Source organism: Lissotriton helveticus, chromosome 3_1 (assembly GCF_964261635.1).
Source record: "Lissotriton helveticus chromosome 3_1, aLisHel1.1, whole genome shotgun sequence".
Lineage (NCBI taxonomy): Eukaryota > Metazoa > Chordata > Amphibia > Caudata > Salamandridae > Lissotriton > Lissotriton helveticus.
Window position 1 is genome coordinate 1,088,129,839 of NC_136061.1, and position 1,153,433 is coordinate 1,089,283,271.

At 43.8% G+C, this 1,153,433-nt stretch overlaps 2 protein-coding genes and 1 long non-coding RNA gene across 4 annotated transcripts; 2 read left to right on the plus strand and 1 right to left on the minus strand.

The window, feature by feature from the left end:
- The first annotated feature begins 233,317 nt into the window (after window positions 1-233,317).
- FAP (fibroblast activation protein alpha) lies at window positions 233,318-896,262 on the plus strand. Its single transcript, XM_078681652.1, has 26 exons — window positions 233,318-233,492; window positions 234,054-234,138; window positions 332,725-332,817; window positions 341,959-342,053; window positions 342,181-342,255; window positions 352,643-352,695; window positions 352,790-352,862; window positions 361,340-361,460; window positions 391,154-391,308; window positions 468,410-468,513; window positions 468,645-468,780; window positions 516,754-516,798; window positions 536,893-536,997; window positions 537,082-537,152; window positions 579,138-579,191; window positions 618,111-618,235; window positions 619,647-619,694; window positions 636,077-636,175; window positions 642,610-642,679; window positions 649,805-649,999; window positions 718,505-718,559; window positions 813,262-813,361; window positions 825,120-825,184; window positions 826,076-826,148; window positions 826,429-826,502; window positions 895,943-896,262. Exons 1-26 carry the CDS (start codon window positions 233,487-233,489, stop codon window positions 896,039-896,041), a joined length of 2,274 nt encoding a protein of 757 aa, XP_078537778.1. The 5' UTR covers window positions 233,318-233,486; the 3' UTR covers window positions 896,042-896,262.
- A 43,204-nt stretch (window positions 896,263-939,466) lies between these two features.
- On the minus strand, window positions 939,467-940,833 carry LOC144824873 (uncharacterized). Its single transcript, XR_013609160.1, has 5 exons — window positions 940,746-940,833; window positions 940,414-940,657; window positions 940,171-940,313; window positions 939,934-940,062; window positions 939,467-939,568 (listed from the first exon to the last, which is right to left on the minus strand). It is a non-coding gene; the product is annotated as an uncharacterized LOC144824873 (long non-coding RNA).
- A 108,135-nt stretch (window positions 940,834-1,048,968) lies between these two features.
- On the plus strand, window positions 1,048,969-1,077,507 carry GCG (glucagon). Of its 2 annotated transcripts, none has more exons than XM_078681653.1 (6): window positions 1,048,969-1,049,082; window positions 1,054,761-1,054,861; window positions 1,060,121-1,060,282; window positions 1,065,600-1,065,734; window positions 1,072,534-1,072,677; window positions 1,076,994-1,077,507. In XM_078681653.1, exons 2-6 carry the CDS (start codon window positions 1,054,764-1,054,766, stop codon window positions 1,077,013-1,077,015), a joined length of 561 nt encoding a protein of 186 aa, XP_078537779.1. In that variant the 5' UTR covers window positions 1,048,969-1,049,082; window positions 1,054,761-1,054,763; the 3' UTR covers window positions 1,077,016-1,077,507. The 2 variants fall into 2 exon arrangements, with proteins under 2 accessions (XP_078537779.1, XP_078537780.1); XM_078681654.1 differs by having other exon boundaries at window positions 1,049,007-1,049,082; window positions 1,054,764-1,054,861.
- The last annotated feature ends 75,926 nt before the right edge of the window (window positions 1,077,508-1,153,433 follow it).

Genomic DNA, 1,153,433 nt, shown 5'->3' on the forward strand with positions numbered 1-1,153,433 from the left:
ATCTGTTCATTAACCTTCACTGCTGGTTTTGCCTCCCCCCGTTCACAGCGCCATGAAACCGTCTGGTGTAAGTGCGCTTTCAAAATAATTTTAACATAACATAACATAACATAACCTGGTCCCCAAAACGGAAATGCAGACGCTCTCTCTCATATCGGAGAACCCAAAGGGAATGGACAGAATGATATACCTGAGCCACCTTTGATCCCCCCTGAAACAGCATTCCAATGTAAAACCCTCACGTTGATTATATCACAAGACTTCCTAGAGGATGTAAAGCGGTCCGTGGCGGACGTGGATGTTCTGGCCTGGAAACAAGAAGACCCTGAACCCCGAACAGAAAACGGGGACCTGCTAAACCATTACCATGCGTTATATATATACCTGATACTGCCTTGAAACTACAAGTACTGGCCTGGGCTCATGATTCGATGTTAGGAAGACATTTGGGGGAATACAAAACCATTTCCTGCATCGAGCGTTCTTTCTGGTGGCCCACGCTACGGAAAGATACCAGGGAGTACCTTAAGAACTGTGCCTTATGTGCGCAAGGGAAATCCAGTCACGCAAGGCCCACCGAGTTGTTATGTCCATTACCCATTCCTCCTCGGCCTTGGCACACTGTGTCTATGGATTTTATTGTGGAAATGCCCCCCAGCGAAGGGAATACTACTATCCTGGTCGTAGTAGACCACTTGACAAAGATGGGACACTTTATTCATTAAAACGTCTGACCACCTCTTCTGAATTGGCTGTTGTCTTCATTCAGCACATAGTAAGGGCTCATGGAATTCCCTGTGTTCTCATCACAGACCGTGGAACTCAGTTTACCTCTCGCTTTTGGAGGGCTCTATGCGAAACCATGAGGTGGAAGCCAGATTGTCCACCAGTTACCATCCTCAGATGGATGGAAAGATTGAACCCCTCAACTAGACGTTGGAACTGTACCTACACTGCTTCACCCTACAGAATGCCACGGATTGGTGCATGTTATTCTGGATGGCAGAGTTCGCCTACAATAACATGGAACATTCTACTTTGGACTGCTCCCCTTTCTTTTGCCTGAATGGACATCATCCATACATGCTTCCTTTCGAATGGGCTATCGTTACCAATCACTCTACCATACATGAACATCATACACATCTCAGAGCAGTGTTAAACGCCAAGCATTTGGCTACAGCACAAGAAGCGCAGAAACGTTTCGCTGATAGGAAGTAGGCTACGGAACCTGTTTTGCAAGTGAGAGTTCAGGTGTGGTTGGCCACCAAGACACTACAGCTCAAGGGGGTAGACAAACTAAAACCTAAGTACGTAGGCCGCTATAGTGCTGTGGAAGTAATCAATCCTGTTGCCATGAAGTTATATTTACCCCGGTCATGGCACATACACCCTGTCTTTCACATATCTCTGCTCCGTCCTTGTCCTATGAGCACGAGAGTGCAGGCGAGACCCCTGTCTTTGGAAATATATGGGCAGGATGAAAATGAGGTACGGGAGCTTCTGGACTACCGACTAGTAATGGGACGAGTGCAGTATCTGGTGGAGTGGAAGGGGTTTGGGGTTGAACATAGAACCTGGGAACCAGTGCACAATCTCCACTGTCCTCTTCTGTTAGAACGCTTTCACACCCTACATTCGAGTAAACCTGGATGACCGCCGAGTTGTCGGTCCTCGAGAGGGGGTTCTGTCGCGATGACTCCGCGGGGGCTGGGAATGAAGGGGTTAAATGCATCCACACATAAGGCTTCCCACCCCTGCGTGCATGATGCTATGTCTGTTGGGAATTGCACCCGGTGATCTACATGTTCCAGAATCCTTTGGAACACATGGCTGGAATGCGGATCAGGCGCCACCTAGAAATCCGTTTCTATAAAGCCCCTCCCTTTCCTGGGGTCGGGGCTTGACAATCTTGCCTATTTTTCAGAGTCCCTGATAGCAGAAGAGTGTTCCCCGCAGGAGTTCGTGCTCACTACAGAGTCTTCCCTGTTGGAGATCACATTTATGAAGGAGTTTTCCCTGCTGGAGTAAATATTCTCGAAGGATTTATTTCCGCTGGATTACATAGTCCTCAAAGCTTCCGACTATCTCTCGAGGTGCCAGCTGTTATTCCAAGCTTGTAGGAGGTCCTTGTTCTTTACTGCGTCAGGACTACCAGGTATCATAGCCCGAAGTCGGGAGTGAAGCGCAGGAGTGCTCCTCCCGCATCCGTTACATTCGTTTGTTTGAACTCTGCTCCGTTACTAAAGTCAGTGGGAGAGGGAGAACAGTTTCCAGGACCTAACACTGTGTTCTTTAACAGCGGACGGGTAAACTTATCGTCTATCGTTACTATCTGTGTTTTTGCTAGAGATGGTCTTTGCATAACCCTGCGAAGGAGTAGGTCATTGCTCATGGTTTTTAAAAGGAATTTTTACAGTATAGTTGGATTGTGACAGTTTAACAAGGGCACTTTATCCTGTGCTTTTACTATGTGCTTCAGTATGTGACATTTGCTCTTGTCTTCATAGCACCTTTTTAGTTCAAGATTAGTCTTAAAAATTATGATCTGCCACATGTCTCTCTAATGTGTGTGGTCTCCAGAAAAGGATTATTGTTTAATGTTCCCATGTCAGAGTGTTGCTGCATCAGTGTATTGTTAGTAATTATAACGGTTGTGTGTTCAGGTATGTGGTATGAGTGCTAATCCCGGTACTACCTCTCATACATCTTTTTTCTCTTTTCGTATGCAGCATTTACTTGTGCGGGTGACTTCTGAAGACGCACCGAAACCCTAGACCAGACTTAGGTATAAGAAGACACTATCCCAGCAGCAGTGTTTATTATTTTATCCACTTCCCTTTTCCCCGGTGTGTTTCCTTGCATAGCAGTGTGTCTCTACTCTGTGTGGGGTTGCGCTTAGGGGAGTAGAGTGGCTTCTCTACACTCCCTTGTCCCCGCTGGTGGCATTAAAGGTTAGTGGCATTACATGTTTTGCGCTGCTGACAGATCCAGACAATATCAGTGTGGAGTGGCTTATGACGTAGCCGCATCATACCAGAACAAATCAATGGATCACATGTACATAGGGGCGTTTTATTAATTCCATAGAGATGTGGAAATGGCATGTGTCTCCAGGTTGTATTTGGAAACACAGAGAGTAACAATGAATCTAGAAGGTGTGAACAAGGTTGAGTGTTAAGTGTGCCCCCGTCAAATCTTAAGCCACACCGAGGCCATCACTTCTGAATTGTAAACTCACCTAAGGTGCAGGGTGTCACAATTCTCAAAGGCGTGTCAATGTTCTAGACTAGTCCAAAGGGATTTCATCATTCAGACCTCATATGTCACTACAAAGTCTGAAGATCCAGCATTGTTCCCTCTCGAAAATAACTGATTTGACGAAGCCCATGGCTTGTGAAAAGCTTGGATTGTCTATAACTAACAATGTTATATCATGCTCCATGTGGGCAAGGTCTAAATACTGCCTGGGGTGTTTAATGTTTGCCTTTTTGCATCTCACAGAGCTACAATGTTCCATTGTTCTAGTCCTAACCTTCTGGGTAGTGATACCTATGTAGTTGAGATTACATGGGCATCTGAGAAGGTATATCACTCCTTCTGTGTTGCAATTGGTGTGTTTCAAAAGTTCCCATGGAGTGTTGAGTCTTAGGTCAACTTGGGATGTAGATTGGGTGTATGGACAAACCGAACAAGAACCACACAGAAAGTGACCTTTCATAGGTGGAAGAGACCGCAAGGTGTTAGGATCTGTCCTCTGAGGATTGGATGGAGGTCTAGTGTGGACCACCATGTCTCCAATATTCTTGCTGCATTTTAAGGCAAATAATGGCTTGGGTAGTGTCTTCTCCCCGTATTCAGGATTGACCAATTTTTATTCACTACTATTTTGACCCTGTTAGTGAGATGACTATATGTGCTCCTACAGGCAAGTCTGTCTGTTTGGCATTTGGGATGTGTCTCTAAAAGGGCTTCTCTATTGTTGTGTCTAGCTCTCTTTGCTGCCTTGTGAATAAGGTTTTGGGATATGACCTCTGGGACAAATTGTTGCTGAGTGTGGCTGAATGTTCTTTAAATTTAGCTACTTTGGTACAATTTCTCCTAATCCTTAAGAATTGACCCACTACTAAATTGTCTCTCAGTGCACAGGAATGGAAACTAATCTAGCAAAATAGAAAATTCTTGTGCCATCGGTTTCTTGTACAATTCAGAGCAGATCCCTCCATTTTTTGTGTATAGTGGTAGGTCCAGGAAAGGTAGGGATACCATACTAAATTCACAGGTGAATTTACGATGGGGGTTTCTCATATTCAGCCAGCTTGAAAAAGTTTGTAAAGACTCAAGGTCAGCCTCCCAAATAACCAAATTGTCATCTATATACCTGTTCCAAACCCTCAGATTCTCAGAATATGGGTTACCAGGAGGATAGATGTGTGTGGATTCAAAGGTGTGCATGTACGTATTAGCTTGCTAGGAGCCAAGGTACTCCCCATGGAAGTCCTGGTGATCTGCCAATATAAATGATCTGAAAACTGGAAAAAAATATTCTTCATGGCAATCGTAGCACATTCCATTGCAAAGGCAGTGGGAGTCGTATCTTCCTATGTACTCTGGTCAAATAATTCTCTGACAGTCTGTAGAGCATAGCTTTCCAAACTTTGCATGTTGGTGACACTTTTTGGAGATGCATCATTTTGGGACACAGTAAGGCAGCGCAGCAAGCGAGCCCAAACCACCTAAGGGAGGTTCGGGGGGGTTCTACCCCTGGAAGAAAATTCTGAAATAAAAGTGGGCAAATGGTACATTTTCAAGCAAAGTTGAGAAAGCAGGAAGGTTACTAAAGCAATTGTGAATCTCTTCTAACAAAGACAGTGACTGGCAAAACTTGGTGTAAGGTTAGGTTTGTGCCTGAAGCAAGAATATATTCATGCACACATTGACACATGCCCCAGTGATTTACAGCACAAAGAGGGCTGGTTGACGCACTGCCAACCCTTTCAACCATGCATAAAGTCCGCCTGCTGGCGAGGGAGCCCAAACCACCCAAGAGGGGTTCGGGGGTTCTCCCCCTGAGAAATGTTTGAAAAAAAAGTAGACATATGGTGCATTTTCAAGCAAATTTGAGACGCAGCAAGGTTAATAAAGCAATTGTGAATCTGTTCTAACAAAGACAGTGACTGGCAAAACTTGGTGTAAGATTAGGTTTGTGCCTGAAGCAAGAATATAATCATCCACACATTGACACATGCCCCAGGGATTTAGGGAACCACCATTAATAAAACAAAATGTACTATTGTTGGGTGCTTTTTCCTGGTGCTTGGTCTTTTGAAGTTGTGCAACCTCAAAGGCTATGTGCCAAGCACATACAAACAGGTAGTAAGAATCGTACTACAAGAGAGGAAATTCCAGCAACTCACAAGTTGTATACTCTGTTAGAATATGTACATTCACAAGTACTTGACAGTTGCAGGAAACGAAATTGAGGCCTGGATGTTGAGTCCCATGTTACCTCTAATATTTACCCGCTGCTACTTTTAGTGATCACTAATCAGATTGTCCTGATTGAAAATTGCAAGCCAAGGAGTTTTGACCTGGGTGGTTGGGACATCTTTTCATTTTTTCTTTTCTTTGCAAGATTAAATGAGGGGCTTATCTTTGAAGACTCTGAGAATGACATTCTAATTACCCTGTGACTAAGGCTTTCATTAAATTATTTACAGCAACCAATTGTAGTTAAGTTAAAGATAAATTCTTAAAGTAAGAGTCATGGTCCTCACGTTTTCGTATTTAGTTGAATTATCTGCTTTGCCCCATTAAGTCAGAAAGGAAGTGTTCATGGCAGTGTGCAAATGTGTTCACTTATAGACTTAAACAGGGTAAACATTCACTGTGCACCTTTCCAGAATGTTCTACACTGTGGCACGTGCTGCGAAAGAGAGGGATTCTTTAGTCTATGCTGGAACCTCTCTTAAAGTGCACAGGTATTTTTCTTTGACTCAGCTCAGCTTCCCCTAGTGGTGCTGAAGGCCGCATTTCCTGCCGATGCTCAGGCTCCCTTTTTCCTGCCAGCGATAAGATCGCTCTTTATTTATCAGTGTTCTACCTTCAACCCTTCCCTCTGTGGTAAACCACCCTCTCCCCGGCGCTGACATTGGCTGGCCAGCCATTGGCCACCATCACTGGTGCAGGCCCGAGCCTCAGCTCGCAGGAGGCCGCAGACAGTGTATTGGCACCCTCCTGTCATCTCCCCATCAGGAACGTAATTGAGAATCTGGATATCAAACCAGCCTTACACGGAAGACGGCTTTCCTAGAAACGGGTGTCACTTCATCACAGCCAGCTGCGAGGTGACGCGTTATTGATGAAGCAAGATTTCGCACATTACGCGACTTGCTGAAATCAAGAACCTCGATTCATGTATAACTCTGTAATCCAATTGTACGTGTTACTAATTTCCTTTATTTTTACTATATACATGTATCTTAGTGATGCTTGCCTATGTGTTTTACTAATACGATTAATTTGTGTCTTTAAAATGGCCGCCGTTTAGAATATTGCTTCTGCGCATGCGTTAGTCACACTCACATGACGTGACGTAGTTGTAATTCTGGAGGGAAAGGGTGCGCATGCGTAATAGCCACAAGATGGCTGCTTGTGTAATAATGTGGTGAAGCTTGTGCAGATGCTCTCGTGTTATTGTGTATTGCACTAATATATAATTGCATAGTATATTTTTATAGTGATAAATCATAAGTACACAATCATGTTATGTAGTTTATTCATTTATTTCTATGTTTTAATTTGTTTTCGCTTACTTTCCATGTATCCTCGGTATGGAGGGGTGATGGGGTGCTTGGGAGTCCATTTTGGAGTGCAGTACTGCGCAGGACCAGAAGTAGCGAGGTGGCATTGACACAGCACCAAGAGAAAGTCGCTGCCAAGACGGGCCTGGGAAGATGCACCTTCACCCAGCCAGAGAAGCTGAAATGTGTTACATTATTAACAATGTATTTCTTCCTATTGTATTCAGTGCGACTTCTCATGGGAACCCCAATCTTGCTAGGCGGTACCCAAGAATGTAAATTTAGGCTTACAGTAGTCTGTTCTGATTGGTGTGTTAACCTAGCCTACTTTGGGACCAATCGAAATTGGGTATTCTGACACTTTGCAACATTTGGGGGTGGTACACTGACCCGAAAACAGTATAACTAGCCTAGGTTTAGCTATAGAATTTGTCCGACTTGTCTGAATAGCTGACCTGTCACTGACCCAACGCACTCAATAGGTGACTGAATTTACAGAGGTGCTGCAGAGCCCTCTGTCCGAAACTGACCATAGACTTTTGAAGGTTTTACTAAACCTTAAGTGCTGGCGGAGCACTTTGCTGGGGAGTTCGCTAACCCAATCGGGGTTCTGACTGATAGCTGCAGAGAGGGTGGAGCGCAGGCGTTGCTTCCGAACTGCGGGTGCTGGTCGTGCCTTGGTGGTCCTGTCCTGATCCTTATCTGGTTTTCCTGTCCTGTCCTGGGGTGTCTATTCTGCACCTGCTGTCCCATTGATGACTGCTATTCCTTGGGGTATTTCCTGTCCTTGACTGATCCGTGGCCAGGGTTGGTTTTCACACCATTCTAGGTAAATATATAGATAGGGCTGACAACTCTATACTGCACCTCTCTATTTTCTGTCTTTGCTTTAATAAAGACATACTTTTGCACATGTTATATTTTCCATGCTTTCCGCAGTCTACCATATGAAAACCTATTGCATTTTATTCTCATAGTATTGTTCCTATGTTACCCTACCTTTTAGAGCACAATTCTTTCCCATACTGTTTAGGAATTAGATGTGTTTTATATTTTTCTCCTGAAACCTACAGTTAACGATATGATGTTAGAATTATAGCGGTTTCCACCTTTACCCTTTCTATAGGTGTATAAGTTTCTAAATTCTCATTCTTCATGAAGTACGTCCAAATAGTATAATTCTAGTACACGCAATAAGCTTGCTCATTTATAAATGTCCATTCTTGAGTTTCAGTTTTAAGTCTACTCAGTGTTCCCTGTCGCACTATTTACAAAAAGTTAAATGATTGCCCTTACACTTTTCTTGTATGGTTATGTTCTTTTTGTTATCATGATTATCGATTGCCTTTTAACTGTAAGCCTAATACTCACAGAAACTGATTTCTAGATAAAACCTTTAAAACTTCTCAGTTGTCCATGGTCATTTTATGAAAATCAAAGGTATTTAAAGTTGGGTTTTGTATTTTGTCTACTTTTCTTCACAGCTAGCTCCCTGATCCATTGTGGTCATAGGTACCCGTAACGGTGGATTGGTAAGTCGGGTACACTAAAATAAAAGGAAGGAATCAGGGTTGCTGATGGTAGATTTGTGAGGTCGCCTGATTAATGTATATGGTGAATTGAAATTTATGGGCCTGTGGTATATAAATAAATAATACCGGATCTATTTTTGTCTAGGCATAGCAATAACAGATAGCTCAATAAATAAGAGTCAAGATTCGAGGTAGTAGGAGTTTTGCAGGTTTATTACAGCATAAAGGACAGGAACAGGACAACCTGCACAGGAGTAGGATGGCAGGGCCTGACAGGGGGGCCCGACAGCTGCCGGGCAGGATCTGGGATGAGCGCGCTAGCATTTAATAACAATACACAAGTATATATAGTAAAACAGTTGCATTACAGTACATATGATAGGCGGAGCAGTGGGTGGAGCAAAGGGTGTGACGCGTAGCAGTCGCGAAAGATAAGGGTGAAAGTGGGTGTAACAGGGCGTATACATAGACATGTGATGCAAACGTAACAGAATATGTCATGAATGGGGCGGAAACATGGAGGGGGCTACCTAAGGAGCCGGGACCTCTAACCTGATGGTGCGCGCAAACTGGCAATGACGTGTTACTAGGAGAAGCTGGGGGCTACGAACTCTGTGCTAGGAGTAGAGACTGAAGTCTGGAGAATCAGGGCGACATGTACCTAAACAGTATCTAGTATCTGATGTTTAGAGAACATGTTGATATAAACTAGAAGTCAGGAGGGGAAAGGCTAACTTGATTCTAAGACTGGAGCATGCATTATTCTACATGTAGTTCGTGATGAAGAATATTAAATGACCATTAAATGCAGTATTTCTCTTACATGGAGACGTAAAGGCTAGACAATGACGGAAACTATTGATGCGATTCAGTAGCTTAGGAATGCAGAGAAGGAGGGCTGGACTGATAACTAGGATCATAACATACTCTTGGCAGACTCAGAGGCAGAGCCAGGCTGAACCGGGCACTGTGAGGCAGGAAGTAAGTGAAGGGTCAGGGATACAGGTGGGGGCTGTATCGCTCCTCAGCGAAGCTCAGGAGACAGGAGCTGAATCTGGTGTCCGGGCCCTTTTGAGGCCTAGAAACGGGGACTTTACAATGGAATAACGTGCACACTGAGAAACGTGGCAACGTAACTTTAAATAGGCCTGATATTCGTAGTATTCACGAGAACTGGAAACTGGCATACTAGAGATGGACACAACTATAATTGCTATTTTGAAAAGCAGGGGACCCCTACGCGAAAATAGATTTGCTATAGGTAGGGCAAAAGCAGTTTTGAAAAAGGAATTATAGCAAACAATATTTGAAAAAATGCCAAGACCTCTCATGCACATACTCGTGTGTATAGCTACGACATTCACACATTCTTATATATCTATGATCACAAAGAGATGTATATTTTTTGTTTTTTAAGAATATTTTATTTTTATTTTATAACAATAGTTGTCTGAGTATTTTTAGTGTCCTATATAGGCTCTTTGGATAGATAATTTCAGTATAAAAATTAATATTATATTTGATCAAGGTATACACAATTACAAAAAAACTTGAAAAATATAGAAACACATATCACATAAACCAACAAAGACAAATCGGTCAGTAGTCTATTATAGTGGGCAAAAGCGGTGAGTATTGGCACTACGCGCGTTTCGGCATTCTGCCTTCATCAGGTGACCGTCATTCACGTGTATACTGTACAGGACAACAAAAACTATAAAGGAATACAAAAACATACATATGATTACATTAAGAAATGTAAAAAGTCGTAGCAAAATAATATTTACAATTTACAGTTCGAGAGGATATAGGTCATTATTTACATACAATTATATACAATATTTATATACAGTAGCTCATGACATGATTGGAATTAGCTCTTACTTATGTTCCAATAGAAGGCATTTTTGTTATCAATTTATACATCTCATTTCAGTTAGGTCTGGTATATATGTGTACCATCAATTCTAACGGACCATTTTAACGTGATGGATATAACATGAATATGATGCCTCAATAGAGGACATCAGGCTGTTGTTATCCATACTATACAGACATGTTGTTCCTACATTTGAATTTAGGTTTGTAAATTGGAAGACTCTCCCATATTGGTCCATCATAGTGTTAGCATAGATATAACCTGTTTTGATTTGGGTATGGACACATCTATTGTCATATTTATCTCAATTTTGCATGCAGCTCACACCATACAGTTGTATAATAAACATTTAGATATAATTCATCATAAACATACATTATGTGTGGCATTCGATCAGGTCTGTCTATTCTAATGAAAAACAACCTGATATATCTTTAGCTTCAATTATCTATATTTTACTATAGATTACAGACACATTTCATATCCGACCATTATAAAGGGCAGTGTTAGCAGATATAGTTCCCTGCATATGGCTGGATTAGATATCTATATTGTAACTCATCAAGGATTTACATGTTGGTCATGTCTACTTCTATTTTAATAGTGAATGATAAATTTCTCAAACTGATAGCATGAATTTAAGGAATGGGACCAATTTTAGGATTATTTAGGGGAGAACACCAACCTTATATTTGATAATGCGATATCGCTATGTGGATAGTAGAAAGATTTGTTTGGAGATCCTCATAGAATAATGCGTCTAAATAAAGAATAAGTTTGGCCATTAATAGCTGATTTGGTCAAAACATGCGAGTAAAATAGAAGCTCCATGTATATTTACCGTTTTAAAAGGTGGTTGTACTGGGAATATAAAATTATGGGACCCAGTCTGTGGTCCAGATGCTTGTTCCAATGTATTTTATTTCCCCTTTCTGTATTCTCTTTCCCAGAAGACCTATGCTCAGAGGTCCCCGAGTTGGAACATTATCTGTATCATGGGGGAAATAGGAATACACATATATAGTATTTGTGTAACTACACACAATATAAATCTCTAGATGTCTGACGTGTAGATAGGAAACAGTACCTTATCTTAGATGTACTGAAAATCTTGAGAACGTCATGATTAGGAGACCGGCAAATCTAGTTTGTTGTTTCTTCTGTTTCTGTTAAAAATAGGAACATATATGTCTATGTATCCCCTTCTAGTGTCAAAAAATCGGTATATGGTACAAAAATATAGCTTTAAAGAGAGTCTGCTTAAGGTATTACCTTATTAGAGATGAAAAAGGATAGTTTCGCCGTATTTTAGATAGAGGATGACGTGCATCAATTAATTATGATGAATTCCCCGTGCTGAAGAAGAAAAAGGGGGGATATACAACAGAGTATTAGACACTAACTCAACATGGGCCAGTGAGCGTCTAAAAGGCACAATCATAGTGCTGGTGAGAGTGATCGCTATAATATCCTTACCTTCGTATTGCCGGGTAGTAAGCTTTGGCCAGATCTCCCCTCGACGTGCCGGTGGTTCAAGAACACAAGTGTTTCTGAGCCAGCAGTATATATAAGCGGACCGGCCCGCCAAAAGGAAGGTGAAATTGATTACACCTGACGCCGGTGAATATCTGGCGCATATTCCGTGACGCATTCATGATGGGACTTAATGTCATGAAAGTAAACAACGGACTATAACAAATTGATCTAAGGGCGAGTTTGAGTTTCGCTACATATTGCAGCAGCCTGTTTATTTAGATTGTTTACAGAGGCGCATGTTTAGAAATGTGGCTATATGTCAACCTGTCATTACAGAAATACAAAAAATAATAATAAAAAGCGGACTTTCATTAGTTTGTCTGCATCTTTGTTATATTCAAGACGGTTAAAAAAAAAACGAACTCATACATGAATACTAATAGGGCAATAATTGAAAAAACTGGATTTAGCACCGCTTACTCTAACGATGTCCGGCGGTTCAATGAGTGAGGTCATGATGTATACAAAAAAGTATACATAGAGAGGACGGAGATGCAATGATGCATATATACCTAATGTCTGAGTACTAGAATGGTATCAATAGCCAAAGTGCCTAAACAGATAAGCAACCAACCAGGGCGCAGAAATATTAGATTTAGCTAGACTAACCATACTGCTGGAGGGCAAATATAATGGCACAAAAACATCTTGTTGTACAGATATCCCAAATATAATTAGAGATAGAGAAAGTCAGTTTCAGGGTATTTATAAAACATAGACTTATTACTGTGTGGATGTGTCTCAGGATAGCTAGTCTGTATATGTCTTATAGCCATTGGTATCTTAAATTTTACAGAATTGCTTGTTCCCATGGAATATCCTGGTTTAAGCCTCGTGTGAATGTATTCAGAGAAAAAATCCAGAATACCTCCCGTTTTTTACGGACTTTGTCTGGACATAGACCTTCACGTGTCTCAATATGTTCTAGAATGATCCAACGTACATCTTCTGGTTTGTGGTTCTGTTCGATATAATGGCTGACCATCGGTGCATTTACTTTCTGAGTTCTAATTGCAGATTTATGTTCTGTAAGCCTTGTGTACAGAGACCTAGAGGATTCCCCGACATAGCCCAACCCACAGGGGCACAAAAGCAAATATACAATATTCTTAGTTTTACAGTTTACCATAGTTGTCAATTGGATAGTAACTCCATTGAATTTCATTTCTTTTGTTTCAATCGCCTGGGGACATACCTTACATGTTCCGCATTTGTAGTTTCCGGTGACTGGATCTAAATTGGTTAAGCTTCTTTGTGTCGATTTTACCAATGGGGGCATGCGTGACCTCACCACTATATCTTTAAGATTTTTGTTTTTGCGATATGCAAAAAGTGGTTTAGGCAGGTTATCGTTGGTATTCTTGTTTGTGTTTAAAATGTGCCAATTAGAATAAATAATCTGGCGTACTTGGTTATTGAGACAGGAATGTCTTGAAACAAACACTAAATTCGAGTTTTGTTTAGGTTTCGTACCTTGCAGAAGATGTTGCCGATCGTAGAACCGTGCCCTTTTGTAGGATTCACGTACTAATCGATGGGGGTACCCTCGTTCCTCAAATTTTTTCCTCATCAAGATCGCTCGTTCATCGAAATCTTTGAGTCTCGAACAGTTCCGTCTCAGCCTGAGGAATTGGCTGAAAGGGATACTGTTTTTCTGATTAGATGGGTGAAAGCTATCATAATGAAGAATTGTATTACGGGCTGTGGGTTTTACATAAAGGTCCGTATATAATTGACCTTGATCATGTTTTATAGTGACATCAAGAAATTCTATTTCATGATTGTTAATTTGTGCAGTAAACTTCAAGTTTGGGTCACATGCATTTAACCAAAGAACAAATTCAGCCAAGGTGTCTTCGGTGTCATCCCAAATAAAGATGACGTCGTCAATATATCGCGACCAATAAAATACGGATTCGAAAAATGGGGCCATTTCGTTAAAAATATTCGTATTTTCGAAGAAAGCGACATAGATATTAGCGATAGTCGGTGCGCAGGCCGCGCCCATACTTACCCCCTTGGTCTGTTTATAAAGGGTGCCTCTGAATTCAAATACGTTGTCATTTAAGACAATGTTTAGACAGTCCAGAATAAATTCGGTATTGCAAGTAATATTGTATGTTTCGATAAACCATTGCGTGGCCTCAATGGCTCCTATACAGGGGATGTTAGAGTATAAACTCTCAACATCAAGGGTTACCATCCATTGTCTGTGGGTGTTAAAAGCTGTTCCTTCCACTTGGTTAATGATCTGTCGAGTATCTTGTATATATCCTGGAATTTTGGAGATATGCGGACGCAGAATGGCGTCTAGATATTTTGATATGGGTTCTGTTATGCTGCCGATGGTGGTGACAATGGGTCTAAAAGGGGGGTCTAATTCGTTTTTGTGAACTTTAGGAGTACCGTACAGACTCGCCATTCTGGGATTGTCTATATTTAGATATTCATACTCCTTTCTGCAAATATCTCCATTTTGTAGAGCTTTGGTGGTCAATTTGTGAATTTTATTTTTAATTTTAGGGGTGGGGTCTCTCAGTATTTTACAATAGAAGTTGTTGTCACTGAGCATCTCTTCGATTTTTTCCGTGTATTTTTGTGTATCAAGAATAGCGATCCCGCCACCCTTGTCACAACTCTTTATGGTGATTTCTGATATATTTTTTAACTGTTGCAACGCATTATATTCCTCTCTGTTCATGTTGTAGGGAGTGTTAGGTATGTATTTGGTTGCTGTCTGTAATTTATGCATGACTATCTGTTCAAAAATTCGTATTTCAGGGGACACTTGGTCTAGTGTGGGTGTAAAAACTGACTTAGGGGCTAGACCTGACTTGTTCTCTTCGGTTGTTATGGGTTCTTTATCTGAAAAGTAATTTTTTAGGCGTATTTTGCGAAAAAAACTCATGACATCATTATAGAGCTCAAATTTATTGAGTCCTGAATGAGGAACAAAGGATAACCCCTTCGATAGAATCGCAATGGTAGCTGCATCTGCCTCAAATTTGCTTAGATTAAATATTGGAATAGTTTTTATTCTCTCCAATATTTGGAGCTCCGTGTTTCACAACTATAATTGCGTCATTAATCGAACATGGGGAATACATATACATATTAATCATGTACAGATAACATATGATGGAGGACGCGTAGGGACACAGAACATGACAAAATTTACTTTTCCACAGGCCCGAGAACTATATGGTGAAATTGTTGGTCGGGTGACCCACGATCTCCGTTATCACAGAGTGCTGCTTGATCATGGCAGGAACACCCCGTCACAACAGCTACACACGTGTGTTGCGTTATAGCATGGGTACTCACAAACTTTCTCTCGGGCCAAATTTACAGAGTGGTTTGTGGCAGAGGGCCGCACAGGTAGGGGCGGGGTCAGTGGGGGAAGGGGTTGGACTAGACCAAAAAAAACCTGTGAACATGAGGTTGAACACAGGTCCCTGCAGTGGGTGCCTTCGTCCATTGGGCCACAAGACCCGGCATGCACACATCTTTCTCTCTCTCTCTCTCTCTCTCTCTCTCTCTCTCTCTCTCTCTCTCTCTCTCCCTCTCTCTCTCTCTCCGTCTCCCTCTCTCTCTCTGACTCTCTCCCTCTCTCTGTCTGTCTCCCTCCCTCTCTCTCCTCTCTCTCTCTCTCTCTCCCTCTCTCTGTCTCCCTCCGTCTCCCTCTGTCTCCCTCTGTCTCCCTCTGTCTCACTCACTCTGTCTGTCTCCCGCTCTCTCTCTCTCTAACTGTCTACCTCCCTCTCTCTCCCTCTCCCTCCCTCTCTCTCCTTCTCCCTCCCTCTCTCTCCCTCTGTCTCCCTCCCTCTCCCTCCCACTGTCTCCCTCTCTCTGTCTGGCTCAGTCTGTCTCCCTCTGTCTGTCTACCTCCTCTGTCTCCCTCCCTCTGTCACCCTCCCCCTCTGTCTGTCTCCACCTGTCTGTCGCCCTTTGTTTCCCGCTCTCTGTCTCCCTCTGTCTGTCTCCCTCTGTTTCCATCCCTCTATCTCCCTCTCTCTGTCTCTGTCCCTCTGTCTCCCTCCCTCTGTCTCCCTCCCTCTCCCTCTCTCTCTCCCTCTGTCTCCCTCTCGCTCTCCCTCTATCTCCCTCTCGCTCTCCCTCTGTCTGTCTCCCTCTGTCTGTCTCCCTCTGTCTCTCTTCTCTGTCTCTTTCCCTCTGTCTCCCTCTCTGTCTCCGTCTCCCTCTCTCTCTCTGTCTCCCTCTCTCTCTGTCTCCCTCGGTCTCTCTCCCTCTGTCTCTCGCACTCTGTCTCCTTCCCTGGGTCTCCTTCCCTCTGTCTCCTTCCCTCTGTCTCCTTCCCTCTGTCTTCCTCTCTCTGTCTCTGTCTCCCTCTCTCTGTCTCCCTCTCTCTCTGTCTCCCTCTCTGTCTCCCTCTCTGTCTCCCTCTCCTTCTCTCTCCCTCTCTCTCTGTCTCCCTCTCTCTCTCTGTCTGTCTCCCTCCCTCCATCTGTCTCCCTCTCCTTCCCTCTGTCTTCCTCTGCCTACCTCCCTCTGTCTCCCTCTCTATATCTCCCTGTCTCCCTCTTTCTCTGTCTCCCTCCCTCTCCCTCTCTCTGTCACCCTTTGTCGCCCTCCCTCTGTCTCCCTTTCTATCTCCCTCTGTTTGTCATCCTCTGTCTCCCTCTCTCTCTGTCTCCCTCCCTCTGTCTCCCTCCCTCTGTCTCCCTCCCTCTGTCTCTCTCCCTCTGTTTGTCTCCCTCTCCTTCCCTCTGTCTCCCCCTGACTCCCTTCCTCTGTCTCCCTCAGCCTCCATCTCTCTGTCTCCCTCTCTCTCTGTCTCCCTCTATCTGCCTCCCTATCCCTCCCTCTACCCCTGACTCCCTCTGTCTCCCTCCCTCTGTCTCCCTCTCTCTCTGTCTCCCACGGTTGCCCTCTGTCTGTCTCCCTCCCTCTGTCTCCCTCCCTCCTCTGTCTCCCTCCCTCCCTCTGTCGCCCTCCTCCCTCTGTCTGTCTCCCTCTGTCTGTCACCCTCTGCCTCCCTCTCTGTCTCCCTCTGTCTGTCACCCTCTGCCTCCCTTTCTGTCTCCCTCTGTCTCCCTCCATTTCTCCATCTCTGTCTCCCTCTCTCTGTCTTCCTCAGTCTCCCTCTCTCTGTCTCCCTCTGTCTGTCTCCGTTTCCCTCCCTCTGTCTTCCTCCCTCTGTTTCCCTCCCTCTGTCGCCCTCCTCCCTCTGTCTATCTCCCTCACTTTGTCGCCCTCCTCCCTCTGTCTGTCTCCCTCTGTCTGTCGCCCTCTGCCCCTCCCTCTGTCTCCCTCCCTCTGTCTCCCTGCCTCTGTTTCTCTCCTTCTGTTTCCCACCCTCTGTCTTCCTCCCTCCGTCTCCCTCTGTCACCTCACCCCAGCTTCTTGGGCACACACACAGCCGCACCCAAGCACTTCACAGGTTTTTAAAAGACCATTTACTTGTTAATGAGGCTTTGTTGTGAATTGCCCGGCCCCCATAGAGCAGAGTGTCTAGGAATGCCTCTTAATTAGCAGCAGTTATGTGTTAAGTGCCCGCAACACACCCACCATTTGCACGCAACACAGTACTGTGTTGGGACACACAGTTTGGAAAGCTCTGCTGTAGAGTGTCATCCTGTGGAATATTTGCATACAATGATTCCCCATCATAAGAGACCAGGAAATGTTGCCCTTGAATGTAAGATAGTATGTTCAGTATGTGTTTTGTATCCTGGAGATAAGATGGCATTTCAGATACTATGGGGCATAGGAACCAATCCACTACCTGGGATAAGGGCTCCAAAAGGGATCCAATTCCAGAAACAATAGGTCTACCCCGAGGTTGGTTTGTGCATTTTGGGTAGAACGTAAACATAGGGAATTTTTGGGAGAGTGGGTTGTAAAAATTCCGATTCACTTTTAGTGATTCATCCAGCTTCTTTCCCTCTTTCTATCAGAGTCTTGATGTTTTGTTGTAATCTCTGGGTGGGGTCCTTCTATATTTGTTTGCAATATTTGGTGTCGGTCAACTGTCAGAGGTATTCTTCTTGGTAGTCTTGCCGGCTCCCGTGCACTTTCAGAGTCATAGCCATCAGCTTTGGAGAAAAAAGTGTGGGGGTGACCATACAATAGAAGCATTTTCCTAGAGTCCCTATCCATTGGATCCCTTGAAAGTGGATGAGATGGACCTAGGCCTTATGCCAATTAATTCCATATCAAGCACAAAAAAAGATTCCAATTACCACGGGCGGATTCACACAAACCCTGTCCCCCAAAGTGAATATTTTTACCTCCATAACTTTATACTGATCAATAAAGACACAAAAGGGCTACAATCAATCAGAGTACTTGTAAAGCGCGCTACTTACCAGTGAGGGTTTCAAGGCGCTATGGGAAGGGGGGGTGGTGCTGCAACTGCTCGAAGAGCCAGGTCTTGAGGAGTCTTTTGAAGGCGAGTAGGTCTTGGGTCTGCCGTATGTGGGTAGGGAGGGTGTTCCAGGTCTTGGCGGCGAGGTAGGAGAAGGATCTGCCGCCGGAGGTCGTTCGTTGGATGCGGGTGACAACGGCGAGGGCGAGGCTGGCAGAGCGGAGCTGGCGGGTGGGAGTGTAGAAGCTGAGTCTGCTGTTCAGGTTGGCTGGTCCGGCGTTGTGGAGTGCTTTGTGTGCTTGGGTGAGGAGCTTGAAGGTGATCCTCTTGTTGACGGGGAGCCAGTGTAGGTCTCTCAGGTGGGGGGTGATGTGGCTGCGGCGTGGGACGTTGACGATCAGTCAGGCGGAGGCGTTTTGGATGCATTGTAGTCATCGTAGGTGTTTGGCTGGGATTCCTGTATAGAGTGCGTTGCCATAGTCCAGTCTTGTGCTGACGAGGGCCTGTGTCACCGTTCTTCTTGTTTCGGTCGGGATCCACTTGTCGATCCTGCGGAGCATGCAGAGGGTGATGTAGAAGGAGGAGGAGGAGACGGCGTTGACCTGCTTAGACATGGAGAGGGAGGAGTTGAGGATGAATCCTAGGTTGCGTGCATGGTTAGTGGGTGTTGGTGCTGTTCCCAGTGTGGTCGGCTACCAGGAGTCATCCCAGGCTGAGGGGGTGGGTCCGAGGATGAGGAACTTTGTCTTGTCCGAGTTGAGCTTCAGACGTCTGCTCCTCATCCAGTCGGCGACGGCCTTCATTCCCTCGTGGAGGTTGGTTTTGGCGGTGTGTGGGTCCTTAGTGAGAGAGAGGAAGAGCTGGGTGTCGTTGGCGTAGCAGATGATGTTGAGGTTGTGATGATGGGTAACTTGTGCAATGGGGGCCATGTAGACGTTGAACAGCGTCGGGCTGAGAGATGAGCCCTGGGGGACGCCGCAGATGATGTCGGTGGCTTCGGATCGGAAGGGTGGGAGGCGGACGCTCTGGGTTCCGCCAGAGAGGAAGGACATGGTCCAGTCAAGGGCCTTCTCTTGGATTCCGGCTTCTAGGAGGCGTGTCTTTAGAGTGCGATGGCAGACCGTGTCGAAGGCGGCTGACAGGTCCAGGAGGATGAGGGCTGATGTTTCGCTGTTGTCTAGTTGGCGCCTGATGGTGTCTGTGGCGGCGATGAGGGCTGTCTCGGTGCTGTAGTTTAGTCTGAATCCGGACTGGGACGGGTCCAAGATTTTGTTGTCTTCCAGGTGGCGGGCCAATTGCATGTTGACGATTTTCTCGATGACCTTTGCCGGGAACAGGAGCAGGGAGATGGGCCGAAAGTTCTTGAGGTCCTTGGGGTCTGCCTTGGGCTTCTTGAGGAGGGCGTTGATTTCGGCGTGCTTCCAGCTTTCCGGGAATGTCGCTGTTTCAAAGGAGATGTTGATGACCTTCCGTAGTTGGGGTGCGATGGCTGCGTCTGCTTTGTTGAATACGTGGTGTGGGCACGGGTCTGACGGAGATCCTGAGTGGATGGAGTTCATGACCTTGCGTGTCTCGTTGTCATTGACGTTGGACCAGGAGGTCAGGCGGTTGGCACTGATAGTGTTCACAGGGGAGGTGGAGTCTGGCATAGTCGGGGTGGTCGTGGTGTTGAAGCTGTCATGGATGTCAGCGATCTTGCGGTGGAAGAAGATAGCTAGTGAGTCGCACAGTTCTTGTGAGGGCGGGATGTCGTTGGCGTTGGCGCTGGGGTTGGAGACAATGTGTGCCTTGATTCTCATAAGGCACAATTTCTACCACAGCCTAAGAAGCACTAGAAGCACAGGATAGAAATGCACCAAGTTAGCAAGGCATTCCAACACTCCACTGTTCCTTTGCAAATACAATATGGAGTACTTATTTATATTCCCTTGCCTAACTTAAAGGGGTAAATGTAAAGCTAAGCATTAAAAGGAACAGGTCTATGCCTGCCATTTCAGCTCCTGTGGGTGAGTTGGGTATGGGGCGAGAGCGTGCTTACACCAGCATGTACTTCACCATGCCCATTTGGCTCATGGCCGCCACTGCAAAACAGAGCATTGGTTGTAGCTGATGTTTTGTTAAGTATTAGTCATTAGGGTGAACACCCATTGCTGTGATGTCACAACAGTCGAAGAGAGAGTAAGAAACGCATGTGACAAAACTGTGCTTCCTCCTCTCCTTCTCTCCATCTACCATCTGGTTTGTAAACAGGGAACTGCGGCTAAATGAAGGGCCTGACAAACAAAGCCATTTTGCATTTGTATAACTTGCAGTTCACAAAATCACAGGGTTTGTGATCCCAAAATGGCTTTTTGTTATTTATTAAACCCATTTTCCAATTCGGTAGCGTTATTGATTCGCAAAATGAGTTTAGAAACCCAAATTGGAAGGGGCATGTTTAGGGCGTCCCATCTAAATTGCAATTATTTAGAGTATGTATCAATGTTTTGCTCTTTAAATCCAGTAACGTATTGAAATGTAACATTTTACCCACACCTCAAATGAGGTGTTAACCCAGTCACAAATATAAAGGGGGTCTCCTTCCCGTTGTGAATGTTAAATGAAAGTTTGTTGTGCGCCACTGCCAATTCTCAAGCAAACAAACAAAGGAAGAACCTTTTTTTTTTTTTGTAAATGCAGTTGTTTCCTTTAAGGAAAACAGACTGCATTACAAAATAGTTACATCACAGAAATGGACTCCTGCAGATCCCAGAAGGCCACCATTCCTATGTTGGCAACCAGTGCTTTAAATGGGCCGGTACTCACCGGTACTGAGTACCGGCACTTCTTCATTTTCTCCCCTTGAGTACCGGCACTTTTTTCTAGAAGAAAGAGAGTACCGGTACTCATGGGGATCTGACTTTAACCGAGGCAGCGCGCTCCATTTATCCCTCAAGTTATACTACGGCAGCACCTTTCATGCACTGAACGGAATCAATCAATGGAGCTCGTCACTAGGACCCAGCGTGAGCTGCTTTGTAAATCAGAGCAGGGGTGTGTCTGCTGAGTCATTTGCTTATCCAAACATCTTTCACAGTGGGCGCTAAGAGGGGGCTGTAAAATCTAATGGGTGGCGGTGGAAGGCACTATTCAGGTCATAACAAAAGAACGTATGGGAAGGCTTTTACAGTCGGCACGCACCTGAATTGCTTTCTTGCAAACTTCCACTTCCACACTCGCTGATTCCTATTTCATCGACCTTGGACAGACCTTAAGACCAATCAAAAATGTGGAGATTGGCACCTGGTTCCCCAGTACAGACGTTGTCAGCTCTGGCCCTAACTCCGGTTTACAAATGTTCCAGGAGAGACTTGTTTATTTATTTTATGTGTTTTTATATAGCGCGGACTTTACCCGATGGTGTCAGAGCGCTTCACAATAGGAACAGTAATGATACATGAGGAGAAAATTACAAGTGAACAAATTACAAAAGCAAATGTTGTTACATGAGGCAAAAGTGACAATTGTGAGCAAACAAAATACAAGAGGTAGCAAACGATACATTACAGGAGGAAAAAGTGATATGTGTGCAGGTTACAAAAGCATACAAAGTACAAGTAGAGGTATAGTACTGCAATAAATGGCAGACACTCCAGCACAAGAACAAACGTTACGTGAGGCAATGGTGGCACTTGCGCAAGTATCTAAAGCAAACAAAATGTAAGAGGTAGCAAAGAGTATGTTACAAGAGAAAAGTGACGTGTGCATGTTACAAAAGAGTACCAGTACTGGACAGATGGTTCAGTGGGCTGTAGGCCACCGGTTCGATTTAAGGCAGGCTGAAGCAGCATGTAATCCTTAGGCGGTTGATAAAATGCATGCAGATTTCGTGCATACAACCTTGGCACGGTCAAAAAGCTAACCCCGCCCCTTGTTCCCCCTTAGCCCCGCCCTAAACTCCGCCCACTGCTCCTTTTGGTGAGTACCTGCACTTATTTTTTTCCATTTAAAGCACTGTTGGCAACCAATCTTAAGTAAGTCACAATTCACAACGTACCTCATCAATATTGATGAGGTAGGTTCAATTGTGACTCACAATAATTCAGAATTTTGGGAATCGGTCTATTTATACACAGTTAGATTCGCAGAATTGCTTTTGATTCACAATAAGTCGGTGTGCAATTTGCAACCACTTTTGCCAATGGAAATATCGCACACCAGGCCCTGCATGCGGCTGCACAAACGTAGAGTCTCCGTTGTTTTCAATTTGGTCCCACGTATCTAGTTCCATGTATGAATTGTGGATTTTCACTGCAGATATTTTCCTAAATGCAGCTCCTTTTTGACTGCACAATAAAGTAATTTGGGCGTGTAGGCTTTTTATATATATTTATTTTTAAAATAAGATTATGTCTGTTGAGCTGGGTAGTTTTTCAGATGCCACCGTTTATAATAGCGGAAACCACGACATTTTTGTTACATAAGCAGAACAGGACAGATCCAGTTTGGATTTAAGTAAAGCTTTACTATTTGTAAATCATGGCAGTTATCCACAAGATGGCGGTGTTGCCTAAAAGAAATTATTAGTTCCCTATCAGTTTTCGATGCTTGTTAAAATGCTGGTTACAAAACATTCCGTCAACTTCTCTTCTTGTGTTTTTTAGGACGGGCAGATGTTCTCAAAAGCGGGGTTGTTAATTGTATAACAACGATAGGCAATATATACCTTTCTACCTCGATTTTCACTCCATTGGCGCTTTAAATAATGTTAATTATTCATTATAACATCCCAATAGTAGTGCCATGTATTTCGTAGAGTCTGTCCCTGCTTCAGGGCACTTCTTGTAAATAATCATGTACATCCAGTAATCTACAGAAATATGCTGACTAGTCATTACTACATGTCACTAAACAACTAGAATTGACAGTCTGTGTCGATATTTAACGTATAAATTCATACTCTAACACAGTTTTGATATTTGAGTGTTCTAAATAATAGGTGTTACTAATGATTACCCAATGTAATGGCTCAAAGGTTATCGAACTCTGATTGATGAAGGGCTGAGCTGGTGTCCATGATTCAAAGTCGTGAGCTGGAGCAGGGCGCACTTAATAAGATTAATTATTTTGCAGCCTTTGTTTATGCCTGATCTTTTCTGTTGCTTGCAGTTGTTATTATTGATTAACTGGTAGAATTTTCTTTTCAGATGTGTCCGATGTTCCCCAAAAAACTGGAGCTTGTAGAAGCTATTTGTTGCTAGTCAGTTTTCCACAAAGGAAAGCAATTTCAAAATAATGGCAATTAAAAGCAGAGTCCCTCTTGTGTAAATTTCAAAGTAAACACATCTGGTGTTTGTGAATGCAGATAACTTAACGATGTATATGGTGTGGCCTTATTCTTTTTTGAGGTTTTCACTATTTGGCGAAAGTTTGACATATGAACTGCTTTCATACCGGCTGTCCTATCATCTTTTGAGGAGTTCCAAATGAGTGAAATACGTACAAGGAACTGCAATCAAAATATGTTGAACTACAATAACCATATTGTACTAACCTGGGCTACTGACTCAAAGGAGTGGGTATAATGAACTCGACGACGCATAGCTTCATTTCCCACAATCTAAAGCATAAGTAGAAATAAAGAAATAAAAAAATAAAGAAGGGCTAAATGAGCCAGGAATTGCACTTGTAGATGAGTTGCTGACCTGATTGGTGTGTGCGTTCTATTCTTTTGTTTTGGGATTTTCTGTATACTATGGGCCTGATTTAGATCTTGAAAGTAGTACCACCGTTGCGGTGGTCCCGAGTACTCCATCAAGATGATGGCAGACCGTCAGCAGGATTTAGATGTATGCAGGCTGACTTGCAGCCGCAATAGATGGAGTGGTTCCCATCGCAGCTCACTACAGCCGACGAGGCAGACTCATACTCTGGCGAATAGTACTCTGTCGCTGTCAGGGCGGTGGGGTAGTCTCGAGCCTATTTAGATAATACAGTTGGTCTTGCAGTCTCATTGCAGCAGTCTACAGTTGGAGTGAGTCTGTCGCAGGATGCGGTGAGCATTACACTGCTTCTGTGGCTGTAGTGGTGATGCTAGCATCACACATCTGATGTCAATTGCACAATTGTGCACACCTGGCTACTACACTATAACACACCCAAAATCAGACCATGATTCTTTGCCATTCCACGGCACCACAACACTGAAGCTGATACCCGGAAGTCAAGCAGGGTTTTTTGGTTGTTGTCCCTGTTTCATCTCTCTCTATCTTAAATTGAATTTGTTCCCTTGTGTTCATTCAGTATCATTTAAGTATATAATTTTCTCCATTATATTTGGCCCCAAGAATCCCTGTTTCAGAGAGGGTGAATTGTCAGTCATGGTGGATAAAATCATAAAAATAGAGCCACAATTGTTTGGAACTCAAGTCAAAAATTTGTGAACTTGTTGGACTTGGCCCTTTTTGCAGGGTCATCCCTGAACTTCCTTCTGTAATTTGTCTGACCTGTGTTTGTTGGTTTTATGACTCTGGGCACTTTACCACTTCTGATCAGTGCTAACGTGCATATGTTCTCCCTATTGTAAATGAATGTATGAATTTGTGATTCCATGATTGGCTGGTTTGGTTTACTTGTCAGACCCTAGTACAGCGCACTGCGTGTGCCCAGGGCTTGTAAATCAAATGCTGCTGGTGGGCTTGCAGCACTGGTTGTGCCATCCACAGTAGCAGCCTGTAAAAGTGTGTCTCAGGTCTGCCATTGCAGAGCCTGTGTGCAGTCTGGTACTGCCATGCTGACTGGGCAAGTGCACCCACTTGCCAGTCCCTATGATGGAGAGCGGTAATTTCTTCTGGTAGTTTCTCAATGCAAAACCCTCATGCTACCTCTATTTTACCGATCAAAAGGTGTTGGGCCCTTCACACCATGTATTACCATCAGGAGATTTTAATAAAGATGAACAGTCAAAATGCAATTATTATTGTAAGCCAATAAAGAGAGTTGTTGATTATTTTAAAGGGTTTTATTTTCTAGTCAAAAAGTTAATTTTTCTCTGACCCTTTATTCATTAGTAAAATATCAATCAGGTTACAGAATTTGGAAAACAGGAAAAATATCAATAATACAGAACACATTACAGTCTGCATATAAGCATTACATGTAGTTATGAAAAATGTGGCGCAAAAGCTTTAAAGAGTTTCTAAGAAAAATAGTCTTGCAAAACTAATCAGTACTTAAATAGTTTGCAAAAATATGCTATTAAGAGAAATAAATGCATAAATCAAATAAATCTTTTCAGACCTAATTAATTAGTCAAAACATATTAGCATCTAATCCTATCCTGATCCACTGCACTCTCTGTCTGTCTGTGTCTAAAGAGGAAAGCAGCCCGCCCTTCACAGGCCTCAAAGGAATGTTGCGTGAAGTGCCAAGATATGATGTGGAAGCAAGAAACCTCCCCCTGACACTCCTCGGACGCAAGCCCGCCCTTCAGCAATCTCCCGGGACGTTTCTCGTACCTAACCCATAGAAGCCAGCTGAGCTGAGAAAAAAGAAGAAGAAGTGGCTCCCATCCAGAGAGGACAGTATTTATACCATAATTATTGGCAGAGTACACAAAGATGTAAAATTTTTCAGGAGAACCTTACGTGATTGGTCAGTCATAAAGGCATGAGGTCACACTTCCCTGACTCATTCTAAAAACCTGACTTCACTAGTCCTAACAAAAGAAGCATACATGAATAAATACATTTATAAACATTTGCAACATTTACTAGGAAAAATGTTTCAATCTAATTCATCCTTCTTCCTTCTCAGCGCAGTAGATGGATACTTTTAACTAACTGGTACATTGGCAGAATGACAAGAATGTGCAGTTCACGCTGTTCTTGTCATGAGGAAAGCTGCCACAGTCTGCGCATGCTCCCTTCTCATTAAATTGAAAGTCAAAGCCTTGATGGATTCACAGGCAGCCATGTTTTGTGTAGGCCCCAAAAATAAACCAAACACAAAGATAATATTAATTTCATGTAAATCAGTCCATTATGTGTCCCAAGTGCATTATTAATTCACACACATTATAAAAAGAGGTGTTATTAACTGAAAATGTTTATCAAAATATGCAACAAGTCAAAGTCTATTAAGACAGGAATAATACATTTAGTTTACATGGATGTGCTGGGAAGAGAGAAACACATTCTATTAAAAATCTTCAAAGGTAAAAAGGCCACTTTTTCTCTACATTGCAAAAAAACACATGTTAATTTAATTCAGCAAAAGCATTTTCAGTCTGAAGTGAATAGGCCTCACTTTTCATGTTTTTCATGTGCCATGTTTTAACCTGCACCAAAATGTGCGTGGCAATTTAAATGCAGCCTGTCTGAAGCACAAAAAATAAAACAATGCATGACTGCAGATGAAATCTGCTCCATCAATCCACCCTCTTGATAATTCAAATCATAATAAAATGATTTATAATTCATCACAAATATTTCATTTCATAAGTGACAATTTCTTTTGATTTTTTTTTTTTTTTTTTTTTTTATTGCAAAAGCTGAGCATATAAGAATGTTACTTCTATTTCTAAGGCAAACACAAGTTTGGTCTGTAATCAGATCATATATAGCCAAGCTCAAATGTTTTAGTGCAGAGATCTGTAAGTAGCTTCTTGGAACAGTTAGTCTTCTTTAAAATAAGTAACTAAAATAATAAAAAAGGAATTCAACAGGACAGTTTCAGCATTTCTTTACTCATTGTCATCAGCTTGTCATCAGTATGGCTCATACTTTCCATGCAAATTGGACTACTTAGGTGCTGAGAAACTCTGACAGAGCACCATCAATCCTTTGCACTTTTTCAACCAAGGCCTTTCACTCTTATTTTCACTTTGATCAGATTCAGATGTTTCACCACAACATCTCTCAGATCAAAACCGTTGCACCATCCATTATGCAGATCTTGTGTAGCAGCTGCAATCTGGTGAGAAACTGCACACTGTACATCAACCAGACCTACACAGCAATGGCTAGTGTTCTCCTCAGTGTTTTCCACAAGTGCATTTGCATATGCATTTTCAAGCCACTTTGGTAATGCTGAAAAACAGTCTTTTGCAAAAGGTAACTCTGTGCTGCCATTGTTTTGCTTTATTATGCGTGACACTTCAGGCAGATAGCTACAATCCATTTCTTGTCCAATCTGTTGTTCTGCACTCATTATCTTTGAGACCACATTATGATCTGATTTCAGAGAAACTGGCAATTTATACCTGGGCATCAGTCTTTGCAATAACACATTTGTCACTTTGCAGTTGTCATTTTTCTCAAAAACAGTTCTGATACAACCCTGTTGTGCTGCTTCAAAAACATTTTCTTGAGCCTCTTTAAACTTAACTGTGAAGATTCCATAGAATGTATATGCTAACAGAACACAATTTTGTGCAACTGAATTAGCATTTCTCTCTCCCATGACAACAGTGACTCCCAATTGAGCAGATATACTGCATGTTATGGTAAGGGCAATCAATTTCGAATTTTGGGCTGGGGTAATTACTAAAAGCCATGAAGCTTTGACAACATCATGTATAAGGAGCACAGCATGTGCTGCTTTTAATGTGTCACCTTTCAAACTTGGGCCATCTACAAAAAGGACATTGTTGGGCTGACTCAGATGTTCATCCTTCAAGTCTGAATTTGGCTTTATGCATATTTTCATGATATTTAGACACTCATTTTCAGTTTCATCACCATCCAATCCATTTGCTGACATTTCTGTGAAGTTAGGGTCAAAGGCCATTGGGCAATACATCACAGACCCTTGAAAACATTCATCTTTTTGAATAAGCAATGAGAGAGCGCAGCCCTCCCTCTCACTGCAAATTAGTGTATTTTCTTTCAAATAAACTTTCATTCCTAGTGCTGGGGCGCGCCATTTTTTCTCTTTCAACTCTAGGAATGCTTTTGTGCAATTGTTGTCCAATGGAAGCGGATCAGACACACCTGAGTGTGTCAGCCTCAGTAAAGGCTTAGCCACTAGGGAACTGTTTATTAACCACTCTCTACAGCAGCTAACCATTCCCAAAAATGTCCTGACTTCTTTCTGAATTTGAGGTGGATTCATCTTGGAAATTATTTCCACCTTCTCTGGTGACACCTTTCTACCCCCCTTTCCAATTTTGTGTCCCAGACATTCATCTTCTTTTTGACAGTACTCCTGACTATTCTCATGCAATGGCACTGTGACATGAACTTGGCAAAAATCAATAAAAATAAGCCATTCTTCACCACATGGAATGTGAAAAAATATATTGGCTGGATTCGGTACCACAGGACAACATGGAAAAAATATGCTTTTAATCTCCTGCACTATTCTGTTCTTTTTATTTGGTTTCTGTGAACCTGTGATCAGAAAGTTACATAAACTTCCAATCAGTTCCATCAAAAATCCTTTTATTGGTAAAATTCCTGCAACTGATTGTGTTCCTGAATACATGTCATCTGGTTCAAATTTTAATAAGACATGTTCTGCACACGTTATTAACCTGGCATCCTTCTCTGTGAACTCTCTTATTTCTGTGTTTATTATTTTTTCCAAAGCAGAAGGTAATTTTTCAACTGTCTTTTCTGAAAACAATGCTACAACTGTCTCTTGTTGGGCCATTTTAAAATGTACATCCTCATCAGGAATCTGAAAAATTACATTATCTAGTGTACAGTAATCTGTGCTGCTTAATTTGTAAAACAATTGTTTTCCTGCTAGGCCTGAGTCACAGACAACAGTTTTGCAATCTTCCTCAAAGGGGCCTAATTTTGGGGCACATTTTTCTAAAACTGGGTTTGTAATTTCTTTGTTTAAAACTCCTGCAACTAAATCTGGACTTTCCACTGCCTTCACAATGGAATTGGTAAATTCAGAATTGTGAGTGTTAAAACTCTCATTTGCAAAAAGAGCAACCTGTTGGACTGGGTTCTGTTTTTGTCTCTGGAAACAATTCACATTTACTCTGGGCAACTTATTTAAATTAATTTTAGCATTTTCCATATTTTGTGGGACCATCTGTGCTTGAAAAATTTCTGCCATTGGTACCTGTTTCTGAACTGACATTTGCATTTGCTTAACTGGCATATTTTGCACCTGCATTTCTCCATGTTTTTGTGCATCATGTTTAAATTTAGTTTTCTTCTTCCAATGCTCAAATCTGTTATAAAGATGGCAAAAGGACACATTTTCCAGCAGTACAACATCCATACCTGAATTTGCACAAACCAAAACACCTTTACTTCCATCCTGTGTTCTTTTAATCTGTACCCAATCAACATCCTTTGCTAGCACTCTGCCCTTCAGGAAATAAATCACTGCTATATTTTCCTCCATAACAACAGAAAATGATGGTGCATTCATGCAAACCCTTTTCATTGTCTCTTCACTTGGCCTTTCCACAACTTTAGATTCAAACCACAATTCCGTTTGCATGGCAATGTAAAAGAACATTTCCAAATGAATGCACAACTCTTTTAAAAATTCATCAAATCCATCAACTTGTGGGTACCACAGCATAAATTTGTCTCTCAATTGTGGGATTGTGTTCAGAAATGCTGCAAGTTCACTTGTATTCTGTGGCATATGCACATACATTTCTCCCACCTTTTCTCTCAATGAGTAAGCAAAAGCCTCTCCCTCATACTGTTTATTATTTTTCTCAACTAAATCTGGTGGCTTCTTTTCCTTATCCAGTTTCCTTGCTAGGTCTGGTCGTTTCTTTTTCTTCTCATGTTTTCGTGCCCATTTGTCTCCTAATTTCTCAAACCCATTGCATTTGAAAATATATTTTATTTCTGCAAGGTGCAATTGCATTTCTGAAGAATACATTTTCTCATTTGCTTCATCATCCATGTGTACCCTGAAACTTTTCTGAAATGGAAAACTTCCTGAAACATCAGTTTTATATTTTTGAGCCAAATCTGTCAGTCCATTATGAGTAATTAATGAACATGTAGCTGTTTCCTTACTCAGGGAAATTAATTCTTTTTCTTGACACTGGTTCACATTTTCATTATTTAAACAGCAGGGACAGTTAATTTCTTCATGTTCACATGTTGAATTTAAAACACTAAGCTGTTTCTCTTTTTCAGGGCCTGTGTTAATATGTTCCCCCATGTTTTCTATATTTTTAATCACTGCTGCTTCCTCAGAGCAGGTTTGAAAAATCCAATTTTCAAATATATTTATTTTATCCTGGGCTGCAGATGTTGTAAATACCATTTTTCTCTCACCTTTCAGTGCTTGGTGTACTTTCTGTTCAATAATCTGTGTGTTCTTAGTTTCTGAAATAAACCCTGGCAAAATCACTGATTCTGCAGCTCTTTGAACCTTTTCAGTAGGGACCATATTAATTGGGACAGTCATAATTTTTCTAGGCATTATCTGCGCATCTGCAGTTTGCAATTCTTGGACTAAATCAGGCACATTTAAAGCAGTAACACCTGGAGGTATCACTGTCAGTACTGAATCAACAGGTAATGGTTCAATACAAAATGTCTGCACATTTCTCTCAGTCTGTATTTCTCTCTGTTCAACAGAAGCAGTAGCCCCTGTAGTATTTACTGGTGCACTATTTTCAGTATTTTTCATGGGAACCACATAAAGTGGTGGACACTCAGTTAACAATGCATCCATTATTTCATCCCCTGAATTATTATTTATTTGAAGCTCTTTTTCAGCATTAATTCCCTTCTCCTGTATATGGTGCTTTACCTTTTCATCCTCACTTGCTTTCTCTCTTGCTGCTTTTCCCCACAGGCTTAAGGCCTCAAATTGTGCAGCTTTAGATGGTGTCTTTATTTCACATAACACTTCCCTTAATTTGTCAATAATTTGCAATTCAAAAGTACCATCTTTTGGAAACCTCAAAGCACCCTCTTTTTCAGTAATCTTGCACCATTGTTGAACCCACATACATGTGTTTTGTCCCAAACTGGTAGACATAAAATGCACAGGTGTTCCTTCAGGAGCATCACCAATAAAAAACGAATTTTTCACTTTACCTCCTAACAGCTTCTTTAAACCTTCAAACAGTTTCATTTTTGCAATAGTTCAATGCAATTTCTTTTCTCCAAAGCTGTCAATCTAAATTTCAGTCAGTTTTACTCCTACCACTGACCCTCCACAAAATCTTACTGCAATATTTCTCTTAATCAATAACTCTGTTAGTAACAACATAAATACATTCGCTACTCTGTCTGTTGTGCTAAATAAAGGATAGATTTATATTCACTGCGAGTAACACATTCCGCTTACCCTTCACAAAGTAAGACTTTCCGTTTACTCTTCAAACACTACAGGTAAATCCCTTCCGCTTACCTTTCACTCAAGCTCAGAAGAACCTGCTACTCCTTTGGACTTATCCTTTAGGATATATCTTAAGCCAAAGTTTCACCAGCGAACCCTTTTGCTGTCAATCAAGCTCAGAAGAACCTGCTACTCCTTTGGACTTATCCTTCAGGATATATCTTAGGCCAAAGTTTCACCAGCGAACCCTTTTGCTATCAATCAAGCTCAGAAGAACCTGCTACTCCTTTGGTGTGACCCTTTCTAGGTGATATCAGACCAAAGTTTCACCAGCGAACTCTTTGCTATTAATCACTCACACAGAAAATAGTCCCTAATTTAACACTGCCAGCCCCACCTAGCTTCTCAGTGCTATTCCAACAGACGAGTAACCTCAGTGCAGTGTGGCTTCCATTTACCACCCGCTATTCCTTCCCGGGATTCCACAGGTGTGCATACCTGCGTGTTCCAGACAACATTGAACAAGACACTAACTTAACATAAAGAGTTAAAACATGTAATCAATAACCAAAAAAGTATGTCCTATGAAATTACCAATATAATCAATAACACCATCAATTCAAAATGAGCAAAATATCACCTACAATAAAAAATCCTTACTATTTTCAACACTTCAAAAAAAACATGCTAGCATATTAACAACATTTCACAACCCTATTGATACTCACACCACTTCTTGCATCACCTGCCAGTACTGCTTTGCCAGTCTTCAGGTTCTGAGCATTGGAGTCAGGAATCAGGACTTGGACATTTATCTAACTTGGGCAATTATTTTATTTCCCTCTTAAGGTCAATGATCCATTAGTTGAAAAGTTGATGGTGAAATCAATAATTACTAATCACCAAACTAATCAATAATGACCATCCTCTGCTTACCAAAAACTGATGGAGAGCGGTAATTTCTTCTGGTAGTTTCTCAATGCAAAACCCTCATGCTACCTCTATTTTACCGATCAAAAGGTGTTGGGCCCTTCACACCATGTATTACCATCAGGAGATTTTAATAAAGATGAACAGTCAAAATGCAATTAATATTGTAAGCCAATAAAGAGAGTTGTTGATTATTTTAAAGGGTTTTATTTTCTAGTCAAAAAGTTAATTTTTCTCTGACCCTTTATTCATTAGTAAAATATCAATCAGGTTACAGAATTTGGAAAACAGGAAAAATATCAATAATACAGAACACATTACAGTCTGCATATAAGCATTACATGTAGTTATGAAAAATGTGGCGCAAAAGCTTTAAAGAGTTTCTAAGAAAAATAGTCTTGCAAAACTAATCAGTACTTAAATAGTTTGCAAAAATATGCTATTAAGAGAAATAAATGCATAAATCAAATAAATCTTTTCAGACCTAATTAATTAGTCAAAACATATTAGCATCTAATCCTATCCTGATCCACTGCACTCTCTGTCTGTCTGTGTCTAAAGAGGAAAGCAGCCCGCCCTTCACAGGCCTCAAAGGAATGTGGCGTGAAGTGCCAAGATATGATGTGGAAGCAAGAAACCTCCCCCTGACACTCCTCGGACGCAAGCCCGCCCTTCAGCAATCTCCCGGGACGTTTCTCGTACCTAACCCATAGAAGCCAGCTGAGCTGAGAAAAAAGAAGAAGAAGTGGCTCCCATCCAGAGAGGACAGTATTTATACCATAATTATTGGCAGAGTACACAAAGATGTAACATTTTTCAGGAGAACCTTACGTGATTGGTCAGTCATAAAGGCATGAGGTCACACTTCCCTGACTCATTCTAAAAACCTGACTTCACTAGTCCTAACAAAAGAAGCATACATGAATAAATACATTTATAAACATTTGCAACATTTACTAGGAAAAATGTTTCAATCTAATTCATCCTTCTTCCTTCTCAGCGCAGTAGATGGATACTTTTAACTAACTGGTACATTGGCAGAATGACAAGAATGTGCAGTTCACGCTGTTCTTGTCATGAGGAAAGCTGCCACAGTCTGCGCATGCTCCCTTCTCATTAAATTGAAAGTCAAAGCCTTGATGGATTCACAGGCAGCCATGTTTTGTGTAGGCCCCAAAAATAAAACAAACACAAAGATAATATTAATTTCATGTAAATCAGTCCATTATGTGTCCCAAGTGCATTATTAATTCACACACATTATAAAAAGAGGTGTTATTAACTGAAAATGTTTATCAAAATATGCAACAAGTCAAAGTCTATTAAGACAGGAATAATACATTTAGTTTACATGGATGTGCTGGGAAGAGAGAAACACATTCTATTAAAAATCTTCAAAGGTAAAAAGGCCACTTTTTCTCTACATTGCAAAAAAACACATGTTAATTTAATTCAGCAAAAGCATTTTCAGTCTGAAGTGAATAGGCCTCACTTTTCATGTTTTTCATGTGCCATGTTTTAACCTGCACCAAAATGTGCGTGGCAATTTAAATGCAGCCTGTCTGAAGCACAACAAATAAAACAATGCATGACTGCAGATGAAATCTGCTCCATCACCTAAACCTTCTCTTTTCTTCATATCAGACACCCCTATGGTAGGCCCAAGGGCAGGGTGCATTGTAAGTATAAGGTAGGACAAGCCCTGATGTGTGTGGCATGTCCTAATAGTGAATTACAGCTATTTTCATTTTTCACTATTTCAAGCCTACCTGTTCTCCATAGGCCAGAATGGGCAGTTAGATTATTTCATTTTATAATCCTAACTGACTCTGGGAACATGGTACACATTCGAGTTTAGTATGCCTGAACTCGGAATGATAAAATACATCTTTTAATGCAGTTGGTTTTAGCATTCTGTGTTTGAAAATACCACTTTCATAAAGTAGATATGTTCTTGTCCAACTATCCAAACCTGCCTCTGCTAGGTTGTGTATTCCTTGTCTGGAGTTTGAGTGACAGGGCTGGGGGATTCCGGGAGACAGGGTGAGTCGGGCCAGTGGTGAAAAGAGAGATCTGCATCTAGCTGGGAGGGAGGAGTTGCACCTGGGACCTGAATAGGACTGTGCCTGCCCCCCACAGTGCTGATTCCACCCCCTGTGGTGCGTCTGATGTCTCTGCCCTGCACTGTGAAAGGAGAGAAGGAATCATATCAACAGAGTGCTCCAGGGCTGTGCCTTTCCTCCACAATGCTGGCTCCACCTCCTGTGGGGCGTCTGATGTCTCTGCCCTGCACTGTGAAAGGAAAGAAGGAGTCATGTCAACAGTGCTCCAGAACTGGTTTGGGCTATGCAAAGGCCCCTCTTCCTTCAGAGGACAAAGGATGTTGGGGTATAAGTATGGGACCCTGATCCCAGGAGTTTAGATCACTTTTGGTCAAACAAGAAGAAACCTTTACTGAGGAGAGGAACCGAAGAAACTGAGGAGAGACTATCTCTAAGTTGAAGTCTTGCTTGGGGGATTGGCCTGCAGTGGTTGCCTGACTACCAAAGAGAGGAGAAAGGGACTTTGTATACTTTCATCAACATGTTAGGATCTCCAAGGGCTTGGAACAGAGCTTGCCTCCTGCTGAAGTCTCAGGGACAACAGACTTCAATCCCCAGCTCCCCAGAGTTCCTTGGGAAGTGCCTGCTGTTGTTTTGGGCCTTCTGAGGGACTGCGTGTTGCTAGGAGCAGGAAGCGCGACTCAAGAGGAAGAAGCGTGTTTCCGTCGCTGCTGCTGCCGTCGCATCCTGGATGTCACCACTGTAGCTGTCGTATTGCACCGCATCGAGAGAAGCGTCTCGCAAAGAGGAAGAAGCGTGTCGCCGTCGCTGCTGCTGCCGTCGCATCGTGGATGTCGCAGCTGTAGCTGTCGTATTGGACCACATAAAGAAAAGCGCCCGCATCCACGGAGAAGCGGGCCACCGTCAGAGCTGCTGCCGTTGCATCTTGGATGTCGCAGCTGTAGTTGTCGCATTGTGCGGTAGCGTCTCACAACGTCGGAAAAGGGTGCCGCTGCCGAGGCTGTTGCCGTCGCATCGCTGAACAAGGGTGTCGCCGCTGCAGTTGACGCATCGAATCGAGACTTCTCGCATCATCAGAGAAGCGTGCCGCATCTGGAAGATCTTCACGTCTTTATTTCTTTGCACCCGAACTTTGCCACATTTCCATCGCTGCAACACTTTTGTTGTGGAAACTTCACGCATCGTAAGGTACATTGACTTAAAGTGTTGCATCTTAAGAACTGAACTTAACAAAGCTAAAACTACCATCTTAAGTATAATATTGTGGATTTTTGTCGTTTGTGTTCTTGTGTTAAGTCTATATAAAGAATACTTATTTTTTAATATACAATTGTGTGGTGTCCATCTGCAGTGTTGTCACTGCGTTACTGTATGTGGTTACAAATGCTTTACACACTGCCTCTGAGATAAGTTTGTCTGCTCGTGCCAAGCTACCAAGGGGGTGAGCAGGGGTTATTTTAGCACTGTACCCCCTTACCCTGACCAGAGGCAAGGGTGCCTATTTGTCACAAGTACCTACCTGTGCCAACTAGAGACCCCCAAATCTAACATTGGTGGCAGTGGTGGGATTCTGGACTTGCATTTGTAACTCATGTACAGTGATTTGTGAACACTACTAGTGAGTGCAAACCAAAATGCGACCACATACTTTTTGGTAGATTTCATTTTGGGATTTTCTATTTTTGAGAACTGCTAAGTTTAACCAGCATGGAGAGAGCAGAATCCATAGCCTCTGTTGATTTTGAGTGAGAACTGGAGAAACTGGAGTGCTACAAAGTAAGGCAGCTGAAGCACTTTTTCAAGAAATTCAATGTTCCCATTATTGGGCTCTCCAGGATTGTGGAGTTCTTCAAGGCGCTGAGGGCCTGGGTGGAAGCAAGAAATGCCCCTGAGAATGAGGAAGGGGGTGAGAATGCAGATGTGCAACTGGAAGGGCCAATGGGTCCAGGAGGAAGGGGAGCACCTTCCCCCGCAGGTAGCAGTGTTTCTGCCCAGCGTCTGTCTCCAGAGGAGCTGGAAGACAGAGAGAGATGCAGAAGGCATGAGATGGAGCTTACAAAGCTTAAGTTAAATGGGCAGTTGAAATTGGAGAAGCAAACCAGGAAATTAGCCCTGGAAGAAAAGAAAATGCAGTTTGACCATGACTTGAGACTGAGAGAGAGCTTGACTTAGAACTCGAGAGGCTTTAGGCCATGAGTGTTGCAGCTCAGCAACAAGAAGTGTGAACTGCTTAGAGATTGAGCTTTGCTGAGTTGGAGGTGGAATCCAGCTCATATGGTGACAGCAACATTGAATTTTCCATTGCTGAGGGAGCAGTACATACAACCAGAGATGTGGCACCTAACTTGAAGGAGGGGGTTAACATACACCAGGAGATTCAAGGACATGAGGTTGCTACAGTAGTGCGCAGCATCCCTGAGGGGAATAGGGTAACTGGTGCAGGGGTTCATGGTCCTAGTGATGGGAGGGACACTCTACTGACTCTAGATGAGAGGTGTAGGGAGAGGGGTTCCCCCAAGGTTAAAGTCCTGGTATGTGAATGTGAAGACCACCCAGAAGAGTGTGGGTTGAATGACAGAGACAGTCAGATACTGTCTTGCCAATTTCAGGAGAGTGTTGTAGAGAACGTGTGCGAGGTTCTGGATGGTGAGGTGAAGGATAGTTTGGTTAACCCTTGTAGGGGAATGTGGGATCCAATTTTGGGAGGGCATGTTGTAAGTCCCTGTTTTTCAGAGCTATGCCAACACCTGTTGGAGAGTGAGTTCTCTGACCCCAGGGATCTCACATTGGATGCAGACCTTTTGGTGGATTCCAGAGGGTCTGGGAGGCATTAGGAAGTGATCCTGTGGGGAGTTGCTCAGGTATCTTCCAACCCAGAGTGGTGGAAGTGGTACAAAGTAGCCTAGCTAGGTTCCATTGTAGAGGGAGGGTTGTAGGGGCTCACGTCCTGTCTCAGTGGAGGAGGAGTGAGTGTGGGGCTGCGTGTCCCAAGGTGCCCAAAACTCAGTCTCAGAGCCTGGATTGGTCCAGCTGCCGGGTACAGGCCTGGGGCTGGTGGGTCAATGTCAGGATGTCATACCTGACATGACAGAGGGAGAATGGACAAATGGTGCCAAGCACATGGGGTGACTGCCCCCCGCTCTCTGACACCACAGAGGTTTGAGAGAAGTGAGAGGCATAAGGCCTGGGTCTCATCACTGACTACTGTCGGTGGCAACTGTGGCTTGCTGTGTGTCTGTTGGGACACACCTGTGAGCAAGTTATGGTTAGATGCTGCACAGGTGGTGTCCACAGGTGAGGAGAAGGGTTCCCCATGGATTAGCATGGTGGGCCCTGAGCGTCTGGACAGAGTAATTGAAATGGGTTCGGATTGGCATAGAACTGAAATATGCCCCTGCAGTTGGGGGCCAGGTACAGGTTCTATCGCCCAAAGCAGGGAAGCCCATCAAGGTAGTGATTGGTCTATCCTGCGTTTTGGCTGGGAGGGGGTGTGTTGGACTTGGCCCTTTTTGCAGGGTCATCCCTGAACTTTTTGCCTTCCTCCTGTATTTTGTATGACCTGTTTTTGTTGGTTTTATGACTCTGGGCACTTTACCACTGCTGATCAGTGCTAAAGTGCATATGCTCTCGCTATTGTAAATTAATGTATGAATTTGTGATTCCATGATTGGCTGGTTTGGTTTACTTGTCAGACCCTAGTACAGTGCACTGCGTGTGCCCATGGCTTGTAAATCAAATGCTGCTGGCGGACTTGCAGCACTGGTTGTGCCACCCACAGAACCAGCCTGTAAAAGTGTGTCTCAGGTCTGCCATTACAGAACCTGTGTGCAGTCTGGTACTGCCATGCTGACTGGGCAAGTGCACCAAGTTGCCAGTCCCTAAACCCTTCCTTTTCTTCATATCAGACACCCCTTTGGTAGGCCCAAGGGCAGGGTGCATTGTAAGTATAAGGTAGGACAAGCCCTGTTATGTGTGGCATGTCCTAATAGTGAATTACAGCCATTTTCGTTTCTCACTATTGCAAGCCTACCTGTACTATAGATGTACCGCACCTGTTGCAAATACCAGTAAAGTTATAAAAAAAAAGATGTGAATGCTGTAGCTAACAATCTGCCCACGCAGGATGAAATTAGGAAGTGGTAGAACGACCTGCGGGGAGAGTGGGTTCCGTGGCCTCCAAGCAGCACATGCTGGCCCAGAGAACTGGTGGTGCTTCTCCCAGCCCCCCATCACATCTCATGCCATGGGAGGAGAAGGTCTTGCCCATCCTACATCCTGAAGGCTTAACAGGAATTCTTGGTGGAGTGGAGTCTGATAAGGTATAGCTTTCAAAGTGTCACTAATCAAAAATCCCCTCTTTGCTTTGACATCAGCAGTTGCTAATGTGTCATGCACAATTATTTGGACATAGAAACCTTAATATATCAGTAATATCTTCTTTGGCCTGTTTGTTCAAATGTATTGAGTTGTATTTAAAACAGCTTTCCATAGCAATCACTTTGCACATGATACTATGGTGCTTGTAAGTGTTTATACTCCAAATAACATATATATATTTCATGTAGTAACTGTCTGTTCTCTTACTACTACATATTTACACAAGGAATGGTCAAGTTACAATTTTGCAAGTGTAGTGAAGAGTGCTTTGAAAAAACTACACCTACCATGATGCCTTGTTTCTGTGTAGGGAAAAAAATATAACCATTTATTTTGCTCATTCTCCCCTTTTTTCAACATATTTTCCCACATGCTAAAGTGTCATTCATTCATCAATCTCTATTTAATGCTTTCTTTTAAAAATAGTTTTTGGTGTTTTTTAGGATTTTGTCATTTTCTTGTCATGTCACGACGTATGTTGACCTTAACAATTTTTATTGTAAAGGGTTGTTCCTACAATGGCCTAACAATTTAATTATGTGTATACATCTATAAATATCACAGGCAGGTGACAAGAAGAGATTAATACTGGACAAGAATTATTCAAAAAAATATATATGATTTTATTTTTATTTTTTTCAATTCATATAAATACTGTTTTAAATCAGAAATTGCATAAAAAATACATCTATTTATATCAAAAGATCAGAGATAACGCAATTAAGTCATAAATATAAACAACAAGAAAAATACCCCTAGGTAACAACCATACCAGTGAACATACTCGCGTGCTAACAGTCATACCACAGTCAAACCTCATACTCAGATGGAAAAAAGGAACTGGGTTACAATTAGCAAGATAACAATGCTAATGTAAGGGCCCCAAGATGTAATATTCGGCCCTTGTAGCAGGTCTACGCGCGTTTCGGCGGCTCTATGCCGCCTTCATCAGGACCTTTTTCATCATAATAGTGCGAATCCCAGGGGATAGTGCAACTCAGGAGAATCCTATCGTCTATGATAAGAAAATTCAAAGGTAGAACAGAAGGCAAGTCACAGCATCAGTATCACCGATCACGGTGGAGTCACAACCCAACGTCAAAACTAAATATCAGCAGTTAACACGCACTCTATCTCTTCAAAGTGGCTTTTTTTTAAAAAGATGTTGATTTTGTGAAGCGCAGATTCACGTGCTGAAGCGATAATTAGATATCTATTTTCACAGCTAGGACCTTTGTGCCTGGTGTTGAATAAGACTTGGAAAGTGCGGTCGACGGGAGAACTGAGTTTCATGACTCCATAATTTAGTTAGGCGTCCAATTTTATAGATAGTAGAAATTTCGAAGTCCAGCGACCCTTGTGGAACGTGATGATACGACGTGGACTCTCCTTAACAATTTATGCCATCTAAAATTTGATGCGGAATACAAGTCATATCTGAAAATTGAACTATGCACCATTCATATGAGGATTAATGCTAAACATCTCTCTGAGTTGTGTGAATGCCAGTCTTTTAGCCTGCTTGGCCTTGGAATGCTGAATTTCACATTACTCCTGTCGACCATATTGTGTTGAATGGTTGCTACATTTCAGGTATACTTACTAATGCTTTTTCGTTCATTTCAAGACATCTTCTTATCTGTTTATTACAAGTATGTTTGTATGAAACATAAACTGTTTATGTACTAAAGACATTTTACACTGAAAGAATCAATCATGATAAGCAATTCATTTTACCTTTTAGGTGTCTACATTATAGTTCCTCAAAACTCATTGGATGTGTAATCCACACTTTTGCTGACACATTTTCTCTTACATTTCTGATAGGTCTAACTGCCACAGCACATGGCCAAACATATGCCACTCCGTATTACTCTGCTCCAGCCCACATGGAAGCCTCCTGGGATGTCTCCAAAAGAGAGCGTTAGAATAAACACAACAAGCCTGCTCCATCACATAAGCTTGGGCAGACAGCTTCAGTGAGTCTCACTTGACCCACAACTGCACCTCCCACTCCAGCTGTAACAACACCATAGCCAGCATATCCCTCGACTTCCTGTGGGCGAAGTGCAAGAAGCACCATCTTGTGCCCCCAGTCCTGGCTGGTGGTGAAACACCACCACGATCACCTTCAGTCCAGCTAGGAACCAGTAGGATGTGGCACACAGTGCAAAGCCACAGGTTAGTGGGGTTAGGGATAGTGGGAGTAGGTTTGTGTTTGCCTGTCTCAAGAACCTCAACCATTCTGAAGTAGAGTGGAGACCCCTCAGACCCCAAATGACTCACCCGTGGGGAAGGCTTTTCCGACTCATGGACCGCAAGAGGGGTCGCCAAGGGGAATGAGAGGGCCGCAGAAAGGAACCAAGTGCACTCTCCCCACTCCGACCGGGGACAACAACTCGGGGACCAGTGCAACCGCCACTGGAAAAATACAGGCCCGCCGCCTCGAAGGGAATCCAAGAATCACCATTTGTTATTGCCAGAGAGAAGCAGTTTATAGCGGGATGGAGAGCAATGGTGGCAGTGTCCGGAAGGTAGGTGATCGTCATGGATCAACACCCAAAGGGTGGTCCCGAACCCTTCTCCTCTAAGCTGCATTAAGCAGCTCAACTGTGCAATCGGTCATTTCACTAGGATTCCGCTGGTGGTGGTTTTTCTTGTTGCTGTGGAAAGCTACCTCTCCTTCGGCGATCACATTGGAAAAACCCAGGAAGATCACCGAATTGTGGCCTTCAAATCCCCGGGGTGGAGATGGTTCGATGGGAGACTGATTTCCAGGATTAATGCCAAAAGGCAATCCCTAGCCCGGTAGCTCCCGGTTGGAGCTTCTTACCTGTCGGCCATCTTGGAGCACAGTAGTTTGCATGATGTCTTACTCCTTCACAAATGTGGATGGAAGCCAGTCTGGTTTCTCAAAAAAATCAGTGAGAGGTATACACATTTAAGAGCAGCACAGACAGCAATGTGTACACATTAGAGACACAGTAACAGAAAGAAAGCCATTAATCATTGTCCTTTCTTGTGTCCAGAAGCTAAAACTATCATGGAGGCAAAGGGAATACTTATTAATCCTCTTGGTGATGGAATGTTCCATCACATGTATATAAGGATTTCCATCTTTGAAAAACAGTACCAGGCCCAAGTTATGACTCACTAGTCAAGTAGACATCTATCAAGGTGTAATATGCTGCATATTGTGTTACATTTGTTTCTTATAAGTGATCATTACATATGTATCAGTGTATATACTAATTACTGTGATGTTGTACCAGTTTCAACCTAAAGTGCTTGCCAAAATTTCTTGTAACACAGTTTTTACACTTGTGAAACTTTTACCACTCATGACTAAAGAGACTCTTGGGTCAAATGTGAAAATGTTTATGTTATATACTGGAGTGTATTAGCAGTGTATCAAGGCCTATGTGTTTACTTGTGCTGTGGAGTTAAAGGACAATCCAGCCTATAGAATGTTACAAATAAATATTCTACAGCATAGGTATCAACATAGTGCGTGAGACATTGATAAGCTATTTCGGTACAGGAATGCATATAGTCATTCAGATATTTGACATATAATTGGGGTAAGTGCCAGCATTGCGAAAGGGCCACACAAAGCAAACAGGCTTTCAGTGCATAGAAATGTTGTTACAACATTGCAGTATTTGTTGACACACATTGATACATGTATATTCTTTTTGTGAATGCTAAAGATGCAGATTTGTCGGGCTCATAAACACAGTGTTCAAAGATATTTTTGGTTGCTATCCTTATGCTGAATTAGGTTAATTATTCTATGCAACAAAGGCCAAACATTCAGAAGTGTTAGACTGTTCCTGTAGAAATGTAATGGATATGTGAGAGACAAGATTATCCATGATATAGGCGCTATCATGTGTAATGACCAACCTATGATCAAATAGTTCCAGGAAATATTGCCTACATGTGTGCGATTATGATAATGTCTAAACAAAGTTGGAGAGCCTGAAGTACGTATAATGCGAAATCTTGTTAGATGTTTTGTGATTTAAGTTCATGATCAGTTCCATTTACACAAATACAATGATCTATTGTATATGTCTTCACAGCATTTTCAGCAGAAGGCGAAGGAGAGCGTGGCCAAGATGGCAGGAAAGCAGCTAGCTACTGTGTTTCCGATCCTGCCAGAACCTTTGTCAACGAGGGACCCAGTCTCATTGAGGGTGAGGGGAGTGCTGTGGAGGTCTCCAGCTCTAATTCAACTTCTTTGGAGGCCTTCAACAGTGAGCATTTCCTAGTGGTTGCGGACCCGCCAGGAAGAGTTACACTTGCATCCTCGTCCACCACCCTAAGTACCATCTCTACCATCCCTGTTGCCCCCTGATCCTATTTGCCCACCCTCGCCCCCCTAAAAAAAAGTGTGGTCTCCCTTGCCCCAGGCACCTCACCCTCTGCTCCTGTCACCCTGGCTGTGCTCAGTGAGGAGACTGTTTGCCTCCTATGCATGATCAATGTAGGACAGACTGCCCTGCTGAATGCCATCCAGGGGCTTAGCTACCAGATGCAGCACATATCAGCTTTCCTGAAAGGCATTCACAGTGGTATGTCTGCCCTACCTCAGTCGTTTCAGGCTCTGGCCTCCTCCCTGACCTTACCCTTGCAACCTGCCCAACCTCCTGCCCAGCTCCCATTCCTTCCTCATCCTCAGTCCTCATGCCCAGCCTTGTTCAAAGCATATGCTAATGCCAAGCCCTGCCCAAAACACATGCAAACATTAGCATGCAGACCTAAGCAGCACACGCTCACAGGTGAAAACAAAACGAGGCACACTGACAAACATGCAGCTGCCACACCCATCACAACAGATAAACTCACCACCCCCTCTACTGATACACCCACAGACAGAAAACCCACAACCACAGATACACTGCCAACCCCTACACTAACAGACCCACTGACAGTGCACCTATCAATACAAATACACTTACCACCTGTTAGAACTTGGGGTCTCTAGTTGGCAGGGGTAGGTACCACTGTCCAAATAGGGACCCTTGCTTCTAGTCAGGGTAAGGAGGAAATCCTCTGAGATAACCCCTGCTCACCCTCTAGGTAGCTTGGCACGAGCAGTCTAGGCTAACCAGAGGCAATGTGTAAAGTATTTGTCCAAACACTCACAGTAACACAGTGAAAACACCACAAACCGACTCCACAACAGTTTAGAAAAATAAAGGTATTTAATCTAAACTACACAAGACCAAAACAACAAAAATCCAACATACACAGTTCAAGAATATGGTTTCAAAAGAGTTCTTAAGGTTTGCGATAAAATTCTTCAGGTTGCGATAAAATAATCCACAGATGCGTGAAAAGTTCACAGTTGCGTCATGTTTACTCACAGTACCTTTTAGTTGCGACAAAGTTCCAAAAGCAGAAGCTGGTGCGGTGGAAAACAAGCGATGCGTTGTTCCTGAGACCCTGGGGAGGCGATACGACAGCCCCGCTGCAGCAGCGGGCGTGTTGCGACGAATCCGGTCTGTATGGGGAGGAAGGCCACTTGTATGGATTCCGGTGTGTAGGTTCCGTAGGAAGTTTTTTTCTCGCAAAGGCACGATATGACGATCTTTGGAGTTGTGACGATCTCCGGGGCGACGATGCGCGGACCAGCGGTGATCTTCTCTCTCGCAGCTCCTCGACGCGATGGTTTCTGCGACGACACTCGCAGCGACGTGATGCGGTCCGCAAGCAAACGGTGCGGCGATCTCACCCAGGGACAACAGGCTCTGCGACGATACTCGCAGCGATGTTAGACTTTCCCGCACTGGTCTGGTGCGTCCCGCAAACGAAGGATGCGACGGCTCTGGCAGCGGCAACAGGCGCTGCGACGATCTCCGCCTTCGTAGCGGCGGGAAGTTCTTCGCACTGTCGGGGATGCGCTCCGCAGCGAGCGATGCGATAACTTTTCAATTGCAAAAAGTCTCTCAAGCTTAGTTTCAAGCTTCCCAGCACAGGTACAGCTTCCAGAGGCTCCACAACTGGATCAAGTACTCTAGGAAGGACAGAACTCTCTCAGCAGAGTTCAGGGAAGCTGGGGGTGAAGTCCTTTTGTTCCTGGGACTTCAGAACAGGGAGCCAGCTCTTCTCATGCCCTTGGAGATTCCTTCAAGGACACAGCACAACAGCAAAGTCCTTCCCCTCTCCTTGGCAGCAAAGCAACAGCAGGTCAGTCCAGCAGAGCAACAGTAGGACAGTCTTCCTTCTTCAGAGTCAGCTTTCTCCTCGGCAGAGGTTCCTTCTTGATTCCAGGATGATCTAATTTTCTGTTGTTAGGGGTCCAGTACTTATACCCCTAAAAGTCTTTGTTCTCTTTGTGCAAGTGGGCCCTGAGCCCGGTCTGAACCAGTTCTGGGTGTTTCCTGAGCCCTTTGTTTCCCTGGCTTCTCCTTTCCTTTCAGAGTGAGGGGCAGGGTCGTCAGCCGCCCAGCAGGAGGTGGAGCCAGCATTGTGGAAGGCTGCACAGCCCTATTCAACCCCAGGTGCTAACTCCTCCCACCACTCAAGTTGCAAATGCAGTCATTCAGCCTAGGGCTGACTCAGCCAGCCTCCTGGGGAATCACCAGCCCCTGTCACTCTCAAACCAGACAGTCAATATACAAACAGGCCAAGGCACACAGAAGGGTCAGACAAGAGAACAGCAACTTTCTAAAAGTGCTGTTCTCAAACACAGGATTTAAAAACAACCTTTCCTAAAAGATGTGTTATTAAATTCTGAGTTCAGGGATACTAGATACTTATGTCCTATCTTGTTCCTATGAGAAGAAATGCTGGTAGCCACTGTAGCCAGCATCCCCCATGTTAATCTATGGAGCAAGATAGCCTTACAATAGTGAAAAACGAAAATGGCTGCCATTGACTACTGGAGCATGTCACCTGCACCAGTACATGCTCTACCTTTCACATACACTGCACCCTGCCCAGGGGAGTACCTTGGGCCTTCCATAGGGGTGACTAATGTGCATGAAAAGGGAAGGGTTATGCCTGGTCAGTGGGGACACTGACCAGGAGGACATGGCAGTTTCTAAACTGCACACAGGCACTGCAGTGGCAGGCCGGAGACACAATTTTAGAGCTACTCCTGTGGGTGGCACAATCAGTGCTGCAGGCCCACTAGTAGGATTTGTCATCACCAGCCCTGACACACCCAGTGCACTTTACTAGGGACTTCATGGTGATACAAATATGCCAATCATGTATATCCAATCATAATAACAATTTACACAGAGAGCATATGCACTTTAGCACTGATCAGCAGTGGTAAAGTGTGCAGAGTCCTATTGCCAACAGCCACGGGTCAGGAAAAATAAGGGAGGAAGAAGCAAAAAGTTTGAGGATGACCCTGCAAGAAGGGCCAGTTCCAACACAACCCCCTTCCAGCCTAAAGCCAGGGTAGACCAAACGATACCTCGATGGGATTCCCTGCTTAAGGCGATAGAACACGGAAACTGGCCCACACAGCAGGGCAGTCCTGTTCTACGCCGTCCTAAACCCAGTTCAATCACTCTATCCATACTCTCAGGGTCCACCATGCCAATCCATGTGGAACCCTTCTCCTCACCTGTGGACACCACCTGTGCAGTACCTAAACTTAACTTGCTCACAGGTGTGTCCCAACAGACAGACAGCAAGCCACAGTGACCACCGCCAGTGATCAGGTATAAGACCCAGGCCTTATGCCTCTCAGGGCCCTCAAACCTCTGTGGCGTCAGCGGATGGGGGGCAGTAGCCCCAGGTGCTTGGCATCCTTTGTCCACTCCCTCTCTTGTCAGGTCAGGTCTGACATCCTGGCACTGACCCACCAGTCCCGAACCTGTATCCGGCGGCTCGACAGGAGGCTGAGGTGGGCTTCTCCACACCCGGTCCCCCTCTTCCTTGGGGCTCTGTACCCTCCAACCTGGAGTGGTACCCCTTCTAGAATAGTCAGGGCACCTGTGTGCAGGTGTCCTGCACCATTCACCCACCAGTTCAGGGGTTCTATCCTGCAACTGGTATTCCAGGTCAGGGGGGACACCCCGGACCTGGCCCTCAAACCTAGGCTCCAAAGCCTCCAGGTCAGACAACACCTGAACCTGGCATCCCCATCCAGGGACCAACCCCTGCGATGGAACACTTGCCTGGCGCACCAGGACTTCACTCACAGAAATGCCCACACTGGTACACAGTACCCACTTGAGGGTGACACACAACTCATGTGTCCCGTGACAGTCTGCCTGGCGCAGGTCTCCCGACCCCTGTCCACCTGACAGCACAGGAAGATCCCCCAGACAGAAGTGAGGTCACCAGGGTCCATCAATGGGGATTCAGCCCTTCTGACTGGTCCCTGACCCACTGGTTCTCCCACTGGGGACTCCTTCCCCCTCTCACCCCTCAGTCTGGACTTCTGTACCCTCCCAAATGGAGCGGCACTGCCAGACACCAGAACTGATGGAGGCCTGGTTACAGGCACTCCCCGTTCACCAGACACTAGGGGATCTTCCTCAAATGGCCTACAAGTACAGTCTAGGTCCCCAACCTGGTGTTCCCTTAAGGAACCCTCCAGGCCCTGAGGCTGGGTTTCGGGCACTGTGAGACACACTGTCCCACACTCATTCCTTCTCCACTGAGACCGGACATGAGCCCCTACACCCCTCCCACTACACTGGGACCTAACTGGGCTACACTGAACCTCTTTCACCTCACAGGTCTGAAAGATATCTGAGCCACTCTTTCTGGGATCACTCCCCAATGCCTCCTCAGACTCTCTATAATCCACCAAGAGGTCTGCCTCAAACGCAAGCTCTCTGGGGTCAGAGAACTCACACTCCACCGGGTGTTGGCATAGCTCTGGAAAACAGGGACTTAAAATATGCTCTCCAACCAATGAATCACACAGCCCCCACAGTTGATAACCAAGCTACCCTTTGCCTCACCCTCCAGTGCCTCACACAAGTACCCCACACCACTCTCCTGAGACTGGCAAGACAGTATCTGACTGTCTCTGACACACAACCCACACTCTTCTGGCTGGTCTTCACACACACACACCAAGGTTTCTACCATGGGGGAACCCCTCTCCCTGTACCTCTCTTCTAGAGTCAATAGAGTGTCCCTCCCACCACTAGGAATATGGTCCCCTGTGCCAGTCCCCAATCTACTTCAGGGACACTGCCCTCCACTGGAACTACATCATAAACCCAAACACCCTGGTGTATGTCGACCCCCTCCCTCAAGTCAGGCGCCACATCTCTGCGTGTTTGTACCTCTCTCTCCACACTAGATATCATAATCATGCCGCCACCATCTGAGCTGGACTCCACCTCCAACTCAGCAAAGCTCCTTCCATGAGCGTCCCATTTTTCTTTCTGGGCTAAGGCCCACCGGATCATACCTTCCTTGCTTAGCCAGTCTAATTCTCTGCACCTTTGCTCAGTAGCAAGGAGCCACTCATCTTTCTCTTCCTCACTGTCAGAGAAGTCCTCCTCCTCAGAATCATCTGCTAATGTTGCTTCCCAAATTCTGTCCTCATGGGAATACAGGCATGCCTCAAGATCCCTCATTGTGGAACCTTTCTCCATGGGCAGCCCCTCTTCTTGCAAAAGGCTTTTATCTCCTCTTCTGTATAGATGCACAGGTGGAAAAAGTTGACTTCCATTTTGGCAGGATTTTACAGGTGCAACACTAGCCAGATTCTCAATATCCCAAAAATACTTTCAGGAGGACACCGGAAAAAACAAACACTATGTGGTGGCGTAGTGGTCTGCACTCACTAGAGCTGTACACCAATCACTGTGGGTCTAGTACAAATACAAGTTCAAATCTCCACTGCTGACCAACAATGTTAGAACTGGGGGTCTCTAGTTGGCAGGGGTAGGTACCACTGTCCAAATAGGGACCCTTGCTTCTAGTCAGGGTAAGGAGGAAACCCTCTGAGATAACCCCTGCTCACCCTCTAGGTAGCTTGGCACGAGCAGTCTAGGCTAACCAGAGGCAATGTGTAAAGTATTTGTACCAACACTCACAGTAACACAGTGAAAACACCACAAACTGACTCCACAACAGTGTAGAAAAATAAAGGTATTTAATCTAAACTACACAAAACCAAAACAACAAAAATCCAACATACACAGTTCAAGAATATGGTTTCAAAAGACTTCTTAAGGTTGCGATAGAAATTCTCTAGGTTGCGATAAAATAATCCACAGTTGCGTGAAAAGTTCACAGTTGCGTCACGTTAGCTCACAGTACCTTTTAGTTGCGACAAAGATCCAAAAGCAGAATCTGGTGCGGTGGAAAACAAGCGATGCATTGCTCCTGAGACCCTGGGGAGGCGGTTGCGACAGCCCCGCTGCAGCAGCGGGCGTGTTGCGACGAATCCGGTCTGTATGGAGAGGAAGGCCACTTGTATGGATTCCGGTGCAGAGGTTCCGTAGGAAGTTTGTTCTCGCAAAGGCACGATGCGACGATCTTTGGAGTTGCGATGATCTCCGGGGCGACGATGCGCGGACCAGCGGTAATCTCTCTCGCAGCTCCTCGACGCGATGGTTTCTGCGATGACACTCACAGCGAAGTGATGCGGTACGCACCAGACCGGTGCGGGAAAGTCTAACCGCTGCGAGTGTCGTCGCAGAGCCTGTCGTCGCCGGGTGAGATCGCCGCACCACTTGATTGCGGACCGCATCACGTCGCTGCGAGTGTCATCGCAGAAACCATCGCATTGAGGAGCTGCGAGAGAGAAGATCACCGCTGGTCCGCGCATCGTCGCCCCGGAGATCGTCGCAACTCCAAAGATCGTCGCATCGTGCCTTTGCAAGAACAAACTTCCTACGGAACCTCCGTACCGGAATCCATACAAGTGGCCTTCCTCCCCATACAGACCGGATTCGTCGCAACACGCCCGCTGCTGCAGCGGGGCTGTCGCAACCGCATCCCCAGGGTCTCAGGAGCAACGCATCGCTTGTTTTCCACCGCACCAGCTTCTGCTTTTGGAACTTTGTCGCAACTAAAAGGTACTGTGAGCTAACGTGACGCAACTGTGAACTTTTCACGCAACTGTGGATTATTTTATCGCAACCTACAGAATTTCTATCGCAACCTTAAGAAGTCTTTTGAAACCATATTCTTGAACTGTGTATGTTGGATTTTTGTCGTTTTGGACTTGTGTACTTTAGATTAAATACCTTTATTTTTCTAAACTGTTGTGGAGTCAGTTTGTGGTGTTTTCACTGTGTTACTGTGAGTGTTGGTACAAATACTTTACAGATTGCCTCAGGTTAGCCTAGACTGCTCATGCCAAGCTACCTAGAGGGTGAGCAGGGGTTATCTCAGAGGGTTTCCTCCTTACCCTGACTAGAAGCAAGGGTCCCTATTTAGACAGTGGTACCTACCCCTGCCAACTAGAGACCCCCAGTTCTAACACCACCCCCTCCACTGACATACCCACAGACAGTACCTCACCAGCACCCCCTCCACTGACACACCCACTGACAGCGCACCCACCATCACAGACATATCCCTCACACCCACCACCAGCACACTGACTTACACTGCAACATACACCCAACATAGATGCACCGCCCCTACACATACACTGCACCGCACCAACACCCTGCACCTCCATACCACACACATTCACACACACATTAGGAAGCACACCTCAGAAAAACAAGGGCGAACACTCACCCACGCAACACACACCTAGCAAACGTCAGATCACAAAACACTCAGCACATACACCAGACCCACAGGCACCTGCACCTCAAACACACACAGCAGACATATCCACTCGCTTCCAAACTTCAATCCCTACCAAACATCCCACTCATTTTACCAGAGAGGATGTCCTGTTTACCTTTGTCCTAATACCCTCTATGTCCCAACCCCGCCTCCCAAAAAAACAGAAACACTCCCTTCAGAAAACTAGGCCCATCCATTCCCCTCCAATACTCAAAGGTTCTGCCAAAAAAAGGAAAAAAACATCCCTGCCAAAACCCAACGCCTCCATCCCCTCCCAAGGCCAAAAATTCAGGAAAAAAAAGAAACAAATACCCAGCCAAAATCCAACACTCTCATTCCCCTCCCAAGACCAAAAGTTCAGATACTAAAAAGGAAAAAAGGCTTCCCTGCCAAACCCCAACCTGCCTTACCTTCCCAAGGCCCAATCCCCCTACCAACCCCATACCCCTCCCCCTCCCATGTAAGATCTAGAATTTCCTGCTCTGCCACTTAGATGCCTCTAGCAATGTTTCTAATGAAAATGTGAAGTACTTCTTTTTCTTTACCATGGTGGCATGTACTCTTGCTGGATTAGTTCATGTGTAGGTGGGAAAGTGAATACACTGGTTACCATAGTATGTGATGGCCATTTGATGTAGGTGCAGACTTTTATCCTAGTAAGGGCCACTTGCACCAACTAATTGATGTTGAACATTTGTTTTTCTAAATGTGTTACTGTAGATGTGTTTGTTCGACCTGGATTACTGCTCAGTCTGAGCACATATGCATTACACCTTACCAAGTATTGTGACTATTAAATTTGGATATGGTACAGGACTTGCAGTAGATAAAGGGTGAAGTTCCATTGATGTATATGTGGGATACTTCCAGATTGGAGCTGACATTGATTTTAGTTCCAATGAATAAGGTAAAGGTTCCAGCTTGTGTAGTACAATTTGTACATCATGTAAGATTGCATGTAAGATTGCACTTCTCGCAATGTGTGTTCAAATGTTTTGGATGTTACAATATGTATTACTTTTTTTTAAAACACACCAATATGTATCATTTTATTTTTAGTTTGCTATCCATTTTTGTGCAAGTGTAAATTTGTTTGAAGGCAACTTGCACCAAATATTTATATCCAATGTGCTGATTAGGGTGTGTTTCTTTACATTTCTTAACTATCAACACTTCAGACATATACATAGAACATTGGTATGCTATTGCTTGTAAGTCTGATTTTCTGAAAAAAGATTAACGCACTTCGGTTGTTTGGCAATTGGAAAGGTAACAGGTAAAGGTGTTGCTTACCCTTGAATCCGTCCATGACAGTGTTGATTTTCTTTGTCCATGATCAGCAGGGTCAGGGGCACTAACTGGTAGATCGGGTTCATGACTGTGAAGGGGAGTAAACACGAGTAAAGGTGAGTTTGTGTCTGATATCCATCCCAAACCACCTACGCAGGTGTGGCGGCTTGACCTCCACAGTCACGTTGGCGGTCCACCCTCTAACAGTCACTTTGGTGTCTTGCACTGTTGACGCAGGCAAACATCTCTCATGGAGTCGGTGGCACCACAACGGTCTTCACTCCATCAAACCGCCAGCATTGTAATAGAGTGGGCAGACTGCCAGGTAGGTGGGTGGGAAGACCGCTAAAAAAGCCCACTATGTTGTGGTCCTACCAAAATCTAAATCAGGCCATATATACTTTTCTTATTGTGTCCATATCCAACTTAACTCCGCAATCCCTCTTGAATGTTACCCGCAGGCACTGTTTTGTCCTCATATGCTGTATTATTTGCTATGTGTAAAATTTCTTCGGCTTCGATTCCAGAATTTCCCTCTCCTCGGTGCACCTCCACAACCCAGCTCATGCTATCTATTGCACCTGCATCCTCTCAGTACATCAACCTCAGCAGGCAGGATTCGACCATAGCCCCCACCCCAAACTCTCAGTCCATCAACCTCAGCAGGCTAGACTCTACCTTAGCCTCCGCCCTGGCTCCAGTGAGCTCCAGCAATCTCCCCTCCCCACAACAGACCAAACCGTCTCCCAACTGATCCCTATAATAGCCAGCCTCCAGGTGACAACCAATTCCTTGATGACCTAACAGACCTAATATCGCTAACCACCCTAAAAGGAAGCCCAGACATTATACAAGAAGACCTAAACCTGCACCTGAATAATCCTGAAGATCCTACAGGACAAGCCCTATCCATCCTCCTGGAAATTAATTAACTTACCCTACACTGCAATAAACAAACTCACAATAAGGGCTTGACCCTTGATGCAATCATCTCTAAGCATAGCACCCTATCCCTCCACTCTATCATACCATCTGACTAGACAGATCACTACCTAATCTTTTTTAAGCTGAATACCTCCCGACCTAAGGTCCTCCCCTAGTTTAGCCATTCTAATCACTGGGTGAGGAACATACATTGTATTACCCAAATAGAGCTAGAAGCACTAGTCAGCTCCTAACTCCTACCCCCACTGGATCTTTCCTCCACCAATTAACTTACCGGACCCTACTACACAAAAATCAAAGAACTAATTGAATCAGTCGCCCCTCTGAAATTCAAGAAATCATAAGCATTCACTCCAGATCCTGGTTCAATAAAGACTTTAACAAAGAAAAGCGACAACTCCGACAAGCTGAAAGAAAGTGGCAACAGCAGCCATCGGTAACCAATCTCCCAATCCTGTAGGCTGAGTGACGTAAATACAAAAAAATATTTTTAGAGAAAAATTCTCCTTTTTCAGAGACCCACTTGACTGGCCCGGGAACAGACCCATAGATCTCTTCAACATCATCAAACAGCAAAACTTTTTCCCCCATATCATTCAATTAATGAATCTACTAAGCAGTGTGAAGAATTTGCAAAATGTTTCTCTGAAAAAATATCTAACATTGAACTCTGTCTTCAAACCACAACTTCCCTGCCCTGTCCTAAGAATGCCGCCCTTCTGCAAAATGTCCACTCGATAACCTACCTCCAAAAGATGGCTGACTCCCCCTTTCAGCAACACAGCTCACTGACCTTAACCCCTTGCAATTGAAAAACGGTGCAACCTGGACTAAATTTAACCGCATCCCTGAAGAAGAAGTCTGCAAACTACTCACTAGCATGAAGACGTCATGGCACATCTCCGACCCCTTACCTGCAGTGCTTGTCAAAAATCTGAGGCACAACTTCACTCCTTTATGGGCCAAAATCATTAACTTCTCCCTAGTGAGTGACTCTATGCCGGCTCCCCTCAAACTTGGTCAAGTCACCGCCTTCATCAAAAAAAGACACCGGCCTGAATGACCTTAACAATTACAGACCTATAGCTAATCTCCCTCTCCTTGCCAATCCATTGAAAAATGTGTGCTTGCACAACTCAACAGCCACATTGAAAATACAACCTGCATGACACCATCCAATCTGGGTTCAGGAAAGGCTGCAACACAGAGACTGCAATTTTGATCATAGACAATCTACACAGATATTAGCATGATGGCCAGCCTGTCTCCTAGCCCTCCTGGACCTCTCGGCTGCCTTTAATACTGTCAACCATGATATCCTCCTAAACACCCTCTTTCAGTGTGCAGGAATCAAAGGAATGGTCCTTCAGTGGTTCGCCTGTTTCCTGAACCAACGCTCCCAGCTAATCAAATTAAACAACTGACCTCAAAAGCAACGCCTGTCTCGGTGGAGTCCCGCAAGGATCAATCCTATCTCCTACCCTGTTCAGCTTCTATACAGAACCCCTTGTAATGGTCTTGAATCAAGCCAACATTGCCTATCATCTCTATGCAGATGACTATCAACTCTATGTGAAAATCTCATTATTAAAAGACACCCAGCACCTAAATAGCACTCTCTCTATGGTTCAATCCTGGTGGACATATAACCATCTTTAGCTCAACCCCAACAAAACCGAACTCCTTTTCATCCAACCCAAAGAAAACACCTTTCACTTAGATGTCTGGCTTGACAACCTCACTGCATTAAACTGCAAACCATCCATATCCAACTCTGTTAAACCATGGTGATTAAATTTGGCAGACACCTGAGTATGAAAGAGTATAATAATGCCAATGCAAAATGTACCTTATACATGCTGAAACAACTTAAAAACATCATTCCCTTCATCACCATCGAAGACCTGTAAATTGCAGTGCAAATATTAGTCCTCCCCAATCTGGACTATGGTAACGCAACGATTACGGGTGCCCCAAAAACATACCTCGCCCCTTTGACTGCCACACTTCACGCAGCAGCTAAACTACTGTTAAGTGAGAACCTGTTTGACCACATTACTCCCACTCCCAAGAAACTCAGCTGGTTACCAATAGACGCAAGAGCTATACTTTAAACTGCTTGCATAAACCACAAAACTCTCTAAATGGAAAAACCAGCCTTCCTTGCTAATAAAAAGCCAACAACAACGGGTCAAGGAAAAATAGGAGGAAGAGGCAAACCGTTTGGTGATAATCCTGCAAAAAGGGCCAAGTCCAACACAATCACCTACCAACCTAAGGCCAGGGTATACCAATCCATACCTTGATGGGATTCTCTGCTTGGTGCAATAGAACATGGAACCTGCCCCACAACAGTTGCGCTCTATTCCCATTCCACTCCTCCCAGAACCCAGTTAGAGACCTCTATCCATACCGTCAAGGCCTACTAAGCTGACCCATGGGGAACCCTTCTCCTTACCTGTGGACTCCATCTGTGCAGCACCTAAACTTATTTTCTCACAGATGTGTCCCAACAGGCAGACAGTACCCATATGGCAAGCACAGTGGTGTTGCACAGTACACCCCCGGGGCATAACCCCTGTTCCCGCTCTGGGGCAACTCTGTCCACCTGGACAGGAAGCCACAGTGGCCACTGACAACTTTCAGTGATGATAGCCAGGCCTCTTGCCTCTCAGGGCTCTCTAACCTCCATGGCATCAGAGAGTGGGGGCGGTAGCCCCAGGAGCCTGGCACCCTTTGTCCACTCTCTCTCCTGCCAAGTCAGGTATGGTATACTGACACTGGCCCACCAGCCCAGCGTCTGTACCCGGTGGCTGGACAGGAGACTGGGGTGGTCTTTCATGCACCTGGTCTTCCTCCCTGGAGCTCTGCACCCTCCACCTGAAGTGGTACCCCCAGACTTTAGCATTGTCAGGGCACCTGTGGCAGGTGTCCTGCACAATTCGCCCAACAATTCAGGGGTGCTATCCTGCAACTGGTACCCCATCATGGGGTCTGTACCCTTTGGCTGGGCAGGGGTTAGGTGCGAGGCTGCCCTCTCCCCGCCACCTCTACTAGGGCCCTGCACCCTCCCACCCAGAGCGGTGCCCCAGAAGACAACTGGTAAGGGCACTTTTAGCAGTCGCCCCTTCCTCCAGTTCAGGGGGGCACCCTGAACCTGGCTTCCAACCTAGGGTCTGCACCTTGCGCCTGGACTTGTGCCTCGCAACCCAGGGCTTCCGGGGGAGTACACCAACCCCCAAGGAAAACACACTCCTCATGAGTTGTGCAAGAGTCTGCCAGTTGCAGGTTTCAGCCTTCTGTCCCTCTGACAGTACATGAAGACCCCCCAGGCCAGAAATGGACTCACCAGGGTCAGTCCTGGGGTGCTCTGACCTCAGAGCCGGCAACCCCTGACCCACTGGTCCTTCCACTTTGGGCTGTGTCCCACCCTTACCCCTTTCTCTGGACTCAGGCACCTTCCCAACTAGAGCAGTGGTGCTAGACATCAGAACTGGTGGGGCACTTGTTACAGCTGTCCCCCCCATTTACCTTAGACTTTGGGACCCCCCTCAGGGGATGTCCTCCCAGTACAGACTAGGCCCCATCCTGGTGTCCACTCATGGATCCAACCAGGCCCTAGGACTGGGTTTTGGGCACCTTGGGACACAGCCCACTCCCACTCCTCCTCTACCACAGAACCCTACCTCACTTGTTTGGGGAAATCCTGAGCCACCCCCTTCAGGATCACTCCCAAAATCTTCTTCAGACCCTCTGGAATCCACCAAAACGTCTGCCTCCAGTGCAAGCACCCTGGGGTCAGAGAACTCACACTCCACCAGGTGTAGGCATAGCTCTGAAACACAGGGACTTAAAATATGCTCTCCAACAATTGGATCACACATACCTACACAAATTTTGACCAAGCTACTCTTTACCTCACCACCCAGTGCCTCACACTAGTACCTCACGTCACCCTCCTGAAACTGGCAAAACAGTGTCTGACTGTTTCTGCACTCAAACAACACTCTTCTGAGCGATCTCCATACTCACATACCAAGGCTTCTCTAATGGGGGAACTCCTCTCCCTGCACTTCTCATCTAGAGTCAGTAGAGTGTCCCTCCTACAACCAGTAATATGATCCCCTGTGCCTGTTCTTCAATCCACCTCAAGGACACTGTGCACCACTGGAGTTTCCTCATAAACCTGAACCTCCTGGTGTATGTCAACCCCCTCCTTTAAGTCATGCGTCACATCTCTGGGTGTGTGTACATTCCCTCAGCACTAAGTCACACCTTTTTGCTGCTAACATCTGAGCTGGTCTCCGCTCTCCTAGCTGTCACCTCCAACTCAGCAGAGCTCACTTCCTGAGCTACATACCTTTCCTTTTTCTTGGCTAAGACACTCATGGCCTCAAGCCTCTTGAGCTCCTCATCAAGCTCTCTTATTTTCAGCTCATGTGCCAAGATCACTTTCTTCTCTTCCAAGGCATAAGCCTTCTCAATCTCCACTGCCATTTCCTCCTTCTCTATGGCAGCTTTTTGGTTCTCCATTTCCAGTTGCTTCATCTGAAACCTCATAACCTCCAATTCATGATCCCTGGCCCTTTGCCTGTCCTCCAATTCCTCTGGAAAAGTATTCCTGGATAAACTTTTGCTGCCAGTCACATAGGCTGCTCTCCCAACAGGTAACATCTGGAATCTGAAGCTGCCCTCTGGCACACCCCATCCACATCTGCATAATCTGTCTCCTAGTTTCTCTGTCCTCCCACCAGACCCCCAAGGTTTTCTGTAGCTCCTTTTATATAGAGTTGCTCCTCATGGGACATTCAAAGGTTTTATCATTTAGAGACATGGTGTGTGGATACTTCAAGGGTCAGATCAAAAATAGAACCAAAAATAAATCACAGTATGTTTTTGCATAGTGGTCTGCACTAAACTGGTGATGTACACCAATCACTGTGGGTCAAGTACAAATACAACTTCAAATCCTCACCGCTGACCACCAGTGTTAGAAATGGGGGTCTCTAGTTCACAGAAGTAGGTACCTTTGTCCAAATAGGGACTCTTGCTTCTAGTCAGTATAAGGGGGATACACACTTTAGGTATCCCCCTGCTCACTCCCTTGGTAGCTTGGCACGAGCAAACAGGCTTATAACAAAGCAATGTTTAAAGTATTTGTACTCAAAACACACAGTAATACAGTGATAACACCACAAATGGACACTACACCAGTTTAGAAAAATAAAGCATGGGGAGAGGAGCTGGTGTAACGCCTAGTGCAGTCTACCTCGAATCTGGGGAACTGGGTTCGAGTTTCGGCAATGACGCTGAATATCCTCTGATTCTGGGAAAATCACTTAATCTCCCTGTGCCTAACAAAAATAATGAATGTGTCCTCATGTGATGCAACTGGTGCTATGTAAAGTGCTCTAATACCCGATTCGGGTTTAAGTTTGCGCTATATAAAACTCTGTAAACAAACAAACAAACATGCTGGCAAGTAAGCTAGACTAGAATAAAAAATAAGAGAGTGGGAGTCATAAAAGATTTCTCTTTATAGCTAAGGAAATGGTAAAGACATAACTATTACCCAACCAGTGATGGAAACAAACAACATTCCGCCCAGACTTGAAAGTAACACTTTGAGCCAATTAGACATTATTAAGTGAAAAGCAACCATCAGCAATAAATCTATTTATTTATGACCTTGAATTAACTGAGACCAATGAGGCGCTTCACTTCCTAAGAAAATATTTGAAAAAAAAAAGACATTAGTAGCCTTAAAAATCTTGTTGATTTGTTGCCATGGCAGTTTCGAAAACTGAAGAATAGAAGAACAATTAAACAAAATATGTTTTAAATCAGCTTTTGAACAAGTATAGGACCAGCAAGATGAGCTTAAATCTGTGTAGAATGATTTTAAGTTCATAGGAGTGACTAATAAATGACGACTGGCAAAATAAAGAGTCTTTAAAGTGTTTGCATACCGTGTAGACTTATGGACTTTTAGCCAAATCTTATTCCATAAAACTACACCAACACTGTAGAACATCTGTTTCCCATGTTAATTCAGTCTTTGATTTAATTCAGCTAGTAGTATGTAGTAGTTTATCAATAGTAGAGGTCATGGGATTCAGAGTTAACAGTGAAAAAATGTATCAGACTTAGGGGAAGGGGAAGATATTAGGGCGAATTTTAGATATAATCAGTTAAGGAGGTGTGAAGGAGGTCATATTGTGTTCTTAAAGTAGAGGGAAATGAAAATTTAGTTTGGCGAGCAAGAAAAGATAAAATCTGATTGTTATTGAAATGCTATGATAACCAACCAATCCTCTATCTCTCCAAGTCTTCCAATATATAGAATGATTTTTAATCCAGATATGTGTATTGCACCAAATGGATTGTTGGTGAAACGATAGGTAGAAGGAAGGAGAGGAGAGGAGTCAACATGTTTCAAGCATGGACAATGACTTGAGAATGTATTCGAGAAATATTTGCCATAGAGGCCAACATTTCTTTGAAAAATGGGTATGGGGAGCAGAAGCCCGATTCAATCAACATCCAGATTGCTTTAAAATTTAAAATAAATGCATAATGATATTTCTTAAAATGTGGAAATGTAAGACCTTCAGATTTATATTTTTTAGGTTGAGAGAGCTATATGGGGAGAGTTCCCTTTCCAATGATATTTAGACAAAGGAGAGTCTATTCTTTTAAAATAGTAATCAGGTATATGAACTGGAACCATCGAAATGATCTAGACTATCACAGGAGTGAGCATCAGTTCAATATCGTACATTCTGCCCCACCAAGAAAGAAATAGTAGGTGCCATCTGATGAGTGTATCGTTTAAAGTCTTAGTAATGTGATTAGAGTTGACTTTAATCTTGTATTTATTCATTTAAGGGTAATATTTTAGATTTATCAACATTTAAATGGTATCCTGATAATTGAAAAATACGTGTTCAAGAAACAAAGGGAGGGATTTGGTAGGCTTGGAACAATATAAAATGACGATGTAATCGGCATAAAATCACATTTTGATTTGTTGTTCACAAATTTGAAATCCTGAAATGTTTGGATCTTGGCTGCTTTTGGTTAAAAAGGGTTCTAGAGCAATAATGAATAAAAGGAGAGACAAAGGACGTACTCCTCTAAACAAAGGAAAATAGTCTGAGATTATACCATTAACAAAAATTGCAGTGGCTAATGTTGTAAAGAGGGTCCAACAATAGTTGTCTTAAAGTTACTTTATTAGCAAGAGTTCAGATAACGATGCCCCCAGCTTGTCGGTGCCGTGGACAGGCAGCAATTCACAACATTCTAACACAGCCTTCGCCTGTCACTGTTGGACCATATCAATTGTAGTGTGAGGGGCGGGGTGAGGGGAGCAGAGGAATAAGCTAACTAAGGTTACAACACATCATCCTCCCTAGGGAAAACAATGAAGGGGAATAAAGCGGGGGAAAAGTGTAGTGTTAGTCACATTAACTCAGGGTCTTGCGCAGAAGACCACTTCCTCCTTGCTGTGGGGTACTTACAAAAGAAACACATCACATCATGCTATACTGTCTGTGCCAGTACGGAGAGCACCTTTGTCTAGTGATTTTCCTATTCTCCCCCTCATGCTTCCCAATGTCCCTTTCCTCTGACCTGTCTTCCCCTGCCTTGGGATCCCCTCCTCTAACAGGTACGACCTGGTCGTGACTCCACATTTTCCCGTCTTCCATGACGACCACATTATTCTTCACTTCCCTGATTTTATCAGGGGCATAGTACTTGTCCCCACTTTTCCCAAGTTTCTCTGGCTTCTTGATGTAGACCTTCTGTCCTTGCTTGAGGACCCTCTCCTTGGCACCCCATTTATTATCGTACCACTCTTTGTATTTCTTTTGTTTACTCTCGATCCTCACCCTTCTCTCCTCCTGGTCAATCTCCACAGCTATCTTTCTTCCCATCCAATTCGTAGATAACTTCGATCCGGCTTTCCTCCCTCTTAGCAAATCAAAAGGAGAATGCCCTGTTGTAGAATTGGGCATTGTATGGTAAGCCCATAACATGTCCCTGATTGGTTCTTCAATATATTTCCCCGCCTTGCTGACCAGTTGTATGCATTCTTTCATCATGCGGTTGGCTCTCTCCACTTTCCCATTAGCTTGGGACAGTATAGTGGTGTACGGACATGGGCAATTGAGCAATTTTTTAGAAATTCGTTCATCTCTTCTGAGACCAATTGTACGCCATTGTCCGTCACCATCGTGGAGGGAATCCCTTCCCTTGAGAACACCTCCTTCAAAAAATTGATGAGGGACTTAGTATTTACATTGTGTACCACCTTGTGTGTTATCCAGTTGGAGTAATAATCGATTAACACCAACAAGTACCAGTCCTGAGGACCTTTACCTTGAATGGGACCTGCATTTCGAGAGGAAATGGCGGAAACACTACCTCGAGACAGAAAGAATTGATTATAAGAACAGTCTTAAGATATACCATGCACTTATTCGAATAACTAAGAAATCCTACTTCTGTACGAGAATCAAAGACGCCGACAATTCCATGAAGGAAATGTTCCTAGTATACAGGGAACTCTCTGATCTCACCTCACTAGCCACCCCCATGACGGGATCAGCTAAAACGTGCAACTTAATAGCCGAGTTCTTTGCAAGCAAAGTGGACAAAATTTACACAGGCTTCCCAGACAAGGCCAGAGTAGGCAGGGAACAGGAATACAACTTCATACAGATACAGGAGGATAAAGGCCTATCAGCATTTATAGTACCGCCTAAGGAAACTATATGCTGTATAGCAAACAGTATTAAATCAGGATCACCGAGCGATCCTGCAACCCCTAAAATACTCCACGGCAGCATTACCACCCTGGAGCCTTATATCAGTCACCTCCTGGCTCTCTCTTTTAGTACAGGACAAGTCCTCATCTCATAGACCCATCTCCCTACTCCCCTACTTTGCAAAAATCGCTGAGAAAGCTGTGAACAAACAGCTCTCAGCATTTGCTGAAACTAATGGACTTCTACATCCCTCACAGTCGGGATTTCGAGCCCTTCACTCGACCGAGTCGGCCCTGCTGTCTTCAACAGAAGCCCTACGAAGATATGCTGATAAGGGCCAGACGGCGGCACTAATTCTCCTCGATCTTAGTGCCGCTTTAGTCACTGTAGCTCACCACACATTGCTACAGTGTCCTGAAAAGGGAGGAGTGAGAGGAAAAGCCTGGGAATGGATGCAATCATTCCTAACAGATCGAACCTTCCAGGTCGCCCAGGGCCAGTTTAAGTCCAAGGAAATAAAACTCAATCAGGGAGTGCCACAGGGCTCCAGTCTCAGCCCCACTCTTTTTAATCTGTATGTGTCCCCCGTAGGAGGAATCACAGACATGTTCGGGGTTGAGATAGTATCGTATGCTGACGATACGCAATTAACTGTAACCCTAACGCAACCAGAGAAGCAAAGCGCCACCAATTTTGCGTCCTGCATGCAGAAGGTTGCACTATGGATGGCAGACAATTGCCTCCGCCTAAATGGTAATAAGACGGAGGTAGTGATCATAGGCAAATCCCCATCAGTATGGACTTCAGCATGGTGGCCGGAAGAACTGGGTGAACTGCCCACACCAAGCCATTTAGTAAAGAACTTAGGGGTCTGGCTAGACAAAAACCTTACGCTCGACCACCAGACCAAACAAGTGGCAGGAACCTGTTTTGGGATATTACGGGTCCTTAGGAAAACGCTCGACCTTATGCCCGTACCAGTACGCCAGACCATAGTCCATAGCCTGATAACATCTAGACTAGACTATGGGAACGTTCTGTATCTAGGAGCCAATGAAAAAAGCCTCTCAAGACTTCAACGAATACAAAACGCAGCGGCCCGCTTGATCCTACAACTACCCAGAAGAGCTTCATCAAAAATAGCTCTGAAAACCCCTCACTGGCTCCCGATCAGGGAACGGGTGACTTTTAAAGCCCTATGTATAGGACATCGTATTCTACATGACAAAGGTCCAAGGTATCTACATGGCCTTTTGAAATGGTACGAACCCACCCGCCAGCTGAGATCGTGCGGCACAGGGCAGGTACATGTCCCGAAGGTCCAAACAGCCAAAATGGGTGGAAAATCCTTCAGAGTCAAGACTGCCAAGAAATGGAACCAGCTGCCAATGGAACTGCGCACAGAACCATCAGAGACACAATTCAGGAAAGACTTGAAAACAATTCTCTTCCCCAAAAACTAAAATTGAAGGAAGCGTGAGCAACGAGAAACTACTATTAGCATTTACAACGCGGGGACACACTTGCTAGTGTAACCAGGCGCTTTACAAAATACTAATAAATAAATAAATAAATAAATAAATAAATGTCGAAACCAAGCTTGTCCCAAGGTGCGTTTGGGACTTCCACCGGGCTCAATGGTGCGTGCCTTGTAACTTTCGACTTGTCGCTAAGGTTGCAGGCATAGCAATCGTGTACTTTGTCCTCCATGTCTCGATCCATTTCCGGAAACCAATATTCTGACCGTAATCTTGCCTTGCTGAGACTGCGACCTAGGTGGCCCTCGTGGGCCAGGTCAATCACTTGATTCCTTAGACCCTCCGGAGGGACCAGCCTGCCCGACTTTAGGATGAATATCTCTTCCACCGAAAGGTCATCTCGCACGTTCCAGAAGGGTTGGATTTCTGTCTCTAATTCTTTGCATTTGTTTGGCCAACCAGATACAATGTACGACCTAACTTTCTTCAATATTTCATCTTGATCCATGTGTGCCTCCCATTGGTCTTTTGCCACTGCTGCTAGGCCAACTTCCAATATGGTGTCCTCGCTCTTCTCTTCCTTCCCTTCACCACAGATGGGAGCTCTTGAAAGAAAATCCGCTACTTTGTTTTGTTGCCCCGGTATGTAGACAGTTCTGAAATTGTAGCCTTGCAATCCTAATGCCCATTTTGCGATGCGGGGAGTCATGCTCTCCATGTCTTTTTTTGCAAACAACGAGACTAACGGTTTATGGTCCGTATGTACTTCCAATGGAACACCCCACACGTAAAACCTCAAGTACCTAATGGCCCAATAGACCGCTAGAGCCTCCTTTTCCACTGTGGAGTAGTTGGCTTCAGGACTTGTGAGCGTTCTAGACGCAAACGCAATCACCTTCACTTTGTTATTCCCTCTCTGTGCCAAAGTTGCACCTATCCCTTTGTTGCTGTCATCCGTTGAGATTATGGTGTCACCTTCCGGATTGAATTTCCCAATGAACGGTGCATCTATGATTGCTCTCTTTATGTTGGTTAGAGCCATTTCTTGTTCTTTTCCCCAGTTAAATACGCTATCCTTCTTGACCAACTCTCTTTGGGGCTGTGACACCGTAGCAAAGTCTTGGATGAATTTCGCCATGTACTCTGCCAATCCTAAAAATGACATGATGTCTTCCTTGTTGGTTGGAGTGGGTGCATCTCTTACCGCATTGACCAGATCACACTTAGGTTTAATGCCCTCTTCGGAAATTGTGTGTCCAAGGTAGTCCACTAAACTCACTCCCAATTTACACTTGCTCACTTTAGTGGTGAATCCTACCTCTTTTAGTTTCTCTAACACACCCTTCGTGTTATCATTGTGCTCCTTCTCGCTCGATCCATATATCAGGATATCATCCTGGAGGCACATCGTTTTGTACAGTCTTTGGGAACATGTTGCATCACATGTTGGAAAGCTGCAGCTGCGGACGCCAGGCCAAATGGCATCCACAGGAATTTAAAATTTCCAAATGGGGTCGTGAAGGCTGTCAGTGGCTGAGACTCAGGATGTAGTTTAATTTGATAATATGCCGAGGAGAGGTCCAGAACGCTAAGATATTTTGCCCCCTGGATTGTGCTCAGCATTTCACTTATCCTCGGGAGTGGATATCTATCCACTAGGATGTTGGCATTTATGTCCCTCAAGTCCACACAGAGCCTTATGTTGTCATGATAACGATTGGAGCCAACCATGCTGAGCTTTCAATCTCCCTGATGACCCCTTGGCTGACGAGCTTATCCGACTCCCGTTTCAATGGCTCTCTCATGCGCAAGGGAATAGACCTGGTTTTGTGTACGACTGGCACTGCCCCCCCTTTAAGGATGATTTTGTGCATGTAATTCTTAAGTTCCCCTAGGTTATCACTAAACACTTCTTTATACTCTGTAGTCAGATCTTCCGCTATCTTGGGAGGTTCCACCAGTAAGACCTGCTCCCTGTTGTTGGGTTCTAGTTTGATTCCTAACTCCTTCTGATGTTTCCACCCCAGAAGACTAGAACCCCTAGTGGAGACATAGACCTTGCCTACTGTGTGCCTGCCCTTAAAAGAAATCCTCATCCTAGCCATACCTTCTAAGGGGATGCGTTCCCTATTGTAACCAGCTGGGCATATATCAGCTTTCTCTAGTTTCACTTGATGTTTAGCAAATTTTTCTTCAAAAATGCTCTTGTAAACCAAAGTAAATGGAGAGCATGAATCGGCATAAACACTGAACTTTTCCCCGTCAAGAGTAATTTCACACTTCGGGTAATTGTTGTCATTCTTAGCATTTTCATCATCAACTTGAAAAATGTACGTTCTCTCACCCTCTTCCTCTCCTTCACAACTTTCTATGGCATGCACCTTTTGGCTAACCGTTTTACACACTTTAGAGTAGTGCCCCCTCCTGTTGCACTTTCTACACAGTACATTCCTAGCTGGGCATTTCCAATTGTTCGCTAAATGATTAGGGCTGCCACACTTGAAACATAGTAGACCTTCTGATTTGCTGCGTTGAATTTCTTTAACCTTTTCCCCTACCTTACATACTGTCTCCACCTCAGAAACAGCCTTGCTCTCATTTTTCTCTCTATTTACACCCTCATTCATTTTCATTTCCTTCATACACATGGCTGTGTGCTCCAAGCCTTTAGCTATGCTTATAGCTTCTTCAAGATCTGGGTTCCTAGTGAGTAGTTCTTCCTGTATCTTAGGGTCATTCGTACACCTCACTAGTTGGTCTCTAATTAATGAGTCAGTGAGTTGCCCGAATTCACAGGTTGCTGATAATCCTCTAAGGACAGCTACATAGGCACTAACTGTTTCCTCTTTCTTTTGCCCTCTCTTAAAAAACTTGTGTCTCTCTAAAACTACATTGAGTTTAACTTTAAAATGTGCTTCCAACTTTCTTAGGGTATATTCATACACATTGGTACCCTCAACCTCTTCATCTTGATCCTCATCCACCAATCTACCTGTAATATCCTCGAATATTTTTCTGCCTTGAATCCCTAGATTGTGAAGTAAAATATGTTGTTTTCTCACATTAGAATAATTTCTTCCTCCAATCACTATAAGATAGGACTTGAAAATGCGTTCCCACCTCTTCCATGGGATATCTGGCTCCCCCAGCTCATTAAGAAAAGGTGCTGGCTGACTCATGCCCGCTCCCGCCATAGCCATGGATGACATCACCCTTCTAAACAACAATAGCCCCTGACACCTAGGAAGGACTAATGGTGCCCCTAAAAGGCTAAAAGAGCCGAAATGAGAGATAAACACCTTATTTTAAGTTTCCACCACACTCATTGCAGTCACACCCCCCACAAGTTCTTTAGAAAGGATATATATATAGACAAGGATTTGTCCAAAGTACAGTGTGATGCAGGGAAAAAGAAATACAAAAAATATATGAAAACTCTGTGGAAACCCTTCTTCAGAAACTGTGCAGCGAGTCCTCTTTTTATTTCTTCTCTATTTTCTCCTCAGAGCCAACCAGAACCGCCAGTCGCCAGCAGGTAGGAACTTCCTGTGAGGAGATGTTCAGTGCACCAAAGAACGAGCAAAGTCCGGGTCACACTTGAAAAAAGGATGCAGTACTTTCTGTACCACATGTTTTCCTGAACCAGCACTGACAGCACAGACAGAAAGGGCTCTGTCGACACCTCAAACAGCCGCCTCACGCCAAGTTTCTCTTCAGTCCCTGAGAAACAGCGCGCTGGACAACTCCCGCTTCCTCTGCGCCACTGCTCCGCCGCCTCTGACACGTTCGTAGGACACTCCACTCGCCACCACGGCGAACACCAGTGAAAACACAGCGCTCCTGAGGGGAAACAGGCACTCCAAGTAACGTCGCCAACTCAGTCCTCCTTTCGAAGCTGCACCCTGCAATGCGCCTCACGTGCCCCGGCAGCGAAGACCTACTCAGCCTCTCCCCTCCGAAGCCAACTACTCAAAATACAGACTCAGTGATGATCTTCCGGGGAAACTGACACCTCCATCCCCATCAACGTCCAACTGAACACCCAACGAATCTCTGTCGGGATGAGGAACAGCCCAGGGGCAGAACGGCTCCACCATTGAAAGGTACAGATTTTAAGATTTATAATGCTTCCCACACAGCAGGAGTCACGGAGTTGGGTGACACAGGGATAGTAGCGCTGATGTCTTAACTCACCAGGCTCCTCTTCTCTTCTTAAATTGCTGTGTCCGACCTCCGCATATGTACTGCTAAATACTTTTGCCCACCAAAGTTTCTGAATTTCTATCCGATCAAGCTCCTCAAAATTTCAGGGGGGGGTTGAACATCCACTGTCCCTGACACAGCCTCCGCTCCTCGTCGCCACAAAGATGTTGTAAAGAGGGTCCAACAATAGTTGTCTTAAAGTTACTTTATTAGCAAGAGTTCAGATAACGATGCCCCCAGCTTGTCGGTGCCGTGGACAGGCAGCAATTCACAACATTCTAACACAGCCTTCGCCTGTCACTGTCGGACCATACCAAGTGTAGTGTGAGGGGCGGGGGTGAGGGGAGCAGAGGAATAAGCTACCCCTTGAGATTACATGGTAGAAGACAAATTAAGGGCCTTGTCATCTAAGAGCACACCAGAATCTGTCCGTGAGGCGGTATGCAGACTTCGTGCCATGTTTAGTTTGCCGATAGACATTTCATGTCTGCACTGCAGCACCCAATTAAACAACACTGCAGTTGGAGGTGGTGTAATGCCAATTGGCAGGACAGTGAGGCAAGTGGGTGGGGGTGTCTGTGTTTTTCCTGCTTTGAAATTTCTGCAGATCCCCCGAGGTAACCACATCTGATGTTTGTGGCATCTCTAGAGACTAAGGGGCCCATAAATGCTGCCAAAAATAAAAAATGTAGTGGAATAAGACTATAATAAAAAATTGCCTACACAGCACTGCTGAAGGAATGGTTCTAGGTTTTTGACTTGCCAGTTAATTAAATAAATACATTGAAATAAATACATAAATATGTATGCGAGTAAATAAGACTAAGGGCCTCATTCTGAGCCCTTCACACATTTGGTGTGGCATTACTGTGCTATCAATTTCTGATAATGCTGTATGCTACATGTACAAGGTACACAATCGCCACAACATTTCAAGTTTTGGACCTCTGTGATAAAGATGACACATAAATGGTGCGTGTTTTCCATTGTTTTGAGGAATACAAAACTGAAATGTGTCGAGTGGCAATTAACATGTAATTTGTAATTCCTATTTGGGTGTAAACCCTCAGTAACACCTGAATGAGGATTTGCTTGGGTCTTAGAATGACTTAATTAAAGTACAAAGTTCTCTGTTGTGCAGTGGAAATGTCTGGATCACAGGTTTTTGCAGACTTTGTATGTGATGAAGGCTAGGACTCAAGTTAGCGTGGAATGTGGCTTATCTCAAGGTGTTTTTCTACTCACAAGTGGATGTTTGCACAGAGTCCCTACCTCAGCTAAGGGGCATAAAAAGAAAGGAAAGGACTCCCCTGGATCCCTTGTAAGTTTGAGTTTGAGTTTAAAACATTTATAGAGTGCACGTTCACCTGGCGGTTTCATGGCGCTGAAGTGTACTGGGCCCAGAGAACAAGAAGTCAGAAGAGAGGCAGAATAGAACAATTATACTGGAAAGGCTTGTGTAAAAAGAAAAGTTTTTAGCGCCTTTCGGAAATAAGAATATTGAGTAGAAGATCTGAGGTGGGCGGGAAGAGAGTTCCAGAAAACGGGGGCAAGCGTGGAAAATTTCGTGCCCCCCCATTTTTTGCGCCTAAAGCGGGGGACTGGCAACAGATATTGGGAGGATGAGCGCAACTCCCTGGCAGGGGCATAAACTTTGATTTCCGAAGAAATGAAGGCAGGGGCTGCACCAGCCCTTGCCTGAAAAGTAATGCAGCCCATCTTGAACTGAGCTCGTTCTCGGATAGGAAGCCAGTGCAAGGACTTAAGAAGAGGAGTGACGTGGTGGGATTTGGCCAAATTGTAAACCAGGCGAGCGGCCTGGTTTTGGACCAACTGTAATCGCCGCAGACTGTAGGCGGGCATGCCACAGTAAAGTGCATTACCATAATCGAGGCGAGATATTACCATCGCCAGGACTATAAGTTTTAAAGTGGAAAATGAGAAGAAGCGGGAGACTTTGCGAATAGTGCACAGTGAAAGGAAGGAGGAGGACACCACTAGGCTGACCTGGGAGTGCAAGGTAAGTTGGTCGTTCAGCTTAATCCCAAGGGTTTTCACAGAAGAGGATGGAGAAGGGGAGGGACCCAGGGAAGGGGGCCAGAAGAGAGAGGTCCAGGGACTGGAGCAACCACCTGTCAGAACCAGCTCAGTTTTGTCTGGGTTTAACTTCAGGTGGTTGTAGTTCATCCAGTCCTGGATAAAAATCATAACGGTCTGGAACTTAAGCATGGAGTCAGGGGATGGGGACAGATTAAAAATAAGCTGAAGGTCATCCGCATAATTGTAGACGGAGACCTCCAGTTGCTGAAGGGCAAAAATAAGAGGGGAAATATACAAATTAAATAAAAAAGGGGAGAGGGAAGAGCCCTGAGGAACCCCGCATTGTACCTTCCGGAAGTCTGCCGAAAAGTCGCCCAGGCGCACTACCTGGGTGCGGTCCTTCAGGAAAGAGGACAGCCAGACCAAGGCCGAACCTCCAACCCCCGCCGCCCAGACACGGGAAAGTAGGATGGAATAGTCAACCGTGTCAAAGGCGGCGGAAAGTTCAAGGAGGACCAGGGCCTGGGGATGATTAGTGTCCATACCCTCCCTGAGGTTGTCAAGGATCGATAACACCACGGACTCCGTAGAGTGTGCGGGGCGAAAACCAGCCTGACGGGGGGCCAAAACGCCGTTCTCCTCCACAAAGGTACTGAGCGCTCTGGTCACGTGGCGCTCAAGTACCTTCCCCAGAAAAGGCAACAAGGAAATGGGGCGGTAGTTGGCAGGAACGGAGGGATCTGCGCCAGGTTTTTTAAGGATGGGGACAATGATGGCCGATTTAAGAGATTGAGTAACAGTGCCCTGAGCTAGTGAGCTGTTAAGAAAATTTAGAGAGGGCTGCACACATACTGAGTAAATGTGCTTAAGAATGTGGGCAGGGCAGATATCTAACAGGGAGCCTGATTTAACCGTAGGAAGGAGGGAAAGAAAAGACTCTTCCGTCAAGAGGGGGAACAAATCAAGACGTGCCCCGACTGATGGACACTGGGGATCAACAAAGGAAAGAGGGGGGAAGGGATATTGGCTTTAATGTTGGAGATTTTGTCCAGAAAGTAAGTGTTGAGGGAGTCACATAGGTCCTGGGAAGGGGAAGGTTTTAGGGTAACTCTGTCAGAAAAGGCGAGAATATGTACAATAGAGAAAATTTCTCTAGGCTGGTTTTCGGCCGCCTCGATTTTTGAGGAGAAATAAGCAGTCTTTGCAGCCAAGATAGATTTTTTATACTGGTTAAGAAGGATGACATATTGGATTTTAAGGTTAGGGCAGTAATCTCGTCTCCAAGCCCGCTCCGCATGGCGCACAGTTAGTTTTGTGGCCTTCAATTCCTCATTGAACCAACGGTTCGCGTCGTTCGCATGCTTGGAGGACACCCTTCTAAGGGGAGCGACCGAGTCGCAGCCTGTTCGAAGCCAGGAATTAATAGAATCAGCTTGTGCGGAGGACGACAGACCGTGGAGATTGGGACTAGATGCAGAAAGTGCGGCGGACAGAGAAGCCACATCCACCCTGTTCCAAGAGCGCGCCCAGATATTTTTAAGAAGGGGCGGCTTGGTGGCTGGACTGAGGTGAAGGGAAAAGGAAATCAAGAAGTGATCAGACCATGTGCAGGGGGAAATGGACAAAGAAGCTACTGGATAATTAAGGGACCAAACCTGATCAAGGGTGTGACCCTGAATGTGAGTAGGGGAGTGAACATGGGAATCAAAATTGAGGGAACGAAGAGTGTCTGAGAATTCTTTAGAAGTCGAGCATTCTGCGGGGTCTGAAGGCCAAAAATTAAAATCTCCTAATACCAAGATAGAAGAGTTGTTGACTGCTAGAGTGGCCAGCAATTCTTGGAAGTCAGGGAGAAAGTTTTGAGAGGGTTGAGGGGGTCGGTACATAAGCAAGCAAGTGAGCGGGACTTTAAAAGACGATGAGCGGACAACTAAAAGGTCTGACGATGCTATAGAAGAGAAAGTTAGAGGCAGGAAGGAAAAGTCTGTACGGGCAATCAAAGCAACGCCGCCACCAGACTTGCCGGAGGGGCGGTCGGTGCGCAGAGCATAATATGAGGCAGGAAGGGCAGCCAAGAGGGAAGGCAGGGAGTTGTCACAAAACCAGGTCTCCGTAAGAAATAGGAGATCCGGCTTGTGCGAGTCCAATAAAACGAAGAGTTCGTGACAGTGCTTTACTGCTGACCTGGTATTGAGATAGTAAATAGAGAGGGCAGCCAGTGAGGGAGAGACAGGGACATTGCGAGACGGAGCAGGGGAGGGAGAAGGAGAGGGGGGAAAGAAAGGGAAGTAGGGGAGTGGGCAAGATGCTGTCAATCCCATTCTACCAATGTGTGAAATCGTGGAGTCGGCTAAAGGCCACAGACCTTGGAGGTTGCAGAGCTGCACAGAGGAAAATTGTACAATCTGGGCATGATGGGCCGCCCCTAGGCCCGACCGGCCGCGGACGGGCACAGACGGGCTTACCTTTGGTGCGCCCGCTGCGCTCGTCCGCAGCGCGTACGAGGATTGCGCATTTTTGTAGGGTGTATGGGGCGTGGTCTTCCGAAAGTGGGCGTGGCCAGTGATCTCGTGGGCAATGGCGGCGAGAGTGTTTGAGTCCCGCAGCAGCGCTAAGATCCGCTGTGCGGGGGAAGCAAACCGAAGGAATTCTGGGGTCAAGAGCTCAAGTGCAAATAAACAAAGGTGAGTGAGCACAGGTTAAAATACAGTTACAGTTCTTTCAAATAAATTGTCACGAGCGTAATCTCCCGGCTTCCGCCTCAGGAGCAAAGTACATCTACGACGCGCTAGGAATCAGCGCGACTTATGTAGGCGCCAGGACCAGGGGGCGTGGTCTTCCGAAAGTGGGCGTGGCCAGTAATCTTGTGGGCAATGGCGGCGAGAGTGTTTGAGTCCCGCAGCAGCGCTAAGATCCGATGCACGGGGGAAGCAAACCGAAGGAATTCTGGGGTCAAGAGCTCAAGTGCAAATAAACAAAGGTGAGTGTGCACAGGTTAAAATACAGCTACAGTTCTTTAAAATAAATTGTCACAAGCGTAATCTCCCGGCTTCCGCCTCAGGAGCAAAGTACATCTACCATGCGCTAGGAATCAGCGCGACTTATGTAGGCGCCAGAACCAGGGGGCGTGGTCTTCCTAAAGTGGGCGTGGCCAGTGATCTCGTGGGCAATGGCGGCGAGAGTGTTTGAGTCCCGCAGCAGCGCTAAGATCCGCTGCGCGGGGGAAGCAAACCGAAGGAATTCTGGGGTCAAGAGCTCAAGTGCAAATAAACAAAGGTGAGTGTGCACAGGTTAAAATACAGTTACAGTTCTTTAAAATAAATTGTCACAAGCGTAATCTCCCGGCTTCCGCCTCAGGAGCAAAGTACATCTACGAGGGTGTTATAAAGTGCTATTGGTCGTGATCACATGACTTTGTAGACTTGAGTAATTGAGTGTTCTAATGATCAGTGAGTACATCTTCACCTTTATGCTGGACAGGGTAGTCCTCCATCATGTACTAAGGTTTATACCATATGGATTTGACATCATTCTGTCTTCACCAGGACACTGTCTCACCAGCGTTTTTGGACACTGGTTCTAAATAAAAGCCTAATGCATATCTCTGATATAAACAGGTGGTTGTAGAAGTATTTACCTAGGCCTTTTTGAGATATATTGATATGACCTTGTATGATCGTCTAGGATAAGCAGAGTAACATTCCGTCGGAGTGGGAATGTACCTCAGGTTATATGTGTGTGTGTGCGTGTGTTACTATGCATCTCATGATGTAAACCAGTGAGTGGATGGGAAATTGTGTGAATGGTTTGGTAAGCAGTCAATTGGATGAGTATGTATCAGTGAATGTGTGGCTCAATGAGAGCGACTCTGTAAGGGATTTGCTGAATGGAAGAGAAAGTAAACAGGTGAAGTGTGGATAATCAATAAGTGGATGAGTGAGTCAACAAAAGAATGTCGGCACGCAAATCTCTTTCACCTTAACTTAAACAGAGCGCACCCACTGCTTGGACCGTGAGCAGGGCCGACTGGCCATTGCGGGCACAGGGCAATCCCCCGGTGCGCCGCACGGGTGGGGGCTGGCTTTGGGCCCCTGGGGGCCGTTTTAGTTACAGGGCCATTTTTTCAGCATAGCTGCAAAATCGGCCCTGTACCAAAATCGGCCAAAACAGGCCCCGACACAGAGCTCGGCGGCACCTCCAACCCCCCTCTCTCCCTCCGAGTGGGGACGGGGGCAGCACAGCACTTTGCCAGGGCCGGTTGTGGTTCCCAGTCCGGCCCTGACCGTGAGCAGAATAGTCCTTGTGGACTTTGGTGCTTCCCGATTCGACCATCCTCTAATTACATGTAAGTCCCAGTAATGAAATAAGACTGTGGCATTCTCAATAAGAATGACAGACTCATGCCAAATTTTTAAGGCTTCATATAGAGAATTATTAAGGAAAAATACACAAAATACATCATCAGTAAGGTTAGCAGCAAAGAATACAAATCATAAGTACAAGGACATCAGTAAAGTTCAATAGTAGATCCAGCATATGGGGTTCCGTTAAACAGAGGAAATGCAGGTCCTTTTTATAGGATTTTAGACAAAGGATTTCACACATTACTGCATAAGTATATGGTTGTCAGGTTATGAACCAATGAGGAACAGACAACAAGAAACATTTGACTATGAAATACATGTGAAGATTCTTTCATAATGCTATTATATTTGATTAATATTTAGGCCCATACGTGGGCCTCAATAAAGTGAAGTATTTACCACACCCTTAAAATTGTGATATCCCCTGAAAATGGTGATATCCCCTGGAAATGGTGATATCCCCTGGAAATGCTGCTTGCACACAGAATCCTGCATTTCTCTGCATTTAACAGACGTGTTTCACACAAACACACACACACCCATGCACACACACACATACACAGTCTGAAAAAACCCAAGGTTAAAGCGATCTTATAGTTTGGTTTGGCAATAATATTTTACCTTCCATTAAAAAAGACCTTAGGAATTCACAGAAAAAAACAATTATTAAAGGGACATTACTGATACTACCTCAAATTACATAATTTATAACAACCCTGGGAATGGTGAGCTACAAATTCTAGTTAGCTCAGGACACTCTAACTTGATATGTATGAGATAAGCATTTATAGCACTCTTCACTTCAAGTAGGAATAAAAGCAATGCAATACATGTATCTTCCAGCAGAGGGAGCAATACCTATTCAGATGAATATGTGAAAACATTTCATTTTAAGATGTTAAACACTCCAGAAACTGAAAGATAAACTTGCTTGTCTTATGGTGTGTCAGACTGTGTTCATGGTGGCACAAGGCAGAAAGGGGCTACTGGGCCCCAACATGTCTTGGCTGAGGACATTTGCTACTAGTGTCAAGGGGTCCATTGCATTATGGCACTGCAAACCCTGCCACATACAGCCCTTTCTACACTTGATTCATATGGTACTGAGGATGAGGATTCACATACTTCGAAGGGAGGTGTGGGGAGCAAGGGCTTAGAACTAGACAGTGAACCAACAGTCACAGTAACCTAATGTTCCGATCAGTGCTTATCTTTGTTGGGAAAAGAAACTACTCAAATTCCACAGCAGTACAAAGCACTATACAATTGTTCGGTGCAATATACAGGGCTTTATTAACCTGCAATTTAACAGTGAGATGTTACACCCTTCCCCACATTCCTGGTACTCACTCTTCGCCTGCTATTGTCAGGGTCCCGCTATTACCATACTCAACCCTCTATGGGCTTAGGCAGGATTAAGCTGAGGTGCAGATGAATCAGAAGTTCTCACAGGCTCAATGAGCAACTCAGGTCATTGCTTTGATTCTCCCTTTTGTAAACATTATCAGACAGATGAATCTGGCTTGCTGGCGAGCTGCAGTCTCTTATACTCGGGTGCAGGATAGGACTTGCTGTTGCCTGCTGGTTGCTTGCTGTAGTCTGGTCTGTGTGGCAGATGCCTACCACCCTCATGACTTGACTGCTCTTTTATGGGGGAACCACAGTGGCAGCCTCACTCAGGAAAAGGTTTCTGAGACAGTCTATAGGAGATGGATGGGCAGCAACGTCTGATCCATTAGAGGCGTGCCTCCTTGGTGGCTGCATTCAGGTGTTCTGCAGTTGTAGTTACGGCATTTGGGAATTTGTGCCAAGTTCCTCAGGTGATGTAGTTGTAGGGCAGTTGCAGCCTCTAGGTAAATCAGGGTTCTCTGCTTCTGCGACAACATGATTTTCCTCTCCTTTTTGGCAATGGCAGCAACACTCTTTCAAGCTTGCAACACACTCACGGGCTACACTCATACAAACTTGATACAGCACTCTTGAACTGCAGAGAGACCAGTCGACCTTTAAGAGCACAGGTCACTCCTGGATCTCTGTCTTTGGTGTCATCTTTCTCTGGGGATCCAGTGCTGAGATCTCACTGGGTTTCTCCTTCTAGACAGTATGTCCTCGTGCAGTGCAAGTCACACTCCTCCAATCTGTCAGCAAACAGGCACACTTCTAGAATCTCTGGACAGGCCCTCCGGTCCACCGGAAAAATATTTTGACTTCAGGTGATGTCCCTCATCTCCGGGAAATTGTCTGATACCAGCCTTGGTTGCAAAGTAGCTCTTAAAGTCTCTATCGAGTATGCCTAACTTGGCCAAGGAAAACTTGAAACTGGAACAAAGTGTGGTTGTGTGGATTCCACTTTTATACACATTTTGCAGACAGGAGATGTGGATCAATTGTCATAAGCTGCAGAACAGGTTTGGGTTGATTTTCCTTCAAATATCATTTTCAGGCTGCTTTATAGACTATAGTGTCTTCCCCAGCCCTGGAGCATGCAGATGAATTACAACAAATGGGAACTGCGGTTAAACATTACTTTATTCTTTAGCATACACTCACGCACTGCTCATTACATTATACTTCACAATTAACCACACCCTAACATCTCCCTGCATATTACGTATTTCCCCTTCAGAGTCCGCCCAAATCCACGAGGGTCCTAGTGCGCAAAGCATCAATATGCTACAGACATGACCTATCTGCAAAATGATAGTTCTCATATCACATAGCAATAGGGCTGGCTGCAAGCAAAAAGATCCACAACATGGAACAATGAAGTGTTATTTCTCTTCACCTTTCTGGCATCAGCCTTCCTTAAGCAAAAGTCAGAGACAGACAAAGGGGCAGACATGCACAGAAACCTCCCCAAAGTGAGTAACAGAAACTGCAGCCTCACCCCCCATGCCTACCATTTATAAAATGGCAATGCTCAGGAAGAACTAATTATCAGTGCCTTACTAACAAGCTCCTTGTGGAATTTCCACAGGGAACTATGCCTCTCATTTTCTCATTGTCTTGGTTTCCACCCTCCATTCACATGAATGTAGGCAATACACTTCCACTGTCTGGGAACAGTTGCCTCATTCTCCATCATTTGCCATGCTAAAATAGGAGAACTCTACTTGTCCCAGTATTCAAACTCCCATATAACACAGAATCCTACTCGTAGACTACCATACACTTGGATTGTAAGACACATGCACTCAAAATGCACACAGAAGTCAAAGCAAGGTTCTTGGTTTAACATTACAAGGGGACTTTACAGAAGTGCAGTCAGTAGACCACACTCACACTGACACAGGAAGAAGGTTTGGTCACACTATAGATCGAAAACACAGTAAGCATCTGCCACAAACTTCATTTAATGTAATACACCTAGGATATGAACAATAGCCCATTGTGCACTATGAGAGCCCAGTCAGGCCGAGGACAGCTCCTGGACCTCACATTGTCATGGAAAGGCCTAGACCTCTGCACACAACAAGATTGGTGTCAAGCCAGCGCTAAAATAATAGTTATGATACCAATTCACTTGCAGTCCGGCACTCAGGTCAGAGGTACACATCCACTTACCATGCAGAGGACATTCCCATCAAAACATATATTGTAAACACATGACACACTAAAATTAAAGATGAAACAATAGTTGACTTACCTTTATGCATACAGATATTTTTGCAAGCAAAAACACTATAAAATGAGGCCTCAGTTTTGCAACCATCCAGCAATGGTTCAGTTTGTTTAAGGGTCTTCTGGAGATCTGCAGTGGTAGCTTGATATCAAAACCTCTATCACAGACTGTGGTTATTATACATAGTGTAATATGTTGCTTGATATGGGATACATTACGGCAAAACTATATTTCTAAATAAAGCTACATTTTTAGAGGGGTAAGATACAAAACATAGTTACCTGCTGGAGGGCACATGCCTTGAGCAACCATATATGGAAGAGCAGCAGTTTAAAGAGGCTTCTGTAGGACATAAATCAACCACTCAAAAGGCACATAAGTGCCCTGCATATCAAATATTCAATTCTCACCAATATTATCAACAAAAATATTGCATCTATTTATCTTCACATCACATTACATAGTTGTTTATTAATAAATGTGAAGAGCTCATAGGGCATCGGCAAAAAATTGGAGTATTAGTTGAAGCAGATGAGAACCTACTTCAAATAATGATTTTTTAATTTAAATAAATATAATGACACCAACATGCCAAAAATTCGATAAGCATTAAAAGATATATGAATTTTTAAAGTTTGAATTAAAAATAGCGCCAAAAAGCACAAAGCACCAACCATGGTTATCTGGCCGTGCTAGACTGGGTCAAAGTCAAAAGTTAAGGCTGACCGCAATGGATCACCGTTCGGACAGAGGAACCTGGTGGAAAGATTAACTTCTGACTTAGAAACCGCTACGGAGTAAAAAAAAGGTTACGACGAGGCGAGGGCAGGGCAAGCTGGATCTGAAGTGGGTCTGAAGAGCAGAGACCCAGCACAGTCATCAACGAAGGCGGGAAAGCTCTGAGTGAACAAAATCCAAAGTTTGTGCCCAGGAAGGCCTCAACATTGCTCGGAGTTGCAGAAGTAAGACCTCTGTCTCAAACAGGATATCTGCCAACTGACAGAGTCACTTCTGGATTAAAGGCAGTCAGCTTCAGGCTTCCTTCGGTTTTTCAGACAGCAGGAAAGTCCGCTTTTTGATTCTTCCTAGGCCCAGGAGTGCTCCAAAGTGAGTTCTGGGGATGCCATTGTTATACCTAGTTCTAGCTTGTGGGTGGGGCAATTCTTCGGACAGAATCTCCTGCTGGGCTTAGAAGCAGCCTGACTAAAACGACAAAAAAGAGGCTGACCTATGTGTGAGCTTCATCTTCTAGGGTAAGTTTAGGCAAGGCTACAGGTCAAACGGGTGAACGGAATTACCCCAATTCGGCAGGGAGAAGGGTCTTGGTATAGAAAGCACGCTTTTTTTTATTTGGTGCAAATTCATTCAGTAGTTTTTGAGAAAATATTGACATTTACAGATATCGATATTTGGGAATTTTGCCATCTGATTGGCTGAGGCGTTACGAGCACGAGCTTGCTGCTTATTGGCTGCAAGCGGTGCGAGCGGTTGAAACTAGGAAGTGTTGGCCGCTATTTTGTGATTCCGTTGAAGCGAGTAAGGGGAAAAAGGGCAGAAAAAAGTGGGAAAGAGGAGGGTAGGAGTGCTGTGAGGTCTGTAGGTTGGTTTGTCATGTATTCCTATAGGTTCTGAATCGATCCCCCTATTCCTGACCCTATTCTGGTTAAACTAACTATCAAGTTAACTAACAGTCAGCCCATGAGGCAAGAAAAGCCCCCATGATGCAGATACCGTTATCTGACGCAGTCACACTACGGCACAGGAACGTGTTATCTGATTAGGTCATAACGCTTGAGATCTAATTAGACAAGCGACATTCCTCCAGCCCCTGATAAGGCATACGACGTTCTCATAACAAATCAAACCTATGACAACCTGGAAAATCCGTGCGGCCATTGTTTTGATTTCACAGAGAACTTTAGTAAAGAATGTGCTAACGAGCAAGTCGTATGACATCTTTATTGACGTATCTATGTCCATCCTTACGTCAATCTCGGCACCTTTAAGGTATAAATATTGCCGATCTTGCCCTATGCAAACACACGCGTGGTGACGAGACGGAGCAGCCATACTTGCCGAAGCCGAGAGCAGAAGCAGACCCCGCTGGCAGCAGCCCCGCCTTCCTGACGCGCTGAGAGACGCGCTGCTATCTCAAGCCGAGAGACCCAGCACCGGCGCTTTCGGGCAGCCCTCGCAGGCAGCCTGGAATATCGAGAGCAGAGAAAGAGATACCATTCCTCATTCATCCTAAATTCCAGGTACAGAACTGAATAACCCCTCACAGAGAATTCTTTAGTTATTCACTTGGCAAAAACAAACTTAACTTAAACTGTAACTTTCTATTCCCGCCCACGCATTAGACTTAGGTCAGGTACACGGGGTAGGCGTATTTAGAAACACCAGTTGAGTACGTTTAGTCAAATGTATATGTGTATGTAAATATATTTTAATCATTTTAAACATCATATGGCTCAGAAACCATATCAATGTTTTTACAGTATTATTTTATACTATTGCTTTTAATGTATGCACTTTACTTAACTATAAGTATTGCAATAATATCGATCCATTTCTCTTGTACGAGAAAGGAGACTGATCAATAAATAACACCTTTTTATTGAACACGCCCGTCTCTTCCTTTTCTCTACAATCTGATGAGACTAAGAATGCACGTACTGACTGAGTAAAATAATTGCCTTGTGCTCACACGACTCTTGAGATTGACTCTTGATTAGGGGAGAGCAAAGTTGTCATGTTCTATGGTTGTCAGAAACTAAATCCCTTCTTGTCTAATCAGGGGAGTTAATTCTTTCCTGAACATTCGAGAAAGTTTCTAGCGAACTCTGAGCTACGCTGGCAAACCCAAAACTTAAGTCTAGTATCGACAGTAGTAGACCTAGTTAACGTCTGGCCTAGGCCTTTACTGCTGTAGGTACTATTCCAATGCGCAGAGCCTATTGGGAAAATAGGAACTACACTACATGGCGCCCAACGCGTTTGGAAAGGGCGATAAAACTAACGTAAGACATTTAGAGTAACTCAGTCGTGCTTTCTCACTCAGACCCCTTTTCCCAAATTCTCCAAAGACGTCTGGAGTGGGTGAAAGGTAATATCCTCCAAAACCGCACAGGAGGGAACTCCTATGTATGGTTCTTGGTACAGTCAACGTTGAAGGATACACTGTTCCAAAATATTGTGCATCTAATCTCTGTTCCATAAGAAACCTGATCTGCAAACAAACAAAATAACCATCCTGACAGTAAAATGTCAGAAAGTGATGAAGAAAGAGAGGCAGTTAGATTAGCAGCTGAAATAGCAGCAGCAGATACTGCACTAAAGGATGCAGACGCAGATATAATACTCATTCCGGTCAGCAAAAGGAGATCTATAACCTTAAAACTTATAGAAAATGGACTGACACCTAGAGGTGGCACAGTCATATTCGTAATTGAGTAAAGTTTAATGGGTTTGTGAGGAGCACTCCGATATGAACAATATATTCAACCTGTATAATCGGTGCTGCAACTAATCAGGTGTGTCACGCCTGGGACTAAATTCTGGTTTAAGTGAGAAAAACTCTCAGCTAGTTGCGCACTGTTCACTCAGTGTTATCCAACACTCATCAATGTAAACACAAAACCAAACTGAAACTTCAGTTATTTTTATTTGGAAAATTCTTGGATTTCTTTTTGCAGCAATTTGTTCAAAATTGGAGATCCTACATTCGGGATACGAGTGATTTTTTATCAAAGATTTCAGAAATTGGAGGTGAAATAGACGAGAACTGGATTCTGTGTACAGTAGATGTAGTCTCTCTCTACACTTCGATTCCACACTCAGAGGGATTAGACTCAGTTGAATGGGCTCTTCTACAAATGGAGGAACTACCCACGGAGAAAGTGTTTCTCTTGCAGCTACTGAAGTTTTGCTTGAACAACAGCTATTTTGAATGGGATAAAAGGTTTTATGCTCAAATGACTGGTACATCAATGGGCTTTGCAGGGGCTCCTGCGTATGCGAACATTTTTATGGCGCAATTTGAGGCTGAACATGTGTTCGACACAGCAGCATGGACATAAATTAAGATGTATTGTCGTTTCATAGACGACATCTTTTTAATTTGGCGAGGCACTGAGAAAGCATTACTTGATACAATACTGTACTTGAATTCTGTAAACCCTAGGATTCAATTTACTTATAAAATTGATTCTAACATAATGGATTTCCTGGATGTGAGAATTCAAAAAAAACCCTCAGGATTTGAAACAGAATTGTTCACCAAGGACACTGACCGAAATAGTGCTTTACATTACGCTAGCTTTCATCCACGAAGATTGATCGAGAATTTACCCTTGTCTCAATTTATTCGAATTAAAAGGATCTGTTCACTGACTACTACAAGTGAAACCAATATTGAGAAGTTTGCACAAAGATATCAAAGTCGTGGATATCCTGATACCATCATACAACGGAGCAGAGAGCGAGTGGCAGAAATGAATAGAGACACATTGTTACAACCAAAACCGAAAACAAACCAGGACAGAGTGGTATTTGTGTCCAAGTTTACCACAGTTTCAACAAAGATTAAACGCATTGTTAACCAACGTTGGGAATTGCTTTCCACAGAGACAGAGTTCAATGGGATATTTGCCCAACCCCCAATGCATGCATATAAAAGAGGACCCAACATACGACAAATCCTGAAAGGGAGAGAAGATGACCAACATGGAGACTACAAAGGAACAACTCGTTGTCTGAACTGCGTGAACTGTAATAATATAATCACCGGTAACGTTTTTTCGCACCCGACATCTGGCCAGGCAATCAAACTCAGACACAGTAGTGATTGTAACACTCTTAATGTAGTCTATGGCATTAAGTGCCCATGTGGCAAGTTATATGTAGGGAAGACAGAGCGCAAGCTTAAAACACGACTAAATGAGCACAAGAGTCGGATACGGAATCAGAATCTTTCATCTCCTTTAGCTACCCACTGGAAAGAGTCCAATCACACAATTTCTCAACTACGATGTTTCATTATTGAGAAGGTAGAGATTAAATCAGGCACTGACAACAGACTCCGTCTTTTGCAACGTGAGTTGTACTGGATTAAATTTCTACAGACAATGCAGCCTAAGGGACTAAATGACAGATATGACCTTTCATGTTATCTATAGTTCCATACATTGGATATTCATATACAACAGTTTTACTTAAGTTTATTATATTTTATCACTCTACACGTTATTTTGAGTTATGTTAAGGTTTCTTTCGCATTATGTTAAATGGCTTACTCCCGCAATACATAGCAACAACATTGACATTGCTATAAGTTTCCCTTATATCATGATGTAAATCCCATTTAATGCATTACCTGTATTCGAATGTATATACTCAAAACAATTATTACTGATTTGTGATTTGATCACAGGCTTAGAACTGTATAATAAGGATGACGATTGCATATTTAGATGAAAGTTTATGCACTGAGAAACAATGGTGACTAATGAATTTGTAACGTTTCATTGAATGTATTGTTTTAAAATAAGAGTAACTGAGGTTCAAATAATTATTAAGCAGAGTGTTCACAAAGTGGGTAAAGTGAGCATGTAACTCTATTTATCACTGGAATAGTGAAAGTGAAAAGACATCCGTACTGTACAACATTACTATGTATCCCCCATTTTTCATTATCTTTACGGAATAGATCACTCTAGGATTATTATTAAGATGTCATATCATGTATTGAACCATTAACACTTTTGTATCTATCACTCATCCGGTATGTATACATTTTGGAGCTTCGTTTTATAACGTTCACCGCCGTCTCGCGCCTGATAATACTTGACACTACTGCATATCACATCGTTTTGTAATTGGGACAGGATCCAAGTAATAATGCAATCCAGATTTTGTACAGGACGTAAAAGAACAGATGATGAGGTGGCAGTTTGTCCTCAGTGTTGGTTAGGTTGGTGAGAGCTTAAAGTGGGCTGACTACGGAGGTGTCAGTCCGTTTTTAGTGTTGCGGATAGAATTGTGAGTGCAGAGCCCACGAGCGTGGTGGGACTGCAGTGAACTTTATTAGCGCGTATATTCAGATGGTGTTTGATCACAGTATGCAACGCACGGCGCTTCTTTCTTTGGGAGATAGCGTTCGGATGATTGTGTTTACTCCCTTTGAAAATGGCTACAGTGGTTACTTTGGTGATCGGTATATTTGTTGATAGAGTCCGTTTTCAGTGTTGGTGATAACTACACACTACAAACGAGGTGGATTCAAGCAATGGCGCGAGACGTCTTGTTTCAAGGCAGTTTGGATTATATCGGGTTACGAGGCTGAGTACTACTGTTTAATACATTGACGACACCATTAGAAGGTAAATGGGTATTTTGGTTATATATGGGATTGAGAGCAACATTAGTTTTACTGTTGTAGAACAGTCGCAGTGAGACACCATGGAGCTAAAAACTACTCGTTTTTGTGTTTTAGGTTAGAACTTAGCGAGTATGAGGTGGGTGATTTGATATTTAGCGGCGTTTATGGACACTTGGAGTCCGTTTTGGATATTTTTCAAAAATATCATATTATATATATTTTCTAGATTGGAAGAGTCAACGCAAATCAGGTAGGACCCAAGTTTCTTTATTATTGAGATTTTACGTTGTGAATACTATGCGAATTAATAGGTGTACATATTGTGGCTGTTACTTGTATTTACAGGGCAACACATTTCAGTTTCATCTAGGTAAGCGGATCTTTTGTTTGTTGAATTGGCATTAATATTTTTGCACGAATGGTACTATTGTTTTTTATCTGGTTTAGGCAATTTTAATACTGGCTTCTTCTTCGGTTTGTTGTTTCATTTTTACAGTGTTATAAGAGGAATTAACGTCCACCAGAGGTATGATGATGCTTCATTTGTATATATACACCCCCATGGAATTCATCACACATAATACACTTACCTGTTCCATTGTTTCTACTTTTATTACAGATCAGCCCCTGATGAAGGCACACCCTTTGTGCCGAAATGCATTGGGCATGAAATGAAAATGTGAAAATCAATTATCAAATGTTTTGCGTTGTGTTGATTTGAAAACAAAAATGTTTTATGAATTGAATTGAAAATCAGAAAATTATATGTTCAATTGAATTATCATTTGCATTTTGTAAAAACGTTCAGATGCTCAGAGAAGCAATAGGTTATGAATTAAAATAACTGAAGTTTCAGTTTGGTTTTGTGTTTACATTGATGAGTGTTGGATAACACTGAGTGAACAGTGCGCAACTAGCTGAGAGTTTTTCTCACTTAAACCAGAATTTAGTCCCAGGCGTGACACACCTGATTAGTTGCAGCACCGATTATACAGGTTGAATATATTGTTCATATCGGAGTGCTCCTCACAAACCCATTAAACTTTACTTTGCTACCAGTCACTAGTGGGGAGGCACCCATCACCAACTATGCAGTTTGATAACATTACAGGAATGACGCATAATAGGGCTAGCACATTGGCCTACACTGCAGAACAGGCTGATAAAATCTATGCTATGATACAGGAAGTCAGGACAATGGACGCACATGGGGGTTTCATTAGTCAACAATTAAGGCAATTAGAATACCTCACGAGACGACAACTAAATCAGAAGATGCACGCATCCACGTTGGTGCAATATCACAAGGCGCAACGAATTCCCCGCGGATTGCGACTATCAATTAAGCCGATGCTGTTCAGATTTAACTTGAACGCGAAATTCATGGAGAAGTGGTACAATATCCTTAACAAATGTTCCCTTGATTTAATTCTGCTAATAGTTGAGGAACTCGCTAAGACCATACGAGACCTTGAAGAGGAAATTTCAATTTTGAAAACTGAACTTGAGTCTAGGATGGAAAATGACTCATGGCAGATAAGCATCGATGGGTTGCAACAGAAATTAGAGAAATATAGTAGAGAACTTCAGGAGGGTAAATTGAGAAAGTACAAACGTGACACCATTGATTACAAACTTAATGAGGTGTACACCTGGGCAGAGATCTATGCTAGACGACAATACCATCCAAAGAAACCACAAACACCGGCACATTCTTCAGAAGAGAGCCTAGTCACAGATAAAGAGACATCGATAACTCGTGGACCAGTCCAACTTACGGATCAAACAGCAGTAACTGTGACTGAAGGTACACAACAGTCGTCCACCAGTGGCAATGTGGCTTTTTTGTCACAAACCCAGAATCAAGGGCTACAACCGACGGACCGCCGCGAAGTTCTAACATCAAGCGGAAAACCAGACGAGGAAGCCACAGGAAAATCGTTAAGGAGCGGGAGGACAGTAGTTTGATTATTAATATATCTTCAACTACTCTTAATCAACAACAAATAAGGGTCCTGAACAAGGGTTTATCTTTCGTACCGACGGCTAGAGCAAATGAAATGGAGTTGGAAGCAGCATTTTATCGCTTCATGCGAACATTGAGATTGAAACATTTTTTTCATAATATTGTACCAGCAACAGACACAATGCAGTCTGAATATAGCTTACGGTTCAAACCAAAAAGTACTTTCCAACCACCTACTTCCCACAAAATGCTTGACACTTTTGAGACAATGGTGAAAAAGGATATACAAAGTCTGGATTACAAGTCACGAACACGTGGCAATCTCACAAGATCAGAAGAACGGACTCTGCATAACTTGGCAAAGAATAGCAACATCCAAATACAACCGGCAGATAAAGGAGGAGCAATGGTGGTGATGGATAAGTATTTTTACACGGCTAAAGTTGAGGAGCATGTTTCAGATACTGGTACCTATCAGATTCTGGACAGAGATCCCACGACAACACTGCAATCAATGCTTAAAACTCTCTTATCAGAAGCACGAGAACAAGAATGGATAGATGAGAAGATCCAAAGATTTTTGACGACAACCAATCCACGCTGTCCAAAACTTTACATGCTCCCCAAGGTGCATAAACACCTAACGAACCCACCCTGCAGACCCATTGTCTCGGGATGTGGGTCTCTTTTTGACCCCCTTGGAAAATTCTTGGATTTCTTTTTGCAGCAATTTGTTCAAAATTGGAGATCCTACATTCGGGATACGAGTGATTTTTTATCAAAGATTTCAGAAATTGGAGGTGAAATAGACGAGAACTGGATTCTGTGTACAGTAGATGTAGTCTCTCTCTACACTTCGATTCCACACTCAGAGGGATTAGACTCAGTTGAATGGGCTCTTCTACAAATGGAGGAACTACCCACGGAGAAAGTGTTTCTCTTGCAGCTACTGAAGTTTTGCTTGAACAACAGCTATTTTGAATGGGATAAAAGGTTTTATGCTCAAATGACTGGTACATCAATGGGCTTTGCAGGGGCTCCTGCGTATGCGAACATTTTTATGGCGCAATTTGAGGCTGAACATGTGTTCGACACAGCAGCATGGACACAAATTAAGATGTATTGTCGTTTCATAGACGACATCTTTTTAATTTGGCGAGGCACTGAGAAAGCATTACTTGATACAATACTGTACTTGAATTCTGTAAACCCTAGGATTCAATTTACTTATAAAATTGATTCTAACATAATGGATTTCCTGGATGTGAGAATTAAAAAAAAACCCTCAGGATTTGAAACAGAATTGTTCACCAAGGACACTGACCGAAATAGTGCTTTACATTACGCTAGCTTTCATCCACGAAGATTGATCGAGAATTTACCCTTGTCTCAATTTATTCGAATTAAAAGGATCTGTTCACTGACTACTACAAGTGAAACCAATATTGAGAAGTTTGCACAAAGATATCAAAGTCGTGGATATCCTGATACCATCATACAACGGAGCAGAGAGCGAGTGGCAGAAATGAATAGAGACACATTGTTACAACCAAAACCGAAAACAAACCAGGACAGAGTGGTATTTGTGTCCAAGTTTACCACAGTTTCAACAAAGATTAAACGCATTGTTAACCAACGTTGGGAATTGCTTTCCACAGAGACAGAGTTCAATGGGATATTTGCCCAACCCCCAATGCATGCATATAAAAGAGGACCCAACATACGACAAATCCTGAAAGGGAGAGAAGATGACCAACATGGAGACTACAAAGGAACAACTCGTTGTCTGAACTGCGTGAACTGTAATAATATAATCACCGGTAACGTTTTTTCGCACCCGACATCTGGCCAGGCAATCAAACTCAGACACAGTAGTGATTGTAACACTCTTAATGTAGTCTATGGCATTAAGTGCCCATGTGGCAAGTTATATGTAGGGAAGACAGAGCGCAAGCTTAAAACACGACTAAATGAGCACAAGAGTCGGATACGGAATCAGAATCTTTCATCTCCTTTAGCTACCCACTGGAAAGAGTCCAATCACACAATTTCTCAACTACGATGTTTCATTATTGAGAAGGTAGAGATTAAATCAGGCACTGACAACAGACTCCGTCTTTTGCAACGTGAGTTGTACTGGATTAAATTTCTACAGACAATGCAGCCTAAGGGACTAAATGACAGATATGACCTTTCATGTTATCTATAGTTCCATACATTGGATATTCATATACAACAGTTTTACTTAAGTTTATTATATTTTATCACTCTACACGTTATTTTGAGTTATGTTAAGGTTTCTTTCGCATTATGTTAAATGGCTTACTCCCGCAATACATAGCAACAACATTGACATTGCTATAAGTTTCCCTTATATCATGATGTAAATCCCATTTAATGCATTACCTGTATTCGAATGTATATACTCAAAACAATTATTACTGATTTGTGATTTGATCACAGGCTTAGAACTGTATAATAAGGATGACGATTGCATATTTAGATGAAAGTTTATGCACTGAGAAACAATGGTGACTAATGAATTTGTAACGTTTCATTGAATGTATTGTTTTAAAATAAGAGTAACTGAGGTTCAAATAATTATTAAGCAGAGTGTTCACAAAGTGGGTAAAGTGAGCATGTAACTCTATTTATCACTGGAATAGTGAAAGTGAAAAGACATCCGTACTGTACAACATTACTATGTATCCCCCATTTTTCATTATCTTTACGGAATAGATCACTCTAGGATTATTATTAAGATGTCATATCATGTATTGAACCATTAACACTTTTGTATCTATCACTCATCCGGTATGTATACATTTTGGAGCTTCGTTTTATAACGTTCACCGCCGTCTCGCGCCTGATAATACTTGACACTACTGCATATCACATCGTTTTGTAATTGGGACAGGATCCAAGTAATAATGCAATCCAGATTTTGTACAGGACGTAAAAGAACAGATGATGAGGTGGCAGTTTGTCCTCAGTGTTGGTTAGGTTGGTGAGAGCTTAAAGTGGGCTGACTACGGAGGTGTCAGTCCGTTTTTAGTGTTGCGGATAGAATTGTGAGTGCAGAGCCCACGAGCGTGGTGGGACTGCAGTGAACTTTATTAGCGCGTATATTCAGATGGTGTTTGATCACAGTATGCAACGCACGGCGCTTCTTTCTTTGGGAGATAGCGTTCGGATGATTGTGTTTACTCCCTTTGAAAATGGCTACAGTGGTTACTTTGGTGATCGGTATATTTGTTGATGGAGTCCGTTTTCAGTGTTGGTGATAACTACACACTACAAACGAGGTGGATTCAAGCAATGGCGCGAGACGTCTTGTTTCAAGGCAGTTTGGATTATATCGGGTTACGAGGCTGAGTACTACTGTTTAATACATTGACGACACCATTAGAAGGTAAATGGGTATTTTGGTTATATATGGGATTGAGAGCAACATTAGTTTTACTGTTGTAGAACAGTCGCAGTGAGACACCATGGAGCTAAAAACTACTCGTTTTTGTGTTTTAGGTTAGAACTTAGCGAGTATGAGGTGGGTGATTTGATATTTAGCGGCGTTTATGGACACTTGGAGTCCGTTTTGGATATTTTTCAAAAATATCATATTATATATATTTTCTAGATTGGAAGAGTCAACGCAAATCAGGTAGGACCCAAGTTTCTTTATTATTGAGATTTTACGTTGTGAATACTATGCGAATTAATAGGTGTACATATTGTGGCTGTTACTTGTATTTACAGGGCAACACATTTCAGTTTCATCTAGGTAAGCGGATCTTTTGTTTGTTGAATTGGCATTAATATTTTTGCACGAATGGTACTATTGTTTTTTATCTGGTTTAGGCAATTTTAATACTGGCTTCTTCTTCGGTTTGTTGTTTCATTTTTACAGTGTTATAAGAGGAATTAACGTCCACCAGAGGTATGATGATGCTTCATTTGTATATATACACCCCCATGGAATTCATCACACATAATACACTTACCTGTTCCATTGTTTCTACTTTTATTACAGATCAGCCCCTGATGAAGGCACACCCTTTGTGCCGAAATGCATTGGGCATGAAATGAAAATGTGAAAATCAATTATCAAATGTTTTGCGTTGTGTTGATTTGAAAACAAAAATGTTTTATGAATTGAATTGAAAATCAGAAAATTATATGTTCAATTGAATTATCATTTGCATTTTGTAAAAACGTTCAGATGCTCAGAGAAGCAATAGGTTATGAATTAAAATAACTGAAGTTTCAGTTTGGTTTTGTGTTTACATTGATGAGTGTTGGATAACACTGAGTGAACAGTGCGCAACTAGCTGAGAGTTTTTCTCACTTAAACCAGATATTCGTAATTGAGGCACACGAATATCGGCAGACAGAGGTATACTATTCATGGATACATTTTCCAGCAGCAAATGCTGTAACAAAGTACTTCCACTATTACAAAATAGAGGTTCCACCCGACATTTACACTCCTTTCGAGGAGGTGGAAGTACCACTCAAATTCCAAGAGCATTTGCTCTTATTTGATGGCGCCCTAATACATAATAATCACATCACCAGGCTCGGTCCTTTAGGTAGACCAGGAGCAACGTGGCCGGTCTTAGCCGGATACACACCACACCCAGACATCGAAGGGATGTCTACTGGAGAGCTGTTAATACAGCTAAAACAATTACTAAAAATTCATAGACAATTAGTTCAGTATGTAATGCGGACTTCAACAATTCAGCCAGCGATTAAACTTCCACAGCTGACCCCTCACCAGGGGAACACAAATAAAATCACACCACAGAACATCCAATCCTGCCTAGGTAAAGTTCCGGCTAAACGGGAACAAATACCATTCTGGTTGGCACAGAAAATCACCCAAATAGAGGCGGTGTTTCCTGACACCACCCCGATAGAAAAACACAGGATTCTGACTATATGTCTCCCAATGGGAATCGCACCACACATAGAGGACTGTGACACTTGGGGTACAGTCTTTGCTTCAATCTACACAAAAACGCACGGTGTTCCATCCATATCGGTAATACCAGATGTGCTAAAACAAATTCAAGATGAATACGGTCCAGAACCAGCTTTAACTCTTGGTATGAAATTACTGAAAGACTTCAAGCAGGTCTCGGCTATATTATTAGCCAATATAAAAGGTGAAGCAGCAAACGTGGCGATCCGCCAGAGGTTAAAAGAGACAGATATAGCAGACCAACCAGCTGAAATTGCCAGAATCATAGAAAAATCCTATGAAGAACTAGGTAGAGACAGTTTAGGTGGAATACCAGTAAAACCGCAACTGACTGAAAGTCCAGAAAAAATGTTTTTTAATAATAATTCACCAAAAAAGAACTGGGATGGAAACAAACAGTCCAATCCAAAAGAAAAGAAATTCCAGTCCCGAGGAAGGTCTCCTAGGCGAAGGGAGAAATCTCCGAACCAGAGACACAGGTCACCCCAGAGTGACCCCTCTGGGAAAAGATATAACCTTAGAAATAGGGATAATATTAAAAAACCTGATAGATATCAAGACATTGATACACGTCCCTCTCAATCTTTTCAGAATTCCTCGCAGAAATCGGAAAGAAGAGGACGATCAGAACAAAGAGAAGAGCACGCCAAGTCCAAAGACAAGGAACCTGCTCAGCTAAAAAAGAAATTACAATTTCCAAAAAAGAAGGTAGCCAGTATCAAGGTAGTTAACAATGCCGAGAATACTGAGGACACAACTGAAAAACGGAGAGTGGGCTCAGGCAATGCTAGACAGCGCAGCAGAAGTGAGCATAGCTCGCAAAGTCCTTATGAATCATCTGGAGACAGTGGACACGAATGAATACCTTCAAGTGGAAACTGCAGACACCAGAGTTAGCAAGCCCCACAAGATATACGAGATAACATTACGTATAGAGGGAGATAAGACTAGGAAAATAAGGGGACTATTTTGGGATAACCTCTCCAAGGGTTATGACATCCTTATAGCTGAAAAAGACTGGCCACCAGAGTTTGTCAGGGAGTGCCCTCATGACGAAGAAGTAATTATGCCTGCCTTCTCGAATCAAATCCCGATTCATAAAAAATATACACTTGCTAGAAAGTGGGCAGTGGCCTTAGCACCTGCTTTATATAAAAATCATGTAGGATGGGATGAGGACTCCCCTCCTCACAAAATCCAGTTAAAATCACAACCTACTGCACAAAGGCAGTACCCAATTAAGCAAGAAGCTAAAAAACAGGTAAATGAAATACTAGATCAGCTAGAATACCAGGGGGTGATTGAAACTTGCACCTCACAAATGAACAATCCTTTGTTTCCGGTCTCCAAACCAGACAATTCATATCGTCTAGTTTTGGATTACCGACACCTTAACACATGTTGCAAAACCTTTGCAGTACAAAACTCACACAGTGCTGCACTAATGAATAACATAGTGCGCAAAAAATACAAAACAACCTTGGACATCTCCAATGGATTCTTTTGTCAAAACATAGCACCAGAGAGCAGATATTTAACTGCATTCTCAGTAAATGGCACTCAAAAGCAATTCTGTCGGTTAGCCCAGGGGTACAAGAATAGCCCGGGAGTATTCTCAGCGAGAGTAACAGAATTACTACAACTATATGATGATGAAGCATTATCTTATGTCGATGACATTTACTTAACAGATGATGACTTGGATACTCACTTGAAAAGAGTGAACACCATAATACTTGGGTTCGCTGCAGAGGGTTACAAATTCAACTTTAAAAAATCCAGAATTGCCCATCTGACAGTCTTGTACGTAGGATATGAATTATCAAGTATAGCATGGTTGACAATTTTCTAAGAACTAGAAGAATTAAAAAATCTAAAATATGAAAAGACGTATCCTCTGCCAATCGACATTCTGCCTCTACGACATTACGCCTGTGTAATCTATACAGACGGACATGCTCAACCCTCCGTTTGGGGAGAACAAGCATACAACCCCACATGTGAGATTACAAAAGAAGTGTGGCGGGGAGGTAAACTAAGACCCCTATTAACAAAATCACACTCAGTAGAAACTAATTCAGAACTACAAACTGAAATAATAGCTTTGAAAATGGCGCTAGATAATGCGGATCGCGAATTCCCGACACTTATAGTGTCAGATTCATATTACTGCGTCAAAGCATATAACAAGGATTTGCAGACATGGATTCAGAACGGTTACAAAGATGACACAGATGCACCAATAAAGCAGAAACTGCTCTGGGAACAAGTAGCTCTTTTGAAAAAAGAACTACCAAAGACTCACGTGACACACTCACTGAGTCATCAGCGTGATGGCGTTCACGTTATAGGGAATTCATTGGCTGAGACAGCCACAGCGGCAGCCACTAAACTGGCTCCCGTAGATCGAAAAAAGCGTACATTAAAATACATTGACGGTGAAACAGTGCTGGCAGTGAAAACGTCATCAAAAGGCGACTGCTCAGCGTTACCGATCAACTATCCACTCAATTATACATACATAATCGATGCAAACTCCGTCCCTTTTGCTCGAATCCCTGGAGTGGGGGATAGAGTGATTCCAAACATGGACAGGAGAAGCTTGTTAATCGCAGACGCACACATGGGCGAGGGTCTCAGACACCATAAAATAAAAGATTCTCTGGAAGAATTACAATCACGGTACTGGTGGCCAGGCATGAGCCTGCATTACACCATGTTTGTAAAAAACTGCCCAAACTGCAACAGAGATCGCAGTGGGGAGAGAAACAGTTTAATACCTCGTCGTATCAAGGCAGATACTATCACCAGTAAAAAGCAGGGCTTGCGATTAACATATACAGGCTAGTTTCCACTTATAATGTAGATCACTAGCACTTGGCTGACGTCCGGACTGTTATACAAAGATTTGCGAGTCTAAATGGCATATACGCTAAGAGCATGCTACGTTCGACCATTGTTTTCACTCAAGCCCTCCGGCCAGGGGGGAAACATGGCCTAATGAGCACAGCCCAGCGGGAATCTTCTCACTTCCTTCCTGAGGGTACTGGATGGTGTAAAGAAAAAACCAAGGCAGAAAGCAATCTATAATGGAAAGGATATTAGGTTCGGGAGCTGGGTGGGTCAAACATCTAATAAGTGTCCAACGTAGTCTAAATAACTTGCCAAGAAATTCTCTGAAGGGATTCAGTCCGTACGAATTATTATTTGGAACTAGAATGATAATCTCTGACCTTGATAGTCAGACTTCAGTGGTTAAAGAAAAAAGCTTTGATGTCAAAGACCGTTTGGCTATTTTGCAGGACTTAAACAAAACAAGAAAAGACCTGAGCAACATACAGTTGAAACAACAGCCAACAACCACTGAAGAATCACCACCTGTCCCAGCAAGACCTGTCTGGATTCCAAAAGTCGGGGATCTAGTCAGGGAGAAGATCGCGGTAAAGAAGGAATTTGGGCCTTCTTACAGAAAAGCAGTTCCTGTCTTGTCTGTCAACGGGACAAGATCAGTTGTACTACCGCCACTTGCTGGTAAAAAGGAGAACCGAGTTGTATCCATCGACCTGGTAAAACCACAACATGTGGCCGATAACAAACAGTAGGCCAAGTGGACTCCCAATAAGTAGCAGAACACCAAGGTTTGCTACCAGTACAGAGGTCCTAACAAAGAGGCTCATCACATTCGAAACGCCTACAGAAGAACAACAAGGACTATGCAACAAAGCAATAGAACTCAGACCTCTGACAACCCAAATAAAAACATTTAGCAGAGACACACCAATCTACAATGAAGTACCAAGTGACAATGCAAGAAACAAAAATCCTGAAGCAATTGGAACAATTGACAGAACTGCATCCGGGTACTTCATCAACTTCGATGATTCCTCTGAAGGCTTCAGTGAATCAAAGACACAGCCATCATCAAAATCCTTTAAAGACAAAGCTAAGGAACTTTTGAAACAACTGAAAGAAACATATCTGATTTCTCCATGGATTGAATTTTGGGCGGGTTTTGGTGCATTTATCCTCATACTTTGGCTCATCATGGTATTTACTTTGGGACGCTTCATTGAGGGAAAATATGCTAAAATGGACACAGCAAGTCAGAACATCAACTTGGTCCTCAAACCACACACATCTTCACACGTCGAGAAAAGAGAACTTTCTTCAGCCAACTTCACAGCCAATCCGATACCTGGTGGGGTAGCCTGGGACAACACTGACTATGAAATTTATGGTCCGCTCGAGATCCTGAAATACCCACACCAAATCAAGATCTCCTTGAGTGACTTTGCAAAACCAAACTCATTTGCTGATGATTGGGACTTCGAAAGCATTAACAACATGATGTCTGATCTAGTAATGTCTGCTAAATTTACAAAACATGATTATTTGCAAGGTTCTACAAATTATGATAGTATGTATTGCTATAACCACTATGGTAATCATTTTTTGCATAAATCTGCACAACCTAGAAATGTTTTAAATTATAATCAATGGGAACATTGTGCAACACCTCCAAAAGGGAGCTCAAGAACCGTTTATGACAAATATTCATATTTTTCAGGTTTTAACACAAGTAATGCTGAAGCATTTTATTTTAAAATGTCAAACAAGACAGGGATGAAAACCATGATAACCAACACAAAATTGATATATTCAGATTCATTCTTCGAAAAAATGAATACCTTTGGATTTGATTATTGGGACAAAAATGTTGATTTGAAAAGTGTTTGGGGTACAAAAGATTGGCAAGTACAAGGTTTAGAAGCTTTGTTTAGAGCCTGCATGATCCCAGAACAAATGATATTTTTAAATGACACTGTTCAACAAACCACCTGTCTTGGCTTAGCCAAAATCAAAGATTTAAATAAACCGTCTATTCCAAAGCCAATAATGTTTAGCAATAACTCTGATACAGATGAAGAGATAGACGTAAACCATATATTAAACCAAAACAGAACACATCCTGATTGGAAACAATGGTTGATCTGGCCCACAGATACAAATAACTGTCAAGATAGATTCCTGAATAAAACACAGGGTTTCAAAATGACCAGGCCAGACCCTAGATATCCCCAAAGACATCACCCAGGGATAATAACAACCTACAGTGTGGGCAAATTATGCCTTCAATGGCTACAAACTTCCACACTGCCTGAAATTAAGCAACACCTAACTTTACTTACTGATGGTGCTGACTTGCGTGATTTCATAATGGGACCACGCAAACAGCGTCAAAAGCGTTTCATAGCAGCCTCTGTATATGCAGCATACAATGAGGCCTGGAAGGTTACTCAAATTGAAACAGCAGAGAGAATACGGGAAATTGACCGTATTAATTTGGGAAAATCACTTTCTGTAGTGGACAATGGGTTAATGACTCTGTCCTCCAGAATTTTTTCTTTGGACAGCATTGTGTCGTCAGCAATCGATATATTATCGCAAGACTTACTGTTATTACAACACGGTCAGTCCCAATTGCGCTCTATTGTACAGCTTGGCTGGACGTTACAAAATCTGCGTTCAGGCTATGTGCCTTGGCGTTTAATCAACACAACGTCACTATTCCAAATCTTTAACCTTACTGATAGACAAATCGGTATGGCGCAAAAGGGTGCTGATTATACAATCTTGAGCATTGAAAAACTAGAAAGATTACCAATGACAATGTCAGAACGACCTGTCAGTGAATGGATAATCCACGGAATCATAAATATTCCAATCTCAACCTTCAGGTTTCAATACTGCCAAAAATATATACAGGCTGGCATGTACGAGAAATTGGGAAAGGGGTACCTTAAAACAACTTGGATCCTGCCCTATTCACATGCATGTGTCAGTAATAAAGGACAGAAAGTGTTTCTTAGTGGCAACAATTGTGCTATGTCACTAAGCGGCACGCTTCTGTGTAACGGAATTAGTTTGCATGGAGCCTGTGAAGGGAATTCATACAACCTTTCATGTCACCAGCAAGGCGCACCTGCAACTGAAATAGAACCATTCTTTCAAAGACTCTATAATGGGAGTTACATTCTTATTGTAGACCGCAGATGTTGTAGTCTTATGCCCGGGACTCCTTACCTAGTCACTACGACGGCGAAGGTCAAGTGCTGTGGACGTTCTTTATTCCCCAGCTCCTTTCCAGACAGGGAGGCAAGGGCATGGCCCAATTTGAAAATTACTTCTATTCGAATAGATACTTTAAGCAGAATGAAAACAGTGCTTCTTCAGACGCCTACAAGGCTCACGTCATCAAAAGAAACGTATGATCTACAAGTCGCAAGGACGACTGCAGAGATACATACATTATTATCAACTAATTCCCCCGTACATTTCGCGGAAATCCTGAGCGAAATCTTAAATATTTCTGATACCACTGGGGTCTCAAAGGTATTTAAGACAGTATTTTCGATGGCATTAACACCATTCAAAGCCATACTGGGTATTTTTCCAGATTTCGTCCATTCGATTTTTGGCGGACTTCCCCTGATCCTGGGACTAATTGCAGGAATCCTATTCTTAGTCCTTATTTTTCGTTATGGCAACCCATGTCACAGATCAAACTCTCGCGACAATGGAAGATACGATCCTAGCCATTGGATACCGGGACCGGATATCAAAAATCCTGGGACTATCCCGGCTTAGAGACCTGAACATGACTTGGTTTCTATCATTTCGACCAATGTGGCAAAGATGTGTTTTACCTGTATTGAGATGTCTGCTATGCGGAGAAGAATGCGTGTTAGACACCTGTCTGACGCTACAATCGGATGCGCCAGTGGATGCAGATACATTGTTGGTTCCTACCAAGGTTCACGCTTTGTGCTGCCCTCAAAGGCTACCAATCCTGATGACGGCATTCCTGGAATCTTCACCACTACGATTGAAGAGTAGTGAAGTTCAAGATGAGAGCAGCATTGAACAGGTACGACCTTCTGTCAGCAATGCGAATCAGAATGTCAATGCAGACAATCATGCGCACGAATGCATGGTTACCCCTATTTCCGACTTAGTGGAACTTTCCCATGAAGCTGTTGACAGTTTTTTCGAAAGCCTTAATGATATGATGTTCTCTCCGGAACAGAAATAGAGACTTTTGAGCAAGCTCGCACACGGCGTTCCCTGAATTCGGCCTTCAACTTTAAAAATAAAGTCACATGAACAATTCTTCCCACCAGTTCACGGACAACAATTTTTTAGCAGCCCCAAATTATTTTTCACAAATTTTTCGGGACACTTATCTTCTGCTTAAAGTAAGAAACTATTCCTAGAGAACTAAGATTTCTATTTTTAGATACTTTATAAACTTTAGTTGCCCGCTGGGATGTTCACATATATTTTATTATGTGATGAAATGGTCTCGAACTTTCTTTCTGTATAGCCATATTAAGAGCCATTTCATGTGTATTTCTCATATACCAAATAAGCAATAATGTCTACAAATGCGTGTTTACTTTAGCGTTTAATTCATAGCTTAAGTGCATACAATATATATGACTGCAATTTTTCAGTATATTTGAAAATTTCAAAATGCATTTATGTATTTTGGGGTGGTAAGGTATACACTATACTCTATAGTATGTTGTACTATGTTATACTATGCATAGATTAGTAAATATGACCATAGTTAGCGTGGAGTGGGTGTCATGTATTCCTATAGGTTCTGAATCGATCCCCCTATTCCTGACCCTATTCTGGTTAAACTAACTATCAAGTTAACTAACAGTCAGCCCATGAGGCAAGAAAAGCCCCCATGATGCAGATACCGTTATCTGACGCAGTCACACTACGGCACAGGAACGTGTTATCTGATTAGGTCATAACGCTTGAGATCTAATTAGACAAGCGACATTCCTCCAGCCCCTGATAAGGCATACGACGTTCTCATAACAAATCAAACCTATGACAACCTGGAAAATCCGTGCGGCCATTGTTTTGATTTCACAGAGAACTTTAGTAAAGAATGTGCTAACGAGCAAGTCGTATGACATCTTTATTGACGTATCTATGTCCATCCTTACGTCAATCTCGGCACCTTTAAGGTATAAATATTGCCGATCTTGCCCTATGCAAAAACACGCGTGGTGACGAGACGGAGCAGCCATACTTGCCGAAGCCGAGAGCAGAAGCAGACCCCGCTGGCAGCAGCCCCGCCTTCCTGACGCGCTGAGAGACGCGCTGCTATCTCAAGCCGAGAGACCCAGCACCGGCGCTTTCGGGCAGCCCTCGCAGGCAGCCTGGAATATCGAGAGCAGAGAAAGAGATACCATTCCTCATTCATCCTAAATTCCAGGTACAGAACTGAATAACCCCTCACAGAGAATTCTTTAGTTATTCACTTGGCAAAAACAAACTTAACTTAAACTGTAACTTTCTGTTCCCGCCCACGCATTAGACTTAGGTCAGGTACACGGGGTAGGCGTATTTAGAAACACCAGTTGAGTACGTTTAGTCAAATGTATATGTGTATGTAAATATATTTTAATCATTTTAAACATCATATGGCTCAGAAACCATATCAATGTTTTTACAGTATTATTTTATACTATTGCTTTTAATGTATGCACTTTACTTAACTATAAGTATTGCAATAATATCGATCCATTTCTCTTGTACGAGAAAGGAGACTGATCAATAAATAACACCTTTTTATTGAACACGCCCGTCTCTTCCTTTTCTCTACAATCTGATGAGACTAAGAATGCACGTACTGACTGAGTAAAATAATTGCCTTGTGCTCACACGACTCTTGAGATTGACTCTTGATTAGGGGAGAGCAAAGTTGTCATGTTCTATGGTTGTCAGAAACTAAATCCCTTCTTGTCTAATCAGGGGAGTTAATTCTTTCCTGAACATTCGAGAAAGTTTCTAGCGAACTCTGAGCTACGCTGGCAAACCCAAAACTTAAGTCTAGTATCGACAGTAGTAGACCTAGTTAACGTCTGGCCTAGGCCTTTACTGCTGTAGGTACTATTCCAATGCGCAGAGCCTATTGGGAAAATAGGAACTACACTACAGGTTAGGGTCTGCTGTAGAGGGAGTGTGAAGCAAAGTATTTACCCCTACCGGTGTGAAAGTGCTGTTTTTCCCACTGTGAGATGGTGCTGAGGTGAGCTGCTGGTACACTCTGGGATGAAAGTGTGCGTGTAAACTGTGAGTTGACTGCTGTAAACTGATGTGCTCTTGGTGCTGTAGCATACTGGCCGAATCAAAGTATTTACCCCTACCGGTGTGAAAGTGCTCTTTTGCCCACTGTGAGATGGTGCGAAGGTAAGGGGCTGGTGAACTCGGCGATGAAAGCGAGTGCCTAAACTGTGCGCTGAGTGCTTTGTAGCATCCTGGCATAAGAGAAGTATTTACCCTTACCGGTGTGAAAGGGCTGTTTTGCCTAGAGTGAGATGGTGTTGAGGTGAGGTATCTGTAAAGTCGGGGATGAAAGCGTGTGCTTAAACTGTGAGCTGAATGCTGTAAACTGATGTGCTGTGGGCGCTGTAGCATACTGGCTGAAGTGAAGTATTTACTCCTACCGGTGTGAAAGTGCTGTTTTGCCCACTGTGGGATGATGGTGAGGTGAGGTGCCGGTACACATGGGAATGAAAACGTATGCCTAAACTGTGAGCTGAGTGGTCTGTAGCATACTGGCAGAACTGAAGTATTTACCATTACCGGTGTGAAAGTGCTGTTTTGTCTAGAGTGAGATGGTGCAGAGGTGAGGTACCGTTAAACTAGGGGATGATACCGTGCGCCTAAACTATGAGCTGAGTGCTGTAAACTGATGTGCTCTGGGCGGTGTAGCATACTGGGCGCTGTAGCATACTGGTGGAAGTGAAGTATTTACTCCTACCGATGTGAAAGTGGTGTTTTGCCCACTGTGAGATGGTGGTGAGGTGAGGTGCTGGTACACCTGGGGATGAAGGCGTATGCCTAAACTGTGAGCTGAGTGGTCTGTAGCATACTGGCAGAACGGACGTATTTACCGTTACCGGTGTGAAAGTGCTGTTTTGTCTAGACTGAGATGGTGCCATTAAACTCGGGGATGAAACCGTGCGCCTAAACTGTGAGCTGACTGCTGTAAACTGATGTGCTCTGGGCGGTGTAGCATACTGGCTGTTGTAGCATATGAGTGCAGGTGGTGTTAGTATGCGGTTAGAGTATAGCGGGAGTGGGAAGCAAAGTACTCACTGGTCCCGGTCTGAAGACTCGGGGATGAGACTGTGAGTGTAAGTCGTGAATTTATTGCTCTAAAGTGATGTGCTGTGGATGCTGTAGGATACTGGCCACTGTAGCATTCCTGTGTAAGTAGTGTTAGTGTGCGTTTATACTATCAATGGTCTGAGGGTTTCTTTAAGAAGACAAAAAATCCTAGAGTATCTCAAGCTTTCTGGTGCAGATGTAATACGTATTCAGGAATCCCACTTAACCAAGGAAGAATGGCTAGAAATAATAAGATACCAACCATGGGTGGATCACTGCATATGTACGTCACAAACGGCTACTATAGAGGGAGTGGCAATTTTGATGAGGAAATCCTCAAATGGCATATTAGAGGAAACACAGGATACTTCATCAGGCAGATGGGTTATTGCAAAGATAAATTTCCAGGGAAGACGGACAGTATTTGCTGCCTACTATGGTCCCAACCTAGATGATCCGGGACCAATAAAAAATGTATTTTTAAATTTAGTTGTATTTAATGCACCGATCATACTGGGGGGGGGGGGGGTAATATACCTTTAAGTTCAACACAAGATTCTACATCTAAGAGGCGAATGACGGCAGTTCCAAAAATGAGGGCAGTGGTAAAGCAATTGATGACTGACTTAGGATTAGTAGATATCTGGTCTATAAAAGGGGTTAAATCTGGAACTGTTGCAGATAGATATACTTTTCATAATAAAAAACATGGTCACAGGTCAATAATAGATTTTTTTTAATATCAGCTTCAATCAGTAATCATATCAGTAAGGTTTGTCACATACCAGAACACCTCTCTGACCACTCAGTGGTAATATTACACCTAGAATTAAGTAGTAATTTAGAGGGGAAAAGATGGACATTAAACAGATCTCTTCTATTGGATAGTACAATATTAGAAAACCTAAAGAAGTCTGTCTCTGAGTTCTTCTCATTTAACCCTAATTCAGTGCCTCTAGATAAAGTCTGGGATACATTTAAAGCATATTTTAGAGGGAGCATGATAGGAATAAGTGCGTTTTCTAACAAAAAAGAGAAGACAGACCTACGGGCTTTAGAAAATGCGATCAGGGAAAATTAGCTTTAGTTCAGAATATAAACAATGAAACAGAGCTAACAAAGGCTAAAAATGATCTAGCGAATTATTTGGAGGTTAAAATAAGGAAAAGATGGGAAACGAGTAAATTTGTGAATCACGAGTACGGGGAAGGCTGCGGTAAAATGTTAGCCTGGAAAACAAGGGCTGACTCTGCAAGGAATATAATCAAAGAATTTAAATGTCATGACACCGGATTGGTTGTTACAGATGAACCAGGGATCAAGTAAGCATTTACGTCTTTTTTCCAAGAGTTATATACTGAAAACCTGAACCCGAGCAAGTAACAAATAGCCGCCTTTTTACAAGACTTAGATCTCCCACATCTTACTGATCAGCTTAAGGAGGAGATATCAGCCCCTTTCACAATAGAAGAGATCCACAAAGTTATCAATAATTTAAAGAAATGGAAAGCCGCAGGCCCTGACGCTCTCCCTAATGAAATGTATTCTGTGCTAGAACAAGAACTAATCTCGATTTTGCTAGATCTGTTGAATTCTATTTATATCGAGTGAAGAGACTTGCCTGAGTCATGACGAGCAGCAACTATAATTGTCTTGTTGAAGCCGAATAAGGATCCAAAGCTTTGTGAATCATATAGGCCGATCTCCCTCCTGAATTCAGATTATAACATTTTCAAACAATTAATTACTAAGCGGTTGGAGAGGGTGATCGGTCTTTTGATCCATGAGGATCAGAAAGGTTTCATTAAGGAAAGGCATTTGCACGACCTCACACATGAATTATTAGGAACAATAGACATGGCTACTACCAATGCTTTACCGTTGACAATAATGACATGTGATGTGGCTAAAGCGTTCGACCGCGTTAATTGGGTTTTCCTTCAAGAAATTATTCTCCGTTTTAATTTAGGTAGTTGTTTTTTGCGGGTAATCAAAGCACTTTATAAGAATCCGGTGGCACTAGTCTTGGTAAATGGCTCCCCTTTGCCAGAGATTATAATTGGGAGGGGTACCAGGCAGGGGTGCCCCCTTTCACCTTTGCTCTTCGATATGTACATCGAGCCATTAGCCATAAAACTGAAGCAATGTCAGGATATTAGCCCCTTTCAATGCAATGGCTGGTGAAAAAACTAGGTTTATATGCGGATGATTTAATGATTTTCACGGGTCATCTGCAAGAATCAATAACTCCCATCTGGGATACCCTAAAAGGTTTTGGGGAGATTTCAGGATATGCAGTTAATCAATCCAAGACAGAAGTGATGCAATGGAATGCACATTATACTTGTGATCAGATCCGACAAAGTATTAGATATTTGGGGATAGAAGTAGTGCAGAACATAGATCTAATTGCGAAAGTAAATTTTGATAAAATAACATCTAAGGTCAAGCCTCAACTTCAAAAATGGGATTCACTGCCCCTGTCCTTTTTAGGTGAATCAAATTTGTTAAAAATGGCAATTCTTCCTAAATATATTTTTATTTTTAATTCTATACCCCTGGAATTCAGGAAAGAATGGATAGCTAAGATCCAAGGCCTGTTTTCAAGTTTCATATGGGCAAAAAAAAAAACGGATAGCCTGGCGAAACCTCAAGGAGAGAAAGGAGGATGGGGGAGTAGCCACACCGGACCTTCTGCAATATCATAGGGCATTCCATTTAAAAATCTTCAGGCAATTGTTAGGGGACTCTATCTCTTATACACCTTTATTTAGAGCTTTGACTATAGGCTTTCAGGATCAAGCCCGGTACTTTTTGTTTAAATTTGGGGACACAAAATTTTTCAAGAAAGTTAAACTAAAGATTTTATTAGCAGCATGCAAAGGATGGTATCAAATAAGAACATCACAACGTATACACTACTACAGTACCCTTGCCCCTATTTGGACTCACCAGGCACACCAAAGTGTCTTCAAGATTCTTTAGCGGTTGCAATTCAAACAAACGGCGTAGCAAGATGGGGCGAGCTGTTGGAAGGGTCGGACATAATTTCTTGGCAGAAACTTCAGGATATCACAAGTGGGACCGTTTCTAAATTCAAATACTACCAGTTAGCAAGTTGGGCCAAATCTCTTAAAAATCTGGGTAAGGGCAATGATCTTTTTGAAAAGAAGGCAGCCACCAGAAACATCGGAGGTAAAGAAATAGCCGTATGGTACAGGATGTTAACTTAGTCTCTGGAAGAATCTCAGCAGTGGTTTGATGCGATCTGGAGGAGAGAGCTGCCAAACTACGACCGGGAAACCATATGGCAAGTATCTTTTGCGGTTCTATGGCAGAATGTTAAGGCTGCTTCGTTAAAAAAAATCATTTATTTACTCTCCACAAAGCGTATTGGATCCCAAGAAGATTATCTAAGATTGGCTCTAAAAATGCGATCTGTCAAAAGTGTGGGGAAGCAGATGCGGATGACGTGCATATGTTCTGGCGATGTCCATCAATACAAGGCTTTTGGAACAAAGTAGATGTAACGATTTCCAGCATTGTGGGGTTTGAAGTTAAGGTGAGTCTTTCTCAAGTAATTTTTGGCATGACCCCGGATGAGGAAGTCACAATTCAGATATCTAAGAATCACAAAATATTAATATTTGTGCTTTTTCTATTGGCGCGTAGGGAATTATGTATCAAATGGATTTCCCCTGTTTCCCCACTAGATTGTGAATGGGTTAATTCAATACATAAATTTGCAAAATTAGATAGAGCGATAAGCGACACGAAGAAAACTGCATTTTGGAGATTTGGGATGAATGGTGTAATAGAGATAATAACATAATTGCTTAAAGATATCCATAAGAGCAAGGGTAGGAGTTAGTTTACTTTCAAGTCTGGTTTGGGCCTCTTTTTCTTTTCCTTTTTTTTTTCTTTTTGGAGTGCTATGATTATGTTGGTAGCCGCACAGGCCAGGAAAAGCCTACCATGGGTTGGACCAAAATTCCTGGGGAGGAGATATCTGCAGGACCTGTAAGAGTGGAGAACACTTGAAAGGGAGCATGCGGAAATGCGAGGCTTGAGCGGAATGAGGACCCGGTGTGTGAAGGTAACTTGCACCTCCTCTGTAAACAGAGTGATCGGGGGTCTCTACCCTGGAGTGCCTGGGGATAGGCAATAAGAAAACTCCGGCCATCGTCGATTGCTTTGCACTGGTCTTACTTCAATAAACTCCTAGTTACAAAAAGGCTAGAAACAAATGAGGACACAAAAAACAAAAAAACAAACAAAAAAAAAGTTCTTTATTTAAGTGCCATAATTGGACCCACTGGTGCAAGAGCTATATGTATTCAAATGTAAGCTCCTGCATCAGTGAATTGCATATTACATGTTACAGTTGCGTGTGACATAAACAATAGCTATTACACTTGAATAACTCTACATACTATAAGGAAAATAAAGGTAGGATACAATTACCACATGTATCCTTTAAGACAAGAAAGAAAGAAAAAAGAAATTGCAAAATGTAGTCATCAAACTTTTTAGGTACCTTGGCAGTGCTTTTTTGTAACACAAAATGATCAACACTAGAATAGTCAGCAATCTGTTGTACATTAGATTCAATGCGGTGCATGTCAGAATTGGTACTAGTTCTACCCACATTGGAACTTTGAGGATGAATACAAACATTGCGCTTCTGAGAAGCACATTCGGTACCTTTGTAGTCAAACCATACATTATTGTCTTCAGCTGTTTCAAAAAAACATTCTTGTGTAGAGAGCTAAGGCATCGAGCTGAGACAAACGCCAACCTCTTCTGCTGTAGTCAAATCGAAGCTCCTGCATCAGTGAATTGAACATTATATGTTACAGTTCTTTGTGACCTACACAATAGCTATTAGACAAGGATAAATCCATTGTATAATAAAAATAAAGGTCGTTTACGATTACCACACTGTGCCAACCAGTTCCTAAACAAAGTCATCTTTTTTTCATTTTTATTGTGAGGTTCTGAGCGGAGGTTGACTTTGAATACATTTGTGTGAAAGGGCTTTGTGAATAACAAGGAGGCAGAGAGGCATGTGCACAAAGAATAGACGTGGTTTCAAAATGAGTGTCGTGTTTAGGCTAATTTAGGAAGTAAATAACGTATTTGAGAAGGCCATACATCACCCATCCCTGGTTAAAGTGGAGACGTAGGGGGCAATAATTAAGATAGAGTTTCAAATGTATGAGTATACTTAGAAAGTTGTTATGTGAAAGTAGTAGGAATGAAGTGTGCTATAAAAAATTTAAAGCAAAAGTAAAAGAAGATGAAAAAAAATCCATTCAAGAATAATATGAGTTTTTAACAAGTCTTGGAGATTCCAGTCCAGAAGTTCTTCAGCAGCTTGAGATGCGTTATGTTCCAAGAGGCTATTGTTGCCATCGTCTGAGAAAAGCAAAGCAATCCAAGTCATATCCTCGAAGGGACAGTAATGTTCCTCGAATGTTGGAGCAGCAATTTGAATTGGCAGGCAATCTGCGATGTTGTGAAAGGTTGCGCGTTGCAGGAGATCTTTTGTGGCTGCGCAGAAATCCCATTCCGCTGCGATTCCTTTTTGCATTGGATTCAACATTGCTCCACTGCCAGAACAATCACGTTCATGGTTTTCAAGATAATGCATTACCTGCTGGATATCGGGAGCGATTGTTGGGATGTTGGCAAGGCATACATCCATTCACCAGTCAAATGGGCAAGTTTTGCAATCAAACGATGGTGTACACATATTGCATAAGTGTAGTTAAATGTTATGTTGTAGCTAGCTCCGATAATAGATAGAGGCAGGTAGCCGAAAAGTTTTACAGTTTTTTTACAGTATTGATGTAGCTTGGCGTAGAGGCGTATTCTGTCGGACATAGTTGTTACCACAGAGAGCGTAGCCATTTCTAGAAGTAGAATTAGTAGTAAGATGGCTGGAAAGAGAGCGAGAATTATGGGCATTGTTCCTGTTATTCCAGAGATGATCGAATTAATGTAGTCTGGTATTAAAAGAAGAACAGTTTGAAAGCGTGTTAGAAGGTTGTAGGAGACAGTGTTAAAAAAGTGTGCCAGAGCTTGTGTGACAAGTGTTGTAAATTGTGTAGCAAATCACAAAGTGTAATTGGCGGTTCATATTTGAAAGGGAGTGTATTTTACTTGAAGTTTGTGGTATCTGCAGTCGATAAATTTCTTTTGCAGATGTGAGGGAGACTACTGTTCTGAACAAAGGCGCTTTTAGTTTGTTTTGTTTCTTGAAATCTGTTTTCAAACTAAGAATTGAAGGCCAAGTTGAACTTTGGGAGTTAGTTTGTTTGGGTGGGAATAGACATTGCCACAGGAAGTTACTGTGTTTGAATAAGTAAGGACATGCGGTGTGCCAGCTCACATTCCGTAGCAGTGCATGTTATTGAGAATGCAGATAACTGCCGTTAGAAAGCTGTGTGAATGTTAGTCGGATTGTGGGAGTTTGCGTGCTTTTAAGAAAGGATGCATGGTTGGGGGCTGTAAGCTTAGAAGCGCTGTGTAGTTGGACATTCTTGGATAGTAATGAATGACTGTCATTGTGTTTACACTTTTCACCTGTGAGAAAAACGTCTGTATGCTCTTTAAGACAGCGATATGTAAATGGGAGAAACCACTGTTCGTGAATAAACGCGCTACCTTATATAATCACATACAACATGAAAAACAACATGTGCACCTAGCAGACACAACAACACTACATACTGTGGGAAACCTGGCTAGCCATGTACACAAACTAAACATGGCATGGCAACTCTGCCTCACAATGCAGAATGCGGGGAGAGATGGAAGCAAAGTATGTGTGAAGGTGGTAAGTAATTATTGATTATAAAAGTATATAATGTAAAGTCTTGAGGGGATGTGCCGGGCACAGTTGAGTATGCAGAGCACAGACATGTACATGTCAGCATACACTGCTGGTCGATTGAGTGAAGTGGACAGTGGACGCAACCATGATAGTACAGTCAGCAGGGAAGATTATGGAATGGTAGCGCATACATGCCCCCCTCTAAATGTTTAGGGTAGTGGGCTGGCTCGGTGTATGCAAGGCTAGCATAGGGGTTTGAAGAAGAGGCACGTTTCTCTGGGTGTGGTTCTCTTCTGGATTGGCGAACATGTCTGCCAGGTCTGCGCAGCTTACACCGCCACGAGGCTGTCGCCACAAGCGAAGGTGGCTGCGTGAATGATGATTTCAGCGTGCTGGTATCTAGAAATCAAAATGGCCATTGCGACGCATATAAGCTCCACAGTTCACCTTTCGACACCGCCGTATGTGAAGGAGGGCCCACCACGTGCCGGCAAAAGCTCCTGGGCCGAGGTCTCCCAGCTCGGAAGGCTCCTGAGATTAATGCTGGGTAGCACGACACAAGCACACAACGTTCAGCTTGAGGCCCAGCACTGTGGAGTGCTCTGTATACTACTAACACAGTAGTCCGACAGGTACCAACAGTGGAATGGTGTTTTTGATACTATAGTGGACGATGTTAGAACTGTATCTGAGAGTGGAGATGAAGGTAGTCCTTTCGACTAGGTGTAAGAAACTCTAGGTCCCAACAGTGGAACGGTGTGTTGATCACACAATGGACGATGTCTGATATTACCTGTTGCTGGTTTTTCACAGAACTCTGTCTGTTGAGGTGCATCAGACTCTTTGCTTCAGTAGTTAAGTGCTGCACATGGCTATTGGGCTTAGTTGACTGCTATCACTGGAATACACCGCGGTACAGCAGGTCCAAACAGTGATGGAGGATGTCAGAAGTTAAAGTTTGTGATGATTTCTGTGTCCCATCTCCAATGAGGTGCAAGCAACTCTATGTCCCAACAGTGGAATGGTGTCATGATCCCACAATGGACGATGTTAGAACTATATCTGAGAGTGGAGATGGAGGTACTCCTTTCGACCAGCTGCAACCAACTCTAGGTCCCAACAGTGGAACGGTGTCTTGATTCCACAATAGATGATGTTAGAACTGTATCTGAGAGTGGAGATGGAGGTACTGCCTTCGACCAGGTGCCACCAGCTGTAGGTCCCAACAGTGGAACGTGTCTTGATCCCACAATGGATGATGTCCGATATTACCTGCTGCTTGCTTTTCTCAGACGTTTGTGTGTTGAGGTGCATCACACTCTGTGCTTCCTTAGCTAACTGCTGCACATGATTATTGGGCTTGCTTGACAGAAGTTGGTGGAGTATACTGTGGTGCAGCAGGTGCGAATAGTGAAATGGGGTCTTGATTGTATGATTGAGGATTCCACAAGTTAAAGTCTGTGATGATTTCTTTGAACTCTCTGTGATCAGATGCAACCAATTCCGTGCTTTTGAATCAAACGGTAGGTGGCTGTGAGGTGTTAATGGCCACTGCATCTGTTCTAGACTGCGGTTTGCAGGGTTCATAATTTAGGTTGAGTGGTGATTCTTTAATTACAGAATCCAGTAGTTAAGTAATTATAATGTCTATTGAAACATACACAATTTTGTTTTATTAGAACATTGGAATGTTGGGAGCTCCATTGAAAACAATGGGGTAGCTCAGTTCTTATAATGTCTTGCATAAGCCTGGAGCTCTGGCTGTGAAAAAATGCTTCAGGGAGCCTGAAGGGATTCTAATCCCCTTGTGCTCTCTAAAGGCTTTGATTTTTTTGTTAGGACATTCTATCCTCTAGTGGCAGAATGTTCAAATAGCCTTATAGCCCTTTTTAGCTGGGCTATAGTGTCTATTAAAGTCCCTCTCCCTTGTTAAAGGCCCTCGCCTTTGGTTTGGGCCTTTAATGCTGGAGAGGGCCTTTAATAGCTGGTATAGCCTGCTACGGCGGGCTATACGGCTATAAGGCTATATTATACTTGCTTGAAGAAGTTTTTAAGATGAGTTATTGGTTTAGTAAAATGACCAAATTCATCTTGCAAGTCGAAAGGAACAGTGAATAGTGTAGACTGTGGACGGATGAAATTCAAATTTGAATTGTTTTGATTTATTTATTGCAGAGTTTTATGTAATTTATGTTGTTGTATTTTGTAAAGAGGGAGTGAGGAAAAGTATTGATGAGTGTGTGTGAGTACCGCCTTCAATTAACAATGCAGACAGTAGTGTTCACAATTCAGATTGAGTCGCTATTGTAGATGATGCCGTCCCGTAAGAGAAGAGATTGCTGTAGTTTGCTCTGTCTGTACTACTTATATGCATCATTGCAGGCTCCGCACACATTTTGTTTGCTTTGTGTATTGCAACCTGTAGAGCTCAAGTCAATGTCACATGGCTGTGGGCCCTTGCTGAATGCTCTCTCTGGCCTGTACTGCAGAATTCAGTATTCACATTTGCAATTGAGTCGCTATTGTAGATGATGCAGTCCTGTAGGAAAAAACATTGCTCCAGTGTGCTCTGTCTGCACCACTCATATGCATCATTGCAGGTTTTGCACACATTTTTTTTGCTTTGCGTTTTGCAAACTGTAGAGCACAAGTCAATGCTATGTGGCTGTGGGCCCTTGCTGACTGCTTTCTGTGGCCTACACTGCAGACAGCAGTGTTCACAATTGAGATCGAGTCGTTATTGTAGATGAGGTAGTCCTGTAGGAAAAGACATTGCTCCAGTGCGTACTGTCTGCACCATTCATACGCATCATTGCAGGCTCTGCACACATTTTTTTTGCTTTGCGTATTGCAAACTGTAGAGCTCAAGTCAATGCCACATGGCTGTGGGCCCTTGCTGAACGCTCACTCTGGCCTATGCTGCAGACTTCAGTGTTCACATTTGACATTGAGTCGCGTATTGTAGATGATGCAGTCCTGTAGGAAAAGACATTGCTCCAGTGCACTCTGTCTGCAGCAGTCATATGCATCATTGCCGGCTCTGTACACTTTTATTTGCTTCGCGTATTGCAAACTGTAGAGCTCAAGTCAATGCCATGTGGCTGTGGGCTCTTGCTGACTGCTCTCTCAGGCCTACACTGCAGATAGCAGTGTTCACAATTGAGATTGAGTTGATATTGTAGATGAGGTAGTCTTGTAGGAAAAGTCATTGCTCCAGTGCGTACTGTCTGCACCACTCATATGCATCATTGCAGGCTCTGTACACATTTTTTTTTGCTTTGCGTATTGCAACCTGTAGAGCTCAAGTAAATGCCACGTGGCTGTGGGCCCTTGCTGAACTCTCTTTCTGGCCATATCCTGCAGACTTCAATGTTCACATTTGACATTAAGTCGGTATTGAAGATGATGTTGCCCTGTAGGAAAAAACATTGCTCCAGTGCGCTCTGTGTGCACCACTCATACGCATCATTGCAGGCTCTGCACAAGTTTTTTTGCTTCGCGTATTGCAAACTGTAGAGCTCAAGTCAATGCCACGTGGCTGTGGGCCCAGCTGACCGCTCACTCTGGCCTACACTGCAGACAGCAGTGTTCATAATTGAGATGGAGTCGCTATTGTAGATGAGGTAGTCCTGTAGGAAAAGACATTGCTGTTGTGCGTACTGTCCGCACCATGTCTTCGTATCATTGCAGGCTCCGCATCCACATTTTTTTGCTTTGCTTGTGACACACTGGGCTGCTCAAGTCACCTTATGTAGGTGTGGGTCGTTGCTGACAGCTCTCTGAGGCCAGCACTGCAGACAGCAGTGTTCACAATTCAGAATGAGTTGCTATTGCAGATGATGCAGTGTTGATGGCAACAGATATTGCTCCTAGTATGGCCTGTCTACAGCATTCATTATTGCTGGCTGTGCACATGCTGAATGCTTTTGATGTGGCTATGTGAGTGCACTAGAACTGATGGGGCGTTTATGATATAATCTTTTTGTGTATTATTCCAGATCTGTTGATTGTGAGTCAGTATACCACAAGTTGTGGTTCATTTACAATAGAATTATTTCTGTATTATTTCACATCTACTGTCTCTACCTTACTGCAGCATAAATTATAGATTCTTTTAATATTGAATCTCTGTGTGTAATGCAATGATTACTGTTGTAGTTGATGCTAGCAGCAACCATACCATGAGGGCTGGTTTACACTCACCCCACAAGCATCCAGCACAGAGTCACTGGATATGTGACCCTGGTAATAGAAAGGAGTCAAGCGCACGTGCCTGTACCCACTTCCACTATCTATCTGTGTCCGTGTGTTCATTATCTATGCATGATACTGTCTGTGAGCCATACTACATTACGTTGTGCTATGGACAGCGTATGCAACCATGTTACCTCTGGTATTGGAGAACATTTCGGTAATGTAACTTTTAGGTGTATGGCTATCACATGTGGAAGGCTACTTTACAGAGCATGAATATTGATGAAAAATATGGTTGCATGTTGTGTGTAGTGTAAGATATTTGCATATTGCAAGAAGTTTAGAACAAAGCTCTCTAAGCAGAAGAGGTGTGTTTCATGAAATGCAGTACAGATATTGACTACAATAGGTGGCGTTTTTGAACTGTTACAATGGGAAATGTTATGAACTAATGAAATGGTTTTTTTTATGGTCACATGGCAATCGCGCAGCCAGTGCGCAATGAGATCGCACCCGATGTGATTTTGAGAAAATACATTTACTATAATATAGGTTTATTACAGTTAGAAATATATAACTATTTATAATATTTTAAATTATCGCTTGATCTCATATACACTTTAAAGTTATTTAGATATAGTTTTGAGACCAAAAAAATAAGGGAATGTCATATGCGGCGCGATATCTTACGTCTATGACGTAACACAGGTCGTGGCAGCGTGCATTCATCGCATTTGGATTTATAAGTAAGGTCACCATCTTCTGGTTGTTAGTCTGTTTTCCCCTGAGGATCATATACTGTCAATATGTATATTATAATATTGTCAGTCGTGATCTCAGAGGAGTTCATGACCCATCGGCGCCAAGAGTAAAGATGTATATGCAACGTCACCAGCTTCTGGTTGTTAGTCTGTTTCCCCATTGGAATCATATACTGTGAATATGTATATTATAATTTTCACAGTCATTATGATCTCAGAGGAGTTTATGACTCGTCGCTACGAAAATTAATCAATGGTCCAAAACAACATTGGAATTTCTTGATCTCAAAGTATTTATTGAAAATAGCAGAATTGAGAGTTGCCTTTATAGAAAGAGCACTGCGGGGAACAGTCTCCTGCACGCTGATAGCTGTCACTCTAATGCACTTATCCAAAGCATACCACTAGGGGAGCTCCTAAGAGCCAAGCGTAATTGCAGTACGATTGAAAAGTTTAAAACAGAATCTAAAGTCATGACAGAACGCTTTCTGCAACGTGGGTACACCAAAAAAAACAGTTAATAAAGCATTGAGAGAAGTATCCAAACGTCCAAGAGAATCTCTGCTTGTTGATAAGACACAAGAGGAAGAGGGAGCAAGCAAAGATGATAGAGACCAAACTGTAAGGTTCATAACCACGTACAGCAAACAAACGCATGCTGTGCGTAAATGTTTGAATACATTTTGGCCGGTCTTAGGAACTGACAAAGATCTGACTGATTGCATAGGGTCAAGCCCGCAGATCACATATAAGAGAGCTAGATCTCTTAGAGACACCTTGTGTAGAGCTGTAGAAACAACTAAGACAGGGATTCCTGGAATTCAAGGGTTCTACACATGCAGAAGCTGCAAAGCTTGTAAAAACAGAGAAAACAGGAAAGAGTGTATCTTGTCCTCAGAAAGTCAGCCTTATGTGATTAAGAAGCATACCTCATGCAATACAGAGTACGCAGTTTATGCGTTATTTTGTCCCTGTGGTTTAGCCTATATTGCAAGTACTATCCGCAAGGCCAAAATACGGATTCTAGAGCATTTACGTGCAATAAAAAACTTAGACAAAGCCTACCCCATAGCCCGCCACTTTCAAAGTCACCACGAACAGAACACAAATTTATTGAGTTTTGTAGTATTGGATTTTGTTAAGGCAGACATACGGGGAGGCAACAGATTGAAAGAACTCCGCAGATTAGAGTCTAAGCTCATTATACAATATAGGACTCTTAAACCTTCAGGCCATAACTGTGATGAGGAGTTAGCCATTCATCTAGGGTAATCAGTCTATTTGTGATAAATGTCAACTCAGCTGTATGTAAGTACCTTCCTGAGAATGCCCAGAACTATGGAATGCCGCAGAGCAAACTGAGATTTTAATTGTTTTGATCGTACTGTATTATTTGTATTGTTTAAATGTAGGTGACACGTTGTTATTTTGTTTATTTTTAGATCTGACTTGCGTAAGTTGAAGAAATGAAATTTAGTAAGAATGGTGCACAGCATGCCGTGAAATTGAAGGTTGATGCTTAGGCCACTGAGGTCTGTCTTGATGATTTATTAGCCCACTGTGGCTCAATCAACAAGCAGCTACACACGGAGATTTGTTGTTTGTGTAACAAAGAACAGTGATGTGCTGCCCACATGGGCATCAATTGTAATTTTGTTGATTAGGTGTCCACATTTACTGAGTTTGGAGACCGTGACATAAAAAGTGATCAGTTACTTTATGCTACACTGTTTCTTTAAGCTACAGCTTTATTGGGTGCAACAAGCATGAACAAACATTGTGTTCAGTTACTAGCGGCAGCACTTGTTAGATTTTTGCAATTCACTTATGCTTGCATTTAAATTTTTCACGTTTCAGACTTAGGCATTTCTGATATTTACACTTTTGTATCGGTATTTAAAATGTATTCTGAAAAGTTTATTCACAAGTAGCTGAGTCTGTTTTCACTCACTATGGTGATAAGGTGTCACGTGTTATACATAAAATGAAAAGCAACGTAGGATCAAACACTCGTGAACAAGGAAGTGATCCTGAAACGCGTCGAGTGTAATTCTTGCCAGACCCGTTTGTTTATAAATTGACGTCTGCTGCACTAAACTCTGCTTCTGTGTCCGTGGCTGTGTTTCGTGTAAGGAGAAAGGAGAACAGCCGTGGTGCATATATATATATATATATATATATATATATATATATATATATATATATATATATATATATATATATATATATATATATACACTTGAAGATGAAGGATCACAAGAAAACAACAGCCAGCCAGGGCAAAAATCTGGATCCCAAAGGATACAATGAGTCACAAAGAAATAAAATATCCAAGAAAGAAGTGACTCAAACAGATATATTCACCAAAGAACAAAAATATATTTCCACTACAACGTTTCAGCTTCCGCCTTCCTCAGGTAGGTTCAAGATGGTAAGCTCAGTGGCTGCACAGATGACACAGCTGAATTTTCAAAAAGCATCATGAGTGAAGATTCCATTTGGAATGTGGAATCAATGCAGTCCTGAGAGTTCTTGAGATATGCAGTAATCAGGATGTATTGTCAGTAATGTTCAGTCCATCTGGATGCAATGATTTTAAACGGTACATCCAGAAGTTTTCCCTGGAGTCCAGTAGTTCTTCCTTTGAGACATGTTCCACGGGGAAAATCTTCAAATCTGATAGTGAATGATCCACAAGGTTAAAATGATTGGCTACAGGCTGGTCAATTTTCTTATTAATTATTGCTGATTTGTGGTTCCTGAATCGTGTGCGGAGGTCATTCATTGTTTGGCCTACATATTGTTTTTTACAGCTTTGCCGTTGGCACTGAATCACATAAATAATGCATGTTGAGCGACATGTAAGATGCTGCCTTATTGCATAGGTCTTTCTGGTAACATAACTAGTAACTGATGATGTTTGTAAAAGGTATTCACACGTGATGCACCTTTTAGAGTCACAGCAATGAACCCCTGCATTTATTACAGCTTGCTTGAGTTCAGCTCTCACAATAAGAGATCGTAAATTTGGAGCTCTGCGGTAAGCAATGACTGGCGGTTTTGGAAAAACCTTTTGCAATTTTTCACAAGTGGACAGTAAGGGAAATGTTTTTTGCATTATATTTCTGTAGTTGGGAGCTGATGGATGATAGTCAACTACAAATGGAGTTCTGTCACTTTTGTTTCTGGCGTTGGTATTCCAAATAAGTGCTTCTCTGGGTAACTGCAAAGACTTGTCAATTTGTTGCTGTATGATATGCAGAGGATAGCCTCGCCTTCTAAATAATGTAGCAAGCTCCTGTAGATCCTGTAGAAAATATGGAATAAAATCATGCACACTGGATTTTATAGCTTTTTTGCTGCATTTCGTTCTGTTGCTCTTACTCTTATTTCCCGGTATTTTCATTAGCATTTTGGGAGGTTACACCTTGTTACAATATGCTACACATTCATGCCAAGACTTATTCTGAGATGCAGCATTTTAATACAAAACTTTCCTGAATCTTTCTAAAGTATGTGCACATAATAATATGGAGCTGAATTCGAGGTTGTTGGTTACCTAATGTCTTCTGATTTATGGAGTAAGTGCTTAATACGGAGTAGTGTTCACAGGAGGGATGTCGTCCATCACTGCAATAGTATGTTGGGAAAAATGGTGCCACATATTCTTATTTCATTATTGTTGATGTGTGATGCCTGGGTGAGGGAGATGAGGGGGGAGTTGTCTGACAAGCTGCCACTTATAAAAGTGTGATAATAAAAGTGTGATATGGTGGAAGGAAATACAAATAACAATTCAAGTTACATCTTCCAAAAACATGGGGCATATTATCAAGGGGGTTTATCTCCGCCTTTTTGGCTTTAAAAGCCAAGAAAGCGGAGATAAAATTATCTCCCTATTACCTAGCTGTCGCTAACACCAGTTAGCGACAGCTAGTAGGAGATAGCGACCATCTTGGGCCCCACTTTGCATGTCAGTGATATTTATCACTAATGACATGCAAAGTGGGCGTGCCAAGATGTTAGCGACTGGAAACAGTCGCTAACATCGCTATCTCCTATTACCAACTTTTGGAGATATTCTCGCTATGCGCGAATATCTCCAAAAGCTAACACCTGCCCTCAGCAGTTCTTAGCCATGTTATCCAATGGGAAATGGATAACATGGCTAAGAGCATTAGCTCGGTAATGCATGAATATCGCTGACCTTTCAGCGATATACATGCATTGCGGCCGTTTTCTATCGCATTCGCGATAAACCTTGGTAATACCAAGGCTTATCTGCGATAAAAATCGCCGCAGCTCAGCGGTAAAATGTTGTCTCTAACCAAGCAATAGCGATAATTATCGCTATTGCTTGGTAATATGCCCCATGTTTCCTTGGAGAAAATGCTTAAAAGAAGCAGTGCCTTTCTACAGTAAATTTTTCATACAATCATTTGTCCACATCCACTGTCATCAGGACATTTTCAGTGCTCTTGATAATCTAACAATCTTTCCACTAGAAAAGGAGCACAAGGCTCTCATTACTTTATATGCAGGAAAACCATGAGTCAACGCTCAACCAGAATTTATTCTAACGCAGGCTAATCTAACTCCAAGGCCTATTATTAGGTTTGAACTCAGACATATAGAAAGGCAATGGTATTAAGTGATTATGCAAAGATTCCTGCATATTTATCTTCTACCCTAGAAATGCCAACAAGTTCTTGTAGAAACTTATTGAATACAAGTAAGTTGGATTCAGAGTGAAATGCAATTTACACAGTTAACCTTAGACAAACAAAGCAGTTCATTCACAAAGATAACTTACACTATTGGGTAGGTATACACTATTGAGTAAGTGCACTACTTTTCGATATTAACAAACTACACTTTGTAGTAACTTACACATTTGTAGTTAGTTCAGCACTACACATGGCCAGCCACTTGTACTGCAACACCCTCCCATTGAAAAGAATGGAGGTGGGAGCTTAAAACTTTATAGAAAATAATGGTAAATTAAATTAAATTGTTTAAATTAGAAAAAAATATAATTACTTTCAAATTAGTATTAAATATTATAAATGTAGTGCTTATTTATTATTTAGTATACAATATTTAATAACCTATTTTGAATTTTAAAATTAATGTAGCAATAAATGTTATTTATTTTTATAGTTGTATATATTTAACTGAGATATATTTATAAGTGTACTTTATTTTTACCATTGAGTTCAAATCATTTAATTTAACTGTAGAGGTTTTGTTTTAAGTTCATACTTCCATTATTTTCTAACTTACTCAAAAATGTAAGCTTGCTGATATTTGCAATTGATATATGTAACCAGCACTGTTATAAGTTCATGATAATAAAAATGTAAAAGTAAATGTAAGCTTGGTCAAAGGTGAAGTTTGTGACTCACGTCCAAAATATTTTCGCACTTGATGTGTCACATGCTCACACTGATTCGATGCGTTTTCCTATGATTTGTCACATCTTTTTTTACTTCTTAAACAGTCCTAAAGGAGTGTGAAGTGACTCCAAACACACACAAATGGTAAGCTAGAAGTAATTTAATGACCATTAGTTCTAACAGCTGCCAGGAAACTGTCAAACCAGAGTTCACAGGGAATATTCCAACATGAACATTCTGTAACCATAGGAGAGGAATGACAACATGGGAGCATGCACCATAATAAACATAGAAGATAGATTACTACAATATCTACCTTCGTTACAACCACAAAAATGATAACAGTTAATGCAAATAAAAACCTAACAGCTATAGACATTTGCATAAAAAGAAGAATAAGAGCAGAAGAGGAAATAAAGAAAAGAGGAACAAAGAAGAAAACAAAAATGAAAGACATGCATTTCATTTAAACTCGGATATTACAAAACAGAAAATAAAAACAGATCGTGAATCCAACCGTTTAGGTCGAACCCAGATCCTACTACTCCTCCTAGGAGGAACATATTCTAACTTACAATTACTGTATGAATTACCTTTGACATCAACTTCATCAATGCCCATCTGTAAAACCACCTTCTGTGGCAATTTGTAAATGCGAGAAAGATTCCACCAATTCTTCCCATTGACCCTAACAGCACACTTGGCCACAGCATCTACTTTCACCGGAGAGCTGAATTTAGATAAACCTTTAGGCACATTATGGGGAGATTTAATTTTGACCCAATCTCCCACTTTGATTTTGGAAGCAAAAGTCTGAACCTTATTTAATTTACACTGATTACCGCCACCAACCACTCCAATTGTTGAATCTCTTGCTACATCCAACACAGGTTGAATAGAAGATTCACTTGATTTCTCATTGAGCTCAACACCCCATTTATTCATCCATGCAGGACATAAATGGAAAGATGCTTCACGCCCTCTCAAAAGTTTGAAAGGGCTTGAACCAATTATATTACTTGGTGTAGTGCGATGTGCTCACAACATACTTTGGATAGCTTCTTTGATGCCAATCTTAGATGAAACAGCCCATTGAATACATTCAACCAGAATACGGTTCGTCCTCTCAATAAAACCATTTGCCTGTGGGTGATAGAGCGCCACCCTCCTATGATTAATTCCTGACTGCAATAAAAAATTCACCATTTCTCTGGAAGTTAATTGAATTCCATTGTCTGATACAATCTCTTTAGAAAAACCCTCCCTTGTGAACAAACTCTGAAAAAATGTAATAACTTCCATCGAGTTAGGATCAGGCATAAAATGTACATCCCACCATTTACTGAAATAATCAGCCACCACCAATGCAAATTTATATTTACTTGGCAAAATGTTGAATGGACCTACAAAATCCACCGCCAATTTCAACCAAGGACCATCTGGCCTGGGAACATGCTGTATAGGAGGAGATACAATTGTCACCACTTTATCACTGGAATTACAAGTTAAACAATCTTCAACTACAGAATTTATTTCTCGATCCATGGATGGCCACCAATACAAATTTCTAATTCTCTTCTTAGTGTTGGTTTGGCCCAAATGACCCTCATGACCAAATCTGATAATACAATTTCTCAATTTCTCAGGTGGGACAAACTTGTCGCCCCTCATAATCATGCCACCTTCCTCCACAGTAAGTTCATCAGCTATCTTTGAAAACGGATGTAAGTCTTTTTCTAGATGTTTCTCTTTAGGCCAACCTTCGACTATTTGATTTTTAACTTGTTTAAGAGTAGAGTCAACTTCCAAGGCTGCAAACCATTCCTGTTCAGTAAAACAACCCACTGAACAAGCATCAGTAGCTGCAATAAGACAGTCCTCATCCATATCTTTGTTTAACTCATGAGCAGAAATAGGAATGGGAAATCTAGACAAAAAATCTGCCTGTGTGTTCTTGCCACCTGATATATGCGCCACTTTAAAACTATATTGCAATAATTTGGCACTAAGCCTAGCAATACGTGGTGTGTGTTCCTTTATCACTTTGCCTTGAAGAATGGGAACCAAAGGCTTATGGTCAGTTAAAAGATTAAAAATTCTCCCCCACAAAAAAAACACTTGAATTTTGCAATTGCCCAGCAACAGGCAAGCAATTCACGCTCTATAACAGAGTAATTATTTTCACTGGGACGTAATGCCCGTGATGCAAAACCCACCATTTGTTCCTTACCAAGTTTAGACTGAGAAATCATACTACCCAACCCATACAAACTCGCATAAACTGAAACGGTACATGTTAAATTTGGATCAAAAGGTGTGAGCATTTTCAATGTTCCCAAATCTTTTTTTCAGCCAATGAACTCTTTTTCACAAATCTCGTCCCATTTGAAAATAGCTCTTTTCTTGAGTAATTGTCTCATATTTACAGACTTCATAGAAAAATTCTGAATGAATTTAGAATAAAATTCACACATTCCAAGAAATGATGAAACCATTTCCTTAGTAGTTGGACTGGGAGCATCAACAATTGCTTGAACCAAACCTTCCCTAGGTATAATACCTTCACCTGAAATCTGATGTCCTAGATATTCAATGGACTGCACCCCAAAAATACATTTCTGTTTGTTTGCCACAATACCATTCACTTCTAACCTTTTCAACACAAGTGACAAATTACGATCATGTATTTCTTCATTGTTGCCTGCTACTAGGATGTCATCTTGGTAAACAACTGTATTGTCAACACCCTCTAGAACCTTTTCCATCACACGTTGGAACACGGACGCAGCCGAGGCCAGTCCAAACGGCATCCTTCTAAACTGAAATGTGCCAATCTGTGAAACAAATGCAGTAACATGTTTAGAAAATACCTTCGCACCTGCAAATTTAGTTAATATATCATCAATACGAGGAAGAGGATGGGAATCCACCCAAATTTCTTTGTTATCACTGTGAAGGTCAATGCAAACCCTAAGACTGCCATTCTGTGTGTGTCTCACCACCAAGGGAGACAACCAAAGAGAAAATTCAATAGGTTCAATCACACCTGAGACACACTTTTTTTAAGTTCCAATGCCAAATCTTCCCTCACACTAAAAGGAACATTGTGTAATTTATGCTTGACGGGGACAGCACTTTCCTTAACCTTAATCAAATGTTTAAAACCAACAATACATCCTAGATTATTCCCAAAGACCTTAGGAAATTTCGTAAACCATGATACAGATGAACACTCCCCCTTTAAATCTTCTACTATAGAAACCTGCTCCTTAGCACCTGGTGTTATTGTCATGCCAAACAACCCTTGGTGATACCAACCTAAAATGTTAAGACCTTTCTTTGCTACGTACACTTTACCTTGAATGTGTTTGTTCTTAAAAACCAATTAAATTTCAAAAACCCCAGATAGCTCAATTTTTCTACCCTCATAAGAGACTGGACTTTTGTCAGATGGACTGAGTGGTTTATCATCCCAAGTTTTCTCAAATAACTCATCTGTAATCATTGTTATGCGTGCCCCTGAATCAGCTAACAAATCAAGTGGTTTATTGTCTACCAAAATCTCCACAATAAGATCAACACAGTCTTCTGTTTCATCTTTCACTACCACCACCAAATCTGATAAAGAGCTCACAATTTCTGACTCACTCTCACTTTGCTCATTACAAACCACACCTACATTGCTCTTGTAATTACACACTCGAGCAAAATGCCCTTGTGGCAGGTGGCATTTTTTGCTGGACAAACATTAGCAAAATGAGCTGCGAACCCACACTTTTTGCACAAATTCTTAGATACAAAGTTCTTTTTCTCGTATATGTTAGGTACAAATTTTGAACTCTTAACTTCATTTTGTGGCTTGTTTTGATTTTGAGATGTTACATTTTTCTCTTAATTTTCTCTCACATTATTAACCAAATTTTTATCTGGTTTCAATTCTCTCTTAGATTTTTGAGAAAGTTCAATACTCCTAACTATAGATATTGTTTCATCCAAAGAAGGATTTTTAAGAGTGAGCAGTTTCTCTTGCACCTTACCATTATTAGTATGAACTACTATCTGATCACAAATTAACTGAGATGTAAATTGTTCAAACTCACACTCAGATGCAAGTATGCGCAAAGCTGCCACATAAGCAACTATGCTCTCTTCTTTCTCTTGTTCTCTAGTGAAAAATCTATGCCTCGCTACCACCAGACTTTTCTCAATATCAAATTGTTTTTGTAGCCTTAAAACAACTTTTTGAAACTCATCAAACTCATCCTCTCCCTCCCCCACAACAATAGGAGGAAGATGTTCAAGAACAGCTTGTCCCTCAAATCCCAAATTATGTTCCAAAATAATTTTTTTCCTTTGTGCACTAAATATGCTACCTCCAATTGCACCCAAATATTTTTCAAAAGCCCGAAACCATACTTTCCAAACCACCGGAGGATCCCCCGGGAGCTGTAAAAAGGGAGGAGGTGCTTGTACATTCTGCATGTTATAAATAAGACAGAATATCGAGCTACAGTAAAATGATAAACTTAAATTTCCTTCCAGAAAGTTAACATGCGCGTAATGTCATGTTACTAATACCTAAAATAATTATGATCTGCTGTCTACTGTCATGCTAATGTAAGAATACATAAAATTCAAATGCTAAAAGTTAGCTACTTCACATTGAAATTATCATAAAAGTAACTCAAACACTCCGTGGTTCTCACTACACAGTTATAGTCTTGTAAGGAATATAAAACCTTAGTGTCACTTTTAACAAAACAACATTTATGTTCAGAATACTTTTGCTTGTAGTCGATTTTGTCGTCGAACCCAAACAAAACACTTTACTTTTCACATTTGTCAGAACTAATAATTATAGTCGATATCTTCGCTGAAAATAAAAACAAGTAATATCACCTCCATGAAAATGTCACTGTTCGTATGTGAAACGCTATGAAACATCGTTGAAAGAGCCAACATGTTTGCCTTAAAATCGAAACTCCGTGAAGAATGGTGATTTCCTGGTAGAAATGAAGGGTGGACTATGATGTGCAACGCACTCCGTATGCTCTATGCACTCCAATCTAGCTGCATGTAGAAATGAAGGTTGGACTATGATGTGCGATGCGCTAGCTCTAAACACTCCAGTTTGTCAGCATATGCACACGCATAGACGGAACGGCTGACGACGACGATAATCACCAATCTCTCTGAGAATTCCTCGACATCATCAGTTGAGCTTGATCAGCCCAAGGGTAAGCGTCTCTGAAAAGCATTGGACTCTCGCTGACGCCGTTAAGCTGAACACCAACAAAACAGTGAGTAAATCTTAAAATGTCAATGACTCACCACAGCGTTTGTAGATATTCCTCTGTGACGCTGGGAAAACTGCTAAAACGATTGTTGAAGTGTAATTAGGCTTTTTTCCTTTTGAACAGACAGCTAAACAGTAATATCCAAGTCTTTTAAAGCCGTTACACAGACAAGTTGGCAAACTTCATTTGATGAATTAGAGTATTTTCACTTGTAAGCGGTTAAGTGCTGTATCGATTAGCAACTCTAGGACCAGTTCCAAATACTTTTCTCGCTGAGATCGACAACCACAAAGTAATTTCCAAGTCCTTTTTAACCGTTACATCAATCAGGTGGCAAACTGACAAATTGATGAACTCCTTTTGATGAAGTAAATCTTCCTTACTTGCTCCTGGTTAGATGCTGGATCGATTAACTATTTTAACACCAGATCCAAATTCTTTATTGCTGAGATCCACGATCCCATCAGCAACAAAATTTCTGAAAATATCAAAAATTATTTCCAGATGTCGTATAACAGCAACACACGTGGGTAAATGGTACTAATGGTCAGTCCTCGTCTCCAATTTGAAGTGACTCCAAACACACACAAATGGTAAGCTAGATGTAATGTAATGACCATTAGTTCCAACAGCTCCCAGGAAACTGTCAAACCAGAGTCCACAGGGAATATTCCAACATGAACATTCTGTAACCATAGGAGAGGAATGACAACATGGGAGCATGCACCATAATAAACATAGAAGATAGATTAATACAAAGTGTTTCTGAAATAATAATGGGTCATAATTGGTCAACACCAGTGGTCTCTCATCTGAAACATCTTAACACAATGTTAATAACTTCACTACATTAATTTACAATTTGTGCGAGTGTTAAGCGATCAAATTTATTCACAATTTTTTATTTGTTTAAACTATCTTTTTATTTTACAAAGATCCCATAGTTGTAAGTTCATAGTTATTGTTGTAGGAACCCACCTTATTATATATTTTTGTGTTATTTGGGGGATTTGATCGCTAGCCTTTTGGACTTGGAGGCTGCTAAACAACACCTCAAGTGCATGTGCTCTGCCTGCATACATCACAACTAATTGTCAAACACCAACTGGTCAATTTGATTTTAAGATATAAGATACATTTGCAATAAAAATGCACAAAACTGTGCAAGTAGCATAAACAGAATTTTACCTATATGGGATGCAATGTGAACTTACACCAACTATATATATGAAACTTTAAAAACATGCCAACAGGAACGCTTTGCTACGCAGGACAACTAGAGTTTAAGCTGCAGTATACCTATGTCATATTAAATCAAAATCTTGACATGTTTAAATCCACCTCCGACATTAAGTAGACCCTTGTGGTACTTTAGGCCTCATTCTATGTTGTCTAGAAAATACACAATCAAGTGCATTAACATGCATTTTTCAACAGTGACAGAGACTAAAAGTGCTATAGTACGGTTTAGGGCGGTTTAGCTTTATCGTTATTCTTATGCTTACGTTTAACCATACACTTGTGTAACTTTAAGGGCAAACTAGAAGATCCATTTATGTGGCATTTTCCTAACTAGAGAAAGTCTAATTAATTTGTGAACTTAGATCTCGGTATAAATACAAATAAATGATGCAGTTAAGATCTCTGTTCCACACAAAGACAAGCATGGTCTTTTGGAATTTTCATCCACATGTCGAAAGACGGTGCATAGTGTGAATCTACCTTGAAGCAGACATTCCCTTAGATCCACGGGCCTCTTTTACCCACTCCAATAGAGAGGGGACCAGTGCAACTTCAAGCTTTTTGCAACTTTTGTGCCAAAACTCAAGGTTTCAGCTGCATTCTAAATTCTAAATTTTAAGCCCATCTAGACAATAACATCCTGCTGAATGTTGTTGACTTTCGTCTCAGAGACTAACTCAGAGGGTAAATCTGTTGACCAGAGCAGGAACCTCAAGGCTTTCTCCAGTGCACACTCCATCGTGATCACCTGAAAAGGGGCATTGTAACTTGTTGCCCCTGCCCCGCCTCCATAGACTCAAATTCACTTTTGAGACTCCATTGTTTTCTTTAGACATTTTTTGCATTTTATTTAAAAATCATAACTTTCAAACCCCTTAAGAAATTAATTTTTAATGATTACATTTAATTCTCTTTTAGTAAATTGGATTGGGAATTTTATGATTTATTTCCCAACCTTAATATTGCTAGGGTTTGCTAAAATGTTTTACATGAAACTTCTTTCTGTCAGGGGAGACTGTTGATTGAACTGCAGCTTTCATACATAAACTCAGTATTCATCATTAAGAAGTGCTTTTTCATTGTAGGCAATAGATCAGTTAAATTTGTGGTAGCTTGTCCATTGCTCTGACCCTATTTAATGACCCAGTTTCCTACATTGTTGGAGAGAATGTGTATGTCCAGCAGCTACCTTTCCATCTTACGACTTATATAGAGGAAAGTGGATTAACTTTTGGGGTGGTCAAGTGTTCACCTTACTGGATAAGGCCACTACATGCTGTGTATCACACAACTTAACCCCTTAGCTGCGGCGGTAATTCCGCTGCAGCGCTAGGGGGAGGGGGGACTGCGTGGCGCTGCCATGCTCGTGATGGAACCACGAGCCTCGGGCGCGCTGTGCTTGTGTCGGAGTGGTTCCATCACGGCCCCGCCCGCTCAATGGAACGCAGGTGTGAAATCGCTGCTGCGCAGGCGTGGCGGCCAGGCCGTGACGGAACCACTCCGTCATTAGCACAGCCCATCCGAGGCTGGTGACGGAGTGATTCCGTCACCAGCACCCAACGGGTTAAATGAAATAAACCTGTGCTCAGTACTTGGTAATGTGATACAAAGCAGTCAAACTTAAATCAAAGGCAGTGTCTAAAGTATTTGAGCCGCCAACAAAACAGTAGAAAATGTCACATAAAACTCAATAACCACAACCGATTTCAAAATAAAGGGAAAGGATTTATGAGTAAAATATGACCAAAATACCATCTCGCCTGAATAGCCGGGTAGGGAATACAAGTACAACACATAATAAGAACTACGGATTGGAAACAGAAAATCTAAAAACACAAATTAAATTTGTCCGCAAAAAAATTGCTAAACTTCATAACTGGAAGGAGGAGAAGTGGTCACTATGATGGAAAAAGTAGCCGAATTACTTCCTGACCTCGATGGTGGACCTCACTGGAGCAGTCAAAAGCCTCCTGGCTTGGTTGGACAGAAAAAATGCTAGTGACTTTGAAGCTTCAAATAGATTACTGCAACGTGATCTGAAGATCAAAGGGTACCAACATCAATACTTCAGAGGATCACCTTTCGCTGCTGTAGCAGATTACTCAGTTACAAGAAATAGTGTTATTCAACTTTGCCTGGAACTGACAACGATTGTGCAACAGGTATTGAATGTGACGTTCTTGGTTGCTGCAAGTGAATGAGATTTCCCCATTGAGACATGAGATGTACAAAGAGGAGGGGGAGGAGCTATCGGAGAAGGTCGGAGGCAGCAGTGCAGCGAGCCGTGAGCGGCTGGAAGCTGAGAGTGGCCAGGAGCGGGGTTGGTTCAGCCAAGCTAAGCTTGGTCTCAAGTGTGCTTCGTGTATTTCAATCCCGTGCAGGCTCCCAATATCCCGCCATAAAATAATAATAATAATAGGCACACTTATAAAGCGCAATGGTTACACTAAAGACAGTTTGTCCCTGCGCTGCGGTAATGTCACCGAGATACTGCTACCCTCCACCACCACCCTACATATCTCGTGGGAAAAGGTAAGTTTTTAAGTTTTTCCTGAAGCAGCTCTCCTGGACCTCCATCCAGAGACCCACCGGGAGCGCATTCCATTGTTTAGGAGCCAGTAAGCGAAAGGACCGTCCACCCATCCTCGCTCTCTTGACAGCGGGTACACACACCAGACCCACTCCACCCGACCTCAGCTGACGAGTGGGGACATAGGGAGTCAATAGCTCGGACAGATATGATGGAGCACTCCCCTGCAAGATCCGGTGACAGACACAAAGGGCCTTGAATATGACTCTTTCCCTTATCGGGAGCGAGTGTAGCGCTGCCCTCGCAGAAGGCCTTCTTGGGCGCCTCAAGATTAAGCGTGCTGCCGCATTCTGTACTCCCTGAAGACGGAACATACTTTTGGTCATCGCACCTAGATAAAGAATGTTGCCGTAATCCAGGCGCGACGTCACCAAGGTCTTCCTGGCCACCGTGGGCAGTAGGTCCAGAGTTTCCCGCAGGACCTTCTGGACCCCAAGACAGGCGCTTGCCACCCGCCTGGTGTGATAGTCAAAAGAGAGGTTCGAGTCTAACCATACTCCCAAATTTTTTGCCTGCACACAGGGCGGAGGTGTTGTCCCTAGATTCTGGGGCCACCATGCCGAGGACCACACTGTCAGAGCCCTACCCACCACCAGTACCTCTGTTTTGTTGCCGTTCAAATTCAGGCAGTTCATTGCCATCCATGCAGCCAGTTCTTGCAGGCATGCCGTGAGGTTGGAGGCGGCCATCTCAGAAGCATCTCCCTCATCTTACCTCAACGTCCGGCAGCAGGACTGGGCCGAGGACGCTGAGAACTGCCGTAGAGAGCAGTTGGTGCCTCAAGAGTAGAACCGAGGCCCGGCCTGAGGACTGAGGACTCAAGGATGCTGAATTTGAAAGTCCGGAGTAGCGCGCATATCCTTTGCGTGGGTGAGTGTATCACCATTAGACGGTGGTAGTGACGAGTGTGTCTCAGGCGGGGGCGGGGGCGGAGATGACCCGGGTGGCGCTTCTGCCTGTAGAGTCTCATGCACTGATTTTTTGCCCTTTTTTGTACACTTTCAGCAACCTGACAAGACGTTTGGTGCTTGTGAATTGTTAGTTGTGAGGAGCGTTCGCCTGCAGCGTTCCACTTAATGTTTTTTGCTCCTTTAAGTTTTGTACACTCTCAACAACCTAGTAAGATGTTTGGTGCCTTGTGAACTATGAGCTGGTATTCATGAGGAGTATCTCCTTGAATCATCTTGTTACTTCTGTAACTGAGAGGGGGCTAGGTTGCAGTAAGCCTGTTAAGAGTGCACTCCTTGCGAGTAATATGACTACCTACAAATTACGCTCTGGCATGTGCTCTCCCCTTGACCAAGTTGGTCATATAAATTAAAGAGATCGGGCAGTGGCACTAGACAACTGCAGCAACTCTGCTATAAAGCCCACCCAGTTAATGCAGGTTTTTTACGTAAAGTGCCCCAAATTGCACCTGAAATGTTAGCAGTAACTCAAGAGGGACAGTTCTCTAATTGCCACTCAACAAAGCCCTCTTCCCGCTTATCTGTGGAGTCACTGGGAGACACTTGCATTCTAGCAGTGGACCCAAACCATTCCTGTGAAGGGGCACAGGCCCAGATGACTGAAGTTTCTGAGGATGGTCAGTTCGGGCAACCCTCTGACACTCTTTCATATGCAAATTTGGGTGTTGTTTCTTGTGCTACCCAACAGAGCCAGCTACAGTCCTCTCCGAATAGGTCAAAGCCAGACTGTATGTCTGTCGCGATACCTGTCACACCTGGCGCTCTTTCGTATGCAAATTTGTGCTCAGACTCTTCAGTTAACCCACAGAGTCAACAATATATCCCTTTGGATGGTCTAAAGTTTGACTGTATGTCTGTTGTTTTACCAGCTGTCTCATCTGTGCAGGGAACTATGTAAGCGAATACGTGGGGAGGGTGTTCCGGATGGTAAATCAGACGACGTTTCTTCTGTGGTTGAGAAGTCAATCGCATGTGAAAGGTTAACCTAGGGGAAGACTTTACACTCCCAGACAGTGATATAGAAGCCCATACAAGGGGCCGGGCATTCATTCACAAGGATGATCATCCGACGAGTGGTCTCTGGGGAAATAATACCCCAATTGTAAGCTCCTGTCCTAGGCGCTTCTCTTTGCCTCATTTGCATTGCAGCACAAGCTATTTGATTGTCACCTCTCTGGAGTCTGCCCATGATGTATTCTTACCCTGTACACAACAGAAGTTGGGAAACGAGAGGGACGTTGTGCCTTCAGAATATCTTCTTTGCATTGAAAACATTTTAAATTCTATTTTGTCTTTACTAGAGAAATCTGTATTAAGTTCTGACTGTATTCTGGAAATGATCTCTGTAATGTTGTCTGAAGTAACTAAGTTCAATTTTATTCAACCTATGTCTACGATACATTCCCACACGGTAGAACTTGTAAATGATAGTCTTCCTTTATATGCCCCCTAGAGAGAGTGGAGAGATGTTTCCGTTCAAGCGGGAATACCACTTTTTCTGTTGCCCCCTATTCACCCCATGTGTAATCTTGAAAAGGAAGAGTTGTGTTTAAGTACACTATTTGGGGAGGATGTATCAGGACCCTCGCCGGGGAAGTCTACAATTAAACCTTTCCCTTTGTTTAAAAGTGGTAAAAAAGGGGGTATTAGAGAAACTGAAAAAACTAGGGGTTCCGAAAAACAGGTGGGTAGGGGAAAGGGGGAAGGGGAGGCTTTAATTACCTCTACCTCTCAGGCTTGTCTCTCAAATCTGTCTAAGAAGGTAGGCCGAAAGCAAGGAAGAGGAGATGCCCCATAACAATCCATAAGGGGGAAAATATGAAAAAGAAACATAAAAAGCTGAGGTGATTTTCTAAACAAAAAAAGTCAACATTGCATTTTACACGGATCCTTGGAAGCCAGAGTGACACTCAAGCATTATTGGAGAAGGATGTCCCCCAAACCCCTCTCTGATGAGGGTGTTCCTAGGGAGCCCTATATAGTGCATATGTCGTCGGATGGGGAAGTGGGGCTTTCTGGAACAGGATAACCTTTTCCAAATTTGATGTCACAGCCCCCTCAGGTTTTTCATACACCCTTGATTAACGAGCTGGGATGGGAAAGGCAAATGGGAGGTGGGGTTTCGAGGCTCCAGACTTCGTCTGGGGTTTCTGGGACTGGTATGGGACTGGGATGGATGATAATCTCTAGGAGGGGCACCAAACTCGGAACATCAAGCAGGTGGGGTGGAATAGAGCTCCTATAGGGAATACATCTCTGCCTTATAGAAGTCCCAATTACCACTACTATGCTGTACTTGAACATTCAGTCCAATGACGGTTCACATATTGTTAGTTGTGGTGATAGGGTCCCTCTATGGATCCCCCAAAGGGAGGCTACAAAGAAATTTAGTGTGGTGCAGAGTGCTCTATCTTCCATGGTGGATTTTACTTGACTATTTGATAATGAATCCTATCCGGTAAATCGAGGATACATTCTTTGCCTATTTTCAGAAATACAGGCACTAAAGTCGATATCAAGTAGGGATATTTTAAATATGAAGATTAATTTACATAACACTTTCTCCTACTCCAGAGTTACCTTTTGCTCTTTGATCATTGCCAACTTGGTTATGCAGAATTGTGAGCATTTCCGAAAACGAGGGCTTGATATAACATCCGCTACCGAATATGAGGAATATTCCCATATGTGTTCCCCAAAGCAGTGCCAGAAAGCTTTTAGGGACGTTAATTCTGTGGCGCTAGATGCGTTAGGCCCCGATTTTGAGTACAAAAATATTGTGGTTTTCCTGAACAGAAGGGGCCGCTCAATAAATCTGGTGTCTGATGTGGTTGCTGTTTCCCAGGCCTTAGATTTAGAGGAAGAATCGGCCCAGTGGAGTTGGGTTGCAAGAGCGTGGAATAACACCTGTCCGGTAGCAGAAAGGAGTGCTCCTTTGAGGTAGAATGGGTGGGTTATTTTTGTCTTGGAATATGGCTGGCTTGGGTCACAGCGAGGCGAAATTGATTTTTCAGAAAACCATTAATCCTTTAATCATCTGTTTGCAAGAAACTTGGTCTTGCAAGGATTTTGACTGTGATGGTTATTGTATTTTTTTCTGCCACGCTAAGAGGTCATGCTAGAGGGGGGTCTCCATTTTGCTTAAGAACTCGATTAACTGGAAACAGAAGGTTTTCCGCCATTCTTCAAATTTTTGTATCTGCTTGAAGTTGGCTTGTTTGGGAGACCATGGTAGGCCCATCTTTTTCCTCATGACAAATCTGTATGTCCCTCCTGGGAGAAATTTTGATTACTTATTGAGTATTCTTTTTTAATATATTCATGATATAGCCATCAGGGAAGAATGCCCCTTAGAGTTAATAGTGGGAGACTTAAATGCCAAAATGTCCACCTCTGTTCTAGAGATTTATGTGAATAATGATAAAGAGGAAACTTGACATATCCCTGGGTTTCTTTTACCGGAAAAAATCAAAACAGATAAATGGGGCTTCTCCTTGTTGGATAGTATCAGAAGTACAGATATGGTTATTTTGAAAAGCAGAGTGCCCGCTTTACTTTTCACTCCCATCACACTCAGAGTCTTTTAGACTACATGGTTGTGTCCTATCAGATGTTTGGGGCTTGCGAAAATCTATTTGTCCTTCCGTCGGTATGGAGTGACCATAGTATAGTGGGTATGACAGTGACTTTTGATTTACCTGCACTGGACCTGGGGAATTTGGACCAGGGCATGGTTGTTTATAATAGAGCAAATGGATGCTCTTTCTGGACGTTTAAAAATATAATTGAAGTGAGTTTAATAGCAAAGAAGGTTCATGCAGAACAGGAGGGTTTTGCAGACGCAAATATAATACAGCACTTCGAGGCCCAAATGGAAGAGATACGGAACTTAAGTTCTAGATCTCCTGGTCCCCGTTTGTCTAAACAGGGTATGTCCTAATTGAAATTGTTAAACCAGGAAATGAATTGACTAGTTCGACTAGTTTGTAATCAATATATCCAATTTTCAATAGGTCAACAGCAGGAAATCAATCGTCTTAAGCGAATAAGAAGGCGTCGTAAACTTAGCGAAAAGAGAAAGGAGTTCGACGCAAAGTGGATTGGGTTGAAGGAAGCTGCAAGGGCCAAAGACTCAAGAAAGTATTGACAATTGATTGCAGAATATTGAGAGTCAAGGCAGAGGGCCTTACCTATACACATTCTAGAAAAGGAGTGGGTGGATTATATTTCTTCAATATATAAAAACAACAGTTCAGTAGTTTTAACAATGATATGTATGGAGGAGCCTTCTCTCCTTGAATATGGTTCCCCGTCAGGGGATGAGGTAGTAGGTTTTATAAAGAATACCAGAACCTCCGGCGCACAAGGGCCGATGGAATTCGAATTACGCTAATAAAAAAGGAGTCAGCTGCAAGGGGAACTCTTTTAGCCCCACTGTTCTAGCACTGTTTTCGAATGAGTAACAACCCGCCCTCTTGGAAGGGGAGTATTATTGTCCCTTTGTATAAAAAGGGTCCGAAAATTACTCCAGCTAGTTTTAGACAGATTGCTCTGTTGGATGCCTCGGGCATGTTACTCACAAAAAGTGTTCTATGTGATCTACAGCAATGGGTCTATGATTAGAACATTTTACCTCCAAAGCAAGCTGGCTCTAGAAGGAGCCATGGTATTTTGGACAACATTGCAGTTGTCCAGACCATTGTTGAGAAATATGTTTTCTTGCGAAGTATGCCACTTTATACAGCATGTATTGATTTCTCCACAGCGTTTGACAAGGTTGATCGCCAAACGCTGTTGAGAAAGCTCGCCCAACTCGGTATACCCAAATACCTCTTGAGCCTTATTATAGAATTACACACAGATACTTGGTGTCAAGTCCTGATGAGAAGTTGCTCTGGGACTATCAGTAGGATTAAAACTCACAATGGGCTAATGCAGGGCTGCTTGTTGGCCCCTCTGTTGTTTTCTTTGTACATATCTGATCTCCCCGCTGCTTTGAATTCAGTACGGGGGATGCCCCTGAGATTAGCATAATGTCCGTTGGATCTTTGTTATATGCAGATTACGTTGCAGTTTTTGATTTAATGCCCATTGGTCTGCAAAGTCACCTGGATGCCCTAACTAAATACTCAGAAGCCCACTTTTTGAAAATCAATATTGCTAATAGCAAATTTCTGGTCTTCCGCAAAAGAGGTCATAGAATAAAGAGATGTTTTAAGTGGTCTCTGGGGTCTGCAGAACTGGAATTAGTTGATTCCTATTTATATCTAGGGAAGGTTTTTTCAAAAACAGGGCGAGATCTACAGCACATTAATCTCTGTGTTAGCAAGGCTATCTCCCAGGCTGGAGTATAAACAGATTCTACAAATTGTGTGGGAAACGCCATTTCAGTCATGTTTTGTCACTTTTTAAGATCCTCCCTCATTAACATACGCTGCTGAGGTACAGGATATGAAATACTGGCTTTCTTTTCACAAAGCAGAAGGCAGAATTCTGCATCGAAGTTGCAATCTATATTCTCAGGTACATGTTGTATGTCTGGAATTTGGTTTAGTTTCCTCATATATTTTATCCTTGGCTGTGGTTTTAAGGTGGGCTCATTCTTTGTGTTGGGGGGATGAGGGCATCCTTAGGGCTGCTTTGAGAATAGACATTTTTGATAAATTGAAAGAATATTCAACATTTTTAGGTCCTTTGCACATGCAAAAGACTCATTTGGGTTTACCTTGAATACTGATTCCCCCATGCCAAAAACTGAATTAAAGCCGTTTATAAAGAAGTTTGCTTCCTCTATCAGCTTGGCTAGAGACTCTGGTTTAAGTCAGACCAAGTCTCGCAATGAGGTAGTCTGTGGGAGCGCTGTGGAGTATAGGCCACAGCTTTATTTAACCTGGAACCTTCCTCACGGTATTAGAAGGCTAATTCTTTTACTAAGAATTAATTTGTTGCCATTAAGAGATGTCACTGGTTTATGGGACAAAATTCCAAGTGAGGAGAGAATCTGTGAAATGTGTCATTCGCAAATTCAAGATTTTAACCATGTGTTATTTGTTTGAACGAAGTTACAAAGGGCCAGGTATATGTTTTTAAGACTTGTATTCATCAAATATAATGTTCATTCCGCCCAGGAGGCCCGCTCATTTGTCCTGTCCCCCCCAAATGAAATGGTGTGTTCTAGGCTTTATCAATTTTTTAAAACTTTTCTGGATATTTATTAGATAATTTTGAAAGCTATTTTTGTATATTGTAATATTTGATGTTTGAATATGGAAGAACTTTGTATTGTACATAAAGTATCTCTTTTTTATCTATTTGTGTACTTTTGTGGGCCTCCGTTGGAGTTCCATATTAAAAGAAAATTGAATTGAATTGACCAAAATAACATAAATCCAACAAGGGGAACCACAGACATGTATTTTAAAAGTGAAAAAGCACTAAGGGGCAGACTTACAATAACTGGCGCATCCCTGCATATCAGCATGGATGCCCCAGTTATTGTGCGCCACGGCTCCGCCGCCATGGATGCGCCATGGATTTACAATGCGGTGCACCATGGGGCAAAAACGGCACAGATGCGTGACGCATCTGTGCTGTGAAGGCGGCGCATTGCTAGAGTTGCGTCGCAAGCGTGACGCAGCTTCAGCAAAACTCTGGGGGTCCCTATCTTTCCAATGCTGCGTCAATCCCTATACATTATTCAAGCAGGCGCAGGGTTTTGACGCAGCATGGGCTCAAAAGTGACTGAGTGAAATCTTGTAGATTTCACTCAGCCACTTTTGGAAGGCGTTTCTGCACCGGAACGCCCTCCCCCCCACCCCCCCTGCGCAGGAACGCCTACTTCTAGTGCAGGGCTTTACAATATGATGCATCTCCCAGATGTGTCACGCTGTAAATACCCCACAGCATGGTGCATCTTTCGCGCCGTTGCTGCGTCACAAAAGTGACGCAACAGCGGCTTAAACGAGGTACAAGGGGCTTGTAATTCTGCCCCTAAGAAAAGTAAATTATTAGTAGGGGGGTTGACCCAGTAAAGGTTACGGGGACCTGGGTAGTTTGAGTAAGTGAAAAGAGAGGGGTCCCAGTAGCAATGCAACATATAACCACACAAATGAAAAATAATCAAAGAAACATAACTTGAATCCACACTGTTTACTTCACAATGGGAAAGCGTATTAAATATGCAGTAGTAGTTTACACAATAGTAAATCAGTAATTTACACGGTGCCCCAGACACAGGAACGGGGGGGGTTGTGGTGGTGGTTGTGGGGAATTGGTGAGGGAAAGAGTGAAAATTCGTAAGTGACAGTAAAATCAGCAATTGTCGATCATTTGACAAGGTTACAAACTATGTACAGAGAAATGAGACCAAAATGTTCATGGGATTATTCAGAGAACGCCATACTCCAAGCAGTTCAATAAATGAAGACAATGGGGAGTAGAGCTGGCGATAGAGAATAAACGTATGTCGACGTTTCGACCCTTTGAGGTGCAGATATCAGTGGTTATCTTGCTGTAGGGTCTTCATCAGGACTGGAGGGGCACACGCCCTATTTAATATATAAAAATATTTCGTGAGTACGGGAAACAAGTCCCTGTCGATAATTGTACATACACAGTGAAGCACATCACCCCATAAGGGGTTGAATTCTAGGCACTAGTTAGGATCCCATACAGATTATTGGGACAATGTCAACATTAAGAATGCAGTAAATTAGATTGGTATCAGATATATTGAATATTGACTAATCATTAGAGCGTGGAGATAAGCCACATCCAACATGGTGGACGGTTACAAGAGATGGTGACTAATCAGTGTTGAGGCCGCGTCAGCGTGGTGCCGAGGCAACACGGGGGCTATAGATTAAATGGCGCCTACATACATCACATCATGCTAGTGGTTGTGAGACTTACCACAGACGTGGTATGGACAGGACCGAGTCTGGTATGGAAATCTTGTCCCGGGAAGATCTGTGGAATAAGTATATCCAGAGTATAAAGAGCGCAATGGCTACTGAATAAAAAGTTAGTCGGGAATGATGGTGAAGACAAACTCACCGTCGTACGCACCAACCCTCGTAGATATGTTGCCAGTTTGGATCAGGGTTGTAATTACCCTCGATGGTCGATTCTAAAAAATTTAAAGCGGAGGCACAATGAGGCAAACTAGAATGACTGGTGTGCTCAGACTTAACCGGGCATAAAGGCTGGAAGGGAACTCACCCGAGTGCCGTCGTATGTACACGTCCGGCTGGGAGTTGGTCCGTGTCGGTCAGGCAAGACTGTGCTCGTTCAATGGTCTGAGGAGCATAGAATACTCGGATTACTAGACAAGCCAAAAGTGGATAACTTACAGACGAAGAGAATCAAAACACGCCAGGCGCCGGCTTACCGATCTCGGATTGAATCCGTGAGAGATCGCGGCTGGCTGTCTCAGTGGCGGCGCCCGGTTCCGGGTATGCTAATGTCTCCATGGCAACAAGGTCACGTGACTATATAGGGCGGGGAAGAGGAGTAGCATGAGGTAGCTTAGCAACGTGGAAACCATGGATATGGTAAACATACTAAGTCAAAGGTAGCGCTGCTGAAGGCGGACAGAGACTGGAATGGTTAGATGTAGTCACAGTAAATGGACAGAGACAGCGTACACAAGAGCAAATTACCAAAGGGAGTAATCAGCAATGATTATTAGAGAACGGGCAGTTATAACAGTAATTGTATTCTTGAAGAGTAAAACAAGGCCAATTATGACAACAGTGTACTAATACATATATATAGCGCCATGGTCATAACATCGCTATCCAAAGAGAGTAAAGGGCCGTGCATGGGCCGGATTACTAGTTGGACACATATATTTAGATGGAAGATTATGCTACACATTTGGGATGTTAAAGCCACTAAAATAGTAGCGTGATGACCAATATACATAAACAAAAAAGGGGGCGTACCTCACTCAAGCGGGTAAAGGCTCTTTACGATTGCAGTGGGACATTGTACAAAACTAAACGATGATGGCGTACCTCGCACATGCGGGTAAAGGCCACTGAGCATCGGAAAGGGACACTATTCAAGTCAGAGTGGCTAATTGCGAGAAAGAACTGTCTTGTTCGTTGAGCCCTGATTCAATCGAGTTGAAAGTAAACATCCATTTGAGTTCACGGGTATTGAGGATGCTGGAGATGCTACCCCCCCGAGGTCCCAGGGAAGCTTTTTCAATGATGACCCACTTCATACTTTCTGGTGCATGGCCTGCGGTGGAGAAATGGTCAACCATGGGTGCGGCTTGGACTTGGCAACGGATTCTGCTCATATGTTGAAGTATCCTGGTTTTGGCCTTTTGCTGGGTCTGTCCAACGTATATCAAATTACACGGACAAAGGATGGCGTAAATGACATTGACCGTGTTGCAGTTGGTGTGACTCTTAAGTGAAATTTTGTGATGCCGGTAGGTAAACTCTTTAGTCTGTATCGTACTGTCACAGGCTTTGCAGCCGCCACATCGAAAGTGTCCCAAGATAGGAGGTAGGTTCCACATAGTGTTGATGGTAGGGGCCTCCGGTGTCCTAAGAAGAGAGCGGACCACATGGTCTTTAACACTCCTTGCTTTCTTGAAAGCATGTAATGGCGGGTCTTTTTGTTGGATATCATCCGAAATCAGATCCCAGTGATTGTTGATGATCCGTTTTATTTTATTGCTTTTTGTGTTGAAAGTTGTCACGCATACGATTCTCTGTTCCGTTTGATCTTTGTCAGTCTTAGGAATGAGCAACTCCTCACGTGGGTAGAACCAGGCTCTCTTCCTTGCTCGCTTGACCAGTTGTTTGGGGTAGCCTCTACTGAGAAGTCTCTGTTTGAGTTCTTCAGATTCAGTGAAGTAATGATCTTTAATGGAGCAATTTCGGCGTAGGCGTAGAATCGACCATCGAGGGTAATTACAACCCTGATCCAAACTAGCAACATATCTACGAGGGTTGGTGCGTACGACGGTGAGTTTGTCTTCACCATCATTCCCGACTAACTTTTTATTCAGTAGCCATTGCGCTCTTTATACTCTGGATATACTTACTCCACAGATCTTCCCGGGACAAGATTTCCATGCCAGACTCGGTCCTGTCCATACCACGTCTGTGGTAAGTCTCACAACCACTAGCATGATGTGATGTATGTAGGCGCCATTTAATCTATAGCCCCCGTGTTGCCTCGGCACCATGCTGACGCGGCCTCAACACTGATTAGTCACCATCTCTTGTAACCGTCCACCATGTTGGATGTGGCTAATCTCCACGCTCTAATGATTAGTCAATATTCAATATATCTGATACCAATCTAATTTACTGCATTCTTAATGTTGACATTGTCCCAATAATCTGTATGGGATCCTAACTAGTGCCTAGAATTCAACCCCTTATGGGGTGATGTGCTTCACTGTGTATGTACAATTATCGACAGGGACTTGTTTCCCGTACTCACGAAATATTTTTATATATTAAATAGGGCGTGTGCCCCTCCAGTCCTGATGAAGACCCTACAGCAAGATAACCAATGATATCTGCACCTCAAAGGGTCGAAACGTCGACATACGTTTATTCTCTATCGCCAGCTCTACTCCCCATTGTCTTCATTTATTGAACTGCTTGGAGTATGGCGTTCTCTGAATAATCCCATGAACATTTTGGTCTCATTTCTCTGTACATAGTTTGTAACCTTGTCAAATGATCGACAATTGCTGATTTTACTGTCATTTACGAATTTTCACTCTTTCCCTCACCAATTCCCCACAACCACCACCACAACCCCCCCCCCCCCGTTCCTGTGTCTGGGGCACCGTGTAAATTACTGATTTACTATTGTGTATACTACTACTGCATATTTAATACGCTTTCCCATTGTGAAGTAAACAGTGTGGATTCAAGTTATGTTTCTTTGATTATTTTTCATTTGTGTGGTTATATGTTGCATTGCTACTGGGACCCCTCTCTTTTCACTTACCTAAGAAAAGTAAAGCGTCCAGTTTAAGTCATTGGTCAAGGTAGACTGGGACCACGGATGATTGACTGAAGGTTCAATTTCAGGCCAAAGGCAAATCAGCTCAGGTACAGTACACCAAGCACATTGGTCCCGGTGAAAGTCTGGAAGTCAAAAGCTTTGTTACCTTATTGGAGAAAAACATTGACATTTCATCTATGTCCATGGCATGCCATCATCATGGATTATATTACTGACCTTCCCAACTCTAATCGCTATATTACCATTTGGGTAGTAGATCCTTTTTCCAAGATGGAGCATTTGGTTGCCCTTAAAAAAATGACCACCGACAAAGCCCTTGCCATGCTGTTCATTCCACAAACCGCACGAATGCGTCGGCTCCTTTCTGTCATTATGTCTGATCAGAGCCTGAAATTAATTTCACCATTTTGGCACTGTCTTTGGACATTGATGCTCAACTCTCGCCTGCCTATCACCCACAAATGGATAGGCAAATAGAGCGGGTAAGTCGGGTTTTGGAACAGGCACTGAGATGTCTTTTGACCTCTTCTCCCAAAGGTAGGAAATCCTTGTTATCTTTTACCAGCTTTGCCTACAATAACACACAGCATTCTGCTACTAGGGTTTCTCCATTCTATTGCTTAATTGGTATACACCAACGTATGTTGCCTGAAAAGGTTGTCATGAACTCTGAAAACGTACCTGCTATGCAAGACTTAGTAAAACATTTAATAGATTCCCAGACAGAAGGAGTCATCACATTTGCATCAGGCCAAACTAGATATGGAAAAGTATGCTAACAGACATCAACAACAACAGCCAGACTACAAGGTTGAAGTCCAAGTTTTGCTGTCCATTAAAAACCTGCAATTACATTGACCGTATAAGTTACAACCCAGATTTGTAGGTCCCTTTCCTATTGAACTAATCATATACACCGTAGCTGTTAACTTACAGTTGCCAGAAGACATGCCCATTCATCCAGTGTTTCATGTGTCTTTGTTGAAGCCTTGTTGTACCCAGACCCATCCTGCTCCCCCTCTCGCACCTATTGCACTGGATGATCATTTTAAGTTTGAGGTTCAGATAATCCTTGATTCTAAACGTGAAAGTGGCAACTTATTTTATTTGATTAATTGGAAATGTTATTGTCTGAGGAGCAGTCTTGTGAATCAGCCAGCAATGTGCATGCCCATCCGCTGGTTTGTTCCTTCCATACTCATCACCCAGGCAAACCTTGACCTGTAGATCTTTCCTTGTGGGCAGAAACTGTCACAACCCCCTCATGTGCCCTCTGTGTGGTATGTTAAACTACCCTTGTGTCACCTTATGGTTTGCTATGATTCCAGCCAGAGTTTCCCCAATCCCCTAGTTCCATTTTGCCTGAGCATGCAAGCATTCCCTACACATGCAAACATATGGTTTGCCATGCTCTCGCTGTTAATAGGGTGCACGTTTAGACTAAATGAAACATTCTTTTCCTGTTGAGTGATTCCATCCGTTAATTTTCATGTACTCTTTCTGTGAGGTTAAAGCCAGTGTACTAACGTGTTTCGTTCAGGAGTCTTGGAGAACTTTCCAGATTGCCATGTGCACCACATGCCACACATAATCCCCCTGTATCTATTGGACTCTGAACATGTTATATAAACCACACCCAAACCCGAGCACCTTGCTTGGCCTACACTCCCTGGGACACAAGCTTCCTGTCTACCCACTCACTTGAAGAATCAACTGGACCTGAGCTGGGCACTTTATTGCGGTATACAACCTTTACAACGAAACTTTTACAACGAACTACCATTACAACGCAACTTTTACAACGCAAACTATTACAACGCATTGCTCTGGGGGGCGCTCTAGGATAGGGAATAGGTTAATTTACTATCCAATAACCTTCCCTACTATCCACGTGGACTGGAGTTGGAATAGTAAATTAAACTATTCACTATCCAGCGCCCAAAAGCATTATGCGTTGTAATGGTATGCGTTGTAAAACGTACGATGTAAAGGTAGGCGTTGTAACGTCATACATCCCTTTATTGCTGAAGTTCAAGCTCCTCCAGTGATTCCCTTGGCTAAGGCTCCCTCTATGCATCCTTTGTCTCTGCCTCCTGCTCAACTACTCCATTTCCTCAGCGACTTCCTGAGTCAAGAACTCAAGACCTTCTGTGAACTTAGGACAAGTTGAAGTACTAGGCTAAGTACTTGATATAAGGTCAGTGCGCACTATCCTTTAATAATAGTAAGCAAGCTGGAATATCGACGTCTTCAAGACTATAGATTTGTCTTCAAGTTTCCTTCCAGTGACTTCCTCCAGTTCACCTTGAATGATCTTGCTCTGAACCCTTTCTACAACCATATTCTTTATAAAAATGTATTTGCCAATCCATTGCTGCCAGAAGCCTTTTTATTAGGTAATGTGCAGATAGCCTCTTTAATTTCCTCAACCGTGATAGGCTGTGCTAGCAATTCTCTGTGTCTGAGAGAGAGCCATGATAAAGCTATGTCATTTAGACATGTGGTCTGTGTATAGACATTCATAGAAATGTACAAAGGATGCAAGTATGCCCAGAGTATCATGACCCGCTGTACCATCCTCAGCCAAGTTCTCCACCATGTGTGACTGTGCCCAGAGTTCTTTTATTTTAGTGGTACGCTTTTGTAAGGTCTGCTCTCCTCACCATGTGTTCTAGAGTTCCAGCACATGGACATGTGTTGAACCTCCTGTTCAGCTCATTGTAATGAGTTAACTGCCTCCATATTGCTACTAGGGTAGCCGGGCTCGGATTAATTTTGTATTCCCTTTCTAGCTTCATGAGCGAGCTTTCTATTATGTTGAATTGTGTGCATATGGATTTCAAAACCCTCGTTTGGAGACCTATGCATAGACCTCTAATGGTCACCTTAAAAGGTTATCACACATAAATGAATGAATGCAATGGTGTTCATTCATTCATTCATTTGTGTTATTTTCTATTTCCTATCCTTTCGATTGTTTGCACCCCAACGTCAAATTGATTAACTAAGTATAATGACATCTAATTACAGTGGCCCCCTGGGGGACATGAAGTTATATTAAACTATGCAGAGAGTCATTTGAGGACATACAAACACTGAATCAACAAATGTAGAGTATTGTTTTTATGTGTAAATTCATATTTCACAAATGCATTTTATTTCATTAGTTTATTTTACATTATTTTTATGTTTCACATTGTTGTTCATTAGTCATTATTTATATATATTTTTTCAAAATAAGCTTTTGTGGGAATGTGATTTGTGAATTTCTTTCATGTTTAGCTTTAGATATGACACTGACGATCACGTGGCTTGGTTAGCCAAATGGATTGCACCTGGGGTATTTTCAATGCATTTAAAATACGGAGTTCACTCTTAGGACATGTTTTGTTGGTTTTAGGAATAGCAGTTAAGCAGCCAGCCGCTGCAATGTGTTTTTCTGCTCTAATCTGGCGTCTTTGAGTCAGTTCTGTACTCATATCAGTTCACAAGGCGTTGGGGAGCAATATATACCCCTTTACAGCAGTGGATGCCAGTCCAATTTCAGGCCCATGGGCGGATTAATAACCCTGGCCAGCAGAGCTGCACTAGAGTGCAGCCATCTAGCCGTGGGCTCTCTAGCTTAAAAGTACATGTCCTCACTTTTAGTTACAGAGCACCCTACCCTTAAGGCTACCAGGCGCCTATGGTAGGGGTGACGTATGTGTAATAATAGGTGAGTTTAAGGCTTGACAAGTGGTTTTAAATGTCAAGTCAAAGTGGCAGTGAACTACGCATACATGCCTTGCAATGGCAGGCCTGAGGCAGGTTTGAAATGCTGCATGTGTGGGTGGCACAACCAGTACTGCATACACACTAGTAGCATTTAGATTGTCGGCCATGGGCATATGGAATACCACTTTACAAGGGACTTATAAGTAAACTAAACATGCCAATCATGTATACACCAATTTCACCATGTTGGGGGAAGAAGCACATACATTTTATCACTGGTCAGCAGTGATAAAGTGCTCAGAGTCCTAAGGCCAACAAAAAGATACAACAAAAAGTTGAGGTAAGCAAGCAAAACGTTTGGGGAAGACCACCCTAAAGTTGACATGTCAAACACAGAGAGCGGAAATTTTCTGTTTTACTGCTGTAAGAGAAAATGCCATACCTATCTTAAAGGAGTGTAATTGAGCCATGGATCATGAGCAATGCATAAAGAAGATGGACCTTGGTGCCAGGCAAGCACCCATGCCCAGTGTTCACGGTGGCATGATGTACAAATGAATCTGGTATTGGTTCATTCTCACACCTAATTTTCTTCTACACTGATTTGATTTGTGATTTCTTCACCACTGATGTTCCTATCTACATTAACCATGAATGGTGTAACTAACATGACCCGGAAATTAGGAAGTGAGTCCCAAACAGATATGATCTCAGCTTCTTCAGTGACCAAACCACAGCAAAAAGCTACTTTTCAATAGTACTCTACCTATGTTCCTGGAGAAATAATCTGCTGCTTTTGAAGGCCTTAGGTTGTTCTAGGTCCTCCTCATTCAACTGTGCTATGCATTGAGTCAATTTATGCCATTGAATATAGAGGAAGGTTTGCTCTTCTTTTGTCCCTGGTTTTTAAGTTTTATTTTGTTGGTTCATCTCTTGTAATTATATAGATGTTTTTTGTCTGGCAGAATACATTGGATCAAACTACATCTATTTTAGTAGGGTTTTAAATGAACAATAATCTTTATCAAATGTTGTTTAGGATAATAATAATTCGAAAAGGCAAAATGCTTAGGAAATTGATTTCTAGAAGCAACAGGTATGCTTAAAGTATTTTAGTACCGAGTGAAAAAATGGAGGGCACTGTTTATGTGACTGAAATCTATAATAAAATTGCATTCAAACTAAGATCATAATGCAATAAAATAATACTTTTTATACAGAAAGTATGTTCATGGGTGTTAGAAATCGGTTTTCTAGTTTGCAGAGGTATGCACCCTGGCCAGGTAGGAACCGTAATTCTAGCCAGGGTAAGTCAGTCCCTCTATTAATCAGCTCATGCTTACCCTCTGGTAGCTTGGCACACAGCAGTCAGGCTTAACATAAAAGGCAATGTGTAAAGCAGTTTTGCATATGATGATACAGTAACACAGTGAAAACAGCACAAAAAAGTCTCCACAATGAGGTATGAAAATAGTATCTCTTTTACTCTTCAAAACAAGATAAAAAAGATAAGAATCCAAATAAAGCATCTCAAGTTATGAAGGTGTCAAGAATGTATGATGCAGAAAGAGCCATTGCACTTTTAGTACGTTCTTTACGGTTACACTGGGGAATCGGGATCAAACTTTCTTCCCGGGTCAGCATGAAGTAATGCTTCTAAAGTTATTGCAGTTAAAATGAAATGTCAATTTTGTGGGAGACTGATCTACTCACTTTGTTTGGAGCTGGCCCTGAGAACGCTGGTTGGCAGCAGGGATCTCATATGTCCTGGAGTGCACAGTACCTTTCTCGGTTGGATTGCAGTGGTGCCATGGGCCTTGTGATCGGGACTCATGTTGTTGGAGTTTCCCCTTCCAGGATACTATGCAGTGATTGGAGTCAAGGAGGGCAAACACCCGTCTTTCACTGATGTGTGCAGAGTGCAGTTGGTCGCGCTGTACTGCCTTCAGGAACTGCGGTTTCAGCAAAGTCGACAAACATGATGGTCTGCATTCGATCAGGCAGACTCAGCAGTTCTTGATTGGTGCACTGCGTGAATGCGTGGGGATGCCCAAAAGTGGCTGCTGACACTCTGCAAAGGCCCAAGACTAGTTGAGGCCAAGTCAGGCAGAGTCAGACTCTGGGTTAGCAAAGCCTAGCCATGGTTGTTTGTGCGAATGAAATCTTTGATGGTCCTGAACAGCGGGCAAGCCAACAAGCTCCTAAAATTACTTAGGTTGCAAAAGGTTTTAGAGAACAGGTCCAGTCCTTCTTACCGCCCAGGTCAGAGGCAGCAGGCCAAAACAGCACAGCAGGTAGCAAAGTGGCAGTCCCTCCTGTAGCCCAGCAATCAGCAGGCAGCAGGCCAATACAGCAAAGCATTTAGCAAAATGGTAGTCCCTCCTATTGCACAGCTCCTCTTCTTGGCTGAGTCGCCTTAGGACCCCAACCTGAACTAGTTAGAGGAGGCCATAGACCAAATACTTATACCCCAATGTGACCTTAAAGTGGAGGTTACTACAAAGCAACGACTTTGTGGTGCACAAGTCTACTTCAGTCCAACTCTCTCTGCCAGCCCATGTGCAGAAAGGGGGGGGGGTAAATTAGTGTTGTGAGTGAGGTCAGCCCACTACCTATTCAGGTGTATGTGTCAGCTCCTCCCTTCCCTCTTGCTCAGGCTGACTTATCAGCTTGCAGATAAATGCTGGTGCAGCTGAGTGTCCTATACTTGTGGCTGTCTTGAGGGAATGTAGCTGTCACCCCACCCCAGACGTGTATTGGAGACAGGCTGTAAGGCATGCAAGAGAGCTAAGAGCAGAGAAATGTCCACTTTCGAAAAGTGGCAATTCTAGATTAGTAATACCAGAGCCAACTTTAACACATAAGAGGATTTGTCATTTTCAATCCAATGGTATAAAACAAAAAGCAGCTACTCCTCTGCAATCAGGAATTATTCTTAAAAAGGGTATTAAAGGAATTCCCAATGTTAACCTATAAGAGGAGCAGTCCTCACAGTAGTGAAAACATACTTGGGTGTTTGTTGTTACCAGGACATGTAATAAAAGAGGAGTTTAAGGCTTGGAAAATAGTTGTAATGCCAAGTCGAGATGGCAGTAAACTGAGCCTACAGGCCCTGCAGTGGCAGGCCTGAGTCAGGTTTGAAAGGCTACTTCTGTGGGGGGCACAATCAGTGCTGCAGGCCTACTAGTAGCATTTGGTTCACAGGCCATGGGTATTTGGTATACCACTTTTCTAGGGAAGTTTAAGTGAACAAAATATACTAATAATGGATAAACAAATCATCATCACATTTTAGAAAAGAGCACATGCAGTTTAGCACGACCAGCAGTGATAAAGTGCTCAGAATCCTAAAGCCAGCAAAAATGAAGTCAAAAACAGAGGAGGAGGAAGGCAAAAAGTTTGGGGTAACCCTGCAAAAAGGGCCATTTCCAACAATGGGGAACACCCTTTGTTTTCTCTGAGATGTTCACACAATTCAGGCTAAATTGTATGGCACACAGATGGGTGCTTTTCACTTAATACTAGTTCAAGACTCACATTTCACATATTGAATCTAGGCTATACAGCATTAAGGGCCACATGCATCAAAGTTTGCATTTGCGATTCCTAAATTGCGATTTTTAGGAAATCGCAATTTAGGAATCGCAAATGCTTATGCAAGTAGGAATCACAAACTAAATTGTGATTCCTACACATTCCTTAATTGCGACTCGCAAAGGAATTGCTTCCCATTCACTCCTATGGGCCTAGAGGCCCATAGGAATCAATGGGAATTGCATGCACAATTTGCGAGAACCAAATAGGCGCTCGCAAATTGCGCAATTTCAAGGGTGCAATGGTGCCAAAAGGACACCCTGATGCCCCTCTGAAATTGGAATGTCAACACATGTTGCACACACACATGCCCCAAGGGCATGTATGTGTGCAACAGAGAACTTTGAAAAATGCACTTTTGCATTTTTCAAAGTCCTCCCAAAATACCATCAACTTTGAATTGATTGTAATTGGCTTTTCTTAATTGCAAAATCACAATTTGCGATTCCCTAAATGCAATCGCAATTTAAGTAATCTCACATTTTTTCGATTACTAAAATTGCAATTTTAGCATTTAGGATGATGCATCCCAAATGCAAACATACTGGTCGCAAAGAGGCAGATTCTGACTCTCCTGTGCAGTTTGAGATGTCTAGTAAATGTTGCAATGTTTCTATTTCCCATTTGATTGCTGCATTTTTTCATTTTGTATCTGTCTCACAAGAATGTACAGCTGCTCAAAGAATTCTTTTTCACGCCTGTCAGATGAACATGCAGATATAAACGTATCCATATGGTTACTTGCAGAAATGATTCAGCAGGTGGTGTGCTGTAAATGAAAGTTTGAGTCGAGTTATATGGCTATTTTGTTCCAGTTAAAGAAGTTGTAAATATAGTAAATTTTCATAATCCATTCTAGGTTTGTCAGACGTTGTAAGAAGTAAGTGGAAGTGGTTAAAATATAATATTTATATGAAAATATATATTTGCAAAATGATCAGTAATTAATTGTTTTTGAATAAAAATGTTTCTAAAGTTTAGCATGACAGCTGAGTGCACACTGGTGTCTCAAACTCTATCTTTCTATTTCTCGAAGTATCACTTTCGAGATTCATAATTGTCCTCCACATTCTCATTTTCAGACATGCTTAATGGATTTGCTCAAGTTGTCATGCTACTGTAAAAGTACTCTAGAATAATAATGTCATATCCGCAATATTTTCCTTTTCGTACAGCAGTTTAAAAAGAAACGTATATTTATTCTAATAGACTTTATCAAAGAACATGTTGACATTTTAATTTCATATTTACTGCTGACATTTATATTTTTAATTTCTAAACAAAAATATACAAAATAGTCTAAAATCATAGGACTTATATTTTAAAATGTGTTTGTGTTATGTTTTTGGCAGTTAAACATTTCACTTCTGATGTTTATCCGATCTCATGAGACATATTTCTTTTAAAATGTTACGTCCATTACCCATGGTTGTTTCATTTTTCTTGGCTGTGTCTCCACGTAAACTGTATGTTTTCTTTAATAAAGCCAACGCTGTTTTCAGCGCAACCCATATCAGTAATTCTTTACATGTTGAAGAAGACGACACATATATACAACACTTCATCCACTCATGATGTCCTCAGCCACACAACTATAAAACGGTATGTTTGCTTGATAGCAAACAAAATTTAGTGTTCCGTCCCAATTCAGAGGCAACGCACCGGTGCAAAACACAGTCAAACCATTTTTCGTGACTTTATTTGATCAGGCTTAGCATAGAATACTAGGGCTGGTTTTTCCTTATGATGAGTTTCACCTGAAGCTGTTCGATTTAGCAGGGCACCACAACAAATATGTAGTGCTTCTCAGAAATCCCACAAGGAAACCAGGGTATTTTCCCCTTTGAAGAAAACAATATCCCCTTATGAAAATTGTTCAATAAAGAAATACGTTTTCACAAAGATGTGATCAAGAGAAGCAACTCATCAAAAATACTAAAAAATTCTACATTTGTTAACGTAGGAACTTGAGTTAATGGTTGGGGGGGGGGTTGAAACTCTACCCAAGCAACAACCACAATTCTTGTCAGGGTGAAAAGCAAGCAAACCTAAATTGACCTATTCTTAACCCTCTGGCAGCATGGCACAAAAGCAGTCAGGCTTAACTTAGAGGCAATGTATAAAATGCATATGCAGCACACAAACAATATTGAAGTGAAAACACAACACAACAAAAATCCCACAGCAATTTAGAAAAATGGACTAGAATTGAATACATTACTTGACACCAAAATGACAAACGTCAAAATAATAGAACCAGGTATATACAGTTTTAAAGGCTTGAGGAGAGTATAGCACCTAAAAGCACAATGCACCATTTGCAGTTATCTGGTTGTGCAAGACCTGGTGAATGTCACAAGTTCAGGCCGACCGTGATGGAGCTCAAGCCTGATGCAGAGATCCAGTTAGTCCAGCTGAATGAGTTACTTTCTAAAGTCCAGGGGAAAGAGTTCTGTTTGCGATGCAAGAGCCCGCGAGGAGTGCGTCGTGGATGGCTGTTGCTTTAGCATGAAGAGAAGGTCGGGTGTCACAGACTGTTGTCACTGTAGCAAGAAGATCCTGTTGGGCTTTGTAGATGATTGTTGCTGGAGATTCACGTTGGTGGCAATGGGGAGCTGTTAATGCTGTAGCGTGAAGAGTCTGGTTCACCAGAGCTTCACATTGGCGGTCAACAAGGGTGACAAGATCTTGATGCGAAGAGGCCCATTTCCAATCACGAAGAATTGAAAATTTCAGGAGTTCTCCTTTTTCTTCAAAGGGCAGTTTAACTGATGCCACATCAAGGGTCCAGGTCCAGAGGGGAATATCTTGGAGATCAGGGCACGCTCCAGCCAAGGCCAGCAGGGCTCAGGCAGGTACTGTTGCCGGTTCAGGCAACAGGTCAGCTGGGCAGAAGCAAGGAGACCTATGGAACTTGTTGTGTCCCTGTAGCTCAGAACAGATCAGTCAGCTGACCCTTGGAGTCACTTCAGCCTGGGATGAATGGTGCAGGTCAGGTCTTTCTTCTCATCTGGCAGATCAGGCCTCAAGCAGCAATGCAGCAGGGTGTCCTTTTTCTATGTTATCCACGGGTCCAGGTGTATACTGAAGAGTGAGTCTGAGGGTCCTATGTTTATACTTGGTGCCTTCTTTGAAGTAAGAGAAGTTTCTAGAGAATTCCCTTTGAAGCGCTAAGAGTTTCCTGCCCACCCTGGCATGGCTGCAGCCTGGCTGCGAGAATAATTAAGTGGTGTGAAGCCCTTTGTGTGAAGGTAGGGCATAGCCTATTGATTTGCAAGTGGGCCTGTGCCCAGCTCTGCATCTCATCCTGCCAGTGATGGCCATCCAGGCACATCTAATCCTTCTATTGTGTGGCTGTTTGAGAGGAATAAGCAAAGTCCAACTGCTAGCTACACACAGGCATGTGGTAAAGGAACAGGCACAAAATAGCTAGGGCAGGAAAATGCCAACTTTCTAAAAGTGCCATTTAATATTGAAACTTAAAATCCGACTTCACCAATAAAGAGGGTTTTAAAGTACAACGTTGAAAATGTAACACCTATCAACTGCAATGAGGCAACCCAAAGTATTCTATGGGAGAGGCATGCCTCATAATAGTGAAAAACGAAATTTATGATTTTTTCATTACCAGGACATTTAAAATGTTAAAGTACATGTCCAACCTTTTAATCACAATGCACCCTGCCCTATGAGCTACCTAGGACCTACCTTAGGGGTCACTTAAATGTAATAAAAATAGAGTTCAATGCTTGGCAGGAGTCAATCAATCTTCATTTGTATAGTTCAGCACTGTCATTCCTAGGGGTATCTGGGTGATGTGAATGTTAAGTCAGAATGAATGTCAGATACGCGCAGAAAGAGGCAAAATAAAGGCCAGGAACGAGCATAAAGAGGCAGAATAAAGGTCAGAATTGAGCATAGAGAGGCAAAATACAGGTCAGAAACTAGCAGAAAGAGGAAAAATAAAGGTCAAAAACGAGCTAAGAGAGGCAGAATAAAGGTCCGAAACTAGCAGAAAGAGGTAGTATAAGGGTCAGAAATGATCAGAAAGAGGCAAAATAAAGGTCAGAAATTAGCAGAAAGAGGCAAAATAATGGGCAGAATGAACAAAAAGAGGCAATATAGATGGCAGGAGCGAGCTGAGAAGAGGCAGAAAAATGAGAATAAAATGAGCAAAAGAAGGACAAAACCGAAGGCACCAGAGCTGGGCATGAGGACCATCGCAGTGGGAGCTGGCATGAGTTTATTCTTTCAAGTCAAATTGGCGGGTTAAAACTGCAGTCAGGCTGCAATGACAGTCCTGGGGAATGTTTTAACAGGCTATATAAATTAGTGGCACAATAAGTGCTGCAGGCCTACTAATTTAATTTACTGTGGCATGACACACTTTCTGAATACACACTCCATCAGCCGCGGTCCGTGCAGGTAACAGCGGTAGGGTGGTGGGGCCGGATGGGGCATGCCGACGGACAATGCAGAGGGAAAATTAAATAAAGAATAAATATACCCTTGGCCCCATCCCTCGATCATCCCCCCTACCCCCACCCCCCCCACCTGGCCCCACTGATGTTACCTGCCCGGACCGCGGCTGCACTCCAGTTATTCTCTGGGGATGATACTCTGATGACATTCAACTATTCTGCCAATGCAAATTGTACCTTCTAAAACAATATATTGCTCATAGGCAATGAACTTTCAATTCACTGCATCCATATCATACAAGCAAGTTAAATGTTTGGACTTTCATTTATTTATCAAGCACACCTAACTTCAACCAAACTACAACGTAAATCAACACCAGCCAGCTCTATAGTTGATCAGAATAGCTTTCACCCACCAACTGCAATCAGGAACATCCCAAATAGAGAACTTCTCAGAGCTCCTCCAAACTGCAGCCATGATAAGGTTTACAAATGAAAAACTCAGGAAATAATTTATAGACTGACAAGCATGGATAAAATACTAAACGAATGCAAGAAACTGCAACAGACAATAAAACAATGAATCCAAATGAATTTTGACATACCAAAATAAACCAAGACCACATTTGGAAAGAATATGACTTATAACAAAATCTCATGAAAGAAATGTTTAATATGGAAGATATTAAACAAACACTAGTATTTTCTATTCCACAACCACTTTTGTTGTCTATTCTATCAACCCCCAACTTGGATTCCAGGAACCTAAAAAATCTCATCTATTGTTCAGAATTCACAGACCTAAGAAAACATCCAAAAACTATTTTCCAAAAACCTTTGGGCTTCTACACCTGTCACAACTACTATGTATGCAGTCTTGGGATCAATAAAAGCATCAAATTCAAATCAGCATTAGCCCCAAATCAGCCCCAAACAAAGTAAACACCACTGGTTAAATTGCATTTTAAACTATGCTATGTATCTAATCAAATGGGAACAGGTATCTATCAGCAGTACCATATTCCCCAGGAACAATCAAATTCAGGAACAATATGGAAGCCTCAACAAAAAAGACTGTACCCCTCTGTTAAATTAGTTTGTCAGCAAAATGAACACATAAGAAACTTTCCTATTTTGCTATAAATCTTGTACTCACATTTTCTTGTAGTGGCGATTAAGAATTACTGCTGCGAAAATTTGTGGTGGCCTCAACGAAAAATCCAAGATGTACAACTGGCTGTATTAACTATCACATCTCTTAAACCTTGATTATCTAAACTGGTTTAGTCTAAGTACCCTAACCTACTGTATCAATTGGTATGCTTACATTCAATTTCTTACCTATTTCCCATACTGCCCTGAACATCACGGTTGATTTTTCTCACAGGACATATCATTATTATAATCCTGTTATCTATGTTATAGTGGTATGACGGTTGAATTTAACTTTGGTTGCTAATGCAATAGTACTTGTGTTTTACCAAAAGCACTTAAACATCTTCGCTATCTAGTGTTTGCAGTTGCAGTTTCTGGCCGGTGTGAATTCACAAGTAAGAGTATGTAATGTTATTACTGTCTGCCTTAACGTATTTACGTACATTAAATCTCTGACGATATCAAAAAATTCCAGACCTGAAAAAGCCCTAGACTCAGTAGCTGCTGAGGGGATAAAGACGTGTTGTCTGAGCAATCCATTCTAAAGACCGAGCAAGCCACGAGAATGAAACATAACATTGTGATTGGAATCTAAAGGTGCATGATAATCATCAAAAATGAAGCAAAACAGTCTAATAAATGTATTTTTATTATCAACATCTTCATATGTGAAACTTATTACAATTTATTATTACTGTTGTTCACCTGTGTTCCAAAACAATTTGACTTACTTTACCAAGACGCTTGGTATTCCCTGCATTCTCTTTCCAAATACAATTATAGCTGTGGGAAGTGGGCCTCGCACATGTAAAGTACCACACACATGTAAAGTACCTGGCACATGTAAAGTACCATACAAATACATTGGACTCCTAACTACTAGGCTATTAATATGTTGATACAAGGTCATTTGGTGGCCCTAGTCACACTCTGTGCATGATTCTCTAAGCAGACTCTCCAGGATTTCGCGATTTCGCGGGTTGCCGCGAAATCGGCACTTTTGTAAAAGTGCCGCGATTTTTACAAAAATGCCCGCGAAATTGGCACTTTTGTAAAAATTCCTTGATTTTTACAAAAGTGCCTGCGAAATTGAAGGGTAGCGGCTGCCAGCCCAGGCTGGAGGAGGGGCGATTACATCCAATTATGTAAGACACCAAAGCTGTTGTGACTTGAGCAATACGAAACGTTTGATGTCAAAAATGTAATTAGCTTTCTAGTTATTTATTGTGACTTACTTTATCGACGGATTTTCACCAAAATGTAACATGGGGTGACCTTGAATTAACTGCCACGCTCACAATTTGATAGGTTTATTTTCTCCAGGTTAACAAAGAGTGGCACAGACGTAAACAGTGAGCCACACAACCAACGCATCTCAGAACCAGCACCTCAAGCGAGGAACAGAGAACTAAGATTTAAGGACACAAACAACTCATTAAAATGTAGTGGTGGCACTGAAGCATTTTCTGTAACCAATCTGTGAAGACAACCAAACTATGATGGAATGACACCTAAAAAAAAGACAGGAATGTATTCAAACAATAAACAGAACGACTACACAAGCCAACAACAAAGGTGTGTGCAGAAGAAATAGCAGATTTTACTGAGAAATAATCGGTTTCTTTTAACTTACTGGAAGATAAACCATAAACGTTGTTAACCTGCATGTGTGAAACTCTTAACGCCGGTGATCTCGCTCTTCCCCGCACAATCACTTAAAAAAATACATCTAAATTGGATAGGAAAGTTAATTGAGCACACAGCACACCACACGCAGTTTTCAGGACGGTGTCCGTTTTCAGAAGCGCTTGCGTTCCTTGATAAAGGCAGTAACAATAAACTTTATTTTTCAGACATAGTTTTGGAGCGGCTAGCAGCAATTGCCTAACTACACAGAAAAAGTAGCTCTCAGTGCTGTAAATGCTCAGGCTATATGGTTTAATGCACAGTATGATCAAATGAACCAGGATATTTAATATGTGAGGAAAGTATCCAATTTATTTATTTAAGTTATCCATGTCACTATTTAAAAAATATATATATCTGTTTTACCTTCCATGCTGGCGACTAGTACCTTTAGTAGTTTGTTATGAGTGTGCAACATAGACAATAATTTAATAAAGTTACTTGCCTGGTTGTAGTTATTTTAACACTTGTTGAAACATATGTAGAATTGTACATTTACATACGTTTTAATTGTGGGATTCACTTTTTAACCTTCATAAAATAAATTATATTTACCTTGACCAGTAACTTGGTCAGCTAGATGCGCAGTGCTGATCCCGAGAGCCAGCATCAAGCACGAGTGCCGCTGTCAGTAGTCATTGTATTACTTCCCTATACAGACCCTCCAGGATTTTGAGATTTCAGGCTGAAAATGAATGATTATGAGTAAAATAAAGTGCCGCAAAAATGCCGCTAAATATCCATATTTGTGCCGCTAAATTTCCATATTTGTGCCGCTAAATTTGCGAATCCATGCCGCTATATCCTGGGGGGGGTCTGTCTAAGTGAACGCTGACCCTTCCAAATCAATTACAAAGCCAGTTTGAGGGTTGGTAACTGATCGGCTGTTTGAAACTGCAATTGCAGTAACAAACTATTGCGGCATAGAATTACCAATAGCAAATAGGAGGAATATGGCTCTTTTGCTCTATCCTTCTAAGTGCACTTTGGAAAGACCACAAAAGAGTTTCATACGTCATGTGTCAGGTCTCAAATTTGGTAGGACCTATACCTCAAATTAATAATCGAGTTTTCCCCAGTGGCTACAATGCAGATCTGAAACTTTTCTTCATCCGATTCCATCAAATAAGCAACTTAAAACACATTTCAGTGACAGTATCTTTAATCTTCAACTGGGCGACATTAGCAGGACTACACTGTAGATCAATTGTCTTTAACACATGTGACCCAAGTGACACACATTACTAGGACAGTGGCGTGTATAGTGGGCACCAGGCAATGCAGACTTTTGTGTAGGTGACAAGTTTGGATAAACAGTAGTTGTGCGGTGGAGGAAATGCAGCTCCCTAAAGCAGAGAGTCACGCCTTTCACAGCATTTATCTATAGGCCAAATATATGCATGTACTGTCAACTTTTGCCTTTAAATTGACTCATGTCAATCTACATTTGCTATCGCAGGCAACAGTTGTACAATTTAAAATCCATCAGAGGTGTAGATGCAGGCAATCCCTTTACTGGACAGGATGCAATTCTGGTCATGTCTGCAGAAAAGATGTGTATGTGAATATTCAACACCATGCTTATCACATTAGACACATCTAATATGACTGGCCTGAAACACACTATACAACTATCCTTCATCCTTTCATTCATTCAAACTCTCAGTGTACTGTATGTAATTAATACAAATATCAGTTTCATCAACTCAGGTGCACATATCCACAGTTAATGTATGACTCAAAGGTTTCACTTAGTGACCATGTCTTTTTTTATTTATGGCAACCATCATATAGGGGCATTTTTTATAGATAAGTCTGGCATTTCATTGATATAACATGCAATGCATCCCGAATGTATACTGGATGACGTCCCTACTCACACTGCTATAAGACCTTGAGGTCTCCCATTTATTCAGTAATCATGCCTCAATTTTTATTATGTTTTCAATGAAACAGACGTATTCTTGAGCATTTTTCATTCATAAAATATGAATTTTATTTACCAAAAGTTTTTAGATTTTCAAAATTTGGCATTAGCTTCATGTCAATTTCATCTTCTCTACTTTGACTAACAATGTAACATTCTAACATGTCATGTTGCGTTTTGAACTAGTCAAGTCCTCAGTTGGGGTCAACTTGAACAACCGTTTAAAACATTGCTAATTCCATTAACAAGGCAACAGAAAACAATTAATCATTGCACTTGTTTTCTATAATATTATATACAGAATCATCATTCACTTTTGTCAGGACTCATTTTTACTCATGTAAGAATTGAGGGCCAGAAGTACGAAATTGCATGTTTGCGATTTCCTAATAGCAAATTTAGCGATTCGCTATTAGGAAATCATAAGCTGCGATGTACAACAGTGCGTTTGACACAGTTAGCAATTCGCAGAGGGTCGCAAATGTACCTGGCTCATCAATATTCTATGCAGGGTGCAATTTGCGACCCATTGTAAATGGCTACAATCACAGGGATGCTGACCTGCTGGAGTCAGCAGAGCACCATGTATGTGATTACCTTACAACAAAGCAATAACATTTTTTTAAATTCAGCCCCTTTTACTTAAAGGAAAATGGGCTGTGTTACAAAACAAAAATGAAAAGTTTTCTTTTAATTTTTTAACAGGAGTAGGGGTCCGTGGGACCACTGCCTGGTTTGAAAAAAATGTTTGAACTACCATTCACAAAGGAGAAGGGGTCCCTTGGGGTTAAACACGAATGTTTTGCGACCTCTTTTCAGTCGCAAAACATTCTTACATACTGCTGTGATTCGGTTTTAGGAAGTGACGTCCTGAACATGCCCCTTCCTGATACCGAATCGCACACCCTATTTATCGCAAATAGGGTTTGGTACAGTAGAAGCAGAATCTTTTGCAAGCAGAAACAATCTTTGTACATCAGGCCCTAAAACACATACAGAGGCAGTAAGATAACATCTACATGGGGCACTGATACACTAATTTGAGATAAGCTGTCTAGTTATTGAAAGAGTACAGTGGTTAATTTGTACCAGTGGATGCTGATAGGCACCATTAGCACTCTTTTTTGGGGACCAAGACTCTTTGCGTAAGCCTCCAGGCAGCAAACCTCAAAACTGAATTTGCCTACGTTCTATCATTATCTTAAGTGCTTTGATGAGATTATTTTGATGACTGTAATACTTTGACATAAACAGAAAGTCCATTGGGCTTTTAATTACTTTCTACCATTTCCTCCACAGTCATCCGTTTTTGCTGACAAATCGGAATGAGGAGTGGCTAGGACTTTGTTTTCCCACTCAAGGCAGGTTAGAAGCGGTGCAACATAGCCCTGCATCTCCAGTTGGACTTAGCCTACTCTGCAGGGTCATGCCCACACTTTTTGCCTTCCTCCTCCTATTTTCGCTGACTTTGTTTTTACTGGTGTTAGGACTCTGTGCAATTTACTGCTACTAAACAATGCTATAGTGCTTCTGCTCTCTCCTCAAACATGGTAGCATGTGCTTATACCTAGAAGTCCCTAGAAAAGCGGCACAGCGTGTGCCCAGGGCCTGTAAAATAAATGCTACTAGTGGATGTTAGAAAAGGGGTAGCCAATTCTACCGGTGGTAGCATGGTGCAGAGCGGGCAGGCCAAACTCCTGAGGACATGTGTGAAGAAGCATCCGCGCAGTACACACTGACGACATACCAGGTACACCACAAAAAGAGACACAACACCAGTTCAGATGGAAAAGAATAACTTTTGTATTGTCTCAAATATGCAAAAGCAAACACAGTAATCACTATACTGCGCCAACTGGCGCCAGGGCAATATTTACAAGGGGGATTATTTACAGGGTAACTGAAAAAGGTAAGTCCATCAGTTTCAGGGCTGAAATAAAAACATAAAGCATTAACCTCAGTCGTAAAAGCACATTATGCATGGCATCAGCATCCCCTGCAAAAAGGAACATTAAGCGTCCCACATTGACATCAGGCATATACCTAAATCATGGGGCAGCAAATACAGTGCGCATAAAAAATGGCATAGAACATCAGCAATATAAGCGTGAGGGGGAGAAACACTAGTCATCAACCTTTGGGCATATCAGCGCATTAGGCAACATACTGGAATAGGTCCCATTAGGCAGGGTCCTCTGGGCATGGGGCCTAAAACATTTCCAGTAGTGCGCGCATTAGGGAAGGCCTTCAACCCACCAGGCGTGACACCATAGGCATAGCCGCACATTCACATCAGACCTTATCCTTTGGCCTAGAACATCAGGCAGGAACACATTAGGTGGGCACCTATCAGGTCTCTAACATTAGGTGCAAAACCAGGAGTGGGGGCCACAACCCCATTAACACAAGAGCAGAGGCCACCTTTCATAAGATCACTTCACTAAACATAACTCTCTGCTCGGGTCAGGCTAGACCACATCACTTCCAAACATAACAAGCATCCTGCCTAGGGAGGCCCTCAAATTGACAATGCCCCCAACGATGGCAACTGCCCTCTGTCCGGCGGGGCAGTCATGTGGAAGCAGTCCTGGTCTGACACTGTCACCGGGGAGCCACTTCTCGGGGACTCCACTTGGCCCAACGTCGCAGGTGCCCGCTGCCAGATGGGGCACCTGTAAATGCAACACTGCCACCGGGGGATGGGCACTGACCCTGTGCCCCGACACACCCCCAACCACCACACAGCTGAGCCCCCCTCACCGGGCTCCTCGAGATGACTCCTCTTCTTCTGCGGCTGGCGGCAGGCGCGGGGCTTCCCTGTTTCCACCTGGGAGCCCCGCTGGCAGCAACAACTTCCGGGCGGCCGGGACTTCACCACGGAGGGGGCAGGCACCGACAATGTGCCTCGAGGCCCCCCTCTGCCCTCACCAGAAAGCCGCGGACACTGCTTCACTAGTGGAGGCGGGAGAGGCTCCTGCCCTCCGTGTGGCCATCTCATGCTGCTTCCCCCGGGGCTGCGGGCGTCTTTGGGGGCTCTGGACTTCTACTGTTTGTCTGCCACGGGGCTCTCCTCAGCGTGAGAGAGCCCCGCCCATGGCAGCGTCTTGCCCGACTTCACCCTACTTCACCCGGGCCCCCTCCTGGGACCTGGGTCTTTGGGCTCGGGCGGCTCCAGACGGCGTTCTCCCGGGCACAAACCAGCAGGGTGGGCTCCCGCTCCCGTTCTTGAACCAGCAAAGGCTCGGGCTCCCACCAGCCTACAGGAGCCCAGCCTACTTCTGGGGCAGCTCCTTCTTCCGGGTCGCCGCAGGCAGAGCGGCAGCCCACAGTGAATCCCTAGGTCGCGTCAGTGATTCCAGCCCGTGTTAAAGCTCGGTCGTATGCGGGGTAGGCACCTGCTTAGTTTTAAGGCTCCAACGCAGGGTAGGCTCCTGTGGCGTTTCAAATTAGCAAAAGGACGCGGCAATCACGCGAGGGTGACATAACGCGGGGTAGGCACCCGCCCGTCTTCATTAGTCCAAGAGCTCCCGAAACGTGGGGTAGGCTCCCGCAGCGCCTTCCAATCAGACAGTTCCTTGTCAGCCACACAGTACTTAACAGGCACAGCGCTTGAAAAGGCTAGCGCTTAGGAGACCACAGTCCTTCCCCTCACACACAGCGCCTGGCAGGCTGCAGTTCTGGACCAAGTAGCGTGTAGGGAACACAGCGCTTCGGGGGCTCAGCACTTCCGGTGGGCAGACAGTCCCAACAGCAAGCCTCTGGGGCCCCCCAGGGTAATGCTCCTCACCTCCTGGGGGGGGGTCCAGTCCAGCCCCAATATAGCACTCTCCTCTGCTTCAGGGGCTTTTAGGTGCAGCACTAGCATGGTGCAAGGTCCCAGCAGCCTCAGGTACCTAGGATGGCGCTGCTCCTTCAGGGGCCAGGGAGCAGAGCAGCAGGCACTGCCGGGCCAGGTCAAGACAGGGCGGTAGGCTTTCACCATCCTCCACTGTAGTGTGGCACTCCTCCTGTAGAGCAGCCTGTACTCCTGCAGTGGGGCTTCCACTAGCCCTGGGGAGCGCAGAGGGGTTTTAGTTTGGTGCGGGGTCCAGCACACAGGCCCAAGTGGCGGTTTCCCCTGGCAGCAGGCCCCCTCACGTTCCTGTCCCTGCTCTCAGCACATGGTGGCACAGCCCCCTTATTTATATGCCCCTCACGCCACCAACCAGGTAGTGCCAGAAGCTTCTAGAATCCTCTGGAGGACTGGTTCAAACTGGCTCATAGGGAGGAGTAGAGCACCCTGGGTGCCAGGCTTTCCTTCCAAAAGCTGGGAAGGCTGTGTACCAAACAACTAGACCGCTAACCTACTGCAATCAGGTGGCATAACACATAGCCATGGCATCCATTTTAAATGCAGCATGCTACCAGGGTACATTTCTACTATGGGAAAAGAAGTGCACACACCATTGCGTCACATTTAACATGGCGTCTCACATCACACATGGCTTATACAGTGTTCTTTACCATGGGGGAGACATCCTAAGCAGGGGGGTGAAAAGTGAAATTTTTGTTGTGGGGAAAATGGGCCAAGTCCAACACAACTCCCCCCCAGCCAGCCAAAAGCCAAGGTAGACCGATAATTACCTTGATGGGCTTCCCTGCTTGGGGCGAGAAAAGTTGGACACAGTACCGCAACTGTAGGGGCATCTGCAGGTTCTTCACCATTCTGGAACCCGATGGTTCCCTCTCTCAACCCTCCCTTCACCAACCAAACCACCCCACTGAAGCTCTCTAGCGGGATGTGGCCAGGACTGGCCACTAGGCCATCCAGATGTGTCTGGCCCTTGCTCTCTCACAGAGTGGGAGGCTTTAGCCTCAGGCCCGTAGTACCCTTTTACCACTCTTCTCCTACCAAACTACCTCTGGTCCCCCCACCTGGAGTCCGAACACCCAGGCTGACCAGCACTCAGGGGCAAGGCTCTCCTCCCCCCTACCTCTCCTTCTGGGGTTCTGCCCTCTCCTCCTCCACTGGGCACCCTCAGAACACCACTCTCCCCCCCAGTCAAGGGCCTGACCCTGCAACTGATTCCCCAACTGATTCCCCAACCCAGAGTGACCACTGACCCTCTGGGCCGGTCACCCCACGCACCGAGCTCGCTCCTCCTGGTGTGAGTAGAGTATGCCCCCACTGCCGCCAAGTGCCGCCACTGCCCGTTGCTGTGCCCCTGGTTCCAGGCGTGTGCGGCTGCTGCCCGCAGCGGTGCCCCTGGTCCCCGGCCGCTGCTCCTGGTTGTGCCCCGCCTGCGCTGCCTGCTCCTTCCGCCCCCTGCTTCTGTGCTCCGCTGTGTCTCCGTGTGTCTCTGCCCTCTCTACCTGTGTTGCCTGTGCCTGTGTTGGCCCGTCGCTGCCAGCTTTTCCTGCCTCTGCCCACCGTTGTCCCCTGGCCCCCTTGCTGAGGCCAGCCCCTGCCGCGTTTTCCCGCCACCTCCACGCCGCTGCCCCCCTGTGGCCCCGCCCACTCCCCTGGGTCGCCCACCCATTCGCCGCCCCGCTCCCGCCTCCCAGCTGCTCCTCCCACGCTCCGCCCCCCCACTCTCCACTTATGGCAGAGTGGCCAACGCGCAGCGTTGACGCGCAGCGGGCGCGCCGAACGTGCGCCGAAGGCGCGCCAAAGTTAAGCCCGTCTGCGCCCGTCCGCGCCTGGACCGCGCCCAGTGCCAGGACCCCTGGCCCCCATCGATGGAAGCCGACCCGACGGACCTACGACGCCTCCGAACTCAACGCACTCAACACCGGCCGAACCCCGGGTTGCTACCGAGCCACACCGAGACGCACCCACGGACCCTTCAGCTGCCACTCCTGCAAGTTCACCTGCAACCGGACCCACGCCACACCAGCACCCACCAAGTCGAACTCCAGCAGCACCCACCTCAAGTGCATCCTGCTCAACACCCGCTCCGTCCACAGACACGCCGTCGAGCTCTGGAACCTGATCGACACCACAGCCCCAGACGTCGCCTTCCTCACGGAAACCTGGATGAACGCCTCCTCAGCGCCCGACATCGCCATCGCCATGCCGGACGGCTACAAGATCATCCGGAGGGACCGCGTCAACCAGACAGGAGGAGGCATCGTCATCATCCACAGGAACTCCATCCGCATCACGACCGACACCGACGATACCCTCGCACCCGCCGAACACTTGCACTTCCAGATCCACGTCAACCCCAAGACCACCCTCAGAGGCACCCTCCTCTACAGACCCCCGGGACCACGCACACAATTCAGCGAAGACATCGCCGACTTCATCAGCCCGCACGCCCTCCCCTCCGCCGACTACATCCTCCTCGGGGACCTCAACTTCCACCTGGAGAACAACAACGACCGCAATACCACCACCCTGCTGGACAACCTCGCCAACCTCGGACTCAAGCAACTGGTGACCACCCCCACCCACTACGCCGGACACACACTCGACCCGGTCTTCTCTTCCAGCAAGGACATCGCCTTCATCCACGCCACGGGACTCCACTGGACGGACCACAGCTGCGTCCACTTCAGCTTCAGAAGGACCACGTTCCACCATCACCAGCAACAGGTTCCCCGCAGAAGCTGGAACAAGATCACTGCAGACCAGCTCGCTACTTCCCTGAGCAAGAACCCTCCCACCAGCTCAGCAAACCCCAGCCAAGCGGCCACCAACCTCACGAAATGGATCAGCGACTGCGCAGACCACCTCTCCCCTCTGAAGACCCCGCCAAGCAGACCCGGCAGCAAGAAAGCCCCATGGTTTAACAACGAACTCAAGAGCTCCAAGAAGAACTGCAGAGCACTCGAGAAAACCTGGCGCAGAGACCCAACACCGGACAACATGACTGCCCTCAAGCTCGCCACCCGAAAACACCACCAACTCATCCACGTCGCCAAGAAAACCGCATTCAAGGAACGACTGGACAACAACGCACACAACAGCAAGGAACTCTTCAACATCGTGAAAGAGCTCTCCAACCCCAACCCCAACGCCGGAAACAACGACATCACCCCTTCGCAAGACCTCTGCAACTCCCTTGCCTCCTACTTCCACAACAAGATCGCGGACATACACAACAGCTTCAGCACTCAACCGACGTACGCCACGACCGAACCACCGCCCCCCACAACCACCCTCCGCGCCAGGACCCCGATCAGCACCGAAGACACCGTCCGCACGATGAACTCCATCCACTCCGGATCTCCTACCGACCCCTGCCCTCACCACGTCTTCAACAAGGCCGACGCTGTCATCGCACCCCACCTGCGGGACATCATCAACACCTCCTTCAACACCGCCACCTTCCCGGAGAGCTGGAAGCACGCCAAACTCAGTGCTCTACTAAAGAAACCATCAGCCGACCCCACCGACCTCAAGAACTACCGCCCCATCTCGCTGCTCCCGTTTCCGGCAAAAGTCATCGAGAAGACCGTCAACAAGCAACTGGCCGCCTTCCTCGAGACTAACGGTTCCCTCGACCTCTCGCAGTCGGGCTTCCGGGCCAACCACAGCACCGAGACCGCCCTGATCGCAGCTACCGATGACATCCGAGCGCTGCTCGACAACGGAGAAACAGCGGCCCTCATCCTCCTGGACCTCTCCGCGGCCTTCGACACTGTCTGCCACCGTACCCTAGTACAGCGCCTCAGCAACGTCGGAATCCAGGAGAAGGCACTGGAGTGGATCATCTCCTTCCTCGCCGGAAGGACACAGAGAGTCCGCCTCCCCCCGTTCAGATCGGAGGCCACCGAAGTCATCTGCGGCGTTCCTCAAGGCTCCTCGCTCAGCCCAACACTCTTCAACGTCTACATGAGCCCCCTCGCCGACATCGCACGCCAGCACAACCTCAACATCATCTCCTACGCCGACGACACCCAGCTGATCCTCTCCCTCACCAACGACCCCGCCACCGCCAGAGCCAACCTGCACGAAGGGATGACAGACGTAGCCAAATGGATGTCGAACAGCCGCCTGAAACTGAACTCGGACAAGACGGAAGTCCTCATCCTGGGATCATCACCCTCCGCCTGGGACGACTCCTGGTGGCCCCCCGCCCTGGGCAGCGCACCCAAACCAACCGACCACGCACGCAACCTGGGCTTCATCCTGGACTTCTCCCTCTCCATGACCAGACAAGTCAACGCCGTCTCCTCGTCGTGCTTCTACATCCTGCGCATGCTACGTAAGATCTTCCGATGGATCCCCATCGAGACCAGGAAGACGGTCACCCAGGCCCTCGTCACCAGCCGTCTGGACTACGGCAACTCCCTCTACGCCGGAACCACCGCCAAACTCCAGAAGAGACTCCAGCGGATCCAGAACACCTCAGCACGACTCATCCTGGACATCCCCCGCCACAGCCACATCTCCGGACACCTGAGAGACCTGCACTGGCTCCCGGTCAACAAGAGAATCACCTTCCGGCTCCTCACTCACGCTCACAAAGCCCTACACAACCAAGGCCCAGGATACCTCAACAGCCGCCTCAACTTCTACGCTCCCAAACGCCAGCTTCGATCGACCAGCCACGCCCTCGCCACCGTCCCCCGCATCCGAAGAGCCACCACAGGAGGAAGGTCCTTCTCCTACCTGGCCGCCAAGACTTGGAACTCCCTTCCGACCCACCTCCGCCTGACCCAAGACCACCTCGCCTTCAGGAAGCAGCTCAAGACCTGGCTGTTCGAGCAGTAGCAGACCCCCCCCCCCAGCGCCTTGAGACCCTCCGGGTGAGTAGTGCGCTATATAAATGCTTTGATTGATTGATTGATTGATTGATTGAGTTTAAACCCTTAGGTTGTACCAGTGACAGGGGCGAGTCCTCCCTCCCCCTGCACCCCCAAACCAGAGTTCCGTACCCTCCTACCTGGAGTAGAACCCCTGGAAGTCAATTCCAGTGGGACACTGTTTACAGACGTCCCTCCCGCCAGGTCAGGCAACCCCGGAACCTGGCACCCCAGCCCAGGATCTAAACCCTGCGACTGAGCCGGTGACAGAGGAGAGACCTTCCTCCCTCTGCACCCCCTTCCAGAGTTCCGCACCCTCCCACCTGTAGAAGTTCCCCTGGAAGTCAATTCCGGGGGGACACTGTTTATAGACGTCTCACCCGCCAGGTCAGGCAACCCCTGAACCTGGCACCCCAGCCCAGGATCTAAACCCTGTGGCTGAGCAGACCCCCGAACCTCTGGAGCTCCGATTACAGATGCTCCGGGTTCTCCTAACAAGAGGGGATCCCTTTCACTGGAAGGCACATCAGGACAGCCTAGGGTCCCAACATGGGGTTCCCTTCTGAAACTCTCCAGGTTGGGGCACCTCGGGACACCTCCCTGTCTCACTCCTTCCTGTAGATAGGATGTGAGGCCCTACACCCTCTCACTTCCCTGGGACCTAGCTGGGCTATTCCGCACCTCTCCCGCCTCGCTCGGTTGGATGGAAGATTCCTGCACCACTCCCTTCTGGATCACTCCCCAATGCCCTCTCAGACTCTCTGGCACTTACCCAAAGGTCTGCCTCCCGTGCAAGTTCCCTGGGGTCTGAGAACCCACACTGCAACAGGGTGTGACGCAACCTTGGGAAACAATTCCTCAGCATGTGGTCCTTGATAACTACATGGCACAGCCATTCCCAATCCTCCACTGCGCTACTCACCACCCAATCCTCCAATGCAGTCCAACACTCCTCTGCAAACTCCCCCCAGGACTGGTGGGACAGTTTTCCCCTGCCCCTGAACTCCAACCCGTCCCCCTCTTCCTGGGAATGAGGCACCATCCCCTGGGCTCTGGGAGTGGGACTCCCTGCACTGGAACCACTATCACTACCACCACTGGATCCCACCCTCACTGGTGAATCCAGACCACGAAAAGAACTCTCAGGGGACAACCTACCCACCTGAGCTAGTCTTTCCCCTAGCAAAGGCCCTCTCCGCCTGCGCCATCCTCTCCTGCGCTAGGACCTTCTCTGTCTCTAGCCTCTTCCCCTCCACCTTCATCTGCACTAACTCTTTGGCATGCTCCAACCGGACCGTCTCCAACGCCAGCTGATGTTCCCTTTCTTCCCTCCTATCAACCCAGTCTTCTGGGGCAGGGAGAGGGATGGGGCAGTGCCCCTGGGAATGGACCCAGTGCGGGACTCCCTATCTATGGTGTCCTCATTAGCTACTGGCATCTCCGCCCTATCAATTTCTTCCTCTTCATCACTATCACCACCCTCCAGGGTTATGGACTGGGAGCCCTCCCTCTGGTCTCTACCAAATCCATCCTTTAAATACGCAGAGGGGTAATCGGACAGGTCCCCACAGGGCTCTAAGGGTTCCCCCTTCTTGAGAGCCTCATAGAGAAACAGCTTCCTGTAAATGTTGCCTACTGGGGGTATCCCTCTCTCTCGGCAGAAATAAAACACGTCCTGCTCGGTGTACTCCATGAGGTAATCCTCATCGTAAACCAACCCCATCCTGGCAAGGTATACCCGGGACACACCACCCACAGTGCAACATGGGGACACAATTCAAAACCACACTTCCAGGAGGAAACAATAATCAGAAAACAATATTCAGAGAGAACACAATAATCTCCACAAAAAAACTGTGATTACTTTTCAATGCTCAATTTGCAGTGCAACCCGTTGCCGCTGCGGTACTGCGCAAACACAAGTCCTATCCCATCGCTCGCCAACAATGTTAGAAATGGGGTAGCCAATTCTACGGGGGGTAGCATGGTGAGGGGGGGGACGGCCAAACTCCTGAGGACATGTGTGAAGCATCCAGTCAATACACAAAGACGACACACCAGGTACACCACAAAAAGAGACACAAAACCAGTTCAGCTGGAAAAGAATAACTTTTGTATTGTCTGAAATATGCAAAAGCAAACACCGTAATCACTATACTGCGCCAACTGGCGCCAGGGCAATATTTACAAGGGGGATTATTTACAGGGTAACTGAAAAAGGTAAGTCCATCAGTTTCAGGGCTGAAATAAAAAAAAAGCATTAACCTCAGTCGTAAAAGCACATTATGCATGGCATCAGCATCCCCTGCAAAAAGGAACATTAGGCATCCCACATTGACATCAGGCATAGACCTAAATCATTGGGCAGGAAATATGGTGCGCATAAAAAATGGCACAGAACATTAGCAATATAAGCGTGAGGGGGAGAAACACTAGTCATCAACCTTTGGGCATATCAGCGCATTAGGCAACATACTGGAATAGGTCCCATTAGGCAGGGTCCTCTGGGCATGGGGCCTAAAACATTTCCAGTAGTGCGCACATTAGGGAAGGCCTTCAACCCACCAGGCGTGACACCATAGGCATAGCCGCACATTCACATCAGACCTTATCCTTTGGCCTAGAACATAAGGCAGGAACACATTAGGTGGGCACCTATCAAGTCTCTAACATTAGGTGCAAAACCAGGAGTGGGGGCCACAACCCCATTAACACAAGAGCAGGGGCCACCTTTCATAAGATCACTTCACTAAACATAACTCTCTGCTCGGGTCAGGCTAGACCACATCACTTCCAAACATAACAGGCATCCTGCCTAGGGAGGCCCTCAAATTGAAAATGCCCCCAACGATGGCGACTGCCCTCTATCCGGCGGGGCAGTCATGTTGAAGCAGTCCTGGTCTGACACTGTCACCGGGGAGCCACTTCTCGGGGACTCCACTTGGCCCAACGTCGCAGGTGCCCGCTGCCAGATGGGGCACCTGTAAATGCAACACTGCCACCGAGGGATGGGCACTGACCCTGTGCCCCGACACACCCCCAACCACCACACGCTGAGCCCCCCTCAACGGGCTCCTCGAGATGGATCCTCTTCTTCTGCGGCTGGTGGCAGGCGCGGGGCTTCCCTGTTTCCACCTGGGAGCCCCGCTGGCAGCAACAACTTCCGGGCGGCCAGGACTTCACCACGGAGGGGGCAGGCGCCGACAATGTGCCTCGAGGCCCCCCTCTGCCATTACCTGATAGCCGCGGACACTGCTTCACTAGTGGAGGCGGCAGAGGCTCCTGCCCTCCGTGTGGCAATCTCACGCTGCTTCCCCCGGGGCTGCGGGCGTCTTTGGGGGCTCTGGACTTCTACTGTTTGTCTGCCTCGAGGCTCTCCTCAGCGCGAGAGAGCCCCGCCCATGGCAGCGTCTCGCCCAACTTCACCCTACTTCACAGGGGCCCCCTCCTGGGACCTGGGTCTTGGGGCTCGGGCGGCTCCAGACGGCGTTCTCCCGGGCACAAACCAGCAGGGTGGGCTCCCGCTCCAGTTCTTGAACCAGCAAAGGTGCCGGCTCCCACCAGCCTACAGGAGCCCTGCCTACTTCTGGGGCAGCTCCTTCTTCCGGGTCGCCGCAGGCAGAGCGGCAGCCCACAGTGAATCCCTAGGTCGCGTCGGTGATTTCAGCCTGTGTTAAAGCTCGGTCGTATGCGGGGTAGGCACCTGCTTAGTTTTAAGGCTCCAAAGCAGGGTAGGCTCCTGTGGCGTTTCGAAATAGCAAAAGGATGCAGCAATCACGCGAGGGTGACATAACGCGGGGTAGGCACCCGCCAGTCTTCATTAGCCCAAGTTCTCCTGAAACGCGGGGTAGGCTCCCGCAGCGCTTTCCAATCAGACAGTTCCTTGTCGGCCACACAGCACTTAACATGCACAGCATTTGAAAAGGCTAGCCCTTAGGAGACCACAGTCCTCCCCATCACACACAGCGCTTGGGAGGCTGCAGTTCTGGACCAAGTAGCGCGTAGGGAACACAGCGCTTCGGGGGCTCAGCACTTCCGGTGGGCAGACAGTCCCAACAGCAAGCCTCTGGGGCCCCCCAGGGTAACGCACCACAACTCCTGGGGGGGGGGTCCAGTCCAGCCCCAATATATCACTCTCCTCCGCTTCAGGGGCTTTTAGGTGCAGCGCTTGCATGGTGCAAGGTCCCAGCAGCCTCAGGTACCTAGGATGGCGCTCCTCCTTCTGGGGCCAGGGAGCAGAGCAGCAGGCACTGCCGGGCCAGGTCAGCAGTCAGTGGGTACTCATCAAGACAGGGTGGTAGGCTTTCACCATCCTCCACTGTAGTGTAGCACTCCTCCTGTAGAGCAGCCTGTACTCCTGCAGTGGGGCTTCCACTAGCCCTGGGGACAGCAGAGGGGTTTTAGTTTGGTGCAGGGTCCAGCACACAGGCCCAAGTGGCGGTTTCCCCTGGCAGCAGGTCCCCTCACGTTCCTGTCCCTGCTCTGTCTCAGCACATTGTGGCACAGCCCCCTTATTTATATGCCCCTCACGCCACCTACCAGGTAGTGCCAGAAGCTTCTAGAATCCTCTGGGGGACTAGTTCAAACTGGCTCATAGGGAGGAGTAGAGCACCCTGGGTGCCAGGCTTTCCTTCCAAAAGCTGGGATGGCTGGGTACCAAACAACTAGACTGCTAACCTACTGCAGTCAGGTGGCATAAAACATAGCCATGGCATCCATTTTAAATGCAGCATGCTACCAGGGTACATTTCTACTATGGGATAATAAGTGCACACACCATTGCGTCACATTTAACATGGCGTCTCACACCACACATGGCTTATACAGTGTTCTTTACCATGGGGGAGACATCCTATGCAGGGGGGTGAAAAGTGAATTTTTTTGTGGGGAAAATGGGCCACGTCCAACACAACTCTCCCCCAGCCAAAAGCCAAGGTAGACCGATCATTACCTTGATGGGCTTCCCTGCTTGGGGCGAAAAAAGGTGGACACAGTACCGCAACTGCAGGGGCATCTGCAGGTTCTTCGCCATTCTGGAACCCGATGGTTCCCTCTCTCAACCCTCCCTTCACCAACCAAACCACCCCACTGAAGCTCTCCAGCGGGATGTGGCCAGGACTGGCCACTAGGCCATCCAGATGTGTCTGGCCCTTGCTTTCTCACAGAGTGGGAGGCTTTAACGTCAGGCCTGTAGTACCCTTTTACCACTCTTCTCCTACCAAACTACCTCTGGTCCTCCCACCTGGGGTCCAAACCCTCAGGCTGACCAGCACTCAGGGGTGAGGCTCTCCTCCCCCTACCTCTCCTTCTGGGGTTCTGCCCTCTCCTCCTCCGCGGGGCACCCTCAGAACACCACTTTCTCCCCAGTCCAGGGCCTTGACCCTGCAACTGATTCCCCAACACAGAGTTTAAACCCTTAGGTTGAACCAGTGACAGGGGCGAGTCCTCCCTCCCCCTGCACCCCCAAACCAGAGTTCCGTACCCTCCTACCTGGAGTAGTACCTCTGGAAGTCAATTCCGGTGGGACACTGTTTATAGACGTCCCACCCGCCAGGTCAGGCATCCCCGGAACCTGGCACCCCAGCCCAGGATCTAAACCCTGCGACTCAGCCGGTGACAGAGGAGAGACCTTCCTCCCACTGCACCCCCTTCCAGAGTTCCGCACCCTCCCACCTGAAGAAGTACCCCTGGAAGTCAATTCCGGGGGGGACACTGTTTATAGATGTCCCACCCGCCAGGTCAGGCAACCCCTGAACCTGGCACCCCAGCCCAGGATCTAAACCCTGTGGCTGAGCAGACCCCCGAACCTCTGGGGCTCCGATTACAGATGCTCCGGGTTCTCCTAACAAGAGGGGATCCCTTTCACTGGAAGGCATATCAGGACAGCCTAGGCTCCCAACCTGGGGTTCCCTTCTGAAACTCTCCAGGCCCTGTGTGACTGTGGTTGGGGCACTTCGGGACACCTCCCTGTCTCACTCCTTCCTGTAGATAGCATGTGAGGCCCTACAACCCTCTCACTTCCCTGGGACCTAGCTGGGCTATTCCGCACCTCTCCCGCCTCGCTCGGTTGGATGGAAGATTCCTGCACCACTCCCTTCTGGATCACTCCCCAATGCCCTCTCAGACTCTCTGGCACTTTCCCAAAGGTCTGCCTCCCGTGCAAGTTCCCTGGGGTCTGAGAACCCACACTGCAACAGGTGGTGCCGCAACCTTGGGAAACAATTCCTCAGCATGTGCTCCTTGATAACTACATGGCACAGCCCTTCCCAATCCTCCACTGCGCTACTCACCACCCAATCCTCCAATGCAGTCCAACACTCCTCTGCAAACTCCCCCAGGACTGGTGGGACAGTTTTCCCCTGCCCCTGAACTCCAACCCGTCCCCCTCTTCCTGGGAATGAGGCACAATCCCCTGGGCTCTGGGAGTGGGACTCCCTGCACTGGAACCACTCTAGCTAGCACCACTGGATCCCACCCTCACTGGTGAATCCAGACCACAAAAACAACTCTCAGGGGACAACCTACCCACCTGAGCTAGTCTTTCCCTAGCAAAGGCCCTCTCCTCCTTCGCCGTCCTCTCCTGCGTTAGGACCGTCTCTGTCTCTAGCCTCTTCCCCTCCACCTTCAGCTACGCTAACTCTTTGGCATGCTCCAACCGGACCTTCTCCAACGCCAGCTGATGTTCCCTTTCTTCCCTCCTATCAACCCACTCTTCTGGGGCAGGGAAAGGGATGGGGCAGTGCCCCCGGGACTGGACCCAGTGCGGGACTCCCTATCTATGGTGTCCTCATTAGCTACTGGCATCTCCGCCCTATCAATTTCTTCCTCCTCATCACTATCACCACCCTCCAGGGTTATGGACTGGGAGCCCTCCCTCTGGTCTCTTCCAAATCCATCCTTTAAATATGCGAAGGGGTAATCGGACAGGTCCCCACAGGGCTCTAAAGGTTCCCCCTTCTTGAGGGCCTCATAGAGAAACAGCTTCCTGTAAATGTCGCCTACTGGGTGTATCCCCTCTCTCAGCAGAAATATAACACGTCCTGCTCGGTGTACTCCATGAGGTAATGCTCATCGTAAGCCAATCCCATCCTGGTAAGGTACACCCGGAACACACCACCCACAGTGCGACAGGGGGGACACAATTCAAAACCACACTTCCAGGAGGAAACAATAATCAGACAACAATAATGAGAGAGAACACAATAATCTCCACAAAAAAAACTGTGATTACTTTTCAATGCTCAATTTGCAGTACAACCCGTTGCCGCTGCAGTACTGCGCAAACACAAGTCCTATCCCACCGCTCGCCAACAATGTTAGAAATGGGGTAGCCAATTCTACGGGGGGTAGCATGGTGCAGAGCGGGCAGGCCAAACTTCTGAGGACATGTGTGAAGCATCCAGTCAGTACACACAGACGACACACCAGGTACACCACAAAAAGAGACACAAAACCAGTTCAGCTGGAAAAGAATAACTTTTGTATTGTCTCAAATATGACAAAGCAAACACAGTAATAACTATACTGTGCCAACTGGCGTCAGGGCAATATTTACAAGGGGGATTATTTACCGGGTAACTGAAAAAGGTAAGTCCATCAGTTTCAGGGCTGAAATAAAAACATAAAGCATTAACCTTAGGCGTAAAAGCACATTATGTATGGCATCAGCATCCCCTGCAAAAAGGAACCTTAAGCGTCCCGCAGTGACATCAGGCATAGACCTAAATCATGGGGCAGGCAACACAGTGCGCATAAAAAATGGCATAGAACATCAGCAATATAAGCATGAGGGGAAGAAACACTAGGCATCAACCTTTGGGCATTTCAGCGCATTAGTCAACATACTGGCAGCGTCTCGCCCAACTTCGCCCGACTTCGCCCGGGCCCCCTCCTCGGACCCGGGTCTTGGATGCGGGGCCCGGGTGGCCCCAGACGGCGTCCTCCCGGGCACGAACCTACGGGGTGGGCTCCCGCTCCGGTTCTTGAACCAGCAAAGGCGCGGGCTCCTACCAGCCTACGGGAGCTCCGCCTACTTCCAGGGCAGCTCCTTCTTCTGGGTCGCCGCAGGCAGAGCGGCATCCCACAGCGAATCCCTGGGTTGCGGTGGTGATTCCGGCCCGTGTTAAAGCTCGGCCATATGCGGGGTAGGCACCCGCTTAGTTTTAAGACACCAACACGGGGAAGGCTCCCACGTCGTTTAAAATTAGCAAAAGGGCGCGGCAATCATGCGCAAGGGCGACATAACGCGGGGTAGGCACCCGTCAGTCTTCTTTAGCCCAAGAGCACCCAAAAACGCGGGGTAGGCTCCTGCAGCGCTTTCCAATCAGACAGTTCCTTGTCGGCCACACAGCGCTTTTTCAGGCACAGCGCTTGAAAAGGCTAGCGCTTAGGAGACCACAGTCCTTCCCACAGCGCTTGGGAGGCAGCAGTTCTGGACCAAGTAGCACGTAAGGAGCACAGCGCTTCGGGGGCTCAGCACTTGCGGTGGGCAGACAGTCCCAACAGCAAGCCTCTGGGGCCCCCTCGGTAACGCTACTCACCTCTTGGGGGGGTCCAGTCCAGCCCCAATATAGCGCTCTCCTCCTCTTCAGGGGCTTTAAGGCGCAGCCCTTGCGTGGCGCAAGGTCCCAGCAGCCTCAGGTACCTAGGATGGTGCTCCTCCTTCAGGGGCGAGGGGGCAGAGCAGCAGGCACTACCGGGCCAGGTCAGCAGTCAGTGGGTACTCATCAAGACAGGGCGGTAGGCTTTCACCATCCTCCACTGTAGCGTGGCACTCCTCCTGTACGGCAGCCTGTACTCCTGCAGTGGGGCTTCCACTAGCCCTGGGGACAGCAGAGGGGTTTTAGTTGGGTGGATGGTCCAGCACACAGGCCCAAGTGGCGGTTTCCCCTGGCAGCACGTTCCTGTACCTGCTCTGTCTCAGCACATGGTGGCACAGCCCCCTTATTTATATGCCCCTCACCCAACCTACCAGGCAGTGCCAGAAGCTTCTAGAATCCTCTGGGGGAGTGGTTCAAACTGGCTCAGAGGGAGGAGTAGAGCACCCTAGGTGCCAGGCTTTCCCTCCGAAAGCTGGGATGGCTGGGTACCAAACAACTACACCGCTAACCTACTGCAGTCAGGTGGCATAACACATAGCCATGGCATCCGTTTTAAATGCAACATGCTACCAGGGTACATTTCTACTATGGGGGTAATAAGTGCACACACCATTGCGTCACATTTAACATGGCGTCTCACACCACACATGGCTTATACAGTGTTCTTTACCATGGGGGAGACATCCTAAGCAGGGGGATGAAAAGCAAAAAAAAATTTGGGGGGGAAAATTGGCCAAGTCCAACAGTGGACCTGCAGCAGTGGTTGTGTCACCCACTTAAGTATCACTTTGAACATGTCTCAGGCCTGCAATTTCAGAGCCTGTGTGTGCAGTTTCAAACTGCCACTTTGACCTGCCAAAAAAAAAAAAAAATTTGCCAGGCCCAAACTATCTATTTTAATACATTTAAGTCACCCCTAAGGTAGGCCCTGGACAGTCCCAAGGGCAGAGTGTGGTGTATTTAAAATGCAAAAAGAACAAATGATGGAATAATGCTGGACACTGTCAAACACTCTCCACCACTACAGAGATCTGTTCGGGCTGGACTGTTCCCATGGGAACCAAGGTCAAGACTAATTTGCATATGGCTCGGTCTGAACTGGGGTGGCATGGTGAGCAAACAAATGATGGATTTAACCCAGGTCTGTGACTGGGGCTGAAAGTTCAGCATTCCGTCCATCATCTTTTTGTGTTACTTTTAAAAAGTTGGCTTTTCCTGCCCATTGCCTTCGGTGCCTATAGTCTGGGTCATATGACTTGTGTAACTCAGAGTTAGACTTTGTGAATTCCTTCCAGACTGTCACACAATAGAGGAATTTGGGGTGCCTGGTGGGCCATCTGGTGGCAGGATGAGGGACAGAGCTGAGCACAGCCCCACTTACACCTGAATACCTTTTGCTCTGCCTTCACCCAAAGGGCCTAACAACCCTGCATTGTCAATATAGCCAGCTTGGAATCAGGCCACGGGAGGCAGGAAATTCAATGCACTTCAAAGCCACTGTCTAGACACTTCTCCCACCTTCCAGAATTAGGGCACCATGGTACAAAAGATGAACTTCAGATACAACTACTTCAGTGCACTTCTGGGCCTGTGGATAATCTGCCAGAAAGAAGGACTGCTGTGCTGCTGAAGAACAGTCACTCTGATGGCTGCTGCTTTGCTGTGCTGACCTGCTGACCAGCTGCCCTCTTGCCTGGTTGAGAAGAACTTGACCTGTATCTCTTAAACCAAGAACTCAGAGTGACTCCAAGGGCTAGTTGGCTGGCCTCCTGATCTGAAGCTTCAGGGAAATAAAATGCTTCCAACCAGCTCGCATTGGCATCTAGACTCTGCTGGCTGTGAGTTTACCCTTCCAAGTGGTGCCACCCAAGTCCTGGACACTTGGAACTGGGCCTAAGGTGCTTTACCAGCCTGTGGATCCAGCGGAAACAACTCATCAATTCTGCTCTATGTTGCAAACCTGTCGCAAAATCTTGCATCGCCGCCACAGCCGATATCTCCTTCGGAACCACTGCTGTACAAAGCATCCTCAGTGCATGCCCACACATTTCACATCAACAGCAGCTGTGAGCCAATGCTGGACTCAGCATTGCAGCCTCTCATCCCTTTGGCCCCGACGCATCACCCTGACTGCACACCACATCCCTCACACCAGACTTCACATCCCAAGCCCTGTCAACGGGATCCTCGACGCAACAGGACCTTGCACCACAGCCTTGTTGCCTTTCGGAACTGATGCATCACTTCCGCTGTTCAACGCATCTTTAATGCAGATCCACTCGATACTCTGCAACCCACGATTCAAGGAACTCTGTTTAGCGGGCCTAACTGGGTCCCTTCAGCCAGCCCACGCTCCATTGCTGTTGGCCTGAACTTGTGAGTTTGGCCCAGTCTAGTGTGACCAGATACCACAGTTGGCGCTTTATGCATTTTGGCACTATTTTCCCTAGAAACTTTAAAAATCAATATCTCTGGTTCTACTAATTTGATTTTTGTCATTGTGATCTTATTGTATTTATTAAAAATGACTATATTTTTCTAATACTGTTGTCGGCTCCTTGTGTCGTGTGTTTCCACTGTTTTACTGTTTGAAGTGTTGTACATATATGTGGGGATGTACTGTTCTATATGCACTGTATCTTTAAGAGCACAGGTTTCTCCACGAGCACCATGACGCTCGTGGAGTCTCCTGTGTTCTCATGCCTGGAACTCCCGGACGGCAGTTGCTGCCGAGAGAGCTGTTGTCTGGACCATAATAAAGGACCGTGCTTTCATGACTATATAGTATCGTCATCCTTTCACTGGCGACGATGGTCCAGTACTTCAACTCTCTCAAGAGTTGTCCGTAACTCATCTAAGGAAAACGGAGCAACCGCGACGTCAAGCGAGAGAGAAAGCAGAAGAAAAGAACTTCAAACGGAACGACGTCAAGCCGGTATCTCCATTGAAACGTGAGTCTTTGACCCTGCTGTGGCAATATTGGGCTGTGCTGTCACCCTCGAATTAATCAATTCAACTAAAGCGCATTACCGCTATTAATTAACTAAAGCGCATTACCGCTGTTAAAAGGATTAGCGCGAGCGCTGCTTTTGAAGCCCAGCGCGAGCGCTGCTTGTGGACATTCTTTAATTGACGCGTTTAAAAAGATAAACGCGAGCGCTGCTTCTAAATGCTCAGCGCGAACATTGCTGCAGGACATTCTCAATTCCATGCGTCTTTACCTTGAAGTGCGCTACCATGGCAACATAAGCGCATTGTGACGTGCACATTGTCATAACAAAGCAAAGCGAACTTCAACTTGTATTACAGCCTGTTTTATGATGTCAATAATTATCAATTAACAAGGGAAAACAAGGAAAAACATTTCTGCAGTTCAAAAAAAAAAAAAAAAAAAAAAGAAGAAAAACACAGCACAGCAAGCATTATCACAAAATAAATAAACAATTGCACAGCAGGCATTCTCACAAACCACTAAATACCTTAAGTATTTAGTACACCTAATAGACTTGAGTTACGTTGTTTGGTTTTGAGGCAGCAGCTCCCCACGCAAATGGAAAAGGTAGCTTCGCCACCTCCCTTTTTGCAATCTCCAGGTCCTCCCCCCATGCCCTGGAAACAGTGGAAAGCTACATTTGACGCATACATTGAAGCCATCGATGGTGATACCTTCACATCAAAAAAGAAGAAAGCCTTATTAGTATATAATTTGGGACCTGAGGGAAGGTCCATTCTGGAAACATTACCTCTTGAAGAAGTGAGAATATCTATTTCAAGTGATGATGGCGATGCGCAAATATTAGACGAATATGCTTCTCTAGTCAAGACATTGGACAAAAGATTCAGTCCTAAACGGAACACTGTGTTGGAACGTCACAAGTTTTTGCAACGTGCACAATTACCCGGAGAGTCCATAGATGATTTCGTTGCAGCCTTAAGGATCCTAGCAGTTAACTGCAACTATAGAGAATTCAGAGATGAAATCATTAGGGATCAACTCATTGAACGCACTCATGATAGAAAAGTGCGTGAAAAACTCTTATCGTCTAGTGACCCTGATCTAGAAACTGCTTTGACTCTGGCCAAATCTGTTGAGCATTCCCAATATTGCTTAAAAGAAATGAGTACTCCTACATCAACTCTGGCAACTCCAACAGAATCTTCTGATATCAATGCCATCAGCACCAAAGCAACAGTCAAAATTCCAGAACGGAGGACATCTAACCCGAATCGTTCTCAAATTCCTTCGTTTTCCAGTTCCAACAAGCCTAGGAATGATGCGCAAGGATTATCCTGTTATCGATGTGGGAGTAGATCTCATTTAGGAAATTTCAAATTTTGTTTCGCAATTAATCAATCCTGTTTTAAATGTGGCAAGAAGGGTCATTTAGCACGTATGTGTAAGGCAACCGGAGTTCAGAAAGGTTCTTCACAAATGGTAAAAAACATTGATGAACGCTTACATGCAGATGAAGAGGATGAGCATTATGAATTGCTAATGTTGTCTTCTTCTCCCATGAATGCTGATGGTGTTGTTGAGATAGCGACTATGGATGGATCTCGAAGACGAAAATCCCCTGTTTGTTCCATTAAAGTGAATGGCGTATTGATCAAATTTCTAGCAGATTCGGGTTCTCCATTTTCCATAGTTAATGTTAAGGATTTAGACATGTTAGATAATATTCTACTATCAAAATCTTTTATCAAAATGTTTGCATATGGGGGAAAAAGGGTAGAAGTATTAGGAAAGTTTAGAGGAGAGATTGATTTCAAAGGAGATTCTACATCCTCCATCATTTATGTTGTAAAAGATGGTACCAATTTATTGGGTTGGCATGAACAGGGTGAGCTTGGTATGATCCTTGATCCCAATCATCAAGACATGGTTTTATCAAGACGTGAGGTCAAGCAGTATTATGCCTCTTTGCCTGATTTAGAGTCAATACATTCCCTAAGTGTTTCTGGTGAAAGTGAATGGGTGCATGAATTTCCAGAAGTTTTCTGCGACAAATTAGGCAAACTCAAAGGTTTCCAGCACCAGATTATTTTAAAAGAAGGAGTTAAAGCAGTTGCACACAAAGTTCGCAAGGTACCCCTAAGTATGCGAAGTGAGTTAAAGGCTGAACTGGAGAGATTGTGTCTCTTAGGTGTAATTGAACCTATAGAGGCATCAGAATGGTTATCTCCTGTAGTTTTGGCGCGCAAGGCTGATAAGTCTCTTAGGATGTGTGTGGACTTGCGCGACTTGAATGCCTGCATTTGGATAGATCGGCAACCACTACCTAATATTAATGAAATGTTATCTACATTGGAGGGTGCCAGCTATTTCACTACCCTAGACATTTTTTCGGCATATCACCAAGTTGTTTTAAGCAAGGATTCAAGACACCTTACGTCTTTTGTAACTCCGGAAGGTGCTTTCCGCTACTTGAGGATGCCGTTCGGTCTGGCGTCGGCTTCCGCAGTTTTTCAACGCCTTATGGGAAATCTGTTCAAGAACACTGCGGGAGTCGTCTTCTTTCAAGACGACATTCTCATTTACGGCAAGTCTGTGAGTGAACACGATAGCAGGGTAAGAACGGCTTTGGGAATTTTAAAAGATTTTGGGTTGACATTAAGAAAAGACAAATGCAGGTTTCTCAGGGATAGTGTAGATTATTTGGGTCATCACATCTCAGCCAAAGGGGTGGAACCCAAAATGAAATTGTTAGATGCCATTCAGAATGCACCAGAACCATCCAACAAGGATCAACTACGTTCCTTTTTAGGGCTGATCGAATATTACGCCAAATTTGTTAGAAATTTTTCTGACAGGACTGTGTCTCTAAGAAATTTATTGAAAAAGAATGTTAAATATGTTTGGTCGCAAGAATGTGCAAATGATTTTACCTTACTGAAAAATGCCATTGTACAAGCACGTCCCCTCAAACTTTTTAATATTAATGATCAGAATATTGTAATTACTGATGCCAGCAATGTGGGCCTGGGTGCAGTTCTTTCTCAGAAAAGAATGGATGGTAAAGTAGAAGTAATTGCTTTTGCCTCCAGAACCTTAAGCGGGGCAGAAGGCACGTATTCCACCATCGAGAAGGAGGCGTTAGCCTTGTGGTGGGGCGTGCAACATTTCAGGAATTTTCTCTGGGGTAATCACATAACACTCAAAACTGACCACAAGCCTCTAGTTGATCTTTTCACTACGAAAGGTGGTGGGAGGGCTTCTCCTCGCATTGCTAAATGGCAATACAGGCTTAGTGAGTTTTTATTATCACCTGGAATATGTTCCTGGAATTAGAAACAATGTGGCTGATTGTCTATCCAGATTGCCTCTTCCCCATGATAAGTTAGAGCAGAGTGATGAAGATTTGGAGATGGTGTGTGCAGTGAGTTCTATATCGGAGGTTGGTATCGCGTTGTCAGAAAGTGAGTGGAAGTCAGCGGTGACTGAGGATAAGAATTTATGTTGTGTAATGAATTACCTGGTCAATGGTTGGCCTAATGACAAGTCCCTTTCTTCAAATGTAATGCCTTTTAGGAGAGTGCGTGATGAATTGTCTTTAATTGATGGCATTTTACGTAGGGCTGGTTTACTGGCGGTTCCAGAAGCTCTTTGTGGAAAGGTTTTGGAGTTGGCTCACGTTGGGCATTTGGGCATTCGTGCTATGAAAAGGAGGGTGCGTGAAGATTTTTGGTGGCCTGGAGTAGACAATGCGATTGAACATTGTGTGCGTGATTGTGGTGCTTGTGTCCTCAGTGATAAGTCTCAAGTTACTATCCCTTCTCCTGTGACTCCAGTACAGGTTAAAGAGCTGCCTTGGCACAAATTGGCGTTTGATGTTGCGGGTCCGTTTTACAATCTAGGAGTAACTCCAAAGTATGCATTAGTTTTAATTGACTACATGTCAAAATGGCCGGAGGTCAAATTTGTTGAGTGCATAAATTCTACAACTGTTATTGAATTCTTCAAAAATGTGTTTTTGCGGGAGGGTGTGCCAGAAGAATTGGTATCTGACAATGGCACTCAGTTGGTGTCGAGTGAGATGCAAAATTTTTTAAAATCATACTTTACACTTTGCCTCTAAATTAAACTTGAGTGCTCTGGGATAAGCTTCCAGGGGTTTGAGCACAGGTTAATTTGGGGTTTGCTTGTGCCTTACCCTCACAAGGATTGTGGTTGCTGCTTGACTAGGGCTCACACCCCAGTCATCCAACAACCCGATTTCTTACATCTCTTATGCAGCACGAAGATTGTTTTCATGGGTGTGGCTCTCAGTTGTCTCCTTGCGAAGCAGTGCAGCCAGCAAATTTAATGCGCACCCTGTTTTCCAATTTAGGTATCTATAAAGAGTATGGCCCACCCTTCCCCTCCACACTGCACCCTCATTGATCCACTTCAGAAAGGGACTTAAGGCCTGGCTCTTCGACTGTGACCTGAAGCAGGTCACCTGGGTACCCCCCAGAGTGAATAGCTGTGCTATACAAATACTACCTGAGTGATTCTCTTCTTTTCGCATCAGACCACCAAATCACACCCAGCTGTCTTTTGTCCTACATCCAAAAGAACCATGTGCATCTCTACAGAGCTGCAGATGCAAAGGGGCCTTTGTAGTTGTGTTATATTTTCTCCACAAGCTGCACCTTAAAGCTGTTCAAATATGCAGACTGCTCAAATGTTATGTGTTAGAAACTGGGTTTCTGTTTGGCAGAGGTATGCAGCCTGTCCAAGCACGACCCACAATCCTAGACAGGGTAAGTCACAACACACTCAAAATTATCCTGTGCTCACCCTCTGGTAGCTTGGCAATCAACAGTCAGGCTTAAACTAAGAGATAATGTGTAAAGTATCTAGCAACACTTCAAACAGTAACATAGTGAAACACAACACAAAAATAATCCACACAGGGTTAGAAAAATAGAACAGATAATAATTATATAATAGCTAGTTGTTTGCTGGACATCAATCCTTGAGGCCAAAGTGACCCCTCCATTTTTGTGAAAGAAGGGGTGACCACAGGAAGACCCTGACACGGCTCAGCATCCTCGAGCAACTTCAGCATGCTGCATCCCTTGCATCAAGCTCACTCCATTGACTTCCATAGCGGTTCACCTATAGACCCTGGAGCTGGACTGGAGACTGTTTTAACTGTGAGGTAATTGTTTAACTGGGCCTGTTTCACTAAAGAGGGGTATGCAGCCCGATGTGTGTGAACAGGACACAACCTATTCCAGTGTAAGTGTGAGGCACTGCCCAGGACCTCTCTCCAATCTCCCAGGATGGCCCTTTAAGTCACTGTCTAGAGTGTCTAGTCAGTGTGTGGCTGTCTAGAGGGAATACATAAAGGCCAGCTATAACCCACCACAGACTAAACAGAGATAGGAGGCAGGCTCAAAATGGCTAATGTAAGAAAATGCCAACTTTCTAAAAGTGGTACAAAAGGTGGTGGTGGTGATGGACGGAGCATCTGAACCAATCAAACACTCACACTCAGTCAAAAGATCTGGGTTTGAACCATCACCGTTCTTTAGCCCACTCTGCCACCCCAGTTCAGACATGGCTATATGCAAATCAGTCTGACCCTGTGCCTCATGGGAACAGTCCAGCCCGAACCACCCCCTTTTGTACAACTTTCTAAAAGTGGCATTTTTAGAACTGCATTTTAAAATCCGACTTTAGCATGATTTTAAATTGTGAGTACGGAGACACCAAACTTGAAAATTCTATCGTTCATGTCCTGCCTTTTATGTTCCACAATTCTATAATGAAAGATTGGGACAAAATAATGGATAGGGTAAGTGGTCGGAAAACATAAGGCTTAACACATGAAGTAATCATACAGTGTGGAGGACACGGTGCAAAATTAAACATAGCACTAGATACATAGCCTATGGTGGCCCCACAAAGCGGGTGCCTCAGAAGTCAAGGAAGAGTAGTACCAAGGATGATGCATGGGGACACAATTGTGCACATGGCGGTCGGCGGGACAGGGGGAGCCATGACAAAAGATGATAAGAGAGGAAAACAGATAGGGAGCTCACACTCACATATACGCGCACAAGGTGTTTGTGGGGGATTGGTGGGATAAAAGGGGAGAAGTGAATAGAAAAATGAGAGGTGAAGGGAAAGGCAGAAGTAGAGAATGCGAAAGCGGAGAGTTGAAAGTGTGTGAGCACCCTCAAGGGTCACGACCAGGGCAGTGTCCCAAGGGCAGTAGGAGTGCTGTATAACATCTGGCATCCCCATAAGGAGTCATGGGCTTTCTCAAGTATTATCTATCATCCCAAAGAAAAAGTGCCCAAGTAGGGAGAAAGGTCTCTGTCTTGTCCTTCAGGTTGTAGATGAGCCACTCATAGGAGGCCACCTGGTACATCATTGAGAGCCATTTGTCATGGTAGAGGTGGGTGATCGCCATTGACGAAGAATGCAAATCTTTGCTGTGGTGAGTGCTGTATGCAATCGACAGCACTGAAGAAGGGAAAGGTACGGGGAGGCCGAGAGGTCATGTAGGAGATTCAAGGGACGGGACAAGGGGGCCATAACTGGTAGGGTCTCGCTCAGTATGGCGCCAACCACCTCCCAAAAAGGTTGTACTATGGGGCAATCACAGGTGATATGAATCAGGTTACATTGGTCGTAGGCACTTTGTCAGCTTTTTGCATGAGGTAACAGGCCTGCTGCCTGTAGTTTTACAAGAATCCAGTGCCAGTCATGTAATGACTAAAAGAGACAAACCTTCATCTGTGCTTCCCAGGTTCTATAATCCAGTGCCTCCAAAAAGGTTTGCCCAGTCTTAGATATTCTGTGTGAAGTCTGGTTTGCCATTTGTTACAGAGGTTATTCAGGAGGGGCACAGAGAAGAAATGCTGACCCAAGAGACTGTAGAAGCCAGACATCCCCCATGGAAGTGACCCCACATCCTATGGTAGGAGACTTCAATAGAGGGTTGGAGGGTCCAGGGCCATCCACTTAGATGAAGGGTGAGGCAATGCTATGGCTGCAAATGCTACCAAGACTGATGAGATGGGAGACTGAGTTCCTCATGGAACGCCACTAAGGATTTAAGGGTGCCCTGCTTGAGAACTTGTTGGAGGCTGTGGATGCCGACATGACACCACACCTCCCAGCTCAAAATCTCACCACCTATGCAAATGGCAGAATTACCCCACAACGGTGTGTGTTCATGGAGACGAGTATCCACTCCAAAGAGGCGGTGGACCTACTGCCACGATTTGACCATTGCTTGTAGGATTGGATTGTTGGAACCCAGCATGTGTGTGCTACTCTTGTGCCAGAGCTCCTGGTCTCTATCCGGGAGGCTGTTGAGACACTCTTTCACTATCGAGAGGTGGCGATTCACTCCCTCCACCCCCTCCACTTTGTCCTGGAAGCCTGCAATGTCAGTCTGGATGGATTTAGTCCCTGTGGTAAGGTCTAACATATTATAGTCCATGCCCTCCAAGCGCTGACCCACCATGGTGATCTCCTGCAAGATGCAGTCCATTGTAGTATCCGGCTGTGGACGGGGGGGGGGGGCACACCAGCCAAAGTGGTGCATGCCGAGTGGGAAGTGACCATATGATGAGGTTGGAAAATGATCTCCATGAAGAGCAGCTGACTGTAAGACTTGCCAGAGGCATCAGCAAGGTGTGAGGTGGAGAAGGAAGAAGCCAGGTCACCAGATGTAATAGTGCAGGATGTATGTGGCCAGCTAACTGCCCCTTCAAAGAAGTAGGTCCCTCTCAGTGGTGCTGATGCAAGGGCAGGCTGCTGCTCAGGGAGGACAGACCAATCGTGGGGAAAGCAATGCTAGCTCATCCAGGTGGGGCTGTCCGAGTAATGAGGCTCACCCCAGATCTGTCCAGGGCCGCTCCAAAGGAAATGGTTCTATTTCTGCCTCCCACGAACTACACGTTGCTCTCAGGACCAAAGGGTGTGCAAAGTGCTGAAGGTCAGCTTCAGGACTTATGAGTCACCATTGGCCATAGGTCACAGAATGTCCAAAGAGCGCAGGGACCCCTTGCTCGGGTACATTGGGAAGCAGGAAGGACAAGGAGGGAGTGCACAGTAAGAGGCTGCATGCTGCAGTCACAGCAATATGGCCACACTTTCCAAGTGTATGAGATGGGGAAGCCCAGATTTCTGGTGTTGCATCTGGTGAGTAGACTGCAGAGGATGTTGGAGGGTGCAGTGACACACTCCCTGGAGGAGCTGTTTCCTACTGCTTGAGCAGTGCACCACTGAGTCATAGATTATTGGTGGAGTTCCCTGGCCGCTCTATCCTTTGGCTCATTTGACCCAAATGAATGTCCAAGGGACAGGGGCATGACATATTAGCAGCGTGGGCCAGGCGGAGAAGGGACCAGTAGTGGACAGGTAGAACCCTAGCAGGTGACCTCAGAAGATGATGTAGTTGTGGAAGAGGTGTGGCGCCGCGGCCAGGGCGACTGACGCTGGAATCTGGGGACCACGGTTCGATCCCCGGCTCCGGCGGCAGGTCAGCCCAGCACCATGTGACTCTGGGCAATAGCTCGCTTAATCTTCCCGACGGCCCCCCAGCGCCTAGAGACCCTTACGGGTGATTGTGCGCTTTACAAATGTGGACTTTACTTTAGGAGGGGAAAACTGGGAACTTCTTCACCCCTGATGGTGGTGTAAGTTCTTTGAGGGGTTCCACTATTGTCAGAGGCTGCGCCATGGCCAATTTGGCCGGTAAGGCCGGAGGGGCTGCTACAAGCCCGCTGTTGTGGCTCAAGGTCTTTGTGGGATCACAGTCTGCTGATTCAGGGCTGAGGCCTTGTGGAAATCCCTAATATGCTGCTGGTGTGGCCGTTGGCTCTAGGTAAAGTAGGAGGGACGAGCTGGGGTGATGCAATGCAAGATGAAATGATGCCGTGCAGCCTGGTCAGAGTCAGTGACGCAGGTCCATGTGCCACAGCACGCGCTAGGAGCCGTCGCAAGCTCTTAGGGGCTCGGTTGATGGTGTAGTGTAGTGAGCTCATGGCAGTCACAGGGAAGTCCAAAAGGGGAAGCGGGCCCCCAATTGTGGTGGGGTGCCTCAATGTAGCCACAGGGGAACAAGCTGGAAAGCAAATGGCACAGGTGCAGCACAGGTGCGGCAAAGCTGCGATGCCCGGCCAGGGTAGAGTGCGCTGTAGGCCCCACACAGCACATCCTCTGGTCCAGTCCAGATGACAGGCTCTCAATTACAGTGGAGGGGGACTGGCAATATTGCATAGATAGGCGAAGGCCAAATAAGTGGTGCGAGCCATGGTGAAACCGTGTGGCCTGGCCAGGATTGAGGGTGCTGCGTGTCACTTTGTGGCCTGGCTCCCACGCATGGCAACAGAGTAGATGGTCAAAGGCATCCGCCTAGTGTCCTGCCAAGGTGACCAAGTCCCCCCAGTGGGGCCGGGGGTGGGTAGTAGGGCAATTGGAGCAGGGTCAGGCTTGGCAGCTTCGGCTGCTAGGACTCCAATACCATCCCCAAGAACACTCCAGTGCGCAGAGCTTTCTCAGTAAGCTGCCATCTTGATCCATGGCCACACCACGGGAAACAGCCTATACAACGAAGTTTAAACAACGACTTACGTTTACAACGAAGTCTTAACAACGATCCACGACTTTTCAACGATGTCCCGAACCACGAAGTCTGGAATCACGAATCTTCACCGAAGTCAGGATCCATGTTGACGTGTTGTTTGTATCCGGAAAGAATGTTAGGTACGTCACTTCTTTCTGCCTAACTACACCTTACCTGCACTTTGATTCGCCAGACTCAGAGTATAACTTCACTTATCTCCGCCCCACAACTCTTATTTATTGAACAGTATTGTAAATGCAAATGCCTCACATTATTTGGACGTGGCACTATTTTTAACATAATATATATTTAACAACATCGATGTATTTTAAAACGCATTGCTGAGAACATTTAGGATGATTGAAAAAAGAGAGTCTTGATGCAGTTTGGATTTTTCATGTTTGGTGGCACGACATGGGAATAGCGTATTTTGGGAATCTAATGGCATTGTCAGGTAGAGGAAGAGGAAGTGAGGCAAACTGGCTGGCAGACAACGAGATATGAAAAGGCATGGAAAAATAAAGATTTCACACTTTCTAGATGCCTTTAAAATGGTGATAGATCGATCAGTCTCAAGCTGTTCATACTGCCATAAGGCATCTGTGGCGTAAGGTGGAAGTTGCAGAGGTGACTTTTATGATGGGGGCTTTTGTGATCTCCTCGGTGCTCCAACAAGGGAGCAGGGGCAGGGCCCCTTAATGAAGTGAATAAGTTGTCTCAATGTTGCCCTCAGCTGATATATATATATATATATATATATATATGTATATATATATATATATATATATATATATATATATATATATATATATATATATATATATATATATATATATATATATATATATATATATATATATATACATATATATATATATATATATATATATATATATATATATATATAGTATATAGTATGTGTATTATATAAAATAATTTGTAGTTCGTCAGGTTTAAAAAAAAAGACAAAAAAATTAAAATATACATAGAATAAAATAACAAAGAAATGGGTAAAGAGCAATGTAAAAATAAACAGTCGAATATTGTTATTACAATACTGCCATCTATTGGCCAGTAAAAAAATGATACTTTTCGTGGTTTAGGAAGTCGTCGTAAAAAAAAGTAGTGGATTAGCATAGCTCGTTGTAAAGCTTTCGTGGATCAGCAAGTCGTGGTTAAGGCTGTAGTTGTTTAGACATACAACCCACACCACGCCTCCCCCCATGTCCTACCTTTTAAATACATTGCACCCTGCCCTGTGGCATATACGGGGGCTACATTAGGAGTGACCTATAGGAAGGTATGGACCTCACAAAAGGGTTGTGTAAACTGTACACACAGGCTCTGCAGTGGCAGGCCTAAGACATGGTTAAAAGGGCTACTTAAGTGGGTGGCAAATCAATGTTGCAGGTCCACTAGTAGCATTTAACTTTCTAAAAGTGGCATTTTCAAAAATGTGACTAAAAATCCGACTTTACCATTAAAGAAGATTTTAAATGACAATTTCTTAGACACCAATCATGAAATCTCACCTTATCCCAATTAAATGTTACCACTTATTAAATGTAATAAGGCAACCTAATGTTATCCTTTGGGAGAGATAGGCCTCCCAATAGTGAAAACGAATTTGCGATTTTTTCACTACCAGGACATGTAAAATTTTAAAGTACATGCCCAATCTTTTAATTACAATGCTCCCTGCCCTAGTGAGTACCTAGGACCCACCTTATGGTGACTTAAATGTAATAAATGAAGAGTTCAGGGCTTGACAGGAGTTTATTGTGCCAAGTCAAATTGGCAAGCTAAAACTGCAGTCAGGCTGCAATGGCAGGCCTGGTGCATGTTTTAACAGACTACATGAGTGGCATAATCCGTGTTGTAGGCCTACTAGTGGCATTTCATTTACAGGCCCTGGGTGCAAGTGGTGCCACTTTACTTGTACTTATAAGTAAATTAAGTATGCCAATTGGAGATGGAATAATATTGTTTACAGGAGAAAAAACAAGCACTTTAGCGCTTGTTAGCAGTGGTAAAGTACACAGACTCCTAAAACCAGCAAAAACGAGGTGAGAAAAGTGGAGGAACGAGGCAAAAAGTTTGGGGGAAGACCTCCCTCAGGCTGTCAGATCTACCCGTATGTACCTCAATATGGTAATGGAAGTTTGAGGTGACTTGCAATTTCCTCCTAATGTAGGGCAGTGGGTATTTTAATCCTCATAATGAATGGAGACATCATCCCATTTTCCATAATTTGCTTAAGGCTTTAGTAACTTGCTCATTCAAATTCATTGCAGAAAAGAAGAATAAAAGCAGAATATGAAAACAAAACAAAAAATGAAAGACACCCAAAAGCAATTAGTAATTTTCGCCAAAAGATTAGAATAGGTTTAATGTAAATCAGGCAAAAAAAATATTCCAATACGTTGCCAAAGAAAGCACAAGCAAGAGGCACTGGATCAAACCTTTTTTGTCATTTTATTTACTGGATCAATATAACAGCTGAAAATAGGCCAACACATTTCCCACTTCATCAGGGCCATTAAGTATATTATTCAATCACTATACTTCAAATAATATATATTTTTTAAACTTTACTTACTGCATGACTCTTAACTTGAACAATCATCAGACAAAGTGAAAATACTAAATTCATAGCAATGGAAAAAACATTTTGAGAACAAAGTCAATTTCCACACAAAGCAATACTGCAGTATCCCACTTAATCCCAACACTTTTCGAAAACATCGGACACTGTTCATAAATTACAAAACGACATAAAGTGTGTGGCAACACCAAGCCGGATGAAATAGATATTGTAAAGGAGACCAATGAAAATCTTTGCAAACTCTGCCCCTCTGAGGCTTCGCCCCATCCCCACACACTGTTGTTTTTTAAGTCGGCAGGTCTGGTGTCCATTGGCCTTAGTGCTGAGGACTTCCACCTCCCCATAAGTAAATTTCATATTTGGGCTTCCTGAGTGCCTGGGCAATCCTGTACGTTTAGTCCTTCTTGTTTAAATATGTAGTGCGGGGTTCTGATTGGAGTTCCTCACAGAGCTAGAATGATGAGTCTGCCAATTGTAGTTCTTAAAATGTCCTTTATCCGAGTCCTCTGAAGCAAGCACCCCTTGCCACTGGAACCCCCCCCCCCCCACACCCACCAAACACAATCATGAACTTCTTCATGCTCTTTTTCTCTCATTTATTGGTAATGTTCAACCTTAGTAAATCACAAAAACAGCTTTCAATGATATAGACTGTTCTACAAAAGTTAACAACCCAGTTATTTCAGGCCAGATTTACAAATGATTCACACAGCACAGTGCAGCAAGTGAGGTAGTTGAGCTGCGTTGCATGAACGGAAGAGAGCAGAACTGCGTCATATCCACTAAGAAGTAGCTCAGTTCTGCAGTCTCCCTGCGCTGGCACAATTTTGGCTGTGCAAAGATGCCTGCATTGTGGTCAGCACTGTTTTTATGCAAGAAGGGGTCGCATAAATAAACTATGCTTTAAGGCATTTTCATCTTTGCAAATGTGCTGTGTGATGCAGCACACATTAGAAGAGGAAACAAGGAAGAGAAATGAAAACAATTCTTCTCATGAAGCCTGCCCCAGGGAAGCGCAGGATTTTGTCACAATTCCATGTCTACAACCCCTTTTTAAAGAAGCGATGTGTGCGAAAACCCATGTGTGGTTGCATCATGGAATGCCCATTGCACCACCTGGGATGCAAAACCTTGATGCAAAGTAAAGCAAGACAGTGTGATGCACTGTTTTGCGCTACTATGGGTTATAATACAGCGCAAATCACGCATTTGATTGTAAATCCTACCAGTAGACTTTGCATCGGGTCTGTGTTAAAAAAGTAGCGTAATCCTACAGTCTTTGTAAAGCTGGCCCATAGTTTAGAAAGACGGTGGCTGATTTTGTGTATTGGTCGAATTTAACATAAAATAAACTGAAATAAAGCTTATTTACCCTTAAAGAGAAATGTACTTCCTAATGTAAAAGATAAGTACTGTCATTGAAAGAAGTGGCTTGCTGCCTTTTATTAAGTAAACATTGTGTAACGTAAGCACGCACCTGTTGCTGAGACACTGCGTACCTTTAACATGGATACATCAAATAAAGTAGCAAATACTAGGAAATGGAATTGGAGCATGTTTCCGTCAGTAAGTAAATTTATATTTGGGTTCTATTTACTCTTTATCAATGCAAAGAGACAGCAGTGAATATTTTGGTCATGATGCTAATCTGGTAATCCATTATCTGGTGCTAGGAAGCATTGTGTGCAGTGCTTTCCCATGTGGAACATCCCAATCCTTTTAAACAAAGTTGGGCAAAATGGACGTAATGTGCATCGAAATACTCTGTATGTATGAATATAATGTGCATTTAAATACAACTATAAAATTAATAGGTGAATCACAAATTGGTAAATATACTTTACATATCTATGTATTGCAATATTTTTTGCAATTATTTTATTTCATTCTAAAAAATGGCTATTTTTTTTTATGTGGCTAGCTTGAACAATGAGGCCCTTATTACCAGTGGGCCGATAAGTGTGACAGAGCCGGCAATGGGAGTTATTACACCGTAGTGTACGGGTGCCTGCGTGGGTGCTAGTCTGCTGAAACTGCACCAGCACAGGGGGAAAGGACAGAAATGGACTGTATTGTCTAAAACAGTGCATTCCTGCCCTTTCACTTTGACGTAGGACAGCACAGCAATGTGACTTTCTACTCTGCCCTGCGCCAGATCCCAATAAATGATTCCCATGGTGTGTAGTGAGGAATTAATTGACAATGGAGCAGAAAACCATAAATACACATGAAAATGCATTCCGTCTTTTTGGGGGTGAGTCAAATGCCATGGGTCTAAACAGCCATTGTCCTCTAGAATATCTTGGAGTAACACCACGTGTTTCGCATTGGCTATGACAATGGATCCAGTAGTATTCGTAATTGAGTTAAAAGTAAGATTGCAGCCCCATGCACCACATAGGGAGAAATGCATTTCTGTTAGCATCCTCAAGATCAAGGATAGGAAAGAGCCTGATAAGTACTTAGGGCCCCATTGCAATCGCGGGTGGATCGCCACCACCGGCGAGCGCTTGTGATCCGCCCACGGCAGTGGCGATCCTCCCTCCATCTAAAGCCCATTTACCCACCGCCACATTAGCATGGCGGTGGGTACTGCGGCAGACGGAAAGTCTGTCCGTCACTTTTCTGTTGGACGGGATTGCTGGCCGGGCGGAAAAGGCACACAACATGGTGGTGGTGCCTTGCAGGCACCGCCATCCATATTATGATATATACGGTGCTCATGCCTTTCCATGGCGGAGACTCCACCATGGAAAACCAAATGGTAAATGACTATGGGGGCCCGTTGCGGGCCCCTGGGTTGATGGGGGGTGGGTGGCTGCTTTTGGGGCATTGGTATGCACAAGGTGGCAGGCAGCCCATGTAGCCTGTCACGTTGTGCATGCAAATGCACAACCTGCAAATTTCATATTGCTGCGGGCGCTGCTTACCGCCCTGCCCGCCTCAATGTAAAAGATGCAGGATGCCACCGCCAGGGTGGCGGTCACAACCGTATTGGCCCCACGGACCCGCCGCACCTCTGGCAGTCGGTCCTGTTTTTCAATACGATGGCGGGCAGACAAAGTCCGTCCGCCATCGTAAAGGGACACTTCTGTCTGCCGCGGGTACCCACCACCATGCAAATGTGGCGGTGGGATCACAACAGCCCAACCTGCGGTGGCGATCCGCCTGCGATTGTAATGGGGCCCTATGTGTGTAGGCCTAAAACCCTACAACCTAGATTTACAAAAATTTGGCGATATTGTAAGGCGATGCAAAGTTATGCAAAGTGGTGTAATGTAATGCAATGGTATTTACTTTCCAGTGCAAAATGCATTATGGGCTAGAAGGGTGCCCTTTTTATCACAAAATGAGCTTTGCAAAAAGGAGGCACTATTGGGGTTGCAGTGCAAACACCCAAAGTTTTCGACGCAAAGACCAGTGTACTCAGATAGCTAGTCCAGGCCTTGCATCAAAAACTAATGCCTTCTTAAACCAGATAATAACAATGAGAAATCTCTTAATTTCGTAAAAAACTCCAGACACTGCACATGTGCTGAGGTTCACAGAATACATCCATTGCCAGTGATTCTTCTATGTTTGTCTAAACATAATAATTTGTACTGGAAATGTATACTTCCAGTACATATCTTTAACTAGACAGCTCACACTCACACACGCTCGAACACACACACACAAACTCACCTGTGCAAGTCTTTGTGCCATGCAAGCAGATTTTTAGCGTTCCATTGCAGTGGACGACAACAGCTGCAGGCTAATCTTAATAGATATGGCTTTTCACTGTGTTTTCCCTCTGGCATAATGCTGCAATGCATTTCAAAGCTTCAAAATTGTAGACTCTTTAGGTTTTCAGGCTCGATTGACAAGAGGTTTTTCTCTGTAGGGGAGAAATGTCCCGTGATTTTGTGATTTTCGTGGCCAAAACTATCAGGTATATTTTTATTTGAAACAGACCATTCAAGAAGATAAAATTCAAAGGTATAGGCAGAATGTGAAGTTTTATGGTGGACAGATACGTATGATGTATGACAAAGCGTGACTATTTTGGAACGAGAGATGATCTGGCAGAGTGAAGCAAAGTCCGAAAGTGGATTATACAATGCCCTACAGCATGGGGGTAGGAGAATCTGATCTTAGAATAGTGTAGGGCACCCTAGGTTTAAGGAACAACAACCAGCCGCACATAATTTTATGGTTGATTCAGGACAATGTGTAGGGGTGGGCAATGGGTTGTGGGATATCGGGGAGAATTGAATGGGAGGCTAGTACAAGGATGTGCGTCCGAGAGAGGCAACTGAAGTTAACACTCTAAATGAACATAAGTCAGGGGGGGGGGTGTTATCATGTGAAACACCTAAAATCAAACCTTTGTTCAAGTGGGATAAGTTTAACAACTCCAACAACGTGCACATCTGTAGCTGGATACCAGGTCAGGAGGCCCCATTGGTTTATTGGGTGAGATCTGAGAATAAACAATGAGTTGCAATTTAGTCCATAGGCTAGAAATGTGTAAGTTAAAAGAAAAACAGTAGAAGTTTAGGTGGCAAAATATTTTGAGTACAATGGTTTTTATGATGGATTCTAGTCATAACCAATGAATAATTAATAATAATGCACCTGAAACAATTGTATTTAAATATTTATAAGTGTGTATATTAACATGATTTGAATTGGCCACATTTTTGTTGAATCACAATTTTTATTCAATTGGATGTTGAGTCAAGTTCTGTTTAAACTGCTCTTGCGCATTCTCACTCAGGGCCTAATTCCAACTTTGGTGGTCCGCCCTGCCACTGCACCGCCAAACCCATGGTCGGGCCGCCTGCTAGAATACTAGTGTTTCTCGTGTCTTGGCAGGCTTTTTTTTACATTCCCGCTCCTAATGCCAAAAAAAGTTCCTGTGCGGCATGAACTGTAAAGTCCATGCCGTGCAGGAACTGGTGTGAATGCACACAGGTGGATACACACAGCGAGGGCAAATGTTGTGCCCCCCTGTGTGCAACCACATGGCGGGAGCCACCATGGGGCCCTGTAGGGCCCCCCTTGTTTCATCACCACCACTGGTATCATGGCCATGGTGGAGAGGAAGCTTGTAATATGCTTGGTGGTACCACATATTTACTGCCTCTACACCGCCGCACCACCGCCAGGGAACGGCGGTTCCTAGGCAGATGTGGGTGGGCAATGACAATTCGACTGTTCTAATTGTAATAGGGAGGTCAGGAGACAGCCACCGCAGCGTCTACGGCGAGTCTGGCAGTCTGTGGACCGCCAATCCCGTAATCTAGCCCTCAATGTCCGTGAGAAGTGTGGCTCACTGGTGTGAGAAGTGTGGCTCACTGGTTAGAGGCGGCAGACCCGTAAGCAGAGAACGGCCCGGGGCCAGGGTTCGATACCCGACGCGGCAGGGTCGTGGACCAGGGTCAGCGGACTCGATAATTCTCGCCTCGGTGCCTACTCTAGTCAGAAACCACACTCGGCAACTCTGGGCATCAGCTTGCCTCATCTTCACAACGGCCCCCCCAGACCGCCGGGGATGCTTGGTTGCACCTTAGAGATACCCATCAGGGACCATCTCTCAGGGTGAGCCAGGACGGGTTCCCCAGCGGTCGAAGCGTGGAGATACTCCTCCGGGAGTCGATTCCTAGCGCTATATAAACCCACAATTAAATTAAATTAAATTAAATGTCATCCTGTGTTTTGTTCTCTCTTATTAAAAAAACCTTGATTCTGGGGGTGAGCCAGAATCTAGATTCTCTTGTAGGGATACTGTCTGTTTCTTTATTGATTTTGCTGTTCATTTGGTATTAGCTCCAAAATAGGCAGTTAAAGGATTACTTTATTACCGATGGAGATGAAGAGAAGTTGGCGAAGGCCCCATGACATTGTCAATCTTTGACTTCAAAGGGACCCTTTGAGTTGGCTCTTTCAATGTACGCTGCTCCATCACCAGATCTGTCCCTGTCAGTTCATCATTCGATGATAGATTCCAGCTGCCCTGTCAGCCCATCACTCGATGATAGATCCAACAGATCATGTTAAGTTTACAAGGAGTCACCTTCTTTATATGATTCAATTCCTGTTACTGAAAATAAAAATGAAAGAAACCATGCCTAGAAAGAGCAAGTAGTCAGCTTCATGATCCCTGCTCATGTCTCGCTGGAGCAGAGTTGTTTGTGCTCCCCTGCCAAGATCGGGTTATAGCAGATGACCCCAGGGACTCTGTGAACACTTTCAGCTCTCTGAGCTCATAACATTCCTAATTTTTACTCAAATTGTGAGGAACATTGGAGTTGGCAGACCCTCTGAAGCATCATGGGCAGTGACTTTCTGAACAAGATATCTACTCCACTGTTCCTGTAAGTGACAGCGTTAGTGATCTCACTGCCGGGTGGCTCCTCACTTCATCTTTATCGTTTTTAATTCACTGTTTCACTTATGTCACGATACGCACTCCACCACTGATGTGAGCACCTGAACGTATATGAACATATATATGCATATGAAATGATTAAAATTTCACATGTTGCCCTACATGGTTTGCTCCCTTACTGATTTAATATCAAATCTAAGTAATCCCTCTCGTTTTCTCAGGACCTATTAAGGCCACCTTTGAACCATTGTTTCCTTTAAATACATTACAACCCCTGGTTCGCTTTACGGGGTACCCTTGTCTTCCTAAACTATCCTTGCTTCAGGCATCAAGAAACCTGCCCATTCAATCACTTTTCACTTTCACAGCTTGAGTTGGGATGGGCGATGTTAAATGACAATAAGGCTATATTTAAATTTGTTGATAAATAGGCAATTGTTTTTTGTACGTTTGATGTTATGTTTCAGTGAGCGTATACACAGATTCATGTCGGCCAATAACGGCATCTGTGTTGTTGACTCAGCAGGGTCACTGAGTAGTGTTTGTGATGATTGAAGCATTGCAGTTGGGACAGTGGCTTCAAAAAGAAAAGTTGAGCTCAGGCAGCACAGATGTTAATCAATAGGTGATCCTGCAAAATGAGAGGTTAGTTGTAATTGCATATAATGTGCCTGGTGTAATGCGGAAAACATGGGTGGGTGGACCTCTTATGTGGTGAGGTTAGATGGGCAAGGACCATGGACATTTACCGTAATGTAATTAAAGGGTTTACTACAAGCCAGAGACTGGGAAATCTCAAAACGCTAACTTGTTCTTTGAACTGGTAATCTAAACATTTAAGCCACACTAATTAACCTCCTGCTCCGGTGACATGAGGACAGTGAGAAATAATGGCATCAATGCGAGAGCCAGAGCTAAACCCAGCAGTGTGACTGCACTACCTGGAGGGGCGACTGCTTTGCATAATATCTACAGCAAGATTAGCCTCATCTCTGAGGCACCGGTCTGAAGTAGGGAGGTCTATAAACATCAAATCTCCCAGAAGCCACCACACCACAAAGGGGGTATTAGGGAGCATACACATGAGGACATTGCAAATACTTAAAAAGCAGGAATTGAGAAAGATAAGACTATGAAAAGTGCGATGTGGCAGGTAGAACTACTTTCCTCATCTCACCCATGCTGCTCAATAGAGTATCCAAAACATGGCTGTCCATGGGCCCTTTAAATTTTGTTAGGTAACCAAGAATTATCTTTATGTCTGTCCTTTAATGCAGCCCCTTTGCTATGATGTCCCTTGCCTGTCCATCTCATTGAGATAGACTCCAGCCTACTATGCCCATGCTCCCTTCAGAGTCAATTCCCATGCCATATCACGGCGACTGGGTAAGACCAGAGGGTTCAGCATCTAATGGGTAGAACAAAATATTTGGCCCATATCTAAGGAAAACGTCTCCAGGTCCCCTGGTTTGTAGAATTCTCTGTCACTGCCATTCAATGTGAACAAAATGGTGACCAGTTCCCTTAAGCCTTATTTGATGTTAATTTTCTGTAGCAGAGGAGAGGGGGCCAGGGACTTTTCCCTTTTAATGATGGTCTCATGGGAGAAGTCAACTGAGATGTAGATGTTATTTTTTCATTGAAGATGGTACAGTTTTTGGATTTGCAGCTACTATATTTTGGCAGGCATGCTGGTGGCAGTGCAAACAAGCCAGTAAAAGGCTTGGAGACCCAGCCTTCAATTGTTGTCTAATGCATTCCCTGTGGGTCTCTTGAAATTCTAGGTGGGCGAGAAGGACATGTCTAGCAGAGAAGAGAGGAGTGTGCCTAGGAAGGCCATGATCTTGTTGCCCTAGGCGTTTTCTATAACACATACAATCCAAATGTTGTCCCACCTACTCCTGCACTCCAAGTCCACAGTATTTCTGTAAAGTGCCCACATGTCTTTAATAAGGGCCTATACACCCAGTTCCAACTAAGGTAGGGGTAGAGCAAAGCGTTATATGTCAACAATGGCATAGTCACATGGTCACCAATAGGTACAGCAGAGGAGTCAGAATGCAGCTTGTCTTTATGTGGCAGCAGAGAGGGTGGCTAAAACCAGGGCAAGAAGAAGTGCCAAGGAGGAGAGGTCAAAAGGCAGAGGCCCACATCACCTGTAGTTATTTGTAAAGCAAGCCCAAGGGATGCTCTGGATTAGCACATGGTAAAGAATGCTTCATCATGACCACTGGATGCTGTGGGAGGTGCATCCTCCCAGACCTCCACATTATTTAAAGTGGAGTTGGCACGTAGTCATGGAACACCAGAGGTTGACAATCAAGCAGCTTACACTGATTGCAGAGGCATAGATCTTCAAAAAAATGTGTTAACTATTTATGCAGAAATTCAGACATAAATAAAGTGAAACACAAAACAAGAAAAATAACACACCAGTAAAGGAAAAAAGAGTAACATTTAATATATTGTTTGACACCAAAATGATAAAAATCCAATCAGTAAAACCTGAGATATACAATTTTACAGTTTTAAGGTAAAATAGTTCCTAAAATAACAAAGCCTTAACTGTGGGTATCTGGTCATGCCAGACCGGGACAAAGTCACAAGTTGAGGCCAGCCATGATGGAGCACAGCTGGATACAGAGGCCAAGTTAGGCCTGCTGAACAAGAGTATCTTAAATCCTGGTTGCAGAGCATTGCAAGACCTCACGCTGAGGATGCATCACACAGCCAAGGAGATGTGAGGTCCTGGTGAGGAGATACATTGCTCACCAGCGGTTCTAGGAAGCTGTGAGGCTGTGATGTGAGGTCCTGCATCAAGGATGCCTTCAGCAAAGTTCTTGCGATGAAAAGTCCTGCGTTGAAGATGTATCGTGCACTGGCTAGCTCCAAAGAAGTTGGGGGGCTTGCGATTCGGAGTGTGGCGTCGTCATCAAGGATGCTGTCGGCAAGTTTTTTGCAATGTGAAGTCCTGCATCAAGGATGCGTTGCACAGTGGCGTTTTTGATGAGCTGCGGGCTGCCATGTAAAGTCCTGTTTCGGAAATGTGTCGTGCAGCAGTTCCGATTTAGAGTTTTGCCAGGCTATGCGCCTCACTGCGTGATTTCTACTGGGACCATATCTGGGCTGGAAGAGCGACATTAGGCCCACTTCCAAGGGTCCAGAACTGGGGTGACAGCACTTGTGAGGGCAGGACTCACAATTAGCAGAGTCCAGATGCTGAATTTATAGGTTGCTGGAGCCTGTTCTGTCCCTGAGGGCTCAGATCAGGAGGCCAACCAACTAGTTCAGTCCATGAATTTCTTTGCGCGTGCTGCATTGCATTTGGCGATGCAGCTCGCGCAACGAAATTCGTTTTATTTATTTGTTTGTGTACTTACCTCTGTGCACCTGTATTCCGGAATTTGCTACCCCCACCCCACGTCAGCGCCCAGCAGCACTCGCACCACGGGTCGCTACTGACTCACAGTCTTAAGGTGAATGCTCCCCCAGAGACAAATCCAGCTCCATACTCATTTAAGCACCCTCCTGAAAATGATAAAAAGAAGTGAATTTCTGCCTGCGCTTCGACTGTACAGGCTATACATACAAAAAGGTACAAAATAACTCCCTCGTTGAGGTCCTATTTAGGGTGCAATCTGTGGACCAGGCAAGTTTAAACATAGTCAGCAGGGCACTAGAGCAATGGAAAGGAAGACTAAGAAAATATTGAAAAAGACAAATACTTAGTGCAACATGGATACACAAGTGGAGAATAGATTCCTGGTCCTCGCAGAGGTGCCCTCAGAGGGTGATCAAGAGGGAGGAGTAAACCCAACATGACAATGAAGCAACAAGGGCAGTGCCCCTGAGCTTGAACCCAGCCCAGGGATAGCACAGAGCAGAGTTGAAGGGACCTCGGTCAATTTTATGGAAGAGATCAGGTAAAAATTTGCCATTTCCTTGAAGAATCAGAAAGGTATCTAGGAAGCGTATGAGGTATTGCAAAGGAAGATAGATAAGCTTACACAAAGGATGAAAGCACTAGAGGGTTCACTAGAGGAGATACGGGCCAAGGTTGAGGTTATTTGTGACGAGATCTGTGTATTGAAACCCAGGCACACTGATATAAGGGAGAAGTTGGACGTTTTGGAAAATATTGCTAGGCGCAATATTTTGAAATTGCTTAATGTTCTGGAGGGGACGGAAGGAGATAATATGATGCCATTTGTTGTCAACCTAATCAAGAAATCTATATTTACCCTAGGCACCATGTTAGACCTTGACTCTGACATACAGAGAGTACATTGGTATCCCTTCAGAAAGAATTCACATAGAGAGAAAGGGTTGGGTAGGTCCAGAGAGGAGTCAGAAGTTTGAAGCACTGGGTAGGGAGCATGAGGGAAAAAAAGAAAAAAAGTGTCCTCAGCTGGTTCAGGCCATGCAAGGGGCAGAGGGAACAAGGTAGGAGGGAGGGCATGGTGATAGCAAAGAATATCCTTTACCTATATTTGCGTGGAATGTGTGAATGGCTTAAGGGTAAGAAGAAGAAACAGTAGAATTTTGCAGGCAATTCGAGGCCCAGATTATAATACTACAAGAAACACACTATCTTAAAAGGGAATATGAGGAGATGTTTGGAACTAGAGGTGGGCGGATTTTGCTGAGTTTGATTAACAATAAAATTCCGCCAGCTTCCAAAAATTCTACCATATGGCGGAGTGGTCATTGAGGCTATTTTTATAGTGCAAAATGCACCCTCGCCCCATAAAATGGATGCAAGGGTGCATTTTGCTCCAACAAAATAACACTGCCAAATACAACATGATGCCCTTGCATACACTGCAGTGATTAAAAGTTTTAATCACTGCAAAATATGTAAGGGTGACCAATGGATATGCAGTGATTTCTAAAGTTTGGAAACCATTGCCCGCACACTTCTTACATACTTTGCAGTGATTAAAAGTTAATGACTGCAGAGTATGCAAGGTCACAAGTGGTATGCAGTGGTTTCTAAACTTCAGAAATCACTGCATAGTTTAATTCCACTGGCATAGGGGCAGTATTTTATTGAATCAGTAGTTCTGCATTACAAGAATAACACAGAATTTCCAAAATTCTTTTGATTCCAACGGTGGAATTGAACCCTCTGCCAGAGCCCATTTGGGACCCAAAGGTGGATTAGAGGTTTTGCCTGTTCGGACCAGACATGTTGAATGAAGGAGGTGGCCATTCTAATTAAAACCTTGAACCAGGCGAGTATGGAGGAGTACATGGCAGATAGAGATGGAAGATGTCTGAAGGTCAAGGTCTTTGTTAATGGTTCTTAGTATGTAATTGCTGATTTTTATGGCCAAAATATAGGCGACTCCAAATCTCCTGGCAGGATGACAACTAAGCCCTCAAAGATGCAGTCAGAGGTCAGGTGCATGATTAAGGAGTTTTTTCTCTGTGATAGATGGAGATTAAAAGCTGCTAGCCCACAGCATTTACATTCCATAATAATAAAATCAGACATTTCTCTCAAATTGCTTACTGTTTAGTGGATGCTAATTTTGCTAGTAAGGTGAAGAAGGGGCCCATCTAACAGAGCATCTTTCTGACCACTCAGCTGTATTGTTTGAGATTTCTCTGAGTATGGGGTTGATTCCCCAACGTGGACACTGGACAAAAAAACTGTTGCTTTATCAGTTAGTGGTTGATAAGTTGAGACAGAATATTGGAGGTGTTTTTTTACATAAATGAAGTATCGGTCCCCCTCCATATAGTCTGGGTCTACTTTATGGCTTCAATAAGGGGCAGAATTATGTGCACTGCAGTCCACTGCTAAAAAGAAGCCAGGAAGAAACTTGGAGAACTAGAGGAGAGAATCTCAAGGCTCGAGTTTGTAGAATGGGAACTTGTAGGAGGAGCTCAGGAGTGGGATTTGCTGTGCAGTGAGCTCCATAAAGCTTGGAAGGAGTTAGGCTGTCATGAGGAGGAAATTTGGCAGAAGAAGGGGAGACAAGGAAGTAAGCTCACTTTGAGTACCAGAAGGGGTGTGGAAAGCTCCTAGCATGGAAATCAGTCCAAGAAATCTGATCAGAGAGGTAAAAGACAGAGCCACTGGGGAAAGGAAAACTGAAGCTAGAGACATGAAGGAAGCGTTTGCTGCCTTTTATCAGGATCTATATACAGAGGATTCTGTACTGAGAGAGGAAGATGTAGAGCAGTGGTTGGGGGTAGATCCATTACCTAAAGCTTGAAACAAAGAAGACAACTCTTCTAAATCAGGAGATAGGGCAGGATTAGGTTCAGGAAGTTTGTGAAAAAGGAAAATGGGTAAAGCACCAGGCCTTGCTTGTCTACCAAGTGAATTGTTTGCTGTCTTAGATGATAAGATTCTTCTGGTGTCTACTAGATTGGTGCAGGTTTTTTCTGTGTGATAATTAGCACCATCTTGAAGCAAAGTAAGGACCCAAAGTTCTGCAAATCCTATAGACTGGTTCTGTTGTTAAGTTGTGACTGTAATATTTTTACACAAATTGTTGTAAAGAAATTAAATAAAGTGATTGGGGACTAGGTACATGAAGAACAGAAGGGCTTAATTAAGGAGCATCAGTTGCACAAGGTAGCACATTGGCTGGTCGGCTCAATTGACGTGGCAACTGCATGTAATCTCCCATTATCTATGTTGACATTTGATGCTGTTCAGGAGCTTGACAGGGTGGATTGGTCTTATCCAAATACAGTGTTCAAGGAAAACAATTTGTGAGAAAAGTTTTACGCAGTGATTCATAGAGATCCTGTCATAGGGGTTGTGGTAAATTGCAGACTGACAAGGAAGATTAGAATAAGAAGAGGAATAAGGCAGGGATGTTCATTGTCTACACATCTTTTTAATTTATAAATGGAGCTATTGGCGAGAAGGATGAGGAAGGAAGTAGGCATTGCCTATTTCCAGTGTAACAGGTGATAAAGGAGGGCCACCCTATACACTGAGGACGTGACGATTTACACATCAGATTCGAAGAAATCATACCCTGCCATACAGCAAAAATAATCAAGGGTTTTGTAAACATAGCTGAGTATTCAGTCAATATTGACCTTACAGAAAGTATAGTGTGGAATGCCCCGCAGGAAGATCCCTAGTTAAAAGAGAGATTAGTTATCTGAGGATTCAGGTGGTTCAAGTATTGCACAAGATAGCACAAGTTAACTTTAACAAGTCGATGATGGAGATAAAACAATTATTAAAAGCTTAAATGAATCTTCCATTGACAATATTTGGGGTTCCCTGACAAAATATTGCCTCTGGAAATATCGAGATACAAAAATATCATGGCATAAATATCGATGTCAAAAATATTGTCACCCTATGCTTATAATGGTATGTACAAAAATATCAACAACAAAAACATAATTCTCAATAATATAGTAGTAAAAAATATTTTTTTAAGGTATATACATTTAAATAGTAGATATTAAATAATAACATTAATATAATAAAACATAGTTAATAATTATTACACAAATATAACATTAAACTGATTTTAAAAAATTTAAACACACACACATATATATATTTCCATATATCTAGTTCAAAAACTATTAAACTAATAATTCTAATTTCTATTATAGTTTAATAACTTTTTCAATATTTTACAAATATAAGAAATATATAAATATATATACAATATCCAATAACATGTTTCTTTTTTTAAAACAAGCCATTTTAATTACAAATAAAAAGCAAACAACATAAAAAATTACAATTTATTAAAATGGTTTTCACATTAAAAGTTTTAACAATTAAAAATATTACACTTTTAAATAAACAAAAATATAATAATATACATTTTAATAATAAAAAAAAACCTGTAATATTGTAAATTTAATACATATACTATTCCCACTACAAATTAAACAAAAGTGCACAAACTATTCAACTAAAGAGAAATAAAATTTACTAGTCCCACTCTATGCAATGCAACAGTAGGAAAAGTATTACATTACACAGGGGTAAAATATACTATTCCCACTCCAGTCAGTGCAACTGTAGAGAAATTCTTGGACTGCGGAGGGATAACATTTATGAGTCCCACTCCAGTTAGTGCAACAGTAGGGAAAGTGTTGGATAGCAGAGGGGTAAAATTTACTATTCCCACTCCAGTCAGTGCAAAAGTAGGGAAAGTGATGTATAGCGAAGGGATAAAATGTACTATTCCCTCTCCAGTCAATGCAACAGTAGGGAAAGTGTTGGATTGAGGAGGGGTAAAATGTATTATTCCCACTCCAGTCAGTGCAACAGTAGGGAAAGTCTTGGACTGCAGAGGGATAACATTTACGATTCCACCTCCAGTCAGTGCAACAGTAGGGAAAGTGTTGGATAGCGGAGGGGTAACATTTACTATTCCCACTCCAGTCAGTGCAACAGTAGCTAAAGTGTTGAATAGGGGAAGGGTCAAATTTACTATTCCCATTCCAGTCAGTGCAACCGTAGGGAAAGTGTTGGATAGCAAAGGGGTAAAATGTACTATTCCCTCTCCTGTCAATGCAACAGTAGGGAAAGTGTTGGGATGGGGAAGGGTAAAATGTATTATTTCCACTCCAGTCAGTGCAAGGAAAGAGTTTGATTGCACAGGAGTAAAATGTACTAATCCCACTCAAGTCAATGCAAGATTAGAAGCAAACTAATTCACTTCAACATAATAAAATAAATTCAGTAACATAATAAACAATTAATATCATAAATTACTACACATATTTTTATCATTTAAATACAAAACCATATTCTCAAAATATAAAAAACGAATAAATACAATATTATTTACATTTAAAAAACACAACACAATTAACAAATACAATAATAAATAACATAATAAAGAAATTACCTATTTTTACATTTGTTATTGCTGAATTAGCTTTCTATCCTACACTTCAAATAAGTACACACCACATATATAAATATAATTAATAAAATAATATTTACACAAGTTACATAATTAAATATTAGTTAAAATAGTCATAATAAATATGTATTCCTTAAATAATTATAGTTAATTACCACCCCACCATTTATCAATAACAATAAAACAACCCACACCAATTATATAAATTAACAAATTATTAAGTCCATCATTTTCATAATTATATTTCAAGTAAACACGTATTATTAATCATTAACTAATAATTAATAATATGTACATATCTTTCACCATCTACTTCTACAAATTCAACAACACACCTAATATATAATATAAATAATACTTTATTTACATATTTTACATAATTATTTATCATTTCTATAAATTATCTTTATTTAATATTTAGTATAATTACTTTCCTACACACCCTTTACATATACAAAAACAAAACACACACAGACATACACACATTTAATATATTTTGCAATTTACATAATTTGTTATCATTTAAATTAATATTATTTCAAATGTAATTATTAGCAACACAGAAATCATTAAATAAATCTAATTTAACTTCTATCCACCCTAAATCACCACAGAACACATTATTCACACCTAAAACCTAATTTTAGAAAATTATACAATTACCATAATTAATTATCTATTAAATAATTAATATGTTTACAGATGTATATTTCATTATTTACAAATAATTCACTTCCCACCCTATGCCCCTACAAAACACACAACCCATATATAAAACTAAATTTTAAAAAAACAATTATACACACACAACTGATTATTAAGTAAATAATCATTGTTAATTAACAAGTAATAATGAATTAATTATAATTAATTTACTTCCCACCCTATTCCCCTACTAAACACACAACCCACATCTAAAACGTATTCGAAATAAACAGATAATTTTAAAATTAACATATTTAATTATCATTTAAATAATTTTATTTTTTAAATTGTAATTAATAATTATTTTTAATTAATTTACCTCCCACTCTATACCCCTACAAAAGACATTCCCTGCACCTGAAACTTGATGAGAAGAAAATAATAATGCAATTAAAATAATTAGGGGGGGCGTGGCCAAGAGCCAACGAAGATGGCTGCCTAGTCGCCGAGCTCTGCCGGGGCGACTGTTGTCCCCAAAAAATCCGCCAGCCTGATCCCTGCAGGGGCGCCTGAACCCAAGCGCACCTGTCCCCTCGGGTGTAGCGCTGCCTTTCTGGGCCTGGAACGGAGTCCGAGCTCCGAATAGTGACGGAACACCGACGCCTCGCTCACAGCGGCTGCTCCGAGATCGCGCCTTGGAGCCCGGGGCCGGCGCCGCCAAAATTGAGGCCCCGGATCGCGGCCTACCTCACGGCCGCCGGACAGACCAGCCCTCGCATCCCAGAGGAGGGCGGCGCCGGGCTGGACAGAAGGGAGAGCCGGTGGACGGATTGCCGGGGCGCCGAGGACCCCCTGCTTCCCTCGCTCGCGGCCGGCGCCCGCACTGAGGTAAGCGCCTGGGCTGCTGCGGGAGCGGGATGTGATCCCTGGGCGCCTGTGCTTCGGCCATAGCGGCTGGCCCGTGATCGCGACTTGGAACCCAGGGCCGGCGCAGCCAAACTTGAGGCCCCGGCTGCGGCCTACCTCGAGGCCGCCTGAGGGACCAGCCTTAGCGTCCCGGAGGAGGGCGACGCCGGGCTGGGCGGGAGTGGTCCCCTGTGCCTGCCGGGACGAGGTGGAGGAGTGCCCGAAAGACTTGGGAGCGGGCACAGACCTGCGGCGAGGCCGGGGACCGACCACCAGGGCTACGAGAGCCCCCTGCAACTCCTTTGCTCGCGGCCGGCGCCCGTGCTGAAGTGCGTGCCTGGGGTGCTGCAGCCCCTGAACACCAAGCGGAGGAGCTGCTGCCTTCGAATATACTGGCCGACCTGTGAGAACCACCGGGGGATTTCCTGAGGAGTGCAGACCGTTGTGGGCGTGCTGTGACTCGCTGAGGTGCGGGCCTGCTCCCGTGACCAGCGGCGCGGGCCCGGCCGGCGAGTGGACACCTACCTGCCCTGAGAACCCTCCGCATCACATGACTGCTAGCCCCCCGGCCTGAGCCGACTTGCCGCAAAGGGGGGTGCGAACTTATCGGCCACAGGACAGTGTTGTGGGACCGCGGGCGTTGGAGCTAACGCCAAAGATGAGGCCCAAGTCGGGGCTACCGTCCCAAACAAACAAACTTGACAAGTACGCGGTGGCGATTGGCCCTGCACAGTCCGGAGCGCAAGGAGGGGGTGCCAAGGGCGTGGAGGAGCCCTCACTGACCTCTATAATGGCCGCCATACAAACACTGGGCACCACGCTCGAATCAAAAATGGACAAAATCACGATAGAGGTAAACCTGCTGCGCACTGACCTCGGTAAGACCACTGAGAGGTCCAAGACCAATGAAGCGGACATCGGGGAACTCCGGGCCTCCTCGAAACGACTGGAATGGAGGGTAAACGAACTTGTCCACCAACACCGCCTCATGACCATGCGGCTCGAAGACCAGAAGGGAAGGGCCAGACGAAGTAATATACGTGTCGTAGGTGTGCCGGAGGATTCAGAGACGCACAGTACAGAGCTATTCCTAGAGGACCTTATCCTCAACCACCTGCGACCCAAGAGACTCTCCAAGTTCTTCACTATTGAGCGGGCCCACCGGGCCCTGGTCCCCAAGCCTAAACCTGGCTGCCCGCCGCGAACAATAACCGCCAAGGTCCTAAACTACTGAGACCGCAACGCCATCCTCCAGGCTGCCAGGCAACAGGGTGACCTGCAGTACGAGGGTACCACGATCCGATTCTTCCCAGACTTTACAATGCAGGTTCAACAAGATCGACGTTCATATATGGGGGTAAAAGCGGCACTCCGAGAACGTGGTATCAAGTACATGATGTTCTACCCCGTGAAACTCAAGGTCATATCCGGGGGCAAGTCAAGATTCTTCACCTCACCGGAGGCGGTCCAGGAATGGATCGACAGTCTGGCGCCTGAAGCGCCAGCAGCACAGAACCGTGGCAACTGGAGGGAACCGGGAGCATCATCCCCAGGGTCAGTGGTGGGAAATCCAGCGGATGCCGAAAGGAGTCAGCGGTCATGGCGCTCCAGATCGAATAGTCCTCGTTGGGACTCCCCTCACGACGACACAGCATGTTGAGGTCTTGCCATGTGGAATCAAGCTGCGTTGACTGGACCTGAATGCATGCCCATCGTGGTAAGACATTGGGCTCCTATGGCGGGCGGCGGGTGGCGGGTGCGTGCCTCCACAATACTGTACCCTTGAACAGCTCCAGGCATGGTGGTCAACCTGAGGGGTTTATACTTTTGGGGACACAGACACGGCGGCTGGATTTGGGTCTGGCACACGTGCTCACCAACAGAGTTTTCCTCGGGGGGGAAGCGGTTTTCTTCTCTCCGGGGTGGGGTCGGGCGACAGGCGCTCTGCTAATTGGGTGTGTGGGTAGTTTGAAACCTACGGAGCAGGGAGCAGGGTGGGGGGATTGTTCAAAAGGTTGGGGGTCTCAAAGGGGTGGGATGGGGACTGTGGGCCGCCGATTTATGAAGAGTGTTAATGTCTGTATTCGACATGATTGTTGGGGGGGTGATTGGGGGGGGATGGGCAACGGGAATGTGGTACGGTCATGTGTAGTTCTCTCAGTAAGCCTCGATTTATACACCAGGGCGCGAACAAATGTTCTTCCACAAGGCAACGGTTATGGCTAAGAGGTGGGAAAAAAGTCTCAAAGTTGTAAGCTGGAACGTTAATGGGCTAGGAGACAGACTCAAACGTACTATAGTCCTCCAGTTCTTCAGGAGATATCAGCCGGATGCAGTATTTTTGCAGGAAACACACCTCTTGGGGAACACGTGTCAGGCACTCAACAGATGTGGATATACACTTGCAGTTCATTCAGGCTTCACTTCCGGTTCCAGGGGAGTGGGGATACTGCTGCGTCGTTCACTACCCATCCACATAGACCATGTCGAGTCGGACCCACTGGGCCGCTTTGCGGTGCTATCAGGTAGATGGGAGGGCCGCCGCCTAAACCTGCTCTCAGTCTACATCCCACCGGGCCTCCAAACCCGAGCATATGCTGACCTAGGCACCACGCTACTCTCCCTCCCTGATGGGCATTTGATATTGGGGGAGACTATAATGCGGTAATATCCGGCGCCCTAGACAGACATCCCCCCAGGGACACACCTACTGGGCAGGCATGGTTGGCTAACTTCCTTGACGCCTTTGGGCTCACTGACGTCTGGAGACTGCTCCACCCGGCGGACAGCCAATTCACTTTCTTCTCTGGCCCACATCGCACATTCTCCCGCCTTGACTACATCCTCACCCTACTGCACCAAGACATGACGGTACACGAAGCCACCCATCTAGCGCGAGGCATATCTGATCACTCACCAATTTTCACGCACTTAACCTTTGGGACCCGACGTGAGGGCTGCATTACACCGATCAGTGCCTGGCACCTTAAGGCCGAGGAGACTAGGAAGGCCCTCACCAAATCCATCACCCAATACTTCCACAATAATGTAGGGTCTGTGGACTCCCCAGTCACCCTATGGGAGGCCTTTAAAACGGTGCTCAGGGGGGAAGCGCTGTCGACCATAGCAGGTCGGCGGAAAGAGCGAGAACGACAAATCACCACAGTTGAAACGGATCTGGCGTTCCTGGAACAGGAGGCTAGCGACAATGGGACACCTGATATACTCCATAGGCTACGGCTTAGAACGGCTGAATACAGGGAACTGGTCACGCAGGAAGCTCAGACGGTCACCAGACACAAGATGGGACGAATATATGATCAGGGGGACAAAGCCGGGAAACTAATAGCCTGGTTCGAAAAGAAGCAACAGGCCAATAGAGTGGTCCCGGAGCTCCTCACGGCCCCAGGGACCGTGGTAACTGAACCCCGGGAAATAGTGGCGGAGTTTGCACGCCACTACAAGCAGGTATATAGCCAGGAATCTGATCGGCCAGAGGAGGACTCCATGGCCCTCTTGAAAGACATCCGTATGCCCTGCCTGTCCGATGAAGACCGAGAAGCCCTCGACCGCCCGTGAAGCATCCGAGCTACAGCGTGCAATTATTGACCTCCGACCGGGTAAAGCCTTAGGACTTAACGGCCTCCCAATAGAACTCTACAAACTGCAGCCAGAAACCCTTAGCAAACACTTAAGGCCTATGTTCGAGGAGAGTCGGCAAAAATGAATCTTGCCCCGGGACCAGCGTCTAGCGACGATAGTGGCTATACCGAAGGAAGGGAAGCCCAGAGAGTCCTGTGCCTCTTACAGGCCGATATCGCTGCTCAACGCGGAGCCCAAAATCCTGGCCAAGACGCTTGCAAATAGACTCTAACCGGTCCTGTTCACCCTGGTCCATCCGGACCAGTCAGGATTCATGCCCCGCCGTAACACGGCGCTCAACATTCGCCGCCTTAATGGGGTACTTGGACAGCGACACAGGCTGCAGGAAGACGCAGTGGTGGTCTCCCTTGACGCCACGATGGCGTTTGACACCCTAGAATGGCCCTACATGATAGCAGTGCTGCGCAAACTGGGCTTTGGACCACACTTAATATCTTGGGTGCGTCTCCTATACACGGAGCCATTGGCCCAGGTGGTGGTAAATGGGAAAGCATCGGAAGTCTTCACCCTTGGGAGAGGAACTAGACAGGGCTGTCCTCTCTCTCCCCTCCTCTTCGCGCTCTCTCTTGAGCCCCTCGCGGCCTGGATACGTCAGGATGTCTACCTCAGGGGTATAGCCTGGACTGAAGGATGGGAGGACAAAATCTCCCTTTACGCGGACAACATCCTTCTGTACCTGTCTAGACCTCGTAGATCTATCATGGCGGCGCTCGACATCTTCATGAGTTTCGGAAGGAACTTAGGGTTTCGGATTAATTGGAATAAATCCCTCCTCTACGTTCTGCGCGGCGAACCCCCGAGGCTCCCCGCCACCTGCCCTCTAGCACTGGCCACCGACGGCTTCCAGTACCTGGGTGTCTTTGTCTCCACAGACAAGGCGTTGCGGTACGAACGTAATCTACTCCCGCCCCTCAAGCGACTCCAGCGCGATGCCAAATCCTGGCAAAAGTTCCCTTTGTCCCTCTTAGGCCGCGCGGCCCTCTTTAAGATGGTGGCGCTGCCGAGGTTTTTATACGCGTTGCAGAATTATCCTGACCTAGTACCCAACTCATATTTCTCTGCAGTAGAAGCCGCGCAGCGGGACCTACTGTGGGCCGGGGCGCCCAGAATCGCACTGCGCAAACTCACCCTGGGATGGTACGACGGAGGGATTGCCCTTCCCGACATCCGTAAATACTATTGGGCAGCACACCTAGCGGCGATTAACCAAGGGACATACGGTGACGGGGGGGACCCCGGGTACGGCATGGATAGATGGCTCCTCCCTGGGGGGAACTACGAGGTTGCATTTTACTCCAAACCGGGTAGACACCGACTTACAGGCCCGACCAAACACTCGGTACAAATATGGCACATTGCACAGAAACAACTAGGCTGGTCGGATACCCTCACCATGTCGACGCCTCTGTGGGCCTCTGAAAAACTCGGTTCCCTGAGACGCACTAAGGGGTTCTGCAGCTGGGACCTGATAGGCATTTCACAAATTAGAGATCTTTGGGGGCCAAAGGGAATACACGAGTTTGCGCACTTGCAAGCAACACACGACCTTTCACACACTGAACATTTCCGGTACCTACAGGTGCGACACTCCCTCCTGGCTAACATTCCACCGGACACTACCTAACCACAGGCCTCACCACTGGAGGACAGGCTGCTCGACGGGCCTCTCCCAGAACATGCCATATCCCTCACATACAAAAAACTGGTTAATAACCCCCCTGACGCTCTCCTCCCCTTGAAAGAGAAATGGGTGGCAGACGGGCTGGAGATAGATGAGGAGGAGTGGTCCAATGCTCTCGCATCACCTAGAGAGGTGGCTATCTCGGCCCGGTTCCGGTTGGTCCAGCTGAAAATCCTACATAGAGTTTACTTTTCATGCACTAGGCTAGCAGCAATAGGGAGGGGAGGTGATGGGCGCTGTAAAAGGGGCTGCGGAGGGGTAGGCACCTTTTTCCACATATTGTGGGAGTGTCCACTGGTGCAAAAATACTGGAGGCGGGTGGTACAGTGTATGCAGGAGGTCTGGGAGGTGGAGATTCGTCCTGAGGCTAAGCGATGTCTCCTGAACATCTGGGAGCCCACGGACCTGTCCTCGAGGGGGAGGACCTGGGTCACCCTGGGGCAGATGGTAGCAAAAAGAAACATAGCAAGACAATGGGGAGCCCCCAATCCACCTACACTGCGGGACTGGCAAAGCGATATGGACTGGTGTATGTTACAAGAAAAAACGGTTTACACTACAAGGGGGTGCCCTCGCAAATGGGGAGACATCTGGTCAGGCTGGAACGAATTTAGGGGTCACATATGCGAGCCTCCCCATGTCCCACAAGCGGGCCCAGAAGACATAGACTGACCTGTTGTCCCTGGTGATGCCGACCGGTCAAAATTTACAAATGGACAATGCATCACTGGTGTTATACCCATCACGAGACTACTGTAGCGTACAGACCACCTTACTACTTGACCAGTACTATTGGGGTTGTTCAGAGGTTGGGGATAGTTAACGAACACAAACCATGTTCTACTGCATTGCATCCTGCATTCTTTCTTCGTCTCATCCCATATGCTGGCTGGCGCTTCTAAACAGACACTGGTTTACGCCGCTGGGCCTCCGGGATGCCGGCGCAAATGGCTGTGTTTCATTGATGAGGTTTGATCATTCAATATACGATGCTGCCGGCCTCCGGGTTGTAGGCACTGGAAGCTGTGTACTTTACCAACTTGTAATAAAGCAGTTTGAACACCCCCAAAAATAAATAAAAAAATAAAAAAATAATTAATTGGCAATTAAATAACTAATACTAATCTTAAATTAATTATTAATTAATTTGATTAATTAACTTCCTACCATATACCCCTACACAACACACAGCTAAATCTTAAGTAAAAAAGTAATAATTTTACAATTAGCATAACTAATAATCCATTAACTTCAAAATATTATTAAAAATAAAATATGAATTAATTATATTTATATTACTTACAACCTTGTCCCGCTATAAACCCTGCCACAACCCGCTACAGTACTAAAAGTGAAAAGAAATTATAAAATTAAATTTCCAAACTCTTAATAATTAAATAACAATATTTAAAAAAAAGATTAGAAATATTTAAACATACACTTTAAAACGTATACAATTAAAATACAATAAAATAATAAAAAAACAATATTATTAACAACTATGCATGAGTAAACTATATTAATGCTTTTGCTATTTTTCTAAACCATATTAGTAACTTTGATATTTTTAACATCGATATTGCTTACCTAAAATCAATATTTTTGACAGCGATATTCTTGCACAAGATATTTCTATATCACAATATTTAAGACTATATTTGTAGGACGAGGATTTTTTCCGTTATTGTGTCTGAATACCAATATTTGGCAGGGCCAATATAGTTAAGATGCTGATACTACCTAAGTTTACTTCCTTAATCAACTCAATCCCACTGTGGAGTGGCTTACCAAACTTCATAGTGTAGTCAGTAGTTTTATTTGGACACCTGAGGGGTATCAGAATCACAGTGAAGAAGCTACACAGGCAAAAGGAAAAGGGAGGCTTAGAAGTACCGGATTTTTAACTGTACTGTTGGGCCTTCCAGTAGAAGTATCGTAGGATGATTTTTTCGGATCCAGCTCAATCCCAAATAGGCCTTATGTTCCGAGCCATGGTTAAGAATTGTCAGCAGGGAGGAACACAGTTTCTGTACAAGTTTGGGAACACTACGTTCTTCAAGAAGGTGAAGCTGAAATCTTGGGCACGGCAGTCAATCCTTCGACTCAAATTAGAACAGTTTTATAGTACCCTGCTACATTGAATTTAACCCTATTGGGAACTTACCAGGCTCCCCGGAGTGCTGGCCGGATCAATTAACTAGGCTGCTGAGGATCTGTAAATTTCAGAGATGGGGACATCTTTTCCAGGATGCTGCTCTTGTGGGAAGATATTTGGGCAAAAACTGACTTTAGACTCTCCAGTTTCAATTAGTATTAGCTGTCTAGTTGGGCCCGGGATGAGGGTCTGGGATATGGCATGAGTGTCTCTCTCAAGTGTCGGCTACTGGAGAGTGTCCCCAAGAAAAAAAGAAGTCACAAGGTGGTGCTGGTTGTTTTTAGAGCCTGCTGATAAGACTTCACACTGCCAGAGGAATTGTGGAAAATTGCCCTGCAGTCAATAGAGATCTTTAAGAAGTAGCAAGTATATATGCGCACTTTGTACGAAACAGTAAAATCTGCATTCTTAAGGAAGAAGTAGCTTTTTGAAACAACAAAGATCATACTGGACACTGAAAAGTCTATCGAAGATGGCGAACCAGACAGAAAAAAGGTATTCAAAATGTGAGCTTCCAAAGGTGGACGATGTGTATATGTTTTTGGGGCGCCCTGGTATCCAGTTCTTCTGACAGGAAGTAGGTAAGGCTCTCTCCAGAATTTGGGGTAGAGAAATTGAGGAAAGCCCTCTATTGGTGTTTTTTGGGATCCCTGAAGAAAGTAGAAACACAGCTTACTTATCAAAAAGACAACTGTCTCTACTATTGTATATGGCCTTACTGATTAGAAGGGAGCTATGTAAGAAATGGGTTTCTTCGGCTCCCCCGGAGTCCATGGAATAGATACAATTGGTTTTGTGGGTCAAAAGGTTGTATCGGAAATGCTTGTTTAGTGAAAATACTGAGATTTAGGAGTGTGTAGAGCATTGGTGGGAAAGGTTGAACACCGCAAGAGCAGATCCGAAGAGGGGACTGTCCAATGAATAGACCACATGTCCAACTTACCGAACCAAGAGGTCCATGGGTACGTGTTGGAGAGACCCCCTCTCGTGTAAGGGTCTGACCCCAGTGGGCTAATGATTCCCTGCCGATGAATGAGGACATTTAAAAAAATCCTTAGAAATACATGTCATCTTTTTACATACACTTACCCTGCCCTCTAGGCTGGCTAGGTCCTACCCTAGAGGTGACTTACAAGTAATAACAAGGGAGGTTTGGGCCTGGCAAGAGGTTTATCTTGCCATGTCAAAATGGCAGTTTTAAAACTGCACACACAGGCTTCAATGGCAGGCCTGAGACATATTTGAAGGTCTACTTGAGTGGGTAGCACAATGAGTGCTGCAGGCATACTAGTAGCATTTAATTTACAGGCCCTGGTACATGTAGCACTCCTTTACTAGGGACTTAGAAGTAAATTAAATGTACCAATTGGGTGTAAACTAATGTTACCATGTTAAAAGGAGAGAGAACAAGCACTTTAGCACCTGTTGCATCTTAGAATCCTACAAAAATGGGTTCTGAAAATAGGAGAGTGAAAGCAAAACGTTTGAGGATGAACCTCCAGAAAGGGCCAAGTCTAAAAGTGTTGTTGCATCAATGATGGCTTAACACCAAAATGCGATTTTGCCTCTTAACATGGTTTACTGATGAAAGTGCTTCCACACTCCTACTTATGTTGAACAAAGGGTGATTTATGCGCCTGCATGGCTTGCTGCATTGCTGCGAAGTTTGAAGCAAGAGGAAATTAGCACCTAAATGTGTTTGTAAACCTAAATATGATTATTGATCCTTTATGAATATTTTGCTGCTACATGTATTTTCACTAGGCCTGGGCCGAATTTCAATTATGTTGGAGTAATTTTGATAATTCCGAGTTACTCTTTGAAGTGTAATCACTGATAATTATGGAATTACTCCTGCTTGCGTAATTAGGAGGAAAAATAGACCCTCTAGAGCACATTCAGTAAGGCAGTGGCTCCTTGTGCTCGTTATTCATGTTCTGCTGCATATTTCATTGTTTCTAACTGCAAAATAGATCCTCGCCCCCGTTTTGGATGTGAGGGTACATTTTGAACATAAAAGTGATTTTGCACTAAAATGTGATGTTGCACATAAATGTGTTTTGTGGTCATAAACATTTTCCACACTGATCCTTATGTTACACCAATGTTGTATTCCATGTCAGTTGGCCGTCAACCAAATGTAATTTCAGACCGAGAGACCTTTCTACATCAAGGGGCCGATTCCGACCCGGTACAATTCCCCACGATTCGGTGTACGGAGCGTTTTTCCAATACAATTCATACACCTACAACGTCCCCGTATGTACAATGAAGTACGATCCTAACACAAAGCATATCTACATACGAATCGTACCAAACACTGTACGACACAAAAACTACATACAATTAATATCCGGGTCACGTAGTACGCGCCGTCCGTACGTAAACAGCCAGCAGTTTACGGCCCAGCAAGTACGATCCGTGTTGACGACACTCCGTACGACACGCTAAGGGAGTTGAAAACAGCCGTAAAAGCCGAGTCCGGCCCGAACCGCACCCCGGTACGCGACAGACACACCATGAACCCCCTCGGCCGTGTCATCCCAGTCCTGTACGCCTATGACCTGGTGCATAGAAATCGACAACGGTGCATACGGTGAGTACAACGTACCTCAATAACGGAAGTGTACTTGTACGGTGTGTCACACGCTCGCAAACAGCATCATTGCAGTAGTGATAAGATCCGCACAGACGTCATTAATGTTGGGGCACGGTGCGTCACACGCTCGAGTACAGCATCATTGCAGTAGTGATAAGAGCCGCACAGATTACATTAATGTAGGGGTACGGTGCGTCACACACTCGCGTAAGGCACCAGTGCAATAGTAACACGAGCCACAGCCGACGACAATATTGTTGGGGTACAGTGTGTAACATCTGAGTGAGTGGTGGATATGACTTTCAGCAGTGCCCAGACATAGGAGGGATGGGTGGATATGACTCCCAGCAGTGCCCAGATCTAAGAGCGGTGGGTTCAGAGGACTCCCAGCAGTGCCCAGACATATGAGGGGTGTGTGAATATGACTCCCAGCAGTGCCCAGACAGAAGAGGGGTGGGTGCAGAGGACTCCCAGCATTGCCCAGACATAGGAGGTGTGGGTGTAGAGGACTCCCAGCAGAGGCCAGACATAGGAGGGGTGGGTGGATATGACTCCCAGCAGTGCCCAGACAGAAGAGGGGTGGCTGCAGAGGACTCCCAGCAGTGCCCAGAAATAGGAGGGGTGGGTGGATATGACTCCCAGCACTGCCCAGACATGAGAGGGGTGGCTGGACATGACTCCCAGCAGTGCCCAGACATAGGAGGGGTGGCTGGATATGACTCCCAGCAGTGCCCAGACATAGGAGGGCTGGGTGGATATTACTCCCAGCAGTACCCAGACAGAAGAGGGGTGGGTGCGGAGGACTCCCAGCAGTGCCCAGACATAGGAGGGGTGGGTGGATATGACTCCCAGCAGTGCCCAGACATAGGAGGGGTGGGTGGATATGACTCCCAGCAGTGCCCAGACAGAAGAGGGGTGGGTGCAGAGGACTCCCAGCAGTGCCCAGACATAGGAGGTGTGGGTGTAGATGACTCCCAGCAGAGGCCAGACATAGGAGGGGTGGTTGGATATGACTCCCAGCAGTGCCCAGACTGAAGAGGGGTGGGTGCAGAGGACTCCCAGCAGTGCCCAGACGTAGGAGGGGAGGGTGGATATGACTCCCAGCAGTGCCCAGACTTGAGAGGGGTGGGTGGATATGACTCCCAGCACTGCCCAGACATAGGAGGGGTGGGTGGATATGACTCCAAGCAGTGCCCAGACAGAAGAGGAGTGGGTGCAGAGGAATACCAGCAGTGCCCAGACATAAGAGGGGTGGGTGGATATGACTCCCAGCAGTGCCCTGACAGAAGAGGGGTGGGTGCAGAGGACTCCCAGCAGTGCCCAGACATCGGAGGTGTGGGCGCAGAGGACTTCCAGCAGAGGCCAGACATAGGAGGGCTGGGTGGATATGACTCAGAGCAGTGCCCAGACATAGGAGGGGTGGATGGATATGACTCCCAGCAGTGCCCAGACAAAAGAGGGTAGGTGCAGAGGACTCCCAGCAGTGCCCAGACATAGGAGGGGTTGGTGGATATGACTCCCAGCAGTGCCCAGACAGAAGAGGGGTGGGTGCAGAGGACTCCCAGCAGTGCCCAGACATAGGAGGTGTGGGTGCAGAGGACTCCCAGCAGAGGCCAGACATAGGAGGGGTGGGTGGATATGACTCCCAGCAGTGCCCAGACATAGAAGGGGTGGATGGATATGACTCCCAACAGACAGAAGAGGGGTGGGTGCAGAGGACTCCCAGCAGTGCCCAGATATAGGAGGGGTGGGTAGATATGACTCCCAGCACTGCCCAGACAGAAGAGGGGTGGGAGCAGAGGACTCCCAGGAGTGCCCAGACATAGGAGGGGTGGGTGGAAATGACTCCCAGCACTGCCCAGACATGAGAGGGGTGGCTGGATATGACTCCCAGCAGTGACCAGACATAGGAGGGGTGGGTGGATATGACTCCCAGCAGTGCCCAGACATGAGAGGGGTGGCTGGATATGACTCCCTTCACTGCCCAGACATGAGAGGGGTGGCTGGATATGACTCCCAGCAGTGCCCAGACATAGGAGGGCAGGGTGGATATGACTCCCAGCAGTGCCCAGACATGAGAGGGGTGGCTGGATATGACTCCCAGCAGTGCCCAGACATAGGAGGGGTGGGTGGATCTGACACCAAGCATTGCCCAGACAGAAGAGGGGTGGGTGCAGAGGAATCCTAGCAGTGCCCAGACATAGGAGGGGTGGGTGGATATGACTCCAAGCAGTGCCCAGACATGAGAGGGTGGCTGGATATGATTCCCATCAGTGCCCAGACATAGGAGGGCTGGGTGGATATGACTCCCAGCAGTGCCCAGACATGAGAGGGGTGGCTGGATATGACTCCCAGCATTGCCCAGACATAGGAGGGGTGGGTGGATATGACAACCAGTATTGCCCAGACAGAAGAGGGGTGGGTGCAGAGGAATCCTAGCAGTGCCCAGACATGAGAGGGGTGGCTGGATATGACTCCCAGCACTGCCCAGACATGAGAGGGGTGTCTGGATATGGCTCCCAGCAGCACCCAGACATAGGAGGGCTGGGTGGATATGACTCCCAGCAGTGCCCAGACATGAGAGGGGTGGCTGGATATGACTCCTAGCAGTGCCCAGACATAGGAGGGGTAGGTGGATATGACTCCCAGCAGTGCCCAGACATGAGAGGGGTGGCTGGATATGACTCCCAGCACTGCCCAGACTTAGAAGGGGTAGGTGGAATTGACTCCCAACAGTGCCCAGACAGAAGAGGGGTGGGTGCAGAGGACTCCCAGAAGTGCCCAGACATATGAGGGGTGGCTGGATATGACTCCCAGAAGTGCCCAGACAGAAGAGCGGTGGGTGCAGAGGACTCCCAGCAGAGGCCAGACATAGGAGGGGTGGGTGGATATGACTCCCAGCAGTGCCCAGACATAGGAGGGGTGGGTGGATATGACTCCCAGCACTGCCCAGACAGAAGAGGGGTGGGTGCAGAGGACTCCCAGCAGTGCCCAAACATAGGAGGGGTGGGTGGATATGATTCCCAGCCGTGCCCAGACAGAAGAGGGGTGGGTGCAGAGGACTCCCAGCAGTGCCCAGACATAGGAGGGGTGGGTGGATATGACTCCCAGCAGTGGCCAGACATAGGAGGGGTGGCTGCATTTGACTCCCAGCAGTGCCCAACAGTATGGGGGTGGGTGGATATGACTCCCAGCAGTGCCCAGACATGAGAGGGGTGGCTGGACATGACTTCCAGCAGTTCTCAGACATGAGAGGGGTGGCTGGATATGACTCCCAGCAGTACCCAGACAAAGGAGGTGTGGGTGGATATGACTCCCAGCAGTGCCCAGACATAGGAGGGGTGGGTGCAGAGGACTCCCAGCAGGGCACAGTGATGGGGGGGGCGCATTGTCATCATCATACCACAACTACATGGGGCTATGTTTACAAACCTAATCTGTGAGAGTCCTGATAGTGCCATAGCAACACATCACTTACAGCAGTGTCACACTACACGGATGATGGATATCTGTCACACACATCGTGACACACCACATAATGCAAGTACGGAGTAAACACACTTTAACTACAACATGCTCTGCATGGGAGACGTCACAATGTACACACCCGGCACTCAGTGCCAAACCACATTGCATGTCTGTTCCACAAATACACAATGCCCGTAGTGCCACTCACACAACAGGTGCACAGTCAAAGCAAGTGCAGTCATCACTCACCTGCTCCCCAGGTCTCCCATACAGCTTGCTGTAGTTTGGTAGGAGGGTATCCAGCAGGGCCTGGTTCTACTCCTCACTGAATGCAGGTGCCCTCTCCATGGCCAGCAAATTCAGAGTCCAGGGATTGCAGAGACAGCAGCAGTGTAGTCCACTCCAATGTTGTGCAGGCAAGTGCTCACTCACAGACACACACAGCCTTAAATCTGTGCTGCTGAGGGGCTTTCTGTTTCTGGAGTACAGTGTGATAGGCCAGAATACTTTGCATCCTATGTTTTATCCAATCCCTTCAAACATAAGGCCCTGACTCACTTTTGCATGCTTTAAAAATTGAGTTTCAGCTCCAAGTACTAATTGCAACATTGTATATTTCTGCCCAACTGACTTTTCAGGACACCTGTAGAACACACTCAAATCTCAGTATCCATTACAACCAGGCTGCATTCAGGGCCCATTATTTGCCCCATAGGTGTACCCTAGCTAGTTTCTGGGATCAACACACGTCTACGGTGCTTTCCACGTCGCGTATGGCACGATTGTAGTAGTGAAACGAGGTACACACACGCACGTCAGGTGGGGGTATGGTTCGCTCGCGTATGGCACGATTGTAGTAGTGAAACGAGGCGCACACACGCACGTCAGGTCGGTGTACGGTTTGCTCGCGTATGGCACGATAGTAGTAGTGAAACGACGCACACACACGCACGTCAGGTCGGAGTTCGATTCGCTCGCGTATGGCACGATTGTAGTAGTGAAACGAGGTGCACACACGCACGTCAGTTCGGGGTATGGTTCGCTTGCGTATGGCAAAATTGTAGTAGTGAAACGAGGCGCACACACGCATGTCAGGTCGGGGCAGGGTTCGCTCGCATATGGCACGTTTGTAGTAGTGAAACGAGGTGCACACACGCATGTCAGGTCGGGGTACAGTGCGTTACACCCGCTGTGGTGAAGGCAGGGGTACGGTGCGTTGCACACGCTCACTTACTGCAACATTACAATAGTGTTACGAGGCGCACAGATGGCACCAATGTTTGTGTACGGTTGAAACTAGGATGTATAACAGGTTTTTGTCATTGCATACTTACATGAGCAGTGCCTAGGTGTAGCAGGCTGTGACATAGCACAGGGCATCTGACCCTTTCCTCAATCAGTGTGACGACCTGTTGACACCTGTCATGTGTGATGGGGCAGTAAGTGTAACACATCACCTTAACACCTTAACACCTGTCCCCTATGTATCAATATGTGCATTCATTCATGCACATCAACATTGGGATGGCACAGTCATCACTATGGGCAGCTGTCTCATTTTGCCAGTGACCGGGGCCCCTTCTCACTTGACATTTTGACGCTCAGCATGACACTATCTGACAATGTCATGTGTGTGTCATGGTAAGAGTTGCAATAGCTGTTTGTGTTGCATTAACTGCATATAATGTTGGTGCATCTCTCATGCGTCTGTGTTGTGATTTACATGGTTGTCCATGTACGCACACCATGCCACATGTGCTTTTCAAAGGATTTTGTGTCTGATGGCATCATACATCATTTATCCACAGGCATACATGTCTGCATCGTGACAATGGCTGTGGTGTTGCTTTAACACATGCACACCTCATTACCAATTTGTCCGATATGAAATGTTGGAGTGCCAGCAAGATGCCATATGTGTCCTGGATGTCTTGCACACACCAGACCCCATAGTGACTTGATGTGTAGTTGCAGTGTTGCATGTGCTATGTACATTGGTATCGTTGTTGGCTGACAGTTTTTCTTAATTCTTCCCAAATATGTCCTGCAGGGCACTACCTCTACTAAGGCCTTTTCCGGACTTGGAGACCATGAGGGAACATGATTGCATCCGACGTTACCGATTCACTCGAGAGTTGATTCAGAACTTGACGGTCAGGCTGGAACCACATCTCCAGCCGCGACACAGGTATCCGACTGCACTGACACCCAAGCTAAAGGTGATGGCAGCACTACATTTCTTTGCTACAGGTACGTTTCAATTTACCACACAAATTTTATCCTGAGCTAACACAAATATCACTTTGCATCCAAATGACAGATTACAAGTCGTTGTTTGTTTTCTTCTTTTTCTTTCTTTATTTCATGTGTAGATTGTTCACAAAACCTCCTAGCCGACACGTGTTTCGTCTGATAGGGAGTTAATCCACAGACTTCTTCAAGGCTCGTATAGATCAGTTCAATCTTGAGTCTCTTTATTCAACACCCCTGCTACAGCGTCATGGGGGTTCAATTCTCCTCTTGTGCTTTTCACGTTAAATCGGCCCGTGGGTAGCAAAAATCAGTCTCTCTCCACTTCATATAGTTAGGGTATTTTCCTCCTTAGGACGATATCTCGTCCTCCATGCATGGGTTTCTGGCGTTTCAATTTACCATAGCTGATGTTGGGGGGATGTCCCAAACTATGTCCTGCCGTGTTCTACGTGATGTGTTAGCTGCTATGTTGCAGCACATTGATGAGTTCATAAAATTTCCAACTGCACAAGAGTTGACAGATGTCAAGGGAGACTTCTATGCCCTGGGAGGGATGCCACATGTCATTGGGTCCATTGATGGTACACATGTGGCTTTGGTGCCACCACAGGCTCAGGAGCAGGCCTTCCGCAACAGGAAACATTACCACTCAATAAATGCCCTGATTGTGTGTCTTGCTAACATGCTGATTTCCCATATTTGTGCACGTTTTCCAGGATCGTGCCATGATGCATTCATCATGAGGCATAGCAGGGTACCACTGATGATGCTGCAGCTGCACAACGAGCAGGCATGTCTTGTTGGTGGGTAAAATCTGTTTGTCCTGTATGTCTCATTTATGTTTTATGTATGACGGCATCTCATTACACACTTTTTTGCATGATGTTTACTTGTAGGAGACGCAGGATATCCCAACATGCCGTGGCTCATGACACCGCTCCGCAATCCCAGAACAGCTGCAGACCAGCGGTACAACAATGCACATGGGCAGACCAGGCGAGTGATAGAGTGGACTTTTGGACTCCTGAAGAGTCGATTCCGGTGCCTTGATAAGACCGGTGGATCCCTCCCATACGCCCCACAAAAGGTGTGTAACATCTTCATCGTGTGCTGCATGCTGCACAACATGGCAGTTGAGGAGGCTGTGCCACTCATCCTGTATCCTGACGAGCTGGAACATCCACCCGTTGAGGATGCCGGCCTTGGCCATGATGAAAGTGATGAGGAGGAGGAGAATGATATCCGGAGTCAGCTCATACGCAACTTCTTCTCTTAATGGTGAGTCACTGTGAATTATTGTGCAAGCTTGTAGCATAGAGCGGCATGTGTTGCAAATTGCGTGTCCAGCTGACTGTATGCAAAGTCACTTTGATGTATGTTGTGATGTGTCACACAAGTGCTGATGTTCAGACACACCCATATGCACAATGAGTGATCTGGAAATGTACATGTGTACTACATTGTTTGTGTATTTTACATGACCATGCCTGTAGGATATTGATTCTCAATGTAAAGCCTTGTGTGCCTGGTATTTGCAGGTTGCTCTGCCTGTTGTCTGTTCGTGTCATCTCAGTCCTCCTGCTATTCCCCATGATGATTGCAACGTGTGCCGAATCAGTGTGCCATGCACAGACATGTGGAAATGTCAGTTCTGGTAAGAAATCAAAACAGGCTGTATTGGGTTGGTACGGTTTTCGAATGTGTGTGAACTGTTCATGTGAATGTTGTTGAACCATACCTACATGTCCCATTCCCATTGATCAAATTGCATGTCGCACCACTCCAATGACAGAACAGTCACCCTTCTTGACAGTCATCTGTTGTGGAATTTTTACTCTGGTGAATGCATCAATGTGTGTATACTTGCCCCAGACACATTGCGGCTGACACCGGTTGACATAGCGTTGGACATCTCAACAACAGGCTCTGTGTGGAATTGCAGCCTCACTGTGTGCAGCTCATCCCCTTTATCCTGTGTGCCAGTACAGTTTGATCTGCAAACAACCATGTTGTGAAGTTGTGGGACAGTGTATGTCCCACATGGTCTGTCAACTGTCCTGTGAGTCTGTTCGTAGGGATGCATTGCCCCTTGTGCCCGTATGTAATGTCACAGTCAGGTCGCTACCCCTGTGCCGGTGGAGAACACTGCTTTGCAAGCCTGCTCTGTAAGTTGATGTTAACTTTCTATTCCCATGATGGCAGGTATGTAGCACTGATGACGTCACAACGTTGTGCTGTTGATAATGTTTACACTTCTGTGGCACCAGTCGGGTGACGTCAATCCCAGGATTCTTTTGTGCTGTACTGCATATCCTGGTCACGGTAGGGGTGGTTTATTTCATTTGTAAATGATTTCTCTCTTTGTAGTTTGTTGTGACATGCTTGTCATATTAGGCATCGGAAGGCACAGTTGGACAAGCCAATGACAGGCTCTTCAGGGCTACCTCGTGTTTAGATAATTCGCTTCCTCGTTGTTTGAGCTTCTTAGGGCTCTTGCAGGTGATGTGTCATTTGCCTTCATGACCGTCACTGATTCCCCGGGATGACTACAGATTGTGGGCTTTGTGTGAGTAGCACTGCCACACATTATATTCACTTTAAGATTGAGCCTCATTTATACACTGTGAATCTATAGATGAGCGCTTGGATCTCATTGCATTGATACTGTCCTGGTGTGCGTTACACCCCCTTCATTTAGGTGGCAAACTCTGCTACCTTTTATGTGTCTGTGTTCAATGTTCTGATCTTATATCATTTCCAAATATGTGTTCACAATTAGGATACAGTGGCAGTGATCATACTTCACATGTGTAAATGTTACAGTATAGGTCCAGAGGTATTCTGTTAATCTGTGACAAGAAGTGTGGAATGCTTATGCTTCTTTACCTTTGTTTCAGATCTCACTCCCTGCTATAACCATCCTCCCCTCGCCTGATCACCCTTTTGTGTCTGCCATTTATACTCAGACCAAGAGGCTATTGGGAGATGGACCCATTTCAGCATCGCACAACTCTGAGGCCCAAAGGTACCGACAGTCCCTGACAGTCTTGTGGCTATTGGTTGAACAGCATTACAGGTAACATCATTGCATGTCTGTTATCTTCATCAGAGCAATGCCACTGACCATGTACATTGTGCAAAGCAGCATGGCCTCATAGCAAACATGATAATTTTTTGTAGTGAATGTGTTACCCACAGTACGTTGTGCATCATTACTGTCACCGCAGATCTTCAGCCAGTTTACATGCGTCATCTATGTTTTTATTTACAATGTTTGTACATATGTGCTTATGTGTAATGTGGCAACATGCATGCTGTTTTTTAAATTGCTAATGGTCCATATAGTGCATGACGTACATGGTTGGGTATGTCTTGTTTAGCTGGCTACCCACAATGGGAAGGCAATACCAGATGACGCTGTGTGTCCTGTGCCCCCTTGTTCTTTTGGTGCCTGATACTGTGTCCATCATAATTTGTGAGTGTTCAACAAGTTTTGTGCAGTGACCCATGAGTAACCACACACTCCTTCCTTTGCATACACATGTTACAGGGTGCCTTGCAATAATCCTTCTCTTTGTGTACTAGTTTTTCATGGCGTGTCAACCCTTCTGCCGTCATGTGTTCAGTCATTCATGCTGCTGCCTCACCAGCAACACCACAACACCGAGTGCCCTGATTCTGCAACACACACGCCTCCAAGATGTCCCTCCAGCCATCCATTCTCAAGGCATTCCACAACTTATCTATGCCACTGTTGCACCAACTACGTGCAAAAGGCAGGACCATCAGCGCATGCAACATGAACGATGCAGGACCCTCTGTGCCATCCATGACGCAGGTTACACAACAGACTCATGCTCCAGCCACCCTCCACACGGTGTAAGCCAGACATTCATCCACCTGTGATCAGGCAACCCCTAGGTGCACACATGACACCTTTGCAGGCTGTGTGTGTGCGACTCATACTGCCAACACCACGCTGCACCACATAACAGTGCATGTCCGTACAACGAGGTCATGTGCCTCATACTGCACACACGCTAAATCCACCACCAGCCCATTGTTATCTGCCAACTCATCAACACCACAGCCCCACACATCGCCTTCATTCATGTGACCTGTTTGTCCACAACCTCGGCACACTACTTCAACATTGCCATCACAGCCAGATAGTGGTACACCCGCAGGGACCAGAACAAGATTCCAGGAGTATGATTTGCCAGACTCTACGAGGTACACCCTCTGAGTCACAAACAACACCAAGGACACACTCTGCATTGTCAAGCTTCTGCACTTGACCTTTCACACCAACACCCGGCCCACCCTCAGTGTAACTATCATCAACAGTTCTCCAAACCTACAACCACATATCTGCTAAGCCATCTAGTATCATATTAATAGTCACGAATTGTGCGCACATTTAACCCGACGGGCTGTTCTAGCCTTTACTCAAGATGGGCAGGAGTAACGGGTGTCTGCAGCCATCCGGATTAGTGGCCAATCTGAGGTACAGGTTACAAATGGTGTACAAATGGTGTTTGGGAATCTTAGCAAGGATGTTGTATTGCTTTGCGGGCTTGCGGTCCATAGGGGAACTGGATTGGCACATCTGCTAATCGAGCAGAGAGGCTTCACCATTAATTGTGTCAAAATCTGAGACTACTGAGCTTGGAATCGACATGAGCTGCACACCAACATCCAGCATTGATACGTCACCGTTTGCATCCAATTCCCCAAGACAACACCATCCCTACCTCATGCTGCAATTCCCTCCACATGCAGGAAATGATCTTCAGATAGATCCACTCCTGGTCAAGACAGACAACCACCCAGGTCCACGACACCAGGCAGCTGTACTACGCCAAAAACATCTACGCAGGAACAAGAGCCATACTCCAGCAGTACTTGTGCATATACAGGGTGCATGCACACACATCATCCTCAACTTCCCCTGCCACAGCCACATGACCGTCCACCTTAGATGCGTACAATAGTCCCACAGTCAACTGCAGGAACACCTTAATACTCCTCTGCCACACTCAGTAGGCACTCCACAACCCAAACCAATAGTAGCTGAAATATGTACGTCTGCCAAACTACACCCCGTTGGCCAAAGTCCGTCCAGCCACCGTTGCCCTGAGGACCATTCATCACATCCACAATACAACTGCATGTGGGTGATAGTTCTACCCAAACAAACAAGACCTGGTACTCCCTCCCTGGACACCTACACATTACACATGACCTCTACACATTCATGGGACTGTTCCGTAACTGTCTGTCATAGCAATATGGCAAGCCACCCCCCCTCAGCAGACAGTAACCATTACAGGTGAGTATTGCACTCCATGTATGTAGTTGATGATACATTGTGACCTATGTGTGTCCTCAACCGGACTCAGACTCCACTGTATGGATGGCTTTAGTTAGTTCTACACTCTGGCATACTTTGACATATCCCCACACGAAGGTTGTTGAATCTTGAAAAAATAATTAGTACATCAATATGTATAGTGGTTGTCAAATTTATTTGACCATCTTGTGCGTGAAATGTGAGTAGGTGGTAGGTGCTGTACAAAAATGTTGGGAATCCAAAGTTCACAAAGGGAGATGTGATGCCTTGCAGTTTGAGTCAACAGAGTCCAGCACACATTGCTTGGCATCATTGGTCACACTGCGACCAGCAAAGCCATGTGGGAGAGTTGGAAAGTCAATAAGGTGATGCTGTTGCACAGAAAGGCAAAATACTAGACCAGGTGACCTGGGATATGCGCATGGCCCACTGCCTCTCAACGACTTCTCTGTGGACGACCCACCTTCCTTGGGGGACCCTCATATGCAGGCCTTGACGATGCCTGGGACGCTCCGTCGGAATGATTTTGCCTCCTCCTCCCTCCCTGTGCCTGTTGTCAGTCTTTGCCTTGATGTTTCTGGCCTGGTGACACAGGGAGGCTGCTGCATGTTGTCAGCGATCCGACGGAGTGAGTGGCTTATGTCCCTCTGCACCGCCAAGAGCTCAGCCAGTCTTGCCTCCATCCGTCCTTGGTGTTGCCGTTGACTGGCGTGTTGCTCGGCCTGCTGCTTTTTTAAGGCAATGAGGGCCCCCACTCCCTGGCTGAACTCCCTGGTGTCCCGCCGGTATACCTCCATGATGTTTCTCAGTTCAGATATACCGGGCCCTGCAGCTTGCTGGTCAGGTTCTCGCCTCCGCCTTGTGCCACTCCCACCACCCCTGCTCACACAAGTCTGGCCTGCTGTAGTGGGCACATCGGGTCGCTGGGACCCCTGAGGGTTGACAGTGGTGGTGTTGTCTGCCACCTCCTGGGTGTCCAGTGAACCTTGTCCCTCATTGTCAGACTGGCTCAGTTGTGGATCATGGGCAGGGCTCCGAGCTGTCTGCTGGGATGTGGCAGGAATGGGTGTGGTGGTTGGCACAGATGGCCCTGATCCAGCTGCTGCACGGGTTTGGGAACCAGAGGTGCAAGGTTGGTCTGTGTCATCCGTGGAGTGGTGAGAGGCGTCGCTGTTGGTGGGATAAGGATCCTGCAGAGCCTGGGACTGTGATCCATCTCCCCCCTGGTTGGGGGTAGATACCGCATGTTGCCCTGTGGGTGTGAGAGACAGCAGATATTAATGCCATGTAATGCAACATCAAATTTCCATATACATTGTCTTTGTCACTGTTCCACCTGCTTTGTTTTTTTCATATTGATCACTTGTGGATGTTAATTTTGTGGGTCAGATTGATCTGTGCTCAGGAATCATTGACAAGTAAGGGTCTATTTACAATGACTGGCAGAGCCAGGCATATCAGCAGTGATTTGGCATTCATCATGCATCACAGCTATGCCAAGATGGATGCAAAACATTAACAATGCGGATCACCATGGTGAAAGAACAGAACAGCTGCGTCACGCATCTGTGCCATGGAAGTGGCACATTGATGTAGTTGTGTAGCTGGCACAAGGAAGATCCTGTTATGCTCTGTGTGGCCCTATCTGCACAATGCTGTGTCAATCCTTACATCTGCTTCAAGCATGCACAGGGTTTTGAGGCAGCATGTGCATAGAAGTGAATGAGTGAAATCTGTAAGATTACGGTGAGCAACTTTTAGGAGGTGTTGCTGCACCATGACAGGCAACCACCGCACACCACAACACAACCAGTACACCGACTTCTGACGCTGGGCTTTAGTACGTGGCACATCTCCAAGGTGCATCACCTTGACATTACCCAGCACCATCCCACAATTTTTTGCATCCACTGCCTCACTGAGGTGAATCTACAGTGTTGTGGTATCAGCGCAAGGGACTTGTGCATCAGCACCGTGCATGTTATGCTTGGATGCTTCATCAGATCTGTATTTGTTTTGTTACATGACGATTGTGACAGTGGGGCACTCCATTGCCTGTCCTAGGTGGCTAAGTATATGTAAGGGGTGTGAGTGACAGGCTGTGCTGGTAGTTTGAGTCAGGTTTGCAACTGGGCGTCCCTCGTGGTATGGCTGTTCCCCCATAGGGCATGCTGCCATCACAGTGGTTGAGAGTTCCTGTTCAAGATATCTGTCCTTGTTGTCCTGGTGTTGGTATTTGCAGTGGTCACAGAAGGGCCTTGTGCTGCCTACACCAGGGACCCGTAATCGGCTATGTTGTCAGTACTTTCACACTCCCTGTACATTGGGCATGGGGAATTGGTGTGTACCTGGGCCATATGGGATGAGTGCAATTGTGCATGGATGTACACAGTATTGTTGATGGGGGTAGCAATTTTTAAGATTATTCACAATCCCCCTTGCACCCTCCTACACTCCCACTTGCACCCTTATCAGTCTTCCCCTTGCAGCCTTCAGGCCCTACCCCTTGCACCCACCCCCATAATGTTGGCCACTGCTGAGAGTCATATCTACTCCCCCCTCCTATGTCTGGCCTCTGCTGGGAGTCATATCCACCCACCCCCATACTGTTGGGCAGTGCTGGGAGCCATATCCACCCACCCCTCCTATGTCTGGGCAGTGCTGGGAGTCCTCTGCACCCACCCCTCATATGTCTGGACACTGGTGGGAGTCCTCTCCACCCACCCCTCTTATATCTGGACACTGCTGGGAGTCCTATCCACCCACCCCCACACTGTTGGCCTATGCTGGGAGTCCTCTGCACCCACCCCTCTTATGTCTGGACACTGGTGGGAGTCCTATCCACCCCCCATACTGTTGGCCTATGCTGGGAGTCCTGTGCACAAACCCCTCATATGTCTGGACACTGCTGGGAGTCCTCCCATGTTACTTGAGTTGTTTGTATACTCACCAGGCTCCACGACTCCTTCCATTCCATGTACTCCCACCGGTGGTAGCAGGGCCATGACCTTCTCCTCCCAGGGATGGTACTGTACTGGTCTGAGGAGACCACCACCTCCAGTGGACTGGCTCTGGGCGTAGTCCCCGTCCATCTTGCGCTTCACCATCCTCTGCAGATCGTACCACCTGGCCTGGCAAACCGACCTGGTGCGCCTGATGGGTGCAACAGCATTGCCCCTATTGACGATCCTCTCCCACAGGCGTGTTTTGTCAGCTATGCTGGTCTGTCTGACCAATGCGCCAAACAGCTGTGGCTAAACTCTGATTACCTCATCTACAAGGATCTCCATCTCCTGGTTTGTGAACTTTGGATTCTTTGGTGCAGACATGTTGTGGGGTGTTTGTGTTTGGGGGGTGATGGTGTGTATGGATGGGGGTGTGTGGGTCTGAGTGTGAAAGGGGTGTGTGGGTCTCAATATGATTGCTGGTATGTGTGAAGGTGGATGTGTGCAGTTGTTGGCGTGTTGTCAGTCTCTGTTGTAAAATGTGTATGTTGCAAAGGATGCTTGTTTGTGTGTGTGGGCTCTTTTTATTGGTCCATTTGCGGATGTGGCTTATTTTGAATTTTTGGTGGGTGTGTTATATAGGGGGTGGGTCTGAGTTGGGCACTCTGTTTGGCAGTTTTGATCTGGACAGGACATTGTTTTGCAATGGTTAGTACTTATGAGACATGTTTTGGAGTGTTGTGCCACTACTTTGCACCTTCCTTGTGCTGTTTTAGGGGTACGCTTGCGCTTTTTTGAGGGGGTTCGTTTCGTGATTTACTGTGTAGCTCTCTCTAACGCGATGTTTTTGCGGGGTATGCGTGCGCTTGGTCGGGGGGGTTCGTTTCGTGATTTACTGTGTGGCTCTCCCTAATGCGATGTTTTTGCGGGGTACACGTGTGCTTGGTTGGGGGGGTTCGTTTCGTGATTTACTGTGTTGCGCTCTCCCTAACGCTACCTTTTTTGCGGGGTACGCGTGCACTTGGTTGGAGGGTTCGTTTCGTGATTTACTGTGTAACTCTCTGAAACGCGACGTTTTTGCGGGTTACGCGTGCGCTTGGTTGGGGGGGTTCGTTTAGTGATTTACTGTGTAGCTCTCTCACAAGCGATGTTTTTGCAGGGTACGCATGCGCTTCGTTGTTGGGCGGTTCGTTTCGTGATTTACTGTGTAGCTCTCTCAAACGCGACGTTTTTGCGGGGTAAGCGTGCCCTCGTTGTTGGGGGGTTTGTTTCGTGATTTACTGTGTAGCTCTCTCAAACGCGACGCTTTTGTGAGGTACGCGTGTGCTTTGTTGTGGGGGGTTTGTCGGAATTGACCCCCTAATGTGACATCTTACTACAATGCGACATGCTAGAACAGCATTTTCTCCCTGTACTTAGTGATTTTGCACTTAAATGTTCACACTCCTTCTTAGTTTGCACTGACAGGAGACGAAGGCGTCTGGCAAATTGCAGATTGAGGATTGCACGTAACCCAAATAGATTGGGGAACAGCGTAATTTGGATGGCTCTTTCCCCTTGAACCCATAATTACATAACAACATTCCCTGGTGGAATGGATGTATCAAAGGGATCATTGTCACAATAAAATATCCCAAGTGCCATTGCACCGCTCTCTGTCTTCTGGAGCCTACGGGCCCAACTACAACGTCAATACCATCCAGTTCAGGGTGGCCCAAGGTGCCCCTTTTTCCGTCCTGAGGAAGACCCCGTCGTAAGGACTAAAAGAGCCTACTTTGTTTCTTGGGGGTCGAAACGTCGACTGTTTTATTGTCATTTGCCAGCTGGATCAACAGTGCTTTTTCACTGTGATATAGTACTCCAGATCATGGCTGTGTATTGCTTATTATTTAATTTTGTGGCTTAAAAGCTGTGTTTCATTTTAAATAATTATGTGATGTGTACAATGTCACTACTTCCCCTCTACTCTTTTACAACCCTCACTTGATGCACCATACCTTCTCTCTTTTCTTTTCTCCCCCCTTTTGTGGGGCACTGTTTTGTCACTACTTTTAGAGTAATTTATGCTGATTCAATTGCTGATTTACAAGCATTCAGAGATGTACAATGTGATTAAATAACATTGTTGCATACATCCATAGTGTTTTAGCGTATTAATGCCTAATATGTTTTAATTTCATCCCTTGTTCTTAAGAATTGTTCCACAGGGACCTTTTCTCGACTTCATAGTTTGCACTAAGAGCACTTGTGCAACTGAATGTGTTTGTCCATCTCAATTAAATTTTGTTTCTGCATGTGTTTTCACAGTGTAGTTGCTGTCACATCAAGGGTAATTTTTCGGCTAATTGTGATTTTGCTTCTAAATATGGTACCACAATCCTGTTCATTTTTTACACGAACAGTGTTTTTGCACTGAAATCTGATTATGAACAAAAATATAATTTGTGCTCCTAGAGGTTTTGCACACTCTTACTGATGCTTCACCAATGCTGATTGTTCGCCTCAATGTGCTGCAGGCCCAAAGTGAGGTAATTTTGTGGTACATATTTTATATCAAATGTGACTTCTTAGTACCAGATTCTCTCAGTAGTGAATAATCCAATCCTCAGATATCAACCTCCACACCTTCACTTTCTTGTTTGATACCCTGAAGACCAAAAGAAGCTTCTATCTTGACTAGGGACATTAACACCCAGAACATACTTACCATCTTTACTGACTATGAAGCCCTCAGCTCAAGCTCCTCACTCCTCCAACTCCCTATTATCAGTCACACATCCCTCAGGAATGGAATTAGACAGCAGAATGTCAGCATAAATCAAGTTAGTCAATTAAACGTGACAGCACGATGCTGACATAAATCAAGTTATCCATGAGCATAAGCTGTAATACAACTATGTACACACTGGCACAGACCAAAATACTGTCAAGGGTCAAACCCATACCTCTTTTGGTAGCCACCACTGTCTATTCATAGAATCATAATGCCTCCTGTCAACAAACCTCCTGGTTCAGTCCCGCTACAGAAACATAACAGCACGTATACTGACTCTCCACAGAAGGACTTGATCACCCATAAGCATGATGATGATACAAAGTCTGTGAACCACATTCCCCATCTTTCTCTCCCAAAAGCACTCACCTGTAAGGCACTGCTGTGCTGGCCTCCACTTATACCTCACTCAATTCACCTCCACTTGTAAAGGCTGATGCCAACGGAACACTTCAAAGCATACCTTCACATATCATGTAACACACCCTATACACCAGAATAGTTGGTGATATCAAAATCTATATCAAATCCGGTTCCCTTAATCTTCAGAGCTAGAAGTCCTATAAAAAAAATCAAAAACTCATCTGCTCTTGCAACCGCAGAAGAATTACCACTGAAACACCTAGTGTTTGATCTCATACACATCACATCAAAACTACCCTCCTGAACTGTAAACCTATGGTCTATATAATGCAAAACCCACATTTGCCTTTTTGTGTCTCAGTTTGGATTAGCAAAACCATGTACTCATTCCTTTCAAGATATTTACCTTTATGCACCCCACTGAACAGCACACAGAAACAGTAAACTAAAGACGCCAAACACATTGACTAAACCTTAGACTTCCTGGTCCACTTTCTAAAACCGCATATATAGCTTCAAATCATTACTTCGAAGATAGAAATCACTAAATGGTGAACTCTACAGTGTTATGGACAAAATCCAACCCACCACATCAAATTGGTACAATAGTGATGTACGAAGGTGCGAAAAACACCTATTGACCTAACCAACATTCATTCTTGTATAGAACCTTTGAGCCATCAAAACATCCATTGAGGCATCTAACCAACACCCTCCATTGTCCATATGTGTTTATATGCATGTGTCTCTGCGTGTTGTCTGTGTGGGAATGTTTGCATTTGGTTCTCACCTATGTGCATATGTGTCCTTCTGTATGTGTGTGCTCTATTTGCATAGTCACACATATCGCACGCTAACATATGTCCAGTGCAACAGAGAGCACATACATCTAAAAAGAAGCCAGATCTACTGGCCTTGCCAATCTTTGTTAATTACAGCAATTAAACATCATAACATTAACACTCCCTTACCTGCTCTAAAATACTTTACATTATTCAAATTATAAACCTTGAAAGTTTTTACTATTAAATTGTCAGTCGGGGTTTTCTGCAGACTGGTGCTTTAAACCTGCAGGTTCTGAAAATACAAAGTGGTTTCCGAGATTTAAAAAAAGATAGAAAATGAAATGCATCTTAACCGTATTGTTGTCATTTTAACTGGAAGTTGGGAGGGATGTAGCAGGTTACATCTTCGATAGTTGGGCGGCTCTGAGACGTTTATTTTAAGTACCACCCACGCCTTCCCAGCCAAGAACTTCCCCTAAAGTCTGTTTCCAATTTTGTGCGGAACCTGAGTGGTCTGCCAGTGTTTCAAGTATGCAAAGAAGTCTGGGGAGGAATCAGCCCTTTGCGGTGAACTCTCAAGCGGGCTGTGCATTTAGCGGCTTCCATTCACTCAACAACAAGTCGTTTACAGAAAGGAAAATTCTTCTTTCTCTGCATCTTAGAAAATGAAGGTCAGTTTTCATCAATTTTCTCAATGTCACTACTTTTAAAGATGTTTGCACTGTGTTTTGTCGGACTGTTTGCCGTTGCTCTTCAGTCCAGTGCTTTTCTGCTAAATTAAGCGAATGCTATTGCTGACGAGTTACAGGACCTGTTCTGGACATTTATATGGACGAGTTTATCCATATTGTTTCAACGCAGTTGCAAATTTCAAAAATGCATTTGCACTCAGGCTGTACTCATTTTGCAATTTAGACAAATCAGAGCATTTCAACGCCTCCTCAGGGGTTTGCAACCCCCATATAGATGCAATTTCAAATCCACTAAAACGCATAAGTTCTTTGTCACTGCATTTCCTCTGGTTGCTTTTGACACGCTTCCGCGCACAATCTGAAGCCATGTCTACTTGCCTGCAGCATGCTGCTAGTAGTAGACGCACGTTCTGTTCCGGTCATAACTGGCCATTTTTAAGCAACCCCCGCAAAGAGCGCATGCGTTACCTAATGTGCACGTGCATCTCGTTTTTGAACAGTTAATACCAACCATGTATTTCCCTTTACAATTTTCTGCAGACACAACAGAAAATCTTACTGGGAGCGATCGCACTCACAGTGGTCGCGATATTATTGGTGTGCATTGGAGTGCTGGTGTCAAGTGGTAAGTTGCATCCGGGTTCCGCGCGGACTGTTATACTTCGAGTACTGTAAAACCTGTGCACAGCTGCAGTTGGGAACTATGAAAGTATAACGTACCATTTTCCTGTTAAATTAAGCACTGTTGAGGTTTGGATTTATCATCTTTTAGGAATGTTGGCTTGGGTTGAGGGTATTACAACAGTCTACTTTCCTGGAAAAACACGCCACGAAGCACAGATGAAAGTTAAATAAAAAAGACGGGCGTTGACCGTACTTATTAAAAAGTCATGGCCTAGGTCACTTTTTGAAATATTTAGTTTCCAAGCCACCACATGTATCTGGGGCACCTATTAAATTGTGGTCTGCACACATCACTTATGCAATCACAAGATGATTTTTCCACTGCTATGTCTCACTTCGGAATGGGGCTGAGAATTATATCTTCATAGATTAGCAAAATGGAGTGCAATGCGCAAACACATTTTTTACATATTTATGACATACCCGTGCTTTGACCTCCGCTAACTCTTCATTGACTTTTTTATAGAATTTTTTATTAATCAGTTATAAATCAGACATTGTAGCATCACAAATTAATATGTCAAATATTTCCACATGGATAACAAAAATATACATTTCAAAAGATTTTCATTGCCTAGGAAGAGGGACTCTTCATTGACTTCCGAGGATTTAACTTCCTGGCATGTTCCCAAAGTCCCATAACAATCAATAAAATACAGTTCAATCCACTGGAAAATCACATCCTTGCAACAAAAATAAATATACTTACAAAGGTAACAGAAATATTTTTTACTGATGGGTTTTGAGTGACTTCAAATAGGTAAGGAGAGGGAAGCTCGAGTTGTCTGTGATGTTGCTCAGAACCCCGAGATAAAAACATCCCTGTCGTTTACTTTTTCTTTATCTACAATGTTATGCTATGTATGATCCGATAATCACCTTCCCCTGCTTTTATCTGCTATAGAGGGGGCAGAAAAGTAATGGGAGAGCAGCTCACAACATGGCCTCTCCTTCCTGTCCCAAATGGAAAAAAATAAAATAAATCTGAGCTCCTGCCCACCCCATCACTCTTTGTGCCTTCCCTTGCCTCCTACCCTCAACAAGTTCCCTTGCCTCCTCGCCTCAACAAGTTGTGATCTCCACTCTCCATCACTCTCATAGAGCCCTGCTTGGACAGTCTAGATTTTTTTTACCTACTACTTTCTTTTTTTAACAACTATGGCATAGCTTTCGTTGACACTATTGTACAATATTGCAGTATTACACTAGATTTAGAATTACTCTTCAGTGTTCTGTGAACAGAAACCAATGTGATGCACTGTAAGTCAAAGTAAACTAGTGTTTTACACACTTTTCACTTAGAAGTTGTTAAAGTACAGTGCAAGTAAGGTGAATATCCATTCAGATTCAGCCCCACCCTTCATAGAGATGCAGTACTCACACTTTAGCTGTACAAGGCAGTTATACTATAGTGCTCTCTGAGCGGCAGTGAAAATATCGAGATAGTTTACTGCTTCTTGACGCTCAGCAAGCCCACTTTAGTTTTACAGAACGGTCTTAAAACACTACTATGGTGTGACAAAGACTGGGGCACAATCTATTGCTTCTAGACTGTAAGTGCAGTGTACAAATATTGGGCCCGAAAAAAACATTTATAGTTCAAAATGTATATTTATGATTGAAAATTACTTCAATTAATCATGCCGGATCTTCAGAAAAGGATGCATTGCAGCTGTAGATCATTTTACTGCTGAGTAATTGTTACACCATGACAAGCTACGAAGAAGCACTACTACCCCAAGGATTGGGCATTGGGTGGTTCAAGACTGTATTTACCTTAAGAGGTTGTGAATGCCTCCAAACTTCTGAGTGCACTAGCATTCAGAAACTCCTCTCTGACCTGTTCCCCTCCTCAAAATGGCCAGAGATCTGCTCCAGTGAATAGTTAAAACAAAAACACCTTCCACAGTGGAAAGGGCAACAGAACATACTTTAAACTCCCCAGAGGAGTAGGAGAAGTGGTTTATCCAGGGGGGAAATGTTTTCCCTGTGGGGAAAACATATTAAAATGTGCATTTACACAACTGTCTACCTTTCCCTAGAGCAGAGTTATACTTAGGCTGTGGGGTTTTAGGTTTAAACCCATAATAACTGATAAAACCCCACTGAAAGATCAATAGCCCTCACCAGTGAAAACATATAAACATAAAAACACCTGCACAACCACAAACTAAATGACATTCAATGAAAGGAAAAAGAGAGTGAAAGAGTCTTTTTTTTCTTCCTGAAGGGGCCACCACAATGGAACTTGGTTATGCAAGCTAGCAGTAAGTAAGACTGGGCTAACATTATTCTGCTTGAGTTTTGTTGTTTAGGGATGCCACTAAAATATTGTTTCTTCTTCCTTTTGCTTTTTACTGTTTTGTGGTCTTTGGTCTAAAGATGCATGGTTTAGAAGCATGTTTTATGTCTCGTTGAATTATTTTATAAACTGTAGAGAATCAAGAAATATCAAAATCATATTTGATATTTGGCTGCATTTGATTCTTTCACTGATAGGTAAAATGGCTGATTTCATAAGAATCTTTCCTAATATGTGTCATCACAGTTACCCACAGAGAATAGGTAAACATCCTTAAAACATCAGCCCACAGTTTCTAGTGAGTCAGTATTGATAGTAGGTGAATTGCCAACACCTCAGGCTTCAAACATTCAATGCAAGGTATAGTGACAAGCAGCCGCGGGCCGTGGAGGGAGTTACGGTGGGGCAGGGAGGCGGGGAGGGGGAGGGGCAGGGTGGAGGGAGCTAAAAACTGGCATATGGATATTTGCAGGTAAGTACACAATTTAATTAATAAAACGAATTTCGTAGCGTGCACTGCATCGCAAAATGCGATGCTGTGCGCGCTACGAATTTCGTTTTATTAATAAAATTGTGTACTTACCTGCAAATATCCATATTCCAGTGTTTAGCTCCCTCCACCCTGCCCCTCCCCCTCCCCGCCTCCCTGCCCCACCGTAACTCCCTCCACGGCCCGCGGCTGGTGACAAGTATATATATAAAGAGTGCTATCACCAAGCATTTGGGATAGTGGTGAATACATGACACCAGACTTTTGGAAAAAAGGAACGCAGTGTCACTTGGAATGCTCTGCAAAAAAAAGTTATTTCAAAGTTCAACAAAGATTGGAGTGATATTGTTTGTATTTGCAGTGATTCAGCTATGTATATGAAAAAGTTGTGTGATGACCTGTCAAAATTGATACTCGAGCTGAAGTGATTCCGTGTAGGAGATCCTTGCTACTTGTTAGATGGTATGCTGAAAGCATATTTAAAATTATTCAGAGTTAATGAGGGATGCTATTGACCTTTTAGTCCATGCTGGTGCACTGTTTTCTTATGCACAGGAAATAAAACGCAAATATTTATAATTTTGTGCTTTGTGTGGCATCAAAGAAAAAGTCATCCAAACTGGGCTATAAATGCTATATTATGCATGTGGCAGCCATTTACAGAATTTTTGCTGAGTGATGATGCCAAAGGCAAGAAATGTGAGGATCTTTGGTCGCATAAAGATAGTGAAGTGAAAAAAGTGCACTCTACTGCATTATTAGATTTTTACAGGAAAACATAATTGCTGTAGTGGACATAATAAAAAAAACAGAGTCTGAAAATCCCCTTGTCTGCCAAGCGTTTAACATAATTGGTGTAGATGTGAAACCTCTCCTTGAGAGTAGGCTGGGCGACACCTTCAGTGACTTTGGCACTGCAACATGTTCCATGTTAGAGTGCTTGAATGTATGAGAAATGGCTTGCAATGATGCATAGAAATGTCCCTTCACTACCAATGGCATTTTAAGTCAATGAAACCTCATGGTGGTACTCTGTACAAGTTCTAGATCCCTTCAGTAAAGGGGATTTTCCTCCCTAGTTTTAAAAGTGCTGCTTCAATTTTGACCGCTTCAATAACTCTGAGGGCATAAGCGCCCAGCTCAATGCAAATGTTGCAGAACCTGTCCTGAGAATTGCAATCTTCAAGTGCACCAGTTTTGGCATGGAAAGCTGTCAGTGGCCAGAGTTAACAAATTGTGTACTGGCTGTTTTGGTGTTGCCCGTCTCAAGTGCCAATGTTGATAGGGCCTTTTCACAGAAGTTTATATGAGAAGGAAAGATCGAGCGCACATGACCAAAGATTCACTAAAGAAGTATTGTGTGATGTACTACAATAAGTTTTATTTGTAAAAATCTATTTGAACCTCATATACACTGTACGCACACTGTCTATATACCATGTTCTATCAGTGCGGAAAGCAGGCAATATTAAAAGCAAAATGTTCCATAAACACCAGAAAAATACCCTTTCTGTTGTTTTTAGTGGCACGAAAATGTGTAACTACTGATAACAACAGTTTTTTTAAGGTACTGAAATCACATGAAAACACTGAAAAAAAACCACCAGAATTTACCAAAAACAGAAACTGAAAACAGGAAAGCCTAGTTATACTGTATGTGAATTCCTAAAATTTGTAATCTAGACCGTTGTATAGTAGAACATGTGTAGTTGCAGATTTGTGTTTTTGTTCTTGTTGGGCCTATTAGTTTTGCAGGGCAGACCTGGAAAACTACTTTTATTATGAAAGAGATAATAAAAGTAAGCCTTCCAGCATATCAGCAGGCCCAATGACCCTGTTTTCGCGTTCCACCTTGTCGCTTTCCGATAGTTGTCTCATACAATAAGCGCACCACACTAGTGGTTCTGAACTTTTTTAACCTTCTCTGGGGCCCCACTAAGTTGTTGTTGAAATCCGGAGACCCTGTCTGAGGCAATTTCAACAATACACAAAATTACACAAACAAGCATTCATCAACTAAATACATAATCAATTAAATATTTTATTTAATTTACAAACATAAAAAACAAAAATGTTAACTTTAATGGGAAGGTTGGAGCTTTTCTAAATTTAATTGAGGCCATCAATCGTCCATACTATATTCTATGTGATGCACTTCCACTGCTCATACAAATCAATCTGAGGATGCCAACCTAATTTTTAGCCTCCAACTTCAAATTCTTTCACATTTATAGACCATGTTAAAATGTTGTTTTTTTATATATGCTTTATTAGTCTGTTAATATTATTTAATGTTATAAGCAGTCACAGACCCCCTGGATAGGCATTGCGGCGCGCAAGGGGTCCTCAGACCACAGGTTAAGAAACACTGCACCACACCATTTCCTCCTATACTATGCCCACCCCGTCATTGGTGTGTGATAGTAGAGCCTGTATTACAAGTATCAGAGCCCCCTCATTTAATGAAAGAACACTTCCCTTGCAGTCACGGCCGCCACAATAAAGAGGTGGTGGTGCAGGTGGAGGGGGCGCAGGGAAGTGCGGGAGAGGGAGCGCGCATGGGGTGTTGTAATAAACAAAAACAAAAAAATAAATGTACCTGGAGCTGCCTCCCACCTACTGCGTCGCACTCAGTACAATCCTTCCTGGTCCCAGCCAGCACTGGGACAACGTCATCAACTCCCTGCAATCCCAGCGCTGCTCTCACGTGAGAGCAGCCCGGATATTGGTCTGAGCAGGCAGGAAAGACACCCTGCTCAGACCAGGGAGTCTGTGGGGTTTCTCCAGCGTGGCTTCTCAATGCAGCTAGCCTGGAGAAAACGTAAGTGCGCATGTTGTGTGTTTTGGTTGGCCTGAGACGGCCAGCCAAAACACATATGCGCACTTAGGGAGTGGAGTGCACGTCGCCTTCCTCCTCCCAATGCCCCGCCCCTCCCTTCATAAGCTGGCTCAGAGCCGAGCCGGAAAATGACAAATTAAATGATGACATTGTTTTATTTTTCACTTACTCACTCTGAACCAGGCAGTGGGGCAACTCTCCTCCACCATTGTAGAGGAGCCGCCACTGTTCTTTGTATTGGCCCCTGCTCATGTCTACACAGATGGCCACCTATTGCCTTTAATGATCTGTGCAACCTATTCAGAAATGTATGACCGAATAACAACCCTGCATGGTAGTTTTTTGTAGAATGTCCAAGTATATTTTAATATGAAATCATTTATTCTGGTAAAATCCCTTTAGACATAGCTGTTATATTGCAGATTCTAACCTCATCTGAGGTGGTCAGTGCAATTTCAGTTTGGGCACTTCAGTGACATTCATTTTCAACCTAGTGCAGGTTCCCAAATATATTCCATCCATGTATTTGATATCAAATAGATGGGTGTAATTCACAGAGTTTTGCTAGGCGGAACTCCGCAAAGAGGCAAAAAAACTCAGCAAAGTGCCGCAAGTAGCGAAGTGCAGTGCGAACTGCCATTCACGCTGATCTTCCTGCCGCTGGGGTAGAAATTCTACCCGAGCAGCAGCTCGTGTTTGCGAACTAACCGTTCATGAGCCTGTGCGAGGAAAAACTCCGCTGTACTACGCGGAGCGGAGTTTTCTGCACTCCGCGAGCTCCGTGGAGCGCGAAGTGCAGAAAACTCAGCAAACTCCGCGAATGGAGCGGAGTTCACTGCCCAGGCCTAAAACATGGAAGGTGTTTCTTCACTATGTTAGAAATAAATGTTCACATATAATTGTTCAGGGGCATCATTTTAGCAGGGACATAGCTTGGTCAGTAGGATTGAGGGTGTGTGAGCTTCAAATTTCCCAACAATCACACAGGTTAAAATACATGATATGAAAAGCAGGACAGGAGGGAGCTTAAGGAACAGTAGGAAGGGAGAGCAGTACAGATTGTGAGGGGTACTTAAACACAATATTTTGTAAAATGAATTTTTTTTTAAGATCAATAAAGTGTGTGTTTTCACATGCATGTGTATGTAAATGCCCCAAGTGAAAGACAAACACCTCAGTATACCTGACTTGAAGCACCTGTACCCAACTATTTATTGCATAATACATTTATTAGAGGGCGGTGTAACACCCTAAATACCCGCCAGAAGCTACGCCCCTGTAGATTAGAAATGTAACCTTCCCTTTTAGTCTATTGCTGATTTAAGAAGACAAATTGAATTTTTTTTTTCTGGTCCAAGTTTTGCATCAAATGCTTTCTCCTCATATGCCTAGAACCTTTTTTGTCAGCTTGCATGATGGGGCAGGAGAAATATTTTTCCATTGCAGTTCTCCTCGAAAGAATGATGTTGTCAGGTTTTAATCTGATCCCTGAACTTGTAGGGACAGCCCAGCAATATCAAAGTTGAGTTGGACTCTAGTCACCACTAACCAGGGCCGGACTGAGAACCAAAACCGGCCCTGGCAAAGTGTTCGGCCGGCCAGCTCGGTCGCACCCTGGGGGTGCGACTGAGCTCATTGCCGGGGCCGGTTTTCGGCCGATTTTGTTACAGGCCCGAGTATGCTACAAAAACGGCCCTGTACAAAAGGGGGTGGTGATGGACGGAGCATCTGAACTAATCAAACACTCACACCCAGTCAACAGAGGCACAGGGTAAGACTGATTTGCATATGGCCATGTCTGAACTGGGGTGGCAGAGTGGGCTAAAGAACGGTGATGGATTAAACCCAGATCTGTTGACTGGGTGTGAGTGTTTGATTGGTTCAGATGCTCCGTCCATCACCACCCCCTTTTGTACCACTTTGTTCGCCATAAGTTGGCAGGGTATGCTCAGACATGAGTCCCTTGCTCATTTTGCCACTGGATTCAAGCAAGCCGGGCTGAAGACGGCTGAAATGCCAAAAACCGGTCTTCGGAAGCTTGTTTCCGGTCCAGGGAAGGCATGGCTTGTCATTTCGGGCTGGACTGTTCCCATGAGGCACAGGGTCAGACTGATTTGCATATGGCCATGTCTGAATTGGGGTGGCAGAGTGGGCTAAAGAACGGTGATGGATTAAACCCAGATCTGTTGACTGGGTGTGAGTGTTTGATTGGTTCAGATGCTCCGTCCATCACCACCCCCTTTTGTACCACTTTGTTTGCCATAAGTTGGCAGGGTATGCTCAGACATGAGTCCCTTGCTCATTTTGCCACTGGATTCAAGCGAGCCGGGCTGAAGACGGCTGAAATGCCAGAAACCGGTCTTCGGAAGCTTGTTTCCGGTCCAGGGAAGGCATGGCTTGTCATTTCGGGCTAGACTGTTCCCATGAGGCACAGGGTCAGACTGATTTGCATATGGCCATGTCTGAATTGGGGTGGCAGAGTGGGCTAAAGAACGGTGATGGATTAAACCCAGATCTGTTGACTGGGTGTGAGTGTTTGATTGGTTCAGATGCTCCGTCCATCACCACCCCCTTTTGTACCTCTTTGTTCGCCATAAGTTGGCAGGGTATGCTCAAACGTGAGTCCCTTGCTCACTTTGCCACTGGATTCAAGGAAGCCGGGCTGAAGACGGCTGAAAAGCCAGAAACCGGTACTCGGAAGCTTGTTTCCGGTCCAGGGAAGGCATGGCTTGGCAGTTCGGGCTGGACTGTTCCCATGAGGCACAGGGTCAAACTGATTTGCATATTGCCATGTCTGAACTGGGTTGGCAGAGTGGGCTAAAGAACGGTGATCTATTAAACCCAGATCTGTTGACTGGGTGTGAGTGTTTGATTGGTTCAGATGCTCCGTCCATCACCACCCCCCTTTTGTACCACTTTGTTTGCCATAAGTTGGCAGGGTATGCTCAGACATGAGTCCCTTGCTCATTTTGCCACTGGATTCAAGCAAGCCGGGCTGAAGACGGCTGGAATGCCAGAAACCGGTCTTCGGAAGCTTGTTTCCGGTCCAGGGAAGGCATGGCTTGTCATTTCGGGCTGGACTGTTCCCATGAGGCACTGGGTCAAACTGATTTGCATATTGCCATGTCTGAACTGGGGTGGCAGAGTGGGCTAAAGAACGGTGATGAATTAAACCCAGATCTGTTGACTGGGTGTGAGTGTTTGATTGGTTCAGATGCTCCGTCCATCACCACCCCCTTTTGTACCTTTTTGTTCGCCATAAGTTGGCAGGGTATGCTCAGACGTGAGTTCCTTGCTCACTTTGCCACTGGATTCAAGCATGCCGGGCTGAAGACGGCTGAAATGCCAGAAACCGGTCCTCGGAAGCTTGTTTCCGGTCCAGGGAAGGCATGGCTTGGCAGTTCGGGCTGGACTGTTCCCATGAGGCACAGGGTCAGACTGATTTGCACATGGCCATGTCTGTACTGGGGTGGCAGAGTGGGCTAAAGAATGGTGATGGATTAAACCCAGATCTGTTGACTGGGTGTGAGTGTTTGATTGGTTCAGATGCTCCGTCCATCACGACCACTTTGTTCGCCATAAGTTGGCAGGGTATGCTCAGACGTGAGTCCCTTGCTCACTTTGCCACTGGATTCAAGCAGGCCGGCTGAAGACTGCTGAAATGCCAGAAACTGGTCCGCGAAAGCTTGTTTCCGGTCCAGGGAAGGCATGGCTTGGCAGTTCGGGCTGGACTGTTCCCATGAGGCACAGGGTCAGACTGATTTGCATATGGCCATGTCTGAACTGGGTAGGCAGAGTGGGCTAAAGAACGGTGATGGATTAAACCAGGGGTCTCCAACCGGTCGATCGCGAGCTACCGGTAGCTCGCCGAACCCCCATGAGTAGCTTGCGCCTTGCATTTAAATTTGTAGCCTGTTAGTGTCATTTATTATTCTTGGGCCTTTTTTTACAGCCGTTGCCTGCCCTCACCAAACCCAACTGCTCAGATTGCCCTAACTGAGCTTAGTTGGGGCGGGGCAGGCCAAACATGATGACGCTATTGCCGATCTCCGCCTCCAGTCCACGTTACTGGCCTCTCACAGCCAGTGACCTCGGAGGCAGTGACAGGGGGGAAGGCGAGCCCGGGCTCAGGGCTGCCCGAGCTTCAGAGGAGGTGGACTGCAGAGGCATCTTCCGACCTGTCTGAGGCGGTGCACTGAGGAAGAGCTGGTGGCCCTCAGGCCAGGCTCTGCCCAGGCTCCAGAGGGGGGGGTGCTGTGGAGATAGAGGCCAGCGCAGGTCCAGCAGAGTTACTCCGCACTCTGGGGTAGTGACGCCGAGGGATGCTGGGCGGCCTTCAGCTCAGGCTCTGCCCAGGCTCCAGAGGAGGCGCCCTGGGTAGATAGCCCGTGCCAGTCCAGCGGGGTAACTCCGCCGTCTAAGCCTCTGAGGTAGTGGCCCTAGAGTAGAAAAGGAGGCCTCGGCCTCTGCGCTGGCTCCAGAGAAGGCGGATTGTAGACTGCCAGGCCCACGCTTTACTATCGTGGCCGCGGAGGCAGACAAGTGATACAATAAGCGGCCCAGGACTCGGCTCTGTCTGGCCTCAGAGGCAGACCCATCAGGACAGAGGCCTTTAACTGCCCGGCCGGAGGGTGGGCAGATGTGAGTGTTGTGATCGCCAGAGGCTGTGAATGCAGGGAATACTCCCTGGGGTACCCGCCCCAAAGGCTGCTGAGATGGAGTCACCCTGCTCCGATTCACCCCATGTCTAGGCTCTGCCCCGGTTCACCCCAAGCCTGCCGGTTATTCTGAGCCTGCCAGTGAGGGGGGCTGGTAACTGCGTGAGCAATATTTACCTTAAACTAAACCCACCCTCAAAAGATTTGCCGATTATTGTTTAAATATGTTAAACATAATCTGTTTCAAAGCGCTCCAAGTTTCGGCAGATGAGGAATGCAAGGCAATGAGCGTTAAACTGTTTTGCCACAGATCACAAGATTTTGGGAAAGCGGTAAAGCCGGGATTAGACCCGAGTATCTTGGTTCTAAAGACCAACAACAGCCACAAGAATACGTGTGCTCCAGTCAGTAAATAAACAGCAGGTGTCTGAGTGGAACCCGGATCTTCTATGTGCTTAAGTGGTGGTGTGGCCTATAGGCCAGAGTGGTTGTGCGGTAGTTGTGCCCTGCAGTGTGTGTGTGCTAGGGGGTCCCCAGGTCGCGCAGTCTGTCTGGTTCTACCCTGCATCCTGGCATAGAGGGAGCACAGCTGCTTTCTCTCAGACGCCCAGGAGGAGCTCTCCCTGGCAGGCCAGTGCCTGCAGGTCTCATCACAGGGGCAGGACACATGGCGCATAGCGCGGTGCGATGGGCCTGCTGACAAAATACACTGTCCGGAGAGGCCAGCAGGGACAGTGAAGCGGTGGGTAGTGCGAGTGGTGAAGGGGTCTAAATACCAGCCGAGGGGAGGGAGAAAACAAAGAAGAATGAGAAGGGTGGTCGAGGCAGGTTGGGCTGCGTGGAAGTTCGAGAAGGAGGTAGCTGTGAGAGGGAAGGGCGGAGGAGGAAGAAAGGCAGATGAGAGTGAGAGACAAGCGAGGAGCAGATCAATCGGTAAGCATTATACCTCATAATGCGCTGTTCTCCAGACTCGAGCTGTGATGTGGGCCTTCGGTACTGTAAACGTAAAAGCTGGTATGCCACGGGTCTTGTTTATAGCGAAGTTTGAGCCTGCCTTGTCCCATCTGCTCCCGAACTATCTATGCTAAATAAATTGTTGCTAATACTAACTACATATCTGGGGATAGAAGAGTGAAAGAGGCCCAAAGGATGACTTCAGCAAAATTGCCTGACAACTAACGGACGGGAAACATCATTTACTACGAAGTCTTTACCACGCATGACTTTTAGTACGATTCACGTACCCCGCAAACGTCTTTTCAACGCGGGTGCATTCCACGATCGTCATCACCACGCAACGTTCTTTCCTTCCAGTCTTCGTTCTCTCGTCCTGCTCCATCATAATTAAGAAAAGGGAACTATATAAAAACAAGGGGGGCTGAGGGGGCTTGGGGTGGCTGGGGGGGGTCTCCCCCCCAAAAAAATAACAAGCGGATTGAAAAAAAAAGAAGAAAACGGACAAATAAAAAGATATTAATTGCCTCTGACGATCAAGAAAAGAGCCTCCCCAGCGACGTGACGTGTACGTCATTATAGTAGTCCTATCTCTATTTTTTCAAAACGTTTTTTGACGCTCGTTTCCGTGAAGGGCAGTGGAGAGGTGAGATAAGGATCCAATGTTTATACATAATACAATAAAAATAAAGCGGATTGTAAATTAAAATTTTTTTAAGAAAAATGTAATTTGTAGTATTGTTTTTTAATAAATATCGATATTTTGCTTTGTTAGGCAGTTTTAAAATAATTTTTAGTAGCCTATCAGTATCATTATGTAAATTTAGAAGGGACGTAAAATTTGCGGAGTAGAATCCTGCGTTATGAATTGCTGCGTGGTAAAGACACATGCGAAACTAAAATCATATATTCCTAACGGACACAATCGAGAATGTATTTTTTTGCTTTCCAGCTCTGGGTTTTATATCAGGAGAAGCAGGGTGTTGCCAAGTTTCAGTTTCCTTTACCAAAGGCACAACATTAAAACAAATAACCCGTCTGCACTCCTAAAAAGAATATAAGTTGTTCCACTCTTCAGAGCTTTGAATTTCTGATCCAGTTTGAACTCTTTCAATCCCCTCTTTGGACAAGCCATTGACAGTGTAGGCACGCTCGTCAAAATTATAAATGGGTTTATATTTAACATTCAGGGATAGTGATGTGTGTTTTAAATGCTTAACACAGCAGCAGCTCACTAACATTACTGCAAATAATCTCTATGCCACCATCACATTTCTAATATATGATGTCCTTTTTCGATCTATTCTAACTGAAATATTTTTAAGGATGTTGCATGAAACATAACACAACATTTCTCTGCAAATACTCTGTAATAGACTCACATATCAGCCACATTCAAAATAAATTAAAGGAAAATTATATATAAATCAATCAGTTTAAAAATTATTAAAGGTCATCCGGGCAAGGCTCTCTGCAGAACAACGCTGGCTACAACTCTGGCTGTATCGGGGTACCTGAATGGGTGGAGCTCTGAGCCAGAGCCCAATTTGCCCATGCCTGGCTTAAAACGTCTCTGTTCCCAGTGCATGTGGCAATCAACACCAACACTGCAGCAGTTTCTTTGGGTAGCACAGTTCCGGATCATGGACAGATCTGGAGTATTCCGAATAAAACCCTTAATGAGTAACACTAGTTAAAAATTATTTGAACCTGAACCAGGATGGAACATTTTAAAACTGTAACAAAAAAGAGTATGTGGTGAAGGGGAAATAATTGACCTTGTTCACAATAAAATGAGTCTCTTTTTTGAAATCTAGTGACTGCCCATCTAAGCTAGACTTTAATAATTCACATTTGGTATGGAAGATATGTTGAGGTTTAATTTTTGCAGTGCGTGAACAATTTAGATCGAGCATATCCAAAGCAGGTCATAGGCTTGTATCTTGCAGTATTTCGTTACACTTTCCAGGAATGCTGCCAAGCAAGACAAGCTTTTGCTTAAGGTAGCACAACTTGCAGCTGTCTGTACCTTCAAAAGAGGTAGAGTGCCCCCTTTTGTTCAAACCACCTAATGGGCGTGGAAGAAATTAGGCTTAAAGTCAATGAAACTGGGCGTGGGAGGGGTCTCTCGAAAAAATGTGCGAGTTTCCTAGCCTTCAGTAGCTCACAACAATTTTCACTGCTCAGAAGTAGCTCTCACTACAGAAAAGGTTGGAGACCCCTGGATTAAACCCAGATCTGTTGACTGGGTGTGAGTGTTTGATTGGTTCAGATGCTCCGTCCATCACCACCCCCTTTTGTACCACCTCATCCTCAACCTCAGCACAATAGCTGAGGGTATCTATCCTTTTGAGACTGCAAAGTGGGGAAAACAAGTGAGAGTTTCCTTAATCTCGTTGAGCTCCAGGGTTGCCTCAAAGGAACAGACATATATTGTTTGCGTGGGTCCCCAGGTTTTAGGGCCCCCTCAAATTAGGCAACAATGGACAACACAGAGAAACCCAAAGATCAAGAGAAAAATGACAGGGTTGATAAAACTACAAGGAATTGTCGGGGAGTGCCATCCGTACAACCTTCCCTGTGCCAACTATAAAAAAAACAGAGAGTGCTCACAAAGACAAAAGAAAATGGCAGCAGGACGATACAATAACACAGAATGGTTAGTGACTTACATCTTTACACCTGACCTCGTTTATAGTGTTTTAAATACTTTAATGATTTAAAAAAACATCAAACATTGCACTATTTGAAAGATACAACAAGTTAGCACAGGCAGCACGAGTGACCTGACCTCGTTTTGGGAGTAAGCAAACATCAGAGGCCATCATCCGATCTACTTTTCTTTAATGGTAGCTTTCTTAATGTGTATCGTTTAGTCTTTTACTTAGTCACTTGTGCCCTCTCCCTGTAGTGCTGAGTCATGTATAGAATGTGCTGTGCGTTTACTGCGATTTCCTAACATCCTGGCAAGCTCAGCAATGTGTGTTCAACTTTTCTGACCACAATGTTTAACTTTTTCCAATGTCTGTAATCATTTTTTAGCTGAAAAAGCTGAGTCCCCACTTTTACCAACTGGAAAAGTTTGTGTTGAAAGTCCCAGTTCAAATGGGTAATGATGAGTAAACCGTGGCTTTGTTTATGCAGGATTGCAATAATCAATTTAGATAAACTTTCAAATTCAAGTTTAATATTAGCACTTTCAGTCACATTAGCATTTCCTGCAAGAAGGCAAAGTAGCACAGTATAAAGCAAGAATGAAAATGAAGGAAAAATGTATAGGCGTTCGGTTACAAAACTTGTTGCCCTCCAAATAGAGGAGTCCAGGACAGAAGTCATATTGCAAGCATCAGGAGAAAGTTTGCTGTGGAGAGATGGGAAACTAAAAACACGAATGAAACTAAAATCAACATAGCGCAGGGTATAATGGGATACTGTAAGTCAAGATATTGTCTCTCTAATAGGTACTAAAAACAGAGGAAAAACAAGAATTAGAACATCGAATATATTTCATTACAGTAACACAACTTATTTAGAATTTCAGATTAAGCTGTCTTCAGCTAATAAAGTTAGATGGAGAAGTGCCGATATATACTGCCTTCATTCATAGACCTGATAACAACTGGCTATGTGAGGTTACGGCTTGTTGGGAACTATTCATCTTACAGTCAGCAACAAGTTTCGGCGTGGACTAAGCACATTGTGCATCAGAAAAATTGAGGGAGATTCCCTGAACTACAGCCATTAATGATGGAGTTTTTGTCAGTCCATCCTGAATTATGAGTTGAGGAAAGACCACCCTTGGCACTACAGAAGCCGTGAACCATAGAATGTTGTTCTTTTGTGCCCCCCACGGTGCCATTTCTGATACATTAGCTATCGCAATGTTCTATTCTTTCAAGATTTAGGATTGTGAGTCTTGATTTAATATTTTCAGTATCCTCTATTTTGGAAGCACACTTCACAGTGGATCTCACATTGATTAAGGTTGGAATGTGGTACTGACTCTTTAACAATCTGTATTCCTAGCTTCTTTCTTCCAGCATCTGCCTCGACTCAGCTTAAGGTTTGCAGGTATTTGCCATGGGGTGCTGTAGAAAATATTCTGGGGTGAGCTTCAGCAGGCCTGCCCTTCTGGGACACTGGCAGAAGCATAGTGAGAGGGGCTGTTTTCCATTCGCAATCATTGTAGTATCTCCATCTTCAACTTGTGCATTGGCTTTACATTTTTCTGTGAATGATTAATATTGTTTGGGTCATAAGATGAGCTGCTCCATTCTTCAGTGCAGATGTTTTAGGATCACACGTTTGTAGTCTCTTTCCCACTGTGGCGCTACATGGAGATCCACTATCATCGTTTTTAGGTCTCGCTAGCGAATGCAACACAGCTGCTTTGCTAACAAGACTCTATTGCTGCTGCTTTGGTGCGCAAAAGGAGACAGGAGGTGGCACGCGCGGTCAGGCGAGCGCACACATATACAGAGTGCACATCTCCTGTCCGAGCGTGCCACCACCTGTCTCCCTTCGCGCACAAAAGCCACAGCAAATCTCCTGTCAGCGCGCATTCACTTTCCCTCCCCCCCCCGTCGGCTCCACTGAGCCAACTTGTTGCTGATTCTTTGAAGTCATCGCAGCTGGTAGAGAGGGGCACATAGAGGGCTCTCCTTGCGGTATGCCCCGTCTCCCCTTGCACAGCTCTTGTTCCCCCTGGCCTGATAGGCAGTAAAGCAAAAACAGACACTGAGCAGGCCCTCAGCCCAGCTCATGTTGTGCAGTTTCAATGCCTGCCCTTTATGTTGTCGCTCAGCTCAGAACAAAATGTTACTTTGCAATTCAGACCATCGCCGGCTCCCTTTGTAAATAGTTATTCCTGACGCCCACCAAGAAGCCAGGCCAACTGAGGTGCCGAGGTGATTTTCGGCACATATAATAGTGCTTAGTGTATGTTTCTGAGTACAGATACAAAGGTACACAAGTACAGATACTGGTCATGGTTGTGTGATCTTGGACACCTTCTCCTGATCGATGTGTTACTGTTTATATTTTAATTGTTAAATAGAACAGGTATAGGGCATTAAAAAAAGGATAACATTAATCGTGTTTTTTGACGCTTAACATCACAACAGTGAATGTGTACATGTGGAGAGGATAATGACTACCAGAGATGAATTCCACCTGCGATGTTCTCACTTTGGGTTAAAGAACATTTTCCGTGATCCAACTTTATCACAAAAAATATATTTTCTGGCAATCAATTCACCCGCCCCCACCCAGCTTTCACGATTGAAGAATACAAGGTTGTTTTAAGGCACCGAAACATATATGGGCAGATTTCATAGCATGAATTGTAACTCCTCATTAAAGAGGGAGAGGCAGCTTCCCCTCAGTGACATCCCTGGGACAGTGTCTGATGATAGATGTGGTAGTGTGATGGTGCCGTAAAGGAGTGTCCTCGGAAATAGCGACAAGGTTGTCATTCAATCTAAATGTTAGCCTAACAAATCTGTGCATTTTTAAAAATAAGTTTAAAAGGCCAGGCTTTCCTTGCACAGTACATAAGTGCACAGCACACCACGTTATGTCAATTCAATTCTGCACGCTACTAGTCGGGCAGGCGTTCGCGTTCTGGTGGTGGAGAATCGGATCACACAACAGTTTTGTCTGGCTCTATTTCAGGTCTTTGGTTGAAAGTGAGTCAGTGCAAATACTCTATTACCATCATATTATGAATGCAGATTACTTGGAGTGGTAATGTGTGACAGAGAATGTGCATTGATATTGTTTATAATTGTATTGCAGTAGTGAAGTATTGTTTTTTTGTGTTGTGGGGTTTTTGTGCTGCATCGTTGCATTGTGGTGTGTTAAGCTCTGGCTGTTGTGTTGTGCTGTTTCGACAGATTTTTGTGCCGTTCCCCTTGTTTGAGATCAGGGGAGAGGATATGTTGTAAGGGCCAGAGCGGTCGACCTCGAAGCTGGGGACCGGGGTTCGAGTCTTGGCATGGTCTCTGTGATTTTGGGCAAGTCACTTAATCTCCCCGTGCCTAACAGAATAAATGTGTCAGTCTGTAATGCAACTGGCGCTCGTGTAAAGGGTTCTGATACATTCCTGTAGAGTTCGTGCTATATGAAACTCACAAAAAAAGTGTTCTGCCGCTGTGTGTACATCATTGTCTTATCGTTCCAAGGATTCCGAAAACTGCCAGTGTGATCCCCCCACAGCTTCAGGCATCCGAGCACGGACCTCCTCGCGTGAAAAGCTGACGAAAGCCGGTTTATTATTGGTCTCTCGGGCAGCGTAGGGAATACATCTCTCGCGGTCCAAGGTTGGTGCGAACCATCATTTGAAACTTTTTTTTTCTTTCGCGTTTATTGAGTGTTTGAGGTGTTAACTACTCCATTTGTTGTCTGTCAGATAAGTAGTCCTTATATACCCCGGAACTTTAACTCTATTTTTATATCAGCTTCTCCTGCTCTCGGGCTCTGTAAGTAACAGTTTAATGATACTCACTTTACTGACCTCAGAAAAGGGGCGTTGCCTTACCAGGGTTCAGTCACTGCTGGTCTGCCCTTCAGAGGTGTGCGGTGAGTGTTATGTCCCTGAGACATCGCACCCCCGCCACCCTCACACACACACACACACATATATTACCAGAATATAAAGAACTAGACAGCCTGGGGTAGAAGCACAACCACTCCTACCTGGGATCTGTAAAATACTGGATCTATGATCTGTGTAATAAAATGTATTTGCTTTGTTCACCTAGTCCTTTGCTTTATCTAGCAGCTGGACTACTATTACAAAAATCAGAAGGTCTGCTAGACTTCCATTTCTGATGGATGTTGTCAAATTACAAATCCCAAAATGCAAAGAAGAGAGAACTTAAGGTTCCATCATGAGTGCCCATAAAAGGCCAGGCACCCCCCACCCCTCTCTCCTAGGAATTAATCAGCAGTATTGCAGCAATTGGTAATTCCTGGTGGTTAAGAAGTACTCCTGATGACATGATTATGGAGAATGCCCTGGGAATCACACACGATTTGTAAATGTTTTTGTTATTTTCCGCTGTTTCACTTGGACACTTCAGAAGAAATGTGTGCCAGAAAACACGCAAAGTGTTTCTGTGGACATAATAACCTATATTATTTATAATGGGGGCCTCAGGGAACTCTTCTACCCTGGGAAGGGAAAGCTGATTATCTCTTTTTTTATTACCTGTCATGTTTGGCACTCCTTGTAGTCTGGTACTGTGATGTCTTTGACTTGGGCCAAGACTACAAATCCCAGAATGCACGCGGCTAAATCACCCCTCGGGACTGTGGAGGAGTTGTGTTCATTGACTAAGCTGCTGATTTTGGCACCTGGGGACCTGGATTCTAATCAGTGATGATAACGAAGGATGTCACCCATGTAGAAGTTGCCCTTCAGCTTTTAGTAGATCAACACATGTCCATCTACATAATATACAATGTACAATGCACTCTGTTTTCAATTTTTAGGTACATCTGTACCATCAACTTTCATGTTTAGCAACAATTGAGAATGTTTTTAAATTTTTGACAAAAAGGTCCAAATTGCTTTGGCACACTATAAAGAACCCTTATTCAGTGCTTAATCTGTAAAAAAAAAAAGTGCCAGTGCCCTCGGCAGGAGACCACTGTTGCTTGCACCACCCACTGCTCCTGCAAGCACTGCCTATGACAGTACCAACACAACTACTAAACCATCACACTCCTACAAGGGTGACAATTCAAGCTATTCCAGGCATTCAACACTATCAGAATTGCCTGGGTGGAAGGTATTACTCATTTTTAATGTATACTGAATTAATAAATTGCTGTAGGTGTGCTCATTTCTAAATTAGACAGCACCACCATATGGTAGACTCTCATAAGTGCAGGTTTAGTCAATTACAGGCCAGTGCCAAGCACCAGAAACCACAGGCTCAAATTAAGCATTGCTCATCATTAATCCACAAAAGACAAATCCGCATCAATGTCCTGACTAGGAGATTTTCTAAAATTATTGTGGGAGTAAACTAAATTTGTGTATCAGGACTTTATTAAACAAGCATTTGCAATGCAACAGGTTTCGCATTGTCATGAGTTTGAGTTATTGGCATTGTAAATGACAATGCCTTTTATTTATATGTTGATTTTTAAAACATAAATGAAAAGCATTGTCATTTACAATTCCAATAGCTTAAACTCTCACAAATGCGAGACTTATTGCATTGCTAATGCTTGTTTATTTATTTCAAAGACGTTTGCTACGTTCTCATATCGAAGAATTGCCCCAAATGGATAGGAGCAGCTGAGGAAGCATTTAGGTTACCCGCTCCTGGTCCTCGTCAGGAGGCCACCGCAGTTTGCGCCACTCATTGCCACTGTACTTACACAACTACTAACCATCACACTGTTATAAGTGTGACAATTTAGTCTGTTCGAGGCCGCTAAAGCTTTACGAATGGCTTGTGTGGCAGGTTTTAGTTGTTTTTAATGTATATTGAATGAACGAACAACTGTTTTCTGCTCGTCTTTAAATTTCACAAACATTGCCACCATATGGCAGCTGTCATAAGTGCAGGTCCCAGCAATTAAGTGCCAGTCGGCAATTAAGTGCTGGTGCTCAGCACTGGAAATCACTGGCTCAAATTAAGCACTGAAGGGAACTGCCTCTGTATTTGTTTGCTGCATCATATGTGGCGAATCCTTCAATGTTTGAGGAGACGTATTGACGGCTGTGATGAAGGAGCCTCATGTGCTCTTTCATCTGGAACTTGAGAGTTTATTAGTAGTTGCACCCTCTCCTCAGGCATTGGCTCTGTGTTGATCAATGCACTCCCACCAGGGCCGGACTGGGAACCAAAACCGGCCCTGGCAAAGTGCTCGGCCGGCCCACCTCCCCTCCCGTCAGGGGGGCCGGCCGCGCTCTTTGCCAGGGCCGGTTTTCGGCCGATTTCGTTACAGGGCCGTTTTTGCAGCTATGCTGCAAAAATGGCCCTGTAACAAAAACGACCCCCAGGAGCCCCCAACCGGCCCCCACCCATGCGGCCGACCGGGGGATTGCCCGGTGCCCGCAACGGCCAGTCCGGGCCTGACTCCCACAATGTCTTAGTGGAGTTTTATTAACACTCTCCCAACTTATTGAAGGTGACGAACCGTCAACCGTTCTTGTTTTCTTTACCTCCCTTTTCAGATCTAACCGTGACTTCTCCTTGTCTGACTCCTCCCTAATATTGATTGGAGTGACTGACCAGACTGAAAACAATTTGTTCTCACTGGAGTCGATGCATGGGATGCAGCTTGTGTTGTTGATGCAGTTAAGGGTGCTTAAGATACCCCGCCCTCCTATAACAGGTGAACATTTTGTTTGTCAGACTGTGGTGTACTCTCTCAGGTGTACACAGCTGATGTTCATTGAAACTATGTAGTTATGCATCTTTCTTTCATTGTGCTGGTCAATAGCCCAACATAAGTGAGCTGAATTTTTGTAAAATGTGGGTAGAAGACCAAAAAAAAAAAGCCACGGCTTTAGGGTGAATTAAGGACAGTTCTCAATGTTTTTGATCCAAGTGTAAAAACTAGAATTAGTTCGAAACCGTCATGACCAAGATTCATAAACTGATTTTGAAAGGGCAGATTTCTGTAAGTTATATTCAGTAATGGAGTGCATAAGAATACAGTCAGTGTTTGTCAAACTTTGGTGTCACATATAATGATGTGCAGGGACTTGAGCATGCAGGAAGTCCAGCACAAGAAAGATACCAGCTCTTAACCCACAGGCCATGAGCCACTTGCCACAACTATGAGTAACTACTAATAGAAGTACGCAAAAGACTAAACCAGGCTGAATTGCAGTGAAAAAAATCCACCCTCCCTCCAGAATGGCCAACAAATCCAACAACAGTCACGGTACAATTCATGCATAACACAGGAAGACTAAAAATAGGAGCAAAGGCATAGCTCAGAACATTGCAGGCAGACCTGCGACACATACCTACCCCTAGAGCTATGTGCATGCTTCTGTTCACACACCTCCCATTTTGGATTATAGGACATTGAAGAGAGGTTTGAGGGAGCCCTTTTCAGATCTGGTTTCATACAGCTTTAGCTTGCCGCCAGAGCTCATGTAATCAACATATATAAATACAATAGCGAGAGGTGCTTTAGGTCCTCTCTCTTCAGCCATTGATTTTGTACAGCATGTTTCATGTTAAGCATCAGCATACAGGTGTATTGTGTGTTTATAACCTGAAGTGTTGTTTGGATGGGGAGGCCCGCCCGCATCACATTCCTGATGTAAAGTGAAACTAGACAGTAATTGTTCAGCGTGTTATGCAAAGGTTGTGCGAAATTCCTAAACATACACAATTGCAGCGAATTTATGCATAATTACACGAAGTGCAAATCCATCATTTTGTGCTATATTTTAGTGCAAAATGCATCCTCATGTACATTTTTGATGCCAGGGCTCATTTTCCGATTAAAAATAGTGGGACAACATAAAAACACTGTGAAACACAGTGAAACACAGACGCTCACATTCTGTCATTTCAGTGCATTCGTTGTAAACCTTTACTGTTAATGGCACATAATAATGCAAAGTAGCATAATGGCTCACTTTCAGGAATTTCATATATGAACCACAATGCAAAGTTCCTGAAATCACATGAATTGCACCAGTGTAAATTAAATTTACCCCGTACGAAACGTAGAGTTCATTTCTCAATATATTTCAAACGTATCGTAGCATTGAGAATTAAAACTACATTGTAAAACCTTTGCCCTGCAAGTCTCACCTTTAAAATGATTTTTAAGAATAAACTACAACTGAAAAGAGGAAAAGAGCCTGACAAGAGGATCTAATGTCAGTGCATTATAAGTGTGAAAAGGAACTCTGGTGTTGCTGATTGCCACACATTGTGGGCCTCATTTTTGGGGATTTAGCATAGGGCAGCACAGCAAGGTTACTTGCTGCGCTGTGCTACTTCAAAGTAAAAGGACAGGAATGCACCTAAGTCAAAGTGAAAGGACAGGAATGCACTGTATGTATCCAATACTGTGCATTACTGTCCTTTCCCCCTGCGTTGACATGCTTTCAGCAGCCTTGCACCAATGCAAGCACCCTTGCACCACGGTGCAAGGGACCCTGCCTTGCAGGCAGGATTGTTTAAGAGGCATCTTCCTGCACAGAAACAATCCATTGAGGAGCGTTCCTCTTTCTATGTGTGCTGCAGAATGTAATAAACGAGGAGAAATAGTTATTTCTCCTTCTTATGCCTCACCAGAGAACACCAGTAAGAATTTGGGGCATCCCCAGGTTTTCATGGTCTTGTAAATCTGGGGAAGCATCAAAGTCTATGGGTGTTGCATGGAAACAACCACGGCAACACCAATGGAACGCCTCCCGATTGCAACGTATGGAAACTCAATGATTTGCGCTGCCTTGCCTTACTCCATATATATGAGACCATTCAAAGCCACGGAAAGTGGCTTTGCGTCGCCTCATCGATACGATTTCAAGGCTTTCCCCACCAAAGTAAAAGTGATGCTACTGTGGTGGTCATAAATATGTCCCTGCATGTTTAAGGGAAGCTTCAGCATACATATCACCAGCATAAGACATCACAAGCAGGTTGTTGCATCTGAATTTAGGTCCTTTGACTGTCACTTTTTATTTTGGAATTCATGTTGAAATCATACATATTGCTTCACACTTACGATGGGAAGTCATTGCACATTGAACATTTAAAAACATAAAGCAGCTATACCTACAAACTCAATTATTAAGCCTTTCGACATAAAAAAAACTAGAAATTCAATATATTGAAAGACCTCTAATATTTCTTAATAACTTCACAGTTACCACACAAAACTCAACTGACTCAAAAAGAAAAACAGTAAACAAGCTATTCTTTTTTGATTATGGGTTGCTCATTAAGATGCTGTTCTAACAGTAACACCATTGCACACACACACTATGAGTGCGATAAATGCTAAAGGTGTTTCCCAGGCTAATGAAATTAACCTGACACACAAGGATTCCTCATTATACTTGCCCCAAGAGGTCTATTTGACAGTCACACTGGGCCTTGCTTGCTCCATAGCCTGTTTCAGGAGCCTACCTGGTCATTTAGTTTGTCTTCTGAAGGTATTGGGCACAAAACACACAACTTATTTTCTTTGTAAGTGTAGTTTCTTGACAAAAGCCTGCCGTAAAATATTATAATATAGGAGGCAGAAATAAAGCACACTGTTATTTCCTGTGGGTTGAAAGGAGGCTTCTGAGTACATACGGCATCTGGCAACCAATTATGGGACTATGCCCTTCTGCTGACTTTAGTGGGACATCAAGTAACTGCCAGGGCCAGACTGGGAACCAAAACCGGCCCTGGCAAAGTGCTTGCCCCCCCCTCACTCGCGGGGGGTTGAGGGTGCCGCCAAGCTCTTTGCCATTGCTGTTTTTCTGCCGATTTTGTTACAAGGACGATTTTGCAGCGATGCTGCAAAAATGGCCCTGTAACAAAAACGGCCCCCAGGGGCCCAAAACCGGCCCCCACCCATGCGGCGCACCGGGGGATTGCCCGTTGCCCGCTACAGCCAGTCCGGCCATGGTAACTGCGCCCATTCTGCTGACCTCAGCAATGTCTCTAGTAATTATCAGGAGTGCTGCATTCATTCTGCAGGATTTAAAAGGACCACTCATAAGCATCTAAGGAACTGCACCCTTTCTACTGACTCTAAAGTGACCTCTAATAATGATGCTTGATACATTGTACTGATATCAAAGTGGCCTCTTGTAACAACCATATTTACTATTTATCATCTAGTAATAACCTATAGAACTGCACTATTTTGTGTCCTGTAGCATAAGGAATAAGGAGCAGATAAAGTTACTGCTGGGGAAGGATGAGCGATGCTGTAGTGTCATCAGCAGATGAACTATGTAATTTACATATAACGTTGGCATGCTACAATGCCAGCAAATCCGTTTTTGTTCATATTTACAAATGGATTGTTGCAGTTTCGCTGAGTGATGGTGAAAATATGGAAATGTATTGTGTTTTAGTCTGTGTTGGTGAAAATGTCAGCATGCATTAATGTTTACTGAGTACATTAGTGCAATAATGTTACTGAGTTTATTGATTGTCAGTGCAAAAACCAAGATTCACTACCATTATTATGTAATGGTTTTATTGGCTTCTTTCAGACAAGCATTATAAATATTGGTGCAAATCTGCCCTAACCGTAACAATTTCCAAGTACAAAACGTAATCAGCATTTGATATGAGTGGGTGTGCACCTGTTCATATTCACTAAGGGTTAGTAAGTGAAGGGTCAAATGTAAACATGCAATAATTACAGAATAATGGGGTCAAATCTGAATTTGCAATTAAGAATAATTATTGATTTTGCACACCTAAAAAAATACATTACTCACAGTGGCGGCTGCCACCAAGTAGTTTGGGTGCGATGGGGGTAGAAAAATAAATAAAAGTGACTTACCTGTCTGCCGGCTGCCACCTCTCCTCCGTCCTCTCCTGTTTGTGCGGTAAGCAGGAAGCACTCACAGGCTCTCCTGACCAATCACAACACTGATGTTACTAGCATCCCTGTAACAAAAAAGAGGAGTATCACCAAAGAGAATCATAGATTCTGAATGGGATGTGTATTTGAGAAAAGGAACTTTGTTCCTTTTATAAAAAACCCTCACTCACCATCCTTGTGGTGACATGCTTCATCATTGGGGTCCACCCTGATGATCGAGTGCCATCAGGGTGTGCTGCGACACCTGTACTACATTGGAGCTGGTTATTGTGAGTGATAAGTGCAAAAAATATGTTAAAAATTGTCCTGGTATGACTTCATTGAAAAAAACTTTATTCACAAGCTACTGGACAATATTAAAAATGGTGTTGGGATACTTAGTAGGTAATTATGACCATGAGTATCTGTGTGAGTGGTCTACATGTTTCAACCTATGTGTGGTAGTTTCCAGGTTTTCATCAGGACCGAAAATCAAGAAAATGGACGGTCTACACCCTCTAACGTGTATACAATCCTAGATTCTTGGTACGAGAATTGCAAAAATCTGCAATCGGTTTATGCTCAAGCTTAGCTAGGCGAGAAAAAGGAAAAAGGACCTGTGGGAGGAAAAACGAAAAAGGCAGTCACAATCAAACTTAATTACGTGCCTGTAACGCAGTGTCGACTCTCACGTGTCTGCATGCTTCATGCGGATCCCATTCTATACATACAACAGACATGATGAATTGTCAGGAAGGTGTAAACATCTCCACGTCTAATATTTAGGAGTGCTAATTTGCCGTGTATAAATTCATATATTGGTACCTCTATTTGAGCTGTCAGCTCACTCAAGCACACAGATCAATAGGTGTGTGGGAGGTGGCAAAATACATTATTCAGTGAGTCACACATAAATCCAAACTTATGGTGGGGTGACTCTCTATGCTCACATTAGAGAACGTGAGCTGGTAAATGATAGCGTGCATTGGTTCCAGTTTAACACTAAGACACAGGCAGACACACGAACACATAACACATATAGTTGTCCAAATGAGACCAATCCAAGAATCTAGGATTGGATACACGTTAGAGGGTGTAGACCGTCCATTTTCTTGATTTTCGGTCCTGATGAAAACCTGGAAACTACCACGCATAGGTTGAAAAATGTAGACCACTCACACAGATACTCATGGTCATAATCACCTACTAAGTATCCCAACACCATTTTTAATATTGTCCAGTAGCTTGCGAATAACGTTTTTTTCAATCAAGTCATACCAGGACAATTTTTAACATATGTTTTGCACTTATCACTCACAATAACCAGCTCCACTGTAGTTCAGGTGTCGCAGCACACCCTGATGGCACTCGGTCATCAGGGTGGACCCCAATGATGAAGCATGTCACCACTAGGATGGTGAGTGAGGGGTTTTTATAAAAGGAAAAATATTCCTTTTCTCAAATACACATCCCATTCAGAATCTATGATCCTCTTTGGTGATACTCCTCTTTTTTAGGGCTCGCCTGCTGTGCGCATGCGCATAGCTGGCGAAGCTCTATAGGGGCTTAAACAGACTTTAAACAGACTTTACCCAACTTGGCGATTTGGTGCTGTGCCCGTGGCTTTTAGGTCAATGCGCTTGCGCATTGACCTAAAATGCGCGTGCACATCACCAAATCGCCGTCTGTTCCCTCAGCCGCATCCTCCCACACCTTTGAAGTGCTCACTTCAAAGGCCCCTGCTGCTTAACACCCTCTCCCCACTCCGCCCCCTCCCCTGCCCGCCATGTCGCATTTCTCCTCCCCCCTCCCCACAGCAATGCCCTCCGTCTGTTAGCAGTGTTAGCGAAAACGAGCATACTTCAGTGGTGTATCGTGTCATGTTTATCTAATCTCTGTAGTTGTGCACCCTAGTCCGGAAGCATCTGCACTGTGGTGCGTGTGTTAAACCTAAACTCTTTTTGTGTTATTGTTGAATATGGATAAAGCTGGGCAGTCGTCACTTCATTAGGCTCCACCGGATGGTATTTTTTTTCTTTTCTTGATTTGGTATTTTTAGCAGCTGTCAACGTCACCTTTAATTAGCACGGTGATTTGTTCAAACTGCACATGCGCCTAGGTATTTACATTATTTAACAGTCACGTCACTGCGTTTGCTGCAATGTTAAGTAAACATGTGAGCAGCAAAATGCTATAATAAATATATTAAATAAAATCACCAATAAGGCACGTGCCACTGGCGTTTCATTACAGAGCTTACCCAGGCATGTGCCATAAAGAGAGCAAGAACGTGAGCAAAGTCCCTCCTCTCTACACAGCAACACTACATGTTGGCATGTGTGTATCTCGCCCCAACAATAATGCGTCAGGTGTAAGATGCGTACTGCTTTCTTTCGGCCCCATTAACAGCGTCGCTGAGACGTGAATGAAGAGTAAGCGTGAGTGGCACCTTCACGGCAGCTCTTCGTTACTTTTCCAAAGTGCGCTGCGGTAATACGGAATCAGAGATGGGGGATTTCCTCTTTACATTGTGGCCGGGTATTGAGAGCATAGGGCTGGTGGGAACCAAACGGAAATACGCAAAATATGATGCGATTGTTATTCAATGTTGTTCCTCATTCATTAGTCCACACTTAAAAGGCAATGATGTTAAAAAAAAAATCTACAAATGTATAGATAAATATGCAGCTGGGTATTAACCGTACAGGCAACTATTGCCACAATATTTCGAAAATGTCTGAACATTTTGGGGAATAACTGGGTGGATACCTCGTTTCTGGCAGATTTTACTGCAGGTTGCCCCTGGCAGTACGAAATAGTCAGAATTTGTTCAATTAATATCTCAAACCTTTCGTTTTATCTGGACCCCCCTGGTATTCGGTAGCTCCTGGCAATTCTCAGGAATTGTTTCAGTGCTCTAACTTACACTGCAGTGTATTTAGCAAAGTTTGACTAATCCAATAAGGGTCTTTTTAAAGGAGGTGCAATATCCCTGTGGGTTTTGTTGGGGCCAAGTTTGGGAACTCATGAAGGGAATCACGAATATTGAGCTACCTCAATTGGCACATATAACACCTTTGGCCCACCTATCTTGAGGAGGATAAATAAGTAGCCCCACTCCACCACCTCATCCACCACCTCATCCACCACCGCCACATCCACCACACCCACCACCATCACTTCCACCACCACATCCACCACCACTTTCACCACATCCACAACCACCACATCCACCACATCCACAACCACCACATCCACCACCACCACATCCACCACATCACCCCCACATCCACCATCACCACCACATCCACCATCACATCCACCACCCCCACCACCACCACATCCACCATCACATCCACCATCACCTCCACCTCCACCATGACATCCACTGCCACATCCACCACCACATCCACCACATCCACCACATCCACCACCACCGCATCTACCACCACCGCATGCACCACCACCACCACACCCACCACCACTACATCCACCACCACATCCACTACAACCACCACCACCGCATCCACCACCGCATCCACCACCGCATCCACCACCACATACACCATCACCACCACATCCACCATCACATCCACCACATCCACCACTTCCACCGCATCCACCACCACCACATCCACCACCACCACATCCACCACCACCACATCCACCACCACCACATTCACCACCGCATCCACCACCACCACATCCACCACCTCATCCACCACCTCATCCACCACCACATCCACCACCACCTCATCCACCACCGCATCCACCACCACTACATCCACCACACCCACCACCATCACTTCCACCACCATCGCATCCACCATCACCACCACATCCACCATCACATCCACCACCACCACCACCACCACATCCACCACCACATCCACCACCACATCCACCATCACCTCCACATCCACCATGAAATCCACCACCACATCCACCACCACATCCACCACCACATCCACCACCACCACCACCACATCCACCACCACCACATCCACCACCACATCCACCACCACATCCACCACCACCACATCCACCACCACATCCACCACCACATCCACCACATCCACCACCGCATCCACCACCACCACATCCACCAGCACATCCACCACCTCATCCACCACCGCATCCACCACCACCACATCCACCACACCCACCACCATCACTTCCACCACCACATCCACCACCACTTTCACCACATCCACAACCACCACATCCACCACCACCACATCCACCACATCACCACCACATCCACTACCTCCACCACATCCACCCCACATCCACCCCACATCCACCCCACATCCACCACCATCACATCCACCACATCACCACCACATCCACCATCACCACCACATCCACCATCACATCCACCACCCCCACCACCACCACATCCACCATCACATCCACCATCACCTCCACCTCCACCATGACATCCACTGCCACATCCACCACATCCACCACCACCGCATCTACCACCACCGCATGCACCACCACCACCACACCCACCACCACTACATCCACCACCACATCCACTACAACCACCACCACCGCATCCACCACCGCATCCACCACCACATACACCATCACCACCACATCCACCATCACATCCACCACATCCACCACTTCCACCGCATCCACCACCACCACATCCACCACCACCACCACATCCACCACCACCACCACATTCACCACCGCATCCACCACCACCACATTCACCACCTCATCCACCACCTCATCCACCACCACATCCACCACCACCTCATCCACCACCGCATCCACCACCACTACATCCACCACACCCACCACCATCACTTCCACCACCACCGCATCCACCATCACCACCACATCCACCATCACATCCACCACCACCACCACCACCACATCCACCACCACATCCACCACCACATCCACCATCACCTCCACATCCACCATGAAATCCACCACCACATCCACCACCACATCCACCACCACCACCACCACATCCACCACCACCACATCCACCACCACATCCACCACCACCACCACATCCACCACCGCATCCACCACCACCACATCCACCAGCACATCCACCACCGCATCCACCACCACCACATCCACCACACCCACCACCATCACTTCCACCACCACATCCACCACCACTTTCACCACATCCACAACCACCACATCCACCACCACCACATCCACCACATCACCACCACATCCACTACCTCCACCACATCCCCCCCACATCCACCCCACATCCACCACCATCACCACCACATCCACCACCACCATATCCCCCAGATCCACCACCACCACATCTATATCTGTGTGGCTCTGTGTGTGTGTAGGTGCAAATGCAATGTTCTTGGATTTTCGTCACAATAAAATACACTGAACATAATCTTCACAAAAGTTATTTACAAACGTTTAAGCTATTGCCATTATAAATTACAATAACTTTTATTTAAGTATGAATTATTTACAAAATTAAAAGCCATTGTTATTTGTAATATCAAGACATCTAAGTCACGTAAATACAACACACATTGCATTACAAATGCTATAGGTGTCACATTTGCAAAAGTTAAAACTATTGACATTGTAACTGACAAAGCTATTAATTTTGCTACTTTCAAAACCAACACATAAATAAAAAAAGTGTCATTTACAATACCAATAGCTCAAACTTTCCTAATGCGAGACCTATTGCATTTCCAATGCTTGTTGTTACATAGATACCTAGCCCAGGCGAATTGGAGTATACTCCCTTCACATACCGTGATCAAATCCCTTACTCTCTCTCTTGTTATCACACATCACTAGCATCCCAACAGCCTCATGATTAGTCTGAGCACCTTGATTCAGCTCAGCCAGGCAGTGGGAGCCTGTGCATGTTTTCCAGCCAGGATGTGCAATACAGGCAGGTGGAGAACATGCTAAGTGCATATGATGGTTTGGCCGGCCCAAGACTGCCGGTCAAACTGTCATGCGTACTTAAGTTCCCCAACCACTCCTCCCCTGCTGGCTGTGATGACAGCCCAGCCCGCCCTTCCCCGTAAACCTGCTTCTGTATGGCAAAATAAAATGCTAATAACAGTGTTATTATCATTTTATTTTCCCTTTTTCCACTGCTCAGAGAGCAGTGGGGCGTTGCTCCTCCGTCTTAGTGGAGGAGCTGCCGCTGATTACTCAGTGATGGGGTAAGTGTGAACATGCAGAATGGTGGTAATTAGTGACCTATTATATGCTTTCTTGGAATAACGGTTCCAAATTCAGTGTAACATATACACTGACTTTATGCCAGCAATTCCTGGCTTATTGTATTGACTCTTGGAACAATGGTACGCAACACTGAGAATTCTGAATCCACGAGACATCTGGTAGTAGATTATGGTACTACATATTTCTGCTGGCTTTAGTGGGGCTTCTAGTAAAAACCAGAGGTACTGCACCCTTTCTGCTGACTTCAGAGGATCTCAAGTAAGTGGTATAACACAGCATTTCCTCTGATAAACTTGAAGCAACCTCTCGTAATGACAGGAGGCACTTCACACTTCCTGTTGGCTGTGGTATCACGAGTAAAGGCCTCAGGTTACTGCATATAAAAATATCATGAATAGGATATGCCAATAGTCAAAATATAGAAAAACACAATATTGACAAATCAATGCCCAAAATGTAACTATACCAAAATATAAAAAAACATAATATTGTAACCCTGAAAATAAACTAAAATGAACATGTATATAACTATATAAATCACACAAAAAGGTAAAGTAAAAAAATATAAACTCTTTAATTAACATTTACTTCACAAGGAAATAGCAGAAAAAAATGAATTAAAGAACACTATTAAAGAAGTGACAAAAGTAAAACATTTGTGCCTGCACCTTCCAAAGAAGACAGAATTGTGCCAGACTGTCCAAATACATCCATACAACTGCCACAAACAGTAGGTACAATTCAGTTTATTTTACTAAGTGCTCAGTTAATTAAAACCTTTGCACCAAGTGCGAATGGTTAGAAAAGAGCCTCTCATGAGAAAAAGATCAAATGGTGGATTCTAAAATAGGCAATACATTAAAGTGGGGAGATGTTAAGTGCTTGCAAGACCTCAAGTAAAAACTTCAGTTTAAAATCAAGTGATATAAAAAATAAAATCATGAGGTGATCAATAGGAATTTGTGAAGCAGATGGCACGTTAAAAGAATACTAAAGTCTAAAAGTCCATATATCCTTTCTGTGGAGATGAGCTGCAGTCTCTTGTGTTTTCTGTAATGGCTGCTGGTCGATGTTGCGTCTGTGGCGCTAGGCAATTGTGCTGAGATGATGCGATCAATGGTGGTCAGGGCCCCCGTAGCACTTAAGATTCTCTGGTCAAGTTTATTCAGGTATTTTGTGAGCCTGCAGCTGAGCTGGATGTCCTTCTCGTTAAAGCAGGCTAAAATTGCTGGCCTGTAGCTGCGAAGCCCTTTCTGATTCCAGATGGGTCGCAGCATTCTTTTTCAGTCTTCCATGTTGTCTTTGCGAATGCATATCTGGTGTATCAATGTATCGGGCTGACCCACAAAGCTGGCACAGCCCAGTCATGTGAGTTTCTTTGGGGGAGATGCAGATGTGTCGGCAGGCACCCCCATCTGGTATTTCATGAAGGATGTTTTAAGTTGCGCTTTGCTGGTTGTGAATAAATATGACTGGGTGCTATATCGGTATAAGAAGCCAAACATGACTTCTTTAAGTAAAGAGCTCCTTGTCTATAAGCAGTGAGTAAATCTTCACTTGTCTGTTCACCATTGTTTGGAATTGTTGAAAAGTAATGAAGGATTTCCATTGGTCAGTTAGAGCGAACAATGCTAGAGAGCTGTTGAGGTATGACCTAGCTAAGGAGCGGTTACCTTTATTTATTTCTGTCCAGAGGAGGGAGTGTACCTAAAAGAGCCTCCTTTAGTTTGTAACAAAGCTTGACGAAATCACCCTCCCTTGCTGTGGATTGTTTGACTAAGCCAAACTCTAGGCGTAGCTGAGCTGGAGACATATATGTCGATAGCGAGAACAGTGATTTAAAGAGCCTAATAATGATTCAGTCTAGATACATACCATCCCTGGCCCTCAAGATTTCACTTCCATATACAATGGTGGGAATTAGTTTTGCTTGAATTATTTTAAACAAGGTTAAATAGGTAGAGCATCCGGTGGAAGATTCAATTTGTTTAAATACAGCTGTGAAGGAGATGAATTTCCACCGTATCTGTTCTAGATGTGGTTTGAATGTGCCTTTGCTGTCCAGAAGCATGCAGGGCCGGACTGGGAACAGAAACCGGCCCTGGCAAACTGCTCAGCCGGCCCTCCCTGGGGTGAGGGGGGAGTGCAACCGAGCAGTTTGCGAGGGCCGGTTTAGGCCGACTTTGTTACAGGGGGCCGATATTGCCGACCCCCGGTAACAAAAACACCCCGAGGGGCCCAATACCGGCCCCCGCCCTAGCGGCCTACCGGGGAAACGCCCGGTGCCCGCTATGGCCAGTCCGGCCCTGGAAGCATGCCCAGGTACTTGTATTCCTGCACATTCACAATTTTGTAGATGCCCAAGTGCCACTATAATGAGTGCCACAAAGTTTTTCTGAGTTACATTGTTTTCCACTTTTTTAAGTTGATGTTCATGGCGTTAGCAGCAGAATATTCATCTGTAGTGTCTAACAGCTTATGAAGCCCAGTTTTTGTTTGGCTAAGCAGAATCAGGTTGTCGGCATACTTCAGGCACGATAGTATGGTGTTATCCAATTTGGGGGTGTGGGAGTTTACTTTTGCTAAGCTGGTGGGTAATTCAGCTAAGACAAGATTAACCCCTTGCGCGCTGCATGAATTATCACCCTGTGCGGGCGAATTAAAGAGCGGGCGGGGTTTGGACGGCACGGCCGGGGGCCGTCCTCCGCACACGCCCACCGTGACGTCAGACGGCCAGAGGCCATCCGCAGCACGCAAGGGGTTAAAAAGAGTTCAGGCTAGTACACACCCATGTTGCAGCCCTTGATAGGTTGGAATCTCTCTTGATAGGTAGGCAAAGGCCCAAGCCTAATTCTCACCCAAGTGTGAGTATGAAGAAGGATTTTGGCTCTAAACAGGTGTTTGGGTATTCGCCAGCTGGCTAGCTTGCTCCATAGTTCCACAAAAGGTAGGTACAATTGCTAAATTATTTGAAACACCTTAACTCTTAAACCAGCAAAATAAGGGAAATTATATTTTTTGTATATCCTATCAAAGCTTCAGTGCTGCAAAAAATAAGAAGACTAATATAAAAGACACTAAAACTTAAACTAGAGACGACACAAACCAGAAAGTAACTAGCATGAAGCAAAGAAAAATGCAAAATGTATCTATGACCACAATTAAGTTGTTTCTGTATATAGTGTAAGTAATAAAGCAATTAATGATTAAGGGCTTAATTACGATGCTGGTCGGACCGACTTCCGCGGGCATTCTGTTCCAACCAACCGCTAAAAGACCACCGACTCCGACAACCTTCCTCCGACCTCTGAGATGGCGGGCAAAGTAAAATAGAGTCCATAGAGCAGTACAGTGAACGCCAACGCCATCCAGATTATGGTGTGGGTTTTCGATGACCCGACCGTGGTGATCCGACCGACTGCCCAGAGTCAGCGATAATGATGGATTTGGAGTGAATACTCACACATATCTGCTTCTCTCCAGCAGTCTCCACCATGGATCCCTTCCTCCAGGTCTCCCTACACCTGAGCACCTGCACCCCGATGACAATGATCCTGTGGGCCCTGTAATCCTGCTAAGTCCTTATGCAGTATGTATCGCCATTGACTGGACAGTGCACATTCCACAACACTCCATATTTTCTGTGATTTGTACGCATTTGCAGAAACATATTCAGGGGTATGTGCTCCGCTGTAGATGCGACCACCATGGTAGCTGTTGTTGCATCGTAATACGGGGGGGAAACTTCCCGGCCTCGGCGGTTGGATAGAGCTCGCATAGACGGCAGTCGGACAGTCGGTCCGACTGACATCTTAATCATTATATTTTAAATTTAAAACAAAAGTCAATACATCCAGTGCAGCGTCCTTCACAGAGTCTAAGAAAGGGAAACCTTTGCTCACATAAATAGGATACACCTACAGCAGAGAACGTGCCACCAAAGAACATAGAACTGGGAATTCAAAAAATATTATTCTAATGGTTGCTATGGATAGTCTACAGCTTTAAATGCCAAGTTGAAAATGCAACTAAGCAATAACCGCCCACTAAACAGGGATGAAGTAGAAGTCTGCAATATATTTGACTCCTCAACGTATTGTCACAGAGCCTATTGGAACAATACCTCTAGGCTAAGGCCAGAGAATAACTACTAACTACCCACTGCATTACACAGTTACCCTCAGTACCACATTTAAAAAAGAACTATATCCAGAAAAAGAAATGTAAAAGCCAACCCAGCACCTAAAATGTTCTGTGAGATAGACATACCAGCAAATCTAACTGTAAGGCACACTATACAGATGTTTTCATCTTATAAGACAACTTCAACAATTTAAAAAAAGTATAATAATTGTTTTCTTCTTCTAAAAATATAGAACCAGTTACACAGTTCCTCAAATGGCTAATGTATGGGGCATTTAAAACATGAATAAGAAAAATGATATGTTATATACACTCCTAATTTGCGATATTGTTATGCAAAGTATTCAGTTTCTGGTTGCGGTACCTCAGTGTGTTCTCTGTCTCAAAATGCACAACTAAAGGGCTTAATATGAATTTGGCGGTCTGACCCTCCATAAACCGCATCTGCAGCCACCAGTAGCCTACAGCACTTATGGCCTTTAGACTGGTGTATTAAGAGTTGACAATAGTGTTGGTGGTGTGGTTGTGGAGATCTTGCTGCGATGGTGAATATTTTTCCACAGATATCGATGCTTGTGTGAGAATTTCGAAGGCATATGGGCCAAATGCACACATATGCATGATTCATGTGGAAAAATACCGCCTACCCATTGCCGGAGTCCGGCCTATATGTGGGCAGTCGAGGCAATGGGTAAAAGAAACAAAAAAGTCTTACCTCTACATCGCTGCAAACAGGGTTGTATTTTTTGGGGTGAAGATGCTGCTGGGAAGGGGGGACCTGATGAAAGGGATCCATGTCAAACTCTGCCTGGAAGAACAGGAGAGGGGTGAGTATGTCCCCAAATACTACGTTACAGCTGACTCATAGCTGGCTGCTGGACTGCCACGGTCGGCTCCTCGGAAAGCCAACTCGTAATACAGATGGCAGTGGAGTACCTCAATACTGCCTTATGTCTGCTGCTTTTCCTCAACCGGCACCCGGCGGTCAACGGTGTGCTGGTGGTGTCAGTGGTTTAATCGCAGTCTTTGGAAAAAAAATTCACCCAACTCATAATACAGCGATCGGACCACCGAGCTCGTCTCTTTTGGACCACTACTGCCGGTATAGCTGTTCAAGGACCGGCAAACTTGTAATAAAGCCCTAAGTGTAGTTTTGCTGTTCCCAACTCCTTGGTAAAAGTCCCAGGGTGCACTGCCTCAAACCTACAAGGCCATTTGAGGACTTGTCTAAAGTAGTTGGGAACAGCAACACCACATTTAAAACATGTGTGCTTCCATTTTACCAACTATATACCATCCATGGCCAAGTACAAGAAAACAGGATACCATTTACATATGAACTTCCACCAAGTAAACAAAACAGCAACCTACAATGAATTATAAAATATAATTAAAGAAAAAAAAACACAAATATTTTCCAAATAAAATAGTGATAGATTTTGTATTTTCTTTGATACCCACAATAGCAAAAGTAGTTTCCAGCATCCAAATGCAGGGTTATTATTTCCACTACAATAGAGTCCGATAGCACCCCGTTAAAAAATTAACCCTAAGCGTTGAATACTCTAGAAACAGCACATTTCAAAATTTTGGAAACTGTTTTTACTGCCCTTTATATTTCGTAAGGAAGTGACCAGATAATTTGACTTATAAATAGACTAAAATCTACGAAGAAAGTGAAGAAAAGTTAACTCCACTCCTAGATTACTTTGAGGACACTTTGATTGGCTGTCTGCACCGCTCAGTACTCAGAAGCCAGGCCAGGTCCCACAGCGATTGGCGGGACATGTATGACAGTACCCTAAACAGACAGTCTAAAACCAACAATACAGCAGAAGACTGGCAGATATCATCCAACAGTACACCAAATCATTAAAATGATACAAAAGAACAAAGCTAACAAGAACTGCAAGGTCAACAATCCTTTTCACAAACACTAAAACCAAAACTGTTAAAACAAATACAACACATGGCCAACATGTTATGCAAAAAAACTATCTGTAGATAAGATTGACACCCCTAGACTATGAAAACTCCATAACAACACCCTACTATAAAATAACCAATAAGTCAAAATGAAAAGCATATAAAGTACATTACATAATAAAAATTCATTCTACAATATTAATTGAGTATGTAAAATCAAACACAGTCAACAAATATTGAAAACATACATATTAGAGCACCCTTCAATTACAAACCCAACTTTTAAAATCACAAAATGATTTATAAAAATATAACTTCAAACAGATCGTATTCAAAAGTATATTCAACACACTTAACATATTTCAGAAACATACATAAACATTCAACATTACAATAAAACATTTATGGAATTACACTGCAAACCAAACATTACAACAAATCATAAAATAACATTCCCATCTACAAAAAATATATAGATTAATACAATTATCTAGCAGTGGGTTATCTTCAGAAATTCTCCACAACATCCATACATCCATTTGAGGTACCCAAAATAAAGATTTATATTAGGTTAAAAAATATAAATGCTTCCAAAGGAAAAGAATAATCACTATATGGATATAACACTTAAAAGCCCTAAACATAAAATGCCACAAAACTGAAAACTAAAAGGAGTGACTTAGGGCCACAGGACTGCTGTACTCGTGGTGGCAGTCCGATCACCGCCACACTACAGGTCCACTCGCAGTATTCAGAGTGTGGTGGTCAAACTGCCACAGACTGCCGGATATGCTGGTAGTGCCACTGCCGGCAGCGCAGAGCATATTAAGGGTTGACTTTTCACTGCCATTTTCATTGCGGTTAGCCCACCATGAAAAGGGTGTTAGAGAGGCAACTAAAGGCGCACTAATAGGGTTCCTGCCAGATTTGGGCCTGGGGGTGCATGCAGGGGGAGTGGCACATGTTTTGCCCCCTGTAATTGCGCCACCGTTCCTGCACTGTGTGGTAACTATTTTTCATTTACATATTATGGAAAAACAAAATATTAAAACATATTACAAATAATAAATAGGCTCTTTATGTTTTTAATAAAATAGGAATTGTCCAAAAAACATTAAAAAAATGTAACAATACCCAATACTATAATTACCTAATCTATCACTAACTCAACCACATTGAGAAAAATATTTAAATCTATGGGGTGAATTTGCTATTCCCACCCTAAATGTAGTCTCTTTGAGAAAAGTGTTATAATCTTGGGGAGATGGGGCAGGGAAGGAATCAAATTTACTATTGCAATAAACTCCAATCTTAGCTATGATGGGGAAAATGTTGTACTATGGTGGGGTCAGATTTACTATTTCCCACTCCAAGATTAGTCACAGTTGACAGAATGCTGGACTCTGGGGGAACAGACTTACTACCCCCCTTGTAAACATAGTTATATTGTGAAAAATGTAGGTCTCTAAATGGGTCAGTTGTACTATTTTCAATGTTGGTTACTGGAGTATTTGGATTTACTATTCGCACTCCAAACATTGCCAAGTTTCAGAAGGTGGGATCAGATTCACTATTCCCATTGCAGAGGTAGCATAATAGAAAAACTGCTAGACATTGGATTTGTTAAATGTACTATTCACACTCCAAACTTAACCATGTTAGGGAAAGTGTTGGACTCGGAGGGGAGTGAAGGGGAGAATATTTACTATTCCCACTCTAAACATAGCCAAATTGGGTTGGTTCAACTTACTATTTCCATTTTGACCTTAGCCACATTGGGGAAAATGTTAGACTCTGGAGGTTTATATATTCTATTCCTACTCCAATCTGAGCGTAGTTGGATCAAGTGTTAGACTTTGGAGGGACACGATTTACTATTCTCAAACAAAACCTAACCACATCAGGGAAAGTTTTGGACTCTGGAGTGGTCAGATTTTCTGATCATTTGCCAAACGTAGCCACATCGGGGTAAATGTTGGTCTTTGGGGGAGTGGGGTCAGAATTTCTCTTCCCATTCTATAGTTAGCCACATTAGAAAAACTGTTGGAGAAAGTCTTGGTCGCTGGGTGTCAGATTTAGGGTGGAGGGTGGTTAGAGGAACTATTTCCACCCCAATTATAACCATATTGGGTAGAATGTAGGACTCTAAAGAGGGTGGGGGTTGTATTTACTATTCCCACTCCAAACACAGTGACATTGTGGGCAACATTGAACTATTTGGGTATGTATAATCTATATTTATAATTTGAAATTATTATTAATGAAAAGTATAAAAAAAAAACTTCAAACCAAAAAATACAAATTTTTAAATATTAATATTCTTTTATTTTTTTAGAAAAAACAAATACTATGAAATCAAACATTAAACCTATTCAATAATTTAAAAACACTTTTTAGCAAATATTTCACAAAAACATCTAAAAAATGCTACAATCCAAGAAAAGTATAACATCTTATTAACATATTACAAAAATTAAAAACTGTTTTAAAAAATGTGACTTCTAAAATAAACACATATTTTAAAAGACAGCCCACTCAAAACCCCTATAAAAGCAAACAGCCTAAAATAAATTACATTTCTATACCCAAAACATACAAATTTTAACATAATGTAATAATGTTTATAAAAATAAAAATACGCACATTTATGAAAACACTACAAAAACACACAAAATCCAAACAGTTCAATTACAGCACAATTTTTTTTAAATACATTTAAAACACTACCGAAAAATGATGCCTATACCACCCCAATTAAAATGATGTTAAACTAATATTTATAACGATGAAAATATAAATTAATTACATCTAAAAAATAAAGAATATTGTTAAAATACTGCCCACCCAAAACCCGGATGAAACCCATAAAATGGAAAAATAACATAGATCTTTAAAATAGAATTTTGGGCGTGGCTTGGGCGCCGATGGGGATGGCGGCGTGAGCCTGTAGCTCCGCGCCTGATCCCGCTATTTCTCCTGGTTATCATGTCTGAGGGCTGTCACAGTGCAGGCGTGCTGTGCGGAACATAGGGAACAGCTGAGGTGTTCACTCTCGGCGACACGGATTGCCAGGCGACGTGAGGAGAGCCGTTTGCAAAGTCAGAGGTGCCAAGGTCCGAGCACAAGATGGCGGCAGCCCCGAACCGTGAAGTACCGATGAGGAGGAGCGGAGCGGCGAGGAAGTGAGGAACGCGGAGAACAAAAGCTCGAAGGGCCAACGGAGTGGAGATCACACCACGAAGGAGCTGAGAGAGGGGGGTCTGAAGAAGGTGGGAACCCCCGCGGCCTCAAGGGGCACTACACGCAGAAGCGGCGTCTGCTCACTCAGATGGCGGCCGCGAGGTGAGAGCCCCGACTCCCGAGTGCAGTCCGAGACGACTGCTGTTGGGGAAGACCCGGCCGCGGATTGCGGAAGAGCAGCTGCGGGGAGAAACACCGGCACCGTGAGGGCACAAGTGCGTGATAGCCTAGGACCGTCACTCCAGGACTGAAGACGATCGACGGTTCCCCCGCCGGGACCTCGACGAGACTTTGCGACCCTGTCGAGAGCAGCGGCTGCAGGTACAACTGGGAGGCTGCCTGGAAGCAAAAGACGGCGTTCTGCCCCGGTACATGCCGCGATATGACCCGGCCACAGATAGAGAGAGTAGCAGTGTGAGCCGTGGCCGGACCGGGAGGGGACACTGCAGGAAGGGAAAGGAGCGACGGAGAGGCGGCATCCTGGGACCGCGCTGAGCAGCTCCCTGGGCGCTAACGGGCATTAAATGGTCCTGACATACCTGAACGGCGCTGTCGTCTCCCATCAGGAATACCTGCCCGGACTTGCAGGGATAGTGTGCGGAGCCCCTATGGACCATCAATATCTCGGGGGTGCCGATCGCCTGTAGAAGGGGTACACCAGAATGAGGAGCGTTCGTACACCGCTGACCCCCTCTTTGAGAGAGGTGAAGAACCCTTAGGGACACCGGAACAGGGGGCGGGCGACAGTGGACGGCCCTTTCAGACGAGGGTGCCGGGCTCAGGATTGGACGCACCTGGAGGGCCGTGGCGACCAACGGCCAGGTCCCGTTGACAGGATATAGCGCTGGTGTAAAGTGGCCAGGGCTAACACGGGGAGATCGACGACAGGAGGAGAATACTGTCTGATCCACGTATATTCTGAAAACCTACTGGGAGGTCACCCTGCTGAGGATAGCGTGGTGGGAGCAACCAAGGTTCGTAGACGACTCAGATACCTGGAGAGGTGCACACGTGCAGAAGAGAGAACAAGGTCGCTGCAGAAAGCTGACAGGAGAGGTACCGACCTGGCACTATATAACTGACTGGCGGGTTCCATGCACCTGTGGCAGAAACAGTGGTTTCGGTGACCGGGACAGCCACGAACAGCCGGGAGATGAAACAGAAACTGGGGCAAGATCAGGCGAAAGGGCCGGAAGACAACCGCAATGCTCAAAACGACCCGGAGGGAACGGCGCAGGAACAGAGACTGAACAAACGTTTGGATGGAATACTAGAGGCCATAACAGCGACCAAGGAGTCCCTACATCAGGATATTGCGCAGGTCGCAACAGGATTGGGTTTCCTGAGAGCTGATCATTCCAAGCTGGCAGACAGGGTGAAGGAAAATGAGCTACTGCTTCAAGATCTCAAGCCTGCGGTGGTGACAGCGGGACATAAGCTGAATGATGTACTGGATCGCTTGGCGACACTGGAAAAGAGGGCAGAAGATTCCGAAAGCCGTAATCGGAGGAACAACGTGCGGGTAGTGGGTCTGCCCAAAAAAACTGAAGGGGATGACATGGTCGCTTACATGGAAAACTGGTTCAAGACGGTAGTGGCCCTAGAGGGCCTTTCCTCCTTTTTCTCCTTGGAACGGGCACATAGGGTTCCAGCCCGACCCCCTTCACCGGGCCACCCACCTCGGCCAGTGGTGTTCAAGGTTCTGCATTTAAAAGACAGAGATTTGCTGATACAGAGAGCGAGATCGGCAGGTCCTTTCCCAGGTGGACAACAGTGCGGTCACGATCTTTCCGGACTATACTCAGGAAGTTCAAAAACGCAGGGCCTCTTACTTTTCTGTGAAGAAAGAACTAAGAGATGAAGGAATACAATATTCTTTGCTCTTCTCAGCTAAATTACGAGTAATTGTGGATGGGTCGACACACTTCTTCCAGACTCCTGATGACGCTTGGACTTGGCTTGAATCGTACAGGGCTGGTACAGACCGCAGAGGTAGGGGGGACCGAGAAAAGCAGAAGCCTATCAAGGTGCGCAAATCGCAACACATCCGCAAGCGCAACAGACTCAAGACGACGACGCAGGGTGCCCAAATGGCGGCGGATAAAAGAGGGGCTCTGGCAGCGACGGCAGTGATCACGGGCTCACAGCAAGAGGGGCAGTCAGTGGGCTCGGAATCTGAAGATGGAGGAGGGAAATCTGTAGCGGACCTCTCGGATACGGATAGTGCTAGAGGACCATTGGTCACCCCCCAAATGGCAGATGGGATTTTTAATGAATGACAACGCCGGGGGTGGACTACTGATAGCTGGCTCTGGTGGAACTGTTGAATCCGGATCACTACAGATCAGCAGGTACTGTGACGGACCATTTTATGGGATCTTGGGCTCAAGGCGGGGGCGTGGTCTGCCCCCTGCTGGCCCTGAACCACCCTCCTATTGCCCTTAAGGCCATCTGTAGTGGCGACTACAGAATAGAAGTATGTATGTAGTGCTGGAAGTTTGGATGGGGCTGATATTGTGTTATTAGGTCCTGTTCTGGGGGGGTGGGATGCGGGAGTTTTCGGGGGAGTTTTGAATGTGGGGTTGTGCTGCAATGATGTGGGCAGTCAGGAGACACTGTGGAGGTGGATGAGGGAGGACTACAATGGGGACGTTACCTAATTTGAAATGTCTTACGTGGAACGTCCGTGGACTTCGTACCATGTCGAGGCGTCATAAGGTGCATGCATATTTGGTGAGGCGTGGCATTCAAATAGCGCTACTGCAAGAAACACATCTCACCAAACAGGAATGTAATGCTCTGCAGAGACGGTGGCGTGGCCAGGTGTTTGGCACGACCTATTCGGCATTTGCCAGGGGGGCGTTGATTTGGGTGAGGGCGGGAATCCCTTTCCAGGCCACGAACCATCTGGTGGACCCTGAAGGTAGATTTGTAGCGGTGGAGGGGAGGTTGTTCGGCCGTGATGTGGTTTTATGTAGTGTGTATGCTCCCAATATGGATCAGGCCCGCTTTTTTGATAGATTAACTGGTTCAATGGCTCACTTTCTGGCAGGACCTGTGATACTGTGTGGGGACTTCAACTCCATTACAGATATATTGTTGGATAGATCACACCCACCATTGACTGACTCCCCGGTGCGCAGGCTTGCTAAGCATAGGAAGCACTGGCAAGAGAGATGGAGCCTCACTGATGTATGGTGAGAGCACCACCCTGATTTCAGGGATTATTCCTTTTTCTCGGCTATACATGATTTACATGTGCGAATAGATTCTATACTATGTAGTGGGCCGATAGCTGCCATGACGACACACACGGAATATTTAACTAGGACCATATCGGATCATAATCCCCTGTTGATTTCTGTTCAGTGGCAGCAAGCGAGGTCGGCTGTCCCCACATGGAGGTTACGGCCTGACACATTAGAGGACCCGGTGTCGTGTATTTCTATAGGTTCTGAATCAGTCCCCCTATTCCTGACCCTATTCTGGTTAAACTAACTATCAAGTTAACTAACAGTCAGCCCATGAGGCAAGAAAACCCCCATGATGCAGATACCGTTATCTGACGCAGTCACACTACGGCACAGGAACGTGTTATCTGATTAGGTCATAACGCTTGAGATCTAATTATACAAGCGACATTCCTCCAGCCCCTGATAAGGCATACGACGTTCTCATAACAAATCAAACCTATGACAACCTGGATAATCCGTGCGGCCATTGTTTTGATTTCACAGAGAACTTTAGTAAAGAATGTGCTAACGAGCAAGTCGTATGACATCTTTATTGACGTATCTATGTCCATCCTTACGTCAATCTCGGCACCTTTAAGGTATAAATGTTGCCGACCTTGCCCTATGCAAAGACACGCGTGGTGACAAGACGGAGCAGCCATACTTGCCGAAGCCGAGAGCAGAAGCAGACCCCGCTGGCAGCAGCCCCGCCTTCCTGACGCGCTGAGAGACGCGCTGCTATCTCAAGCCGAGAGACCCAGCACCGGCGCTTTCGGGCAGCCCTCGCAGGCAGCCTGGAATATCGAGAGCAGAGAAAGAGATACTATTCCTCATCCATCCTAAATTCCAGGTACAGAACTGAATAACCCCTCACAGAGAATTCTTTAGTTATTCACTTGGCAAAAACAAACTTAACTTAAACTGTAACTTTCTATTCCCGCCCACGCATTAGACTTAGGTCAGGTACACGGGGTAGGCGTATTTAGAAACACTAGTTGAGCACGTTTAGTCAAAATGTATATGTGTATGTAAATATATTTTAATCATTTTAAACATCATATGGCTCAGAAACCATATCAATGTTTTTACAGTATTATTTTATACTATTGCTTTTAATGTATGCACTTTACTTAACTATAAGTATTGCAATAATATCGATCCATTTCTCATGTATGAGAAAAGAGACTGATCAATAAATAACACCTTTTTATTGAACACGCCCGTCTCTTCCTTTTCTCTACATTCTGATGAGACTAAGAATGCACGTACTGACTGAGTAAAATAATTGCCTTGTGCTCACACGACTCTCGAGATTGACTCTTGATTAGGGGAGAGCAAAGTTGTCATGTTCTATGGTTGTCAGAAACTAAATCCCTTCTTGTCTAATCAGGGGAGTTAATTCCTTCCTTGAACATTCGAGAAAGTTTCTAGCGAACTCTGAGCTTAGCTGGCAAACCCAAAAATTAAGTCTAGTATCGACAGTAGTAGACCTAGTTAACGTCTGGCCTAGGCCTTTACTGCTGTAGGTACTATTCCAATGCGCAGAGCCTATTGGGAAAATAGGAGCTACACTACATGGCGCCCAACGCGTTTGGAAAGGGCGATAAAACTAACGTAAGACATTTAGAGTAACTCAGTCGTGCTTTCTCACTCAGACCCCTTTTCCCAAAAACTCCAAAGACGTCTGGAGTGGGTGAAAGGTTATATCCTCCAAAACCTCGCAGGAGGGAACTCCTATGTATGGTTCTTGGTCAAGTCAACGTTGAAGGATAAACAGTTCCAAAATATTGTGCATCTAATCTTTGTTCCATAAAGAAACCTGATCTGCAAATAGACATAATACCATCCTGTCTGTAAAATGGGAGACAGTGATGAAGAAAGAGAGGCAGTTAGATTATCTACTGAACTCGCAGATGCTGATGCTACCATGCAAGCAGCAGACCCGAATATAACACTCATTCCGGTCATTAAAAGGAGATCTATAACCTTAAAACTTATAGAAAATGGACTGACACCTAGAGGTGGCACAGTCATATTCGTAATTGAGGCACACGAATATCGGCAGACAGAGGTATACTATTCATGGATACATTTTCCGGCAGCAAATGCTGTAACAAAGTACTTCCACTATTACAAAGTAGAGGAACCTCCTGAAACATACACTCCTTTCGAGGAGGTGGAAGTACCTCTTATTTGATGGCGCCCTAATACATAACAATCACATTACAAGGCTCGGTCCTTTAGGAAGACCAGGAGCAACGTGGCCGGTCTTAGCCGGATACACACCACATCCAGACATCGATAGAATGCCTGCAGCAGAGCTGTTAATACAGCTAAAACAATTACTAAAAATTCATAGACAATTAGTTCAGTATGTAATGCGGACTTCAACAATTCAGCCAGCGATTAAACTTCCACAGCTGACCCCTCACCAGGGGAACACAAATAAAATTACACCACAGAACATCCAATCCTGCCTAGGTAAAGTTCCAGCTAAACGGGAACAGATACCATTCTGGTTGGCACAGAAAATTACCCAAATAGAGGCGGTGTTTCCTGACACCACCCCATTAGAAAAACACAGGATTCTGACTATATGTCTCCCAATGGGAATCGCACCACACATTGAGGACTGTGACACTTGGGGTACAGTCTTTGCTTCCATCTACACAAAAACGCACGGTGTTCCATCCATTTCGGTAATACCAGATGTGCTAAAACAAATTCAAGATGAATACGGTCCAGAACCTGCTTTAACTCTTGGTATGAAATTACTGAAAGACTTCAAGCAGGTCTCGGCTATATTACTAGCCAACATAAAAGGTGAAGCAGCAAACGTGGCGATCCGCCAGAGGTTAAAAGAGACAGATATAGCAGACCAACCAGCTGAAATTGCCAGAATCATAGAAAAATCCTATGAAGAACTAGGCAGAGATAGTCTAGGTGGAATACCAGTAAAACCGCAACTGACTACAAGTCCAGAAAAAATATTTTTTAATAATAATAATTCACCAAAAAAGAACTGGGATGGAAACAAACAATCCAATCCTAAAGAAAAGAAATTCCAGTCCCGAGGAAGGTCTCCTAGGCGAAGAGAGAAATCTCCAAACCAAAGACAGAGGTCACCGCAGAGTGACCCCTCGGGGAATAGATATAACCTTAGAAATAGGGATAATATTAAAAAACCTGATAGATATCAAGACATTGATACACGTCCCTCTCAATCTTTTCAGAATTCCTCGCAGAAATCGGAAAGAAGAGGACGATCAGAAGAGCACGCCAAGTCCAAAGACAAGGAACCTGCTTAGCTAAAAAAGAAATTACAATTTCCAAAAAAGAATGTAGCCAGTATCAAGGTAGTTAACAATGCCGAGAATACTGAGGACACAACTGAAAAACGGAGAGTGGGCTCAGACAATGCTAGACAGCGCAGCAGAGGTGAGCATAGCTCGCAAAGTCCTTATGAATCATCTGGAGACAGTGGACACGAATGAATACCTTCAAGTGGAAACTGCAGACACCAGAGTTAGCAAGCCCCACAAGATATACGAGATAACATTACGTATAGAGGGAGATAAGACTAGGAAAATAAGGGGACTATTTTGGGATAACCTCTCAAAGGGTTATGACATCCTTCTAGCTGAAAAAGACTGGCCACCAGAGTTTGTCAGGGAGTGCCCTCATGGCGAAGAAGTAATTATGCCTGCCTTCTCGAATCAAATACCGATTCATAAAAAATACACACTTGCTAGAAAGTGGGCAGTGGCCTTAGCACCTGCTTTATATAAAAATCATGTAGGATGGGATGAGGATTCTCCTCCTCACAAAATCCAGTTAAAATCACAACCTACTGCACAAAGGCAGTACCCAATTAAGCAAGAAGCTAAAAAACAAGTAAATGAGATACTAGATCAGCTAGAATACCAGGGGGTGATTGAAACTTGCACCTCACAAATGAACAATCCTTTGTTTCCGGTCTCCAAACCAGACAATTCATATCGTCTAGTTTTGGATTACCGACACCTTAACACATGTTGCAAAACCTTTGCAGTGCAAAACTCACACAGTGCTGCACTAATGAATAACATAGTGCGCAAAAAATACAAAACAACCCTGGACATCTCCAATGGATTCTTTTGTCAAAACATAGCACCAGAGAGCAGATATTTAACTGCATTCTCAGTAAATGGCACTCAAAAACAATTCTGTCGGTTAGCCCAGGGGTACAAGAACAGCCCGGGGGTATTCTCAGCGAGAGTAACAGAATTACTACAACTATATGATGATGAAGCATTATCTTATGTCGATGACATTTACTTAACAGATGATGACTTGGAGACTCACTTGAAAAGGGTGAACACCATAATACTTGGGTTCGCTGCAGAGGGTTACAAATTCAACTTTAAAAAATCCAGAATTGCCCATCTGACGGTCCTATTCTTAGGATATGAGTTATCAAGTGAAGGTAAAAGCCTGGCAGACAACTTCCTAGAGAAATGTGCCGTAATCCAAGCTCCTAAAAACACTAAAAAACCTACAGTCAATTCTAGGCTTCCTAAATTTCGGAAGAACATACATTGCAAATTACGCAGAAAGGGTCAAACCCCTTTATGATCTAATTAAACCAGACTTTAAAAGATCCAATTGGACTCAAACACACACAGAAATTTTGAGATCCTTACAAACAGACATGCTAATTAAAACAAAATTAGAAACACGTGATAACACACGCAACCTTGTGATCCGAGTCATCCCAGGGAGATGCGGATTCACATACCTGACTTCTAATGAAGGAGAAAAGGTACCAATTGCATTCAAATCACACTTGTACACAGAAGCTGAACAGAAATTCAGTAATACAGAAAAAATCATTCGTGCAGTTCAAACCGCAATAGCTAGAGAAAAAGACATAGCTGACGGTAGACATATCACAGTCAGAACAGCAGAATCAGCCTTTGAGGCACTAACAACACCTTGTAATTTACCAACAACAACATTGAATCCGGAATGGATACAATGGGTGAATTCAATCACAACGGACAAAGTATACTACTACTTTGATCCAGAACTAGAAGAATTAAAAAATCTAAAATATGAAAAGACGTATCCTCTGCCAATCGACATTCTTCCTCTACGACATTACGCCTGTGTAATCTATACAGACGGACATGCTCAACCCTCCGTTTGGGGAGAACATGCATACAACCCCACATGTGAGATTACAAAAGAAGTGTGGCGCGGAGGTAAACTAAGACCTCTATTAACAAAATCACACTCAGTAGAAACTAATTCAGAACTACAAACTGAAATAATAGCTTTGAAAATGGCGCTAGATAATGCGGATCGCGAATTCCCGACACTTATAGTGTCAGATTCATATTACTGCGTCAAATCATATAACAGCGATTTGCAGACATGGATTCAAAACGGTTACAAAGATGACACAGATGCACAAATAAAACAGAAACTGCTCTGGGAACAAATAGCTCTTTTACAAAAAGAACTACCAAAGACTCACGTGACTCACTCACTGAGTCATCAGCGTGATGGCGTTCACGTTGTAGGGAATTCATTGGCTGAAACAGCCGCAGCGGCAGCCACTAAACCGGCTCCCGTAGATCGAAAAAAGCGTACATTAAAATACATTGACGGTGAAACAATGCTGGCGGTGAAAACGTCATCAAAAGGCGACTGCTCAGCGTTACCGATCAACTATCCACTCAATTATACATACATAATCGATGCAAACTCCGTCCCTTTTGCTCGAATCCCTGGAGTGGGGGATAGAGTGATTCCAAACATGGACAGGAGAAACTTGTTAATCGCAGACGCACACATGGGCGAGGGTCACAGACACCTTAAATTAAAAGATTCTCTGGAAGAATTACAATCACGGTACTGGTGGCCAGGCATGAGCCTGCACTACACCATGTTTGTAAAAAACTGCCCAAACTGCAATAGAGATCGCAGTGGGGAGAGAAGCAGTTTAATACCTCGTCGTATCAAGGCAGATAATATTACCAGCAAAAAGAATGGCTTGCGATTAACATATACAGGCTAGTTTCCACTTATAATGTAGATCACCAGCACTCGGCTGACGTCCGGACTATTATACAAGATTTGCGAGTCTAATTGGCATATACGCTAAGAGCATGTTACGTTTGACCATTGTTTTCACTCAGGCAATCCAGCCTGGGGGGGAAACATGGCCAAATGAGCACAGCCCAGCGGGAATCTTCTCACTTCCTTCCTGAGGGTACGGGATGGTGTAAAGAAAAAACCAAGGCAGAAAGCAATCTATAATAGAAAGGATATTAGGTTCGGGAGCTGGGTGGGTCAAACATCTAATAAGTGTCCAACGTAGTCTAAATAACTTGCCAAGAAATTCTCTGAAGGGATTCAGTCCGTACGAATTATTATTCGGAACTAGGATGTTGATCTCTGACCTTGATAGTCAGACTTCAGTGGTAATAGAAAAAACCTTTGATGTCAAAGACCGTTTGGCTATTTTGCAGGACTTAAACAAAACAAGAAAAGACCTGAGCAACATACAGTTGAAACAACAGCCAACAACCACTGAAGAATCACCACCTGTCCCAGCAAGACCTGTCTGGATTCCAAAAGTCGGGGATCTAGTCAGGGAAAAGATCGCGGTAAAGAAGGAATTTGGGCCTTCCTACAGAAAAGCAGTTCCTGTCTTGTCTGTCAACGGGACAAGATCAGTTGTACTACCGCCACTTGCTGGTAAAAAGGAGAACCGAGTTGTATCCATCGACCTGGTAAAACCACAACATGTGGCCGATAACAAACAGTAGGCCAAGTGAACTCCCAGTAAGTAGCAGAACACCAAGGTTTGCTACCAGCACAGAGGTCCTAACAAAAAGGCTCATCACATTCGAAACGCCTAAAGAAGAACAAGAAGGACTATGCAACAATGCAATGGAACTCAGACCTCTGAAAACCCAAATAAAGACATTTAGCAGAGACACACCAATCTATACTGAAGTACCAAGTGACAGTGCAAGAAACAAAAATCCTGAACCAATTGGAACGATTGACAGAACTGCATCCGGTTACTTCATCAACTTCGATGATTCCTCTGACGGCTTCAGTGAATCAAAGACACAGCCATCATCAAAATCCTTTAAAGACAAAGCTAAGGAACTTTTGAAACAACTGAAAGAAACATATCTGGTTTCTCCATGGATTGAATTTTGGGTGGGTTTTGGCGCATTTATCCTCATACTTTGGCTCATCATGGTATTTACTTTGGGACGCTTCATTGAGGGAAAATATGCTAAAATGGACACAGCAAGTCAGAACATCAACTTGGTCCTCAAACCACACACATCTTCACACGTCAAGAAAAGAGAACTTTCTTCAGAACTTTCTTCAGCCAACTTCACAGCCAATCCTATACCTGGTGGGGTAGCCTGGGACAACACTGACTATGAAATTTATGGTCCGGTCGAGATCCTGAAATATCCACACCAAATCAAGATCTCCTTGAGTGACTTTGCAAAACCAAACTCATTTGCTGATGATTGGGACTTCGAAAGTATTAACAACATGATGTCTGACTTAGTAATGTCTGCTAAATTTACAAAACATGATTATTTGCAAGGTTCTACAAATTATGATAGTATGTATTGCTATAACCATTATGGTAACCATTTTTTGCATAAATCTGCACAACCTAGAAATGTTTTAAATTATAATCAATGGGAACATTGTGCTACACCTCCAAAAGGGAGCTCAAGAACCGTTTATGACAAATATTCATATTTTTCAGGTTTTAACACAAGTAATGCTGAAACATTTTATTTTAAATTGTCAAACAAGACAGGGATGAAAACCATGATAACCAACACAAAATTGATATATTCAGATTCATTCTTTGAAAAAATGAATACTTTTGGATTTGATTATTGGGACAAAAATGTTGATTTGAAAAGTGTTTGGGGTACAAAAGAATGGCAAGTACAGGGTTTAGAAGCTTTGTTTAGAGCCTGCATGATCCCAGAACAAATGATATTTTTAAATGACACTGTTCAACAAACCACCTGTCTTGGTTTTGCCAAAATTAAAGATTTATATAACCCGTCTATTCCGAAGCCAACAATGTTTAGCAATAGCTCTGATACAGATGAAGAGATAGACGTAAACCATATATTAAACCAAAACAGAACACATCCTGATTGGAAACAATGGTTGATCTGGCCCACAAATCACTGTCAAGATAGATTCCTGAATAAAACACAGGGTTTCAAAATGACCAGGCCAGACCCTAGATATCCCCAAAGACATCACCCAGGGATAATAACAACCTACAGTGTGGGCAAATTATGCCTTCAATGGCTACAGACTTCCACACTGCCTGAAATTAAGCAACACCTAACTTTACTTACTGATGGTGCTGACTTGCGTGATTTCATACTGGGACCACGCAAACAGCGTCAAAAGCGTTTCATAGCAGCCTCTGTATATGCAGCATACAATGAGGCCTGGAAGGTTACTCAAATTGAAACAGCAGAAAGAATACGGGAAATTGACCGTATCAATTTGGAAAAATCACTTTCTGTAGTGGACAATGGGTTAATGACTCTGTCCTCCAGAATTTTTTCATTGGACAGCATTGTGTCTTCAGCAATCGATATATTATCGCAAGACTTACTGTTATTACAACATGGTCAGTCACAATTGCGTTCCATTGTACAGCTTGGCTGGACGTTACAAAATCTGCGTTCAGGCTATGTGCCTTGGCGTTTAATCAACACAACGTCACTATTCCAAATCTTTAACCTTACTGATAGACAAATCGGTATGGCGCAAAAGGGTGCTGACTATACAATCTTGAGCATTGAAAAACTAGAAAGATTACCGTTGACAATGTCAGAACGACCTGTCAGTGAATGGATAATCCACGGAATCATAAATATTCCAATCTCAACCTTCAGGTTTCAATACTGCCAAAAATATATACAGGCTGGCATGTACGAGAAATTGGGAAAGGGGTACCTTAAAACAACTTGGAACCTGCCCTATTCACATGCATGTGTCAGTAATAAAGGACAGAAAGTGTTTCTTAGTGGCAACAATTGTGCTATGTCACTAAGCGGCACGCTTCTGTGTAACGGAATTAGTTTGCATGGAGCCTGTGAAGGGAATTCATACAACCTTTCATGTTACCAGCAAGGCGCACCTGCAACTGAAATAGAACCATTCTTTCAAAGACTCTATAATGGGAGTTACATTCTTATTGTAGACCGCAGATGTTGCAGTCTTATGCCCGGGACTCCTTATCTAGTAACTACAACGGCGAAGGTCAAGTGCTGTGGACGCTCTTTATTCCCCAGCTCCTTTCCAGACAGGGAGGCAAGGGCATGGCCCAGTTTGAAAATTACTTCTGTTCGAATAGATACTTTAAGCAGAATGAAAACAGTGCTTCTTCAGACGCCTACAAGGCTCACGTCATCAAAAGAAACATATGATCTACAAGTCGCAAGGACAACTGCAGAGATACATACATTATTATCAACTAATTCCCCCGTACATTTCGCGGAAATCCTAAGCGAAATCTTAAATATTTCTGATACCACTGGGGTCTCAAAGGTATTTAAGACAGTATTTTCGATGGCATTAACACCATTCAAAGCCATACTGGGTATTTTTCCAGATTTCGTCCATTCGATTTTTGGCGGACTTCCCCTGATCCTGGGACTAATTGCAGGAATCCTATTCCTAGTCCTTATTTTCCGTTATGGCAACCCATGTCACAGATCAAACTCTCGCGACAATGGAAGATACGATCCTAGCCATTGGATACCGGGACCGGATATCAAAAATCCTGGGACTCTCCCGGCTTAGAGACCTGAACATGACTTGGTTTCTATCATTTCGACCAATGTGGCAAAGGTGTGTTTTACCTGTACTAAGGTGTCTGCTATGCGGAGAAGAATGCGTGTTAGACACCTGTCTGACGCTACAATCGGATGCGCCAGTGGATGCAGATACACTGTTGGTTCCTACCAAGGTTCACGCTTTGTGCTGCCCTCAAAGGCTGCCAATCCTGATGACGGCATTCCTGGAATCTTCACCACTACGATTGAAGAGTAGTGAAGTTCAAGATGAAAGCAGCATCGAACAGGTACGACCTTCTGTCAGCAATACGAATCAGAATGTCAATGGAGACAATCATGCGCACGAATGCATGGTTACCCCTATTTCCGACTTAGTGGTACTTTCCCATGAAGCTGTTGACAGTTTTTTCGAAAGCCTGAATGATATGATGTTCTCTCCAGAACAGAAATAGAGACTTTTGAGTAAACTCGCACACGGCGTTCCCTGAATTCGGCCTTCAACTTTAAAAATAAAGTCACATGAACAATTTCACTCCAGCTCACGGACAGCAATATTTTTCAGCAAGCCCCTTAAAATATTTTTCTACATATTTTTTTCCGGGACACTGATCTTCTGCTTAAAGTAAGAAACTATTCCTAGAGAACTAAAATTTCTATTTTTAGATACTTTATAGACTTTAGCTGCTCGCTGGGATGTTCACGAATATTTTATTATGTGATGAAATGGTCTCGAACTTCCTTTCTGTATAGCAATATTAAGAGCCATTTCATGTGTATTTCTCATATACCAATAAGCAATAATGCATAAAAATGCGTGTTTACTTTTGCATTTAATTCATAGCTTAAGTGCATACAATATATATGACTGCAATTTTTCAGTATATTTGAAAATTTCGAAATGCATTTATGTATTTTGGGGTGGTAAGGTATACACTATACTCTATAGTATGTTGTACTATGTTATACTATGCATAGATTAGTAGATATGACCATAGTTAGCATGGAGTGGGTGTCGTGTATTTCTATAGGTTCTGAATCAGTCCCCCTATTCCTGACCCTATTCTGGTTAAACTAACTATCAAGTTAACTAACAGTCAGCCCATGAGGCAAGAAAACCCCCATGATGCAGATACCGTTATCTGACGCAGTCACACTACGGCACAGGAACGTGTTATCTGATTAGGTCATAACGCTTGAGATCTAATTAGACAAGCGACATTCCTCCAGCCCCTGATAAGGCATACGACGTTCTCATAACAAATCAAACCTATGACAACCTGGATAATCCGTGCGGCCATTGTTTTGATTTCACAGAGAACTTTAGTAAAGAATGTGCTAACGAGCAAGTCGTATGACATCTTTATTGACGTATCTATGTCCATCCTTACGTCAATCTCGGCACCTTTAAGGTATAAATATTGCCGACCTTGCCCTATGCAAAGACACGCGTGGTGACAAGACGGAGCAGCCATACTTGCCGAAGCCAAGAGCAGAAGCAGACCCCGCTGGCAGCAGCCCCGCCTTCCTGACGCGCTGAGAGACGCGCTGCTATCTCAAGCCGAGAGACCCAGCACCGGCGCTTTCGGGCAGCCCTCGCAGGCAGCCTGGAATATCGAGAGCAGAGAAAGAGATACTATTCCTCATCCATCCTAAATTCCAGGTACAGAACTGAATAACCCCTCACAGAGAATTCTTTAGTTATTCACTTGGCAAAAACAAACTTAACTTAAACTGTAACTTTCTATTCCCGCCCACGCATTAGACTTAGGTCAGGTACACGGGGTAGGCGTATTTAGAAACACTAGTTGAGCACGTTTAGTCAAAATGTATATGTGTATGTAAATATATTTTAATCATTTTAAACATCATATGGCTCAGAAACCATATCAATGTTTTTACAGTATTATTTTATACTATTGCTTTTAATGTATGCACTTTACTTAACTATAAGTATTGCAATAATATCGATCCATTTCTCATGTATGAGAAAAGAGACTGATCAATAAATAACACCTTTTTATTGAACACGCCCGTCTCTTCCTTTTCTCTACATTCTGATGAGACTAAGAATGCACGTACTGACTGAGTAAAATAATTGCCTTGTGCTCACACGACTCTCGAGATTGACTCTTGATTAGGGGAGAGCAAAGTTGTCATGTTCTATGGTTGTCAGAAACTAAATCCCTTCTTGTCTAATCAGGGGAGTTAATTCCTTCCTTGAACATTCGAGAAAGTTTCTAGCGAACTCTGAGCTTAGCTGGCAAACCCAAAAATTAAGTCTAGTATCGACAGTAGTAGACCTAGTTAACGTCTGGCCTAGGCCTTTACTGCTGTAGGTACTATTCCAATGCGCAGAGCCTATTGGGAAAATAGGAGCTACACTACACCGGTGTTCAGTGATACTGTCCGTCAGGGTATTGAGCTTTACTTTGGCGAAAATGGGGGTACGGCCACTACTAGATCAGTGGAATGGGATACCTTGAAGGTAGTGGTGAGGGGCCTCTGCATTGGTAGGTTTTTGAGTGAACGATCGACGGTCCTGGCTGACGTGGGTAAAGCCGAGGATGTACTGAGAGACCTAGAACGGCAAAGGCTAGAGTGACCTGAATTATAGGCTCGGTTGCAGGAAGCTAGGGAACTGGTTGCGACCGAAACGGAACGCTTAAGGAGCTATGACTATAAGTTATACACTACCAAAGTGCATGCAGAGCCCAATTCTGAGCATACGGGAGGTGACGGGAGAAGTGGTCTATTCGCAGGCTGCAGTCTTGTCGCGCTTTTTGAGTTATTATACGACCTTATATGGGAGCCAGCTGGAAGCTGAGGCCTCTGATATAGAGAACTACCTGGCGGGCGTTCAACTCCCGGTGCTAGATGAGGACTGTGCGAAGGAATTGGGCCGTGATATGACTGTCTCGGAGATTAGAGTAGCCATCAAGCAGATGGCTAGGAACAAGACGCCGGGGTTGATGGCCTGCCGGTTGAATTTTATGCGAAATACACCGATGTTTTGGCGCCCAAGTTGCTAGAGGTGTACTCTGAAGCTTTGGAGCTGGGGCGTCTGCCTCAATCGATGAGAGAGGCGCTGATAGTTCCGTTGCTGAAGCCTGGGAGGGAAGCTAACGATGTCACCTCATATAGGCCGCTGTCCATGTTGTCGGTGGACTATAAAATTTTAAGTCGCATTTTGGCCACCAGACTGTTACCACACATGACTACACTGATTCACACAGACCATGCCGGGTTCATTCCCACTAGGAACACCTCAACTAATATCCGTCACCTTGTTCGAGTACTAGAGAGCCAACTGGAGCCAGACCAGATGCCGGCAGTGTTATCTGTGGATGTTGAGAAAGCTTTCGACAGTCTAGAATGGGAGTACCTTGATAAGGTACTGGAGAAGTTCGGCTTAGAAGAACAATTTGGGCGCTGGACGAGGGTTCTCTACTCTTTCGCGACAGCCAGGGTGAGACTGGGGTCTGTGATATCCTCTGACTACCGGGTGCGTAGAGGGACGGGGCAGGGGTACTCGCTTTCACCTTTGCTATTTGCGCTGGCAATAGAACCCCTGGCGGCCCAGGCGCGTTCTGGGGAGGCGTACAATGGGATAGTGAATGACCGGGCGTCGCATTATATCTGATTGTATGCGGATGATCTGCTGCTGTTCCTGGAGGACACAGGGACGGCGTTAGAGGGAGCAGTTACAATGCTGTCAAGTTTTGGGAGACAATCGGGCCTTAAGGTCAATTGGAACAAGACATGTATCTTCCCGCTGCGGGCGGATATGCCCCGTCCATCCCTGACAGTAGATGTCATTTGGGAGGGATCGTGCTTCACTTACTTGGGGGTCCGCATATATCACGAGGCTACAGATATGCTGGAGGGGAACATAGGACACTGTATTAGGGCTTTGAGGGGGTGCATGACCTTTTGGGCATCCCTCCCCCTCTCGGTGCAGGGCCGGGTGGCACTGCTTAAGATGGTGGCTTTGCCCCGATTGCTCTATTACTTTCGCACGTTACCGGTGTGGATCCCCCAGCAGGTTTTTAAGGAGTTGAGAACACTGACGACCGACTTCCTATAGGGCCATGGGAGGCGCAGGGTGGCACTGAATAAGTTGATGAGACCCAAGCTTGAGGGGGGAATGGCGTCCCTGATTTCGAACTATATTATTTGGCGGCGCAACTGCAGATACTAACACAGAATATCGCCAAAGAATTTAGGGGTCCAGACCAAGATAGGGGAACAGGCATTCAGAGACATATCCTATCATATATTATCATGCAACAGAAGCTAGAGTTGTGGAGCTTAACCATGGAGGAGAGGACTTTACGACTATGCTAGCATAGGAGCATAAAGAGAGCGAGGGCTACACGCCCGTACGCACCGGAGATTCCTCTGGGGATGCTGACAGCGCTGCCACATGGGGGATGATTGGTCCCCATTACTGGACTGGGAGGACGTGGGCCTTCAAGTGGTAGGGGACCTGTATATTGATGGGGTGTTGGCGCCCTTCAGGGTGCTCCAAGATCAATTTGGTCTCCCGGATGGGAGTTTCCTGTTACATGCGGTGGTGACCGCGGCGGTGCAGAAGCACTGGAAGGCGGGGTTAACAGAACCCTGCACAACCATGGCCTGCCAATATGTTGTAATGGCTGCGGGAACAATTAAGGCGGTTACCTGCCTTCACTCTAGAATGTTGCACGAGGGACTGGAGCCGCTCATAGCCCTGAAGGCAAAATGGGAAGAGAGTATAGGAAAACCCATACCGGACACGATCTGGGGCCACATCTTGGAGCGAATATGGAAGGGGTGCAGGAATGCACGCTTTCAGCAAGTGCATTTCTTTGTAATACATAGGGTCTACTTGACCCCGGGTAAAATGTGGAAGTATTTCAGGGTGCAGGACGCAGCATGCCCTAGATGCTTAACACCTGAGGTAGAGATGGACCACTTACTTTGGGCCTGCCCAAGACTGGGGACGTATTGGTCTGAGGTGGGGGAGCTTCTCAACGCGGTCACTGACCGACAGGTGGAGTACGACATGGCAGCATGTCTACTGCTTTGGTTCCCTCACACGGCCAAGACGAAAATCACAAGTAAATTCATTGACTTGGGACTTATTTTGGCCCAGAGAGAGATCACTTGGCATTGGAAATCGAGGGAGGGTCCATCAGCCAGGAGATGGATGAGCGAATTGCAGAAATGGGCTCGGAGTGAAAGTGTGATTAGGCTACGACAAGCCACTCGTACAGCTAATGAGAAGGGCTTAGAAATGGCGAGGGCCTGGGAGGCAATAGTGCAGGCCCTGAAGGACTATTTGACTGAAGATGAAGACTAGGGAATAGTCAGTGTGGGAGGTTCCCATGGGACACGACGATACGTATGTATGGATCCCTTAGGTCGCGAGTTCTTTGACTGAGAGTATCTGGATATGGCCCACGTCAGCAGCAGTTGAGGGGGGAGGGATAAGGGGAGGGTTAGTAGGGATCCGATACAGATAGAGGAAGGATTTAAGTGGAAACTAGACTCAGACATGGGCGAGCGGAAGGAATGCCCGTGGAACAGATTCTCAATGAACGTCTAGATTGATTAACTGTGGAAGGTTCAGAGATATCGAACAGGGATGTTACGGAGGATGATTGGTTGTGGTGAGTCGCATTTGCATTGACATTATTCACTGTTTGTGGAATACTGTATTCGGCTGATTGTATTGGGTAGGGGGGTTGGGAGTTATGGAAAAGCGGATACTGAATTGTGTTGCTGACCGGATGCCTCTGTGAGCTGGTTTCTTTGATATCTTTGACAGATCAGTGGTTAACGCAGCCCGGCCTCCGGGATGTGGGCTAAATGGCTGTGTGCAGTTTTATCACTGATCTGGGAATTATGATGGTCAGGGACGGGAAGGTCGAAATAATTCAATGTTTGTTTATGAATCTGCAATAAAAATATGTTTTAAAAAAAAAATCTTTAAAATAGAATTTAAACAAAATATTTTAAAAAGTACATACAAAATATTTTAAAGCACTACCCACCAAAAACACAATAAAAGCCAACAAATAAAAAAAAATATGATATTACTTAAACAATATTAGCAACAACACACCTAAATGGCCATACCCCGATTGGTGGAAGACCGAGGCGCGAATCGCTTTTGCATTTCTTGTAAGTATTAACGCGTAAACGTTTTTCGTTTCTTTGGGCACCGAAATTTGTTCATACATTAGAGTAAAAGTGTTATTTTTAACTCGACGCTTGGAATTAGGTCGACCACGATACCATAGCATGGCCATATGCGAAACTGAGTTCAGACATTCGAACACGGGTTAAATGTGGGTTGACAACTAAGATACAGAGAACCTGAGCGATTTGAATTAGATAGCATTAGCAGTCTTCATTTTTCATTGAATGCACAATTAAGTGATCGGAAACTGAGTTTAAAAGTTCACATTATAAAATAGGAGGTTTTACTGTTTATGTTTTCACTTTAGTCAGCTACATGAAATGGTGATGAAACCTGATACATTATATAGCAGTTTTGACAGCAGTTTTCACTGTGGTTAGATGTCATACACTACAGACTGACTCACAAAAATGTAATAAGATATTACGTTTCTGTATCATGTAATTTTGTAATATATACTCGAATATGTGACTGAATGTCTCAAAATATTTCCTTGTTTTTTCCAAACAGACCCCTGAGGAAGGGTCACAATTGACCCGAAATGCATTGGATAGATGTGGAATTTATAAGCATGAACCTTTTGCAAAGAATGAATTTGCATAAAGGATAAATTGAACGAAATGGAATAAAAGAAGAAATAATAAATCTTTTCGAATTGAAAATTTTATCAATGTCGTAAAAATTATTCACTTAACTGGATTAAGATGGATTAAGACCAAATTGGTCTGAGTATAACTGTGCACACCACCACCTGGAAGTGGAAATTCCACTTTCTCCAAATTTCTTCATATCCATATTCCAGTATCTCCTCACTTGTAAATGAAATTTACTTGTAAATAAGTTTGCAACTGCCATGAATCTCTTGTGAATTCCCAGAAAGAGAACAATGGTAAATTCACTTGTAAACTTATGTTTGCAATAAAATGTACCTTTGTGAAATGGCCCAATGCCATTTACATTTAAAAATAGTGTATTGTAATATGTGTAAGTGTGCTGTGTTTATTGATATGTTCACAAATGGGTTGTGACAGTATTATTCAGTGATGATAAAAATATGGGCACATACTGAGGAGGTATGAGTGAAGGTGAAAATCGATACATGTGTTAATGATTATGGGGCGAAGTGGCAAACCCGAGGATTCATAATGTTGGCAATCCTGGAAATGTGGTGGGCATTCTAGGCACAATAATACCCACTCTTGTGTAATTTTTGCATTGCACTGCTGTGGTTTCTAAAGGCAATAATTCTTGACATATTGTAGTAATGCTTTGAAAAAGGCTGCAAACTTGAGTAATCTGAGTGTACAATGATCTTTTAACTGTTTGTGATGCTACACTACTCTGCTGACTTTGGAGGGACACCCACTTAAGACCTGATGTACTAGTTCCTTTCTGTTAACTTCAAAGGGACCGCTCAACTTAGGATCTGCAGCCTTTTTGCTGAAGTCGTACAAAAGGGGGTGGTGATGGACGGAGCATCTGAACCAATCAAACACTCACACCCAGTCAAAAGATCTGGGTTTGATCCATCACTGTTCTTTAGCCCACTCTGCCACCCCAGTTCAGACATGGCTATATGCAAATCAGTCTGACCCTGTGCCTCATGGGAACAGTCCAGCCCGAACTGCCAAGCCATGCCTTCTCTGGACCGGAAACAAGCTTCCGAGGACCGGTTTCTGGCATTCCAGCCGTCTTCAGCCCGGCTTGCTTGAATCCAGTGGCAAAGTCAGCAAGGGACTCACGTCTGAGCATACCCTGCCACACTTGTGGCGGCCAAAAGCGGTACAAAAGGGGGTGGTGATGGACGGAGCATCTGAACCAATCAAACACTCACACCCAGTCAAAAGATCTGGGTTTGATCCATCACCGTTCTTTAGCCCACTCTGCCACCCCAGTTCAGACATGGCTACATGCAAATCAGTCTGACCCTGTGCCTCATGGGAACAGTCTAGCCCGAACTGCCAAGCCATGCCTTCCCTGGACCGGAAACAAGCTTCCGAGGACCGGTTTCTGGCATTCCAGCCGTCTTCAGCCCGGCTTGCTTGAATCCAGTGGCAAAGTGAGCAAGGGACTCACGTCTGAGCAAACCCTGCCACACATGTGGCGGACAAAAGCGGCACAATTTACTATTTCTGCTGACTTAAAAGGCAATATTAGCAAAATGTGGCATTTTATCTGCTCTATTTTTCAATGAAATGCGATAGCTGAGTGATAGCTCAAATACAGGGATAAATTGGAGATAAGTGACAAATGCTTAATTCTGGACAGGCACTAAATAATACTGAGTGGTTGTGCAAATCTGAAAAGGTATTAGTTTTAATGAGTGAGGGTACAAAATAGCTTATGCAAAGTATTATGTGTAATGGGGCAAATCCGACCTGCCACTTAAGGTTTTTTTGTGCAAATCTTAGCAAATTTAGATTGCACAAACAATTATTGATTGATGGTACAAATCTAAGGCCCCCATTAGGATGGCGGGCGGACTTTGCCCGCCCGCCATCCTCACGGTACCAGGGACCACCCGCCATAAGGGCGGGGGTCCCGTGCCTGGCATTGGGATGCGCCTGCCACAGTGGCGGGCGCATCCTGCATTCCTACCATTGTGGCGGGCGGTGCACTCAGCACCGCCCGCCACAATTGCAGGAAGGCATGCAGTGCACTTCCATGCACAGCATGGCAGGTACCGTGCGGTGCCTGCCATGCTGTGCATGGAACTGCTGGGGGGTACCATAGGTACCCCCCATGTGCACCTCCCACCCCACCGGAGTCCATGGGGGCCCACATCAGGGCCCCCAATGCAGACTCTGCATGCCTTTCCGTGGCAGCATTGCCATCCTAATATGGCTGGCGGTGTCTGATAGACACCGCCACCATAGAAACCCTTTTCCGCCCCGGTCGCATAAGCGGCGGACGCTCTTTCCGTCCGCCACGGACCCCCCAGCCATACTAATATGGTGGGGGGCATTCCGGGACGGATGGCGGGCGGATCGCCCCCGCCAGGCCGGCGGTGGCTACTGCCGGACTGGCGGGGGCGATCCGCCCGCCATCCTAATGGGCCCCTAAATGTTCATTCTTAGTTAGAGTGATTTTGTAAATCTGAAGGTGCAATAAGAACTACTGATGATGGGCCAGATGTGAACATGGATAATGGTGGTAATTCATGACATATTATAGGAGTTCTTGGCACAATAACATAATGCTAGCATAGTTTCAAGGCAAGTCAAGCCAATCTTTATTCACCTATATATAAACATAAAAGTAGAACAAACTAAGAAATATGCATCCTAAACATCACTAAAAGGAGAATTCCAGACAATTTGTAATACAATATTAATGATGAGAACTTGGTAATAAGATCAAAATTCAATAACAAAGTACCAAAGGTAAGCTAAAAGAGATAAAGTGCAATGTGCTCTACTTATAAAATAATGTCCCAATATCTTCCATATCTTAAAATGATGAGAATAGAAACAACAGAATTAAATCATATATGGGCACATGCATCAAAATCAGAAATAGCGACTTCTTATTTGCGGAGAATAAGGAATCTCAATTAAAAAAATCGCTATCTGGATTGCATGAAGCCCCACGCACAGAAATAGCGATTCGCTAAAAATCGCAACAACCACTGCGAGTACACAAATGCAACTCACAAAACCTGACAATCCTAAATAGCGATCTCGCTATTTGTGATCTCGCTGTTAGCGAAAATTGCAAAAAGCGGGTCGCATTGGAAGCAGGCTGATGACATCACAACTAGGAAGTCACACAGACCATGCTTCATTCAGTGCTCTGAGGAGCTCAGAGGAGGAAGCAGAGTACTGTGGCTGACCAGGATCACTGACATTTCAGAATCCAGCTACCCTGTCACACCCAGGATGGCCAAAAATACTTCAGGGAAGGTGCCACGCCCAGGAAGAAAAAAATGAAGTTCTCAGAGAGAGAGCTGTAATACCTAATAGAGGAGGTCAGCAGGGGCCACGATAAACTATTCGGTAAATTGTCCCTGAAGGTTCCTGAGGCAGAAAAACGCAAAATATGGCTGCACATCAAGGCTAAAGTTAATGCTGTGGGAGTCACACCGCAGCATTGATGATCTGAAGAAAAGGTGGTACGACCTCAGGATACGTACCAAGGAGCGCATTGGGGAAAGACTGAGGGATGCAGGTGCCACAGGCGGAGAACCATCAACTGCACCCACAAACACAGCCCTTGAGGACCTTGTTGAGGCAACACTCAAGCCTGAGGTTGTTGTGAGAGTCACACAGCTGGACACATCCGGTGCAGCAAGTACAACACAAGGTAAGATGCATTCAAGCGTTAATCCCTTGTGTAATATATGATCAGGCAAACACAATATGCATATCATACCTCAAGCCATGTTTCCCCTCATACACAAAATGCATCATGGGAGTTGTAGTCATGTCAGAAAATTGTGCATTCAAAAGCAATCAGAAAACACCAACACAGCATGGCAGATAGTGAATTTAGTCAGTGATTTTATCTAAGCAAAGTATGCCATATTTTCAACAATTGTAGGAATAACAAAAATTAACGCTGCACTGTTTCACATCACAGATGCAGCTGAGGCAGACTCGGATGACAGTGACCAACTTCATATCTCTGAGACACCTGCGGAGAGCGATGTTGAGACTCCAGTGGTCCAAGCAAGCCCACCCCCCCCCACCACCACCACCAAAATGCAGGGCAAATGTCCCCTCACTGCTAACAATGGAGCCTGAACTAACTTCAGCACCTACAACAGTCTCCATCCAGCCATGTGTTGCCACACCAACTCCGACAGCAGCACAGGTTCAACCAGGGTGATGGCGCAGGTCCAGGGCACATATTGCAGCACGTGTTGAGCAGCGGACAAATGTCTATGTTGGCGTAGAGTCACAGATGGTACGCATCCAGCGCCAGCAGGGGAGACATATGGGCACAATCACTGTTCAGATTCCCAAGCTGGCAAAGAACATAAGCACAATGGCAGACAGTGTGCGTGAACTAACAATAGTGGTAGCAGAGGGCAATCACCAAACAAACGCAAGCCTACAGGAACTCGCATGGGCGGTGCTTGCAGGACAGGCCACTAAGCTGAGAAGGCATCGCCAGAGCCTGATCTGCACCTCTGCAAATTCAAGGGCCATCAACAAGCTCAGCAACACCATAGCGCATTTGGCATGGCGCTCCGTTGCAATGTAAGTTGACCTCGGCAATGTCTGTGCGGATGTTGCAAGGGCCTTGGGACTAGTGACCACAGCAGTGGAGCACTTACAGTCCGGGACAGTGAGTGCCATCAACTTGGAAGGGGAGGAGGGGAGTGAGGAGGCATGGAGCTTCAGTAGCATGTTGGTGCCAGTGACCCCTGCCAGGAGGCGCAGTTGGCGCAGCCCCACGTCCACACACACACACCCTGTTGATGTTGCAGAGGCACGCAATAGGAGGCTGGGTGTACGTGGCAGGAGGCGCTAGCCATGCATCTCCTAATTTCTGGGCCGTGGTGGTGTAACCATGGTCCTTTACGACATGGTGATTGACAAACAGTGCTTGTAACTATTTTCTGTAGACTTTATGCCTCAATTCAGTTACCCTCACAATTTGTACTATTCTTATTTTAATTTAACATGGGCTCATGTTAATGAAACATTTACGTTCACCATGCAGTTGTTAAGGCTCATTATTACCTGCATCAGAAATATTAGTGGGTGATGTGTGTACGTCTCCTCCATCCTTCTGCTGAGTTTGCCACATGTGCCTGTTGGTGTTGTGCGGGTGGTTGGTCGTCCCCATCAGACTCAGAGTCAGACATCTCAATGTGTATGCCTCTTCTGGTGGCAATGTTGTGCAACATGGCACATGCAGCCACGATCCTGCAGCAGGTCTCTGGGCTGTACTGAAGCGCTCCACCAGTCTTGTGAAGAATGCGAAACGCCTCTTCAGTATCCCGAAGGTGCGTTCTATCACATTCTGTGTGCTTATGTGTGCCGCATTGTACCTCTGCTCCTGTGGTGTGGCTGGGTTGAGGTACGGTGTCAGGATGTAGTCCCACACAGCGTATGTGCTGTCACCTACAGGGTGGTAAGCAAAGGGTTAGCCTCAGTTATACATTTGGTTGATTGATGTTGCAAATAGGTATATGTGTGTACCAAGTAGATGTCCGTTGCCAAATTCACCCCTAAGCAGACGCCTGCGGATGCCACTGTGCCGGAAATATATAGGAGTAATGTGTGCTTCCTGGAAATTGTACCACAATGTCAGTTATAATGTGCTTAGCATTGCACACAACTTGCACATTAACCTCATCGCATGCGAATTCCGCCGCAGTGCTGAGATTCCAATCGCGGGCGTGGTCATGACGGCTCCTGGCCGTCATCAGCACACGCCCACCGTGACTCATGATGGCCTGAAGCCGTCAAGAGCATGGAAGAGGTTAATAGAGTGGTAAGACTTCCTGTTCCTGAAGATGTATTCGTTGGCTGCTGGGGGACAGATGGGCACATGCGTACAGTCTATGCATCCGACCACATGCGGGAATTGGGCCACCTGGTTGAACTCCTGTTTTGTCTGATTTAACTCCTGTGGTGTTGTGGGGAAGGTGATGTGTGTGTGGATCCTTGTCATCATGGCGTCAAATACATTTTTGAAAAAACATGAGAGTGAGCTTTGTGACACCCCTCCGGCTACGGCTACTACCCCCTGGAAACTGCCTGATGCTAGTAGGTGCAGGCAACATAGCACCTGGACATTGCGGGGATTGCATTTGTCCTACGTGTCTGGTGCTGCAATAGGGGTTACAATTCAGCAATTAGGTGCAGGATGATTGCACGGTTCAGGCTGTACTTATCGTATATCTCATCCTCAGTCTGGCCCAGCAATGTAATGCGCACTCAGAAAATCCTCTCCTGTATTCTCCTTCTGCGCTGAGCTGCTGCATTGTTCCTCATCCTCCTCGCACGTAGGGGGCTGCCATTGTGAAAGGCTTCTGGGGTCTCCTGAGTCATTTTTAAAGGGTTTCTGATTAGTGGCACCTGTGCGAATTCTTTTTTTTTTACTTTACCACCTGCTTGTGACTCCCCTTATTCTGCACTTGCTAAATAGCGATTTTCCTGTTAAACGCTAATTGCATAGCATCGCGAGTCTTTGATTGATAATCGCTATTTGCGGTTGCATGTTTCGCTGTTAAGGAATCGCAATTTCGCTTCTTGCAAAATTTGCGGGAGATTTTTTTGCATTTTCAGTATTTTGGTTGTTGCATTGGAAAGTGCTGTTTTGTGGGCGCTAGTGGTCTATTTTTCCAATTCGCAATTTTTGTGAGGATATTTGTGCTTGATGCATGTGCCAGATAGCATAGAAACCATATATTTTCCTAATAACCAGAGGACATCTTAAAAAAATAATAGCAACGTGAGTAACATGCCCTGAGCCAAGTTTTTGCAGGAATATAAGAGCTAACTTATGTTGCCTAATATTGGCTTACCGTACAATTGGGAGTAGGACTTTTTGCAGTGGATAACCATATGGTGGACAAAATAGCATAACATGCCCTGTACTTTGTTTAGAGTCATTATCGTAGGGCCAATTCGGCAATGACAGCAACCAGGATCTCTGCTTTGGAAATGCGACCAAAAAGTGAAAGGCACTGAAGCACAATCTTGTCAAATATAATGTATATTCAGAAAGAAGGCTGTTATGTAAATATAGCTCGGGCCTGAGCTGTTTTTAAAAAGAGTAGCTTATACTAACCTGCCAAACCTGGAAATTCCTAGGGCTTGATTGAGCTCGTCAGTTCTATTTTGGTCAAACTTCTCGCCTCTGGTTTTAGGCCATCTGCGTTTGAAAATAACTTCGAGATTCCCAGGGTATTAAAAACTGATTTTAAGTGGCTAAGCCAGGTGATAGCTGATACATTATCCAAAGAGAGACAATCTAATAAAACCTCCCTAGTGAAATTTGCTTCTGGGGTATTCCACACACTTAACTACAGCAATAATGGTCTTATTATGATAACGTCTGCCCAAAAAATCCAGCCATGTTTCAGAGTGGTTCATAAAGGATGGAGAGGAGTTTGGGACCGTCAGTAGTCTACATAAGATCTTTTCCCACTCTCTGTAACACGTCTACTTCTTTGTATCCTCATACCTCTGTCCCAAAACTTCCTATTGCCACACACTTACTTTTGTACATTTTTGTATTTTCTAGTAAAATTAAAAACAGACACTCTTGATCTCTGAAGTTGTAGAGTACTGGATTGTATTAAAAACTCCCATGGCATTGTTAATACGTGATGGTGTGAACTGGAACATGTAACATGTAGTACTGATTGATGGGTCAACTGCGTAGTGGTGGTAATCGCTGACATAAGATAGGGTTACCTGGCAGTGGTGTTCACTCCTGCATAATGATAGCACTGACATGACTGTAATTCATTACATTTTGTAGGCACTCTTGGAGCAAGATTACCCGTAACTGGTGTAATGCTTGTGGTGACATAATGATGGTATTTCTACATGTATATTGTAGGCATTCTTGGCTCAACAGTGTCCGGCCTAGATGTAACTGTTTCACTGTAATAGTATTGACAAATGATGGTATTTTATCAAATTATTTATTCCTGCAGTCTGAAGCCTCAAGCTTTAAGACTGATGTAACGTGTCTGAATTTATCTATGCACTAACCAATTATTCCATTTTTGCACTTACCACTTCATCCAGCCATACATCCATGCACTTAGTCAATGTATTTTCCATCATTCATAAGTATACATGCACTCAATCATTTACTCATTCATCTAATCATGCACTCATTTATCCATCCATCCATTGACTCATCACATTCACCCATTCTCCTATTCACATAGCCACACAAAAGGGAAACTTTTAGATCATTCATAAATTACTTTCACTGAAATAGCAAAATAGCAATTGCTTGTTTGATATGTATCCCTGCAAATCTGCTACCACGACTATTCAAACTACTTCTAATACTATCACCACTACTAATCATATATCCGCTACTATCACCAGTTATAGCACTGCTCCTGGCAATGCTAGATTGAATTTTTTGCAGCCTTATTCCCTCTCTGAGTCACAACAGAAATATAAGTCCAAATCTATGTGCTGTGCAGTAACACCATATTGAAATATCTGGGTTCTTGATTAGTTTTTTTGTCACAGGGGATATCCAGATCCCAAAACCGATTTCCAAAATCAGATTTCCCTTTCCAAATCTCTAGAGCACTTTATTATTCTTACTGTGAATACTGATTTATAAAGCACATGGCTACCTAAACATGCTTTTCTAGCACTGAGCTTCTCATGCTACATCCAGCAAAATTAACACTGCACACTGAGTCATAACAGACAGGTTTTTAACACATTGCGAAAGACTGAGAAGAGTGACAAGATTTCATACAGGATGGTAACGAGTTCCACAGCTTAGTGCCAGGTAAGGGAAAGCCCGGGCCCCTTGATGGGATCCCCTAACTCTGGAGACTGCGGAAATAATGTAATTGCTGGAACACAGTGCTTTAAATTGAACTCGCCTCTCAATTGGTAGCCAGTAAAGATCATGAAGAAATCTGGCAATGAACATAAATTTAGGGGGATGCAGTAGAAGTCTTGCAGCTGCATTTTGCACTATCTGAAAGCACTTCATTGAAACTTTAAGGATGCCTAGAGAAAGAATGTTGCCGTAGTCCAGCCTGGAAATAATCAAGGCCTGAATTACCATTCTATGAGCTGAGACAGGAAGGCACCCGAAGATTTTCCTTATCCATCTTAAGATTCCAAAACAAGTGGTGCAACCTTTGTGATATGGTGGTTTATTTAGAGCTTATTGTCAAACTAAACACCGAGGGGCATATTACCAACGTTAAGCGATATTTATCGCTAACGATGCTTAGCAACGAATTTCTTACCGCTAAGCATCGGCAGAAATTATCGCAGATAAACCTTGCTATTATCAAGGTTTATCGCAAATGCGATAAAAAACGGCCGCAATGCATGAATATCGCTGAAAAGTCAGCGATATTCATGCATTACCGAGCTAATGCTCTTAGCCATGTTATCCACCTCCCATTGGATAACATGTCTAAGAACTGCTCAGGGCAGGTGTTAGTTTTTGGAGATAATCGCACTTAGCGCGAATATCTCCAAAAGTTGGTAATAGGAGATAGCGATGTTAGCGACTGTTTCCAGTTGCTAACATCTTGGCATGCCCACTTTGCATGTCATTAGTGATAAATATCACTGACATGCAAAGTGGGGCCCAAGATGGTCGCTATCTCCTACTAGCGGTCGCTAACTGGTGTTAGCGACAGCTAGGTAATAGGGAGATAATTTTATCTCCCCTTTCTTGGCTTTTAAAGCCAAAAAAGCGGAGATAAACCCCCTTGATAATATGCCCCCGAGATTCTTGACAACGGGTACCGGAGCTAGAGATGCACTGAGTTTCAGGCCACAAATGGGGTCCACAAAGGGGAGGTGGGCTGCCCACCAACAAAATCTGAGTCTTAAGATGTGGGTTTCTGGAATCTCATGTAACTTTAATAAAGTGAAGACGTACTTTGCATAAAAAAGCAGCGTAAGATACTGGCAGGAGGCAAGTTTGAGCAGGCAATGCCTGTTGGTGAAACATTTTCAATTCAAAGCAGTCTCCCATGGGCAGAACTGTGCGGAAAAAAAGCGTAATAGGAAAATTTGGAGAAGTGTTGCAAATGTTGTGTGATTCCAAATTTAGGAATGTCACTAATGTATCTGGAGTAATTTATATGTTTTTCAGGCCCAGGCAAACCACTTTCCGTTACATTCAACACCCTATCTACCATGTGTCTTTCTCAGAAGGTACATAAATAGATGAGCTCAAAAAGTGAGGCATTCGGACAAGGGGGATCATCCAGTATGTATTTAAGACAGGCAGTATGTATTCGTTACCTATTTCTCTGTGTTCTGTTTCCTGTTGTGCCACTGCCTCATTTTAGTAAAATGGAAACTATAACAGAAAGAAACACTGTTATGATTATGTTTTACTTTACCACATAAATCACAGGTGCTGTAGAAATGGTTAAACACCCATACACATGTGAGAAGTACTCTTTGTCAGTGAGTGGCAACACTGACCCACTCTGCAATGTACATAACAACTGTCAAAGGTCATTGAACATAATTGTTAATGCGTCATCTATGTTCTTCCTGCCTCTGGCATTGGGTGCATCACTGAGCAGAAAATTGCATGTGTTAACATTGTCTGACAGGTTCAAGAAGATCCTGAACTCACCTCCTATACACATTATTGGACTTGGGAACTACTAGATAGTGCAGCATGTGCTCAACACTTCTTTTCTGCTTTATTGAAGAGATTAGCTTTGAAGGCAATAACGGATATAAGAAAATGGAGACATAATTCAAACCTCCAATTTTCTAATTAAATTAGTGGCAGCTCATGATCTTTCAGTAGCGGGGTGTAATACTAACTCCAAAGTGTACCAAGCTGGTGAAACAAGCAGCCCTGACATACTTCAGAGTAGTCCATGTAGGTTTATTCATAAGACCATTTCTTTTTAAATATGGGACTAAATATTGCATTTTACAGAAACATTTTCACATTTTCTTTTTGTGTGCAGCAAATCTATATTTTCTGCATGGTCATCCCAGATTTTTCTCCTTTGCATGGAGCCTTTTTTTGCTGGCTTTGTGCGATGCAGCACTGGCATTTAGTGCCACATTGCAAGTGCACGATCCCAAAAACGGTACTGTAAGATTGGTTTGTACTACGGTCTTTGTAAGTTGCCACAGAAATTGAACTAGGAGCAATACCTTTTGTGGATTGCATTGTGTATTTACCCCAACCACATAGATGACAGAAAGCTAAGGCTTCCCGGAACACCACTGTGCACTGGCTACACTGCAATTTAAAAGCACTTTAGTGATCAATGTTCAAGAGAAGTGCCTTTGCAATGAGAAAAGTTTTGTATATGTTAGAGGCGTAACCTCTAAAGTGTGCCTTGTAAGCTCAAAGGACATGTTGCTTGGTATATTAAAAATCGGCATTCTAGATAACGGGAAAAGTATGCCCTTACAGTGAACAATTCCCAACAGTTGTAGGTAATGCTACATTTTCCAGGAGCAGACCTAGCTTTGAAAACTCTTATATACATCTAAAGGCATTATTATGATGATGGTCAGAAGTACGCTATGTGTGCTGAGGGACTGTAAATTGAATGCTACTAGTGGGCTGGCAGCTCTGGTTGTGCCACTCACTTTGTAGCCCTTTAAAACATGACTCAGGCCTGCCATTGCCGGTCCTGTGTGTACACTTTTAAACTGCCATTTCGGCCTGGCAAGTCAACCTACTTGCCAAGGCAAAACCTTTTCTTTTATTACATATAAGTCACCCCTAAGGCAGGCCCTAGGCAGCACTACGGGCAGGGTGCATTGTATTTAAAATATAGGGCATGCACTTTTGAATTTTGCATGTCCTGATTGTGAAATACTCTTAAATTCATTTTTCACGTCTGCAGTCCTATCTCTGCCATAGGTTAACATTTGGATTGCCATTAACTGCTTTTAGGTCTCCACCTCCCAAGGAAAGGTACTGTGCTTGCAGCAGGGACTGTGAGGGTGCTGGTAGCCTGCCGGTGCTCCTTCCCAGGTGTCTATTCATTACAAAGTTACATCGGTCTGAGTTATTACAGCAAATATTTTGGGCTTCCTGTAAAGAGCACCAAACGGAAGGTGGAGCTGAAAAAGGCACTGAGAGCCTGGTCTTAAGCCCATACTGTGTTAGATGGAACCCCAGAGGAGGGTGAGGCTGAGGAAGAGCTGGATGAGGATGATTTGGATCAAGGTCTAAGATGAGGCCTTGAGCGGTCTGTGGAGGAGAAATTCAACTTACTCCCAGGAATGAGGTCCCTTTCAAGGGCAGGCAGAAGTGTTTCATCCAAAGGCCTGTCTCCAGACAAGCTAGAGGACAGGAGGGAGGAGAGAAAGTTCAAATTGGAGCTGGCTAAGCTCAAATTAGAGAGAGATGGCCTTAGAGGAAAAAGGCTAACTATGGAAATGGGGAAGAGTACAAAAAGGTTGGCTATGAAGGAGGAGTGAAAGAAACCTAGGTTGAGTCTGGAAGAAAAGAAACTAATGTTGGCTCAGGAGTTGAGTCTGAGAGAGTTAGTCTTCAAAGCCAGGCATGTGGAGTCCAGCAGTAATGGTAGCAGCAATTCTTCTGTGCCTTCTGACAGGAGAGTCCATATACTCAAGGGTCTGTTGTCTGATTTTGTGGTGGGAGAAGACATAGACATATTGTTTGAGGTCTATGAAACTGCAGTCCAAAGGCACAAGGTCCCTGGGGCAGATTGGGGGGCTAGTCTTTGGACGCACATCCCTAATGAGGGGAGGGACACTTTACTGGCCCTGGAAGGGAGTGAAAGGATGACAGGTTGAGGTATCTCCCCATGAAAGAGGCCCTAATCAGGAAGTTTGGTCTACCTCCAGAGAAATATTGACAGAAATTCATGGATAGTCAGAATATTTCCCAACAGACCTGGGCAGATTATATGGATTAGTTTTGCAAGGTATTGGATGGTTGGGTGAAGGGCAGGGAGGTAAAAGATTACCAGAGGCTATGTAATTTGTTGACTTTCCAGATCTGCGCCAACAGCTTGTTGATAGTAAGCTCACTGACCCCAGAGAGTTTGCTACGGTGGCGGACCACTGGATTAGCGTTAGGGTCCATAGAAAGGTATATAGTAGTAACCGTAAGAGGGGTGGTTCAGACTTATCCCAGCAGAGAGATGGGGAGGTCAAGGGAGACACATACAGGTCCTAGGGTGTTCAGCACCTTCCACAAACTGGTTTTGAATGGAGTGGGGATTGTAAATGTCACCCCTTTAGTGACCAACACCTTCCACAAAATGGTTCAGATTGGAGTGGGAATAGTAAATGTTGCCCCTTTTGTCAGGGGCGTAGCTCAGTCAGTGAGATTCATGGGCTGTGAATTATCAGTTTCCCAACTAGAAATACTATGTCGGATGACTAAGTTTTGGGATACACTGTTCCCATGATGAGGGAACAGGCTCAATACTGATTTGCATTAGGTGGGCCTCTGTTTATGGGGAGGATTACGATCCGCCCACCATCGTAGCCAGATCGGGACCACCGGCCTGCAATGCGGCGGTCCCGCACCACTAATTATGATGCGATCCCCACCGCGGCGGTCGCATCTGGCAATTTGACATTGCGCCAGGTGCTGCTGGCTGCAGCATTCGCCGCAATGGTAATGGCCATGTTGTGCATTTCCCTGCACAATGTGGCAGGCACCGAGCGGTGCCTGCCACCTTGTGCATGGAAATATAGGAGGGCGCCGCCATGGAAAGGCTGGCTGATGCCACCATTGTGATCTGGCGGAATGTGCCTTCGAGGTACTGCCCCCATATGCCCGGCCTAATCCGCTCCACCAGGTAATCGTCATGATTGCCTATAGCGGAAGCGTGGCAGGCGCCGGTCATGCTTGTGGCATGATTCCCCCTGCCATCCTAATGTGGTGAGGGAAATGGGAGCCAGATGGCGGTGGGACCTCCACTGCCAGGCAGGAGGTGGTGGTCCCTCCGCCATCGTAATGAGCCCCCTAGATCCTAATAAAAAAAATAACAAGTTAAAACCTTTTAGTCAAACAAACACAACGAGAAAAACCAACAAAGGCCTAGAGGACTCAAATCAGGGCCCCAGACCAAATTGTCAAGCCAAGAATGCATTTATTTTGGGCGGGGGCGTCACTGTGCAGAACTGTGCGGCCCGCACGCTGCTCCAGCTTCCTCGCAGGCAATCAGTGAGAGCTGGACTGATCAGCCTGCACTGGTTGCCAGTACGTCAGCGAATCCTCCTCAAGGCCATGTGCATCGCCCATCAGGCCTTCTGGGACACAGGTCCTATGATCACCCGCGATTTAATCACCCACTACCATCCCAGCAGAAACCTCCGCTCAAGCCAGGCGTTTATGGCCTCGGCCCCAAGAATAAAAAAGACTAGGTCTGGCGGCAGGACGTTCACCTACAATGCATCCAAGACCTGGAACACCCTCCCCCTTCATCTCAGAGCTAACCCTAACCTTTCCTCATTCCGCAAGCAGTTAAAAACATTCCTATTTCACTCCCCTCAGTAACTTCTTTTTCTGTTTAGCCTTCCCACCAGGCCACCTCTGTTTGGTTCCTCAGCGCTCGGACGCCCCCGGGCAACAATTCGCACTCTATAAATTTACCAAATACAAATACAAATACATCTCAAATACCCCACCTCCCCCCCAAGCTGCCAACCCCTGCCTTTTGTGTCCAACACCTTCACCAAATTGGTTTAGATTGCTGTAGGCAAATAAATGTTGCACCTTTAGTGTCCAACACCTTCCCCAAATTGGTTTAGATTGGGTTGGGAATAGTAAATGTCACCCCTTTAGTGACTAACATCTACCTCAAAATGGTTTAGATTAACACCTTTCACAAAATAGTTAAAACTAGAGTTAGATTTTTGATTTTTGATGTCTAAGTGTAATGTATATGTATTTTTGGAAATGTAATGTTTTTGCATGTGGGTTTCCTGTTTTATTTTACAAGTTTTGTTTATGAGCATGTCATATGGGCATGCAGATTTACAGTTTTTTTAAGGAAATTTGTTTTGGTTTGTAATAAACCAATATCTTTTACCTTTTTTCTGCTTTTCAGGAGCTTTTATTTTATTAGACTCTTTTTGAGGTTTTTTATGGTTGCTAGATAATTCAGAGTGCTTCGATGGATCTCTATTGAATTGGCTTTATTTGAGGCTTTTTGAAAAATATTTTTCCAGTTTTTACTGGCTTATTCTTTTGACTTCATAGATACAGAGAATGATCTGCACCCAAAGAACAGTAAGTCATATTTAATTTATTTGTTTGGAAATAATATATTTTATTATTTATGCACATTTTATTTGATTTTTATTTGGTATTGTGTATTTTATGTATTGTATGTATTGTACATACTGGATTGAGTTTGCTCTTTGAGGGTTTTGGTTGGTGTTGTTTTGATGTTTTATATAAATTATTTATATAATATTTTATTATATCAGTCTTATTTCAAAATTGAAGTTTTTAAATGTTTAGACTGATGTAGTAAAATATTATCTGTATTATTGATAAAAACTCATTTTGTAATGGTGGTTAAGATTATTCTATGCTTTTGTAGGACTTTTGTAGGTTAGCATTTATTTTATGATATGCTTTTGGCTATTATTGCTAAGTAATCTACTCTTCTGCTAACTTTAGGTGCAATTTGGGTTACAGATTACTTCATTCGTAGTTGTTAGTAGCTTTGTTCTTTTTGTAATGCTTCTATAAATTTATAGAGTATAGGTTGGGTTCTGCCTAGTGTGGATTAGAAGGCATTGTTCCATCCTTCCACTGTGTTGTTAGTTTTGGCTTCCTGTGCCAAGGTGCAGTCATAGACAATCCAACCATGGAATTTGGATTTTGGGTTGGCGTCTGTGTCTAGAGCTATGTAGTCAGCTAACCCAAGTATCTCCCAGACTTTCCATGAGTGGGGTCAGTTAGTGTTTGTTTTGTTGGTAGAAAGAACTTTCTATTTGTAAATGTAAGTAGTTAGCTACCTCTGTGGCAGGGCTAGTGCTGTAATTTGTTTAATTCCATATGAAATTTGACTATTCATTGCACAGTCCACACTTAAGGCCTGAATAAGAGTTTGGCTGGCCAATCTCCCGAACACCGCAAACGCCAGGGTAATGCAGCGACTGTGGTCTTCCTACCACCAAATGACAAGTTTACCAGGTTGTCCGTGGAGATTTTGCAACAGTGGTGATTACTTACCCATCTGTATCGATGCATGTGTGAGCAGTTCAACAGCATAAGTGTCGTATGCATACATATGCATAATACATTTGGAAAACTGGCATCTACCCATTGCCGGAGTATGTCCCATATGAGGGCAGTCCAGGCAATGGGTATATGGTACAAAAAGGACTCCCCTATACAGGCTCACAAAATGGGTCATAATCCTCGGGGTGAAGATGCTGCTGTGAGGGGGGACCTTTAGAAAGGGATCCACGTCGAACTATGACCAAAATTACAGAAAAGGGGTGAGTACGCACCCCAAATCCTTTCTTTTCACTGACTTGAAGCTGGCGGTCCCACCACCATGGTCAGCTTGTGAAAAAGCCAACTCTTAATACGGTCGGCAGTGAAACTCCCCTGTACCGCCCTATGGCAGCTGCTTTACCCCCGACAGTGACTGTCTGTGGTGTGCTGGCGGTGGTGGCAGCAGTTCAGCTGCGGTCGTTCTAAATACAATCCGTACATCTCGTAGTACGGTGGTTGGACAGCCGAATAGAAAGCGTTCAGACCTTGAATGCCGGTACCGCAGTTCAGGGACTGCCAAACTAATAATAAGGCCCTAAGTGCATACTGTTTGAGGTGTCTCCATACTCTTTGATTGAAACGGTAGTGACATCCTTGTATGACGGTGTAAACTTTTCAAATGGTTTGAATCATGGCTTGTGCAAAGTCTCTGATCATTTTTTGTGGCTAGTAGTTGTTTGTTTTATGTTTAATGTGCTTTAAGAGTTCGTAGTAAGAGCTACTTTGTTTATTTGTAGTAAAGAATATATAAAAGGGATATTTGTGTTTTGATATTCACCATGAATGGTATATATCTGAGTGAATGGTTTGAGACCCATTTTGAAGGCCCCATCCATCATCTAGGTTTGTCAGAGGCTTAGTTTTATTAAGGTATCTGCTGTAGAAAATATTTGTATTTATCTATCATTGTTTAAGTTGTCATATAACAGGACGTGTTCCTCAGTATGTGTGACTTTTAAGTGTTCAGGTATTTCTATATCTTGGTATCTTCTAGGGGCAGGAAGATTATAACTGGTGGCTTTTTTAGTTTGTTTAATTAAATGTTTTAAAGTGGGTATAGGTGGTAGTTGGTCTGTGATGTGTTTGAAGACTTTATGAAGTCAATCTTTTAGGGTTTTGGTTGTCGGCTCATGGAAGCTAGGGCTTGTGTCTCTGTTATATCCTGCAGTACCTCCCTTACTTCTACTTCTGTTACATTTGGGGGGTTGTTCGTTCCCTTACATTAATTACAACATCCCACCGATGTACTTTTTTGGTTGTAGGTATATCCCATATGACTTAACAGTTGCTGTCCTTTCATTATATCTGAAAATAGTGCAATTGCATGAAGAATTACACATTTAAAAGTGTATACATTTGTAAATTACATACACAATTATGCATCTACTTGTATGTATATTCTTAGATGGTTCATATTTTTTGCAGCTTTTCTGCAGGAGGTGTTGTAATGTGGAGTAGCTGCTGGAAGAAGAAAAGTGTGTTGTTTTTAAATGTTGGTTGATACTTTAGAGAGTTTGAGGTCGTTAAGTTTTTTTTTTTCAGTTTTAGGGTGAATTTCTATTTCATAATAATTTGTGATCAGTGTTGTTTTTATCAGTTATGTCCTGCCATGGAAAATGCTAATTGATGTTTTATTTATAAAGTTTAATATATAGTTCGATACGTTTGAATATTATTTCATATATATCTATATATATATACATATATATGCAGCATTTATCCTGGTGAGGTGGTTTCTGGGAGTTGCAGTCTACACTACATTGCTTCTGATGTGCGGTCATGTGACAGGGGTTTGCTGGTGCTCTCACCAATAGGAGAGTGCAGGACTATTTGAAAGCGCAGGTGGGGCAGCATCCTGATTACTACAGTGGCATCCAGAGAAGGCTTTATTAGCCGAAATGCATCATGCCTCAAGCTGTGTGAATAAAATGTTTCCGAATCTACTCCCAGTGTGGCCTCCTCCTTTTATTGACTGGAGGAGCTTTGTGCATGTTTTCATGCTGTCCAGTGGCGTGTTGGTTTACATCCTTTACAACGCAACTTTTACCACGCAGTGCCTTTACGACGCAACTTTTGCAACGCAAACCATTACAACGCATTGCGCTGGGGGGCGCTCTAGGATAGGGAATAAGTTTAATTTACTGTCCAACACCTTCCCTAGTGTCCACGGGGACTGGAGTTGGAATAGTAAATTAAACTATTCACTATCCAGCGCCCCAAAGCACTATGCGTTGTAAAGGTATTCATTGTAAATACCGCGTTGTAAAGGCATGCGTGGTAAAAGTATGCGTTGTAAAGTCATACATTCGGCGTGTTAGGAGGCCCCGTCCTGCTTAGTGGCTGGAGTACTGCTGGAGTCTGATGTTGCAGTTTGTTTAGTTTTCAGAGGATTTGGATTACTTCAGCCCACCTTATGAGTGAGAATTTTCAAGGCTGCTGTGCACTACAGTTCGTGACTTCACATAGAGCTGGTTACGGCCTGCTTGATCCTTATTTCATGAGGCTGGGACGTATACGGGGTGATAAGGAAGCGTTTTGGGACACTTTATCATCCAGGATTATTTCATCTAGGACACTCTGCATCAGTCCTGCCCAGCATTTCATTTCATCTGGACAGAATTCATCATGTCCATCCTCGCGCAGCATCTATCCCGGTGAGGTGGTTTCTGGGAGTTGCATTGTACACTACACTGCTTCTGATGTGCGGTCATGTGACAGGGGTTTGCTGGTGCTCTCAGCAATGGGAGAGCGCAGGATTATTTGAAAGCACAGGTGGGGCAGCATCCTGTTTACTACAGTGGCATCCGAAGAAGGCTTTATTAGCCGAAATGCATCATGCCTCAAGCTGTGTGAATAAAACGTTTCCGAATCTACTCCCCATGTGGCCTCGTCCTTTTCATGACTGGAGGGGCTTTGTGCATACTTATATATGTATGTATGTAGGTATATATATATATATGTATATATTTCGATTGTTGTATAAATGTTTGCAGTTTATGTAAATATTTTTTTAGCTCATATCGGTATGTATTTAGCCATATTCTTTTTGGTGTGAATTGTAAATATTTTGGTGATGTCATTTTTCTTTCCGCTCAAACATGTGTATATATTGTTTAATGTTAATTTGAATGTTTTGTTTATTTGAAAAAGTAGTTCTATTTATGTTTATTAATGATAATGTAATTATGTTGGCAATATTATTGTAGTCAATATTGTGTGAGGTGATATTTTTGACAAATTATATTTGGTTCTCATATTTTTGATTTTGAAAATCTATATTTTTAACAATGACATTTGTATTCTTGATATTTGTGGTTTTATTAGGTATGTATAGAAAGGTGGTATTTTTGTTAATTCTTTTTAATTTCTGATATTTTGTATATCAATTTGTTTCGACATTGAGCCAGTTATCCGTATTTGTAATCTAGTTAAGCATACTGAGAATAACAAAAATCACTTCTGACCAAATTTGACTTGACTTAAATGAGAAATATGAGAGGTAGATGTACATACTGCTTCTTCCCCATTCAATGTTTCCGTTTATGTAAGTGAAGGGTTCTAGCAAAGAATGAACCTGAAGAATGATCCTAGATTTGGGTCCAGTGATGCTCCTCGACTATCTATTTGATGATGTAGTGATCTCCTAATATGCCCTATTAATTCATGACATGCCTAATTCTAAAATGAATCATCACAGTCTACCCCAAGTTTAAATCTTCATAATGATGCCCACCATAATATAAACAATGATTCTTGCTGCATTCATCTAATCTATAAGATTTTAGAATGACCCTTAATAATTCTATAAGCCCTTGATCATATTGAACTTGTTATACCATGGCCAAATACCTCCTTTTATTTTGCTCTCAGTATTAAAACATGTGGATCCATACAGGTGCTAATATAGCAAACGGCCAACTAACGTTTGTTTTAGCTGTTTAGCTAAAGCCCATTTTTGCCAATATATTTTATTTTCTTTTTCTTTTCTTAAGTGACAAAAAACTATTTTGTAAGATTCACAAGCATTTCAGACAACCCTAAACATTTTTATTTCTCAGACAACTTAGAGAGTGTTGGAAAATGTTTCTGAATAAGCATTCATTATCAGAAAATAACATATTCTTACCATAGCCTAGCTCTTAAGTAATGTGCTTCTGAAAAAAACTATTTTTCAATGATTCTTTTTAGTATAATCCTTTCATAGTGAAGGTCAATGCTTTACCTGTGTGTTTGTGTGTGTATATACGGAATTACACAAAATTTGACAAAGAGGTAGTCCTCACTTCCGACTTGTGCCTTTTGCTGATATGGTGTCAATCTGTTCAGTAGTTCCTGAGAAAATTACAGTTAAAGTCATTTATATATCTATGGGCACGGTGGATCCGCGGAGTGTGCGAGGATTGTCATTGTACCATAAGCGCACTCTTCCGATCACGCACTGAATGCTAATTGGCTGTCAAGTGGTTGTCACCATTCTAAACCAGGAACTGGTGGCAGCCATTTTGCGCCTCGTTAGAAGCGAGGCTGAGGAAGTCAGTGGAATATGTGTGCAAAACAGAGATAGGGGGCAGGCTAGAAATAATTTTACCCTCTAGACCTGCTTAGGGGGACCCCCAGGGCCCACAATTTTTTCTTTTTTTTAAAACCCGGCAGGTGCGTGGACTGTGCCGTAAAATAAATAAAATAAAACAGAGTTTTTTTATAATTAGTCCCTGGGGGTTAAATACCGGGGAGGAAATGTATTACATTTTATGTGGGGCCCAGAGGCCCCCCCCCAGCCTCGGGGATCGTCACCCCTGGGGCTAAAAAGAAAATAATGGTGGGGGGAGGGGTCGAAGGTCCTCAAAGCTGCGGGTACCACCACCCCCGGGGCTTTATGTGTTGTGGGAGGGGACTGCATGGCCCCCCTCCTGGAGCACTCGAGGGCCCTGTTACCCCCTGGGGCTACAAAACAAAACATGGCTGGGGGGGCTGCAAGGTCTCCAAAGCCCCAGGGACCACCACTCCTCGGGGCTTTATGTATTGTGGGAGGGCCGTCTCCTGCAGTGTCCCGGGGTGTCCATTCCGCCCTCCCCATTTACTTTATAGCTCTGGGGGGTGGCTCTCACTGTTGCATAGCAAACAGCAATGTTGAGAAAATCTTCCGGTAAGATAGCAAAGGATTTTGAAGTCCATTTTTGGCATTTTTGTTGTAGGTTGCAGCCGGTAAAGCAGCGACAATTTTAACGCCGTATTTGTAAATATGCCCTCATGTTTTGTAATGTCGACAATCTTGTCTCCCATTTAAATAGGCACAACGTATTTTTTGAAGTGCAATGTGAATCGTGAAGCAATACTGTCTAACTGTGATCGATAAAGAATTGAAAGAGTTGTGTACTTCTTTTGCTCGTAATGTGCATAGGGGCAGATTTACAACTTCTGTTACTGTTGCATCATTTTTCAGATGGGACTCGCTTTTCTTTCTGTCATGTAGAGGATCCTGGGTAAATATAACGGTTTCTGTAAAGCCAGTACCTTTCAACCCTACCCCAAACTGCTTACTGCCTGTTACCATAGTAACAGTTCATGGAACACTTAAGTGAGCACAGAGGTTAGAAGTTCACCACACTATGTTGCTAATCGAAACAGTTACTGTGCTGGAGTTTTACAAGTGTTCCATAGGAACCGTTAGTCATAGAAGAAGTCAGTGGAAAATATAATAAAAATAATAGTGGGGGTTCTCTGGGGCCCCCACAGTCCCGGGGCTCCACTAATGTTGGGAGGGGGGTGCAATAGGCTGTGTAAATTATATTGGGAAAACAACAATGCGACTTATTGCGGCTTTTCTTTGATATAATGTGGAATAATGTTTATTTATTAGGCAGTGTTCACTTTTGTTACGGATTGAGTCACTTTGTTACAGGAAATGTATTAATATGTAGGACGGCGTGTTCTGTATGTGTGCCTGGAACAAATTTAACAATTAATTGGTTAAGGTGTTCCAACAACAAGCTTAATGTTCATTGGGTGTGAACTATTGAAAGTAGAAGTGTTTTCTGCATTTCACTTCTGCTCCGGAGAGTAGCAAGGACATCTAATTAGCTTACATGTTGTAAGGAGGACTTTCCTGAACTTTATGTTGGTTTGTTGCAAACTATTGAAAGTAGAAGGTTTGCCAGCCATTCACTTCCGCTCTGTGGAGTAGGAGGGACATCTGATTTGCTGACGTGCTCCAAAGAGGACTTTCCCAAGCTTAATGTTGATTGACTGTAATATGTTGAAAGTAGAAGTGTTGTCAGCGATTTCTTCCCTCTTCGCGGAGTATTAGGGACATTTCATTGGGTAACGTGTTCCAAGCGGGACCTTACGAAGCTTAATGTTCATTGGCTATGAAGCATTAAAAGTAGAAGTTTTGGCAGTCGTTCCTTCCTCCTCTGCAGAACAACATGGACATTTTATTGGCTAAAGTGTTTCCAGCACAAGTTTACTCCTTATTGGGTGGGAACGGCTCACTGTTGTCAATGATTTTGTGACGCACTTCCAAAGGAGTATGGGAAAAGAAAGTAGTAGAGGGGAGGTTAGGAAGACTGTTAACTCTGTACAGTGGTAACAAGGTGGTGGACATGGATCATGAAGGTAAAAAATGTTTTTATATGTTTTAAGGGACATTTATATAATTGCCGTGTGCTGTACAAATCACGGCGGAAAAATGACACTGTCAAGTTTGTGGGTGGGATACTTCCCAGGAGCACTATTTACTTATAATGTGGTGTTTACTTTTCTGATGGGAAGGTGTGGTTGGGCAGCAAAAATGTCAGTCTAGGTTTGAAACTGTTTTTATTAAGCAAATACAAATAAACTTTTTTCAGAAACTGACGCTGCATATATATGAAAGGGGTGACAATTAAAAATGCAATTTCAGAAAATATCAATTAAGCGTGGCCATACCCTCCTTTTTTCTGCTATAGTTTGTAAAAGTGTTGCCCATATTCTTGAGAATGTAAGAGGGCATCAGTTACTTTTAGATAAAGTAGAATAGAAGTGCTACAACAAACACTCCCGCACTACATTATCTGAGGTCAGGAGAACAAGTAAAAAACAGTTAAGTGACTTCATATTACATAGAAATGTATGCATTATTATTTTTCAAATTTGTATCCTGTAGAATTCAGGAACGTTCTGTCATACTGCTTAGAGGTCTCACAGTGTTCCACTAACAAATCACATACTCACTTAAAAATATATAGGACGGTACTATTATAATATACATTACTGGGCCTATATATTCTTTAGGGAGAAGGTGAATAGGAACCGCAAATGAGAAGAATAGAAATTAGAAAATAACATTCAGAAATGTAGGGTTTATCAAATATTTAATGTAACAAAGTATATATGAAAGCTATATTTGTTATTCTGCAATTTCATAAAATATGCTCCCTGAAAAAAAATCTGATCAAGTACGTTCTAATGTTTCCTAATCTGTATTACAGATGGCGCCGAAAAATCTCCTATTCCTCTTCTGTAACAATAACACAATCTATTACAATATAATGAATGACCAAAGTTATCTATTTAACAGAACATCCATAACTAAATACTTTCGAACGGTAATTCTTTTCTGAGCTTCTTTTCTCCAGGAGCTCAAACAGTTTGATCTTTGTGGCGATGGGTCATAAACTCCTCTGAGAGCATGACTGTGAAAATTATAATATATATTCATAGTATATATTCAAAAGGGAGGAACAGACTAAAAAGTAGAAGCTGGTGATGTTGCTTATATATCTTTACTCTTTGTGACAACGGGTCATGAACTCAACTGAGATTAGCATAACTGTTAATATTATAATATACATATTAACAGTATATAATCCCTAGTGGAAAACTCACTAACAACTGGAAGGTGGTAACGTTGATTGTAAATGTTTAGAGTCTGAGCCAACGGGTCTCCAACACCGCTGAAGCGAAGTACAGTGTCAATATTATAATATAGAAAGTCACAATATATAGGCTGAAAGGAGTCAGAAACGGAGCAATGTTTGTTGTAATCTATCGTTTCTGAAAACAAGCTGCCGACGTTACAGATAAAAATGGAAAAACATGCAATAACACTTTTTTCTAGATATAAATGTTTAAATATTGACAAATAGCCACAAATTATAACTATCTACTATGCCATAATGAAACAACTTACAACTCCGGAATATGTTTGTTGACGCAAGACAAGAATCCGATGCTAGAAAAGGGAACCTGCATCACAGATTTGCGACGCAGAAATAACTTGCGAAAATGAAACTAATCGCACAATAGGTGTGGTTTATATAGTTTTTGGTTCTTTAGTAGTCTATGGAAGGAAGATTTGACTCCGCCTATGTAGATGACACGTTTTACAGTTTACACGTGCTCATGTTTTAACTGTTTTACTTGTGCACATGTTGGGAAAAGTTACAAAGTGTGAAGCTGTAAAGGTTTCGATCTCCATAGTAACACATATAAGGTCATTATTATCTACATATGTTGGAGAGTTTAAAAAGTTTTAACCGGTAAACTGTGTCCTTTGCATTGTGATGATTAAAAACTTCTAAATAGAAGATATAAAAAATATATAGTTTACAATAGAAGAAAAAAAAGAACGTATTAATATTTGTTATCACTATGCTTTTTAATTTAAAAAATGCAGCATTTGTAAAGCGTGAAGCTACCCCCAGAAAGGTGTGCCGACGTTTGGGACGTTGGGAAGATTAAGCAAGGTGTTACCTACAGTGAGAGCACACTGGAATTAGAGACATGCCCGGAATCCTGGAAAGGATCTATTGTAAGCCCTATCTATAAGCAAGGAGACAGAAGTAATCCTGCCAATTATCGGCTGATAGCCTTACTAGATATAGAGGCCAAATATTACGCTGGCATACTATTAGAAGAACTGACTTCATGGGCAGAGACAATGCACATAATTCCACCGACCCAAACAGGATTCCGCAGAGAACAGGGCACTTCCACAAATATCATGGCTCTATCCCTACTTATAGACGCGGCAAAATTAGGAACAAACTCGCTGTTTCTGTGCTTCATAGACTATAGCTCAGCCTTTGACCACGTGGACCGGGGCAAATTATGGCAAAAGCTTGAAAAATGGGGGATACCCCACCCCCTCTTGAGGCAACTCATCTTACTTCACACCAACACGTGGCTCAAGATCAAGCTGGGAGACGGGACGCACCTTTCAAGGCAAATTAACACGTCCAAAGGCCTGAAACAAGGGTGCGTCCTAGCCCCGACCCTGTTCAACCTCTACCTGGCAGATCTACCAGGGGAACTGGACGGTACCAATTCGCACGCCCCGCGGCTAGGGGACATTACGCTGACCAACCTGCTCTATGCCGATGATCTTGTCCTAATAAGCCGCACTCCAACAGGCCTCCAACATCTTTTGAACACTACTAGTTCATTCTCGAAACGTAACAGCCTAACCATCAATTTGAAAAAAACAAGAATCATGGCTGTGAACTACAAGAAGGCCAGGAAGTACAATTGGCACCTGGATGGACACAAATTGGGCCAAGTAACGTGCTACAAGTACCTGGGTGTCCTATTGGATAGCAGAGGGTCGTTTAAACCTCAATTAGAATCGCTACACCGAAAAAGAACCATGACCTACCTTGCGATGAAACCCTTGAAGAAGCTTCTGCCTGACCACACGCTCGACCCTTTTTTGCAGGTACTGAGAGCTCGTCTCCAACCGACTCTCACATATGGGAGTGAACCAACTTTTGGAAAAGACGCCCTGACAATAGACAAAGTAATCGCCAGAACCTATAGGTCAATCTTTCAGCTTCCTAGTTATGTCTCAGCAGCACAAATCCATCTGGAGTTTGGGGTACAAAAGCAAACAGCGGAAAGAAGGGGCAGCTTCATAAAATGCTGGTACAAGATCAGAAACGCAGAGCCGGGCACCCTAAATTCCCACCTCTGGACAGAACTGCAAAGACGCGAACGATCAAACGCTAGAGAGTACCTGACGGAATCTCTACAAAATCTGGAGCTGACTGGCCTTTGGAACAGCTCAGTTGAACACAAACACTTTAAAAAGCTGATAACAAAAGTAACTAAAATAACATAATTGCTGGAAGACAAAGAAACTCTGGCAAAAAGGGCACACGGATGGATAGTCTTAAACGACTATAAAACTTTAAAGCCTCAAGAGTATTTAGATCAAGGATTCAAACAGAAGATTAAAGAAAAATTCCTAAAGCTGCGGTTAGGCATTCTTCCAATTCTCCCTCATCTGACTCCATGGAAGAGGACTCAGGACGACCAAATTTGTCGACTCTGCAAAACAGGCCCTGAAGATCTAGTCCACACAATATGTATTTGTCCCAGTTTAACGGACCTAAGGAGAACACTATTACGTGCAATATGGAATCAGAAGGGGATTAGATGCTGCCGACAGGTAGTCAAACTGTGCTTCAATCCACAAGAGACCCAATTAAACTTCAGAATTACAAAATACCTTGACGCAGTGGCAAAAAGAATTAATGAAGCACAAAAAGATGTAAATGTGCAATAGCCAGTCACTGCCCTGAGCAACTCTGAGCTCACGATCCAAAAGAAGTATATTAACTGACTCATCGATAATATGAACTACGCAAATAATTTTAAATGTTTGATAACCAATTTTTATGCATTTTAAATTGTGAGTTTTAATTAACTGTGCAATAAAAAAATTTACTATTTAATTTACTACAGTGAGATAGTGGTGGGCTAAGATGGTGATGAACTTTGCAATCGAACTGTGATTGCTGTTCTTGAAAGTCAGGTATTATAGGTGCTGCGTCATACTTTTAGCACACTTATATGTTAATTACTGCTAATTAAGTTGAAAATATTCTTAAATTATAAGTAGGGCTCCTTGATATATTTTTTTAATGATTTTTACAGATAAATACAGACAGAAAAGTATTTTCCTCTCTGTATTTATTTTAAAGTGTGGATAAATACGGAAATTGGGTTATTTTTTGAGCGTTTGTAAATGCTTTCAATGATGAGTAGTAGGCCAATAGGTCTGTCGTTCTAAAAGTAAAAGGGTAAAAATAATAAAAGACTTTTAGTAAAGAGCCTTAAAGAGCAATATATATCCTCGTATAAGAAAACATTCACATTTTAATATGAAGATTGTGTATAGTTTATCATCTAAGAGTGTTTACATGAGTGAAAACGGTCAGTCTTTCAGCCATGAGTGTATATTTATCAGTAAAATAAATGTGGAAATATACTAATTTCAGATTCATTTTTTACAAAACTCGAAATATATATTGGTAAATACACATATAATTATTAGGTTATACTAAGGAATTATCTTTTAAAAAACCTTTGAAATTCACAGAAAAAAACATAAGTTTCAGGCAGGTTATAGTTAGGAATTATCATTTAAAAAACCTTTGAAATTCATTGAAAAAAACATAGGTTTCAGACAGGTTATAGTTAGGAATTATCATTTAAAAAACCTTAGAAATTCACTGAAAAAAACATAGGTTTCAGGGGTGTTATAGTTAGCTGGATATTTCACTCATACAAAACCATTGAAATTTCTCCGTTATAGTTAGTTGTACTAAGTATAACTCGCTTGCCCGCAATCCACTGCTGATGATGTCACATATTACATCATTCATGGCATGGTCATGACATGGTCAGTGACATCACTGATGACATCACTGAATAACACTTATAGCGGGCTTATGAAAAGTTAACACAAACTACTTTGCATCTGCACTCGATCCTTTTGTCCCACATATAAAAAAATAAACAGGAAAGGCACAACATTTGCTGAGCTGAATTTAGAAGGGCCAGTAAGCATGAGACCTGGTTCTGCTGCTATACAAATAAAAAAAAAGTGTATCACCATCTGGCACCTGAGAAATGAATAACACATGAGACTACATGGCAGACTGACCAATTGAGAGTCTGCCGAATCTTAGACCCACACCAAGAGTACCTGACTGGTCCCTTGAGATAAGCACATCAAAAGGTGTGTCAAAACGAGAAAAATATAGGGATTGTCAACACAAAGGAAAATTGCAGGGATGGAACATCCGTACAGATGGTTGTGGGCTTTCATCCAAACACCCCCTCGCTGTGTTTCTTGTATGCTTCCTAATCTTTTTTTTCACATTATTCCATTCATAATTGAGTATTTGCAAAGAATAGTTATTCAGCAGGGACACATAATTATTGAAATAGTGATAACTAACTGGATAATAACCCAAAAAGATCTCTGATTTTTGCAGTAAGTATTTTTATCAGTGCAACATTTTTTATTAAAGTAAAACAAGATTTCTCAACAGAAACCCATAAAGTGTTTATCATAACTGGATGATATAAAACTTGCTAACAATAATTAAGTTTCAAACTGATTCTACTATGAAGAGCTCAAGCTGCAAGACAATACCCATAAAGATGGGGATGGTAACTTAGGGGCCGATTCCGATTTCGGATGGACTCAGGTCCGTTTGACATCGGTCAGGAGCCGTAACCGACCAACCTGCTGTCGACGGTTATGGCCCTTCAGAGCAGAATGCATGCCTGCATTGTGAAAAGCAGGGGTGCAGTTCATCCCTGCACCCTGTGGCCGGCACCCCAAGGTGCCTGCCACCGGGTGCAGGGATCAACAGAGGGGCACCATAGGTCTCGGACCCATGGGGGCCCTACTGGGGGCCCCCAAAGACAGTTTTGACTGCCTTTTCATGCCTGAAACAGCGGCACAAAAAGGCAGTGAGAAACTGCCATCATACTCCCTTGGCCTTTTTCACGCAGCCGGAGGAGTACTGAAGGGTTTCCGGACTGCGGACAGGCTCTCCGAGCCCGTCTGACGCCATCCATAAATCCGAGTCGTATTCCTTTCCGACCGAGCCCATCGGAATGGCTTGGTGGGAAAGGAATCTGGCCATCACATTCCGAGTCAGTCGGAAGGGCTCCAACCATTGTTCAGAGCCCTTCCAGCAGAAATCGAAATCGACCCCTTAAAGGTAATATTTTCTTCCAGCATTGGGCAATAAGGCTTTAAGAACCCCTGCCCGCCAACTCCCACATGACAGCCACTCTCCTGCTGCCATGGGAACCGGCAGCTCGCTTCTTCCCTGCCTTCATCTATGGGCAGGTATTTCCTAGATTGGTAGTGGCTACACGCTCACCCAGATATGGGTACGTGGGGGTTTGGGATTTTGGGCTCTCTTAGCTCTGGGACAGCTAAACACAAGTTCTAGAACCCATCGCTGGGTACCAATGTGAGGATTGTGGTGCATTTTATGGTATGACTGTGCAACCATACCGTGTTAATACATTAGCAAACTTTTCTTGGGTCCAGTCAGGCTTGTTTGTAAAAACATTAGCTTAACCATGGGTAGATGTGGCTTCAAACAGCAAGGCTTAAACAAAGAAACTAGTGTAAAGAATTTAGAAGCACCACACAACCAAATAAGATAGTCACATCACACAAAAGAAATCTGGCACCAATTTATAAAAATAGATTATATTTTTATGAATATTTAGACACCAAGATGAGCAAAAGTGACTAGAGGGTTCCAGAGATACAGATTATTAAGTGAAATTTAAATCGCAGCGTTTTAATCTAAAGGGCAAACAAGCATTGATAACTGTAAAGCTTAGAAACTTTTGAAAAGTTTAAAAGAGTTGTGCTCAGCTACACTGGCCCGAGTGGGGTGACGACTTCTGGCAGGGAGAAGGTTAGGGGCGCCACAAAGAAGTATTTTGATAGTTACCTTGTCACCAAAGCAGTTTCCAGTCCAGTTCCACACTTTATATCAAGACCACCATTTGGTGAAGGCTGATGTGCATCTTAGGTGACCAATGTGGACTCAGACGACTTTCCAGGTCGGGCAGACTCGGGTGCAACATTTGCCTGTGGAGGATGGTCTCTCAGGTTGCCAAGAGGCAATCAGAAGTGATTCAAAGAATGTGGGTACTAACTTGCTGGGATTGGCTACTTTATCTTTGAAGACCCTAGTGCAGGTTCCAGGGAGCAGCTGACTGACCACTGGAGTCAGTTCTTTCGTCTGGGAGCTTGGGAGCTAATTTTCCATAGGCCAGAAGCCAGACACAATCCTCCTTCTCCTAACCCAAGGTGCAGCAGGTGTAGTACAGCAGTCTAAGCATGCTCTCTTACCATGTCCAGGGGTCATCAGGGCAGCCCTTCTTTGGTCCATTCCCCATTTCCATTATGATCTGAGGTTCAGGATGCTAGCAGTGCCATATTTATGCCCAGATAGTGCCCTGGAGGATGATGCAGTCACAAGCCAATGTGCTGCCAGGATCGTTCCTGGCCTATGTTGGATTCCAGTTATGTGTGGCATCTAGCAATTCCAGAGTGCACTATTCTACCCACTCTCAAGATGTCTGAACTCTTCCTTGGATATTAGGAGCTTAATAGGCCATTCTAGAGGTGTGGCTACCTGTGGGCTAAACGCCAATGGGAAAACGTGTTTGGCCAATTGTTTTCCCTCTCTGTTCCCTCTGCCAGCCTGTCTACCTGAACAAAGAACCAGCCCTTCATGCGAGTGATCACCATTTGCCCATCAAAATGTCTTCCCTCTTGAAAGCTCGCCTTTTGGCCAGCACCCTGTGTACCTTCCTGCAAGGTGGCGAGAACACCTCCCACTGTAGCAGACCTCTATTGTCCCTCAGCCTAGGAGACATTCACACTACTCCCCAGGAGGGCAGAAGGCTGTCTGGTGTACAGCAACTGTGCGGGGGCACTGGTCAAACTGCGCAACAGAGTGGCAACTTTCTAAAAGTTGCTTTTCCTATAAAGGGGCATTAAATTTGACTTGGGCATTGTCAGGTTTAATGCCACGATTCATTTGATATCTTGAAGTACCCCTCTTAAAAGTCCTATTCAGAGCTTAACAGGACTAAAGGGTCAGCCAGTAACTCTGTGTTAGCTAATGGGGCTACTTACTTTTCCACAGCTAAACAACAATTTGGAAGTTTTTCTTTTAGGACATATTGAACGTATAGATCCTACCTAATAATATACAGCTCACTTGTGGCCTTAGGAATCTATAGGCCTTCCTTATGGGATAACTCACATATATTGTTAAGGGAAGTCGAACAAGTAGCTTTAAAACTGCTCTTCCAGGCTGCAGTGGCAGCCTTTAAGCCATGTTGTACTTTGTCAAACAAAGTGTGGCACAATCAGTGCTGCATCCCTTGGTGGGCACTCTAACTCAGATGCCCTGGGTACCCTTGGTTGGGGTACTCAATTCAACATACACTTGGTCATGGATTAGAACACTGGCACTGACGTCTGGGTAGCAGGCCTTAGTGCACTCTCAGAGTAAAAAAAAAACAGCAGCATTAGTTAAATGGGCGCAAAATGTGTGTGGTGGGAACCTACCAAAAGTCTGTTTCCTTCGCTCTTCTATTTTTGCAGGGGTTGGAATAAAGAGTTGTTTGAAATTTAATGACCTGTTCTTTACCAGGTGTGATAAAAGTCTTCATTCTTCGTTAAATTTCCGCAGCTCAAACCTGCTGATGGTTAACCAGGATAAAGATTACGATATTTACTGTGATTTGCAGAATTTTATGCAGTAAGCACCACAATTCCACAGAAGAGGTGCACTTTATGTACACCTGATACATTCCTAACCTTGGGGGTGACATTTTTTCGGGCGTGATAATATCTAGTCTTCCAGGGCAATTCTTGTCATTGCCTAAAAATAAATATTTTACTTTAGAGTAAAATAGTTTGTTGGGATAGTGTTAAGTTATCATTATTAAAATAAGATATTTGTAGGTTTACAAACTTCTTAGCTGTATGGTTACTTAGCAGTTCTAAATTTCTTATGTTGTTATCGTTATGATGCACAGTACAATGACGATAATGGCCTTTCTGTAGAGTAGTCATTACTTACTCAAGATTACACACATCAGGGTGGCTGTTGATATTGCTTATTATCTGCATGAATGCAGAAGAAAACTGTCAGGTAAACTGAGTGCGAATGCCAATCAAAGTGTAAAACAAATCCACGCTGAAGCAGTTATTAACATTGGCGAAATAATATCTACAGAGTTTAAGAAGAAGTGAATAACACCTCTATCGGACAGTTTACTAGAATGCATTTGTAATTCTTTGGTTGTGTATAGTGATTTACGATGAAAATCTGTTTTTATTGAATCATAGAAATATTTAAATTAGCAGACAAGTTAAAAATGTGTATTTATTTATCTTCCTCGATTTTATTGACTTTTCTTCGCCATGATTTTCTAGTCTTATTTGTAATTTGATTTTCTGGTGCATATTTACTATGTTCTTGCGCGGCACAGAGCCGTGCTGGACAATGCAGAACAGTTGTAATGGTAGCGTTGATTAACTTTCTCATTAAATAAGTATTTTGTACTGGAACGTTGTTGTGAGTACAGTGCAATTTGGCTATCTGGGGCAGTGTACTGATAGAGTTGACTTTCTCTAATTGCGCCATTGCGCACAATTCAAAAGGTGTGCTGGGTGCAAACAGGGAAAGTGTGCCCTATTACAATGAATGAACTGCCCCTAGGGCATAAGCAATCTTGCGCTGCCCTGGGGCAGTACACTCAGTGCAACTTCTATGTGTGCCTCATTAAGCAGCGCACACAGAAGTTATGAAGCCATTACTGAATGTTTATGTGCAGAAAGGGACACCTTGCAACTCAGGCACCCTTGCACTATGGTACATGGGTGCCAGCATTGGTGCTAGGTAGATAAATTAGCGCCAGTGCAGGGGGAACTCAGGGCTGCACCGTATTCTTGTAAATACATTGCAGCCCTGCATTTCAGAAGTGGTGGAGCGTGACGTTAAGCCAAGGAGGCTTACGCCATGCTCCGTCTCTTCTCTCGTAAATATGTCCCATGATACTGCCCCGATTTTTTACCATTTGTATGATTGCAGCACTACAGATGAAGGTGCAGCACTGCTGTGCTCGACGTGTACTAAATTTGAGCCTCTGTGATTTCTGCAAAGCTATAATGTTCCTGATGCTGCTACCATCTTGCCCATATCAGAGACAGCTATCTCCTTACATGGTGCAAAAGGGATACATGTTTTCAATTCCTTTAAATATGGGCAATAATGTAAAAGAAATAGTAAGCACTAAATACAATTTCCCATTAACTATCAACTCTATGCCATAGATGTTTAAAATGACAACTGGTAAAAGTATGATCCATTGATAGGCAATGTTAAATGCAACAATAAAGGAATACGAAAGGGCCTACCAAATTAAGAGCAATTTAAAGATGTTCCCATATATGGGTATACAATAAAGTACCTGTATACTGTCAAAATGTCAGACAACACTAATACTTTTAGCTTGTACCCTCACGCACAATACACTCGATGACCTTTCTCATGTGTAAAAGAACCGCTCTGTACAAGAAACGAGCCAGTCAAGAATAATGTAAACTCACATAAACATTTTGACCGTGGCATGTTTGTTAATATTTGTTTTTTTGTTTTTAGCATATTTGTACTTTTGTCTCAGAATCCTCACATTGACTCAGAGCCACGGTTGTCGCTATCAATCAATTAATGTTAACTTTATCTGATACTTTTCTGTAACTTAAAAGTATATTACAAAATAGATTGAAAAGCTAAACATTTTAAAATGACTCTCCATCTATACAGTACAATAATTAACATTCAGGAAAATTAACGATTAATAAGAAGAACCAATTTCATCCCCTCAGGTGACAAAAGCAACAATTATCCTATGAGGACCCCACCCCGCATGTTTTTCCTTATTTTGTTGTCGCTGTCAATAAAACTCTTTTTCTGCTTTTCTGGTTCGCTGGTAAAAGGTACCACAGGCTAGAATCAAAAGTATGAAATGCCAAGCAAGGTATCAAAGCACCCAATAAGTGTTTCAGCATAGAACTGGGGGAAATTAAATATGCCAACCAATAGCTGAAACGGCAAAGGCACAAGTCCAGATCTGAAAAATCTAAAACCCATCAAAAAGTATACCACAGAGGATTCTGTAAAGAAAACATGAGAGGCAAAAAGGTCTAGTTTTGCACAAGCATCAATGAAGGTCCCATTTAAACTAGGGAAATAGTCAATATTTACCATGAAAGATCCAAACCTGATGCCTTCCCTCTGTTCAGATCACCTGGATGCGCATGAGCACTTAAGTTTGACCACCAAGTCCAAAGCATCAAACTCACCCGTGATCCACTGCTCATTCACCTCATCAAACAATGTCTTTTTTCCTTTGATGTCAATCACAACTAACAAGACAACTGTCTCCTTCTGCCCTCTGAAACACACCACATTCATATCCTATAAAAATTGACTACTGATTCTAACACCCTGTCAAACCCCTGCCCAATCTACAACCTCGTGTTCCTCCAGAAGCATCAGAGAAAGAGAGGACACAGGACAATTCCAACAGAAAATTGTATCAAATCAGCTCCTACATGAGCCCCAGAGGCACGAAATTAGCATTAGAAAGCACTTAGGGAAAGCAGCACTTGTACGCCTCTGCAGCTCTGTGGCACACTAATCTCTCGACCATACAATGCTTCTGGAACAGCTGGAACAATGGGCATGAATAACTGGATCTATTATATCATTGATTATGTTTGCTCTGTTGAACAGCATCCAAAAGGTTAGATCTATCTGGTCACTTAAGTCACCCACCTCCAAGGATCACGTTTTTCCCTTAGCCCAACCACTTGAATAACAGCAAGCAAAGTTTCAAATGACACTCCCCTTCAATACTTCTCGGTCAATACCACCCACTTTATTGCGTTCGTTATTATCACAATCATGCTCTCCATTGGATTAAAAGGAACACCCTGTGCATCAACGAATACACAACTGGCATATTCACAATGGGGCAAACTGAATCTAGTGCCCAACCTTTGCATTGACTTCAAGTTATGCGAACACCTTAATAGCTTCCCAAAAGCCCTGGAACTGGGGATATACTTTTTCACTATGAACTCTGGTTAGCCCCTGAAGTCTTTGCATTAGTCAGAGGCATTCAATTCCAGCTCTCTATTCTCTGAAATTTCTTTCCATTCTTCCAAACTGATCTCACGTTGGAGCTAACAAGAGCCTTGTTACTTCCTATAAGTACTAAAATAACATTACCCGGAGAAACCTACCTAATAAGCATATAGCCAATCTACAAAGATTCCAAAACCAGTCAGCCACATTGTGTCTAAATCTCTGGAAACTCAATCACATTAAACTTCAAAGCCCTCAACTGACTTTCTGTCTGAATCAAACTCATGGTCTTATAGACCATCCACAATGCTTATAGGGGGAAAGGCAAAGAATATCTACATGCATTGAAAGCCTGCCACACCCCTGCCAAATTAGCATCCACCCACCTCATCCATCAACAATCATTCAATAGGTTGAAACATGAAGCCAAATAATTTGGGGGCATATTACCAAGGCAGGTGAAATGAAATTATCGTCACTTTTGCGACCGTTTTCAGCCGCAGAGCGGCGATAATTTAATCGCCCTATTAGCAAGCTGTCGCTAACACCAGTTAGCGACAGCTTTTAGGTGATAGCGAGAGGTTTGGGGCCTGCTTTACATGTCAGCGATATTTATCGCTAATGACATGCAAAGGTGGCTTACCCAACCTGTTAGCGACATCGCTCTCGGCTAATATCAAAGCAGGCGTAGCAACACAAAAATGTGCGCTAAGCGCAAATATCACTGAAAACTAACGCCTGCTCAGACCAGTTCTTAGCCTGTTTATCCAATGGGAGGTGGATATTCAGGCTAAGTCCCTATTAGCGACAATGCCTGAATATCGCTGGATTTCCAGCGATATTCACGCTTTTCGCCCCTATCGCCGGATATTTTATCGCTTTGGAGATAAACGTTGCTAATAGCACGTTATCTCTGCAATAAAATCCGGCAATGAGCGGCGCTAAAAAAAATGTTGCTTATCTTATTTAGCAATAAATATCGCTAGTTGTTGATAATATGCCTCTTGGAGTGTTTGGCTCTGGACTGCGGGATGCCCACAATCCCTCTCTGAGTCCCCTAAAGACTGAGCTATTCAGACTTGATTTCCAACGCAATTCTTCACTAGTCAAGGTTTGCATGTGAAGAATATTAGATGTGGGGAGTGCCTATTCCATTAGAATCTAACTTCCCTTGCTTTATGTCTCATTATGTAACTGAATATTGCCAGTAATTAAGGTGCTCGAGTGTAACCAAAGCATAACATGTACCCCTATTTAAAATATTTAAAAGTCATAATAAACACATACATAAATAACTAAAACTGAATGTACATCTGGACTTTGAAAGAACTCACAATAAAAACACAAATAAATACATAAATAAATGTCACTTCTGCCGTACCTGACCTTTGTGGGGCTCGACATTTATGAGACAGACTGTACACTCATTTAATGTTAATCACCAGCACTTCTCAAATAATAGCAGGCATTAAATAAGCCTTCAGAATGTGTAATGAATTCTACAGCTCATTTTTTATGATATCTAGGGTTTTTCGACTCAGCGAGAAATTAGGTAATTATGCTGAGAATTAAAAATAATATGTTAAAGGTGTAATGGAGAGGTAGAAATGATTTTCAAGGGAGCAGTGAAAAAATCAAAAGACCACCACTTTGAGCAAAACCTTTAATAGCAAGCAAACCAGCAGCAAGTAATGGTCATGATCCCCAGCAAAAGTTCCTTTCATCTTTCATCCGCCTATAGATTCATCCTTTCACACTTGCATGCATTTATCCATCCAAACCTGTAATTTACTTTTTCACCTTGCCATACTTTCACCATTTTACTAATCCATTAACCATCCATCAATTCTTTTAGCCATTCAGCCTTGTAATGTCCATCAATCCATCCATCCATCCATCTAAGAATCTATCCATCCATCCATCAATCCATCCTTTCGTTGATCTATCCAGTGCTTCGCCTCCAAATACTTTCCTTTTACTTTTTCTTCACTTATCCTTTTGTCCATCCATTCTTTTGCTCAACAGCCCATCTGTCAGTCCGTCCATCCATCCATCCATCCATCTTTTCACATATTAATAATTTTACCTTCTAACCGTCCTTTTCCTCTCCATCTTTCCTTTCTTCCTTCCGTTCATATTTTCAACCTCGCTTCTTTTCACACTTGGTAATGTCAATGTTAAGGGTATTTCTAAAGTGCAAACGGTTACCCAAGGGTGTCCTGGCGCTAACGGCTTTCCTCTGGATGTTGAGGCGGAGGCACAATTAAAGGTTAAAGAGCCAGGTTTTAAATTGTTTCTTGAACGTCAGGAGATTAGTGGAACTTCTAAGTGGAAGGGGAGATCATTCCAGGCCCTCGCAGCACCAGCAATGAAGCTTCTCCCACCCCATGAAACTATTTTTATGGACGGTACTGATACCAACTTAGCCCCCAATGAGCGAAGTATTCTTTTGGGCTGGTACCACTGCAGCTGCTGCTTGAGGTATTCTGGGCGGGTGCCCTGCAGTGCCTTGTACACAGAGCTTTAAAATGTACCCCTTTCTTCACAGGCAGCCAGTGACGTTTTTTGATTTCCTTAGCAATAGGCTTAAATTTGAGTGTGTCGGTGAGCAATCTAGCTGCTATATTTTGCAACAGCTGAAGCTTGTTCTTCCATGTTTTCACCCTCCCTTAACCCTTCTTTCATGTCAGGCTTCCTTTTATCTTTCCATCCTTCCTTCCAAGTTTCCTTCTTTCCTTTTGTCTTTCCCTCCTTTCATCTTTCCCTTATTCCTTTCTTCTCCCCTCAATTTTTTCCCCTTCCTGTCTAACTAGCTTTCTACTTTTTCTCCCAGCCTTATTTTCTCATTCCTAACTTTCACCTCTTTGCTCCTTCCCATCTCTTCCTGCCCTTTTCCCCATTGTCATCCTTTCAGTCTGTCTCCTTCCCTACTCATTTAGTAACGCTAACACTAACAGTGACAGAAAGTTAGTCTAGGAATGCATCCTGTTAAAGCACTGCTGCTAGGTACTAAAATGATGCCAGAAAATTTGGAAATCCCTTCTTGCAAAGCTCTCTATTTACACACCTCTGTATTTTTGTTTCTATGAAGGTCAGAACCCGAAGGATGGCAGACCATTCACTTTGGAAGATGCGTTTAGTTCACATTTCTATTACAAACAATATTATACCTCTTGGATTTCAGGTATGGTGTAGGCCTCTTGAATTTCTAGCTGTTGCATTGTTGTTCGTGCATGCTTTCTGATGTAGATTTAATATCTAAATGAAAATCACAGATACATTGTTAACATAACATATTATTGAAACTGGAATCTTTGGATCAAAATGTTGTTACATTTTAATCTTTGAAGGACAGTTGTTCATACAAATAGTGACAAGGTATATAAGGGTTCTTGAACACCATAGAGATTTCCTTTTGAACACGTAAAGTGTTAATTTTAACTTAATATGTGACATTTGATTTTATTTTAAATTTAACTTGTTTGCCTCAGAGTATCCCAAAAATATGAGAATCATGAAAAATATATAATTGGAAATTAGGGACATATGGGCTAATATAAGCCCACGCAGGTGGCCAACTAGCCTTCCAGGTCATAAAGGCCATGATCTATGTTTCCCAGGTGGCGAAAAGTCCGCCATGTTTAGAGATCCCCACTTACCTGCGGGTGTCTCAAAACCACCACTGATGTGGCTGCTTTGAAGCTTAAGGAGCAGGAACCATGTTTGTTTTTCAAGAATAAAATCCCAAAGTGTCCGTTTATTCCTATAAAACAAAGAAAAAAGAAATTAATGCCCCTGATACACTGGGAACATTTCACCTGTGCTGTGGGACCATTTTCTAGCACGGCACTCCCATGCCTCAAAACGTACATCTAGGAACTGTTGCTTTTGCCATAATAGGGTGGGGTGACCGTGACTGTGACATAGTGGCAGATAGATTGCCAGGTAACATGTTGATGCAGACAGAGCCAGCTGAGGCTCTGTTGGTGTAAGACCCGCAGAAAAACCACAGTTTTGGTGAGGCGGTTTGTAGGAGCTCATTCCTGAAACACACAATTTAGGCATATTATCAAGAAACAGCGCTAAAATTATCGCCGCTATAGCGGCAGAAAACTGCCGCTAAAGCGGCGATAATGGGCTTGATAATATGCCTTTGTGAATTCCCATAGAAGCCCATGCTCTGGTGTGTACATGGGCTTCTATTGGAATTCTCAAGGGCATATTATCAAGCCTATTATCGCCGCTTTAGCAACAGTTTCCTGCAGCTAAAGCAGAGATACTTTTAACGTTGTTCTTGATAATATGCCCCTTAGTGCTTTCTGGATGGATATTCTTGTTGAAAGTATAGTTTGTTATAGGGAACAAATATCTTTTCATGTTTAGGACATCACAGGACATTCAAATAATGAGGGTATGTATATACACATTGAAGTCTTTTCTTTTTGTAAACAGAATTTTATTGCCATATTTGATAAATTAAACATTACCCAAATAAGTAGATCAGGATACAAAGATTACACAAATATCACTACAAATCCTACTGCAAATAACCTATTACACCCTACCATCCCCCAACCCCTTAAAGTGCAGCCCCATCACATCATGCATCACTGTTTTCGAATCATAGTCTAAAAGCCTCTCGCCTGAAAATTCACATTTTCAGTATTTGATACTACATATTCTCCATTCTTGGCGTACATTTTCAGAATATGCTACTACATGCTCTCCATTCCAGAATATTCTGAAATTACTACTACGTGCATTGCTCCCCAGATACATCTAGCATGTCAGGGTCACTAAGACAATCCAATAAGTGATCTCATGCTCGACTACTGCCAATTGATCCTCTTCCTTTCCTCACTACTCTACGTAACACAGTGCTCTCATGGCCCGCCCACCGAATCAAACCTCCACCTTCCATTTTTCAACCCTATGGGCCCTTGCAGCTTTTCAATGCATAGTAATCTCATGTCTAGAAAGCACCAGGGCCAAGTCAATAAGTCCTGAAGTATTTGTGCGCTTGACAGATCTAGGAAATTTCCCCAGAAGGCAAAAACAAGGGAGCACAATCAATCAATGTCTGTGTCACCTCATTAATGCAGTACACTACATCCCTCCAAAAAAAACAACAGTGAACTAGACCACATCATGTGGAACATTTCAACTCTATGTTCACCACATCGAGGACATGCCACATTAGTAGCATGAAAAACCAGAGATATTTTGCCCGGAGTCAGTCAGTCAGTCAGTCAAGAAGGCTTTATTCGATTTTAGTTTAAAATCATAAAAGCATACAGATGAAAAAATACATTGCATTATAAAAGGAAACGTGCATACAAGAATCACAAATTAATTTTAAGTTACACAGTTAAAAGGTTAAAAGGACTTTAGCCCTCCCTTTGAGCATAACAATCTTTGGTAATAACGTACTTTAGACATCATTAGTGGTAACAGTGTTCTAAAAAGTTTGATAGTTACGGTACATAAAACTGTTGTACGACGGTTTGAGGCGGTTAAAAACCACAGGAAAACTACCGCCCTTAGTTAAATGAGTTCCTCTACCCACTAAGTTGTTGTCCATACCCTGGGGTCTGGGGAAAAGCATGTAGGACGTATTTGGGTAGAAGTCATGTAGGTTCCAGGTGCAAATAAGTCCATCACCTTTTTGAGGTAACCAAGTTTGCATATATGGCACGATGTGTCTGCTCCTAAATCGTATCAGGATCAGATCGCCCGAGATGTCTTTTTTCAGGGGACCAAGCCAGCCCACCCTCCGGACGCTTATTATTCTACCATCAAGGTGATGGGGCAGAGGTCTGTTTTTAGCTAACCAGAACTTGACCTTATTCATCAGCTCATATTGTCTCTCAGCTTTACCTTGTGTTAGTTCAGGGACTCCCGAGAGAACAGTTACAAAAGGGGCTGCCTCTGGTGGTAAATGTATGTGGGTGGTGCGCTCAAGTTTGAGAGGAATGTGACGCGCTGTCGTTGGATTGGGGGGGACTTTGGGAATGATTGGAGGCATGGAGGTGGGGACTGATAATTGGGTAAGCACCGCTTCATGAGATGTAATCAGTTTGGGCGGATTTAAAGAAGCAGTTGTCGGAGGGCAGTAAGGAATTACAGCATGTGTGGAAGATTTCAGGTGAGATTTGATTGAATTCTCCAACCCCGTCAGCCTATCCCCCAACGTGGTAATTTTGTCAATCAAAGGATGTAGTAGAGATTTGATCAGATGTTCGATCATGGGCAGTAAGGCCTGCCGGGATGATGGTAATAAGTCGTCCAAATTTTCGACAATTGCCGGGGTAAAAGGAGACTTGATTACGGGTGGTGTGGGACTTAAAGATGGTTTATCTAATTTTTGAGTTTTGGCTAAGCTCCCATTTTGATTGTCCCCATCGTGCTTCCTTTTGGCAGGGATAGCCCTGGGAGGTGTTGTGTTATGGGTGTTAACTTTATGTGTTTCAGGGAAGGGTTCCAGCTCCCTTGGACAAAGTGGTAGGTTGCTGCTTTTTAACGTGGGGGAAGACTCTGCTGGAGCGTACTTTGCCTTACACAGGCTATTTAAATCTTCCAACCAAGAGAGACTAGATGGTAGATGTGCGATTGAATCTTCACAGGGTGAAATAATCGTAGAATGGCAAGGTGCATTTTTACCCACATCTCTAAACAAGGGAAACAGTTGGCTAGTTGTGTACACAGGGGTTATATCACACTCAACCTCTGTTTGGGGCTTAGACATGGCTTGGTTGGGGAATTTCCAAACAAGGGGTTTACCTTCGATTTTTGAGCCAAAGGGGGGTGGCCCGTCCCGTCCTCCTCAGTCCTCTGAGGGCCACAGAGGGCCCGCCCTTTGCCCGGGCTTAGCCCGGCGCACTCCCGCGTGCTCCCGCGCTGCGGGGTTTATGGGCGGGTTATAACACGCCTAGACTGGGGGCGTTTCAGTCAGCCAGGTGAGCGGGGACACAGGGAATCCTAGTGATTGTAGTTCACAAGTACCTAGTATCAGAGCGCTAGGGCGGCAGAGTTCAACAAAGTTCGTAGGTCTCCCTCAGCCACTGGAGGTCCCGTGGCAGCAGAGATAACAAAGGCAGGCTTTCAAATTGTCCCAGTGAAAGATCGACACCAGCCCCAAACGGCTGGTGTCGTATACTCCCTATGTAAATAATAGAAATGAATCAGCCTACATGTAGCACTTCAAGATACAGTATATGAACATGCATGTAATTTTGCCCAATCTGCCAGGGAAATGGGATGTGCAAAATCTTTTTTCCATTACTCTCTTAATTCCACTAGAAGTGTGTTAGAAATGGGGGTCTCTAGTTGGCAATGATTTGCACCTTTGTCCAAGTAGGGACCCTGGCTTCTAGTCAGGGTAATGGAGTTACGGCCTTAGACAACCACGGCTCATCCCCTTGGTAGCTTGGCACTAGCAGTCAGGCTTATCTCAGAAGCAATGTGTAAAGCATTTAGCCACACATACAGTAACACAGTGAAAACACTACAAATGGACACCACACCAGTTTAGAGAAATAGAAAATCTTTATCTAAACCAACAAACAACAAAAATCCACCATACATATGTCAAGATATCATCAAAATAGTTTATTCACAAAAATAAAGTTTTTAGCAACAAATACCTCCACCTGGGGCTATCATAATGTTGTGACCTAAGAAACTCCCAAAGTACAACGCTGACCGCATGGAGCGCAGGCCAGGCACAGAGTCGCACGGACCCCCAAGAATAGTACCTTGGGAAACGATGAAAACAAAGACGGCGCACGGCGTCGGGATGTGATGTGCCATTGGCGCCGGGCAGCGTTGGTTCCTTGCGACCACAGGGAAGGGGAGGTGTTGGTTCCTTATGGCCAAAGGGGAGGTGAGGCATCTGTTCCCTACTGCGAGGCAGGGTACAGGAGGCGTCAGTTCCTTACTGTTGCCGGGGAGGTGAGACATGGTTCCTTACTGTTGCCAGGGAGGTGACGTCGCGTTGGTTGCGAGGAGTTGGTTCCTTATGACGGTGCTGAGTCGATGGATTCGGGAGGTCTCCCACGTCAGGTATCAGCTCGGCGATGATGAGGCACCATTGCGGTGCGAGTCGGGGCGGTGCGTCATGAGCAACACAAGCAGTGCCTTTAGCTCCAGTGCAGGCAGCGGCCTCGGTGACTATGACTGAGTCAAAACAGTGCGGCAGCGGCAGGCGGGGGGGCTACGGTGCAATTCGGGTGGTGCGTTGTGCACTTCATGAGCAGTACCCACAGCTTTGTTGCAGGTCGCTGCACCAATCGCTGGCATCAGGGTTGCTTTTTCCCTCTGTGGCAGCTGAAACAGCAGTTCCAGGGGCAGGAGGACAGAGGAAGCAAAGTCTTTGTGTCCCTGAGATTTCAGAACAGGAGGGAAGCTCTACATCAAGCCCCTGGAGAGCTTCATCAAGCAGGATGCACAGCAGAGTTCAGTCTTTGCCCTCTCCCTGGCGGAAGTAGCCACTGTAGGCCAACCCAGCTAAACATCCACACAGGAATGGGACAGCACTCCTCCTTACAGTTTCTTCAGCCCTTCTCCATGGCAGGAAAGGCAAGACACACCTCAACTTCCAACCCCCACCCAGTGGCTGTTTACAGTGAATGCACATCCCCAGCTCCTGTCACTCCAAAACCAGACAGTCTGTACACAACACAGCAGAGGCACATAGGATGGCTAAGCAAGAAAATGCCACTTTCTAAAAGTAAAAATAACAATTGATGGACAGAATCCAGAACAATGTCATACATTCACCCTCAGTACAGAGATCTGGGCCTAAATCCATCGTTTTTTTTGCTCATCATGCCATTCCAGTTTGAACACAGCCATATGCAAATCAGTCTTGACCCTGTGCCTCATGGGAACAGTCCAGCCCGAACTGCCAGGCCAGGTCCTCCCTAGACTGGAAACAAGCATCCTAGGACCGGTTTCAGGATTTCATCCCTATCAGCCAGGATAGCGTGACTCCAGCCAGGCTGATGAAGGGTGTTACCCAGAAACCGGTCCCAGGATGCTTGTTTCCGGTTGAGGAAAGACCTGACCTGACTTGGCAGTTTGGGCTGGACTGTTCCCATGAGGCACAGGGTCAAGACTGATCTGCATATAGCTGGGTCTGAACTGAGGTGGCGAAGTGAGCTAAAGAATGATGATGGATTCAACTCAGATCTGTGACTGGGGGTGAGTGTCTGAAAAGTGTGAGCCATCATCTCCTTGTGTTCCCTTTCTAAAAGTGGCATTTACAAACCCACAATTGAAAAACCATCTTTCCTAAGAGGAATGTTCTTAAATTTTGAGTTTAGAGAGCCTTAACTCCATTCCTCTATATTTTGATATTTATGGGATTTTGTAAAGCGCGACTATCGCTCCGGAAGGAGCATCTTGGCGCTGAGCGTGCAGAAAAAGAAACGTAGTGATGAGTGAATCAGATGGCTGCGAAGACTGAGGAGTCAGATTGCTGGAATACCCAGGTTTTCAAGAGTTTCCTGAAATGGCTCTCAGTAGCGGCTAGCCTGAGGTTGACGGGAAGGTTGATCCAAGCTCTAGATGCCAGGAAGGAAAAAGTCTTCCCCCCTCGCGTTTTTAACTTAAATCTTGGGATAACGACAAGGTGGGTTCCTGAGGATCTCAGGCAGCGCGTAGGATTGTAGTACATAAAGCGCTTGGTAAAATACAAGGGACCGGTTTTTCTAGTGGCTTTAAATACAGTGAATAGGAGTTTAAACAAAATTCTTTTGTGAAGAGGTAGCCAGTGGAGGGTGTTGAGGGCTGCTGAGGACCTTCTGGGGAGTTTAAGGACGAGTCTGGCAGCCGCATGTTGGACACTTTACAGTTTCCTCAAGGTGGCCTTCTTCACTCCTGCCATTAGTCCGTTGCAATAATCAAGTCGGGAGAGGACTAGGGCAACCACGACTGATTTTCTGGCTGAGATGGGGAGGAAGTCGAAGAATTTCTTCAGTGTTCTAATAAGACTAAAACAGCTCCCGGCAGTGATGCGAACATGGTCATCAAAGCTGAGGGATGCGTCGAATTGGATGCCGAGATTGCGTGCCGAGGAAACAGCATTCGGCGGGGCTTCTGAGTTTTTTGGCCACCAGTCTTTTGGGGAAAAGGACAAGTCTTTCCCTAGGGGTATGATCTCAGTCTTGGCACTGTTACATCTGAGGTGGTTACTATTCAACCATAGAAAGACCTCGGAGAGACAGTTCTTAAATCTAAAGACTGCATCCGTGCATTTTTTATCGATGGTAACGACAAGCTGAGTGTCATCAGCATACGATGTAACGAGGATTCCGTGGGATTCTATCAGTGCAAGGAGGGGGGTCATATAAATGTTAAAAAAAAGAGGGCTAAGTATGGACCCCTGGGGGACTCCTGATGTAATTGGTTTTTCTCTAGAGAGGTAGGGACCTAATGAAACCGTTTGGGATCTATTGTCCCAATGCAAAGTTATACTTGTAAGTTGTTACAAATAAACTCTCATGTTACGCTATGGGACAGATAGCCTTTCAATAGTGAAAAACAAACTACACAGTATTTCACTATTAGGACATATCACACACACCAGTGCATGTCCTACCTTTCACATACACTGCACCCTGCCCATGGGGATACCTTGGGCCTATCTGAGGGGGTGTCTTACATACAAGAAAAGGGCATTAGGGCCTGGCAAGAAGGTGCACTTGCCAGGTCGACATGGCAGTTGAAAACTGTGCTCAGACACTGCAGTGGTAGGTCTGAGATACATTTACAAGGCTACTCATGTGGGTGGCACAATCTGTGCTGCAGGCCCACTAGCAGCATTTGATTTACGGGCCCTGAGCACACACAGTGCACTGTACTAGGGACTTATTAGTAAATCAAATAAGCCAATCATGGAAACACCAATTCACAAACATAATTTTCATGGAGAGCATATACACTTTAAAACTGAATAGCAGTGGTAAAATGCCCGGAGTCCTAAAACCAACAAAAACAAGGTCAAAACCAGGCAGCCAAAAAACAAAACAGTCTGGGGTGAACCTGCTGAAAAAGCCAGGTCTAACAAGGTGTTACTGTATCATTCCATAGTACTTGTTAAAGACATGTCACCACAATAAAATGGCCCGACGTAGTACATAACACCTGGCAAGCACTGTGCTGATGAGGCTCTTATACATCCATGCCCCAATAAAGACCCACACTGGCTACTGCCACCCGATGTAATAAAAATTGCCCTCTCTGGATCTCAAAAGAATCTAAAAAGTTCGCAAACAATAGTACTTCCACATCTCTATACAGGTGTAGACATTAATGTCTGTTTCAGAATACAGACACACAAGACATTCACGCACACTTTTCACACGCACACACACACACACACACACACACACACACATGCACGCACACACACACACACACACACACACACACACACACACACACACACACACACACACTCACAGACACACAGGCCCTGAATCACTAGGGTAAACCTGCACATTTGTGTAAGTTTAGGATTGTTTAGTACTCACAAAGGAATTTACTAGTAGTATCCTTAAGAGTGCGGAGTTTCTGTATCAGGGCTGGACTGGGAACTCAAATCAGCCCTGGCAAATTTGTCAGACAAGGGGAGCACACATAAGTGCGAAGCACTGCTGCTTTTGTTACTGGGGGCCGATATTGCTGCTTTCTTGCAAAACCGGCACCCAATAACAAAACCATCACCCACTGCTGCAAAACTGGCCTCCACCCTCCCAGCCTCCCAGGGAAACGCTTATGCTCCCAAGGACGTCATTTAGGAGTAGTCAGACATCTCATCTGTGACCCCTAGCTTGCTCCTTACTACTTCTGAAACTTCCTTTGCAACCCCAGGCCTCAGAGGAGGCAAAAGGGTTTGCCTCACTGAGGCCAGGGGTCACAGAGGAAGTGCCAGGAGGAGCAGGGTGCAAGCCAGAGGTCACAGCTGCGACACCTGACTACTCCCAAATGACGTCCATGCCTTCTCCGCCCATAAAAAGATAGGCCTGTCCTATCTTTTTATGTGCTGAGGCTCCGCGCTTGTAAAGATACTACTCTTAAATTTCTTTGTAAGTAAACTTACACAAAAGTGTAAGTTTACCTTTGTGAATCGGGCCCACACAAAATTTCACAAAACTCCAAAAACAACATAGTCAGTCATTTCGCTTTATGTTTGCTACATATGTGTATCTATATGTTATGCTTAATTTCTCTCAAATAGTGATATACTTAGTGAAGCAGCTTGCTTGAATATTTAGTTACTTTTAATTGTTTCAGCAATGCTAATTCTTTTTCTTTTTTGTAGAACATGAATATTTGCACAAATCCAGTGAAGGCAATGTTTTAATTCACAATGTTGAAACAGGGGAAAAGAACACCATCTTGGCCAATATAACTTTTGTAAGCATATATTTACACATTTCTAGAGAAATTACAATAAATAAGAACTGGTGCTGCTTCGACTTTATGCAGCACAGATATGAATGTGGTTACTACAGTTGAAAATAATTGATTTTTGAATCTGCAGGACAGTGTCAATGCTTCAAATTATCAACTGTCGGCGGATCGAAAGTATGCATACTTGGAAAGTAATTACTTAAAGGTACAGTTGATCCTTTTTTGACCTGCAAATAATCTTTCTGTGTATCTAATCATGTTGTTTTAATTTCCTTACAATGCAACTTTGATATCAATTGGAACACATAATAAGTGTTGGCGTTACACATAATGGCAAGGTTTCTCTGACCAATTTGGATAGTGGTCCCAAGTTGCAGGTTGCCTGGACCTGCTCCAAAAGGCTTGCTGGAGTCTACTTTATGCCTCTGCCACGAAGATGCTTCTATAGTGAGAATGTACTGTTCTATAGTAGTTGTTATCTAGCACAAATGTGGATTTTACTTTTTATAAGCACTACCGATTAAAATGAATTGAGGCATTATGTTTTATTTCAGAATGCAAATTTCTAGCAGGTGGTGGAAGTAGCTCAGTATCACTCTGCTTTTGTATACTGCCTATATCTGCTGTTCAGTATTTGTCTACTCTTGGCTATTGCATAAAGAATGGAGGCTTCTGAGTTTAACTGTTAAATTATTAAGCAATTTTCAAGAAGCCGAAAGAACAGCAAATTCTGATTTAGGGGCATATTTATGAGACATGCATCACGTTTGCAACTCACAGTGGTGCACGAATGGCTCAAGGCTCTGAGTCAAATTAATGAAGCCACACAAAACCAGCTTGCGAAGTTTTGAGTGACCACATAAATCTTGAGTCAGGCAAAGCAGCGCAAATTGCTGCGTCACCTTACTCTGCGCAAAGTGGGCGTTCCATTGGCATTGTGGTGGGTGTTCCCTCGCAACTTCCATGCTTTTTGCTGCATTTCTAGATTCATAAGAACTTGTAAACCTGGGAATGAGTCAATATCTTGCTCCTCCTAAGGTGAGGCATAACAAGGAGAAATATCTCTACTTCTTCTCATGTTTTTCTCTTTCTATGTGTGCTGCATTATGCAGCACACATAGAAAGAGGAAAACGCCTCTCAGAATGGTTTTTTTGCAGGAAGGTGCCCCTTCCTGCAGAAATAAAATCCTGCCCACAACACAGGCACCCTTGCAAAATGGCGCAAGGGGGCCTGTGTTTGCGCTATGTTGCTAAAACAGCGCCAACACCGGGGGAAAGGACAGGAATGTACCATATTGGACAAATACGGTGCATTCCTCTCCTTTCACTTTAGCGTAGGGCAGCACAGCAAGGTGACTTGCTGCACTGCCCTACACCAAATTGCTATAAATGAGGGCCTTAGGAACATATTTATGAGAGCATTGAGTCACTTTTCCACTACACAAAGCGGTACATGCATGATGCAAGGCTCTAAGTCAGATTTATGAAGCCACACAAAGGCACCTTGTGTGGCTTTGAGTGGCCTCATAAATCTTGAGTAAAGGCAACGCAGATCGCTGCGTCACCTTACTCTGCGCAAGGGAGATGTTTCATGGGTGTTGCAGTGGGTGCTCCTAGGCAAATTCCATGGTTTTTGACCCAGTTCCAGATTTACAAGGACTTGTAATCCTGGGAATGTGTCAAAATCATACACCTCTCAAGGTGATGCGAAATGAGGAGGAATATCTCTATTTCTCCTTGTTTTTCCTCTTTCTATGTGTGCTGCATTCAGCTCTTCAGAGCTGGGTTGGCAGGTTTCAGTTTCAGGAAATGAGGTAATACAGGGCCATCATGAGGTTCTTACAGACAGAAGGGAGTGAAACATGACCTACTAACCACCTGTCTGGAGATTTCTGCTGACCATTGGAAATAATAGATTTTGATGAAATTGAACAACTTCATTGAAGTTAAAAAGCTAATTGTTGGTACAGCTCATAAACCAGCAAGTGTTTATTGCAATAACTACTATTACAGAGTGATCATGTGGACTAAGAGCCAACCAAAACTCACCATCTTTGAGTTGGTAACCATCACAGTGGAATTTCAGTCTGGCAGCGCACCTTCTCAGACTTGCAAAAGGTTTCTTATTTTGAAAGAATTCTGGTGTATTGAAATTAGGAAAAGAGAAATAATTGTAAGGCTGTAATATGAAGACTTCGGACAATGATGACTACTCCACACTATTTGTGCAATGACGGACCGAAAAACATTAACAACACATTGTGTAGTTGGGGAATAACTCACCATTCTCTGAAAGATGTACACTGGCCCAGTATGTCCACATGCTATGGTACTAAGGGGTCGAAGCATTGAGAAAATAATTCTGTGTGGACTGGTTTTAAATCTTGATTGTGTCGACTGACACTCATACTTCCAGTGCTCTTTAAAACAACATATTGTCACAATCAGTCACATGTATATATTTTGCATATAACACAAGCACTCTATTTAGTCACTTTATTCACTTTCCTTGTGCTGACAATCGACAGGAGCACCTTTGTATTTTTTTTTTAAACGCAAAAATGAAACATATTAATGGTGTGCCATTTTGGCCAATAATCCAAATAAACTAATGCACTAACCGTATTGTTGAAATAGAATCTGTTTATACTTTTTTACATTATCATTGCTGTGGAAGTCAAAGGCTACACTTCCCCCACGGGGACCACCTTTTTGTTAATGAGTGTTGGAAATACCTGGCAGACACTGAGCAAAGCCCTGCCCAGATCGCACTGGAAACATGACATGAATTTAGTTCTATATATCTGTGTGCAGTACTCTGGCCTCTGAACCCTCAGAACAGCCAGTAGCAGGGATGACAAGGCACTGGAGCCAGGTCAAAGGTTTCAGCCACTTTGGTGTACCAATACCCCTGAAGACAGACCGAGCTGGACATTTCATTTGGCTACATCTAGCAAACGATGGGTGCAGGAACTGACTGAAGTACCCTTGCTCTCAATACACAATGGGCACAGATTGTGACCGTCTATCATTCATTGCGCCCCAGACACCTGGAATCAGTACCCATGCAATCATTCCTATTGGGCAATAGGCAAGTCTGTGACTTTTCCCAGCAGAAACTGGTTACTTAAATCATGTCTGGGGCACTGAGCACAGGGCGTGATTGCTTTGCTATGACCTGTGACAATACCCCTGCTGTCAGAGCCTGTTAGGTATAACCTGTGAACATGTTAACAGGGCACTTCGAGAATGGGATAGCCTTAGACATGTCTTGTAACGGTACCTCTGTACCCTATGTCAGGCCAAGTGAGTAAAGTATCTGATCTTTGAACATGATCTGAACAAATAATTTTGCTCTTAGAACGAGCTGGATGAGGCATGTGGCTCGGACCACTGTGCACTGTGCACAGGATGCAGATGTTTACCACTCCTTATACACAATACCCATGCCCTGAGCATGTATTGAGACTATACCCACGAGGGACCGGACATAGACTCTGCTCTGTGTTTGCTATACTTAACTTGAGCAGGTGGCTGTGGAAGTGGCAACCGACACTCATTCTTGGTAACTGGCACTTGTTTTTGCTCATCAGACATTTTCCAGTAGCAACAGGAAGAAAACACACAAACAGGAAAGAAGGAGGAGAAAGACGGAAAAACCGTCACAAAATAAGAAAGTACTAGGAACATGCCCAAGTGAAGTACAAGGGGCAGAGAATGTTTGGTAGAGGATTAAAGCGACATGAAATAGATTCAACACCATGCAGCCTTGGTGTTGGCACGCCGGCATTTAATAGCTCCACCCGCAGGCTTCTGAACAGAGCTTTGGGAACCAGCACTTATTCCTTTACAACTTAACCCCTGTTGTACCCATTTCTGCAATTCTCGCTACTTTGTTATGTTTGCGTTTTGTTTATTATTTTTAATGCCCAAACAATTTAGCTGTAAGATGCATAAAAAAATAAGACAACCAACGTAGAAGGGTGTGAATTAAAAAAAACCACACACAACCGTGAAGATAGTGTGAACAATTGCCCGAGGGCTGATTCATGAGAACATGCACAGTTATAAACAGAACGATAGTTACATGTCATTTATTAAATTAATCGGAAATAAAACAAAGAGGAAAAAAAGCATTTCATGAAATAAATTAACAGAAAGTAAACACACGCGATAAAAGACAGGTTAAAAAAGAAAATGTAAAATCTTGCTTCAGTGGCCGTAGTCGTTATTCTTGCATGCAATTATACATGGTGTAGCACTAAGTAAAGGGGAAGGGGTACCATTTCCGAATGGTTACCACCTACTTGAAGTAGGTGGTAATATGCAGATGTTTTGCGACCGCATTCACTGTCACAAAACATTCATACATACAGTTAGGATTCGCTAATTCGAAGGGACGCCCCAAACATGCCCCTTTCAAATAGCGAATTGCAAACCCATTGTGTGATTCGGTAACAGGTTACCGAATTGCAAAATTGGGTTTGCTGCAACAGAAATGCATTTTTTGCGAGAAGCAAAATGCATCATTCATCTGACTCCAAAGCCCTTTGCTTTTCTTGAAAGTGCTGGCTCTCACAATGCTCTTTGCAGCTGAAGTGGAGGAAAGGTGTCAGGAGAGCCTTGGATTTTGTTTGCTCTGTGGGAACAGGTGGCCCTTTAGAACTTTTAAGGTGTGGCCACAGAGAGTTTTGGTGGTGTACCAGAAACCATGTAATCGTCACATACAAAATATACATTGGGTGGGATATCAGTCAGCCCTCTTCAGCAACTATCTTCTCTGGGTCTGCTCAGTAAGCCATTTTGTGTTTTTTACATGCCATACAGATCTTGGATCAGCCCAAAGGAGTGTTACAAAGATTGTCATTGTAACATAACATAACGTGTATTTGTAAAGCGCACGTTCACTCAGAGGTCTCTTGGCGCTGAATAACAGATGTTCATTGTTACCCAACTCAATGGTACTCATTTTATCGACCTCAGATGGATAAAAGGCTGAGTGGACCCGCCGGGATTTGAACCTGTGACCATGAGGTCGAACACAGGCCCCTGCAATGGACGCATTAGTCCACTGAGCCACCAGACCTGGCTTATGCAGGGGTAGTTGGTAAAAGATGGCCTGTTTGTCTCGGTATTGCAGCTGCTATTAGCAGCTGTCGGGAGAGCTCGCACTCAGGCACTGCCCATCATGCACTTCAGGGTAGTGGGCTTGGATACAGAACACCAACCCAGCATTGAAGCAAGGCAGCCTGCCCAGCCCAAGCTCTGCTCCCCTCTAACCCCAAACAGGTAGAAGGAACAATCCTTCTACCATCCTGGTTGTTATCCTCTTAATGGACATGGCTGCTCGGTATTGTATTGTAATTGCTTTACGTTCAGAATATGGCATGTTACAATTAATATTTGCTGTTAAAACTGATTTTATTTTACTAAGAATCACTTCAGAGATGTGTATAATTCTGCATATTTATGGCAACCTCTCAATGTGAAGAACAGAAATAAATTCCTTTCAAAATAGCCACTACCATAGTCATGTTCATGAAAGAAATTATTGGATTGAACGTAGTTATGCATTTGCACAGTGGCTATAAGAACTCCTGTCCATATTGTACCACAGCTGAGTCAGGGCATAGTCAGCTCATATAACACTGAAATAATGTATTTAAACTCATTAATTATCTTGTACTAGTTTTCTCTTTTCATTGTACACCCCCTTCCCTGGATAGACACATACATTTTCTACTAGGCCCTGACCATTCTCCATTGATTCTTGAAGCGAAATCTAATCATATTGGTATCTGTGAACATGGTGGATTGGGCCCCCTACTCAGATTGTGCTGCCGTCCAAAGGCGCTTGAGAGGGATAGGCCTCAGAGTAGTGAAAAACGAATTTGGGGTGTTTGTCACTAACATCACATGTAAAGATTAGACGCACATGTCCTACCTTTTACTTACATGGCACTCTGCCCTTGAGGTTACTTAAGGCCTACTTTAGAGGTGACTTATCTGTAGTAAAAGGGGAGTTAAAGGCTTGGCAGGCCGTTTTAAATGCCAAGTCGAAGTGGCAGTAAACTGCACACAGACACTGCAGTGGCAGGCCTGAGACAGGTCTGAAGGCTACTTCTGTGGGAGGCACAATGAGCCACAGTTTGCGCCACCCATAGAAAGGCAGTTAGTCATGGAAGGAAAACGCATATATTTATGATATATCACAGAACATCTTAACAAGCACAATCAGTGCTGCAGTTCACTGGTAGCATTGAACTTACAGGCCCTGGGTATATGTTATACCCCTTTATAAGGGACTTACAAGCAAATTAAATATGCCAATCAGGTATACACCAATGTCACCATGTTTAGGGGAGAAGCACATGCACTTTAGCACTGGTTATCAGTGGTAAAGTGCTCAGAGTCCTAAGACCAACAAACAGAATCAGCAAAACAGAAGGTATCAGGCAAAAAGTATGGGGAAAGACCATTCTAAGGATAATAGGTCTAACATACCCTATGAGCTTCCTCCCACATTTTAAGGCCCACACCAGGTAAACACCAATCCCGGAAGTCTGGGCAGTGAACAGCATGTAAGATCAGGCAACATCACCAAGCCACAGTCCTGCAATTTATACAGCGCCCTATAAATATTTCCTAATACGTGGATGATATGGTTTTATATGCCTGTGAACTAAAACAAAATCTATCTCCCCTTCTGTGGGAATACATCAAGTTTGGTGGACCTTCGGGCCTCCAAATAAATTGGAGTAAGTCCACCATTATTCCCGTAACTGCTATTACTACACCGCACCCAGTGGACTTTGCTTTGGAGTGGCAGCTAGAAGCCATCAAATACCTTGATATTTGGTATCACAGGGATCCTGCCTTAGTTATCCGAGACAATTATGGAACTGCAATTAATAAACTTGAAGTTAAAATAGAATGTTGGATACCCTTGCCACTCTCCCTGACAGGTAGAATTGCCATAGTAAAAATGGTCATACTGCCCCAGTTTCTCTACCTCTTTAATAACATCCCCATCACCCCACCAAAATCGGTATTTTAAAGCTTGAAAGCGTGCGTTTAACTTGTCTCATCTGGGCTGGTAAGCAAGCACACATTGAACTACACGTGCTAACACTACCTTACGCTTAGGGAGGTTTTAAAGTCCCTGACTTTCTACTCTACTATTTGTGTGCCCAAGCGCAATATGCACACTATTGGTACCACTCAGTTTGATACCTGCCTCGTTTGGCGATAGAAGATGGGGACGCTCATCCAATTGCGCTTCAACACATCCTCGCACACATGTATAGAGACATGAAAATAATACCATTTGCTCTACGAATCTGACATGGCAGAGAATGTGGGAATGAGCACACAAGCTGCCACTTTATGCACCAGCACTGCCACTACCACAGCATCCAGCTATTTCAGTAACTCAAGAAAAAGTGGGCATGACACTACTGCAACAGGTTGGGATACATGTGTAGGTGATTTATACAACTACGTTATCTTTATAGAACCGAAGGATCTCACTTACATTAGTAACCAAAACCTCCTCTTTAAATTCACTTATCATAGATTGCGAGGTGCCATCAGAGTCCTTTACCTGACTTTTCCAGCAGAACCGACAGCACTCCAAGCTTTACAAATGATCATCACTAACCCGCATAACATACACCTTGTGACCAAACTATACTTGCTATTACAGACCGACATAGCGGGTACTACACAAAAGGTGCAAGAGAGATGGTTGGATGTTCTGGATGTGCCCCTGCCTGACGAAGAGTGGGACACTTGCTGCGCGCTAACTGACATGCTTACTCCGAATGGCAACTTGCTCATCCTACATTATAAATACCTACATCAAGTATACCATACACCAGTTAAACTAAAGAAATGCGGGCTTTGATCTGATGCATGCTGTAAAAGATGCGGTAGCGATGATGCTGATTTTATACACTTAGCGTGGTACTGCCCACAGATTAGGGTGTACTGGGAAAATCTAACAGAGATATTGAGTGCTGTTTTGGAAATCAGGGTGGATTGTACAATCCGTGCATGTTTATTGGGTCTTGTGTCAAACTTAAGAACGTTTAAGTGTAAATTCTGTGTAATAGCTCTGCTATTGGCGAAAAGACGGATATCTAGGTCTTGGAATGGCAAAAAATACCCCACATGTAAGCAAAGGTTCCACAAAATGGTATATTGCAGGGACACCCTACAAACTTATGAGGAAGAACTTCTGAGAAGATTTAAACCTAGAGACAATTGGCTACTGCTAATGGCTTATTTAGAAACACATCCTATTGATGTACTACCTTCCACTGTGTAACATGATGTAATCTGATTGTAGATAAAAATAGAGATGTATTTCGTGTTGTGCTAAGCACATTTGACTTGGATACAACTCGTAACTGTAATGTGTATTTTTGCAAGCCTGTCTGTTTTTCTTTTGATGTATGATCTTTTACGTTTACAATAAAACAATTTTTTAAAAGAAAACAAGTCTGGGCGGTGAACTCCGCTCCGTTAGCAGAGTTTTCCCCACTGCACATTATGCAGAGCTCGCGGAGTTCCCGAAAACTTGCAGAGCAGAGGTTTTTTTCCTCACTCGCATATGTCAACGTCAAGTTGGCGAACGCGAGTCAGGAAAATGCACCTCCCGGCGAGATTTTTCCTCGTTCACGATCGGAAACATCAAGTTGGCGAATGTGAGCATGGAAAATCAACCCCCCGGTGAGATTTCTAAACGCGGACGGTCAGATTTCTTATTGCTAGTGGTCGCATATGCTCGCGACCGCTCACATTGAGAAACTGACCATTCACGTTGAGAAAGCTGCCGCTCAAGTAAAAATCTACTTGATCAGCAGAAATGAAGCAGTGCCTGCTTGAGCTGTGCATGGTGCCGTTTGAGATGATTGCACAGTGCGGACAAGCACCTGGCACTAAAAATCACTGCAAACAGCATTTCTCTAATGCACTCCGCCGCTTGTGGACCTCTGCGTAGCCCGATGTTTTTTTTTGCACTTTGCGGAGTTTGTGTACTCCGCCGAGGCTTAAAGGCTATTTGTGTGCAAATACTGGGCTGAGCCAGGTTGTAGTCTAGTACGCTCAACCCACACAGGTGTTCTCGAACGTGTGCTCACATGTTTGTGTCTAACCAGCCCAGAGCCTTTTATTCTACCTGTGCAGTAGTGGCCTTCACTTAAAAGGCAGACACTGGTGGATTGGACAGAATTTATAATGAGTGCGATTCAGGTGGTGAGACACACTCACATCAAAAGTCCAAAACTGAGTAGTCAAAAAGCAAATAGTCTAAGGGGATTAAATGGGAGGAATCTATGTCCTACACTTATGGCAAAATGTGTGCCAGCACAAGCCAAAAGTGATCCTGAAACTTTTGCTGATCTGGACTTTCCAGCCAGTGCTATTTATGTAACGGAATCGGGATGGCATGCCCCAAGAGCAATATTACTGACACTCTGCCCACCACCACCCGCTGCCCATCTTTTTCCCCCTCAAAGATCCCAGTAAATGTTCATCTGCTGATCCTCTCGCCCTTCAAATACTGGGAAGAATATGCTGCTCTTCATTCGTCAGGAGACCTAGGTATGTGTTCAATCAACACTGTGCGCAGGGTTTGGATCTTTTCTTTCCAGCACCATCATTGTATGAGCAGGTATGGAGCACCACAAGCCGGTATTAGGTGGTGTTCTGCAGCCACCGACTTCGCTGAATTACATTTGGGCACTAGAACAGGCCGCTGCTAAGTGGCATTCTGCCACTTCACTGGATTGATTATAACATGTAGTGCCATAGGCACTGCTTACGTGGTGTTCTGTTTGGCAAACCTAGTACATTTCAGGGGCGCAGTAACACTGGCTTTTTACCAGTTAGCTTTCTTTAGTCTGGCTTCATTTCAGTGTTATTGTATAGTACAATAATGCTATGTTGGCAAGACTGTAAATACATACAAATATTATGGAAGATGGGTTGTTTTTGCAAATGTGCTTGATGTCAATTGTACAAACAAGGAACGGAACTGGTGCATTATAGCATATTGTCTTAATGTTGTGCAACGCTCTTGTAAGTTATGGCAGTGTTTGACCTTGTGGAGCTCAAAAAGCTCATGGGTGGCTTATTGAGCTGCACTTCTGTGTAATTGGTTTCACTTGCAAGATGTGTATTTTTTTATTTTATAAAGCTCTGTGATGCTTGTTTCTGAATTAAACAGACGGCGTTAATGTCGGTGAATTTTGTACTGACATTTTCACTTCTTCAGAATAGTTTCAAAAACTTCACTTGCACCAAATGATTAGCATAACAAAACATACCGTGCCAAAGCAAGTCGAGCAGAAATGTCTGTGGAGATATCTAACCTGGAAATGTTGGCACACATCTGCATGAGTGCAATGTATGCACGATAGCCCCAGAGGAGACTTTGGAGGGAAAAAAAACATTTGAAGACGACTTTGGAAAATAACTATTGCCTAATTAAAGTTTCCTAAGTTTAATCATAAGAAGCATTATAATCTCCACCATACTTTTTTTTACATTCTAATCGTTTCTTTTCTGTGCATTTCTTATCGTTACAGCGATGGAGATATTCGTATACAGCTTCCTATCACATTTATGATGTTGAGAATAGGTCAGTGTTTTTATGTATATTTTTTCCATTACAATAATTATTATGTTATGTTATGTGACAATAAAATATATTGACAACATTTCGTTCTGTTTAGCGTTCTGGTAACAACAAATCAACTACCACATAATATCCAGTATATAGCCTGGTCCCCTGTTGGTCATAAACTGGTGAGTTGGTTCATATTGTCATGTAAAATAATGTATACTGGTTAGACAAATGCTAGTCAGTTGTTTTGATATCTCTGAAGGTATCTATTTAGTGAACATTTCATTAGTCTTACACCTTAAATGCAAATAAATCTTCAGCTGCCTCAAGCCTCCCTGAAATAGTAAATGCTGCAATGATAATGTAACGATTCATTGAAAAACTTGAATTTTAATTTTTGAATATGTTCCAGTATATTTCAATTAAGACTCAAATTTGCTGTTCTATGTGCAGCATAAAGTGCATGATATTTTGAAGAATAATGTCCCCTCTTTGAAAGAAAGGATAATTTTCACATTACTTAAATTGTATTTATCTTCAAATAAAGATGAGACAGTTAAATAGTGGCAATACGACAGTTAAAATGTACAGTCGTTAACAATTGTAAAGTGTTGCAACCCCGATAGCGATCATCAGAAGAAAATTAAAATTGTTGTTGTCCATTGAACAAAGTGAATTAGGGACTTGGAGGTTCGAGAAGTATTGGTGTACATTCTTCAGGGATACATACTGCAATATAATGACCTATATACTGCTCAGCAGAAAGAAGAGAAATCCAACTGCCACTGTTTGGGTTTCAAATATTACCAAATTCTCAAAAACGTTTGCTTTTAAATGAACTTATAAACTCTCTTTAAACAAAGTCATGAATGTGGTGAAGGTGAACACATTTTCAAATGCAGTTGAAAGGCAGTTAGTCATGGAAGGAATACGCACTTATTTATGACATACGTCAAAACATCTCAACAAGGAGTGGGATGGGAAGGCCACCCTCTTCCGTGAGCAAACAGTATTAATGCTAAACAAAGCAATGTATGTAAATTGATATCTGCTTCTTCTCAGCTGCGAAAGTACAAAGTACCATTCCTGCTATTCATATTGTGGGTAAATGGCGAGTAGAAAATGAAAGAGCTTAACCACGCAGCCATCTACCTTCTGTTTTTTCTGCGAATAAACAGAAACTGTTTTGTCTTCCAAAATCAATAAATTTCCATGGAAGAAATCATCCCAAACTTCTCCAATCTTCTCAATTGCTTCCTGAACCACAAAAACAGGTATTAAAGGGTGGGCACCAACAGTATGGCGGGATAATGTTTGCCTCTGTGTCTTTAATAAAATTATGATTTTTTTACCCATCCCTCCTGTGGAAAATCAGATTTTTATAAGAAGGCACAGAGGCAAACATTATGCATGTTCAAAGTCTTACCATAATAATCCTTACAGCTCACTCCACAAGTTTAAAATACAATTTCTTAAAAACAGAATCTGTTGACCAATCTGCCCCAGCCAAGATACCACGTAAACTTCTAACTGTCAACAAAGGCTTAGAAGTCCTTTTGCCTCTCGCTGAAATGAGCTCCAAACTTAGAAACATCAATCCCAGCCTTTTTCAATCATCTCCTTAACTCACCTAGCCAGAGTAGGACTGGAAACAGGGCAATGAGGATACCTAAAAGAGATTAATAAATGCGTATCTGCTTGACCCCTTAACTCGCCTTTCTGCTCTCATACCTTTACAAACACCTTACCATACACATTTTCCTGTGTTCCTCCAAACTCAGATAAAAACTTGACAGAGGTACAATCTTAGTTCTTTTCGTAATTTTAAAACACACTCCTTCTGGTAGGTAACTCCGTGACGAAACATCCAAAGGCCTGACATCTGATACTCTCCTAAAAGCATTCAAACAAAGAAGCCTGACAAATTTAAATGGCAAATTCTTTCAATCCAAAAATTTCTTCTCACTTCAATCAGCCAACTCCCTTAACACCAAATCAATATCCCAAAGGAAAGAATACTTTGGCCCCTGGGAATTAATTTTTAAACTCACACTCCTTCCCAATCTTTTCACCACATCATGTTGCCCCACGGGCAAACCATTCACCAATTCATGACCTGCTGAGATATTTAACCTCACAAATTCTCTGCACTATAGGAATTTCCTCCTAAAACACCTCAGTCAAAAAATTAACCACACTTATCACAGCTGCTAAAATGGGATCCAAATCCTGTGTAGAACACCAACATACCCATCTCTTTCATACCAATTTGTATGCCTTTGTTGTTCCTTAAGCCCAGGAATCCTTAAGGAGTTTTGTAGCTTCTGACGCTAAGCCTGACCCCTGCCAAGCTCTTCTGAAATCAATCATCTCATCAACTGCAACTGACCCTGCAGCACGCGTTCGTGACTCTCTCCTACAGGAATAATTACACATTTGAAGCTTCCAGCAGAAGTACTGGATCATCTATTAACAATTCCATGACTTCCAGAAACCACACTTGGGATGGCCAAAAAGGAGCTACCAGCACGAACTCTGTTTACTCTCTTCTCACTTTCAATGCTAACTCTCAATCACTCCAATGGAGGGAAAGCAAAACTGCTATCTACTCCCCATTGTTTCACGAACAAATCTGTTGCATCTGCCTCCAGGACTGGCTTCTACCCGTTAAATCTGCATACTTGTGCATTCAATATATTTGCAAACAAATCCACTGCCAATGGACCCCATCTGCTCTCCAATGACGTGAACACCTCTCTGTTCAACATCCAGTTGCTGGAGACCCTCACCATATTGGAATTGCAGTCTGCCACCGTATTGCTCAGACCCGGTATATGTTGAGCCTGAACCTTAATAGTCTGACCTAGACAAAAATGCCCAAACTCTTTCACAAAATCCACTGCAGCCTTGGACTGAGGACTTCCTAAGTTGTTCATGTACCTTACCACAGACACATTTTCCATCTTCAACAACATGCATCATTTTACCTGATTCTTGACAAACCTCTTCACAGCAAAAACACTGCCAGCAAATCCAGGTAGTTGTTGTGCATTTCCTTCTCCTTAAGTGTCCACTTCCCTCCTGTTGCAGGAGAACCACATCTCGCTCCCCAAACCAGAAGACTGTCATATAACTTTATTACCATGTCCAGAGCCTCCCCAAAAATTGCTCTTCATTGCACGCTTCCAGATTTCCTACCCACCATTCCAGCTCTGCCTTTGTCTCTATATCCATCTGAACTTTCTGAGAATACCTCATTCCTTTGTGCAGATACCTCACCTTCAACCTCTGCAAAGCTGGAAAGTGTATAGGGGCAGGGAAAATTACCAGGATTGACACTGACAACAAATTCAACATCCTCGCTATCTACCAAAATGAGACCCAATTGCACAGCAACATCCTCTTAATCTCTCTGCGAATCTTCTTCCCCTTTCTCCACTGGCAACTTCAACACACACTCCAACATCTGAATCTGAAACTCTTAAAGCAAAATCTCCTGACACATAACTCAACATGACTACTTACTGTTCACTGCAAACCCATGGTCCTCCAATACTGGTATTGTCATCACTGTTTGCAAATCTTTGCTCTCCGACATAATCAGAATGTCGTCCAAATACCCTATCAAACGGACACTTCTTGTCTGAAATCAGGCCATTATTGGTCTCATCACCTTTGTGAAGCACCATGGAGCTGATGTCAGATCCAGCAGAAGACTTTTAAATTTCCACATTGTTCCTTTCCACTGAAATCTCAGAATGTCTCTCTGCTTCCGACAAACTAGGACTGACAAATACCTATCCTTCAAATCCAGACAAAACAGACAATCCCTTTCCCTTAACAGGTCCCTCAACAAATGAATAGCTTCCATCTTGAAATGATTGTACTGTACCCAATTGTTCAACTCTCTCAAATTTACTGGTCTTATTCCCTTGTCCTTTTTCTCCACTAAAAACCAATTTCTTACAAAACCTACTGAATCATATTTTGATATCTCTATTGCTCTGTTTTTGAAAAGTTCATCCACTTCCTGACTTACCATCTTGGTTTCTTCTTTAAAAAACCTTAACACCCTCAGACACTTTACCTGCAATGGTACTCCCACAAAATCTATTTGGCAACCCTGTATTGTTTGCAAAACCCAAGGATCTGCAGTTATGTCCTTCCATCATTCTAAAAAGTGGGCAAGTCCGCCACCCAGCTTTATTGGAGTACACAAAGGGTCTTTTTCTGAGCATACCTTGTTTTACTCTTGTTCTTCTGTCTCTCCTAGATCTTCCTCTCTGAACTTGAGGAAAAAATCCTTGCAATTGATATCCTGAGGGTCTATATCCTCGTGAAAATGAAGCTTGCATGATCCCAAATCCTCCGCAGGGAAATCGACCCGTTATTCTCCTGGCCCCACCAAAAACCTTCCATATATACTTTTGAACCTTTTGTATGGAATTAAAGGCTCCAGAATACCTTACCATCTCCTTCACAAACTCTTCCCCAAAGAGCATACCCTTGGTTTCAAGCCCTGATTCCTTACTCGCAAGTACTGCCTGCTTCGGATTGATTTTCATCAATATACTTTTCCTACTCTCAACAAATAAGGCTGCTTTGCAGTTTTCAATAAACATACAGAGCGCTGTACCAATTGGTGCATCTCCTGAACATCAACAGATGTCTCATGCAAATATGCCTCCTCACACATGTCAATGATTTTGGCCAAGGAACCAAATACATTCAAAACTTTGTCCAGACTTTAAGGGTCAGGCCTTGGCATATTTTAGAAAGCCAAATTTTTGGATCTAATTTGTGAGTATAATCCCCTATGTTCGATAAAGATGGTCTGGTACACTCAGAACATAATCTGGTTCTCCCCTCCTTAGGCATCTCTCGCCTAACCCAAAACTCCAAATACTCCTCTACGTGGTCTGCCGGAACCCACTGTGGAGATAAACAGTGGTGTATTTTGTGAGGATCAAACATGTACCCGCCAAAGAATCCTTTACATGCTTTACTTGTTCCTTGCCTTCCAATAATTTTTTGTACATTTTCCTATCAGTCTAATTATTATTTGTATCCCCATATCAAATGAACAAGTAATTACAAAGTCACCACTGCTTGATGCCCCGCCACAAGCTACTGCTCTGCGACCCCTTTTTGGGGCCTTTATTGCCTTCGCTTCCAACTCCAACTAAGTTGCCCACTGTTTTCTTTCTTTAGGACCGTAATGTCCTTTCAAATTTGAGTTCTTTTCTTTGTATCCCAGTAAATGTTTCCTTTTTTTGGACACTTTACAACCCTCATTCAATCCACACACCTTCACAGCAACCTTCTCAACAGACCAAATCTGTAAATCTTCCTTTTTTATTAATCCTCGTTTCTAACCTCTGCAAGCGATCATCCATTTTTTGCCCCAGTTGACTAGCCAAAGAAGAAACAGCCTTATTCACACATTCCTGTGCCTTGTCATCCAAAGTGTGCTAACCTGTTGTAATTCTTTCCGTAATGACTTTCACTACTTCAATTCACAGGCCTAGAATTGTTTTACTCAAACTTGATACTACTCCTATATAATTTCTGAATCAGCTCTCTTAAAAAAAACTCATTAAATAGCATTCACCGCCAGCACCTCTCCTCAGCTGATGTCATGATGAAACTGACAAGAAAAAATATGTATGTTTCCCCAAAATATAGCCGCCGAACAAACAATAGTGCCACCCATATTTTGCCCAATTCAAAATAGTTGCCTGTGTTAAAAGACGCCTACAGCAACTCCATTTTCGCCACTGTTAAAGAATGGGATTAGGTCCCGAAGAGAGACGCTGCAGACTGTGAGTATCTATTAAACTCTTACTGGCAAGCGCAAGTGCCTACATTGCTATGCACCTGCCAGCTTCAAATCATAGCAAATCAATTGAGCTCAACCCGTCACCTCCCTCATACTGTGCCTGGCATTCTCTCTGGTTACACAAAGGCGCGGTCTAGTTGCTGCTTTGAGTGGCAATAAAGAGGATATGCATAATATTAGCCTCCGTGCCTTCCTATAAAGTTACAATATGCATAAAGCTGAACATGTTTTTTGTATATTATGTGCAAAACATAAAAAATACTGAGATATCATATCTGCTTTTACAAAATATGTGGATTTATATAATAATCAAGATGATGATTACTTTCCCTAAAATTTGATTTGTTTATTCCTATTTTCCTTAGGGAGTTCTCCATGCTCCCATTTTTGTACATCTTTTAACTCATCAGGTATTTCTTCCTCATTCTCCTCATTTGATGAACTTTTTGCATTCAGAGAAATAACCCCATTTTCCTGATATTTGTAACCGGTCTGTTTCAGTACATTTCACAGTCTTTGCTCTTGATTGTTGACCCCCACTTCAATTATGTTTGCAATACTTAGAAAGCCCTATATAGACCCCTATCTGCTGCCCATCTATTCTGTCTTTTCTGCATGTCTTCTGTGCCCATTAATCTCAATAACCATCTGTTTATTTATTTTCTTATGTTCTATTTTCTCATCAATACATCTTTCCTAGCAGTTCCTACCTCTATTTTCCAGATGTATTTGCTTTGTTCTGTCCCCTACAAATATTTGTGTCTTTCTTTGATATGGCCCCTGAATATTGAGCTTTAAATAACATGCTACCTAAGTACTGTAGCCAGAATATGGGCTGCAGAAATATTGGCAAGGTATGCTAGACAGGTAACAATTAAGTAACTAGATTTAAATCCACATATTTATCCCTATTACAATGTACATATATCTCTTCAAGGAACGTAAATGTGGAGTTAAACCTATGTAACCTATTAAACTTAAAAATGTACTATATGTACCTATGTTAACAGTATTTTGGCAATCAATAGTCTGGCTATGACATTTAGGAGCTAAGCAAAAAATGATGGACGGAATGCTGAATAAATCATACATTCAACCCTACTCAAAAGATCTGGGTTAAATCCATTGTTCTTGGGCGCAGGATCAAGACTGATTTGCATATGGCTAGATCTAAACTGGAATGGCATGGTGAGCAAAAAAACTATAGATTTAGGTCCAGATCTCTGTACTGCGGTGAATGTATGACATTGTTTTGCATTCTGTCCATCAATTGTTCTTTTTGCATTTTGGGACGTGTATGCCCAGACGTGGGACCTGTGCTCTCCATGCCACTAGAGTCAAGCAATCCTGGCTGATGAGGGCTGAAAGCCTGAAACCGGTCCTAGGATGCTTGTTTCCAGTACAGGGAGGACCTGGCCTGTTAGTTCGGGCTGGACTGTTCCCATTGGCTGCAGGATCAAGACTGATTTGCATATGGCTGGGTCCAAACTGGAATGGCGAGGAAGAAAACAATGGATTTAGGTCCAGATCTCTGGACTGGGGTGAATGTACGACATTGTTCTGCATTCTGTCCGTCAATTGTTCTTTTTGCATTTGTCACCCCGAGTCCGACGGGTATGCCCAGACATGGGTCCCGTGCTCTACATGCCACTGGAGTCAAGCTATCCTGGCTGATGAGGGCTTAAAGCCCGAAACCGGTCCTAGGATGCTCGCTTCCAGTCCAGGGAGGACCTGGCCTGGCAGTTCGGGCTGGACTGTTCCCATTGGGTGCAGGATCAATAGTGATTTGCATGTGGCTTGGTCCAAACTGGAATGGCATGGTGAGCAAAAAAACAATGGTTTTAGGCCCAGATCTCTGTACTGGGGTGAATGTATGACATTGTTCTGCATTCTGCCCATCAAGTTTTCTTTTTGCATATGACATTTTAGAAGCACAATAATTCTAAGCTCGTATTCTTGTGCTCTATCATAAAATCAGTTTTTCTCCTCTGCTCTTCCTGATTGATTGATTAAATTAAGATTTGTAAAAAACACTGTTCTTTTGGTTGGCCAGTTTCATGGGTTTTATGTACCTTTTTTGACCTAACTGTTCCTGATTCTTCAGCTTGTTTGGTGTAATAGTTGGAAATTAATTAAGCTGTATTTGTATATATTCATCTTGCTCCTACCATCATATCTATTTTTTCCTCTGCGAAAGGTCCTTTTTCATTGGTGCCTCACAGACATTTTTGGCTTGCATTTCATTAAATAAGAATTAGTACCATGCTGATGCTTAGTACCATCCAATTCTTTGAAACACTGGCAGGGACCTTCTTTGTTAATGTAATGTGGATTTTAAAACCATGTTCTTTTGCCTTACTGTTGCTTGTTGCCACTTACTGAGGTAGTTTTCAATTTCGAATTGTCTCAACATTATGTGGGTCATTGGTGTTAGAGAGGTGAGGTTTATCTGCCTGGCACAGGTGCTTCCTTGTTAAAAAAAGAAACTTGCTTTGATAATCAACGTCATTCATATCTTTGACTTTGCAAAAATGTATAATGTTAAAATGGAACATGGTGTTGACCATTCAGTAAAGCCATTTTTGGAGTCTATTGCAACACTTTTTTGCCAATGAGAGTGTGTGATCAACAGAGAGTGGCACGTGCTCATGTTTACTGGATGGATCTTATCTTCTTAAAAGACATGCTATAGATGTTGACAAATGACCATGTAGTCAAACGTTTAAGCTAAGGTATAGTGTTGGCTTTATTAGCAATATAATTTGCTGTAATTTTGGATTACAATTTGATAAGCACTAATAGAATACCCTTCTTTGCTAGGCATATGTGTATGGAAACAATATATATTATAAGCAGAACCCAGATGAACCAGCTATACAAGTTACCTCTAATGGAAAAGAAAATGAAATATTTAATGGAATTCCTGACTGGGTGTATGAAGGTAAACTATTTATTCTAATTCTATAAAATTAAGGCAATGCATGTGAAGGTATGCATTCTTCGAAAATAGTGTGTTCAGTTTTAAAACCATCACCAGGGATTTATTCGATCCACTTTACATTTGACATACACTTGACTCTCAAGATCTCAATAATATTCGACCAATCTTCCTCTTGCAGTATCTTAGCAAACTACTGGAAAAGTTATGATTTATACAACTCCAACAATTTGTAAAAGGTAATAACATCATGGGTACTTTTCAAGTTGAGTTTGGGCCAGGCACCAGCACAGAACTGGTGGTCTTATTCAATCTGAATAATCTCCAGTACCTTCTACATGATAGGTCGGGCTCTTGATGACTTTGACTCAGAACAAGGTGAAAAGTCATTATCCTACTGTCTCACTTTGATGCTCTGGAGGATGGCTTCACACTCCCCGAAGTAGAACCCATCGAGGACTGTGGTATTGCTTACACAAATGCGCCTTTGCCTTGGTTGACAGACTACTGCCACCGTCCATCTCCCACCAAGGCTTTATGCAATTTGGGCATCTATGTGGATACTATAATTTCACTAAAGACCCATATGTACAGTGTCTGGAAATGCTTAGGCATATTATACATTCTCAAGGACCTCCTACTATTCATTGACAGCAACCGGCACTTACCAGTTGTAAACGCCCTGGATAAAACAAGGATGAATTTCTCTAATGCTAGTTGTCTAGCAGCACCTGAAAAATATGTTTTTCATTACGATGGTCCAAAACACTGCAGTCCGACTCATATCTGGAATCTCAAGCCATTACAGTATCATCTAACACTACAAATGGGCTGAAGACTAGCAATCTGTTTGTGCAGAGAACGCAATTACAAGTGATCCAAATTTAGCACACCTGGGCTCCTATTAGAGAGAGGGGCATTTTTTCTGTTAATGCCACGGCGCACCTTTAAGAAGTTGCGCCAGGTGAAAACAGGGAAAGTGAGCTCTATTATGATGAATGCACTACCATCAGAACAGCCACAAACTCGCTTGCCCTCAGGGCTGCACATTCAAGAAAAATATGGAGCATCTTTTTAAAAGCAACTCTGTGTTTCTCTGTACAGGTGTCAACCCGCCTGCACTTTTAAGAGGGATCAGAGATCCCCTTGCAGGTGGGTGCAGCAAGGAGAAGTCTGGGGGGTCCTTGGGACTCCCTTTCATCCCTCTGGAGGGTTGCCTTTAGAGGTGCACCTCCTAAAGGCATACTTGCCTCTAGGCCCACATTGTTAATACAGTGCATGGACAGAGGCACGGATATTCCCTAATTTGCATGAGGCCACACCCCCATGCAAATGAGGGAACGGCCTTAAATGATAGCGTTGTGCGCCAGCGCTATCTGTGTTACAGAAGAGGCCGCACAAGCATTTGTGACCCCTTCTGCAATACCAAAATGCCAAGATGGTGTACAAAGTGGACACAAATGCCCATTGCACCCCTGGGGCATTTCTGTAGTATGGCCCTTGGTATTTATCAGATGCACAATTGCTTGCACCCCTATCATATGTTGGAAGGTCCAACCTGCCAAAATCTACATTCAGAAGAAGGATCAATACATCCAGTGACATGCAGATTTTTGCTAGAGTGAGTTGCGAGGACAAAGGCCAGCTTACTGACTCAATTAACATCAACATTGGAGTTTGCTAAGGGAGCGTGTGGGCACCAACTGTTTTTCCCTTTATCCTAAAAATTTAGTCAAATTCTTGTCTCTCTGTCTTGCGGATGCTCCCATGCTAAGGGGAGAAAAAATGGTTACTCTATTATTTGCAGACAATACCCTGCTAGTATCTAAAACACCAGGGGGTCTTCAGACGTTACTTAATCGGTTTAAGGATTTCTGCGCTTTGCGTGGCCTTGAGAACAACACGTCGAAGACTAAATATATGGCGATCAATCCCCATAAGTCCTATAGGGGGAGGCCCACCCTAGGCATTCTTCTACTAGAGAGGGTAAATACCTTTGATTATCTGGGTATAAAAATATCTGACTGCATGTCAGGGAAACCACCTGTGACGAAGATGTCCTTGAAGCACAAGGAAATAATTTGTGCACTTTTGAAGGAACTTCGCACATTGACCAGTAAACCAATTGTGGCTGCCCTTCAGATTACAATTTGAAAGCTGTAAGCACTGCCCTTTATGGGGCTGAACTGTGGGGGTTCACTAAAATAAATGACCTGTCTAGAACCAAACATAGGTTTTTAAGGAGTATGGTTCTTTTGCCCCCGAGCACCCCAATGCTCCCATTAAAGCTGGACATGGGCAGGAAATCCATTGCCAATAAGGCCACAATACATCCCTTGTTATTCTGGAGGAAAATTAGGTCTTCACCAGAACTGCTCCCCTATGCCTATGCACTAATGGAAGTTAGTACTCTAGATAAGTCTAATAAAATAGCTTGGATAAGCAATGTAAAGAATGTGTTTTCTGCCATTAGGTTGCGAGAAACTTGGGGCATTTCTATCCCTGCCTCATCCCACTCCAAAGATCTGGTGAAATCATGTTACTGGGTGGCACAAACAGAGATTAACAATTCATCCTGTTTGAGGCTTACCAGTGAGTTCTTGGATTTCAAATTGGTTAGCATACTATAACACTATCTAGATATCATACAGGTACCGAACAATAGGAAGCTTTACATCCAGTTTAGGATTGGCACCCTCCCTTTCAACACCTTTACCAGTGGTTGGCACCACAACGTGCTGTCGCCTCGCTTATGCTATGGTTGCAACATTGCTACTTAATCTGTTGCCCATATATTCTTTGCCTGTACAGCATATGCACTTCCTAGAGCCAAGTAGATTAAACCAATGTGTAAACTGCTGGGTACACGCAACCATCGATCAGCTTTACGAATATTAAGATCAGACGCTAGCTCCATATTTGCTTGCTCTGTTGCTAAATTTCTAGAACATATGTGGGGCATTAGGAGGAAAACCCAAAAGTTTTAATGTACTCATTTTAAATTGCAGTTGATCATTGCAAGTATGCGGATTTTCTCATCTTCTAGCTAGTATTTGTACGAGTTTTTTTTGTTTGATCCCAGCTGGAATTCTAGAATTGTTTTTATTGTCATTGTATTACAGAACTTAATTATCTGTGACATGAGAGCAATAGTCTAATGAACTTTGAACATTGTACATGTGTTACTTATTTATTTTATTATTTGTGGCTTTTAATTTATTGCTTGGTTAAATAGTGATGCGGAAACATTAATGCCGAAATAAAGTTATTAAATATCAAAGTATCAGAATAGATTAGCAGATATGGGCTAATTTTGCCACCTAGCAATCCTGTCCATTATTCCACCCACCCACCGTTCAACCATTTTCTTTAATGGAGATCTGGCAATAACCCAAGTTCATTTGTAGAGCTCCCTCAATTAGGCAGCAATATATCCGAGGTTGGCAGTTTGATACTAACTTGTCAGCATTCATGTTAGCCCAATTTTGCATGTATTTGAAGAATTCTCAGGGAATGTTAAGTTTGTCCCGGATTTGTTGAATTTCTGTAGGAATCAAATTTTAACCCATTGGGAAGAGCGAGGAATCTGAATGGTGGGTTTGAGGATGTCCAAGACTAATGTATATCCATGCAACTGAGGAACCTTGAAATACCTAAGTATGTCTTTCCATGCAATAACAAAACACCTTTAAACCTAACAAGTTTGTGGTGATACTTCGAATGAGCATATGCTGATAGCAAACCTGTGTTCTATTCATTAACACCGCAATGAAAACCAGGTGTGTGACTTGATCTCAGTATTTTCTAATCATCACGGTTTGCCTATTACAAAGTGCAGACCAGTAATAAGATTGCAAATTGGGATGGGCCAGTCACCCCTCTGGACTGGTAATTGAAAATACCTTAAAGATCTCCGGGGCTTGCAATGTTCCCAAATAAGTGATGTCATTGCAATGTTTATATGATTAAACAAAGCTGGTAGAGGATATACCGACAGGGCTCTGAACAAATTTAGGGGCATATTAGCAAGGGCAATATTGCCGCTTTAGTGGCAATTTCGTCCGCTAAAGCGGCGATATTATTATCGCCCAATGAACAAGCTGTCTCTAACAGCAATTAGCGACAGCTTACTGGCAATAGCGCCTGTGTCCTTCCCGCTTTGCATGTCAGCGATTATCATAGCTAATGACATGCAAAGTGGGCGTACCTCACCTAATCCTGAATGAAATTCCTCGCCACCACAACATTGCCCTATTAACAACGCGGGTCAAGCGACAACAAAAGCTGCACTGCCCGCAATTATCACAGGAAATTAACACCTGCTCCAGACCTGATTTATCAATGCTAACAATGGGAGGTGGATTGACATTTTAAATCCACACTCCCCTATCAGCTAGGATTACCGTAGCGCACTGCCATTATCGCAGTTTTCCTGCGCAGATACCAGATAACGCCATCTATCGCTGGAATGTACATTGCCATTGTTCAAAGCGTTGATAATACTCCAGCGATAGGCGGCGATAATGCAAATCGCGCTAAGCGCGATTTGCGATAATTAGCACAGGTCCTTGCTGATATGCCCCTGCATAATTTGGGCAGGAGTATTATCTTAATAATATCGGTCCTGCCCAAGATTGAGATCAGTAATCTCTCCTATTCATTAAGAAGGAGGGACATTTCTTGGAGGACTCACTTTCACTTTCAGGAGTTATAATTGTAAGTAAATGTAATGCCCAGATAATTGCTATTTTTTACTGTGTATGGGGTATATGTAGCATGACCCCTACATTTAATATCTCTGTCTTATCATTGATTACAATTATATGCAGATACACTGCAGTTTCAAATGCACCTTCTCTGATTACTAAGAGAGTGGCTGAAGGTCTTGGAGTAGTAATCAATATGTAGGGGTGTGTTTAAGTCTTACTTTTAATCTTGATTCAGTGAAGTATAGCAGGTTTAATATGTGGATGGTATATGTGGTTCCTAGGTTTAATATGTGGATGGTATATGTGGTTCCTAGGTTTATTATGTGGATGGTAGATACGGTTCCTCTGGAAAGGCTCTATGTAGAGAGCATAGTGGCAAGGCGATAGTGGGCATCCTTGTCTAGTCCATCTGGCTATTGAGAATAGGTTGGAGGTGATCCCATTAAGGTAACCACCCCCAACGGACAAACGTATATGGCCTTAAGACATTCAGTTACTACTTGAGGGAACCCATACTGGTCCAGGGGCCGCAATTCTATGGTAGCAAATGCTTTTCCTGATTCCAAATCAATCATAGATAGAATATTAAGTGAGGAATCCAACTAAAATGTTGTTCTGTGAGTTTGATTAAAGTGAGTCATTAAACTGATATGTAAGGCCAATCAATGGTGTATAGCAGGGCAAAATATGTCAAAAGATATTTCTAGTTGTCCATTAAGCAGTGCTTTGTTTGTCTTTCATATTGTGGTGTGTTCATATTTCAACTACTTATCAAAAGTACTTTGTTTCCTTTCAGAGTGTTCACATGTTAAAATGATATCATTTCTGGGCAAGGGAGAGGGCTCAACATCGTAACTGCCCCACTCTGGATTACAGCTCTTGGAAACTGGGATACAGATAGACATTACAAAGCTAGCTCAATTATATAGCATATATCCTCGAAGACAGCAATGCCAAACAACTAATGAACAGATGCAATATGTAAGGATGATGACATAACAGTGCCAGAAAATAGGACGATGCACACATGTGTTTTACCAATACATATTTAATGCCAAAAATAGTTGATTCAGCAACATTTTAAATAAAGTAGTGTCTGCCCAAAGGTTCATTTTATACTGAAGACGTTGATAGTTGATAGGTGGGCCTCTTCTAGGCAAGTAACGTACATTATTGTCCCCTTAGCAGTTGCAACATCCACCATGCATAACTGGTGTTTTCCTCCAGAGAATCTCCAGGAGAAAAATTGGTTATTTATGAGAAATTGAAAGGGAATTGGATGAATAATTACCTATATGGACCCTAAGCGTCATATTCATAATCCCCCTTTAAATCTGCCGCCTAAAGTAACTAGTACCCCCTCCCCCTGAAATCGATTCACAGCAGTGGTCCAATTCTAGAGGCTCTAAAAATGCAATAGTGAAAAAGTGTTGTGGTTTCCATGTACAGATAAAATGTATTGCAGCACTGAAATAGGGATTTTCCTTGCAGCTAAATCTCACAACAATGGGATCAGAAATACACAGACCCATATTATCAAGGGGAGGCCAAGGGGGGACGTATCTTACACTAGCTGTAGGTGAAAGATTGCAGAGGTGCTGGCGTGGGCAGGTGTTCTCCATGAACTACTCCACATATGCTAGGGGCGCACTGGGATGGATCAAGGTGAGCATTGCCTTCACAGTGACTATATTGATTTTAGATCCTGAGGGTTGCTTTGTTCTAGTGGACAGCTCCCTTGATGGACACCGCATGCTTATTGGATCCATCTATGCACCCGACTCTCACCAACAAGGCTTTCTTACCAAGTTGACTGGGGGACTGGAATGTGGTACCATGACTCCTATCTGGAGATTTCAACTGTGTGTTGGACGCTGACATTCTATCCCCCCTCTTCTGCACAGTCACCATGTCTAACGCCCAGGCGCTGGCAGCCTGGTTTGAACACTGGCAACTGTCTTATATATGGAGAGTCTGCATTGCATACACCAGGATCTATTTCTTCTATTCAAGCCCCCATAACCCTACATGTCTGCATAGATCACCTAGTACCTGTACCTAGTACATGGTACCTGGTACATGGATTACCTAGGCTGCACCCAATAAGACCACATTCACCAGCACCTATGCCTGAACTGGAATGCTGGGCCCTCCAACCCAATTCCCACATGGAGGCTGCAGCTGATAATGCTGGAGGACCCACCCTTTTTGGTTCTCACTGGGAGTAGCTATAGAGGAACATTTTGACAATGCTATCATGGCCTCAACCCATTTGCTTGAATGGATTGACTTTAAAGTTGCTATCGGAGGCCACTGTTTGGTGTGAATGATCAGCGTAAAATGGACACTTGACATGGACATCGCCCGTATTGAATAAGATCTGCTGGGCCATGAATGACTAGCTCTCCTAACCCCAGAACACAAGGAGCATCTACTTCTAGTGCATCTGGAGCAGGTTGCACTCCTAGAGCTTCTTCACTGTCTTAATTATGCTGTTCACATGGCCCACACGAAGGCAGAGAAGGCGTGCATACTTTTAGCGTGGCTTATTCGCCAGGAGCACCCAAGACACTCCATACTGGCATTTAAATCAGATACTGGCTCCCTTCTCCACACCCAGAGGGCCATCCATGCCAATATGATACGTTATTACACCTCCATGTAAACTTTGGCCATGCACAGCAGCTCAGATGCCATTGACTCCTTCTTAAGCTCCATAGCCTTACCCAAAACAACCCCTTACCAGGTACTTGAAATAGATGGCGCTATTACCCCATGCAAGATCCAGGAAGCCATACGTGCTACAGGGAAGACCCCAGGTCCGGATGGTCTTCCGACCAAATTTCACAAGGACTGTGCCCCACTTTACCCCCCCCCCGCCTGCAGACGCTGTCCGACAAAGCTCTTCAGGCTGCCTCTTTGCCATCCTCGTTCCGTGAAGCACTGCTCATCTCCAAGCCAGACCGAGACCCCCCATCCTAGGTTCATACCGCCCTCTTGCACTGCTCAACACAGACTACAAAATATTGGCCAAGATTTTAGCTGACCATATGGCCCCTCTGGTGTCTGCGTTTATACACTCTGAGCAGAACTGATTTGTCCCAGCCTAGAACACTTCCCTTAGTTTGCGGACATTCTTTAGGATCCTGGAGCATGCCCCCGCACTTGGTCGTGTTCCAGTTCCGTTGTGCTGGATTGAGCTTGATTTGATTCCTTAGAATAGGACTTCCTGTTCACAATCCATCCCAGTTAGATTACTCTGCACCCACCCTCTAACAAGAGTTAAAACAAGAGCCCTGATCTCTGACCCTATCACGATCCATATAGGAACCCGACAGGAATGCCCATTGTCACCTCTACTCTTTTCCCTGCCCATTGAACCGCTAGCAGCGCGCCCGCCGCACAGATGGACAGGTCTGGGAAGTACTGTTAGGAGATGGTCTGCACTCGGTTTTGCTCTATGCCGACATCTTGCTCCTATACCTACGGGACATACACACAATTACCCTGGACATAGCACACATATTTGCCAGATTTGCCCCAATTTCGGACCTCAGAGTTAACTGGGTGAAATCAAGCATTTACTTCTTTGATGCTGGTTGCCCGGACCCTGCATACTGCCTCAGAGGTAACCGCCTGACCTGCCAACCCATAACATTCCAATACTTAGGTATACGGTTTTACCGCAAACCTTCTGTTATGTTCGATCCTAACCATACTAGAACGGTGTGATAACTAATGGAGATCACCACAATGACAATTCTACTGGTTCAATGACCTTCCTCTATGCACATTTTGTCAAGCACATTTGCTAACTTTTCCCTGATTCTAAAAGGCACATTCCTGAGCTTGTGCTCGACTAGTATCACATCCTCCTGAACCGCTTTTGCTCGACTAGTATCACATCCTCCTGAACCTTAATTTTATGCTGTTAGCCCTTAATTCTACCCAACTTCCCCTCAAAAACGTTGGGAAATTTGTTGATCCATATGTTGTTTACTTCTAAGTATCCCTTGCTAACGAAACTTGGTCCTCCTTACCATTACTCAAAGCCATCCCAAACCTTGATGGTTCCAACCCAAAATGTTGAGCCCTTTCTTCGCAACAAAAACCTTTCCCCAGATAAGTTTCTCCTTAAACTGTAGTGTGGTCTGGATGGAACGGCTGACGTGACCCCACGCACGCCACCGTAGTGCTTCCTGTTCCCGTGTGGCCCCACCCATGAATGCAATGCCGGATTCACGCTCCTCGCTGGAGCGACGCTGGGGGAAAAAACTCCGGGATGATTAAATAAAACACCCGCTGCTGCTGCCTTCAGTGGGGGCTTTGCTGCGCGAGTCATCCCTGCTGCAACGGCGGCTTCGAAGGTAGAAGTCGGACTTTTTGTGAGATTCCGTTTTGCTGGTCTGCTCCCGTGCCGCTCCCGTGCCGTTTGCTGGACTGTTCCCGTATGGCCCCGCCCATGACTGCATCGCTGTGAGATGCTGTTTGCTGGACTTCGAGACTTCGAGAGCTGAGGTACTCTGGTCGTACTCCCACACTCTTGTGCTTATGCCATACTTGCTGCACGTTCCTCTATAACCCACCTAACTCTCCTCCATGTCTGCTTGCCTCGCCGAGTTGCTACAAGCTCTGCACTCAAGTTCTACGCGCTAAGCTGTCCCTCGCCGCGGAGCCTTGTTATCCTTCTATGCTCCAGTGAGCCTACAACTATTGAAGCAAGATCCAAGCAAAGGGGGTAGCAGATACTAGTGTGAGGAGAAGGGAGCTTAGCTTGGGCGGTTTAAAGGGTGGCTGAGCTGAACAAGATTTGGCAGAACTTTTTTTTGGACTTATCACCCCTCTTGCATGTTAAAGAAATTGGATAATAAGCGGGGGGGGGTGTTCTATGATCTGAGAAAACTGAGAGAACCAGCGCATTTTGGTATTCGACAACACCGTGAGCCAAACTCCAACATATTACACGCAGATATGGCAGCAAGATTAAAAGGCAAGCAGACCAAGCCAGAGCTGGGGAGGGAGCTTCTAAAGTCACCGATAGCGACTAGACCGCCACCTGCGGCAGTAGCAGCAGCAGCCAAGGGAGAGAAAAAAAGTAGAAGGAAAACTCAACAGAAAAACGCCCTGAAACAAAAGGCAACGGAGACTGCCGAAATATACAGAAAAAATTAATATAATGTCTTAAGAAAACAAATGGATGAAGATAACGAGAATAACGAAGATGATCAGGAGGAGGGCGAGGAAGACGAAGATGCAGAGAGTTTGACTCTGTCTGAGCTCTCAGCAGAATTGAGTCTACTTGCTGTCGGTGAGAGGGGAGAGGAGGATGGGAAGGACAAGGGAACAACGACAGGCCAGGTGGACAGAGCGGTGGACAAAGTGGTCAAAGCTGTTAACGTGCCTCTGGCTAAAGGTTCTGAGAGTCAATCAACCCCCAAACAATACCCTCTCTTCTCAAAACCCCTTTTCCAACAGGGGCAACTTTCGAGCACTCCCGCACGGGGTGAGATCAGTCAAGAAGGGATGAGTGATATACCGGACCGGGATGCCTCTAACGCTGGAGGGAATACAAACAGCTTTACAACACCTGAGCCACCAGTGACAGCGCAAATGGTCGCGGCAGGCTCAGAAGAAGGCTCAGAAGAAGCAGCCTCGGCAGCTTTAATGGTATCAACCAGAGTTTCCCCCTCCGTTGCACTTCCCAAGACCCTTTCTAATCCTCCAGTCCAGCTGACGACTAGCCCAAGCCGCAAGCTAACTACAAAACCTCAAAGCCATGTCTCAAGTCCACATGCACCTCAGGTTTTCCAAGAGGGCAGTGTGTCTTCTCTTCCGAATGTCATAAAAGCGAATTCTATCGAAGACATGCTTGCAACTATCCTTCAGGAACTAAGAGACTTTAAAAATTCTCAATCTCAGGAAATCTCTCAGCTGCACAGCAGGCTTACGAAAATGGAGGAATATCTTGGCAATCTCCCCCTAAGAGTCTCTGAAGCTGAAGCTCGGATTTCGACCTTGGAGGATTCCCTCACGGCAATGCAGAAAAATCTTCAAGTGTCCAATAAAGAGAAAATTCAACTAACGGAAAAAATGCAGGACCTTGAAAATTACAACAGGAGGTCCAACTTTCGGCTAGTAGGCATACCGGAGGGACTGGAAGATAAAGACGTAGTTAAATGGTCAGAGAGTCCCTCTTGAATAAAGCTATACCTGAGCTTGAAGGTGACCTAACGATCACAAGGGCCCACAGAGTCCCGGCGTATAAACCCAATAACCTGAAATACCCCCGCACAATTTTGCTCAACTTCTCTGATTTTAGGGTAAAAGAGAAAATTCTAAACACTGCATTGTCTAAGAAAACATTCAATGCGGAGGGGGCGAATAACTTCCGGATTTTCTCTGATATGTCGGCGGCATCTGCCCACAGACGCAGGGACTTTGTTAAAATGATTGACTCTTTTAAGACCAAGGGATCTCAAGCCATGATAGTACAGCAATCAAAACTTAAAGTTCTGGTCAAAGGGAAATTCTCTATCTTTACGGATCTCCACGAAGCTCAGTCCCTCCTTGAAAGTCTTGGAGCTTAAGTCACTGTTGAGTTTTCAATTATCTTAAGGGTGGGTCCACGGTGGAGTCAAGCAGCACACAAGGATGCCATGTAATGGCATCCATATAGAAGAAAAATCAGAGAAGGATGGAAGTGGGACACTGGGGGTTTCCGTCCACTCTAGGTGGGGGAGGGAAGGGAGGTGAAGGGGGGTGTTGCAGGGGGAAAAAAGAGAGTTCATATACTGAAATATCATCTGTTTTACTTGTTTTAATACAGACACAGCTAGGGTACGGACAATGTTACATTTAAAAGACTTTTTTTCTGCACAAAAGGACGATTCAATATCTGAAATTCTGCACCAGTCACTTTAATGTTCAACTAACATGTTTTTGCTCTTTTCTTTTTTGCTCTGTTGTTATTTTTATATTTCTCCTTATCTGCGTATTCGCACAAGGAGAGGTCTAGATTAATATGCTCTCCTTCTGTTGTATAACTGTTGTATATCTGTGCTGATTATCTCCTTATCTGTCTATATGCTCATCGGTATAGGGAGTGGTTTAGAACATCATGATGCTTCTCCTTTCTTTCTCTCTTTCTTTTTCCTCTTTTGTGATTTTCTGTTTCTGTTACACATTTAAGCTGTCCATTTGCCTGTTTGCGTATTTGCACAAGGGGTGGTTTACACCAATTCGTCTTGCTGCTATTATATAACTGTGCTGCTTATCTGCATTTTTGCACAAAGAGAGTCTCACCTCTTTTGATCTATTGCACATATATGCTGCTTATTTTGCCTATCCTGTACAAGAGAGGTGTAGAACAAAAAATGTGTTGTAGGTTTCCTATGACTACTTGCTGCTATGATATATCTATGCTTCTTATTGCTTTTTTGCACAGGTTGAGGTTTAGAATCCCCTGGGATTTATTTATCTATCACTTGTTGCTGATAATAGACGTTTTTAATATTCTGAAGAACAAATAGCATGTTGAAGCTTATCTCTTTTAATGTAAACGGTCTGAACAATGTTAAAAAAGAAAACGCCATTGAGTGTTGGTTAAAATATGTTTTACCAGATGTTATCTACTTACAAGAAACCCACCATAGAGATCAGGCTGAGTCAGATAAAATCCTTAAGGGCTGGGTTGGCCACAAGATATCCTCAACAGCTGGGCTGGCGCAGAGAGGAGTATGTATATTAATAGGAAGACATGTTGGTGTTACACTGGAAGGTACACTAATAGACCCTAGAGGTAGATGGGCAGTTGCACATGGTAAATTAAATAATGCAAGTATAATCCTCGCCACAATCTACGCACCAGTTTTTGACGATCCTATGCCAATTTTACAGTAAAAACATTATATAACTGGCCTTCCCGGACCAATAATATGGGGGGGAGATTTTAATTTTTTACAAAATCCTCTATTGGACTCATCCAAAAAAGATCGTCGTCAGAACAAACCTCAAGTTGCTATGGCCATCCAAAGTTGTAAACTAGACCTTGACGTCATTGATAATTGGAGATTCTCTAATCCCCTCAAACAAGAATATTAATGCCATGCCATTCAGCAAAGTATAACTCTGCATCTAGGTTAGATTTTTTTTAACATCGCATGATTTAGAGTTACATAACTATGTCCATCTACCAAATGCCTTCTCAGATCATGCTGGAATCTATATGGAGGTTAAATTGGGGATACATGATGCAAGGCCCATAAGAAGATGGTTCTTCAATAAATTTAACCTTCTAGACCCTCAATAGTGTATAGAAATAGAAGAAAAGATTGAGCAGTTTTTTGCACAGAATAGAGGCACAGCCCCATTAAACACGACATGGGATGCATTCAAGGCCACCTTGCGGGGGCTAATCACGTCTAAAGAGATACCAAAGCAGAAGGCAAGAAGGGAGGAGAGAGTCAATTTACAAACTGAACTCACGCAGGCAACCCATGAACATTACAGGGTTGGATCATCGCTCTCTGGGCAAAAGCTGTCTGAGGCAAAGCGTAGGATGAAGGATTTTTACTATGATCTAGGCGAGACTAATAGCAATCTCTATGCCCAAAAGTTATATGAGGAGAGCGAATATACAGGGAAGCTCTTGGCTTGGCAAGCCAAAGAAAAGCAGGCCCGAAATAGGATAGACCAACTAACTGATCCCATCACTAAATTACATGCTAAGACCACTGCTTCTATTGGTGAATTGTTTTTGAAACACTACGAAGGAGTTTATCAAGCAACTGAAGGGGCTACATCTCATTCCATTAGGGAATTTTTAGAGTCAATCGCAATACCTAAATTAGATGATGAGGGCAAGAATTACCTCATAGAGGACTTTTCAATGTTGGAACTAGATGAGGTGATTGGCTCCTTCCCCAATGGTAAGGCAAATGGCGATGATGGTCTCCCTATTGAATTTTTAAAAAAATTTGAAGGAACCCTGCGTTTAGAACTTCTGCTTTTAGACAACTACTTACTTCAAGGAGGTCCTCCACCAGACTCTTTCCATTCAGCGGTTGTGGTTAGCATTTTAAAAAAGGGAAAGGACAAGGAAAATGTAAATTCATACAGACCCATAAGTCTTTTAAATACAGACTATAACATTTTTACAAAACTTTTAGCCAGCAGATTAAATAAAGAAGTGGGGTCTTTGGTATCTCATGATCAGTGTGGTTGTATTACAGGTAGGCACCTTCCTTCAAATACAAAATTTTTATTGGAGGCACTAGATTATTTTAAGATTAATAAGGTGAAGGCTCAAATCTGGCTTTTAGACACGGAGAAAGCCTTCGATCTAGTGTCATGGGATTGCCTTTTTGCTATTTTGCACAGTTTTAATTTCCCGATTGTTTTTATTTCTCTTTTAAAACAACTTTATAGGAACTCTAGGGCACAGATTATCATTAATAACACCAATATTGGGGCATGTCAGGTCACTAGGGGCACTCGACAAGGTTGCCCCTTGTCGCCAATTTTATTCGCGTTATTGATTGAACCGTTGGCGATTTCAATTAGGAATATAAGGACCGACACTGCCCCAGTAGTTGGAATGACAAATATAAAATTATATGCGGATGATATTGCTCTTTTTTTAGATTCCAAACCCTCAAGCCAATTGAACATTTTAAAAATTTTCTCCGACTTTCAAAAATTAGGGGGCTACAAGATCAATGTTAACAAAACGGAAATTATTTTAGCAAATTGCACTGTCGACACTTTAGTACTGGAATTCAGGCAGATATACAACACATGCCCAAAAAGATATCTGGGAATATTCATATTGGATAACCTGGAAGACCTGCACTCGCTGAATTTTTTACCTCTGTTAAAAAAAGTTGGGTCTCTTTTAGATCATTGCAATTTATTACCCTTGTCTTTAATGGGACGGGCAGCGCCAGTACGTATGTCAATATTATCTATTTTCAATTTCCTTTTTAGCGCCATTCCCTGCGCTTAAAAAAGTAGATGCCCTGATCTCTTCTTTTCTTTGGGCAAAAAAATCTCCTAGGCTTGCACTCAGCACTTTATATCTCCCAGTTGCGCATGGAGGATTATCCCTCCCAAAAATTCGAGAATATTATTTTGCGTCTTTTGCACATCATAGTTTTAGGTTTTTTTTTCAGAAACACACGAGGAGGACAATTTTTTTATGAAGAAGATGTTGTCAGAATTTAAAATCACTGATCCAGTTAGAACTACGAAAGATCCAAAGAAATTTCGTTACAAGTCCCTACGGTGGATTTTTAAACAGAAAACTCAGTTTCTGAATTTTTATAATAATCCCTAAATAGGTAACACAACGGATTTAATCAACCTTAGTATAGGAGAGGAGGGCTGTATGGACAATAATATATTAAATCTCTGGAAGGAGAACGGCTTTGAGAAAATTGAAGACTTCCTTATGGTTAACAGGTGGAAGTCTTGGGATGAAATCTCTAGACAGATACAACACTCCCACACAATTTTGAACTGGTCATTCCTTCTGCTTACTCCAAAAATCAGAGAGCTTGATAGAGGAAATTTATTTCACAAAGAGAATATCTCTTCAGCTCTGAATAAGCAAATACAAAAGAAGATCAGTATCTGGATTAAAATATTAAAAGAAAATAAAGGTCAGAAATCTTCCAGTAAGATCATTGAGAGGTGGAAAAGAAGGGAAGACATTGAAATTGACCAGCAGTTATGGGACAAGATAAATAAATTTAATAAAACCATTTTTCGTGGAGCCAATTTTAAACGTATGCAATTCTATAATAAATGGCTAATCTACAGAACCCCCTCCTTCCTCCACAATATCTTTCCCCAAGTGGCCGATTAATGTTTTCGATGTGAAGAAAAAGGTACCTGGAAACATATTGTCTGGGAGTGCCCAAAAATTCAGCCATTCTGGAAGGAAATTGAAAAGTACCTCTCCATTGAGCTCAAAGCCACTATAATATTTGATGATCTGATACCTGTCCTAGGCTGCTCCTCGAGTTATACTCAGCATGACGAGCCCCTTTTTATTGCTTCTCTAATAGCTAAATCCCTTATTTTGCAGTCCTGGAAAACAGATCTTGTGCCAACTTTTCAGGCATGGAAGGCAAAACTACTACGAATCCAGGGCAGGGAAAGAAAATATGCATTGAGATCAGGGACCCTTAAGAAATATGAAAAGTTTTGGAGTGTATTTGAAACCTAATTTGTTGTCTGTCGATATTCTACTGTAACCTCTTCTTTTATATTTAAGTCTGCCGGATCGTTTATATTTATTCACATTGCACTTTATAAGTAATTTTTTGAATTGATGAATTCTGAATACGTCTTTGTATTTATGAGTCCTGTAGTGTATTAATTCTATCACCAATTGTGTCTTGTAATATAATATCTATTTTTATGAACTCTCAATAAAAATATATTAAAAAAAAAAATGTAGTGTGGTCTCAAAATAACCCAATAACTCAATCCTCTTGTCATCATACGATACTGGGCACATGTCTGGTGACATTAACTCTTTGCTGGTTCAAGTACCCTTAAACAAAGCTTCAGTAATGTTAGTCACCTTCACACCTGAATCAACCAATAACTTTAGAACTTTCCAGTCAATACAAATATCAGTGTAGGGATCTCTACATTCAGATTCTTTGTGGTCTGTAATGACTAGCACCAAATCTTTTATTCTTTCTAATTTTGCATGTAGCATTCTTTGCAGTGCACAGCCGCCCCATGTTTGAATGTTGAGGTAACCCACATCCGAAACATATGCTTTTTTTGTTTAAAAAAACTGATTCTTATCCCCCTTCAGAAATTCACATTTCTTTTTTTGAAAAGTTGATTTAGTGTGACCATTCACACCACTGTCAGACACTGCATGCACACCAACGTCTTCTTTGTTCACTAATTCTCTTGATGCCTTGTGGGAAATCTCAATACTCTTGACAATATCTATTGTTTCCACTAATGATGGACTCCTATGAGTTAGTAACTTTTTTTGCACTTTCTTGTCCCAACACCTGACCACTATTTGACCACTAATGAGTTGACTAGTAGAGTCCTCAAATTCACAGTCCATCACTCATATGCATAACACAGCCACGTACAAATCTACGGACTCCTCCTGGTGCTACTCTCTTGTAAAAAACTTAAGGCTTTTGACAATTTAGCTTGGTTGTACATCAAACTGTTTCTCCAGATTTTGTATTGCCTCCTTATACTCATCTAATTCCTCCTCTCCATCAGATCCTTCATGTACCAGAGGTAAATGTTCATAAATAGCCTACACTCCGAAACCTAAATTATGTTCTAAAAGAAATCTCTTTCTTTTCGGACAATATCTCTTCCCTCATATAGCCCCCAAATATTTAGAAAAAGCCCAAAGCAAGTTATCTATTTAATAGGTGACTCACCTGGGGACTGCGAAAAGGGTGGAGGGTAATATATTGACTGCATTTTGTAAAATAACCAAAAACTTACAAGGAGAAACAAAAACAACGTAGGTGAATAAATAAAAGACGTTTCGCTACCTGACCCAAAAACACTATCAATGTTTAAAAGCACAGTAGTCAGTTTTGAAAAAAAGATTCAATTTGTCACTGTTTTGAAAGCTGTTACTCTGAAGACCACAAATAAATAGTGTGTGTGTGTTACTGATTTTTACAGTTCCAGCTTTGACACTGGCGGCATTCCAAATACGAATGTAAACACAACCAAATTGCTTTAGTGTGTGTGTCACAGCTAACATTTATGATTCAGCAACATCCCGATTCTGGAAAAGTGTGCATGTCACTGACTAGACTCCCTAAGCCTGTTAGTGTGCGTATCACTGTTTATACATGTAGAACAGCAACACGCCAGTCTAGTACTAGTGTGCGTGTCACTGACTAGGATCCCCATCATTAACGTACACCAACACGCCAGTCTAGCATGAGTGTGCGCCGCTGACTAGAATCTCCTTCAATAAAACGCAGTTGTTCATTTTGAATCTTCCCAACCAACAATGGCATCTCCTTTGTGTGGACAAGGCGATGTCACGCTCACATTAATACAACCAATTGCTTTAATCCTGGTTGACTGTTAGAATGACACCCAAAACAAGGTGCCACCGACATTGCGTGAGCTGATGCAACAAGCTGGCGCACCCACAAGCCACATCGAATGCCAACGGGCTGGGTGGAGGCTGCGCGGCATTGATTCCCGAACACGCAGATACGCTGGAAGCGGCCTTTACCGATGTTGCACGAGTGCACAACAGTCTATAGAAATCTGACTGAGAGCATTGAGAGTGGCTTTCTCTAATGTTTGTAGGTGAGTGCCACGGTTTATGCGCTTAACGCAACAGTCAAAATCCTCAAATATTTATCTTAAAATGCTGATAGGACATGCGCTCATACCTGGGAAAAACATATTTTCTGTGAATGTTCGTCACCCTGAGAAATGACAATACAGCTTGTTGTCGCTCCCTCTGGATCCATTAGAGACCTCTGTTCCACTGTACTTGATAACTTGACTTGTAGTGAGGAATGCTAGGTTCTTCCTTTCAACTGCTCATCACTAAATTGCTGAAGTAGATAGTAACAAAGAGAAACATGCAGACTTCGAGGAGCCGTGGGTTTATTAACCATCATCTTAGATGCACCCGATGACAACTGTCCCCAACTTTCAAACATCAACAGTCAACTTGGAACACAAGTTTATGCGCCACTGCACGAGATACAGAGCATGTAACATACGCATGTAGTAAATCACTACAGCAGCCATAGGGGAGACAGGACCCCCTATGCAGGGGGACATGCTGCCAGCCAGGAAGCAGGCTCACACATCCTGGGGGACCTTTACTTTGATGGCTCTCTTATACCATTCGAGACCCTAGTGGCAGACGAGGGACTCCCACCTAGTCATTTTCTACTACATAATTCCACACTCGAGGCACTTGTTGCTGGGGCAGCATGCAACAAGAAAGCCCAATGCACCTCACTGTCCAATATCTTCACATCATATGCACGGGCAGCCATTTTGCGCAGTGGTGTGCTCAATTGCTGTGTACTCACACTGCACTCTTACTGACCCCTCTACACCCTCACTGGGACACAGACCTGGGACGTCCTTGCACTGATAAAGAATGACTCTGCTCTTGTTCCACGCAACATGTTTCTGTCTTATACAATACTCTGTACTCCATAGGACTTATCTTACTCCTGATAAGATAAATCATTATTGCCACCGTACTGACGCTGTGTGTCCCCCCATGCCCCCGCTCCCTACCTGACGATGGCCTGATACAGATGTTCTGGGAATGTCCTTCCCTTCACCAATAATGACTGTGTGTAACCACTAGCTTGGCAAACTGCACAGAGAAAACTGTACCTCACACTTGGGAGGCCTGCTTGTTAGGCCTTAAACATAGGGACAAGTATCATAGAGCCACCACTCAGTTCATGGACCTAGGACTTCTCTTAGTCAAGCGATTGATTACTCATAGATGGAGGTCACTGAGCCACCTCTGATCTCTGCCTGGCGTCTCCCCATGCAGGTCTGGCCCTGAGCTGAGGGTGCTGCCTTACACAGAGTAGACACACAGGGCCAGTGTAATTACCCGTTGGCAGTTAGCTGAGATGCCATCCTGGATGATTTCAAAACTGTCCGGACGCCTGCCGACAAACCACTTGGGACGGCCCCATCTACAGAAATTAAAGACAATCCCTGGCTACTAACCTATCACCAGCAATACCTGTTGCTCTCCCCTAAACACGTTTCCTCCCAATATAAAAACTGTTGTTTCTTTTTTCATTCACACTGTTTCTCTGTAATGGTCCTCTTTTACCCTCTCCTCCTGTTATAATGTGGCTCGTACCTGATGTTGGTGCTCCTTGGTTGGTTGAGATTTTTGTTATTTCTATTTCATATATTGCTTATTGAATCTTCTAATGATTGCATTGATGATCTCTGCTGCTACCACGAGATATTTTATGTGTTACACATATATTACATATGAATGTAATATTTGTACACCAACAAATGCAATAAAAAATTTCAAACAAAAAATTAAGGGACGAACAAAATAGGTGGTGCAAACACCAATTATTTAGGGGTACGTTAAAGGCAAAAAACATTTCTAATGAACACTTGACAGTTTGTAAGGCTAGAAAGTAAGAATACCCAACTAATTGGGATTTTACTAAACTGAAAAGCAATAGTTGTGCTTAGAAGTCGATAACATGATGACTATAAATAACTACTAAAAACAATACGTCTAGACACATAAATTAGTTGTTCTGCTACCACAAATGAGTGTTGAGAAATGAGAACCTAAAATTAGATGCTACCGCTTTAGAAAGAGATTAGAGCTTGAATATTTTCCTGGTGTTCCAGACAAATTTTATGTTTACAAAGAAAGGATGCTTTGCGAATGAATTACTACAGCTTCAGTCAAACTATCAAGGCAATGCTTTCAAAGACATATAAAGAGGAAACTAAATACTGAGGGGCAGATTTACAAACCCCTTGCGCCACCAGTGCGTCATTTTTTGTGTCCTTGTAAATATGCCCCTTTTGCATGCAGCACTTTTCGTTAAAGGGGTCTTACATGGGTGTTGCTGTGGATGTTCCCATGCAACACCCATGGAACCAGACACAATTCCATATTTACGAGGAATCCCTTATTGCACATAAACAATCATTGAAACAATGATGTTTTTCAACTTCTATGTGTGCTAATGCAGCACACATAGAAGTTAAAAAATGGCATTTCAGATTGTTTTTGTGCAGGAAGAGAACCCTTTCTGTATAAAAACAATCTCCCCACAACGCAGGCACCCTTGCACCATGGTGCAAGGTTGCCTGCGCCAGCACATGGCAGCAGTTTGTGTGCCAGGGCAGAGGGAAGCACAGAGATGCGTCATATTTATTTATTTATTTATTTATTTATTTATTTATTTATAGAGTTTTGTATAGCGCGGACAAGACCCGTGGGTATCAGAGCGCTTCACATGTAAGATAGATTACAGACATTATAGTAGCAATTGTAACAACAGACATATATGAAGTATAAGGCGATAGGCTATAAGGGTGATTATGAGTAAGAGTTCTTCAGCCTATGCAATTACTATTAGGAGGTGAGTGAGGTAGGGTTATATAGCATAACAGTGCAAATAACATGTGTAATTAGCATTAGGAATAGAAAGGGTTGACATGTATCCGGGATCCTAGGCAATAACAACCAAGTGAGGTAGAGGGTATATAGTATTGTCTGTGAGTTACAGTTATCATATCACATAGATGTGAGGTAGTAGTAAAGTGTGTGGCCAAGGTTTAAACATGAAATCAGTCAATTGTCAGATAATTGATCTTCAAGATATTCTAGTCGAGGCCGTCGCTCTTTGGCGTAGATGTTCACATCAGTAATCAGTGAGCTTCTCTATGAAAGGTATTTGCTCATCATGTGGTTCTTTAGTTCACGTTTGAATGTTACCGAATTTTGAATCTTCCTGATGTTAGGAGGTATTGAATTCCAGACTCTGGGGGCGGCTCCTGAGAACGCTCGGTCGTAGGTCTTTTTCTTACGGAAAAAGGCTGGCCTCAATAGCAGCTCTTTAGCGCTTCTAGTTGGTCTGTTGCCTCCCGATAGCTTAATTTTCTTGGCAAGGTATCTCGGCGTGTTGTAGTGAACTGCTCTGTGGGTAATACAAGCCATCTTCATTTGAATTCTGGCCTCATAAGGTAGCCAGTTTAGTGTTTTCAGGTGAGGAGACATGTGATCGAATTTCTTCGATCCCGTGATCAGTCTTGCCGCTGCATTGAGACAGGCTTTTAGTGGTGCTGTGGATGTTTTCGGTAGACCCGCTAACGTGGTGCAACCGTATTCGATCCTCGAAATAACTAGGGATTGTACAGCCAGTTTTAGGTCCGCCTCTGAGATGAACGGTTTCAGTTTTCTTAAATAGTTCAGGTGGAAACGGGCGCTCTTGGCCATTAAGTTAATGTGGTTTTTCATGTCCAGGTTCTCATCTAACGTAATTCCAAGTGATTTAGCTGAATTAACTAGGGTCGGGGTGCAGTTCAGCGCGGTCACCAGTTTCGTCCATTCCTTTACCTCGGGTCGGTTCCTTGTCGGTGAAATTAGCAGGAATTCGGTTTTATGGGCATTTAGTTTCAAATGGTTCGTGGTTAACCATTGTAGAGCTCTCTTTAGTGTCTTGTTCATTAGGTCAATGTCATTAAGGGAGGCGATCTTTATGTATATTTGCGTGTCATCTGCATACATGTGATAGGGTATCTGTGATTCCCGAAGGATCTCCGTGAGAGGTTCAACATACAAGTTGAATAGATCTGGGGATAACGTTGAGCCTTGTGGGACCCCGACAGCAGTAGGACGTGGGGAAGAGATTGCTTCATATTGTTGTAAATATGTCACATCCCTGAGCTTTGAAAGTGACTCAGTGCAGCGCAGCCAAATGGCTTCTGGAATGCACTGAGTCACTTTCTTGTAAATCTGCCCCTGAATGATTAACCATCGTCCATGGAATTTGAACTGCAATCATTTATATTGGCTCATAATTAGAAGCTGAAGTACTGTGGGTAGCTCAGCTGACTAGGTTTTACTTTGACAAAAAACGTAAGAACAGAACTGCAAAAGTAATTAGGTGAAAAAAAGGATTTGTGTTAGTGAACAACCACATCAGCAAGTAAGAGAGATAAGGGTTTTCAGAAATGGGTGCATTCTAGTATTTTAACATACCACCTGTTTACCACTAGAGTATTTTTGGAGCTAGTGGCATATATTTATTGTCACTCCACTAGGATTCAAACAATTGACCTCAATCTTTAAGCAAATGTCATCATAGTGAATTCAATAAATCAGTAAGGCCCTGAATATGAGGTGGGATAAATTCTGATCATGGGCAAACACATTTTCCTAGAGAAAATTTCTGCAGGAAACACCCATATTTCCCACAGCACAATTTGTGTAAAATGTGATACAGGCATTATTTGGTGTTACTAATCACAATGCGAAGGTCCCAGGGGTATATTTAAAGACCCTTCCTGTTGAATCCCCTGAACAGAAATGACACCAACATAAGTCAACAGTGAGTCTACACAAACAAAGTACCCAAATATACAATATAATAGGGAAAAGTTTAACAAAAGTTTAACAAAAACGAGTTCCCATCAGTCCACCATCGAGACCGCCCTTCATCATCTGGGATCTCTTTTGACACATATAACTATTGCTGTTAAAGGTGAAAAAACCTGTACTGGCTGTTAACAAAACCATGTACCAGGAAAAACCACAGCAATTATGTAGATGTGAGAAAATGGCGTGTCTAGTGGAGAACTGAATAGCAGTGCATAGAATAAAGTGTGTTGTGAAAAGAATAAGAAAAGGATTCTAAAATTAGGTCGTGATCAGGGACAACAATTTTAATAAACACCCTCACACTCCTAAATCAATAAAAACAGTGCAAATTAGTGGCATAACAAATAACCACTTAATAAAGATGTAAGGTCGACATGTTTCTGCAGTCTAATGGAGTCTCGAGATCTCCTGCTGCTTCCTCAGGACCATTAGTGCTACTGCTAGATAAGATCAAGAAATAAACCATATCACCTGGATAGTGTATGTTACTGTACAATCATCTTCTCATCCTGGATATAAGAAGAAAAGTGTATATGTAAGAAAAATATACGTGGGTACAATGTAAAGCATTAAAAATAACATGCAGTATTATGCATACTATATAATGTAATGCCAGTCATATAAAGTTGTTGACCGACAGCTGGACCGTCTAAATCAGTCACCAATCACCAAATCGTGAGTATGCACATTTGAATTCACTCACCCACTCGATGAGAAGGAAAAGCCCCACCTCACCTGGCGCAAGCTCAGGTAGTGGATGCACCGCACTATGAAGAGAATAACACACAAATCGATGTAAGCTACATCTATATGTATTCCTAGGCAAACCAGTCTCAGCATGCGCCACACATAGCGCCACAATCGCATGCCAATAAACACCACGACCTGGCCGCGTTCATCTCTCGTTTCAGAGAGTATTGACGCATGTTTAGCGAGCTATCAGCTTCAACATCCACTCATCAGTGACCCCAACATGTTTAGCGAGCTATCAGCTTAAACATCCACTCGTCGGTGACCCCAGCGGCTACACACACACTGGTACCATTCTTTGGGGGTAAAGTAAAGTAAAATAAAGCAAAAAGCAGCTCACCTCTCCGTCGGTACACCGGTCGTCCCTCTAAGCTCAATCTTGGGGAGGAGCCGACTCGGTGTACCGGGGGGGAATAAATCCGAAACCTGCTTCCGCGTCAGGCATGGGGCGTGTGCAAACGTGCACAAACGCGCGATGACGTAACACAAAGCGCGAAGGGCGCGCTGTTGCAACAGGGAAATGTAGTTTTCCAGGATCGTTTGCAGGCTAAGTGGTAGGTTCGAATCCCCGACGGGTGATTCGAATCTGCAGCGATGATAAATTAATCATCATACGAGGTAACATTTTTTTATTAAATATAGCTCAAACGTTATGTTGGAGCAATCACCATCACAAAGGAACAGCCTTGATCTTGGCTCAAACTCGCTCTGATATAATGCTGAGAAATTGCCGGGAAAGTGTAATCTTAAGCTCTCACACTCTGATTCGACCAACAGGCACTCCACTCGATAAATTACTCATCACACTATACAAAGTGTCGCTTGTAGGAAGTGTATGCGTGAGTACGCTACATGACATTAACCAACCAGTCATAACAAACAAGCCATTAGCTATGGGGATGTTTAATCATGTTAAAGGGGATCGGAACCATAATGAACCGATGAAATTCATAAAGATTTTTTTTTTATAATTCAGGCAAGGTTGCCTAGTATAGTAATAACATGTAGGAGATATATACCTAATAGTATTTACTAAGACATTGACAATAATAGCGAACATGCCACTTGTTATACAGATGCTATGTCATGTCTGAAACACTTTAATTCATGGAAAAATGTGGTTCATGGGAGGATGCCTAGTGTTTACAACGACATCCAAGGAATTTCGTCGTTTAACCCACATTCATCACTCCGAAGTCTGTAAACCCATTTCTGTTCGCATTTGAACAGAAATTTTGAGATGTCAATTACAGAAGGAGGAATCCAAGGTTGATCCAATACAGTCCAGGAAATATCTGAGGGCTGGTGACCCACTTGTAAGAAGTGATGCGTCAATTTCGTTGCTTGTTTACCACAACAAATTGAACTTTTGTGCTCAGAAATTCTTGTTTTAATTTTTCTGGTGGTCATCCCCACGTAGTTCAATTTGCAGGGGCATGTTATCAGGTAGATTAGGTTTGAGCTGTTACAATTGGTGAATCGTCTAAGTTGCCAAGGTCTGTTGGTACCTATGTCTATAGTGAGTGTTTTCATAGTTTGAGGACAAGCCGCGCAGCTCGCACAAGGATGGTGTCCAGTACCTCAAATTGAGGCCGCAATTTGAGAGACCAGTTGGTTCATACGAGACCTAAAACCTCGATTCCCCGGGCGGTTGGTACTCTATGGGACTTACCCGCGGTTACTGGACACCATCCTTTTGGTAGCTGCGCGGCTTGTCCTCAAACTATGAAAACACTCACTATAGACATAGGTACCAACAGACCTTGGCAACTTAGACGATTCACCAATTGTAACAGCTCGAACCTAATCTACCTGATAACATGCCCCTGCAAATTGAACTACGTGGGGATGACCACCAGAAAAATTAAAACAAGAATTTCTGAGCACAAAAGTTCAATTCGTTGTGGTAAACAAGCAACGAAATTGACGAATCACTTCTTACAAGTGGGTCACCAGCCCTCAGATATTTCCTGGACTGTATTGGATCAACCTTGGATTCCTCCTTCTGTAATTGACATTTCAAAATTTCTGTTCAAATGCGAACAGAAATGGGTTTACAGACTTCGGAGTGATGAATGTGGGTTAAACGACGAAATTCCTTGGATGTCGTTGTAAACACTAGGCATCCTCCCATGAACCACATTTTTCCATGAATTAAAGTGTTTCAGACATGACATAGCATCTGTATAACAAGTGGCATGTTCGCTATTATTGTCAATGTCTTAGTAAATACTATTAGGTATATATCTCCTACATGTTATTACTATACTAGGCAACCTTGCCTGAATTATAAAACATTTTTTTTTATGAATTTCATCGGTTCATTATGGTTCCGATCCCCTTTAACATGATTAAACATCCCCATAGCTAATGGCTTGTTTGTTATGACTAGTTGGTTAATGTCATGTAGCGTACTCACGCATACACTTCCTACAAGCGACACTTTGTATAGTGTGATGAGTAATTTATCGAGTGGAGTGCCTGTTGGTCGAATCAGAGTGTGAGAGCTTAAGATTACACTTTCCCGGCAATTTCTCAGCATTATATCAGAGCGAGTTTGAGCCAAGATCAAGGCTGTTCCTTTGTGATGGTGATTGCTCCAACATAACGTTTGAGCTATATTTAGTAAAACAATTTTTACCTCGTATGATGATTAATTTATCATCGCTGCAGATTCGAATTACCCGTCGGGGATTCGAACCTACCACTTAGCCTGCAAACGATCCTGGAAAACTACATTTCCCTGTTGCAACAGCGCGCCCTTTGCGCTTTGTGTTACGTCATCGCGCGTTTGTGCACGTTTGCACACGCCCCTTGCCTGACGCGGAAGCAGGTTTCGGATTTATTCCCCCCCGGTACACCGAGTCGGCTCCTCCCCAAGATTGAGCTTAGAGGGACGACCGGTGTACCGACGGAGAGGTGAGCTGCTTTTTGCTTTATTTTACTTTACTTTACCCCCAAAGAATGGTACCAGTGTGTGTGTAGCCGCTGGGGTCACCGACGAGTGGATGTTTAAGCTGATAGCTCGCTAAACATGCGTCAATACTCTCTGAAACGAGAGATGAACGCGGCCAGGTCGTGGTGTTTATTGGCATGCGATTGTGGCGCTATGTGTGGCGCATGCTGAGACTGGTTTGCCTAGGAATACATATAGATGTAGCTTACATGGATTTGTGTGTTATTCTCTTCATAGTGCGGTGCATCCACTACCTGAGCTTGCGCCAGGTGAGGTGGGGCTTTTCCTTCTCATCGAGTGGGTGAGTGAATTCAAATGTGCATACTCACGATTTGGTGATTGGTGACTGATTTAGACGGTCCAGCTGTCGGTCAACAACTTTATATGACTGGCATTACATTATATAGTATGCATAATACTGCATGTTATTTTTAATGCTTTACATTGTACCCAAGTATATTTTTCTTACATATACACTTTTCTTCTTATATCCAGGATGAGAAGATGATTGTACAGTAACATACACTATCCAGGTGATATGGTTTATTTCTTGATCTTATCTAGCAGTATCACTAATGGTCCTGAGGAAGCAGCAGGAGATCTCGAGACTCCATTAGACTGCAGAAACATGTCGACCTTACATCTTTATTAAGTGGTTATTTGTTATGCCACTAATTTGCACTGTTTTTATTGATTTAGGAGTGTGAGGGTGTTTATTAAAATTGTTGTCCCTGATCACGACCTAATTTTAGAATCCTTTTCTTATTCTTTTCACAACACACTTTATTCTATGCACTGCTATTCAGTTCTCCACTAGACACGCCATTTTCTCACATCTATATAATTGCTGTGGTTTTTCCTGGTACATGGTTTTGTTAACAGCCAGTACAGGTTTTTTCACCTTTAACAGCAATAGTTATATGTGTCAAAAGAGATCCCAGATGATGAAGGGCGGTCTCGATGGTGGACTGATGGGAACTCGTTTTTGTTAAACTTTTGTTAAACTTTTCCCTATTATATTGTATATTTGGGTACTTTGTTTGTGTAGACTCACTGTTGACTTATGTTGGTGTCATTATTTGGTGTTACTCTACAGTCTGTTTCCCATTTCTAAGGGAACACGTGTAACATTAATTATTTACTAAACCCAGTAAATACCACTCTCCTGCGTACAAGCATTTACCTGGTGCAGTAAATACCTCACCCTTTACTATCCCACAGGTAATCAGGGCCTACGGTTCTCATTACTGGATGGAGAGAACTGTATTGGACTCTGTTTTTTCACTGATGCCTTCCTAAACCCATGCAATGTGTTGTCAGTCTAAATTGTTAGCACTGTCTTGCTGAAATAATCAATGGAAAATGTTCTGACTTTTTTCACTTTCTTTCCTGACTTAAATTGATTTCCATTGATATCTAAGTTCAACAGTGGTGCCTCTGACTTTCCGTGAATATGTTTGCTCTTGTAATTATACTTATCAATTGTGATCCATTGTATTTTCCTGACTTTTAGTGGTAGACATTTGCATTTCTATACACTTGTTTTGGACCATACATTTTTATTCATTAAACCGTGTATATATATATGCAGACCTGAAATTCTTTGGCGGTGCAAACTTCCACGGCAGGTTTCAAACCATTTGAATTCCTATCAGCAGCACGAAGGAATTATCAAGCACAAACCGGGCTCATGTTCTGAGGCCCACTGGAGGGCTTGGAAAATAATTATAATAGCCAGCTGGCAGTCGATGGGAACCCACTGGAGGGAAAGAATTGCTGCAGCGCGCACTACAAATCCCAGGATGCAAAAAATGAGGACATTTACTCATGAGGCTCACCGGAGGGCAATAAAAGGATTATGCAAATCAGTACTAGTGCATGCTGCAGAGACCCGTGAAGGTCAGGCTTCCCTCAGATGAAGGAGCAGGAGCTCTGAAACGCGTAAGGGATTTCCAAAATAATTGGGATGTGAAAGCCGGTTTGAAAATAAAGAGTTCTGTTGAACTTTGCTTTGTGGAGTGGCGTCTTCAAGCTTCAGGGCAAACTTTGTTGATATATATATATATATATATATATATATTCACTGAGAAAGCAAAGATACAGTTTCAGATTTTACACCCACAAAACCACAGAAATTCAGCTGTTATAGCTACCTGCACTAACTATAACGTTCACCCCCAGTAATGCACTGTTTAGGGTTTCACATATTACATTACTCATGACATGGTCAGCAATATCACTCATGACATCACTCATGGTATCTCGAATGACATCACTAATTTATTTAACATTAGTTCCCATGGGGTGCTATGGCAATCCCTTGCCTCTATTCTTCTTCCATGGGAGTGTGTTGTAGTACTAGTAGTTTGCCATATTTGGTGCTTGACTGTAAGATTGGTGTTAGTACATTAGTACATACGGATGTAGCAACCTTAGAAGTTTATTTTGTGAATTGCACTTGTGTTACTCATTTGTGGTTGTGTATTTTGTATTACTCTGTCTGTCTATGATCCCTCCTTAAATACCCCCAAACACCTCCAATTTGATAGCACGTATTCACCATTTTCCCACCACTTCCCCTAGTTCTACCCACATTTATGTCTGCTTCGTATACCTACAGTTGCAGAAAACTTAGGAGTAGTCTCTAGACATATGTTTGTCAATTGCATTTTGTAGTACATGTAGTATGATTAGTACTACCTTAGTTCGATTTTATGTGCTGCAAAATGCAGTTTGCTAATTGTGTCCATTGTTTTTATTGTACCTCACAATTAGAACTGGTTTACCTTTTAGAAAGTTGACGCAGTATATGACATCACAGTTTATTTTATCCCAAGACATTTCAATATTTGCAATGCTTCCACACAAATGATGTCAGACCCCATATATACCTTTCATTTAAAATGCATGTAAAACCTGACTAGCTGTCAACATATCCTTTAGGACCATGATCAATTAATCTTTGCGACCAATAGTGCCATTGATCGCTCACTTGTAATACCTAAGAAGATTACAGGATACCCCCCAGTTTGGAGTGAGTCAGAGAATGTTGTGCTATCATGCAGAAATTAAAAGATAATTTTACTGACCTAATATGAATGAGAACATTCTTCTCTTCTTACAGAGGAAATGCTTGGCACAAAGTTTGCTCTGTGGTGGTCTCCAAATGGAAGATTTGTAGCATATGTGGAGTTTAATGATACTGGGATACCAGTTATTGAATATTCTTTTTATGGAGACGACCAGTATCCAAGGACAATAACAATTCCATACCCAAAGGTGAGTGAATTTTTCATAATTCTATATATGATATGCAATTTTTTGTTAAAATATCATCACATATTAGAAAACAAGACAAATGCATTAAACAACTGGGGTTCAGTTAGGGGTAAGCATTAAAGGGACATTTAGCACACATTCGAAAATATCTCATTCACCCACCCCTTGCATGCTCTGTTTAATTTTACGTGAAAGAGTGCAATTTTCTCAATGGCAGAACAAACATTGTCTCTGTCTCAACGAGGTCCTTTATTTATTTATTTTGCCATTTGTTAAGCGCGACGAATACCCATAGGCGTCTCGGCGCTAGATAATTCACCTAATTCTTTCCCAGGAGGCTCATAAGAGGAGTAGTTAATTATTAATCGAAGAGCCACGTCTTCAATCCCCTGCGAAATTGCAACAGGGAAGAGCAGGTCCTGATGTGCTGCGGCTTTCTGCAGGGCAAATAAGAGCATATATTACATGATTAGGCCATCACTATTTAGATCATGCCCACTGTTTTTCCATTTTTTATTTGTCACTATGCTGGTCACAGACAGGAGAAGTTTTCTAAAAAGATCACCACTGCTGGGAGAAAACATTCACGGCCTGTCTTCGAAACAAAATGCTGACACCTCTGGTATGCTGCTATGCAATGGCTTATCTACACTCAATGGGCCTGATTTAGCATTTGGAAGACGGGTTACTCCATCAGCAACATGAGGTATAGCCTGTATGCCTTATTTCAAGTGCCATAGGATATAATTCACTTGGAATAAGGTGGATGTATATCCGCCATGTATCTGATGGAGTGACCCGTCCACCAATCTCTTAGTCAGACCCTATGTTTGTTTTTCACTTAATGGACTTCTGCCCTTGATTCTGGATCCACTTTCGTGCAAAAACTGAAATGATGCAGGGCCTCCACCAGTCCAACGATTGGTGGATGGCCTGCCAACAGCTAAACGTGACAAGACATTTAAACTCCCCATGTAGACTCAACTTCCTGTGAATACCAAAGATTGCACTGAGGATGATCTTTATCCCTTGAAGTCAAAGTAATAAGTGCTTCTCTATTCATTTCAATTTTGAGTACTCATGGGCCTAGTAAAAAGACAACGGAAAGACAATATATCTGTACACAACTTGCTCTGAGATATTTAAAGTGCTTTTTTCATTTAGAGGGATATTGAAACTTAATAGTAACAAGATTAAATATACTTGATCTTGTTGTGGTCAATAAGGCCATTAAAAATGTGATTGTTTCGTCATGAATAAGGGATATTTTCAGGGTACAAAATGGAAATCTGGATTCGTATAGCTTTTTTCCATGCAACAGAATGCCATAAGTGCCCGAAAGCTATACTTCCCCAAAGGGAAAAATTATGACATGGTGTCTGTCATGCGGATCATCACTTCCTCACTCTCTTCATGACCTCCTCTACATTGTCATTGTGAACCTATAAAGAGCTAGCTTAAATATTACAGATGGTCCCTAAAATGAATTACTTAATTTTACCTAATTTGTACCCCCAAATAACCAATGGATAAATCCAAAACGTGTTGTCCTAATGTCTCTTTGATTAAACCCATGGTCATGCAGACAAGACTGAAAGCCACAAAGTTAGGAAACACCTATCCACATACAAAAGACAGTAAGAAAATAAGAATATGATATGAAAACAGCATACATATTGAGCAGTAAGCAGTAGAGCAGAGGAACAAGAAAGTGATAAGTGTTGTTGTTGGTCTAAGGGTCATGTACATGATATATATACACCTGACTATAAAGACACATTCAAGTTAGATTAAATAAATGAATTAATTTTTAAATTTATACAAGTCAACCCAACAAACAAAGTCCTTCATTATTCCTGTGGACAAACATAACACATCTGACATTTAATTATGCACACCTGACCCTTAGATAACAATATCCAGTTAATCAAATCTTTATGTTTGATTTTGTTCATTCATTTAACATTTATGAATGTATTGGATTTCAGCTGACATCATACGCTGATGACACACAAATAGTGGTGTCACTACACCCCGGACAGGAGGTAGAGAAAGGGAAAAGGTTTGACGACTGCATGAAAGTGGTCAGATCATGGATGACGACCAACTGTTTGAAGTTATACTCCAATAAAACAGAGGTCCTCATTTTTGGCAACAATGCCAACTTTTGGATGCCAGATTGGTGGCCGGAAGAACTAGGGACTCCCCCTGAGCCAACCAGGAAAGCAAAACATCTGGGTGTCATAGTAGACAATAAACTTACCTTTGGGGACCAGGTAAACACTGTAACCTCTGCCAGTTTCCATCTCCTCAGAATGATAAGAAAAATGTAATCTTTCTTACCAGCTGACCGTCAAAGGATAATAATAACATATCTAATCCTGTTGCACGTGGACTATTGTAATAGCCTTTACCTTAATATCCAAAGGAAACACCTAAACAAGCTTCAACTGGTGGAAAATGCAGCAGCCAGAATGCTGACTGGGACACCAAAGTTTGTTTCTATCACAAAAGAAATAAAAAGGCTACATTGGCTCCCAGTGAAACAACGGGTGCAATTCAAATCCCCGTGTACAGTTGTCAAGGCCCTACACGGAATAGGTCCAGACTACCTGAAACGGCGTTTCCAATGGTACATCCCCAGAAGAGCCCTTCACTCCTCCGGAGCCAAAGGGGTGATTACACCTCTAGCTAAAAAAGCTAGCTGTGGTGGTAGAAAACCTGGCTGTTTGCCACATAGACCAATACACATCTGCTATTCGAAGGACAGTAGCCAGCACCAGGACACCCTTGGGTAACCGTGCGCTTAAGGAATGAAATGAACATAACATAACATATTTTGTGTATTTAGAACATTTTATAGTGCTGTATCTAGGAAAAAGTCCACTGCAAAAGAGCAAAGATAGCCAAAGTTATTTGAATATGCGGAAGATTTTCATAGATGTGTGTTTAGGCTCAAATTTGAAGGCCAAACGTTCAGTACCGTTGTAAGATTATACAATTATTTTTTCCAGAGATTTCTGCAAAAAAATGCTAGATTCATCTTTACTTCATTTTCTTCTGCTCATCTCATGATTTCAAAAAGATTTTTTGTGGAAAGAAAAAAGTTCACCAATGGGGTTTGGAACACTTTTGATGGCAAAAGGGAGGAGAATTTAGATGTACAATGTTGTTGATTGTGGTAAGGAGCCTAAAGACAACTAACTGTAGGCACAGTTCGGAGTGCATGTCACTTGGTAAGAATGGAAATCATTGGCACTCGTTTATATGCCTGGATACCAGCTATTTCAGAATAGTTTTAGACTTTCTGTGGACACAAATTCATTTCATTGGTGTATAATGGCTGCTACAATATTCAAGTTTAGCTCCCAGAATTGTGCTGACTGCAGTTGCTTGGCCAGGTAAGATTTAAACTGTAGAAGAAGATACATAACTCCACTGATCAAATCAGTATATTTCAAATCAGGGAAGCAACTTATTTTCAGTTCAGTGAGACAGGTTCTAGCATCATTATGCCAAACCTAAAGAAAGCTGTATAAAACAATTGTTTCTGCGTAAACAGTTTTATTAAAGGCACATTAAAGACAGTTAAAATAGACATTTCTTCTTTTATTTCAATCCAGCAGGCATGTAAATAATGACATATAGATATATAATTATTTATCCGTGCTTATGTATTTATTATGTATAGGAAAACGAATCCCATCGGAGCTAAAGCCCTGGACTTTTTACTTTTAGACCACCTGGTTTTCGTCTTTCACTGTGAGTGACTCTCACTAACTGCGACTCACTAACTCTAAACTCGGTGATAATGGTCAAAGAGTGTTAGCCGCCAATTTCTGCCTTTTAAAATAAGGTCTGCTGCTGCACAAATGGGTTAAGAGGCTTTTGGTTGGATGCACATGAACACATGTGCACGCTTGTAAAGGCTGAGGCTGTTGGACTACCATCCAGCTAAGTCTGGTATGTACATATATATATATCCTGGCACCAAAGGGACCCTTGAAGGTTTCGTGCTGACCTAGTGTAGAACTTAAAATTTTAGTGGGCATTCATAGTGTAGGTCTGTAGTGCTTAACTGAAAAAAATAGTGTGTGATTTACTAAAATATTAATTATTAGTAAAACTGTGCCAAGAACAATTTCACCCTACTTAGGTCTAGAGATTAGTCCTAGGGTAAAAAAGGACCCCAGTGCAAATCTAATGTCACTTTTGTGATATGTGCACTCCTTCTGCCAGTTGAGAATATGTCATATTTCAGTGACCTAGCTCATCATTGGATTACTTGCCATGTTTTGGAGGAACTAGAGCAGGCAGCTTCAGCAATTAAGGGTGAGTCTTGGGCTCTCATAGAAGGTCTTTTCACAGACCACTTCAAGTCACCTTCTTGGAATGTCCCAAAATGCTCTGCTGGAGTGCTGGGACAGTGGTGGAGTGATGATGTGTCACCTTGGGATTGGACAGAGGTGTCTATCTTCTGAAACAGTGCACACCCACTCTGTACATAGGAGAGCTAGGAGAGAGAAGTTGAATTTTTCAAGGAACCTGAAGAAGACCACACCGCTGTCTGGGGTACAGGAGTACCCTGAACTTAACTTGGAGGGAACCCTTTGGATTCAGCTCTCTAGAATTGTGTAGCTAACCCCCTTATACCTCCTGAAGAACAGAAGAGGGATAGGCCTGTCGGCAGACCCTAAAAGCGATAGATTCCCTCAGAACCTATGAGGACTGGACCTGCAGCGGAGTAAACATCATTAGAGGGTCTGTGATAACTGCTATCATATGGGTTTCACAGAGTCTATGGGAACCGAAGATTTCAGCTATGGTATTTATTCTGCCTTGAGGACTGTAGGATGCCACTGGAAGCCACAGCCTACACCAGGTGCTTGACAGAGGACAGGTCCTGAGGAGGGAGGGCAAAGAAAAGATGCTTTCATAAGGATGTAAAAATGTAGCGGTCATGAGGTCTAAAGGGATTCCTCCCGGTGGGTAGAGAGGACCACAAGGAGTGAAAGGCCCCCTCAACCATCTGAATCGACCCAACGGGGCCAGAGAAAGTGGGAAATATCTTTGGTCCACTAGTAGGGGAGTGCAGCTGGAACTGGGCACACATAGCACTCAGCTTGCGAAGCTTTTATAACAGCCCTGGTGAAGGCCAAGCTCCCAGGGGTTGGAGTGCAAAAACAAGCATAGCGACTGGAGGGGGTGTATGTGGAGTCTTTGGGCTGCTCTTAGAAAATTGGGATATTGCATCTCGTGGTTCCACAGAAAGTGCAGGTGAACTACCAATGTACTATTGAGGGTTTTTGCTGCAGTAAGGAGGGCAGCAGTCCCCCCAAGAGTCCCCATCAAAGGTTTCTTAATGTTGTCCTACTTCTCTCCGGTGTTTGAATTCATGAACACAGAGAGGATTTCTAATATTTCAAACACTCCTTGAGTTGGAGCTTTTGTTTCAGACGAAAGCGCTGATCAGGGACGTTCTGTTGGTTGGTTCTAAGACTGCACTTTTAGCATGTTCGATATAGAAGAAAGCCTCATTCCCATATTATATTGAATAGCTTTATTGACAATGACATCATTGATAGTGAATCATAATGCTTTTTTGAAGTTGTTTATTGGCTTTTCATCAATTTTCAACTTAAAATGAACTCATAGTGCACTAGGGAGTAAGAACAATGCATTGTACATTCTGCGTACCAACAATACGTTGTATCTTGGCCAAGGGTCAATAATACTCAAGCAGCAGAAATTGAGGAACATGGCGGCCGTCAGCTAAGCGGCCGCGGCTCGGCTCCCCCGGATGCTGCGATGAGAACGGAGATTCTGGCTGATTAGCGGTCGGTTTTCACTTACTGAGCGGTGGAATGTGCCGCTAGATGAAATGGCTGCATGGGGCGACGCAGTGAAGGTGAAGGTGTTTTCGGCAGTGGCGGCATAGCTCAGCACTCCACTTCTGTTATCGGCTTCAGCCTCTGTGGACTCAGCGAGAACGCCTGGTGTGCGCGGTGGGCGGAGGCAGCCCTTGCATGGAGGAGACGCGTCTCGGCTCTCTACATGCGTGGAGCGCCAAGGCTGGGAGACGGAGGCCTGTACAGCGGGGGAGGCGGAGGGGACGGTGAGAGCAGCAGCCAGCCCGGTGTTTGCAGTGCTGCAGGTGCGAGTATCTGTGTTGTGTTCACCTCATTGAGACTGCCGTCTTTGGTGGGGGAGAGGCCCAGAGTGGCCTCCGTGGAGGGGTTTCAAAGGAGGTGTGTTATAAAGCATCTTTTGGGGGGGATTGGCCAAAACGGAGTGAGTGATTTGAGCGAATTAAGCATACCATCCAAAGAAGGCATTACTATCGCTGCCACACGGCAGGAAAGGACGCTTAGGCAGATGGATGGATGTTGATACAGGTATCCCTGGGGGGACGGAGGCATGGGGTGTGACCGTCCAAGCAAACCCAGTTAAACTCGAGGATACAGCACAGACCCTGACCCAGACGCAAGGAACAAAGGTGAACAGGTATGCTCTTAGGGCTAGACTGACACAGGACTCCCTACAATAAAGCTCGGGGTACCCCACACGAGTATCACCTCCTATCTCTACTGTGAGACCGAGTAGCAAGCGAGGCAGGTGGAAAGTCTGCAGTCCAGGCGAGGATCTGGAGGAGTCCGGGTTAGGCTCAATAACAAAAAAGGATATAGCGATAATTTGAATTTAATTTGAATTTAAAAACATTTGTACAGCGCACTTTTACCCAGCGGTTTCATGGCGCTATGTGTAAGGCAGCGGGTGGCAGCAGAAGGGAGAGGTTTAAGCGGGGTAAGCTTGCGCAAAAAGAAGGGTTTTGAGATCCTTCCGGAACTGAAGGTAGGAAGGCGATGTGCGGAGGGCGAGAGGGACGAGAGTTCCAGAACACTGGGGCGAGGACAGCGAACTTCGCTCCACCCGCCCTCTGTTTTTTAAAACGAGGAGTAGCTAAGAGGGCCATATGAGAGGAGCGAAGCTCTCTGCCTAGAAGGTAGGGCATGACAGCGGAGCATATGAATTCAGGGACAGTACCTGACCTAGCCTGGAAAGTGAGGCTGCCAAGTTTGAAAAGGGCGCGCTCTCTTACCGGCAGCCAGTGTAATGCTTTGAGCAGTGGGCTGGCCCGATGGTATTTAGGTAGGCCGTGAATCAGGCGGGCAGCCTCGTTCTGTACCAGCTGCAGGCGCTGGATCGCATAGGCAGGGGCCCCATTGTAGATTATGTTACCATAATCGATGCGGCATAGTACCATGGCTAACATGATAATTTTTAAAGCAGAGGATGAAAAAAACCGAGAAACTTTCCTAATAATTCTAAGGGAAAAAAAACAAGAGGAGACCACGGAACCAATCTGTGAGTGCACCGAAAGTTGAGAATTTAAGAGAATCCCAAGGGTTTTGACTTTAGGTACGGGAAGTGGAGGGACACCTAGTGACGGGGGCCAGAAAGACGGGGACCACGGACTGCAACCACCTCCGGTCAGGACCAACTCGGTCTTGTCCGGGTTGAGTTTAAGGTGGTTGCAGTTCATCCAATCCTGAATGAACGTCATGACTGTCTGAACATTCTGGGCGGATGAGGGTGCATGGTAAAGGTTAAAGATTAGCTGGAGGTCATCGGCGTAATTAAACACCGTGACCTCCAGCTGCTGTAACATAAAGATGAGGGGGTAAATATATAAATTAAACAAAAGGGGGGAAAGTGATGAGCCTTGAGGGACCCCGCACTCTACCTTGCGGGAGGCCGCGGTGAAGCCAGCCAAATGGACCGCTTGAGCTCTCCCGGCTAGGAAGGACTCAAGCCATGAGAAGGCCAAGCCCTCTATGCCCGCCGCCCTGACACGGTTGAGAAGAATGGGGTGGTCCACCGTGTCAAAAGCGGCAGACAAATCCAGGAGTATCAGGGCTTGCGGGAGGTTGATGTCAATACCTTCACGCAACTTGTCCATTACCGAAATCACCACCTTCTCCTTAGAGTGCAGGGGTCGAAAGCCTGCTTGACGGGGAGAGAGGCAATGATTTGCCTCTACATGAGTGCTCAAGGTAGTCGTGACGTGAGTCTCGAGGACTTTTGCTAGGTAGGGCAAGAGGGAAATGGGGCGGTAGTTGGAAGGGGAAGATGAGTCGACGTCAGGTTTTTTTATAATTGGGACGACGACCGCTGATTTATGTGAGCTGGGGACAGTGCCATGTATCATCGAGTCATTGAGAAGGGTCAGGGGCGGGGTGGGGCAGGCTAAGTAGATTTCCCTAAGGACATAAGCTGGGGCGAAATCCAGGGGGGAACCGGATTTAACCCGACGGAGCAGCGGGGGAAGTGTGTCATTGGTTAGCAACGGGAAGGTGGTCAGTTTAGAAGCTGTGGGGAGGGAGGAATTGACAAATGTGGGGAAGGGCAGGGGAATGTTGAGTTTGATTTTGGCAACTTTGTCAATAAAAAACTCGTTGAGTGAGTTACAGAGGGACTGGGAAGGGGTAGTGGTGGCCGTAGTTCTGCTGGATGATGCCAGTTCGTGGACAGTAGAGAAGATTTCCTTCGACTGAGACTCTGCTGCCATTATCCTGTTCGTATAAAACTCAGTTTTGGCCTCGAGGATGCCCTTTTTGTAGGCTTGTAAAACGGACAGATAGACTGTCTTTTGCTCAGGGCTATAAGTTCTTCTCCAGGCTCGCTCGGCCCTCCGTGCCGCTAATTTCTTATCTTTTAGATCTGAAGTGAACCAGCGATTGGCTGCATGGACTCGCTTGACTGTGAGCCGCCTTAGGGGGGCAAATTCGTCAGCTGCCAAAGTCAGCCAGTTGTTGATAGCGGCCAACTGGGAAGTGTCTGCAAGGTCAGAGAGGTCTGGGCTGGTTTTGGCCAAAGTCGAGCAGAAAGAAGGCATGTCGGTTTTGCCCCATTTCCTAACCCAGGTGTTCTTGGGGAGCTGAGGTTTGGCCATAGGGGCTAAAGCAAGAGAAAAGGTGATGATGGAGTGATCTGACCAGGAACAAGGGGCTATTATAGGAGATGTGGACGGGATATTTAATGTCCAGATTTGGTCTAACATGTGGCCATGTGAGTGAGTGGAGCTATGAACAAGTGATGAAAAGTTTAGGCTGATCATAAGGTTAGTGAACTCCTTGGATTGGGAGCTCTCGGCAGAGTCGTTGGGCCAAAAGTTAAAATCCCCCAGGACTAATACTGATGAGTTGTTGATCACCAGGGTAGCCAAGAGGGTCTGGATGCTCGAAAGAAAAGAAGGAGTAGATTGGGGAAGAAAGGCAAAAGCTAAGAAGAGCGTCCCACTATACACGAAGGTCACTCCCTCACTGAAAACATACTATAAAGTTATGGCCTCTAGTACCTCCCAGACATCATCTAAGTCCTCAAAGCCCTTAAAATCACCGACGCCCTCACCCCCCGCCTCCTGTTACCCAAAGAACAGCAGTAAGCAGGAAACAGTGGGCCAAAAGAAACTCTCCCGACCGGAGGGGGGCCTTGGAATCAAGAGAAAATCTGTGAACGCACCTGCGAAGAATTCCCCTAACGAAGATGCTGGAAAGGCGGCTGGCAGGGCAGGCACGGCGGTCAGGGTGGAAAATGATGTTGAAGAAGATGATGTTGTACTGAGTGTGCACCCGGATGTCAGTCTATCAAATAAATACTCTGCATTGGTAGACAACAACCCTGAGGATGGTGATACCCTTCAAGTATGTCATCCCTCTCTCGGACAGCCCGAGACGCGGAGAAACGCAGTACATATCAGCAAACTCAACCCGGATGTCACATGTTCAACCTTGGCAGATATTCTCTTCACGATGAAAGAGGAGATAACGAACAGGTTCACTGTCTCGGAAAATAACCAAGTGGAGTTGGCAAGCCGCTTTTTAACATCTGAGTCAAATCAGGCAGCTATTCAGGCCTCGTGTGAAGTCTTAGCAAGGTGACTGGACGAGGTCTCCTTAAGAACAGAGGCACTGGAAAAGGAAATGCCATTGATAAGGGAGTCTGTGCAAGCCACAGATGAAGTGGTGGCGAAGTTGAGTGCGCAAAACCGAGAACTAAAAGAAGACATCGAGAGGCTAGAGAATCATTCTAGACGGAATAACTTAAAATTACTCAATGTGCCTGAAGGTTTGGAAGGGGCACACCTGAAGGGGTTTGTGATAATGTTGATAAAGGGAACTGTTCTGAAGGGGGACAACACAGTGGACCTAGCTCAGGAAATCCAGAGGGTGCATCGAGACCCCTTCCAAAGGAACCCGGCGAGGCAGAAACCACAGAAGATTTTAGTCAACTTTTTGACCTATAGAGTGAAAGAGCAGATTCTCTCGTTGGCTCTGAAAGAAAAAATAATCGATTTTAACAGTTCCAACCCCTTCAATTTCCAAATAAGGTCTGATATTTCCCACACGACAGCTACTAGACAGTGGGAGCTTGGGAAAAGGTTGGAGGAGTTAAATCGATTGGGGGCAAGGGCACAGTTAAAGTTTCCTGCACATCTCAGGGCGATGTGGAATAACCACATGCATTTGATAAAATCAGCGGAAGAGGCAGATACTCTAATTTTGAAGATCAGGAAGAAACAGGGGTCGAAGGGCAGCAAGTAGAGTCTCTGTTCTGTCTCTCTTGCTCTTCTTCTTTCTCTCTTCTCTCTTCTTTTTCTCTCTTTCTACCGAATTCTTCTTTCTCTTCTGTTCTTCTTTCTTTTTTGTTTCTTTGTATCCCACTCAGGTGGGCCGATTAGATGCATAAACACCAGGATAGAGTGATAACTTTCAGGTTCTCGTACACTTTAAAAGGAAAAAATGAAAATAAATATTGCATCCGGGTGAGGGAGCAGGGTCAAATAGGCTTAGCCTATTAGAAGGGAGGGTTTCTCAAGGGGGGGTAGGGCACAGGGGGAGATGGCAAGGGGAGGGGTTACAGGGGGAGCACTTGGGGGGGAGCATAGGGAAAAAAAAATACTCATCTCACTAGATTCAAGAATATTAGCCTGCAAGGAAATACAATAAACGATGGGAGAACAAAGTTTGGGGAATAAACAGACCACCTTCACTACTTGGAATGTTAACGGAATGCGGTGCCCCCGTAGGCAGAGACTTATTCTTAAACATTTGGAATTGTCGAGTGCTCAGATCTGCCTACTACAGGAGATGCACCTGAGCTTAATAGAAAGTCGCTCAGTATTTTCAAGGACAAAATGGCTAAAATATTTTGAGATATCTCAGCAGACAGCACACAATAGAGGAGTGGCCATACTAGTGAAACACGGCACAACCTGTATGATTAGAGGGGTCCAAACAGATACCTCTGGGAGATGGATAGTAGTGAAGATAGCTTTGAACAATATATATAGTATATAGTATGTGTCTCCTTTTATGGCCCCAACGTGGATGATCCTTCTTACCTCCTGAAATTACAATCCATACTGATGCTGGAGTCACCACCCTACATTTTGGGAGGGGATTTTAATGTATTATTGGATCCCATAAAAGACAGGTTCAATGTGAGTAACTTTATAGGGGCACCGAAGATACGGCGGGCACTGCTAAATATGATACACGATCTAGACCTGAAGGATGTGTGGAGACCCAAGCAGGGAATGCACCAGGGGTATACATTTTACAGCAAGAAATCCAAACATGCCTCTAGGATTGACTACGTATTCGTAGATAGACATTCCACCGTAGATATTGAGAAGATAGTGGTCAAGCCTAGCCTACTATCAGATCACGCTCCTCTACAGTTCGTGTACTCAAAAAGCAATCTGCAGGCGCAGTCCAGATGGACACTAAAGAGGGCTATGCTTTCAAACCCCGAGATAATTGACTCTATCCAGGCTTTCCCTTCAGAATTCTTTATATTTAATATGGGGTCCACAACCTTGGATTATATCTGGGATGCATACAAGGCTGGGCTGAGAGGGAGGCTCCATGCTATCATATGTTCCAAGAACAGAATGGAGGCAGGGATATTGAAGGAAATCGAGAACTGAATAGGGCAGTTGGAGCTGGAAAGGATTAGGATGCATAGTGCAGACCAGGAACGGCATCTCCAGATCGAACAGGACCTAGATCTGGCAAAACAAACATATAGAGGGAAGTTAGATGCAAAGTGTAAAGCTCAATGGGATGCAAGTAGGATGGGAAAATTTGAATATGGAGAGAAGGCAGGAGCATTATTGGCTTGGAAATCTAGAACCGACCGGGCTAGGAATGATATCAAAGAGCTAATAATCAACAGCAACGGGGAAACATTGAGTAAAATAGAGGATATTCAAAGATGCCTCCTCACACTATTTACAGAGCTATATAGAAAGGGGGTTAATCCGTCCACTGAGGCTATACGTACATGGTTGCTCAGCAAAAATTTGCCAACACTATCTGAAGAGGGTAGGATTAGCTTGGATGCCCCTATCACAGAGGAAGAGATAGTAGCACAAATAAAGAAATCAAAAAACTAAAAAGCTGCCGGCACGGACGAACTCCCAAGCAAAGTTTATAAACATCTGATAGATTTATTTATGGATTTATAATGCGCTAGAATCTACTCTAATAGAGTATCTCTGCGCACAGAAGGAAAAAGAGGAGAGAAGGAAGCAGTGCAACAATTAGGTGTTTAATTCATTGGACATCCAAGAAACACAGACTATATCTGAAATAGGAATGTTTTCAGCCTTTTCCTGAACTTTAAGTGTTCTGGGCATTGCCTGAGATCTAGGGGAAGCCTATTCCACCAAGTGGGTCCGACAACCGACAAAGCATGACCACCTTGTCTAACCTTCTTTGCCGTTGGAACTCTCAGTAAAAGTTGATTGCTGGACCTCAAGGCCCGGGTCGGATTGTATGGGATGAATTTATTTTTCCAATAGGGAGGGCCTCCTCCGTATAGGCTCTTGTGGATCAGACAGCATATCTTAAAGTGGATCCTATTACGGACTGAGAGCCAATGTAATTTGTTCAGAAGGGGTTTAGATGGAGTTCTAGGTGGAGCATTCAATACTAGCCTTGCTGCAGTATTTTGTACCACCTGAAGTTTTGCAAGCACACCTTCATTAGCTGATAACAACAGTCCGTTGCAATAATCAAGGCGGCCCATTATCAATGCCTGCACCAAGGTTTTTCTAGTAGAGTCAGGTAAAATTGGGAAAACTTTACGTAGAAGTCCAATGACATGAAAGCATTGGCCAACCACCTAGTTTCCATGCTGTTTAAAAGAGAGTGCACAATCAAGGCGTACCCCTAGGTTTTTTACAACCAGTTTTGGCTCAGGCATTAGGCCAAGCTCACATGGCCACCAATTTGGTGTCCACAGGGTTTTTGCCTCCCCAAAAAGCAAGATTTCGGTCTTGGTGACATTACATTGGAGATAGTTCCGTGCCATCCATGTAGCCACAGCTTTCATGCCTTCGGAAAAAGCCATCCTCACTTCGTCGGTGAGATTTTTAAAAGGAAACAAGAGCTGGGTATCATCCGTGTAGGAGACGGGGATGAACCCAAATTCTCTCAGAATTCTGGCCAGGGGTGCCACATAGATATTAAAAAGAGTAGGGCTCAAGCAAGAGCCCTGTGGCACCCCCTTGGTGATCTTAATCTCAGCCGACCTAAATGGGCCCATGCTGACAGCTTGGGAGCGGTTGGACATGAAACTTTTTAACCAGGCTAAAGCTGTGCTCTCAATACCGATCGTGGTCAAGCGTTCGATTAAGATCTTATGAGATATCGTGTCGAACGCTGCCGACAGATCTAATAGCACCAAGATGACGGAATATCCCTTATCTTGGTACATGAGGAGGTCATCAGTCACGGACAACAAGGCGGACTCAGTGCCATGTTTTGGTCTAAAGCCAAATTGAGAACAGTCTAGGCTTTCAGTCTGTTCAATGTAGTTGGATACACTTTTGTTGACATGTTTCTCTATGAGCTTCCCCATAAGGGGAAGTAGAGATATAGGCCTAAGATTAGACATGTCAGTCCAAGGAGTGGAAGAATTTTTCCTAATAGGTCTCACCAGTGCTTTCTTCCATTCCCCCTCGGACCCGACCTTCCTTTAATGAAAGATTAACCAGGTTTTGAATCTGTGGGTTCAAAGTGTTCGCTACTACTGGCATGATCCTAGCCGGAATGATATCTAGAGGACTACCACTCTTAATCTGGCCTAGATAGCATTCTACCTCTACCAAAGAGATGGGGGGAAAAGTGTCCAGAGTCATTTGTCATGGTCTTTTTCCTTCATCCAGGTAGGTGGCCATTACTTCTGTGGAGGACAAATTTACTCTGGTGATGTCATTGTGTATCCTATTTACCTTGTTGGTAAAAAAATGAGCAACTTCATTGCACAATTGTTGGGACGCTACTTCCGGGGTTTCACATGCAGCTGGCTTAAAAAATGATTGGAGGGTTTGATAAAGAATTCTGGGGGCATTCCCTGCGGCCGAAAGTAGGGATTCAATATCCGTTTTTCGTGCACATCGAATTTCTTTATGGTAGGTGGTAAGAGCTGCCCAATAGTAGGTCTTATCTGTCTCACAGTGGATGAACTGTGCCCCATTGTTGGCACTATTTTTAATTCTGTTTATTCACCTACAGGCAGTGTCCCTAACTCATGGAAAGAAGCCATTATTGTTCTGATCTTGAAGCCCGGCAAAGACCCCCTAAGGGCAGACTCATATAGACCAATCTCCTTGCTAAACGCCGACTATAAAATCTTTATGGGTATTCTGGCGGGGAGATTGGCTAAAATAACACCTAAGCTAATACATGCAGATCAGAAGGGCTTCGTGGTAGGGAGGCATATCGAAGACCAGACACATCTCCTATTAGGGAACATTGACCTAGCAGTTGGGAAATCTGAACCATTGGCCGTGGTAGCCTTGGACGCGGCCAAGGCATTCGATAAAGTCTGCTGGGATTATCTGTGGGAAGTGCTGGAAATAATGGGGTTTGGGCCAGTATTTATTCATACCTTAAAGAACTGTTATAAAGGTGCCTCTGCAAGGATTCTCCTCAATGGCATATTAACATTCTCTTTTAACATTCAGCAGGGAACCAGACAGGGGTGCCCCATCTCCCCGCTGCTGTTCGGTTTATATATGGAACCCCTGGCCAAGGCAATTAGGCTGGATCCCGCCATAATTCCATTTCAGTCAGGGCAGTATAGCTCTAAGATGGCCCTGTACGCGGACGACCTGATTTTATACACAAGTGACCCAGGTACAGCTATCCCTCGGATCGAGGAACTTACAGCAGAGTTCGGGATATTATCAGGGTACGAGGTGAATAGATCCAAGACCGAAGTTATGTGCTGGAACGTAGATCAATGGCATGGTACTGAGAGTTTGGAGTTCAGGTATCTGGGAATATATATTGTGAGGGATCTGGACCGTATCCCCAAGTTAAACCTGGATATAACAATGAGGGAAATGGACCATATGTTTAGCAGATGGAAGAACCTCCCACTGTCCATCTATGGGAAAGTGAACCTAGTGAAAATGGTCATCCTCCCCAAGTTCTCCTATCTGTTTTCCACAATACCGCTAACATTCCCTAAAAAGATATTAATAAGATACAGAGTAAAATAGGCAGTTTTGTGTGGGGAGACAAAGGGGTGCGCCTGACCTGGAAGAAACTTAGAAGAAGCTATTAAAAGGCGGGTTAGCTGTCCCTGACATCAGCTTATATGTAGTGGCTTTTAAGTTTAAAAGCCTTCGCATGCTACTTACTAAGCCAGATGATTCATCTTGGGGCAGTTTGCTGGGAGAAATGGCAAGAAGAGAAGGGGGTAGCGAGGCCTTTATGTTTAAATTTGGATCTCCAAGATTCTTCAAGAGGGTTCGTTTGAAGATTCTAAAAAGCGCCCTAGAGACATGGTACAGGGTAAGGGTAAGCAGTAGGATTGAGTATTATTCTGACTCTGCCCCAGTTTGGGATTCACCCGGTACCCCGGATTGCCTGAAAGATGCCTTGGCAGCTCCCATAAAAAGGGCAGGGATTTTGAAATGGAAAGAGTTAATGGACGAGGAAGGGGTACACCCATTGGAGTACTTGAGGGCAAAGGTAGGGTCGAATCTATCAAGATTTAAATATCTTCAATTAGTGTCTTGGCATGCGGCGGAACGCGAGGAGATAAAAAGTAATGAGAAAATAGAAAGGCTAAGTCAATCCTCTGCACCTATTAAAAAAGAAATTTCGGTATGGTATCAACATCTACTAAAGGCCGAAGACAACGGGTTAACCCCAGCAGAGGCGGTATGGAATAACTCCTCTATGGTATCTCAGGCCAATGGCATGCTAGAACCATCACTGAAGATATTATACAAATATATAAAGCCTGCCAGTTTGAAAAAGAACAATTTTTTCGTGGTTGCAGGGCTAAGAAACAAACAAAAGCACAGAATTGGGAATGAAAGGTATGCAACAATAGCATCCAATGTCAGTTTCCCATTGTGACAAACTAACTTTGAAGGATTGGCTCATGTTGCATACTCGAGCCTCCCAATTCTGTACTATTGTTTGTTTCTTAGCCCTGAAGAAGTCACTGCGCACAACCGAAAGCGCAACGAAACACGTGTTTACTAAGGTTGTTGTGAATAAATTGAAGCGCATGTTCCAGCAAAGACTCAAGTTTTTGTCACACTGTTATTGAAATAATTGATATACTGTTAGCGTGTTCAGGGGAATGTTGTTCTGTACTTCCATTGCTGATCGGATGGAAGGCTGTAGTTCTGTCTGAGAGTCACAAATGTTTTCCCTGCATCCAGGGCAAGCATTTCATCAGTAGTCACTATCTTCTAATGATCCAAACAGGTTTGTTATGCCAAAAGGGTGCTATAGAGTGGGCAATCTCATGCACCTTCAACATTTTGTGGGACTGATGCCAGTAGCATTTAGAGGAAGCCATGATTAGGTTCAAGGGTGTACTCTTACCTGCACTGGATGTGTATTAGATAACAAGGTCATCTTTTGTGTTTAGAATATGTTGCTCGATGGAGGTCCATACAGTGGTGGGCCTATGAGTCTTCAACATGTAGAAAGTGTGGGTCAATTGAAGGGACAACTAATATGTCTCCATGTGAGGCAAGCAAAGCTCTCCTTTAGCATACAATTTGGAACTTTTCAGTGTGGTTTTCTATACCCACCCAATACAAATTTAAGAATTTCTTTGTCTATATTAATTAAAGTAGTGTGAGGGCAGAGGACCAGCAGCATTCTGAAAAGCTAATTAAATATAGTTGCTACATTCATTTTGATGAATTGGACCTTTTCCCAAAGGGAGAGATTTAACTTTATTCATTGTTGAAAGTCTCCTTTAGTCCTGAATAATGTCTTCAAGATGCAAGTGTTTTAACCTGCCGTACAGCTATTTAAAGGGAAAATCTCTCATAGATACCCCGGTTGTACTGGGGGCTAAGGGTAGTGCCTTGCATTTCATTCAGTTTGTTTTGTACCTGTTAGAAGGTGGCTCTGACCATCTGAGCCGCCGGGATTTTTTTCGCTTTTTTAACACCTATTTGTTGGGCTTTTACTGTGGGAGAGCCTCATAAGTTGAGACTCACCCACAGTGAACTCATGATGAAAGGGACTGCATGTGTATTTTACCGGTGTGCCCCTGGCCAAGTAGGCCACTGCGCTGCAGCCAGAGCAAGGGGCACTGGGCTGGTTACATGCAGACACGTTTGTACATGCTTGTGCACAAGTGTAAGGGTTGCGCTGGGGACATTCCTAGCGTGCGCAGCCCAGGAGCAGCCCAGGAGCAGCTACAAATTAAATAGTGTGGCAGGACGTATGAACACCTGTGTGGTGACATGGAATAGGCTTACTACAATGGGAAGAAACATTTGAGGGAAAGTCAGTGTGCTTTACTGTTTTTATTCCATTATTCTCCTACGAGGATGGGGAGCACATGGGCTAGTTTTACTTTCCTAGGGCCTACAAATTCCAGACACGCACCAAGGTCCGCTGTAACTTATGTGAGGAGAAGTATTCTGCAGAGTCCAAAGTCATATTTGTACTGCTTTTGGGTCATCCAGAAATGTCATATTTCTCTGAGTAAGCTCATAACCAGGACCTGGCTGGGGCTGACCCTGCCAGGCTGAATGAATGACCTTCCTCCCCAAGCCGTAGCCTCAGAGGTCCAACCCTGCACAACAAGCATTCCAAGTGTGAATGCCGCCACTCCAAGGAGAGAAGATGGGTGGAGCTACAGTTTCATCCATCAGCATCTGACACCTGGTGCCAGGCATCAAGCTGCTCTGGAGAGAAGGCTTCCTGAGGGGAAGGGGCTCTCAGAGACCATGTGGCATGAGACCCCTGGACGGCGCCATTTTGAGCATACCCAGAGGCCTGGGCAGGAAGGAGGGAGCAGGGGCAGAGAAGTGATGTGCCGCTGTGTGATAGGGCAAACAGAGACTTCCTGACAGCCTCCTTCCCATTCTTTAAAAAGAGTCTGCACAGGAAGAGGAGCTCTCTTTGGGGAGTGGTCTGCTGAGGGCGACTTGAGCTGAAGCCTGGCACCATGGGCAGCTGGAAGGAAGCACCTCAAGATTGGCCCAGGACCCTGACTTGCGCCTGGAGGGGAGACCAGGACCAGTGAGCAGAAGCCTCGGCCTCTGCGCAAGGAGAAGAAAGGCTCAGGAGGAGAGCCAGGCAAAAGGCTGGTGCAGGGAGCCAGTGAAGACAGTTCCCTGCTGAATTTACCCTCCTTGAGACTAGGAGGGCAAAGGAAAGTGCTCCCAGTGGCTGGGGTGCCACCCAAGGAACGAGAAGAGGGCAAAATCGTGAAGATCAGTCCCAGGGGGACTGAGATATGCCCCCCTGAAGGTAGACAACCTTTGACCTCTGTCCGACCAACAACGAAGCGCGTGGGGTTCTGCTGCCAGTCCGGGATATGCCCCTGGGGCAGGTCAGGTCCGCGGCTGCCCTCAGAAGAAGATAAGTCGGGGAACACTGTTGCTCTCCCTGTGAATCTGCCCACCCTGCCCCCCCGGTGTCATGTGGAGAGGGGGTGCGCCACTGCACCACCCCCTCGAAGAAGCTTCGGGAGCCCGGGATCCCAACTCCGGGCCCCAGTGATGGCACTGAAGAGGAGGGGGATGGGCCATTGCGCAACACCCCTCGCGTGCAAAGCCATGGAGCACTTTTGCGCTCCCTTGAAGGCTCCAGAGGGGCCTGGGACCCCAACTCCGGGCCCAACGTAGAAAACCAGTCGGGGAGCGCCGTCATGTTCCCTGTAAAAAATGGCCCCTGGACCCCATCCCCAGGCCCTGACGTGATGTGGAGGACAGGGGAGTACCGCCGCACTCCCCCGAGGTCTCACCCAACTGGCAGAAGACTCCACGTCTGCCCGATGGAGCGGTCAGACTGAAACTGACTCTCCTGCTCCAACGGCCTCACCTGAGGGTGTGGGCCAGGTGGGGAGCCAGTGGGAGCCACTGGGGGTGGGCTCCCCAGATGGCTCTCCAACGCGGAGGAGCGGGGGGGAGCCCGGGTGGGACCAGGCCCCGTAAGAAAAGGGTGAGGAGCAAGGGACCCGGGTGGGACCGGGCCCCTACAAACAGCCAGAGCAGCCAGTGGTGGGCTCCCCGAGCTGCAGGACTCACCTGGGGGTCCGGATGGGTTCGGACCTCCAACAAAGCCTAGACATAAGTGGAGTAGTGTGGCTCACTGGTTAGAGGCAGCAGACCCGAGAGCAGAAGTCGGCCAGGGACCAGGGTTCGATTCCCGACGCGGCAGGGTCGTGGACCTTGGTCAGCGGACTTGATAATTCTCGCTTCGGTGCTTACTCTAATCAGGGATCACACTCGGCAACTCTGGGCATTAGCTTGCCTAATCTCCACAACGGCCCCACCAATTCCGGGGATGCCTGGCTCCACCTTGGGGACTCCCAGCAGGGACCATCCCACAGGGAAAGCCAGGACGGGTTCCCCAGAGTTATACAGCGCCGGGACGCCCCGTTGCTGGGGCAGCTGTGCGCTTTACAAGTATACTACATTTACATGGCGTGAGGCCCCGGATCACGGGGAGCCGCTACTATAATCGGCACGGCCAGGAACACGGAGCGCCCCATAATGCCTTGCAAGGCATGGGGAAATCTACTGTTTTGGGCGTCTGGCGGCCCCAGAGGAGGGTGTTACCCCCATTTGATGGAAAGGTGCAGGGGTAGCTGCAGAAGCAACGCAGTCTCCCCAGCACAAAGATGAAAAGTCCCTCCCTGAGTCTCTGGGGACTCTGAAGGAATAACCCCTCAAGGGCTCAGCCAGCAGTTGAAGCATCCTCAGGCTGGAACTTTTGTTCTACAGCTGGGGGGGGGTGGGTGCCTAAAGGACTGCACCATGACATGAAGGTTTGAGTTGGAGATGTCTGGATGTGCATACATGGGAGTGGTGGTACTAGACACCACCCCCCGGTGGGATGGGTGGAGACGTTATACAATGTCACAAAGTATTTCCAACATCTTATGTATATTTGTAAATTGGTGCATAGTATTGAGTAGTGTGTGAGTCTAATAAATGTACTCTTACATTTATAAAGCAAAGTACAGACTGGACAATCAATTATTGAGTGTTATTTTTGCGCACCTGTAATGGCGATTACTAGCCCACACCACCTACCATGGGTAAGCCTTCGACCGCTATGCAACGCTAACCTCTGAGAGTCAGGCACTGCACTGGGGTTTTTGGTTCCCAGTGAAGGACAAATGTGACATGTTATTTGTGCAGGCCTCACAGATACTGCCCCGTTTTCCAACAGTACCCCAAAGAGGCAGTGGCAAAATCTATACAGTCCACCAGTGCCAAAGCGGAGGCCATGATGTGAGACAACATTAATAGGATGTTGTCTGTGTAATAAAAACATTTCATCTCACTAGGCGACGCCCTTACTATTGAATTCGGTCAACCCCTTTATCACAAGTACCAGCGGTTCCAAGGCCATGTGAAATAATAATGGGAACAAGGGAAACCCTTGACTGGTTCTCCTGAGTCGTAATACAATTGATAAGCCATAGCCCCATGGTTGACTGAGGCTTTAGCACACTGCTTTAGTCAGTGTCATCAAATTTGGTCTTTTCATCGCTGAAACATGTAGCTCCATCTCACTCTGTTGATTGCCTTCTTGGCATCTTTTTTAAAACAAAGAATTTCTCCTCTAAGTCATCTTTAAGTTGCCAAATGCCTTGAGAAAATGTTCACAAATAGTTAAATGAAGATCACCTCGTGACAAAGCCTACTTGCATTGGGTCCACTAACGCTGGGTTAACACACTTTAAATGGTTCGTTAGGACTTTGAGATTAGTGAAATGGGCCGGTAGATTAAGCATTCCATGTTTAAGAATTACTGATATTTGGCCCCTAGTGACTTTGACAGCCAACTTTAAGGACTTTCTTAAACACTGTAGCCAGTAGTGGTACAATTATAGGTTTTGTTATTTTATTTTCATTATTTATAGAATCTATGGCGTATCAGTCACCTCCTGGAGCCCTGTTGGTGGTCATTCTGTCAATTGCTGAAATTCTTCTTCTTGTGATGGCTCCATCTCTCACAAGAAACCCACATATACATGCTTTACCTACACGCCAGAGGACTTCTGCTGGGGACACTGATTTCTCATTTTCTACACCTTTAAGTTTAGACATTCTGTAGCCTTTGGGTCTCTATATTTCAAGATCGCATGCAACTCCACAGTGAGCTCAAGTTCTAACTGAACATTAATAAGATCATGATCCGAAATCCACTCTTTACTATTGAGACCCCCACCAAGCACAGCATTAGGGGCTATTAAAAAACAGTTCACCCAGGTGCGTAAATTGTAGGGGCAAGAGGTAAAAATGTAGTCCCTCTCACGTGGGTATAGCAATCTCAATGCTCAATAAGGGCAGTTTTTTGTATCAGGCTATGTAGGACGTGCATACCTTTGTTGTGTCTAGTATCCACTGCTTGCGAAACTTGCTAATCCGGAACCAAGGAGTGGCCCGATTATGTGTATCAGAACCGACTCAGGGGACGTGGTCCATTCACCAACGGCAATATTGCAGCGCTTTCAGTCGTATTATACGGGCCTCTATGATACTCAGTTGGAGGCGGGGCCCCCCGAAATAAGTAACTATTTAGACACGGTGCAGCTCCCGGTGCTAGACGAAGGGACGGTGAAGGACTTGGGCGGACCGATCTCCTTAATGGAGATCCGAGGGGCTATTAAGCAGATGGCCAGAAACAAGACGCCAGGGGTAGATGGCCTGCCAATCGAGTTTTATGCGAAGTACGTTGATGTGTTGGCGCCCAGGCTACTGACAGTATATTCGGAGGCGGTAACACTGGGGCGCCTCCCCGTCTCCATGAGGGAGGCGCTGGTGGTGCCGCTTCTGAAGCCAGGTAAGGATGCGCTGGAGGTGACATCATACAGACCCCTCTCTATGCTGACGGTGGACTACAAGATCTTGAGCCGTATTTTGGCCACCAGACTGCTACCTCACATGACCATGCTGGTACACGAAGACCAAGCGGGGTTCATCCCTACTAGAAACACGGCCATTAACACCCGCAGGCTGATCCGTATATTGCAAGATGCCATGAGCTCGGACTATGCATCAGCTGTCTTGTCGGTGGATATTGAGAAGGCTTTTGATAGCCTTGAATGGTGTTACCTAGATGGGGTACTAGAGAAGTACGGGCTAGGTGGAGGGTTTGGACGGTGGACGAAAGTTCTCTATTCCTCTGCCACCGCTAGGGTGCGATTGGGGTCACTCATATCATCCGCTTATCCGGTGCGCAGAGGGACAAGGCAGGGATGCTCGCTCTCTCCCCTTCTGTTCGCTCTCGCGATTGAACCACTGGTGGCGCAGGCCAGGATGGGGGACTCCTTTAACGGAATCCACTATAGAGGGAGTACTCACTACATCTCGTTGTATGCTGACGTCCTACTGCTGTATTTGGAGGACACGGAGGCGGCTTTAAGTGGGGCCATGGGGATGCTCTCCTCCGTCGGCGGATTGTCAGGCCTTAAAGTGAACTGGGCTAAGACTTGTGTTTTCCCGCTGCGAACGGATATCCAGTGCCCTCCTCTTGCCGTAGACGTGGTCTGGGCGGACAGATGCTTTACGTACCTGGGAGTCCGGATCTATCATGTCGCGGCGAGCCTCCTAGAAGGCAATATAGGGAGGTGTATCAGGGATTGCGTGGCAGCATGTCCTTCTGGGCCTCACTCCCTTTGTCGGTGCAGGGTAGAGTGGCATTGTTAAAAATAGTAGCTCTCCCTCGACTGCTGTATTACTTCAGAACATTGCCTATCTGGATCCCACAGCGGATCTTTAGAGACCTGAGGTCGATGGTTATTGAGTTCCTCTGGGGGCATGGCAGACGCAGGGTGGCGCTGCACACCATGACTAGACCCAAACTCGAGGGAGGGATGGCAGTGCCGGATTTCGAATTGTATTACCTAGCAGCCCAGCTCCAGGTTCTGACACAGAATGTCACTAGGGAATTTAGGGGCCCTGATCGGATTCGTGGGACGGGTATCCAGAGGCACGTCCTCTCCTATATAGTTATGCAACAGAGACTGGAATTGAGTGGGCTCACCTTAGAGGAAAAAACCCTCCGGTTGTGCTGGAATAGGAGCCTGAAGCGTGCACGGGCAGTGCGACCTTATGCCCCGGAGATCCCTCTCGGGATGCTGACGGCGCTGCCGCACGGGGGAGATTGGTCGCCGCTGTTGGAATGGGAGGAGCTGGGCCTACAAGTCATAGGTGATCTGTTTGCGGAGGGAGTAATGGCCCCGTTTGCGGTGCTACAGGAGCAGTTTCGCCTCCCGGATGGGGGTTATCTCGTGCATGCGGCGATCTCTGCAGCGATGCAAAAACACTGGAAGGTGGGACTGACGGAGCCGGATACGACCATGGCTTGTCAGTACGTGGTGATGGCCGCGGGTACGATCAAGGCGGTAACCTGTCTCCAATCACGGATGCTGAACGAGGGGCTAGAACCGCTCACGGCGCTGAAGGCCAGATGGGAGGAAAGTATAGGCAAGCCTATTCCGGATGCGGATTGGGGCCACATTATAGCACGAACATGGAAGGGTAGTAGGAATGCTAGGTTCCAACAGGTACATTTTTTCCTTTTGCATAGAGCTTATCTGACCCCGGGGAAGCTCCGCCGGCACTTTCAAGTGCAGGACGCGGCATGCCCGAGGTGTTCGGCGCCGGAGGCTGAACTGGATCATATGATGTGGGACTGCCCTAGGCTGGGCACATACTGGCCTGAGGTGGGTGCACTTCTGAACGCGATCACGGATAGGGAAATGGAATTTGACATGGCTGCATGCCTATTACTTTGGTTTCCTCACACAGCGAAAACGAAAATCACAAGCAAGTTCATTGATCTGGGGCTCATGTTGGCCCAGAGGGAGGTTACATGGCGCTGGAAAACTAAGGAAGGCCCTGAGTTGCGGAGGTGGACGAATGAGTTGTTGAAATGGTCGAGGTGCGAGAGTGTCTTGAGAATGCGGCAGGCCACCAGGACGGGGAATGAGAGGAGCCTGGAGATGGCTAGGGCTTGGGAGACGATTGTGCAGGCATTGTGTGATTATTTGACAGGAGATGAGGAGGAGAGACTTTCGGAGACTGAGGTTCCATGAGACCAGAGGCACGAACACTTAATCATTATAGATGGCGTGCCATCCTGTCCAAAACCCACGATCACAACCCACACCGGCAGCAGTTAGGGGGAGGGGGGGAATAGGGGAGTTCTTTGACCACCCTGGTAGAGATGGAAACGCAGGTGGCAACGGGAAGGAGACATGGAGAGTCGACATAAATGTGTATTAGCGGGGCTCTGCTCCACAGATCCAGTGGGTCCATATGTTGCTCACATGGTAGGAACGGCTCCTCCAGGGGGAATCTAGGGGGAGAGGGGGAGTTGTTGAGGGGAAACTAAAAGCAGATGCATCATTATGTCGTTGACCAAACACCCCTCTGTTACATACTAGGTGACCTTTTGTTGGACTTTGAAGTCACGCCGCCCGGCCTCCGGGTTGTGGGCTGATGGGCTGTGTACAACCCTGAGAATGTATGGTACCTTGTATTGAGGTGGTGATGATGGTTGATTTATCCCGGTGTTTTGTCCATAATTCTGCAATAAAAACAATATTAAAAAAAAAAAAAATAGTATCCAGTGCGCCTGTCTAGGGTCGAGTTTACAGTCTTATTTTTATTCCCTCCCAGTAGGACTTTGGTGTGCCCAAATGAGTGTAGCAGTCTGTTTATAATAGATAAAAAGGGCACCTGATCCTTTGCCAGGGCATATATAGATCTAGTATGTAGAACATTTGTTGACATTTTTGTTTCTCAAAAAGATATTGTACCCCAAGGTCTGTCTTTCTCTGGGAAATTTGAAAAGATAGCAACTTATGAAAAAGGATTGCTACTCCATTTTCTGTGCCGGTCCCAGTGTGTCAAACTCTGTGCTTGTTATGGTTCGCACGCCAGCATGTATAACTTGTCCTACCCATTTTCTACGGAGTTTGTCACTCTCCTCAGTTCAAGTACATGTCTTCGGTGAGTGGTACATCAGTTTGATGCCTGCCTAAGACTGGAAGGATATTTTTGCATTTTATAAAATGTGACAAACCATTGATTTTGAGAGGCACATCTTTTCAGCATTTTATGGATAGCAGAAAACATATTATCTATCGCTACTTTTTCCTAGTCTAGGAAACGTCTGTGTGGTCTAGCACCTATGAAGTCTAGTGGTCCACCTGATTATGAAGAACCCAACGCAAGAGTATGTAATATTGGTATTTGGTGTGTGAGTAGGAGAATAGTGAGGTTACCACAACCTATTTGAACACAGAAGGACCCATTCCTTTTTCCTATGACAGTAGGTTAGAGATGAACCCAAGGTAGTGCTCTCAGAATCAATATGCTTACAAAATCTACAGGAGAGGGGTCTGGTGGGCAAAAGGGGGCTAGAAGGTTGGGGAAATAAACAGTGAAGCAGGTAAGGGAAACTAAAATATGACTCTCCAGGGTTTGCCCGACACCCAGACAATAGGGGTCCATGTGGCTGCGACAATAGGTCTCCACAGGATACCCTACATTTTGTCTTTCTTTGTAGATATTTTACTTATCCCAGACAAGTGTTTCTTTAAGGCTTTTAAAAGAAATGAGATTTAGGCATGCCCGTGTAGCCTTACTGTATTTAAAGCTATTACCCAATGCGTCTACACTTTGTGGTGTCATTATTTTTTAAGATCAGCATTAAGGTCAAGAAACAATAGAGGTGATTGTAGCTGCAGCTGTTTGTATTATCACACTTCTATAGGTGTAATGATCTAATGATGATTCTCACAGACTTTTTTTATGGTATTCACTATATTATGTTTGTGTGGACTCAGCTTGTGTAATATCCACTAAACACAATGTATGGTTAAGGATATTGAATATTTTTAAGTATCTCACAATGGCCAAGAAATTAGGGTTGGTTTTAAGAGAATATTGACATTTTGCTATTTTGCACATTTTATGGATATGATCCTTCTGTTTAATTAATTGTATGTTATTTTACAGTCTGTTCTCCTTTTGTTGCTGTTTTAACCGCCAGACAAATATTATTATTATTATTATTATTATTATTATTATAAGATATGACTCTATTTAAGAACCTGAATATTAACATATTTTATGATATGGCCAATCTCTCTTTATACTGGATGATGGGGTGAACCAATGGTCACAGGATCCAGAGGCTGTTCAACTAGAGTATTTCTCAGTCTACGGGAGGGCAGCATGCTTATCACTCTTAGGAATCGTGTGACAGTGCCCCCTAGGAACTGTCTCTAGCATATCCCTTGAGCAAAGCCTGCTAGAAGTGTCAATTGCTTGAATGGAAAGAGGTGGTTCCTGGAAGACACAATAGTAGTAAGAAAGAAATGAAAAAGGGGGACAAAGGCACCTAAGGGAAACCATGGTGAAGTTCTAGACCACAAGCAAATCCTTCAACAGGTCTTTATAAAAACTCACTAAGGAGAGGCAGAATAGAAGAGATGAGTGAAGATCCATGATGCTTGTCTCCTCCTCTGTAGGTTAAACAAAACCATCCCTCTTCAGCTGCAATCAGCTCTGAGGGCCTCCCTAGCATGTTCAGAAGCCTCTTAGGTGTTTCCTCTATTAGACCGGTGTAGGAAGGCGGGTTATTAGTAGTTGCAGGTAGGTACCTACTGCTTGTAATAATACAATCACTAATAAGGTCCAGTCAAGTCTAAATGAATTAATCTTTGCTCAACCCTTGGTAGCTCGGCTGATGAGCAGTCAGGCTTAACATAGGAGACAGGTGTGAAAAGCATTTAATATCACCAAAACAGTAAATAAATAAAAGACAAAACACAAAAACTCAACAGAGAGAATATTTCTATTTTTAAAATGACACCAAAACATCAAAAATCTAATATAGGGAGCCAGAGATGTGAATTTATAAAGAATAAATTGCAGGATAGCGCCTAAAAGCATGAAGCGCCATTCGTAGCTATCTGGTCTCACTGGACTGGGTTAAAACTGAGTTCAAGCTCACTGCGATGGAGTGCAGGTCGGGTACAGTACCAGGTAATTCTAGCTGAAGCTTTCCCTTCTTAAGAATTGTGTCAAGTGTCCCGTTCATAAGGAAGACGGTCACTGGAAGAAAGGAGAGCGATTATGGCAGTGGTTTGCTGGGTACGAAGAGCCACCAGGCATTGCAGACAGACAGGCTGGAACCTCGCAGTTATGAGTAGGCATACATGCTTTATGAAGATTCGGTCTTGCACCTACTCCCGCTGATCCTTTGTGTGAACGTCTCAGGTTTTGAGCAAACTGGCGAGTTTGCATTTGTGAAAAGCCCAAAAGACTTAATTTAAGAGCTAAGCAAGCACACCAAGGGTTCAGGAACTCATTGCAGATGGTTCCAGGAGTTATAGTTCTATTGTTTCTTGGTTTCTTTGGGGAGATCAGTGTCTTCTAGCGCTGGCCAAGGGTTCCAAAGTTCTGGATTGCTACTTGGGGGCTAGGACTCAATCTGCCACAATACATCTGTGCAGTAAAGAAAAATCCAGGTGGAGCTTGTCAGCTGGAGTAGTCCTCTCTATGGGCTGTTGCAGGTGGCTTCTTCCAGCACCTTTCAAACTGTTGCTGTTCAGGCAGTCCACTCCTCATCCTTTAAGACATGCACAGTCCTTTCTTGTGTGGAGCCTTTAGAGTGTAGCAAGTGTAGCCCTTCTGAGTGCAAGCCTTCTGTGGAGCAGTCCAAGGGTCCATCAGGGCAGTCTTTCTCTTCCAAATGTTGTAGGCAGGGATCTGTGGGGCTCATGCAGATCTCCTATATTAATTCCTCAGTCTGGTCTAGCAAGAGAGTGGGTCACCCAACCAATGGCTTTCTAGTTGCCACCCTCTACTAGGGCCACTTCCTGGGAAGTGTGGCATATTTTTGACCCAGAATGGCCAGTTCTCCCAAAACAAAATGCGGAAATTCTCTCCTTGGAGTGCATGTCTGGCTAACCCAACCCACAAGTGTGGCTAACATTTCCCTACACTCCCCTTTTAGCCCCTCTCCTAATCTAATTGGAAGGGCGCTCATATGGCTAGGGATCAAAGAATCGGGGGCTGGCCTGGTCCTGTGGTGCCTGTGTATCTCCCCAGCTCCCTTCTTGTCTTCTCCAGGAAGCAAATCTCCTCCCACCAAATGGCTGCATTTTTTATGGCCCGGGTCTCTTCACACCTACTCAGGGGGAAATTTGGTTCAGACTGTCAGAGGTTGGCCAATCCGAAGAGGCTGCTGCAGGGCTGTTTTAGGTAGCATCAGGATACTAAGTTTCAAAACTATTTCCTGTAACAGTTATATTAAATCCGACTTTGTGAGTTGTTGGATGTATTGTAACTAATATTTTGATCATTTAAACTATGTTGCGAGCTAACGCCAATAAAAAGTTAGACTTTTTGAAAGTTTATAAAGCCTTCCTATGTTGCCTCAAAAAGGGGGTGGTGATGGACAGAGTATCTGAGTTAATCAGAACACTCCTACCCAGTCAACAGATCAGGGCTTGATCCATCACCGTTTTTTAGCTCACTGCACCATCCCAGTTCAGAACCTGGCTACATGCAAATTAGTCTGTCCCTGGCCCAGTGCATCATGGGAACAGGGCAGACCAAACTACCAAGCCAATTCTTTACTGGAAAGGAAACAAGCTTCCGGGGACCGGTTTCTGGCATTACAGCCGTCTTCGGCCCGGCTTGCTTGAATCCTGATGGTGCAGTGAGCAAGGGACTCACATCTGAGCATACCCTTCTACACTTGTGGTGGCCAAAACGATTCAAAAAGGGGGTGGTGATGGACACTGAATCGTTTTGGCCACTATAGGAGTGGCAGGGTATGCTCAGACATGAGTCCCTTGCTCACTGTACCATCAGGATTCAAGCAAGCCGGGCCGAAGACGGCTGCAATGCCAGAAACCGGTCCCCGGAAGCTTGTTTCCTTTCCAGTAAAGAATTGGCTTGGTAGTTTGGTCTGCCCTGTTCCCATGATGCACTGGGCCAGGGACAGACTAATTTGCATATAGCCAGGTTCTGAACTGGGATGGTGCAGTGAGCTAAAAAACGGTGATGGATCAAGCCCTGATCTTTTGACTGGGTATGAGTGTTCTGTTTAACTCAGATGCTCTGTCCATCACCACCCCCTTTTCTGAATAGTTCTGGCCACTATAGGAGTGGCAGGGTATGCTCAGACATGAGTCCCTTGCTCACTGTACCATCAGGATTCAAGCAAGCCGGGCCGAAGAGGGCTGCAATGCCAGAAACCGGTCCCCGGAAGCTTGTTTCCTTTCCAGTAAAGAATTGGCTTGGTAGTTTGGTCTGCCCTGTTCCCATGATGCACTGGGCCAGGGACAGACTAATTTGCATATAGCCAGGTTCTGAACTGGGATGGTGCAGTGAGCTAAAAAACGGTGATGGATCAAGCCCTGATCTTTTGACTGGGTAGGAGTGTTCTGTTTAACTCAGATGCTCTGTCCATCACCACCCCCTTTTCTGAATCGTTTTGGCCACTATAGGAGTGGCAGGGTATGCTCAGACATGAGTCCCTTGCTCACTGTACCATCAGGATTCAAGCAAGCCGGGCCGAAGACGGCTGCAATGCCAGAAACCGGTCCCCGGAAGCTTGTTTCCTTTCCAGTAAAGAATTGGCTGGGTAGTTTGGTCTGCCCTGTTCCCATGATGCACTGGGCCAGGGACAGACTAAGTTGCATATAGCCAGGTTCTGCACTGGGATGGTGCAGTGAGCTAAAAAATGGTGATGGATCAAGCCCTGATCTTTTGACTGGGTATGAGTGTTCTGTTTAACTCAGATGCCCTGTCCATCACCACCCCCTTTTCTGAATCGTTTTGGCCACTATAGGAGTGGCAGGGTATGCTCAGACATGAGTCCCTTGCTCACTGTACCATCAGGATTCAAGCAAGCCGGGCCGAAGACGGCTGCAATGCCAGAAACCGGTCCCCGGAAGCTTGTTTCCTTTCCAGTAAAGAATTGGCTTGGTAGTTTGGTCTGCCCTGTTCCCATGATGCACTGGGCCAGGGACAGACTAATTTGCATATAGCCAGGTTCTGAACTGGGATGGTGCAGTGAGCTAAAAAACGGTGATGGATCAAGCCCTGATCTTTTGACTGGGTATGAGTGTTCTGTTTAACTCAGATGCTCTGTCCATCACCACCCCCTTTTCTGAATAGTTTTGGCCACTATAGGAGTGGCAGGGTATGCTCAGACATGAGTCCCTTGCTCACTGTACCATCAGGATTCAAGCAAGCCGGGCCGAAGACGAATGCAATGCCAGAAACCGGTCCCCGGGAGCTTGTTTCCTTTCCAGTAAAGAATTGGCTTGGTAGTTTGGTCTGCCCTGTTCCCATGATGCACTGGGCCAGGGACAGACTAATTTGCATATAGCCAGGTTCTGAACTGGGATGGTGCGGTGAGCTAAAAAACGGTGATGGATCAAGCCCTGATCTTTTGACTGGGTATGAGTGTTCTGTTTAACTCAGATGCTAAGTCCATCACCACCCCCTTTTCTGAACAGTTTTGGCCACTATAGGAGTGGCAGTATATGCTCAGACATGAGTCCCTTGCTCACTGTACCATCAGGATTCAAGCAAGCCGGGCCGAAGACGGATGCAATGCCAGAAACCGGTCCCCGGAAGCTTGTTTCCTTTCCAGCAAAGAATTGGCTTGGTAGTTTGGTCTGCCCTGTTCCCATGATGCACTGGGCCAGGGACAGACTAATTTGCATATAGCCAGGTTCTGAACTGGGATGGTGCAGTGAGCTAAAAAACGGTGATGGATCAAGCCCTGATCTTTTGACTGAGTATGAGTGTTCTGTTTAACTCAGATGCTCTGTCCATCATCACCCCCTTTTCTGAATCGTTTTGGCCACTATAGGAGTGGCAGGGTATGCTCAGACATGAGTCCCTTGCTCACTGTACCATCAGGATTCAAGCAAGCTGGGCCGAAGACGGCTGCAATGCCAGAAACCAGTCCCCGGAAGCTTGTTTCCTTTCCAGTAAAGAATTGGCTTGGTAGTTTGGTCTGCCCTGTTCCCATAATGCACTGGGCCAGGGACAGACTAATTTGCATATAGCCAGGTTCTGAACTGGGATGGTGCAGTGAGCTAAAAAACGGTGATGGATCAAGCCATGATCTTTTGACTGGGTATGAGTGTTCTGTTTAAATCAGATGCTCTGTCCATCACCACCCCCTTTTCTGAATCGTTTTGGCCACTATAGGAGTGGCAGGGTATGCTCAGACATGAGTCCCTTGCTCACTGTCCAATCAGGATTCAAGCAAGCCGGGCCGAAGACGGCTGCAATGCCAGAAACCGGTCCCCGGAAGCTTGTTTCCTTTCCAGTAAAGAATTGGCTTGGTAGTTTGGTCTGCCCTGTTCCCATGATGCACTGGGCCAGGGACAGACTAATTTGCATATAGCCAGGTTCTGAACTGGGATGGTGCAGTGAGCTAAAAAACGGTGATGGATCAAGCCCTGATCTTTTGACTGGGTATGAGTGTTCTGTTGAACTCAGATGCTCTGTCCATCACCACCCCCTTTTCTGAATCGTTTTGGCCACTATAGGAGTGGCAGGGTATGCTCAGACATGAGTCCCTTGCTCACTGTACCATCAGGATTCAAGCCAGCCGGGCCGAAGACGGCTGCAATGCCAGAAACCGGTCCCCGGAAGCTTGTTTCCTTTCCAGTAAAGAATTGGCTTGGTAGTTTGGTTTTGCCCTGTTCTCATGATGCACTGGGCCAGGGACAGACTAATTTGCATATAGCCAGGTTCTGAACTGGGATGGTGCAGTGAGCTAAAAAACGGTGATGGATCAAGCCCTGATCTTTTGACTGGGTATGAGTGTTCTGTTTAACTCAGATGCCCTGTCCATCACCACCCCCTTTTCTGAATCGTTTTGGCCACTATAGGAGTGGCAGGGTATGCTCAGACATGAGTCCCTTGCTCACTGTACCATCAGGATTCAAGCAAGCCGGGCCGAAGACGGCTGCAATGCCAGAAACCGGTCCCCGGAAGCTTGTTTCCTTTCCAGTAAAGAATTGGCTTGGTAGTTTGGTCTGCCCTGTTCCCATGATGCACTGGGCCAGAGACAGACTAATTTGCATATAGCCAGGTTCTGAACTGGGATGGTGCAGTGAGCTAAAAAACGGTGATGGATCAAGCCCTGATCTTTTGACTGGGTATGAGTGTTCTGTTTAACTCAGATGCTCTGTCCATCACCACCCCCTTTTCTGAATCGTTTTGGCCACTATAGGAGTGGCAGGGTATGCTCAGACATGAGTCCCTTGCTCACTGTACCATCAGGATTCAAGCAAGCCGGGCTGAAGACGAATGCAATGCCAGAAACCGGTCCCCGGAAGCTTGTTTCCTTTCCAGTAAAGAATTGGCTTGGTAGTTTGGTCTGCCCTGTTCCCATGATGCACTGGGTCAGGGACAGACTAATTTGCATATAGCCAGGTTCTGAACTGGGATGGTGCGGTGAGCTAAAAAACGGTGATGGATCAAGCCCTGATCTTTTGACTGGGTATGAGTGTTCTGTTTAACTCAGATGCTCTGTCCATCACCACCCCCTTTTCTGAATAGTTTTGGCCACTATAGGAGTGGCAGGGTATGCTCAGACATGAGTCCCTTGCTCACTGTACCATCAGGATAAAAGCAAGCTGGGCCGAAGACGGCTGCAATGCCAGAAACCAGTCCCCGGAAGCTTGTTTCCTTTCCAGTAAAGAATTGGCTTGGTAGTTTGGTCTGCCCTGTTCCCATGATGCACTGGGCCAGGGACAGACTAATTTGCATATAGCCAGGTTCTGAACTGGGATGGTGCAGTGAGCTAAAAAACGGTGATGGATCAAGCCATGATCTTTTGACTGGGTATGAGTGTTCTGTTTAAATCAGATGCTCTGTCCATCACCACCCCCTTTTCTGAATCGTTTTGGCCACTATAGGAGTGGCAGGGTATGCTCAGACATGAGTCCCTTGCTCACTGTACCATCAGGATTCAAGCAAGCCGGGCCGAAGACGGCTGCAATGCCAGAAACCGGTCCCCGGAAGCTTGTTTCCTTTCCAGTAAAGAATTGGCTTGGTAGTTTGGTCTGCCCTGTTCCCATGATGCACTGGGCCAGGGACAGACTAATTTGCATATAGCCAGGTTCTGAACTGGGATGGTGCAGTGAGCTAAAAAACGGTGATGGATCAAGCCCTGATCTTTTGACTGGGTATGAGTGTTCTGTTGAACTCAGATGCTCTGTCCATCACCACCCCCTTTTCTGAATCGTTTTGGCCACTATAGGAGTGGCAGGGTATGCTCAGACATGAGTCCCTTGCTCACTGTACCATTAGGATTCAAGCCAGCCGGGCCGAAGACGGCTGCAATGCCAGAAACCGGTCCCCGGAAGCTTGTTTCCTTTCCAGTAAAGAATTGGCTCGGTAGTTTGGTTTTGCCCTGTTCTCATGATGCACTGGGCCAGGGACAGACTAATTTGCATATAGCCAGGTTCTGAATTGGGATGGTGCAGTGAGCTAAAAAACGGTGATGGATCAAGCCCTGATCTTTTGACTGGGTATGAGTGTTCAGTTTAACTCAGATGCCCTGTCCATCACCACCCCCTTTTCTGAATCGTTTTGGCCACTATAGGAGTGGCAGGGTATGCTCAGACATGAGTCCCTTGCTCACTGTACCATCAGGATTCAAGCAAGCCGGGCCGAAGACGGCTGCAATGCCAGAAACCGGTCCCCGGAAGCTTGTTTCCTTTCCAGTCAAGAATTGGCTTGGTAGTTTGGTCTGCCCTGTTCCCATGATGCACTGTGCCAGGGACAGACTAATTTGCATATAGCCAGGTTCTGAACTGGGATGGTGCAGTGAGCTAAAAAACGGTGATGGATCAAGCCCTGATCTTTTGACTGGGTATGAGTGTTCTGTTTAACTCAGATGCTCTGTCCATCACCACCCCCTTTTCTGAATCGTTTTGGCCACTATAGGAGTGGCAGGGTATGCTCAGACATGAGTCCCTTGCTCACTGTACCATCAGGATTCAAGCAAGCTGGGCCGAAGACGGCTGCAATGCCAGAAACCAGTCCCCGGAAGCTTGTTTCCTTTCCAGTAAAGAATTGGCTTGGTAGTTTGGTCTGCCCTGTTCCCATGATGCACTGGGCCAGGGACAGACTAATTTGCATATAGCCAGGTTCTGAACTGGGATGGTGCAGTGAGCTAAAAAACGGTGATGGATCAAGCCATGATCTTTTGACTGGGTATGAGTGTTCTGTTTAAATCAGATGTTCTGTCCATCACCACCCCCTTTTCTGAATCGTTTTGGCCACTATAGGAGTGGCAGGGTATGCTCAGACATGAGTCCCTTGCTCACTGTACCATCAGGATTCAAGCAAGCCGGGCCGAAGACGGCTGCAATGCCAGAAACCGGTCCCCGGAAGCTTGTTTCCTTTCCAGTAAAGAATTGGCTTGGTAGTTTGGTCTGCCCTGTTCCCATGATGCACTGGGCCAGGGACAGACTAATTTGCATATAGCCAGGTTCTGAACTGGGATGGTGCAGTGAGCTAAAAAACGGTGATGGATCAAGCCCTGATCTTTTGACTGGGTATGAGTGTTCTGTTGAACTCAGATGCTCTGTCCATCACCACCCCCTTTTCTGAATCGTTTTGGCCACTATAGGAGTGGCAGGGTATGCTCAGACATGAGTCCCTTGCTCACTGTACCATCAGGATTCAAGCCAGCCGGGCCGAAGACGGCTGCAATGCCAGAAACCGTTCCCCGGAAGCTTGTTTCCTTTCCAGTAAAGAATTGGCTTGGTAGTTTGGTTTTGCCCTGTTCTCATGATGCACTGGGCCAGGGACAGACTAATTTGCATATAGCCAGGTTCTGAACTGGGATGGTGCAGTGAGCTAAAAAACGGTGATGGATCAAGCCCTGATCTTTTGACTGGGTATGAGTGTTCTGTTTAACTCAGATGCCCTTTCCATCACCACCCCCTTTTCTGAATCGTTTTGGCCACTATAGGAGTGGCAGGGTATGCTCAGACATGAGTCCCTTGCTCACTGTACCATCAGGATTCAAGCAAGCCGGGCCGAAGACGGCTGCAATGCCAGAAACCGGTCCCCGGAAGCTTGTTTCCTTTCCAGTAAAGAATTGGCTTGGTAGTTTGGTCTGCCCTGTTCTCATGATGCACTGGGCCAGGGACAGACTAATTTGTATATAGCCAGGTTCTGAACTGGGATGGTGCAGTGAGCTAAAAAACGGTGATGGATCAAGCCCTGATCTTTTGACTGAGTATGAGTGTTCTGTTTAACTCAGATGCCCTGTCCATCACCACCCCCTTTTCTGAATCGTTTTGGCTACTATAGGAGTGGCAGGGTATGCTCAGACATGAGTCCCTTGCTCACTGTACCATCAGGATTCAAGCAAGCCGGGCCGAAGACGGCTGCAATGCCAGAAACCGGTCCCCGGAAGCTTGTTTCCTTTCCAGTAAAGAATTGGCTTGGTAGTTTGGTCTGCCCTGTTCCCATGATGCACTGTGCCAGGGACAGACTAATTTGCATATAGCCAGGTTCTGAACTGGGATGGTGCAGTGAGCTAAAAAACGGTGATGGATCAAGCCCTGATCTTTTGACTGGGTATGAGTGTTCTGTTTAACTCAGATGCTCTGTCCATCACCACCCCCTTTTCTGAATCGTTTTGGCCACTATAGGAGTGGCAGGGTATGCTCAGACATGAGTCCCTTGCTCACTGTACCATCAGGATTCAAGCAAGCCGGGCTGAAGACGAATGCAATGCCAGAAACCGGTCCCCGGAAGCTTGTTTCCTTTCCAGTAAAGAATTGGCTTGGTAGTTTGGTCTGCCCTGTTCCCATGATGCACTGGGTCAGGGACAGACTAATTTGCATATAGCCAGGTTCTGAACTGGGATGGTGCGGTGAGCTAAAAAACGGTGATGGATCAAGCCCTGATCTTTTGACTGGGTATGAGTGTTCTGTTTAACTCAGATGCTCTGTCCATCACCACCCCCTTTTCTGAATAGTTTTGGCCACTATAGGAGTGGCAGGGTATGCTCAGACATGAGTCCCTTGCTCACTGTACCATCAGGATTCAAGCAAGCTGGGCCGAAGACGGCTGTAATGCCAGAAACCAGTCCCCGGAAGCTTGTTTCCTTTCCAGTAAAGAATTGGCTTGGTAGTTTGGTCTGCCCTGTTCCCATGATGCACTGGGCCAGGGACAGACTAATTTGCATATAGCCAGGTTCTGAACTGGGATGGTGCAGTGAGCTAAAAAACGGTGATGGATCAAGCCATGATCTTTTGACTGGGTATGAGTGTTCTGTTTAAATCAGATGCTCTGTCCATCACCACCCCCTTTTCTGAATCGTTTTGGCCACTATAGGAGTGGCAGGGTATGCTCAGACATGAGTCCCTTGCTCACTGTACCATCAGGATTCAAGCAAGCCGGGCCGAAGACGGCTGCAATGCCAGAAACCGGTCCCCGGAAGCTTGTTTCCTTTCCAGTAAAGAATTGGCTTGGTAGTTTGGTCTGCCCTGTTCCCATGATGCACTGGGCCAGGGACAGACTAATTTGCATATAGCCAGGTTCTGAACTGGGATGGTGCAGTGAGCTAAAAAACGGTGATGGATCAAGCCCTGATCTTTTGACTGGGTATGAGTGTTCTGTTGAACTCAGATGCTCTGTCCATCACCACCCCCTTTTCTGAATCGTTTTGGCCACTATAGGAGTGGCAGGGTATGCTCAGACATGAGTCCCTTGCTCACTGTACCATCAGGATTCAAGCCAGCCGGGCCGAAGACGGCTGCAATGCCAGAAACCGTTCCCCGGAAGCTTGTTTCCTTTCCAGTAAAGAATTGGCTTGGTAGTTTGGTTTTGCCCTGTTCCCATGATGCACTGGGCCAGGGACAGACTAATTTGCATATAGCCAGGTTCTGAACTGGGATAGTGCAGTGAGCTAAAAAACGGTGATGGATCAAGCCCTGATCTTTTGACTGGGTATGAGTGTTCTGTTTAACTCAGATGCTCTGTCCATCACCACCCCCTTTTCTGAATCGTTTTGGCCACTATAGGAGTGGCAGGGTATGCTCAGACATGAGTCCCTTGCTCACTGTACCATCAGGATTCAAGCAAGCCGGGCTGAAGACGAATGCAATGCCAGAAACCGGTCCCTGGAAGCTTGTTTCCTTTCCAGTAAAGAATTGGCTTGGTAGTTTGGTCTGCCCTGTTCCCATGATGCACTGGGTCAGGGACAGACTAATTTGCATATAGCCAGGTTCTGAACTGGGATGGTGCGGTGAGCTAAAAAACGGTGATGGATCAAGCCCTGATCTTTTGACTGGGTATGAGTGTTCTGTTTAACTCAGATGCTCTGTCCATCACCACCCCCTTTTCTGAATAGTTTTGGCCACTATAGGAGTGGCAGGGTATGCTCAGACATGAGTCCCTTGCTCACTGTACCATCAGGATTCAAGCAAGCCGGGCCGAAGACGGCTGCAATGCCAGAAACCGGTCCCCGGAAGCTTGTTTCCTTTCCAGCAAAGAATTGGCTTGGTAGTTTGGTCTGCCCTGTTCCCATGATGCACTGGGCCAGGGACAGACTAATTTGCATATAGCCAGGTTCTGAACTGGGATGGTGCAGTGAGCTAAAAAACGGTGATGGATCAAGCCCTGATCTTTTGACTGGGTATGAGTGTTCTGTTTAACTCAGATGCTCTGTCCATCACCACCCCCTTTTCTGAATCGTTTTGGCCACTATAGGAGTGGCAGGGTATGCTCAGACATGAGTCCCTTGCTCACTGTACCATCAGGATTCAAGCAAGCTGGGCCGAAGACGGCTGCAATGCCAGAAACCAGTCCCCGGAAGCTTGTTTCCTTTCCAGTAAAGAATTGGCTTGGTAGTTTGGTCTGCCCTGTTCCCATGATGCACTGGGCCAGGGACAGACTAATTTGCATATAGCCAGGTTCTGAACTGGGATGGTGCAGTGAGCTAAGAAACGGTGATGGATCAAGCCATGATCTTTTGACTGGGTATGAGTGTTCTGTTTAAATCAGATGCTCTGTCCATCACCACCCCCTTTTCTGAATCGTTTTGGCCACTATAGGAGTGGCAGGGTATGCTCAGACATGAGTCCCTTGCTCACTGTACCATCAGGATTCAAGCAAGCCGGGCCGAAGACGGCTGCAATGCCAGAAACCGGTCCCCGGAAGCTTGTTTCCTTTCCAGTAAAGAATTGGCTTGGTAGTTTGGTCTGCCCTGTTCCCACGATGCACTGGGCCAGGGACAGACTAATTTGCATATAGCCAGGTTCTGAACTGGGATGGTGCAGTGAGCTAAAAAACGGTGATGGATCAAGCCCTGATCTTTTGACTGGGTATGAGTGTTCTGTTGAACTCAGATGCTCTGTCCATCACCACCCCCTTTTCTGAATCGTTTTGGCCACTATAGGAGTGGCAGGGTATGCTCAGACATGAGTCCCTTGCTCACTGTACCATCAGGATTCAAGCCAGCCGGGCCGAAGACGGCTGCAATGCCAGAAACCGGTCCCCGGAAGCTTGTTTCCTTTCCAGTAAAGAATTGGCTTGGTAGTTTGGTTTTGCCCTGTTCTCATGATGCACTGGGCCAGGGACAGACTAATTTGCATATAGCCAGGTTCTGAACTGGGATGGTGCAGTGAGCTAAAAAACGGTGATGGATCAAGCCCTGATCTTTTGACTGGGTATGAGTGTTCTGTTGAACTCAGATGCTCTGTCCATCACCACCCCCTTTTCTGAATCGTTTTGGCCACTATAGGAGTGGCAGGGTATGCTCAGACATGAGTCCCTTGCTCACTGTACCATCAGGATTTAAGCCAGCCGGGACCAAGACGGCTGCAATGCCAGAAACCGGTCCCCGGAAGCTTGTTTCCTTTCCAGTAAAGAATTGGCTTGGTAGTTTGGTTTTGCCCTGTTCTCATGATGCACTGGGCCAGGGACAGACTAATTTGCATATAGCCAGGTTCTGAACTGGGATGGTGCAGTGAGCTAAAAAACGGTGATGGATCAAGCCCTGATCTTTTGACTGGGTATGAGTGTTCTGTTTAACTCAGATGCTCTGTCCATCACCACCCCCTTTTCTGAATCATTCCTATGTTGCCTAGCAGCACTACAATGGGGGAAAACGACATTGGCTGTTTTTCCCTACCAAGACTCATAAAACGTATTTTATAATGTCCCTTCTTTTTATAAAAGGCACCCTACAATTGGGGCACTTAGGGCAGACCTTAGGGTTGATATATATGTAATACAATGGTACTTTTAGGCTATGGAAGTACTTTTAATTCCAATGTCGAATTTGGATTCCGGTTTATTTTACAATCAGCCTGCAAGTCAGACCTGGCTTTAAAATGACACGAGACACCACAGCAGTGCACACTTAAGTGCATTAACTCCAACTGGGTCTCTAAACCTACATGCTCTATCTTATTCTAGGGACTTACAGGTAGGTTGTCTTGGCCAATTATAATTACGCCAATTACTATATACCTTTTAGGACAGAGCAGTGGCCCTGGGCAGGGTTAGCAGAGCCCAGGGCACTTTCAGAGTCAGTTAACATCAGTGCCAGTACAAACAAGCATTTACAATGCAATGGTCTCGGCATTGTTAAAGTTAGAGCTGTTGGCATTGCTCATGATATTATTTTTATTTATGTTTTTGTTTTTAAAACATATAATTAAATGGCATTGTTAATTACAATGCCAATAGTTTAATCGCTCGCAAATGCGAGACCTATTGCTTTTGCACCCACACACAGAGCCACACACACAAAGCCACACACACACACATACAAAGCCACCCACACAGAGCCACCAACACAGAGCAATTCACACAGAGCCACACACACACAGCCACCCACACAGAGCCACCTACACACACACACACAGCCACCCTCACACAGACAGAGCCACACACACACAGAGCCACCTACAAAAAAAGCTACCCGCACAGAGCCACACACACACACACACAGAGCCACACATACAGAGCCACACACACACACACACACACAGACAGAGTCACACACACACACCACACACACAGACAGAGCCACACACACAGACAGACAGAGCCACACACACAGACAGACAGAGCCACACACACAGACACAGAGCCACACACACAGACAGACAAAGCCACACACAAAGACAGACAGAGCCACACACACAGACAGACAGAGTCAAACACACACAGACAGACAGAGCCAAACATACACACAGAGCCAAACACACACACACACAGAGCCCAACACACGCAGAGCCCAACACACACAGAGCCCAACAGATACAGAGCCCAACACACACACACAGAGCCCAACACACACACAGAGCCCAACACACACACAGAGCCCAACACACACACACACACACAGAGCCCAACACACAGAGCCACACACACAGCCCAATACACACACACACACACACACACACACACACACACACACACAGCCCAACACACACACACACACAGAGCCCAATACACACAGCCCAACACACACACACAGAGCCACACACACACAGAGTCACACACACACACACACACAGACACACACACACACACAGTGACACACACACACAGTGGTACACACACACACAGCCCAACACACACACACACACACACACACACACACAGAGCCCAACACACACACACACACACACAGAACCCAACACACACACACAGAGCCCAAAACACACACACAGAGCCCAACACACACACACACAGCCCAACACACACACACACAGTGCCCAACACACTCACACACACAGCCCAACACACACACACGCAGAGCCACACACACACACACACACACACAGCCACACACACACACACACACGCACACACACAGAGCCACACACACACAGAGCTTTCTGCCCAGTAATGCCCCAGAGAACAGAGGCAAGCAAAAAGCGATGACAAGCAGGGAACAGAGGCAAGCAAAAAGCGATGACAAGCAGGGAACAGAGGCACGCAAAAAACGATGGCAAGCAGAGAACAGAGGCACGCAAAAAACGATGACAAGCAGGGAACAGAGGCACGCAAAAAACGATGACAAGCAGGGAACAGAGGCACGCAAAAAACAATGACAAACAGGGAACAGAGGCAAGCAAAAAACAATGACAAGCAGGGAACAGAGGCAAGCAAAAAACGATGACAAGCTGGGAACAGAGGCATGCCAAAAACGATGACAGGCAGGGAACAGAGGCACGCCAAAAACAATTGCTAGCAGGGAACAGAGGCACGCCAAAACCGATGACAATCAGGGAACAGAGGCACGCCAAAAACGATGACAAGCAGGGAACAGAGGCACCCCAAAAACGATGACAAGCAGGGAACAGAGGCAAGAAAAAAACGATGACAAGCAGGGAACAGAGGCACGCAAAAAATGATGACAAGCAGGGAACAGAGGCACGCACAAAACAATGACAAGCAGGGAACAGAGGCACGCACAAAACGATGACAAGCAGGGAACAGAGGCAAGCCGAAAACGATGACAAGCAGGGAACAGAGGCACGCCAAAAAGGATGACAAGCAGGGAACAGAGGCACGCCAAAAACGATGACAAGCAGGGAACAGAGGCATGCCAAAAACGATGACAAGCAGGGAACAGAAGCACGCCAAAAACTATGACAAGCAGGGAACAGAGGCACGCCAAAAGCGATGACAAGCACGGAACAGAGGCACGCCAAAAACCCTGACAAGCAGGGAACAGAGGCAAGAAAAAAACAATGACAAGCAGGGAACACAGGCACGCAAAAAATGATGACAGGCAGGGAACAGAGGCCGCAAAAAACGATGACAATCTGGGAACAGAGGCACGCAAAAAACAATGACAAGCAGGGAACAGAGGCACGCAAAAAACGATGACAAGCAGGGAACAGAGGCAAGAAAAAAACAAGCATGCTCGCCTCACCTGGGTATGTCTTCAATCCCAGGAGCCCCACACTCGAGCCCTGCGCGTCCTCACTCGGGCACAACACTGCAAGCTGGGCCCCCGGAGACCACGCCGCAGGTGCAGACTCAGGCCGCGACACCAGGAGCATATGCAGGCCCAGGATGCTGCTGATCGGGATGGCGGGAACGGCTAGACACCGATCTGTGCCCAACCGAGGATTGTGCCCGTAGGTGTTGAGGACTGCTGGGATCAAGATCAGGCGCCCTCTGACTCCCGGTGTTACACGGGGACTCCGAAGAGCGAGGAGCCGGCCTGCGCACATGCAAAATGGCAGCGGCGGCGGCCGATCATCCCTCCCGATGAGCCTGGAGCAACGAGTCGGACTGCTGCCCTGACGTCTGGGAGGTCCCCGCTAGAGCGCAACGGACGCCGCTCACCCTCTGCACGGACTGGAACCTCCGCTGAGTGAGGAGTGGTGACAGCAGACTCACAGGCACTGTGGGCCCCAGGAGCATTTGGCCACGAGGAGGCAGGAGGCTGACGGTGGGGGAGAGCTGCGGCATGCGCAGCCGCGCCTGACGGAAACGCAAGGCAAGCTGGAGAGCGCTCCTGCCGCCGAGGCCCCCCGCATGGTGGACATTGCGGACGACCTGCCCTCTCCCCTGGAGAGCGCTCCAATGCCTTTCGGGCCGCGTTTGCGGTATATTAAAATAAAAACAAGCATCGGGCAGATCGACAGCAGGAGTCTGTAAACCCCGTCCATTTCAGACTGGGGGGCGTGTTTTTTGTTGAGGGACGGATGACTTCACGGATAGAAAGGACAGCAAAAAACACCCCTCAATCCGAAACGGACGGGGCTTAAAGTGAGGGACAAAGCTCTTCTCCAATGGCTGGCCGCCGTTTAGGAAGCCAGCCAATGGAGAAGAGCTAGCTCGTTTACCCTCCATACTAGAAAACATAAAATCTCGGCAGCGAGACTGCGCAAGCGCAACCTACGCAGACCGAGACCTAAAAAAGGGGGTGTTCAGGGCAAAAAGGATAACTCTCCTACAACCAGAAATCTGTTCACTGTTGGGTGGCAAGTTTTTGCCACCTAAGACTTTAAGCAGTGATCTAAACATCTCTTATTGTGCGCTTCCATGAATGTCAAGTTCCACAGGTTTACGGGGCATCTGTTCAGTGTGACAATCATCATTACCAGGTCTAGCCGGACATAATTATTCTCCTTTTCCTCCAGAGTTGGTGGTAGTGCTAGAAATTGCCATCTTTCAGCATTGGTGTTGTACAAGAAGTCTGCTGTGAAGAAAACCTGGGTGTTTTCACATTGATAAAGGCCATTCTTTTTGGCCGCTTTTATGATTTGGCGAGTTAGTTGGTGTCATACACAGAAAATCAGGATATGTATTGGGCAGTATGGGAAAGAGCTGAGGCCTGCTCTGACTTGGTGCACATGTTGAGGCCCAAGAGGAGGATCAAATGTAACATTCAATGTCACCTGCAAAAATTTAGTCAGGAATGCAAACATTTCATCTTTCTTGACTTGTTCAGGCATGCCCGTGATTTGCACGTTATCCTGTCTGTTTTGGTCTTCGAAGTCCATAGCCTTCTTCTGAAGTTGCCATATTGCACTGTCCCAGTCGGGTAGCGATCCAGACAGGATTCTCTATCAGCAGCTCTTTTGACTAAGAATGTGTCCTGAATGTGGCAATTTCTCCTCGCAATAATGGGCATTCACAATTGTAGCCTCTACTGCAGTGTTCACCACATAGAAAGAGAGTTTGATATCCGTTAGTTCTTTAAGCAACATGGTAATCACTGGTTCCGACATTTCGTTGGTGGCCCACATGTCTTGGGTTTGCTTTGGAGTTTGCGGGTGTTTGGCCACTGCCTCTGAAATAAACAGTTGTCATACATGTTTGCCTATCTGGATGTATCCGACAATGCATGAGTGCTAATGAGGCACCACACCGCTATTATTCAGTTGGGTTTCTACAATGGTCTTATAACATTCAGGAGTTTTTATGCAGTGATGGAGTCAATTGTATCAAATCTGCCACTCGGATGCACCTTCTTCAGATTTATACCATCCTGCAGCTTGGGTCTCAACACTTGTATATATACATTGTTGTAGTGCCTATTCAAAGTTGTCTGCCACCACAGTTGTATGTAGTCCTTTTTCTACCACAACTGTTTGGGGTCTGTGCAGGCTGGTATGGTGGGTGCTGTTTTCATTAGTTAATATTACTGGCATGGTTGGTAACATTAATTCTTCAGCAGGGGCAGTGCTGTCTTATAGTGTCCAATGCAGCCTTCTGGCTCTCCTCGCTGTCTCCTCTCTGCTCCCTCACCCCTGCCATCAGCCAGTTGAAGACATTCACTGCCAGTCCTGGGTGGGCTATAATTATCGCCTTAGGCTGCCGTTAGCACCAGTTATCAGTGTTGCAATCTGCTTGCTGTAACTACCTCTTGTGGCTCCGCTGGTGCAATGCTGCCGGGTTGTCAAGGTGTGTTGCAGCTTTTTGCGAGGGTAAGCCATGCCCTGGAGTTGCACCGCTCCTTTCTGCTAGACAGTCTTGGAGTTGGGTCAGAGAGAGGAGGTAATCCAGACTGTTAGGCTTACCCAGGTACAAAATCTAGTTCCCTGGGTTGTCAAGAGTACTTGTCATGTCAGCAGGTATGAATTGTGCGCCTTTGAACATTTTTTCATTGATTCGGGAACCTCACAGGGACACTGCTGTTCTCCCTGGTGCCTAGCCACACATACAGTCATTATGGGCCATATGTATCAACATAACCTTTTGCGATTTCTTAATAGCGAATTTTAAGGAATCGCTATTTAGAAATCGCAAAATGGTATGTATGTAGAAAATCGCTTTTTTTTGCGATTTCTTAAGATTCCTTAATTGCGATTAGCAAATTGCTAATCGCAATTCAGGAATAATTTCCCATTCATTTCTATGGGCCAGGAGGCCCGTAGGAATGAATGTGAAATGATTCTCAATTTGCGATTCGCAATTTGCTAATCGCAAATTGAGAATAATTTCAAGGGTGCAGGGGTGTCTCAAGAACACCCTGCTGCACCCCTGAAAATGACATGTGTGCGCATATGGCGCACATACATGCCCTAAGGGCATGTATGAGCGTCACATGGCACCTTTGGCTTTTTAAAAAAATGCTTTTTTCAGAGAATTCGCAACTTACCACCAACTAGAAGTTGGTGGTAATTTGCGATTCCTTAATACATTGCTTTTAACACCTTGGCTGCTATGGATTTTCCCCTCCTGTGCTGTTACTCCAGATTTACCATTGTTCATGACGAGCTCAGCTCGTCATGAGCACACGACCAGTGTACTGCATGACGAGCTGAGCTCGTCATGAGCAGCGAAGGGGTTAAGGAATCGCAAAATATGCGATTCCTTAAAAGCAATCGCAAAATAAGGAATGGCAAATTTTGTGATTCCTTATTTTGCACCCAAATTGTTTCATACATACCATTTTGCGAAAATGGGTTCGCAAATGCCAAAATTCTGCGAATTTCGGCGTTTGCTAACCCATTTGGGCTTGATACACATGGCCCTAGGTGTTTTTTTTATGTTTGAAAGCTTTATTGAAACGAATTTGTCAATACAATAAAGTGACATCAGCAAAACAAAGCGAAAAAGGGACAATCATGGGAAAGAAAGAACATAGGCAACTGATGGCACAATGAGAAGAAAAATCAGCATTTTTAAAAGAGTTTTCATAGGAGGGGGAGGGAGGAAAAGGGGAGGGAGGGGTAGAACCATGATAATACATTTAAGAATAAAATAGAAATAAGCATGTTAAAAGGTGGCAATAAAGTACAATAAACGCACAACTAACTAAACGATAAATGGAAAAAACACATTATCAAAACAAGTGTAAATAGAAGAAACTACATTAGTGAAATCTAAAAGCATGAAACTACAAGCAGGAGTACAACTGTTCAAGGAGGTTTAAAATTATCAGAGGAGAGTGGAGTGTACTTCTTTTTAGTGGATTGATCCAAATATAGGGTGGGAGGCAACCAATATAGTTCAACATTGCGAGAAGGTTTGCAGGAGGATGCAAAGGCAACATCCAATCTATGAGAGTGACATAGAATGTTCCACCAGCATAATAAGGAAAGTTTGGACAAAGACTTCCAATTGGAGGCAATTTGTTGAAGTGCAAGGCCTAGCATAAGGTCAAAAAGACCATGGGACTGTCAGGGGAGGTCCAAAGACTCTGAAAGGCTACCCAAAAATACCAAAGAAGTAGAAAAAGATATAGAAAAATTAAAAATACAGGAAATACGAATCCATACCTGTGTCCAGAAAAGTCGGACTGAAGGACATAGGAAGAAAAGATGGAAAAGATCAGCATTGGGAGCATTACAGGTCCAGCAGTTAGCAGTAGAAGAGGAAAGAAAATGAGAAAGAGAAAGGGGAGAAAGGTAGAGTCTGTGATAAAAGAAAAATAAAGATTGAGTGAGAGATGCAGTACGGGAAGTCTTCAAAGATTTAGCCCAGAGTTTATCCCAAAGGGAGGTTGGCCACGAACAACCAAATTCTTTTTCCCAAGTTAGTTCCAATTTGGATTTAGGACGGGCAGGATCAGGAGCAGAGAAGTATCGATATATAAGAGATGCTTTAGGAATTGTAGAGAGAACAGTAAGTAGAGAGGAAGGTGAGGTGGGTGAGACATCGGATGGCAATGAGTAATATCGATCGAGAACAATTTCCATAAGGACGTAGTATTTCTTTGCAAACGAGGGAGGGCATTGAAATTGGGACTGGAATTGAGGAAAGGAACAAGGAGACGAACCGGCAAAAAGGTGATGAACCCAGATTATACCCTTCGATCTCCACGAGGACCAAGCAATAGGTCTATTTCGTAAGAGAATGAGTGAGTTATACCAAATGGGTGACAATAAAAAGGAATCGCGGGAGACAGAACCTGTGGATAACAAGGGCCGCAACAGCGAAGAAGTGTGTTTAAATAATGGGGGATTAAGACATGGAGCCTTAGTAGTGAAGCGAATTACATCCTGAAAAGAGTACGGGAACAATAATTCACGCTCAACAGAAATCCAAAGGGGAGAGAGAGGGTCTGTGTCCCGCGATAACCAGCGGGAAGCTTGACGAAGAGAGAAAGACTTATAATAAAGTATGAAATCGGGAAAATTAACTCCACCATTTGATTTAGACTTACGAAGGGCCAAAAGAGAGATACGAGCCTTCTTCTGCTTCCAGAGAAATTTAGACAAAACAGAGTCAATACGACGGAAGTAGAGAACTGGGATATGGACTGGGAGCATGGAAAGCAAATAAATCAAGATCGGAGCGATCATCATCTTGATCGAGTCAAGCCGACCCCACCAGGAAAGGTACAGGGGGTTCCAAGAAGAGAGCAATGATTCAATTCTAGAGATGACTGCATTCATGTTAAGTTGGATAGAGGAAGAGATAGAATTAGAGAAGAGAACGCCAAGGTATTTTATTTTTGTACTATTCCAAGCAAAGCCAGTGGAATCAAAGAAATGTGGAAGGCAAAATTTAGTTATAGGAAGAATCTCCGTCTTATCCGAATTTATTTTATATCCTGAAACCAGGGAAAATTTCTCAAATTCATCTAATAGGGAGGGAACAGAAGTAACTGGGTCTGAAATGAATAGAAGTATGTCATCCGCATAGGCAGAGAGTTTGAGCTGATGAGCACCGTACGGAAAACCAGAAATGGAAGAGTTGTTACGAATAGAGGATATGAAGGGTTCTAGTGCTAAAATAAAAAGAAGAGGGGAAAGAGGACAGCCCTGACGTACTCCCCTCTTAAGTGTGAAAGGGGAGGTAAGTTGACCGTTGACGAGGACTGATGCTTTGGGCATAGAATATAGTAAAGAAACGTAAGAAATAAATTTCGGACTAAAGCCATGCCATTTCAATGAAGCGAACAAAAAGGACCAATCAACCCGTTCGAGGGCTTTCTCAGCATCAACCGAGATAGCCGCAAGGGGAATAGAGAGAGAGGGGGCTTTATTGAGAACATTGAGGAGGAGTCTGGAATTGTCTGAAGTAAGGCGGCCCTTAACAAAACCACATTGTTCTCTTCCAATGAGATGGGGCATAAGTCGATCGAGACGAAGAGCCAGTAATTTTGCAAACATTTTATAATCTACATTAACTAAAGATATCGGCCGATAGTTTTTACAGAATTTGGGATCACGTCCCTCTTTAGGGATGAGGCATATGGTAGCATCCTGAAATGAGCCCTGGGCCATACCAGCGGAACAAAAAGATTGGAAAAGAAAAAGGAGTTTGGGCAGGAGAAGATCGGAGAAATGTAAATAAAACTCAACCGGAAATCCGTCAGGCCCTGGAGACTTACCCTTAGTTAGAGAGGACAGAGCTGTGGATAACTCCGAGAGGGTAAGATCTGAGTCAATGTTTGAGAAATTAAGGCGGGAGGTGTCCGGTTTAGGTAAATTCTCAAAGTATGCTTGGATGAGGTCTGAGGTAGGAGGGTTCTCAGGAGAGTACAAAGACTCATAAAAGGATTGAAACTGCTCCAAAATGTCTTTGTCTGTGTGTAAGAGAACCTGAGAAGGAGATAGAGTCTATGAGAGTTCGTTCTTTACGTGATTTTAGATAATTAGCAAGTAATTTGCCCGACTTGTTACGGCCTCCATAGTAACGGGCAGTACCCCGAAGAAGGAAGAGGCGGAGTCTGTAGTAAGTTTGTTAAATGCAATTTTCGCTTGAAGGAGTTCAGGAGACATATGGTTTGGAGAGGAGGTGTAGAATTGGTGTTCTAATGACTTAATGTGTGCAAGAGCAATCTTACGTTTTTGGAGAAACTTTTTCTTTTTTTTGGAAACAAAGTCGATAATAAATCCGCGGGCAGTGGCCTTGAAAGAATCCCAAAGAATATAGGGAGGGGTATCAGGAACAGAGTTAAGTTGGAAGAATTCAGAGGTGAATGAGCGAAAAGAGGAAGAAAAAAGAGGATCTGTGAGGAGAGAAGAGTTAAAGCGCCAGCGTGAGGGTTTAGGAACAGGCGGAAGAAGATCAAAGTCAGTGACAATAGGGGCATGATCAGAGATAACAATAGGTTCAATAGAAGAAGAAAGAAGAGATTGCGATAAAGAGGAAGAAAGAAAAATATAGTCCAAACGAGAGAAAGAAGCATGTGGGGGAGAGAAAAAAGAAAAATCTACAGTGTCCGGGTGGGTAAGCCTCCATGAATCCACGAGATGAACCTGTGTAATAGTATCAAGAAACTGTTTATGGGGTTTGTGAGGGGTAAAACGAACAGAGGATTTACGATCTAAAAAAGGATCGACGATCTGATTACAATCTCCACCCAAGAGGAAGGAATCATCTTTATGTTGGATACATTTTGCAGTAATCGAAGGCCAAAAAGTGGAATCAAAGCATGTAGGACCATAAACATTGAACAAGGTTATTGGGTATACACCCGTTACGACGCAACTTTTACTCCGCACTACCATTACAACGCGGGCATTACAACGCATGACATTACAACGCATTGCGCTGGGGGGCGCTCTAGGATAAGAGGTAAGTTTAATTTACTATCCAACACCTTCCCTAGGGTCCACGGGGACTGGAGTTAGAATAGTAAATTATACTTACCACTATCCAGCACCCCAAAGCGCTATGCGTTGTAACGGTATTCGTTGTAAATACCGCGTTGTAATGGTATGCGGAGTAAAAGTATGCGTTGTAACGTCATACATCCAGGTTATTGGGATGGCATTAATAAGGAGCTTGGCTAGAATCCAACGACCTTCATCATCCTTCTCCTCAAAAAGTACCTAGCAACACCATTCTTTTTATGAGAGGCGGGAGAAAACAAAACAGTGCCAACCCATAATCGTTTTAATTTCAAAGATTCAACATCCGAAAGATGGGTTTCCTGAATAAGGATTGTAAGAGGAGAGGTGGGAAAGTACTCTCTGCCGCTTAATCGGGTGATTAAAACCTTTCACATTCCATGAAACAACTTTGAAAATCAAAACATATTAAACTGTTCAAAATGGAAAAGTGCAAAAAAATACTGTACAAGCAATAATGCAAACATTAAGGAATTAGAAAATAAGCCAACCAGTGAAAAAATAGAAGGAAGAATAGGGAAAAATAGAGGAAGAAAGGAAGAAAGGGGAAGGAAAAGGGAAAAGGGAAAGAGAGAGAATAAAGGAAAGGGAAAAGGATCTGCAAAGGGAAGAGAAGAAAGAAAAGAGACAATGCATAAAAGACAGTACAAATCCAAAAGGATGACTGCGAGAAACATACCTAAAGGGGAAGATACACAAAGGGAGGTGGGGAGGTGGTGATGCGTAACAAGACAGGTAGACCAGGAGCAGAAGCACAACCGCACCGAAACCTCATAAAATGACAAAGGATGAGAACATGGTGAGGGGGATAACCTAGACACATCTGTAAAAAAGGAAAGAAAGAAAACAAGGAAGTTAGGAACACATGACATAAAGTCTGTTTACTATAAGGCAAGACATAAATACTACAGGGGTCAAATACCAGAAAGGTCGATGGAGAACATGTTTCAACAACATAGAGGGGAACAAAGAAAAATAGAGAGAAGCATCGTTGTTGTGTAGAAGAAGGAAATTACGGAGTTCTCCAGGATCCTGAAAAGACCAAGACTTGTTTTGATGGGTGACTCTGAAGGTACATGGGTGGAACAAGCCATATCGGGCTCCAAGAGATCGCAAAGAGGGTCGAAGAGCCAGGAATTCCTTACGCCTAGAAGCGGTGGAATTAGAAACATCTTGGGATATGAAGATACGTTGACCCTGCCAGGATAATTGTCGTTTGGTTCTCGCTGTGGAAAGAATGGACAACAGATCTGTGTACTTCAAAAAGAGGATGATAACACCCCGAGGTTTCGTAGATGCGGACGAACGAGATCCAAGTCTGTGTGCCCGTTGAATGCTGATGGACGTGGAAGATGGTAAGTCCACTAGTTTCGGAAGGAAAGAGGTAAAGAAAGTAACTGGATCATCACCCTCAAGAGTTTCCTGTAGACCATAAACACGAAGGTTGTTCCTTCTGTTTCGATTTTCCAAATCCTCTGTGTGGCGTTGTAAAGATAGAACAGTCTTTTCCAAGGATTCTATGCGTTGCGTGTTGGAGTGGACCTCAGGAATTTGTTGCTCTATGGAGGAGATGCGAGTGTCCATGACCTCCCACTTGTCCTTCAAATGTTGCATATCTCTGCTCGTTTCCTCAATGAATGGACGCAACGCACGGATCTCCTCTAGAATTAATGCCATGGAAGGCGAAGGAGGAGAATCTGGTGGAGGAGAATTTTGCTTCAGTCTTTTACTAGATGACGCAGAAGGTGATGTTCTAGCTGATGGCGGATTAGCTGAGGAAGAACGTTGAGAAGAGGAGGTCGCCATCTTGACAAATCGTGAGAAGGCACCCAATTTTGAGGAACGAACAGTAGGAGTCGTAGAAGGGATGAACACAAATTTAGCTTTGCGCAAATTCACCATAGGAGAAACCAAGGTAATAAGAGTACAGTTGGCAAAGGAAATAGGCAGGACCCACTCGGTAAAGGGTAGGAAGTAGGAGTCACTTGTAATGTAATGGGTCTGGGAGCAACGAATGAGCTGTGTAGAGTGTTCAGCACATGAGACTGAGGAAAGTCACGTCACAGTATGGAGGTGGATGCAATTATGCCGGTGTGCATAACAGAAGGTTGAAAATGGTGAAAAACGCATTCCACCCTGAACTGAAGAGAGTACAGGGGTCACAGTTCCTGGTAGTCAAAAATGTTGGAGGTCTCTACACAACAGCAGGGTAGGACGGAACAATGGTGAGAAGGTACATTATAGGCGCTTGAGAGAGCTAACTGTGAAGGACACCGTGAGGCGTGAAGGAAAGAGTTCACCATGAAAGCTGATCCATTTGATAGTGAGCAAGTAGGCACTCCACATAGTGAAGAGTCATTTTAACAGATGCGCAGACAGTGTTCGTGATGTGTAGCCTGCGCGGGAAAGCTCGAAAATCAGCTGTGGCGCATTCAAAATGGCGGTCATCTGGCGAACGACAAACACGTCGTGAAGTAACAATGAGAGGGAAAATATTGAGCAGCAATGCCAGAGGTGTCGTAATGCTCACCAAAGTTTCCGTAGCCAAAATACAGCAAACCGCCAAGACCAAGTCACGACATCTGAGGAGAGCGTGAAGTCCGCTGTTGGAGCTGAAGCTGTAAAATGGCGGCCGTTCAGTACGCGATAGCTACATCGCGAGTAGAGGGGGATAAACGGCTCCGTGAAGGCTGCAGAAAGGACCCGGGTGCTCACCGCCGGTTCCGATGGTGAAATCTGCTAAGCCGAGACGAAGACAGTCCCCTTCACATCGGGAAAACTGCAAGGAGGCTGTTCGGTGCGGTGGAGCTCCACAACTAGCCGGCCATCTTGCGCGGCAGCCAAGCCACGCCCCCGGCCCTAGGTGTTTTAATGGAAGTCATGAATGACAATGCTCTCTTGACATTCACAAAGTTAACAGCCAATCATTACATGTTATAATGAAGGTCATTGAAATCATATCAAATGCTTTATTGACAATCGTAAGGTTAACAGTGAGTCATGATAGGTCTTAATGAATGTCATTGTAATATGGTACTATCCATAGAAGGTTAATAGTGTTGCCCAGGGTTATCATAATATATTTTTGCTTTTATCAATGTAAAGACACCCAACAAAGCCAGCATGAATGCCTTTGTTAACTACATCATATTGTCAAAGCATTTTTTGATGTGCAATTGTGGGTGACAAAGCATTTGTGCGAATTAATGATACGCATATAATGCATATAGTTGTAACCGATGAATTTATGATGTTGCACTTTAAACAATTTGAATATTTTGCATAGGAGTGTGATGAACGGTGTAGTTTAGATATGCCACATTTATGGGCAAGACACCATTTATTTAAAATGGACACCGTTTCTGGCGTTTGGTTCATCATGCTCCTGTCATTCCCTTTCCCAATCTGTGTCGCCCTGCAAGCCATCTCTCCCAATAGTTTCCGCGGAGCATAGAATGTTATGACTGAAAAGGGGTCTTAGTGTTAGGTAGCTTGTATTGTAAGTTAAGCTTTCCATTGTGTACCTAATGTACCATTTTGAAAGATTTCTGCTGGAAGCTCCGATGCAGGCATGCAGAAGAACATAGGTCTATTAGCTATTGTTTGAGAAACGTTTCCTATTAGGTTTTACATCTCCAGAGTGCAGTTGCTGAGGAAGGAAGTGAAAGAACTCACTTACCTTAGGAAATGGGTTAGTGCTAAGAAACTTTAATACTTGAATAGTTGTTTTTGATTTGCTAATGCGACCTAACCATGATCATAATTTTGCAATTGAATTAATTTTTGTGCATAAATTGTGTATAAAATCCTCTGGTTTGGAGGGTTCGTTGTGACTTTCCATTTTCCTCTCAAGACTCAGTCCAATTATTTTGAGACTTATTTTCCCCTCTCTTAGGTTTCTGTCAGTGTTCTTTATGAGTGTGACATTTAGATTTTTCCTTAAAAAGAGGTTTTATTATGGTTTGATCTGAGCCTTCATGACACATTTATGCATTCCTCTGCATCGTTTTATTAACAATCTTGTAATAAATCTATTTTTCCATATTCTGATCTAGAACTCAGTCAGTCAGTCAAATTACTTTTATTCGATAAATTAATATCATAAAAAGACAGAGGTACATTACCCATGTTTATTAAAATTTGCCACAGCTTTGACCTGTTCACCAGGTCAAATGCAGAGGAGAGGTCCATGAACCCCCATATACAACGACCCCTCCTTGGCTTTAGTGTATGTACTAATTAAAAGTTGTAAATTAAGACATTGGTCAAGGGTGCTCCTTTTTGCTCTAAAACCATATTGGGCATTTGACAGGACCCCTCTATCTTCCAACCACTCCGTCAGTTTGTGCAGGATAACACGTCCCAGGTTTTTAACTGCGGAGTCTATTAGGGAGATAGGCCTATAGCAAGATGGGTCTTGCCTATCCCCCTTTTTAAAAACCGGAATGATAATGGATTTAGTCCAGGATACGGGGAAAACTGTTTGGGCCCGAGGCATTAAACATGTTGGTCTAGATTTTTGACCAAAATTTAGGGGCGCACTTAAACAAATCAGCAGGGACCCCGTCAGGGCCTGGAGCCTTATTCTTTGTCATCTCTTCTATAGCCCTTTCCACTGAAAGACCACTGGGGCAATTTGATTTTGGAACACAGTAGCATCTGAGGGATTCTCATGTCTTAGGGACCCATAGATTTTCTCAAAATGGGCTATCCAACGATCATCTGTTATATTGCAATCAAGAGGAGAATTCTCATCATTCGAAAACAGAGGCTGATTTATAGTCGACCAAAATTTCCCACTATCTCTCAGGACCTCAACACATAGGAGTTTACTCCAAGCTTCCTCTTTTATTTCCTGTTTTCTTGCTTGAATGGCTTGTTTGTATAATGTCCTTAGACTTACTATCAGCTCCCTGTCTCTGGGACTAGCTTTCATGGCCTTAAGTAGGGCAGAGTGTGTCTTAGAGCAACTACTGTTGAACCATCTTTTACCTTTATGCCTCTTCTGTTTATTTCTGTCCATCAGGCTATAATTTATTTGTAGTCAGATGGTATCAAAAGCACCGACTATCTGTAAACCCGGTGCCTTTTTATTCACACATGTGGCTACCTCCGGTTCAACCCTGGTCAGAACTTCCTGCAAAAAGGTTTCCGGAACCACTTTGGCCCACTTAAGTCTTCTACCCTGATCTTTCGGGGTCACATTACTCCCACCCCTATGCAATACTGCCTCAGCCTTATACATTAAAACCCTAGATAGAACAAAAGATGTCCAAAAAATAATCTATAACTGTACCCGAGTCTTTACCTTTGAACGTGGGAGCCCTTGGGCCAACCTCCCCACAACCTGACTCATAAAGGTTTGAGTTGGCCAAAAAGTTTTCCAGTGCCTCCCCTTGCTTAGTATGTTCAAAGTGTGTAGGCACCAAATATGGAGGTCCTTCATATTCTACACTGGCACAAATTTGAGCACATGGGTGAATATTAAAATCACCCATAAGTACGACCTCAAAAGTATTTGATTTTAAACTGTATGCTGACAAAAAAATTCTAATAAAACTAAGTTTTGATTAATGTAATCACTCTCACAAGAATTATAAAAGTTGATGAATAGTAATTTAGAAGTATGAGGGGCTGACAGTTCCACTATTAAACAATTTTGGCAGCCTGAGTCAAGTTGTATGAGGGAACCTTTCAGCTCAAGTGTGAAAAGAATGATTAAACCCCCCTTAGCTCTGCCCACCTTGCTAGACTTTGCAGGAATGCAAAAATGACTGTATCCATCTAAAAAGAAACTGTTTGATGAATCCCATGTCTCTTGGAGAGCTATAATGTCAAAGGTCTTTAAGAATCCCACCCAGTTTTCATTTCCAGTTTTTGACCTTATTCCGGCAACATTCCTGCTTAAAATTCTACAGATGGGAACTTGGGTCTGAGCTATTTCAACTGGCCCTGGAGTGACTCCTAGTCAATCGTTCTCCAGTTGGGATAAGGGGAAAAAACGATTGGTTAGTGGTAAGCCCGAGTCCATCGGACTATCAGGCCTTAGGAGTGTTTTCCGGGCCACTGGAGCGATCTGTAAGGGGTGGGTATAATTATGAAAAGAGACAGGAGGTTTACCTATCCGAGAAACAGGGTACCATGTCTGTTTTAAAGGAGGGGGGTAAAAAAAAACCTAAGGGGAGTGGCCTAATACCGGTATTTGGCAAGTGGGATCCATCCCAAAATAAACTGTCTGCAACGTTGTGTTTGTTAAAATTTATAACAATGCAGTCCCCTTTTAAACTCTTTTGGCGTGAACCAACCCACCCTACCCTTCTTACCATACTAATACTGTAGGATATATCTGTGTCACCACTGGAATACTGCCTGCACCAATTTCTCGATTTTCTCAGGAGTTTCTGTGTGCTTTCTCTACCATTCAGCTATAGCGGGGGAACCCCTGTTAATACTGCCACTAAAGGGGCTCCTTCAGGAGGAAGATGCAGCTTAGTTTCACATGGTGCTAAGGCTATCTTATTGGTAGTCAAGTGGCTATCTACCGGCTTTTGCCTATTAGCCTTTTCTAGTGACAATTCCATGAGGGATGGGAGCATAGGGGTAACACTTGAGGCTTTGTTGACTACAGATGAAATTACACTAGTTTGTATATTACTTACCTAACATTGGTCACATCACTCTCCCTATGCCCTATACTGGTTGTATGTAATTTCTGAGGGTACGTTGCTGGAACAAGCAGCCCACGATATTCTTGCACAAAAGTATCAATAGCGTCACATCTCTTGAGTAGTCCCGCAACACAGGTGTTTAATGTGTCTACGATATCTTTTGCAATGCCTACCAAAACAGGCTCTAGACGTGAACTAAACATTTCTTCTAGTTTAACACTCAGTTTATTCAGAATTACTTCTTCCATATGTGAGGGTGGGTTAATAACATGTTTGGTCTTTCTTGTACACTTCTTAGTGCTTCCTCTCCCCTTAGCCTGTTGGGCACTTGTGCTAGGTATCTCTTCTTGACAAGGCAGCGAGACCAGGTTATCCACAATTAAATCATGAGCTATAGTCTCAACACAGGTTGTTCTGATAAGGGGGGCTGTTTGTGAGGGCTGAATGTCTGGGTTTACCCCATCCATAATGAGTTCCGGTGTTCTCAGCCCCACCTCCGGCACTACCGAAGGGGACATACCTAGCTCCTTCTCAGCATTAGCAATTTCTTTGCTAATGACGCCCACGGCTGATGTCAGATAAGAGATAATTGAGTCAGATTTACGAGGTACTTTGGCTTACTGTCCCCCTTGTCCCCCATTACACAGTTGTTTCCTCTTACCCATTTTGTGATTTTCAGGGGGGTAGCCTGGCCCGGCCTCCTCTGGCCCCTGATGGCCACAGATGGCCTGTCCTTTTCCCGGGCTTAGCCCGGCTGTGCCCGCGCGCGTCCCGCGATGCGGGAACTCTGACCGCTTTTTCAAGCGCCACCTGGCGCGCAATCCTTTCCGGGGGCGGCGGCCGCCGCATGGAGCGCTGGGGGTTGTGGTCTCCCCCCTCGGCGGCCACGCACAGATGGGGGAGTGCAGCGGCGGCGGGGGGGACCGGCAGGAGACTGGTGTGCGTGTCCTCGTGCCCCCCACAGCCCGTCAGCAACCACGGGCGCACCAACAAAGGGGTAGCGAAAGTGTAGAGCCCCAGGTAATGTAGAATCCGTCCTTACCGAGCGGCACCCGCTCTCCAGCAGCTCTGACCGCTTTTTCAAGCGCCGCCTGGCACGCAATCCTTTCTGGGGGCGGCGTCCGCCGCAGGGAGCGCTGGGGGTTGTGGTCTCCCCCCTCGACGGCCACGCACAGATGGGAGAGTGCAGCGGCAGCGGGGGAGACCGGCAGGTCACTGGTGTGCGTGTCCTCGTGCCCCCCCCACAGCCCGTCAGCAATCACGGGAGCACCAACGAAGGGCTAGCGAAAGTGTAGAGCCCCAGGTAATGTAGAATCCGTCCTTAGCGAGCGGCACCCTAACTCAGTTATTAAATGGTCCTGAGTTTTATAAAAATGTGTATTCTGCTTAATTAATGTTTGTTGAAGAAGAGAGTAGTCTCTTACTACTAAATCAACAAAAAGACACCCATAGTTGAACTGGCCAAGAAGAAAATTGGGCAAACTAAATATTGTGCTTCGGCCCCCACAGCATCATAGAACATCTAGGGTATATGGGGGTTATTGTGGTTATAGGGGTGTGGAATATCTGGATGGTATATCCTTATGAATTTCTACCTGCCATCATGTATATGTTCATAATCGACTTAGTACTGAGTATTTGGAGTATAATAAAGTACTTTTCCTTTTTATAAACAAAAAGCACTGACTTGACAATGATTTATTGGATGTTGTAAGGTGTGTGCCTGCAGACTGAGGTATTAGCCTCCACTGCCTCACCTGAGAGAGTCAAGTGCTACAACGAGGTACCTGGTTCCCAAAAAACAGAAGATTGCAGACCTATTGCTTGTGAAGATCCCACACCCTTTGCATCTAATAAACTAATTTCATGCATTATCTATTTGTTTATTACTGGGTTAGGTAAACTGTTACCTTTCAGTAACTTGAGAGCAAAAGCAGATGGAAAATTGACTGCTGAAGGGGCAACTTAGCATGCAGTTGACCTGGGAGTTTGCTGTTCATCAGCACGACTTCTCTCCCTACATAATCTCAATTAAAGGCAAGTTGGAAACTTGAGTTGCTAGGTATTTTCTGAACTTCAAATTGTCATGTGGTCAGGCTAGGCCTGGTTAGAAAGGCTGCCATTCGACTTGCTCACGTTTCTTAAGTTGCCTTCTCTTTTACACCCAATGGGACAGATGTACGACCATTCCATTTTGCGAGTCACAAATTGCAATATTTTGCGGCTTGCAATTTGCTGCTCACAAAATGGAATGTACGACAGTGTCTCAGATACTGTTTGTGATTCCTAATGAGGACCTACCTCATTAATAATAATGAGGTAGGTTGCAATTTCCTGCCCCTTAGGATTCTCACACACAGGTATGGTGGGTCGTTTGGGACAGCAGACCACCATGTCTGTGTTGTGAGTTTGTTTTTTAAATAAAGCAACTTTTTTTTTTCAAATGCAGCCCATTTTCCTTAAAGGAAAACAGGATGCGTTTAAAAGAAAAACATGAAGACCATTTACCGCTCTTGAAAAATATATTTGCAACCATTCACAAAGGGAAGGAAACCCCTGGCTTAAAGTAGGTGGTAACTGCAATTGTTTTGCAACAGCATTTGCGGTAGCAAAGCAATCGTACATACTAGTGTGACTCGCTCTTAGGAAGGGATGCACTTGGCATGCCCCTTCCTAATAGTGACTCTCAAACCCTATTCTGTGAGTCAGTAAGAGGTTACAGGCTCGTAAAATAAGGTTTTTACATACCACAACCCAGTTTAGTCGTCACAAATGGGACGATTTTCCATTTGCGACTGTTAAAAAGGGTCGTACATCAGGCCCATTGACTTTTGACATACATTTGCATGCGTGACCATGTAGGATAACATTCTCTGAATCTGCATTGCTTCCGTTTCTACTTCATAGGCACACTATTGAGATACCTTGACCAATCAGTACAAGAGATAAAGTTTACTGAGCAAATTTTATTTATGTTATCCGTAAGGCAACAATGCTATCCGAGGGAGCGCTAACTAGGAGTATTAATATACACAGTACTTATATGCCTGCATATATTCACTGTATCAGCACAATGGTGAAAATTTTCATCATTTTCACTGTTCTTATGATGCTAATGCGTGAATCTGTTTCATTCTACTAATTATTGCAGCAGACATTTTTTATGCAAGAATCACAATGCTTTAATAAATATTGAAAAGCCTTGCTGAGTATTTCTTGTGCACTTCTTTGCGTATGCCTGAGACTGCGAACAAAAAGGTTTTAGATCTGTTTCCACGATTTCCTTGGGGGATCAGGGTTGTCATATTCTAAGGTTGCACACACACATGTATGCCCTGTAAGGTTAGGGATACAGATGGTGTACTGTGGCTAGCAGGGACATAGGCCAACATATCCTGAGAGTGTGCATGAAATCAGTCTGACACAATCCTAACATTTATGTTGTATGCGAAATGCACAGTTTTACTGATGGAGGTACAAGCCGTATGACAAAGTGGTTGGCCTTTGATGCCACATTAAGAGTTCAGCTCTTAAGATGGCATCAAAGGCATTCCAGTGTCATGGTCCTTGCAAGTCCAGAAATCTATAACCATACATTATTCCCTGGAAGGCTTGCTGGTTGATCTGATGAGTAGACATAGACATTATGTATTTTGGGAATGTAACATGATGTTGGGTTTTATAGGTATGCGTTACTTAGTCCTAGTACACTGTAAGATGTTACACAAAATCTTGAATGTAACCCTTTCATCTACTCGTGAGAAAGGATTACATTTAACGTCTGCTGTATGATGAATGTTTAATATGACATTAGCACATTTACTTAAGTAAAGGCAAAATATTTAATTTGAAAAAGACATGTATGGAAATATGTATGCATTTGTTTGACTGTTTTTTGTTCTCTGTTAGCAAATTTAATTATTTAAACTTAAGTACCACTAATGTAAGGTCGTGGCCTGAGCAATGGCCGTGTAAGACATGCTTCAGTGGAGCTCCTGACAGGAACCAGCATCCTTTCATGATCCTGCCTCAAATGAGGAAACTAATGCAGTCCCCATGAACTAAGAAGGGACAGAAAGTAATACGAGTGGTGGTGATTACGGCGCAGTTTACCTTATGGAGAGGAGCTCCGGGGAGGCGGATTCACTAGTGGCTCACAGGAAAGTTGACGGCCATGTCGTGGCTATAAGGAGAGGCCGGTGCCAATCAAAGATCCAGAGTGGCGAAGAGACAGCGCGGCCTTGAGAGGGAAAGAACCTCGCCACAAGCTCTGTTGAACATGTCCCCCACCCCACCCCGTACGCCCGAACTTTGCGGCATTCAGATTGAGGCAGCATGTCTTAGAGGGAGCATGCGGGCTGGGTAGGGCACGCGGGTCCAAAATGTGAGACCCATGATCTGCCACAAGAGAGGCTCCGGTGCAGAGGAGAAGTGCCGACATGGCCGTGCAAAGGAGTTGGGCCGCGCGGCCAAATTCAGCAGTAAACACCGCTGAGCGACCGGAGACAGTAATTAATTAAAGGGCCCGCCCGACCATAACAGCAGGCCTTGAGCATCAATCTTCATTAGATAGCGGGCAGCAGACCTAGACAAGGGAAAATAAAAAAGGCTGGACCACATCTATTTAAAAGCAAAGGAGAGAAGCAGGGAAAACCAAAATTATTAGCTATCTGATCAGTGCCTCTGTGGGAAGATTGGATGTGATATCCCAAGATCCCTGAAGGAAAGAGGTTGAGTGGCTGTGTAATTACTGGTGTTGCTGGCAACAGGGAGGAACAGACAAGACAAACTTGGGCCCACTGTCAATAGGAAGGAATGAATAATAACAAAGTGGCAAAAGACTGCAAAAAAATGAAGAGAGACGCTCTGCCAATCGTGCCTAAATCGACAGAAACAAAAGACTTCAATCTGAGCAGAGACAACCCAGGTACCTGTGCTGTAGAGAGGTCCCCTACAAATACCATTAACCGTAGAAGCCTAACATCCCATTCGGCCCCAGTAGACCAGATAGGAACTGAGTGCGCTAGTATATTACCCTCAAACACCCTGCAAATGAGCAAGATGACTAAGGATAAGGTACCAAAGCCACCCCGGCAGGGAAAATTAGATTGTTTCATCAAGGTCCTGAATGCACAACCAGAGACTGCAGAAACCTCATCCCAGCCAGACACGGCAGTCCTACTTCAGGCAATCCAGACCTCAAGAGAAAGCAAGATCGGGGAGGTATGCACAGAGGTGGGTTTCCTCTGTCAGGACCTCCGCGAGATATCGGAAAGAGTAAGAGAAGTCAAAACACGGGGCTCAGAAGCAGAAGATACCGTATGTGATCTCCAAAAAGGAGTATTAGATCTCCGCACCACCAATGTCAATGTCGTATGGCGTCTGGAGGATGCAGAAAACAGTCGCTTATGTAACAAGGACCCCCTGAATAGACGAATTCGTAATTCCTAGGTCAGGGAAAAGGAGATATTTGAGAAGTAACAGCCTAGGCAATTGAACACAATAAATCTCTATAGGATCAAAAGATATGTAGCAATGGACTACAGCTGCTTAAAAAACATGTTTTTATTAAATAATTAACACAAATAAAAAATGAGAGTTCATTATATCACATTAAAATAACAATACAAATACAAAAATTCCATAGGGTGCAATTGACAAACATAAATTAATACTTTATGAACATTAAAAATTATATAAGATGGGTGGCATGAAAGTTCGATCTCTACGCGCGTTTCGGCGGCCAGCGCCTTCTTCCTGGAGCAGCCACACAATATCTAAAGGTGAAGATATATACAATTATATCGATTCTTGCTCATAAAACATGTAGCTAAATGTTATGCATTTTGTTAAACAAAAATAAAAATAAAAGAAACAATTTAAGCAGCAGCTGTAGATTGATAAAAATGACATTAAGAGTTGCATTTATTTTGTCGTATAGTATTGTCATTTCCTTATGAGAATTGGATTTATTTATTTCAAATGCGAGGGGAAGATCGAATTTTTCTTTGGGAAATATGTCCTAAAATAGGTGCCCATAATGGGCAGGTATCTGTTAATTTATCAAACGAGTTTCCCAGTGCCAATTATATGGCCGTGCTTTGGTGTACAGTATATACTATAATTGCCACAAAGGGTCTAGGGGACTTAATTGAAGAGGTAACATTGACACAGTCTGGGCCAAGAGTCTTTTTAGATAAAGTTGTGATGTTTTAATCTGGCACAACAAAAATCATTCATCTTTTAGCATTGATCTGATACTTACTAAATAGTAATCTTAGCAGATGGTTAGCAGAAGAAAGTTGTTTTAAAAATAGATATTCAGATTCTTTCTTTCTGGAAACCTTTCAATTTCGATTAGGATATAACTAAGGATAAAAATAAGCACATTAACATAAGTACTTATTGGTGTACAGGGATAGCTGTGCATTTCTTTAGACAGTAGTATCAGTTGTCACTGTTGTTACCTGATTGTATAGGTTTATAAGATTCTACGCCCGCCAACCGGAACCCTTTAGAGTAGATAGGTGCTTGGTAAGGATTGTCCTTGATGGTCTAAGTTAGGGATCTTTGTTCTGGCGGGGAGGAGAAAGGTAAAGGGATGTTTAATATCTATTTGTTTATACTTCTCCTAATTCAAGAGTTCAGACACATTTATTATACATAAGACGGTTGGGGATCTGCATTACTCGTGGTGGCTGCGTTACTCTTACCTATTGTATTTTAGGTTTGACTTGTGGTTTCTCGGTCTATTCTTTCCTTTGTGTTACCGGCATGAGCCCTTTAGAGGAAACATATCAAAAATATATTCAACCAACCGCTATCTCATAGTTGTTTTATATAAGTATGGTCTCTTCTAATATACCCACAGGTCTTACTTAGAATGTTGGTGCTTCTCTTTACCGGTTTCAGAAAAAAGTTTCTTGATTCTCAATGGCGCTGAGTTCAAGTGATTAAAAGATCTCCCTGCCTGCAATAAGAGAAACGGTATAAGTAAGCGGCGGATAGTATAGTTTACTAGTCCTGCTTCCTAATATTGAGTTTTACGAGGTTTTCTGAGTCAGAGTCTTACCGAATAACGATTAGCAGGGCTCCCTATGTCCGGTGGCGGGCGGTACGTCTCGTCGGATGCTGAGCGCGGTGAATAATGGTGATCGACTGCTCGTTGGTAGGCGTTTATATTGAGGTTCACGTAGTCACCTGATTGTTTGGGATTCAGAAAACAGGGCAAGAAGGAATAACCTGCATTTTGTCGGTTTTCCAGAAGGAGTGGAAGGTATTAATGTGGCATTCTTCCTATTGACATGACTCAAAAACATCATTGCCCTGGAGCATTTCTCCTCCTGCTTTGTCATAGAAGGGGCACATCGGGCACTAAATGTGAGGCGCTGCCTCCAAGACCGATCATAGATACATTTTTTTACTTTTTAGACAGAGACATGATATTGCAAGAAATGTGCAAAAAAGGTGAAATAAGACACAACCATGCCAAAATAATTATATTCCCGGACTATAGCAGGGAAGTACAGCACCAGAGACGCTCCTTTGACTCAGTCATGGCGAAACTCCAAGCCTCTCAGCTGCAATAAATGCTTCTCTTCCCAGCAAAACTAAAAGTTATCCACTTGGGAAAGGCACATTTCTTCCAAACGCTTGAAGAGGCATGGGCATGGGTGGAGTAAAGACTAAATCTATGTTCCCAAAAGGCACTCGAACCAATGATTTGGTCAGTGCGCCCATGGAAAGACGGATCCAAACATCGACAAGAAGACAACCCGTTAAAAACCGCAGCCTAGGGCATGAATGGAGAGAAACAACATATGCCCTAACGGGAACCCCAAAGGGAAGAGGCTACTGGAAGAGCAAGGCACAGAAAAAAATGAAGGGTTCTGTCACCATACAAATGGAACTGCATCCCTGGAGGCCCATTCGAACTTGGAGGAATCAAAAATGTCCTCTGAAATGGAGAGCATACGCCCTTTGGCTGTCAAGTTTGCCGCCATGGAACAAGACACTGACCCTGACATGAATTTGCCACTGGATGAAAGGATAAACCTAAAGGCGCAAGAAAATGAGTCAAACAATTTGATTCCGGCTGGAGCACTGCCTACTACCTGAAATTGATTGCGGAGACGCCCCCATCATACGCTGATCTGAGAAGTTATAGTGATACACACGGACGTATGTGTTAGTTTGTATCAGAAAGCACACTGTTGGACAATGTTTAATTTCCTGGGGTGGACGACAGACCTCCTCCTCTTTTCCTGCATATTGATGATTCACACGGAATAGAAATATGATGCAGAGGGTAGGCTACCGGAGGTGGAGGGGGGGTCGGTTGGAGAGGGGAAAGGTTGGGGGTTTGTTACAGCTATCTGTTAGTCGCAGAGGACACAATGGGACACAGGCAACACCAAGGACAAATACATTCTATGTCTATGTCACGTGAGAACAAACAGTTGACAGATCACCCCCTATGGCTCAGGATACATCTAATATAGGGAATTCCCTTACAGTACTCACATGGAATGTCAAAAGTCTGGGAGATAAAATAAAAAGAGGGCTAGTGACACAATACATCAAGAGATTACGCCATGATGTGATAATGCTCTAAGAGACACATCTGCAGGGTACCCAATGTGGCTTTTTGGGCCGTGGAGCCTACAAGATGTGGGCTCATGCTGGGTACTTTAGGGGCTCACGTGGAGTGGCTTTGCTGATCGAGAGGCCCCCCGTTCAGGATGTTGCGCCAATGGATAGACCCCATGGGCAGATACGTAGGGGTTATGGGCCACTGGGGAAGACAACTGATAACATTGATTTGCGTCTATGCACCCCCTAAACTCAAGGCTCCCGCTCTTAAAAAGGTAGTGGTCATCCTATTGGAGACAGCCTCCTCCTTTTTGTGATTGGAGGAGACTTTATTGATGTAATGGATACACTGGTGGACCGATCAGGGGTGGGTGTAGAACCAAAAGACGCTACACCATTAAGGCGATTGGCTACCACCTTAGTACTCACGGACATATGGAGGCGTAGTCACCAAAATACACGACAATACTCCTACCATTCAGGGGTTCATAACGTGTACTCAAGATTAGATTACATTTTTGTTCGCGGAGACGAAATAGTGGGACATGCGGAATACCTTGCTAGGGGGCTATCTGACCACTCCCCTCTGCTCAAACACTGGGGACACCGCCCAGAGTGGCATCTTAACGCATGGGAGCTTAGAGAAGCAAAGTACTAAGGGACATCAGGGCCGACACAGAGATTTATTTTAACGAAAACTCTGCAACATCTGGGGTAACTGTGTGGGAGGCTTATAAGACCATCCTGCGAGATAAAGCCCAAAATCAGATAGCCTGGGAAAAAAGGAATAGATTTAAAAGACTAGAAGAAATAGAGCAAAACATACTATACCTCGAGGAACGGATCATCATAGCGGCATACCCAGATCTCACTCGACACTTACACATCATACGCCAAGATTATAAAGACCTGCCTATAGACAAGGCAAAAAATCAAAGACTGGCAATGTTACATAGACTGTACGAGGTCAGAGACAAGGCAGGGAAACTCCTGGCATAGTTACAAAAAAAAGAAACATAGGCTAGATGGGTCCAGATGGTTGGTTCGCCATTCTGTCTCATTTGTAAAGTAATGAAGGGAGATTTCTATCGTACGATATGGGGCTGCATCAAAATCCAACTGTACTGGACAACAATAGTGGAAGAATTGGGGAAGATAATAGGGGTATCTATACCCCTAGAGCCCAAATTCATCCTCCTGGGTATATCAAATGAAGTGGATATTAACAGGGCTCAGCTGACACTGGTGACACTAGGCTTTATTGTTGCCCACAGAGACATAGCGAGGTGGTGGGGGGTGGCGTAAACTCCCACAAGGAAAGTATAGAGGAAGGGTATGGACCTCTATATGGCCGCCGAACACATGACCAATACTGCCAGGGGAAGCACATGCAGATTCCACAAAATATGGGGTCTATGGAGACGCTACTATGAGCTAGACCTACTAGACAACATTCCATACTATGTCTTGAAGGACAAGCTAAACACATGGTGAAAATCCACCATATATGTGGATAAGACCTAAACGCTAGGGCTATATAAAATGTCGAGATAAGTGTTCTCACTCAACTGTTACAATTGGTATAATAACCACACGGTCCTTCTGAAATGCACCTCATACGAAACTTGTTACTGTTATAAATGTTACTATTGTGCTTTTTGCAATATTTCAGATATAAAGGAAGAAAAACAAACAGTAAAAAAAATAGTAAAAGAAATACCACTTATGTAGTGCCTGTTGATTATTGGACCAAATTGATCTTGGCTGCTGAGAAATAAGAGCTTAAATAAAGGACTCCTACTTGCATCATCCCGGGTCATGGTCGTAAAGTCCATTGCTGTATAGCTTCCTCCATAGCTTGCTTTCTGACTCAAAAGGATGTTTTAAGCCAACTATTTTAACTTCTTGAGTCTTGACACAATATGTTTTCCTTTTCCGGTCGAATGTTACATGGTGTGTTTGTTTTTTCATAGATTGACAGTTCCAATCGTGTATGACAATCACCACATTTTATCTTCGATTTCTATTATTTCATTATTTATTTTGAGTTTGGTAGTACTGTTTTGCGCTACTTCCCCAATCAATGTGCATAGCAATGTATGAAAATGACCAGCCTGGCTGTCTTCAGACTTTCGATAATCTTAAAGAAGGAAGGGGGCTAATAAACCTAAAAGCTTTGATTAGGTTTGGTGGCTCAGATTATCCTCCAAAATTTAGTGGATGTACAACTCTACAAATTATGCGGTCCCTCCGCTTCATTTAGAGGTGAGAGAGCCATCTGATTTTTGATAGTAGGCCATTCGGTGAATCCCCTTTACTGAAACCTTCAGCCATTAACTAGCCCATCCACCACAGAACTTTCAACTTTTGACCCGTAGAAGGATATTTTGGTTTGCATTTGAAGTCCGGCAATTCAAAATATGTACGGGTGTTGTTTATATTTGTTCCTGCCTGTCCCACTAGAAATTCCAGTTACCAGCTAAAAATGGTACATATTTTATCAAGTTGTAGGACATATGTTGGCTTGCTAGGGAAAAAGATCGAGTTAAATGCAATTGCAGAACAGCAGAACTAGGTAACAGTGGGTGTCTAACAGTATCTACCAGCTTAGTGGGTATTTATATCTACTCAATAAGATTTTCTCTACTTGACTTGACAAACCTGAACACATAGTGTAATAGCCCAATACTCATATGATGCAAATGGATCAAGAATAAACCAGTTGCCACTGACCAATGGGATGCATTTAAAAAAACAAAAGGGAGAATGTTTAAGTTTCATTCTTTAAGAGTAGACAATGGTCCATAGGACCACTGTCTGTTCGTAAAAAATATGTTTCCAATATTCTCAAAAGTGAAAGGGTCCCATAGGAACCCGTTCCCATTTGCAAATGGGTTATCACCATTTTTAAAATGGTGATAAAGTTTTACTGTTTTGTTCAGACGCAAAACAATATTACATACCATACTGATTCTGTATTTGGAAGGAACGCCCGAAGCACACACCTTCCAAATGCTGAATTGCAAATGCAAATTTCAATTCTGCAACAAGTCACTGAATCACATTTTACATTTTGTACATCAGAAAAAACGTGTTTCCAGTCGCAAAGGGCCCGATTCTGGAAATCGGATCGTTTGTGACCGGAAAATGCTTTGTACATCTGGCTGTTAGAAATGGGATCTCTGGCTGGCCAAGGCTTGCGCCAAAGTCAGTCAGAGACCACCACTCTAAGTCAGGGCAAGGGAGTTACACGCCAAGATAACCCCTGCTCACCCCCTTGGTAACGTGACACGAGTAGTAAGGCTAAACTCGGAGGCAATGTGAGTTAAGTGTTTGCGCACGCACCCCCAGCAACAACACCCAAGGTCCACCACAAAGGAAACTCCACACAAGGTTATATATATAAATAGCCTTTGTATTGTACCAAAACACATTAGATAAAAACACACACTTTACAATGTGCCAACAGGCACGGGCAGAATTTACAGGGGATATGTACAAGACAGGGCCACCTGGACCACGGTCAGGAATATGCACTTTTAGACTTAGTACTTGGTAGAATAGTAATTAGCACATAGAACATGTAATAATAATCACTGTAGCGCAAAGTAGAACATAAAACACACAACCAGTAACTACTGGTAAGAGATAAGTACCACCTACGCAACCCTAACCACCTTAGGAGAATATTACGCAGGTAACCAGGACCTCACTAGCAACACCTGTACTAGGAGAAAACAACCACCTAAGTATCACAACATTCAGAGGTGTAGGGACAAGGCACATGATGCATCAAAACACATTCAGAGGTGCAGCACAGGAGAACACATGATGCATTAACAACACATTCAGAGGTGTAAGAACAAGGCACATGACGCATCAAAACACATTCAGAGGTGCAGCACAGGAGAACACATGATGCATAAACAACACATTCAGAGGTGTAAGAACAAGGCACAAGATACATCAAAACACATTTAGAGGTGCAGCATAGGAGAACACATGATGCATAAACAACACATTCAGAGGTGTAAGAACAAGGCACATGATGCATCAAAACACATTCAGAGGTGCAGCACAGAACAATTCGCAGAAATTACATTAGCATGAACTCATAACTATACCTAGGCCAACTGGCCTCCCTGGGGCTAGGGCGCCCTGTGTCGCAATGTCAGGGGGGTCTAAACGTAGCAGCTGCCCACTAAGTGCTGGGCAGCTGAAGAACTGAGCTGGGCACCAGCGTGCCTCCTGGCTCTCTTCTGGGGCTCTAGAAACAATTAAGGGGCCAAGAACCACCTGTGAGCCTCGCAGGCTTGGTGGCCAAAAGAACTATGCCCTCGGGAGCCTTGTGGGCTCTCAAGCAATGCTGCCAACGTTGGAGCCTCTCAGGGCTCGAGAACAATGTGGGGCCTTCGTTGGAGTCCCTCCTCTGGGGACTCGAGATCAAGGACTGCCCCCTGAGCCTCTCGGGCTCTGAATACTTAAATGGCCCCGAACGTTGGAGTCCCTCCCGGGGGACTCGAGAACAACTGGGGCACAGGGGAGCCTCTCAGGCTCGTAAATCAATGGTGCCTTCTTGAGCCTCTCGTGGGCTTGGAAAGCAGATGTGGCGCTTTTGAGCCTCTAGGGGCTCTAACTACAAAGGCTCCCTGAGCCCCTCGTGGGCTCGAGGAGCAATGGGGCCTAGCTGGGGCCTCTCGGCGCCCCCGCAAGGACTCTGCACCACTGGAGGGGGGTGCGGGCACCGGCAATGTGCCCCGCCTCCTCCCCCTCCTTCCGCACACACTCACCGGCTGCGCAGGGTTCCTCTGAAATGGGCGGCGGTAGCGGGGCTCTCCCAATCACTGGGAGCCCCGCCCGACAGCGCCTTGGTTCATCAGCTCCCCCATCTCGGGACCGGGACTCAGGGGGAGGCGGCCCCGGGGCTCTCCCCAGGTCACGGGAGCCCCGGGCCACGGGAGGACTCTGCTTCCCCTTCCAGCCAGGCGGGCAGCCAATCACGGCGCAGCAGTGGGCGGGACTTCCCTTGCAAACAGGAAGTCCCGCCCAACATCAGGCACACCGGTGCCTGGCTTCCTTTTTTGCGGCACGAGGGCGGTGATTTCACGGGGCGATGCCGGGTGGGCACCGGCAGTGGCAATTAAAGCGCTCCCAAGCGCTATCGACCATAAAGCGCCCCTAGGCGCTAGGACACAAATAAAGCGCTCACAGGCGCTTGAGGGGTGAAAGTAAAGCGCTCCCAGCGCTAGAGCACGAATTACAGCACTTCCAGGGGCACTCAGTTCAGCATGAAGCCCCCAAGGGTAAAGAAATGACGCCAACGTCTCTACAAGATCCCAGAGTAGAAGCTAGGCAGCAGGTTCCTAGCAACAAAGTCCATCAGGCATCCAGGGGCTGGGCAGGGCCCAGGGAGGCAAGCCTTCCCCTGGACCCAAGCAGCAGCACGCCCCTGGCAGGATTCAAGTTGGCAAACAAGAACATTTTGTAAGGGGACACAGACCCTTTTTATACTGTGAATTCCTTTGTCTGAAGGTGCAGGGTGGGGGAAAAACCAGGCGCAGCTGGTTTGGGAGCACTCCTGATGTGCTCAGCCCTCACTCTATTCACTGGCAGGGTTAGGGACATTAGACGCACCACAGGGGGCGGAGCCAGCATTGTGTGGGGAAAGCCCAGCCCTATTCAGGACCCAGGTGCACCCCTCCCTCACATCAGTATGCTAATCTCTCCATTCACCACCGGGGCAGACCCATCGAGACTCCTGGAGCCAGGCTCCCCAGCCAGCTCCAGCCAATCACGTGCCAGCACACTCACTGCACACGCACACCCATGTCTAGAAGTGGCACTTCCATACTAGACACATACACGCCGCATACATCATTGCACAGCATTCAATCACACGAGTCCCCACATACCAGACTCGAGCCTGCACACCCCACGCATCAGGAACTACCAGGGACACATACATTCCCCATGCATTCCTATGGGAGGGCAGGCCTATCTCACCACACGCACTCAGAGTGCGCACGCACTTTCCACTGAGACACAGCGAAAGTGCGCAGAATCCAAGAATCACCATAATTATTTAATAATACCAGGCAAAAAGTTCAGGGGTGAACCTGCCAGAAGGGCCAAGTCCAACACTGGCCTTATGTCCATTTACTAAAAACTGCATTGCATGTTACTGAATTTTTGTTGCAATTATGTGTTTTGGCTGGTGGCTGATTGGCATATCACTATTCAGCCTTCGTTGATCTGTCTCTTCTCAGTAGGTTCTTGACAGCGAAGGTGGAGGTGATGGACTTCTCAGGGACAGTAATGGGTAATTCCTCACCAGCTCTGCACAAATGGGGCAAAGAGTGACCACAGCTCTGTTGGCAAGAGGAAAATATTATGGCAACTTTCTTATGGGCTTGGACAAGTACTGTTTTTAAGGGGAACTAATTGTCTCCATGTGTTAAAGAAGTACTAGGCAGCAAATCTGATCCTCCAACATGATTATGATGTAGATGTAAGAAATCAGGTTATCGGTTGAGATGAGCTGGAGCCACACTCAGGAAACAACAAATATAACCCTTGTCAGGGTGAACCAAAAAAGTCAAGGAGCAGGTTGGGCGTCATAGCGTCCGTCACTGTAGTGTTGCAGATTGTTGCTGCTGTAGCTTTGCGATGGCAGTCATTGCTGTTTGTTGTTACTGTAGCGTGAAGTGCGGGTCTGATTTAATGAAAACAGTGAAGATCAAAAACCAATACAGGTACACCATTAACCCTGAAAGCTGGCTGGAGTTGAAACGTAGTGGCTAAAACGTGATCATCAGAGATTACTGAGGTGCTTAGGGTCTGATGCAGCCACGGTCGGTAGGGGAGTACCTGCCGGGGCGGCGACGCGGGGTAGCGGCAAGGTGGGGGTTAGTAATGTATGGACAATGAAGGTTTGCAGGTAAGTAAACATTTAAATAAATCAAACAAAGTTTGTTGCGCGCACTGCATTGCGTTTGGGGATGCAGTGCGCACAACGAAACAGCACCATTTTCTAATATATATTTTTTGGGGGGCAAAATCGTTTTATTTATTCTTTCATAATGGCTCCTTATCAATAAGCTCATTCATTTGGGTGATTTTCAGACCTTTGGTCCACATTGGAGTAACCTATTTCCCTCATGTAATGTAAAAATTTCGGGGCATATTACCAAGGGTGGCGATAGGCAATTATCTATCGCTTAGCAAGCTGTCGCTAACTGATGTTAGTGACAGCTTTTAGGCGATAGCGAGCGGTTTGTGGCCAGCTTTGCATGTCAGCGATATTTATCGCTAATGACATGCAAAGTGGGCGTACCCAACCTGTTAGCGACTGAAAGCAGTCGCTAACGTCGCAATCGCCTATTAGCAAGGCAGGCGTAGCGATGGAAATATTCCCGCTATCGCCAAAAACCAACGCCTGCTCAGACCAGTTCTTAGCCATGTTATCCAATGGGAGGTGGATAACATGGCTAAGAGCATTTTGTCGCTAATGCGTGAATATCGCTGTATTCTCAGCGATATTCACGCATTACGCCTGATTTTTATCGCTTTTGAGATGAACCTTGCTAATAGCAAGTTATCTCAGCGATAAAAACCGGTGATGCGTCGGGATAAAAATATTGCCGCTAACCCTACTTAGCTATAAATATCGCTATTTGTTGGTAATATGCCCCTGTATTCTTAAATTATAGAGCTATTTCTCAATTGAAATGTCGTCTCATGCAGGGTGCCACGTGATGTTCTAGTCCATACATTTAATATGTGTCTAGCGCAGGCATTTCTCCTCCTTGCAGTTGGTTAGGCTTCTAAGTAATTTGTATTAATGAGTTAGGCAGTTGAATGAATCCTTTGGTCTATACTTGCTCAGTGTTTAATAGAACAACAAAGATGTTACGCAGGAAAACCTTTTTGCAGATATTTAAATATTACCATCAGCATCCTCAGTGTGGCAGAGATGTTATACACTGACACCTTGTTTTCTGTCTGCCTGAGATCTAATTGTTTGTGAAATTGAATAGCATTAAATTGTTTTCGAGAAAATGGTGTATTCTAGCCCCACTATTGTATGTCGTTTTTTTAAGCGACATTTTTAGATCTTAGATCTGAATAGTGTTGCATTCATTATCCCAAATGTTGGCAACATGAAGGCAAATCTATCAAAGTATGTAGGTGATAATGTATTGACGAATCAGCCCTCAAGGGGCCTAATCCATGTATAATATGAATAACCACATGGCGTTGTGTAGCAGACACCAACTGGACATTGTTTGGTATTTATTAAATGAAGAGAGGGCTAAATAGGGGGGATTTGCAACGAAATGGATAGCACAACTTGACTACCCCTATGGATAATTTCCTATGGTTGCTCTGCTTGGGGTCTACAAAATTAAGATTAATTCCTTAATCACGTTTGAGGTCGCAAATTGGTTAAGAAGAGATCATCCCAGTTTGGCACAGTAAGAGGGTATTTTATGGAGTAAGGTTTTGATACTACCTCCAGGTACCCAACAATGGCCCGTTCATTGTGACATGAGCCTGTAATCACCAATATAATAAATAATGAATGTTATGTTATATGTGTTTTTATAGAACGCTAATCACCTGTGGAGGTTATCTAATTGCCCTGTAGCAGGTATGTGGGCCGGCCAAGGGGGCTTACTCAAAAAGCCAAGTCTTCTGCTTCTTGCAAAAAACAAGAAGAGAGGAGGAGACACTGATGTATTGTAGGAAGTTGTTTCATACTTTAGGGTCCAGGTACCTAAAGGCACGCCCCCGCTTCACATTATATGCAAGATCTTTGTTTGCACAATATTCTGTCACTCAGGCAGCATTGGTTTCTCTTTAATAGCATAAACCTGAGGAAATGGTTTTAAATATTTGATGAGAATTGGTTTTATGATTTATTTGATAAAAAATAATTCCTCTGAATAAGCCTTTTCTCTGATACACTTGCAGCACTTTCTATAAAGACTTATGAGAAATGTACTTAGTGAACATGCATCTAAATAACCTTGGGTGAGCTTACTAAAGATTCTGGTTGTAACCCTCTGTAGAGGATGGAATTGGTAGAAGATAAGAGGTATATCCTATGAACTTTCTGAATGTTGCCACAAGGAAGATTTTTGAGATTGAGAGTGAGCTTATGTTATACAACATACATGAAAGGGAGATTTAAGATCTTATCACAAGGAAGCCATTTTCTTCACGCTTTCTCTGACATAATTCTGGTGTATTCTATATTTTTGTCTCTAAAGACAACATATCAGAGCTATTTGGATAGATTGAACTGTGGATAGTAAAATGTATTTTATAATAACATGTATGACAGATGGAAAATTACTTTAATGCAGTCAATTAATACATTTTATGTTTGTGTTCCATTTCTTTTAAAATTACAAAGGCGAGTTAAGATAGCAGTAAGATACTAATCAGGAAAAAAGATAAGGAAAACTTTATAGCTTAAAAAAGTAAAAACAATTGATAGAAATAGGATGAAATATCATAACCTCATCGCTGCGGCGTGAATTCCGCCGCAGTGCTGAGATTCCAATCGCGGGCGTGGTCATGACGGCTCGAGGCCGTCAAAAGCACACGCCCACCATGACTCATGACGGCCGGGAGCCGTCATGAGCACGGAAGATGTTAATGTCACAACCTTTGTAATTGTGGGCATCATCTATGGGGCCTGGGTATTTTTATCGCAGGGACAGCTGAAGCCAATGGAGAGTATATTGGAGAACCCATCAAATAGTGATCTGCTTAGAATGTTTCTACTTGTAATTTCTAATTTCAATTGAAGATGGATAACAGAGTCAGAAATGATATTAGGTTCTGGCAGGTTTGTACCTTAGGACCTGTTCCCTGTACAAGGGTTCACTAGGGCAAGGTCTGTTGTCCATAGCTAAAATACTTTGTAGAAAAAGTGGTGTTCAACTATTTCTAGAACTTGTATTAGATTATTCGACATCCTGTGCCCTACATTATTTCATTTTAGGAAGGGGATTCATGGAGTGGGATAGCTGTGCCCCCTTGTTTGTGAAGTATGTAGACCACATATTCCTGCAGTGCAAGCACAAAATGTAGCTATGATGTGGAAAAATGTTAGACCCACATATACAGTGGCATACAAATCCATATAAACCCTAGTATTGCCTGAAGTATTTAGGGTGCTTCACCATTTTGGTGAAGGATTTTTCCTGAAACTGCTCCTGCGTACGTGGTGGAAGTTCTTTCAGTGAAATGTCACGCTATCCGTAGAGCGTAGTCATGTTGGTCTGATTCACATTTTTCTTGACTAACCGAAATAAACACTCATAGTAGTGTTTTTTATGCAACTGAAACCAAAAAAACATGACCCTGACATGCTAGAATTTTCCACCCAGCTTATGGGACAGTTTTAAAATTAATTTCCTGCACATGATCACCATGTCCCACAAGGTGAACTTGGGACAAAAAAACTCATAGGCATATTTATCAATGTTTTGCATCACCCTTGCGCAACGCAAGGTAACACAAGGGAGACGCAAAACCTAGATGAGATTTACAAAGCCATGCAAGGCCACCTTGCGCCACCCTGCGATGCTTGTTAAATCTGGAGTAACCGAAAGAAGCGCAAATCGCTGCCTTACGTTACTCTGCCCCAGGGAAGTGTTCCATGAGTGAAGCGTTGGGGTTCCCATGCATCTACCAGTGGATTCTGAAGCATTATCAGATTTACCAATACTGGTAGACCTAGGAATGAGTCAGAGGGTACGTCTCACCAGAGGAGGCATAATGAGGAGAACTATCTTTAATTCTCCTCTCTTTTTCCACTTTCTACATGTGCTGCAAAATAAGAAAAAGCTTCAGAGCAATCTTTTTGTGTAGGAAATTGTCCCTTCCTGCATGAAAGCAATCCTGTCTGTAACACAGGCACAAGGGTGCCTGCGTTGGCACTAGGTAGCATGCCAGCACAGGCAGCGAGCAGGAATGTGCCATATCTTGGTAGATATGGGGCATGCCTACCCTCTCTCTTTCACGCAGCACATCAAGGTGTCTTGCTGTGTTGTGTTGCATGTCATTTTGATTGATTTGGCCCTCAGTTTCAGAAGGCCTGTCCCAATGCGAGTCTATTGAGTAACTGTGGTCTACCACGCTTGTGACAACCTCTACACGAGGCCTTTAAATGCTTGATGTTTGAGAGCCCACATCCTTAATTAGTAATATGTTGAACTAGTTTATGTATTAGGAAACAAGAAATGTGAAATGTTAGCAAACTAATGCTCTCATTTAGTCAAGTTTTGTGGGAGCACCGGCGCAACTCAACATGACGAAAATTATACATCAATTTACTGACCATAAGGCGTGCTTGTGCAGCGGTAAATACAATTGCATTTTGCAATCACCCTTGAAAACATTAGTAAATAAGCACCTTAATGTCCTCACTCTTTAGATTGCTTCACATTATTTTACTTTGAGGGAACTTCGGAACTTTGAGAAGCATGCTTGTCGAGTTTAGAACCTTTGCTGGTTGTGTTACTCATAAGTGCTTCTTTTTTATCAACGCAGGTGGCTTAAAATCCACGTAGAATCGTGAACTTATCGTCTCCATTGTGCCCAGAATGTAAACCATTTTTCAAAATGTAAAATATTTATATAGATCAACATTTTTGCATAACTTTCTTCCTTCTGTAAGAATTATGTAGCATTAAAATTAATTTTCTTTCAAGGCTGGGACTAAAAATCCAACGGTCAGACTGAATATCGTGAAAACAGATGGTCTGAGAGATGTGTCTGTGATGGAAGTCCCTGTGTCTTCAATGATTGCATCTAGGTGAGAGATTGCCCAAATATATATTTTTCATAAATCTTAGTTTTACCTTTAAAAAGTACAAATGGTCAGGTCTTACTCTGGTAATTTCCTTTTAAAGGCCTATTATGAATATTTTTATTTTTTGTCTGCAGTGAATACTACTTTGTTTGGGCGACATGGATATTGGATGAGAGAATCTGTGTACAATGGGTGAAAAGAATACAGAATTTCTCTGTTCTATCTATATGTGACTACAAGAGAAGTTCGAATATATGGACGTGTCCACAGGTATGATGCAACTATTTTAGTTATTTTATATCTTTTTAATATTTATGCCTGCTGTTGTAGAATGCATGAGGACATTTACATCATAGTGATACACATTTTAGATATATGGATCTGAACTATGCAACCCTAATTCCCAAAGCCTTATTACCAGCTGATGGACCTTTTTAATCCTGTCTTCTAGGTGATATTCACATCAGTATCTAGGCCAGATTCAGAAAGCACTTGCAGTCAGTGTGTAGCATTACTTTGGGCTCAGGTGTCACTTACTAATGCAGTAAGAAATGAATACTCTCATAAAAAAGTGTTCTGATTCCCAAAGCTTTTCTCAGTGAGTAAGCATGTCTTACCCCCTGCAATTCATGGCTAAACTACATCTAAGGTGGAGTAAGGCACAACTACTCAAAGAAAATGTGTTATGAAATACACCATCTTGCGATGGTTTTTGATAAAATATTAGAAAAACCATAACATGCATTTATCTAGGAATTCGTTGTTTTCAGTCTAGATAAATGAATGAAGTTTTTGACATTGCTGTTGCATGTGATGTAATTTATTAAGGACGGTCAAAGCCAAACGCATGAGTGGACAGTGGCAGTGGGTTGTATCATTCTGCATGCTGAGTCAAAGACAGAAAGTGGGCGTAAGGGGAAGGGGGGAGACATTGCAAAATGTGTCTGCTTAAAGCTCTGTCTTATCACAAAAGGCAATGCAAAATGTAATGGCAAATCAGTGTAATTTTTCACAAATTGCCATGGTTTTAAGGACAGCCCACGGAACTATTGTCAACTCTTAACAAATTCCAACAGCAAATGACTGACACGATCGGCCCAAAATTCCCATTCTCTTTGTTTATGCTGTATTCATGTATAAGTATATTGGTAAAATGATTTCTCCGACAAACAATTACAAGTGCTTGAAGGCAATACCTAAAAAGGAATTATAACTTGGAGTGTTTGTGTGTAATACTCACCCGTGTTTATATATAATTCACACAATCAATGGACATAGGATAACCTTTATCCAGGTCTCTGTTATTTTAATTTAAATATGACCTGTTAATTGTAAATTAGTTGCATGACATTTATAGCAAATCAATACAAATCAATAAGTAAGCTTGTTATGTTATTTGTGGAGCGCGTCAAGTCAACTGTGAGGGGATTCAAGGCACTAAGTAGGGCAGGCCTGAGAGGGGAGGAGGAGATCATGTCTATTTCATCTGGAAGAGCCGTGTTTTGAGGTTCCTTTGGAGTACAAGAGTGAGGGGGAGGTTATGAGGTGTTTCAGGAGGTTGTGCCAGGTCTTGTCTGCGAAGTATGAGAAGGAGCGTCCTCTAGCCTTTCAAGTGGTTTGATAGAGGTTGAGGTGCTTGTTGAGATAAGATGGACCGGTGTTGTGGAGAGCTTTGTAGGTGTGGGTGAGAAGCTTGAACTTGCATCATTCCCGGACTGGGAGCCATTGGAGATTGTTGAAGTGTGGAGAAATGTGATTATTTTGCAGGATGTTTAGGATTAGTCTGGCTGTGGCGTTCTGGGTGGTTTGGAATAGGCCTAGGACATGGACTGAGATTCTGACATGGAGGGTGTTTCTGTAATCAAGTCTACTTGTGATTAGAGCCTGGGTGACTGTTCGTCTGGTGTTCAGTGGGATTCACTGGAAAATCTTGCATAGCATTTGCAGGATGTGAAAGCATGACGAAGACAGTGTTGGTCTGTCTGCTGAAGGTGAGGTTGGTGTCCAGGAGGATCCCAAGGTTCTTGGCATGGTCCACGGGGATGGGTGGGGGGCCAAGTTCAGAGTGCCACCAAGAGGCATCCCAGGGCTGTGGTTGTTGCTGAAGATTAAGACTTTGGTTTTGTCTGTGTTGAGCTGGAAGCAGTTGTTTTTCATCCAAGCAGCGATATTGCACATGCAGTTGTCGACGTTTGCTTTGGCAGGGCTGGTTGAGTCAGTAAGGGAGAGGATGAGCTGGGCGAAATCGGCGTAGGATACTATGTTAATGCCATGGGCACTGACGATGGCTGTGAGGGGTGTCATGTAGAACTTGCAGAGTGTTAGGCTGAGCAACGATTCTTGAGGGACCCTGCAGATTAGTTTATTGGGTTCTCAGGTGCAGGGAGGAAGTTAACATGTTGAGTTCTGCCACTTGAGGTTTAGTACGCAGATAACCAAGTGCTGAAGCATTCTGGTGAGTGACTTGTGGAAGACCATATTGAAAGCTGCAGAGTGGTTGAAGAGGATGAGTGCAGCTGTTTATCCTCAGTCGAAGATGTTTCTGCTGTCATCGAAGGCCACAATGAGGGCTCCCTCTGTGCTGTGGTTAGCACGAAAACCTGATTAAGAGCTGTCTAGGAGTTGATAAGGTTCTAGGTGGTCTGGGAGTTGGGCATTGATGGCTTTCTCAATTAATGTAGCTGGAAAAGACAGCAGCGTGATGGGTCTGTAGCTGCGGTGGATGTTGGGGTCTGCTATTGGTTTCTTCAATAGGGCATTGACTTCCACATTTTTCCAGCAAGACGGGAAGGTGACAGTGTTAAGGAGGAGTGATGATAGTGGTGAGTGTGGGGAGATTATGGTTCTTCCATTGTTGTATATGAAGGGCAGGGTCTATGGGGGCTCCTGAGTAGATGGTATTCATCAGGGTGGTGGTTTCTTCATTTAAGAGGTACTCCCAGTTGCTTAACTGCTGATTGGCGATTAAGGAGGTGTCCGGCTGGTCGGAGGAGTTCGTGTTGCTTATGCTGTGGGTCAAATGTGTTGTAGATCTTGGCAATCTTCTGTTCAAAGAAGTTTGAGAGGTCATTGCAGAATGTTTGGGATTGTATGATGTTGTTGTCAGCTGAGGGAGTGGAGAATTCCTTGATGATGGTGAAGAGTTCTTTGCTGTTGTTGTAGGTGGCTTTGAGTCTGAGAGTTATGGACTTTTTCTTTCATCTCTTAGTTGTTGATGGTAGAGGTTGAGGGGGGCTCTGTATGTGCATCTTGCGGTGGTGTTTTTGTCGAGTCTCCAATTTCTCTCAAGATGTTTGCAGTGGCGCTTGGACTCCCTGAGGTTGTTCTTGTACCAGCTGGGTTGTGTGTTGTTTTTGCAGGATGTTACTGTAGGGTTTTTGTCCAAGTGATCAAAGCTAAGTGCTGCTTAGCTTTGACCACATTCATCACTTGTTTAAGGAGTAACACAGAATGTAGATCACTTAAAATGTCTTAAAATATAACTTCTTTACTACAGCTCTATCCATCTTGAGACAGCTATAAAGTGCATTACAGACCATGAGAAAGTATCTCTTTTGCGTGGCCACTACTATCTTTTGTGGATCGATTCTGCTTGTTGACTGAATCAATGGACTTGGAAACTCCTAACCAGGCCCCAGTGCATGTTGTCTGACCACTAAAATATATCAAATTTGGCCGATACCCTTATTGACATATTGAACTTTCCTATAAGGCCAAAGTATATGGTGAATAAACAACACACATGGCATGGAATGTTAATGGTCACCTATGCACTACAGCATTACAGTACCATTCGCTAGTGTGCCCAGGCAACCATGACTCCAGGCCTGCCCCCTCAGCCTACCAGCTCCAGTCTGACCTTGCAGTGTCGCCTGTAAAATGACACCTCCCTTTTAAATATTAATAATATTATGTAGACCTTTTAGTCACAAAAGCAGGGTGCATGGTTGTTACAAGCCACAATGTCTGTCAGGGTGAAAAACCAAGCAAACGCCAAATTAACTTGTGCTTACCCCTCTGGTAGCTTGGCACAAAGCAGTCAGGCTTAACTTAGAGGTAATGTGTAATGCATTTATGCAGCACTTCAAATACTAATAAAGTCAAAACACAACACAAGAAAAATCCGACCAATTTTGAAAAATAGAGTAAAATGTAATAAACTATTTGAGACCAAATCAGCAAAAATCCAATTGTAGAACAAGAGATATGCAGTTTTAAAGTTTTACCTAAAAATAGTGCCCAGAAGCACAAAGCGCTAACTGTGGGTATCTGGTCGCACAAGACAAGGACAAAGTCACAAGTTCAGGCTGATGGTGATTGTACATGGGTTGGATAAAGGAACCAAGTTAGGCCTGCGGAACAAAGTACCGTGGGCCTCATTTATGAGAAATGACGCATCGCTGCGTGAAAGCAGCGATGCGTCACTTCTCAGTGCGCACTCCTTGCGACATATCTGATGCGTCATATTTAATGTATGACGCATCATGTCGCAAGGAGTTACAGATACGTCAGTATTTCTGACGTATCTGTAAGCGCAAAAGTGACGCATTGCTGGAGTGTGTCACAAAAGTGACGCAACTCCAGCAATGCTTCCTTTCACATGGGGCAAGCCCCATGTGAAAGGGCTTGCGTCATTCTTACGCCTGCTGTGAGGCAGGCGCAAGATTTTGACACAACAGTGTCCTGGAATTGATGAAGTGAAATCTCATAGATTTAACTGCGTCGCTTCTAGGAAGCTTTTTGCGGGGAAACGCCCCCCCCCTGTATACATTATACCTGACGCAGGTATAATGTAGCGCAGGGGTTTACAAAGTGACGCATCTGGTTAGATGCGTCACTTTGTTAATAGAGCACAACAGGAGGCATGTTTTACGCCGCCGATGCGTCACAAAAAGTGACGCATCGGAAGCGCAAAACTGACGCAAGGCCTCATAAATGAGGCCCCTTAAATTCAAGTTGCAGAGTGTTGCAAGATACCATGCTGGGGATATGTCGCACAGTGGCGTTTCCAAGTAGCTCCGAGGATACAAAGCGAAGACCTGCGTCATTGTCAAGGATGGCATTGACAAGGGGCTTGCGATGTGAAGTTCTGCATCAAAGATGCATCAATCAACCGCGGTTCCGAAGAAGATGCAGGGCAGCGAGATGGAGTCCTGCATTGTCGTTGCTTTCGATGGGGGTCCGGCGTGAATTATGTGTTGAGCAGGTTCTGAGGACACTGCAGGCTGCAATGGTAGGTACGGCAACAGGGAAGCGTTGAGCTGTACGAGTTCTGAATTGAACACTGTTTCTGTCCCAACTACAGGATAACAGCTGGGTTGGCAGAGGACCTTCAGGCTCACTTCCAAGGGTTCAGAACTACAGTGGCATCACTTCAGAGAGCAAGACTCACAGCATACTAAGTCCATGTGCTGGGTACAAGTTGGTTGGGGCATTTTCTGTCCATGAGGCTCTGATTAGGAGACCAGCTAACTAGCCCTTAGAGTCACTCCTGGGTTCAAGGTGCAGGTCTAGTCCTTTCACTCAGGCTGCAAAGTTGCAGGGCTGCAAGGCAGTAGGGCAGGAGATAGGCAGAGGAGTAGTCCTTCTTGCAGCACAGGACCACAGTCCCTCTGAGTCTTCCACAGGTCCAGAGGTGTACTGAAGAGTTGGGTCTGAAGGTCCAATATTTATACTGGGTGCCCGCTTTGATGTAGGAAAATGTTCTGGAGGTTTTCACCCCCAGAGCTGTTTGAAATTTCCTGCCTCCCTATCCAGGCCCCAGCTTGTCCGGGGTCACAAAAGACTAGAGCCAAATCCTTTGTGAGTGTGCTCAGGCAGAGGCTTTGTGATGTGCAAATGTGGTAAGGTGATAGCAACTCCCCCTCATGAAGCCAGAGATGGCCCATCCTGCCAATACCTATTTGCCTTTGTTTAACTATCTGGTTGCAATACACAAAGACCAACTGCCAGCTACACCCAGTCATGTGACAGAGGATACAGGTTGCAGGCCCAAAATGGTTGGGACAAGAACATGTCAAATTAATTTCTAAAATCCAACTTTACCAATAAAGAGGGTTTTAATTTACAATTCTTTAGGCACCATGCCAACATTCCTGCCTGCTTTCAATTGAAAGTTATGATTTATTAAATGTAATACGTCAACCTAATGTCATCCTATGGGAGAGGCGGGACTTGCAGCAGCGAAAAATGACTTTTTTTTATATGTATATGTTTTTATTACTTTTCATTCAAATCAAGACAAAGTCAGGAAACATTGGAGATGACAATGGCAGCAATATGTCAATCATATTTCTCAGCATTTCACTTATCTTTGTCAAAAACATAAACAGAAGAAAACATAAACAGTGGATTCTTCAAGAGATACAATGTCCAGAGGGGTTACTTATGGCCCGACGAGCGGTGGCGCAGTGTTGGATGCGAGGCCCGCTCCCAACCAAAAGCAGATGGGCCAGGGATATGCTGTACAGTTGCACCCATTCACAGCTCTATAGTGAACTCCTACCCCCTGTTAGTAGACCAAAAAATGTTTGGGACCTGTATCTGACTTACAACTCCAATAAGGACACCGCGGATGCGGATCAGGAGGAGACAGAGGAGCGACGGGAGGGGGAGGAGGGCCCCGAGGATTAGATACACATTATCTGGAAGCCCGAGAGGGAAAGTAGGCAGGACACCTAGGACTTTGGGAAGCTGGAGGGACACAGGACATTTAGAACGCTTGCACTGGGATACATACAGAGAGGGAGGGCCTGGCGGGTGAGGGACTCTGGTGGGTGGGGAGGATGCAGAAACAGCGTGGTTGTGGGCGGGGTGGCATATAGTATTGAGGCGGCAGTGACACAATAGTGGAAGGCACATAGGCAGTCAGGGGGGCAGGGGGGGGGGGGGGTTGGGTGGGATTGTTGTGAGAGCGGTGTTTGACCTGGATTACGTTGTCAGACACACACACTTCATGATAATATCCCCACTTCATTGAAGCCACCAAATCCACACTTGCCCAGAAATGAGGGGACGGGGCAGGGGGCGCCGCCATATCCTGAACATCAACTGGGTTGTGCTATCTAAGACTTGAGTCACCGGACCCTTGGGTTGACGGTGCGTTGATTTTATACGTTGGTTTTGATCTCTGTACTGACATAGCCCTAGTTTGCTGCCGGCCCCAGGGTTGTAGGCGGAAAGCTGTGTGTGTGAATTGATGACGAATAAAAGTTTATAACCAAAAAAAAATTAAAAAATACAATGTCTAGTGTCTCATAAGGATGTAGCAGTGTACTAGGTAAGTGGGGGTCTAGGTAGCGTCCCAAGTGTGTGGAACAGGTGCAAGAGCGTAGCTGGTGGAGGTGATCGTATATGCCTAACCATCAGCTCTGAATTCTTGTTACAGTGAAACGTCAGCAGGGTGCAGATGTGTGTCCCGGGTCTAGGTAGCATTCTCAGAACTTCCCTAGCGATCTGCATAGGGCTCCTCCCCTAGAGTTCCAGCGGGCAAAGGGACGGGCCTCAGATAGAGTGATAATCACCTGGGACATGGGTCTCAGAGGGGATTATGGTCCTTTCCCTGAAAATCCCACATAGCAGTGTGGGATATTTTAAATTGATTCAGCTGAAACCAAGGTGTCATTCAGGGCGGGCAGGTGTTGTTTTTTGCTTCTATGTTCCTGATGTAGGTCTCCCAACATCGACCTCCTGTTATCCTGCCCACTCTGGTGCTGCATCAGAAACTGACTTTCCCCCATACCATAAGTGTCCATGATGTTATGGAAGGGAATGAGGGTGCCATTATCAAAAAAACGACCCTAGGTAGTCAATCTCTTCCTCCTTCCATGGTACCATGTCAAATCTCCAGGCCACTGTCAAGAGGTTAGGTAGCTGACACACAGATATTAGCAGAGAACATGGCATGAAGGGTCATCTATCATGTACATACCTCCAATAGCAGAGATAGGCCACTGTCATCTGACGTGTTTCCCAGTATGGGTGAACTCCCAGGTCAGATAACCTTGCATAAGTGCAGTTCTCCTCAGGAATCATGAGGATGCCTGCCCTCTCAGGGCACGGGATTCCACCATTGAAGTCGGAGTCCAGGTAAAGTACCCCTGTCAGGCTTCAGGGTAGGGGGTCAAAGGAAACAAGTATGATTTGGCCATGTTATCCGCATAGACTGAAACAATATGATATACATTATGCACCAGAATCCCCCATTTTTGCACAATGGCACAATGTACAAGCTAAGGGTTCCATGGCCAGGGCAAAAATCAGTGGGGACAAGGGTCAGCCATGCCTGGCAGCTTTCTGTATTACAGAATTATCCGAGATCAGCTGGTCTTTCTGGTCTCGTGCCGTCAGACTTTTATGCAGGGTGCGAATCTAGCAGAGGTAACCCAGTCTGAAGCTCATGACCTCCAGGGTTTCCAATAGATAATCACATACCAAGGTGTCAAATGCCTTCTCTACATCAAGTGACACTGTGGTCCGCCCGTGGGTCGCAGCTGGAGAAGCGTGATTAAGGCACAGCAGCCAAAAAACATTGAGGAAGGTGTTGTGCCTGGGTATTACACAAGGAGATGATGGACGGAGCACTGAAACTTTTCAGACACTCTCCCCAGTCACAAATCTGGGTTGAATCCATCATTATTCTTTAGCTCACTTCGCCACCTCAGTTCATACCCTGCTATGTGCAACTCAGTCTTGACCCTGTGCCTCATGGGAACAGTCCAACCCGTACTGCCAAGCCAGGTCTTCCCTGAACCGGAAACAAGCATCCTGGGACAGGTTTCTAGGTAACACCCTTCATCAGCCAGGCTAGCTTGAATAAAGTGCCAAAGTGAGCAAGGGGCCCATGTCTGGGCGTACCATGCCAACTTAGGGCGAACAAAGCAAACACAAGATGATGGAGGGAGCGCTGAAACTTTTCAGTCACTCACCCCCGGTCACATATCTGGGTTGAATCCATCATCATTCTTTAGCTCACTTCGCCACCTCAGTTCAGACTCTGTAATATGCAAATCAGTCTTGACCCTGTGCCTCATGGGTACAGTCCAACCCGAACTGCCAAGCCAGGTCTTCCCTGAACTGGAAACAAGCATCTTGGGACGGGTTTCTGAGTAACACCCTTCATCAGGCAGGCTAGCTTGAATCCAGTGGCAAAGTGAGCAAGGGACCCATGTGTGCCTAGCACTTTCCACAGTATTTTATATTCTAAGTTTAAAAGGGATAGTGGGCGGTAGAACGAACATCCAAAGGGTCACAACCCTGCTCTGGGAAGGACTGCAATCAGACGTTCCCAACGTCTTATTCCAGCTAATTAGAGCAATGGCTTACGTAGTTCCTCAAGCTGGAGAGGCGCATCCTGCTCATCGCAATGGAATTGGGGCAATTTGGGTATCTGGAACCCCCGTAGGAACCCATGTATCTGGTCAGGTGGTAGCATATTCCTCACCATGTATAGGGCCTGATAGTAATTTCGAAATGCAACGTCAATGGCAGCCTGTGTATCTAATGTACCATCCCCCAGTCTAATGGCTCCTATCAGTGAGCGTCGTTGGTCCTCCTTCACCAGCCACACCAACAGCCCCCCTCAGCATGCAAGAGGGCGAGCCTTCGTTTATAGTCATGCCATCCCAAGCACCTCTCCCACTCTCTGTGCTGCCTTGGCAGCTGTTGGAGCTGCTTGAATTCCGTGGTTTGGTTAGCCACTGCCGTCTCAAGGAGGTGCATTTCCCTTTCGAAGACCACAAACTCCTCACTCATGACTTGGTGGAACACTACGTAGTGGCCATACAGTGGGTCCACATGACCACCTTGTGTGCATCCCACTCCAGTGCCCTGGAAGGAGTGGTAACTATGCTAAGATCAAAGTACTGGGTGATACGCATTGCTAGGGCGTCCCTGAAAGGAGGGTCTGATAGTGCTTCAGAGTAACTACCAGATTGGTATCCTAGGCAGTTGTCTTCCCCCAGTTTAGGGCCAGTTGCAATGGGAAATGATCCCACAGAGTGCGCGCCAGATACTGTGTTCAGATGATCTGCGCGCACAAATGATCAGTAGACAGAAAGAGATCTAACCTGGCATGTATGTCATGTACTGGGCAGTAGAACAATAATTTACTGTAATTTGGGTGACCTAAGCACAACATATTGTAGAGTTATCTATGAGTCATCCAGTTATGGAACTGTTGCTTGAACGCAAGGGACATTGTGCAGCGGGGAAACGGAGTGGTCGCGGATCACATCAGGAAAGCAATTAAATCACTACACCATAGACCCTGGATATGCAGGTCCAGAAAAAGCACAGGTTTTAGAGTAACAAGAAAGGGGGTTTGGTTAGAGTTGAACAGTGTCCCATCGAGGTATCCCTCTACTATTACATATTGTTCCTATGTATCAACACTGTGTGTATCTGCCACATATGGGAACGGATGTATGACGTTACAACGCATACTTTTACAACGCATACCATTACAACGAATTTTTTACAACGCAAAAACTATTACAACGCATGTATTTACAACGCATGTTTTTACAACGCAGGTACCTTTACAACGCATACCATTACAACGTAAGTATTGGTAAGTATATATTATTTTTTTTATTTTAAATTATTTGAAATTAATATAATTTAATTTAATTTAATTTAAGTTAATTTAATTTAATTTAATTTAATTTAATTAATTTAATTTAAATGTAATTTAAATAATTTAATTTACATTTAATTTTATTTTATTTTTACCCTGTACCCCTGTACCCCAAAAACCCAAAACTGACCCTTAACCCTAAAAATACCCCTGTGCCCCAAAAACCCATTTAAATAAATTTAATTTAAATAATTTAATTTAAATTTAATTTTATTTTATTTTTACCCTGTACCCCAAAAAACCAAAACTGACCCTGAACCCTAAAAATACCCCTTTACCCAAAAACTGAAAACTGACCCTGAACCCTAAAAATACCCTTTTACCCAAAAACTGAAAACTGACCCTGAACCCTAAAAATACCCCTTTACCCAAAAACTGAAGACTGACCCTGAACCCTAAAAATACCCCTTAAAAAAACCCAAACATATAACATTTTAAATATAATTATATACTTACCAATACTTACGTTGTAATGGTATGCGTTGTAAAGGTACTTGCGTTGTAAAAACATGCGTTGTAAAAACATGCGTTGTAATAGTTTTTGCGTTGTAAAAGTTTCGTTGTAATGGTAATGCGTTGTAGAAGTTGCGTTGTAAAGGTTGTTTCCCATGGAAACATTGGGCAATCCATATCAGGACTCTGGGTGAATAGACTGACAAGGAGGTGCCATACGCTTGCCCCCTCCATTTGGCTTGCACGTTGTGTACCTCCGTTATTGTTAAGTGTGTCTCCTGCAGCAGAGAAATGTGTGTGGTGGCATTTAAGGTAAGCATATACTCAGTAGAGTTTTGCAGGGTGGCCATGCCACTCATGTTCCACGTCATCAATTTGTATCAAGGAGTGAGGCTGTCCATAGGTGTGCCCAGTCGGTATATTGATAAGGTATGTTATGCATTAGGGCAACAAAAAGGAAATACACTGTTCCCCAAAAGGAAGTGATAAACGGAGTAACCAAGCAGAGAAAGCAGCAAGGAGGGGAAATTCCCCTTTTGGAACTGAAACCCTCACACACCCAGCAAGCTAGGTGTCATGCTTCATCATATGGGTTTTGCTCCTCGTTAGACTGGCTCTGTAATGTCTAACGGGCACCCATAGAGGGGCTCTTTATCGGAGATCTTTTGTTCCTGTCAGTTGGTGCATGTGGGTATAACGGCTTCTGGGGAAGTGTAGACGTGTGTGGAAGTGGTGAAGTTTAAAAAAGGTTAGTGAATCCATGGCAACCTTTATGGGTGTGGTTCACCACCTTGCTAAAACAGTGACCGGCTTCTCCCTGACCCTTGACGTGCGGGTAGGTTATACGGTGTGGTCCCAGCTGCAGACAGGTACCTACCACTTTTGGTGTCAGCACACTAGAGAAGACCGGTGACGCCCTTCTTGGTCCTAGTAGGGTCCCACCTAGACAGAGCTGGACCTCCCGGCCTGCGCTCCCACTTCAAGAGGAAGGTAGTATTCGCCCCATCTTCACTGTGTAGCACTATTTCATTTTTAGGTCCTGACGAATTGCTCTCCAAGCATGAAACATGTTGACCTTCGGGTAGAAAACACACTGCTGGATCTTTGCAACAGCGTGTATCTTCGCCTCACTGTTTTTAGCAAGGTGGTGAACCACACCAATAAAGGTTGCCATGGATTCACTAACCTTTTTTAAACTTCACCACTTCCACACACGTCTACACTTCCCCTGAAGCCCTTATACCCACATGCACCAACTGGCAGGAAAAAAAGATCTCCGATAAAGAGCCCCTCTATGGGTGCCTATTAGTCATTGCAGCGCCAGTCTAACGAGGAACAAAACCCATATGATGAAGCATGACACCTAGCTTGCTGGGTGTGTGAGGGTTTCAGTTCCGAAAGGGGAATTTCCCCTCCTTGCTGCTTTCTCTGCTTGGTTACTCCGTTTATCACTTCCTTTTGGGGAACAGTGTATTTCCTTTTTGTTGCTATGGTTCATGGGCGATGCACTGGACCCCGTTAAACATCGCCCTTCTAGTTCCCTCCATTGTTGACACATGTTATGCATTAGCCCATTAGACCAGTTGCCTGTTCTTAGACCTGTCAGCCTTATGGTAGTCTTCTCCCAAACGTTTTGCCTTCTTGCCTTTAATTTTGCTGAATTCTTTTTGTTGGTCTCTGGACTCTGAGCACTTTACCACAGTCAACCAGTACTAAGGGACATGTGCTCTCTCCCCTAAAATTGGTATGATTGGCTTATCCTCAATTGGCATATTTAAATCACCTACAAGTCCCTAGAAGAGTACACTACATGTGCCCAGGGCCTGTAAATTAAATGCTACCAGTGGACCTGTTCAAAATGAACGTTTGATTGTCAGAATGTTGAACAATGTCAAATATTCACCCCAGTACAGAGTTCTGTACCTAAATCAATTGTTTCATTGCTACCCATGACATTCCAGTTTAAACTTATCCATATGCAATTCAGTCTTGACATTGTTCCCTATGGGAGCTGTCCAGCCCGAACTGCCAGGTCAGATCCTCCCTGGACGGAAACAAGCAACCTGGGACCGGTTTCGGGGTAACACCCCTCATCAGCCAGGCTAGCTTGGCTCAAGTGGCATGGAAAGCACGGGACCCACGTCTGGGCATACGTGTCTCACTAGGGATGACAAATGCAAAAAAAACAATTGATGGACAGAATGTTGAACAATATCAAACATTCACCCCTGTACAGAGATCTGTAGCACTGATTGTGCCACACACACAAGTAGCACTTTAAACATGTCCAGAACTGCCAATGTGGAGCCTGTGTGTGCCGTTTACACTGCCATGTCGACCATGCATTTAAAACCTCTTGCCAAGCAAAGTCCCCTTTTATTACATATACGTCACCCCTAAGGTAGGCCCCAGGTAGCCCATAGGGCAGGGAGCTGTGTAATGAAAAGGTAGGACATATACTTTTATGTTCTGCATATCCTGGTAGTGAAAAACACCTACATTCATTTTAATAGGTTAACTTTGGGAAATTATGCTTTTAAGCTGTAATTTCTGATTGAGAAAGAGTAGATATGTCATGGGGATGGTAGTGATAAGTCCTCTTTACCGGTAAAGTTTAATTTTTCAATACCCTTTTAAAAATGCGGCTTTTAGAAAATTGGCATTTTTCGGCTCTTAGCCCTGTGTGCCTACTGCATGTCTCCAATGCACTGGGGTGCATGACAGCTGGACTTTGTCCTTCCATTTAGACAGCCAAACACAAAGGGAGCTTAGGTGTGACTGAGTGGCCATCCCCATCCTAATGGGTCATCCTGGGCAGGATGTGAGGGAGGAGTTGACAAACCTGAATAGACTGTTTCCTGTTCCCACACAAATGGCTTCATGCCCCCCTGGGGTGAGTCTGGAGCCAGAGCTGGGAGCAAGGTCCTCTGTGCACTTCAAAGTCCTCCAATGACGTCCCCCTACTTCAAAGGCACAACTGGAAAAGAAAACTGTACTTCTGACCCTACCACTTCTGTACACTGCTGGACATGTGAAGAACTCTGCCAGGTGGAAGGACTACTGTACTGCTACAAGGACTGACACTCTGCTGGACTACTGCTCTGGAAGAAGTGTTTTTCTTCTGTGCTACCCTGCTGCCTGCTACCCTCTGCCCTGACTGAGTAAGGACTGGAACCCATCTCATTTGAGCTCAGAGTGACTCCATTGCATGCAGGCTTGCCCCCGTTCTAACTCTCAGGGATACCAAATACTTAAAATAATCCTGCAACAGCACCTGGACTTTGCTTGCCAATTCAGTCCTGGGCCCTTGGAAGTGGGTATGAAGTGCTGCATCTACCAAAATCCACAAATCAACGACATTGCACTGGTCAGAACTGGCACATCTCCCCCGACACTGATGCACTGCCACTGCTGCATGGACCACGGACAAAACATCTCTGACTACGCAGCGCATCGTCTCCAGTTTCCAATGCATTTCCAACTTTGCATAGCTCTGTGCTGATGCATCGCCTTCGATCCTATGGTTCGATGACGACGCATCGCCTCTATGCTCCCGGCATCTTGACTCTGTCGAAGGCACATCTAAGGTACTTTTCATCGAGCCTAGGCTGGTCCTTGTATCCGATCCATGCTCCATTACAGTCAGTCAGCCTAAACTTTTCGATTTACCATGGTCTAGCACGACCAGATAGCCCTGTGTGTACTTTAAGCCTTTTGGGCCCCAATTTTATTTAATCTTAAAAAAATCATAGCTACGGTTATACTTATTAGAGTTTTGTTGTTTTAGTATTGTTTTGTCCAAAATAATGTAAGCTATTTTCCTAAACTGTTGTGTAGTCTTTTTGTCATGTTTTGATTGTGTTATTGTTTGAAGTGTTGCTCAAATACTTTGCACATTGCCTCTTAGTTAAGTCTGACTGCTCTATGCCAATGCCAAGCTACCAGAGGGTGAGCACAGGTTTAATTTATAGTGTGAATTTGACCTACTCTTACACGGACTGTGGTTCCTGCTTGTACAGGGTACATACCTCTGCCAACTAGAAACCAAATTTCCAACTCCTGGCATGTAGTGTGCAAGGTCATCCTTGCATCCCAAGTACAACCATCTGTCCCATACACAACTGGGCTATATACACCTGTGAGACTCCAGGAAAACAAAACTAAAATCTTAGACCTGTGGAAAACCCTCCACTCTCTGGCTTTATACATCTTGTGTCCCCAGCCAAAGACACTCAACAAATAAAAAAAAAAATTGCCCACCGTAAGGTGAAACCTGTCCTGTTTGGAACCCTTGTGGGGCATGGTACACCAGCAGTTTGTGCACTCAGATAGTTAGGCCCGCCACGAATGTCAGTGCATCTGGCCCATGTCCACATTGTGCCCCAACCAATAAGACACAGCAGTAGGAAAATAAGCATGAGCAACTTCAGATGTTTAAAGCAGATCTTCCGCCAGCCACAATCTGATGTCTGGGCCATGGGTTCTATCAGCTGTCAAGGTCCCAGAGTCTCCAGTGTCCGAGCTAGCATCCGACGTATGGTCATACCGAAGCATTTCAAATGACATTGTCCTGTGCTTCAAGGCTTCTGCCACCACTCGTACCTGCTCTTTGGCCACTTGATCCTGGGTAGGGGGATTCCCAACACTCCTGCAACCTCTGTTCCTTGGTTGGAGTACAAGCTATTCACAACCATCTAATATCCATGTGGGGAGGGGTTTGCCAGTCCTTTTGCATGGTGCCAAGTCCACATATCCTCAGGAGATGAGAAAAAGTGGAAGGTCCCACCTTCAGTCGCTTTAAGCTACGCGGGGCACAAAAGTGCATATTTGAAATACAACTCCAGAAGGCGTTGGTTGACCCTCACTTAGGAATTACGAAGACATTGCACCTCTGATGTAAAGTCATGGTAGGCTGTGATCACACCATTCTCAAAACGTCAAGGGCCCTTTGACCGGAACAGTTGTAGTACTAGGTCGCAGTGCTGAAAATAAAGATTTATAATGCGGTGTAGCCGTTAGTTGTAGCTTGCGCCAAAATATAAGTAAGCTCTCTAACCTCCGTTTGCAGATTTTCGGGCATTCTACGCAGCAGAGTGCTTTGTTTTGCCTCTGCTTAATTTAAAACTCTGGCTGGTCACTTCCCTACAGGTTGGAGCCTTTATAAGTGAGCTTCTGTAGAATTTAACTCCTGTTATACCGTTATGACGATTGACTCCCTTGCCTGTCAGATCTGTATTCTCCAGAATTTGGTGTCGTTCTTTATCGGTCCAATGAAGTGTTCCTTTAATGGATTGGCTCCTGTCTTTTCTTCTGTGAATTATTTTGCAATCCTTGCTGGCCTTGAAAAATCAACTTAAATGTGTTACTAATTGTACAGATACCTTTTGTGTTTTGCAACACTATATGTTCTGAAGACGGTCCTGGCCAATTTTACCTTTGGGCTGAAACATCGACCTGTACCCATGTAATATTTTTTTGATTTTGTAACCTAATCTGACTTGCTATCAGATTCAACTATTTTCATTATTCTGTTGTTGAATCAATGGCAGCCTATTATTCTGTATATTTTTTTCAGCATATCTTGTGTTGCTTTAAAATTGTTACTTTTGGTTAAATTCGTTTTTGACCAATATCTTGTAATGTGTATGTAAATGTCAGTGGTCAGTAATATCACAGTGGGGATTTCTTGGTTAATATTATTGTTTTGTTTTGGGTGTTTATTTAATTGTTCTTTCTTGGGTTTTGTCTGTTTGTCTGCTAGGCTTACTGTTTTATTATACGTGTGCTTTAATTCATTTATGTAGCATAACACCTGGTGGTTGGTGCTATCCCAAGTGAACTGTAGTCATTTGATCTATATGTTGATAATCAAAGAGGCAGGCGATGACTAGACACGCTGGAGCTCCCAGAGGTGGTTGTCTGCCAGGTATGTGATGTGCTCGTTCCACAGAAAAGAATTTAGGAATTCGGTTTTCTAATACTGTGGACATCAACCAGTTCAAAAGAAAGATTTCCATGCTCTGGCCCACAGCCTGTTCCTGGAAGCCAGGAAGCAGATGTTGTGTAGCCACTAGGCGCCCTTTGGCATCTCCTGCCCTGCAATGAAGGGATTCCAGTTCCTCCTTCATGTCTTTCAGTTGGACCTAGAGATCTGTATCATCAGTCACATAGCAGCCAGGACAGACTGAGCATAATCCACCGGGCCCATCAGCTTTGGTAATGTGCTCTAAGGAGATCCACATGCAGGGAGATAGTCAATCTTGCCTTCCAGTGTGGGTTTATTGTCCAGTAATCTTCTCCACCCGAGTCAGTCCGGTTTCAGGCAGAATCTTAGCACTGAGACGGCACTGTTGGAGATCTCCGACTCCATCAGAGAGACCCTGGATAAAGGTGGAAAGGCCGTTTTGGTTTTACTAGACCTCTCTACGGCCTTCGACACCGTGCCCCACACTCAACTCCTACAGAGACTGCGGGAGTGTGGGCTTAAGGGCACGGTGCTGAAGTGGTTCTCCTCCTTTTTGGAGGACAGACATCAAGAGGTCTGGTCACCTCCCTTTTCAGCCATTCTGCCGCCCCTAAGTGCAGGTGTGCCACAGGGATCTATATGGAGCCCAGTACTTTTTAATCTGTACATGGCCCCCTTGGCCTCCCTGGTTGAAGCAGATGAGTTAACAATTATATCCTACGCCGATGACACTCAACTGCTGTTTACTTGCAAAAAAGGTGAGGAGTTTAATGGGGAGAAGATCAATAAGTGCTTGAGAGAAACCTTTGCCCGGTTCAAACTCAACCATCTCAAATGTAACTCGGAAAAGTCAGAAATTATCTTATTCGGCATCCCCCTTTGGATGTCTGGACACAATGGTGGCCCTTAGACATGTCTCCCCCCAGGCAGCAGTTACGACTTTAAAAAATCTGGGAGTGAAAATGGACAATGTCCTATCTCTGACACCCCAAGTACAGTCAGTAGTGGGCACGTGTTTCAGTCTCCTGAAAATGCTCCGTAGGATTTTATTTGTATTACCTATCCCCTACAGAAAGACGGTAATCCAGGCACTTATCACCTCAAGATTGGATTATACCAACGTCCTCTACTTAGGCCTTCTTGAGTTTCTTCTCAATAGATTACAAATTGTGCAGAACGCGGCAGCTAGGGCAGTACTAAACCTCGGTCCCAGAGACCGGATTTCCCTTCATCTGAAAAATCTGCACTGGCTGCCTGTCCGGTGCAGAATACTTTTCAAAGCTCTGGTCCTGGCTTTTAAAGCTCTGCATGGCATGGGAGCACGGTACATCCATAGAAGAGTCTCTTACTATGTACCTGGTAGATCCCTCAGGTCAGCTCACCATCACCTAATGGTTATTCCTAGGTGTTTTAAAGCCCGCTGCGGCGGTCGCTCATTTCAGGTGCTAGTGGCTAGATCCTGGAACAAGCTTCCACTCCAGCTCAGGCAGGCCACAAATTTATTGGCTTTCAGAAAACAACTAAAAACTTGGCTGTTTCAACAAGCGGGATAATGATCTGACACTCGGGCCTGATGCCACCCGCTTTTCTCCCCTGACCTCTGTATCTTTCTGTCTTAGTGCCGGGACACTCTGCAGAGTAGCTGGCGCTCTACAAGTCCTTTTTAACATAACATAACAACAGTATTGCGTATAGCACTTTCTCAAATTCTATTGAGTGACCATGGAGGGTGGATTCCAAGTGGCCCAGGGTGGGGAGGGTACGGCTAGGTGGAGCAGGAAGAGTTGTGTCCCTGCTATGGCCTGGGATTGGGTTTCTCACAGCCGTGGGCTTCGACATCAGGACTCTGCTGGGGCGTTTCTGTGACAGGTGCCGCAAAGGGTGTGTACAGTTCTCTCGGGCCCTCCTGCCGCCTCAACACCCAGCCCACGTCACTGGTTGCAAATGCTCCAGGTGGTGGGCTGTCACTCCCCACCACAGAGTAGCATTGGCAGAATTGTCTCAGTCCATTGAGCATAGGGCCCAATGTACAAGGGCAGTAGGAGAGATGAAGATATATCAGCAATGCACACTGTTGGGTGGAGCAGCAATACGTCTCAAGTGGATCACTCAGGGCCCTCAAGGTCACACCCTCCAGACCATTCGAAGGAAGGCACGTGTTGGTGAGGAACAATCCAGGAACAAATGTCCAACAATGTCCTCTGAAAGGACTGTGACAGTGCAGCAGGGATTGGGTCATTATGGTGCTATTGTATCAGGTAGACCATGCTCCGTCCGGGCACCGTCATAGGTTACTTCATACAGCATCACCCATTTACTAAGTATATATGTACTGACAGTGGGTTCCAATAGAGTGAGGCCCTCAGATTTACCGTGTCCTCCAGCAGCACATGACAGGGCTCTCTGCAATACATAACATAGAAAATGTGAAATAGAGTTGTACAAGTTATCAACTTCGAGTGTCTAGTCACCCAAGGGTTAGAACTGGCCTCTTGTTCCACTGCTATCGCCCTAAATGCAGACCCGTGACTCCCTCATAATTGTTGAGTGGGCTGCAGCGGGATGAAAAAAAAGTGTGAAGGGCAAGATAAGTGGCAGCAGTGGGGAGGAGGAGCAGGGAGCCATCAGCCAGCATGGTTCAACTGCTGATGGAGCCTCTCATTGGCAAGCGCAGGGGTAGTGTGATTCACGTCACATTTGCTGCTCCCTGAAGGATTGTTGCTTGCAGGCCTCGTACAAAATGGGTGGCACTGGTGGCTGGTATAATGCGGCTCAGACTCATTGTGGTCCTCCCAAGTCTGGGTTCCAGAGCAGCAAGTCACAACAGTGAGCCGGGAGGAAGCAGGCAGGGGGACAACGGGTGGTTGTGTTAGGCATGTCAACCTCCAGCAATCTCCACACACCCAGCCACCAGGGTGCTGTGGACCTGCAGTGTAGACAATATTTTGCCAGTCTGGTGCTGCCATAGGCCCCGCCACAGGCTTAGTTCACAGGCCGCCACTCAGATACAGCAGCAGCAGAGAATAAGCCACCTGTTGGCTCTGCTCAGCCATATCCCCCTGATGGGGGAGGGACACTCAATGGGTCCCAGGCATCTTCAGGCTAAAGACAAGCTGGATGTCACAGGATAGTTTAGCCGACCCAGGACTGATCTCTTTAAAACACGTCCAGCGTGGTCACGATCTTTGCCATGACCCCATGAAAAACAAATGTAAGAGTTATTCACTATCAGGACAAGTAAAAGTTGAAGTACATGTCTAATTGTTTTAATACATTGCACCCGGCCCCATGGGCTGTTCAGGGTTGACTTATATGTATTAAAAAGGATGGTTTACGCCTGGCAAAAGATTTATTTTACCAGGTCAAAATGGCAGTTACTTAGGTGGGTGGCATAATTAGTGCTGCACAGTAGCATTTAATTTACAGGACCTGGGTACATGTAGTATTTGTGCTATAGCTCCCAGGTCTTTACTAGGTACTTACAGGTACATTAAATGTGCCAATTTTACCACAATTTAGGGAGAGAGCACACCTACTTTAGCACTGGTTAAAAGTGGTAAAGTGCACAGAGTCCTAAATCAAATAAAAACGAGATCAGCAAAAATGGATTAGCAAGGCAAAGAGTTTGGGAGAAGACCTCCCTAAAGTAGATAGTTCTAACAATGGTATTTAATAGTAGGACATGAAAAAATTTCAAGTTAAAATGTCCTTACAGCGTCTAGCTAGGAAAAGCTGTTTTCACTGTAGGAAGGCTGGCTGGCCCATAGAGAAACTATGAGCGGCAATAATAAGTAATAATTCTGCTATATCATGTTAGGGACCAGCTAGAAAAATGATTCAAGGACTTTTTTTAATATTTATGAAAAGCCCATCTCAATGGTGAAGTCAGATGTTTATAAATATTTAGGAAAAGGGGCTTTTAGAAAACTACCTTTTTCCTGCCTAAAGCTCCTGGAAGCTCATTTGCAGCAACCTACAACTGTCACCCAGGGGCTGAATAGCACTGATCGGGTGTGAAAACTTCTCACAGAGCAGAGACAAAGGCCTAGGTGTGTGTAGGCAGGTTGTAACTCTGGCAAGAAAGTTGGATAATGCACAATAACGTAATTTATTTCAAAGAGACTTTCCACATCACAACCAGATATCAGATGACACCTGCATAGGCCCTTCTTTTCTCCTAACAGTCAGGCGGGCATAATAAATGGGAGGGGGGCAGCTCCCCCCAGAAGTGGTTTGGAGTGATCCAGGAGAAGGATACTACTCCTTACCTTGGCCACACTACTGGGGTCACAGAGGCTCTCCACAAGGAGATTGTGGTTACTCTATATTGTTTTATTGAGTGAGGGGAACTGTAGGATTGTTTGTAGTAGAGCACACAGGAACTGCTGCAATCAATCATATAATTTGTAAAGTGCAGTACTCACCTGTGAGGGTCTCAAGGCGCTAGGGTGTGGAATGCTGCTACTCCTCGAAAAGCCAGGTCTTGAGGAGTTTTCTGAAGGTCAGCAGGTCTTGGGTCTACCCTAGGTGGATGGGAGGGTGTTCCAGGTTTTGGCAGCGAGGTGGGAGAACGATCTGCCGCCGGAGGTTGCTCTTCAGAAGCGGGGGACTGTGGTGAGGGCGCGGTCGGCAGAGCGGAGCTGGCGGATGGGGGTGTAGAAGCTGAGTCGTCTGTTGAGGTACGTTGGTCCGTTGTTGTGGAGTACCTTGTGTGCGTGGGTGAGGAGCTTGAAGGTTATCCTCTTGTTGACCGGGATCCAGTGCAGATCTCTCAGGTGGGTGTGATGTGGCTGCACCGAGGGATGTTGAGGATTAGGCGTGCTGAGGCATTCTGGATGCGTTGGAGCCGTCTCAGGAGTTTGGCCGAGGCTCCTGCGTAGAGGGCGTTTCCGTAGCCCAACCTGCTGCAGACGAGGGCCTGGGTGATCATTCTTCTCATTTCAGTTGGATCCTGCAGAGCATGCGAGGGTGTTGAAGCAGGAGGAGGAGAAGGTGGTGACCTGTTTAGTCATGGAGAGGGTGGAGTCGAGGATGACCCCTAGGTTGCGTGCATGGTCGGTGGGTGTTGGGGCGGTTCCCAGTGCGGTCAGCCACCAGGAGTTGTCCCAGGCCAAAGGGTTGGATCAGAGGACGAGGACCTCCGTCTTGTCCGAGTTCAGCTTCAGTCGGCTGTTCCTCATCCATTCAGCGACGGCCTTCATTCCTTCGTGAAGGTTGGTTTTGGTGGTGTGGGGGTCCTTGGTGAGGGCGTAGGGGATGATGTTGAGGTTGTGCTGACGGGCGACGTGGGTGAGCAGTGCCATGTAGATGTTAAACAGAGTTGGGCTGAGGGATGAGTCCTGGGGTACGCCGCAGATGATCTCGGTGGCTTCGGAGCGGAAGGGGGGAAGGCGGACGCTCTGTGTTCTGCCGGAGAGGAAGGAGGTGGTCCAGTCCAGGGCCTTCTCTTGGATCCCGGCGTTGTGGAGGCGTGTTCGTCGTGTGTGGTGGCAGACCGTGTCGAAGGCGGCTGACAGGTCCAGGAGGATGAGGGCCGCCGTTTCTCCGTTGTCCAGCAGGGACTTGATGTCAATGGTGGCGGCGATGAGGGCAGTCTCGGTGCTGTGGTTGCTGCGGAACCCGGACTGGGAAGGGTCCAGGATGTTGTTCTCCTCGAGGTAGCTGTTCAGTTGTTCATTGACGGTCTTCTCTATGACCTTTGCCGGGAACGGGAGCAGGGAGATGGGCCGGAAATACTTGAGGTCCTTGTGGTCTGCCTTGGGTTTCTTGAGTAAGGCGTTGATATCGGCGTGCTTCCAGCTCTCCGGGAAGGTTGCTGTCTCGAAGGAGGTGTTGATGACTTTCCGGAGATGGGGTGCGATGGCTGCACTGACTTTGTTGAAGATGTGGTCTGGGCATGGGTCTGACGGAGATCCGGAGTGGATGGTGTTCATGATCTTGATGGTGTCGTCGTCGTTGATGTTGGTCCAGGAGAGCAGGCGGTTGGTGCGGATGGTGGTCGTGGGGCGGAGGTCTCAGTGGTTGTCGGGGCGGTCATGGCGTTGAAGCTGTCATGGATGTCAGCGATCTTGCGGTGGAAGAAGGTGGCCAGTGAGTCGCACAGGTCTTGCGAGGGTGGGACGTCGTTGGTGTTGAGGCTGGGGTTGGAGAGATCCTTCAATAAAGGACAATTTACCCCTGGGAACATTTACCCTATTGGGTAGTGAGGGCAAGGAGGCAAGGAGGCAACCCCATGCACAAGCTAGTGCCAGGCATAAATGTGGCATCTCCTGGTGCCCTCCTCCGAAGACTGTGCAACAGTGGAAAAACAGAAGAAAGACTGCACCTGCGATTTGTGACCTGTGAGGAGATCTTAAGGGCTTTACCTGCACCTACTTGTACCCAATACAAATAAGTAGATTTCATGGGTCAGTTGTCTGACTTCCTGTGAAACCTACCGGGCCTCAATAAGCTGCAAGAGGCCCTTTTCTGAAGTACCCCGCTGGCCAGTACCAACTGAACCTGTTCTAGACCTTTCTGGTGTCCTCTGCTGGAGTGTGTTCTGACCCTCAAATGCTGTTCCTGAATCCTGGGACCCTTGGCTATGTCTAACTATATTTCTATTAACAGCCCTGAAAACCTGGAAACTTAGAAAACTTTTAGACCTCCAGAGGAGAGGGACAAATCTCCCATGCCAATCAGCCCAAGGCGCACTGCCACTGGGCAAAAGAAATAGGTTTCCTCCGCTCTGCACTTCTCAGCAGCGCAAATCCATTTCCACTAGACCTTGTTTAGAATATATCAGGCCTCATGGATCATTCACAGCCCACAAACTTGCCTGGCTGGAGTATTTCATGCAAAAAAGAGACAAAGTTCAAGGGAAGAAATCTTGACCAAACGTATTGTGGCAGTGAGAAGACTTTCCTGGGAATGAAATTTTAATTTCTCCCACTGAGTGAGTTTCTCTCCAAAACCAACTGCTTCACCGGGACCTTGCCCAATGCCTAACTGTGGATGTGGAGCCTTCCTCTGAAATATCCTGCTATCTTATCCTGCTGAATGATTTCCTGGTCAAACCTGGTTTGTGTATCCGATCTGTGCTCCATCACGGTCTTCCTGAAACCGTATCTATGTCCCAGTCTACAATGACCATTGACCAGCATTGGCAAGTTGCGCTTCTTGGCAATATTTTTACTTAAATCTATTAAAATGTACATCTTTTATTCCCAGTATTGGACTTTTTTCCATTTTGTATAATGTTCTACTTTAATTATTCTCTGTTTTTATAAATTGAAGGGCAAATTTTATTGTGCCATATTTTACATTTTTTAACTGTATTGTTACATTTAAATGCTGAAGACGTTTACTAAATCTGTCTGCTCTGTGCTATAGCTACCAGGGATAAAGCTCAGGTTTGAAGTACTAAAAGCTTTAACTCAACCTAATAAAATAGTGACTACATTCCATCGTAAATACTGATTCACTATCCCATACAGACCAACAAAAGAAGTACCTTTCAAAATGTTGATGTGAGGTGTGGACTAAGCCAAGTGGCTTAATTTGTTCAACATTTATGTTACCTATAATTAAAGAGGCTCTATCACAATTTGTAAAAACAAACACACACATTTGCACCTCAATCTCACACATATATATTGGAACTTGTTAAAAAGATAGCGATTAGAAGATAATATTTCCCTCTTTGGTTTTCTGTATATCTGTCAAGTAGTATTTGAGAAATGCAGTTTCCAAATGGGTTTGAAGGTCACTATTTGAATGAAAAAAGGTTTTCACTGCAAATACATAGGCATGATTTTTCTGGAATCTAATTATTTGAATGAACCTAAACCAATGAAAGGGGAGCAGTTTTGTGGGAAAAGCCCTCAGTTTCCCCAAACTTACATAAATAAACCAAAAGTGGAGGGTGTCTCACAAAACAAGAATTCACAATGCCCCGCTCCATGGTGCTCACCAGGCACAGAATATCTGTTCTTACCGAACCATCACCCAAACGCTAATTTTGTGGCATGCTTCATCATCTGGTTCTCACCTGGTGAGGTGCTCACTACCAGGTGGGCTCAACCTCACAGTGGGAGTGATCACTTTGATATTCACTATGTTATAGATGGGATTTTAGGACACAAAATGTAAAAAGTATCTCCAGGGAACCCTAAACCAATTCTGTAATAAGAGGGGCCCTACTACATAGTTAAAAGCATAGCATGACACAAAAAGGCATATCCTGAGCCAGTATATCTATTTCATATTTGATATTTGAGGGAGTATTTCTAAAGCGCACGTTCGCTCCGGAGGGAGCATCATGGCGCTCAAAATCCTGAGGGCCCAGTCGTGGAGGCAGACGGAGGCTAGATGGCAGCTTTAGTCCAGTCATCGGGGAGGTCGACATGTTTCATCTGCTTTACAAGATGTGTGCAGATTTAATCAGGACCTCTAAGACCCTTGTACTCCTAACCTATACTGTGCAGGAATTATATGCATCCACTCACATTCCATGCAAGATCAATAGATAGTTACCCAACTCTTCTTTACAGGGTGAGTTGGTTGAAAACTGGAAATTATCCACTTCTAGAATTGTGGCAACTGAGATTATTCAGACCTCATGGGAGCAAATGCGGGCAATTGCTGGGATCACATGCACAAATGCTCAGTGGGGATTTCTCAACCCAGCTCTGTGGACTACATTTACCGAATGTGGGGAGATGCAGTCCACAGAGCCAGGCTGGGAATGTTTTCTGGCCTAAGATCTCATTAAGAACATATGGAATATTTAAGTGATTCGTCCAACTGTGAGGTAGAGCCCCTTTGGTGGTGAGCCCCATCACCAGGTGAGGACCCGATGATGAAGCATGCCACATGATTAGCATGTGGGTGAGGGTTTTATAAGAACACATATACTGTGCCTGGTGGGCACAAAGAAGCAGGGCAGGGCATAGTGCCTGCTTGCTTACGAAGTCACCCTCCACTTTGGTTTATGTATCTGAAAGACCCATCGGCCTCATTTACTAAGAGTAAATGAAAATGTTTTCTCTGTCAGCGATTATGAGGTGTGACAGCAAGTGAAGCTGGTTCTCAAACCTCTGCTTGACAAAAACCTAATGAAGTCTCTTGGGGGAATGACTAGCACACAAGCCTTCTTCTGGAGAGAACAAGACACATCTATCACTGAGTAATGGAAACCACCTTATTAGCCTCCAAAAACGAAAAAATACCAATGCATAGCATGGGAACCAACATGCTTAGTCGGCAAACTTTACAAAACGATACATGAAAAAACATAAACTCAGATTTTCCTCTCTCTCCCTATTTCTCAGGTGAGGGAAAAATTAGTTGCATGTGAAGTGCTGTCTGCATGAACAAAATAGCTATCCTCGCTGTCCTAGCCTAGGGGCTGAGGAGCTAAAATTCTGTGCAATAGGATCCCCGGCCAACTCTACAGAGGGGGTCACTCTGTTACTCACCCCTGTCCTGCAAAGTCTTGGACGTTATTGAAATTAGCTCCCTTGATTAGCTGGAAAATGTAAAGTTGCAGATGGTATTCAATTTGCTGAAAACTTCACCGTTTTTTCAAAGGCCACATTTTCTTTCAAGATTTTCAGCATTGCCTAAGGCCAGGTACAAACAGTGTAAATGTGTCCTCTTATCTCTTGTCCATAACTAGGTTTGCACAAGAGCTGGTCAAGATGAACTCTCTGAGAGAGCTACCCCTCTTCTACAGCCTTTGAGTAACAACTAAGGAACAAAGGGGCTCATTACGATGGCAAACGAGTGCCACCGCTGAGCCGGCAGTGGCGACGGTTACACCATTGTATCGTGAAATACCCCACCATATTACAATGACGGGGGGTATCGTGGTGGACGCAAAGTCCTTCCGCCACTTTTCCGCTGGACGGCAATCGTTACGATTGCCGGCCGGAGCTGGGCCAGCAATATGGTGGCGGTGCATAGTAGGCACCGCCAGCCACATTATGATGTGGCTTGGGACAAGCCCTTCCATAGCGGCCATGCCACTGGATTCAAGCAAGCCGGGCTGAAGACGGCTGGAATGCCAGAAACCAGTCCTCGGAAGCTTGTTTCCGGTCCAGGGAAGACATGGCTTGGCAGTTCGGGCTGGACTGTTCCCATGAGGCACAGGGTCAGACTGATTTGCATATAGCCATGTCTAAACTGGGGTGGCAGAGTGGGCTAAAGAACGGTGATGGATCAAACCCAGATCTTTTGACTGGGTGTGAGTGTTTGATTGGTTCAGATGCTCCGTCCATCACCACCCCCTTTTGTACCGCCATGGAAGAGCTGGCGGGGATTGGCTTTGGGGGCCCGTTGCGGGCCCCCGGGGGGGGAAGGTGCACTTGGGTGGTATCCATGGTACCCCCCTGCAGTTCCTTGCACCCAGTGGCAGGCACACGTGGTGCCTGCCACGTGGTGCGGTGAAATGCTGTGAATACAATTTCACCATTGCGGACTGTGCTGCAGCCAGCAGCACCATCCGCAATGGTAACAGGACAGTATGCACCCGACAGTATGGCGGGCGCATCCTAATTGGACCAGTGGGACCGACCGCCAGGGTGGGACCGCCGCACGTCTGGCGGTCGGTCCCTTCCCCGTTATGATGGCAGGCGAACTGATGTCCACCCGCCATCATAATGAGCCCCAAAGTTTGAGCTACCTTTTCCTTTAAGGCCCCATGGTTTATGAGCTGCTGTGATCAACTATCCATCAAAGTCATCCTCATGTGAATTAAACAAATGAGCTCTATGCAAACTTTTTTGGGCCAGAACGTTTCACAGTGATGCATGCCAACATGGTGAATTTTTCATTAGAGACTTTAGCTACTCATCATATATTTAAATATTCACCTGTCAGACATGCACATGATTCACTTGGATATCTGGTATGAAGTGGGCTCCTATTTCCAAATATAGACACTTCTAGAAAGTTTATTTTCTAGGTTTGTAAAGGGGTATAAATGATTTATTGTTTATGTCACAGTGGGCGAACATTAGTAAGGTAATTTGGCTAATTTGACTGCTATTCGAGGGATCGTATTTAAAAATTTTTACAAAGTTCCATACTTTTGTGAATCAGCAATGTAATGTCCTGGGAATCAGACTGATGAATCTGCACCACTAGGTGAGATCTAGGTGTGCAAGTACTATCAATGAAGTGTTCAAGTTCACATTCATTATTCTCAAAGCCTAGTTTCCCAGTCATAAATAGATTTAGACACACAAATTAACTTGTTCCGTGCTCAGGCCGTCATGAGTCATGGTAGTCATGTGCCCATGACAGCCGGGAGCTGTCAGAACGCTGCCGATCCGTCCATGTGAAATTAATTCCCCTGTGTGGGTGAATTAATCAGTGGGCGGAGTCTGGATGGCTCCCGGCCGTCATGAGAACATGACTACCGTGACTCATGATGGCCATGAGCCGTCATGAGCACCTCGGCACCGCTCCCACACACCCATCGCACCGTGGCAAAATGAACACTGCAGCGAAGGGGTTAAAATTCCACCAGCATGCCAGCATTCTCGGGGGTAGATCTTTTCAGAATGTTTGATCTTGTACATTTGAGGGTTGTGTTACCTGAAAAATGGCAGAGCCCAAAAAGATCTGGGACCATGAACCCACAAATGCCACCTAATCTGGACAGTACAGTCTTGCTATGCGTATAGTCTAAGATTTACCCTGCTTTATGCCAGGAGCAAATCAGCTTCCAGGTTGAGCTTTAGAAGGAAATTCTACGGAGACTGGTGAGAGTATGGCAGAAGGGGTTTTTTCTTTGGGAACGTTTTGTCTTTGATCTTTTCAGTTGATTCTGGGCTGTTTGTAATGATTCGGGCCGAGACTGATTTGCATAGAATTGGCCTCTATAGGTAGTGACAGTGAGCAAACAAGCATTTGCAATGCAATAGGTCTCGCATTTAAGAGAGTTTAAGCTATTGGCTTTGTAAATTACAATGCCTTTTATTTATGTTTTAAAAACTAACTTGTAAATAAAAGGCATTGCCATTTACAATGCCAATAGCTCAAACTTTCACAACTGCAAGACCTATTGCATTGCAAATGCTTGTTACTGTTGAATGTGGTCCTTGAATATTGAATTGCACACCAAAATCCTCTGTCGGGCGGTCCTTACATCTGTTTCTATCTTTCCGTTTTATTTGCCCTGCCATTTCTTTACCCGATATTATGTCAGCTGTTGATGGTTGTGGGGGCGGGGGTGAATTGAAGGAGGGGGGTGGTTCTGAGAAGGAAGTTCATTGGCATACATTTTCTGAAACTGTCTGAAAATAGTTGTTGAGTTGATTTGCTTAATCTCCCTCCCTCCCTCCCCCAACCAATTTATTTCTTCCTTTCACCAAATATGGTAATCTCGGCTCGCACATAAGAGACTGACATGTTTCCTTTCTCTGCTTTAACCCGCCTTCTGGGTAATGTATGTTGAAATGAAAGTGCTTTGTCCTGGCTCATCTCATTGTGGCATTAATGGATGGGGAGCCTTTTAAATGAGGCTGTTATAGGAGTAACTTGAGCTAACAATCCCTTAAGTTGCTGTCCGTGCAACTATGACCAAGAAGCAGTAAAGGCGGATGCAGCCTTTTTAGTACGTTTATATTTCATGCCGTCATGAGAAGTAACGTTGGAGGATTTTGAAATCTGAAATTTTATTTGCATCACCTTGTTCAAACTATATGGGATGAAGCGTATTGTAACATTCCAACAACTGCTTATTTGAGATCGTCTCCAGATGTTTAATGGTGGCACAGCAGTGTTTAGATGACTTGTTACGTGCACATTGCCTGTTGGGGTGCATGCACATCGACTGTACCCCCGCTGCGAGCGCGGACAGGATATGTGTGTACTCGTGCAGAACTCCAGTCCTCTGCATGCGCGCGTGCACATGTCCTGTCCCCCTTCCCCTGACAAACCGACAATAATAGGTCTCGCCAAGGCACGAGCAGCGCATGCGTTGCGTTGCTAGGCGAGACCTAAAAAATATAATAAATTATAGAATGTGGCTCAGAGTAAATCACCAGTGGCTTCAATTAATTTAAGCTGTGCATCCAAAGTTGTTTATCTTTACCATAGAGGAACTCTCAGGCTCATTATAAAGCTTACTGTAAATTTGTGCAATAATGCTGCATCCCAAATTACAGGTTACATGGTATTTACTGAGTGCAACATTAGCGCATCATTTAACTTTTCGCATCTTGATGTATGTTAACATTGTATTACTGCATGTTTTCCACCATTCTATTGTGTAAAATTCTGAATGATGAGGTTTTACCCACACAAATTCTGCCAGATTTTTCGTGCTGAAAATTGTGCAGAGAGAAACCTAATGGTGCAGCAATTACAACAATCCTGCCAATATTCCAATGGGCGTAAGCTCGCATTTCTGCCTGACTAAAAGTTTTTCCTGGAGTTGGAAGGAACCAGGTAGACACTTCTTTCATCGTTCTTACTTTTCTACCTCTTTCTGCACTGCACTGTAGGAGCCCATTTAAGCTTGCTCCTACTGCCATTCAATGCAAATAGTTAAACTACTTTTTTCCACATTACCTTTAACAGTGTACTCCTACTATTTATGACTAGCAGATCATTTGCTCCTGATTATTTCATTGGGTACATCTTGCAAGTTGTGAGCCTGAGTCACAAAGGTAAATTTACACTTTGTAGTAAGTTTACTACTGCTTTGTTATTCACAAACTACAAGTGTAATTTTACTACTAGTAATTTTACAATATCGAAGATGCTGCCTTTTATTCTTAACTATATTGTAGCAAGGTTTGTGGCACGTGTGAATGCCACAGACTCTCTCTTGGACTGGACCATTTGACTTCACTTAATGCTTAATGCTATTAAATGGTGAGAAAGAAGTACCCTAAAAATATTTTGTTTTTCCTCTGGTGTGTCATACTGATGATGTTGCTTCTAAACATCTTTAGCCATTCTCCCTCATCTAATCAACACATTCATTGTGAACAAGAGGTGAAGAGTTATGCTATCTTTGGTGGTTAGAAGAAATATTGGATTACTTGTCTCGAAAAGATAACTGTAGAAATGTATTGAGATCTTCTTTGAGTGTGCGGTGGAAAGGTTCGCCAGAGTATCTTTGCTATGATTTGAGTGTGTGTGTGTGTGTGGGAGGGGGGTGGCATCATATTTTACTATGCCAAGTTAAATGTGATATAGATGGCCTGATGGATGGTGTTTATTGACCTGAATGCATGAGGAATGTTGTGCTTTTGATATCTGGAATATTGAGTATATAGGTTGGTTGGTTGTTCACATAGGGATGCGTTTCACAGCAGGGAAGGAAACCAAAAGTCAATTTTGATGCTGTATTGAAATACACTGGTCAGACTCTTGGACTGTGTCTACAACTTTATATTCCTGCTCCCTTGCCCATGAGAGTGGATATGGCGGTGGACAAAACTGGATGGTTAGGAGAGCAAAGGGTCTCATGGAGAACTTGGATTGATAGGCGTTGGGCGCTACTTAAATCATAAGGAAGCACGTTTGAAATATTACTCACTAGAACATCAACAAAACTCTCAAATAGACATGATAATGGCCATGCCAAGTATTGTAAATACCTCTTCGATTCAAGGTTCCCCAATGATAAAGTATCTTAAAGCCAGCAGAAGACTTTAGGTCTTAGCTTCGTTAATCATGAGGTTAGTTATTCCTAGCAGCTCTTCGAAGGTGCCTAGGTTTTTAGAGATGTAGCGCATTTTCATGAGTAAACAGAAACATAAGTATTTGTAAAAGGAGGAGAAAGGTAGAGGGATTTCAGGATAACTCCAAAAGTGATGGTATGAATTCAGCAAGAAATACATCTATTGCAGCTGGTTGATGTCTGTTGCTCAAAAATGAGCCAAAAAATGGTAAGAGTTAGCACTGATACACCAGTAGTGTAGTAAATTGGTGCAAAGCAGTGGAGAGGTTTAGGAGACTTTTGAAGTTCATGGTGTTTGAGTTGTACTTAATGTAGATTTGACTTTTCCGAAGATACCATTTTAGAGTGCCATTAGAGCAGTGCTTGTTCTGTGTATTAGTTGCAGATGAAATTAGACTCCAATAACTTGCACTTCTGAGACCACAAGGACCCTCAGAATTCCTAATACTTTTCACAAAGTTAGAAATTATATTGGGCTATAGTCTATTGTTTTCCAGACCCAGTGGAATTATTTTGGCAGTTAACTCGGTTCATTGTAGAGGATGAAACAAAACTTCAATTTGGCTGTCAAAGAATGGGTAAAACCCAAAGGCGGCGATCGTAGTAGGTTTAGTAGCAGATGAATAGGAAAATTGACTATTGTCCTAACCTTTAGTAGGGATGTGCCAGTGGAGTATTTAATATACGCAAAAGTGTTGTCAAGTTGTACTCAATAAACTCAGGTTGTTCACAGTTTGGTGGCTTACAAATCAAAATCTCAGACTATTGTTTATTCAATATGAATCCACATCGTCTTGAATTCCAGTTTTAAAAAGTGGCATGCCACAAATTAGTCATTACACTTGAAGAATCATTTTTTCATCTAAACACAACGTTATTTTACATAGCTTGACTTATTCACCCCAGTCAACATAGTTTTGTCTGATCTAAAGTTTGAAACTGTAGACTTCGCCAAGTAAAAGGCCGCATGCACCTCGCTGACTCCTATCGAATCTCAACATTAACATGTTTTTATGCATTTGTCTGCAGACCTACATTACCAGTGACTATAGCTCTTCATACAATGGATATCATTTCTGAAACTGTAATTCTTGTGGCTTGTTTTAATTATGAAATTGAGTTGAAGTATTGTAAAAGACAAACTAATGTTTATTTTTTAAATGTGTTTAAATGTGTTCCATTCCCTCATCTAATCAACACATTCATTTTGAACAAGAGGTGAAGAGTTATGCTATCTTTGGTGGTTAGAAGAAATATTGGATTACTTGTCTCGAAAAGATAACTGTAGAAATGTATTGAGATCTTCTTTGAGTGTGCGGTGGAAAGGTTCGCCAGAGTATCTTTGCTATGATTTGAGTGTGTGTGTGTGTGTGTGTGGGAGCGGGGTGGCACCATATTTTACTATGCCAAGTTAAATGTGATATAGATGGCCTGATGGATGGTGTTTATTGACCTGAATGCATGAGGAATTTTGTGCTTTTGATATCTGGAATATTGAGTATATAGGTTGGTTGGTTGTTCACATAGGGATGCGTTTCACAGCAGGGAAGGAAACCAAAAGTCAATTTTAATGCTGTATTGAAATACACTGGTCAGACTCTTGGACTGTGTCTACAACTTTATATTCCTGCTCCCTTGCCCATGAGAGTGGATATAGCGGTGGACAAAACTGGATGGTTAGGAGAGCAAAGGGTCTCATGGAGAACTTGGATTGATAGGCGCTGGGCGCTACTTAAATCATAAGGAAGCACGTTTAAAATATTACTCACTAGATCATCAACAAAACTCTCAAATAGACATGATAATGGCCATGCCAAGTATTGTAAATACCTCTTCGATTCAAGGTTCCCCAATGATAAAGTATCTTAAAGCCAGCAGAAGACTTTAGGTCTTAGCTTCATTAATCATGAGGTTAGTTATTCCTAGCAGCTCTTCGAAGGTGCCTAGGTTTTTAGAGATGTAGCGCATTTTCATGAGTAAACAGAAACATAAGTATTTGTAAAAGGAGGAGAAATGGAGAGGGATTTCAGGATAACTCCAAAAGTGATGGTATGAATTCAGCAAGAAATACATCTATTGCAGCTGGTTGATGTCTGTTGCTCAAAAATGAGCCAAAAATGGTAAGAGTTAGCACTAATACACCAGTAGTGTAGTAAATTGGTGCAAAGCAGTGGAGAGGTTTAGGAGACTTTTGAAGTTCAGGGTGTTTGAGTTGTACTTAATGTAGATTTGACTTTTCCAAAGATACCATTCTAGAGTGCCATTAGAGCAGTGCTTGGTCTGTGTATTAGTTGCAGATGAAATTAGACTCCAATAACTTGCGCTTCTGAGACCACAAGGACCCTCAGAATTCCTAATACTTTTCACAAAGTTAGAAATTATATTGGGCTATAGTCTATTGTTTTCCAGACCCAGTGGAATTATGTTGCCAGTTAACTCGGTTCATTGTAGAGGATGAAACAAAACTTCAATTTGGCTGTCAAAGAATGGGTAAAACCCAAAGGTGGCGATCGTAGTAGGTTTAGTAGCAGATGAATAGGAAAATTGACTATTGTCCTAACCTTTAGTAGGGATGTGCCAGTGGAGTATTTAATATACGCAAAAGTGTTGTCAAGTTGTACTCAATAAACTCAGGTTGGTCACAGTTTGGTGGCTTACAAATCAAAATCTCAGACTATTGTTTATTCAATATGAATCCACATCGTCTTGAATTCCAGTTTTAAAAAGTGGCATGCCACAAATTAGTCATTACACTTGAAGAATCATTTTTTCATCTAAACACAACGTTATTTTACATAGCTTGACTTATTCACCCCAGTCAACATAGTTTTGTCTGATCTAAAGTTTGAAACTGTAGACTTCGCCAAGTAAAAGGCCGCATGCACCTCGCTGACTCCTATCGAATCTCAACATTAACATGTTTTTATGCATTTGTCTGCAGACCTACATTACCAGTGACTATAGTTCTTCATACAATGGATATCATTTCTGAAACTGTAATTCTTGTGGCTTGTTTTAATTATGAAATTGAGTTGAAGTATTGTAAAAGACAAACTAATGTTTATTTTTTAAATGTGTTCAAATGTGTTCCATTCCCTCATCTAATCAACACATTCATTTTGAACAAGAGGTGAAGAGTTATGCTATCTTTGGTGGTTAGAAGAAATATTGGATTACTTGTCTCGAAAAGATAACTGTAGAAATGTATTGAGATCTTCTTTGAGTGTGCGGTGGAAAGGTTCGCCAGAGTATCTTTGCTATGATTTGAGTGTGTGTGTGTGTGTGTGTGGGAGGGGGGTGGCACCATATTTTACTATGCCAAGTTAAATGTGATATAGATGGCCTGATGGATGGTGTTTATTGACTTGAATGCATGAGGAATGTTGTGCTTTTGATATCTGGAATATTGAGTATATAGGTTGGTTGGTTGTTCACATAGGGATGCGTTTCACAGCAGGGAAGGAAACCAAAAGTCAATTTTAATGCTGTATTGAAATACACTGGTCAGACTCTTGGACTGTGTCTACAACTTTATATTCCTGCTCCCTTGCCCATGAGAGTGGATATAGCGGTGGACAAAACTGGATGGTTAGGAGAGCAAAGGGTCTCATGGAGAACTTGGATTGATAGGCGCTGGGCGCTACTTAAATCATAAGGAAGCACGTTTAAAATATTACTCACTAGATCATCAACAAAACTCTCAAATAGACATGATAATGGCCATGCCAAGTATTGTAAATACCTCTTCGATTCAAGGTTCCCCAATGATAAAGTATCTTAAAGCCAGCAGAAGACTTTAGGTCTTAGCTTCATTAATCATGAGGTTAGTTATTCCTAGCAGCTCTTCGAAGGTGCCTAGGTTTTTAGAGATGTAGCGCATTTTCATGAGTAAACAGAAACATAAGTATTTGTAAAAGGAGGAGAAAGGGAGAGGGATTTCAGGATAACTCCAAAAGTGATGGTATGAATTCAGCAAGAAATACATCTATTGCAGCTGGTTGATGTCTGTTGCTCAAAAATGAGCCAAAAATGGTAAGAGTTAGCACTAATACACCAGTAGTGTAGTAAATTGGTGCAAAGCAGTGGAGAGGTTTAGGAGACTTTTGAAGTTCAGGGTGTTTGAGTTGTACTTAATGTAGATTTGACTTTTCCAAAGATACCATTCTAGAGTGCCATTAGAGCAGTGCTTGGTCTGTGTATTAGTTGCAGATGAAATTAGACTCCAATAACTTGCGCTTCAGAGACCACAAGGACCCTCAGAATTCCTAATACTTTTCACAAAGTTAGAAATTATATTGGGCTATAGTCTATTGTTTTCCAGACCCAGTGGAATTATGTTGCCAGTTAACTCGGTTCATTGTAGAGGATGAAACGAAACTTCAATTTGGGTGTCAAAGAATGGGTAAAACCCAAAGGTGGCGATCGTAGTAGGTTTAGTAGCAGATGAATAGGAAAATTGACTATTGTCCTAACCTTTAGTAGGGATGTGCCAGTGGAGTATTTAATATACGCAAAAGTGTTGTCAAGTTGTACTCAATAAACTCAGGTTGGTCACAGTTTGGTGGCTTACAAATCAAAATCTCAGACTATTGTTTATTCAATATGAATCCACATCGTCTTGAATTCCAGTTTTAAAAAGTGGCATGCCACAAATTAGTCATTACACTTGAAGAATCATTTTTTCATCTAAACACAACGTTATTTTACATAGCTTGACTTATTCACCCCAGTCAACATAGTTTTTTCTGATCTAAAGTTTGAAACTGTAGACTTCGCCAAGTAAAAGGCCACATGCACCTCGCTGACTCCTATCGTATCTCAACATTAACATGTTTTTATGCATTTGTCTGCAGACCTACATTACCAGTGACTATAGCTCTTCATACAATGGACATCATTTCTGAAACTGTAATTCTTGTGGCTTGTTTTAATTATGAAATTGAGTTGAAGTATTGTAAAAGACAAACTAATGTTTATTTTTTAAATGTGTTTAAATGTGTTCCATTTCAGTAGTTGGTACTAATTAAACCCCTAACATTTTATAAAAAAAATATAAATTAAACAGTGATATCATGGCACATAAGTGTCATTTTAGACATTAACATTTCCATTCTTCAGCATTCTCTTTTTATGCCAGTGGTAAACAAAAATAATTCTGAAACAGCTTTTACAACATTCTCAGAGATGCAGATGACTATGACTACATGTGTTAAAGAAACAGGCTTATTTTAGTTGTGCACCATAGTGTGTTAGGAATAAAAAAGGAGACATGGATCGTCAGCACTTAGGAGAGGAATGAAGAACAAGTATTTACTGTCACTGCCTAAACTTAAAATGGGAAGCTCTGAATACTAACATAAAAGCAAATGGTTCAAGAATATACAACTGATAGAAATGTTTCATATTTGCTAAGTTAAAACACACAAAGTGCATTGTGTTGTTATTAATGATGTAATTTCAGATTTTGCAATGATCTTATCAATGATGTCATAGAACATGTCATGAGTGGTGTAATATGTGAGGTAGTTAGTAGTGCATGGCAACAGCGCCAATTATCGCTACTTTAGAGCACGAGTTATAGTTACTTGGGATAACTATAATTTATTAATTTCAGTGATTTTGTTAGTCAAAATGGCATCTTTTCGCTGACATCTTTACCTAACTATAACATTCATTTAACCATTGATTTTCTCAGAGAATTTTACATGAATTTTCTTTTGTGTAAAAGTAAGATACTATTACCAATCCTAACTATAACCTCAGTTTAAACATTCTTCTTTTTGAGTTAATTCTTATGTTTTTTTAAAGTAAAATAAGATGTTCATTGCTGTGAGCAGTGTGGGATTGTGCAAAGCCTTGCAGCCAAAACCCTGAGGGCTACCAATCCCCATCAGATGCCTACTCCCCACAGCATACAGCATGCAGCCAGGCCCTGCACCCAACCCTAGTGGCAGCCCAATCTTCTGCCACACACAGTCTTTGGCTGTGTGCGGGGTCTTGGGTACATGGCCTGGCCTGTGGCCAGGTCCTCTCCCCAATCCCACGCCATCACGCATGGCTGACTATGTCATGTAACAACCTAAAGGGTGTCATTGTAAGTAAGACAGACCTACTTGCTTTGTCAAAGGGTCAAATTACCAAAATATAAAAAATACAGCCACTCTGCAATTAATGAATCAAGACTGAATTTGATTTGTGAGCCCTGCTGACCGCAGTGTAGGCATATGAAACAAAAGATGAAATAAATATGGAATACATTGTCGAAATATTCGATCTTCTGAGTACAATCTTGTTGGGCGATATTCTGATGCTGGAATCTGTACTGGTCATTTGTCATATTATCCACCTTTTCCTTTGGGGAAGAGTTGTGGAAAACAACGAGCTTCCAAACTTCTTTCCTAAACACTCATGACAGTTCCCTTTGCTTTCTTCAATTGCAATAATTCAATTTTATTTTCAATCACTTCCTTTGAATGTAAAGGATGTACACTATAATGTTCATGAATTTCTTCACTTTTGGAGATGTCCACTTTTTAAATTTGGCCACTTGAAATTTCGCTATCATAAACTCAATAGATTTCTTCTTCTTGCACATATACATATTTTGTAGTAAACATTGTTTTTTTGTGAGATATAACGTAGCCTTTTTCACTTTGCTGACATCTGCTAATTATTGCCATATTTTTTGACTCTTCGTAGAAACACCATTAACTAGAATAACTACAGGTTCAGTTTCCTTTTTCTCTACAGCAATAGTTTCAAGATTTATTTTTAAATCTAAAGGTAAATACACAACTCTTACTTTTAAGCCTCTTTATAAATCAGCTTACCTTTTTTAAGCTCCATACGAACAATAGCCTGATACAGGTGTACTTTTGCCTAATGAATTCTGCCTCAATAAGGCCACATGGCGGTGACTTGTGGTGCACTGAGTTAGTGGCACCTAAAGCACTCTGTGTGTGTGCAGCCAGCGATGATGCGTGGTCTGAGCAGGCCGCACTGGGAGCAATGTCTTTCGCCTACTGGACTGGGTCATCGCAATCGCGACTCGATCTGACTTGTGGGCCCTGCTGACCACAGTGTAGGCTAGAGGCAGCGTTCAGCAAGGGCCCACAGCTACGTGGCGTTGACTTGAGCTGCACAGAGTTAGTGGCACCTGAAGCACTCAGCTTGTGCGCAGCCAGCCATGATGCCTTGTGCGGGCCGGCTGCAGTGGATGCAATGTCTGTTGCCTACTGGACTCTACAATGAATGAATCAAGACTCAATTTTAATTGTGAGCCCAGATGACCGCAGTGTAGGCTGGAGGCAGCAGTCAGCAAGGGCAAACAGCCAAGTGGCGTTGACTTGAGCTGCACAGTTAGTGGCACCAGAAGCATTCAGCTTGTCCGCAGCCTGCGTTGATGCGTGCTCCGGGCGGGCTGCACTGGTAGCAATGTCTGTTCCCTTCTGGACTGCGTCATCTCCAATCGCGACTTGATCTGAATTGTGAGCCTTGCTGTCCGCAGTGTACATCAAAGGCAGTAGTCTGTACAGATATAACTCTGTGGTGCTGTGCTGCTGGGTTTGCAGGGGGCCTGTGTCTAGGTGGCCGGCAGTCATGGTGGCAGCCTCATGGCAGGCTGAGGGCGACGTTCTGGCTGACGCGTTGGTCTTCCCAGAAGTAAACCACGCCCAGAACCCCGGCCTATTTATTCATACTCCTACGCTAGAGTGGCATACGTTGGACCAGCCAATTGCGCTTCTGCTTACAGGGGGGGACGACACAGCTACATGACCAAGATCTTCCCCACTGCCTGAGGTAACATGGTTGCGTCCACTGTCCACAACACTACAAGCACCAGCAGAATATGTACACATGGAGAGGTCTGTGCTCTGCATAGTGAGGTCTGTCCAGCCCATAACCGCTACACTTGGCATTGTGTGCATTGTTATTGATGGGTGACTTGCCTCCTTCACACAAACATTCAGCTATTGTGTGGCTGAGGGGCCATGCCATTTTGGGACGGTCCGCTGTCCTGTTCTGCACTGCCTCGGTTGTAGCAGGGGGGGTGGTCCGGGGGGGAGGTCCGTGGGGTGGTGGGTGTTGCGATCTTCTTGGATCTCAGAGCTGCATGATCAGTAGTGCTACAACATATTGTAGTATTCTCATGTCATGGTATTTCTTCTATGTTACTCTTTCTCTAGCTGCTCAGCCTGTGTGTGTGTGTTCTGGGTAGAATGTTGGTGTGTGGGCCTTGTGTAGAATGCCTGGGTGACTGGATGAAGAATGACAGTTGGTGAGAGGGGCTGAGCAGCTAGCAGGCTGCTCCCGGTGGGGCTGTGCTTTACCACCTACAGGACTTATATACCTGTTATGATTACTCAATGAAGCCTTTTACTACCTGTTAACCAACCTGTGAATAAACCTACTTGGTTTACATCATACCAGCGTGGCGTGATTACTACACATATGTTGGTGTTCAGATGTGGCTCTGGGCTGGGCTCCCTTTCAAACTGTAGGTAGTCATCCTCATTTACACCAGTAAAAGGCAGATGTTAAATTCTTACTGCTAACCCAGCTTATCGCCTGTTTTTGGATCACATCGCAGATTTGGCTTGTCGTTGAAAATATCAGAAAGTGATGTTTTCATTTTTTTTTGCACTGGAACTCTACATATCATTAGCGTTAGTTGTCGCTCTCATTCGTGGCGATGTGTTTTGCGGAAGCTATCTCTGGAAAACTGTCAATATCAGCAGTTTTCCCCAGGTTGAGAACGAGATGATAATTCTTTTGCCACTTTTGCTGCGCTAATGTGCAGATATTTCAGCGATAAGTCCTTGAGAATAGGCCCCATTTTTTTTTTGTCAGGATTCGTGCACCCAGCCGCTTAAAAAAAATTAGTAATCATTTTTTAGCCCTGGGGGGTTTTGTGGGATCCCCTGAGCAGGCCTAGGGGGTCAGAGTGTTTGTACCCTGCCCACTTTTCTTGTTTTTTTCATCTTTTTTCTTGTGATTCGCATGTAGCTACAACAAAGTCCTAATAAACACCAGGGCTCATTTTAGAGTCATCCTATAACCCAACAGTAGTGAATTATCATCGAGTTATCTGCACTTTAGCGCAGCAAAAGTGGCAAAAGAATTATCACCCCATCCTCAAGTTGGTGCACACTGCCACATTGCCCACAGGCTGATGGTACCAACACAGCGGACAATCAAAATCCTTCTGCATACAAAGCTGCTTGCTGTGCTGCACCTGGTGGACTCTGGTACCTTCCAACTAACAACTGCGAGAGTCGGAGGAGTCACGCAGCCAGCCTATTAAACTTCCTCACACATCTTGGATGCATGTCCACAAAAGCATCGTAGGGCCACTGTATCCTGTAATGGGAGAGGTGTGGCACCGCGGCCAGGGTGACTGACGCTGGAATCTGGGGATCACGGTTCGATCCGCGCACCGGCGGCAGATTAGCCCAGCACCATGTGACTCTGGCTAATAGCTTGCTTAATCTTCCTGATGGCCCCCAGCGCCTGGAGACTCTTACAGGTGATTGTTTGCGCTTTGCAAATGTGGATTATTATTATCCGCACCACCCGCTTGTCCCAATTCGTAGTATTCCTGCACAACCAACCCCAGCTGTTGCTTGTCTCCTTTGTGCTCCAAATCCAAGATTGTAGTCACTGAAATGGGTGTGTGCCAGGTCATGAAGTCTAGTAGTTAACAGTAGTGGAAAAACAGTACTTTATTAGAAAAACATAAATTAACAAGACAAAAACATCAAACAACTAGTCACATTCCCAACGGAGAACATCAACTTGTGGATCGAAACAACTGTAGATCATCCTGGAAATCTTAAAACTCTGTATTCAGAAACCTGTTGGATAAATGAAGACAATGGTAAAGCGTTAGTATAGTCACAAACGTAATATGGTACAATGTATTGCACTTGGACAAACCGGAATGCTTACCATTATGATCAATCCTGCACAAAATGAACATAACAGAAGTTTGTGTGATTGTAACCTTTGTAGGAAAGAAAAGGAACGTTACAACCACACAAACTTCTGTTATGGTTTCATTATGCGTGTAAGCATCATGGTTCGTTTCAGCTTGATACACCAGCATGTTCTCTTCACCCACACTGCGCAGGAACAGCTGGTGACCAAGCAAGGGAACCACCCCATAGCAGTCTTCCTGCCCGTGTTGGGGGCAATTGACTGCACACATGTACTACTTGTGCCCCCTGCCGACACTGCAAACAATCACCTCAAAAGAAACAACACGCATTCCAACAATGTGCAGGCAAAACTGGACCCCCGGGGCCTGTACACTAATGTTGTCACAAACTTCTCAGGCAGTGTGGATGAATCCTACATCTTTCATAAGCATCCCAGCCCTGGTCCTCTGACCAGTCTGCACCCAGACCTCAATGCTCACCTGCAGCCATTGGCGTGTCTCCAAGAGGGACCACCATGTGCTGGAGCAACGTCCTCAGCCGTCGCTGGATTCCGCGGCACAGGCCCCCAGCACATCCTGCTGCACCATGCCTAGGAGTCATTTCTGTACAGCCAGCTGCTTTGGTGTACACACGTTCCAGCCAAGCTCACAATTCAAATCGGGTTTGTTTGCCAGAATGGTGTATCGAGGCCTACGCATCATCGCAGGCTGCAGACCCACTCAGCTCTGGTGGCACTAACTCAGTGCAGCTTAAGTCGTCGCCACGTGACGGGAAGCCTATGTCGGACAAAATGCCTCTGCTGCCACCAACTCTGTGCACCTCAAGTCATCGGCACGTGGCAGGAGGCCAGTGTCTGGCAACGTGCTTCGGCTGGCAAAGTGCTTCAGCTGGCAAAGCCCTTCGGCTACCACCAACTCTGTGCACCTCAAGTCATCGCCACGTTGCGGGAGGCCCGTGTCAGCCAAAGTGCCTCAGCTGCCACCAACCTAATAAGAAAATGGATAGACCCAGATAGAGAGTGGAAATGGTGTTAAGCATGTGCGCCTGACCCTTTTTATTGGCAGGGTCACATGTCCTGTGATGCCTGTGCTGCATGGGTGTGGTGTGGTTGTAAACCAGCCATGAGGAAGTGGCTGTGGCATGCTGACAACTAGACCTTTGATCAGCAGACCACTACAGGGAAGACCTGGGACATGTAGCATTGTAGTTCCCTCCCTGTAAGCGTAAGCGGAGTGGGCTGGCTGAAATGTGCATCCTTCACAACTTTACCAATATGGCGGTTTGAATCCACACACCCACCGAGATAGGTACACAATGGGTGCGCGAAAAAAATAAATATATTAATATTTAACCCCTTCGATGCTTATGACGGAACGGTTCCGTCATTAGCGTCGGTTGAGCTGTGCTGATGACGGAACCGTTCCGTCATGACCACACCCGTTTTTTAGAACCTTCAGCACAGCGCAAAAATTCGCGCCGTGCTGAAGGTGTTAAGAAAAAAGAAGACATAATATTATTTTAATAACAAACAAAATAATTACAAAAACTATTTTTAGGATATTAAAGTTACAAAATATCACAATTTGTTTTCCAAATTACTGAAAAAACATACGTTTAATGAACATTATAATTGGAAATTAGCATTTAAAAAACCTTAGAAATTCACTGAAAAAAACATAGGTTTCAGGGATGTTATAGTTAGTTGTACATTTCTCTCGTACAAAACCATAGAAATTCCCCGGTTATAGTTAGTTCAGCTAACTATACCTTGTGCACCCGCAATGCACTGCTGATGACATCACATATTACATCATTCCTGACATGGTCAGTGGCATCACTGATGACATCACTGATGACATCATCCACTTGAAAATCTGATCCACCTCCTCACACTCTAAAATAACTTTTGATTCGCCCACTGTAAAATACAGACTACCATTTTGGAAACCATCGACACACCAATACCAGTTACTACATATGCACTCACTGAGTCCTAGGTCTACACACACATCCACTCATTCACCCATACAATCACTCATACTTGTAGTCACTCATCAATACAACACTATCATAAGCACTCATACACCTATACAGATACTCACACACCACCACTCATCCAGAGTTACTCACACACCTAGTCAGTCATGCAAATACTCAATCACACTTCCATTTACTGACCTATACAGTTATACACACACCACATCACTTATTGAAACAGAAACAAATGCATACTTACTCTCTTCTACAATCACTGATACATGTACACACTCATTCATACAGCCACTCTCACAATCACTGACTCTCACATATAGACATTTATATACTATAGCTTTCACATACACTGCCTTTTACATATGTAGTTACTTGGACATGTCCAATTGAGACATCCATTCACTCACCAACACACCCATACTCACACTCACCCACCCATACAGCTGTTCCACATGCACTCTTGAACCCATACACACAGTGAATCAACCACTCAAATATCTATGCACAGACACACACCTCCCACCCACTCACACACACACCCAGGCACCCATACAAATACTAAGGCAACCAATCGATAACCCATATAGAAACTTATGTAGCTACTGACCAACCCATGCAGCAGCTTATACAACAGCCGACAGACTTATACAGATATTCACACAGTCTAGTCACTAAACCATGCATTCAGTAAGACACATGTAATCACTCACTTAAATAGTCAGTCACGCACCTACTAAATCTTCCATCCAGACACTTATAAACCCACTCATTCTTCAATACACCTTGGCATATATATAATACATATTTGAACTTTAAAGAAAAACACAATCACTAGATGATGTCATCAGTGATGTCATTTGAGATGTCATTAGTGATGTCATCAGTGATGTCACTGACCATGTCATGAATGATGTAATATGTAACGTCATCAGCAGTGCATTGCGGGGGCGCAAGGTATAGTTAGCTGAACTAACTATAAGGGGGGAATTTCTATTGTTTTGTACGAGAGAAATGTCCAACTAACTATAACGTCCCTGAAACCTATGTTTTTTTCGGGACACATCCTTTACGACGCAGTAATGACACTGCAGTGCCATTACAACGCGGGTTTCACAACGCAAGTCGTTACCACGACTTGTGCTGGAGGGTGCTCTAGGACAAGGAATAGTGTAATGTACTATCCAACACATTCCCTACTGTATGTAGACTGGAGTTGGAATAGTAAATTACACTACTCCTAAGTCCAGCGCCCTCCAACGCAAGTCGTTGTAACGACTTGCGTTGTAAAACCAGCGTTGTGATGGTCTGCGGTGTTTTATACCGCGTTGTACCATCATACATCCGCTTTTTTCAGTGAATATATATATATATACATATATGTATCCTACTGGCCTGTAGGTAGTTATACTTAGGACCAAAGTTTCCATCGGAAAGGCGTTTTTTGTTTTGCCAATAACTTTGGCACCATTTGATGAATCTCCATGAAATGTCCACAAACATCCCCTTTTTGGTTCAGCTGCTGTGTTGCATGTTTTGGAGTGATCAGTCAAGCGGAGGCTGAGAATAAAGGGGCATCCCAAAACACATTTTCCTTATGTTAAAGCAATGGGGATTTTTCATTTTGAAACATGACTACAGCCCAACCTGCTGAACGGAATGACACCAAATTTAGCAGAAAGCTAGATGTTGGTCGAGAAAGCGTGCTTTTTGTGATTTGGTGGAAATCTGTTCCACAGTTTCAGAGATATTTAGGTTTAGAAAATATCGATATTTGGGAACCCAAAGTCCCACTGACACCCTACTGAAATTTGATTAGCTGCCAACACTTCAACCAGGAAGTGTCGGTGGCCATTTTGGGGCTTGGATGACATGAGTCAGACAAAAAAATGTAAAAAGAAAAAAGATGGCAGGGTAGAAACAACCTGAACCTCTAGGCCACTTGGTCGGGGGGGAGGGGTCCCACTGGGAGCCCTCGGGGCCAAATATAGCATTGTTTAAAAAAGAATTTGTCAGGATGCTCGAGCTGGTCAAAAGTTATTTTTTAAATGAAAAGTGAGCTCCTGCACTTAATTTATTATCGACCCTTGGGTGGGGAAGGCCCAAGGGCATTATGCTGATAAAGAAGGCCCTCTTACTAAGGCTTAATATACCCCGGGGACCACCACTTCCCCAGGAATGCCCTGTAAAAAAAGATGGGTGAGGCCTATATGGTGTAGACTGGTTTGGATGAGAGGCAATATATAGACACATGTATTTAGATATACAACAATACATCAATAAAAAGCATTAGCAAGTGAATATTTTCTGGTCTTATTATTCTTTGTTGCGCTTCGTATGATGGTAGAGAGTAGATCAGCAGGTATGTTTAGTGACAGTGTCTTTCGTGCTCACCTTAGGACGTTGCTTATGGACACAGCTTCTAGCTTTCAATGCGGCTAATAACGTCTTACAAATACACCGTTACTAAACATACCTATGATCTACGCTCCAACATGAGCTTCATCTATGCAACTTAGGATTCGCTTTAATCGTCCTTTGACACACGCGCCAGAGGATACGGTTAACTGCTACAGTATCTTGCCCTGAAGAAGCCCATGTTTGGGTAAAACGCGTTAGCTGGTTTTATCATACGAAGAGCAACAGAGTATAAAAAGACCAGAAAATAATCACTTGCTAATGCTATTTATTATATGTATTTTTGCATATCTAATTACATGTGTCTATATAGTTACTCTCATCCAAACCAGTCTACAAAGTTATATTTGTGATCTACAAGCAGCAGATCATTTGAGGTGGGCAATATCGCATACTACTTGTGACTAGCCCTAGTGGTGCAGTCCTCTATGACCCGGCTGCTTTCAATCCTTTTTCTTCGAGGCCTATATGGTGCTGTTTACAAGTGAAGCAGTGTTTGCTATCGCTTGGCAGAAGTGGTGAAGCTCCTGCCAAGCCATAACAAACACTGCTCCACTTGTAGTGAGCAAGAGCAGAAAAAATACTCTGCTTACTGGAAGCTGCTGGATTCAAGCTAGCAGGGCTGATGAGGGGTGTTACCCCAAAACCGGTCCCAGGATGCTTGTTTCCAGTCCAGGTAAGACCTGGCTTGGCAGTTCTGGCTCAACTGTTCCCATGAGAAACAGGGTCAAGACTGATTTGCATATGGCTGGGTCTGAACTGGGGTGGCGAAGTGAAAAAACGACCGATAATGGATTCAACCCAGATCTAATAGTGACTGAGAGTGAGTGTCTAAAAAGTTTAAGCATGCCATCCATCATCTTATTGTGTTTGCATGTTTTGAAGCAGGCTGTTGTGTGTGACATCTTTTAGTGGCTACTGTATTACTCACAAATAGCACATCTTTAGATTAGCTGCCCATATGAACAGCAATACCTAGGAATCAAATATGTCTAATACAAAATATATGATTTGGGATTCAGTAATGTGATTATTAACCTACCACTTATCATTGTTGTTTTTTTATGCGTGTAGGTATGATTGTTTGTGTTCGTTTTCTACAGTCTCATATCTAGTGTATTTGTGTATTTTTATGTAGATTAATCGCAAGTAGAAATAGTACGTTAATATGATGCCGGGCTAGAAACATTTAACAAGCATGTATCAACATTTTATACATTCCTAGCCTGCATTTTGTACTTGCTTTAAGATTTTTCACCAAATTAGTGTCATGTAAGGAATGAGTATATCGTTTTAGGACTCCGAAGTCACATTTTTTGAATCACAAACCCGTATTTCGTCTCATAAATAAAGCCATATGAACACCTTATGTGAACTTAAAATGTAGAAAAGACATTCAGCCACATGCATCAAGCGATTTAGGAATCGCAAACGGTGCGAATCGCAAAAATCGGCCGTTTGCGATTCCTAAATCACTATTAGGGATGCATCAAAATAAATACAAGAAATCGCTATTTTTTGCGATTTCTAAAAATGCGATTGCATTTAAGGAATCGCAATTTGCGATTCCTTAAATGCAATGCATGACATCCTTAACAATTGCGAATTCGCAATTAGGAGGGAAAAAATTACCATGAGGTAGGACCTCATGGTAATTTGCGAAAATTCTAAAAAATGCATTTTTTTGCTTTTTTCACACTGTCATGTTGTGCACACACATGCCCTCAGGGCATGCGTGTGCACAACATATGTGCATAGATTGATTTCAGGGGTGCAACAGAGTGTCCTTTGGACACCCTTGCACCCTTAAAATCGCAATCTCAATTTGCGATTAGCTAATTGCGAATCGCAAATTGAGATTGTCTTCCTATTCATTCCTATGGGCCTTTTGGCCCATAGGAATCTATGGAAAGGGATTCCTTAATTGCGATTCGCAAATTGTGAATCTCAATTAAGGAATAATAAGGAATCGCTAAAAAAATTGCTATTTTTTGATGCATTGACGTTTGCGATTCCTTAATTGCGATTTCTTAATTTTCGCAATTAAGGAATCGCAAACGGCAACAATGATGCATGTACCATTGTGAATTTGTGAATGTGGCCTTCAGTGTCTAATCTATTGCAGCACAAAATAAATACATAATACCTGTTTTTTACTTTTCAGAACCGGCAGCACATTGAAGAAAGTAAAACTGGATGGATTGGTGTGGTTAGTATGCTTTTTTTGTCTTTCTGTAATACAAATTAATTTATGTGAAGAAACGAAAAACTGCGAGATTAGCTAGGCACCAAAAGTAATTTATTTGCCCAGGTCCCCTCAACCAACAGACCACTTTTCCAGGATTAAACGGAAATATTGGAAAACATACGATTAATTTTCACATTTTTGATCTACAGCTGCCTGGTGATTTGTAAGTGAACATTCGTACCAGTGTAGGTTAATTTATGGTAACATTCCAGATCCAGTGTTTAGTCCTTTTTGCATGCATATCCCATGGCCCCATGCCATTTTGGTTGGATGCCAAAACCCAGCTCAAAAGCAGCCTGAAATCCATGCACAACTGTTCAGCTCAAGTTTACAATATTAATGAACACAAGGCACTTATTAGGGTCATTTTGTCGGGCCCGTGGCACGGAAAATCCTCTAGGTCTGGAACAGTCAGTTACCTCCTAGATGGGGGCACTCATTTTTGTGGGACATCATTTATTTTTCTTCAATAGACTTTGTCCACATCAAGCGAGGAAAGCACAAAATGGGGGCAAATGGAATAACAGTCACACAGAGAGGTAAATAAATAGGCAGCGAGTGTGTCTGGTGGTGGGTTAGAGGCATGTGGTGGAATCAAGACTACACAGCCTTGGTATTCGGCACCCCGATCTTTGATAGGGCCACACGAGGACTTCTGAGCTACCCTTTGGTGCCCGGCAGTTATTTTACAAATTAAGCACTGTGTGTACTCCCTTATATACAAGCCCTAGGAAATTCAGTCATTTGCCATTCCCACCAGTGAAAGATTAGCTTGAATTCGGGCAGAGTAAACTATGGGGCTGATTTATGTCGGACTTGCGCCACGTTTACGCTGCCGTTGCGTCACGCAACAGCGGCGTAAACGTGGCGCATCCCTGCGACCGATTTACAATGTGACGCATCTAGGCAGATGCGTCACGTTGTAAAGCCCTGCGCCACATGTGGGTGTTCCGGCGCAGGGTGGGCGTTCCGGCGCAGGGTGGGTGTTCCAGGGCAGGTGCACCTCGCAAAAGTGCCTGCGTGAAATCTACAAGATGTCACGCAGGCACTTTTAGGCCAATGCTGCGTCAAAACCCTGCGCCTGCTTGAAGCAGGCGTAAGGCTTGACGCAGTATTGGACAGATAGGGCCCCCCAGAGCATTGCTAGAGCTGCGTCGTGCTTGAGACGCAACTCCAGCAATGCGCCGCCTTTACGGCACAGATGCGGCACGCATCTGTGCCGTTTTTACCCCATGGTGCGCCGCATTGTAAATGCGGCGCACCATGGGTGGCGGAGCTGCGGCGCACAATAACTAGCGCATCCCTGGGGATGCGCCAGTTATTGTAAATCTGCCCCTTTATTTCTAGTTAGTATCTCCGAGGGGCTTCTAGGAAAGGGTCAGAGTTCATTACATGTTAAGTCGATGCCCTTCAGATGTCAGCAGGGCAGGGTACCAGGCTTTCACTTTTCCGCAGTTGTATTGGTAGATGATGCACAGGCCATCATTCATCTGATAGAACTATCAGCTAGATTCAGCAAGCTTAAATCCGGTCGCAAAGGGGCAGATTCTCAGAATCTGCCCCTTTGCGACCGGTATTTTTGCGTTTGGGATGCATCATCCCAAATGCAAAAATCGCTAATTAAGAATTCGCTAAATTGCGATTCTTTGCATTTAAGGAATCTCAAATTGAGATTCCTTAAATGCAATGCATGAAAGTGAAAAAAATAGCAAATTCGCTATTAGGGCACGCAAATTACCATGAAGTACAACTTCATAGTAATTTGCAAAAACTTTGAAAAATGCACTAAAGTGCATTTTTCAAAGTTTCATGTTGCGCACACACATACCCTAAGGGCATGTATGTGCGCAACATATGTGCACACATCAATTTCAGGGGTGCAACAGGGTGTCCTTTGGACACCCCTGCACCCTTGAAATCGCAATCTCAATTTGCGCATCGCTAATTGCGATTAGCAAATTGAGATTGTCTTCCCATTCATTCCTATGGGCCTGTAGGCCCATAGGAATGAATGGGGAGATATTCCTTAATTGCGAGTCGTAATTTGCGAGTCGCAATTAAGGAATTATTAGAAATCGCTATTTTTTAAGTGATTTCTTGATGCATAGCATTTTGCTATTCCTTAATAGCGAATCGGTATTTTTCGCTATTAAGGAATAGCAAAATGTGTTCTTGATGAATCTGGGAGAATGTTTCTAATAAGCTTATAACAAAGGCACAGGCAGGCATACATGCCTTCTCAAACCACAATGAAATAGTGTTTTACAAAGCTTACATATGTATGATTGTATAAGCATTATAAAGCCTAGATTTTTTTCTTCATAGTATGCAAATAACATTATGATTTGCTAAAATGGTCACTGCGATCTAAATGCGAATCTATTTAGCATACGCTTTATCTGCCACTTTAGGTTACTGCAATTTGTATGCCGACACGTAGAAGAAATCCAATTGTCTAAAACTAAATTAGCCAAATTGATTCAAATGATTAATTTAAAAACGCTGCCTTAGCACAACAGCTCTGCTTGCTTGAAAATAAGCTGCTAACATTTCTACGAAAACAGTCTGTCAGGTTTCTTTTTGACTTGGTCCATCCAAATTACATCTTGGATATAAGCAGGAACGACAACATTGTAATTAATGCACATTGGCCATGGCATTTGTGAACGTTTTCGCAGACGCCTTCTAAGCAACACATGTGTAAAACCTGCATCACGCAGTCATCAGTGTTTGTTTTATGTCTTAAAACAATGGAGCAGCAACAGGTTATATATATAATACCTGTATAGGCCCGCTCCTTTCAACGTTACAAGTCCTAGTCCAGAGCCTCCGACTCTCTCTTGCCTCTGCCCCTCCAGGAAATGTGGATTGCTCAGGGGAAAGAGAGAGGATGAGAGCTGTGGACCAGGGCACACAGGAGCCTCCCATCATAAGCCCCATAACTCAGAGTGTTCCTGGAGCCTTAGAAGGAGGGGCTGGAATTCTGTTTTACTAGCAGGTCTCCGGGCTCTAGAGGTTGGTTGGTCTACCCAAGGGGTGACCTCAGCCTCCTTTCACAGCTGTTGCTGTACATGTTCGACAGTTAACAGCCATCGCCCAGCCCTCAGCTGCAAATGTTGAGCATTCACAGCAAGAGCAGTGAAACAAAGGTTTTTAGAGCTGCATGTGGTTTTAAATTCCCCTCTGTTTCCCAGACGGCCTATGTTTTAATTGGGACATCAGGGGATGGAATGTTCTAATAGCTTTGGGGCCTTTGTCCTGGGCCTATAACGGTGGAGCAGGCCTTAAATGACCAGTATAGTCCATTACAACAGACTACCAGGCTGTATTATAATTATTTACAGGGTAGCCTGGTTATTCTAAGAATATGGATGTTGTTGAATATGTGCAAGGACCCTGTTAGAAATTGGGTTTCTGTTTGGCAGAGGTATGCACCCTGTCCAAGCAGGAGCCATCATACTAGTCAGGGTAAGTCAGATACACACCCTAAATTAACCTGTGCTCACCCTATGGTAGCTTAGCACAGAACACTCCTGGTTAACTTAAGAGGCAGCATGTAAAGTATTTGTGTAACACTTAATACAGTAAAACAGTGATAACTCCACAGAAAACGAATCCACACCAGGTTATAGAAACAAAACTTAATTTAATGAACAAAACAAGACACAAATAACAAAAATCCACTAAGTAGAACCAGGGTTTTGAATTTTTTTTAAAATGTCTCGAAATGTTGTGCTCAGAAAAATAGCTAGCTGGTGGTGCTGGACCTGGTCAAATCTGAAAAGTCAGGCCGACCATGATGAGGGTGGGTCGGATACAGGAGCCACGCGGGGCCCACTGCAAAAATTTACTTCACAGAGGAAGCAACAACGTCAAGGATCAAGCTGTGAGAAGTGGTCGAAGATGATGCGTCGGCGGCGAGCCATAGGATTTTAGACAATGGGTTGGTTCCAAGCCACGCAGTGGGGAGATGCGTCCTTGTTGAACTTGAGCTGCACTGTCGGCGCTGTGGTGTCCTCCAGGTGGCGATGTGTTGGGGAAAAGAATGCATCAGTTCTGATGGCACAAAGTCAACACTTTGTGGATTTTTGTAGAAACAGAAAGAAAACCCACTTCCAGGGGGCCAGGCCTGGATTGGTACCACTTAGAAGGCAAAAAAGTCTTTGATATCCCTGAGACTTCAGAACAGGAGGCCAAACTATGGTGGCGTAGGTAGCAAAGGAGCAATGGATTTAACCCAGATCTCTTGACTGGGTATTAATGTTTGATTTATTCAGCATTCTGTCCATCATTTATTGGTGTAGCACTTTTTTCCCTAAGTGGGAATTGGTCTGCCAAGGCATAGGTCCTTTGCTCTCTATGCCACTAGATTCAAGCTAGCCTGGCTGATGAGGGGTGATACCCCAAAACTGGTCCCAGTATGCTTGTTTCCAGTCCTAGGAGGACCTGGCTTGACAGAGCGGGCTGGACTGTTACCATGAGGAGCAGGGTCAAGACTGATTTGCATATGGCTGGGTCCAAACTGGGGTGGAGTAGTGAGCAAAAGAACAATGTATTTAACCCAGATCTCTTGACTGGGGTTTATATTTGATTTATTCAGCATCCCATCCATCATTTGTTGCCGCATCACAGTTCGCCCTGAGTGGGATACGTGTGCCCAGGTGTGGGTCACTTCCTCGCATTGCCACTGGATTCACACTAGCCTGGCTGCTTATTTGCGGTATAGGGAGGACCCACCATGGCAGTTCGCCCTAGACTGGTCCCATGAGAAGCAGGATCAAGACTGATTTGCATATGGCTGGGTCCGAACTGGGGTGGCATAGTGAGCAAAAGAACAATGAATTTAACCCAGACCTATTGAGTGGGGGTGAATGTTTGATTTATTCAGCATTCCGTCCATTATTTGTTGCCACAGAACATATCTATGGTGTACGGCACATTTCTGTCCTTTCCCCCTGCACTGGAGTAATTTCAGCAGCCTAGCGCCAATGCAGGCTACAAGGGTGCCTGTCATGCATAAAGGATTGTTTTGTGCAGGAAGGGGCTCCTTCCTGCACAAAAACAATCCTGGGATGCTTTTCTCTCTTTCAGTGTGTGCTGCAGAGTGCAACACACATATAAAAAATAAACAAGCATTGGCATGGCCAATAGGTCTCGCATTTGGGACCTTATAAATGTTTAGCTATGCAACAGTTGGTGTTGTTGCACCAAGGATCTTCTGCTGCATAACTAAATACTTATAGGGTCCAAAAAGTGAGACCTTTTGTCTATGCCAATGCTTGTTTTTTTTGTTTGTTGCTGTTTTGTTTAAGTTGCCAAATCTACAATATCTGGACATAGTTTTTGTTAACAGTTCCTTGCATCAAATGAACTTGTTTTCATTGCTCTGAATGTTGTTTCCATTCCGGTTGTAGGAAGCAGTCATTCCCGGGGGTGTGGGGGCTGCATAGCTGTGCGCATGCGCCAAACTTTGCAAATGAGAAAAAGCCTGGTGCAAGCACAATTTACAAGTGTGGAGTGAGTGAGCCCCAAGCAGCATGACTCACTCACACAGGAGTTCATGCACTGCACCTGCATACTCAACATGGTTTAAGGAAACTCAACCCACTCCCTCCCAGGCATCGAACACATATTTACCAAGAAACTCTGAGAAGAGCCTGCCTGCTGCACTGACGGCTGGTGGTGTGTGTGCCTGGTGGACGTGTGCACCAACGGCTGGTAGTGTGTGATGGCTGGTGGTGTGTATGCCTGGTGGAAGTGTGCACTGATGGCTGGTGGTGGGTGTGCCTGGTGGAAGCGTGCACTGACGGCTGGTGGTGTGTGTGCCTGGTGGAAACGTGCACTAACGGCTAGTGGTGTGTATGCCTGGTGGAAGTGTGCACTGACGGCTGGTGGTGTGTGTGCCTGGTGGAAGCGTGCACTGATGGCTGGTGGTGTGTGTGCCTGGTGAAAGCGTGCACTGACTGCTAGTGGTGTGTGTGCCTAGTGGAAGCGTGCACTGATGGCTGGTGGTGTGTGGCCTGGTGGAAGCGTGCACTGACGGCTGGTGGCGTGTGTGCCCGTTGAAAGCGTGCACTGATGGCTGGTGGTGTGTATGCCTGGTGGAAGCGTGCACTGACGGCTGGTGGTGTGTGTGCCTGGTGGAAGCATGCACTGATGGCTGGTGGTGTGTGTGCCTGGTGGAAGCGTGCACTGACGGCTGGTGGTGTGTGGGCCTTGTGAAAGCGTGCACTGACGGCTGGTGGTGTGCGCCTGGTGGAAGCGTGCACCGACGGCTGGTAGTGTGTGATGGCTGATGGTGTGTATGCCTGGTGGAAGCGTGCACTGATGGCTGGTGGTGTGTGTGCCTGGTGGAAGCGTCCACTGACAGCTGGTGGTGTGTGTGCCTGGTGAAAGCATGCACTGGCAACTGATGCTGTGTGTGCCTGGTGGAAGCAGGAGCATTCACAGTGATAAAAGACACAAATGAAACTGACAAAGAGGGAGGGGGAGAAGGGAGGGGGGAGTGCGAGCAGAAGATCATGATTCACAGCTAGAAGACACAAATGAAGCTGACCAGGAGGGAGGGGGAAGGGAGGGGGTAGTGCAAGCAGAGGAGCCTGATTAAAGCAATAAAAACACAGATGGCAGCTGTGCACGTGCACAAGCTTGTGAAAACAAGCTGTAGGCCAGCAAAAGTTTCTGGTGGCACTTTTAAAAGCCACTTAATAAATGTCTCGAAGAGGCGAGACCTAAAAACGAGGAGAAATAATCATATTTTTCCCTGTTCCGCCTCCCCTGGGAGGTGTAAGGTTTGGCTGCATCCCCCGGTTTACATGTGCTTGTAAATCTGGGGATGCATCAAAAACCATGGGTGTTGCATGGGAACACCCACTGCACTGCTCATGGAATGCCTTCCTTGTGCAGAGTAAGGCAATGTAGCAATTGGTTCTACCTTGCCTTAACTCATGACGATGAGCCATTCAAAATGGTTTTACGTCACCTCATAAATATTATTTGGAGGTTTGCGTTGTCGTTGCATCCCAAAAAGTGATGCAACAGCGGCGCAAGAGACTCGTAAATATGCCACTTAATGCTACGATTTTGAGAGCTACTAGGAACTCACTGGAAGATAGGCCATGCCTAATATAAGTACAATGATTCCATTTGTATCTCATTTGTGATCCCATAAATGTTCAATTTGTTACTTCTTAAGTTGTTTATGAATGTCAAAAAATCACGTCTCTAAATCCAGTTTTTCTAAAAGGAGACAAAGAGCAAACTTCTAAACATCAAATTACAGGGAGCTCAAGAACTTTATGTTGAGAGTTCAAGACACTGAAGAGTTAAGTCCATCTGCCCAAAGAGCAGTAAGATGGATACCCATGAACTTACATAAATGAGCGACAGAGAACAAACCTCCTTATGAACAGAGGAAAATACCAAAGATGCTTAGGTTCTGTGCGAGGGTGACCCACTAAATCTACAGGAATCCAAAAGATTTTGAGGTAGACGCCTAACGCACAATGTATTGTGGAATGCTTCATCATTGGCGGTTCCTCACACCCCGATAGGTAAATACCACCTTGCCAGGCTCAAACATTTCTGGGAGATCTTATACAAATGTTTGCTGGATTAATTGCAGGGATCCAAGTCAATATTAAAAATACTTAAAATACTTAAAGGTAAACCCAAGAATTTCCATTTTCTTTGTTGTGGTTGGAAAAAGATATGTTGGCCTGTGATGAGAAATAAAGACTTATCTAGCCCTGTTCCTAAACAAACATGTTTCGGCCAACTAAAAAATCCTGGGTGGGTCCATGTTCTTCTTCGGGTCAACTATAATCCCTGCCTATCTATCCATTCCTTCCATGCAAAAACCATGAGGCCTAATGCCCTCATACCTTACACTGCTTAATAACATTTGATCAACACTCTAATTTATGGGTGGGTCCGAGTATTACTGTTCACATTGGGGAGGCACCAATCTTAGTAACACATTCATCAAGAAGAAATGCTGTCTGATACATCTACTAGATCCTCATCAATGGCTGCCAAATCATACCTTTATGCACTTCTAATATGTATCTGGATCCCTGCAATTAATCCAGGAAACCTTTAGATGAGAACTTACTGAGATGGATAGACATCTCATTCACAATTATACTTGCTTTTTGCATTTGTGACACAGAAAGACACATTTAGCCAGAAAGATAGCTCTGCAATTTCAACTCTGCTGGGCACAAGGTTGAATCCATCAATGTCAGTTTCGTTTTCAATCCTTCCCAGGACAGTTATATCGAGTACCATAATAACAGTAGCATTTACTACTTACAGACTCAAAACAGCAGAAAGATTTTACAGCGGTTTGACTTGGACCTTTTTTCAGGGTCATGCCTTAATCCTCCTGTCCTTTTAACCTGTTTTTGTTGGCTTTTAGGACTTGCTACTCTTTACATCTGATAACCAATACTAAAGTGTTGGTGCTCTCTCCTTTAAACATGGCAGATATGACTTACACCCATGTGACACATGTAATTTACATGTAAGTCCCTAGTAATGTAGTGTAGTACCTATTTCTCTTATAGGCTCTGCGCATTGGAATAATATACACTATAGTTTTAGCATAGGACAGAGGTCAGTATGCTCCTATCGAGTACATTAAACGTAACTACTTGTGTGTGCCAGCTAACTCAGAGGCCACTAGAAACTTCTCGAATTAACAAGAAAGGATTTGTTTCTAACAACTGCATAAACATTACAACTTTGTTTCCCTTTAGAATCGGAACATGTCTCAGAATCGTGGAAACAAAGGATTGTTCATTGAGGAGGTGCATGTTCCAATCACCCTTTGGTATTCAAGTTGATCTAACATCTCCCTGACCTGTTTTTTAGCTTCCTGCTTAATTGGATACTGTCTTTGTGCAGTAGATTGATTTTTTAACTGGAACTTGTGGTGAGGTGAGTCCTCATCCCATCCTACATGGTTTTTGTATAATGCTGGGGCTTAGGAAACTGTCCATTTCCTGGCATAAGTAATCATTGAAATAAAAGGTCAGTGTACACTGCATGATGGTAGTTTTACTTTTATTGCTACCAAAAATGGAACTAATTAATTGACCAGAAGGGAGTCTTAACATCATTTTGGACTTGCCACTCCTGGTATTTCCTGGTGATTCATATTGAACAATGTTACCCTCTCCTACAATACACATAGGGAAGAGATAAAGTCTGGAAGAACAGAATTAGTTGTAGAAGTAATCTTGATATCTAAGGATTGTTGGAGTATATTCGGGCTCAGATTCATTACGGGCTTTCACTTTCCCTGCGTCACGCAAAGTGACGCAGGGCAACGCAAGTCTTCAACTGGGATTTTACTAAGGCACACAGTCATCATATGTAACTCTCCATGGTTTAGTAAATCCAGAGTAAAGCACAGCAGCACATATTGCTGCTTTGTGTTATGGTGAATTGAGGAGGTATTCCATGGGTGATGTGTGGGTCTTTCCATGCACACACCCATGGATTTTGACGCAACCCCAGATTTACTAAGGGCAGTAAACCTGGTGTTGCAAGATAATGGTGCACCTCCTAGACTCAAGCATAACAAGAATAAATATCTTTATTCCCCCTTGTTACTTCATCTTTCTGAAGCACACATAGAAAGAGGAATATGCCCTTACAGATTGTTTTTTATGCAGGAAGGTACTCCTTCCTTCACAAAATTTTAATCTAGTCTCCCTTGCTTCTTTGTAAATATGGTGCATTTCTGCTCTCTTTCTGTATGCAGATAAGTGCAGCATGTTGCCTTTCTGCAATGTGTTGCATGTCTTATTAGTAAATCTGGGCCATGGTATGTAAGGATTAGTAGATGCTGCATTGCAGAGTTCTGCTTTTTCAGATAGCTGCCATGGGCATAGGGTTATTTTAGGCCAAATTCTAAGCATCCAAATAGATTCATGTATACTAGAATTTAACAGTGATCCTGATGAATTGTACTGGATTACTCTGCAATCCAAGTGCAACAGTGGTGAGTGAATCAAATCACTAGCTGGCTCAGGATCACATTTTCGTATGAATAACAAGGAAACCCCACACAAATGTTGGACTGGCAAGAAACCAGGCATCCAAATTCTGGAACATACAGTTAGCCCTTGGGGAACTGTCAGGACACCGAGGCACTTGAGGCACTCCATATCTGAAGGAATATAAAAAGATGAAAAACTCCAGCGGTAGCATCACCATTAGGGCAGAGGAGCCACTCCCCCCTGCTGCTATCACCGCAAAGGCAAAAAATAAAATGGTAATAAAATGAAGTTTTTACCATTTTATTTTTTCTGTTCCCCAGCTGAGCCGTGTTTGGGGGCGGGTCCACTGTTGCTGACTGACAGCAGGGAGTGGTACTCACTCCACTAGTTTAGAGTGTGCATGTTTTTTTTGCTGGCTGTCTTGCGACGGCCAGCCTGAGATGCGCACTATAAACAACTCCACCGAACTGCCTTAGACATCTGGTTGGGGAGCAGGCATAGGCCCTAAGTACCTGCAGGAGTATTGAGGCAGCCCACTCCAGCCAATCCTGGCGCTGTTCTCATGTTGCTCAACATTATCAACAGCATTAGAGCAGCATCTGGATTGGTGTGGAAGTTGCTCTCTTCCCTCTTAGTATGCACAGTACCAGTAACAGCATTACGTACAAAAGGGGACTTTTAGAAACCAGTTATTGATGACCTTTCAGTAAATGTCTGAAAGAGAGGCAAGCACTCAGACTGGAGTCGACATAAAGAAGAGGCCATTGTTTTTGATCATTACACATGTTGGTGGCTTGTTTCTATTTCCCATTCTAGAAAGGAATGCCCGTAGTCTTTCTCATGAATACTTCTACATGCATTTTTAGTAGGTACCTTCAGGGGCCACTGTTGCATTCAAACTGTTTGTGAACAGTCGGTGCCTATTAAATGGAAATATCTCCAGTATCTTTGTAATCAGTGAAGGCTGACAAAAACATTATGATATGGCTGAAAATCGGAATTAACAATAGAATGAGAGGTTTCATTTAGCGAGAGAATGTTCAGCACTTAATGTTGCACAATACCTCCTGAGTTTCACTAGCGTTCACAATTGTCCCCTACTCTGGTCTCACACGATTGCTTCACTGGAGAGCCAAGAGTCTGAAACTAAGGGGGCATATGTACAAGTCCTATCACCAGCACAACTTCACTTTTATCGACGCTTAACGTGGCTTGACGCTGCCTTGTACATAAGGCCCCCTTTCACACTAAGGTTAGTGTAAAAGGAGCATGTAGTGGGTGTTGTGGTGGGCGTTCTACCGCAACACCTATTGTATTTGACGCTGCCCCCTATGTTCAAGGATGGTGTACATAGGAGGCAGCACCAAACTTAAGACCAGGAAAACCCTGGTCTTAAGGTGGCGAGACCAGGAGAAATGCATTATTTCTATTAGTGTTTGCTTTTTCCATGTGTGCTGCCTTGTACAGCACACATGGAAAAGGCAAAATGCCATGGATTGTTCACTTACAGGAAGGTGTCCCTTCCTGTAGATAAACAATCCTTCAAAAAATGCACTTTTTTGACTTTCATGTGTGCTGCATGAAGCAGCACATATGACAGTCACAGAATGGCATTGTAGGATTGTTTATGTGCAGGAAGGGACATCTTCCTATACATAAACAATCCTCCCCTGCACGCAGACACCCTTGCTCTATGGTGCAAGGGTGCCTACATTGGCGCTAACTTGCTTAACTTAGTGCCATCGCAGGGGGAAATGCAAGACTGCACCACATTCTTGTAAATATGGTGCAGCCTTGCGTTTCATAAGTGGCGGAGAGAGGCGTTAAGCAAGGAAGGCTAATACCTCTCTGCGACAATTCATTGTACTTTTGGTCCTAAAACTGAATTCGAAGAATTGTGTGCGTTGGTTTTGTTGGGAATTGCTGTGACTTTCAACTTACAATCAGAGACCGGGGATATCTCTTACAGCTCACCAGATGCTTGAAAGGCACAGAAAGGTTTCTTGTGTAAAGCCCTGAATGCTGGCACATTTTAACGATTCCTGGTGGGCCAATAAGTTTGTTTTCAGTCTCTTCTTTAGGGTAATGAAAGGTGAGGTTGAAGGTTAGCTGTGGGGTACTTGCTTCAAAACTCTCCCTGAACTTTCACATAAGCATTTTTCTACAACAATCTGAAGTTTCAGAATCAGAAACATGGATACCTGAAAATCAAAATGCTGGTTGCATACACAATAAGAAAGCTTGGGGGTTAATGTAATTATTAAAGAGATCAGGATGTCTTTGGTCAAAGCTATTGATAACCCAACGACAGCATCTCCCATCAGATTATTCACCATCATAGAATACATTTAAAAGCCCCCTCAGAACATTTTTGAGCAGGTCCTATACTGCATAATAGATGTTCCCATATCTAAAAAAATCAAATGTTGGTACTTAAGGGGTGAGGAGATGTGTACTCGGAGTGATGAATCAATTCACCATAACCACAATCGTGCAAAAACATCAGCATTGCACCTACGGCGTCCGAGCTCCACAGTTGACAGAGTATTCTCTTCACTATATTTTTTCCACCTATCAACATGTGCCTTTAAAGAGACACATTCAGTTTCAGCTGCCATGTCACTGCTCGATGCACGGATGTAAACCCCACCCAGTGCAGACGCATTTCCGACGTGAATGTTTACATTGCCTACAACGTACTGTCTGCTCCCTCTTGCAGAACACTTGCTCACTTCCCTCTTCCACTAGAACTAATGAAGCTGTTCGGGGGATCCGATTATATTACAGATGTAAAGTGTTAAATGAACTTAAGGTATCTTTCCACAGTCCTTTTTGTGAAGTCTCTAGCCTTGCTGATTACAAGAGCAGCGTGTGCATCAAAGGCGAAGCTGGGATTTTCAGGCACATGCATCAATATTGCTTTTTGCGATTCCTTAATTGCGAAAAATAAGGAATCGCAAAATGCAATGCATCAAGAAATCGCTAAAAAAATTGTGATTTCTTAATATTCCATAATTGCGACTCGCAAATTGTGAGTCGAAATTAAGGAATACCCATAGGAATGAATGGGAAGACATTCTCAATTTGCGATTCGCAATTAGCGAATCGCAAATTTAGAATGCGATTTCAAGGGTGCAGGGGTGTCCAAAGGACACCCTGTTGCACCCCTGAAATTAATCTATGCACATATGTTGTGCACACACATGCCCTAAGGGCATGTGTGTTCACAACATGAAACTTTGAAAAATGCACAAAAGTGCATTTTTCAAAGTTTTCGCAAATTACCATGAGGTTCAACCTCATGGTAATTTGCTCCCCCTAATTGCGAAATCGCAATTTTTTAAAGTTTCATGCATTGCATTTAAGGAATCGCAAAATGCGATTCCTTAAATGCAATCGCAATTTGAGAATTCGCAAATATTTGCGAATTCTCAAATTGCGAGAGCCTTCACCCTTCATGCATTCCAAAAGCAGATTTTGTGATCGCAAACGGACGATTTTTGCGATTTGCACCGTTTGCGATCGCAAAATACTTTGATGCATGTGCCTGTTTGTCCCGTGCTTATGTTCTGATAAAAGGCTTGCAGCCTGAATAAAACAGTAGTTTGCGAAATCCTCAACTGACAATTCTGTCACTTTGAAACCATATACACAAGAGGCCTAAAAACAGATAGATTGCGGGGTTTGATGGAATGGGTATGCAGTGGTGGCAATCATGACATATGGGCTCGGGTTGTAGTCTGTAAACTTTGGGAAAGCAAATCCCAGTCCTGACTTTGATGCACACTCTGCTCTTGTGACCCTGTGTTTGCCACTTATGCTTTGCAGCTTGAACTGCTGCACACACCGACCACTGTCTGTATAGCTCATATATTTTACAGATAGACAGGTATAAGATGTTAAAGTGACTTCTTTCAGGTACAGCTGCTTGGTGGGTGCCTATCCTAGTAATCTTGCATAGGATGGCATGGGTTGGCAAGCTGCATTTTGATTCCAGTACTCCACAGTAGCAGGTCATGTTTCCTGCTTTGAAGGTGCCATCCATTTAGAACACGTTCCCTGAGCTCCGAAGTTCAACCTGCACACTGTGCCCAGAATGCGAATGCACAAGCTGTGCCAAGGGGCTGACCTGCATGCCACTGCCAAAGAGAGTTGTGAACATGTGTTCTTCTTCGACATGAGTGCCCACTCTTTTTTCAACATTTTCTCGAAGGGAGAACCCGCCCCACCTCTTCCCTGCTCCAAACCAACCTTATAACGGCCAGGTTGTCATCAGCAACTTTTACACCTCACCACTTTCAAATGTCACCATCCGCCACTGATAAACTCATGAATCCAAACCGAAATACAATGGGCAGCAGCGCAGAAATAATCCTTCCTTCTTTACTTTCATGGTTAATTCTTTTTTTTCTTCATTTCCTCCCCATTTCTTTCTATTTCCATTACTTGCACCCTTCTACCAGATTACACTCTCTCCACTCCATTGTTCGTTCAAACCTTACTTTCTTCCCATCTTCAGTCCTTCTGTTCCTAAGTCATTCCTTCATTATTTTATTCTTAACAATATTAATAGAAGAAATCTATTTCTTTTTTTAATTTGTGTAAATATCAAATCAGAACACACTGACACTGTTGGAGGTAATTGACCATTACAGCTGACATCAATTTCATTTAATGATAATATTTATGGAACTGAACTAATTGAAGGCAACAGATTGTGCTCTTTTGGAATGTTACTAAAACTGCATTGTGATATTGCATTTCTGATGCTAACGCATTTACAGTCTTAAAGGAACCGGTGCTTTGAATTTTTTACATGATCCTACATTATATGAAATGAGTCAATAGCTGTAATTTGAGAGCAGAAATGCTTTTTCTGAACACACTACAATGAAGCAATTTAAAAATGACTGCTATATTGAGATAGATATAAAAGAGAAAATTATCAAAGAGAGTAGCAAGCTAATAATCTGACTGTGTCTAGAAAGGTCTTCTAATTAAAATACCAACCACCTGATCTCGCAACCATGTTGTTTGAAGGAAAACACATATACCTATGGTTAGCTTTCGAAACTAGGTAGGTGGTTCCTTAGGCAGTAAAAATGTCCTTGCACGATTGAATACATTTAATTTTACCCTTTAAAAGCCCTGTATGTTTTTGCTTTTCGTCTTTAATTGGAGCATGTACATGGTCCCTAGTCATACTTGATAAGCATAGCTCATTACGTGCCTCTTTAACATCAACCTTTTCCTTCGAACTCTGTAAATCCTTACATTCCCTACTAATATCAGTTAAAAAAACTTTACTGCGCAGTTAACTCTAAATAATAGGAAATATGATAGCCATAACTATTTTCTGCCTTGCAGATGTTGTGCATAAAATATCGTGTTTGCTTAGTTAGCTTATAGATGATTAATAAAACCATATAAACACTTTACATATTTGAGAAACGCTGCTATGAAGATGCATGCACTTTTTTTTAATATTATACAAAGATACTCCGTCATTTCATTTTGAACCCTTATATCAGATTTAAAATTTGTACATACAACTCGTCCTGCACAATAAAACGAATCCAAGATTATACACAACCTCAATTACTAATTCCATGTGTCCATAAACAGCAGAAAAAGTGCTTTGCAATCGGCAGCTTTTGAAGAATGGTGTGCCCCTTGAAAATCTGCAAAGTTACCAAGGTCCTCATTAGCAGTGGACTGGAAAATCATCCAGTAATCCTCCCTGACCACCCCCAAATGACGGATGCAGACAGTATATGTAATTACAGGGGGTTGAGGAGAGTGGACTTTCTCTCCACAAATGTTGAGAATGCTGTAGCCCGGTTCCTCCTATTTAATGCTGGTCAGTAGACATTGATAGCCTGAGAGGAAAAGGGGTTAGTAGATGTGTATTTTTAGGTACAGTGTGACCATTAGGATCACATAATAGCATTCTGAGCCAGTAATATGAAGTTAAAAGGTTTATTACAATCTCAAAGCCAGACTAATATGAATAAATCTGAAAAGCACACTATAAAAGCACAAAATTATCAAAAGAAGACCAAAGTGATGTACAATATTGGTCCTCAACAGCAAAGAGCAGATAAGGATCTCTGTTGCAGCTGTAAAGCCACACAATCAGAGATGACAAGAGAGGACTGTACCTCTCCTGGTCTAAAGGGGAATCTGACCAAACCCAAAGTAAGTTCACTGATTAAAATGCACAAAGAACATTCAATAAATATGACCTTACATACATCATAGTACTTTTCAGGTTCCCAAAAAAGAACTTGGCACCTCAAACGCTACTCCCATATTCCAGTCTCGGCTTCCAAGGCTTCCTTGGATTCCTCCCTTCATCTGATAGCACCAACTGGTAACACTCCCTTTGTTCTTCATTAAAATAATTCAACCTTGCCAGTTCTTCCTCGCCTGTCTCTGAAATACAATGTGCTTTTCACTAACTAATGAATGCCTTTAGTCTGCACCTTCAGAGGAGAAAACCATGCAGAAAAACAACTTTCACGTTACTATTAAATATTTCGAATGTTAGCTTAAGGTCTACAATCACTATATACACACACACATATGTCAAAACACACAATCAATGCACATTCGATACCTTTAGTGGACCATATCTCATTAATATTATTGCATCACACGAATACATACGGCCAAAGGTAAGTATTTATATGTTCCTGCATGTCCTTCAATTTGAGCAAACATTCTCTCTTCTGGCACTCACCAAGCTACTAGCTCCTGTAGTAGAATATTTGCATAAGAAATTTTACCCTCTGAAACACTGCTTCACTCTGGTTGCTTTGTTTATAAAAGCAAAGGGTGGAGTTCAGACATGTTATTAAGGTGCACAGATGGAATTCAGTCATCACTTTCTTTGCTAATGTGCTGTGAAAGAATAATGTTTGGTGGCTCATTGGTCAGTGGCTGCAGTAGCTACAGTTGTCCCCTAGACATATTTAGACCGCAATCCCCTGTCACATTATCTGTAGTGTGGTAGCTTCCAAGGTGTTTGAACAAGAAAAAACCTTTGCGTAAGATGAATTGAGGATCTCTGAGTTGAACACCTCACAACATCTGAATAAGTAACGCATCTAAACCCACTTGCCTTAATAATGATCATGACCGATGCCATTATTAATAAGCATTTTAGTATGGAATATAGCCCAGTTACCACTCTTGTGTCTCTCTTGTGTCTGCTAGTATCTTGTTGAGTGAAAATTACTGCTTAGAAAACACTGCTCACTCTCTCTATATAAATATATACAGATGTCATAACATCCTGTTATGGTAATGTTTACATTGATAAATGGTTTCTGAATTTGTGTAAAGTTTATTTACTTTCCGTGTGGGTAATTTTTGATATTCATTATTCTTTTCAACATGCATCATTTATAAAATGATTAAATGTTTTTGTATTGTAGAAACATCAAAACAGGATGTTATGAGATGTATATAGCCATATTGCGTGTTCCATCCTCATAAAGAACTAAAGTGAAGCGGCCGAAAGTATGGACTACTAATCAATGTATGATTTAAAAGTAAAAAGCTATAAGAGAAGAGTTTGAAATATATAATGTTTTATGTGGTCAGTAGCAGTGCAAATTAGATACCCCACACATTACAATTGGTTCACTCTTACAAAATTTTAAATGTCTAAGGATGTATGTTGAGTCTACTCGGGTAATTTTTCAGTATTTTTATGTGTTTGATGTATCTTTTACTGTGACAACTGTCTTCCCTTAAATATGTTTTATAAATGATTTTATATATGTACGTGAATGAATTAATATACTTATAATAAAGATATAAAGAATTAAAATGTAATCTATGGATATTTTTGTTGAGACTCCCAAAGCTTAAAAACCAAATTAATCGAATGGATTTCATGTATATTTTTAATGGTGATTTAAGTGCCTAGACATCTAGGGTAAAGTAGCCTAACCCCTTCTTAGGAGTAGGAGTGTATTTATACACCTTTACCCAACCAAGATAGAATTCCTATTATTTGCTAAGAACAACAAACAAGCTACGGGTAGAAACCTGGCTCAATGACATGAACCTTGATGGATTTGAACCACAACTCTCACTGAATGCCCAATTACTTGGACTCACCCTGGACACCAACCTCTCCATCAAAGAATACATTGTCAAAAAACACACAGATGGCCAGGTACCAGCTATCTCTTCTAAAGAAAGCCAAACCATTCCTTCCACAAAGCGACTTTAGAACTGCTGTTCAAGCACTTGTTCTTTGTCATCTGGATGGTGGTAATGCTCTTGTCCATGACCTCCTAGACTGCACACTAGCACCCCTAAGACACATCCTAAACACCACAGCACATCTTAACCAGCTCCTGAAGAAATATGGTTATATCACCTCCATCCTGATCAAACTCAATTGGCTCCCCTTTTCATCCCACACCATCTCATAAACCAGTTGCATCCTTTACAAAGCAATCACAAATGGCAACCCTGGTTATCCTGCAGACAACCTCACCATCTCTGGTAGTCCCAGCACAACCACAGCAAGGACACCAAGTGTAGACTAAGAAGAGTAAAAAAGAAAAGAAAAGAAAACAAGACAACATTCTTTTACCATCTATACACCCATGATCTGAAATAGCATATCCTTGTCCAATAGGACCACCAAATGCTGCTAAAATTTAGAAAAAAATTGAAGACTCACTTCTTTAAAGAATACTATGTCACAATGAATTAACCAACCACAACTCACCTTCCTTTCCTATATCTCATGACTTTAAGAATGTCTCAAATCTTAAATTAAAAGGGTTTATGCACAGAATCTGGGCCAAGTCCCAAAGGAAGTGTGCCTTTGTGCAAATAAAGAAATCCTGCTCGGCACACATTTCAAAGTTAAAACCATAAAGATTTATTCAAAAGTTAAGGATCATTATAGAAGTCAAAAATAGTTAGTCAGTCATATTCAAATCATCATCAGTAATGCATCCCAACATACATTTTGCAAGGGGTAATACATAAGGTTGTCTCCAAAAGTAAGTAAATAGCTGCAACTAATAAATAGTTCCGCAAAGAACCAGCATAAATCTTCCCAACTCAAACGTCAAGGTAAATTAGCAAAAGGACCAACATGAAGTCTTTCTCTGAGGAGAGAGCCAAAAGGTCTAAGTATAAGTGAGCAGACAGTCCACTGTGGAGACTACTCGGCTGGATAGGCAGAGAAGTTCTTGCACACATCCGAGAAAGGGCACATTTTTTGGTTTCAGACAGTGATAAACCACACACTGAACTTGGTAATATTCCGCATGATAGGGCTGTACTAACAAAGATACATTACTTGAACTAATCACAATTGGGTAACTTGCATTATACGAAATAAACCACATTTATGAAACACCGACATCAGTAATAATAATTGATCACCATTAAGCCTATAAACAAGAACAATTACATTGCACTTTTGAAGGAAACAAAATGACAAGCTGTTTAAGCAACAATGAAGCACAGTGTGGCCTGAGAATAAGCATTGAAATTGTTAATTGTGTGATACATCTGAACACAGCCTCCTTCTTCAGAAACACAGATCAATACATTTTATCGTGCAACTTCTGCAGCAACATGAAAATGAAATATTTTTCTTTTACTTCCTAAAAAAGAAAACTCACTAGCTAGAAATGTGAATGTGAGAGATCCTTCATGAAAAATAAAAAAAAACACTTTTTCTTCAGCAGCTTTAAAATGGATGTCAGTACAAGCAGGCTGAATTAAGCTAACGTAAATGCAGCTAAATAAATCTAATTTCTAATTCACATAAAATGCTTTCTCAGTTGCCTTTGATTATATACAGCCCTCCGCTGCCTTCATATACATTCATATATTAACAGCCTCTAAAAAAGTATATGTTATGTATCGGAAGCAAAAGGTCTGCTTGTCTGTAGCTAAGTCCAAAAAGGAAAATGTAACTGTCTCGAACGCTAGTCCGCTTAAAATGCCAAGCAATGCAGCATTTGTTTATTTTAGCTAAACATCGTGATTTATTCTTTTGTTGCAGTTCTTCCCTTCGCTTCCAGTGTTTACTTCGGATGGTTTATCATACTACAAAATTTTCAGTGACAAGACGGGATACAAACACATCCATTATATCAACAATTCTGTGGTATGCTCCAATCATAAAACTCTTACATTCAGATTATAGTTTCAAAATGAACAGTCTTACATTGCCCAATATTTTTTGTTTTAGGGGGATGCTGTACAACTTACCAGTGGAAAATGGGAAGCAATATACATTTTCATGGTTACAGATGATGCAATGTAGGTATTCTGATTTGTATAACTTCATTTACCTACATTTCTTTTTTTTAATAAATGTATACTTTTTTCAGATATACTACAGAATTTCATTTGTAATTCATGGACATCCGCATCATGATCTCTATATGGAAATGATTAAGTAAGTGAGAAACCGTGGTAATAACACAGCGAACAATTGAATATTTTTCAAAACAAAAGAACGAAACTAGAGCATGTGACCATGCCGAATGATAAATGTATTGGCAAGCAAATATTGTACATTTATATTAGCCGTCAAATCTACAGAGGTCCCCTTTTTAGGCACATGTGGTACAACTAAAAAATAAGATCTCAGTCCGGTAATTAAGGGCACGATTACAAGATTGGGGGTCCGACCGCCGGACTGCCATTGCGGCAGATGCTAGAATTGCCGTCAAGCAGGCAACATCCTCACAGCTGGATCTGGGAATGACCACCAGGCGGGTGGTGTGCCTATGGTGGTCTTAAGGTAGTTGCATGGTTAGGCTTACAGAGTGAGCCTGTAGGTAATGCCATTGTACTGCAGCACCTGCGCTTTTGTTCACGCACGGTGGACATGCACCATGTTGTGCATGGCACACGGTGGTTGCATGACAGTGCAGGCATGGGGGGTCACAACATGTGCCCCCAGCCCCACTTTGTAATGAGCTACAACGCCTGGGGTCCCCGTTTGGGGCCCCTTACCAGCCTTTCAGATGACCTTTCCATGGCTGGATTCCCGTCATGGAAAAGTAATCGAAAATGCAACTAGTAATTCTGGCAGTGATGCCTACATCAACACCGCCGCCATCCCCCCTGCTTTCCCGACTGTCGTCATCGTGGCATCCATGATTCTGTCGCGGGTAGCGGTCTTGCAGTGGGCATGAGGTCGTCTCACTGGCCTACTCCTAATAGGGCGGTCGGTAGGACGAGTAGGAGGTAGTTGGTCCACCACCACGGGTAAACCGCTGTATATGCGCCAGTGATAAGCGCCAGGATGCCCTTTGGGTGACAGGTCTGCGCTCTATAAGTATACCTACATACATACATACATATGTAATCGGGCCTAAATGTTTTGTGCATCTCGGTTAAACTTAAACATGAACATTTACAGTCATTAATGGAATTTGACAGTCCAGGTATCATACTGCGAATGCAGGATTTGTGGGAATTTCAGGGTAAATCACACCATAGAATTGTATTTGATTTCTTGAGCACACTAAGCTCTACTTTTGGCAAATAAAATGTCATGTGAAAATTGAAAGAAAGAAACAAATATATATATATATATATATATATATATAATCTTATATATATGTATATATATGTGTGTATATATATATATATATATATATATATATATATATATATATCTCCAAACACTCCCGGCATACAACATCATTGAGCCAGACTCTGACACCGCCATTCCAGTGATTAAGTAATTAAGTGATATACATATGTGTGTGTGTGAACATGGGAGAGGACTTAAGTAATTTTCTGTAGTTTTCTGCAATTTCCCGTAACTCAGTAGACATTTTTAGGTATTAAATGCCCATATGTGAAGTGAATATGTGCCATTAGAGCCATTGAAAAAATCATTTGATAACTAACAATGAGATCAGATTTTGCACCCTTTTGTGTGATTAATTGAGCAAACAGGATGTGACTTAAACATCCGAGAATAACATGAAACTAACCATAAAGATTAAATTCTTAGGTTGCAAGCTATTTTATATTTATATCTATTTTTTGTCACATATGTGGTAATTTTGGATTAAACCTCACATCACAATTTGTCAAAACGAGACTGATCGCCGACATTTTGTCACTCCCCCACTATTCACAAATTTTTATTTGTTTATGAGATGGACAACCATTTGTTATACTAATTGGTTAGAATATTTGAAAAATTATACTAAAAGTGATAAGGACATTTTGAGCATTGGTGCCCATTTAGCAAAGTATTGAATGAACAAATTTATTGTTGAGAGCCTTTTGTTTAGTCATGATAGAAATGAACTGCATAGGCAATATAGACACAATATGTGCTTAGTTTTTATGTATTAGTACAGACAAGGATCAATGTATTTGGAAGTACAAATACTTCAAAAAGATTAATTTTGTATGATTAATTAATTTTCAGGATATCATTTATATGGTACAAATTGCCTGCATGAATATTTAATGAATAGATTTATTCAGATGTATGATGTTTTGACTAAGCTAAGATGGCCGACACATGGTTGTTTTCATTCCCAAACATTTGATGTGGATTAGTCCTTACACTATGTCTCCTAAATATCTTTTGGGCGCGCAATTTGCATTTGGGCGCGCTTTTTTGAAAATTCACCTTGCATTATTTAAACGTAGGTTTGTCCACTTTACCGCCAACAGTGAGCAAGGGCGGCCACGCCCGAAACGCGTCTGTTCGACGTTCTCTGTTATGCACCCCTGCACTTTATGATTGAATAAAACAACGATTACTTAAAGACTGGACTTGGAACGTTATTTCGTGTCTGTGCACTGGAGAAAGTGCTTTGGAGGTTTCGTTGCACCGTAACCGGTTGGAGTGATATATATATATATATATATATATATATATATATTCACTGAAAAAACCATAGGTTATAGATTATATATAGTTAGGAATTAGCATTTACAAAACCTTGAAAATTCACTGAAAAAACCATAGGTTATAGACAATATATAGTTAGGAATTAGCATTTAAAAAACCTTATTTTACTCACACAAAACCATTGAAATTCCATATATAGTTAGTTGCACTAACTATATATCACGCACCCGCAATCCACTGCTGATGATGTCACATATTACATCATTCATGACATGGTCAGTGACATCACTGATGACATCACTGATGACATCTCAAATGACATCACTGATGACAACACTGATGACATCTCATTTAACATCATTCTTGTGCTAATACGATAAACCTCTTCAGACTCTAATATAACCTTAGATACACTCAGTGTATACAGAAACTCACACACTGTCACTCATCCATGGAGTTACTCACACACCTAGTCAGTCATGCAAAGAAACAATCTCACCTCCATTTCCTCAACTATACAGTTATACACACCTTACTTATTCAAGCATATACTAACACATATTTACTCTCTTATACAATCCCTGATACAAGTTCACAATGATCCATACAGCTACTCACACATTCAGTGGCTCTCATGCACAGTTATTTATATATGCCAACTCTCACATGTACTGTGTTTTACATATGTACTTACTTTGACATGTAGCACTGAGATATCCATTCACTCACCAATGCACTCATGCACACAGTCAACCACCCATACAGCTGTTTCCACATGCACTTTTGAACCCATACATCTAGTGAATCAACTGCTCACACATCTATGCAGAGTCATACACCTCCCAGGCACCCACACACACACTCAGTCTCCCATACAAATACTTGAGCAACCAATCAATAACCCATATACTTACTCATATAGCTACTGATCAACACATGCAGCAGTTTACAGAACAACAAACATAATGATGCACAAATTAAGACAGTTTAGTCACTAACCCGTGCACTCAGTGAGACACATTTAATCACTCACTCATACAGTCAGTCATGCACCTACTAAATCCTTCGTCCAGACACTTATATATCCACTTATTCTTCAATATGTAAGACATATTTAAACTTTACAGAAACAAAAAATCACTGGATGTTGTTATCAGTGATGTCATCAGTGATGTCATTTGAGATGTCATCAGTGATGTCATCAGTGATGTCACTGACCATGTCATGAATGATGTAATATGTGACATCATCAGCAGTGGATTGCGGGTGCGTGATATATAGTTAGTGCAACTAACTATATATGGAATTTCAATGGTTTTGTGTGAGTAAAATAAGGTTTTTTAAATGCTAATTCCTAACTATATATGGTCTATAACCTATGGTTTTTTCAGTGAATTTTCAAGGTTTTGTAAATGCTAATTCCTAACTATATATAATCTATAACCTATGGTTTTTTCAGTGAATTTCAATGGTTTTTTAATAGCAAATATCTGTAGCTGTAAAATGTATTCTTCTTTAAATCCCAAAATATATTTTATATATTTATTAATAACTTTTTTTTTTTTTAATTTTTTTTTCTTCGTTCCCACTTCGCGAATCGGGAAGCTTCCCGTTAGCTGACCTTGATGCCGCGAAATAGACCGCGAGCCGGTAAACGTTTCTTTACCGCAACTGCCGCGTTAGAAAACAACATCGTGACGCCTCCCGTCCGCATGACGTTTCGCGTTGTCGCGTGATACGTCATATGACGTACTACGTTAGCGAACTGGTACGCTTACCGAGTCGCAAAGCACAGGTTTCTGGAAGCAAACCGGGAGGCCCTGCAAAGCGTGTAACGTAAACACAGCAGGTCATGTGACTTGGTAATAACACTTTTCATTGGTTCATTTCACTTTTGGTTTCCTAATGATGTAAGACTAGGTCATATAATCTAAAATGAACACTTTTCATTGGTTGAGAACTATTGTTTTTCCCAAATGATGAAAATCCCTCTTTCTTTCCTCACTCTGACTTTCATCATTGTGAGAGAAAGACCCTTTGTTACCAGTGAGCAATGGCTTCTTTAGTAGCTTCAGCTGGTGCTTCCCCACCACCTCCACCACATCCAAGGAAGAGTGGACCGATGTGTGAATGTGTTCACTGTATGCAACAACTTTGACACTTACAGAAGCCTCACCTTCTCCATGCCTCCTACACAGTTCTACATGTACATCATAAATGCAAACAGAACAGAATTAATTATACATGTTAAATGGTTTATTTTTGCTGTTCTCAGAATGTATCAAATTTCACTAAAAACAGTGACTTGAAGGTATTCATCATATAACAGCGGGGAAAAAAAAACACAATCAAAATGATTGTGTTTAAAAAACCCATACAACATAACAAATCAGAATTCAGAACTCCTTAAAGTTAACTTACTTTCCATGACGGCCAAGGATGTCCTATGAACAGCTTACACTCTGTTGTGCTGTTATTACTTTCAACCCGCCACTTTCTGAAAGAAAACCTCCATCGTTTTCAAAAACATGTTACATACAATAAATGACTTCTTGCTCTCTACCACAAGTTTCCACAAGGCCAAATCTTGTCAGACCCATTTATAACTCTTGGATTTCTTGTAAGCCAATCCCGTCTTTTCGCATTTCCGCAACTTTCAGAATTAAAATGTTGAAGATCATTTACACAATCCTGGACTAGTAATATCTTCCCCTTCTTGCTCAATCATGTTCTACATTTCCTATCACACTGATACTGCTTACTATGAAGCAGACTTACACTACCTTTATGACTAGTACAATTATTTAATTCTCTACATCACTTTTAATCACAAAGCAATGTAAAACAGTAGACAGCATTGCAGACTTACATTCCCTCTACTCCATGTTTTGATTGGCTGCTTCAATTAGCTTATAAAAAGAAATAGTTTTTCTGAACTCATTCAAAGTGCATGTATTTCTCAATGACGTCCAGTGTTATGGTAAGAAGTTATGTCTCTGTACTACACTTATCCTCAAGGCCAAATAGTGTAGGAGCCATGAGAACTTCTTGAAATTCCTCAGAGCACATCCCGAGATTCTTTCCCTAAAATTTTGGTTTTAAAAACACCAGGTAAGAGTTTTTAAGGTCATATGGCAATTTTTTTTAAAAAATTAAAACAGAATCATTGCAGAATGACCAGCCATTTCTACACTTTAAATAAGCTGTATAATGTCCTGATGTTATTGAAGGACCATCATGATATATAATTGCTACAGTTACAAAAGTCCTTCCTGATATTGACAACTGTGAAGCCACAACATTTTTAATTAAAGTTGTCAATTTTGTTCCATCAGGCCTACATCGTTGGAACATTAAAATGACATACTGGCCATATGTTCGTATAAATAATGTGGACATCATTTCAGATTTACATTGGCTACACTCCATGTTGTGATCAGCTGCTTTTACTAGCTTATTAAAAGAGACTGATTTACTGTCTGGCAAAGTTAAATATATAAATCTTTCTGAGTCTACACTAGTAGTACTTGATACCCTACAGTTCTCGCAGTCATGCTGCCATTGATAAGAAAGCCCAAACAGGTGATCTACATCTACACCTTCATCATGCAATACATCAAGCATATACATTAAAAACTCCTGACAATCTTGCTGACTATTTTGAGAGAATTGTGTTTGGCCTGAACATCTGTCTAACAGATTTCGAATTTCAGACACACTTTCTATGTTTGTTCTATCAGTGCTACATTTCTCTAACACAGAATTTAACAAACTGCAAAATCTTTGATCAGAATTGACCACAATCTCTTCTTTTACATTTTCTAGAGAAAACAAAACATTAACCACTACATTAGCATAGCAGTTGACACCAGAACTGTTTTCAAATTGAAAACCAACAACATCTTCAACAGAATCCTTTTTGTTTCTGCTTATAATTTCAGGTTCATCGACTTTTCGTCTTTTTGCTACAACCTCCCCAGTATTGGTCACATTTCTTCGTTTCCGGCCTACCACACGTTTCTCAAACAAAGGATACTGAGGCAAATGTGGTGCATACTCTCTTCTCAACCTATTGTATTCCTTAACACAATCTAGATCCGCACAAATGTTTGTGACATCACACTCAATCAAGTACAATCCCGATAAAGTCCTAACTCGTGACAATGCCACATATGCCATACCCTCCTTGAACACAGAACTGCCAATATTCACCAATGCACAGTCTACACTTAAACCTTGCGATTTATGGATTGTCACCGCATATGCCAAGCAAACAGGAAACTGCTTACGGCGAACATATAAGTCTTTTACAAGCAAAAATCTAGCAGAACAACGAGCAATTAGCTGTACTTCCTCAATGCCATCAAATTTAATTTTTAAAAATTCAATTCCATCTCTATTTCTGTATTTCACAAAATCAACAACATTACCCATTGATCCATTTACCAGACCTCTTTCAACATGTAAATTCCTTCTTAAAATTATACGGCAGTTCAAGCACACATTCAGAGTCTTTTCAAAACCCGCAGTTTTAGATATACTCTTCTCTAATGAATCCAATTTTGTTTTCAGATTCTCAGACAAAATAATTGTTGATCCCATATGCTCTACTCTGTCAATAGCTTCCAGTTTCACAATCTCTTGCTTTTCTAAATGCAACATTTTGTTGTTGAATTTGGCACATTCTGCAAGAGTTGGCATCAAACATATTCCAGATTTTTTCTCAGTAACTTTCTGAAAAATATTCTCAGGCACAACATCTTTGTCTGGATATAAATTTGTCAGTAATCGTGCATGTAAAGCTTCTTTCCCATGCTCAGGCACTTTTCCAATTCTAACATCTTGTAGAATAGTCTTGTAAACTTCATCCTTTGCCTGACGCATATTTTCATGCAGTTCAGCATAATTGAAGTTTAACCATATATTGACGTTGCCAATGCTCCCTAAGCACTTCCTGGTATCTTCATGCGTGAGCATTTTGAACACAGGTTGCCCTTTCACTGGTGTCAGCTGCAGAAGATCTCCGAAAACAATGATGTGTTTGCCACCAAATAACACATCATACTCTGTTTTGAGAACTTCTTGCATTCTCAAATGCACAAAGGCAAGCATGACATTGGAAACCATGCTTACTTCGTCAATGATAAGAAGTTTCATTTTCCTCAAGACTCTTGAAACTTCAAAAGAAGCATCTCCAGATAGCTTGTGATATTCTAATTTGTTGTCATGCTCCACTGGCAGCATCAGTAAACGATGTAAAGTAATCCCTTTAATGTTATGTGCTGCCAGTCCAGTTGGAGCGGTGACAACACAAGACAGCGATGACTCTGTCCTTTCCTGCAAATAACATGAAATTGCTTTAATAAGGAAACTTTTTCCAGTTCCCGCTTCTCCACTCACGTACAGTCGGACAGGCTTCAACGACGTACATGAGCACTCTTTCTTGTCATGACTTAATCCATGATCAATTTGCATGGTAAGTTCGTCATATATTTTCCTCTGCTCAACGTTGAGTTGTCTTTCCAACTCTTCTAAGTTAACCGCATCCTCCTGAGCATGTGCCATGGCTCTTTCCACTTCATTCATAGCAGTGGCAGCTTCATTTTCGATAAGAGGTCCTCCTAGTGGATCCTGACTCAATGAAGCAGAACTCTGACTGTCCTGAGAACTGTCTCTGGCAATCTCGGCTGCAATCGTTGCTTCCTGCTCAATTTCCACATTCAACATTTCTACATATTTGGGAAAAGCAGGACATTCTATGGTCTCCTTGGCAGCATTGAATGAGTCTTCGTAACAAAGGAAATCTCCAAGCAGTTCCTCTTCTGCACACCAAGGCTTAAAAAGTTGCAAAAGTGCTAAATAGAAAAACTCCTTTTTTTCAGGAGATTCGCCACTCAATTTTCGATGGTTTATCAAGTGGCATTTTCTTTGCTTGACCAGACATCCCTCACTTCCTATTACAGCATACACTCCTTTCTCAGTATCTTCTTTGATGTTCCTCTTGAATATGTAATTTTGCAGAACCTCATACAGACAAACATTCTCGAGGTGACTGCTTCGATTTGGATAATATGTATACAACATGTTGCTCTTCAAAATGTCGGTACTGTTTGGCTCCTTTTCCGCCAAATACTCAATTTCCCGCACAGGTTTCAGAACTCGATTACGCGTTGCAGCAAGACCAACACTCGCCCAAACAATACTCCTGGACTTGGCATAGAGACTTGCTGAAGACAACCGGTCAGAACATTCGTAAGCTCCGATTTCTCGATGCGACAACATCTTCAAACTGAAACTGTACAACTTCTTGCTGAGGCTCTTTTCATGGGAAATGTCCTCCCACATATCCTTCAATTCTGTCTTCTCTTTTTTGGTGATGTAAGATGTCACATACCGAGCCACAGCCATACAGTTATCAGCCACAAACTGTATATCCATGTTAGCATTCCACATGGACAAAATCACCGGGTTGTAGTCGTTGATGTACTTAGACTCTTCGTTCCTCTTCAAATTGTATGTGTTTTTAGGTGATTTCTTCATCACATTATGTCGCAGCGAAGACATCAAACTGTTCACTCTTCCTTTAGAAATCACCGGTCGTGGAAAGCCGAAACGACATTTGGTGTAGAACTTGTCTTTGTTCCGGAATTTACGGCGACAGTACTTTCCACATCGATGGCTTTGGAAACGTAGAACTTTTTCTCTTAGGCTTTTTTTCTCCTTTGCGTTTGGAACAGCACACGTAGAATACTGTTCTATGAAACTCATCACTGAGTCTTCTGCATCCGTTCCAAATTTAGGTGCATCCTTGATCCACAGCAACATATGTATATGAGGAGCACCTCTTGCTTGGTACTCCTTCCTCCAGAAGAAATCCAACACCTCTCCAAGAGGTGGATTCTTCTTATTCATGATGAAAGACATCATACCTTCAAATCTATGATTGAAGTACCTACATACATTGACTGGATCCAAAGAGCACAGTTCTCCGGGTGTCTTGAATTCGATGTTTTCTACGTTAGCATTTGCCTCTCGTAGAAATTCAAGTAAGTCTTCCCAGCCATACTCAGCACAGCTCAAAGTGAGGAACCATGTGGGAGTTCCTAAGTTCCTCAGCATACATTTTAAATCACCATGACGACGGTACCAGTACTCATTAGTACCACGCTGACACGCCATGAGATTAATCAGGTGAGAATCCGAAATACTGTCTTGGACATTGACTTTATCCATAAAGTCACTTGCCGAGATGTTTTGCATGTGTATACCACTTTTCAAGATGTGGTTCACTGCATATGACAGTCCAGACAGATCGCTTTCAAACAGGAGATGAAACAAATAAGGAATGCATTGTCGAAACCTAGGATCTCCTGCATACAATCGCAAAGTCCGGTATTCAGAAGCAGGAATTTGATGAGGTCGCTCATCATATCTTCCTCCCTGACCTGTTGGAAAAAGCTGTGGGAAACACCGAGCTTCCAAACTTTCCTCCCAAACACTAATGGGACTCCCTTTCGCTTGTTTCATTTGAAACAACTCAATAGCATTCCCCATGACTTCCTTGGAATGCAAAGGATGAACACTATAATGTTCATATATTTCTTCACTAGTACAGGGTTCTACTTTCTCAATTTGACCAGCACACAAATCGCTATCCTCTTCCTCACTTACTTCCTCTTCTGCAACATATACATTTTTATAGTATTTATTATATTTTTTCAAATACAATGTTGCCCTTTTGACTTTCCTAACATCTACTAAATCTTGCCATATTTTCTTATTCTTTGTCGGAACCCCATTAACTAAGATAACAAGAGGTTCCTCTTCCACTTTTTCTACTCCAATTGTGTTAATGTTTTTCTTCAAATCTAGAGGCAAATAAACAACTCTTCCCTTTAATCCTCTCTGTAAATCTGATGGAGGCAATTTCCCTGTCTTTGGCTCCATTCTTACAATAGCCTGAAAGGGATGGATACTTTGAATCAAAATAGATTCATAAGTATTTAAATCCTTCAATTCAGAAGGAATCTCAACCAATTCCAGATTATTATGAACTGCTCTAGCAGGCATCTGGTTTTGATTTAATTTGTTACAACAATAAGTACACACACGTTGATCCAATCCCAAATCAAAACAATTTTCTACCATCAAGTATGTTGTAAAATCCTTCCATTCACTAATATTTTCCCTTTCACTTTTTCCATATAAATCCACTAACTTAGTCTGATTCTTATAATAAGTGCGTCGACAACACACACAAGTGAAATTTGGCCTCTCACTTGATTTCACCTCAAACGTCGCAATTTCCCTCTGGAAATTATCTGTACTGGAAACCTGTACACTATCTTCCACATTACTCTCTTCTTCTTGGTCAATTTCAACATTCTCCTCTTTACTTCCAAAGTAACAAAACTCAATTTCTTCACATATATTCTTCACATCTATTTCAGAACCATGCAAAAGAGCAGCGCATAATTGTTTAAGCATAATTGCTGGACTCTTAGCATAATACAACATTCTAACTAATTTCCTCACTTTATTATGATGCACTGCTAGCATCCTGAAATGATGAAAAACACTCTGGCATACTCTCCTGGAAAGACAAGCCAGTGAATGACCATGCAAACCTATCACTTCTCTCACTCTGCAAGGATCTAATTCTTGCAACAACTTCATTTTCTGCTTCAAACTTTTCTTATTAAATGACCGTATAAAATCACAAAGCAAATTGATGGAATCCTGTCGTACACTGCAAATACTACTACACTTCCAGGTGTACACAGGACCCTTAGGACGTCTCCCTAAAACCTCATTACCTAACACCTCTTCTATCTCTGTTCTCACAACTTTTCCTTTTTCAACTGGACAACCATCTTTCACTTCATAAGCTCGACCACTGGTGTCAACTGCATGCACCAAATCATTATCCTGGAAATAACTCTCCTCATTAAAAAATGCCTCAGAGCTTGAACTATGCATCCATTCTCCAGAAAAAACTTCACAAAAATTACTACGATTAACTATTCTCTTCCATCTACTATTTCTTTTGAAATCATAAATTACCTTGTTTAGCTTCCTAATTCTATTGATTGTCAAAATAAATAACTTACGTTTAATTTCAAATGCCTGATCAATAACTTTCTCAACTATTTTTTTTCTCTTATAAAAAACCACTTTCTGTTGACCTTTCTTAATATTTTTTAACAAATTCCCAATTATCTTGTTGCGGAACATTCGTTTACGAATATCCCTAAACTGTTGTTTCCTTCTACTTTCATGCATAGAGTTATCTCTTACTCTAGCAGTAACATTTCTCATTGGCCTTTCCTTACCATTTGAATTGTTTCTCCTTTTCTGGACTGAAACATTTTCTGTAGTAATATTTTTTTTACTACACATATTTCTTATGACTGTTTTTGGACTCTTACCCGGTGCTTTCTTGGTGACTTGACAAATCTTTTTGTTAGAGGACTGCTGCATTATTCCATGGTCCTGCTGTCTTTGACGTTTTGCAGCCTTTCTCACTCTTTCTTTGCTAGGCATCCTAAAATCTTGAAATAATCTGCAGTTGAATCTGTGGTAAAATATAATAACAAAATGTTATTAACCACTATTACCCAACAGTAAATTAATAACAGTCATCAAAAACTTAACACACTACTTAAGTATATAATATACTGAAGCCTATCTCCAATTTTTCACTGAACAGGACTCATCTCTTCTTAACCTTGGATAAACCTCACCTACTCTGTGTCCCCTGCACATAATTAAATGTAAAGGGGCAGATTTATATTAACTAGCACATCCCCAGGGATGCACCAGTTAACGTGCACCGCTGCTCTGCCACCCACGGTGTGCCGCATTTACAATCAGATAGGACAAAGCTACATCAAAACCCTGCGCCTGCTTGAAGCAGGCATAGATCTTGACGCAGGTAGGCTGAAAGCTAAAGCAACAACTAAGTGTCGTGTGCAGAAGTTACAAAAAAGGAAAAATGGCGTTTAAACCAGTAATGAGACCAAGCTAACGTAACACAGAGTAAAAATATCCAGGATCTACATCAGTTTGGGGTTCACGAACCTGGCAGGTACAAGGCACTGAGGCTTTCCACGTGCATGTCTCATCCCAAATCATATGTTGTTTGTGAATGAAACAATTTCCCAGACCAAATGCTTTGGATTGGCTACTTCTAAAAAATTAAACACCCCTACTATCCCGGAGTTAGAGGAATATGATGGTTGGAGTAATTTTACTCGTTGTCCATTAAAGATTTACAGGCCCTACTCCGTAATTCTTCCTTTAACATTTCCAGTATAAATCCAAAAGGTTGACTGCTTTGGCAACGTGCCTTATCCACGGTTTAATAACGCTGCCTTTTGCTTTATATAAGTTTTCAAATTGTATGAAATATATACCAATAGGTCGTTATTAACCATTAGGTAGTGGTTTTCTTCATGAGGTCTGGTCGCTTCCATACACATACAGATTTTCAAAGATGATCAAGAACTTTATCTGAATGGAGAGGAATGCACTGAGACGCCAGATCATTCACTAATGTGTAGGCACATACAGTTACACGGTTCATGCAACAAACACCGACCAAATATGGCTTGCGTGTTGCAAGGCACACCAGTTCCTGCTATCATCCCAACGTTCAAGTTCTTGGAAAATGGTAGTTATTTGATGCTCAATAATGAAGATTGTTCTGGGTTAATTAAAAGTATTCATTTTATCGTAACAGTAAATGAACGGGTTATTTGCTGCAGAAATGTTCTATTTCCTCCCACACATGAACATAGGGAGTTTTCAATCTGGCCACAAATACCAACCTTGGGAGCACATTTCAACGGCATGACAAGAATAAGAGCTCTTTTGTCTCAAAGAGAGGTGGCCTTGACTTCGGCCCGTGAAACTTTCGTGCTTCACATAGCGAACACCCGTACAGAGGTGCAGACCCTTTTAAATACAGATTCGCCTTTCCATTTCAGCAAGATGGTTCGGACTATCTCTAACGCGTCCTCCACAAAGGGCCTGGCGCACTTTTTTAAAGTTGTTACCAGTGGTCTCGTGACTTCATTTGAGAAAATCTTTGGAGTCATCCCTGCTTTCTTTCATTCTATTTTTTCCACTCTGCTTCGTGGATTCCCATTTTTACTTGCATTACCAGCGGACGCTCTTGTGCTTTTTTACATTTTTAAATATGGATGTCCCTCCTGTGCAAGCTCCCGCCCTGCAGCTGCTGACACTGTTCCGCAATCGCATGCTAGAATATTATGGCACAATGCCGTTGGCGATATTAAGCACGGCATATGGATTATCTTTTCGATTCTCCTACTTCACCTGTGTCCAGCCTGTATTTCACTGCCTGACCTGTGATTTCGATTAGGCCATTGATTTGTGTCTCTGCGGACCGGTTTCTCCTGACGTCGACTTTAATCAGCTGATGACTCCTATCATTACTCACGAGTTGGTTTGTCCTGGCGAAAGGATTATGGCTGTGGCATTGATGCATGGACTAATTGGTCCCTGGAATTTACTGGCGGCAACACAGTCTTTCTTGGAACAGAGCTTTCTTGAAAACCCACCGAGCTGTCCTCTGATGTTGATAGAGGATCCGGTGCTGGGAGAGCACGTATGTTCTTTTCCGCTTTTAAATTGGATGGCTGAACTCTTTTCGGATGAAGACGGTGACTTCCTATTGGAGGCTGTTGCAGCCTATTTTGCATACACAGTTATGTCATAGACCTTTTTCATGTTTGATATGCTGAGTACTAGCATTTCATTGACAATTCATTGACTTATTTGTCAAGTTTTTATTATTTAGCTTGCCTATTGGCTTAAGACTCGATAAAGTACTTGGCTGTTTTATTTTTCTTTAGCATTAAATTTTCCTAGTTTTTAATGTTTTACCTTGCGGACCGTCCACATATAAAGTTGCAATCTGCTCTCATGAGATGGCACTTCTATTATCTTATTCAGTTCGTTTCCGGATCATGGGGAGGTGTCATCTAGGTCCTGGATATCTTTACACCGTGTTAAGTTAGCATGGGCTCATTACCGGTTTAAACGCCATTTTTCCTTTTTTGCAACTTCTGCACACGACACTTAGTTGTTGCTTTAGCTTTCAACCTAATAGTTCATCGTGATTTACATGAGAATAATATGTTATTGCTCTACTATCTGCTTTACTTCTTAAACTATATCTGTACAGCGAGTGCTGAAGTTTCAAGAACAACACGATACAGAATTGTTATGAGGTCTGATCTCCACGACTTCATACTCATAACATAAGTGCAGCTTCTCCCAATTCTGGGCATGAGGCGGGTTTTATATTGCTTTGCCGAACACACATACACAACACTTGATGCGGTTCACATGAAGAGAGAGCTGGTGTATGCTGATGTGATTCCTTCAAATCTAAGACACTAAAGTATCGGCACGCCCTAAACCAACACAAAGAGACCTTCTTAGCAAATAATATATTATGTGTATTAGGGAGGGTGAGATATAAGCAGCCGCGGGCCGTGGAGGAAGTTACGGTGGGGCAGGGAGGCGGGGAGGGGGAGGGGCAGGGTGGAGCCCTCTCCACCCTGCCCCTCCCCCTCCCCGCCTCCCTGCCCCACCGTAACTCCCTCCACGGCCCGCGGCTGCTTATAAGTGTTGCTAACTCTTATTCATTTACAGCATGTTAACATACTGTCACCATTCGCTTTTTATGTACTACTGACTATGCTGGTAATTTTGCTACTGATAATATGTGTACTTGTATAATCTAAGATACTACGCCTGAGAAGACGGCATTAGTAAATAAACATTTCAAATACACATGTGTTCTTCTTAACTCCATGTTCTAGTTTCTAAGCAATATATAACGACCGACTGTTCATGAGTTCCACGTATCCTGAGGTACTATAAGTTCATATTCTGGATTGTCTAAACATTGAGAGTTTGTTATATCCAATGTGACACTGTACCTAGCTTGCTAAGGGGTTTTGATTACTAAGGTGAGTTTTGGGACACCCTAATTCACCGAGGTTCCAATCCTCTGTCCACAGTTCTGTGTGAGAACAGAAACCCTGCGACAGGGGCACCCCTCAGCCTTGCTGGAGCTTCATCACACTTGCGATACAACTCCAGCAATGCGCCAACTTTACGGCACAAATACGTCACGCATCTGTGCTGTTTTTGCCCCATGATGCGCCGCATTGTAAATGCAGCACACCATAGGTGACGGAACAGCGGCACAGAATGACTAACACATCCCTGGTGATGCGCCAGTCATCATAAATCTATCCCTATGCTTCTTATCTTGTTAGAGATGAACCGCCATATGTATCATCAAAGTTTTTTCCATTTCCTAAATAGCGAACTTTAAGGAATAAATAGCGATTCTTTACCATTCCTAGTTTGCGATGACCTATTTGCTAATTACAAATTACCCATTCATTTCCATGCGCAGGAGGCCCATAGGAATGAAGGTGCAATTTGCGATTAGCAATTACCTCATCGCAAATTACGAATTTTTCCGACGGTGCAGGGGTGTCTCAAGAACACCCTGCTGCACCCCTGAAAAAGAAATTTGGGGTCATATGGCGCACATAAAATTTGAAAACATTCCTTTACCTCAAAAACGATTTTCAACTCATAATTTGAAAACACTGCACATGGGGAAATGACTTAAAATGTCCTTGAGACACATAAAAGCATTTTTTGATTGCCTTTGCAGCATGTTTCAGTCACCTTTAACATGCCTATGTAACGGAAACATTCAAAATCTATATTTGCCATGCACAGGTGGGAGCATATTTACAAGCAATTTGCTCCACAGACAAACTTCTTACATTGAAATGGGAAAAATAACATCAGAGACTCTCAAATACCTTATAAAGAAGCAGACACCATTATGTCCTTCTCATCAATATTAAAACCATTGCTTTTTCTCAAAAACGATTTACAAGTCATAATTTGAAAACACTCCACAGCTCCTATGCACATAAAAGCCCTGTCAGTACTAATACTTCACATTTTCTCCAATTACAATTTCTCAAAGAAACAAAATCTATTTGTGAAACACTTGAGACAAAGCAACATTTGAAAAACACAACTTTCTTCATAATTTTCTCCTTAAAGCACACTATTTTCTATCTAAATTAAATAAATCTTTTCTCACCTTAGCAAATACTTTGAGTTTCAAAACAGTCTCAGAAACACACCAATTTGTCTTCAGCAGAGCAAAAGGTATGCACTCCAGAGTCTGCAGCTATCAAAAGCACAGAAATGCTGTAATTCCTCACACATATCTCTCATGTCACCCAATCAAAACTCTTCCCTCACTTTTTTTCAAAGCAAAACCCTTCCCCCCTCTGCCCCCTCTCTGCTTTTTCTGCATAGCAACCACCTCTTGCAAGACCTCTCACACAACAATGTTGCAATTGAACTCTGAACTCTCAGTGCACCTGCATATCCAGAGCATTCTTTCATTTAATGATTTTTTCTTCGCCACTCAAAATACATCTTTCAACGAACTCATCCATGCACACTAACTTTCTGTTTTCAGCAATCAAAATCCACCAATCACTCTTACTGCTTCATTAACACAGAAACTCCTCAGTTTTTTTCATTTTACACTCTCATTTTTTCAACTGCCATTTCATTGCCACACTTCATCTGACTGCAGGAGAACCTTCTCTCGCCATGTTTTCGGTCTGGATTGTTGGACATAGTTATATCTATTGGGCTCAAAGGTACGCTGAAAACAGGAATTTACCTAACCTCAATTTACAAGATGTGGAAATTAAGTGGTTTGGCCACAGAGGATTAAAATGTCACCAATTGATACCATTGGTGAAAACCTTTATGCATTTGCCAAAACCTGACCTGTTAATTGTGCACTGTGGAGGTAATGATTTGGGCACTTTGACTGGGGTAGGTCTGGAAATGCTTTTAAAGGACACCTTTGAGCAATTGATGGCACTTTTTCCTCAGACTGCCTTGGTATATTCAAATATATGCCAAAGACAGAAATGGAGGTGGTCGAACCAATTTTGTCCACAAATTGAGAAATCGAGGAAGCATGTAAACAAATCTGTTTCAGCTTACATGAGAGACCATGGAATGGGCTCCCTGTACAACAATAACTTCCGTTACTACATGCAAGATATCTACAGAGGAGATGGAGTTCACTTCTCAGATGAGGGCAACAGAGTTTTCACTCTGAATTTAAGACTGTGCATTGGTACCTACTTATGAGTACCTAAATGTACCATAAACCCAAAAGCTCTTCTCAGAGCTACCCTACATCTGATCACTCACAATTATTATTTTACTCTAACTTTTTTCACTAATTTTCAAGAAAGTATGCTCCCCAGAACGCTTCCCGGTTCGCGAACCGGGCGCACTCCACGCAAAAAAACTAAAAAAACTGTATATTTTTTTTTTGCCCTGCGAGACCCTTTCAAAGCCTCCACATCAAACCTAGGGGGTCAGGGACGATCTACTATGCCCCCTTATGGTCATTTGCCCCTTCGCTTTGGCCTCCTCTTGTCTCTCGATCCTACCGAGAGACAAGATGGCGGCCGCTACGGACTGTTTGGAATGTTTACAGACGCCGAAAAACCAATCAGCTTCGCAAACCTCCGTAACGCGAAAAGTACGCGAAGCGGAGCGCTGTTACAGATATATATCTTTTTTTGAACGTTAATTTCTCAAAATCCACTGGAGCACATATATTGAGACCTAGCAAAGGCACATCGGGCTACCAGTCCCTACAATTTTGCCAAGTTTCGTGCAAATCCATTCAGCCGTTCGATTATTATTATTTTATTTTGTTTTGCCCCGCGGGCCCTTTTAAAACCTCCACATCAAACCTAGGGGGTCAGCGACAATCTCCTATGCCCCCTTATGGTCATTTGCCCCTTCGCTTTGGCCTCCTCTTGTCTCTCGATCCTACCGAGAGACAAGATGGCGGCCGCTACGGACTGTTTGGAATGTTGACAAACGCCGGAGAACCAATCAGCTTCGCTTCACAAAGCTCCGTTGCGCGAAAAGTACGCGTCCTGGAGCGCTGCCCGGTCCGCTGTTACAGATATATATCTTTTTTTAAACGTTAATTTCTCAAAATCCACTGGAGCACATATATTGAGACCTACAAAAGGCACATCGGGCTACCAGTCCCTACAATTTTGCCAAGTTTCGTGCAAATCCATTCAGCCGTTCGGGCTAAAAGTGAGGCCAACCGCCCTATGGAAATTAACATGGGAAAAACGCGTTTTGGGACCCCCCTTTTTTCTCGGCCCCCCCTTGATGAACCCCCCCAAAATTTTCAGGGGCTGCTCAGAAACAAAATGTGCCATTTTCCTGAAAATTTCAGCCAATTCCGTCCACAAACGCCAAAGTTATTAGACATAGAATTTTCAAAAATCCCATAGAGAAAAAATCCTAACTATATATACCTACTGGCGACCGCCAGTAGGTAATATATATATATATATATATATCCATATTTCCAACAACAACGCTCCAATAGGAACATTCAGGAGCACATTGTGGAATCCAAAGACCTTTTATTGTGCCAAGCAGACACCTTTTGGCGAGAATTTGCCTTTCTCAATGCTTGTCTCCAGCGAGGGTCTGGTATTATCAGTTCTTTCATATATATGACAAAACTCACTCACATTGGTTGCCAGGTATTATAACCATCCAACTGAAGTCCCTGTGGATTGAAAAAAACACCTTCAGTTGGAAATGTCTCTCACGATGACTGCAAGTTCCACAATGCATCTCAAGTACTTACAGTTATTAATTCATGAGTATATTTTCATCCAAGGTATCACACCCTTAAACGCTTGTTTAGTAACTCACACCATTTTTGGACTGGGAACCCAGTATCCATAGGTATGACTGTTCTTTCAGTGAAGCGATGGGTCTGGCAGTCTCCATTTCAACATTTCACTGAGTTCCCGTTAAAAAATGGTACGTATGAGTTATTAAACGAGCATTTAAGGGCATGATACCTTGGATGCCATAATTGTATATATATATATTGACTGAAAAAAACAAAGGATACAGGGACATTATAGTTCTGAAATCGAATTTAAAAAGCCTTAGAAATGCAGACAAAATAAACAAAGGTTACAGGTATGATATAGCTAGGTTAAAAAATACAAATTCAGCAGTTATAGTTAGTGTTATCTCAAGTAATTATAACTCATGCCCTAAGGAAATTATAACTCATGCCCCTGCAATACGCAGTTTTCTGATCAATAATTTTATTGCAAATGTTACAATGATATTATCAATGATGTCATAGAAGATGTCATGACTGATGTAAGATGTGGGATAAGTAGCAGTGAGTTATAGTTATCTTAGGGCATGAGTTATAGCTACTTGCGATAACTGTAACTGCTGAATTTTTATGGTTTTGTGTGCGCAACTTGTGTACCTAACTATAACATCTTGTAACCTTTGGTTTTTTCAGTGAATTTCTACTGCTTTTTAAATGTTATTTACTAACTATAAAGTCTGTGTAACATTTGGTTATATTAGTACATTTCAAAGGTTTTTTTAATTGTATTTCCTAACTGTAACCTATAAACTTTTAGAGTGGGTCTATGAGTGGCTGTATAGGTTAGTGAGTGGGTATGTGAGTGGCTGTATGGGTCTGTCAGTGGGTGTGTGAATGGTTTTGTGGCTGTGCGAATGGCTGTATGAGTGGGTGTATGGGTCAGTGAGTGGGTGTGTGAGTGGCTGTATGGGTCTGTGAATAGGTGTATAAGTGGCTGTATGGGTCTGTGAACTGGTATCTGAGTAGCTATATGGTTGAGTGACTGGGTGTTTGAGTAGCTGCATGGGTGTGTGAGTGTCTGTATGGGTGTATGAGTCATTGTATGAGTAGTTTAGAGAGTGTGTGAGTGAGAGTGTGAGTAGATTTTTGAGTCAGTGAGTGGGTGTGAGAATCTGTGTAGATGTGTGATTTTCTTGTGAGTGACTGTGTAGGTGTGTGAGTAGGTTTGTGAGTGACTATAGAGGTGTGAGTGGGTGTGCAAGTGGATTTGTGAGTTAGTAATTGGATATGTGAGTGGATGTATGGGTTTGTGAGTAGGTGTGTGGGTGTGTGAGGGTTTTGTGGCTGTGTAGGTGTGTGAGTGGGTGTGAGTAGCTGTATGAATTGGTGTGTGAGTGGCTGTATGGGTCTGTGAGTAGGTGTGTGAGTGGCTTTGTGAGTGTGTGTGTTGTGCATGTGAGTGCATGTGTGAGTGACTAAATGGGTATGTAGGTGGGTGTGTGAGTGACTGTGTGGGTCTATGAGTGGATGTGAGAGTGGCAGAATGGGTGTGTGGCTGAAACAGTTTTCATGCCTCAACAGAGGTAGTGTCCTCATACTTTCTTTACTTCTGAGTATATCTGTCTGTTTTCATGTCTCTCAGAGAAAGAATGTTGCTGGGTGCATTTCTTAATTTTAGAAATGGCAGCCTCAACATCCAGTCTGACCCCAGACCCAGAGAACCACAGTTTATTTTCTGAAGAGGAAGATTTCCTAAAATTGAAACAAACCATCACCTGGTAGTTTTATACTGTCCCTGACTGTCTATGTGCAAGCTGTGCTCCAAAATACTATCGAGAGGCATGGCTAACAAATACTGCAATTGGACCACCTCCATGCTGAAGCACTCCCAAACAATTCACCCTAGCCACCTCTTCAGTGCAGAGAATGGACAAAAGGCAGCATCAGAACCTGCTATCGTGCAGCTTGTAGTTAGTGACACCATTACTGTGTCTGAAACCAAAGCCTTTCCTGTAGTTATTCCAGAATTGAAGGATATGGGGACATTTTACAGGAAGTAATGCACTCTTGTCTGTGAGTGAGCAGTATATTTCTGCAATTCTAGAAGCATAGAGGTGGCACAGATGGTAATTATTTTTAACCTGTTGCACAACTTTTGTGCGTTGCTTTTTTAGTTATATTCTTCAGTTCTCCTTTAAAAAATGAAAAAATACACTTATTTGTTTTAGAACTGCCTTATCTGGTTTAAGGAAAGAATAACTGTATGTCTTTTATTTGTATGTCATTGTAAATGCCTTTCAGTATATGTCTATACATATGTTAGTTTAACTGAGTGTTTGAGTCATTGTATATAGGTGAGTGAGAGGGTATGTCAGAGACTAGTTGGGAGAGTGAATGGGTGTGTGAGTGGCTGTTTGTGAGAGTGACCAGTGTGTGAGTGGCTTTATAGATGAGTGACTGGGGGTGTGTGTGGCTGTATGGGTAAGTGAGTGGGTACATGAGTGGCTGCATGGGTGGGTGAATTGGTATGTGAGTGACTGTATGGGTGAGTGAGCGACTGTTTGAGTGACTGTATGGGTAAGGGATTGGATGTGTCAGTGACAGTATGGAATGAGTGAATGGGTGTTTGAGTGGGTGTTTGGGTGGGTGACTAACTGCAAGTGGTTTTATGGGTGAATGAGTGACTGTATCAGTAGCTATATGGCTGAGTGAGAAGGTGCATGAGGGGTTGTAGGGGTGAGTGAGTGGGTGCATGGGTGGCTATATGTGTGGGTGTGTGAGTGGCTGCATGGTGAGGTGAATGTATATGTGAGGTGTGGTATGGGTGAGTGGCTGTATGGGTGAGTGATTAGGCATGGGAGTGGCTATATGGGTGAGTGAGAGTATATGTGAGTAGCTGTGTAGGTGAGTGAGTGTGTATGTGGCTGTATGGGTGAGAGAGGATACATTAGTGGCTATATGAGTGAGTGAGACTATGTGTGAGTGGCTTGTTTGGGTGAGTGAGTGGGTGTGTGAGAGGCAGTATGGGTGAGAGAGAGGGTGCATGCGGGGCAGCATGAGTAAGTGAGTAGATGGATGAGTGAGAGCAAGTATGAGTATCTGTATGGGTGAGTGAGTGCATGTGTGAGTAGCTGCATAGGTTAGTCAGTGGGTGTATGAGTGGCTGTATGGTGAGTAAATGGGTATGTAAGTGGTTGTAAGGGTGAGTGATTGGGTGTGTGAGTAGCTATATGGGTGAGTAACAGGGTGCGTGGGCATGTGAGTGGTTCATGGGTAAGTGAGTAGCTGTGTGAATGGCTGTGTGGGTGATGTAGTGCATAGTTATATTGGTAATTGAGTCAGTGTATTGATGCCTGCATGGGTGAGTGAGTGGTCGTGTATGTGTATGTACCAGTGTGTGACTGGGTATGTGAGTAGCTTTATCAGTATTTCTCTGGATGTCTCAGTGGCTGTATCAGTCTCTGCCTCAGTATGTACCTTGCCAGTATAAGTAAGTTGAAGAACACAGAAAGAAGAAATTAGGAAATTACATTACTCCAATGGATGGTGCTATTCATCTGTATAAAAAGAAAAGGAACATAAATATAGGTTAGTATTACATTTTACAGAACTACACAATAAACTTGTAACTTCTCCAATGCATAAGTTCATGTTATAAAAAGAAAACAGTAGACTTTTCCTATGCTGTAATATTACCGCACAATATATTAAAACATTTCATTTTCCTTTTTTACTGTTCTCAGCTTCTATACTTGCAAACCATAAATAATGTAGTTCGTAAATATTCATTCTTGAACAGTGGGGAAAAAAACAATCATATAGATTGTAGAAAAAAACAGAACTGCACAGTATATCAATACAAATAATCGACACTATGCATTGCACTCACTACAATTATTTAATCAATTATTTTACCTATAACTACTGAAGTAATCTAAACAAACATATCTTAAAAATAACTCCTTTATTACTGAAAGTGGTACAATATTATCCTTATAAAGATGTCATCCCTGGTAGGCCAAATAATGTCATATGCACTGAAGATCCACATAGAACAAATACAGAATAGCACTTTTTTAACAGTAATCTTCCTTGGATCTTCGGTTAAAGAAGCAAAAGATAAGAATTAGGTAGCTTGAAAGGCAGTTTTTGTTTGAATTTAAGGTTGCTCTTTTTAAATTCCATTGATCCAGTTTCACTCTTTAAATAGACTTTATAGTGTCCAGATGTTATACTAATTGTTCCTTGAAAGATGATAGCCATAGTACTATAAGTACTTCCAGAAATTAATATTTGTTCAGCCTTGAAGTTTGTAAACTCTGTATCCAATTTACTGCCATCTGCTCTACGTCATTGTTGTATTAAGACAATATACTTTCCTCCTCTCTGTACATGCAATGTTGATATAATATCTGATCGACAATTTGGGCAGGTATTGTTTTGGTTTGTTTTTTTGATCAATCTGTCAAAAGATACAGTTTTCCAATCCAATATGTTAAATTAAGAAATCACTCCCAATCTATTTGTGTACTTGGCATAAAAGAACAATCTTCACACTCATGGCTCCACGAGTAAATCAGTCAAAATAAGTCATCAATACATATATTCTTCTTCTTCTAAACCCCAAAGATGGCCATTATAAACTCCTGTTCATCTTGTTGAGTGTTCTCGGTAAATTGCACTAATCCACTACATATATCTAGTAGATCTTGAATGCCTGAAGCACAATGTATTACAGTCCAATCACTATGTAAACATTGCAGCAAACTACACAGTGCAGAACATAATCTCTTCTATGGTTTCTATTCAATTGCATTTACAAGATGTGGTAAATGAAAGAGTACATTGAGATCAACAATTGCATAGCAGTTTACAGCAGAAGGGGTTGACATCTGGTAACCTATAATATCTCCCTTACTCTCCACTTTTTTGATTCTTAACAGATTCCTTGTGTTCCTTCTTTTGGGCAACATCCGAACAATTCTTTGTAAGCTTCCACTTTGGACACATTATATGTTTTTCATAAATCGGATACTTTCCTAAATGAGAAGCATGTACACTTCTTAACCAATTGTACTCTTTGACACAAGTTGCTTCAGCACTTACTTTGCTGTTATCGAATTCAGCCAATAACAAACCGGACAATATTTTAACTCAACATAATGCTACATATGACATTCTTTCTTTAAATATAGTACTACCAATATTAATGAAAGCTGGGTCTACACTTAAACCTTGAGATTTATGGATAGTGACAGCATATGCTAGACAAACTGGAAACTGCTGACTCAGAACATACAAGTCTTTTACATGCAAAAAATGTACAGCGCACCGACCAATCTGCTTTGCTCCATCAATCTGATAACATTTTGTTGCTAAGTATTCAAACTCATTCCTATTTGTAAAGTTGATGAAATCAATCGCTTTAGCCATAGCATCATTTACTCATCCTTCCACAACATATACATTTCCATGCCAATTTACTGTACAATACTTGCAAACACTTAACATTTCTCTAATCCCACAGTTCTAGATACAGACTTTTACAATGAATCCAGTTTTGCGTATAGCTTTTCATTTAGGAGTAGTATCACTCCCTGGTTTTCCATTTTGCCTATTGCTGTAAGTTGCAAAATGTCTTCTTTCTCCAATTTAGTAATTTGTTGTCAAACCAGGAGCACACTGGAAATGTAGGCATTAGGCAGACAATCAATTTTTCTTCATGCATGAAGTTAAACATTAGCTCTGCCACTGTCTTGGTTGTAGGAAACAATTTTCTAATTGACGTATTCCCTCTTTGGTGGGAAACCCTACTCTAATATCTTTGAGAATATTTCTGCATTCTAAGTCAGATGCTTGATGCATATTCCGAAGTAGTTCCTTGTTTTGGAAGTTTAGCCAAATGTTTATGATTACAATACTTCACGAGGAATTCTGAGTTTCATTATGAAGAAGTTTCTTGAACACAGTCTGTCCGTTGATGGGGGTAAGTTGTAGGAAGTCACAGAACACAATTAAGTGCCTTCCACCAAACAGCACTTTATACTCTGTTTTTTCGGAATACCACCGGCTCTATATAAAGACGATCCAGCTTTCTCGGCTACCCAACTAGTTCTGCTTTACTCATCCATGTTGGAAAAGAACTGCATACCCCTTTCATGGCACGGCTCGATACTTGCTCCAATCTTTAAAGGAGGTAACAAAGAAAATACCGGGAACTATCGTATGATAGCTCCAATTGGTAATGAAGCGAAATATTTTGCAGGAGTGCTGTTGTACTGCATACAATCATGGGCTGATACTAATCAAATCATACCTCCATATCAAACTGGTTTCACAATGCACACTGGGACAACAGTGAACCTTATTGCACTCTCCCTTCTGATATACCAGGCTGAATCCAACATCTGCCCCGTATACATGGGCTTTATAGATTACATATCTGCATTCTATATGATCGACAGGGGGAAGCTGTGGCAGAAACTTGCCCTCTTCAACATGCTGGGCACTTTACTCACGACTCTGCAGCTACTGCATCATGAAACAAGGGTGAGAGTCAAAATTGTGGATGGATTGCGGCTGTCCTTAACCACCATGTACGGCCTCAAGCAAGTTTGTGTTCTTGCGCCCACTCTATTCAACTTATTTCTATCAGATTTGTCCCTGGACCTTAACTCTGCCGACTCTCACCCGCCCAAACTGGGTGGCCTTTGCCTCTCAAACTTATTCTATGCAGACAACCTTGTCCTTCTCAGCAAAACAAAGATTGGCTTGCAATGCCTTCTGAACGAAACCTTCACGTTTTCCAATAGGAATGGTCTGCTGATAAATAAAAAGAAAACTAGAATTATTGCGGTTCGAGTTGCCATAACACAAAAGCCAACATGGTCCCTCGACAAGGAGAAAGTAGAAGCAACCAATTGTCACAAGTATCTAGGTGTCCTTTTTATTGATAATGGTAGATACGCGAGCCAAACAACTGAAATAAAAAAGAAAGGCACTGCAATTTCGTTTGCTTTCAGATCTGCACATGTAAAATTAAAGGCTCCAGATTTGCACCGATTCTCCAGGTAGCTCTGGCGAAGTTTCTCCCAAACCTAACATATGGGTGTGAGGGTCTAAAAGGGTGGGAGAGATTGACACTCGACAAAACACTTACAAAAATCGATAGAACAGTTTTCCAGCTCCCCTCCTACACATCACCAGTGCAAATAAGGCTGGAATTCTGAATCCATAGACAGGTGCTGGCTCGCAAATCAGCCTTTGTTATAAGCTGCCACCAGTTTAGGGCCTCAAAGGAAGGTACTGTGGTCCACCACTTATGGATCAAATTGGCCACAAATCAAAGGTCGGCGGAAAATCACTATTTGACCCAAGCACTCACCACACTTGACTTAGAACCTATCTGGAACCAACACATCAGTCATCAGGAATTCAAAAGGTTGGTAAAAATGTTCACCAAACTACTCTCCTCAATAGAAAACAGGCCCAGCCTTTCTGCATAGAAACATGGCTGGATGACACTATGCACCTATAATCAACTGATACCTCAGAGCTACCTAAACAACCTTTATAAAGAATGGACAAAGCTCCAGTTTATGAAGCTGAAGATGGGGGTAATCTCCATTGCTTGCCATTTTCCAGCATGGAAAAGGGGTAAGGTTCAGGCAATGTGTCAGCTCTGCAATCAACAAAAAGAGGACATAATACACGTACTGTGCCTGTACCCCACCTTCTAGAGCATAGTTGGGTCCTGCTACGAAGGGGTTGGATTGCAGAAGACATAAGATCTTGCAGGCAAGCAGTTTTGGCCTGCTTCGATCCATCAAGTATCATGCTAAATTGTGCTTTGGTCAAATTCATTGATCGCTCCTCCAGGAAGTTTGAAGCTCATTTTTTTGCTTGCGATGGGCTGATAAACAACTAATCACTACTGGGCCTACGTCTTTGACTCCACCCCCTAACAACATCTCTTTCTTACTATTGACTAACTAATACGTCCCCGTTCATATAACAGGGTTATGCATAGAAGGAGTCTATTCATTCCCATAAGTCTCTCATATAAGTTCTATCCCATTCTCCCGTTAGAGTATCGATGCAAACTCCCCTGCTCTTAAACTCACACATGGATGCACTTTACATTTGAGCATTCTACACGTTTTAATGTCTCTTAACTTTACTGGTTTAATGATGTCTTTTTAAAGAAGAAAGAGGCAACTCAATGGAATATGTAAACTAAAATTTGATGCTATTTTCTCATGTTGCAAAGGTTTTAACTGACCCAATAAAGTATTGTTCACCTTTACTCTGTTTTTAAAATCTGTTGCATTCTCAAGTTTACAAAGGCAAGCATTAGGTTCAGTTGTAGCAGGTGTGGTTGACTTTTTGGAATTAAGTTTGAGACCATGCTCACCTTATCGGTTTTCAGTTTCTTCGGTACTCTTGAGACATCATGGTACGCTTCACCGAATAACTTTTGGTACTGCAGTTTGCTTTCATGTTCTACAGGTCGCATAAGTAGTCAATATAAAATCATTCCTTTAAAGTTGTGTGCAACTAATCCAGCTTGTTCTGTTACTTCATGCAACACATTTGAGTCTGTAGTCCTATGTAGGCAAACAGTAAGCACTTCAATTAAAAAGCTTTTCCTGGTGCCAGTTTGACCACTGAAATATAACATTATTGGCTTTAATGATGTGCATGTAGAGTGTTCATTCTCATGAAGGAATCTATGCTCTATCGCCTCTTTTACTCCCATATATATTTATTTTTCCTTGTCATACAGTTATCCACCTAACTGTTCCAAATCAACAATTTCCTGAATATCAATGTGTAGGTGCCTCTGTTGCTGTCTGACTGGGGGTGTGGGTGACCCTATGATTTTGTAAATAGGTGTGTGAGTCACAGTATTTGTGGGAGACTGGATGTATAACTGGGCATATGTGTCTGTAAGTGTGCATGTAGCTCACTGAAACTTAAAAGCACTTGTCTTACCTTTAAAGCACATAGCACTCTTTACTTTGGGTTACCTACAGCCTACCTTAGTGGTGACTTATATGTAGGGAAAGGGGATTTTAAGGCTTAGCAAGGGGTTTTAAATGGCAAATCAACCTGGCAGTAAAACTGCACACACAGGCTGTGCATTGGCAGGTCTGTCACAAGTTTACAGGGCTACTTGTCTGGATGGGTGACTAGCAGTGTCAGTACTTGAGTACATATCTGAGTGAGTATTTGAGTCCCTTTGCGTGTGTGTGTCACTGGGTGTATTTTAACTATGCTGATATATGACTGGCTCTCTTAGTAAGGCCATGAGTCTTTAAATGTGTATGTAAGTGGTTGTATGGATTGTTACTGACTATGTTAGTGGGTGAAAGAGTCCACGGTGGAGTGAAGACTGGTAAGTGCTACTTATTATTAGAACATTGGAAGGTGGAGCACTCCATTGAATACAATGGAGTGCTCTGTGCTTCTAGGGTACGGTAAAAGCCAGAAGAGCAACATTCCACATTGTGTTTGTTCTTCTTGGAGCTCCAGGGGATTTAAACTCATTCGAGCTCTGAGAGGCCTTTGATTTATGTGTTAGAACATCCTGCCTTCTAGTGGCAGAATGTTCTAATAGCCTTATAGCCCTCCGTAGCTAGGCTATACCAGCCATTAAAGTCCAGCTCCCTTGTTAAAAGCCCTCGCCTTCGACTCAGGCCTTTAACGCTGGAACGGCCCTTTATTGGCAGGTATAGCCCGCTATGGCGGGATATAAGCCTATAACGTGTCACTACACATATATGTTGTGTTTGCTTCAAAATTATATGTAGCTAATGTATTATGCTCTTTTTTTACATATTGCATAGCACACAAACAATACACACACTATTCAATGCACAACACAAGGCACCACAAGCAAAACACCCACAAGCACCAAAACAACATCATTTTTTTAAAGTGTCAATACAGGTGTATTCATTTTTCCTTGATAATTTGTCAAATGAACAGAAATGCACATAAGAAACAAATTGCATATAAGTGATGTGAAAATACATGAGGTTAAAGCAATTGTCAACACATGATTTATAGTAAAGTAAGTGTAAATGAAGATTACTTTAGATCCCAGTGACTACTGAGATGATTAGCATTGTGGTCAAGTAGAAGCAGCAAAGGAAAGACTGTTATGAACCCTATTGTACCCCAATATAGGCCTAGGTCATTACACAGTCTTTTACCTTCATCTGTCCTACCATTGTTCTACATAACAGTTTTGGCGCCGACCTTTTACCTAGTTAGGTGCTACTTGACTGTTGTGGGTTTTCTTTGAAAACTAGCCTCATGTATTATGCATGAGGATTCTCAGTATCCCAGCAGGATTACCATCTTCTGCATAATCACTCTGTATAGGGGTCACCTCTAGCATCATCCTTGCCCGACATGCCCAAAGTACACATCAAAGTGAACTCCGCTCAGTTCACGATGTTTGCAGAGTTTTCTGCATTCTGCGGAGCTCGCGGAGTGCAGAAAACTCTGCTTCACGTAGTGCAACAGAGTTTTTTCCCCAGTCGCACTCCTGAACAGTAAGTTGGCAAGCGCAAACTACCGCTTGGGTAGAATTTTGTACCTGAGCTGCAGGAAGACCAGTGCGACTAGCAGTTCGCACTACACTCTAACACTTGCAGAACTTTGTGGAGTTTTTTTGACACTTCGCGGAGTTCCCCGTAGCAAAACTCAGCGAACTATGCCCAGGCCTGCATAGAACCCCTGAGGGTAACTTAAAGGTATATAAGCACTATATCTTCGCTGGGCAAACCAGAGGAGAAAGACTTCCATGCTGACAGGCTGATGTGAGACGCTGAGGTCCCTGCACGCAGTGGTCTGACATCCCTTGCGGGGTGTCCATCTCGAGACCAAGACAGGGTCATTCGCTCTCCAACACCAGGTAATGGGGTTGGCTCTATCCTAAGGGGATTCTTGGCTACACACCTACATACATGCTAGGTACATTTAGGTACATCTAGTTAGGGTTTGCATCATAGGAGTATGCATTATTACTGCTATGTATCTTTATGCCTGCAAATATTCATTGTTTTAGCACAAATTCTACCTTTTCTTTACGCTACTGATGCTCATAACCAAATATATCTGTTTATGTCTAATGGTTGTTACAGCCACGTATTTTATTCTAGATTGACAGTGGTACAATAAATACTAATTGAAAACGTCCCCACCGTTTATTCTGTGTATCTCTCTGAGACACAGAAAGCACGAGTGACTGAGCGAAAAGTACTGTACTGTTTTCAAGATCCCTGAGGTGTAAGGGTTGTCATGTTCGATAGTTGCCAGAAACTATTCGCACCTTGGTAAGAGGGGCTCATAGTGGCACTGTAAGCTAGCTGGTCTACAGGCTAACATATCATTCCGGGGTGCCTGGAATCAGTCTGGAAATCAATCTCTTAGTTTATGTTGTCTAAACACGCAGATCCTATATAGATTTGTAGGAACTACATGACAAGACGTGGACAATGGGGTTCAAGATGGAAACGCTAGTAAGAAACAAAAAAAGTTATGTTTTTACCCCATTTCTTTCAATTTCTGCCATCTCTAAGTAGGAGGTATCCCCACCACTGTTTTCTCAATGAAAAGGCACATTGTGATGGGCTGGTGGTAATGTTAGCTGGACTCGCGCTTCTGCCTAGGATGCTGTATACACGGCAGGAAAATCTGGGCAGAGTTGGTGGCACTCGAGCGGTCTTTCATCTAGAGACCCGCCAACATCTAAATAGTGGGTGGATCGCCAAGTAGGTGAGCAGTGTAACTGTCAAAAAAGTGACAGAGGGACCAGAACCACCAAGATGTAAATCAGGCCCTAAGTATTTTATACATAGCAAAATGTCTAAACCACTCTCCTTTCAACTTTAAAAGTGCACTCTCTTTAGAACCCTGTCTTCTACTCCGTTTTAGCTCAGTTTCCATTGGAACCCCCTTTGGAACACTCACTTTTACAATTTGGACGAGAGTTCACAGCATTTTCTATAAGCAGCATACTAGCTTCAAGTTCAGTTGTAGCAGGTGTTGTTGACTGTTTGAAATTATAAACATATTCAAAATAGTAGAACATGTATTTAATTGTTCCAGAGCCAATCACAAATCTACTTACTTTCTGCTTAAAATTACTGCTTAATTTCAGCTACCTACTTATTTACACTTTCCCAAAAAGTATCTGTTTTTTTAAACAGGTCCTGTCCTTCCTTTTAACTGCTTTTCATTTAAAAAAATGTTTCATTCAGCTCTAGCCTTCTCCTGTGTGCTGCTCCTTCTTGACTTCAAAATGGTTAGAGTGTGGGTTGTGGGTCATAGCTTCATGGTTTGGGCTAGAGAGTGTGCTAGAAAGAGTGGCATTGACAGGGACTTGGGTTTGCCTAATGCAGACATTACGTTGGTTGACAGATAGGGTTAAAGTGGCATCATGTGCTGCCTTTGGTTTAAAGCATTGCGGATTGCCAACATTCAAACCTCATGATTGTGCACTGGGGGTGGCAATGACCTAGGCACACTTACTGGGGGTAGGACTGGAAATCCTAATGAAAGATGTCTTTACATGATTTATGGAATTTTTCCCTCACACTGCCTTGATGTACTCCAACATTTGCCAAAGGAAGTGATCGAACGAAATCTGTTCACAGATATACAAATCTAGGAAACATGTCAATAAAACAGTTTCTGCATTCTTTAGAGGCCACAACATGGGCTCCATCAACAACAACAATTTACGCTTTGACATAGAGGGTATATATAAAACTGACAAAGTTCATTTCACAGAGAAAAGCAATAGGGTGGTCCTCGAAAGACTGCATTCTGTTTTATGTGTAGTTATCATCTACACATAATAAACACACAGTTTTATACATTGCGGCCCTACCTAAAAGTGTTAGGGGTAAAGAGCTCCTTCATTCCACATCAGTGTGGAATTCCTTCAATATCCTTCGACTATCACGACCTAGATATTTGAACCACCCCTGATCAATGCATAGATTGCCCAATGCATAGATTGCAACACGTCCAGATGTCTGGCCACCTGGTACCGGCTTGATTTGTCCCAGTTCATCTTATAACCAGGTAGGATCCCATATGCCTTGAAAAGCTGGAGCACTCCCGGTAAAGTCGCAGCTGGATGGGTGCTGTACAGGAACTTGGAGCGAAACCCACATTTTAGAAGGGCTTGACACATATAAGGCCAATGGATGGCATCAAATGCCTTTTTAGCACCTAGGGATAAAAATAAGTGAGGGTCTCCCCTACTTTATACTGTGTTTAACCAGTTGGAGAATTTAGGTAAATTGAACTTTGTCATTCTTTTAGGCATAAACCCAGATTGATCGTGGTGTATAAGGGAGGCTATCACTGTTAGAAAGTCATGTATGCAGATTTTCGTTTCATCATTCAATTATAAAATGGGATGGTCAGAACCACAGTCCATAGCCGGTTTCCCTGTTTTTTGTATAACCACTATGATGGCATTATGAAGGTTCGGGCAGAGAATTCCCTCCTCTTTCGCCCTCTAAAACATGGTAATAAGGACCCAACAGTTTGGCATATCTCTTATTAACTCTGACGGTATTCCATTAGGTCCTGGGATGAACCCTGGTTTCTTTTTGTCTATGGCAGCCACTACTTATACCAATGTAATGTCTTCTTCTAACATCCTACGATCCTCAGAAAGCAGGGTGGGGGTCGATATGTCTTTTAGATAATCTCATATCTGGTGTTGGCTCACCAGTGCGCGGGCATTGTAAAAGTCTGCCTAGTATCGAGCAATGCGCTTGCAATCTCCTGTGGTGAGGTACAGAAAACAATAATAAAGAGGCTTTTTTGAGACAATAATTAGAGAACCATTTACTTGGCAGTAAATAGCAAAGGTCGAAAAAACGAGCACCCATCAAATATTTACTCTTGTATGAATCAGCTCATTAAATAGTGTCCACTAAAGGCTAGTGAGTCTTAGGTGAAAGCATACTTTCTTCATTGTTGAGGCAAAGTTTATCTGTGATAATCTTAAGGTTTTTCTAATTCGTTTCCTATATCTAGTGAGTTTATGTAACAATGTATAGAATCTACATTTGTACTTTTGCAGACATAATTGTTCTATGCAAGAAAAACCCTGCCGTGGTACAAAAAGTTGCTGGAATACTACTGCCCTCAGTTCCGACATGCCATAGGAGATCTTATTTGGTGATCCTTGCTGTTTGTTGCCCCGACTGGCATAACCCATTTAGCAAGTGAGACACTCAGCCCGTTTCTATGAACTCTTGCTTTTGTTGTGCTTACTATTTGATTCTCACCCATTTGTTGCACTCTGATAAATGGTCTTACCAACACTACCTTAGCAAAGAGATCATCTAATACTTACACAGCCCGGTTGCCAGATTGTACTTTGTAACCAGCTGCTATTTTGACTTTGCCAATATTTGTGTGAAGCAAAAAGTTCTCTGAACTACTGACTCTGACTGGGATGGTGTCTCTTGATGATATGCTGGTATAATTATATTCTGTGAAAAGGCATATGTAACACAATATTAAAGGCCTGAGATTTCCAAAAATAAAATCTGTTGGTTTAGGGAAAGCTGAATTTATTTTAAAATACAGTATAAAGTAGTTGATCTCCTCAGTCACGTACAGCATTTGCTGAATGCCTACCATTCCATCCCATGCAATACCACACCACACCTGAATGTATAGCACTAAAGACTTAAAATGACACCTAAAAGGTGCAAAGGTCTGCCTCCTTGGCAAGTGTACGCAAAGCAATATTTTATAGTGTTGTGTCCCCTTTCTTTAGATCTATTTCCCTGGTTTTCCTGACGTCCGGACAGTGCTTGACTGTTAAAATTGCCTTCACTCCCAGTACCATGTCTCTTAGAGACAATGGGCCTTATTCACAGAGTTACACTTACACATTTGGTGTAAGTCTACTATTAATTTTACTATTCATAAACTATGAGTGTAATTTTACGTATAATATTTTTACGACTGCAAAATACTGTCATATATTTAATGTGCAGAGTCCTCCACAGTCATAGGGTCTAGATTTATAAAAGGCAGGAAGGGGGATATTATTAATGATTTAGGGGCATATTAGCAACAACTTGCGATAATTATCGCAAACCGTGCTTAGCGCAATTTTTTTAAATTGCCTCCTATCACTGGATTTTATCGCAGAGATAACGCAGTATTACCAATGTTTATCTCTACGGCGATAAAAAAATCCAGCGATAGCGGCGAATCCCATCTTGAACGGGCTATTTCCAGCGATAAAAATCCTATCGCTAAGGAAACGCTTGCTAATAGAAAAAGGAAAACAATATGCAGAAATATGTCTGCCAGAAACAAGACTGAAACCTGTGCCTGCTCTATTTTTACTCTTGAACTTAATGGCTACTTTCGTTGTGAGGTAAGCTGGTCTCCTGCTGATCCAAGGGAGATGAGAAACCAGGACACATTTGCAAGAAGAATTAAGAGAAACGGGAACTGGACTTTTAGCTGTAGTCATGGCTTTAAATGGGGAAAATATTTTCCTAATTGAATCATTGGCCCTGTGTCAATGTTAAAATCTATTGAAGTTAAGGGACTGTTGTAGCAGCAGAACGTGAGTTACAGAGCTTTTACTGCTCATATACAAAGCTGCTAAACTCGTAGAAACAACGCACGAAGAAGCAAGTCCTAGAGGAATACAAAAACAGAGCTGTCTAATCTTGGTGAGACCTGCACTGCTTCAACTCCCATGCTTTCACACTTCACCACTGATATGTTCACACTAAGTAATGTCAAAGCAGGAGTAGAAAGCAACATGCTCCCATGTAAGACACCACATCAGTGCTTCAATTTTCAGGTTGTCCTTCTCAGAGCGTTTGGTCAAAATATTCAAGGTTCTAGTGGGACCACAAAATCGATGAACTTTACCCTGTGAAGATCTGGTGTAGTATAACTTTCCACCTTGCCCTGTTATCACATTTAGGGAGCATATTCTCAAGGAGCCATTGCCGAGTTAACAGCACTTTATCGCAGCCAAAGTCACAATAAATGTATCACCCCATTCACAAGCTGGTGCTAACAGCCGATAGCACCAGTTAACCTGTGATAGCAGCCACAAAAAACATTGCCACAGATGACCCCCCCGCAACTATAGCTAATGAGATGCAGACTAGGCATTCCCGAGCAAAAAGCTGCAACAACACCATTCTGCAACATTCACAATGACCAGCCAGATCGATGATAAGATCACAAAACATGCAATAAGGTGCGTTAGCAGCAGGAAACTAACACCTGCTATGACCTGGTGCAAAGTCGGACCACAGCCTGCACCACAAACGGGAGCCAGCCCAGAGCCACACCTGAAGAACAACAGATGCCATTGAGCCACTGATCATGCAGCCCAGACATCCAAGAGGGCCAAAACATCCCACCGCAACCACCACCAGGATCCACCCTCTCCGGGCACCACCCCCAGAAAAAGACATGCCACATCAACTACACATAATCATGTACCAAACATTCCGCCTGATGTCACACAATCACATTTGGTTACATGCATGTGTCGAAACAAAAATGAGCATCACACATTCACCTTGGAAGCAACAAATGAAAATGTATTAAAACAAACACAGAACAGAAAGGAGACACATGGCGGCACCCCTCGGGACACTCAGTAGGTCACAGCCTGCAAGTCAAAAATCATGATGAAAATGTGTGTCCTGCACACATCAAGGGACAGAGAGAAAGCGAAGTAGAGAGAGAGAGAGAGGGAGAGAGAGATAGATAGTCAGAGAGGGAGAGAGAGAGCGATGGATGGACAGAGAGGGGGAGAGAGAGATAGATGGGGAGAGAGGGGGAGAGAGAGATAGATGGACAGAGAGGGGGAGAGAGAGATAGACATACAGAGAGGGGGAGTGAGAGATAGACGGACAGAGAGGGGGAGAGAGACAGTGAAAAGAAGAGAGGGACATGGAGAGAGAGTGCAGACACTGCGCACCCAGGCCACACTGCTCACCTGCTGCCACTGGGGTCTCCAACAACGTGCCGGTATGTATGTAGTTCACCAGGTCCCCCATCTGAGACAGACCCGTCATCTGAAACAGAGTCCAGAATGGCAAAGTACATACAATTGCACGTAACATCATTGCCTGTCCGCACCTGCACCCCCAGGCAGCTGAACCCTAGCTCCTCCCACCCCCTAGCGGTGCATGCCCGCCCATGCACACCGAGGCAGCTGCACCCCAGCCCCTCCCGTCGCCCACTGGTGCATGCCTGCCCATTCACACGCAGGCCTCCCTGCTCACCTTCTGCCACCGGAGTGTAGAAAAGAGGGTCTGCCACGTGCCGCTGCAAGCCACAAGCCACAAGCCACATTTGTTGCTGGGTCTTGATTCCTCCATGGCAAAGGACATACCAGTGCACCCAGCATCATCGCAGGCTGCACACCCATTCAGCATCATAGGTGCCACTAACTCTGTGATTCAGGAGGCGACGCCACGTGGCGGTAGGCCCGTGCTGCCTTCTGGCTCAGGCCTACACTGCGGTCCAGCAGGGCACACAAAACCTGAGCCGTCCGGACCGCCGGGACGGGGCATCATCGCAGGCTGCACACCCGCTCAGCACTTAAGGTGCCCCTACCTCAGTGCACCGAAAGTCACCGTCCTGTGACGGCATGCCTGTGCCGGCCACAGTGTATCTGGTGCCACCAAGTTTGTGCCCCGCTAGTCATGGACCCTTTATCGTGGTGCGGGCGCCATCTTGTCATATCCAGGCCTGCGGAATGTGATGTTGCAGGCCCCTGGGCCCCCATGCCTACATGTACACCACACTGATACACCCAGAGAGAGGTTGGAAATGGCATTGTGCATGTGCGCCCGGCCCTTTTTATTGGCAGGGTCACATGAGCTGTGACGCCTGTGCTGGATGGGTGTGGTGTGGGTGTAAACCAGCCGTGAGGGAGTGGCCATTGCATGCTGACAACTAGACCTGCGAGCAGCAGATAACAACAGGGTAGTCCTGGCACATGTGGTGTTGTTGTCCCCCCCTCGGAACGTAAGCTTACTGGGCTGGCCTCGCATATGCCAGTTCAGCGTAAGTGTTTGAACAATGACCCCAGGGCTCTGAGGGTGGTTCTGTATGGGGCTGGACAAGGAAGTAACAAATGCATGTGTCGCTGTTGTTGCATTTACGTCACCCGGACAACATTCGGCAATGGGTCACCCTGTGACCTAAGTCCAACGACATGAGCCACATGGATGTAGGGGAATTCACTGACCATACAGTCATGTGAGTCGGAATGTTTAATGAGTAACGTTTTGATCCCTATGCACTCTTTTTTTGTCGACCAAAATGTCAATCAACTTTCTTTTTTGCGTTCTTTCTGGTTAGCGCTAGCACTTGTCGCACAATGCCTGGTTGTGCCTTCAGTCAATTAGAACTATGTGTGGCGGTTGCAACAACTTTCACATAAGTGCGCGCTTTATTTTAGTATGAAACAATGACGTTTCTTCTCCAATTCTTCCAATTTTTCAAAAATGTAGAGTCATGAGTTTTTTCAAAACATTTCTGATTTTTATTTTCTGATTATATTTTTTTCTTTCTTATTTCCAATCATAAGAGTGTTTCAGCGTATTCTTCAAATAATCAAAATGTTCACATTATTCGTTCGCCCAATGCATTTCGGGTCTATGAACGAGACCCTTCATCAGGGGCTATAAGAATAACATGATGAGTCGTGAAGGGTAATCCGGTATACACGACGTTTGCAAACGATGAGGTGATGAAACTGATGAAGGGTCTCGTTCATAGACCCGAAATGCATTGGGCGAACGAATAATGTGAACATTTTGATTATTTGAAGAATACGCTGAAACACTCTTATGATTGGAAATAAGAAAGAAAAAAATATAATCAGAAAATAAAAATCAGAAATGTTTTGAAAAAACTCATGACTCTACATTTTTGAAAAATTGGAAGAATTGGAGAAGAAACGTCATTCTTTTATACTAAAATAAAGCGCGCACTTATGTGAAAGTTGTTGCAACCGCCACACATAGTTCTAATCGGAATGTTTAATGCACATTCAGTGGAAAGTTGCATCTGGAGCAGTACAGGGCCATGCAAACCACACTTTACAGTGATGCCCGTGGAGGGCCAGCCAGAGTCCTTCAGGGAATGACAAGTCCAAAGGAAGAGGAAGAGTTTAGTCCGCAGTCTGATTGCTATGTCATTGGCGATCAAACAGAATATGGAAGTCTATTGCGAGGTCCAAGGTGAGTGTCGCTGAGTGTATGTATCGGGGGACAGTGGAAGGTTAGGATGCAGAGGGCAGAACCAAGCTGGAACCGGCCATATGGCGGAGATAAATGCTACTGCGTCCTTCTTACCACAATGGCGCTTTCATACGCCTCTTCGTCCTCTGCTGTTCCATGTGCCTCACGTGTGGGTGGTGCTGGCCTTTCTCCAGCACTGTGTGGCAGTGACACCTCAGGGGCCGGAGGTGGAATGTCTGCCACACTGTGTAGCACTGACACTTCAGGGGACAGAGATACAGATGTAGTGGTAGCAGCAGAATGCATCAGCCCCAGGCCTTGTGGTAGCAATGCTATGAGGATGGTTTTGAGGTCATTGATGAACCCAGCTACCACTCGCTGGTGTGCAGCCATTGCAGCCGCTCTTACCGCATTTTCCCGCTCCATGGTCTCCATGAGCCTCCGCATGTTTCCAACCTCGTGGGGGCGAGCTTAATGGAGCCACTCTGACTAGTCAGTCGTTCTTGTCTCTGAGTCAGAACTCTGGCGATGTCAGCCATGGTTTGTTGGAGAGCATGGAGTGAACTGTGGGTGTCCGTTAGGGACTGTGAGTGGTCCCTAATGGGACTTAGACACCCACGTATGGCATCTAGTTTGTCTGCCATGCGGTTGAAGCCCACCCACACTGGTTCATCCAGCTGCTACTGGCATCCCAACACACGGCGTTGGAAGGCCATGTGTGCTTTGTGGGGATCCTGGGAGGCAGCCTTGGTGGTGGGTGCTGCCTGTGGTGTGGTCTGTGCAGGGGGTGGGATCTTCTTGTTGCAGCTGGGCTGCCCTGCTCCTGGAGGTGGGCTGAGGAGGCTGTCAATGAACTCTTGGAGGGTGTCGGAGTCGAAGCTGTGGTGGCCCTCTTTGTCATCAAAGAAGAGGTGTTGATTTTCCCTCTGCAATGTCAAGGGGAGATGCAGTTAACCAATCTTTTCACATATGTGTTGTCGCATTGTACATGTTTACATACAAACTGCATGACTGTGTATATCGTGGCTGTTTGGGAGGAGCAGCCTATTTGATGGGGGACAGTGGACATTTCAACAACAGAGTGTGTGTGTGTGTTTGTACTTGTACATTGTCTTCTCACATTTCCCTGCAATGCCACTTGTGATTGGCCAGTGTCTACACACAGTTGGCACCAGTTGTGTCCTATTGTGGATGTGTTGCAGTGTGTGCCACATTGTTGTCAGTGTTGATGTGCTCTGCATGTTATGTGTGTGTGCTGCATTTTTGGGTGGTGGCCCCTGCTGCTTTGATTTTGCTGCCCCTTATCCCTTTCCTGCGATTGACTTCTGTGCTTATGCAGTGCTGAGATGTTGCATACTTGGGTACATTGGTTTCTTAGTGGGTGTTGGGGTCTGGGGCATGGTTTGTCCACAGATATGCTCAGCTCAATTGTGCATGTGTGCCATTGTGCCCATCTCCACACGCCCCCCCAGGCCCTGGTCATTACTCACCCTGGTGATGTTGTGTCAGGTCATGTTGAGCAGTGTCCGGTCCCCCGACTCCAGTCACCGTCTCCCCACTAATGACTGTGGACACCATTTCCTCCATGTCGTCCAGCTCCTCATTTGGCGCAGGACTCCCACCTCCAGTCTGTATTGCTGCCTTCCGGTTGTTGGCGAGTTTCAGCTTGGTTTTAAGCTTGACATCATTCCAGGGCCTCTTGATCTCTTCCATTGTCCTCTTCAGCACTCCAACTGCATTCACCTTGTCCACAATGGACTGCCATAGTCCATGTTTTGTTGCCAATGACACAGTGGAGGTGACGAACAGTTGTTGATGGTGTTCTACCACCTCCGTTATCAGGATCCTATTTTCCTGCGGACTGAAGCGCTTCTTCCTACTCTTCTTCTCCTTGGCCTTCCCTGACCCGGAGATCCCAGGCAGGTCCTCCTGGGGGCTTGTGGGGTTCTGGGTCTCCTTCGTACTTGCTCAGGCAACATCCATTGTGCTTCGCTGTTGTTTGGCATTTGTTTGTCAGTTTTTTTTAACTTTTATGGTGATTTTTCCTGCATGACACGTGTGAATTGCAGGCCTGTAGCTGGTTTTTGCTGATTTCAGTATTTCAATTGGCCTCATCGCAGCTTTTTTTGCGTTCGTGTTTTGCATTTTTGTGGATCGGTGTTGATTTCAAAGCGGTCATTTGACGCGTTATCTGGAGACTATCGCATGGTACCACCGTGTTGAAAATGCTTGGTTAACACGGCGTCATTTTCCTGCGAGACACTGAGCTGTTGGAGGTTGCGTTAAGTTACTTTTGCGTTGGTTATCACACGTTTTTGAGAATATGCCCCATAGATTTTAAACAACGGACTAGGTCAGAAGGTAACATAGTTAAGGCATTTTTCTTGTATTGTTTGATCTCACTCCAATGTTGGTCAGCTACAGAGGACGCTGTCCACCATTTCTCTTAGGGTAACGTTGACTTTTTACTTCTCATTTTTTCCTATGGGCACAGGTTGACATTTATTTCATAAATACATAACTCCTAATCACTTAAACCAATTTTTTTCACGTTGTGCCAATGTAATCATGTTTTAATAACTGTGTACTAAATATTATTGGTATTTTAAATTGACTCTTATGTAGTTTTTGTTACTGCATTTTCTCGGAGGGAATCCTGACTGATTGTGTCCAGCTGAAAAGGGTACACTTGGGAATACCCGAACAACGCATGGTATTGCTTCATAACGTTATGGAAGCTCAGCCACAGTAAACAGAAAAGATGATACTCCTCTTCCCTCTAGTTATCAATCCAGTTACCTAAAACAGGAAAAATAATACAGAAAAGAGGTCTAATATGATCCTATATCGAAACAAGGAGATTACTTCTCTACCCCAGTTCTCTACTGAGGGACATCTACACCAATAAACAAAACAACCACATCTTAATACTTCTGAATTTTCTCTACATGTCATTAATCGAACATTCATTTGATAACTGGTTTTCATTTTTACAAATCTTCAACTTTTTAATTTTCTGTTCAGTACTTTTTAAGATACACTATCTAGGATTTGTTGGTGTTACCAGTAGAGCATTCCTTATAACTTTAATGGTCCTGTTCAAATTGAAGAAGATCATAATACCACCAATGGGGAATCGTTTTTTTCTTAAATTCCTAATCTATTGCTCAGTCTCTTTCTAGCACCATAACCCATCACTAGTGCTTGAAACCTGGATCTCTATACCCATAATTACTTTGACATATGAAAAGTATAATGGCTCGTGACTTACAGGGTTTGAATTGGTAAAAACTAAAGCTTGCTATAAAATACGAGTTACTAACAAGTTTCGTTATGATTTACAGATACTATTCAAGCAATGAATTTGAAGGGTATCCCGGAAGAAGGAATATTTATAAGTAAGTTTTTATCATAATCATTTGATGAAAATTAAAGTCAATATTGTCTATAATAGGTACTGTATGGATGTCATTAAATAATCATGTTTTTTTCGGAAATAATTACATATCTTTACCTTACTGTACATTTTAACCCCTTCGGCGCTCATGACGAGCTCAGCTCGTCATGGGCGTAACCTGCGCTACGCGGATGACGATCTGAGCTCGTCACGTAACGCGGGTTTTTCAAAATCGCAGCGCGCAGCGGGAAAACCGCTAGCGCGCATGCGGTTAAAAATGAAATCACATATTTTTGGAAAATCTTAGCACCAGATTTAAATTCGTCAACATAAAAGTGCCTGAATGAAGAGAGTTGGTGAACAATATCGGCTATTAGTACCTACATATGATGGGGCGGTATCCTCAAAAAACGCTTCCCTTGCTGCAAACACCAGTGCAGCACCTATCCTTTTAAACTTATGCAAATTACCATTGTCTATGTGGCTTGAACATGGTGCCTACAATAGTAGAAAGTCTGTGATGTGAAATTAGCCCTATGGCTCTTTAGGATTCTCGTGGAGCATTAGTCCTAAAATTAGTATTAGTTACAGCACAACGCTGATTAATGGACTGAAGAAAGACTTTAGATGTGGTATGGAACAGTGCCTCATTATATCTTAGCCCCTTATTACGAGTTTGGCAGTCCAATGGAGCGCCAAACCTGTGGTTCCGATCCGCGGACCGCCAGACTGGCGGTCTGCCCGCCGCTTTAGGATTATGGCGGTTGGACCGCCACGGGAAGGCTGCTGCCGTGAGGGATGGCAAGGTGGTCTGTGGCCCCTAATATGCTTGTAGCACTGCAGCGGCACTTCCAAGCATATTAGGAGTTTCCTCATGCCAGACTTTTCATGACATGGGACTGCAGTGTAGCAGTGAGGAAACCCCTGTTGCCTCTGCACTGGTGGGGTGCAAACAGGGGGGCACATGTTGTGCCCCTCAGTGTTAATGGCCCACCAGTTCCTGCAGCACATGGATTTTGAAGTCCATGCCCTGTGGGAACTGCCTTTGATGCTTTCATTGTTGTGATTTTTCAAAGGCACTGTAGTGAGACTGCCAAAGAACTGCCCACCAGAGTAAAAATAAGTCGGAATCTGGTGGGAAGTTTTTAATGGCTTTGGCAGTGTTGGAGCGCGGAGGCCCTGCTCCGTGACCACCAAAGTAATAACAAGGGCCTGTTAGATTTAGGGTTTTCTAGTAGGCCTGGGCAAAGCACTATGCTACGCTCGCGTAGTTTGCGAAGTTTGCGCTACTTCGCGAACTGCAAGTAGCACAGTGCAAACACGAGTAGCGTCGCGTAGCATAGTGCAGCGGTCATTTTTTGCTTGCTTGCAGTCCTTAACGTCAAGTTGGCGACCGCGAGCAAGCAAAATGACATCCCGGCAAGACTTTTTCCTCGTTCGAGATCAGCAACATCAAGTTTCAGATCGCAAGCGTGGAAAATAAACCTCCCGGCGAGATTCTCAACGCGGGGAGGTCAGGTTTCTCATTGCGAGTGATCGCGTATGCTCGTGACCGCTCGCGATGAGAAACTACCAGTCCATGTTGAGAAAGCTTCCGCTCGTGTAAAAATCTACCCAAGCGGCAGAAAACTACAGCTCACTCTGTGCAAGATGCCGTTTTCAATTATTGCACAGTGCCGGACGCTTGGGATGTGGCAGCAACTTCTGCGGCCGTTACACTCTTCTCTTCATTGAGTCGCACTTCCCTCTCCCAGCAACGTGCAGTCTCTTAGAAGGCCCAGCACAACAGGAGGCCCTTCAATTCCCAGCAAGGGAATTCAGGGGGATCTAGTGGTGAAGACTTGTATCCCTGAGACTTCAAGCAGAAGGCAAGCACAGTTCAAGCCCTTGGGGATTCTTCTACAAGATCACAAGGCACACTCAGTCCTTTTTCTCCTTTCTTTGGCAATGAAGCAACTGCTGCAGGCCAACCCCCAAACACACAGCACAGGGGTAGTCTCCTCCTTCAGCTTCCTGGTTCTTCTCCTCAGCAAAGGTTTGTCTTGATTCCTAGAAGCAATCTAAAGTTCTGGGGTCTGGGTCCCCCCTTTCATACACCAAAATACTTTGTCTCTGAAGACAGAAAGTGTCTGTACATTGTCCTACCTACTCCTTCTCTTCTTTGTCAGAGTGGGCCAGGGTCTTCAGATACACCACAGGAGGTGGAGCCAGAATTGTGGAAGACAGGCACCCTATTCAGGTCCCGGTGCTTCTCCTCCCACCTCTCTACATGCAAACGGTTCTAATCAGCCCTGTGCTGACCGGCCCTGTCTCCTGTAGCCACCCAGCCCCTGTCACTCACAAAGCAGACAAGGAATGCACAAGCGTGTTTTTCCAATCATTTGTGCTTGTCTGCATTTCATAATCTTTTTCCCGTGTTAAGCGTGCTTTGTTTACCATCTGTAATCTCTGCCCGCTCTGTTTCCCGCCTTCCTCGCCGCCCCCGCTTCCCGCCACTACCGCCGACCCCGCCCCTTTTTTCCTTCTGTTCCCTCCCCGCTCCCGCCTCCCAGCTGCTCCGCCCACCCGCGCACTTCGCCTTATATGACGACCGTGCGAACGCGCAGCGTTGACGCGCAGCGGGCGCGCCGATTGTGCGCCGAAGGCGCGCCAAAGGTAAGCCCGTCTGCGCCCGTCCGCGACCGGATCGCGACCAGCGCCAGGACCCCTGGCCCCCACCGACGGAGGCCGACCCGACGAACCTACAACGCCGCCGATCTCATCGCTCTCAACACCGGCCGCATCCCAGGATGTCATCAAGCCGCCCCGAAGCACACCCACGGACCCTTCAGCTGCCACGCCTGCAAGTTCACCTGCATCCGGACTCACCCTGCACCAGCACTCACCAAGCCGAACACCAGCAGCAGCCACCTCAAGTGCATCCTGCTCAACACCCGCTCCGTCCACAGACACGCCGTAGAACTCTGGAACCTCCTCGACACCACCGCCCCTGACGTTGCCTTCCTCACAGAGACCTGGATGAACGCCTCCTCAGCGCCCGACATCGCCATCGCCATCCCGGAGGGCTACAAGATCATCCGGAGGGACCGCACCGCCAACCAGACGGGAGGAGGCATCGCCATCATCCACAGAGACACCATCCGCATCGCGACCAACACCGACGACACCCTAACCACCGCTGAACACCTGCACTTCCAGATCCACACCAACCCGAAGACCACCCTCAGAGGCACCCTGATCTACCGACCCCCGGGCCCACGCACACGATTCAGCGAGGACATCGCCGACTTCGTCAGCCCGCATGCCCTCCCCTCCGCCGACTACATCCTCCTGGGGGACCTCAACTTCCACCTGGAGAACAACAACGACCGCAACACCATCAGCCTGATCGACAACCTCGCCAACCTCGGACTCAAGCAACTGGTGACCACCCCCACCCACCTCGCCGGACACACACTCGACGCCGTCTTCTCATCCAGCAACGACGTCACCTTCAGCCACGCAACAGGACTCCACTGGACGGACCACAGCTGCGTCCACTTCACCTTCAAAAGGTCGACGATCCACCACCACCAGCAACAGGTTGCCCGAAGAAGCTGGAACAAGATCACAGCCGACCAACTCACCGCTTCCCTGAGCCAGCACCCTCCCGCCAGCTCAGCGAACCCCAGCCAGGCCGCCGACAACCTCACGAAGTGGATCAACAACTGCGCGGACGAACTCGCCCCTCTGAGAACCCCACCCAGCAGACCCTGCAGCAGAAAAACACCATGGTTCACCGACGAACTCAAGAGCTCCAAGAAGAACTGTCGAGCCCTCGAGAAAGCCTGGAGAAGGGAGCCAACCACGGACAACATGACCACCCTCAAGCTCGCCACCCGTAAACACCACCAACTGATCCGCGCCACCAAGAAAAATACATACAAGGACCGGCTGGACAACAACGCACACAACTGCAAGGAACTCTTCAACATCGTGAAAGAGCTCTCCAACCCCAACGCCGGAAACAATGACATCACCCCGTCACAAGACCTCTGCAACTCCCTCGCGTCCTACTTCCACAACAAGATCGCGGACATACACAACAGCTTCAGCAACCAACCAACGCAAGCCACAACCGCAACAACGCCACCCACCACCACCCTCCGCACCTGGACTCCGATCAGCACCGAAGACACCATCCGCACAATGAACTCCATCCATTCCGGATCTCCGACTGACCCCTGCCCTCACCACGTCTTCAACAAGGCCGACGCTGTCATCGCACCCCACCTGCGGGACATCATCAACACTTCCTTCGACACCGCCACCTTCCCTGAGAGCTGGAAGCACGCCGAACTCAGCGCTCTTCTCAAGAAACCCACAGCAGACCCCACCGACCTCAAGAACTACCGTCCCATCTCTCTCCTCCCGTTCCCGGCCAAAGTCATCGAGAAGACCGTCAACAAACAGCTGGCCGCCTTCCTCGAGACGAATGGATCCCTCGACCCCTCACAGTCTGGCTTCCGGGCGAACCACAGCACCGAGACCGCCCTCATCGCTGCCACCGATGACATACGAACTCTGATGGACAACGGAGAAACAGCGGCCCTCATCCTCCTGGACCTCTCCGCGGCCTTCTACACTGTCTGCCACCGCACCCTAGTACAGCGCCTTGGCAACATCGGAATCCAGGACAAGGCACTGGAATGGATCACCTCCTTCCTCGACGGAAGAACACAGAGAGTCCGCCTACCACCGTACAAGTCAGAGGCCACCGAAGTCATCTGCGGCGTCCCTCAAGGATCCTCACTGAGCCCCACCCTCTTCAACGTCTACATGAGCCCCCTCGCGGCCATCGCACGCCAACACAACCTCAACATAATCTCCTACGCCGACGACACCCAGCTGATCCTCTCCCTGACCAACGACCCCGCCACCGCCAGAGCCAACCTGCACGAAGGGATGAGAGAGGTAGCCGAATGGATGACGACCAGCCGCCTGAAACTGAACTCGGACAAGACGGAGGTCCTCATCCTGGGCTCCTCGCCCTCCGCCTGGGACGACTCCTGGTGGCCCCCCGCCCTGGGCACCGCACCCAAACCGACGGACCACGCACGTAACCTGGGCTTCATCCTGGACTCCTCCCTCTCCATGACCAGACAAGTAAACGCCGTCTCCTCGTCTTGCTTCAACATCCTGCGCATGCTACGCAAGATCTTCCGGTGGATCCCCACCGAGACGAGGAAGACGGTCACCCAGGCCCTCGTCACCAGCCGACTGGACTACGGCAACGCTCTTTACGCCAGAACCACCGCCAAGCTCCAGAAGAGACTCCAGCGGATCCAGAACGCCTCGGCCAGACTCATCCTCGACATCCCCCGACGCAGCCACATCTCCGGACATCTGAGAGACCTGCACTGGCTCCCCGTCAACAAAAGAATCACCTTCCGTCTCCTCACCCACGCACACAAAGCCCTACACGACCAAGGCCCGAGCTACCTCAACAACCGGATCAACTTCTACACTCCCAAGCGCCTCCTCAGATCAACCAGCCACGCCCTCGCCGCCGTCCCCCGCATCCGAAGAGCGACAACAGGAGGAAGGTCCTTCTCCTACCTGGCCGCCAAGACCTGGAACTCACTCCCGACCGACCTACGCCTGACCCAAGACCACCTCTCCTTCAGGAAGAAGCTCAAGACCTGGCTGTTCGAGCAGTAACGGCACCCTCCCCCCAACCCAGCGCCTTGAGACCCTACGGGTGAGTAGTGCGCTCTACAAATGACCTGATTGATTGACAACCTAGCACAGGCAGGCTTGGATGTTTAGGCAAGAAAATACCTACTTTCTAAAAGTGGCATTTTCAAACAGAATATTAAAACCAACTTCACTAAAAGATGTATTTTATCATTCTGAGTTCAGGCATACTAAACTCGAATTTCTACCTAGTTCCCTGAGTCAGTTAGGATTATAAGCTGTTATAATCAAAATGCCCATTCTAGCCTATGGGGAACAGGTAGCCCTGCAATAGTGAAAAACGAAATTAGCTGTAATTCACTATCAGGACATGCCACACACATCAGGGTAGGTCCTAGCTTTTACATACAATGCACCCTGCCCTTGGGCCTACCTTAGGGGTGACTAATATGTAGAAAAGGGAAGGTTTAGGGACTGGCAAGTGGGTGCTCTTGCCAAGTCAACATGGCAGGACCAGACTGCACACTGGCTCTACAATGGCAGGCCTGAGACAAATTTTACAAGCTGCTACTGTGGGTGGCACAATCAGTGCTGCAAGCCCAACAGATTCAAGCAAGCCTGGCTGAAGACGGTTGTAATGCCAGAAACCGGTCCTAGGAAGCTTGTTTCCGGTCCAGGGAAGGCATGGCTTGGCAGTTCGGGCTGGACTGTTCCCATGAGGCACAGGGTCAGACTGATTTGCATATGGCCATGTCTGAACTGGGGTGGCAGAGTGGGCTAAAGAACGGTGATGGGTTAAACCCAGATCTCTAGACTGGGTGTGAGTGTTTGATTGGTTCAGATGCCCTGTCCATCACCACCCCATTTTGTACCGCTTTGTTCGCCATAAGTTGGCAGGGTATGCTCAGACATGAGTCCCTTGCTCACTTTGCCGCTGGATTCAAGCAAGCCTGGCTGAAGACGGCTGTAATGCCAGAAATCGGTCCTAGGAACCTTGTTTACGGTCCAGGGAAGGCATGGCTTGGCAGTTCGGGCTGGACTCTTCCCATGAGGCACAGGGTCAGACTGATTTGCATATGGCCATGTCTGAACTGGGGTGGCAGATTGGGCTAAAGAACCGTGATGGATTAAACCCAGATCTCTAGACTGGGTGTGAGTGTTTGATTGGTTTAGATGCTCCGTCCATCACCACCCACTTTTGTACCGCAAGCCCAACAGCAGCATTTGATTTACAAGCCATGGCACACACAGTGCACTGTACTAGGGTCTGACAAGTAAACCAAATAAGCCAATCATGGAGTCACTAATCCATACATCAATTTACCATAGGGAGCACTTGCACTGTGGCACTGAATAGAAGTGGCACAGTGCCCAAAGCAACTAAAACAAGCAAAAACATCAGAGGCAACAGCAAAAAATGGAAGGGAGACCCACGCCAATAGTGCCAGGTCTAACAGGGCCTTAGTTTGTTTTTTGGAGTCCCCATCCCACCATCTCTTTCTTGCTGGCACGGATCTCCCCTCCCGCTTGAAGAGGTGGAGGGTCCACCCACACAAGATTATTACTTTTTTTAATAGCCTCCCCAGGCTTAAGAAGGAAAAAGACAAATGGACACAGTAAATATGGCTTAATCATTGGACCCTCAATTTGTTTAACCATTCACATAGTGTTTCCAGATCCTCTCAAGGGATTGGGGGTCACACGCTATATACATCTGACTTGTTAGCTTGATGTTATTTGAGCAATCACTAAAAAGTGGAGCTTTTGCTGATTTCCAAAGCCTGCATATCTCATGTCTTGCCAGCAAAACCACATAAAAAACAAACATCATTTAGGAGAGTTTACCCCAAAAGTATGCTTCTGGGCTAATTCAAAAAAATATAAGTTGAGGGCTTACCTCAATTTGTTCTCCTGCGATTTCATTGAAGTTTCATACAGAAACCCAAAAAGGAGCGAGCATTGGGCATTGAACAAAAACATATGTGTATTATTTCCTTTATAAACTTACATTTCGGACATCCAAATTCTTTCCCATCCATTTTAGACAGCTTACTTGGCGACTAGTAGGCAGATTTCCCCACAGCATATAATATAGAAAAGGATACTTGTCATATCCGCATTATATTCCCTTCCATGATTCCCCCTTCCAAGATTGAGGATATGTTCGGCTATTTTTTTGTCCTCAGCTTCAAAAAAGGCCCAATACCATGTCAATACCTCCTTCTTTAAAGGGCCAACCTTCATCACCCATGCAAACCATACCTCCCCTTCATCTTCTGCCCACTGTTGAGTTGACTACCATGATCGTGACTGATAATATTTGAATCTTGTTCACTGGCCGTTAGTACATGCACTCAGTACTTGCCATTCCGCCAATCCCAATCCTGCTTTCAGATCTGCCCGGCACTTTAAGCCAGCTGCTTTTATGGAGCAGCCTAGCTTATCCTCCAGACATTCTGGAGTACCCTGGGAATCCCAGATTGGGGCTGAGCCCGTATAATATGGAATACTAAATCTCTTTCTAAAATATACCCAAGTTCCTAATGCCATTTTAAGAACTTTCTGCCTGACTTTTAAAAAGTATTTTGGGTCTCCATATTTGAACAAAAAATGACTCTGCCCCAATCCACTAAGCATTGCCTCATATAATCTTCCCATTGAGGATTGGTCTGATTTGTTGGCCAACATTCGGAAATTCATAAAATGGAATGCATAGCAATACATCTGGAGGTCAGGGAGAGCCAGCCCCCCAGGCCCTAGCTTTCTCCTCAAATATATTCCAAGCAATCCTAGTCCCCTTTGCTGGCCAGATAATACTCCCAATTTTATCCTGTAGTTTAGCAATACACTCTCTTGGGATAGCGAGAGGTATAGAGTTGAAAAGAAAGGTAATTTTTTGGAGGGCAATCTTGATCAGGTTAACTCTATCATAGATATTAAATGGCAGGTTAGACCCTATCACTAAGAGTTTCTCAATCTCTTGACTCGCTTTTTCCCAAATAATCAGCAGGATGTCCTCAAGTTTCTGGCATGTTAGGTCTTTCAGGTATCTCATAAGCGATATCACCCCTTGGCTGATCGTACCCCGACTCCAAACTATAACTTCAGTTTTATCCGCATTTACCATGTACCCTGATATCATGGCAAATTCTTCAGCCCTCTCCATCAAAGGAGGTATTGCAAGTTGTGGGTTTGTTGTGTATATTAACATATCATCTGCCTACAGGGCTAATTTGACCTCCAATCCAGCAAATTTGAATGGGACTATAGTAGGGTCTGCTCTAATCTGGTGAGCAAAGGGCTCAATATAAAGATTGGAAAGGAGGGGAGATAGAGGGCAACCCTGCCTTGTACCTCTAGTTATCTGGAAACAGTCTGATAGCTCTCCATTTACCAGAACTCTTACTAGGGGGTTCCCATACACATTTTGTATTGAGCTTATCATATTTTGAGGAAATCAAAGCACTTGATGGCTTCCCATAGTATTCCCAAAGGACCCTATCAAAAGGTTTAGCTGTGTCCACAGCCACTACCGTTAAAGGAGATTTTGTAACTTCCACCATGTCTGTGGCCCCCATCAACAAATGCGTAAGCCCATTTAACGGCAGCACTGGGACAAAGCTCTTCTGATCCGGACGAATAACACTATTGATAGCTCTAGGCATCCTGGATGCCAATATCTCTGAGAAGATCTTATAATCAACATAGGGATATCGGTCAATAGGATTAGATTTTAGCAGGGTCCTTATCTGGTTTTAAAACTAGAACTACAGTGGCCCCTGACCATGAAGCTGGAGCCTTTTACCCATTCATATATATTGCATTAAGCCACACCTTTAATATGGGGATTTGTTTCTCAAGGATTGCTTTGTATACCTCTGATGGAAAACCATCCAGGGCCGCAGCCATTATTGTACACTGAGTCTTTATCTCCTCTTCAGTGATCTCTAACCCTAATGCATCTACTTGTACCCTTGTTAGTCTAGGAAGATCTTTATCCCAAGCTTCTATAATACCACTCTCTGGCTGTAAATCTTCTTTATTAAGGTTTCTGATATATTTCAGAGCTTCCCCTCTTATCTCTGAATTAGTATTCAAAGGCTGCCCAGTTTCCAAGCCCAACAATACTAGTATCATGTTTCTTGCTTTGTCTACTTTAACTTTCCAAGCCAAGAGTGACACCTCTCACCATATGAAAAGTGCTGCAGCTTATTAAGTCTCCATATGTCCTTGATTTTCTTTGTGAGCAGAGTCTCATATTCTGCCTGCAACTACTCCAATTCTCCTTGCAGGATAGATATTCTAGGTGAGCCCTCTAATAACGCCTGTGGAAGTTCTGTTTCTTTCGTCTAAATTATAGCTTGAAACATCTCTACTCTCTGCTGTGTAGCTCGCCTCCTAACAATCATTATGACACTGATTAACGCTCTTAAGTACACCTTATAAGAATCCCATACTGTTTGTAGGCTAGCAGAATCTTTATTAAACACAAAAAAGTCTTATCATCCAAGTCTGTGACCACCCTCTCATTCAACATTATAGTTCTATCAAGAGTGCACCGTTGTGGTCCCTGTTGTTTGTGATCCCATACAAATAGGACCACGCGGAGTGATCTGAGAGTAATGTTGGATCAGGGGCCACTGACTTGACTTTGTCACATAGTGATTGGTTGACCAAAAAATAATCTTTCTGTGAATGGTGATAATATTTTTTGCTATAAAAGGTAAAATCCCTGGTGGCACCTATCTTCCTACACCAAACATCTAATAAAATCAATTCCACCATCATATCCTTTAACTTACACAATGTTTAGGGGAGCTTATTTATTTAGCTCTTGATGTTGTATCTAGGGCCTTATTTAAAATGATGTTGAAATCTCCTCCAAGGATAATGGAGACAGATATCTCCAAGAGGCGGCATTGCAACCTATCCAACAGGTCTGGAATATCACTATTTGGACCATAATACATTGCATAAGTGTGTCCTGAATCACCAGGTTTGCCACCAACCATCTACCCGAGCTACCTGTGTGATATTCCAATAGTTTTATTCTAAATAAAACTAAAGCCTCCCCTCTGGTGCTGCCCATTTGATCTGAATACACTACTTCCTGTACCCACTGTAGAGTACTAAAACAGGATCTGCTTTCTTTCCTCTCTAGGTGGGTCTATTGAAGCATTGCAATGTGTGCCCCACTATCTCTGAGATATTGTGCCACCATTCCCTGTTTTCCCCTAGCTCCTAACCCATTATTAGTTCATTTTATTATGTTAACCTTCCTATCCATTCTTTGTTACCTTGTATCCACATGCCACCCCTCTGTGAGCTCCCTTGCTTGACCTTATATAATAGGGACTTCCATAAATCTGCTACATTGTTATTACTAAATTGTGAGATGAGGACATATTTTTTATTTTTTATCCCATATGCTCCCAACACCAAGTGCTCATCCCTTCCCTTTAGGGAACCCCCCTCCTATCCTTAAGCGATATTGTAAGCTATTCATGAACAAGCTCCCATGGAAAGTAGTGCATATCTGTCACACATGCTTAAGAAACACATCTATGTACATGTCTTCTTCAGATCAAGTTCCCATCACCTCTATCTCAGAAAAGGACACATAGGCTTTAGAGGCAGTGGCTGAGGCCTCATCATCGAGCTATCAGAGCATCCACCTCCTCTGTATTGCGCATGTTATGCATTTTATTCATCCACATAATCCTTAACTTCACAGTGAATTTCATCTGAACCTTAGCACCTTTCCTCTGTAGGCTGTTTACTCTAGCACCCAGCTCCTAGGGCCTTAGTATATTGAGAAATGTCATAGTTACATATAAATACCTTTTAAAGACATTTTTAGACTATGAGGTATGCGTTATTGTTTGAATTGGTCTCCAGTGACTACTGATGATGAGAATGAGAATGAGAATGTGTGTAGTACGGCTTTGAATACAAAACACACATGCAGTGAAAGTGGTAACTGCTAACGAAAATGGTAACAGAACATAAGTGATACACACATAACAGCATAAAAAAGGGCTCATCCTTTCCCCTGTGCAAATAATGCGAACAGCCAAATTGGTCACAGTTAAAAGTTTGTTAAAATTTACCACACCCGTCCGATGAAGTCCAACACATGGAGTTAAATTTCGGCAGGCTAACTGTCTCAAAATGTAAGGGGTGAAACATGTCTGAAAATAGGGAAAATGTGGATTTTGGTGCAGATACATATATTGCAGATTTCAGATGGTAAGGTGATATCATATACACATCAGCTGGCTTTATAGACAGTTAAATGTGATTAAAACATATGTGGAGAGTAAAAAGCTGAAGACTATATGGAGTACTCAGTCACAGAATTTGGCAGAAAGTTAGCCTATAGAAAACACTATCATAATATTATGTCTCGGAAGGCAAATTATGTAGAAAGACTGACAATTTGTTTTCCAGTGTGTCTTTGTCTACTATACACTCAGATACAGGCATATTATCCATTACATATATAGCACATGCACCTGACACGTATATTTAGAGCCACACCAAGAGAACATGGGGGCATATTAGCAAGGGGAAGTATCGCCGCTGACATGCAAAGTGGGCGTTCCCACGTCCAACCACATGTGAAATGTGGTTGGAGGTGGGAACAACCTATTACCAAGGCAGGCGTTGGGAGAGGGAGACCTGCGATAAACACGTTTTTCGCAGGTCTCCTAACGCCTGCTCTGACCAGGTGTTAGGCCATTGATAACATGGAGGTGTGGATCATAAAGCTGAATCCACCCCCCCATATTATCAAGGAGCACATTAGCGCGTGAAAACAACGTTAGTTTTCATGCGCTAATGTGCCATATTGCCGACTATCGCCGGATTTCATTTCGCCTACGTGATGCGCATAGATAATTGCGCTCTATCACGCCGATGGAATCCGGCGATAGCCGGCGATATGGGAATGTGCGTTGTGCGTTTTCTAACGCACTTGTAGGTAATATGCCCCATGAAGACTTACTTAAGAAATGTTTAAACAAAATGGAAGTACTTAAACCCTCATTGAATATATTTAACATGTATATGGCAAAGGATCTAGTTGAGCTTTTGCCCTTCCTACTAATACCCAATCATTACAAGTCTAAATTTTTGTAGATAGGTAAACAACATTATGTGCTTTTTCAGAAATAGATGAAAAATAGCATGTACAGATAAGATTTGCACCAGGCGTCCTGGGGTATTTGCCACTTATATGTAAATAATCGGAGTCTAACATGCTGATATTCTGATTTAACCCCTTGATAAAGATATATTTGTATAAGTGTTTCTGTAAGTCGCACCCGGCCATGCACAGTTCCTAAAATTGTATTTCCCAACCCGTGATTGCATCATTTTTAACTGTTTTGCTTGTGATTGTTACAGTTTAAAAATTGAAGTGTAACCTAACCGTGATTACATCATTTTTCACCTGTTTTTGTTTAGAAACCCGTGTTTTATACTTGCCCATGACTGTTTCATTTCACCTTTTGAATTGTGGGATTTGCAGTCCAAACTCTGTTGTTTTCCCTTTTCTTACATTTCCTGTGGCTAACTGTTTTTCCCTCCTAATTTCTCCCTTACTCTGTGCTCAAACCTGTGTGTTAAGCAATCCATCCCCCAGCTCCCATTTTGTGTTAGTAAGTGAGTAAACCAGATCCCCCTCCCTTTTCCCCCTTAGCTACCGGTTATTCTACATCAGAGGGTGCTCTGAGACAGCAGTAATCTGCTGTGTGCTGTTTAAGCTGGGTTTTGTAGGGATTGTACACTCATTTTTGGGCTAGGAAAGGGAGTTTATACAAACAGTATTGTGGAGGGCAAAGTTTGTTAGGCCCTTGACTGCAGAGGTTCAAAGTGTGGATTGAACCTGTATGTCTCCTAGGAGATTCTGAATTGAGAAACAGATTCCAACTCCCTGGCCAGCAACCCTTGCTTGAGGTCACAGGGAGCTTATATAGTCTGCTATTGGATGCTACATGTGTGCACTGATTGGTGGTTGCATCTGGTGTTTCAATTGTATTAGGGTTAGTGCTCCCATTGTTTGCTTATTTGAGGGCTCTGATTGGTTCCTGAGACAGTGATGCTACAGATGTAGGGCTTAGAGTTTGCGATCTGATTGATGGATAGTCTTAGGGTTTTCGATTGGTTCCTGGGCCTGGGCTTTCTATTGGACATTGGGCTAAGGTTTCCTGAGTGATTGGTTGCTGGGAATAGGTTTGTGACTAGGGCTAGGGTTAGTCTTTCTATTGGACGTAGGGTTTAGGGTTTTGTGCCTGATTGGGTGATAGGACTAGGGCTATGATTGGCTCTAGGGTTTAGGGCTAGTGTTGTGATTGGTTAGGGCTCGGGCTAGGGTCCCCATTGGCTGAAGGGATCATCTGATTACTAGGTCTCTATATTGGCAGGACTTAGGGTGTGCCAGCCTGGGCATCGAGGCTAAGGGTGGAGCGAACAAGGGTAAGTGCCTGTTTGAGACTGGTCGGAACTAGGGCCAGAAATGCTTCCCTTTTTCCCATTCACCTGCACCCACCCTACCCCATCCACATCCACAACCAGATTAACACACTCACACCACATCTACTCTACTCGTTTACAACATAATAACCCTACACAAAATTCTATGTCTCGGCGCACACTACAAAACCACACAAACCACACCTATACACCCTTCTATCCCAGATACCATACATTTTCACCATCACCAACACAAAGTGTACAACTCTTTCCTATACCACTAACCAATCCACTAATAACTAATACAACCCAGTTCCATACCACACTGAACTATATCCCAGCGAGACACACACTCCCTGCTCCAATTATACCTCACAAAACCATTTTTGTGACTAACAAACCTAGAATCAGCCTTCAGTCATTTCTACGACCAACCCCTCCTCTTTCAACCACAATAAGACAACCACACCACACCTAAACTCCACTGCACCACACATATCACCTCTTGCACCAAACAAGTCTAAGACAAACACTCACAACTCTACTACCTCCGCTCTTATACACAACACACACTCTACTCACAAACGCATCACCAGCCCCTTTACCTTACAACTTTCACTCATGAGCAATACTATACTAACAAATCCTTCTCAGAAAGCAAATATATCAGCATCTCCCTTCACTATTCATCAAAAACAAAACATATCACACAAAACAGCACAACGAAATCTCAAGCACAAAACCTCAGAATACTTGCCATCACAAACTACAAAAGTACACACACCTTTCAAATTACACAAATAAACATCCTCCAATACCAAGCTTTCTCTCATCCACCACATCCAACACATACACAGCATCACAGCAACCCTCTTTTAACTGCGTCTCATCCATTAGACAATTTAGAACCTTACTACATGACCCACATGCTGCACTGCCACCCCTAACTAGTACACCTTCTGCCCTAAACAGACACAAACGAAATAAGCAAAGTGCTACACCTCACAATTTTGCTTCTCCATGTCTACAGTACAACAAGGTTCCACCAAAAAAACAACACAGCACACCAACTCACTCTTGAACACCATCACCACCTAGACAAACAGACCCATCAAAATGCCTTCTTAACCTGCTGGATGAAGAACATGATACAGAAAAGCTACACAATTGCTATCCTCAGACAGGTAATACTAACACTAAGGACACACCTGCTGCAAGCCCTCAAAATACGGCTCACTCTTCTACAAAACAAAATCACACTATCACCAAAGTACATTCTCTAAACTGTCTACTAATAAATGCTTGATCACTTTCTAAGAACAAACATCACATGCACAACCTTCTCACTGACGCAAAGCCGGACATACTATTCATAACCGAATCATGGTTGAGAGATGATAGAGCTCCAGTCCTACATAAAACCATTCCTCTAGGCTACCACACGATCACCCAAAATCAGATAAGCAAAAAAGGAGGTGGCATAGCTGTTGTGTACAGACAAACATTACATATCACTAAAGTTGACGACGTCTCCATTAAAAATTGTGAGGCCCTTTTCACCAGATGCAATCCTACACCTATTTCTTTGTGCAACTTTCTGCTCCTTTACAGACCTCCACCTACCAAGGCAACATTCCCAGATACACATCTAGACACGGTTTCAAACACTACACTCCAAACTATGCATTCTGGGTGACTTCAACATTTGGTTTGACAAACCAAATATTCGCCATCCAAAAACGATCACAGCTGCCCTAGAAGCACTGAACCTGCATCAGATTGTCCACAAACCCACACACATCGCTAGTCACAACCTAGATTTCATTTCTGCTAATACAAAATTAGCTTCCTTTCAATCGGTGACTCCGATCACATGGTCAGACCACATTTTGCTTTCCTTCCAACATAACTCAACACTAAGCGACGCACCAAATACCACCTTACATGCATCCACATATCGGCCGTGGAACAAACTCTATTTGGAACACTTAGAAACACAGCTAACACGCAGTAGAGATCTACAAGCAATACATTCTGTTTAACAAGTATATGATTGGCTACAGGAAGCTTTTGATATCCTGATACCACTAAAAAAACACACAACAGAACAAAGAAAACAAGCACCTTTGAGAAATACAGAGATAAAAGAAATAAAACAACAAATTAGAAAGCTGCAACGTGCCTGGCTCAAAACAAACACCAACTAAGACAATACAAGTAAGCTATCAAAAAATCAAAAATGCTTAATCTGCAAATAAAGAATTTTATAAACGTCTCAACGAATTTCAAAACCAAATTACCTAGAAGCAGCTCTTCCCATTACTCACGAGTTCATGGACAAACTGGCAAATCATTACACGGACAAAGCAGACACGTTGGACTCATACCCAAAACAGAGACAGAGCATCAGCACTAACCCGTTTCAAAAGCTTCAATCCAAGAATACTCTAACCCAGCCTCTCTGTTCCTTCCAACACATCTGGCACAATGAATTTATGGGCCTGGTCAAAGCAAGCAGGCCTGCCGGTAGCCCTTCTGACCAGTGTCCACCGCAAACCTACAAGACAATTTTTCTAACAATCTCTGCTGCAACTCCAGTAAGGAGAATCATCAACAACTCCTTGACTACCCTAATATTTCCGGAAGAACTCAAAAAGTCTCACAAAGACTCTACGAAGCTGGCATAGAGGGGACTGTTCTAGACCAGATCACGTCCTACCTTCGCAACAGAACTAATGTCATCCATACCCCACCTTTCTCATCCAAACCATACTTCACAAAAATAGGAGTCCCCTCAAGGCTCTATTATATTACCCATGCTTTTCAACATCTACGTGAAGTCATTACCGCCACTGATCAATCAATTCCACCTCATTTGCTATACCTATTCAGATGACACACAAATACTCGTCAATTTTCAGTTGTCTCAGAGCCGTGGCTCAATCGATGGCGTGAAGCCATCTCAAATCGAATGCTTCCAAAACCGAAATACTCATGTGTGGTGACTGGAAACATGCCATGCGAACGTGTGTCTTGGATTAAACAAATAGGAGCCTGACCCACCTGCCTCCACTGAAGATAAAAAGTATTGGCACTTTACCCTAATAGTATTTATCGTAACACACACACACACACACACACAGACACACACACACATATATAAAAGGTTTTGGCACCTAACCCTAATCGTAATTGTCATAACACATACACATTACGGTGGGTCCTCATCCTCGGACCCACCCACTGAGCCTGGGATGACTCCTGGTGGCCGACCACACTGGGAACAGCACCAATACCCACTTACCATGCACGCAACCTAGGATTCATCCTCGACTCCTCCCTCTCCATGTGTTAAGCTGGTCAACGCCGTCTCCTTCTCCTGCTACAACACCCTCCGCATGCTCCGCAGGATCGACAAGTGGATCCCGACCGAAACAAAAAGAACGGTGACACAGGCCCTCGTCAGCACAAGACTGTACTACGGCAACCCAAGAGGATCACCTTCAAGCTCCTCACCCACGCACACAAAGCACTCCACAACGCCGGACCAGCCTACCTGAACAGCAGACTCAGCTTCTACACCCCCACCCACCAGCTCCGTTCCGCCAGCCTCGCCCTCGCCCCTGTCCCCCGCATCCAACGAACGACCTCCGGCGGCAGATCCACTCACCGACAAGACCTTGAACACCCACCCTACTCACATACGGCAGACCCAAGACCTACTCGCCTTCAGAAGACTCCTCAAGACCTGGCTCTTCGAGCAGTAGCAGCACCCCCCCCCCCACCTCCCTATAGCGCCTTGAGACCCTCACGGGTAAGTAGCGCGCTTTACAAGTACTCTGATTGATTGATTGACATATATGTGTATGTGTGTGTGCGTAACATAATGAATAAAAATATTTACTTTACACTATAATTAATTTGTGTATATTTTGTACTGTAAAAGCATATATTGATATACATACATATTACCACAAGTACTGCGGCAGCGGTGATTGAAGAATATTTATAAATATATATATGTGATGTTTGGATATGCCTCTTGAAACACCTTTTGGCGCTGATGAAGGCCGACTGGGCCGGAATGCATTCGCCGCTGCACTGTGATTAAAGGTGTCTCCGTGGCTTCCCCCATTGGAGGAGTTACTGTGTGATATTTTACGCGCTAGCCAGAGGCGCATTTCAGAGGCCCCTGCATTGCAAGCTGACCTGGGTTTCACCGGCTCTTGCTACGGCAAAGACTGTGTGGTTTCCGAGGGATTAGAATGACTCAAGGCCCACCTCTGGGTTCGGAAGGAGATGGAGCGGTGTTGAGGTTATTAACCTCACGCTGGGCTAGATGGATTGCCCGTCCTGCCCCCGCTAAAAGGATTTCCGGACCTGTGGGTTGATGCAGTGAGGGGACCGGAGGAGGCGCTAACAATCATGCAAAAACATAGGGATACACTTTCCAATCATCACGGACTGTCCTGCTAAATCCCGTATTGCCACAAGGTATGATAATCACCCCTGCATCACTTACCCGGCTAAAAACTGAATTCTGGGACTTGTGGTTCACGAGGACCACGTGGGCTGCTTGGAGTGAGCAAAGACATCAGGGGTGGGGTGGGCCATGTTCAATTAGCATGGGGCGGGACACATATACATTGTGATGTTTGGATATGCCTCTTGAAACACCTTTTGGCGCTGATGAAGGCCGACTGGGCCGAAATGCATTCGCCGCTGCACTGTGATTAAAGGTGTCTCCGTGGCTTCCCCCATTGCGGCCTCCGCCCTTTTCTTTTGGAGGAGTTACTGTGTGATATATATATATATATATATATATTTATTAATATTTATAAATGATACATACACAAATAAAAAAACGCATCAAAAATATAAACAATTCAATAACAGATATATTAATTAATTTTGCCAATATATAAGATTTTAGCAAACTACTAAAAACTAGTATAAACATGAAAGAACCTTAACCCCGTGCATGCGTGCGTCGGCCAACGGCCGTCGCAAGCACTACCTCGGTAGTGCTGCGCACGTCCGTTGGCCGACGCGCCCCTGCCCGCGCATGCGAACGCCTGCACCGCGGTGGAATTGCGGCTGCGGTAAACGGGTTAAACATAGAAACAAATTATATGGCGTACAAAAAAAAGCAATAATAATATACATTAGATTCAACCAATACTAGCAAAAGTGTTATACTAAATATTGGGTATACTATTCCCACTCCTCCTTATGCAACAGTGAGAAAAGCGAACTTCTGAGTGATTACTTTTGCTATTCCCAGCCCCATCTAAACAAGAGAAGGGAAAGTATTAAACTTCGGAGGGTTTAGGTATTCTATTCCCTCTCCATTATAAGCAATATTGGGGAAAGAATTGGACTCCGGAGTGGCTAGATATAATATTCATACTCCAGTATGTGCAACAGTGGGGAAAGTGTTGGACTTGGAGGGGTTCTGTTTTCAGATTCCCACTTCAGTCTAAGTAACAGTAGGGAGAGCGCTGGACTCCAGAAGGTTTAGATTTAGTATTCCCACTCCAGTGTAAATGGCAGTAGGAATGTCTTCGACTTCAGAGAGGTTAGATGTAATATTCCTAGCCCAGTCAATGCCAGAGAAAGGAAAGTGGTGAACTTTGGACAGATTAAATGTACTAATTCCACTCCTGCCTAAGCAAGAGCAGAGAAAGTGTTGGACTTCGGAGGGGATAGATTTATTATTCCCACTCCAGTCTCAGTAGCAGCAGGGAAACTGGTTGACGTTAAAAGGATTACATACATCAATACAAATCTTATACATTTTTGAACATGTGATAAAACCATTATTAAATTACAGTATAAAAAATACATATATATTGATCCAAAATATTTAAAAATGTTAACAAAAAAATATAATTGCATATTATGAACTGACTACAAAAAACACAATTATGAAAAAATTATTTACTTATTTCAATTATTTCATAAAAAACAGTAACAAATATTGTCTCAGAAACATAAGTTTTCAAATACTTACTATTAAATATTTTTTTTAATACAAATTAATATAAAAACAGTATGCATGATAATTCCCAATTTAATTGCATATTAAAAATCAGTTCATATAAAAAATATTATATTTTTTTCCGCAAACTACACACCTAAAAAAATAGCACAGCATTAAGAAATTCATTTTTATTATACATATAACAACTACAATAAAATGCTGAAACCATTACAAAAATTACACATTAATTAGTAAAATTAAGTAATAGATATAATTTATAATGAATTAATATTTAATATAAAAAATAATTAAATTAAATTACATTCAATTTAATTCATTTTCCATCCTATTCCCCTACAAATTCAGCAAGCCTTTACTAAAATATAACTTGAATAAATCAGTATGATATTATTTACTTAACTAGATATCAAATGAATAGATAATTAACAATTAAAGATGAACTACCAATAATTTCTTTATATTTTTTATAGCTTAATTAACTTCTCACATTGTACCCCTACAGAACCAACAACCATCCACTAAAATATACCTTAAATAAATCAATATTAAATGTTTACCTAATAAATTAGTGAAATAATTAATGAACAATTTAAAACTAAATATGATTATTTTATCTATCCTAATTAACTTCTCTCCCTATACTCCTACAAAACCAACAATCTACTAGTAAAATGTAATTTCCTATTATTAATAATAGAACTAAAATAATCTTTACATTTAGTATTTAAATTCCAAATATAACACAACGTTTTTTGCATTATTAATAATCAATTTAAAAATGTATTAACACTAAAAAAAATAACAATATTTTCAACGGTTTTAAATGTTAATATCTTCCCACCCTATCCCTGTATAAACACAACAACCTGCTACAACACTATGAATCACTAATAATATTAAATAAAATACTAAATTACTCAAAATTACAAACTACATTATTTATAATTATAACAATCATACCAAAAATAATAACACCTAAAATTATTATATGAAATAAAACTAAGTCTGGACGGTGAACTCTGCTCCGCTCGCTGGGTTTGCTGAGTTTTCTGCACACTGAAGTGAAGCTCGTGGAGTTCCCAAAAAGTGTTTTCTTCGCTTGCGCTAGATAACATCAAGTTGGCGAGAGCGGGTGAGGAAAATCCACCTCCCGACGAGATCTTTCCTCATTTGCGCTCGTCAATTTGATGCAAGCAAGGGAAATCAACCTCCTGCTCATGTTGAAAACCCATCCGTTCGCGTTGAGAAAGGTGCAGCTCAAGTAGAAAATCTACTCGAGCGGCAGAAAGGAAGCAGAGCCCGATTGCACTGTGCATGATGCCGTTTGCGATAATTTCACAGCGCGGACCAACACCCATTGCCGAAAATTACTGCAAACTGAGTTTTTTTTGCACTTTGCGACTGGAACTCTGTGAACTCCACCCAGGCTTAACTAAAACACAGTAAAATATTTAAAACGCAATATTTGCAACAACTATATTACTAAAAACGATATAAAAGTAACAATATTCTTAAAAAAGATAATATTTGCCAAAAAAATGATAGGAGCCCATCGGCCAGTTGGAAACTGGCCCATAATCCATATGGACGGCATTTTATGCTGTCCTGATTATGATTCACGGTTACCAGCAGGCTTTCCATGCCCGGCTTTCCGACATGGAAATACTCTCAGAAAGCTTGCTTGGGAGCCCCCTTGTGTTTGCGGTCTCCAGTTTAGGGCTCTAGGTGCCCCTTGGTGATCCCTCCACGGTGTGGCAGGTGCCCTGAGGTGTCTGCAACGCGGTGCAGGGATAAACACAGCCTCCCATTTCCCTATGGGAGCTTGGCCTAATTAGGCGGTGGGGACTGCTCACTGGAGGTCGATCAGTCCAGTTTCTGCAACAGTCTTGGGCTGACGCAAGTCCACCTGACATCATAATAGTGATTTGCCCAGAATCACGGGAACGTCCCTACCGAGACTCAAACCCGGTTACCCATCTTCCAGGTCGATCGCTCTAGCCGTTACGCCCTATCTTTCCCCCCAAGTCTTCTGATGTCACCTACCTGGGTGACACAGGTGCTACTCAGGAACCCCAAATGGTGTGCAATGCAAAAAGAACAATTGATGTAGAAAATGCAGAACAATGTCATACATTCAACCCAGTACAGAGATCTGGGCCTAAATCCATTGTTTTTTTGCTCACCATGCCATTGCTTTATTCGCCCTAAGTTGGCAGGGTACGCCCAGACGTGGGTTCCTTGCTCACTTTGCCACTGGAAGGGAAGACATGCCATGGCAGTTCGGGGTGGACTGTTCCTGTCAGGCTCCTCCGTTCTGAATCCTCAGGATTGTGTTGATGCTCAAAGGTGGCCAACCTCTGGATAGCCCCAAGTCAGGCATATAATGACACACAGACTGTTGGGGTAGTCGAGCGGGGGAAGGAAAGGGTAGGGACTGCGGGAAGGAGCTCTGAGAAGGATACAAGGGCACAATATGAGCACAGTGTAATACAAGATATGACTCAAGGTAAAGAGACAATAACTGACATAATGCACAAAGCCTACCTCACCCACCTGAAATATAAAGAAGGTGTAGTACCATTTACAAAAGAGAGCAGAGGATGGTGGCAGGAAACTAGTGAAAGACATAAAGAACACATATTGGCAAGAACGTAGAGATTTTCTAACACTGTACTATGCGTGTACTGGTTCCCCCTGCTACACCAACTAAACGGGCACATGAAGTGAGGCCAAGTATGCCGAGCCGTGGTGGCGGCACACCCTCTCTGGTAACTCTCTCCTATATAAAACGTAAGGAGAACAAAAACAACGAAAAAGTGAAGGAGTGTATCTGGACCAGGTAACAATCACAGTCTTGCCCTTATCCAGTCTGTGTTATGCTCGTGCTTGTTAATAGACACACAATACCCCCAGCATGTTAGGTATAAACAATCCAGGTTTTCTATAACTGGTACAACAGTGCTCTAATTCGTTCATCGGCCGTGTTTTGAGGACTTCAAGTCTCTCAAACCCAATGACCACAAATGCCCGCAATATAGAAAGGAGTCCTTTACCTCCGCGCATGAGACCTGTGATAGTTCGTCTCTCCAACGTGGGGGTTATGCCATGCTAAACGGGCTACGGAAACACAGAGACTCCTCTGCAAGAGATCGGTTGAGCTGGTCTCGGCCAACAGAGGAGTCACAACAGTGGAGGAATCAGAGAGGTTAGAGAACACCTCTCCCTCCCTCGATAGGTAGCAATACGACAAACTCTGCTTTCGCACACTTACCGCCCAGAAGTCTGATGTCCTCAGGAGAAGTCTGCTACAGGCATTCTGTGAATTATCAGCAGCGAGTGATTCCTTCCGCTGCCCTTAATCTTGCAGCCGGCTTTGCGTCTGCGTCTCGTGAGGCATGACTCGCTTTGCCTGCCGGGAGTTGTAGTTCAGAGGGGGTTTGTCCATGATGCCAGTCATATATGCAATGGGCAGTCAGTGCATAACCGGCAGCAAGTTAGTGACAGTTCCCATGAGGCACAGGGTCAAGATTGATTTGCACATAGCTGTGCTGAAATGGGGTGGCGAAGTGAGCTAAAGAATGATGATGATTCAACCCAGATCTGTGAGTGGGGGTGAGTGTCTGAAAAGTTTCAGTGCTCCGTCTATCATCTCCTTGTGTTTGCTTTGTTTGCCCTAAGTTGGCAGGGTATGCCCAGACGTGGGTTCCTTGCTCACTTTGCCACTGGATTCAAGCTAGCCTGGCTGATAAAGGGTGTTACCCAGAAACCTGTCCCAGGATGCTTGTTTCTGGTCCAGGGAAGACATGGCTTGACAGTTCGGGCTGGACTGTTCCCATGAGGCACAGGGTCAAGACTGATTTGCATATAGCTGTGTCTGAACTGGGGTGGTGAAGTGAGCTCAATAAAGATGATGGATTCAACCCAGATCAGTGACGGAGGTGAGTGTCTGAAAAGTTTCAGCACTGTGTCCTTCATCTCCTTGTGTTTGCCTTGTGTTGTTGCAATACCAGAGGAATCTGAGGAGAAAAGTGAGCCCCACATTAATCTGATTAAATTTGAAAGATAGTTCAGTAGATGGTGTGAATATTGCCCATATCTGTCTCCTGAACAGCAGATGGAGTTTGGATGAACTGCCCTCCCTTCTTACTCAAACCACTGTGACCTCTAGTCTGTGTCCATGATCTAGGCACAGGGGATAGTGTACCTGTGAATAGAAACCATATAGAATGTCAGACTGGGTCCAGGAGTGCAGCAAGGCATACCGGGCCCAGACGATGAACTTGGGCTTGAATGAGCGATCAAGTAGTCCATGAACAAGTCCAGTAGAGGATGTTCCTAAGCAAGGGTAGACAGGCCTTCACACATCCATGTGTGACATAGATATGATGAGTGTGTACCTCACCTACGTATGTAGGAGGTGAGGCAGTGGTGGTCTAGCCACCCCTGCACCGCTCCAACTGCCCCATTACGAGTAGGGTGGTCAGACTGCCATTGCATTGCAGATTCCGCCAGAGAGCCGCTGGTGGTGTGGCAGTGTAGAGGCAGTAATATGCTTGTCATTGACCGCTGAGGTCCGAAGAAGAATATTATGAGTTTAATCTCGCCTGTGGTTTTCATCGCAGTTCCTCCTCCATAAAAACCATGGCACCTGGGTTGCATGCAGAGGGGCACAACGCACAACAGGTTCCCTCCTATGCATGCACCACAGTTCCTGCACGGCATGGACTTTGCATTCCATGCCGTGCAGGACTTTTTTTTGCCATTCCCATTGCACTGCCCATTTTCAGAGGCACAGACTTGGGACTGCCAAATAAAAGCCCACCAGACACGAGAAACACTCATAAATTTGGTGGGCAGCCAGACCACAGGTTTAGTGGTGGGGGAGCGAGTGCTGGCATGGCGGTCCGCTTCCGCACCGCCAAACTCTTAATCAGACCCTTAGTATAATACATCCCTACTAACCACACATCATTGTGCTTGCACACACCTACCAACATAGACCTGCACCAACATCATCCTATACCAATTTCCGACCATCATTCAATCGCACAGTCACCATTTTGCAATGCTCAACAGAGTTACTTCGTAAACGCTATCAGAACATAACTGAACCTTTCAACCACCTATAAATCCAAGCTTTATCAGTAGTAATAGGAGTGACAGTTAAGATGTACTAAGTCAGGAGAGGAAACTTAAGGTAGCATCTTCACTTATAAGTTTTTTGATTTGTTAGTTTTTATGGAGAAGGCACTGTAAACTTATATCACATTTAACTCTCTTTCAGCTTTATTTAGAGGATAATGCATGCATCATCTCACTGTCATAGTACAAGTATATTGTAGTTTTAAAACAAGCAGAATCGCAAATAAAATGATAATTCACATGAGACTAAAAAAATAACCTCTTGGTATCTTGTATGTATGTAAAAAGGTATGTGTAAAGTGCAAACCTGCCTTGAGTGTAATGGAGCTTTTACCATGGGAAGGCATCCTGGTATATAATCAAGGACCTTTTGCAATTTAACTCCCACGAATACTCTGGGTCAATTTTTTAACTCTCCTGATTTTTGCAAACGCGAGAAAATTAAGAAAGGAAGAGGACTCTGTCTAATATTACACCCACATTAGAGTGCTTGTGCCTCCACCGCACTGGACCAGGGGCTCTGGGCTCTTATTTATTCATTTCTATCCACACTTTACCCGAAGGATAGCAAATAGTGGGTGACCTGTTACCTGCCCATGTGTCCTGTTTCCAGCTGAGGACAGTTGTGTAGGAGAGTGTGTAACCGCAGCCGCTCTACCGTAACCTGCTGCACTGAGTGCATCACAGAGGAGTGGGTGAATACTCAGGGTCACCTATCACCTGCCCATTGTGCACTGGGTAACAGGGCTCAGGGATGCATGACTGCTGACCCCTGCTTCCTTTGTTTCCCGCAGCATTATGCAGACATTTAGAAGAGCAGATTATGGAATATCTTTGACCCCCCTCCACTTTCCTAATCCTCTTCGCAATTGGGGCACAGGAATGGGTGATAGATGCCCGTCACAGATTAGCCCCTGCTCCATGGGCCACACCACTGTGTGGCCTATGGATAAGGATTACTTGTCACCCTTTGAGGCCCAATTGAGGCATCAGCTTTAACCACAGAGGTGCAACTCCGCCTCTGTAAGAAGCACACTTTCAGCTTGGTTGTTGTGACTGCAATTTGTTTTAGAATCAATGATAATAATCAGATGCTCTATTCTCATTTCTTTAGATGCAGTTACATTTTCTCTTTTACACCCGCTCCTTTTAAATGATATTGTACATCCTCTTATAGTTTATAGAACTAAATAACATATTTTTTTAAATAAATGACTATTTGTCTTCTCTGTTTTTTGTACTGAAAGGGTTTCCTCTTCCCCTTTGTAAATGCAGGAGAAAATATGTTTTAGGGGCGGGCAGTGGTCTCGGACACTGTTGTACATTGTAAATTGCGACTCGCAATTTGCGACTCACTCTCAAGCTCAAATTGCAAGTCGCAATTTACACTGGTCATACATCTGGTCCTAAGTCACTAATGTTTACATTTGTGTATATATTCGTCAACTGCTGGCCCATTCTTACAATCTGCCACTCACCCATCTTCAAAATCATAGACATGAAGTCACCAATGTGGAGGCACCTTTGTGGATCAGCCATACCTATTCTTTGAAAAGTATGAGAATATTGACAGCAGAATGTGACTGTAGGCCTGTTTATGGTATGAGAATGCTGTAGGTGGTGTGAGACTGCTACTCTGTAACAGTGCTTAATTTGTAACATAACGAGTGCTAGTGCTCAAAGCAATGCTCAAAATACAGTGAACCATGCTGATGAATGTCCTCATGCTGAATACCAAGGCTGCCTAAACCTGAATCCACCTCATGCCTGTTTGATGCATTGCCAGACATTACCTGCCCCTTTATCTCACTCTTGCAAGCTCCGGCTTTCTTCCTTGTTGACAGTTTTTTCGTCTTCTCTTCCTTCTTCTTTGCCATTCGTGTTTTTTCCACAGAATTACTGATGGCGCGAGACTACCAGTTCAGGATATTTCTAAACACACATACTCACCAGGGCCCATATATATACACACTTTGAACCGGTAATCTATTTTCCTGCCTATCAAGAGTTTTACAAAATATACCTGAATACCATAACTTAGCAATTTCCTTGTCACTTATATATATTTTAATCACTGAGGAACATAGATCTGGCAGTTAGAATAATAGGTAGTATGACAATTTACATTTACCATAAAAATAACCACAGACTCAGGCAGTTTTAAATACTTTATCTATGCAATATTTTGTGAGTCAAAAACCAGTGCAGACTAATCAACAGTTTCTCAAGAATAAGAATAATGATCAAAGCAAGTAGCTTTGAAGACTTAATCAAAATTCTAGACATTGGTACCTGGGAAGGGTGAAGAAGGGAAGACAGTACATGGACATGCCACACAGATTTATATTTACCTAGAATGGTGCGTGGACCAACCCCAGCCAAGGGCTTTAAAGAAAGGGTTCCGGACTAGACAGGAGCCAACAGGTCAGGACAGGTGCAGGACAGGACAGGTAACCTCCACTAAGTGCAATGCCAAGATTACAACCCTCTCCACAGCTACTATCGGACCCCGACTGAGCAGATCGATTCTTCTCCCTCAGCAAATTCCCGATTCTCCTTTCAGAGTGCCCGACCAGCACTCTGCTCTTGATTCTCCTTCAACATTCGTTGGGTCAGTGACAGATCTGTGACAAGTCGGACAATCTAACTAACTGAGCCTACCTTAGTTATACCAATTTCCAGGCTATGTACCACCCCCATTGTTGCAAATTTGTGTATTCCCTTTGTTTGATTGGTCAAAAAGACGGGGAGTGGTCATCATACCATACTAGTATGATCTCATTTTTATTGACTCAATAGTTCTAAATTCCCACCCATAAATTTATTTCCCATGTTTTTTATTCCGCCCAGCATTATTTCCTTTAATTTCATATACAATGTAAAACAATTTATTTTATTTTGTTCTTTTCTCTGGGTCAGAAGGTTAGGTTCCCAGGCGCATCACTTGTAAGATGGGACTTGGCACTGGTTCAATGATATAGCTTGAGGTCTCGCAGTACTTTCAGGACATGCATACTCAGGTTTCAAGATGGCGCTACAAGTCACCCTTCAGGCACAATTCCGAGCTATTAGTAAAGTCAAAGAAAGACACGTTAGAATACAAAAATAAATTAATGCACAGTATACCACTTATTCCTACTCTAATCCCATTTATTTTATTTTAACTAATGCATTAGCAGTTAAGCAAACACATGAGGTTTAGTTTAGGCAGAAGCATATGCATTAGCATGTGAGTTCCTGGTACTACTGCGCAGCCGCAAAGAACTCCCACCAAACGCAAAGTACGTCATACTATGTAGATGCAGTAGACCACGCGCAGAAGTGTTCCAGCGTTTTTGGCAGCCATTTTAGGACACTCGGGTCACTGGTTAGTAAAAGTACATTGTTAAGCTACCATTAGATACTGAAATGTTCGTATGGTGCAATATTAGAATTCACAAAACAAATTGGTTAATAAGTTACATGTTATTTCGAGAGAGTTGAGGCCGAGCAAGTTTCGTTACGTATGAAACCCCTAGTTACCTGTTTTACCTAATGACTCTACCCATGGACTGGCAGATGTATTATTAATGATTCAGACCATCCATGTGTCTACTTTTGAGACCCTTTGCTCAGTGATCACTGGTAGACCACCCACAACCACCAATCCCCTTGATAGATCATCATTACACAGCAAGGGATTGCCTTTAGTGTTGCCACAAACATCACTTGCACCAGTGAACAGTGTCTCAGCCCCTCAGACTCTTCTCTGGAACTCTGCCCCCTGCTTCACAAGAACAGCTCTTTAGCAGTTACTTGCCTGTCCCTCTGCACCAACCCAACAGGCACTGTTTGAACGAGGCAACTAAGTTTGGATTAGAGACTCCATAGTGTGTCATGCTGTGTTGAAATGACCCTGGTGCATCTGCCACAAATGCCATGGTATGCTTCTGATGGCATGGTATGCAACTGCTGTATTTTTCCGTGAAACCTGTCATAGCTTGCTGTGCCAGAGGATCAGATGAAGGGCAGTGGGCAGTAACTATGCACCTCCTAAGCAATTCTTTTGGGAATGTGGGGAGAGGATTAATAGGGTGGTCAAGGGAAACTGGGCGTCATTGGTTTCAAATGGGGCCTTTACCCTATATATATGCTTAAGAAAATAATCAATGTAAAGACCATTGCCAAAAGCTTCATTGTGTAAAACACCTTCTTATTATATTAGGTACAGAATTCACAATGTCCGACCATTTCCTATCTTATTTGTCAGATAGTTCACATTGTAAATCTTTGAAGTGCATGCCGGAGTTCCCAAGGTTAGAGAGTTCAAAATGTAAACCCCCTAATTATTGTAATTGTCAGAGAGTTAACTAAATAAAACCACGTCGTATTTTTTTGCCACTGCATTTCACTTTACAAAGTCCCTTCCTGCTGTATTTCATACAGGACTCTGTTGAAAATATCTACGTCAATTATGAGCAATGCAACTTATTCTTCGGCGACTATCACAGCTTCAGATCTATCAAATGCCTTTGAAGAACAAAATCATGAGAGCAGTGGCACCAGAGCATCTCTCAGAGTTTCATTTTATACTTTGTGTGAAAAGCTGAGCCGTGGCAGACAACGGAAGCTCTGTCCCAATCTGTCCTGTGCCATACCTCAAAATCAAGGCTGTGCCACATTAAAGAAGCATGCACAGCATAATGCCATACTTCTGGATATGAATAGGAAACAGCTCATTTTTTATGGAAAGTATAGACACAAAGTACAAGGATGTTGTCCAAAAATGGACTGTGTTAAATGCTTAGGGGTTTGTGAAATTCGTGTAATTCCTTTTGCGTAATTATGGAAAATGTCAGGAAAATTAAGCCTAATTACCCAAACCGCAAATCTGCCATTTTTCAGCATATTATAGTGCAAAATGCAACCTTGCGCCAATTTTGGACACGAAGACAGACACACTTCATATAAAAAAATACCCAAAGACCGTAAGTGCTCCAAATAAGAGCCACTCAAATTGTTATCCTCATTTTGCGCATGAATGTATAAGGAGTGGAAAGGGACTTTATGACATCCAAATACTGTGCCTTCACTCTCCCAACTTTACTGATCCGGCAACTGAGAGCATCCCTTTGTTGGAGCTGTCAGGATTAGTCTTTATATATCCTTTACCATAATCAATAATTCTTTGTAAAGTGGGGGGAGCTAGCCTTCCCGGCTACTCGGCGGGAATGATTCCCGTCTGAATTATTGTCACCGCTTTAATCATTGGATATATTGCTTTTATTTGTGACCCTTCATTGCTTTACAAGTTGAATGCATAGTGGTTTTCCCAGATTTCCCAAAAGTTAGATTTTTTAGTGGACTTTCCTTTCCTATCCATTTCATGTGTTGTTATTATAGAATTTAGCCAATCCCCGTGTAATGGTGGTATTGGTTTAACCCAATTCAGGCATATCTCTCTTCTTGCCAGAAGTATTAGTACAAATAATAAATGTCCCTCTTTTCTGGTTAGCTTCTCCTCACTTAAGTCAATCTCGGTGTTAATCCCAAAAATAATTAAAGTTGTACTTACTTCTAGATGTTTTCCCAGTACCCGGCATATCGTCTTACCCACTTCCTGCCAGAAAAAGTCCAAGACGTGACAGCCTTGAAACATATGCAGGTCGTCTGCTTTTTCTAGCTTGCATTTTGGGCAGGACTTTAAGCTGGCTCCTTTGAATTTTAATAATCTTTTGGGTGTCCAATATGCCCTATGTAATGTGAATAGGTGGTTTCTCTTCAGCCGTGCAGGTTTAATGATTTTTTTTTTTTAAGTTTGAAGTTTATTGAAATAAAAAGAGGCAAGAACAGAAAATGAAGAAACAATCAAGAGTTATGAGAAACATGAAATCATTCTTACATATGAACGAAATTAATGGAGGAAAACTTATGTATAAAACATAAAAGAGGCATTGAATGTGAAGAGCATAGGGGGATGAGGAAATATCTCAAATTATGAAAGCATAAAAGTAATATGGTAAAACAGTAGATGTAATGATAACATAATAAACGAAATAAAGTAAAGTAATGCATTCATGGTGGTTTACAAACTTCAACATTACGTATCGGAGATGAGGGAGGAGGCCTAGCAACTTTGGATAAATAATCAGTGAGGGGAAGCCATAAAAGATCACGTTTGATTGCTAAGGAAATAGGAGAGACAAAATTAGTGTCAAGTCTGTGATTAAAGCAGACTGCGTTCCACCAAGCAGCAAAAGAAACATCATTAGCTTGTTTCCAATGTGATGTAATATGGTGGAAAGCAATAGCTATACAAAGATCAAGTAATTTGTGTTTGTGATGGGAGTCTGCAAAAACAGGAGAGAGGGAACCTAAGAAAATGTGTGTAATGGAGAATGGAACTGTAAAATTGAAAATCTTTTGTAATTGGGACCAAACTAAGTGCCAGAAACATAAAACAGGAGGACATTCGAATAACATGTGGTTCAGATCAGCCAAAGGGGATGAGCAGGACCAACAAGTAGATGGAGTGTCTGGGGAAAAGGATGACAGAAGTAATGGAGTGAATAGTATACGATTATAAATAAAGAATAAGGTTTGTGTAGTATTTGCAGCTCTGGAAGTACTCTGAATCTTAGACCAAATTTTGTCCCATAAAATGAGGGACCATGTGTGAGATAAATCTTTTTCCCAAGCCAACTCAACTTTAGATTTTGTACGATCAGCAAAGGACTGTAGAGATTTATAAATAAATGAAGCAGAAAGAGATTGGTCGATAGCATTAGAGATTGAAAAATTTGTGGTAGGGATAGAGTTAGAGGGCGGGAGCGAATAAAGATATTGGGTAAGGGACGGAAGCAGTGATAAATATTGTTTACGGGATGAGGAAGGTAGGGAGAATTGTGTTTGGAGATCGTGAAAAGGAAGAGGCTGATTGTCTGAGAGAAGTTGTGAGACCCATTTTAGACCGAGGGAGTGCCAGGTTTTCCAATATAAGGAACGATTACGGATTTTGAGGAATTTATTATGCCAGATAGGTTGGGTGTGAGTGGAGGAGGCAGATGGGTAAGTGGATAATAAATATGGACGAAGAAGAGAGCAAGAGTGAGAGATGATAGGGGAACATAGGGATGATACCTTAGAGGTAAAGGATAAAACTTCTTGAAAGTCGTAAGGATGAAGTAAAGAAGATTCTAATGTGAGCCACAGGGGAGGAATGCGAGGAAGATCAGAGGAGAGCCACCGCATGGCTTGCTTTAAAGAAAAAGCATTGTGATATGATTTAAAATGAGGGAATTTGACACCACCGAGGGATTTATCTTTTTTCAGGTAAGAGAGAGCTATCCGAGATTTTTTGCCTTTCCACAAAAATTTTAATAGAAGGGAGTCTATCGATTTGAAATAATGATCTGGGATACGGATGGGAATCATGGAGATAGAATAAAGGACTAAGGGCGCTAGCATCATTTTGATGGAGTCCAATCGACCCCACCAAGAAAGGAAAAGAGGATTCCAACGAGATATTGACGCAGTGATTTTATTAGAGAGAGATTCGAAATTAAATTTAAGAGAGTCTGGAATACGGGGAGCAAACCAGATACCTAAATATTTAATCTTCGTGGGTTGCCAGGAAAAGCCAGAGGAGTCAAAGAGATGTTTCTGACATAAGGGGTTTAAGGGTAGAATTTCGCATTTATCCGTGTTGAGACGATAACCTGAAACGGCGGAAAAAGAAGAAACTTGATGAAGGAAGGAAGGGAGAGTAGTTTGAGGATTTGAACAATAAAATAAAATGTCATCAGCGTAAACAGATAATTTAGCTTGTGTCTGAGGGCCATAGTGAAAACCAGAAATTGTGTCATCGAGTCGAATCTTAGTTAAAAAGGGTTCTAAGGCTATAATAAACAGAAGAGGGGATAGGGGGCATCCTTGACGTACCCCTCTTTGAAGAGGAAAATAGTCGGAAATCATACCATTTGCAAAGATTGAAGCGTGGGGGCTAGAATAGAGTAAAGATATCAGAGATATGAATTTAGGGGGGAAGCCAAACCATCGGAGAGCTTGAAACATAAAGTCCCATCCTATTCTATCGAATGCTTTTTCAGCGTCTAGGGAGATGGCAGCGAGGGGGGCAGAAAGGGAGGGAGCCTTACTCAAAATATTGAAGAAGACACGAGAATTATCTGATGATAGGCGACCTTTAACGAATCCGGATTGTTCAGGGCCTATAAGTTCAGGTAGTAAGGGATCTAATCGGAGAGCTATAATTTTGGCGAAGATTTTATAATCAGTGTTTACTAGTGATATGGGACGATAATTTTTGCAAAGGGTATGATCTTTGTCGGGTTTAGGTATTAAACAAATCAATGCTTCTTGGAAAGTACCTTGAGAGGAGCCAGAAGCTGCAAAAGATTGGAATAGCAAATGTAATTTTGGGAGAAAAAGGGAGGAAAAGTGATGGTAGAACTCAATGGTAAATCCATCGGGTCCTGGTGCTTTACCTCGACGAAGGATAGAAATTACATGAGAGATTTCCGAAGGAGTAATGTCCAAATCCAATGAGGGAAAGTCAAGATGAGAAGATTCTGGAGGAGGGATGTCCTGAAAGTAAGTAAGAAGGTCATGAGGGTCTGGAGTAGATTCGGGAGTGTAGAGATTTTGGTAAAAGGAAACAAATTGAGCTAATATGTCTTTATCCTTAAAGAAAGATGTTCCATTTGGGCCTTGTAAGGATTCAATTTTCGTTCGTTCTTTACGTATTTTAAGATAATTAGCCAGGAGTTTGCCCATCTTGTTCTGTCCGCCATAATAGCGGGAATTGCATTTTAGAAGGGAATTTGAGGCTGCGTTGGTGGTATATTTATTAAAATCAAATTTGGCAGAAATTAATTCACAAAGGGAAGATTCAGAGTGTGAATTATAATAAGCATACTCCAATTTCTTAATTTTATCTAATAGTTGAGTTGACTTAGAGATTGATTGTTTTTTCTTCTGTGAAACAAAATTAATAATAAATCCTCGTGCAGCTGCCTTAAACGAGTCCCAAATCATGACAAAGGAAGAGTCGGGAGGGCGGTTGAGTGTAATAAATTCAGTAGAAAAGTTTTTAAATTGGGTGCAAAAATTAGAATCAAGGAGTAAAGAATTATTAAATCTCCAACGGCCTGAATGAGGGGAGTAGGGGATAAGGTCAATGTCCACAAAAACGGGAGCATGGTCTGAAATGAGGATGGAACCTATGTCTGAATGAATGGCGAGTTGTGCTAATGGTTTGCTGAGGAAGAGGTAATCAATACGTGATTGGGAGTGATGAGTGGGGGAATAGAAAGTATATTCTCTGAGGTCTGGGTTACAAAGCCTCCAAATGTCAACTAAAGCATTATTCTGTATAGAGGAGATAAACTGGGTATGCATTTTGGAAGGAACAAATTTAACTTTTGAATTTCTGTCTATAAAGGGGTCAAATACTTGGTTGCAATCACCGCCAAGAATAACATATTGGTCATTAAGGGTAACAAGTTTATCCGAAATAGCAGGCCAGAACAATTTATCAACACCAGTAGGGGCATAAATATTGAAAATAACCAGCGGTATTTTATCTATAAGAAGATTAACAATAACCCATCGACCATTAGCATCGCACTCTTCAGATACAATTGAAACATTTAACTTTTTATGACAAAGTATAACTGTACCATTTTTCTTACCCATAGCAGGAGAATAAAATACGTGACCCACCCAACATCGCTTAAGTTTAGTAGCCTCCAAGTCTGTAAGGTGGGATTCTTGAAGGAGGGCTACATCTGCTTTGAGTCTGGTTAAATGCGATAAAACTCGTTGACGTTTAATGGGGTTATTTAACCCCTTAACATTCCAGGTGACTACTCGGAATGTAAATTAGCAAGAGAATGATATAAAAGAGAAAATGTAGTAGGAATGGAGTTAAGAAAGGCTGAAAGAGGTAGTAAGAATGCAAAAACGAATTTATGAGAGAGGTAGAGAGAGAAAAAAGTTGAGAGTAAGAGAAGTGAGAGCTAGAGAAAAGAGTAAAGATAGAAAACAGTAAGAGGAGTGATAGTAAACTAGGAAGCATAGAAGAAAGAGAAGGTAGAAGAAAAAGAGGAAACATACCAACAAATACAATAGAAGAAGAGGGGTGACGACGCCAAAAGAGGACGACATCGACAACTGAAACTCACGTGACCGAACACTCGAGGAACCAGCATAGGAGCAATTGAGGAAAGCGAAAATACACCAGGGTGAGGAACATGAGGAGGGGATCTGTAGGAAGACAAAAATTGAAAAGGTGAAGTGAAGGAAACATATGAAGACCAAATACATAAATGTACAAGAGTAGATACAATAAGTGTGGATTAAGTAAAACAAATTAGGATTTAGAGAACATTGAGATACATTAGGAAATGAGAGGAGGAAATAATGTTGTCAAACAGGGAAGACACATGATAAATTAAACTGGTCGTGCAGTGTCCATATTGACAGCTTCATGAAAACGAAGAAACTCTTCAAGGGCGTGTGGTTCTTCAAAAGTCGTGGTCTTTTCTTTGTAAGTCACCTTGAAGAGGCATGGGTGAAGTAAGCCAAACCTGGCACCAAGGTCCCGAAGTCGTGGTCGTAAGTCAAGGAACTGCTTCCGACGGTCGGCTGTTGGTTTAGCTACATCTTGAGAAAGATATAAACGATGACCTTCCCACATAAGTTGTTTTTTCGCTTTTGCTGCAGAAAGTACTTGGAGGAGATCAGTATACTGCAAGAATAACATGATGACTCCGCGGGGTTTGGTGGAAACTTTCGGACCAAGTCTGTGTGCGCGTTGAATGTTGAGGGAGGAAGAAGGAGGAAGATCTAGAATTTTCTGTAAGAAGGTTTGGAAGAATTCGGTTGGATTTGACCCTTCTGTGTGCTCCGGAAGATTATAAAGGCGTAGGTTATTTCTTCGATTTCTATTTTCCAACTCTTCCGTCTGCCTTCGTAGGAGAGAGACATCCTTCTCCAACATCGAAATTCGTGCGCAGGAAGCCTGAAGAGACTCCGTAGATTGTTCCACCAAGAGAACCCTTGATTCAAGTGTTGACCATTTATCATGGAGAAATTGCAAAGTTTTGGTAGTCTCAGCCATAAATGGTTTAAGTGCGCGAAGTTCTTCAAGGATAAGATCCATGGAAGCTGAGTGCGACGAGGAACCTGGAGAGGGAGGATTGTTCTTCAGACGTTTGGTAGAACCAGGTTGGAGAAGCTTACTAGACAGATTAGTTTTAGGAATTGCTCCCTGTGTAGCCTCTGGTTTTTGAGGTGCTAGTTCATCCATGTTGTGCGTCGTAGAGTCAGAATCTGAGGACTGACGAGAAACGACCTTGGGAGCAGTAAGCTTGAGGTTGCGCAATTTTTCCATGTAAGGCAAGAGAAAAGTACAGCAGTGCTGCTACAGAATCCCAGAAAGGAAATTATGTGAAGAATTCCTCTTTCGTACGAAAATCCTCCTCAAAAGAAGTAAAATAGAGTAGAGTGCGCCATAAGCATGGAAGCCGTGAAGAAAAGGCGCCAACCACTTTGAGAGGGCATTAAGTAGAGGAAGTAGGCTAGTGAAAGCAACGTGGAGTTTCAAAAACACAGAAGATGAAAAATTGCAGCTGTAGGAGCATGTTGTAAGAGCAAGTGGCTGAGTAAGGCGGAGGATTCACAGAACAGTTCGTATGGTGAGGTTCACATGAGTGAAAACCGCTATTGAAAAGATCGCGGTAAAAGAAAATGGCGGCCGCCAGAATAGCGAACCGCGTCACTCGGAAAAAGAGCACATTCCGATGGAATTAAGAGACAGGGAATATAGCGTCCTGCTCACCTCACATTCCGATTGTCAATTATGTGCATTGGATCGAAGAAGCCTCGGTGTAAGTTGAGATAATTGCCGGTGCTCGAGCTTCGTCAGCGGAGCCTCGCCGTCAAGCCGCCATCTTGTGCGGCGCTCAAGCCACGCCCCCAGCCAGGTTTAATGATTGACCAGCATTTTCCAACAGATTTCTGCCATAAGTTTTGCAGGTCCGGCCCTGTAATGTCTGTACTCCAGGTTGACTTTGGGATCAAGAAATTCTCTTCTCCTGCAGCGATTAAGGCCCAATACCATCTTGATATTTCCTTCTTTATTGGGGTGATCTTAGTCATTTCCTTATCCAGGTATGCATTTCCTGTTTTTTTATCCGTAAGTGAACTTGCCCAACTTGTTAGTTGGTAATATTTGAATTTTGACACTAATGAGTTAGTGATTTCTACTAGGTATTCCCAAGGGTCTATTGAGTTCGCCGTCATCAGCTGCCCCCATACGTTGATTCCAGCCGTTTTTAGTGGTGAAGACAGAGAATCTTTGAGGCATTCAGGAGTGCCGGGGGAATCCCAAATGGGGGCCATGGAGCTATAGTAAGGAATGGTCAAGGTGCTTCTGACTTGATACCATAATCTTACTGTATTGTTTAGTGTCTTTAATTTTATTTTTTTGAAGAATTTCAGATGTCCGAATTTAAAGAAAAAATAGTCGGTTTTGTTTGTCAGTATTTGGAGAAATTGGGGGTAGAACTCATATTTTTTTAACAGGGGTCTTGCGTTCTTGAACTGAAAGGCCCTGCAGTACTCAACGAGACCTGGGCTCGCTAGTCCCCCTTGTTCTTTTTTCCTCCTTATTTTGTTCCAGGCAAACCTTGATCCTTTTGATGCCCATATAAAACTTGCGATATCTCCCTGGATCTTCTTCAGGTAATCTCTCTTAAATTCCAGTGGTATTACATTGAAAAGGTAAGTAAATTTGGGGAGAATCGACATTTTTACCATGTTTGATCTTCCTATAAAATTTAATGGTAATCTGTCCCAAACTTTGAGAAGTTTTTTGGTCTCAAGTGCAATCCTGTTGAGATTTAACTGGGGCACTTTTCCTAAATCCTTGACTAGCGTTATATCCAAATATTTTATTTTGTGTTTGGAGTGCCACTCAAATTGTTGCGTAATTTCACATAAACAGCGTAATGCAGAATGTCAGAAACTTCACAAATTACCTTGGCGTAAATGACATTTCGCCGGGCCTAGTGTAAACGTGGTCATAGATGTTTACATCTTTGCCCTATGATGCACTGTATTACCTTTACGAATTCATGCAATTGTCTTTTCTATTGTTTATTGCTTCTATATTATACCTATTGTTTTCTTACTTTTAATATATTGTGTGAGTTAGTTGTAATATGTATTTTATCGATGCCAACACGAAAAATAAATATTAAGGGATTACTTAATTTGTAAAAAGACAGAGTACCTTTGAAAAACTTCTACACTACTATTCGGTAATTCACTCACTCTTAGGAGCTGAATTTTCGGTCTACGTTGTGACTCAATGAAAACTGCAGGGAACGCTCCATTAAAAAGGTGGAGACTCCAATTCCTGGTGTGTTATGTCAGTGCGTCTGGCTAAGAATGCTTCCCCACCCATCCCACTGAGGAAGGTTGTGTCCCACTGCACAGAATGTAATTGTAGACACCACCTAACAGCTCATAGCGCAAGTGCCAAATTCGAACATGTAGCATGTAGTCAAATATGTACTCCAAATATTTCTTGTTTGAAAGATGTTTTTATTTACATTTCAGAATTAAAATCCATGAAAATCCTCCAAGAAAAACATGTATAAGTTGTAATTTACGTGGAAAGAGGTGCCAGTATTATTCTGCAAAGTTCAGCAGAAGTGCAAAGTATTATTCATTATACTGCTACGGTAAGTTCTGTATGTGATCATGTTCATCTTACATTCTACATTTTTTAGTGGCATTCCCCACGGTCAACTATTGTGTAAGGGATAATATTACTGCTTGTCTACAACAGTTTCTGAGACATTGCTGGCTGCATGATCTAGCTTCTGGCGGGATTTGCGTGGAAAATGACAATATTTTATTATAATGTGTTAGAGAATTTGGGTCCAGGTGTACAAATAAGTGCTAAAAAATATTGGGGCAGATTTACAAGCCCCTTGCGCCACTTTTGTGCCATTTTTAACATGGGAAAAGTGACGTAAGGGTGGCGCAAGGGGCCTGTAAATAAGCACCATTGAGTGCAAATTGCCACCAGTATTTTGGTGACCAGAATTTGTTTTAACGAAAAAAACCTACGTAGTAATTGGTAGTCAGAGGGCTGCATTAGGGTTGGTGGTGCCCTTTGGCATCGCCTAGCATATTACGACTTGCCTCACTGCCAGCGATCTCATGGAGGTTCTTACTCCATGAAATTGCTGGCAGTGAGGAACAAAAGGGGGCCTTACAGGGTGCTCTTTTTGCCCTGTGCATAGAGGTGCATGCCCCCCTGTGTGCATGCACCTATTCCTGCGGGGCATGGACTGCACAGTCCATGCCATGTAGGAACCGGCACTGGCGGTCCTCCAGTGGTGCAATTTAAGGCTCACATATGTGCCTCTTAACTGTATCGCCGCACAACCACCACATAGCCAGACCACGATGATACTCATAATCTGGTGGGCTCGTGGCTGCCCTGTTTGGCAATGTGGGAGCGGGGTAGTGGCATGGTGCCCGCTACAACACCACCAAAGTCATAAACGGGCCCTTAGTATATAAATGAGTAAGAGTAAAATGGGAAACTAAATGTATATTGCACAGTTTTTTTGAGAGAGCAATCCTAGCTTCGAAAAGTAGCAGACCAATAGGAATAGAGAGCAACATTGTGCATACAATCTATGACAATCTGGAAATATATGAGCATACGTTGCAGTGAAAGTGGTGTAGAACATATGGTGGACAAAGAAAGTTTCGTAACTATCGTGGGCTTGATTTCAAGAGTGTCAATAGTGTTGCTTTAGGAGAAACCTTTATAAATGTAAAGTGTTACTCTTGTTTCATAACATTTCTTTCAAATTCCGTTAATCTAAATTCCATTTGTATGTTAAGTATATCACTTCTCTACGAGAATTTTTAGATCGAGGTTTTGAAATGTGGGAACTATTTAGCTATAATTGCAACTGCTCAAACAACATCATACAATGCAATGTTAGGATGTTGTGATAGTTTTGATCACCAGGATGACTCAAATTTGTACCTTACATTATTTATGCTGAAAAACTATCTTTCATACTTTTAAAAATATTTATTCAAGGATACGTGCTTTGTTTCCTGACACAGGTCCAGGTTTGCCAATTTTCACCGTACACCGTGGATACGATGATGCAGGTACCAACTTATTTTTATGCTATTTTATTTGTATGAACCTGTTCTGTTTTGGAGTTTGAATTAATTGAGAATATTGTTCATTGTACCAATCTCAGCTTACTAAAAGGCCAAGCAAATATATTATCATCAAACCTTGTTGTTTTTTGTCAAATTTTTGGTCTGCTTTTAATCGAAGGGCCATACATAAAAATGCACACTTCCCTGGTGTGAAGGGAGACAAAAAAAGTGCACTTCAGTTACAGTGAAAGATGCAAACCAAAGAGAGCCGGGAGTGCTCTTTGGAAGAAAATATTTCTGAGCGTTCATTAGCATCAAATTATAAGAGGTGGAAATGGAATACTGGCATTTCAGAGGACACACCCTTTGAGTCGCTTTCTCAGAATCTGTGTGGGTGGAGTAAAAGGGCCCGGTGATGTCAGCAGGTCACTGGGACTCACCCCGTTTGATTGCTGTTAGCTACTGCAGAAGTTGTATCAAACACAGACCAGGGCTTCTTATGCACTCAGTGCCAAACATTCCACCACCAAAATACCCTGGATGTAAATAAGCATGGACAAAGCTAATATGTTTCGATGCCTCACTTTAGCAGGCATTTGCAATGCAAATTGATCTCGCATTTGTGATTGTTAGAGTTATTGGGATTATTTTTTTTTAAGTTTGAAAGCTTTATTGAGATAAAATTGTTAATACAGTAAGGTGACATCAGCAAAACAAAATGCAAAAGGGGCATTCATGGGAGAAATTAAACATAGGCAGCTGGTGACACATTGAAAAATTCAAAGCATTTTTAGAGAAATATTTTTTGGGGGGGAGGAGAGGGAGGGAAGGGGATGAGAAACAATGCTAATACAGTTAAGAATAAAATGAAGATACGCATGTTAATTGGTGGCAATAAAGTACAGTAGATGCACAAATACTTAGAAAATATGTGGAATAAGAACCTTATCAAAAAACACAAGTAAAGAAAAGAAACTACATTAGTGAAATCTAAAACATGAAACTACAAGCAGGAGTACAACTGCTCAAGGAGGCCTAAAATTGTCACAGGAAAGCGGGGTGTATGACTTTTTGGCGAATTGATCTAAATATAGGGTAAGAGGCAACCAATAGAGTTCAACATTGCGAGAAGGTTTACAGCTGGATGCGAATGCAACATCCAATCTATGAGAGTGACATAAGAGGTTCCACCAACAAATTATGGAGAGTTTGGTCAAAGATTTCCAATTGGAAGCGATATGTTGGAGTGCAAGAGCTAGCATCAGGTCAAAAAGACCATGTGAATGTGGGGGAAGGTCAAAAGACTCTGAAAGGCTACCCAAAAACACCAAAGAAGTAGAAAAAGAAAGAGAAAGATTAAAAATACGGGAAATGCGAGACCAGACCTGCGTCCAGAAAAGACGGACTGAAGGACAGAGAAAGAAGAGATGAAAAAGATCAGCGTTGGGAGCATTACAGGTCCAACAGTTAGCAGTAGAAGAAGAGAGAAAACGAGAAAGAGAGAGGGGAGAAAGGTATAATCTGTGATAGAAGAAAAATAAGGATTGAGTGAGAGATGCAGTACGGGAGGTCTTCAAGGATTTAGCCCAAAGTTTGTCCCACAGAGAGGTTGGCCAGGAGCAACCAAAGTCCTTTTCCCAAGAGAGTTCCAATTTTAATTTGGGACGAGCAGGATCAGGAGCTGAAAAATATCGATAAATAAGAGAAGCCTTAGGAATAGTAAAAAGAATGGTAAGTAGAGAGGAAGGTGAAGTGGGTGTTACATCCGAAGGTAGAGAATAGTATCGATCAAGAACGGTTTCCATAAGGAGATAGTATTTTTTTGCAAACGAGGAAGGGCATCGAAAGTGGGATTGAAATTGAGGAAAGGAACAAGGAGTGGACCCATCAAAAAGATGGTGAACCCAGATGATACCTTTCGATCTCCATGAAGTCCAAGCAATAGATCTATTTCGTATGAGGATGAGTGAGTTATACCAAATGGGTGATAATAAAAAGGATTCGCGAGAAACCGAGACTGTGTATACCAAGGGCCTCAAAAGAGAAGAAGTGTGTTTGAATAATGGGGGATTAAGACATGGAGCCTTAGCAGTGAAGCGAATTGCATCTTGAAAAGAGTAAGGAAACAATAAGTCACGCTCAACAGAGAGCCAAAGGGGAGAAAAAGGGCCTATGTCATGCGATAGCCAGCGAGAAGCCTGACGAAGAGAGAAAGACTTATGGTAAAGTCGGAAATCTGGAAAATTAACCCCACCATTAGATTTTGATTGACGAAGGGCCAAGAGACAAATACGAGCTTTCTTCTGTTTCCAGAGAAACTTAGACAAAACTGAGTCAATACGACGGAAGTAGAGAGCCGTGATATGGATTGGAAGCATGGAGAGTAAATAAATCAGGATCGGAGCAATCATCATCTTGATCGAGTCAAGACGACCCCACCAGTTAAGGTATAGGGGGTTCCAAGAAGAGAGCAAAGAATCAATTCTAGAGATGACTGCAGACATGTTAAGTTGGATAGAGGATGAAAGAGAGTTATAGAAGAGAACGCCAAGATATTTTATTTTCTTACTGTTCCAAGTAAAGCCAGTAGAGGCAAAGAAGTGTGGAAGGGAAAATTTAGTTAAAGGAAGAATCTCCGTCTTATCCGAATTTATTTTATATCCGGAAACCAGGGAAAATTTCTGAAATTCATCTAATAAGAAAGGAACAGAGGTAACTGGATCTGAAATGAATAAAAGTATGTCATCCGCATAGGCAGATAGTTTCAGCTGATGAGTACCGTACGGAAGACCAGAAATGGAAGAATTGTTACGAAAAGAGGATATGAAGGGTTCAAGTGCTAAAATAAAAAGAAGGGGGGAAAGAGGGCAGCCTTGACGCACTCCACGTTTAAGTGTGAAAGGGGAGGTAAGTTGACCGTTGACGAGAACTGATGCTTTGGGCATAGAGTAAATTAAAGAGATGTAAGAAATACATTTCGGACCAAAGCCATGCCATTTCAGGGAAGCTATCAGAAAGGACCAATCAACCCGATCAAAGGCTTTTTCAGCATCAACCGAGATAGCTGCAAGGGGAATAGAAAGGGAGGGGGCCTTATTTAGGACATTGAGAAGGAGTCTGGAATTATCTGAGGTAAGACGGCCCTTAACAAAACCACATTGTTCTTTCCCAATGAGATGTAGCATGAATGGATCAAGACGAAGAGCCAACAATTTCTCAAAAATGTTATAATCCACGTTAACTAAAGATATTGGCTGGTAATTCTTACAGAATTTGGGATCCCGTCCCTCTTTAGGGATGAGGCATATGGTAGCATCTTGAAATGAGCCTTGAGCTAAACCAGCGGAACAGAAAGATTGAAAAAGGAAGAGACGTTTAGGTAAGAGAAGATCGGAAAACTGTAAGTAAAATTCAACTGGAAATCCGTCAGGTCCTGGAGTCTTACCCTTGGTTAGAGAAGATAGAGCAGTGGATAACTCAGAAAGGGTAAGGTCTGAATCAATGTTCGAGAAATTAAGTTGGGAGGTGTCTGGCTTGGGCAAATTCTCAAAATATGTTTGGAGGAGTTCTGAGGGAGGGGGTTCTCAGGGGAGTACAAAGACTCATAAAAGGATTGAAATTGCTCCAAAATTTCTCTATCTGTATGTAAGAGGATATTAGTCGGAGAATAGATAGAGTCAATGAGAGTTCGCTCTTTACGCGATTTTAGATAGTTAGCAAGTAATTTACCCGATTTATTACGGCCTCCATAGTACCGTGCACTACCCCGAAGAAGGAAGGAAGAGGCGGAGTCCGTAGTAAGTTTGTTAAATGCAATTTTCGCTTGAAGAAGTTCAGGGGACATATGATTTGGAGAGGAGGTATAAAATTGGTGTTCTAATGACTTAATATGTGCAAGAGCAACCTTACGTTTGTGGATACATTTTTTCTTTTTTTTTGAGACAAAGTCAATAATAAATCCGCGAGCTGTGGCTTTGAAGGAATCCCAAAGAACGTGGGGGGGGAGTATCAGGATCAGAGTTAATTTGGAAGAATTCAGAGGTGAAAGAGCGAAAAGAGGAAGAGAAGAGAGGATCTATGAGAAGAGAAGAATTAAAGCGCCAGCGAGAGGATTTAGGAAGAGGGGGAAGAAGATCAAAATCAGTGATGATAGGGGCATGATCAGAGATGACAATAGGTTCAATAGAAGAAGATATAAGGGTTTGAGATAAAGAGGGAGAAAGAAAGATATAGTCTAAACGAGGAAAAGAGGCATGGGGAGGAGAGAAAAAAGAAAAATCTACAGTGTCCGGGTGGGTAAGCCTCCATGAATCCACAAGATGAGCCTATGTAATAGTATCAAGAAACTGTTTGTGAGGTTTTTGAGGGGTAAAACGAACAGAGGATTTACGATCTAAAAAGGGATCAATGATCTGATTACAATCTCCACCCAATAGGAAGGAATCATCTTTATGTTGAATACATTTTGCAGTAATGGAGGGCCAAAAAGAGGAATCAAAACATGTAGGGCCATAAACATTGAACAAGGCAATTGGGATGGCATTAATAAGTAACTTGGCAAGAATCCAACGACCTTCATCATCCTTTTCCTCAAGAATTACCTTACACTTGAGACGTTTGTGGATCAAAATGGCAACACCATTTTTTTTATGAGAGGCCGGAGAAAACAAGACAGTACCAACTCATAATCTTTTTAGTTTCAAGGATTCAATATCTGAAAGATGGGTTTCCTGAATGAGAACAATATCAGGATTATAGGAGGAGAGGTGGGAAAGTACTCTCTGCCGCTTAATCGGATGATTAAATCCTTTCACATTCCATGAAACAACTTTGAAAATCAAAACATATTAAACTGTTCAACATTGAAAAGTGCAAAAACATACTGTACAAGCAATAAGCCAAACATTAAAGAATTAGAAAAAAAGCCAACCATTAAAAGAACAGAAGGAAGAATAGTGGAAAAGAGAAGAAGAAAAGGAGAAAGGAGAAGGAATAGGAAAAAGAGAAGGAGAGAGAATAAAGGAAAAGGAAAAGGTTCTGCAAAGGGAAGAGAAGGAAGAAAAGAGAAAATGCATAGAAGACAGTACAAATCCAGAAGGATGACTGCAAAAAACATACCTGAAGGGGAAGAAACACTAAGGGAGATGGGGAAGTGGTGATGCGTAACAAGACGGGTAGACTAGGATCAGAAGCACAATCGCACCAAAACCTCACAGAATTACAAAGAATGATACATGGTGAGGGGGTCAACCAAGACACATCTGTATAAGGGAAGAAAGAAAACAGTTAATTAGGAGTACATGACATACCGCTATTTACCATGAAACAGGACATAAATATTGCAAGAGTCAAATACCGAAAAGTTAATTGAGAACCTGTTTCAACAACATAGAGGGAACAAAGAAAGAGAGAGAAAAGCCTAGTTAACAATGGGAAGCAGTGACAAGGAACAAGAAAAATTAAGAACAAAATACAACAATGTATACCGGAAAGAAAACAAATAAAGGAAAGACATCGAAAGACCGTTCCTAGAGGAAACAAGAACAGTTACTCAAGAGATATAACAGTATTTATCAGCCACTATGTGAAGGCGAAGAATCCATTCCATCGTTGTTGTGCAGAAGAAGGAAATTACGGAGTTCGCCAGGTTCTTGAAAAGACCAAGACTTGTTTTGGTGAGTGACTCTGAAGGTACATGGATGGAACAAGCCATATCGGGCTCCAAGAGAGCGCAGAGAGGGGCGAAGAGCCAGGAATTCCTTACGTCTAGAAGCGGTGGCATTAGAAACATCCTGGGAGATATAAACACGTTGACCTTGCCAAGATAGTTGTCGATTGGCTCTAGCTGCAGAAAGAATGGACAACAGGTCCGTGAATCTCAAAAAAAGGATGATAACACCACGAGGTTTTGTAGAGGTTGACGAGCGTTACCCAAGCCTATGTGCCCTTTGAATGCTGATGGATGTGGAAGGTGGCATGTCCAAAAGTTTCGGAAGGAAAGATGAAAAGAAAGTGACTGGGTCATCCCCCTCAAGAGTTTCCGGCAAACCATAAACACGTAGGTTGTTCCTTCTATTTCGATTTTCCAAGTCCTCTGTGTGGCGCTGTAAAGAAAGAACAGTCTTTTCTAAAGAGTCAATGCGTCGTGAGTTGGAATGAACCTCAGGAATCTGCTGTTCTATGGAGGAGATACGAGTATCCATGACCTCCCACTTGTCCTCCAAGAGTTGCATATCCCTGCTTGTTTTCTCAATGAATGGGCGCAACGCACGGATTTCTTCTAGAATTAAATCAATGGAAGGCGAAGGAGGAGAGTCTGGTGTAGGAGAGTTCTGCTTCAGCCTTTTGGGAGTCGATGCAGAGGGTGATGTTTTATTTGATGGCGGGTGACCTGAAGAGGTGCGTTGAGAAGAGGAGGTCGCCATCTCGACGGACCGCGAGGAGGCACCCAAGGTCGAGGAACTCACAGGAATATCTGTAGAGGCTGTGAACACAAATTTGGGCTTGCGCAAATTCACCATAGGAGAAAGTAGGTCAATAATAATAGCACTTTTGGCAGAGGTACATGTGGAGGATTTTGCGCAGTGAAGATTAGAGAGCTTGAGCCACTGGCAACAAGAGTGGTCTGGTGACGCTGAGTGATCTACCTAGAATGTTCTGCACATTACTGTTGAGAAGTCACTACAAAATCACTGCAATTGTAACTGATACTTGGAAGGACGGTATCACGGTTGCGTGAGCACTGTATTCCGTTGTGCCTGTTTGGATAAAACTAACATTCCAGAAATATCCGATGGAGAATTGCTTTACCATGGTACGAAAACGGCAATATCACACATTAATACCAGGAATAGGACCAAGTCGATGGTTACGACAGTGCTATCATGCTGACAAGTCGATGCTAGAGCCCTCAGACGAGTATACATTCACTAGAATTGAAAATTGATAAATATGGCCCTTGAAGAAGAAAAAGTGTCATATCCTGAAGTGACAGCACCACAGCTATGCCGCAGAAAGAACGTGTTTACGCTGTAGAAGCGCACACCATAAAGAGTAACATGTGGCAAGCCTGCATGTCAGAGGTAGATATCAGAGTAGGGCAGGAGGTGTTAGGCAGCATAAGGACAATGCAGAAGGCAGTAAATTGTGAAAAACAGAAACCGCGGCTCGCAATCAGCCGCGGTGACCGTAAAATGGCGGCTGCATAATAGTCTGTCAGAGATATGACCTGAGGTGAAAGTAGGGCATAAATAGTCTTGAAATAGCCCCAAAAGCTCACCTCCAAGGTCCGAGGGCGAAGGATAGGTGATGGTGTGAGGGAGGTGTCACCAAGAAGTGGAAGGGCAACAGATCCGTGAAGAAACCGCTAGCGCTGAGGCGAGTCCCAAAATGGCGGGTCCTGGCAGCTCGATGTTCAGAGCCGTGGTAAAGTCTCTGAAGATGGTAAATGAAAGCCGGAAAGACGCACCCTCTGCTCACGGCATGCTCCGGTTCCGAAATCCGGTGTTTTGCAGCAAGAACGGTCCCCTTCACATCGGGAAAAACATACGGAGGTGTTCCGGCACTGAGGAGCTCTTCACCTAGCCGTCCATCTTGCGCGGCACCCAAGCCACGCCCCCTAGAGTTATTGGGATTATTAATGACAATGTTTTTTACCTAAGTGTTTTGGATTGGAGTGGATGTATGTGGTGTGTAGTGGAATTATGTGGATTGGAATTATCAGTTGTGAAATTATATGTGGTGGAATTGTTTTGTATGGAGGTGTTTTGTGTAGTGGAATTATATGGCATGGTGTGCAGTGGAATTATGTGAATAGTAATTATGTGGTATTGAGTGTAGTGAAATTATGTGGAGTGTGATTGTGTGTTATGGAGTGTACTTATGTGGAATTGTATTTTGTGTTGTGGAGTGATATGTAGTGGAGTTTAACTAAGTGGCGGGCTGTTGAATTTTGTGGCATGATATGGAATTTTGTGGTGTGGATTAGATGTATGTGGTGTGTTGAGTAGTTGTGTTGCACAGTTGAATTATGTGGCTTTGTCTTGAATTATGTGATGTGGATTGTCAATGTGTGGAGTTGAACAGTGTGGTATGGAACTGTGTAGATAACAAATATTACATTGTCAAACGCAGCACAGTGTAGAAGCAACCACGTTAAAACATCACACCAGATGACCATGACCGATGCCGAACAGCAAGTATTGAAGAACACGTGCACACAAAAGCACATATACATCCGATTGAACTCCTCTACTATAACCCTGGCAAACTGATCCTCAATTTATTGGCGTGTGCATACCAGAACTATGCAGCAACCGTTAGTTCAGGCAGCACAGAGTACTGCTGCAAAACATATTGCAGACAGCTTAGAGCCATGTGGCACACACAGCTTAAAAACCAAAAGAAGGAAATGAGCAGTAACATAACATATTCCAATGTTTTTCATTCTGAAGATGAAACATGTTGCTGTTTCCAGAACTTGAATTGGAAATATAGAAGTGTAGTTATGCACTATTCAGAATACCTGTTTGTTCCTGAGAAGTGCAAGTAAGCTCCTATTAAATGTATTGCAGCAGTACTGAGAAGTGGTACTATACATGGCAGTATTGGCCAAGGGGTGGTGTGAGTTTTTGTGTGTGTGAGATGGACAGCTGGGAGAGGAGGGGCATTTGTAAATAAGGGAGAGGGTGTTGAGCAGTGCCTTTACCTACTTGTGCTCAGAAAGCTGTGGATTTTAAGTAGCGCCACGTGTGCTGAGCTCCAAAGCCAAGTGAATATTACAGCGCAGGTCACACACTCCATGCGTGTCGGTGGGACTGTGAAAGCATGCCAGGTACATTTAACTGTAAGCTGTTCACTTAGTGCGAGGCAAACAAGAATGGCATCACTCAAGATTGTAAATATAAGCACTAATAAGGGTTGGGCTTGTCTATTTTTCCAGAGAAATCCAGATCTGTCCTAATAATCCTGCCTTCTGGCTGTGATGGAAGATGGTGCATGACAGCAGGGGTCCGTGTGGCATAGTCCTGCACTTTTATCTAAGAAATACTGCCAGTTTCATGTGCACATACAATTTGCAGAGTGTGGCAGAGTTCAGCCCACCCAGATATTACCACAAATGATGGCATGTTTTTGGACACCTGTGACTAAAGGGACTGGCACAAAAATGATTTTTTGAAAATATTTTTTACATTGTCTTACGGAACAGACTAACCCACAATATAGCTTATACTTGTATGATGCTCCTGCAAAAATGTTTCCTTGCATTACCCCATTAATGTTATGTTGTCTATGAATAATGAACATCTTTTGCTAGAAAAACAGATTAAATGCATTTTAGCTGAACAAAATGACTTGGAGCTTAAGAAAATGGCCGTATAACGTCCTCTTTCCAGGTATATTAAGCTCTTTGGAACACTGAATGGGAACCTGATGGTACTTTAAGAACTATGATGTACAGGCATGGAACTCACAAAAGTGGTTGTCTCAGGGTCCACCAGAACAGTGCTCTAAACAAGAAGAGCTAGAATTTCATTTTGATTTGCTAGTTAGAACTTCTTTTGTGTCCCAATAACAGGCTGTCAGGCACTCATGTGGAAGCTGGAATGAGCTACAGGCAGGCAGAAGGCCATCAACCGACTGTCCGCTGAGAACAAGTAGAAGCATATTGTGAAACGGATGTTTGTTTCAGTGATGTGGTGGGTCATCAGCAGGGACAAAAAAACCTATTCTAGCCTTTAGTATAAGGCTGATCCTGCAACCTAGTGCTTTTGAATTAAACACTGAACAGACATGAACTAGATGACAGATACAATATCCTGGTAAAAGGGTGTCCAGAACGGGCAGTTGTTTGTGAAATGAAAAACTGCATTGTTTTTCAGATATCTAGGTAGAAACGTTTTAGGACCTCGTAGGGGTGATGTGCACTGGCAAACCAGCCAGTGCTTTGGAAATGGCACTTGGAATGGCATGATGGAAGGACCCTGCATAGCAGTGTGTTTGTGGAAAGATCTTGTACAAGAGTGTGCTAAGTTTTTCCCCTTGTGAACTTTTTCACAAACTCTGGAAAACTCACAAAGGTTGTGATGTAGATATTATGGGGAACATTTTGGCACTGTGGGTGTAAAGCAACATTTCACTTTCAGTGGGACATGCCTTTCAAAGAATAGCTTTGGAAAGAAAACTGTTCTGCAATTAATGTTTTCCGAGAATTAATAAACTGTGCAACCCTCATGGAATGCAAAGTTTGTAAACTCCACTGGCAACATTTATTTTGTTGACCTTTGGTCTTGTATTGGAAATGTGAAATCACTACCAACAATTTCAAATATGTGTTTCCCATTTATACAGTGCTCAGTAGCACATTTTTCTGGAGTGATTCTAAAGCAAGAAACAAGGTAAACATTCTAAATGTGACTTTGATCTAATTTTCACAAAATGAGCACGAGAGTGGATGAATCCTACCTTTATTTTTTTTAGCTACGATTTAACTTTTTCATTGCAACAGTTTTGAAAGTGTACCTTCAATTATACCAAAGGATGTACTACTGGGTTTTACAGCACTTATTATATAATGAAAGAACTGGCTCACTGCGTTTCTTTGTGGTTTAAACTCAACCAGTGCTATTACAAAAGTTGTGTTAACCAGTGCTTTTTGCTCCAATTCTTATTGGCTTCAAAAACGCCAACTATTTACCTCACAAGGAAAAATTATGGACTGCAAAGCAGTACAATGACACACACATGGCATAATGTGTGCTATTCATATGGTGTTGACTATGAAACTGAATGCTATTTAAATACACTGTATGAATACTTCTAGCTTGTGTCTATTTATGTTGCCCCATACTGTAGCACCATGTATGCATGGTTGAGATTAACGGTAATGTGTTGGAGACCTGTAGTGCCTACTGCAAACTAAAGTGTTTCAAGGCAATGCGGCAGATGCCAGCACTCCGTCGGAAAAGCTAAGTTTGTCACCTGGCTGGTTTATTACCGGCAACACAGGTAGTCCCGGCCGTCACCAAAATAAGCAGAATTACCTAAATCCTGTTTTTTCCCTCCTTATCTGAACAAACTTTAAGCAGCAAATATAAATAGAAAGCCCTTCTAAATGTGTTCTAGAGATGCAGCAATGGCCCGTGATTAATAATTAAAAGAAACCAAGACACAAAACTCAAATTATAAATTAATACATACAATTTCGATTAAAGCCCTATGTAGTATGTCCGGGCCTCTTCATACAACAATGCAGGGGCGGCTCCTCCGTTAGGGCGGAGAGGCGTTGCCCCACTGCTTTCTCGCAGTTCGCGAAGAAGAAACATACAATGGTCGGCCTGCTTGGGGCCGACCAAAGCAGTCATGCGCACTCTCCTTTTTCTCTATGTAGGCTGCATGCAGCCCACATAGAATAAATGGCCTCCCAATAGGCGCCCGGCTGGGCGCCGCCCCCACCAATCATGATGCTGCCTTTGTAGCGTTCTGATTGGTGGAGGGGAGGGAGGCTGCCTGTGGGTGGCTGCTTACTAAGGAGAGCTGCGCCTGCAGCAGCAGGAAAACATAGGACCCGGGGGAAGGTAATATGTGTTTTATTTTAATTAAACCCCACCTGCCTCCCCGACCCCCCCACGCGATCCCCCCACCTGCCTGTCATGCCGGCCCTGACTGACCTCCTCCCCCGAGGCCAACTCTTCAACCCAGTTTGAAGTGAAGAAGTACGGTAAGGTCTACACTTCTGGTCACTGCTGCAGTATGTGTGAGTACTGAGGAGAAGAGCATCTTTCCATTGACGTACGGTTTAGGACCCGGTTACATGTTAAGGAGACAGATAATGCTGAGTGCCTGCCAGTCCGTTCAATGATAACTCACCTGTGGATGGCGCACCTGGATTTCAAGACATCACCCTGTGCAGGGCTTTAAGTGGGGGGGGTCTGTGGGGGTCTGAGCACTCCCAGTTTTTTTCGGAGGGGGCCTCAAAATGGGTCTCTAGGGGGCTCTATTTTCGGGCCTCAAAGGTAGGGTGACCAGAAGTCCCGGTTTTTGTTGGTGTTTTGGGTGAGCATGAGCGCGCACTGCTTATGCAAATCAAGATAATGCGCTACCAGTACCCATGACATCCCCACACCAGCTCAATCAGAGGCGCAACTAGAGTGCCCACAACTCCTTGGTAGTGTGCTTTCATCACACCATTGTGTCGATCAATGGTAACTCAAGTGGGATCATTTAGCAGCTTAAACCACTTCGTGTGAGGAACTGCCTACATTTTGATATCTCTTCTTGACTTCTGATCATGGGAAACTCTCTTGTAAAAGTCAAGTCAAACAAAGGTTAGACGTGAAATAATACAAACGTGTTTGCGTAATGTGACCACATCATAACGAGGATGTGACAGCCCTATTATGCAAGTGTGAGAACAGCAGGCTGATTTTGTGCGCTGCGACTCTGGCCTGCAGCATTGCCCAGTTGTTTGGAACACCACAAGCCTCTCGACGTGTTTACTGCCAGTGTTAAAGTCACAGAGGGTCAGATTCAGTGTCCTAGTGACAAGCACCCACTGGCATATCCACGGGCCGACGAAGGGGAGGAGGGAGCATTTGCACTGTTGAACACAACACCCGTGGGCACAGTAGTAGGAAGTGTGGAGATGCAGGGGCTCTAAGAAGGGGTGAAAAAAGGACAAAGAAACATTAACATGCAAATGGTCTTTTAAAGACCTGTGAAGTACTCGGGTGCGGAAGCTGTCTCAGCCTGGGCTGCCACACAGAGGGGGCGGGGGGAACTCTGAGGAGTCCTAGAGCTGACGGCTTGTCAGAGCAGGGGGTACTGCTACACTAGTTAGCTTTATTTAGACGACGCCCCTACTTAGATAGGCCCCACCCCTTTGAGGTTTGCCCCGCCCCTTTTAGAGTACCCCCGTTTTTTTTACCACTTAAAGCCCTGCCCATTGGGACGGAGAAGCATGTAGTACTCCCACTCCCTCTGCACGGCATCTGTCCCTGCCCACTGCCACCCTCCCCACAACACACCTGCCCCCTTCTCCCCTGCACCGATTTACCAACTGCTTAGAGCAGGTGATGAACTGAACTGGTAGTCTACACAGAATTGGCAATTCCTTGAGTAATTTGACCAGGAAAAGCTCGGTCTTCACAGTTATTCCCCATTATGTGGTGATTGCCTTGGAATCTTGTAATAGCCAGATTTATGTACTGGGTCACCAGCCAGAAGTGTAAATTCCAGCCACACTGTATACTCGTACATAAATCCGCGTTAGTCATACTTAGGCCTGAAATACCAGTGAAGTATACAAGTATTGTGAGAAAATCTGTGCCTATAACTGAGCAGAGTCATGCACATTTTACTCACTTCAAAATCATGAAAGCCTGAATCTGCCCTGCTTAGAATGAATCCCTGGTTCGGTAGAGATGTCCACAGCAAGCAATCTTATCACCCCAAGAGACCTATGTGCTGCCACGCTTTGCAGTCTTACACTTTTTTTTTTCATGAAGCACACATGTTATGAAGAGTTAGGAATGTAAATGTATTAAATCAGTGAGATGATTTTAAAAAGCCAAGGACATTCTAAAACTAGCTTTTCACAAAACAGGGCGCCTTTTCTTCTCAAACACAGAGGCAGGCAATGTAGGCAATTGGGCATTTAGATGCGGATGAAGACCACAATACAGGGAGCTCAACAACAGCTACCTAAAGCCACTGTCAGCAAATGCAATATTTGATCTATGCCTCCAGTCACAAAGGCTGCTAGGCTTATGACTTTAAGAGGAGAAACAGACTTTGTGTGCGTGTGTGTGCACACAAATGTTGACCACGCAGGCCACAGAAAGTACTTTAAAAAACGTTCTCATTCATGCTTCCAGATCCGAGGAGAGAGGCGGTGACTGAAAAAACTGGCATGCGAGTGGTAAGCCCAACGTCAGCCGCGGCCCGTGGAGGGAGTTACGGTGGGGCAGGAAGGTAGGGCATGGGAGGTGCAGGGTGGGGGTGCTAAAAACTGGAATATGGATAATTGGAGGTAAGTAAACAAATTAATAAATAAAATGAATTTCGTAGCGCGCCCTGCATCGCAAAGTGCATGTTTCATCATCGGGCTGTACTCCTCCTTGCGGCGGCACTGCAATGCCCAACGGCCCGCAGGGGGGCACTTTGCACAACATCTTTTAGTAATGTCTCTAGGCCAGGAACATAAGTTTAAGTGAGTTATGAATCTTAAGATCAATGAAAGTGGCTATTTATACCATTAAAATTAACTAAGGATCTCCTTTTTCCTAATGTTTGCTTCGAGTCTCTGTCAAGACTTAAAAACACACAGTAATCACGGGGCTAATTGTGATTCCCTGATCAAAATACCAGTCATAGTTTACTGTGCTTACTGTAACTTGTGCCCCGAAATGCATTGCTTAAGAATTCACATATCACTGATGACATCATCCAGTCATTGAAACAGTGCCCTTTAGGGCTTGTGGATTGGAAGTAATTCAACGCTCAACACCTGTGGGCAATTTTCTTCTATCAGTAATGTGACAATGGACATAACCTTTGATCAGATGCTGAACACGTAGCATATCTTTCAAGTCACCCACATTGCTGAATGTTATCCTTTTCATTAGTGATATTCACCCAACCCACAAACAAAATGCCTTTATAGACTTTAATAGTGTCTCTCCCTTTTTAGGCCTTGAAATCCCTCAAAAAAGAAATGTAGCCTATTTACCTTAAGGGGATTACCGTGTTAAAGTTTTAACATGTCCTGCAATTCTAAGTCAAGAGGTCGGCAGGTATGCATATGCCACTGAAAAGGCACCTTCTGCCAAGTCCTATGGACAACCCTCCATAGTTTTCAAAAACACACTTCACATATTCCTGAAATGGGCACAATGGCATACAAACTTAGGGGCCTATTAGGATGGCGGACGGACCTGCGTTCGTCCGCCACCCCAGAGGAGGAGGGACCGTCCGCAGTGGGCAGCGGCGGTCCCTCCGTGCCAATTGGATGTGACCGCCACCCTGGTGGTCACATCCTGTATTCTTAACATTGCGGCGGGTACTGCTTGAAGCAGCACACGCCACAATGTTAAAAAAATGCATGTTTACCTTTGCATGCACGAAGCTGCAGGCACCGCGTGGTGCCTGCCGCTTCGTCCACCCAAAGGCAGGGGGGTACCATAGGTACCCCCCATGTGCACCCCCCACCTCCCCATCACCCCTGGGGGCCCGCAACGGGCCCCCGAAGACAACACCGTATGCCTTTCCACGGCGGCATATGACCGCAGCCATCCTAATATGCTGGCGGTGTCGGATAAACACCGCCAGCCATGTTAGTGCTTTTCCGCCGTGGTCGGAAGGCGACCGCGGCGGAAAAGCGGCGGACGGAAAATAGATCCCCGAGACATCCTAATCTGGCGGGGGGTCTTTTTCAAGTCCGCAGCGGATAATCCGCATCCTCCGGGCCCGGGGTGGATTCTGCCGGCCCGGAGGATACGGATTATCCGCAATCATAATTGGCCCCTTAGTGTGATGTGTACAATCCAGTGTGAGATAAACCACCTCTAAGTGGGTAACCCCTATATTCTACATTATTCAAAAATCTGCAATGCCTCAAAATTGTCAGCGATGGTCTGGAAATAGATATCCACACATTATAGACATCCTTGTTACAAAAAATGTCTCTAACATGTATTACAACTATTTCACATGAACACATGCCCAAATATCCACTGTCAACAGAAGCATTGGGCTTTCTCACAGATATTTTGCAACAGGCTTTGAGCCACAACCTATTTTGAAACATAACTCTGGACAACAACAGGTGAGACAGTGGTGGGTGGCATGGGTGTGTGAGATGCCCGAGCAATCAAGCAGGTGAATAGTGATAATTTTTAATAGAGAGTGAAGTGGACTGGTGGTAAAGGAAGGGGACAAGGCAGAGACAGAGCAAGGTAAAGAAATAGATCCTCATGCTTTGCAATGTTTTGACAGTATAAGAATGCTGCTCATCCAGTCAAAAATTTAGTAGGACTGAAATACTGTTTGGATGAGCCAAAAACAAGAATAGGGAAGAAAGTCATTCAATAAGGAGCAAGGCACCGAGATAGACATAATTTCCATGTAATCTTGAGCAAGTGACTGACACAATGCATGCCTTAGGTACATTATATTATAGACAGTGAATTTAAAGCAAATGATACCTACAACTGTTGGTTTGCAAGACCTAAAATTGAAAGAAACTCAATTTTAAGGTTGCATGAGTTGTTCAATTGGTAGAGTACTGCAGAGAAAAAAAATTATCTAAAATGCTTTTGAAATACGATGCTGGTTCGACTACCTGAGATAATTACACACAATACTTAACTATGAATTATTTTATTTAGAGCTCAACATCTTGGAAGACAATAAAGACCTGGAAACTGCGATTCAGAAAATCCAAATTCCCACAGAGGAGATAAAGACAATTGAACTAGATGGAATGAGTAAGATATTCATTTCTAAATTTGCTTATATTCTGCATTTTCAATATTTTTGTCTGCATTATAAGAATCTTGCATTGGCTTAACACCAGTTAAACGTGATTTTGATTCCATGTTGGTCTGTAATCAATGAGTAATCTCTCTTTATATGGATTTCATCAAACATTGTGATCTCTCATGAGCCCCGTGAGCACTGAAGGAAGAACAACCAATACTATCATGTAATGTCTTCTGCTCTGGTTAGGAAGACTCCTGCACAGACCTTAGTTATTTCAGACATCTGCACGTTGGTCAGCTTATTCCCATCAACTTTACATTTACCTGGCTCTTAAGTTTTGCATCTTTGCAACATTGGTTCTCGCGGGTCACACCAATGCTGTCCTCCTGTTTTACTTACAGCAACAGCATGTATTGTGGACACATAGGAATTCTGGCAACATATTCAAGTGGGCACAGAATGCAGTCTATTGTGTGGATAGCTGGATTGATGAAAGTACATGCATTACATAACATGTTTATTTGTAATGCGCACGTTCACCCTAACGGGGTCTCTTGGCGCTGAATAACAGATGTTTATTGTTGCCCAACTCAATGGTACTCATTTTATCGACCTCATAGGGATGAAAGGCTGAGTGGACCCACCAGGATTTGAACCTGTGACCATGAGGTCGAACACAGGCCCCTGCAGTGGAGGCATTAGTCCACTGAGCCACCAGACCCGGCTACATGCAACAAAATCATGTGCTTACCTGCAGACCAGCCATGTGCAAAATGTATGTGCAGTCCCAATGTGTAGTTGGGAAGGCTAGTTGTATACCTAATTCACAGGGAGCTGCACTTGCCTTCACACGGATGGGCTGAGTGAGCCTGAACCTAGTGCATTACTCATCCAGGGGACAATACAGACATAAAAGTTCCCCTGCTTTATGTATCATAGTGACCTTATGGCTGGTATGGAACATTAGTCTACAAATAACCTTCAGTAATAATAAAGAGAGTAAATTTGCACCCCTAAAATTGGAGCAAAAATGAAGCTTCTAACATTTACTTAGATGGGCTCTTTAGGAGACACCATTGTTCCCTGTAGGGTGGGTGCGTGCACGCCTGTACTACCCAAGCGGTAGTGTCCCGTGTGAAGCACGCACACAGTTTTACTGTTCATCATGCCAGACGAGAGACTGTTTCATGCCGCTGCTTTATAAAACGTGAGCGGCGTGATAAACAATCATTAGCTTGTTGCCGTATTTCTCTGGAGCAGTGGCAGCTCCTCTTCCACAGCGATCTGTTGGGTTTCCATACCATAACTTTCAGGCAAAAATAAAAGAGGCAAGATGGTTCTGGTGATTAATGTACCTGCTGGAGAGAGATCCGAGTTTTGTCTAGTGGCGATTTGACTGGTCTAAGGTAGAGTCGGCTGTTGAAATCTAACAGGCTCACTTAGACTTTCAGCCGCTCAAGGTTGATAAAATCGAGATGGGTGGAAATACAGCGTTTTATAGGTGCCTTAAGAACGTTTGTATTGTAAAGTCTAGTTCTAATTTCTACTGATTGGCAGGGGGACTTGTCTTGAAAACGGTGCATAGATGGTCCACCTTTATCACCCTAGGCCAGTGAAACACTTGGAATTTTATCAGCACATCCCCGAAAGCAGATTTCTGAATATGCCCCTTCGAGAGACGGTCCTTTAAGAATAACCACGTAAGAGACACTTAAAAAATACTGAACATCCTAGAAACACAGACAAAGTTTTGCTTATGCTTAAATACCTTCAACGTGAAATTTGCCACCATGGAGACCTTGTTGGGGCATTCGTCACAGAAAGAAGGGACAATCAGTAGCGGCCGTGGAGGGAGTTCCATGGGGCGCTGAGGCGGGACGGAGAGGGGGATGGTACGGACTAGAAAACACCGGAATATGGATGAACGGAGGTAAGTAAACAATTAAGTAAATAAAATGAATTTCATTGCGCGTGCTGCATCGCATTTTGTGATGCAACATGCGCAACGAAATTCGTTTTATTGATTTCATTGTTTACTTACCTCCGTTACTAGTAACTGCAGCACTTCGTTACAGTAAGTTCAGAAATGGATGCATACGCCAGTAGATTAAAATGTAGATTTACTAATTTTTCACACAATGCAGCGGAACAATCCAATTTCCCCTCTGTGCTGTATATTATGGAAAACATAGTGCTGGGCATAGTGCTGCTGTCAACTCTTCTGCACTATAAATAAGGTCACTTGGTGATGCACACATCACACCTTGGTGCAGAGGATGGTATACTCTAGCCAGTTTAGAATTGTACTGAATGAATACCCTTCCAGGACAAATTCCAATGCCCAGAAATCCTCAGAAGTATCTCATTCATCGAATGTAAGCTGTGCACTACAGCACACATGCAATGTGTGTTTTTTTTTGGAGAAAATAAAACATTTCCCCTTATTAAAGCATCCTTTAAGGAGGCAATATTGTTTAACGTCAAAGCCCAGTCTTGCTGTCTTAATATACCACGCTTTATGTCAAAACCTATGGGTGATCCCACAAATTCACTCAAGTAATGCCCCAGTAATGCCCACTTGGCATAAAAAGTGATGCAAAGCTGTTCACAGTGCTTTTTGTGTCACATTTGATGGTCCAAACTTTTGGTAAATCTGTGACTTACAATTTTACCAGTGCAGGAAACAGTAGTGGGCTAGACCTTGAGCCCAAACCGTAGCATTGTTGCCATGTCCTACAGAATCAAGGTGAGGGAGCAGGCAAAATTGCAGGGTGAGCCGAAAGTAGCAGCTGACTCCACAGTGGCTGATCACCTGACGGCCTGAGTATACAGGGGCATATTATCAAGGGATTTATCCCCTCTTTTTTGGCTTTAAAAGCCAAGAAAGCAGAGATAAAATTATCTCCCTATCAGCAACAGGGTTCTAACACGCAAATTCGCATGTTAGCACCCTTTTTCTCTATGCTTCCCCTTGCATCTCTAAAGAGATGCAAAGGGGGCGTTCCAGAGAAAAATAATAGGAGAAATGTTGTTAAGCGACATTTCTCCTATTATCAAGTATTTCGCTAACCCTGTTAGTGATAAAAAAAGCATTGCTAACCACGGTTAGCGCTGCTTTTTTTACACCTGGTATTTTCCTGACTTAGCCATGATATCCTATGGAAGGTGGATATCATGGCTAAGTTTGTGAGCCCCTATCATCAAGCTAACGGCAAACTTCGAGAGATTATCGTTGGTTTTCCAGCGATAATCTCTCATTTGGCAGTTAGCGCGAGGATTTTTATCACTTCTGAGATAAACCTTGCTAATAGCAAGTTATCTCTGCGATAATTTCCGGCGAAGCTTAGCGATAAAATTTTCGTTGCTAAGCCTTGTTAGCGATAAATATCGCTAATCGCTGGTAATATGCCCCACAGTTCTTGCAAGTGGCTATTTCGAGAAGTGTGTCTCATTTTGGTTGAAGTACGGAGTTATGGGTTGTCTGGCAACAAGCCTCATTGCTTTAAGAGGCCTGAGAAATGATAGACACTTGAAAGAACAGTGTTTGTTAAAGGGCAGACGTGGGAGGAAGCATCTGTCCTGAAATGTGTTGAAAACATGGCATACTTACGACAACAAAGATATTTTAGCATCTTTTTTAACTGGATTAATTCTTTCGCATCTGCACTTGGTTACACTGCACAGTCCCTTTTGCAATGTGCTGCAGTGGAAATTTAGACAGGTTGGTGGCGACTAGCACATCCGGGTTTACTGCTGTCTCAGAGTTATCCATAAAGAATCAGAGGCCACTTCCGCATTGTTGTTATCTTTACCTAAACGTCAGTTTAAACTCGGAAGTTCACAGCTGCTCCAAGATGTCCTATTGTGTATTGTTTCTGCTCAAACTTAACTTCAAATGTTTACATTTTGCTCTTCTGCTTTCACTAAATGTACTTCAGTTGTGCCTTTCTTTTCAGGCATATTTTGAGACCACATTTTTTAAGTAACATAATTTCGAGTTCTGTGTTTTTGACGAGGACATTATTAAGATATAGGATAATTGTAAAATTCTATGCATTAAGCTCGAATCGAATTAAAACACAGCTCTAGGCCCAACGGAATCACTTTCATCTACGAGTTTAAAGTTAGGAAGATCTACTAAGGGGGTTAAAACACACTGCCTATTTTACACGAGCTTGTCAGGGAGCTATATTGTATTGAACATGTTCCATGCATTGGTAACCACATACTTTTTGCTGCACAGTGTTACTTGTGTACAGTGGCACAGAACTTAGGGCCATATTATCAAGAATGGGCGATACATTATCGCCGCTTTTATCGGCAGGAAACTGCCGCTAAAGCGGCGATAATGGGCTTGATAATTTGCCCTTGTGAATTCCCATAGAAGCCCAGGTTCTGGTTTTAACCTGGGCTTCTATGGGAAATCACAAGGGCATATTATCAAGCCCATTATCGCCGCTTTAGCGGCAGTTTCCTGCCGAAAAGAGCGGCGATAATGTATCGCCCTTTCTTGATAATATGGCCCTAAATTTCCATAGGACCGCAGAAAGGTCAGGATTTAAGGATAATCAAAGTCAATTACTTATTTACAGCTCCTTCAGTAATTACTGAACCCCAGTTTCGATCTGGTGCAATATTACTGCACAGCACACTTTCCCTGCAAGAATTGGTCCAGGCAGAGTTGGTGTGGAGAAAAAGCTACATTTTCCATATTTGAGGTCCTTGTAATGGGTAAAGCACATCACCTCCCCACTACAAACCGTGCTAATTACCTTTACGCAGTACTATCACACCCAAATTGAGATTCCGTCTGGTGCGGTAATGCTGTACATTTTCACAACACTTACTGCACGAAGTCAAACTTGACAGAATTTGTGCCGTAAAAAAGCTGTTTATTGGAAGTTTGTGGACCTTGTGATGGGTGTGGAAATTGGTATTTTTCAGTAATAGAGGTCCCGAAATGGAATGCTTTTGTGTTTGGTAATGTTGCACATTTTTCCTGCAGGGATTTCACCTGCCAAAGCCTGGCAGAATTTGTTTCAAGAGACACATAATTTCGAGTTTGCAGACCTTGGAATAGGTGAAAAACTATTTCCAGTTCCAAGTTATGGAAACGGAAAACAGGCCGTTAGATCACACATGCCTCGTCAGCATATCTATAGAGTACTTTATGACTGCACCAAACTGCTGCAGAAATGTAATGAAGCCTTAATACATTTAGAAACTTTGCATAAATACAATCAGAATAGAATCTCGTTGGGTACCAACTGGTGAATCTGAATTCTGATCCAAGTTAAATATTGAGTGCCCTTTTGTACATGTACATACCATGCATTAGACCAGGCCCGTATCAGGGAGAGGGTGCATAGGCGTATTATATTGCTGTGCCTGTTTCGAACCAACTTAGGTTGTCTATATGTGCATGCAGTGCCCTCTTAACGCATAGGCACGCTGGGCAGTTGCCTGGGAGCCCCATGAGCATAGCAGCCCAATGCAGACCAGAATTTAACACTCATATTCCATTATAAACTTGTATTCCTGTGAATGGCTGTGTAGGCAGGACCGGGCCAGGTCACTGCTTTGCCCGGCCCTATAATGCTGTAAAGCGGCCCAGTGTGCATGTCCATGTGTGTATTCCCTCAGAGCTGTGTGCCAGGATGGATAGCTGCGGTACAAAAGGGGGTGGTGATGGACGGAGCATCTGAATCAATCAAACACTCACCCCCAGTCAAAAGATCTGGGTTTAATCCATCACCGTTCTTTAGCCCACTCTGCCACCCCAGTTTAGACATGGCTATATGCAAATCAGTCTGTGCCTCATGGGAGCAGTCCAGCCCGAACTGCCAAGCCATGTCTTCCCTGGACCGGAAACAAGCTTCCGAGGACGGATAGCTGGTGAACCTTCTTTCCATTCGCCCCTATAAATAGCACCTTGGTCCTCAACCTATCGGGGTGGACATAGAGGGTCCCTGTGCCTCATATGGCCAGTCCAAACCTAGATTTTGTTGTTGCTCTGTGTTTCCAAACTTCGTTGTCTGGAGCCGATGCACAAACTCAGAGAATTTCCTCGAGCTTCACAGTTAATATATGGAGTGCAGACAACGTGATTTCGTTCGGAATTAGGCACACAGCTTCGTTCGGCACCAATGCACACATTCATGATACGCTAATAGAGAAAAGGCGCCGTTAGGCTGCTTCAACCCCAGTTCTGCAACGCATCATTAGGCAACATTTTCTTTTCCCCTTACTGTGTTTTTTCTGGCTCTATCGATATGCCTTACATTGTTTGCAAGTAAACATGCATTGAAAGAATCTGCTCACTGTAAGGAATGAATATTTAGCAGGAGCTGGGAAGTTCGTCCAAAATCGCAACAGTGATGTATGCCATCCGTTTTTTGTCACAGCAGGGAACCCTCCTTATTTTCTCTTTTCTTTCTAGGTATATGGTATAAGATGACTCTGCCGCCACATTTTAAAAAATCCAAGAAGTACCCTCTTCTCATCTATGTGTACGTATTTTCTAAAACCTAATCACTCATCAATAAGCATCCTTAAAGAACTTTCGAGTCTAATTCTGAAGATTATTCGTGCAATACGAGAAATACTATAAAAAGTTGTGAGTTCACATACTGGTAGCCTAATAGAATTGTTTCGAGGGCTAGCAAGACTTTGCAGTAAGGTTAATGTACTGGAAAAGGAAAAGGAAAATAAAATGTGTATCTATATCAATATTCACACAAAAAACAAAGGTTAAAGTGACTTTATACTTAGGTGAAAATGTCAGTATAAATGTAACATTTTAAACAACAACAAAAAACACTGAAATTCATCTGTTTACTTTAACCTTTGGTTTAGTCAGTACATTTCCAAGGTCTTTTTTTAAATGTAAAGTAAGATATTATTGCCAAACATAAGTATAACATCACTTTGTTTTTTTGTAGTGAATTTCTATTTTTTTTTTACATAAAGTAAAAATGTATTTCTATACGTAAGTATGCCAACCATCCGCCGCGCATTACCTTCAGATGTGCGCAGCGTGGGATTCAACGCAGAGCCAGCCTTTGCGCCAAACCCTCAGCTTGGTAGTTCTCATTATTCAAGTGGAAGAACCTGCAACTGCCATCGGCGTTGGCCAGTCCCAGATCTGTGCTCCACTGTAAAGTCCATAACCTGTCAGGAGATGGACCACGGCAACAGTTTGGCATTTTCTCCTTTCACCTGCAGTAGGCATCTGAGAGACCTGTGGTGGGTTTAACCCCTAAAGTGAGTCCCAAATATGTAGGCTCTCTGCTTCTTCAGTGATCAACCCCAGCAAAGGCTTCCCTCTCCTAGTCATTCCAACACTGCTCTCTGGGGAGTCGTCGACTTCTAACAAAGGCAATTGGTTGATCCTAACCATCATCATGAAGCTGCGAGCTGAGATAACATTGCCTCAATTTCATATTCTGAGGTAGCTGTTTGAATCACAAACTCCTTGATGAAATCAGGCGCCTTTAGTATGGCTGCTGTGCACTGCGCCTCTTTCAGGGTGTCAAAGACCTTCTTGCACTCTTCAGTCCAGATGACTTTCTTTAGCTGCTTCTTTGAAGTCAGCTCTATTAGGGGGGTACAATGGTGCATACCCATATTCTATAGTATCCTGTCAGACCCATGAAAGATCTGACCTGAATCTGGGTTTTGGGAGAGTCCCAAGCCATGATTGTCTAGATCTTGGGATAGAGAGGCTGCAACTGTCCAATGCCAACTCGGTGCCCTGATACACTAGAGATCCCTATCTTATTTGGAACTTGCTAGTCTTGATAGTGAGGCCTGCATGCTTCTGGTCTTCAAGCACTTCTCAGAGGTGATTCAAGTGGTCCTGCCAAGTAGATATAAACAGAGAAACAGCATCTAGATATGCTGCACTAAAGTTCTCCAGCCCGGAAAGCACCTTGCTCACTAGCCTCTGTAAGGTTGTATAGACATTCATCAATCCAAAGGGCTTCACCTTAAATTGGAAGTGGCTCTCAAGAGGTGAGATTGCTGACCTTTCCTTTGCTCCCTCACTCAGGACAATCTGTCAGTACCCAGATGTTAAAGCAAACATGCTGAGATACTTGGAAGCCCCCAAGCGGTCAATAAGCTCATAATATCGGTAATGGATGGTGCATCAGTCTTGGTGACAGCATTCAGTCGTCTGTAGACCACACAAAACCTGAGTTCAGGAGTCCCCCCTTTCGAGTTAGCCTTGGACGCCAGCATTATAGGGCTGGTCCAGGGAGTACTGGAGGGCTAAGACCCACAGGGAAACCATTTTGGAGGCTTCGCCTTAATGCTGGCTCTCACCTTTTATGATAATCTGTAGATTTTACTCTTGACAGGTAAGCTGTCTTCAATGCCATGAACACAAAATTGGGTCAGTCCAGGTGTCAGAGAGAACAGTCTAGCAAACTGTTCCTACAATTGGTGAAAGTGTCTCTGCTGCTGCTCTGTCAGTGTAGGGCAGAACAGTACTCCCTCCTGATCCATGGTTGCCATTGTGGGAGAGGAGGTCTGGGAGAGGAGGTCTAGGAGAGGCTCACTCTCTTCTCCCTACCCTCCATCAGTAATCATGAGCATGGTCAGAGCCACCGTGTCAAAGTAGGGTTTCAGACTGGTGACATGGATCGCCCTGCTGGGGTGTCTGGGGGTTTCCAAGGTCCACCAAGTAGCTGAACTCACCCATATTTTCCAGTACTGTGTGGAGGCCAGTTCATTTGTCCTGGATGGCCCTGGGCGCCACAGGATCTAAACACCTCACCTTTTGAACTAGCTGGTATTCTATAAAGGTTGTTTTCCGGTCATGTCAGTGCTTGATAAGCTTCTAACTGGCCTCCAAGGTTTTGCTAGACCTTTTCATGTACTTACCTATGTGGACCTAGAACATACTCCACTATGTTCTGTTTGGGTTCCTTGACAGGTTTCTTCCACTCTTTTTGGAAAAGACTGAAGGAACCTCTGATAGGGGACCCATACAAAAGTGCAAAGGAACTGAAGCCCCCTCCCTTTTTCAGTGATTCCTTGCAGGCATCTAAGAGGCATGGAGATAGGACATTCCTCTTCCTATGGAGTTTCTCAGACAACCCCATATTCATACTTTGTTGAATCACCTCACAAGACCATTGGTTTGGGTGGGTTATAAGGTGTGGTGAACTTACATTTCACCCCCACACTCATCTCAAATAACCTTCAAGTACACAGACATCAAGTTTGTGTCACTATCTGAGAATACCTCTTTGGGGAATCTTAGCTGGTAAAGATATTAAGCAGGGCCCGGCCATCATGGGCCCAGTTACCATCCTCAGAGGCACAGTTACCATCCTCAGAGGTATGGCTCCAAGGTACCCAGTGGCATGGACTACCACATCACCACAATGATGAACCTATTCCCTGAAGCATTTTTACGGTCCAGGGGCCCAAAAGTGTCAATTCCCACCCTCTGAAAAGGTGTCCAAATCACAGGTAGTGGAATTAAGGGAGCTTTGAGTTGCCCTTCAGTCCTGCCACAGGCTTGACAGGTGGCGCAAAAGCAACAAAAATGCTTCATATTTTCAGACATCTGGGGCCAGTAAAGTGGCTGACCAACCTATCCCAGGCTTTCGTCTGCCCCAAATGTCAAGCCAAGCTTATTCAATGGGCTAGGTTTAAGAGACAGGTCCTGTACTGTTGGAGAACCACCAATCTCCTGGTAGCCCCAGGCCATGGGTCTCTAAACTCACTGTATCAGACAGCTTCTTCCCAGTAGATCATGTGTGCTCCACTGGTATCCCCCCGCTCCTAGACCTTAGCCTGGCACTAAAGACCTTCAAGGGTTGGGCAGGTTCTCAGTGCTTGACAGAATTCCTTCCTGGAAGGTCCTCCTGCCCCATGCAACTCAGAGAGCGCAGGCGTGTATCTCAGGATTCTTCCTATTTTGGCAAAAGATCCTCCCTGTAGTGGATCAGATTCCTTCTGTGCTGGGGGAAGTTTTGATGTAAAAAGAAAACATTATGGGCGGAATGCAGGACAATGGCATACAGGGACCTGGGCCTAAATCCATAATTTTTCTGCTCCCGATGTCATTCCCGTTTTGCCCCAGCCATATGTAAATCAGTATTGACCGTGCACCCAGTGGGAACAGTTCAGCCCAAACTGCCAGGCCAGGTGGTCCCCGTACTGGAAACAAGCATCCTAGGACCGGTTTCGGGGTTTCACCCCTCATCAGCCAGGAAAACTTGACTCCAGCGGCATGGAGAGCACAGGACCCACGTCTGGGCACGCCCATCCCACTCTGGGTGACAACGGCAAAAATTACAAATGATGGACAGAATGCAGAGCAATGTCATACATTCACCCCAGTACAGAGATCTGGGCCTATATTGATCTTTTTTTGCTCCCCATGCCATTCCAGTTTGGACCTAGGCATATGCAAATTAGTCTTGACCCTGCGCCCAGTGGGAACAGTCGAGCCCGAACTGCCAGGCCAGGTCCTCCCTGGACCGGAAACAAACATCCTAGGACAGGTTTCAGGGTTTCACCCCTCATCAGCAAGGATAGCTAGAATCCAGTGGCACAGTGAGCCCGGGACACACGTCTGAGCATACACAGCGCACTTAGGGCGAGAAAGCAAAAGACACACAACTGATGGACGGAATGCAGAACAAATCAAAACATTCACCCCGAGTCAAGAGATCTGGGTTAAATCCATCATTCTTTTGCTCTTTTGCTAGTAGTAGCAGATCCCCATGCCATGGCAAGACCTAATGGAAGAACTAAAACTAGACTTCACATAACAGAATGTAGGGAAACTCTTGCAAATAAAAATATTCCGGAAGGCTTGCTGGCTATAATAAAAGAGCTACATAGTGGAAACTGGGCACAAGTAATTAAAGACACAGAAGGGTCACTCACGCCAAAAATCCCAACTGAAAATGGCCTTAGACAGGGCTGCGTATTGGCCCCTCTGTAATTTGCCATATTTTTAACAGATCTACCAGCATCCCTAGAGGTCGAAAGCGGTGCAAGTCCAAGAATGGACGGTAATAAAGTGTCCAGCCTACTGTAAGCAGATGACTTGGTAATTTTAGACCAGACTGAATTGGGCCTCCAAAGAAAGCTACATTCTTTTAGACAATATTGTGAAAGGAAATTTTTAATTGTAAATCTGGAAAAGACAAACATTTTATGCTTTGGAAAAAAGATACTACGTTTAATTGGTTTTTAAGAGACTTGAAATTGGAAACGGTGAATGAATATTGATACCTTGGGTTGTGGTTCGATAGGTCTTTAAAGTGGCATACGCATCTAGAAGCTCAGAAAGCGAAAGCCTTAACATCGATCTGTAGACTGAAAATAATGTACTGTGATTACGGAGATATGTCTCACAGACCGCTGTTAAAGGCATTCAGTGCAATGATATCATCACAAGTACTTTATGGAGCAGAAGTCCTTTATTTAAGCGGCAAACGTGATTGGGACTTGGAAGAAGGGACATGCCTGAAAACTGTGTTGACTCTACCATGTTCATCGATGATCCAAGCAATAAGAACCGAGATAGGAACAACAGCTTGGGGGTTCAGTCACAAATAGCTTTAATTAGATTTTGGAAACGCTTGAACACAGAGAAAGGTCAGAAGGTATCCCAATGGTGCAGAAAAGACATCCAATTTAGCAACCTAAATTAGGCAAAAGTGAATAGTCAGAAAAACTTATTGGCCTGTGAGAATATAAAGGTTGAAATCTGCCATGAATCCCTGCATGTAGAATGCTCTAAAAGTGACCTGAGGAATCATGAACAAGAAGTCTCTAGACGTACAGACATGGAATATCTGGCTAAGAAAAAATCCGTACATTTTATGAGGGAGTCATGGTCAAATAAAAATTGGTTCCCCTATCTGGACATTTTACCAAGCCACTGGTACAGACAGGAGATCTTAAGATTGCGATTTGGTATAAATCCTTGGCTGGTAAATGAAGAATTAAAAACAAAAATGTTGGATCACGATGGTTATTGTAAGTGCATGTTGGGAACAAAAGGTGATATATTGCACATGTTGCTAGATTGTGCAACAATATTAGAGCAGAGTAAATTATACCTTCGACCAATACTATTAAAATACGATATAAGGCTACGGGCAAAGGCGGTAAACTTAATCACAGAAATGCCCACTATCGAGATCGCAATTGCACTAGGGAACAATACGAGGGCAATACAAAGCTTCCTTAGAGCATATTAGCCGTAACTTTTAGTGTTTTTACAATGTTTTACTTTAAAAAAATAAAAAAAGGAAAAGTTAATATAAAATTTCCTCCTAAAATAGATGAATTGTATAGCATTTTAAAGTTGGTTTGAATTTATATACAACTTTTATAAAGAGCAGTGTCGCAAAATGAAGTTTTCTCACTATTGTTACTCCATCTTAATTTATTTTTTCTAATGTTAAGATTGTATACATTGTGCTGTGGAATGTTTTAACTGCAATTGGTTTTAATATTGTTTAAAGACCAAGGTCTAAATAAACATTGCCTTGACTGACTGACTTACTGACTGACCCTCTGGACTGAGTCCCCTTTCTTAGGATCACCCCCAGGACAACTTAGACACCCTAATCTCCACACACACACATCAGCTTCCTCACCAAGCTGTCTGGGGTCAGCCAACTTGGACTCTGCTAGATGCTGTTGTGAAACCCTATAAACAGATCAAGAAGGACTACCCCCTCAAGATTACAGGGTGTGAGACCAATGGTGTGCACTAGAACTTTAGTCTGGAAGATCTTGTTGGGATTAGAGTGCCCTCAAGCTATGCCAAAAACAGAAATATTCAATTAAATGTTCAGGATAAGTAAAATATCTTGAGAATAGACCAGCATCTTCAATCCATACATTAAGGATGATTTGATAATTCTCAAACTAAGTTTGGGGCACATGTTATGGTGATTTTGTACTTGTCATGTTTTGTATTCTCCTCCTCTCCTCTCCTCTCCTCTCCTCTCCTCTCCTCTCCTCTCCTCTCCTCTCCTCTCCTCTCCTCACCTCTCCTCTCCTCTCCTCTCCTCTCCTCTCCTCTCCCCTCCACCCCCTCCTCTCCCCTCCCCCTCTCCTCTCCCCTCCCCTCTCCTCTCCTCTCCACTCCTCCCCTCCCCTCCCCTCTCCTCTCTTCTCCTCTCCTCTCCTCTCCTCCCTCTCCTCTCCTCTTCACTCCTCCCCTCCCCTCCCCCTACACTCCCCCTCCCCTCCCCTCTCCTCTCTCTCCTCTCCTCTCCTCTCATCTCATCTCCTCTCGTCCCCCTCTTCTTTTCGCTCCTCTCCTCTTTTCCCCTCTCCTCTCATCTTCTCTCCTGCCCCTCTTCTTTACGCTCCTCTTCTCTCCTTTCCCCTCCCCTCCTCCCCTCTCTTCTCCTCTCCTCTCACTTGCTCTGGTGATGCAATGTAGGATGTACCTCAGCATGACCTCTCTTTTGCACCCTGGGAAAATAAAGTGCACACATAAAATAGGTTAAACTCCAACTACAGATACAAACCATTTGGAAAGCCTTACACCAAACATTTCTGACACTTAAAGATATACCTCAATCCAAGAAATTACTTCATAACTATGCAGCAAAGTGAATTAAACATGAAATTGTTCCTTGCAGGTATGGAGGACCTGCTAGTCAGGAGGCCCAACACACATTTGCAATTGGGTGGAGAACATACCTGGCCAGTTCAGAAAACATCATTATTGCATCAGTGGATGGCAGGGGAACAGCTTATCAAGGTGACAGTTTTATGCATGCAATTTACAAGAGACTTGGAACATTTGAAGTTGAAGATCAAATTTCCGCAGTTAAGTAAGTTACTGAAATAATATGTTATTACTTTTAAAGAGCATTTGATTTTTATAAAAACACTTTTTGATTTCAGATTGTGACCCTCTTTAATAGATATAAAAACCTATCTTTAAAAAGGAGAACCAGTTATTTTGTCATGGTATGTGCTGAGAAATATTCTAACATTATTACTTTTGGTTGTACAATGCACATACCTTTCTCCAAAGAGCCCATGTGTCCTCTACACACGTAGAAAATGCCTTTACAACTAAAAGATATTCCACTTTTCTGCAAATATGTTTGCAGTTCTGGCAAATTTGGCAGTGCACTTGAATGAAAGACATCACTGCTTAATATGATGCCCATTTTTTGATCCCAGAACAAGAAACGCAAGCGAAAGTTACATTATTTACATATACCATTTAATTGCAGCATGACGTAAGCGAAATCATGTAAGAATGCATTTGTCACAAAAAGAGGAACAATGTTAGACATATTAGACAATATCTACAAGGTGTGTTCCCACTTTAATCTTTAAGCAACATGGGGAAAGTGGTAGACTCTGGAGGGGTCAGATTCTCTATTGACTTTCTAAAGTAAACAACATTTAATATTGAAAGTGTTGGACTCTGGTGGAGAAGGAGAGTAATATTTGCTAACCCTATTCCAAACTGAACAATATTGGGGGAAAGTGTTGGACTCTAGGGAAGGGTAGGGGGGCAGATTTACTAAGATTAAAATGAATATAAATAATTTAGATTAACACAATATTTTTGGGGGCGAAAAATTAGTTTTAAAACTGTAACAATCCATTCCGTTTTCCTAATTAAAAAAATTAAAGTATTACTAAAGATCGAAAACATATTTTTTACACAAAACAATATATTTTTAATAAACGAATTAAAAAAATATTTTAAAATGTTTAAAAACAAAACACATATATTTACACTACCCACCCAAAACCCTCAACAACCTAAAACAAGATGCAAAATATATGCATTTCAATAGTAAATAAAAAAGGAAAAATATTAAAAATGTAATTAACTTCAAAGATAACAGAAATAATTTTTAGAATGAATCCTATTGAAACCCCATGAATCCCAACATCAAAAAATATATATAACATTAAACTAAAACAAGTTTGAAATGTAATTATAAATATTAAAAGACACAATATTTGCATGAATACAAAATACATTTGAAATATTAATTTAAAACACTACACACCCAAAATCCTTAAAAAACAACCAAAATGACAACTACAAATTTAATTAAAATCAAAAGAAAGCATGTTAAAAAATATAAAAAAACTAATAAAAAACAAAGTTAAGAAAAAGCGATAACAAAACAAATTACACGCTAATTAACAAAAAACATATACGATTGGTATACTGTAAAACACATTAACAAAGTAATAGGTGTTTAAAGCTTTGATATTGCTGCTTTAAAAAAAAAAAGTAAAGCAGAATACTTATCATCAATTCTAAACTTCAATATCATGGAACCCATGATTTGTGAACCCTGAATATCAGTGGCAGTATACAACTTCTATCCTGGCATTTATATTAAGGATCCCCACCAATGGCAAGCTATACAGGTCCATGTAAGTAGCCTACATTCTATTTAACTTTTTACATAATTTTTCAGTCAATATGTCACTCTTTCCTAAGATACCTGAGTAGTCATGTCATATAGTCAATCATTACTATAAACTTCACATTTACGTATTATCATCAGCCCGGATGGGAAAAACTTAAATATAAAGTGGAAGAAACAACAACACCCACATTTTACAGGAAAATAAAATGCCACAGAAATGCTAACCAGGTATCTAAGTCTACACTATGCTTCTTTGCAGAGAGAAGTAATGTTGAAAGAAGACATGTGATACGTGTAGATAGAAAACGAGGAACACATGCATTCCTCTATGGTAAATTAAGTAGAGCCAGCAAATATTCAATACAGTGAAAGACCATTGGTCCACTTCGGAATTATGAAAAGCCTAGAAGAAAGTGGAATTTGCTTGTGAAGCATTTAACAATACCAGTGAAAGACATATATTTCTTGTATCACAAGAAGAGCTATACATTAAAAAGACTGCACAAAGAAGTGTGAACTCAATATAAAAAACAGATGATGAATATGGATTCTCACAACTTGCTTGTGTGCAGAGGACTGTGATTCCAACAAGCCTCCCGAAAAGGCAAACAATTTCCTTAAAGGTTCTATACAATCGTATCCGCATTTCAAAATCCTTGAAATCATATTATCTCATCCTTCTAGACATTATCAAATTGTATTTGGTATTTGTGAGTGAGCACAGATGTATCCCTGTTCCCACAGTAACTGGTGACCTGCCTTCACTGTGTCAGGCAGATAAATAATTGCCTCCTTTGTGTATTTATGTGCATCATTCCTGTGTACACTGATCAAGTTAAGCTATTGCTGAATGGACATGAGTGATGTGTTCCTGAAACTCTGGCGACAAAAAAGGAGCCCTCGTGCTCTCTATGGATGTGAAAATGCAATTCATGCAAGAAAAAATGTGCAAAAAACAAAAGCACAATGGACAACAATCGCTTACGTCTGGCATTTGCATAATTCCTGTGAATTCATAGGACATTTTTACACTGAACTGCGCATTTGGGGTAAATATTTGTCATAAACGGCACGTAGTTATGTGACATTGCGTAATAGTGTAATTTAAGGAATTATGCATAAAAAGAGTAACATGAAAGTTTGGAAATTACAGTGGTAATATGTAAATTTCAACTGGGCCTACCTGGTCCTGATGTAGCCAGCTGATTCATTGTCTTTCTGTTGAAACATTAACAATATAGATGTGAGTTGCCTTTGATAGAGTCGTTTGGACACCATTACACTGAATAGAGTCCTACCTTGAATTTTCATTCCACCCATTGTTCATTAAAGTGAATTTGTTTCAACTGCACATTTCTTCTGCCCAATAGGACCACTATATCACCTTTACTATTTTTCAGTTGATGTCTTTAGGTGTGTACTTTTGTGTGGTTATTACATTTTGAATAGCTTATAAGACAATAACAGATCCCTGGTTTGTACTTTACATTTTGGCAATGGTTCTTTTCAATTGAGTTTGGAGAGATTAAGTGTAATTGTGAGATACATTTACTGTAAATGCAGTGTACTGAACCATTTTACATTTTTTTTGGGGAAATAGTTTTAAGGCATTTTTAATACCTTTTTAAAGAATGACTCCTGGGAGCACTGCTTGACAAGTTGGCTTCTTAGACTTCTTTGTGTGGGCTGTGCAAGACTTAAAAATGATCAACATTTATCGGCCAAGCCCTGGACCCATCCTTTGAAATGTACACATCCAGAAGCTATCTCTGGGTGCCCAAAGTTGATTTCGGAATGACTGGAGAGGATGTGATCTTCGCTGCCAGGTCTGGAGGTCTTCCCCATGAAACTCATGTCCCGTGGACTTGGAAGATCTTGGGCCTGCGGTGAGCTTGAGAGGTGGCGGTATGGCTTGAGTAGGTGAGACAAGTAGTGTCAGGAGGGAACATTGCCAGTAGAAAAGTGACCTCTGGTTTCCCCAGGACAGCAAGGGGCCCCACATGGAGGCTGGGGGTCCCCTGGGGGCGTGCAGACCTACATTGGCAAGGAGTGGGCCCCCACAGTGTGAGGAGGGTGGGACCTGACTGGGCAATTTGAGAGCCAGAGGCCTTGCTGTGCCACACTGTGCCCACAGAGGACGCTAGCCCCGGGGACCTTAGGCCTCTCTAAAGATCTAAAAATCACCAGTCATAAGATCACCAAGTGCAGTATACAGGATCAGCACTCCCAGATTTGCCAAGAGACTCTTTATATCACAGTCACAACTACATGTATGCTGCTGTATTTGAGGGCCAACTGAATGAGACATCACTGCCTTTCTCTTCATCAAATCTTTCATGACCCTGGTGATGCAGGCTAATAATAAACTGCAAGATACTCATACCACCTAAACAACACCTTAACAAGTGAATGGCCAGCTTATTTTCTTTTACATACCGCAGATAAAGCAATACCCATTTCCGGAGAATGCTTCACTTGATATAGTAATAAACAAAAAGGTAATAAAGGGTCCAAGGGAGTTTAAAGACACACTCTGGATTCAATCCCCAACTCTATAGTGCAACAAGCAATAAATAATCTGGGGTCTGTTAAACCAACTACATGTTGAAACAAGAGTCTACACTCCTATCACCTCAAAAAAATATACCACAAGAGGAAAAGGAAATAGAAGGAGAGTGAGATTTCAGAGGATGAGAAAACTCTTGTTGTCGTTTGGATTTCCATCACTCCCCAATGTGATCATTATCATGATTTGGGTCTCTGTCCTGCTAACCAATTACCCTCTTGATCATAGAGGGAACCTGGGTGGATTGTATGCTCTCAAGGGTCGTGTGGAGGAAACAAGAAAAAGAGAACAAAACAGAGAGAGAATTGTCACTCTCAGCAAACTTGAAGAGAAGTACCAAGATATGGGAGAGGTGGGAAGTGCAGTGCAAAAGTGAGGTGGAGTTAAAAAAGGATTTGCAAGGGAAAAATGTATTTATTAAAGTATCTATTGCAATCCTTATTAAAAACAGTGCAAAAAATAAAGCAGTTTAAAATCACTGCTTATAGAGCGGTGAACATGTTTCAGCCTTTTGGACAGCTCGTCCACGGCTTTCTTCAGGACCTATCTATTTTCTTTTTATTGCTACTGCTTCAAACAAATACTGTGCAAAATGGTGAGAACCACGAGAAGTGATAAAGAAAAATATACATATACATACAGGTTGGAATTAATACAACCTCTGATGTACCATTCTGATCCTCCGTATCAGCAAGATGTGTAGGACATCTGAAAAACATAGTGATATATTGAACTATAGTAAATGAGGGGGAGGAAGTAGAATCTATTAGCTGGAAATCTGTTATGGGGTATCAACATTATATCCACACAACAACTAACAATGTGTAGTACTAAAAAAATATATGTATAAAAAGTTTTGTGCTCACCCGTCTGGTACGAGGACTGTACCTCACCTCACTCGGTGCCAACTCAAGTCAATAAGGCCACACTCTGACAAACATAGAGGGAAGGAAACACTTAAGGGTAGGTCACATGGATCAAGTCACCCTATCGATAAACCATGAATGACCTGACTGTATGTGTATCAAAATGGGACCCTGTCAAATGATCAGGGACATTGTATTTTTAATTTAACTTAAGGTGTACTAGAAAATGTAGTATGTGAAGTAATCCCTGTTAACAAACTTGCTATAACTTAGCAGAAATACGGTAACTCAGATATATAAAACACGCAACTATCCATGTCTCATCATGTTTCAGTATATCAACAAGAAAGAAGAAGATTTGTTATAACTCGCTATAAAACATGAGAAAACGGTAAGTGACTTCATCTGATGGTGTTTTCATTATAGTTATTACAAGAAGTATATCAGGTTATATATACAGATCTATGTACACACTGTAGAACCATTTATCCCTGTGTGCCAACGCAATATGCAGAGTCACAAAAAAGGTCTGTATCTCAAAATGGCTCCTTACCTGTCCGTCGTTACCTCGATGCAGAGTCACTAAAAAGGAAAATGAAAAGGAAGGAGAGTGGAGGGCATGTATCTCAAAGTGCTTACACTGCCTACGTTGTGACAATCACTGTAAAACATGATTTTCGCGTGGCGCAATAAAAGGGGAAAGGCTTGCTTCATTGTTAAGAGGGTTTTATTACTGTTGGATACAAAGTTCTGTGTTATCTTGTAAGGCCTCTGGGGTCTTGTCCGTTCGGTGGTGTCTCCCTCTGTTACTGCGCTCCTCCGCTGGACGGGCCCTCGGTAAAGAAAACGAGAAAGAGGACGGTCAATTACACTTTCTTACTCTTCCTATGCTATAAAGACAAATGTCCGTTTGGTTACTTCACACAAACTGTCCCTCGAGTGTTTGGGTTTCGGTTTCTATGTAGCTAACACGTGCTGCGAGAGATGGGCTCTCTTCACTAAGTTTCAGGGCCTCCTGTAACAGGGAAATCCCTGATTTAGTTTAGCCTGTCTCTCGTCCACGCTGTTGATAACTCCTGCCCCTTCTCACAAACCAGAATAGCTGGCCTGGATTTCCCACCAACCAACCACTGTGTTCCCGGCCCGTTTTAGCACTTGCCTGAGGCCGGGACCTGCTCTTAGGATCCCGGCGTCTCCGTCCGTGGCGCCTTCCTCGGACCTCGTCCCAGCGTCGCCAGGAGATTCCCTCCTCTGGTCCCGCGTCGCCCGGTCTCTTGTTTGGCTTTCTCTTCCTCCGTGCTTTCCGCTCGGTCGTCTCGTGGCTCCTGCTTCGCCTCGACCTTTTCTGCTCCCTTGCCTTCTCTGCTCTCACGTCCCACACCCGGCACAGCTGATGGTGGTCGGTTTAAAGCGCACACGCCCCGCCCTAGGCTTGTGAGTATCGTGCTCACCGGGTGTGGCTGGGAAGAGCCCCCGGGGCACTCAGGTGTGTCTTTGATGCCGAGCTGTCCAGACGCCTCATCACAGAGCCTCCCCTCCAGGCATGGCAGATCGGGCCATGTAGACCCAGGGGCACGGGAGAGATAGTCCACGTTAGTCTGCAGTGTCCCAGGGCGGTGTATAACCTGGAATGAGAAGGGTTGCAAAGCTAGAAACCAACGAAGTATTCTGGCATTGGTGTCCTTATGCCTAGCCAACCAAACCAGGGGGGCATGGTCCGTAAGCAGGGTAAAAGGGCGACCCAAGAGATAGTATTGCAGGGCTTGGACTGCCCAGCGTATGGACAGGAATTCCTTTTCAATAGTGGAATACATTCGCTCTCTGGGTAGCAGCTTCCTGCTGAGAAAGACCACTGGTTGTAAAGCGCCTGTGGAGGAGTCTTGAGATAAAACGGCTCCCAGGCCATGGTCAGAGTGTCCGTTTGTAACATAAAAGGGGCTGAAAAGTCAGGACATCTCAACACGGGGTGGTGACACAGATGGGCTTTGAGGCACTCAAAACGTTGGGTTTGCTCCGGGGACCATGCCATGATGGTGATGGTGTTGGGTTGAGTCTTTTTTACCATGTCTGTGAGGGGTGCCCCCTCTTCTGAGAATCTGGGAACGAACCGTCTATAGTATCCAACCAAACCCAGGAAAGCCCGGATACCCCTTTTAGTGGTGGGTTTCTTGAGGGAGGAGATAGCTTCTACTTTATCCACTTGGGGACGGATTCGTCCTCCCTGAATGTGATACCCCAGGTAGCGGACACTGTCTGTGGCTAACATGCATTTCTCGGGGTTAGCCGTCAGACCGGAGGTATGTAGAGAGGTGAATACATCCCTGGGGTGTTTAAGATGCCCCTCCCAGTTCTTACTATAGATGATAATGTCATCCAGGTAGGCGGCTGCATAGGACTGGTGGGGCCTTAAGATTACGTCCATCAACCTCTGAAAGGTGGCAGGAGCTCCATGTAACCCAATGGGAAGGACCTTGAATTGGTACAGTCCGGAGGGGGTAGCAAATGCTGTCTTTTCCTGGGCTCTAGGGGTGAGGGAGATTTGCCAATAGCCCTTCGGTAGGTCCAGTGTCGTCATATATTTGGCGTTCCCTAGCCTGTCTAGTAGTTCCTCTACCCGGGGCATAGGGTATGAATCGAAAAGGGATACCTTGGTAACCCTTCTATAGTCCTCACAAAAACGGATGGTCCCATTGGGTTTTGGTACCAATACAATAGGGGAACACCAGGGGCTGCTGGAGGGTTCGATTATCCCCATACGGAGCATGTCCTCGATTTCCCTCTCTACTAATATTCGCCTGGCCTCGGGGATCCTATACGGTCTCTGTCTAATCGGGCGTGCTCCCTCCGTCGTGTTGCACTACCTGGGTTTTCCCTGGGTTTACTGAAAAGGTACGTCGGTGGGCATTTGGGAGCTCATTAAGTGACCGGTCTTGTTCTGTGGATAACTGGGTAACTCAGGGAATCATCATGATACCGGGGTCGTCAGCCCTCGAGGGAAACAGGATGTCCAGGGGCTTACTGTTTGTGACTTATAAGGAAGGGGCCCCTTCTGCCATGGTGTCTGGTTCATCTGTCCACTTTTTCAACAAGTTTACATGGTATATTTGACCGGTCCTACCCTATATGTAACAGGGGTCACCTGTGCGAGGATGCTAGAAGGGCCCTGCCAGTGGGCCAATAGTTTGTTATCTGATGAAGGGAGTAGAAGCAAGACTTTATCCCCAATGGAAAAACGTCTAAGAGAGGTCTGTCTGAATCGTAAGCGGCTTTTTGTTTTCCTTGGGCTGTTTCTAGGTGCATGCGAACACTATCCCAAAGGGTAGTCAGCCTGTCCTTGAGTTTGGCTGCATATTCGAGTAGGGTCTGTCCCTCGTCTTCCTCCTCTTCCCACCTCTCCACGGCCATGTCTACTAATGTCCGTTGGTTCCTCCCGAAGACCAGATCAAAGGGACTGTGGCCAGTGGAGGACGGTGTATGGGTTCTTATGGCGAATAAGGCGAGGGGCAACTGTCTATCCCAGTCTCGGCCTGTTTCCGATTCAGTCTTCTTCAGGAGTGTTTTTATCGTCTGGTTATAGCGTTCTACCAGGCCGTCTGTTTGGGCATGATAGACTGAGGTGCGGATCTGCTTGACACCCAGTAGGGTGCATATTTGGGCCATGATTTTGGACATGAAGGGTGTCCCTTGGTCGGTGAGTAGTTCTTTTGGGAAACCTACTCTGCTAAAGAAAGCGATCATGGCCTGAGCTACACTGGAGGTGGTCATACTGGACAGGGTAATGGCATCGGGATACCGTGTTGCATAATCAACCAAGAACAAGGGACCCGATGTAAGTAAAAGTCCTTTACCGATTTTAAAATACCGATTTTTACCGAATCGGTATTCTGAAATCGGAAAATGAGATGTAGAGAAAAAAAATCGGTAAAATACAGATTCGTTAAAAATCGGTAGCGTGTTTCGATACTTACCGAATCTGTAATTACCGAATCGGTAGATACCGAATCGGTAATGACAATACAAGCCTATGGGCCAAAAGGGCCATAGAAATGCATTGGAAAAACCGAATCGGTATTTACCGATTCGGCAAATACCGATTCGGCAAATACCGAATCGGTAAATACCGAATCGGCGAGCGAGTAAAAGTGAAACCAATTACAACAGCCAATGAGGTGGAAGCACCCTCCCCCACCCTACCAGGGAGTGGCTGCCCAGGCAGGTGCAACTCATCAGAACTTTCTGGAGAGGCTGCCAGAGCTGAGCAGTGAGAGGGAGCAGCAGAGAGCAGCAGAGAGAGTGGTAGCTGATTTAGCAGACAGTGGAAATGGCAAGCAGCTCAGAGAGCCAGAAGGCTGAGAGGAAGCGCAAAGTGAAGTTTAGCAGCATGGAGCTGCAAGTACTGGTGGAGGAGGTGGCAAGGGTCCACATGCAGCTCTATGGGAGGCTGTCCCTCACAGTCCCAGAGTCTACCAAGAGGAAACTGTGGAGTGCCATAAGTGAGAGGGTCAATGCTGTTGGTGTGACCCCCAGGAGCCTGGAGGACCTCAAGAAGAGGTTTTATGACATCCGGAGCCTCACCAAGAGGAAATTGTCGGAGTTCCACAAGCAGGCAGGTCTGACCGGTGGAGGCAGGAACCCCGCGCCCCCCCTGACTGCCCTGGAGGAACTGGTGGCCACGACCATCGAGACGGAGAGTGTGGTGGGAGTAGGGGACATGGACAGCTCAGCCAGAGCTACAGCAAAAGGTAAGAAGCATGCGCAGCATGACACACCCAACCAGACACCTCCCCTATAGCCTCAATGTACAGTCAAACTCCAGTCCAGTACTGCTAGCACCATACATGAGCAATGCATAATGGGAAATGTAGCCAGCTAATGTAGGAACATTTGTCAGTGCACATTAATTAGCAAGGCACTTGAAAAAAGAATCAGAGTAATGAAAGTGACATGTGCAATGCTTTTATTGTAGTGACTGTAAGACATTTGCACTCAGTTCACAAATGCTTCTTTATACCTAGGGGCAACATCAGGCAGTGCAGGCAGTGGAGCATCAGCTGCACAAGCGACAGCTCCAGCGACGGCGCAGAGTGTGGTGGCAGGGCCAAGCACCATGGATGCCTCACAGGAGGAGGAGGACAGCAGTGCCATTGTCAATGAGGACGACCTCGTACATGCCCTCGTATTTCCCCACTCCCCCCACCTATCACAATCCCCCATTGGTGTTCTTAGCTGAGAACTCCCCCTCACGGTCCCAGCCAACACCTGCCACATCACCAGCCAGGAGGAGTATTGTGGCCCCATTGACAATCATGGAGGGAGCTGCGGGTCAGGCACCAGCACCCACACCAGCGACACCTGTAGCACAGCAGCCCACCCAGCAGGCCAGCACCAATCGCCACTCACGCACTCCCAGCAGTGCATGTCCATCAAGAGAGGGCACAGTGTTCCAAGGCCTTGAGGGGAGCATGGTGCGAATCCAGCGCCTGCAGGCAAAATCCATCCTGGCATGCCTCCGCCAATTGCGTGCACACAACCTGCAAATGGTAGAAATGGCAAAGGGCTTTGGTGAGTTGGTGGCAAGCAACAAGGAGGTGGCACAAACAAACAGAGACATTGCCACAGGAATGGGACGCATGACAACCGCCATCACACAGCTTTGTGCCAAGATGGAACATAATGAGCACACAAGGCGCAGGGATGCACGTGTCCAAAACAGGGCAATTAACCGGCTTGCCGCCGCAACGTCCCAGCTATGTCGCCGAGGGGTAAATTTGGAAGAGAGCCTGACACAACACACTGCGGAGGTGACCAGGGGCATGGCCAGGATCACCAGTGCCATGGAGGCCCTCATAATTTCTAATACAGTGGCCAATCCTGCCCTGGACGTGGCCGAGGCTGGGGACAGCAGCAGCCGCAGCAGCCCGGATAGGGCTGTGTCAGAGCCGCGCAGGAGCAGCAGGCGCTCCGCAGAGGCAGCAGGCCATGCTGAAGGGGGTGATCAGCATCCCATTGGCACTGTGAAGCGCTTCAGAAAATGACTGTGTGGGTGAGGCAACGGGGCATTTTCAGTCCCCACATACAATTTCATATTTTCACTTGTTGCACATCAGTGCTTGAACGTTCTTCCAACATTAAAACAATTCTTTTTTTCACATCCATAACCTGTGTGTTCATCTGTACTCACTCAGAAATAGTTGTCTGTTATTTCCTCCCGTCTGTATCTGCCATCACTTGGTGTTGGCACTCCAGCAGGTTGGGTTTGTGGCACAGCAATGTCGTCGTCATGGTCCTCGTAGTCAGACAGATCCACCTCCGTTCCCTTCTTGACCGCAAGGTTGTGCAACATTGCACAGACAGCAATTATCTTGCAGCAGGTGATGGGGGTATACTGCCTTGCACCTCCACTCTTGTGCAGGCATCTGAACCTGCTTTTCCAGATGCCAAAGGTCCGTTCTACCACATTCCTTGTGCTTTTGTGGGCCCGGTTATACCTCCTTTGGCTGGATGTTGAGGGGTTGAGGTAGGGGGTGAGTATGAATGAGCGGAGGGCATATGCACTGTTGCCTAGAAGAAAAAGGAGTAACATTACTCACATGCATACATGTACTTCACACTGCTATTTTTGTTATGGGGGTCTGACAATGTGTCTCACCTAGGAGGTATCCTTCACCAAATTCCCCTGCCATCAGCTGTGCATGGATGCCGCTGCTTAGGAAGACGTAGGAGTCGTGGGTACTCCCTGGGAATTTAGCAACCAGATCTGTGATGACGCACTCAGCATTACAAATCACCTGCACATTTATGGTTTGCGTTGACTTCCGATTACGGTATATATATTCTGTGTCAGCAGGGGGGCAAATCGGAATGTGCGTGCCATCAATGCAGCCAATGATGTGGGGGAATCTTGCCATCTGGTAAAAGTCTGCTTTAGTTTGTACCAGTTCTGCATGGGTTGCAGGGAAGGAAATGTATTGGTCCATCCTCTGTATCATGGCGTCAAGGAATCTGTGGAAAAACCTTGACAGGCTGCTCTGGGTCACCCCTCCTGCCACAGCAACTACACTTTGATAGCTGCCAGACGCAAGCAGGTGTAGGCTGCATAGCACCTGCACTTGTGTTGGGATTGCGTGTGCCCTTGGGGTGGGGTGGTCCAACAGTGGTTGGAGGTCCCTGATAAGGTCCAAAATGGTGTCTGAGTCCAGCCTGTATCTCTGTAGGATCTCTGCATCTGTGAGCATGCACAGGGTCACCCTCTGCCTGTAGACCTGCTCCTGTCTCAGCCATACCCTCTCTCCTTCCTCCTGTAGCCGTAGCCATCTTGCAATGACATAAAATGCCGCCATAGTGCAAGAAGTATTGCATTTTGGGTCTTTTTTTATAGGTTGCACCTGGGTACCACCTGATTCCAATCCATGGTAAATACAGACTCTTAAATACCGATTTTTAGCCAAAATCGGTATTTCTGAGCTTACCTACATCTCACTCTTCATTTTTCACACTTCTTATTTACAGAATCGGCATTTTGCCGAATCGGTAACTTTACCGATTCGGTAGCATTGCCGAATCGGTATAATTACCGATTCGGTAGATTTACCGATTCGGTAGAATTACCAATTCGGTTGAATTGCCGATTCGGTATATTTACCGATTCTGTATGTTAGCGAATCGGTAAAATTACCGATTATGTGTTTATTTCCGATTCGGTATTTTGCCGATTCGGTATACTTACCGATTCGGTAATTTACCGATTATGACGGATTTCGGACTCCTACATCCCGATGGTTCGATTCCGCTCGGTAACGGCCGAAATCGGTATTTTCGGCCGTTACCGACCGACCTACATCGGGCCCAAGATGTATTGATATCCACTGGCCGAGGTCGCTAAGGGCCCAACCAAGTCCATCCCAACCCTGGTGAAAGGGACGTCTATGATAGGAAGGGGACACAGGGGGCTTTGGGTACATGGGGAGGATTTGTGTATTGGCATATAGTACAGGCGGCACAATATTTACGGAGATCGGAAAAAACACCTGGCCAGTAAAACCATCTAAGCAAATATTCCTCTGTTTTTTCTCTCCCATAGTGACATCCCCCTGCTTGGTTATGGGCTAGATACAAAACCTAGGTGCGGTAAGGACGTTGTACCAGAAGCTGATATGTGTGCTCAGAACCTTTTTTGTTTTTTCTATACAACAATCCTTTACGTATAACAAAACAGGTCCTACCTGGTCTTCCTCGTCGCTTACGTTTCTTGCCCAGGCATGGCCTAATGTGGGGTCTTCCCTCTGTTCGGCTCTAAAACTGGCTGGTGTTTTGGTCTCCACGTCGGTGCCTACGGAGGAGGAAGTGGAGGAGGGGTTGACCTGACCGTTCAATACTGCCAACTTTTTCCCTTCCCTTTTTTCTCTACGAGACTTCTTTTCTTTATACACACCCAAGACCATTTCAGAGGAAAACAGCGGGGCCTCCTGTAACCATAGTTGAGAGTCTCTTTCTTCAATGGCTTGTGTGAGGAGATCAGGAAAACCGGTATAATCGGTTCCTATGATAATTTCTTCCACTAATCGAGGGACGACTCCAACCCCTAAATGGTCCTGGTGGCCCTGATGTTCGAGGGATATCATAGCTACAAGGTATTCTTTCTGGTGCCCGTGGACGCACATGATCGATACCTGCTCTTCCCCTTGCCATTGGGTTGGTTGAACCCTGTGTTCGGCGATAACAGAGTGTCTGCAACCTGAGTCGATCAAGACTAGTGTTGTATTGCCGTTGATTTTGAGAGACAGATGACAGGCTTCCTTGCCTTCACCCGCCCACAAGACCCTACCCTTCGTGTAACCTACTTCCATGGGTTCTGCGTTGTTTGTCGTGTGTGGACAGTTACGGGCGATGTGGCCCCATTCGGCGCAGTTGAAGCATTGAGGTGATTCACTCCCTTCTTTTCCCAGGGGCCGGGGCAGGAATCTGTGGTCTATAAGAGGCCTTGGTGGGGTTGGGAGGGGAGCTGGGCTCATTGCTCTCCATCTATGTATAATTGCATTGGGTATACGGGGTGTAAAGGATCGTGCCTCTGGGTTTCTCCGATGGGCACAAGCCAATTCGATAGCGTTGTTGACAGTCAGATTGCGATGCTGTCTTACCCAAGCCCGGGTGGTGGTAGGCAAGCCTTCTATGAATTGTTCTAACAGGACTCTTTCGACTACTTCCTCTTTACTAAGGGTATCGGGCTGTAACCACCTTGTACCCAGATCTTGGATGCGGTAGAAGTAGGCTCTAGGGTTGTTTTGTGCTTGCAATTTTTCTCTGCGAAAGCAGGAACGGTAGTGCTCCTGGTCACACCCCAGTCTCTCCAATATAGTTTTCTTTATGGCTGTGTAGGGGGTAGTACCGGCAGGGTTTGCAGCTTGATAAGCTGCAAACCTTGCTGCAAAGATCTTGGATGCGGTAGAAGTAGGCTCTAGGGTTGTTTTGTGCTTGCCATTTTTCTCTGCGAAAGCGGGTACGGTAGTGCTCCTGGTCACACCCCAGTCTCTCCAATATAGTTTTCTTTATGGTTGTGTAGGGGGTAGTACCGGCAGGGTTTGCAGCTTGATAAGCTGTTTGGAGTTTACCCGATAGTAAGGGGGCAATATACTGACCCCACCTTTCTTCGGGCCATTATGCAGTACTAGCCGCACGCTCGAAATTTGTGAAGAAAAAGTCCGGGTCTTCTCCTGCTCTATATTTTTGTAGTACCTAACTTGGTACGTTTGGGTGAACCTTTGTGCTGGCTATCGTGTCAGTGAGACGTTGAATTGCAGAGTCTTGGAGGTTCTGGGTTTGGGCCATAAGACCGGCTTGTGCCTGTAATGCTTCTTGTAAGTGTTCCCTGTCTTTCTTTGCCTCCGATTGCGCCTCCATTACAAGCTGTAAATGACGCTGGCCCTCGGCCAGTTGAGGCGGCATATCGTCCATCCTTATTGACTGCGTCATTGTTCCGGGCTTGGCGTGATGGACTCCAGAAATCCCACTTCTGACACCATTGTCGCGTGGCGCAATAAAAGGGGGGAGGCTTGCTTCGTTGTTAAGAGGGTTTTATTACTCTTGGATACACAGTTCTGTGTTATCTTGTAAGGCCTCTGGGGTCTTGTCCATTCGGTGGTGTCTCCCTCTGTTCCTGCGCTCCTCCGCTGGACGGGCCCTCGGTAAAGAAAATGAGAAAGAGGACGGTCAATTACACTTTCTTACTCTTCCTATGCTATAAAGACAAATGTCCGTTTGGTTACTTCACACAAACTGTCCCTCAAGTGTTTGGGTTTCGGTTTCTATGTAGCTAACACGTGCTGCGAGAGATGGGCTCTCTTCAATAAGTTTCAGGGCCTCCTGTAACAGGGAAATTCCTGATTTAGTTTAGCCTGTCTCTCGTCCACGCTGTTGATAACTTCTGCCCCTTCTCACAAACCGGAATAGCTGGCCTGGATTCCCCACCAACCAACCACCGTGTTCCCGGCCCGTTTTAGCACTTGTCTGAGGCCGGGACCCGCTCTTGGGATCCCGGCGTCTCCGTCCATGGTGCCTACCTCGTCCCAGCGTCTCCAGGAGATTCCCTCCTCTGGTCCCGCGTCGCCTCGGTCTCTTGTGTGGCTTCTCCTCCTCCGCGCTTTCCGCTCGGTCGTCTCGTGGCTCCTGCTTTGCCTCGACCTTCTCCGCTCCGCGGTTCCGCTCCTTTGCCTTCTCTGCTCTCACGTCCCACACCCGGCACAGCTGATGGTGGTCGGTTTAAAGCGCACACGCCCCGCCCTGGGCTTGTGAGTATCGTGCTCACCGGGTGGGGCTGGGAAGTGCCCCCGGGGCACTCAGGTGTGTCTTTGATGCCGAGCTGTCCAGACACCTCGTCACAATGCTTTTATATTTCAAGTAGCGCAAAGTACAGATAAAAACATACTGGGCCAAGATAACAGTGTGTAAAAACACTGCCCCACTCACTTTCTTTGTCACTGATTGAGAACGAAAGAGATACCTAGCGTCACTGACAACTTGCAAGGCGCCTAACACAGTGCCAGATAATCTAACTGTGTATAGAGACCGTCCAGACTAAACGTTCTAAAAAATAACATAAAGACGCATAACAGAGTGCTAGTATCGGGTCGATGTTTATATCTGCCCCGCTCCTTACCTGTCCGTTGTTACCTCGAGTGCCGCGAAGGCTGTAAGTGGAGATAATGGATGGAGAGGTCTTGCGGGCTTTTATTTTTGACAATTGAATGCTAGTGTGCTCGTCTGTGGGGGCTTCTAGAATGCATCACTTAAAACTACAAAGTGACGTATTATTGAAGGGATTTTGAGTTTCTCTAAAGTTGTGACCCAGGTATGGACACAAATACTTGATGCATCACTAAGAACTACACAGTGACGTCTCTGTTGATGGGACCTGTAGTTTCTACAAAAATACACCCCATGCTTTGACGTAGTTACACTCACAGTTACCTAAACCCTCAACATGTACTGCATTGGAAATAACACGTTGGTGGTCGGGGTTAAAAATTATTGTGCATAATGAAATTACTACCCACACAATAAAAGATGCCATAACCACTAATAAGTACATCATAATGAACTGCACAATCTTGTATCAAAAGGTTGGCAATACGTAATTCAGACAGTACATAAATCGTAAACTATAATCAAACAAGTAGCGTGATGTGTGTCATATAGAAACACTCTGATTCTAAATAACATTTGTTTAGATTCTCATACCTTTGAAAATTATTTACTTATGTGTTGTATGTCATAAGAGTGCACGTCATATGTCAATTTTGCTAAACACAGGGAATTTTTACAACAAGGACTAACATAGTGGTTAGCTCAGAATGTACTTAAAAGCCATGTCTAACTTCCTGTATAATATTCTATTTTTATTTTCTAGCCCCTAAGCCCACAGTTGTACCTTTATGGGAAAATATTTTAGAAGATAGGGGTTTAGGATGGTGCTTTAATAAAAGAATGATAGAAGACATATTCCTAGTAGTTGTATCAGGTGCAAACTATTGCTAGAAATGCGAAGAATGGATACTGATTTGAAGAACTCACTATTTTTTTATTTAGTGATACCCGTGGTATTGCATCGTTGAGTCCTATTGTGTCACTAGAAAGTTTGAATACCCATCTCTGCTCTCGCTTAAAGAGGAATTTAGACACATCACTTGTATGTGGGGGTATAAAAGGATTCTCTTGAACTGTCCAAGAAAAACCTTCAGCCGTATGTTCTAGGTCATGAAAATGTTTCGTCAGTTTGGTGTTCGTCTTCCTACACCTAAACGTGCTCTTATGTTCCAACATTCATAGTCTAACCTTTCGGGTGGTCATGCCTACATAAGGAATCTTGCATGGACAAGTGATCAAGTATATTAGATTAACACTGTTGCAATTTGAGAAGCTTGTCAGGACCCATGGCCTGTTGGTACCTATATCAATGGTCTTTGATTGTTGGGTCTGAGGGCAGATGGCACAGGTACCACAAGGAAAGTGGCCCTAAAACTGCAGGAAGATCCCACAGTGTACCCACAGCTCGTTGAGGCGGGCCTAACGTTCGAGTATGCACTAGCTTGTCCCTAAGGCTAGTGCCTCTCTTTAATGAAAATAGTGGAAGAGGTATCTTGTCTGTGCAGCTATTCAAGATCAACCAGGGTTTCTGGTCGCTCTTCTGTATATTACCAGTTAATGTACTGAAAGTAGTAACAAACGTGAGGCGATCTAGAGGCGGTTTCACAACAGGTGGGTCAGGAAGTGCCTCAGGATTATTGTTGCTGGCAAGTTTGTACGAGCGTTTGATTAGTTTCTTCTGATATTTTCTGACTTTCAATTGCACAGCTAGGGTCACAGCATGTTCGTTGAATTTGACCATAGTGGAACAGTTCCTCCGAACCCGGAGGAACTGACTATATAGCAGATTATCGCACAAGGCTTTCGGGTATTGGCTGTCATAATGGAGCAATGAGTTTCGCGCCATGGGTTTGCAATACAATATGCTCTGTAAACCATCAGGAGTAGAAAAGATGGAAAGGTCCAGAAATGCTATTCTGTTTTTGTTTATTTCGACTGTGATCCTCAGGAAATCATTCCTCGTATTTAGCCAATGTTGGAATTTGATAACAGAATCTGGGCGGCCTCGCCAAACCACAGAAACGTCATCTATATATCGCTTCCTTAAGCGAAAAGATTAATGGAAGGGATTATCTGAAGTGAGAACGTGACGTTGTTCAAAGGAATGGACATATAGGTTGGCAAGCGTTGGCATGAAAATGCTGCCCAGAGTGGTCCCAGAGACCTGAAGAGAAATAGTCTCCTCAAATTTAAAGAAGTTGTCTTTCATGGCCATGTGGGCACATGACATGATAAAATGAACCGGAGTTATTGAATCTGAATCTGTATCAGTGAGGATGGTTAAAATAGTGTCTAGAGTTTCATCTTGCGGGATTGACGTGTATAGTGATTCGACATCAAAGGAGACTATATAGTCACTCTCCAAGTCGAATTTCACGTCTGGCAACAGAGCGTAACATGTCTTTTGTATCCTGTAGATACGTTGGCATTCTCCTCACAATCGGCCACAAAAAATTATCAACAAAAGTGGAGAGTGGTTCTAAATTAGAACCTATGCCAGATATTATCGGCCTGCCCGGTGGTGGTCGTTGTAGTTTAAGATTTTTATAGCAGACAGTAAAAATACGGCATCACAGGATGCGGTGTCTGAAAAAAATTGGCCTCTTGATGGGTTATCCATCCAGCGTTGATGCCTTCGTCAAAAAGATCACAAATGGTTCTTTTGATCCTTTCTGTGGGGTCTTCTTTCAGAGGGCGATAGAATCTTCTATCGGACAATTGGCGCAAGCATGCTGCCCTGTATACATCAGTATATAAAATAACAATTGCACCGCCCTTGTCGGAGGGCATTATGATGATTTCATGATCCTCGGTAAGAGTATGTAAAGCTAGTTGTTCTTTCTTCGGGAGATTATTAAAAGTCTCTGTCCGTTACCTCCACTTCCAGCTCTTGCGGAGCTCGAGATAACGACGGACAGGTAAGGAGCCGCTTTGAGATACAGACCTTTTTAGTGACTCTGCATATTGCGTTGGCTCACAGGGATAAATGGTTCTACAGTGTGTCAATAGATCTGTATAAATTAAGTGCTAATAAAGAGGACCTACTATGGAAAATGGCCGATTTTGAAAACCGCGCTTGGCGCAATAATTTAAGACTTATGCAAATCCCTGAAGGTAAAGAAGGGCAGGATCCACGTAAGTTTATAGTGGAACTGTTTCAGAAGGCATTCCTGGATTTGAATAAATGGGACTGGGAGCGAGAGATTGAGCGGGCCCATAGATATCCCTTCAATATTCATCTTCGATCTTGGCAAAATGTAACTAAACCTAGACCTTTTCTTGTGGCCTTCAACAACTTTCGTGCCAGAGAAGATATATATATGCACACTCGACCAAATAGTAAAAGTATGGGTGAAGGGTTTACCTTCTTTGCAACACCAGACTACAGTAAATATACAATGGATAATCGCTGGCAGCTACGACAGCTGGTGAATCAATTTCAAACAAAGGGCGCACAAGCCTATATCATGAACCCGGCGAAACTTAAAGTGATTTACAAGGAGAATGTTCGGTTTTTTACTAATGTTGCAGCAGCAAAGGAACATCTGCAGCTTATAAATGATTCCTAGACTCTTAGATTTATCAAATTGGAGTACTATTTAGTATGAAAACTTGCTATGTGAATGATACTATGGTCACTTTAGTATTAATAATTTTCTTTTTTTTCTTAGCTTAATATGATTTTGCTGCTGTCTGAGTACTGAGTGTTGATAGAAAGCCGAAGCTAAGATGAACATGTAAAGTGATATCGTGTTTAGACCTATGGGAAAACGACAGAGGGGGCGGGAAGCGCGCTACCATCAACAGGACCGCGAGTCCAAAAGCCTCGGTAAAGGGGGGGGTGTGGGGGGGAGGGGGGGATGCTGGAGGGGGGGAGGGGGGTAGGAGGGGGGGTAGGTGGTGGAGGGCACATGGGGTAAAGGGGGAAAAAAACATGCTGGTATCAGGTGACAAAAATGAAAAGAAAATACATGGCATAGAGCTATTAATTTAAGGTCTTTAATTAAGTCAGGATACATTCTTACAATCAGAATCAACATTGGTCGGAGGAGTTGGAAATTAGCACCTTATGTCCCAAGATATTAAAATCTGTTCTTTCAATGTATCCGGCCGGCCTTAATAATATCAATAAAAGGAAGAGAATAGCCTCCGAAATTCGTTTTATTCAACCAGATATCCTTTGTCTACAAGAGACACACTTGCCATGGGCTAAACGGATGCTTATAGCAGATTTAGGATATACCTTAATTGCCGCTTCTCAACAAACCAACATGATTAGAGGGGTAATAATTCTTTCTAAGCCGCGCTTCTGCACTTTAGTTCGTAGTTTGACGGACAAGTGGGGCAGATGGGCAATATCGGAATTAAAGTCTGGGGGCAGACAATTCACAATATGCTCAATTTATGGGTCTAATATGGACGAGGGGGAAGTCTTAGAATGGTTAAATATTGAACTTGTGAATTGGAGTTCTCCTTTAATCTTGTGTGGGGATTTTAATATTAACCTAAATACGAGGGAGTTAGCTGCTGGTTTGGAGAACTACAAGGGCCGTAAACCACGAGTTTTTAAAGCCTTATAAAATCTGGTTATAGATCATGGTCTGATAGATATCTGGAGTACAAATCACCCGACACTTCCAGGATATACATATTACTCATCTCCACACAAGAAATTTGTCCGTTTGGATTATTTTTTAATTTCTTCATTGATCCATTCTGGGACAAAGATACAGCTATTCCCTAGGGTATCATCAGACCACTACCCAATCTTAATTGAATTTCCAATAGTAAAAGAGACAAGTCAATCTAGGAGCTTTACGTACGATAGAAAGCTTTGCTTAGATGAACAGTATAGAGCTTATATGCTTAAATGGATACCAGAATGTATTAATAATAACGTGAACTCGGCTAGCATTGAGACAATATGAGATACAATCAAGGCCTGTTTTAGAGGGGAGGCGGTGAGCTATGGGTTTTATCATCAAAATAAATTACGTTCTCAAATGCGAGATCTTTATAACTTATTGAATGTTTCTGAGGCTGAGGGAAAAGTTGCACGGTGCCGCGCCAATATAACTGGGGTATGGAGTGAAGAGATAGCGCGGAAAAACTAGTAAACAGAAGACACACTCATGAATATGGGGAGTCAATTGGTCGATCTCTAGCATTGAGATTAAAAATGAAGGAGACCTCCCGTTTAATTTCCAAGCTACAAGATAAGAATGGTGTGGTTCATGAGGAACCGGGGAAAATACTTGATATATTTCAGCAGTTTTATGTGGAACTATATACTCACCAGCCGAATCTAGAAGCTGGCTCTGTATGGGAAGATGGCATTGTTAATAAATTAACAGATAGTGAGAAAGAATTTTTAGATAGTCCCTTTTCCGTGGAAGCATTGGAGGTGGCAGTTAAAAATATCCCGAATGGAAAGGCGGCAGGCCCAGATTTTATTCCTGGTGAAGTATACACGTGGTTTTTTGAATCACTGAAAAACATCACGTTGGAGACCTTTAGAATGGCACAAACTGGGAAAGCCCCACATACGTAGAATGAGGCCTCAATTGTGGTCTTTATTAAAAAAGGGAAGCCTCCTGAATTGCCCGGATCTTACCGTCCAATATCTCTGCTTAATTGTGATAGCAAGATATATTCCAAAATGATAGCGAACCGCTTATCTAAAGTTATTACACCGCTTGTCTCAATAAATCAACATGGGTTTATTCCAAATAGAGACACAGTTACACATATCAATAAGGTTATTACCTTATTTGATATAGCAGAACCGGAAAAAAGAGATCTGGCGCTTATACTGCTTGACGCCGAGAAGGCGTTCGATTGCGGTATGTGGCAATATTTATGGGAAGTGATGACAAGGATGGGATTTGGAAAGGACTTTTAGACAACAATTCAGGTTTTATATAAGTCACCAAATGCAAGAATAGCGGCTATGGGTATGAGATCTGAAAAGATCATAATAACTAGAGGGACACGACAAGGGTGTCCGTGCTCCCCATTGCTTTTTGCTTTATTTACAAATCCTTTTATTACCAATCTGTTAAACTCACCTCATATCAAACCATTTATGGTTAAAAATATTGCACATTCAGTATTTGCTTATGCTGATGATATTGCCATTACTACAGTTGATCCTGGGGGGGCAATAGCGGAGATTGAGCAATTAGCCAGCGATTTTGGTGCAATTTCTGGCTATAAGCTAAATTCAGCAAAGACCCAAGTGCTGTGTACAGATAATATACAATTCAACGACCCAAGGGTAACTACTGAAGTAATATATTTAGGTATAAAAATCAAAACCCAAATGCAAGAGATAATCGATATTAATTGGCAAGAGACAACCCAACAAGTAAAGCAATCACTTGAGAGGTGGGGGCGGCTGCAGTTATCTATAATTGGCAGAGGGAATATCATTAACATGAACGTTTTAACCAAAATACTGTATTTATTTCGTAGTGTCCCATTGCAATTTCCATTGAAATATATACAACAACTTCAGTCTTTATGTTCGAAATTTTTTTGGGCTCCGGGGAAAATCAGGCGTGCAATGAAATGGTTGACGTTACCGGAGGAACAGGGAGGGCGAGGGATACCGGACTTTGTATTTTATTATTATGTATGTTTTTTGCAAAGAATGAGATTTATGGTGACAGGGGAGCCAATTGAGGAAGAAGCGGAAGCTCCATAGATATTTTGTTTTGTTATTAGAGGAGCACGCAAAGGGGTGTTTGTTAAAGGAGTTGGAGGGGAATTATTACAAACATACACGCTTTAAGGTACTAGATTCGGCCTTTAAAGTATGGAGAAGGGCACGGAAACTTATAAAGCTTGGGAGAATCACATACTATACCCCCTTTAGTGCTGATAAATTACTTCCTTCTGTGTTCTGGGATAGAGTGGCAAAGGAGTGGTCAAAGAAAGGTTTAGGTAAAATTGGGGACTTATATGAAACTGATGCGATATTCGCTACCTATGGAAATTTAGTTGCTAAATATAAGTTGCCCCAATCTTCTTTTTTTTAAATATCTTCAAATTCGTGATTTTTGTTTAAGGAAGGAAATCAAACCCGCCCCTAATAAATTAGTGGAAGGTATTCGTTTTAGGAAAAGGATTGGTACGCTATATCAGATTTTGATGGAGTATAGAACTGATGATATACAGAAATATAACATGTATTGGCAGAATCAGTTAGGGGAATCAGAACTCGACATTCAAAATACTATATTGATGGCTAAAGAGGTATGCTTGTCAGCTAACTTAAAGGCTCAAGTATATAAGACAGTGTTCAGGCTATATTACACTCCAAAACGGATGGCAACTTGGGGCACACAATATGATGGTAAATGCTTCCGCTGTGGTGGGGCGGATGCAGATATTTTGCATATATTCTTTAATTGCCCTAAGTTAGTACATAGAAAGTTTTATTACAAATGTTCTACACAATCCGTTTAGAATTTCTCCTGCGCTTATGTTATTAGGAGGGGGGCAAAATGTTAGAAATGATAATGTATTATGTAAGTATAAATATTTTTTATTTATGGACATGACTGTAGCACGTTTATGTATCGCAACTGAATGGCTTCAACCGGAGGCACCTACATTTGAATTTTGGAGAGACAAGTTTTACAATATATATGAAATGGAATGGAGTTTGTATGCACTGAAGGGGGTTGGAAAAAACGATTAGGCGTGTTAATTTGGGGTGTCATTAAAGACCATATGAAGGAGTGCTGAGTGAATTATCATCTGCTGTTCAAATGTTAAGTAATTCCTGAATCGAAATCTCTTTTTTGTTTGTAATTGTATCAATTGAATGAATGTAATAGGTACGGTCACTTGGTACAACTGTGGAAATAAATAAATAAAAAATAAAATAAAAATGATCTGTATATATAACCTGATATACTTCTTGTAATAACTATAATGGAAACTCCATCAGATGAAGTCACGTACTGTGATCTTATGTTTTATAGCGAGTTATAACAAGTCTTCTTCTTTCTTGTTGCTATACTGAAACATGATGAGACATGGATAGTTGCGTGTTTTATATATCTGAGTTACTGGATTTCTGCTAAGTTATATCCAGTTTGTTAACAGGAATTACTTCACACACTACATTTTCTAGTACACCTTAAGTTACATTAAAAATACAACGTCCCTGATCATTTGACAGGGTTCCATTTTGATGCACATACAGTCAGGGAATTCATGGTTTATCAATAGGGTGGTTGGATCCAAGTGACCTACCCTTATGTGTTTCCTTCCCTCTATGTTTGTCAGAGCGTGGCCTCATTGACTTGAGTTGGCACCGAGTGAGGTGAGGTCCAGTCTTCGTACCAGACGGGTGAGCACAAACTTTTTATACATATATTTTTTTAGTACAACACATTGTTAGTTGTTGTGTGTATATAATGTTGATACCCCATAACAGATTTCCAGCTAATAGATTCTACTTCCTCCCCCCTCTTTTACTATCACTCAATATATTACTTTGTTTTTCAGATTTCCTACACATCTTGCTGATATGGTGAATCAGAATGGTACATCAGGGGTTGTATTAATTTCAACCTGTATGTATATGTATATTTTTCTTTATCACTTCTCATGGTTCTCACCATTTTGCACAGTATTTGTTTGATGCAGTAGCAATAGAAAGAAAACAGATAGGTCCTTAAGAAAGCCGTGGACGAGCTGTCCAAGAGGCTGAAACATGATGACCGCTCTATAAGCAGTGATTTTAAACAGCTTTATTTTTTGCACTGTTTTTAATAAGGATTGCAATAGATACTCTAATAAATACATTTTTCTCTTGCGAATTCTTTTTAACTCCACCTCACTTTTGCACTGCACTTCCCATCTCTCCTATATCTTGGTACTTCTCTTTAAGTTTGCTGAGAGTGACAATTCTCTCTCTGATTTGTTCTCTTTTTCTTGTTTCCTCTACACAACCCTTGAGAGGATGCAATCCACCCAGGTTCCCTACATGATCAAGAGGGTAATTGGTTGGCAGAATGGAGACCCAAATCATGATAATGATCACATTGGTGAGTGATGGCAATTCAAACGACAACAAGGGTTTTCTCATCCTCTGAAATCTCACTTGATATAGTGCCTTGAAATATAGCATTCACCAAATCTAACCTACTTGATAGTCTTGCTGCTTTCACATTTGAGCTCAGGGAGAAACAGAAGGCTGATATCTCCAAAACCTTGCCAATCTGAAAGCAGATCCATGTGCGAGAGATGAGTTGCTGAAAGCAGATCTGGACTCTACTGCAACTAGATTGTTGGAGACCAAATCCAAAGACGTCAAAAGAGGGAAGAAGCTACCTCATCTTAAAGCCCAGCTCAACAAGCCAATTTTCAAATGTGAGGACCTTGAAAAATGGTCATAGTGCAATAACATCCACATCAATGGCCTGATAGAGGGGGTAGAGGGCACAAACAAGAAAGCCTTCGCTGATGGCCTACACACCTCTATATTGAAAAGAACACAGGCATCATTCAAGATGGAATAGCTGGACAGATTGTGTCCTAGGGCTTCTGCAGAAGTGATGATACACATGTATATCCTGGTTAAGGTTTCCAGCTTCAAAGTGAAATAAAGGCTTGTGCTGGCAGCCAAAAAACACAATACTATCTCATAACAAGACTATACCTGTGAACTGTGTCAGGACATAGCACCATACGATTTAAGCCAATCACCGACTTACCGAGGAGAAACAATGCAGAGCACTGATGACCCAATCTGTTTGGCATTACTTTTGAATGGCTACACAAAACACATCATTTTAGGGAATAAGGCAGCAGGATGCATGGTTTCTGGGTATCTCTCTGTCAGATGATGATGGTGAATAATGTGGCTCAGATAATACAAATGATGACATTGTGCAGGAGCAGATGAAGCCCTGGAGGTCAAATCATACAAAGCAAAAGAGAGGAAACAGACAATTTCCCGAGGTTCAGAAAACTATGACCTTCTTTTTTCTCTTCTTTAGGAACCTTTCTATAATGATATTTGAATAAAGTAAGGATCGACCCAAGTGACACAGGGGTGTTATGAACTGTGCAGATATGATGAATAGGGTGACTTTAAGTTTGAATCAATTTGATGATTTCCTGTATAGGCTAGGGTGTCTAGGGTATTGTAAGCGAGACTGTAACGTTTTTTAGCTTAATGTCAAAGAACAATTTACAAATATTGGCAGTAGGGGATGAATGCGCAAATTAGTGTGCAGTTTCTCTTGATATTATAGGCCAGCAAATGCTCAAAGGTAAGAATACAACCACTGCCAGCAGTTGTAACAACAGATAGACAAAGTTTACCCTAAAGCATAAACACAATTTCAAAACCTGAGCAACGCTGGCGTAAATAAAAATACATATCAATAACAACACTCTCTTTGGAAGGATAAGATTTCTTTTCTTCTCTTTCATTATTGCAATTTCATGTTTTTTCCTCAAATTGAATCAGTTCCCAATTCTTTCCAGCCATTTGTTACTTCCAAATAATACACGTATTCTTGCTTTGATGAAGGCTGTTGGTATAAAAGCCTGACGAAACACGTGTTGGCAAGATCTTTTGGCTTCTCATTGGCTGAGAAATTTGCTATTTCTGGACTCTGCTAAGAATTTCTATGTTGGTTACGCTATGGCTGGAAAGAATTGAGAACTGATTCAATTTGAAGAAAACATGAAATTGCAACAATAAAAGATAAGAAAAGAAATCTTATCCTTCCAATGAGAGGGTTGTTATTGATATGTATATTTATTTACGCCAGCATTGCTCAGGTTTTGAAATTGTGTTAATGTCAAAGAAGGTGGCTAATTCCTCACACTTCAAGAGGGAGATATTTGTGACCGATTTGTTAATGTCAAATAGTTTATTTTGTCCACGTTTTTCTGAATCGATCCGGGGTTTAATGGATGAGGATTTAGCTTTGACCTTCTAGCCGTTCAAAGGTGCTCTATGGGTACAGACTTATTTCTACTCATTCTTCTCTCCTTGAGAGTGGTGAAATCATTCATAATATCAGTCAAGCTTCTATAAAAGGTAGACAAAGTATCACTAATGTTATGGCCTTCTGAGAAGCTAGAGAGATTCTGTGTGAGGCATGTAGCAAAGTTATTATAGATAGAAATATTCTTAATTTCAGACTCCCATGCTTTATGCATCTTAGGTAGACCAATGGTCTAGAAACTAGTTCTTAATGATGATGAGGTCTAATCTGGCTCTTTTAACATGTTGTTAATCAACGTATGTTTAATATTTGAAAACCATTGCAACAACACCTCATATTTTTCCCTCTCAATAATGACGAATAATAGAAGAATTATTGAATGAAAAGATAAATAGTAGTATTGTTGGACTTGGCTCTTTTCGCAGGGTCATCCCTAAACTTTGAGCTTTTCTCCTAGTCTTTTTTCTGACATGGTGTTGGTGGTTTTTGGACTCCGGGCACTTTAGCACTGCTGTTCAGTGTAGTGTGTGTGAGCTCTCTGTGTTAAATATGGTAAGATTGGTCTACACCTGTTTGACCTATTTACTTTACCTGTCAGTCCCTTGTAAAGTGGTATCTTATACCCGGGGCTGGTAAATTAAATGCTACTGATGGGCTTGCAGCGCTGATTGCGCCACCCACCAAAGTAGCCTTGTAAACCTATCTCAGGCCTCTGCTATTGCAGGGCCTGTGTGTGCAGTGTAACTTCCGCTGTTACGTGGCACCTAAAGTGTGTGACATGTCTGTGACCCCATTTTACTACATGTCAGTCACCCCTATGGTAGGCCCTAGCTAGTCCTATGGGCAGGGTGCATTGTAGGTACAATATAAGACATGTACCTTAAGTGTGTGACATGTCCTGGTAGTGACAGCCATTTTTGGTTTCTCACTACTGTGGGGCTGCCCTCCCATAGGAATGCATTGTGGGTTCCCTGATAAGTGTTTCAGGGGTGAATTTCTGATATGAGAGGCGCAGATCGGTCAAGTTTGGTATGTTTGGAATAGTGATAATAAATGCTACGCAATGGTATGCGCAGATTTATTATAATTATTTTAGAAATGACACTTTTAGAAGCATTTCTTTGCGCTATGTCTGCCTGCCTAATGTGAATTGCATGTCTGGCTTTTGAGTGACAGGGGCTGGTGAGGTGTGTGTGGTTTCAGGAGGGGCAGGGTGAGTCAGCACTAGGCTGAATGGGACATCTGCATTTGGAATAGTGGTAGGAGAAGTCCCTGGTCTCTGAATACGCCTGTGCCTACCCTGTACAATGCTGGCTCCGCCCCCTGTGGTGTGTCTGATCACCAATCCCCCACTCCACAATAGGGAAGAGGAGCCTGGTAAACAGAGTGCTCCAGAACCAGTTGTAACTGGTTTCCCCAGTCCCAGTGCTTTGCAGACAAAGGGAAAAAGTGGTATAAAGGTTTGGGCTGTGACCCCATGAGAAAGGCTGTTCCTGTGCTTTCTTGGGCTGGGGGGGGACACTCTGCCAGGAGGAACTGTAGTGGGACCCATCTGCAGCTTCTTGGGGGTCCCTGTGTGCTGGCCTGCCTGGCTGCGCCCTGCTGGGGAGACCCAAGGACTTTTAGTTCCTTGCCCAGTCTTTGCTCTGGACTTTTTTTGGGCATAGCGCCTCGTGAGCGCTGTCTTTTCATTGCCCAAGAGGAGAGTGAGGAGCTGGTGGCGGGCAGCGTGCTGCTGCAGTAATTATAACGGGAATTCCGATGGGGGATTTCCCCCAAACTGCCTGCGGGAGAGGATGCCACCCCACATTTTGTGGTCTCTTTAACTAGCAGGTGCCTACGTCACGTTTTGTGAAGTTTGGGGGGAGCCCACCCTGCACTTGTGCTGGTTTATCAGCGGGAGCCCACCCCGCATCCGCCCGAGAGAGAAGCGATCGGGCGGTCAAACAGGAAGTCAGGCATCCTAAAAGCCTGATCGTGGGCGGGCCGACCTGCGAGGAAGGAAGCAGGAAAAGCCGGAAGTCAGGCAAGTCGAGCAGACGGAGACCGCGCTCCGTGTCCGACTCCAGCAACAGCCACCCAGAGCATCGCTGGCGTTCCACTGAAGTCCCGGTCCCAGGAAGAGGGACCGGGCGAAGGGAGACAGGAAGCAATGCACCTGAGGCAAGGCGGGGCTCCCATGTGGTGAGGAGAGCCCCGCATGCAGGCTAGAGACTACCAAATCCCCTGACACTCATTCCAACAGTAAATACAAACTGGCCTACCTAAATACACCATCATCTTGAACCGCATTCCATTTAGTCCAAATCTCACATCCAGCCACAAGCACAACCCATACCACAACCTGATGCAAGTTCCCACTCTACCTCCGATCATCATATGCAGAAACTCTCCAGATCCTCCCTCATCTGCATGCTACACAAATACTGCTGTACAGTCAAACACTACCTTGAAATCTCAGACACAATCAATGACCATAACATCAACATCATTGCCCTCAGCAAAACCTGGCTCCGTAATTCCTTAAACAATCCATTGCTTCTCATTCTTCCTCCCTTTACACCATTTTGAGATGTGACTGGGAAGATTCACAAGTTGGGGGTCTAGTGGTCATTCATAGAAACTCTGTTAGCTACAGGCTACTCCCCATATCATGCTTTCAATTGTTTGAATCTATATCACTGGAAATCTCCTCTCATGCATCTTCTAACCTCATGAAAATGAAATCTACCACTAACCCGAACAAACCAAAACCTTCATCAGAGATTGTATTGAATTCTTCACAGACCAATTAATCAGGTAAGACAACCTCATCTTTCCTGGTGATTTCAAACTTTACTGGGTCAACTTTGCTACATTTCTCAGCCACAATTACCTCCACCGACACTGCCTGAAATGCACCCACTTTAATTAACCACTTGGATGCTAAGCTTCTTGCGCAGCTTCAATGTAATTTCCATTGAAATGAATGGGCACTCCATGACGAGTTACCCTTGTCATTAGCATCCAAGTGCTCCATCCTGGCCTGATTATCTCCAGATCATCACACCTAGAGGCCAGTTACCCCTTCTCAGTAGACTGATGTGATCACATGCATATTCCCTTCACACTGCCTTTCACAAACATGAAAACTCTTGGCCAAATGAAGGAAGAAACATTTTTGTGTAGAAAAACTACCTGAAGCCCTGGCTAACCTAGCCTTTATGAACTCACGTCAATAGTTCCTCGGCTCTTCATAGATAAGGCCACACACAAATTCGACGCCTACGTGGAATCCCTTATTGAGGAATTCACACCTGTCCAGGCGAGATACAGCAGACCCAATCCTTCTTGCCCTCAGGACTGAAAAGTCCTTTATGAAAGAAGAATGTGTCTCAGAAAGCTATCAAAAGAATGAAGAGAAGTTACCTCTCCATTCAACCTAACTAAGCCGTGTTCTGTCAATAAAAACTATAATGACTACATCTTCAAAGCTCAGGCTTCACATATTAGATCCACCCTGGACACAGCCAAGAACAGTGTGAAACAACTATTTGAAGTAATTAAACAAGCTAACAACCCCCTCCACCCATCCATCAGGCCACCAGCGGTGCTATGGAACAGCTTTATGGAGGTCTTCTACAAAAAAGTCAAAGACCTAAACATCTCCTTAACTGTTAACCACAACAACATAGTCAAAGAGGATTTATCCTGCAAAGCACTGCACCTTGATCCTCTTTCTCCTCAATCTCAGAGGCAGATCCATTACTAACATTATCCAAGGTTAAACCCTCAAGCAGCTCTGCAATGCCATTCCGGGATCCATCAGCAGATCCCTAGCCAATGGCTACACCCCATATGGTCTATCCTGATAATTTCCTCCTTGATCAGGGTGCATTACCAGATCATCTAAAAATAGGTCAAATCACTCCTCTCCTAAAAAAAAGTAATTGGATCCCAACAACCTGAACAATTTCTGTCTAGTCTCTACCTCGCCTCTCCTAAGCAAGGTGATTGCAAGCTGAAGTGATGACCAATTGTTGTTGCCCATGCAGGCAAACAACCTCCTTGACCCCCTTTAATCCGGCTTCCACCATGGCCAGAACACGGAAATTGTAGAAAGTAGACAATGCCCTTTACATCCTTGACACTGAAAACTCCTGTCTTCTTCTTCAGCTTCTTGACCTCTCTTCTGCATTTTACACAGTCAATCACCAGGCTTTGTTAAACACTCTGAAGCAGTGAATGCGTCTTGAAGGTGTAGTCCTAAACTGGTTCACTTCATACCTTACAAACCACTTTCAAATAGTGAAAATCAGAAACACGATTTTGAAGCCAGTTAGCCTACAGGGGTCTCCTAAGAATAGGTTCTTTTTCTGAACCTCTTCAACCTCTTTCTGGAACCACTCTGTATGATCCGCAGAAACTCTGGAACACTCTTCCGCCTGTACGCTGACAACGTCCAAATCTACCAGAAGGTCTCATACCCATATGACTTCACCAGCTTATACAACACCCTGAAAAGAATTTGACCTTAGATAGAAAACAACCACCAGAAACTTAACTCAGGGAAAACATATTTTCTACTAATCTCTCCAAAGAAAGCTAACACATCAATTCAAGACTAGATGTAAGTCCTCCTTGGCCTGGATGCACATCCATCCATCATTCAGAATGTCAAATCACTGGGATTCACCGATGACATATGTCTTAGCCTCTAGAGCTATATATTATCCATCGCCAAGAATACCCAGTTCCAGCTATGGCTGCTCTGGGGATTTCATCATCCCAGAACAGGACCTTAAATAAGTTGTCTAGGAGTTCATCATTTCCAGACTTGAGTACAGAATCAGGCATCCCCAAAATCAACCTCATGCAACTCAGAGTAGTCCTACATGGTGCAGCCATTGACATAACAGGGCATGAGAAATTTGAACACATCACCCCTATCCTACTCGCCCTTCAGTGGCTTCCTGTAAAGGTGAGAGCTCAATTTAAAACACCTCATGAAGCACTTCTCTCATATTCACCCTCATACCTAACTGAGAAACTGAAAATTCAGGTGGCAACAGGGACTCAAGAGCCACTCAGTCCCTTCACCTTGAGCCCCCACCCCCACCTTCAAGAGGGAGCGTTATATGACCCAGTCCTTCTCCAGGAGTGCCACAGGAATCTGGAATCTCCCTCCAAGCCTCTGTCTGACCACATCACAATGCCTTCAAAAAACACCTCAAAGCTCTCCTCTTTGAAAGACACTTGGGTTAATGCCCCATGCCTCCATATGCCCCCTTTAGGTGTACTATCTATTGATACCCCAGGTAGTGATAAATGTCACTGAAGTATATGTGTGTGCACTGTAATTTTATTTGTGGTAGTGGATGGATGTTAAGTGTTCTGTATGGTATTTTCTTTGTGATAGTAAACTATATTTATTTTAGACAGGCTCACACACAACTGTCGTCTTTTTGTACACATTTTTGTTTATCTGTTATTCTGTGAAGAACGTGTTGAGTGGCAAGCAGAGCACATCTCGTTTTTCTCCCTGGAGAGCTTATAACTTTGGATGTAGCCAGAAGTGAGTATCATATTGATACTTATATTGATATTTGCCAAGACTGACAAGCAAAGGAGGTCAAAGACTGGAATTAAATAGAGTCTTGGTGGCCTTCAGCTGTGGTGTTTGTTATGCCTTGCACATGACATGCACTGAAATCAGCATTTGCTATAGAGATATGCACTGACCAATTCTCTGAGGCGTCCTAGCATGATTGGACATTTTGCAGACTTGGAGCTCACTGCATGCACCACTGTCATATTATCAGACCAAAACATGATCCCTCTGTCTCTCAGTTCATTTGGCCAAAAAAGGAGCGCTAGCACTATGGGCAGTAGCTCCAAGATTGCTACGTTGCTGGTAATGCCCCACTTGTGTGAAATGTTGTGTTATTTGGCTGCACACCAGTAAAAAACATGTATGGCATTAAAGCATTCTTGAGTCCATAAACTTGGAAGAGACACCCTTCACCAAAAGGGACAGGGTACGTCACAAATCTGAAAAAATAGGAGTCTCTTTTGTGTACCTAATCACTGTGAAAAATGAATGTGCTAGTTGAGAGGCAATGAGGATGCACCACCATAATTCTACGTATTCATAAGACTTGTTAATTATATTGTTTAACCACTGAACACTGTCTTATGTAAAAAATGTCAAATTTTATTTTTCTCAATCAATTCCATAAAATCATACCTCTGTATTTAAAAACACCAATATTACACTTGCAGAGGTAAATACTTCTTATTTATTTATTTTTGTGTTTTATAGAGCGCAAACTTGACCCACGAGGGTATCAGAGCGCTTTACACGGTACACAGTGGTAGACAAACAAAACGGTTAAAATGCGGAGATATACAAAATCAAACAATCAGAAGGACGGTGATGGGCCGGGGTGCTGAGAACATGGGGAAAAAGGGGATACATGTGTATGGTTACAATCAAAGTTGTAGACAAAAAGGAGCGATAGTCTTAGATTCATCAGGTACAGTGTGGTGGGTATGATGAGGCCTTAGCTGAGGAATTTACCCATGAGGAAGGTTTTGGCCTCCTTCTTGAAAAGTGCTAGAGTAGGGATTCTTCTGATCCCAGGTGGGAAAGAGTACCAAATTCGTGGTGCTGCTCCAGTGAATGCCCTATTGTCGGTTCTTTTTTTATGAAAGAAGGCAGGTTGGAGTAAGAGGTTTCTAGCGGACTTGGAATTCCTGCTACCTCCCGATACTACTAGTTTCTGAGCCAGATAAGGAGGGGTGTTTGTGTATAGAGCCTTGTGTGTAATGCAGGCCAGTTTCAACTGGATTCTGGCCTCTAGAGGGAGCCAGTTCAGGGCTTTCATATGTGGGGAGATGTGGTCGAATTTCCTGGTGCCTGTGAGTAATCTGGCGGCTGCGTTGAGGCAGGCTTTTAGAGTTGTTAAGGAGATCTTGGGTAGTCCTATGAGGGTGGAACAACCATATTCTAGTCTAGAGACGACTAGTGCTTGCACTGCCATTTTTGGGTCCGTAGCCTCGATGAAAGGTTTTAGCTTCCACAGGTAGCTCAGGTCGAATCTGGCAGCTTTGGCCATTGAGTTAATGTGGTCTCGATGTTCAGGTTACAGTCGAGGATTATGCCCAGGGATTTGGCTGAGTCCACAATAGTTGGCAGGCAATTCAGGGCTGTGATGGCCTTAATCCACATCTGGATCTCCGGGTTAGCTGTTGAAGGGGTGATAAGGAGAAATTCACTTTTCTTTGCATTAAGTTTGAGTTAGTTGTCGGCTAGCCATTAGACGGTCAGTTTCAGGGTCTCATTCAGGGAGAGGATCTACTCAAGCGAAGAGATATTGATGTATATTTGGGTATCGTCCGCATGTATATGGTAGATGTTGGCGGTATGAAGAACTTCGGTGAGTGGCTCTAAGTAAAGATTAAAGAGGGTGGGGGACAGGGTTGAGCCTTGGGGGACTCCAACCGTGACCGGGGTAGGAGCTGATAGGTTGCAATTGATGAGGAATATCTGAGAGTGATTGTGGAGGAAGGATCTGAACCATTCTAGGACCACGCCATCCAGACCCATCCTGTATTTGAGGCGTTCAAGTCATTTTTCATGGTTGACCGTATCGAAGGCTGAGGATAGATCAAGGAGGATTAGAAGGCAAGTTTTACCTTGGTCTAGGGCTTGGAGGGCATCATCCATGATGTGGAGCATAGTCGTTTCAGTGCTGTGTCCTGGCCTGAATCCAGATTGGAAGTCGTCGAGTAGGTGGATGTTGTTGATGTGCTGACTTAGTTGCTGTTGAACACACTTCTCCAATACTTTGGCTAGTAGAGGGATATTGGCGATAGGTCTGAAATTGTCAGGGGAGGCTGGATTCAGTGATGGTTTTTTCAAAATAGGGAGGACTTGGCTAGCCTTCAGAGGGTCTGGAATCGAGCCCTGCTGGAGAGAGGCATTGATTATTGCAGTCCAGCAAGGAACGATGGATTGGGAGGCGGCAGCGAGACAGTTGTGGTGGAAGCAGGTCATTGAAGTGAATATTTGGGTTTAAAGTAGAGAGGATTTTGGAGATGGAGACTTCGTTATAGTATTTAAAGTCAGTCCAGCAGGCTTGGTTTTTTGGTGAGGTCAAGGGAGGTGGAGCGGAAAGGGGGGGTCGGTCTGGAAGGGTTGGAGAGTAGGTGGCGGTACTGAGTTCAATTCCTAATGCCAAGATTTTATCAGCGAAGAAGGATAATAGAGTTTTGGGCGATTCTTTCGGTGTTTGCGGGGTCTGTTCTTGGTGTTCCCCAGTTCCGATCTGAAATATTCTTTCTTGGAATTGAGGATGTGTTTGTTGTAGGCGTTTCTCGCCTGGCGGAGAAGTTAAAAACTATCCATCAAAATAATTCACACACACATTTAAAAATTGTAATATCTTCCAAATTATACATAAAAACTTTTTACAAAAACAAGTCATTAAACAAGTGTTGTCGAGGCAGTGTTTCGGTGGTACTTGAGTTGGTTGACCCCATCTTCTTCAGGACACTATATTAAACAACATTTATAATACCTAGAAAACAAATCAGATTCTATATCCCAATCATAAAACCACTTGAGACATGTTTACAAAACAGGGTCAGTTATCAGATAGTGCAAACCATTCCTCCTAGCGATAAATATACACATTAACCACTATCTTTCACACTTTACAGTTACAGCAGGAGGAATAATGTCTCTCAATCCATTACTCCGCTTTAAATAAAGTATGGTACATGCGAATAAATCTTGCCCATGTGCTATGGGCCTTGGAGAATGTAATGTCTTATATTTAGAAGCATTAAGCTCCCTTACCAAGGTGCCAATAGGTTACACAACACTACCTTTAAGCCAGTGCCCTCTGTATTCTTCCATACACTGATCGCTTGCGTAATATATCTCTTATGATATTCTCCTTGTTGATACTCTTATCAGGAAGATAGATGTTTAGAGTGCCTAGGTTATATTATCGCGTGAGCAGGAACTTCCTGTTTATGAGTCAATATATTCTAGATTATGACTTACTTCTATTTCATGGGGATGTGTAATTGCCCTTATGGTCCACACATATCCGCCACACAATCCAGCCCTCAGTTCTGGAAATTTAATGGAGCTTTGTGTTAGCGTATAGTGTCCTTTCAATCCAACCTCCAGTCTCTCTGCTCATATTAAAAGTGGAACTTACTGTGCTTCCTTGCAAAAATACACCCACTTCTCGTTTGGACACCATTCTGCAGGGAGAATATAGATATGCTTTGAATGGAAGCTTATTCCACCATAGGGTAGTAGGCTTCCAAGAAAATCATATCTATATTCACCCTGCAGAATGGTGGCCCGACAAGAAGTGGATGTAAATGTAATACACACAGCTCCATTACATTTCTAGATCTCTTTTTTGCAGAATCAAAGCATTCTTGACCTGATGCATCAATAAAGAAGTAGCATTTTAATGCCCCATTGAAATCTCTGAAGAATGATAGCCACATAGCCAAGTCCGTCTTTAGCCTCAGGTTCACCCAAATCAAGTGATGCCTTTTGCTAAATTTTGTGTTCACCCTAACCAGTCTGTGTGAATGACCTTTCAGCTGGTATTGCCCTTGCTGCAAAAGTAAGTCTGCCTAATGTTGCTTGGTCCCTTTTCAGGATGCTCTGAATTTCTTTGCAGATGTCTGCAATCTTCTCACAAGGAAGGCAGTATATGCTATGTCTGCTACTGGCAAAAGTAAGAGTGAGCAGGTGCATGATTTCTTATAAACAACCAAACATTAGCCAAGACACAATGTCACCCCAGGACCACAGGAAAGGAGATCTCATGCTGGCTGTGGCCTACTTGAGTTGAGTAGCCAAATGGCCACTGAAAAACACTTTTATGCTGGGCAGAGGGAAAACTCTAAGGGACTGGACCCCATATTGTCCCCTTGTGGGTGACAAGGGTATCTCACTGGTTAGGGGGCATGGCCAAGATATTGGGTTTAGTAGATGCTTGCGGCAGAGCCCCAAGTGTGACCCACCATAATCCTGCTTCATCCTGACCATCAAGTCTCCAGGGTCCCCTTTCCAGCCCAGTGGCAATGTTACACAGGAGTCATGTTGTGGGGTTTGCTGTGCCCAGGGCTCTGAGAACTGAAAACGCCTGGGCAACAGCAGCAGCAAGGTGACAGTGCATCACTTTGCAGCCTGAGTGGCCGGGGAGGCAGTTAAGGGTGCCCAGTGGTGCCCTGGGGCATCACAATCAACAGCACTACAGGTCTACATATGTCTTTCCATGCCGGAGTGGAGCAGAGGCCTGGGGATGATAACAGGGCCTGGATACGGGCTTGCCCCAGACAGGGGGCTGGGCAGGTGGAGAACCTCACAGAAATGACCAAGAGAGACTCCTGAACCAGACCCCGGACCTCATTCCCACCCCTTCTGACCTACTACCAGCACTGTGCTGTGATGCATCCAGAGGTCTGCAGTTATGTGAGAGTGTCGCATGCCGCCGGAGACAACAGTATCTGGAATATGATCCTAGCTGGGCTGAGGAGTTGGGCCAGCAGCGAGTGTCCCGGGCACAGCAGAGGAAAGCCCTTCAGTCTGGTTCCCCCATATCTCTTGGCAATAAAGCATGGACTTAGCCAGGCTGTTGGGGGCATAGAATGTGGTAATCAATACACCCCTAGGGAAGGAACTTGAATAACACTTAGGATTGAGATTGAAAGCGAAGCTGGTTATCAGCTCATTGCAAGATGGTCTCCCCCATGGAGACAGACAGTAACTCTACCACTGGGCTGCACTGACGGCCAGCACAGGCAAGTGCCTCGCCATTAGTTGGGGAAGATGAGGTCAGACCTTGCCAGCTGAGTGGATTGGCGCACCCCTGCAGAAGAGGGCATGGGGCTCACGCTTTGGGAGCCCTCCTCTCCACATGCCCCCCAAAGCAAACAATCTGTCCCAACCTAGTGAAGGGATATACGACACAGACACAACCAATTAAGCATTGAGTCCCAAGCACCTGCCCCATAGTGGTGAAACATAAAACGGCAGAAATGATGCTTCAAACATCCCTCATGAAAAGGGATGCACGCCTGACTCAGCCACCGGAAAGTGGGGTGAATGGTCAACTAGAGGCTAGGCTACCCTGGAGAAACGTTCCAGTCAATCTGAACAAACCCTGCAGGCCATATAAGAAACAAGGCCCACACGGGGGTCTAAGGTTGACACTATCACCATTGAGGTGTCACTGCTCTGTGCTGATTGCTGGAAACTGTCAGAGAGGGTGAAGGATGCCTAAAAACCACTAACTGCATCATGTCCCCAGGTACTGGAGATGCAAGAGCGATTGTGGCAGCTTACCAGGGACATAATATATTCCAGGAGAGGGAGGAGAATGCTGAGGGCTGCTCATGGTACAACAATATCAGGTTTCTTTGCATCCCGGAATGAGTGGAGGGGCACAACGTGGAGTCGTTTCTTGAGCGCTGGTTAATGGAGATAGTTCTGGCAGATAAAACCCCTGGTTCTTCTCCATTGAAAGAACGTGCCATGTACCAGGACACCCCCACTGCCGGGAGCTGCCCAACGACCAATTACTGTACTGCTCCTCAACTACAGAGACTTGATTGTACAGCTCTTCCATGCTAAAGGGCACTGGCAGATAGAGAGTTCCACAGTGACAGCATGTCCTGATTACTTCACGGTACAAAGGCAGCCCACCTCCTATGTTGTGGTAAAACAACAACTACATGCAATGGGAATTAAATGTGGCCTCCTTTTTTTCCAGCCAAATTGCATGTCATGGAAGAAGACTCTACACATTTTTTGACACCCCTGAGAAAGCCCGGAACTAGTTGGATGCTAAAGGCGTCAAATTACAACCAAATGGAGGCATGCCTGACAACACCTGGTAGCGCAAGAGGCCTAGGAGACAGGTAAATTGCCAGGCTTGTCTCCACCCTTCGGAGGAACAGGCGTCCAAGGAGAGTGCAAGTGGTGGCAGAAGTGACACACTACTCCAAGACATATTCTGGCCTTAGAACTTGGCTCAGACTTTGAGAGGTATGCAAGTAAATCGGGAGCCTCATAGGGAACGATACAACAGGCCCCAGCACTGAACCTGAAACAAGCAGATCACTTGTAGATGGGACCCCTGCGGAAGCCCTGAAAGTCATTATGATACCAGGTACTGGGGGTACTAAAGATAGGATGAGGGACACAGGGTCTGCGCTCTAGAGCATCTGTGGCACCAAGTCTTGAGACTTTCATTTGTAATGGACTTGGACTCTACCACCCTTGGCACAAATGGACACCACTATGTCTGCGTGGTTCATGGGTGGGGTTAGACCCCTGATGTGCAACATTTCAAACGCTGCTGCTGGTTTGGACAGTGTGTTTTGGCTTCTTAGTCCTGGGTGAGGGTGCAGGAATTGTTTACTTGTGTAAGTGTTGCTCTATACAACGGAGAAGGTTTCTTGTATTGCCAATTCAGGGAAGGGGAGTGTCGCAGTGGAGACCTTTTGTACGTCTGCATCCTATACCAGATGGTGTCCATAAGAGTCCTAGCATGGAATCTGCTGGGGCGTAACTCCCTTAACAAGCGATATAATGCGCAGGTATTCCTCAAGCTGTGGAAGGCTCAGGTTGTCTTCTTGCAATGAATGCACCTGACCAGGGCATAGGGGCAAGCCCTTCACAAGAGATATTGAGGCCATCTGCATTACACAACATATTCTGCCTATGCACGCAGAGTACTGATATGGGTACGTTCAGGGGTCCCCTTGCGTCCTCACTTGGAGGTGGTAGATAGAGAGGAGCGTTATGTACTTCTTTCAGGGCAGCTAGATGGGAAAGATGTAGCTTTCCTCAACATTTATGCTTCCAATGTGGAGCAGTGCAGGTTTCTTTCTATCCACTCTGGCCCGACTACTGGCTCAAACCACCCATTACCTCCTAATGATGGAAGGGGAATATAATTGTGTAGCTGACATGCTCTTAGAAAGAACATTCCTCCACTGTATAACTCCACCCCGCGCAAGCCTGCCCGGGGGTTTCATGACTAGATTACACAATGGAAATTAGCTGACGTGTGGCTGCACCTCCAGCCCACATAGAGAGAGTCTTAGGATTAGGGTTAATGGAGCCCCACTTTACCTCTCCGTGTATATGAATGACATGCTACTATACATTCCTGGCAAAACGGTGGCATACAAGGAGCTGTTGGGGCGTTGGACCATTTTGAGGGACTCTCTGGATTGAGGGTCAACTGGATTATGTCCTGCACATTCCCACGTATGGCCACTTGAAAGGGGACTCTTCCTAAACCACTGGAGTACGCTCTACGATGGGCAATCACCACAATTAAATACCTTGGGGTCAGTATCTGTCACACAGTGGACCAATCATTGATGGAATTGTCCAAACAGCAGTAGCCTCCCTGTGCCCAGTGATAGCGTATTAGTTAACATTCTCAGTCATGGAAAGAATAGCCCTAACAAAAATGATTGTCCTCTCAAGGCTGCTGTATTATTTAACTGTGCTACTTGTAGTTATCCCTGGGAAGATCATACAGGAAGTGGATGCACTCCTCTTACAACTAATAAGGGGACGGGCAGGAAAAGAATAGCACTGGTGAAGTTGAGGCATCCCATGCCAGAGGGTTGGTTGATGGTCCCAGATTTTGAACTCTATTACCTATTACTCTATTACTGCAACTGCAGTGGGCTGCGTGCTGGCGGAGAATGGTTGGGTTGGCTGCCGGGAAGAATGCAAGGACTTACCCTTGTGAAACATGTTAGCTAAGTTACTACTTGCTCCACTGGGCCTGTTTTGCCCCTGCACATTAGGGATCCTGACATCGACTCCCAGATATGCATTGAATTGGGCACTTCAATGCACCAAAGCACAAGTACCTTATGCCCAAGAACTCCCGTTGCAAGCACTATTAGCCCTACCTCTTGGGGGGCAGTTGGAGCAGGGTGGGAGACTTATATCTGAACGATACTCTCATGAATTTTGAGCGCCTGGGGCACCAATACCTGATCCCAGTGAGATACTTCCTACTCCACAGCATGCTCACGGTGGTGATGCGACAATGGTGGTGCAATGGTTTGGCAGAACTAATGACCCACTCGGGGTTGCAGTGCATCTGCTAGATCTCTGGGTGGTGGCACACAACCTCACTGTTATAGACTGCGCTACTGGGACAGGTACAAACTAACTCTTTGTTTGCTCAGAGAACAATGGGAGTTGGACCTGGGGAACCCTATTGGTGACTGAGACCAGACCGAAATTGTGGTGCATACCTCCATGGTATCACGTAACACACAATTTAACCATATACAATATTGCTTTCCCCCGATACAAACCTAGGTGGTCCCAGATGCAGAAAGGTTTGCACCACTTTTATCCACATGGTCTGGGTGTGCCTGACCCTATCCCCTTATTGGGATAGAGTACTAGAGGCGATAGTCGTAATGGCGGAGCAACAGGTATCCGCAACTCCTAGGACTTGCCTACAGAGTTGATTCCCTCGACCCAAAACACACGCTGTAACAACCAGATTAACAGATAAAGCATACCCAATGTAAAGGTTTCCATTGTTATACCTGCATTACACGTTATCATGGCTGGTTCACAGTTACTCTGTTTTTATGTTCTTTCACGTGGGCTCTTTGCAAAGTGAAATATATTATCTCAAGCAGAACCACAAGTCCCTACCTGGCAACAGACACTAGAATAATAGCACACCCATAAATGGACTAAACTTCTGGTATAATGAAAGATTGTTAATTTTGAATACCAGCAGATGGTATGTACTGGAGATCAATATGACAGCAAAAGACTATTGTGAAAATTCAATAGAAAACGTTATAAAGAAAAAGGCGACGCCATCTACCTATTCTTTACTTTCACTACTCTCCAAGGCGCCACTTCACAGCATGAAGTAGACCAGTGGAGCTTTTATAACAGGAATACCCTGAGAGAAGACAACAGGTTGCTGCTGTGGACTCAACACTCTCCTTGAGGGCAAATGGAGACCCTCCACAGGGTGTCACCCACAGTTTGAAGTCCATTGGTGTTGGGCATGAGGAGACAAGCATTTGCTGATTTAGATGCATCACAGGTCAGTGGCAGAAGGGATACAGAAATGTTATCAGGTAGATGTGATAGCAGGAAAGACTGAAAGGAAATTCAGTAGGAAGGTGCATAGAAAGTAAAACAGGGTACAAGAAATGACCGAAGTGAACTGGATTGTCAGCAGCAGTGAAAGTAGAAGGAGGAGTTACATGTTTAAAAGTATAACTATTTTGCATGTGGAGGAAATAGCATACCGGAATAGTTATTTTTACTAAGGAAACTGTGAAGAAGCTCTTCGAGTCAGTATATTGATTGATGGTTCTTCTTTATTTTAAGATAAAGTAGATATAACGTCCTATCCGCAAGACAGCCAGCAGCAACTGACATCCTGTGCTAGGCAACCAAGATAGATTCACAATACATTCTAGGTTTCCTAGGAGGCAGGTTCTAAATGAGAATGTGTCCTAACGTGTCCTAACAAGTATAACATGAAAATAGGAAAGCATTACTACTGAAACATATCTATATTTTCTGAAAAGTTTTAACCTGTGCATGTATGTACTATCATTTTTCTGTTATTAAAGGGAATGGAATTTACATTTCAGAGGATAGGTTACTCTATCACAAATATGACGGGCATTCCGTTCGCCATTTTAGAAGTGTCATTGAATGTAATGCACTTGGAACACAGCGGAAGGGTTATCTGTCACGTTGTGATGGAGTATTCCACCATCCACCAAAATCAAAATCAGGCCCATAGTCTTTTGTTACCATTTCCCATTACTTTAAAGGAAGAGCCACTTTTTCAGCTGCGTAAAAAAGTTAGATCCTTGTACCTTTAAAGTAGACAAATATTTTCAATGGCATGTAATCTATTGGAGGCTGAAGTAGATTTAAGACCTTGTTACTGGTGCAATCAATCAATCAATCAATCAATTAGTGTTCTTGTAAAGTGCAGCTACTCACCTGTAAGGGTCTCAAGGCACTGAGGGCGGTGGGAGAAGTCTGCTGTTCAATCAAAGCGCCCGGTTTTGACGTCCTTCCTGAATTGAGGCAGAGATGAAGATTGCCTGAGATGCAAAAGGTAGGGAGTTCCACGTCTCTGCAGCGAGGTCGGATCTTCCTCCAGTAGTGGTCCTGCGGATCTGTGGGATGGTGGCAGGGTCTGATGGGCGGAGCGGAGATGTCTGCTGGGAGTGTGGAAGGAGAAGAAGTGGTTGAGGTTTGTGGGTCCAGCTTTGTGGAGGTCTTTATGGGCATGTGTGAGGAGTATGTAGGTGATCCTTTTGTTGACCAGGAGCCAGTGGAGGTGTCTCAGGTGGCTGGTGATGTGGCTGTGGCGGGGGGTGTTCAGGAATATCCGGCAGAAGCGTTTTGCAGCTTCTTTTGGAGTTTTTGCACAGTGCCTGTGTAGAGTGCATTGCTGTAGTTGAGTCTGTGGCTGACACGTGCGTGGGTGACTGTTTTTCTGGATTTGGTGGGGATGCACTTGAAGATTTTCCGGAGCAGGTGGAGCATGTGGAAGCAGGAGGATGAGACGGCGTTGATCTGGCGGATCATTGCTAGCGAGGAGTCCAGAATGCACTGTGGGCCACCAGAAGTCATCCTGGGTGGATGGGGCAGGGCCCAGGATGAGGACTTCAGTCTTGTATGAGTTTAGCTTGAGGCAGCTGTCCTTCATCCAGGTGGCTTCTGCTTTCATTCTGCTGTGGAAGTTGTTCTTGGTGGCTGTGGGTTCATCGGTGAGGGAGAGAATCTGCTGAGTGTTGCAGTGTAAGAGATGATGTTGAGTCCGTGATTTCTGATGATGGTTGTAAGCGGGGCCATGTAGATGTTGAAGAGGGTGGGGCTCAGGGAGGAGCCACGTGCCACTCCACAGCCGATTTCTGTGGGTTCTAAGAGAAAAGATGGAATTGTGATTCTCTGTGTTCGACCCGTGAGGAATGAGCAAATCCAGTCAAGGGCTTTGACGTGGATGCCGGCATTGTAAAGTCTAGCACAGAGGGTGTCATTGGATTCATTGGTTAATTTATATCTGTCCCAACCATAGGTTTCACAGACCCCTCATGTTTATTGACAATGTCCTTTTTAACACATATCTGCCCTGGGAAACTTTAGGCTATGTTTAGTTATTTCTTCTTACCTAGAATGTTTTCCAGCCCAATGCATTCCAAATATTGATATGAAACTGGCTACATATGTACTCTCATTCAGATAGCCTAGGGAATCATGTGCATCTCTGTAGGCCACTATACTGGTAGAATCTATTGTTGATATTCAAGAATCTCCTTATTAATTGTCTTAAGGCTCCACTGCATCCACAGATATCCTTCTTTGTAAATAAAGTAGATAATGATAGTGTGTCTCACTATTAGGCATGTGATGAAGGATCCCTTTCTGATCATTAAACATGTTCCTTATAGAGAAACCAGACATTTATGTCCTTGACTCTAGTCTGGTTCTTATGTATTTTTTTACCAATGTACTCAAATATGTAACAACCTGAATTATTGTTTGATAGATGGTACTCCATCTGTTAGGGTGGCATAGGACAGTAAAAATATTAGCGATGACCAGCAGCCCAAGCTTCAACTCTGTGCATTGAAAGGAACCACTGTCATGGAAGTTGCTTTCAATGTACTAAATATTTGGTGGCCAGCAGCTATTGGTTTTTAATATTTTTTTGTTTTTTAGAAACAAACTCCCAAAGCAGGAGGTTACTTTTGAAAAACTAAAATTTAGTAACCCCCTCCCACACCGCCACACCCTAGGAGCCTTGTCCCAGGGTTTGGAGGGTTATTAGATATCTCTTACTCCTGGTGGTGATGGACAGGAAAAAAGGCATTACATTGTCCACATGAAATTGGTGTAATTTCCTTTCTTTGATGACTTCTACTCCTTTGGACTGCCAGAGAAAGTATTCTGACAACAGAGTCAACGCAAGCTCTGTCAATGAAATAGCTACGGTTTGCTCATCTCTAAAGGAGGTGGGTGAACTGAGGTTTTTTTTGGGCAGAGTACTCTGTTGCATTTGCAATGGAGTAACTTGTATATCAAAATCTAAATCTAAATTATTGTGTGTGCATGGGCACATGTGTTTTTAAGTAGCTAACAGTGAGGGAGGAATACAGGACTACTGCAATGAGGTAGGGATGTAGCTCACTCCATTAATTGTCCACATTGCTTTACATCACCGTTTTCCCAGGCTTTGGGCATTCTACCCGGGTGTATTGGTATGGTGGAACTTAGTTACCCTAAAAAGGGATTATTTGCAGCCGTGGTCCGTGCAGGTAACAGTGGTGGAGCCGCGTTGGGGGTATTTCTAAGGACGATGCTGAGGGAAAAAAATATTTATTTAAATTACCCTCTGCAACGTTCCTTGAAATCCCCCCCAATGCGGGCCCACCGCCCCAGCTGTTATCTGCATGGACCGCTGCTGATTATTTGTTTCCTCCTTCTATCCAGTGGTGCTGGAACCATTTTTAGAGTTAGGGTCTGTCATAAATGTTACATAACCGAAATCATAGGGATTGTGAATAATCGAAGGGTCACACAAAGAACAAGTGCAGCAAATGTATTCAGCACAAGAATGATGAGAATGGGCTATGTAGCTGGTGGTGCATTTTGGAACACATTGACATATTTTGCTTGAGCATGCTGTGGTAGCGTACTATCATTTACAGAGAGCACATTTTCCCTTGACATGGTCACTCTATTTGCACTGACGTACACAGGTAATGATAAAACAGCATCGCACACAAGTGATAATGTGTGCGAATCGAAACTATTTACCATTTTTGCATCACCAGTGTCTTTGTCTTGTTTCAACTAAAATCTTTGTTTCCTTCAAACTTCAGAATTACAATAAATGTGCTTCATTTGTGCTTTCCTAACTGCTGATATATTCTGAAATATTTGTACAGTTCATTTACAGAAATGAATTTCTGTGTTTTAGAAAAAAAATGATAACCTACAGCCTTTACTTTCAGACTTCATGTACACAATTAAGATGGTCACATAGTTCACATTACAAAATGCTCTCACTCTCAGATAAAGTAAACGTCAATCTCCAGGATAAAAGAAGAAGGAGCAATTTGTTAGAAGACATAGACTGCCATTTAACCTCTGATGATGAAGCACAGCCACTGTGACAAAATAAATAAAAATTAAAGGCATCTTTATTGCTCATTGGCCTTCTAAACTTCAGCATGGTTATTTTTGGTGTTAGACAGCACCCCCAGTACCTCTACTTGCATCGCCTTTGCTTTTAGCAATTGTTTGGGGGAAAATGGTTTACTGAAACAGTATTGTTACCACACTGGAATAATTAATTCAAATGGCACTCAGCAGGACAATTATAATGCCTAGTGGCCGGAGGTCAATGTTTAAATCAGCTGTTATAAAGAAGGACACATTATCAGTTATCGAACCCACTGCCCTAGAACAAGCTCAGTAATATTGTTTTGTGTCGTAATTATATATAGGATTTGAAAACTATATGGGGCAACTAGTTACACCACATTTAACAACCTATTCTGAGTAATGTGGAGGAAGGTTACTGAGTGGAATTGTGCTCTGCCGGATTCAGATGAGGTAGTTTTTTTCTATACACATTTGGAAATATCATACCTGATTTCTTCGACTGGTGATTCAGGACAGAAAATTCCCAAGAGGGTTTGCCTTCACCAGCAGTCGCACCTCATTCCCTGCTTTGTTTGTGACAAGGGAGCATGCAGTTCTTCCTCTGTCAGAAAATACCTCCCTGTTCCCTCCCATACCAACCCCCAACCCACAGGTAGGTCCCCACATACACTTACCACCTGCCCTGAACACGGTAAAAACCTAATTGATAGGGTTTTACTTGTAACAGCATGGTATTGGTGCAGACATACCACACCATTACAGTAAAATCACATGAGAGTTTACCATTCCTCCAGTCCCTGCAAATTGTAATCAGGCATAGAGGGCCAGATGTACGACCCTCAGTGTTTGTGACTAGCAGCTTGCATTATTTTGCAACTTGCAAATTGCGAGTCGCAAAATCTGATGTACAACAGAGTCTGAGATACTGCTTGTGATTCTCAAATGGACCGCAAAGAACCTGCCTCACTAATATTCTTGAGACGTTACATTATGCAACCCATTGGGAATGTTCGGCACTCACAGGGATGGGTGTCTGCTGGGGTCAGCAGACCATCATGTCTGTGAATTCTTTTTAAGTAAAGCAGCAGGTTTTTTTTTTATTTAAATGCTGCCCATAAGGAAAAGGGAATACATTTCAGAAATAAACATGAAATGTTTCAGTTTCATTTTTTAAGAGCAGGCATGGACCACTGCCAGCTCTTAAAAAACTATTTTTCTGCTGATCACAAAGAGGAACGTTTCCCCTGGGAACCCCTTCCCGTTTGCAACTGGCTTACCACCAATTTAAAATTGATAGTAACTGTGAGTGTTTTGCAACCGCATTTGTGGTCTCAAAGCAATCTTACATCGCCATCCGACTTGCTATTAGGAAGGGGCGCCCTTGACATGCCTCTTCCCATATTGATGGGTTTTTTTGTTGGGCAAGTCGAGTATTTAGTTGCCAAATCCATAGAGAGTGCACCCCTAGCGCTTGAGTGCATAGACCGCGTCCTTGGCAGTGACTTTCTTCCTCTTGGCGTGCTCAGTGCATGTGACAGCATCCTTGATTACATTCGCCAGGAAAACCTTGAGCACACCATGGGTCTTCTCGTAGATAAGGCCAGAGATGCGCTTTCCCTACCAAGGCATGCTATGCAGCGAATGGCTCGCTTGGTGATGCCCTGGATGTTGTCCTGGACCACCTTCCTATGTCTCTTGGTGCCCCCTTTGCCAGGACCCTTTCTTCTTTTTTCACAAACGGCCCAATTTCGCATTTGCTACTCCTAAAAATGGTCGTACATCTGGTCCAGAGTGTGTAACCTGTGATGACAGCAGGACAACAAAAGGCTGCTTTGAACTGATTGCTTGGTCTCCGTGAAGTAAATCAGGAGGTTTATACTAGATGACATTACCATTGCTAAAGTGGCAGATACAATTGTGATTTATTTAAAGGAAATGATTCCCCATACCTTTTCACTATTCTACTATTTTATGCTGTTGCAGACTTACTTCACCGCAGACCAGCTGCAACAGCTATAAGGACTCTGATTCCAAGTTATACTGTGTATCCAAGTTATTTTTTATTCAAGATATGACCCACCGAATGCAAAGAAAGAAGAACATGCTAAAGTGGTAGCTTGCTCTCTCTGAGAAGTGCAAATTAGGAGCAATTTTGGCCAATCGACCTATGGCATTTCTCCTGTACCACATAAAATCTCTTTGTCGTACCTTTAAACTGCTGTGAGACAGCTCTGTGCAGCACTTTACAAGAAAATAATGAAAAGTTAATTAATGTGGTAACTTTTGGTCTGTCCTACTTCAATGAGTAATGCAAGATTGCAGAACCTGAAGCCATATGTTTGCGAATTCCGCTTGCATGATGTTTTTCCATTTATGGGCGTCTTTAAATTGAAAACTGTAACTAAGTCCATATGCTTTACAAAATGTCTCAAAAAAGTTGGGCTAGGGGAATTGTGTCATTTCCGTGAGCTAGTCCGAAGTGACAGTCAGTACTCCAGATGCCAACAAAAATAACTGCATATATCATCAGATATGTCTTCACATGTGGCCGAGGTCTGATGAGTTTGCAAAAAACACTACATACTTGTGGTTTTTGTCTTATTCAGTGTAGAAAACACTTCTAAATGAGAGGCCGGCATACAGACCAGCTCAAAACATGTGTTATAGATATGAAGCTCAAGCGATTCAACGCACTTTATCCTAATATTCTGCACTAATAAAGCTTTGCAGTTCGTTCATAAGGCACTACACCAAAGTAGGTTCGCTATTGACAAAGTCTAATACAATATTTTATTACCTTTTACTGAAGACAGCTGAGGCGCTACTTTAGTCCTAGGTGTTTTATATCTTTTAAAGTGTTATTAACCTCCAAAGGCTACTTTTCCACATTACACGTTTGAGAAAAGCATCTTGAAGTTAAAAATGCAAGAACATTTCGGGCCAGATGCAAAAAGGCTTTTTGAGGTCGCAAACCACGTGACTTGCAAAAATACAGTGTTTGTGATGACCTAATGGCTTTTAGTTAGTTCCTAAACCCAATCTAGGTTTCAGTAACGCCCTTTGGAATCTCAAGGCAGCTAGATTGCCAGTTTATTTTCCTGAGGCACAGCCGGGAAAAGTCAGGAGGATAGCACTGTGTTTTAAAAATTGTGTTGTAAAAATTGATTACTAATTTTTATACTTTGTGTGATATTTTAAATTTGAGTGCTGCTCACCCCACGTTGCTCTCAGTCCCTCCCGCACTGCCACCGCGAACCCTGCAGCCGACTAGGAGCTGTTCAGGGATTCACGCGGCCGCCATTTTTCGTCCTGTTTGGTGGTGACGGTCTAGTTGTTTCTTAGACGCCACCCTCCAGACACGCTGACGCTATTTAATCGCGCTAAAACCCTCGCGCGTCATCTAGATTGCCAGTTTATTTTCCTGAGGCACAGCCGGGAAAAGTCAGGAGGATAGCACTGTGTTTTAAAAATTGTGTTGTAAAAATTGATTACTAATTTTTATACTTTGTGTGATATTTTAAATTTGAGTGCTGCTCACCCCACGTTGCTCTCAGTCCCTCCCGCACTGCCACCGCGAACCCTGCAGCCGACTAGGAGCTGTTCAGGGATTCACGCGGCCGCCATTTTTCGTCCTGTTTGGTGGTGACGGTCTAGTTGTTTCTTAGACGCCACCCTCCAGACACGCTGACGCTATTTAATCGCGCTAAAACCCTCGCGCGTCATCTAGATTGCCAGTTTATTTTCCTGAGGCACAGCCGGGAAAAGTCAGGAGGATAGCACTGTGTTTTAAAAATTGTGTTGTAAAAATTGATTACTAATTTTTATACTTTGTGTGATATTTTAAATTTGAGTGCTGCTCACCCCACGTTGCTCTCAGTCCCTCCCGCACTGCCACCGCGAACCCTGCAGCCGACTAGGAGCTGTTCAGGGATTCACGCGGCCGCCATTTTTCGTCCTGTTTGGTGGTGACGGTCTAGTTGTTTCTTAGACTTAGACGCCACCCTCCAGACACGCTGACGCTATTTAATCGCGCTAAAACCCTCGCGCGTCAGCTAGATTGCCAGTTTATTTTCCTGAGGCACAGCCGGGAAAAGTCAGGAGGATAGCACTGTGTTTTAAAAATTGTGTTGTAAAAATTGATTACTCATTTTTATACTTTGTGTGATATTTTAAATTTGAGTCCTGCTCACCCCACGTTGCTCTCAGTCCCTCCCGCACTGCCACCGCGAACCTTGCAGCCGACTAGGAGCTGTTCAGGGATTCACGCGGCCGCCATTTTTCGTCCTGTTTGGTGGTGACGGTCTAGTTGTTTCTTAGACTCCCGTCCCCCTCTTCCCTCTATATATGGCCACCACTAAACGTCCGCGCCAAAGGCAAGCCCGTCTGCGCCCGTCCGCGCCCGACCGGGTCCAGGGGCCACATCCCCTGGTCTTTTTGTGGGAGATAGGAGGTCATATAGCTCGAGCCTCCTACATCAGTTCCGCCCACCTATGTCACCTAGCTGCGGACAAACCATACATCCACTGGAGATTTCTCGCCGCTGCCCGCACTGTAAATTGGAACTAATTACTACTACGACCATTAGGTCTGAGGCAAAGGCTTACTACATGTTTCTGCTTAACTGTAGGTCTCTTCCTAAGCATTGTTTAGAAATCTCCTTGTTGTTAGACAAACATACACCGGACGTGATCTTTTTGACCGAAACTTGGCTGAGTCAAGATTCTCAGCCGGATCTGGTGCAGGCCATAATTCCTGGTTACCAGATAGCGCGCTCAGATCGATCGCAGGGCAAAGGCGGTGGGCTTGCGATCATTTATAAAGATAGCTATGTTTGCCGCTGCCTGACGGAGGAGATTGAGGACTGCGAAAGTCTTCCTTTCGTGATCGAGTTCTCCCCTAACACCAGCTTCACTGGTATTCTCATTTATCGTCCCCCCGGAACCATCGGACAATTTAATACATCTCTCCTGTCGGTGGCCTCCGATTTGGTTACTTCTCCCTCAAATTTGACCTTACTTGGAGATTTTAATGTTCATTTTGATAGTTTGTCGGACCCCATGGCTTTGGAGTTGATGTTGAGTTTAGCCGCCATTCAATTGGAGCAATTAGTTCCTTCTCCAACGCATGAAAAAGGCCATCTCCTGGACCCGATCTTTAGCAATTGCGATCAACTTAAAGTGGGCACTATCAGTTGCCTACCATGGTCGGACCACTTTTTGATAGCCTTCACTTGGACCACCAGCAAACCCCCACCATCCATCTTCACGTCTCGGAAAACCCGAAATTGGTCCAAACTCTCTGAAGATAATTGGACGAAGGTCCTTAGTACCACTAGACCACTACTCTCCCATGACCCATCGGTAAATAACAACAAATACAATAACTGGATCACTACTTCTCTAGATTTGATTCTTCCTCCGTTCTCATCTGGGTCAAAGAGACAGAGTAAATCAGCACCGTAGTACACAGAAGAACTTAGGCATAAAAAGCGCTCCTGTAAAAGATTAGAGAGGAAATGGCGCACGTTCTATGACCCCGCTGATAAAGCCACTTACAGGGACGCTATTAGGAATTATAAAATCGCCATAAAAACCTCACAAGCAGCCTTTTATAATGATAAAATTACATTGGCTAAATCTAAGCCGAAAGAAATATATCGGATAGTCAACTCTCTGACAAAACCCCTCCCGCTTGTGGCAGACAATAGTAACTCTCTCTCTAGATGCAACGAGTTGGTTGATTTCTTCTTTGAGAAAGTTAATAAAATGTACCTCTCCTTTACAGACTGTGTCATTGAACCACCCACTCAATGCTCTGATTCGGCCCTAGATATAGTAATTCCTCCTCAAGATAAGCTAGATTCCTTCCCCTTGTTGAATTTGGAAACACTGGAGTCTCTAGCACAACAAATAAAATATGGCTCTCCATGTGACCCCGCTCCTCCGGGCCCGCTGGTGCTGGCCAGCCAAACCATTCTCCCTACCCTCATGGGGTTGTTGAACTCCTCCATTCTGAGTGGGATGGTACCTGTGGCATGGAAGCATGTAATGGTACGGGCCTTGCTGAAAAAACCTGCCCTTGACCCAGCAAACCCCAGTAACTACCACCCGATCTCTCTGCTCCCATGGGCAACTAAGATCTTGGAGAAGCACATTAATACCATCCTGACAAAGTTTCTCGAGGAAAATCATCTCCGATGCTTCCCAGACGGGCTTTCGCCCCAAACATGGGACAGAGACTTCCCTACTGGCTGTGACAGAGGAGGCGAGGCGGATCTTGGATCGGGGGGGGGGGTCAGTGGCAGTGATCCTTCTCGATCTGAGTGCCGCTTTTGACACGGTACATCATAACATTCTGATGAACCGTCTCGCCGACCTAGGAGTGTCCGGAGAAGCTCTGGCTTGGTTCAAGTCTTTTTTAACTGATAGAACCTTCCAGGTCTTTGACGGCTCATCCGTCTCGTCGAGCAGGCCGTTGGGATGTGGAGTTCCTCAGGGCTCGTCACTGAGCCCTACGCTCTTCAATGCATATATGAGACCACTGGCTGGGATTGTTCGTCCGCACGGTATTAACATCACTTCCTATGCGGACGACACCCAGCTGGTGGTCTCCCTTGTGCAGAAGAGTGGCCTCCAATCACCGCCCAACCTAGCATTGTGTCTGGAGGAGGTGAGGAGCTGGATGATGAGCTCCTGTTTGAAACTCAATGACGACAAGACCGAGCTCATGCTCTTGGGCCCGGCAGCCCCTTCTACTTTGGAGCTGTTATGGCCCGTGAGCATGGGTGCGGTCCTTGTCCCCAGAGACAACATCAAAAGTCTGGGGGTATGGTTAGATAAGTCGCTGAGTTTTAATACACAGGCTACCAAGGTGGCGGCCACCTGCTTTGGCCTCCTTAGGGTGATAAAAAAAATCCTTCCCCTTCTTCCGTTTGAGGCCAAGCAGATAATTATACAGGGCCTCATTCAATCCCGTCTGGATTTTAGTAACGCCCTTTATCTTGGAGCACCGGACTACACCCTACAAAAACTTCAGCGCACTCAAAATTGTGCGGCCCGTGCTTTACTTGGAGTCCCACGAAGAACTTCAATAAAAGCTGGGCTAAGAACGTTGCACTGGCTGCCAGTCAGGGACAGAGTAAAGTTTCAATCTCTGTGCATCGCTCATCAGGCATTCTGGAAAATGGGCCCAGAAATCAATCGCTCTTTGATCTCCCCCTATCTGCCCAATAAAGTGCTTTGTTCCTCGTCTGCATCTCTGGCCAAGACTCCTAGAATCTTCAGAGCCAGAGCAGGAGGCCGTTCCTTTTCTTATAATGTATCTAAGCTATGGAACACCCTTCCTCTGCACATGAGAAACAACTCTAATTTATCCAGCTTCCGGAAGCAGCTTAAAACTTTTTTGTTTCAGTAATTAGAAGCCTCTGTTTTCTTCTGATGGCACGTTTCTAGTTTTAGAGCCTGGACGCCTGAGGGCAGCTGTAGCGCTTTACAAATCTCATTTTCATTTCATTTCATTTCAAAATGGATTTACAGACTCATTTTACTTCGCAATTAAGAATTTGTGTAAAGGGAAAGTTCCTCCTCATTGCAGATAGTGACCTTTGTAATTAATATTTATTAGGCAGGATATTCTGAAGACCACTGCAAATAGAGATAATGCAACACAACCTAGCAGTATAGAGGTTGCATCCCAAAATCAGAGACAGGTCCTCTTCACATTTGTAAATCAGTTAACATCTCAAATTGGGAGAAATTGTGGTTACGAACCATTGATACATATTATATCAATTTGGGATTTGGACAGAACATCCCTTACATGCCTCTTCCAAAATTCCTTCTCGGTATGGGATTGAAACCTTAATTTGTGATTCAGAAAAACTTTGCTGAACCACATCATGGCATTAGTTTGTATAAAAATGGATTTTGCAGTGAGAAACCCTGGAACCTTGTGATTCCCAGGTTTTGCAAATGCAAAAACCATTAATTAACCTGGTCATGTGTCATGTAAACATTCACAATCATGAATAAATGAACATTTTTCCAGTCTGTAGCATTATCATTTCACCATGTCTCATTATGCGTAATTATTTATGAATTAGCTAAAAGCCTTGCTGAGACATTTAAAGTTTGTATTTGGATACTTACTTTCCTGAAAAATGTGCATTATTGCATAACTGCACCATTTATTTACATAGAAGCGCCTTTCAGACTTATTTCTGAAGGACTCCATGGGACTTATTCTTGCCCAGAATTCTGTATCATAGAAGCTCGTATGTCACAGGGACCTGAGAGTTTTGTAAAATTATCTTTGTATATTTTTAAAGTTTCATTGTTATTTATGAGTAGTTAGCTTGAAAAGCATCTTTTCCCATGAAGTTATTCATGTTTATTGACAACAGTAAGGGCCTGATAACCAATCAAACTGATTTGTAGCTCCAGAGTAGCGGGTGGTATACTGTTCTGCCCAATCACAATTGGCACTCTCTACCTTCACAATGGGATTACCAGGTGTGGAAACCCTGTTCCTATTTTACTAGACGGAAATACACCCATCACAAGTGCAAACTGGCCCTTGCTTGACCGCTCCTACTGCTCAGAAGAGCATAGAACTCTCCCTTCGGCATACCAGCCGTCTCCCCTTGTACCAGATGCACGATCCACTGGGATCTATGCCAGCAGATGGTAAAAGAGAGCTGAAAAGCCCCATTATCTGACCTGAAATAGGGATCTGCAAGTGATCACTAAAACCAGGTCTCTATGTTGGTCCCCATTTCGGGTGAAATAGCTGTGTTTCGGTGCTAAGATGACACTTAATTCCAGCCACACAGAAGCTCAGCACTTAAATATGGCTGACTTGTCACGATTTAGGTGTCTGTAGAAAATGACAAGACACAAAGGGCCATATGTAGGTAAAACACAATTTGCGAGTTCTTAATAGCGATGTTTACCGATTCGCTATTAAGAACTTGAGTCCGATGTAGGTAATAATGCATAAAAAATAGCGAATTGGTGAAAATCGGTAAAATTAAATACCGTTTCAGATTTACTGATTAGCAAATAGCGATTAATATTACCGAATCGGTATTAACAAATCTGTATTTTAAGAAATCGCTGACTATTTAAACTGCCATTCTGGTGCATTCAGACGACATCACAAGCAGGAAGTGGCCTGACACCTGCTGCTACACTGTGGCTGAAGCTGTGGGAGAGGCAGGGAGCAGACCGTAAAAAAGGAGCTGCTTTGCAAACATTTTACAGACACACCAAAACAAAAATGGACAACCAGGAGAAGGAAAAGGAGGCAGGAGTGAAAAAGAAAGCACAATTCAGCGAGAGGGAGCTGGAGGTGCTGATAGAGGAGGTGACAAAGAACCATGATAAGCGCTTCGGCAAACATTCACTGCACGTCCCGGAATCCCAAAAGAGGCAAATATGGCTGGTGATCCAGGAGAGGATAAATGCTATTGGCGTAACACCGCGCTTAATAGAAGAACTAAAAAAGCGCCGGTATGACTTCAGAAAACATGCAAAAGAGAGGGTGGCTGAAAGACTCAAGCAAGCCAAGCAGACAGGTGGTGGAGGATCTACAGCGCCTGTACTAACTGCCCTGGATCTATTGGTGGAGTCCACACTCCAGCCGAAGAGCGTGAGTGGGATTGGAGAAGCAGACAGCTCAGCCAGAGCTGGCAACAGGCAATGTAAGATGCATGCACAGCATGCTGTGCCCCGCACTCCCTAACCCCAATCCACAATCCCCAATGAGGCAGTATGATTCCCACTCCAGTACATTTTTTCCAAAAAAACAGCAATGCATTATGGAAGATGTAGTCAGAAGTAACCCATATCAATATAGTCAGTCCACTAAACCCAAAGGTATGTGACACACATCAGTAATTAGCAAGCGGAGGACAGTCAGTTTGATTGGTAGTCATTAAATGTATTATTACGCCAATGTTGTCAGACATGTGAGTAAATGTACATTCTGTCTCCACAGGCGAGGCAGCGTGCCAGGCTGCTGAAGGGGACACAGGAAAGGCACCCAGGATAGACAACACACAGGATGAGGAGGTCTTGTCGCCTGCTGAGCACACACCAACACCACCACCACCATCACCACCATCACCACCACCACCACCACCATCACCAGTGCCACCACCACTGAGAGGCAGGAGGCATACAGTGGTTATCCTCCAGCAGATGGAGGTGTCCGAGGAGGAGAGCATGAGAGGCCAACATTCCCCACTGGTAGAGGATGAGAACAGTGAGGGGACACAGTCCGCTACAGAGCGCGCCCACACAGGTGTCAGGCGCCGCAGATCGAGGGCAGCCAGTCCTGTTGCACAGGGCGAGGAGTCAAGCACATTCGCCGGTCTCAAGGGGATTTGCTGAAGGTACAGCACCTGAAAGGCAAAGCCATTAGATCAGTGCAACGCCAGATGGTTCACATGAACAGACACATGCTGGAAATTAAGGAGGGCATAAACAGCATGAACAACACTGTGGCTGAGGGCATGAGGGACATGTCAGAGGCTGTGAGGCTGCTGTGCAGCAAACTGGATGAAGATCGTGTAGCGAGGCGCAGGGACCAACAGAAATTCGACGGCTACACTAAGGTGGTGACCCGCCTCTCCACTGCCACCTCTGTGCTCTGCAGGCACTCGGTGGCCATGCAGGAAGAGATGGCCCACTGCTGCCGTGACGTTGCAAGGGGGCTGGTCACAGTTACCAGTGCTCTGGAAGTGCTCCAGACCACCCAAATAGACACAACAGGTGCAGGGGATGAGGGAAAGTGAGGAGGCAACTAGCCGCAGCAGCATCACACCTCCGATAACTGAGTCCAGGAGGCACAGTAAAAGGCACGGAGCTGCCACATGACAGACCGCCAGGGAGGCCAGTGTGCCAAGGAACGTGGCAGTGCTCCGCGTGGGCACAGAAAATAATGACAGCCATCACCTGGCATTGTGAGATGGGTGATGTAACCCATTTCACCTTTTGAATGTTTAGTGCATATTGGCATGGCATGTTGAGGCCTTCATGGTGCGGCGGTGTACTGTGTTATTGCCTGGGTTAAGGTTAATAAAACACTGTCACGCAATTACAGTTACTGGCTTAGTCTCAATACTTACTCAGAAATAGTTGCGTGTGATCTCAGCCCGTCTGTGTCTCCCATCTGGTGCTGCTGCCACACCTGCTGCGCTGTGCTCTGGTTGTGGATAATCCTCACCCTCATCCTCTGAGTCCGTTAGTTCCACTCCTGTTCCTTTCTTTGTGGCAAGGTTATGCAGCATGGCACATGTTGCTATTATTTTACAGCAGATGATAGGGCGGTACTGCCGTGCACCTCCACTTTTGTGGAGGCAGCTGAACCTGCTTTTTTAAGAGGCCAAATGTGCGTTCCACAACATTGTGCGTAGATCTATGTGCCACATCGAATCTCCTCTCACTTGGGGTAGATGGGTTGAGATATGGAGTCAGGATAAATGCCTGCACGGCATATGCGCTATCACTTGAGTGAGAAAGGAAGAGTCATTAATAACAGTCACTGACACATTCATCCAAGGTATACATCAGGGTGTGTCACATTGATTTACCTAGCAGGTATCCTTCCCCAAATAAGCCCCCAGCCAGACGTGTGTAGATCCCACTGTTCCTGAATATGTAGGAGTCATGGTTGCTCCCTGGAAATTTGGCTACGATGTCGGTGATTATGTGGTCCACATCACAAATTACCTGGACGTTGATGGAATGTGTAGATTTACGGTTACGATATATGTACTCTGTAGCTGCAGGTGGGCAGATTGGTATGTGTGTCCCATGAATGCACCCTATTACATGTGGAAACTGTGCCTTTTGATAAAACGGCATCCAGGAAAGTGTTGAAGAAACGGGACAGGCAACTCTGTGACACACCACCTGCCACAGATATCACCCCCTGGTAACCACCTGATGCACGTAGGTGCAGGTTACAAAGCACCTGGACATGTGGTGGTATAGCGTGCTCCCTTGGTGTTTGATGCTCCAGGAGTGGGTGTAGGTCCCGTATCAGGTCTAGGATGGTTTGGGGGTGAAGCCTGTACCTCTCATGGATTTCATCCTCAGTCAGTTGGAATAATGTAATGCGCAGTCTGTACATGCATTACTCCTGTCTCCAGATCCAAAAGTCTTGCTGCTTGCATCCAAAGCCGCCTTGCAATGACATAGAGGGCCGCCATTGTGTTCACACTGTTGCATTTTGGGGCTGTTTAGATGCAGTTCACCTGATTACCACCTGCTTTGAGTCTGTGGTAATTTGCGATTGTAATTTGTGGTATAATTACCAAATCACCACAAACACACATAAAATACCTGCTAAACAACGCTCTAAAAGGTGCAGTAAGACCTTGCGCTTAATTGAGCTGTTAGGTAAATGGCTAGAGGAGCAAGGAAAAGGGCATAGTGCAGGGGATAGTGACAAGGGTCAGGCGAGTTAATCACAGCTTGCCCTAAGTATAATCGCAGATTTAAAAAAGTTAAGTTCATAAAAACAATGTTACACGTCAACATTTGTAGAACTATAAATGCAGGCCGTACTTGTCTAAAATTGGCCTGTTTCAGAATAGGAATTATAAAGGATTTTCTGGGCATATCATAAAATGGGCAAAACATCATGAAATGAACCATGTCCTGTGGAGATGTACCATCTCAGCCACAGGATGAAAGAGTATGCCCTTTATCCTGACCCCTAGGATGGGCAAGAAGAAGATGGAAAAGATAAAAACGAAACCTGGTCAGAAGAAAACGATCATATGAGTTTATGAACCCCAAAAAGAACAGTCCCACCATTGGAGTGGTCCGTAACATGATGAAGTGACATACGCTGGCCTTCAGAAGCTCCTTCTCCTCCCTTACCAAGGTACGGCGTGCAAGGAAGGCCGTCTTAATGAGGTTTAGTTATTTTTCATTTGTCGCATCGGGTTAGAGAAAAGGTCTCATCTTCCCAAACTCGTGAGGCTTCTTTCTGGTATACAACGTTTACCACGCAACTTTTACCCCTTTACCCAAAAACTCAAACCTATAATATTTTTAATAAAATTATATACTTACCAATACTTACCAATACTTACGTTGTAATGGTATGCGTTGTAAAGGTATCTGCGATGTAAAAACATGCGTTGTAATGGTACTTCGTTGTAATGGATCCTGCGTTGTAAAAATTGCGTGGTAAAGGTAGGCGTTGTAAAAGTATGCGTTGTAACGTCATACATCCCTTCTTTCTACCTATTTGAGCCATAGTATCCTGGCTGCGTAATCGAGGGCCAGACAATCTTTTAGAATTGCTTTATTTAGGGAGGTCCCCTTCCCAAACCCAGATTTTTAGCCAGAGGGACACTGGGCGGATTGCTATTAGATCCGAAATGTAGGGCATGCCTAGCTCTTCATGAGCAGTAAAAGAGGGAGTACCCTAAGGAACAGATAAAAGACGACTCAGAAATGTGTTTTCCATAATTTGGTGAGGGAAACAACCTTTACAACACAACTTTTACAACGCACTACCATTACAACAAAACTTTTACAACGCAAGATCCATTACATCGCATGCCAGTACAACACAGTCATTACAACGCATACCATTACAACACATACCATCAAAACGCATGTCAATACAACGCAGTCATTACAGCGCATACCATTACAACGCATACCATCACAACAGCTAGTACCCTTACACTATCCAAAACTTACCCTACTGTTGCACCCCCTGGAGTTAGAATAGTATTTTTACCCCTACACTATCCAACGCGTACCTTACTGTTGCACCCCTGGAGTTAGAATAGTAATTTTTACCCCTATTCTATCCAATACTTACCATACATGCAATGTAATGGTATGTGTTGTAATGGTATGCGTTGTAAAGGTAGTATGCGTTGTAATGGAATGCGTTTTAATGGTAGTTTTTAGAAAATTCATTGTAATGGCATGCGTTGTAGTGGAATGCGTTGTAAAGGATTTTGCGTTGTAAAAAATCTGTTGTAAAGGCATGTGTTGTAAAAGTATGCGTTGTAATGTCATACATCCTTTGGAGATTTTGTTGGTATACCCCCAGATTTCACTGCCATAAAGGGCCTTTGAAATACACTTGGCCCTATAGAGCTTTAAAAGGCCCCCCACTGGTCTTTTCCCCAGTCTAGTGGCAAAATAAAAAATGTCTGCGGTCTCCCTGGTGAGTTGGAACCCCCAGTTCATTTTTTCAACTAAAAGTACCCCCAGATAGGAGAACGCGGTTGACTTAGGAATTTGGGGTAAGCCTTGCCATAAAAGTATTTGGCCTACTGGGCCATGCCCCTACTTGCATAATGTTACTATTAATTATGAATATTAATTATTAATCATTGGGTCCATATCCCCCATAAATTGTGCGTAGGAGTTAATAAGAGTTTGCAAACCCTGTTCGGTCCTGGCCATTCGAACGGCATCACCTGCATATAGCAGGAGTGAGCGATACCGCTGTCCTGACTGAGGGAAGTCCACCTTGGTCTCCAAAACAGTTTCCTCCAACTTGTTAATGTAGAGATTGAATAGAAATGGGGCCGAAATACAACCTTGCTGGACCCCACCCCTGACGGGAAACAAGCGTGATACATTCAAGCCGGCCGAATAACGCATGGCAGCCTTAGTGTCTCGATGGAGGTCATATATGAAGGTGACTATGTCCCTATCCACCCCTAAAGAAAGAAGGATCTGCCCAAGTTTACCTCTGTTCACACAATTAAATGCGGAACACAGGTCCATAAAGGCCAAAAAGATGGTACCAGAGCAGTGCAACCGTGTACTTATTCAAAATCATAAAGAGGTTTAGACATTCATCAATCGTGGAGCAACCAGAGCGGAAACCCTATTGGGCATCCGACAAGATGTTATTGTCGAGAGCCCAAGACGATAACCTGCCCAGCAGGATCGGTCCGACTACTTTGACCACGGAGTCTAGCAGGGATATAGGCCTGTAGCAATAAGTACTATCCCGGTCCCCCTTTCTAAAAACCTGGTCAATTATAGAGGTAGCCCAGAAGCAGGAGAGCCAGCCCTCATGGCCGCATTAATTACAGAGGTAAGCAAGGGTGCACAGAACTTCACGTCAGACATATAAAGATCGAGAGGAATTCTGTCAGGTCCAGGGGCCTTGTTGAGTGTCATGCCAGTAATTCCTCGCCTCACTTCTTCCTCCGTTACAGATAGGGTTGTATTTTTGGTTCCCCCCTCAGGTAGTGAAAACTGGTCCGAAGCACCCTTAAATATACCCTCAAAATGGCTGACCCAGTCATTCTCTGTGATGTATACGTCTAGGGCATTTGCAGCCTCTCCTCCCAAATATGTATGAACACATTTCATAATGGGTTCTGCAAGGGCTGATAGATCTCCCGCCACAGCTCAGATAGCCCTGATAACATTGAATGTTCGGGAGCTTAATAACCCTCAAAAAACGCTCCAGGTGCTGCACTATCTTGTCAGACACCAGGTGCAGATCGCATTATTGCAGGAGACACATCTCACCCATCATGCGGCAAGTGCCTTTGGTGCCCGATGGGCTGGTTATTGTGTGGCCTGGGAGTACTTATATTGATTAAAAAATGTGTGCCAGATTGTTGAAATATGGGCTTAGAGTGGATGTAAATGCACAAAGTATGTGACTTTGGGGCAGGTTTTATTCATTTTGCATGGGCGATGTGTGTTGATTTACCAGTACTGGGTGCAAGAAACATAAGTCCATTCAGAAGTGGTGATGGAACCAATATCATGTATCCCCCAACTCTGTATATTGGGATATGTTAAGTCATTACAACCAACAAATCGAAAACCAGTGCCAGGCCCAGAGGAGGATGGCCATACACTGGGGGAAAAGTAATATCCAAAATCCATCAGCTGGAGACATATGCTGAAGAACTGCCACAAAACTCATGGCCAAAGAATATTTGAGCCCCATTGGGCACCTATCTCCTGCCTATACCGGAAGAGTCATGAGGGACATGTTGTGTGATAACTCGAACTGTCGCAAGGCCCATAAGATGAGCCTGGCATGACACTTGTGAATTGTAACACCATTGTTGGGCAATTGATGTTATGTTGTTGTATGTGTTATGTAAGATGAAAACCACGAAATAAAATGTTAATAATAAAAAAAGTAATGCTGAGTGATGTGGGGTTGTAATTATGAGGAAGAAACTCATATTACACAAAGACCTGTGAAATGTTTTCCGTATTTAACAGGGACCTTAGAAACACTGTTCGGATTTTATGAGTCTCTGTGAAATGAGGGTTTTTGAATCACTGCACCGAAGCATTTCGTCCAATGACAGAACACAAACATTTATATAACGTGCAACCAGGAAATCTTCAATTGAAGTACAGATACAGTAGAGAAACTATTAGCTACAATGCAAAACCTAAAATATTAGAGATTTATATGTTAACGTCCATATTAATTTTAAATACATTAATGTTAACCTGGGTGCTATAATTCATGTATCACAAAATGTAAACGATGTGAAATTCAAAATACAAACTACTGCTACAATCTGAACACCTAACCCGGCCATATACTATTTTAAGATGTCAAATTCGATTTAATATATTAAATGCATTCTGAATTACACAATCTATAAAACTAATATTTAAATCATTAATGTTTACAAATGAATGGAATCCCAATTTCAAATGGCAAATTTTTTGAAGGACATTATAAAATACCCAAGTACTGTCTCACACGGTCATATAAGGTTTATTTAATGACATAGGATAGCACGTCATGAATATCGAAGCAAACTTATGAATCAGGTCTTGAATCAAAGGCTCTTGAATCCAACATAATCAACCAATTTCTCATTCATTAATTTTGATCTTCATGAATAAAAGAAAGTTATGAAATCTCTCAAGATGCTATTGGGGTCTTGAAATGTTCTACTTTCATACTCTGAGCACGTACATAAGGCATATCCTCTCACTGAATGTGTACAATTACATACATTAGAAACATTTACATTTATATATACAGTTGTAGGTTTTGGTTGTTGATGGATTAATAGTTTGGTTAAAACGTATGATGACGTTTAAGAATATAGTGTCATAGAAATGCACATAAGTAAGTTGATCCGGAGTAAAAAGTACACCATACTTAGGACATAGCAAAACTCAAGCAAGGTAATTAAATTAAAACTAAAATTTAGGACAGGTGGTCAGAACACCAATCTACTGAATCAATGGAAAATGGTTTGACTCATCATGAGATCCACACAATTGGCCTTATGTTTTGCTCTCCAAGGTGTCTCCTGGTGGGGAGGAGGGGAGGAGGGTAGCGGGGGGATCGGGTGAGCTGCCATGTGAAACAATCATTGGTCAAGCCAACAGGTTTGGCATTGTCAGCAAGTCTTTGCCAATGCTTGTTTTGTTTTCTCATGGTTGTTTCTAAAATGTTATGTTAGGGGAGCTGCCTAGACCTCACCAATGTATAAAAGCAAACATTGCTTAAAGTTAAAAACAAATTGTCTCTAAAAACATGTGTTGCTACCGTTCTCATTGGCACTGAAAAGAACTATGAGTAAGAGTGCTCCCTGTGTAAGAACAGAATGCTGTCACTCACAGCGAAATTTGCCAATGCTTGAAGGAGTCTGACCAAATGCCCCATGATGAATGCTATAGCAAGCAGACAAAACATGTGAATGACACCACAGGCCAGTGGATGAAGACTGCTTTCTGCAAGCTTCATAAGCAAACATACATAATCTTATATATAGTACAATATTAGCAAAATTAAAAGATTGTGTCTGAAGCCAGATCTAAAATTGTTCCCTAATGGCAAATCTACCATGCCTCCCCGGTGAGATGGAATTGCTGACAAACACTGTGTAGATTGCAAACTTAGCCACAAAATGGAAATAATGTTCCAGTTCTCCCACTATAAATTATGGTGGCTTCCAGGGAGCTTTCTTTCAGGACACCTGCAACATTTTAAGAGCTTTCGTTAAAACCACCAGTGTTGGCACTGCCAAAAATTGAAAATTGTGTTGGACCAGCCAAACAAAATTTGTTCAAAGCAGATGTCCTCTTACTATCCACCTGTTTTTATGCACTATTCTTATGCACTGCTTTTTCTCTGGTGATACCATGTATCTTTGAACAAAGATGAGTTTTGATATAAGAAAGCTTGCTATTAGAGCCTCCACTGAATGAAAGAATCCTGTAATACACATATTGTTATCTTTGTCTGGGGAAGTTGGACCATTCTTTGTGCTATTAAAAAAATGGGTGCAATGCAGAGGCAGCCGACACTAACAAAAAGTGATGGGGTGGGTGGAGCGCAGGGGTAATAATAAAAAAAGACTTAGCTGGGGTGGTAGCGTAGGGGTAATAATAAAAATAATACTTACCTTATTTTGTCGGCTGCCTTGGACCTCAGTTTTCTTCTACTTCCTGGTTTCAGCAGACACTGGGGCAGCATCAGAGACTCCCTGTGACATCCCAGCGCTTCCCTCATGCTCTCACCAATAGCATGAGAGCAGTGCGGGGATTGGCCTGAGCGGGTTGCTTTAACACTCGCTCAGGCACAGGGAGTCTGTGCTCTTTCTCCAACCCTACTGTGCAATACAGCTCGGTTGGAGAAAATTAACTGTGCATGCCTGTTTGGCCAGCCTAAGAAGGCTGGCCAAACATACATGCACACCTAGAAGTGCACTCCACTCCTCCTCCCCCCCATGCCCAGACCCTCCCTCACACACTGACTCAGCCAGCAGCTGGAAAATAAAACGATAATAAAATATTATTTTATTTTTCAGCTGCTGGCTCTCACCCAGTGGAGAGGTGTTCCTCCATTATTACGGAGGATCCACCGCTGGTGCAAATGCAGAAGTCTGTGCCATACCATGGTACCTGTTCAATGCCAGGAACCTTGGGCTGAAGTTCACGGGTAATTTGCTATCACTCAGTTAGCAAAATCACTCGGTTTGTGACTGCAAAATACCTTTTTAGCACTTGTAAAAGACCTATTACAGGTCAAGAAAATTTTTACATCTTTTAAAAGAGGTTAAATGAACCTGTCACAATCTTAAAGAGATATAGGGTCATGAAAATGATAACCTTCACATATCTGTGATTTGGATGTATCAGTGGCTTGTGACCTAATTGTTGTTGCAAACTATTAATTTGATACTGACACCTCAAGTGGGTGGAATTTTATTTGCTACAGAAAAGCTGTCTCCTTGTGGCAAATTGCCCTTTGGAAATCCGGACAGCTGCCTCTGAAGGAACAGGCAGTAGTTCCTTTATTGTTTTGAAAAGAAAATGTTTACATTTTGGTAATGTATATGTACAGATGGATGTCTGCTCTTCTTTGCAGGCCTCCATCTCTGCATTGAAAGCCAATCATAGAGTGTTGCAAATTGCAAACTACCTAAATTATATTTATTATGGGGCACTTTTTGTGACCTCCCTGTGAATAGAAATGTGCATTGTGTCCTAGTAAAACATAGGTCACATCGCAAACTGCTTTCCAGTTTCCAAACCAGTTCATGTACAAATTCAACATCCATGGCATGCGAATGGAAATAGTGCATCAGGATCAGATTATGTACACAAATCAGCAGACTGGTGTGTAATTTTCAGGTGCCAGCCTTTACTGTGCTTTATAGTGAGCACTAAGTGATGGGTGGAATGCTTGAATTAATCTCAACCACTGCTAATTAGATGGTCCGTTTCCCAACCCATAATTATTTTGCACACAAAGCAACCTAAGGTTGGACCAAGCCAGATGAAAATCAACCTGGACTCAGCTCCAAAAGGAACAGCCCACCCCGTACTGCCAGGCCATGTCCTCCCTGATTCAGAACACCAGCAACCTAAGACCGTTTTCACCCTGATTGGGGCTCTTCCGCTGGTGTAGGCTGTTTCCAGTGGTACTGTGAGCAGGGGATCCACATCTGCGCTTACCAGTCAAATTTAGGGCATCTCACTTAAATATACAAAATATTTGGAGTGCTTTGTTAGATTTGTCATCCGTGGTGTGTCCCTTACACCAACCTTTTTAGCTTCTCCCCTCCGGTTTCTGAATTTTGTTTTTATAGACATTAAGACTCTGCACTTTACCACCTCTGACCAGTGCTAAAGTGCTTGCGATCTCTTCTTTAAACATGGTACGATTTGGCTTAACCCAATTGGCACATTTCATCTACTTATAAGTCCAAAGTAAAGTGACACTGCATGTGCCCAGGGCCTGGCCTGTAAATTGAATGCTTCTAGTGGACCTGCTATAGTTATTGTTCCACTCACTTAAGTATCCTTTTAAAAATGTCTTAGTCCTGCCATTGCAGCCTGTGCGCAGTTTTACACATCCAATTTGACCTGGCAAAATAAACCTCTTGCCAGACCTAAACCTCCCTATTTATATGTAAAAATCACCTCTAATGTAGGCCTGAAACAGCCCTAAGAGCAGGGTGCATTGTATTTTAAGAATAAGATGTTTTAAGTTTTACATGTCTTGGTTGCGAAACAGTTTCACATTCGTTTTTCACTACTTTGAGCCCTCCCTCTCCCATAAGATAATATTGGGATACCTTATTGCATTTAATAAATGGTAACTTTTTAGTAGGAACATATAGAAATGTCATGTTTGTCTCAAGCAAATTGTAATTTAAAACCCTCTTTAATGATAAAGGCGGATTTTAAGTCACAATTCTGAAAATACCACTTTTATAAAGTTATACAAAATATGGTACTGGGTTGCTTGTGTTCCTGTTCAGGGAGGACCCGTCCTGGCAGTTAGGGCTGGACTGTTCCCATGAGTTGCAGAGTCAAGACTGATTTGCATATGGCTAGGTCCATAGGTGACATGATGGGTGAAAACTGATGGATTGAGATGTTGCCAAGAGTGATTGCCAGTGGGTGACATTAATTCAAGCATTCCATCCATCGCCTTTCTGTTTTTGCATTTGCTGCCCCAAGTGCATGTGGAGTGCCCAGAAATGGGTACCAGGCTTACTGTGCCAGTGGCATCAAGTTATATCTATTTGAAGAGGCCTAGGTAGAATGAAACCAGTCCTGACCTGGCAGTTTTGTGCTGAACTATTCTCATGATGAGTAAGAATAAGACTGTTTTCCATATGGCTGGGTCTAAACTGAGGTGGCATGGTGGGTGAAAAATAATGATGTAGATAGTTGATAGTTGGCCTTTGTGTATTCCTTCCAGGCAGTGACATAAAGGGGGACTAGGAGTTGGTAGGATAGGCAATCCTGCCATTGTGGGTGGGGTGTAGCTGTTGCCTGCCTCACTTACATTTCAAAGGGCTGCCTCCAGCACACTTACAAAGGCACTTGAAACCAATCTATTGTCACCCTAGACCATTTGGAGCCTGGGCAGGAGAAGGGGTTCCTCTATTTTTCTAAATTTGAGGAAGGGTTGAATTTTCTTTTGTTCTGTTTTCACTGTATTACTGTTTGTGTGCTGCGTGAATGCTTTACACAGTGCCTCTAACTCATCCCTGACTTCTTTTGTGCCAAACTACCAGAGGGTTAAGCATAGGTTAATTTTGGGACTTTTGTGGTTCACCCTGACGAGGATTCTGGTTGTTGCTTGAGAAAAGTTTATACCCCAGTCAACCAATTTCTTACATTCATGCATTTTGACTAACCACAGATTGTGCTGATAGTTGGTGTCTGCTTTGAGGGGCTTCCTCTTGAAATAATGGTATTTGGTACATATTTACAAATATCATCTGCACAGAACATACTGCTATTGGAGTTTCTTGGCATGTACTTGTTTGGACTCTTCTCACTGGTTGGTGAACTGAATGACTCCATTATATCACAGGAAACCCAGAGTGTAACCAATGAACCCCAATGGAAGTATGTGCTATGAATGAATGACCTCTTTGCCCATACTCATATTCAGTAATGAGAAAACACATTGGGTAGGAGGGATCCCCACATTCTTCACATCAAGTTCAATTTATATAATGCCACCAATAGCCACAACCATTTCAGTCTGAATAGGTATTGAAAATGAAGATTCTTTTTTATTCCAAACTTCATTGAGCTTTGAATGAAATGGATACATACGGTGTGTTGTTAAGACTTGCTATTTACTTTGATCAAACCTGACCTAATGCTGAGATTTTCTTTCCTCATTTAGAAAATTCATTGACATGGGTTTCATTGATGAAAAAAGAATAGCTATCTGGGGCTGGGTAAGTTATTTTTTATTGCTATTTCCTTCGACTGATAAACAATAACTTCTGTTTCTAAAAGTAACATGGCACATTGTTGTTTGCCAGTTTACACTGGTAATACAACGCATAGAAGAGGCATCCTCTCTGTAAAGGGAAGCCTCTAGAATGCAACATACAAAACATGTATATGACACTGGGAGAGCAACACTATTTTCAACTGAGTGATATTTTGTTAGTTCCTTATTCTGATAGGAAATGAATTCTGAATGCATGTTTTAAAGGTGTTAATTACATTATAGCTGATGGTCCCAGTGGAAGACCATGTACCATACTTAAGAGATCGCCACAAACAACATGAAGATTTCCCTGCCTTGTATGGAGGTGATGTGGTGGCCAGGGGTTCATTGGAGACAGTTAAACGGGTACTAAGTTTGATTTGCCCACTTAGCATTTTTTTTGCTTTCCAAGAATAAACTGCCAATGTGGGAGTTTATGAATGGAAAACAGAAAATCGATTCCCCAGGCACACGAGATGTTTCCCCCAGCATCTTGAGGTCATTGGAAGATTTTTCTAACTCGAACTGCCATGCCATGCATAGTGGTCCCAGGCAAAGAAACTGAGTGACTGTCAGCCAGATCTAAATAAGATGGGCAAACTATCACTAAGTCACAATGACCATCTGACCCTGTGTAGCATGTGCAACTGGTCAAAGGCTTACAATTGTGGAGTCAGTGGGGGCTCCACAGGGGAACCCACTGCTTGCCAGCTCTAAATAGAGACGGGAAAATATATGTTTGCTTTTCAATTTAAAGCAGCCCTTCTGCTCCTCCAAACTCTAAATTCCCCCTTAGCTTTAGGACCATATAAAAAACAGAATAAGTTAGGTCACGACTCTTTTTTGACGTGATGAAATGTATTGCTATTAATGATCCTAGTTTTTTTTTATTTCAACAGTTTTTATTAGCAAATTTTCATATATACATAGATCTAACAGAACTTACTCATTCTTTACAAATATAACGTGTGGAAACAACTGGCATGGAAGGGTGCAAGAAACCAAGCAGTGGTGTCGATAACAGTGAGGTGCACAGAGGTTCCTCATAATGAAACACAGGTTGTTGTACTCTCACAGTTAATACTATGAAATTGATCAGCTCATGTGTAAGCAAAAATATTCTCAATTTTTACAGCTTCTCCTGTTGCCTAAACGTGTCATAGCACCTCGGCTTCTAAAGTGAGCCAATGCTAACACACGCTCGTTTTATTACATATCAGAGAATAATAAATTGCCTGGATCTGTTCGTTAGGGGTTTTCTCTAACATGTTATTTCTCCTTTTTCTCATTTATATACAAATTCTTAATTATTGCATTCTTAATCGTTATATAAACTTTTGCCTGAACGTCCATCTTTTGTTTTTATATTGTACTTGTGGTCTCTTGCATACAACTCGACCTCTGGCTGGTGTAAATCTTGAGTACAGCCAAACTACAAAAATGTTCAGCTCCAAAGATTGGGTTACTTATTTGAGTTTTTTTTGAAGATCAAATTAGGTGCATAATGCCGCTCGATTCTTCTGCCTATGCTCCCACAATTTCTTACTCTTATTTCTAAATTATAGTACCTCTTTACTTATATGTTTTCTGATAGAAGAGAATTTCGCCAAAAACCTTTGTACATAATTTAATTATCAAGAGCCTTCAAACTTCAAGAGCCCCAATGTTAAGATGGAATTTCTGGAAAACTAACCCTAAGAAATCTAAGAAGGAATGTCCTCTGGTGTGCGTATGTTTAGAAAATATTTTTGAATACTTTGTAACTGATTTGCTACTAAACCTAATCAGTTAGAACACTATCTTGGCCTAACTGCATTGCCCTGGTTTGCCCTCACTGGGCCCAACAAACCTAAGAAAATAGACATTTGGATTCACCTGTCAGAGTCTTTTTTTTAATTTTTATTCTTTATTGTGTAGTTAATAAAAACCATTACAATATAAAATGCAACAATGATTTAGGATGGATCAAGGAGAACACATTCGTATCAAGGAATAAAACAGACATTGGTTTAAAAGGTAAACATAACTGTGGTACTGATGTAAAAAATTAAAAGTGCAAGTTCAGATTCTGTAAAAACAGGTACAAAAAAAAAAAAAAAAAAAAGTTCAGAAAGATCACATTTGTAGTAGGTCTTGACACAATTTCTGGTTTTTTTCAAAATTGATAACATATTTGATTATTCCACAAATAAATTGAGGGTCCGCTGAGTCCATCGCTTGGACTATGGCTGAGCGACAAGTGCGGATACCTAGTTTGTTAAATTTTGCCTTGAGCAGGTACCGACGTTCACTGTCTAGTTGTGGAGAAATGCAGAGCAGATGTATAAGATCTTGTACCGCGGCACCACATAAGTTACACTCCATTGAGCCTGGTGTTCTCCAACCCAGAGTCAAATAGTCACAAGGGGTGGACAGTTTGATAGTCTGCTAAGTTAAGTTTACTTCTTGATTTCCCAGACAAAGGGTGACCCCTCCAAGTAATCTAGTGCCACTCTGCACTATTAGGTACACATGAAAGGGGTCACGTGTTTCATTAAGAGGGTCCCACTTAGGAGGAATAAGTCACACTGTCAGAAAAAACGCAGAAGATGGTTCATAGATATAGCACCAAACCCTCCCTATCATCTGGTTTGGGATAATAGCCACACAAGACACAAATACTTTTAGATGAATAGCCAAAGAATATTTGGCTTAAAAGAAGAGCAATAAGAGCAATAATCAGGGACAAAATTAGTAGCACATGTATGAGGAATGCAATGTAAAGTAAGTGAACAAACATGTTGTGACATATTCATCACTTGTCAATGCCCCCCTACATTTCGTTTAAACAGGAACCTCCCAGAAAAATACTTCACTCAATCTTGGAGTGAAAACTTCAAGCAATAGTCTTAGGAGAAGTCGACTTCTTAAATGTTTTTGGCTATGTCTCTTTCAGCACAGGGCATGGAATAGGCGAGGGAAGTAGAATCTCTACTCTGATGATGCAAATCTCTGTGCTCTAACATCATCATGATCAACCAAATGTTAAGCATGAGGACACTGTCTTCTTGCTGAATCAGGTAAACTCCTGGTGACCATGTAGCATATAGTTTTCTTTTGACCTGGGCTGAACAGAGGTGTCAACATTTGAAAGAAAGCTTATCAAATGCAAATTTCAGCTAGACATCTTGTCTACCCCAGTAAGAGAATAGATATATGCCAAGTATTTATTGATGTTTTGAATTTGTTTGAAATATGGAACTCTCTTCAGGACAGTCAGATGGTGGTGACATCTGGGAACATGAGGGCCATTGGTATTTTTTAGCTCTAGTGAAGCCACCTGCAATAATCTTTGTTGGCGCCCCCTCCCAAAACCTCCTTCATCACACGTCCTCTCACTAGCATGCTTCACCAGTACCCTTCAACTCTCCATAGCCCCTCTCACATGCATTTGATTTCTTTTATAGCACTAATACCAGTGTAGCATTTCTGACCACTTTACATCACATATACACTATACAGGCAGTGAATTATACATGTGTAAATCAGTCTATAGGAAATGTTACATAGGGCAATAAGGATTACAAGACGTAGAAGGGACACTAGTAGTTAGTATATTTTAAGAGTGTTTGGTCTGGAGAAGCACAAACTCAAGGATGTAAAACATACCTCAGTGCTTGGCTTTATTAATAAGAATGTATTTCTACCCAGCACGCTGTGGCGGCGGCAAGGAAGGTACGTTGCACGTCTGACGCTATCTATGCCGGAAACCACCGTAGCCAGTAACCGCTCCGGGAGTTTGCTTTGGTTGAATCTGAAACCGCATCCCGTGCAATGTTGCAGTCACGTTGAGCAAACCTGCAATAGTAATCGAAAAGTGGCATTCCGGTGGATTGGTATACTTAGTCATATATGACAGGTGTACAAAGGAGAGACAACCCTTCAAAAAGATTTTAAAAAATAAAAATTGAACACAGAAGTAATTAATGTACAACGTACAATGAGTGCAAGCAAAAGATTAAGAATTTTAAACTCCCATTCTAACAATGTAAACGAAAAATGGCTGAAAAAAGCAGAAGTCGGGCCCAGAGAGCCAATGAACTATTAGATAAGAAAATGGTGACAAATGACCTCTCGTATCCCGGGGGCATGCATATAGATGGAAGACAAAAAACAATCCAAAACGTTATTAGAGAGCTACAACAAACCAGAATAGTCGAAGTTAACAGGTGGTGGGAAAAGACAACTCTACAAAAATAAATAAGAATTCAAGAGGGTGCCAAGGGGCCTGCGAATTCTAATCATGCCCACATTAAACGATTTGGATCTGGACTTGATTAAACAGTGGCAAACAGACACCAACGCGTATGCTTCGGGTGTTGAATCTGAATGCCAGGTCCTTGGTGAAACACCACCAAGCCATCCATGACCTCATTAAGGGCGAGTCTCCCGATATATTTGCAATCACGGAAACCTGGCTTCAGGAGGCTGATGTGGCTATTATCAACTTGGCCTGTCCCCCTCAGTACTCCATCTACACTTTGAACCGGCCTACTAGAGGCGGAGGCATTACCCTCGCAGTCAGGTCCAGTTTCACCTGTAGTTGGAATGGTCTTAACATTGCTGGTTGCGAAAGTGCTTCTTTTAAGATCTCAATCAGCCCCCAGTTCTCGCTTTCTGGGATGGTTGTTTACCGACCACCGGGTAGTGATGTAGCGTTTAGGGAAGCTTTCCCAGACGCCGTCAGCTCGTTAGCTATTGGCTGTGCCAATTTTTCCATCCTGGGAGATCTGAATCTTCACTTTGACAACCAGAACATCCCGGCTGTTAGCAGCATCTTAGCTGATTTAGAGGCCCTTCAGTTATTCCAACAAGTATCCCAGCCCACCCATGTAGGGGGTCATATTTTGGACCCTTTTTTTACAAATCTAGCTGAAGCTAATATTCTGACCATTTCCCCATTAGGGTGGACAGATCATTTCCTTGTGTCCATTAGGTACCTTCTGCCTGAGATCCCTTCTATTCCATCAGCCAGACTGGTTCCCAGACGGCACTGGAATAAACTCAGGCTGGAGGATCTGCACCGTATCCTGGCTGAAGAGCCGTTAGGCCCACTAGATAACGTGGAAACGGGCTACGATCATTTCTGCCGGTGGATCACCAGGGCGCTTGACTCTCTGATTCCCATTACTTTGAGCAAATTTAGCTCTAGAGAGTCGAGTCCCTGATATGATAGTGCCTTACGTGCTCTAAAAGGTACCTGCAGACGGGCGGAAAGAGAATGGCGGAAGTCCTATGAGGTCACAAGAAAGCCGCGTATCTTGCTTCCGTTAAGCTCTACCATCGAGCCATCTGTAGAGCTCGCGCGGCGTTCTATTCCTCGGAATTCCGCAACAGTCCGAACCCGTCTAAAACCATCTTTAAAGTCCTTAAAGACCTTTTGGCGAAAAGGATCTCCTCCCCGGAAGCCTGTTCCACCTCCCACTGCGAGGCCCTGGCATCCTTTTTCCTGGAGAAAGTCCAGGTTATTTATCAGTCTTTCCCTAGTATTGGACCATCTCCAGGAGCCCCAGACTGCACTCAAGGCCATACCATCCTGCACTCTCTTCCCCCGCTACTACCTGAGGGGTTCAACAAATTGGCCCAGCAAATCAAGTCCGGCTCTCCTTCGGATCCGTTAAGACCTGCCCTTTTTAGAGACCAGTCTTTTTTGGGACGCTCCACGGTGTGCTCCCTGATTAACCTTTCACTGGCCTCTGGCATGGTTCCAGCCAAATGGAAGCAGGCGGTGGTTTCTCCAATCCTGAAAAAGCCTTAGTTGGACCCACTAAAACCCGAGAACTACCGTCCTATTTCATTGGCCGGCGAAAGTTGCGGAGGCCCACGTTAATCTGGCCCTCTCAGACCATCTTACTCGGGCCAATGTCCTGGACCCCATGCAGAACGGCTTCCGTGCTGGCCACAGCACGGAGACAGCCCTTCTCGCCATGGTGGAGCATTTGCGTGCGGTGTTGGATGCGGGTCAGACGGCGGCGCTTGTATTATTAGACCTTAGCGCCGCCTTTGACACCGTCTCTCACCGTATTCTTCTGCATCGCTTGGAGGAGATTGGCATCGGTGGGCTTGCTCTGCAGTGGTTCCGCTCCTTCCTCGACAATCGCTCTTTTTGCGTGGCCATCCCACCTCACCAGTCCAAATTCCATCCTCTGGACATGGGGGTTCCGCAGGGATCCTCGCTGAGTCCCACGTTATTCAATCTATACGTGAGACCGTTGGCTGATGTCGTCAAGCAGTGGGGCATGACTATGGTCTCATATGCCGACGACACTCAGCTAGCGGTCACTATCAGTGGGGATGCTGAGTGGGATGCCCCTAGGTTCCAGAGTGGACTGAGGGCGGTGGCTAGCTGGATGAATGCCAACTGTCTCCAGCTTAACGCAAAAAAGACTGAAATCATGATTGTCGGTAAGAGAGTGGAACTCTGGGGGGACAGGTGGTGGCCTCCGGAACTAGGGCCGTCTCCGACTCCGGTTACGGAATTAAGAAACCTGGGAGTCTGGCTGGACCCCACCCTCAGCTTTGTTGGCCACTCAAAGAGAACTGCGGCCTGCTGCTTTTGTGTTCTTCGGGGATTAAGACCTGTCCTCAAATTTTTTGATGCCCCGAACAGGGCAGCTGGTGATTCAGGCGACGGTGATGTCCCGGCTTGTTTATGTCAGCTCTCTCCTGGTGGGGGCCAACCAGGCAGAAATCACTCGCCTGCAGCGCGTTCAAAATGCTGCAGCCAGAGCGGTAGTTGGCCTGCCCAGGTTCTGCTCCGTTTCTAACACCCTACAATCCTTGCACTGGCTGCCGGTCAAGATGAGAATTCATTTTAAGGTCTTATGTCTGGCCTTCAAAATCTTGAAAGGTTCTGCTCCCCAGATCCTTGCCAACCTCTTGTCTTTGTATGTCCCGACACGCTCTCTCAGATCCTTGGGCCAAGCTCTTGCTGTGGTCCCCCGGTTCAAGTTCAGCCGAGCTGGGGGCCGTTCCTTTCGAGTGAGAGCTGCGGCTATCTGGAACTCCCTTCCGGTAGAGATCCGTATGTTGGAGGACCTCCTGCTGTTTTGTAAGGCCACTAAAACCTTCTTATTTTAAATTTTGCCCTCGTAGCTGTTCCCCTTTTCTGTCTTTGCATTTAGCGGTGTTGTGTTCTACCTTGTCGTGCGCCAGGACGCTCCTTTGCTGGAGCATCTCTGCGCATTATAAGTGTCCATAGCATAGCATAGCATAACGAATGCTCTCTAAAATAAATGAAAACTTTTAAGAATATATGCAGAACGGAAACTAGAGGCCATACTGGAAAAAATTAAAAACTTGGAAGGAGAACTGGATACATTCACAGATAATGATGAGAAGAAAGAACTGGTAGACACAATGGAAAAGAAGATCAATAAACATGAGATTGATGTGGAGAAAAGGAAGGCCAATAAATTAAATCGCGATCGTATTGACTATGCAAATGGCCGCATATATACTTTCGCGAGGAAGTATGACACCTTGAGGAACAGAGCAGCAATGAATAGGTGCATGAGTTATGACACCATGGGTGCATGTGATAGCTCTGACCTCAGTTCCACAGAAGAAGAGGCAAATATATCCAAATTGGATTTTTGTGGGGAAATGAGGCTGGCACAAATGGAAACGCAACAGCGAGGATGAAGAAAGGGAACAACTTGGGGGAGAGGAAGGGGTCAGAACCAGCCCCAAACCCGAAGAAGTACAAGGAGGAGCAAGGTCCAAAAGAGGAGAAGAAAAGAAAAAGCAAAAGTAAAAAAGAAAATTCATCAAAATGACATGGTAATCAACCTCTTCAGTATGACCTTGAATCCTGATCAAATAAACCTATTAAATAAAGGACTAACCTTTTGTCCAAATTCCAACATGGACATTCCAAACCTTCACATTGATTTATATAATTTCTGCCGTAAAGCAGATCTTAAGAAATACTATGAAGAAAAAACACGAAGTATAAATCAAGCGCCCGTTGAAATATCCCCATTAAACCAAAATGACCCGACTACCTTGAGAGCCCTGGTGACCCTAGGGACTGATACATCAGATATAGATTCAACATTAACTCCAAGAACAGAGGATGACATACTAATATGTCAGAGGGAAGGCATACTGACATGTAAAGGTGGAGACAGCGGATTAAAAGCCCAAACAAAATTTTGTCCACAATTACCCCCAGGTAATACAGGTAATACAGTGGACCTTTTTCATGAAATTGTTGTGGAAGAAATCAATCAACTATCAATGAAAAATAAAAACAACAAAAGATCATGGAACCTCACGCTAAAAGAACAGAAGGTGCTAAAAGATCTGAGAGAAAACCAGAAAATTGTTATAAAAGCCGCCGATAAGGGCGGAAATATTGTTGTACAAGACCGGGAACAGTATATTGATGAAGCAAACAGACAACTGAGGAACCAAGATCATTACCTAAAATTGGAGGAAAACCCAATGGAGTTGTGGACTAAAGAATACCATTCACAGTTACTAATATGGAAAGAGAGGGGATTAATTGACTTTGAAGAATACATGTACCTTAAAGTAGACCATCGGGTAACAGCAACCATTTATTTTTTACCTAAGGTGCACAAGTCACTTAACAACCCACCGGACAGGACTATAGTGAGTACCATAGGCTCTCTGCTTGAGAAAACCTCCCACTACATAGATGTTTTTTTAATGGAATATGTCACATCACTACCCTCGTATCTTAAAGATACAACGCCCTTCCTGAAAAAGATGCAAAATGTCAATTGGAATGAACATCATACTATGGTCACCATAGATGTGACATCTCTGTACACATCAATTCTTCATTAAGATGGTTGAGCAGCAGTCAGGCAGTTCTTGAAAACAAGATCCTGAAGTTTTCTAGAGCATTCAGAAATGATTATAGAGATGTTAAACTATTGTCTAACACACAATGTCTTTCTTTTTAATGGAGCGGTATCTCTCTAAAGACAAGGCACAGCAATGTGACTGTGTGTTTCTGTAAAGTTAAAATATGTTTAATATATATAGGGAAAGGTGTATTGAAGAATGAGTGGATGTATAAGTGTCTGAATGGAAGATTTAGTAGATGCGTGACTGACTCTATAAGTGAGTGATTAAATGTATCTTCCTGAATGCATGGGTTAGTGACTAAACTGTGTGAATGTCTGTATCCGTTTTCTGTTGGTGTGTAAGCGGTTGCATGGGTTTGCGAATAGCTGCATGAGTGTCTATATGGGTTATTGATTGGTTGTCTGAGTATTTCTATGGGTGCCTGAGTGTTTGTGTGGGTGGGGTGTGTGTGACTCTGTGCATGGATGTTTGAGTGGGTGATTCACTGGGTGGTTTCAAGAGTGCATCTGTGATGGACTGTATGGGTGGGTGAGTGTGTGTATGGGTGTGTTAGTGAGTGAATGTATATCTCAGTGGTACATGTGTGAGTAACTACATATGTGAAAAGCAGTATATATGTGTGTTGGAGTACATAAATGGCTATAAGTGAGAGTGTCTGATTGTGAGAGTGGCTGTATGGATGAGTGTGTGCTTGTATCAGTGATTGTATAAGAGCGTAAGAATGTGCTAGTATTTGTTTAGTAATTGAGCTGGTGTGTGTATAGCTGTATAGGTGAGTAAATGGCAGTGTGATTAATTATTTGCATGACTGACTAGGTGTGTGAGTACCTCTATGGATGAGTGGCGGTGTGTGAGTTTCTATAGAGGTGTATAAGTGCATATGATAGTCCTGTACTGAGTGACCATAAGTATGAGTGACTGTACGGGTGAGTGAGTGGGTGTGTGTGTGTAAACCTAAGAATCAGTGAGTGGGTATGTAGTTATTGGTGTTGGAGAGTCTATGGTTTTGAGAATGGCAGTCTGTAAATTAGGGTGGGTGTATCAAAGGTTATAGTAGGGTGTGAGAAGATGCATCAATTTATCACATGGATGATGTCACCAGTGATGTCATCAGTGATGTCATTTGAGATGTCATCAGTGATGCCACTTACCATGTTGTGAGTGATGTAATATGTGACGTCATCAGCGGTGCATTCCAGGGGCGCGAGTTATAGTTAGCTGAACTAACTATAACAGGGGAATTTCTCTGGTTTTGTACAAGTGAAATGTCCAACAAACTATAACTTTCCCTAAAACCTGAGATTTTTTCAGTGAATTTCTAAGGTTTTTTAAATGCTAATTTCTAACTATAACGTGCCTGAAACCTATGTTTTTTAAGTGAATATATATATATATATATATTAAACATTGCTAAATTCCTCAATGCCACTATTGCAGGAGCAAGAAGTTTTCCAAAGTTGGGGGATAAAAATTAGTCAACCTTTGCCCAAACCTTATCCGACTCCGTTTAAAAAGGAAGAATTCCCTAGACAAGCTCCTAAAGAATCAAAACACAATCTGGTATACTCAATACTAAAAAACCCTCAGGGTAGTACACATCAGGCTAAAGAAGAGAGCATGGAAGAAATAAAACTTGTGGAACCTAAGCAAATAAACGAAAGTTGGATACGGAATGCACTACATGCTCACTGACGGAAAAATGATCAAAACAAATTAAAGGAAAGGATGCATTCTCGACACCCGGTTTGTATATGTTCTTGGAACATAAACGGAATGGGTAAAAAAATTATTAATGCTGGAGTAGATTCCTTGTCAAATCTTTACCAAATCATATGCCTACAAGAGACATGGGAAACGGAAACTTTCTTTTTACAAGGCTATAAAGGGTATTACGTACCAGCTATTAAATATTGCAAATTTGGACGCCGATGTGGGGGACTGGCAATACTCATTGGGACCAACTTGCAAATCGACCATGAACAACTGGTCACCAATAACGCAAATATTCAAGCAGTTAAGATAACATTTTCATCCGGTGAGCAAAAAAATAGGAATACGTTAATAATATTTAACATATATATTCCACCTAACCAGTCATCTCGCAAGAACATAAGTGTCGAACTAGTATAATTTCTGCTGGAACAAATAATACTTGACCCAACCGTTAAAATTCTAGCTACAGGGGATTTCAATATAAACTTGCTGATTCAAATGACACGGGACGATTTTATCCACTCTCAAAATTACGAATGGTCCATCCCGGAACAAGTTGTCGACCTTAGCATAACTAACAAACAAAATCCAATTGGAAAAAATCTACTGATGGACTTGGAAGCAATGGGTCTACGAGCATTAAATGGTAGGTTCCCAACCGATCAACCCGCTGGCTGGTCTTTTCATAACCATGAATCAAAACCAAGAATAGACTTTACATTATTATCAATAGATATGTTTGATAAAATTGGTTCCTATAGGCTTAAAAAGGTAATTGAGAGTGACCACAGCCAGCAAATATTGGAAATGTACTTCGAACTTCCAAAATACCAAAATTATTTAACTACACGAGGTCAAATCAGTACGATTAATCATAGGAAACTCATTTGGAAACCGGATAAAAAATAAAAAATATGTTGCGGAAAAAAGGCCCAAAAACTGGTCCAAGAATGTTTTAATGAACAGCCTATCCAGTCTATACTAACACATTGGGAACAGTTCACCCAGAAGGTAGTTGAATTGGATGAAGGTACTCCAACTAGCAGGAAATCCCAACTTGGGACGAAAATATAAAGGGATATTAGTATTAATCTCCCATACACAATTAAAAAAGTAAGAGGGATTCGTAACAAACTGAGAAAACAGCTATTTAGGATCCCGGATAATGAGGAAATCAGAAATCAGTTTAGAAGTGCGAATAATAATTTGAGGAAATTATTGTGGTCTGAAAAAAACAAAGCCCAGCAAGACTTGTGGACAAAAATCTTCCACGCAAGTAATTAACCATATTCCAGAGAATTTTGGAAAATAATTAATAACATGAATAGACCTAATAAACACGTGATAGCCTCACCAATAATGGAAGAGGACTGGGTAAGATTCCTCAATAAGACCTTACATGTTGAAGCAGCAATTCACTCTCAGGAGGACACTCAGACAGAGATCACTGAAAGAGAACAAGAAATTGATCCGGTGAAAGACTTTACAGACAGCGAGGTAGCCAATTTAATAAAGAGACAAAAGGATGGAGCACCGGGACCCAACGGAATTCCGTTTGCACTTTATAAAGAGGACCCCGCTCTATGGTCTACTTATTTGACAAAGGTCTTTAACGTAGTTATCCAAACAGGGCAAATACTGGAATCCTGGAGAGGAACATTAATATCTACTGTCTACAAAAAGGGTAATTGGCAACTACCCGAGAATTATCGTTTGATCACCCTCCAAGACACGGATGTAAAGCTATTTGCGGGTCTTTTATTACTAATTCTGTCAGATTGGGTGAAAGAAAGGCTAATATTACCCCCAAACCAAACAGGGTTCATTTTAAAGGCTTAGGAACCACAACTAATATTTTAATCTTATCAGTTTTAACGGATAAAGCACTTTTAGCTAAACAGTCCCTCTATCTTTGTTTTGTCGACTTCAGATCGGCCTTCGATCTTGTAAATAGAACCATTCTATGGAAAAAACTTGAAGATTACGGAATCCCTGGCTCACTACTGAACCTTATCAAACTTCTGTATTCTGAAAACTGGGTCAAGGTGCGGATCGGAGACGGCCGATCATTATCCAATGAAATACCGGTGACACGCGGCCTTATGCAGGGCTGCGTGCTTGCACCATTACTTTTTAACTTATTTGTAGCCGACCTCACCAAAGCACTAAACGAAGTTAACTCACACCCGCCTAGGCTTGCCGGAAAACAAATGTTGAATCTGCTATATGCAGATTATGTGGTGTTGCTGAGTCACACAAAAGTGGGACTACAAAGACTCATTGATCGTACACTTAGGTATGCAAAGGATAACCAAATGATAATAAATGAGGCAAAAACAAAAATAATGGTTGTCACAAGGAAGAGAAGACAAAAAAATAAATGGATGCTGGGACAAACTCATCTAGAGCAAGTTGATAGCTATCGGTACCTTGGTGTCCTATTTAATGAGAGTGGAAGTTTTCTCCCCCGAAGGAAAGATATCACCAGGAAAGCAAATAGCTTGGTTGCAGCATTTAGAACCATACAAAAAAATCTAACTGCACTGACATATGGTCCTTTATTAAAAATCATATCTGCTAAACTATTACCAGCTTTATTATACGGTGCCGAAGTCCTAAACGGTAAGGATGCGCAGTTAATTAACAATGCAGTGGCAAAAACTTACAAAATATTATTCAACCTACCATGTAATGCCTCAGAGGCACAAATAAGGCTAGAGTTTGGGATAAATAATCAGCAATATGCCCGGCAAGGCCAAATTTTAAAAGTTTTGAACCGTGTAAAAAACGATCAGGACAATCAACTGTCTCGAGCATTATGGCAAGAAGTAAGAGTCAACCAGAAACTTCAAGCATGGACATACCTAAATAAAGCAAAAGAAGAATTTGGAATAACAGCAATTTGGGAAAACACAATCACCCAGGAAAGCTTTAAAAAAACAATTAATAAACTGGTTATGCACCTATCGCTCCTAAAAGATAAAGAACTATTGATAAAAAGAAAGCATTCATGGCCAATTATAAACAACTACAAAAAAAAGCAAGTCCAAAATTACCTTCAAACTCCCTGGTCTGTCCAAAGTAATCGCACATTCATAAGAGTACGCTTTGGACTATGGCCAGGTTTGCGCCACCTCCCACCATGGAAGTCAACTGAAGGCAATATGATATGTAGGCTATGTAAAGGGGGACAAGAAGACATTGTGCATTTGGTATGTTTGTGTCCTGCAATAGAAGCAGAAAGGAAAGTAATCCTCAGGCGGTTATTTAATGCTCGAGGTATAAGAACTTGTAGACAAGCAATATTGGCGAGCCTAAACCCGAACAATCTACTAGTTTCAAGTTTATTTATTTATGATAACGGAACTCTGTCGAGATCCACATAACAGTTTATCAGTGAAAAGAAAGAACGACAATAATTACATAAATAAATAGAAATGTCAGTACAATGTTAGAAAACATTTAAAGAAAGAAAACAGTTTAAAACAAAACATTTCGTTTGGGGGATTAAACATAGCTACAATGAAATCATAAGCAGTAAAAATACCCAACTGAAAACACAAAGGTTTTAACCATTTACTTCTGTGTACCATAAGGGCTGGGCAAACAAAAACAACATGGTATAGATCCTGGGAATAAAGTTTACAAAAATCACAGATATCTGTACCACCATGCCATTTAAACAAAAGACAATTCAGTGGAAGTAAATCATATCTCAACAAAAGAATAAAACGCCTAACTGCATGAGGAAGATTCCAACCTAAATATGGCTGAAGTTTTTTAATTTCACAAGAGTTACCGATGGGGAACATTCCTCTCTTAGATTTTCGGGTCATGCTGTCTGCTCTAAAACTCAACTCCCAAGACGTAGTCTTTAAAGATAACTTTAGTTGGGGAGCTGATGTTGTAAAAAGACTTTGTTCATCTATCTGTAATAAAGTAATTGCCTGTCTAAAGTTCCTTACAATAGAGGAGTAGACATTATAGGAACCCAACAACTCATTTTTTATTTGAAACCTCAGAGTGCCAGGCTTTCCTTCAGCTATATTAAAAACCCAACGCACCACACTCGCTACTGCCTGAGACCGTGCACTACGCAGACCAAATTCTTGTCTTAACGAAGACGTAGAGCTTGCAGTATTTACAGAGGCTAAGTTACGAAGAATTCTTCCTTCAATAGAATCCAAAAATTTCCAGCATGCCATGTCCACTATTTCCAGTCCGTAGATTAGGGATGCGGGGATTTTTGCCCGATAAACTTCGAGCAATATGGAAAAATGCCTCCGACCTGTCGCTTTATATAAGGAGATAAGACTCTTCCCTTGAGCGAGAGCTGTCCTACTATTTTTCTCTGTATGGGTTTTTTCTGATAGATTACTCGTGACTATCTTCCCAAGAAAGGGGTAGGATTTAACTACTTCTAGTCTTTCACCCCCAACAGACCAGTAATAATCATTGTATTTAGGTTTTCTCCTTCCACAGAAGCACATTATTTTACGTTTTGCGGTATTAATTTTTAAGAAATGGGCCTCGGAGTAGGAGTTCAAACCTTTTAAACGATGATTCAAACCCTTTGGGGTGAGATCCAGAATTAAAATATCGTCGGCATACATTAAGCATGCAATGGGTGATCCCCCTAATACAGGTGCAATACCATTGCTAGTAGATAATATGGCTTTAGGTAGATCAGCAATGTATAGGGAGAATAACAGGGGCGCCAACAGGCAGCCCTGTTTAAGCCCATTTATTGGTAAATATTATCCTGGAAAGTCCTCTATCACCACCCATTAGAACTCTGCACCAAGTGTCTGTATGGAGTGCGATAACTAGTTTCAATAAGCTCGGGGGCATCCCTAACTTTATTAGCTTACTCCAAAGCAAAACTCTATCAACCTTGTCAAAGGCCGTAGAGAAGTCGATAAATGCTCCATAGATACCTCCTCTACGGACTGTGACATATTTTTCGATCAAAATTTGGGGAGCAGTAAGATTATCTATGGTACCGTATTGTTTTCTAAAACCAGTCTGCTCTAGGGGGAGAATTGCGGACATGGTCACCCAATCATTTATAGAATTCAGTAAACATTTGGTGAAAACCTTGCCTATGGCGTCTAGGAGAGCTATTTGTCTATAGTTTTCAGGTGAATCCCTGACGCCCTTTTTGTAGATCGGGATTAACAAGCTCCCTTTCCAAGAGTGTGGGACAATGCCATTAATATAACAAACTTTAAAAACAGGGTATAGAATTTTTCCCCATAAGGCACTATGAGTTTTCAATACTGAAATTGGAATTTCATCTGGGCCTAAGGCACCGGACGAGCGGAGAGCTTTAATTGCGGCTTCAATTTCTAATTCGGAAGGAGGATCATAAGGAAATAGATCTTCCTGCAATTTATTGAGGTCAAACTCCTCACCATTACTACTATATAGACCCTGAACAAAATCTACCCAAGTCTGCTCATTTATTGATATCGGAGAAGGTCTGGATCTCACCCCACAACCCTCCCCGATTAATGACCAGAAGGTCTTAGTCCGACCACTCTTAGCTGCTTCATGAAATTTACACCAAAGAGCGTCTTCCTTCTCACATTTTAATCTGACCTTCAACCTATTTCTTCTCCTCCTCAAAAGTGAGATTCTTTGTCTACGGTCTGGGGTAGGGGAAAGGTATTGGGCCCTGACCAATTTATTTATTTCCTTATTTAAATTAAGAAGATCAGGAGGAATTTTGGGCGTTATCTTAGCTGATAAAGGCTTTTGAGCTTTTAGTTTTAAAGTTTGTAAAAATGACGTAAAGCAGCCTAGTTCTCTGCCTTCCCATAAAGTTAAGTTATCTACTGTATATTCTAGTAAATTGGACAGATTTTTAATAGTCCCAGAATTCCAGTAGCATTTCCTGTTTTTGATATTAAAGTTCAATAGATCGTCCCCGATTTTCCATTGATCTCTTTGAGAAGATGATACATTCAACTTCATAATCAAAACATTGTGGTCACTAAGATCGGTAGCTAACACTATCAAGTCCTTCAAGAAACTAAAAAATGTGCTATCGACTATCACGTAATCCAAAATCGAACCACCATTCCCTGATTTATGTGTTAGATGAGCAGGGCTGTCAGAGGAAAACCTCCCATTGGCTATAATACAATCTGCCTCGATTAAGCTCTCCAGGATTAATTTCCCTCTTTTATTTGTTTTAATGTACTTTGGGAATATAGCTTTAGGTAACTGGAACATTTCCTCCTTTGCTTTATTTCTAAATAACTCTAAAGCTCCATTGGATATTTTACAATTTAAGTCACCCACCAGTATAATATAAGGGGGGGGACAAGATTCCTGTAAGTTGAGTATAAATGAGCAGATCTTCTTAATACCACAGTTATAATTTAGGTCAGGAGGTAAATAAGCATTTATTATTATGACTGATTTGTTCGAACCATCATTAACAAAATTTGTTAAGGTGATCGCCTGAAATAATTTGTTCGAATCTACAAAGTGGGTATAATTCCATTTAAATTTGTTTGATAAAAAACAAGCTAACCCACCTTTCGCTCGACCTCTTATAGAGGGAGTGGCACTACTCTCCAGCACATAATAATCTTTCACAACCGGTAAGTTCCCTATCAGCCAGGTTTCCTGTAAGCAGATAATATCTGCATCTAAAGAGTTTAAAAATAGCAATTTATCGGAACTCTGGGTTAAACCAGCAACGTTTCATGAAATTATTTTTAAATTATCGCTAAAGATCAGGATTTATTCCGGATGAGAGACCCGATTTATTCGACAGTATAGAGGGTAGCCAAATCCACTCAAAATCAGCATCTTTTACCCTAGTTTGTTTTAACGGGAGCGGATTATTAACTGTCACCTGCCGCTTATTTTTTAGTATCCGTATTTTCAACTCTTCAGTCTTTACAGGGAAACTGTCCGAAGGATATGCTTTTAACCCCTGATAGGTTAACAATCCTTGGCAATTTTGACCGACTATTTTGACCGGTATGAAAGTATCAACATCGATTCCTCTTATTTGAAATTCTTCTGCCCACTGTAGAATATGATTTAGTACCAATTTAGAGTAAAATTTTACACGAGCTATCTTTCCATTTTTCGAAGTTATTAGTTTTACAACGTCTATATCTGCCGATTGTATTAATTTTAAACTCTCTATTTCCTGAAAACAATTAACTAGAACAGATCTATTTAAAATAAGATCTGGATCAAAGATGGGAATAAAATCAAGAAAGAGAGTATCTACATGTTCTCTAGTCTTGGGGCATGTCTTACATGTGGTTTCAGATGCAACTACCTGTGAAAAAGGGATAGCCAAGGGATCAAGAGTTACTCTTGAAATAGAATCGGAGGCGGGGATTAAATTTAAATCGTTTACAATAGTACGCTGAACATCAGAATATTGCTGATTTGTATGGCATATTAGTTCTTGTTGTACTACTGTAGAAGTTACATTTGGACTTGCCACTTGTTCATGCGATAGATTAAGATCCGAATCCACAAGATTGGAGTTGTTCATTAGAGAATCTTTAACATTTTCAAAAATAATTTTCCGTTGCCTCTTTTTGTAAAATCTTCGATTTAGTTTTCTTTTTTTCCCTCGTTGTTTTTTAGATACTATTATTTCGGATTTATTCTCTTCTAATGGAGGAGCTTTGTCCAATAGAGCCAAATGATTTAGTGTTTCTTTATTTGTTTGGGGGAAAAAATAGGAAAGATAGGGGGTAAGGAATTAAACTCTTTATTCTCCATAGGTGGAGATATCTTAATCTCTTGACTAATAAGAGCAGCACAATTGTTTTTAATTAGATTCTCATTTCTTTGGATGGAAGAATGAATCGGGGCTATAAGGTCCATATTAGTCTTGCCTGGAGGATCAGACGTAGTAGGCAGATCAGTAATTATTTTATCCTTTATTTCGTGTTGTTGTTCCTTACCTAAATTTTTAGGGGAATTTATTATTTTTGGATAGATGATATCTTCCAATCCTGTATGATTACTCAAAAGTGCCTTTAGGATCAGGGTTACTGTATCAAATACGTTGTCAGATCCATTTACTAATTTTTCCAAAAGCATTAAAATAGAAGAAATAAGTCGCTCTAGGGCAGTTAAAGAATCGGAGATTACGTTATTTTCTCGTGCGTATACATTTTGTCGATCATTATCTTGATTTTGGTCGTGGGAGGGACTAGCAAATAGATTCATTTCTGGGGTAGAAAAGTCAGAATTGTGAGAGGGTGTGCTGCTATAAAGGTGCAACACAGGAGTAGCCATAATATCCTGTCGTGTGCTAAGATTCTGAATTAAAACTTTCTGGGACTCAAGATTAATATCAGGGAGAGTGTAGTCCTCTGGAAGAATATGCAGCGGGGTAGACGAACCAGGACATATATTTTGATCATTGTTTAAAAGGGGGGAAAGATTATGAGCTATTGCTATTACTGGGGAACCTTGATCTACCGCTTTAGTTGCCAAATTTTGGGTTTCTGGAAGGAGAACTATATCTTGTTCTTGATTCTTATAGGTTAAAACCTCAGAGTGAAATGGGGCTGTAACACCTGGCAAAGTACTATCTCTCTTATTAATATAGAAGTCTTGTACCTGATATTTAGTACTAATAATAGTATTTTCAGTAATGACTTCTTCTCGATCCACTTTGTCTTTACCCTTATCCCATAGAGAATATAACTGGCATGTACTTTTTACTTGTAGAGCTGGCCCATTTCTATTTCGCAAAGGATTGGATTTGGTTTTAGATCAAGCTCTACCGACTACCACTCGCCCGGATCTTAGTTTCTTAGTTGTCATCTTATGTGAGAGGAGAGTGGACAAATGTGGGTCACAATAAAATCCAATAAATAGCAATAATAAAATATTGATCAATGAGAGAGGTAATGAATGTTACCACAATTAACCTAAATAAGAGGTGAAAGGGGTGTGGCCCAGCCCAGCCTCTAGCAGTCTCTGTCGGTCGCAGTCGGTCCCGCCCTTGTCCCGGGCTTCTCCCGGCGCCCTCCCGCGCAGCGGGACCCTTCGACTGCTATTGAGCTATCTGAGGTAAGGAGGGAGGAGCTATCTGAGGTAAGGAGGGAGGAGCCGGCAGGGAGAGCGCCCCAGCTGGTCTCAATTTGGGGTGGTTGCTGGCGCTCCTGGGACAGGTAGTCCTGCGCCAGCAACAAGCTCGCAGCCCTGCTTCTCTCTCTCTCCCTCGTTGAGGCTGTGGGTCCGCCTTCCTCGAAGCGGGACCCGCGGAGCGGGTACCGCTAGAAGTGGGTTTAAGGAAATTAAAACAAAGGCTCAGCAAGATATGGCAACAGCGTCCAAAGCAGAAAGGAATCCACCGGTGAGTTGAAGGTGAAAGGCTTTTCAGCGCGACTAATGCGAGGGAGGAGCCGGCAGGGAGAGCGCCCCAGCTGGTCTCAATTTGGGGTGGTTGCTGGCGCTCCTGGGACAGGTAGTCCTGCGCCAGCAACAAGCTCGCAGCCCTGCTTCTCTCTCTCTCCCTCGTTGAGGCTGTGGGTCCGCCTTCCTCGAAGCGGGACCCGCGGAGCGGGTACCGCAAGAAGTGGGTTTAAGGAAATTAAAACAAAGGCTCAGCAAGATATGGCAACAGCGTCCAAAGCAGAAAGGAATCCACCGGTGAGTTGAAGGTGAAAGGCTTTTCAGCGCGACTAATGCGAGGGAGGAGCCGGCAGGGAGAGCGCCCCAGCTGGTCTCAATTTGGGGTGGTTGCTGGCGCTCCTGGGACAGGTAGTCCTGCGCCAGCAACAAGCTCGCAGCCCTGCTTCTCTCTCTCTCCCTCGTTGAGGCTGTGGGTCCGCCTTCCTCGAAGCGGGACCCGCGGAGCGGGTACCGCAAGAAGTGGGTTTAAGGAAATTAAAACAAAGGCTCAGCAAGATATGGCAACAGCGTCCAAAGCAGAAAGGAATCCACCGGTGAGTTGAAGGTGAAAGGCTTTTCAGCGCGACTAATGCGAGGGAGGAGCCGGCAGGGAGAGCGCCCCAGCTGGTCTCAATTTGGGGTGGTTGCTGGCGCTCCTGGGACAGGTAGTCCTGCGCCAGCAACAAGCTCGCAGCCCTGCTTCTCTCTCTCTCCCTCGTTGAGGCTGTGGGTCCGCCTTCCTCGAAGCGGGACCCGCGGAGCGGGTACCGCAAGAAGTGGGTTTAAGGAAATTAAAACAAAGGCTCAGCAAGATATGGCAACAGCGTCCAAAGCAGAAAGGAATCCACCGGTGAGTTGAAGGTGAAAGGCTTTTCAGCGCGACTAATGCGAGGGAGGAGCCGGCAGGGAGAGCGCCCCAGCTGGTCTCAATTTGGGGTGGTTGCTGGCGCTCCTGGGACAGGTAGTCCTGCGCCAGCAACAAGCTCGCAGCCCTGCTTCTCTCTCTCTCCCTCGTTGAGGCTGTGGGTCCGCCTTCCTCGAAGCGGGACCCGCGGAGCGGGTACCGCAAGAAGTGGGTTTAAGGAAATTAAAACAAAGGCTCAGCAAGATATGGCAACAGCGTCCAAAGCAGAAAGGAATCCACCGGTGAGTTGAAGGTGAAAGGCTTTTCAGCGCGACTAATGCGAGGGAGGAGCCGGCAGCAAAGCACACAAAGCACCTGCATAGAGTACTGACAGACACAAGCCAGTTCCCCAAGCAAGACGCACAGCAGGAACGGGAATCAGCTGCTATAGCCTCCGACACATCGAAATCAACTGCGCCCGGAGCGCTGCAGCACCATGTTGTCTATGGAAAGGTGGGGCTCCACGGTACAGGATAACTGTGTGCAAAGAATGCACGCGCCATTCCACGTCACTGATGGGAAGAAGAAAACAATCTACTAATGATTGCTGCTTTTGTAAAATTTTTAACTGTGATTGCTAAAGGCCTTAAGGAAAATTTTATGTAGATTTCCTCTTTTAAAAAGATTATTATTATTATTCGTATGATGTTCTTAAACTTTTTATTATTGAAGATATTTTAATGCGTACTTTTTTGTAAGATTTTAAATAATCAAAGAAATAAACTTGAACTTGAACTTGAACAATGCCACTATTGCCCATCCTGATTTGTAAATATATTTATTTATCAGGGTGGGTGAGCAATAGTGCCAGTTAGGAAATTAGCAATGTACATAGTGTGATTCTTAGGGTGAACATTGAAGAAAATTTAGAGGCTAAACCAGTGGTTTTGTTATTCTGTTGCTTGAGGAGAGAGTAGTTAAATTACAGTGAAGGTTAGTGATCGATTGTGCACTTGAAGGGAGATTATGAGTTCTTAGAGGTAGAAGGATTTTACCTCAGATTGGGCTAGCGTAAAGACACTTGTAATCTTTTGCATGCTTGTTGATCCAAGTGTTCTACTATTCTATGGGAAATGTGCATATTTACATCTTTAGTAAAGATGTGTGAAGTTGTGAAGTACTTCTTTGAGCAAGATATTATATCTTTATTTTACTTCTGCCAGCTTTACAAATTGTGAATCTAGCAAAGTTCAAATAAAGTTAAATAAAAAAGGGTGAAACAGGGGTCACTTTACAAGCTTTCTATGATAGCAGAAAATAGTTTTCTGCAGCTGGCATGAGTGGAAACAGCCAATACACTACCGCCTAACAGCTGCATAACTTTTTTCTACTCTTCCTCAGGGCTAGGGGCAACCACTGAGAAGTTGTGGACACATTGCTCTTCGTTGCAGCTAATGTCTCCAAGGTACACGTTGTAGTACTGCAGCACACAAGTATGTCCTACTGGATATACCCCCTATGACTGGATGGGACATCTCTCAGCATGAATGCATTGGGTACATGGGTAGAGCTATGCACCAAATGGGCCTTTAGCAGCCGGGCTTTTAAGTTCACCTTGGGCAAAGGTAAAAAACATAAAACAGCATTACTCGAATCCTTAGAGAGCACCTGCTTTAAGTGATTCAGGGCTGACATCATCAGGCAACAGGGTTGAGCTGCAGAGGGATAGCTTGAGAGAAAGACTTACCATGCGGTGTTTTGGAATGATTTTAGGACATGGTGTCAAATGGGACAATCTCATTTTGTTTGTTGAAGACAGCTTGGATGGACTCATGTGAGTGATTCCTCTTAGTTATTTGGATCATATTTTGTGAGCTGGGAAAATGGGGTTCGAAGGTATTTGAAAGAGGACCTGGCCAAATGTGGTAGCGGCCTAAGGAAAGAAGAAAGTGATCCATTGTTTCAGAAATATTAACAGGATGTAACTGTGTCGGTGCGCTAGGGATCTGAGTGGTTGTTGATTAGAGAGTGGTCTGTGAAGGTTTAGTTACTTGTAACAATAATTTTAGAGAATTCGGAATTATTTGAATGTTTCACTCATTACATTCAATGTGTTGCCTGCATTTACTTTTGCACTTACATACGGTGAACATTTTCAATCAAAATAATGAAATAAAAAACATCCTCTGACTCCTGATGCAAAAAAAACACGGCTATAAATAAAGTCGTTTAATAGTCAGGGCATAAGAAACGCTAAGAGACGATTTTCTTTCGACAAAGTTGGCCTGCGATGCTCTTTGACAATTGCATTGTGTATCCCGGCAACATGTACCTAACACAATAATATATAATTATCACATGGTACCAATTACATGCTATCAATAAGCTGTATAGGGCAATGCAGAGTTTGATGTCTCTATAAACCTCTTTGATGAATCAAGGCACCGCATTGTGCATTTTAATTGTAACCATTTTAATTGTAGCCACATCCTGGCTTTCTTTGAACTTGTTTGCCAGATTCTGTGACCTAGCCGTGAAGGTAAACATCCTTTACAACGAAACTTTTTCCACGCAGTACCTTTACAACGCAGGAATTACAACGCAAGTCGCTCCAACGACTAGCGCTGGAGGGCGCTGTAGGATAGGGAATAGTTTAATTTACTATCCAAAACCTTCCCTACTATCCACGGGGACTGGAGTTGGAATAGTAAATTAAACTATTCACTATCCAGGGCCCCCCAACGCAAGTCGTTGTAACGACTTGCGTTGTAAAACCTGCGTTGTAAAGGCATGCGTGGAAAAAGCATGCGTTGTAACGACATACATCCAGCCGTGAAGACTGACCAATGGTGTTTTCCTATTTTAGTGCAAAGTAAGAATTACACAATTAAAATGTACATTTGATCTTGCAGTTTGGTTTGTGCCCAAGTTATATGTCCAATAGTTTAGGACAGTTGGACTATATATTTACATGTTTAGACAGTTTCCTTCTGAAAATGCTCATTACTTTGCTGAAAACACAAGACAAATCCTTACAACATTCTTCGTTGTGTTCATTTTTAATGTTTACCCCCACATCACACAGCCAACACAGCCAGCAGTAGAATACCTAAGTGAAAGTTTGCAAAAGGTTTATCTTTTCAAATATAAATGTGTGTGCTGTTAATTAAACCTCCATGTATTTGCCTTTATGATGGCAGGTCAAGAATGGCCTTATAAATATTACTACAAAATCATGCGATTTTGTCCAATGCTGAAGGTATGTTCTTGAGTATCAACAAGGGGCCTCATTTGCATGGCCATTGTGCCACCAGAGCATCACTTTTTTTGACGCACATGTGGCGCAGTGAGCCTGTCCATAGTTACAAGGCCACATATAGTCACCCTGCCTAACTTTTCGTGGCCTTGTAAATATGGCCCCCTTTCAAGCATTACTCTACATGAAAGGGGCGTTCTATGGGTGTTGCTGTGGGTCTTTTCACTCAACATGCATGGGACCTGATACATTCCCATATTTCCAAGTTTTTGAAACATGAAAATCTAACCACATAAACCGCATTATTAAACATGCTCTTTGAGATAATTTGGACATCTACTTTTAAGAAAGCTTTTGCTTCCTTCTGTTTCTTTTCCCTTTGACACCGTTTTCCTACCTTACTCTACATCTTTCTTTTGTAATTTTACAACCACATTCTTCTCACTTTCTTCCTCAACATTCACATTACCTCTTAACACCACCACCTGACTTTTATTCCACACTCTGCCATCTTCATTTTAATAGCATTGTCAAAACACTTCAGTCAGAATAACTTTATTCGGCTTACTCAAAAGCCATACAAAGCAGAAAAGATAAAATACATATATAAAATTATCCTAGTTACATAAAAACATTACATGAATAACAATTTAACATACAATTAAGATATATCATTTACACACAAGTATAAAAAAGATAAAAAGCATTTCTCTATAAAACTAATCATGACAGGCAGCTTTCGCCCTCGAGGCGGCTACCAGAAAACTAGCAATGCAAAAAGTAACATGGGGATCGGGTAATAGTTGTAGATAAAGCAAAGCGGGTCTTACTTGGGTAAAGCCGGCCTTTTTAAATATGGGCAACAAATATTTTTTCCGTGGTTCTGAAAACAACCCGCAAAACATAACAAAGTGCATCGTGTCCTGCACTGAGAACTGGTCGCAGCTACAGGGGAGAGCTAATTCTGGTTTCTGCCAATTTTTAAAAGAACCTAAATAAAGATGTAACAAATTAAATCTGAATTTGGTTAAAAGAAACCTATGAAAAGGGATTGTTACAAAACCAAGGTAGGGAGCAAGTGATAATGAGTTGACCAATAAACAATGTTTCCTCACTGCCGGTTTTACCAGTTCACATTCTTCACGGCATGCTTCCTTCCTTTCCAGAAATGACTTTTTAACAAATTCAATATCTTGGAACTTAATATTCTCAGGGGAGGAAAAAAGGTCTGGACGGCCGAGATCCAAAAATGCCCTGCTCAAATAAGCCACCCAAGGGATCTTTTTGGATCTGTCCAAGGACAGCACGTCAGACATGATCTTATGATTCAGTGGGAGATCTTCATTCATCCACATTTTCAGCCAAAGAATCAGGGGGGCCATGCTCAACTTGTCGGAAAGAAACTGTAGGCCCACTTCTTTATGGATCGAATACGTTGGGGTCGACTGGGGAACAGAGAGTAGGGTTCTGATGAATCTATTTTCCGCTTTTTGAATAGGTTCCACATTTACATAGCCCCACAATGCGGATCCATATAAGGCAATCGCTACGGGTTTACTGTTATAGATTTTTAATATGGCTTCCATGGGCCTAGCCCCTAGCCTACCGGCGAAGCCCAGGATCGCAGAGGATGATCTAATAACAGCCAACCTCTTAGCTCTTACCTGCGGACCCCAGGACCCTTTCTGGTCGAATAGTACGCCTAGATAGGGGAATGTAGATACCCTAGAGACTGTGTCCCCCCTGCATGTGAATGTTTTGCTTCTCTTCTTGCGACACTCTCGGCCCACCACCATTGTATGTGACTTGGTTACGTTTATTTTAAGATCCAGTTTCTCCATAAACGAACCAAATGCACTCAAAAGGCACTGGAGGCCAACACCCGTGCGGGCAATCAGCACGGCGTCATCCGCGTAAAGGAGCGCCGGGATCTTAATTGCTCCCACACGCGGGACGTCGGCTTCCTGCCCACACAGGAGTGCACCCAGGCCGTTAATATAGATGGTGAAGAGCAGGGGCGCTAGGATGCAGCCCTGCCGCACCCCCCTTAATGACCTAAAGGGAGTGGAACACCTGCCCTCATTTGTCACGCGAACACTAGAAGAGAGTTCTTGTTGCAGGGTAGCTATAAAAGAGACCAAGGCCTCATCAATACCCATCTCCAACAAGATGGCCCACAGCTTCGACCTGTTGACTAGATCAAAAGCCGAGGAGAGGTCCATAAATGCAAGATATACGGACCCCTCCTTGGCCACAGTGTATTTGGAGATGAGCAGATGAAGGTTGACGCACTGTTCAATGGTGCCCTTTCTTTCCCTAAAACCATATTGGATTTCAGCCAACCCACCACAATTCTCTACATTCTCCCTCAGCCTGGTTAGAAGGACTCTACCTAAAATTTTCACTGACGAGTCCAGGAGGGATATGGGCCTATAGCAGGCTGGATCATCCCGCAAGCCCTTTTTAAAAATTGGGACAATAGTAGATGTGTCCCAAGAGGCAGGTGCAGAGCTACCATTGACGGCATTAAACACGTTTGCCAGGACCTCAGCCCACAGTTTTGGGGAGTACAAGAAAAAGTCAGCAGGCACACCGTCAGGGCCCGGGGCCTTGTGCTTTTTGGTTGCCAGAATAGCTTTTTCCACCTCATTTCGATTAAAAAGGATGGGGCGGGTGACTAAGGTTTTCAGCGGGACATCATTCGTTGCATCAACAGTGTCCCCATAGACATTTTTAAAGTGCGACAGCCATTTATCCTCGGAGACGGCACAGTCCATAGCTTCATTGCTGTCATCCGAGAAAAAGGGCTGTTTAATGGTCTCCCAGAATTTTTTGCTATCTTTCAGGACAGCCACCGAAATGAGACTGTCCCACGCTTCTTGCTTAATAGTGTCTTTTCGTTTTTTAACAGCTAACTTATAGATCTTCCTGAGTCTGGTAATCTCGCTTTTTACCCTTGGGGTATTTTTAAGGGCTGCCAGCAGTGATCTATGTGCTTTAGAGCAAGCTGAATAAAACCAGCGCTTAATTCCTGGGGTTCCTTTTTTTGTCTTTGCTATAAGATCCTGTGATACCTGCCCACATATTCCTTCAAATGCATCGACAATTTCTTGGCCCTGGGCACATGGATTTTTACAAATCTCCACCTTATCCTTAATTTTAACATAATTTTCAGCATAAAATTTCTCTGGTACCACCTTGGCCCATTTCAAGCGTCTACCTTGATCAGAGGTCTTCAGATGGTGGCCAGGACTTATTGCCAACGGGGATGGACCCATATGACCTCCCCACGCTACTTCTAATTCAACTGGGTTATGATCGCTAAAGTGTGATTGAACTGTGCGATAAGACATTGCCCGGTTTAAGATTCCCAAGGATATAAATATGTAGTCTATGGTTGTACCTTGGGAAATGCCAGTAAAGGTTGGCAATCTAATGCCCCCATCTGGTTCGTGAAGATCAAAGTTAGCAAGAAGATCTTCCAGTTCCTCTCCCTCCACAGTATGTTCAAAATGGGGTCCCTCTAAACCATCATCCCTTTCCATGCTATTTTTCGTGCAAATCAGGTTACATGGATGAATATTAAAATCACCTAATAAAATGTATTCAGTATCAAGCTTAGTATTCTGACTGGCCAAATTTAAAATATTGTCTAAATCAGTGATATTTTGACCTCTGTGGTCGCAATTCGCTGAGTTGTAAAAATTTACAAAAATAGTCCTGCTAATATTATTAGTCACTCTTTCAACCATCAAGATGTTTGGGGAGTTGGTGCTAATCTCCCTACAGCTACCCTTTAAATCTAATGAAAATAAGATCAGCAAGCCTCCCATTGCCCTCCCCATACGACTAGGGGCAGCTGGTTTGGTAAAACTTATAAACCCATCCCACCAAAGGTTGGCAGAGGTATCCCAGGTTTCCTGGAGCGCAATAATGTGATGACCTAAAACAAAGTTTGACCATAACTTGTCCTGACGCTTGCCGTTTAACCCTGCTATATTCCAGCTTATCAACTTGCACGGGTCTCTGGATGGCGTAGGTTCAGAGTACCCCACCGATACCCCTACATTGTTAAGCGTTGGTTGAGTTAGATCATTTGAACCTGCTTTCGGTAGGCTTTGTGGCTTGTCTCCTGCGATGCATTGAATCACGCAGTGCTCAGGCAAAAGTGACATAGGAGGGTGATCGTGTCTAGGAATGATTTGTTCTCCCTGCCCTATCTGAGGGATGAGCTCATCAGGGTAAAAACCATTAATGTATGGGCTATTCCGTCCTAGTTGCTGATTAAAATCATTATTTCCCCGGATCATACCCTCTATCTGTCAATCGCAGTCATTTAAGTTGGACAAGACTCCATACCTGTTCCCTGTTCCAACCCCCCAATCAAATGGGGTGGCCGCTTGGCCCCAGCCGTTCACTACTGTGTTCCACGCAGGCTGTGGAGTATTGGGGCGCATCAAAAGCTGTTCGTTACCCGGCCTGGCCATAAAGCCGTGTCCATATCCTCCAATGTCAAATCCCGGGGTACTTGCTCCCCACCTATTTGTGTTGGGCCAATTTGGACCCGGGGTTCTGGCCATTTGCCCAATCGGGAAATTGTATTGCCCTGTCCCATGGCTAGTCATCCCATATGGACGATCGTTGTTAAATCTAAATCTATTTTCCCCACCCCAATGAGTGGCTCTTGCATGCCTTCTATGCCTGAGAATATTAGGGGAAGTCACATTATGATTTTTATGAAAAAAGAATTTCAGGGTAAGCGGAATTATAGAACCGCTTCTACGTTGAGGTGGGAAGATATTAGTAAGAATATTTGGGAGTACCTCTGCGCTTGCAAAATTTAAAACTACGCAGTCCCCTTTAAATTTCTTTTGAATATTCCCAACCCAAGGTACCCTCCTTGTCGTGACAATTTCCCCTGCTAGCTGGTCAGCTCCCTGGGGTGCCATATACATATTATTGGAGAGCCAATGTAGGGCTTTGTCTTTTAGTCCCTGAGGGGTTTCTTTTTGCTTGGGAAGTAGGACAGGAACATTCGCTAATACTAGGACTAGGGGTGAGGCTGCCATGATGAAATGTGTTGAATCCTCCCCTGAATTCAGTGGTGCTGGGACAGCAGGAGCTAAAGTTGGCGGTTCTCTTATAACAACCTGGCTTGGGTCAGATGGTAGTGACTGCCCTACCAAAGTGGGCTGTACTTGGCCTTCCATGGGGCATATATCACAGCCCGTACCCACCTCAGCTGTGACTACTGGTTTAATAACATGGGAGGCTAGATTTTCCAGATCATTAACCACCTTAGTTTGCGACCCACCCAACTTTTTTACTTCTGCTGTTAATTTGTCTATTTTCCCAATGAGTGGCTTAATGATGGTCCTAATTTTAATGTCTATCATTTCCGAGATCCTATTAAATAGGTCATCGTCAATGATATGCCTAAACTCTTCTGGGTCTTCATGCTCCACATTTTTCGCTTTATGTCTAGGTTGCGGGGTAACCTTTTTCTTTCCTGTCTGCTTGGCCCCACGTTTAGCTTGTGACTTTCTACAGTTTCTCACTGGTCGGGCAACAGGCGACGGAAGTGGGAGAGCTTCCGCTGTGGTATTGTGCTGTTGCTCGGAGTCAGACCCTACGTGTAGTGAGAGATCAATTAACAAATCAGAATTTTCTATCACATTGCTAATAGCTTGGGAATTTGTATCGGGGATCAGGATTGTGGGATCTGGAGACCGAGACCCAGATAATTGCGCATCAGGGGCAGGGCTCAATGGACGCAATATTGGAGATTGACTCAGACCAAGGGATTCCCTTCTCTCGGTATTTTTTTTCTTCACCAGTTGAACTAGGAAGGAATCTAAAGTATTAAGTGGTTCTGACGTCACAGCGGCAGATTTTCTAGGCATGTTTAAAAAGCTCAAAAATACTAGCAAGGGTCAGATATAGCACTCAATAGTCTAATAGGTATGGTCAAGCTAGGAGACAAAAAATAACAGAGCTATTATGTGATATTAATCATAACAAGACTATACAACATAAAACAGTTTCAGTTAATCAGCAAGAGCCTGCATTAATTGAGCTAGGCAAGTTCTAGCCCTTTTCATGTGTCGGAGAAATTAGTAACAGTCAGTGTCAATAAAAAAAGGGATTTTCCTCGTTCAACACAGTACCTTGGCTTGTTCAAAATGTAAGGGGGATGGCCCGACCCGGCCTCCTTCGGCCCCAGACGGCCACAGACGGTCCCGCCCTTGTCCCGGGCTTCTCCCGGTCGCTCCCGGTCGCTCCCGCGCAGCGGGTTTGTCCTGGATGTTATTAGGTAGCTGACGTGAAGGGGGAGGAGCCTGCAGGGAGAGCTGGCCAGGTGGTGTGAGTTAGGGCGGGCGGGCGCTCCTGGGACAGGTAGTCCTGCGCCTCCCCGCCTGCTCGCAGCCCTGCAGTGTCTTGGAGCTTCAAATCGCTCCACGCCAAAAGAATCAGCAATACGTTTCCCTTTCGCCTCCTTTGCGACGCGGGACCCGCGCAGCGGGTACCGCTAGCTGTAGATAAAATGCGGATTGATTGAACAGAGACCAGGCTGCTTCCTGCGCTAATCCAGCCGCCTCCGAGGTAAAAGAGATGCTGGTCAATAACCAAGAGTCCCACCAGCAGTCCGGTGCAGCTCGCTTTTCCGTCGGTGAGAAGGGGGAGGAGCCTGCAGGGAGAGCTGGCCAGGTGGTGTGAGTTAGGGCGGGCGGGCGCTCCTGGGACAGGTAGTTCTGCGCCTCCCCGCCTGCTCGCAGCCCTGCAGTGTCTTGGAGCTTCAAATCGCTCCACGCCCAAAGAATCTGCAATACGTTTCCCTTTCACCTCCTTTGCGACGCGGGACCCGCGCAGCGGGTACCGCTAGCTGTAGATAAAATGCGAATTGATTGAACAGAGACCAGGCTGCTTCCTGCGCTAATCCAGCCGCCTCCGAGGTAAAAGAGATGCTGGTCAATCACCAAGAGTCCAAAACACTTAATCACACAAAATATCCTGGTGAATTTTGACCAAAGCATGCAACCCACAGGCACTCTTATTTTTACCCAATCTCTTACTAGTACTATATTCTTTTTTACTGCTTTATTTTTTTATCAAACTCAAGCTACTCATTCTTTTTCTTCTGCAACCCCAGTTTACATTTTCTACATTCACCTACACTATTATACTGTATTCCTTTGTCCTAATCCATTCATCACAAAATGGTATTGGAAGTCATTCCCTTAAATAACTCAAGCAGTGACTTTCCTGTTGATGTATGTGGTGTCATTCTAAGTGCTGTTATGCCTTTTTGTAACTCCTCTTTCCAATTTAAACTTTTCACTCTATGTAAATATATATTTTTTTTATTACTTTGTTACATTTCTCCAAAATTCCATTCATTTCTGGATGATAAATAGAGCATATCCAATGTGCATAGCCACAGGATTGTAAACATTCTTCCATTACTTTTTAAATAAATGTATTTATTTATTTATTTATGTAATTTGTAAAGCGCCTGAATAACCCCAGATGGGGTATCTCCGCGCTAGGGCGAGTCAAAGTAGGAGACAGTGATTAGCAAAGCAAGTGAGACAGTGATTAGAAAAGCAGGGTTTTTAATTTTTTCCTGAAGCACATGTAGTTAGTAGAAATGCGAATATCTAGGGGAAGTTGATTCCAGAGTTTGGGGGCAGGGTAGGAAAAGGATCTGCCACCCATTCTGGTTTGTTTGATGCGAGGTATAACAAGAATCCCTTTCCCCTCCGAGCGGAGAGTGCTAGACGGTGAGTATTTAGACAGTTTGTTGGCAAGGTAAACCGGTCCCATATGGTTTAGACTTTTGAATACTATACAACGGATTTTAAAGTGAATTCTGTTACGAATGGGTAGCCAATGGAGTTTACGTAGGAGTGGGAGGGAGGGGGCACGGTATGGAGAGCTGGTAACCAGACGGGCCGCCGTGTTCTGCACCACCTTCAGACTTTGAAGGGCGGATTCCTTCGCGGAGATCAGCAAAGCATTGCTGAAATCCAGGCGGCTGAGTACTAATGCATGAATTCAAATCTTTCTTGTGGAAGGGGGAGGAAGTGAAAGACTTTACACAGCAGGCTGAGGGCGTGGAAGCATGCTCGTTTGGTAGCGGCAATGTGTTCATCCATGTTCAAGTTGTTATTAAGAAGAACTCCTAGGTTTTTAACCACTGGCTTAGGCGATGGGGCTGCTCCGAGTTCTTCAGGCCACCAGCTGGGGGCCCAGCAGGTGGTGGCATCTTTGAAAAGCATGATTTCTGTTTTGCCTGTGTTAAGCTTCAAAATTTTGCAGCTCATCCAGGAAGATATTACTTTCATGCCATTAGCAAAGATATCTTGAATGTTGGGGGTGTTTTTGTCAAAGGACAATTGAGGACCATTGTCAGAGAGAAGCGATGTAGGATATCTTTCCCTTTTAAATATTCCTCTTAGAAATGTAATGATTACTCTGGATGTTACTTCTTGCACAGCTATGACTTCCACCCACTGTGAATATAGCTCCATAAGAACTATTAGGTAAGGTGTTCCTTGTTCCTCTCTCAAAGGACGCACAATATCATCTGCAAATTCCTGCCATAGATGATTCAGTTATGTGCGACACACTAAAGGCATCTGTAGAAGTTTCAATACTCTTCCACCACTCTTACAGGCAAGCAATCTCTTGCCTCTCATTTAACACTTCAATCCATTCCAGCCCAACACAATTTTGCCCTTCCAATCTAGATGTTCCTGATGAGCTTCAGATATTAAATATTTCTTTAAATTCAAAGGAGGAACACATCATGTTCCCCTCAACAGTAAACCTGTATAAGCTGTTAACTCATCCTTTATGAAAAACCTAGGTTTTGTTAGACCTCAAACTTTATCAGAGTGAATTGCCTGCATAATTTCTGTTAACACATTACCTTCACCTAGTTCCTCCCTCCAGGTCTCCTCTGTCGATATCTTAGAGTTACCACACAAACATGAATACCCTCTCCCGAATCTTCATCTCTTTCTTCATCCTGTACCTGTGTAGACATGAATCTGGAAAAACAATCAGCTGATAAATTGTGAACAAAAGGAACATGATCTACATCAAATTCAAAATGCTGTAAAGGAATCATTCATGTTCTGATTCTAGACGATGCAAAATGCGATCCTTTTCCTGAAAAACAATTATTTAAAAAGCTTATGGTCTGTGCATACCTTAGATTTTGTGCCCCAAACACAATTCTGCAATGTATTTAATGACCAGAAAATAGCTAAAGCCTCCCTGTCACAGAATAACATAATTCTGACCCACATAATCAAAACATCTTGATGCACACACAGCCATTCCTTTTAATCTTTCCTTTGCTTCAAGATTGTACCAAGTACTTTGGAACTCACATCGTGAATATGAATATTTCCTCTCCTGGACTATATGTTTGCAAAATTGGAACCTTCCTTAATCTTTTAAAATGTCAGATTCTTGTTGGCTATCCGAAGACCATACAAATTCCTTCTTCTTCACCATTAAACCTCTCAAATGTGCAGATTTCTCAGCCAGATTCTTTATGAACTTGCCAAAATACTCTACCATCCTGTAGTGATAGAGATACTTGCACTAACTGGCATGGTTTTGGCCATTGCCCACCACCATCTCAGTATATTTTTCTATTGTTTGTATATGTATGATGCTCACTTTATTTCCGACTTTACCTCACCTATTGGCAGACCTTACCTACTTGCTTTGGCATGATCGTATGCCTTCTTTCTATGATCTTTGTTCTTTTTTGGGCCTAGAAGCCTATGCACGAGAGACGCCATATTCTTTTCTGACTCGATCTTTCTGAACCGCTTGTAGGTGAAAGACCATGTTTTAGTTTCAATGTGTTATTCGCTAGCTATAAACCAGAGAGGACAGGTTCTTATCAAAGGAACGTGCTCACTTCGCGCCGATGTCTTAACAAAGGCTTAGCTACCCTGAGGAGTGGCCTTGGTACCAGGTGGCACAGGAATTCAGTGGGAACCATAGGAGGAGTTTGCTAGAAGCTTCGATGAGAAACTGCATTCTATATTAGTGAAGGGAGAGATTTACTGGTCTGACATTTCTTACATTTCGACAACCTATGAAGTCATGGCCGTCTGGTGAAGCAGCGTGGTGCAGATGTGTACCTACGACTGTGGAACAGAGAGTCCTGACCAGACCAGAGGGAAAGAGAGGAACGAGTCTCTATTCATCAAGCGAGATGCCTAGGATTATGGTGAAGTGTTCCAAGTTAGCCTATTGTATCTAACCAGGGGCCCGATGTGGGTAATCCCAGATTACCGATTCTTAAATACCGAATCATAACGATTCGGTATTTAAGAACTGGCAATCGGGATGTGGGTAATTTTACCGAATTAATTACCGAATAGGTATGATTCGGTAATTAATGAATCGGTATTTACCCATTCTGTAATTGCCATTGATTCCTATGGGCCATATGGGCACAGATGTGCATGTACACAGAAATTCTTAATTTACCACCCAATAGTATTGGGTGGTAAATTAAGAATTCCTAAGGGCCTGTGGCACTGCAAACTGTGCCACCTACATATGGATTTACAGAATCTGTATATTTACCGATTCGGAAAAATACCGAAGCGGTAAATTTACCGAATCTGTAAATATACCGATTCTGTAAATTCCGAGCCACCTACATGTCAAAAGCCAAATACCGGTCGGTAACGGAGGAAAATCGGTATTTTCGGCCGTTTCCGACCGGTATTTGGACACCTACGTCTGTCCCCATATGTTTTCTTTTCAGCCTTTATATGTATGAATGTTTTGGTGATTGTGATAATGTTTAGTTACTTCTTTTCTTGTCATCCTATTATCATGTAATAAAGAGACCTTAATGTGCATTAGTATAATTTGTCTGTTTTCCTTCGACATGGTGGTAAGTGGTATTTTCTTAGCCAGATATTGTCATACAGAAGGATGGGGAAATTCCCTTCTTATTACATAACTGAGGACGGGAAAGTGCACTGCTTCTAATCAGGGAAATACTGCAAATGTAATCTTTATTTTATACATTCTGTCAGGGAAGGTCGGTCCCCTTGTCCATGTAAGGGAAATCGTCTCTCTATGCCGAAATTATAGGTGTTGCTCCCTCGCAGAATTGTGTTGTTTCTTGCCGTGCAGTGGCGAGTTGTTTTACTGTTTCTTACCTGTAGTAAGTTGTTACCGGAAGGGGTTGGTTCTTGTTGCATTGTTGTACATATCCCCCGAGACTATGGCTCTGGATTTTCAGTACTTTTAGTTGCTTGTGTGTGGCTATTTGCATTATGCCTTTCTCAGGTTGGTATTTTATATGTCCATGTGTGGTTTTTTTATGCGTCCTGAGGAGGGCTGTAGTAAGTAGTGGCTTGGGACATGCTATATTATTGCTTGGTGAGTAGTATGAGTTCCAAATTGTGTCAGAACCCAATTCACTACAATTCCTTTGAAATGGGTCTTGCCAAACTTAGAATAATGTCCACCAACTCCTTTTTAGGGGACACACCTTCTCCTGAAATCAAGTCTCATAAGTAATTTGCTTCTTTTACCAACAACTTGTGTTTTTCCTGCTTCAAGGTTAGATCAGCTTGAAGGAGACTCTTTAACATTTGCCTTATCCTGAATCGTGTTCAGAAACATTGTTACCATGCACCAATAATTTATCTTGATATAATTTCACACCCTTTATCCAGTTAAGGACTGTTGCCATCACTCTCTGAAAAACAAAAACCTCTTTGTTTAATGCTCTTAAATTGATACAAAGTCTAATGTCACCAATTCTTAGATACAACTATTGGTGCCAACTGTTTGGTTGTTTCTACTGGTGTTATTATCTATTGATCCATTAATTTCTTCAGTTCCTGCTCTACCTTCTCATGTATTGCCAAATGAATCCATCCTTCTTTAGCTATGATTGGTACTGCCCCTTTTTAAAATCTTATTTGATGTTTGTACTTCTTCAAATATCCTAACTCTTTTCTAAACAAGTGTGCAAATTCTGACACAAAATCCACTGTACTTGTTTCCACCTCTTGTATTCCTACCTGAGGCTTAGCATTAGGATGTAGGGTTACTCCAAGTGTTGCTGATAGGACCACCCAAATAGATTATCTCCTTTCTCAGATACATACATTTTCCCCAGCATATAACTGCCATTTCAAGGCAAACATTAAAATAATCACACATATTAAAGGGTTGTCCCCAAATCCTCCTGGATTTCCATCCATCAATTGTAACTTATTTTTCCCTTCAAACTATTGCCTATACGTATCATTTGAAATAATTGTTATGTGCGAACAAGAGTAAAACTTCATATTCACCACCACTACATCATTTTTCACAATTCCACTTGGATGCTCCTGCTCAGCTTCTTTAACCTGGACCACATGTGTGGTTGTATTAGCCTGTTTATCTTGCTGTTTCTTGAAATTGCACCTACAACAGTTAGTAAAATGGCCTCTTTTCCCATAGCTATGGCACACCACATTCATAGCTGGAACATATTTTGCATAAGCTTTGTGACCACTCTTGCCAGAGCGATAACATTCCCCCACAAATTTTATTTGATCTGTATGGATCTTCTTTTACCCCAAATTTGTTTTTTACTTCACAAACAATCTCATCCACCTTCTCTGGCTGTACCGATTCTGTCTCTTTACCCTTTTACATTTTTAATTCCAAGACACATTTCGTCATGTACTCACAGCTCGTTGCCACTAATATTGCCTCCTCTAGAGGTGAATCACCCTTGAGCCAAAGTTCTTCTCACATTGTATCACTTCTGCATCTTAACACTAGTTGATCTTTTATTCTTTATTCTGTGGGCTCCCCAAATTCACATGTCAATGCAAATTTTCTCAGAGCTGGTTTAAATTCTTCAATAGATTCATCCTTGCTTTGCTCCCTTGAACTGGAATGGTATCTCTCAAGAACAGTACTAATGCGTGGCAAATAATGTCTGTCAAGTTTCAATATACATATCTCATACTCACTTAAATCCATTTGGTCTTCATCACTTAATTCTGGTAAATCCTACAGTACTTCTTGACCCTCCCCACCAAGACATATAATGTCAAACTTTTATTTTCCATTTGCTCCAGCTAACAGTTGGCTACTCGGAATTCTAAGAAAGAAAGGTGAAGGTATGCCATTCTGCATTGTCTACTAAAGAGTATGATCCACCTTATTAAATATTTTATTCACAACTAACTAATAGTCTAACTACATACTTAATATGTGCATACCTAAACAATGTATGACTTCAATCAGTTGTTAAACAACTTATGTCTTCAACAATTGTTTACTTTTCATAGATTTGCAGGCTTAATTATTATGATGTGTCTGTCACAGTGAAACATGAAACTTCCTCAAGTACTTAAGTTCTTACCTGCACAACTATTTGCTTCTACTTCTTCTTTAGAATACAGTATTTCATTAATTTAATAATCCCACCTTACCACTTCACAATGAATTTATTGAAAATAACTACAGACAGTTGCTCTCTGTCACTGTTACAAGCAAAACACACTCATGAAGAAATGCTCCGCTTTTCTCAAACGAAGGCGTGCCTGTCACAGTAACAGAATACATTTATTTAAATACACACTTACTACAGTTGTTCCATTACCACCAATACATTGCTGCTAATAGGTGTGCCTGTCACTGTACCAGGCAAAAATACACACTTTTGTCCCACAATAAGGCATGCTTGTCACTAAGACGTGTCTATCGCCACGATATGCTCTATGCTCTCTGCTCCTGATTCGTGTTCATATCACTATCACAAAATAGCAGCATGGACTCAGCTTAATGTGCTTTCAAAATCAACCCTTTGCACTAGAGTAATGTTAGGGAGCCCAAACATCTAAAATGGGAGAACTCACACCACGCATGCTTTCTTTGGTAAATCTCCCTTGTTTTCCTCTTTGGAGACTATCACATCACTTTGTTAACTTAGAAGCCAATGCCACCCAAGCGAACAAAATGGAAGCAAGCACACTGCCTTACATGCTTTGCTTTTCCAGACAATCTCCCTTGTTATCTTCAGTATCGGTAATGTCATCAAATAGCAAGCAGCTGTCGGACTGCCGGACATCATACAGCGCCACATATTCTGTCTAAACCACTGATCACGGACCTCACAAAGTGCTGCCTGCTCCTGCTATACCACATAAACAGACCTCACCAAGATCTTCTTTGTCTAATCTTCGCTGTCCACGATAATACCATAGAAAACCACAGTGATGTCTCCTCTGATATCACTGCTTACCGCCTCTTCCCGTCTGTCTAGACTTTCCCAACATTGAGGTGCCTTCACTTTTTCACTTTTTACAATGTCCCTCGCTCACTACCAGTGTAACGAGGTAAATGACTACACCAACTTCCAGATTCAGGTGAGGAAGAAATGCATTTAATAAAGCACCTGACCCATCAGTAATCATAAGCAACTGATCACTGCAACTGTCAGGTAGCTGCTCAACTGTCCTCAATGTTGTATGTTCTTTATTCTATTCCCTACATTCTATATTCTGTCCTAGATAAGCATGTACAATATACCACACTTAACAACAAAAATGCAACCAGTAGAACTGGAGTTATGGAATTTTTAAGTTTTTAGTGGAAAATAGTGCAGAGAAGCAGAAAGTGCAACTCACGGTTATCGTGTCACGCTAGATCGGGGAAAAGTCACAAGTTCTGGGTGACAGCGATGGCGCACAGACCGTTGTTCTGTCAAGAAACGATTGAGTCAACGCTGGAGTTTCAGCTTGGTGGATCGTTGTGGACGGTCGCTGTTGGTGCAAAGTGTAGGCCTCACATTGCTGGTTGTACGGAATGGTCACTATCAGCAGGAATAGCAGTTCTCAGTGGAGCTTTGCATTGGCGATCGTCATGGGCGGCAGAGTCTTGGCATTAACCGGCCTAATTGAGGTCATGGGGGGCCCAAAGTTTTCACCTTTTTCTTGTGGTTGAGCTCTCACTGATGCCAGCCAAGTGTCCAGGATCTGGGGATATATTTTAGGGTTCATAGACTCACTCCAGCAGAGGCTAGCAGGGCTCAAGTCGGTCCAGTTGCAGGTCCAGTTGCATCTGGTCAGCTGGACAGTTGCAGGGATGAAGTTTAAAATGTCCCTGTAGCACACAGGTCAGACAACTGATCCATGGAGTCAATCAGAGCAGCCTGACATCAGGACAATTAGGCCCAATCTCCCTTCTTCAGACAGCAAGGCAGTCGTTCAAGCAGCATGGCAGTCCTCTGGCTGCATGGCAGTCCTTCTTTTACATCTTCCACAAGTCCAGTAGTGTTTTTATGTGAGATCTGGGTGTCCCACCTTTATACGTAGGATGAGGATATCCCCTGACCTACCCTAAAATCTAGTTCTAGTCAACTCTTCTTTGTCCCCTGGTACAGGCTCCAAACTGTCTAGGGTAACAAAATGCAGGTCAGGCCTGGTATTAGACCCCTGTGCGTGGGCTGCAGGTAAATCCATTTGAAATATGGGACATCCCCAACTATCTAGTCAGGATGATCCATCCGGTTCACACCTAAACCCCCTTAGTCTCATTTCTGGAAGTAATACACAAACCCCAGCAGCATTTCCATTCACAGTCATGTAACCCAGGACACTGGCAGAAAGACACAGTTGGTTGGAACAAGAACATTTCTATTTTCTAAATGTGGCATTTTCAGAATTGTATAATTAAATCTCACTCCACCATTAAAGAGGAGTTTAAATTATAATTAATTTGAGTGTAAACTGCATATTTCTAGCTGCTCCCATTTAGACGGTAGCCCTTAATAATTGTAATAAGGTAAGTCGGTGTTAGCCTATGGGAGATACAGGCCTTGCAAATGGAAAAAAACGATTTTACGAGTTTTTCACTGTTTTCATTCAGAACATGTAAAACTTAAACATACAGATCCTACTTTTTAAATATACATTGCCCTATTAGCGTTTAGGACCTACTTTAGGGGTGACTTACAAGTAATCAAAAGGAATGTTTAAGCATGGCAAACTGTTTATTTGCAGGTCAAAATGGCAGTAGCAGGCCTGAGACATGGTTTAAAATACTACTTTAGTGGGTGGCACAATGAGTGCTGCTGTCCACTATTAGCATTTAATTAACTGGCCCTGGGTACATGTAGTGCCATTTTCTAGGTACTTACAAGTAAATTAAAAGATCCAATTACGTGTAGCCAAATTTTACCATGTTTGAGCAGAGTATAACTACTTTAGCACTGGATATCAGCTGTAAAGTGCGCAGAGTTCTAATGCCAATAAAAAAGAGGTCAGCAATAATCATGAAGTGAAGGCAAAACATTTGGGGGAATATCATGCCAAGGATGTTAGGTCTAACAATCCCCTCCGCATGGGACGACTCCTGGTGGCCCCCAGCCATAGGCACCGCACCCAAGCCAACAGACCACGCACGTAACTTGGGCATCATCCTGGACTCCTCCCTATCGATGACCAGGCAAGTCAACGCCGTCTCCTCATCTTGCTTCCACACACTCCGCATGCTCCACAAAATCTTCCAATGGATTCCCACCGAGACAAGGAAGACGGTCACCCAGGCCCTCATCACCAGCAGACTGGACTATGGGAACACCCTCTACGCCGGAACAACAGCCAAGCTTCAGAAGAGACTCCAGAGCATCCAGAACGCCTCCGCCCGACTCATCCTGGACGTCCCCCGACGCAGCCACATCTCGAGCCACCTGAGAGACCTACACTGGCTCCCTGTCAACAAGAGGATCACGTTCAGACTCCTCACCCACGCACACAAATCCCTCCACGACCTAGGCCCTAGGTACCTCAACGACCGCCTGACCTTCTACATGCCCACCCGCCAGCTGCGATCGGCGAACCTCGACCTCGCCGTCGTGCCTCGCATCCAGAGAGCCACCGCTTTTCCTACCTAGCGGCGAAGACATGGAACTCCCTGCCCGTCCACCTGCGGCTGACCCAGGACCACCTCGCCTTCAGGAAACAGCTCAAGACCTGGCTGTTCGAGCAGTAGCAGACCCCCCTCCCCACGCGCCTTGAGACCCTTCCGGGTGAGTAGTGCGCGATATAAATGCCATGATTGATTGATTGATTGACAATTGCTCTTTCCTTTTAACTTTCATAAAACTTTAGTGTGTCTTGGTTCTGATTGTAGACTGGGGTCCAGTGAAATGTTCTTGCCCCTAAACAACAAGCACATTCCATTGTATCCTTGGAATTGTATTGGGTGTATTTATTTAAAAACAACGCTGCTTTAACTTTATCAGTCGCATTACAGTCACTATAATAACTATCATGACAGAGGAATCTACAATTCTTATGCAAGTCAGCGTAACTTGAAGAAGCAGCTTTTATTATTTACTAAAATATTACTTTTCTAGGTCACATATCAAAAATTATTTATACCCAAGTCGGATAGCTTTACAGCTTTAATACATTTGCATGCGCCTTAAAATTGCTTGACTACAATGCTAACGATCTTCTTAAGTGGCCATACCGCACTTAAATACCGATACTCCAAGGTAGGTCCCTGGCAGACATTCTTAGATTTTCAAGGCCAGAACTGATTTCCCTTTCACACATTGGCCTTTATCATTAGGAACAGGTAGTCGGAGACAAGCATGGCCCTCCAGTCCTATGTTCAATCACTAATGAACAACAACATCTGTGGCCCATGAAGTGAGCGAACATTGTTCATGTCTGGCCACAATATGCTAACCATGACACTTGATACTCACTAAGATCACTCATAACCAAATTGAACAATACTAACCATTCTACAAAGGTGACCATAACCACCATCCTTTGCCGTTCTGTCATAGCTCCACAGTTACAGCAAATGGCCACAGCACATAAATGAAAATCTGTTCCCCCACTTCGAAAATATTATAGAAACTAACAGTTGAAATAAAAAAATATTGAAATATGACGTACCATTTGTATCGGGTGACCAAGAGAAACGCTGTATGGTAGGACATTTGTGCCGGCACAGTGATCCCATACAGAAATGTGAACTAAATGTGATTTTTTCAGCTAAATTTGAGGTTTTCAGGGGATTCTGGGTGGGAAAACATTGGGGGATCTGCTCAAGCCAAAAACTCTATGGACTCCCCCGTTTCTATAGTTTTCAGAAATGTGTGGGTTTGGTAGATTTCCCTAGATGACCTCCAAGCTTGGGGCAAAACCCCAGTTGAACCACCCCTTGAAAAACCAAGTTGGTTTGTGATAGGTGATTTTGATGTCTCCATAATATGTTTTGGGCCCTTGGCTATTGCGGGTGCTTGGCCCACCCACACAAGTGAGGTACCATTTTTTGGGGGAGACCTGGGGGAACGTTGTGTGGTAGAAAATTTGTGACCACCCAGTGACCCCACAACCTTCTCACACAGAAAAGTGAGGAAAATTAGATTTTATTAGCTAAATTTGAGGTTTGCAGGGGATTCTGGGTAGGAAAATGTTGGGAGATCCACGCAAACCACACCTCCCTGGACTCCACTGTGTGTCTAGGTTTCAGAAATGTCTGGGTTTGGTAGGTTTCCCTTGATGGCCGCTGAGCCCAGGACCAAAAACGCAGGTGACCCCCCTTAAAAAAGGAGGTTGTTTGGTGATAGAAAGGTGGGCACCTGTGTTTTTGGTCCCCGGATTGCAGACATCCAGGGTAACCTAAAAAACCTAGACATTTCTGAAAACTAGATAACCATGGGAATCCAGGGAGGTGTGGCATTGACCCCCCAACATTTTTCTTCCCAAAATCTGCTACAAACATAAAACTTTAGGTTTGTAAGTAAATTTGAGGTTTGCAGAGGATTTTGGGTAAGACAACGCTGGGGGATCCATACATGCCACACCTCCAGCCAAGAGTCAGTACAAGCACACCACCATCCACGCACACCACCAGCCAAGCGCCATTCATGCACACTGCCAGTCAAGCGCCATCCACACACAGCGCCAGTCAAATGCCATCCAAGTTCACCGGGAGCCAAATGCCATCCATGCACAGTCAGCCAAGAACTATCCATGCACAACGTGGCCAAGCGCCACCCATGCACTCTGCCAGCCAAGCGCCACTCCCGATGCCCGATGCCTGCTAGGTCCAGTGCGGCCCTGCAACCAAGCCCCATCCATGCACACAGTCAGCCAAGAGCCAGTCCATGTACACTGCCAGCCAAGTGCCACTCCACACACACCACCAGGCAAGCGCCAATCTACACACCATCATCAAGCATGAGTCCACGCACACACCATTAGACAAGCACAGGTCCACATACAACACCAGCAAAATGCCAGCAAAAGGTCAGTACACGCAGACCATCAGCTAAACTCAAGTTCACACACACAAACTCTCCCTGGTTTCTAGTGGTTTCATGCCCCTTGGGGGCAGATGAGGCTACAATTATCAATGAAACACCCAATATTTGTGCCTAAAAAAAGGGGACTGACCCCTGCCTATGGGGCTTCTCCCTGACATGCCCATACACATATCCTTGGTGCCTAGTGGGCTTTCTGCCCCCCCCCCCCCCACTGGGGCTGGCAGATCAGGGACTATTGCCCCCATCGGCCTCCCAGGGGAGAAAGACTGTGGCTCATTTTTTTGGGGGTTGGGGGCATTGGCATGCCCATTCTGAACAGCCCCCACCCCTACATATGATAAAAAGCATAATCACTGGTGTCTAGTGGGCTTTATGCTGCCCCAGGGGGTGGGGGGCAGATAAGGCACTATTGCCCCATTTTCCTCATGGGGAAGGCAGGAATACTGTGGCAATTTTTTGGGGGAGTGGGGGCATTGGCATGCCCATTCTGGACAGTCCTCAACCCATGTATAAAAATAAATCCCTGGTGCCTAGTGGGCTTTATGCCACCCCCCGGTGGGAAGCAGATCAGAGGCTATTGCCCCAATCTGCTTCCTGGGGGGCAGAAAGACTGTGGAATTTTTTGGGGGGGGGGGTGGAGGCATTGCCATGTCCATGTTGGGCCGGCCCCACCTCTATATACACAAAGAAAATCAATCCTGGGTGCCTAGTGTGGTTTCTGCTCCCCTGGGGGGGGGTGGCATATCACGGGCTATTGCCCACATCTACCTCTCAGGAGAGGCAGAAAGTCTGTGGCAATTTTGGGGGGAGAGTGGGGGCAGTGACATGCCCTTTTTTGGCAGACCCCAACCCTATGTATAAAAAAAAGAAAATCCATTGTGCCTAGTGGCCTTTCTGCCCCCCGCCGAGGCTCAGATCAGGGGATTTTGCCCCATCTGCCTCCTGGGGGGCAGAAAGATGGGAGTTTTGGGGGGAAGGTGGCATGTCCCCTTTTGGGCAACCCCACCCCTATATACATTAAAAAAAGCACTGGTGCCTTGTGTGCTTTCTGCCCCCCCAGGGGGCAGATAGGGGGCTATTGCTCATATCTACCTCCCAGGGGAGCCGGAGCGACTGTGCCATTTTTGGGGTTGAGGGTGGAGACAATGGCATACCCATTTATGGCAGACCCCAACCCTGTGTATACAAAAAACAACCCGTGGTGCCTAGTGGCTTTATTCCCCCCCATGGGGGCAAAAATTGGGGGCTAATACCCCATCTGCCTCCCGTGGGTGCTGAAAGACTGTGGACAGTTAGGCGTTGGCATTCCCACTTTTTAAGCCCCCCCCCCTGCCCCTGTAGACATAAAATAAATCCCTGGTGCCTAGAGTGCTCCCCCCCCGGAGTCAGATCGGGGGCTGTTACCCATTCTGCCTCCCAGGGAGGGGGCAGCAAGACTGTGAATTTTTTTGTGGGGGTGGGGGTATTGACATGCCCATTTTGGGCAGCCCCCACCACATAATACATTTAAAAAAACTGGTGCCTAGTGTGCTTTTTGCCCCCCTAGGGGGAAGATCGGGGGCTATTGCCTTCATCTTCTTACTGGTGGGGCACAAAGACTGATCTGGCCCACAAATAAGGGGTGCGCAAAAGCTCTTTCCCAATGGGTTGCTCCCCCTCCTTGGTGCCTAGTGGGTGGATCCCTGCTGAGGCGATCCCCAAGCAGGGATCCACTAGGGAGGGTACCATTGCAAAGGGGAGATTCTCCCCTTTGCAATGATACATCTTCTGTCTGCCTCAGTGCTCAGGGCGCTGAGGTATCCCCATGAGCACGAGGCAGTAAAACGGAAACTGAATTTCAGTTTCAGTTCCTCCGAAATGACGTCAGCACGACTTGCGCGCCGATCGTCATTTCGGAGAAAGTATCAGATCACCCTTGGGAGCTGGGGAAGCTCTTCCCCAGCTCCTGAAGGTGTTTTGACTGAAAGGAAGTCCCTCTGGTGCTAGCACCATAGGAATTTCCTGTACCATGTCATCGGACACGCACAAGCCGTCCTACTCACAGGAGCACTTTTGCGTCAGGCGGCTGATGCATGAAAGGGGTTAACTAGGGTTCAGTATATCTGAGAGATACCTCCCTTGACCAGTGGGGCCATAAGTAGTCATGCCTCCAGTGTGTTATATTTTGGTGGTGTTGCAAGTGTGGTCTGGTACGCAGGCAGGGTGTGTTGCAGCTAGAGGTAGCAGCAGAAATTGGGATTTGTGTCGGGAAAATTCAGTTTGAAGAGTAGAAAAGGATTTCATGTGGTAACCCTCTCAGACATCTCTCAGTCTCAGCACTCCTATAAGGTCCCATCCCCAGAAACCTTTGAGTTGTGCCACTTGATTCACCTTCCTGTCCAGAGGGGTCTCCATTGTTACCAAGTGATCCCACTCTATCCACCACAATGTCGACCTCCAGGCCAGGAAAACTGTCCTGGTGATCTCCAGAAGCTCCTGGGGAATGTGTGTCCGGTATAGTATACCTGTAATACTATCAAGACCTATTAAGTAGATCTCTTCCCTAAAGCCCAGGTCTACCATTCCAGCGTGTAGCCATTTAATCACATCCAGTGTGTTTGGCCCAGTAGTAAAGGCGGATATCTTCCATAGCCAGGCCTCCCGTGAATGTGGATCTGACACAATTATCGAAGGACATTCTGGGGGTTTGTTGGTCCATAGGTATTTGCGTGCTTTGGAAGTGATATACACAAACCAATAGTTTTGGATAAAGAAGGGAAGTTCTGGAGGACATCTAGCAGGTGCAAGAGAATCATCATCTTATATAGGGCCTCCTGGTTCCTGATTTAGAGGCAGTTTAGTCTAATAGTCAATAGTATGATTTGCCCGGGTAAGTGGTCAAAGGTTAAGGCTCCAGGGCAGTTCTGGCTCCCAGGTCATTTAGATGCGTTCGTATTGAATGCTGTAGCGTCAGATTGGGAGAGCAAGGTACCATATTTCTTCTCCTCAATCACCTCTCAAGGGAACCAGGAGAGATTTGGACCGATTCACTATGAGTCCGGACACTGTCCCAAAGGTTTCCAGGATACGAGTAAGAGGACCTGTTACGGAAGGTTGGGCCATAAAAGGGAACATATGCAGCATAGAGGGCAAATCTATCCTCCAGTGCCCGTCCCCAGTTACACTGATAGACCTGAGCATTACAGTGCACAGATGTCACCCACGGTTCCCTCACTAGGGCAAAGAGTAGGGGAGACCAGGGGCATCCCTCTCTGATGCTTCATCAGATCGAGAATCCAGGGGATATTGCCTGAGTCACTCACACTTTGGACTGCGACCAGGTATATAGAATGCAAATGTAATATTTGAAACGCACACAAAGACCCAGTTTGCTCAGCACTTCCAGTAAAATGGCCCAGTCAAAAGAATCCAAGGCCTTCTCAAAGTCTAGAAGCAAAAGTGCTGTGGAGCAATGCAGGGTCCAGAAGCAGGCCAGGGCAATGTTTACTGTTCAGATACTCTGTCTTGTGCTGTGAGGGTGAATAAAACAACAATGGTCCGGAAGGAGCAGGTTGGTTTAACACATGGGTGAAGCGTCTCGCCAAGACGTGGTAAACTGTTTGACCTCAATTGTTATGAGGGAGATAAGCCTGTGGGAGGCACAACGGTCCAGCGGCTTGTTGGGTTTCAGAAGCACCACTATGGTTGTCAGGCTACCCAACACCAGTGAGCCTAGTCCAAGCATAATTTGCGCAGGGTAGCCCTTTCCACTGCAAAATGATGACTCCTGATTTCCATTGACGTACACCGGCTTCTACTCTGCAGGATAGATGTTTCCAGTTTTAAGATGCAGGTACGCGTCTCACAGGATTTGCTCCTATTGTACGACTGTGCTGCCCCTCTCATAGTGACTTTACGTGCCTTCTACAATGTCCCTGGCGAGTCTTTAAAGTCTTTAAGTGCTCTTCCATGAATCTGGATAAATGGCTGGTCTGAGAGAAACAATTGAGATGCTACATCTGTCTTTCCCTTTTCCTCCCCCTGGTTCCTATATGGACCATGACGGAGCATGATCTGAGATACTCCTAGACAAGTATTTGGGAGCCCCATATGTGGAAAAGGTCAGGAGCCGGGAGGAAAAAGTAGTCTATGAGGGATAATGAGTCGTGGGCCACAGAAGCGTGTGTGCCCTGTGGCCTCAGGGTTCCATATACTCAACATGTCGCATTGTCCCAGGGCCCAGCTCAACAATATCCTTCCTCCCCTGGAAGTAGGCCTGGACTCCATAGGGAATCCCAGGAACTTAAGATGTTGTTAGAACCTTCTCCAAAAATGCTCCGCCTGGGGGGGGGGAGCAGACATGATGAGATCTTTACCTGTCTGCAGTGTAGGTGAGGCTACTTGTGGGGGATGTAGACACTGGGAAGGGTGTAGTAGAAAGCATCTATCAAACCCTCCACCAAGATATACCTCTCCCGATGTCACAAATAGCCAGATAGACCACCCATTTATGATCTATTTATGCTCATTATGATATATGAGCATAATTGCCACACCCCTAGAGCCCCGGGTAAATCCTGCATGATAAATCTTGTTGTAGCTATATCTGGCCAAAAGTTGGCCCCTAGGAGATGGGTGTGCTGTAGCATCACTAGGAGTGTGTCGATGTATGAATTGCAGGACCATCCCGCATTTTATGCAGTTTAAGAGACTGTTCACTTCACATGTCATGGCAAAATTATGAATCATGGCTGTCTACATGAGACCAGTATGTAGGATTAAGGGATGCCTAATGGACTCTCTCTGTCCCTGGAGAGCCCCGATTGGACCCTCTATCTCTCTTCTCCATGGATGGTGTTATGATTCATGGAGTAGTGTAAGTCAAGCATGTCATAAAGTTTGCCTAGAAGAAGGTAACCAAACCAAACAACATAACATTTCAACTAAGTCCCTTTCCCTCCCAAGTCTTCTATTACCTATTCTTCCACTCTATAGAGGCAGCTGTCACCAGAATACAGTTCCCCAACTCTTAACAAGGCTGTGTCCCAAACCTTCAACCGGATGTCCTGGCTTTCAAGAGCTGTGTAGAGGATGCATTTGTACAGGTATGAGGAGGTTTATCAAATGTAGAAGACCAGCATCCCTCCAGAGAGTTAGGGTTCCATATCAATAGTTGGCGGGACCTCCCTCCACAGCCCCTGTTTCCAAGATGTTCAGGTAATCTGTCCCTTCTCTATTGAAATCGGATATGCCCAAGGGTTATGTCACGTTACAACGCATGCCATTACCCTGCATGCTGTTGCAACGCCAAACTTGACCCCGACTTGCTTTCGGGGGAGCACTGGAAGTTGGAATAGATTCATTTTATATTGCAACTCCAGCGAATGCCACAGTAGGGAAGGTGTTGGAGTTAAATTCAACACATTCTACCCACTGCTACGCACCTTTTTCGTTGCAACAGCATGTGGGGTAAATGCATGTGTTGTAACGGTTGCAGTGTAATGGCTGTTTCCCGTGACCAAGGCATCCAGTGGGCCTCAGTGCCCCATTCGGGATATCTTTCTGCACCTCGGGTCTTTATGACTGTTTGCGTTCCCCGCCACAAGGTTTCCCCACGTGGCTCTGGCTGCTCTCTTCTCTCACCTCCAGGGAAGTCCCTCGAGGTCCTATACCTCAAGGCACTCTCCTGAGGTGGCCCCAACACCCACGGCAGCTCTTAGATGAAGGGTCGCTCCAAGCCCCCATTGTCCTTAGGGACTGGCCTGTGCTGCTTACACCAGATCAGATGGTGCAGCCTCCATCTTAATGGGAGTGTTGAGTCCTGATCCATGCTCCAGGCACATTGATCCATTGCAAGGCCTCCTCACTGTCTTGACTATTTTCCCTGGGTTTCCACAGACCAGGAGTTCCTCCTGTTCATGGACGTGCGGCTCTACAGCACACCTCCATGCCAAGATATTCCAGGAGCAGAACCAGAGCACCAAGAAGAGCAGCCACCATGTTAGCCATCTTGACCCCTATAGAAATATCTTAATGAAGTAGTTCAGGAGCCGCAAGTGTTGCTGAAGACAGCAAGACTTTGTTTTCCTGTTTCCTTGTCCTCTGCCATTTTGACTGGGGCTGGACTCCATCCCCCAGTCCTCCCATGTGCAGTGAGGTGGACAGAAGTACTTTAAAAACAGCTCAAGCTGCCCGCAGCAAGGGAGAGATGCAAGTGCTGCTGAAGGCAGCTAGACTTTTTTTCCCTGTTTCCTTGAACTCTGCAGTTCCCCAGTTGGGCAGTCACGTGGGCAGGAGCCCTTTAAAAACAGTTGACACCACTCGCAGTGCGAGAGCCGCAAGTGCCACTGAAGACAGCAAGACTTTGTTTCCATGTTTCCTTGTACTCTGCAGTTTCGACTGGATCAGGGAACTACTCCTCAGTCTTCCAAAAGGCAGTCATGTGGGCAGGAGCCCTTTAAAAATAGCTGACGCTGCTCACAGTGAAGGAGCCACAAGTGCCGCTGAGGACAGCTAGACTTTGTTTCCCTCGTTCCATGTACTCTGCCATTTCGACTGGGCCGGACTCTATCCCCCAGTCCTCCTACGGGAAGTCATGTGGGTGGGACCCATTTAAAAACAGCTAATGCTGCATGCAGCGTGGTACGCTCCCATGTGCAGACCAGGCCAAGACGGGCCTTTCTTCGCCTGTTATCACCCTGAAGAGGCTGGGCTAAGTTTCCTCCCTTGGATTTCTAGTATGGGGAAATGTAAGTGTGGTGGGCTTAAGGAACTCCATCCCCTCCTAAAGTCGCCTTAATTCACATGATGTTCCAAAGGCCCATTGAGGTTATTGACACAGAGATTAAATTGTCTGAGAGGAGACTTTAATTGGAAGGTGGGGAACCTGTATAGAATTCTGGCCCTATACTTCCAACTTTATCTGTGGATCTCGCTGAAGTTCCATCTGTAGTCTACCCTAATACTGATTCTAACTCGTTGGATACGGCCTCAGCGTCTGTATCCATTGCTGAGCCGTGAGAGTTTTCTAGATGAAACACAACAAGTAGCTAAAAAAACAAAGCGAGCGGTTAGGAAAAAAGCACCACCCATGGGTGCCCCACTGTGCCTTTGCTCTCTCCATCTGGACACACTAACAAATCTACTAATATTGCAGGGGTTGCTGATACAATAGAATCAAGCTGGATGGATGACTTTGTGGAAGCTCTCGTAAAACAATTTAAGGGGATTTTAAGAGAGGAACTTTCCCCTATTTTGGCCAGGATATCTGAGATTGAATCACAAAATAAAACTGCCTCCAAACCTTGCCAATCACAGGAGCAGCCCCAACTAAGAGCTTAACCTGCTTCCACAGAGTCAAATCTGAAATGAAACTCTGGCTTGTTAAAGGCTACCAGCCCGATTGCCCCACAGATATTCAACACTGTCATGGCCAGATCTCAGGAACTTGATATGGAGAAAACTGCAGTACTAGGGTGTAATGCCAAATAGGGCGTGCATGATAACCTAGGATCCCTTGCTGGGAATAATGAGGCAGGATCTTCCCTCCAAGGAACTAGGAATCTTTGGGTAATTAGTTTGTCACCAGTGGCCTGTCCTTCGGTAGTCGTGTTGACTGGAGTTCCAGGGCTAAGTGATGGCCAGATTGAGACATATTTCAAACTGGGAAACAAGTGTATAAATTAGCTGGGAAGGAACACAAATTATTCAACATCCTTAGGCAATAACATTTTGTTTACACCCTGAGTGAGGTGGATTGGGAGGTGGAGGAAAGACCATCCGGGGATTGTTTGATTATTAATTTCAGACATACTGCAGTAGCTCACAAATTGTTATTTGATGTTGAATCTCACCAAGTGAGGGGCTCTGAGTTGACTCTCCTAATATTGGAGTATTTTTATAAACATTTTGCAGGTTTTAGTCTGAGGAACTATCATCCTTGATACATATAAATCTGCACCCCAGGCCACCCTGTATTGAGCAGGCCCAGATGAAGGTTGTGTTTAATGTGCCAGTGTATAATAGGTTTGGGCCCCTGGACCAATGGTCAGTAATGATGCTATTCAAATGCCACAACTCCCCCAAACCATGTGCCTACTTACCTCCAATATTTTGCCTAAATTAGTTTTTGTTGCTCTTAGGACTCTATGCACTTTAAAACTGTTAAGCAGTGATAAAGTGCTTATGCTCACTCCCCTAACCATGATTTAATTGACATACACCTGATTGACATATTTAGTTTACTTGTAAGTATCTTGTAGAATGGTATATCATATACCCAGGGCGTTTATATTAAATACTACCTGTGGACCTGCAGCAAGTATTGGGCCACTCACTTAAGTGCCACTTCAAAACTTGTCCCAGACCTGCCACTACAGCCTGAACTCAGTTGTAAACTGCCATGTTGATTTGACATTAAACGTCCTAGCCAAGCCTGAAACTCTCCTTTTATTACAAATAGGTCACCCTTAAGGTAGGCCCTATGTAGCCCATAGGGCAGGGTGCTGTGTAACTACATGTTTGGACATGTATTTTTAAGGTTTACAGGTTTACAAACACCTAAGTTAGTTTCTCACTACTGAGAGACCTATCCTTCCTATGGGATAACATTGGGAATTTCTTATTACATTTAATAAACTGTATTTTCCAATTGGGTGCTGGTAGTATTCTCATGTTTGGTATCTATGAAACTGTAATGATAAACCCTCCTTAATGGTAAAGTCAGATTCTTTTTTACAATTTTGAAAATGTCACTTTTCCTGTCTTTAGCCCTTTGTGCCTGCAGTCTGTCTTGTGTTACATGACTGGGTGTAGCTTAGGGTTAGACTTTGCGAATTCCTCCCAGACAGTCAAACTTAGAGGTATTAGGTGTCCTTCAGGAGACTACCCTCTTTTCTATTCTGGTTCACAGTGAATTTAATGTAACAAAACACGGTGGCCCTCCTCCAGTACCTCCAACCAAAGAAATCTCCCGATGGAATAAGGTAAATGGGAATACAACTTAGAACTCAGTATCCAGTCTTTTATTGAGAATGAATTAGTTATGAGATTGATTTCATTTTCTAAGGTCAACAAATCTGGAAGTTAAGACACCAGATGACCCACAAACCTGAATAATCCTGGAACCACAAACCCCATTAAATTGAAAAAGTGGATTTGTGCAAAAAGTCAACTTCCCACAGGTATGTCCCCTGGGATTTTTGTCTCAGATAATCAATGGGTAACCATCTGTTACCACCCCTCAAGCCCTACGTGTAGTGTCAATTATATCTCAAATGCTTCTTTAGTAAAAATATATCAATTCCAGATTCTCTGTTAACCCTGAAAAAATTACCATGTGAAATGTATATTATCCCAGGCCCCAAGTTTTTGTAATAAAAGACACGAACAATAAACAAAAATGTAAATAGATGATAATTTTATACTCCATGACATGAATTTAATTGTGATGTTCTTTCACTTAGAATTGTTTGTCCTGAAGAAGGTGATATCGTTGGTACACCGAAACGCTGCGTCGACACCTACAACAATTATTATTCTGTGAATAACTCTGTTTACTGTGCAATTGTTTTTTTAAAGAATATCTGTATTTTTGTGAGAATATCTGTTATTTTTAATATTGTATATTTTCTTGGGTACTAGTACTGTACAAACACTGTTTTATTGATTGTTAATAAATTGCTTGATTTTATACATACATGGTATATGATTAGTGTTATTTCTGGACCCTAGATTTTAATAGGTTATGTTCAGCTATTTGAGATATACGGCAGACACATTATTGGGCTGACCACACACGAGTGAATGTTTTGGGACCCGTCCTAACTTTCTCAGTACTTTCTCCTTGTCCCCTACCCATAAGGAGGCCTCCCTCTTTTTTGTTATTGTTGTAGCTTAGGGTTAGACTTTGCGAATTCCTCCCAGACAGTCAAACTTAGAGGTATTAGGTGTCCCTCAATAAGACATCTGCTAACAGGCTGGTGGGCGGAGCTGAGCCCAGTCCCACTTACAACTGAATAGCCTTTGCTCTACCTTCAAACAAAGGGCCTAACAACCCTGTATTTTCACTGCAACCAGGGCAGAGGAGTCAGGAAATTCCAAACACTTCAAATAACCTTTTCAGAAACGTCTCCCACCTTCCAGAAGAAGGATGTAAATATAGGACCTTCAGACACACTTATCAGTACACTTCTGGGCCTCTGGATACTGTGCTAGGAAGAAGGACTGATGTGCTGCTGAAAGGACTGCCACTCTACTGGACTGCTGCTCTGAAGGAACTGCTGCCCTGCTTTGCTGACCTGCTGTCAGCAATGCTTGCCCACGTCACCTGCCGGCTCTTCATGCTACACCAATACACTTCCAGAACATCTCCTCAAGGTCCTCTCCACCGCAATCAGGACTCTTGCCACAAATTTGAGAAGATACTTTTAGTGGGACTAATCTGGTGACTATAGCCTACCTGCACTCCACTTTTGAATTTGAGTTGGTTCAGCACGGCCAGATATTCCTAGTTGGTGCTTTATGCTTTTTGGGGCTATTTTCACTAAAATATTTGAAAATTCATAAATCTGGTTGCATTGATTGTATGTTTTTCCTTTTAGTATCAAATAATTTATTAAAACATTCTCTATTTTTCTAAACTGGTTTGGAAATGTTCTTGTATTGATTTTCCACTTTATTACTGTCTTTGTGCTTCATAAATTATTTACACATTACTTAAAATGACTGCTCTTTGTGCTAAGTTACCCAAGTATAGGCACAGGTAAATGTAACTTTTTGTGGTTCACCCTGCAAGGGATTGTGACTGTTGCTTTACCAGGGCTCACGACTCAGTTAACCTAGAACCTAATTTCTAACACCACATATTCAGAAAGTTTGATGTAGGAAAATCTGGGCTAAATATGCTGCTGCCCAGAATTTTTTTTAAGAGAATGAAATGTTCCAATTTAGGACACTAGTCTTTGACAATCGAAGAGCAGATCAACAATAAAATCTATCAAAATATTCAACCAAGGTTGTTCTGGTTTTGGCAGTGGCTGGAGTAACACTTCAGGTTTGATACAAGAGACTTCAACTTGGACACTTGCAGCACAATATTGTGCATGTTTCTAGATGGTATCAGTTAATCATAGTCAATAAAAATTACTGCTAAGGTTAATGTGACTATCATGACCTGAATAACTGGCCTTTGGACAATCATGTCATCAACCCAGAGCTTGAACTTATTATCTATTGCAAGGAAGATAAAAAGCTTCCTCTATACAGAGCTAGGACCCTCTCTGCTACCTTTGGGGTTCTTGTTGTGACCACTGAGTAGGATTAACATATTGCTAGGCTTAAACTACTTGTTCCAAAATTAGACCTCTGGGATCCTTTAATATGTTGGGAGGCTAATATACTCAGAAACTACTATTACTCATCTTCTTCACCTTCCTGTCTCAACAAGGCATCAGCTTTCTCGTGATGATGACCAGAACAATTTATTGTAAAGCGGAAATGAGAAAAGAAGAGGGACCGACAAGCATAGGGAGTATTAGCACACTTCATCACTGTCAAATATAATAGGTCCCTGTAATCTGTCCGCACTTTGGCCTTGCAGTTACCCTCTTGTAAGTAACGACACCAAAGTGTGAAGGTTTCCTTGATTGGCAACATCTTATCATATATAAGGCCAGATGTACGACCTAGAATTGCATGCGCAAACGGTTTGCAACCTGTTTGCGCATGCAATTTCAGTCTGGGCCATGTACAATTCATGAATAGCAAGTCACAATTCATGTGGGACTCACTAATTAGGAATTGCGAGTCGCAATTAGGAAAGGGGCGTTCCCTTACTAATTTTGGCCGCAAATCAATGTACGAATGTTTTGTGACCGCAATTCCGGTCGCAAAAAACTTGCAAATTACCACCCTCTTCAAGAGGGTGGTAATGAAGTTTGTGACTGTCTCAAAAAAAATTATTTAATGACAGGCAGTGGTCCCAGGGACCACAACCTGCCCTTAAAAAATGAAACAAAACAGTTTTATTTTTAATGCATCCCATTTTCCTTTAAGGAAAACGGGCTGCATTTAATGAAAAAGAAAAAACTGCTTTATTTAAAAGCAGCCCTAGACATGGTGGTCTGCTGAGCCCATCAGTCCAGCATACCTGGGAGGGCCTGTCATTCCCAATGGGCTCACAAATTGCGAGAGGCTCATTAATATTAATGAGCCTCGCAATTTGGGACCTTATGGGAATCGCAATCAGTGGTCAAAACAATGTAGTACATGCAAAATAGCTACTCGCTAACTGCGTGTAGCAGAAGACTCGCAATTTGCGAGGCGCTATTTTGCACATCGTACATCAAGCCAATAGTCTAGTTCACTCTAATAGAACTTTTGAGATGCCCATGCCTACTCCCTTCTTGAATACTTTAAATCCTAAAAATATGCTTTCACAAATTTGAAAAATAAATGTCTCAAATGTAGCATAATCTGTTTGTCTTGTTACAATGTGAGCTCTTCCTTGACATGTTCTCTATATTGTGGGTTCTCATAGTCGATGAGGATTTCAGTTCAGTTCAAAAACTTTATTTCGATTAAAAATCACAAAAGTTGATACATGTCACATGAGCAGTGAGGTTAAAAAAGCTCTAGAAATTCAACACATAACAATTATTCATCAATTTCTGCAATTTAGACAATTCATCAAAATGGATATAAATATACAGATAACACATAAAACCATATAAAAACGAAGGAGAACCCCGATATATAAACCGTTGAAAATATTTAGTTTCATCAAGCAGCAATCCAGAAATACTACCAAAACTATATTTGAAGGCACAGTGCAAATAATATTAAGTGCATAGTGCAAGGAAGAGGTACAGAAAAAGTCTTATCATCTAGCATGGGCTAATAGTTTTCGAACGAATAACCCACACCCATCCCAAGAACTTAGCGACAGCGACCACTACTGGCTCTTCCAATGATGTAGATAAAATTCTAACAGCCTCATTGCTCAACCTAGTTTCCATGTTCTGACTAACAGGTTTCAACCACCTATGCCTAGGTTTATGATAGGCTGGACAAGCAATTAGAATGTGGATCACTGTCTCTACCACATCTAGACATTGGGGACAAGCACTAATATTCATGCTGTTCCATTTCAATGTAAATACCTTTGTGGGGAGAGAACCCACCCTAAACTGATGGTATAATTTTCTTTCTTTGGGGGTGGTAATTAGGTCCCAATAGCCTTCATACTTGGCTTCGTGTTTTAAGTCAAGAAATGCTCTAGACAGAGAAGGCGCACTAAGGGGCCCATAGCGCCTGGTTACAATCATGTTCCAGTATGCTGCCTTAAACTCTACCTTGGACGGAAAAACAATATCCCCTGGGTTGGTCCATAACCTACTCAAACCCATCTCACTAACTGTATTCCTCACACACCTTAACCATGAAATTTTGTTAGAGACATCCGAGTTCTTGACATCATTTAATGCCAGTGCGTAGTGGTTTAACTCTGGAGTCACCAAAATCCTCCTCCAAAGAGCAAGTGGCCTAAACTGTGCCACATCTCTAACGGAGTGGCAGCCCAAGTCCAAAAACAGTGGTAACAGCGGGGTGGACTGTGGGAGCCCAATTATAGACCGCATAAACTTGTTTTGCGCTAAAACCAAAAAATCCAGGTTAGCATAGCCCCACAGCTCAGCCCCGTAGAGGATTGAGGCACCAATTTTGGTATGGTATATTTGGAGGACAGGAGCTATCGGTTTTGTGTAAGAGGATCTATGCTCTTTAATCAATACACCTGACAATTGGGCGTGCTTAACTGTGAGGAGTTCTACTTGGGGTTTCCAACTCACATTGCAATCAATATGAACCCCCAGGTAGGAAAAGATATCGGTTTGTTCCAATGCACCGTCCTTCATTTCAACTCTGCCGACAGTCAACTTACGTTTGTGCAGGACCATGTATTTAGTTTTGTCCACATTGACAATTAGTTCATGGTCCTCACAAAACTCCTCGAATCTAGAAAGGGCTCTTTGAAGGCCCTTTCTAGTATTTGACAGGATGAGGGTGTCATCGGCAAACATGAGTAGGGGGATCCTACTCCCCGCTAGGGGAGGTGTGTTGGTAGAGAAGTCCTTGAAATAACTCACCACCCCATTTATATATAGCGAGAAGTGAGTCGGGGCTAGTACACACCCCTGCCTAACCCCTTTTTCTATTGGAAACTTATGGGTGAGGATTCCCTGCACACCCCATCTCACCTGCGCGTAGCTTGCAGTATGTAGCTTGACCAAAAGAACCAGGATCTCAGGTGGCATGCCTAGCTGCAAAAAACAGTGCCACATCTTGGTTCGGGTAATGAGGTCGAAAGCCGACTTCAAGTCGACAAAGGCAGCATATAAGGTGCCTCCCCCTATTACCGCAGTGCGCCAGTAGACAAGTCTGAACACCTGGTCTATGGTACTTGTACAAGACCAAAAGCCCGCCTGTAGGTGGGACAGGATGTTGAATTCCTCCAGCCACGACTGAAGTCTATTTAGAATCATTCTTGCCAGGACCCTTTGTTGCTTTATTCTTTAGCGGCTCCCAGTGTTCAACATTATTTGCAGAGAGTACTGGTACGTTAGAGAGGACAATGGTATAATGTGTGGCTTCCGGAGTAAGATTAAGAGAACTGCTAGGAGTGGTATTCCTACCCCGTGTGGTACCCAGATTCCGACTCCATTGTTGTTCCCTAGTGCATACAGGACCATTGGGTATGGTGTGTAGACTACTCGCGAGGGCATTGGGAACTAGTCCTATCCTACCATCACTGCGATCACTGCGGTCTATCTCATTAGGTTGACTTTTACTGTGCACTGTAACTAGACTGGATACAGTTGACTGGCCATTTGTGACCTTACCCAAGGTTGACGTAGGTAATAATAGATATTGTTCTAGCTTAGACAACCTCATATCTATTTCTGACAGTTTGGTTAATAGAAGATCTAACAAAGCAACCATTTTCTCACCCATTTTAGAAAGGAGAACCTCCTCAAAATCCCTGAACACATGTTTAATGTGGGCTTTATCCTCTTCCTTGTCTCCAGTTAAGCTATTATTGGCTATTGAGGAAGCAACTACCTGACCCTCCTCATTATCTGTGCATTTACTCCTTGTTTTAGCCACCTTACAAGCACAGGTTGAAATTTGTGGCTGCCCACGCGCCTTCTGTTTTTTATTATGAACCTCCCCCACCTTTATCTGCTCCGACCTCTGTTGTCGTGTGAGTATCTTAGGAAAGGGGGCAGGATCAAGAGATACAATACTACCATTAGATGGATGGTTAGTTGCTTCGGAAGTATGTATCTGGGCAGTCATCAAATGAGTAGGGTCTACAGTTGGAGCCTCAGTAGGGGTGAGACTAGATGTATATGCTCCTATTGAGACTCGATGGGGTTGGGGATCTAGGGAGAGTCTTTTTTCAGTAAGCCTAATCTCATGCATGAGAACTGAATCAACCCGTGAAAGAAAGGCATCTAGTGTGCCCACAACCCCAGGACCTACGATTGGCCTTAGACATGCTAAGTCTTGAAATTAAGAGACTCCAAACTGAACCAAGTCTATAAATCACTTAAATCAGTGACACCAAGTAGATATTTTGCGCTAACCAGAGAAACCTTGATCACAAAAAGTTCATGCGAAGAGGGGTAGCCCAGCCCAGCCTCCTCCTGGCTTTGCCCGCGCGTGTCCCACGCTGAAGGAGGCCGATGTCTGTTTAAAGTGCCTCCTGGCGCTTCAAAATGACGCATGTGGAATGCGTCGCTAAGGGCTTCTGGGAATGGTAGTCTCTGAGCCCGAGTCAGCAGGCTAGCGGTGCGGTGCGATGCAGCCGTCCAAACTGGAATCACCCAGGAACCAGTGGCAGGTGAATCCGTGCAGCGTGGAGTAAGGCAAGGGTAAGAATCACGTCCCGCGCTGCAGGGAGGCCGAAGTCTGTTTAAAGCACCTCCTGGCGCTTCAAAATGACGCGTGTGGAATGCGCCGCTAAGGGCTTCTGGGAATGGTAGTCTCTGGGCCCGAGTCAGCAGGCTAGCGGTGCGGTGCGATGCAGCCGTCCAAACTGGAATCACCCAGGAACCAGTGGCAGGTGAATCGGTGCAGCGTGGAGTAAGGCAACGGTAAGAATCACAATGAGGATAACATTCCAGTATACTTGCAGTAAAGTATCCCAAAATCTGTAAAATGCTACTCACCAAATGTTGGAAAGCAGAAGGCTAATGTATATACCAAATGGAATGACAAGATATTCATAATGTCTATTAAACATTCAGAGGAATTGAGTTGTTGGGTGACTTGGTTGTGAGCCCTGGTCAAGCAACAGCCACAATCCTCTGGAGTGTGAACCAAAAAAGTCTCTAAATTAACATGTGCTTAACACTGGTTAGCGCGGCACAAAGGAAGTCAGGCTTAAGTTAGAGGCCATGGGTAAAGTATTTATGCAGCAAACAAACAGTAATAAATTGAAAATACAAAGCAAGAAAATCCCAAATCAATTTAGAAAAATAGTGTAAATGTTAATACATTATTTGACACCAAATTGACACAAATCTAATAAGTAGAACCTGGAGTTTTGAATTTTTAAAGTTCAAGGTTTAAAATAGCACCTAAAATATCAAAGCGCCTTCTGCGGACATCTAATCTCACGAGAATCGAAAGTTGAGGCCAACTGCGATGGAGCATGGTTTGAATACAAGAAGTAGATTGGGCCTAGTCAGCATTTACCTATGGACTTTGAAAATAACTTGAAGAAAAATGTCTGAGAAGATAAAGTACAGCGTGGCAACGCTGCAGGAGGTGTCTGAGAAGGGAGCTTCATTGCTGGATGTCTTTGGGTTGCTGCCATGGCCATGGTGAAGATTTCTACATTCAGACTTTGTCTTTGAAATAGAAGTTGAAAAACTCCATCTGGACAAATCAGAGAGCTATAGCCAAAGACAATTCCATGAGGTCAGAAATCCCTTTGGTGAATGACTGCTGAAACTAATTTGCTGCGGAGAAGAAGAATGTAGTGAGAGAAGCCACAAAGTCAATATAACCTGCGATGCACCTCGGGAGGATAGGTGAGCAGGTTGGTGCCATTCCCCTCCTGGTTCTCAGAGCTCTTTTTGGCTCAGTTTTGTAATAAGGCCGTCTGGGTACCTTTAGCACCACAATCAGGGGTCACCTCTTGGGGGTTCAGGTCTCACTCAGGCTGTGTCCAGGTGTGGGTGCAAGGTAGTGGAGCCTTTCATTTCCTTGTAGCTCTGAACAGGAGGCAGACAAATCGTTCTTGGAGATGGTTCTGGTAATCCTGGGTGCAGATGAAGATGCAGGGCTCGTCTCTGGGGGTTCAAGGCAGGTTCCATGCAGCAAAGCAGTCCTTCCAGGTACAGCAGCAGTCTGCCAGAGTGCACAGCAGGTCAAAGCAGCAGGTAGCCCTCTGAGAGTCCTTCTGCACATCCAGTACTGAATTAAAGAGTGGGTCTAAAGGTCTCATTTCTAAAATCTAGTGCCCTTCTTCTGGTAGGTAGAAGATGATTCTGAAAAGATTCTTTGAAGGGCATGGAATTTCCTGACTCCCTGCTCAAGCTGGCTGCAGTGACACTAGAGGACCGTTAAGCCCTTTGTGTGGAGGCAGAGCACAAGCTACTCAGATGTAAGTGGGGCTGTGCTCAGCTCTGCTCCCCTATTCTGCCAGCAGATTGTCCATTCAGGCACACCTAATCACTATATTGTAGGACCGTTTGGGAGAAATTGACAAAGTCTAACTGTCAGTTACACCCAGTCATGTGACCCAGGCCCAACTACAGGAACAAAGGGCTATGGGCAGAAAAATGGAAACTTTATAAAAGGGGCATTTTCAAAATTGTAATGAAAAATCCGACTTTACCATTCAAGAGGGTATGACATTACAATTTCATAGGTATCAAACATGAGATATCTACCTGCTCCCAATGAGGAATTATATATTGTTAAATGTAACAGGGAATCCCCAGTGTTATCCTATGGGTTGGGTAGGCCTCACAGCAGTGAAAAACAAATTTAGGCTACAGAGACCCAGTTAGGCTTGCTAAACAAAGTAGCGTAAACCCGGGTTTGATGTGTGCTTCAAGAACCCGGTTCGAAGATGCATTGCTCAGCCGAAGCGATGTGTCGGTTCTGAGGTGCGGTGATGATGTGATCTGTGAACCTGGGTCATTGTGGAGGATCCCACCAATGAGGGCTTGCACGGGAAAGTCCAGTGTCAAAGATGCGCTGCGAAGTGGAGGCGATGCCTCGGTTCCGAGGAGCTGTGAGGATGCAATGTGTACTCCAGCATTCAAAGCTGCCATCAACGAGGGATGCTAGGGCCTGAACCGAGAATGTCTCATGCAGCAGTGGTTCCAGAAAGTTGGTCGACTGCCGCTGCAATGCGGGTCTTTGTGATGAGTCCAATTCATGCAGCAATGTGTTGGTCCTCCTCTGGGTTGCACTGTGCAGCAGAGGAGAAGAGTTGGTTTGGCTGCATCCACAGAGGCTGGCAAAGCACCTAAGTCCCACTTCCAATGGTCGAGGACTGGGGTGGGACAGTTTGCCAGAGTAGAGTCCAGGTGCAGGGTTATTGGAAATCTGTATTGTCCCTGAGATCAGGAGGCCAGCCAACTAGCCTTAGAGTCAATTTGCGTTCTGGGCTCATGAGATGCAGTTTCAGTTCTTCTCACCCAGGCAAGAGGGCAGCAGCAGAACAGATCAGCACAGCAAAACAGGAGTCTGGCAGAGTGCAGTCCAGCAGAGTGGCTGTCCTTCAGAATCACAGCAGTTCTCCTTCCTGCATAGTATCCACAGGTTGAGAAGTGTACCGAAGTGGTGGTATCTGAGGTCCAGTACTCATGCCCAGTGGTGTATTTGAAGTGGGGGATACTTCAGAGACGTGCCTCTGTAGTGCAGAGATGTCCTCCCTTCCTGCCTTGGCTCAAGACTCACTACAGGGGGTATGCAGCACTTTGTGTGTGGACAGGACACATCCTATTCAGGTGTAAGTGAGGCTGTGTCCAACTCCTCCCTCCCAACCTGCCGGAAATGGCCCATTGAGACACACCTAAGCTCCGATTGTGTGTTTGTCTAGGATAAATACACAGACCCCAACTGAAAACTACACCCAGTCATGTGCTCAGAGGCAGGCTACATGTGTCAAATGTCTAAAGGAATAAAATGCCAACTTTCTAAAAGTGGCATTTTCAGAATTGCACTTTAAAATCTGACTTCACCATCACTTGCAAAGTTTATCTCTTCCCAGTTGGAAATGTCACTTAAAAAATGTAAGAAGGTAATCCCAATGATATCCTATGTGATAGATAGGCTGTGAAATAGTGGAAAATGACTTTTCGAGTTTTTTTTAATCCCAGGATACATACAACTTAAAAGTACATGTCCTGCCTTTTAAATACAGTACCCACTGCTCTTTGGAGGGTTGTCTAGGGTCTATCTTAGGAATGACTTATATGTATAAAGAGGCAAAGTTTGGGTCTAGAAAAAGGATGTCATGGCAGTGTAAACTGCACCCACAAGATTTGCAATGGCAGGCCTGAGACATGGTAAAGGGCTACTTCAGTGGGTGGCATTACCAGTGCTGCACGCCCACTACAAGCATTTAATTTACAGTCCCTGGGTACATGTATTACCAATTTACATGGGACTTATAACTAAATTAAATATGCTAATTGGAGATAAACCAATATTACTATGTTTAGGAGAGAGTGCACGAGCACTTTAGCACTGGATAGCAGTGATTAAATGCACAGACTCCGAATACCAGCAAAAACGAGTTCCGCTAGGTGAACGCAGTTTCCTCCTCCGGCAATGGCGGTATCAGATCAGCATTTCTGAGCAGCACCGCACGGAACTGGGATCTCGCTGGCTGGCGTATAGAAGTAACCAACGTGTTTGCGGTGTGCCCAATGATTGGGGAGCCGGCAGGAACATTACGTCAGGAGCTGAAAATGAGGCCCATGTGGTAATGTATCATTAAACAGCAGGACGAGGCAAGGACATCCGAATCGGAGCCAAGCTGGGTGGAGTGGGAGCCACCCTGCTGGGAAGACGATGTCCTTGAGGAGGTGAGGTGAATCGGCCCTGAGATGTGCGGTCATTCCCGCAGTCTAAAAGCTAAAAGATTAAAAAGAACTGAGGGGCAGAACATTTTTCTATCTTTCTGGAGTCAGATTCTCCCTTTTTATTTCCCCTTCAATTTGCCAATGTCAACAGGCTTCACAAATCAAGGTGCTTTCAGCTTGCAGCTTGAATAAAAAATAAAAACTAGGAGGACTTCTCTTCAGCGGTTAGAGCTGAACATTCGGTCAACCGCCCTGGCCTCAACTCAAGCCTTGAGAGCTCAGAAGAGGAGCCTGTAGAGCTACTTTTGGAAGCAAGGGCTCCCTCGGTCCAGCTTCAGACAGTGGATTCTGTAATCATGGAGAAAAACCAGGTTGTTGATCCTACAGCAGGGTCTAGCAAAGATGAGGCAAAACACACTAAAGACTTTCCTCTATTTTTGAAAAAGGAACCCAGGCGGCCCCCCTCAAATTCATTGCCCAACGACCATGGCTGATGGAAGAAGGGGTAGAAGGGATAGAAGACATCCATAGCCCACGAAAGACTTTGTCTAGATCTGCATTATTACCAGCCCAGGTTGCTGTCCCAGCCGACTTAACAGTACAAGAATCCAGCTAAAGTGGCGTGGGCCAGGCAGTCTATCCTTCCTCAGGGGAAATTTCACTACTCCATAACCAGCTCATTCAGACACCGGCAATAGAGTCAATTGAACTGAGACCAGGAGCCCAGGCAGAGCAACAGACCCCGCCCCAGCTGTACCATGGCAATAATGCGGGACCACCGGGCCAGACCCCGGGGGATCAGAAGGGGGAAAAGAAATGACAGCAGCTGATCTCAGAATCTGTAGAAGCCTCAATGGATGCCTCGATGGATGCAGCCCTCACTAAACAGATGGATATTAAGACCTTGCTAAACCTGATCCTTGAGGAGATAAGAGAAATGAAGAGATCTCAAGAAAATGAAATAGCCTCTCTTCATCAGCGTCTCGGGAAAATTGAAGAAGCAGTGGCCTACTTTCCAGTAATAATTCAGGAAGCCGAGTCAAGGATTGCCTAGTTAGAGGACCAAATGAGCTCCATGCTCCTGAGATAAGGATAAGTATATTTTAGAGAACAAACTTGAGGAGCTTCAAAATCATTTGTGACGATCGAACTTATGATTAGTGGGGGTTCCCGAGGGGAGTTAGGGCTCCCAGGTATTGCAATGGGTGGAATCCTTTATCAAGCAGAGGGTGTTGCCCGAGCATAATGGAGACCTAACAATCACAAGGGGCCATAGAGTCCCCTCCCACCTGTTGCCTAACTCTAACAGTTCATGCACCATCTTGGTCAACTTCGCTGACTATCGAATCAAGGAAAGGATTTTGGCTCAGGCCATACAACAAAGATAATTTTCGATTAATGAAACTTCAAAAAGTCGTATATTTTCTGACATGTCAGCGGCAGCTGCACGTAGGCGTATTATTTCTTCAAGAAACCCATTTAAAAACCAATTCCCCAAAGCTTTTCCTCCCCAGGGTATTTTCAAATGCTTTCTATGCATCAGCTGGGCTGGCCAAAAGAGGGGTAGCTATTTACTTTTGTAGAGGTCTCCCGTGGGAATTTGGTCAAATCCAGAGAGACCCCTTTGGAAGGTGGATCTGGGTCAAGGCCAAATTAAACGGCACAACATTAAACTTTGTAAAATACTACAGCCCAGTAAAAGCACTATTGAAAGACATTAAGCTGCTTAGAGGGACACCGGGGCAGATGATTTTAGGAGGGGACTTTAATTTCATTTAAGATTTGAAGAAAGACACCTCTAAAAAAAACAAGAAGCAGTTAAAGCCAAAAACCCAAAAAGTCCTTTATACTTTAAAACAGGAGCATCTTTTGCTAGATCCCTGGTGTCAAATTAACCTGACTAATTGTAAATATACATGCTATTCCAGCAAATTTTAAACGTCTTGTCGTATTGATTTTTTTCTAATATCGCTATCTCTGAAACATATGGATACTGAAATAAGGGCACATTCATTCTCTGACCCCTCCTTTGTAAAACTAGAGTTGGAAATTGAGGAGGGAGGGAAGACAATATCCAGGTGGCAGATGGATCGTCTCCTCCTTCAGGACCCTCAATGGGTAGCTGATGTAAAAGAATGGATACTGGAATACTTGAAGGTACGGCAGAAGTTTTTTCAGTTTGGGGGGGTTCAAGGCAGCCTTGCGTGGGAAAATGATTGCTTTTTTAGCTGCCCAGTCTAAACAACGGAGTGAAAAATTAGCAAAACTTGAGCAGGCTGTGATTAGTGCCTTGCGCCAGAGAAATACCACGGTACAGCGGGCGGGGGAAGCAGGAGATAAGCTTGAGAGGGCCAAACAGGCACTTAGGGAATTATTTTTAATGGAAGAAATAAATAGTTCTAGGACGTACCAACAATGTGTGTACAAGGACAGCCAAATGGTTGGTAAATTGCTAGCCAGGGCAACTAAAACTAAACAGGAAGCAGCCTTGATTTCCGAGATAATTGATCCTAAGACCAGGGATATGATAATGGATAGGGACAGCATAGCCAAAGTATTTATGGAACTTAGGGCCATATGTATCAACAAACTATTTTGCATTTCCTAAATAGCGATTTTTAAGGAATCGCTATTTAGGAATGGCAAAATGGTATGTATGAAAAAAATCGCAATTTCTTAGCGATTCCTTAATCTTCCTTATTTGCGAATTCGCATTTTGCGAATTCGCAATTAAGGAATAATTTCCAATGTAAATGTAAATGTGTTGTATTTGTATAGCGCGAACAGTAACCCGGAGGCATCCCGGCGCTTGTACTCCTACCACAAGGGAACCCCTCCTGGCTTTTCCTTGTGAGGTGTCCACTCCTGGGCATCCCATGGTGAAACCAGGCATCCCTTGTGCATCGGGGGCCGTTGTGGAGACTAAGCAAGCTATTGCCCAGAGTTGCAGCGTGGGGCCCATGCTTAGATTCGGCACTGAGGCGAGAATATCCGGTCAGAGGAATTTAAGCCCGATCCCGCCGAGGCGGGAATCGAACCCTGGTCCCTGGCCAGCGTTCTGCATCAAGGTCTGCCGCTCTCACCATTGAGCCACACTTCTCCACTATGCATTCCGATGGGCCAAGAGGCCCATAGGAATGATTGCGAAATAATTCTGAAATTGCGAATTCGCAATTTGCTAATCGCAATTTGAGAATTATTTCAAGGGTGCAGGGGTGTCTCAAAGACACCCTGCTGCACCCCTGTAATGTACATGTGTGTGCATATGGCGCACATACATGCCCTATGGGCATGTGTGTGCATCACATGCCACCTTAAAAAATGTCAAAATATGCATTTTTTGAAGAATTCGCAAGTTACCATCAACTAAAAGTTGGTGGTAATTTGCAAATTCTTAACCATAATTCGCTAGCCAAAAATGCTACATACATAGCATTTAAGGAATCGCAAAATTGCGATTCCCTAAATGCTATGGCAAAATAAGGAATCGCACAACTTTGCAATTCCTTATTTTGGGAATGCTTCATACATCCCAAAACATGCAAAACGGCCGTTTGCGAGTCGCAAAGGCCGAATTTCTGCGAATTTCGGCCTTTGCGATTCAAAAACGGCTTGATACATATGGCCCATTATCAGTTAAACGCCACTCGATATGAGGGAAAATTGAGCCAAATCCAGGAATATTTTGAGGGGGTAAATCTTCCGAGCATGTCAGAGTTGCTCGTGGAACAAATCCAACTTGAAATATCAGAAATAGAAGTTTTAACAGTTCTGAAATTTATTGCACGGGCAAAGGCCTGAAGAACTGATGGGCTGCCGTTATAATTTTACAAAACATTTTCTAAGGAATTGACTCCCTTCTTGGCGAAGCTGTTTAATAATACTAAGTCAGGAGGCTGTGTCCCCTCAAGTTTTAAAGAATCTATAATTGTCAGCTTTGTGAAGAAGGGCTAAAACCACAAAGACGTCAATTCCTATAGATCGATCAGTCTCTTAAATGCTGACTATAAGATTCTAATGAAAGTCTGGGCCCAACGCTTCACCCCCATAGGCCAGGAACTGATTCATAGTGATCAGTCTGGGTTTGTTGCAGGGAGGTCTATGTCCTTGTATAGTGGGTTCTTAATTCAGGCTCTTGACTATATCAAAAACAATAAAACCCCAACGCTCATCATGATGGTGGACGCCGAAAAGACGTTTGACCTGGTTAACTGGGATGCACTTTTCTTTGGTCTGAACAAATTTGGTGTCCCTGTCCAGGTCACCAATATGTAAAGGAACTTCTATCAGGGTGCCCAAGCTCAGTTGGTGATAAATGCCAATCAAATAGGGACAGTAAATATTAATCGTGGGACCCGACAAGGGTGTCTGATGTCCCCCTTACTGTTCACCTTTTTCATCGAGCCACTGGCCATAAGAATCAGTGAAAATCCGGAAACTAAAGCTCCAATACCAGGGATGGCGAAATTGAAACTGTTCGCAGATGATATTGTTTTATATTTAAGTCCAGAGAACCTGAACCTGGAACGGGCACTAACAGAGTTTAGCCAATTTGAATTGATTGGGGGTACAAAACAAATCAAAACAAAACCAAGATTTTAACATTGAATGTCAACTGTAATTTTCTCACCTCCAATCTCAAATCTCAGGCTTTGAAAGCGGTATGATATCTGGGAATATATGTCTCCAACCACTATCTAGGAATGTGGAATAAAATCAAAGTATTGCTCGAAAACTGGTCTTGTCTGCCCCTAACTTTAATAGGCCATGTAGCTCCAATAAAATGTCTATTCTTCCCCTATTTGTATTCCTTTTTATAAATATATCTTTGGAAATCAATACCAATTATTTTAAAGAGCTGAAATCAATGTTTAGGGAATTTGTCTGGAGCAGGAAGGCTTCTAGGGTCAAGCTAGCAATATTACAGCTAGAAATCAATCAGGGTGGTTTAGCATTGCCGAAATTTGAACTTATTATGAGGCAGCGATTTTAGATCTTACAGCTCGTCTACTGGAATCAAAGGAATTATTAGACAATTTTCTCTTTGACAAAATGGTTCAGGAATCTGGTTTGCAAATTCCGATATTTTTAAAAACATCTAAATTGCCAAAGAAGACCAGATATAAGACGGTACAGGACTTCGCCTCTAGATTGCAATCCTTTTTTAAAGAAGCCGGTTCTTACGGATTCCACTATTTAAAGTTAGCGGAATGTAAAAATCTGGGCCTTCAAATACACTCCAGTCATCTTAAAAGTTGGAAGGATTGTGGTTTACAAGAACTGAAGCACTTTTTTTATGAATAATAAAGTAATTTCCTGGCAAGAGGTCCAAAATAGATATGGTCAACGTAATAAGCTTGGCTTTTTTGAGTATCTGCAGATTATACATTTTATAAATAGATACAATCTATCGTTAAGTGGTGCCCCAACAAAGCAGGTGAGCACTTTATACCGAGCCAAATTAAGGGGGGGTTGGCAACTGGTACTCTCAGCTGAGAAAATGAAATGAGTCTCCCTTGGTTGAAAAATTCTTAGGAAGAGTAACACAGGGAAATAACTGTTCTTTCTCTAGCCAGGAGTGGCAGTCAATAGCCCAGTTAGGGAGTAAGGCATTAAGAGCTGCCAATTTTAATGGGATGGCTTTTCTATCCCAGTGGCTGGCATACTATACTCTTAAAACTCGTAGTAAAAGATATCCAGAAGTGGAGAATAGAGGTTTCCGATGTCAGGCAGAAGGTGGAGGGGCTTGGCTTCACACATTCTTCACATGCCCAAAATTAGAGTTATTCTGGGTCACGATCTTCTCGGCTAGAAGCCAGGCAAATCAGAAGAGGCTCTACCCAGAGGCTGAGGCAGCCTTCTTTGGAATTTCTAGGGTAAGGACAGATCTGACAAAAGCAGAAGAGACCTTCACTGTGATTTGTTCCCTTGTTGCTCGTTCTCTAATCCTCCAGAATTGGAGGTCTGAAGACATACCTTCTTACTCTAAATGGTTAAACAAAATTAAACAAACCATGATGTTTGAAGAAGCATATGCTAGGAGGGTAGGCGCTACAAGAAAGTTTACTGCTATTTGGAAGTTCTTTGAGAATTTTGAAATCATGGGTGAATATAATTGTTATAGATTTTGCACTGCAGCACCTCGGTTCTACAGCACATTGCACTTTTTGGAGCGCTCGATATGCATTTTAAAAAAGGCACAATAGCACTTGAGCACTGCATTATTTCTACAGGTAAATCCTTGCACATATGTGAATGGTTAAAACTACTGTTTTAAGTAGTGCCCTAAAATCAAGGATGTAGTAGAACTATAGTTGGACTACGATTTTAAATATTCTTGTTCTTATGCTGATTTTACGCAAATGTATAGATCCCCGAACACTTTTAGTGTGATTATCTCTGGTCACTGTAGCACTCTAGCACTTTTGAATATTAATAAGCAAGATCTGTTCACTTATAAATAATTTAAGAAACAGACAGAGTACTGTTGCAATATGCTCTCCGTCCATGTGCGGGTACTTAATCCATGTTGGTTCCATTTAAATAATGAATTAGGTTTCTTTTTTATCGAAAAGTGTTAGTTACATTTCCTGTTGATTGCTGTGTATATTATGTTTTTTTGCTCTGCTCAATAATAAAAAAAAACCAACGACTTCAGAAAGTGGAGGAGGCAGATAAAGTTTTGGGGTGAAGACCTTGCTAAGGCTGTCAGGTTTAACAGAAGGGCTGAGGCTGAGACGAACTTAGCAAAGGAGAAATTGGCCAAGAAGGAAGAATAAACGAAGACTAAGGGTAAAGAGAGCCTTGGAAGAGAGGAAACTGTTGTTGACTCATGAACTGAGTCTTTCTTAAAGAGTTGGACTTTAAGGCCAAGCAACTGTTAAAGTCCAGCAGGAATGGGGGCAGTGAAAATACATTATCCAGCGGTGGAAAAAAGGATCAACATACTCAGGGACATGTTATCTGATGTTGAGGTGGAGGATGAGATAGCTAGGTGGTTTGAGGCATATTAAGTTGCTTTAGAGATACACAGGATTCTGGAGGTAGTTTGGGGAGCTGGCCTCTGGAGGTATACTACTACTTAGGGTAGGGATACACTATCAATCAATAGGAGAATTGTAAGTGTGCTACTCACTTGTGAGGGTCTCAAGGTGCTGAGGGAGGGGGTATGCAAATCTGACACTACTGACTCTTAAGAAGAGGGGTCAATGAGGTATCCTCCCATGAAGGAGACCCTTGTCAAGAAATATAGACACAGTAAAATACAGGTTGAGGTTCAAAGGCAGTCGAAAACTGCCTCATCAGTTGTCGGGATTTCTAGGATTACTTCTGTACGGCACTGGATTGTTGGGTGAAGGGTAGTGAGGTAAACACCTATGAAGGTCTGTACAATTTGATCTCCATAAAGCAAATGTTCAGTCACTGTTTTCCAGAGCTACACCAGCACCTGGCTGACTCAAGCTTACTGACCCTTACATTACCAATAACCCTCATCATTGTTGCGTCTGTCAATGTTGGAAAGGTTTGACAGACTTCACTGCTAAACTTGATGGCCGGCCATCAATCATTTCCAAAGTTTTTTATTTTTCCAAAACAAACTCCCAAAGCGCAAGTTTGTTTTTGAAAAATAAAAAGAACTAATGTTCCCCCATACCATGGGAGTTTTCTGTTATTAGTGCAGTATTTGTTTCTCTTTTCCTATACTGCCAGGTTTAATCAAAGGCGACAAAAAGAAAGAAAAAACATTACACCTTCCCAAAATAGGGCGGGCGTTTCATGTGCTTCTCTCCACACACCCTCCCTAACTTCATCTAGCAGTTGAAGAAAGGTTTATGCCAATTGAATACATTTTTCAGCATAAACCTAGCTATCACCCCTACTCAAAATCAGGCTGGGAGATTGGTCAAGAAGGTGCTTTGTCATGGTTAAGACAGAGTACCCTTTCCGCCAAACTCTAAAACGGGCTCAAAATCTTGATTAACATCAAGTGAGGGCGGCTGCAGTGACGTGACTGGCTGACAGTAGGGCAGTAGAATCGTCCCTGTCATCAGGGCCGGCTTTAGGCATGTGCAAGCTGTGCACCTGCACAGGGCCACCAAACTCCAAGGGGCCACCACGCCCATATATATCCTTAATATATTAATCCTCTGAGGATGGATACATATTTGCGTGGTGGCCCCTGGCAGGGATTTGGCGTCCTCCGGCTCTGTTCCACTTCTAAACACCCTGACCCCTGCCCCTCTTTACTGGCCTGCGCGCTCCGCCCCGCCCGGACCCCCTCTCCCGGGGCCCCTACCTACGCTCCCTGCCCAGGGCCACCATGAGCCTAGAGCCGCCCCTGCTGTCATTACTGTCAGTATTAGTAAAATGAACAGCTCAAGCTGCACAGGGCGTGGACATTAGTCGTCGTTGCAGATTTACTCCGTTGCCTAAGTACTGCAAGTCCCAGACATATGTTGCCAATAATGGTGACTCATTTAATGAATTGCAACTGCTATTTTCTGGCAGTCCTAGATTACCCGTATTGAATGTCCTTTGAAGGTGACTTGAAAGGAAGAAGCCCGCTTTCCAGCGCAATAAAGTTTTATTTCTTTATTAGGTACAATAACCATAAGCAGTGAGGGACTTTGGATCATAGGAAAATCCAAGGACCTTATGATTGCATGAACGGCTAAAAAAATCATAATCGCTACTTCTGTATAAATAGCTAAAAACATGCCACAGTGCTTGTTTTAAATGGTATTAAACTGAAAGGAAATATAACACCGAAAATAAAACAAGCCACAATCATGCCTGAGAGAAGTGCCCTACAGCTGCTTATTACATTAGCCTATCAACCTTAAACTTAACCATCACATCACTGTCTTGTGCCAGAGTGCTAACAAATATGTATGTGTTTTTAAAAGCCACTCGAGTTATAGGGCAACAGAGGACCCAATAATATGGCAATAGAGGACCAAATTGTACTCAATCATTGAATTAATTCTGCGATAACAGAAGCTAAATTAGGTCGCATTTTCTTCAATCAAAACCACATGCTCTAGCATTATCATTCAGCTATTTTGTTTGGTTAACTCATATTGAATTAAAAGGAGGCCTAATGCTATGGAAGTACTTAGGTCCCAAGTCACAAAGCCATTTACAGAGATCAGTGGCTTGTTTTCGGATTGTTATTCCCTGAACTCCAAACTTCCCATTAAAAACATCCGGCGTCAACCGCCCTTCATCCGAAAAAGGCCACGGGAGATTATATATACTAGTGTTTTTTGTTTTGTTGTTTTCGGAGGGAATTATAAACAAAAAGGGGGGATGGAGGTAGACGTTAGGTTCATCCTCCAGATTGTGTACAGTTATTAAGAAATCTGTAAATGACAGATCAGAGAACATAACCAAAGGGAAGGGCTTCCGCTAACATGTGTGAAACAATGCCTCAAATCTAAGAAACTAAAATTCTCTTGAGTCCCCTCACTCACCAAAGGTTGCCCCTAGGTGACATGCTTCATCATTGGGGCCATCCCAGACAGCTACTGTCTGAGGCGTGCTGCAACTTGTGGAACTACGTAGGAGCACTTTTTAGGAACAAATGTGTAGTGCAGTGTATGGGGAGTGGTGATAGTGATCCTAAAAATACCGAGCGATTAATTTATTCCTGCTCCTAGTTGATTTAGATAAAAAGGGGTTAATAGTAGGGCGGCAGTGTAACTGTTATATGTATACTGTCCCTAGTATATGGTCGACATGTTTCAAGGTGTCCCCTAAACCTCTTCTTCAGGACCACATGGGGACCAGGCCCATGCGAACCACTCCGTGGGAAAAACAATCCTGTGATAAAGAAATAATATAATAAAGAACAAATGCACACCTAATGTGTGAGCACCAAAATTAAATATATACGGTTGAAATCAGACTCGTAGTATCTGTTCAAGGAGATAAAGTGACAAAGACATGGAACACATCGGACTACTCACAATAGAGTAGTCCAATGTGTTCCAAGGTGTCACATTGGATACAAGCACTAATTATAAATATTACTACTAAGGGTACCAACAAAAACTAAAGAGGAACGCATTGATTTAAGCACTGCACATGGTTTGGACCTGCCCACATGAAAGGTGGGCAGGCAATATGTACTAATCTCTTTGTCACTTTATCTTCTTGAACAGATACTACATGTTTGATTTCAACCGTATGTATTTAATTTTGGTGCTCACACATTAGGTGTGCATCTTTTCTTTATTATGTTTTTAAAAATATTTTATTATTTTATTATATTATTTCTTTAGTATAGGATTGTTTTTCTCACGGATTGGTACACATGGGGCTGGTTCCCATGTGGTCCTGAAGAAGAGGTTTAGGGGACACCTCGAAACATGTCGACCAAATACTAGGGACAGTATACACATAACAGTTACACTTCCTCCCTACTTTAACCCCATTTTATCTATACCAATTAGGAGCAAGAATAAATTAATTGCTCACTAGCTAGGTATTTTTAGCATCACAATCACCACTCCCCCATACACTGCACTACACATTTTGTAACAAAAAGTGCTCCTACGAAGTTACGCAAGTTGCAGCACGCCCAAGACAGTAGCTGTCTGGGATGGCCCCAATGATGAAGCAGGTCACCTAGGGGCAACCCTTGGTGAGTGAGGGAACTCAAGAAGATAATTTTCTCATCTTAGATTCGGGGCGTTGTTTCCCACATCTAGCAGAAGCCCTTCCCTTTGGTTAGGTTCTCTGATCTGTCATTTACAGATTTGTTAATAATTCGTTTTTGGAAGGAAGTCAGTTGAATGCGTTGTCTGCAAAAGTGACCTACAATGGCCTATACTGAAAGCAAAGTTGTCAGAGTGCGAGACTGGGTTTCACAGTTTTCTTGACTTTTGTGGGTCTTACAGAGATTTTCTCTCGAGAGCATGCGGTAAAAGCAGGGCAGATCCAAAAAACGTAGGTCTGACAGTGCTGATTGGCGATCGCAATGAGGTGATTTACAGGAATGGAGGGGTCCTTGCCCAGAGAAGACATGGACAGTGTCCACTCCTCCTGCTCTGCCGCTGGCAACGTCCCCCGTTCTACCTCTTATTCCCTCTGTTTTTGTCTCGCTCCTCCTTACTTGCTGAATTAAAACCGTGACTTCAAGAAACGACTCTTGCCCTCTCTTTCCTCTCCTTTCCTTCATCCGTTCTACTGTGAAATGGATCCTAAAAGAAAGAAACACTTTTGCTGGAAATGTCCTCCATTTATGACATTTGACTATTGCAAAGACAGCAATAAAAAGGTTAAAAAGCCCAAAAATAATTAAATAAAGCAAGACAGGGTGTCGCGCAGTGACCAGATTGGTTTTATTCACACCAAAACACATTAGCGACACTTTAAAGAAATTTTGCCAGTGAAGCGCTACTTTCGTTTTCTCGTCTTTCTTTGAACAGTATAGCTTTCCCCTAGTGGGAAAGTGCACCATTCCTGGAGGTTTTGCAATACCTGATTGATGCGTAGAGTGGAAAACGTTTAATATTATCCTTTTCAGCTGTTTTGCTTATTCTAGTTTCTAAAATGTGTACCACGGCTGTGTGTTCAGCGATCAGGTCTTTTTAAACCAGACTGCTTATGTTTTGAAAGGATATAAGCAATGGACATTGAAACTGGTCCCTTCCTGGTCCTTTTGTCATGTCCTTAACTTTTCAGGCAAAAACGTTAATTGATTTCTGAATAATTAATGTAAAAGCATTAAGGTTACCATGTTGTTCCTGCTTACATTTTATATGCTTTACTTGATCTTGCATTTCCTATGAGTGTGTGCTTTTTACAGGATGGTATTTATTTTGTTTCTTCAGGCAGAATATTACTCTTGTCTAAGGCATAACCAGAATTCAGTCGCATTTAGGTTTTATGGAGGGGCACAATTGGGTTGTGGCTGAGGGCAGTGGGAGCTTCTCTCAGCGGGGCAGTATGGTGTTCAGTGGGGGAGACGATGTGCCACTATGGCCAGATCTGCCGAATTTGGAACAGGGAAACAAGGTTTAGCCTTCATGACCAGTCCACCAGACCACTCTTCTGAGGGAGCACATTCCCATAGTAGACCTTAGAAAGGACTAGCTAGACTTTTCCCCCAGCCATATTACGGGGGGGACCGCGGTAGACGGACAGACCGTCCACTGCTTTTCCACACCGGTCGCCTATCAGACACGGCCATCCATATTAGTATGGGCTTTGTGAGATGCCTTTCCGTGGCGGCAATGCCGACACGGAAAGGAAGGCGGTCTTCACTTTGGGGCCCGCCTGCAGGCCCACATGGTGAAGGAGAGGTGGGGGTGCACATGGGGGGTACCTGTGGTACCCCCCTGCATTTACATACACAATGCGGCAGGCACCGCGCGGTGCCTGCCGATTTGTGTATGCAAATGCATTACATGCATTTTTAGCATTGTGGCGGCGGTGCTGAGAGCACCGCCCGCCACAATGTTAAAAATGTAGGATGCGCCCGCCACTGTGGCGGGCGCATCCTAATACCCCCCACGGGACCCCCGCCCTTATAGCAGGCAGTCCTGAAATCCGATAGGATGGCGGGCGGACTAAGTCCGCCCGTCATCCTAATGACCCCCTAAGTTTGCAAACTTCACAGTCTCTCTGCTTCATGCTCAAGCACTTTTAACATGTGCTGCCTGTTTTGTGGCCACCAAAATTATGCAGCAATGGACGACAAAATTATGTTGCCGTGTTGACTAAATTATGCAGAAAAAAAGGCTGCAGCGCAATGCGGTACATTTTCTGTTACTTTATTATTTTGACATTTTATACATACTGATAGTCTCTGAAAACATGTTTCCTTATTAGTGCCAGTGTAACATATAAATGCACTTCGCAGCAATAGAAGTCAAATTTTTTTTTGTAAATTTTAGTCCTTTTTTCTTAAAATCGTCAAATTATGCAACAGATTATGTAGTATGTGGCAAATATGGCAGAGCCATAATTATGTGAAAAACATTTGCAAACTAGGATGTTGTCATTTATGTTTGAACTGCTCTTGTAGAAAAAGAGAGAAGTGCTGCTGACAGAATCTGCATGGCTCGGAGAGAAATTGCTTGTTATTCCACTTCAAAGCGCATTTGGTACATTCTGTAATTGGAAACATATCCCACTTTGTGAAGTTATTTTATGCCAATAACTGACATAAAATCTTAAATAAATATGTGTATCCATTGGTTGTATCAAATACCGTAATAAGCTTTAATTGGTCAGTGAAATGCCAAACAAATACAAAAACATGGCCACACCTTTGAATTGGCCCACCACAGTTCCCCACTTTTTTCCCACTTCAACCACTGGAATGGGCACAATTCAGATCGGTAGGTAACATATGTGATGGTAGAGGAAGTCTTGGCTCTTTCTAATATTTGCCTTCACTTATACCTGGTATTCTCATCATTCTAAAAAAAAAAAGTGGGTGCCAACAGTTTTCCAATAAGCATTATAGTACACTGCTCATAGAAATAACATGTTAAGGGCCAGAATCAGGCTATTTGTGAACACAAAAAGGCATTTATAAACATACAAAGTTCAAATAGCGATTTGGTAATCCTTTACAGAATCGCAATAGGTTTGCGATTCAGTATTAAGAAGGAGTGGTGTCCCTTCCTAATAACGAATTGCAGTGGCATGTATGAATGTTTTGTAACCGAAATGCGGTAGTAAAATGTTCGCAATTTTCCACCAACTTCAAGTTGGTGGTAAACCATTTGCAAGTAGGGAGGGGTCACCAAGGGACCCCTTCTTCTTTGTAAAAACTGTTTTTGAAAGAAGGCAGTGGTCCCACAGACCATTGGCCACTCTTAAAGAATGAAAAGAAAACTTTTCATTTTTCTTTTTGAAAAATGTACTGCATTGAAAAAAGAAAAGCTTTATTGAAAAGCAATCACTTACATGGTGGTCTGCTGACCGCTGCGGGCCACCATTCCTGTGAATTTGGCGATTCTCAATCAATCGCAAACTGAGACCTACCATATTAATATTTATGAGGTGGGTCTATTTTGACCCAGTGGGAATCTCAAAATGGGTAATGCATACATTTGTACATGGGTGTTTGCGATTACCAAATAGCGAATTGCAAAAATGAGATATTTGGTCATCTCAAGCGATTATCTACGTACTTCTGGCCCTTAAGGTACTGCACACTTTGGATGGCAAAATATCAGATCAGTCTCTGTTGTGCCTTGTGGGTCATATGCACAGTGAGTCACAGTGTTTCGAAAGACAATTTCTCAGATACTAAGGGGCCGATTAGGATGGCGGTTTTTCCGCATCCTCCGGGCCGGCGGAAGTGTCCGCCGGCCTGGAGGATGCGGAAAAACCGCGGCGGAGACTCCAAAGACCCACCGCCAAATTAGGATGGCTGGTGGGTCTGGAATTCCGTCCGCCGCTTTTCCGCCGCGGTCGGAGCCGACCGCGGCGGAAAAGCCATAACATGGCAGGCGGTGTCTATGAGACACCGTCCGCCATATTATGATGTGTGTGTAAATATGCTTTTCCACGGCGGCATTGCCGCCATGGAAAAGCATACGGACCTTCACTTCGGGGGCCCGTTGCGGGCCCCCTGGGTGAAGGGGTGGTGGTGAGTGCACATGGGGGGTACCTATGGTACCCCCCTGCATTTGCGTGCACAATGCAGCAGGCACCGCGCGGTGCCTGCCGCTTTGTGCACGGAAATGCTGTGCATGCATTTTTTACATTGGGACGGGTGCAGCTTGAAGCTGCACCCGCCGCAATGTTAGAGATAGAGGATGTGACCGCCACCCTGGCGGTCACATCCTAATCAGATCGGAGGGAACGCCGCAGCCCATGCGGACGTTCCCTCCTCCTCAGGGGTCGCGGACGGACTCAAGTCCGTCCGCGATCCTAATCGACCCCTAAGAGTGCTTACTGCTCACTGAAGAATGATCTTCTCCCCTGGGCTTTACAGCTAACACACTACAGTAGCTTATTGTGTCTCCAACAAAATGCGGAAACAACACGCAGCAGGCACGGCACACAACTGTTTTTAAGATGCACCAGGAAACGTGCTTCCACTGTATGCATTTCCATCCCTCAGGAACTCTGATGAATGAATGCATGAATGAATTAAAGCACATGTATGCTTTACTTTAACAAGAATAGGTCTTCTCAAGTTTCTGATGCAGGAAGTGAGAAACCGCATTTTGACCTAAGTATTTGTGGACTGAGTTTGGCATTTATTTTAGCAACATCACAAACCACTGAGACAACAATTATATTAACTGTGTAAAATGACCTCCACCCAATTTAAGAAATTGTAATATCATAAAATCTTGAATAAGATTGTTTTGAGATGTGCCTAACACATCCTTGCCCCTCTTTCTTCCTTCTCAATGAAAAATGTTACATGCAGGTTGAAGTTCCCTCTTAGAGGTCCCGAGAGCTCAACCACTGTGGTTAATTAGCAGGCAAATGGCCAATTTTGGACTAGTGTTGGTGAGATATTCCGGTGTATCCTCTTAACCTGGGTCATCTTCATTTGAATATTTAAATGCGACCAGATCAGATCTTTTTGCATTTAGTGGACTAAATACAAGTGATATATTTCCCTTGTTGCTGGGCTTGATCCACACTCGCCACCACATTTCCAAGTCAGAAATGTGCAATCATAGATTTTATCTTTCTCTGAGTTCTTGGCGCCATACCAGTGTAGGAAACACATGAGCTTCATCAGAGCTCCAGAGGCCCTCTTCGTGAGGGCTTCGGGCGACCCACACAAGTAGAAGGGGAATCAGGCACGCCATATGCAATTTGTGAACATACATTTATTTATTTATTTTATTTATTTAAAGAGTTTTATATATAGCGCTGGCTAGACCCGAAGGTATCAGAGCGCTTTACATGAGAATCAACAATGTAACAGAAAAAGATCAGCAATTACACAATACATCACAAAATAGGCAATACAATTAGGAGAGGTGGGAAAAGAGAGATAAAAGCGGTGGAGGGGCCGGGGAGGTGGGAGAGGGAGGATAATGGAAGAGACAACAAGGAGAGACGAAAGGAAGTCTGTCTAAAGCCCGACTGGGTAGGTGACGGCCAAGGAGAGAATCCACGGCCCATCTCCCCGATAGCTAAACCAGGTAGCTCTATCGGGCATCAGACAAAATAGTTCAGTCTCGATACATTGAGAGACAAGAGAAGCAGAGACATAAATAGAGGGAGGTGAGAGAGGGAGGATAAGGGAAGAGACAACAAGGAGAGACGAAAGGAAGTCTGTCTAAAGCCCGACTGGGTAGGTGACGACCAAAGGAGGGAATCCACGGCCCATCTCCCCTATAGCTAAACCAGGTAGCTCCATCAGGCATCAGACAGAATAGTTCAGTCTCGATACATTGAGAGAAAAGATAAGGAGAGACATAAATAGAGGGAGGATGAGGGAGGAGACGACAGGAGAGATGAAAGGAAGTGCAACAATGTGGTTCAACAATATAACAGAAAAAGATCAACAATTACACATTATATCAAACAATCAGCAAAACAATAGGAGAGGAGAGAAAGGAGAGAGACAAGTAGTGGGGGGTAGGGGAGGTGAGAAAGTGAGGATAAGGGAAGAGACAACAGTAGAGGCGAAAGGAAGTCTGTCTAAAGACCAACTGGGTAGGTGACGACCAAAGGAGGTAATCCAAGGCCCATCTCCCCTATAGCTAAACCAGGTAGCTCCATTGGGCATTAGACAGAATAGGTCAGTCTCAATACATTGAGAGAGGAGAGAAGGGGAGAAATAAAAAGAGGGAGGAAGCGAGAGGAGACGACAAGAGAGATGAAAGGAAGTCTGTCAAAAGACTGACTGGGTAGGGGACGTCCAAGGAGTGAATCCCCGGCCTGTCTCCCCTATAGCTAAACCAGGTAGCTCCATCTGGCGTCGGACAAAATAGCTAGATCTCAAATGACGAGGGAAAAATTCACAGATAGAATGGGAGGGGACTAAAGGGCCAGGACAGGTGAGGGCAAAGGTCAGAAGCAGGAAAGTGGAGTAGAGTAGAGCGGGGAGGAGTAGGGGGTAGAGGGAGATAAGGTCAGAAGAGACGCAGGAGGGTTTGTTGCGGCCGTCATTTTAGGCAGGTACAAGCAGTATTTACATGAGGATCAGAGTTACAGGTTATAAGTTACATTTGTTCCAAGAGCAAAATAAATATAGGAATTAGGAGTGTGACAGGGGGGGGGGAAGGAAGGCGGGAGAGACAAAGGGAAGTCTGCCCAAAGACCGACTGGTAGGTGACGTCCGAGGAGGGAGTTCCTCGCCCATCACCCCTATAGCTAAGCAAAGTAGCTCCATCGGTCATCAGTCAAAATAGCTAGGTCTCAGCTGAAGAGGGAGAGTTCACATAAGGAAGTCCAGTGGATACACATGGTGGTAATTATAAGCAGGGACAGGTGAGGGCAGGGGCCATTAGCTGGAAGGAAGAGAAGAGTAGAGCGGTAGGGGGTAAGGTGAAGACAGAGGGAGAAAAAGTCAGGAAAGACGCAGGAAAATTTGCCCAAGGACCGGCGATGCAGGATGAGCTCCCAATCACATGGGAGGTGGGGGGCACAGCGGATTGAGAGTGAAGCGCTCATAACACTCTGCAGATAGTTAAAACGCTGGGTGAATATGCACAAATGTCTCTATAATGAGTGTGTTTATTATGGCCTCCATCTTAGGGTCAGGCTACATCAGAAAGAAGCTCTGGAGCTCGTTCCGCGATCCTCAGTGGAATCTGGAGACTGCCATGTCCCCTGCTCAGCCTCCTCTGGGGATGTCACATCCGGCGATCCGGGGCTGAGTGGCAACATGTTTTATCAATAGTTCTAAGTATCTAACCTGTACTGAGATTAAACCCCAAATATATATACTTTTTCGCCACCTCGTTTTTCACCTCAATTTTTCATTGAGGCCTGTACTTTTGCCTCAGCATTTCACAGGCCCTGCTGCCCCTATATCCATCAGCCATTTCCCTGGAGTGCTGGAAACATTGAGGGCTGGTTTTTAGGGCCGGGATGGGCCGGCACTGGCCACTCTGTCACTTTCTCCAGCCTCCCCAGGTAATTAAAGCAGGGGGTTGGGGGCCTCAGCAAAGATACAGAAGGGAGAAATGGGAGGAGGAAGGGAGCAGAGCTGGTTTGAACATTCTTGCCAGGAATGCTTTTGTTTCCCCCTCTGGCCCCACTACCCATCAATCCTATGTGGACTACACCGGTAAAATCAGTACCACCTATCTTTAGTGGAGGTCTGCTGATCGGTTTATGAAGAAACAAGTTTATTTAAACCTCCATAGAAAGTGTCCCTGGGCATATCAGCACAAGGACCATGCCAGTTGAAGGATTACTTTTGAAATTGATATGTAGACAAATGTCAATCTCTACATTGGTGTCGAGCCCTATAATTGTTTGGGAGCACTAATGATTGTATGCCCTTTGACCTACACACCCTTCCATTAAATAATTTCAAGGCAAGCAACTTTAAGATCACCACATTGACAAGGGACAAATTTCAAGTAAATAAGGGATTCTGTAATTTGCAGTAATCCATAGCAAGACACTCCCTCCAGCGCCCTGATGAAGAAATGCCACTGACGTCCCTTCTTCCAAATCCAAAATGAAGATTTGGTAATAGGACCCACAATGTATTAGGATGAGATAACCTACAAGCGAGAAAAAACATGGGTCAGCTTTCAGCAACAGGAGCTGCGCTGTTGTAAAAGAGAACATTTGCGCCTATATTGTATTTTATAAGAACTTTTTTTTAAGATAATAATTCTTACAAAAATACTCCGACTATTACTATGCCTACAGCTTGAGAAATAACAATGCTTATTTGATAAAGGATCTAGGTAATTATAGTAAAAAGAAATCGGAAAATGCTAACATATCTGCTTTATGATTTTTTACATGCCACTTACATTATTTTGTACATTTATCGGTCATATTTTGTGTAAGATGTTTTAAATGGCAACTTATCTGTTTTTACCAACAAACTGTGATAATTTGTATATGACTTTTCTAACTGGAGTTCTAGAATACTTAAGGCTGTGTGGAAGTCGCAGGCCATAGATACAGATAGTACTCTTCACTGAAGCATAGTGTGTAATAAAATATTATACTGCCTTTACTTGAACCGCGGTGGTTTGTTACAGTGTGACTAGAAAAATACTATTGTATCTCCAGTAATGCAATATTTGAGGCACCATTCTTGTCACAGATCGTTCATAGAGCAGTGTTCACCGTGACCAAATAGCATAAACAGGCCGTTTTCGACAAGCAATCTTAGGACCATAATGTAATCTGACCTTTAACATTTAGACATATGTGATCATTAACTTTGACGCAAGGTGACTCAGGGATGTTGAAAGTCATAGCTGTGCAGTAGTGCAGGAAAGCACCCATCTTCACAGCACATTATTGATGCTTGATTCCACTGAGTCGAGCATAAAGCATTCACATCTCGAAGTGTCAGATATTTCTTTTGATTGGATGGATTCAGAACTCCAGATTCACATGTTTTGATTTTACAGTTCACCACAGACGCACCAGTGGCGTAACGCACAATGATGGGGGCCTCTGCAGAATTTAAGCAGGAGCCTCCCAATCTCGCAAATTACATAGATACTCATTGATTTTGACCTGAATAGGGGACCCCTTAAGAGTTGAGGGGCCCCTGAAGGCTCCCCCCCTCCCACCTCCTCCCCGCGCCCCAGGTACTGCTGTGGTTTGTGTTAAACCCCTGAAATACACTGCATGTTTCATGTTTTATTTTAAGGGTATATCCAGATTTTACCATCAGGGCATTATCCCAGTGAGCGGAAAAGAGTAACTTTGATAATGTCCGAGGGTGGTTCAAATCTAGCCAAGTTGGCAGGGCACCTCGCTGAAATATGTCATCTACAGAAATAAATGTAATTCATTGGAAATTGTATTCACTGGACATTTTACAGCACTTTACTGAACAATCTAGCAGCTTGTGTGATTTGCATTCAAAAATGAATTTCGAAATTCCAGTTCGAAGGTAGTATTCGAGGGCCTTTCCCGCAATTATTTTTTTGTGAATGTATATTGGGTGACTGTCTTTTCTTGTTCATCCAAGTCACCCAAATGGTCAATGATTGACTTCTTTCTAGCCCTGACCTAAACTCCTGTGTTTCTGCCCTTTGTGATTCTTCCTTCTCCTACATGTTTGCACCTGCTTCGTCTCATTATGCTCGCTTTGCCTATGCCCTCAGTGCTCAAATCCTTTTGTTTCACCTTTCTGTTTTCTTAGGGATTCGGTTTTTTCTTTCTTGATACCCACTTCCCCTTGAATATGTTGACACTGAGTGCATCAGTAACCCCCATGGATAGTCCTATTTTCACTTACTAACTTCCTCCTTTCTTTCAAAAGTGTCTTCATGTTCTATCTCTGGCTGCTGCACCTTTAGCTCTTCAATTTTCTTCCAGTCATGTAGATAAGGGGCAAACGATGGCATTGATCCTGTTAGACCTCAGCGCGGCGTTCGACACTGTAGCACATACCACCTTGCTACAGTGTCTGAACAGAGGGGGCATCACCAATACCGCGCTGAGGTGGATCCAGGCCTTCCTCACGGGAAGAAGCTTTCAAGTGAGGCAAGGCGACTGCTATTCAAAGTGGGTACCTTTGGGCCAGGACGTGCCTCAGGGCTCGTCCCTGAGTCCAACCCTTTTTAATTTATATGTAGCGCCGGTAGCCTCCATTGTGGAGAACTATGGTCTCCAATTAGTATCATATGCCGATGATACGCAATTGGTCATCTCCCTGTCGCACGCACCCTGTCATGCTGCAGATGGCTTCCGGTCGTGCATGAAAGAACTTGCCGACTGGATGGCCATCAACTGTTTGAAACTCAATGGCAGCAAGACAGAGGTGCTGGTGGTGGGGAGAGCCCAGTCTGCTTGGTCATCGGCATGGTGGCCACCCTGTTTAGGACCAACCCCTACCCCTTGTCAGGAGGCAAAAAATCTAGGGGTATGGTTCGATGCAGGTCTCACTTTCGGGCCCCAGATCAACCGTGTGGTTGGAGTATGTTTTGGGGTACTGAAAAGATTGAGGAAAGTCCTGGACCTACTGCCGATGGAAGCTCGCCAAACCCTGGTACATGCTTTGGTAACCGCCAGGATGGATTACGGGAATTTGCTTTACCTGGGGGTGCCAGAGAAAAGCATGGCTCGCCTCCAAGTGCTGCAAAATGCGGCAGCTCGTCTGATCCTCAGGCTGCCCAAAAGGGCGCCTTCGAAGGCGGCACTGCAGAAGCTACATTGGCTTCCGGTGAGGCGCAGAGTTGAATATAAAGCCCTCTGCACGTGTCACCGTATCCTGCATGATAGGGCTCCTCGACCACTGAGGAAACTGGTCGAAGTTTATATACCCACTCGAGCGCTCAGATCCGCCGATGGGGGTTTGCTTAGGGTCCCCAGGGTGAAGAAAGCGCGCATGGGAGGCAGATCTTACAGGTGTCTAGTGGCAAACCACTGGAATAAACTTCCAGTGGATCTGCGTCTGGAACCTGAAGAAGCGAGGTTTCGAGCGAAATTAAAAACCCACCTCTATGTGAAGTAAATTATGATTAAGCTACTGTGCTCCCTGTTTACTGCCTCTCTCACTATCAGCGCGCGGACACGCCGGTGCGTGTAACGCAGCGCTTTACAAATGTCCCAATAATAATAATAATAATAGTATTTATTTATTTTATTTATTTTTTACACTTATATGGCGCGCAGCTACCCAAAAAGGGTTTCCCGGCGCCAACGACATGTCACTGAACAGGGGTATGTATGGGATGAGCTTAGTCAGTATGAATGATGTAGGTCTTATCATGCGCATACTTAGCCCAATGGGCGTCAAGGCGCCTCAGTAGGGTTATTTCAGGAAAAGCCAGGTCTTTCTGTTCTTCCTAAACCTGGCATAGTTTTCTTCTTTGCGAATGTGAGGGGGGAGTGTATTCCAGAGAGTGGGCCCTAGGACAGAGAAGGATCTCCCTCCCATTCTCACCAGTCTGAACCTGAGAGCCACAAAGTAGCTAGTGCTTGCAGGTATGTCGGTGCTATACCGGTTTTTATCCTGAACATATAGCTCAGAGCTTTGAACCTAATGCGGTTTTCCACCCTGAGCCAATGCAGGTCCTTCAGGTGCTTCGACACACTGGCAGTTTTCGGGATTTTGCATAAGAGTCTTGCAGCTGAATTTTGGACAAGTTGCAGCCGTTTAATGACAGCCTGATTTGAGCCCAGTTAAAGAATGTTGCCGTAGTCAAGACGAGATGTTATGAGTGCATTGACTACGGTCTTTTGGGTTGCAGGGGGCAGCATCCATAGGATTGTTTTTTAGCCACTTCATAATGGTGAAACAGAGGCCTACTACTTTGTTGGCCTGTTGTTTCATGGATAGGGCGTTGTCGATGGTAACCCCCAGGTTTCTTACATGGGTGGCAGGTGTAGGAAGGTTACCTAACTCAGAGGGCCAGTGGGAGGAGTTCCACAGGTCTTTATTTTTCCCCAGAAGAAGGATCTCTGTTTTGTCTCCGTTTAACTTCAGATGGTTGGTGGACATCCAGCTGAAGATATTTTGGAGCCCCTGTCTGAGAAGGGATGGAGCTGAGGGGATGGACTCTGACAGTGAGAAGATGATCTGAGAGTCATCTGCATAGGTCATGAGGGTGAGTCCTGACCTGTCTGCTAAATCAGCCAGGGGTCTGAGGTAGAGGTTAAAGAACAGTGGGCTCAGGATGGAGCCCTGTGGTACTCCATGTGGGGCACTGAACATATCAGAACAGGTGAGGGAGGATGTGATCTGAAACGTCCTGTGTGTCAGAAAAGACTTGATCCATTGTAGTGCGCCACCCCGGATACCATTTCTACCAAGTGTGGCCAGACGTTTGTTATGTGAAATGGTGTCAAAAGCCGCACTCAGGTCTAACAGAATGAGTGCGACTGTTTGACCCTCATCTAGGAGTTTCCTGATGGTTTTGGTTACTCCCAGTAGAGCGGTTTCGGTGGAGAAGCCAGCTCTAAAACCGGACTGTGACGGGTGAAGGAGGGAATTTTCTTCAGTGAAAAGTGTGAGGGCGGAGTGAATGTGTCTTTCCAGAAGTTTTGAAAAGGCTGGGAGAAGAGATATGGGTCGGTAATTGGCTAGTATTTCGGGGTTGGCTGTGGGTTTTTACAGAAGTGGACTGACCATAGCGTGTTTCCAGAGTGAAGGGACTGTGGAGAGTTGAAGGGAAGAGTTTAGAGTATCGGCGATAATGGTCAGGGATGGGACGTCAATTTGTTTCAAGACACTAACGGGTAATGGATCACGGGGGGAGCCTGATTTGATGGTCTTGAGGGTGGACCTAAGTGATTCCAAGGTTATAGGGGGCCAGTGTTCTAAGGTGTTTATTTTGGCCGACCAAGGGGACATAACCTCTTGTGGGCCGTTTGCGGAGGTGTTTGAATTAATATCGAGGATGATTTTGTCAATTTTTTCAGTGAAGAGGGAGGCGAGATCTTGGCATTGTTTTTTGTTTAGTGGGCAGGCAGTTGCGGTCGTATTGAGAAAGGACTCACTGCCTCTGTGTCATTCTACACAATGAGAAAAAGCTTTCCATCTATTTCTTTTGTTTCTCTCTGCTTATAGATTATTTCTCACAAAATCTGTACATATTTTCAAAGTTAAGGAAGATTCTGTGCCTCAGTGGTACATCTGTACTGCTTACTTACTTATGGAGGGGTAGTCTTCGACGAAGTTTTGTACCTACCACCAGGTGAGGCGGTACTTCTCTAGATGCCTTGCTGGGTTACATGTCTTTGGCACCCACACTTTGGCAGCCTTTCTGCGGCCATAGTTACCGAGAGGAGTGTTCCACAGCCTTCTTCTCATTCCAACGCCCAGCCGAACTCCTTAAGAGGTAGGCATGGCTAGCCTTATTTATGGTCTTTTCAAAGTGATGGCTTTTCTACAGCTTGTTGCCTAAGGTTCCCAAACCAAGATGGTATTGATCTTTTTCCTGTGATGCTACTTCCAGTTTAGATAATATTTAAATAGAAATAGTCAAGAAATGGAAGAATTGCACCCAATTTCTTTAATTATTCCTTTATATTCCATAGTATTCATCATACCTTGATACTATATTTGTCCTCAATTTTTGCTCCAATTTTTCTGCAGCTAGATTACATTTGCATTCCTTCTTTCTAGAAGATCCTTGCTGGGTTCTCCTCTCTGTCCTAATACTTGAAAAGTTTGATGCTGTGCTGCTATTCAATCAAGAACTATCAGAGATGGCAAGGAGGTTGTTTCTGCCTTTGTGGGTTTTCCTCCTTTTAATTATACACTTGACACCTTTACTGTGTATATTAAACACAAGGTGGCACCATGGGTATGAGAGGAGACATTCTTTCCTTGGGCAGTCATAAAGGAAACTTGAGAGAACTTTACAGTTTCCCTGTCTTTGATACTCGTACATATTTATTTAACTGATATTTTTATCAGACACATTTTTTTAAGTGATCAAGTTGTCCCAGAATTCAGTGGCCTTGAGGTAAATTAAATTGTGGCTATCACAGTTTATCAAAAATCTGTGATGTGGAAAGTTGGCAAAACGCTGAAAAACAAAACCTTCTCCTTTTTTTCAGTCAATTAACTATCTAGGCCCCGAAAATATTACTCAACTCACTAGCTTGTGAGCCATCATTTAAAAAAGCAGTCCTCAGTTTTCCAGCTATGATCTCATCTCCTTCTTTTCAAACATTCTGCTGGCTTAATGTTTAACAGTCACATTCCTACAGCTTCATAAACACTGATACTACCTTCTGGAGCCCACTGATGGCACACCAGCAAAACATCACTCATTCATTTTACGTATTATATTTCAACAGGGTTTCACAACATATTGCCACATTTACAGGGGCCTCTCCATGGCCATTCATATCTGGTTTATCCCTGTGCAATACCAGTAGTATAAGCACCTATTCCACCTGCTGACTAGCAAATGAAACCTTGAATGAGTACTATTTCTCCTCACAACATTCCAAAACTCACACACTGATTTGTGTCTTCTGCAACACATGGCCTTGAAAAAAATCAGTTATTTCATCGTATCCACAACTGTCAATAATTATTTTTGCTTCCCGGCGTCACGAAGCACAATCATTACTGTGATTTAGGGGAGGAGGAGCTACGCTAGCAACCAAGATGGCCGCGTAAGCTCCCGGCTCCGCCGACCTCCGCCAGCAGCTCGAATATCCTGCCTTCAATCCTGACTTCACACCTGATCCCCTTGTTTATGAAGTTTTGCTGCTTCTACCGGTGCAATCCCGAGTTTTCTACCTCATCGGTCGGCGAAGATATGCCGTGTCTCCATTTTCGGCCTAACATCGTGTGGAAGCCGGGACCTCGATTTCTAACCTATCCGGTCTGGAAGTGATCAACAACGGCCGTGATGACCTGGACTGAGCCCGGTCTCCCGAAGTGTGCCGTGAATTGCTGCTTTTTGGTGACGGTCCTGTGATCGATCTACACCGAGGACACACCAACGTGTTCCACCGGATGCCGTGGTGGGGGTCTGGTGCCCGAAGACCTTGCTGACCTCCCGGGGCCGAGGGGACGGGGCCCTCGCTGACGGCAAAGGTGTGTTCTGCTATACGAGGAGCGCCCACTGTTTGACATTTGACTTGCGTGGCCTGTTACCCCGGAGTAGCCGGCCTCCGGGGTTCATATCCGGCTCTGCCGCCTACTGGGAGGGGACGGAGTGGATGGAAGGCACGCCATCGCTGCGGGCCGTCATGGCCGCCATTGAGGCGCTCCATTTACGTACTAGCGCTGTGTTCCGGACACTGATCGTGAAAGTGGACGGTATCCTGGAACCGGAGGTCGACCCTCTGCTGAGTTCTCCGCGGGCTGTAGTGCCAGTGGGGCATCGAATGTCTGGATTCGAGGTCCCTGTGCCGCTACCGCCTTTCCTGAGCCCTGGCGGTTTCGAATCACCAACCCTCAAGCCTGTGTTTAATGCCAGCGTCTCCTGTTCGATTCTGCTTCCTCATGCTACATCTATGGGCGGTCTCCAGTATGATAACAAGTTCCTCAGTGACTTTTTGGGACATGTTCTGTCCCTGGAGGCATTTCATTGTCTTATTCGTGAACATTTATCCTGTACTCGACTCTACTGCATTGCCGAGAACTCTTGTGGACGCTTTGCCTTTTTTCTCAAGATGGCGGCTCGAGGGAAGGGGACTCTTAAGGAAGATCGTACTGGCCAGGGATGAATTTTACTGCTTCGATCCGATATTATAGTTTTCAGCAAAGCCGGGGTTGTGCCTATAGAGTAACGGGAGTTGGGTGGCCATTGACTATACTCCCCCGACTGGTTTGAATATTTTGCTGAAATGTTGGCTTTCTTGCGTTTGGGGTGGTCGCTGTTGGCGGGGGGCACGGGAGACCGGGAGTGTGTTTGGTTTCTCCTCCTCCACTTTTTCTCTCTTTCCCTTCTTTTAGGGTAGCTCTTGGGCGACAGACACGCTGCTAGTGGGTTAGGCCGTAGCCATTGCAGGGGTGTAGGGTGGGGGGTTAGGGGAAGGGTTTTTTGTATTTCCTTTGTTTTGTTCTATGGCCCTTTTGTCCTTCCTTTTTTCCTTTTACGAGAAGTGGGCTGTTTATTCTTCACGGATCCTTTCTTGCCCGGGTGTCTATACTAGCCTTAATTATCCTGTATCGTTGCGTATGGGGAAGGATGTGGCGGGGTTGTTTTCGATCGTATCTTAGACTGTTTATTTCTCCTAATTGTTGTGTATAGTCGTGATTCAACGTGAGTTCCTTATGATGATTCCTGTATGCATAATCCCCCGCCTGTCTCTTTCCCGCTTTGTATTGTTTGACGCCTGATGTTTGTAATGCCTACTCTTGTCTTACTGTTAAAATAAAAAAAATATATTTAAAAAAAAATTACTGTGATTTAGCTTTCATTTCAACATTTAGATTCCTTGGTGGGAAGGGAAATGCCTGCCCTAGACTAATAGGGTTTGCTGGAGTTTCTAGGATTACTTTGTTATAAATACTCAATGTCCCCCCTAAGGTTGGTAGCTCCTACCGTCTCATGCTAATCAATATCCCCACAGTCTTTGACCTCTGATTTTCAAGCCTTTTAAACTGATGACCTAAAATGCTTAGTTTTAGCCAAACCGTCCATTCGTGTTTTTTAATGTTCTCCCTATCTTGGTAACCCACTTTTCCACAGTAGTTTTTATCAGGTGCAGCACGTGCAGTTAAGAGCGGTGGGGCCGGGTTGGGGATGGGGGTGTGGAATCGACAGATGACCATGAAAAATAAAGAAATAATACATTTTTGCTCGTCGTCTTTCAAAATCCCCCCCACCCCCACCCGGCCCCACCGCTCTTACCTGCACCGGCCGCTGCTGGTTCTTATTATCTAATAAGAAACACCTCAAATGCAAACATTCTTCTGTCAACAAGGATTTCTTGTGCATATTCTCCAGTGATGACATCATAATTCACACATACCTCACATGATCTGACAGGATTGTCAACAGGGTGCACACCAAGCATGGGGCACGATTCCTAACTACTCTTTGGGCACTGCAGACTTCACCAGTTCAGATAAGGAACCAAGAGGGTCTGGAGTGCCACTCTCTTTGGTTTGCCCATTAGTGCAATATTGCAATATAGTCAACAAATGTAAAAACTTGACCCAAAGTAAACTAAAAACTACAACTAAATAGTGATTGCCTCAGAAAGCCAATGCTGGGACATCCAGTAAATGGGAGATGAGCACTACACACGGGTTTGACCCAAAAAGTATGGGTCAAAAGTCCCAGCACCATCGTAGGAGATGATGGTAACTCCTGCTGGATACTCACAGACCTCGGACCTCTTTATCTGTAGACATCTTCTAAAGTCATCTCTGGTAGTCCGACACTGTCTGTCTGGGAATCGGTACCTCGGGCATCTTACTCAGCATGCTCTTTCACCACTGATCACTTTATATTCAGAATCCAGTGAAAGATGGACGCCACCATCCGGCGGTCTGCGCGCTTGGGTGAGAGGTGGCATCCTCTGTACCTTTCCAGTGCCACTGCAGGGTATCTCAATAGAACATCCCCACAGGCTCTCCTTCCTTTGGTACAGGAAATCCTTTGCCCTCTATTTTTTTATGCACATCCAGATGATATAATTCTGCCCTCATGACTTTTATTACTGTTGACCCCACATCTACTTTAATTTTACCTCTCTTATAATCGATGCTGTTAATCGTTTCAGAAAGAAAACTGATTCCTATTAGTATTCTCTATGATTTTACCACCTCGTGTATAATATTAAACTTGAGTGTAACATGTATCTTTCGGATACACATCCTAATATTATGTTTTGAGCCAAGGACAAACCAGTCATCTGTTAATGAGAAATTATATATATATATATATTACTAAACTCAGGCATTTTGTTGCCAAATGGAGAACTTAGTTCAGTTCAGTAATCCTTTATTCGGCGGGACAGGCCATAAAAAATAAAGAAACAACATTGCAAAACGTAATAATACGCCATCATTAAAAGAAAATTCCATAATTGAAACATCAAATGAATACAATTCATTAAAACAGCAACATTTCGCAATCGATGAATATCATCAAACAAAAATAAATACGTAAGGTGCTCATACAAGTGATTAAATGGTGAACTCATATGAAGATCCAGGACACTGTCACTTATATGTAAGTTCTTCAAAAAGAATGTCTGTGTTATTTTGGGGTGCTTCAAACATACTCCTATCCCATGAGCAACAAGTGCCCAAAACTCCATCCATAGGAAGAGTGTCTATTCTGATCCTTTCTGACTTTGTAGAAAGTTTGTCTCCCCTTGAAGGCGGAATTGGGCTAAAAAGCTGCAGTAAGATAAGGGTCTCATTTTTTGCTTGATTCAATGTCTTATTTCGCTGATCCATGTTTATTACATTACGCCTTCTCTATATGGAAGTTAGTGCACTTGGAAACAGAACTGATTAGGGTGCTATGGAATTACCCTCTCCCTCATAACGCACTAGCTCATTTGTTTACTGGCTCATTTCCTATCTCTCACTGCGAAAATGCTCTTAACACTGCTATCTAACCACTACTTTTATTCATAGTTTTAGTATCTAATATATTTGTAGTCTTAAGGAAGACTTTCTTTCAACTCAAACTGAGATGTACATGCAAAGCCATAATTCACATTTCAGAGATTCCAGGTTTGCCAGTTCTATATGTGAGTAGCTCATCTAGTTTTTGATTTTTTTTCGTTGCATTCTGCTAGTACTAACTGGTGTATCCCATTATAAATGGGGGACTAGGTTTAACAGAGAGCAAATCTAAAACATGCGTTGAATGAGGTACTCAGTTATGCAAACTAGAACCATGTGGCCTCTGATTGAGTAAGATTTGCCACCATTTTCAAGAGAACACCTGTGTCTCACCAAATTACAAGCACAGTGCTGGCCTCCCTGTACCCTAAAAACTCATTTAGAAGCCTTATGCTTTTATGCTTATGGCTAGCTGTGTCAAACCTACCATTCTTGATCCTATATAATTGTGTATTTTACTCAAGGGATTTCCCCAAAACAACCATCCTCAGATCCATCATGAAGAAACTGATAGTACTTTTCACTCTAGTTGTGTACCACAACATAGATGATGAAGTCCTACTCCATCACCGCTCTGAGGTAGTAGATGTTTTTACTCTTTCTTCACCTTCCATCTATTTCCTATCAGGCCATTTTCAATTACCCAGACTGTGCCTCTTTAGCTCACACTCCTGTGAAGCCATGTGGTAATCCATAAGATCCCCTGGTGACAGTATTTTTCAGTATCTAGCACTAGCCCACTCCACACTAAAGACTTCAGGGGAACATACCCTACTCTGCAACTCGTGTTTATGATGCCCAGCTCTATCTGTGCGTTATGAACATGAACTATCAATACTAGGTCTGAAAACAAGCCCAACTGACATGATGCAAGGATTTCCTGAGAATGAAGCATAGGAAAAGCCTTCACAATGGACGCATCTTTGTCCCTCATCACCCCGAGACCTGTTAATCATCAAAGGCCAACCATTTACTCTGTGCTCCAAAGCAACATGTGTAGGAGCCACCATCAACTGCAAATGTATCATTTATGCGTAGATTGGCACGAGGTTAGGCATACTCTCCCTCCCCCCATTCCTTTAGCCTTCTCTGAGGCATGCTCCCTCCAATCACTCTCAGTACCTCTCAGTGAACGAGGACTGAGCATTATGTTTAATCTGACAACACAATTCCTTACTCACAAAACCGAAAATCCCAGCTCCCAGCAACCTAGAACACTGAGACAAGACTAGCAACCAGGCAAATGTCACGGGACAGAATCTCTCTAACAATGAACTAACCACAATGACAACAAAAGGCTACAAATGATCGCAATAACAAACTACTCTGCTACCATCCAGAGCATGTCCATTCTTTTTTAATATCCAACATCTCCCCCAGGCCCAGTACATGTGATGTGGCGCAACCCGAAGGAAAAAGGGCCCTAACGGGGAATAGGTCATCTGCCACTAGGTCCGCTCCCAGGCTTCAGGAAAATGCTATATTAAACCATTTAAATTCTTTCCCCCAAATGCACTTTTTCTACGTGTAAGCCCCGCACTATAAAATAGAATACATTAATTTATTCAGAAACCGACAGAGAGGCAGGCAGACAGACAGAGAGACACAAAGAAAGAGGATGTGAAAAGGCATAAGGATGTAATGTGAATAAATGTACAAATGTAAAAAAGTATGGGAATAATCTCAATCTAATGATACAGTCGTACCAACAGCTCTCTGAAATTTCTGTTTTATACTAATCTAAAATACGAACATGCGTATAAGAATAAATACATTCATAAATAAAGAACAAAAGAATGGAACAAAAGCATATTGCTTTGTGCACACTGGACCAGACAAATGTAGTCCATGGTTATAGAGTGTTTTTAAATTAACCAGCACTGCTTTTATGTGTTCTTTCATTGCCGCAGTGTATCTTTAAGAACATGTTTAAAGTAATAATTAATTGCTATCTGTCAGTGTTTTATTTTGTGAAATATAAATACCTTTTTTTATTTTAGTCATATGGAGGATATGTGACCTCAATGGTTCTAGGATCCGGAAGTGGACTATTTAAATGTGGAATGGCAGTGGCTCCTGTCGCTAGCTGGGAATATTATGGTATGTATGATGCATCGGTATTAAAAATGCACTGCAATAATTCCAGTGTTCCATTTTATCAAAACACCTTTGACTGAAAATTTCAAAACTGCTACATGTAACAGAAAATGCACGAATTTGCATGGCTAGTACTTTTAACGGTATCAGTCACTTCATTCTTTATTTACTGGCGCCAGTCCACACTGACGTGGTCGACCAAAACAGTTGGGTTTGGTTATTTTCACCACCGCTGTAACCCTGGACAGAGCTACCGACTTTAAGGAACTGCATTTTTTAGGTTATTCTTGCAAAGTGCATATTTTGATTTTTGTGTGTTGGGTTTTTATCGTTTTGGTCTTGTTTGGTTTAGATAAAGATTACCTACTGTTCTAAACTGATATGGTGTCCATTTGTAGTGTTTCCACTGTGCTTCTGTATGTGTGAACAAATGCTTTACACATTGCCTCTGTGATAAACCTATCTACTCGTGCCATGCTAGCAAGGGGGTAAGCATGGGTTGTCTAAGGACATAACTCCCTTACCTTGACTAGAAGCAAGGGTCCCTACCTGGACAAGGGTGCAAACCATTTCCAACTAGAGACCCACATTTCTAACAATTACATGTGCCCACGGCCTGTAAATTAAATACTACTACTGAGCATGCAGCACTGATTGTGCCACCAACTTAAGTAGCACTCTAAACATGTTTTAGAGTGGCTCACAGGCTCTTAAATCAAGCTTTTGGGCTCTTCACGACTATGAATGGGGTCATTCAGACTGGGACCATGCTGCTCACACTGAAAATCAGCGGAAGCCATCGCCAGCCCGTCTCTTCACACTGCAGCATTGACCACTCACGGGGACTGCCAATGCGAAGCAACAGCCCATGTGTTCACGTCTCCAAGCCTGCTCTTCGCGCCATCCCATCAGCCTTCCCTGACGCCCTCCTTGCTCCTCCCAAATCTCTCCAATGCGAACGGGACTCTTAGTACAGAAGTTGAGAAGATAAACCTGTAGCGGGACTAATTTGGCACTGTATCAGTCCTGCGCTCCATCCCAGTCAGCCTAAACTTGTGACTTTGACCTGGCTCAATGCAACTAGAGCTGAGTTTTGCACTTTATGCTTTTAGGTGCTACTTTACAGTTTTTCTTTAAAAATTCATAACTGCGGTTCTAGTGATTGGATGTTTGTTGTGTTGGTCTTGTTTTATTATTACACTAGCAGCCCGTCCCGACCTTGTCTGGGTGCAGCAGGCTTCCCCGACCCACGCCCGCCCCGACATTGTGCAGCAGCCCGGGCCCCCGCCCGGCCTGTCCCCCACCTGCCCCGACCCCCACCTGTCCCGACCCCCACCTGTCCCGACCCCCGCCTGCCCCGACATGGGTCCCCTTACCTGAGCCGCCCTCCTCCCGCCTGTCCGCTGCTCGCACCGCCGATGGCCTGTCTGCTGCTCCTCACGTCACCCCTCCTCCCCCGCGCCATGTCCGCCGCTCCTCGTCGCGCTCCTGGACGCCGTTCCTCCCCGCGGTCCTGACGTGAGCACGCACGTCGCAGCCGGCGCTACTTCGAAGGGACTACTATTTTTTTTACTTTGCATTTTTTAAATAACGTTTATTTATTTATTTATATAGCCTATTACCATCTACACACCCTGACGATTCCAACGGTGTATCGGGTGTGTGGATTGGCGCTGTGGTTCCCGAGTTTACCCACCTCAAAGGCTGAAAGTTCTTCCTTTATTATAGTAGTATAGATATAGATTTTGCTCTATTTGTCTTATCAGGTGTGGCATCTTTTTTGTGGTGTTATCACTTTGTTACTGTTTGAAGTGTTGCTCAAATACTTTACACATTGCCTCTGAGTTAAGTCTGACTGCTCTGTGCCAAGCTACCAAGAGGTTGAGAACAGGTTAATTTGCCGTTTGCTTGTGCTTTACCCCAACCGGGATTGTAGTTGCTGCTTGACCAATGCTCACACCCCAGTCAACCAACATCCCAGTTTCTGACACCTTGCCTTCAAGAAATTCAGACAGAAAGTTGCATTTTGAACATCAGGTGGCAAAATGAGATTCTGCACCTCTTTTGGACCCTGGCCGATAGGGTCCCAGCCACACCTGTGGGTGCCAGTCATGCATCTGGCACATCTATTGGTACCAACAACTTACAGAACCCTCCAAATGCACCCATCTCCTTCTAACAGCATTTAACCAGACCCTCATCCAAATAGATAGAGAACCTGTCTGGCATAGTCGAAAAAAATGGGTTTTTGGGTGAGAGGGTGAAAACCATTCTCAAAGGTCAGTCAGTCAGTCATAAATACTTAATTCTGTAATTCAAAACCATATAAAGTTGACAAAGCCACTAAAAACATGTACATAATTAAATATAAAATATAAAATACATACATAAAACGTTTAAAAAAACAGTTTGATGACTAACAATCAATGATAAAAATAGATTAGTCAACATTTGCATCTAAAACAGGGGCACACACGACATAAGACACTAAATTAACCTGTACTTAACTTTCTGATACCTTGGCACAAAATCAGCCAGGCTTTACTTAGACGCACTGTGTTAAGTATGTATGTATGCAATGCACAAACAGTAATAAAGTGACAAAAAAGCACAAGAGCTATCCTACACCAATTTAGAAAATAGCGTAAAAATAAATAAATAAAATGAGAACAAAATGGTAAAAATCAAATCATTAGAACTATAGGTATGCAGTTGTAAAGGTTTAAGTAAAAATGGCACAAAGAAGAAGAAGATATTAAGTGTGGGTATCTGGTCATACTAGACTGGAACAAAGTCACAAATTCAGGCCGGCCATAAGGGAGTGCTGGCCGGGCACAGGGACCAGGTTAATCCAGCTGAAAGTGTTACCTTCTCAAAGTACGATACGCAGAGTTAAAATCTTCAAAATTTCACAGTAGGATCTCAACTAATCCCAGCCAAGGGTCCTGAACCTGGGGAGGAACCTCTTGGGAATCAAGCACTGTGAGAAAATAGGTTGTTGGTTAAATGGGGTTCACCCGTGTCAGGGTGAAACACCAAAGTCACTAAATTAACCTATGCTTAACCCTCTGGTAGCGTGGCACAGAAGCAGTCAGGCTGAAATTAGAGGCAATGTGTAATGTATTTATTTAAAAAATAGTAATAAATTACTTGACCTCAAAGCAACAAAAATCCAATTAGTAGAACCAGAGATAAGAATTTTAAAAGATTTTAGTAAAATCCAGCACCTGAAATATCAAAGTGCCAACTTCTGACATCTTGCTTGAGACAAGAAGTAGATTTGGTCCGGCCGGCACTTACCTTCAGACTTATGAGAAATTTTGAAGAAATATTTTGAAGAAGGTAAAATTATGCAGGGCTGGGGTGCAAGGAGTGGCTGAGGGGAGAGTGTCATCATCAGAGAGCGACAAGATGAAGTCGCATGAAGATTTCTACGTTCAGGCGTGGTCTATTTTTTGGAAGTTGGAAATCTTCAGAAGGATGCAGCTGTAGTCAATGAGAGTTTCAGGAGGCCAGATACCCCATTTGCTGAGGTCCGGCTGAACAGGATTTGCTTCTGCTGAGAAGAACGTGGCAGGAGCTGTCGCAAAGCTAAACCATTGGCGGATTGACAAGCAGGTTGGTACATTTTCTAAGTGTCAAGTTTTGGATTTTGGCTATTTGAGCACCTTTAACCCCACATCAAAGGGTCTAAGCCGGGATGGGCAGCACTTGGGGGTTCAGGACTCTCCACTCTGGCTGGGTCCAGGTTTGGATTTGAGATGGGGGAGCCTTTTATGTGGCTCTGAACAGGAGGCCAGCAAACTTGCCTGTGGAGTCACTCTGGTAGTCTTGGGTTCAATTGATGAAACAGGGCTCAAGGAAGGTTCCAGCTAGCAAAGCAGTCCTTACAGATGCAGCAAGGCAGCCTAGGGGGTACACAACTGGCCACTCCAACAGGCAGTCCACTGAGGGATGATTACATGTATGGGCTGCAGTGTAAAATTGACTTTCTTATGATATGATAGAACCCATTTATAATATGGTTGAAGGATGCTACTAGTTATTTTAAGATGGCACTTACATGCACAATGACAAATATTTGCACCACATAAAGGCATGATATCTGCTAAATGAGAATTGGAAATGATCTTAAGATGGAGCTTGTGTGGAATGCTGTTTGCTGTGGCAAAGCTAGACAGAGTTCATTTGTGATATGGTTATAGGATACTATGAGATAATTTAAGATGTTGTAAAATGATGCGTAGTTTGCTCTGTAATATATTCTTTACGAAAAATATAAGAAGGAATGGTGAAAGATTACCACACAGTGTTTACGTAATGTTTTTTGTAACTGTGATCTCCACTCTATAAGAGCTGTGGTCCGTCTTCTAGATGTGAGAACAAATAGATGCTCCAAGATGACGCAGGTCACAAACACCAACAGTTGCAGTTTTTCTAGCTAAGCTTTGGGCCATGGATGTGCTAAATTATGTTTGTTAAAAGGTACAAACTGATGTTGAGCATTTGAAAGTTTGTATGTGAGCCAATTATTATGATATTGAAGACAAAGTATTTTACGTGAATACTTTTTACGGATGTAATTAGTGAATATGTATGCCCGAGCTCTTGTCACGCTGTAGGAGCTTTGTTTTGAAATATGTTATTACTGTAGCGCCTATATTATGGGATGCTTTAACAATAAATATACGTTTTTGGAGAATTGTACGCATATAATATAGGCTGACATTGGCATGGAATATTTAAATATATGTATGTGAGCTGATTATTATGATAGAGAAGACTTTAATATTCACTTGAATGCCTCAGATATGTTGCCAGAGTCTTCGCCTAGCACCTGGGAGGAACTTGCATTGAATTATAAGCTGTAATTATAGCACTGATATTTGTCATGTAATATTTGGGGTTTGAGTCACAATGTTATGAAACATCACATGATTGTGGTTTGAACTGAACTGTGACATATTGTGTGCCTAAATGTTGTATGGTAAATATAAGGTTGAAGCAACTGATTCTGAAAAATGTGTAACATAAGCGGGGCAGTATCAAGAACAGATAGTTATCTCTGTTTTGGATTTTATTCTACATATGAGTGGATTTAAGTACTTCTACAATAATTTTATGGCATGATTTGCTACTGGATGTACTGGTTGAGATTTACAGATAGGAGTTTATTTAGAGCATGACCTAACAATTGTACTATAAAGATTGAAACAGGATTTGTCTTTCTATTCCAGGTTATATTTGCTGGATACAATGGTTGTTTGGCAATATTTTTAGGTGCATCCAATCACAATAAGAGTTTGGGTAAGTGTTAGACCTGGGGGTCGCTAGTTGGCTGATGTAGGTACCTAAGGCCAAATAGGGACCCTTGCTTCCACATCAGGGAAAGGAAGGACACCTTCTCAGATAGCCCCCAGTTATCCCGTCAGTAGCTTGGCACGAGCAGCCAGGCTTATCTTCAAGGCAAGTGTGTAAAGTATTTGCAACCAAGCTCTCAGTAACCCAATGATGACCCCACAAATGAACTCCAGACAAGTTTAATAAAAACAAGAATACATTTATATAAAATGATATACGATGAGACTACATGATATAATTCCAACATATTTGTATTTGTAATATTCTTCCAGGTCGGTTGTTAGGCCAGCCAGCCCTTGTAAGTTCTGGCGATATTAATGAGCACTTCTAAACATTCCACTGTAATCCTAATACCATGTTATGCAGTTCATAATGCTAGAATTAGGCACTTTTGCAATGTAAAAATAATCCAAATGCGTAACACAACAATCAGGCACTTTGCAATGTACGAATAATTAAATGCGTAATACAACTAGCAGGTACTTCGTTATGCAGAAATAAGGCAATGCGTATTACACTAATCAGGTAGTACGTTATGCAGGAATAATGCAATGCGTAATACGCTAATCAGGAAGTTCCTTATGCAGAAACCATGCAATGCTTCATACGACAATCAGGTAGTTCATTATGCAGAAATAATGCCATGCGTTATACACTGATCAGGTGGTTTGTTATGCGAGAATAATGCAATGAATAATACACTAATCAGGTACTTCGTTATGCAGAAATAATGCAATGTGTAATACGACCATCAGGTACTCTTATGCAGAAATAAAATATTGCGTAATACACTCTCTCCGCCACACCTTCTAACTCGCAGTCAGCCTCTGTCAACAGTTGCCCCCAACAAGGGTATGGTGTAACAAAAAGTGCAGCTCTGCACTCTGGCCCCAGTACTGTCACACCCTTGGCAATATGGGCCGTGATACGAGCTGAAGCAGAGGCTCGCACTGCCGGAATGAGAGAGAGAGCGTCTCCCTCCGAGCCTGCAACCAGCTCCAGAAGTCGACTCACGATACCTGGGGGTGTAAACTCACTCTCCTCTCTTCGTCCAGTGGCTTGGGCCTCCGATGCAACCTTTGTGAATTGGCAACGGCGGGCTCGGGCTGGCGGCTCAGCTCCTCCGGGGCTGCCGGTCCGGGCTGCTACTTCTACGAAGATCACAGGCTGCCACAGGTCACATACAAACAGCGTCACTGAGACAATCTTGGGCTTTGGGTGCACGATCACCGGGCACTTCACACGAAGGTCTCAGGCTGCACGGAGAACACACACACAGCATCACTGAGACTCACTTTAACTCCGGGTGCATATTAACAAGGCAATCCTCATGAAGGTCTCACGCTGCACAAAGCACACGCACACAGTGTCGATGAGACTCACTTGGATTCCGGGTGTGCACGATAACAAAGCAATCCTCACGATGGTCTTACGCTGCACAAAGCGCACGCACACAGCGTCGATCAGACTCACTTGGATTCCGGGTGTACATGATAACAAGGCAATACTCACGAAGGTCTCACACTGCACAAACCACACCCTCACAGCATCGATGAGACTCACTTATATTCCGGTGCACACGATAACTGGACAATCCTCACAAGGGTTCAGGCTGCAAAAAGCACATGCACACAGTGTCGCTGATCCTCACTTGCGCCCACAATCACAGGGCACTGCTTACGAGGGTCTCAGGCTGCAACAAGCACACGCACAGAGCGCTGCTGAGACTCTCCGGGAAACCTTTGTGTTCCTGAGTTTCCGCAACAGGAAGACAGCTCACCTCGGGCCCTTGGGGATAAGTTATCTCAGGGCACAGCACAGCAAAGTTCTTTTTAAGCGGGGGGACACATCACATAGCAAAGTCCGTTTAGCCTTTCCTTGGCTAAAACAGCAAACTGCAGGCCAGCCTCAGAACACACAGCAGGGGTCAGTCCTTTCCTTCAGTCTCTTCAGTTGTTTCGTCCTTGGTAAAGGCTCCTCTTGACCACGGAGTAGCTCCAGTCTTTTTCAATCTTGATCAAGCCATTCTCCAAAGTTCAGGGGCTGCGGCTCTCATAGTTATACCCCTCAATGTCTTTGAAGTCTTTGTGTTCAGGGGGCACTGACCCCTGTTCAAACCAGTTCTGGGTGCCTCCCTGCCAGTGACACCTTCTTCCTTTGATTAGTGGGGGTCTGGATTCTCAATCACTCAGCGGGGGCAATTGTTTTATAGCAGCAACCGAGGCATCTTCACCTCTATGGGCTACTCCTCCCCCTACACTCAAGATGCAGGTCATCCTGTTGCTGCACACCTCCTCCCCTGGGTCAAGACATTCCTCAGATACTATCGCTTTCAAATCCAGACAGTCAATCCACAACCAGGCGGAGACACACAGAAATGTTAGAGCACAAAAACCCAGCTACTTCTAAAAAAGTGGCTTCAAAACACACAATGCAAAAACCACCTTCATAAATAGATGTGTTGCTACATTGTGAGGACATGTTAAACTTGAAAGTACGTGCCCAACTTTTTAATTAAAATTGGCCCTGCCCTGTGGGCTACCTAGGGCCTACCTTAGCGGTGACCTATATGCAATAAAAGGGAAGACGAGGCATGACAAGGGGGTTGTATTGCCAAGTCGAATTTTAAGTCTAAAATTCAGACTGCAATAGCAGGCCTGGGACATGTTTTAAGGGGCTACCTAAGTGGGTGGCACAATAGGATCTGCAGGCCCACTAGTAACATTTAATTTACAGGGCCAAGGTATATAGTATACCACTCTACAAAGGGTGTATGAGTAAATTAAATATGCCAATTAGGTGTAAGCCAGTCTTACCATGTCTAGCAGAGTGAGCAGAATCACGTTAGCACTGGTTAGCAAAGGTAAAGTAGTACACAGATTCCTCAGGCCTACAAAAATGAATTCTAGCAAAATGGAGGGAAAAAGGCTAAAGATTTTGGGGGAAGACCACCCTAAGGCTGCAATGTCTAACTGGAATTGTGTCACTTTAGCCCAGACCAGGTTGTCAATCAACTGACCCTTGAAGTCATTCTGGTATTTCTGAGTTCAAGGAGATGAACCTCTCTTCTTCATGCAGCAAGGTATCCTTCAAGTAGCAGGATAGGCCTCTAGAGAACAAAGCTGCCCCCCCCCCCAAGCAGCAGAGCAGTCCTCTGATGCTCAAGGGGGTCCTCGTGCAGCATGGCAGTCCTCTGATGGTCAAGTCAGTCCTTTTGAAGTCTTGCATAGGTCCAGGAGTGTACTAAGGAGCTGGTCTGAGGGTCCAGCATTCATACCTGGTGTCAGGCTTGAAGTGGGGGAACCTTTAGTGTAACCCTTCATCTGGTTCTGAAATGTCCTTCCTTCTCCTGCCCAGTCTCCACATGGTCTAGGGTGAAAATAGGCTGGTGTTAAGTTAATTTTTGAGTGTGCTGGAGGCAGCCTTTTGAAATGTAAACGGAGCAGGGAAATGCTCTGCCCTTCCCATCCTGGCAGGATGGCCCTCTTCCAGTAACACACGTCTTATTGTTCGCTGTATGGGCCCAACATGCATTTCTGTTTGGGAAGCAATTAACAGGTCGGAGCTCCTAAACCACGCCGGTGGGAGGCGGCAGCAAATTCCTGAGTATGGATGGTTTTCGCAGGGGCACGTGATCAGCTTACATGGATGACCCATAAGGGAGGAGTGTGGGTATGTTATAACTTCGCAACCTCCAGGTGTTAAATGTAAACACAAAGTGAACGAGTTAAAGGATAAACCCCTGTGAGCCCTGATGAAGTTGCGACGAAATACAAGCAACGCAACATGTTGGCAATGAAACATTAGGTTTGGTATAACAGGAACCAATTTTAGTTTGGAAGGTTTGCAGCCCAGAATAAAATTGGAGTGGCCAGCAAGCTTTTCAATTTTAAATGGTGAGAATCACACTTATTATTTCTCACTGTGGTATTTTTTGGTTGATTTGTGCACGAGTGAGCATTACTATTTGTTTCTCTCCAGAAGCGGAACAAATACTGGTTTCACCTTCTCCTTTTCCTTTTCCCTTTTTCTCCTTTTCACTATTAAGAGAGAGTTACCAATGATGATAAGAGGGTAAACTGGTAATTGTTAGCCAGTAACCCCGTTCGGCGGTTCTACCGTGAGGTACTCTCTCTCTTCCCTCTCACTTTTTTAGTACTGGAAAGTTGGGGATTATAGATGGTAGTGGACATGTTGTGTGCCTTTTTTTAAATACGACACTGTGACCTATATGAATAGTTGAATTTATATGGATAGGGGAATAGGATATTATTGAGAACCCTAATGCGTCACGTCTAATGAAAATTAGTGTCTATAAGGTGGGGCCCTGCGTTGTTCATAATGGTTTGAGTGGGGGGCGGCCTCTTCCTTTTTTCCCCCTTGACTCCCAGTAGATTGAAGCAATTAACAGGCCCAGGCAGCTGGATGAAAACTCCTAGAAGGCCTCAGAATGTTCAGGGCCTGAAAATGCCAACTTTCTAAAAGTGACATTTTCTAAATTGTAATCTAATATCTGCCTATCCATAAAAAGGGGTTTTAAATTACAATTTATTTGAGTCCAAACATGATGTTTCTACCTGTCCATCAATTGTTTTTTTTGCATTTGTCACCCTGAATGGGACGGGTATGCCCAGACGTGGGTCCCGTGCTCTCCATGCCAATTGAGTCAAGCTATCCTGGCTTAAAAGGGGTGAAACACCGAAACCGGTCCTAGGATGCTTGCTTCCTGTCCAGGGAGGACCAGGCCTGGCAGTTCGGGCTGGACTGTTACCATTGGGAACAGGGTCAAGACTGATTTGCATATGGCTGGGTTCAAACTGGAATGGCATGCTGAGCAAAAAAACAATGGATTTAGGACCTGATCTCTGTACTGGGGTGAATGTATGACATTGTGATGCATTCTGTCCATTAAATGTTCTTTTTGCATTTGTCACCCTGAATGGGACGGGTATGCCCAGATGTGGGTCCCGTGCTCTCCATGCCAATGGAGTCAAGCTATCCTGGCTGAAAAGGGGTGAAACCCCGAAACCGGTCCTAGGATGCTTGCTTCCAGTCCAGGGAGGACCAGGCCTGGCAGTTCGGGCTGGACTGTTCCCATTGGGGACAGGGTCAAGACTGATTTGCATATGGCTGGGTTCAAACTGGAATGGCATGCTGAGCAAAAAAACAATGGATTTAGGACCTGATCTCTGTACTGGGGTGAATGTATGACATTGTGATGCATTCTGTCCATCAAATGTTCTTTTTGCATTTGTCACCTCGAGTGGAACGGGTATGCCCAGACGTGGGTCCCGCGCTTTCCATGCCACTGGAGTCAAGCTATCCTGGCTCATGAGGGGTGAACCCCCAAAATTGGCCCTAGGATACTTGCTTCCTGTCCAGGGAGGACCTGGGCTGGCAGTTTTGCCTGGACTGTTCCCATTGGACACAGGGTCTCATGGGAACAGTCCAGCCCAAACTGCCAAGCCAGGTCCTCCCTGGGCTGGAAACAAGCATCCTAGGAAACACGCATCCTAGGACCGGTTTTGGGCTTTCACCCCTCATCAGCCAGGATAGCTTGAATACAGTAGCACAGTGAGCCCTGAACCCAGGTCTGGCCATACCCGGGTAACTTAGGGCGAGAAAGCAAAAGACACACAATTGATGGACAGAATGCAGAACAAATCAAAACACTCTCCACCAGTCAAGAGATATGGGTTAAATCCATCATTCTTTTTTTCACTTTGTTTTTTTCTTTTTTGTCAGTAAATTTCTGTGTTTTTTTATCATATTCAAATTTAAGCACATGCCATATCTTACCTGACAACCTGTGGTCAACCTCCTGATGCTCTCTTCAGTTGTGCAAAGCAGAGGTTGGCTGCAGGACCTAGCCTTTGGCCCGACCCTGCACACAATCCACCATGGGTGCCCAAACCACCACTGTGCATGGCCTTTTCCATGTGCTAGGAATTTTGCCTACATTCCCTGGCCTCTGGCGAGGCCCTGCATCCATCCCCCCATGGGCGCCTCACCCTCACTGCCCATGGCTTTCCCCCATGCATAGCATTGATTTGGCCCTGAGCCCATCCCACTGCAGACAGCAAACTCAACTGCCCAATACTTACAGCCTGGTCAGTGGCAAATGGTCACAGGGTCTGGTCATTGACCAGACCCTAGTAACTTTTTTTAAAACTTTTTTTTGTATTGTTGTACTACTACTGAGAGTACTTCATTGAGGGTCTCAGTGGATACTGTGGTACCGGGTGCTAGAAACCCTGTTCCAGTGTTTTATTTACAGGAAAGGCTCTAATATTTGTTTATAATCAAAATAATACTATAATCATTCTTTGTCCATCCTTGAAATCTATGGTAATGTCTTGATGACTAACATATTGTTATTCTTCTACTTAATATTGTTTAGCATCAATCTATACAGAACGTTATATGGGTCTTCCTACAAAATCAGACAACATTAAACAGTATAAGGTACGCAGCCTAATTTGCTTCTTGTAAATCTCTTTTCATGACTGAATCGTGCTGACAAATGCCTAATTTATTGTGAAATGCAGCATTCCATTTGTATTGCAAATTGGGCTTTGGTCACTAAGCTGTAATGGTATGCCAAATGTATAGAATAAATAGGAGCGACGCAAAAGAAGTTGGAGTGAACACCAAAGTCTCTGTCTGCGACTACCTCCTACTAGACAATGCAACAACGAAAGGTAGAGGTCGTAGGTTTACTGGAATGAGTGACATATTACTGTAACGAGTCACATATTAATCGCCACAACGCTCAGAGACTTGGATTTCAGAAACAGTATAGTCAATTTTACAATCGAAATGGTTTGGACGTCTTTTTTTTCTCCAAATAACCTTGAAATGTGGCGTGCCGACATTAATGACGCTATGGTGTGCATGATTGTTAGACGATCTTCTGGCCAGGGAGCAGGCGATAGCAAAGCCGCCTTTGTTGCTGCTGTGTGCAGCAAGACTAAGAGAACATGAATGCCAGTAACACATCCGTAAATGATGTAAGATTTAGATTATATTTGTAAATAAGATAATAATTGGTAGAAGTGGGGTAGGTGTTTAAAAATAATGAAACGAGTGCTTCAATTACTCCTCTTGCATTGTCTTGTTATTACTTTTACTGTTTTAATATTGTTGTAAGCACAAAGCCAAAAACAAAAAAAAGATGAATTCTAATTTTAAGTACCACTTTTAGTTGAAATGTAAAATATGACAGCAGACCCAAAAAGTCAGTTTACTTTGCCGTTCTATTCAGTAAGCAATAGCTTGACTAAACAGAAACCTTTTTATATTAGACGTGCATCACGGATCACATCTGCTAAACCGAGTTTTCTTTCCTCTTTTCAGAACTCGACAGTGATGGCAAGAGCAGAGAATTTCAAAAAAGTAGATTATCTTCTTATCCATGGCACAGCAGATGGTGAGACTTATCAGACGTCAGTCTTCAGTGCAAATACAAAGCCAGGGCAACCTAATGTTTGGGAAGCACTCTCCTTTACTTCTGATCAGGCTTAGACCATAAATGTGCTTAGTACCGTTTGACAATGAAGGGTGGTGAAGGGTGCTTAGTCAGCGATGATAGGATCGACTGTATCAATAAGCAATTGTCGAGGGTCATTTCCAGCTAATGTACTATAACCTTATCTCTCAAACGTTTAACTGTTAGTTATCTGACTATTTTATTTTGTTCTTAATTTCAGATAATGTACACTTTCAGCAAGCAGCTCAGATCAGTAAAGCTCTGGTCGATGCACAGGTGGACTTTCAGGCAATGGTATTATGGCCTTTTTCTTTTCTATGCACTTTATGATTGACGTTTTAAAGTAAAAGTTAAAAGTCTTTGTACAATGTAATGTTAGAGAACAGAAAATGCCCATTTCAGTTAAACATAGACTTTGTATAAGTTAAATAATAAATTAAAAGTCTTTAAATTCAGAAAATGAAGAAAGAGCACACTTGAAAGGTATTATCTTCCGGAATAGACGGGTGGATGTTTCCTAAGTTAAGATAGAGGTATCACCTCTATTTGGGGCACAATTAAATTGAGGGTAGGATGAACTTGCGAAGCTTCACTCCATGGAATTCCACTGAGTTACCTAAAAACTCCACGAGGTTCTGCAAAGTTCCATTAGCAGCGGTCTTCGGTACGTTGCGCTGCGCACCCTTATTTTTAGCGCCAGGAGCTTGTCTCGCGCTGTAACATCAGTACGAACAACACCACAGGGTGCATTAGAGTGTGATGCTTCTTTATCTAGGTCAAGTAGATTTTCTACTCATGCAGCAGCTTTCTCAATGAGAGCAGCAGCTTTCTCAACATGAGCGGTTGCGGCCTGCCATGACCGCACATGTTGAGATATCTTGCTGGGAGGCGGTCTAGAGCTTGATTTTCTGGGCCACCAACTTAACGTTGGAGAGTTACACGCGAGAAAAAACTCCATCATGTGGCAGTTGGCAGAGTTTTTCCGAAACTTGGCAAAACTCTGTGAACTCTGACGAGAAGCCGAATTTATCGCTCACTTTGAAATGAAATGCAGCAGTGGTCAGGAAAATGGTCCCACTGGCTTTTAATCTGCTGCAATATAACGTTCACGTCAATATTTTCTAGTCTCACTGACCTGTTACAGCTAAACCCATGCGATCGCTATTCAGATCTTTCCACTGATTCACTGCAATCAATGACAACGAGCACGTGCATCATTCTATATATAAGACTCAAGTAAAGGAAATGTAGGCAGCAGAGAGAGACTGTGACTGCAGTATGAAAGAGCACCTGGTTAGTCAATGTTTTACTAGCTATCATCCTTCCACTCACTCATAAAATAAGTGTTTTTCCCAATTTACCTGGATGATTCATAGCCTACGTCTTTCCGTGACAAAGAAGGATTTAGCAATAAAGTCAGGCATAATTTGGTGAAAATAAAATAACTTAGAGAAAGACAAGTGAATACTAATGTGTATCTCTTTCACATTAGGCTAACTTTATAAAATCATAGCTATTTTTAGATGCATGATAAGAGCTTATTGGGCTGATGTGTTGCTCAGAGACTTTTTGGCGGTACAAAAGGGGGTGGTGATGGACGGAGCATCTGAACCAATCAAACACTAACACCCAGTCAAAAGATCTGGGTTTAATCCATCACCGTTCTTTAGCCCACTCTGCCACCCCAGTTCAGACATGGCCATATGCATATCAGTCTGACCCTGTGCCTCATGGGAACAGTTCAGCCCGAACCGCCAAGCCACGCCTTCCCTGGACCGGAAACAAGCTTCCTAGGACCGGTTTCTAGCATTACAGCCGTCTTCTGCCAGGCTTGCTTGAATCCAGTGGCAAAGTGAGCAAGGGACTCACGTCTGAGCATGCCCTGCCAACTTATGGTGAACAAAGCGGTACAAAAGGGGGTGGTGAAGTACCGCAGAGACTTTTTGGGTCATAGTTTTGAATATTCTTAAGGCCCTTTCAGCCTTTTATCATTCGAATTTCAGAAAAATGTATTACAATTTTCTTACTTAACAATAATATTTGAATATATACACATAGGCTACCATAAAAGAAAAGTCTAGACAAGTAGATTTCTTTCTCCATCATTCACCTCTACAGCAAGTGACACCACTGCATTTCTCAGTATCCTCCTCACCAAGAAGTGGCAAAACTGTTTTCCTGCCAAAACTATCCTTAAAAGGAGTAGACAAGCAAGCAGACTTCATTCACCATCTTCATTCTTCAGGAAGTGACATCACTGCACTTCCCAGCGTCCACCTTGACAGGAAGAGACATCACTTCCTTCTACACTCCTACTTCTATCAGCTCCTCGGGGCATCCCAATACCCGGGCTTCCCCAGCTAATGGGAGACACAGGCAAGAGCATTGCCAGTTTTGGCCAGTCAGAACTGGGGGAGCCTGGGCCAGAAGCCTAGTCCCTCTGCAACCTACAAGGTAAGAGATAGAAATTGGGTCTCTAGTTGGCAGAGGTATTCACCACAATCCTAGTCAGATATACACCCTAAATTAACCTGTGCTCACCCTCTGGTACTTTGACCAGGTCAGAAACATAGAGAGTAATTTAATAAATAAACTAAAAACAACATAAATCCAATAAGCAGAACTTGAGATGTGACTTTTTACAGAATAATCTGAAAAATAGAGCTTAGAAGCAATAGACACTTATGTGGGTTATCTGTTTATGCTGGAATGGGACAAAATCTAGAGTTCAGGCTGACCACGATGAAACGCGGGACAGAAACAGGGACCCAGTGAGGCCTGCTGAACAAAAGTAACTTAATCCTGGAGCGTCGACAAAGATGGAGTATGCAGCAAGCGATAAATCTGCCTTCTACTGGAGCAGCACTTTATATTTATTTATTTATAAGTATTATAGAGCGCACTGTTGCCTTGCAGGCATCCTGGCGCTAATGCTCCATGAGAAGTGAGGGAGAGAGGAGTCAGGAAAGAACCAAAGAACTCAGCCAATGGGGAACAGCCAGGTCTTCACACATTTTCTAAACGGGAGGAGTTTGTCAACTTGTCTACTATCAACTTCCAAGGGTCTAGGACTGTACTGGCACTGCTTGGCAGGGCAAGATGGCAGTAGATCAGCATTGCAAAGCAAGAGTTCAGCAGAGTAGCAGTCCAGCAGGGTGGCAGCCCTTGTAACAACACAGCAATCCGTCTTCCTGGCAGAGTATCCACAGGGCTGGAAGTATAGTGAAGTGGTGGTGTCTGAGGTCTGGTATTTATTCTTTGGTGCCCTGGTTCTTTAAGGTGGTAGGGGAGTAGCTTCTAAACAGTGGCATTGAAGTTTAGGGAATTCCCTTTCTCCACTGCATCTAAGCAGGCTGGAGTGAGAAAACAGGGTTGTTAGGCCTATTGTGTGGAGACAAGGCATAGTCTATGCAGGTGCAAGTAGGGCTGTGATTTGCTCCGCCCACCCATCAAGCCAGTTAATGGCCCATTAAGGCCCATCAAGACACACCTAAGCCCCCATCCTGTGTGGCTGTCTAGAGGGAATGCACAAGGCCCAGGTACAGAATGACTAAAGTAAAAAAATGCGAACTTCCTAAAAGTAAGAAACAAACAAAAGGCGTTGGGCCAAATCAATTACCAGTAAGGCTAGGTCACTGTAAATGTAATAACAGCATAAATGCTAGTACTGACTACACATTAAAACAATATTAATTCCTCCTGTAACCACACAACTCAATTATTGTGATCACCATTTATTCTTTCTTTTTCATTGATCAAAAACTCAAAGTATTTGTTTTGAATAGTCTTACACAAAAGATACATAAAATATAATGGACCAGCAAAGTGTTCTAAATATGAGGTATTGATCAATGAAAAAGAAAGAATAATTGGTGATCATAATAATTGAGTTGTGTGGTCATGGGAGGAATTAATATTGTTTGAATGAGTTGTCAGTACTGGCATTTGTGTTGTTATTGCAACTTTCTAAAAGTGGCATTATCAGTCTTGCAACTTAAAATCCAACTTTGCCGTAAGATGTGAATTTAAATAGTGAGTCCAGAGACACCGACCTCAAAATATCTATCTTGTGCCATTTGGAAATTATACTTATAACCTGTAATAATAATAATAACCCCTACGTTAAGCAATGGGAGAGATAGGCTTTGCAGACGTGAAAAACTAATTTAAGAGTTTTTCACTACCTGACATGTAAAACTTTAAAGTAAATGTCCAACCTTTTAAATTCACTGCTTTCTGCCCTTGGGGCTGCCGAGGGCCTACCACTAGGGGTGACTTATATTTATTAAAAAGGAAGGTTTGGGTCTGGCAAGAGGGTTCACTTGTCAGGTAAAGATGGCAGTTTAAAACTTCACACACAGCCTCTGGAATGGCAGGCCTGATCCATGTTTAAAGGGCCATTGAAGTGGGTGGCACAATCAGTGCTGCATGCCCATTAGTAGCATTTAATTTACAGTCCCTGGAAACAAGTGCTGCACTTTACTAGGGCATTTCAGTAAATTAAATATGCAAGTTTTAAGTGAGGAGCACATGCACTTTAGCACTGGTCAGCAGTGGTGAAGTGCCCAAAATTCTAAAGCCAGCAAAAACGAAGTTAGCAAAAAGAGGAAGAGGAAGGCAAAACATTTGGGGGTGACTCTGTAGAAAGGGCCAGGTCCAGCAGTAAGATATAATGATGTGCCTCATCCAGCACCCCACACTGCTCATCCCCACAATCACCCACACCTAGACCACACAGTCACATAGGAGTATCACAAAACATAGTCCCAACCTTATAAATATCGACTAACAACTACATATACTCTCATGCTACTGAATACGCAAATTGCTGGGAATTCTTATTAATACGCATACTACAGTACTCCTTGTTCTGGACATTGCAGACCTTATCACCTACCATAAGCTTAATGCACTCTTCATTACAGAAGCATGGTTAACACCCACACCCTCACACATTTTAGATGTCCTTGTTTCCACAAGCTACAGTATCCATTGTACAGATCATGCACATAAGAGACAGTACTTTGCTGTCATCTGTATGTCCCTCTGGTCCTATACACTAGTAAGCAAGTGAGATTCAACTGCATGTTAGTTTCCACTCTCTGCAACTCTGTCTTCCACCTTCAGTCTCATCACCAGGCCTCCGGGGTAGAACAAGATCTCCACATCACCTCATACCGCTGAAATGCCTATATCACCATCCTTGATAAATTTGTGGAACAAGAACCACAGTTGTCGCAACTGGAGATGAAGAACCAACAATCAATCAGTTTTCCAAGTTCTATTATAATTAGCTTTACGTATATCCTTCTATTTCTAAAACTGATAATACATGCATCCAAAAGGTACAACCACTCCTGGTTTAAATATTATAGCTCAATCATTATCCCTATGCTGGGGAAGCAGGAAGATATTAGGCTTAGTAAACACTGTAAAACATAAATGGTGCTGAGGTGACACTAAAGAGTTGTGTCACAACCAAGCTCAAAGTAGTGGTAGACTCTTCCTTTTCCTCAATAGGTTACCAATAACCGTCAGAACCTTAGTTCGCTTATGACAACATAGTGATGGCAATGATATTGTTCTGGTAACACATTTGACATATGGAGTATGCTTCCGTAGATAAAGAATCCTCACAACACAGAATGAATGGGAAAGTTATTAGACCAAAAAATAGTACTTCTTTGTGGTCTCCAAAAAGTTGTAATAATAGTGAAGACTCCTTGACAGGTCATAAGGTCAATGGCTTAATATCATTCATTTGTATTACCTAAGGTATCCTTTTAGCTCTCATGGAGATGTTGTGCTTAAAAACACAATAAGATCAATAAACATTCCACTTGCTCCACTATACAACAGTGCTGTAAAATTAATACACCTTCGTGCTTCAGCTCTCAATGCGATTGGCAAAAGGAACAATGTTCTATGCTATATCCTTTTTCAAAGACTGGGTGTTTTTTCAAATCTTTTTGAGGTGCAGCTGTGAATCATATATCTAGAATGACCATAATAAAAGCACAGCCCAGCCTATTCACCAGCATTCTCTTTCATCTTCTGCTACAGGTTCCACTTGAGGTGAAGAATCGGTGCTACTCTCAGATATTACATCTCTTCTTAAGTTTCTGTTCAAATAACAGAGCCATATGCTATTTGCTGCTTCACACCTGCCTGACAGAGGTGGCTAAATTGATGAGCCTCAGTTGCCTCAAGTTAAATTCTGGCAAGATTGAGGTCCTAATCCATGGCAAGCAGCCTTCAATCTGGTTGACTGCTTGGTGGCCTGACTCTCTGGGCCCTCTACCTTTACCCAAGCTAAGAGTAAAAAACTTGAGCATCTGGTTTGACTCAAAGTTATCATTTGACAATCAAACCATGAGCCTAGTGGGACAATGTTTTAGGATTTTTAAGTCCCTAAAAACAATCCTTGCTTCCTTGCCAGAGGAAGCTAGGAAGACAATCGTTCAGTCTCTGATCATCTATATCTACTATATATGGCGGTCTCTTAGTCATGACCAAGGAGACTCCAGTGTGTGGAGAACATGGCAGCTCGGCTGCTATTAAATCTTCCTAGACACTTCCCCTCCGCTTCTGCTCCGGTAAGTTGCATTGACTTCCCTTGAAGTAACGGGTTTCCTTTAAAGCTGTGTGCAATTGAAACACAAATTCTCAACAGCAAAGGCCCCAGTTATTTGCATCTTTCGGTTGCATCCTACTCCCCAAAGAAAAACTTGACATCAGCTGACGCTGCCCTAGCATGCATTCCAAGAATCAAAAGAGCTCATATTGGAGGATGCTCTTTCAGTTTTCTGGCAGCCAAGCTGTGGAACTCTCTGCCTCTCTCTTGCTTAGGCAGGAAATATCAGAGCTATCCTTTCACAAGAAACTAAAAACGTTCCTCTTTAGGTCTACATAATTCCAGCCATTTTGGCACTTCATGCTCCGTACTGTGGGAAGGGAACCTCAGCACTGGGACACGTCAGTTGACGTAACTATGCACTCTTTCAATCACAATATTATTATTATATCCATGAGTTCAAAAGCTGAAGTAGTTTGAGGAAGACAAGCTAACTTGACTTGATCTGCTTTTTTTAATCTACAGAACAATATTGTTATTTGTGTCCTATCAAACCAAGTAGTATTAGCTACCAATGAGTAAAAAGACTACATAGCAACTTTCTGAATGTCACTAAGAGCCTCTTCATCAGAAATTAGGACCTGCAAACATCTTGCAAAAAGCAAATAGGAAGGTAGCCTAACTATTCAGGCAAGGGTCTGGGGTAGTAGCTACAGTTGATTAAATGTGCCACTACAGCTTTTTTGAACAAAATAAGCTGGGAAGAAGGCAACATGCACTGTAAGGGAATACAAACATCCATTTGTTTCATGGGATTCCGAAAAAAGTGGAACACTAGAAGAAACTGCTGGAACTTCTGTATACCTTAATGTAAAGGTCTGTTTTAGGACTGTATTTTCAAAGCAAAACTGTTGAAATTTTTCAGCATGCTCTTGAAAGGGATCCATGACAAAGGTAAAACTTTGAAGTTGTGGGTGATGCATTCTGTCAAAGACTGGATGCTATGAAGCTCTTTCTAGTTGCTCATTGATTGTCTGACATGCTGCAATTAATATGCGTATGAAAAGCTGAAAAGTGGCTCCTTAGGAGACTCACAACTAGGAAGAAATAACTAAAAGGGCAGAAAACATCCTCAGTGGTAATATTGGTTGTCCTTGATTGAACATGATGAATGAATGATACAAGAACTGATAAGCAAGTGATCCATACTTTCCAGTAAGGAATACTCCTGAAGAAAAAGGGAGCAAACACTAGGGAGAAAAAGCATCAGAGAGGGTGATAAACATCTGTGACTAAAATAGGAAAAGGAAACATTGCATTATATCTTTCTCTTACCAATGCCTCCATATATATGGTCTACATAAGAAATGATATCAGAGAAAAAAGGTAGAACCATCATTGATTGGAGACTCTGACCACGAACACCATTTTGACCTTTGTGGATAGGAATAGATTCAAAGTTATCCACACCTACTTCTTTAAGAGTATGGTGTTTCCTCGAAATGGCAAGCATTGGAAGAAGAACCATCCAGGCTGCCAAGGCCATAAGAACGCCAATGCTAACTGAGGGAACTTGGAGCAATCTTCTTACGATGTGCGTACTGCAAGGTCCATAGACACACTCCCTTATTTATAGCAGATGAAAGACTAAAAACCCATTTTACTGCCTTCTTGGGTGAATTTCCTTCCCAGGTGGAACTCCATCACACGTATGGTGTCACAGTGAGGAAAATAAGGAGTTGATTAGTGGATATAAATCATGGCCAGAGGTAATTTCTCTGAGGCTCATTCCAAACCAATGTGATTGTGTGCTAAACTCATAATATGGTCAAGATTTTGAATTAAAAAGAAAAGTTTGCTGAGGAACAACCAGCGAAGAGGCAGAGCAATATATTGCAAGTAATTGCAACATTTTTAGAGGGCTAGGATACTAGAGTAGTTGGTATTCTGGATCCTATATTTATGTAGATCAATATTTTTGTGTTTGATGTTCCGATATACAAACTCTATATATAAGTATAGTGCTACATCTCACTAGATACTAGTTAGTGAGAAAATGAAGAAACACAAGAGGTTATCCTCTTACTCTTGTGTAAAAACACTCTGTGTGAAAACGTATATTATTTTTGACAAGGGCAGTACATGGGTATTTGTACAGGTTGAAGAACAGCATACATGATGATATAAAACATTCAGTCCATGAAACAGTACCATTGATGACTTCACAGGCACTTTACACTGGTGCACCATTGCTTCTCTTTGTGCAATATGCTATTGAGCATATAGATTTTGATCCCGGTAAAAAACAATTGTACCAGGGCAAAAATGAAGGAATAGACTGTAAAGTCATATGTATGAATCTCTTGAAAAAAGATACTTTAAATATCATAGAAAATTTCAGAAACAAAATAAAAACTGAGGTTCTTTTGCAGCTGGTGTTCTGGGACCTCCATACTGTGTACACTGAAACTCAGAACTAAGGGGCCGATTATGATGGCGGACGGACCTGAGTCCGTCCGCCACCATAGAGTAGGAGGGACCGTCCGCAGGGGCAGCGGCGGTCCCTCGGTGCAAATTAGGATGTGACTGCCACCCTGGCGGTCACATCCTGTATATTTAACATTGCGGTGGGTGCTGCTTGAAGCAGCACTGGCCGCAATGTTAAAAATTAAGTTGTGCATTTGCATGCACAAAGCGGCAGGCACCGCACGGTGCCTGCTGCTTTGTTCAGGCAAATGCAGGGGGGTACCATAGGTACCCCCCATGTGCATCCCCCACCCCCCCTTCACCCAGGGGGCCCGCAACGGGCCCCCGAAGTGAAGGTCCGTATGCTTTTCCACGGCGGAAAAGCCGCCGTGGAAAAGCATACATTCTACGCCATCCTAATATGGCTGGCGGTGTCTGAAAGACACCGCCAGCCATGTTAAAGCTTTTCCGCCGTGGTCGGAAGGCGACCGCGGCGGAAAAGCTGCGGACAGATTGCAAGACCCACCAGCCACCCTAATTTGGAGGTGAGTCTTTCAAGGCTCCGCGGCGGTTTTCCCGCATCCACCGGGCCGGCGGTGGCTTCTGCCGGCCCGGCGGTGGCTTCCGCCGGCCCGGAGGATGCGGGAAAACCGCTATTGTAATAGGCCCCCAAGTACCCTTTTTTAGGACTTGACTTTCAAGGTAACAAGACAGAGCAGTCCAAGGCTTACTTAAGAGAGGTGCTGCAGGCTAGGGATTCGGGACTCAACAATGCAGCAGACCACACTTAATAAATGACTGTCCAGTCCATGATTTTTCTTATAAAAAGGAAACATATTACATTATACCCAGATCTAAATACTACACACGAATTAACAAATATTTAGAAAATGTCAAGTGGAATACCTATCATAACACCCTCTAACATACAGCTAGAGAACACCAGGTCATCCAGGTCAAGTAAGCCCCTAAATGTACGCTGGGCCCCTATGTATAAGGTAGCATTGACAGTCTCCACATCAGTAAGTCCTAGCCCGCAAAAACACAATCCCACCCCCCATGAACCAAACGCAAGTTCGGGAGAGCATTATTTAAAAAGTAGGCATGCTGCCTTTGTCAGGGTGTCCCCATCATCCTCATAATAATATTATTATTAACCCCTTCGCTGCGGAGGTAATTCCCCCACTGTGCTGGGGGGAGGGGGGCGCGCACAGCACCCACATGCTCATGACGAGCTCGTCATGAGGCACGGCGCTCCTGTGCTCATGACGAGCTGAGCTCGTCACAGGTGCACCGGCTCCTGTGGAACGCTCAGCACAGCAGGGGAATTCTCCCCGCACCTGAGCGTTCCACGGCTCATGACGAGCTGAGTTTGTCATGAGCACCGGAGCAACGTGCCTCATGACGAGCTCAGCTCGTCATGAGCATGGTAAAGGTTAATGTTTTGATCATGCCCCGGTACTGAGTGGTTTTAGAGCGATTTACATAGAACATATGGCAAACAAGGTCATATGAGTAGATAGATAGAACAGGGTTAGAATAGCTAAGGAACTTGGTGAAGAAGATAGGGGCTATAATAGAAGAGAAGGCTATGAATTTATTCTCTGAAAAAACAAGGATGGAAACCCTATCCTGGTGACTTAGTGTTAAGCAGAGATTTGGAACAGAAGTGAAAAAAGAAGAGAAGGATACATTACTCTAAAGATCGAGGTGGCTATTCACAAGGTAAACTTACATGTGAGTAAATCCTCTCATATGTTTGCTCGTACCTTTTTTTACTTTGGCTATTCACCATTTATGAGTGCAAAGTTATTACAAGAGTAGATTTAATAATCCTTACTCCTTGTGTTTAGGGGCTGGGGCCTAATTTACAAATGTAAAGTTACTACATATAAACTTTTACATGTAGGTTGATGTCTGTACCACTGAGACGAAAATCTCGCATTAATGAAGTGTAGGAAAATGTTTATTAAACGTTAAAAAATATATGTTAAATGTTAAAAAATATAAATATATATGTTCATAAGGAAAAAATGAATGTAAATTATTTCAAAATATTTTTATAAAATGTAGAACAAAATAAATAAAAGCAACTCACTATTGCCTTAATTTTTAAATACATATTTACTTTGTTTTGCCTGCTCTTGCTCTACTGAGAAAGAGTTTCAGGGACCTGCTATGACTGCCGTCACAGTCTTTCCTGTAAAAGCATTGAAAGTGCGCTGCGCTGCACACTTTCACTTTCTTTTTTTGTTTTCAAAAACAAAATTCGAGAGAGAGGAGCTACGCTAGCAACTAAGATGGCCGCTTAGGCTCCCAGCTCCGCCGGCCTCCATCCCCCACCGGATAATCCTGCTACAAATCCTGAACTTACACCCTGCCTCCGGGCATGTGAACTGCCGTGCTGTACTTTGGCGCGATCCCGGGACTTTTACCAGCTTGGTGGACGGAGGTATTTCGAGTTTTAGTTTGGGGCCTACACCAGCTTGTGCGCCGGGGACTCGAGTACTGGCCCAGCCAGGTTCCAGTTGAATAACATCGCCCGTGGGTGATCGACAGGGTCCGGTCCTCATGTGGATAACTTTCTTAGCCCGATTTTGACGGCGGTTGTTGATCTGGCCTACAATCGATGGAGGGTTGATGAGGCACGACTGTGGCTGTGGGCGGAGGTCCCTGACCCGGAGATTCGGTTTGCCGCCGCCGGTGTTTGCCGGGTCGGAGTCTTCGCTTGCGGTACCGGAGCCTGGATTGTGACCTTGGTAAGCCCTTGGTCTCCCTCCGTGACAGTCCATCCCAAATTGCCGGTTCCCACGGGGAAGACCGGTGCCTCTGGGGGACGCGAACATGGTCGACTCTGAAAAAAAAATTGTGGGACGGACTGAGTCTGAACCGTCGATACGGACTGTACTGGTAGCTATCGGGGCACTACATTCCCATGTGGAGTCCATGGTCCAGAAAATGATTGCGGTCACCCCGGACATGGGCATGAGGGACCGGACTCTGTTCCGTTTCAATATCCTGTTCTGCCTCTACCACCCACGGAGGTCCCTGTAACGGCAGTGGGCCCTGTGCCACGAGAGGTGTCAAAGCTTCATGGCAGTGTGATGTCCGACGACCGTGTACTCGATGCTCACTATATATTGCCAAGCCCACCATCATTGCCTACTGTGTGTGGATCGATTGGTGCTTCCCTTCCGGATACTCTTGGTGGGAACTATCTACGGAATGAAACAGTGTTTTTACCTTCTCCGACACCTTTACTACGATTGCAGAGACAACGACGTCGGGAGCTCAAGTCGATGAGGGTCATCGTTGATGCCAAAAGAGTTCCCGGTGACTTTAAAACTTTGCCTCGCCTCGGAAGGAACTTTACTGAACTGTTTCTGCATTTTGACTATCCTGTGGAGGTGACAGCCCGTCCGGGAGGGGCTTGCACGACTGATCGGAAGGGTCAAGGATGAGACTGATTGTTGGGGCTTGGCAGCATGGGCTTTCTGAAGTGGGATCCGTTACCATTGTATTTACGGGAGGTCGGGTGGTGTTTACTGTTTCCCCTGTTTCGTTTTAATATTTCTTCTTGATAGAGTTGTGTGTTTTATTCTGGGGGATTCTTGGTTCTGGCGGGGGGGAAGGGGGACCAGGGGCCCATACTGAGGTGTCCTCCTCCACATTTACTACTTTTAGTATTTAGTTAGATGGGGGGACAGGCATGCTGCTATTTGGGGATAGGTGCAAGCCATATGCAGGGGTGCAGGGTGGGGGGAGGGGTGTTTGTCTTGTTAGTGTTTGTAGTTTTTGTGTTTGAAATCCTTTAGAATCTTGATATAGGTGGTTTTATTGAGGCGCACATTTGTGTTTTGGGGTGGATGGGTTCTGGTGGGGGTATTTTTTAGCATACGTCATCCACTTGTTGCGTAATTCATTATTGTATTCGGGATGTGGCAGTAGTCTCGTACTATTTTACTGCTGCACCCTCCCCCCTTCCTCCTACTCTGGACTGCTACTCAATGTTTATCATGTTTCCCGGAGAGATGGTGTTGGTGGTTGGAATTTGTCTGATTATCCTGAATGTAGTGCGGCCGCACACCTGACGTTGCCTATGAGTATGCTTTATTGAGAGTTCTCCGTCCACTATGCCCTGTATGTATATTGCTTATCCTTTCAGCCCACGATGTAAGTCACCTGTTATTGTTTTTCTTTTTCTTTGTTGATTCAATAAAAAGATTTATAAAAAAATATGTACATATTTGAAAGCGGGATTTTGTTTTTAAAAATGATAAAAAACAATGACCTCCTCGCCAGGCAAGTTTTTACTCATTGCATGTGGATCATTGAAAAGTTTTTACATTTACTTACTACCATATTTTGGGTGGCGGATTGTAAAAATAAAACTAGCCATGTGCCTGTCCACTCTAAACACAAAACACACAAGATGATGAACGGAATTTTGCACAATGGCAAAACATTCACCCTCAGTCACAGATCTGGGTTTAATCCATCGTTATTTTGCTCACCAAGCCACCCCAGTTCAGACATGGCCATATGCAAAACAGTCTTGACCCTGTGCCTCATGGGAACAGACCAGCCCGAACTGCCAAGCCATGTCTTCCCTGGACCGGAATCAAGCATCCTAGGACCGGTTTCTGGCTATCAGCCATCTTCAGCCAGGATAGCTTGACTCCTGTGGCGTAGTGAGCACGGGACCCACGTCTGGGCATACCTTCCCACATAGGGTGAACAGAAAAACACACAAGATGATGAACGGAATGTTGTACAATGGCAAAACATTCACCCCCAGTCACAGATCTGGGTTTAATCCATTGTTATTTTGCTCACCAAGCCACCCAGTTCAGACATGGCCATATGCAAATCAGTCTTGACCCTGTGCCTCATGGGAATAGACCAGCTCGATCTGCCAAGTCATGTCTTCCCTGGACCGGAATCAAGCATCCTAGGACCAGTTTCTGGCTATCAGCCGCCTTCAGCCAGGTTGGCTTGACTCCAGTGGCGTAGTGAGCACGGGACCCACGTCTGGGCATACCTTCCCACATAGGGTGAACAGCAAAAGACACAAGATGATGAATGGAATGTTGCACAATGGCAAAACATTCACCCCCCAGTCACAGATCTGGGTTTAATCCATCGTTATTTTGCTCAGCAAGCCACCCCAGTTCAGACATGGCCTTATGCAAATCAGTCTTGACCCTGTGCCTCATGGGAATAGACCAGCTCGATCTGCCAAGTCATGTCTTCCCTGGACCGGAATCAAGCATCCTAGGACCAGTTTCTGGCTATCAGCCGCCTTCAGCCAGGTTGGCTTGACTCCAGTGGCGTAGTGAGCACGGGACCCACGTCTGGGCATACCTTCCCACATAGGGTGAACAGCAAAACACACAAGATGATGAACGGGATGTTGTACAATGGCAAAACATTCACCCCCAGTCACAGATCTGGGTTTAATCCATCATTATTTTGCTCACCAAGCCACCCCAGTACAGACATGGCCATATGCAAATCAGCCTTGACCCTGTGCCTCATGGGAACAGACCAGCTCGATCTGCCAAGCTACGTCTTCCCTGGACCGGAATCAAGCATCCTAGGACCAGTTTCTGGCTATCAGCCATCTTCAGCCAGGTTGGCTTGATTCCAGTGGCGTAGTGAGCACGAAACCCACGTCTGGGCATACCTTCCCACATAGGGTGAACAGCAAAAGACACAAGATGATGAACGGAATGTTGCACAATGGCAAAACATTCACCCCCAGTCACAGATCTGGGTTTAATCCATCGTTATTTTGCTCACCAAGCCACCCCAGTTCAGACATGGCCATATGCAAATCAGCCTTGACCCTGTGCCTCATGGGGACAGACCAGCCCGATCTGCCAAGCCATGTCTTCCCTGGACTGGAATCAAGCATCCTAGGACCGGTTTCTGGCTATCAGCTGTCTTCAGCCAGGATAGCATGACTCCAGTGGCGTAGTGAGCACGGGACCCACATCTGGGCATACCTTCCCACATAGGGTGAACACCAAAACACACAAGATGATGAATGGAATGTTGCACAATGGCAAAACATTCACCCCCAGTCACAGATCTGGGTTTAATCCATCGTTATTTTGCTCACCAAGCCACCCCAGTTCAGACATGGCCATATGCAAATCAGCCTTGACCCTGTGCCTCATGGGAACAGACTTGCCCGATCTGCCAAGCCATGTCTTTCCTGGACCGGAATCAAGCATCCTAGGACATGTTTCTGGCTATCAGCCGTCTTCAGCCAGGATAGCTTGACTCCAGTGGCGTAGTGAGCATGGGACCCACGTCTGGGCATACCTTCCCACATAGGGTGAACAGCAAAACACACAATATGATGAACGAAATGTTGCACAATGGCAAAACATTCACCCCCAGTCACAGATCTGGGTTTAATCCATCGTTATTTTGCTCACCAAGCCACCCCAGTTCAGACATGGCCATATGCAAATCAGCCTTGACCCTGTGCCTCATGGGAATAGACCAGCTCGATCTGCCAAGCCATGTCTTCCCTGGACCGGTATCAAGCATCCTAGGACCGGTTTCTGGCTATCAGCCGTCTTCAGCCAGGGTGGCTTGACTCCAGTGGCGTAGTGAGCACGGGACCCACGTCTGGGCATACCTTCCCACATAGGGTGAACAGCAAAACACACAAGATGATGAACGGAATGTTGCAAAATGGCAAAACATTCACCCCCAGTCACAGATCTGGGTTTAATCCATCGTTATTTTGCTCACCAAGCCACCCCAGTTCAGACATGGCCATATGCAAATCAGTCTTGACCCTGTGCTTCATGGGAACAGACCAGCCCGATCTGCCAAGCTATGTCTTCCCTGAACCAGAATCAAGCATCCTAGGAACGGTTTCTGGCTATCAGACGTCTTCAGCCAGGATAGCTTGACTCCAGTGGCGTAGTGAGCACGGGAACACGTCTGGGCATACCTTCCCTCATAGGGTGAACAGCAAAACACACAAGATGATAACCGGAATGTTGTACAATGGCAAAACATTCACCCCCAGTCACAGATCTGGGTTTAATCCATTGTTATTTTGCTCACCAAGCCACCCCAGTTCAGACATGGCCATATGGAAATCAGCCTTGACCCTGTGCCTCATGGGAACAGACCAGCCCGATCTGCCAAGCCATGTCTTCCCTGGACAGGAATCAAGCATCCTAGGACTGGTTTCTAGCTATCAGCCGTCTTCAGCCAAGATAGCTTGACTCCAGTGGCGTAGTGAGCACGGGACCCACACCTGGGCATATCTCCACGCCACTGGAGTCAAGCTATCCTGGCTGATGACGGCTGATAGCCAGAAACCGGTCCTTGGATGCTTGATTCCGGTCCAGGGAAGACATGGCTTGGCAGTTCGGTCTGGACTGATTTGCATATGGCCATGGCGGAACTGGAGTGGCTTGGTGAGCAAAAAACGATTGATTTAGGCCCAGATCTCTGTACTGGGGTGAATGTATGACATTGTTCTGCATTCTGTCCTTCAACTGTTCTTTTTGCATTTGTCCACTCTAAACTCGCAGGTGAACACTTTGCCAAACCTCTGGGCTCTTACTCTTTCGGGCCATCAGAGGACTATGTAGATGGCGGGGTCGAAATACTCGTAACTGCTTACCAAAAGTCAACCCATCTGTAAAAGAGGCAGGTTGATCTTCAGGTTAGCAGAGAGGGTGCTCCATCGCCATTGCGGTGGAGTGCCCTCTCAACCAAAATCTACAGCCCACCCTTAGTCACTTAGCAGAATCAAGTTGTGCTCTGCAAGACTTCTTCTGGGGCCTTCGATTTTCTGTTTACTAGCATGGCTAATCTGGTTCCCACCCTCCAAGACTTCAAAGGGAATACCTGGTGTGACTGATGTCAGAGTTCTGCCTGGTCTCTCTTTGTCCCTATGAGAAGGGCATGCCCAGTCTTGTCAGATGGTATGAGCTAATGTAGAATTCTTCCTTGCCCCCTTCCTCTCACAAGAAAAAGGCTAATGATAGGAATCAGTAAATTGAATGAATGTATTTTTTATTAATGTTTAGAGACCGTCTTTAAAACATACATCCTTAAAAACAATGAAAATATATATATCTCTACACCCTATAAATACCGATTCATCATAATACACTAAAAGCTCTGAACCCCTACTATTTAAACTATAATGCACTAATTCAAACAATTTTTCAGAAACTTAGCCAGCGCACAAGTCACATAAAAAAATTCCATCCTCAAGAGATGTTCTAGTGCATCACTCCGACAATTGATGATATTTTGTTTTAAAAAGAGGTTTTAAAATCAAGCAGAGTGGCCTATAAAAATTACGACAATCAATTAAAACATGAACATTAGGGTTATGGTATGGCAGCCCACATGTGCAGTTATTCTCTTGATCTAAAATGGCTTAAAAAAGCTCAGCTCTTACATAACGCATATTTAATCCTGCACGGAACTTTAATAGTAATAATCGTAACCGGGCATCCGTTAATGGCGATAAATACAGGAATACATTCATATTTTCCCATGAATCTAACATGTATTGAGCAGAGGGTTTGTTCCTTAAATATTTCAGGTCCCCCAATCTCGATTCTTTTTTACAGACTGATTTTAATTCTGCTTTAGGGATTGGGGCTTCAGCTCTTTTTAAGTCTAGTTTTAAGGTTCCTGCAATGTCTTCCAATCTATTCTTTACCTTCCTTGCCCACTTTAGTTCACCTCTTTCTATTTCAGTGGCACAGCAGGCTAATATCTTCCGGGTTTTTGGGACCAATAATTTATCCCCCAAAACTCAGAGTTGATTTATAGGCTAGGAAGTTCCAGGCTTGCAATTTCGCTTCTAATCTATTGCCTGGGACATTGCAGCTTTAGGGAGGGCCAACAATTTTTTCAGACATTTATTTTCACACCTGTCTCAGCTTCCCTCCGTACTAATGGCTAACAGCTCTGCCCCATTGAGACATGGCGTAGGGAGCATTGCGTTATACGAGGTTAAGAGGGAGGACCAGGAGGGGCCGCCATTAGTCTTTTTAAACCGGACAAGTCCCCCTGTCGTAGCTAATGCCCTCAACTCCACTGATTCTTTATGTAAGGTCCAACTCAACTGGCTGGTAAATGTCATACCCAGATACTTATAGGAGGACACAACCTCAACTCCACCGTTGTCCAACTGCCTATTATACGATTTGCTTTTTTTCCAAAACATAATTATCTTTGTTTTCCCATCTTTATCTTTAATTTGTTAGCCACGCAATAATGATTACACTTTTTTAACTTCCTCTGAAGGCCTACTTGTGTCACATCCAGAATTGCCACATCATCTGCATAGAGTAGGCATGACACATGTCTTCCTCCCATTATCGGGGAGAAGGAATGTGTCACTGCCAACTCTCCCGGTAGATCAGCTAAAAATAGGTAGAACAATGTGGGAGCCAGGACACAGCCCTGTCTTAATCCAATACCCAAGTGATTTTTTTCGGAGAGGGCCCCAGCTAAGTCAAGTTCTACTTAGGCCCAGTTCCCAGTATGCAATCCCTGCAGAATTTCAATTAATGGACAAGGAATGCCCAATCGTATTAATGTTGCCTAAAGTATTCTACGATCGACCAATTCAAACACTGAATTAAAATCAACAAAGCAACATAATAGATACCCGATTGTTTCTTTTGCCTTCTACCCTAAAGCCCATAAACTGAAGCAGTGAACTATTAAGGAGTGTCCGGCTTTAAAGCCTCCCTGCTCCATTGGGATAATACTATTTCTGTCTATCCAGTTCTTTAAAGCCCTTAGTATTACTTTGGAGTACAGCTTCGCACCTACATTCAACAGACTTATTAACCAGTAATTCCCTGGGTCTTCCTTAGCACCTTTTTTATGTATAAGTTTAATTATTGCACCTTTCCAGCTCGGAGGAAATATCCTGGTCTTTGTTATGTGGATAGAAATTTGGAAAAGAATCCAGCCCACCACAAATGATTTGACTTAATTATAAAAGCTGCCAGGATATCTGGTCAAATTGCCTTTGTCAATTTTAAGGAAGTTGTCAACCTATCTATTGATTGAATAGAGAATGACTTCAAGGCCTCCATACCCACAGTTGGCCAGTCCTTCTTCACCACTGTTCCACTTGGCTTATAAATATTGGTTAAGAAGGGTACCCAATCTGCTTCTGGCACCATACATCTAGCTGGAGGGGCATCGGTACCACAACTCTTCTGGACCAATTTCCAGAATTTCCTCATATCCTTTTCCTGAAGCGCTCTAATCGTCACATCCCAATTCAACTCAAATAAAGCCTACTGCTTCCTACTCACCAGAGTTTCATGTTCCCTTTTCTTGCAATGGCAGATTTCAACTAGGTTTGTTTGATCGACTTACCCTTCCTATTTTCCTTAACTCCTTCCTGGTTACAGCACACTCTTTGTCGAACCATGGTTGATTTGAAATTTGGCACAGCTGATCCTTTTTCCCCCTCTTATTACAAACCCTTACTACTGGTATCAATCTCTTTATTACCTCTGCAATGGTAGTTTCATACCAAGCACCATTTGGTTCTTCCATGGCCCTATCCTGGATCATATCATTGATTTATTGATACTGCAGTAACTGCTCTATATATCTCCCATCAATTCTTGTAGTTAAACGTTTGGAGAACTCTAGAGCCATTGGAATAGCTTGATCTCTCACTAATAGGGCTATCGCTATGTCTAATTTTAGCCCCCAATGATCGCTTCCCGTTAGTCTTAGTATCATAAATTGCCTGCTGAGATTAAAATACCATGCCAGTAAGAATGTGTAGTCAATAGGGCACTGTTGTTTCCCATATAGAAAAGTTTGGACTGCCGGGTTGTCCTCTTTGAAATGGCCATTTAGGCATACAGACCCTAGTTCTGCCCAAAAATTCACCATGTTCTTACCAAGCTTCGACTGAACACATTTTGAAAAATGTGCGGATGGGATACTATAACACTCTAGCACTTCTGGGATTGCAAAGTCAGCCTTCCTTGGATCTAAATGCAGATTGAAATCCCCTAATAATAACAATATCGGATTTTCCCCCTGGAGCTCTAATAGATTTTCCAGATCTCGCTTGAAGATTTCCCATTCCTCTTTCCTAGAGTTTTTCTAATTTATGTAGACATTCACGACTATCAGTTTATTTTGTTGCAAGACCCCCGTAGAGATCCAGTAGGCATGCTAAGACCCAATCACTACTTGTTTCAATTTTCTTTGCCCTCTTGTAAATTCATCAATCAGTAAATTAGGAAATGGGTAACATACAAACCTTGAAAAAAGGAAGGCAGATATACACATCGAAGTATCATAAGGGTAGAAACATGGCTAAGGAAGAAGTAAAATGCTTACCGACATATAACAAGAAGGGAACAGTGAACATGTTACTGGGTGTAAGAGATTGGTGACTTTGGAGAAAATATTGATAGTGCATAGGAAAGAGACTGGATGTCCTAACAAATATTAGTTCCACACTAGGAGGCAGCATAAGAATAGGCTGAGATCCATGACCTTGGTGCCTGGTCACTTTGTTTCATTTGTTGTGGCTCCTGCTATTTGCACAAGTTTGTTCACCAGATTTGCAGTCCTTCATCTCTGTTACTTTGATTCCCTTCTTGGTCCCTGGCATTTCCCCTTTCCCAGCACATTCCCTTTCTTTCATCTAAATTTTTGGATGGTTGTTTTTGTTCCTTGATTATGCTCCAACCAGCAGTTGTAAGCCAGTAATGCTGGGATTCCAGGAGGTCTCCAGGTGTTCCAAGGGGCTCACCACAGCCTGTCTTTGAAAGTACACTGGTTAGTGACTTCTTATCCCTTCTTGTATTCTTAGGTCCTTGATATTTTGTGCATGCTACTGAAATCCATTCATCTATCCTAGGTTGAACCCTTTTGCCACATGTGATACAAGGAGGACCCCTTGAGCCAAGAATTGACGTCATTTGGTATTATTCGGTTCCATCCACTGATGAAGTCTGATCTCCTTTGTTTCCTTTGTTTTGTTCCTGCCTTTTCATTGGGACCTGCACTAGTGAGTTGAATAAACTACATAAGCAGACTCTATTGGAAGGACAGGGTTTACGTCAAAGCTTCCTGCTGATTACCTCACACATGACCAATGGTCATGAAAACTTGCCAGGCCCCTATGACAATGCAGATGGATTCTGCCATAAACCTTTTACAAAGCGTTACAAAAGGGGGTGGTGATGGATGGAGCATCTGAACCAATCAAACACACACTGTCAAGGTATCTCGATGCTCTTCTGGATCTGGGTGATGCTCTAGAGGGTCCACCTCCAGATCTCCCCAAGCTCGGTTCTTAAGTATACCCAGAGCTTAGAGGTGATTAGGTGAGGGAAAAAAGAGGGGCCGGGATGGTGCTCTACGGACTGAGGCAATCTGAAACAACAAAGGACAACCCGTTAACAAAGGCCTGTGACCTCCCCCTCTAGCCTCCTTGATCTCCCTTTGTACTTCCACGTACCTTGGTGAATAACCCCTTGTGGTAATGACGAGGATTTTACCCTAGGGCCTCTCCTAATGTGGAACTCCTGGACTATAACCTATAAAACACAAACACAGGTTATCTCCCCTATTCCAACTACCATTCCTGTCCTGCGCTCCAATGAAAACTAACTCGGTACATACCTGGTCCTTATACCAAGCAGCACTAAGGAAGAATGCCAGCGTTCCACTTAAAGAGAAGTCTCTCAGCCTGATCAAAGTTCAGAAAACGCTCCCCTTCTTTTCAGTCACAGAAGCCACGCTCTGATAATAAGTCACCGGCACCCGAGCCCCCCAAAAGAAAGACAAGCAAAAAAAAACTAAGAATATGTTCTCCAGCGGAGATAATCCCCCGTCACCTTACCGCCAACAATTATGGAGTCAACAGAGTTTCTGGGCTCCTCCGTTGTCGTAGCGTCCGGTTAGGAGCGTAGGGAACAATGCCTCCGCCAGTTGGAGCAGACGTCCTCTCTGCGCCAAACAAAAGATAGTTATCCCCTAAACACGGATAGGCGAGTCAGGGACACACCACGCCTTCTCTCCTTCTCCCACTGTGATCAACCACCAGACATTTACAAAATACACTACATGTCCCTGTCTTCGCAATAACCGCGGTGAAGCACCACAGCACCTGAGGAGCGCATCAGCCGACACACTCCTCTAAGGTCCGAAAGATCTTGTTCAGACGGGGTCTGTGTCTTCGCTGACCGGAGACCGGCGAAGCACCACAGGACCCTACCAATGAGTCAGCCGACTCACGGCGCCAGACTTGCTGTGTGTTGAACAACGCATCCACTCAACACCAGCAATCTAAGCAGAGGGTGTCCGTGTCTTCGCTGAACAACGGCGAAGCACCACAGCACCCACGAGATAACGGACAAGCTCCGCTACAGTACTAGAGATCAACGGAATCCAATATAACCCGACTCCTGGAGGTATAAATAGTCCCCGCCTTCTTGCCGCATAGCCCTCTGGGACATGTAGTCCAAAGTATTTAGGCAGGTGCTTTACTGTTCTGAATTCAGATCCTGACAGTACGTCCTCCCCAGGCGCCTTCTGGAACCGGGTTTGCCCGGGTTGCGAGCATGGAATAGACGCACCGCTCTCGGGGCATGCACCCCGTGCATGGTTCCCAAGAGTCCTCCTCCGAGGAATACCCTTTCCAAGAAACAAGGTACCAAAGACGGCCCCGACGAAGCCGGGAATCCAGGATCCTGCGCACCTCGTACTCCAGCTGGCCATCCTTAGCCACCGGAGGAGGTGCCACACGTCGTCGCCCGAACGCCGGCTTCGGCAGACTACAGTGGAAAACCGGATGGATCCTGAGGGAGGCAGGCAGGTACAGCCGATACGCCACGGGGTTCATTTGACGAAGGACTGGATACGGACCGATGAAGCGCGGGTGGAATATACTGCGATACCGGAACCTGATGTTCTTGGTGGATAACCACACCCGGTCCCCCACCACGTACTGAGGCCCAACCTGCCCATGGATGTCTGTCCATTACTTGTAGGTCAACCTAGTCCGAACCAGCTCCGCATGTATCCGCTTGTGTACCTCCAGCAGATCCTTGACTTGTGCATGTACCGACGGATGGTTCGATACCTCCCTCGGTAACGTCAGGGGCAAGGTGTTGGCATGGAATCCGGTGTTAGCCCTGAAATGCGTTTCTTTGATGGAACTATGCCAGGAGTTGTTGTACGTAAGTTCCGCCAACCACAACATCGATACCCAGGATTCCGAGGCCTCCTTCGCATAACATCTCAGGAACTTTTTGAGGGTCTGATTTAGTCTCTCGGTCTGGCCGTCCGTTTGTGGATGAAAACTTGTGGACAAAGCCACCTCCACTTGCAACGCTTTACACCATGCCTTCCAGAACCTGGCAACAAACTGCGGACCTCTGTCGGAGATGATGACCTTGGGAAGGCCATGCAACCGAACCACCTGCTGGAGCAACATTTGGGCTGTCTGGGCAGCAGTAGGCAAGTTCCTGCATGGAAGGAAGTGTCCTGCTTTAGTTAAACTATCCACCACCACCAGTATTGCGTTACACCCTTGGTCCATGGGCAACCCCACCACAAAATCGAGGCTAATGTTCTGCCAGGGGTTGGACGGGGTCGGTAACGGCATCAAGACCCCCTTCGCCCTACAGTTCTCTCCCTTGGCCCTAGCACAAGTGTCACTTTGGGAGACCCAGGTCTTAACGTCCTTCGCCATATTTTCCCACCAAAAGGATCACTGCAAGGACAAAAGCGTTTTCCTACACCCGGGATGCCCTGCTAACACCGCATTGTGACACCAGTTGAATGCCTTCTGTCGGACCTCGTGATGGGGCAAATACAGTTGATTGCGATACAAAGGTATGACATGCTGAAGAGAGCGTTGTCGATTCTTCGCTACCCATTTCTGCCACTGTGCTAAGGAACAATGATCTTTCACCTGATTCAGGAAACTGTCCACCGTAACAACACACAGAACCCTCTCGGGGGATACGATAGCCTCAGGAGAGGCTAAGCCCGGAGTTTCCGCATTGCTCTGCCTTGAGAGCGAGTCGGCTTTCCTGTTGTCAGAGCCAGGACGGAAGGTTATCACAAAGTTGTATCCGGCAAAGAACAGAGTCCATCGCATCTGCCTCTGTGTTAGGTGTCTGGCGGTTTTCATATACTGCAGATTGCGATGATCCGTATACACCGTGACAGGGTGTTGAGCCCCCCACAGATAATGTCTCCATTCCTTGAAGGCTCTTTTAATGGCCAGGAGCTCTTTCTCTGCCACGGTATAACTGGTCTCGGCCTGGTTCAACTTTTTGGACAAAAACGCCACCGGATGTAACTGGCCTGTCTCTTGTTCTCTTTGCGACAGGACTGCACCGATGGCCACGTCCGAAGCGTCAGCTTCAACGATGAAAGGGACGTCAGCCTGAGGGTGACGTAATATCGGTGCAGAGCAGAAAGCCTCCTTGAGCTGCACAAAGGCTTTAGTAGCCTCAGGAGTCCAAACATAGGTAACACCTTTCCTCAACTATCTGGTTATAGGGGCTGCCAACTGAGAGAAGTGTGCGATGAAGCGCCTGTAGTAGTTGGCGAAACCAAGGAAACATTGGACCTCTCGCACGGTTCTTGGGACAGGCCACTCCTGCACCGCTGCCACTTTCCTTTCGGCCATGCTGAACCCTTGGGGACTCAGAATCACACCCAGAAATTCCACCTGGCTGACGCTAAACTCGCACTTGCTCAGTTTGCAATACAAGTTGTTCTCCTGTAGTCGTTGGAGTATCTGACAAACATGTTCTGAGTGCTGGGCAGGTGACACTGAATAAATAAGAATATCGTCGATATACACGATCGCTATGCGATCCAGATATTCTTTCAGGACATCATTTAAAAAATACTGGAATGCCGCTGGGGCGTTGCACAACCCGAACGGCATTACCAGGTATTCATACAGGCCATATCGCTTCTTGAACGCTGTTTTCCACTCACCTCCCTTGCGTATACGGACCAGGTGGTAGGCCCCCCGAAGATCGAGACGAATGTAAATGGTCGCTCCTCGCACTTGGTCTAGCAACACGGGGATAAGCGGAAGCGGATACCGGTTCCTCACCGTGTTCTTATTCAGGACGCAATAGTCTATGCAAGCCCTGAGGTCTCCGTTGGCTTTTGCTGTAAAAAAAAGAGGCAAGGCTGCAGAGGAGCGAGAGGGACGGATGAACCCTATGGCACAATAATGCTCCAAATATTCCCTCAGATGCCGGTTCTCCGGCTCGGACAGAGCATACACTCTACAGGACGGGAGAACCGCTCCGTCTACCAGGTCAATCCTGCAGTCATACTCCCGATGTGGCGGTAACGATGCGGCTTTATCCTCGCTGAACACATCGCGATAGGTGGTGTACTCCGACGGTAGTGTAACCGCTTTCTCGGCGGCAGTGGCCACTTGATGTACCAGTGCGAGGGTCAGAGCTACGGAACCATGATTTCTCATGCACTGCGACTGGCACTCCCTAGACTGGAAACAAAGAGTTTTCTATCTCCAGTCCATGGAAGGGCTATGTCGCCACAGCCATGGCATTCCCAGTATGAGCTCATACTGAGGAGCCTCGATGATATTGAGGGCTATGTTTTCCACATGATCTTGTGGATCTCCTGGAAGGGAAAGCTCTAAAGACTCAGTGTGCTTGATTATAGAGCCTGATTTTTAGGGGGGTGCCGTCTACCACCAAAACTGGCTCGGGTTTCTCACTACGCACTCTTTTCAGCCCCAGTCGTTGTACCAGTCCCTGGTCGATGAAATTCCCCGTGGCCCCAGAGTCTATCATGGAGCGGACTTGGTGCGTCATGTGATGAACGGTCAACAGCATGTCTAACACTATGTGAGATTCAGAGTTCTTTTGTTCTGGTATATCCAAAGACGGTATCCGCCACTCTGGGCCCTGTACCTCCTCTCCTGTATCCACAGAAGAAGATGAACCTTTTACGGTTTCTCCTACCACACTTATGGCCGCTTTCTTCCAAGGGAAATAGGTGTTTCTTCTCTTGGGTTTGGACGGACAGTCTCGGACATAATGTCCCTTTCTTCCGCAATACATGCATAAGCCCTGGGCCCGTCGGGTCTCCCTTTCTGTTCTGGATAGAGGTGGCCCAACCGCTCCGATATCCATGGGTTCTGGCCCTGCTTCTTTAGAAGTAACCATGGTCCTGTTCTCCTGTTCTTTTACCGATGGTGCCCTGTCTCCCCTTCGACCACCCCCATGTCGTTCGGCCATGAGGTGGTCCAGCCGTAAAGTGAGATTAATAAGCTCAATGCAGGAGGTAGGTTGTGGGTCTATTTGCGCCAACACGTCTTTCATCTCATCACACAAACCTTGGTAGTAGAGGGACATCCTCTTTTCTTCAGGCCAAGCAGTCTCCGCTATCACGCGGTTAAACACAGTCATATAGGACACCAGATCCCTTTTACCCTGCTTGAGCTCCAACAGCTCCTTGTCTGCGCTAAAAGTGGTAGCCCTACGGTCGAACACTCTTTCGAATTCCTTCCTGAATTCCTCCCAATCCGAAAGCAAAGGGTCATCGTTCCATACCAATGGAACCGCCCAATCAGCCGCATCCCTCTGAGATAAGAGATTGCAAAAGCGACCCTAGACAAATTATTAGGGAAGGATGCGGGCCTACAAGAGAAATGTAACGCGATTTGGGTGAGAAACGTTTGGATTTTATGGGGTTCCCCTGAGAACCGTTCTGGCGTGGCCAACGGAACAGGAGGAGGCACCGTGACCTGTATATGAGGGTTGGATGAAGAAGCATCAAAAGGGTTGCAAACTTGTCTATCCACCTTTTCCCTCAATGCCGCGGTTTCTGCTTTGGAAGCAGCCAGCTCCTGCTGAACCAGCACTAGTGCCTGCAGCACGTCGTCCATTGTAGCCATCGTGGAGGAACACGCGGACCAGGAAGAGCAGTGTTTCGTGGGTATTGGATTCTGTCAAGGTATCTCGATGCTCTTCGGGATCCGGGTGATGCTCTAGAGGGTCCACCTCCAGATCTCCCCAAGCTCGGTTCTTAAGTGTACCCAGAGCCTAGAGGTGATCAGGTGAGGGAAAAAAGAGGGGCCGGGATGGTGCTCTACGGACTGAGGCAATCTGAAACAACAAAGGACAACCCGTTAACAAAGGCCTGTGACCTCCCCTCCTAGCCTCCTTGATCTCCCTTTGTGCTTCCAAGTACCTTGGTGAATAACCCCTTTTGGTAATGACGAGGATGTTACCCTAGGGCCTCTCCTAACGTGGAACTCCTGGACTATAACCTACAAAATACAAACACAGGTTATCTCCCCTATTCCAACTACCATACCTGTCCTGCGCTCCAGTGAAAACTAACTCGGTACATACCTGGTCCTTATACCAAGCAGCACTAAGGAAGAATGTCAGCGTTCCACTTAAAGAGAAGTCTGTCAGCCTGATCAAAGTTCAGAAAACGCTCCCCTTCTGTTCAGTCACAGAAGCCACGCTCTGATAATAAGTCACCGGCACCCGAGGCCCCCAAAAGAACGAGAAGCAAAAAAAAAAAAAAGAATATGTTCTCCAGCGGAGATAATCCCCCGTCACCTTACCGCCAACAATTATGGAGTCAACAGTGTTTCTGGGCTCCTCCGTTGTCGTAGCGTCCGGTTAGGAGCGTAGGGAACAATGCCTCCACCAGTTGGAGCAGACGTCCTCTCTGCGCCAAACAAAAGATAGTTATCCCCAGAACACGGATAGGTGAGTCAGGGACACACCACGCCTTCTCTCCTTCTCCCACGGTGATCAACCATCAGGTGTCCGTGTCTTCGCAATAACCGCGGCGAAGCACCACAGCACCTGAGGAGCGCATCAGCCAACACACTCCTCTAAGGTCCGAAAGATCTTGTTCAGACGGGGTCTGTGTCTTCGCTGACCGGAGACCGGCGAAGCACCACAGGACCCTACCAATGAGTCAGCCGACTCAAGGCACCAGACTTGCTGTGTGTTGAACAACGCATCCACTCAACACCAGCAATCTACGTGGAGGGTGTCCGTGTCTTCGGTGAACAACGGCAAAGCACCACAGCACCCACGAGATAACGGACAAGCTCCACTACAGTACTAGAGATCAACGGAATCCAATGCAACTCAACTTGCGGGTCCAGGAGGTATAAATAGTCTGTAGTAATGCTTATAATGTTATTTTTAGAAGTGCTTCTTTAGCAATGATAGAACTGTTGTAGGTCATGCATAGAATGTGTGTATGTCACTATGCTTGTGTGTGGAGTGCTGGTCAGTCTGGAATTCGTTTACAAGCTGGCAGCACCTTTTTATCTGTACTGCATATCTTGAGGAATAAAGAAGATTTATTACCAAACTTGGTGGGTATTCATTCACTACAAATTTGGCGACGAGGGAAACTGGCAATTTTCTAATGAAATTGATATCCTGCTTCATACAACTCTACATTTGTTATCCTGGATTCAAGAAAACTCTTCGTTTCAAAGAAAACTATTCGTTTCTCTTCAAAACAGCTGTGCCTTAGTGCGGTGAGACTTTCATTTATCTTTTCAAAAAAAAAATGAAGAAAACCACTTTATTTTAGCTTCCTACCCACTCTGCATCTTTCAAACGCCACCGTTTCACAAACCGCTACAGCGTGTTAGCTCCCGCTCCAGTGAGTTTGAACGTCGCGGCATCTTGCAGAACCTTCCTTTGTCATCGCGCGTCAGTGCACTGCTCATCACTACTACATGCGCATGGAATTGTGGGTACTCGCGCATTGAATTGTGGGTACGACCCCACGTAAGGTCACGTCGGTGGGTATTCATTCACTACATAGTCCCCACCTTCTTGCCGCATAGCCCTCTGGAACTTGTAGTCCACAGTATTTAGGCAGGCGCTTTACTGTTCTGAATTCAGATCCTGACACACACCCAGTCAACAGATCTGGGCTTAATCCATCACCGTTCTTTAGCCCACTCTGACACCCCAGTTCAGACATGGCCATGTGCAAATCAGTCTGACCCTGTGCTTCATGGGAACAGTCCAGCCCAAACTGCCAAGCCATGCCTTCCCTGGACCGGTTTCTTGCATTACAGCCATCTTCAGCCAGGCTTGCTTGAATCCGGTGGGAAAGTGAGCAAGGGACTCATGTCTGAGCATACCCTGCCAACTTATGGCGAACAAAGCAGTACAAAAGGGGGTGGTGATGGACGGAGCATCTGAACCAATCAAACACTCACACCCAGTCAACAGATCTGGGTTTAATCCATCACCGTTCTTCAGCCCACTCTACCACCCCAGTTCAGACATTGCCATATGCAAATCAGTCTGACCGTGTTGCTCATGGGAACAGTCCAGCACGAACTGCCAAGCCATGCCTTCCCTGGACCGGACTCAAGCTTCCTAGGACCGGTTTCTGGCATTACAGCCGTCTTCAGCCAGGCTTGCTTGAATCTGGTGGCAAAGTGAGCAAGGGACTCACGTCTGAGCATACCCTGCCAACTTATGGCGAACAAAGCGGTACAAAAGGGGGTGGTGATGGACGGAGCATCTGAATCAATCAAACACACACACCCAGTCAACAGATCTGGGTTTAATCCATCACCGTTCTTTAGCCCACTCTGCCACCCCAGTTCAGACATGGCCATATGCAAATCAGTCTGACCCTGTGCCTCATGGGAACAGTCCAGCCTGAACTGACAAGCCATGCCTTCCCTGGACCGGACTCAAGCTTCCTAGGACCGGTTTCTGGCATTACAGCTGTCTTCAGCCAGGCTTGCTTGAATTCTTTTACAAGCAATGGTCAGTGCAAATGCAAAGATGCAAAATGATTAAGAAACCAATTTTTGAGATCACACTTTTTGGTTAGATAAAATGAAACAATTATTGGTGCAACTGCATTCTGAGTAAGCATGGGCTGAAAATTCGTTCCGCTTGCGGAATTTGCGGATTTTCCGCGATTTTGCGATCCGCGAATCTCGCGAAATCGCGGTAAAATCCGCAAATCAGCGGGGACGAATTTTCAGCCAAGCACTTACAGGGTTACAGCCGCAGGTGCAAAAGTTGAAGCTAATTTTTTGTAACCTTTTACAAAAGGGTTACAAAGAAATTAACTTCAACTTGGGCACCTGCTGCTGTAAGCCAGTAAGTGCTTCCTGGCGCCTTGTTGCCTACTTGCAACTATTCTCTGACCCTGCTCTGACCCTTGAAGCAAGGTTAGAGAATAGTTACAAGTAGGCAATGAGGCGCCTGTCACGAAAATTAAACCTCAACAGGAAGCACGGACAGATATAAAAACAAGCATTTGCAATGCATTAGGTCTCGCATTAGGAAAGTTTGAGCTATTGGTCTTGTAAATGACAATGTTTTTTTATTTATGTGTTGGTTTTGAAAATAGCTAAATTAATAGCTTTGTCATTTACAATGCCAATAGTTATAACTTACGCAAATGTGACACCTATAGCATTTGTAATGCAACATGTTTTGTATTTACGTGACTTAGCTGTATTGATATTACAAATTACAATGGCTTTTAATTTTTTTAAATAATTAATACTTAAATAAAAGTGATTTTAATTTATAATGGCAATAGCTTAAACTTTTGTAAATAACTTTTGTGAAGATTATGTTCAGTGTATTTTATTGTGACGAAAATCCAAGAACAGAAGTGAAATATTAACATCTTTTTGTGACATTTGTAATAAAGTTTGAAACATATTTGAACCAGTTGTTGTTGAATGGTTGCGCAGATTGATGCTTGGGTGGCGCTGAGTGGTGGTGCTGAGTGGTGCTGTGGTGATGCTGAGTGGTGCTGTGGTGGTGCTGAGTGATACTGGGATGGTGCTGAGTGATGCTGGGGTAGTGCTGAGTGGTGCTGTGGTGGTGCTGAGTGATAATGTGGTGGTGCTGAGTGATGCTGAGGTGGTGCTGAGTGATGCTGTGGTGGCGCTGAGTGGTGCTGTGGTGGTGCTGATTGGTGCTGTGGTGGTGTTGAGTGATGCTGTGGTGGTGCTGAGTGATGCTGTGGTGGTTCTGAGTGGTGCTGTGGTGGTGCTGAGTGATAATGTGGTGCCGCTGAGTGATGCTGTGGTGGCGCTGAGTGATGCTGTGGTGGCGCTGAGTGGTGCTGTGGTGGTGCTGAGTGGTGCTGTGGTGGTGCTGAGTGATGCTGTGGTGGTGCTGAGTGGTGCTTCGGTGGTGCAGAGTGATAATGTGGTGGCGCTGAGTGATGCTGTGGTGGTGATGAGTGATGCTGTGGTGGCACTGAGTGGTGCTGTGGTGGTGCTGAGTGGTGCTGTGGTGGTGCTGAGTGATGCTGTGGTGGTGCTGAGTGATGCTGTGGTGGTGCTGAGGTGGTGCTGAGTGATAATGTGGTGGTGCTGAGTGATAATGTGGTGGTGCTGAGTGATGCTGGGGTAGCGCTGAGTGATGATGTGGTGATGCAGAGGGCAGAAAGGCACAAAAAGCAGTCTAACAGAGGGCAGAAGGGTAGAAAAACAAGGGAAAAACGAGTCTAACAGAGGGCAGAAGGACAGAAAAACAAGGGAAAAACGAGTCTAACAGAGGGCAGAAGTGCACAAAAAATGAGTCTAACGGGGCAGAAAGGCACAAAAACGAGTCTAACATAGGGCAGAAGGGCACAAAAAACGAGTCTAACAGAGGGCAGAAGGGCACAAAAACAAGGGAATAACAGAGGGCAGAAGGGCACAAAAAACGAGTCTAACAGAGGGCAGAAGGACAGAAAAATAAGGGAAAAACGAGTCTAACAGAGGGCAAAATGGCACAAAAAACGAGTCTAACAGAGGGCAGAAGGGCAGAAAAACAAGGGAAAAACGAGTCTAACAGAGGGCAGAAGGGCAGAAAAACAAGGGAAAAACGAGTCTAACAGAGGGCAGAAGGGCACAAAAAACGAGTCTAACAGGAGGCAGAATGAATCCCGCCCTGCGTGTTTGTCCACGAAGATGCCACCTTTTTGTGCAATACCTCTACTCAACTGGAGTACTTTCTACTGTCTAATCAGTAAGTGCTCCCTCGTTGGCTAAATGTATAGGGGCAGATTTACAATAATTGGCGCATCCCCAGGGATGCGCCAGTTATTGTGCCCGGCAGCTCCGCCACCCATGGTGCGCCGCATTTACAATGCGGCGCACCATGTGGCAAAAAGCGGCACAGATGCGTCACTCATCTGTGCTGCAAAAGCAGCACGTTGCTGGAGCTGCGTCGCGCTTGCGACGCAGCTCCACCAATGCTCTGGGGGGCCCTATCTCCCCAATGCTGCATCAAGCCTTGCGCCTGCTTCAAGCAGGCGCAGGGTTTTGACGCAGCATTGGCCTACAAGTGACTGAGTGAAATCTTGTAGAATTCACTCAGCCACTTTTAGGTGGCGTTCATGCGCCCTCCCCTGCGCCGGAACGCCTCCTGATGGCGCAGGGCTTTACAACGTGACGCATCTCTCAGATGCGTCACGTTGTTAATACCCAGCACCATGTCGCATCTTTTGTGCTGCCGCTGCGTCACAAAAGGTCTCAGTAGAGGGTGGCAGTGGTGAACCAGAGGGTGGCAGTGATGAACCAGAGGGTGACAGTGATGAACCAGAGGGTGGCAGGGGTGAACCAGAGGGTGGCAGGGATGAACCAGAGGGTGACAGTGCTGAACCAGAGGGTGGCAGTGCTGAACCAGAGGGTGGCAGGGGTGAACCAGAGGGTGGCAGGGGTGAACCAGAGGGTGGCAGTGATGAACCAGATGGTGGCAGGGGTGAACCAGAGGGTGGCATAGGTGAACCAGAGGGTGGCAGTGGTGAACCAGAGAGTGGCAGTGGTGAAACAGAGGGTGGCAGTGCTGAACCAGAGGGTGACAGTGGTTAACCAGAGGGTGGCAGTGGTGAACCAGAGGTGCTGTGATGAACCAGAGGGTGGCAGTCGTGAACTAGAGGGTGGCAGTGGTGAACCAGAGGGTGACAGTGCTGAACCAGAGGGTGGCAGGGGTGAACCAGAGGGTGCTGCGATGAACCAGGGGGTGGCAGTGGTGAACCAGAGGGTGGCAGGGGTGAACCAGAGGGTGGCAGTGGTGAACCCGAGGGTGGCAGTGCTGAACCAGAGGGTGACTGTGGTTAACCAGAGGGTGGTAGTGGTGAACCAGAGGTGCTGTGATGAACCAAAGGGTGGCAGTCATGAACCAGAGGGTGGCAGTGGTGAACCAGAGGGTGACAGTGCTGAACCACAGGGTGGCAGGGGTGAACTAGAGAGTGGCAGTGCTGAACCAGAGGGTGGCAGTGGTGAACCAGAGGGTGGAAGGGGTGAACCAGAGGGTGGCAGTGGTGAACCAGAGGGTGGCAGTGATGAACCAGAGGGTGGCAGTGGTGAACCAGACGGTGCTGTGCCCATACACGACTGCATGGTAACTTCGCATTGCAAGCGGCCCGCGAACACGCAAAAAGCCCCGCGAACACGCAAAAAAAACCACAAACACGCAAAAAACCTCGCGAACACGCAAAAAACAAAAATCCGCAAATTCCCATGAATTCGTGGATTTTGCGGATTGCGAATGCGAATTCGCAAATTTCGCCCATACTTAATTCTGAGGCTTCAGTCATGGCTTCTCCAATGTCACTCGCAGGTGCAGGTGGAAGTATTAATAATGGAGTATCAGATCATTGTGCGGCAACCATTTGGCCTTAATTTTCTCAATAAGTAGCACCTCATAAACTTAGGGGGGATCCTCAGCAGCATCAGTTTTTTGATGGAATGTGTCAATTACTTTTTAGAGCTTGGTTCCAGCAACCAACTAATGTGTCTTTCATGCTAACATACTTTGCGAAAAACACCATGTTATAAGCCACCTCTTTAATTTTGAAAGTGAGTCCATAGTTGGAGGATTTTAAGGAATTTCTGAAATAATTTTTTGCTATTTTTAGAAAGAAACAAACTACACAACTGCACATACAGGCTTACTTACCTTTGAACCAGAGTGCCACGATCTAATCAGTAATATCATTTCAGCGATTACAACCAGCAGTCTGGATTGATGATGGCGTAGCTAAAGGTTTTACCAGGACCTTCATAAAGGAGACATTAAACATGGTTGAAAGCCATCCTACAATGACAACACTACTTATTGATCTGACTTTACAGACTGATGAACATCAAAGACAGCAAAAGAGAGAAAGAGTAGGAAGATTTAGATGTACATTATTCCTCCTCCTCCTTGGCTTGCAGAACCTGGTCGTTCCAAAGAACAAATGCTGATAGGAAATGTTAGAAAGACGCTCACAATGGAAGAAAATGAAAGCCAAGGAATGAATGCATCTAGTTTTTACTGTGGACACAAAAGCAGTTTGACTGCAATTGGGAAACAAGAGAACCTGCCTTTGAATTACAGAGCAGAAGAGGGTGCCTCCCCTGATTATTAGATATGTAATCAACAGCGCACATTTCTTATAATGTATTATATTTGTTACCAATGATGGACTCTTATTGGTATTGGCCTTACTTGATTCCAGATCCTCTAGTTGTTTTAGCAATATCAAATTTCATGTTTGGAGCCTATATGCCCAGAGCTAACAAAAACAGCCTAAAGGAACAAGGGCATTAATGGCATAATGCTTACCTCTGGAGCAGTCTGCTTCGAAAAACCACAATTGCATTTGTCTACAGAAAATTAACATGTGGAAAAAAACTCAGCTTTGATCTCATAATTTCTCCATCGTTTCATTTGGTGATGGGCATTACTTTGCTATGACTGTATATTCCACATATCAATTGTGATCACCAAGACAATAACTTTGAGTCCATTTATAGTTAGCAACATAGTTTCTCCTTTAAACATCAAGATTTTTTTGAGGACCACGCCTTATCTTGTTTTTCTACCATGACTGAACTTCCTGTGATTCCTTTAGCTTCCCAAATCTTCAGTGATGTATTCAGGAAGGAGGGAGCTGTCAATTGCCACAGTATTACAGCTATGATTTGTGCAACTGATGTTTTTCCTGTGACTGAAGTTGTCCATGATTGAACTGACTCACTTTCAGTAAAGGAGGATCAGTGCTTAAAGGATAATGAACATTTTGGTGACTTATGTGGAAAAAGAGCGTATATGGCATTCTACCTCTCCAGCAGTGGCCCTTTTTTTAAAACCTGCAAGCCGGATGTTATTTTTTGACCTTGCATTAACTACAGAGTGCGTAATGCCATTATAATCGAGAATAGCTATCCATTTCCTTTGATTTTTGTCTCAGATTATGGATTCCTGTATTTTTTATAAGCTAGATTTGAGAACTGCTTTTAACTCAATCAAAGAAGGCAATGAATGGAAAATAACATTCAACACTAGCTAGAGGTATTATGTGTATCTTGTGATGCCTTTTAGTCTGTGCAGTTTTCCAACAATGTTTCAACATTGCATTCATATATTCTTCAAAGATATCTTGGAAAGTTAAATCATTGTCTCCTTGATGACTTGTTGATGTTGTCAGATATTCACTATTGACATTGAAGAGACAAGAAGAAAGTTCTGTCTTGTTTACAAAAGCATAGTTCATATGCTAAGACTGAACATTGTGTGTTTGAAGTCTCATCCCTTTTCTTTATGGGCTTTATTGTGCAGCTGAAAGCAATTTCCAGTTGACCAAAACCTTAAATAGTGAAAGAAATCCAAAGATTCTTAGCATTTGAGAGGTTTTACTAGGAATTTGTTGAGAGATTTTCAGAAACTGTAGCTCCCATCACTAAATTATGCTAGAAGGGAGAACGTTTCAAGTGGAAGAGGAGGCAAGAAATACCATTCAGATCATTAAAGACAATTTTGCTCCATCAGCTTCTGCCTTTTGTTGTAGAAATAGATGCTTCGGTCTTTGCTCTGGGAGCCATCTCATCCTAATGTAAGCGGTACATCCAGTGCCCTAGTTTTCACTTACTGTGACGCAATGTGAAAAGAATGACACCGTTTATGATGGAGAGCTTCTGGCTATCAAAGATGCAGTTACAACCAGGGTGCATTATTTCGAACGTTATACTCATTACATCACTCTATGAACCGATCTTTAAAAATGTAGGCTGCCTGAAGTCTATTATATTTGCTAATCCGACACATGTGAGATAGTCACAAATTTTTGCCTACTAGGTATTAGAGACTGGTGACTTTGGAGAACAGGCTGATGGCACAAAGGAAAAGGCTAGCATGTTCTCTCAAGCATTAGTTCCAGGTCAGCGGGTCTTATAATAAACGTAGGTCATGCAATAGTCCCAGGTCGCACTAAGCAGCAGCAGTAAGAAGAGAATGCGGTCTATGATCTTGATGCCTATCAACATTGTGTGTGTGTCTACTATTCTCTCTAGTTTGCTCACCAGAATTGCATTCCCTCACCTTTGTTACTTAGTTTCACTTCTCAGCCCCTCCCATTTACCCTTTCACAACTCATTGCTATTCCTTGTTCCATAGATGTTGGCTGGTTGTTTTGGTGCTATGTTTATGTTCCATCCTGTAGGTGTTCGCCAGCCTGTGCTCATATTTCAGGAGTACTCCAGATACTCCACAGGGTACGACAGTCTATCTAGAAGCACCCACTGGTCAGTGAATTCTTATCCTTTATTGTTTTCTTGACTTGGCTTGATATTTTGTGCATTTTGTGCATGATGCTAAAATCCACTCTTCTGCTTCATGGTGCACTATCTACCAGATAAGACAGCAAAACCCCATCTTGAGCCGGGATTTGATGTCACCCTGCACCAGTCATTGATAAAGTGCTATCTCCCCCTCTTTTGTTTTCTCTCTTTCCCTTGGATCCTGCACTATTAAGTTTGACGAATCTCCAGTGCAGATATTGTTGGAAAAGATGGGTTCACATCAGAGGTGACTGGTCTTGACAGTTAATTCCGCCCAGGTTTGTTCTATTGTCTGGGGCAGCTGTGAACTGCCATCTGGCTAACAGAACACCTAATGCGGAGAGTGAGGTAGGTCCAAACCAGAATCTCATTCGGAATAGTTCATGCAAATACTGCCTATACTAAAACAAAGTCTAAAAGCATTAAGGAGTGCTAATAGTTCCAATGCTATATGCTCTCAGAACCTTTATAAATGTAAGAAAAGTGACATCAATCAATTCTGTATGTTGACCCAATCCACATTTAGTTGTTTATGTATTTTCTGGCTCAAAGTGTTAATACAGTGATGCAATAAAGAATTTAGTTAAAAAAACGAAATGTAGATATTTGTTTTTGAATTCCCAAGCAAAATATAGGGCGTGCACAGTTCATATCTATTTATTAGGGATCCGATCTGTAACAGGCTACCTGTGCGCAGGTATCAGGTGGAGTCACACAGGAAGGAGTCTGCACACATGTTCATGTGTTAACAGAGCAGAGGATCTTACTTCAGCTGCACAACAATAGGCCTTATCACAAAAGGCAGGCATTGGTAGTTATCACTTAAAACCAGTTTAATAGAAGATTACAACGGTTGAGACTCTATTCTAATGTCTCAGTTGTGGAAGGGGGTACTAAGCGGAACAAAAACAAAACCCACTTACACACATCCATGAATATCCCTTTATATCAAAAGAAATAAAGTGAAATGCATGCACATTTTTTGCTAATTATGTAATGGAACAATATTTCAAACCAAGCATATATAAAAAATAAAAGTCTCATAGAAGACTGTCATATAAATACATTACATTACACAACTGTAAATTAAAAAAGATTGCATTAAATGCTAAAAACGTTCGTGTTAAAAAGGGCATGATAAAAGTGCAAAAAAATGTATAGGGCAGTACAGTACCTACGGACTGCTTTATAATTACATTACAAAAAAAATCTTTGCTGTGCTTTTATCCATTTTGATGGATTCTTGAATACAATATACTATCTATTGTATACTAACAATTCGTGCCCCAAAATAAAAAACTGATCTTGGCTAAAACACAACTCATATTTCATATTTGAAAAACGAAGGAAATCTATTTTAGACACTTGTTTATAAGGCCCTTGCGCCGGCGGTGCGTCACTCTACGTCACTTTTTCCCATATTAAAAGTGACGCACTAGCGACGCAAGGGGCTTGTAAATAAGCCCCTTACAGTGTAAACTGCAAAGTTAATTTAAAATCAGTGGGTTCTATATTGTGCACCATTAAACACGTCGCACGAGCAAAACGGTGCAAATAGATTTGCATAGTTGCTTTACACAACGTAAATTAAACAGTCGAAAAACGATTAACAGGCAACTCAACCGAATTAACCAGTACTCGAATCAGGCAAAAGTATACATTGCTAAACATTGCACTAACTTCCTCAACAAAGAAAGGGTTTCCACAAACTAACGGAAGAACGAACTCTGGAAAAAAACATAAAATAGAAAGAATAACCAACATCTGTTTTTAAAGCCTGCTTTCCCAAGGAGTTTGAATCTGATATCAGTAAACACTGTATCTAAAGTAGATTACATTGTCTTTCTGTTTATCAGCCTCCATTGAGCATAGAGCGTGTCATTAAATAGCACGTGGGACATGCTCATGATATCTCAGAACGGAAGTGTTTAAACTGGCATCCTCCATGAATGCCAAATTTGCGTATTAGTGTTTTTTTTTCAAAATAAACACAGATACTGGAAAATGTTATGTGCGTATTCCTTTGTTTAAGTGTACTTGGACTCTGCATACGGCTCTCTTAGAGCAGCCACATGAATACTTCTGCTGATTATAGGTGTCTAACTAACTGCAGTAAACAAGGGGCAAAATGTTTTTGGGATCACTGACATAATATCGATAAACCAAAATATAGACTTACCTAAATAGCAATGAAAAAATATAGAACGCAAAAATATTGAATTCCTATCCACAAACAGGTAAATACAATAATATAGAATCAAAAATATTGTTTTAAAAAATATAGTTAGTCAAAATATCGAATTTAAAAAATATATATATCATTAACTTAAACATACTTAAAATACTTAAATAACCTTAAAATTAATAATTAATTAATGTATGTTTAAAAAAAATTCAATTTTATTTTTTAATACATATATATATATATACATATATATTAACGTAATATTAATACAAAATATACAATATTTTTACCATACGATAGCAGGAGAGTAAAATTTGCTATTAAAACTCTAGTGAGTGCAACAGTAGGTAAAGCGTTGGATAGCGTAGGGGTAAAAATAACTATTCCCACTCCAGTGAGTGCAACAGTAGGGAAAGCGTTGGATAGCGGGAGGGTAAAAACGTACTATTCCCACTCCAGTGAGTGCAACAGTAGGGAAAGTGCTGGATAGCGTAGGGGTAAAAATTACTATTCCCTCTCCAGAGAGTGCAACAGTAGAGAAAACGTTGGATAGCATAGAAGTAAAAATTACTATTCCCACACCAGAGAGTGCAACAGTAGGGAAAGCGTTGGATAGCGTAGGGGTAAAAAATACTATTCCCACTCCAGAGAGTGCAACAGTAGGGAAAGCGTTGGATAGTGGGAGGGTAAAAATTACTATTCCCACTCCAGTGAGTGCAACAGTAGGGAAAGCGTTGGATAGGGGGAGGGTAAGAATTACTATTCCCACTCCAAAGAGTGCAACAGTAGAGAAAACGTTGGATGGCGTTGAGGTAAAAATTACTATTCCCACTCCAGAGAGTGCAACAGTAGGGAAAGGGTTGGATAGCGTAGGGGTAAAATTTACTATTACCACTCCACAGAGTGCAACAGTAGGGAAAGCGTTGGATAGTGGGAGGGTAAAAATTACTATTCCCACTCCAGTGAGTGAAACAGTAGGGAACTCGTTGGATAGGGGGAGGGTAAAAATTACTATTCCCACTCCAATGATGGCAACAGTAGGGAAAGCGTTGGATAGCGTAGGGGTAAAATCTACTATTCCCACTCCAGTGAGTGCAACAGTAGGGAAAGCGTTGGATAGCGGGAGGGTAAAAATTACAATTCCACAGCCGCGGGCCGTGGAGGGAGTTACGGTGGGGCAGGGAGGCGGGGAGGGGGAGGGGCGGGGTGGAGGGTGCTAAAAACAGGCATATGGATCATTGCAGGTAAGTACACAATTTAATTATTAAAACGAAATTCGTAGCGCGCACAGCATTGCTTTTTTGCCATGCAGTGCGCGCTACGAATTTCGTTTTATTAATTAAATTGTGTACTTAGCTGCAATGATCCATATGCCTGTTTTTAGCACCCTCCACCCCGCCCCTCCCCGCCTCCCTGCCCCACCGTAACTCCCTCCACGGCCCGCGGCTGCAATTCCACTCCAGAGAGTGCAACAGTAGAGAAAACGTTGGATAGCATAGAGGTAAAAATTACTATTCCCACACCAGAGAGTGCAACAGTAGGGAAAGCGTTGGATAGCGTAGGGGTAAAAAATACTATTCCCACTCCAGAGAGTGCAACAGTAGGGAAAGCGTTGGATAGTGGGAGGGTAAAAATTACTATTCCCACTCCAGTGAGTGCAACAGTAGGGAAAGCGTTGGATAGGGGGAGGGTAAGAATTACTATTCCCACTCCAAAGAGTGCAACAGTAGAGAAAACGTTGGATGGCGTTGAGGTAAAAATTACTATTCCCACTCCAGAGAGTGCAACAGTAGGGTAAGGGTTGGATAGCGTAGGGGTAAAAATTACTATTCCCACTCCAGTGAGTGCAACAATAGGGAAAACCGTTGGATAGCGTAGGGGTAAAAGTTACTATTCCCACTCCACTGAGTTAAACAGTAGGGAAAGTAATGATTTAATATAATAATACAAATAAATTAAATATCAATACCAATAAAACATTAATTAAAATTAATTACCAATTTAATTTTATGTAATAATTAATTAATTAGAAACACAAACACATATTAGTTATTAAAAATCAATTACCTATTCATAATTCATTAACAACTAATTAATTTTCAATAACAACAACTAATTATAAATAAAAATTAATACCAATTAATAATTAATTAACAGTAAATTAATTATCAATACACAAAAAGTATTTTTAATACGCAATTAATTACAATTACATTACTTCCCACCCTATTCCCCTATAAACCAACAACCTGCTACAGAAAATAAAATAATAAAATTATCATAATTATCAAAGAATTAATTAATAAAAACGAATTATAAAGGAATCCTATAAAGGTATTCTTATAAAGGTATTCTATAACACCTCCTCCTAGGAGAATAAGTGATAAAACATAGAGCTGACTATTGGTCCATCAATATGTAAGAGCCTCTAGTTATATTGTGAAGGAATCCTACAAACAAGAAAAGAGACAGAGTCGTCATGCAATACGCCGATCTTCATTATCTCATAAAAGTATCAGCCTTTCTGGCCCACAAGACTGATGTATAAGGAAATATCCGATCAGAATGATCATTGGTATGTTGGACCTTTCCTGAATATGAATTACTCACGGAGATTCCAACTCTTGCTCTGCTCAGACAAGCTTTCTCTTACCAAACATTTCAGGAAATGTGTCTTGGACTAAGATAGCTAGTTTATGTACAATATTAAAACAGAAATATCTGTTCTTACGACCCCAGGTGATTCTTGATTGACTGCTGCACAAGTTTAACACAAGATTAAGAGCTCTCCAAATTAAGGAATGCATTGACTGATCTGTTACAGATGACTGACCTAGGAAAACAAGAAAAGATGCCCAGATTCCCAGAATTCAGAACACCACCAAATGCGTCATCTCAGATTCACAATTAGTAGGTTTTACAAGACTGATCTTCACACTACAACTTATGTTGAACCAGTAGAGCTATTTGCAGCCTTGTCCAAGGTGCCTCAAAAGGGCGAGAAGGGTCAATCACGAAACTTAAAAAGATTACTTAACACATCCTCTTGAACCTGTAATCAATCCATGACCTCAAGAGGAGTATCTCATCCAGCAGCAACCCAGACAATTAAATGCTAAGCACAGCACCACCAAAATAGGGCTCTAAGAGGAGCTCCTCATCTAGCAGGAATCTGAAACTAGGGTAAGCGATGTATCTGCCTGGCTTGTAAACATAGGTCAAGGCGCATCGGGCATTACGGTATAAAAGTGCTTGTACTAAAGCAGAAATAAATTCCACAGGCCTATGCACAGGTGTGCACTCAATGGGTTACTGTCCTTGGAAGGGGGAACTGTCTAGACAGGGCGCGATTGCGCAGTCACTGTCTCTGCAAATGGGTCATGAGCACATGGTTGCTGTCTCTACTCAGGATGGCGGACTCCCAGTAACTTCCTACATGGGACATATGCACAAGTTCAAGATTTTAATTTGTGGCCCCTTTGCACAGCAACATCGTCTGTCACTGGACCCCTACGCACATTATAATTTTCTATACAGGATGCACTTGTTTATAGGACTTACGCCCATATATAAAGCATATGTTTAGAGGACTAGTGCCTATACATGTGCCATGTATGTAGTGTCACTATGTGCAAGAGATGTGTACATGAGGTCACTCCCACTGCTTGAGATGAGTGAACATATGCATACGTGGATGGAGAAGATTTACACAGGCTTGTATCTTAGGGCTACTGACCATAGATAATCTTAGTTCTTTCCCACACTGTTTACTACTCTCCTAAGTATGGAGACATAAAGCATTTATGACATAGTACCACAATTGCACGGTTGAACCGCGAGCCTGGCCTCCAATTTCAAAATGGCCTCCATTCATTCACCTTATCTTCACCACACCTTCCCTTCTGCTCTTTCCAAATCAGGTAAATGTTTAAAAATAGAACGACCTTCATAACCAATCGAATATAAGAGGAGAATTCTTCTTCTTTCTGGGCGAAATATTGAAACACCAATGGCACACAAATATGTTTGGAATGCATCCAATCTTTTCCTCTACTTAACAGGAGGTTCACCAGAGGATTGCAAAAACGGAGGTGGTGGATTCACAGACTGCATGTCTACACAACCAACCGTAGCAAAAACTGTGTGTGTCACTGACTTTTAACAACACGCTCAAAGAGAATAATTGTAAAACTGATTGCAGATATGCAAAAAAACAGTGTGCTATCTGTGCCCCCCCCCCCCCAGGATCCGGAAGAATTAATTGCTTGTAGTAGTTATTAGAACCCAAATGAGTACATTTTCACAATTGTGCGTATGACTGACAGATGACACCTAGCCATAAATGTGCGTGTCACTGCCTTTTTCACATGGAAGAATAAAGTGTTCCTGTCACAGACTGTTGACATGCTTCTTCCCTAATAGACATAAGTGTGTGAAATAAGTGTGTGTGTCACTGCCTCTTGACATGCTTGTATTGCATTTGCATGTCACAGTTTGTTGACATGCTTATTAACAAGTGTGTCTTTCATTGTAGTTTGCAGCAAACGTTTTCACCCATGTAGAATTGGGACAAAACGTTCAAATGGGACAAAGTAGAACAGTGCAGAAACTGGCAAACAGCTCATTCTTGTGGACGCTCGTAGGTTTTTGCCTTTCTTTTTTTAAATAATTTCTCCCTTTTCTTCCTTTAAGTTAAAAACTGTCTTGTGTTCTGCTTCACAAACTGAGGGTGGCTGCAATGAAATGGCCCCAATCGAGATCTCCACGCAGTGTCAGTTATTTATTTAAAAAATCTTGTTTGGTTGTGATTATCCATGGGTTGGGGTGAGGTGCATTACTTGTACCAAAGTTGGTTGTCATGGTTGCATTACTTCTCTGGTATTGGTTATACTTTTGCAGCATGTATTTAATTGGGCCTCACAGGCCATGATATACCGGAGAAAATACCAATAAAATGTGGTATAAGAAAAAATCTTGTTTAGTGACAGAAGCTGTCCGACTTCACATTTTAAACTGGCCTCCTACGCAATTCCACACACATCGTAATCCTCTGTAATTGTGTACAGATACTGAACTCAGTGGGATGCACGCTGCAAGTAAATAACATATGTGTGCAGCCAATGTAGTCAGTGGGACGCACGCTGCATGTTGATTGCAGGTGTGGAACACAAGGCCTGTAACTAGTACGTTACACAGCCTGAAAGAAACCACAATCGGGAACATCGCACCTCACAGGACAAGCTTAATGCCCAATAAACCTACAGCTGTTTATATGACCGGGAGAATCGGTGACAAAGTCAAGTAAGATAAATAAAGCTTATCTGACCGTTCCTCTGTAGTTTCTCGTAGTGGGTTCGTCTACAGCTCCGCTCGCCGCCATAATTAAAGTTGTAGCGATCTTCCTTGAATAACACTGGCACATTCTGGAATATTTCTTTTCATCTTTTATTCATGGAGTAGATCTAGAAACATCACCGCCTTCCAGTCTCTGTACTCGCATGCGCCAACTGTTAACTGTTGAATTACACAACCCCTCAATAGTCACGCAGCATTCAATGGAATACTGAGGTAGAATTCCATAGAGGACAAAAGACGCATTAAAACAATGATGCTCCAGCTTCTTAACAAGATGCTGTTTTTCATCAATGTTGATCAGCATGCTATGGTGATTTTTGTCAATATTTTATCATACCCGAAATGGGAACTTCCTATATCTTGGCCTTCTTGATTTGGTAGTGACCAAACTGAAGAGAACACAGCTGTGAGACTAGCTTTAGGGCTGTGTAAGCTCGCTCTTCTTGCCATGACCAGTGGCTCTTTTTTTATATATCTTTTTATTAACAAACACGCAACAATACAGAGCATTATTCAGCATGAGCAGTAGAGCATACATCCTTCAAAAGTTAGTCACGGGTTACATAGGTGGCAATCACATTTAGCAATATGTGAGTGCTAAGGGGTTTCAAGAGTCTCTTCATCAGATTGGGAAATTGGTGGGGCCCAAATATCGCCTCTGTAGGTGTTCCATGGCCCCCAGACTTTACTCCATTTCCCGAGGCATCCCCTGGCAACATAGACAGATTTTTCCCGGAACATGCACCAATCTAAATCCTCCTTCCATTGAACCTGCTCTGGGGGTCTATGTGCCCTCCAAGTTTGCGCTATATACCTTTTAGCCACCATATGAGCCAGGGTCGCCCACTGCTTCGTACAAGATGTGATGTCTGTAGGCTCCCAGATATTTAGGAGCCACCTACGTGCCTCAGGCTGCAAGTCGACTCTAAGCACATCCCGGAGAGTGTCATGTAGAGCATGCCACTACATCTGTATGCGGTCACATTACCATATAATGTGCATAATTTTGCCTATCTCCCCACAGTCACGCCTACACTCTCCACAATCAGTTTTACCCATACGGACCAAACCCGGCAAGGTAATGTAAGTTCTATGCAGGATTTTTAATTGCACCCGGCGCAACCATGCCTGGATCACGACTTCCCTAGGGGAGGAGACTGCCTCCTGCCAGGCCTCGTCTTCCAATTCTAGGCTATTAGCAAACCATTTATCTCTAAGGGATCGGAGCGGGTCTTCCATGTTTTTTATTAATTTCTTGTAGATCAGGGAGATCGCCTTCTCGGGAAGATGACCGTCCAGTATTCTATCTTCAAGGAGAGATGCTTATGGGAGGGAGGACTTACTAGTTATATGGGCCTGAAGTGAGTGTCAGACCTGCAAATACCTATAGTTTACCAAGCTAAAGTGTTGAGGTACTTAACTTGGGAGATGCCAATTAAGTCCCATTTGTCAAACCCTTTAGTGCACCAGAGGCTTCCCAGACAGTGTTTGTTGACCTCATGCCATATGTGGACTGAGTGTGCAGTCGGGCCCATGAGGGGATACTTCCAAGATATAGAGTGGAGAGCTATGAGATAGTCTCCACCAGGGAGGAGCCATTGCTCCATGGCGTAGCCTGAATCATCTGGACGACCATACATCCCTTGGTTTATTTCTGACAGATGGGCTGCCCAATAATATTTCCTGATGTCTGGTAGGCTGATACCGCCATCGTACCAGTTGAGGGTGAGTTTAGCTAGGGCAATCCGAGGCTTACCGTCCCATAAAAGAGACATTGCAGGGTTTCCACCTCTTTGAAATACGATTTAGGAACTGGGTCCATGGAGTTTTGAAGAGCATAAAGAAAAAAGGGGAGAGCCATCATTTTGAATAGAACTGCTTTGCCCAATGATGAAAGAGGAAGGGGCTTCCAGTGGCTAACATCATCTTTTAATCTCTGGATTGGTGATAGGAGATTTCGGGTAAAGCAAAGCGTCGGACCCAATGTGATAAATATTCTGAGATAAAGAAAGCCATCCAAAGCTATCTGAATTTGAAAGCCTTTGGAATGACCGGTGGTTTTCCCTGCAGCACATACATCACGGATTTAGACCAATTTATGGTAAACCCGGAGTATCTGCCGAAGATTGCAAGGATATCTAATACGCATAACAGAGAGGTTCTCTGGAAGTGAGATACAGCAGGGCGTCATCTGCATACAATGAAATCCTGTCTTCCCCCTCCAGGGACCAGCACATCCCGCGGATCATTGGATCTCTGCGAATCCACGCTGCCAAGAGTCCAATGTCAAGGCAAAATGTAGCGGCAATAAAAGGCCTCCCTGACGCGTTCCACTGCTGAGTTTAAATGTTGCCGACTTATGATTGTTTACAACAACCTGGGCAAGGGGCTTGGAGTACAGCAGTCGGACCCAATTCACAAAATGTTGCCCAAAACACATCTTGCCCAACACTGCAAAGTGATATGGCCACTCCATTACGTCAAACGCCATGGTGGCATCTAGTGACACCAGGACAACGGGAAGCAAAAGTATCTGCGTGCGTACTCACCATGAGGGATCCATGGTTTACCGAATGTTGTGACCAAGGTATCGCCAGTGTAAGCGCTCCATTAAATAGAGCCGCTGTGCGGGAAAAACTACTAGCCTACTAGACACGTGATGTTCAAACTGGTGCAGACGCTGGATGCCTGTGTCTGGAATGGCCTAACTCAGCTGTCATAACTCCAGTGTATATTTACTCGGATATGACAGTAAATGGCAAACATCATGTACATCATGTACAATTAAAAATTAAAAATTTTCTGCGAAGAGGACCTTGATGGATTATTCCGTACCATAGAAATATCGCGCAAGCAAATATCTTAACATCCGTGTCAGATCCCAATGGTCATACATTGTAGTTGAATCTCATGTCAACATCACACCATGGGAAAAACATCATGTACAAGAATTAAACATTTTCTGTGACATTTCTGTTTCATGGACTGATGCGCATCACAAATATATAGTTATTAAAATGCAAGCAAATTACATACCATCAGTGTCAGATCCTGATGTTTATAGATTGTAATTGGAGCACATGTGAACATCACGCTATGGGGGAGATCTAAAATTAACATCATTGTGATCCCAACTTGTACATAAAGAAATACAAACTCATATATCACAGTCATACAATAATTATAATAATGATGTATGCAAATTACATATGTGTCACCTAGACGTATGCAACCATAGAGTAGTGTTATATTCCGCACCAATGTCGCAACTTTGTGTAAATTAGTATGTAAAGTCATTGTCTCTGAACAAGTGTGTCAGATCCATGGGCCTGACGTTGTTCTGAATGTAGGCCAACAACAGTTAAAAAAGACCCTGGAGTTCATACGAAGGTTTGGGGAAATGTTATCCACATGTTAGGTCTTTACGTGGTTACATTGGCAGTTTGGCGGTCGAGCTTGACCCACAAAGTACTGATATACATATGTTATCCATGGAGGTGCCATCCATGTAGGGTAAGTTCATATCATTCATTAGACATGCCAATTGGGCATTGCTGGTATCCAGTTCGTTGAGCCCATTGGTGATGGTGTCCAAACGAACCATCCATTTGGATTCGCATGTATTTAGGATTGATCCAATGTTGCCACCTCTTGTTCCCAGTTCAGCTTTCTCTATAACCAGCCACTGTAGCTGGTTAGGGTTGTGCCCCTTTGTGGCAAAATGTTCAACTAATGGGGCCCCTTGGACCAAGCACCATATCCTACTTTGATGTTGAAATATCCTGGCCTTAATTTTCTGCTGCGTTTGGCTCACATATATTAATCCACATGGGCAAATTATACCATAGATAACATTCATGGAGTTGCAGTTTGTGAAGGATTCTAGGACCGGTGTGTTATCCAGTATTATGGGTGTCTTTCATAGATTCACATGCCTGAATCATTCCCCGTCGTCGAGATGGGAGTCCCCGGTACATTGAAAAGTAATGTCCTATAGACATACATAGAGAAAAGTAGGCCTAAGGGCCTGGCCTTAGTAGCCTATCTATGTTCTTTTGTAAAAAAGGACCAAAATCCTGAAGGTAGCCAATCAGCTACCACCTCCCTCTAGAACCTTCCTGCCAGGAGCCTCAGTCTCTCAGATTTTCTACCGCACGTTGTGCTAGGGAGTCTCCACCTGAGTTCTCCTCAGGTTTCTTAGAGTTATCTCTTTTCTTCAGCAAAACTTGGATATTTTCTTCAACAAACAACAATGGCTGATCAGCAGAAGAAGGGTCTGTTCAGAGCCTGTTCATCTTGTGGTAAGAAGAGACTGCACGTCGATGACAAGCATGAAACTTGCCTCTACTGTCTTTATCCTGACCATTCTCCTAAAGAATGTAGAATTTGTAGAACATTCTCTACTAAGACTGTTAAAGACAGAGAAGGGAGACTGCTCCTCTGGTTGAACAGACTAAAAACCAGAGATGATGTCATGTCCTCAGATGGCAGTGAAATGGCTTCAGTTTCATCAAAACTGTCCTTGAAGAGGCCAAGGGTTGCTTCCCCTAGCCCTACAGACGTTCCTCCTAAAAAGACGGCCACAAAGTCTTCTGAGGTAAAATCTGTCACGTCTGTGAAGGATGTTCCCACCTTCAGAAAGCCAACGCAGTCATCGACGACGAGTTCGTCGACGTTTTCTTCACGAAAAACCACCTATGTCTCCACATTGACGACGACGGTGTCGACTACAATGGCGTCGTCAGCCTCTTCATCGACGACGACGACCAGTCAATCGTCGACGGCGGGTAAGCCACTGTCATCGATTGTACTTATAAAAAAGCAATCGACGTTCATCAAGGTTCCGTCGACGTCATCGTCAACGACGACGACACCGTGTACGACGAGACAAAAACCGTCAACACCTACACCGTCGACGAAGACGCCATCGACATCTAGCGCACCGTCAACGAAGACATCGATGACGGAAAAAGCAGCGTCGACGTCAAAGTCACCGTCGACGGGTACGCCGTTGACGACGAAGGCACCGTCGACAGGACCGTCGACGCCGAAAGCACCATCGATGACAACATCGCCGACGACAGGACCGTCGACAACCTCATCGTCGACAATTGAAAAAAAATCGACGTCAGCACCGTCGACGACGCCGACTACGACGTCGTCGTCGACGACAACATCGTCGACGCCATGGAAAAAATCAGATTTGATACCGCCAAAAAAGATTACTAAAAACCCTATTACACCAGATTTAACATCTCCAAGTAGGGTACAAAGGTTACCCCCATCTTGTCTGCTACAAGATGATGAATCAGAAGATGACCAGTTCGATCAAGCTACTAGCCCATCGGATCTCATTGTGAAATGCCAGAGCACAGATGACGATGGAGATGAGGTCATATTTAGTGGAAGAGACTGTGCATGCACAAGTCCACTCACAAGTCACTCCTATGGCCTGCCTTCCAGCAGCTATAGTCACCTATCTACAATTCTTGATCCAAGACTATAAAACACGATTCCCTGAATCATCAACGGCCACTTCTACGGAGAAATCTCCAGCATCATCCAGACTGCAACCATCTCCAAAAACAAGACCACCACCTTTGGATATTCCTCAAGAGAGGGAAACAATTCATCACATTCAATCTTCTGATGAAGAGGGCGACGAACCAGAAGAAGGGGAGGTTCGAGACGACCTGTCCAATAACAGAGACGATGAAGATTATATCGCTCATTCTCCAGCCACACCTGAACCCAATACTTCAGAATCTCCGCCTGTGGATATTGGCGGATTCCATAATTTGGTAGAGAGAGCAGCCACTAGGTTCCACATGACTATGGAATCACATGAAACGGACTGTTTCCTATACGATTTTAAGGATCCAATCAAAAAGATGGCTAGATCAATTCCCATAATAGATCACATTTGGGAACAAGGTCAGCAACTAATGCAAACACCTGCATCGGTTTCAATAGTGGTACCTAGACTGGATAAGAAGTATAAGGCACCAACAACAGCACCTACCTGCCTTAATGCACATCCCAAGCCGGATTCTGTAGTCACCCAAGCCGCACAAAAAAACTCTAGGAATCCGTCCTCTCCACTGTCAGCACCACCAGACAAGGAGGGCAGGAAATTGGATGGCATCGGCAAACGTTTTTCTACAACGTCAGCCATGACTGTCAAGATAGCCAACGCCATTGCGCTACTAGGCAGATATAACAGACAATTGTGGGAAGACATTGTCCCGTACCTAGCAGATATACCTGAAGAATTAAAGGATGAGGTTCAATCGCTCCTTAAGGAGGGACAACTGTTAGCATCAGAAATCATCGATTCTGCTGTAGATGTCGCACTGACAGGCTTTAGACAGCTAGCAGGTGCAGCAGTTTTGCGCAGACAAGGATGGCTCAAAGCAACATCCTTCCGCCAGGAGGTCCAAACCAAAGTATTGGACATGCCCTATGACGGACAACACCTATTTGGAGAAAAAATAGATGAGGCCTTACAAACAATCAAAAAAGACACGGACACAGCACGAGCTCTCGGCACATTACAATTCAAAAACCAGTCCCTTCGAGGGCACAGGGGCAGGGGTCAACCCTCTTACAGAGGATCATATCAAGGAAAATCCTCTCATTCCTATAATCAAAACCGTTCACAATACCAGCAGCGGCAACAGCAACAAGGTCGCCAGACCTCCTACGGGAGATCAAACTTCAGGGGGAAAAACCAGAGGAAACCAGCCGGCGGATGCCAATGACCATTTCCACCAGCCAGTCCCTCCACCATCTCGTTCTTTCAAAATTGGAGGAAAATTGACACACTTCCTCCACAATTGGAGATTAATAACAACGGATCGGTGGGTACTCCAATTAATCCAACACGGACACTCATTGGAATTCAGTTCAATCCCCCCGTTAACTCCTCCTCGCAAGATTCAACACAGGCACCTAAGATTACTCCTTCAAGAAATCTCTGCAATGTTAAAAAAAGGAGCAATAGAGCGAGTTCCATCAGCTCAAAAAGGGAAGGGATTTTATTCCCGCTTCTTTCTCATACAACAGAAAAAGAAGAAATGGAGGCCCATACTAGATCTCAGGGCACTCAATACATTCTTGAAGAGCCAATCGTTTCGGATGGTGACCATCCAGGAAATCTTGGGATCTCTAGAGGAAGGAGATTTTATGACGTCTTTAGACCTGCAAGACGCATATTACCATATCCCAATACACAGGCGCCACAAAAAATTCCTAAGATTCGCAGTAGCAGGTCAACACTACCAATTCTGTGTCCTCCCATTCGGCCTCAAATCAGCGCCTTGCATTTTCACAAAGTGCCTCGCTCCTGTGGCAGCTTTCCTACGTCAGCAAGGACACCAGGTCTTCCCCTACCTGGATGACTGGCTGGTGAAGGCACCATCTATGACAGACGCACAAATGTCTTCCAACGCCTGTCTCAATATTTTCAAACGTCTAGGTCTGACACTCAACTACGAGAAGTCAACTTTACAGCCCTCCAAGGTTATAACATTCCTGGGGGCAACTCTAAATACGACCTCTTCCAAAGCATTCCCGTCACAGGAAAGGAAACACAAACTAATCACTCTGGCCACCGCAGCGTCTTCAAGGAACACCATCAAAGTCCGTACTTTCAAGTCCCTCCTAGGGATGATGTCCTCTTGCATACTACTCATTCCACACTGTCGGCTCAGAATGCGCCCCCTCCAGGAGGCCTTGACCAAGCAGTGGACTCAATGTACAGATTCTTTCGAGGATCACATCATCATTACTCGACAAATAACCAAGGCCTTACTCTGGTGGAGAACAGCCAAGAACCTATCGAAAGGTCTAACGTTCCTGATGCCTGCAACTCCACATGTCATAACGACAGATGCTTCTCTAGAAGGATGGGGGGCGGTCTTTCAAGAATTACAAATCAGTGGCAAGTGGACAGAACAGGAAAGGAAACTACATATCAACCTTCTAGAACTGAGGGCAGTTCTCCTATCTCTCCAAGCCTTCCTCCCTCGCATCAAAAACTCAGCAGTGCTTGTAAGAACGGACAACACAACTACAATGCACTACTTGAACAAGCAGGGAGGGACACGTTCGCTAACACTATCTCGCAAATCGCAAAAAATCTGGAACTGGCTAGTACACAACAACATCACACTAACAGCAGAGTATGTCCCAGGCAAGGACAACGTCATAGCGGACGCTCTAAGCAGACAGAGGTCTCTGTCCCACGATTGGGAGCTCAACCAAAACGTGCTGAACGACATTTTCTCGGAATGGAGGAGACCGCAAATAGACCTCTTTGCCACCAGGGAGAACGCCAAATGCCACAACTTCGCAAGCTGGCATCCCCAACCGCGGTCACTACGAAATGCATTTTCCATCGCATGGCGCAACGTGTTTGCGTACGCATTTCAGCCATTTCCCCTGATAACAAGAGTCATTCGGAAAATGAAAACGGACCACTGCACCTTGATCCTCATTGCCCCATACTGGCCGAGGCAACATTGGTTCACGGACCTCCGTCGCCTCTCAGTCCAACCATCAATCCATCTGAGCCAACATCCCTCTCTACTCTCGATGTCCAAAGGCCAAGTACTCCACCCGAATCTGAAATCTCTCAGATTATCGGCATGGCTCCTGAGTACCGAGAGTTCTACCAGCTAAACATCCCGCAGGAGTGCAAAGAAGTCCTAGCTAAGGCAAGAGCAGTCAGCACAAACAAAACGTATTCCTTGAAATGGAAACGCTTTTGTGTTTGGTGTATGGCCAACGATCTCCACCCCTTACGGATCACTCCGGAGCAGTTACTACCATATTTATTACATCTGGCACAATCGGGACTTGCCCATGCCTCTATCAGAGTTCATCTGGCAGCAATCTCCCACTTTACGAGAACGTCAAAAGGACCCTCTCTATGGTCCCACAGATTAATAAAGCAATTCCTTAAAGGGCTCTATAGATCATTTCCACGGCCACAAAGAGTTCCACCAACATGGCACCTGAATGTGGTACTCAACCAATTGATGAAACACCCGTTTGAGCCCATCCATAGGGCTGATATCAAATACATTTCATGGAAAACAGCACTTCTTTTGGCTTTGACCTCAGCGAGACGGGTCAGTGAGTTACAAGCTCTTTCCATACAAGATCCTTTCATGCAGTTCAAAGAAGACAGAGTGATTTTAAGAACTAATCCTCGCTTCATTCCTAAAGTCCCCTCGGACTTCCATTTAAATGAACCACTCGTACTCCGCTCATTCTTCCCAAATCCCAATACTGCAGCTGAAAGATCCCTTCACTCTTTGGAACTAAAAAGATGTCTTAAATTTTACCTAGACAAAACAAAACATTTCAGAAAAATGAATCAGCTTTTCATCGCTTTCAGCAGACCAAGAAAAGGCATGCCACTTTCCAAACAAGTACACAAAAGGAGATAGGTCCTTGGCGGGGCTGAGGGAGGGCTGGACCCTATATAAATCGGATCACTGAAATAATATCGAGGGACAGAATATCGACTAACAAAAATATCGTTGACAAAATATCGAGAGACAAAATATCGAGTTTCTATCTACAAACAGGTAAGTACAAAAATATTGAGTTAAAAATATTGTTTACAAAAATATAGTTGTAAAAAATATCGACTTTACTAAAAACAATGTTAAATTAAATTAATATAAATAATTAATTACTAAAATATACTTAAAATTACATAAATTAACTTATAATAATTAAATAATTAATTAAAGTAAAAAAAAATGTTTATTCATATTTAATAAAACATATATATATATAGTAACAAAATATAATTAAATAATAGCCAATATTATTAACGTACAATAAGTAAAGTGTAAAAATTACTATTCCCACTCCAAAGAGTGCAAGCGTAGTGAAAGCGTTGGATAGCGTAGGGGTTAAAATTACTTTTCCAACTCCAGTGGGTGCAACAGTAGAGAAAGGGTTGAATAGTGTAGGGGTAAAAATTACTATTCCCACTCCAGTGGGTGCAAGCGTAGTGAAAACGTTGGATAGCGTAGGGGTTAAAATTACTATTCCCACTCCAAAGAGTGCAACAGTGGATATATGACGTTACAACGCAACTTTTACAACGCACTACCATTACAACGAAATTTTTACAACGCAAAAACTATTACAACGTATATTTTTACAACGCATGTTTTTACAACGCAGATACCTTTACAACACATACCATTACAACGTAAGTATTGGTAAGTATATAATAATTTTTTTAAATTTAAATTATTTAAAATTAATGTAATATATTTTAATTTAATTTCATTTCATTAAATTAATTTAATGTAAATATAATTTTACTTTATTTTTACACTGTACCCCTGTACCCCAAAAACCCAAAACTGACCCTGAACCCTAAAAAAAACCCTTTACCCAAAAACCCAAAACTGACCCTGAACCCTAAAAATACCCCTTTACCCAAAAACTAAAAACTGACCCTGAACCCTAAAAATACCCCTTTACCAAAAAACAAAAACTGACCCTGAACCCTAAAATACCCCTTTACCCAAAAACTAAAAACTGACCCTGAACCCTAAAAATACCCCTTTACCAAAAAACACAAACTGACCCTGAACCCTAAAAATACCCCTTTACCCAAAAACTAAAAACTGACCCTGAACCCTAAAAATACCCCTTTACCCAAAAACTAAAAACTGACCCTGAACCCTAAAAATACCCCTTTACCCAAAAACCAAAAACTGACCCTGAACCCTAAAAATACCCCTTTACCCAAAAACTAAAAACTGACCCTGAACCCTAAAAATACCCCTTTACCCAAAAATTAAAAAAATTTACATATAAAAAATTATTATATACTTACCAATACTTACGTTGTAATGGTATGCGTTGTAAAGGTATCTGCGTTGTAAAAACATGCGTTGTAAAAACATGCGTTGTAATACTTTTTGCGTTGTAAAAGTTTCATTGTAATGGTAGTGCGTTGTAAAAGTTGCGTTGTAAAGGATGTTTCCCGCAACAGTAGGGAAAGCGTTGGATAGCGTAAGGGTTAAAATTACTATTCCCACTCCAAAGGGTGCAACAGTAGGGAAAGCGTAGGATAGCGTAGGGGTTAAAATTACTATTCCCACTGCAGTGGGTGCAACAGTAGGGAAAGCGTTGGATAGCGTAAGGGTTAAAATTACTATTCCCACTCCAGTGGGTGCAACATTAGAGAAAGTAAATACTTCATATATCAATAAATAAATTACAAAATAATATCAATATAAATTTATTTAAAAATGATTAACTATTTAATATAACATAATAATTAATATATTAAAATTACTAATTAACTATAAATATTTCAATTAGTTACCTATTCATACTAATTTATAACTAATTACCAATTATTTATTTGATAATTAAAAATTAATTTGCAATTATTTTATATTAAATACAATTAAATAAATGTTATTATTTCATTAATTATTATTAAATTACTTCCCACTCTATTCCCCTATAAACCCACAACCCACTACAGGAAATAAATATTTTAATTTAACATAATTAGCAATTAATTAATTAAATTAAATTAATTACCAATTAAATTTTAAATAATTAACAAATATTATTTAATTACCAATTAATTAAATATTACTACCAATTAATAAATTTACATATTTAATTAATTATAATTAAATTACTTCCCACCCTATTCCCCTATAAACCCACAACCCGCTACAGAATAAAATTACACAATAATTAAAAAAAATCATTATTAAATACAATTATAACATAAAATGACACTTTTCACACATATTAGAACATGAAAAAACACTATAAATAATTAAATATTATTTAAAAAACGATATTTTTTACTATCTAGATTATATACTTGGATATTTTCACTTTCTATATTATTTACAGTCGATATTACTTCACTTACCTTAAAAACGATATTTTGGCTGTCGATATTCTGTCCTGTCGATATTTTGTCCAAACGATATTTCAAACTCGATATTCTGTCCAAACGATATTTTGGAGTCGATATTATGTCTGTGCACCATATAAATCTAACATACACAAGCGTGCCCTCTTTCTCAATGAGTTTATGAGTAAAGACCAGATAAACAATCTCATTAAACCTGGTATGGTATTTTTATTTATACCCTTTTTTTGGGATTATTTAAAAAAAGATTTTAAATGGCAGAAAAGAGAATGCACAATACAAAAAATAACTTTCTTACTTAATCCACATTTAACACAAAACACTTACAAGTTATACAAAAATAAGACATCAAGTGTTACATCCAACAAACAATGCACATTGCAGTGCCACAGTTTTACAATATGTTGAACCATTTCATAGTAAAAAAAATATTTACATCAAGAGAGCCAATTCTAAACAAGAGAAAACAAGCATGAGGCAATTTTATTTTGAACCACACTAAATGTTATAATTAGCTCTATCCATCCAGCAAGAGCTAATTATAACATTTAGTGTGGTTCAAAATAAAATTGCCTCATGCTTGTTTTCTCTTGTTTAGAATTGGCTCTCTTGATGTAAATAATTTTTTTACTATGAAATGGTTCAACATATTGTAAAACTGTGGCACTGCAATGTGCATTGTTTGTTGGATGTAACACTTGATGTCTTATTTTTGTATAACTTGTAAGTGTTTTGTGTTAAAAGTGGATTAAGTAAGAAAGTTATTTTTTGTATTGTGCATTCTCTTTTCTGCCATTTAAAATCTTTTTTTAAATAATCCCCAAAAAAAGGTATAAATAAAAATACCATACCAGGTTTAATGAGATTGTTTATCTGGTCTTTACTCATAAACTCATTGAGAAAGAGGGCACGCTTGTGTATGTTAGATACTTTCCAAACAAAGCATTTCACGATGGATATCATCTGCAATTGCCTTTTGCCATGACAAAGCCGGACGTCCATTACACTCCAAAGTCCGAGCTCATTCCACAAGAGCTGTGTCCACATCGGCGGCACTATTCGCTGGAGTGCCGATTCTGGACATTTGCAGGGCAGCGACCTGGAAATCGCCGCACACATTTACCAGGCACTACTGCCTGGATACGGAACTGATGCAGGATGCAGCTGTGGGCCAGGCTGTTCTTCGCCACCTATTCCAGTAAGATGAGCCTTCCTCCTTCCCACCATCCTGTACTGGTATGCACATTTATTTACTTTATTCTTTGTACTTGTTGATGGTTACTAGTCGCATGATATGTATTATCTCAGACTGCTCATAATGTTCCATCACAAATGTGCATAATGTATTGCTTGCTACTCTGATTCAGGCATGTGAATCTATGAAAGACACCCATAATACTGGATAAGAAATGCGTTACTTACCTGTAACTGCAGTTATCCAGTATTGGTGTCTTTCATAGATTCACATGCAACCCACCCGCCTCCCCAGGAAGGTCTCATCTCTCCCTCTATAACATATATTACGTCTACCTAGCTTGGTGCGTACGAAAATCTGAGAGACGGAGGCTCCTGGCAGGAAGATTCTAGAGGGAGGTGGTAGCTGATTGGCTACCTTCAGGATTTTGGTCCTTTTTACAAAAGAACATAAATAGGCTACTAAGGCAAGGCCCTTAGGCCTACTTTTCTCTATGTATGTCTATAGGACATTACTTTTCTATGTACCGGGGACTCCCATCTCGACGACGGGGAATGATTCAGGCATGTGAATCTATGAAAGACACCAATACTGGATAACTGCAGTTACAGGTAAGTAACACATTTCTTCTGTTTGTAGATGAAGTTCTTGGTTTGAATCGTAGTATGGCGAGCTTTGCAATGCCCACATTTGTAGTGTCCCTTTATCGGTGGTAGATTCCAAAGTGATTGAATCATGGGCTCTTTTTCAATTTCGAAGAATGAGTGGACAACGTGATCCTTGATACTCTTTGCTTTTTTGAAAGAGTGCATGGGTGGCGTGGGTTGACCAATGTCATCTGACACTAAGTTCCAATGCTTGTTAATGACCTTCTTTATGGCATTGCTTCTGGTGGAAAAACTTGTAACACAGATTAACCTTTCTAGTAATATATCTTTTTTCTCACTTGGGGTCAGTAACTCTTCGCGAGGGCTGAATCAGGCAGTTTTTTGAGCTCTCTTAACCATTCTTGTTGGGTATCCCCTCGTTAATAGACGAGAACATAGATCATCAGATTCTGCCATATAGTCTGCCCTTTTGGAGCAATTCCTCCAGATTCGTAGGAACTGCCCCACCGGCAAGTCATCTCTCAGACCCCGCGGGTGGTGGCTGTTATACTTGAGGAGGGAGTTGCGTTCTGATTGCTTGCGGCACAGTGTGTTGTTGAGCTCCTTATTTTCACAACACATTTTGATGTCCAGTAATGCTATTTCATGGGCATCCAATTGTATTGTGAATTTGATATCCTGGTCGCACAGATTTAGCTAATCATGAAAGAGGTTCAGCCCTGTCGTGTCTCCAGTCCAGATCATCAATATGTTGTCTATATCTCTGTTCCACAAACTGACCCGGTGTTGGAAGGGATTGTTGTTGAAGATACTTGATCTCTCAAAGTTGTCCATATAAATAATCGCCAGAGCAGGGCCGAAGGCTGCCCCCATCGCCACACCATTTGTCTGTACGTAGTGGTGTCCTTGAAAGAAGAAGAACATTTTCTTCATCGCTATTGTAAGTAAGCTGATAATAAACTCGTTAGGTACAGCCACAGGGGCTGGTCGTAGTTCAGAACATCTTTCATCACCTCCAATGCTGGGTCTTGCGGTATACTTGTATACAATGATACAACATCACATGTCACAAGTAGTTGGTCATCGGGTTTGAAAGGTTGTTTGTCTATCAAAGTTATTGTCTGCATGGTGTCTCTTAAATATGCTTTAGTGTTCTCAGCAATAGGTTTCAAGAAAAAATCTATGTACTTGCATAGGGGTTCTAGTAATCATCTACATCCAGACACTATGGGGCGGCCAGGTGGATTAGACATGTCCTTTTGGATTTTTGGCAAAGTGTAAATGGTGGGTATTCGGGGATGTTTCCAGTTGAGATATTCAAATTCAAGCTTGCTCAAAAACCCTTGCTCCAATGCTTCAGACGTGAGCCCAAGAATTTCTACAGACAACTCCATGGAGGGATTTGTTCTTAATTGAGAGTAGCTGACCACGTCTTGCAGTTGTTTCATGATCTCTGTCTTATAAGCTGTTGTATCCTGCACTATGATTGCCCCTCCCTTATCAGCGGATTTGATAACAATATCCTTTTTATTTTTCAAACTCGGGAGTGCCACTTTCTCCAACTTACTAGTATTCTGGATGGTGTCTTTGTATGTGGAAAGTAATCTATACACATCATTCAACACCATGCTTTCATAGGCCAAAATTCTATTGGTCGGTGGCAAGAAGATAGTGAGGACCCTTAGTCCTGTTTGTGATGTCGCAGGTGCTGCTGCTGAGTGTTTGAAGAAGTATCTAAGGCGGATTTTGCGAAAAAATCTGTGAAGTTCAGTATTAATGTCAAAGGTGTTGGGATGGGCAGTAGGTACAAACGATAAGCCTTTAGAGAGGATAGTCTCTTCTTCTTCCTTCAAGGTGTAAGATGAGATATTCACCACCGGGTTGTTGTATACCTCTACCATCTGTATACCTTGCATCACGTTGATATTTTGCCGTGGTTCTCCGGTTGGAATCGGACTTGTTTGGACACCGCTCCCCGGCCTCTCTCCCAGTTCGTGTTGGTGGGCTGTTGGCCTCTCGGGCCCTTGGCCAATTCCCACCCGTCCTCTCGGGGGTCTCCATTGGCCCTCGCCTAAAAAAGGAAAGTAGCCCATAGGTGGATACCAGCTCTCCCGGTAACCGTAGCCAGAGCTAGGGCCCTGTTGTTCGCTGTCACTGTCGGTACTTACAGATGAATCAGAGAAAGTGGTGTAGTTCCTTCTGCCTCTGTAGCCCTCTCTAACTCGGACTGTGAAGCGTCCCTGGTTGTCTTGTTTGTAATAATCCTTGGTAAATAGGGATAGGTGTTTTTCTTCTCATAGAAACAAATGTCCTGTGACAATTTTTCAAGTTTCTTATTGAGTGGTCGTTTTAAAATCCTTTAGAGTTATTCGCAGGTTTTCCAGGGTGTCCTTGGCATTGGTCAATGTTGTGTCACCTGTGATTTGCTGTTTAAGGGCTACATTCTCCCTGGTCAGTATTTGAACCTGTTCAGCTGCTGTCTCCACTCCCAGTACCATCCAAGTTATGGATGTAGCACTGAGTACCGTACTTCTTCCTTTTCTAAGCACTGCCATGTAAGTGAGAAAACAGCCATTTTGTGGCGGTTACTGCCACCTAAGGGTACATAGATGAGGATGATGTCAAGAACGTAACATTTGGCAGCAGTGAACGTTCAGCTCACTGGGCTATCCTTTGGCCTAGCATTCGGACATACCCCATCCATTATTTCAAAACCCATTCCCAGTTACAATGGCACTGCGCATGCACCTGACCCCCAAAGATAGAGGTATTGTTTACACGCTATGTTGAAAAATGACTTTACATGTGAAAACTTACTACCTTGCAAAATATAACATCTAGAAGTGTGGAAGGATTATGGTAAAGAAGGCACCTTAAGAGACAGCGGTATCGGGTAGATCCCATGTTTATCTCTGTATATCTAAGTCTTAGCAGGTGGCTCCCTCCTGTGACACTAAAGTTGTAAAAATGTTGAAAAACTAACATGCATAAAAAGCGTGCAAGCAGTTCTGCATTAAATCGTGTTTGGCCTACAAACATACTTGAAAAACGCTGGCCTCACTGAACTGTTAAATATCTTTATACAAATTTGTGGGCTAGACTCTAGTAAGAAGTTATAAGTCTGAGCAAAACAATCCAACTCAAGTTGTCAAACAAGGAATTTTTAGAAACATCTGGGCTGAAATACACTCCTTACACATCTTCCTAATACATTCAGAATGTGGGTACATCACTGTGCCGGGATAGGAATATGCAAATTTAGAAATGTAACCATTTACAATCGTGTAAAACAAGTACAGAAATGTATTATTAAATAAGCACACAGCAGTCGAATGCTGCTTTTTCGAGGAGTGCTGCTGATGCGTACTATGTCAAAGGAAGTCACAAGCAATTAAAATCAGATCATATTAATCAAAAACAGGTCACGGCATCTTCATTAGAGGCGGTACCAACAGCAACCACTGAATTATTTAGCACCTAACACGGCGCAAATCGCAGCCACTGACTCGAAAAGGGTTCCGTGTAGTGCCAGGAGTAACCGCTATCTTAAAACAGCACCCAGTGTAACGCTGGGAGCAGCCAGTTCATTAAATCAGCCCCAATTTAATGCAAATACCAATCACTGTGTTAAAATAGCACACAGTGTGACGCAGGAGCAGCCCCAAGTTCTACAAGCTACCCCCAAGAGCAACCACTAGTTTACAATCGCATCAAATACGTGGTTATGTACAGCCAGTGGCGGCTGGTGACATTTGAAAGTGGTAGGGCGGCTGGTGAGATTTGAAAGTGGCGGGGCGTAAAATGATAATCATACTGCACCGTAGCGAGCGAGCGTAGCGAGCGAGCCTCAACCTTCTAAGGAGGGTTTGGGGGGATTTCCCCCCGAGAAAATTTTGAAAAAAGAGTGGACAAATGGTGCATTTTCAAGCAAATTTGAGAAAGCAGGAAGGTTAATAAAGCAATTGTGAAAGTGCAGTTATTACATTACTAAAGTGGTGTCATATAACATAGGTAGCTGCTTATTCAGCATAACCACAGAGCTTCATAACAGATTTAGAAATAGTCTCTGGAAAAAGCGTCTGAAATGCCACAAATAAGCACATTGGTGGCTGCGCTCACATTTTCATGGCATTCCCACTAGGGGAACACCCATCTCTCTGGAGGAGAACTACTCACACGAAAATATTTCTGCGAGTAATTCTTTCTGGGGTATAGAACACACTTTTTTAATATCAAGTGGCAGCCCGGCTGTACAACGTGCTTAATTTGTGCGTGTGGTTTAGTGTCTGCACCTGTACACTAACCGTAAACTGTCACATCGTTTTGCACTCACATCCAGACTAGTTTCAAGTTCTGGGAGGAGGCCTGTGCTCCAGTGCAAGCAGATTCAACATGGAGAGTTCTTCTAGGCCTAGTTCATCGATTCATTTATTAAACACACAACGCTTTATTCCTCACTGTTCCTTTTCCAAAGGATTGCTTTGTCCAAAGGATTGCTTTGTCAGTGACCATTGTTACATTCTTATTTGCATAATTGGGCTTTAACTGGAACTTAATCGCTGCACATTTTAGATGTTTCTACACCTGAAGAAGGCCGCTTTGCCAGCTTTACAATTTGTGAAATCCGAGCATGTAAACATGATGTGAGGGATGCATGTCCGTGCTTCCCGCACACCGCCTCGAGGCCGGCTGGCAGCTTCTCTGCCAGCGAGGCACAGTGCCAGTGCAGCGCGTGCCAGGTGCTGCCCTCTCACAGACAGTGGGCGAAATGGCCTTCACAGCTAGGGGCTATCTGGACCGTCCGCGACCGCCAGAGCAGGATTCAGATGCTGGTAGGACTAGACTAAAGTCTGCTACAGACCAATCTTCATCTTGTTGGAATTTTTTTTATTTTGTCTATATCTAATTTTACAATTTAGTTTTTTTGTCCACTTTATTTTTGTTCTCATTTCCACATTGATTCATACGAGAAAAAAACAACATACACTTGTGCTAGGATCTGTATTTCTCTATATATAATTTTATAATTTGGATTTTTGTCCACATTTATTTTTGTTCTGTTTTCCACATTGATTCAATGAAGAAAAAAACATACACTCGAGCTTGGATCTTTCTAGTTAGGCAACTGTAGCCACCATCAAAACAAACACGCTTTTTCCGCAGTTTGGGGATTTTCATTACATTCTATGCACCATTAATCCGAGGACTTCCAAGTAATGCGAACATTAGCTATCACTCACTCACTGCCTGTCTGGATGTCTGGTGATCTCGAACGATCTCCACGAGTCGACTGCACGTGGTCCGACTGGTGCTGTCAAGAGGATGAGAGGAGGAAGGGTGACTGGCCGGGGGCTGGCCCGATTTGCCCAGCAACTGCAGAATGTCCAATCACTGAATGGCTTAACACTAAGCCATTACAGTGATTGGGCATTGCCATTGCCCCACGTTGGACGCTCCCACCCCCGCGGTGCGAGACTAGACTGGCAACAACGCCGCAGATTAAACACTGTTTAGTGTCTACACTACATGCTGCAGCAGTACAGTAGCCAATCCTGACGCTGCTCTCTTCTGAGGCGAGCTGCTCTCTAAAGAGAGCAGCATCAGGGTTGGACTGAGCATGAAAAAAACTGTACTCATTTTGGAACCACTGGGGTCTGTGGCATTAGGCAAACACAGTACTCAGCGGTGCTTGCTTTTCAAATGCCAAAGGGTTCCTCGCAGCAGAAAGGCACCCGGGCAAACACCACATGCGCAGTGCGCACTGTGCCGGCCCTGCAGCGACAGACTCAGCCAATGGGCCAGCCAGCTGAGTGTCACGTCACGTGATTACAAGACATGATGCATGATTTGAATTGAAGACATAACGCTGCAGCGCGATGGAGCGCAGTTTTAATAATTTTATCTGGCAATTTATTCAAGCGGTGCGTTAATAAAAGTGTCCGATAATTATTAGTGGGGCAACGCCCCACCGCCCAAATGGTAAAACCGCCACTGTGTACAGCCATTGTATTAATAAAAACAAGCATTGGCATAGCCAATAGATCTCGCCTTTGAGCCCTTTTAAGTGTTCTATGCAGTACATTACCTATTAAATTATTTATCAAAGTGTGTGGTAAATCAATGGCGGGAGATATAATAGGCAGTTATTAAGTAAGCAGCTTCAGTCACCCAGCAAGGCTGGGGTAGAGTCAGTCACATACAAGGCAAAGTCTTCTGGTTGCAGCGTGGAATTATGACACACTTATTTGCATGATTAATCAGTGCTTTTGGAATTGCAGTAGATCTTATTACTTGTAGTATGATATATCTGGTTGTAATGACACATGCAGCAACATACCAGTTGGGCCACTGCTCTATGCTAAGCACAGATTTTTAGCTTATGTATTTGTAAGCCATGCCCTTAATTACATCAACCACGCCCCTTTGAAAGACCCACGGTTTGTTTCATCCCACTTAAAGCTCTGATCCTCTGTCTGGGACGGTGGAATATGAGGGGCAGAAAATTATTTTCCCACGAGAAACCCCTTTATCCCACCCTTGACGCACTCTTGTCAGGGGCCTTGATGCTGAGAGAATATGATAAGGTGTTAAATTGGGTGAAACACGCAGTGGGCAGGGATTAATTTCTACTCTCCGCGTCTAACGAATTAATCACTTGCACTTTAAAAAGAATTCCAGCAGCATCGTTACCTAGTTAAGTAAAATTCTCAAGTGATAAACGAACAAAAGTAACGTCGTTGGTTTTTACCTTCAGTTTCTAAGTCCAATAATACCCTTGCTAATGGAAATTTGTTTGATTTATAACAGGTGACGATTATATCTTAATTTTTCACATTTATAGGAATTATACAGCTGATTGTAGTTGCTGCTTGCATATTGCGCTTTTTTTTTTTACAGGAAGAATAATGCACAAACCATGATCAGAAACATCTACGCAAGTTATACTTTTTTTTAATTCATCAAAGCCATCAACTTGCTTGAGTTTGAAATAAAAATGATAATCACAAAAGGGTGAATGTGTGCATTTTGTACAGAAGTCTGTGTGCGCATGTGCTGAGAAGAGGTGGTGTTACTGCCTGCAGTCGGTCATTTTCGCCTCGGCCACAAACACTTTAGGGCGGGCCCTGCCTTCCTTGCGATCTAAATTCACCTCTCTGTGCAGTTCTTCCCTCTCTGGGGGGCGCCACCGAACTTATATTCTAGGGTCGTTGTACGAGCCATTAGTAAAGCAATGTGAGTTGGGTTTACGATGAAGGATACAACAGCGCGTTAATGGATAAATGCGAAAAGAGATTTAAAGAGATTTAAAGCCCAGCTGTAGTGCTTCCTGCATTAGTCCGATAAAAAACAGGAAGGGGCATATTAACAAGGGCTTTAAAAGCCAAAAAAGCGGAGATAATCTTTTTGCCCTATTTACAATCTAATGAGATGCAAAGTGGGCGTCACTGGGCAGTACAACCTTGCAAATATCGCTGATGTGCACAATGCAGTATTTACAAGGCTGTCCCAGCATTTAAGCAGACGTTAGATTTTAGAGAAAACCGCTGTTTTCGCCAAAAACGAACGTCTGCTAAAATGCAGACTTACCTATCCCTAACATTGGGGGTGGATTATGCTGATACGACCACAGGGTCGTATCAGCAAGGTTATCGCCGTGTTGCAGGGAACATCGCTGGGAAACCAGCGATGTACCCTGCAAAGCGATGATTTCCCTGCTATTGCTGGAATTTTCATCGGCCTGGAGAAACGCGTTGTTAATAACGCGCTATCAGGGCGATAAATTCCAGAGATAGACAGCGATAAATAAAAAAACGCTAAGCGCGCTTTGCGTTATTGTTCGCCGTTCGTTGATGATATGCCCTCACGAGACAAAAAAATCAGAAAAGCTTTATAGTGCTTTTCGGTAAAATACGCAGAGGATGGAGGAATTAAGGGGCATATTATCAACGGCCATGATAATTATCGCTGGCCGTTCTTAGCGTGAGAATTGTTATCGCCGGCTATCGCTGATAATTATCACCACGCTAACGTTGTATTAACAACGCATAGAGCAATGGCGATAATTATTCCAGCGATAGCTTGTTTTCCATGGAACATCGCCGGTTTTCCAGCAATGTTCCATGGAAAACTGCGATAACCTTGCTGATACGACCCTGTGTGTCATATCAGCATAATCCACCCCCATTGTAAAGTATAGGTAAGTAAGCATTTTTGCAAACGTTAGTTTTTGGTGAAAACCGCAGTTTTCACCATAAACTAACGTCTGCAAAAATGTCTGGGCCTCCTTGTCAATATTGCGATGTGCGCATCAGCGATATTTACAAAGTTGTTCTGCCTGGTGAAGCCCACTTTGCATCTCAATAGAGATGCAAAGCGAGGGGTCGGGTAAAAGGGTGCTAACATGCGCTAATGCATATTATCACCCTCTTGTTAATAGGGCGAAAACATTATCTCCGCTTTTTTGGCTTTTAAAGCCAAAAAAGCGGAGATAAGGCCCTTGATAATATGCCCCTAAGGATGACTGCAGTGGAGTACTGCAAGTGATAAACCCACAAAGGGGGAGGGGGGCAGGCATCCCTCCGTCCTGTGCAGCAGACGTGGCTACGGTTTGTTTGCGAGCAGTGAAACCCCGGTGCTCGGCTTTTAGAAATAAGGTTTGTATAAAGATGCTAAAATGCTTATACTTCACTCTCTTACAGACAGAACCAATACATGCTCCGCCCCTCAACTTCTTCACTGAAAAAAAGAGATGACAGCAGGCGTTTAAGAGGGTGACCACATTAAAGGGAATGGAAAATAAACACTTTTTGGTAGGGCAATATAGGTTTGATAAGGGACTCGCCCATTAGAGTCTATGCAGGCATTTTGTTCGTTAGGCACATGAATGGATCTAAAAAGTAGTAACATTCGTGAAAAGCAGGTCAGCTGACAGGCTTGTTTTGTCAAATACATCAGTCAGACTGAACAGACCTAGGCAGTAGTGTCATTCTAGTACAAGGAGTTGAAATGAGGCACATGCTGTTACTGTAATTAGAACATCACGTCCAACAGACTATTTGAATCTGCCCACTTGTTCTTCCCACCATCACAGAATCGAAATCACCAGCGTACAGCAAAAACTTATTTTATGTCAACACATTTGGATGGTATCACCATCCTTGAACTAGTTTTCACTCAAGCAAAATGCTTTCTTTAACTTCAATGGGATACCCCTTCCAGTCTTCCAAACTGTGCTGCCACAGTGCCACCATTGTATTTGGGAGGACCCCACCCCAATAAAGTACAGTCAATCTAGCCTCTGTGAAGGCTCAGACGTTTGGGAGGCATGCCTCTAAAAACAGTCTAGCGCCAACAGTTCGGCGCTGCAGAATAATGCCAGGACTGTGTGCGTGCGCACACGACTGCAGCCAGACATGCTGAAATGGTTTTGAAGCGCACATTCTCCGGGATGCCTTTGTAGTGAAGAATCGGGTGGGGGTCGATGTCGAGGAGCGACGTTTAAAGGATGACACCTGACCCAAAACAGATGGCAGCCTGCATGCCGCTGCTGGCTCCCGAAAGCAAAACGCTCTGGGCAAAACATTTGGGACATCCACACTCCTTTGGCCAATTGTGTGCTTTCAGGTTTGAAAGCCAGATGCAAAGGCCAATAGCCTGTGAGCACCAGACGCAAGAGCTTGAAGAAAAGCTGAAGTGTTTCCAAAAGGCCTTTTCCTAGAGCTGCGTTAGGCTCGGCCTAATGAGGCACTGTAGTGTTTTTATTTAAAGAGGGTACCACGCTGTGCCAAGTGCTATCGTTTTTGAGAGGGGTCAAATGCAGCGGAGTATTGAAACAACACAAATAACAATTAGTATAAGGAAAACACCCCTATTGCAGTGTACGAAAACAGGGCCGGGTGCAGTGCTGGTCACAGATGTCCTAATTTAAAAAGCACCAAGGAATACCACTGCTAAACAAATAATAATACAATAAGAGTAACAGGTGTATTAAAATAACACAATACAGTGTCTAGACTGGCCACTTCCAGTGCATTCCCTGAATGAGAAAAACAGTGCCTTGTAGGGTACCCTTCTGCCTTTTAATGTTTATTCTTTGCTGTCTCATTGTGTCCAGTCCGACAGATCACAATAACTTGTATTTCCTCAGTAGATTTGCAACGGTATGTAAATAAATAAGGAAATCTATGAGGTATTCAGAATTGTTATCTCAAAAGTCTGTTATGAAGTTCTGTTGTTATAGTGAATAAGCAGCTACCTACCACATTATCATATGAAATCTGTTGTAGTAGAAACTCCACAAGAGTCCAGGTAGTGGTTCCAAGTTCTAGTTAATTAGATGGATCAGTTACAGAGGTGATAAGGTAAGTAGCCAAGGTAGTAGGTAGGCCAGTAAGTAAGTTGGTAAGAAGGCCCCACCAGGAGCAGTTTCCTTCTGCTGAGCCTGAAGTCAACTGACTCACATGAGTCATCCCACGTACTGTGGCATTATATAACATTCTAAATTAAATATACTCAGGCTGGACAAAGAGGGACATCATATAACATTCTAAATATACTCAGGCTGGACAAAGAGGGAAGACAGGGTAAAAAGGAGGAAGACAAGAAATGACATTACAACAAAATCCTATTATTGATATCATAATTGCGCTTTCACAATTATCTTATTAACCTTCTTGCTTTCTCAGATTTGCTTGAAAATGCACCAATTTCCCACTCTTTTTTCAAAACTTTCTGGGGAGAAAACCCCTCCCCCCCCATCCAACTTAATGACAGTCGGACTCGCTTGCTGCACTCACTCGCCACAGGTCAGCCATCCCGAACTTTTATGCCTCACCAGTTTCAAATGTCACCAGCCGCCTCTGACAGCTACTGGCTGGATGATTAAAAGAGCAACTTTGGAATATTGAGGACAACTGAATCTTAAGTTAGAGAAAAGATAGGCGCTCATGGTTTACTTTAAAACTTGGCACTTTTCCTACTATGCTTTGCTTTCAAGAGTGTTTTTTATTAAATTAGATAGTATCTAGTTTCCAGTTCTGGGGCCTGATTTTGAGTTTGGGGAATGGGTTACTATGCCCCAAATGTGACAGATATTCCGTCCACCTGATTACAAGTATCACAGAACCGTGGACGTCAATTTGCCAAATTGCCTGGGGTAGTATAAGCGACCTCATACACATGCTGACACATACACATACATTGCACACTTTTCTTTCACATAAACTCACTCTCACTTGCAAGCACGCACAAAGCATATATTTAAAAGCAAGTTTAGCTTACCTAAGCTGACAGGGATAGTCATAGTCCAGCTAATTTCCATTTTTATCACACTAATAGTAAATAATATATTATTCACTATTGGTGTAATAAAACAATTGACAGAAAACAAGAAAAGTGAACCCCCAACCACTGTCAATATGGATAAGGTACCCCTGTGTTCCAGGTACTCATTTTGCCACCTCTGAGGCAGGGGTCTTAAAAACAGTGCCAGGGGGCGCAAGGAGCAAGCCAGGGGACACAGCTGCTGCAACCAAGGGCGATCCCTAAATGACATCCATTCACAGGACAAAGTGTACTTGAGCTAAGGTGGATCGGAAATCCATCCCCATTCGCCAAACTCTAAATTAGGCCCTTTATCTTGGACAGGTTTAAAACTCCAGTCATATATGATCTTTTGCTTGTGATATTGCCTAAATGCAAAGATAGTAAACTGATGAAGTGATGCAACGAATGGTATGAACAGATAATGACTGAAACTGATTTTTGTGTCTTCTTTTTCCAGTGGTACACGGACAAGGACCATTCAATCTCAGGAACTGGAAGGCAACACCTATACACCCATATGACTCATTTTTTAAAGCAATGTTTTTCTCTCCCGTAGAGACATTTATGTGTGACCACATTTTTCCTACACACAGGGCCTTGAAAAGCTGATGGCTAATCAGTTTTGAACGACCTGTTTTCATATCCCAGAAGACTGTAGCTTTAATTATGATCATGCAAAATTCAATCAGGAAAGAAGTTGAAAAGCTGTCATTTTTTTATTCTCATTTTCACAGAAGGTATGAATAATGTCCTAAGTAAAAAGTGTTTTTACTACGATTGGAAATGGTGGTCCTTCATTTTATTACCATTAAAAATTACGGCCTTTCATGTTTTGTGGTTTGCAGAGCAAGGGCTTGATTTAATGTCTGATGGACAGCGCTTCATCCATCAGGGTGGTTAAGAATATTACATCCGCCACCCTGACTGAGTATGGCCTGCCACATTTAGAGATTACCGTAGGCCCGGTTGCCATCGCTTTAAATTGGAAAGAAACGCCATTGTAACAGTTCCTGTCAATGTACAAAAATTATGGTGGATGACGGTCATAAATTATGATGGCCAGTCACCAAACTTTTCAAAATATTTTGTTTTTCTGAAACTAACTCCCAAAGCTGGAGTTTGTTTCAGAGAAACAAATACTACTGAGCCCCTGAGGTTTTTCATGGCAATGATGGACAGGAAAAAGGACATTACATTGTCCACCTTTAATAAGACGGACGGTGTAATGTCCTTCCTACCATGGCCCCTACTCCATCAGGACATAGGAGGAATTTTTCCATCGACTAAGCCAATGGGGGATTGGAGGACAGGGTACTCCGTCACCTGTGAAACTGAGTAATCTGTCCGTCAAATTCTAAATCGAGGCTTATGTTTTTTGGTGGGTTCTCTGTATTTTTAACAGCTCAAAAGCTGGAAAATGACAACTTCTTAAAAAAATAAAATACAACATTTCTATATATGATTTTATTTCTTATTACCTGCACTAGAATTTGAAAGAAACCAGTGATAAATCGATCTGTTGTATGTATATGAGCACACTCTGCATGCTTTGCAACATAGATGTGGACAGAGCAAATCAGTGAATACTGTATGCCTTATGAAAAGTGTAAATATCCTTGAATAAGATGATTCTACTTTTAACAGGAATTATGAAAGTACTGTATATCAAATCCTGAAAGAGTAGACCAATTTGGACCTCACTGGACACATAGGCCTTCATTATGAGCCGGTTAGAGAGGTATCTCTAGAGCAGAGGTCTTCAAACTTTTGAAGGTTGAGCCACCCCAGCTGAATTTTTTTAAATGTCGGGCCCCCCCCACCACCTGACAGAAATTTCTGGAATTTGGTACACTACATAATCGACCGCCACCCGCATATCCCTGGCCATATCCAGCAAATAATGTTCAAAACAATGAGTGTTTCCTCCTTCTCCATGAATTCCCTCACTACCACTCACCAACAATGCACCTCATCTCTCTATAGCACCTTTCTGGCAAACATATAATTTTTTTATAGTGCTACTCATAGTTTCATCATACTCAGGGGCATATGTACAAGCCCCTATTGACACCACACCGTCACTTTTTAAGACATTGTGGTGGTGATGGGGGCATTGCCGTATTTACACGACAGAGTTAAGCCACTTAACTTGGCTTAACGCTGCCTTGTAAATAAGCCACAACCACAAAGGACCGCCAAACTCCATCACATCATCCTGGCTGCTCTGATGTGGACAGCACCACAGGTGACCAACTCATAGCAACCCGGCATCAGCTTTCATGAGCCAAGCTCCACTCCCCACAGAAACTCAAAGTTATCTGCAATGAAAGCAACTGTAGCCCACAAGGCTCTGCCACCATACAAAATCAGGTAGCTGCTGAGAAAAGGAAAAAAAGGAGGAGGTGGCAAGGGGAGGAGGCTCATTTACAACCAAAACCTTAGTGAATTCCGACAAGAGAAGATAAAGTCCAAAGTCCACATTTGTAAAGCGCACAATCACCCGTAAGGGTCTCTAGGCGCTGGGGGGCCGTCGGGAAGATTAAGCGAGCTATTGCCCAGAGTCACATGGTGCTGGGCTGACCTGCCGCCGGAGCCGGGGATCGAACCGTGGTCCTCAGATTCCAGCGTCAGTCGCCCTGGCCGCGGCGCCACACCTCTTCCTAGATAATGTATTAAAACATTTAACTACTTAATAACTTCCAGTCAGGTTTCTATAATCGTTTCTATGATGGACACAATCCCAAAACTGTAATTGTCAATATTGTGAATGATGCTCACCAGACACTTAACACATTAGAGACATGATGCCAGTGTCTTAAGAATCTCAGAGGTGTGTTTCACATTCTGTATGAAATCTTTTTGAGCACTCTCCACAAGATTGCCAACTGTGTAATTAACTTTTTGTTTCTGGCGCACAATTGATGTCGGTTTGTGAAAGTACCAGCAATATGACAGCAACACCCAATATGTATCAATAAAGATAAAGACAGCACATAAAATAACTCGTCACAATTTTAACGTGATAATTTGCCTCGGAAGATAGGGGGTTAATAATTTGGCTGTCAGGCATGTTAAAATGGGCACAGCCTTATAATGTATTATTGCTCTGTTTAGATAGGAAAAAACAACAAAGGGCTGCTTCAAACAAGAAAAAATAACTGATTAAAGCAATCCTTTTCAGTCGGGGAAAACCAAATGTGCATCTTTTATTCACTAAAATCCAAATTTGCTGGGTCGCCTACAGCTGAGCACTTCCTGTTCAGGCTAGTTGGGTTAAGAGCCCTTTACTTCAGCTCCAGACTGACTCTCGTCTCTTGCATGAAATGCCCTTCCCCATAGCATTAAGCAATCACTGCATAAGAATGTCTCACGGGGCAGAAAGACGACAGTCTCAGCACTATTTGGGCTGCATAATTACGGTATATCACATCCTATCATGACCGAGAGGGCTGCGAGGACCTCCCGCCAGTATATGCATAGCCATGAGAAAAGTAAAAGGCCAGCAACCTCCTTCCCACACCCTTCACACCTAGTAGTGTTCATGAGGAGTTCGAATGTTGTCAGGAGACAACTACAGTTACCAGGGGCCCGAGCTGGGGCAGGGGCTTAGGTTGAGGGAGGAAATAAATATCGGAAAGCACTGCAAATGTTAGCGCGTTAGTACGCTACAATGACCTAGTCACATACCTCAGGACAGTACTGTAGCTGCAATTTATATGCAGTTACGGAGAAGTATTTTTAACATGCAATTGATCACAACAGTTAATACATTACCCTCTCCCAGGCACTTACTGATTATTCATCATGATCATCACTGGGCAGAAGTGCTCGGATGGTGGCTCTGGGTCCCAGTTGCTTTAGATTTTACTTCTCTACCGCAGATGGCTGTATCAGTAGCTCTTAGCCTGGCCTGCAGCCCTGCACTGCCTAAAGCAAAAGCAGTATTTTTAATCCTCTATACTAGCGCTGAAAACGGGTCAGCATTGCGGCGAGGTTAGTAGGAGCAGGAGCTCCAGCTCCACAGAACTTCAAAAAGCGCGGGCAGCAGGAAGTCAATTAACTTTACCAGTGGGCACCCGCTGCAGTGACGTCAGTTTAAGTTCGACGCCACCTGTCTGCCCGGGTTTTAAAAGACATTTTTCCTGTTAATGAGTCTTTTCACCCCTTCTTCGGGCCCCTGCAGCTCCACTCTGCCGTTTGTTTCTTCAATCAGTGGAGGACAAAGGTGAGATTTACGGAGGAGTGCGCGCCCCCCCTGAGACGGTGTCGGGCCCCCCCAGGGGGGCGCGCCCCACAGATTGAAGAACTCTGCTCTAGAGCATGGGTACTCACAGTACGGCCCGCGGGCCGGTGGCGGCCCGGCAAGCCTTCCTCTGCTGCAGCGCGACTCTGAGAGTCTCTGCTGCTCTGTGGGGGTCAGGCAATTCTCGCAAAGCCAGAGTGGAGCTGCAGGGGCCTAAGATGCGGTGAAATACAACGAAGCCTCATTAGCATACAAATGGCCTTTAACGACCTGTGAAGTGCTTGGGTGCGGCTGTGTGTGTGTGTGCGCACCTGGAAGCTGTCCCAGCCCCGGGTGGCATGCAGGAAGGGTGAGATGACAGAGGGTGACAGAGGGAGAGGGAGGGAGGGAGGGAGTGAGGGAGGGGGAGAGCGAGGGAGAGAGGGAGTGAGGGAGGGGGAGAGCGAGGAAGAGAGGGAAACAGGGAGTGAGAGAGGGAGGGAGAGTGAGAGGGGGGGAGTGAGAGGGGGAGAGTGAGAGAGGGGGAGTGAGGGAGGGGGGAGTGAGAGAGGGGGGAGTGAGAGAGGGGGGAGTGAGAGGGGGAGTGAGAAAGGGAGGGAGTGAGTGAGAGAGGGAGGGTGTGAGAGAGAGTAAGACAGAGGGAAGGAGACAGAGACAGACAGGGGGAGTGAGGGAGCGAGGGAGTGAGGGAGGGGGAGAGAGGGAGAGGGAGCGAGAGAGGGAGAGGGAGCAAGAGAGGGAGGGGAGAGGGAGCGGGAGAGGGAGAAAGAGAGGGAGCAAGGGAGGGAGGGAGTGAGAGAGGAGGGAGTGAGTAAGAGAGGGAGGGAGTGAGAGAGAGACAGACAGAGGGGAGGAGACAGGGACAGACAGACAGACGGAGGGATGGAGAGAGGGAGTGAGGGATTGAGGGAGGGGGAGAGGGAGCGAGAGAGGGAGCAAGAGAGGGAGAGAGAGTGAGAGAGGGAGGGAGAGCAGGAGAGGGAGCGAGAGAGGCAGCGAGAGAGGGAGGGAGAGAGGGAGGGAGCAAGAGAGGGAGCAAGAGGGGGAGCAAGAGAGGGAGCAAGAGAGGGAGGGAGAGAGGGAGGGAGAGAGGGAGTGAGAGAGGGAGAGAGGGAGAGAGAGAGACGGACAGAGAGGGGGTGAGGGAGAGTGAGAGAGGGAGTGAGAGAGAAAGGAGTGAGAGAGAGGAGTGAGAGAGAGGGAGTGAGAGAGAATGAGAGGGAGTGAGAGAGACAGACAGGGAGGGAGAGGGAAGGAGCGAGGGAAGGAATGAGGGGGGGAGGGAGAGAGGGAGCAAGGGAGAGAGAGAGGGAGTGAGTGAGAGAGGGAGGGATAGAGAGAGAGAGTGAGAGATAGAGGCAGTGAGAGAGGGAGAGAAGGAGTGAGAGAGAGAGAAGGAGCGAGAGAGAGACAGACAGAGGGAGGGATTGAGCGAGGGAGGGTGGAAGTGAGGGAGAGAGAGAGGGGGAGAGAGAGGGAGTGAGACAGGGAGCGAGGCAGCGAGAGAGGGAGGGGGGGGCGAGAGGGGGCGAGAGAGGGAGCGAGAGAGGGAGAGAGGGAGGGAGAGAGAGCGAGAGAGAGAGCGAGGGAGGGAGATAGATGTGTGTATGCCGGGTCTGGTGGCTCAGTGGATGAAGGCATCCACTGCAGGGACCTGTGATCAACCTCATGGTCATAGTTTTTTTTTGTTGATCTAGCCCGCCCCCTCCCCCACTGACCCTGCCCCCACCGGTGCGGCCCTCGGACACAAACCACACTGTAAATTTGGCCCCCGAGAGAAATTATGTGAGTACCCATGCTCTAGAGTGATATCACGCCAACTGAATCTGATTGCGCTAGTATTCCCATACCCAAAATTACAGTGTTTGGGAATCCCTGTCCTGATTTTACTGGGTACATGTCTGTACCCATTAAAACCACCTTTAGGTTCCTTTATATTTTCCATCTTCTCAAAGCAGATGGAAAATGTCTGCAGTAAAGTCACAAAAGTCACAAATCCTTACTTGGTAAAAGATCTGGTGTTCCACAAGTTATTCCCCATTCTCAGGGCTTTAACTGATAATGCCCAGATTCCGTGGTGGAGATACCAGCAGACTTGTTAATTCCAGTTTCGGGATCTTTCCCCTCCCTACCTTTAAGTTAATGGTTTATTAGTTGGGGAGAGTTTGAGCCAGTCCCAAGTAATAAGTCAAAAAGTATTGTCAGATCCAACACACAAGTTCAATAAATAAACCCGGACTCAACCCCTGGTAGGTCTGGCACCGAGAAGACATGCTTAACATAAGGAAAAGTGTGTAAAGTGTTTAGCAGTACCAAAATAATTGAAAAGTCAAAGCCCAACACAATAAAAATCCCACAACCAACTTCTAGAAATCTAGAAGAACGTAACTAGGAAAATTATACCACAATGACTATAATCCAATAAGGAGTGCTGGTGATATGAATTAATAAATAATTCAGGAAATGCACCTAGAAAGAGTAAGACGCCAAAAAGAAGTCAATGTTCACGGTTGTTCAGGACCTAGACATGATTTCAGGCTGACTGCAATAGGGCGGAGTAATTAATTAACTTATAAGTCTATAGCAAACGGCTACTACATCTACTCAGGGCCTGTAAAGTAAATGCTACTAGTGGGCCTGCAGCACTTATTGTGCCACCCACTTAAGGAGCGCAATGTCTCAGGTCTTCCATTGCAGGCTGTTGTGTAGTTTTAAACTGCCATTTCAACCTAGAAAAATAAACCATTTGCCAGGCCTAAGCCTTCCTCTTATAATTAGGGCTCCCGGTTTTCCGTTTAAACGGATTTTTACATATAAATACAGACGGAAAACAATTTTTCCGTTGTCTGTATTTATATGTAAAAACGGCAAAATACTGAAAAATGTTGCAGATCTAGCGTGCTCAAATCCAGAGTTATTTCCCCATGCCCCCTTCTGCTGGAAATTCTTTCCCGGACACACACAGCCGCACCGAGTGCTTCACAGGTCTTTTGAAAGACTATTTACTTGTAACGAGGCTTTATTGTTCTCAGGGGCGGATTCTTAATAAGGGGGGGGAGGGGGGCTGCGCCCCTAACCCATTTTGCCTCCATTATTTGTGTTTTAAATAAGTGGCTCGCATCTGTTGCAGAATCAATCATCCTGCATATTTCTGACCCTCTCTGTGCGCAAGGGTCAGGCAGCGTCAGCACACAGAAACATGCTCTTACTGCCCATGTGCCATGTCGCAGGTTTTTCAGAGCTGGAGTGACTTCAGCCCTGGTTTGAAACCTCGGTCAGAATGTAATGCCACTCCTCCTGCCTCACGTATCCCACCCTCGCTGAATGCCTCTTGGGCGCTTCAGGCTGCAGCCTGTGAATCCCAAGAGTGCGTGTTAATCACCTTTCTTCCCAGCTCGTCACATCATTGCTGATCATTGGGTGGATCAGCAAGCCTCATTTATCCCATCCCACCCTACTGTGACGAGTTGGGAAAGGGGGCAGCAGTAGACTCAGAAGTTAGTGACGTACTTGCTGGAAACAATGGGGTGCAAACGATCGATGAAAGTGAGATACGTAGAGAGAACATGCCACTGCATGTTCAGTCAGGTCCGTACAGCGAGTTTGTCTCCAGTCCTCCGTGAAACGTTAGCAGTCTCCAAAAACTGAGGTTTTTAGTCATCTTGGGTGTCTGGTAGTGTTTATTTCGCCTGCAGCTACAGGTGCCTTGGGTGGAGGGGGCCACTCGGTGAGACCTGAACAGAGTTGGAAGTGGGAAGAAAATTCAATTTCTTTTGAATTGCTTCTAGTTATTAATGTTTTTTAGGCAGCAGCACAACGTGGAATACAGAATTGCTTCTGTATCACTAACTTTTCATTTGCATCACAGCAGTTTAGCTTACAGTACGTGTCTTGAAAAGTGCATTGCTTTTTAGTACGTGACCTTTGCTTCCCACGGGTATGAATAAGGAATACAGAAATGGTGAGCAGTATTCCATATTTACTGCATGTTACGAACCATTCACATTCCAATTCAACACGCACTGACTGACTTTATTTGTTTACGTTTTCAACTTGAAAGCTGTAAATGTGAGGCAGATCTGAAGGACCTTTAGTTTTATGGAATTTGCTGCCAGTAGCAGTTACCTAGAAAAACATTTTTAGGCCTGGATTAGATATATAAAAGTCTGTTAAATACTGCATTTTTTACAGTCCTCACAAAAGTTTATTTCCAAATGTTGGGCATTATCCTCTTAAATATTTTATTTAAGATACATTGTTCCCCACATTTCTTTTTTTTTTTTTTTTTTTTTTTTTTTAAATTTTATTGGGGGTTTTTCTGACACACACACATAACACAGAATACAGAATACTGAAAACAATTAATGCATATAATAAATCAAAATTACTATCAAGAAAAATCAATATGATACTAAACATAATCTTCGGGACCTAAAGAAGAAAAAAGGTGGAAAAATGACCATTGAACAACTTAGTAATACATCAAACTACATTTGTATTTAACCTTTCCTTCCATCTATGTATCGGTTCCCAAATTTTCCTTCCCCATCTCTTAATCCTTTTACCTTTTTTCCCAAATATACCTTTTTCGAGATTAAAAGTCCCTAATAGTAAGGCAATCCACTGCTGTTTTCCCGGGGTTATGGGGTCCAGCCAGACTCTCGCAATCAACAACCTGAGAACTGCCATCGCTGCAAATATAAATTCGCTATGTTCACCCTCGCAGTCCCGAACTCCCAACATAATTACTGTAGGCGTTAGAATCACATTTAAGGCAAGTGTGTGAGCCATGAAAGTCTCAATACCCTTTAATAAGGGCTTTAATTTGGGGCATGTCGCAAAAATATGTATACTATCTGCGGCAATAGCATTACATCGCCAACAGCAAGTCCCTGTAGTTGCGCCCCACTGTGCTATGCGATCTGGAGTATGATAAAGTTGATACAACGTTTTGTAGTGTTGCGATTGTAATGGGGCAGAATAAAATACTGACCCTCCTAACTCCAGAGACTTCAAGAAAGACTCACTCGAAGTCCCTAATTTCCCCTCCCATTTATTGCCAAATCTAACAGTATCGTCCTTCTTTGTCTCAGCCAACTGGGCATAGAAATACCTAATGGAGCAGGCCCCACTTTGCGCTATAGCTTCCATAATATTAATTGTGTTAAATCCACCTGCCCCACCTTTTTTCTTTGAGAGGAAACTCCTAGTCTGCAAATACTTGAAGAAGCTGTATCTTGCTATATTAAATTTAGCCATCAAATTTGAGAATTGAAATATGTTACCATCTGAGTTTAGCATATCTCCTATATTTTTAATGCCTTTGCTGTTCCAATCTGCCATAATAGTATCCGAAAAAATTAAAGGTGGTAAAGACTTATTCATATACAAACTAGTGTACCTATTAAATCTCCCTAATCCGAAATTTTTTGCAACTGCAGACCATACATTATAGGCTGCGGCCACAGTCTTGAACCGTGTACGTTTGTAGTACGATGAATCTGTACAATTTAAAAAAGCATTTGCGGAGTCTGTACCCAGAACAATTGCATAAATCATAGTTGATGTAGCTTTAACTTTCAAGTCCCCCTCATTTGCTCCAATTAATCCTTGAATATATTGTAGTACCGATGCCCAATAGTAGCACCTAAAATCAGGAACCCCCCAGCCTCCCCTGTCCCTTGGCAGAGTCATAAACTTATATGCCCGTCTTGTCTTCCCATACGACCAAATAAATCTATTAAGAATCGACTAACTTGTTAAACCAAGTGGACTCAAAAAGAAGAGGAATTGTACGAAAAAAATAAAGAAATTTAGGAAGTATGAGCATTTTAATAATATTAGTGCGGCCCACTAGCGTAAGCCTAAGATTATTTATCCTTAACAAGTCTGAGCTAACTTTCTTTAATAAGGGGGAGATGTTCTGTTCAACTATTGTTCCTAAGTTAGACGAAATTTCAACCCCAAGGTAGATTGCTGCAGGGACCACACGTGGATCAGCACATTGGGCTGCTGTATTTTTAATAATCTGTGTTTTGGCACTGTTAAGCTTGTAGCCAGAGATATTGCCAAAATTTAGGGCTTCTTGTTCTATTTCACCTATTGCCAATTCAGGATCGGGAGTAATTATCGCGACATCGTCAGCGTATGCCAATACTTTAATTACTATCTCGTTTGCACACATGGGAGGAATACGGGGATTAGAATCAAGGTTGCGTAGGTACGGATCCATATACAATGCAAACAAGAGAGGAGAGCTAGGGCAACCTTGCCTTGTTCCTCTCTTGATCTGCACTGCCGTTGTTAATTCCTGATTGATTTTAATTCTAGCTATTGGATCCCTATAAAGCACCTGAATTGCTTTTATAAAATTGTCGCCAAACCCCAAAGTTCTCATTAGCACCCACAGATATTCCCAGCCAACCCTATCGAAAGCCTTCTCGGCATCTAAAAATAAAGCCGAGACAGGGCCGCCAGAAACCTCCATGGCATCAAAACAGGTAATCACGGTCCTGACATGCTCTGTAGTCCCTTTCCCCGGGATGAATCCATGTTGGGCTGGGGTAACTAATTTTCCTATAACGGCTGACAGCCTTGTGGCCAGAATTTTCGAATAGAGCTTTACGTCAGCATTCATTAAGGCTATAGGTCTATATGACCCCGGGTTTGTGGCGGGTTTACCTTTTTTCAGGATAACTATAATTTCAGTCTCGCCCCATGATTTTGGAATTGAGATATCTCTCTGGGCTTGAATGAATGTATCCAGTAGCTCTACTCTAAGAACTGCTATAAAGGATTTATAAAATTCAATCGGTAACAGATCAGGTCTTGCAGCCTTAGAGGATGGAAGATCTGATAGAGCTAAAGACATTTCTTCTAGCGTTATAGGGGCTTCGAGTATGCTACTTTCCTCCGAATCTAATTTCCCGAGCTGAGTATCTCCTAAATATTCCCTGATTTTATCAGTATCAACCTCAGTCTCTCTGTCATATAATCCAGTGTAAAACTTACAAAATACATTCCTTATTCCGACAGAGTCAGAGATCAAAATGCCTGAATCATCAACTATATTTTTAATGTCCCCTGCGTTGGCTTTTTGTCTGGATCTGACAGCAAGAATGTGGCCAACCCGCTCGCTAAGCTCACAGGCCTGCTCCTTCTTTATTAAGTAGCTCGCTACAATCTTGTTAGTAATTCTTTCTGCTATCTCCGCCTTTAAAACCGTGATTTCCAACAATTGTTGATCCAGTGGGAGCCCCGTCGTGATTAACCTACTTAACACAGCCTCGGCATCCAGAAGGGAATTAACTTGCTGATCGAACATTTCTCTTTCTTTTTTCCGTCTATGTGTTGAAAAACTAATTGTCTCTCCCCTGACGCCCGCTTTAAAAGCATCCCAAATATAGGCGCTACTAGTGCTCCCCAGATTGTTAAGCCAAAACTCACTAATCCATTTTTCCATGTGAATACAATAATCTTCATCGAGTAGCAAAGCTCGCTCAAATGTCCATCTATATGGTTTCCTACCTAGCCCGTTTAAACTTAATGACAATAATAGTGGGTTATGGTCCGAAACCAAACGTGGTAACTTCTTAATCTGCGTGTTAGGTAACAAAACATTGGAAATTAAAAAATAATCCAACCTTACTGTTATATTGTGAGGAGCTGAAAAAAATGTGTCGCCATCTGTCTGTGGATGTAAATTAGCCCATACATCTGAAAGAGCATTATGCCGTGCCATATCTACTATCGCCCTATGCACCCTTTTCTTCCTCCCCGCATAGGAATGATTCAGTTGTAGCTCAATATTTGCTGGTCGACTGATGTTAAAATCTCCGCAGCAGACAATTGGCTCCGCCCAAGTTGAGAGCTCATGATCCAGAAATTGAAATATATCTGGGTCATCACATGTTGAGCCATAGACTGAAACTAGTGTGAACCTAGCACCTCTGAAACCTATATCTATAATTGCCCACCTACCCCATGTATCCTCTTTACTCCTAAATACTGTACAATCTGCTCCTCTCCCCAGGATCGCTACTCCACGAGTTTTGGAGGCTTGCTTAGTATGTGTTAGAACTTTAAAACCAGCCTGTACTAGCAAAAATCCCTTTCCTCCCTCCACATGAGTTTCTTGTAGACATATCAGATCAGGAGACATTGATTTACAAAATGCTGAAACACGCAGCCTTTTTTGAAGATCGTTAAGGCCACAGACATTAAATGACAGAATTCGACAGGTCATCAAAAAACATCAAAGAGTAGCACCAGGTTCCAATCCCATCTCTTAACCAAGCCCACCACTTCCTTTTTTCCCCATTTGTACAAAACCTGTAACTGCCTCGAATTACATTTTACTGTGTATAATGTGTGCCATTTATTTCCCCCCCTCTTCCCCCTCATCCTCCCCCCCACCTCCCTGAACCCCCCCAGACTGCCCCTCCCCCCTCCCCCCCTACAGGCAAATAGGTCAGGAATGACCTATATGTGGACGCCAGGGAAGCAGCAGCCGCTACTCCTCCCCACCGCCAGCCAACCAGCTTATCAATCATAGCAAAATTTAAATCCATTATTTGTTCTCCTTATATCCCAATACTTCCAACATGTACGCCTTTGCCTTAATCTCTGAAAAGAAAAATTTAAACTGGCCCTTGGTCACAATTTTCAATTTTGCCGGGTATAGCAGATACGCCTCCGAGCCCAGAGCCTGAATATGTGGTATCAGTTGTCTCAACCTCCATCTACGCTCAACTGTGGCATGACAAAAATCTGGTCTTGCAAAGAACGTGACATTGTTATAGGTGCGTCTTGACTCTGGCTTCGCTTTGTCCAAAATCAGCTGCCTAAGGAGGAAATTCCCTACAAAGATCAACAAAGCCCTTGGTCGGCCTCCCTGTGCTCCAGCCTGAGGCTGACCCCTTTTAAGGAACAAGGGGAAACGATGGGCTCTTTGAATTTCAGTTTCCCACTGCCAACTAGATAGCTCCGGAAAAGCCCCCTTTAACAAATTCACCACAAACAACCTGGGGTCCTCCCCTTCGAGACCTTCCTCCACGCCAAGCAGTCTGATATTGTTACGACGCTGCCTGTTCTCGAAGTCTTCCAGCTTCCAGTTGAAGTCCTCAGCCACCTTTTGATGCTCTTCCTTGTATAGTTTCAAATCTCTCAAGTCATCTTCAACTCTACTGGTCCTTTCCTCGACATGTACAACTCTCTCTGCAGTCTCCTCTTGTCTTTTGCTTATAGTTCTGAGTTTATTCTGTATCTTCCTTGACTCCTGTCTCGCCCTCCTGCTCTCTCCTCTAGCCTCGGTTTGCATTAATTTCAGGGTGTTAAAGAGAAGATCGTGCGTGACTGGAGGCTGAGAGGGTTGAGCAGAGCCATATTCCCCAGTCACTGTTGCTGGACTGTCCTGCTCTAGAAACGAAAAGGTGGTGGTGGAGTAGTCCCAAGCTAGCTTTTTAGTAGGGTCAGTGGTACTGCTTGCAGTGGAAGGTTTCCTTTTAGATAGGCGTTTTCTCTGTGAAGTTTTCCTAGCTGGGGAGCTACTGACCGAGTCAATACCTGTGGATACATCTGAGCTTAGACCCATAGACGACTGTGACTGTGACTGTGCATCTTCGTCGACGGAGTAAAATCTCTCCACCGAAGCTGAGCCGTTAGTAGGGCCGATTTCCACTGAGGTAGAGGATTCACCTCCTGATTTGACCCCCCCATCCGTGACTAAATCCATGGTTTCTGCCCAAGTTCGGGGGTTAACCAGCCAGACTCCCGCATCAGCAGTAGCAGCAGCCTCCATTTCTGCCTCCAGCTTCTGCCCAGGTATCTCAGCCCCCAACCCCACATGCCTTGGTACCAGCGCAGAGGGACCTTTAATCCCAGCCAGTGAATCATCTGGGAGCTGAGTATTCATTGCTCGATTGTCAATTATAGCCAATAATTCTTTATCTACTCCTTTATTTGTGTTTGTGTGCATTTTCACCGTTTTTACAAATGTTGCCGTTTGCCCCGTTTGCCCCGCTGCCGTTGCCTGTACCTGTGTCTGCGCCTCTACATCCGACATATTCCCGGCCCCGGCGGGTCCGCTTAACTCACCCTCGACAGCCATCGATTCTGCGCCTCTGCCTCTGGTCTCTCCCAGCATGACTGCAGCTGTCGGCTTTCCTGCTATCCCTGCCGGTCTTACTGGTTGCCTAGCAACCCCAGCGCCGGCCACGAGACATGGATCTAACCCGAAGACGCCGACTCCTCCAGCGCTGGGTACAGCCTCTGCCTCTGCTCCTGCTCCTGGCCCCCCGCCTGCGCTATGATCCGCAGAGATACCAGGTTTGGTCGCGGAGGGTTTGTTGCTTGCTGGAATATTGGGTGGGGTGTTTGCGAAGCTTTCTGAGACTGTGGGCTGCCGAAGGGCATTTTCCTTGGTTTTGGGTTTGGCACCGAGCCCTGCATCTCTAGCGGATGGGGTGCTGTCTGCTCCGTTTCTCTTCGTTACCGCTTTCTTTAAACTCAAGGCGGCTTTTTGTGCAGTAGAAATGCCGGGGCCAGATCCAGCAGCTTTCAACTCCGCTTTGCTTTTCTCCTTTTTCTTTGCCGTCTGACCCTTGTTGGTATCCATGTCTGCCGGTTTCTTGCCGTCCTTAGCCTCGAGACCGCGCTGCGGGCGAGGAGGCATCCTGAGCCAGAGTTTTAATATCAATCTGGCAGCCTCTGAGATCCTCTCTTTCAAACGCAGGACAGTGCGTATTGCAACTTTTCCCCGTTGCACCCAAGGGGGGAGTATCGCAGTGCTATAAGGCAAAGGCATAAAGTAACCAGGCCATGTAGGTTAATTATCCTATTTCCATTGAGACAGCGCTTGGCAGTGGAGAGGAGAAGAGTGCGACTCACTCGCTGCAACCCTCAGCGGCCATCTTGCCTTGTTCCCCACATTTCAATGTTTTAATACTGTAAGTAGTTCAAGGTAAATATTGTTTGCGTTATTAAACATTATACAGATTGTAACAGAGCTTTAATCTAACAGTGGCCGAGAAATACAACTAAAAGACAACCTAATGCCCCCAAGAGTGCTGTGTTTGACTACTGACGGAGTTTAACAAAGTAACGCTCTGGTCGGCACAAATTAAGCACTGATGGTGTGGTACTAAAGTGTTTTTATAGCAGCACTGAGAAACACAGCTACTCTCCTTTTCAAATTACTCAGCACCAGACCATTTAAAGCACTGCTAAAGCCACAACAAATCGTTAGTTTAATTGAGCGCATGTGTGCATTGTCAATTTAAATAAATGTGGAAAAATACTAGCTGGAGCGTCGTCTTTTGCTTGTGGGCAAAATAAATGTGGATAAATACAGAAAAAATGCCCAAAAAATAAATATGGATAAATACAGACGGAAATGGCAAAAAAATAAATACCATAAAACCGGGAGCCCTACTTATAATACATATAAGTCACTACTAAAGTAGGCTCTAGTAGCCAATGGGGCAGGATGCAGTGTATTTAAAAAGTTGGATATATGATTTTAAGTATTGCATGTCCCGGTAGTGAAAAACTTAAATTCATTTTTTCACTACTGCGAGGTCTATCTCTCCCAGATGATAAATATGAGGTTATCTTATTACATTTAATAAGTGATAACTTTTGTTCTGGAACAGGTATACATGCCATGTTTGCACTCAAATGAATTGTAATTTAAAGCCCTCTCTAATGGTGAAATTGGATTTTAAGTCACAGTTCGGAAAGTGGCACCTTTAGGAAGTTCGAATTTTTTTGTTCAAACCATTCTGTGCCTGCAGCCTGTATCCTGGGTCATATGACTTGATGTATTTGGCTGTTGGTCTCTGTGTATTCCTCCCAGAGATGTCACAAAGAGGGACATGGTGTTGTCAGGATGGAAGGCGTGGAGCTGTCACCTAGCATACTTGAACTTCAAAGGAGCAGCCTCAGATCACACACAAAGAGCTTCACACTCGCCTTTTGTAACTCCAGACATCCGTGGACCAGTGCAAGTTAAGAATGAATTTCAGAACCAGATGTAGGGGGACCTCCAAAAGTTTCTCCCAATTCAAAGCCGGCACCACATGTAAATATTGGACCCCCAGACCAACACTTCAGTACCCTCCTGGACCTGTGGATACTACAGAAGAAGCACTGCACTGCTGCTTCAGTTCCTTCCTGATGTCTGAAAAGGAAGACTGGACTTGCTCCCTTTCACCCAGGTCACCTGAGTGACTCCAAAGGCCAATTAGGTAGCCTTCTGTTCTGAGCAAAAGGGCCTCCCTGTACCTGTCCAGAAGACCTGCTACACTTGACATGTATGGATCTGCAACTTGAACTGCCTGACTCCTACTGGCCTCTATTAAAGTGAGTTTCTGAACCTGTCCAGAAGACCAGCTACACTTGACATGTATGGACCTGCAACTTGAACTGCCTGACTCCTACTGGCCTCTGTTAAAGTGAGTTTCTGATTACCAAGTGGTGCCTTCCCAGGTCCATGGCCCTTAACGGGCATCAGTTCAGCTTCTCCTGTAAAGAAAAGGAGTCATTCTAAAGTTTTTGGCTCTTTGTGACTGTGAACGGGCACCAAGATCTTGCCTCCTCTGCTGTCCACCAACATGAAGCTACAATGACCCCAACTCTTCATGCTACAGCGACAACTAGGAACAACCGACAAGGTGAGATCTACACTTGGAGCAACAGCATTGACAGCCGACAGTGATCACCAGTGGGAAACTCCAACAATGACTGTCTGAGATGCCCAACAAGATCTTTTTGCTACAGCAACAATCATTTGCGATGCCCAGCCTGCTCTTTGTGCTACAAAGGCGACCATTTGCGACGTTCTCCCTGCTCCTCGCAGACTCCTCCACCACAAACTGGACTCTTCGTGTCGGAATTTGAGAAGATAACCTTTTCAGCTGAACTAACCTAGTCACTATATTTGGTTCCATCTCAGTCATGAGTCAGTCTAAACTTATACTTTTTCCTCAGTCTAGCATGACCAGATGACCACGAGTAGCCCTTAGTGCTTTTAGGAGCTATGCCTACTTACATTTTTAAAATTGCATATCAGCAGTTCTACTGATAAGATTTTTTTTGTTCTGGTCTCAATTCATTTATTACATTTATTTTATTGTGTTGTGTTTTCACTTTATTACTGTTTGTGTTCATGAGTACTTTACACATTCACTCTAGGTTAAGCCTGACTGATTTTGTGCCAAGCTGCCAGAGGGTTGTGCACAGGTTAATTTAGTGACTTTTGTGGTTCACCCTGACAAGGGTTTTGGTTGTTGTTTGAGAAGGTTTTTCACTCCCTCAACCCATAACCCCAATTTCTAACATTGGTGTTCAGCAATGTAATTCAGTACTTTAGTGTTTGCGCTGTGTCGTTTAGTGATTTTGTGTAACACTAAATCCCCTATAAATAATTTGATACCAGATTCAGCCTCTTCCTAACTTTTCCTTGATTGGCCTCTTTTGCTTTTTCCAAATTCCTCAATTCTATCAGGTTTCTTTTGCACACATGATCATACCTGCAAGCATGGAGTTTGACCACACCAACTTGGAGACTTCCAAACACTAGGAGTTCAAAGAAGCAGGAGCCCCAGAAAATCCTCTGAGCCTGGTGGGGTACCCTCCACTTACAGGCTACAGCACAGGAGGAAGATGAGGAGGGGTACATTGAGAAGGAAGAGGAGGGGGATATGGGGTAGGCTGACAATCCTCAGAATATAGACACAAATAAGAGAAAAGGGAGCACAGGTGGGGAACCCTCTGCCAGAACCAAGGCCAGCAGCAGTGTCTTAGTCCACAAGATGTCTTCAGAGGAACTGGTGAATAGAAAAGCAGAGAGGATAGTAAGATCACTGACTCAAGGTAGTTTACTAAGAAGGTGAACCGCTGGCTCAGTACCAAGGTCAACAAGAAGGTATATGAGGAAGATCACCCAGAGGGTGGACAGTGTCACCAAAAGAAGAAAGAGGAGGGAGAAACATATAAATATAAGGAGTTCTCCACAGGCTCCCAAAATAGTTCACAAGTGAGAGGTAACCAGTCTCAACCTGATTAGAAGATAAAGGGGATCACGCCCCTCCCCCAGTGAAATGAGTGCCAAAAGTATGGACACTTGAAGCATGTCATAAAATGCCTCAAGAACCCACAGACCCCAACCAGTAGGCAGACACTGGGGTTGACCAGCATAGCTCTTGGGTAGGATGTGGTTCCAGTCAGCATGGGGAGAGTGCAGACGTTACCTAAGTGTCTCTTGTTGACAAGGAGATGGTATCCAAAGCCCACATACCATCAAATAATGGACAGAGGGTCAAGGACACTGGAGCCAGTATAGCTTCTCTAAGATGTCAGCTGCTCTCCTTAGAGCAGGTGACATCCAATACATTCCACCAGATTGTAGTTGCAGACAACCATGAGAGTCACTACCGTGTAGTTCTAGTTTCCTTTGGGTGGGGGGTGATCAGGTTTTCTAAAGTGGCTGTGAGATCTGTCATCCCTGTGGATTGTCTGTTAAGCAATGTCTGGAGCACACAGTCTGGAAAGAAGTGAGGCTCAGGTCATTCCTGGAGATGTTATGGTTGCTTGAGTGGGTGTGCACGACGGCACTGCCCAAGGAGGGAGGGAAGGAGGTCTGGAGCCTGTAAAAATGACCAGGCCACTACCAAAAAGAGGAAGGGCAAGGGGCATGAGAAGCCAGCCCCTGAAACTCCAACAGTCCAGGAGGCAATAGAACCCGATGTTTCCTCCCTGGAACCTACCAGGGAGGAAACTGCCACCCTGGTAGAACTGTCTGAGCATGCTGAATGGCAAGTTGAGGGTTGGCCCACAAGGGAGGAATCCTGCAAAGCGCAGAAGGAGCGCCAGTCCCTAAAGGACTTGAGGCGGCAAGCTGAGGCGCAGGCAGATGGTGACACCTCTAAAGATCACCACATATATTGGGATAATTACCTCCTATATAGTGAGCCTTAGGTTCCTGCCCATGGGGCAACTTGTGTTTTGGTGATCCCTCAGTGCTATGGAGCCTTCGTCCTGGGTCTGGCTCACAATATACCCCTGGCAGTACATCTGGGGTAGGACATGAACTTCACCAGGCTTGCTACCCACTTTTATTGGCCCCAGATGAACATGGATCAGATGCATTCTGCAGGTCCTGTGCCACCTGTCAGACCAGTGGGAAAACAAGGAAAAGGAAATAGCCCGAGGCTCCCCTAGTTCAATTTCCTGTTGTGGACACCACTTTTGAAAGGTGGGCATCCACATTGTTGGGCCTCTGAACCCCAAAACTGCCTTAGGCAACAGGTGTATCCGGGTTTTGGTGGACCATGCTACTAGATACCTAAAGGCCATACCTCTGAGTTCTGTAACTGCACCTGCAGGGGCTATGGCCCTGGTGGGGATTTTAGCCCAGTGGGATTCCTCAAAGAAGTAGTATCTAACAAGGGCACTTGTTTTATGTCTGCAAGCAGGAAGTCCATGTAGGATGAATGTGGAATAATTTACAAATTCACAAACACCCTACTACCCTCAGACCAAAGGGCGTGTTGAGAGATTCAATTGACTTATGATTCTGCCTAAACCCAGGAGGCAGGAGTGGGTAGCCTTTTTACCATGCCTGCTATATGCCTACAGGGAAGTACCACAGAAAGGAGTTGGGTTCAGCCCTTTCAATATCATCTATGACCACATTGTTAGGGGACCTCTCTTTTTGGTGAAGGAGTGGTGGGGGCAAGCTCCCAAGAAGCCCCCTCCAAGAATGTAGTCAGTTACATGCTTGCGCTCCGAAACCAGATGCAGTGCTTCTGGAAGAAGGGCCCTGCAAATCTATAAGCCAGCCAGGAGATTATGAACCTCTGGGGAGTTTAAACTTAGCCAAAAAGTGTGCGTTATGGAGACCGTGGAGTCCAGGGCCCTACATGACTACTGGTCTGGGCCCTATGAGAAGAAGGAGAGAAAGGGGGATGTCGCCTACCTTGTGGACCTCAATACTCCCAGATAATGGGGTGGAAGAGGAGAATTAAGCTCTCCCGACCTCCTATTTTCCAAGGTGAAGGATGGGTCAGTGGAAAGTGTCAACGTCTTCTCTGCCTTGACACCAGAACAGCAGTGGCACTATTGCCAGTTGCTAGGGTAGTTTGTCTCTTTGTTTTCCCTTGCACCTGTGCTCACATACCTGTGTACCCATGGCATAGAAGCAGGAGACAGTTTTCCTGTAAACAATACAATTTACAAATTGTCAGACAAGGTGAGGGTTAGCTTCAATTCAGAGGTATCTAAGATGCTTGAGTTGGCTCTGATTGAGCGCACTCAAGTAGTCCTTGGTCCAGCCCAGTGGTGCTGGTACCCAAATCCACCCCACCGGTGTCCACCCCAGAATTCAGGTTCTGTGTAGATTATAGGGGGCTTAATGCATTTACCAAAACTGATGCTCCCTGATCCCCTGGGCTGATTAGCTCATTGACAGGTTAAGAGCTGCCAAGTTCCTGAGTACCTTTGAGTTAACATCTCTGCTTTGGCACATTACCCTGACTGAGGGAGCTAAAGAGAGGTCAGCATTTTGTATCCCAGAGGGCCACTTCCCATTTAGGGTGATGCCCTTTGGGACAAAGAATGCCCCTGTCACCTTCAAGACGTTGGTCAAAGGGGTTCAGGCTGGGATGGAGCATTTTGTGCCACTTATCTGGATGACATAGTTGTCTTCAGCTCCATCTGGGAGGAACACCTGTTTCACCTCCAGGAAGCACTTCAGGATCTGCAGGCAGGGCTCACTATCAAGGGCAGCAAATGCTTGATAGGGCACGGAACAATGGTGTCTCTGGGTCATCTGGTGGGCAGTGCCAAGGTACAGCCTGCCAAGCCAAGATAGAGACTTTCGTGACCTGGGAACCCCTACAAAGTCAGACAAAGGTGAGAGTCTTCCTGGGCCACACTGAATATTATAGGAGCTGACTTTCAAGAAGCAGTCCAACAAGGTGAGCTGGCCTGGGGTCTGCCAGAAAATAAGATCAAGCAGGCTAAATGCGTGGCACCAGTGCTCAAGGCCCTGACTTCTCCCAGGAATTCATAGTGCAGATTGATGCTTCAGAACATGGGCATCGGGTACATACTATCACAGTTAAATGAGTAGGGCCTAGACCAACCTGTACCCTTTATGAGCCGAAGTTTCCTCCTCAAGAAACAGAGGTGAAGTGCTATTTAGTGAGAATCTGTTGCTGTGGTCTGGGGACTGGAAGAAATTCCAGAACCAGATGCTAGGAGGAATCTACAAGTTTCTCCTACTTCCAGATATCAATGCTGGACCCTCAAACTAACTCTTCAGTACAGTGCTGGACCTGTGGATAGAAGGACTGCTACCCTTCTGCTAGATGAATGCCCTGCTGCTAGACATCTGCCCTGCTGTCTGAGAAGGAAGCCTGGACCGTCACCCTTCATCCTAGGCTACCTAAGTGACCCTGAAGTGGTATTTTCTTTTTGAAAACAAAAAAGAATATGTGTCCCGCATCATACGAGTTCTCGCCCATGGTGAGGGTAACATTTAGCCGTTTTCTCTGCTCCTTACTGCCAGGATTTTCTTGGTGAAGACGGACAGTGAAATCTGACATTTAATTCCATCCATCTAAATTAGGTGGGTGAAATTAGAGTTCTGAGTCTGACTCCCCTTACACCACAAGGCCATTAGAGGGGTTTACTCAGGGCAAAGACAAAGTAGTCTCTGCCATGATTAAATCAAAGTTCCGCCTGCATCTAAATTTGGTGGGCGGACCATTATGTGGGCAGTAAGCATACTTTGTCTCCATTGCAACAGAGTATGCTTATCGCCAACAAATAATTCATGCCCTAGTCTCTTTTTTGGATCTTAAAACCCTCCAGAGGGGACACCTGGAAGCTGTGTCTGAGGAAGTATTCTCAAAGTTCGACAACTTTGCCTTGAGGTTCTGCAGACATTCAGTAAGTCTTGGAACTCTAAATAGTTTGAAATCCCCAACTATTCAGACAATCTGAAGAATTTTATTGTGGTCTCTTCTGTGGCTTGAAGAATCTCAGGTACAGCACCTTTGGGCCAGGACACACTCCAGAAATCACCACCAGTAGGGTCAACCAAGATTAGCTGCCAGTGGTGAGATGAGCCCTTGAGGAAAAAGGCTGCTCGCAGCATGTTGTGTCTGGAAAGGTGAGCCAACTGACCCTTTGAGTCCACCTCTCAGTCCTTAGTACAATGGGGAGCAGGCCCATCCCCTCAGTTCTTCAAACAGAGAGGAAGTCCAGTCCTATTCTGCTCTTCCAGAAAATTGTTTGTATGGGTTTGGGTAGGGTAACACTTTTGTAGGATTACCTAGCACGTGGATGGGGGTGGCTCCTGGATACCAATGAGAAAAAAGTTCCAAGTGGCAGCCCTTCCCAATTTTTTATTTTTATATTTTTATTTTTTTTAAAGTATTTTTATTAATTTGCAAACCGCAACAAGCAGAGTTCCAAGGAACCAACCTTGCATACTAGCTGTGCAATAGTGGATACAAATCTTTTTCCTGATACAATAAATCATACCCAATACCACCCCCAATCAAACTCATCCCATTCAGCAGGTACAGCATGTATAGCATATTTACAATGTGTGCAATATAGTGCTACCTCCAGGAGGTAAGTATAGTCCATCACAGTGTTCTATAACCAATCTAGGCAGTCATTCCAAACAGTTCAACGCAGGTCCCGATTCTCAAGCAGAAACATAGACAGCGGCACCCAAAAATCTTTTGGTCCTGAGGCAACAGGCAGCTCTTCAGCATATATCCCCATCTGTTCTTTACAATACACCAAATCGCGAATCCACTTCAGCAATGTGGACCCGTCTTGGCGCCCCAGTGCATTGCGACTGCGTGCTTAGCAAACAGGGTAGATATTGCAAAAATAGGCCTATTGAATGGTTTAAGCTTCTTTACCAGGCCGAGCAGGCACAATTCGGGAGTACATTCAATTCTTTCGAGTATTATGTCAGAGAGCACCTGTACAACTCGCTGCCAAAAAGCAAATATAACAGCGCAACCCCACGCCAGATGCATGAAATTAGCTCCATCTTGCCCGCATCTAGTGGTCCTTGAATTCTCCCTCAACCCAAATCTCCTTAACTGTATAGGTGTGTTATACCCTGGTGTAAATATTTGAAATGTATAATACGGAGATTACAATTAGCGGTCAGGCGACCAGTCATCCAACAGCAGAACTTCCAACTCTCCAGTGTCAAGAGGGTCTCAAGCACCACGTTGCATTTATCAAGCGAAGGGGGGTTCGCCAGCCCATTTTGCCTTTGGGAAGCGTTATACAATCTAGTGATCAGCCCACTGCACTCCTTCCCAGCCAGGAATGCCTGTAATGCCTGACACACCTTGGAAAATGTAAAACCAAGCATTGCATTATACGTTTGCCCTGAAAATCAAAGAAAGGCTTGGAAAAGCCATTCTAGTACATGTCGCCAAGCTTTGTGACTCTTGCCTTCTGCAGTACTAACAGGGCCCCCTGTTCCTAGATTGCAGAGATACTCGATGTGCAGCAATCGGCATAGTAGGGGCATATATATACTTCAACAGAGCACGTTTAGCAAGGGTCTTCCACGCCCAGCCAGTGCACATGGCCAAATTGATTTCCTTCCTGGCTGCACCCTCCCCACCCAGCAGGACCATGGTAGTTAGCGGGGTTGGATGCACAGTATTCGCCTCCACAGCAGTGTGTGGAAGATAAAGCTGTAAGAAATACCAGTAGTGTTCAAATTGCGCTTGGGCTCACAAATAATACAAACACAAGTCAGGTGCCTCAAACCTACCTCGATCAAACAGAAGCACTAGAGTATTCCAACTGCACCTTGGTTGCTTTCCAGCCCACACAAGCGATAGAAGGCAGGACTGCAATGTTATAAAAAGTGCCTCATTCAGTCGCTTTGGGATATTGACAAATAAATAAGGAAGCTTGGGTAGAATAGTTATTTTTACTACTGCTATCCTGTCCGCAAATGAGAGGGGCAAGCGAGTCCAGCGTGAGACTTGCTCCATGATTTTAGTAACAGCACGCCCAAAGTTTATTCTCAGAGCCACCTCCGGGTCCCTATGTATCCATATCCCCAAATACTTCACCGGGTCAGTTGACTAGGTAAGCGGGAAATCCAACGCAGTCTCCTGAGTGCCATTAGCAAACGGGAACACTGTGTACTTTACCCAGTTTATTTCCAGACCAAAGTACCTCTCAAATACCACATAAATATTTCCACAGCAAGGCCAGGAGATATGTGGCCTACTCACGAACGTACAGCATCATATCGTCCGCGTACAAGGAAACAGCAAGCGGTCGCTGTCAAAAGCTTAGAGTAGCATCAGCGTGTTTTGTACGATCTTGCAGGCCAAAGTTTCAAGCGCCAAGGAAAACAGCATTGGGGATAGGGGGCATCCCTGTCTGATGCCTCTCTTAATTGGAAAGGCATCTGAAATCCATCCATTGACCAGCAGCCGGGCCACTGGCTCAGCGTATAGCAAATGCACCAATTTCATGAAGATTGGCGGCATACCCGTTGCCTGCAAAACAATAAACACATACCCCCATTGTAGTGAATTTTAGCAAGTCCAATCGGATTGCAGATCAGCCGGCAGAGCTGCACTAATGCACAGCCATCTTGCCATGCACCCTCTAGCACCCCCCAACCCTTCCCTCTTTTTTTTAGCAATCCTCTTTGACTTAATGCAACTTATCCTACAGTGCACTATTCTGAGACAAACACAAAATGGCAGCACCATTCTGCTCTTTGAGGTTTCTGGTGTGCAAGGTAGTGGTGTGTGTAGAAAAATGACCAATGCCCTTCTTCTCAACTTCACCAGAAATCCCTCACACTGAGCTGGTGCTAATCTGACTACAGATCTCATAGGGAATAAATGTCTCCCCTTACACGTACAATACAAAAATGGGTTTTATGCTGTTCCTCTATCAAAAGTGCTAGTTGAAGTCAAAAAGCGACTGGATCGCACTGTACCCTAGAAAGGGCATAGGTGGGGATATTTGTTGGATCTTAATGCCCTCACACACCCTTTCAGGTGTCATGCTTCATCATCTGGGCTGCTCCTCATTGGGTCGGCGGTGCAATACCTAACAGGCTCCCTAAAAAGGGAGTCTTTTGCCCCATCCCAAAAGAAATTGCCTCAGTTTTCCTGCCCCTCAGAGGTAGTTAGGGGCAATAGCCCAATATAAGTGGAAAATGTGATTTTTTTAAAGCTAAATTTGAGGTTTGCAGGGGATTCTGGGTAGGAAAACGTTGGGGGAAACACGCAAGCCATACCTCCCTGGACTCCCCCGGATGTCTAGCTTTCAGAAATGTGTGGGTTTGGTAGGTTTCGCTAGATGCCTGCCGAGCCCGGGTCCCAGAACCCAGGTAAACCACCCCCCTTGCAAAACCAGTTCGTTTTGTGATGGATAATTTTGATGTGTCCACAATAGGTTTTGAACGCTTGCCTGTTGTGGGTACTTGGCCCACCCATGCGAGTGAGGTACTATTTTAGCGGTAGACCTGGGGGAATGCTGGGTGGCAGGAAGTTTGTGTCTGCCCAGTGATCCCACAACTTTCCCACACAGACTTTTGAGAACATTTGATTTTTTTCAGCTAAATATGAGGTTTTCCTGGGATTTTGCATACGAAAACGCTGGGGGGTCCATGCAAGCCATACCTCCCAGGACTCCCCAGGGTGTATAGTTTTCAGAAATATGTGGGTTTGGTAGGTTTCCCTAGATGGCCGCCGAGCTCGGGCCAAAAACTCAGGTGTCCCTTCCTTGCAAAACCTGGTCATTTTGTGATATGTAATTTCCATGTCTCCACAATACGTTTTGGGCCCTTGCCTGTTTTGGGTACTTGGCCCACCCACCAAGTGAGGTACCACTTTTAGCGGGCAACCTAGGAGAATGCTGGGTGGTAGGAAATTTGTGTTAGTACAGTGACCCCACAACTTTCGTACACAGAAATTTGAGAACAAATTGATTTTGTCAGCTAAATTTGAGGTTTTCAGGGGATTCTGGGTGGGAAAACGTTGGGGGCTCCACGCAAGCCATACCTACCTGGACTTCCCCGGTAGTCTAGTTTTCAGAAATGGGTGGGTTTGCTATGTTTCCCTAGATGGCTGCCGATCCCAGGGCCAAAAACCCAGGTGACCCCCCCTTGCAAAACCAGGTGGTTTTTTGGTGGGTAATTTTATTGTCTCCACTATATGTTTTAGGCCTTTTCTTGTCGCGGGTACTTGGCCCACCCATGCGAGTGAGGTACAATTTGTAGCGGGAGACCTGGGGGAATACTGGGTGGTAGGAAATTTATGTCAGCCCGGTGATCCCACAACCTTCCCACAGAGAAACTTGGGAAAAATTAGATTTTTTCAGCTAAATTTAAGGTTTGCACGGGATTATGGTTAGGAAAACTTTGGGTAGTCAACGCAAGCCATACCTCCAGGGTCTCCCCTGGGTGTCTAGTTTTCAGAAATAAGTGGGTTTGGGAAGTTTCTCAAGATGACTGCCGAGCCGGGGGCCAAACACCCAAGTGACCCACCCCTTGCAAAACCAGGTCATTTTGTGATGGATAATTTTGATGTCTCCGCAATATGTTTTCGGACCTTGCCTGTCGCAGGTACTTGTCTCACCCATGCGAGTGAGATACCATTTTTATCGGTAGACCTGGAGCAACTCTGGGTGGTAGGAAGTTTGTCAGCCCAGTGATCCCACAACTTTCCCACATAGAAATTTGAGGACATTTTATTTTTCAGCTAAATTTGAAGTTTGCAGGGGATTCTGGGTAGGAAAATGTTGGGGTCCATGCAACCATATCTCCCTGGTCTCCCCGGGGTGTCCAGTTTTCAGAAATATGTGATTTGATAGGTTTCCCTATATGGCCACCAAGCCCGAGGCCAAAAACACAGGTGACCCCCTTGCAAAACCAGGTAGTTTTTTGGAGAAGTGTGGCTCAATGGTTAGAGCAGGCAGACCTCGATGCAGAGCTCTGGCCAGGGACCAGGGTTCGATTCCCGCCTCGGCGGGTCTCGGGCTCATTAATTCCCCTGACCGGATATTCTCGCCTCAGCACCTATTCTGATCATGGGTCCCGCGCTGCAACTCTGGGCAATAGCTTGCTTAGTCTCCACAGCGGCCCCCAAAACGCGAGGGATGCCTGGTCTGCACCATGGGGGTGCCCAGGAGTGGACACTTCACAGGGAAAGCCAGGAAGGGTTCCCTTGCGGTATTTGTACAAGCGCCGGGAAACCCACTGCGGGTAGCTGTGCGCTATACAAGTACAAAAACAAACAAACAAATAGATAATTTTGATGTCTCCACAATGCGTTTGGGGCCCTTCCCTGCTGCGGGCATTTGGCCCATCCACACGAGTGAGATACCATTTTTATCGGTAGACTTTGGAAAATGTGGGGTGGGTGGAAGTTTGTGAACCCACACAGATTCCAGAACTTTCCATCACACAAATGTGGGGAAAATGTGTTTATTTTTTAGAAAGTGTGCAAGGGAATCTGGGTAACAGAATTTGGTGAGATTCACACAAGTCACCCCATTTAGACCTGGGTGTCTAGTTTTTAAAAATGTATAGGTTTGCTAGGTTTCCATAGCGGCCGGCAGAGTCTGGGTCCAAAATCTACAATTAGGCACTGTGCAAAAAAACATGGCCAGTTTTCACTGTAAAAATGTTGTGCGTCCACGTTGCATTTTGGCAGTTTCCTGTCTCAGTACTAGGTAGTGAGGTACCATTTTTAATGGGAGACTTTGGGAAATTTGGGGTAGGTGGAAGTTTGTGAATCCATGCAGATTCCAGAATTTTCCTTCACAGAAATGTGAGGAAAATGTGTGTTTATTTTACAAATTTTGAGGGTTGCAAGGGATTCTGGGTAACAGAACCTGGTGAGCGCCACACAGGTCACCCCTCCTGGATTCATCTGGGTGTCTAGTATTTATTCAAATGGTGCTGGCAGAGCTAGGATTCAAAATCCACCGCAAGACCTCTGACCTCCTGGTCAGAAACTCTGCTCTCAGTCCCAGCAGCTCCACTGTTGTGAGGCTGCCCCCTACACCTCTCTGTGAAGGTTGGTGTTCGAGGCCCTCCTCCACCCGCAGGCTCCTGCCTCTGCCTCATCCCTGGTGGTCCGGTGAGAGAGCCTTGCTCTTCTGCTGGTCCGCTGGTACCTGTCTTCATGTTTGTGCCTGTTTTTCTGGTTTTTGTCTGTCTTTTTGTTTAGTTTTATGTTATTGTGCCTTTAATTTTCTGCCTTTAATTGTATTTGACTCTGTACCTGTGCTCTTTGTTTGTATCCTCCATGCCCGGTTTTCACTGCCCTTTTACCGCTGCTGCTGCATTGTGGCCCCTCCCCCCTGCTGGTTACCGCTCCCGCCTCCCACCACGCTTCCCTCCCCCTTCCCAATTTAATGGCGGTCAAAGGCATGCCAAAGGCAAGCCCATCTGCGCCCATCTGCGACCGTCCGCGACCAGTGCCAGGGACCCTGATTCTCTGGCCACCCACCGTACCACTCAGCTGCCCTCCTCACACTATACCCCAGAAGGAACAACTGCCAGCTGTCTATGCTGAGCCCCACCCACGGCCAGTTCTACTGCTGACACTCCTGACAAAACTTCTCCTTCCTTTGCATCCCCACAGCTGCCGCCCCATGTCAGATGCTAGCACCCCCAAAGCCCTGTGGTGCATCCTCCTCAATGTGCGCTCCATGAACAGACATGCTGTAGAGATCTGAGACCTCCTCAACACCCTCTCGCTAGATGTCGCCTTCTTCACGGAAACGTATACCAACCCCACCTCCGCCCCATCATCGCCACCGCCATCCCCAACGGATACAAGATCCAGAGGAAGGACAGCCTCAACCGCCCAAGAGGAGGACTTGCCATCGCATACAAGAGCTCCTCCGACTCATCACTTCCTGCACGAGTGACCCCCCCATCCACCACCAAACAGCTACGTTTCCAGATCCAGACCAGCCCCAGAATGACGCTGCACGAAACCCTCGCCTACAGACCCCTGGACCCCAAACTGCGTTCACCACTACCATCCCCGACCTCATCGCGCCCAACGCCACAGCCTCCATGGACTACATACTCATCGGAGACCTCAACTTACACCTTGACAACCTCAGCGACCCCAACTCCGCCACCCTCCTGGACAACCTCAGACTGAAACAACTCGTCACCACCCCTACCCATAAGGCAGGACACACCCTCGACCCAATCTTCGCAGGAGGCAACAACATCCACTTCAGCCACACCACACAACCCACCACTGCGTACACTTCCACGTCGACAAAGGCTCTGCCCCAATCCTCCACCATGCCCTCTGCAGAGGAACTGGAGCAGGGTCACTGAGGCGCACCCCAACTCCACCTTCAACCGCAATGTCCCCCACCACGACTGATGCCCACTCTGCAGCCAAAGACCTTCACAGCTGGAACGCCAACTGCGCAGAGAAGCTCGCCCTCCCTCCGCAACTCTGACAGACAGTCCTAGGACGGCCACCTGGTTCACTACCGCCCTTCAAGAATCAAGACGCACCTGTAGACGTCTCAAGAAGAATTGGAGAAATAGCAAAACTTATGAAGAACGCTCCATTTACAAGAACGCCATGACAGAATACCAGCAACTCATCAGATCCACCAAAAGGACCTTCATCTGAAAGAAAATCCACGCCAAAGCCAGCAATGCCAATGAACTCTTCAACATCATTCAGGAATTCACCAAACCCCACAGCAAAGCTATGGACATCACACCCTCCGAGGACCTCTGCGACAAACTCGACTCCTACTTCCACCTTAAAATTAGATCCCTATATGACGCGTTCAATGAACAGACACCGGACACCCACTCTACTCCTCCCCCCAGTAATGACAACCAACCCACATCTCCTCCTGGACCCCGGCCACCACTGAAGACACTGCGTCGACCATTAAAGGCATTCACTCAGGAGCCCCATGGACCCCTGTCTTCCGCACATCTTTTGCAGAGCCGCCGCCACCATTGCACCTGAGCTATGATGCCCCATCAATGCCACCTTCAAAGCCAGCACATTCCCGATGACTGGACATGCACAGAAGTCATGCCTCTCCTCAGGAAACCCTTAGCAGATCAAAGGACCTCAAGAACTACAGACTAATCTCTCTCCTCCCTTTCACAGCTAAAGTCACTGAGAAGATCGTAACGGCCAACTAATGAAAGTCATCGAAGAGAACTCCATCCTCGACCCCTCCCAATACGGATTCTACAGCAACCACAGCACAGAGAATGCCCTACTCACCACCACAGACGACATCCGTACCCTCCTCGACCTAGGCAACACCACAGCCGTGATCCTATTCTACCTCTCTTCAGCCTTTGACACCGTCTCTCACTGAACTCCCACCACCAGACTCCACAACGCCGGCATACTGGACTCCACCCTCGACTGGCTCTGCTCCTTCCTAACTGGCAGAACCCAAACAATCTGACTTTCAACCTTCTTCTACAAACCCACAGAGATCAGCTGCGGAATACCCCAACGCTCATCGCTCATCCCCATGCTCTTTAACATCTACATGGCCCCCCACGCCGCCATCGTCAGACAACATGGACTCAGCATATTATCCTATGCCGATGACACCCAGCTCATCCTCTCCCTCACTAAGGACCCCCTTACCACCAGACTCAGCTTCCAGGAAGGAATGAAGGACGTTGTATCCTGGATGAGTAGCAGCTGCCTGAAGCTTAACTCGGAGAAGACAGAAGTCCTCATCCTTGGACCCTCCCCCTCTGCATTGGACACCACTTGGTGGCCCACCACCCTCAGCAGCCCTCACACCCACACAGACCATGCCCGGAACCTCGCAATGAATCTCAACTGCTCCCTCACCATGACCCAACAGATCAATGCTGTTGCCTCCACCTGCTTCAACATCCTCCTCATCCTTCGCAAGACCTTCAAATGGATCCCCCCAAATCAAGAAATACCATCACCCACATTCTCATAACCAGCAGACTGGACTACAGAAAAGCCATCTATGCTGGGATCAACAAATCTCTGCTCCGCAAGCTCCAGACTATATAGAACACCGCAGCCAGACTCATCCTTGGTATATCTCGACATAAACACATCACCCAACACCTGCAAGACCTTCACTGGCTCCCCGTCGAGAAGAGAGTAACCTTCAATATACTCACCCACTCCTACAAATGCCTCCACAACACCGGACCCCAATATCTACACAAAATAATCTCCTTCCACATACCCAAGAGAAACCTCCAATCTGTCGACCTCGCCCTTGACGTAACCCCGTGCATCTGCAGAGCCAGAACTTGGTGGAAGAGCCTTCTCCTACATCGCGGCGAAGACCTGGAACGAGCTGCCGATCAACATCAGACATTTCCCACTCTTCAAATCTTCAGGAGATCACTCTCAAGAACTGGCTCTTCAACTGACCGGAGCTGCACCCCCCCCCCCCCCGTCCAGCCCCTTGAAACCCCTCCCTGAATAATTGATTTATTAAGCTAGGCACTTTGCAAAAAAGGGGTCAGTTTTCACTGTAAATATGTGGTGTGCCCACGTTGCAATTTGCCCCGTTTCAAGTCACGGGCAATAGGCCTACCCACACAAGTGAGGTACCATTGCTATCGGAAAACTTTGGGGAATGCGGAGTGTGTGGAATTTTGTGGCTCCATGCAGATTCCAGTACTTTCCATCACAAAATTGTGAGGAAAATGTGGTTTTGTTTTACAAAGTTTGAGGTTTGCAAGGGATTCTGGATTACAGAACCTAGTGAGAGACACACAAGTCAACCCATTATGGATTCCCCTGGGTGTCTAGTTTAAAAAAATGTATAGGTTTTCTAGGTTTCCCTAGTTGCTGGCAGAGCTAGCGTCCAAAATCCACAGCTAGGCACTTTGAAATAAGGGTCATTTTCACTGTAAATTTGGGGTGTATCCACATTGCGTTTTGACCTGTTTCCTGTCACGTGCACTAGGCCTGCCCCCACAAGTGAGGTACCATTTTTATCGGAAGACTTAGAACACAGAATTGAAGAGCAACTGTTATTGCCTATTGACTTTCTATGCATTTGTGCCTTCCAAATGTAAGACAATGTGTAAAACAGAAGTCAGTTTGAAACATGTCCTTTAAGTCACATACTAGTATGGGTACCCACAATTTTGGAGATGTGCAGATAGCTACTGTTTCTAAACTCTATATTTTGTTCCCATTTTGGAAATACATAGGTGTCTTTGATACCTATTTTTACTCTTTATATTTTACTAAATTAATTGCTATATACCTGGTACACAATTAAAAACTATTGCACAGCGCAGCTCAGCTATTGGCTCTGGGTTCCTATATATCCACACAACCAGAAGGGTCCAGCGGATATAAAGGTATATTGCTTTCAAAGATCTGTCATACTTTGAAGAAGTTACATGTGAACACCTTGGCACAAATGGCTGTTTTTTCAACTCATTTTCAATTTTTCTTATTTTCAACTATTAGTTTCTATGAAACAAACCTTGAAGGATCTACACAAATGACCCCTTGCTGAATTCAGAATTTTGTCTACTTTTCAGAAATATACAGCTTACCGGGATCCATTATTGCTTTCAAACCCATTTCTACCCCTAAGTGGAAAGAGGTTGAAAACACAAAAAGTTACAAAAATAGGCTATGTCCCAGTAAAATGCCAAAACTGTGTATACAAATTTGGTTTTCCGACTAGAGTCTGCCTATCTCTGAAAGCTGTGACGATGGTGCTTTCAGCACCACAAACCTTTCGTTGATACCGTTTTCAGGGAAAGAACCAGACACTTTATTCTGCAGCACTATTTCCCCATTTAAAAAATAAATAAAAATCAGCTGTATATTGGCTAATTTCTAGGTCCCCTCCATGGGATTCCACAAACCCTTTAGGAGAGGAAGCAGAAAACTGCTTCTTAAACTGTACTGGGTATGGATACTACAAGAGGACTAGATTTAAAACGCTTAACGCAGCAATTAGGATTTGGAATGCCTTTTTGAAAAAAGCAGGATTGGGAAGATTCAATAGATATACCAGGCTTTATAAGAATAGATCTTTCCCTGAGGCAGTTTTTTCGGATGCAACAATGGCTAGATGGGTTGAAAAGGGATAGTACAAATTGGTGATTTGAGGGATCCAGAAGGGATAGTACAGTTTACAGATCTCATAGTAAAATATGGTATTGACAGAAGGGATTTTTTTAAATACCTGCAGGTTAGGAGCTTCCTGAGTAACAAACGAGGAGGGCCTGCAGGGTATGATAGTAATGAAATTATGGAAAAAATAAAGGTATGTGCGGATTGCACAATCATATCTTTTTACGCATGTTTGGGGAAGGGGAGAATTGATGATATGGAGAAGCATTGTAATAAATGGGTTGAGAAGCTGGCTGCTGCACCAGAAAGATTTCAGGAGTCACTCGAATTGGGCTGTACCATTTTGTGTTCAGCTCCCCTCCAATCGCAGCATTACAAAACCTTGTATTCGTTATATTTTACCCCAGCGAGAATTGCCAAATGGGGAGGCACCACTGGAATTACCTGTCCACGCTGTAATTCTTTTGAGGCAGATATTGTACATATTTTTGCCACCTGCCCTCAATTACATACCTTGATTAAAAATATAGAAGGTTTTTTAGATAGGTCATTAGACATCCAAATAACCTTAACCCCCTCCTGGTTATTGCTAGGGGTAGGCCCAGATGGGGGAAACGTACAGAAAGAATTTATTTTTATGGCAGCCGCAGTGTATAGATTAACTTTAGCCAGGGCATGGCTTGATAGAAATCCACCGGTAATGCAAAACTGGCTGGCTAACTTATTAGCCGCTTATAATTTGGAGAAACCTATATATGCTCGGAAAGGTATGAGGGGTAAGATGCGAGGTTAAAAATATGGGAGCCTAAAGCTAGCTGGAAAGATACTGTTGGCTTACACTAAGGCTGCTCATAATAATGTATAGCTTCATTGTTTCTATTTTATGTCTTCCCTTTACACTTCTTCTTTACTTTGTTTTCCTAGGGTTTTTTTTTTTTTCCTTTGGTTCTTGAGTCTGGTTACCTTTTTTTTTAAGTTAGGAGGCATCTTGGAGGAAAAAACTGTACTGTACTGTATACATATAATGCTACAAGTAACAGTATATTGCAAAGGAAAAAAGAAGAAAACCAAATCCAGAGTTCACTTTTCAGATTCTTTAACAGTCTTTTTTATTTTCTTTTTCTTTTTTCTCTTTTTCTTCAAGTGATTTAGAAATTCATCTTTCCATATTTCATAGGTACTGTAATGTACAATGAGCCTGGCTTTGTTTTTTGGCTACGCTCATTGTACATTGAACCGGAGTCTATGGCACCAGCGTCAGTAGGCCAAGGTTGAGGTGCGAGATGAGGGCGGTGCATTGTGTAACTTACGAGCTATGCCCTCGAATCGAGTGGGAAGGTATGCACGGTGCAAGCAGTGGCGTCGATGTCGGCGTGGAGCAGCATTGTTGGGAATACCAGGGCGGTGGCGTGAAGCGAGGTGTTGTGAAGTGCTTTGCCCACAGGTAGCGGTGCAAGCAGCGGATCGGCGTTGTCATTGGTGAGACCAGGGTTGCGGTACGAAGTGTGGCAGTGCCCTCTGTGGTACCTTCAGGACACGGAGTCGGCAGTGGCATCGTTGACAGCGTCGGGTTGCTTTTTCTTCTGTTGCAGCACAAAACACGCAGGGCCTGATTTACAAAGGTAAACCGAAAAGAACTTAAGACCAAAGCTTAAGTTAAACTCAGACAAAGGTTTAACTTTACTACTCGTAAAAGCACTTTGTGAATACTGAAAGTCGTAAACTTAGAATTTTGCCTCAGTTTACGTTTTCGGAATCGGGCCCACAGTTCCCAGTGCTGGTAGCAGATGAAATTGAAGTATTTGCTGTTGCTGAGACTTCTTGAACAGGGGCAAGGTCTACCTCAAGCCCTTGGAAAAACCCAAACAAAGAAGTTGCATAAAGTTCAGTCCAGTTCTTTCTCTGCCCAAAACAGAAGCAGCTACTGTGGGCTAATACAGCAAAGCAGGCAGCAAAGTGGTGTTCCTCCTCACAGCTTCTCCAGCTCTTCTACTTTGCATGGTTCTGAGTCCAAAAGAGTTCTAAAATTCTGGGGTCTAGGCCTCTATATTTGGAATATGGGACCTCACCCATCAATATTATATTTAATGACATTGCACCTTTTAGGAAATGTTGCAAAATGTGTCATTTGAGGTCTTATGCAAGTATGACTGATATGCACTCATTGAAGAACACACTATCCCACTACAGTTCCTTTTAAAAAACAGAAAATGGTCTCATAGGCACAGTTACAACTTAGAACACAAGAGATGCAGCATACTGGGACTTGGCCTAAGAAATGATCGACACAATAGAGTTCACCTGGAGAAGAGCAGTAGCCAAATGTTGATGAAAGAGACATATGATCATATTGGAGAAATAATAAATACTTTACAAAGATACTTAGTCGATGATTGTTGAAATACGGACCTATCATATGCTCACTTTGCTAATTCGGGATTGACAAACCTGTATGGTGGTTGCCTCAAATCAACCTAAATCACTTACGCGTAACAGACACACATCGGGAAATCATTTGTGATCACTGAACATGATTATTTGAATGTGTGGCAGAGTATGATGTTTGTGTAAACAAAACAATCAAAGGAAGTCCTCTTCTGTAGTGCCTCTTCAATAGTATTAGTTATTAAGCTCTTCTGACCACAGCAATGTCAGATACTTTTAGACGCTGTGAAAGCCATTGCTCTGGTACATATCAGATTATGTGAAAATTATAAATTATCACTTGGAATACTTCCAGGCCCTAATTAATTACAAGTGGGTTTTAGTACCAATTTGAGGGAAGAGGAAGTTTCTGCCCAATTCAGTTTTCAGAGACCAATGGTAATACTGCTTGCTGCATTACTGCAGATGACTCTGGAGACAAATCCTGTAAGTCGAACTAGAGCAGTGTTTCCCAAACTGTGCATCACAACCCACTGGTGGATTGCAAGCCGATTCTTGATGGCAAAAAATAACCTATAAATTCTGTGTAAGTAATTGGGTTGCTGGTGGACTGGGGCGTAAACCCTGGCCAAGCAGCAACCTCAATCCTTGTCAGGGTAAGACATGAGAAAACACCAAACTAATCTGGGCTCACCCCCTTGGCAGCTTGGCACAGAGCAATCAGGCTTAACTTAGAGGCAATGTGTAAAGTATTTGTGCAACACTTTAAACAGTAAAACAGTGACAACACACCACAAATGCAGCCCACAACAGATTGAGACAGATAGAGTATGGTTTAATAAATAAAACAAGACAAAAATCCAAACAGTAGAACTAGAAATATTGAATTTTAAAGTGTATAGTAAACATAACTCTTAAAAGCACAAAGCACTACTGGGGATATCGGGTTACGGATGACTGGGAAAAAGTCACAAGATCAAGCAGACCGCAATGGAGTAAGGGCCGGCGACAGGGACCTAGTTAAGCCCACTGAACATAGTACCTTAAATCCTGGTTGCGGGGCGTTGCGTGGATCCATGTCAATGATGCACCATGCAATCCATTGGTTCCAAGATGCTGCGAGGCTGCAGCGCAAGATCCTGTTGTTGTAGTCAAGCGTTCCATCAACAATTGCGGTGTGAAGTCTGATGTCGGAAAAAAGCTGGATGATGCATCGGTTCTGAGGAGTTGCAAGGCTATGATGCAGAATCCATCATCATCGTCAAGACTGCTGTCGAAGAGAGATGCATGGACCTGGGCTGTGGATGCGCTGCACCATCGAGATGATGCACCAGTTCTGAGGGCTTGCAGGGCTACAATGCGGGCCTTTTGCAATGGGTCCAATGGCAAAAGCAGAAATGTGTCAGTTCTGCTCCAGAATGAGCCGCTCAGCTGAGGAGATGCATGGCTACTTCTCGCTGATGTGTTTCTCAGCAGGGAGGATACATTGGTTCTGCTGGTAAGCACCTTAGGTCCACTTTCAATGGTCCAGTACTGGCGTGGCACCACTTGGCAGGGTAGACTCACAAATGGCAGATCCAGTTGCAGGAGGTTAGAAGCCTGTTATGTCCCTGAGGCTTCAGATCAAGAGGCCAGTTAACCAGCCCTTGGAGTCACTCTGGGTTCAAGAGATACTGGTCCAATCCTTCTCACCCAGGCAAGAGGGCAGCAGGCAGCAGATCAAAACAGCAAAGCAGTAGTCCAGGAGAGTGACAGTCGTTCAACACCAAAGCAGTCCTTCTCCCCAGCAGTGTATCCACAGGTCCAGAAGTGCACTGAAGGGGTGGTGTCTGAGGTCCTTCTTGTATACACATTTGTGCCTTTGAAGTGGGAAGATGCTTTTAGAGGCATGCTTTTGAAGTGCACAGATGTCCTGCCTACCCTGCCCTGGCACCAGAGTAACTACAGGGGGTGTGCTGCCTTTTGTGTGGGGACAGGAGACAGCCTATTGTGGTGTAACTGAGGCTGGGCCCAGCTCCTCCCTTCCATCTTGACAGTGATGGCCCACTCAGTCACAACTAAGCTCCCACTGTGTGCAGCTGTCTAGGAGGAATGCACAAAGCACAACTTCCAACTACACCCAGTCATGTGACCATAAGCAGGCTGCAGGCACCAAATGACTAAGGCAAGAAAATACCAACTTTATAAAAGTGCCATTTTCAGAATTGTAATTTAAATCTGACTTCACCATAAGTTAGGGTTACAAATTAGGATTCCAGAAACACCAACCTTGAGCAAGCTGTATCTTCTCATTTGTAAATTACGCTTATATAATGTAACAAGGTAACTCCAATGTTATCCTATGGTAGATATAGGCCTTGCAGTAGTGAAAAACTAACGACCAGGACATGTAAAACTCAAAAGTACACATCCTACTTTCCAAATACATTGCACCCTGCCCTCTGGGCTGTGTGTTCAGGGCCTACCTCAGGTGTGACTTATATGTGTTAAAAAGGAAGGTTGGGTCTGGCAAAATGCATAATTTGTCAGGTCGAAATGGGAGTTTAAAGTCCACACTCAGGCTCTGCACTGGCAGGCCTGAGACATGTTTAAAGGGCTAATTAGGTGGGTGGCATAATCAATGCTGCAGGCCCACTAGTAGCATTTAATTTACAGGCTCAGAGCACAGATAGTGCATTTTACTAGGGACTTATAAGTAAATTAAATGTGCAAATTGGCTATGAGCCAATATTACCATGTTTAGATGAGAGAGTATCTTTAAGACTGATACTGATAGTGGTGCATTATTACTGGTTTTGATCTACCGACCCCCTCAACCTATGCCCACCTTTTCTGTTTCCCTGGCCGAATAAATGGCTTCCCTTGTAACAAACTATTCGAAAATAGTCTTACTTGGGGATTTTAATTTCTGGTTTGATGACACTGAGGCAGACCCCCAGGCAGCTGAACTTAGGGACTTACTTTTAGATTTGAACCTGACTCAACAGATCCACTCTCCCACTCATGAGAAGGGGCACAGTCTGGATCAAGTTTGGTCTCAGAACCTTACTTTATCCATCTCTTCTATAACCCCCTGTATCTGGTCAGACCACTTCCTCATATCTTTCACACTTATCATCGTTAGAGGCACAAAACAGTCATCTCAAGCAGGTGGGAAAATTAGGAAATGGAAGGGCATTTATACACCGGCTTTCCTGGACACCTTGGCCACTACCCTCCCTCCAATGACTAAAGACATCGATGTCATTGAAGAAGCCTTTTCACACTGGATACAACAGGCAGCTGATATCCATGCATCTTGTGTGAATCTCCCCCGCTCACGCCCTAATGACGCACACAAGTGGTTCACTTCACAACTGAAGACCTTAAAACTTGAAGTCCGTCAAAAAGAGAGGAAGTGGAGGACCAGGTACTTACCACAAGACAAAGTACATTATTGTACTGCCCGTAAATTGTACCAGAAATCTATTCTGAGACAGAAAACTGATTATTTCTCCGAAAAAATTTTAAACTCACAGAATAAGACAAAGGATCTGTTCAATATTGTTAACGATCTTAGTAACAGTGACAGAACTACCCTTCAGGTTACCCCTACTCAAGAGCTTTGTAATTCCCTGAATGCTTTTTAAAAAAAAAAAATCATCACTATAAAGCAGAGTATTTTAAACTCACTGCCTTCTCCTCCTCTGGATGATGTCTATTATAATTCTTCTATTTTAGAAACCTTCCCTCCCATTGATGCTAAAATTTTGTCTGATCTACTTACACGTGTCAAATCTGGCTCGCCGGACGACACTTGTCCCCCACATATTTTTAGGGAGGTAGGGCTAGCAATTCCACAGGGCGTTCTTCCGTTGTTAAACGGTTCGCTGTCACAGGGCAAGGTGCCTAGTCGCCTTAAGAAAGCTTTGCTCATCCTACTGATAAAAAAAACAGACCCATGTGATCCGATAAATTATAGGCCAATATCTTTATTACCATATGCATCAAAAATTTTGGAAGCCCACGTCTCTACTTGCGTGTCCAAATTCATAGAGAATTCTGAATACCTTGAACCTAATCAGGCCGGCTTCCTTCCCTGTCACTCAACTGAAGCTGTGATCCTTGCTGTCCAAAACACCCTAAGACACAATGCAGACAGAGGCATCCACATGGCCCTGGTGCTTTTAGATCTGTCGGCAGCGTTCAACATGGTTGATTATACCATTCTTATCAACCGTGTCGAACAAGCCGGCCTCAGGGGTCCTGCTTTAAGTTGGATTACCTCTTTTATTACAGGACGCACGCAATCAGTAAGACTTGGTGCTTTTACAGCTCCTCTAACACCCACTACCTGTGGGGTACCGCAAGGATCATCATTGTCACCTTTATTATTTAATCTTTATCTCCGCCCATTAATTTATTCCTTAAAGAATGCCAAAGTCACCATTTACAACTATGCGGATGACCTCCAACTTGTTTTTCCTCTTAATATTCCAGTCTCTGTGGTGAGATTTCAAAACACCATGATTCACATACAGAGGTGGATGAGTCTTAATCATCTAAAGCTTAACCCAGGCAAGACAGAACTTGTCTTGCCTGGGAAAAGCGAACTAAGCTGGAGTCCATGCTTCTGGCCATCTAGCATGGGGGCTCCACCTATGAGATCCCCCTCGGTTAAAAGCCTGGGAGTCACACTAAGGGGCCTATTACGATTGCGGATTTCCCACATCCACCGGGCCGGCGGAAGCCACCTCCGGCCCGGAGGATGTGGGAAATCCGCTGCAGAGCCTTGAAAGACCCACCGCCATATTAGGATGGCTGGTGGGTCTTACTATCTGTCCTCCGCTTTTCCGTCGCGGGCGGATTCCGCCCGCGGTGGAAAAGCATTAACATGGCTGGCGGTGTCTATCAGACACCGCCATCCATATTAGGATGTCTGCAGAAAGATGCCTTTACACGGCGGCATTTCCGCCGTGTAAAGGCATACGGATTTGTGTTTGGGGGCCTGTTGCGGGCCCCCAGGGGTGAAGGGGGGTGGGGGGTGCACATGGGGGGGTACCTATGGTACCCCCCTGCATTTGCCTGCACAAAGCGTCAGGCACCGCGAGGTGCCTGCCGCTTTGTGCATGCAAATGCACAACTTACATTTTTATCATTGCGGCGGGTGCTGCTTCAAGCAGCACCCGCCGCAATGATAAAAATACAGGATGTGACCGCCAGGGTGGCGGTCACATCCTAATTTGCACGGAGGGACCGCCGCTGCCCCTGCGGACGGTCCCTCCTTCTCTATGGTGGCGGACGGACTCAGGTCCGTCCGCCATCATAATCGGCCCCTTAGTGCAGATCTTTCTTTGAAAAAACAAGTTGGTACAGTAGTCTCTGCTAGCTTCTTTCAACTTAAAAAAATAAATAAAATAGCCCAGTTTCTCACCAAGCCGCACTCATTCAGGTTGTCATTTCCCTTGTCTTGTCCCGACTGGATTTCTCAAACAGTCTTTACTTGGGAATCCCAGCGGGCCTGCAAAAAAGACTCCAACTTGCTCAGAACCAAGCTGCCAGGCTCATTCTTAAACAGGCAAAATGGCAGTCTATTAGACCTGGCTTGAAACAACTTCATTGGCTGCCGATCGCACAGCGAATTGCGTTTAAAACAGGATGCATCATTTTTAAAACTTTACAGGACATAGGTCCGAAATTTACAAAAAACGTTGTTTCCAGATATAACCCTTCATTAAACCTTCGTTCTGCTAATACAGCTTTATTGGTTGTTCCTTCTTTTAAAAAAAAACGTCTTGGCGGCTGCTGCTTTGACCGTCTGGCAGCCACTTTTTGGAACACGTTACCGTTTTCTTTAAAAATGAGTCCAGATCTCCTCACTTTCAGACATTCTTTAAAAACTTGGCTTTTTAATCAGGCTTATTGCTGAAATTTCCAATTGTTATGTTTGCTGAGTTTTGTAATGCTGGTTTGTTCTTTGGGATAGCGCCATGAAGCCTTTGGGCGTACGAGCGCTTAATAAATAAATTGTAACATAACATAACATAACAGAGTGCATGCACATTAGCACTGGTTAGCAACGGCAAGGTGCCTAGAGTCCTAAGGCTAGCAAAAACGAGGTCCTAATAAATGGAGATGGAAGGTAAAACATTGGGGGGCAAGACCACTTGCCACATTTGCTGCATTCGAAATACAGAGGTCATATGTCAGGCTATGTCTTCTGACAAATTACTGCTTATGTGTTTTTTAACTTGAGCATTGGTGTTTACAACCTCCTCTCTCATTGCAGTCAGAGTAAAAAAAGTACAGTGAACTATGTGACAATCTTGCTGTGATTTGGGGAGGGTGAAAAGAAAGGTTGTAGGATGTCACTTTTTTTATACACAAAAAATTGAAATAGCTGTAAATGAAGGGTACACATTCAACAGTTAGGAGAGCAAAAATTAAGCACTTTTTTTGTAATTCTAAAGTGTGATGGAAACAAAGACTTTAACAGGATCAAACCAAATCAAGACACTTTCCATGGTGATGCACGAATGATACATATTCATGAAAACCCAATTTCCACACATTATTTTCTATGTTGAATATAGTTTTATCATTAAAACTACACGTCTATGCAAATGTAGTGACCATTTCAATGGAAACAATGCTCTCTGTAAATGACAGAGCTTTATTGCACGACACTTTAGTTACATTAAAAAATCACCTACCTCATGGCTATCATGGCTGGGTGGTTTGCGAAAGCGGGTTGTTCTAAAAATTGGGTTGTGGTTCTAAAAAGTTTGGGAAGCACTGAACTAGGGAATATGTCCCCAGAAAAAAACTTGCAATTACTAAATGACATTCGGAAATCTATATTTTTCCCATGCCCTCAAATCTATACAGGGTTGACCTAAAATCCTCTAATAAGAATTACCGACACCTTTTGCATGGCATTTATCACAAGTCCCAAAATGAAAGCCTAATAAGCAGCACTACTTTTATAGACTGAGTGCAATTACACTGGAGGTGAAGGTCAAGGTTTGACTCGGCGATAACATTGACCAATTTCTACACAAGTAAAAGGAGGAAGACCTGTGTACTATTAGATCAGATTTTGAGCCTGCAGATATTGATTGTAAACTTAGCTATGGGACCCAACTATAGAATCAAGTGGTTCTCGACAATGTAGTCAAGGTTCCAGTGCTTGATAATCTACATGCCTTTAACTTGAGAAGCAAGGTGCCCAACTGTGATGTCAGGTACTTACCAATTTACTGGTACCTATACTTCTAACACCCAGGTTTCTTGAATCAGATCTCACAACCATCACAAGGTTATTATGTGCGGCATATTATGTTTGAGAAGATCCTGCTACAATAAACATATTTTGCTGCTCATTGTTTCTATGGCCAAATTATATTATATATCTACATTAAATAATTCGAAAAAGAACAGTGGTGGCTTTGTGTTGAACCTACACTCAGAATTCAAGGGTCACCACAAAATTTGACTACTGATAAATTGTCAACATGTCTTCATTCTTCCGACCCAATGCGTATATTTCTAAAGCCTCAAAGAGACGATTATGTTCTTTGTTGTGGGTTATAAAAATGAAAAACGAGATTCCCCTTCGCTGGCAATCAATAAAAACACAAACCTAATTGTGATTTCTTTAAGACCTCAAATATATTTCTGTGCTTGAACCCTAATATAAACTCTTAAATCCTCATTTTTCCCGCGGTGTTTCCAGGCTTATGATAATTATTAATTTTTTTGACATTTCCGTCTGTATTTATCCATATTTATTTTGTGTTTTTCTGTATAAATGAAGCTGCAATGGGTATTTTTCCACATTATAAACAAAGGGAGGAGGACCCCGCACAGGCTGATTAGGGACTGGGGGGAAATATGAGTGTCAAAAAGAAAAAGTCCCAATTAAAGAAATGGACTTCAGAGGATGTATCCAGCGTTCAGTAAAGGTACTGAAAAAGTCTAACTATAGACAGCATGCCAGATAAATGGGCGGGAAAGGCAAAGATACAACAGAACATCGGGGACAATAATTCCACAATTGCAAATACTAGAAGCTATGACAATATCTGAGACATATCACAAAACTTGTTTGGTAAAAAACTCTTGTTTCAAATTTATTCACATAATCAAAATTACACAATCAATAATCATTCATATAAGTATTTATAAAAAACAATTAAAAAACATGTTCAATAGGACAAATAGGCTTCATAAAATTTATACACAAAAAAATTTTTTTTAAAATTGAAAAGAATCACAAGGGTCGACGCGGCGTTTCGGTTTTTCTTATAGAACACCTTCTTCAGGACAGATTCTAAACAGTTAAGAAACATAGAGTTACCATCCATTTGATATCTTAATGTATCATTTGACAACACTGTCTCAGTTATCCCATTGTTCTCACATTTCACATATCTGATTGTCACATATCTTTTTTTAAAAAAAACAACCATACTCGTTTTTATATAATTTGCCCAAATCGAACAACACTTCATTTTTTACATCAAGGAATTGTTACTTACATCGTATATTATACTCAGCCCCCGTCAATACTCAATTTTTATGCATGCTACGAAACTACACAATTTAACTATGTTTGCCTTTCCCTTGGAATTCTCTATTCCAATGCTGTTACTACGCAATCATTTGCATTTTATGCCTTATCTAATGTGGGCATACCTTTTTCCAGAGGAGTAAGAGTGGCTCTACTGGAGGGTAGTGCTTGGCCCCAAGTGGTTTCCAAGGGTTTTCTCGATGAATGAAAGATTTTTCACGATCTGCCGTGTTCAATTAGCAACTGTGATTAATCTGGAATAAGATATTTATTTTTAGGTGACCATCTTTTGGTGTTCTTAATTTGCATTTTTATTTCTGGTTTTTAATAAATCCCAGAAGGACATTCAAGTAACTTCATACCTCTTTCCTTTGGGTATTAAGCCAATATTTATTCCATAGCCCTCTGTATTTATAGGCAGGCTTCAGGAAGTCTTAATCAATGGGTTTCTCGATGAGAGACAAGAGTCACGATCTGCCGTGTACAATTAGCAAATGTGCTAGATCTAAAAAAAGATAGTTCTGTTTACATCACCATCTTTTGGAATTATTAATTTTTGTACCTAGTTTATAACATCTCAGGGAAACAATCACCTAATTCCATACCTCTTTTATTTGGATATTGGGCCAATATTCATTCCATAGCCATCTGTATTTCTAGGCGGACTTCAAGAAGTTTATGTGGACCTATAGAAATAGATATTCTCCTTAATATATATATTCCCAGGGCCCATCCTACATTTAATAATAATAGACATTCGCGCCATTGACCTTATACCTTTTGGTCTGCTATGTTCTTCCTGGGGGTTGCTGCCAGGAGGAGCCACCGTATTACTGGGATGGTTTTAATCTGAAAGATTTAATTAATCACTCAATTATACACTCTTTACATCACTCCTATTCACTATGGTCATATTGCCACACAGGAGGTCCCTTACCCAGTGTTTAGGGATTCATGCGCCGTCTTTTGACTTGATCCTCTTGGTTACCATTGAAGATCACCGGCCAACGTGTTGCATTACTGGGTATAGTCACGTGAATATATAGATTTCTGTGGATGTATAATACAAATATTGTTGGTAGGGAATCTTTCTTGATATCCTCTATTTGTTTCTTACTTATCCTATTTGTTGTCGACTTGATATATGTATCATTAGCAGTACTTTACTTGTCTTCATGTGTACATTTATACCCATAGGCACATTTTGCTGTTAGTTCTATTTCCTATTCGTTCCTCTACCCATTATAAGTACCCTTATTCCTAATTCTATATGTCCCTGAGTTAGGCTAATATTTTCTCTCTCATTCTTACCTATTTTGATGTAGTCGGCCTCCCTGCTCCTGATTCCTGACAGCCCGTCGCCTCTGGTCGATTTCCAGAAAGTAAAATGAATTGCCGCTTTGTTTCCCGGTTTAAATATCTGCCGCGCTCTGATTGTGCGTTTGTTTTACCTAACCCGATTGGCTGCCATGTTGATTCTCCTAGAGACTGTTACTAGGGTGGGCATACGGCATTCCTCTCATCCGCGTATTGGCCCATGTCAATCACGTCTTACGAGCTCATTGGGGGAAACAGCAAAATGCGTTTCCAAGGTGATTTCCCTCCCCGCCTTCTATGCACGCTCATTGGGGGAAACAGCAAAATGCGTTTCCATGGCGATTTCCCTCCCCGCCTTCTATGCAAGGTTACGAGTTGCACTTTCTACCGCGAATTGGTTCCCGCTATTCCTGTGATTGGATGAGGGAACTTTATGCGTTTCTATGGTGATTTTCGCTCGTGTTCTTCAATGCACGGCTAGCGAGTGAATCGATATATTTACCATGTCGATTCCCATTGGTTAAGACTACCAATGCATTCCTACAGTAGTAAAAGCTCGTATTTTTCCTCATGCGCCTAATATTGTGAAAAAAGCTACTTACTCTATTCTATCAGTTGTTATATTATATTCAATAATTATAAAACCCCACCTTTTTTATATCTCAGCGTTTTATCTAAATGAGTTGCCCTACATCGATGCCACACAGGTTATGTCTTGCTGGGGTTAATTAAAATTACCATACCCATTGTGAGAATTTATTCTATGTTCATTTTGTAGATTGCCTAAAGTTATTTAAGACATACCGGGGAAAAAAAAATTTTTTGTATTCTAAGTCACCGGGGACTCACAAGTTCAGATTCTAATTTTCTCCTCGAAGGCTGGTCGGTTTACTTGATAATTTTCTCCCAGTCCTCTCTTGAATTAAGACCCGTTCTCACACTGTTGAGGGTAGACATGTAGAATTGTTCTCTTTTCTTCCTTTTGTCATTATAGTTGCCTCCTCTTTTACTGACTGTTATCCTCTCTAGTCCACACCATTTTAGGTCCTCAAGACCATGGCCGGCTGCCTTCCAATGTTCAGTGAGAGGTGCTCCTGTTTTGTTTGTTCTGAGGGCAGAACGGTGTTCATTTAAACGGAGCCTGATTTCCCTTGATGTCTCTCCCACATAGGACTTCTGACAGGGACATTGGATCAGATAAATTGCATTTTTGGTCCTACAGTTTATAAAGCTTTTAATATTTACAGATCTATCGTTGACTATGATTTTATTGCCTTTGATGATACTTGTGCAATTCACACAACCCATACACGGATGTGTCCCTGTGGGTAAAGGGTTGCCATCAATTGTTGTTTGTGAAGTTTTCGGAGTGTCCCTGTATGTATGCACAAGGGAGTTCCGAATCGTTTTGTTCCTCCTAAATGAGAACATAGGCTTTGGAATAGGGACGTCAGTTTTGTCCGCTATCAGTGACCAATTTCTATTGATAATGTTTTTGACTTGGTGACTGATCTGTGAGAAATTCGTGACCAACATAATTGGTTGTGGACCTTTTTGACTTTCCTCTTTTGGTTCGAAAAAATTTTCTCTGTTAAAATATTTCGCACGTTTATAGGCGTGCCTCACCATCCTTTTGGGATAGCCCCTCTCTAGGAATTTTGCTTTCAAGGTTGTTGCATGTCTATCATAGTCTGACATTGATGTACAGTTTCTTCTTAACCGAAGAAATTGTCCATAAGGAATATTGTTCTTCTGCGATGCTGGATGGTTGCTATCGAAGTGTAGCATACTGTTCCTATCCGTGGGCTTCGTATATAATTCAACAGTAAGATGGCCCTCAGTTTCTTTGATCATGATATCCAGAAATTCCACACAGTTCTTACTCATGTGTGAGGTAAATTTAAGATTGACATCACCTAAATTGAGCCAGATTAGAAAGTCATTCAGAGTCTCCATGTCTCCGGTCCATATGAAGAATATGTCGTCTATATACCGGCCCCATTCCGAGATGTTTTCATAGAATGGGGCGGTTCCGTTATAGATGTGTTTCTCTTCAAATTTCGAGACATATAGGCAGGCCAGGCTCGGCGCACAGGTAGCCCCCATGCTGGTCCCCTTTGTTTGCCTGAATAGTTCGTCCTTGTACATAAAGATATTGTTTTTGAGTATCAAAACTATACATTCCAGGATAAATACTTGGTGGTCTGTTATATCCTGATAATTGTTACACAAAATTTCTTCCATGATTGCTATAGTATCGTCCTGAGGAATATTAGTGTATAGCGCTTCGATGTCCAAAGTCACTAACACTTGAGTTTCTGGATTGAAAGCCAATCCTTCCACCTTTGCAATCATAGATGTTGTGTCCTTGATGTAAGCTTTTTGTTTCTGCACCAAGGGTTGTAGAAAGACTTCCACGTACTTGCTTAAGGGCTCAGTAAGTGATCCTATGCAGGATACTATGGGTCTCATGGGGGGGTCAGAAGTATCTTTATGGATCTTCGGGAGACCGTATAGTGCTGGAATTAAGGGGTCCGTGTTCAACATAAATGCAAACTCATCTTCACATATGATGTCTTCATCTTTTGCTAATGTAAGCATTCTTCGTATGTCATCCTTCAAGCTCTCCCACTCTTCCCTGTTTGATTTCTGATAGTGTGACCTATTATTTAGAAGTTTCAGCATTCTGTTGTAGTAATCTGTACTATCCATAATGACTACACTCCCTCCTTTGTCCGCTGGTTTTATTGTTAAAGTTACATTACTTTCAAGTGCTTTTAATGCCTTTTGCTCTTCTTTGGTTACATTTGAAGGTGTCCAGGTTTTTTGTTTCATTAGACTTTCTACACTTTTATCTACAGACCTCTCAAAAGCTTCCACATCTTTATGCACCATATTGATTGATGGAGTCCAAGTTGATTTGTTTTTCAAACCTGATTTATTTTCTTTTGGGAGCTTATCTTTCCCATCAAAAAAGATTTGTAGTCTTACTTTTCTGAAGAAGTGTTGTAAATCCCTCTCAAGGGCATATCTATCTACAGATGAACAAATAGCGTATCCTAAGCCCCTTTCAAATAGTTTAGTCTCTGTGGCTGATAGTTGATACTTAGAAAGATTTACTACTGCTCCTCTTTGGGAGTTCACTAATCCCATTGTTTCTGACTTCTGGTTCGTGGACGTTGAGGGTGTTGGGCTTGTACATATTGGGGTTGATGGTTGTAATTGTTTCGGCCTCTCCCTCTCCCTCGTTGTTGTCCAAATGTTTGGTTTCGTTTCTCTAAAAAAGACAAACCTTCTTTCAGAATTGGTTGTTGTTGTTGTTTACTCATATCCCCGTTTCTGTTCTTTTCATTAGTTGATTCACCATCTGAGTCTGTACTTGTGTATGATGAATCAAAAAACCTAACCCTTTTCCTGGGTTGATTTCTGGGTTGGTTCTGCCACTGTCTCCGGGATTGGAAATGCTCCCTAGGTCGCTCGTAAAAATCTTTTTGCAGATAGGGATACACGAATTCAGGGTTGTAATTTTCAATATCCTTTTTCAGTTTATTGCTTTTCTTTTTAATCAGGTAATCTTTGTATCCAGCTACATCGTTTTGAATCTCCTCTAGTTTGGCTTTCGCATCCTCTAATGCTGTGCTTTGCTGTAATTGGCTCTCTAATTCTTCTATTTCTTTTCTTTCGATTACCAGGAATTCATTAGCTGTTTCTATTATTAGTAGAATCCAATCTCTACTACACCGATTGGCTACGAGTGTCCATTTTTCTATGAATCTCCTGTCCGTTATAAAAATCCCGGGTTCATTCGTGACCTGGAGGCCCTTGGGTATGATCCCGTTTTTACAGTACTCTACTAAGAACTCCGCATGGAGTTCCGCCCTCACTGATTTCTTTTTTAAGTTCCAAAGTTTCTCCCATTGTTCCTCATCAGATTTATCTAACCTAATTGTTGTGGTGTTTCGGGATTTGCTATTTATCAGTTGGTTAAATTGATCTTCGGAAAAGCTGTATGTTTTAATTCCTTCCATTATTGTTACACACAATGATTATGATGTGGTGTTTTAAATTTTACCCACTCTGCTGATTTGCAGTATAATTACACACCTCCTCAGCTCACAAGCTGAGTGTAATATTATAAACAAAGGGAGGAGGACCCCGCACAGGCTGATTAGGGACTGGGGGGAAATATGAGTGTCAAAAAGAAAAAGTCCCAATTAAAGAAATGGACTTCAGAGGATGTATCCAGCGTTCAGTAAAGGTACTGAAAAAGTCTAACTATAGACAGCATGCCAGATAAATGGGCGGGAAAGGCAAAGATACAACAGAACATCGGGGACAATAATTCCACAATTGCAAATACTAGAAGCTATGACAATATCTGAGACATATCACAAAACTTGTTTGGTAAAAAACTCTTGTTTCAAATTTATTCACATAATCAAAATTACACAATCAATAATCATTCATATAAGTATTTATAAAAAACAATTAAAAAACATGTTCAATAGGACAAATAGGCTTCATAAAATTTATACACAAAAAATTTTTTTTTAAAATTGAAAAGAATCACAAGGGTCGACGCAATTTGAATAAATTTGAAACAAGAGTTTTTTACCAAACAAGTTTTGTGATATGTCTCAGATATTGTCATAGCTTCTAGTATTTGCAATTGTGGAATTATTGTCCCCGATGTTCTGTTGTATCTTTGCCTTTCCCGCCCATTTATCTGGCATGCTGTCTATAGTTAGACTTTTTCAGTACCTTTACTGAACGCTGGATACATCCTCTGAAGTCCATTTCTTTAATTGGGACTTTTTCTTTTTGACACTCATATTTTTCCACATTTACTTAACTGATAAATGTGTACTCGCATTTAAATTTCCAAAAGGTTTCAGCAGTATACAGTGCAATAGCTTTATCTAAAAACACTTGCATTGTAAAATAGCATAAATAACGGTAGCTCTGTACTTAATTACGCTTAGTTAGGAAATCTATTGTCTTTTTTCATCCTCTCTATGCCTCATTCTGTACACCTACCGACCTGACACGCATGATTGACAATAGAAAAAATCATCCAAAGAAAGCCTATTCTCTGTATTTTTCTGTACTTAAAAATAAATAAAGACAGGAAAATAAATAGTTTTCTCTGTATTTATCTGTAAAAATCAGCAAAAAAAGAAAACTGTGAGCCCTATTGATAAATAACGCTTCCTATGCAATATCCATTCTTTTGTGATAAGCTGTCAGCAGGATTAATCACAAATTGTAGCCATTTTTTTCATCTAACAAAATGGTTATATCTGCAAGAAAAACATTTGTTCAAAGGGGAATTTGGAGACTTATCAAAGCTAATAACCTTCTATATTGCTTATTACTGCTAAGTCATATGTACACAGTAACGATACATAAAATCTTTAATCATTAACAGTCCGATGCGGGTAAGTGCTGGTGGGTCCACGTTGAAATGAGCTGAGCTAGGTAACAAGAAACAGCTGCAATCTGCTCAATACCCTCACGAGACCTCACGGGGAGAGCGTGAGTACCAAAGCCTGGTGTCTCTGGGTCTGTCTGATATTCCAAGGGCCCAGAAACACCAGGCTCAGTTTCACCCGGTGCAAATGCTCCTCCATTGACACTGTTGTAGGGCAGAGGCGTGTGCTGCAGACAGGAGCACAGACCCGAGATCCATGAAATGCCAGGGTGTAGCAGACAGCACTCTCCTCGTCCTGCCCAAATCCAGCTATGGGCTTCCCTAAGGAACTGGAAAATGTCAGAAGATGTGTTATTGGAATATGGGCGAATATGAAATTTAACATGCTGTTTCTGAGTCCATATACGTATTCCCCATTCTTTGACAAAACTTATAAATGCCAGTTTTTACCAACGGGAACTGGATATTCCAGTCATTAATATCCCCGCACCAAATTCCAGCAAAGCCGAAATTAGCACCCTGGTATTTTAACGCATGCAGGACCTCTGGTGTCTGCCATCTGCTCCACAATCTGTTCATGAGTGATTCAATGGTTCCCATCTAAAGATCAGACGTCCCCTTCTTAATGATGTGCGCCTTTGACAATGCAGCTAGGCAGCTTGTGAGTACTGTTCTGGTAATGATCGAAGTCACTGTCTTGAAGGTATGCAATTTATTTGTCTGTAATTAAATATTTTATACAGCACCTCATGGTAAGTATTTGGGAATGGTTCCAGAATTGTTTGAGAATATAAAAAATATTGTAATTCTAAAATCTTCGCTACAGTGTTTTTTAATATTGAATGTTTTTTTAATTGTACTAAAGATAATGTTGCTCCACACTAAGCTGAATCTTACTGGTATTATAGTTAATTAATTTTTTATCGGGCCACTGTTTTACCTATGGTTTTCCTATACACCTACCGTGGTAGAATAGTGGAATTAAGGGTCTAAACATGATCTGTTGCTTTATTCCTACAAATCCTATTTTTCAATTGTGAAGTTTCTATTCTCCCAACACAATGGATCGGATTCCCCTCCCATGCAAATCTATTCAAACGGCCTTACTGGAAAGTTAATTATGCTATTTGAGGATTACTCAATTTTACAATGTTTTTTGGGGTCAGAGTACATACATTGGGCCCTAATGAGCAGTGCCCGAGAGTACATATTTCAAAAGCCAACAATTCCAGTAAGCACAAAATAAGAGCGAACATGCAACTGGCCTTGGGTTGTGTGGAGTTTCTGCAGGCAAGAATTTTGTGTAATCAAAGAGCAAACATCGTAGGTGTGTTCACCTCGTGAAGCAGAAAAGTAACTTATAGTATTACTGTGTAATCACCCTTCCGAAGGCTTGAAATGTACAATGGTGCAGTAATTACATTTTGTGCAGTACCTCCTAACACCTTACAGAATTCATAATTAGTCCCCACGTGGACAGAAGCAAGTTCAGAGGCACCTTTTCTGAAACCCTTGCTTTGTCGCCCTAGAAAAAATATTCTCATTAGGTTCAACAGTACTCCTGGGGAAAATGGTCTGCTAAGGTGGGATGGACAGTGCAATATGACCCAATCAACCTCACTATACGAAGAAGGGCAAGTGGGATCCTGTCTAATGTTGCAATGAAGGGGGCAGTTTGGAAATTATGCTACATGGACTGAAACTGTTTATTCGACCTTATTCTCTGCTCAGGAATAACGTTAGAATATCACAGGAAAAACCGTGATATAAACAATTGGCATGTTTCATTGGTATATTCAGAAACTGGCCTGGTTATCCAAAGACATGTCTCCCAAAATTACCTGCCACACCAAAAACAAGTGGCGTACATAATCCCTTCTTGATCAAAGATTGAGCCCTGTGAAGAGTGGTGAAGGGGGAAATGAACATTGAATTTCGTTGTTGAAGATGAGGATATTATACTTTCTTATAAAGCCATCCAGAGGGTTTTTATCAGTCTTCAGAGTAATTCAATTCTGCAAGATGGACTTTCTACATTCATCTAAATACACAGAAAATGCATCAGTTACATGGACATTGCTTGCTGGGGCCATCTACACATGGAATCTAGATCTGCCTCATGTGAGTATGGAGCACAGTTGTCAAAGGAAAGAATCAGAATGGGTCCAAAATGCCCCCGACACCATAGTTTTGTTTGAGTCATTTGGTCTCTTCCTAATAGCATTTTTGCAAACTATAGATGGACGTATGATGGTCATTCCTAGAGAGTTAGAGGGAGAAAAGAAAGTGTTCTTTGATCGCTGAAGCGGTACATGATGCAAATCACATGAGCATGTATTTAATGTGCATGGTGTTCCCTCTGGACTTTGGGGGATTGACAACTAAGGGCCAGATGTAGGAAAATACCATTTACCGATTCTAAAATACCGAATTTTACCGATTCGGTATTTTAGAATGGGTAAATGGTATGTAGGTATTCATTCGGTAATTTTTACCGAATCTGTAAAATACGGTAAATACCGATTCGGTATTTACCAAATCGGTATTCCCCATTCATTCCTATGGGCCTCCAACCTCTCTCAAAGGGAACCTCCACCAGGTAGTGGTATCAGTGGGGCCTTTGCTGTACATCCTGCCTTACCACTGGCTTGACAGGTGACACAGCAGTGACAAAACTCCTTGGTGTCTTCAGACATGTGGGGCCAATGAAAGTGAGGGTCATTTATGTCCTACGTCTTGTTTTAGCCCAGATGACCTGCTAGGGGAATATCATGGGCTAGTGTCAATAGGAAGCCCCTGAACTACAAAGGTATAACCAACCTCCTGTCTGCACCAGGCTTGGGGTCTCTACTCTCTGAGTACAGAAGTCCATCATCCCAATAAATCTTATGGGTTCCACTTGCATTCCCAGCAGCCTCAGCAGCAGCCTGCTGTCTGAGGGGTTCAAGAGAAGGGCAGTTCAGCGGCTCCTGACTCAGATCTGCCCTGGAAGGGCCCCTTGTCCCCAAGAACTCAACCTGATCAGACTCAAGCTCATCTGGGATAGTTCCTTCTTCAGGAGAACAATCATCTCCCTCAAGAGACTGATCTTCACTCTGAGTCAGGGGGGAAGACACTGCCTTAACCCTACTGCTCCTTTTCTTGGGAGGCACTTGGTTCATTCTTCCAGGATCCAGGGCCTGTTCAGTTTTAGACATTTTGGCCTGTGACCTAGCCACAGCAAACACATGTGCAGAGATTCCTAACATTTCTGCATGGGTCCTGAGCTCCACTTCAGACCAGGCTGAAATCTCTAAATCATTGCCAAGCAAGCATTCAGCAGGGAAGTCTGCACTTACCACAACTTTTTTTGAGGCCAGTTACCCCTCCCCAGGAGAAATTAACAACTGTCTGGGCATGGTTGGTCCTGACATTGCTAGCATTGGTCGCTTGGTAAAGATCACCAAGTATGGTCTGCCCAGGGGCCACAAGGTCTTGTGTCACCATTGTGACACTTGCCCCAGTGTTCCTGTATACCAAAGCCTCTTTTCCATTGATTAAAGGCTGCTATCTGTATTTGCCCAGATTACTTGGACTCACAAAGGAGGACATTTCCATGCTTCCATCACAGATCAGTACAACCTAAGTTGGAACTCTGACTAGGCCAGAATCCATCTCAGAACCCAGGGTTAACCCTACTACACTCTTCTGTGTACCATCATTTTGAGCTGAACTAGGGGGAACAGTTGCCTATGGGGCAATGGTGGCTGGTGTTTAGTCGTTGGACCTACTACAATCACTAGTCCAATGGCTGTTCTGTTTACAGATTTTACTACATGGTTTCTTTTGGCCTTTCTTCTCGGAAGATTGGGATTCCCCACCAGTTGAAGATTTTTGGGGACCTTGAAAAGACTTCTGGGCTTTACCCTTTTCCCCACCCTTATTAGGATCTTACTTCTTCTGGTCACCACCTTGGTTCTGAACCTTCTGTTTCACCCTGGTTCTGACCCATTTGTCTGCCTTCTTTCCCAATTCTTGGGGAGAGGTCAGATCAGAGTCTACCAGGTGCTGATGCAACAGATGATTTTGACAATTATTAAGGATCTGTTCCCTCATAATTATGTTGTACAATCCTGTATAATCACACACCTTACTGCCAAGTAACCAGCCCTCCAGAGCCTTAGTAGCACAATCAACAAAGTCAACCCAGTCCTGAGTTTGAGCCTTTTGGGTATCTCTGAACGTTATCCTGTATTGTTCAGTGGTTAGGCCAAACTCTTTCAATCAGAGCAGTCTTCAGGACTGTATAATCACCAGCATCCTCTTCTCTAACAGTAAGGATCTTGTCTCTACCTCTGTATGCAAAGGAGAGCCAAAAGACAGCTGCCCACTGCTCCTGGGGGACCTTCTGAACTTTGCAGGTCCTCTCCAGTGTGGTTATCCATTTCTGGATGTCATCCCCACTCTGGTAGGGAGGGAAAAGTTTGTTTAAATTTGTATGGTCATGAGATATTTCTCTACCACTAGGGAAGTTGCTGCCACCATGGAACTATAGCCTAGTCCCATCTTTTTTCGAGCTTTTTCAAGCTCTAGGGACTCGCTTTCTAAGGCTACCTGTTGTTTTCTAGTTCTCAGCTGGGTTTCCTCAAACTTGAGCTGCATTTCTCTCTTCTCCTGAAAAGATTCCCTCCTATGAGAAGAGACAGAGGTCCCTATAGATACACCAGAATGGTTAGACTCCACAGAAGGGGATCTGGGCCTTCTAGGTATACCTCCAACTCTTCCTGGGGGGACAAAGATAGGGCCACCTTGGCCTTCCTCCTCAGCTCCAATAGGAGCTGCTTGGTCCAGGCCAAGGTTATTGTTACCTTCCTGGTCAGCATTAGAGTCTGAGTCCAGGTGGTTTGTACCATTGGCCTCTTCCTCCTCTGCTGTCCCACCCCCACTGCTCTGAAGCCTTCTGAAGATCATCTAACAGTAGTACCTCTCTGAGGTGTTGGGTGTTGGCACTTTTGCCTGTCATCAATTTCCTCATAGTACACAAGGCCCTCAATTCTAAGAATAGGAATGTGTCATACTTGGATGCCTGTAACATATTGACATCTGGCAGGGACCCACTGGTACCTCGCCTTAAAAACATTACTAGTGAGGTGTGGTGTATGCACCTAACTACTCTAGTTGTAGCCTACTAAACTCTCTTGAGTTGTAGAAAGAGTGTGCTAAGCTCTTGACACACAACTCTAAGTTCAGTAGAACTTACTGTATTTAAGCTTGTATTATATGTACCTCTGGTATCTTTAGTGGTTTTCAGATAGTCAAACACTTGAGATTATCTGGTAAAACAATGGCAAGCTGGAATCCCACACGCTGCACACCAATGTGAGAAGTTGGCCTGGCATATGATGTCCACTATTCTAGTGGGCACCTTGCACCAGTCCAAACGACCCCTTATTGATGGGAGATTAAAGACAACCTTTGTAGAAAGCTATCCTAGTGGTAGCTGTGGAGAGCAGCCTTCAGGCTAAGCCTTGGAGGAATGTAACTGTTATAAAACAGGGGTAGACCCAATATAGTCAAAGGACCTGGGTATTCATTAGTATAGACAACAATTGGTCCTCGACATCATTTTACTGGTAAAGATACTCATAACATTTGGTCAATCTAATTAACTCCACAATCAGACTTAATCTATAGTCTTTCTGATATAACTGATAATAGCCCACAGCCTCAAAGAACATTTACAGTATGTGCCAATAGATCAATAAACTCAAAAAGAGAAGAAGTTCAGCTGACGTAAGTAATTTAATATATCATGTATTAACAAATGAAAATCAATATTTCTATATACACATATTTACACAAATCCTAAAACGAAATACATTTTTACTCTAAAACTGGAGAAAAGAGAACGTGCACAGAGATAGATAAAGCGTGTGCTCAAGTGAATGATCAAGAAGATCAGGAAAACAGTGTAAATCATTTATATACAGGAAAACATTGAGCCTGTCCTAGGTATAAGGATATAGGTATAATTTGGAATTCCAAAACGCGGTGCAAGACGGAAGGCTGCACATCGCGAAACGGAGCTGAATAACCAGTTACCTCGGCGTTGAATGTACACACGAGCGTGAGGCACCAGACGTGCTGAGCAAACAGCATACAACTCCGAAAATAGTACACCAGTGACAATCGCATTGGTAAAACATTTTTGGACACTTGCATATTACAAGTGCGGACCAGTCGTCGCACTTGGACGTATCAAGGCACCACGGGAGGGTGCCACACAAATGGTTTTAATTGACGTGCACTTTGAGAGATATCTCTTGTCACTCCGTCCTGATGAAGACCCGCTGTTGAGGACCTAAACTGCCCACTCTCTTTTGGGTCGAAACGTCGACGACATTCCCCTCTGGGAGCCTGTACCTATTGACCCCTGTCCCCAGTCCATTTTCCACCCCCCTTTTCCCTGGTAACCCTATTGCCAACGTGGCAACTTAAGGACCAAGGAATTGTAGATAGCACTTAGCGAGTAAAAAAGAAGTATTTTTTACAAGCTATACCTAGGACAGGCTCAATGTTTTCCTGTATATAAATGATTTACACTGTTTTCCTGATCTTCTTGATCATTCACTTGAGCACACGCTTTATCTATCTCTGTGCACGTTCTCTTTTCTCCAGTTTTAGAGTAAAAATGTATTTCGTTTTAGGATTTGTGTAAATATGTGTATATAGAAATATTGATTTTCATTTGTTAATACATGATATATTAAATTACTTACGTCAGCTGAACTTCTTCTCTTTTTGAGTTTATTGATCTATTGGCACATACTGTAAATGTTCTTTGAGGCTGTGGGCTATTATCAGTTATATCAGAAAGACTATAGATTAAGTCTGATTGTGGAGTTAATTAGATTGACCAAATGTTATGAGTATCTTTACCAGTAAAATGATGTCGAGGACCAATTGTTGTCTATACTATTGGAGGAATGTAAAGCAGCTTGTTTTACCAGTCTTTGATCTTGTGAATGACCAAATGAAAGGAGAACCACACCAGGTATATATATATATATAAAATATATGTACTTATTCTAAACACATCTCTCTAGTCTCTTTATGAGGCTAGAGGCAAAAGTACATATGGAAAACTTAATAGCACACAGTAAATTAGCACAATATACGTTGAGCCCTAGGGGCGTACCAAACCATATATTAAAAAAGTGGTATAAGAACCACAACTTAACTAGACACAATGCCTAGAGCCTGTAGACGTGCTGGGGCCACAAGGACCCAACCAAGGTAGTGACACAGGGGACCCACAGGGAACGCATGCAGTGTCTGAACACAGCCGCAGGTAGCCGTTAACTTCAATGTGGAAATTTAAAGATAAAGGACACTTAGGAGAGGACTTTGAGCAAACCCCTTTAGACTTAAGGGGTTCTAGAGCCAACACCCATGGAAGCACTGGAGTACTCGAGTTACCTCACCCAGGGAAGCCGATTGCATAGGTGTCTTTTGGTGTCGGGAATTGTCGTCGTTTCCAATGGCGATCTGCTGCAAAGTGCTGTTGCCGTCATAGAGGAAAGTGTTCAGGGTGATCCAAGCTTGGATCAAAGATGAGAAGAACCTGAAAGCAGAGGGGACAGAGTCTGGGTCACTTGCCAGTGACCATGGGCACGATAGTCGAATGCCCACCGATGTCGGGTGATTTCAAGTTAAGAAGGTGAAGCTTGACTCTTCGCCACGAGGACCAGGAGGTGTTGATGACAACCAGGATCTGGATTTGAGCTGTCCCACAAAAGATATCGAGTGCTGCGGTATCGGTGCCCGATTTAGACCCAACAAGCCTTGGTAACAGCAACCCATGGAGGATTCAAAGAAATGCTTTGGTGCAGACCAGCAAGGTCTGAGGGACTCACCACATGGTGGGGAGTCAGGGCACGTCTGGAGCAACCAGGAAAGCCCAAGGAATATCAGAGTTGCCTTCACAGGGACCCACCAGTCGACGGATCAGGGATCGCAAAGGAGCCTCAAGCAGAAATGCAAGAAGTGGGCTCACGGAACACTCGCGGAGTGTAGGCCCACAGTATTCAGTGCAGATGGTGCTCGGGGCTTGGACTACAAGTAGACCAAAGCAGAACTTCAAGAGATGTTGAGAATCAATGCACTAGCAAATGTGTACGGTATCCAGGAGTTCCGGTTCCACATCACTCGTGAGGGCTGCGGGTCTCAGCTTTGCTGGGGACTTGGGACAGCATCTGAGAAGTCTTGAAGTCCTCTTTCAGTGTTGCAAATACTATGGAGTCCGGCTGGAGATTCGGAAATGCAGACCGGCAAGATGCTTCATTGGTGCCTGCCAAGCAGGGGAGTCACACCTTGACCCCAAGGGAGATTCTTCCATCCTCTAGTCTTTAGTAGAGCATCAACGTTCCAGGATTCAGTTTCAGAGTTTTATACAGGTTTAATCTAAAGGTCTGTTGCCAGGGGTTCCTTACTTATACTACAAAAAGGGGTTGGACATACTCTGGGGACCCACCTGTGAGAGGGTCTGGAAAGAGGGGTGGCTACACTCATTTCCTTTGTCCAGTTTCATGCCAGAGGAGGGGCTGGTAGCCCCTGCAACCGGTTTGAACTTGGCTATGCACAGGGACACCAAATGTGCCCCCAGTGCAGACTTTATGGCACTCTCAGAGTGCACCCACCCAGCCCCAATACACTAAAGCCTGTCTGGGAGGTGGTTACACCTCCCTGTGACAGAAAATCTATTGGTCAGGCTTCCCCTGCCGGAGTTTCATCCAGCAGCAGGAGGCCAGACTCGTGCCTGTGGCTGCAGCATCCATTTTGTGATGCCATGGCTCTTTTAACCTATTACCGGGTAGACCAGTGTGTACATGTCTCTCTCTCTAAAACGGTGGAATTCTAACCTTGCTGCCAGAACTAGCGAGGGTTTGGATTCCAAAGTGTTTGACACCAAACACAACATGTTTCCATGCAGCCATTCCAAAGTTAGCATTTACCACGAGGTTATAATACACTTAAGAGTATATGGTCTGGCTGCATCACAGAACAGCCTCAGAAAATAGATTCCAAAAGCTGCAGAGGGGTCCTGCTCATGCATGGGCACCCTCTCACACGAAACCAAGCACCCTAACTTCAGGATTGATAAGGCCTGCCATGGGGTGACTGATAGGTTTCAATGTGCAGTGATTTATGGTAGATATAGGTAACCTATATCGTAGTAAGGGGTGCTTGCACCACCTTACCCAGGCTGCAGTAGCAGCCCTGTGGTGTCATTTTGGAAGGCTTACCAGGGGTGGCATAACACATGCTGCAGCCCCCTGGTAGGCCTCCGGGGTACCTTAGTACCTAATGTACCATATACATGGGACTCACAAGGGTACCCCAGTAACCATACTGGATTGTACCTATAGTACTTCCAATCCATTTAGAGAGGAAGCAGCTAGGCTGGGGGCCTGGATAGCAGGGCCCCAGCCAGACTAAAGTAAAAAAACAGTGAAACACCAGCAAAAAGTGGGGGTAACCATAGTAAGCAGATACTACTCTCCTACACCAGACATGCGCTAGATGTGCAGACTCCTGGCTGCCTGAGCTGAGCTTTGCTGGGCAGAGAAAGCCACAGCTCCTGTGGGCGTGATGTCCTCAGCTCAGCAAAGTTCCCGGAGGCCCTCCTCCTAGTGACAAGGGATAGCGTCACTGATTGCCTCGCACCCGAGTGGAGTGGGGTCAGCAGTCCTACTGACCCCATCCCACTCTGTGATGACGTTGGGAAAGCGGCTGTCCCTCACTGGCTGAACTTAGGTCCATCATGTACCATACCATCAATACATAGATACGGTGGGTTTTCAAGCCTATCTTTCATTCGTCACAAGATCTTCCCACCGTTGTGTTTTAACAAGATTGAGGCTAGGTCTTGTGCACCATTTGGTTGCGTTTCCTACAATGAAACAGTACCCTGTTTCCCCGTGCCCCTGCAATGGGATTACCAAACAGAGCACGATGCACTTTGTGACTTATTTCTGTCGCTTAGGATTGTATATCTCAAACCTTTGTTTAAGAAATACGAAACTAATACCATTAATTCTGCTATGACCCTACTTCTGCACTTAAAGAACTAGATATTTGTTTTTATACTGCCACGTATATCTTAAGTGCAATAAAGACCAGAAAGAGTATGCTGTTCTAACGTAAATCTTACCCTATGCACTTCAGATATTGCACTTTAAGCCCATGTGTTCTGACCCTTCGTTTTTATAACCATGTTTCGCTGCTATGAGTCAATTGTTTACATCTGGAGTTATGATACAATCTATGCACTTTAAATTATACTCCGTTTTTATAAATATGTTATGCTGCTATGTGGTTATTGTTTACATCTGGAGTTATGATACAATTTATGCACTTCTTTTCAACTTTAAATTTGTAAAGTTGTTATGTGCTTATAATCTACACTAAGAGAACCAATGCAATGTTTGACACATATTGGAAAATAATTAACTGTATGTCATTTAATCATGTTGTCGTTTTTATTAATTTTAAACTCTCACATGTTATATTTTGCGCTTTTATGGTTGTTTGTCTCAACCGAATAAAACTTGTTTTGAATTGAATTGAGGTCCGCCAATGAGGGAAGGCAGCAGTCCCAACCCTTCTGGAACCTCAGAGGCAGAGGTGGCTGCAGGTAAGAGTTTTTTTGCTTTAAATTAATGTGTGGTGCGTGCATGCATGTATGTATGAATGTTTGGTAGAGAGTATTGTGAATGGATGTGTTTGTGTGTGTGTGTGTGTGTATGTATGGCTGTGAGTGTATTGTGTGTATGTGTGTGTGTCCCGTCTTCCCCCTCCCACTAAATTTTACCAGCCGCCACTGGGTGAGGTGCAGAGAGAGAGAGAGAGAAGGGAAAGAGAAACATGGTTGAGAGTTTGTGTTGTCCTCTGCCATAGACTTAAACATTTATCCTGCTTGAGCATTTTATATCAAATAATCCACTGACATTTGAAAGCATGACAAATTCGACAGAATAAAATGATAAAGTTGAAAACAGGAATGTTCAAGGGCTTAGATCAGAGCTAAACTATAATTTGAGTTAGATCGTGAACCAGGCACTAGTTAATTAGGAATTGGTGACAAACTCAGTGCTGAACTGTGCTTTTGATTTTACTCTTCGGGGCCTATTCTGGGTACTCGGTTGGAGTGGATCAAGGATAGTCTCTGGGATTGGTATAGTGACGGAAATTCTATGTTATACAAATCCAAGCACATGGAAGTACATATTGGTACAGGGTTACTACTCTTAATTCCACATGTTTGAGCCTTAAAATGTATAATATACATACATATATATATATATATATATATATATATATATATATATATATATATATATATATATATATATATATATATATATATATATATATATATATATATATATATATATATATACTTATATATACTTATATATATATGTGTATCAACTCCAACACTAGTCTGTCAATGAACAGGTACCAACAGTGCAGGATATTTATTATATTACAGTGACAATGCAAACATGACTGCAGGCGTGCCACCAGTAGTGTGGTTAAAACTGCAAATTCTTCCTGTCAAAACAAACTATGTTGACAGGCCTAAAAGCCTTCTTTTAAATATTTGTAACTCACCACTACACCGGCCATAGTGCCCATTAAGGCAGGGTGCATGTTATTTAAAAGTAAGACATGTAAATGTTAATTGTAAACCTGTCTCTACAGTAATGGGGGTACGCGTAAAAGATTAATGTCAAACATTTCTTTGCAGTGTTGGGGGTACAGGGCTGCCTAAAGCTGGGTTTCGGGATTAGATGTGGGAGCAGTCTGAGATTACCATAGTGGAGTCTCCACACCCACTCCCAGCCCTCAGACTGCTCAAGTTTAATGTGGCTGAAGACTTCAGCCATCTTCGAAATGCCCAAAGTGGGTAGAGTTAACCTCGTCAACCTGTACCCCATTGGTTAGCACATCCCCATGGGTCATTCCCACCTACTAGCTTCTGATAGGCATAAATGTGGAATCTCCAATCACCCCCTTCAGAACTCTCAAGGACCTGTGGAAGATCAGAAGAGGACATGCTGTCTGAGACCCAAGAAGATCCTAGACGACTGGACCTGCTTTCCCTCTTCTACTAAGGACAAAGAAGTTGACTCCAATGGTAATAAGGATGACCTCCTGTTAAAGCTAAAGGGACAAAACAAGCTACAAGAGACCTTTTCCTACAACTTTCCAGCTGACCAGTGGCAACTGGACCTGGAGTAGACTCTGGTTGACCTCTACCTGCCAGCCTGTGAATGTCCCACCCCTGAGGTCCTTGGGGGCTTTGAAAGTGCACTCCTGTGGGGGATTGGGACTTAAAGGCTTAAAATCAGAAGATACAATCTTTGACCAAGACAAGCCTTGTTTGTATTTCCAATTCAAACTCGTTGTGGTCATCGTCAAATTGCACTTAGAAGCTGTTATCCCATAACTAGTGATAATCTTCAGCACTTTTTGCTTTTTGGTGCTGTTCCCATCATTAGATATTAGTCAATTTGCTGTAATTTTGTTTATTAAATTTGACTATATTATTCTAATTCATTTTGTGATTTGTATTCATTTGCATTTTGACTTCATTACTATTTTAGTACTGCATAAATACTTGACACATTGCCTCTAACGTAAGCCTGTCTGCTCTGTGCCATAGCTTCCATAGGATTGAGTTAGGCTAATTTAGTAATTTTAAGAATTCACCCTGACAAGTATTATGATTTTTGCTTGAGATAGGCATTCACCACCCTCAGCTAACAGTGCAATTGCTTAAACTTTCCAATAACTTTCCACCACAATAAATAGAATTATAGATGGGTAACATGTATTACGGTATGTTTTTCATCGAGGGATTCTGAGTGACATGAAATTGACAACAAGAATGAGCTTGAGTTGTCTATGATATCACTCAGAACCCCGAGGTGAAAAAATCCCAGTAATTCACTTTTTACCCATCTATAATTGTATGTAATGTGTTCCCCCCCAAATTTTCTGCACATTGCTTTCAAAAGCTACGCAGGGGCAGAAGAGTAATGGTTGAGTCATATATACCATGGCATCTGTTAGGTGTCTCTTTCCAAAAGGTAAAAAAAAAAAAATTCCTTCCATCCTTGACCAACCCCCACCACCTTCCATGCCTTTTTCCCTCTGTTGCAGCTATGCTTACTGTGCTTACTACTTTGATTCAAAGCAGATAAGCCCAGCTACACTGACAGGCTCTCAGAGAGCTCTGAAAGCCTGGCCTGGAAGGCCTTTATGATATTACAACAATGGGTAACAATTTGTGTTATCAACTGTTGATACATCATAGCAGTGAGTTACGACATTTAGAAACTGAACTAAACATTAGTGGCTCTCTATGAGAGCCATACATAACATTTTGATTGTCAATATTTAAACTACAAAATTGTTGTAGCAACATTTTTGATTAATAGATACTGTGGCATATAAACCTAAACTTGAATGTGGATTAGGCTCATATCTAATCTTGGCAAACAGACCACTTGGTTAGACCCTGAGCTGCGATTGGATTAATAGTGCTCTGGAATGGTCCCATCTCTGGGATGAGCTAGTTCATGTATTTCCTGTGATGTGCTGTAGGCAGGGCTCGACAAAGCAACACTGCAAGTGTATTCACAGCATCAAAGCAAACCATGCTTAATGGATTTCACACGTTTCAATTCTCGTCTGCCAGCACAGTATTAAATTCTCCAACGGTCATTAAAAGAAGTATCTTGGGCTATGCAATATTAACACTAAGCATTCAACCTTAATGTGTATGTGTTACACTTATAGTTATTATTCTTACAGCTAATATTCAAAGTAATTCACCACCATCAAAATAATCATCAATAAAGTCAGACGAAAAAAGAGAGTCAGGTTTATGCAAACACACTTTATTTTACACCTGGATTCCCAATAACATGTCCTCTGTAATTCCGCTAGGAATGCAAATACGTTTTTAAAACCCAGAGTTGTAAACAAATAAAGGAATGTCCTATACTTTGGTCGGTGCAACAGAGACCACTGGAGCGATTGCAGCACTATAAGTAATCTGAAAGATTTCTTTTTGTATCTATCTTTCCTATGTCTCTCTCTCACTAACTCAGATTGGCCTCTGTCTGCTAGCCAATGTCTTGCCTTACCCCTCCCTAGTTCTTTTACAGGTACAGGAATGCCAGGAAGCTGTGTGAGTTCCCTACCCACCTCTGGCTACTATAGCGTTTTCCCAGGGTGGGGACCAACCAATGACTACGCCACACACGGAGCTTAGTTTTACATGTTTTTATTTATATGCCTGTAACTGTGAACTCAACATTCTAAACCAGCCTTCATTGTATTCCGTTCTAACCCTAACATCACAGTTCTACGCAGTCCATCAGGAACGCAAAGTGTTCCATCATTTCTAACTATCAAGACACTACAGCTACATTACAGTTTCAGCTGGATGGTGGATGCTTATTGCCCTAATTATGAGTGGCCTTGTGTTAGGTGCTATATTTATGACACATGATATATAACAATACTGCGGGTTACGGTATTCATTAGTGTAATAAGTGATGCCTACTACACGTGTTTCCCCTAAAAACAGAACATACCATGTGAATTTTTGTGCCTCAAAATCCACATATTCCTGTAATTTCTACAATCACCCTCCAGAAATATTGGAAGATTTCACCTGAAAAATGTATACAAGTATGTATGTTTTATTGCACACAGTATTTAACGGTTGTGATAAAATAAGGGGAATACGTAATTGTGATATGCAAAGTAACATTAACTCACATATTGTAATTTATCCGGCCACTCGTAATGAGGCTCCTTGAGCTGCATTTATTCTGTGTACTGCCATTGCTATTAGTAAAAACAAAATGCACCAATTATCCTGCAATGGTAATGTTACATTTAGTTTATGGGATAATGTTTGCAAATTAATCCATTAACATAATTTTAACTAGCTTAAATATGATAATGTAATTGCAACTTGAAATGCACACATTAAGCTTGAAGGTTTTCACACAACATGTTGAGTGCTAATTTTAATTTCGCAAACCAAATTACATTCATACTAATTTATTGTTGTTCTCACGCATTCAGCCTCCATGCTTTTCAATAAAAGAAAATACATTGGATTTTCTTTTTGTTTGTTATGTTTTAGAGAATACCACCAGCAATACTTCTAGAAAAGCAATGCACGTTTACTTGTTCAACGCAAATACTAGCATTTGACAATGTGTGGTTTGGCTAGAATGAACCTTTGCAGCCCTGGATAGTCTGCCTCAGTTCTCAATAGTTTTTCCTGCATCTGAGAGCATAAATGCAGGGTTAGAGGTTACATGAGGAGAGTTAGTGTGTTACATTGTCCTATGTTGTCATTAAGGAGTTCTTGTGACATCATAAATCACTAAGCTGAACCACCAGTAATTTGTAACTAGTATCAGACCTTGATGGGGCACTGTAGGAGTAGTTCACACATGCTATTTGTAAGAAGTTGGGGGGTTAGTTGAGGGGAGTAAATACCCTCCTCAAGAAATAACCACAATGCTTGTCAGGGTAAACCACTAAAGTCACAAAATAAACATGATCTCAACTCCCTGATAGCAGTGGCACAGAGCAGACAGGCTTAAATCAGAGGTAATATGTACAGTATATACGCAGTAATAAACCAGCAAAAAAGTTTAAATACAAAATAATAAAATCCCAAAACGAATCTAGAAAGAAGAGTCAAATGCGTAAAATTAAATGAACAACATGACACCAAAGCAACAACAATTCAATAACAGGAACTATATGTTATTTTTTTTACTGCAAATAGAACAACCCAAGGAAGCACAAAGTGCCAATGATAGTCAATGGTATTGTAGCCTGGGACCTAGGCACAGTTGATGCTGACCGCTATGGAACACATGTTAAATATCCTAACCAGGTTCATCATGGCCAAAGATTTTTCCTTCTGACTTTAGACCTTTAAGTCCCAATCCACCAAATGAGTACACTTCTAAAGCCCCCAGGACCTCATCGGAGGCCATTACAGAATGACAGGGTGGCAGGCAGAGTCCAAACCACATCCGGTGTCCACTGATCAGCTGGGCTGTTGTGGAAAAGGCCTCTTGTTGCTTGTTGTATCCCTGTAGCTTGAACAAGAGGTTAGGAGGCTTAGTCCCCCCGAAGCTTACTTCTTTGCCCTGGGTGCAAGAGAGAGAGCAGGTACCGCCCTTCAGGGCCCTTTTCAGGTTGCAGTCAACAGGTTCAGTTCTCTTCTGAACTTCTGCAGGTACAAATGTGTTCTGAAATGGGTGCCTGGAGATAATGGCAGAAGCTAGTGAGTGAGAATGACCCCTGTGGATACCCTAAAATATTTTGTAAAAGTTTACTATGTACCGGACAAATATGATCACTAAGCACATTTTGGCTGTCCCACTTCAGGAAAGAATTCAACCTATTCTACTTTCACCGAAGGGCTGATCAGTTACCAGGATTACCTTCCAGTACTCATATACCTCTCTTGATGATTTCACCACTGATTCTCATGCCTGTCTCAGCCCAACACTGCACTTCCTTGTCACTCAATGGTTCATTTCCAATGCGGGAACCCCCCCAAGATTATTTAAATATATTTTTCTCCAAACAATGTTCCTTTCCAAATTATCGTGGACCTTACAGATAAAAAGAGGTAGAACCACAGCATGACCAATGACAAGGTCATGTACTTACGATAATTACTATTCAATGTGATCCCATAAGGGTCCTACTGCACGACCATGCTCCGGATCTGCTTGTCCTCATGGGAACATGCCTAAATCCAAATTCTGCATAGGACATAGCTATAGTCATCCCCACGGCCTCCAAGATTGTCAGGCAAGACCGTCAGGCAAGACCATCAACACAAGTCCAGCAGTGAAGTCGCCATCATAATAAAAGATACCATGAGCTGTGCCACAACACGGACATCCCCATCAGCTACATGGAACACTTCACGTTCATGATCCAGTCAACGTTACCCTGGGTGGAACCCTCATAAACAGGTCTCCAGGAACCAGCACCAATTTCACCACAGACTTCTTCACACCTAAAATTATCAAAACCAGCACCTTCATCCTCTTTGGAGACCTTAACTTTCACCTAGAAGACCACACTGACCCAAACTCTATGGCCCTTTTGAAAACCTCGGAAACCTTGGCCTCACCCAGCACCAATATGAACCCACCCAAACCACTGGGCACCTATTGAACCAGATTTTATGATTGTATCCTCAATGAGCAATGTTAGAAAGGCGATCCCGGGGGAGGCAGAAGATGTCTGACTGACCACCCCTAGGTCCACCTCTCTGTCGAGAAGTAGCCGAGCGTTATCGAGAGGTCTCCTGGGTGAAGGTCCTCTCCTAAGATCGTACAGCAGAGTAACCACAACACTACAAACGGACACCACACAAGAGGTTAAGTTCTTAAGCTTTATCAGGAATAAAGGTTGCTGGTTCTCAGCGGTATGTACAGGCAGATCGAGGGATCTGTAGAGTCTCGTAAAAGGGACAGGGTAGCGCGACAGTCTCAATATGGGTGCAGGAAGGGATACCCTGCGCCCAGCTCTCAATCCTCAAGCCGGGGGTTCCGAGAGGCCGAGCCGCGGCAGCGCCAGCAGGACTCGACAGGTGGTCGGTAACGGAGGGGAGGCCGCGGCAGCGCCAGCAGGCCTCGAGGTGGTTCCGGCGAAGGTAGGCCGCGGCAGCACCAGCAGGCTCTCAAGATGGTTCAGCAAGGGTAGGCCGCGGCAGCGCCAGCAGGCTCTCAGGATGGTTCAGCAAAGGTAGGCCGCGGCAGCGCCAGCAGGCTCTCAGGGTATCTTCTGGTTACAGGGGATTGAGTTCTTCTGGTGTCGGCCGTGACAGCGTCAGCAGGGCTTTCCAGTCCAGGATACAACTGGCGTCCTACTCCGGGGCTGGCCCAGATATAGGACTGGGGTCCTTTGATGTCTGGACCCTCGCGCCTGGGGGCCAGAGGAGCCGGGATGATGGTGTCCAGACACCCAGCAGGGGGGCGGAGCCAGCGCCCAGGGAGGCCGGAGGGCGATCGATACCAGGCGTCCGGGGACGGCTGGAGGGCCATCGAAACTCTCCTTCCTCCTGGATCTGTCGAGTGGCCACTCGACCACCTGGGTGGATCTTGGTGCCTCGATGTCGGGGCTTCGCTGGGGCCTGGGCTGGGGGCCGAGGCCCCGTGTTCGTGACGTGGTGGGCCCAAGATGGAGTCGGATGAGGCCTCGTGCTCGGGACGTGATGGGCCCAAGATGGAGCTAGGCCGGTAGTGGGGGTCCGGGAAGGCAACCGGATCGGCAGTGTAGGGGCGTGCAGGGTCGGGCAGACGGGCTGCCCGAGGCTCGGTGGAGGGTTGATGTCGGTCTGTGCCCACCATGCGGGAGGGGTAGGACCACGCCATGAGGCCGGGTCCAACACGCGTCCCCCCCAGCTGAAGGCAGGGGAGAGTCACCCATCTTCTTGGGGGTTCTCCTCGCCGAGGCGGAAGAATCGGGACAGGCCGTCAGCATTGGCGTGGTCGTTGCCGGGGCGATGCTCCACAGTGAAGTCCATCCCCTGCAGGGAGATGGACCATCGCAACAGTTTCGGGTTTTCTCCCCGCATCTGCATCAGCCACTGCAGGGGCCGGTGGTCGGTCTGGACCCGGAAGTGGGTGCCGAAGAGGTAGGGCCAGAGTTTCTTTAGTGCCCACACGACGGCAAAGGCTTCCCTCTCGATGGTGCTCCACCGTTGTTCTCTAGCCAGCAGGCGCCGACTGATGAAGGCCACGGGAAGGTCGATTCCCTCAGGGTTCACTTGTGAGAGGACCGCCCCAATGCCGTGCTCCGAGGCGTCAGTTTGGACCACAAACTCTCGGCTGTAGTCGGGGGCTTGGAGCACAGGGGCGGTGCACATAGCGGTCTTTAGTGTGTCGAAGGCGACCTGGCACTCGGGGGTCCAGCGCACCTTTTGGGGCATTTTCTTGGAGGTTAGTTCTGTGAGGGGCCCCACAATGCTTCCATAGTTCTTTATGAAGCGCTGATAATATCCTGTGAGCCCCAGGAAGGCTCGGACGGCTGTTTGGGTGACCGGGGGCTCCCAGGCCCGGATGGCGTCAATCTTTGGCTGGAGGGGAGCCACCTGGCCGCTCACCACTTGGTGTCCCAGATAGGTCACGGACCCTTGGCCTATCTGGCACTTGCTGGCTTTTATGGTCAGTCCGGCCCGTCGGAGGGCCGAGAGGACCTCCCAGAGGTGGGTTAGGTGCTCATCCCAGTGGAGGCTGTACACTGCAATGTCGTCTAGATAGGCTGCGCTGAACTCCTCCAGTCCAGCCAGCACCCGATTCACGAGTCTCTGGAAGGTGGCCGGGGCGTTTTTCATGCCGAAGGGCATCACCTTGAAATGGTAGTGGCCATCAGGGGTCGAGAAGGCCGATCGTTCTTGTGCTCCAGGGGTGAGGCCGATCTGCCAATACCCGGCCGTAAGGTCGAAGGTGCTGAGATACTTTGCGGCTCCCAGGCGATCGATCAGTTCATCCGCCCGGGGGATGGGATGTGCGTCGGTCCTGGTGACTGTATTCAGCCCTCGGTAGTCAACACAGAACCGGAGCTCCGGGGGTGTGCCGGGGGCGGCGGCTTTGGGGACTAGGATGACGGGACTGGCCCAGGGACTGTCGGAAGGTTCGACTACCCCCAGAGCTAGCATCTTGGCCACTTCAGATTGAATGCAGGCCCGCACTCGGTCGGGCACTCGGAAAGCTCGGTGTCTTACAGGCGGGCTGTCTCCGGTGTCCACATCGTGGACACACCACAGGGTAACTCCAGGAGTGAGGGAAAATAGATCTGCAAATTGCCCCCGCAGCTGTTGGCAGTCTTGGTGCTTCTCCGGGGTCAGAGTAGGGGAGAGCGTGACCCCTTCGATGGAGCCGTCTCTCTCGGTGGTGCTCATGAGATCTGGTAGCGGCTCGGAGTCGTCTTCCGCTCCGTCATCGGTTGCTAGAAGCAGACTTAGTTCAGTGCGGGCAAAGTGGGGTTTGAGCCGGTTAGCGTGTAGAACCCGGAGGGGGTTTCTGGGGGACTCCATGTCCACCAGGTAGGTGACGGGGCTCCTGCGCTCCACCACTTTGAAGGGCCCCGTCCATTTGTCCTGGAGGGCACAAGGTTCGACCGGGGACATGACCCAGACTTGCTGGCCCGGCTCGAATTCAATGGACGAGGCGTTCTGGTCATACCAGCGTTTCATCTCCTCCTGACTGGCCTCAAGGTTGGTCTCGGCAAGTCCCTGGAACTTCCGAGTCTGGTTGCGTAGGGTCAGGAGGTACTGGTAGACATCGGGGGGAACACCTCGGACAGCCGTCTCCCAGCCCTCCTTGATCAGGCTGAGGGGGCCTCGGACCGGGTGCCCTTACAATAGTTCAAAGGGGCTGAACCCCAGGGATTTCTGGGGCACCTCCCGATAGGCAAACAGGAGGCAGGGTAGCAGGACATCCCATTTGCGTCGTAGCGGCTCCTCTAGGCCCTTGATCATTCCCTTCAATGTTCGGTTAAACCGCTCTACCAGTCCATATCCTTGGGGGTGATACGGGGTGGTGAACTTATATGTGACCCCGCACTGTTGCCACAGGGACCGCATATGTTTAGATATAAAGTTGGTGCCCCGATCACTTACGACTTCTCGGGGGAAGCCGACTCTGGAGAAGATCCCCATTAGGGCTCGGCCTACTACTGGGGCCGTGATGGATCGGAGGGGGATGGCTTCCGGATAGCGGGTGGCATGGTCCACTAGAACCAGGATGAAGCGGTGCCCCTGAGAAGTACGGGGGTCCAAGGGTCCCACGATGTCGATCCCCACTCGCTTGAAGGGGGTGGTGACCACGGGAAAAGGCTGGAGTGGAGCTTTGACTTTTCCCCTGCTCTTCCCGCTGGCCTGACAAGTCGGACAGGATCGGCAGTGATTATGCACATCGTTGCGCATCCTCGGCCAGTAGAAATGGGTCACCAGGTGGCTGTAAGTTTTGTCCTGCCCCAGGTGCCCGGCGAGGGGCACGTCGTGTGCCGAGTTCAGGAGGAAGTCTCTGAATCGGAGGGGAACGACCAGCACCCAGCTGGCCCCTAGTTCGGCAATCTTCTGCTCGCTGTAGAGAAGGTCGTGGTCCCAATAGACCCAGTGGGACCCCAAGGGGTCTCCAGCGGCTTGCGTGGCGGCTTGTTGTCGGATTCCCTCGAGGGAGGGACAGGTTTTCTGTTCCTGCCGGAATTGTTCGCGGGTGGGGCCACCCTCTTGGCGCCATTGAGCCAGTTCGGGAAGGTGGCCGAGCTCGGTGAGGTCTTCATGGCTGGGCCCCTGGGGGCCGGGTTCAGGGTGGGCGTCCTCGGGGACGGCGGGCGGTGGAGGTGCGGGCCATTCCGGTTCCTCGGTTGGGGCATCCTCCGTTGGGGCGGAGGTTCGGGCGGACATGGAGCGGGTGGTCGCACAGACCCACTCTGGAAGGCCTAGCATCCCCAAATGCTCTCTCCGCTCGACGCCGGCCCAGGGGGAACTTTCCAGGTCGTTCCCGAGGAGGCAGTCCAAGGGGGCATTGTCCCTGACGGTCACCTTCAGCATACCCGACACCCCTCCCCATTCGAAGGGGATGCTGGCCATCTGGCATAAACTCTCGGAGTTGTCCGCCGTCCGCACCGGGCATCGGACATTGGGGAGAATTTGTTCTGGGGTCACCAAGTGGCAGCGGACCGCCGTCACGCTGGCTCCAGTGTCACGGAGGGCTTCGGCCCGGCGTCCATTGATGGTGACCCATTGGCGGTATTTCTGTGTGTTGCCTGGGATCGGGTCTCGGGGGATCAGGTCTCGATCACCCTGGCATGCCAAGATCATCGCGGCGGGCTCCCACTCGGCCTGTTCGGGGTCGTTGTCTTCTTCCTTGCCTTCTTCTGTACCCAGGATGGCGGCCGCGATCTGGCGGTTCGGGGGGCCAGTGGTGCCGGGTCGCTGGTTCATCGGGCAGAGGGGGTCATTCGCATAATGACCCGGTCGCTGGCATCGGTGGCACGTAACATTTGGGCGGGGCCCCGGTCTTGCTGGGGGAACCCCCCTTCGGCCCAGGGATGGCGAAGTGGGGGTAGGGGAGGACCCCGTGAGGGCGTCTCGGCCCCTGCTCTGGCCTCCTCCGCCGCCTCGTGGTCTGTGGTTCCCCGGGGATCCCCGGCCGTAGTCTCCCATCGGGCTCCGGGGGACTCGGGTGCTCACCCATCTATCTGCCTCGACAGCGAGTTTTCGTGGCTCAGTCAGTTTGCTGTCGAGGAGGTGCTGCCGGAGTTCGATGAAGCAGTTGTTGGAGAGATGCTCCCATATAATGAGGTCGACCAACTGCTGGTAGGTGGTGACCTGGCTGCCTTTGATCCACACCTCGAAGGCTCTGCTGTAAAAGTTCACGTATTCCACCCAAGTGGTACAGGGGATTTTTTTACAGTCTCGGAATCGCTGCCGGTACATTTCGGGGGTGAGTCCGTAGCGAGTGAGGAGAGCGGTTTTCATGTGTTCATATGAGGTCATCTCGGCATTGGGGAGCTCTAGCAGGGCGTCCCTCCCTTCGTTGACGAACTTCCCCCATAGGCCGGCGCCCCAGTCCTTGAGGGGCACTCGATGGGCTGTCATGGCTACTTCATAGGCTTTGAACCATTGTTGGATGTCGTCGTTCTTGTAGTACTCTTTGACGACATCCTTGGGTATGTGCACCTTCGTGTCCACCGGCGGGGGTGAGGTCTTGCCCCCGGAGGTGCTGGTCTCGGTTGCCTTGGCCTTGATTTCTAGTTCTTTTAAGCCTCGCTCATGCTCGAGCATGAGTCTCTTTTCCTCGAGGTCTCTTTGTCTTCGTTTCTCCTCCAGGTCTCCTTCTAGCCGTAGTTGTTCGAGTGCTATCTTCCTTTCCACCAGCTGCAGTTCTCCATCCAGTCAGAGTCGGGCGAGCTCCAATTCGTGGAGTCGGTTCCTCTCTCGTTCTCGGGCGTCTTCGTGGGGGCCCATGCCTGGATGTGCGGGTCTCTCCCCCACTGGGGTCGGGTCGGTCTCCGGGCTTCCGTTCGGACCCGGGTTGTCCTCATTCTGGGGTGGGGTGGCGCCTCACCGGCGTCCACCCAGGCCTGTAGGGCCGACTTAAAGTCTTCTTTGGTGCCTAGGCCCGTGGTAGCGATGCCCAGATCTTTGCAGAATTGTTTTAATTCCTTGTGACTGTAGTCTTCCATTTTCTCTTTCTGGAATTCCGTAGTCGGTCTCGTTTCTTGCGTAGTCATGGTCGTGGTGTGCATGTCTCGGTAGTGAGTGACTCACTCTCTGTACGATCTGCGTCGGCTCGGATCCCGTCGCTTGCCACCAATGTTAGAAAGGCGATCCCGGGGGAGGCAGAAGATGTCTGACTGACCACCCCTAGGTCCACCTCTCTGTCGAGAAGTAGCCGAGCGTTATCGAGAGGTCTCCTGGGTGAGGGTCCTCTCCTAAGATCGTACAGCAGAGTAACCACAACACTACAAACGGACACCACACAAGAGGTTAAGTTCTTAAGCTTTATCAGGAATAAAGGTTGCTGGTTCTCAGCGGTATGTACAGGCAGATCGAGGGATCTGTAGAGTCTCGTAAAAGGGACAGGGTAGCGGGACAGTCTCAATATGGGTGCAGGAAGGGATACCCTGCGCACAGCTCTCAATCCTCGAGCCGGGGGTTCCGAGAGGCCGAGCCGCGACAGCGCCAGCAGGACTCGACAGGTGGTCGGTAACGGAGGAGAGGCCGCGGCAGCGCCAGCAGGCCTCGAGGTGGTTCCGGCGAAGGTAGGCCGCGGCAACGCCAGCAGGCTCTCAAGATGGTTCAGCAAGGGTAGGCCGCGGCAGCGCCAGCAGGCTCTCAGGATGGTTCAGCAAAGGTAGGCCGCGGCAGCGCCAGCAGGCTCTCATGGTATCTTCTGGTTACAGGGGATTGAGTTCTTCTGGTGTCGGCCGTGACAGCGTCAGCAGGGCTTTCCAGTCCAGGATACAACTGGCGTCCTACTCCGGGGCTGGCCCAGATATAGGACTGGGGTCCTTTGATGTCCGGACCCTCGCACCTGGGGGCCAGAGGAGCCGGGATGATGGTGTCCAGACACCCAGCAGGGGGGCGGAGCCAGTGCCCAGGGAGGCCGGAGGGCGATCGATACCAGGCGTCCGGGGACGGCTGGAGGGCCATCGACACTCCCCTTCCTCCTGGATCTGTCGAGTGGCCACTCGACCACCTGGGTGGATCTTGGTGCCTCGATGTCGGGGCTTCGCTGGGGCCTGGGCTGGGGGCCGAGGCCCCGTGTTCGTGACGTGGTGGGCCCAAGATGGAGTCGGGTGATGCCTCGTGCTCGGGACGTGATGGGCCCAAGATGGAGCTAGGCCGGTAGTGGGGGTCCGGGAAGGCAACCGGACCGGCAGTGTAGGGGCATGCAGGGTCGGGCAGACGGGCTGCCCGAGGCTCGGTGGAGGGTTGATGTCGGTCTGTGCCCGCAATGCGGGAGGGGTAGGACCACGCCATGAGGCCGGGTCCAAAAAGCAACATCACAGTTGACAAGCCAGCAACTCGGATCTAGACAGATCATGCTCTTGTCAGTTTCAGCATACCCATCCCTCACCACCTCATACCTAACACCACTGGACTGGCCTACCACAGCTGGAATAGACTCACAAAAGAGGAGTTGACTTCTGTCCAAGCACACCAGCAACTTGCTGAAAGCCATCAGGAAACCAAACAAATGGATCTCTGCTTGTGCTGACACCCTGGCTCCCCTCAAGCAAAGCCCAACCACAGGCCACCTGGTACACAGAGGAACTAAGGCTGATAAAAAGCCACTGCAAGCAACTGGAGTGCAAATGGAGGACAAGTCAAGACACACACAGATACAAACATCTTCAGATCAGCCCTAAGATACTGCCACCAGCAGTTACAAAATACAAAGATCACATCAACACAGGCACTAAGGGCAGCAAGGAACTGTTCCTCATCATCAAAAATTTCACCATGCCTCCTGCTGCCTCCAACATCACCCCCTCACAAGACCTTTGTAACAAGCTCCCTGAATTCCACTGTAACAATCACTTGCATATACTGCAACTTTGACCCTCAACCAAACCCTATAACCGTAGCAACTTAACTTTCCATCATGGCCCAAGTACAAAACCTAAATTTGTGGCTAACTGTTACCACCATCAAAATTATGCTACTAAGAAGACCATCCACGTGGGGGCCTCATCTGACCCTTGCCCACACCTTTACCAAAGGACTCCTACAGACCTGTGAAGCACTATCAGCCATCCTCTAATCCTCCATAGACTCAGCCGAATTCCTAGACACCTGGAATCATGCCATGTCACACCCTTGGTCAAGAAACCATCCGCCGAACTGAACCACCTAAATCCCTTCTATCATACCCCGCAAAGGTCATGGAGAAATCAACGGAAGCATCACCAACCACCTCAGCAATCACCAGCTACTGGACACCGAGCAGTCCGGATACAGGCAACCACAGTACAGAAGCAGCACTCAACACCACTGATCAAATCCACATGATCCTTGACAGAGGAAACACAGCTGCCCTCATGCCTCTGGACCTCTCTGCTATCTTCAACACCTTCTCACACCCCATCTTCATCAAGCGCCTGCACGAGATTCTCATCCAAGGACTTGCTCTCTGCTGAATCTGCTCCTTCTTAATAGTTAAAACACAAGCTGTCAGCCTGGTACTTTACTCAGCGGTAGCCCGCATCTGCAGATTGTTTTCAAGGTTCATTACTCAGACTCACCCCCTTCAATGGATACATTTTGCATAGACTACATATTAGTGGATTTACAACTATGTCCACCTCCTACAGATATGATGGTCATATAAAGGATAGAAAGTGACCATGACCCGCGTTGTCTCTTTATGGATTCTCTCTGACCTAAGATGGAAAATTAGCAACACATACCAGCTAGTACTATAGATATTAACTCCGCAAATGACACAATGAATTAAATGGTCTCCGGTCGTGGAGTCCTCAGATATCCTCCTGAAAACAAATGAAAAACATGCAAGACTCTCTATTGGAATTGTCCGAAATCTCCTTTTCTGCTCTATGCAGAGAGATGATAATTGACATTTAAAATACATTTTTAAGCACATTTTGTCTCACTACACCATTTCCATAAACAGCTCTAGAAGGTGTCTATCTAGAGCTTATAGTTGGTTAATAAGGAAGGTAGATCCTTACATAGACACTTGGGCATCACATTTAAAATGAAGGATACCAAGCAAATCCACCTGGCTAGGAAGATGTATAAATTGGCTCAGGTTCAGGCCACAGAAAAGTGGGAAAGCTGGCAGGATCTAAAATTGGACTGTGCCACCAAGAACTCTAAAAGATTTTGGACCTAGCGAAGTGGTGGAAGGATGCCCGAGCACCCACTCCACAAAATAATATCAGTCCCTCGGCTTGAGTTGATTACTTTACATATCTTTATTTAGCAGCTCCCTCTCCTATCAAAACGGATGAAGAACCAAGGGATCTTTACATAGATGACCTTTCCACCTCATGCAATCCTTCTTTTTATTTAGCTAACATTTCTCTTGCCTTTCAATGCACTTGACAGAAGCAGAGCACCAGTACTAGTTGGCATTTTGGCAGATATGCTTCTGAAGGACAGAGCGAACTGGTCCTGGTATATTTTTCCTCTGTCAAATGCTATTGTTTGTGGAACACCACTACCAGACTCTTGGAAGGGAGCGGAGGTGACCCCAATATATAAAAAATAGGTGATAGATCGCTCCTGTGTAACTATAGGCCAATCAGTTTGATTGATGGTGTACAAAAAATATTTTGCTTGTCTGGTTTTGGGCAAAATACAGCAGTGGACAACCAATAATGTCATTGTTAGAAATGGGGGTCTCTAGTTATCAGTGGCTTGCACCCTGTCCAAGTAGGGGCCCTTCCTTCTAGTCAGAGTAAGAGGATTACACTGTTAAGATAACCCCTGCTCACCCCCTTGGTAGCTAGGCATGAGCACTCAGGCTTACATCACAGGCAATGTGTAAAGTATTTGTACATAACACACACAGGTAAACAGAGAAAACACTACAAATGGACACCACATCCATTTAGAAAAATAACCAATCTTTATCTACGCCAAACGAAACCAAAATAACAAAACGTCAACATACATAACTCCAAATATCACTTTTTAAAGGTTCTAGCAATTCTGTCAATAGAACTCAATGGATGCTGTGAGTTTACACAAAGTACCTTTCATGTGTCAAAATCCAAGACGAAAAACTGCCGCAAAGGTGGAAATCATCGTAAAACCCATCGATGCATCTGTTCTGGAGTCCATGGGGAATGGATGTGTCAGTTCTGCTGCACACGGGAGAGGTGTTGCATCGATTTCAGACTGCGGGTAGAAGTGATGCGCCGATTTTCAGAGGCGGCTCCTTTCTAGAGGGGATGCATTTGAAACTTTGCACACAGATATGATGTGTTGCTCACCGGAAGTGATGTTTTACTTTTGCGTGGCTTCGCGTTGCCCTGTGTCGGTTCTGGGAGGCTGCGTGGCGAGGGTTTGTGGGGCTTCACTTCATCTGTTCCGAGGAGCTGTCCAGTGGTATTTGACATAGGCTTTGCATCGTCCGGAGTCAGTTCCAAGAAGCTGCACAATGAGGCTTCATGGGGCTTTGCGGCATCCGGCATCGGTGTAGAGAAGCTGTCGGCAGTGCAGGGGACTGGGTTAAGCTTTGTGTCATCCGGCATCAGTTGCAGGAGGCTGCATGGCGAGGCTTTGCGAGGCTTCATGTTGCTTAACTCCGGTTCTTACAGAGATCAGCTAGAGACCCCACTTCTGAATACCTTTGACTGGCGGGAGGCAGAGTCCAGCAGCACCATCAGAGTTGCCAGAAGTCTTATGTGTCCCTGAGACGTCGAGGACAGGCACAGCCCTATTAAGGTGTCAGTGACAACTCCTCCCACTAGTATACCAAAATTGTCACTTATGTCCTAATCATCAGCAAGTTGGACTACGGGAATACCCTCTATGCTAGAATCACCAAGCATATCACTAGAAGACTAAAAATCATCCAGAACTTGGCAGCCAGACTCACCCTGAATCTCCCACACAGAACTCACATTACATCTCACCTCAGGGAGCTCAATTGGCTCCCAATACATAAACAGACTAATTTCAAAGCCCTCACAACCATATACATCCATGACACTACACAGCTTAAGCCCCACCTAGCTGAACAGTCGCATCTCCTTTCATCAACCAGTCAGACACCTTCACTCCACAGGGCCCCTACTCACGCCCATACCTCACATACATAGAACCAGATCAGGAGGATGGGCATTCTCTCCTAAAGTGTGGAACGTCGAACCAATCAACATAAAAGCTTCCTCCTCTCTTTTTAAATTACGCAAGAAGCTAAAGACCAGGATTTTCAATTAACCAACGTATCATAAGCAGGGCTATAGGCATATCTGCTCATCGCCAGAATACCCTCATGATAATGTGCATTATAAATACACATAACATCAGTCATATTAACAAGGTCTAACTCCAATGATATCTCTTTATCCCTGATTTAACTATGGAAACTTAACTAATGCTCAGTATCAATAGTTCCATCACACTTGTAGTTGGTCTTCATCTTTCAGATCAACATCTGTGCCTGTTCATGCATTCAGTGACATCCGAGGTCAGTAGGTAAATGTAAATGTACAGGAATTTATATAGCGCAAATCACCGCCTAAGCGCTTGCTTAGGGAACCCGTCCTGGTATTCCCCTGTGAGATAACCCTGGCAGGGTATCCGCAAGGTGAAAGCCAGGCATCCCACCGCGAGGGGCCGTTGTGGAGATTAAGCAAGCTATTGCCCAGAGTCGCAGAGTGTGAACCCGTGAATGGAGTAGGCACCGGAGCGAGAATTGTCGAGTCCATGGACATTTTAGGACTCAAGACCCCGCCGAGCTGGGAATTGAACCCTGGTCTCGGGCTGACCTCTGCTTCCAAGTCTGCCTCCTCTAACCAGTGAGCCACACTTCTTAGGTGACTTGGTATAGCACATAATCAGTACAAAACCTTGACAGCAGGATTTCACTTAGATGGAATTTGTATGAAATTGAATTACTATTTGGGCTGGGCAACTGCTCACCTCAAGGAATAATCACTCATGCCAAGGTGAACGCTTATACTCGCTAAATTAGCTGGAGCTCAGTTATCTGGTACACAGCCTGAACTGTAACAGCAATACAGTCAAAATGCCTTAAAATTAAACTGCCAGAACCGAAAAAGGAAAATAGGATAAAATGTATTAAAAAGAATGATACTAAAATGACAAAAAAAGGGGAGATGTGAATTTTTAAAATGTTAAGTAGGAATAGCGGCAAGACACAAAGCGCTGCTGTAGCATTTTTAAGATTAGCATGTTTGCCGTGAAAAATACATTATTGAATAATGTTTCAATAATTGATCCACTGTGATGAAGCTAAACTAATGTAAGTGTGCTTGAAATTAGTTTGGAATAATATGCTAAAGTGTGTTTATTAACGTACATATATGTTAAGACACGTTTTACTGAAAACTTCATATCTGATTAGCATGGATGCTGTTCTGATGCTGTTCATATCACTCCATTGTCTTCCCCATCCCATCTTGACCTCCTGTGCATCTTCACTTCTCACAGGATTTGCTGAACAATAGACAGAATGATTTCATACTGTATTTTTCCTAAATGGTCATGTATTGTGAATGAACTTGTTAGTGTTTCTAATGTTGCAAAGTGTCCAAGATTTCTTCTACTGTAGTTTTGCTGCTGGGTTAGCAATCTTGTACTGGTGTAGAGCCAATTGTTTAGAAATGTAATGTTCCATATTAGCTGAACTTCGTATGACAATGTGCTACTGATGCTACTCAAAACTTTCTCAGAAATGGGTTAGTGTTATAGGCCTTAATGTGACGTAGCACTGCTTTGATTTGTTTAATTTTAGTGATGCCACCATGAAGCTGCAGTTTTCTCTAATTTTCTATGCCAGTATTGTATGTAAGAACCCATTGATTTTGGGGGAGGGTAGACATTTTCCCGAACTTCTTACAGCTAAGGATACTATCCGTTTCTCTGATGATTTTGGTTGCAACTTAGAATAATTCTATTTTCTGATGCTCAACTCTACAATTAAGACATGGCTTAGGCAGAATTTTGATTATGCCAGAGTAATTTAGTTAATTCTGCATTAGTTTTTGAACCAGAATTACTGATAAATACACAATTCTTCCTGCTTAAGAGTAACTTTGGGGGAAAAAAATCCAACCACATGAGCACATTTAGCAAGCGCGAGCAGCCGATCACTATCGTTAATCATATTCTGCTGCATTCCAAGATATCTTTAATTAAAGGGAGAGAAAAATGATCCTTCATAGTAATTTTGTTCATACACCATTTTAATGTTTTGGATTTCTTGGGTATAAAAAAAATCAAAACTCCAGCTGGGGACGAAGTTTGTCTGATAAGGCCATTCCATAAACTGTTCTCTAGATACTGTCTGAGGACCTTTTTCTCTGATTCATTTAAACTCTGCTGTTCCAGGTTCAATAGGAATTGCCCAGTTGAATGTGTGGAGGTAGAGCCGGTTGCTTTGTTTTTTTTAATTGATCTGAGCAATGTTGGTACTGAGATTGTAGTCTCTGAATGGAATTTATCATCCCTGTCTCAGAAATTATGGTTGGAGTAGAATCTTTAGTGGTCCTATATCCCCCATTGGATGACGTGTTAACCAGGGCACACCCATTATGATGGTATAATTTGGTTAGGTAATGATATCAAAGAAGATCTCCTCTGTATGAGAACCAAAATTTGCCTGTAGAAGTATTGTCATCTTGACCACAGGTCCTGACACCGAAGCGGTTCTTGCAGCACTGCGTTGCATGAAAGGTTAGTAAATCTGGCCCTTGGTCTGCTTTTTTGAATGTACAGATTTGCAGCAAGCCAAAAATGAGGCAACTTGTTTGTAATACGTGCATGATGTTTACCAAATAGGCATGAAGCAAACACAATTTAAATCACCTTACAAATGTGAGACATGGCATAAGAGCGAGGAAAAATTGGTTTAATTTGTTTCTTATTACATAATCATCTCGCTTTGTACTTAATGGTCCAAACATTTTTATGTAAAATGTAAAACATGGTGCAAGTTGTATGTGAACCGTTTTAGCCGAAGCGCTCAGTTTAAAGAACGAGACTTTTATATTTTTATATGAGCTTTTCATAACATGTTTCTTTCTTAACGACTCTTTCTGGTGAAAAAGAAGCCAGGGATGCTGTCAGATCAAAGTCCAATTTTACAGTTCTAAGCAACAGGAGATAAGAGAAAAACAGGTATTATGGCTTGTTAATTCTTACATGTAATACACGCAATCAGTTACTAATTACCTTAGAGCCCAAGTGATTGCCATTTAACAATAAATGTGCAGTATCTTAAGGGAACATAGGCACAAGGTGAACCTTGAGGTGTTTGACAACATCTCTTCCTGTTGGAGCAGAGAGACAATAAAATCAAAATTCCCCTTGAGAACCTTTGTGTACCACCAGTATACTCACTCCACACTAAAACACCCTTTTCTAGGTCAGTCATACATTAAAGACACCCTCAATCAAACCAGTACCACAACATTATGGAGAAACTCGAAATGTTTAATGATGTGTTTTAAAGACACCATATATAATTAAAAATGGTTGCAATCTCAATATGCATACTAATATAGTGCGTATATCACAGTCTCATAGGTTAAAAGCATTGTTCTACAATAATACTTCATCAATGAGGCTCAAAATAAACACAAAATGTACAGAACGATTATAGATATTAAAAAGAGAAAAGGGAGACACATAAGACCACTCCAGTGATACCAATCTGCTCAGGACATTACGCCAGATACATGATGTGTTGTAAAAGTCACCATCTATCACATCAAGATATTACACCATCGGGCCCAAATAATGGGCTGTGATTTTGAGTACGTGCGCTGTGAATAAAATCCAAAAGATCTCTACAGTGCGTACTTGTGGCACTTTCTAGGTGAAGAGGGAGCAGTACAATAGCTGTAAAAGTTATGATTTAAATGTTTTGCTAACTGACAGGTGTTTTTTTTTTACTAGATAACTGTAAAAGTGTGGTATAAAGCCTAATTATGTAGTGATCATTGCCTTTTGAGTTATAAATCTGTCCCAGCACTGTGGAGAAACTGTTGGCTGGCAGAGGAAGAGATCTTTGCCTTAGTTTACATTTCAATTGCGGACTCTATGGAATAGTTTACAATCCTGTTGCTTACTTACATAGTGATTGAAGCATTTGTGATTGATGCTGAGATGGATTCCTAAGGTGACTGGAGCTTTCTAGTAGACTTGTTAGTGTATACTAACCATGCAGTAGGATTCGTATTAGCAATGCTTGCTGCAGCATTGTGGAGTGTTTTTACTTAACAGTCTGATGTTTGAGGAAGACTGCTTAATGAGGCCAGGTGTTTTTGGTGGTTCTTACTGTTACAAATTTCTCTTGTGGGTGAAGAAGATCCGACATTGGAGGAGATTTTGGGAGGTGTGATGAAATGTCTATATTGTTCTGATCTGGGTACCAGGGGGGATATTATCAATGTTAAATGTGAAGGACATTTAACATGGGCTTCAATTGGAATTCCATTGCGCATATTATCAAGCCCATTATCGCTGTTTTAGCAGCAGTTTTCTGCCGCTAAAACGGCGATAATTCTATTGCCTGTCTTGATAATATGCCACTTAGTGTCACATTAACGAGTGACTCCTAGGTTTTTTGCTTTTGAGGCTTGGTCTGAAGACTTTTTCTAGATTGGGAAGCATATTAGTGTATCTAAAAGCACTAAGGGACGATTATGATGTCGTTAGGAAGGACTCCGGTTGGGATTTGGTATTGTCAAATCCGATTCGGAACCCTTGTTTCCTACCGAATCGGTCACCTTTCCGGACGACCGAGTACAATGCAAGGAATCCATCCAGGCAGTTCGAATCGGTTCTGAATGGGATTCAGGCAGCCCGAGAAATTCGGAGCTGAATCGTACAGCCCAATGGCCTGAATGTGAGAGTACACTGACCAATTCGGACAGCCGTCCCGAATCGGTTTAACTGAGATGAAATAGCTTTTGGAATCGGCCTTTGGGGGCCTGTTGTGGACCCCCCTTCACCTGGAGGTGACCGAATGTTGCCGATGGGTGAACCCAAGGGACCCTTCCTCCCAACCATGCACAATGTGGCAGGCACCATGGGGTGCCCGCCCTACAGTGCAAGGTTTTCACCACCCACCCTTTTTTCCAATTGAAGCCTATGTTCTTATTCGGGAGAGAGGCTCCCATTGAAGTCAATGCGTGACCGACCGAACCGAGTCCATAACCATCCAGACACATTGTAAGTGGTCGGTGGGACTCACAAATACAAATTATTCGCAAAACATTCCTAACCCGATGCAGTGGGAATGCTTTCCTAACGACATCATAATCCGCCCTTAAGATGTGCTTCATTTGAAGTGGATAATCAGTTCTATTCTCGAGCTGTTGGATTTGAAGATTTCTTTCAATCTTGTTTGGTTAGACAATAGGATGTTGTCCTGTGGATGTTTGAACAAAATGTTTTCTAGTAAATAGCAGAAAAATATATTGTGGCAGAAAAATATTGTGATGCAATAACATCATTGTCAAGAATATTGTTTTTTAGGTAAGCAATATTGATTTTAAGAATAGCAATGTCTTTAATATCGTTTTCAATCATATGGTTGTAAAAATATTGTTTTTTATTATTGTAATGTGTTTTAGTTAATATATTAATTGTATGTGTTTCTATTGTTTACGATTGGTTATTAATAGTTAATTAATTATGCAATTGATATAAATTGTGTCTATTATGTAATACTGATTTCATTTAGTTATTTTTCTGATGCGGGCTGCTAGGTGTGTAATGGCATATATTGGGATGTTAATTAAGTAATAATGAATTACCAATTAATTATTATTTTAGTAATCATTATTTAATTGAGTAATAATTAAGTAAACTGTGTAATAAATATATATTTTTGTTATGTTGTAAGTGAAGGGTGCTGGGCTTGTAGGGGTTGCATTTGGGAAGATAATTGAGTCAGAATTAGTTAACAATACATTGCCAATTTTTTATTAATTATTTAATTGATTATCATTTATGTTAATTGTGCTATACCTATTTATTTTAGTTTCATTTTAGGTATGGGTTGCTAGCTTCTAAGGGTAATTGGTGGGAATTTATTTAAGTAGTAATTAACAATAATGTTATTAGTTAATGAATTGTTTATTATTTTTTATAAATGTTGTACCTGTTTTTAATTTTTTCAATACATATTTTAATATTGTTATGATAAAATGTTAAAAATTTTCACATTAAGAGTTTAATAATTTTCCTAAATTAGTACGGTTATTCAAATATGTGTGAATAGTCAATTTAACCCCACTGAAGTCTAACACTTTACCCTACTATTGCACAGTCTGAATAGTAATAGTAAATCTAATGCCTTCAAAATACAGCACTCGCCCTACTATTGAGCTGTTTGGAGTGTGCATAGTAAATTTAACTCCTCTGAAGTCCAATACTTTCCCTACTGTTGCACTAACTGGAGTGGTAATAGTAAATCTAACCCCTCCAAAATTAAATGCTTTCCCTGCAGTTGCTTAGACTTGAGTGGGAGTAGTAAGTATAACGCCTCCGAAGTCCAACACTCACTGTTGCAAAAACTGGAGTGGAAATACTAAATCTTACCCCTTTGATGTCCAATGCTTTCCCTACTGTTGCACAGGCTGGCGTGGCAATAGTAAGTCTTACCCCTCCAAACTCCAATGTTTTCCCTGCTGTTGAATAGACGAGGGTGGGAATAGTAAATCTAAGCGCTCTGAAGTCAAATGCTTTCTCTATTGTTTCAATGTTTGGAGTGAGAAGAGTCAATCTAAAAGTTCAAAAATGTAATGTTTTCGCTGCCATTGCTTAGACTTGAGTGGGAGTAGTAAATATAACCTCACCGAAGTCCAACTCATTACCTACTGTTGCATGGACTGGAGTGGGGATAATAAATCTTACCCCTATGAAGTCCTGTGCTTTCCCTGCTGTTGAACAGACTTGAGAGGGAATAGTAAACCTTACCCCTCCATACTCCAGTGCTTTCACTGCTGTTGCATAGACTGGGGTGAGAATAGTAAATCTAAACCTTCGGAAGTCAAGCACTTTCCCTACTGTTGCAATGTTTGGAGTGGGAAGAGTCAGTCTAACCTCTCCGAAGTGCAATACTTTACCTACTGTTGTTCTGTTTGGAGTGGAAATTAATAAATGTTACTCTTCAAAATTCCTACATTTTCACTACTGTTGCATAAACTGGAGTGGGAATAGCACACCTAATATTCCCCGATTCTAATACTTTTCCTAGTATTGGTTAAATATATTATTATCAATTTTTGTTTATTTCTTTCCATTTTATATTATTTGTTTATATTTTTAGTTTTTTTATTCTCCTAAAAAATGTTTGTAGTTTTTTTTTGTGGATATTTTACTTTTGTAATGTAGTTAGTGGTTTGTAATTGATTTATTAATATTTTTATGTTTCATTTAAATATATATTTATATAGAGAGAGCGATAAATCAATAAGATATATGTACATATATATATGTCCTCCAACTTTGCCCCACATTGAGGACACACTCAACAAACAGATGACTCACTGAATCCTTTATTTTCTAAAAACTGGCATTAACATTCCAAATTCAATCTTGGCCTGTTGCGTTTTGGAACAGCCTGCTCCTTACTCATAGGCTGCATTGAAAAGTCCACCGTGCTGCCAGGCCCTTAATCCTCTGCATGCTGCTAATTAGTTGCCCTCCAGTGGGCCTCCCAGGTGAGTAGATTTTTATTGCATGCTGGAACTTACAGTGCATGTTAGCACAATCTTTCCCTCCGGTGGGTCCTATGTTATTTCAATTAATATTTTTCAAAGTTCAATGTAATACCAGACTAAAATCTGAGGCCCACTTGAGGGCTTTGAAATTCATAAAAATGACAGGTAAGACACAGAACCCACTGGAGGTATGATTGAATGCACTCCAAGCCCCAGCATGCATTAGTAATTGGACACATCTGTGAAGCACACTGGGGGCAGTTCAGCATGCATTTGAAAAGAAGGGGACACTGTGCTTTTGTTTAACTTCAGCACAGCCTATGAATGTGAAAAAAGGAGCAGGAGGCTCTGAAACGCGTCAGACGAAGTGAACAATTGGATTGTTTTTTCTGGTTTTAAATAAAGGATTCAGTAGAACCATCTGCCTGCGAGTGTGTACTCAATTCAGGGCAACATGTGGAGACATATATGTATATATATATATATATATATATATATATATATATATATATATATATATATATATATATATATATATATATATATATATATATATATATATATATATATATATATTCACTGAAAAAAACATAGGTTATAGACCATATATAGTTAGGAATTAGCATTTATAAAACCTTATTTTACTCACACAAAACCATTGAAATTCGCATATATAGTTAGTTGCACTAACTATATATCAATGATGTCATTTGAGATGTCATCAGTGATGTCATCAGTGATGTCACTGACCATGTCATGAATGATGTAATATGTGACATCATCAGCAGTGGTTTGCGGGTGCGCGAAATATATAGTTAGTTCAACTAACTATATATGCGAATTTCAATGGTTTTGTGTGAGTAAAATAAGGTTTTATAAATGCTAATTCCTAACTATATATGGTCTATAACCTATGGTTTTTTCAGTGAATTTTTAAGGTTTTGTAAATGCTAATTCCTAACTATATATGGTCTATAACCTATGGTTTTTTCAGTGAATTTCAATGGTTTTTTAATAGCAAATATCAAAAGCTGTAAAATGTATACTTCTTTTAAAGGAAAAATATATTTTATATGTTTTTAATATAATTTATTTATGTATATATTTTTTTTTAATTATTTTTTTTGTTTCGCTACCGGTCCGCGCACCGGGTAGCTTCCCGTTAGCTCAATTTGGTGCCGCGACCCGGTCCGCGAACCGGTAAACGTTCCGTTGCCGCATAATGCGTCTTATGACGCGCCGCGTTAGCGCACCCGGAAGTGATCCGGAGCGCGAACCGAGGCGCGAAGCGCAGCACTCCGGAAGCGCTCCGGGTGCGTATCGGGATGCGTAACGTAAGCGTAACAAGTCATGTGACTTGTTAATAAAACTTTTTATTGGTTCATTTCACTTTTGGTTTCCTAATGATGTATGGCTAGGTCATGTGACCTAAAAATAACACTTTTCATTGGTTTAGAAAAATTTTTTCCCAAATGATGAAAGCCCCCACCTTTTTTCTCACTCTGACTTTCAACTTTGTGAGAGGAAGACCTATTTTCATTATTAGGAGATGGCTTCAATAGTAGCTGCAGCTGGTGCACCTCCACCACCACCACCACCTCCAAGGAAGGAAGGACCACCTACCCAGTTCCTTCCCAACCCTGAGGAAGAGGAGGAAGAAGAGGAAGAGGAGGTACATGAGAGAGTATTCTTGCCTGAACAGCCCCGGAAATCCCACCACAAGGACAATTTCATTTGGCAATTTTTTACATTCCCTGAAGGCCAAAAAAAAGTAAATGCCCGTCATGTGACATGCCTGATCTGCAAAAGAGTTCTGTCCCGAGGCACAGATAAAAAATATAGTTATGGGAACTACACTATGCATCGCCACATGGAAAGGTGGCATCCAATAAATTACAGTGTCGCTGAGCTGCGTGACCTCCGTGAAAACCCACAAACTCCTGTGGCCACCACCTCAGCACAGGAAAGTCTTTCGGGACCAGAGGCGAGGGAGACGGTCCCCAATATCCAGAGCAATTTTCAACACATCAACCTAGTGTGTAGATATTGTGGGGGAAATAAATAAAAATATAAAACAACAAAAACAATAAAAAAAAGTTCTTTTCAGAACTACTTCCCATTTATAAAAAATTGTTAAAATGTTTAGCACTCTTGCAATTTCTTTTTTTTTGATTCGCTCCCAGGCACTCCCCGGTGCGCGTACCGGACGCTCCTCCGCGAAAATCGATTTATTTTTTTTTGTCCCACGGGACCCTTTTATGGCCCCCACATCAAACCTAGGGGGTCAGGGGGGGTGTACCCTGCCCCCTTTGGCTCATTTCCCCCTTTGATTTTTGCCGCCTCCTGTATCTCAATCCTACCGAGACACAAGATGGCGGCCGCTGCTGACTGTTTCGAATGTTTACAGACACCCGAGAACCAATCAGCTTGCTGTGCGCAAGTCGCGTGGCGCGCCCGGAGCGCTCCTCGGTACGCGTACCGGGGCGCGCTTACAGATATATAAATTGTTTTAAACCTAAATTACTCAAAATCCACTGGAGCACATATCTTGAGACATAGCAAAGGCACATCGGGCTACCAGTCACTACAATTTTGCCAAGTTTGGTGAAAATCCATTCAGCCGTTCGAGCTAAAACTGCGACAGACCGCCCTATGGAAATTAACATGGGGAAAACACGTTTTGAGACCCCACTTTTATCTCAGCCCCCGCTTGACGAATCGCCCCCAAACTTTCAGGGAAGGAGTGGAGAGCCGCGAGGCAAAGTTGCTGAAAGATTCAGCCTGATTGCTCAACCGGCACCAAAGTTATTCTAAATAGAATGTTGCGATTCCCTATGGAAATCGATCCTAACTATATATACCTACTGGCGACCGCCAGTAGGTAATATATATATATATATATATATATATATATATATATATATATATATATATATATAAAACTAAGAACTTTGTGAAACTCAACGTTGGAGTGGCTCGCTTTTCTCGCATAAATACACGTGAGGAAACACTTTTGTTATATATATATATATATATATATATATATATATATATATATATATATATATATATATATATATATATATATATATATATATATATAAAGGCTCCAAAAAATTTTTCTCCCTTCTGAGAAAAAACAGACAGCACTCACGGGCACAGTAGCAAAAAAGTGGGTTTAATTACGCCTCAGACAGACGCGTTTCGGGAGAACACTCCCTTCTTCCGTTTCAAACAAACGCGCATTGCGCGCCACCATTTTTTTAAATGCAGTAACAGACGGTCTGAAGACACAAATGAGGGACCACGCTCACTAAGAATGTACATGGGCGCCATCTTGTAAATGCTGAAATGCATTACAAAACATACAATTTATGTCACATTGTCTCGTCTAAGTCGTGCATCAATATTGCATCTTAAACGTTATAAAGCATATCGTTTTAGTCTGTGTTAGCTTGCCGTGGATCGGCAAAGCAACCCCTGTGGGTTGCTATGTCCCTTCTCTTTCGTTGTCAGTAAGAAAATATACTTTTAACATTACAACATTCCTCTCTTAAACACACAACCTGTAAAGACAAGGTCTCCTATATATACATCAATTAATTATTTCATTTCCTGGTATGAATGTCCAATACGGCAGATCCCTGCCGAAATATGCAAAAATTCACAATTCATCGAACACATTATATCTAAGGATATTACATCGCTGCAACAGAGTTCATTGTTAGTTTCATAGTTCACAAGTGTACGGACAGATCCTCACCACTGTTAAGCCCACCAGGTGCCTTCGTTTGCATATCTACTATATATCTCGACTCCAGTCTCCTGAGCTTTAATAACCTGTCACCCCCTCTAGGTGTGTCAGGTACTTGATCTAAACAGAAGTATTGGAGGAGATTTCTATCACTCTGATGTTTGATTGCAAAATGTCTCGCAACCGGGTATGCAAAGTCCTTTTTAGCTATTGCCCGCATGTGCTCCAGTATCCTCAGTTTTACGGGGTTGATGGTACTCCCCACGTAATTTAGTTTACACGGACATCTCAGACAGTATACAGCATAGTTGGTGTGACAAGACAGGAATTTGGTTATTCTTCTGCCTCCCGTCACTCCATTGTCCTGGTATGTGAGGACTCTCCTACTGTATGCACATGCTTTGCATTTCCCACAAGGGAAAAAACCTTTAGCTTCACGTAAGGTACCTTTGGTGTTAATTATAGGGTCCAGAAGACTGTGTACTAATTGATCCCGTATGGATCTGGCTTTCTTAAATGTTATTAAGGGCCTAGGGGGTATGTTAGGACCGATAATGTGATCTGTTTTTAGGACATGCCAATGTTTATTCATCACCGATCTAAGCCAGCCAGCATCCTGTGAGAATGTAGTTATCATTCTAAACTTCTCCTGATCATTTGGGGTTTTCACTTTCTTCTCAAACAGTTTATCTCTGGCCAACTGATCTACTCTCTGTAAGGCATTATCCAAGATCGTCTCATGGTACAGGTATATTGATGACCTGTTCCTGATTTGGGATGGGTCAATCATTGAGGCAGAAAGCTATATAACTGTGCTAAATGACAATGTCTGCAATCTGATATTCACGGGACAGGTAAGCTCGGTGGCAGCAAGTTATCTTGATCTGAGGGTGGAGATTGCAGACAACACCATAAAAACATCATTGTATAGAAAGCCCACGGCGGGCAATAGCACGTTGCATGCTTAAAGTAGTCATCCGAAGAGTCTTATCAGAAGTATCTTGTATGGGGAATTTTTAAGACTTAAACGTAACTGCACATTAGACAGTGATTTTCGACAGGCGGTCGATGAAAGTAAAAAGAGGTTCATAGCCAGGGGATACAGGGTTGAACTCTTGGATAACCTGGTCATGTGACCAACCGGCAACAACCACCTCAAATTTAGCACTTGACCTCACTATACTTTTACAGGCTACAGATTGAACATTACTGTGCCAAACTACTCAATCCCTTTATCTGTCAACTCAGCTGAATCTGGAGCAAAAAATGTTCTATGATTGAAAGCCTGCAACCACATATGTGGCTGTTAAATCCCCACTATTTTTGTCTTAGTCTGTGGAAGTTTTTCTGTCTTACAATAGTTTGTGGCATTCTAGATCCTGAAGGACCCCTCAGACAGAATATCCAGGGAAACCCAGGCATGTTGTTAGTGGTCCTGAGATTGTACAGATGATCCAGTAAGTTTCCCCATCCAGTAATCTAGAGGGGGTTTTGTGTATATGCATTTCTGTATAAATATGTATATGACCTTGTATGCAAATTTACACACATATTTCATCTTGAGTGTGTTCTCTTCCTTCTCTATATATTGATTATAATTATTTTTGTTAATTAATGTAATATTTTTTAATAGATATTGGTAGATTGTGTATGACTCCTGTGATCTGTAGCAATGTCTCTGCCCTTCAACTAAATATCCCTTTGCCATTCAAAGATGGTGCATCAGTCTCACCCAGTTAGTCCAAAACCTGTGTGAGGGACCCTTGCATGCCGAATGGCAAGCATATTCTGACAGAAGCCGGAGTCTTCCCAAAATGACCAATCAGCAGGACCCAACAAATCAAGACAATGGTCAATTTTTTCCTCACACAAGCAAAAAGGGAGCCAGTCGCAAGTTCATGCAGTCATTAATTCCCACAGACCCAACTCCAGGCCCAATGATGCTGGATTTTTTTTTTCAATTCCCAGTTAGAAGGACCTAACTCTCATAGGACCATGAGGCCCAACAGATTGTGTAGCATACAAGGTGATGCTCTGAAATATTGCTACAGGCAGCCAGCCTCACAAGAACAATCGATTGGAGGTCCAACCACCATTAAACCCGGTCAACCGGCTACTGAAGGTAACTCTTCTTCAGACATCACATGGGTCAGTGTGATGGACTCTCCTAATCTGTAAGGTATTCCAAGAGTTCTTAGTAGTCAAAATGCCTAGCTCATATTAATTGTTAATAGTCTTTTTTTCTTTTTACTAATGGCACATTCTTAAATCACCAGATATGCAGTGGTCTATGTGATTCCCTTTTTCTGTCCTTCTGCTACACGTAGCCACTTTGAAGGCTGGTTACATTTTAATTCGAAATCAGTGATGGCACGTCCCCGAGCTACAGGCTATCCACTTTGACCTTTTGGTAGCTATGTTCAAATAAGAGGAGCCCAAGGCTCTTTACATTGTTCACTGTGATGCAGCCTTTTCACACCACTGTGTGATTCAGTCCTGGGTGCATGTGTTGTTTTCAGAAAAGGTGTACTGTTCCCCCTTTTTGTATTTTTTGTCCTAGAAACATGACAATTCCTAAAACAGAGTTCCTTGGGATATGGGTTTAGAGCACCACTGCTTTCTCTATCCTAGGTGCAGGGTATCATTAATGGTGCACCTTGCTAAACCAACTCAATCACACCATGGTTGCAACCTCTTAGGCACTCTTTAAACAGCAGACCCATGTCTAATTGCGACTATGGTACGATGACAGTTTCATCCTTTATTTGTGCATATAACCTTTGCACACAGTTCCGTATGTGCGATATTAGGAGGCCTGTTAAATAGAATTACGGCCAAAACACCTCGACAACCAGAATAAGCCACCCCACCACAGAATGAACAAGCATTTACAATGCAACGGTTTCGCCTTTGAAAAAGTTAAAGCTATTGGCATTGTAAATGACAACATTTTTATTTATGTGTTGGTTTTCAAAACAGATAAATAAATGGCACTGTCATTTACAATGCCAATAGCTTAATCTCTCGCAAATGCCACACACAAACACACAGACCCACAGACTCCCACACACATACATACCTGCAGAGCCACACACACACACAGAGCCACAGCGACTGCGCTATCCCAAACAAGAAGAGATTGGTGAAAAAAACGGGATCAGGAACATTGACTCCATCCGCGACAAAGAACACCCACCAAGGGAAACCGCAGGATAGGAACTCACCAACCCCCCACCCTGGCCACAGCGTAAAAATGAAAACAAAATATGAAAACGCATCAACTCCAGACAAGTCGACATGACAAGCAGGACACAAACCCTCGTGCTGAGAGAGACAGTGGCACCAGAGGCACAGAACATACCATTGAGCTATAGCTCCGTGGTAAGTAACGCAACCAAGGGAGGAAGATCCACACCTGTAACAGTACTCTCATGTAACGTAACTGGTTCAATTGAACAGTGCTCTGACACCTTCGGGTAAAGTCAGCGTATTATAACAAGGTAGCTGACAAGGTAGCTGCGTGAGCGCTTAGCGCGCATTTGCTCTCACCTTCGTGATTTTTAACTATTTTTGTGTGTAAATTGTTTGTGTACCTGCTTTTAGACAGCGCCCCTTACTTGCACCATAATTGGCCCCCGCACTGCCGTTTTGGCGGATTTGGCTCTGGGGTGGGTGACCTGTCCGTTTTGGCCGCCATTTTGGAGTGGGGTGTGTGGATAGAGGTGTCTCTACCCTCCAGCGCTTCAGTGCGCAGGAGCAGCCTGGGAACACCTACTTAAGGCGAGTCCCTCCTGAAACCGCCCCTGACAATGTAGCTGCGTGAGCGCTTAGCGCGCATTTGCTCTCACCTTCGTGATTTTTAACTATTTTTGTGTGTAAATTGTTTGTGTACCTGCTTTTAGACAGCGCCCCTTACTTGCACCATAATTGGCCCCCGCACTGCCGTTTTGGCGGATTTGGCTCTGGGGTGGGTGACCTGTCCGTTTTGGCCGCCATTTTGGAGTGGGGTGTGTGGATAGAGGTGTCTCTACCCTCCAGCGCTTCAGTGCGCAGGAGCAGCCTGGGAACACCTACTTAAGGCGAGTCCCTCCTGAAACCGCCCCTGTCAAGGTAGCTGCGTGAGCGCTTAGCGCGCATTTGCTCTCACCTTCGTGATTTTTAACTATTTTTGTGTGTAAATTGTTTGTGTACCTGCTTTTAGACAGCGCCCCTTACTTGCACCATAATTGGCCCCCGCACTGCCGTTTTGGCGGATTTGGCTCTGGGGTGGGTGACCTGTCCGTTTTGGCCGCCATTTTGGAGTGGGGTGTGTGGATAGAGGTGTCTCTACCCTCCAGCGCTTCAGTGCGCAGGAGCAGCCTGGGAACACCTACTTAAAGCTCCTCCCTAGCACAGCGGGATCGCGCAGCGGGCGCGTCCTCGCGTGGCCGGAGTCGTGCCAGAGTCCTGCCCGTCTGCGCCCGTCCGCGCTAAGGACGCGCTGGACATCGCGGTACTCTGGTTAAGGACTATTATTCCATCCTGGGTCCACCATGCTGACGTACTCGCGGGATTGCCTGTTTGCCATCGGTCAGGTAAGCCGCTGTTGTACCCTTCCACCGGTACACCCATTGCGTGGCCCTTATCATTGCCCTTGTAATGGGTGGGCTCTTGACTCTCGGCGTCCTCTCCCAAGGACTATTTCCTCGGAGACCCGCCGTATTACAGACACTCCTACTACTCTGAAGATCCTGAATTTAAACGTTAGGTCTGCGCTGAAACACTATCAGCACATCTATGACCTCATTGAGGAGGAAGCTCCAGACGTATTTGCCATGACGGAAACATGGCTACAGGACGCTGATACCGCTATTACCAATCTAGCCTGCCCACCCGGCTATTATATGTACACCCTGAATAGGTTGTCTAGGGGTGGGGGTATCGCGCTAGTGGTAAAATCTATCTACCCTTGCGTCTGGAGTGCCCTAAACATCTCCGGATGTGAAAGTGCCATGTTCAAGGTCTCTGTTAGCCCTGAGTTCACCCTGTCCGGGATGGTCGTCTATCGCCCACCCGGCAGCGATGTGGCGTTTAGAAATGCTTTCCCTGATATTGTTGGCCCTTTGGTCGCCGATTGTGCCAACTTTTCTATCATGGGTGATCTAAACCTGCATTTCGACACCCTCTCTGGCCTGACAGTGCGTTCCATCTCTTCTGACCTGGAGGCCTTTCAACTTCCCCAGATGGTTTCCCAGCCTACCCATCTGGGTGGGCATATTCTGGATCCCCTGTTTACCAATCTGTTGGGGATTCTAATTACCTCCGTCTCTCCGGTGGAATGGACAGACCATTTCTTGGTGTCCATCCTCTGCCCTGTTTCGGCCACTCCTTCCATCTCTACGGCTAGACGGGTTCAGAAGAGGGCTTGGAAAAAGCTTAGGTTAGAGGACTTTCATCGTCTTCTATTAGAGGAGCCGCTGGGCCCTTTGACGGATGTGGAAAGGGGGTATGACCTCTTCTGTTCATGGATAACTAGGGCCTTGGACTCTCTGATACCTATCGTTTCTACTAAAATCAATCCCAGAGAGTCGAGTCCCTGGTACGATGGCACTCTCCGAGCCCTAAAGGGTGCCTGTAGACGAGCAGAGAGGGCTTGGAGGAAAACCTATGGGGCTGATCTAAAAGCCGCATACGCCAAGTCCGTTAAGCTCTACCATCGAGCTATCTGCCGAGCTCGTGCGGCTTTCTATGCCACCGAATTCCGGAACAGTCCGAACCCGTCAAAAGCTATCTTCAAGGCCGTAAAAGATCTCACGGCGAAGCGGACTACCACTACGACCGTAAGCTCCCTTTCCCATTGTGAATCCCTTGCATCTTACTTTTTGGGGAAGGTCCAAGCTATATATAGGACATTCCCTAGCATAGGGTCCACTGCGGAAAGTATTAATGGGGTTCACCATCAGACTACACTGCTTGTTTTCCCCCCCCTCACCTTGGATGGTTTTGACAAACTTGCGCTGCAAGTCAAATCTGGGTCCCCATCTGATCCAGTAAGGCCTGCTCTCTTCCGAGACCAAGCTTTTATGGGGCGTACAGCCGTATGCTCCCTTGTCAATCTCTCCTTGGAAACGGGAACTGTACCATCTAAGTGGAAACAAGCTGTGGTGTCCCCGATTATTAAAAAGCCCACCCTGGACCCTTCCAAGCCTGAAAGCTATCGCCCCATCTCGCTGTTACCCTGGCCAGCCAAGATCACTGAGGCCTACGTCAACTTGGCCCTGTCTGAACATCTGACTCGGACCAATGCCCTTGACCCCACACAAAACGGATTCCGTGCTGGGCACAGTACGGAAACTGCGTTACTTGTGATGGTGGAACATCTCCGGGCAAGGTTGGATGCTGGTCAAACGGCGGCGCTTATTTTGTTAGATCTTAGCGCCGCCTTTGATACGGTAGACCACAGCATCCTCCTGCGTCGACTCGAGGAGACTGGTATTGGCGGTCAGGTGTTGCAATGGTTCCGCTCCTTTTTAGATGACCGCTCCTTCTGTGTTGCCATCCCTCCCTTCAAGTCCAACTACCAACCACTGGCCATGGGGGTTCCGCAAGGGTCCTCGCTGAGTCCCACGTTGTTCAATCTATACGTGAGACCGCTGGCTGATGTCGCTAGGCAGTGGGGCCTTACTTTGGTCTCATATGCCGACGACACTCAGCTGGCGGTTACTCTCAGCGGGGATGCGGAAATTGAGGCCCCCAGGTTTCAGTCCGGACTGAAGGCGGTGGCTAGCTGGCTGACAGGCAACTGCCTTCAGCTAAACGCCACTAAAACAGAGGTGATGGTCGTAGGGAAGGGAGTGGAGTTGTGGGGTGACCACTGGTGGCCCTCAGAGTTGGGACCTACTCCGATCCCGGTATCGGAAGTGAAAAATCTGGGGGTATGGCTGGATGCGGGCCTCTCCTTTATAGGCCATACTAAAAGAACCGCGGCCTGTTGTTTTGGTCTCCTGAGGGGCTTGAGACCTGTTCTCAAGTTCTTTGATGCCCCGACCAGGCAGCTGGTGATCCAGGCTACTATCATCTCCCGCCTGGATTACGCCAGCTCTCTCCTGGCTGGGGCTAACCAGGCTGAACTAACCCATTTACAACGGGTTCAGAATGCTGCGGCGAGGGCGATTGTTGGTTTGCCCAGATTCTGCTCAGTGACAGGTGTCATTCGCTCCCTACATTGGCTTCCGGTTAGGAAGCGCATCCTCTTCAAGGTCTTGTGCCTTGCTTTTAAAATCTTGAGAGGTACAGGCCCGGAAATCCTGTCGAGTTGTCTGTCTTTTTATGTCCCTGCCCGTAGCCTCCGCTCTCAAGGTCTGGCCCTTGCGGTGGTTCCCAGATTCAGGCTTAGCCGCATGGGAGGCCGCTCGTTTAGGGTAATGGCTGCGTCAGCATGGAACTCCCTGCCTGTTGAAATCCGCTTGCTGGAGGACCTCCTGACCTTTCGGAGGGCTATAAAAACCTTCTTGTTTTAGCTGTTTCTTAGTTTCTGTTCTTAGCTTCTCGTTGTGTTACGGGCTACCTTGTCTCTGCGCCAGGACGCTCCTTGGCTGGAGTATCTGTGCGCACAATAAATAGTCGTAACATAACATAACATAACATAAGAATGAATTAAAGAAACAAATAAATAAAGTAGAAGACCAACGCACAAAAAGCACAACTGACCGCACCAGGATACAGAAAGACCAGCAGGCAAAAACTATAAAGACAGTGCGCCAGACCTGAAATATGCAGAAAGCCAAACCCCTAAAAATAAGGAGAGGAGTAGACCAAAAGCACAGGAAGTAGAGCGGCGAAGCCGAGACACGAACCGGCAACCCCAGCCACAGGGACGAGTACACTAGCCACTAGGCTATCGTCCAGCTCACTCACACGCATGCATAGTGCACAGAAGTGTGCAGGAACAAAGGGGAAAGCAATACCCGCAGAGCTGGAAAAATAACCCCAGGACAGGAGAAAGGCGTACACAGACTCATGGCCGGAACCGGAGTCCGAAACCCCCTAAAGGAGAGTACATGGAATCCAACGCACAGCAATGGGACACCAGTGCCCAGCTTAGAGAAAATGTCATATGTAACTAAACAAACGGGAAGCATTCATCAGAAACGAGAGCCCCTTTCACCAGCACTCGCCCACTCCCCTGACAAAAGTAAACCAGACACGCAGCTGGAAAACTAAGCGTAGCGCAGGCGTAAGTGCAAGCTCCAACCAACTGGAAACACTGGAGGCTACAAGCATGAAGGAGATAAGCAAGAACCCCACACAGCCCACAAGCCGCACGCCGACAGCCAGAGGCATGGGAAAATATGCAGCAACCCTTGGGACCAGGACCGTCTGAGGCAACGGCCGCAGAGAAACCGGGCCAGCAAGGGAACCCCCCCCCGGCAGAGTCCGCCCACGCCGGGCCGCAACCAGAGCCCGCTAAAGCAGTGCAAAAAAAAAAAAGTCCCCAAGTCGAGGGGGTGCGGTGGGGGGGTGGAAAGCATACAGCAGCCCCGGGGAAGGCAGTGAGCGGCTTGCAACACAAAGCGACAAAAATTATCACGAGGCGGGAGCCAAAGCAATCGGCGGGCAAAAGCGGCCCACGCACGACAAGCGCAGGCAGCCACTGGAGCGACATAAAGGGAGCCCATACAAATACGAGGCACACTGCCCACAATCTCCCGCAGTGGGTACAACGTAGCACTGAGGTACAGCAGCCGTCGCAACGCCAGCACCGGGCCGAGAGGGTGGACTGGAGCGGAATGCAAGAAACCCCATAACAAAGCCTGTAGCCCTCCCGGGGGCCGAAGGGACCCCGACAGAGAATGTATCCACAGATTTTTTAAAACACGAACAGCAGGAGGGGGGGGCGGGTGAACGGGCTCACGGTCAGCGGGAGGGGGGACGGGTGAATGGGCTCACGGACAGCGGGAGGGGGGGCGGGCACACGGACAGCGGGAGGGGGGGTGAACGGGCACATGGACAGCAGGAGGGGGGGCGGGTGAACGGGCTCACGGACAGCGGGAGAGGGGGCGGGAACGGGATAAATAAAAGTATTAAAATATGCCGCTTACCTGCCAGCAACTCAAAATCGCACAGCCCACCCCTTCCAAAGACACGTCCAAAATGGCCAAAACATGCCGAGGAAAAAAAAAAATACATCCACCCACCGCCGCATGACGTGCTAAAAGGGGCAGGATGAGAAAAACATTGCGGGAACGCCCACGAATTGCCTCGGACCATGACGGACGGATCTCACTTCCAATGGCTAGCCTCCATTTATGGAGCTAGCCAATGGAAGTGAGAGGCGTGACAAAGGCACCATACTCTTCTCAAAAGTTTTAGCCTGCGCGAAAGCTGCTGTGCAGCGGACTCCAGGCGAAACCTAAAAACCTAAAGTGCACTCGCTGGAAATGCCCATTGCAGATAACACTGCTTTACCTCCCACACAGGATACATCATCAGCAAAAGCCATACTACACTGGCTGTAGTTACACAAGGTCTGACAGCGCTTCCCTAACAGTAGCTTTAATGACAACCGTCTGTTGTTGGAAAACTGGAGCTTTTAGTGCGTTAAACGTATTTGCAGATTGTCACATAGAGCAGGCAGCCATGGCCTTCTGAGAAACCGTCCCTTGCAAGCCTGCGGAGTTCCACTCATTGACGCAGATGTATCGGTCATCAAGCACTAATGGATTGATCAGCTTAACAAATTCTACACTAAACCATGCCCCGCAGGACTCCACTGCCAAGATTTGTAGTAAATTGACCTGGGTGACCTAATCTCATTTAACCATAGATTTTTAGTTGTAAGTAAACTAAACTAGTATCGATTAATCATAGACACAAACTTATTAATGTTATCAATATAAATAGGCTGCACTATACCCCTGGATTACTTCATAAAGTTGACCCCCCTCAATCACCTTGATGCGCCAGAGGCTCTGCAGATCAAGCAGACTTCTTGCACTTGACATGGATGTGCCCTCCAGTTCAAAGATTCTGGATCGAGCTAACACAAATTCTGAGGTATAGAACATCTTTGAATATTTGGTGCATGCCATATTGCAATATGTTGCAAAAGTGCATTAGTTCGTCGGACGGCTCGCCGCTTTAATGTTGGTCTTGGCCAAATGAAGAATAGCAAAGTTGTGGACTGCCATAAAGATGCTGCTCTTTATAATGATATATCTGAAACATTTGTTAACCTGCAGTCTGCAATCTGGGCAACTGGGATTGTGAGATTCTGCGGCTGCTGCGTTTTCTGCATAGTTATGGATTTGCCGCATTTGCCACATAATCTGCAGATTTTAACAACAAACAAAAACCACAACTTGTTTCTAGTTCAAACAGATCAAAAGTTACTAAAATCGTGCCAACCGGTTTGCTGCACAGTGGAAGCTTCAGTTGCTTTTTTTAAATTTTTTTTTTTTAAAGAAAATATTATCCGAAATATGTAGGGCCCCCGGTGTGCCTAAAAATATACACATACAACAGCATGAGAGGAACAATTGCTGTCTAGGATCTCTGAAGGACAAACCATCCTTCAGTTGCTTATTACTGTATCTGGATGTTAAACTGGTACTAATGAGTTGAAACCTTTGCACAGGCAGTGTTAACGTGCAAATATTTGAACTTTTGAATTAAAAGTACAACAAAATGTGCCTATTAGGCCGCATAACTTGTCTTTTCTTGGTGCATAATTTATTGAACCCTGACGCATAATTTGGTCACCCCGCACCACCACATGATTCCCGTGGCCCCGACAAATAGCAACCAGACCGGAAGATATATAGGGGGTGTTCATGGAATACTTACCCCCCCCCCCCGTTGACGCCGCACTTGAGTTTACGACCTGTGTAACTCATGTGGGGCGCCCCCCATCCCCAAACCACTCCTCACATACCGATGTTCACAGCACCTTTACATATGCAGGGCGGGACGAGTAAAACAACGGTTTAAGCAGGCTGATGTGGTCCATCAAGTTGTGGATGCTATATATGAAACTCTAATTAAGCTCTTTGTCGATCTGCAATGCGATCATACACCTAGGTCTCCCTTTTTCTTTTAGTTAAATGAATGTAAATAAACTTACCAGGCCGATTGTTATGATATATGTACTAATAACACTAAATCTTTGCTGTTACATGACAAGATGATGCGCACTCTACATGGGATTGGCATAATACTTCTGTTTCTTTTTGGAACTGCTCTATAATGTAGACTGTAATTTTAAAAAAATCTAATAAACTGATATTTAAAAAAGAGAAAAGGAGGTAGACGACCTTTGGCAAAATGCTCAGACATCTGATCCGTACTAGAGAAAATGCGGGGCGAAGGGGTAATGCTGACATGAGAATAATTCTCATGTGTCTGACTATTTACTCTTTTTATGGCATGTCTTGTCGGTTACTATGGTGCGGCGCTGGTGACACGCAAAACTTGCTGGAACGATGCGCTTAACAAATAAGTGCATTCTGCATATCAATAACTTGAAAAGAGAACAAAACACGCATCCTTAATGTTATAACAGACATTCAAGCAACATCAGCACAACATGCGAAATTGATAACAGAGCCTGTTCGCTCAAGCGCTTGTAGCCTCTGCGCACGCGCAGTGCCTTGCACTTGGTAAGCCAGAAAGTGCACGTCTTACTTTGTAGGTACGATGGCAGCCTGACTGCACATTCAGCCCTCCACACTGCAGATGATGTAGCAAAGTCTAAGGCAATATGGGAGGCACTTTCACAAGTGGTTGCCAAATATCGGAAGTCAGGGTGAAATGTTTCTAAAAAGGTGCCTCGTAGTGGCGACCTTAGAGGCGAATTTGAGTATATACTGCGATGCAGCAAAGTTCGGACGCCTTCTGCACGACCCCCAGCTCCAACGGGCCGCTGCAGCTTGGCGGCTCCTGCACCCATGCAGGTGGCAGAGCACGTACACACTGGCTGATGCAGCTGTGAGCCCTGCCAAGCCTGGCCGAGCCTCCCACCTGGGCTCAGCAGCGACGCATCAGCACCCTGCCCCCCTGACGAGGAGAACCTGGACAGCGGCTCCGCGCTTTCCAAGAGCTCGTCCGTCCGTCAGGGAGGACTGCAGCGAGCTGCATCTGGCGGTCCGTGGTATTACCAGGCAGCACTTGGATTGAGCACCGAGTCTCAGCAGTCATCACTGTGGAACGGTTTCTGCATTCTGTTCATGGTAATAGCAGCTCGTATAGGGTTGCGCGCGAGAGCGTGTTTATCTTGCCGTCACACCAACAAAACGAAGCTGAATTAACAGAACGGACCATACCTTTCCCATATTTCGCCATTGCCCCGCAGTGAACACGGGATAGATGAGGACGAAGATGTATTATTGGCCACAGGCGAGCGCGGGCGGCTCCGAGGGCGTCCCTGGGGCTCCGAGGAGGGCTAGGACCGGCGTGCAGTTGCGGGTGCGCAGCTAGACGGGCTCACCATCCCCAGGTGTGTGACAGCCTGTCAGCCTCGCGCATGCCATGTCAGAGGACGAGTGCCCGCACAGGAGAGGAGGCAGGCTGACCGAGCCGGGCTTCACCACTCCCCCGTGCGCTCTGCAGGAGTGGGACTGGACGGCAGGGGGAAGCACAGGCCAGAGCCCACATTTCATCAATGGAGGGGGCGGGTCTGAGGGCTACGGAAAGAAATGCACGTCCCCTTCCACTTCCCCTCCAAAGAGAGCAATGTCGTTTCCTGAAAAGCCCGCAGGGAGGGAGGCGCGAGGACTCACAGCGGGAGAGGGAGACGGCAGCGGCGCTGCGCAATCCAGGAAGGGGGAGTGCACTGAAGAGACGGGCTGCACACCCCTTCGCAGTGGGGAGGCAGGGCCGCAGCAACAGAGCACCTTCACACTCCGGTTTACACTCCTTTCGAATTAAGGGGCGAGGGCAGCACCCCAGATAAAAAAAACAAGTCAGGTCCCGGGCCGGCAGCCAATCACAGTGCGGCTCGGGAAATGACGTCACAGGGGTGTCCCGGGCCGGCAGCCAATCACAGCGCGGCCCGGGACACACGGCAACAAGGGGCGGGACTTAAAAAAAGATCCAGGAACGCCCCCGAATCGCGTTTTCACAGGGAAAGCGTGATTGACAGCCAATCTCTTCCAATGGCTAGCCTCCATTTATGGAGCTAGCCAATGGAAGACAGAGGCGGGACCAAAGCCCCATATGTAGGACTTAAGATTTCGCCCTGGGCGGAGCAATTGCTACGCAGTTGCTACGGCCAGGGCGAAACCTAAAAAGCGGGATATATATACAGCTGCCAGTCTCTAAACATGGAAAATGTATTCCTTGGTTTGTTGTTAATGAATGTGGCTTCTCTATTCATAATCAGCTCTAACTAAGAACATGGACCTATGATGGTTTGATACAAGCACTTAAGGATTTACAAATAATTTTTTTAGACAATGCGTTTTTTTATTTAAAAAATGACGTTCAATCTTTTTTTTTATTATGCCCTATTAGTTCCAACACTAATAAAATATACAAATGTGATGATATTCTGTGAATATATTCTTTGAAAACATGAATGGTATGGAAAAAAATGAAATTAATTATTTTTTTGCATATATATTCATCAAGCATTCTTAATTCATTTGCAGTTATTTCTTCAAATAGTCCTGCTAACTTTTCCGCTTGAGAGTATTTTGATTGTCATTTTTTTGGTTTACATTCCCAAACTCTCTGGGGTTTCAGGGAACATCCTATACCTTTTCAAATAGGTAATTTCTGGTGGCGACACTAACATGTTAGTGATGCAATAACTATTTTCAGGGACCATACTTATCTGCCCTCTTTTTATGCTAAATTATTGGGCTTGGAGGAAATGGGGGAACCTTCATGTTTATTTTGGAAATATTCGAAAAAACTATTTGGAACTGTTTTGCAATAACAATTATGGACATCGGAACATGTACAAAATGGTAATCTTTTTTATGATTATAATCAGGTCTATATAAGCGAGAATGATGCTTGCAAGGCAGAGGACGGATCTGCCAACAGGGAACAAAACTGTGCATTTTCTACTACTGTTTTTTTGCCTGCCATATTTGTCTAATTCAAGGCCCCCGATTTGGGGTGTAACTTCCTGCTGCTACTTTTAGCTTTCATGGATTTTGTGCTGCATTCCCTGACGCCGAAATGTCAGACACTCTTCAGTAAACCTTTGTGTCTTGTCAAACTTGAAACCCCAGTCATTAGAGGGGTGGGGCCATTCTGATATGGCTAAAGCCAGTGGCATAATGTAAAATAAAGAGACTCCTCTGCAGAATGTGGCTAGACGCCCAGTAGACCCCCCATATCTCACAGAGATTTCATGGCTTTTTGCTTAAAGAGAGCCCTCTGACGGACAGGGCCCCATTGAAGTGGTAGGCGACCCCGCACCCCCTGGGGCTGCGGAGGCCGGAGTTATGCCCGTAGCTGAGGCCCATTTAAAGCAAACTTCATCATCAAAGTGGCAGTGTGGCAGCTCAACAGGAAATGTGCAAAAGGCACTCACTCTCACATCAGACGTCAAGCCACAGGACTGATTGTGGAGCAAATCCACAGCCAACCTTTGTCATGGCGCTCCCTCACCGGCAGGTGGCGCTGGCCCCACCCCGATTCCACACGCAACGTATGGGTGATGTCACCGGAGCCAAAAAGCACCATGCCGCTGCCCTGACATTAGTGCTGTGTCCCCTTTTTCCGAGCCCCTACAGGCAGAGACAAGGTGAACAGCAGATCACACGAGTGTGCAGTGTATCAAACTGGAGTCTTATTGATTCAGGAATTGGATCTTGTAGTGTGTTTTGATTGTGATTTTTTGGTTTAATTTTCCAAACTCTTAGGGGTCAGTGGCTACTGCTTGGTGGCAGTCTGGTGGAAGCACCTGTCTTTTTTTTTGGACAAAAGTTCAGAAAAAAATTCCATGGGGGAGATTTACTAAGACTTTGCACCGTGTTTGCATCACAAAAGTAACGCAAAACGGCTCATAATCTTTTTTTCCTAATTTACTTTCCAGCGCTAAACTTGTTTAGTCAGACCCTCCAGCTTATCGCGATTTCGCGATTTGCAAAAAAATCGCGAAATCGCGCGATCTCTGCAAATGCCGCGATATTTGGCATAAAGCCCGCGAAATTTGCTGTTTCCCGTTTCCGCACTGTTGATTTGCGGCTTGCGTGGCGAGAAGAGAAGGAGCCAGGAGGTCGAGGACGCGCGAGGGAGAAGACCACGGCGGCCGAGAGAGGGAGAAGACCACGGCGGCCGAGAGAGGGAGAAGACCAGCACCACACCAGCAAGAGGGGGAGAGAGCACGAAGCGGCAGCGACACACAGGAAGACTTCCTCATTCCTCAGAGACTCGCAGCAGGAGGAAAGCCGGCCGGCGGTGAACAGAACACTGACAGGTACCGTCCGTAGGCAAGTTTAAAAGCAGCTGCGTTAAGAAGCGCTGCCCGGGTGGGAGGGGGGCAGTGGAGATGTGGAAGAGGAGAGCGGGAAAATCTTTTATTGCATGCCTCGCCCGGCCTTGGGTAAAGTTTTTATTATTTATTTATTTATGCATTTTTATAGAGCGCGGACTTTACCTGAAGGCGTCAGAGCGCTTCACATTAGGAACAGAGATGAAACATAATGAGAAACCTTACAAAAGGACAGATTGCAAAAACATACGTTACTTACATAAGGTAATAGTGACATTTGTGAGCAAACAAAATACATGAGGTAGTAAAAACTGTGAGCAACCAAAAATACATGAGGTAGTAAAGGTAATAGTGACAATCGTGAGCAAACAAAATACTTGAGTAAAAATTGTGAGCAACCAAAAATACATGAGGTAGTAAAGGTAATAGTGACAATCGTGAGCAAACAAAATACTTGAGTAAAAATTGTGAGCAACCAAAAATGCATGAGGTAGTCAAAAGTGCACAAGAGGAGATGAAAGTGACAAGTGTGCAGTTATAAGAGAAAACAGAGTATAATTTGAGGTATAGTACTGCAATAAGTGCTAGACACTCAGGCACAGGAACAAGCGTTACGTGGGCAAGGTCAAACAGTAAGATATCTGTGTTTGGTGTTGCAAAAACCCCAAAATAAAATGCCGCTAAATGCCGCTAAATTTCCATTTTTGTGCCGCTAAATTTTCATTTTTGTGCCGCTAAATTTGCCAATCCATGCCGCTATATCCTGGGGGGTCTGTTTAGTGCTGGAAATAGTGTAAAAGTAATGCGAAGCAGCGCATAGCACTGCTTTGCATTACTTTGCGCCATCGGGGCGTGCCAAGGGTGGTGCATGTTCATTCCCATGCAACCAGCCATGGTTTCTCACGCTAAACCCAAATTACTAAAGATAGTAGATTGGGTTTAGCTTGAGAAAACTGCGCCCTTTTAAACTAGGTGCAAGGAAGGAGAAATGTTTTAATTTCTCCTTTCTTTTCCAACTTTGCATGCGTGCTGCACTGTGCTGCAAGTGTCCAAAGTGGGAAAAGCTTTCCCTCATGTCTAGGCACAGTATTTTGTACAGGAATGGTACTCTTCCTGTACAAAACCTATGCTAGACTCACACACACCCAAGCGCTATGGTGCTATGGTGTGTGTGTGGCGCACGGCAGCTGTAATCAGCGATGTCGTAATGGAAAGAGGAGGAAAGGGCAATATCTTTGAAAATATGGCGCTCTTCTTCTCATTCCCTGTCGCACAACGCAGCACAGCCTCACAGGAGGCTGCGCTGCATTTTCGTGGAGATTTGGTAAATCTTCCTCCAAGTGTCCAGTCTCTCAATTTTGAAGGGGAAAAGTTTAAACTCTAACTGCAGCCATCTATCTAGGACCTTTTGGACACCACTAGGGGGTTAGGACTCAATATCTCAGAATCTCCTAGAACCTACCAGCAAGGTTCAGGGCAAATCCAATTGGTGCTGGTCAGCTGGGCTCAGCATAGATTTGGGCTTCTTGCAACTTTTGTGTCCCTGATGCGAAACAGGAGGCTAGCCAACTAGCCCTTGGAGTGCACTCTCCTGCCCTGAGTACAGTGGTGAGCAGATCCAGCCCATGGGATTTCTCTTCAAACATTCTACCAGTAGGTACAGTCCTTCTTTTGTCTTTACCAGGTACGGAGGTGTTCTTGAAAAGGGCACTGAGGGTGCCACTTTTATGCCCAGTGTCAGCCTGTATGTGGGGAAAACTCCTGGTCACTCCTTAACCAATGGGGTAAAGTTCCCACGTTTGCTGCACTGCCTGTGTGTTTTAATGTAAACTATCACACAGTGCCCCTCTATATCTAAAACCAATATGATACAACCGTTCTTCCCTCGTGCAGAGCTCCCTAGGCCCTCCTACAGGTGTGACTAGTATAAACCCTGCCCTGTGGTTACTGTAAATTGGTTCTGGGGACAGCCTATTTTTCACTGGGATCACTGAAATTATATCGACCACATAAATATCGAGATACAAAAATATCGATGATAAAATATCGAGGGACAAAATATCGACTGGCTATCTTCAAACAGGTAAGTACTAAAATATCGACTCAAAAATATCGAGTTACAAAAATATAGACTGTCAAAATATCGTTTTTTTAAAAATGTCTTTAAATTGAGTTAAAACTAATATAATAATAAATATATTTATTATAAACTTAGTTAAAATTATTAAATAAATGTAATAAAAATAAAAAATTAATGTCAATTAAAAAAATATATAACAACATTAATACATATATATATATATATATATAAACATATTATTAAATAAACATATATAATATTTTTACCGTAGCATAGCAAAATGGTTAAAATGTATTGTAACAACTCTAGTGAGTTCAACAGTAGCAAAAGCGTTGGATAGCATAGGGGTAAAATTTACTATTCCCACTCCAGTGGGTGCAACAGTAGGGAAAGCGCTGGATAGCGTAGGGGTTAAAATTACTATTCCCACTCCAGTGGGTGCAACAGTAGGGAAAGCGCTGGATAGCGTAGGGGTTAAAATTACTATTCCCTCTCCAGTGGGTGCAACAGTAGGGAAAGCGCTGGATAGCGTAGGGGTTAAAATTACTATTCCCACTCCAGTGGGTGCAACAGTAGGGAAAGCGCTGGATAGCGTAGGGGTTAAAATTACTATTCCCACTCCAGTGGGTGCAACATTAGGGAAAGCGCTGGATAGCGTAGGGGTAAAAATGACTATTCCCACTCCAGTGGGTGCAACAGTAGGGAAAGCGCTGGATAGTGTAGGGGTAAAGATTACTATTCCCACTCCAGTGGGTGCAACAGTAGGGAAAGCGTTGGATAGCGTAGGGGTTAAAATTACTATTCCCTCTCCAGTGGGTGCAACAGTAGGGAAAGCGTTGGATAGCGTAGGGGTAAAAATTACTATTCCCACTCCAAAGAGTGCAACAGTAGGGAAAGTGCTGGATAGCGTAGGGGTTAAAATTACTATTCCCACTCCAGTGGGTGCCACAGTAGGGAAAGCGCTGGATAGCGTAGTAGTTAAAATTACTATTCCCACTCCAGTGGGTGCAACAGTACGGTAAGCGCTGGATAGCGTAGGGGTTACAATTACTATTCCCACTCCAGTGGGTGCAACAGTAGGGAAAGCGCTGGATCGCGTAGGGGTAAAGATTACTATTCCCACTCCAGTGGGTGCAACAGTAGGGAAAGCGTTGGATAGCGTAGGGGTTAAAATTACTATTCCCACTCCAGTGGGTGCAACAGTAGGGAAAGCGTTGGATAGTGTAGAGGTAAAAATTATTATTCCCACTCCAGTGAGTGCAACAGTAGAAAAAGTAAAAACTTCATAAATAAATATAATTAATATAAATATTATTACCAAGTAAATTTAATTTCCTATACCAATTACTTTTATTTACCAATTAACATTCAATTAATTAACAATTATTATTAAGTTACATAATTAATTATGATTAAATTACTTCCCACCCTATTCCCCTAGAAACTCACAACCCACTACAGTAAATAATTTACTAAAAATTAATTATTTATCAATTAATCAATTATTATTAATTACCAATTATATTTTAATTAATTATTATTAAAAAATTATTATTAATTTACATAATTAATTAATTATAATTAAATAACTTCCCACACTATTCCCCTATAAACCCACAACCCGCTACAGAAAATAATTTACTAAAAATTAATTATTTATCAATTAATCAATTATTATTAATTACCAATTATATTTTAATTAATTACCAATTAATAATTAATTAACAATTCTTATTAATTTGCATAATTAATTAATTTTATTTAAATTACTTCCCACCCTATTCCCCAATAAACCCGCAACCCGCTACAGAAAATAATTTACTAAAAAATAATTATTTATCAATTAATCAATTATTATTAATGACCAATTATATTTTAATTATTTAGCAATTAATAATTAATTAACAATTATTATTAGTTTATATAATTAATTAATTATATTTAAATTACTTCCCACCCTATTCCCCTATAAACCCACAACCCGCTACAGATTTATATTACACAATTATTACAAATTATTAAAAACTTACCTTTTTTTCGATATTTTTTTGGTCTATATTCTATCTAGTCGATATTATATCTAGTCTATATTTTTGATTCGATATTTTGGCTATTAATATCGATATAACTCGATATTTTTGTAGTCTATATTATGTCTGGTCGATATTTTGTCTAATCTATATTTTTTACTCGATATTATGTCCAGTCGATATTTTGGAATCGATATTATGTCTGTTTACCTTTTCACTGGGATCAGTGCTCTAGATGACTGCCAGGACAATCAAGGGCTAGGCCTAGGTGTGAATTTCATCTGCTTGAGAAAGGAACGGTGCCCGTGAGAAATTGTGTTACTGGTTGAGGGGGTGAAACCCTACTCAAGCAGAAATCACAATCCCTGTCAGGGTGAGGCAAAAGCAAACCCCAAATCAACCTGTGCTCAACCCACTGGTAGCTTGGCACAGAGCAGTCAGGCTTAACTTAGAGGCAATGTGTAAAGTAGTTACGCAGCACTTCAGCCAGTAATAAAGTGAAAACACAACACAAAATACAGTGAATTCTAATAAATAAATCAAGACCAAAATGACAAAAATCCAATTTGTAGAACTGGAGATATGCAGGTTCAAAGATTTCAGTAATTAAATAAATAAAAAAAAAAAAGTAAACAGTACTAGTCTCTCCAATCCCCGACGTCTATTGTACAGACACCGTGTAAGTCCCCATTCTGATTACTCTTGGGTAATACCACTTTATGAACTCCAAACTTGAATTTCTTTAATAAAACTATCTTTCTTTAAATTTTAGAAAGTGTGATTCATCATACCGGCAGAATTAATTTCTCCACCGCTTTTGAATTACTGTTGAGAAACTTCCTTAAGTGAGTTCACTAGCATGCAAAAGCGCGTAAACTAGTTTACACTTGATTTTTCAAGTTGTATTACTGCAAATTGATTTAGTGCAGCTTATAAACTCTCTCCTTTTTAAAAAAATACGTGTAAATAAGTTTGTTTTTCATTGTATAAAAAACTCTTTGAAAAACGATTTTGTGTAGCTCAGGGCTGCTCACCCTAGTTAAATAATGCTTAAAAATTGTTTAAACCACAGAGCTTTGGGAGTATTAATTAATCTGTTGTTTACTCTTGTGCAATACCATGGGACTAAAATTAATTTTATTAATTATTTCAGGGAAGCTCACGTCCTGATGATGATCTAAAATACTCTAGATCGAAACGCCGTCGACAAACTCAAGGAAAACTTCCCTATTTTCCTTGTATATATTTTTTGTGGGAATAACCTTGTGGTGACATCTTTGTATATAAGTGTATATAACTGTTTTTTAATATATTTGTTCACTAAAGTCACTTTGAGCACTTTTTGTCACATATGTGAGCACCTGTAAAAGGAAGTAATTATCGTTATTATTTTTTGCATAATATTGTAATAAAATTTACCTATATGGTACCTTGCCAAGACCTTCTCCCTGAATTAATTTTATGAATTAACTTCATAATGTAAAGTATCCTCCCCAGGACCCCCTTGGGGCCACTAAAAACCATTGTAATTCTTGCAAATAGGTTCAAAGATTTCAGCAAATATGGTGCCAAAAAGCACAAAGCGCTAACTGTGGATATCTGGTCGCACTGGCCGGGGACAAAGTCAAAATTTCAGGTCACACACGATGGAGCATGGGCCGGCTTCAGGAACACAGTTAGGCCCACGAGCATGAGTACCTTAAATCCTAGTTTGCCTAGTATTGCAAGGTACCTCACTGAGGATGTGTCGCGCATCTAGGATAACGTGTCAGTTCCCAGGGGTGGTGAAGCTACAATGTGGGATTCTGCGTCATCGTAAAGAATCCTGCCGATGAGGGACTTGTGATGCATCAAGGATGTGTTATGCGGTTGAGGCGATGCACCGGTTCCAAATAGCTGTGAGGCTGCAAGGCTGCGATGAGAGAACCTGCATAGCCATAGAGGCTGGTGTCAACGAGATTTGTGATGCAGGGACCTGCATCGAAAAAGCTATGCACAGGCAGCGGTTCCAATGCAAGCTGTGAGGTTGATGTAGATTCCTTGCATTGGGAGAATGCTTGCAGCAGAGGTGATGCATCGTTTGTGCTTGAGGTTGCAAGGGACTCACGTCTGAGCATACCCTGCCACACTTATGGCGGCCAAAAGCGGTACAAAAGGGGGTGTTGATGGACGGAGCATCTGAACCAATCAAACACTCAGATCCAGGCAAAAGATCTGGGTTTGATCCATCACCGTTCTTTAGCCCACTCTGCCACCCCAGTTCAGACATGGCTATATGTGCTTTCCCTGGACCGGAAACAAGCTTCCGAGGACAGGGTATGCTCCGACGTGAGTCCCTTGCTCACTTTGCCACTGGATTCAAGCAAGCCGGGCTGAAGACGGCTGTAATGCCAGAAACCGGTCCTCGGAAGCTTGTTTCCGGTCCAGGGAAGGCATGGCTTGGCAGTTCGGGCTGGACTGTTCCCATGAGGCACAGGGTCAGACTGATTTGCATATAGCCATGTCTGAACTGGGGTGGCAGAGTGGGCTAAAGAACGGTGATGGATTAAACCCAGATCTTTTGACTGGGTGTGAGTGTTTGATTGGTTCAGATGCTCCGTCTATCACCACCCCCTTGTGTGCCGCTTTTGGCCGCCATAAGTGTGGCAGGGTATGCTCAGACGTGAGTCCCTTGCTCACTTTGCCACTGGATTCAAGCAAGCCGGGCTGAAGACGGCTGTAATGCCAGAAACCGGTCCTCGGAAGCTTGTTTCCAGTCCAGGGAAGGCATGGCTTGGCAGTTTGGGCTGGACTGTTCCCATGAGGCACAGGGTCAGACTGATTTGCATATAGCCGTGTCTGAACTGGGGAGGCAGAGTGGGCTAAAGAACGGTGATGGATTAAACCCAGATCTTTTGACTGGGTGTGAGTGTTTGATTGGTTCAGATGCTCCGTCCATCACCACCCCCTTCGTACAACTTTCTAAAAGTGACATTTTCAGATTTGTAATTCAAAATCTGACTCAACCATGAGAGAGGATTTCTTATTACAATTCTAAAGACACCAAACATAACCTGGTTACCTGCTCCTATTTTGAAAATCTCCTATTTTAAAATTATCACTTATTTATTATGGAAAGGTAACTTCCAATGTTAGCCTCTAGGAGAGGTTGGTCTTGCAGTAGTGAAAAATGATTTTAAGAGTTTTTCACTACCAGGACATGTAAAACTAAAAATTACATGCTCCACTTTTTAGAAACACTGCACCATGCCCGCTGGGCTTTCCAAGGCATATGCTAGGGGTGGCTTACATGTATTAACAAGGAAGGTCTGCCCATGGCAACATGTTTCTTTTACCAGGTCAAAATAGCAGTTTAAAACTGCACACACAGGCTGCAATGGCTCTGCATAGGCATGTTTTAAATGCTACTAAAGTGGGTAGCAAAATCAGTGCTGCAAGTATACTAATAGCATTTAATTTACAGGCCTGGGTCACAGGTAATACAACTTTACTAGGGACGTACAGGTAAATTAATTATGCCAATTGGGTATAAGTCAGTTCTACATTGTTGTAAGGAGGAACACAAGCACTTTAACATTGGTTAGCAGTGCTAAAGTGTGCAGAGTCCTAAAGGCAGCAAAAATGAAGTCAGCAAAACAGGAGGGTGAAATGCTAAAAGTCTGGGGGACCACACAAAGGATGCCAGGTCTAAATGTGCCTTTTGAAGTTTAATTACGTTTCTAGGAAAAGCTCAACAGCCTTTCTGTCAGGGGGGAAACATCTTCCCACACCCAACCTTTTGTCCAATGTCTGGGAGCAATACACACCTCACCTCAGTAGAGCCATTAACAGTCAGATGACACTGAACACTGGCAGAAAGGCACTTTTCAAAGTGTAGCAGGCCTATTGGTCCATAGGCTTCTCACCCTTGGCACAGAACTTGGGACTGAACAATATTCAGCAAAAATTATGTAAAGCAATTACTTTGTGCAGTTCATGTTTTTTATTTCACTCTTTCAATATCTTAAATTCATCCGCATATGTTTTCAATCACATATTACAATCCTTTTTCAAACATTTTGTGTAATTCCAAAGCATTTCGGTGCCCCTTGCACCTTCATCAGGGAAAATCTAGAATATACAAATGAACATACTTAATCTTCTGTTTTTCCTATATGAGTTACAGCTAGTTGTATTACGCGTGTGCTGAGATAATAACATGGCTATGTGCTCTAGTTCCCTAGATACCTTCATAAACATTTCTCCCACTCTCAAGGTTTAACGCGTGACTTATATACAAGTAAACCCATCTGCTGTTCAAAGGTTGTCGCGTCTTTAACAAAAGGATTACGTAAGGTTATTTCCTTTGAAATGGATTTCGCCGCTTATCTGCTTGCCGGGTTTCTACTGTTAACGCGCTCAATCTATACTTGATTCGTCTTACCTCGCGAGTGGTTCTAACACGCCGGCATATCTCCTCCGAATGCTGGTTTGGTTTGTGTTACAAAACCGGCACGAGCCGGGCGTTTACGCTACGCACGTTATGCGCATGGGTATTAGGGATGGCTCATTTTTTTTGTTATCTAACTTTATTGACTATCGAGTGTCCATCTCTGTGTACATCGCTCGACGCGTGCTGCAGCCAGTGTCCATGTCACCAACAGATGTAAATAATATTGTAAATTACAGGAATAACAAATAACACAATCAGTGCAATTTAGTGCTGACTACCTATCATTATAAATAGCATAGAAATTCAACCCGATCATTAAGTCCGTTTGGCCCAAGGCTATTTAAATGATAAATCCAATAATTCTCGCGCTTGAGTAAGTTCTTCTTGTTCAATGGACCCTCTACTTTGGGAACCACTTCCAGGATACAGGCTCGCAATTGGTTGATGTGATGTCGTTTTTCAAGAAAATGTGCTGCCACTGTTGATTTAAGCGAGCTGGTTCTGATGTTACTCTTGTGTTCTGTTAACCTTGTTTTGAATTTTCTTTCAGTGTGTCCCACGTAAACTGACCCACACGGGCACTTCAACATATATATTGAGTTCATTGTGTCACATGTTGCGTTCACCTTTATTGGAATTTTATGTCCCTTCATGGGGTGGGAGATTGTGTTGCCCTTCAATATGTTATGGCAATTGCTACAATTCAAGCACGGTGTGGTTCCTTTGAATGTATTCATAACAGATGGACCTTTTCTGTTTTTTAACATTTCTCCCACGTTGCGTCCCCTAGTGTGAGCGAACAATGGTTCCTTGTCAAATACTCCTTTAAAATCAGTTTCTAATTTTAGGATTTGCCAGTGTCTCTTTATAATTTTGGTGAACTGAGGACTCACATTGGAAAATTTACTGACACAAGTGATTCTGTTCTCCGTAGGTTTGTGTTTACCCATAAGTAGTTCTTCTCTCGGTTTTTGTAGTGCTCTGGTTAACTCTGTTTTAACGATAGTGGCTGGATATCCCCTAACTCGAAATCTATGCTCCATTAATTTCAGTTGTTCTTGGCATTCCTGTGTTTCTGAGACCACTCTCCTGACCCTGAGAAATTGAGAGTAGGGCAGGTGCGTTTTGAGGGGTTGAGGATGATGACTTTCGTATTTCAAAAGATTGTTCCTGTCTGTAGGCTTACGGTACAAATTCGTACGAAATAGGTTATCCTCTCTGGTTATTTCCACATCGAGAAATTGAATGTTCTTGTGATTAATTTGCCATGTGAAGCTGATGCGGTCATTTCTTTGGTTTAATACTTCCAATTGACTAACTAACGATTCAACGTTGCCTCTCCATACCATGAAAATGTCATCTATGAATCTTACATACATGAGAAGTTGTGTTGCCCATGCTTGGTTGTGGTAAATGAATTGTTCCTCAAATGATGTCATGTACAGGTTCGCGTACGCCGGAGCGGCGCAATTGCCCATTGAAGTTCCACTTCGTTGGATGAACCATCTCTTATTGTACGTAAAATAGCTATTCATTAGGGTAAACTCCATAAGCTCCATCAAGAAGATTTGTAAATCATGTGAATACGTGCTGTTCAGTAAAGCGTGTTCTATCGCTTCTAATCCTTCTTTGTGGGGTATCGACGTGTACAACGCCTTAACATCTACTGTTGCCATCACTATATCTCCTTCGATGTTCAAATGATGGAGTTTAATCAAAAAGTCTGTCGAGTCTCTAATGTATGACAATGATTTCAATACCAGAGGTTGCATGTACTTGTCTAGGAATTTTCCCACTGGTTCATGGAGGCTCTTCCTTGTGGACACGATGGGGCGGCACGGTGGTTTGTGTAGATCCTTATGTACTTTAGGTACCATGTATAGGAAAGGACTGCTAGGACAATCTTGTGTGAGATATTTCCGAGTTTTTTCAGTAATAGTTCCTTTTTCTTCAGCTCTTTGTAGAATAGATTGCAAGGTTTTCCGAATTTCTTCTGTAGGGTCAAAATAGATCTCCATGTATAGCTGCTCATCTTCTATATGGTCCTTGACCGCTGTTTCATAATAAGATGTGTTCAATATAACCAGGGCCCCTCTTTGTCTGCTTTTTGGCATGTAATCTTCTCCTTATTGGCTATCGCTCCGATTATTCCATATTCTTTATTGGTCATGTTTTTCCTATTGCTTTTTTTGTGAAAGTTAATTTTGTTGATGTACCGTTTGCACAGTTCTTCAAACAAATCTATGGTTTTGTGGCTGATCGGTGGCATATAAGTACTACTTGTTTTTAAACCTCTTAATTCATCTTGGGGTTTGGGTCTGATGTCGGTCGCCACATTATCAAAAAAGTGTTGCAATCTCATTTTTCGAGTGAGTTTAAATAAACTTACATCTAATTCCAATTTGTTGGCGTGTGCTGTGGGTACGTATGACATTCCTTTTTTAAGTGTTTGTATATGGGCTTTGTTTAGCTTGTCATCCGAAATATTAATTACCAAGTTCCTTATGTCTGTTGTTGTTTCTTCGGTTTGTCTTTCTTGGTTGTGGTCCTCGTTTGTGGTGGTCCCTTTTCTTTGTTTTTTTCTGCCTCCCCTCCGGGGTCTTCCGTTTCTGTGGGGCCTTCTTCTAAAAAAGGCACCGTTGTTGGTAAAGCACTTTTTACTAATGGAGGTTGGGTGCCACGAGTTCGCCCTGTTGGGGCGGTTTGTCTTTCACTGTCAGTGGATGACGTATCAGTTTGTGATGTATATGTTTTAGTTTGACGTCTTTTGGCGTAAACTTCCGCCCAAGTATACACTTCTTGTAACTTATAATCAAGAGTATCTCTCTTGTATTTCCTCAGTTTTCTTTCGTTCACTTCTTGTGTGTGCTTAGATAATTGACTGTTAATGTCCTCCAGTATTTTTTTCAATTCTTCCTCTGTGATTATTTTCTTGAGTTCTTCAGTGGTATTCTTGATTTCCGTAGCTAGTTCTTCTAATATCAACATACTTTTATCAAAAATAAGGAACAACAAATGAAGCATTTACTCTATATAACAAGAAAAGAAATTAATAAGCGGCTACATGCCAGTACCATGGTGAAATATCACAAAGCACAAAGAATACCTAGAGGCCTTCAAATCTCCCTGAGACCATCCTTATGCAAAAATTCAAAGCCATTTACTGAACGGTGGTATGCTATTCTAAATAAGTGTAGTCTAGATTTGATCTTATTAATAATCGAAGAGTTATCTAAGATATTAGAAGGACACTCGATAGTCAATAAAGTTAGATAACAAAAAAAATGAGCCATCCCTAATACCCATGCGCGTTACGTGCGTAGCGTAAATGCCCGGCTCGCGCCGGTTTTGTAACACAAACCAAACCAGCATTCGGAGGAGATATGCCGCCGTGTTAGAACCACTCGCGAGGTAAGACGAATCAAGTATAGATTGAGCGCGTTAACAGTAGAAACCCGGCAAGCAGATAAGCGGCGAAATCCATTTCAAAGGAAATAACCTTACGTAATCCTTTTGTTAAAGGCGCGACAACCTTTGAACAGCAGATGGGTTTACTTGTATATAAGTCACGCGTTAAACCTTGAGAGTGGGAGAAATGTTTATGAAGGTATCTAGGGAACTAGAGCACATAGCCATGTTATTATCTCAGCATGCTCGTAATACAACTAGCTGTAACTCATATAGGAAAAACAGAAGATTAAGTATGTTCATTTGTATATTCTAGATTTTCCCTGATGAACGTGCAAGGGGCACCAAAATGCATTGGAATTACACAAAATGTTTGAAAAAGGATCGTAATATGTGATTGAAAACATATGCGGATGAATTTAAGATATTGAAAGAGTGAAATAAAAAACATGAACCGCACAAAGTAATTGCTTTACATAATTTTTGCTGAATATTGTTCAGCCCCAAGTTCTGTGCCAAGGGTGAGAAGCCTATGGACCAATAGGCCTGCTACACTTTGAAATATTCGATTACACCCCAGGAGGGGAGTGATACCCTCGAGCACGATCAAAACTAATAATTGAATTTAAGGCGGTGCACATCCGATACTTGAAGAAAGGCACTTTTGTCATAGATAGGAAAATGGCAACTTCATACAAGTGGGATTTTCAAAATAGTAATTCAAAATCCATCTTTACCATTAGGTTGGATTTCAAATCACTGGTAATTTGAGTCCTTGGATCATGGTCTAGCTATTTCCAAACTGAAGTTATGCATTATACGGTGTTACAATGTAACCCAGGTATTTTCTATGGCAGCTCTCTACAAATCTCTCCACAATACTGGCTTTGCCTACCTGAACAGCAGTATTCACTTCACCCAACCTTCCATATACCTCTGCTGGTCTCCTACTAGCACACACCACAAGCATAAATAAAAGCAGAGCAAGGGGCTGTGCCATCTCGTATGTGGCCTCTAAAGCCTGGAGTGACCTCCCACAACACATCAGAGCCACCTCCTCTCTTCTTGACTTTGACAGGAAGCTGAGACACAGATTTTTGACTAAGCATGCAGGGCTGGCCTCACTCACCTTCTACCTGGCTGCCTTGGTTTTCCTCACAGATTATTAATGTGCTATAAAATAACAAATAACATAACATAACAGAGCTATCCTTGCCACAGTGAAAAAGGACTTTGGCAATTTTTCACAGCCAGTACATGTAAAAAGAGACATGTCCTAGTATTTAAATACCATGCACCCTTGATTTATGGGCATTTAGGGCCTGCCTTAGGGGTGACTTATAAGCATTAAATAGGACGCTTTAGGCCAGGTAGAATTTTCAGTTTTAAAACTGCACACTCTGGGGCGTGGACAAGATGGCGGACAGGTGAGATGTGTTTTTGTCTCTCCCCGCTCCCCACCAACACGCCCCATCAATAGCTGCCTCAAGCACAGGGACGACGAGCTAATGAGTGAAGCGGAGGAATCCTTAGAGTCACAGGATCTCACAATAGCAATTCCAGTCCTCCAGTTCGCACGGAGAAGCCAGGGGACTGAGCATGGTCACGCAGGTGGCATCTGGCAGAGTGAGGCCAGCCCAACATCAGAGGCTCCAGGGCTAGCAGGAGCCGCTGGGCCTGCAGGGCCTTCGCCCTGGACTGAGGAGGGGGAATAGTGAGGTCTTCTCCGGCAGAGAGAGGCGGCCCAACATCAGAGGCCTCCGGTTCATCTGCTCGCCGCTTCAAAACCCTGGTGAGAGACCCCCCTGGAGGACCCGCAAGGGGGCTGTGTGTAGCCCGGGACCTGTGTCTTGCCGATACAAGACCGGGTTGGGGCATGGGAGGCACCGGAATGCAACGGGAGGGCGGGCGAACACGCTCTGGCAGCCAAGCGGGGAGAGACCGACTGGCCCCATCCACGGATGGAGCAGCCTCCCTTGGGGTCCACCAGAGCTGCTGGGCCTGCAGGGCCTTCGCATTGGACTGAGGAGGGGGTATGATAAGGCCTTTTGGGGTAAAGTTGCCAAAGGAGGTGAGGAGAGGGGGCAGCATTGGAGGTGAAGGCAGTATGAGCCTCCCCGTTGTGCCATCTCCTGATACAGGCAGGGCCCGGCAGCAACCATATGGGGCTCCCCCCAGAGGCCGGGTAGATACTTGAAGACCCTGGGCTCATCCGGGTGTCAGGGTGGGCACTGAAGATATCACTACAGCATAGTCTGACCTAACCTGACCCACACTGGAAACAGAACTTTGGAGGTCCCCGCTATACGTGTTCCCATAATCTGTGTCCTAGCCGGAGCTCTGATCCCTATTGTCTGACTCTGACTGTGATCGTGATGCAGCCACTGAGAAATAGGAGCTTTCCACCTCTGCAGGCCCCCCGGTTGTGAAGGGAACCTGCCTGAAACTAGCCTTGACCCTGGGTCTCTCTGAGGCTAAGATCGGATACCACAGTCACATCCCAATAGCTTGACCCTTTGGGATCAGCTCAGGTACGGACCTCTGTGAGGGGTGGTCGACTTCCTGGCCTTTGCCATGGCCTCAGGGAAGAATAAAAGGGACCAAAATGTAAAGGATATGCTCCTCAAACAGACGGGCCCCACTCTGGGGACACAGCCTCATTCTGGAACACGGAAGACCTAGCAGACGCCACACAGGCGGAGGCACCCGTCACTCGCCCATACCTGGAAGTACTCTTCGCTTTGTTGTGAGACGACCTACAATCCTTCAAAAAGGAGCTGGCTGGGGAGATACAAGAGATTTGCAGGGATGTGGAGGGCCTGGGAGATAGTCTCTACTCTAGAGGACACCAAACAGCGACATGATACAGTAGTCGAGCAGTGCCAGCAGGAGATTCCACACCTTCACCAGCAAATGGATCTCCAAGCCCACGGCCAGGACCTAGAGAACAGGTCCCGGCCTAATAACATACGCATCCAAGGCGCGGCTTCAGTGGCAGAAGGATCAGATATTGTCGCCTTTGTGTCGGAGCTGTTCAGATCTATTCTCGAAGTTTCCCACAATCAGGAGTTTAAGATAGGGGTTGGCGAAATTTGCGAAGTTGCCCTATGCAAATTATCACAAAATTTCTCTAAATCTCCAAGAGCATGCGGAACTTTCGCGAAGACGCAGAGATTGCTTTTCCCGCCCATTCGCGATGTGTTTTTGCATGCTCGCTGGGAAATATATCTCTAACTTGCCCATGCGGTCGCTAATGGGCGCGGCCATCTTGCTCACAATGCTTATTTCCTGTTCCGGGTCGAATGACGTGTTCACAATCGCATACTCTAGTGGGATAGCATGACCGGCTAGCGACAATCCAACATCTCGTGGCGCACACGAAAGGATAGGAAAACTCGTCAGCAAACGCAGGGATCCGGTAAGTCGCTATTGTGTGCGCGAGAATGCATTGGTAAAGAGCAAACAAGAAAATACTTCAGCTTTCGCAGCGGATCACAGAAGTTTCAACATCTTAGCATTCTCCGCGGTACACAGAAATGCCCAAACTTCGCAACTTCCAGGAACTGAATGGAATTTTTCACCCAGGCCTAGTTTAAAATCGACCAAGCTCATAGAGTGGGCCCCAGGAAAACCTCAGCTGGACCCCCTCCAGACATACTAATTTGCATCCATCACTTTAATCTCAAGGAGAGATTCCGAAAGGCCGCCAGAGACAAACTACCTATCCAGTTTCAGGGCCACTCTCCTCTTCTGTATGAAGATCTGGCAGTGTCCACTCTCCAGAAGCGCAGGGCCTTTCAACCTGTTACCTTGCATCTTCAAGAACTGGGGGGTGCCCTACTCCTGGAGTCACCCATTGTTTTCTCGACTACAGGAGAAGTTCCACAAACTCCGCTCACAGGATGAAGCATGTCGCCTACTTGATTTGAAAGATCCCTCCCAATCCGAGGAGACGGGGTCGCAGTGGAGGGGACCCCAGCAGCCAGGGAGGCTTGCGGTACCCGCTATCGGGTTTGCACCCGGATCCTGATACCATTGCCAGGGAGAGGAGGGCGGTCCTGGTTACTCTGTTGGGAGACTCAGCCTGGTCGACGACTGTGTAATGTACTTTGCACATGTTCTTCCTCTTCATTGTTGCCCTCCCTATATCTGCTCTCCCCTTTCATTCTAGCGGGGCTCGGCGGGGGTAGGGAGGGTGCCACAGAGATTTGTCCTCGTCAACTTATATTCCATGGAGACACCCATCCTGGACAATGTTCCTTCTTTGGACAATAGTTTGTTCTCATTTATTTAGGCCTCAAGGGCCTTTTGTTACATGGGTTTGTTGGACCTGCTGACCCGGCGCTGATGAACATTTCACTTCTGCGGTTACACACACATTCAGATTGTTGGTACCCCTAAACCACACAGGGCTAGGTCAGGACAGGTTGGGGCTACAAAAGACGCTGTTCCCCATCCGAACCACCATGAGTCATCCACTAGTGATTCTCAAACTTAATGTCAAAGGCCTCAATCACTTGCTAAAACGTAGTTTCATCCTTTCCTACTTAGAAAACACATATTATTATTAGGATCTTGAGGAAAATCTCCCATTATCTTTCCCTGAAATCCCGCAAACAGATTGCCGTTGCCCTAGTTGGATCACGATTAGACTACTGCAATGCGCTCTATGCGGGCATAAACAAGGGCCTGATACAACGCTTGCAGACAGTCCAAAATGCGACAGCCGGATTTGTTCTGGATGTCTCCAGTCTCTCCTCTGCTACATTGGCTAGGAAGAGCCTTCATTGGCTCCCGATTCAGGCCAGGATCTCCTATGCCTTGTCCATGGGGCCTTGTTTGGAGAAAACTCGGATGGTATAAGATCTTTGCTGACTCCCTACACCCCCAGCAGGAACCTTCGCTCCTCTAGCAAGATTCTCCTGGTAGTCCCTCGGGTTCGTAGAGTTAGGTGGGGAGGACGAGCTTTCTCCTCCTTGGCCCCGGAACTGTGGAATACCCTTCCCGCTGAATTAAAAGCACAACCTTCTATTGTGCTATTTAGGAATGCTTTAAAAACGTGGCTCTTCTTAGAGGCGTATCTGTAATCTGGCACTTGACTCCTACATTATTTTATACTTTGGTTAGGCGCCTTGATGCCTCTGGGCTAAGTTGCGCAATACAAGACCGCTTTCAGTCATTCATTCATTCATTCATTCTTTCATTCATTCACATATGTTTGTTGCAAGAAATGTAACCTTCTCCCCTAAGATCACCATGGACTTCGCTCGAAGGTATTCCCTCATTAATTCTTCTCTTCCCTCCTGACCAAGACTGCAGGAGTGGCGAACCTGATCTACCGGTCTTTTCAGGGGAAAGTGGGGTCCAAACAGGAAGAGATTAAAGGTAGGCTCCTAGCACACTCTTTACTCATTGGGTCCAGTACCATCACAGTGGGAACAACATACTCCCCCAATGAGGCACAAGAATCCTTACTCCGTAAGGCAGTGACAGAGACTATGTCCATGCAGGATAGTCTGGTGCTTCTGGGGGGAGATCTGAATCTGGTATTCAACACTGACTCAGATAGATTGGCACACCGTCATGGACAGTGAGGGTCCCTTTCTATAGTGGGATGGACCTGGTTGGGAGACATGGGCTTAGCAGACATTTGGACAACATTACACCCTGACTCCCAAGATTATACCTATTACTCCCATGCCCATAAAATATATGCCAGACTTGATATTTTCTTCTTAGGCACTCCGGAAGTGGCTTCAGTGGTCCAGACAATAGAGATTGAGCCACGCTCTCTCTCAGACCACGCCGCAGTAACAGTGACACTCGCAGTACCGTCCCCTAGCCCATCCCATAGAACCTGGAGACCTAGGGACACCTTACTCCAGCACCCAGAGGTTGTAGCTTAGATCACTGAGACAATCAATGATTATTTGGAGATGAATGACACCACTGAGGTTTCAATCTCCACGTTATGGGACGCAATCAAAGCAGTAGTCTGAGGGGAATTCATAGCCATAGCTGCGGGTAATGGAACCTGCAGGGAAAAGAGGGAGTGCCTGTCACGCCAAATATCAGAACAGAAGCACATACACAAGAGAACAGGGGCTCCTAGGATGTGGAGGCAGCTGGCATCGGCCCGAGCCCAATTGGCAAAACTGGAAGTGGATAGGGCTGAGTATCCCCCACTTAGGCTCCAACAACGTTTTTTGGTGGGAAGTCACCACTGCGGTCGCCTCCTGGTGAATTGGCTTAGGGCACAACACCAGGAGACGGGGGTCTGAAAGGTCCTAGATAAGGAGGAACAGGATTGGATGTATGACGCGCACATAGTGGAGTCCTTCCGTGACTACTACCAGACGCTCTACACAGCTCAAGACCTCCACCTAGGTGCTATACCAGAATACCTTAAAGAGGCCGCTACTACTTCCCTCATGCACAAGCAAGCATCTGAACTGGATCAACCGATCCAGATTGAAGAAGTTATTTCTAGCATAACCTGCCAAAAGGAATCCAAGGATCCGTGTCCGGATGCCTTTACGGCCCCCTTTCACAAGGCCATTTGCCACAGTCTTGGTCCCATCCTTACTAGGCTTTTTAATGTGATCTGGGACATAACGCCACTTCCCTCTTTAATGCTCCGAGCAGCAATAGTAGAAATTCCCAAACGGGGAAAGGACAAGACTCCCTGCTCTTCATATCTCATCTTTGAATACCGACCTTAAGATCGATCCTCTCCTCTCGGGCCTCATTGAACCTGACCAAGCTGGATTTTTGCCCCAATGGCAGTGTAGCGACAACACTAGGTGGATATTGCACATTGTTGATAAATCTCCAAGTTACGCTCAAGAAAGAATACTCTTCGCAGTCGATGCTGAGAAGGCATTCGATAGAGCCCACTGAACCTCCTTGGCGGCCACTCTGGCGCACTTCGATCTGGGAGATCACTACCAAAAGTGGATCCTCAGTACCAACACCCACCCCACAGCCGTAGTCCATGTCAATGGATGCTCATCCGCCACTTTCCACATTAGCAGAGGAAATAGGCAGGGGTGCTCGCTGTCGCCCCAACTATCCACCCTCTATATGGAACCCATGGCCCAAAGAATCCACTCCAACCCACAGATGAAAGGGGTCCAATTTGGAGGGGAAGCGCACACAATAGGCCTTTACGTGGACGACGTTATAGCATCCTTAGAGAAGCATTCCAACTCACTGCCCGCCTTCTTGGCTGAGCTGAGGGAATTTGGCCGGGCATCAGGATTTAAGATAAACATACATAAATCGCAGGCCCTTAATCTCACTCTTCGGCCACAAACCCTAGACAACTTGCGACAAACCCTGCCCATACAATGGCTCTGACTTCCATCCCATACCTAGGCCTCCAGATAACCTCCACTATTACAGATACCGTTGCTCTCAATTACCAAAACGTAACCCACCAGATCAAATCAGATTTTCATCGCTGGCGGTCCTACTCTCTTTCCTGGCTAACACGAATATCGGCAATTAAAATGATGATCCATCCCAAGATCCTGTTTCTTTTTCAGATGCTTTTGGCTGCTCCCCCAGCCTGGACTCTGCCCTCCCTTCAACAAGAGATTAATAGATTTGTGTGGGCCCCGTATTCACAGAGACCTTAGCTACAGATCCCCGGATGAGGGTTGCCTGGGAATTCCTGACCTTCATCGCTACTTTCAAGCCACTCAACTATGGGTCTTTGTGGAATGGTCAAATGCAGATTCTGAAATGAAATGGTTGTTTATGGACCAAGTTCTGGCTGGTCAGGCTTTATGGTGCATTCCCTTCCTCCCCAAACAAGTGAGGCCCAAATTGCTGTATCTTTCTCCCATCATTAAGGCATCACTGGCGGTCTGGGATGGAATAGCGACACAGAGGGACCTTACGTCCTTTCCTTCACCTCTAACCCCCATAGTTGAGAATCCAAATTTTCACCCGGGTGTCCGGGATCCCACATGTCTGGTTTGGATGCAGGCGGGCTGCAGGTCGGTCGGCCGTTTGTTTGATCAGAGAGGCCCTCTTCCTTTTGAGTCCCTCCGTGCAGAGTATAGGCTCCCAGAAAGGAAGCAATGGCATTACACCCAGATCTGGCATTGGATGCTGCACCCCTCTATTCAAACTGGCATGGGACGACATCTTACTCCTTTCCAAAGCTGGCTCCTGTCAAGGACATCCGACAGGTGCATAGTCTCAGACCTGTATAGCTTGATATGCCTACCTGCGGAGGTCCCCAAATCTCAAAGCCAATCAAGATGGGAATAAGAAATAGGCAGAGAACTTACAACCAAAGATTGGAGAGACATCTATTATAGGGCCCAACACACCTCCCACAACATTGCCGGTATCGAGACAGCTATGAAAATCGCCACCTACTGGTACTATACACCACACTGGCTTCATAGATATAACCAGTCCAAATCCCCTGAGTGTTGGTGACAATGTGGATCCCCAGGTACGCTGCTACACTCATTGTGAGATTGCCCGAAACTTAGGACCTATTAGTTGCAGGTGCTCACAGATATCGATACTCACATAGACACAGAACTTCCTAGGTTTCCAGCCTACATAATCTTAGGGCTTTGTAACCCTCTCACCTTCCCTCTTAAGTCACGATGGGGCAAACAGATCAGCCTGGCCTTGGAAGCAGCCTTACAAAACATTCTTTCTCACTGGGGTACAGGGCAGATCCCCACACATCTATGCTGGCTATACCGTATGTGGTACATACTAGGGATGGAACGCATCACTCTTTCCCTGTCACATCAGGGGGCAGCATTTCCTAAACAATAGGGCCCATTCTCGAGCTTCTTGACAACCGAATTTCGGGAACTCACCTGTCCTAAATACCTGTGACTGCTGCGACTGTCAGAGGCCTACCTCGCATCCACCTAGGAGCCATTATATGAGATCACCCCTACAAAGAGTAACCTAGCTAACCTTTCTTCTTTTCTCTCCTGCAGTTGCCCGGTCCAGGCGTGGGAGAGTGGGGAGTGGGGGGAGTTTTGGTTGTTGGGTCATCCTTATGCGGAGCCTTGTATTCAGTATGCTTTGTAGCGCTGTTGGTTACGAACAACTCAGTTCTTCCGAATGCCATTCAGAACCGTCTCGGAAATTCCGAACGCCTACCGTACATCGTAATCGGTTGTATTAAAAGCTTTCTGAATTGGTCGGAAAGATGGGTTCCGATTCCGATTCGGAGCCTTTTCGAACGACATCATAATCGACCCCTAAGCTAATTGTTAGCCTTCAACATTCGCTGACTGGTCTGGAAAATACAATATCAAAAAGCAGTTACTGGTAAATGTACCTAAACTAAAGTATTGGTTTATGGAAAAAGAAAGCCCAACAGTTCTTGGCTGTTGAAGTAGAGAAAAAGTTGAGTTGAAACTTACTATGAATATTTGGGGTCAGTCATTGATGAAAGGGATAGTCCTAAAGTCAAAGTACTAACGTTGAAGTGAAGTGTCAATTTCACATTTTGCACTTCAATTTCGTTCCTAGCAACTACCAGCTTCAACAATAGAAACATTATTTAGAGTAGCTACAGCAAAGTTCATACCATTATCATTATGTAAGGTAAGTGTATTAGGAAATGGTTTGAACCCTTTGTAGGATGGAACAACTGCACTCAAAATGTATTTAATTTGCTGAAAACCTGTCTTCAGGTTCAATCGTGGTTCAATTTAGAATAAAAAAGGCATTATCCCTATTCAATGCTATATATTAAAAATATGAGCTTTAAATTACTGGGGGAGTTGGAGTCGTGGCCGGCATTAATCGCGGGTGGGGGGGACAGGGGTCACACTGGGAGGGCTGTGCTGGAGGAGGGGTGGTTTAATTTAATAATAAATAAAAAACTCACCGGTCAGGTCGTGCGTTTTCTTGCTGCCTGCTCCTGCTCTCCTGCCTCCAGCAGGAACAGGAAGTAGGCAACCTCCCTCCCTTCCCCGAAGCCAATCACAACGCTGCAGTGGCAGCGTTGTGATTGTTGGAGATGCCGCCCAGCCAGGGACTCATGGGAAGGCCATGTTCTCCATGTAGGCTGCATTGCAGCCTGCATGGAGAAAGGGCAGAGTGCGCATGACTGGCTTGGGCGTCCCAGAGGGCCGACGAAATAGTGATTGCGCCCTCAGGAGTGGGCACACCACTCCTCCCTGCTTGCAGAGCAGCCCTGCTTGCAACTAAACATAGAATGATAATAAAAGGAAGTTCTTACCATTTTATGTTTCTGCTTCTTGCACTGCTAGAAAGCAGTGGGGCGACGCTCCTCCGCCCTAGTGGAGGAGCCGCCCCAGGCGAGTTGATACTTATGTGAAGGATGTCATTGCAATCGAAAAGTCAATTAGGTTTATGGTATGTTCAGTTATTGCACACATTTCGTCTCTCAGTGTTTTGTTGCAGGGACCTAATCTAAGAGAAATGTAAACCCAAATGAACGGAAAAATTCCAGCACATCCATCATGGATGGAAAATCGAGAAGCAAATATGTTTTTAAAACATTTACAACACTAACACTACATGTTTTCCCCTGGCATTTAATACCTCAATTGATCGTACCTATTTAAAAATGAGGACGTTCCTAGAAGCCAATTTCTAACGATTCAATGACATGTAGATTCTGTGACTATAAGACTGAACCTTCGATCTTTTAGTTGTGCATTTGCCCTGGAATTAAAAATGTTGAAAGATTTTAGCTTCATTGTATTTTTTGATTATTTGCTGTCAATTTCAACACAGAAGTGATGTCTCGTATCAATGGAGTGAAGTTGTGCAATTGACTGGGAAGACAGTGACATTCATGGCTAATTTAAAAAGCTGTTTTTTAAAAGTTGTTATGAATTCTTCGGATTTAACTGGCAGATTCTGTGTAAGAAAGATGAATGATTTGATATGTTATTATTTTTACTCTGAAGGAGAATATGTTGATTCACCAATCCAATTACCAACACATTTGTTTTTACTAACACGGACAGTCCAGTCACTCACTACCTCATCTCTTGTTCCTTTGTCTCCAAGAGAAGCTGGTATGACTACCAAATATTTGTACCATAGCAGGTTCCCGGATGTTTTACAATGTAGAAGCTGGTATGACTACCAAATATTTGTACCATAGCAGGTTCCCGGATGTTTTACAATGTCAGTTGCATGTAGCCTTTTGGCCAACACCGTGTATATCGGAACAAGGGCAAGAGGAACCCCTTCCAGTAAGCCCCCATGAAGAAAGAAAATCTGTTCCAAAGTATTCCATTAAACATACAAACTCAGTACAATATTATGGCAAAAAATCCTATACATTAAAGCAGAAATTATAAAAACAAAATAGCAGCATTGCCGGAATTGCATGCACATTTGCCACAAGACATCAGAGGAATATATCAAATTAAAACAATTAATTAGAAAACGACTTACAACATGATAATATGTTTCCTTGATGTCAAGCCTTGAATTGAAAGTTAGCAGAACCAAATTGAATGCATCTTTCGTTACTATTTTTACATACTGAACAATGCCTTATTCTGTGTTTTTAACCCCACAGTTTGTAGAAAGTGTTTTAGTCAATAAAATACTTGTCTTCGTTTTCTTCTTGCTTCTGATCACCAAAATAAGTTTTAGAACATGCTGACGAGTATCTAGCAATAAAAGTAAACACTGGTGAATTTCCCCAACTACATTTAATAAAAAGATGTTGAGTGGGAGCTAGTGTCGTCTGGTCAAGAATGATACAGCTCCCGATCCAGAGCTGATGTACGGCAAAAATGTCTAGGAACTAAAGAATCCTTTCAGATAGAATTAAGATCAACATCAGGTCCAAAAGCTTAAGCTTAGCTGCTTCCACCGCGTCTTTACGGAAAAATCCTAGCTCTACCCTGTAGGTACTTTTGAAATCTTCAATGTTTTGAGCAAAGTACACATATATTTATAATCAAGTTAGCAAGTGTCCAATGGAGGGCCAGGTGAAACAAATCTCAATATACATTTTATATGCTTTGCCATCTCATAATCAATGTTTTCCAAGTTTTCATGCTAAAGCATCCATTTGCATTATTGGCAAGTAGAAATGGTTTTCTATATATGGAAATGATCGACATATTTCAACTGTGTGGCAAAAGTAGTGATTCCTTTTGAATTATAAAATGAATATCAATATATATTTGTTTCATAGCGCATCACTTGCGCTTTGTAAGACCCAAAACTGGCACCTTGGCTTTAAAATGAATAATGTTTTCAAATCCTGCTGAAGACATAATGTCTCTGTTTACTTTCCCAGATTAATACAGCAGGTGAATATTACCTTGTGACATTTCCTATAAACCTAACGATGAGTGTTGTTTGTCTGTTTCTACATTGGGCTCACAATGACAAACGACGAGACACTGATTTAGCCTAGATGGTCATTGTCTAAGAAAGCATTAGTGACTTAAGGCCTGATTACGACTTTGGTGGTCTAAAAGCGGGCTGCCACACTAGCGCCCCGCTCCCAGACCGCCAAAGTCAACAGCCGCCCACCAGCCAGATTACAAGTTTCCTTTTTGTCTAGTGGGTGGGCTTTCGGCAAAGTGGTCCCATTGCGGTGCCTACTGAAAAGCCACTGCAACGGGAGCGCCTAAGGCCGTTCCTGCATGACTTGGACTGTGGAGTCCACACCGTGCAGGAAAGGGGATCCATGCAGATAGAGGGGCACAACATGTGCTCCCCTGCATGAATCCCCACCCCCTTTGTGTCCACCACCAAGGCTGGTGGTGGGGAAACTCATAATATGCATATTATATTTCTTGTCCAGACCACCACACCAACTCCAGGGATTGCGAATCACAGGCGGTTGTGGCAGTCCTGAGGCACTCCGACTGCCATACTGGTAATACGGCAGTCGACCACTGATGCAGTGGTCCTCAACTGCCACTGCACCTTCACCACCCATCTTGTTGTGCCATTGTATTCCTGGAAGTGGGTTCCTGTAACTCCCTACTCATACCTGTGTTACAGATGAACACCTAGGGACTGAAAATAAGGGGTGGCTTGGATTATACCCAAACTGGATTCCAGAAAACAGAAACTACCAAACCCAACCAGGATCGGTAAATCTAAACTGCACAATAACAGGTAAAATTAATTTGTTGGGCTCGATTTGTCAGATTTCATTCTCAGAACAAAAACTGGTAGTAAATCGTAATTGCCGTCATGTGTTTTCTTGAAGATGAACACAGTAATTTAACACACATAATTCTACATATATATAACTTCCTTTATATATTGATTGAAAATCTGTCCATTAATTGGTCATGGGCCAAGACAAGAACAGTGCATGATAGATTTTGAAGCTGATAAATGCATTTTAGCATTTTGTTTCCTTCATACCACATTCAGTCCCCCAAAAAATTCTCCACGTTTTAAAGATGTGCCAAAAATTGAATACGTTTATGTTAAACGTGCGATCTTAATTAGGCGTTTTTTTTAAAGTCTAGCACATTTTGAAAGACTGTGGTTCAGTATAAAAACACTGTGTCTTAATATGTTGTAGCTTTCCATCAGCAACTGACAATAATATGATTTATTTTTTTAATTTTGTTACAATAGACAACTAAGAATGCAAGTAGTGTTGTTGTGTCATTTACTATAACAGTGTGAATATGAAGCACAGATATTGTTGTAATTCTTTTTTTTATTGAGCAGGATAGAAACATAGAAGAATAACAGAGCATAGCAGCAGTATCACGACATCAACAGTACAGTTATCCATTCATTAAAATACTGGCCGGAAGACAACATGTGAAGAAATGCAAAAGTAGATAATAAATGCTGTGAAAAAGTGCCTTGAGCAAATCAATACAAAACCAGATTAGCTGAACCAAGTCCTGATTACATATATAAATAGCAGCAGATACTTGAAGTGCAAAGATATACAGCCATGGAGGCAACACAGTACTTAGTGCGAATCAATGTCCCAACATGTACCTAAACTGACAGATTAAGATACAGTTCATTAGAGGACTGTAGTTGAGGTTATGTACACCAATAGATCTTTAACCTATAAAACACATCGATTCATGGGAACCATTGATTGGCAACCAATAGAGGTACATAAAAAGGGGAAAAGTGGATCATAAAAGTAGAGAAAATGTGCCTTGTGCAAATCAGGCCAATACAAAATCAGCTGGACCAATTATATATTTGCCTATACATATAGCAGGAGATATTTAAAGTGCAAAGATATACAGCCTTAATGACGACAAAGTGCACAGTGCCAATCAGTTTCCTGACATGTGCCCAGAAACAACAGATTAAGATACAATTAATCATATCACTCAAAGTTTGCTTAGTAGAGTACTTCCCAGTATCGTGTTGCTGGTAACAATAAATGATAATAGCAGTGCTTGAACTGCAGTCCTGCACTGCCGCGGTCGGCAGTAGGAGTTCCTGCAGGGCGATGACGTGGGGAGGGTAGAGAGGCAGGGTGGGGGGTAGTGAAAAGAAGTAGATCTCCAGGCAGGTAAGTGAAGAGAGAGTACTTTATTAATCAAGCCACAGCGACTCCCCGGCAGCAACTGCCGATGTAAGAACTTTCCACACAGTATGTTCCACGCAGGGAACGCTCAAGCACGAAGGTTCCCAGAACTAAAGAACCAGATCCCAACACATCTCCCCTCCTTCAATAAAATGACAAAGACAGAACAAATAAAGGAAAAATAAGAGAACAGGAGAGAAGAAAAGGAAGATGAGAAACAAGATAGACAAGTCAGAGAAAAAGACAAGGAAACATAACCACAGACATCAGCATGAGAAACATGTCCTGAAAGAACAAATACCACCCACAATCTACTCCATATCATAATCATGAAACTTGACAGGTAAACGTCTTGTCCTGGATGACACTCTTTTAGGAGAAGCACGACTTGAAAGAATAATGTCATCCCTACCAAGAACATCGGAGGATACGACATGGGAATGAGTGCCCATTCTTCTATTGACCTTATCAATCATAGATTTAGGAACAATGGAAATACAAGATTTATTCCACACTCTACCATCCATTAACACCTCCACCCGTTCTTTCACCGCAGACACCCTTTTCGGAGACGAAAAACGAGACTCACCCTTGCGAAGAAAACCGGGTTTTTTTAATCTCACCAAATCACCCACCTTGACATCCAGAGAACAACGCACACCCGGTCTAGTATCATACTTCAACTGTACAGCAGCACTGTCATCAGTCACACCCGACAATTTACTTGAATCAACCATTCTCCTAGACATCCACTCTTTATTCAGTTTGGAACCAGCCACTCTGCCCCTAAGCAAAGTGAATGGGGCAACTCCAGTGCTAATATGAGGAGTAGTTCTCACAGCCCACAACATATCACAAAGTGCCTTGCGCCAATGCAACCCATTCACCAAAGCAAGTTGCACATGCTCCTTAACAACACGGTTAAACCATTCAACCAAACTGTTACTCCGCGGGTGATAAAGAGATGTACAAACATGCTTAATCCCCGCATCCTTGAAAAATCCCTGCATTTCGAATGAGGTTAACTGAGTGCCATTATCAGAGACCAGTTCTTCCGGAAAACCCTCCCTCAGAAAAACATCAAGAAAGAAACCAATGATGGATGATGAGTTGGCATTATCGACAAACCTTACTTCAGGCCATTTGGACATGTAGTCAATCAGAACAAGAGCATACTTGGGAGAACAACCAATGAGACCAAAAGGAACAGCAATATCAAAAGCCAGTTTAGACCAAGGTACATTCTTTACAACAATAGGTTCCACAGGAGAAGGTTTTGTCACTTGAGACTTGTCACTAGTAACACATTTACAACAGTCACGTACAAAATGTTCTACATCCTTATCAAGTGCTGGCCACCAAAAATCCTGTCTAACCCTACGCTCCATAGCACGAATCCCAGGATGGCCTTCGTGAGCCAAATTAAGAATGCTGTTACGAATAGAAAAAGGAACCACAAGTAAACCTCCCCTACGCAACAAACCATCCACAACAGACAACTCATCTTTGACCCTTTTGAAAGGAACCAATTCAGAAGGACAATCTTTGTCACACGGCCACGCACCAGATAAATGGTCAATGACCCGCATAACCACGTCATCCTCAGTTACACCATCCATCCACTCTCGCTCGGAAAGAGCACATCCAACAGTGTCATTCAAAGAACACACCGCACACACCATCTCCAACTCATCATGCACATGAATATCATTCTCAGAACAAAGGGGCAACGTAGACAAGCAATCGGCAACATGATTTTTAACACCAGGCACATACTCAAGGAGGTGGCGAAACTCTTGCAACCTAAACTGCCATCTGGCAACTCGTGGTGTGGCCCTACCACCACCCTTTGTTGTAAATAAGTCAACTAAAGGTTTGTGTTTGGTCCTCAAAATGAATTCATTACCCCACAAAAGGTTTTTGAAATGCTGCACACCCCACCACAAACCCAAAGCTTCCTTTTCAATAGTTGAATAAGTGCCTTCCGCACCCCTCAGGGTTCTGGAAGTGAAAGCAATTGTTTCCTCACGACCATCATTTCTTCTTTGAAATTACTAGCATCAGTTGAAATAATGCATACATCATTGATATTAAACAGTTTGAGTGGACCGGCTTGTACAATCTCATTCTTAATCGATAAAAAGTTATTCTGACAATCCTAATCCCATGCAAATTTGACATTCTTTTTAAGCAAATTGCGCATAGAGGCAGTCTTGGTGGAAAAATTGCTGACACATTTCGAATTGTATTCAACAAGCCCCAAAAATGAACTGAGCTGATCCCTATTCGTGGGTGCGTTTTGAGTAGCATCAATGATCTTGAATTTAGGTTCAATACCTTTGTGAGAAACGTGGTGACCTAAATAATCACCACCGTCTTGCAAAAACTTACATTTGTCAGCCCTCAATTTTAACCCGCTAGCCTTAATGATGCCCAAAACATGTTTAACTCTCTCATCATGCTCAAGTTCATTCTTTCCATGAATAAGGATATCATCCTTGAAAAAAACAACTCCAGGAATATCCTTAAACAAGTTTTTCATTAACCGTTGAAAAACAGCCGAAGCTGAGGCGAGCCCGAAGGGCATCCGGATATAACGGTAAGCACCTTCAGGGGTTACAAAGGAAGTCAAATGCCTAGATTCTTTGCTAAGTTCAATCTGATGGTACGCAAAAGAAATATCCAGGGAAGTAAAGAATCTGGCACTGTCTAGGGTGGTCAACATTTCATTGATATAAGGAAGGGGTTGACGGTCGACACAGATGTTAGCATTAAGGTTGCGCAAATCAACACACATCCTCAAACAGTTGTCCGATTTTCGTGCCAAAACAATTGGTGTGAGCCATTCAGAACCCTCAATGGGCTCAATTACACCAGCCGCACACAAATGTTCCAACTCTTTTTTGAGTTCAGGACGGAGACTCAAAGGCACCTTACGAACTTTGTGCGCAACAGCCTTAGCATCGTCTTTGAGAACAATCTGATGTTGGAAACCTATGAGTTTGCCAAGCTTCCCATCAAAAACTTCAGGAAACATCTGTTCCCACTTGACATTAGACAATTGGGTCACAATGTGAGAAGATGAACCAGGAACAGAATTATAAAGTTCGCTATGGGAAATTACCATATCCGGATGATTGGGATCCAGCACAATGTTCAAATTACCCTGCTCGTCCCAACCTAAAAGATTGGCCCCCTCTTTGACAAAGAATACAGTACCAGAAGCAAGATCAGAATGAAATCTAAGATTTGCAACAAATTTTCCCAAAACTTCAACCCGTTTCCCACCATAGGCAAAAATTTTAATACAGGATCCGCCCAGCTGCACATTACCTATCTTGTCACAATCCGCAGCATTTACTAAGGTAAAAGGAGAACCAGAATCAGCTAAAAAGGTCACACAAGTATCATTTACAGAATTATAGCAGGAAGGTGATTTCCTTTTGTGAACGCTCCCTAAAGCAGCTAACTCCACCACACCATCCCCCAGAGATGCAGAGGAGGACAGCATAAGTAATTCATAGCTCTCTTCATCAGAGTCATCAGTGATGGTTTTAACATTTTGATCTTGATTCCTCTTCGTGGAAGCGACTTTGCACATCATAGAATAGTTGCCCTTCTTTCCAAAATTATAACAAGTCTGATTCAATGCAAAATAAAACTTAGCATTGCCAAGGTGAGTAGTACTCCCACAACGGAAACATATTACATCCTTTGATACAGACTTGGATTGGCTAGAAGTCACAATGGAGGAACGTGGAATCCCAGAAGGAGGAGGCTTGATTATAGATGACGACTTGTGAGAATTGGAAGTGGATTTCAAAAGTTTAACCTCGGTAGACGAGGTAGGATTGCTCATCTCTTTCACACAAAACTGCGAGTGTTCAATGGATCTAGCCAGAGTAAGAGCAGTTTCTAGATCAGGATCATCAGACGATAGTAATTTCTCTTGAATTTTCTTGTTGGAAGTCTTCTCAATCAATTGATCCCAAATAATTTCATCCCTAAATTCCCAAACGTCGCAATTGACTGCAAGAATTCTGAGCGCGGCCACAAAGTCATCAATCGATTCACCAGGAATCTGAGCACGTTGGAGAAATTTGTGACGTTCAAGAACAACATTCCTCTTTGGGCTAAAACGCCTGTCCAAAGTTTTGATGACTGATGCATACTCATCGACTAACAAGGAATCACCACTATCCCCACCAGTCACTAAGGTGCTCACAGTTTCCACGGGTAAAGTTTTCAAAACACTTCTGCCCTCAGCACCAAGATTGTAAATCAATAAGGCTTTCTTTTTTTTTTAAGTAAAAGTCTCTCCATCAATTGCCTCCAAATACACCTCGAACGTGTCTTTCCAATCATCCCACTTCACAGGAGGTGTGCCAGCAGACTGCAAAAAGGGCGGAGGAGCTCAAATGTGATCCATAGTGGCACGTGGGTGAGTTGCTGCCCCACAAGGATACTTTAATATTAGGAACAAAAAGAGCTGCAAGGAAAACAATGTGATAAATAATAATGCACAGAATAAGTTGCAAGGTGGTTGAGCAAGTTATCATGAACTGTGCACATCAGTCACGTACTAGATATTTAACAACACAATGCGCTGTAAAAGAAAGCTGTTTAGACAAACAAGGGAAACCCAGCGGGTAGCTAAGAACCACGGGTATGACTACGTTTATGGAAACAAAAGGTTCCTAGCTTATTTGAATTCTTAACAATGCAATATAGCACACAATGACACGGGAGACTCGGATCAAGCGCGAGGTTCATCTGAAATCGTATTTGCGACATTGTTCGCACATGAAGTGTACATCAACCCATTCTTCAGCTTTGGCCACTGAGCCCCTAAAGGCCTCCAAGAATCGAGTTACAAGCACGTTCTAATCGGCACCTTCCACTGCTGAGCGCCCTCGCCCACAGATTCGGTTGGAAACCAACGTGTTTCTAAAAACGAGCCCACAATGGACCGACCAAAAATCGCAAATGGGAAATAATTAAAGCCCTCGTGCATAGAGCTGTTGGATGCTCCCCCAAGGCGCCCCTAACAAGGCTGACGCCTCATTCAGAACCTCTTCTAAATATAGAGGCTTTGTTACGTTCAGGCATTCCTTTTTATTAAGTCCTGATGATGATCCCATTTAATTAATTGAGCGAAGGGATCGAAACGTCGACACCTATGAGTGTACATACATGTAGCATCTTTTAAATTGAGGTTGTATGGTTCACTCCAGGCGACACTGTTATTATTTCTTCTTAACCATAAAGTGCCCTGTTTTGCTCTCTTTCCTTGCCTGAAGACACCCCTTTCACCTTTCTCTAATTTCTCCTCTTCTAAGTACGGCACAGGCTTGTGTCATACTAATTGTTTGAAAATATTGTGGTAAAATTGACATTGTTTGAAAATAAACTTCCGGTCCGGCTGGACAGGAACATGTTACCATATAGTAGTCCATTGTGTGCTATATTGCATTTTTAAGAATTCAAATAAGCTAGGAACCTTTTGTTTCCATAAACGTAAAAGAAAGCTGTGCACATCAGCGAAGTGATGAAAACTGTGTGCAACACAAAATTGCCAAGGAAATGGCTGAAATAACGAGGATGCAAGATGCGCACTTGTAATCATGTAGTGCGCGTTTACAGAGCGCATTCAATGCCAAGCTGTGCGCATCAGCGAAGTTGCCATGCAAATGCGCGTCAGCGAAGCCAAGCTGTGCGCATCAGCGAAGTTGCCATGGGAATGATTCAACTCGCCGCACGCAACTTCAGAACGTTGCATGCACGTCCGAATTGAGGGTGAGGCAAATCGGCAATGCGCAGGCGTGAAGACGCGAGAGCCAGGAATAACTCGGTCGCGTAAAAACAACAGAGTACCTCAAAACGACGATCTCAGGAATGAGCAGGCATCAGCAGCACAGCATAATCGAAGGGCATGTGTTATGTTGCTGTATCTTTAAGAGTGTCATGGACAGTGACATCACTATTAGAATGATTACATTCCAATTGCTGAGAATACAGTTTGCTGTAACTTCTGCTTGTTGATGGTTGTATCAATAAAGCTCCTGCTTCATCTACCAGTTTCCTGAGCTTTTATCACTGGCGACGAGGGTCAAGGCTTGATTGGGGACAAGCACCTACAACCATCAATTCCCCTACCATTGGATATCGATTTGAATTTAGGATTTACTTAAACCATCGTTTTTGGGTCATCAAAAACGTTAATTGGCAATAAAATTTGGGATGAAGTGGTTGGGTTGGAAAAAGTTCAATTGTTACCCCCTGATATCTCTCCCCTTAGCTACAATAAGTCAAAAATAGAGATCTTAGGATATATTGTGGCCAACATTTCTTTCAGTGGTAAGTGTATATCTGGGAAAATTTATGTAGCTGTCAGAGGTGATAATCTACTGGGATGGCGGCATCAGCATGATTTAGGGATTATTCTTAGTCCGGGAGCTGAGGATCCAAAAGATCAAGTCATGCTGATGGAAGATTTTCTTTCCAGTCACCTTCACCCCCAGATAGATCTTGTGTGTGAGTCTAGTAAATATTTTTATGATTATCCTAACGTCTTTTCTGACAAATTGGGGTGTCTGAAAGGATTTGAACATAAAATCATCCTTAAAAAATCTGCCAGACCATGTGTACACAAAGTCAGGAAAGTACCTAACATGATGCTGGAGCCACTTAGACTTGAAATTGAGAAATTGTTAAACTTAGGAGTGATTGAGGAGATTGAGTCATCAGAGTGGTTGAGTCCAGTGGTTCTAGCACCCAAGGATGGTGGGAAATCGATTAGGATGTGTGTGGATCTTCGCGGTTTAAATGAATGGATCTGGGTAGACGGTCAGCCCTTGCCTAACATAGCAGAGAGCATCAGCATCCTAAAGGGAGCAAAGATATTTAGTGTTCTTGATCTCTCTTCTGCTTACCATCAAGTTGTGCTACATAAAGATTGCAGGCACTTGACATCGTTTGTTACACCTCTGGGTGCTTACCGTTTTTTAAGAATGCCGTTTGGCTTAGCTTCAGCAGCCGCATGTTTCCAAAGGGTGATGAAAATGGTTTTGGGCAGTCTCTCCAATGTAATGTTCTTTCAGGACGATATTTTGATTCATGGTGTAGACATGTGTGAGCATGACAAGGTGTTAAGATCTGTGTTAGATAAGTTAAACGAGAGTGGACTTACAGTAAAAAAGGAAAAGTGTCGTATTGGCTTGGAGTCTGTCACGTATTTGGGACACGTTATCTCGGGGAACGGAATTCAGCCCAAATTAGAACTAGCTGAGAGTATTGTTAAGGCACCTACTCCAGTGGATAAGGATCAGGTCAAATCATTTTTAGGGATGGCGGAATTTTATTCCAAATTTGTTAAGGGTTTTGCTAGTCTCGTTGAGCCCATTAGGACTCTTTTGAAAAAAGGTGTACATTTTTCCTGGTCTAGTGATTGCGAGAATGCTTTTGTTTTGGTTAAGAAAGAGATTGGTGAGATGCCAACTTTGGGTCATTTTGACTCCAAACTCAAAACTATATTGACTACCGATGCCAGCCTTAACGGGTTAGGTGCTGTGCTTTCCCAAGTTGTTAATGGTGAAGAAGTTGTTATTGCGTTCGCTTCAAGAGCTTTAAAGGAAGCTGAGCATAATTATTCTTGCATTGAAAGAGAAGCGTTGGCAGTATATTGGTCTGTACGTCACTTCAAATTTTACTTATGGGGGATACCATTTGTGGTTAAATCGGATCACCGTCCTCTAGTTCAGATTTTTTCATGTCATCAAAGTGATCATATGACACCAAGGTTAAAAAAAGATGGAGTGAAGGTTTGCAAGAGTTCAACTTTTCTGTGCAGTATATTCCGGGGTTGAACAATAAAGCTGCTGATTGCTTATCACGTCTTCCCATAGATAGAGATTGTGTCACAGAGGTTACTATGGGTATAAATTGGGTTTTGGAGTCTAGCATTTCCGAGGAGGAATGGTCACGCAAGGTTGATGATGATGTTGTTTTTCTATTGCTAAGGAATGTTATCAGGAGTGGTTGGCCGGATTATGATACTCTTGAGAGTGTGTTGAAACCCTTTTGGTCCGTGAGGGATGATTTAACTTTTTTCCAAGGAAATTTAATGGGGGGTGATAGAGTTGTGCCTCCAAATGAATTGAGAGAGAGGGTTGTCAACCTGGCTCATGAGGGGCATTTGGGAAGAAATTTGACGAAAGCTCGCATTAGGGAAAGATATTGGTGGCCTGGAATGGATCGCATGGTGGAAACCGTGGTTAAAGATTGTCAAGCTCCTGCTTCATCTACCAGTTTCCTGAGCTTTTATCAGCAGGACGCACAGGAAACGTGAGCAACAGTACCAGCAGTCGAAGCAGAAGTACAGGCATACGAGGCAGGAGCAGGAAGTTCAAAACTGCACTTCAACATGACGAACATCAATGGGGAGGCTGGAGGCTGGAGTATCGTCGCCACTGAAAAGAAGTAGATCTCCAGGCAGGTAAGTGAGGAGAGAGTACTTTATTAATCCAGCCACAGCGACTCCCCGGCAGCAACTGCCGATGTAAGAACTTTCCACACAGTATGTTCCGCGCAGGGAACGCCCAAGCACCAAGGTTCCCAGAACTAAAGAACCAGATCCCAACAGGTAGTATTGTATGGATTACGGAGTTTACCAGGTAAGTAAACATATAAATAAATAAAACGAATTTCGTTGCGCGCACTGCATCACCAAATGCGATGCAGTGCGCGCAACGACATTCGTTTTATTTATTTATATGTTTACTTACCTGTTAAACTCCGTAATCCTACAAGGTAGCGCACGGCTGCCAAGAGCGTTCTGGGCGCTCAGTGAGTTGCGCATTTTAAACTGTTATATTTTCCTTTCAGGTCTGCTGGGACCCTCGTTTTAACCCCCCTTACCTGCACTGTAGATTGTTATTTCCACCGCCGCTTGGCGAGTCCGGTGCCTGGGGTGGGCCGCCATCTTTGCCTGGGGTAGAGGCGCCTAGTTTCAACAGCGCTTCACTGCGCATGCGCCAAATATGGAACGCCTATTTAGGGCGAGTCCCGGGTTTTTTTCTCCCCTGACAAGGTAGCGCACGGCTGCCAAGAGCGTTCTGGGCGCTCAGTGAGTAGCGCATTTTAAGCTGTTATATTTTCCTTTCAGGTCTGCTGGGACCCTCGTTTTAACCCCCCTTACCTGCACTGTAGATTGTTATTTCCACCGCCGCTTGGCGGGTCCGGTGCCTGGGGTGGGCCGCCATCTTTGCCTGGGGTAGACGCGCCTAGTTTCAACAGCGCTTCACTGCGCATGCGCCAAATAGGGAACGCCTATTTAAGGCTCCTCCCCTAGCATAGCGGGATCGCGTAGCGGGCGCGCCGTCGCGTGGCCGGAGTCGTGCCAAAGTCCTGCCCGTCTGCGCCCGTCCGCGCTAAAGCCGTGCGGGAGGCTGCGGGTAGGTGAACTGTGGTAGGTAAGATCTCTGCATGAGCCGCCATGCTTACATATTCTAGCGACATGCTACGTTCAATCGGTCGGGCTTCGTGTCGGTGCTGGCTTCCTCCTGTACACCCACTTAGTGGTCCATACCGCTGTAGTTGCAATGGATGGGCTCTTGATCCCCCGGGGTCTATCCTTCGAAAGGGTTTGTCAGTAGCCCCCCGCACTAAGGGTGCGCCGCCCTCCCTGCGGGTATTAAATTTGAATGTCAGATCGGCTTTAAAACATTATTTAGACATCTATGACTTAATTGTGGATGAAGCCCCCGACGTCTTTGCCATGACGGAAACTTGGCTTCAAGATATGGATACTGCTATTTCTAATTTAGCATGCCCCCCTGAATATTCTATGTTCACCCTAAACAGATCATCAAGAGGTGGTGGTATTGCCCTCATAGTCAGGTCGTGTTACACCTGCGTTTGGAGTGGTCTCAACATAGCTGGGTGTGAGAGTGCCTCCTTTAAAATCTCAGTCAGCCCCCAGTTTACGTTCTCTGGGATGGTGGTCTATCGTCCGCCAGGGAGTGACGTGGTGTTCAGAGATTCTTTCCCCGATGTTGTTAGCACGCTAGTTATAGGTTGTGCTAACTATTCCATCTTGGGTGACCTGAACCTACATTTCGACATCCCTTCTAATCTGGCGGTACGTAGCATCTCTGCAGATTTAGAGGCCCTTCAGTTCTCCCAGCTGGTTCTTCAGCCCACCCATGTAGGGGGCCATATTTTAGACCCCTTCTTTACTAATCTGGGTGAGACTAAAGTTATATCTGTCTCCCCGTTAGTATGGACAGACCATTCTTTGGTGACCATCCAATGTCCTCTACCCGTGGCCTCTTCCATCTCTTTGGCCAGACGGGCACCTAGGAGGCATTGGAACAAACTTAGACTTGAGGACTTCCACCGCCTCCTAGCGGTAGAACCGCCGAACCTTTCTGATGACGTGTAAAAGGGCTATAACCATTTTTGCTCTTGGGTAACCAGGGCTTTGGATTCTTTGATACCAATTGTATCAGGTAAAATCAGTTCTAGAGACCCAAGCCCCTGGTATAACAGCGCCCTACATGCCCTGAAGGTAACTTGTAGACGGGCGGAAAGAGCTTGGAGGAGGACCTATGAGGCTGATTTAAAAGCTGCATATGTTGCCTCCGTCAGGAGTTACCACCGGGCAATATGTCGAGCCCGTGCAGCATATTATGCTACTGAAATCCGTAATAGCTCTAACCCCTCAAAGATCATCTTCAAGGCCATGAAAGACCTCCTGGCGAAGCGGTCTCCCTCTGCGGCTGTGGGATCCACCTCTCATTGTGAATCCCTTGCCACCTACTTTCTGGGAAAGGTCCAGGATATCTATCGGGCCTTCCCCAGTATGGGGAATGACCTGGGAACTCAGAAGGGGGTGCTAGCCCATCCTCCCCTGCTATCATTTCCTCCACTCCTTTTGGAGGGGTTTGACAAACTTGCCTTGCAAGTTAAGTCTGGATCTCCCTTGGATCCAGTAAAACCTGCTTTGTTTAGAGACCAGGCCTTTACGGGACGTACTGTTGTGCGTTCCTTAGTCAACCTTTCGCTGGAGTCGGGTGTGGTTCCAACTAAGTGGAAGCAGGCGGTGGTGTCCCCAATCATTAAGAAACCTACTCTGGATCCATCGAAACCGGAAAGTTATCGCCCCATCTCACTGCTACCCTGGCCGGCAAAGATAACGGAGGCTCATGTTAACATCGCCTTGTCGGAACATCTCGCCCGGACCAATGTCCTTGATCCCACACAACATGGCTTCCGTGCTGGACACAGCACGGAAACTGCCCTTCTTGTGATGGTCGAACATCTTCGAGCGGTGTTGGATGCCGGTCAGACGGCGGCGCTGGTACTATTAGATCTCAGCGCCGCCTTCGACACGGTCTCCCATACCATTCTTTTACACCGGCTCGAGGATATTGGCGTTGGCGGGCGGGCTTTGCAGTGGTTCCGCTCTTTTCTTGACGACCGTTCCTTCTGTGTGGCCATCCCTCCTTTTAAGTCCAATTTTCACCCACTGGCCATGGGGGTTCCGCATGGGGTCCTCGCCGAGCCCCACGTTATTTAATCTATACGTGAGACCGCTGGCTGAGGTCGCCAGGCAGTGGGGCCTGACTTTGGTTTCCTACGCCGACGATACTCAGCTGGCGGTTACTCTCAGCGGGGACGCGGAGCAAGATGCCCCCAGGTTTCAGAACGGACTGAAGGCGGTGGCCAGCTGGTTGACAGCTAACTGTCTCCAGCTCAATGCCATCAAGACAGAGGTTATGGTTGTCGGGAAGAGAGTGGACTTGTGGGGGGACCAATGGTGGCCGCCGGAATTGGGACCAACTCCGACCCCGGTGTCTGAGCTGAAAAACCTGGGAGTCTGGCTGGATGCCAGCCTCACCTTTGTTGGCCACACCAAAAAAACAGCCGCCTGTTGTTTCTGCTTGTTGCGAGGATTACGACCTGTCCTCAAATACTTTGACGCTCCTACCAGGCAGCTGGTGATCCAGGCCACTGTCATCTCGCGCCTGGACTACGCCAGCTCTCTCCTGGTTGGAGCTAATCAGGCGGAAATTACCCGTCTACAACGGGTACAAAATGCTGCGGCTAGAGCGATCGTTGGCTTGCCCAGATTTTGCTCGGTGTCCAATGTTCTCCGCTCCCTTCATTGGCTTCCAGTGAGGAAGCGAATTCATTTTAAGGTTCTTTGTCTAACCTTTAAAATTCTGAAAGGGATTGGCCCCCAAATTATGTCCAGCTTTTTGTCCTTTTATGTACCCACGCGTGCTCTCCGTTCCCAAGGCCAGGCCCTCGCCTTGGTCCCCAGATTCAGGCTTAGCCGTTCGGGAGGGCGCTCCTTCCGCGTCAAAGCGGCTTCCATCTGGAACTCTCTTCCGTCAGATATCCGCCTGATGGAGGATCTTATGCTCTTCAGGAGAGCAATCAAAACGTTTCTGTTTTAAATCCAGTTATTCCAAACGCCTTTTTCTGTTCTTGTTGTGTTATTGTCCTACCTTGTCACTGCGCCAGGACGCTCCTTAGCTGGAGCAGCTGTGCGCATAACAAATAAAGATAACATAACATAACATAACATTACTACCCCCCACCCTGCCCCCCTCCCCACGTCACCACCCTGCAGGAACTCCTACTGCCGACCGCAGCTGGTCCTGCAGTCAGTGAGAGATACGGTGGACTTAATCTTTAAGAGTAGATTTAGTTAGAATGAATTCATTTTAGGCAATTTGAGCAAATGTGATATTTTGAGTAAACTTTGGTTGACAGTGAAGCCTAGAGATTTAACAGAGGGAATTGGATTGGGGAAAATATCTTAGTTAGTGACAGTTTATAGCCATTTCATACTGGGGGAGGAGAATCTTTGGAATGAGGTGGAATTCAGTTTCAGTGGGTTCAATTTAAGGGAGTACAAGTTCATCTGTACTACTGGATTTTCAGCAAGTTGTATAGGGTAGCAATATTTGAGGAGTTAGATATTTTGATATATGCCTGGGAAACATTATCATATTGGTAAATGGTAATAGGCTTGCCTCACAGCATTGTGCACAGCAGTTTCATATAAACCTTGAAATTCTTTACTACTAAATATCAAGGCAAAGAATATCAAGATAATAAAATATTATGGCCAAAATATAAAAGACCAAAATATCAAAAGGTAAGTGCATATAGAGAAACAATAGATTTACTATTCCTAACTCTACATCTATGTACCTTCACAATAAAGCTATATCGTCAAGGTACATATACATGGTGTTAATAATAGAATATATATTTATTTATCTTTTGATAATTCGAATTTGACATTTTGTCCTCGATATTTGTATACCTCAATATTCTAGCTTTGAATTTCAAGCGGCATACCTCATGAAAAAGTAATTTAACTTTGGGCAATGCCATGACTAAGTACTTTTATACTGAAAAGAATAAAAAAGTGGCAAAGCTTTCTTGCGCACAAGATACAATTTGTACTCTCCAAATCAACGTCGATTAACAATCCCAGTGTGCTTCCAAGGACGGGGACAGCCACTTGTACCCCCAAATAAGAACCAGTAAACCAGTCCAAATGTTAGAACAAGAATGTCCTGAGCACAACTTCACTACGAGTATAAAGAAGTCCAGTAAATTCTTCAAATCAGATAAAATCTTCTTGGTAGTCACAAATGGAGATCTTCAAATCATCCAAAGTCAAATCATTCAAAGCCAAAGCCAACACGTGTTTTGTCAGTAACGATGCCTCTGCATCTCTGACTTCTTCAGGGCTATCAGGATATTTATCCAAATCCAATATTTCCAGCTACTCCACAGTACAGGTGGAAATCTCGCTATATCCAACTTGTATTCAGCGCGGTCAGTATTCAATATAACATCCCAGTTAGAGTTTTGACATTCACACGATCTGATGTCACATGTCCGAAGCACGGAGAGTACTCCTCACATCATCCGACTGGCGTTCAGAGTAAGCACTTTTATGCTGATCTATAGAAATCCATGTTCACATGTGAGATGTAGTGGTTAGAAATAATTGGAACCATTCTAGCAGATTGGATTTTCCTCTCAGTGCTGGAGGAGTGGATAGTGAAAACAGCTTTATGACCAATTATATCGAACTATCTTTGACACGTTTAAAATCACAAGAAGGCAGACATTACAATTTCCTTTAATGTGTAAAATGGCATCAAGTATTTGTAGGGTTTACTACTATAGTGAAGTGAAAACCATATTGAAATTTTGAGATGGAAATCATATTGAAAATGTGTTGGAAATATTCGGTAAGAGTTGCATTGCAATAGCTTTCTGAATGATTTTTACCAGAGAAAGGAGGTTTGAAGACTGGTTTATGGCTCAGAGAGACTCCGGTTTCCAGGTTTGCTTCTTATGGAAGTGTGTGATTTCCATGACTTGAATGAGAAGGGGAAATATTAGACACTGTCAGTGGGTAGCTCTGGGAATCTTCTACATTTGCATCTTTTCTCAGTCTTTCTTTTTGCATCTTCCGCAGTTTTACCTTTGTACAAACTTTTTTTATAGTCAAATGTTATTGGTTTTAATATTAGCACATACATCAAACACAATGCTACAAAATAACATTGAGTCCTTCCCTCATCCTGGCGTTTAGTCCTCTGTGTACAAATCCACCTCACCTCTATATTCATGGCATAGCTAACCATACTATCCCCACTACCTCCCCCAAATGTGGTGGTAATTCTTTGGCCACCCTCTGGCTGTGTAAATGCCTCCTCTTGAATAGCACACCATTCCATTGCCATAAAGCTGCCACAGAACTGGGGAGTGATGTCAGAGAAATGTGAACCTGAAAGGGAGGAATGATCCTTATGATAGTAACCACATGGACAAGTGTTAGACAGGAGACTGGACCAATGTGGAAAAAAAGAAGCTGTTACTAATGTGGAATAGTGGGAGTAATGTAGGGGTGGTAAAGCGAAATTGGATTGCAGGACTTACTCTGGGTCAGATAACCATCATGAGGAAGACAAAACAAATTCAGCGCATCTATCCAGCTACTTCAATGATGCCACCGGAGTTACTCACTTTTGATAAACTCGTTCTTCGGGGCCTCAACCATTTGAAGTCTTCAAAGAGTTTCACTTCCTACAACAGTTCTCTAGCTGCAAGGGAAGCCTTTTTATCTTCAAAGAATGACAAATCCATTGTTGTGAAACCTGCTGCTAAAGGAGGTGGTATTGTCATTTAGGACCATTTGGACTATGACAATGAGCTTAAAAGACAAATGTTGGACAAGAAGCACTACAGAAAGTTGACAACTAATCCATTAGCTATTATAAGTAATGAAATAATAAAGGTCACCACTGTTGCTAAAGAACAAGGATTCATGTATAAAAAAATAATTTGAATATCCCAACAGTGAGAATCCCTGTACCCCGATTCGAAACACCTTGCCAAAAGTATACAAAAATGCCACCCACCCCTTCTGGGCAGGACTATCTTATCTGGCTACTGCTCCATTTTCGAACCTTTGGGGCGCAATATACATTTTTTAATTAAGGATTATGGGCCAGATGTAGGTCGCCAATTACCGGTCGGTAACGGCCGGTATTTGGGATTTGGCATGTAGGGGGCATTTTATTTACAGAATCAGCATATTTACCGATTCGGTAAATTTACAGATTCGGTAAAATATCGAATCGGTACATTTACCGATTCTGTAAATCAAGATGTAGGTGGCACTGTAATCCGTGCCACAGGCCCTTACCGAATCATTATTTACCATGGAATACTATTCCATGGTAAATAACGAATTCTAGTGTACATGCACATCTGTGCATGTACACCTGTGCCATGTGGCACACGAGCCTGAAACAGTGGTGCAACAGGGTGTCAAAGTGACAACCTGTCCCCCTTGTAAATTCGGTAATTTTACCGAATCTGTAATTACCGAATCGGTATTTGCTATTAAATCCTATGGGCTTCAAGGCCCATAGGAATCAATGGCAAATACTGATTCTGTAATTACAGAATCGGTAATTACCGAATCTTACAGATTCGGTATTTTTACCGAATTTTTTACCTACATAGCAATTACCGAATAGTGAATAGCGAATCGCTAAAATTCGGTATTTACCATTCGGTAATTTGCTATTACCGTGTATAAACAAAAGGAATCCACTTAGGATAGGTTTGGTGGTCCCTACAATTGTGGGGAGCAACCAGTGTTGTTTAAATACCCCTCACACACCAAAAGGCCCCTTGGTGTCATGCTTCATCATCAGGGTCTTCGCAAACCTCTACGGAATGCGGCGTGCTACGACTCGCGACTATGCAGGAGCACTGAAGGTGAACTATGTGTTGGTGTGTGTGGAGTAATAGTATGTGAGTGGTGAGGTGAAAGTGTAGGTTAAAAGATACCTGGCTCGTAGGATGAAAACAAAAACTTGTTATTAAGTCCTTGGCTGGTATCATTAAAAAAGTGCAGACGAGGTTGTTATTTACTGGTTATGGTAAGACAAACTCAAAAGTGCGTCGACATGTTTTGGAGTAGAAGACTCCTTCTTCAGGACAAGGATGTGCACTAAATATCCTCACCTTACTCACATGTTTAAGTAGATGTCAAAGTGTTCTCTACAAAAATAACTATGGTGAAATGTACCTATCTGTTTTTAAGAAGAAAGTCCGTTGCGCCCAATTGGCGATATACAGAACCTGTGAATGAACAAAAAGTCATGTAAAATACAAGGTCTGAATTAGGACACATGTTCAGGAAAAACTGTGTAAATACACAGAAGGGTCACGACGAACCAAAAATAAGGTCCAGGAACCCTGAAAAAGAAATAGAAAAAACACGAACAAACACATAGACTAGGACACACATTAATTGTCTCTGAAGGTCTCAATTGGATTCCGTAAGGTGAAAGAAACGGATTTACTATCACACAGTTGTTAACAAATGTACATTGCTTACTTATAGTAATGGGCTTAGTAGCCTCATGAGCCAAATGCGTGGTATTGGGGGTTCTCTGTTCTGCTCAATGTAGCAACCTGTGAGCTATCAAAGGAACTGAGTTTTAGGATCTAAAATACTTGTTCCCGGTACAGATATAAGTAGTCACATATTACACCATCACACTCACGGTTACAGCATGGCCAGGTAGGCTCTCATCCCCTCAACGCGGCTCCGACGAAGTGTCGGTTCGTTGAAAAGCAACCTCCTTTTGTAGTGCCTCACGAGGTTCTGATTGCCATCAAATTGGAAGCGGAATCGGCCCAAATAAGGGCATGGCCCTTAAGGTCTGATCCGGTTCTGCGCGTGGTTGGCCGGTGTGTCTGATGTTCAGACACTAACCGCATGCGCATGCGCATGCGCGAGGCGGTAGTGTCTGTCTGGGCGTTTCTGTCCCCCTTGTAAATTCCGTAATTTTACCGATTCTGTAATTACCGAATCGGTATTTGCTATTGAATCCTATGGGCTTCAAGGCCCATAGGAATCAATGGCAAATACAGATTCTGTAATTACAGAATCGGTAATTACCAAATCTTACAGATTCGGTATTTTTACCGAATTTTTTACCTACATAGCAATTACCGAATAGTGAATAGCGAATCGGTAAAATTCGGTATTTACCATTCGGTAATTTGCTATTACCTACATCTGGGCCTCTGTTCCTTTGCAGTACACTTAGGTAAGGGACAGTAATTTTATGATAAATCTTATCAAAGACATGTCCTTTGACAGCGAGACTGAATAACTAGCCACTTTGGACAGTGTATCCATTTACACCAACATACCACAGGCAGAAAGTATCAAGTGCCTAGTCTGTGAATGGAAAGTGTTGGGGTGATCTGCCAAGCGGGGACTGAGAAACAAGGGAAGTCCCACAACACTTTCTCTCCATTCATTTTCTTGTGGGAGTTTCAGACACAACTACAGCCTAAATCACTGAACGGATTTTCACCAAATTTGGCAGAAAGCTAGATCTGTGTGCTTGTATCTCACTATTATATTCATGGTAGAAAAATGTATGAAACATCATGGATCTTAAATATCTAAAGCTATACAAGCAAATTCAAATTCATTTGGTTATGTTGAGCAACATTCTATACATATATGAAAAATGAATTAGGAATATGCCATCTAACTCAAAAATTTGACATAAAGAATGTTTGCCTTTTAGGTGAATTGCTGGATAATGTCTAGACATGAACTAGTGACTGCAGAGTAGAGTGGGTAGATCCTAACAAAACAAAGCACTCAATGGAGTAGAGAGTAACACAGTATAATCAGTGTTGTCATGTTTGATTGTTAAGTTTAGATTACCTTGTCTTGATACCTCGACTCAAAGCAGGGATAAACAATTAAACAATTTCATGTGTAACAAGAATGTGTTTTAACTCGCATGATAAAATGAACATTGGTCTAGGGAAATGGCAAGTGGAAAAGCCACTAAATGTATCATGTGCTTAACCCTGGGTAGCTTGGCACAAAAAGCAGTGAGACTTAACTGAGAGGCAAAGTGTGAAGTAATTAATGGTACACACAAACAATAATAAAGTGAAAACACAACTCTAGATAAATCGCACCCCAAGCTGGAAGATAAAGTAAATTTTATTACATTATTTCTCACCAAAATGACAAAAAATCCAGTCAGTAGAACCAGAGTCATGATTTTTTTTTGTTTTTGTAAAAACTAGCGCTTTGGACTTTGAAGAATTTTCAAGAAAAATGTTCTGAGAAGGTGAAGTTCAGCGGGACAATGCTGCAGGCAGTGTCCGAGGAAGGAGTGTTGTTTGTTGTTCAGCCAACAGACAAAATTACAGTGAAGTTTTCTACATTTGGATTTAAGGGCTAATTATGACTAAGGCAGCCCTATGGACTGCAGTGGCAGTGCAGGCAATGCCGCACCATCAGTCTGATCACCCTTACGAGTTTGGAGGTCGGACCACCAAAGGAATTATGGATTTCTGCAGCTGTATTTTTGCGTGTATTATTATGGAGTTGCTGCATTTGCCACATAATCCATATTTTGCTCCATAATCGTCAGATTATAGCAAACAAAAATTGTCTCTAGCTCTAATAATCAAAAGTTACTAAAAGCATGTAGACACCTATTCCTGCACAGTAAAAGGCACTTCACAAAGATTGGCTGGCCATCTTTCAGTTGCGTATTGCTCTGTTTGGGTAAACCTGAACTATTAAGCTGAAATCTTTCCCCATTTAGTGCTACCATGAGTAAAAATGACAAAATAATGAAGTAATACTATCCCAAAATGTGGCATAATATGCTGCATGATTTGCCTTTTTTATGACATAATGTAGGCAACCCTGCTACATAATCAGGTCCTCCTCTGCCACATAATTTCAGCACCCCTGGTCTTAATTAAGAAATGTGAAACGTTTTGTTTAGTCTGGCGTTTTTATGGGTTGTACTTCCAAAGGAGCGGAGAAGCAGAAACACTATGTGGACCACGGTTCTCATCTGCTTAGATGAAAGAACTCCTCCACATAATTTGCAGAAAGTAGAAAACGCGTTTTGCAAATGCGCTAATCTACGGCATAAAATGTTTAAGGGAATAATCAGTTGATCATATTATTCCTTAATTCCAAATGATAAGCTACAGATTTAAATCCTAAAATCACAGAACAGAAATTTTAGTAACCTCCCTTGGAGTAAGAAGCTTGTAAGAGGTTCATTAGTTTATGAATATTCAGAGGATTGCATATTTTAATACACTCTGAAAGTTGATTGCCCTCAAGTTCATAGAAGTATCTCAAACTACAGGAACAGAAACTTTATCCAATATTTCGAACCTAGCCATAAATCATATTGGCCATCATATCGAATTGTTGGTATTTAGTGTGCTATGAAATGCCCCTCTACGTGAGGCAATAAATAAAACCACAAGTGAATATTATTATTAATTCTATTATTTTACCCTTTGACTAGGATCCTGACTTGGACCCTATAGGTCTCTATAACATGATAAGTTATACATTAACAGTGTAGTGTGCTACCCATGTAGGGAAGGACCTCACATAGGGGTAGCATGAGCTACATAAATGCTGCAATACAATGTAGACAAAATAAACACGGATCACACTAGATGTTAAGTCTTATTTTATACTAACTGTGTATTTTACTAATTGCCAAATATTAAACAAAAGAATAACTGTATGCTTTAAGTAAGCAAATACTTTATTATCTCAGTGTGATACTCGTATTTCTATGTTAAATTCCTATTTATTTGAAATTATGTTTTCTAAGTTAGGTCTGAGCTCTGTGATTTCATCCGTATTACATCTCATTATCTCTATTAAAGATGAAACGCTTTTTCCATTCCCTTCATTACTTTCCGTAAAGATGAGAAACTGTATGCGATTTGCGAAAGCACACAGTGCTCGATGCACAAATTCTTCCAGATTTCAAAGAAAATGTCATGGTGATGGCGAGCGCGCTTGTTTGCCCAGTTATCAATCTCACACCACAGCCTTCTAGTGGTGATGTTTACTTACTGTGACATAGACACCTCCTTTCTATCGAGCCTCCATTAAGGGCTCATTGCAAATAGAAATATAATGCCACGGAGGAAGCGTTCCAATGTGTGCAATTGCTTGAAATCATTTCCCAGTCATCTGTGATGCTGAAATTGAATAAAAAGCAGTCAGATGTAAACATGGGTAAATACGTGAATCATGTTATCTATGTCAGAAATAATGCACTCCGGCGAATGCTCACTGAAGCTGAACCCTATAAAAAGCTGTGTGGCTGGAGCAGACAGACATCTCTCAGGATCAGAAGACTTTCCAAAGTTCCAGAAGAAAGAGTTGTACTCTTTCCCCCCTACCTGCAACACCCATCACAGTTCAAGAAGGTAAGAAGCTCTTTAGATATTTGTGGGAATAGTCTTGCCTTTAAAGAGAGTGGATCGTCGACAGAATTATCCTAGTCTTTTTCTTTGCAATATATATTATGGAATGAGTGCTTGAAAATGAACTCGTTGTAGTTTTGCCCATAACTGAGAAGCTGACCTCCAGGTTTTAGTAACTAAGTGAAACCTTAATTGCTTTGAAATATTGACATATGAAGAGGCACAAACACCAATTTATCATGGGCAATTTTTCTATGGAAATATATGTATTCAGTTTTATCAACACACTTTTTCCCTCCTGATAGACAGTCAAATATAAAATGACTAGGTACTAACACCTTCAAAAAACTACACACACCGTATATTTCCAAAGTATATTTTATATATTAACTATATTGGAAATGGAGATGGGATGTGAACTCCTAGGTTTGAGCATGTTTAATACAACTCGAAAATTCGATTACCTCCATTTTCCAATAATTAAATACGGAAACGTAATAGCCCGAGAATGTCCCACGATTTAAGAAACTGTGCAACTGATCTCCACACTTTAACATATCGATATTAAACATAATAAACATTTTGCATTGAGTAGTTTGTTGCATTGGCCGATCTGCTAACAGTAAATGAATTGCCTTTCTAACATTCTAGGTAAACACAATCTATGCGTCACATGGATATTTTATTCCTTCATTCTTCCCTGTGAAGTTCATTTGTAAAGTTATTTTGACGTATCCAAAAGTATCTAACCCTGTCTATTGCAGGCACAAAGTTTTTGTTACAAAACTGTTCCTTGCGCTCTATCAATAGATATAACGTTTATTTCGGATTTTTTTCCTTAAAACTTACAGACAATAAAACAACCACTCGGCCCTTCAATTTGGGCTAGATCACAAAACATCTCATGTCCTTGGTGGCAAGTTAACAAGTTAAGGCAGTGCTTGATCCAAGCACCTTTCACTATTTTTTATTGAAACAGAATTCTGGAGGTGGTGATATGTGACAAGAACATTTGTGCATATTTGTTGGGTGGTACTTTGTTGAGGTGGGTATGTGCTCTGCTGCTTTTTATGCTGCTGTTTTTGTCCTACTTTCTTGCAATGTGGTTTTGTTGCCTTGTATTACAGTTGGTTAGTAGTGTTCTATTTTGACTTTTTATAGTGATGCACTGTCATGTTTAGTTCAGTTGTGTTTTTAATGTGCTATTATGTCTCTTTGCGAATGTTATTATTTCATGTGTTGTTCTTTACTTAAGATATGCCAACACCTGCTGCTCCATTTCCAGGCAAAAGCAGCACATGACTTTAAAGTTCCCAGGATAAGTAACCATTTCCACTATATATGGTGGTAAAATTGCGCTGCTTCCTCTTTTCAACTACTTAAGGCACCAGTCAGCCCAAAACTGTCTGAGTCTAAACTTAGCGCCTACAGAGCTCGCTTTATGTGATATGGCCCATGGTCTAAAGGCAAACTCAATAGGCATTCTTTCTTGGCTGCTATGTTGCAAACTGTGAGTTGTCTTGTTCTTTGTTTGCAAAATCCACATAATCAAGCAAACGCTGAAGGTTTCAAAAGAACATTAATTAAATAAATAGAGTTCAGCAATATTAATGCAACGTGACAGTCTAGGATTATTGAACGCAAACATGCAACACCCTTAGTTGAAATTAAGAACGGTTACTATAGTCCTTTTATCCAATATTAGGAAAAGGCACGCTATTAGATATCAAATAGAAATGATTAGATTTGTAACAATTGTCGGTATACCGAACAGAAGGCAGAAAAGGCATGACAATCAAAGGAAAGCGATTGCTTCGATATAACTACACTTGCTGAATTTGTTAGAGATGTGGAATATCTATTTGCCCTGTTAAATATATAGACCATTCTTTAGGTCCAGTGCCTTGGTGCAGTGCATTTATATTATTATCACATTTATAATAAAGACCGTTCCACAGATGTGCTAAAAAATAATCCAAAATGCAACAACGTCATTATCCTGGTGACTATTTTATTGTTATAAAGTCTGTGCAGGCTACAAAGGAAATTGATGGTGTGCTTTATGTCCAAACAAATATAACAATTCTCTTTTGGATGATGATTGGAGCCTCAATTAATCTCAGTAAAAGAAAAGTCTCGATTGTGACATTAGGATATTTAAAATATGTCCCCTCTATGCGAAATGTGTGTGATAGGAAATGGAGCCTATGGGTTTGTCAGGTGACAACATTGTGATGAAACATGAAATATTGCTCCTTGCTGCAGTATTGTGCTGTCAGAGATACATCTCTCTGTGGCACAGACCTTGGGCTTGAAGATTTGGTGAAAAGTTGCCACACCTACTATCCTATCTTGCTGTTTTACTAGTCCCCAGCATCGTCTGGAGAGCAGAGGTAGCAAAAATGCATTCTACTGTGCATACTGTGCATACTGTATATACATTCATATATGGGAAATAAATATATATATATATATATACATATATATATGTGTGTATTATATATATATATATATATATATATATATATATATATATATATATATATATGAAGGAGAAGACCACTTTACTGAAAGTAGACCAAGGACACAGCGGGGATTCCATCAGAAACCTTTAATTCACGTTGTGGCGCTGCGTAATGCATTTCAGCTATAAAAGCCTTCCTCAGACGCTGTACACCACCAGAATGCACCGTCTCCCTCCTCAAACGTTACTTGGCCCTCCCATTAGTAACGGAGCAGCTGACCCTGTTAACCTGTAGCAGCTGTGCTTCAATGTGGGACCACAGCTACCAGAATGCAGCAGAATATACCATCGTAACAGGGTAAGTTTTTGCGCTTCAAATGCACGCTTGAGGTGCCTTGTGAGGGGGGGCCATGTAGTGGCAGGTGCCGTCCTTACTTGCGTGTTAGGGTTTCCTCCGGTCCCCAACGCCCAAGCCACAATTACAGTTCAGGCCGGGCCGTGGAGAGCAGCTGCAGTGAGCACTCCCCCCCCCCCCCCCCCCCCCCCCCCGTGAAGTCACAGGCTGCCTCCTGGCAGCAGCCGCTTGCGTGGCCTGTTCTCGTGGCGGTCTCGGGAGTATCAATAACTTGATTTATGCAGAGTTTGTTGCCAGCTGAAATCCCGGACTCTTCACTGGACGGGTCCTTGAAACGTGCTCCTGGCAGGCACGTAAATATGAAGGAGAAGACCACTTTACTGAAAGTATACCAAGGACACAGCGGGGATTTCATCAGAAACCTTTAATTCACGTTGTGGCGCTGCGTAATGCATTTCAGCTATAAAAGCCTTCCTCAGACGCTGTACACCACCAAAATGCACTGTCTCCCTCCTCAAACGTTACTTGGCCCTCCCATTAGTAACGGAACAGCTGACCCTGTTAACCTGTAGCAACACACACATATTTCATTTCTATTGCAGCAGTCTATTGCTCCCTGAACAGAGCAGATAAAAGGTGTCTGATTTACACACTGAGCCATAGTATTACTTACTGCAATTAATTAGCCATCAGACACCTGGGGTAAGACTAGGAAGCAATTTTCTATAGATCGTTGTTCAAACCCATGCACTTGGTTGTACTGTACTTTCAACACACCCTTGACTGCAAGAGGCATCATTCATGCTGCTCTAACACTGTCATAGCGTGGGTTCTTCGTTACTGATCGGTGTCCACATTTCCCCGACTGTAAACTGAAAACTCAGGCTATTTTGAACTTTAAATCAGGAGAGCAGAGCAAGTATTAAACAACCTTCATGTCATCAGATTCATAATAAAAATAGCAGCTACCTAAACAGGATGAAAGATTGTGTCATGCATGGAGACATAGTTGAGTACCCGCTTCCTGGACTGTGAAGCCCTGGGCTTAGCAATTTTTAATGCAAAATATTCCACTTTCCTTGAGGCTTCCAAATCACAGTCTACACATCAGTGCTTGTCTTTGTCCTCAAAAGAAAGGGGATGGGGGAACGAGACTGAGTCAAGAAACATTGCTTTATTGACTCCATCTCTGACCATCTTAACTTTATAGCAGCATTGGTTAATCAGCGTGACCACACATGTGTAATGTCCTGATTTCAAGAAAAGATCATTTGAAAGACCATGATAGCGTTTCTGTTGTGATACTGTATAAAGAACCCTTTGAAATATAACGACCATTAAACGTGATGAAGGCATCTGGGCTGAAAACTTATTTCCTAATTATACAATCTGTATGAAGTTGACAAAACAGCCTTTCATGCTAATTTTGAAAAGCATATTTAATATAGGTGGTTCAAAAGCAAATCTTGCACAGGGACGCAGTCAGGTCATAATGCATGTGTTCTTTGCCTTACCAGTTGAGCTTGAAATTTGATGTTACCTACTGAATTGTTGGAAGATTTGTGAAGGCATTCTTCAATATTTAGTTGATTAAGCATATGATGCAGGGAAAGCAGTAAAGATGCTTACTCAGGGCCAAACTACTTGCAGAGATAAATATTTATTCAACAAGCAACTCTAACCCCTAGTGACCATCTTTAATGAATTTCCTACGCTATTCAATAGCCAGTGCCCTCTGCCGACACAGTGCTCCACTCCCTCATGGTTCAGGAGTACGCTTGGAGCAGCTTGTAATACATATATATATATTATATATTACATATAATATATTAAAAATCTATACACACTCCCTTAAAAATATCTTTCTGCTCAATATCCATCTTTTTTTTCAATGAGCAATGTAGAACTGCAAAGAATGAATGTCTCCCCCTTCCCTGTAATCAACTGTGTGCTATCGAAGAGGTATCACCCAAAAATCTGTTCATGTAATGCGTGGGCATACAATGCATCTGTGATAGATACACAGCATTTTCATTCAGTAGTCTCATGGATCTAGAAACACACAATTTATGCTTGACCATAGTTTGTAGTATGAGAAATACCTTTTTGGGCATTTCCCAATCCCAACTACTATTCTGTAATATTCTGGTTGACTCCTAAATGTTTTAGAGTAAGTCACACTTACCTATGCAAAAACGTTAGTGAATCAGTATCATAAAAGAACACTCAATATCAGGGCTGTGAGAGTTCTTTGTTTAGACGGTATAACCATTTAGAAGTTCCTGATGAATTTGAACTGTAGAGCTCGGATAAACTGGTGTTGCCTCAACACCCCCTAATTACAGTTTGAGAGAACATACTTGGTAATTGAAGAGTTACTTGGTGAACTTCAGCTTCTTTAAATCTTACCTTTCAGAAGCACTGACCTCTCATCCCAAGTGCACGGGGTTGGTTTAATATTATCTTCCCTGTTTTCATAATCACCATATTACTCTTATATTGTACACTTGAAACCTACTGTCGTAATAGAGGCTGGCAAGCAAACACGGATCCGGGATGTTCAGGTTCATTTAATGAAACATAGTTGCAGCAAAATGTGCTGATACACATTAACAGCATGCAAACTACAAACCACCGCCCATAATACAGGTCTGATGAATTTTGTAGCACACGAGAAAGGCTGAACAGTTATTTAAAATACATGCCACGTCCTGCGCTGCACAATATGGTGCAGTCAGTTTTTCTATTTTATCTTGTTTTTACTCTACTGCTTTATTTCCCTTTCTATGTTGTAAACAAAGCGTGATGCTTAAAAATGCGGAAACATTTTCTAACATTAAACTGTATCAATTTATGTCCCAGAAGATGGAGATGAAAACCATTTGCTGTGTGGCCGGTATGCTTTTAATGTTCATACAAAGCAGCTACCAGAACCCTCTTGAAGACACAGAAGACAAATCCAGGTTTGAGTATAACATGTTCTAACTACAAACTACTTTATTAATGTAAATGTATCCACATTTATGTAAACTTTCCTCGGATCAATTTAGAATTTTTTTTAATATGCACATTCTTCTTTAAATCAATTGCTTTATCAAGCACGAGAATAAATAATATTATTTTAATTTCCCCGAATGACTTTCACAATTAAATCCTTAAACTTTACATAAAATGGACTTATTTCATGAATGGCAAAATGGAATAAAATATTTGCTTCGTAAATTGAACCATTCTCTTGTTTAAAAGAAAACAGTTTTTTTATTGAAAGATTGCAACTAGTGAACTATCTCCAAGTTCTCGTCCTTCACGCTCCTCAGTCTAGTCCCCTCGAACACCCTAAATTAAAACATTTGTACAACCCTTTAGCTCCAAATGTTGAAGTATACATTAAAGATTGATTATTTGCATCTCGAATTTGCATGCGAGTTCGATCCCATCTGCTGTTAAACGTTTATTTCTGATGTATATAATGTTTTAGAAATATACTTAGACTCGATTCAAGTGTGTCTTTGACAGTATTCTTTATACTCATGAAAAATTGCCCTTGTCTTAAATAACAAAGGATTGCTTTCCTACCGTTTCTATTAGCCCACCAGCAACCTGCATTAACTCACATAGTCCCCACTGATGATTTCATCTTACTCCTATTAATTCAGTTTACCATAGAAAATTTGAGTAATGCATAGAATGGTTTCCTTGAGAACACAAGCTAATCTCAACAACAAGAACAAGTATTGGTATTGCTAGTAGTTTGCAACTTTGGGATCTTATAAGTATTTAGCCATGCAGCAAATCATTCTGGGTGCTACAACATCTACTGTTACTTCACGTACCACTGAAGAACAGCCACACACAGCCAAGGGCGGGTTTCCGTGCTATTTAATGATAACGTCTCTTAAAAATGTAAAAAAGTGTATTTCTTTAACAAAGAAGAGTTCACACTATTAGGCACAGAGATGAGTACTGATATGCATTGTCCATCACGATCACATTCACCGAAAAAGCAAAGTATATTATCATACACTAGAAAGTGGTCAACTGAAGGAAAAATCAAGGTACAACATCATGAACAGAAATGTCATAAAATGTATGAATAGACCAGCGTTTCTGATCGGTATGTTTTTGGCCTTTAAGAATCTCTGGCGGTGTTAAATATGTTGAATCCCCGATTACTACGGGTACCTCGGTTATCGATGTGATGTGTGCACTAGGAATATTTCAGGTTTTATGCAGCAGGGTGGAATTGAGCAAAGTAAGCATGAAGTTCTAGTAAAAGCGTCACTAATTGGGATTTAAACACCGTCTGTCAGTTTAGGGTTGTATGCATGTTTGGATGGATAACAAATCATCACAAAGTCATGGGAGCAAGATGCATTAAACTAGAAGATCCTGATTAAACCCTTGTGGTATCGGAAATGACAAAAGATGCTCATATGTGTATCAGTATAGTGCCAATATGACAAATGACTGGAAAATGAACACACTGGTTTAAACATGCTTGTATGAATGTGATTGCGTGAGTGTAAGTTCGTATGACACCAAGGGGGAGAGTTACTAAGCTATTGCACTGTGTTTGATTCACAAAAGTAACGTAAAATGACGCAAAATCTTTTTTTGTAATTTACTTTCCAGCAATAAACTTGTTTAGCGCTGGAAATAGCGTAAAAGTAATGCGAAGCAGCGCATTGAGCTGCTTCGCGTTACTTTGCGCCATGGGGGCGTACCAAGGGTGGTACGTGGGCATTCCCATGCAACCACCCAAGGTTTTTCACGCTAAACCCAATTTACTAAATAAAGTAGATTGGGTTTAGCATGAGAAAACTGCGCCCTTTACAAAGTGGGAAAAGCTTACCTTTTGTTGAGCATAGTATTTTGTACAGGAAGGCAGCCGCGGCCGCTAGTGGGAGTACCTGCCGGGCGGTGACATGGGGAGGGGGAGGGGCAGGGTGGGGGGTAGTAATGTATGGATTACGGAGTTTAACAGGTAAGTAAACATATAAATAAATAAAACGAATTTCGTTGCACGCATTGCATCACCCTCATCGCATTTGGTGATGCAGTGCATGCAACGAAATTCGCCTTGTTTGGGGCTGCGCTGCTTTGCATGACTTTTTCCTAAGTCTCCCCCTAAATCTATTTCAAACTTGGCAGGCATGCGTCTGTGTGTGATAATCTTTCTAAAGGATAGACATCATTGAATTGGCATCTAAGATAAATGTGGAATACATAAATTCCCAGACTTCAACTTGCAACTTGGGTGCAGTGCTTGTAATAACAACATAGAAAATGTGATGGAAATGCTTCATTTCTAGGAACAAAAGGCTAATAACTGGTCGGGTTCGGATAAGTAAAATGTTCCTCAGTATGAAAAATAGCAGCAGCGATAATCATCAAAATGTGGTTCTCCCCTTCTGTATGCGGTGATACAGCTTTCAAAAGCCCCGCCCCCACCAATCTGGACAACACCACCCATCAAGCCTTTAATTATTCCTTGTGAGTGAGTCCTGTTGATGCAGACTTGGTTTGCATGCACCTCGGTTTGCTTATCCTTGTGGGGTAGCTTGAGCCTAATCACATTGCACTGTGCACTGTATAAGAACATTTATGAAGAGTAAGCAAAGTTTTCCCCTAGCTAAAGCGCCATATGCGAAAAGAACGTTATTTTAGCAAACGGGTTGTAATTGTCTTGACTCATTGCTGATCTTGTTTGAATAACTTTCGTGATGTGAGGAATGGGAATGTGGACAGATTTTGGCGTGTGTATACTTTAGGTTAGAATATTTGTGGATTGTCACAAGTCAATATGATTTGCATCTGGAGGAGGGTTTGTGTGCTTAGGTTAGCTTTCATTGGGGTTAAGGAAACTCCAGAGCATTATTTTACAATGAGTCCTAGATAGCTATGTTAAACTTATTTTTACATGAACAATTTCAATGACTGGCACATTCTCCAGAATCTGGGGAGAAGGTGAAGGGTAGACCTGTGCCAGGCCCCCAAACTCACAGAAGGAGCACCACAGTCAAACAGCAATTGTGGAGTCTCTGGAAGCAGTGACCACACCAGGCCCATGGGCTCCACTCCATGTAACTGCTCCTAGGACATGGGAGCCAATAAGGTTCAGTTTCCTGCAACTGTCTACCCTATACTGGGCAGAGTATCGTAAAGGCCCCCCTGCCCCATCATTGAGAGAAGCCCGTGGCGTGATCTTCTGAAGCTGTGAAAGGCCACTAACTGAGATTGGCAAGGGGATCAAACAGGCACTTGGCAGAGGGAGCGATCCGCACACTCACTGTAGATATAGGCGCACAGCTGAGTGTGGCACGGACATCCACCATCCTCCTGAGAAATAGCACAGAGGCACATAAGTAATAGGTAGAAACCTGTCCCAGAGCGTGAAGAGCATTACTTAATGTTAACTATGCAATATGTGACCAGTCTGTTAGTAGCGCCGTCTGCAAGGACAGACAGAGTTACAGCTATGAGCAATTGCTATGGAGGGTAATGTATTGCCTGACAACGCAGATGGTAATTGCACCCTCCAGGGTACTAAGCATGAACATAAAAGAGGGACTACACCGGGCTCCGTCCATCTGTCACTGTCAAACGTGTAAAGAACGTCTAGATCTATTTCCATGAGGGAAGTCAAATATTCGGATTATGGTGGGAATGATTCGGCCTCAGTAATAGAAGAAGATCCATGCGAGTACCTATTAATTGTCTCATTGTCCATTTTGCCGATGCTAGGACAAATACTACAGTACCCACATTTTCAGTGCACTCTGTTTGCGAGCAGCAGTCTCCTGCATGTGATGAGAAACTGCATGTCCCAATAGGCATTGCACACTGCACATAACAGGCGGCAGGGCAGTTCAGGTGCTTCAAAGTGGCAGCGGTAGGAGCAGAAACAGGCTCCCTCGGAAAAAGCCTCTAAAATTTGAACTCTGTCTTTGAATGCACAGCAATGTAAGCAGATAAGAACATCATTTACAGTCCTATTTACAAAATGGGACCTCTGAGTGACTGAAAGCATCCAACAGTTGTTGTTAAATGCTCTTGGGCAAAGATTCCTTAAACAGATGCTATAATTGAACAAGGAGAAGGGTACAAGTACTCGGGCACTTCCCATCCGGAGTAAGCAACTGACAAAATGGAGAGACAAATAGGAAGGATTGACCACTAGCAAGAAAGGATTTTTAAAGGACACTAAAACAAACCCTCAAAGAAGTATATACTAAAGTATATACAAGAGGTCTCGAAAGCCTGACCTAAAAAAAACAGTAACTACTGGATTAACCAGACAAGTGTGATCCTCACCACAAATGCTTAAATTCCTCGCCTGGGGTAGGAAGTGCAATAGACATGCAAGCACAATACAGTACAACACAATACAATACTGTAGCTATATGTATCCATTCATAACTGTTCCCCTTCATACTCAATGTCTGGATTCCATCATGACAGCTGCATCTTCTGTCAGCGCAATTTGTGTTAAGCATTTCTGATTTAAATAATAAATAAATAAATAAATAAGTGCCTTGGTTACAGGGTCATCTGAAACGGACAGTATAGTGTAGACTCAGTCAGTTCTGTAACACAACATGTGTATAAAGGTGGTACTACGTACTTATTATTCATAGATGAACAATGGAACAGAGAGATCTGACTGCACAGTGCTTGGGTAATAAACCAGTTTTTCTCAATCTTTCAGGTTAGAAAAAAACAGACATTTCTGGGTTTATGGGGCAATTAACAGTCTTTGATACTAAAAACTGTAAAAGGCTGTGATCTACTTGAAAAAAAGTAATTCATACGCCTGAAGACTGACAGCAGTTGAGGCCTGTTATATAATTCTATAAAACGTAATCACCATTAAGATTGAAGATTGCAAAATATATAATTTGTAACAAATCTTCCCAGTACATAGTACAATTCACATATTATTATGTTTCTCCCAAGAAAGATATTCAAAATATTGCAAAATTAATTATTACCTGAAAAGTCACATTTCCAGTACCAACTTATTCTTCATGTGCCTAAATACCTCTACTCTTCTACAATTGTCATAAAGCAATACTTTGTAATGTCCTGCGATATATGTTCAAACTGATTAAATGTGCAATGTTAGAAATAGACTTGATGTCTTAATTGTCATCAACAAGAATTTGTGTTCCCATATTTTTGCTTACTCTGAGAGTAATACTGTTTTCTTATTTTGCTATAAGGTCATTCGCAGCTTCTCAGAATGCGCCATTAGATGATTCCAGACAGCTCAATGAGGTCAAACGCCATTCTCAAGGCACATTCACAAGCGATTACAGCAAATATCTAGACAACAGGCGAGCTCAAGATTTTGTCCAGTGGTTAATGAGCACCAAAAGAAGCGGGTAAGTATGTTTAATGTCATCAATTAGCTATCTTAAACATAGTACTCAAAATCAGGGCTAATAGCTGCAGAATGCGAGCAGAGGTGTAAGACTAAAGTAACAACTGAATGTGTGTTATATAACGGAAACTAGTGTAATATAGCAGTCCATAATTCTGACATTAAGAGATGACAATTTTTTTTTATATATCTGCAAATACTACAAGGTGTTTGATTGCACAATTTCAAACCTACTGAACGAAATCAACTAGAACAAGCCACAATATTCGTTTTTTTATCTTTTGATACATTATTGCTGTCATCGTAAAATGTAACAATACATTAAATCCATGTAAATTATACGATGTTCTTTTTTTGTGTTGAAATATTTTATTAAAAAGTTTTAGATGGAAATACAAATACACATACAATACGATGTTCTTTTAAACAGTTGAGTTAAGCATTAATCTCTTATTGACCTCAAACAAACAAAAGGCATAGTAAACACCCTCTGGCACTCGTATTCCTTGCAGCTGGTGCAATCCCACGTTTCTATAGCCTACATGTGTTCAATGCAAGTAAGGATAACATAAACTAGAAACACAAATTTAAGGTGTCATAGTGACTTTAATAGTCCTTAATGGTAGGTCATTAAATGTCAGTAATATAAGAGAGGATTAAGGCAATGAAATGAAATTTGAGAAATAGGAATGATCGATATTAGACAGCTGTTTTTTGTCACATATACTTTAATATGAAATGACAAGATATAAAAATAGATGAATACTTCCGGATTTCCAGCAGAATGCCAGCATTTGGCAGTTTGAACAGGTAGTGGATAAGATGGTAGTAGCCTGTGAGGTCAGGTGGCACAAGTGGGAGAAAGTGAATTCTGTGTCAGAATTCAGCCCAATACTGCTTAGCCATTTGCAGTTTCAAATACCTAAACTCACATGAACTTGTATTTTCGAAAGCTTCATTTCAAACCTGGATCCAAGAGATTTTGCAGTAACTATCTCTTCTAGTGCCACTGATAAACACATGTCAACGTTTGAAATAATGGATCTGGTTGGATTCTTTGTGGTGTCCAGGGCTTGTCTCGACTCCCCTTTTCCATGGTTATGAGTCCAACCAATTATGTATGTTTTTATAATTTCTATAATTCTTTTTGTTATACAAAATAAAAAGAATTCCTTTAATATTTCTTTCGCCTAAAAACATTTATGGTCACAAATGCACATTGTTATTCGTCTTGTAGATGTGATTTTTTTGATAGCTGGATAGTTTGTTGTTTGAAAAGGTCACCACACCCTAAATTCCTGGTAAAATAAACAAGCTAGGTGCAATGTCCTGTAGGTGAAAGATTAATAATATTGTGCGGGTCCTCAGAAGAAAGCATACAGGCTATACATCACGTGACCCAGCACACTTTCAGGTTGGTGCACAGTTAAAACAATTTATGGCTAGATTTGCATAATAGCACCCAAACAATAACTAATCCGGGCCTAGCATTCTCTACAGTTTGAGTCTGAACCAAAAGAGGTAAATTCTGATGAGTGGCATCCCATTCTGAAAGTCTACAGGGTCCGCTTAGACCAGAGGTCTTCAACCTGTGGGGAGCGACCCTCGGGGGGCAGTGGAGTCCTGGGATGGCGGTTGCGCATTCCCCAGCTTTACTTGTCCATGCAATCAAAAACATTTGCTTTCCTTTTGGAAAAAGACAGCCATCCTGGGATGGCTAATTAAGATCATTATCAACTGCCTGCCTGAATGAAATGCAAATGCATCTTATCAGTTAATCTGCAAGTGTAATGGATGCTTGGGAGCGCTTCTGGCTTTTGTTGATCAAATCACTCCAAGCTTTGTGATGACAAAGATATGTTTTTGTGAGTTTAAGTGCAAAGAGTTAACAACTGGACTGGGAAGTGCGTCCTCTTAATTTTAACTGCATTTACATATCCCTTTGTACCCCTAAAGAGGTTTTGAAGGGAAAGCTATGTAAAAACAAAATTGCATTACATATGCTCTGGTATTACTAAAATCTACATGTTGGAAGCACCATTTTATTACAAAACTATTTGCCCATTTTGCAGTATTCTATCTTACACTGTGTTAATGCAAGTATAAAATGATGACTTATATATTCACAGTGCTTTCTTTCACAGGCGGTGACCTGGTAGCACTAAAAATACGCATCACTATCCTCCACTGCACCAATTAAGATTTAATTCTGTGGCGCTCTGCTTACACACAAACCTCTGAAGGGCATTAACTACAGTGCATTTCATACTGAGTAACAATTTTTTAAATTTATTTTTCATTTGCGCTGCCCATTAATTTATGTAGATGCCTGATGGTGAAAGACTTAAAAAGTGTACAGAATATTTTTGGGCTTATTTATGAGAGGCTTGCATTGCCAGAGCGTCACTTTTTATGACCCTCCGGTGGCGGAAGCGTCTCAGCCATACCTATGAAGCGGTGCAAATTCACCTTGCAAGTCTCTGCATGACCTCAAAATATAGAGTAAAACATAGCAGCGCAAGTCACTGCATTGCCTTACTCTGTGTCAAGGAGGTGTTCAATCGACTTTGCATGGGGTTGCCACGCAACACTTATAGATTTTGATGCTGCCCCATATTAAAAAAATCATGTAACCCTGAGGCAACTCCAAAAACAGACGCCTCCCCCACGGAGGCGTAATGAGGAGAAATGTTTTTATTTCTCCTCATTCTTTCCCCGTTCCATGTGTGCTGCATTCTGCCTCTTGGGGTTGTTTTTGTGAAGCAAGGTGCCCCGTCCTGTTCAAAAACAATTCTGTCCATGTTGGTACTAGGCAGCAGTTTGTGCGCCAGTGCAAGGGAAAAGGACAGGAATGCACCGAATTTCATAAAAACGGTGCATTCTTGCCCTTTTACATTGGCATAGAGCAGCGCAGCAAGTAGGCTTGCTGCGCTGCCCTACCCCAATTCCTCATAAATGAGGCCCTGTGTTTTTACCTACACTTTTGACTGCACCCCACCCTCACTGACCTTTGGTATGCTATACACGGCTTAATATTTTTCCCTACCATAAAAAAATAGTTTCTCTGGTAATTGGGGGCGTTTATGGTTGTCAATAGTTGTTGATGATGAGTACCAGGTTCTAAAACATTTTGTAAGAAGGGGGTCGTTACGCCTAAAAAATTTTGACAAGCGGGTCTTGGCATCAAAAGGTTTGAAGACCACTAGCTTAGATCTTTTAGTCTCTAGCCGATGTATTTCATGCGGAAATCTCTGTGTTTACCCTGAAGTGATAAAAACAATTGTCCTTCCTATGTAGTGAAAGAACAACACGTGAAGTACGGAGAATTACTCTGAAGCATTCAGCAGAGCTCATTTGCAAGGGGCTGTTCTCAGCCGCGGCCCGTGGAGGAAGTTCCATGGGGCAGGCAGGCGGGGGAGGGGCAGGGTGGGGAGTGGTAAACACCAGAATATGGATTATTGCAGGTAAGTAAACAATCAAATTAATAAAACGAATTTCGTAGCATGCCCTGCATCGCAAAACGAGATGCAGGGCGCGCTACGAAATTAGTTTTATTTATTAAATTGTTTACTTACCTCACATTATCCATATTCCGGGGTTCAGCTCCCCCCACCCTGCCCCTCCCTCGCCCCACCTTTCTGCCCCACGGAACTCCCTCCACGGGCCGCGCTGATGGCAGAGAATAAAACAGTTTTTAAGACCCCCCTGGGGCAGCTGCATTATATAATCAGAGAAATACAGCACCCATCTCTCTTGGTAGTAATGGTTGGTGTAATGGACTATAGGAAAAACAGCACAATTCTATAACCCAGAAGTGACTTCTAGATACAAAAACACATACCCAACAGCTTTTTGAGTGTGTCCCACAGTTCGCCACATCAACGCAAAATTCTTAACTAGGGTTTTTTCCTGTAAAAAACATTGTAAATATTTCAATGCCTGAGTGAAAAACAGTTTAGAAGGATGACTTAGAGCTTCGCAGATTGTCAGACTAACTCTTGAATATCACTGTAAAGAGAGTTGTAGCCCCATATGGTAAACATCCTTTGCCGCCTTACTATACAACTTTACCCAAAGCTGGACAGATTCAGGGAATACTCTTGGCTACTCCACAAAGAACTTGTATCTTAAAACCCAGATTTGGAGGACTCAAGAGGAATCATCAATTTATTGTTTAATTATGTTTTTTATTTCACATCCATATGCCTCCCCTCCAACAGACTCAAATATTGCTGGTACCCTATTAAAGATCTCTCGATGAGCCTTTGACCTGAAGAAAGCTGTACAATTGTATGTAATCAGTTTAACCGATGAGATTTTAATATTATCAGGCAGATGCATCAAAGAAAATACCGGGAGCAAACGGGCAGATTCTCAGAATCTGGCCGTTTGCTCCCGGTATTATTGCAATTGGGGTGCATCATCCCAAATGCAGAAATCGCAATTTAAGGAATCTCTAAATAGCGATTTCTTAAATTGCTCTTGCATTTAAGGAATCCCAAAATGAGATTCCTTAAATGCAATGCATGAAACCCAAAAAAATAGCGAATTCGCTAATAGGGGGAGCAAATTACCATGAAGTTGAACTTCGTGGTAATTTGCTAAAACTTTGAAAAATGCACTTTTGTACATTTTTCAAAGTTACATGTTGCGCACACTCATGCCCTTAGGGCATGTGTGTGTGTGTAACATTTGTGCACAGGTCCATTTCTGGGGTGCAACAGGGTGTCCTTTGGACACCCTGGCACCCTTAAAATAGCGGAACATTAGCGATTCGGTAATAGCTAATCGCTAATAAGGAATGGCTTTCCCATTCATTCCTATGGGCCTAAAGGCCCATAGGAATGAATGGGAAAGCCATTCCTTATTAGCGATTAGCTATTACCGAATCGCTAATAAGGAATATTTAGGAATCGCTAATAACATTGCGATTCCTACATGCATCCCGTTTTGCGAGTCTTTAATAGCGATTCCTTAAAATTCGCTATTAAGGACTCGCAAAACGTAACTTTGATGCATCTGCCAGTAAGTTCCTTTTCCATAAACTTTGACAGCTCCCACTCCCATTAAGATTCCTTCCCCTTTTACACCTGTGGATTTCTTTTTCTTGTGTGGGAATGCCAATTTGGTGGAAAGTTTAAATACATAATAAAAGCGGCAGCACTTATAAGTTTCTTATTGTACATGGTAAGGTGAATCACAAAACCATGATAAGTAAAATCCCAGGCATTATGCAGTTACTGTAAAAGTCACGTTCACTGAATGTAATATGAACAGTGAGATGGAGTACTGATGGTTTCTCTGTTTCTTCATTAAAGTGGTGTTACGAGGCGCCATGCTGAATACGAGAGGCATGCAGATGGAACCCTCACCAGTGATATCAGCTCTTACCTCGAAAAGCAGGCTGCAAAGGAATTTATTGCTTGGTTAGTGAACGGCCGAGGGCGACGAGAGTAAGTATCAATAGACTGGATTTAGAAAAATTAAAAATGTGTGTTCTGTCAGAGGAAAATAGAATGTCTTACGGTGTGCATGCCCTGTTTAAGAATAAGTATGTTCACCCAGTGTGTTGTGCTTCCATTATGAAGAGTGGAGCTTAGTGAAAACGAATCAACACGACTGGGATATTCTCTTGTGGGGTGATTAAAAGATTGCATGTTAAAAAATAAATATAAAAATCGAGATGGAAAACTAAAGCTAAAAAAAGGTTAAGGAAATAACTCGTGGATGGCATGTATGTTTATGGAAGATATAAGAATTTAGAGGCATAAAAAGTCCAAATGTAACACTACATTAGTGAAATATAAACCTTTAAACGAATCCCAACCTTGTTCTCCCTGCTTATTACTAAACATAAAAGGTTTCCTTTATAATATGCTGTCTCCTAATGTTTTTTGCGAATATTCTTATACCATTCTACATGCCACTATTCTCATTCACATTTTTCTTATTCCATCCCCTGCACATTCTGTTAATATAATCATATCACACCCCTCTGTCAAAGTACTCTTAACCTCCTTGCTTTACCCTAACCATGAATCTGGCCCCATACTTGATATAACCATTACTCCAGCCCTAACCATGAGCCTTTTTCTTACATGGTCCCTTATTCTTTGCCACACATTCACTAACTACTAACTCAATACTAACTCTACACATCACCTCTACCCTACACCTTAATGCTTATCTTCCCTCACCCCATATGTTACTCTAACCTTCACCCTAACCCCTTAAGATATCCCAAATCCAACAATAAAATTGTCTTTAAACTTGTCTGCTGCTCCAACCCCAACATCTATATTTGAACCACAAAATATCAATTATTTTATATGTTTTATTTTCGTCTAGCCACTTTTCTAGTTTTTGTTTCAACATTGTTGTTACTGTATCATTTAATTTCTAATTTTTTTTTAGAAAAAAGTTCCAATTTTACAGTAACTACCAAGTAACTGGTTCCAAACACTCCTATTATGGTTGTTATGTACTTTTGTACTTTAGCTTCATATTGCCTAAGGTTAATAAGATACACTGCAATGATGAAATGGAAAAAAAGTCTAACATCTATCTGACGAATATTGACTGACAACATTGGCAAGCATCAGTTCACACACACCGCCAGCCAAATGCCAGGACACATACATTCAGCCAAATACCAGGGGGAACATCCTTTACAACGAAACTTTTACAACGCGGTACCATTACAACGCAGGTTTTACAACAAAAGTCGTTACAACAACTTGCGCTGGAGGGTGCTCTAGGATAGGGAATAGTTTAATTTACTATCCAACACCTTCCCTACTATCCACGGGGACTGGAGTTGGAATAGTAAATTAAACTATTCCACTATCCAGCGCCCCCCAATGCAAGTCGTTGTAACGACTTGCGTTGTAAAACCTGCGTGGTAACGGTACGCGTTGTAAAAGCATGCGTTGTACCATCATACATCCAATACCAGTTCACACAGACCCTCAGCCAACCTCCAGTTCACACACACACAAAAAAACTTTCCCTAGTGTCTAGTGGCTTTCTGCCCCCTTGGGGGTTGAGTGACCTGAAATTCTGACCTATCTGCCCCCAAGGGGTGCAGAATTGGCCATACTATGTGCCCAAATAAAAGGGGAGTGATCCTCGCCAAAGGGGCCACTCCCAGAATTGCGCAAACAATTATCCTTGATGTCTAGTGTGTTTTCTGCCCCTTCCCCCTTGGGGGCAGATCTGTCCAAAAACTTGGCTGATCAGCCCCAAGGGGGCAGAAACGACCAAAATATTTCCCAAAATAAAGGGGAGAGACCCTTGCCTAAAGGGCTTGATCCCCGAAAGGAAAGAAGATCCCTGGTGGCCTAGTGACTGCATTCCCGCTACACGATTGTGGCCCCACCCACAATCGCTCAGCAGGAAGACACTGCAAAAAGACACTGTGGGAAAAGAGAAACTCTTTCCTTTCCACCAGTGACTCTCTGCCATCCCTGAACTGTCACAGGAGGAGACATTTACCTTGTTTCTAGGAAATACTCAAAACGAATGGTTTCCAGTGCGTTCTGTAGTCTTTTGATTACATCATCGGATCGCCGAGTGGGGGCAGTGCTGGCAGAGGATGCGCTCCTAACAAGGTTGGTGCTGGGCCTGCATGCAGCCATCCTCCACACCTGCACTCGTGACAGGGGCAGCTCCACGCAGGTCACACACTCCGAAGGGGCTGATGGGGGGAAAACCCCTTTGCACCACTTATTTTCTCAATCTAGTTAATATCTTCCTTCTACTATTACCTCCTTTGCCTTTTCTCTGTAGCCCCCCCTGAATGCTCATCAATTATCCAGTCTACATCCAACGTTGATCACAATCCACCTTCCTAGTCTCCTTGACATGTTTCCTTCGATTTTTGTATGTAGGTAATCCCTCTCTCACCTCCTCCACTCTAGTTAATGTCCTCACGAGCCCCTTCCATTTACTCGTTTGGCTCCCACCCTGCTCTTGATGCCCCACTTTTCTTTCTAGCTACATTTTTGATAAGATATGCTTATCTTATCCATGTCCATGTTACTGTGTAGTTTTTGGACATTGTCACTCCTGCTGTAAAGCCCTCCCCTACCACCATCTAAGACCCAAGCCAGTTGGTAACAGTTTTCAACTTTCAAAGCACTTTTAATTACTTTTTCTTTAAATGATCATCATAATATGTAGGGGATTTGTGGTCCAGATTATTTGCAATATATGTCTCAAAAGCATGAGCTTTAGTGGTCTAATGCTTTTTCAATACACTATTTTCTTGTACAAATTGTTGATGCAAAAGCATTTTCACTTGAGTAGTTTTTCACTATATACAATGGTTCTCAAAAGTCGGTCCTGGAGGACCCAATCCATTCCAGATTTTTGAGATATCTTCATTCATCCAAAGAGGGATATGCTAAAAATCTGGCATGGAACAGGCCCTCCAGGCCTGACTGGAGAACTCTGCTATAGACCACAGCTGCAGCCAAACTAGTAACATCAGAAAAACCTTGTGAATGTACAATTGTGTATGCTTTTTTAAGTTAAAATTAAAAATAGCTTAATGTATGAAAGGAAGCTGCCAAAACGTCCATGTCCTATCTAAGTATGCAAATGGTAGCTCAAAATGTATGGTCAACTTTATTTCCAGCTCCATATATTGTCTATGCGATGTGACATAAAGCATATGTTCATCATAGGGTCTACAGGCTATTGCTGCATATTGTAGAGCTAATTAATTAGTTCTCAGATATATGTTTTCAAGATCGCAGTAAAGAGTAGGTACATATTATATCATATCAGGTAGTTACATGGCACAAGTCTAGTTAATGCAGTGAAACATAAACAATGACTTTTTTCAGCATGCAAAGAGCTCTTTATGAATCCTCTATAATTCTATTAGCTTTCTTGAAATCTTTTTTCCCCCAAAATATTGCTTTAAACTATTAAAAAGCATCAACTTTGACAGCCATTCTATTAGCTACAAAATATCACTGACTGGAAGACTTAGGGGCATCGTTGTGAGCCCCTTTGAGACACTTTTGCACTACTGCCTCTCGGGCAGAATGTTCTAATAGTCTTAGAGTCCTCTGTAGTGGGCTCTACTGGCCATTAAATGCCTGCTTCCTTGTTAAAGGCCTTCAGCATTTACTCCTGGAGTGGGCCTTTAATGTCCAGTAGAACCTGCTACATTGGGCTCCATGGCTATATTAGCCCATTAAAATGTTGAAAGGCCTTCTATTCCAACATTCCAACATTCCAAAGTTTGTCGTTCTGTTTCTCCCACTCAAATTTGAAACATTCTGCCATCCGTGGGTGAAATGTTCTAGTAGTCCTATAGTCGTAATGGCTCTGACTATGTCAGTTTCTGAAGGCTGTCAGGTCTTCAGAGCACTTAGCAAACAAGTTAGCCCTCGCCAGTGTGCTACTTTGTTATATGAAGCATGTGTTGTTTATATTAATTCATCTTAATTGCTTCCATTCATACCTCCACCACTGCATTTGTCTGAAGTGACCTGCATTTTGAAGATTTTTTGTTTCTCCCTTTTTTGTTAAATTGCATTCCATACACCTTTCTCCAATCCTTTAAAGCTTTCACATCATTTGGGAGCAGTTGAACTAATTTTTTGTATAAATACCACTATTTATTTTTCTGCTTCTCTTTTATATCCAAGTTTAATTTATGCTGATCATGCCATCAGAAACCTAAATTCTATTACTTTTACCAGTTCATGTGTAAACTCCAACATTGAGTACGATTTTGAGTACTGAACAAAAGTATGTATCCAGCTATTTAGCCTTTACATTGACTTATTTTATAAATGTATCACCTTTCACTTCTATCAGGGATTCCTCTGCACTTTGTCTTTGTTACGTATCTCAACACTGCTTTCTATCTTATTCATGGATTTTGTAATGGAAGGAAAATAGTTTTGAAGGGTATGCCGAGTGGACAGAGGATAAACAATTGCACCTAGTCATACATTCTGGAGTTTAGGCAGAGCAGGAGCCAAGTCAAGCCACCTAGAAAGAATTGAAGATGAACCGGGTGGATTGACAATGGTGGACCGTCTCTTTATGGAGTTTGATTTGTCAGTTCAAACCAGATCCAGTAGGTCAAGCTGAAATGCTATGCACATAAAATTTATTTTTAAATTTAGTTGACGGGACTTGAAGTCACTTTGCCTAGGCACAAAAACCTCCTGCAAGGAAGAGGTATCCATGAATGAAAGCTGATCAAATGTTTGGTCAGAAATTCTGGTTGAAGGACCAAAAATACCCTTATTTCGAAGAAATCAAAGCAGCTGTGTGTTCTGTGGTTCTGGTAGTTATGCATGATCCCCGAGGAAAAGTGAAACATGGATGCAGATCAAGCCAGCACTGTATTTCCAGCTTGGAAATATCAGTCTATCGACTTGAACCCATATGGTACTGCAGAGGTGAAAACTCCATCAGGTGTAAGGGGTTTATTATTATTTATTATACATAATTTTTAACATCTTTCCCAGGGAACCCTAATTCCAAATAAAAGCTGAGTATATCAGTCATATGACTGGCACATGGAAGGGAATTCCACAGATAGGGAAACAAGAGTTTAAAGCCCTTGTAGATTATTTTGCACCCCTATGTTTTTGTGTCTCAAGCAGAAGAATAGACTTGTTTCTTGAAGTTGTGGGTCCAGAATGGTTTGACAGCTGATATTTTGAATCAGTGTCTAAATTATGAAAGTTACTGTAGGTTTGAAAATTAAAAAAATCATTCAGGCAGTATTCTAAGAAATAAATAATATGCAGTTTTTTAGAGTTGTTTTGGCTAACACCCAGGTCCTGAGCATATAGATCACAGGAATCAAATTCCACCAACTTCCAGGTGTTCTGGCAGTTGCACATCTAAAATTTCCTGTAGAACAGGTAAAGAAATTGCTTTCCAGAGTTACAAAATCCAACATTACTTGTGGCAGGAAGCAGGAACTCTTTCTGCAGGTGACAGGAAGAGTTCCTTATTTTTCTGGATTGATTCTGGCCCCGAAGTCCTGTACTACAATTAAGTATGTTTTAAATTAATGAGTAACGAGTCATTGCTAGGTTGAACCTAATCCCAAAATAATTACCACATACCTCACACCCATCTTTTCCACAGTACAATTAAGTGATTGCCTTTCATTGGCGATCTACTGGAATCAAAATTCTCTGTCAAAAATGCAAAACAAAATCCAACATGGCGAGGGTATCCTGTTAGGTAAATGGCCATTTCTTCCACTCTCAACCCGCCTAAAATCAATTCAGTCCAGTACTTAATAAATGCATTCCATTACCTTTTCCTGGAAATATTCTAGAATGTCCCACAGAGCACACATTAGTCCTCCTTCTAAGGCACACCAGTTTATAGAAGATCTGTTCATTGCCAAAGTCCCGATCACACATGTTGAGAATTTCACTCCCCTCCTTCTTTGTTATTTTGTTTGTGTACTTTTGAAGCGTGTGTCTGGCAGATGGCCTAAGTAGGAACATTAAAAGGCATTAGAAGGTGTGAAGTTCTGTAGATTATTTTAACTCAGTCTGGCACTCAATAGTTCACATCCTACATGTATCAAAAGTGAAATAGATAGTTGAAATGTGATTGTAAATTTGACCCTTTATTTGCCAATTCTATTAACGTTATAGTGTTGACATTAATTGTATCTCCCAAATTCTAGACCAAAATAGTAGTTAAGTTACATTGCTTGGAGAAAATGTGATTTCTGTAGCATAACTGCACTGCCAAGATGCATAAAGCCAATCAATGTCATTGCATGAATAAACCATAACTCTCTAATTACACATTTGTATTATAAATGTGATTAGGACAGTCTGTTTTCTATTATGTAAATCAAGGAAGCATAATCCTTGCTTCATATTATTTCAGGAAGATGATTATATTGTTGCAAATTTAATGTCTGGAACACAGCAATATTTTGTCAAGAAATAAGAGCACGCTAGTCGGTATGAGCCGTATTGAGCATGGATTATTCCACAATCACTTATGATACTGAGGTTAATTGTGTGATGTGTGTCAGTTTATTAGACTAGCATCAGGGATATCTAAGATCAGTGATTGGTAGCAAACACATGTCAAGACATTTAAAAGTCTTCATTGGGCATTTATCCTCAGAAGATATTTTGCATAAATGTATTAGCCTAATTTCATTAGGTCATTGTTCGAAAGTATGTTATGGCCCTTAGCACTATATGATGAAATTTCTGATGAAATTTCAACTTTCTAAAGTTTCTCAGAAGAAAATACTGCATCAGAAGACATGGGCAGAAGACATGCTGATGGCAGCTTTACAAGCGATATCAATAAAGTTCTGGATACTATTGCTGCAAAGGAATTCTTAAATTGGTTAATCAACACAAAAGTTACTGAGAGGTATGAATATTAATTGCATTTTTATATGTCATTAAAAATTCCCAAGCTGTGAGTATCCAGGAATTCAAATAATTATATTTTAAAACTGCTGAAATTAGAATGGAGGGCCACATCATTTCAAAACAGGCACCCCTCAGAGCTGCAAATTACAGCTTTCCATTATTCACATCTGACTTGTATGACAAACCTTCACTAACCTAATTCTTTGCTATCTTTGGTTATTGTGCACCAACAGCAAAGGTCAGAATGCTAATATTCTCATCAGTCATATAAACCTCTACATCGCCCTCAGCAGTTTCTTGTTCTGATGGTAATAGATAGCCGAATTAACTATATCATTGTGTTCTTCAATAAATGTGTTATGATGCCACAGCTGTGCCTTTTGTACATTCTACCTCTTCCTCTCCTACTCTGACACACACATTTCAAAATCCATGAGCGGTATTCTTTATTGAGACCTCAATCCAAAGAGGTACATGTTTCCTTTTAAAAAAGGAAAACTCAGGATGAAAATTGATTCAACCAATAGGAATAAAATAGTGGAATGATCTTCCTTTCAATAAAATCCATTCTGCTTTATTGTCCTGGATAACCCATGGTGTCTGAAAAATGTGTTAGACTTGACTTGATTCATCACTTTGCCACTCACCAAGTAGTTAATTTACTCTCTCCATAGCAGTTGTCTTCAATTGAGAAGTTTGACAGTGTAATATTAAATCAAATTAGAACATTAACACCCCATGTCTATAAGAGAAAAAAGGAAGCACTAAACTACAGAGGAATAACATTTATATCAAACAAAAGCACTCCAGGTTGCCACACCTTTAAAAAATATGATATATGTATATCTTACAAATGCTCATATAGATCTAGCCACTGAAAATAAAGGAATCCAAATAATCCATTTATGGCTCCTATTATGAGTTGGTGGATGAATTGGATATGTTTTATGAGTATGTGATAAAAAATTGCATTCCATTAATAAATAGCAGGACAAACCTGATATTAGGTTTTATTTGGGGGGGCATGCCTGGTAAATACCAGATTATATATAGTAAGTACGCACCAAATTTCCATGCTACTCACCATTATCAGGGAGAAACATTTAATTGGACGGCATTTAGTGCCCTGGATAAATTCTGATTACCGGCCCATTCATAATGAGAGCCATAATAGAACATCATGCCATGTCCTTCCTTCAAGCGTTCCATCACTGCCACTATTTCCCTCTATCCGTACTGTAAAAACACTTGTCCACCACAGACATAGAGCACCAACACTAAGCTGCCTCCTCTCCTACATATGGATACACAGTCCTTTCTATGATATTAATATTAGTATTATTCTAGTTTTTAATTAGTGCATTTATCGATTTCTATTTTCATTTTTTGACAAACTCTTTCTTTGGAGATTAAGGCACTAGAACACACAAAAATAGAATAAATTGCTATAGTAGAATTATGTGGGTTCAAAAGGAAACTAGGAATTCCCCATGGGCAACAGGAGTACTCAAAACAGTTCTCGGTGTTTCTTTTCTCTAAAGCAGGATATGTTCATAAATATCTCACTGCTTGAATGAATCGATATCTATGGGGCTTAAGGCCAAAGTTTGTAAACTAAAAAAGATGTGATTTTGTCAAAAACTTGATGTATCATGTATAGTGCCTTAATGTTCTTCCACCGGGAGCCCCTAAAGACTGTGACATACAAGAGAGACATGGTAACATTGCTTTAGATCACAAGACAATATCACATTTGCAAGCACCCATTCTGCAAAGGTTTCGCCACCTTCTTTGATGAAACTGGAAAAAGGCATGACCAGGCAGGTAACTGCATAGGCACTGGGAGAATATTAGTAAAAGGCTGGCATTGGCTGAAGCCTGGTAAAAATGAGTGATACCGTACTAAAGCTAGTCTTGTTACTCCAATCAGAGCCTGGTAATCAAAGGTGAAACTATGATTCACAATATCAAATGCTTCCAGTAGAACTAATAAGATGAGGAGAGATACCATGCAATTATTGAGAATTAAATTCAAATTGACAAGTGATAGTGTTAAAATAGACAGCAATCCTGTTGTTATTATGAAACGATCTACATCTCTAGTTGTTTCATGGTGATTGCTTGAACTTCAACTGAGTGCCTTGTCCTAGCCAGTTTAGCTACAATGGATAATATTTTGTGTCTTAAACAGCCTCACATTGCATTTAAAATAGACTTAAATAAAAGTGGTTTCACCAATGCCATCCTGATGGAGTTTGAAACCATTGTAGTTTGCAAAGAGCATTATCTTAAAAAAAGATGTCATCATAGCTTGGCCCATGGGTTTTATTGTGCTCAAGGGTGCAGAACTATCTCTTGATACAGAGTTATGCATCTAAGAAGAGTAGAAAATTAATCCAAAGAAAAAAGTAAAATTTAACAAAATTAATGTATGATTGTCTCCATGTATCCTGTTGACGCCCATTGGTTATTTAAAACAGAAGGTGGACGCTAGCAGAAATATGGTTGCTGATTATAGTTTCCTTTTGGGTCAATTTCTTCATGCAAAACATCGGTGACAAAGATGGATTTTGACATTGAATCTAGGTGGAAAACTATTCGTGAAATTAGATGTTTCTTTGGATTGATTATAGACATTGGAAATTTAGTATGCCTTATTTGCATGGTAATTAAGAATTCAAAGACTGATAGATGGATTGATTGAATTAGTCTCAGCCACTAGTCATTCTTCGGGCCACATCCCAATTCATAATTTTCTCACCCACCAAACTACCTCAAATGAGACCCAGCCATATGTAAGTCTCCTTTGGTCCTGTTTCTATAGGAACAGTCCTGCACAAACTGCTAAGCCAGGTCATTTATGACCTGGATCACAAACAACCCAAGACCATGAGTATTGGACTCACGTCTGGGCATAAACATTGCACTTAGAGCATCACAAGGAAGAATACAACAAAAGTGATGCTTGAATTAATCTCAGCCCCTTTTACCACTGATATTAAGGTTTTTGGTACGTTTTGTTCCTCCCTTTGATTTGAGTTTGAAAGAATTATCACAATTCTGAGAAGCTGCTTGTTTAAAGTTTTAAGGATGATAACTCTTAAGTGATCGGTTTTAGTTTTAGAAAAACAAGGTTCATCTCAGGATCATTTAAATGAAGAGTCAAACGTTCCGAAAAAGGGAAGTAGCTAAATTGCATTAATTGATATTCTCATTAATTAGCACCATATTTCTATAAGGAGGATTTTTGTATTTGCACTGGCCTCATCTGACAAATAAACAGGAAAGTAGTCCATTATTATCTGCAAATGCTCTGACTAAGCACACCATGGAATTCGGAAAATCTAACCTAAAGGAGGTGAGGTTATAATTCTAAAATATATCAACCTGGATGAGTTTATGAGTTTGGCAGGTTCTCAAAAATCAAAAACAATTCTATCAGTCAGGAGGTTAAGAGATGGTGGCAGGGAAGGTACATCCTTCCGTGTATTCAAATCTTAAAAGATCAATAAGAAATATTAAATTAGGAAAAGCATCGAGCAAGCTATGCTTCTGTCCCCAGTGAATTGATAAACTAAGATAAATCACAGTGAAAAGACCCATTATTGCTTTTTTGCAAAACAAATCTTAAAAACTCTAAACTGGGAGACACTGCTGTGCCTTGTAAATTAATAAACAGTTCTTTGCGGCACAATTATCTTCGAAAAATAAAATCTGCTGTATAACTGATATCACTTCTCAGTGTAAGATAAAAAGTGATAGATTTTATTTAAAAATGGCAAGACCTGAATTGGTTAATCGGGCTACAAATGTAAAGTGTGGCAATTGTTGTTGAATGTGTATGCCATCATCATTCTCCTTATTTAATTGCAAGACCTGTGCATAGAACCAGCTCATTACTATTCATTGGTAAACATTCATGGGTTCAAATCTGTAGAGGACTGTGTGCAGTCATCCTCTCTCACTAGATAGCTGGATATCTCTGTATTCATTTGACTTTAAATAATCCCAATACAATGGGATTGTACCTGATATGGACTGCAGTCTAAGAACAAACATGACTATGAGCCCAAGCCAGAGAATATATTTGAACTAAATTTCACATAAAATATATGACAGTAAACTGCTTGCTGAAAAAAACTCTACAGATCATGTGCTCTAATGTGGCGGGGTTGAGTTGGTGTCAATAAAACATTATTAGTGGCAAAAGACAAGTTAGTTGGTAGTGTGCGTTGTGTAAAGGAATGATATGTCTTTGGCAAGCATGTGTTTAACTGATGATCCACATGGCTGTGTCACTGTTTTGTTTTTCAGGGACCTCTTGGGAGAATACTAGTCGAGGAAGAACCGACCTGCTCAGATCCTCTCCACTACACCGAATCCCGGCCACTTTTGAACTTTGAAATTTGTGTTCTGTAACTTACAGCGGGTGTAATGTTAAAGCCACACAGTATCGCTTTGCATGCAAGGAAACGAATCTAACTGTGCTGTAGTGTTGTGTCGCCAAAGGATTGTGAACGAAAAAGACTATTATCCAAAGGACAACTGAAGTCAGAGGTTGTAAAACATAAGTTCCAGGTCCACAGACTCCCTTTAATTGAGATGCAAAGAAAGAAAAACAAAAACACCATGTTTACATTTAGGGATGAAATTATTTTTCTATTGAACTTGAGTTGTATATACAAATTGTTCCAATCATTCCATGGTTCATTATTGGTCTAGTATTAGGGCCTACAATTCGCACGCCCTGAAGAAGGAAGTATTATTATGAAAATGCTAAGCTTTCAGGATCTTAAATAACAGCCTTAAATAAATATTTTGAAGCTTCTTTTACATTGTCTTTTTTCCCGATAAGTACAAATAAAATCTTTTGAACTCCCAAGAGAAGGGTGCGTGTTGGTTCCAAACTGGACAGCATAAGCCTTTACTTCCTCCTGCTTGGATCTCCTCAACCCACTGCATGTTGCCTACATAGGTCTGGCTGACTAAAAACATAAATAAATGTATACAATATCCGAAAGACAGCCTAATTGTCAGTTCTAAATTTGGATTAACTGGAAGCTGCTTGATTAACCAAAGCAATTTGACCTAACAAACATATTTTACTGTAATATATCAAAGAAAATGGTGGGGCACGTGGAATTTGTTTTTCTGCCTTCTGTATTTTAGTGTTGGTATGTGTTCAGTTTATTCGATTAAACATTCAACAAGTATGAACTACGCTGTCAATAAGCATAGATGTGCATTTTCAGGACTCCCTTGTCAAACTGAACTCGGAGCAAGCAGTGTCTGTGTGTGTGTTTGTGTGTGTGTGTGTGTGTGTGTGTGTGTGTGTGTGTGTGTGTGTGTGTGTGTGTGTGCGTGTGCGTGCAACTGTTCAGTTTTTCCAGTGCATAGTCTCCATGTTCCCCCAGAAGATAGTGCTGATGGAGGAAGAGGTGGTATTTTGCTTCCAGCCGTCAACCCAACATTCCATTCTGCAACAGAATTTTGTTAACCTCAGTTTTATGACATTCAAGTTCTTCACATTCTGAATGTAAGGTGGATTTGGGTAGTCCTTGTCATTTTGCCACTAAGGTGACCTGTAACTCAGCCCTCATCTTGATGGCAAATATAGTATGAGAAACTAATTTTGGAGTAAGATGCTGGAAAGAAGGAAAGGCATCATTGAGATCTCCAGGTGACCTTAATTCAGCTTCCAAAGCAAAGTCGAGTCAGATGCACTATGAGTTATTATTTACTCTAGGGTCTAACATTCACTTTCCTGCTTGAGACCATTAGGCCTGGGCAAAATTTTAATTATGCTGGAGTAATTGGAGCAATTTCAGTTATTATGCATTACTCAGGCGAGGTGAAATGAACGGAGTGACACAATTATGGCAGTTATTAAGAGTAACTAGGGGTAATGATACTACAGCTTCACCATAAGAACAAAGGATCTAAGAGATTATCTAAGAGAGAGCAAGCAGGTGCTGGTTACTGCTGTTTTTTTCTGTCGCATTAGTGCTTTTTCCCTAGCACGGGAAATAGCCGTTACACCGCAACTGTTACAACGCATGCTATTACCCCGCATGCCGTTGCAACGCGAAAGGTGTGAAGCAGGGGGTAGAAGGTGTTGGATTTTACTCCAATACCTTCCCTATTGTTGCACACACTGGAGTTTGAATAGTAAATTAAACTATTCCAACTTCCAGAGCACCCAAGACAACAGGTCGGGGTAAAGATTTGCATTGCAATGGCATGCAGGGTAATGGCATGCGTTGTAACGTCATACAACACCCTAGAGCAAAAAGCACACTCTGGCGCATTTTGGATGCGGGGTGCATTTTGCAGTAAGAAAATAGCACTAAATTCTGGATTACGCTTCTAATATAATTCCGTAAAGTTATGAGTCATTTTGCTGTAATTACGAGTCATTACACTAGATAGAATTATTGCCAGTTATGCTCACCTATAGTGACCATGATGTGGAGCATGATAGTCTCGGGAAGTAAAATGCAGATATGAAAGTTCTTTGTTTGTCAGGAACATTTGCCTTTTGCTTTGAAGCCACAAACCTCCACTTTGGAGGGTTTGTGGTTGCAAAGCAAAACAAAATACCAAACTGCTTGCTTCGTCATAGTGCCCCAACTGGCATTCAGCAGAAATCAAGCTGCATTTGCCACACTGGAGAGTGAGCTCTCATTAATACAATCCTTGTCAGGCAAGTAGGTTTCTCTAAATATGTAAGACAGTCCGCTGCTTCGACGTGCAGCAGGTGAAGAGCTCGGTCAACATGGGCAGCTGGTGGGCCACTCTCCAGTCTATAAATAAGTCAGTGTTCTTCATTGTCCAATGTATTTGGTTGGTCCACTTGCGGTGTTGCGTTTCATCATAAAAAATCTTGAAGTGAGATAAGTAGTAGAATAAAAACCAGGAATGTCACATTCTGAAATGTTCTAGACCATTATAACTTCATATGGCAGAGGTTTCTGTAAAACATTCCTTTACTGACAGTAAAAGTCCTCTTACTGAGCATGTTGTATGACTCATTCAATTTAATGTTCTAACATACATTACCATAGTTTCATTATAGTATTTAACTTTGAATGTGCTTGCCCCTTCGCTTTATGCTTAAGACGTAAGAAATCCTGACAGTCGCTTTGTGTGAGACACCGCTCCTTTTCCCAAGTGCAGAATAAATGGCTAGCTTTCATATTAAACACACACGTTGATGGGAGGAATGCTTGCAATAAGTCTAACCACTGGCAATCACTCAGGGTAGCATTCCAATTCTTCATTCTATTGCTCACCATGCCACCTCGGTTTGGACATAGCCATTTGTAGATCAGTCTTGACCTTGCTCCAATAGCAACAGTTCAGCACAAACTGCCAGGCTAGGTTCTCTCTGGACTGAAACAAAAACAACCCAAGACCAATTTGACCCTGGCTGGGTCTTGTCAGTTGCATGTAGCATAAACCAGATTGATACAAGATCCACACCTGGGAACCTTACCCACTTAGTGTGACATATCAAACACGAAAAAGGTGATGAGAGGAATGCTCTCAGTACATCTAACCGCTGTTATTTCCTAGGTCGAGCATTGCAATCCATTGGTCTTTTGGCCACAATGCCACCTCAGTATTGACCCAGCCAAATGCAAATCAGTCTTGACCCTGCTCCAACAGAAACAGTCCAGCACGAACTGTCAGACCAGGTCTTAACTTAACCGCAACACAAGCAACCCAAGACTGATCTCACCCTAATTGGGGCTTGTTAGTCCTGTCAGGTTTGATTTCAGAGGCTTAGTGAGCTTGGGACCTACATGTGGGAGGAATGCTTGCAATACGTCTAACCTCTAGCTATGGCTTGGGTAGCATTCCACTGCATCGTTCTTATGCCCACCATGCCACCTTAAACGGTACTGATATGGACAATAGGCAATGCCAAGGAGAAGAAAAAAACACAGTGAATACAAGCTCCACTGACTAGTTCCTAATTCAGATAGGTGAAGCAGATGATTTGACCACATTTTATCCCATTAGAAAATGTTTCAGCCGAAAACAGGAAAAATGATAGTCTAAGTTGTGACTTATTTCTCTTTCTTTTCACGTTTGTCTTTTTTCTGATGGAGATCTGACCAGGCTGTTGGCTGTTTTGTTGCCTGACTATGTCCTATGTCTAATCCTCCCTCAAACAGGTTTTAGACATTGAAAAATGGGTAAAATGAGTGTATAATTTTTTCCGAGGTCCCCAGTGCAAATAAGGAATATGGGTACCTTAACTGCTATTTGAGTAGTAAAGTATAGCAATAAACAGAGTTCATTTGACCCCTCATGGATTTACACATCAACGAGAGGGAACCATACAGAAGCATAGAGTAAAATTACAACATAGGGCAGTATTAAAACTCAATTTAACCCTTTGCTTGTATACGTTCTTTTAATCCATGCTTTTTTCTTAACAAGTGAGAAAAGCAATCCGATTATTCAAAAATATCTGACAAAAAGGCATGTAGTTAATATGGTCAATCTCATTTCAAATCATCAAAGCAGAAATCCAACAGAAAAGTCTCTCAACCTAATCTGTGAGTACGATTGCATCAACCACAACAAGCAAAGTGTTCTGGGCAGTTAGTAGTAAGATAATGAAGCCTTTTTTGGCCTTGTCCGTCGCATAACCGTTACCCAACTTTATCGTGAGCTCAATGAAATGACAATTATTGCTACACTTTACTACCCAGGTAGTAGTCAGGGCACCCATATTCCTTACTTGCACTGGGGACTGCGGAAACAATGCTACAGCAACTTTTTGTCAGATATTTCTGAATAATTTAATCGCTTTCTGTGACGTTGTGGACCAAAATTAGTGGCCACTGCCAATATACTCTTTTAGCCCCTGAAGAAGCCTTATATTGGTGAAACACATTGGCTGCATGTTTTCTGCTCTTTTGTGTAGAAAAAACCCTGAATAAAAATAAAATATACAAGCTGAGGATTCAATTGTGTTGTTTAAACTGGCCCACCTTGTAGCTATACTCACTGCTTCTGTCTGGTTGCTTCTCGTTTATGTGTAAATGTATCTCATGTTCGACTAAATGGTGGATTGTCATTAGAGGTAGGCAATCTGTGTATTTGGCCAACACAATGACTACATCGGGTAGTGTAGCACATGGTTCCCTGGCTACCAAGATCTCTCACACATCTGGGCCCTGGTGCCACTGCACCCCCTTCACCATTAATCTCTATGCGCATGCTCCTGGACTGAAGACAACAGGAGAATATTCAGCCTGTGAAAAGGTGGAGTGGGATATAAATATATTTGCAAAACAAAAGGTAATGTTCAGGTAGGTACAGCATTTTACTAATATCTTGAAATTCACAGTGAGTCTTACAACTTTAATTTAGGTTTCCTCCCATATCGCCCGCTTCATGAGTGTCTACACTTGAGTTCCTTTTGCTATTGCATCTCCTTATGGCCCCTCTCCCGTTATCTGAGGGACTGGTGCATATTCCACCCCTGTGCGTGTTCCATTTGCCAATATCTGAACCCCTTTCCCCGGGAAACATGCTCATAGGGTATATAGTTCTTTATATTATTCTATTACAGGAGCCCATATCATTGCCCAGTTCCTGAGTGTCAGTGTGGCCTGGGCCCCCCAGTGTCGTGCTATGTTTTGTTTTGTAATCATTACACCCAACGTAGCCCATATCTGCTCTTTACGGCTTAGGTCGGTCCCCTTCCTTTTTTTTTTTTTAAATATCTTTATTCAAGAAAAATTTTTCCCCCCCCATTTTTCTGTTACAACCAGTGTATTTTTATACATTTACAGATTCTTTTACAACGAATGCAGATTTTGTACTGCTAAATAATATGCAGATTAAAGTACTAATATTCAATAACATAAGATCACAGTTATGATTATGGCACATTACACGACGTTACTATTATTAACTTTATATGTTCAACCCATTTCTCCATTATTGCTGCACATCATTTTTCCTATTCTTCCACTGTTCAATGGGAAGCCATATCCTGCACCCCATAGCTTTTGCCTTCCTTCCTTTTCTGTCATAAATTGCCTTCTCCAAATTATACGTAGATAATAATCTAGCAACCCATGTCTGGAATGGCGGTGCAGTTTTATCCTTCCATGCCTTTGCGACAATTATCCTGTATACTGCTGTGGCCATAAATAAGAATTCTGGATGGATTATATTATCCTCTGAACTTACCCCCAAGATTATTAATTTTCCCGATAATTTAATTTTTATATCCAGAGAATTCTCTAAAAACTCTTCTATTGCCAGTTTTAAGGTATATAATTGTGGACATTGTACAAACATATGTGTAATATTAGCTTGAGCTGAATTACACCTTGGGCACGTTATTCCCATGGAGCCTCCCCAACTGGCTATTCTGGCTGGTGTATAATATAATGAATAAACTGTTTTATAGTGTTGGGTTTGGAGTGTAGCGGAACATAAAATCGATCTACCAAAATCTAAGGAAGTCTGTAACTCTTCGGGACCTGCATTTACCTGCTCTATCCATTTACCACTATATTTCTCTCTGTCATCAATTTTATAGGCTTGTAATTCTGCATACAACTGTCTTATTGAGCATGATAAGTTACTCCCCAGATAATCCATTATCTTACATCTCGCCATCCCCCCTGCACCCCCCGTTTTTGTGTGGAAGTAGCTCCTTACTTGTAGATATTTAAAGAAGCTATGGCCAGCTATTTTGTACCTATACTGTATGTTTTGAAACGTTGAGATCCCTCCCCCATCATCCATTAAATCTCCCAGTTTCTTAATCCCTTTCTCGTCCCATTCTTTCATAACTGTATCCCAGAAAATTTCTATCGGAAGGCTATCGTTTCTGTAGAGTCTTAAATATCGATTGTACCTTCCTAAACCCAATTTTTTCCTTATCGCTTTCCAAACTTTATATATCGCAGTCAGTGTCTTGAATCTTGTGTGCTTAAAATATGCAAAATCCACCGTTGCTACTAGAGCGTTTTCTGACGCTTCACCTAGGAGTGCTTTATATACATTCGCCGGCCCTGTCCCCCCCATCTCTTCCTCCTGATTACTTCCGCCTAATAGTCCTTTGGAATATTGCAGAGCAGCTGCCCAGTAATAAAACCTAAAATCAGGTGCACCCCAGCCCCCTCTCTCACGTGGTAGTGTTAAAAACCGATATGCTCTACGTGTCTTCCCCTGTGCCCAGATTAACTTATTTACAGCCGATTCTATTCTATTAAACCAGATCCCTTCAAAGAAAAGTGGAATTGCCCTGTACAAATACAAAAATTTCGGGAAAGTGACCATTTTGATAAAGTTGATTCTACCCATAAGAGTCACGTGTAAATTATTTACTCTCTCAAGGTTGCTTTTAATTTTGGCTAAAAGTGGTTCCATGTTTATCTCAACTAATTTTTCTAAGTCTGCAGTCACCCTGATGCCCAAATACTTTGTGTCTGAAACCACCCTTGTGTCTTCATATGTAGTGTATAGATTCTGAACGATCTGTGTTTTCCCCCTATTTATTGAATAACCAGACACCTCTCCGAATTCCCTAGCTTCTTGTTCAATTTCAACCAGTGACACCTCTGGCGTCGGTGTTATGACCGCCACGTCATCTGCGTAGGCAAATAGTTTATATTCTTTCCCGTGTAAAATAACTGGGGCAATCCTCCTATTTATTGACAGTCTTCTCAGATAGGGATCAAGATATATTGCAAAGAGTAAAGGTGAGACTGGACACCCCTGCCTGGTCCCTCGTCTGATCTGTACTGCATTAGTATATGATCTATTAATACGGATCCTTGCACTAGGATGTTTATATAGAGCCTGGACAGCCTTTATGTATCCTCGCCCTATACCAGCCCACTCCATTGCCTTCCAAAGATAAACCCAAGAAACCCTATCAAAAGCCTTCTCGGCATCCAAAAAGATCGCCGCGGTGGAATCACCTGCGGCCGCTGCAGCGTCAAAAATGGTTATCAGCTGTCTAGTATGTTCGGTGGTTCCCTTCCCAGGTATAAACCCGTGTTGAACGGGGGAGACCACTTTCTCTATCACTTTGCTCAATCTGTTAGCCAATGCTTTAGAGAATATCTTCGCATCAGCATTCAGCAATGTGATAGGCCTGTAAGAGCCCGGTTCAGTGGGGGGTTTATCTTTTTTCAATAACACGATTATATCGGCCCCCGCCCAAGAGTGAGGAACCGTTCTACCTTCTTGTGCCAAGCAGCAGATTATCCAAATATCTTTAGCTAGTGTATCCCAAAAAGTTTTATAAAATTCTACTGGGATCTGATCTTGTCCCGTTGCTTTACCAGATGGTAGACTAAATGTTGCGTCTCTTATCTCCTGTAGAGTTAATTGTGTATCTAGTTTATCCCTATCCTCTATGCTTAGCCCATCCGGTTGACCTTGCCTTAAATATTCCAAGCTCTTTTCTTCTATCTCCACATCATTTTTATCCTGCATGTATAATCTCTCATAAAACTTCCTGAACTCCTCCTGCACCTCCTCCACTTTATTAACAATTATCCCAGTACTGTCCTTAATTTCTTTGATTTCTCCTGCAGCTAAGGTTTGCCTAGTTCTAATTGCAAGCAGATGTCCCACCCTCTCGTTGTACTCGTAACATTTCTCTTTGTGTGCTAGGTATTTTCTCGCTGTTTTTTGTGCCAGAGCAATCCCTGTTTCTGATCTCTGCATCTCTATAGCCACTAAAATCTGTTCAATAGGTTCTTGTTTCTCTATTGCTTCTACTAACATTTTTTCCATCTCTAACAATTTTCTAATGTCATCATCCATCATGTCCTTTTCCTTTTTACTTCTTGCCAGAGAAAAACTTAATGTCTCTCCTCTTACTCCTGCTTTGAAACTGTCCCACACCATATCTGCTGAGGTTGAGTATCTGTTTAAGTCCCAGAATTGTGTCATCCATTCTTGCATCCTTGCAATGTAGCTCTCCTCCTTCAGCAAACCTCTTTCAAATGTCCATGTTGAGTTTGTTCTTTTCTCCCCCACTTTTTGTAATATTGCTAGACTTAACACCAACGGATTGTGATCCGACATTATCCTTGGAAGACAGTCTATTTTAGCCCTACCGACTAATGAGCTAGAGATGAGAAAATAGTCCAAGCGGGCAACTGTTTGGTGTGGTGCTGAATAATAAGTACTACCTAATCCTATCGGATTGAGCTCCAGCCACATATCCACCAGTGCGTTGTGTCTAGCAAGATTTTGTATTGCTTTATGCACCTTTTTTTTTCTTCCTTGATACCCACCCCCGTTTATGCCTATTACTCCATACAGCCCATTAATATTAAAATCCCCACAGCAAATCACAGGTTCTGGCCACAAGGCTAACTCGCTATCCAAAAATTCTAATAGCTCTGAATCGTCTTCATTCGAGCCATATAGTGAGACCAAAGTAAATCTTCCCGCTATTGTTTCAAGGTCTAGCATCACCCATCTCCCTTCAGAATCCTCTTTCTTCTTTTTAATTTTAACCATCCCTTTTCTAGCCAGGACTGCCACCCCCTTATTTCGCTCTTTTTGTCCTGTGTTAGCAAGGATTTCCAACCCCATCTGGCCAAGCAAATATTTATCATCAGCTGCTACGTGTGTTTCCTGTATACAGGCTATATCAATTTTCCAGTGTCGCAGCAGCGCGGAGAGCTTATGCCTTTTCTCCAAATTGTTTAACCCACAGATATTAATTGTCATTATCCTAAGTGCCATATTTCTAGTTTAACTTTTACCAACACCTCAACTGTTTTTTTTTTGTCTTTTTCTCCGTAGCCTTTTGCTGCATCACTACCCTTCTTACAAATCTGCATTACCTTACACCAACACCTTTTCCCCGTGAATTCTTCCCTTCCCCTCCCCCCCTTTAAACCCCCCCGCCCCTGCTGCTGCCCCCCCCCCCCCCCTGTGACAGGCAAATAGGTCATCCCTGACCTATGTGTGTCCGCTCAGCGTTGTAGAGTCGCTCCCCCTCTCCTCCCCTCTTGTCTAGTACTACTTCTGTTTGTCAGGCTTAGTAAGTTATCCAACTTTTATGTCTTCTTGGGTTGAACTTCTTCTGCCCCCTTCCCTGACTATTTTCTACTGGCACCCCCTTGCTCTTTTAGCTCTGACAGGAATTCCCCCGCTTTAATCTCAGAAAAGAACATTCTCGTGCGGCCCGCTGAAATGACCTTTAACTTTGCTGGGAACATCAAATAGGCTTCTGCTCCTTGTGACTGAAATGCATTAATCAGCTGTCTCAGCCTCCAGCGTCTCTCCACTGTTATGTGGCAGAAGTCCGGTCTCGCAAAAAAAGTAATACCTTCCACCGTTTTTTTTGCGTCGGGCCTGGCTTTCTCCATTAGTTCTTGCCTTGCCAGGAAGTTGCCAAAAAATACCAACATAGCCCTAGGTAAAACTCCTGAACCTTCTTTCTGAGTTTTCCTTGCGAAGAGCGGATATCTATGGGCTCTCTGCACTTCTTGTTCCCAAATCCATGGGACCTCTGGGAAGGCTGCTTTTAATAGCTTAACAACAAAACCTCTGGGATCCTGACCCTCAATCCCTTCCTCTATTCCGAGGAGCCTGGCGTTATTACGCCTCTGGCGATTCTCCAAATCCTCCACCTTCCACTGCAGATCTTCCACTTTCTTGGTCTGTTCCTCTCTGGATGATTGCCAATCCGTTACCTCGTCTTCTAGTCTACCAGTTCTTCCTTCAACTTCAGTAACTCTTTCCTCCACTTCTTCAAACTTTTTATTTATTTTCCTTATTGAGGCTTGGATTTTTTTCGTATCATGTCTGGCCCTCCGACTTTCAGCTCTTGCCTCCATTTGAATCTGTTTTAGTGTGGCAAACATTAAGTCCAATTTTCCTCCACCATTTTGAAGCTCTAGATCACTGTCTTTGTACATATTGGAGGTAGCAGAGTAATCCCACACGAGTTTTTTTTGTGTTCCCTTATGTGAGCTCCCAGCCATTTTCCGCCTTTTTTGTTTGCCTCTTCCCTTGGAGCTGCCACTGTCATCCGAGCTAGAGTCTGTGTCCAAAGAGTCCCTTTCCTCATCGCTGCTTGCAAGTGTGGATTCTGATTCTTCTGGGACAGAGAAGAACCTATCCCCCTCGGCCCCTTCTGCCAAATCCACCTCCAACATGTTCTTACCCAGTCTAGGGCTTGCGGCGACCTTCCCCAGCACGGTCTTTTCTTTACTCTGAGCCTGAATCTGTTCTTCTCGCATTTCCGCCTCCACCTCTATCAATGCTTCTAGCATTTGTCCATTGTTTGACATCCCCGATGCCCTTACCCCCACATCAGTCTCTCTCACCTCTTTTTCCGGAGCCCGGCCGTCGTTCTGCCTCCCCTGCATCTGATCGCATTCCACGGTGTCTGGCTGAGCTTCTACGCGGCGTTCCGCTGGAAGCGTGAGTTCTGTGTACTCTGGTTGCTTAGCAACCCCACTGCTTGCGTCCTCGAGGACGCTCTGAACGCCGACCGCTGATCCTGCTGCCATGGGAAATGGGTTTGCTGTGGCCGAGCCCGGTGCCTCCGGCAGCGCTTTAGCACTGAAGACTTCGGACATCGATAGCTGACGATAAGTGACATCATTTCTCTTCTTCTCTGTTATTTCTCGCGCCGCTGGGGTGAGATCGCTGCCTCTTGCCTCTTTACTTTGGCCGATCCCTTTCTCCTTATCGCTTGCTTTCTCCAGTTTGCGCAACTGTGCTTTGGTGGTTGTAGAGACTGTGGGGGTAATTCTTTTGCTGGCAGATGATGCTTTTATTTTAGGAATTGCGCCCGCTCTTCCAGCTTCTTTCTGCGATATCTCCTTGTGCACCCCGTTAGCTGTGTGCTGTTGCTGCCGCTGCTTATCCTTGCCTCGAGTCCCCATCTCCGCCATAAGTGACTCGAGGAGTTTATGATAGGTCGATTTTGCTCTCAGAAACACTCGTACAAGGCCAGCAATTCCGCCGTGAATGAGACTCACAGAAGCGGCTCCCGTCTGTTGTATCCACAAGGCTGATTGCATGCTGTTTTCAGAGCTCCATTGCCAGAGTTTATGCTTTAGGTCGGAGAGGGGTCAGTGAGCGACTGACTCCTACAAAGCTTCAGCGGCCATCTTGCCTCCCCCGGTCGGTCCCCTTCCTATATGTTAAGGAGACACAGCTTTGGTAATTTCTCTACACTTCTCCCACAGACGTTAACCACTTCACCCATCACCTCCCTCCAGTACTGCTGAATGAATGGACAGCCTGTGAGAAGCCTGTCCTCTAACAGTGAGGCTTCTGGGGGAATTCTCCCCAGTAGTATAGCCCCCCTTAAAGCGTGTTTGACCTGCAAGTATCTGAAGGCTTCAGTTGGGGCCATTGCGAACTTAGACTGTAACTCTTCAAAGGGTATAACTCCCTCCTGTTTATACATGTCTCCTATCATAGAGATACCTATGAGGTCCCATCTGTTGAAACCTCGGGAAGTGTGAAGCCCTCCAAGCCCCTCGCTATCCCATAACGGGGTACTTTGCGTCAGGATGTTAGACCATCCAAGCCTTTTGTTTACCTTGTGCCATAATGTGATCGTATGTGCAGTGGGTCCAGAGCATTTCCTCTTGGTTTTGTGTACAGGGTTCACGTGTATCCTTCCTTCCTCAGAAGTAACCTGTCCATTCTATATGCCGGTTCATCGTGTGGCTGGTGGACCCATTGATTTATTACCACCAATAGGGCTACCCAATAGTATGTGTCAAGATGTGGCAGCATGAGGCCCCATCATATCACCTCATGTCAGTTTCCACCCTGTTATCCGTGAATGTTTTCCATCCAATAAGGGATCTCGTACCTCCCCCTCGACTGCCTGGAAAAGTGTTTGGGGAATTAGGAATGGTGTATTTTGTAGCACATATAGGAAGCGAGGCAATACTATTGTTTTATATTATGCCGTTTGGCCCAGCAACAACAGTGGTAGCTTTTTCCATAGTTGTACGTGGCACCGGAGGCGGGTCAGTGGGGCTTGTAGATTTTGAGCATAGAATAGCTTAGGATCTGATGTCACTAATATCCCTCCCTCGTCATGGTTATTTTGTAGCCCTCTAATAGTGTTGGGGTTTGACCGCTTAGAATATATGTTGTGGATTTAAACAAAGTAATTGATTCGTAAGAATCGTCATGATCCTAGATATAGAGTGATGTGGGCAGGGGACATATAGTAGAACATCGTCTGTGCATACAATGGTATGCAACCTTCCCATCCCTCTGCACAGCACAGACCCCGTACCAGATGATCTCCCCATATCCATACTGCCAGAGGAACGAGGACTAGTGCAAATAGGAGCTGTGACAAGGGGAAACCCTGTCGAGTACCCCTCTGCAGCATAAACGCCGTGGAGGTTCGCCCATTTACTACCACCTGTGCCATGAGCCCAAAATATAAAAGGCGGATCCATGCCTGGTATTTGGGCCTGAACCCCATCTTCTCCAACACTGCAAATAAGTATGTCCACTTCACTGTGTCAAACCCCATACGTGAGTCGAGGGACATTATCACTGCCTCCTCTCAAATCATATCTTTCCTACTGAGCAGCCCATGGAGGCGACACAGGTTTAGTGTCATATTGCTTCCCGGCATGAAACCCGATTGGTCCGGGTGAATCATGTGAGAGATGTGTTGTATAAGTCTAGAAATGAGAATTTTAGCTAGTATTATTATTTTGGCATTTAGGAGTGAAATGGGGTGGTATGAGGAGCAGCGATCACTCGGTTTGCCAGGTTTGTGTATGACCACTATCATGGTGAGTCGCTGATCTTGTGGCAGCTCACCGCTTACCGCACTTTCTGAATACATTTGTAGTAGAAATGGCGCCATTTGGGATGCCACTACCTTATACAATTCGATTGGAATAAAGTTTGGGCCCATTGCCTTTCCGGACTGAATACCACAGATCGCAGAGGATATTTCTTCAACTGTGATGTCTTTGTCCAAGTCGGATATAGCGTCTGGAGTGAGGATCAGGGGTGGCAGATCCGTCAGCAGGGCTCTACTGGCATCAGTTGTGGATGTAGAAATCTTGGTGAATATTGTGAAAATTCACCCGCGATTTCTTGCGGTCCGCCCAGAATCTCTCCGGAGTCAGTGGTAATTGTGTGTGCCCATCTACTCACCCTTCCCGTCTCTCAAGCCAGGCCAAGAGTTTCCCAGCTTCATCTCCATGCTCTTATACTCCATCTCTTGTAGCTGTTAGTTTGGCCCTGGACACTTCCGCCGCTAGCTCTCTGTATTCCAACCGCTTTTCTTGTAAGATTTGTGCCGGCTCATCGGAGGGGCTGCTGAACAGTTGGTTCTCTAATTGCAGTATGTTTCCCTCTATCTCCTCTATGGCCGTCCTTTCTCCTTTTTCTATGCCCTACCATGAGAGAGATTCCTTCCCCCTTTATGACCGCCTTGGAAGCTTCCCACAGGACCAGTGCAGAAGTCACAGAGCCATTATTCTCCTCAAAGTAGTTTTTAGTGGCTTGAGTTAGCCTTTTTCAGATCTTGGGCACCCTTAAGCTCCACACGTGTAGGGATGTACCACGTCGGGTGCTGCGAGCTCCTGTCGGGTAGCAGGACCAGAGGGGGGAATGGTCTGATATTCCTCTGGCCAGCTGATGTGTTTCTCCAAAATGACAGACTCCATCAGCGCTTGATATAATAAAGTCTTTGCGAGAGTGACAAGTATGCGTCCAGAATAAGAAGTTAATTGCTTCGCCTGCGCGTTTTGTGTACGCCATACATCCGCCAGGCCCATTGCTCCCACAAAGTCCGACAGTAGCATGGGGCGCCTAGGCTGCACCCTGGGGGGAGCCTATCTTGAAGATTATTTAGGGTCAGATTAACGTCTCTGCCAATGAGAAGTTCACCGTCAGGAGGATTGTGCTTAGTTCTGGGAAAGTGATAATATGTAGTGCTGGTGGTATGTATCCCCAAACTACGTTAATCGTTTTACCCTCTCATTTGCCCGTTAGTGCAGCAAATCTGCCCTAATCATACGCCAATGTCTTTTCCACCATGAAGGGGACCTGTTTCCTCATCAGCACCCCCACTCCTCTTGACCCAGTTGTGAAACCGGTGTGTATGGCTAGATTATATCCCCCATCTGTTGAGAACTCTGCATGTGTTCCCAACTAAGTGTGTTTCCTGTATGAGTGCCACATCTGGTGAGTGACACTTAATATATTGGAGCATCAGCCCTCTTTTGAGCGTATCCCCCAACCCATTGACATTCCACAAGAGAAGTCTCAATTGGGGCATGGTAACCTTGTCACCCTGTGCATGTTGGACGTCCTGTGTCTGGCCTTTCCCGATATGTGGAATGGACATATAGTCCTCAAGAGGGACACGAGTGTATAATGTTGCACATCTTGAGGTATTTCTGTGTGTACTTGAGGCCTTGGTGAAGTGTCCCTAGGTGTCTTGACCCCAAAAGTCACTTGCGACATTGTTTGCTGACGAACTTGAAACCCAACTACTCTATTTGCGGTACATTAAAACTAAATTATTTCCCCTACCTGCCTCCCTGCAACTCATGCCTGGAACTACCCATGTCTCCAACTCTGCAAAGCGTCTGCCATCCCTCCCCCACCCTAACTTGGGGATCAGTGTCTCAGCCTCTCTTCCTTCCCTGTCCCTCCCCTCAATAAAATTTTATGTAAAGTTAGGTACAATATTCCTTGATTAGTTCTTGCTCCTGTGGGGAGTCTTGTATTTCCTGGAGCAGGGTATTGTCTGTCTTCCCCCGCTCCACCTGTTGGGTCTTGGATTCTGGATTAATGTACTCAAAGTGCGCTTACTCATAATACTCCTATCTCTCCTGGTTATTATTATTATTTATTATTTAACAAAGTTATAAAGCGCGGCTGTCACCATTGCAGGCATCCTGGTGCTGATAAGGTCTGATGAGGCGGAAAGGAAAGGATCACAGGGAGTGCAAGCTTCAGGCAGTTACCTTGGGAAATAGCCAGGTTTTAATCATTTTTCTAAAAGGAAGGTGTTCAGTGATGTGTCTAATCTCAGCCGGGAGGGTATTCCAAAGTATGGCAGCTGCCACTTCAAAGGATCTACCTCCAGTTCGGACCTTCCTGAATCTGGGGACCACTACCAGCTTAGCATCTGAGGATCGAAGTCGTCTGGGTGGACAATACGAGTCAAACTTTGATTGCATGGAGGCTGGGCCAGATCCATGGAGAGCCCTGAAGACTATGCAGAGGGCCTTGAATTGTATCCTCTGTCTGACCGGGAGCCAGTGAAGTTTCTCGGAAGCCCTAGGGCCAACTTGGCCGCCGCGGATTGAACCCTCTGGAGCCTGTCCAACAAGAACCCAGGAGAGCCAAGCAGAAGGGCATTGCAGTAGTCCAACCTGCTGAGGATGGTACACCTTACCACTTGGGCACGGGCATGGATAGGTAAGAGAGGCAGGACTTTCCTCAAGGATCGAAGAATGGCGAAACAGCAGGCAGATGTCTTTAGCACGTGCGTCTCCATGCTGAGCCTTTGATCCATCATGACCCCAAGATTGCGGACTGATTTCACCGGCCCTACTATGGACCCACTTTCCGGGGGCCAGAAGTTGTCTGGAAATGGCCGGGAGACCTTAGTTCCGGTGCTAAAGAGCACCTCCGTCTTCCCTACATTAAATTGGAGGGAGTTGTCCTTTAGCCACCGAGACGTGGCACGCAGACAATTGTGGAACACCTCCACAGATGTAGATTCCTCCCCTTCTAAGGAGAGGATCAGCTGCGTGTCGTCGGCATAGTTGACAATCCTGATCTTAAAGCTTTTAATAAGAGAGATCAACGGTCTGAGATACAGATTAAAAAGAATCGGGCTAATAGCAGAGCCCTGGGGTACCCCGTGTGATATTAATGAAAAGGCTGACTGAAAGGGTGGCAAGGATACTGCCTGCTGCCTATCCTGCAGGAATGATTGGAACCACTGCAGCGCTGTTCCTCTCCTGCCTCAGACAGCCGCCTAAGCAGAATCTTATGATTCACCGTATCAAAGGCGGCAGACATATCAAGCAGGATCAGAAACGCTGCCTGCCTTCTGTCTGCCCGCCTTTGAAGCTCGTCCATAGCGGTGATTAGAGCTGTTTCGGTTCCATGGGCAGGCCGAAAACCGAATTGATCACCATCCAATAGTTGTTGACCTTCCAAGTGATTAGAGAGGGTGTTACTAACCAAAAGTTCGACGATCTTAGCCGGGAAGGGTAACAAGGAAATGGGCCTAACATTTTTTGAGCAGTCTGCATCCAGGGAGGGCTTTTTTAGCAAAGGAGAGACTAGCACCCGTTTCCATTGAACTGGAACAGTACCATTCACCAGAGACTGGTTACATATAAGATGGAGGGAGGGGAATAATTCTTCCTCGAATTCCTTCCAACTTTTAGGAGGTACAGGATCCAGAGGAGACCAAGAGGAAATCCCTCTGGCTAGCTTTGTAAAGGCCTCATATGTCAGGGGCGGGAGCTCACATAAGAAATCTGTTGTGGTCATGACTAGGCCAGTCGCCCCTGCCATAAAAGACCCCGATCCTGTGTCAAAGGACGGAGCACAATCTGGAGTATTCAAGTCCTTAAGGATAAGATCAATTTTGTCCTTAAAGAATACAGCAAGATTGTCGCATAAGTCTTGGGAAGGGACGATAGCATTTCTTGAGCACTCAGGATTAGTAACACTGTTGAGTATGTTAAAAATGCTCGTAGAGTTGTTGGTGGAATTTCAAATCACAGAAGAGTAGTACTCTTCCTTAGATTTGTTAATCTGATTCTTATAGATCATGACCTTATTTTTCCACATCTCCTTAGAAATTTCATTGTAGTCCCGTCTCCATCTTCTATCTGCTTGTTTACATCCCAGTTTTAGGTTTCTTAGATTGTCATTAAACCAGGGAGCGGAGTCTTTACCTTTACGGCTACGTATTTTTAGCGGAGCATGTGCATCAAGGATATTTGTGATGCCACTGCAGAGAGAGGCATAGTTGTCTTCTATTTGCTTTTCCCCATTGAAAAACTGGTCAGTGTGGAAAACCCTCCCAGAGGAGTGCAGACGTATAAGAGCCCTCCAATCTCTGCACTTAAAACCCCCGGTCGTTGCAGGGCCCCTGTGGAGACCGCCGTTCATATGTATGAAAAATTTGACCAGTGAGTGGTCTGTCCACACCATAAGTAGGGTTTCACCCATCATCACCAAATCAGGAGCGGCGAATAACAAATCCAAGAGGTGTCCAGCTTTGTGAGTTGCCCCGCTCACCAGCTGGTGAAGGCCAAAGCTTTCACAAGTTTGAGATAGATTGCCGATACCTGAGTCATGGGCGCCGTTGCGCCAGAGATTAAAGTCCCCAAGGATGATCAGCTTATGGTGGGAGGAGGCAATGTCGGTGAGGGTAGTCAGTAAGGCTTGTTGCTGTTGAAGGCTAAACGCCCCAGGCGGGCAATAGCACACTACCCCCGTGACCGCAGTGCCAGAGTGGGCAAGAATGGATAAGCCAAGAAGCTCTGTGCCCGTGGTTTCACTTGTTCCTGCTTCGGTTTCAATAGTGTTTGTGGATGTCTTCAGGGATCCTCTGTACTTTCTGGCTCAGTTATATGTGGATTTCCTTCCAGCCACTCGAATGCAAAGAACCAGAATTTCCCTTCTGCTTCTGCCCTGACTTTGCAGGGAATAGCATTGCGTATTTTAGGTTATTTTCTCTCAGATCATTCTTGAATTCCAGGAAGCTGCGCCTCTGTCTCTGGCCCTTTAGTGTGAAGTCTGGAAAAAATGTGATTACACTGTTCTCATGAATGTATGACGTTACAACGCATGCTTTTACCACGCATGCTGTTACAACGCAGGTTTTACTACGCATACCATTACAACGCATTACACTTGGGGGTGCTGGATAGTGAATAGTTTAATTTACTATTCCAACTCCAGTCCCCGTGGATAGTAGGGAAGGTGTTGGATAGTAAATTAAACGTATTCCCTATCCTAGAACGCCCCCCAGTGTAATGCATTGTAATGGTATGCGTAGTAAAACCTGCGTTGTAACAGCACTGCGTGGTAAAAGTTTCGTTGTAATGGTTGTAAACCAATCTCATAGCGTACTGGCGGTGCACTGAGCGTGGCTTGAAGTATTGCATCTCGGTCTTGGAAGTTAAAAATACGAGCCAGTATCGGTCTCGGAGGTTTTCCTGGTCTCTGTCTCCCCTCTGGAACTCAGTGAGCATGTTCTACTGAAAAATATTTGAAGATGCCAATGGGCTAAAGCGATTTCAGGTTTAGGTCTTCGACAAACAAGTCTTTTGCTGGTCTCTCTGCTCACTCTGGTACACCTATGATTCTGACGTTGTTGCGTCTTGATCTTCCTTCATAGTCATCTAGTTTGGCTTACATCTCTTTGCTGGGTTTAGAAAGTTCCTTGACTTGCCTTTTAAGTGTGGCTGTGTCACTCTGCAGGCCAGCTGTCTTCTCCACCTCCATGACTCTCAAGCTTATTTTCCTTAGGTCTGCCCTGACCAGGGAAACCTCAGTGATGATGGAGGCAATCCTAGACTCCAGCGAAGTCCGCACTCCATTTAAAGTCACCGTTATGTCATGCAGTGTTAGGATTTCTTTGGATGCTGGTACTGAGGCATTGGCCATGGCTTCTGTGTTTGTGTTTTCTTCTACCTCCGTCTGTTTTGTCTAAGCATATTTATCCAGCTTAGCTTGGTGGGAGCTTCGCTCTACTTTGCTGCCTGTCATAGTGCAAGAGATTTATCTGTTACTGAGGTTGCTATTGTTACTGTTGTTGTGTGTTGTGTCTCATCCAAGTTCTTCCGACACCTGACCGTATGTGCCTTTGGACACTACGTGGTCTGTCGGGTGCCTCCTGGTGGGACTAGGGTGATGATCTTGTTGCATGCTTGGCGTATGATCTGGTGTGACGCAGTCCTCCTAGGCATAAGTTGATTTACTGCACTCCTCAACTGTGTGTATTGCCTTATCGCTTGTCAATGGGTCTATCTTCATGTAAGAGGGTGCTTTTTCTCAGCTCAGTTTTTAGTTTCTGGTGGGGAAGGCAGAATCTCTCTTTCCTGCGTCTTCGGGCTATGTTTTGGATGTTCAGGCAGCGATCTGCCTGCCTCTCTGTCCCTTAGAGGAGGATATGGTGTGCATTCATAGTGTCTTGTACTGACACCAGTTCTCTTTGATTTCCCTCACTGCTGTGATGGTGGTGCCTCCTAGTCTTCTCACCACCGTCTACACTAATTTCTCTCTTGCTGTCATATTCCAGTTGTTACCCCCCTCCAAAGCATGCTCAGACCGCTCTTGGGTTCGGCGGATAACCCACTTGCTTTTTGGGTCCTTCCGACGCGATATTTTAGCGTCTGCTATGTCAACAGGATGCTGCCCCCCTCTCTGTGTCCTATGGATCGTCCTCTCCTCTCCGCTCCCTACCAATCTTTCCCTTCCTGCAATTTTGTAGGCTCTGCCCCTCTGTGGTGTGTGTTTCTGCCTCCCTGGGGCCTGGCTGGCATTCTTTCTCTTCTGACAGATACGCTGGTGTTCGCTCCTCCACCAGACCGCAGCCTTGCCCTCTTCGTGTTCGTCTCCGAGCGGGCTTCTGACCCCCCGGATGGTACCCTCAGCTCACCATGTCCAGACTGGCGTCCGATAGCCAGGGCCCCTCCGGTCCTGGGGGTCCTGTGTTGCTGGTGCTCCATCTCTCGATCCATTCGGATGCAGGATGCTCTCCGCGTGGGTCCCCGGTTAACAGCCGCAATCTAGGCCCCACCTCGGATCTCCTTGTCCGCTCCACAAAGGGGTCCACTTCTTCTCCTCAGCTCTCTTGTGGGTCTCTAAATTTGGAAGTGCCTCCTATTGTTTACCGAGCATGGATTACAGCTCGTAGTTTTCTATTTAGAGAGTTCGAGAAGCTTCTCTAGCTAGCGGCTATCTTGCTTCACCGCTGGCCATGCTCTGGCAATTTAAAATGATTGCCCTAAGGTGTGGGCTTTGATACAATACTTGGGTCTGAAGCTCAAAATTTCCAAAATGAAAATGACTGATATATGCAGGACATATGTGGTATAACTTAATGGGAAACATCCTTTACTCCACATGCGATACAACACATGTCATTACCCCGCATTTTTTACTTCGCAAAAACATTTACAGCGCCGGGCTTTACACCGCAAACCATTACCACGCATTCCCCATTACAACGCCCCGGTGGAGTAAATTGCATTGTAATGGACAATGCGTTGTAATGGATTGCGTTGTAAAGGCCTGCATTGTAAAAGTTTTTGCAGAGTAAAAAACGCGGGGTAATGGCATACATTGTAAATGCGTGCTGAGCTAAGTGTCATATTCTAACTTGATGGAATGTGATGGCTCGATGGGATGGAACGGATATTTAGGTATGGACTTCAAACCAATAGCTCACTACCTAACCCATTTACAAGTCAGATCCAGGACTTGCAATGGGAAATCTGTAAGAACTTATTCACTTTGCAATGCCTAACATCAGGTAAAAGGCTATTATAAGGAAGATCATAGTCAAAGCCAATTTAGCATTGTTATGACTGGAGTTTGCTAGACCCCAGTATAATTAATAACAGTATGTGTTCAAACTGGAAATCAAAGGAGATCATTACTCTTTAATCTTCCACAACTCCAGTTGTTGAAGAACATATAGAAACACATATCATATCTGAGAGTCAAACAGTCACTGCCTTGGACATCATTGTTAAAAATTGATAACTAGAGAGGATGAAATTGCCCCAATGTGGTAGTGGCGCTTACTAATTCCGGTAAGTAGTTATATGTATAATGCCAATCTATTGTTGCTCAAGGGAAGAAGGGTCATCCACTCTTCAGCATAAGTGACCAGAGAGGATCACAGTACAAATGAACCACAAGCCCGAGCACACATTGACCCAAAGATGTATAGGATTCCACAAATGTGGTAATTGTAGGGTCTGTGACATAGCCATGGACAAGAAAAAAGATTTTACTAACCCTATGGGTCAACGGTTTTTAATTAAACAGATGATCAATTGCAACAGCAAATTTGTTATATATATGTTAAAATGCAAGTGCAACAAATTTTATATAGGCAGCACAATAAGACCATTGAAGGAACGGATCAGAGAACATGGTAGAGCAATCAGATATAAAGACACCAGATATCCCACAGCTGTACATATGAAAGAATGCACAAGACAAGGTGTATATAAGACATTCACTATCTGTGGTATAGACAAGGTTGAAGAAGAACCCAGAGGTGGTAACAAGGAATCATTCCTCAGACGAAGAGAAGCAATGTGGATCATGAAAATGCAATCTGTAGTCTGTGGTTTGAATTTAGACCAATACCTACATTACTTCTTAGGCAATTGAACAAGACTTAACATATGTTAGTCCAAGTATTATGTGTATGCAACTAAGAGTACTTGTACCGAGGTGTTCAATTCGATGTTGGACCTATTTGAGATATCCGTCTAATTTAAGATGGTGTCAGATGTGTGTAGTGCTCTTACATGCTGTCCGTTTTGAAAAGAGTGGAATAGATATTGTGCACAAGACATAACATAACATGTATTAGCCCAAATATATTGTATGTACAGCTATGAGTACTTACACTTATGCGTCTAAAACAATGTTGGATCTATCTGCAATACTATAGACATGCATTTGACTGTGACTGCTGTAATAACTAATGTACTGATGTCAGATACAAGTGTCACATTATAGTAATTTTATAGTAATTCATGAGATGTAATGTACAATGAATGTATCGTGTATCACACTATTACCAGAATAAAGACCAATCTCAACTGATTCATGACACTTCTGTTCCGTGACCTTCACTGGGTGCATAGATACTTTGTTGACTGTCTCAGCATGCTATACATAGTGCTTGTATCTTTATAGATCCTTATAGTAGGGTACACATCAGACTCCTTTTAGATACACTTATTTCGTGGCATCATTGATATTTCCTTTTTCCCTGGCACATCAGTTGTGTATTCATGTTTTGGCACAGTGATGACGACAATACTCTGTCATGCTAATTTCCCGAGTGCACGTCTACAGCGACTACGAGCTAATTTTACTTAGTCTCGTGGCCTCTACAGACTCTAGAAAGGCGATTGTGTTAATAGTTTTAACTAGTGATTCTTTTGGGGCAATTATCATGTATGTGTCAATATAGATTCATGTGAAAAAAAGGCGCAGTGTGCGAAACTTCCTGGGTAATGACGTTTGATGAAGTATAGTTGAATCTATTTGTACTGTAAATATTCTTCTGGGTGCCACTGGGTAGACCCCTCCTGACCTTAGGGGGAATGGTTTAGAACAAAACAGGTAAGTAGTGTCGAACAAACGACACTATGCCCTTGGTGGCACTCATTGAGAGATCTTGTCTCTATTTGCATTAACTCGTGTTCTGTTTCAATGTATTTAACAACAAGGGGTGTTGATGGACAGAGTTTCTGAATTAAGCAGAATACTCTCACCCAGTCAAGAGATCAGGGCTAGATCCAACACCGTTTTTTAGCTCACTGCACCATCCCAGTTCAGAACCTGGCTATATGCAAATTAGTCTGTTCCTGTCCCAGTGCATGATGGGAACAGGGCAAACCAAACTACCAAGCCAATTCTTACACTGGTAAGGAAACAAGCTTCCGGGGACCGGTTTCTGGCATTTCAGCCGTCGTCGGCCCGGCTTGCTTGAATCCTGATGGTGCAATGAGCAAGGGACTCACATCTGAGTATACCCTTCCACGCTTAGGGTGGACAAAATATTTAACAACAAGGGGTGGTGATGGACAGAGTTTCTGAATATAGCAGAATACTCTCACCCAGTCAAGAGATCAGGGCTAGATCCAACACCGTTTTTTAGCTCACTGCACCATCCCAGTTCAGAACCTGGCTATATGCAAATTAGTCTGTTCCTGTCCCAGTGCATGATGGGAACAGGGCAAACCAAACTACCAAGCCAATTCTTACACTGGGAAGGAAACAAGCTTCCGGGATCCGGTTTCTGGCATTTCAGCCGTCGTCGGCCCGGCTTGCTTGAATCCTGATGGTGCAATGAGCAAGGGACTCACATCTGAGTATACCCTTCCACGCTTAGGATGGACAAAATATTTAACAACAAGGTGTGGTGATGGACAGAGTTTCTGAATTAGGCAGAATACTCTCACCCAGTCAAGAGATCAGGGCTATGTATGACACAGAGAGTCATTGATACTTGACATTGTTAAACAATGTGTTCTTTATTAATCATTCAAAGGATTGGTTTCATCCAAGAATATTTCATTGTAATGTCGCTTTTCCGTTAAGCAATTTTATCCAATTACGAAAGGTATGTCCCTTTGCATTTCGGGACTCATGCCCTTCATCAGGGGACTGTTATACAATCTGAAAATAAAATGTAAACCGATCAGGAGTGGGTACTCTGCCTCAAGAACATGTTACACAGAAATATGCAGTTGTGCGATTGTGTGAAATCCATGGTGCTCAAAAGTTCGATGGTGCGTAAAAAAAGGTGAAATTCCTAAGTTGGTAGAGGAAAAGTGAACTAAAGGTGTGCACGGAAAAGTGCAACGAAAGTGCATACCACGTCGTGGGAGTGTTGAAACCTTTTTGAGTGTCAGGAGGAACATGCAAGCTGTTCAACGAATTAACAAGATTGAAGGAACTGATGTTTAAATTGACCAAGTGAAAAAGTTTGACTCAGGAGTATGTCACGTTACTGTAATGCCTAGGTGTGTGTTACAACTTTCAAATAAACACTAGAAGCCATAAGGCTTACGATGTGCGTTACAATTTATGGGCGAAAAGTGACGGAATGTACCGCGTAACGGGTAAAAAAGCCATACGGTGTGCATTACGGATTATGGGTGAAAACTAACGGACTACGCTGCGTTTCTAAAACCTGATAAACATGCTAATGTTTGTTCTTACCGCAAAAAGGAATTATTGTGGCGTGACTTGCGTACTGCTGCTCCGATAAGTCTTCACATGTGTGTGCCTCACCTCGGGTGTGTTAGGATATAGTTGCTGTCAATGTAGACAGTAACAGAGGACTCACGCGGTGTCTGAAAGTGTCGGCCATCTTGTAACGGGTGAAATCATCCCGGGTGCAAATAAAGTTTTATATTATAAATACAAAGGTTTAGCGAAACATATGGCAACGCGGATGGATGGAAAAGGACTGTAACGAGCGATGAATTTGGATATTAAAAAAAACAGAAGTTTAGCGATGCATATGGTAACGCAAACGTGACAACAGGTGAAAGCTGTGAACAACCAGTGTATGGTCAAAAGTTAAGCACTTTAGTGAGTATCATAAAGGGTTTAGAAGCACACAGGATATACAGAAACAGAACGAAATAACAATGAATCTATGAAGTGTCTGTGAAAAATGTTAAGCAACAAAAAGTGCGAGTGTGTTTTATGAAAAATGAAATAAAAAATGAAGGGGTGAAACAATATTATACAAGTTGTTCAACATATCAGAGAAAGCAAATATATTCCATCCTGTCGTTCAAGCCTTTTGGCTGGCAGGCATCAAGTCTTTTGATCCAAAATATTTCGCGTTGTAGAAGTCTCTTCCTATTGTCAACACCCTGTCTGACAGGTACAATTTCCAAAACAAGGAATCTCAATTGGCTTATTGCTGGTGGGAGACAAAGTGTGCTGCGAATGGTGACGTCAAGCTTTTATTCCTGATCGTGCTCTTATGTTCTGTTATCAGCACTTTTATCTTTCTCTCAGTTTTGCCTACGTAAGGAAGGCCACACAGACATTTCAACAGGTACACCAGATTCATTGAATCACATGTGGCATTTGTGAATAATTTGATGATTTTCCCTGATGCTGGGTGGTTGAATGAGTTTCCTTTGATAACGTTGTTGCAATGACTGCAATTCCAACATGGTTTTGTGCCTTTATATGTTATCCCGAATTTCTTAGGTTTAGCCTCCAATAAATCTTTAATATTTCTGGATCGTTGCTATGCGAAAAGTGGCGGGTGGTTGAATATGAAACATAAATACGCTTCCGCATTAGCTTCACTCGTTATTCCTAAGCGTTCCCGTGACCCAGTGAGAACACACTTGATCTTCTCCTAAAGTAAGTTTCGACTCAAAGCTGAGCAAACCCGCACCCAATAGCGCTGCGTTTAACATTAGCAGCATTATGCGCTTGTTTACCACAAGCCACATTTGTTAACAACTTTTGTCTAAGAACGGTCCGTTTTGCTTAACTTCGTTATCGAATTTTCATGTAACATCACAGTTTATGCCTCACTCGCTTTTAAACCGTTCCCTTCACTTTCACCTTACAACATGGTTAGAGTGTTTGTTCACTTGTTAAAACCACAGTCACTGAGAAAAAACATGTTTCATCATTTATATGTTTGCACTCTTTATAGACTTATTGTTTGCCTTGTTTGAAACAGTATGAACATCATACTTAGGTGTTTTCACATGTCGTTTTTTTAGATGCTCCCAGATGAAGGGCATCGGCCCGAAATGCATTGGAGCTGGAGTAAATAAATCATTGATTTCATAAAGAAAAATCAGTATGTGGGAAAACATACTGTAATGCTTATATTGGATTAATAAAAGTATCCACCAACTTGCCAAAGTTTACGAAGATTGTTTTTTGGAAACATAGAGGTTTGAAATCCTCCAACATAAGAGTGCCCTAAGGGATGCAATCAATTTTCAATTGACAGCACTTTATACTCTACTCAATGCAACATAAATACACTCCACATAAATGCACTCTATACCACATACCACCAATCAACCTAAATGCACTCCACACCATAACACACTTTCACTAAACATAATTTCACTCAACACCACAGTTCCAGGTCACACAATCCAACTCCACACATTTCCAATACACACCACATAATTACACACCAAAAAACATATTTCAACTCCACAACTCCACAATCCACAACGTACCTCCAATCCACAACATATAGTGTCACCACCTGAGCACCAAACATCATTCACCACTACCATTTTGCATCAGCGCACCACCTAAGCATCACGTCAGTCTGCCCTTGGAATCTGTCATCTGTTGATTCTCCCTTAGTGTCCATCCGCTGCTCGTGATCTAATTGAATTACTGTTTTCCAACCTCCACTCCCCCGTTATTTATGTCCCGCTCCCCATTAACAAATTTTTTTTTAACAAACAAGCATGAGAACAGGCAGAAGTTGCCAGCAGTGCAAGTACAAAAAAACTAGAAGATAATTTTTATGGTAAAATCTTTTTTTAAACAGGTTTTTCACTTGTATATGATGTTGTCTTCGTTTGCATAAAGGTAACAAAAATGCCCAACACTTTTTATTATAACTATTCAACATAATGCACAGCAGCCACAATGCTCTACAACATAGCCAAAAGTTCTGGCTGAACACATAAGGTCCCAAAGGCGATGCCTATTGGCTATGCCATTGCTTGTTCTCTCTGGTTGCGACTCCCTTGGCGTGAGCTTTTGGTGACTATTTTCCACATCATTCTTTGGCAGCCATCCATCTAAAGCAGGGGCTTAATGTGTTGAATTCTCTGGAGAAAGGACTAACTTCCTGAGCCGCATTCCATAGATTCCTCTATCTCTCAGAATATCAAGTTACTATAGGTTGTGGATCCTCTCAACAAAGGCACTTATGGTGCCGAAACGCGCGTAGAAACCATCAGAGTCTGTGCCACATTATTTATTTTGCTGTCGTATTGCAAAACCCTTGGGTTGTTAGTCTTTGTCTCACCCAATGTTTGAGTATCCACAATATTTTCAATTGTTCTAACATATATGAAGGGAGCCTGATTAGTTCTTGTTAAATTTATCAGATATCATTGAATATCATTGTTTGTCTTCTTGACATTGTAATTTTAGATTTGTAAATGTGTTGTGTGCATGTGGACATGGTTGAAGTGAGTATGAGTGAGTATTTTATTTAATGTGTATTCATTTGTACTTTTAGAAGTGTTTTTTTTTTCAAGTTTATTATGCAACTGTTGTGCTGTTGAATGCATGTTAAGTTGCCTTAAGTCTTGGCACTCATTTATTGAAGCCCTTCTTCTGTTGTTTTGTTTGCCCTCTGATAGGAGCCCATGCCTGGAAGAGGTGCGGAGACCGGGACCGGGAGCCGGGGAGTGCAGGACTGCATTCCCCAGTGTCCCCTGCGGCATCCAGCATTGCCGCCAATGTTCCCCCTTGCGCCAGGAGGTGCCTTTAAAATCTCCCAGGGTCTCCCGGCGTGCAGGAAGCCCTGCTGCTGTTTTGTTTGCCCTCCGCTGGGGGGCCTAAATCCGGAAAAGGTGCGGAGACCCAGAGACGGGGAGTGCAGGACTACACTCCCCAGCATCCCCTGGGGCATCCAACATAGCCAGCAACCTCCCCCCCTTGCACCAGGTGGCGCCTTTAAAAATCTCCCAGGGGCTCCCGCAGTGAAGGAAGCCCTGCTGCTGTTTTGTTTGCCCTCCTTTGGGGGCCCAAGTCCGGAAGTGGTGCAGGGACCGGGAGCAGGGGAGTGCAGGAATACACTTCCCAGCATCCCCACAGCACCAGGAGGCACTTTTAAAATCTCCCAGGTGCTCCCGCAGCATGGGACAGGTGCTGGCATGCCCAGGTCAAGGGGAGGCCCATCTGTGCCCTTCAGAGCCCGGACGAGGCTAGGCTGGGCCCACCCTCTTGGCTCCTAACTTTACTGGTTGTCTTTAATTTCTCCCTGGAATAGGACTGTTTGGACCAGCAACTGCCATTGAATTTACTGGACATTTTGCCCGACATTACGTCCTATTCAGAGTGACTCTACTGAAATTAGTCCATGGCGAATCTGAAGCAAGCAGGGGAGAGGGAGGGCACTCCTAAACCCCTTTAGAACTCTACCCTTGATTGCTTCCTAACACGGGCTGTGAAAGCCATACATAAAGAAATATTAGTAGTACAATGTCGGCTATCCATAGAGGGGGGCTCTACCTCATGTATGAACCAGGATACTTGCATAAGTGCCCAAACAAAGAATATTGACTTAGAGAGCCTTACTGGTGATCAATCTATATTAGATTTAACCCCTTCTGTGGTGCCACCTGCCCCTGCCCCGACTTCAAACATCCCCAATAACTTGCCCTCGAGCTAAAAGGAAAAGGAAGCAAAAACATCTGGCGCCCGCATTAGCAGCTAATACCAGATCAAAGAGAAAAGCAAAAGAGGCCCCAACGGTGGACCGTAACAGCTCTATGCTAGTATCGCCAACAGCAGCATATCCACATCCTTATCCAGTACCACCTCTACCTGTAGCTATGTCTTCGCAAGACATTAAGCTTTTGATGAATGGATTTGAGGAAATAATGCTAAATAATTTGCTACCCATTTTTAATAGGTTAGATAAGTTAGAAATGAGTGTGGAAAATATAAAAAAGTCACTCTCGATATTAGCAATAGAGACAGGTAATCACGACCCTTCATGTCCAGACTTTGTAGATCAATTGGGGGCTAGAAATTGCAGGAAGTCTAACACCATGGGGAAAAGCACCCCTGTAATTCAATACAACCTTTAGCTATGACCAGTGCTCAAGAAAATAGTCATGACATACGGGAAGTTCCACTTAAATGCAAAACTATGGTGCACAACTCTTGTAATTACCCTGGACTTAACATAACTAGCCCTCCAATAAATAGGAAAGGTATTGAACTATCTAGACAGTCCAATCCACATATAGGTAATCCCTCCATAGGGGCAGACTCCCGTAACAATGTGATGCTTCACCTCCCTCCAGAATGCCGTCCATACGTGGTTATTTTAACTAATGCTCCCCCACTTATGGACAACCAAAAGGAGTCAACCACTCAGTTGAGGAACAAAGTTTGCCACGGGCTATCTCAGAATACTGATTTTTCTAATTCTTGCTTCTATGACATCCTGTTCGTTCAAAGAGGGAACTGGGTGGGTCTGTTACGAAAGGTTGCAAAAGGAGACTGCATAGTGATCAATTGTAGATCCCCGGATCTTGCAGGGCAGTTACTCCAAAGTAGGAAGAAGCCACTTGGGAGGGGTCCAGGTCAAGGTATGGAGCTAGTGTCACTGGGTTTCTTTTATAATCACCTTAAGCCGGATGGGTTATCTCCCCCTTCAAATGCTCTCTTTGTACAGAACTCATCAAACAGAAGAAACGTTCAGTAACTTGAAGATTGTCAAGATTAATGTTACTGAAAGCGTAAAAAGTATGTCAAGAAATATTTGCTGACAAACTGAAAATACACACAATTGTCCTCAAGAATGCAAAAATAAAATAAAAGAATGAAGTATTTGTAGAAGTACTGGAAATATAATTGTTGTCTTTTAATTTAAAAAGAGAACGAAAAGAATGGACTTCAAGAATAAATTTCACGCTGCATGCACTTTTTTAACTTAATGAAAAGAAATAATAAGCTTCATGAAAAATGTGCTATCCAATTTGATTGCTGTAGAAAGCGCTTGAAAATTGAGTAAAAGTTAGTCATGAATACCCACTTGACGACTGGAGAAAACGCTCTTCGTTTCAGTGGTCGTGTTGTCCTAGTAATCACAAGATGGCGGTGGAGAGCGTGATGACGCTTGCGACGTTGAAGAAACGCACGTAGGCGCGCTTTGATGCGATGGATGTATGCGCGAGTAGAATTCAATTGTCCAAGGTGACGTTGCTGCGCGCATGAAAGCTGTGAAGAGCGAGGCTGAGAACAAGGCACTCGTGATTCGGTAAGCGTTAAATGCTTTTTTTTTAAAATGCACAACGCTAATAAACCGAATCGCACGCTGGAAACAGCAAAGTCAGGAAATATTTCCCCAAAACGATGAGGCTTTCATCAAAGTATGCTGTGGTTCTTCCTCCTCTCTTCTTTCAAAATAGTTAATTGTAGAAATATACGCGAGGGTTTTAAATTGAGTTTAAAAGTTCAATACGATAACGTTGGAGCTACAACATTGTAATTATCCACAAACGAATTAGGAAAATAAAGCCTCAAGGGGGCTTCAAAATTCACAATTCTTTGAATTACTCACGATTAGAGTTGAGAATCAAAACGTAGGTGAAACGGTGAATTTTCAAAGTAGAAGAAATCGTTGTGGAGGTTGATTACAAGTTGTGCCCATCTCGTTGCCAAATCTGTAACAACCTCTTCATCAATAATATGACATCCAGGAAATGGTATAAAGTATTTATTTGACTTGTAGTTCAGGAGATAAAAGTGCATGCAGCAGATCATACAGGTAACAGTAAATTGAATCATGACATTCTACAATCCCAGAACACCCTTCAACAAAGTTCTATTACATAGTATAATTCCATTGCTCATTAAAGAAACATGCAACCACTACAGCCATCTACGAGTATCCTATACCAAGTGTTCAGATTCCTGTTGCTCATTTGGAAGAAAGTGAAGATCTGGAAGGGTCACTTATACGTCGTACTTGTTGACCTCAAAACAGCTTTTGATTCCATTGACCGCACCAAGCTCTGGGCCACCCTCAGAAATTAGGAATCCTGGTGACTTACTCCACCTATTGGTCTCTTTACCTCAGGACAACTATGCCAAAGTTAGGTGGAAGGCAGCCTCTCTATCAGTACTGCAATTTCCAAGGACTTGCGCCAAGGTTGTATGCTTGATCCAACTCTTTTCACTTTGTACATTAATGGATTAATAAAAGAGTTATATGATTGTTGAGGTGATTCCCAAGATTGGCAGGTAGCCTTTTACCTTCCTTGCTATTTACAGACGACACATTGCTCATCTCTAAGACTCTGATGGGCATCCAGAATATTCTAAACATATTTGCCGCAACATGCAAAGATCGGGCTTTGAGATTACCTGCTCTAAAACAAATTTTATGGTTTTTAACCCGTATAAATCCAATAAGGGTAAACTGTTGCTGGGTACCCAACATTTAGAACAGGTCAAGGCTTTCGATTACCTGGGAGTCAGAATTAGTGATAATTTAGCATGGACATCCCAAATTCAGAAGAGTGAGCTGGTACTGCAACACGCGGACCGTGTAATAGCAAGGAGGGCTAAACGCTCAACCTTTCATCCAACTTTTCCTATACTTGAAATACATATGGCTAAAGGCCTAGGTGCTGCCCTATATGGGTGTAAACTCTGGGGTCTGGAGAATGTGAAACTACTAGAAGTAGCGGAAAATAAATTCCTAAGGGCCATCCTCAATCTTCCTAATAATACACCAATACTACCAACACGCCTTGACCTAGCACTCAAGCCCATTACACATTTTGCTGTTCTCAAACCTTTAATGTTTTGGGTCAGAATTTAGACTATCAACACCGAGATCCATGTAAAGGAAGCGGTGGTAGAATCACTAACCCTTCAAAGACAGATTGGTCAATTGCCCTGGTTTAATAGGGTTATGGAGTGGCTTACTAGATTGGGATTGGACGCAATGTGGGAGGCCCCACAGTCTATTACAAAAAAATGTCCCCTTATTAAAAAAGAGATATTGGGATTTTGTAGACTTCTCCTGTATTGATACTGCGGCACGGGGCACTTTAACTCTTCAATTTTTAAATGTTAAAAGTAGTTTTAATTTTGACATGTATATGGACGACATTGAACCCCCTTAGGAACGAGCAAATCATTTACAGTTTAGGACAGGGACTCTTCCACTCAATGCATGGAAAAATAGCTGGACAAATGTTATTACATCTCCCATTTGCCCGTCCTGTCATTCTACTTTAGAGACCATAGAACATTTTATTATTTAGTGTCCCATGTAAGCAAGCTCAAGGAAATCATGGATTATTCCAGTTTGCCGATTGCTTTCCTTCTCACACCCCATTGAAGCTTCAGATACAACAAAATGGCTTGTCTTTGCAATAACTAGATACCTGTTATATGCCTAGTGGCAGAGATCGAAAGCTATATTATAATGATCTTGGGGTTAGACTAGCTTTTTATATATGTGTCCATAAATCGATATCTTCATATTTTAGACTGCCAAATGTAACCTGTCTTAAGTCTATCTGACAGATGAGCCACGCTATGTTTTATGCCATTGTTTTAAAGGATTTGTTTTTAACGTTTTTTATGTAATAATGTGTATATGAGATTATATACTGTGTATGATCATGCTATTGGTCGATCAATAAATAATAATACTTGGACAATGTTAATGAATGCAAAGTATGCCTCATCTGCTTGTTTACAGCGGCCACAAAGATTTGAAGTGGAAGTTTCGCCCTGTGCAGTTCTATTGCCAGAGTTGACATGAATTTCATTCGGACAAAAAATGCTCTTACTAAAAATTGTGTAAAGCGTACGCTTAAGTAACACGTGCACACATATAGAGTAGGAAATCATACTTACATGGTTTCATTTAAATGCAGTATTTTTGCCAGAAGCTGTTGGAAGGTGAATTATTATTAGTGATAAGTTGTGATTTACCACTAGTAATAAGGCCACAAACACAATAAAAGGTTCAGTTAGGTTCTCAATAAATGATTCCCTTTCTCAACTGGCTACTTAGAAGACATGTGTGAAAGGCATTTAAAAGCATCAATGCATTAAATTAAAAAAATACAACACACAATAAAAATCCAACACCAATTGATACACATAGATTATATTTTTATGAACAATTAGACACCAAAACAGCAAACATCCAATGAAGGAAACCATAGATATTACTTTTTAAAGATAAAAATTAAAACTTATGCTTAGCAGCAAAGAGCGCTCAAAACATTAAAACAGGTCGTGCTGGATAAGAACAAAGTCAACAGTTCTTTACAGCTACTTCCAGAAGTTTTTCTTCATGCAGGAAAGTGGTCTACAGCACCAGCCAGGGTTCAGATGCTCTGCTTTGCCTCTTGGGGTCTGGGACTATAACTCCCTCAATGCACTTGGTCAGCTTATGGATCTTTTTAGAAAAGTTGCTCCAAACTTCTGTATCTTCTTCCAGAAGTTCTTCTTGAGGCTTCAAGGTGTCCACAATATCAATCCAGGGGTCTGGACTCTGTGAGATGGTCCTTAGGATGTTGGGACTACAATTCCCACAAGCACCTGGCTAAATATTGTACTGGACGCACTCTAGGGTAGGGATTTCTTGGTGGAGATGATGCAGGGAGGGCTCAGTTACCCTGTAGCATGCAAGGAGTCCACTCCTGAATCCTTCTTGAAGCAAGGAACAATCCTTAAGGCTGTAGTCCCAGTATGTGCAGGACGTGCAGTCCTTCAGAGGGCAGACATTTGGGGTGCAGAACGGGGTTCCAGTGAGGCTTCTTCTCACTGTAGTTTCAGGCAGCAGATCAGAGGAGCTATGCAGCACTCCCATATTTTCTTTACAGTTTCTGGGCATCAAGCAGAGTGGCACCCCTTACCAATTGGATGCAGGGTGCCACCGAGGTGTATGACCACTTCCTCCAAAGTGCGCTATATTTGTGTCCCAGAAAGCACTATTCTCAAAATCCAACATAGAAAATTCTTCTACTGGAACCTTAGGGGTGGCTAGCCAACTCACTGGTGTGGTTAAGATTCACTAACATGTCTCTTCCAACAGCCTGACTAATCAAATTACTAAGGCTCCTGTGTGGCTGAGGGTGCAGATTGTGGGAGTCAGCCTGTGCTGGTCCCAATCTGTCATTCTCCCTTTGAAGACTAGTTTGGTTCCCCCGCTCCCTTCCTGCCTTTTGTCTTCTACAGCTAAAGTTCTTCACCCAGAGGGAATCCATTGTCTTCTCTGACAGGACTCTTCACACCTCATTGAGCAGCTCTGTCTCAGCCTGGGAATGGCTGGCCAATCAGGATAGGGCAGCTAGAAAGCTGAAGTTTGGCTCACAGAAAAGAAAGTTTAATAACAGTGGCAAGTTGTTAGATGTATCTTAATTATTAATTTGATACCTTTAAGTAGCTTTTTAGCACCTCCCTAGCAATATTTATACTTAAAATATTCCAATGTCAGCCCATGGAGCTAATTATCTACAACAGGGAAAAATTAAAATTGGATTTTTTCCCTCACCAGGGCTTCAAAAACATCTTGTAAAATGTCCCTTCTTATAGGTACACAGCGTGCTTCACCTGGTACACCTAAGGGGAGACCTTAGGGGTGGCTTAAATGTAAAAATAATGTAGATTGCTACTTTGGAAATACCTTTAATTCCAAAGTTCAATTTACATATGCTTACAATTTAAAAGCAACCTGCAAGGCAGGGCTGGTTTTTAAAAAGACAGCAGGCAACACAGCAGCGCACACTCAAGTGCAGGAAATTATTTCTGATAATTAAAAGTATGTATTTGAAGAATTCTTTTCTCTTTTAAAGCACAGCATATTACTTGGAAGCTACCCAAAAGATTTTAACAAATGATGGATGCATAAGATATATTTAAATGTAAACAATAATTAAAGCACAGATGGCTTTAGTTTCTTTTGTATTATTAAAAATGATGTCTCTTAAACATTCCCAGGCCATATAAGGTCCTATATTTAATGCACACTAGGCTATTGAGATATTTATTTTAAAGGCATTGTTGGTTTACTTGCCTTTTATATATAGTTTTTGCAAACAACATTGCTTTCATTCAGGGCCTCTGGCATGTTCCATGCATCACCAGATGGAAAATCTGCCAGAAGATAGTTGGAAGAGAAAGTCCATGTGAATTTATACAAAGTTAAATGCTGCCTCCTTGATTTTCACACAAGTGCCCATTGAAGGGACGTGCATGGAAAATAAGTGGTTTAATCAAATGATGGTGGAATAGTATGCAAGTTACTTTTTACAAGCATGCTGCAAACAATGTTGCTGTTGGCCTCAGCAGTGTGTCCTACTAAGGATTAATTCTCATTTTGGTTTTATTTAAAAAAAATTGGAGTGCTTAACAAGTGGAACTGGTATTTTTAATGTTTTGTGATTCTTTCCTCGGCGAGGAAACCAGTAAGAAAACTTCACATGCCAGAGAAAATGCAGTGAAGATGTAGGGGCATATTTTATCATATGTACACGCAAAGCAACACAGCAAGCCACCTTGCTGAGTTGCGTGAAAGAGAAAGGATAGGAATGAGCAATATTTAATATCATATGGTACATTCCTGCCCTTTCCTTGACCAGGCACACTTTTGACTGCCTAGCACCAAGGCAGGCACGCTTGCACCACTGCACCAGGAAGGGACAACATCATGCACAAAAACAATCCTGAGAGACATTTTCTTCTTTCTGTGTGTGCAGAAGGCAAGACACATAGAAAGATGAAATATCAAGGATAAATAAAGATATTGCTCCTCATTACACCTCCCCTGGTGAGGCGTAGCATTTTGAAGCATTCCCAGGTCTACCACTAATGGTAAATCCTCTTCTCCCACCTCTTTCCCAGCCCCACCTTGCTGGATCACCCAGAAACATTCCTCATGCAAACTAGTCAAAAGTAGTACTTTTTTGGAAACTTTCATATAGAAAAGAATATGCGGGTCCTCGGCAGCTCTCAACGAATAGGAGCTGTGATGTGCGGTACTGCAGGTCGGCATTATCAATCCTGGCACAAACTACTGAGAGGCCCAGTGGGGGCATTACATTTTTTTTAATTGTTAGCTTGGCAACACACGCCCACTGAGGATAGTGAATCACCTTTCCGTGACTACAAGTCCAGAGATGCAAGACTAATGAATCCTACTAAATATAATTATGAAGAGCAAAATACGATTTACTATATGCTAATAAAATGCCCGGGGACCGGAAAGGCAAGTGGTGAAACTGAGCTAAGCCTGTGATGAAAGATCAGGAGGATCCGAAATGCATAAGGCTGGGACAATAATTACTTTCAGAAAGGAAATGCCAGACCTCCTGCCAACACTAACGAACAGCGCACCTGCAGAGGAGTGCGTTCTATACTCGTGGGGCAACATTGTTTTACAAAATTTTCAGGGCAGCCCTCCCATTAGAATTGCACCACCACGTAAAAGAAGATGTGGGTTCTTGGCAGCTCTGAACGAATCGGAGTTGTGATGTCACACCTCCTGCCAACACTAACGAACAGCGCACCTGCAGAGGAGTTTGTTCTATGCTCGTTGGGCAACATTGTGTTAGAATATATATATATATATATATATATGTGTGTATATATATATATTCAATACGAATCACTCACAGGAGGGTGCCAGTCGCGGTCGTGGAAGACCGCAATATATCAGGCTCCAAAATTCCTCGTATTTTCACAAAGAATTACCGCACTTGTGGTGGGCGTTAAGCATACTTCTTTATTTGTTGCTGCCAAACAGACGCGTTTCGGCGTTAAGCCTCCTTCGGTGTTCGCGACACCATGCGTCGGGCATGTTGATAAAGTTTTCACATATGCGTAGTCATCAACAAGGGACAACAAACCCCAGTGAAATTCGCAAGCGCCATATTGGAATTTCTTAACTTCCCATTTCATAATGTAAACACCCCTTTGTTCCGTTTTGTGTAACAATGAACTGATTGTTTTGCCGATTTGCGACAATAACACCACGCCATTAACATGATCAGTTATATAATTTCTTAAATTGATTTACATTATGAAATGGGAAGTTAAGAAATTCTAATATCTTGGAAGACCGGCTCAGAGCGCGCTGTGTTCACTATTGTTGTCCTGCCAGCTTCTCATGCTTTTTCTCATGCCTTTTTAAATATCTCCCGGTTTTGTATCTAATTTACTTTTGTTTTAGCCTTCTCCCCTGACTTTAAACTGATGCCCACTTGCCTGCACTATAATCTGTAAAAGCACCGCGTTTTGCGGGTCCTTGTTCCGGTTGCTCGCACTTTGGCGGCCATGTTGGGTGAGAGTAGGACGCCTGGCGGCGCCATCTTGTTTTGACGGTCTAGACGTCATAAGGACGCTAGACCTCTATATAGGGAGGTCATGCAGACGCGCAGCGGATACGCGCAGCGGGGACGCCGGATTTCCGCCGGAGTTACGCCTGAGTTCAGCCCGTCTGCGCCCGTCCACGCCGGGACGGGCACAGGGGCCACGACTCCTATAGCAGGCTCGGCAGCCTGCTGCGGGTCTTCCGGGATCTATACTTATACCGGTGAGGTTTTAAAATTCTTACGGCCTCCCATACACGCTGTTTGCACTTCCTTTATCCTACCGACTCATAATTTTAAATGCCCAGGCTGTAATTTCTCTACTGGCAAAATGTCCAGATGCAAAGCAATGATTCATACTCGAACACGAGGTAGACAGAGGGACGTAAAAACTCCTCTTACCTGCCCTCCACTTCAGTTTTGGAGCATTAACTGCAGGTCCCTCCCGAAACATAAACAAAATATTTACGACTTCATCATTGATGAGCAGCCTGATGCCATATTTCTCACTGAAACTTGGCTCCATGAAAGCTCTGGTCCTGACATTGCCATTGCAGATCCTAACAACTACGTTATAGTGAGGCAGGACAGAGACTCCGGAAAAGGGGGGGGCATCGCTATAATTTTCAAATCTAGCTACATCTGTAGGCTTGAAGCCTTTCCCCTGTCCGGATGCGAAGCTGCCTCTTTTAAATTAGCAATTAATCCCCAACTCACTCTGTCGGGCCTTCTGGTTTATCGCCCTCCCGGCAATGCTAATATCTGGACGTCTTCATTCACTGAGACTATAGCTCCCCTACTTCTCAGGGAGGCAAATTTCACCATTCTAGGTGATCTTAATTTGCACCTTGAAGATCCTTTATGCACTACCAGCAGGCACTTCTTATCTGATCTTGAAGTTCTCAATCTTTCGTTGCGTAATTTTGGGTCCACTCATTCTGCTGGACATCAATTGGATCCTATTCTATCCAACCTTTATTTTGATTGTTCACAGAGTGCCCGCCCGCTAGAGTGGTCTGACCACTTCGCAGTCCACTTTTCCTTATCTCATGCCAAGAGCCTGGTAAAGGGTGACTGCGGTAAGGGCGAATTAATCCAACAGTGGGGTAAACTTGACATCACGAAGTTAAACCAGCACCTTTCGAATACTCACCCTGACATTGATGTTCCTGTTCTGGAGCTGAACACCGCAGTATCACACTGGCTCACTAGTGCGGTAACTACTCTTCTCCCTTTAACGCCGAAAACACTCTAGGTCTCATCGTCCCCCTGCACCCTGGTTCTCTGATGATTTGAAGATCTTACGAGCCAATTGCAAGGCCCTTGAAAGGAAATGGAGGCATTCCTACTCTGTTTCTAGGAAAGCTGCTTATAAAGAAGCTTTGAAGGGGTATCACTCACAATGCAAAATTGCGAGAGCTGCTTACACTGTGAGTACAGTGACGCAAGCACAGAATTGTCCGCGCACTCTTTTTTCTGTTGTCAAGAAGTTAACAGGCACGGATACTGTCCCGATCCCTCCTGTTTTGGAGGAAGCCCAATGCAATTCTATTGCTGAGTTCTTTATTGCCAAGGTCGAACGCATATACGATTCTATGAGCATTCCCTTGACAGTAATTGAACCCCGATTAGGACAGACTGCGGTGACTGAACGACCGTCTCCAATGGCGAAAGTCACAAACTGGCCACTGTTTGATGATACCTCGTTCCTTTCCTGTTTGAACAGTGTTAGGTCTGGATCACCCCGTGATCCAGTACCTGCGAAAGTCCTAAAGTTACTGGACCTTGAACCCCGGCGGGTTCTTATGAGTCTTCTCAATGCATCTTTAATTGAGTCCCATGTGTTACAGGAATGGAAACATGCGATGGTTGTCCCTCTTCTAAAGAAGGCAGGTGCGGATGTGTCCAATCTTGCTAACTTTAGACCCATATCCTTGTTGCCTGTTTTCTCAAAAGTGTTGGAAAGGCATGTTAACACTCAGTTAAATCATTTTGTGGAAAGCTCGGGATTCTTACATCCTTCCCAGTCCGGCTTTCGAGCGCACAACTCCACCGAGACCGCGCTCCTTGGGGTGACGGAGAGGTTGCGGCACGGTATCGACCGCGGGGAGACATCTGCACTCATCCTTCTGGATTTGAGTGTTGCGTTCGATACCGTGTCCAATTCCATTCTCTTGAACTCTCTCCGGTCCCAGGAAATAGATGGTCCTGCACTAGCCTGGATTGCTTCCTTTTTAAGTGAGCGCACTTTCCAGGTTTTCTCGAAGAAAGCTGTATCTGTCACCTGTTCATCGGCGTTTGGCGTTCCCCAGGGGTCTATACTCAGCCCCCTACTATTTAACATCTATGTTAGACCCCTGGCTACCATCGTGGAGGACGCTGGGCTGACAATATTTTCATATGCCGATGACACTTAGATTGTTTTCTCCCTCTCCAGCAGTGAGTGCAACAGTATATCGGTCCTGAAGACCGGACTGTCGCGTGTCGCTGAGTGGATGCAGAGGCATCTCCTCAAGTTAAACGGTGACAAGACCGAGATCGTCATCTTGGGGAAGAACAAAGATCTTTGAGGCCCTCAGCACTGGCCTACTGACATGGGGCCCATCGCCCAGCCGGTCTCTGTAGTTCGCAACCTCAGATTTCTTATAGATGACAAGCTCTCTATGAGGCAGCAGGCCACTAAGGTGGCCTCCGTTTGCTTTGCCACCCTGAGATGGCTTCAGAAAATCTTATGGATGCTGCCCCGTGCCACCCAGAGAACCGTTGTCCAGGCGTTAGTAATCTCCAGCCTGGACTATGGAAATGTCCTTTATCTCGGTGCCGACACTTCAACCATCAACAAACTTCAGGTGGTGCAAAACTCGTCGGCCCGTCTTCTTTGTAATTTACCGAGGAGATCTTCGGCCTCACAGGCTCTTCGCGTTCTACATTGGCTTAGGATCCCGAGCCGTATCAAATTCAAAGTACTGTGTTATCTTTTTAAAATTAAACAGGGCTCGGCCCCAAAATATCTACAGAGTCTCGTCCAAACTTACAAACCCAGTCGCACATTGAGATCTTCTGCAAATGGTGATTTTGCTGTTCCAAGATTTAAACTTGTAAAGATGGGGGGTCGGTCCTTCTCCCATATAGGCCCCAAATCTTGGAACGCACTACCTATCGCCTTGAAATCTGAGACTGATCTATTTCGTTTTCAGAAAAGACTTAAGACTCTGCTCTTTCAGTAGATCTGTCCTTTCGCATTAGCTGGCTCATTGTACTGTATTGTGTTTCCTTTTTCTTCTTGTGTCGATCCCTGGCGCCGGGAAACCCACTGTTGCTGTTGCGCATTACAAGTTCAAATAAATAAATAAATGAATAAATAAAAATAATATGGCGCTTGCGAATTTCGAATTTAATAAGATTAAAGTGGAGGAACTCAAGGAACAGATGAAATTGCGACTATCTAAATACGAACAAAAGATAAAAATCAGGAAGCAAGAGAAATACATCCGTGATGAGAATGACTACTTACAGGGACGGGTTTTAACGTTTGCAAAAAAGTTTGATGGTCCAAGAAAATAATTACACCAAATAACGCAAACAACACCAGAACCCAATGTGGAAACCTCTGAGTCTGAAGTCACAGAGAACGATTCCAGTGACGAACAAACACTCCCAAGGGTTGAAAGAAGAGGCAATACTGTCCCTTTTCACAACGAGTTCAAAGTCATCCGCCTATCTTGGCTGCGGGGAGGCAAATACAAACCCCCGGAAGGACCCAGAGAAAAATCAGAAGAGCGGGTGAGGGCAGGAAGAGGACGAACCCAAAATTGGGTAAATCGAAGCAAAAAGAGAACCACCAAGCGTCAGTAGAAACAACTAATCTGACTGTAGTCAATCTCACAAAGAGAAGCCTCATGGATGTTGAAATTAAACTCTTGAGTCTGGGCTTGACTTTTTGCCCAAGCAATCATCTGGAATATACGCAGACTCGGATAGACCATTTTTGTTTCACACGTAAACTCAAGCTACATAAGTACTTTAAACTACAACCTCATTCTAAGGATCCTAAAGTGACGTCACTAAGATTAACAGCTACTGATATACTGAGCAGTAAGGATTTACTTGCCATAGAACTCCTTGAGGATCTGAGATCTGAACGAGACACACAGCAGGAGCAATCTCCGGCTGAGACCATGGACATGGCTGAAAGAGCCTCTAAGCAAGGAATTGAACAAGAAAGGGAGGAGAGTCATTTCAAACCAACTTCAGTTTTCAATCCCCAACTACCATGGGATGCCATCGATGTCTTTTCTGAAGCCATGAACAGCGATCTTCTGAAATTTAGGAAGAGTAAGAAGAATTTTCTGTAAGCAGGGAATATTACTCCATCTGAAAGAATAGCACTAAAGGGCTTGATGAATTATGTAAACATCATAGTAAAACCTTCAGACAAAGGTGGAAATGTCGTCTTGATGATCAGAGGTGAATATCGCGATGAGGCCATTAGACAACTTTCTGATGAGAAGTACTATGAACGAACCAACGTTGAGGTATATAAACAAAGTGTGGAACTGTATGACGGACTTATAAGGAAATGGTATGATCAATCTATGTTAGGGAGCGACGAACATCTATTTCTAAGCAAGAGAAATCCTACAGTTCCCACATTTTACCATCTTCCGAAATTACACAAGGACTGCAAACATCCTCCCGGCAGACCAATTGTGTCTTCAGTCAATGGATTAACAGAACATCTGTCTATGTTTATTTATAGCTTCCTGTTTCCGTTCGTATCACATCTCCAGTCATATACCAAAGACACTAAAGAAATTCTCAATAAGATCACAAGTATCACCTGGGACTCTACTTATCTGTTAATAGTGTTAGACATTACTAGCCTGTACACTTGTATCAAACATGAACATGGTCTGCATGCAATCAGACACTATCTAGATAAACGTCAGTTGTCCATGCAAAACATAACTTGATACTACTTGAGTTTGCTGGGTTCTGTCTCACGAACAATATTTTCTTGTTCAAGGAGCAATTCTTTAGGCAAGTGTCAGGGACAGCTATGGGCACCTGCTTTGCCCCCAGTTATGCGAACTTGTTCGTTGGCTGGTGGGAGGAGCAGGTTCCAAGACACTATGAGGGACAGGACAGTGGCAGGGTTGTACAATGGCATCGATATATCGATGACCTGTTCATTGTGTGGCAAGGGACAATGGACACGGCTCAGTGATATATCAATGCTTTAAATGACAATAATTACAACTTGCACTTCTCTGGTTCAATTATCCCATTGGCAGTAGACTATTTGGACCTGAGGGTGTTCATTGAGAATGGTGAATTGCACACAGTACTTTATCGAAAACCGACTGCCGGTAATTCAACCCTGTTTGCTAGCAGCAACCATCCACCCAAGTTGATCCAGAATATACCCTATGGTGAACTCCTCAAATTACGGAGGAATAGCTCCAGAGAACAGGATTACGAGGTGGCAACCTCGGACTGTTTCGGGAGATTTAATCTGAGAGGTTATGACATGAGTTCACTTGAGAATACACTCAGAAAAGTCAGAAAGATTCCTAGAGAGGAACTTCTTAAAGATAAACTCAAGGGGCAGGCCCTAAATCAGGAAGGCAAATTCCGTATGATCACTCCTTTTTCATCTGAGGCCAATTATTTGAAAAAGATGCTACACAAGAACTGGCATATCCTGAAAACTGACAACGTAATCAAGGACGATATACCTAAATCTCCCTTGGTTACATTCAAAAAGGCTAGGTCCCTATATGCTGGTTAGAAGGCATTTAGATAAAGTCACACCCAAAGCAAATACTTTGAAAGATATGAAAGGCTTTTTTCCTTGTAGTAGGTGCAAGGCCTGCACAGCTAGCATGAGGGTTCTCACGTACACTTTACCAGATGCAGGAATATCTAAGGCAATTATCAAGTTCATTACTTGCAGTACACCGTATGTGGTGTACTGCTTGGTCTGCCCATGTGGCTTACGCTACATAGGGAGCACTATACATCAACTTAAAATCAGGGTCTTAGAGCATTTGAGGGCAATTGATAAGTCAGATCCCGCTTACCCTATCGCGCGACATTTCGCCGAGTGCCATCATGGAGACAGGAGCAAGCTACAATATTTTGGTCTGGATTTCATTCCTTTCTCTATGGGGGGGCTGAGGTTCCGTGGATTCTGGACCCGTGTCATAAACATCGTCGTATCATAACGATTTTGGTATCAGCAGACCGAGAATGACGAGTATACTATATAGTAGTATTTTCGTCGTGTTCGAGTGACGAGATCACCATAAAATCAGAGATTCCGTTCTGAACCCTCGGGTTCCATTTTGTGTACGGCAGCCATTTTGTGGTTGCCCTCACATAGGCTGGTGACTAAGGCCGAAAGAGTCTTTAGGACACGTACACCTTTTGATGACTTCTGTGTGACCTGGGCAAGCTGACTCCGTTGCCCGAGGCCGGACTTGTTAGGCCAGTTCCTTTCCCAGTGGCCGATCGAGATTAGGAATCAAGGCACAGCATGCCATAAACCCTTTATTGCACCCAACTATGTCTAATCTTACCCACACCTGTCTCTGTTCCTTTCTTTATGACCTACTTTACGATGAGGAGGTGCCCGTTTTTTTTAGGGGTCCGTCCGATTATCTGATGAAAAATGTTGAGCCTTGCTGGGTAATTGATGGTGGAATTGGCAATGAAATGTGGGTTTGTCACGCAATGCTTTTTGTCGTATACACATGGGATTGGTCAACTGTAAATAAGGAATGTTTGCCTGAAGCATAATATTTTGTATAAAAAGGGATGGCTGGCTTGGTAAGATTGAGCAGTCTCCTACGAATATACAGCCACTGTACTTTGTGGACCTCTGTTACTGGTTGCAGCCAATAAATTTGAACTTTGACGTCACCAAGAAGTTTCTGCGTTTCTGTAGTCTGAGACAGGAGAATCCGAAGTCTTTGGGTGTGTCCACTGGCACCGCTGGGTTCTAAATAACCCGGTACTTCAGGGGGTGATAGATTGCGCACGCTGCGCCGTCTGGAATCCAGATACATTATTGATCTGTCTATGAAATTTCCCACAGGCCTTAATAGTGGAGAGGACTGAGTTGTACATCTGGGTTCATAGAACAACCATTCATCTGACCTTCTTAGTGTTATCCGAAATTTGCCTTGTGAAATCTGTGTTCTAGATACAGTATATAATGAATCGATCCATGGCGACAGTGTGTTTTTACACCCCTTTGTTCCGTTTTGTCTAACAATGAACTGATTGTTTTGCCGATTCGTGGCAATAACACCACGCCATTAACATGATCAGTTATATCATTTCTTAAATTGATTTACATTATGAAATGGGAAGTTAAGAAATTCCAATATGGCGCTTGCGAATTTCACTGGGGTTTGTTGTGCCTTGTTGATGACTACGCATATGTGAAAACTTTATCAACATGCCCGACGCATGGTGTCACGAACAACGAAGAAGGCTTAATGCCGAAACGCGTCTGTTTGGCAGCAAAAAATGAAGAAGTATGCTTAATGCCTCCCAAGAGTGCGGTAATTCTTTGTGAAAATACGAGGAATTTTGGAGCCTGATATATATATATATATATTTATATATATATATATATATCCTACGGTAGTTATAGTTAGGACTTAGTTTCCATTGGAAAAACATTTTTTGACTTGGCTATAATTTTGGCGTCGTTTGACCAATCTGCATAAAATTTTGCCCTAAAAGTGTCACAGCGGGTCCTATTTATTGGTAAAGTTTGAAGGTGATCCGTGCAATGGGGACCGAGAATTTTGGGCGCAAAATAAGGTTGAGTTTGTAATGTTATTTCCCATAGGAACCTTTAGCCACCACAACAGCCTGAGCTGCCGAATGAACTTACACCAGATTTGGCAGGGAGGCATATTTGGTGTAAATCTATTCAGTAGTTTTTGAGAAATTCAAGTTTAAAATTATAGTTATATCTCTCGCTGCGGATATTTTGTGATGAATTGCGAATGTACATGCCAACAGGAATGCTCTGATTGGCTGGTTGCAACCTGAATAGAAAGATGCAGCCACCATTTTATCTATCGGGGATGGATCCCAGGGCAGAAAATCTGTGTGAAAGCCCACATAAGGGGAGATACACTGAAACCATGGCTGAGAAATGGAGGTGTTAGTGAAACAAGTTATGTGTCCAAATTATTTTTTTTATCATGCAGGATATTTGCAACAATGTTGCAACCGCCAGCATGCACACTCCTAGTACTGTCGCAGGGATGTTGTGCCTATCCATGTCATTGCGAATATTGGGGAAACTATTTAAAAAATATATCAGTGAATCATTAATACACATTATATTATTTTGAGATTCTGATAAATGTTTTTTTATAGTGAGTCAGCTACTATGATGGTTAGAATTAATTATATAGTTATAATATTTTTATGTGGTGGTGGCTATTGAAATCCTGCTTTTGGGATGTACCTGCAGCGATCACGATGTCATCGCAAAGACCTCAAAAACTGAAGAAAAAAAACCCTTTAGAAAAAAACTCCACAATATTTTGGGTACTAGGGTGGCTTTGACAAGAGCCATTGTGTTGGTTGTGTGTATATGACTGCTACACATAAATCCGGATGCAGAGTTTCAGGTTGCTTAGACACACCCTGTTGCCTTCACCTGCAAAGTACACTCCATCATTTCTATACATTCCTTGCAAGTCAAAACGTAGATTGTTGTTGTAGATAGAGCCCATGTTAGGGTCTTTGAGGAAAGCAGAAACAGTTTTATTAGCATGTTTCCTGGCTTTGTCAATCTGTGGATAGAATTCATTTGATCCCTTCCATTTCTGTCTTTGGCATATATTAGAGTACACCAAAACAGTGTGAGTGAAAAGCGACATCAGTTCTGCAAAGGTGTCCTTCATTAGTATTTCCAGCCCTACCTCAGTCAATGTGTGTCAACTGATGAAACTTTGTGCCTCTCTGACAAACCATCTAATCACCACATTTGGCAAATTTCACTAACATATAGCTCAGTAGAAAAGGATATATGCACTGAAGCAGGTAGTTTGATACTGACAGGAGGACTTAAACTAGGGGTCATAGATGTAGTCACAACTGTTATGTATCGAACAGCAATGGAGGTAGTTTCAGAGTAAGCCAGGCACTAATCAGGCACTCATCCAATCAGTCAGTCACTACTAAGGCATTCATCAAATCACTTATGCACTTATTAAATTACCTAGGCACTACATATGCACTCTTGCAAACAAGCAGGCACTAATTAAGTAGTCCTTGAACTATGCAGGCACTACTCTTGCATTCATCCAATTACCCAGGCACTAACCATTCACTTTATAAAATCACTAAGGATGTACCTATGCACTCATCCAAAAACCCACTTACAACTTATCTACTCATCAAAATACTGACGAACAACCCATGCACTTAGCCAATTATGCAGGCAGTACCCTTGCAGTGAACCTATCACTCATCCATTACCTTTGCACTAATTCAATTTCTTAGGCAATACTATTGCATTAATACAATCACCTCAGTAGTACACTTGCTTTCATTCAATCACTCAGACTTTATTAATGGACTTATGAAATAATTTAGACACGAGTCATGCACTTATCTAATCAGCCAGGCATTACTGATGCACTAATTAAATTATCCAGACACTCCCCATGTGCTTATTTAAACACCCAGGCACTATCTGTTCACTGAACCAAAAACACATCAGCAGCAGCCATGTACTCATCCATTCACTGAAACAGTACTCATGCACTCATCCAATCTATCAGGTGCTATATATGTACTCAAACAATAATATATGCACTATCAATCCTCTCTATAAATCACCTATATACTATGCATGCAATCCTGCAGATATGACCTGTCCAAACTGCAGATAAGGCTTAGGTGTACGTTCTTATTACAAACGTATGGGACATATGGCATAGTCATGCCACAATGATGCAGAGTGGATGGTAGTAAATTAGAAACTATGGGGCTTATTAACAAGCCCCTTGCGCTGCCAGAGTATTACTTTTTGTGATGCACCGGCAGCGCAACCTTCTGCAATATATTTCCAAGGACATGTAAAGCCACCCTGTGTGGCTTTTCGTGTCCTCGTAATATGGCCCCTTTACATGCAACACTTTGTGTGAAAGTGGCGTGCCATGGGTGTTGCTAGGGGTGTTCCCACACAACACCCATGGCTTCTGCTACAGTTCTAGATTTACGAGAAATCGTAAGCCTGGAAATGTGTATGAAAGTTACCCCTCCCCAGGGGAGGCATAGAGAGGTGCAACAAGGAGAAATGTTTTCATTTCTCAACATATTTTCTCTTTCTATGCGTTCTGCATTATGCAGCACACATAGCATGAGGAAATCACCTCTTGTGATTATTTATGTGCAGTAAGGTGTCCCTTACTGCACATAAACAAACATTTAAAAAAACATATGTTTTCAACTTCTATATGTGCTGCATTAAGCAGCATATATAGAAGTTGAAAAATGACATTTCAGATTGTTTATGTGCAGGAAGAGACACCGTCCCACACATAAAAAATCATTCCACTCAACGCAGGCATGTTGCAATATGGTGCAGGGGTGCCTGCATCAGCGCAAGGGAGAGCAAAGCGATCCGTCATGTTGTTAAAGATATGACGCATCCCTGTGCTTCGGAATTAATGCAGCGCAGCACCGCGCTGCGTTAATTCCTTGTAAAAAAATCTCAGAAATTACAAACTATGTAGCTAAACAAATTTCCATTTTAAAAAGAAGTTTCACAACTATAGCAAACATATTTCATGAAGGAGTTAATATAACCTCAACACTGCACAATATATTAAAGATGTCAAACAGGATTGAGAGAGTGCAATCACATAGAGGTGTCATTCAAATCAAGACTATGCAAAAAGCTAACAAACTTATATATGCTATTTCTAGAACCAACGTTCTTAGGATAAGTTACGACAACAAAGCATATTTTTGTGTTGAAATGTATATTTGACAAAAATAATCCCGACATCGCACTCAGATTCTCTGAAGGCATGAAATCCATTGCCGCTTGGATGCAGACCAACTTCTTACAACTTAATGCAGGCAAATCGGAGATCATGCTGTTTGGAGGAGCTGAAATCTGCTGGACACCCACCTGGTGGCCGGATGAATTAGGCACTGCTCCCACCCCCAAAGAAGCGGTCAAAAATCTCGAGGTCACATTTGACCCCAAATTGACTCTTGAAACACATGCTAACTCTGTGGCGGGATCTTGTTACTACATACTTGGCCTCCTGCACAGGATCTTCCCTCTTCTTCCCATTTCCACCAAGAAAACGCTGATGCAGGCCTTAGTACTTAGCAGGATAGACTATTGCAATGTCCTCTTGTTTTCAGCCAATAGAGTCGCCATAAAGACACTACAGGTAGTCCAGAACACTGCTGCCCGCCTCACGGTCGACGCACCAGCCAGAACACCCTCATCACCTCTCCTGAATCAGCTCCACTGGCTCCCTATACTAAATAGAATACAATTCAAAATAGGAGGTATTATTCATAAAGCTTGCAGAGGGCAAGGGCCAATGTATCTGACCTGTAAAGTGACCCCCTACTCCCCTACGCGCTTACTCAGATCTAGCTCGGAGCTGCTGATCACCATTCCTAGGATCAAAAGGGCGCGCAGTGGAGGCAAAGCATTCTCCTACCTGGCCCCGATGTTTTAGATGCATTTGCCGCTTCATCTACGGGCCTGTTCCAATCTGACCCAATTCAGAAAGATGCTAAAAACATACCTCTTCTAAACCTCTGGTCCTGTTACGCTGTTTAGTCCCAAGCGCCGAGATACCCTCATGGGTGATTCAGCGCTTTACAAACCAATAAACATAAACATAAACACATATATTAATTATGAGATTCTGAGACATTATTCGGCCTATTAGGGATATTGTCTACAGCATGTTGTTAGAAATAAAAGAATGTTTTTAACTGAAGGAAATGAATTAATAAAACATTACAGGACTACATTATACTACTACAAGTAAAAAGTAAATGGATTTACTATAATACCAGCAGTTTTTAGTTGCATCTAAGAAGTAACGTCTCTACTTTACCATTGTATCTTGTTTTAGCTGCCTAATGTTCAAGATAAACCCTAAAATGTTTTTCTTTGTTTACATTCTTTCACAGTGCTTGAACTGCTGCAATAAAAGAAGAATAACATTTAATAACTATGTTTTTTTACAATATGGAAAATTAGATCCCCATACTGCTTCCCAGTTGTTATAATGCTGGTATAGTTTATGCAGAAGGTAGCAAATTCACTTTAGCTCTGGTGACATCTCACTGCATATTCTCTGCACTTCAGCTGGAACGTTGTCATCAAGAGCAAGGACTGGAGGTAGAAATAACCCCAAACATTTTAAAACCAGCACAGTTTTCAAAATCAGTTTGGAACAGCTCCTAAAAGTTACTAACCAGTACCTGGAAAGCTCAAGAAGGGAGACATGGGTGTGTACTTCCTTTCATAAACTGTTAAAAGCAATGACATTTCTTTCTTTGATAGTTGTATTCATGAGTTCCAGTGTTGAACGTTGTTTTTTGAAACTGTTGTTTTTGTTAAATGCGTAGTTAAGCCCATACATTACTAAACAGCTAGACTAAAACTTTGTGAAAAATATGTCTATAAAACTGTTTAATACTTTGGCATTTGTATTCAAGACTACTGACGCCATTACGACCTCCGGTGGTGTTCTGAAGAAGGAAAATGTATTTTTGATGTAGTATTTCCAACAAAATAATGCAAAGTGGAAAGTTACATTAATATCTTACTAAACAGCTAAACTCAAACTTTATGTAAAATAGGTCTATATATGTGTTTTAAATGCTGTATTCACTTTGTATCTTGGCAATCCTGGCATCGTTGTGAAAACCAAAAATATCTTGAAATAAGATGATTAATGTACTTTTTAAATAAATAGATGACAAAGACAACAATGAGTGGTGCACCAGGCAGTTGTAATGTTCAATAGAGAAAAGATACAGGAACATTATAGTTATGAAATGGAATAAAAGAAATTGGAAATTTACTGAAAAAGCGAAAGGTTACAGGGATGTTATAGTTAAGATTTGGCATTTAGAAAACCTTACAATTTCACTGAAATAACCAAAGGTTACAGGGACGTTATAGTTAGGAAATAGAATTAATAAACCTTAGAAATTCACTGAGAAAAACAAAGGTTACATGGATGTCGTAGTTAGGCTGACATTTTACTTGTATAAAAGCAGAGAAATTTAGCAGTTATAATCAGCTGAGTTAACTATAATTTGCACCCCCGCAATGCACTGCTTATGAGTTCACATATTATATCACTGATGACATCTCAAATGACATCATTGATGACATCACAGATGACATCATCCACAGAATCTCCGACGCACCCATTCATACCCCATATAACCTTTCATAAACCCATTCCAACTTCCACACTACCATTCTCAAAACCATTGACACACCCATACCAGTACTTACACACCCACCTACTGATTCATTGGTCTACATTCACATCCACTAAGTCACCCATACAGCCACTTGTATACCAACTGTTTTATTGACTGATACAGATCCACTGAGTAGTGGGCCATCCATTAGGGCACATATATCATAAGGAAAGACTTCAGGATGTGTATTGCTGGCCTACCTTGAGACAGACTACTCCCAAAGCCCTTGCCCACGCTTCCCAGTACATTACACACACATGAGTACTATTGGCAAAAGGATTTGAATGGCAGAGGTATGGGGACGACAAGAAAGAAACACGCATAATGACAATATATCGAGAGGCGCAGGGCACAATTAGCACGGTTACAACAGACCCACATGGTACGGGGGCCAGAGACCCAATTCCAGAAGTGTTTGCAGAGTCATTCCTTTTGCACAGACTACTCTGGTTTTGCAGTGGGAGCCCTTTTTTGGATCAGTCCAGGGGTCCCATTTAGGCCATTGGATACTGCCATAGACCCTGAAGGGTAATATGTTTTTCTAGAGGGTCTTCTTGGCGGTAGGTTAATATTATTGGACAGTGTTTATGTGCCAAATGTGGCCCAACCTGACTTCCTTCTGTGAGTATACCGCCTCCTCACTAGGTGAGCCCATATCCCATGGGTTTTGTTTGGCACTTGCAATTGTGCACAAGAGCTGTGGTTTTACTGTTCTTACCCCTCTGCCATCCTCTCCGGTGTTGGCAGCAGCAGTGTGCTTATTCACAAAAGGTCTCTGCAGTTGTGCCCACAGTAACAGTAGGACCTCCACAATGAGAAACTGCAGCATGGAGATGCAGTCATGAATGCGGGCCCCTGCAATGAGTGTGATCCCCCGGCCACTACTGTGTCTGCCTCCGACATGTGTGTGGAAGCACGATGCTCTGCCATTAAGTAATCACATGAAATTGAAAACCATACTATATCAGGCATATCAGAACATGAGTAAATTGAGTGGACCAATGAAAGAGACACACAGACAATGGATGCAGACGGGAATTATTAGGCACAGTGACTTCACTCACATGACTAAACTTTTTATGAATGCTTGTTCAAAGTTATTGCAATTTACCAACATACACAAAACCTACATATCTCTCAAGTGTTTAAGGAAAGTCTACCCTTGGGTGACTGCCTGGTGTTCTAGGTATAGTTTGAATTGCGCAAACATAGCACTACGAAATATGATATATTCACTTGAAGTAAATCATACACTTCAGCACATCTATCACCGTAAAATCAGAATATGCACTCCAGATATGTGCCTCCTAGGACTGATGACAAGGGAGAATAAAGATAAATCCACCTACACATTTGTGGACCAAGCGTATTGAATTGCTAAATGGCAAGTTACCATGTTGTGGAATCCCACCAGACTCCTCAGATTTCCACATAGTTTGTGGAATGGAAGAACTGGGCTGATGTCAAAATGTCTGAAATCACATCACTACGAAAGTGGAGACATAGGCCCACCTTAGCATTATCTTGGGACACCTTCCTTTAGATATTATCCCAAAAAAGTTGAAACTAGGCCACCTTATATGGGACTTAATCCACTCAGGTAGCACAGTCAACTGGACACCTTTCCAATATGGTGAAGGCAGGATATATGATAGACACGTTTCTCGAGGTACAACTCCTCAATAAGGAGCAACACACTATCCTTGAAGGCTATGTTATGTTAAACAGGTTTATACAACGTATGGCTACCCCAGGCTGGGGTTTCCCAGTGCACACTTGCTACTACAGTAACACAGCATAACAAAAACATTCTAAACTGACAACAGCCAATTTTTAGACTGCTTCTCAAAGCTGAGTGATTAGCAACTTTCCTCAGTTAAGTGTGCAGTCTATTTCACAACATCAGAGTTATGACACGACAGGAGCATCCCCCCTCCTTTCTAGCCAGTTTGAAAGGGGATAACACTACCAGATTATGATCTGCTGATCTTAGCACCTTAGTAGGTTAATAGGACTAGAGCAGAGAAAACAGGCTGGGCGCACCCAATGTATGTATTCATTTATGAATGGAAATGAATTTATTGCTTTGTTCCCATCCTCATCATTGTGATGCTATGAGTTGTCGACGGCTGTTGTGGAGAATTACTTTGGAGATCCATGGAAACAAAGGAGCAGTGATTGAGATTAACAGGGCAACACTATTTACGTTAACCATATGCATGTTAGTGACTTAGATTTTTTTTTATATCATTCAAGTTCATGTCTGTGAGCCCTGCTAGATGTAAGTCTGAATACTCAGTGATGATGTGTATTGAAACATGAAACAATAAAATGCACTCTTGAATAGTTTGCGAAACTGAAATTTAGCGACCAGCTCGAAAAGAGAACAGGGGATCTGTCCAGTTAGTCCACTGCACAGTTTAGAAGCGCTTACTGCTCCATCTAACAATACCTCCAATTAGAGTGATGTGCTACATGGCTACTTTCTTTACCTGTGGATGCATAAAGATTTTATTTCAAAAACATAATTTAAACTTCAGGCATCTCTCAAAAAAACGATGTACCTTTCTACACGACTAAAAAATAGTTTAGAGAGGATCGCAATTGATGAGATAGACGAAGTTATTTTATATCACAAAGCCAGACGTTAAATCACTGAACCCTGATGTTCTCCCTGGTTTAACCTCGGACTCCATCAAATCCGGAATAGTTTGGATTGGTCATTTATTGGCTCACGCTTTTGTGCTTCTTTTATTGGGTAATTTAGTCCGAGGGTTTTTGATATCGGTCATCCTTCTGTTTTCTCTTTTTATCTCAATACTGTATACGTTCTCCCAAATAGGCACTGTTTCTGACATTTTCTCTGACACAACTACAGCTGTGCAGTTTTCTTGCTGACTACTGCTCCGTGTCAGCTTTTATTTCGTGATGAAAACGTAAAAAATTTTTTCATTATTTAACAAGAGTCCTGCTCAGAAATGTTTTGTTGACTTGAATTTGAAGACTGTGAGTGTCTCTTTAATTGAGGACAAAAATATGACTTACTTAATTTGATGAATCCCTCCTCCTCTTGCACCATTTATAAAGTACAGGCAAACCTGTGATGTCTTGCACTGCTGGACAGTTTCGTGACTTCATTATTTGTTTACCAGCTTCCATGGATCATTCACTCAATATCCTAATCTTTTGGGTTCTCCTCATTTCTTTCATTATATGATTGTTGATCAATGTGTTCATGCGTTGCTAGGAGTTATCATCTGAAGAAATGGGATGTCCCGAACCAACCTATTTTGTGTCAGATTAGTCCCCAATCGGGTGGGGTCTCTATATTGTACAATTAAAACGTGACCACAGTTACCGGATAAGTCAGTTTCAATAGTCTCAAAATAAACCTAAAAACATAGCATATGATAGTAGGATCTAGAAATTGCAGCCAGGTCTGTTTAACATCTGTATTTAAAGATACTTAAATTTGCCAATCTTTCCAAGCCAGGAGTTATTGTTTGAGTTCTCATTTCTTTATGTTTGAACTGGGGGCATGCAGAGCTCCCCACTAGAAAGAAAACTCGAGTTCAGCTATTGCACAATTGAGATTCATAAATAATATATCATTTTAGCCATGGAAGTCACATAAAATGGATCAATTACAAACAGTGATAGTTGCTGGAGAAGCCTTGGGCACAATCAAAGATGAACGAGCCATGGCTGAATGGGTCTTAGCCAGAGCAACTGATGATGGTAGGAATCATAGGTATTGTCAAAACCAAGCTACGTTCCACTCCATTTTCCCTTCATTCTCATTGACTGCAAGAATTACACAATCAGAAGACCTGTAATGAAGAATTGTCCCTTAGATACTGACAAAAATCAGGCATGTCACATGAAGTTCATACAATAGATCACCAGACCCCATCTCTAAGTAGCAAACCTCTGCAAAGTGACAGGTCACCAGATCTATCCTAAGGACATAGATATAGATGCTAGTATCTAGGCTTACAGTAATACCAGCTGTACACTGGCACTACCCACTTCTGTACCCTGGCACACTAGTAGTTCTACTGTAAAGGAGCGAAGGCAGAGACAGGTGATTCCAGAGGATATACTTAGCAAAGAGACAGGGAAAGGTACATATCAGGCTACTGAAGTATATCTCTGATCCCAGAACTACAGGTAACAGGAGATGGCTGCAAGCAGAAACAAGGAGAGAAACAGGACCCAGACAAGAATAAGTTTTGATCAAATTAAAAGATGTACTGGTGTATGACAAACGGTCTATTGGTAGCTTAGGGAAAGCTCTTTTGGATTGACACCAGCAGATTGCTCTTAACAACAGTCATACAGCGAATTCACAGTTTGTTGTTATAGGGACTGTTGTACACAACAATAAGACAGGTAAGACTCCAGAGCACCTGGGTGTAAAAACAGAAGCCTTTCTCTTACCTGTTCAGAATGGACACCAAGCCAGAGGTCACATTGTAAAGGATATGTACTGCAATAAAGAGTGGACCAAATTTGCAATGGAGCAGAAAACCAGAATAGGAAGACTAACCAGAATACAAGCTAGACAAAGCTCAAGGACAAAAAAACTGGACAATATGAAAGAGCTAGAAACTGAAGACAGATACTACACTAGCAAAGGAAACCAAGAAATAGGAAGGAGACATGGAGAAAACAAAGACAAGGAATTCGGAACTGTGTTTCAGAAATCAAGAGCAAGGATTCTGGGGTCAAGAGCAGGCTGTACCCAAGAGGCACTGGGACATGTGGTGCCCTGTTGGAACAGGTAAACTTGAACTCGGATTCACTGCAAGAAACTCAATATTGTACCCAACAGGCACTTGACCAAGTAAAGATCAGTTGGCACAAAGAATAAACACAGGAATTCAAAACAAGGTCAAAACAGTAAATTAGACCAAGGAAACAAACAGAACTCCTGTAGACTCAGCAAATATGTGGTCAGAATACCAACAAGGAAACACTATAATTCAGGATATCAGGTTAGAAAGGAAAGGCAGAAACAAGTTGAGAGTGTGAAGCAAAGAAGTATTACATAATCCTCATTGCTACATAGGGAAGCTACCGGAAATCATTCCACTGTAAAAAGCAGTAGCAGGTTTTTCAAAATGTCACTAGTGCAGGCAACTGGAGTAGAAAGCAGAGATCCCCGTAGTGGCAGTTCATGCACAAATTCTGAATGCAAATGCCAGTCTTTAATCCCACCCTTCAGCTCACACCCGCAAAATGCGACTGGAACACAAAACAGGTGCAGTCTATCTGCAGCACAGTGCAGGTGAAAGCAGATAAAACCCTTCCCCCAGCTCTCTGCCTGATGGAGTGTAAGGATGTCCCAGGAAGCAACAAGTGGGCAGAAGAAAACTTTGTTTCTGAGATGAATGGTGGGAGACCGATTATCTGGGTTCTTCCAATGAGGTAAGAGGCGATCGATTTGAGGGTGTCTTCTTGAAATCCTATGTGGTGGAGTCTGTTGATCAAGATTGAATGGGAGATGTCAAAGGTGGCTGACAGGTCCAGGAGGAAGAGGTCTGCCATTTCGCCATGGTTCAGGATGGCCCTTATGTCATTGGTGGCAGTGATCAGGGCTGTCTCAGTGCTGTGGTTTGTTCGCAAACAAGAGTGAGATGGGCCCAGGATGTTATTTTATTCCAGAGGTTGCGTGAGTTGCTGGTTGATTGCCTTCTCGAGAACTTTCGCTGGAAAAGGGAGCAGGGATATGGGCCATTAGTTCTTGGGTTCTGCTGGGGCGGCGGATGGTTTCATCAGGAGGGGCCTCATTTCAGAGTGATTCCTGTCCTTAGGGGAGGAGGTTCGAGGTGTTGAGGACTATCTTGAGCTCGTGACCAAACATTTTGAAACCGAGGTTGAAGATGTGGTGGGGATAGGGGTCTGTGGGTGCTCCTGAGTGTAGGAGTTCATGATGTAGATTGTGGTTTGAGTAGTGAGAGGGTCCCAGTGGGTGAGCTGGTGTTCGGGTTTGAGTTTGTGGATGTGAGCAGGCTGGTACTCTCTGCAGCAGAGTGTTGGGGTATAACGTTTGTATAGATTGTTGAAATGTTGTTGTGTAAGAAGTCTACCAGGGTGTCACACAGTTCTTGGGAGGGGGTGATGTCATTCCTGGTGGCTGTGGGGCTGGAAAACTCCTTGACAATAGAGAAGAGCTCCTTGCTGTGGTTTGTGCTGGCATCTATGCAATCAGTTAGGGCATTCTTCTTAGTTTCTTTCAGGAAGTAGTGGTACTGGTTGCTGTCCTGAAAGTGGTAGGATTTCCTACCTCTTTGCTTGCGTGCCAATTTCTTTCTAGTTGCTGGCAGTAGAAATTGGTGGATTTCAGCTCCACGGTGAACCAGATCGCTATTCTGGTCGGTCCTTTGGATTCAACTGCCTTGGAGGGGGTGTTTGTGTCTGTGCATTCAGTGATCCGCTGGGAGAAGGTCTTTGCAGCCTGTTCTGGCTTGGATGTTGTGTCTGGGAGGTGGTAGTTGAGAGTGTTGCTCTACTGGTCTTAAGATATTTTTTCCAGTTTCTGGGGGGCCTGGTGCCAGGGTTGATAGGTCCTGAGATGGTGAAATGGACCCTGTAGTGGTCAGTCCAGTTGTGCTGCGAGATGTGGTTATACTTGACTCTGTCGCTGGATGGGAAAATGGGGTTGAGCTTGGGTCCTGTGATGTGGGTAGGGTCAGTGACAAGTTGCATGAGGCCAATGTTGTGCAAGCCTTCCAGGTAGTTGGTTGGTGTCGCTGTGGTCATTGAGATAGAAGTTAAGGTCTTCTAGTAAGATGTAGTGCTCAGAGTAATTGATGATTGGGGCGATGAGGTCATGGATGACTTTGCAGAAGCTGGGGAGTGGTCCTGATGGTCTGTATGCAAGGGTGCCTCTGGTGGTACTTTTCCTATCTATGTGTATTTGGAAGTTCAGGTGTTCCATTATCGGGTTTGGGTCGTCTGAGGAGGTCATGCTGTGGATGGTGTATTGTAGATTATGGCAATTACACCACAGTGTTTGTTGATTTGGTCCCTGTGTGTTATCTGGGAGCCTTTGGGGAGGTGATGGCGATGTCCGGAGCAGATGTGGGGTTCAGCCAGGTCTCAGTGAAGAAGATAACATCTGGGATGAGGGAAGAGATGGTGTCCCAGATCTCAGTGATTGTTTGTTGAGTAGAATGCACTGGAGTTGTTCTGTGGCTCTCCTGGTCGGCGTGGTGGACGCAGTTGAGGTAGGGGTGTCTCCGACGTTATTAGTTGCTTCACTGTTGCAGGTGAAGTGGCAGTGCTTGCAGGCAAAAGGTCCTCGGTGGTGCATGAAGATGTGAGGAAGCAGTTGTTGCACCCGGGATCCAGGGTTTGGAGGTGTGCCGCAGTGCACCAGCATGAGGTGAAAGAACCAGGGTTCCTGGCACTGGGCACGGTCAAGGCACACACCCACTGTGCGTGTTCACTGCAGGGCCGCGCAGCGGCATCCATTAAGTAGGTCGTGGGAGGAGGGAGGGGCATTGGTAGGCGGTAGTGAGGGAGGCAGCAAAAAGTGGCAGGAAAGGCGCATAGCATGGTGGGAAAAGGCAAATGGCAGAAAGGGTGGGGCAAGGAATGAATGAGTGGATTTTTATATAGCGCATGGCTACCCGGAGGCATCCCAGCGCATCAAGTCACAGGAGGCGAGTCGGGGAAATACAACAGACAACAAAACAAGGCAGACAGGCAACAATATGAAGGTTCAAAACCAGGTAGCTAAATGCTCATGGGCAGCAATGGGCACAAGCAAAAGCGGGGAACTGGCTCAAGGACCTGCTATTTACTGGCACTGCACAAAGACATCACTACAGGTGCACAGTTCTTCTTCAGCTGTGCCCCCATTTCTGAGCACAACATTTCAAGAGACTTCTCTATATTCTCCACTGTAAGAAGTTGGGTTTTGATTTATGGGGGGGTGAGAAACCCTTCTCAAGCAACAATTCGTGTCAGGGTGAACAACAAAGTCACTAAATTAACCTATGCTTAATCCTCTGGTAATGTGATGCTAGAGCAGTCAAGCTCAACTTAGAGGCAATGTGTAAAATGTTTAGGCGGTAATAAAGTGAAAACACAAAACAAAAAAAATCCCAAACAATTTTGAAGAAAAAATGAGTACATGTAATAAATACAAATGTAGGAAGCTGTCTCTCTATATAGTGCACCAAAATGAGGGACAATGTTTAGAGAGTCCAGTCAACCTTTATTGGTTTACAAAGGCAAAAATTATAACAGTAAATTCTCTTTTTTATGGTAGTGTCAGTGGGAAGTTTAGGCTTATCAGATGGTAGTGATAAGCCTTGGTTGTACTCACAGAGGCAACAAATGAGACACACATTCATAGAATAAATCCAAGACCAATTTTGGAAAACAACTCGTATTTCCATATAAATTCTGATACCAAAACTTCATTATCAAGTAAACACTTTTTAAAATATTGAATTTCGCAGATCAGTAAAATGTTCACTTAAATGAGTTTTTACACGTAATGATTTCCTATGGGAGAAAAAGGCATACACGGTATACAGGTACTTGTAGTAGGTTTCCAGGGTTCGCTTCAGGGCTTCAGGTGGTATAGAGGGAAGGCCCAAAGTTCTACAAGAGCTAGAGTTTACTGCCCTGGGCAGCCCAGGTGTAGTGATGCTGATTAGGTTGGTAGCCTTTATGAGGTACACCAAATAAGAGAGAGGAAGCCACCTAGGCAACAACTAGGATGCAGAGGGGGACTTGTAGACAAGTTCAGGAGCTCCCAACAGAGGGCTCGGTTTACAAGGGCACTGGGTTGCAAGGCAGCACATCAGTTCTTAGTAACCCGGGCTGGGGTGCACAAGTGCAGAGGGGTTTGGTCGGCTGGGCTGGTGCATCGCAGGGCCCTACAGCTGACGGCCCCTCCGGTTAAGGGTGCAAAAATCAGGACAGCTGGATCAGTCTGGAAGTGGGTCTTTGCGGTGCTGATGTCCCTCGATGGCTGCTCGGTCTCTGTGCTGTTGGAGTCCCCACTGGACCTACACAGACCTTTATTGCTGCATGGGGTCCAATACCCCAGGTAGTCATGCTGTGCAGCTCTGGTGTGTCTTTACACTTGAAGGGGAGATGGGTTTGACTTTCTGGAGCTCGGAGAATACTTCCTGGCCAGCTGCTGCATCAGAATGACCCAGGAGCGGCAGTGCATTAAACTGTACTCTGCTTATTTTGCTAAGAGCTGGCAGTCTACCAGGGTTCTTGGTAGAGTCTCAACTGAAGGATGGCAGCATTAGGTGCCAAAAGTCCACAGCAAGTCTTCAGTTCTCATTTTAGCAGCTCTTTTTTGTCCTCTTTTTCTGGGTCAGTCATATCTAAGTTCCTGGCATCAGCAGTGCCAACTAAATACTCAATTTAGGGGCATTAAGGGGAGTGACAGGTAGTAGCCAAAGGGCTACTTACTATTAGGGTGACAACACCCCCTCTATGATCACTTCCTGAGGAAAGTGGGCATGACCCTGATCCAGGGAGCCTAATTCTACCAAAAACCAAGATTGTAGAATTCTAGTTTTCACATCAGGTAGCTCCCTTTAGGGGTGGAACTAGCTTGATGGGGAGCACGCCTCCTGACTAGAAGATTTTACCACCAGTACAGGTGCCAAATGGGCCTGGGAGAGGCATTAACTGTGCCTGGGGGTGGCCTGGGTCTCATATTAAAGGGTGCAGAGGCCTTACAAGCTTCCTGCCTCGATACGCTGCTTGGAGGAGGTGACAACACCTCCGGTCGGAGCAGGCATTGTTTCTACCCTCGGAGAGCGTGAGCTGTCACCTGCAGGGGGGTCAGAAACCAATCCTTGGTGACAGCCTGGTCTACACCAGCAGCCAGCACAGTGGAGAACGGTAGGTTTTCAGAGGTCCCTAAGGTACCCTCTCGGTGCATGTATTAATACATTTACCACTGGAATCAGTGAGGGTTTATTAATATAATTTCTAATTTCTAATTTCTAATTTAAAACATTTATAGAGCGCAGCGTGCACCGTACGGTTTCTTGGCGCTAGTGGGGAGTTCGGCAACTGAGGCAAAATTAACCTGTCGTAGAGAAGAAGGGAGATTACACGGAGAAGGCCTGTTTGAAAAGGAACGTTTTTAGGTCTTTACGAAAAGAAAGATAGTGGGTGGCAGAACGAAGGTGATCAGGAAGGGAGTTCCAGAACGTGGGGGCTAAGGTAGAAAAGTTGGTTCCACCCCACTTTTTACATTTGAAACGTGGGATTTGAAGGAGAGATTTGGAAGAAGAGCGAAGCTCTCTAGTGGGGACGTATTCTTTTATTAACGAGGAGATGAAGGCAGGGGCAGTGCCTTGGCGGGCCTGGAAGACCATGCAGCCGGTCTTAAAAAGGGAACGTTCCTTAACAGGAAGCCAGTGAAGCTCCCTGAGGAGCGGTGTGGAGTGATGATATCGTGGGAGACCAAAGACCAACCGGGCCGCCTGGTTCTGGACCATCTGGAGCCTCCACAGGCTGTATGCTGGGATGCCGTTGTAGAGGGCATTGGCATAGTCCAGCCGCGATATCACCAGTGCGGCCATGATCAACTTGAGTGCCTGGGGGGAAACAAACGGGAAACAGTGCGGATGGTTCGGAGGGTGAGGAAGCAGGAGGAGACTACTGCGCTGATTTGTGAATGAAGGGTGAGCTGGTTGTTCATTTTAACACCCAGTGTTTTGACCGAGGTTGAAGGAGTGGGGGAGGGACCAAGAGAGGGGGGCCAGAAGAGAGAATTCCAGGGACTGGAAGAACCACCGGTGAGAACCAACTCGGTTTTATCCGGGTTCAATTTGAGATGGTTGTGGTTCATCCAGTCCCTGATGAATGTCATGGAAGACTGGAAGTTGGAAACAGAGAGAGGAGAAGAAGACAGATCAAAGATGAGCTGGAGGTCATCGGCATAATTGTACACGGTGACCTCCAGCTGCTGAAGAGCGAAAATAAGAGGAGAGATATAAAGATTTAATAGTATAGGGGAAAGAGAGGAGCCCTGGGGAACACCACAGGTGACAGGCAGTGGAGTGGTCGTGAAGTCTCCTAGCCGAACCGCCTGGGTGCGGTCCCTCAGGAAGGAGGAAAGCCAGATCAGGGCTGAACCCTCAATTCCAGCCGCCTTGACACGGGACAATAAGATAGTGTGGTCCACCGTGTCAAAGGCGGCGGAGAGATCGAGGAGTACCAGCGCCTGATGTTTGTTATTATCCATACCCTTCCTGAGGTTGTCCAGGACCAAGACCACAACTGATTCGGTCGAGTGCCTGGGGCGAAAGCCGGCCTGGCGGGAGGCCAGTCCCCCATTAACCTCTACGTGGGCGCTGAATACTGCGGTGACATGGCGTTCCAGCACCTTGCCCAGATAGGGCAGCAGGGAAATGGGGCGGTAATTGGCTGAGATGGACGGGTCAGCGCCAGGCTTTTTTAAGATGGGCACTATGGTGGCTGATTTGAGCGCAGGGGTCACTACTCCCTGCGCAAGGGAGTTGTTGAGGAAAGTAATGGGGGATTCAGGGCAAGAGGAATAAATTTGTAGCAGGATTCGTGCCGGACAGATGTCTGCCGGAGAACCCGACTTAACTTTGGGGAGTATCTCCCGGAATCTTGCCTCAGTAAGGGGGGGGATGGAGGTAAGATGACATTGAACAGTGGGAGGGGAGGGATCAACAAAGGCAGACGAAGGAGGGGGGATGTTGGCCTTGATGGTATCGATCTTCTCCAAGAAGTAAATGTTGAGTTGGTCGCATAGTGACTGAGATGGGGGGATTTGGGGTGAAGCTCTATCGGAATAGGCCAGGTCATTCACTATACCGAATATTTCCCAAGGTTTGTACTCGGCTGACATTATTTTTCTTGAAAAATAGGAGGTTTTGGCGGAGAGAATTGCAGTTTTATATTCGGCAAGTGATGTGAGATAGAGGGTTTTTAGTGAGGGGTGGTAACTTTTTCTCCACTGCCTCTCTGCCTGTCTAGCGGTCAGTTTTAGCTCTTTTAGGTGGTCGTTAAACCACCTGTTGGAGTCCTTGGGTCGCCGGATGGAAATGCGACGCAGGTGAGTGTTTGAGCAAATCAAACACTCACCCCCAGTTAACTGATCTGGGTTTAATCCATCACCATTCTTTATCTCACTCCACCACCCCAGTTCAGACATGGCCATATGCAAATCCGTCCATCATCCCCTTTGGTATCGCTTTGTTCACCCTAAGTTGGCATGGTATGCCTAGACGTGGGTCCCTTGCTTACTCTACCACTGGATTCAAGATAGCCTGGCTGATGAGGATTATGAATCTGAAACCGGTCCCAGGATGCTTGTTTCCGGTCCAGGGAAGACATGGCTTGGCAGTTCGGGCTGGACTGTTCCCATGAGGCACAGGGTCAGACTGATTTGCATACGGCCATGTCTGAACTGGGTTGGTGGAGTGAGGTAAAGAATGGTGATGGATTAAACCCAGATCAGTTGACTGGGGTGAGTGTTTGATTTGCTCAAACCCTCCTTCTATCATCCCCTTTGGTATCTATCTACAAGGTGGCCTAAGTATACAACTTTGCCAAGCCTTATCTGGCACTTTCTTGCTTTGATAGTAAGGCCTGCAGCTTACAGTGCCTTCAAGACCTTTCCAAGGTTGATCAGATGATCCTGCTTAGTGGAACTATATACAGCAGTATGGTCCAGATAACGCTGTGAGGGCTCCTGCAAGTACCTAGGTCAACCAGGCAGGAGCCCTCACCTTTCCTCTTAAAGATAGGGTAGGGACCACTCCACTTGTCCTAGAGGGCCTTAGGTGCCACAGGCTCCAAAACCCATATCTTCTGTCTTGGTTGGTCATAATAAAATGTCTGAAGTTCTTGGCGGGCTTCAAGATTTTTGGAAGATTTACCCATGTACTTAGCTAGCCTGGTAGGTAGGCCAATCACATAGTCCACAATATCTTGTTTAGGCTTTTTGAGAGGTCTCTCTTAGCCTTCCTTAACTAGACATAATGGTTTCCTCACAGGATGCCCAAGTGGAAGTTCAAAGGGGCTTAACCCTACTCCATTCTGAAGTACTTCTCTGTAAGTGAAAAAGAGGCATAGTTAAAGGACATCCCATCTCCTTCTGAGTTTTTCAGAGAGTCCTATGCTCATACTTTTCATGGTGTTCTTGAATCACTCAACTAAACCATTTGTTTGTGGGTGATATGAGATGGTAAACTTATATGCCACCCCACACTGGCTTTCGGGCAGCCAGATATGACGTTTGTACCTCTGTGTAACACAACCTCCTTATGAAGGCCCACTCTAGTAAATATATTGATGAGGGCACTGGCAATTGCAAGAGCAGTAAGTACTAAGGGGAATTGCTTCAGGCAGGATATCGGGTGGCATGATCCACTACCACCAGTATAAATCTGTTTCCTGCTGTTTGAGGGTCAAGGACACCGACTATGTCAATCCCTAAACTTTCAAAGGGAACCTCAAGTAATGGCTGTGGGATTAAGGGGGTTTTCAGGTGGGTACCTGTTTTGCTGCTGGCTTGACAGGTTAACACAGAAGTTACAAAACTCCTTCGCCTTCTGGGATATGTTTGGCCAGTGGAAGTGGGTGACTAGCTGACCCCAAGTCTTGCTCCAGCCAAAATGACCAGCTAGGGTGATGTCATCAGCCAATAAGAATAAAAACTTTCTGTATTGCTGAGGCACTTCTATTCTCCTAGTGGCACCAGACTTAGGGTCTCTGGCCTCAGTATACAGGAGTCCCGCCTCCCAATAGATTCTGAGGGAGTCACTAACATCTCCCTGTTTCTGTTCAGCAGCTTGCTGTTTCAGGCTTTCAAGAGTAGGACAGGTCCTATTTCCTCGGAGGGTCCTCCTGGGCCTAGCAGCTTTGCTGTGTATGTCTTAAGTTCCTGGGGCTCAGTTCCCTCCAGGGCTGACAGGACTTCTCCCTGAGGAGAGGAGACCTGAGCTTGTGGCTGTACAGAAGTTGGTTTCCCAGACTTCCTACCTTTTCTCTTGGAGGATTGGGCCATTATTCCAGGCTCCAACTCCTCTTTATCACCCTGGGCTTTGCTCTGTGCTCGGTGCATGGGATCTTAGCTCTACCTCAGCCCATGCTGAGGACTCCAGATCATTCCCTAGCAGACATTCCACTGGAATTGCAGAGGGCATGCCAACTTCTTTTATCCAGTAATCCCTCCCCACTTCAAGGACACCATAGGCACGGAACTAATATTGGTCACATTATCAACATTGGTGACTGGATCTGTTTGTCAAGTCATGTACTGTTCCCGAGATGCTAGTTTTTCAGTCACCATGGTGACATGTTTACCTATATCTCTCAGTGTTTCTACTATGATCCCATTTGTCACAGGCTGCTGTCTGTATTTTTGCTTGTTATTGGGCCAGACAGACTGGACAGATACATCCATTCCACCCTCAGACACAAGGGTAGCTTCTGTGTTCTCCCTGACCTGGTCAGGGCACACTAAGGATCCCATCTGGTGACTAACCATCCCTGCTTTAGCAGGAGGTACACTAGAGGAATTCTATTTGGGACAAGCAGAGTCCCCAGTATGGTGCCCATTCAGTTTACAGGTAAAACACCAAGCTTTTTTGGGCTCCCAGTTCTTACCTTGCTACCCATCTTTGGTTTGGGAAACGTCTTGGGGCCCACTCTCCTGGCCAGGTTTTAGGGGCCGTCAGAACACTATTTGTTTTTATCTTAAGAGTGTACACCGTGTTTTCCTTGAGGGGGCTTAGCAACCCCTTTCTTTTGGTTTCCCCCTCCATCAGACTTTTTAGACACCCTAGTTTTGATCTGATGGTCATCCTTCTTTCCCAATTCTTAGGGAGACACTGGACCTAGATCCACCAAGTACCAATGGAACTTTTCAGAAACACAGTAACTTAAAAGATGCTCTTTCATAATAAGAGTATAAAGCCCATCATAGTCTTGCACCTTGTTACCTCAACAAAATCTAGACATGTCTGACACAAGGTTTTGAGAGTCTCTCTGAACTTAATTCTGCACTCTTCAGTGGTGAGTCCAAAGCTCTCAGCCATGGTTTCTTTCATGAGGTCATAGAAAACAGCATTTGTCTTAATATGTGTCAGGAGTCCAACACCATACTTTCCTGAAAACAGCTCCCACATTAGAATGCCCCAACAAGTCTGATTGAGTTTACTCATCTGTCAAGCCCTCTCAAAGGCTGAAAACTCCTTGGTGATATCAATACCCTCTAAATATTTGGGCACCATCCCTTTGAGGATCTTAGGGTCAGAAGCTTCATCTTTCTAACTATTTAAGATGTTGCTGCCAACAGAGAGGGACCCTAAGCCCATCTCAGCTCTTTCTTTTTCTATGGCTAAGATTGTAGCCTCCATGGTTATTCTCCTAGCTAGTTTTTGAAGATAAGGATCTTCATCTTCTACGTTTTCTGGGGTACTACTAGACCTACTCCCATTAGGGATGCTGTCAGCAGGGAGACCTTAAAAAGTATCATCCTCACTGACATCTCCATCCCCTGATCCATTAGGGCTTTCTTCTATTGTTATGGCTCTATCATGCTCAGCAAACACATTCTGTAGCTGTGCCTTAGTAGGTTTAGACCCCCTGGTAATGTTGCATGCTTTACAGAGGTCCTTAAGTTTCTAGTAGGGACCTAGGTAGAGCAGCTAGTTAGTACCCTCTGTCTCAGACATGGTGTTAGGTCAGGCGGGACCTTTTCAGAAATTCAAGAAAAAAAATCTATCTGACTATTTTTAAAGGCCTAAATGTCTAGGATACTTTGAGTGGCTGGCCTGGTATATGATGAACACTTAAGTAAGTGGACACCCTGCAGAAGTCCAGACAACCCTTATGGTGATTTAGGAGGTCTTAGACAACCATAGAAAACCCTCTTAGCTGTGGAGAGCAGTCTTCAGGCTTAGTCCAGAAGGAGTGTAAAGAAGCTTGTTTTACCAGAATGGAATGTTATAGGTATAGATTAAATGAAAAAGAACCACACACGGTATTTATAAAAATATGTATTTTTATACAATACTCATATCTCCTTCCCGGAGATATATGCACAATGTGCATAATACTTTGCATAGAAATCATGTAAATAGCACAAAATACACAGTGCACCTCAGGGGGGACCAAACCATATATTAAGAAAGTGGTATAAGAACCACGACTCGTGTCAAAACAATGTCCAGAGGACGTAGAAGTGCCGGACCCCCAAGGAACCACCTACGGTGAGTGACTAGGAACCCCACATAGAGCATGTGAAGTGTGAGAACACAACCTTGTTCTCCGTGCAAATCAACATAAAAGTCGCTGTTGCAATTTTAAAGGAAAAGGACCCTTCTCAGTGGATCCTGAAGAAACAAAGTAGAAGACAGAAGGTTGAAGAGCCACCCCCCCTCTGGAGACCCTAGTACCCACGTTACCTATACCAGGGAAGCCGGGTGCATAGGTGTGAAGTTGTGTCGGAAACCGCCCTCAAACCCAATGGAGGACTTCAGGAAGGTGCTGCTGTTGGAGGAGGAGAAAGCATCCAGTGGAATCCGAAGATGGATTCTAGTTGAAAGGTATCTACGTGCAGAGGTGACAGAGTCTATGTCAGTCAGGAGTCACCCAGAGACTTGGAAGACAAATGCCCACAGATGTGGGGTGTTGCAGGAGAGGTGACGGTGACCTGGATTCTGCAGCTGTGAGAACCAGGCAATGTTGAGGAAGACCAGGAGCCATTCACGAGCTGTCCCATGCCAGCTGTCAAGAGTTGAGGGGTGGGTGTCTGTCGGAAGCACCAACATCCTTGGCAACTGCAAACAACGTGGAAGTTGAAGAAGGTGCAATGTCTGGACCAGCAAGGTCCAGGGGACTCACCACAAGCAAGGGAGCATTTGAGGTATGATCCCAACATGTTTGATACCAAACATGATAGGATAAATTGCAGCCAGTTTTGAGATGGTCATCACGTAATTACGTGGTGCCCCTCTATATGGTACATGGCTGCTTCACTTACAACCCGGGAGAATGGACTACATAGGCTGTAGGGGTGTCCTGCTCATGCAGGGGCATCCTCACACTTAGAACTCAGCACCCTGCCTTCGGGATTGCATAAGGTCTGCTTTAGGGGTAACTATTAGGCTTTAAGTGCAGTGACCCAAGATATAGGAAACCTATATCTTTTGTAAGTGGTCCTAGCACCGACTTACACAGGCTGCAATGGCAGGCCTGTAGTTACAGTGTAAATGGTCTCCCATGGGTGGCATAATACGTGCTTCAGCCCATGGGGGACCTCTGGGGTACCTATGCCCTGGGTACATTAGTACCATACACTAGGGACTGACAAGGGTGCCTCAGTATCCAATATGGGATGTATCTAAGTACCAAACATAACAATTTAAGGAAGAAAGCAGAGAGACTGGGGTTCTGATTAGCAGGATCCCAGTCCGACTAGTCAAAAACAGCTTACCACCAGGCAAAAAGTGGGGATAACCACGAAAGCAGATCCTACTTTCTTACGGATACTTTTTCAATTCTAATGCAATTGGATAGGAGAACCTAACCAAAGGTCCTTGCAGTTCAAATGGAAACATTTTGAAAAATTGAAAATATGTAAAACATAATTGTTTAGCCAAAGTTAATTGTGGATTTACTTCACAGAATCACCTATTGACTAACCCTGGGCGTAGTTCGCGAAGTAGCGCTTCGCGTAGCTATGCGAAGTGCATTTCGCGAGCTACGCGTAGCACTACACGAACTGTGTAGTGCGCTGTTCGCGATGATTGCACAGTGCCGGATGCTTGTCCGCACTGTGCAATCATTGAAAAAGGCATCTTGCACAGTGCAAGCTGTCTTTTACTGCTGCTTGAGTCGATTTTTTCTTGAGCTGCAGCTTTGTCAACGCGGACTGGTAGTTTCTCATCGCGAGCGGTCGCGAACATACGCGACCACTCGCAATGAGAAACCTGACCTCCCCGCTTTGAGAATCTCGCCAGGAGCTTTATTTTCCTCCCTCGCGATCGGCAACTTGTTGTTGCTGATCGCGAACGAGGAAAAAATCGTGCCGGGAAGTAATTTTGCTTGCTCGCGGTCGCCAACTTGACGATGAGGACCGCGAGCAAGCAAAAAATTACCGCTGCACTATGCTACGTTTGTTTGCACTGTGCTATGTGCAATTTGCGTAGTGCGAAGTAGTGCAAACTTCGCAAACTGCGCGAGCGTAGCGTAGTGCTTTGCCCAGGGTTACTATTGACCAAGTAGGGTCAGCAAATGCAAAGTCTTGTATCCCACCTCTGCCACTAATGTAGGAAGCTGACCCTCTATATAGTGGACTAAAACAAGGTACACTGAGAGTCCAGGCAAACCTTATTGGTTTGCAGAGGCAAAAATTATAACAGTAGATGCTCTCTTTTATGGTAGTGTGGGCGAACAGTTTAGGCTTATCTAAGGATAGTGGTGAACATTTGTTGTACTCACAGAGGCAATAAATGAGACACAATCAAAGACCAAATCCGAGACCAATTTAGGAAAATAACTCATATTTTTATATACATTTTATTACCAAGAACTTCGCTATCAGGTAAGTACTTTTTAAAATATTAATTTCACAGGTAAGTAAAATGTTCACTTAAATGCTTCTTTACGTGTAATGCTCACCTATAGTAGAAAAAGTCATATACAGTATACAGGTACTTTATGTTTTTGGGGTCACCTTCAGGGCTGAAGTCTGTAGCGGGTTAAGGTCGAAAGTACTACCGGCAGTTAGAGTTTACCTGCCCTGGTGCATCCTGGTGCAGAGGTGCTGGTCGGGTTGGTAGCCTTAACTGCTACACCAAAGGAGAGAGGGGAGGCGACCTACAACCAGGCAGCAGAGGAGGACTTGGGGACAATTCTAGGAGCTCCCACCAGGGGGATCAGTTCGCAAGGGCCCTGGGTTACAAGGCAGCACTGTCAGTTCTTGGCAACCCCGGCCAGGGCGCTTGGGTGCAGAGGGGTTTAGCCGGCTGGGCTGATGCATCGCAGGGCTTTGTGCAGGTTGGTCACACTGGTTAAGGATGCAAAATGTCCCTCAACAGCTGCTCAGTTTCAGTGCTATTGGAGTCCCGACTGGACTTAAACAAACGTGCAAGTGGTCCAGTACCTTGGGTAGTAGTGCTGTGCAGCTCTGGTTGGTCAAGACATTTTCTCACTTGTTGACTTTCTGGAGCATGGAGAGCTCTTTCTGGGTGGCTGCTCCATCCCTATGACTGGGAAGCTGCAGTACGGAAACCTGTTTTAGTGCATGTGGAATGCAAGAGAGTACCTCCTCCACTCCAGTGGAGATTGCTGGCAATTTGTGAAGAGCTGGCAGTCTATCATGGTTCTTGGTACAGTTTCAGCTGTAGGACAAGGCATTTTCTTCACGATTGTCGAGACTGGTACAGGCAGGTAGCTTTTGGCCCCAAAAGTCCACAGCAAGTCTTTAGTTCTTGTTTTAGCGTCTCTTCTTTGTCCTCTTCTTCAGGGTCAGTCAAATCTAAGTTCCTGGCATCAGGGGTTCCAACTTAATACTGAATATAGGGATGTTAAGTAGTGTGGAAGATAGTAGTCAATAGTCTATTTATTTATGTATTGATTGATTTATTTAAAAGGTTTTATATAGCGCTGCTGGACCCAAGAGTATCAGAGCACTTTACGAGGTAGGTAATAATATTAAGATACAATTAACAATGTGCGGAAAATTCACAAGAGATAAAACATTGCATTAAATGAGCGAAGGGGGCAAAGAAACAGAGAGATATTTAAGGGGACGATGAATGTTGAAATTAAAGAGAGAGAAGTGGGTGTAGGGAAGGGGAGTGAGAATATGAAAAGAGGGAACCGGGGTGGGTAGGTGAGTGAACAAGAGAAGAGTGACTACACCCCCATATGAACACTTCCTGTGATAAATTCAGCATGACCTGATCCAGTGAGCCTAGTTCTAAAAAAAACCAAGGAGGTGGAATTTTAGTTTTTATGTTCACATCAGGTAGCCCACTTTAGGGGTGTAACTAGCCTGATAACGTACACACATCCTGACTAGCAACTTTTCCCAACAGTCTTGGAGCCAAATTGGCCCCGGGTGGCATTAGCTATGTCTGCGGGCAGCCTGGGTCTCATATTAAAGAAGGCAGAGGCCTTTCAAGCTTCCTGCCTTGATATGCTGCTTGGAGGATGTGACAACACCTCCGGTCATAGCAGGCATTATTTCTGCCCTCAGAGAGCATGGGCTCTCATCTGCAGGGGGTTACAAACCTGTCTATGGTGGCAGGCTGGTCTACACCACTCAACCAGTACCCTGGAGGATGGAAGGTTTTCAGAGGGCACCTCTAATGTACCCTCTGGGTACAAGTATTAATAAATCCACCTCTGGAATCAGTATGGGTTTATTGATATGAGATGTTTGATACCAAATATCCTTGGTGTCAGTGAAGCCATTGTGTAGCTGGGGAACTTGTAATCACCAGTGCCAAGTACAAACTCTCAAAATGACTCCCCTTCTCACTGGCAATGCCCAAGAGTCAACTTTGACATCACAGGGCCATATCTGCTTGTGTAGATATGTCCTCACAAAAAATATAATGCACCCTGCTTTAAGGCTGTAAGACCTGTGGTAAGGATGGCTTGCATATATTACTTGCAGTGTATATAGGCATGTCTTTACCTTTGTCTGCACCATGTCATGCAGCCTGCAATGGCAGTTTGTATACATATGGTGAGGGGTTCCATAGGGTGGGACAATACATGTTGCAGCACTTAAGGACTCTACTAGGCCCTAGGTATCAGGGGTAACATTTACTAGAGACTTATAGGGGTGCTAAACGTCGTTGCCATTTGGAGCAACAATTCTACAGTTTTAGGGAAAGAGATCTGACACTGGGGACCTGGATAGCAGGAACCTAGTGAACTTCTGTCGAAATTGCATCATTTACCAGGGAAAAAGTGAGTGTGTCCAAGTCAAATATTGTACATTTTCCTACACATCTCCCCCCAAATGAAAGAGAATGAAACTTACTTTTCCCAAGAGAGTCTTCATCATCTAAGTGGAAAAACCTGGAAAGACCATCTGCGTTTGCATGCTTTGTTCCAGGTCTGTGTTCCACTGTAAAGTTCATATCTTGTAATGAGATGGACCACCTTAACAATTTGGGATTTTCACCTTTCATTTGTATTATCCATCTGAAAGGCCTGTGGTTGGTATGCAAAACAAACAAGATGATGGATGGAATGTTGCACAATGGCAAAACATTCACCCCCAGTCAAAGATCCCTTGCTCACTAAGCCACTGGAGTCAAGCTATCCTGGCTGAAGACGGCTGATAGCCAGAAACCGGTCCTAGGATGCTTGATTCCGGTCCAGGGAAGACATGGCTTGGCAGTTCAGCCTGGACTGTTCCCATGAGGCACAGTGTCAAGTCTGATTTACATATGGCCATGTCTGAACTGGGGTGGCTTGGTGAGCAAAATAACGATGGATTAAACCCGGATCTGTGACTGGGGGTGAATGTTTTGCCATTGTGCATCATTCCGTCCATCATCTTGTGTGTTTTGCTGTGGTTGGTATGGTCTCAGCTTCTCTAATAAAAGAGAGAGGGACCCCAAAACCAAAGGGATAGGGTTCCACAATTGACGCAAGTCAAAATATAATTCCCTTTGGGCGAATTATCGTAGAAAGGCAAATTCTCACCAACATGCACATATATACTAGACAATATCAAATCATAACAAGGAAGCAATGCAAAGTGATTATTAAAAAAGAATATTAAAAGGTTTTAAGTGAAAACACAATAATAAAAGTAGATCTGCACAGTTTATTACCATACACTATAATTTGTTAAAATTGGGAAACATATACAAAACGGAACACAATATACAAAAATTAATCCAACATTCCAATAAAAAAGGAGGTACAGGTAAAGGACTAAATTCCGACAAGAATTCAGAATTTTCCTTCGTTAGTTATTCCAGTATTCCTCCTTGAGCATCGACGCGTTTCGGTGGTATATGTAATGTTTAACCACCTTCATCAGGACAAAAATGAATGTTTCCCAATGGTTCTGAAATTTAAACAAAACCCAGTCTTAATTACATATAATATATTCACACATTTTTTAAAAAAAAACATAATGTATACAGATTTCTACATCCCTAAAACATTGCCTCCATGTTACATTCTACAAACAATACATTCTATTACAACATAACAATAATTAACATCTCATATATGTATATATATGTTAACACACAGAAACAAAATCAGAAACAGTACATTCACTAGTTTTAGTCATATGGGTATGTACCTCATACTAACAGTATCTCAAAAGATCTCTGCAGGTGGGTCATCTATTATTGGATACCCTACACACTGCTTCAGACACTGAGCATATAACAATAGATCCATATTGGTACACTTCCTAAAAGACTACATAACTAGGTAGGACCATTCTGGCTTATTTTGGGCAAGAGAGGTGGACACAAGCACGAACATTGATATATCACCTACCTCAAATGTTAAATATCATTCAGTATAGGTCAGGGGTACTCTGCCTCCTTTCCAGTCTCACAAAATATTCGTCCAGCGAATTATCTCTTTCGAAGTTAAAAAAGTATTGTCCTATATAGAGTAAATAAACATCTTGTTATAGTCTAAGAAACACCATTCTCTTTAAAGGATGGTATTCATTATCATACTCCAATCTTTTCTACAAGCTTACAATTTCTCTAACATGATGCCCCCGACTAGATAACGAGGTAATAAGATATTTAGATTTTTATTCGTCACAGAAAGCGCTCACCTCCCAATTTGTCTGGATAGTGATCAGGGGACAGCAACACTTGTATTCTACGTAATTCCTATGCTTCATACCTAGCAACACGTGCCAGTATAAATCCGTAAAATTCTGCGGATAATTAACAAAGACGTCATTGTAGAATACAGACATCCTAAAATCCGGGCGGCTATTATTGCTAAACTTCCCTATTATACTCACATAATTCCGTAATAATGGGACCACAAACGCGGTATTGATATGGTCTTGTACCTTCACTCAGTAGGGGTTCGTATAAATATTACTGAAAGGAGAGGAAAAAGAGAAACATCCACATCTTATTCCTTTATCTCCCACCTCAAAAGTCACTCTTTTATCAAGAATCCAAGACCCGTGCAACCGTTACAAAAAGATGTGGCTTACTTGCTAATGTGCAATCCCACGATATGGGAGTCATTCGTCGCACGTGATAATTGCAGCGTGCACTCCCTAAAAGACAGGTAAACAAATACCGCACGTTTAAGGGACTTGATTTAGAGATTGTCAGTCGCATTATCAAAACGCACCGCCAATTCCTTACCTGTCGGCGCCAAAATAGAAGCGTCCCGCGTGTAGACAAACGAAGCTGGAAACGGCAAACAAAACGCCGTACCAGCCGCCAGTTTAAATACCCGATCTCTCCAAGAAGGGCCTCAGAGCTTCCTGTCACATGGAATGGAGTGTTGCCAATATAAACGACGGACTAGAGACCGAAGTCAGGGTTGAAGGTACTCACTTCCTCCCAAATGTAAACAAAGCACGCAATAGATGTGGTAGAAAGACTATCGCGTTAGATTGTAGTTATAGGTATGAGTTATGTTTAATTCATACAGAAATAATATGTACACGACCCACGGTATATAAATAAAAAATACTATTTCAAAAAGTGTATATTGAAAAGTAAATATTTAATACAAATACCGGACATGACCATGAGTACTGATGGCTTATTCTCATGGAATACAAATATCCAATAAATAAAAAAAATTTTTGGGGGGATAAGTCATCCCTCCAAATTCAGGCTTCAATGAGTAATCCTACGGCTCCTAACAATTAACCAACTATAATCCATGTTACAGCATGAGCAGGGGTTGGCATAGTGGGGATTATAGACACAGCTCATAGATTATATAGATTCAGTCAGTAAGGCATATTTATAGTTAACAGTGTGAAACTAATCCTGACTAACAATGTGTTTCTATTCAAGAACGAATATTTTAGACAACTGAAGGGGACCAGCATGGGGGCTACCTGTGCCCCTAGTCTAGCTTGTTTGTACGTTGGCAATTTTGAGGCCAAGATAGATAGATGACCCACCTGCAGAGATCTTTTGAGATACTGTTAGTATGAGGTACATACCCATATGACTAAAACTAGTGAATGTACTGTTTCTGATTTTGTTTCTGTGTGTAAACATATATATACATATATGAGATGTTAATTATTGTTATGTTGTAATAGAATGTATTGTTTGTAGAATGTAACATGGAGGCAATGTTTTAGGGATGTAGAAATCTGTTTACATTATGGTTTTTAAAAAAAACATGTGTGAATATATTATATGTAATTAAGACTGGGTTTTGTTTAAATTTCAGAACCATTGGGAAACATTCATTTTTGTCCTGATGAAGGTGGTTAAACATTAAATATACCACCGAAACGCGTCGATGCTCAAGGAGGAATACTGGAATAACTAACGAAGGAAAATTCGGAGTTCTTGTCGGAATTTAGTCCTTTACCTGTTTTATTGGAATGTTGGATTAATTTTTGTATATTGTGTTCCGTTTTGTATATGTTTCCCAATTTTAACAAACTTATAGTGTATGGTAATAAACTGTGCAGATCTACTTTTATTATTGTGTTTTCACTTAAAACCTTTTAATATTCTTTTTTAATACTCACTTTGCATTGCTTCCTTGTTATGATTTGATATTGTCTAGTATACATGTGCATGTTGGTGAGAATTTGCCTTTCTACGATAATTCGCCCAAAGGGAATTATATTTTGACTTGCGTCAATGGTCTCAGCTTCTTCAAGGATCAAAGCACAGCAAAGGTTTCTCTCTCAATGGCACTCCAACGCTGCTCTCTGGGGAGAAACCTCATGCTAATGAGGGCAACAGGCTGATCATGGCCATTAATATTATTATTAATATTATTATTGTTATTATTAAGCTGAATTTGTAAGGCGCACAGCTACCCCAAGAGGGTTCCCAGTGCCAACCGTTGGGTGAAAAAAGAACTGATCAGGGAATCAAAGATTAAACAACCAACCCCCAGATGTATCAACAACCCACTTTGCGATTCCTTAATTGCGAAAAATACCGATACTTTAAAAATAGCGATTTCTTAGAATTCCTTAATTGCAACTCGCAATACCTCGAATACCTCCCCATTCCTTCCTATGGGCCTAGAGGCCCATAGGAAGGAATGGGAAGACTATCTCAATTTGCGAATCGCAATTAGCGATTCGCAAATTGAGATTGCGATTTCAAGGGTGCAGGGGTGTCCAAAGGACAGTGAATAGTATCAAAAAGGGGGGAGTGAACAGGTGGTG

Excerpts from the sequence above, each read along its gene's own strand:
- FAP (XM_078681652.1), top strand. Across the intron at positions 718,560-813,261 it reads GAATAGCTATCTGGGGCTGG|TCATATGGAGGATATGTGAC; the intron begins GTAAGTTATTTT and ends TTTTTATTTTAG. Across the intron at positions 813,362-825,119 it reads CGCTAGCTGGGAATATTATG|CATCAATCTATACAGAACGT; the intron begins GTATGTATGATG and ends AATATTGTTTAG.
- GCG (XM_078681653.1), top strand. The coding sequence starts at position 1,054,764 with ATGGAGATGAAAACCATTTGCTGTGTGGCCGGTATGCTTTTAATGTTC. Across the intron at positions 1,054,862-1,060,120 it reads GACACAGAAGACAAATCCAG|GTCATTCGCAGCTTCTCAGA; the intron begins GTTTGAGTATAA and ends TTTTGCTATAAG. Across the intron at positions 1,060,283-1,065,599 it reads ATGAGCACCAAAAGAAGCGG|TGGTGTTACGAGGCGCCATG; the intron begins GTAAGTATGTTT and ends TCTTCATTAAAG.